The 1,147,106-nt window shown below is 39.0% G+C and overlaps 10 protein-coding genes, 1 non-coding gene and 2 pseudogenes across 49 annotated transcripts; 9 read left to right on the forward strand and 4 right to left on the reverse strand.

Moving 5' to 3' along the window:
- The first annotated feature begins 7,883 nt into the window (after window positions 1-7,883).
- On the forward strand, window positions 7,884-125,804 carry DNAJC13 (DnaJ heat shock protein family (Hsp40) member C13). 8 transcript variants are annotated; one of them, XR_003237477.2, is made up of 58 exons: window positions 7,884-8,136; window positions 27,158-27,238; window positions 42,371-42,446; window positions 43,200-43,349; window positions 43,783-43,824; window positions 46,440-46,640; window positions 50,115-50,321; window positions 50,413-50,508; window positions 50,896-50,987; window positions 54,834-55,000; window positions 55,104-55,183; window positions 55,263-55,432; window positions 56,063-56,162; window positions 58,518-58,625; window positions 59,276-59,431; window positions 60,078-60,134; window positions 62,142-62,263; window positions 64,387-64,462; window positions 64,722-64,817; window positions 65,632-65,775; window positions 69,097-69,111; window positions 69,689-69,771; window positions 71,067-71,220; window positions 73,981-74,084; window positions 74,171-74,330; window positions 75,578-75,640; window positions 77,411-77,512; window positions 78,946-79,050; window positions 80,085-80,287; window positions 81,314-81,398; window positions 83,823-83,977; window positions 84,486-84,531; window positions 86,403-86,557; window positions 87,575-87,776; window positions 89,552-89,667; window positions 90,467-90,545; window positions 91,956-92,091; window positions 93,789-93,973; window positions 94,402-94,476; window positions 95,894-96,013; window positions 97,172-97,351; window positions 98,087-98,254; window positions 100,340-100,453; window positions 101,787-101,903; window positions 103,027-103,204; window positions 104,536-104,627; window positions 106,836-106,935; window positions 108,859-108,933; window positions 109,152-109,264; window positions 111,401-111,570; window positions 111,712-111,754; window positions 112,119-112,292; window positions 113,807-113,986; window positions 114,277-114,417; window positions 116,592-116,735; window positions 119,096-119,195; window positions 123,957-124,065; window positions 124,942-125,804. XR_003237477.2 is itself a non-coding variant. In XM_026015437.2 (57 exons), exons 2-57 carry the CDS (start codon window positions 27,171-27,173, stop codon window positions 125,037-125,039), a joined length of 6,738 nt encoding a protein of 2,245 aa, XP_025871222.1. In that variant the 5' UTR covers window positions 7,884-8,136; window positions 27,158-27,170; the 3' UTR covers window positions 125,040-125,804. The 8 variants fall into 8 exon arrangements, 6 of the variants coding, with proteins under 6 accessions (XP_025871222.1, XP_025871224.1, XP_025871223.1 ...); XR_011995264.1 differs by lacking the exon at window positions 69,097-69,111; XM_026015437.2 differs by lacking the exon at window positions 123,957-124,065.
- Window positions 125,805-159,127: 33,323 nt separating this feature from the next.
- On the reverse strand, window positions 159,128-265,375 carry ACAD11 (acyl-CoA dehydrogenase family member 11). 5 transcript variants are annotated; one of them, XM_072726864.1, is made up of 21 exons: window positions 265,236-265,375; window positions 263,854-264,238; window positions 258,581-258,680; window positions 255,748-255,873; window positions 254,998-255,159; window positions 252,606-252,770; window positions 238,846-238,987; window positions 238,367-238,488; window positions 235,235-235,341; window positions 234,080-234,206; window positions 221,752-221,829; window positions 220,927-221,065; window positions 214,737-214,844; window positions 213,108-213,206; window positions 182,430-182,496; window positions 181,547-181,632; window positions 179,210-179,281; window positions 178,159-178,313; window positions 162,720-162,836; window positions 161,603-161,712; window positions 159,128-160,562 (listed from the first exon to the last, which is right to left on the reverse strand). In XM_072726864.1, exons 2-21 carry the CDS (start codon window positions 264,000-264,002, stop codon window positions 160,448-160,450), a joined length of 2,346 nt encoding a protein of 781 aa, XP_072582965.1. In that variant the 5' UTR covers window positions 264,003-264,238; window positions 265,236-265,375; the 3' UTR covers window positions 159,128-160,447. The 5 variants fall into 5 exon arrangements, with proteins under 5 accessions (XP_072582965.1, XP_025871227.2, XP_025871228.2 ...); XM_026015442.2 differs by lacking the exon at window positions 265,236-265,375 and adding an exon at window positions 264,319-264,502; XM_026015443.2 differs by lacking the exon at window positions 265,236-265,375 and having other exon boundaries at window positions 263,538-264,350.
- ACKR4 (atypical chemokine receptor 4) lies at window positions 207,546-213,951 on the forward strand. Of its 2 annotated transcripts, none has more exons than XM_026015445.2 (2): window positions 207,546-207,621; window positions 210,651-213,951. In XM_026015445.2, exon 2 carries the CDS (start codon window positions 210,658-210,660, stop codon window positions 211,708-211,710), a length of 1,053 nt encoding a protein of 350 aa, XP_025871230.2. In that variant the 5' UTR covers window positions 207,546-207,621; window positions 210,651-210,657; the 3' UTR covers window positions 211,711-213,951. The 2 variants fall into 2 exon arrangements, with proteins under 2 accessions (XP_025871230.2, XP_025871229.2); XM_026015444.2 differs by having other exon boundaries at window positions 207,575-208,346.
- Window positions 264,642-280,415, forward strand: UBA5 (ubiquitin like modifier activating enzyme 5). 4 transcript variants are annotated; one of them, XM_026015446.2, is made up of 12 exons: window positions 264,642-264,955; window positions 266,625-266,670; window positions 266,783-266,872; window positions 271,666-271,775; window positions 272,530-272,616; window positions 273,216-273,300; window positions 273,983-274,087; window positions 274,262-274,389; window positions 275,716-275,851; window positions 276,143-276,218; window positions 276,353-276,459; window positions 276,854-280,415. In XM_026015446.2, exons 1-12 carry the CDS (start codon window positions 264,795-264,797, stop codon window positions 276,935-276,937), a joined length of 1,215 nt encoding a protein of 404 aa, XP_025871231.1. In that variant the 5' UTR covers window positions 264,642-264,794; the 3' UTR covers window positions 276,938-280,415. The 4 variants fall into 4 exon arrangements, with proteins under 4 accessions (XP_025871231.1, XP_025871232.1, XP_072582968.1 ...); XM_026015447.2 differs by lacking the exons at window positions 266,625-266,670; window positions 266,783-266,872 and having other exon boundaries at window positions 264,693-264,955; XM_072726867.1 differs by lacking the exons at window positions 264,642-264,955; window positions 266,625-266,670 and having other exon boundaries at window positions 266,783-266,867.
- Window positions 280,416-280,798: 383 nt separating this feature from the next.
- NPHP3 (nephrocystin 3) lies at window positions 280,799-321,687 on the reverse strand. 4 transcript variants are annotated; one of them, XM_072726860.1, is made up of 27 exons: window positions 321,230-321,685; window positions 319,344-319,469; window positions 318,629-318,779; window positions 315,845-315,997; window positions 314,694-314,827; window positions 313,019-313,179; window positions 309,470-309,626; window positions 306,471-306,545; window positions 304,346-304,519; window positions 301,925-302,028; window positions 300,785-300,899; window positions 300,478-300,621; window positions 299,909-300,006; window positions 298,876-298,978; window positions 298,117-298,199; window positions 296,136-296,274; window positions 294,477-294,641; window positions 293,018-293,112; window positions 292,328-292,450; window positions 288,227-288,416; window positions 287,826-288,067; window positions 286,907-286,982; window positions 285,615-285,742; window positions 284,472-284,712; window positions 283,138-283,263; window positions 282,211-282,326; window positions 280,799-281,430 (listed from the first exon to the last, which is right to left on the reverse strand). In XM_072726860.1, exons 1-27 carry the CDS (start codon window positions 321,623-321,625, stop codon window positions 281,253-281,255), a joined length of 3,993 nt encoding a protein of 1,330 aa, XP_072582961.1. In that variant the 5' UTR covers window positions 321,626-321,685; the 3' UTR covers window positions 280,799-281,252. The 4 variants fall into 4 exon arrangements, with proteins under 4 accessions (XP_072582961.1, XP_072582963.1, XP_072582964.1 ...); XM_072726862.1 differs by lacking the exons at window positions 318,629-318,779; window positions 319,344-319,469 and having other exon boundaries at window positions 321,230-321,585; XM_072726863.1 differs by lacking the exons at window positions 318,629-318,779; window positions 321,230-321,685 and having other exon boundaries at window positions 319,344-319,452.
- Window positions 321,688-322,388: 701 nt separating this feature from the next.
- TMEM108 (transmembrane protein 108) lies at window positions 322,389-963,114 on the forward strand. 11 transcript variants are annotated; one of them, XM_072726873.1, is made up of 8 exons: window positions 322,389-322,801; window positions 413,376-413,470; window positions 600,914-600,977; window positions 613,025-613,143; window positions 796,738-796,823; window positions 948,095-949,522; window positions 957,223-957,377; window positions 962,766-963,114. In XM_072726873.1, the coding sequence occupies exons 5-8, from the start codon at window positions 796,784-796,786 to the stop codon at window positions 962,886-962,888; spliced, it is 1,746 nt and encodes a 581-aa protein (XP_072582974.1). In that variant the 5' UTR covers window positions 322,389-322,801; window positions 413,376-413,470; window positions 600,914-600,977; window positions 613,025-613,143; window positions 796,738-796,783; the 3' UTR covers window positions 962,889-963,114. The 11 variants fall into 11 exon arrangements, with proteins under 11 accessions (XP_072582974.1, XP_072582978.1, XP_072582975.1 ...); XM_072726877.1 differs by having other exon boundaries at window positions 322,456-322,801; window positions 796,742-796,823; XM_026015544.2 differs by lacking the exons at window positions 322,389-322,801; window positions 413,376-413,470; window positions 600,914-600,977 and adding exons at window positions 606,228-606,329; window positions 606,896-607,000; window positions 612,614-612,711.
- LOC112932547 (tubulin beta chain-like) lies at window positions 361,810-362,276 on the forward strand. Its single transcript, XM_026015529.2, has one exon. The coding sequence runs from the start codon at window positions 361,810-361,812 to the stop codon at window positions 362,251-362,253; it is 444 nt and encodes a 147-aa protein (XP_025871314.2). The 3' UTR covers window positions 362,254-362,276.
- Window positions 482,256-482,513, reverse strand: LOC112932567 (melanoma-derived growth regulatory protein). Its single transcript, XM_026015538.2, has one exon. It carries the CDS (start codon window positions 482,511-482,513, stop codon window positions 482,256-482,258), a length of 258 nt encoding a protein of 85 aa, XP_025871323.2.
- On the forward strand, window positions 764,015-764,120 carry LOC112932583 (U6 spliceosomal RNA). The gene has a single exon (XR_003237500.2). It is a non-coding gene; the product is annotated as a U6 spliceosomal RNA (small nuclear RNA).
- Window positions 835,961-838,688, reverse strand: LOC112932572 (elongation factor 2 pseudogene; annotated as a pseudogene).
- Window positions 963,115-966,949: 3,835 nt separating the features above from the next.
- On the forward strand, window positions 966,950-1,031,980 carry BFSP2 (beaded filament structural protein 2). Its single transcript, XM_072726878.1, has 7 exons — window positions 966,950-967,438; window positions 1,000,530-1,000,612; window positions 1,006,303-1,006,459; window positions 1,007,504-1,007,665; window positions 1,020,369-1,020,500; window positions 1,026,430-1,026,650; window positions 1,029,051-1,031,980. Exons 1-7 carry the CDS (start codon window positions 966,950-966,952, stop codon window positions 1,029,052-1,029,054), a joined length of 1,248 nt encoding a protein of 415 aa, XP_072582979.1. The 3' UTR covers window positions 1,029,055-1,031,980.
- A 65,673-nt stretch (window positions 1,031,981-1,097,653) lies between these two features.
- Window positions 1,097,654-1,114,355, forward strand: CDV3 (CDV3 homolog). 11 transcript variants are annotated; one of them, XM_072726881.1, is made up of 6 exons: window positions 1,097,655-1,098,042; window positions 1,098,757-1,098,833; window positions 1,106,862-1,107,007; window positions 1,110,420-1,110,579; window positions 1,112,002-1,112,051; window positions 1,112,180-1,114,355. In XM_072726881.1, the coding sequence occupies exons 1-6, from the start codon at window positions 1,097,803-1,097,805 to the stop codon at window positions 1,112,185-1,112,187; spliced, it is 681 nt and encodes a 226-aa protein (XP_072582982.1). In that variant the 5' UTR covers window positions 1,097,655-1,097,802; the 3' UTR covers window positions 1,112,188-1,114,355. The 11 variants fall into 11 exon arrangements, with proteins under 11 accessions (XP_072582986.1, XP_072582980.1, XP_072582981.1 ...); XM_072726885.1 differs by lacking the exon at window positions 1,112,002-1,112,051 and having other exon boundaries at window positions 1,097,654-1,098,042; window positions 1,110,426-1,110,579; window positions 1,112,453-1,114,355; XM_072726879.1 differs by having other exon boundaries at window positions 1,097,654-1,098,042; window positions 1,112,002-1,112,572.
- A 12,420-nt stretch (window positions 1,114,356-1,126,775) lies between these two features.
- On the forward strand, window positions 1,126,776-1,128,128 carry LOC112932550 (cyclin-A2 pseudogene; annotated as a pseudogene).
- The last annotated feature ends 18,978 nt before the right edge of the window (window positions 1,128,129-1,147,106 follow it).

Consider the following 1,147,106-nt stretch of genomic DNA (forward strand, 5'->3'; position numbering starts at 1 on the left):
GAGACCCAGGATCCGGGTCTCTGATCCTGGGTCCCAGGATCCTGGAGTCCCACGTCAGGCTCCATGCAGGGCTCCATGCTTCTCCCTCTATCTGTGTCTCTGCCTATCTCTCTGTGTGTCTCATGAATAAATAAATAAAATCTTAAAAAGAAGAAGAAGAAGAAGAAGAAGAAGAAGAAGAAGAAGAAGAAGAAGAAGAAGAAGAAGAAGAAGAAGAAGAAGAAAGAAGAAGAAGAAGAAGAAGAAGAAGAAGAAGAAGAAGAAGAAGAAAAGAAGAAGAAGAAGAAGAAGAAGAAGAAGAAGAAGAAGAAGAAGAAGAAGAAGAAGAAGAAGAAAAAGAAAAAGAAGAAGGAGGAGGAGGAGGAGGAGGAGAAGGAGGAAGAAGAAGAACAGTCATCAAATTACTCTTGGAAAATTCTGAACTTTGGCACCAGGCAGATGTGAATTTAAATTCTGATTCTGGCACTTACTTAAGTGGGGGCTGGGGGCAAGTCCCATAGCCCTCTGAACCTTGAAGAGTTTCTTATCTATTCAAAACAAGTAACAACATGTTTTAACAGATGAGGGTGCAGGGTAAACTCTCAGTACACAGTAATGCCCTTCCCTTAAAACTCTTTGATCTCTCATGCCTGTCTTCAACTTCCATTGTCAACATAGTAATATAAAGCATCCTATTCTGTGAATATATATTCACAGACATAAAAAAAAAAAACCTCCTCAACTCAGAGCTTGATTTAGATCATTAAAAGTCCTCAATTCTATACCCATGAAATAAGTGAAGGCAACTCAATAAAATTTTTATTTTTCCCATGATTATTATTTTGATGCATTTTATAAAACATTAACTAGCAAATGCTTTTTAAATTTCTTTTATCTTGGAGGTCCTTGCTTTGTTGGTGTCCTAGGCATTTTCTTCAACTGCTTACTATGTAATCCAGCACTGCCCCAAATGTTTCATTATGTGCTTCTAGAATTACAGAGAAAGAGAACAAAAGGCATATAAGAGAGGAAGTTAACACTTAGGAAACATGAATGGTGCTTAATAAATGGTCCATAAAAGTTAGTTTTCTTCTGCCCTTCTTTCTTGGTTTTTAAAATTTAGACAGTATGAATTTACTCCTTATAATGAAAGATAACAACTTGCCAGGTTCATACTATCTCCCTCTCCCTTACCCCATTTCCATTTTTAAGTTTATGATTTTTATTCTTCTATTATGCACATTTATAATATTAAATAATATTGGTTCATCATTATTAGTGTGTCTTGACCCTTAATCCTCAAAACAACTGTAGTTGATATGTATATTGCCTTCCTTTAATTGATAAGGAAATTGAGGTTCACAGTTAAGTAGCTAATAAGTAGTAGAATTGGAATTTGAACATATACAAGATGAAGGAAAGATAAGAGAAAAAAATATGCCTCCTCAAGTAAGTAAACGCAGCATCCAAAGACAATTATAAATGGGGGAAAAGTGGGGCTTCACTTATAACTAAACCATTGTTTCTTTCTAGTACAGTACACTGTTTTCTACTCCTAAAGTTTTGTCTGACAGGCAAATCTATAATAGACCCAATTTAACTGTACTATTCTTTGAAATTGGGTGGCTGCAATGACTAATATATGTGAGTTAATTTTATATTAGTAAGATTTTTTTCAAATTGCATTTATTAGTAGATACCTTTTATTTTTGCTTGACATTGATTTACTATTTATTATTTGCCAAATCCATAGTATAGACTTGAGAGCCAGTAGCTGAGCTTGAAATACTACTTCCTATATTAGTTTTATTTTCCTTTATGCTAAGTAAGTGGCTGCCACCTCATTTACTGCTGCTCAGAAGGAAAAAAATGTCATATTTTTCTTGGAAAAATTAGGTTTCATACAGAAATGGCAGTCATCTTCATGTGTACAAAGTCAGCAAGAATTTAATTGTGTAATTAAGTTTTATGTTCTTGGATGAACATAATATGAACAAGTCATTATCCAATATCAACAGATAGACATCTTTTCCTGTAGTTGAGATGAAATATTTTTAAGATTTATTTATTTATTTATTTATTCCTGAGACACACACACACACACACACACACACACAAGTGAGACAGAGACAGAGAGAGGGGCAGAGACACAGGCCAAGGGAGAAGCAGGCTTCATGCAGGGAGCCTGATGTGGAACTCGACCCTGGTCTCCAGGATCACGCCCTGGACTGAAGGCGGCGCTAAACCGCTGAGCCACCAGGGCTGCCCTTAATTAACTTTAGAGGACGTTTTCTTACCTTGATTTCTATGTGAATGGGCCTTTGGTATTCTAAGAATTTCATGATCAAATTTTGGTTCATTACTCAAATATTCTATTGTGCAAACAGTGCATGCATCTAGGTCTTTTTGTGTCATTAACATTCATGTATGACCTTAGCAAGGCAATTCTCTGTGTTCTCTTGTAAGAAATAAAAAAATTAATGACACCTTTTTGGCATGAACTGTTTTATGATTTTGCATGATAAGAGGATTCAGATACAGTTGTCAAGAACTTGAACTTCCTGTTTTGTGACTAATAGATAGTTTAAATGTCTGTTTACCTTGTCTTGGTCAGATGGAGGAAACTCAAGCACGAGGGTTATATAAACCAGCTGGAGAGGCTGGGATTAACTTTAGTGTAGGAATCAGCAGGTAGGTACTATGTGTTTTTAGTAAGCAAGTGCTCCACGTAACATATTTTAACTCTCACTACCATCTCTCATAGTATCAATATCCCTACTTTAGGATGAGGGAAGTGAGGCCCAAAGGGGGTCAGGAACTTGCCTGTGATCTTTTACCACTTTATATTTCCTTGAAGGGCTGATGGGTAAAAATGTCTGACTGTAATAATTTCAGAGCAGATTGGGCATCTTGTTCACTTTAAAACTCTCTATGGGAAAACATATATAAGCGTAGATTTTTCTCAAATGTGGTAATACTGAAAGTGTTTGCATTAACTAGTAAGAATATTTGAATTGGAAAATCCTCAGCAATGTGTATATTACAAAAAAGACAGGGAGAGAGAAGGAAAGCCTTTGAGGTTAAGTTTAACCAAAGAACACAGAAAGGCCTTTTCCTTAATTAATATTTCAATAATGGTTTCAAAATGTTAAACGACATACCAAGTATTTCATTTTCCTCTTGATTCAACCCTGAAAATATGATCAGAACTAATTTTCTGTAATTAAATGAAAGCATATTTTTGGTAATATAAATTCAAAATCCTTTATATAACAATGATACTTTTAATTTTTTTAAAGATTTTATTTTTTAATTCATGATGGACACAGAGAGAGAGAGGCAGAGACATAGGCAGAGGGAGAAGCAGGCTCCTGCAGGTAGCCTGATGTGGGACTAAATCCCAGGACCCCAGAATTAAAACCTGAGCCAAAGGCAGATGCTCAACCATTGAGCCACCCAGGTGTCCCAATGATACTTTTTAAAAAGACATTTTCATTTGTAATAATTGGCGCAGTTTTTTTTTTTAAAGATTTAATTTATTCATTCATGAGAAACAAAGAGAGAGAGGCAGAGACACAGGCAGAGGGAGAAGCTGGCTCCATGCAGGGAGCCTGACATGGACTCCATCCCGAGTCTGCAGGATCAGACCCAGGGCTGAAGGTGGCACTAAACTGCTCAGCCACCCAGGCTGAGTAGTTTTTAAATGTAGTTTTTGAATGTTGGTGAGGTCTGGAGTTGACGGCCAAGAAGCAATTCCTGAGACGTCTTTGATGCAAAAGCTGGTTTTATTAAAGCACAGGGACAGGACCAGTGGGTAGAAAGAGTTGCTGCCCTGGGATTATGAGGAGCAACTGATTATATACTTTGGGGTTTAGGGGGGAAGTAAAGATAAGGGAAGTTTCAAAAGGATTTTCGTTTGCTAAAGAAGATTCATGGGACACCAGAGGATTTGCAAAACCAAGGTTGTTTTTTCCTCTAGCAAGGCATTAACACAGTAAGACAGTTGGGAGCTTCCTGGAGGAACATTAGACCCTGCCTGCCTCAAGTATTTATCAACAGGCTGCAGGTTATAAGGACATTTCGTTTTATCTACATTTTCTTCTGCCTTTGTTTCCCACATCATTAACAGAGTTCCTGGGGTAGGATTAAGTGAGCAGGGGAGACCAGACTATGATTTTTTTAAATTGTGGAAACTGTGTATGTGCACAAACATATGTACATGCATCAAGGAATCCTTGTGTCATCATCATTCGTCACATGTTAGCAATAATTTCAAGTCTATGCAACTATTAGAATAGTATAGAGTAACACAAAAAAAAAACTGTATGCAGTGAGATAAATCCTTGAGAAAAACTGACAAAAAACAACCACATAAAATTTTTAAATGAATTCTGGTAGGTGATTCTGAGGGAACTACAAGCTTGCCAACTCAACCGAAAAGTATTTTCTGTGTGTCTGCACAGACTTTCTAAACCAGCATCTTCCAAGAGAAATATAATAGCAGCTACCTATAGCATTTTACATTTTCTAGTAGCTACATTTTTAAAAAAGAAACAAGTGAAATTAAATTTAATAATGTATTTTTTTAGATTTATTTGAGAGAGAGAACCAGAGGGAGCATAGGGAGAGGCAAAGGGAGAGGGAAGAGAAAAACTCCAGCAGACACCTTACTAAGTCCAGAGCCCAAAGCCAGGCTCCATCTGATGACCCTTTGATCATGACCTGAGCCAAAACCAAGAGTGGGATGCTTAATCAACTTGGTCACCCAGGCACCCCTTTATTTTTTTTTTATTTTATTTTTTAAAGATTTTATTTATTTATTCTTGAGAGAAGGAGAGAGAGAGAGAGAGAGAAAGAGAGAGAGGCAGAAACACAGGCAGAGGGAGGAGCAGGCTCCATGCAGGGAGCCCGACGTTTGACTTGATCCCAGGTCTCCAGGATCACACCCTGGGCCAAAGACAGGTGCTAAACCGCTGAGCCACCCAGGCTACCCAGGCGCCCCTTTAATAAAGTATTTTACTTAACTAAATATATATCCAAAATATTATTTCAACATATTTTCAATATACAAATTATTAATGCAGTATTTTACTATTTTTCATATTAAATCTGGTGTGCATTTTATCTTTATATCAAGTATTCAGGATCTACATGGGTTAGTGGCTACTGTACTAGAAACACTTCCAATCTTGCTGAATTACACAGTTTGTAGGGATTTATCCTGGATCTGGACATTGATATAATTAGGAAGAACAATTTAACAGCAATATGGAGTTTGATAAACTCACATCTTGTGAGTTCCCTAAAATCTAATACCTCTCCTACCTTAATAAATTAACTTACACCACTGTTGAAGGCTACTGATACCTAAAAAGCTGTGAAATACTGTCAGTATAGGTTACACAATTTAGAAGGGCATCTTCTATGTTCTCTTTTCCTAACTAAATTTGATTTGTGTGCACTATGAAAGTGTTAGGAAAGCTAATGCAAATTTAAATTTTGAATAAAAAGGCAAATCCAGAAAGAGAAGTCTGAGAAGCTTGCTTTGTATCTGTCACTCTTTTAAAAAAGAATGCCTACGTGTGTTGGAGGTGGGGGTGGGTACTGATTTAACGGAAGAAGAGGGAATGAAGAGACAAGTCCTCCTACCCTTCCTGGCTCTTGCGTTTAGTTCTAGTGTCCTAAGAATGACACTGACAAATTTGTACAAATCAAATTAAGAGCCACCAAGGCAATTGTGAAAAGGTTTGAAACCACATCCTGTAAGCAACAGCTGAAAGCATGAGGGATATGGCTCCTGAAGATGGGAAGCTGTGGCTGGGGTAGTCACAGTGATAACTAGAGGAGAGTGACACAGGTCTGTATGGGCAAATACATAAAGGATGTCACACAGAGGAAAAAAACAAAAACAAAATACTTATGAAAGAGAGGTCATAAGTAAGTTGGTTGAGTTAGATAGCTTCTAAACATGAATATAAATGTTTTGGGAGGCAGGCAATTTTCCACTACTGGGGCTGGGGGCATTTTGGAATGCCTAAGTCTCCTCCCAACTCCTAGAACTGATATTGTCTTATCTCAAATTTATTGAAACAGAGAGGCAGTGTGGAGGTTTACTACTTCACAGGCCTTGATGTTACCAGTCCTGCAACTAAATCTCTGCTTAACCTTTAGGAGTTAGGTCACTTGGGCAAATCTCTTGCACTCCCTGGGGTTGCTTCCTCTACAAAATAAAAATAATAGGCTCCATACAGACTTCTGGAATTACTGGGAGGCTTTGCAACCTATAACATGCTGCATACACATAAGTGTCTGTTTCCATGGGATAAGACAAGAAAGCCCCTTAACTCAGCCCTCCTTTTTTCTTCTCCTCCCCTTCTGCTCAGTATAAGGTTCTGTCCACACCCAGCTATTCCTGGCACCACCCCTTAGATGCATCCTTATCTTAACTGCTGCAGTGCAGGAAAGACTACTATAAGGTTAAATACGGTCTTTTTCTGCCCCAAGGTAGGGCAAAGAAAGGGTCAATAAAAGCCAGAAGCAAAGTCTGTAAAAACTACTGTCTACATTTTTTCATTCTGCAACCACCATCTCTAAAACCAAGTCAACCGCCGAAAGGGACTCTGAGAAATCAGTTTCAACACTGCGCTGCAGAATATTAAACTGCTTATCAGACACCTTTAACCTTCATGAAATAATGTATCCATGCAAGTCACCCCCATCCGTTTTTTGTTTTTGTTTTTTAACTTTGCAGCAGAATCATTCATTTTTGAACTGTTATCTTTAGAACTCAGGTCTGGGAGACTGAAGTGCCTTAAACTTGCTCACAGTCCCCTTTTCTGAAACCTGATGCCCCCACCCTCCAGCTAGCTCCTAAGTGTGTTCGGGGAGATGGTATTGGGGGTACAAGGCTACGGAGTCAGACCGCGAGGGTTCAAACACTAAGCCCGTTACTGTGGGGAAGGTGCTTTCATTTATCTGCAAAACGAGGATAATTCCTACTTTCAGAGTTGAGGATTAAGTGATGCAAATAATAAACCCCTGACATGTGGCCAGCAGACAATAAACGAAGCTAGCCGGCGCTCCGGCAGACGACAGGCAAGCCGAGGCATCTCCCGAGCTTTAATCTTGGCGACATCCCAGGCCAATCAGAACGTAAACCCTCGACTGTCGTTCCGGGAGGTCTCAGGAGGGGTGAACCTGCTGGCTCGCAATCCAGCCAAGCCGAGTAGCAGGCTGAGCCTTCGGACTGCCTCGCGGACACTCCACAAGCATTTGAAAGCCCAGGGCGAGATGGGGTAAGGCTCTGGCACAGGACTTCGGGGAATTAACTGTATAAACAGCCTGGACGGGCAGCCCCGGTGGCGCAGCGGTCTAGCGCCGCCTTCAGCCCAGGGCGTGACCCTGGAGACCCGGGATCGAGTCCCACGTCGGGCTCCCGGCAAGGAGCCTGCTTCTCCCTCTGCCTCTCTCTCTTTCTGTGCCTCTAATAAATAAATAAAATCTTAAAAAAAAAAAAAAAAACTAACTAAAATAAACTGCCGGGACGCAGCAGGCAGCACTACCGCCCGCGGGACCCTGAGCCACACGCCGAGGGGCGTGACCTTCGCAGAACACGCCGGAGGGGCGTGGCTCCACCCGCGCGCACGCGCACCCGGGGCGCGCCCTCGCCGGCGCTGCGTGGACTCCGGCTCCTACAGCTGGCCTCGTCGCTCTGCGCATGTGTGAGTTCTGGCGGGCGGGCGGGCTCGCGGGTAGGAACCAGGAGGTTCTGGGAAAGGGGGCCAATGAGACGGGGAGAGCCGAGCAGTGCGCGCGGGAGGGCGGGACAGAAGGCGGAAGAGCCGGAATCAGCTGACGGGGTCTCGTGACCGCCGGGGCGGTGGCGACGCAGGCGTAGTGGAGCGCGGTTGCTGAAACCCTGAGCGAAGATGGCGGCCTCCAGAGTGAGCCTCTGAGAGGCAGAGGGAGGAGGCGGAGGGGGCGGGGAGGCCGCGCCGCCGCGGCACCAGGAACCCGCGGCAGCGGAGCTACAGGGCCCCGACGGGGGAAAGGGGAAGTGGTGAGCGGGAGGAGGCCGGAGGGCACCTCAACTCACTCCGGACGCAGAGCCGGCGACGGGAGGAGCTCGGGCTGGAGCGTCTCCAGCCTCCCGCGAAGGTAAACCGCTCCAGGCACGGCCTGTGGGGCTCTGCCTTAACCCTCTCCCCGCGCCACGGGGACTTGAGGGGCTGAGGGCTGGAAGAAGGAGGGGTGGTGTCTTGGCCGCCGCAGCCTCCAGCTGCTAAGGGGAGCAGGTGACCCTCCCCCAGGGCTGCCGGTCGGGTTCCTCCCGTCGGATCCCCCCGGCTGCAAGTGACATTCTCCCAGGGCGCTGCCGCGTCCAGCCCCACCCCTCCCCTCCTTTTTTTTTTTTTTTTTTTGATTGTTTGTTTCATTTCCTACTCCCCTTGGTCCCCAGATTCCCTCTGCACATCCTTACCCCCACACACCCCTCGCTCCCCTCCGGGCTCCGCCCTCGGGATTCTCTCGCTGCTTCCTAGTCTGAATGCACTTTTCTGCTGGTTGCCGGCAACTCTTGTTTGTTGGGGTCCGCGACCCTCCTTCCCCTCACGTGCGGTGTCGACTTTGAGTTTCTTGGATTGGCTTTGTTTGATTTCCTTGGGAGATTTGGGGGGGGCGGTGTATGGGGACCCGCGACGTTTCTTCTCCAGGCTTCTTCCTTTTCCAAAATCAAGCTTACCCCCCAAGGTTTTTTACTTTCCTGCAGGGGAGCCTGTTTGCAGTGGCCTTTGGTTCACTGCTGTGGTTTTGCCTCTGAATGTGGCCTTTGGAGTGAGTGAAGAAGGACTCAGACGCTCAGTGAGTGGCGGTGAGACGCAGATTTGACTTCTTATCCTTAAGAAGAGTGCCTTTCCCTACATTGTTTTCCTGTAGGGTGTTCAGTTACCCACTGTGGTCTTGAGGTGTTGGTTGTTGTTGTTTTTTTTTATCAGTTGATGTCTTTAGATTGTTTCATTTTCCAGTTGTTCGGGGGAGGGAGGCGTTAAAAAAAAGCCCCCCCCCCCCAACGTGGCTGTGGTCTCTCTCGAAAGTGATGATTTCTCTCTTCTCTACTTTTCCCCTTTTTATCCTACTGTGATTTCCTTCAAACAGGAGGGCCTCCGCTTGATGCTTTTACCTCCCCTATGGAGGGCTTTGCGCTGTAGGGTTATTTAGAGTCTCTTGGGAGTATAATGTTTTCGCAAAAAAAAAAAAAAAAAAAAAAAAAAAAAAATTTTGAGAGTCTGCCCCAGTGATTGTCTTTCTTACTGTATTTTCTTTCTTACTCTATGGATCTGATCGATTTCTAGGTTTGAAAGTGCCATCTGCAGAGTTTGAGGAAATTACAGTGGTCAGGTTTTGTAGTATATCATCAGGACTCTGAGAGTCTATGGGAATCTGAAATAGGACTTGCCCTAAAAATTAAAAAAAAAAAAGAAAAAGAAAATTTGAAAACTACCCGTAAGAAACTGGCTATTCAAAAAAGACTTGATTCACATTTCTTTGGTTTTGGAAAGTGCTGTATTGTTTGACTGAATTTAGCATGTCAGCTAAAACTTTGTTAACATTTTAAATGTATTATGAAACAATGTTTAAGCAGCTATATCTCAAACTTGGCTTCTGCCATTAATGTCACCATGGGGCATAAGTCCTGTTTAGAAAATGTTACACTGTATTCCTAGTTTGAAAACAGGAAGTAGAACATATTAAGGGAGGAAAAGAATAGTCAGAGGGTTATTAAGAGATAGGAATGTCAAGAACCTTAAGTCTCTAGTCTAGTTCATGGAAAATACCACCATTTGTATTCCACTGGGAGGCAATGGATGTTCCTCTTTTTCTAAAGTGACAGTAGTAAATGGGCTAAACTATATAAGCATTATCAATGCAAAAGTTAAGGAATCACGGAAAGCAGGAGTTATTTATAAGAATTTAACTTTATCCACAAATAAATAGAAGCTAGTTGCCAAGGTAGACTGTAACAATGCTGACTTCATTAAATTTGTAAAAAGCTTGATAGCGGAATCTGGTTCTCAATACATACTAAATTACAGTTGAAATTAAAAGATCTGTTTTAACTAATTTGGCTCAATTCCTTAACCATTTCTGTTTACACAGGTGATTTTGAGATTTTTTTCATAGCACTTACCTTTCCCCTGCTTCTCTGATTGAGGTACTTAAAATTAGTAAAATAGAAGCAAGGCTGTGCAGATAAACTATAGCAAGGATTTGGTTGCTAATAGTTTTAGGCCTAAATGTTGACTGTAATTTAGCAGTGGTTAAAGGGGAGTTGTTTAGAAAGAAATCATTTGAATCACTGTTTCTCAACTTCATGGAACCCAATAAAGACCCCATTTTCATTTCAAACAGTTTGTAACACCTGTTCTATTATCAGGAGATAGTTTTTATATAACCACCTTCTGACTCCGGTCTTGGGATAAAAGAAGCTTTGCTCTCACTGTTGCACCAAAAAAGAATGGGACTCACTTTAAATTCTTGACCTTTTTTTTTTTTTTTAAGATTTTATTTATTATTCATGAGAGAGAGAGAGAGAGGCAGAAACATAGGCAGAGGGAGAAGCAGGCTCCTTGCAGGGAGCATGGTGTGGGACTTGATCCTAGGACCCCAGGATCATGACCTGAGCCACCTAGACACCCAAATTCTTGACTTTTTTTGACACCTGCTAAAGAACTGAGGTCACAGAGCAAACCACTGGCCTAGAATTTAAGGGGAGAGAGTAGACATGAATTCAGTTTCACATTCATTGGACATAACACTGGTGAGAAGAGTTCAGCTTGAATAATTGACAGGCTGATGAAGGCCGAGTGTACCTTTTTCCAAGGTCTTTCTCCACAAACTCACTGGGCATTCTTAGAAAAGATTGGAAAGAAAGAAAGAAAAAGAAAGAGAGAGAGAGAGAGAAAGAAAGAAAGAAAGAAAGAAAGAAAGAAAGAAAGAAAGAAAGAAAGAAAGAAAAAGAAAAAAGATTGGAAAGAACCATGAGCAGTCCTTGGGGTCTGTTGTGGTGCTGATATAGGAGGCGAAAAGCAGCACAGCTTTCAAGGGGGGCACAAAACTCTATCTCTTTGTCTCTTTTATGGAACAAAAATCTTAATCTGTGAAGGGAAGGGCATCCCTGCTGGCTCTGTTGGTGAGCATTCATTGAGCTGGGGCAAAACAAGAAAAGGGGAAAGAATCTTCTCCAGGAGGGGTACTGAGGTTAAAATGCAGCCAGGATGAATAAGAGGATCACACCCCTGAGATCCAGGGATACAGTATATACCTACGACTGAACCTTAATCGGAACTACAAAGACTGTATCTCCACTCCCTGCCACTCTAAGAAGTTTTGAATAACAAGTGAATGCAGAATATTACTAGGAACAATATCATGCCAAGAGGCACAGCACAGAGAATCAAATAGACTTTGCTTTAGTAAACCATCCCCCACCATAGGCACTATTTTGCAGATTTTTGAAGCCTGTGGTGCACTGAGAATAACCATAGCAACAGCAAATCATAAATCTAGCCCAATTCCTAAACAGATGAACACAAACCCTGCACTAAAGACCTAGTTAAGAAAAGATGTGCCCATTTCCAGCCACAAAAATCATTTACCTCAGTCTTTACTGTTCTATACATGTCAAGTTTTCAACCAAAAATTATAAGGCGTACAAAAAGGCAAAAATTTCTCGAGAAAAAGCAGTAATCAGAAGTATACTTAGATTAATATAGATGCTGTTATCTGCTAGGGGATTTGAAATTACTATATGTTAAAGGTTGAACAGAAGAGGGGGCAACATGCAAGATCAGGTGGGTAATTACAGCTGATAGAAACTATCAGAATAAAAAGAAATGCTAGAGTTATTATTACACAGTAAAGAAATGAAGAATGCTTTTGGACTTATCAGAATTGACATAGCCAAGGAAAGAATCAGTGAAGGTAGAAGAAATTACCTAACTGACACACAAAAGTTAAAATGAAACACCCTAGAGCTTGGGGATAGATATATTTATATATCATTTTAATATATAAATGATTGGAATCTCACAAGAGAAAAGAGAATAAATATTGAAATGTTTGAGGAAATAATAGAAAAATCTCCAAAATTAATGACAGACATCAAACCACAGATCCAGTAGCTTAGATAATACCAAGGAAGGTAAATCCCGCCCCCCTCATCCAAACAAAACTTACCTTGACATCATATTTATAGTGATGTGAACAAAGGACAGAAAATCTTGAAGATAGCTAAAAGAGAAATCTATACAGAGGAAGAGAGTTAATAAAACAGAAACAGGGCAGTCTGGGTGGCTCAGCGGTTTAGTGCCACCTTTGACCCAGGGCCTGATTTCTGGAGACCTGGGATCGAGTCCTGCATCGGGCTCCCTCCATGGAGTCTGCTTCTCCCTCTGCCTGTGTCTCTGCATCTCTCTGTCTCTCATGAATAAATAAATAAATAGGAATCTTTAAAAAAACAAAACAAAAACCCCCAGAGAAACAGTGCAAACAAGTAGATAATTGGGTGACAACTTTAAAGTACTGAAAGAAAAAAGAGCAAAAATATTTTTTCAAAAATGAAGACAAAATAATAGACACTGTCAAACAAAACCCAAGAAGATGGTCTCCCCATTTACATGATAGGTGGATTCCTAGAAAATTCTATGCATGTTAAACTCTGCGAAGCATATTTTGTGATTTGTATTTAATACAGAATTAAAATTGGGATTAGTTATAAATGAATTTTTATCTATGTGAATGCCCAGTTGGATATTTGAAAGTCAGTTGAGGGTAGTTCTTCAGCCCATGGATCTGTATTGTACATTGAGGTGTATCTAGCCCCATCTATTAAATCATAGTAGAGTGGTCACTCCTTATTCACTTTTCACAGTTCAGGTTTTGAGGTCAATAGAGATGCAGAGTTAGGTAATCCTTCTAATGAATTGTCAGGTCAGTGGTCTCCTAATGCTATGGCAGTGTCTATGTTACCTCATATAATCTCATCACATAGATATTTTATCTTAAGGCTTAGTAACTGTTGTACAATAAGGTAATTTGAGAGAGACCGCATTCACATAACTTATTGCAGTATATTGTTATAATTGTTTTATCTTGTTAATATGTTACTGTACCTAACTTATAAATTAAACTTTATTCTAGGTATGTATGTTTAGGGAAAGAGAGTGATAGGGGATTTGATAGTATGTGGTTTCAGGCATCCACTCAGGTCTCGAAGCACATTTCCTGTGGATAAGTGGGGAGTACTGTAGTTTTATTTTTTTAAGATTTTATTTATTTGTGAGAGAGCACACATGTGAGCATGAACCCAGGGAGAAGCAGAGGGAGAGGGAGAAACAGACTCCTTGGTGCGTGGGGAGCCCAATGTAGAACTTGATTCCAGGATCCTGGGAGCATGACCTGAGCTGAAGGTCAACGCTTAATCGACTGAGCCAACCAGGTGCCCCTACTGTAATGTTTCTAGTCATAGTGTCTCTTAGGGCAGCATCCTGCCCCAACCATTACTTTAAAATTGTAGTGTGGTGCTCAACACATTTTTCTGCTTCAGCAGTTTTCACATGCTCAGCACATGCCAATCAGTAACATCTCTTGTAGTATGGAGTGATTTCTAATTGTGGAAACTCCTTTGAGAATCACTGATTTGGGGAATATTTTTGTAATAAGTAATGTAAACCAACATGGTTGTGATCATCTTTACTAAGATATTAAGTGTGGTTCAGCAAAATCTTTATCAGTAAAGATAAACATAATTTGCTAGTAGTTTTCACAGGCCCTTAACTTTATTCAGCAGCCTGCATATTTGAATTTTACTTGCACTTTTATAAACTGCTTATTAAGAATAGTGATCTCTAAAACAACAAAGTCTACATTCAATGGGATTTTATAGTTGCAGCATTCTAAGTTGCCCTTAAAAGTAGACCACACACCTAAGCAGTGTTCACGTATTTAGTGCATGGCCACTGGTAGTATCTCTGTGCAGTTGATGAGTAAAAATTTGGTCTTTGATGAACAGATCAAAAACAAAACCCCAAAGCAATCTAAAATAATTACCTAAATGTTTTGATTTTTGTCAAGTATAGTTGCCAGAACATAATGGAAGGATTGATAAGGTTATGAATATAGGAGATTTTTCCTGATATTTCATAAATTCTGTGCTAATTATAGTAAAATTTAAATTCTTATACATGATTTTTAGACATGTATTCATTAGTCATCTAGTGCTATGAGGTTTCTCTCCCCCTCAAACTTCTAGTTAAGATACAGAGTGTATTTTGGATGTTTACCAAATCCTAGAGTAGATAAAACCATTCCTTCCCCCCAAACTTAGATCTGCTGGGTTTAATTTTAAAAGTGGAATTTTCCTTTTTTTTTTTTTTTTTTAACTGGTAGATTTGGGGGTGTTCTGTAAAATCTGAAGAACTATGGCAGCGTTAGGAATAACAGGGACATTTCAGAAAGAGCCAAAGGAGAAACCTACATGTTTTTTGCTATTTTGTATTGGGTTAAAGGGAAATCGTAGTAGCCTAAGCTCCTTGTCTTTTAATACTGTGTTTGCCTATTAGAGCCCTTACTATAAAACTTCCTCTAAGATGTATTTGTAATATACTTAGGAAATTTAGTCCTCCATTATACATTCACTACAGTGATAGAAAAAACAGCAACAAGTTAAAACATGGCGATTAAAAATCTCTTTTACCCATTAGGATCTATTTAGTGTAATAGAGCAAGATTATTAAGTACCTGTTTGTGAGCTGAAGAACTTATTGAACTAGTATATTTTGTTCTTGCATGAACCAAGTTAGCTTTAAAGATGAAATAGAAATTAGGTCTCAAAATCTTCTATGTGTACAAACTAAAACTATGTCAATGATCATAGCATTGATTTCACAGAATTGCTTAAACACATTTGCTTGGTAAATATTTAGATGAGTATTTCAAAGCATTTTTTCATTTTGGAAAGGAGAGTCAAATTCATGCATCTTTCTTGGAAAACAAACTTTTTGTGATTACAACAGATAGAGGTCTATTTTGTGAGAAGTAAGAATTATTCCCTCAGATAAAATCAGCATACATGTGATTAAAATGTAAAGACATTTCTTTCAATATTTATATTGAATAGGAAGGGACAAAATTAACTGCTGTGATATTTATGCTTGCCCCTCCCCCAATTAAGATACTGTTTTTTTCTTAAGATTTTATTTATTTGTTTGATAGCACAAGCAGAGAGGGAGCATCAGGCAGAGGGAAAGGGAGAAGCAGGCTCCCCGCTGAACAAGGAGCCTGATTGTGGGACTCTAGCATCCCAGGACCCTGGGATCAATGACCCAGTCAAAGGCAGATGCTCAACCAACTGAGCCACCCAGGCGCCCTTAAGATACTATTAAAAATGTTTCTTCAGATTTAGGAATTCCTTTTGAGTTTCCCTTGCCCTTTTATTTCATAAATGTATATCTGATTTCTAATGGGAAAGGAACAGATTTTTTAAAAAGAATGGAGAGATGGATCATAAATTATTTTGCCCTACCCTGTGGTGGTGGAAGTATTTAAAAGTTCATTTTAGGGATCCCTGGGTGGCGCAGCGGTTTGGCGCCTGCCTTTGGCCCAGGGCGCGATCCTGGAGACCCGGGATCGAATCCCACGTCGGGCTCCCGGTGCATGGAGCCTGCTTCTCCCTCTGCCTGTGTCTCTGCCTCTCTCTCTCTCTCACTGTGTGCCTATCATAAATAAATAAAAATTTAAAAAAAATATATAAAAAAAAATAAAAGTTCATTTTAATGTGGCAGACAGTGCAAAGGTTTCTGTATTCTAACTTCTGAGCAATTATTTAGAGATAAGATTGTCAGCTGACATTTGATAGTACCACTGGCTTTCCTCTCCAACCACATTTATCTCTGGAGTTAGTGGGTTCTTCAATGCTTTTAGAAATCTAAGATAGGATGTATTAAAACCTTACTTTGTGGTCTATTTTATAGTTGTTTAAAGACCCCTGTACAGTAGGTATTATACACATTACGCATACTGATTTGTTATTTTTTGAAGGAAATGCTTTTGTCTATACTTGTGTTATATATTAAAACATGAAGTTAAAGATTAAAAAGAGGGTTAAAGTTTATATCAGGTTTCCCCTGTACAGGGCATATTCTATCTAAGTCTGGTTGTAGCTTTTTAATCAGGGTAAAAATTAATGTTCTGTTAACTATATTTTGTCCTCTCTTCAGCAGCACATCTAAAATTGGATCATTAACTATTTATATTTTTACATTTTATTTGAAACAGAACTAGCCTAGTGATGTAATTCACTCAGATTTTGAATCCAGTTACAAATCAAAGAAGGCTTTTTTTTTTTTTTAAGATTTTATTTATTTATTCATGAGAGAGACACACAGAGAGAGGCAGAGACATAGGCAGAGGGAGAAGCAGGCTCCCTGCAGTGAGCCGGATGTGGGACTCAGTCCCGGGACCCCAGGATTAAGTCCTGGGCCAAAGGCAGGTGCTAAACTGCTGAGCCACCCCGGTGTCTCGAAAGAAGGCTTGTAAGAAGCTAGTATTAAGTGATTGTCTCTTTGGTTAGCCTTTGCTAATCTTTCAAGATTAGCCTTTGTTTTAGCTTTGTGGTTCTCCTTCTCCCTGCATTTTTAATAGGGTATAAGTTGTATGAGGAAATATTAAGTTAATAAATTCCTGCCATGTGACTATCATGTGTCTGTATACCATATTTTCAGGTATAGTGTCACATTGTAGCAGAAAAATAGCATTTCTATGATAGGAGAGCTTGGTCAGAAAATAAAGGTAAATGCAATTCTCCCCAAATAAGTTTTTCATCTACAGCTAAATTGAAAGAACTTTACATTACATACTCCTATACTCCTCTCCCAAGATTTTTACATTAACATTTACTGTACTTGGGAATGAGTGGGTGGCTCAGTGGTTGAGAGTCTACTATTGGCTCAGGTCATGATCCCGGGGTCCTGGGATCAAGTCCCACATCAGGCTTTCTGCATGGAGCCTGCTTCTCCCTCTGTCTATGTCTCTGCCTCTCTCTCTGTGTGTGTCTCTCATGAATAAATTAAAAAAAATTTAAAAATTACTTTATTTGCTTTATTATATATATCCATCTTTCTGTCCATCTTATTTTTTAATACATTTCAAGACAAATTAATGTTTTAATACATTATTTGAGAGCAGAATTATCTCTTCATGTTAACAGACGCAAAGTGGAAAAATTAGTATCTTATTTGCTCACTCCAAGTTGTTGTAATTGTGTAAAAATTAGTGGGTCATGCAAAATGCATGCTTTAAAGGCAGGTAGCCTTTATTAAAGCCATTTCCTTCATTTAATTCACTAATGTATCACAGATGGTCCCCATCTTAATAATAGTTTGACTTAAAATCTTTCAACTTTATGATAGTGTGAAAGTGGTATGCATTCAGTAGAAATTGTACTTTGAATTTTGATATTTTCTCAGGCTAGTGCTGTGTGGTACCATACTCTTGTGATGCTGGGCAATGGCAGTGAGCTGCAGCTCTCTGCCCTGTGGTCACAAGGGTGAACAACTGATAGACTTATGACAGTTTTGTTTTTTCACTTTCAGTACAGTATTCAGTGAATCACATGGGATGTTCAGTACTTTGTTATAAAATAGGCATTATATTAGATGATTTCGTCCAACTGTAGGCTAATACAAGTTGAGCACATTTAAGGTAGGCTAGGTTAAGCTATCATGTTCAGTAAGCTAAGTGTATTAAATACATTTTCAGCTTACAATGGGCTTATCAGGACATAACTCCATAGTACATCAAGGAAGATCTGTATTTTTCTGAGCATACGCACTCATCTCTGGCTAAATGAGGGCTCTGTTTTTACTTAACATAAGACTTGCACATACACTTAGTTTTGCTATGTGTGCAAATTCTTTTGCTTATAGCTTGGCTGTAATCTGCTTGGGTGCCTGTAGTGTTGATGCCTTTCAACCTGGTTTTTGTTCTTATTATCAGTCTGGTGTAGACTCCTGCTTAGTGGACTCTCAAATCCTGTGGTTTTGTGTCAAAATCATATCTTCTGAAAGATGATTCTCATTCATAGATTATCTTAAATGGATTGCCAGTTTTACTGCCAGTAATAAATTAGAGAATGTGAGAACATTAAATGTTCGAAAGCATGAAGCAAGGGAATTCAATGAATAGGGTGAATCTTGCCAAAATGACTGTGTTGCCCTGAATTTGACTTTTTAACCCCTAGAATACTTCTTTCAAAAGAACAAACTGTGAAGTTGCAAAAATGCTCTGTTGGTAGTATAATAGGATAGATAGAGAATGAAAACAGGTGAGAAACCAACTAAAATTAGAGATGCTTTCAATGTGAGTTATAAAGGATATGTAAACTTGTGTTTTTCTCATCAAAAAAATAAGGAGGGGTAAGTCTGAGAATTTGAAGTGGAGCACTATTGTAGGAATGAAGGAGATGATTTTTTTTTTTTTTTTTTAATTTACTGAGAGAGTATGCAAGTGAGCACAAGCTGGCAGGAGGGACAGAGAGAGAGAGGAAGAAGTAGACTCCCTGCTAAGCAGGGAACCTGATGTAGGGCTCATCCCAGGACCTGAATGTTCGAAAGCATCTTGAGAGGAACAGATCATGACCTGAGCCAAAGGCAGACATTTAACTGACTGAGCCACCCAGGTGCCCCAAAGGGGATGGTATTTAATCAATAATTAGTTTGAACAGGTAAATTCTTGCTAACTTGTTGAATACATCTTAACAACTGGCAGGGTGGCAAGTGCTGATGATGGAGCTGCTACTAAGATATCATCCAACAAGTTTCACATTTTTTTAGTTGGACAGTTCATTGCTGTTTAGAGAATGTGCCTATAAATGACTGTTATTGCAATTGCCTGCTTGATGCTTGAGCTGCTTGATACTGGAAGTTTTGTATATTTTTCTTCACGATTAGTGGGAATTATGGTCGCTTAAGAGTTTTTGCCTATGAACAACAATTTTATTTTATTTTTTTAAAGATTTTTATGTATTTATTCATGAGAGAGAGACGCAGAGAGGCAGAGGGAGAAGCAGGCTCCATGCAGGGAGCCTGACGTGGAATTCAATCCCGGGTCTCCAGGATCACACCCTGGGCTGAAGGTGGCACTAAACCGCTGAGCCACCCACGCTGCCCGAACAATTTTAGAAACACTTTCAGAGCTTATTAAAGAAACATGCAGAGAATCCTAAGCAGGCTCCATACCCAGTGCAGAGCCTGAAGTGGGGCTCAGTCTCATAACCCTGAGGTCATGACCTGAGCCAAAATGAAGAGTCAGACTTAACCGACTGAGCCACCCAGGTGTCCTTATTTATTTCTTTTATAAACATTCTTAGATAAGATAAATTGTAAAGAATAAAATAACAATGGATATTAAATAATGACACCCTTATATATTCAACACAGCTTAAATATGTATCGCTATTATTTTTGAATTAGCAGGTGAAAAATATGAGTACTGATTAAAGCAATAAAACACTTTCTTTAAAAAAAGATTTTTATTTGTTTATTCATGAGAGACACAGAGGGAGGCAGAGACACACACAGGCAGAGGGAGAAGCAGGCCCCCTGCAGAGAGCCCGATGGGGGACTCCAGATCCGGGATCATGACCTGAGCCGAAGCCAGACGCCCAACTGCTGAGCCACCCAGGCATCCCAAAACACCTTTTTTTTTTTTTTTTAAAGATTTTATTTATTTATTCATGAGAGACACACACAGAGAGGCAGAGACACAGGCAGAGGGAAAAGCAGGTTCCATGCAGGGAGCCTGACGTGGGACTTGATCCCCGGTCTCCAGGATCAGGCCCTGGGCTGAAGGTGGTGCTAAACCGCTGAGCCATCTGGGCTGCCAAACACTCTACTTTTGAAAGTAGAAATCCTAGCTGATATTTGTTGGTGATATACATTGAATAAATAGTATAAGGATTGAAATTAAAAGATTTATGATTAAGTAATAGTTTTAACTTTCCCGCCCAAGAAGCTTTAAGAGAGATACAGGGCCCTGTAAGCCTGAAAGTGAGAGAGGTAATCATAGATAGGAAACAATTATTTCATATCTAGGGTGGTATATTTAAAGTACAGTAATAACTATTAGGATTGTAGTCCATGTTTTTGAGTGCTTGGGTGGCTCAGTCAGTTAAGCGTCTGTCTTCTCAGGTCATGATCCAGGGGTCCTGGGACTGAGCCCCACATGGGGCTTCCTACTCATTTGGGAGTCTGCTTCTCCCTCTCCCACTGCCCCCACCCCCTCATGCTTTCTCTCTCTATCAAATAAAATCTTTAAAAAATATATTTTTGAGTGCTTATTCTGAGCCAAGCATCACACTCTCCCCTTTACTTAATCTCATTTAGTCCTCACCGAAGCCCTTTGTCACAAATGCTGTTGTCTCTCTTTCATAGATGGTCTGTGATTCTGAGTTTAGGAAGCTTTTCTTGAGAGTTACACAGCTAGCAAATGGCAGTTATTACTAATCAGTGTTCAGCCATAAGTAACATTTAAAAAATTCACTACCTCACTTACCTTGATGATAGATTGAATACTAAAACTAGTTTAGTGCGCATATTAATGTAGCTTTTTGTGCCAGTCATTGATTAGTTTAGTGTAGTCTGGTACCTATGCTACAGGGAGGTATTCTAAGTTTGAGTTGCCAGATTAAATCATCACTTGAACACTGTACTTGGAGGACCCCCCACCTCAGTTTTGCTTTCACTCATTTCCCAGTGGTTTCCTTAAAGTTGTTCCAAGTCTCATTTTGAATGATACATAGTACAGAATATTCTTATCCTATTTCTTCTGCATTTTTCTGATATTTGTGTATTGCCATTGTCCACTACTGAGTTTTGTGTTTGGGAGTATCTTCATGGTCTGAAAGAGTTAGTGCAATTTTCAGACCAGTTGCCTTCATCAGATGAAATGACTGCATCAAAGTGGTTAAGGTTTTATTGGGAATATAAAATAGATTTTACCTGAAAATTTGGAGAAGTTAGTATTATGCTGTTGGGAAGTAGGTCCCAGCCTCAGATCTCATTAATCTGGTTGTTTTAAAAGTTCAGTGTTAAAGTAATATTTTTTCTGTTATTGAGGGCTCCTTGAAGACTATCCTGGAATCATATTGGTGGCAAACTTCTGTCATGTTTGTTTTGAACACTTTATTTAAAAATCTTTTTAAAGCTTATCTATAGAAATTAATTTTTAAAAGTTTATTTTTAGATGGTAGAGTATTTCAGCCTTGGAGCCTTGCATTTTCTTTTATTTCTTTTGCCTTGTGTTGAATATGGCAGTTTGTTTCATTGTTTGAAATTGTGTGAAAGTAATAATTGGAACTGGTTCTAAATTAATCCAGGAATGTGTGGTCAGATAATACATCTGTAATTACATGGTCAGGATGAATTTATTTTGAGTTCCTAAATTTGACGGAAGGTTTTATTGCTTAGGTTAAATACATAGAGTGTAGAGTTAAGCAGATTGAGTCCAAAGTCTGGCCCTGCTACTTACCAGCAATGTGCCCTGGGAGAAGTGATATAAATTCTCTACAATTTTCTTGTCAATAAAATGGGTTCATCAGATCTGTACTATAGTGATGTTATGGAGATGAAATGAGGTAGGTAGATAAATGCATAGTCAGAGCCTGGCCAAATCATTAATACACGATGAATACTCAAAGAAACCTAGTTTTTGCATAATTTCAGGATGTCTCTTAAGTCATTTTTTTTAGAGTCACCGTGCCTCCCCAATTTCAAGCTAATCTTTACTGAGGGCTCAAAAAAAAGGATTATCCTGATTTCTATTATGAAGCTATGCAGACACTAGCAATAAATAGCACTGAATTATCCCATTATTTCTGGAGTTGACTTGGTTACTTAGGTGTCTCCTCCCTTTCTTGCCTCTCAAATATACCTCTGCCTATATATAACATGGCTGAAGGCAAGCTTTTCAGATAGTGAAATAATTTTCTTCTAAAGAGAGCACCTCCATTTTACTAGCCTTTTTTGGAGGTGGTTATTCAGAATTGGATGCACAATAGCAATATCACTTGTTGCTTCCTAAAATATTAGAGATAATTGTCAGGTGTGCTGATTTTGGCCATAGGAGCTTCTAGTGATGTCCAGAGAATTGAAGTACTTCTTTAATCTTATATTGTATTTTTCTGTCAATATGGTTATCTGCATGATATCTTTTCTACCAGACCAAGTAATCAGTAGTTTATTTTAAAATTTTCTTAAATTTTATTTTATTGTGGTAAGAACACTTAACATGAGATCTGTCCTCTTAACAGGTTTCTAAATGTGCAGTACAGTATTGTTAATTATAGGCACCATGTTGTAGAGCAGATCTCTGGAACTTAATCATCCTGTACAACTGAAACTTTATACCCATTGGTTAGCAACTTCCCATTTCCAGTACATCCCAGTTCCTGGCAACCACCATTCTACTCTCTGTTTGTGTGAGTTTGACTATATGACTATAACTCATATAATTGCATGTAGTCACACAGTATTTGCCCTTCTGGACTAACTTCAAGCATCATGTCCCCCCCCAAAGTTCACCTGTGTTGCATATTGCAAGATTTCCTTCTTTTTCAAGACTGAGGAATATTCCATTTTATGTGTATGCCACATTTTTTTATTCATTCATCCTTTGATGGACTTATAGTTGTTTCCACATCTTGGCTTTTAAGAGAAAAATGCTTCAATGAGTATTCCTCTTCAAGATTTCTAATTTCAGTTCTTTTGAGTAAATATGTGGAAATTTGATTGCTGGATCATCTGGTAGTTCTAATTTTAATTTTTAGGAACTTCCATACTGTTTTCTGTACTGCCTACACCATTTTATATTCCCACTAAACAGTATTCAGTTTCTCTACATCCTTGCCAAAACTTGTTGTCTTTTGGGGTTTTTTGTTTGTTTTGACAATAGCTATTGTAACACGTATGAAATAATATGCCTTTAAAAAAAGATTTTTACTTATATAAATAAGTAAAATATATTTATATAAATATAAATATTTATATTTTGGTAATCTCCACACCAAATGAGGGATTTGAACTCACAACCCCGGGATCGAGAGTCCCAGGCACCCCCTCTCATGCTTTTGAGTTGCATTTCTCTGATAGTGACATCAAACATCTTTTTATATACCTGTTGGCCATTTGTATATCTTCTGTTAGTTTAATAATTAATGTGTATGTTAGGTCTTTTCTTCCTTCCTTCTTTGATCTATCCTAAGAAATCTCTAGAGTTTGGTGCTGCTTTCAATCACCACCAAGTTCCTAGGTCTTCAGAAAGTTGTAGATAAGCATTCTTGATGTAAACTTGTTATATTTCCCCTACTAAAAGATCCATTTGAGGGGATCCCTGGGTGGCTCAGCGGTTTAGTACCTGTCTTCGTCCCAGGGCGTGATCCTAGAGTCCCAGGATCGAGTCCCACGTCGGGCTCCCTGCATGGAACCTGCTTCTCCCTCTGCCTGTGCCTCTGTCTCTGTCTCTCTCTCTGTGTGTCTCTCATTAATAAATAAATCTTTAAACAAAAAAAATAAATAAAAGATCCATTTGAGTTACATATTCCCCCAAATCAGTGATACCTATGAAGTCAACTTCAGGGTTTTTATCACCCTCCTGGGTCATGCTTTAAGTTCTTTGGAGCTATCATTTTATGTCTTTACTATTTTTCTCTCACTTCCATTTTAAATTTAAAGTTTTTTAATGGTATCTTCACTCAAGTACATTTTCTTAACCGTTTTTCTAAGATAGGTCTTGGTACAGAGCCTATCATTCAGATATCATAAGTTATGGACTAGCAATCCAAACTCCACTCTTAATATCGGCCGTTGCCTTTTTTATCCTCCTTTTTTATTCTCTTATTCCAGTCTTCAGTTGTAGTATATCTAATGGAAAGATAACATCTGTAGACCTATATTTTTTATTATTTTGGCATATTCTAGAGATCCTACCTAAGTTTCTTTTCAGCAGTATCATTTACTGCAAATGATTTAGAAGGCAGGGAAAATGTTGCTGGTTTTAATAAGTCTTAGTTGGCTGTCTATTTCGTCTTAGATACACAATCCAGGAAAAAAACAAACAAAACGTACCAACTGTCAGGACTATATTTAGCTGTCTCCATACACACTAGTAGGAAGATGTCAGTTGACTGTAATTTCCTCTCTAGTAACAGTAAAGGTTTCCCTAACCTTGCTCTTACTTGTGGTTCTCTTATTCCTCGGAGCATGAGTTGATGCTTTTTCAGAAGATTTGACAAAATCTTAAGAGTACTTGTAAAAAAAAAAAAAAAAAAAAAAGAGTACTTGTTAGAACATGAAGTTTAAAGTGGACATCAGAATTTCCCATGGGATTGCTGCATTTCTTTCATTCATTCACTCAAATACTCATTGAGCACCTGTTTTGTGTCAGGCACTCTTGCAGGCTCTGGGTGTGTGTGTGTGTGTGTGTGTGTGTGTGTGTGTGTACTTATAAATGAGCTTCATAGACAAAAATGCTTCTCTCTGAATACGGTAGCAGGATTAGAGAGATAATAGATTACACATTAGACAATGAAAGGTGCCATAGAGGAAAAATAAGCAGGAGTCAGAGGGAATTGAAAGTGTAGAATGAGGAAAGTGATGACAATTTATAACAGGATAGTTAGGGTAGGCCTCATAAAAGTGCCATTTGAATGCAGATTTGAAGGACATGTGAGCCATGTAGGTAGGGGAAGAGTATTCTACATAAGAGTATAGAGGCCCTTGCCACTTTGCTAATACAAAAACAAGTAGTAGAAATAAAGCAATTTCAAAATAGAGGTGTCTTTTAAAATGTTTTTGCCAGGCAGGTATATATATACTCCAGAGAAAAACGTATTTGTACAAATATTTGTAGCAGCATGATTCATAATAACCAAAAAGTAGAAGCAACACGAATGAGTCTCAACTGATCAACAAATGTGGTATATCTATACAATAGAAGGAAATGAATCCATGCCACTGTATGGATGAACTCTGAAAATGTCATGCTAAATGAAAGAAGGCAGTCACAGAGACCACATTTTGTAGGATTCATTGATATGACATGTCTAAAATAGGCAAATCCATAGTAAGAGAAAGTAGATTAGTGGTTGCCAGGGGCTGGGAGTGAGTGGGAAGGAGGAGTGACTCCTCTAACAGGATTTCTTTTTGGGGTGACAAAAATGTAAAACAGTATCGGTTGTAAAACTCTGAACATACTAAAAACCTCTGAATTGTACACTTAAGAAGGGTGAATTCTATGGTGTGTGAATTACATCTCAAAAAGCTGTTATAAAAATGTTTTTAAATGAAAATAGTTTTATTCAAATTTTTTAAAAAATACTTGCTGATTAAAAAAAATTAGACCAAAAAAAAATTAGACCAGTGTGAACCATAATATGGTTGGAACCATAATTCCAACTATTTAGTGTGCATTGACACTTTGGTATGTATCCAATATTTTTTTTTTAAGATTTTATTTATTCATGAAAGACACACAGAGAGAGGCAGAGACATAGGCAGAGGGAGAAGCAGGCTCCCCTTGAGGAGCTTGATGTTGGACTCAATCCTAGGACCCTAGGATCACACTCTGAGCCGTAGGCAGACGCTCAACTGCTAAGCCACCCAGGTGTCCCAAGTATCTGATATTTTTTAAAGTAGGTTTCTAATTAAGGGTAGGGAGAGATAGTCAAGTCACAAAAGAAGAAATAAATGACCTATTCATTTTTAGCTTTTATGCAGTATGAAACAAATTATGTAGTATTTTCAACATTTATCAGTCTTTTCATTAGTAAACAGTTCTAATATTTATCCTGTACAATTAGCTAAATTTAATTTTTTTCATGAAGTAAGTGGGTTCTGGATTTCATATACTTTTGGGCTACAGTCAGTAAACTAATTTTATTTATTTATTTTTTGTTTTGTTTTTTGTTTTTATTTTATTTTTATTTTATTTTTTTATTTATTTATGATAGTCACAGAGAGAGAGAGAGGCAGAGACACAGGCGGAGGGAGAAGCAGGCTCCATGCACCGGAAGCCTGATGTGGGATTCGATCCCGGGTCTCCAGGATCGCGCCCTGGGCCAAAGGCAGGCGCCAAACTGCTGCGCCACCCAGGGATCCCAAGTAAACTAATTTTAAAAGATGACATGTGACATTGTCCCTCTGGTAGGAAGCTATTACCATGTGATTCATCACACAAGTTCAGAGTCCTGAACTGTTTGGTCTATATACTCTTCAACCAGAGGAATTCACTCACCAAACTGCTATAAAGGTTTCTAAACACTTACTGTCAGTTTCTGTACTTAGCTTGATGTTTGCGGTTACACCTTAAGTAGCATTGTCCTAGTGTATATTCATACAATGGAATACCATATAGCCTTAAAAAATCACTTTTTCAAAGAATATTTAATTCCACAGAAGAAGATTAATATTGTGTGAAAACAGGCTTAAGCAGTACAATTGACAATCTTAATTTTTTTTTAATTAAATTTTTTTTTTTTTTTTTTTTTAAAAAGCTAATTCTAAATAGAAGAAGGGAGGCTAGAATGATTACTTTGCATGCTGGAATTTACTTTATGAGCATTTTAGATTTTTTACTATGGACATGCATTACTTTTGTAATTAAAATGTTGCTCTTTTTAAGTTAAATTGTATTTATAGTGGGTGTCCTTTACAGTGACAGTGACTACTGACAGTAGCTCAACAAAAGCCTTTTGGAATTGGTTTGATACTTGGCCGATTTTTAGGTGCTGATATTGTGTCAAGCCTTTTTTTTGGTAATGTGAGAGTTAAAGATTCATTTACTTAAACATTTCTTATTAGATTCTTTGTTTTTGGAATGTTGAGGACAATTCTTGTCCTTAAGAAACTCAGTGTAGTGGAGGGGAGCAGATAATCACAATATGGTGTGCTAAAGTCTATGGCAGCAAGGTGAACAGACCAGTGCCTGTCCACTAAAATCTTATGGTTTCATGGAAGAATTTGTTCCTTAAAATCAGTACTATATGGCAGGCTCTGGAAGTATGGATGGGAAATTAAGGAAAAACTCGAAGGATAACTGTACTAAATCCAGCCATATTTTTATCTTCCAGGTTTCGGCACAAAATGAACATAATTAGGGAAAACAAAGATTTGGCATGTTTCTATACAACAAAACATTCATGGAGGGGAAAGTAAGTATTTCTGTTGGTTTTATTTTTCTGTGCTTCTGTGAAGTATCATTTGAAACATAACTTTCAATATCTTGAGTAGTACCACACAGCTCAATTATGCCATTCAGCCCTTCTCTTCTGAAAAAGCATATGTGCATATTTTAAATGCAAATGCTACACTTGGAATAAATTATTGTTCTTTTTTTCTTTTGACATTTCCGGTGTCTGTGTCTGTCTTAAGAAGGAGTGGGTAAGAATTAAAAGTAACAAAAGGAAAACAGACCATTTATCTACCTCCTTGGATGTCAATTAATGATTGGATTATGTAGTAATGGCAGAGTATTAATTCCACAGCTTTATTGCCCAGAGACTAACCTGTGTGTGATGGGTGCATTTGCATGTCGATTTGACTGTCAGAGAAAATATGCTAATAGTGCCTTTTATAATCTTTCTTTAGTCCTATAATGATTTTTAAAAATTGGGTTTGATCTGAGGCACCTGGGTGGCTCAGTTGCTTAAGTTTCTGCCTTTGGCTCAGGTCATGGTCCCAGATTCTTGGGATCAAGCCCTGGGATGGAGCCCTGAGCTTCCTGCTCAGTGGGGAGCTTGCTTCTCTCTCTCTGCCCCTTCCCCTGCTTGTGCTTTCTCTCTCTCTCTCTCTCAAATAAATAAGTAAATAAAATCTTTAAAAAAACAATGAGTTTGATCTTATCTTTTCCTTGGGAGAGGCAGTGATAGTTTTTAGTAGCCTGCCTGGTCAGACCAAGATGTTGATGCCTATGTTTCCTTTTTGTAAAACCAGTAATAATTCCTATCCCTCAGATTGCTGTGAGGACATGGAACATGTGAAGGTTTTAAAATCATGCCTTAAATACATTGAGTATTCAGTGAATGGCACATATTGATCATTACCAAAAAAAGTTTCCTCTCTAATCCTTTTAAGTAGTGATAAGTAAAATGAGTGTCCCACACTTTGACAAATAGGTGGCCACATTATTCCAAATCAGGCCTTGGATAAACCATGCCATGTACACAAAGCCAGTAACTTTAGATCTTTTTCTGAACTTTTCATCTTTTAGGTAATAGTGTAGTAACTTCTTAGAATGGTGCAACATCTGAATTCTGTAGTGTTTCTGGTTTGCATTAGCAAACTGACTATAATTTTGAAAGATAGTGTTTGTTTCCTTTTAATAACTCAATTGTACGAGCTCCTAAATTAGGGAGCATAACTGTTACACTTGTAGAATATTTGTCTTGAAATTTTTTCTTCATTTAATTTCAATGAGAAAAGTTAGAAAATTAATATACCCAGGGTAGTGTGAGTCTCTTTAGTTCTTTGAGTAAACCTTAAAAAAATTATATATTGAAATGATTTTTATTTTTTCCCCAAGTGGTAAATTACTCTGGTCATCATACTATAACTTCTATTTTTTTAATACAAGTATTACATATTGATGCATTGTTCTAATTCTAAAGAACAAGCTTACTGAATACTTTTTGGGTTTTTTTTGTTTGTTTTTTAAATTTTATTTATTTGCTCATGAGAGACACACAGAGAGGGGCAGAGACATAGGCAGAGGGAGGCGTAGGCCCCATGCAGGGAGCCCTAATGTGGAACTCGGATCCCAGGACCATGGGATTACACCCCGAGCCAAAGGCAGACGCTCAACTGCTGAGCCATCCAGGCGTCCCCTGAATACTTTTTGTTTTGTGAGCTTGTCAGTAATTGTGATCTCCGGGAAATTTTCTTATATTCTAAGGAAAGTTGTGACTAAGACTAAAGACAGTCCTCTTTTCTTTCTTTTGTAACAATTTGGAGCAGAACTGTTTATGTGCTCTCAGCACAATTCCTTGCCTCCATAATTGACACCTTGAAACTTATTTTTATAACATCTTTATTGAGATAAAATTTACAAAACATAAAATTTACTTTATAAAGTGTACCATTCAGTGCTTTTTAATGTATTCAGTAGAGTAGTGAACTGTCACCACTAACCATTTTTGGAACACTTTCATCACTTCCCCAAAAATCTAATCTAATAATATTAGCAATTCTTTTTTTTCCCCACCTTCCTAGCACCTGGCAGCCCATAATCTACTGTCACAGGATCTGCGCTTTTTTTTTTTTTTTAAAGATTTATTTATTTTGAAAGAGTACGAGTGCATATGTATACTAGCACAGGGAGGGGAGATGCAAAAGAAGAGGGAGAGAGAATCTGAAGCAGACTTTGCACTGAACATGGAGCCCAACATGGGCTTGATCTCATGATCCTGATTTCATGACCTGAGCCAAAACCAAGAGTCAGATGCTCAACCCACTGCACCATCCAGGTGCCCCAGGATTTGCGTATTTAGGACATTTCATGAATGGCATTGTATAGTATGGGCTCTTTTGTGACTGTCTTCTTTCACGTAGCATGTTTTTAAGGCTCATCAATATTGTAGCTTGTGCATTTCTTTTTATTGCCAAGTAATATCCTATTGTATGGATTTGCCACATTTTGTTTATCCATTCATCAGTTGATGAACATTTGTATTGTTTCCACTTTTTTACTATTATGAATAATGCTGCTGTAAATGTTTTTGTTTAACCTTAGGGTGAATGTGTATTTCCAAGTCTCTTGGGTACATACCTGGGAGTGGAATTCTTATATGGAGTTATATATAGTTATATGATAACTCTACATTTAACTTTTTGAGGAACAGCCAAGCTTTTCCAAGTGACTGAAGCATTTCACAATCCTTCTATCACTGTATGAGGAGTCCAGTTTCTCCATGTCCATACCAATATGTGTCATTGTCTTTTTTTATTTTAGCTATCCTAGTAGATATGAAGTGGTTGTTATTTTATTTATTTATTTATTTATTTATTTATTTATTTATTTTTTAAGATTTATTTATTTTTTGAGAGAGTAAGCATGCGTGTGCATGAGTGGAGGGAGGGGCAGAAGGAGAGAATCCTCAATCCTCAACAGATTCCCTGATGAGTGTGGAGCCTGAGGGTGGGGCTCAATCCCACAACCCATGAACTCATGACCTGAGCTGAAACCAAGAGTTGGACACTTAACCAGCTAAACCACGCAGGCACCATTTGTGGTTTTAATTTGCATTTCCCTGATGACTAGATGTTGAATATCTTTTTATTTCTTTGTTGGCCATTTGTGTATTTTTCATAAAATCTCTATTCAAATCACTTACCCATTTTTTTTATTTGGGTTATTCATCCTTTTGTTGAGTTGTGAGAGTTCATTATATATTCTGAATATAAGTTGCTTATCAGACATATGATTTCAGATATTTTCTGCTATTTTGTGGGTTCTTTTTACTTTTTTAATGGTTATCACCTGAAGCACAAGGTTTTTGATTTTGACGAAATCCAGTTTATCTTTTTCTTTTGCTACTTGTGCTTTTGGTGTCATATCTAAGAAGCCATTACTTAATCCAAGGTCTCAAAGATTTACTCCCATATTCTAAGAATTTTATAGCTTTGATTTTGGGTTAATTTTTGTATATAGTGTGAAATAGAGATCCAATTTTATTCTTTTTGCATGTGGATATCCAGTTGTCCCAGCACCATTTGTTGAAAAGATTATTCTTTCCCTATTAAATTGTTTTGGGACTCTGGTCAAAAATAATAGGCCATAAATGTAAAGGTTTATTTGTGAACTGCCAATTTTGTTCCATTAATTTATATGCCTGGCCTTATACCAGAACTATATCATCTTGATTAGTTTAGCTTTGTACTAAGTTTTAAAACTAGGGGGACAGCCCCAGTGGCTCAGTGGTTTAGCACCGCCTTCAGCCCGGGGTGTGATCCTGGAGACCCAGGATCAAGTCCCACGTCAGGCTCCCTGCATGGAGCCTGCTTCTCCCTCTCTGCCTGTGTCTCTGACTCTCCCTCCTTCCCTCTCTCTCTCTCTCTCTGTGTTTCTCATGAATAAATAAAATTTAAAAATCTTTTTAAAAAATAAAATAAAAATAAAACTAAGAAGTTTGAAATTCACTTTTGTTCATTTTCAAGATTTGGCTGTTCTGGGTCTCTTGCATCTCCATAAGAATTTTAGAGTTAGCTAGTCAATTTTACAAAAAAAGCAGCTGGGATTTTGATAGGGATTATATTAAAGGTGTGGATCAAATAGGGGAGTATTGCTGCCGTAACAGTAATGAGACTTTTGATCCATGTGCGGAATATTTCCATTTATTTACATCTTTTAAAATTTGTTTCAAAAAAAAATTTTTGTTACAGCAGTATTTTGTTTTTAGTGACAACTTGAAGCTTTTAACTTCTTAAAAGATCTTTCCTTTCCAGAGAGGGATAGTTATTTCATTAATCATGTACATTATTATGTGGCACTCAAATTTTTATTACACTTACATATTTTATGTGGCTGATTCTAATCTAATTTTAAAGCATTCCTCATCATCTTAATGTAAAAAACAAATGGCTAACATTAAAAATTGTGTTGTTTTGGGCAGCGCCAGTGGCGCAGCAGTTTAGTGCCGCCTGCAGCCTGGGGTGTGGTCCTGGAGACCCAATATCGAGTCCCACATCAGGCTTCCTGTAATGGAGCCTGCTTCTCCCTCTGCCTGTGTCTCTGCCCCTCTCTCTCTGTCTCTATGAATAAATGAAACCTTAAAAAAAATGTTGTTTTATTTATTTTTTATTTTTTTTAAGATTTTATTTATTTATTAATGAGAGATAGAGAGAGGCAGAGACACAAGCAGAGAGAGAAGCAGGCTCCATACAGGGAGCCTGACGTGGGACTCGATCCCAGGTCTCCAGAATCATGCCCTGGGCCAAAGGCAGGTGCCAAACCACTGAGCCACCCAGGCGTCCCAATTGTGTTGTTTTAGAATTGTTCGTTGAACCTTTTCTCTAGAAACAAGTCTGTCTACAACAGATTTTATGTGTGATTTTGGGGATTTAAGGCCTTGGTTTTAAGTGACTTTGTGCCTGTATACATACTGCTAACCCAGGCCCAACATTCAGAAAAACGTTATTGATAGTGCCAGCAAGGATGAATAAGTATTTTTCTTTTTATGTATGTCTAAATTAAAAATATATGTCTTAAGTTAAATATGTATATTTACATACATCTAAATTAAAAAATAACCACTTTACATATTTCTCTTGAGATATTCATGTGACCTATTTCATGTTACCTTTGTAATAGTTTTCACGGGTCTTATTTTGCAGCCACTACTCCATGCTCTTATTAATTCAAGTCTATTTATGGTTAGTGTAGTCTCCTTGGCTGACAAGTAGCCTTTTCTCCTATGGTTATCATATTCCCCCACGCAAAGTACCTAACTATATGTTTGCTCTGGAAGGACCAAGAAGGGGGAATAGCTTTCAGCAGTAAAAAGCGCTTTTCTTTCATGAAGGAGCGTAGTTTCATTTTTGGTCTAATAAGCAAGCCATTTCTAATAAGGAGGATGCACATATTTCAATTAAAGCGGAAGTGCAGATTCACTTAGAGAAACTTTAGGGTGATTTTTATTTATTTTATTAAGATTTTATTTATTCATGAGACACAGAGAGAGAAAGAGAGATAGGCAGAGACATAGGCAGAGGGAGAAGCAGGCTCCATGAAGGGAGCCTGATGTAGGGCTCGATTCCAGGACTCCAGGATCATGCCCTGAGCCCAAGGCAGACGCTTAACCGCTGAGCCACCCAGGCATCCCTTTAGGGTGATTTTTGAAGTACAGGTTTTTAGTTTTTTCTGGGTGGAAATTACAAGTAAAATCTACTTGTGCATCACTTTGATATTTGCATACATTAATTGTAGCAAATGCTCTGAATTTAAAAGTAGTATTTTAGTATCTGAACTAGATTCTAATACCTTGGGATGGATATATGGTAATCAGTCTATTAAATGGCAGATGTTTATGACATTCATATACAGTCACTGTAATGACTAGATACAGGAAATTGAGAGGAAAGTTGGCTGAAAGTAAAGCTGGCAAATTTCTGATAACCTTTCTTATGTGTAGAAATAGAATCCTGCAACATAAGAGATACTCTTCTCTTTAGCCAACTGGTATTTATAGATCTCACCGACTCTGATAATCCTAGAAATCCTGAGGGTTTTTTACCCTGCTTTATTGATCTAGTTCTTGACCCTGCCAGCCTCTAAACCTCAGTTGAGTCCCATCCTGAACTGTTTTTGTGTTTTCTTTTATAATTCTTTGTGCTTATTATCACGCAATCTGGGATTTGAACATTTTTCATCCAAAAGTGGAAATAGTAATGCATTTGCTTGATAGGAATTTTATATTTTACACGTAGTGTTGTATTAGAAGCTAGCTCCAGGAGCGAAGGTAGTCTTTTCAACAAATGATGCTGATTACCTGGACATGTACATGCAAACAAAACAAAACAAAACAAAGAATCTAGGCACAGACTTTAAACTTTTCACAAAAATTAACTCAAAACTGATCACTGACCTAATGTGAAACACAAAAGTCTTAAAAGATAACATGGGAGAAAATCTAGATGGCTCTTGAGTTTGATGATTACTTTTTCGATACAACACCAAAGATGCAGCCCATGAAAAAATGAATTGGTAAAGCAGACTTCATTAAAATTTTAAAACTTCTGCTCTGTGAAAGACAGTGTCAAGAGAATGTAAAAACAAGGTGGGAGAAAATATTTGTAAAAGACATTTGATAAAGGACTATTCAAAGTATACAAAGAACCCTTAAAACTCAACAATAAGAAAACAGACAACTCAACTAAAAAATGAGCCAAAGACTTTGGCAGGAATCTCACCAAAGAAATACAGATGGCAAATAAACACATGGAAAAATGTTTCACATCATCAGTCATCAGGGAAATGCAAATATAGAGATACTACTGCATATTTAATGGATTGACCAAAATCCAGGACATTGACAGCAACACAAATGCTGGTGATGAGGGTGTAGAACAAAGGGAACTCTAATCATTTGCTGGTGGGAATGCAAAATGGTATAACCACTTTGGAAGACCTTTTGGTGGTTTCTTACAAAACTCAACGTCCTCTTACCATATGATCCAGCAATCACACTCTATAGTATTTACCCAAAAGAGTTGAAAACTTACACAAAAACTTTTGTGTTGAAAACATCCACCCAAAAACCTGCACACAGATGCTTATAACACCTTTAATCATAATTACCAAAACTTGGAAACAACCAAGAAGTCCTCCAGTAAATGAATGCATGGATAAACTGTATTACATGCAGACAATGAATATTATTCAGTGCTAAAATGAAATCAACCATCAAGGTAGGAAAGCTATGAAAGAAACTTAAGTGCATATTATAAGTGACAGAAGCAGTCTGAAAAGATTGTATACTATATAATTCCAACTATATGACATTGTAGAAAAGGCGTAGAACTTTGGAGCAGTGAAAAAATGAGTGGCTGCCAAGGTTTCAGAGGGGAGGGGGAGGGATAAAAGGTGGAGCACAGAGGATTTTTAGGGCAGTGAAACTTACTCTGTGTGATACTGTAATGGTGGATACATGTCATTTTATATTTGTCCAGACCCATAGAATGGGCAACCCCAAGAGTGAACCTTAATGTAAACTTGACTTGGGTTGAAAATGATGTGTCAATGTAGGTTCAGCAGTTATAACAAATAGATGTACCACTGTGGTGAGTGGAGGATGTTGGTAATGAGGGAGACTGCATGGATAGGGTCAAGGAGTATTTGGGAAATCTGTACCTTCCTAATCTTGCTGTGAACTTAAAACTACTCTAAAAATTGAGAGTATTAAAAAAAAATAGCTTTAACTCAGCTGGAAAAAAATACAGACCTTGTATCATGAAATTAAGCCCTTACATTTCATGGGATGTGCTTTATTTCTTCTGAAAGAAACGGAACATTTTCTTACTGAGTTATTGGGATATTTGCAGAGAGAGTATGTACTATATATGCCTTTCTCTTTTCTGAGGAGTACAACTTCTGATGTAAGTAAGCCATCTCAGGTGAAACTAATCTTTCAGTTGGAATTTGACCAGAATCAGAGTATCCTGGTATTATAGGCATAGGAATGATCACTTTGCCCATTAATTTTCTTCTCTGTATTAAGTATAAATTTAGTAGTCATGGTTACTGGAAACATAATGATACTAATTGTAATTAATTCAATGGCTCTGTTGGAGTTTTGAACCCCTCCCCCCTGTTACTTAATCAGCGGAATAATAGCAATAAGAATAGCTAACATTTACCATTATAAACAAGTGACAGATACTTTACATGGATTATTTCTTTTAATCTTCACATTATGAGGTGTGTGTGTGTGTGTGTGTGTGTGTGTAATCATTCCACATCTTTCAGTTGGAGAAGCTGAAGCTTGAAGAGATTAAGCAAATTATCAGAGGATACATAGAAAGTGAATAGTTCAGTGTTTGAACAAAGGCAGTGACTCCAGAGCTGGTGGGTTTAATTATAAGCTGTAGTTCCTCCTTCAGCATTGCTTACCATTGATCTCCTCTGAGAAACCTTGTGTTTCAGTTAGCCTTAATTTCATTATTTCATGGACTAAAATTCTAATTCAAATACCTGGATTGTGAAGCTTTTAGTAGTAAAAGGAAAGATTCTATGAGAATACTAATGGCTTCTTAGAAATTGGTAGCCAAAACTTATTTAAAAACGATCGAAGGAACTAGGGTGTTCAGCTTAGGAAAGAGGTTTCAAAGTGAAAGTCTGGTTGGCAGAAAAATTATTATATCCTATGTGAAGCTGAAAGACAGAACTTGAACCAGAGGGTGAAATTTGTAAGAAAGTAAATATTGGCTTAATTCTAAGAAACAATGGTCAATATCTGCAGTACTGGAAATAAATAGAATTACTCTTAAGGAAGGTGAGTTGGTTCTCTTGCACCAGTAATGAACAATTAAAATCAAGCCAGCTTTGATCAGGGTATTCCAAAGGTTCAAGCTGTATGTTCTGGGCACTAGGCTAGGTAGCATAAAAGCTTTCAACTCTGATTATTTGGGTTATTTGAAGCCCATTGCATAGACTATCTCCTGAAAGAATTGAGGTTCTTAACTTTAATATACAAAGGTTTTATGACCTCAAGAAACTTGAAAAACATTATTCTATAGTAAACACAAGCTTTGTCTGTACTTTACAAAAAGAAAGTAATACTGAACTTTCTCTATTTTGAGAGAGTTGAATGGTAGTGAAATCTTGTGCAGAATATTGTGATGGTGGTCAATATTTTTGGAGTGTCCACTGACACTATTGTGCGTGTCTAATTGATACATTCTAGTTAAGAGTATTCAAGTCTGGAATTAACTTTCAAACAATGACAAGTATATTATCTCTTAACTGCTTTAAAGTTCATTTCAGTTGTTTGAATTAGTTAATTTAATAATAAAATGTTGGGAGGGGCAGCTGGGTGGCCAGACTCTTGGTATAGACTCAGGATATGATGTAAGAGTTGTGAGATCAAGCCTGTGCTGGGCGTGGAGTCTGCTTAAGATTCTCTCTCTCTTTCCTTCTTCTCACCCCCTCCCCTTACCTCTCTCTCTCTTCCTCTCTTAAATAATAATTTTTAAAAATATTGGGAAGAAACTGGGTCTTTGAGGGACTGGACTCCTTCATTCACTGCCATGTCCTTGAACCTAGCTCTGATGTATCCTTGTTTAATACTGGGTTGATCTATGGTTATACTTAATACGATATCTGATTTAATACATTAGGGTTTTCCCTAAAAAAAAAAAAATTGCCGTAGGAAAAAAGTCATGTCATAAAAAGGAAAGTGGTATTTATAAGGACTATAAAATTTAGGGATCCCTGGGTGGTGCAGCGGTTTGGCGCCTGCCTTTGGCCCAGGGCGCGATCCTGGAGACCCGGGATCGAATCCCACGTCGGGCTCCTGGTGCATGGAGCCTGCTTCTCCCTCTGCCTGTGTCTCTGCCTCTCTCTCTCTCTCTCTGTGACTATCATAAATAAATAAAAAAATTTAAAAAAAAAAAGGACTATAAAATTTAAAAATGGCATAACATAGGGACACCTGGGTGGCTCATTTGATCTGAGCTCAGGTCTTCTATCAGCAGTATCATTAGCACGTTTTCACTTGTTCTTATCTGTACTACTAGTTGTTATGGGAGCAAAATGCCCCAGATAAAGTGCTTCAAATATGTTTTTTATTTAAATAGCTTTAGTTTCCTGATTTAAATAACATTAGAGGGATCCCTGGGTGGCGCAGTGGTTTGGCGCCTGCCTTTGGCCCAGGGCGCGATCCTGGAGACCCGGGATCGAATCCCATGTCGGGCTCCCGGTGCATGGAGCCTGCTTCTCCCTCTGCCTATGTCTCTCTCTCTCTCTCTCTCTCTCTCTCTCTGTGTGTGTGTGTGACTATCATAAATAAATAAAAAATTAAAAAAAAAAAAGATTAAATAACATTAGAGTTAATGGGTAATGTAAATTATATCACTTATTAAGCTGTCCTATTAGAATAAATCTATGAGTTATAAAAACTTGAGGGAAGAAAATGCCTATTCCCTATAGACATTTAATGATGTGTATAACTTTAGTTCTGAATAAAACAGAAACAAGTGCAATAAGTAAAGTCAATAATGAATATTAATTTCTCGGCGAAAAGGTGTTAGCTTTTATGTTTCTTCATATTATGTATATGACATCATCTGTTATAAATTTCTCATACGTACATTTTGTTTAGTCTTTATTCCTTTTGTTATTTGGTTTTAATATAGTTATATTTTATAAGAACTTTTAGGGACCTCCTGGGTGGCTTAGTTGGTTAAGTGTCTGCTTTTGGCTTATGTGATGATCCCAGAGTCCTAGGGTTGAGCCCCACCCTCAAGTTCCCTGCTCAGTGGGGAAGCCTGTTTCTCCCTCTCCTACTCCCCCTGCTTACACTCTTTGGTACTCTGTCAAATAAATAAAATCTTTTTTCTTTTTTTTTAAGATTTATTTATTTGTGAGAGACATAGAAGCAGAGACACAGAGGGAGAAGCAGGCTCTCTACAGAGAGCCTAATACAGGACTCCATCCCAGGGCCTGGGATCACAACCTGAGCCAAAGGCAGATGCTCAACCACTGAGCCACCCAGGTGTCCCCACTTTTTTAAAAAAGAACTTTTAGTATGATAATTTTTAGGGATTAGCCAACACATTCATCTCAAACCCATAAGAACAGCAAATGCAATTATAATTTATAGATGGCATTTTCTCTTTGCAGATAAATAAAATGGGAGTACTGTATTTCATAAAAATAACACCTTTTCATTTCCTGATGTTATAGTGGTTATGAGTAAAAATTGGTATGGAATTAGTTGCTGTCTGACATATTCTGTTTTAAAAGCAAGAGTAAATGAACAGGTCATAGATTTGAATGCATGTTGATTTATTATTGGATAGATTGGTCTATTTAGCTATTTGATGGACACTGAGCATGTGCTGTATGTAGTGATGGGTCCTACGTAGAGGAGTTAGAGTTTCAAAGATAATGAAGACATTACTGAACTTAGGGGAATCCCTCCTTGTTCTTTATGATGAAGGACACTAATGACTTAGTAAAAGATACCAAAAAAAAAAAAAATCATTTGCCGGTGTTGTGACTAACATACCACATAACACACCATATCTGTGATTCAGATTTTAATCTCTAAATTTGATATCCAAGGAGACTTTACAGGTAATCTTTGAAGATTTAAGGCTACTTAAAATGTTTTTAATGACCTAGAAGTATTTGTTCTATCCTTAAAGGGAAGTACGGCACACATTCTAGAGGACAGAGGTAGAGGGAACTCTCCTGGAAGGGGGAGAGAGGAGAATAGAAGAGAATTCTCTTAAGAATTTCCTTATAGCTTTCTTCTTAGGGAAGCTGTAGAGCTCAGTATTTTGTCTGAAAGATAGGTCTGAGTTTACTAGTCATGACAGTATTCTGGGCCTAATGGACACTTGACTCCAGCATCCTTTTGCTGAAGGATCTAGAATATGCTTTCTGGTTATGGTAGTCACTAAGTAGCTGTGGCTATTTAAATTTAAAGTAATTAAATATAAAGAAAATTTAAAATTCACTTGCATTAGTCACATTTCAAGTGCTCAATAGCTACATGCGGCTCATGGCTGCCTCATCAGACAGAAAGTTCTTTTGTGTAGCACTGATCTAAACAACTAAGTTACATGAGAAAGATGTTCAGAAGGCCTTTAGTTGGGTGGAGGAAATTAGTTTATTTTTATTTTTTTTTAAGATTTTATTTATTTATTCATGAGAGAGAGAGGCAGAGACAGAAGCAGAGGGAGAAGGAGGCTCCATGCAGGGGACCCAATGTGGGACTCCATCCTGGGACTCCAGGATCATGCCCTGGGCTGAAGACAGGCTCTAAACCGCTGAACCACCCAGGTGTCCCAGGAAATTGATAAGAATTTAAAATTCTTAGAATTCTAAAAGAATTTAAAAGAATATCTTTAGAATTGAAAAGAATATCTTCTTAGCTGATATCCATTAAGACTTTGAGTGTGGAAAAAAAAAAAAGACTTTGAGTGTGAGGGACGCCTGGGTGGCTCAGCGGTTGAGCATCTGCCTTTAGCTCAGCGTATCATCCTGGAGTCCCGGAATTGAGTCCCACATTGGGCTCCCTGCATGGAGTCTGCTTCTCTTTCCCTCTGCCTATGTCTCTGCATCTCTCTCTCTCACCTCTCTCTCCCCCTCTGTGTCTCTCATAAATAAATAAAATCTTAATAAAAAAAAAAGACTTTGAGTATGACAACAGTAGTTGACATTGGAAAGGAACATTTCAGGCATTTAATTCTTATACTTTTGCTCCCAATGCGTAAAATATAAACAAATTCTGTAGTTTCATTTCAGTATTATATCATGACTTTCCAGATGATTCTGAACGTTAGAATTTGTGAATTCACATTTCTGTCAGATATTTGATTTCATTGTGAAGTCTTCTGAGGCAGATAGTGATTCAACAAGATCTTTGTCCCTGTTAATTGATAAAAGCCTCTGAAGTTCTGAGACTTTTTAGATGTTTAGGTTAATTTTCAGGTACTTAAGCAATCTCTCAACCCTCACCTAGCTTAAGAAGGTAGCAAATGAATGTTTTTATGTTAGAAGAAGATGCTTTCATTCTTTAGATCATTTCCCACTCTATTTTAGACATGTGAAATTAGGGAAGAAATATTTGTAACATTTGTAATATGGCAATACTTTTGTAATGACTATATGGCAAAGATTAATATAATTGATCATTTTCTTTTTTTTCCCAAATGGAAATAACTTCCTCATTTTTATCATATAATACATTATTTAGAAAAAAATGGAAATATAAAAATTAAATTGTGAAAGATCTCTCTTGATCTCAATGGAAATCCTTCTAGTGTGTTACCCTCAAGTCTGATCATGGCTTTTGGCTTAAGGCATGTATATCTTTTTACCGTATTAGTAGTTTAAAGCAGAAAAACATGATTTTCATAGATATCAAAAAGGCATTTTGATTGTATTTAACATCCATTTTTGGTCATTTAAAAATCTCTTGACTGAAATACAAATAGATACTTCAGTAAATATGATTGGTTATATTAATAGATTTTTCTAATAATTGAACTCTGTTTTCCTAAAATGAATCTTTTTTGGTCATGGTGTACTACTATTTTAATAACCTGCTTGATTTTTTTTTTTTTTAAAGATTTTGTTTATTTGACAGAGTATAAGCAGTGGGGGGAGCAGCAGGCTGAGAGAGAGGGAGAAGCAGGCTCCCCGCTGAACAAGGAGGGCTGATGTAAGGCTTAGTCCTAGGAATCAGGGATCATGGCCTGAGGCAGAGGCAGATGCTTAACCAACTGGACTACCCAAGGCACCCTGTTAGGGACTTCGCATCTTTTTTTAAAATTAAAAAAAAATTAAATATATTTTTTAAACATTTTATTTATTTGAGAGAGAGAAAGAGCACAAGAGGCGGGGCGGGGGTGCAGAAGAAGAGAAAGAAGCAGGCTCCTTGCTGAACAGGAAGAAGGACTTGGGATAAGATCCCAGGATGTGGGTCTCCATCCCAGGACCTGGAGATCATGATGAACCAAAGGCAGACACTTAACTGACTAAGCCACCCAGGCCTCCTGAGCTATTTGATTCTTATTGTTAATATTTATTTTAAAAATTGGTATATCTTTTTTGTCTTTTTGTGTTGTCTTACCAGATTTTAGTATCACTAAAAGAATTGAGTAACTGTCCTTAGTCTATTTCCTGAAATACCTTAAGGAGCATGGAACTTAACTCTTTCTTTAAGGTTCATCTTGTTTGAGCCATGGTGCTTTTGTAGGTTGTAATTCTTTGCAGCTTTCTTGAATTCTTCTGTTTAGGGGTTGATTTGTTCATAATTTGCAAATTTTTCTGCCTAGTGTTACATCATTATTTCTTCTGTATCTGTGATTATAAATTCTTATATTCTTAATTTTGTTTTTGTGTTTTCCTAAACTAGCCAATGTTTTATGTATTTTATTTTTAAAAAACTATTTTTAAGTAGGTTTTTCTATTTCAGTTTCTATTTTTGCCATTATGGATTCCTTTTATAAGGGATTATTGATATTGAAGTGATTTTTCTCCTTAGATATGTTACTTTAAGTTAAGAAAGTGAAGTGAGAAGTGAAACTTGCTTGTCTATGGTGTAGGTTTCCTACTCCTATAAAATTGCAACACTTAAGTGTAGTAGATACTTGCTTAAATACAAATGATTAAAATTCTAGAATATTGCTGTGACTTACCAGTTACAGGCCATAGGTTTTCCTACCTTTGGATCATGGTTTTGTTGAAAGGATATTTTGAAAAAATTAGTAGTGTGCAGTGTTATTGTTGTTCTTAATAAAATTTTCCCATTGAGAATCTTGGCATCCTTAGGTAATATTTTGCTGACTTCATGTATACTAACAACTCCTCAAGCTTGCATAAGGTCCTAATTCTCTGCTTAAGGATCTTACTAGTTCCTTCACTCACGGTAGAATGAGTGGTGGTAGGTGGGTTTTAATATCAATAACACTTTGGAATATAAAACTAAGCTATATTTAGTTATCATTAATCAACTGATATATTTCTATTGAAATATCCCTTTTGGTTTAATATCATATATTTTATTATAAAATGTTTCATTTATTTAAGACTAAATTTAAGTCCTTGTCTTTCTTTGTAGGTATAAGCGTGTCTTTTCAGTTGGAACCCATGCGATTACTACCTATAATCCCAATACCTTAGAAGTAACAAATCAGGTAATCATTTTAGAAGCAGTCAGACATTTTTTGAATTCCATTTGAATTTTAAAGCCAGATATGACCCATGATTCCCTGGCCTGAAATCAATACTTTAGGTTAGAAAAGTCAACTTCAAAAGAGATTGATAAGCTTATATAATACAAAAAATAAGTAAATAAAAGAGGATGGTGACAAATGTTTTTTTTTTTCTAGACTCTAAGGAGTATAACTTTTTGATATGTTGTTTTCGATTGTTGCCATCTCTTATGTAAATTGGTACATTAATTCTTCATAATTTTAAAGACTGTATTGCTGCAGTAAAGGCATACATAAGTCACAGTGCAGTGGTTGGAAAATACTTGTAATGGAAGTAGGATTACTGTTTATAAAGCAAGACCTTGAATATGGATAAGTAAACATATTTAAATATATTTAGCTTATTTTTAATTCTAAATTAGGCATGTTTTACAGATTTTGTTTTAACAGATCATAAAATTTTATTCCTCACTTTTCACTTTTCTGTATTTTAATTGCTTTGGATTAATGTTATTAATCATTAAAATTGAAATACAGATGAGATTTTTATTGTTGTCTCTGATCTGATAATTGAAAATCTTTAAAAGAATTTGTTACAGAATTACTGTAATATATAACATCATCTAGGCCTCTCTTATTTTGTAAGATTTTTCTCATTTAATTGTGAAATTAAAGTAGTAAAAATAGTGTAATATTTAATATACCATCAGTTGGAAGAATTTTTCTTTTTGTTAGTGGCCTTATGGAGACATTTGCAGCATCAGTCCCGTTGGAAAAGGACAAGGAACAGAATTCAACCTCACATTTCGTAAAGGCAGTGGGAAAAAATCAGAAACTTTAAAATTTTCTACAGAGCACAGGACAGAACTTCTTACAGAAGCATTGGTAAGAACAGTTTCATGTTAATAAGCTAAATTTTTCTGTCCTTTTTTTTTAATGAAACAGTTGCAAATTGCAGATATTAATGTTCTGAGCCTTTGTTCCCACACTGCTCATTTTTTTCTTATTGACTGTAACTTGATTCTGTGAAACTTTCACTTTCTCTAACTGAAAGGCTGGAAAATCTTGTGTTTAATAGTGTTTAGTCTTTTTAAGCACACATACAGAGCAAAGCAGTTGTATGTTTAATCTATTTTAATTTTCAGCGAAGTTTCACACATTTTTTTATTGAACAGTCTTAAACTATAATTCAATAATATTTTTTAATATCAAAGTTATCAGGTTGGAATTTTACATGTTTTGGATAAAAAGGACTGAACTATTGAGTTGTCCTTACCAGTTTGTTGTCATAAACTGTGATTATGTTTTTCTCTTTCAGAGATTTAGAACTGATTTTTCAGAGGGAAAAATCACAGGAAGGGCAAGTATTAAACATTATGAATATCTATTTTTATTCTAATGTTGCCTGTTATTATAGAAATCATTCTGTGTTCTGTGTGTTCCTTTTATGGCAAAGCTAAAGGGAAAAAAGGAATCCTCATTTGTTTTCTGGCACTGTGTGATAGATGTAGTTTAACAGGAAATTCCAATACGAGGAATTAGATTTATGACTGTTAATGCCAGTGGTTGGGGAAAAAGTTTGAGACCGAACTATGGAACATTAAAAACAGTGCTATAACCACTCAGGGTACTCTTTATTCAATACTCTAAACAGCCACAGTAAGCATCACACTGTGGATAATACCTGTTGGAACATACAGTAGTTGTTTGGTATAGGATTTTCCTATTTCAGAAGAATTAAGGTTTTAAGTTTGGAGTGTATCAGAATTGATATATGTTCTTGCACTGCTAATAAAGCTTTGCATGGTGCACTAACAACTTTGGAGAAGTCACCATTGCTTATTAGAATCTTCATAACTTTCTCAGGCATTCTGTAGTAATGTTACAACAGCATTTAAACTAAATCAGAGACTTCAGAGGAGGGGATATGGGAGTTTATGCTTTTTTCCTTCCTTGAAATACTGAATTTTTTCCCATGAGAATGTATTGCTTTTATAACAGGGATGGGGGCAGAATAATGCCTAAACTGGTAGTACTGTTCAGAATTCTGACTTCTGGTCAAAGGCAGGAACTAAAGATTCTAAGAAGCTGGCAGTACCCTTTCCCTGTCTTTTTTAAAGTCCTCATCCTTTCTGTGGATGTTTCTGTTAGAAGTTTTAGCATCTCAGAACCCTCAATGATCTCATCAAGCAACTGACTGGTTGCTGAGGAGACATTTAAAATAGATAAATGGCAGTTGACAAGCTGCTTTTTTCTTGTTCCTCATGAGCCACAGTCAAATTTCTATAAATTATAATCTGGTGTGCTTATTTAAATTGTTTTATGTTAGCAGTTGACTTTTCCATATTCCTTATTTGGAAAACAACTGCTTCCAAAAACATACTTCTAGATTTTGTTTATAAGCTTCTCAATACTTTACAAAACTGAGATGGAAACTGTCTCTAGAAGATTGCCTGAAAGTCAGTCTGCTTAGTTTTATTCAGGAATGAATGGCAAAAAGCTTCCTCTCCCAAAAGCTCTGCTGGAAAATACTCTTGTATAAATTGAATTTGACCCTCAGATCTTCAGTTGTCCCCAGATAGACTCTATATCAGATCTCTAAGTCTCTTTTAGCCACTACAATCCTGAGGTTAATGATGTGTTTCTGTCAGCACATCTCGTTATGACAGTTGATTATCAGCTGTGAGGAACAGAGACGATCCTGCAGAGTGGGTTAGGGCATGCAACAACAAGTGTAGTTTGGAAAAGCACCACCATTTTTGTGGTTTCCCTTCTTCTGGAGAGAAGTGGCACTGCTCCATTCTTTAGTTCAGAATCAAGGTGCTAAATATATTCTTGGGTTAATGCAGGCCCTTGTCTTTCTGCAAATTCCTTTTGTGGAACTATAATGTGCATTATTATGCAGTTGATCTGTAATGCCAAAGGGACTTGATGTCATATGATTCTGAGCCAGACTGAGGCTCATTGCGGAGTTTAGTGTTGGGGTGTTGTGGAGGTGTTTATTATTTAATGCCTTACTCACTTTTCTGAATACCTACAAGAGAATTTCTCTCATTTCAGTATTAAAAATAGTTGTACTTCTGAGTAACGGATTTACTTTTACTTAAGAGTCCCGTGACTGACCATGTGTTCCTCTTCATGTTGTTGGGTAGGAAACTTTGTGGACTTTTTGGGTGGGTGAGGGGATATTCATTTCACATCTGACACTTGGTTACTTTTCTCTTGCCTCATTTTGTCTTTATTTTAAATTATTTTCTCTTGTATCATAACATTTGGTTAGCAGCCTCACCTAAACCTATTTTTTTTCTTTTTAAGAATAAAACCGGGTAGTAAATGAATGTTGACCATTCTAATCATTTCTGATACTAAGTACTTTAATTTATAAAGGAATGTTATTATCTAAGTGGAATTTTACTTGCTAATACAATCAAATATAACTTTGCATTGGTGTGATTAGAAAAGCTTCAGGTCAAACTGAGGCTTCAGCATTTTTATGTATGTAGAAAGAAAATCTATATTAGCATTCTGAACCAGCTCAGGTTATTTAAACTGAATATTGTAACTTCCCCAAAATACGATTTACCTCTTTTCCTTATGTAAGTTGAATTAAAAGAATCCATCAAAAAAGTTGAAACTTTATTCCCAATAAAACTTTCAGAGTATTATTTCTCTTAGAACTTTCTTTTTTTTATAGATTTGCATAAACTCAGAATTGTTTCACAAAATATTATAACCCAAATCTTTGTTAATATAAAAAAGATATAATCTCTTCAGTTTGAGCAAACCTTTTTACTTAAATACAAAGCTTTAAATACCTAAAATTAATGTTTTTAACAATTTGAATAGTAGCTCTAAATATTTATAATATTGTTTTAGATTTCTGGTTGTTTTAGCAGGGACTGATACAGTAAATGTAACTTTATTTTATGGTAAGCTTAAATATGAACCTAAAAGTAATATTACTTCTCTTTCTAGAGATATAACTGCTATAAGCATCACTGGAGTGATACAAGAAAACCTGTCATTTTAGAAGTAACTCCTGGAGGCTTTGACCAGATTAATCCTGCAACCAACAAAGTCCTCTGTTCCTATGACTATAGAAATATTGAAGGCTTTGTAGATCTCTCTGATTATCAGGGAGGGTTTTGTATACTTTATGGAGGATTTAGTAGATTGGTAAGTAGTATTTTTAAAAAGTGGTGCCTTTAAGGGGTGCCTGGGTGGCTCAGCAGTTGAGCATCTGCCTTTGGCGCAGGTCATGATCCCGGGGCCCTGGTATTGAGTCTACATTGGGCTCCCCACAGGAAGCCTGCTTCTCCCCCTGCCTATGTCTCTGCGTCTCTCTCTTGTGTCTGTCATGAATAAATAGATAAAATCTTTAAAAAAAAAAAAGTCATTTAAAAAGAGACATGATGGGGCATCTGGGTGACTCAATTGGTTAAGCCTCTGCCTTTGGCTCAGGTCATGATCCCAGTGTCCTGGGATTGAGCTCCACATTGGGCTCCCTGCTCGGTGGCGAGCCTTCTTCTCCCTTTCCCTCTGCTGCTCTGCTTGCTTGTGCTTTCTCTCTGTCAAATAAATATTTAAAAAATAAATAAAAAGGCATGACTATTTGAAAGAAAGCAGGGTTTTTACACTTGATTTTCAGATTTCATGTGAGTCTTCTGGAAAGAAGTATGGTATTAAGAGTGCAGGCTTGTTATCAAAGAGGCTTGAGCTTGAATCCCAACTTGGAGCTTTTTAAAGTGAGGAGAGTAATACATATATCATAGATTTTTTTTTTTTGAGCCTCCAGTGAGATAACTTATGTAAATGTTTAGCATAATATGTGGGTTAGTATTCAATAAACGGTAGTTACAGTTATTTTAATTAGTATTAATGTCTTAGCTGAAAGAGTCTAAGCTTTCTTTGAAAAATAAGATCTTTTTTATAGTTTTTCCTCCTTTCCCCAGCTGTTTGTAATTTGGAATCTAAGTATTCATTGAAACTTCAAATTTGGAGTTCATTGCCTGTTTTTGTCTTGAAATTCTGAATTATGTGTGAATTGTGTGGTACAGAAGAAGCCACTTAGGATGCTCAGACCCTGTTTGTTAATTGGTAATAGAAGCTGAGCTAGAGGGACACATGGGTGGTTCAGCAGTTGAGCATCTGCCTTCGGCTCAGGGAGTGATCCCAGGGTCTGGGACCAAGTTCTGTATCAGGCTCCTTGCAGGGAGCCTACTTCTCCCTCTGCCTGTGTCTCTGCCTCTCTCTCTGTGTCTCTCATGAATGAACAAATAAAATCATAAATTAAAAAAAAAGCTGAGCTAGAGATGATGACCATCTTTTTTTTTATAAGAAACATTTTGCCTTCCTTAATTAAACCTCACATCTCAGGGATGCCTGGGTGGCCCAGCAGTTGAGCGTCTGCCTTCAGTTCAGAGTGTGATCCTGGAGACCCAGGATCGAGTCCTGCATCAGGCTCCCTGCCTGGAGCCTGCTTCTCCCTCTGCCTCTCTCTCTCTCTCTCTCTCTCTCTCTCTCTCTGTGTCTCTCATGAATAAATAAATAAAATCTTTAAAAAAAAATAATAAACCTCGTATCTCAAAGACGAGCAATAGAGTTTACACAAGGAAAGTCTTGTTTGAACATATTCTCAGGGTTCCTTTCTCTTGAGAATTTTAGTGTCTGTAGCTATCTTGGTGGCCTGGGAACAACTTACTCCCAAGATTTAGTGTTCTATAGATAAATTATCCTTTTCTGAGTAGCAGAGCCAAGACAAGCCTGGATATGGGCTAGGGGGTACCAGAAGGAATATAAAAGGAATGATGATGGGGTAGGAGTGCTGAACTATTTGATTTACAAAATATGTTAGCTCTTCATAGTTACAGGCCTTTTTCCATCTTGGATTTCTCTCTTTGCTTGGGTAATGGGTGCTAACCTAAGTATCTCTCATCTAGGAACACATATCTAGACATTTTGTTACCTCTGAGTCTAGACCCAAAGGATGAAGGCCCAAAGAGAAAATTCGTTCCCTGTCCCACCCTAGAGCAGCTTAAATCCTGTTGTTGAAGTGCTGTCCAAAGGCTCATCTCTTCCATGGACATTGAAATTTATAATGATTAAGTCCTTGGTGGGGGCACCTAGTTGACTCAGTTGGTTATATGTCTTGATTTCAGCTCAGGTCTTGATTTTGACTCAGGTCATGATCTCAGGATTGTGAGATTGAGCCCGGAGTCAGGCTCTATACTAGGGATGGAGCCCACTAAAGATTCTTTCTCTCTCTCTCTCTGTCTCTCCCCCTTTACCCCTCCCCTATCATTTACCTGCTCGCTCACTTTCTCTCTCTCTCAAAAAAAAAAAAAAAAAAAAAAAATCCTTGGTGGAAAATGAACCTAATTGCAGGAGAGAGCCTTAATAGACTTTAATGGGACAATTGTACCACAGTAATTCAGCCAAGCTTTCCAGGGCACAAGGTAAACAGTAAGGATGAGAATTGTGTGAAATTTCTCAATTGGCAACAGTTTTTATTGCTTAATGGCATCAAGCAGTTTTAATTTTAATCATCTACTTTCTAAGTATACTCTGCCTTTTAAAAGGTGGAGTCAGTTCACTACACATGTGATACCGTGACAGATTCATTCAGCAAACCTTTATGTGGTACCTTTTGCATGCATAGTGACTATCCTAAGCGGCTGGGGATAAAATCAGGTTTTAGGATTTTATTTATTTTACCTAATTTCTACACCGAACATGGGGCTTGAACTTATAAGCCTGAGATCAAGGGTTGCCCACTCCATTGACTGAGCCAGCCAGGTACCCCTAAAATGAGGTTTTATTTTATTTTTTAAAAAGATTTATTTGAGAGGGAGCACACATAAACAGAGGCAGCGGCTGAGGGAGAGGGAGAAGCAGATTATCTGCTGAGCAGGGAGCCCAAAATAGGGCTCATTCCCAGGATCCCAGGATCATGACCCAAGCCAAAGCCAGCCGCTTAATGGATTGAGCTACCCAGGCATCCCTAAAATCAGGTTTTAACATGATCTGAACCAGTGTTTCTCAGCCAGGGGGCTATTGGAGTCTGGACAGGACAATTCTTTATTGTGTGACACTTTCCTGCCTTGTCCTTTGCAGCACATTTAGCATTTCTGGCCTCCTGGCATCAAATGCAAGTAGCAATATCTTATCTTTACCTTCGTAAATACACTCCTGGAAGTTGATTTGTAATATCCATTGGCCAAAGGCTTGTAAACATTTAAGCATTCTTCAAGGTAATCTGATAAGAAAGTCCACTGTATAAGAACATTGTATCAGAGCTACTTTAGTTGAAACTGGAAATACTCACTACCCCCACTGGACTTGGCTGGAGTCCCTGAGACCCTTTCTGTAAGCTCCAGCATGCTGTTTTCTATATGGTGACAGGAACTAGACTTTGAGAAGTTATGAGATAATTTCTACTCAGTTATTTGCAAGGCTCTATATCCTAGAGTCTGTGATTTTTAACTTAGTAACAGTGATTCAAATACAGCACACTGCTTACTTACCTTTGATAAGATCTACCATTATTTTCCTTTAGAATTGCTACTTCACTATCTTTCCTGTGAATTAATTCAGAATGGTCACATTTTAGTTGTTTCAACCCTGACTTTTTAAATTTCAAAATTTATGCAGCATTTATTTGCATCAGAGCAAAGAGAAGAAATTATCAAAAGTGCAATAGATCATGCTGGCAACTACATAGGTATTTCACTGCGCATCAGAAAAGAACCTTTAGAATTTGAGCAATATTTGAACCTTCGCTTTGGGAAATACAGCACTGATGAATCCATCACATCTTTAGCAGAGTTTATAGTCCAAAAAATATCACCTAGACATTCGGTAAGACCCTGTGTTAAAAATAAAAATTTGTTCATCTGATTTTGATATTTTTCTTCAGTAATTTTTTAATATGTCTCAATTTTGTTTGAAGGAACCTGTAAAGCGAGTTCTAGCACTTACAGAAACATGTTTAGTAGAACGTGATCCAGCAACCTATAATATTGCAACTTTGAAGCCTTTAGGAGAAGTAAGTTTGACATTATTAGCTTAAATGAGACTTCTTCCTGTTGCTAAATTAGGATAATTTTCTATTTTAATATTTTCCCATGCTTAAAGAATGGGAAATGAGAATCTATTCTTCACATTATTATATTTATTATACTTAGAACAATGAGTATTATAAACTTTATTTTCAAAACAAATTTATTTTCAAAGTATATAAGGTGAAAGGAACTTTTTATTCAACAATTGTATGAAAATTTGAATGAGACATCTAAGCGGCTCTTAAATTCTGATACTGTAAACAGTTTTTAAGTACTGATTTTTGTAAGCTAAAATGAGGATGTGTAGTTCTTCTAAGGAAATGCCATAAAACTAAACATCTTTTGTTGAACTTGGTTTTTGTTTTCATTAGGTATTTGCATTGGTTTGTGACTCAGAAAATCCACAACTGTTTACCATTGAATTTATAAAAGGGCAAATACGGAAGTATTCTTCAACAGAAAGGTATTTTTTTTTAATTCATCAAGCTTTTGAGATCCCAGTATATTCAAGGCGAAGTCCTCCATCAAAGAGGAAAGACAAAATTTATAATCTAGAACTTTGAAATCATATAACTTAGAAAAGACAGCATTATTTTGTTGTATATTGAAAATGAACTTCATTCAGTTTTCCAGTTTCTAAAGAGAATAAAAATGGTGATTTGATTTTAAATATAATGTTGAAAATGTAGTTCTGTAACTTAAGCTTTTAATGTATTTTTAAATAGCATCTTTCACTTTCATTGTTAAATTGTTTGGATACCAACAAGTTACTTTAAATATACTTGAAGTTAGAGTTTTATAAGTTAGCATCAGTAGACTAGTTACTAATTTTCCAGTGGAATGTGCCTGATTTTTTTTTTTATATTACTATGACTTGGCTGTTGATGTGAAAACGAGTGAGATGCTGTAGCTCATAAACTACTCATGTAAGGTAAACCACTTATAGTGATGTTCTACTGTGAATGACTAGATCTCCCTTCGTGTACTAAGCCATTGTAATGGGATTGGCAGTTTTTATATTCTGGACAGTTTTTTTAATGGTGTTGTAAATAGATTATGACTGAATCTGTTTTTAAAAGATAGTTGAAACAGTTCTGGTACATTTTGCCACTGTCTACCATACAGCCTTATTGAAGTGTTGTCACTTCCTGGAGTATGACCAGTAACTGTTTCTTACCTTGGAAAGCTTTTGATCTAAGTTCAAAAAAAACGGCATTTTAAGCAAAAGGTTGTATTTTTTCCTGTCCTGAATTCAAGGAAGAGAACTTCTGAAAAAAAAAAAAAATAGTGCACATGTTCTAATCAGAGAAGAGATCTCAACATTTACAGTTGGTCGTGTGCTTTATGTACATCAGATTGTTTAATCTTGATCCCTAGAAAGATGCTATTATTCCCAATAAAGCCAATATGCAGGAAGCAAAGCAATTTCTTTGTGACTTTGGATTAGGAAGATGTCTTAGATACACACAATTCATAAAAGTCTGATTAATTAGACATTGTAAAAATTTAAAACTTTGACCCCCATTAAGAAAAGGAAATGACAAGCCACAGACAGGAAGAAAATATTTGGAAAATATATAGCTAGTAAAAGACTTGTTTCTAGAATATATTAAGAACTCTTTTGGGATACCTGAGTGGCTCAGTTGGATGAGTGTCTGCCTTTGACTTAGGTCATGATCCCATGGTCCTGGGGTTGAGCCCTGCATCAGGCTCCTTTGCTCAGTAGGGAACCTGTTTCTCTCTCTCCCGCTGCCTGCTGCTCTAACTGCTTGTGTGCTTGCTCTCTCTCATTCTCTTTGTCAAATAAATAAAATCTTTAAAAAAAAATTACTCTTTTAACTCAATACCAAAAAACAAATAATAAATGGGCAAAAATATTCAAATAGACACCTCATGAAAGAGGATATTTGAGGTAAATAAACACATGAAAAGATCATGACTCATTAGGGAAAAGTAAAACTGCTACATGTACACTGAAATGGATAACGTCCATTCAGTTGGACAACAAATTGGCAGTGCCAATTGTTGGCAAGCATGTGGATTCTTATACATTGCTGGTGATGATATAAAATCATAAACTTTTAAAAAATAGTTTGGCAATTTCTTAAACATATAGTTATTATATGACCCTATGTCAATTCTCCTAGGTATCTACCCCAAAGACAAATAAAAACATATGGCCACAAAAACTTTTATGTGAATGTTTATAATAATAATTCATAATCAGAACTAGAAACAATTGATATATGTATCACCTGGTGAATGAATAGGCAAAAATATTGATTATCCATACAGTGAAATACTACTCAGCAATAAAAAGGACTGAACCTTAAAAATTTGATATATAAAATAAGCAAGACACATAAGGCTATATATTATATGATTCCATTTATATGAATTTTTTAATAGACTTTTTTGGAGCAATTTTAGGTTCGTGGCAGTATTGAGCAGAAGGTACAGAGGTTTCTCATATACCTCCTCCTGCTTTGCCTCCTAACTGGAGTAGCCTCTCCCATTACCAACATCCCCTACCAGAGTGATAGATTTGTTATGAATGATGAACCTGCAGGCTTGAACCAATGTATAATGACACTTATCCACCATTTTAGTATCTTACAGACTATTTTCACTGCCCTAAAAATTCCCAGGGATCCTCTCCAGCAGTAATAATACTGCTCCACTGATTTCATCTTGCCCTCCTCCCTAAACCTTGACAGTCACTCATCTTTTTACTGTCTCAGGTTTTGCTTCTTCCACAATATCATAGTTGGAATCATGTAGTATATAGCCTCTTCAGATTGGCTTCTTTCATTTCCTCCCTGTCTCCTATGTCTTCATGTCTGGATATCTCATTTCTTTTTAACTTAGTAATCCATTGTCTAGACATACCATGGTTTATTCATTTGGTCTCTTAGTTGCTTCCAAGTTTGGGCAGTTATGAATAAAGCTGCTCTAAACATCTGTGTGCATCTGGAACATATGGTAAGAGGATGTTGAGTTTTTTAAGAAACTGCCAAACTGTTTTCCAAAAGTGGCTGTGCCATTTTGTATTCCAAGCAGCAGTGAATGAGAGTTCCTGTTGCTCCATATCCTCACCAGCATTTGGTATTATTAATGTTCAGTTTTGGTCATTCTAATAGGTATGTGGTAATTTCTCATTGCTGTTTCAGTTTGCATTTCTGTGATGATGTATGTGTTGAGTATCTTTTCTTATGTTTATTTTCATATGTTTATTTGCTATCTGTGTATCTTCTTTGGTGAGGTATCTATCTGTTAAGGACTTTGGGTTTTTTGTTTTTGTTTTTTAAGATTTTATTTATTAATTTGACAGAGAGAGAACGAACAAGTAGGCAGAGTGACAGGCAGAGGGAGAGGGAGAAGCATGCTCCCTGAGGAGCAGAAAGCCTGATGTGGGGCTGGATCCATGACCCTGGGATCATGACCTGAGCTGAATGAAGGCAGATGCTTAACTGACTGAGCCACTCAGGCACCCTACTAAGGACTTTGAATCATTTTAAAGATTTTATTTGAGAGAGAGAAAGAGAAAACACTAGCAGAGGGGGCAGAGGGAGAGAAAGAAGATGATTCCTTGCTGAGCAGGGAGCCCGATGCAGGGCTGGATCCCAGGACCCTAAGATCATGACCTGAGCTGAAAGCAGACGCTTAACTGACTGAGCCACTCAGGTACCTCTGGATTGTTTTTTAATTGACTTGTTTTTCTTATTGTTGACTTTTAAGAGTTATTTGTATATTTTGGATAGTAATCTATTATCAGATATGGCTTTTATAAATATTCTCTCACAGCCTGTGGCTTGCCTTTTCGTCGTCTTGCTGGAGTTGTTTGAAAAAGGAAAACTATAGAGATGTAAAGAAAATATGTCGTTGCCTGGAACTGGAGAGTTTTTTGTAGATGAACACAAGGGAATTTTTTAGGGTGATGGAAGTATACCAAAACTGATGATTGTACAACTGTATAAATTTACTAAGAATTCTTAAACTGTACATTTTAATTGGGTGAATTTTTGATTTGTAAGTTATACCTCAGTAAAACTGTTTAAAAAGTTCTTAAATTAAAAAGCAAAAATATTACATTTATAGTGCTTAAGTAATTTGTAAAGGTATGTGACAGTAAAGTGCAGAGCTAGTATTGAAACTCTAGGCTCTCTCTTAAAGCGCCCTATTCTTTTGTGCTTGTACTCAGAGTGTCCTGCCTGAGCAGGTGACCTGCTAAAGGGCCTATGCTGTATTCTGATTCAAAATTCCCCTTAATTATCAATCCTAAAACATTTACTTTTTTTACTTTGCTTAGAGATTCCTTATTAGCAAGTTTACTGGATGGAGTAAGAGCCTCTGGTAACAGAGATGTTTGTGTAAAAATGACACCAACTCATAAAGGTCAGCGATGGGGGTTACTCAGCATGCCTGTCGATGAGGAAGTAGAGAGCCTTCATCTCAGATTTTTGGCCACACCTCCAAGTAAGTATTGATTAAGTATAATTCCATTTCCATCCATCTGCTTAATAATTTAAGTATTAGGAATGCAAGCCTCTAAATCTTTTTGAACCTTTTCATCTTACAGATGGCAACTTTGCAGATGCTGTATTCAGGTTCAACGCTAATATTTCATATAGTGGAGTTCTGCATGCAGTAACGCAGGATGTAAGATTGTTTTGTAACTTGTTCATTGTCATTAATTTTGGGAATGGAAACTTTTTTGAGACATTCTTCCTTTACCTAGGGTCTCTTCTCAGAAAACAAAGAAAAACTGATCAATAATGCCATAACAGCATTATTATCCCAAGAGGGAGATGTTGTTGCTTCAAATGCAGAACTTGAGAGTCAGTTCCAGGCTGTGAGGAGGCTTGTGGCTTCCAAAGCTGGTTTTCTGGCCTTCACTCAGCTTCCAAAGTAAGTTGTCTTTGAACTTTTAGAGAATACAAACAACTCAAAATAGCAGAAAATCAACAGTTTATCTTTTTATATCTGTTTAAACCTGATACCTTTCATATGATGATATGGTAGTTTTTATTCATGTGAAATAAAGGAAGGTAAGTGGAAGTGTGAAAGGGGTAGAGATTGGTCCTACACATACCTGCAATATGTTGACCCTTGTTTTAATGAATTTGAACAGGAAAGTAGATCCCTTTTAGTTTAGTTTAGTTTAGTTTTGTTTTTTTAAGGTTTATTGAGAAGCCCAGAGGGAGAGAGAGTCTTTAAGTAGACTCTGCACAGAGCCTGATGTGAGGCTCCATCTCACCATCCTGAGATCACGATTTGAGCCGAAACAGAGTCTTAGCTTAACTGACTGTGCCACCCGGATGCCCCAATATCCCTTTTAGTTTAATTAATTTTTTAAAAAATCTTCCCCCTCAAAGAAAAAAACTGTTAGGAGAACGGATATGTTCTAGAGGTAGAATTTAAAATATGTACTTGTTGAATGCAGTAGAAACTTAAGAAGACTTATGTTACATTTTAATAATAAAATAATCCTCTGATATTGCTATTATAAGCTTGTTTTTTTTGTTGTTGTTCCATAAGGTTTCGGGAGCGTCTAGGAGTGAAGGTAGTAAAAGCACTCAAGAGGAGCAACAATGGAGTAATCCATGCAGCTGTTGATATGCTCTGTGCCCTCATGTGTGTAAGTAGTATTTGTTTTGTTTTGTTTTTAAGATTTTATTTATTCATGAGAGACACAGGGATCCCTGGGTGGCGCAGTGGTTTGGCGCTTGCCTTTGGCCCGGGGCGCGATCCTGGAGATCCGGGATCGAATCCCACATCAGGCTCCTGGTGCATGGAGCCTGCTTCTCCCTCTGCCTGTGTCTCTGCCTCTCTCTCTCTCTCTGTGACTATCATAAATAAATAAAAATTAAAAAAAAAAAATTATTCATGAGAGACACAGAAAGAGGCAGAGATATAGACAAAGGGAGAAGCAGGCTCCCCATGGGGGGCCTGATATAGGACTTGATCCCAGGACTCCAGGATCATGCCCTGAACCAAAGGCAGACACTCAACTGCTGAGCCACCCAGGCGTCCGTGGTGGTTTGTTGTTGTTGTTGTTTTTTAAGAGACTGGTTTTTCTTAAGTTGATTGATGGTTTAAATTTCCACAAACTCAGATTTTCATTGTACCAATTAAATTCAGTGTTTTGTATTTCCCAAATTGCTCTTTTGGCAATTTATTTATTCAAATGAAGGTTCGTTTAGCATATCCTATAAACCAGGCATTGTGCTGTCTGCTAGAAATACAAAGTTCCTTCCTTCCTTGAAATTGTTGACAGTCTAGTAAGGTAGGCATGTGTGTCTCATCTAAAGTAGTAGGGGCCCTGGGATCCCTAAAAAGCAGAACTTAGCTTTTTGGGTTTGTGGTGAGGAGAACATAAAAGATTTGAGGCCAGTCTTTTCAGATGTTACACATGATCTGAATCTTAAAGGACAGGCAGGTATTTTCCCTCTGTGAGAAGGCTTTCTTGGGAAAGGGGGCGTATACAAAGGTATGTTTGGGAAGAAGCAAATAATTGAAATGGCTGGGTCATAAAACATGTATGGAGGTGTGTGGGATTAGGAATTATAGCTAGAAATATATGCAGAGACAGTTATCAAAAGCCTTTGGTATCAGACAAAGAGGCTAATAAATTTGTATCCTTTAGTAAGGAACAACTGAAAGATTTTTCATCAGGGGAGCAGTAATACTAGGTTTGAACTACCAAAAGCTGACAAATGTTATGTGGAGACTGTATTAGAGGTAAAATTAAAGACAGGTAGACTAAATAAGAAACAAGATGCTGAGGTAGGATGGGGTTAAAGAAGGCACATTTGAAAGCTGAGGGTAAAGATTTAACTTAGTGACAGCTTGTATGGAGGAGAAGCAATGAATTATCCAGTATAACTTTGAAATTCCTGATTTACTAGTGTTGTATATAGCATATGGGACTAAAGTGTTTAAGGCAAGTTTAGTGGTATAGGATAAACCTTAAGTAATCACTTGTAGAAAATCTTCCATTTATACTCAGAAGTGAATTTTACTGTCTTTACTGCTTCTAATAATTCCATGGAAAGAAATAGTGGAATAAGGGCTTCTGAGTGGCACAATTGGTTCAGTGTGACTCTTGGTTTTGGCTCAGGTTGTGATCTCAGGGTCATGAGATTAGCCCCACGTTGGGCTCCTTGCTGAGCATGGAGTCTGATTGAGACTCCCTCTCCCTCTGCCCCTACCTCCAATGTTCTCTCTTTCTCTCTCTCTCTCTCTCTCTCTCTCTCTCTCAAATAAATAAATCTTGAAAAAAATTAGGTAACTAGAATGTAAAATAAAATATCGTAGTGTGAAACAAACTCAATCTTCTCTCATTACATATTAGGGTTTGGCTATATATTTTACATGAATTATTTCATTTAAGCTTCATAATAGTCCTTTGAGCTCAGTATTATTAATCTCACCTGGACGGCTAAGGAAAGTGAAACTCAGAGTTAATGCAACTTAACCTTGCCTGAGGTCAGCTGTAGTCAGCAAAGTTAGGATTGGGTCTTTATTCCTAACCCTCATGCTAGAATCTTTTTCCCATTTTAATTTTTCCACCAGTCAGAAGAGACAAATAAATATTTGCTGCTCATTTTAGTACCTGCTTTTAAATATTTTTTTAAAAAAATAAGTAAATAAATGCCAAGTTTTATCATTTCAAATTTAAATATAAAATAGGGGGAGAGAAAAATGGGTCTTATTTGCCTTTTAAGAAGGAGACTTGTGTCTTTTGAGAGAGTTCCTTTTGCAGTACTCTACAGATACTTGCTAGGCACAGTATCTATGAAGCCTCATCAGACCCTGGGGGAAATCATCACTTTTGCCTGATTGTCTTATCACGAGTTTCCTTTCTGCCTTCAACTTTAAAGGCTGTGTTTTTAAATTTTTTCAGTATTTAATGAATACTCTTTACAAATGACTTTCGTGTGATACCAGCATGTGGGACTGCTTATGAACTATCATTGTTTTTAATCAACAGCCCATGCATGATGACTATGACTTAAGACAAGAACAGCTGAACAAAGCTTCTCTTCTCTCTTCAAAGAAATTTCTGGAAAACTTACTGGAAAAATTTAATTCCCATGTGGTAAGTTATAATTAAATTTGGCTTAATGAGAGATACCATACATTATTGAAAAGTATTCTAGAAGTGCAGTTCAGGCATTTTTTTGTTTTCAGTTGTGGCTCCCAACTTTGGTCAGTATCGGTCATACACACTTCAGTCAGCTTGGTCTCTCACTGATAGTAAAATATTCTGTTTTAAGACTATATCCATTCATCTGGGAAGAATAAGTTGCAAAGACTTTAGGTTTTTTTCTTTATGTCATTATGAATTAAGCTGCTCAAAAAAAAAACTTTGCTACTCAGTCACTGGTAACAATTTTGGAGATGGGCAATCTATATAGATCTAGAAGAACAAATTGGTGGAGTGGTTTAACTGTTGTCAAAGATTGCTTTTTATACAAATACTATACATACTAATCTTAGTTGTATTTGTTTGAGGAATCTTGTTTATTTTCTTGAAATTTGACCAAATTTTAATTATTTTCCTTTTAAAATATAGTAAGGAATGAATTTACTGTATTAGTAAAACCAAGTACTCCTTAGAGTAATCAAACTTTAGGCCTCATGTTGAGGAATTATGTTTACTTTTAGCATTTAGAATAACAGAAGCACATTATTGCTGTGTTTTACTTGAATTTCTCTGTCCTAAGGCAATGTGTTACTTTGTTTCAGGATCATGGGACTGGTGCCCTAGTTATTAGTTCACTCTTGGACTTCCTTACTTTTGCCCTCTGTGCTCCATATAGTGAGACAACAGAAGGACAGCAGTTTGATATGCTCTTAGAGATGGTAGCATCCAATGGAAGAACCCTCTTTAAGCTCTTTCAGGTGAGAGCTTGTATCTTTCTAATCAAATAACAAATAGCTAATCTAAGAACCACTTTTTGGGTCAGTTTGGTTTTAAAATAATGGATGTGTTTCTGAAGTAATGTTGATAAATAAATATATCCTAGTACATAATCATATTAAGAATATTTAATTCCACACATCTCTTGGTGTTTCATGTAGAGTTCTGTTGATGGCTTTTGACCACAGTTTTGACCATGTTGCCCATCTTTTCTCAGAACTAGAGTAGAAAAAAATAAATAGTTCATAAATAGTTGAAAACATTATTTCATATACTATTGTACTTGTTATGTACATGTGATACGTTTCTATGTAATACTTATATTTTTGTTTATATTAATTTGTGTTATGTCAATTTGTGTTATTTTATCATTACTGTTTGATGTTTATCATTCCAATATGTATAATTATCCGACTAAGTGCCAGCTATTTCCTGCTAATGTTTTAATTACCCTTAAAGCTATATTTTAAGAATACTTAAAATTTTAACCAAACTGTGATCTGGCTTTGAGATGTATCCTTTACTAATTTTATGGCTTATAAAATTATATATTTTCCTTAAAAGCAATAGCTAGTATGTTGAAATAAAATTCTTTTATTCTGTGATACTTTTTTCCCTATTTTAAAGCATCCTTCCATGGCAATTATAAAGGGAGCTGGATTGGTTATGAAGGCAATAATAGAGGTGAGAACAATTTTCAAATTTTAAACCTACTTGAATTTTGATTGGGTATTTTAATTGAAGCTGACAAAATTACATTTCAGCTTTTTATGGGAAAGATGAAGTTTTTCTGAGTAATAAAAGTAATTTTGAATCTTTATTCACAAATTAGTTTTAAACTACAGAAACAATCCTTGGTATTAAACTAAGAGTTTAAAGTTCTGAGGTAAGTGGGCTTAGGGCAAATAGATCTTTTGGTTCCTACATTATTTGTATTTTGTTTGTTTTAAAAGAATTAAAAGTTAACATTTTTCCTCTTACTCTTTTTTGAGGAGAGATGATGGTATTGATGATTTTGAAATCTTTAGGTACTGAGGTTACATAGGAATCTGTTAATGGAGTTATTAGTTCATAGCAAAATAGAATTAAATAACAAAAATTGGTTCCTCATGCTAAAGTGCTCTAGAGATCAGGACATATCGTTGGACAGACATGGGATATTGTTTCTGTAAGATGGTTGCTTTAGCTCTCTGTCTTTTAGAAAATAAAATCATGGCTATAAACATCAGATTGCATACTGGATGTTTATAATGACATCAGTCCAAATGGCTTTGGATTCTTTTTGTTGTTGTCATAGTTGTAATTTGGGTAAAATGTAAGAGTATTTGCCCCTTTTATCAAAAAACTCAGTGATTGTAGCTCATAAATATAACATTTGGCTAAAACAAAATGCACAGAATTAGTATACTCGTAAATAGGTGTTTAAAAATTAGGCAATACACATCAAAGGTTTTTTTTTGCATTTTTAGTATGTATTTACAGATAAGGCCAATTTTATTCCTCTAGCAAATGGGTTCTAGCTTCCAAAGTAAGTAATGTATCTCTCACACAGCTGGTGGTAGCCAAGAGCAAGTAAGACCATGAGACCAAAAAAAGTGTATTCCTGAACCCTGCTCCTCCAATATATTGCTGTTCATTCAGAAGTATTTCTGAAGGGCCAGGTATAACCGAAGTAGACTTTGGGGTTCAATAACAAGCCACACATGTTAGACGCATAGCCAGTGACTAGAGGTGGCTTTATTTATCCTGAAATCCTGGCAAGTATCTTAAATTGTTTTTTCTGATTGTAAAAGCAGTATATAATCTTTGAATAAACACCGGTGTTTACAGAAAAAAATTCAAGGAACAAATACAATAAGTCATTGATATTTTTATCATCCAGAGATAACTACTATTAGCATTTTGGTAAATTTTCTCTCAGATTGTGCAATGTTCAAAGTTATATATGTATCTGTACTAACGGTGTGTGTGTGTCTATATATATGTACTTGCTATGTATATATTTGTATTGATACTACTGTCAGAATGATATATGTACATATTCACACTATGAATATTTGTATATATACTACATATTCAGTTGTACTATATACTTGTACTTTTTTTTCACTAACATTGTGAGCATTTTTGCTTATCAGTAGGCTGTCTTGAATATCATACTGCTTATATTTCATAGTTCTCTGATGACCTTTGACTAGTAATCCTATCTGTCTTAACTCTATTGCCAAAGTGAGTCCATATAAGCAAAGTAAAATCAGGATAAAAAACTATCCCAACTTACTATATCTTCTTTTAAAAAAAATGAAGAACCATGTTCACCATGAAAATTATATTGTTAATAATAAAAGCAAGCCAGGTTTGCAGATGCCTTTGGTAGGAATTGCTGATTTCCCTGAATCGCCTTTGCCTTTCATTGGCTGATATAAGTCAGAGAATGAACCTAATTTTAATGCTAAATTAAGCAAAGCATAATTCATAAAATGCATCTGTAAACATTTAAAACCTCATTTCATAGGCAAATAATATTTTTAAAATTACTTGTATCACCTGTGTTATTTTTGGGTAATTAAGTTGCATTTCAAATTTTTATGACATTGTATACTACATAATTATTTTACCTAGAGGTGTTAAAAATTAGGATAGCTTGTTCTAGATTGCTGCTTTAGGGATCATCTTACCCTTTTTCCAAAGGAAGGTGACAAAGAAATTGCTACAAAAATGCAGGAGCTTGCCCTAAGTGAAGGTGCCTTACCTCGACACTTGCATACTGCGATGTTTACAATAAGCTCAGATCAAAGGATGCTTACTAATAGGTAGGTTAAATTTAATTTGCTATAAATGAACTTGCTTATAAAATGGATTTAGATATTACATAAAACAAACTGAGTAAGTGTTCAGATTATGCAAATGTTTCATTTTCTTCTGATTCACCTAGTTCTTTTCCTTTTCTTATAGAAGAAAGATTGTGCCCAGATGATGATTGCCCCTCCCCCCTGGAGAGCTTGGGGAGGGAAAACAAAACTGTTTGCTTTTTTCCCCTCACTATCCTGTTATGGCTCTATACCCATAGTCATGAGACTGGAACATGGAAAAGAGTGCTTAGAAGCTTATGGAACTAGAACCACATGCCCAGGATTTTTCTCCTTTTATTTTCTGCGGACCATCATATCAATTTTTAAATATCTTTGGTCAGTTAGGTACTCTTAAGAATCAAGAAAACCTTATCTAACTGTCCTAGGTATCCTAAATCTCTTGTAGTTAAGCAAGTTCTCCTTTGGTAAATTGTCTTTTTTTATAGTAATCCTTCAAATATAAGGAAGCACATAAATCTGTTCATTTATTCCAGGCCATGTGAATTCCATCCCTTTTAATCTTTCTTTGATTTCTGATGTGTGACCCTTCAAATATCCTTAGCATACTATGACTCATGACTCAGTTTAAGAAAAAGGATATCATAAATATTTTTAATCATGTTCTTCTGACTTTTTAAATGATCACACAAATTGCTGACTTAGGTTTACTTCATTATATCATGAATTTCCTTTTTTTGTCACCTACATCCAGTTATTGGATGTCATAGTATGCCGCCTTGCCAGTAGTTTTCTGCTCTTTGTGCTATTATAAGAGGCAGTCTGCATCCCTCAACTTAACAGATGATGGCCACACATTAGTCTTTTGTGTTGCCTGAGAGGACAAAAATATCTAAAAGAAAGATGATTTCCTTGGTGTACTGTCTTATTAGTGATAGTAGATACCATCTTTCATTAAAATAGGCAGTGTTTGACGTCTTACTCTGTTAAACCCCCAAGTTAGACGTTTGCTTATTGTGTTCCTCTTTATTAAATAATCAGTTACATCCCTTACTGTGATCAGTGACAGTATTTATTGAAAAGCTGTCTGCTTATAAGTTGCCACTTTTCATTTGCATTGCTCTATGCAGATTGCTATTATAAAATGTTATCCCATTTGTCCCTACTTAAAGCCTTTTCAGGAATCCCTGATAAATGATACCTATCCAATGCACGTGGAAGAAATTATAATTGTTTCAGTAGTACTGAATTTCCAAATAGACACCAAAATGAACAGTTTTAGTCGTGTTCATTTTTTTTTTTTTTTTTTTTTTTTGTGATAGAACAGAGCATACATAATTTGGGTTTTTAGACTTTTCTTCTGGGAATGTAACCTGTGTAAATACATATGTCTGTAGGTTTGGTTATTTTTCTCACAGATTTCATACTCATTCCTGTAGCAAATGGCAATTTGCATTCCTACCAAAGCACAGAAGGGTCAACAGTGAATAAAATATATTCTCTGCTCTTGAGGAACATATCGTGAGGGTTAAAATTAATAAATGACTAAATCATAGACTCAACATGGATCTTATATTCTTCACTTTGAACCAGAATGTGCTTTTACCTCTAAAGTGGCATGAGTAAAATAATTTGCTTTAAGTGCTTTAAGTCTTTCTCCAGACTCCACAACTTAAAATATTTTCTATCTCTGACTTTGCCAGAAAGACTATATTAGAACATAGTTATTGACTTTTGCTCATGTTCAGAATTCCAAAGAATGCCAGAATGCTATATATGCTCACTATATCAGGACTTGTTATGCAAACTAATCGTATCATCAAGTCTAAGTGTTTCATTTATTTTCCCTCTTTAAATGAAATAAAAACCTACTTCTTCATGTTCAAGTCCATTGAAAATTAGTTTATCAGGGAAGCATTTTGATTCGGAGAAGATTCTAGAATATTAGCAATATTTTTAATTACTATCTCCTATACCTCTCCACATCAAAATACTAACTTTATTTAACATCAGAATGATTTCTTTGCTGTAGCCATATTTCTTATGTGATATTTTGTTCTTAAAAATTCCTTTCTGTTCTAGCTGAGATAAAGCAGCAAACCTTTCTCAACGTCTGCTTTTTTCAGACAGCTAAGTAGACATTTAGTGGGACTCTGGACAGCTGATAATGCAACTGCAACAAACTTGTTGAAACGCATTTTGGTAAGTCAGTTCAATGACCAAGAAGATTTATGTATTCTTGCCCAATAAAATTTCATTGAGTAAGTTTATACTGTTAAAGGATGTTTTTAGTTTTTGCTTGTTTTTTATTTAAAAGATGCTTATCAAAGGAGTTACCACATAATAAATGCTAACCTTACTAGCTTAAATCATAGTATTTATTTAGGTTTTGAAAGCCAGATTTTCTTTTGCGCAGTTGTTTTGAAAATGGATTTTATGTTTTGTGTGTGTTTGCTTTTAGCCGCCAGGCTTGCTGGCATACTTGGACAGCTCAGATCCAGTTCCTGAGAAGGATGCTGATCGGATGCATGTTAGAGATAATGTGAAAATAGCAATGGTAAATAATTATTGTCCTAAGTGTCTTTTCAGGTTGAAAAGAATAATCTTTCTAAGACATACCAAAAATAAGCCAAGAATTCACTGTATATTGTAATAGTAGTACCAAAAGTAGTATTATTAGTAACAGTTTTATTGAGGTAAAATTTACATCCCATATAATTCACCTGTTTTAAGTGTACAGTTCAGTAATTTTTAGTATATTTATAGGGTTATAAAACCATCACCACAATCTAATATTATAAATAATAGTAATCTTGTATGTTTTGTTTCCCTTAACTCAGCTTGTTGGCACTTTCAGGAATGGATTTTTTTTTAAGTATATTCATATGTATAATGTGATATTTTACAAATAATGTGTGATTGATAAATGTTGGTTAGAAGGGGCCAACAGTGAGAAAATTAACTTAGGGTAGGCCTTTTTTTTTTTTTTTTTTAAGAAAAACTATGTTTATTATTAAGATTGGGCTATCTCTGAGAAAATTACTTAAACATCTTTCAAGATACACCATTGTAATAATGTCTTATATGTGTTCTTTTCCTTTCCTCACTCCATTTTTCTATTTACACCCATTTCCCATTCACATCTTACCATCTCTCACGTAGGAATCATCTTGAAACTTAAGCAGAAAAGTTAAGATTTCTTGGACAAAAGTATAATTTATTGTAGAAATTTTCACTTTGTTTCTTCACTGAGCCCCCAACATCCAGTATGTATTTTATCATGTAAAATAAATAGTGTGACTCAGCTTTACTTAGATTTTAAAAATAAATTTGCAAACAGGAGTATAATGGATTTTAACATTATTTTACAGGATCAGTATGGAAAATTTAATAAAGTTCCAGAGTGGCAAAGACTAGCTGGAAAAGCTGCTAAAGAAGTTGAAAAATTTGCCAAAGAAAAAGTAGATCTTGTGTTGATGCACTGGAGGGATAGGATGGGCATTGCACAAAAAGAGGTAAAAATAAAGTCTGCTTCCACGCTTTTAGCACTTCTGTATATTGTAGGTTTGCTTTCATTGTTGCCGTTCACAGAGATGGTAGTCAGATATTTCTGACTGAACATATGAAGAAATGTCACCTAATTCTGATTCATATTTTTATATAAATTTTTCTTAATTCATAGTTTTATGAATCATTGATAGGATTTTAGTTAGGTATTTTATATAAAATTGAATATAAAATTCCACCCTTAAGTTTTCCTTCATAGCTTTTCAGTTTCCATACTAATTTATTCATAGATGTTTCTTTGCTTCTTTTTCTTTTCTGAGTTCTCCAGACTTTATAGCTGTAAAAATAAAGGTGCTCTTCTTGTTTAGCATTTTTATTCAGAGCTAGCCAGATAGGTGTTTTGGTAATAAGATTCACATTTTTAAGTTAAATTTACTGTATGTACTTAAATTTTTCAGTATTAGCTCCTTAAATCAAGGTCAGATCAAAAACCATTTTAGTCTCTCGTTCCTTAGCATGTAGTATGATCAATAGAACCTAATTCAGTAATGTGTATTCTTGTGTCTAGGATAAAATGTGTGCAGTGGTTAAATCAATAAAAGTTGACTTGATCTCACCATTTTTGTTGACCACACTTACATTCTTTCTCTTAAATCGTCTCTTTACTTAATGGTAGCTATTTCTTTATATAAAGAAAATTATATAAATACCTCACCAAGCAGGTTTCTTATCGGTTAAGCCTCCAACTCTTGATTTCAGCTTAAGTCATCATCTCTGGGTAGTGAGATCAAGCCCTGCATTAGGCTCTGTGCTGAGTATGGAGCCTGCTTAAGATTGTCTCTCTCCCTCTTGCTAAACAAGAAGAGCACCTTTATTTTTATAGCTATAAAATAAAATTCAAAAAAAGAAGGAAAGAAACATCTATGAATAAATTAGTATGGAAACTGAAAAGCTATGAAGGAAAACTTAAGGGTGGAATTTTATATTCAATTTTATATAAAATACCTAAATTGAAGAAAGCTCGAACTGGTTGTCCTTTTTGTGTGTAGCATTTACATTTTCACTAGTTTAGACTCCTAGCTTTTTGTCCTGAGGGCCGGGGAAATTGAAGAAAGCTAGAACATTTAAATATAGACATTAGGTGCCACAGAAGAATTATAGTCATGTGGTATCTGAAATTGAGACCAAAATTCAGTTCTGCAGAATTTGAGCATAAGGAGTTTATGCTGAACTGTATGAGTAACATGTGCAATATAAAGAATCACTAGATATGCTTTCTAAATGGCTAGGATAGTGAAGAGAATATTGCACTTTGAACTTTTTTTTATTTTTAAGATTTTATTTATTCATAGAGACAGAGAGAGAGAGGCAGAGGGAGAAGCAGGCATCATACAGAGAGCCCGATGTGGGACTCGATCCTGGGTCCCCAGGATCATGCCCCGGGCTGCAGGCGGCGCTAAACCGCTGCGCCAAACCACTGCGCCACTGGGGCTGCCCTGAACTGTTTGACCTATATCTGAGACTAGTTTTATTGTTTAATAATAAGACATGTTACAAGTTTTCAGAGTGTTATTTCCTCTTTCATAAAATCAAAATAACAGTACTTCCCTTCTCTATTCTGGAGGGCTTCTTTTATGTAAAAGTAAGGTAATAATAGGGATGGCTGGATGGCTCAGTCGGTTAAGCCTCCAATTCTTGATTTCAGCTTAAGTCATCATCTCTGGGTAGTGAGATCAAGCCCTGCATTAGGCTCTGTGCTGAGTATGGAGCCTGCTTAAGATTCTCTCTCTCCCTCTCCCCCACTCCCTGCTCGATCACTCACGCACGCTCTCTCTTTAAAAATAATAATAATATAGCAGCACTATATACATGTCTGTTCATTATAATATTCCTGAAACATTCGAGTAATCGAAAATCTACAGATATGATCTGATTTTCAGTTATTAAAAGTATGAGCCCCTGACTTCAAGTAATTAAGCCCATTTCTAAAATAATAGTTTTCAAGCTGTTGGATATAATTATCTAACTGAAGTAAGTTTTTGGATTCCAATTTTTATGTAACATTTATCCAGCATAAGTTTGAACACAAAGCTATTTTAGCTATAAATGTGGATAATATATGCTGTTTAAAGAAAATAATTCAGAGGAAAATAATGCTTTTTAATAGCAATAATGTCTTATTGGTCTGTTTCATATATGTGGGTGTTATCTAAAACATTGAGCAGGTAATGATGCCAAAAGATATGCTGGTCAAGAAACTCTTTAGGTAATAAAGAGATTATTTTTGCTGTACTACTATTTTTAACATTAATTTCTTTAGGAAACAGTGAATAATCTTTGGGACTATTTTATTTGTAGAAATATTAACACCCAAATATGGAATGATCATGTGCTTTAGCTAGTCTGAAAACTAACCATTATCAAGATTAACTGGCTAGCCTTGAAAGGAACTGCATTTCTTATATAATCAAAATATTTTAATCAGAATGTTTTTAAGTCAATTTCATTTGTAGCTAATGTTCTGTGTTTGATTAATAATAACCTTTGACTAATGTATAAAATTGCTTTTTACTTATTTTGTTATTTTAGTTGAGGAATTTAACTAATTAGGGGTTTTAGCCTAAGTGTGAACTCTGTTTATGGAGAACTGGTTGTCTTTTTTGTGTGTAGCATTTACATTTTCACTAGTCTAGACTTTTTGTCCTGAGGGCTGGGGAAATTGAAGAAAGTGCTTCTTAATTAGAAGTTTTAGAGAAAGTTTTATCATTTAAACTCTCCTTATGTAACCAATAGGTTTCATGTTTCAAACAGTATTTACTTTTTAAAATTTACTACTCAGCCTTTATTCTTTCTATTTATTATGCTTTATTTTATATAATTTGTCACTTCTTTAATTAAGTTATAGACTTCTGTGCTTTACTCTCTATTACTTTCTACTTTTTGGTTCTGTCACATTGAGGGTCAGAATTTTAATGTTTTGCCATATCTACAGGTTTGACCTGGAGCAGAGATTCCTCATTGCCAGCCCATATATATAGACTTCCAGAAATCTTTGAACTCTTCACCTCCAGTTAGTTATAAGCCTTGTGTATATGTCTTTCTCTAGAATAGGGGCCATGGCTTTCTTTGAATTCTCAAATAGGTTTATGACTGCCTAAAATTTGAGTCATAGACTTAGAGAAGCAGGTCTTGACCTTAAAGTGAAGATGATTTATATTGGTGACATCCTTGTGGAATTTGTATGATAGATGCAGCGTAACACATACAGACTCACTCTTTTATTTTTATTTAAAACTTTTTCATTTTTTCCTTTTTACAATTAAATTCAGGACAGAAACAATATGGTGAGTTTAAGTTCCTGCTACATGTGTGAAATGCATTCAAGTGCCTGGCATGTGGAGTTGTCTTTGAGATTCTTTGTCTAATAAATTAAATTCAAATCTCACCTCACATGTGTCTGATTGTAGATTCATATTTCTTATCCATTAGCTGTTTCAGTTTATACTTGCTCCTTATGGCTTTGGTAGCAGTTTAATAGCCTATAATATTTTGCATTTATTGTCCCATGAGTTGTGTATTAACTGCATGTAATGTAAATGTTTAAAACAAGTCACTGTTTTTGATCGTTATAAATTTTATCAGTCGTCATTATAAACTGTAACAAAATTTGGTGTTAAAACAATAACTGTAGGCTACATGGAAAATGCCTCAACAACACTGTAGAAATATCTGCTAGTGCCTATTTATTACATTGTGATATAATTTTATATTCACACTTTATAGATTTTGCTTCATTAATTTGTTTCTGCCAAAATTTGATAGAGAAAACGTTTTGTATCGCTGATAAAGTGATGATTTTCTGTCTGAGCCTATTTGATAGCCCCAGATTGAGCACTATGAAGTCTTATTGTTTTTTTCCAGAATATAAATCAAAAGCCAGTAGTTCTTCGAAAGAGAAGACAAAGAATAAAAATAGAAGCAAATTGGGATCTCTTCTATTATAGGTAAACATAAAGCCTCTTTTCCAACAAGTTAAATTTGGCATTGCCATTAGAGCAATCATAATAGGTTTTTCTTGTCTGAAACTAACGCTTTAGGCAATGGGTATTTTTACACTACCAAGGTCAAGAACTGTAACTGTTAAGATTGGTATGATTAACAATGTTTACATAATATTAATATCTTTTATAGTACAGTATTGGTAGTCTGAGGAGCTAAAGTTACTTTTAATTTTTTATTAAGGCTTTCAGCTGATTACTTTAAAGAGATAAATGATGAAAACATAAGGAGACTTGTGGGAAATGGGTATCAAGCTTAGCTGGCCTAATAGACTTTTCCAGCCTTTCTGATCTGTTTACCTCTTCTCCATCTACTGCCCCTGCCCACCGTTCTCCACCACAAACGCACACAGACATATGCACATAAGAAGACTTTGAAACATTTTGAGGATTTGCTAAATTTTGGGGGATAATTTACAGTGCTTATTCTGGAAGCTGACATATTAATTATACCATAACTTATAAAGGAAAACAAGTGTTTTGGAAACTTCCCACAGTACTTTTAAATTGTATAGTATAAATATAGTATATAGTATGGCCTTAAAAATACTGATTTTTTTTCCTTAGGATTATGTTGTCTCCCCTAGAACTTTCTTGGAACTTTGACATTAGACTTTGAAGGAGTTTTGCAGAATGAAAATGAAAGGATATTGTGCCCATCCACCTCCAGTTCAGACCTGTGTCCAAATTTATTACAGTAGTTAAATTATTCAGGAATAAAAGGAAGATGTTTTACAAATATCAATCAGAACACGGCAGTTTAGCTGTATTTAAACTGTATTCATTCTAATCTAGAATGTTGCTCATCCTACACACTTTACATCCAGGTGCATAGTTCAGAAATTCTTATCCCCAACCTGAAATTTAATGTCTAATAGTAATTATTCTCTGACTGGAATTTATACTAGCAATAAATATTGAAATTGAAGTATCAGTTCCTTGTTTTGAAATCCATACAGATTTGTTCTGTGGTTTGGGTTCATTTTTTTTCCCTTACCATTTTATTTTGAAAACTTTCAAACATACAGAAAAGGTTAAAGAATTTTATAGTGTACAACTCTTATCTATCACTAAGATTCTACCTTATAGAATTGTACATTCTACTAAATTAACAGAGATTTTATTTTATTTACACTTGCTGAAGTTTATTCCAGTGTTTTCTTATTTAAAAATGTATAAGGTATATTTATAGATTTTTTTAATGTTTACTCCTTTCTACTATTTTCTAATTATACCTATAGGTTTGGTCAGGATCATGCCAAGTCAAACCTAATTTGGAATTTCAAAACACGAGAAGAACTGAGAGATAGTCTTGAATCTGAAATGAGAGCATTTAATATTGATAGAGAGCTTGGTAGTGCTAATGTGATCTCCTGGAACCATCATGAATTTGAGGTAAAGTTTGCTTTTTGTAATATTAGTTTTTTCTTTTTGAAAGTACATATTATTTGTGGAGTGTTTTTAAAAGATTTGTGGTTATCCAACATTTTTACCTTTCCTTCTTAATTTTGTGGAGGAAATATTAGAAATATTAGGAAACCTTAGTATTTATCTGAGACAAAAATTAAAAATGCATTATGTTAAGTAACTGGGTTTTGTATCTGAGATCGGATAGGAGTTTTAATGAATTTGATCCCGTGCTTTCTAGATCTGTTCTTCGCTTAGTTTTTCTTCCTTAGGTTTTTTTTTTCCCTCCATTGAAATACAGCTAGTTCTCCCTTTTTCCTTGTACTTATACCTTGTTTAATTTTTTTCTGTGGTAGTTTGATTCTGAATGTGGTCATATTTTGCTTTTCTAGTAAAATATTGATGTGAAGAACAACAAAATAAGATCAGGAAACATGCTGGTTAAAAAAGAAAAAGAAACATTGGTTAAAAAAAAATGTTGGCAGTAGATAACCGTGTGTGTGTGTGTGTGTGTGTGTGTGTGTGTGTGTGTGATATAAGCTCTAATAACAGTTTTTAATTTAAGCATACTCCTGACCCTGTAGGCTTTGATCTTTAATCCAACTGCATTTGCAGAATACAACGATTTGCTTGTGCTCATTCCCTCCTCTTCAACAAACTTCCTTTGCTTTGATTTTGGGAGTCTATATTCTCCTGGATTTTTCTCCTCCTTCACTGTGCGCTCCTCCTTTGCTTCATTTTTCTTTTTTTCTCAACTGCTAAACTGGCCCAAAGGATCTTGGACTTCTCATTTATATTGATTGCCTCATGACTGTTTTTTGTTTGCTGGTGACTTCCAGATTTTTATCTCAGATTTTCTTTCCGAGACCTCATACTGTTGTCTTATAATTGGATACCCAATAAGCAACTAGAGCTCTAAAACTGTGCCCTTGTTCTTCTCCCAAACCTGCTTTTCTGGCAGTCTTTTCTGATCTTAGATAATGGCTTCTCCTTATTTTCTAGTCAAAACCCTTGAAGTCCTCTTTTCTCTTATATCCCAAATCAAGTTTGTCAGCAAATCCTATTCAGTACACTTTCAAAATTTATCCAGAACCCGACCGTCTTCTCTCTGTGGGACTGTAGCAATATCTCTGCTACCCACTCGTCTCCCTTTAATCTGTTACCAGCATAGCATTATGATCTTGTTAAAGTAGATCGTGTTACTTCTGTGCTCAGAGCCCTTTTGTGCTTCTATCACTTCCCATTTCATTTTGAAAAAGCCTGGGTTCTTCAGATGGCTTACAAGGTTGGTGTACCCCCTAGCCCTAAGCATTCTTTCTTTAATCTCATGTTCTACTACTCACCCTTTTACTCTTGCTCCAGCAACACTGACTTCCCTGGAAACACCAAATTCAGGTTCTTGACTTAAGGTCTTTCTCTACTTGCTATAATATTCTTCTCCCCTAGATTAGTCTCATAACTTGTTTCTTCCTTCAGGTTTTTAACTGAATATTATCATCTGAATAGGCCCTCCCTGGCCACTATTTAAAAATGGAGCCCTCAGGGGTATCAGGTTGGCTCAATTAGTTAAGCGTCTGACTCTTGATTTCAGCTGAGGTCATAATCTCAGAGTTGTGAGATTGAGACCTGCATCAGGCTCCGCACTGAGCAGGGAGCCTGCTTGAGATTATCTCTCTTGCTCTCCCTCTCCACCTCCTCCTACCGCTATATTCTCTCTCTCTATAAATGAATAAATAAATCTTTAAAAACACAGCCCTCTTTGTATATACATACAACTCCCTACATTCCCTCTCTCCCTCTGCCTTTTCCCTGCTTTATTCATTCCATGGCACTTACCTACCACATAGCTACCATGTATGTTTTACTTTTTTATCTGCTATTCCTATAAGGACAGTAATTTTTACATTTGTTTATTGCTGTATCCTTGACTAGAACAGTGCATAGCACACACAGTATATGTTTAATAAAAGTTGAATGAATTGAATGCTCAATTTATAAAGAAAGCGAAATGGATACACACACACACACACATATATATATATATATTTGATTTTATATAGTTCATATTTTTAGAAATTAGTTTTTTTAGGCTTTGGAAAATGAATTTTAATAATTTGGCCAGTAGGAAATTCTTTTTACAATTGCTTGCAAATCTTTACTTTAGACAAGTAGCCTGAGTACAAAGGTCATGGTGTTGCCATATCCCCTGATCATCATGGACCACTCCTTCATCTATCACCTCCTTTTTATTCTGGGGTAATTTGACATGCAGAGAATGAATAAATAAAAATACACCATAAAGTGCAGTTCATATGTTGGGAGATGAGGGAAATCCTGAGGTAGCTTGTGTGAATTGCACAAACTGTGTATGTGCAGGATCAACTTACTCCATAGTTGGTTGTGACAAACTGAGAAGGGAGTGAAACAGATTCTCTTAACAGTGTTTGAGCCTTCTTTCCCTTCACCCTTATTAGTACCATATAGTCCTGTGAAAGTTATCAGCAAGATTTACATTCATACAATTGGTATGTAATTTCAACTCTTTAACATTTAACTAAAATAAAATAGTAAGTTATATTAATAATAATGAATTGCTAGATATTTTAAGAAATGATGAATTTTTTCCTACTAAAGATGGTCTTACCAAGAAAGAAAAAAACTCTGAACAGAATTTAAGAAGTGATTATGTGGAAACTGCCAAAACCTTCTTGTAAACTAAAATACTCTAATGTGCATTTATTAACAAAGGTTAAATATGAGTGCCTGGCAGAGGAAATCAAAATAGGAGACTATTATCTGAGATTACTATTGGAGGAAGATGAGAATGAAGAAAGTGGATCAATTAAGAGATCGTAAGCTATTTTTCATATCTTGTTATATTTGTTTTCACTATTAGTTTCATGGCTAATTCTGTTGTGAACTTTTTTTTAAAATCTAGATATGAATTTTTCAATGAGCTCTATCATCGTTTCCTGCTCACCCCAAAAGTAAACATGAAGTGTTTATGTTTACAAGCCCTTGCTATTGTTTATGGCAGATGTCATGAAGAAATAGGACCTTTTACAGATACGAGATATATCATTGGAATGTTAGAGAGGGTAAGAATATCATTTAAGGAAACTATTAGTGCATTTGGCATACTTGTTAAATTTTCAAAACTGAATGTAAATTCTGTTTGATTACATTGTTACCATGACGTTCTGCATGAGTTTTTTTGTAGTTTACCTTATACTTGATTAATTCTAAGTTAGATGAGTAGGAAAATGACTGCTGGGTTAGTATTTGTCCACGTCAGTTTATTTTTTTCAGTTGCTGCTTTTGAATGACTTTAGTGACCTATTTACCAATCTTTAGGTATGGATGAGCTGGACAGGTGTGTAAAAGAAATAGTAACTATTTTGTACTTACATTTGGTTTCCACTTTAGAAAAATCTTAAATCATGCTAGCATATTAAATTTCAAAGTGTGAAGATAATAAAACTTTAGAACTACAGTGATACCCCAAAAAAGAGAACCTTGAGTTAGCACATTTTAGGAAGTTTGTCCTTTAACACTTGAGCTTGCCTGGGGGAAAGAACATATTGACCCATTCATCTATTGTGCAGCTCAAATTTGAGTGTAACCTATTTGTTGCAGTGTATATACTTTGTTCTTTCACTTGTGCTTATATTATTCCTCTTAAATTTAACAATTTGAATGTCAGTGAACTGCCTTAGAACCATTCACCAATTTTTAAATGGCCATCAGTGCTTGTTATAATTATCTTAACTGTTAGTCATGCTTTATAGATTAGAAAACTGATGCTAGATAAGGTCATAAAACATGCCTTAGGAAATAACATAACCAGATGAAAATCCGTATTAATTACTGTTATGCCAGATTGTACTATTGAATTTTAATTTACTGTTATTCCAGTGAACCAGAGTACTTATAGCATAGCCTTTGTATTTTCTAGACAAATACAATTTTCCTTCTTGTTTGTGTTCTGCATGATGTTATTTGTATGAAACATCATTAATAATTCTTTAGAATATTAATTGAGAAGTGTCATTTGGGGCAATTCTTTTATTGGTTTCAATTTTTATGTACTTAAAGCTATATACTAAAGTAATCTGTTGTTGACTTCTAAAATATATGCTTTTCGAGGGAAATTAGACAAGTTATATAAAATTGCAGAGAATGCAGGACATTGAAGAATTATAATAATTGACTCTTTTCTCTCATGTTCTTGCTGTTTAAAAGGTGACATTATTTCTTATTGGTGGTGTTGATTTTGTCCATCGATGATAATATCTTAATTTGTATTTTTGTTCACTTCTGACTAAATTCTCATTTTTTTCAATAGTGCACAGATAAACTTGAACGAGATCGGTTGATCCTCTTCCTTAACAAGTTGATCCTTAATAAGGTACAGTATTTTTGCTTAAGTAGGCAGCTATTTCCAAATAAATCACATGAGTATATAACAAAAAAATTATTACAGCTTGAGTTAATTATCCAGACATGATTCTTTTCTTATCTTCCTCCTTTTAGATCAGAAATCTCTGTGTGCTGTCAACTTCTGGAGTGAAAATTTTTTGCCAGATAGTCTTTGTACATTCTGTCCTACTGTTACAGATACTGAATAAATTAATAATAATAATATTCTAAAGGAAGAATAATGAGAGATGAAACCAATAGCTGATTTTACTTTAAGGACTCTTTAGGATTGGACTTTAAGTAAAATAAATGTTTGACATAAAATGGAAAGTTTTTAATTTATTCAGCATACATTTTGATAAGTAATTTCAAGATGAACTAGAGAGTCACTTTAGCTCTTCATATTCTCCTTTTTAAGACATTTTGATAGGCTCAGAGCTCTTGGGTGGCTCAGTTAAACATCTGACTCTTAGTTTCAAGTCAGGTTATGCATGATCTTAGGGTGGTGAGAACAAGCTCCACATCAGGCTGTGCACTCAGCATGGGATCTGCTTGGCATTCTCTCTCCCTCTCCTTTGCCTCTCTCACTTGTGCACTTTCTCAAATATTAGCTTTTCTTTTTAAGAAAAAAATCCATTTTTTAAAACAGATTTTATTTATTTATTTGAGAGAGAACGTACAAGTGGTAGGGGGTAGGGGCAAATGGAGAGGGACAAGCAGACTCCCTACTCAGTGCAGAGCCCGACATAGGACTGGATCCCAAGACCTTGAGATCATGACGTGAGCCAAAGGCAGACACTTAAAACGACTGACCCAGGCATTCCTAAAATAAATAAATCTTTTTTTTTTTTTTTTAAAGGACATTATAGTAGGTTCATACTGGTTTGTTGTTATTGTTGTTTTTTAAGATTTTATTTATTCACAAGAGACACAGAGAGAGTGGCAGAGACATAGAGGGAGAAGTAGGCTCTCCATAGAGAGCCTGATCTGGGACTCAGTCCCCTGACCCGGGATCATGCCCTGAGCTAAAGGTAGACACTCAACTGCTGAGCTACCCAGGTGTTCCAGTTCATACTGGTTTCTAACAAAAATTCATAGTTGTAAATGTAGCTTAATTCACAATTATATGATGTTGCAGTGAAATCTGAACAAGTCTTTTATATGCTAAATCTTTGATGTTCTAACTTAGTTATATTCTCACTTTCAGAAAATAATGCATGTTTTTAAATGAAGTATAATTAATAAATCTTAGGAAAATGTAAATTGTAATCTCTTCCAAACTTCTAAGAAATTGCCAGTTTTTATCTTAAGTTTATAAGAATTGGAACATTAAAAGGTTTTTAATATAACTGATTTTGTTTCTGATTATAGAATAATCTGGTTATTAACATAAAAACCTAGGAAAAGGCAGCATAATTTGAGAACCAGAGAATTTATTGTGGGTGTTACTCCTTTCAGGCCTTGTTTATTTTTATTTTGTTTTGTTCAGAATATATTTAAGTAAAAATTCTTTAGGCATTGTCTTTGTTTTGCACTTTTCATATTTATCTAAGTTCATGTTCCTTGAACACAAAATCCTAAAACACTAAGTAATAATCAGTTGTATGTCAGTTTTTCCAAAGAGATTCTAAATGTTTTCTTCTAAAAAATTAATTAATTAATTAATTAATTAATGTTTTCTTCTTTGAGAGTCCTTTAGGTAATAGTACGCATTGGAAAGAAAAATTTTCATTTAGGTAAAAGTGTTTTTGTCTTCCAGAGAAATGTTAAGGATCTCATGGACTCAAATGGAATTAGAATCCTCGTGGACTTGCTTACCCTTGCACATCTCCATGTAAGCCGAGCTACAGTGCCACTGCAAGTATGTATGCTTATCTAGATTTCACAAGTTTAACAACCTCTGAGTATAATTTAGGATCCAAAAGAATTTAAAAAAATTGACATGAAAACATGTCAAGATATGTGGCTATGAATATGGCCAATAAAAGTTAAAGTAACCATAAGCACAATCTAAAATGGATAGTGTTGATCCAGTTTTATTTTTCATGTGTCCCCTTTTTGTCTTTTAAAGTAACTATATCTCTAATATTACTTATTTTGGGGCAGTGTGATCTTTAAAATTTAGACTGAATTTGTCAGTTATAGAATTAGAATTTAAAGCATTGACAGCCACTGAGAATACACTTTGCTTTTAGGAATCTGGGCCTCACAGAAACCAGCCAATAAGAGGATAGAGCTGCAAATCTCTACTGAAAGGCCTCTTTTGATACCTAATTTTAGAAGAGATTTATACCTAGCTCACTGGTGATTATTTTTGGTGTTTTGTATTTGTTTAATCTCCTGATTCAAGGAGATGTTCCATGTTAGCTTTTGGCTGAATTATGTACAAAAGTACTATTTGAATATTCAGATTATGGCATTTTCTATTATCAGGTATAAATAAAGTAATTGTAATGCTTGTGTAGCATGACATTGTACTAGGTACTGTTCTGGTACATGATATATTAACTTTTTAAATTGCCCAGTGGCCCTCCCATTTTACAGATGAGAATGGGACAGAGTAGCCAAGTGTATTACCCAAAGCCACCAGTTAAGGAACAGAACCAGAGTTAGAATCCAGATGTCTGTGCTCTTAACCACATAGCTATGCCTCTCTATATAAATCTAACCAAAAACTGGTAGTTATGAGGGTAGTTAAAACCTTGTTTTACTAAAATATATTAACTACATAAAAATTTTATCTTAGGTTTTCATAAACATTGATATATAAATTGTAAGAATTATCTGTAGTGAGGGTAGTAAATTGAAAATGTTTAAAAGCATTTTTTTTTAAAAAAACCTTCCTTTTAGTATTTTAGCTCTGTGATCTCAGGTGCTTATTGAAACTGTTAGTTGGAGTGAGATTTTTCCCTCAAAAACTTTAGTGTTTTTAGCATTATGGTTTAAGTTTAATGTTGTGTTTATTTATAAAGTTATTTGTAATATTCTTTGCTACTTAAGTTTTACTGTCCTCAGAATTTATTAATGACAGTAGGAAATATAGATGTCTTAGAATTTAGCTTAGATTGCCAAGTGAATTTAGGAAGCTATTTATTTCAAATGCATATTAGTAAGAAAATAGATTTTTTTGGACTACTTGGTTAGACACTGGTTCTTAAAATTAAGGTCACCTGAAATTTAGGTGATTTTCCAAAGGAGTGTAAACCCAGGAAGGTTAGTTCTGTATTACTTTTTATGATATCTGCCCCCTTAGATTTCTGCCTTGAAAAATAACTGTATATTTTTAAAACTTAGAGCAATGTAATCGAAGCTGCTCCAGATATGAAAAGAGAGAGTGAAAAGGAATGGTACTTTGGCAACGCAGACAAAGAAAGGAGTGGCCCATATGGATTTCATGAGGTTTGTGTCTTAGAGAAACTTTTTGTGATGGTCTTTCTCCTTCTTATGCCCTTCTGCTTAGCATACATAGAGATGTGGAGTATTTTTAAACTATGATTTCAAGTACTATCATCAGGTCTACGGGCTCTGTCATTCAATTTCCATATGAAGAATTAGATGGCTTGCAGTTCTAAACAACCACACATATATATAGGTGCACACACACACACACACACACACAGTTATGTCTTCAAACCTTTTTGTTTATAAGCTGTTGTTACAGAGGTAGCACTTAGATTTTTAATGAATTTTAAAGTAATAATAGCAATGACTTCTTAATAGTAATAAGATATATTACAGATAATTAAGGCTTTTCAAACTACAATGCTTCTATATGGAATAAGTAGGTAAATTTTATTATGCAGTCTGAAATTCATTGAAAATTGTGCAATTCAAGGGCAATTTCCATCTTAACAGCTACTGTTACTTGATCTTGACATCTTAGGCTCAGTTGGAATTTAGCCAAAGTTTTATAGAAGACCAAGCCCTCTACTTGTATATATCTTGGTCATTTTACACTCTGCCTACTGTTTTCATTCTTTCCAGTGTTCTTGATGCTCTGTAGGTTGGCCAATTAAATGGTTATTTTCTTATATTAGTAACCTATTTCAGGTTCTTGAAGACTTGGCAACAAAAGTTTGTTGTTTTTTGATAGTGAACTTGTATGTTTATTGCCGTAGTTCATGTGTTTTCCACAAAATAGAAAACCTTAGGGGATCCCTGGGTGGCGCAGCGGTTCGGCGCCTGCCTTTGGCCCAGGGCGCGATCCTGGAGACCCGGGATCGAATCCCACATCGGGCTCCCGGTGCATGGAGCCTGCTTCTCCCTCTGCCTATGTCTCTGCCTCTCTCCCTCTCTCTCTGTGACTATCATAAACAATAAAAAAAAAAAAAAAAAAAAAATTAATTGTGTTTAAAAAAAAAAAAAAAGAAAACCTTAGCAAACCTCATTTGCTTCATTCATGTTTGTAGTAACGGTGCCTTCCATTGATTTAGATGCAAGAATTGTGGACCAAAGGAATGTTAAATGCAAAAACCAGATGTTGGGCTCAAGGCATGGATGGATGGCGACCACTTCAGGGAATACCTCAGCTTAAGTGGTGTCTGTTAGCCAGTGGACAGGCTGTACTAAATGAAACTGACCTTGCTACCCTTATATTGAACATGTTGATCACAATGTGTGGATATTTTCCAAGCAGGTAAAATGTAATTGCACATTTCCATGGTTAACAGGGACTCTAAAATACCTTGCTGTTTCCATTTATATGGGTGCAGTAACAACATGGGGATTACCCTGGTGATTTAGAGCAAAGATATCCATTTGTGATCTTGAGGAAATGCTGCTTTGAGTTTTGGAGCTTTTGAAACCTGTAAAGAAATAATTTGCAAATTATATTGATAAAGTAGCTAAAAAATGACTTTCTCTGGGAGACTTCAAATAATGTTACCAAATCCAGGATTACTCGCTGCACTCTAGCAACAGTAACAGTTGAATAAATATACTGCAGACTGTACACTGTAGTGAGTGCCACCAGCTCATTGGTCAGGTTAGCTCCTGGTAAAAAAAGTTGATTCCAAGCCCACATCTTGCCCCATAACTTGTCCCACTTGACCAGTGAAGGTGAAAATATGTTATATAACTATTGCAGGGAACCTTTCAATCTTTATAAAATATTTATATATGTACATTTTGTGTATTACTCTTACTAGAGACCTTTTGTGATGGAAGTTACTGAGAAACCAGCAGTTTTATAACATTTGAGGCTTTTGTGGTTCCAATTCTCCTTAAAATTCAGATTGGACTTAAAAGCACACAGTATTTAGAAGGAATGTAGCATTAAAATTAAAGCTATACAGGGAAAATACTGAGAGTAGTTAAAGTTTAAATTTATGCGACAAAGCTTGATATGCCCTTTGGGGGGAAATATCCTCTGACAATGTGTTGGGCAACACCAAGTTTAATCAATTAAATAATAAATAAGAGTCTTTGGCTCTTCTAGGGTACTGTTTTTCAAGGAAATCTTATGGAAGGAAATGAAGTCATATTAAGCAGCCAAATAGATTTAAACCAAAATACCTAATCATGTTCCCAGCTGTATGAGAGCTTAGTCTTCATTAACAAAAAAGTAAGGTAACATGCTTCATGCCTAGTAGAATGTCATATGCTCTGCACGTACAAATTTTAATAAATATATTAAATGTTGACCTTAGAAAATATTTTCTAGGGATCAAGATAATGCCATCATTCGGCCTTTACCTAGAGTGAAAAGACTGCTGTCAGATAGCGCTTGCCTTCCCCATATTATTCAGGTGAGTTACTTTTGTGTTATCAAACTAGGAATAGTATTTTAAGAATCATTCTCCCTTACTCAATTTTGGTATGAGCGCTACCTAGTCTTTGTTGTATTGTGGTGTATTCCATTTCCTAAAACCTTGAACCCTGATTACGTTTATTTCACTTATTCCTAATTGAGTTGATACTCTGATTATACTGTGGAAGATTGCATATCCAAGAACATAAACATAGGAAGCCTCCAGACTCCAGAATTACTCTCAAAAAGTTTTATTTATTATGCATTCTTCAATCATACCGTTGAAGTTAGGAATCCTGGGAAGTACACCAGTGGGCAGTACATCGCAGCCATATTGCCAGCTTGCCATATGCTAGCTTGCCTCAGAGTTTGACTCTTTTCAGTTAAATATTTTAATGAATAACAACTGATCTAATGCATTGAGTTGGAATTATGTAGGATAATGTATTTTTTTCTTCTTTTTTCTCCCCATTCTGCTCTTTTGGGATTAAGCTTTTTCTAGATTAGCATTAAATCCAAATAAATCAGGTCCCAGAGATTTCAGACCAGTGTTTCCCTCTATTAAATATCCTGTTGTTAAATCTCAGTTTTATATTAACCGCGCATGGTCTGACTTTAAAGTATTTGGCAGTAATTTGTGTTATTTGTATACATCAGTTGTACATTGATGTGAAAAGAATTACTTACTTTGTATATTTTTATATTCACAAATATGCAAGTGCCTATGTAAGTCACTGATAATGAACAAGTCTTCTGAAATATGACAGTGACAGTGCCCTATCAACTCCTGCCCACCCCACAACTTCTATTACTTAAGCATATCAGCATTTCCAAATTTGTATGCTTTTCTGTTGTGGATCTGTTACACTACTTAAACGAAAAAGTGCTACAATTACTGTTTCTTGCAGTCCAGGCTAGAGGACCATGTGGCTGTGTATGTGAGGGGGTACAAGGAGAGAGATTTGTTTTCAATTCTGGATGTGTAGATAAAGGCCTAGAAAATCTACCTCTCTCAAACATTTTTCCAAGTCTTAGGAAACTGAAAAAAAACAAAACAAAAGTAAAAGCAAACACTGTTGAATTTCAGGTCAGAAAAGAATGACTAAAAAACTTGTAAGAGATGTGGTTGGCATAACATGAAGCTTTGGAGGGGAAGAGCCCATTTTAATTAAAGTTTTTAGCAATATCTGAACAATTAAAATGATTTAGGAGAAAAATTTCATTGATAAGCCTACCTGTTCTTAATAGTATATACTGCCTTTTATGCTGAGTTAAAAAAAATATTTTTTTAGAAGCTATTTTTGTTTTTCCTTAATTTTAGAAGTCTAAGATTGAGTGAATGTCCTAGGTTTTCTGATATAGTTGTAATTTTCAAATATTCTGAGTTTTGCCTGCTAATTCCTATATTTTTATTAAAGTGATAGCAAGTCTTGAAATACAACTGCTGTTAAACCAGGGAAAAATCCTGTTACTGTATCTAGGTTTTTCCTCTGTAAAACATGTCATAGTATTTTAAACACTCAGTCTAAATAACTTGAACAGGTAAGACAACAAAACACAGAAAAATCCAAATTATTAAAGATGTATAGCAATTCAGCCTTATAACTGAGTCTACTAACTTTGACTTCTTAATGTGAGCTAGTATTTACTCGTACTCTAATTTTTTTTACTGGTAGTGTTTGACCCAACGTTGGGAATTCTTGGGAAGTGTTTACAGAAAATTGAAATGCCACTTATATTAAGATAAAACTTATTAAATGTCTTTATCAAGTGTTTATTCATAGTAACTCTATGATTTCTTAATCACCCAGATTCATTGTGGTCCCAGGTAACTCCCTTTGGTACTGTAAGCTCAAATTTCTAGAGACATCTGCTTGGTACTTACTGGCAGTAGTAGAAGTACCACTGGTATTTGGTTACCCATTTGCCTTCTACTTACACTTGTAGATCTGTTTTTTTAGTGCCATTAGTGTGCACTGATAGTTGTCCAATGCTCTGCTCCTTGAGTTCTCCAGTAATCTTCAGAGAATGCCTCACATCCTGAAACTCTCCCAATGCATAGCTACTTTTCTTGTTTATTTTGTCGTTAACAAAGAAGTCCACTTAGGAAGATTTCTGCATAAGAAACAATTTTATCTATAGTTATGACAACATAGCTTCAGGTATCTTTGGACCTTTTCTGAATAAGTTTTGACCAATTCTCAATTAATGTTTTTCTCTCTGTGCATTAAGTATTGTAAAATGAATTAATTCTCAAATATCTTGAGTCAGGTAGACAAGCTTACTAAATCCCACAAATTTTTATTTTCTAGCTTATTACATATAAGAAACTATAACTTCACATGAAATACATAAACCTAAATGATGTTATTGTGAGGTTTTTTTTTATAATCCAGTAACAAAAGCATTTTTTTTTTTTTAGCTACTGCTGACCTTTGACCCTATCCTTGTTGAGAAGGTTGCGATTTTATTATACCATATCATGCAAGATAACCCACAGTTACCTCGTCTTTATCTTAGTGGAGTATTTTTCTTTATCATGATGTATACAGGTTCCAATGTGCTTCCTGTTGCTCGGTAAGAACTTTGATGAAAATCTTATTTAAAGTTATTTGAAATGTACATGGACAATTTTTTTTAATTAATTATTTTTGTGAGTACATCATTGCTTTCATTACATTTTTCATTATAAAAGCCATTTGGAAATAAGAATGGGGAAAAAATAACTCAGAATTATGCCACTTTACCATATCTAACCTAAGAATTTATCACCATCTTTTAAGATATAGTTTTAACAGATGTATTTAATATAACTACTTGTATTGCACATACAATTTTATATTTTGTGTTTTTCTTCAGATTGGGTTATTTTTCATATTACTACATAATCTTAATATGACTATAATTTAAAAATCTTCCTAATTCATTTAATTTCTTGCCTAATTAGAAATTAAACAATTTGGAAATATGTATTTACAAGTGGTCTTTAGTGGTTTTTATTTATGAAAAAAACTGATCTTTAGAATATTAAACTTACTAAATTTAAATCAGTTCCCATATTTGACAAGTCATTTTTCTTCCCTAGATTTTTGAAGTATACTCATACCAAACAGGCTTTCAAGTCAGAAGAGGTAAGCCAGTTTAATCCTCTGAATATATAACTTAACACTGAATAAGCTATCTTGACGATGAGCTGTGTATGTTTCCTAGATTGTAAGCATTTGAGGATAGGTACTGTCTTACTCATTTTTCACATTTCTTGTGGTGGTACTTTGCACATAGATTGTCTTAAGCTAGCATTTTATGATGAAAATAAGTGTTGCCCGTTAGACTTAACATCAAATTGTAGATATGAATTATAACTTGACACTGCAGTAAATATAACTTGTTTCCTTTGTGTAAAATTTAGATTAATAATTTTCATAAAACTTGAGTATATACCTGAATCTCATATAATCAGCTAAAATTCAGTTAAGACTCAGCCTTCTTTTTGTTCAGATCACAAGGTGGCAGAAGTGCCAAGTTTCTCTTTTGAAGCTACTTAATTTTTTAGGTGTTCTCAAGTGTCCTTGCCATTTTACTAGGGAAGAAAAATAGGAATCCAAAAAAGATAAGACTCATCCAGATAGCTTTGACAACCTGAAACCTTATACCTACATTTTACAGAGGTATTTATTGTCAAAACGTAATGGATTTTTCAAATTTAGTTAAGATTCTTATGGAGCAGTGATGTTCAGAGCCCATTGAAAGCAGAAGAACAAACCAATACCAGACCACTGTTGAGGAGACTAACCAAGGAATGTTACACCTCTTTGACAGTGGACACTAGACCAAACTTCATGTTTGCTAGAGCAGCCAGTGAAGCCCTGGAAAATAATCTAATAATATTAAAGTGATGCCCATGGCAATATAATTTCCATAGCTTTTATACAAATAGAAAATGAAAATGTAAAAAAAGTATTTAAAAAATTACTTCTAATGCTATCACAGTAGTGTAGCATTAGGCATTTTTTGGCATTCTTTTTTCCCCTTTTTTTTTTCTGTGCAGTTCTGCCTATGTAATCTTTTTTTCAAGTTTTTAACATAGAAATGATACATTATTTCACCTAACAGTATTTTGAATAATTAGAGCAAAACTGTAACAGAACTCTAGATGCAAGAATTACCAAACAATAGTATTCTAAAGAGCAAAGAAAGCATTTCTTCATCCCAAATTTTAACAGATAGTGAATTTATGGCTTTTATTAACAAAAAGCTTTGGCAGTATTTATCATCTAATTTGTCTTGGCTCTAGGTGATAAAACCATGTCTGGGTTTATTTTTTTGTCTCTTTTTCACATCCTAGAGAAATAAAACATTCTCAATTTGCCTAGAAGGAAAGAAGAAAAGTATTAAAGTCTTTAGGATTTTATTTCTATCAGGTAAAGAAGTGAGTTTTAAAATTTAGTATGATAAAGTATAATCATTATCCTGACTTCATTTGGCCAGCCAGAGAATATGAAGTCCTTACAATAGTCAATTATAATTACTTTGAATAGATATTCTCCATCTAAATAGTCACACTTCATGAGGACAGGCTTTTCAAGATGTTGATTTTATGGACTTACTTATTTTTGAAAACAGAAGCAAGTACAGGTGAAAACTGCAACCAACAGTGTAACACAGAATAATTGATGTGGATCATTGCAGGATCTCTCCTTATATTGTCCATTCCTGTTACACATGGTTCAAAGTCAGTTGTCCTCAATAATGTTGGCACCACCTGACACCTCAGGAGCTTAAGACTGCTGGAGACCCAGAGAGTGTTAATTCTGCCTTAGAGCTCATGCCAAAGCAGTTAATACCAGACATCTTCCACTTTACATTTTGCCATGTTTCCATCGTAATTTCCAAAGCATAAAAGCAATTTGTTCCAGTTGTTTTCTTAAAATGTTCTCTAACCCTAATTAATTTATTAAAAAATTGAAAGATGACTTTAGTGTTTCTGTGTTTTGTTTTAAAGACAAAAGGACAAGATATTTTTCAGAGAAGTATACTTGGGCACATCCTTCCAGAAGCAATGGTTTGTTACTTAGAAAATTATGAGCCTGAAAAGTTTTCTGAGATTTTTCTAGGAGAATTTGATACTCCAGAAGCAATCTGGAGCAGTGAAATGAGGTAAATAGCTTATTGATTATTTATATTTTATTCTCAGAATCTTTTCATCTTGCCATCTGGCTTGACTTCTGTTAAGAGAATTGCTTTCATTAGTTACATAATCTAAGCTACAGCAGTCATTGGTGCCAAATTAAGTGATGAGTTTGACAGGGCTGTATAAGCTTTTTTCTGTTCTAACATGATTTGACAAAGTTCCTGTTATCTTAATAGAACTTTATAAAAGGTTAGAGCCTGTTACTACTGGTGATGCTTAAATCAATCTATAGAACTGGTAAGATTTTAGGTAGTGTATATAAGGGATATATAGGGATAAAATCATCACATGCTTCCTTGGTATTTGGAAGTAGAACTGTACTCCACTAATTAAAAATTATGCCCACATAGAATGGATCACACCAGAGATAACACAGATCATTTTAGAATGAGGCCCCCTAGTCAGCACATTTTAATCTTAATGTAAAAGTTAGCATTCCTAAAGAATATCCTTTAAGAAGAAAAGCCTGTGAAAATAAGAAAAAGTAGAGGCACAAAAGCAGATGTCAGCATTTATACAGGCTCTGGAAAAGAGTACACACTTCATAGATCAGATGTCAAGGCCACCTCTTCTATGGAGAACGCCTCAGTCCTCTTAGCTGAATGGCAGTTGATTTTCTGATTCAGTTGTTTACTTCCTTGGCTGACTTCATACTCACAATGCCACTTGCTTGTTATCACTTGTCGTATCTCTTAGGTTAATCCATAGACTTGGCATGTGCTAGCCACCAACTATGACTGTCTTTATAGGCAAGTACTATAAATAAGTTTATATCCATTGAGAACTTTTACATAATAACTTTAGAATGCCCTCAGTAACATATTTATAAACACTCAATTTTAGGCCAGTAATTAATTGAATTACTCTAAAGAAGTTCTATGTAATTATCTTGTGTGGATTACCAGTCTTAACCTTTTTTTTTTTTTTTTTTTTTTAAACTGAAGTCATCCCTTCATAATGCTTGGAGATTTTTGTAATTGTAGGCGCCTCATGATAGAGAAAATTGCTGCCCATCTTGCTGATTTCACACCACGTCTTCAGAGTAACACAAGAGCACTTTATCAATATTGTCCTATCCCGGTAATCAACTATCCACAACTAGAAAATGAGCTATTTTGTAATATTTATTACCTCAAACAACTTTGTGATACACTCCGGTTTCCAGATTGGCCCATTAAAGATCCGGTAAGTCAGTAGATTTTTTTTTTGTGCTTTCTCAAACTGTAAAAATATCCTCTAATCACTTCTAGGTATTTTTTCCTTTAATAAGGATAATAGCTTTCTTAAGTGATTTCTCTTACTTAAGACTACATAACTCTGAGTGTAATTTAATATAGTTGGGTAAATCTCAAACTGAAAGATAACTTTGAGGAAGAATTAAGAACTTTACAGTCTTTTTTTTTTTTAATTTTTATTTATTTATGATAGTCACAGGGAGAGAAAGAGAGAGGCAGAGACATCGGCAGAGGGAGAAGCAGGCTCCATGCACCGGGAGCCCGATGTGGGATTCGATCCCGGGTCTCCAGGATCGCGCCCTGGGCCAAAGGCAGGCGCCAAACCGCTGCGCCACCCAGGGATTCCAAGAACTTTACAGTCTTGATCTTTTTGACAAATATAAACATAATTTCACGTATATAAACAATTATATACTGTAATGGCTTGGTGGAAGCTTGTCTTTATAGCACATTGAGTAAGCTCATAGATTTTGGAGCTAGGCAGTCTGGCATTGAGTCTCAGTTTGACCATTAACAGGTCTGATTAATATTGCTTGATTTTTCTAGGCCTCAGTTATAGTAATACTACTACTACTACCAATAGCAATAATCTCATGTGGTTGGGAAAATTGAGAACTCAGATTAAAAGATAGTGTAATTCTTGACACACATAGGCAGTAGTGGGACCTACTCATTTATTTAGCAGTGCCCTTAGGAACCCTCCTTCTTGAGCCCCTTAATATCTATTGGAAGCCTGGAATAAAGTAGGCCTGGGTGGCCATGTTACTGAAACAGAGGTTATACCATCATCCTTATCATCAAAAAATTTCGGAACAGTTCTGCTCATACCAGTAGACATTGCCACTTTACAGCACTACAGCACTATGACCAAATGAAGACAGGTATTTCTGCTACTTGGTCTGGATTTAACTTGAAGTGTAATGGAAAAGCATGGGCTTTTTTTAGTCAGACCTAGGTTTGAATCCAGTTCTGTCACTTAGTAAGTGGGAAACAAGGAGCTGTCTCTCTGAATCTGAATGGTTTCATGAATTAAGTTTGCTACAGTCTGTAAAGCACATAGCCCGTTGGCATAGAGGCATGCAGTAAATATTAGCTTTCTTCTGACCTGCTACCCAGACTCCCATGTTTTTACTATCCCTTAGATTTGTTTTGGATACCAGCCTACTGGTAATTACATTAGATCACCTTCAGGAGCATGTTGCTGTATACTGCTTTCTTTCATGCTGCAGTGTATCATCTACTAATTTCAAATTTTTCTGACTTCCTGAATGTTTAACAATTAAAAATAGATAAAATGTGGCAGAGAATAAAAAATACCACATAAGAGAAGTGCCTGGGTGGCTCAATCAGTTAAGTGTCCCACTCTTGATTTCAGCTCACGTCATGATCTCAGGGTTGTGGGATTGAGCCCCGCATCAGACTCCGTTCCAGCTATGGAGCCTGCTTAAGATTCTCTCCCTCTCTCCTTCTCATTCTGCACCTCCCCCCCCCAAAAAAAGATCACATATGAAGAGAGAGATGTAGCCCTATAGCAGATACCTTGCTGCCTATTTAGCAGTGTTTAAGAAAGTGGTTTTGGTTATTTGTATTTCAGAAAACTAATAATTGGGTAGCCTAGAAATGTCAGTTTAAATATATATAGCACAAGAATTCTGTAACTTAAAAATTATATTCTGAAATAGTTTCGCTTTAAGAGATAAAAGTTTTAATCCTCTTGTCTTTAAGGTTAAGCTTCTAAAAGATACCCTTGATGCCTGGAAGAAGGAAGTAGAAAAGAAACCACCTACAATGTCAATAGACGATGCTTATGAAGTGCTCAATCTCCCTCAAGGACAGGGGCTGTGAGTTATTTTCAGTATTACAACAGTAAAATATCTGCCTTGTCCTAGAATGTTAATATCAAAGACTCAATTATTAAACCAACAATTCTTAATTTTTTTACCTATTCTTTGATGTATACACCTATAGAAATAACATGGAACTGTATCCATGTGATTATCTTTCATTCCACATTTATTAGCAGATTAACATCTTTCTGTCCTTGCTGGTACAGTCTTTGCTCTCTATTAATTGAAATAATAGATGGAAAACACTTGGCACTATATCTGACATATAATGGTTACATATTCATATTCCCCCTTCCTCTTACTGTTTGTGTTATACATGAGGAAGAGATCTGGTAGCAGTGTGTTTCGGACACTAACTGACAGCTGTATAAGAATGCAGATTTACTTCATTAATTTATTAGAGATTTTTTTATAGTAGGATAGATCATATTAGAGAAATATAGTTTAAAAGAAAACTTTCTTAAGTGTAAACTGAATTTGTATATTTTTGGCAAGGCTGATATTTAAAATTAAAATTAGTTTGAGGTGTTTGAAAAAACTTCTTAGTTCTTCAAATATGATTTTGTAATTTGAAGTGATTGATAACTTTCCATAGGGAACATTGAGATTTTTTCTTTCAGATGTAAAGATACATAAAGAATATTCTTTCTTGACTGTTGCTGAGTTTAATTTGATGTCTGATGTATGAGCATATACAATAACAGTAAGGTTCTTATTGTATTGTTTTAAATAATTCTGTAAAAAAAATTTTTGCACCTTACTCTGTTCATAAAATAATTTTGCTATTTAACAGGCATGATGAGAGCAAGATTAGAAAAGCTTACTTCAGACTTGCACAAAAGTACCACCCTGATAAGAATCCAGAAGGGAGGGTATGTACTGCCTTTGGCATTAGGACTTTGGGGTTGACTTCCTTTGGCTGTATTACTATTTTAGGTAGAGAAAAGATAAAGTCACTCTCTTTGCTAGTGTCTGCCTCATAATATAATGCCCCAGTGTATGTTAACTTTTAGCCCACATGCCCATGATTTCTGCATGAATGGTCCTTCCTCAGTTTACCAAAAGGACTGCCCTTGTGACTAGTAACTTAAGGATATTTTCTCCTGTCTGAGAATTAACTCTAGTGGGCAGTCACATGAATAATTGAACATTAAGAATGTGGATGAACTTAATTCATCGGTGATGTTACTGCCATTCAAATTACTTAGGGTAATTTTTTTTCCTAATGACATCTAACTTCATATTGTTCTAACTGAAAAAGTAGAAAATTTGGATCAGACTTTATCAGGTGCCAGCATTTCCTGATCCTACCTCTTCCAGCTTCCTACTAAAATAACCAAGAAAGATTCATAAAAGATGAAATCACACAATGACTTCTATAACTAACAGTTTATTGCTAGAAACTTGGAGTAATTTCCACTGATTTCAAGGTTAATTTTTTTTTATTAGAGACAGTATTACTAAATGGGAAGACTTAGTATTGAAAAGATACTACTCTTAAATGTTTAAGACATTTTTAATCAAAAGCTTGGGATTTTTTGAGAAATGTATAGCAATTCAGATTCATTTGGAAGAGAAAACAACCAAAATAAGAAGAAATTTTGAAATCACTATTACATTACTAGACTTAACCTCCCGGATGTTAAAGTACTCTATAAAGCTATGGTAGTAAAATGATATGACACTGATGCAAGAATCAACATGTAGATCAAGGAACATAATACAGTGTTATAATAGTTTAAGAAGAAAAAAATATATAATAATATAGTTTAAGAGCAGGGATTTAAGAGTCAGACCTGGGTGTCTTAGTCCACATCAATTGACTTTGTGATCTTAGGCAAAGTTATTTAACATTATCTAAAAAATGAGAATAGAACTGTACACCTCATATGGCTGTTTGGAAGATTAAGTGAAATAGTATTTGTAAAGCATATTTAGTATAATGCCTGCTATAGTACTCAATAAATAGTAGCTCATAACTATTTATATAATAGCTCAGAAACTGTCTTTAGTGTGTATGAGTTCAGTGTGATATAAACCCAGTGAAGAAGAATTTTTTAGTAAATGGTATTAAGATCAATAAATCGCTTTGGGGCGGGGGAGAAAGTTTCATCTTCCAAGTATACCAGTTAGATTACCACTGGAATGAATTCCTTAATGTAAAACAAAACAAAAAAAATAACTAAAGAAGTTACTGGTAAAATACAAACCAGCTCTGTTCTGTTTAAGTTGTGGTTTGAGATGTTCCAAACTAAAAGTTAATTATCTTTGGTTATATACAGGATATGTTTGAAAAAGTAAATAAAGCATATGAATTTTTATGTACCAAATCAGCAAAAATAGTTGATGGACCAGATCCAGAGAACATAATTTTAATTCTGAAAACGCAGAGCATCCTCTTCAACCGTCATAAAGAAGGTAGGCATATGTTATTCTCAAATTTTAATTTACCTTCCAGCTAATTCTACCACATTTTTTTTTAAGATTTTATTTATTTATTCATGAGACAGAAGGGGCAAGGGCAGAGGGAGAAGCAGGCTCCTCACAGTGAGCCCAATGTGGGGCTCGAATCTAGATCCCGCCGGGGTCATGCCCTGAGCCAAAGGCAGACACTCAGCCACTGAGCCACCCAGGCGTCACTACTGTGTTGTTTCTATAGCATATTTTAATAGGTTTAAAGTTTTTATTGCAAAAGAGTCTTAGAATTACATTTTAGATAAAGTAAAAGAGTAATTTTCTTTCAGAAGATCCAAAATGTTGTCTGTATTATACTTTCCACTTCTTACCTAGGTTTTTCAGTACTTGCATTTCTAGCAAGTTTCCGTTATTTCTTCCTGAAAGGACATTTGTATTCTGTGGAAGTACTTAGGTTGTTTTTTTGTGTTAGGCCATTTAGCAGCAAATGTATTAAACGAGATCTATAATGGATCTGGATTTTAAGAATCATTTCGTGTTGTTCTTAAGTCACGTGTAGAAGACTATGCCTTTTACAACTTTAAAAGCTTCTAAAGAATAGTCTGGCCTTTAAAAAGCAACAGGAACTTTTCACATGATCATATGCTTCTCTTATACTTCTCACTTCCTGTGGTATCTCTCAAAACTCTCTGATCCTGTGGGACAGCTTGAAAAACACTGGTGTAGAAGAAATAGGTATGATTTCAGAGTACAGGTCTATTGGGAATTTCCTGCGTGTTCACAGGGCCATTTGCAGTAACAGTACCATCCAGAAGGCCAGGAGTATGTTGTAAACTTTAAAGGATTTGTTGGGGTTGGGAAGTTTAGGTTCAAGACAGCAGGTATCCTTTGGCTTGGGAACTGAATGAACTTGGCTTAAAGCACAAAGTGGGAGGCCCATTTGCTCTGTTGAATGATGTTGGGAAAGAAGGAAGAGAGGACGCTGGCAATTTGAGATCACCAGAACTGTTGAGTTATTGAAGACAAGTAGGCTTTCAGTTTTAGTATTGGAGGGGACAGCTTGGGGTTCTAGCAATTTGAGAGTAGTGATTAATTGATTCACTTTTGCATATGAGTTTAACAGAACACATTTATAAAGCATTTAGCTATATGGCATTTACTACTAATCAGAATGAGTTTAAAGAAGTCTTTTTCAAACTGTTGGTTATGCTTTAATGGCTAATGACTCTAGGAGAGTTGCAGTTGTGGCACACCTTTGTTTTGTTATCAAAGTCATAACGTTTTTTCAGACTGTGTCTCCCATCTACCCCAAAGGGGATTTTTATACCCAGTAAGTTCTGTTGTGAGGTCCTGATCTGTCTGCTGTCTGAGATCAAGTGAAAAGTTACAAAGACCCCATGGACAATATAGAAAGTAGATATTTTGCGAAGGATCAAAACCACTACACGCTTAAGTTCAGTTAATCAATCACAAAATATTCTATTTTTGGTGGAAACATTTTGGAGAAATCAGCCAAACCAAGTGTGCAAAAAAAAAAGAAATATCTGAGGGATTTATACCAGGTTTAATTTCTTTTTATGAATATTTTTTCATTTTCTTTTTAAGGGAATATAATTAAACATGGTGTCAAAATTAACACCATGACAACCAGTTTTTGTTTTGTTTGCCATTTTCCCAGCACTAACCTTTGATTATTTCAGATTTACAGCCTTATAAATATGCAGGATACCCCATGCTAATTAGGACTATAACAATGGAAACTTCAGATGACCTCCTTTTCTCAAAAGAATCACCGTTGTTGCCTGCTGCCACAGAGCTGGCTTTCCATACTGTCAACTGCTCAGCCCTCAATGCTGAAGAGCTCAGAAGGGAGAATGGAATTGAGGTAATATGGAATGACTTCTGTGCTTCTCTGCAAGCAGATTCAGGCACACCGTATGACTTTTGGTAATAGAAAATTCACCAAGTACAAGTACACTTGATAGAACTTCCTAACTTTAATTTATTCCAGCAAATAACATGTCATATTCTCCATTTAAAGGTAGAATGGAGCTTTATTTCATAATGTACTGAGTTAGTATTGGATTCAAAATTGGTAAACTTGTTGCCTAAAAAATAGCTTATAGGGAATGTTTAAAAGGAAACTTCTAGGGAAGCCTTTGTTTACTTGTTTAACAAATGTTAATTAAGCAAAACACATTCATTTACAAATATCTAATAATAAACGATTTTTAACATTTTATTCCTACCACAAAAGGCTTTTCAGACTTCAAGTCTGAATGGAGAATTAATGGCTGACTTCTTTCTGTGCAGGTGTTACAAGAGGCATTTAGTCGCTGTGTGGCTGTCTTGAATCGTTCTAGTAAACCCAGTGACATGTCAGTACAGGTGAGGCTAAAATGGATGGTTCTAAGAACGTTACACTAGACTATTAGTAGTTCAGACTTGAACATCTATGAGGATCACTTGGAGGGCTCATGAAAATGTGGGTGGCTGACCTCCACTCCCCCTGCTGCCCAGTTTCTGACTCAGTGAGTGGTTTTTGGGTGGAAGATTGAAAATAAGCTTTTGTAACAAATTCCCAAGTGATACTGATGCTATTGGTCTCTGTATCATGCTTTAAGAAGTACTACACTAAATCATTTGTGATCTAGTGGCTTAGTTGTTTTGTTTTTTTTTTTCTTAGAGAAGAGTATAATGAATCCTTACATCCTCACCACCCAGTTTCAAACATTTGTCATTTTGCCATTCTTGTTTGATTTCTCATTTGTCCACTTCCCTAATTTCCTTCCTTACCTCTGTCCCCCATCTCTAGTCTTTTTTTTTCCAGTTGTATTGAGAAATAATTGGCATGCATCATTGTATAAATTTAGCACATATAGCATGATGCTTTGATTTACACGTATTGTGAAATGATTACCACAGGTTAAGCTAACATTCATCAGCTTATATAGATACAGTAATCCATCCCTATGGTGTTTTAATTGACTTATTTTCTATTAAGCTTATAATTCTTTGATAGAAAATTCATCAGGAATTCATTGAGATTATTATAGAATGCATCTTTTTATGTGATCCTATTTTTATGCCAGCAGATTTTAGAATTTAAAACAATTGAGTTCAGGCTTTTTAGTTTCATCCTTTGTTTTGCAGTACATACTTAGAATTGTAATTCTGCAATGTTAATAAGTTGGACAAAAATACCTTAATCCAAAAAAAATACCTTAATCCAGAGTGGGCAAACAATTTTTATAAAGGGTTAGAGTAAATATTTGAGGCTTTCAGGCTATATACAGTCTGTGTTGCATATTTTTGTGGTTTTCTTACAACCCTTTAAAGATGTAAAAATCAGTCTTAGCTCCCTGGCTGTACAAAAACAGGCCATAGTCAATTTGGCCCATGCACCACCATGGCCTTTGTTTGCCAGCCCTGCATCTATGGGAAATCTTAAACAGAAATACTAACAATTCAATAGTAATGTTCTTTTTTAATTTTGGAGCATCATATATACCATTAAGCATTATTCATATATCTCTGCTGATTTGATTTCTTTTTTTTTTTAAGATTTTATTTATTTTATTTATTCATGAGAGAGAGAGATAGGCAAAGACATAGGCAAAGGGAGAAGCAGGCTCCATGCAGGGAGCCCAATGTGGGACTCAATCCTGGGACTCCAGGATCATGCCCTGAGCCAAAGGCAGATGCTTAACTGCTGAGCCACCCAGGTGTCCCTGATTTGATTTCTTCTGTCTTAAATAAGGAATGTATGTGTGACTCTTTTTTTGCTCTGTTGTGTTGTATGCAGGTGTGTGGACACATAAGCAAATGTTATAGTGTGGCCGCTCAGTTTGAAGAATGCCGAGAGAAGATCACAGAAATGCCTGGCATCATCAAGGATCTCTGTAGGGTGCTATATTTTGGCAAGGTACAGTTCATCTTTAATGCTTTCTGGATGCAGTAAGCAAAGGGTGTTCTTGTCTCATAGCCAATCTCCAGTTTATAAATAAGCTGTTTTCCCCAAGTTATTTTTATCTGCCATATTTGGATCTCTAATCATTTTTTTCGCAGAACCCTTGCTGTAAATGGAAGCTTTTGTTCCTATGGTGGCCCAGAAGGAATAAGACTAAAGTAATATATATAAAGGGAAGGGAGTCTCCCTTGAAAATTCCAAGAGAGGCAGAGAAGAAATGAGAAACTAGAGTAAATAAATCTAATGCAAATAAAGGACCACGTGAGGTGTGAAAAAATCACTGCCTGAGGGGAAGGGCTTTGGGGAGCTGAGAACTTAACACTTCCTCCCCATCCAGTACTGCTGAGAGAAGCTGGCTGTGGATAGATAGAATAGGTGACAGGGAAGGAGAGGAAGATTTCTTAGATAACTGGATAGATTTCTTAGATAACTTGTGTTGGAATAGAACAGGATTGGAGTGCTGATCCTGGACTGAGGTATTTAGGAATAAGGAATCAGATGAAAATCTCTCAACTGTATTTACATGGTGTTCTTAGAACTATGTAATAAGAATACTCTCAGGTCAATGCTCAGTGTTTGAGTGTCTGTCTTCAGCTCAGGGCATGATCCTGGGGTCCTGGGATCGAGTCCCACATTGGGCTCCCCACAGGTAGCCTGCTTCTCCCTCTGCCTCTCTCTCTGTGTCTCTCATGAATAAATATATAGAATCTTAAGGAAGGAAGGAAGGAAGGAAGGAAGGGAGGGAGGGAGGGAGGGAGGAAACACTAACTCTGATATAAGGAAGCAGACCTGCACTAGATATTCCTGATCCTAGCATGTTGCTATTAATACCTTATCACTATTTTTTTAAATTAAAGATACAAAAAAAAAATGAAGAACTGTATTTCTAAGTCTTTGACAACTAGCCTCAAAGATAATTCTGTGGCTTGTCACAAGGTCACTTTTAATTTTAGGCTTTAAAGGATATTGGATTCAGATTTAAATTGAAATTGAAAATATAAGAGGAGGGAAACATTTTGCATAATAAGATAGCTGTGATATACATTCACAACCAATTTCTTTTGGGAGTTTTTTTTAACCCTGTAATGAATTTCATTATTCTTACTCTCTCAGAGCATTCCGCGAGTTGCTGCTCTTGGAGTAGAATGTGTCAGTTCTTTTGCTGTGGATTTCTGGCTACAGACACACCTATTCCAGGCTGGGATTTTATGGCATCTGCTTGGTTATCTGTTTAATTATGACTACACACTAGAAGAGAGTGGCATTCAGAAAAGTGAGGAAACAAACCAGCAGGTAACTTTCACACTGCTTTAATCTTGAATTTGAATCCAAACCATAGGTTAATGCTGAATTAATGCAAAGCAAAGTTCCCGCTATCCATAACCCCAGACATAAAACATAAACTGTTTTTCTAGATAGCTAAGTTTATTGCTGTATAAGCCCAAAACTTTTTATCTTAACCATTTGTGCTAGAAGGATTCAAGAGGAAGGAATTTATAGTAGCATATACTGGATATAATGTAATCTTTTTTTGATTACTTAGAGTCGTCTTTATGATCGCAAAATTATGGTTGTGTCACACAGGGAAATATAAAAGTACTATTGGACTATTGGGGCTAGCTCCCCCAGATACTTGAGTACTTAACTGATTTTCTTGAATATTTTTTGTGTCTCCTTTTTTAGTCGTTGTCATTCATTATTCCTATTGTTAATGTCCTCTAGCAGGCAAGTCTTCTTGCCTATCTGCTACTCCCTACCCTATCCCTAAATGTGCTTCTTCCAGTTAGCCATTGTATTGACTCTGAATGAGTGTATTGATTCTGATGTTCTTTAGTATAAATGAAAGAGTAAGCTCTAACCATAAGCTCTGACATCAGTGTTGGGGGACTTGCTTTCTGCTCCTTAAGTATGTCCCATCTGGTTTTGTTTTGTTGTTTTTTCCATCTGGTTTTGATTCCATAAAGGTACCATGTTACCTATGTAATATGACAAATGTACTTTAATTATCTTAATTTTTTTTTGTAACAGGAAGTAGCCAATAGCCTTGCTAAACTGAGTGTCCGTGCTCTGAGTCGCCTTGGAGGATATCTGCCTGAAGAACAAGCAACCCCAGAAAATCCAACCATAAGAAAAAGTTTAGCTGGCATGCTGACACCCTATGTTGCTAGAAAGCTTGCTGTGGTTAGTGCTACGGAGGTACGTGCTTCAGAGGTAGCCTGTGTTTTGATGAATATTGCAAGATCATTTAAATAGTAGAGGAACACAAAAATGTTGAGTGGTCTAGAAAACCTAAAAGTTAAAAATATTCACGTTTCTTTCTCACCCAAGAAATTGAGTTTATTGTGGATTGATACTGATGATATCAGCTTTACAAGTCTATTCTTTCTGCAAGGGGAAATTAATTTTATGTTCTTGGCTCTGGAACCCACCATAATTCTTACCAACCTTGAGTCACAAGGGGACAGGACAGGAGAATGAACTTGGAAATGGTGTTTTACAACAGGCAGAGAGCTGGGAGTTAGGAGATCCAGAGTCTTATTTTTGGCTGTTTCTTACAAGCAATTTCTAACCTTTTAAACTCAGAATTGAAATCCTAAAAGCTAACACACACACACACACACACACACACACACACACACACACACATTCATGACCAAAATCAAACATGATCCCAACTTCTTTGGCCTCTTCTGTGAGGATCATTGAGAAACAATCTAAGAATATAGCACTAAAGAATTAAACTGTAGAAATCCATTCAGTAGAATACTATGAATAATTGTAAAGGTATATTTAAAAACATTAAAAGATGTTTAAAATATTTTAAGTGAAAAGGCTAAAAATCACATTTTTGGAATTAAAAAAATGGATGGATGGATCTGTACTAATATATTAACTGTAATTATCTGTGAATGGTAGAATTGTAGGCTATTTTTATGTTTTCTCCAATGATTATCCAATACTTTTGTAAGAGAAAAACTCCTCAGTGTTCCAAATGTTAAGGTATTCTTAGGATTTACTAAATATTTGTTATTAATTCAATATGATTCTTTTTGTGTGTGTGGGGGGGGTATAGTCCATTGCTTTTCAGTGCCCCTTGAGTAAGAATAAAGAGCTTTAGATGCCACTCTTGATTTTTGTACTCTTTCTGAATTTTGTGTTCTACCAGCATGATGCATTTTGCTGACTGAAAACATTCTTTCCAGAAATACTGGCAGGTTGTTGATAAACTACAGTGGGGAAGAAAGGTATTTCAGAATCTTGGTCTGAACTCCATCTGGATTTGTCAAAATGCTTATTTTAAACCTCCATTCTCAAAGTTTTACAATTCTCTTAAGAACACGTTCTTTCAGTCATTTTACTTAAGTAGTAGTTAACATTTTAAAAACAGGTTAGATGTTTTTATCTAAAATAAAGGTAATAACCCAATTTCCTGCTAGCATAGAGCTTTTTTAAGTGTAAAACATACAGAAATTTGTATTAAAACAGTTGAAGGAAGGCAGCCTGCATGGCTCAGTGGTTTAGCGCCGCCTTCGGCCCGCAATGTGGTCCTGAAGACCCATGATCAAGTCCCATGTCGGGCTCCCTGCATGGAGCCTCCTTCTCCCTCTGCCTATGTCTGTGTGTCTCTCATGAATAAATAAATAAAATCTTTAAAAAAACAAAAAATAAAACAGTTGAAGGAGAGTCAAATGCCTACTTACACGCTTCTAATTAAGGAGAGCCACATAAACAGGGAAAGCACAGTGGATGGCTCAGCAGTTATGCCTTTAGAACTGCTTAATGCAGCCTTGATTCGGAGTTTGGGCCAAGAAAATCTGAAGTGACTCTCTACCCATAAATTTTACCTCCCTTGGTAGCAGTATGCTTCAGAAAAACTTAGATTTTGTTTTCAGATATGTTTATATAAAGTAAGGATGGTATGATTCTTTTTAGGCATGTATTTACTGAGTGTTCAATAAATACTGCAGCATAAACTATCAGGTAACTTTTGCTGTAGCAGAGCAAAACAGATGTTAAGGATATGAAGTCATACAGATTTCTATTTGAATCCTAGTTTTCCCCCACTGTAAGGACTGTGTAAACTGGGATAGATCATTAGATTGTTCTTAGCTTTGACTTTTCTCAGCTGCCAAATGGATAATAACAAATTTGTTAGAATTATTGAGCCCCATTATACTTACAGCACTTATTACAGTGCTTGGCATGTAATCAGTTTCACTAAATGATAACTTGCATTATTTTTTCCTAAATGTTACAAAACAGTAATATTCTGTATCCTAGATTCTGAAGATGCTCAACAGCAACACCGAGAGCCCCTATTTAATATGGAACAATTCTACAAGAGCAGAACTACTTGAGTTTCTTGAATCCCAACAAGAAAACATGATTAAAAAAGTATGTTATTGTTTCATGAACTTCTGGGGTGACGTAATCTCAAAAAAAATTCTCTGGAAACATAACTCAGTACTGACAAAACAGAAACGTATTGTTTCTCCATTTTGTGTTAATCAAGCCTACAGGTTTTTGCCACCTAATATGTGGCCCATGTAAGAACGACCCTCTTGTAGTTAATGATACATTCATGTTTTCATCACTATTTACATGTAGCTTGTTCACCATTTAACAGATTATTCTCACCCAAAGCACTCTTGCAGTTGTTCTCTTCATCCTCTTTCCTAGTACATCAGAGTGCTTTCTTGTATCAGAATTGAACTGTTTTTCCCATCTTGCTACCTTCTGGTGGAGAATCTATGAAACTATGGGGGGAGAAAAGCCAAGACAATACTGTGGCCAGTAAGGATAAGGCCTACATAATTCATGCGCTAGATGGTTGAGACTTGATGGTTTAGCAGACATTTATGTTTATAGGCTTAGAATTTATTAAACAGTAAGCACCACTGTTATGTCCTAAGTTTTTCAAGAATTTTTTAACTCATTTCGTGATAGTCACTGAGAATGCTGTATAGATAGAAGTTTTGAGAATTGCAGAGCTGAGGAAAACAGGTCTCACTTTTTTATACACCTGTTATTTTACCAGAAGAGACATAAGAGCATCTTCTCTTTGTTTAACACTTTACAATTTATTGTATACTTTTCACATATCATTTCAGCCTAACTTAAATTCTGTGTAGTTTCAACATAAATCTTCATTGGTATTGTTTCTTCCATTCTTCTTTTCTGTCTTTTTCCTTTTCCTTAAATGGAAACTCTTACTGGTTTGGTAACTTCTGTAATACTACTCCCCCACTCCCCCACCCCTCACCCCCACCCCGCAGAGACTCTGTTTCCCAGCATTTTGATTCAGTGTATTACTTTTTAAATGCCAGTCCAGATATGTTCATTTCTTAGCTCCATCACCCTAAAGCTGACACTAAGCCAAATGGCTGCTGAGTGGAGTGAGAAGAACCAAGTGTCATACTTGCTTTATAAACATTAGCTCTAAGACACTTCATTGGATGACCTCTGTGATCTTTTGGAATTTTAAAATTAGTTATAGTATTAACTCCTGGAATAAAAAATAATCCATGCCTATTCCAGAGTTCATATTATTAGTTATAAACATTAATACTGTATTGAGTGTATGATGTGTGTCCCACCACATTTTCCTCTAGAAAAGAAATGGAATTTTCAGACTAATTTCTGTTATTAAATTGAATATAGTTAAATTTATAAATTGGACACTAATGATTCTTATTACATCTAACAGTCTATTTTCTTTTTAAAAAAGGGTGATTGTGACAAAACTTACGGATCAGAATTTGTCTATAGTGATCATGCCAAAGAACTTATCGTAGGGGAGATTTTTGTTAGGGTGTATAATGAAGTCCCTACTTTCCAGCTAGAGGTAAGCTGTCTACTTTTAATTTTGTCTGATACCTTCAGTCATTTGTTATTGAAAGCTATTAGTTTATTCACACCGAATAAGTTGAAATAATACATGTTCTTTGCCAAATGCCTTATACCCAGCTGTGTGATGGGGTGACTGTTGGTAATTTATAAACTTCTTTATTTTGCATGTTGAAGAATTTAGTTTTGTGGATTCATGAAAATAAGTCATTCCTTGCTGAGCTATTTTTTTATATTTTATGTGTAATGCTACCCAACTGTGTCATGTGCCTTCAACTTACTAGTCTCTCCTGGAAGTGCAAGGTCATTTACACATTCACCCCATCATGTAGGTTATCAGACCACCAAATAGTATTTCTCTGGCCAACTATAAGAGGAAAATAAGATAATACCACTGGAAAGCAAGGAGATCTTTTTAGAAAATGATTGAGGTCAAATCACGTCACCTCTTGTGACAGCCACTTTCAGAAGCAAACAAGTTTTTTCTCAGTGCTTGGTGATCGCGTAGGAATTTTTTGTTGTAGGTTTTTCGGAGGGAGTGGCAGTGGGGTTGTAGTGGTTGGTTGGTTTGTATGGAGGGAAGAAGTGAAGCTATGTTTTAGGTTTGCACTTGGGAAAAAAGGAATCTAACAATAATGTATATTATGTATCACAAAACAATATATATAAATAGCTGTTAAGCAGAATGAGTTCATTGATTTGTGAAGTCTCTTTGAAAACTGTCCTTTGAATTTATATTCTAAATGTTTTTTAAAATATAAAAATATAACCAAATTGTAGAAGTTATATATTGTACTATCAATTACATTGATTTGTAAAAGGAAGAGATTTGCTAATTCGGGATTGATATGCTAAGGTCCTAGTGGGAGTAAATCCCATTGTTTTAATCTCTAATGTTTTAATGCTTTGTTGGGATAAAAACCAGTTGGAAAATGCTTTCTAATGCAACTGTGCTTAGCCACCCTCCTCCCACCCTGGTCCATAGGTGTTCAAGTATATGTATAATTTAATCATTTCATACCTTGAAGTTTTTTGGGGGGAAGAGGATGGGTGTTACTCTGGAGTTTTATTGTTATTTCTGAGGGTACACGTGTTTGTAAATATTTCTCCACTCGACCTAGGTTCCAAAAGCATTTGCTGCAAGTCTTTTGGATTATATAGGCTCCCAGGCCCAGTACCTCCACACATTCATGGCTATCACACATGCTGCAAAAGTGGAGTCAGAGCAACACGGAGACCGCTTACCAAGAGTGGAAATGGCTTTGGAAGCTCTGAGAAATGTCATAAAATATAATCCAGGTGTGTGACTGTACACTTGATCGGTAAGATCCTTACAGTGAAAGAGCCCTAGAAATTCCAGTTCTTGATTTTATCAGAGAAACTCAAAGAAAATAGTATACTTTGCCTCTTCTGGTATCTACCCAAATTTTTGAGAAACTACCTGAAGGTTTTAGCATATAACAATTGAAGTAAAAAAATGTGAGTTTTCATTCTTAAACAGCCTTAAGAGGACACTTCCAAAAATGTTAGTCATGCCTAACTCCAGGGAGATGCATGAGTGAAAACTTCAAAGCTTCTTCTAACGTCGATAACAAATACGTAGTATAAAACCTACAACCATAAAAAATCAGTTTAAATAACTTGAAGATCCTAGATCCTTCTTACTAACATTTGTCATTAACTTTCAGATACTCTTTTGCTCTTTTCACTATATATTTCAGTGCTATAGTGGTTTGAAAATGATTTTAAAAGTAACCTATTTAGGTCACCTGGGTGGCTCAGTGGTTGAGCATCTGCCTTTGGCTCACGTCATGATCCCCGGGGTCCTGAGATTGAGTCTTGCATCAGGCTCCCCAGAGGGAGCCTGCATCCTCCTTCTGCCTATGTCTCTGCTTCTCTCTGTGTGTTTCTCGTGAATAAATAAATAAAATCTTTTTAAATAAATAAAGGCAACCTATTTATAGAATATTTTCAGGCTCCTTTAAGTCAAGGGGTCTTACTGAATTATCTTCTGAAGCCTCAAAAAGATCGGAGATTACACTGTATTTTACTACCATCTAATAAAAGGAAAAGCACACTGAATAGAATCTTAATGTTTTTATTCTATTAACAACAGAATGGTAGTAAATATGTGGAATTGGGGTTTGAGGTGGGTAGGAATAGAAATACTGTTCATTTTTTATGTATTTTCACAAGGAGCCCATACGGTTGTTTGTAATATAGTCGTCATCTGGAAGAGTTCTAATTCAGTCTTAATTAAAAGCAAATGATGTCACACTTTTCCAAAGTGTAACTAGGCTGAGAGGGTAGCTAGAGTCTAGAGGTAGAGTAAAATTACCACCTTATACTCTTATTTTTTAAGTTGTATTTGGATTGTGTATTTGCTATATTTCTTTTTAGCGTGAGGCCTAGGGGTGTGGATGGAAATGAAAACAAAACATAAGAAATTCTATCCTTTTTGCCTCTTAAGATTTGTTCAGGAAGTACTCCGTTTCATGTCAAAAATGTTGAGAAAGGGTTATCAGACTTATAATTGACAGTAAACAACAATGTAGATTAGTTTTTTGAAGGTCTGTAATTTAGAACATCTCTTAGAAATAAAAGATAAACATTTTATTCTTATTCCTTAGGTTCTGAAAGTGAATGCATTGGGCACTTTAAGTTAATATTTTCTCTTCTCCGAGTCCATGGAGCGGGTCAAGTGCAGCAATTGGCTTTAGAGGTAAAAGAATTTTATATTAAAGCATGTTGTCTTTCCTATCACTACTATATGTGGTTTAGGCCTTGATTAACCACCATTTTTGGGAGGTTTTTTTTGTTTTTGTTTTTGTTTTAAATTCAGTTTGCCAACATACAGTGTATAACGCCACCCAGTACTCATCCCATCAAGTGCCTTCCTTAGTGCCCATTACCCATTCACCCCATTCCCCCAACCCACCTCCCCTTCTGCAACCCTTTGTTTGTTTCCCAGAGTTAGGAGTCTCTCATGGTTTGTCTTCCTTTCTAATTAATTTCCCCACTTAGTATCCCTCCTTTCCCTTATAGTCCCTTTCCCTGTTTCTTATATTCCACATATGAGTGAAACCATATGATGATTATCTTTCTCTAATTGTCTTATTTAACCACTATTTGAAGTTGAGTGGAAGTTTCCATGTGTTTTCTTTTTCTTTTTTCTTTTTTTTTTTTTTTTTTCATTTTAGCAAGTCAAGTAAATATGTTCTTAAAATTTAAATTAGTATACTCATTTTGAAGAACAGATGTTGCACAGGATCGTTTAAGGTGTAGTCCCTGTGTGGTCATTGTCACACATCAGAACTTGGGATGCATTGTATAGTGTCATATAGTGTCGGTTAAGGAATGCTCTTTCCTGGGGAAGCTTGGAAACCAGAGATAACAAAAAGAGGGGGCAGGATTTTCCTGATCTCACAGTATCCTCAGAGACCAGGGCATACTGCTGGCCACACACTGTAAATTTGTGTTCAGAGGACAGACCTTCCCCTTTCCCTTCAGTTGCTGTCCTTTTTTGTGGATTAGTACAAAAGCAACCTTTCAGTGAGGGTTACAGACAACTAGGCTGTTATGCTGTTTATGGGAACTAAGAAAGCCAGGTGCCCAGAACCTTTGAGCTTTAGAGATCCAAGAGAAGTTGGAAGTCTCTCTTTTAGGAAAATGAAACCACTGGTCCTGTGGGAAGCTGGATGTAGCCCTTTCCTCTGGGAGAAGCAGGAGGTCCCTGGCGACAGGGGGTCTCATTGTCTAGGCAACCCAGAGTAAGCTCTCAGGATCCTTTTTCAGATGATCCTGCTAATTGTAACATACACAATTGTAAAGAACACCAGATTAAACCTTGCAGTGACTGGTTTATGAGCAATTTATGATTTGTATAATATGTTCTTAGGTTGCATTTTGGTTTAAAAGACTTAATAAAATAATACAAATACAAATAATACAAATTGGTCAAAAAGCTCAACAAGCATGTTCTTTTAATTGAAAAATGTGTTTCTCTACTTAAGTCCTCCACACCTTAGAACTTTTTAAATGAACATTATTAAATCTAATACGTTGGTTTGAGATGCTGACCATGTGGTTCAGGTTAAGTGACCTTGATCTTTAGATGTATACTATAAAAGTAAGACTTGAGAGGTCATCCTCTTTGAAAGAAAAATAGGCCTGTTTCTTGATAATAGAAAGATAAACCAACTCTGTTGTGCTGGGCACTAAAGACATTTTCTTTCTCCATCTAAAAGCAAAAAGAAAGTCCCAGTAGTGAGAATCATTATCTTCCTAAACACTCCCTACCCCAGTTCCTTAATTGGAATACATAGTTATAGAGTAGGAACCAGTATAGGATTGAAGGCTTCTTAATAACCTCAAGATTGTGACTTGTTTCTAAAATATTTTCTAGATTATTACATTTAATTCTCATCTCCAAATTAATAGGAAGCTAATACATATATATGTGAGCATTAGCATTTTTTATTATTTTTATTATTTCACAAAAGATCCAAGTAATAAAGCCAATCTTTTTATTTTATTTTTTTTTTTAAGGCTTCCTTTTTTTTTTTTTTTTTTTAATCTTTTTTTCTTAATTTTTTATTTATTTATGATAGGCACACAGTGAGAGAGAGAGGCAGAGACACAGGCAGAGGGAGAAGCAGGCTTCATGCACCGGGAGCCCGACGTGGGATTCGATCCCGGGTCTCCAGGATCGCGCCCTGGGCCAAAGGCAGGCGCCAAACCACTGCGCCACCCAGGGATCCCAAAGCCAATCTTTTTAAATCAAACTCTTCTCATTAAAAATTATTTTGTCCTCCAAACATCTTTTTCACTTTTGGGAAGCCTCAAATTTATTTAGGTCTGCTTAACGTAATTTTATTTAGGTCCAAAATTATTTACCAGTCTATTAATATCCTCTTGATTTAATTTTCAGGTTGTGAATATAGTGACATCTAACCAAGATTGTGTCAACAATATTGCTGAATCAATGGTTTTGTCCAATTTATTGGCTCTTCTACATTCATTACCATCAAGTATGTATATATCATGAATGGAATTTTGGAAACCATAGCATGGCCAGCCTGTAGAGGGAGCAGTTACATAGGGAATATAAAACCTCTGACAAAACATGATACCCATACTTGGAATCTTTTAAGCTGTATTCTTTAAAGTTGTCTTTCTAATTATATTTTATTTAAGTTAATAAAACTATTTTGTATTTCCCATTTCAAAAGTTGAAAGTTGGAGGTGAGAGATCCAAAGGGAAGGGAAAATAATGGCTTTTTCAGTTTTCTGGATATGGTATGCCCGTGAGTAACTGAGAGTTGACCCATGGTTTGTAAAGAAACATCATTGGTATTGGATGATAGGGAAAAAATGCTTTAAGATAAAAATTAACTTGTTTTCAGCTTAGAGTTCAATCCCGCATTATTTGTCCTTCACTGATTTGATACAGATAGAGATTATTAACCACCAAGATCAGATCAGTTTTTAAATATACACCAATCTTATTTCATGAATACAGCCTGTACTAATATAAGCTCCTTTCAAACCGTGCAATTGTCAAATGTAATATATGTTTGTGCTAGAATCAACCTGGAGATAGCTTTTCAAAGGCAATTGGTGTATAGCTTCAACTTCACCACTGACTATCAGAATACATTACTCAGCTAGCTTTACCAACCCTTGGAAGCCATGTTGCTCTTGGCTCACACCTGTCTACTTCCTTGAGAACAAGAACTTGTCCCTTTCATTTTACACCTTAGTGCCTTGCACACATTAGTGTAAGTTCAGTGACTTAGATGGAATTGAATTTGCATTAAATAATTTTGTTTTCTTTAATGAGTGACATTTGAAATAATTCTCTGAAATGACAACTTTTAAAAGTCATTTGCAGATTATTTTTTATCATATTTATGATCATAATTGGTTTTTCTTCTTCATTGGTTTTCAGTAGCTTTGTGAGTCTTCACATAATACAAAATTACACTGATGAAGTAAAGAATGTTACAAAATTCATAGTTTGAAAATGTAATTTTATATTTTTATCTGATTTGTATAGTCCAATCAGTATTTTAATCTTACAGGTAAAATCGCTAATATCTAGGTATCTCAGCCTACTCTGCTGTCATTTATATTGTAGACTAAATTATCTGTCTTCCACTCTTTGCTAAGGGATATTAAATACATAAAATATTTAACCTTCCTATATCCCCTCCAGAGACTTGTTTTCCTTTGAAACTATGTTTAAACAGTGGTACATTTTCAATGAAGTATTGTTGCTTCTCTTAGGAACCTCCTTTTGTGTGTTTATTCTTCTGTATGTGAACAGAGCCCAGCCCAGTGACCAGCCATTGTGGTTGCTTCAGTGTCAGCCTTATAGTTGGCAGGCTTCACCCTGTTTGCCAACTCTTACCCTTTTGGTCACTTGTCTGAAAAAGAAAAGTCTAATAGCTGAGTATACTTTGATGGCAAGGGATGAGACATGTATAGGCTATGTCTAGAAGGATACTGTCATGTCTTAGATTGGAGCAGTGTCTTGCAACTGCTACTTCCTACTCACTTCTCTAAGACCATAGCACCAGGTAAGAATCTTCAGTGCCTGACCAGTGTGTGTTCAGGGTGGTGACAGGAGGTGAGAAGATTTTGCTTGTGTAGTGAACAATGAGGTAGGAAGATAATATGGCACAGAGGTTATGAGCATGAACTTTGGAGTCAGAAAGACCTCTGTGTAAAACCCAGCTATACCACTCACTAGCTGTTATACCATGGACTGGTTAAACTGGGGCTCATCTTCCTCATTCCTGATGAGGCCATGGTAATACCTGTTGCTGGTTATAGTGAAGATATAAGTATGATACCCTCTATAGAATACCTAGGTTAGGGCCAGGCACAGAGCTGATGCCCGTGCAGCTAATGTGATGAATGCATTCATTGAAGTATCTTTTACCCTGCAGGTCGTCAGCTTGTTCTGGAAACTCTTTATGCTTTGACATCAAGTACAAAAATAATCAAAGAAGCCATGACAAAAGGTAATGTTTAGGGTGCTTTCTCATCCAGTCATGCTCAATGATGATAAAGCGTATTTTGAACTGTTTTCGACAGTCTGATAAACTAGAAGATTTCTGAAGGCTTACAAAAAAAAAAAAATCAAACTGCATTAAGTTGAAATAAAGTTGAAAATGAATTCAGCTAATCAAAAAGTCATATTCTTTATGGTATAAATGCTAATTCTTTTTTTCCTTTGTAGGAGCTTTGATTTATTTACTAGATATGTTCTGCAATTCAACACATCCACAGGTTCGAGCCCAAACAGCAGAACTTTTTGCTAAAATGACAGCAGACAAACTAATAGGTCCAAAGGTGAGCACAAAATAGGTCCTTAGAAAGAAATTAATTATTAAAGCTTTATTACTTTGATACTTTGATAATGATTTCATGAAGTTTACCAAAGTCTGATGGTAAGGGTAAGGTCATGACTTGATGTGAAAGTTGGAAGGTTGACATACTTGAAATTGTTGCTCTATATTACTATTTTGAGAAAAATTATAGTTGGAGAAGCCTGTAGTGGAATTGAGAAGTCTTAAGACAGTGTTTGATTACGGTGATAAACTGTTTACCTTCCTTGAAAAAAGAACAAAAGTATATGTAAGTTTTGGCAGAAGATGATTACATTAGACCTTGACACTGTGAAGATTGCCTGTGGAAGCAACTAGTGAAAGGGAGATTGTGATATGTGTTCTAATATACTCCATATCTTTGTTAGTAAGGATACACCACCTCGGGAAGTAGGTCCATACAGGCATGTGAGTGTAACAGCCTCTCCATGCTGCAGGGGGATCTTTCATCCAGAATCTGGAGATGACCAGATGATCTTTGGAAACATGGTCCAATTTATAGACCAGGAACTTGTTAAAACGGTACTTCTAAGTAGAATTCCACCCAGACACAGGTGTAGTCAAAGTCTCCTTCTGTTATTAACTTGGTTTCAGCAGTAGTAGTACTCACTGAAGCATTCATTGTCTGCTCTAGCCCATGAAGTGGCACCCAAGAGAAATGTGTCAGGAGTCAAAGGCTCCCCAATCCCCCACTTCCCAAGTTGATTTTACATCAATAAAACAATCTAGATTTAGTTGTTTTTTCTCTAGATCTGGATATTGAGAATATGTCACAGCCCTGAAACAATTTTACTTTGGGAATAAAGTTAATCTGTCATCACAGGGGTTGATGAGGGAAATTACATTTAGATATCTATAGAAAGGGTCCATGAACACATTTGAATATTGGTATTTAATATTGAGTTTTCTTAAAGCTAGAGTGGGTTAGCACTCTAAAACTAGAGTTGGGTAGTTGTAATATCCAGTATTACATGTACTGGAGTTGGAGTTGACTTTGAACTCTTCAGTAATTTTTTTGTCCTTCAAAATACATGAGAGACAAATTTTGTCAAGGTAAATATATCTACACTTAAATTTTTTGTATGGGAATAATACAAGAACCAGCTCCTTAACTGAATGGTTTGCAAGAAGATATTTTAGAACTGGGGTCAGTAAACTTTTTTCCCTTTTTAGTTAACAGTTTTATTGAGATATAATTGACATGGCATACTGTCAATACTTTTCACACGTGTAAAGTGAACAATTCAGTGATTTTATTATATTCACAGATTGGGTAACCACTGTCAGTTTTTATCAACCCAGGAAAGAAAACTGTTCCCTTTAGCAGTCACTCCCCATCTTCCCTCTTCCAGCACCTGGCAACCACTAACTTACATTCTACATTTGTCTATTTTGGGCAATTATATGAATGAAATCACACAATAACTGGGTTCTGTCTCTTAGCATGTTTTCAGGGTTATTCCATATTGTTGTGTATGTTGGATGTATTATTTTTACTGCTTTTCTTTTTTAAAGTAATCTCTACTCGCAACATGGGGCTTGAACTCACGCCCCCAAGAGCAAGAGTTGCATGCTCTACTTACTGAGCCAGCCAGGCACCCCAGTATTATTTTTAGAGCTGCATTTTAAGACCTTTATGGGAAAAGGCACAATATATAATAGAAAACATAGTATAGCAAAAGAAATGCACTAAAAAAATACTTGAAAGATGAAGGCAGCATGAGAAAAATTTGTTCGCAAGGGGCATGACAGAGAGTTGGAACAGGCCAACTAAGGATATTCTGGGAGGAAGGAATAGTATGTGTAAGGCATGATCTAGCAGGCTGTGCTCTGGACAGTATGTGCATCAGCAATATTGATTTCTTCAAATGTATTAAATTTAAGACAGGAAATGAAACTGGATGGTACATAAGAGCGGGTCGTATGAATCCTATTAAAATTAACTTTGCATAAACCAAGGTTGATCTCTTCTCCCACTCCAGATGGTTTGGTTAATAGTTATGGCTCAAATCAGCCAGCATTCCATCCTAGAGAAATACGAGGCACCCAAACACTGAGCTGTCCAGTAAGTCTTTTTTCGTTTTCAAACCCCCTCATATAGGTCCGCATTACATTAATGAAATTTCTACCAAGCGTTTTTATGGATGCTATGAGAGACAACCCTGAAGCTGCTGTACATATTTTTGAAGGAACTCATGAAAATCCTGAGTTGATTTGGAATGATAGTTCCAGAGATAAAGTGTCTACAACAGTTAGAGAAATGATGCTAGAGTAAGTACAGCCTTCGTAAATTGCCAAGAAGGATAGATGTTTCCCGCATCGTCCATCACCTAATGTTTATTCTAAAGGTTAATGAAAGTGTATTTTGTGACTGAAGTTTGATATTACCCCCTCCTTTTTTTTTCCCCTAAGGCACTTTAAAAATCAGCGCGACAACCCTGATGTAAATTGGAAGGTAAAATATGCTTTTATTCAGAGGAAGGAATTTTACATTTTACTGTATTTTTTGTTGACTTGTTTTTTAATTCCTACTGAGTTAGTTTAATGACTATTAAATATCTTGTTAAGATACTTAAGTAAAAAAAAAAAAATGACACTTAAGTATTCCCCCAGAAAACAAGGTTTTAAATTTAAAAATAGGAATATTCACTTTTTAAGTAAGTAGCTAATCAAAGCACCTTTTTTGACTTTTATTAAGGGAAATAAACTTATAGTAATTATAATTTGATTATATTAATGGCCATTTAATGGGCTTTGCATTTTTATGTGTCATGTAGGACTAATGATTAAGTGACTTGACTATGATTCTTTCTTTCAAGTTGCCTGAAGATTTTGCTGTGGTGTTTGGAGAAGCAGAGGGTGAACTTGCTGTTGGAGGAGTTTTCTTGAGAATCTTTATTGCACAACCAGCATGGGTTCTAAGAAAGCCCAGAGAATTTCTTATTGCACTATTAGAAAAATTAACTGAACTCCTGGAGAAGAACAATCCACATGTAAGCTTCAGCCACCAGCAAAACATTTCAAATAGTTTGCTAAATAGACTGATGGTGTTTCTGTTAAAATCAAATGCATTGACCATGCATTAAGAATTGGTTACCTCTTCTAAGTAACAGCCACATTTAAATTCACATATGCCCATTCATCTTTGGGGGGGGGGGGGCGGGGGGCATTTTCAAAAGTGAAATTTGTTAGAGATGTCTGTTGACAGAATACTATTTCTAACAAATGTAGAGGCTCTAAAAAAAGGTTTCTGGCACTCCATTTCCAGTGACTATAATTTTAAGGAGAAACCTAAATGTTCAGTGCTCCCTGGAAGTATGTCCTCTAGGGCATGTTCTTCTCCAGCTTTGCATATATGACCAGCTTGGCCCTTATTAAAGAAGTTGACAGGAGAGTCGTAACTATATGAGTGAACCTACTACCTGTGTTCAAAGCCAAAGGCTACTAGGGAAATAGAAGTGAGAAAGTAGCCTTGGTCTTCATTCGGTGAGTTAGAAATCCCAGTAGTGTATAAATTTTTGTTATTTAAACCTTTAGATTAAAAATAATTGAGAGATATGACTATTGTTTTATTAAGCTGGCCATGGAACAAAGTGATAGAGAGCCCAGGCTATGTTATTAAATGGTCGTGGACCCCAGTACCAGCTCCACTGGTTGCAGCTCTGCCTCATTTATAGAAGGATCATAGCACCTGTCCCTAAGACTGAGGTTTTAATATATAGAGAATAGTTAGCATAATGTCTGGCACATGTCAAGTACTTAGAAATTACTAGTTACTATCATTAGTTTAGCACAACTTAAAAAAAAATGGTTTACCAAATATTTGCGTATGTCACTTTCCATAGTCCTGTTTTCTCTTTACTAGGACTTTTACTACACATATAGTTTCCTTAAAAAAAAAAAAAAAAAGAAAAATCCTCAAAAAGCAGAAACTTTGGGAAAGAAACAGTATTTTCCTCTTATCACCTTTCTTTGCGGGCTTATTCCAATTTCCATGTTTGCTTAAGATGCTGTGGTTATATATGTCTGGATATAGTGGTGTAAGTTACAGGTCTTTTGCGATCGACAACAGAAGGCGCATTATGGCAGCCAGATCTGTTAAGTAGAATTTTTAATAGAACTGGGAAACACATTTCATGAATTCTGCATTCTCCCAAACTAGTGATGTTCCCTGATACTAATATTTCTATAACATTGAATAAAACTTTGTAGTAATATCTTTTGGAAAAAAAAAATATATCTTTTGGGAGATGATCTCTTAAACTTGCAACAGCGATATGACCTGGCCCAGTGAGAAGCTGCTTAGATTAGAATACGACATTCTTAAAGTCCTTTGAATTCATTTTTTCAAGATGGGAAGTTTGTTGTTTTCTTAGGATTTGTGACTCGGTTTTCAAAAATCAACTCTTAGAATTTACAGATCTCTAGGTTAGAATGTCAGATAATTTACACAGATATTTAGGACTGATGGTCAGTATCTTATAGTTTGTTTGTTTACACCCTCCAGGGAGAAACTCTGGAAACTTTGACAATGGCCACAGTATGTCTCTTTAATGCACAGCCTCAGCTGGCTGACCAAGTTCCACCATTGGGCCACCTCCCCAAAGTGATCCAGGCAATGAATCATAGAAACAATGCCATTCCTAAGAGTGCCATCCGCGTTATCCATGCCCTGTCTGAAAATGAGGTACTGATAAATCCATTTAGTAGCTTATAATTCTGGAATTTATTAATGCTCTCTCTCTCTCTGATTAATGCACATTACAGTATAAATCCTCTTCCTACCATGTGCCTTTCTGCCTGTGAACCAGCAGGATTGTGACAACTCTTACAGTAGTTCAAATGATATAATTAATAGACTGATTTTGAGTTTACTGTTAAGCTTGAGCCAAATGTAGATTTTTCATGTATTATTATATTTACTGTTCTATATGAACTACTGTTCTACAAATAAACTTCTTTTTTTTGGACACTTAGCTGTGTGTTCGAGCCATGGCATCCTTAGATACCATTGGCCCATTGATGAATGGAATGAAAAAGCGGCCAGATACTGTTGGTCTAGCCTGTGAAGCAATTAATCGAATGTTTCAGAAGGAGCAGAGTGAATTAGTGGCACAAGTAAGTGACTTTCTAGATTCAGTACTATTGGGCAGCCTAGGTGGCCCAGCAGTTTAGCACCACCTTCAGCTGAGAATATGATCCTGGAGACCCGGGATCAAGTCCCACTTCGGGCTCCCTGCATGGAGCCTGCCTCTCCCTCTGCCTGTGTCTCTCCCATTCTCTCTCTCTGTTTCTCATAAATAAAATCTTGTAAAAAAAATTAGATTCAGTACTATTTTAGGAAAACAAACATATCAAGCAAATAGATTTTCATTATTTATCTCATTTAACACTGATTTGGTTTTTCTGACTTAGGTTTGGTATGGAGATAACTTGGGGGTTTGTGCATGCATGATTTTATATTTTATACATACACGCATACAGGCACATACATATATATACACACATATGTAATATATTCATATACACACACTGAAAAAGGTTGGCCAGCTGTCAAAAATCTTACCAATTTCAGGGCGCCTCAGTGGCTCTGTCAGTTAAATGTCCCAACTCATGATTTTGGCTCATGTCATGATCTCAGGATGGTGAACTGAGCCCCATGTCAGGCTCTGTGCTGGGTGTGGAGCCTGCTTGAAGTTTCTCTTTCTCTCTCTCTCTCTCTCCCTCTCCCTCTCCCCACCGTCTATCCCCCATCTGCCTTTTGCCCTTCCACTTGCTCCTGTGCTTTCCCTTAAAAAAAAAAAAAAACACTTCAGGGTACTTTTATGATGTTTAAATTTTGGTTTTCTGCTAAGCATTTATTCTTAGCTTGCTTTGTAAAATTTGCTTCATCCTCTTTGGAAAGACTCACTCTGTTTATTGATGCCTTCATTTCTTAAGTTATGTTTTAGGAAACATACCAAGATTTATATGGTCTTTTTCAAAGAAACTACCCACCCACCTAATGTAATAGGACCTGGTGGATACCAGTGTAGGGTAGACAGACACCAAAGGAACAAAAACCATTGCAAAAGTGATCTTTCTAAAATATAGCTCTTAAATATAACTGGGTCACTGGTCATCCTCACAACCCTTCATTGGTTTCCCATTACTGCCAGATGACAAAGTGACAGCTGACAGCCTCAGTATAAGGCCCTGCATCTTTATATCTGGTCTTCCAGTTCTCCCAGCCCCATCTCCTATCCCTGTCCACCCTTGCCCTTCATTTAGGCAGATTAGAAGTACTGGGTACATCTCAAAGAGGTAACTGGATGCTCTGAAATTCAAACTTGCAATTGACTCAGAGAGGGTTGTTGTATTGGAAAAAACCTGAGCTAGTACTACCACTTGATGGCTCTGTGATGCCAGGTATAACACATAAATTTACAACATTCGGATTCCTTACCTGTGAAATAGTTCTGATTCCTCACAAGGTTGTTAGGAGAATGGTATCTATAAAGGGAGGTACGTACACTCACTAAATGTTAGTTACTTCCACCTCCCCATTGAGCTTTAGAGTGGGTAGTGAAAATTGTGTGATACTTGACTATTATCTAGCTTTTATTAGGCTGATATGAAATGCATGGGAATGCAAAGGTTGATGTTTTAAGAAAATGGAAAAAAATATTAAAATACATCAAATTTTGTGCCCATTAGTACAGTGTCATTAGAGGAAACAACCCAGTAGAGTGGCTGAAAGGTCATGTTCTGCACTTTGTGGGTCTAGATATAGATTCCATCACTGCCTCTGACTGTCAGATTTATACCGTTTGTGCATTGATTCTTCGAAAAGTAATAATAGTGCCTCTGTCATTACATGTTGTGAAGATTAAATAATTAGTCTATAGCATTTAGAACAGTTGAGGGCATGGAATAAAATTTCATTAACTAAGAGTGTCATTATGGGATCCCTGGGTGGCGCAGCAGTTTAGCGCCTGCCTTTGGCCCAGGGCGCGATCCTGGAGATCCGGGATCGAATCCCACGTCGGGCTTCCGGTGCATGGAGCCTGCTTCTCCCTCTACCTGTGTCTCTGCCTCTCTCTCTCTCTCTCTCTATGTGACTATCAGAAATAAATAAAAATTAAAAAAAAAAAAAAAGAGTGTCATTATCATTAGATCTATAAAAGAAATCTTTATCTGCATTAAAATGAAAGAAAAGAGGTTGTCTTTTTCCAGGTATGGTTCTGCGGGTGAAAGTGTTTCTTCAGTGAATTTTTTTCAGCATTTTATATATGCTTAAAACTCTCTTCTAGGCCCTCAAAGTAGATTTGGTCCCATACCTCTTAAAATTACTCGAAGGCATTGGCCTTGAAAATCTTGACAGCCCAGCAGCCACTAAAGCTCAGATTGTTAAAGCTCTCAAGGCCATGACTCGAAGCCTGCAGCATGGAGAACAGGTGAGTCTGCACAGGAATGACTTCAACTTACTGGTTACAGGAGGGTATTATCCGAGCCAAGGGTCTTGGCTATGGATGATCTGTGTACCTCACCTTAGATGCTCAGATAGTCACTCAGGGAGATTCTTTTTTTTGAATACTGATAGCATGTTGTACATTTCAGGATGAAAAATGCTGAAATTCTTCATTATAGAAGAATATTAGCGTTTAATGCTAGTGAAAGGCTAACTAATGGTTAGTTCTAGGATTTATTGCTGTGTAGTGATAACCACATTCATTAACAGTCCATAATGCCATTTCTGAAAAAGCTTTATCCTTTTTGCTGACACTTACAATGTATGTTAGCTGCATGCTTACGCTGACTTCCAGCTGGCCCAGTAATTTAATTCTCCTCTTTGGTTTTATTCTTATTATTGTTTCTGATGGGTTCCTCATTCACTTTTATCATCCAGCATTATCTACTAATGTTCTCTTGCTCTGTTGTTTTTTTTTTTAATTAAGGTGAAATTTATACAACATAAGATTAATGATTATTTTTTAGATTAATGTTTTTAAAGTGAACAATTAATTTGTGTTTAGCATATTAACAGTGTTGTGCCACTACTTCTTACCTAGTCCAAAACATTTTTGTCACCCCAAAAGGAACCTCTATACCCATTAAGCAGTTCCTCGTCATTTTTCCCTCCACCCCCTCATTTCTCCCCCTACCCTCAGCCTCTGGCCACCATGACTTTGTATTCTATGAATTCACCTATTTTGGTTATTTCATGTAAAATGGAACCATACAATATATGACCTTTTCTGTCCGGCTTCTGTCACTTAGCATGTTTTCTTTCTTTCTTTCTTCCTTTCTTCCTTCCTTCCTTTTTCTTCCTTTTTCTTCCTTTTTCTTCCTTCCTTCCCTTTTCTTCCTTTCTTCCTTTTTCTTCCTTTTTCTTCCTTTTTCTTCCTTTTTCTTCCTTCCTTCCTTTTTCTTCTTTCCTTCCTTCCTTTTTCTTCCTTCCTTCCTTCCTTCCTTCCTTCCTTCCTTCCTTTCTCCTTTCTTTCTCCTTTCCCTTCCCTTTCCTTTCCTTTCTTTCTCTTTTTTCTTAGCATGTTTTCAAGGTTCGTGTTACAGCATCTATCAATGCTTCATTCCTTTTTATGCTGAAATATTCCTTATGTGTATGCCACAATTTGTTTATCCATTCATCTAGCGATAGACATTTGAATTGTTACTGCCTACTAATGTTCTTTCATAGGTTTAAATTGTCTTTTAGTGAGAGAGACAACATATCTTGCTGCAGTCATTAGCTGTATGTTTAGAAGTATTTGGGGTTTTTTTCTGTGGGTGTTTCGAACTTGCCACGCAGAGGTACTCCTTAGTACCATGTGTAGGCAGTTGTCTTGACCTGCCTGAGGATTTCTGTTGATGAAATTAGCCAAATAACACTGACACCCATCTTCCAATCTCAAGGGGGAAGAAACAAGTGTAATAGTTTTCAAAATAGCAGCTCCTCCACCACCTCCTTCTTGTGGTGCTTCCAAGGCTGGGACAGGGAGTCTCTTAGACTCACATAGCCCTGTGTGTATCTCTATTCTGTTTCCTGCCACTGAATTATCTGGCACTGTCTGTCTCCCCGACTAGACTAGACATAAGCGTGTCAGAGACAGAGGCTGCCTTTCTCATCTTTGTGTCCATCATTTCTCCACATATGAGGTACCCAGTAAATACTTGATCTGAGTGTTGATATGCAACTTGGAGTTGGGATTTCCTAAACATTTTCTCTGTACCACACAGAAATATGTCCTTCATCTTAGTCCATTATACTCTACACACGTATTTTATACTTATGTATGTACATCACAGATCAGCATTTAGCCATTTTGCATGTGATACTCTGGTACTTTCTGGTATTTTCTCAAACATACTGATCACAACCTTCTAAATCGATTTCATAAACTTTTAACAGGTCACAACTGATAATTTGAAAGACTTGAAGTTTTGTAGCATCTTCTCCCCAGGGCCCTTACTCGGGAATACTTAATGAACTCATGCTACATTCTCAGCCAGTTGTTAATATCACAAGAAAATCTTCTTGCCCAGATTACAAACAAGCCAGTAAATTATAGCTTCTAACTCTAAAGGGAAGATTGACTTATCAGGGACTTCTTTGGGTCTGGTTTAATGATATGTGCCTCTCCCAGTGCCTGATATAGAGTATTTGATGACTACTAGGTCTTGCTCCATCTTTGAGTCTTTTCTCAGCTGACCTTTCTCATTTTATCCTGGAAGTCTGCTTTATCTCTTTACTTCTGTCTTCTACCACCCAATCCTTATTAATTCATTTATGCTCAAAGACTTTGCTTTACTTCCCTAGGTGAATGAAATCTTGTCTCGTTCTTCAGTCTGGAGTGCCTTCAAAGATCAGAAACATGATTTGTTTATTTCTGAGTCACAAACAGCAGGATACCTCACAGGTAAGCCACACTTAATTGGTTACTCTAAGGCATAGGGCAAAAGCCACTTGAACCTTCCTTGTTTTCTGACTAAACTGAATGTAGCATTTAGAGTTTCTTCCTAGGCTACTAGCCACCTGTTGTGGAGGTGCTATGGCATGCAGTGGACCTCTGGGGTTTGCCCTGGACAGATGTCAACTGCTCTTGTGTTGAATGTGTATTGACTAAAATGTGCACTTTGCTCAGTTTTGACCCAATTAATTAATGGTGTCATAGGTTACACTTGGAGCATGACTGTATTAAAATGTTTCTCTTAAATGTGTAAAAAAAAAAATAGGTATCTACTTGGAAGTATCAATATCAGAAACATGATAGCATCATTCCATTTCTATCAGAATAACAGATTGAAACTCCAAATATGTACCTTTATATGTGAAATGGTTTTCTTCTAAGTTTCCAGTGATTAATCTGTTGTTTTACAAAATATTTTCAGTTTGGCCTCTCATGGGAATATGAGAATATTCCATATTCCCACTCCAAATATGTGGATACCATAAAGGAAAGGATATTTTACTACTTAAGGATCAAAGGATGATACATTTTTGAAGCTCAGGACATTTGTCCATTTGACACACTAATTGCATAATAATTTTGGAATTTTTTTCCATATTAGCTTCTGTTTAAAAACAAAGTCATTATCCTTTTATTGCTATATCTGAAGATGAAATATAGTCTCTGGTATAAAAGTTTTCAGTTTGAAAATAACCTTAAGAATAATAGGCAATTTTGCCATCTGTTTGTAGTGTATATATTTTAAAAAATAAGCTCTGCATCCTCCTCTAACTAGAGATGGTGTGAGTAAATTGAGAGGAAAAAAGAAAATAGTAACCAGTGGTTTGCATGCCGCGGTAATTGTTTCAATAATCCTGATTGGTAGCATAGAAGTTTATAAATCATGAAGACTGAATCTTGAGTATTCAGAAATGGCAACTTTAGAAAAGATTTTTCTTGGTTTTCATTTTAGTCTCAGTTGTGATACTACTGCTTCTTTCTTCACTATGACCACTTAAATATGAATCCTAATGTTTATAAACACACAGTGCTTTGACTGCTAGTCCTGGGTGTACTTGAAGAGCAGTGTCCTAGGTCTCCCTTCTAACTTCTCTATGCCCTGTCCTGTGATTTCTGTGGAGAGAAATACCTAGAAAGTGGTCTTTGCTTATCTACTATCTCTCTTGCAAATGTGAAGTAAAGTTATAGCCTCTAAGAGTGTATTCTATAACAGGCACACTAAAAACTCTCTTTAGACTCTTTTTCCAAAAGTTTATGTAATAATACCACCTTTTTTGTGGTATTACTATCATTACTTTGTATCTAAGATGTTGGACTGGAAAATCTGTCTGAATTTTTTCCAGCTGAAAAAAAAAAACCTACTTATTTAGAGTTTGGCCCTGAATAATAATAGGATATAGATTATAAACTTCTCTATGGGGAGACCTCTTCAAATTTACTGTGCTCTCTATTGTGCTTAGCATTCATTGACTTGATTTAGAGTCAAGACTTGAGCTGGTCCTTGACTTACTAACAGGATAATGGACCAAAAGGTTTGTGATTAGAATACAGAAAAAACGGATTTATCTTCAGGAGCCTAGATTTCCTTGCTTTTGATCCTCACTCCGTCCAAATTTGCTAATACCTATAAAAGAAAGCACAGGGATTGAAAAGTTTCCTGTCTGTGCCTTTCCTTCTACTTGGATCCTTGGGATGGCTTTTGAGTAAGGTGTGAGGAGCAGTTATGATGAGTTATAGAGGAAGAAAAAAAACTGGGGTTACAAATTTCTTCACATCCTCCTCTGGTCCCACTTAAGGGGCAGCAGGTTTTGTACAAAGCCAGTCAAGGGGGCAGTGGTATAAATCCCAACTTGGAAATGGATTGGTGTTACTGTGTGCATTCCGAAGGCCCTCCTGAAGCCTGCAGACATGTCTACACGGGACAGTCTGCACTAGCCTTGAGTTGTGTTGGCTCTGGAATTGTCCAGTTCTTAGTACATCATCAGTCTGAGATGTTCTTTTGTTGAGATGTTGGTTCAGAAAACTTTTACCGTTGGTTCTAGTCTTTTTTGAAAGAACTGTTTAAAGAGAGCACTACCAGTTGAATTGTTGTCTACTCAATATTTAGATTGCCAAATGTTTCCTTCCTGTGTTTGAGCTTTTCCGTTGATGCTTTGTATTGTTTGTCATGTGTTTGATAGAAGGGGCAAGTTCTTCTAATGGTAAAATTGTGTGTGTGACTCTGTGGAATGTATACAATGGTATGTTGAGTTGGAACTTTAATTGATTAGAATTTACCCCACCGGACCCTCAATCTTGAGAGGATTCTCATCGTGCCCAACCCCTCTCTAATCAGTATGCAAATGAAGTAAGGTGCTGCAAGAACACATTTCACTAACTCTTTTTTCTAAAATACCTATGGATGGGTTTGGCAAGTAAGTGGATTTTGTGTAGGAGATGGGAAAAGAGGAAAGTTAATTATGATTTCAAAGTAGGATAAGAATTAAAAAAAAAAAAAAGTAGGATAAGAATAATCAAAAATACATTTATGATTTTCTGGCTGCCAAGCAGATACCATTCAATCACATGCTGGGGATTAGGGTTATAAATAAAATGTCCTAGGCAGGATTACTCATTGTTGATAAATTGAGATAAGACTGCCTGGTTCCATAGGCTCTCTAGCCTGGCATACTTGTTTTCTTTTATGATAAACACTTAATCTAAAAGTGCTTCACTGTGGTTTTACCCCATGATGCAGAAAAGCTGTGGTTGCTCATTGAACCAGGCCCTCAGTTACTTAGCTACTTACTAGGTTCTAGAAGAACTGGGTACTGACAAGCTTAAGGCCCTGTAAAAATAATTTTAGCAATGAAAATCCTCAAATTACCTCACTTAGAAAACTAGGGTAGAGAAAGAAGGAACAACAGGGAAAGGAAGAGAAGAAGACCAAAGTAAACATGCTTTTAGGAGTTGGAAACGAAGATGAAGTACTTTGTATACATACACACAAACATACACACACATATATTTATATTATATTTAATTGGAATTGGAGATGAAGAACTTTACACACACACCTGTATATATTTATATTATATTTAATTAGAGGCATGTGGAATAGTTAAGTTGGCTTCCTAAGGTCATTAAAGGAAAAGTGGGTGCAAATCTTGGGTCTCTCCTCAGACCAGTCTGTCTTTATAGACTTGGGTTGATTTTTTTTATTTTTTTATTTTTTTACTTTGTGTTTTTCTTCTTACACCTGTCCCAAGACTACACAATGTGAGCAATGTTAGGATGATTCCCTAAGGTTGACAGTTTATTGTGGGTCACTGACTGCTAAGGCAGAGCTTCCTTCTTTTTGTTTTCCCTGCTGAGAATCCCATGTTCATTTTTACCAAAATCCATGCTCTTTCCACTACTCCCATCATTGCAGCCAGTTCCATTTTGTGGGATTCCTTGTTAATTTTCCATCTTCTCTCATTCTTAAGTCTGGCAGCCTTGTGCAGTGTTGCCACATGCCCTGTTTCTGGCAGCCCCTCCTCTCCTCCTGCCTTTCTCTAGAGAACACAACTGCCCTGGCCCATCCTGATGACTAGACTGTACCTTCTGGCCCCTAGAAAGCAGACAGTGTCTAAAGGAGAAGTCAGAGGTGTGAGGGAAAGAGCATTTCAGACTTTAGTTACAGAAATTGGTTTGTCTTTCCTAAAGCCAATGGTGGGGCTAGACTTTGGTCTCTTGTGGATAATCCTTCTGGGCCCATCATCTCACAATTTAATTTTAGCCAAGAAGTTCCCAAACATTCTCAGTTCACAGTGCCTTTAATACTTGCGTGATTTTTTCATCTACCCTTGGGCCAAAAGAAATAACCTAACAAAAAAAAAAAAAAAAAAGAAAAGAAATAACCTAACAGTTAGTGTACTAAGTCCAACCAACTTGAAAGTGGTTCTGTGGTGTCCAATAGATGTTGCTGTGTTTCTCCCCAATTTAAAATATCTAGCAGCACCCCTGTGAGTTTGTCCCAGGGTCCCCCAGCACACAATTTAAGAACAGTAGCCTTATATTCTGTGTAGCATTCATGATTTGGTTTCATCATCTATTCATTTGATGTGAATCAAGTTGAGTCCACAATTGGAAGTGCTTGGGAACTTTACTGATCCCCAGAATGTTTGAGGATTTATTCTTAAGGCTTATATCTTTGATGAGACCTACTTAATAGTTCTGTGGTAATCTTGCTGCTGCCTAAGGTTCAGAGAGTGGTAGGTTGGTGGGAAGTGATGTTAACAGTGGTGCTGTGGCTCCGAACTGCCTTGTTAGAGGGGGTAGGTGGACCCAGTGGCCTTCTCCTCAGCTGTGTGTAAGGCCTGGCACCCTGACTGGCAGAAGGCAGGAGCTGATAGATGCAGGCCTTATAGTGCCTTAAAAAGGGGAAGATCCCTTTTCCATGTTTTTCAAATTCAGGGTTCTGAGGGCCCAGGCACTCTGGCATGTTACAACTCTTGCAGTTTGAATTGTCTCTGGCTGTATAATTACATACTAGATGCAGTGTTTGCTCAGTGATGCAAGCCATTTCACATCCTCGATAAAAGTGCTTGTAAGGTGAACAAGATGAATCTGAATTGTGCCCCTTTTTCCCTGCATTAGTCCCTGTTACACCTTAGCCTTCATCAAACTGCTCTGCTGTTTGCACTTCTTATAACTTCCCTTGCTGCTTATATTTCTTTTTTCCCTCAGGTGTCTCTCCTTCCCTTCTAACTGGCAGCAGCCCCCTTCACCTCAGGAGCGGGCTTTAGATCCGCTCTGCCAGGCAGCTTGCTAACTTCTGTGTAGCTCTCTGAAGCAGGTAGAGAACCATTTTGCTAAATGCATGCCGCTTCCACTGCCTTTCTAGTTCTAACCCTTTGATGTTCCTTAGCTGTTTGCTTATTTCCTACATTTTCAGCTAAAAATATCACTCAGTTTGTGGTATTATGCTACAGTGTCTCTCGCAAGTACTCTGTACAGTTTGTGCAGTGTTTCTGGGATGTAACTGTCTCTGCAACGTTTAAGATAAACTGGAGGGCTAAAGACATTATATGTAATGCTTATAGGACACATCTTGATAAATGCTGGCATAGGTAGCATTTCCATGCAATAGAGACTGTTAGAATCAAGGAAGACAAAGAAAATATTGATACTGTTTTCCACAGCATTCTTGTTTTGACCTATGATAGATGTCCAGAGCCTTCCTTTTTTAGAGACGTTGGTGTAGCAGCCCTTGTTCATTTGGTGTTACTTGTTATAATAGCATTTCTTTGCACCAAATGATAGTTGATTACCTTGAATGTTGATAAAGTGTTTTTCTTGGGCCTTCATCAAGTATGACTTTGGGTGGGCTGAATATAGTTTCTTTCCTCTACTTGTTCCCCTTCTTTCCTGCCCACCTCCCCCTGCCCCATTTGTCATAGCTGTCCTTTGGTGCCCAGGACTTGTGAAACATTAAATTCCCAGAATTGAGGTGGGACAGTTTCCCATGTTTCCACACCAGTATTACTGTCGGCATCAATTTTGAAATGCTTTTTAACTCTGTCCTATAGTAAAGACATACCTTGAAGATGGCACTGTGTGGCTGTTTGTTAAGATATGATAAGGTACTTGACTAGGTTGTGACATTTTTATGAAGGTCAGTGTTTTCACCTGACTCTGCTCTATAGAAGATGTGTTTTCCTTTCTCCTGCAGGACCTGGAGTTGCCGGCTACCTTACTGCAGGGACGTCCTCATCAGTCATGTCTAGCTTGCCGCCTCCCGTGGACCACGAGGCGGGTGACCTTGGCTAGCAGACTTGACACATTTGTAAGAGACAGTAGATGCTGAAAGGCCAGTGCCCAGTCCACATTCCTCCAACTGATACGTTGAAGCAAACTCTTACTGCCTTTCTCCTGGTTTCATGACAGTGTTATTCCTTTTTCTATAAAAATATTTTTATTTAGGAAACAAGTCAGTGATTCTAATTGTATCACGTTGTGAGAAAGCACTCTGTGGATCAACCTGAGTGGGTACACAAGAGTTTTTTTCTTGATGTATGTAAGCACATTCTGTTCCTTTATATCTGTTTACAAGACTGTGAATCAAAAAGACAAAACTCTCTTCCTAGTTTTTATAATGTTTTTTTGAATTAGTGTGACTGTGGAGTTGAACTGCAATCTACAGAAATTGGACTAGGTCACTTATCCCTGGAAAAGGGTGTTTTCCTCTCCTGCATCAAGTCCACGTGGCTGTCCTCCTCCACCGTCAAACACTATTAGGTTTTGTCCTTGCGCCTATTCACTGGTATCCTCTCCTCAATCATTAACCTTCTGAGAGCTCACAGTACACGTCGGTATGTATAACTGGCTTTACCAAATTGAATGAAAAAGGAGCTTGTGCAAAAAAATTTAAAAACGGATGTCAAGATGTTATGTAAGAGATTAGTGTAATTGTGAAATGTTCTATACATTATCAAATATATAAAGCTTTCTATATTGAATGTACATTATACAGATCATTCATATGTGTACATAAAATTTTAAAAATAAAGGGAATTGACTGCTTTGTTAATGAGATATATTTGTTCTAATTTAATTTTTCCCATGGAAGACATATGTTTCTAAGACAGATTTAGTAGGAGGAATAAACAGACTTTCCTCACATTCACCGCCCCTCATACAGACAGCTACATTGACACATCGGATCATTCCTGATGACCTTTGTTAATATTTCAGCCTCATCTAAATTTCCAGAAACATAGCATTTTATTTATTTGCCATTAATTAATTCAGGAATAGGCCAGCCTATTAATATTCTAATGTATGAGACACATTAATTCCAATATTTTTAAGAGGAGGGAAATTTAGAGTGTGAGCTTACTTCAAATAATACAGATCTCACCATATAGGTATTCTAGTATGATCACGAACTGCAAGAAAATATAAACATATAAAGAATATGAACACTTCTTGGGACGCCTGGGTGGCTCAGCAGTTGGGCGTCTGCCTTTGGCTTAGGGCATGATCCCAGATTCACAGGATTGAGTCCCGCATTGGGCTCATGGAGCCTGCTTCTCCTCCCTCTGCCTGTGTCTCTGCCTCTGTCTGTGTTTCTCATGAATAAATAAATAAAATCTTTAAAAAAAAAAAAAGAATATGAACACTTCTTAAAGAATGAGGAAATACCAGGCAGCCCGGGTGGCTTAGCGGTTTAGCGCCGCCTTCAGCCCAGGGCCTGATCCTGGAGACCCAGGATCGAGTCCCACGTCGGACTTCCTGCATGGAACCTGCTTCTACCTCTGCCTGTGTCTCTGTTTTTCTCTCTCTCTCTGTCTCTCATGAATAAATAAAATCTTAAAAAAAAGAATGAGGAAATACCCAAATCTCCATTCCATATTGCCTTCAAAAGCAAAAACCATGTTTATTCCACAGTTGATGTGTAAGCAGAGATAGAATGGAGACACTCCTACAATAAATGACTAACTCAGACTTTTGCATCATCTTTCAAAGATTATGGAGTAATATACCCATGTAAGTATTTTAATATATAACCATAATTTAGTTTCCAGACAATACTTGTCATAAAAATATGTTCACTAAAAGAGATTATAAGAGCTAATTTAGGAGTAGGTGTTTTAGGAGAGTGCAAATATATTTCCTTTAAATACTGTAAGAACACAAATATTATTTTATGATATTTAAAAGGCTATTTAATCTATGATCATTGATAGTTGAATACAAGTAATAGCTGATCTTTATTGAACATTTCCTGAATGCCAAACATCATATAGACTTATACATACATAGTGTCATTTAATCCTCAGAGCAAACCTATGGGCTTTCTACTAATATAATTTTCATCTTCCAGGTGAAGAAAATGGGCTCAGAGAGGCAAAGCAACTTAGCAAAAGTCACACAGTAAGTAACAGAGTAAGAAATCCAAACTACCTAGACCTAACACCAAAGTCTGTGTTCTGAGCCATGATCCTAACATGGCAGCAATCTCTGGCAGATGTATGTACCTAGGAAAACTGAGGGGTGTTGGGTTTTTTTTTGTTTTGTTTTGTTTTTTAAGATTTTATATTGTAAACCAAAACAGATACAGAAAATCTCACTGAACAAATTAGTTTATTGAGTCACTGTATAAGGCAGATCACCCTTGAAACTACCATCTAGGTCAAGAACTTTGCCTACCTCTCCAGGAGCCCCTTCAGGTGCTCCCATCAAAATCACAGCCTCTCCCTCCAAAAGTGACCACCTTTCTGACACTTCTTGTGTTTCTTTGTAGTTTTTATCACTCACATGTATATCCCTAAACGCTAGAGTTTGGTCTTACACTTTCTCTTCTTTAAATATATGTTTTGAGTCTTTAATCTTGTGGCACCCCTTCCATCCCGTTTTCCCCCCATAACTTTGTTGAAGACCCCGAGGCCATTTTTTGGTTTTCCCAGAGTTTTGAAGTTACTGATCACACACTCCTGGTGCAATTCAACTTAATCTTCTGTCCTTTGCATCCAGAAGCTCAATCAGATTCAGGTTCCATCCCTTTGGCATGAGTAGAGGGGTGTTGGGTTCTTGGTTTGGAAGCACATTATGTCTGTTGGTCATGTGATGTTAACAGTAATGGAAGTTCAGTGTAACTAGGTCATTCGTATGTTGGGAGTTATAGTATTCTGAAGCCATTTCGCTTAGTAACTGTAATACTTTTATAAGATATACTTCCTGGGATCCCTGGGTGGCACAGCGGTTTAGCGCCTGCCTTTGGCCCGGGGCGCGATCCTGGAGACCCGGGATCGAATCCCACGTCGGGCTCCCAGTGCATGGAGCCTGCTTCTCCCTCTGCCTATGTCTCTGCCCCTCTCTCTGTGTGTGACTATCATAAATAAATAAAAATTAAAAAAAAAAAAAGATATACTTCCTGCAAACCACACCCCCCCCCCAGGAAAACAAAAATGTTAAACAAGTAGGACTACATTAAACTAGTTTCTGCACAACAACAAAGGAAGTCATCAATAATAGGAAAAAACAGCCTACTGAATGGCAGAAAATCTGATAAAGGGTTAATATCCAAAATATGTGAAGAATTCAATAGCAAAAAGTCTGATTAAAAGAATGTGCAGAGGGATCCCTGGGTGGCGCAGTGGTTTGGCGCCTGCCTTTGGCCCAGGGCACGATCCTGGAGACCCGGGATCGAATCCCACGTCGGGCTCCCGGTGCATGGAGCCTGCTTCTCCCTCTGCCTGTGTCTCTGCCTCTCTCTCTCTCTCTCTCTCTCTGTGACTATCATAAATAAATAAAAAATTTTTAAAAAAATGTGCAGAGAAAAAAAAAACGGGCAGAGGATCTATATAGACTTTTTTTCTTTTTTTTTTTTTTTAAGATTTTTATTTATTTAATTATGAGAGACAGAGAGAGAGGCACAGACACAGGCACTGGCAGAGGGAGAAGCAGGCTCCACGCAGGGAGCCTGACATGGGACTCAATCCCTGGTCTCCAGGATCACGCCCCAGCCTGAAGGTGGCGCTAAACTGCTGAGCCACCCAGGCTGCCCTATATAGACATTTTCAAAGAAGATATAGGTGGCCAACTGCACATGAAAAAGTGTTCAACATCACTAATTATCAGAGAACTCCAAATCAAAACCACAATGAGATACACCACCTCACGAACCTATTAAAATAGCTTGTATCAATAAGGCAAGAAATAACATTGGAGAGAATGTGGAGAAAAGGGAACCCTTGTGCACCATTGATGGGAATACAAACTGGTGCAGCCACTGCAGAAAACAGTATGGAGGTTCCTCAAAAGGCTGAAAATAGAACTACCATATGATCCATCCTTTCTATTCTGGATATCTATCTAAGAAACAAAAACACTAATTATGATACATGCACCCCTTATGTTCTTTGCAGTGTTTTTTATGATAGCCAAGATATGAAAACAGCCTACATGTCTATCAGTGGATGAATGGATAAAGAAGATGTGGAATATATATAATGGAATATTACTCAGCCATAAAAATGAATGAGATCTTGCCATTTGTGACAACATGGATGGACCTTGAGAGTATTACACTAAGTTAAAATAAGACAAATACCATAAGGTTTCACTTATATGTGGAATCTCAAAAACAAGTGGACTAACCAAAATTCAGAAATACAGGAGTGCCTGGGTGGCTCGGTGGGTTAAGCATCTGCTTTCAGCTCAGGTCATTATCTCAGGATCCTGGGATTGAGCCCCATGCTGGGTTCCCTGCTCAGTAGGGAGCCTGTTTCTCCCTCCTCCCTGGCTTGTGCTTTCTCACTATCTGTCTCTCTCAAATAAATGAATAAAATCTTTTTAAAAAATCATAAATAAGGAGAATGGATTGGTAGTTATCAGGGGCAAGGAGTTTGGGGAGAGGCAAAATGGATGAAGGATGCCAATTGTATAGTGATGAGTGGTAACTGGTAATCTCTTCATAGTTTCTACAACACTGAATTATTATGTTGAATAACTGAAACTAATATAATGTAATATACCAATTTTACCTCAATAAAAGAAAAAAAAAAAAACAACCTTTGTCTGCTATTTGTTACCCAGTGGCACATTTATATGGGAAAGGCAGGATGAAGGCTTAATTCATTTCCTTGTCAACTTTTATCCTCTCCTAAAAGACCAGTTTGCTCTCTTACTAGGCCATTATTACAGTAATTTTTAGTAATACAGATTTGAATGTATTTGCTGTGTTTCAGTCCTTTGTAGTTATAGGCATACATTTTTCTGTTGCACTTTGCTTTTTTGTGCTGCACAGATACTGCAGTTTGGGTTTTTTTCTTTTTACAAATTGAATGTTTTGCAACCCTTTGTCAAGCAACTCTTGACACCATTTTTCCAAAAGCATTTGCTCACTTGGTGTCTCTATGTCACATTACGGTAATTATTGCAATATTTTAGACTTTTTCATTATTATTATATTTCTTTGTATCTATGATCACTGGTCTTTGGTGTTACTGTTGTAATTATTTGGGGGAGCCACAAACCATAACTTTGTGAGACAGAACTTAATGTATGTATCCTGCTCCACTGACTGGCTCTTCCCCAGTCTCTCCTCAGACCTCCCTGTTTCCTAAGACACAACAATACTGAACTTAGGCCAATTAAGAACCCATAACGACCACTAAGTGTTCAAGTGTAAGGAAGAGTTGCATGCCTCTGACTTTCAATTAAAAGCTAGAAATGATTAAGCTTACTGAAGAAAGCATGACAAAATCTGAGCCAGGTGGAAAGTTAGGCCTCTTGCACCACACAGCCAACTTGTGAGTGCAAAGGAAAGCTCTTGAAGAAAATTAGCATTACCCCAGTAATAAGCACATGAACGCTAACTGATAAGCTTTATCACTGATACAGGGAAAGTGTTCGTGGTCTCAACAGAAGATCAAACCAGCTACAATATTCCCTTTAGCCAAAGCCTAGTCTGGAACAAGACCCTAGCTCTTCAATTCTATGAGGACTGAGAGGGGTGAGGAAGCTACAGAGGAAGAGTTTGAAGCTAGCAGGGTGTTCATGAGGTTCAAGGGAAGAAACCGTCTCCATAACATCAAAGTACAAAGCGAAGCAGCAAGTGCTGATGGAGAAGCTGCAGCAAGTTACCTAGAGTACCTGGCTGAGGTAATGAACAAAGGTGGCTACATTAAACAACACATTTTCAATGTAGATTAAACACTCTTCTCTGGGAAAAGAGATGCCATCTAGGAGTTTCATAGCTAGAGAGACGGAGTCCATGCCTAGCTTCCAATCTTCAAAAGACAGAATGTTAGGAGCTAATGCAGCTGGTGACTTTAAGTTGAAGCCAATGCTCATTTGCCATTTGAAAGATCCTTAAGAACTATGTTAGATCTGTGTTTAAGCTCTATAAATGGAAGAAGAAAGCCTGGATAATAGCACATCTGTTTGTAGCTTGTTTACTGAGTATTTTAAGCCCACTGTTGAGACCTGCTCAGAAAAAAAAATATTTCAAAATATTACTGCTCATTGACAATGCACCTGGTCATCAAAGAGCTCTGATAGAGATAGACAACAAGATTACTGTTTTCATGCCTGCTAACACAACATCCATTTTGCAGTCATGGGTCATGAAGTAATTTTGACTTCTAAGTTTCATTTAAGAAATACATTTTGTAAAGTGCTAGCTGTCAGAGTTAGTGGTTTCTCTCATGGATCTGGGCAAAGTAAGCTGAAAACCTTCAGATGCCATTCTAGATGCCATTAAGAACATTCAGGATTCATGGGAAGAGATGAAAACATCAACATTAACAGGAGTTTGAAAGAAGTTGATTCCAGCACTCATGGATGACTTGGAGGGGCTCAAGACTTCAATGGGGGAAATAACTGCTGATGTGATGGATCATGTGGATCCATCATGTGATGCTCATCATGTGATGAGCACATGATGCTCATGTGCTAATAACTGTGATGTAGTGGAAATCACAGAACTAGAAGAGGAGCCTGAAGATGGGACAGACTGGCTGTGATCTCATGATAAAACTAACAGATGAGGATTTGCTTTTTATGGGTGAGCAAAGAAGGGGGTTTCTTGAGATGGAAACTACTCTTGGTGAAGATGCTGTGAACATTGTTCAAATGGCAACAAAGCCTTGAGAGTATTGCATAAACTTGGTAAAGCAGCAGCAGGGTTGGAGAGCACTGACTCCAATTTTGAAAGAAGTTCTATAGGAAAAATGCCATCAAAGAGCACCTCATTTGCTACAGAGAAATTGTAGGAGGAAGAGTCAACCAGTGTGGCTGAGTTCATTATTGTCTTATTTTAGGAGTTAACACAGTCACCCAGGACTTCAACGACACCACCCCAGTCAGTCAGCAGCCTTCAATATTAAGGCAAGACACCCCCCTACCCAGGCCACATCAACAAAAAGGTTACAACTTCCTGAAAGCTCAGATGATGATTAGCACTTTTCAGCAATAAGATTTTTTTGTTGTTGCTGTTGTTTGTTTTAGAGCAGGAGCAGGGTAGAGGGGTAGGGCAGAGGGGGAGAGGGAGAAAGAGAATCTTAAGCAGACTCCACGCCCAGTGTGGAACCTGACATGGGGCTTGATCTCACAACCCTGAGATCATGACCTGAGCCGAAATCAGGAGTTGGATGCTTAACTGAGCCACCCAGGCACCCATAATAAGGTTGTTTCTTAATTAAGATATATGCATTTTTTAGACATAATGTTGCACAGTTAATAGACTACAGTATAATGTAAACATTTTTTATATGCACTGGAAAACCAAAAAAATCATTTGACTTACCTTATTGTGATTTATTGCACTGCTCTGAGACTGAACCCCACAATATCTCCAAGGTATGCCTATATCTCTATTGAAATTGAAAGTGTCCATTCTATGCCAGTGGAAGCTTCTTTAGCCTGGTTCCTAAGTCTTTTTTTTTTTTTTTCCTTTAATGTGGTAAAGTACACGTATCATAAAGTTTATCATCTTAACTATTTTAGGTGTACAGTTAGGTGTTATTAAATACATTCATAATGTGCAGTCATCGGCACCATCCATTCCCAGAACTGTTTCACCTTCTAAAACTGGAACCCTATGTTCATTAACTAATAACTCCTCATTCTTCCTTTCCCAAGTCCCTGGCAAACACCATTGTACTTTCTTTCTCTGTGAGTTTGACTATTTGAAGTATCTCACGTAAGTGGCATTACACAGTGTTTATTTTTCTGTGAATGCTTATTTTACTCAGCATAATATCTTTAAGATTCATTCGTGTAGCATATGTCAGCACTTTTTTTTTAAGATTTTATTTTTTATTTATTCATGAGAGGGAGAGAGAGAGGCAGAGACACAGGCAGAGGGAGAAGCAGGGAGCCCGACGTGGGACCCTATCCCGGGTCTCCAGGGTCACACCCTGGGCCGAAGGCGGCGCTAAACCACTGAGCCACCGGGCTGCCCATATGTCACAAGAGAAAACAGTGTGATGGTTCCTCAAAAAAAAAAAGTAAAGGGAAATGCAAATCAAAACCACAGTGAGATATCACCTCATACCTGTCAGAATGCCTAGAATCAAAAAGAAAAAATAACAAGTGTTGGTGAGGATGTGGAGAAAAGAGAATGCTTGTGCCCTATTAGTGGGAATGCAAGCTGGTGCAGTCACTATGGAAAATAGTGTGTAGATTTTTAAAAAACTAAAACTAGAACTACCACATGATCCAGCAATTCCACTACTGGATATCTACCCAATGGAAACTAAAATACTAACTTGAAAAGATATTTGCACCCCAGTGTTTATTACAGCATTTGCAGTAGCCAAGATATGGAAGCAACCTGAGTGACCATTGATAGATGAGTGGATAAAAAATATGTGGTTTATGTGTACAATGGAATATTATGCGACCATGATAGAAAATGAGAACTTGCCATTTGCAGCAACATGGATGGGTCTAGAGGGTATTAAATAAGTCAAACAAAGACCTACCATATAATTTTGCTAACATGTGGAATCTTAATAAAAAAGCAGAAATGGTCACCTGGATGGCTCAGTAAGTTAGGCATCTGCCTTTGGCTCAGGCCATGATCCCAGGGTCCTGGGATCCAGCCCCACATTGGGCTCTGCACAGCGGAGAGCCTGCTTCTACCTCTCCCTCTGCCTGCTGCTCTACCTACTTGTGTACATGCTCTTTCTCTCTCAAACAAATAAAATCTTAAGGAAAAAAAAAAAAAAGGACTCATAAATACAGAGAACAAACCAGTGATTGCCAGAGGGAAGAGGCATGGGGGTATGTGCAAAATAGGTAAAGGACTGGGAGATACAGGGATCCCTGGGTGGCGCAGCGGTTTGGCGCCTGCCTTTGGCCCAGGGCGCGATCCTGGAGACTCGGGATCGAATCCCACGTCAGGCTCCCGGTGCATGGAGCCTGCTTCTCCCTCTGCCTATGTCTCTGCCTCTCTCTCTCTCTCACTGTGTGCCTATCATAAATAAATTAAATTAAATTTAAAAAAAAAGGACTGGGAGATACAGACTTCCAGTTATGGAATGAATAAGTCATGGGGATGAAAGGTACAGCATAGGGACTATAGTCAGTGATATTGTAATAGTGTTGTATGGTGACAAATCATAGGTACACTTGCGAGCATAGCCTAAAGTACAGACTTGTTGAATCACTGTTGTACACCAGAAGCTAACATTGTGTGTCGACTATACTCCAATTTAAGAAAATTAAAAATAGAATTACCATATGATCCAGCAATCCCACTTCTGCGTAAATACCCACAACAACTGATGAAAAAAAGCAGGGTCTCATATTTGAAAACTGAGTTTTGATCTTTTGGAGTAGAGGCTTTACCTAAGACTTATACATGGGGCATTTTACCTCAGTTCTCAGATATGAAAGCAAGACAGCTTGCCCCCCTTTGCAGGGGGACAAGAAAGTAAATATAGGACACCTAGAAGGGTGGAGTTGTCTGGTATGGTTGGTGTATAGAGGTTGAGAGAGAGAACCCAGCCTAAGACCCAGGGAGTGACCAGTTGGGCAGCATCCGAGTGCCAGGCAGAGGTGTGGGCATCCCGGCTTAATTGTAATTTAGGAATGAGATCCATGTTTGAAAATAGACAGCAATGTGGTGTGATCCATTTGTTATGTTTGTTGCAGGGAAGGTGGTCACAAGTGACGAAACTCAAAGACACAATTAACACATAGCCCATGCAGAGGAGCAGAGAGGAGATGAAAACAGGGAACATGCCTTCATCAGTAAACATGAGGATTATCACCAGATAGTTGGAGAATCCCTTTCAGTCCAGAAATTCTGTGATCCATTTCCTGATTCCATTATAGGATGGAATGTGTCTAAATAGCTAAGCTTTACTAGGCTCTGGGAAGAGCAATTTGAAAAAAAAGTTACAGATAAACTTAGTCTATTTCTGGCAACCTACGGACTAGGAATTTAATGGCTTGCTTGAATTTTCAGGACCACATGGCGTCCTGTATGGCTTAAATACTTCCTTTGGGGCACCTTGCTCAGTTGGTAGAGCACATGACTCTATCTCCATGTCCTGAGTTCAAGCCCCATGTTGGGTGCAGAACCTGCTTAAAAAAAAAAAAAAAAAGAAGAAGAAGAAGCACTTCCCTTTAAGTGACCAGAGAAAATATAAGCAAGGAATGCAGAGACTCCTTTGAGCTTATTTCCTTATCTCTACAGGAAAGTTGATAATTCTTGGCCCGTCCTTTTCCAGGGCTGCTGTAAGGACTAAATGCATCTGCAAAAGGACTCGGACCCATGGGGGATAAAGATGGATTAGCCTGAAGTCAGCAATTATCAATAACAATTTTTCTCATTATGTTTAGGATCAGGAATAGGGTAAAACAAAATTCAAGGACTTTTAGGCCTATGTAAAATGATCTGTAATGTTTTATTAGTTTTTAGAAGTAGTCATGTTACTGCGTAATCCCTAACTAAAAAGTAACTATGTTGGCTCCAAAGTCAAACGCTACAGTCTTTGGTCAGCAAGACCACCTGTTTCCTACAATGAAAATATCTTTTTCCCTGAGCTGCTGCTTTTTTGCCAGCAGATGAGGTCTAAGAGGCAAGAACTAGAGAATGATTTAAATCTGCTTCCAAATTGAGAAAAATGCCTGATAGCTGAGTTGAAAAAAGATGTCCATCCTCAAGCTGAAGCACAGACTGTTTACACAGTCAAACTAGTCTCGTTGTCTTCATATGAAATGTAGAATTCAGATTTTGAAGTTAGTTGATTAGAAAAAGCTAGAGGAGCACCTGGCTGGCTCAGTTGGTAGTGTGTGCAATTCTTGATCTTGGAGTTGTAAGTTTGAGCTCCACTTTGGGTATGGAGATTACCTAAAAATAAAATATATTTTTAAAAAAAGAACTAAAGAAAAAGCAAGAAAATACAGAATGCCATAGGAAGTTGATTTCTAGAAGGGCGGAGGGACAGCAGCAACCAGCCAGCAGCCACTAGCTTCCATTCCCAAATGAAGAGGCCAGATCTAACACCTTGGCCTGCAAAGATGGGCGGGTACATGAGGTGAAGGCTCTGCTGGCCAATAGCGCACACCAAAACTCGGAATGGACGGGTTAGAGCCAAGTGACCGCCTGGCTCCTGGGACCAAGTGTGTGTTTCTGGCTTTGTTGTTGTTGTTTTTAAGTATGTGTTAAGTTTTGAGTATCCAGGTTATGTCAGAATCACTGCTGGATACCAAAGAATCTAGGTATTGATTCTAAATAGTCCACCCTCCTTCACTTCAACCCCAGGAGGTTGTGTGGACTTGGAGTTGAACTCTCTGCGTCACACAGTCTGTTCAAGTGAGAGCAAGAGAGAGGCTGCCAGTTGTCAGGGAGCCAGCATGGGCTGTGGAGTCGGGGGCATCCAGGCTGTGGTCCTGGTGCCCACTGTGTGACCTCTCGTCTTTAGATGACGGTCGTGAACACCTCTCTTATGGTGCTGTTTTGTAGCTACGAGATAATGGATGTAAACACCTGATAGAGCGCCAGCCTTCCAGATGGTGTGGTGGTGTCAGGGGAGGAAACACTGGCTTGGCGTGCAGAGTCTACCCTACTTAGGTTTCTAAACTTGGGCATCAATTTCTTCTATAAAATGCCTGGGTTGGGATCCCTGGGTGGCGCAGCGGTTTGGCGCCTGCCTTTGGCCTAGGGCACGATCCTGGAGACCCGGGATCGAATCCCACATCGGGCTCCCGGTGCATGGAGCCTGCTTCTCCCTCTGCCTGTGTCTCTGCCTCTCTCTCTCTCTCTCTCTCTCTCTGTCTCTGTGACTATCATAAGTAAATAAAAATTTTTAAAAAAATTTTTTTTAAATGCCTGGGTTAGTCAGTCAGAAAATATTTCACTCTTATGAATTTGATGAAAGATAATATAAGCCCCGCAAAAATGTACAAAATACATATTTTTTAAATATTAGAGAACTCAGTCCCACTCTTATCCTAGTTAAAAAGCCCAGAGCTAGATAGCTTCTAAGAATTATGTATGATATTATTTCCCACAAATAACTGGGCTTATCATGAAACAGACTGTCTTCTGTGGAATCTATTCTAGTTATTAATGCTTTCCTATTGCTATTTTTTTTACTACACATATTTAATATATTACTTAGTATTTAGAGCAAAAAACTTCACATCTGGATTATTGACCATCCACTCATTTCCAGACTGAAGGAATAAAAGGCAAGGCCAGTTTACTGGGGGTTCCAGCACTCCATGAATACAGGAAGTAGGATAGCCAGTTTAAAAAGTTTGTTTTTCCACCAAGCTTACCAAAGACGTGTACATCATCATTTTTACAAAGACCTCCCCAGTTTAGGAAAATAACTCTGAGAGAAAAGAAAGGCCTCGGAACTGTTAAAGGCAAGTCTCAGTTATAAATATAAATAAGGATCAATGTTTATGCTTACATCTTTTAACACTGAAAAGTTATCTAACAAGGTTATGTTATTACTATTTATAAAAAGTTTTCAGTTATCCACCAGTGGCAATATATATAAAGCCTAACGTCTGCGAGGAACATTTGCCTCACTCCCTGGCCCTTGCCAACTGGCAATATCTGTGAGCAAGAAAAGAGGAACCCCATGCCTTCAATTTCTTTATTTTAGGGAAAAGTTTATGAAAATGTGACTTGAGTCACTGAAGGAATGAGTCATTTGTCTTCAAAAAGAAAGGTCATATGGAAGTAATTCTGCAAATATTTAGTCGTGCCTAAATTCAGACTAAAGTTGCTTCAACTAGAACTTAAGCTCAAACCCCACTCTCACCCTTGAATATTTTACAGGACTCAGAACAGCCCTCTGTGTACATCTATCCAGTTTCCTAGCATTCCAAGATAGGAAATGGAGCATACTTCCTGTCTTTAAATCTGAGAGTTGGCCAGACACTGTCTTGTCAGCCTTGCGTGATCAAGACAAGTTCAGAATATTTATGCATGTCCCGAGTTTAGAGCAGGAAACGTTATCAGTTGCTACAGAGCTGAATGATACCACACGCTTCATATGACCAGGACATTCCTAAAGCAGCTTAGCATGATGGAAAACCTTTGAAGTCAGACCTTGGATTGAATACCAACAACTGTATACCTCCAGTCAAGATTTTATACATGAACGAGGCCAAAACAGGAAAGAAAAAGGTAACTGTAGAAAACAATAAAGGAAGAAGAGAACACTGGAAAAGAAAGCTATCATATTTCATACTGTTAGAGATAAAGCATTGCATGCACAAAACAACAGGATGCTGCTTTAAAAAAAAATTTTTTTTCCCAGAGAATTAAAATTGGGTCTTACCAAAAAACACCAGACAGCAGAAATGAGAGACAATAGAAGACACTGAGATAACATTGAAGAAATTCCTTTAAGAAGCAGAATAAAGAGAAAGACATGGAAAAGGAGACAGAGTTAAAGCAGGAGAGGGCCCGTCTAGGAGGCCCATTATCCAAAAAAGGTAGATCCAAAAAGAGATAACTTTAAAAGGGAGATGTTATGGATTTGTGCCCCCCCTCCCCATTCCTATGATGAAATTCTAACCCCCAGGTAATGGTATTAGGAGGTGGTGCCTTGGGAGGTGATAAGGTCATGAGGGTGGTGCCCTTATATAGGAAACCCAGAGAGCTCCCTTGAGCTCTTTCTGCCATGTGAGAACGAAGCATTGGGAAACCAGAAATGGTGTTGATCTTGGGCTTTCAGCTTTCAAAACTGTGAAAGTTAAGCCACCCAGTTGATGGTATTCTGTTATAGCAGCTCGAGCTGACTAAGATGGGTGGAGAACAAAATAAAAAATTCAAAAGCATTCCCAGAAAGGAAGAGTTATGCCACTGAGTACCCAGCCCAAGAGATGAAAATAAACCCTTGCAAACTTATGGCATTGTGAAATTCTACAATATAGTAACAAGAAGTTCCTATAAACTTCCAGGGTATGGGAGGAGAAGAAGAGAACATTTCTTAGAATCAGAATAGTCCTGAATTTCTCAACACTGGAAGTTAGAAGACAAGGGGGTGATGCCTTCAAAAGTCTAAGGGAAAAATGATTTCCCAGCTTAGGATTTTAGAGTCAGCCAAACTCCCGATGAAGTGAAGGAACAATATTTAAACATTTTCAAACACACCAGGTCCCCAATCAATCTGGGACCTTCCCATGAATGTGTTGTAAGAAGCTCCTAAAAGATGTTCTCCCCCAGGGTGGGGTAACCAAGAAAGGAAAGAGGTATTCTCCAAAAGGTGGTGAAAAGAGATGCTAAATCAAGACTGGAGCTGGCAGCTGACATAGAGCACGACCAGTCCAGAGCAGTTCAGAGACTCTGGGAACAAGCTCGAGAGAAGATGAAACCAGTAGACAGTCTCAGTGCTCAGCCTGCTGAGAGGAAGATTGATACACCTGAGGGGAGAGTCAAATGGCAGAATAATTGTCATGGTGCGAAGTGATGAGGTAGGTTCTGACTCCTACTTCCATAATGCCAATGCCAATATGATTATATTGGGAGAATAAAAGAACAGGATGTGTGTGAGAGAGTGTATGTTTGGTGAGAAGAGAAGATGAAAGACAATTGAATCTTCTAAATTCAGAAATCAATAGATGAGGGCAAAAGCTAAAAAAGAGAAAACAAGGAGTAGCAATATAACAGACTGTGAATAGTAGTGTTTTGTCAAGGCCGCATTTCCCAAGTGTGTTATGGGTAAGTGCCACGATGTCAGCAACTATTTTTAGCAGAGAGAGAAAGCAAATGTGAATCTAGGTGAGGGCATTCAGGTATTCATTATACTCCTCACATAACTTTTCCAAAGGTTGAAATTTTTTTCCAAAAAACCTGGGAAATAAGCAGTAGTATAATTGTACTACTTAGAAGATGATAGCCATGCTTATCAATTTAAAGCTCTTAAGTGGTCACCCATGGGAATGGAAGATGAGCATATTGGAGGGTGGGGAGGAGGAAGTACTGTGCTTCATAACTAGCTTTGAATGGTGATTTCACTCTTGAACTCTGACATGTACACCTTTTATTAAAAGCTGAATTTAAACAAATCGATACATTATTAGGGGAAATGTAAAATCAGGAAAATCAAAACTTTGAAAAAGCAGCTTTTATACATACAATGTATGGGAAATATGTTAGAAAAAAATATCGTCCACCGCAACAAAAAGAAACACAAAACAGGAACAGCCTCAATATGAAATGTGCTAGATTTATACAAAGTCTGGCCCTCTACTGAGGCACATAAAGGAACCCTTGAATAGAGAGACGCATCTTATTCCTGGTAGGATGATTCAAGATTGTAGAGTCGTCAGTTGTCCCTAAGGTAAACTCAATGCAATCTCTTAAATCAACAAAATGATTTTATGGCTTACTTGGGAGAATACTATTAAAACATGTGAAAGAAATGGACAAGGAATTACTCAACCAGATTTTAAAGTTAAAATTAAAACTAGAACAGGGACTGTGAACAAAAGGTCAATAGAACCAGTCTTAAAAATCAGTCCAAGTATATGACAAATAGCACGTGATGAAGATGGCCCTGCCACTAAACAGGCATGTATATTTGGGTAAGAAGAGAAATGTATTCAGAGGATAACTTGCAGGGAAAAATCACAGTTTTGAATTTTATAAAAATGTCTCCCATTCCCCATGACAAGGAAGGTATTGATTCTCACCATCCTTGGGTGGGGAAGGGGGGACTCCAGCTCACAGATCAACTGTGTAAACTTGAGAGCTGAGTTTATACTCTTCTCTTCCTAAGTATTAGAGCCAGCCTTTTATTTCTATCCAGAAACGGTAACCACCCTGAACAAATACTGATTTTCCCTGAAATGATCTTTAGGAGTGGTTTTACCCATCTCAATAAAATAGATATCTATCTTATCTATCCTTGTTGTGCTGAAGGGTTTTTTCTCCTTAAATACAGGAAATGCACTAGACTCCACTTTTTCCCTTCACCGTCTAACACAAAAGACATAAAATCACTGTCTTCCTTTAGTTGCCATAGTGCACAGTTGTTTTTGGCTGCTCATCATCTGGTCTCCATTACTAATAATGCCCAAGTTCTTTTCCCCACCGAATGTGATTTGGGTGGGAAGGTGACTTCTCATACTGTGGACTAAAGAGGAAAGCTGGGCTGTCCAATACAGCAGCCACTGGCCAAATGTGACTATTGAGCACTTGGTGTATCTGAACAACTGAATTATTTATTTCATTTTAATGAACTGATTTAATTTTTTATTGAGGTATAATTGGCATATAATACTAGTTTAAGGTGTACAACATAGTGATGGCATTTGTATAGATTGCAAAATGGTCACCATCATACGTCTAGTTACCATCTGTCACCACACAAAGTTAATACAATACTATTGACTATATTCCTCATGCTGTACATTATATTCCCATGACCTATTTATTTTATCACTGATTTGTACTTATTACACTCCCCTCTGGCAACCACCAATCCATCCCCTGTATCTATGAATCTGAGGTTTATTTCTTTTGTCATATGGATTCCACATACGAGTGAAATCATATAGTATCTTTCTCTGACTTATTTCACTTAGCATAATGCCTTCTGGGTCCGTGTTGTCACAAATAGCAAGATTTCCTTCTTTTTTTAATTTTCTGCTTTTTTGTGGCTGAGTAATATTCCACTGTGTTTCTATACCACAGCTTTATCCATTTATCCATCACGGGGCACTTAGGTTGCTTCCATATCTTGGCTCTAAAAATAAAGCTGCAATGGACATAGGGGTGCATATATCTTTTCCAATTAGTGTTTTTGGTGTTTTTTTCGGTAAATAGTGAAATTACTGGATCACATGGTATGTCTACTTTTAATTTTTTGAGGAAACTCCATACTGTTTTTCACAGTAGCTGCACCAGTTTATGTTCCCACCAACAAGTGTACAGTGATTCCCTTTTCTCCACATCCTCACTTCTTGTTTCTTGTCTTTTTCATTTTAGCCATTCTGATGGGTGTGAGGTTATATCTCACATGGTTTTGATTTGCATTTTCCTGGTCATGATTGACATTGAGCATCTTTTCATGTGTCTGTTGGCTGTCTGTCTCTTTTGGAAAAATACTCAGGTCCTCTGCCCATTTTTATTTATTTTTTAAAGATTTTATTCATTTATTTGTGAGAGACACAGAGAGGCAGAGACACAGGCGGAGGGAGAAGCAGCCTTCCTGTGGGAAGCTCAATGCAGGACTCACCTGCAGGATCCCAGGATCATGCCCCAAGTTGAAGGCAGATGCTCAACTACTGAGCTACCCAGGTGTCCCCTCTGCCCATTTTTAAAGTGGATTATTTGTTTGTTTTGTTATTGAGTTGTATGAGTTCTTATATATTTCAGATATTGACACCTTATTGGATATATGATTTGCAAATATCTTCTCCCATTAAGTAGGTTGCCTTTTTGTTTTGTTGTTTCCTTTGTTTTGCAGAAGTTTTTTAGTTTGATAAAGTCCCAAAATCTATTTTTGCTTTTATTTCCCTGACCTTTGGAGTCAGATCCAAAAAAATATTGCTCAGACCAATGTCAAGAAGCTTACTGCTAGTGTTTTCTTGTAGGTTTCAAGTCTTAATCCATTTTGAGTTAATTTTTGTGTATGGTATAGGACAGTAGTCTAGTTTCATTCTTTCGATATGGTTGTCCAGTTTTCCCAGCACCATTGATTGAAGAGACTGTTTTTTCCCCATTGTATATTCTTGTCTCCTTTGTTGTCAGCTAATTGACCATATATACAGGGGTTATTTCTGGGCTCTCTGTTTTGTTCCATTGAACTATGTAGCTGTTTTTATACCATACTGTTTTGATTACAGTAGGTTTGTAGTATAGTTTGAAACCAGGGAGCATGATACCTTCAGTTTTGTTTTTCTTTCTCAGGATTGTTTTGGCTCTTTGGGATCTTTTGTGGTTCCATAAAAATTGTGGAATTATTTGCTCTAGTTCCATGAAATATGCCACTGGAATTTTGATAGGGATTGCATTGAATCTGTAGATTGCTTTGGGTAGTGTAGACATTTTAACAATATTAATTTTCCCATTCAATGGAATATCTTTCCATGTGTTGTCTTCAATTGTGTTGTCTTCAATTTGTGTTGTCTTCAGTTTCTTTCATCAGTGTTTTACAGTTTTCAGAGTAACAGGTTTTCACTCCCTTGGTTTAGTTTATTCCTAAGTATTTTATTATTTTTGGCACAGTTGTAAATGGGATTGCTTTCTTAGTTTCTATTCCTGCTACTTCATTATTAGTGTATACAAATACAATGGATTTCTGTATACTGATTTTGTACTCTGCAACTTTACTGAATTCATTTACCATTTCTACTAGTTTTTTTTTTTTTTTGTGGAGGCTTTTAGGGTTTTCTAAAGATAATGTCATCTGCAAAAAGTGAAAATTCTACTTCTTTCTTACCAATTTAGGTATCTTTTATTTCTTTTTATTGTCTGATTGCTTTGACTAGGACTTCCAGGACTATGTTGAATAAAAGTCATGTGAGTAGACATCCTTGTCTTGTTCCTGATGTTAGGGAAATGTTCTCAATTTCTCACTACTGAGTATGTTTGTTGTGGGTTTTTCATATATGGCCTTTATGTATGGAATATATATGTTTCCTCTAAACCTACTTTGTTGACAGATTTTATCATGAATGGATATTGACGTTGTCAAATGCTTTTTTCAGCATTTGAAATGATCATATGGTTTTTATCCTTTCTCTTGTTGATGTATCACATTGATTGCTTTGCAAATATTGAACCATGCTTGCGTCCCAGGAATAAAGCCCACTCGATTGTGAATGATTTTTTAAATGTATTATTAGATTCTATTAGCTAATATTTTGTTGAGGATTTTTGCAACTGTGTTCATCAGAGATATTAGCCTGCAGTTCTCTTTTTTTGTGGGTGTCTCTATCTGGTTTTGATATCAGGATAATGCTGGCCTCGTAGAATGAATTTGGAAAGGTTCCTTCCTCTTCTATTTTTTTGGAATAGTTTGAAAAGAATAGGTATTAACTCTTCTTTAAATAATTAGTAGAATTGACCTGTAAAGTCATCTGATTCTGGACTTTGGTTTGCTAGTTTTTTGATTACTGATTCAATTTCATTGCTAGTAATCTGTTCAAATTTTCTATTTCTTCCTGATTCAGTTTTCAAAGGTGATATGTTTCTAGAAATTTATCCATTTTTTCTAGGTTGTCCAATCTGTTCCCATACAATTTTTCATATTATAATCCTTTCTGTGGTGATGGTTGTTATTTCTCCTCATTTTATTAATTTGAGTCATTTCCTTTTTTTTGATGAATGTGGCTAAAGATTTATGACTTGTTGATCTTTTCAAAGAACTCATTCCTGGTTTTATTCTATTTTTTTTTTTAGTCTCTATTTCTTTTATTTCTGCTTTAATCTTTATTATTTCCTTCCTTTTACTGGGCTTTGGGCTTTGTTTGTTCTTTTTGTAGCTCCTTTAGGTGTAGGTTAACTTGTTTTCTCTTGCTTCTTCAGTTAGGCCTATATTGCTATAATCTTGGTCTGTTGTATTTTCTTTCCTTTTCTTTTTTTTTATTTACATTTTTAAAAATTTAAATTCAATTTGCCAACATATAGTATAACACCCAGTGCTCATCCCATCAAGTGCCCTCCTCAGTGCCCATCACCCAGTTACCGCATCCTCCCCATTTTCCTCCCCTTCTGCAACCCTTTGTTTGCTTTCCAGCGTTAGGAGTCTCTAATGGTTTGTCTCCCTCTCTAATTTTTCCCATTCAGTTCCCCTCCTTTCCCTTATAATCCCTTCCACTATTTCTTATATTCCACGTATGAGTGAAGCCATATGATGATTGTCCTTCTGATTGACTTATTTCACTTAACATAATACCCTCTAGTTCCATCCACATTGAAGCAAATTGTGAGTAGTCGTCTTTTCTGATGGCTGAATAATATTCCATTGTATATATATATATATATATACACACATATACATATACATATACATCTTCTTCTTAATCCATTTATCTGTTGAAGGACATCATGGTGTCTTCCACAGTTTGGCTATGTGGACATTGCTGCTATGAACATTGGGGTATGGGTGTCCCAGCATTTTACTACATGAATATCTTTGAGGTAAATACCCAGTAGTACAATTGCTAGATCATAGGATAGCTCTATTTTTAACTTCTTGAGGAACTTCCACACAGTTTTCCAGAGTGGCTGTACCAGTTCGCATTCCCACAACAGTGCAAGAGGGTTCCCCTTTCTCCACATCCTCTCCAACATTTGTGGTTTCCTATCTTATTAATTTTCACCATTCTCAGTGGTGTGAGGTGGTATCTCATTGTGGTTTTGATTTGTATTTCCCTGATGGCAAGTGATACGGAGCATTTCCTCATGTGCTTGTTGGCCATGTCTATGTCTTCCTCTGTGAGATTTCTGTTCATATCTTTTGCCCATTTCATGATTGGATTGTTTGTTTCTTTGCTGTTGAGTTTAATAAGTTCTTTATAGATCTTCAATACTAGCCCTTTATCTGATATGTCATTTGCAAATATCTTCTCCCATTCTGTAGGTTGTCTTTTAGTTTTGTTGACTGTTCCTTTTGCTGTGCAGACGCTTTTTATCTTGATTAAGTCCCAGTAATTCATTTTTGCTTTTGTTTCTCTTGCCTTCATAGATGTGTCTTGAAAGAAGTTGCTGTGGCCAAGTTCAAAAAGGGTGCAACCTGTGTTCTCCTCTAGGATTTTGATGGACTCTTGACTCACGTTTAGATCTTTCATCCATTTTGAATTTATCTTTGTGTCTGGTGTAAGAGAATGGTTTAGTTTCATTCTTCGGCATGTGGATGTCCAATTTTCCCAGCACCATTCATTGAAGAGACTGTCTTTTTTCCAGTGGATAGTCTTTCCTGCTTTGTTGAATATTAGTTAACCATAGAGTTGAGGGCCCATTTCTGGTTCTCTGTTCTGTTCCATTGATCTATGTGTCTGTTTTTGTGCCAGTACCACACTGTCTTGATGGTCACAGCTTTGTAGTACAGCTTAAAATTCAGCATTGTGATGCCCCTGACATTGGTTTTCTTTTTCAATATTCCCCTGTCTATTCGGGGTCTTTTCTGATTCCACACAAATCTTAAGATTATTTGTTCCAACTCTATGAAGAAAATCTGTGGTATTTCCATAGGAATTGCATTGAACGTATAAATTGCCCTGGGTAGCATTGACATTTTCACAATATTTATTCTTCTAATCCATGAGCATGGGATGTTTTTCCATCTCTTTGTGTCTTCCTCAATTTCTTTCAGAAGTGTTCCGTAGTTTTTACGGTACAAATCCTTTACTACTTTGCTTAGGTTTATTCCTAGGTATCTTATGGTTTTGGGTGCAATTGTAAATGGGATTGACTCCTTAATTTCTCTTTCCTCAGTCTCATTGTCAGTGTATAGAAATGCCACTGATTTCTGTGCATTGATTTTGTATCCTGCCACATTGCTAAATTGCTGTATGAGTTCTAACAATCTTGGGGTCGAGTCTTTTGGGTTTTCTATATATAGTATCATGTCATCTCTGAAATGGGAGAGTTTGACTTCTTTGCCAGTTTGAATGCCTTTTATTTATTTTTGTTGCCTGATTGCTGAGGCTAGGACTTCTAGTACAATGTCAAATAGCAGTGGTGAGAGTGGACATCCCTGTCATGTTCCTGATCTTAGGGGAAAGGCTCTCAGATTTTGCCCATTGAGAATGATATTTGCTATGGGCTTTTCATAAATGGCTCTTAAGATATTGAGGAATGTTTCCTCTATCCCTACACTCTGAAGAGTTTTAATCAAGAAAGGATGCTGTATTTTGTCAAATGCTTTCTCTGCGTCTATTAAGAGGATCATATGATTCTTGTTTTTTCTCTTATTGTTGTGATCTATCACACTGTTTTAGGAGTGTTTAACCACCTTTGTATCCTGGGGATAAATCCCATTTGGTCATGGTGAATAATCCTCTTAGTGTATTGTTGGATCCTATTGGATAGTATCTTGGTGAGAATTTTTATATCCATATTCATCAGGGATAGTGGTATATAATTCTTTTTGGTGGAGCCTTTTCTGGTTTGGGGATCAAGGTAATGCTGGCCTCATAAAATGAGTTCGGAAGTATTCCCTCCCTTTCTATCCTTTGAAACAGCTTTAGTAGAATAGGTATTATTCTTTAAATGTTTGGTAGAATTCCCCTGCGAAGCAATCTGGCCCTGGACTTTTGTGTCTTGGGAGGTTTTTGATGACTGTTTCAATTTCCTTGCTGGTTATTGGCCTGTTCAGGTTTTCTATCTCTTCCTCTTCCAGTGTTTGTAGTTTGTGGGTTTCCAGAAATGCATCCATTTCTCTAGATTGCCTAATTTGTTGGCATATAGTTGCTCATAATACATTTTTAAAATCATTTGTATTTCCTTGGTATTGGTTGTGATCTCTCCTATTTCATTTGTAATTTTGTTGATCTATTCTATAGTTCTGGTCTCTGTCACTGAGTTCTGCTCTAATCCTTATTATCTCTCTTCTTCTGCTTTGTTTAGGCTTTATTTGCTGTTCTTTCTCCAATTCCTTTAGGTGCAAGGTTAGCTTGTGTATTTGAGTTTTTTCCAATTTTTTGAGGGAGGCTTGTATTGATTGCAATGTATTTTCCCCTTAGGACTGCTTTTTGCTGTATCCCAAAGAGTTTGAACAGTTGTATTTTCATTTTCCTTTGTTTCCATGAATTTTTTTAATTCTTCTCTAATTTCCTGGTTCCATTAATCTTTTAGCAGGATGCTCTTTAACTTCTACGTGTTTCAGTTTCTTCCAAATTCCTTCTTGTGATTGAGTTCAAGTTTCAAAGCATTGTGGTCTGAAAATATGCAGGGGACAATCCCAATCTTATGGTATCGGTTGAGACCTGATATGTGACCCAGTATGTGGTCTATTCTGGAGAAAGTTCCATGTGTACTTGAGAAGAATGTGTAGTCAGTTGCATTCAGATGGAATGTTCTGTATATATCTGTGAAATATATTTGGTCCAGTGTATCATTCAAGGTCCTTGTTTCTTTGGTGATGTTGTGCTTAGAATATCTGTCATTTGCTGAGAGTGCTGTGTTGAAGTCTCCTACTATTAGTGTATTATTATCTAAGTATTTCTTTACTTTGGTTATTAATTGATACACTTTGCAGCTCCCACATTAGGAGCATAAATATTCATAACTGTTAGGTCTTCTTATTGGATATAGTGTCCCTCTTCATCTCTTACTACAGTCTTTGGTATAAATTCTAACTTATCTGATCTGAGAATTGCTACCCCAGCTTTCTTTTGAGGATCATTTGAATGGTAAATGGTTCAATTTCTGTCTATCCTGGAAGCCCTTTATCTCTCCTTCTATTCTGAATGACAGCCTTGCTGGATAAAGTAGTCTTGGCTGCATGTTTTTCTCATGTAGGGCCCTGAATATATCCTGCCAGCCCTTTCTGGCCTGCCAGGTCTCTGTGGAGAGGTCTGCTGTTAATCTGATATTTCTCCCCATATAAGTTAAGAATTTTCTCTTTATCTTTGAAATTTGAAGTTTCACTATTAAATGTCAAGGTGTTGAACATTTTTTATTGATTTGGGGGGATCCTCTCTATCTCTTGTATCTGAATGCCTGTTTCCTCCCCCATATTAGGGAAGTTCTCAGCTATGATTTGTTCAAATATGCTTTGTGGTCCTCTCTTTCTCTTAGCCTCTTCTGGAATCCCAATTAGATGTATATTCTTCCTTCTCAAGCTATCATTTATTTCACTAAGCCTTTCCTTATGGGTTCTTAATTGTTTTTCTCTTTTTTCCTCAGCTTCCTTCCTTTCCACTTGTCTTCTATGTTATTCACTCTGTCTTCCATCTCATTAACCCTAGCAGTTAGAGCATCCAGTTTGGATTGCATCTCAGTTAAAAACATTTTTAATTTTGGCAAGATTAGATCTCAATTCTGCAGTAAGAAATCTCCTGGGTCCTTTCTGCCTTTTTCCAGAGCCACCAGTAAGTTTATAATTGTACTTCTGAATTGAATTTCTGACATCGTATTTAAGTCCATGTTCAGTAACTCTGACAGAGTATTGCTTCTGGTTCTTTCATTTGAGGTGAATTCTTCCTTCTAGTCATTCTGTCCAGTGCAGAGTGGCTATATAAGCGAGCTGAATCAAAAATATCAACCATGACCTAAGTAAAATACACCCTAGATGATTCTGAAGAGGTCAGAGACCGGAAAATAAAAGAAAAAGAACAAAATAAAACAAAAGGACCATTAACATGATAAACAAATTTTAAAACAAAATAGTAAAAATTAAAAACCAAGGCCAAAAACAAGAATGAAAAGAAGAAAGGAAGGAAGGAGGGAGGGAGGGAGGAAGGAAGGGGCTGGATGGTGGTGGTAAGGAAGTGGTGGTGGAGAGAGATTATAGTCTCCCTGAGAGGACCTAGAGGGTGATCCTCTTGGTTCTGAGTGTATTTTGTTCTGTATGTTAGAAGATGCTCAATCCCAAGTTTATATAAACCAACAATACTTATATAAGGACCCAATATCAACCACAAAAACATAAACAAGATTAAAGAGGGGGGCAGAATGGGAAGGAAGTGTGAATATAGTCTCACAGAATGAAGCAACACGGTGTTCCACGTGGTTCTGGGTGTATTTTGGTCGTGCGTTAGAAGGTACTAACTTCCACCATCGTAGAACAAAACGACAGAAAAAAATAAAAAAAACAAAAACCCATATCTTATATATCTCCCAAAATTAAATTGAATCTGTTGAAGGGAATCCAAAAGTGAAAAATATATCTAAGACATGTAATTGTAGAAATATGAAAGTTAAAAGGGGAAAAAGCTTAAAAATGAAGAGTTGGTAAAATATTACAGTTAAGGCAGGAAAAGAGAAAAAATATTGGAAATTTTTAACCTGATATAAAAATGAGTCATAATAAGAAAGAAGAAAAAAAGACCCTCTAGTTCTATATACTATTTTCCCTCAGTTCTAGAGCTTTCCAATGCTTCTTGTTCTTCTTATAAACTCTCTTTTCCCTTGTTCTTCCAGCAGTTCTGGGGGAGTGGTCTGCTGCACTGATTCTCAGGTGTCTGGGTGGAAATGTCCTGCCCCTTGCCAGGTGCTGAGCTCAGTATAAGCTGTTTATCCCACGAGGCCTTCGTTCCCTAGAGGCCCCACCTCCCCCAGGTGCAAGGTGAAAAGAAGAGAGAAAAAGTGGTGCTGGCCAGATTTCCTGCTCTGGAGTCAAGCTCCCCATGAGTAACGGCAGTCTCCCGTCCACACTGGCCTAGATGCTCCTGGGGGCAGGAGCAGGTGCACTGATCTGTACAGTTTGTGGGGTGCCCAGCAGCAGGAGAATTCTCACTTTCCTGTGCCCTCCCCACTTCCACCTGCCCCAGGGGGAACGGAGGATAGTCAGCTTTGTCTGCTTTGGCACCCTTGGATCAGGGCCCTATGCCACTGGACCCGCACTCCCAGCAATGTCTCTCTCAAAAGGAACAGAGGACAACTGCCTCCTTCCATTGCTGGGCTCTAGGGTAAAGGGAGTTCCAGAGCTGGCGCACGTAACCAGCTGGCTTCTCCCAAATGCCCCAGAGGGTTGTGGCACTCTAGCCCTTTACTGAGATCAGACTGTGGTTTGCAGTGAGCTTTCTCCTGGGCGCCCCTCCTCTTCTAGTGTCTCCAGGAATCTTGGTGCTTCACTGCTGCTCCTGTGATTCTGCCCTATTTCCCTGCTAAGCACTTTTCCCTCTTTTCTTTCCTTTTTTTTTTTTTTTAAGATTTTTATTTATTTGTGAGACAGAGATGGAGAGCGTGGGTGCGGGGGGAGAGAGAGAAAGAATCTGAAGCAGACTCTGCACCAATCACAGAACCTGACATGGGGCTTGATCCCACAACTGGGAGATCATGACCTGAGCTGAAACCAAGAGTCAGATGCTTAACTGACTGAGCCACCCAGGTATCCTATAGTTTTTTGTTTTTCTGAAAAACTCTTTATCTCCCCTTGAAGTCTATACATTGATGATAAAGCTCATTTGAGCTGAATTTCTTTGCAGCCCTAAAGACACTGGGCAAAACTCATTCTAATTTAAGTAGGCAGAATTGATGTTTTAACAAAAGGGAAAGAAAAAATTAAGGGAAAACTTATGTTTTGTTTATTAAAATGAGAACTTCACATCTTTTTTTTAAATGAATAAATAAAACAGTGATGCTTAAAAAACCTTTCTGAGTATTCTAGGTTGTACAGTTTTTCCTTTTAGTACTCCCTCACATAGAGTCTAGGTGCTTTTCCACCACTGGCTTTTTCCTCTGGGTCTACAGTGAATGAAACTGCCTGTGAGCCTTCAGAGAGGGGAAATCTCAGTTTCCTCTAGCATTTTGGGACACCAAGAAGTCAGTCCCATTTCCAAGCCAGATGTTCTGGGGACTCACCTTTCTGGGGTGCCCAATGTGGGGCACCAACCCTTCACTCTTCTCCAGAAGTGTCTGTCTGGTGAGATCCCACCCTGTTGTGGGTCAGCACATTGGGGGTGGTTGTTTTTTTGTTTTGGGTCTTTTTGCCAATCATGTGTCTGTTCCTCTTACCCATCTTGATCTGGTCCTTCAATCCTTTATTGTAGACAGAAGTTCATCTATTTTTTTCAGATCTTTTTCAGAGGGAAATGATCCATATGTAGCTGTAGATTTGGTGTGTTCATGTTGGGGGCGGAGTTCAGGATCTTCCTATACTGTCATCTTGGACCTCCCTCTAGCTTACTTAAACTTAAAAACTGATAATTCAGTTTTTGAAAAATTTTAAATATGTTTGGGGCAATTTGAATATGTAAATATGCTTTTTCAACGGTAAACTTTATGGAATTTACATACAGTTAACTTTTTATAGTTCATGTATTTCCACTAAAAATTTAGCCTCCAAATTGAGATGTGTTGTGAATTTAAAATATACTCTATAGATTTTGAGGGGGACAGTATAAAATATCTTAGTATTTTTTTATATTGATTACATGTTGAAATGATATGTGGATATATTAGGTTACACAAAATATATTGTTAAAATTAATTTCACATGTTGCTTTTTACTATTTTTAATGTGGCATCAGAAAATTTAAAATCACACATGTGGCTTGAATTATGTTTCTCTTTCTTCTTCCTTTTTGAGGACAGGCTGGGGGTGGAAGTATACCTGAGCTTGGCCAACCAAACGCTCCTTAGAGCCCAAGCACATGCCTTCGGCAAGGACGAAGAAATGGTGGGCAGGTTGGAGGATGGTAAGCCACTGCAGGGGTTACTCCTCCTAACTGAGTGTCTTGGTGAAATCCTCAGAATTCTTAGTCTTCCACGTCCACACCTACTTAACAGATTCCTTTTTGCTCACATTAGCCATGTTTACAGCCAAACACCCTGACAGACCTGATCAGGAAGTGAGTCTCTGCCCTGACCCTTGTTTCACAGAAATCCCTGGTATACCTTGTTACCACTGAAGTCACACAGTCGCTGGGGAAGCTGAGTCTATATTAAGCTCCTTAGGGAATTCTGATGCTCAGCTAGGGTTGAGAAGCTTAGCTTTAGATCTTTTAAGAATCTGGCCAGTGAGCAAACATGAACCTATGTTATCATACTTCTGATATAGAGGTTAAACAAACTTCCTGGGATCCCTGCTCTCCTACAGCTGAAGGCATTCCGTGCATTCAACAAATATTTATTGAGGATCTATTATGCATGCTTCAAGCATTGTCCTATATACTAAGGGTAGAGCAGTGAGTAAAAAAATCTCTCTTTGCTAAAGCATACGTTTTAGTGGGGAATAAAGGGACAATAAACCAGATTAAAAAAAGAAAGATACATAGTATGTTACATGGTGACAGTTCTAAGAAGAAAACCAAACCAGGGAAGGGGGTAAGGAGAGAGAGAGAGGGAGAGAGAGAGAGAGAGAGCGAGCGAGCGCACTAGAAGGGCATAGAAATTTAGATGGGATGATCACAGAAGGAAAAACCTAGAATGTCACATTTTCAGGAAAGGAGCAAGCCTTGAGAATATGGGGGTGGAGAAAGAACTTTCTAGGCAAACAGAAAAGCAAGTGCAAAGAGCTTAAGGTAGAACCTTGGGCTTGAAGTTGACAAAAAGTTCCTTAATTAGGCCACTCCAATTTTCTAGGGTAAAAACTGCTCAAGGTTTCTGCATGCTGGAAGCTGCCACTGAGGAGAGGTGCTGGGCAGGACTAGCTTGTCCTGAAGGGTGAAAGGAGAAGGTTCAGAGTTCTGTGCATGGAGTTGGTGGGACTGTTGCCTTAATGACTTCTTCAACCTTGTGTAACTTGGTGTGTCATTTTGGAATTTGCATTCACTCTTGCTAACTTAAGGAATCTCAAGAGGATTAGGAATGGAGTAAGCAGCTTCTAGGCAAGACACCACCTGTGGCCAGATGGCAGCCCCACTACACCCAGAGTACTCCTTGCTAAGGAGCAAATCTCTGACTCTCACGAGAGGCATTATGCATGTTTTCAGCCAGGTGACTGAGAACTAGGTCTTTGAACTCTAGCCAGGAACACCTTATTTCCAGAGTACCATCTAATCCTGGCCAGCACATGGAGATGGGGACTTACGTACACCTGTCTGTCCAAGTGGACTCTAGGGACAGATAGCCTGTTAATAGTTGGATTTTGATTTTTTTTCATGCATGTGGATAATCAAAAGTAAAATTAGACTAGTCTAATTTCCCAAGAGTAGGTGGAGAGCTTTCCCTCCTACATACGGAGGAACATTTTGAATGGACAGCCTCAGCCTGCTGGAATGAGAAAACCCAGAAAGGCTCTCTTGCACATTCTGTCCTCATGAGAGGACCCTATTTTTAATAAGAGACAAATATTTCTAATTTAAGAAAAAAAAATCTGGGATACTAGAGAAACAGCAGAAGACCAGTGTGGTTGATGTGGGGTAAGGACAAAGAATGGTAGAAACTGAAGTGAGAGGTAAGGACATTGTGGGGAAGAGACATCTATAATCTCCACCTTCACTCATTTTGAAAGAGTGTAACATGAGTCTTCACCAGGGTGGTGAAGGAGGGCTGCCCATCAGCCCAGCAGGTGAAGGAGTGCTGCTGAAGTGCTGTCCTGAGAGGGGTAGCAGTCCAGGATAATCACCCTTTGTTCACATAGTTTTGGTGAAGATAAAGCAGAGAAAAGCCCTTGTTTCACAGAGCTTATCACACTAGACACACACAAGAATGTGTGTGAATTTTCTTCATGATAAACACATAATGAGAACTACTGAAAAAAAGAGAAAGAAAAATATTGAGGCAGGGTCACAAACCCTAAATGGTCTTTGCCCCGAATTAAGTGAGGACACTTCCCAGAATCCTGTTTATTTGGAAACTTGGAAATTCTAGCGATCACCAACAGTGGTTTTATTTTCTTAGGAGTCCTGACTTCCCTTTGCGCCAAGTGCTGGTCACATCACTCTGGCTGATTAGATTGGATTGGAAAGCAGGAAAACTTAAAAAGTGTGTGCATTCCCCTGGATTGTTAAATACTCAGGGAGCCTTATTTCAATCACCTGATTTGCCCAAACTGCTGTGCACCCCTCTATGCTGGGGCACCAGTGTCCTCTCCAGCTACCTGTAACCCATTGTAGGTCTGTGTTCATGGGCCAGAGCTTAAGCTTCTGCTCTGCTCCATCTGCAGGCATATAAATAAATGGTTTGCCCTCTCACCAACTACAAATCAGGAATCATCCATGCTCATTCATTCATACTTTTTTTTTTTGAGTGCTTACTGGTTCCGAGGACTGAAGGGAACCCCAGTACACAAAATAGTTGAAATAAGTGATTATAGGAGGGGAAAAGTGGTGCTTACAAGGTGGTAAGCAGACCATAAATATGTAGATATGAAATATGTCAGGTGTTAAGTGCTGTGAGAAGAGAATGGCAGATACAGAAATGGTGCTCATTTAGAGCAAGTAGTCAAGAAAGGAGCCTTTTGCCAAGGTGACTGGTGAGCAGGCATCTGGAAATCTCTTTTCAAGCAGAGAAATTAGAAAGAACCAAGCCTCAGAGGCCTGGCTGGGGTTGCATGTTGAACAGCAGAAGGAGGCCATGATGGAGGGAGGATGCCAGGGGATGAGCTCAGATGGTGTCAGGGGACAAGCTCAGATAGAACCTTGTTGGTCATGACAAGGACTCTTAGATTTTATTCTAAATGACATGCAAAGCCACTGAAACATTTTGAGAGGGTCATGCTGACTACTCTGAGAACAATCTAGAAGCCCAATCAGACTACCATGGTAATTCAGGCAAAAGAAATGGTGGAAAAGACATGGCAACAGACAGTGGCCATTCTGGAGAACAGTATGGAGGTTCCTCAAAAAATCAAAAACAGAGCTACCCTACAATCCAGCAATTGTACTACTAGGTATTTATTCAAAAGATACAAAAATACAAAAGATTCAAAGGGGCACATGCACCCTGATGTTTATAGCAGCACTATCAACAATAGCCAAACTATGGAGAGACCCCAAATGCCCATCAGCTGATGAATGGATAATAAGAAGTGGTGTACACACACACACACACACACACACACACACACACACACACAATGGAATAGTACTCAGCCATCAAAAAGAACGAAATCTTGCCATTTGCAACAATGTGGATGGAGCTAGAGTGTATTATGCTAAGTGAAATAAGTCAGAGAAAGACAAATACCATATGATCTCACTTGTGGAATTTAGGAAACAAAACAGAGGAACATAGGGGAAGGAGGGAAAAAGAGGGCAGCAAACCATAAGAGACTCTTAAGGATAGAGAAGAAACTGAAGGTTGATGGAAGGGTTGATGGAGGTGGGTGGGGGATGGGTTAGATGGGTGATGGGTAGTAAGGAGGCCACCTGTAATGAGCACTGGGTATTATATATAAGTGATGAATCACTAAATTCTATTCCTGAAACCAGTATTATACTGTATGTTAACTAACTAGAATTTAAATAAAAACCTGAAATAAGGAGCACCTGGGTGGCTCAGTGGTTGAGCTTCTGCCTTTGGTTCAGGTCATAATCCTGGGATCCTGGGACCGAGTCCTGCATCGGGCTCCCTAGAGGGAGCCTGCTTCTCCTTCTGCCTATGTCTTTGCTTCTCTCTCTGTGTCTCTCATGAATAAATGGATAAAATCTTAAAAAAAAAAAAACTGAAATAAAAATAATTGAAAAAATCCCCTAAATGCTGCTGTAGACTTTGCTTTTTACCCACTCTAGTTCTCTTGGACAAAAAGTGGACATGCCTAGGACATGTCAGTAGATCACAGTTGTGGGAAGAGCTGGGGTGAGGCTAACCTTGGGGAAGTCTTTGTAAATAATCACAGGTTGATGAGGAAATTCGCTCCTTTATGATCATACTTTCTGCTCTGTTTCCAAGGTAAAATATCAAAGATCAAAAAGATTCTTAACTGGCTACACTCCTGGACAAGCTCTACTCAACTCCCATGACTGCTTTTGTGTGGAGCCTTGCGGAAACTTCTGTCAGGCTGTCATGAGGCCCTTCCTCCCTGCTGCTGACCACCTGCAAATCTTGGAGACGTCTTGATGGGTACAACACTGCCTAATGAACTCTCCTTCTTCCTGTCTTCCTGCCAGGTGGTTACTAAAGAGGGCAACTTGTCATTTCAAAACCATGTAGCATGTCAAACCCGGCTGACTGTCTCAGGTGTACTGCTGTATAGTGACTCCCAGGGACAGCCAGCCTGAGGACAGCCTAGAAATGGCTCTGAGCTCCCATGCTTACAGTCAGTCCATTCATTCACCATGGGCCAAGGCAAAGCATCCCTCATCTTTTCCTTCTTTGGAGACTGGAATTTTCTTTTCAAAACAACCCTCACTATTCTTTGTAACATTGTATGTAAATCAAATGAAAGGTAGGGGAGAGAAGTGAATATGGGCCACATGGAGTGACTTTGCCAAAGGGATGGTTGAGTATATGGCAGACATAGATAAAAACAGATGAATTGAAATAAGTCAACCAGCAATTGCACCAGATTTCCTCAAAGATATGGGACAAAATTACCACAAAATTTTAAGTACCAGACATAACCTTTAATTTTTTTAAAAAATTTTATTTATTTATTCATGAGAGATACAGAGGGGGAGAGAGGCAGAGACACAGGCAGAGAGAGAAGCAGGCTCCATGCAGGGAGCCCGATGTGGGACTCAATCCCAGGTCCCCAGGATCACACCCTGGGCTGAAGGCAGTGCTAAACCGCTGAGCCACCCGGGCTGCCCCAACCTTTAATTTTAATTGTTCAGAAACCATCCTGATTTCTAAGTCACAACTTTTAAAACTAGAAATAAGGTTCGATAGCTTGGGTTGTAAGATTTTATCTGCTTCAAATGAGGAAACCTTATAAAATATTGTGGTTCAGAAATATCTAAGTGCTTCTACATAGCTTCAATGATTATCACAATACAGTCTCAGTAGGTAAAGCTCCTCTAGATTAAATGGTTAATCCCAGGGTAGGGAAAGAAAAATGAGGTGCAGAGAGATTAAGGCTCAAAGGCAAATGTTTCTGAGGCCCATGTGACACACAGGAATCAGAGTCCAGGTCTGTGTCAAATATCTGCTCTCCATTCCAGGAAGACATTTAAATTACCTTTGGACATCAATAAATGTATGTGATATGTATGCTAATAAAACAAGAGTTTTAAAGTTTTTAGGAATAAAAATATTTCCACTTGAACATTTAAAATTTTACCAGTTAATGGTCCAATGGCATGCACACTAGAAAGGTAACAAGAAACAGATGAAATTAAGTTTAATAATAAATTTTAATTCAGTACAGGCATACCTCAGAGATGCTGCAGGATTGGTTCCAGACTACCACAATAAAGTGAATGTGGCAAAAAAGCAAATCAAACAAATTTCCTGGTTTCCCAGTGCATATAAAAGTTATATTTACACTATACTCTTAAATGCAATAACCATTGTCTGAAAAAACAGTGTAAACACCTTAATTAATGATTTAGGGTTGCCTGGCTGGTTTAGTGTGTGGAGCATGGGACCTCTGATTTCAGGGTTGAGAGTCTGAGCCCCCCGTTGGGTGAAGCGATTACTTAAAAAAAAAAAAACTTTATTGCTAACAAAAATTGCTAACCATCACCTGAACTTACTTTTTTTTTTTTTTTTAAGATTTTATTTATTTATTCATGAGAGATACACAGAGAGGGGCAGAGACACAGGTAGAGGGAGAAGCAGGCTCCTTGCAGGGAGCCTGATGTGGGACTCGATCCGGAGACCAGGATCACACCCTGAGCCAAAGGCAGACGCTCAACTGCTGAGTCACCCAGGCGTCCCCATCACCTGAACTTTCAGTGAGTCTTTTTGCTGGTAGAGGGTCTTGCCTCAATGTTGATGGCTGCTCACTGACCAGGGGAGCAGCTGCTGAAGTTCGAAATGGCTGGGGCAATTTCTTAAAATAGGACAATGAAGTCTGCTGCATGAATTGACTCTTTTCCTCATGAACTAATTCTCTGTAGTGTGTGATGCTATTTGATAGCATTTTACCCACAGGAGAACTTCTTTCAAAATTGGAGTTAAAACTCTGAAATCCTGCTGCTGCTTTATCAACTAAGTTAATGTAATATTCTAAATCTCTGTCATTTCAACAATCTTCACAGCATCTTGATTTTTTTTTCTCACAGCCTCTTGATTTACCTCAAGAAACGACTTTCTTTGCTCATCCATAAGAAACAACACCTCATCCGTTCCAGTTTAATCATGAGATTGCAGCAGGTCAAATGTAATAATAATGGATGACTTTGAAATACTGAAAGAATTATTAAACTGTGACACAGAGACCTGAAGTGAGCAAATGCTGTTGGAAAAATGGCATGGACTTGCTTGATGCAGAGTTGCCACAAACCTTTAATTTATAAGAAGTTCAAAAAGTGAAGCACAATAAAACAAGGTATGCCTTATATTTGCATTTTATCATTTCGATATGTAATCACTACTTAAAAAGTACTGAGATATTTTACCTTTTTTTCATACTAAGTCATCAAAAGGTTCGATACTTACTCTGTTTCTTAATTTGGATGCTAAATTTTCAGCCAAAATACTGTATTTAGACTTCATAAAATTTAGATTTGATAAAGTCAATTCACATACCCAAGTTATTGCAAGCATACTTAAAAGTTTCCCAGTAACTGAGTTAAGAATCAGTATTTAATTAAAATTTTCAACAATCAAAAGTTCCTTGGTTGCACTAGGCACAATTAAAGTGCCCAAGAGTCACATGTGGCCAGTGGCTATTGTGTTGGGCAGCACTGATTTAAAGAGATACGAGGATGTTTGCTTAGGAGGTTGATATTAACAGGGTGGCATTCTGAGAAGACAGTTTGTAAGGTCTTCTCAAAATTAAAGAACTTTTTGTAGCTTAAACTACCCACTGTTCTCATCAACATAGTATACATAATTAAAATTTTTCTTAATATTTTTTCATAATATGCATGTTTTATTTATTTATTTATTTTTAAAATTTATTTATGATAGTCACACACACAGAGAGAGAGAGAGGGAGAAGCAGGCTCCATGCACGGGGAGCCCGAAGCGGGACTCGATCCTGAGTCTCCAGGATCGTGCCCTGGGCCAAAGGCAGGCACCAAACCACTGTGCCACCCAGGGATCCCTATGCATGTTTTATAGCAAACTTGAAACTGTATCAGATTTTATGTATAAATGCTTTCTGTTGAATTAGGAAGAGGCTTCTCTGAATTCTAAAGTGATTCTATCAGCCACGTGTCTTTCTCCAGTGCAAATATGGTAGTACTACAAAGTGTTCAACTACCCCTTAAAGCCCACCATAGTTTATACAAGCAATAACTCCTTGAATATTTACTCAAATGGAACAATTCTTGGGAATCAGTAAGTGAAGATATGTTTATGCCTATGGTTTAGCTCTCCAGATTACTTCATTATTTCTTTACAAGTTGAGTGTTTGAAAAATAAAGCCTAACATGGTAATAGGCTAAATGATGGCAGCTATAGAATTTCTTATTTAACTTAAACCTTTGTGACCCTTGAAATTATAATACCCAATGATCAAAACAGATGCTCAGATCTTTACTGAACATGAGTAATTAAGCCTGTGCTCACACTGGTGCAAAGCTGGAACAAGGCACAAATGCCAGAGCCGGTGAAGTGTCTGGTGAGACGCCGCCGCCCCCTACATCTTGGACTTCGCAACTCTGGCTTGATCCCGCAGCTCCATTGCTGCGATTGTTGAGAGGTGGACTTCATCGGGCCCATCTGCTAAGCGCAGAGCCCGAGTTAGGGCATACCTGTGAACACAAAAGGAGCAGGAATAGCAGGAGTTATCTAGGAGGAACATGGTGCTTTAATGTCAGTCACTCTGACTCTAAGCCAAGACAATTCATTTTTGAAATATTGCCACGGCAGTGACAAGAGAAGGAGCACAAAGAGAATCAAGGAGAAAAAGCCACTGAAAGTTCTCACTTTGGGAAGAGGAATCTTAAATGGCCCAGTGCAATGGGCTTAATCTCAGTCTTGGTTTGCTTTAGGGTTCTAGAAGTTGCTAGAACTATGAGATATCTTAGGTAAGCCACAAGGAGTGAAGTATAATACACTATACACTATAAATATGTGGTAATATATTTCATTCTTATGGTCAAAAATTGATGGGAAAAACTGTGGGGCACCCAACTCATCTCCAGTGTGGGAGAGAAGGTATCAGGGGGACTGTGCAGTAACAGGCACTGGAGAGTTCCTCAACTCCCAGCAACCAGAATCTGGACATGAGATGGTCACTGGCCTGAGGCATCCCTGCGGAGGTGGCAAACAGTCCTAAAGAATACCTAAGCCTGGCTCTGGGTGCCCTTTGCCATATGTGCTCCTGTCTGATCATTCTGGTTTCAGGGTGAACCCCTATGTCATTTCCTCAATAGCCCATGAACCCCAATGTGCCCCCCTTCAGTGTTAAAGTTGACACCATTGAGTGAAGGGTATAATTGTAATCATAAGAGTAACTATTTATTGTACTGGGCACCTGTATTACCTCATTTAGCCTTGAATTATACTTTAAGTTAGTATCTTTTTTTTTTTTTTTTTAAGGTTTTATTTGTTTGGGAAGGAGAGCATAGGCGGTGGGAGAGGGAGAAGCAGACTCCCTGCCTAGCAGGGAGCCCGATGAGGGCCTCGATCTGACCTGAGCCAAAAGCAGATATTTAACCAACTGAGCCACCCAGGGCCCCCGAGTTAATATCTTTCTTTTCTTAAACAATTAGGATCAAAGCAGCTGTAGATTTTTAATTCCATTCTAAGCCTGTCAAGTGTAGATGATTACTAAGTGACATCTACTTACATATTAGCCAGAGGGAAATCCTGGGAAACGCCTGCACCTCCACATACTTGGATTGCCCGGTCAATAATTTTGCAGACAGCCCGAGGGGCAGCCACTTTAATCATTGCAATCTACATAAGCAAGATATAAAAAGAATGTTTCTTTCTTAGACAATACACAATGTGGGAAAATTTGATATAATCTGTATTTTCTCTGTGAAATGAGACAAGGGAACTTTCCCACATGAATTCACCCACTGAAACAGGATCTTTGATGGAAGCCAACAAAGAGATCTGTTGTAATGTGGCTAGTGGCCATATTTCAGTCAATACAGACATTCTGGAAAAAGCTCTTCCAAATCATGTTTTATTATTTATAACTTGTCTTGTTTCCAAAAGGATTTAAGGCAGCTGATAAATCACATCATCACCTTAGGGATCATAAAAAGATTTTAAGAGCCTTCATTAATCACTTTTCTCTTAGCAATTTTTATTGGTTTTTAGAATTGAGTGATCATGTTCTTACTCCATATAAGCCAGAAACATAAAAAGGTAGGAGAGGCATTTTTTTTTTTTTTAAGATTTTATTTGTCAGAGAAAGTATATAAGCAGGAGGAGTGGCAGGCAGAGGGAGAAGCAGACTCCCCACTGAGCAAGTAGCCTGAAGCAGGACTTGATCCCAGGACCCTGCAATCATGACCTAAGCCAAAGGCAAATGCTTCACCAACTGAGTGACCCAGGCGTCCTGAGAGGCATCTTTCATGAAACATTTATACTCTGTGGTACTATGCACTCTTTATCATCTTAGTCACTCTTCACTAGAACCCTAGGCCATAGGCAGAAAGGTCAAATACTTTTTGCTCAAGGCTACATGGCAGAAAGTGCCATCCTGGGTATAATTCCAAATCTGCATAGTCTAGGATTTCCCTACACTCTGTTGCTGCATCCCAAGAATGCTGGAGATATTCTGCATCCTGAAAATCATTCCCTAAAAAAGTGACATATATTTATAATCTTGATACTAAAATCACATGGAAGCTTCCAAAATTCTGAGTGCCATCAAGGTACCACAAAACCTGAAATGCCCAGTGGGTTTAAGGAACTGAAGGTTTGGCAGACTGTGGTCCAAGGGGCCTCACCTCCTTCTTAGCGGCAGCACTGCCCAAAGTGTCAATGCTGTGGGCGGCTTTCAGGGTCAACAGACGTATCTTTTCAATGGCAATGCGGCTTTCGGCAATCCAGTGAGCCACAACCTCCTGCAGGGGAGCAAAGGGAGCAAAAAGGAGTGATAAATTGGCATGAGTCCATATCTAACACAACCATCTGACACTCTGTAGGCCAAGGACTGTTCCCAAGCCTTACTGTTTTTTAATGGAAGAGTTAATTCGTTTGATATATACCAGCCAACCATATATTTGTGGAATGCTACAGTTAACACTGCTAGATGTTGGAAAAAAATTGTATTTGCTCAGAAAAATAATTTATTTTGGATATCTTGATATCTAAAGTCAAGGTGGCTGAACTGAGCAACTGTCTTATTGCCAAAAGATTCCTCACTAGCCCTCCTGAATGCTAATCTCATAGTCTTACTGAAACTTGGATAAATGTCTGATGGTGGAGTTGCTTACAGATAATCGAGATGATCCCCAAGGACAATTTCAGTGTGGGTAAGGTGCAGCAGTCCGCTGTTGTGTTATTATTTAGTAACAGTGACCTTTACCTTTGAGGAATAGTTCTATGAATTGTACCACATGTACAGATTACTGTGACCAAAGTCAAGATACAGAACAGTTCCATCTCCCATTAAAGCTGCTGCCCCTTTTTAATCACACCCTCCCAAACCCTTAAACTCTTGCAACCAAGGATCAGTTATCAGTCACTACAGTTTTGCCATTTTCAGAATGTCATATAAATGGAATCATGTAGCATGTATTCTTTAGAGGCTGGCTTCTTTTCCTCAGCATACTGCTTTTGAGTGTCACCAAATTGTTCTGTGTACCATCTATTTTTTTTTTTTATCACTGAGTAGTATTCCACTGTAAGGATGTATCAGTTTGTTTATCCATTCACCCGCTGAAGGATATTTGGGTTGTTTCTAGTTTTTGGTGATTATTAACATAGCTTCTGTAATCATGTGTATACAGGTTTTTGTATGACTATACTTTTCATTTTTTAAAGCAGATGCAGGGAACAGAATTATTAGATCATCTGGTAAATGCTTATAAGAAACTGTCAAACAATTTTCCAGACCAATTGTACCATTTTGCATTCCCACCAGCAGTGTATAATGGTTTTAACTGCTCTCCAAAACACCAGCACTCAGTACTGTATTTTTAAAAAATATATTGGTCTTTTTAACAGTGTGCAGAGCAATTTCATGTTACTTTAAATTTGCATTTCCCTATGACTGATGATGTTGATCACCTCTTGATGTGCTTATTTGCCATCTATATATTCTCTTTGGTGATACAAAAGATACATAAGATACATCTGTTCATGTCATTTCCCCAGTTTTTAAATTGGGTTGTTTTCTTACTGCTGTTTGGAAATTTCTTTATTAAGGATACAAATTAACAGTCACAGGGGCAATTTGCAAATATCTTCTAGTCTGTAGCATTTTCATTCTCTTAATAGTGACTTTCAAAGAACAAATGTGATTAAATTTAATGATGTCCAATTTGCCAATTTTTTTCTCTTATGGTTGTGCTTTTGGTGCATATCTTAAGAACATTTTGCCGGGCAGCCCTGGTGGCTCAGCGGTTTAGCGCCATCTTCAGCCCAGGGTGTGATCCTGGAGACCCGGGATCGAGTTCCGTGTTAGGCTCCCTGCATGGAGCCTGCTTCTCTCTCAGCCTGTGTCTCTGCCTCTCTGTCTCTCATGAATAAATAAAAACAAACAAATAAAAAGAACATTTTGCCTAATCCCAAGTCACAAAGATTTATCCTTATTTTTTTTTCTTAAAAGTTGTATAGTTTTACCTCTTACATTTAGGTCTATGATTTATTTGGAGTTAAATTTTGTGTGAGGTATGAGGTTAAGGACAAGGTGTATTTTTTTGCCTATGAATGTCCAACTGTTCCAATAGCATTTACTATAAAGATTAACTTTTTCTCCATTGAACTGCCTTTGTACCTATATAAAATATCATTTAACCTATACTTTTATAGGTCTATTTCTGGACTCTGTTCTGTTCCAAAGATCTATGTGTATCTCTCTTTGCTAATACCACACATAGTCTTTAGATGAGGTAGTGATTTGATTCCTTCAACTTTCTTCTTTTTCAAATTGTTTTTATTTTACTTTCTTTGCATTTCATATAATTTTTCGGGCCAGACTGCCTATATATCTACAAAAATGTCCTGCCAGGATTCATATTGGAAATTCTTTAAATCTGTAGGATCAATTTGAGGAGAGCCGACATCTTTACTGTTGGTCTAACAGTCCGTGAACACAGTATTTCTGTTTATTTAGGTTTCCTTTTATTTCTTTTACCAATTTTATAATTTTTAGCATTTGGATACTACACATTTTGTCAGATCTGTGCCTTTTTAAAAGCCTATTGTAAACAGTATTTTAAGAATTTCAGTTTCCATTTGTTCATTGCTAGTGTATAGACAATAAATTAATTTTATGTGTTGATCTTATATCCCAAGACTTTGCTAAGTTCCATTAGTTCTGGGAAAATTGTTTTGTTTGGTAGATTCCTAAGGATTTTATATCAATCATTTTGTCTGTGAATACAGATAGTTTTACCTCCTTTCCCCCCCAAACTATATGTACTTTTTTTCTTGACTCACTGCATTGGCTAGGACTTCCTCTATGATGAAAAATAGGAGTGGTTAGAGTAAACATCCTTGCTTTGTTCCCAGTCTTGGGGGAAAAACACTTAGTCTTTCATCATTAAGCATGATGTTAACTATAAAATTTTTTAGATGCTCTGCATTGGGTTGAATAAATTCCTTTCTATTCCTAGTTTGCTGAGAGTTTTTATTATGAATACTTGTGAATTTTGTCAAGCACTTTTCTGGATCAGTTGACATGATTGTGTGCTTTTTCTTTTTCAGGCTACTATGGCAGATTATAAAAATTACTTTTCTAAGTAATTTTTTAATATAAATCAGCTTTGCATTCCTGGGATAAACCTTACTTGGCTGTGATATAATATTCTTTTTATATATTGCTGGACCTTATCTCCTAGTAGGTTTTTGCATCTATATTGGTCTAGTTCTTATCTGGTTTTGGATTAGGGCAATTCTGTCCTCATAAAATGAGAAGTGTTTCCTCCATTTCTAATTTGTGGAAGAAGTTGCATAGAATTGGTGTTATTTCTTCTTTAACTATTTAGTATCATTTATCAGTGATACTATCTAGGCCTGATCATTTCTTATTTCAGGAGCTTTAAAAGAAGTATGAATTCAACTTCTTTAAGAGTTCTAGAATACTCTGATTATCTATTTCACCTTCAGTGAGTTTTGGTAGTTTATGACTCTTAAGGAATTAGTCCATTTTATCTAAGTTGTTAAATTTATATGCTTTGCACACTTGCCAGAATGTGTAGGTTTCAAGGCCCAGACCTGGACTTAAGGAACCTCCACTTCAGCTCAGCTCCAAGCTCCATTCCCCAATCCAGCTTTTCCCAGAGAGTTCTGCATTGTATTTATAGGTACCTACATAGATTAATAATGTTGTCACTTCCAGTGACTTCTACTTCCAGAAAGATGAAGTAGATGCACTTTTCCCTATTTTCTTATTGAATACAACTAAAAACCTGGGACTTTCTATAAAACAAACACTGGTAAAGAGAAGGAGGAAGACTGGCTAAGCTAAAAGAACAATATGGTAGTGAGTTCCCTGGGTTTTCTTTTTGTCTAATACATCCTAGACTTGGAGCTGAAAAAGTCAGCAAATTGAAAATGCCCATGAGCACTGACAAAATTTTTTTTTAAAATACCCCCAACAAAAATCTACTCTACCTGAAGGTTTGGATAGGGGCAGCCTAGCAAAACAGAAAACTTTTTTTTTTTTTTCAAAAAAGGATTCCATTTATTTATTTGAGATAGAGAGAGGGAGAGAGAACACATAAACAGTGGGGAGGAACAGAAGGAGAGGGAGAAGCAGACTCCCTGCTGAGCAAGGAGTGTGAAGTGGGGCTCTATCCCAGGACCCTGAGATCATGACCTGAGCTGAAGGCAGAGGCTTAACTGACTGAGCCACCCAGGTGCCCCCAAACAGAAAACATTTAAAAGTCACCAATCACAAGGACAGAGACCAAGAGAGGAAGAAAGAAGCAGACAAGAACAACCAGAAAAGAATTAGCAAAATGGCAATGAGAACATATCTAGCAGTTGAGCATCTGCCTTCAGCTCAGGGCCTGATCCCAGGATTGGGTATGGGGTCCTGCATCAGGCTCCCTGCATGGAGCCTGCTTCTCCCTCTGCCTGTGTCTCTGCCTCTCTCTGTGTATCTCATGAATAAATAAATCTTAAAAAAAAAAAAGAGAGAACATATTTATCAGTAACTACTTTAAATGTAAAAGGTCTAAATGCTCTAGTCAATCACATCATAGAGTGATAAAATGGATTAAAAAAACAAAACAAAAAAAGACTCATCTATATGCTGCCTACAAGAGACTCACTTTAGACCTAAAGACATATAGAGACTGAAAGTGAAATGATGGAAAAAGATATCCTTTGCAAATGGAAGTGGAAAAAAAAAAAAAGCTGTGTAGCAATATTTAGACAAAGCAGACTTTAAAACAAAAACAGTTGGGGCACCTGCCAGGCTCAGTCATTAGAGCATGTGACTCTCTCAGGGTTGTGAGTTCAAGCCTTATGTTGGGTATGGAAACGACTTAAAAACAACAAACCACAACAAGAGACAAAGAAGGAGATTATATAATGATAAAGGGATGAACTGAACAAAAGGATATAACAAATGTAAATGTCTATGTACCCAACATTGCAGCACCTAAATACGTAGAGCAAATATTAACAGAAAGAGAGAAATTGACAATAACCTAATAATAGTAGGGGATTTTAGCACTCTACTTATATTAATGGATAGATCATCCAGGCAGAAAGTCAACAAGGAAACAGTGTCTTTGAATGACACATTAGATTAAATGGACTTAGCATAATAGGGAATATTCCATTCAAAAACAACAGAATATACATTCTTTTCAAGTGGACATAGAAAGTTCTCCAGGATAGATCACATTAGGCCACAAAATAAGTCCCAACAAACTTTGGAAAATTTAAATCCTGTGAAGGAGTTTTTCGAACCACAATGATATGAAACTAGAAATCAATTACAAGGAAGAAAAATGGAAAAAGCCCAAACATGTGGAGGCTAAACAACCAATGAATTAACAAAGATATCAAAGAAGAAATTTAAAAATACATGGAGACAAATGAAAATGAAAACACAATAATCCAAAGTGCAGCAAAAGCAGTTCTAAGAGGAAAATTTATAGTAATATAGATCTAGAAACAAGAAAAGTCTCAAACAATCTAATCTTACACCTAAAGTAACTGGGAAAAGAACAAATAAAGCCCTAAGTTAGTGGAAATTAGGAGATAATAAAGATCAGAGCAGAAATAAACAAAATTAATAAACCATTAGCTAGACTCATCAAGAAAAAACCAGAGAAGACCCAAATAAAATTAGAAATGAAAGAAAAGGGCAGCCCAGGTGACTCAATGGTTTGGCACTGCTTTCAGCCCAGAGCGTGATCCCAGAGTCCTGGGATCTAGTCCCACGTCGGGCTCCCTGTATGGAGCCTGCTTCTCCCTCTGCCTGTGCCTCTGCTTCTCTCTCTGCTTCTCATGAATAAATAAATAAATAAATAAAATCCTAAAAAAAAAAAAAAAAAGAAATGAAAGAGAAGGGACAGCTGACACCACAGAAATACAAAGAATGAGAAGAGACTACTATGAACAATTATATGCCAACAAAATGGACATCCTATAAGAAATAAATAAATTCCTAGAAACAAACAATCTTTCAAAAATGAATGAGGAAGAATGACTACTGGTAATGAAATGATTCAATAATAATAATAAAAAATTCTCAACAAACAAGAATCCCGGTCTAGATGGCTTCACAATTCTAACAAACATTTAAAGAATAGTTAATACCTATTCTCTTCAAACTATTCCAAAGAATAAAAGAAGGAAAGCTTCCAAGTTCTTCCTACAAAGCAGCATTATGCTGAAACCAAAACCAGATGGACACTACAAAACTACGGGCCAATATCCCTGATGAATATAGATGCAAAAATCCTCAACACCACATTCAATGATACAATAAAGGATCGTTAACCACAATCAAGTAGGATTTATTTGGGCGATTCCAGGATGGTTCAGTATCTGCAAATCAATCAATGGGTATACCATAGTAACAAAATGAAGGATAAAAATCGTATGATCATCTCAATAGATGCAGAAAGAGCATTTGACACAATTCAACCTCTCTTCATGATAAAAACTCTCAACAATGTGGGTATAGTGGGAACATACATCAATATAATAAAGGCCATATATGACACTCCACAGCTATCATACTCAATGGTGAAAAACAGAGCTTTTCCCCTAAGATCACAAATAAGACAAGGCTATTCACTCTAACCACTTTTATTCAACTAGTGAGTTTACACCCATTCTTCTCAAACTATTCCAAAAAATATAAGAGGAAGGAAAACTTCCAAATTCATTTGATAAGGCAGTATCATCCTGATACCAAAACCATAAAGACACTACAAAAAAAGAGAACTATATCTCTGATGAATATAGATGTAAAAATCCTCAACAAAATAGCAAACAGAATACAACATTACATTAAAAAATCATTCACCATAATTAAGTGGTATTTATTCCCAGGATTTAAAGGTGATTCAATATTCACAAATCAATGTGATATATCATATCAATGACAAAGGATAAAAACCATATGATCATTTCAATAGATGCAGAAAAAGCATTTGACAAAGTACATATGTTCATGATTAAAACCCTTTGCAAGGTAATCTCATCAAAGAAACTGAAGTCTCAGCAAAGAAGATAGGAAGAAAAACCAATTAGATATTTTATAGCTGAAAAATGTAATAATTTAAATAAAAACCTCAGTGGATGGGCTCAACAGCAGAACAGTGGGGACAGAGGAAGAAATCAGTGAACTGGAAGACAGGACAATAGAAATTGTCCAGTCTGAACTACAGAGAAAATAGGATAAAAATTATTTTTAAAAGAACACCATCCTAGGGACCTGTGAACCAAAACAAAACATCTAACATTCATGTCATCAAAGTTCAAGAAGAAAAAGAGGAAAGACTGAAAAAGTAAGTAGTGAAACTTTCCAAATGTAGCAAGAGACAAAACCTACAGATTTAAGAGGCTGAGTGAATGCAAAGCAGGATAAACCAAAGAAATTCATAGCAAGACACATCACAATTAAACTTCAAAAAAAATAACACAATTATAACTGCAGCCAGAAGAATGACACTTTACCTATAGGGGAAATGTGTATATGCCAGAAGAGGAGTGGCAGGATATTTTTCAAGTACTAAAAGAAAAGAAGGGTCAACACAGGATCCTATACCCAATGAGGATATCCCTCAGGAATAAAGGAGAAATCAAGATGTTCTCAGATAAAGAAAAACAAAAAATTGTCACTTGTAGACTCCTAAAGAATGGCTAAAGGAATTTCCCTAAACAGAAAAGGTAAAAGAGGAAATCAGGAGAAAGAATGAACGTGGTAAGAAAATATATAGTTAAATACAATTGGTTTTCCTTTGCTTCTTGAATTTCCTTTATAAATTTTTTTGAAGATTTTATTTATTTGAGAGACAGAGAGTGAGAAAGAGAAGTGGAGTGAGGGGCAGAGAGAGGACTCCCCACTGAGCAGGGAGCCCAATGTGGGGCTTGATCTCAGGATCATGACCTGAGTCAAAGGCAGATGCTTAACTAGATGGACCTGAGCCACCCAGGTGCCCCTGCTTCTTGAATTTTCTAAATTATGCTTAAGAGTTGAAGCAAATATTTTAACACTGTGATGTCATTCTAAATTTATGTGAAATAAATATTTAAGACAATTATAAATGAAGGAAATTAAAGGGATTTCAAGGGCAGCCCCGGTGGCGCAGCGGTTTAGCACTGCCTGCAGCCCAAGGCGTGATCCTGGAGACCCTGGATCGAGTCCCACGTCGGGCTCTCTGCATGGAGCCTACTTCTCCCTCTGCCTGTGTCTCTGTCTCTCCCCCTCTCTCTGTGTCTCTATGAATAAATAAATAATAAAATCTTTAAGAAAAAAAAGGGATTTCAATTAAGGGAGGTAAAGTTTCTATACTTCACTCAAAAAGGTAAAATAAGGACACCAACAGACTGATAAAATACATGCATATATACAAATATGTATATATTCATATAATGTAATACCTAGACCAACTACTAAAAAAGTTATACAGAAGGGTACACTCAAACATTATAAATAAAGCAAAATGGAATTCGAAAAATGTTTAAGGAATGCAGGAATAAAAATAATGAAAAACAGAGAACACAAAACATTAAATGACACACTTAAGCCATAATGTGAATTATTACAAAGACTGTTAGAGTGGATTAAAGAACAAGACCCACCTAAGTGCCAATTAGAAAAAAATTCATTTTCTTTTCTTTTTTTAAAAGATTTTATTTATTTATCCATGACAGACACAGAGAGAGGCAGAGAGAGACACAGGCAGAGGGAGAAGCAGGCTCCATGCAGGGAGCCTTAAGTGGGACTCAATCTTGGGTTCCAGGATCACGCCCTGGGCTGAAAGTGGTGCTAAACCGCTAAGCCACCAGGCTGCCCAAAATTCACTTCAAATATAATGACATAAGCAAGCTAAAAACAAAAAAATTATGTAATATGTAAATATTAATTAAATGAAAGCTGAAACAGCTAGCTATATTACTATCAGATGAAGCAAACTTCTGAACAAAGAAAATTACCAAAGACAGAGAGGGTCGTTATACAATGATAAAAGGGTAAATCCATCAAGAAGTAGCAGCTAAAAAAAAAACTAAAAAAAAAAAAAGAAAGTAGCAACTATCCTAAATGTGTATGCATCAAACGATGGAGCTGCTGAATACGTAAAACAAAAACTGATAGAAATGAAAGGAGCAGTAAACAAATCCACAATCCTGATTGGAGACTTCAACACCTCTCTCCCAACTACAGATACAATTAGACAGAAGATCAACAAGAATATAGAGGAATTCAACACCATCAAGCAACAGGATCTAATAGACATTTATAGAACATTCCACCCAACAACAGAATTCACACTCTTTTCTTTTCTTTTCTTTTTTTTTTTTATTTATTTATGATAGTCACAGAGAGAGAGAGAGAGAGAGGCAGAGACACAGGCAGAGGGAGAAGCAGGCTCCATGCACCGGGAGCCTGATGTGGGATTCGATCCCGGGTCTCCAGGATCGCGCCCTGGACCAAAGGCAGGCGCCAAACCGCTGCGCCACCCAGGGATCCCTCACACTCTTTTCAAGTGTCGTCAAACATATAGAAAGATAGACCATAACCTGAGCCATAAAACAAATCTCAACAAATTAGTAAGAAATGAAATAATACAGTTTGTTCTGTAACCGCAGTAAGATCAAACTAGAAATTAAAAACAGAGTAACAGGAAAAACTCCAAACACTTGGAAACTAAGTAACACACCTCTTAAACAATTCTTGTGTTAAAGAGTCTCAAAGGAAACTGAAAAATACACTGAGCTGAATTAACACAAAAACACAATATACCACAATTTTTGGAACATAGGTAAAGTAGTACTGAGAAGGAAAATTATAGCACTAAAAAACACACATGAGAAAAGACGAAAAGTCTCAAGTCAGTAATCCATGCTACCACCTCAAGAAGCAAAATAAATCCAAATGAGCAAAATAAATACAAAGAAAGCAAAAGCAAAAGGAAGTATATAATAAAGAGGAGGAATCAATAAAATTGAAAAAAAAAAAGAGAAAAATCAATGAAACAAATATCTTGTTAATATTAAGCCCTAATATAACAATCATGTTATAGTTTTGTATATTAATAATTAATATATTTTCTATTCTTTAAAAGATCAGTAAGAACAGCAGAGCTGTAGCAAGACTGACAAGAAAAAGTAGGCACAAGTTACCAAAGTCAGTGAAATAGGGGATATATCACTACAGACCCTGCAAACATCAATAGGATAACAGGAGAATATTGTGAACATCTCTAAACAATAAACTTAACAGCTTAGATAAAATGGATCACTTCCTCAAAAAATACAAAAAAACATGACTCATCCAATATAAAACAGATAAACTGAATAACCCTGAAACTAATAAGGAAATTAATCTTTAAAAAACTACCACTCTAGCCCCAAATCTCCAGGCCCAAAAGGTTTCATTAGAGACTACCAAATGCTTCAAGAATAATTAACACCAATCTAGACAATTTCTCCCAGAAAGTAAAAGAAATGGGAATACCTCCAACATTGTTTTGTAAAGATACTATCCTAATATCAAAACCAGATAAAGACAGTACGAAAAAACAAAAACTATTGACCAATATCCTTCATGAATCCATATGCAAAAATCCTTAACAAAACTTAGTAAGTAGAGTTCAACAATATATAACAAAGAATTACACACTATGAAAAAGTAGGGTTTATTTCTTTTTTTTTTTTTTTAAATTTTTATTTATTTATGATAGTTACACAGACAGAAAGAGAGAGAGAGAGACAGAGACAGAGACACAGGCTCCATGCACCGGGAGTCCGACGTGGGATTCGATCCCGGGTGTCCAGGATCACGCCCTGGGCCAAAGGCAGGCGCCAAACTGCTGCGCCACCCAGGGATCCCAGTAGGGTTTATTTCAAGGATGCAAAGTTGATTGAGTATTTGAAAATCAATGTACTCTACCATATTAACAAGGTTAAAGAAGAAAAATAACATGGTCATATAAATCCATGCAGAAAAGTCATTTTAGGGACCCCTGGGTGGCTCAGGGGTTGAGCATCTGCCTTCGGCCCAGGGCGTGATCCTAGGATCCGGGATAGAGTCCCACCTACATTGGGCTCCTTGCATTGATCCTCCTTCTCCCTCTACCTATGTCTCTGCCTCTCTCTCTGTGTATCTCTCATGAATAAATAAATAAAATCTTTAAAAATACATACATACATACATACATACATACAAGCAAACCACAATGAGATATCACTACTCCTATCGGCTGGCTAAAATAAAAGTGACAATACCACATGCTGGTGGGGATGTGGAGAAACTAGATCATTTATACACAACTGATGAAAATGAAAGTTTAGCCATTTTGGAAAAGAGTTTGGTGGTTTCTTTAAAAACTGAACATACTACTCCCATATGACCCAGCATTCTTGCACATTAATCTCAGAGAAATAAAGGCGTATGTTCACATAAAAACCTGTACATGAATGTTTATAGCAGCTCTATCTGTAACAGTCACAGACAGGAATCACCCAGATATCCCTCATCAGGTAAACAGTTAAACTGTGATAATCCATACCGGAATACTACCCAGCAATAAAAAAATGAACCAACTATTCGTACATATAATCTGGATGAATCTCCAAAGAATTATGCTAAGTGAAAAAATGCCAACACCAAAAGCTTATATGCTGTATGATTCCATTCTTGAGATGACAAAATTACAAAAATGAAGAACAGATTAAAGGTTGCCAGGGGTTAATGAAGAGATGACAAGAATGAGGAGGTGGGTGTGCTCATGAAAGAACAAGATGAGGGATCCTTGGGGTGATGGAAATGTCCTATATCTGGAGTCTATCAATGACAATATCCTGGTTCTGATTTTATACTGTAGTTTGGCAAGATGTTACCATGGAGAAACATAGGAAAGAATGTAAGGGATCTCATTATTTTTTACATCTGCATGTGAATCTATAGTGATTTCAAAATAAAGATTTTATTTTTATTTTTTAAAGATTTTATTTATTTATTCATGAGAGACACACACACACACACACAGAGAGAGAGAGAGAGAGAGAGAGAGAGAGAGAGAGGCAGAGACACAGGCAGAGGGAGAAGCAGGCTCCATGCAGGGAGCTCCATGCGGGACTTGATCCTGGGACTCCAGGATCATGCCCTGAGCCAAAGGCAGATGCTTAACCACTGAGGCACCCAGGCATCCCCAAAATATTTTAATTAAAAAAAACTGGTACTTGCTTCTTAGTTGTCTTCGTGAGTTTTCTCTACTGGTTAGAACTTGGAAGAAAAGTGGGGAGGTGAATGGAGAATATAGAGACCAACCCTTATCATAAATCCCACAGGCAAGCACACATTCAGAACTCAGCAGTGAAACTCAGAGGACAATAACAGATGCTCCTGGTTGGCCACAATGGGTTCTTTCTTGGTGGTGTTGTTGTTGTTCCCATCCCTAGTTAGAGAACTGGTGTTTACAGCAGAGAATAATATTTAAGTTTGACCAACAGCCAATCACAGTGCTATTACTGGAGCCACATGAACCTTCCACAGTTATTTTTATGCTTGGTGATGTGTGCTATAGTACATTTCTTGAGCAGTGGATATTTGATCAGTTTCTCTATAACAGCGATGTTCAATATAACTGCTGAAAACCACATGTGGCTACTGAGCATTTGAAATATGCCTAGTCTGAACTGAGATGTGTCATAAGTGTGCAATGACACTCAATTTAGAAAAATCAGTCGTTTTTTAAAAAGATTATAAAATACCTTTAAAATATTTTTATATTGATTTCATGTTGAGATGATAACATTTTGAATATACTGGGTTAAATAAAATAGATTATAAAAATCAATTTCATCTATTTCTTTTACTTTTTAAAAAATGTAACTACTGGGCAGCCCAGGTGTCTCAGCGGTTTAGCACCGCCTTCAGCCCAGGATGTGATCCTGGAGACCCAGGATCAAGTCCCACATCAGGTTCCCTTTGGAGCCTGCTTCTCCCTCTGCCTGTGTCTCTGCCTCTCTCTGTGTCTCTCATGAATAAATAAATAAAAGCTTTAAAAAAAAATGTAACTACTAGAAAATTTTAAATTACATTTGTGGCTTACAACAAACATTTCTATTGGATGACTTTTGAGGTTGAAACAAGGCTCTAAATTAACAACTTCTTTTTTTTTCTTTTTTTTTTTTAAGATTTTACTTATTTTTTCATGAGAGACACACAGAGAGAGGCAGAGACACAGGCAGAGGGAGAAGCAGGCTCCCTGTGGGGAGCCCAAAGTGGGACTTGATCCCAGGACCCCGGGTTCACGCCCTGAGCCAAAGGCAGATGCTCACTTGCTGAGCCACCCAGGCGTCCCCTGAATTAACAACTTCAAACAAGCCCCAGCAGTATCTTTTTGATGACTGTAAAGCTGAGTGATTATAACTTCATGATCAGATTACAAGTACATTTATTTCTTAGCTTTCGAGTAAAGGAAAGTGTTCTCAGCTGGGTCTCTACAGACCCTGGATTTGCTGAAAAGCATTCAGTTAATAGAAACTGAGTGCTCCAAGGAGTTGCCAGATTATTTTGGGAGAGAATTTTTTGCTATAGTGCCTGGAATAATTGAGAAGGCAGCTGGAAAGAGTCTCCAAATTCAGGGAAATGGAATGTTACTTACACAAACTGAGAAAAAAAAATCTGGCTCGGATTTTTGTTTATGACATGCCTCCACATCTCTTTTGCCTCTGCCAGGTCATTTTCTTTGTGCCAAATGCAAGAAGTTTCCAGTGAAGGGAGGCATATTTTTGAAAAGCTCAGGCTTGTTCTGCTTTATACATTAACTTACAAAAAGCAGGAGGGAAATTTCCCTCTAGTATAGTGTTGGAAACATCTCTCATGAAACTTGAGGAAAGTGCTTTTATGTGTTCAAGATGTCTGTGCATCAACCTCTCATGTCCTCCCTTCATCCTGCTCCAGGGTTGGGGGGCAATCCTGAGAGAAAAGTATAGGAAGTGAAATTGATGTCATGAGCAACTCTTCATCTCCTACTCAGAGCAGCATGGAGTTGTATTCAGAGTCCCCAAAGTTCACACCTTCTTACTTCCTCCCACAGTGTCCATCCAACAGCTGAACTCCTTGCCCTCACCATATACTAAAAGGATTCCTCAACAAGTTATTCCTAGGTGTGTGCCATAAAACAGGCTGTATTTTTCATAGAAAGTGTTACAACTAAAGCACAGATATGCTAAATAATATTTCACAAAAAGCAAACATAGCCTATAGGATATTTAAGGTTAAAAAAATACACTGCGAGGGAGGCCTGGGTGGCTCAGCGGCTGAGCACCTGCCTTTGGCTCAGGGCGTGATCCCATGGTGCCAGGATCGAGTGTCCCACATTGGGTTCCCTGCATGGAGCCTGCTTCTCCCTCTGCCTACATCTCTGCCTCTCTCTGTGTGTGTCTCTCATGAATAAATAAATAAAATCTTTAAATGAAATACACTGCTAAATTTTAAAAGATGCTCACAAATGTACTTTACAAGGGGACCAATATACTAAAAGATTATGTCCAGCAAACACAAATATGATTTTACCAACCCAAGTTTGACCTAATACTAAAATGTTAGCAATCCTAAGTAATGAATACTTAAAACAAATTTTCTTGCCTTCTTACAAGTTAGAAAGGCTTTTGGGAGATGATTTGAAGATCCCACTTATAAAGTTTTCCAAGGAAGTCAGAATGACAGCTTCTTTTCCCTCTTGATAGTCTCTAATTTTGATTATATTGCCCTCATGTAACTATATTGTTGATTGTGCTTTGTAAACATCAGACTCAATAGTATATAATTTATAGATGGGAATTCAAAAAATCATGAACATCTCATCAAATACTGGTCCCATTTGTACTTGCCTTTCTCCAGTGACAGGAAACTTACTTCCTATAGAAGCAGTCCATTCCATTTTTAGATCTCTCTCCTTTCACTGAGTCTTAGGTTATTTTCCTATATTTCCTCACTTAATAATTCCCTTCAGAAAGTCAAAGAACAAGGCAAATCCCTCTTCTTTATACCAGCTCTCTCCTCAGAGTGCTAATGTACCTGGTTCTCTAGATAACAAGAGTCTGAGAAAGTTGAAGGAATTGTCCATACTCTTTGCGCTCTGTTGAAGCACTTTAGGAAGTAGTTAATCTTTCACAAAGTTAAAGGTCTCTCATCAGACTATATTTAAGTACAGACAAATATACTTTGTACTTAAAAAAAAAATCATTTGGGGATCCCTGGGTGGCGCAACGGTTTGGCGCCTTCCTTTGGCCCTGGGTGCAATCCTGGAGACCCGGGATCGAATCCCACATCGGGCTCCGGGTGCATGGAGCCTGCTTCTCCCTCTGCCTATGTCTCTGCCTCTCTCTCTTTCTCTCTCTGTGACTATCATAAATAAAAAAAAAATTTAAAAAATCATTTATTTAGAGGAAATCTCTTTATGACAAGTAATGCTGTTTTGTTTCTGGATCAGTGAGTGACAAGTAATGCTGTTTTGTTTCTGGATCAGTAAGTGCATTGGGCTAGAATAAATTCAAGTAACTAATCATCCTTACATGTGAAAACAGTTTCTTCTTAAAGGCCACCCTTTGTGTTGCTCGATCACACATAATCTGCAAAGCCCGTTCTGCCAGACCTACTGTTCTCATACAGTGGTGGATCCTGCCAGGCCCAAGGCGGCCTTGGGCAATTTCAAATCCCCTACCTTCACCTGTAAGAAAGAAGGGAGAATGTGAAAGTGGCCACAGCCCACCTATTCTGTTATTTACACAAATCTTGAGAAAATGATGAACGGCCCTCTCTCAATGAGAATGGCATTCTGGTAGGGGGAAAAAAAAAAGCTCTATAATAATGTGCATTATTTATGGAAATTTTGATCTCTATGCTTTTAAACCACCATTGTTAAACATTTCAATCCAATTTAAGAACTGTCTCTTGAGTACCAACTATGCATATGCTATTTCATAAGGTTTCAGCGGTAGATAAGACACAAGTCTCTCTACTGGGAGTTCAGAATCCAGAAGAGGGGCAAGGATGCTAGGAATAAGGGATATGGTGGAGAACAAGAAAGGCAAAGGAGAGAGAGAATGTACCCTGAGGGCCTGACAGGCAGCAGGGGTTTATTGAGTAGATTGGGTGAAGAACACAAAATCTTTCTGAAAGAAGTGCCACTTGCAGTGTTCACTGAAGTTTAGGGTAGGATTCCAATAAGCAAGAGGATGAAATGAACCAGGCATTTACTATGCAAACTTATTTATGCTTCTAATATGTTTATATATATAAGACTTGAATTCAGAAAGGTTTGAGGTTTCTTAAAATGAGAACTGAAGATGTTTTAGAAAAAAAAAATGTTGCTCCGAATTATACATTTTTTGTATTTAGCTATATATGATATATAAAACCACATCAAACACTTAAATGAAATATTATTCCATGTAAGAAAATCCACCATGAAAAAAATGTTCCCTTATAAATGGGGTAAGAGGGAAAAGTATCTAAGAGAAAAAAATATGTAAACTAAAGTACATTTCCTATCTTTTCCAGATTTAGACCTGAAAATATTTTAGTACACAATACTGAAGAATCATTTTTCCAAACTTATCTTACCTAGTATTAAATTGGTGGCAGGAACTCGTACTTGATTAAAATGGATCTCAAAATGTCCTCCATGGAAATTATCTGTAAAATAGAAAATAAAAATTTTTTAAAGATTTTATTTATTTATTTGAGAAAGAGATAAAGATAGAGAGAGTATGAGCAGGGGAAAGGGAAGAGAAGCTGGCTCCCTGCAGGGGGCTCGATCCCAGGACCCCAAGATCATGATCTGAAGGCAGATTTAAAAAATATATATTTTATTTATTTATTCCTGAGAGACACAGAGAAAAGCAGAGACATAGACAGAGGGAGAAGCAGACTCCTCACAGGGAGTCCGATGTAGGGCTCAATCCCTGGACTGGGATCATGCCTTGAGCCAAAGGCAGATGCTCAACTGTTGAGCCACCCAGGTGTCCCATTCAGGCAGATGTTTAACCAACTGAACCACTCAGGTACCTCAGAAAACATAATTTTAAAGAGCAAAATGAGTTGACCAAAAAATTGGTCATATGTAATTAATATTAATCAAAGAAATTACTCAGAAGGCACAGGACTTAAAAGCTTCATATATCAGGTATTCCTAGGTAGACCTTAAGCTCTGAACCCCTAGCTCCATAGCCCAGGAAACTCATAAACTGTTCCACTTAGAAGAGATTTTAGAAATTATTTGATCCAGAGGTTTTCAAACTCATTTTCTGAAGTTTGTAGAGTTACTAAAAGGGAAGGCGGCCTCATAGGTCCAATCAGATGATCTTATTATTACTTTATTATTATTTCTTCTTTGAGATTTTTAATATATGAACTTCCATAGAAAATTTTGCTTGGGGGAAAAATGGTTTCAATAGTTCAAAACTTGAAAGCGAATAATGTAGTTTAAGGCTGTTTTGTTTTGTTTTGTTTTGTTTTGAGAGAGTGAGGACAAGAGAGCGAGAGAGCAAGAGAGAGCACAAACAGGGGAAGTGACTGGCAGAGGGAAAAAAGAAGTAGGCTCTCCACTGAGCAGGGAGCCCAACATGGGGCTGGATCCCAGGATTATGATCTGAGCTGAAGGCAGACACTTAATCCACTGAGCCACCCAGGTGCCCTGTAATTTGTTCTTATTTTATCATTGTGTAAATCAATGCCTGAAGCTGCAAAAAACCTGCAAGAAGGGACAAAGCAGGCTCAGCATCCAAGACAAAGCAGAGACTACTCCCAGTCCAGGATTGTTCACTATGTGTTTGCCTCTTGGAAATGCTGGCATTTGATGGAGACTGGGAACACTTTAGTCTTTACATCACACCGCCTACCCCTCCTCAGACTCCCTACCCCACCCTTAAGTTCTAGAGATAATCTCATGCTAACTCCACACCCTTTTCCTGTCAGAATAGACATTAATAATCAAACTTCTCCAGAGTTGTTTCTTTTGGCCTTGCGTGTAGCGAGTTGGAGAGGGGCTGTACATTTGTCTCACTGAAAATTTACACACAGGTTCTAAAATGGAGGTGATTTCCAGGCAACATAAATTATAAATCCATTTTGGGGGTCTTAGGGTTGTGAGATCAAGTCTCATTGGCTAAGGGTCGGCATGGAGCCTGCTTAAGATTTTCTCTCTCTCTGCCTCTTCCCCCCATTCTCTGACTCTTAAAAAAAAAAAAAAAGAATTTTACTGTGGATTACTTAGATTTAATTTTTCTAGGGATGCCTGGGTGGCTCAGTGGTTGAGCGTCTGCCTTCAGCTCAGGGCGTGATCCAGGAATCCAGATTGAGTCCCACATTGGGTTCCCTGCAGGGAGCCTGCTTCTCCCTCTGCCTGTGTCTCTGCCTCTCTCTCTCTCATGAATAAATAAATAAATATTTTTTAAAAAAAGATTTAGTTTTTCTAAGTTTGTTTCATTAACTCATTCTCCTAGATGACAGAAGCAGAGTCTCAACTGCTGTTCCTTGAATACAATCTACCCTTTCCCAAAAGTAAACAAAATGATGTCCAATGATGCATTGCCTCTCTTTGCTTTTTTTTGTTGTTGTTGTTAAGATTTGATTTATTTATTTATTCATGAGAGACACAGAGAGAGAGGCAGAGACACAGGCAGAGGGAGAAGCAGACTCCATGCAGGGAGCCCGACGTGGGACTCGATCTTGGGACTCCAGGATCACGCCCTGAGCCAAAGCCAACCGCTCAACCGCTGAGCTACCCAGGCATCCCTTTATTCTGAATTCTACTGGCATTTATGTTAAAACCGTTGTCAGCACCAAAGGATTTCTAAGAATATATCTACTGCATTATAATGCTATCTGTTTCCTTCAGTATTACTGCATATCGCAGTGATCCTGCTTGCTAATGCACACTTCTGTTGTTTGAGTACTTACCTATGTAGCCAAAAACTGACAAAGGCCTTATTATTTCTACACCAGGTGTGTTGATAGGAACAAGAACCATGCTGTGTTGTTTGTATCTGGTTAAAGAAAAACAGATGTTAGGAAAAGTGTGCTAAGTGGAAAAATAAAACAGCTGTTAGACGGAGTTGCAATTGTCCTTTTTTGGTTGTTATTATGTACATGCAAGCAATGATGTCTGGAATGGGAATTGTGTGGAAGACATACATCAAGCACAATCGGATGTAGGCTGTGATCTGGAACAGTAATAATGATATGAAAATCAATTAAAGTTACTTGATTGAGGCTTCTCATTGTTCAGCAATGGAAACTGGGAACTGATAATATCAAATGTTGCAAGACTATATTGTCTTTGATCTATAGTCTAATCACATAATTATTTACAGATCATTCTGAAAACTTTTATGTCCTATAATCTGATCCAAACAGCTTTGAGGATTCAGCAACACTTTTTAATACAGGAAATTCCACAGTGAAGAACATATAGCAACTCCCTAAAATGTTTCTTAAATAAATCTTATAGTAAAATAACCATGAAAAACAAATGTGACATTAATCTCATACTTTATATTATTATAATCTATAAGTTCAACTGGTGCATTTTTTAAAAGAAATTTCTTTAGAGGGGGTGGAAGAAGCAGAGGGAGAAGAGAGAATCTTAAGCAGGCTCCATGCCCAACACAGGGCTCAGTCTCATGAAATCATGATCTGGGCTGAAATCAAGAGTCAGACACTTAACTGACTGAGGCACCCAGGCACCCAAACCAAATGGTGCATTTTAAGTAAATTACATGGGTAGAAAGAAAGGGTGATTTTTATTCCTAATTAGATTTCTCCATCACAATTATTTTATTACCTGGTTGCAGAGGCATTTTTAGTTCTTCCCAAAACAATTGCAATTGTGCACTTTGGATTTCCAGCTCCTAAAACCAGGGAGAAAATGAGAATACACCATAAAAAGAAATTTTGAGTCTGACATTTCACCCTAAAAGTTCTAATCCTTCTAAGTTTATTTTGAAAAAAAAAAAAAAGGAAGAAAACCCTTGACTCATTAAAAAATGCTTATGTACAAAACTGTACATCACTCAAGAAAAATGACCATGCAGAGCCAAGAGTGGATTCCATTAATGACAGCTGCTGCACAAAAAGAACCAGAAGTCGAAGCCATGAAACACTGCAGCCCTTAAGACAAATTACGGCTCTCCCATTCATACTATTTTGGCATGTTAGAAAAGTGGTAAAATTCCTTTAGTGTATTTCCTCCTGCTTAGATCTCCTATTTTCTGACATATGAACAACAAGGTATTAACACTCACACGGTATTAACTACCCAGTCAGTGGCTGAGAAAGACCTCATTTCCCCCACCATGGAGTTGGGGGAAGGTAAGCTGGTCTGAGGATCTTAGTACCCATCCTGACTATACCATTTGGGCTTGACATACTAGAGCCGCTGAGGATGGTTTACTTGGGCTTGTCCACATATATACCACTCTGATTCTGATGTCAGTAAGCCTAGGTTCTCTCTCTCTTTTTTTTTTTTTATTTATTAAAGGTTAGAAATTTGAAATACAAAGTTCTTTCAATTTTAATGCAAACTTTAATTTGATTATAGTTCAGAGCTCTATAGTAGTTCCCCAAAGAGGCCTTCTTACAAAAACCACATTTCTTTTTCACCAGGTAAGTCTAAGCTTCTGGTCCCTCAGGGAAAATCCCATTTAACTGGCTTTCTAATTACAAAGCCACATACCACAGGGGCAGACTAATTTAAAGACATCTGTAGAGAGCCTTAAACAAATTATCAGATTCTTTTTTCTTTTTTTCTCTTAAAGATTTTATTTATTTATTTATGAGAGACACACACAGAGAGGCAGAGACACAGGCAGAGAGAGAAGCAGGCTCCCCAAGGGGAGCCTGATACGGGACTTGATCTCAGGACCCCAGGATCACGACCTGAGCCAAAGGCAGATGCTCAACCACTGAGCCACCCATGTGCCTGTTTTTTTCTAACTTCGTTTAAAAAATGGTTTCAAGAGATCTGAAATCATATGAACATTCAATGAGAAATGTTGAGAATTATGTCAAGTACAGTATTGCCACCTTATCCACAAGGGACATGTTCTAAGATCCCCAATGGAGGCCTGAAACTTTAATAGGACCAAACCCTATATATACTGCTTTTTCCTATACATAGACACCTATGATAAAGCTTAATTTATAAATTAGACATAGTAAGAGATTAACAACAACCAATAATAAAATAGAACTGTAACATTATACTGTAATAAAAGGTTGTTGACATTTCACATGGCACTAAACCGCTGCGCCACCCAGGGATGTCAATGTTGTTGATTAGGCAAGAAATAGAGACCAAGGCCAACAGATAAAGAAACAGAAGGATAAAAGTCAAGAGTAAAGTCAGAGCGAAGGGAAACTCCAGGACTCCCATTTGAAATTTTAAAATTCCTTACAATTGAATAGAAGAAACAAATGAAACAGAATGTATAGTTATGGCTCTTATGTTTTTGGTCTGAGGAGATCCTGAATAAGCAGAAAACCATACTATAGAAACCAATCTAGAATTTGCTAGAGTTCAGAATGGAAACTGAATTGGTAGCTTATTTATTTATTTAGAAAGTATGCACATGAGGTAGGGGAGGGACAGAGGAAGAAGGAGAGAGAAGGTTCCAAGCAGACATCACAATGAGTGAGGAGCCTGACTTGGGTCTCAATCCCTTGACCCTGAGATCATGACCTGAGCTGAAATCAAAAGTGGGATGCTCAACTGACTGAACAACTCAGGTGCCCCTTGGTAGCTTTTCTCAAAACAACTTGGAGAAATTCAAGATTGTAGAAACTTGTTTGTCCCCCATTACTCCTGAGATTCCATTGAAATAAATGTATAAAAGTACAATAAAGGCATAACCATAACAGAAAAGGAAGTAAAGAAGGTGAGGCACCGGATTAGGGGTGTTGGTGGTCACCAACGGATGAAAGATTTCAATAAATATCTAGGAAACAGATAAGGCAAATTGATCAATGAAATGAACAGAGAAGTCAGAGTCTGGAAAATGATGTAAGAAACTACAAAGGGAGAGGGTTCTGGCCTCAGAGTCAGAAGGTATAATTGAGAAGTAAGGTGACCAAAGGTGAATTAATTCAAGATTTACAGGCGGCAGATATATTAGCTGGCAATCCTATAGGCAGGTATATGATACTTAGCCTGAAGGAGAAGTATGTAGTATTTTACAAAAACAACAACAACAACAACAACAACAACAACAACAACCAAAAAACTGAATAAACTTATTCTGAGACTTGGGAGGATGTAACTTGGAAACTAGCTTCCCATCAGTGACTCTAAACTGAATCCCAGTCCTCCTCCACAAAAGGTTTCTTTATAAAATTCTCATCTAGGAGAGGAACATGGCTGGAAAAGAGCCCTGTAAAAAGCTCTGCCATTTACCCTTCCTTTTCCTCTTAAAGTATGAGCAGAAAACCAAGGATCTGTAGTATGTGAAGAGAGACTGCAGCATTAAAGAGAATGACTGACCAAAATAAATAAACTATAAGACTGACCATAGAGGAACAAAAAACAAGAAACAGAACCTAAGCAAAGCAAAACAAAACAAAATGAGCTAAAGCAAACAACAAAAACTCTGGTTGATGTAATTGGAGAGATTCATATATATTGCAACCAGAAAACCAGAAAAGGATGTTACGAAACAGGAACAACCAGAGGACAAGAAAATAAAAACTCTTAGAGATTAACATATGATTGCTAAAGCATAAAGTTCAATAGAAGCACTAAAAATCAAATCAAGAAAATTTTTGATAAACAGAAGAAAAAGAGGTCAAGGGCAGCCCGGGTGGTTTAGCGCTGCTGTTAGCCCAGGGCCTGATCCTGGAGACCCAGGATCGAGTCCCATGTCAGGCTCCCTGCATGGAGCCTACTTCTCCCTCTGCCTGTGTCTCTGCCTCCCTCTCTCTGTGTGTCTCTCATGAATAAATAAATAAAATCTTAACAACAACAAAAAAAAGAAAGAAAGAAAGAAAGAAAGAAAGAAAGAAAGAAAGAGATTGAAAATAGGGGAGCAAAGATAAGAGACACTTAGAGCAAAAATATGAAGTCTAAGATCACAGTAAAATAGGTTTAATAAAGAAAATAGTCAAAAAAAAGAAAAATAAAGGGAAGGATTTATTTAAAAAAACTTGAAAGTCCTCTAAAACTGAAAAAAAAAAAAAAGTCTTTAGATTAAAAGGACCATTGAGGGGTGCCTGGGTGGCTAAGTTGGTTAAGTGTCTGCCATTGGCTCAGGTCATGATGCTGGGGTCCTGGGATCAAGTCCCGCATTGGGCTCCCTGCTCAGTGAGGAGTCTATTTCTCCCTCTCCTTTGCCCCTTCCCCTGGCTTGTTCTCTCTCTCTCTCTCTTAAATAAATAAATAAATAAATAAATAAATAAATAAATAAATAAATAAAATCTTAAAAAAAAAGTAAAAGGGCCATTGACTGGCAGGAAGAATCTATCTCTAGCTACATGTTTGTGACATTTCAAAACATAAGCAATAAAGAGAAAATCCTAAAGGAAAAAAGAAAAAAACAAGCCACCTCTAAAGGAATGAGGATTAGACTTGCATCATCAGGGATGCTAGATAAAGAATTCAATCTAGCATTCTTTTTTTTTTCTTTTTTAAAATACAGGTGTCAGCAGGGTTGGTTCTTTTTTTTTTTAATTATTTATTTATTTATGATAGTCACACACAGAAAGAGAGAGAGAGAGAGAGGCAGAGACACAGGCTGAGGGAGAAGCAGGCTCCATGCACTGGGAGCCCAATGTGGGATTCGATCCCATGTCTCCAGGATCGCGCCCTGGGCCAAAGGCAGGCGCTAAACCGCTGCGCCACCCAGGGATCCCTCAATCTATCATTATATACCAATCATAGCATCAATCTCTGTAAAGGTAAAATAAATACCTACCTATTCAGACACACAAGATCTCAGATAAATTTATTTACTTATGCATCTTTCCTCCAAAAGTTAAGAATGTGCTCAAGCAAAATAAGTAAATGAAAAAAAAAAAAGTCATAGGATCCAAAAGATAGTCAATTCCAGGAAAGCAATATATGGAAATCCCAGGATAATTGTACTGATATGCCTAAAAGATAATCAGTTGAGATTGCAATAGGAAGAATAAAGACTCTAAAAGAAAGGTCTCCAGAAAAAGGAAAATTCAATAGAATTACAGGTATAACTTAAAGATATATAGGTGTATATGTAAGGGGGAGGAGATATGATACAAATAAATAATGCAGTGAAAGAAAAATGAAAATTAGAAATTATAGGAAAATAATTTTTAAATATACAAGCGAACCATGATCCAAATATAAAGCCAACTAGAATATGGTATGAATTTAAGTAATACATAGAGCATAAGAAAAGCTATTCTAATTGACTTTGATGCTAGAAACAGTCTTCTTAGAATGGCCAAGGTGGTATTATACAGCAGCTATTAGAGGACATGAAATATAATATACTACTTAGGCCACCACTGAACAATATCTACACAGTCCTATAAGACAAGTACTTTGTATTGGTTTTTAATGTTTAGAGTCAACTTGTGGTCAATCATGATTTTGCAAAACAGAATGTAAATGTTAGTAATCTTGACAATGTAAAAGTAGAAGCTATTGCTGATGTAAGGTACAATACGGAAGGAGGAGATAAAAGGTAGAGAAAGTGATATGAGTATTCATATTCTTACATTATAAATAAAATTAATCTTGAAGAGATTCTGTCAAATGAGATTGTAGAGGACAGATTTAGAGATCATTTCAAAGTTTAAAAAGTCATCAATCAAAAATTTAAAACAATAAATATCTAATTAGGAAAATGCAGAGTTATGGTACAAATGAGTGAAATCATTATTCAAATAGGGGGAGGTCAGTGGAGGAATAAATGAATAAATTAGGAGAGAGAAAAAAGCATTTTACCTAAGATTAGAGCAGAAACCAGAGAACTAAAAATAGAAAATGTTAGAAGAGTTTCTTCTAAGGTATGACTTTGGCGTGTGGAGGGATGGGAAACAGTATGCTCTTAAATATTTTCTGATTTTTTGACACTTCTAATTGCCACTTCTACTACTACTACTTTTTTAAAAAAGAATTTGTGAGAGACTGCATGTAAGTGGGGGGAGGGGCAAAGGGGAAGGGAGAGGAAGAGAATCTCAAGAAGGCTCCACACTCAGTGTGGGGCTCAGTGCGAGGTTTGATCTCATGACCCTGAGACTATGATCTGAACCGAAACCAAACTGACTGAGCCACTCATGTCCCACTAGTACTACTTTTAAAAACATTTTTAAGAACTACCCTACCATCCTGTAACAAATCTGTAGGTCTCCGTTAGAAGGAGATTAAGAGGGATACTTGGGTGGCATCTGCCTTTGACTCAGGTCGTGATCTTGGAGTCCTGGGATTGAGTCTCACATTAGGCTCCCTGCAGGGAGCTTGCTTCTCCCTCTGCCTAAGTCTCTGCCTCTCTCTGTGTCTCTCATGAATAATTTTTTTTTTAAAGGAGACTAAGAGACCTGCTGAGTAAACAGTAGTATGTTTTTTCCTGTTTCCTTATCTTCTTTTAATCTGAACATTATTAAATCTGCCAGCCGTGGAGGAGCCACTGCCAAATATAAGGTGGGGCATTTCCCCACTTCTATATACAGAAATCCTATATACATGCTCTGCGTTATAAAATGCTCAAATTGATAAAAACACTAACAATAGATTTCATCTGGGGAAGGGAGGGAAGGAGGTGGAAGGCAGTGTAACTAAAATGAGTGACTGTTCATCTCTAGGCTGGTAGATCTTAAACAGATTTAGAGCTTGACTCATGACAGTGCTTTCTCCATGCAAAAGAAAAGATCAAAACATACAATCATACATACATACTCTGGCATTCCCCTTCTGCTTGGCTTTATTGCACTTTGCAGATACTCTGTTGTTTTGTTTGTTTTTGTTTTGTTTTGCTTTCTAGAGATTGAAGGTTAGTGGCAACCATGCATAAAGCAAGTCTATCAGCACCATTTTTCCAACAACATTTGTTCACCACCTGTCTCTGTGTCACATTTTGGTAATTCTTGCAGTATTTCAAACTTGCTGATTATTATTCTATTTGTTATGTTAGTCTGTGATCTTTGATGTTACTGTTGTAATTATTTTCAGGCACCAAGAACTGCACCCATACAAAACTGCAAACTCAATCCATAAATGTTATGTACATTCTGACTTCTCCATCAGCTGGATGTTCCCCATCACTCTCCCTCTCCTCAGACTCCCCTATTCCTAGAGATACAACTATATTGAATTTAGGCCAATTAATAACTCTACAATGGTCTCTAAGTGTTTAAGAGAAAGAAGAGTCATAGGTCTCTCACTTTACATCAAATGCTTCTGGAAATGATTACATTTAGTGAGGAAGGCATGTCAAAAGCTGATAGGCTGAATGCTAGGCTTCTTGTACCAGTTAGCCAAACTGTTAATGCAAAGGAGAAGTTCTTAAAGGAAATTAAAAGTGCTACTACAGTGAACACACAAATGATAAGGTAGCAAAATAGCTTATGGCCGACATGGAGAAGGTTTGAGTGGTCTGGATAGAAGATCAAACCAGCCACAACATTCCCTCCTCAAGCCAAAGTAAAATACAGAGCTAAGCCCTAATTCTCTTCAATTCTATGCAGGCTGAGAGAGGTTAGGAAGCTGCAGAAGAAAAGTTTGATGCCAGAGCACCTGGGTGGCTCAGTTGGTAAGGCAGCTGCCTTCAGCTCAGGTCATGATCCCAGGGTCTTGGGGTCAAGCTCTATTTCGAGCTCTCTGTTCAGCAGGGAGCCTACCTCTCCCTCTCCCCCTGCCTGCCACTCCCCCTGCTTGCACTCCCCCTTTCCTTCTCTGTCAAATAAAATCTTAAGAAAGAAAGAAAGAAAGAAAGAAAGAAAGAAAGAAAGAAAGAAAGAAAGAAAGAAAGAGGAAAAGGAAAAGGAAAAGGAAAAGGAAAAGGAAAAGGAAAAGGAAAAGGAAAAGGAAAAGAAAAAGAAAGAAGCTTGAAGCAACAGAGATTGGTTCATGAGGTTTTAGGGAAGAGGCTGAAGCTGTCTCCATAACATCAAAGTACAAGGTAAAGGAGCAAGGGCTGATACAGAAATTATAGCAAGTGATCCAGAAGATCTGGATAGCTAAGATAGCTAATGAAGGTGGCTGAACTAAACAACAGATTCTCATTGTAGATGAAAACAACCCTCTTCTATTGGAAGAAGATGCCATCTAGGACTTTCATAACTAGAGAGAAATCAATGTCTGGCTTCCATGCTTCAAAGACAGGGAGACTCTCTTGTTAGGGACTGATGAAGCTGGTGACTATGAAGCCAATGCTCATTTACCATTTGGAAAATCCTAAGGCCCTTAAGAATTATGCTAAAGTTAATGTGCCTGTGCTCTATAAATGGAGCAGTGATGCCTGGATGACAGCACATCTGTTTGCAAATGGTTTACTGAATATTTTAAGCTCACTGTTCACACTTCCTGCTCAGAAAATAGATTTCTTTTAAAATATTACTGCTCATTGATGATGCACCTGGTCATCCAAGAGCTGTGAAAGAGATGTTGCTTTCATGCCTGCTAACACAACATCCATTCTGCAGCCCATGGATCAAGTCTTACCATTTAAGAAATACATTTTGTAAAGTTCTAGCTGCCATAGCTTTTGATTCCTCTGATGGATCTGGGCAAAGTAAACTGAAAACCTTCAGAAGAAGATTAACCATTCTAGATGCCATTAAGAACATTTGGGATTCATGGAAAGAGGTCAAAATATTGACATTAACAGGAATTTGGAAGAAGTTGATTCTAGCACTCATGGATGACTTGGAGGGGCTCAAGACTTCAATAGGGGAAATAACTGCTGATGTGGTAGAAATCACAGAACTAGAAGTGAAGCCTTAAGATGGAACTGACTGGCTGTGATCTTATGATAAAACTAACAGATGAGGACTTGCTTCTTATGGGTGAGCAAAGAAAGTAGTGAAATGAAAATGCTGTGAACATTGTTCAAATGACAACAGAGGATTGAGAATATCACATAAACTTAGTTGGTAAAGCAACAGCAGGGTTTGAGAGCACTGACTCCAATTTTGAAAGAAGTTCTACTATAGGAAAAATGCTATCAAACAGCATCACATGCTATAGAGAAATTGTTCATGAAAGGAAGAGTCAACTAAGATAGCAACCTTCATTGTTGTCTCATTATGAGAAAACGCCCCAGTCACTCCAACCACGAGCAACCACCACCCTGATCAGTCAGCAGCCATCAACATTGAGGTAAGACCCTTCCAGCAAAAAGAGTACAATTTGTTCAAGGCTCAGATAATGGTTCGCATTTCTTTGCAATAAAGTATTTTTGAATTGTATACTTTTTTTTTTAGACATACTGCTATTACACACTCAATCGACTGCTGTATAGTGTAAACATAACTCATATTCACTGGGAAACCAAAAGATTCATTTGACTTGCATTACTGCAGTATTTTATTGCAGTAGTCTGTAATCAAAGCTACATCTCCAAAGCTATGCCTATAGGTAATTTTGTCTACAGCTAGAAAGGAAGGGAGAAGCTTTTTAGCTAATTGGAACAGGAAAAATTTTTAAAGAAACCTTAAATTGGCCACTAGATGCCACACTAATCAGGTAATAAACATATTAGGCAAGACTGTCTCTTATTTTTCCCCAAATATATGATTTATTGTCTGTATTTTGTATGAAATAAAGAGCAAAAGATAAAGAGCAAAACTATTTTCTTCACTCTCAGGGTTTTTGAAATACAATCATATTACTAAATCCAATTATTTCAAATAAAATATAAAGTTGTGATACTGAAAAGGAATGAATCTGTTTTTCACTAAAGGAAAAACATAAGCATTTTCAGAGATACAAGAGAAATGTAATGTTCAAATGAACACTTCGCAATACTTTGAAAAGTCTGCAAACAACAAAGGTCCTTGATTCAAATTAAACATACTTATTTTATATCAACCAATAATAATGGCATTTTAGTTTCTGGAATTTATACACACACACACACGGGCACAGAGAGATGAGAGACTTTATTTTAGAAAACAGTTTTAGGGGCAGCCCGGGTAGCTGAGCGGTTTAGTACCGCCTTCAGCCCAGGGCATGATTCTGGAGACCTGGGATTGAGTCCTACGTCAGGCTCTCTGCAGGGAGCCTGCTTCTCCCTCTGCCTCTCTCTCTCTCTCTCTCTCTCTGTCTCTCATGAATAAATGGATAAAATCTTAAAAAAAAAAAAAAACAGTTTTAGGTTCACAGAAAATTGAGGGGAAGGAACAGAGATTTTCCATATACCACCCCCACATGTAACTCCTTGTTATCAACCTCCCCCATCAGGATGCTATATTTGTTACAACTGACAAACCTGTGCTGACACATCATAATTACCCCAAGTTCATGGTTTCTATTATAATTCACTCTTGATGTTGTATATTCTTTGGGTTTGGACAAATGTATAATGACATGGAGCCATCATCAGGATATCATAAAGTATTTTCAGTCCATCCAAAGTCCTCTATGCTCTACTTATTCATCCCTCACCACTCCCAATCCTTGGCAACCACTGATCTTTTGTCTCCATAGTTCTGCCTTTCAAGAGTGTCAAATAATTGAAACCATAACCTTTTCACTTAATAATGTGCATTTAAGGTTCCTCCATGTCTTTTTATGGCTTGATAGCTCATTTCTTTTTAACACTGAGTAATATTTCATTATCTCTATGTTCTTTTAAACGGCAATCTCTCCTCTCTTCTGGAAATCCAACTACACATATTTTATGGCTTTTGATATTGTCCCACAGCTTCTTAAGACTCTGTTAATTTCTTTCCATATATTCTTCAAACTAGTTGATTCCTATGGTCTATCAAGTTCATTAAATTTTTCCTCTGTCATCACCATTATATCATTTAACCCCATTCAGTGAATTTTTTTCAGATATTTTCCCTTTCATTTCTGATGTTTTCAATTGATTCCTCTTCATAGTTCTCTTTCTGTATTTTCTTTTTATTTTTTCTTAACCTTATTGAGTAAATTTATAATGGCTGCCTTAAGTCCTTGTCTGATAATTTCAACATCTGAGTCATTTGGAGTCATTTGGGAGTGGGCTTTCCCCTAGAAATGGGTCATGTTTTCCTGGCTCTTCATTTGGTAATTTTAAATTGTATTCTGGACACTTTGTTTTGAAGACTCTGGATTCTGTTACATCCCTTCAAAGCATGTTGATGATTTTCTTATTAGGCTCTTAACTTAGGCAGAGTCAAACTGCAGAGTCTGTCTCAGTTTAGGTGAGGTGAGAGATCAAATTTTAGTTTAGTTCTTTTCATTTAGCTGCAAGGTGGTTTGAGTTGACTGCATGGTTTTATTCAGGAGTCAGCTAGAGACTCTGGCAAAGTTTTCAGGTGAAACCTGAGAGCTCTCCTTTTCTGGCTTTCTCCTCTCCTGGAATACCCACCCTATAACCTCATTTTTCAGTAGTGATGGCTGCCCCAAGCACTGTCTTCTGGTTCCTCTGGACACAAAGATCCGAGTTTTCTAGAGAAGTTTCAGCTTACTCAAACCACACAGTGTCCTCAAGCCAAAGCCTAAAAATGAAAAACTTCCTTTCTGCCTGTCTCACCTTCCAAATTTTGACTTGCTACAAAATCAGCCTACTTTGAGTCACTCGCTAGCATCCTCAGGTAGTTGGTTTTCTGATAACTTTTTAGTTTTTATCTATGAGCTCAATCTTAGGCGCTAACTCCACCACACAAGAAATGAAGCTTCCTTAGAGTTCTGGCCTTTACACTTTGCCAAAATCAGGTTTTTGCATAACCAGTATGACAGTTTCTTATATATTCACATACCTATTATTAGTGTAGGCTAACGTTTTAGAAATGCAATGATCACCTCAAAATATAAGGAGAATTAGAAATCTTAGCTCTGAAACTTTAAAACCAATAAAACCGAGAGTTTAAAATTCTAATCCCCTTGTTCTGTAATGTGATTTATACATGTAAACAAAAAATGTATTTATAATTAAAATATAATTGTTTTAAAACAATTTGGGTTCTTTCAAATTTAACAGAATCTACTTTTCAATCAGTTCTGACAGGACTCTCTAGAAGGATGTTTCAGCAGCTACACCTGCTAAATTTTAATGAGAAAAGATCCCACTATTTATATATTTCAAAATTAAGTTAAAAAAAGTCTCAGATATTATACCATCAAGGTGAGTCTACTTGACTATCCTCACTTATTGAATCATGTTTGAATTTCCAAATTGTGTATCACTGTTTTTTAAGAGTGTGTCCTGATTTTTACAGGTGCTAATAGATGAAAAAATGCATTCCACTAATCTGAGGATCAACCTGAAGAACATTAGGATTATTCAGATAACAGATTATCTACATTGAATTATGGATCTTAATTTTAATTTCTTACCTGAAAATGCTGGGCTGAGGAATTAAGAAAAAAAAATTTTTTTTAAACTCTTGATTGGTCCTGGCTGTGTAATAATATGCAATTGTGCTTTCTTAGTTAAAAATTAGAGAAAAACTTTTTTTCCCCAGAAAAGCTCCCTTTCAATTTTTCAAGTGAGTATTTTTCTAGTTAAGAGTTTTTAAAGTTTTAGTTGTAGAAAATTTTGAGGCCCACAGGCTGAAAGGGTCAGGCTACTTGCTTCATAAAACTTACATTGTTTCCATGGTGGGTATACTTCAAAAATCAGATTAGGACACAATGGAACAATGTGGGTTCATTTTCATTAGAGGTCTTTTATTTCTTTATTTTCTATCCTGGTAATCAAGGACATTTTTGATAAATTTTTAAAGGTCTTGTCGATTTTAAAATTAGATGGCCAGAAACTGAATTCTTCAAAAGCAAAATCTTTTCTATAATTTCCTAAACCTAGCTGAAAGCCCTCTTTTTTTAATACCCAGAATATATTTTTCTCTAGTATTTCCCAATAACATGTCTTGCCTTGCTCTATCAGGAAAAACTGTTTCCAGTTTTAAGTAAGTGCTTAATAGATTTCAGATATCAGGTAAATTTTGAAGAAACTCAAGAAACAAGGCAAGAAATTCTTTCATTCTGCCTCACTCAATCTAATATGTAAAACAATTCAGAGTTTAAAGTATAAAACATTTTTTAAAAATATTTTATTTATTTAATTTGAGAGTGAGAAAACGAGCAGGGGAGAGAGGCAGAGGGAGAAGCAGACTCTCCACTGAGCCAGGAGACCGATGCTGGGCCCAATCCCAGGACCCAGAGATCATGAACTGAGCCCAAAGTAGCTGCTTAACCATCTGACACACAAGCATCCCTAAAAAATAAACTTATAAACTGGCTCTCGTTTTGGGGTCATTAAGCAGAGGAAATAAGGGTGAGTACATAGGTTGTAAATTTTAAGATACTCTGACTTAGCCCCGATGTTTCAGTAAATGGGAAAAACCCCTCACAAATATATCATCTCAACCTAGCTACAAGAAGAATTTGGCAGGTGCAGCAGCTGAAACACATGCTTCTTCTAAATAGAGCTTTTGTTCTTTTTTATTGTTTTCTTTTTAAGTAGGCTTCATGCTGGGCATGAACTCAGAACTCTGAGGTCAAGACCTGAGCTGAGATCAAGAGTTGGACACTTAACCAACTGAGCCATCCAGGCACCCCTCTTTTTTTTATATCTTAATGAACAGGATACCAAATGTTGTAAATGAAATATATTAGAGGAAATCTGAATAGGCCAGAAAACATTTAAATATATCTGTTGTGGCACAGATCTTCATGAATGAAAACAGATGACACAGATAAAATAATTTTGTTTTTGATTCAGACTCTGTGGTATTTCAAGCTGTTCAAGTGCCAGGATTAAGTCAGGCTGAAAATGACATCTCCTTGATATTTGCTGGTGAGTTTTAACTTTTTAGGCTCTTACAAGCCGTATGGTTATCAAACAAAACCATTCGCTAACACAAAGAAAAATGGCCAGTGGAGAAAAAAACATGACCATTGGGTACGGGTGTGGTACAACAAAGAAAGTGATGTAAACAGTATATAACATGAAGCACAGTTAGCCATCTACAAAGTCTAAGGCTATTTCTTCTACGAACATTGAATTTGAGATGAAATAAACTTCAGTTGGTCTTAGCTTTACTACTACACTTACCTTCAATTCAAATTGGAATGAAAAACAATTATGAGGTAAGTACCATTTTACAATGAAATTTCTACTTAGTAAAAAAATGTTTATCATACAATCCTACAATTAAGAAAAAGCCCCAATCTAACGTGTTCTCTTGAATATCTGTTATTTTTAATGGAGGAAACACCCTTTGAAATTCACTTACTCCACCTCTAGAAAGGTTTGTACAGGGACGTCTGGGTGGCTCAGTGGTTGGGCATCTGCCTTTGGCTCAGGGCATGATCCTAGGATTCAGGACTGAGTCCTGCATCTGACTACCTGCATGGAGCCCGCTTCTCCCTCTGCCTGTGTCTCTACCTCTCTCTCTGGGTATGTGTCTCTCATGAATAAATAAATGGAATCTTAAAAAATAATAATAAAAAAACAAAGGTTTACTTATGAAATCTGTCTGGATGGGAAAAAAATTTTAAACCTTATGATAAATTAAATTTCTTAAATTAAAAGAAAGAGATCAGTTGATTTGTCTATGTAAAACTACTGCACATTAAAAAAAAGCAAAATTAGAACCCCCCCCCAAAAAAAACTTATTGGGGGAAAATATTTCATATATGGCCCACAAGAGGATGGGAAGAGAACCAAATCTGTTACAAGTCATTTAGAAAGCAAAGTGGTAGACAAATAACACATTCTATTGGCAAAGTTCCATGGAAACAGACACTTCCATTATTGATGGGTATACAGATCCAATTATTCTTTGATCCATCAATCCAACTTCTGGGCTTTATCCTACAGATGTACTGTTCCAGAATGAAAACTGCAGTAGTACTGTTTATACTTACAAAGCACTGGACATAAAGCAATAGCCACCAATAGATTATTTAAATAATATACTCTGCTGTGTCCATATAATGGAACCTTTCCAAACAAACAAACAAACAAGGAACCTTTCTATGCACTTATCTAAAAGAACTCTACAATTATTCTATACTGTGAATAGTAAGAACATTATCTTTTGTGTAATAGACAATTACACATGATTAATCACATCCTTCAACACTTCCCAAATTAATTTCAGTTTCCCACATTATCTACAAAGATGCTTTCTGTAACATTATTTGTAATACCAAAACACTAGAAATACACTGCAGGTCCTATAGTAGCTGAGTGGGAAGACAAATTATGACCCACACAACAAAATATTACTTAGCTACAAAAACATTTGTAGTGAATTTGGAGTAACATAAAAATGCTAAGTAAAAAACCCATATACAATATGAATATATAATATGGACACTAAAGAGAAATAATGAGATTATCCAAATGTTCAATACATATCTCAATATCAATGATATTTTCAGTGATAATAGTATATAGTTTAGTCAGATTGCTTTCCAAACATCTATCACTGAGCAAAATGGCACTACAAGAGAAATGAGTATGGAGAGAGAGATTCTTCAGGAATGAGGGACATTGCTATGGTAAGGCAGGTAAGGATGAGAGACAATTTATGGTGAGCAGCCATTTGGAATCATAAAGACTCTCTTCTTAGGGATATGAGAAATAGGAGACAAGTACCAAAAATGGGGGTGGGGGGAGACACTAAAGGAACAAGTAAGCACTTTGATACGTTGCTTAAGGCAAATGATGCCTCCTGGGTCCTGGAGACCCAGGATCAAGTCCTGCGTTGGGCTCCCTGCATGGAAGCTGCTTCTCCCTCTGTCTGTGTCGCTGCCTCTCTCTCTCTGTGTCTCTCATGAATGAATAAATAAAATATTCCAATAATAAAAAAATTTAAAAAACAAAGATTTTATTTATTCCTGAGAGACACGGAGAGAGAGAGAGAGAGAGGCAGAGACATAGGCAGAGGGAGAAGCAGGCTCCTTATGGGGAGCTTGATGCAGGACTCGATCATGGGACCCCAGGATCACACCCTGAGCTGAAGACAGATCACGCCCTGAGCTGAAGACACTCAACCATTGAGCCACCCAGGCATCCCTTACATACCCTTTAAAAAATATCAAGATTCTATAATAGATGACACCATGGAATAACAAAGATGTGTAAGAAGAGATCGTATGATAAAGTGGAAATAGCATAAGACAGAAGATCTAGATTTAAAATTCCAGCTCCATTGCCTAACTTGTGAGTCTGGAGGATAAGTTAAACTCTGATTGATGGAAAATAAATAAATAAATAAACTCTGATTGACGGGCTGAATTGTTCATTCATTCATTCATTCATTCATTCATTCATGTATTTAATGATTATTCAGTAAACTGGTACCATAAATAAGACACACAGCTAAATGTTGAAGATATAGCAGGATACATGATTGCTATGGAAGACAGAAAGTTTTACTAAGTACTAACAGCATAGTGAGATAGTACTATAGGAGTAAAGCGTACATACATCTGACTTAATCTAAAAGGGTTAAGGAAGGCTTCCTGCATTAAGTAACATTAAGGTCAGACCTGAATCTGAATCCCAAATAAGAGTTAGGGAGTTAAAGTGGAGTGGGAAGAGTATTCTAGATGGGAGTAATAGCACTAAACAAAGGCCACAAGTCAGTATTGTATCTACATGTAATATAGATGAAGACATTATAGAATTGTTAATTATGGAGGCTGCAGTTATAGAGAAGTCATTAAAGAAGTATAGCATCAAGGAAAGTAAAATGGATAATCAGAAGGGGAAGTATGGTTATTTATTCAAAATATTGACTATATGCCAGACACTATTCTAGGCACTTGGGGTGTATCAGTGAAGAAAGCAAATAAAAGTCCCCGGACTAATGAAGCTTATATTCTAATACAGGGAGAGACAACAGCAAACATAAGACAAATGATACAGTACATTAACAGAGGATAAGTACTATGGGTAAGGTGAACTGGAATACAGGCAAGTGAGGGGTATTTTAAATAGCGTCATCAGGGATTGCCTCAGTGAGGCGTGGAGGTGACTGGACAAAACCTTGAGAGATGAGGGAGTGAGACTTGCAAATATTAAGAGGAAGTCCATTCCAGACAGACAGAAGAGCCAGTACAAAAGCCCTAAGAAGGAATGTGCTTGGTACATTCCAAGACAGCAAGGAAGTTGGTGTGGCAGACCAAATAAGCAAAATGTAAACTAGTCAGAAATAAGGTGAGAGAGGCAATGAGGGATGGAAGCAGACCATGCAGGATTTTGTAGGCCTCGGAATTTAGGGGAGGGCTACTTGTTCACTTCATACTGCTCTAGTGTATGTAGGATCAAGAAAAAGAAGTAAGAGAGTAGGCTTGGGAAGATGGCAGAGTAGGGGGATCACTGTCCCAAGTTTACAATAGATACCAATCACATCTGAGTAAATAAACTGGAGAACTATCTGAAGACTAGCAGAACAAACTCCACAACTAACTGTAGAAAAGAAGCCACGTTGAAGAGGTTAGAAAGAATCGAAAAGGTGGTTGGGGGAGTTGCCTGCAGGATGGAAGGAATTGCAGGTGCAGAGAGGGGAAAGCATCACGGGGCCCATACAGGGAAAACAAATCCCCATATTATCTGGCCTTGAAGACTGGAGGGGCTGAATTCCATGCATCTGTATAACTCGTGGGACTTAGAGTTGAACTTTATAAGTCAGCTGACTCAGCATTGGGCAAATGGAGAGGGGAGTGATAGCTGGGCACCCATCCCTAAAGAGAGAATAGGCTGCAGAGAGGCAACATAGAAGTGACAGTTTGTACAATGGGAGGGAGATCTGTTTACACTGACTTTGGAGTATGTCCGGGGACTTCTCTGGGAACAAAGGAGTTCATGGGTACCATTTCCCTTCTCCCTACTCCCCCTCCTAAACACAGAGTCACTTGTGGGAGATGGTGTTGTGTAGTCACTTGCTGCCTAACCTGCTAGCAATGCACTAGCACTGTTCTCCCAGAAGACTTGCCTAGTCCAAGCCTCCTGGGTTCAGCACAAATTTTGTTAATGCCTCTGCATTTCAGAGGGCCCAGCCTAGGACTAGTAGCTCAGAACAAATATTGCTAACACCACCATCCTGTCCCCAAGCTCTTCTGTAGCCATGCCCCCTCAGAACCAGGCTTCGTGGGTCTCACTAACATCACAGAGATCAAGCACAGCCCACAACAGGCAGAGATTCAGTGCAGATGTCTGGACTGAAAGGAGAAGCAACTCAGACACAACAGCAGGATGCAAACAACACACACAGAAGACTCTTGTGAAGTGCCAGGTTCTGGTGAACAGGGGGATCCTGTGCTGTAGGGCACTACAGGACCTTTTTTTTCATAAAACCATGACTTTCATTAGCAGAAGACATAGCTGACTTCCTAACAAACAGAAGCAGACACAAAGAAATAGACAAAAATGAGGAGATAAAAAATATGTCCCAAATGAACGAATAACATAAAATCACAGCAGGAGATCTAAGTGAAGCAGAAATAAGGGCCTGATAAAGAATTTAAAGTAATAATAATAAAGACACTTACTGGACTCCAGAAAAAGATAAAGGACATTAGCAAAACCATTGAGAAAGAGAGAAAAACTAACATATCAGAGATGAAAAAAACTCGAGAAAAACTTATTAGAGACAAAAAAACTCAATGATGAAATTAAAAATACAATATACGAAATAAATAGTAGGCTACAGAAAGCAGAGGAATGTATCAAAGGACAAAGTAATGGAAAGTAATGGAAAGCAACCAAGCTGAAAAGTGACAGACCAACAAATACTGCATAGAGAACAGAATTAAAGAACTCAGTGACTCCATCAAGCATAATAATGTTCATATTATAGGGATCCCAGAAGAGAGAAAGGGAGGCAGAAAATGTATTTGAAGAAATAAGAGGAAAAATTTGAGAAGGGAAACACAGATCCAGATTCAGGAGGCACGGAGATGCCCCCAACAAATTCAACCCAAGGAGGTCCACACCAAGACACACAATAATTAAAATGGCAAAAAAAAAAAAAAAAAAAAAGAGTGATAAAGAATTTTAAAGGTTGCAAGAAAAATAAAGATAGTTTTATACAAAGGAAACCTCTAAGGCTATTAGTTGATTTTTTTTAGTAGAAACTTTGCAGGACAGAAGAAAGTGGCATGATGTGTGAAAGGGGAAAATCTGTAGTCAAAAATATTCTATCCAGGGGTGGCTAGATGGCTCAGGCAGTTAAGTGTCTGTCTTTGGCTCAGGTCATGATCTCAAGGTCCTGGGACTGAGCCCTGCATTGGGCTCCTGTTCAGCAGGGAGTCCGCTTCTCCCTCTGCTCCTCCCCCTGTTTATGCTCTGTCTCTGTCTCTCTCTCAAATAAATAAATAAAATCTTAAAAAAAAAAAAAGAATACTCTATCTAGCAAAGCTATCATTTAGAATACAAGGAAAGTTAAAGAGTTTCCCAAAGTTAGAAGAATTCATGACCATTAAACCAGCTCTACAAGAAATATTAAGGGAGACTGAGTGGAAAACCAAAATCATAAAGAAGAGTTAAAAAAATAGGAAGCACAAAAGCGAATAAAGAAATCCCCCCAAATACATACATGTGTGTATATGTGTGTGTATCTGTAAAAATCAGTCAAGAAGCACAAAATAAAAGCATATAAAATAAGATGACAAATATCTGAAGCATAGAAGGAAGAGAAGTAAAGAATGATTCAAAATTAAGTGACCATCAGCTTAATATAGACTGCTATGTGAATAAAGTGTTACATATAAACCAAATGGTAACCATAAGTCAGAAAACAGTAATAGATATGAAAAAATAAAGAGTGAGGAATCCAAATGTATCACTAAATAAAACCAGCAAACCAAGAAACAGAGAAAGAGAAGAAAGGATCAGAATAAAACTGCAAAAACAACCACAAAACAAGTAACAAAACTTGTTAATTACATATATATAATTACTTTGAGTGTAAATGGAGTAAATAGTCCAGTCAAAAGACATAGGGTGACAGAATGGATAAAAAACAAGACACATCCACATGCTGGCTAGAAGAGACTCATTTCAGATCTAAAGATACTTAGCAGATTGAAAGTGAAGGAATAGGGCAGACTGGGTGGCTCAGTGGTTTAGCGCTGCCTTCAGTCCAGGGCCTGATCCTGGGGACCCGGAATCGAGTCCGTCAGGCTCCCTACATGGAGGCTGCTTCTCCCTCTGCCTGTGTCTCTGCATGCAGCCCCCTCTCTGTCTCTCATGAATAAATAAATAAAATCTTAAAAAAAAAAGTGAAGGGCTAGAGAAACATCTTTCATGAAAATGGATGCCAAAAGAAAGCCAGAGTAGCAATATTTCTATTGGACAAAACAGGCTTTAGAACAAAATGTGTAAAAAGAGACAAAGAAGGACATTATATAATAATAAAGGAGACACCCCAACAAGAGGATATAACATTAATAAATATATATGTACTCAACATGGGAGCACCCAGATACATAAATAACAAACGAACCAATCAACAGTAATATAATAACAGCAGGTGACTTTAACACCTCACTTACATCAATGGATAGATCATCCAAATAGAAAAGCAACAAGGAAACACTGGCTTTGAATGCCACACTGGACCAGAAGGACTTAGCAGATATATTCAGAACATTTGGAACTAAAGCAACTGAATATACATTCTTTCCAAGTGCACATGGAATATTCTCTAGGATAAATCACATATTAGTGCACAAAACAAGCTTCGACAAACTCAAAAAGATGGAAGTCATACCATTCATCTTTTCTTATCACAGTGGTATGAAACTAGAAGCTGGAGCACATCGGTGGGTCAGTGGTTGAGCATCTGCCTTCAGCTGAGGTCGTGATCCCAGGGTTCTGAGATCGAGTCCCACATCAGGCTCCCACAGGAAGCCTGCTTCTCCCTCTGTCTATATCTCTGTCTTTCTCTGTGTGCCTCTCATGAATACATAAATAAAATGTTAAAAAAAAAAAAACAAAAACAACTAGAAGCCAACCACAAAAAAAAAAATCTGCATGGAAGTTAAATAACATGCTACTACACAATGAATGTGGCAACCAAGAAATCAAAGAAGAAATAAAGTACACAGAAACAAGCAAAAATGAAAACACAAGAGTCCAAAACATTTGGGATGGTAGCAAAAACAGTTCTAGGAGATAATAGCAATACAGGTCTACCTCAAGAGCAAGAAAAATCTCAAATAACCTAATCTTAACACCTAAAGGAGTCAGAAAAAGAACAAACAAAATCCAAAACGAGCAAAAGGAAGGAAATAATAATCTAATCTTTAGATTAGAGCAGAAATATATGATATATAAACTAAAAAATAATAGATCAATGAAACCAGGAGCTGGTCCTTCCTTCCTCCTTCTCCTTCTCTTTCTCCTTCTCCTTCCTTCCCTCCCTCCCTCCCTCCTTCCCTCCCTCTCTTTCTATATAAGATTTTATTTACTTATTTGGGATGCCTGGGTGGCTCAGCGGTTGAGCATCTGCCTTCGGCTCAGGGTATGATCCTGGAGTCCGAGGATCGAGTCCCACATCAGGCTCCCTATTAGGAGACTGCTTCTGCCTCTGCCTGGGTCTCTGCCTCTCTCTCTCTATGTCTCTCATGAATAGATAAATAAAATCTTAAAAAAAATAGAAGAAGGAAAACTTTCAAAATCATTTTATAAGGCCAATATCACCCTGATACCAAAACCCAACAAAGTCACCACAAAAAAAAAAAAAAGAGAACTATGGGCCAATATCTCTATGAATATAGATGTAAAAAACTTCAAAAAAATATTAGTAAACCAAATCAAACAACACATTAAAAAAATCACTCACCGTAAGCAAGTGGGATTTCCGGATGCAAGGGTGGCTCAATATTCATAAAACAATTGCTGTGATATAACACATCAATAAGAGGAAGGATAAAAAACATATGATCATTTCAATAGATGCAGAAAAAGCATTTGACAAAGTACATCCATTTGTGATAAAAACCCTCAAAGTAGGTTTAGAGGTAACACACCTCAACATATTAAAGGCCATATATGGAAAAACCCACAGTGAACATCATACACAATGGTGAAAAACTGACAGCTTTTCCCCCACGGCCAAGCTTGTTCTTAGGATATCCACTCTCACCACTTTTATTCAACATAGTACTAGAGGTCCTAGCCATAGCAATCAGACAACAAGAAGAAATAAAAGGCATTCAAATTGGTCAGGAAGAAGTAAAACTCTAACTATTTGCAGATAATATGACATTATATATAGAAAACCCTAAAGCCCCCACCAAAAAACTACTAGAAGTGATAAATGAATTCAGTAAAGTTTCAGGATACAAAACCACTGTGCTAAAATCTGTGGCATTTGTATACACTAATAATGAAGCAGCAGAAAGAAAACAATCTCATTTACAATTGAATAAAAAATAATAAGATACCTGGGAATAAACCTAAACAAAAAGGTGAAAGGCTTATGCTCCAAAAACTCTAAGACATTGATGAAAGAAACTGAGGGTGACACAAAGAAATGGAAAAACATTCTATGCTCATGGACTGGCAGAACAAATGTTGTTAAATGTCTATACTACTAAAAGCAATCTATAGGTTTTATGCAACCTGTATCAAAATACCAAGAGCATTTTTCACAGAACTAGAACAAACAACCCTGAGACGTATATGGAGCCACAAAAGACCCCGAATAGCCAGAGTAACCTCAAAAAAGGAAAGCAGAGCTGGAGGCATCACAATTCCAGACCTCAAGTTACATTACAAAGCTGTAGTCATCAAAACAGCATGGTACTGGCACAAAAGTAGACACACAGACCAATGGAACAGAAAACCCAGCAATAAACCCATAATATATGGTCAATTAGTCTTCAACAAAGCAGGAAAGAATATCCAATGGTAAAAGACCATCTCTTCAACAAATGGTGCTAGGAAAACTTGATAGCTATATGCAAAATAATGAAACTAGATCACTTTCTTATATCATACACAAAAATAAACTCAAAATGAATTATTAAAGACCTAAATGTGAGACCTGAAATCATAAAAATCCTAGAAGAGAACACAGGCTGTAACTTATTTGACATTAACTGTAGCAACTTCTTTCTAAATCTGTCTCTTGAGGCAAGGGGGAAAAAAGCAAAAATAAACTACTGGGACTACATCAAACTAAAAAGCTTCTGCATGATGAAGAAAACAATCAAAGAATACAAAATCACTAATGGGATACATGTACCCATCTGTTTAGAGCAGCATTAGTTATAATAGCCAAGATATGGAAGGAGCCCAAGTGTCCATCAGCTGATGAATGGATAAATATACACACACACACACAGATGCACACACACACACACACACACGGGAATATTATTCAGCCATAAAAAAGAATGAAATCTTGCCATGTGCAATGACATGAAAGGAGCTAGACAATATAATAGTAAGTGAAATAAGTCAGAGAAAGACAAATGAGTGAAATAAGACTTCACTCATATGTGGCATTTAAGAAACGAATGAGCAAAGAGAAAAAAAGAGAGGGAGAGGTAAATCAAGAAAAAAATCTTAATTTTAGAGAACAAATTGATGGTTACTACAGGGGAGGTTAGAAGGCGATGAGTGAAATAGGTGATGGGGATTAAGGAGTGCACTTGCTGCCGTAAGCACCAGGTGATGTATGGAATTGATGAATCACTATTTTGTATGCCTGAAATATAACACTATATGTTAATTATACTGAAATTTAAAAAAAATAAAAATAAATGCACCATACATTTTTGGAGGATATTACATCAAATAGTATGTTCATGAGGACAAAAATTGTAGGAGTATCATAAACAGCAAGTTCACCTGCATGTGAAGTACATTTCTTTGCTTCTCATGGAAAACATATTACAAAATAACAAAACTGAAGAAGTGATTGAAAGTATGCAACTAGGAGCTTATGGGAAGATGTTGTTCAAGGGGCAGAAGGTTTTAGCTATGCAAGATAAATAAGTTCTAGAGAGCTAATGTACAACCACATGACTACAGTTAACAGCTTGAAATTTGCTAGGAGAGTTGATCTTAAGCTTCTCATCACACATACATAACTATGTGAGGTGATGGATGTTAATTGCCTTGATTGGGGTGAATATTTCACAATGTATAAACATATATCAAATTATCAAGTTTTACATCTTAAACATAAACAATTTTTAATTGTCACTATACCTCAGTAGAGTTGGAAGAAAAGGATGTACAGCTAAAAATGCCGGAAAAACAGTACTGTTGAGATATGTCAGGCAGTTTATCGAAATGTTTTGTTGAAGTTTTGGTGTTTGTTGGTCTCTTAAGTTTTATAGCTTGTTGTGATGCATTTCTCATTTTAAAGAAATATTTTTGTACAAAAAACAACAACAACAACCAAGAGGTAAGAGGGTAAGAGAAGGGGAAAGACCAGATAGTGCTTAATAACTTATCTAGGGATAACATTAAGTGCAGCATCTGTCAGAAGGCATCAGAGACCAATGATCAGCCATGGTAAGAGATGCATCCCTTCCCCGGCCAAGTCAGCAGCCCAGGAAGAGCGCCCTGGGTGTGCTGCTAGTCTAAGTGGGTGCAGGATAGACAGCACTATTCCACACTTGGAATAGTGTGGAAGAGCCCGCCAAGAGATTATTTATTGCTCATCTCTTAGCAACTTTGCTTTCAGTGACTTCACATTGATATTTTAAGTTGGCTTTGGTGGGAGTATCTACACCTTGGAAAATGAAAAACACCATAAATCCACGCACCTTTTTTTTTTTTTTTTTTTTTTTTTTTTTTGTGAGTTGGCTTAGCTACATGCAAAGGACCCTTCCTCAAAGAATGGTGAATAACAAGGAGGAGAAGCTGGCAGTATTCTCAGACTTAAATTGTGGGAAGATGAAGGAAAAGGAAGAGAAGGTCCAGTGACTTAGAGACTCCTTTCAGTGAATCTACAAGAAACTTTGATCAACTGCTGGGAGAAAAATTGGCTTGGGTCTGAAATAAGCTCTGCAGGTGGAGACTGAGCCTAGCTTTGCATGAGAAAAGAAATAAAGGGAATTGTTATATAAATACATGGAGAGTTCAGTTCAAATAAGAAGGGCTGAATCTGCATGAATCCCTTCTCTAATTTTCGTTCGTTTGGAAGCAAGGAAAAAACAATGTCCCCAGACTGAAGGATTTTGAAGGTTTATATGCTGGTCTTTGAAAAAAAAAGAAAGAAAGGTTATAAGAAGGCAAGAGAGTTTAAAGTCATGGGGAAAGGCATACTCTGGGGTCAACGACAGGGAAAAAATATAGAAAAACCAAGAGTAGTCTAATAGCTTAAGTAAAATATTAAATGATATGGCACAAAAAATATTGTTCTACAAATGCCTAATTATCATTCAGAATTTAGTCCGTGATAATTTAAGATAATTTCTTTTTAAAGAGAGAACTTTCTGAGTCAAAGTCCTTTTTCTTTTCTTTCTTAGACAAAATAACTTTTGAGAGTATTTCTCTAGATCCTACCTACAAGTGCTCATTAGCTGCCTTGATGCTCTCTCGAGTGTATTTTTTTGGTTTGGCCTTTGGTTCCTCAGCTGCAAGCACTTTCTTGTTCCTTTCTTCTAAGTGGAAACTTTGAAAGGTCCGTAGTTTTTGAAACAAGATAGAATTCCTTCAAATTTGTACCCTAAGACACCTTGGAACTTGGATAGGACTTCACAGCATGGTGATACAAAAAATAAAAGATCAAGTGCTCACAAGGTTAAATTTCAGGAAAGCCCTCTTGGATGCAAGACAAAGGCGGGGTATAAAACGAAAACAAAAGTAGCCTGAGTTAAAGAGGTCATTTGATTTTACTCTGCACTCAAGACTGCTCCTCTCTGCACACTGAAACAGGTTGGTTTTTTCTTTTTCTCATTCTAACTTGGATAAGATTATTTTTTAAAGCCCAAAGACTTTGTATATTTACCTATGTAGAGGGAATCTTGATGTGCAAAAGTCTAAATGTTAACATGCAAAAAAAGAGCTATATAAAAACAGCTATGTACTTTAATCTTAAAAAATCTGAATATAGCAAGAAGAAAATATTTTATTATTTCTGGTATTATTTTAATCCCATTACTTGCCTATGAAACTTTGTTAATGAGAAACTAGGTTTTGCTATACCATTTTTTTTCTGCTTTGTTTTACAAATGCTATTTTTTTATTCTTGTCATAATTATAGACAAGAATGTGTTCTAAAATGTGTTCTTATATATCTGCCAGAAGGATCATTTCTGCAAATAATTTCCATTCTTGTCCTATTTACCCACATTTTTAGTAAGATTCTTATTTAAAAATATACTTCCTTAATATCTTATATTATTTGGGTATATTATTCCTTATCATCAGGTTCTCATTTGAGATGAATGAGAAAGAAAGAACAAAGTTCATACTGGGTTAATAATTAACACATAAGAAAATGATGACCAGAATGGTCTTCCAGATTGGAACTTTTCAAAAAAACTTAAGTATAAACGTAGTCATTTTAAGCTGTTGGCACCTGGTTTTTACATAATGAAAGCAGTTCTTCCAGGACTTCCTCATCAAGGAGCCTTCTTTGCTTTATTCATCCAAAAAGGGTAAGAATATATTTTTGGAAATGTACCATAAGATGACACACTGCTTTGAAAATAATATTTTCATTAATGATGATGTAAGAATGTCAGAGCTTCTTCCAAGGATAAAAATAACCAAACAGAGACAGAAAAGCTAAGGAAAAGGCAAAATAAAACTCAGCAGTATAAAACACTGAAAGTCATTTTTACATACATTTTAAAACTTGTGAATTCTGTGCAAGTTCATCTTAATAATGAACCAAAATGGTAAAATAACTAATGATGAGACCATAAGATTCCTGCCATATCATCTATCCATTCTAGACTAGTAGCTCTACCTGTTTGTAAAACCTTAAGTTTGAAGAGTATTTACTGAGCACCTAGTACATACCAGTCACTCTATAGTAGTTATAAACATAAATCCAACAGGTCACACTCTTAGGAAACTAAGAAACCCATCTTTTCCACAGGATGGGGTCAATTCTCTGAGAATGAACATGGGTATGTATGTAGATATTGGATCGGGAAAGTCTTCTGGGGAGGCGATGGCCAAGTTAATTGAGGAGGAATTGGCCCTTTAAGGGAAGGGCAGGAAATAGTCTATCAGATGAAGGAACAGAATGAGTAATGATGTAGACACGTGCTGCAGCATAGCATGTGCCAACAAACTGCTTGCAAATGAGTACTATAACTGTCTGGGGCGTGTAGTAGAGAGATGTAGCACGGCGTGGGTGCATAGTAGAGGGATGTAGAAGGAACCATGGGTAGGATCACATTATGGAGGGAGCCTTGGGCATCATGCTAAGGAGCCTGGATTGTAGCTTTCAGGTGAAGAAACTGTCTTTCAGGTAAGGAATTAAGCAGAAGAGTGACAGATGGACATTTCAGAGACACAGAACTCTGTTGGCAATAAGAAAAATGATTTTGGCAAAGAGGTGGTAAGGAGGAATAAGAATAGCAAATACCAGTTGGGAAGGTACTGTAATAGGTAAGAAACCCTGGTGGTTGAATTGTGCAGATGTGTCAAAGAGGGCAAATTAAGAGGAAGAGGCAGATTCACAATCTGTTTGGAAGGTAAAAATCAGAATTTAGGAGCTGACTGGAAATTAGAGATGAAGGTGAGGGAAGTCAAGGACAGTGTAGGCTTAAGGCTTAGCTAACTGGGGGAATGATGCTACTGAATGGTAGCATGCATTCAGCATGTGTGACAGGTTTTGAAGGGAAGTTAACTAGAGGAGATTTTGTTTTATAAAGGCCATCTAGTGAAAGTAAGAATAGGGGCAGGCTGGGTGGCTCAGCGGTTTAGCGCTTTTTATTTTATCTTTAAAAAAATAAACAAAAATAAAAATAAATTTATTTTAAAATAACAAATTACCTCAGTGTTTATTCTTACTTTTTTAAAAAAAAGATTTTATTTATTTATTCATGAGAGACATACAGAGAGAGAGAGAGGCAGAGACACAGGCAGAGGAGAAACAGGCTCCATGCAGGGAGCCCAATGTGGGACTCCATCCTGGGACTCCAGGACCACGCCCGGGGCTTAAGGCAGCGCTAAACTGCTGAGTCACCGGGGCTACCCATGAATTTATTTTTAAAAATAAGTTTATAAATAATAAAAATAAATTTCTTTTAGATAAATAAAATAATATTTTATTTAATTTACTGTTGATATACTGCATAAGAACCAAAAAGTTGTATATGTAAAAAACAGAATATTTTTTATTCCTTTTGTTGAAATCTGACTAACTTTTCATATTTTAAAAACTATTTTTACATAAAAATCATTACTTTGATTTAGGATTTAATGTTTAGGAAAATTCCTCAGGGTATTATTTTTATCTTTCTTGTGTAAATCCCAGCTCCTGCACATAGACTTGTAAAAACAAAGGATGAAGAACTAATCTTAGGGATGTATTCCAATGTGGCCTCCACTGAAGAGTTCTAAATTTCAAAAAGCAGCAGATTCAGCCGCACCTAGGTTATGGCAACAATCTCTCTAGTTAAAGAACAAAACATATGCTAGATTAAAAAGTGCTTCCTTTTATGGGGCGTCTGAGTGGTTTAGGTGGTTAAGCATCTGCCTTCGGCTCAGGTCCTAATCCTGTAGTCCAGGGATGGGGCCCCACGTGAAGCCCCACTTTGGGCTCCCTACTTGGCAGGGAGTCTACTTCTCCCTCTGCCCCTCACCCTGCTCATACACTCTCTCTCTCTCTCATAAATAAATAAATAAATGGAAGAATGAGTGAATGAATGAATTCTTTAGAAAAAAAGTGCTTCCTTTTAAACAATATTAAAATGAATATTCTGTATTCTTTTTGACATTTACAGTGGAGCCATGGCTTTGGAACACAACCAGTCAACAGATTACTATTATGAGGAAAATGAAGTGAATGGCACTCATGACTACAGTCAGTATGAAGTGATCTGTATAAAAGAAGAAGTCAGAAAATTTGCAAAAGTTTTCCTGCCTGCCTTCTTCACAATAGCTTTCATCATTGGAATTGCAGGCAATTCCATAGTAGTGGCAATTTATGCCTATTACAAGAAGCAGAGAACCAAAACAGATGTGTACATCTTGAATTTGGCAGTGGCAGATCTACTCCTTCTATTCACTCTGCCTTTTTGGGCAGTGAATGCAGTTCATGGATGGGTTTTAGGGAGAATCATGTGCAAAGTCACTTCAGCCTTGTACACGGTCAACTTTGTGTCTGGAATGCAGTTTCTGGCTTGTATCAGCATAGACCGATACTGGGCAGTAACTAAAGCCCCAAGTCAGTCAGGAGTGGGGAGAACATGCTGGCTTGTCTGTTTCTGTGTCTGGATGACTGCCATCTTGCTGAGTATACCTCAGCTGGTTTTTTATACGGTAAATCACAAGGCCAGGTGCCTTCCCATCTTTCCATATTACCTAGGAACTTCGGTGAAAGCATCAATTCAAATGCTGGAAATCTGCATCGGATTTGTAATACCCTTTCTTATCATGGGACTGTGCTATTTTGTCACAGCAAGGACCCTCATCAGGATGCCCGACATTAAAAAATCCCGACCCCTCAAAGTTCTGCTCACAGTGGTTATAGTTTTCATGGTCACTCAGCTGCCTTATAACATTGTCAGGCTCTGCCAAGTCATAGACATCATCTACTCCCTCATCACTAACTGCGACATGAGCAAACGCATGGATGTTGCCATCCAAATTACAGAGAGCATTGCACTTTTTCATAGCTGCCTCAACCCAATCCTCTATGTTTTCATGGGAGCCTCTTTTAAAAACTACATTATTAAAGTTGCTAAGAAATATGGGTCCTGGAGAAGACAGAGACGGAATGTGGAAGAGATTCCTTTTGATTCAGAAGATCCCACAGAGCCAACTAGTACTTTTAGCATTTAAACGTAAAACTGCTGTCCCCTGCTTCGATACACATGAATGATGCTTCTCCTTCAGATAAAACATCTGCTTTATTGTGAAACTTAAATCTCAAACACTGTGGTGCCAACTTACAGCAATCAAGAGGTGGGGGAGGATGGGGCAAATGTAGCAGCCAGGAAGAAGAGGAAATGAAATAATAAATGTGCAAAACATGAACTTAAAATTAACAATACAAGAAAATAGTATTAACAGGCATAAATAATAAAGACACCATTCTATGAATTAGACCATCTGAAACAGATTAATAAAAAAAGACATATTAAGGAGCATTTCTGATTTTAAATGATTTAAATTTTAATGTAAGAATGATTTTACTGCATGATTTCAGTAATTGAATAACTACACGCAAAGTTTAATCCTTTTTTCCCGTTTCTTAGTTTATAAGTGATTTCCAAAGAGCCCAGAAAGAATAACAACTGAACAATCAAAAAATACATAAAAAGCTTTACTGGTCCTTTTAATACATCCCTAGTAAATTTCATTTTTTTTTCTTTTTATCCCTGATAAATTTCTGAACACATAATCTGCTTCCATGTTGTTAATTTTCTTTAGTAATAAACTGGCTATCCTGTTAGAAGCAATCTTTCGATAATCATATTTACCTAGGTGCCAATTTTGCAATTTCCTAAAGGGCTCATCATTTATGTGAATCTATTACTGAGAGTTGACTAAATACATTTCTTATGTATAGATTCTGATTTTTTGCTTAAGCACTTGTATTTTTAAGCAATAAAAATATGTGACACAATAAACAATTTTTAATAACATGTATATCTTATCTCTTTAAATATAATTATTTATGAATTATCAGAGTTCATTTAATATATCCCTACTGAAATTTAATTTTAATAGGTATTACAATGATCAATAGTGTGCACTAATATGAATTTTGTCACAAACTATAAAAAAACTGTGAACTATAAAACTGAAGAGAAAAAAATGTTTTCTGCTCTTAAAAGAAATATTGCCTAATCAAGATATGCTATCTTAAAATTACTTTTCTTGAGATGCCTGTGTGGCACTGCTGGTTGAGCCTCTGGCTCTTGGTTTTGGCTCAAGTCATGATCTCGGGGTTCTGAGATCAATCCCCACGTTGGGCTCTGCACTCAGCATGAAGTCTGCTTAGAGTTTCTTTCCCTTTCTCCTTTTCCCCTCCCTGCTCCCACCCCTACACTCTTTCCTTCTCTCCTAAATAAATAAGTATTTAAAAAGAAATAAAAATTACTTTTCTTTTTATCAAATATTTCTAAATTTGAATATGCGTTCAAAGGTAGAATTTAAAGAACTATGATCATGAAACTAATAACTATCATATTCTAACATAGTAGCTGGGACAAAGGATGGATCTGAATACTCACCACTGCTCCACCATTTCTTGCCATTAATTACATAGCTGTCTCCATCTCGTTGGATGCTACATTCAATGTTTGTAGCATCACTTGAAGCTACATTGGGCTCTATAAATAAGCAAAGGTTGAATTTATAGGCAGGCAAACATCAATAATTTACAAAAGAGACTTTAGATAAGGAAATCTGAACTCTTTGAGGATAGAGGAATGTTCCTATCCTTTCCCCCTTCCACCCTGGTTCTCCTATAACCTACACTTAGTAGGTATTCAATAAATGTGCATTGGAAGAATGAACGAATGGATTTCGAACACTGGGGATCAGCAACTGTGTCCTTGTTTTCCTCAGATACATGGTTTGAGATAACTCACTCAATCCTTTCTCCAATTATCAAAAGTAGATTAAAAATATTGTTCTTTATTGCCCACAATGGAAATCTACTAAATACTAGGATTTTGCAAGCTGGATTCCCGCACCACCTAGTTTACTATCTTAGATAATTTCTAACTGTGCCTTGCAAATTCCATCAGTACTGCTTTCATTTTGCATTTTGTAAAGCCTGCTCAACACAATGTCTTCAGAAAGTTTTCCATGGGACACCCTCACACAATTGCTTTACTATATGGCATTTCAAAATGTACAGGCTAGCCCTCAATCATAGTAATCTGTACTTGTTACTATGCTGCTCTTTTAAATGAGTCCTTCTGATATTTTTTGTGTTCTATTTCTATATCTAGAGACCCATGGGGCTTCTTTAGAGAGAGAGCTGTGTACTTATTTTATAACCTCCAATTAGTTCTTTGTAGACAACATCATACTGCAGATGTTCAATAAATGTCTCTTACTGATTTTAAACGGAGATCTGTTGTGCTATTATAAATATATGCAATGTTATAGAAGACTTTTAAATCTGGCCAAAATTATGGCCAGATGACATTTAGTTTAATAGTAAGCTCAACTATAAAATGATGACTTTTTCCTTTGAAGAATTTTTTTAATTTAAATTTATTTTGCCAACATATAGTATAACACCCAGTGCTCATCTCATCAGGTGCTCTCCTTAATGCCCGTCACCCAGTTACCCCATTCCCTCACCTACCTCCCCTCCTTTGAAGAATTCTTAATTGCTGCTTCCTATGTACAAATGGTACCAAACCCATTTTTATTAACATGCTCCTAATTTTACTTCTCTTCATGATCATAATTTGAACTATGTGACCAGCATTGGTGAATGTTGTATTTTTCTAGGTTTCTGGCAGAATTAAGTATTTTGTAACTACAATAAAAATTATTACAAAGATGAATATTTCATAGATAAGAGCAAAAAAAGATAATAGATATGCATAGATGGCAATTTTAGAAATGTAAGTCAAAAGATTATGAAGTTAGGTTTACTCTGCTGCTAAATGCCTAAAGTAGACTACCAGGAAACATCACCTGGTATCCTCCCAAAGGGTAGGATAATTTTATTCTGCACATTTAAACATGTCAAAATTTGAAACTGAGCTCAAAACAAACATATACATATCTCTGTCCATGGGCAAATTTGCCTGAAACACAGTCACCTCTTCATTTCTTTACATCATCCATAACTCCAGGATGACTGACTGTACAAGGGGAGAACCATGATTTGCTTTTACCTGTCATACAGAAGCAGGAGGCAATGTTCCCTTGAAGAAGAGGCTCGAGCCACTGCTGCTTTTGCTTTTCACTTCCATATTGGTAGAGCACTTCCATGTTCCCTGTGTCTGTAAGTAATAAGAAAAAACATTTCTTTTGCATTTAAAAACCTACCAATGTAAAAAAATAAAATAAAATAAAAACTTACCAATGTGAAATCCAAACTTTATGTTGATAATATACACATGTATCTATTTATTTATTTATTTATTTATTTGTTTGTTTGTTTATTTATTTATTTATTTATTTATTTATGATAGTCACACAGAGAGAGAGAGAGAGAGAGAGAGGCAGAGACATAGGCAGAGGGAGAAGCAGGCTCCATGCACCGGGAGCCCCATGTGGGATTCGATCCTGGGTCTCCAGGATCGCGCCCTGGGCCAAAGGCAGGCGCCAAACCGCTGTGCCACCCAGGGATCCCACACATGTATCTTTTTAAAGCAAATGTTTGCTTACAAAAATATTTTGAAACGTAAGAGTAAATATGATTTTTTATGAAGGTACACCATAAATAGTTATAAGTATATCGCATTTGGTGCATATTTATTCAACTTGTGTTGAATTACACACACTTGTCTGCTTCACCTCAATAAAGGTTCACCTTTATTGCCTCCTGCTTCTGTATGACAGGTAAAAGCAAATCATGGTTCTCCCCTTGTACAGTCAGTCATCCTGGAGTTATGGATGCTTGCTTCACCTCAAAAAGGCTTTTTTTTTTTTTTAAGATTTTATTTATTTATTCATGAGAGACACAGAGAGAGAGGCAGAGACACAGAGAGAGGGGAGAAGCAGGCTCCTCAGTGGAGCCTGATGTGGGACTCGATCTCAGGTCTCCAGGACCATGCCCTGAGCTGAAGGTAGATCCTCAACCACTGAGCTACCCAGGCGTCCCAATAAAGCATGGCTTTAATGACATCTGACTCAATTAGGACTAAGGGAAACAATTTACTGTTTTAATCTTTCCTTGCTATCTTGCAAATATGCTTTGCTAGGAGTAACTGCAGTGCTCCTGGAGAACAATTATTATTCTATGCTCTACTGAGACTCCAGTGCTGAGACTCCTGTTCCTCAAACATACAGTGCGCTAACTTTATCCATCATTCCTAAGTAAATTTCTGCTTCTGAACCACTTCCATTGTGAGGAATCTCTGATTACCTAGTAAGAAGTATCTCCTTCCTCAAACTCAGAGAGTAATTATTGTCTTTTTACCTATACCATTACTCTTACTTTTGTGCACCCCTACCATCTAGCGGAGTACTAGGTCAGATCTCAAGAATGCTAAATACAGGTCAGCCCTGGTGGCTCAGAGGTTTAGCACCTGCCTTCAGCCCAGGGCCTGATCCTAGAGACCTGGGATCGAGTCCCACATCAGGCTCTCTGCATGGAGCCTGCTTCTCACCCTACATGTATCTCTGCTTCTCTCTGTGTCTCTCATGAATAAATAAATAAAATCTTAAAAAAAGAATGCTAAATACAAAATCCCAGATGGAAAATTACAGCAGATAACTTCAAAGATCCTTTCCAACCCTCCGAAGGCATTGTTCAGTTACTGATACACTAGTATCAGTCTCATATAACAAAGGATGCACCATGTCTGCCATGGAGCAAAACATTCTAGGAGCTTTTCTCTGATATCTGTTCCTATCAAACAACTAAAAAAAAAATACTATTTAAAACCTTTCCCTTGAAAACGGATTACTCATAAAAATTTTTTAAAAAGACCTATTTATTTTGTTTTAGAGAGAGAGAGATTAAAAGACTGTGCAGTGGGGGGCAGAGAGAATCTCAAGCAGTCTCCTCCCTGAGGAGGGAGCCTTGATCCCACAACCCTAACCTAAGATCATGACCTGAGCTGAAATCAAGAGTCTGATGCCCAACTGACTGAGCCACCCAGGTGCCCTGATTATTCATAAGATTTTCAGGAAGAATTTTTCAATATCACCTCTAAACATGACTTGAACATGGGGTGCCTGGGTGGCTCAGTCAGTTAAATGTCTGCCTTTGGCTTAGGTCATGATCCCAGGGTCCTGAGATCAAGCCTCACATCAGGCTCCCTGCCCAGCGGGGTTAGCCCACTTTTCCCTCTCCTCTGCTGCTCCCTCTGTTTGTTCTCTCTCTCTCTCTCAAATAATTTTTTTTAAATTTTAAAAATAAATCTGACTTGAAGGATAGTCCCTGAAATGCCTATGAAAACGGAGTTAAATCCAAGTTAAGTCTCTCAAAATGTGTTTCCACTCTGTTCAGACACTACTAACTGAGCCAAAGTTATATTAAAATGCACAAAATTCCTAGTAGATTAACATTAGCTTAAAATTCTTTTTGACTGAGGGAGAAAATGAGTCTTGAGATCTAATTAATGAAGCTCATTGTTTCCTTTGCTTATTTTAAATTCATGGTTTGTTATAGTTCAAATGAGGTAAATATTGAATAATATCTTTCCAAAAATTGCAAGTTTATTCTGAGAAGCTGGCGAAATGACACTATCATTTATAGGCTGGTAAAAAAGTCCAGATAAGTTACTTCTACAAAAACAATCCCCTAAATCAGCCCAAAGGCACCCCAAATTTTCTAGTAATAGCTATAGAATTAAAATAGCTATTTTCAACATTCTAACATAAAATGTCATATGACTTCATGAAGGGCAAAAAAAGAAAAGACGAATTGGAAGACTACATATGTTTCCTATAAGCTTTTAGAACTATTTGGAAAGCTTGAGTGAAAATTCATCTTTTAAAATTAAGAAACCTTCAAAGTATTTAATCGGCATCAATTACATTCCCTTCTTTATCTGTTCTGGAAATGATCTAAAACACAATGCCCCAAGGCCTTCATGAAGATAATTCCACTACAAATAGAAAACGCCTAATTTTCTACTTATGGTTTTATACATTCTTGTTTGCTGACAAGAGTTGCTGATCATACTTTGGCCAAAGAAAATGTATTTTCCTGGCCAATTTCAAAATTTCAGCAGTTTGGTGATATTATTTAGACAGTATAATTGATATACTCATGAAATTTTAATATTAGAAATTATAATGCTAGAAAAATGACCTTCTAGTGAAAAGTGAGTTCATGGGTCAAATGGAGAAAGAGTGGCAGAGCTGTTTCTGCAAAGGAAGTCTTCTATAGCATTATTTTTCATATTATGACCCATTAGTATGTCATGAAATTAATTTAATGGAATATGGTGAGCATTCTCTAAAAAAATGAAATAGATCAAAATAGAACACATTAGATTAGACTCATTGGAAAATATCTTAGTATTTTATTTAACATATGTTGAGAGACTTAACTTGGATTTAACTGTTTTCATAGGCATTTCAGTGACTATCCTTCAAATCATATTTTTAAAAATTAAAAAAAATATTTTATTTATTCATTTGAGAGAGAGAGAGAGAAAGAAAAAAAGAGAGAGAGAACAAGCAGGGGGAACAGCACCTCCTCCAGGGGAGGGAGAAGCAGGCTAACTTGCTGGGCAGGAAGCCTGATGCAGGGCTTGATCCCAGGACCCTGGGATCATGACATGAACTGAAGGCAGACACTTTTTTTTTTTTTTTTTTAAAGATTTTATTTATTTATTCATGAGAGACAGAGAGAGAGAGAGAAAGAGAGTGAGAGAGAGAGAGGCAGAGACACAGGCAGAGGGAGAAGCAGTCTCCATGCAGGGAGCCTGACGTGGGACTCGATCCCAGGTCTCCAGGACCACGCCTGGGGCTGAAGGTGGCACTAAACCTCTCAGCCACCTGGGCTGTCCTGAAGGCAGACACTTAACTGACTCAACCACCCAGGCCCCCCATCTTCAAGTCATGTTTAGAGGTGAAAATTCTTCCTGAAAATCTTATGAGTATTGCATGTAATAAGAGAAACTATTATTTCATGAAGCCCCTCTTCAGTAATATATATGCCTCTCACTTCTTGTTCCCCAAGCACCTCACCAGATCCACCTATTCATTCATGAACATACATGTACAACTACATATACTACATATTGGGTCAAAATATAAATTATATTTCTTACTATAGGTAGCAATTAAAAAGTAAGTTTTAAACAAAACACTACCAGTTCTCCTTCCACAAAATCAGGCCACCTATATATAGCATAATGTAATAGCTTCACATAAATGAGATGGAATCTTTAGAAATTCTGTGATAGATTTCTTGACCTTTACAATAGCCTCATTATTGGATTAAAATGTAATACAGCAGTAATTTGATAAACTGAGGATCTGAAGAGGGAAAACCACCTCAGGATGGTTCAACCATCATCAGAAGTCTGTAACTGCCTTAATAGTTCCAAATAAATGAAAGTCAAAGTCTACCGTGCAAACACTTTGCTATGCAACCAGACTGTGTTTTCTCTCAGATATATAATATACTTCTTTGTGGCAGTTCCATCCTTCATTAACTCTTTATGGGAGAGCTTTAGCAGCAGGGCCATACAATGAGCACAAAAGGTAATACTGACTTCTAACTTGTTCAGTGACAATATAAGATATCATACCATCATCCTTTTACAACAAATCAAATGTTGTTCCTTGATTGCAACAGAGTAACTAGAGTAACTTGGGGGAAAAAAAGACAAAAGACATTCCCAGGGTTTACCCTAGACCTACCGAATCAAATCTCCAGGGATGGAGCCTGTGAATCTTTGTGTGTGTGTGTGTGTGTGTGTGTGTGTGTGTGTGTGTGTGTGTGTGTTTTGTTTGTCTATTTTAAGTTCCTTAGCCAGTTCTTTGACAAATCCAGGTTTGGAAACCTCTTCTATAGACTACATTCCAGGTTTATCTCTTCCATATTATCTTTTAAAGAAAAGTTGGCTTCCTTCCCTTATTCTTCCAACTTTTCATGCCATTATCTTTGGAGGCATCCTTGACTTTCCCATATCCAATCAGGAAATTCTCTTTGCTCTTCCTTCAAAATATACTTAGGATATTTCTGCTTCTCACCTTTTCCACTGCTACCACCCTGGAACAAATCCCCATCATCTCTAACTAGGATTATTACAACAGACTCCCTACTTCCTTCCTTCCCCCCTTTTGTTAATTCTCAACATAGTAGTCAAAGTGATTCTTTTAAAACTGAGGTAACATCTTGTCATTTCCCTGGTCAAATCTCCAATGGCTTCCCATTTCACAGGAGATATGAGCCCTTACCTGCCCTATAAGTCCTTTTCCTCTCTGATATCTTCTCTTACTATTTTCCCAACTAGGCCGGCTTCCTTGACTCTTGTAATATACCAATCATACTCTTGCCTTAGGGTCTATGCATTTTGTTTCCTCTGCTGTGGAAATTCTTTCCCCAGATATCAGCGTGGCTAACTCTCTTGCCTTTTTACATGTTTATTGAATATCATTTTCTCAGTAAGACTTATCCTGATCATTCCATGTTAAATTGTAATCTGCATTTCTTGTTCCCCAGCATTCCAGCGTTTCCATACCCAGCTGGAGCTTTTTTTTTTTCTTTTTTTTCCCAAAGCACTTTTCATCTTTAAATCTACATAATTTATTCACTTACTATATTTATTATTTATTTCTGTCTCACTCCATCAGGACATCAGCTTAATGAGAGCAGGAATTTCTGAGTATTTTATTCCTTGATACATTCCAAGGATCTAGAACAGTGCCTGGCACATAGTAAGTAATCAATAAATAACTGGTGAATAGGCATGCCTGGTCTGGCTCAGTTATAAGAGTGTGTGATTCTTGATTTCAGGGTCTGGAGCTCAAGCTCCAGGTTGAGTTTAGACATTACTTAAATTTTTAAAAACTTAAAGAAAAAAACTGGTGAAGAAATGGAGAAATAGGGAGGCTAAAAAAGATTTGGAACTCTATCCATTCCAACTAGTCATATAAATATCTAATACTCAATCGTGAAACTATAATCTTTATATTGCCAGTCCGTTTGGTGGTGGCCTCTATTCACTAATATTCTTAATGTAATAATGTTTAACAAAAGAATAAACCCAATGAGAATATCAGATCCATTTTAAAAAATATTTAAATCGTAGTACCTGAAAAGTAAAATTATAGACTAGTTTATAAACGAATGACTTTGTGTAGAAAAACTTCCCGTCATAAAACAGAAAAATTTTAAACACTTAAACACTGCTCAAAATATCTGAGAAAGTTGTTTTTAAATAATATAGTAACCTGGTGCTTGGCAGTTAAAGACATCTGGAGCAAAAAAGCATTTTCCTGTTTCTTCAGCAATCAAGGCATAGTCCACCTGGCTGAGACCACTTACAGCTGGCAAAAACAAGTTCCAGAGGCCTTCTGCTTTAGCCATTTCCTGTCAAAGTGATGAATATGCCAGAGTGAACATAATTTACCAAGAATTAAGTTTATTTAAAAAATGTACTGCTATTTATACTTTTTGAAATTTAAAAACACTTATGAAGGTGTTTCATTTACCCTGCAGTGTGTGAAACCAAATAGTTACTAATTCATTATAAATCAACAGTTTCCTATCTGTTAAAGAAATGCCTTTTTCTCTAACTTTCCTTATATTTGGCTGAAAAACTACATTTGCTTTCTTGAGTATTTCTTATTGAATCACAGTTATTACTGAATCTCCCACATTTGTGTATAATTACGCCAAACATACTATTTTGTACATTTTAATTTCTTACATGTGTTGTGGTTAGGATTTAAAATCATGAAATAGACTGAGCCATGTGGAACAAATGTCCTGTTTGACTTCTATTGCAATTTCACAACAGATGGTTGTGAGTGGTGTTGATCATCTTTTTTCTTTCAACAGCTGTAAGAAGCTATCCTCATCCTATACTTTATACAAAACTCTATGTAACCCAATTTGTATACTGTGGATTCTATTTTTAACTTTCTCTTTAAAAGTTATTATTGATATATTTATTCTCTACATATATAATAACAACAGCAATAACAAACTAAGGTTTAAAAAAAAACACCTACATATACATTTTCTAATGTTAAAGGTTTCCTCATTTTTCTTACCTTAAGTTTATCAATCACTAAAGGTTTTTTCCATTTGTTCACTGAATTTTCATTTTGAACACAGAACTCAATTACCTCCTTAAAGTAATAACAAGAAAAAAAGTTTATTAGCTAAAGTAAATATAAAGTAAATAATGCCATAAGCTGCAAATATCCAAAGTAAATATATGTAGGCAAAGAAGCTTTTTGAGCTGCTATTAAATAAGTAATATTTCTAAGACCAGATATACAAATATAAACAATTCTAGAGGTTTGCTGCTCACGAAATTATGCTGCCTCAATATTAGATAACAGACTTCCAAAATCTTGTACCAAATTTTGAGTGTTCTATTTTTAGCAATATGGCATACTGGGTGGTCATAAGAACCCCTCTCAAAGTAGTACAATTAAAAATGTCAGAGAAAATATTTAAAATAATTTTAAAAATACATGTAGTAATGAATAGCTGTGTTGGAAAAACAATAAGAAAATTCCTCAGCAGCCAGAAGTAAAAATCCTGACTCTTCAGGGGTTACTAAATTACTTGTTTCAAACACCATTAGCAAAAATTGGCAAAACCAAAAGTGTAACAAAACAGAATCACACTCCCCAGAGACTACAGATAAAATAATAACCAGATACAGAATAAAGTATTTGTGTCCAAGAGATTTCAAGAATAAAGGAATGAATCAAAAGTATGACAAGGGTTGTCAAAATTGGCCAAATTTGATAAAGAACAGAACAAAAAAAAAGGATAAAGAACCAAAGGCAACCTGAGGAAAAGAAAAACCAAAGTAATGAAATTTAAAAATTCAAGCAGTGGTTCTCAAATTTTGGTGGTATCAGAATACTTGGGGCACTTGGTGAGGACACAAGGATCCATGACTTATCCTATTTCAATGAGCCTACGGCTTCTGTATTCTTTACAAGCTCTGGCAATTCTGACACTCTCAACTTTTTTTTTTTTTTTTTAAGATTTTATGTATTTATTCATGACAGACACAGAAAGAGAGGGGCAGCGACATAGGCAGAGGGAGAAGCAGGCTCCATGCAGGTAGCCCAACATGGGACTCGATCCTGGGACTCTGGGATCACGCCCTGAGCCAAAGGCAGACGCTCAACCACTAAGCCACCCAGGCCTTTCCTGACACTCCCAACTTTTGAGAACCACTGCGCTATGGATAGTCAAAAAATAGATTAGATATAGCTGAAAAAAATAAATAAATTGGAAGAAAATATGAAGAAATTACTTATTTATTGAATGAAGCACCGAACTTCAATAAAAGAAAATATGAATGGTTAAGGGACATGATGGATATAGAGAAAAGTTTTTGCATTAGTCTAACTGGGGATCCTAGATAAAGAAGAGGGAATATTGGAAAAAATTACATCTGAGTTTTTAGAACTGATGAAAGACACCAATTCTCAAATTCAGAAAATAAAATAAAGCCAAAGCATAAACTGTTGAACACCAAGGAGGAACAAAAGCTCTTAAAAGGTTGGGGATTCTTGGGTGGCTCAGCGGTTCAATGCCTGCCTTTGGCCCAGGCGTGAACCTGGAGTCCTGGGATCGAGTCCCGTGTCGGGCTCCAGGCATGGAGCCTGCTTCTCCCTCTGCCTGTCTCTCTCTCTCTCTCTATCATGAGTAGATAAATAAAATCTTAAAAAAAGAAAAAAAAAGGTGGGGTGGGGGGTGGAAGGACAGATCAATGATAATTTTTAAAAAGATGTTTATTTGAGAGAGAACGAATGGGGGATAGGGGCAGAGGGAAAGAAAGAATCTCCAGCAGACTCCCCAATGAGCACAGAGCTTGACATGGGGCTCAATCTTACAACCTTGAGATCATGACCTGAGATGAAACCAAGAGTTAGATACTTAACCTACTGAAACACCCAGGTAGCCCGACATCATTGATAATTAAACAAGTGAGAACTGACTTGCCAAAGCAACAAATGACACCAGAAATCAGTGGTGAAGTCATCTGGTGTCAAATGACACCAGAATATAACTGTCAACCCAGGATTCTATATCCAATAAAATAATCTTTCAAGAATTAGGACAAAATAAAGGTATTAGAAATAAACAGAAAGACAAAGAGAATCTGAATCTGAGTTATTCATTACTTACCTCTCCTGAGCAAAAAAAGGAAAAGAAAAGGGAAAAATAAAGATCAAAGAAAAGGTTACTAGCAGATTCTCATTAAAGATCCTAAAAGAAAAAAAAAAAAAAAAGATCCTAAAAGAAACCTCTGAGTTACAAGAAGAAACAGTAAATAAAGTGATAAATACATGGGTAAATCTAAGTTAAAAACTAGCCACATAAAACAATAATAATTTCTAATTTGTGCAATTAAAAGAATCAAAATGAACTAAAATATGGATTGTGATGGCATTCTTCAATATTTTGTTATTATAGCATCTCCGTACCTATTTTTTTACACTTAGGCTAGAATTACTAGATTAAAGGCTATAAATATTGTCACAAGTCCATACTACAAAATTATTTTCTAAAATTGTTCCACTTCTTTACAGTCATATAACATACAAAAGATTTTTTTTTGTTAAGCATGGCTAATCTAGGGTACTGACGTATTTGGTGAAAACTGCAAGAAGACAAAGGACAGCTCTTTCTAACCAGAATGAACAGCATTCATCATTTCTGTCAAGAAAGTCAGTTAAATTGGAGATTTCCTGTTTAGGGTTGTTTATTATTTCCATCCCTTGTACAGCCATGGAAATAGTCAATGCTACTGTGTTTGATAAAAAATATATTATGCAATACATTTACAAATGCCTCATTTCTGACTACCTCTTCATGATACCACAGTTCTAAGAAATTAGATTATGCCAATGTTTATAAAATTATTTAAAAACTTGTGAGAAAAAAAAAATAAAAAAAAATAAAAACTTGTGAGATTTAATACTTCTAAAGTCTATCCACTTATAGATCAGCAGACTTTGTTTGTGGTATGGCAGGAGTCAGAATTAAAATATCTCATTACAAAGAAGCTTTCTTTAGCTTTTAGAGTATGAAAAACAGTATATTGGTGAAAGAAGAGAGCAGAAAATATGCTTGGTGCCTGATCAATACTCCCCAAATAGCACCCTTAACATCTAACTTCCTCATTCCCTGATTGAGATATTGTTTTGCAGTATGTTGGCTCAGAAATTTAAATCTGAGCCTACAAATAATTTTGCATTATATTTTTCACTTTATTTTATTTTATATTTTTTCACTTTAAACTTAAGTCTAGGGGCAGCCCAGGTGGCCCAGTGGTTTAGCGTCACCTTCAGCCCACGGCCTGGTCCTGGAGACCCAGGATCGAGTCCCATGTCGGGCTCCCTGCATGGAGCCTGCTTCTCCTTCTGCCTGTGTCTCTGCCTCTGTCTCTCTCATGAATAAATAAATAAAATCTTTAAAAAAAATAAACTTAAGTCTATAAGAAAGAAGCAATAGTTCTTTACTAGTACATTATTATACTGAATAGGAAAATATTACTAATGTTGTCATTACATAAAAGTGTGTTCTCAAGACTATGTGGCTAGTTCTTGTTTTACACGCTATTTTTAAGGACTCCTTATCTACTTTATTTTTATTTTTTTAGAGAGAGAACATGAATGTATGGGGAGGGGCGGGGCAGAGGGAGAGAGAGGAGAGAATCTTAAGCAGGCTCCATGCCTAGTGTGAGCCCGATGCAGGGCTGGATTTCATGACTTGACCTGAAATCAAGAGCCGGACATTCAATGGCCGAGCCACCCAGGTGCCTCTCCTTGTCCATTCTGAATAGGAAGAACTGCCTTTTAACATTTTCATAGATAATGGGTTCTTATGTTCTCACTTTTACGAAATCCAAGGAATTTCAAAGGTCATTTGAACAGTTTAAATAAGGTTTATTTTTCCCATTATAAAAATCTGGAAAAATATGTAAAAGTGTTCAGAAAAAGTCATTAAGAGTCTTACTAAAGATGTGTATTGTTAAAATATTGGTTTATTATATGAAATAATCTTGTTTTCTAGACACTTTTTAGACACAACTTTTAATTTTTATAAACTTAGTTTATAAAATACAGTTATTCATGTAATAATGTAATAAATTCATGTTATTCATGTAATAATATTGGATAGAATTTTTTTTTTTTTTTTTTTTGGATAGAATTTTATAGGCTTTCCCCCCTCCTGTTTTGAAAAAGCTAATTCCTTTTCTCCAAATATCATTAAAAAAGGTATATGTTCACAGACAAGGATTAGTATTGTTCAGAATCATTCTATAGGATAAAACATTTTTACAGATGTTGCTTTAAGATTTTTTCTAAGATTTTATTTTTAAGTAAGCTCTATACCCAATGTGAGACTCAAACCCACAACCCTGAGACCAAGAGTTGCATGCTCTACTGACTGTGCCAGCCATGCAACCCAGTTTAAGATTTTTAAAAATTTTTTTTTAATTCATTTATGATAGTCACACAGAGAGAGAGAGAGAGAGAGAGGCAGAAACATAGGCAGAGGGAGAAGCAGGCTCCATGCACCGGGAGCCTGATGTGGGACTTGATCCCGGGTCTCCAGGATCGCGCCCTGGGCCAAAGGCAGGTGCCAAACCGCTGTGCCACCCAGGGATCCCCAGTTTAAGATTTTTAATGAAAGAAAAGGCTCATGTTATTAGGTGTGGATATATTCTAGGTTTGAATGATCTGCAAAGAGAAAATGAATGTGGCTTTTCTTGCCACACAAAATATTGACAATCTTCCCTTAAAAGCTAGAGACAGACTGCTTTTTTAACTTATAATAAGGCATTTTATTTTATATTGAAAATTCTTTGTAATAGCTGCATAATACTAAGTTCAGCAGATGTACCACAACCTAACTTGTGATACTTCTTTTCTGTGCTTCATGTTTCCCTTGATTTTCCATTCACATTTATAAATGAAAGAGCAAGACTACTTGGTTTCTTCTGCCAATTCTGGCCTCTCCTTTGAATAATCAGCTGGTTCCAAGCACAAGCATGTCAACAAATATGTTTTATTTTAGGGTGAGCAGGCAGGAATCAGGCAGGCTAACAGGCAATCTAGGATTCACATCAAATCCCTATTAAAAAAAAAAAAAGCCAAAAAATGGAGGACTCTAGAGCCCTAACCCTCATGTTGAAGCCTAGCTTCTTTGAAACAGATAATTTGCTTTTTTTCTTTTTTTAAGAGCCCTAGGTTATTACTCATAGCTTAAATATTCTCTGACTAATTTTCAACTCAGAGTAAAAATTGTACTCCCACTGCAAGGATTACATGAGTTACTATACCTCAAGCTCTTGGCACAGTATCTGGAAGAGGAGTAAATTCTTAATGCATATAACTAGTGTTGATTCACTGTCTTCCTCTTCCATTTAACTGTAAACATGGCAACTTGTCTCCTTGCTTAACATTGTAATGCTTAATAAGACTTAATATTGTCATGTCCAGACCATCTAGCACAGTGACTACCCCTGAGGTGCTCAATGTTTGTTGAGTGTTTAAAGGAAATATTTTGCTGAGGGTAGAATTTAGGTTAAGTCTGGATCAGAACACATACTCTAACTCTAAGGTTCAGGTTTTCCACACTGTTCTACATTGGCTTCCTTCTCTTTTTGATTTAGGCAACTTGCTTAATGTCTCTGGACCTCAATTTCCTCACTTTGTTTTTTTGTTTTGTTTTGTTTGAAATTGGAGTAGTTAGCATGCAATATCGTATTAGTTTCCAGTGTATAACACAGTGATTTGACAGTTATTCATGTTATGAAATGATCACTATGATAAGTCTAAATTGTTTGCTTTTTCAGAGTACTCTTATATATAGTCTTCTGTTTGAAGCAAATGCCACTGCTATGCAGGTGTGTTAGACACCTACCCCTGCAGCCCACCTACAGGTTAAGTCTTCAGTCAAATATCTTGATTTCTCTTTCCCTTCTCACTCTTGCTCTCCATATCAGCCAATCACAGGGGACTTCATTGTAAAACAAAACAAAACAAAAAGGTTACCATCTGTGCTATAACCTTCTCTTATTTCAAAATGCTTTTGAGGTGTTTGGCTTCCTCTGTTAAGGATTAGTCTTTGGTATGATCCATTCTGCTTTCCAATGCAACTTCCATTCTCTTTCCAAAACCTTCAATCCTCTGATTGTCCCACTCCTGTTTTTGTGGTTTTAGCAACTTATTCCATTTTTAAAACATTTCTTTATTGCCAATGGGATTTTATTGGAGGGAAAGCAGATAAATGCTGAATTTAGTCTGCCATCTTGAACCAAAAGTATTCATTTTCTTTTTAATACCCCAAAATTCAGAATTTTAAAATTCAAAATTATGTATGTACTAACTAGATCAGAAAGTCTCCAAAGTGATATCTTAATCACTGAACACGTATAAGTGGAGACTATTTTTTTTACTATTTTTAAAATTTAAATTCAATTAACATATAGTATATTATTAGTTTCAGAGGGTAGAGTTCAGTGATTTATCAGTCTTATATAACACCCAGTGCTCATTACATCCTATGCCCTCCATAATGTCCATCACCCAGTACTCAATTGCCCTCACCCCCTTCCCTCTAGCAACCCTCAGTTTGTTTCTTTGATTAAGAGTCTCTTATGATTTGTCTCCCTCTCTGATTTCATCTTCTTTTATTTTTCTTTCCCTTCCCCTATGCTCCTCTATTTTGTTTCTTAAATTCCACAGATGAGTGAGATCATATAATTGTCTTTCTCTGATTGACTTATTTTGCTTAGCATAATACTCTCTAGTTCATCAATGTTGTTGCAAATGGCAAGGTTTCATTTTTTTGATGGCCGAATAATATTCCATTGTGCATATATACCACATCTTCTTTATCCATCCATCTGTTGATGGCCATCTGGGCTCTTTCCATAGTTTGGCTATTGTGGATATTCCTCCTATAAACCTTGAGGTGCAGGTGCCCCCTTGGGTCACTACGTTTGTATCTTTGGGGTAAATACCCAGTAGTGCAATTGCTAGATCACAAGGTAGCTCTATTTTCAACTTTTTGAGGAACCTACATACTGCTTCCAGAGTGACTGCAGAGTTTGCATTCCCATCAACAGTGTAAGAGGGTTCCCCTGCCTTTGCATCCCTGCCATCTGTCATTTCCTGACTTGTTAATTTTAGCCATTCTGACTGGTGTGGTATCTCTATGTGGTTTTGATTTGTATTTCTTTGATACTGGGTAATGTTGAGCATTTTTTCATGTGTCCAATGGCCATTTGTATGTCTTCTTTGGAAAAATGTCTGTTCATGTCTTCTCATTTCTTGACTGGATTATTTGTTCTTTGGGTGTTGAGTTTGTTAAGTTCTTTATAGATTTTAGATACTAGACCTTCATCTGATAAGATATTTGCAAATACCTTCTCCCACTCTGTCAGTTGCAACTGAGGTCACAGAGGTTGCTGTCTGTGTTCTTCTCTAGGATTTTGATGGATTCCTGTGTCACATTTAGGTCTTTCATCCATTTGAGTCTATTTTTGTTTGGTGTAAGAAAATGGTCCAGTTTCATTCTTCTGCATGTGGTTGTCCAACTTTCCCAGTACCACTGGTTGAAGAGACTGTCTTTTTTCTGTTGGATATTCTCTCCTACTTTGTCAAAGATTAGTTGACCACAGAGTTGAGGGTCCATTTCTGGGTTCTCTATTCTGTTCCATTGATCTATGTGTCTGTTTTATGCCAGTACCATACTGTCTTGATGATTACAGCTTTGCAATATAGCTTGAAGTCCAGAAATTATGATGCTATTTGGAGTCTTTTCTGGTTTATACAGAAACCAGGAAAATTTTGGATTATTTGTTCATACAAATTTTAGGATTATTTGTTCCAGTTCTGTGAAAAAAAAAAATTGATGGTATTTTGATAGGGATTGCACTGAATATATAGATTGCTTTAGGTAACAAAGACTTCTTAACAATTTTTGTTCTTCCAATCCATGAGCATGGAATGTTTTTCCATTTCTTAGTGTCTTCCTATATTTCTTTCATGAGTGTTTGATAGTTTTTTGAGTACAGATCCTTTACCTCTTTGGTTAGGTTTATTCCTAGGTATCTTATGATTTTGGGTACAATTGTAAATGGAATAGATCCTTTAATTTCTCTTTCTTCTGTCTTGTTAGCATATAGAAATGCAATTGACTTCTGTGCATTAATTTTATACCTTGTCACTTTGCTGAATTCCTGTATGAGTTCTAGGAATTCTGGGGTGAAGTCTTTTGGGTTTTCCAGAGTATCATGTCATCTGCGAAGAGTGAGAGTTTGACTTCTTTGCCAATTCAGATCCATTTTATTTATTTTTGTTGTCCGATTGCTGAGGCTAGGATTTTTAGTATTGTACTGAACAACACTGGTGAGAGTAGACATCCCTGCTGTGTTCCTGACCTTTGGGAAAAAGCTCTCAAGTTTTTCCCCATTGAGAATGATATTTGCTATGGGCTTTTCATATATGGCTTTTATGGTATTGAGGTATGCTTCCTCTATCTCTACACTATGAAGAGTTTTAAGAAAGGATGCTGTACTTTGTTAAATGCTTTTTCTGTATCTATTAATGGATTAATGGCTCTTGCCCTTTCTTTTATTAATGTAGTATATCACATTGATTGATCTGTAGATGTTGAACCACTCTGGCAGCCCAAGAATAAATCCCACTTGATCTCAAGAATAATCCTTTTATTTATTTTTATTTTTATTTTTATAGAGATTTTATTTATTTATGGGAAGGAGGGAGGGAGAAGCAGCCTCCATCCATGCAGGGGGCCTGATGCGGGACTCAATCCTGAGTCTCCAGGATCAGGCCCTGGACTGAAGGCTCCACTAGACTGCTGAGCCACCTGGGCTGCCCGAGAACAATCCTTTTAATGTACTGTTGGATCCTATTGGCTAGTATCTTGGTGAGAATTTTGGCATCCACGTTCATCAGAGATATTAGTGTGTAATTCTTTTTGGTGGGGTCTTTTTCTGGTTTGGGGATCAAGGTAATGCTGGCCTCATAGAATGAGTCTGGAAGTTTTCCTTCCATTTCTATTTTTTAACAGCTTCAGTATAATACGTATTAGTTCTTTAAATGTTTGATAGAATTCCCTTGGGAAGCTACCTGGCCCTGGACTCTTGTTTGTTGGGAGATTTCTGATTACTTCTTCAATTTCCTTGCTGGTTATGGGTCTGTTCAGGTTTTCTATTTCTTTCTGTTTCAGCTTTAATAGTTTATATGTTTCCAGGAATGCACCCATTTTTTCCAGATTGCCTAATTTATTGGCATATAGTTGCCCATAATATGTTCTTATAACTGTTTACATTTCTTTGGTGGTGTTTTTTTTCCTTTGGTGTGATCTTTCCTCTTTCATTCATGATTTTGTTTCTTTGGGGCCTTTCTCTTTTATTTATTATTCTGGCCATGGGGTTATCAATCTTATTAATTCTTTCAAAGAACCAGTTCCTAGTTTCATAGGCCTGTTCTACTGTTCTTTTGGCTTCTATTTTATTGATTTCTGCTCTAATCATTATTAATTCTCTTCTCCTTCTGGATTTAGGCTTTACTTGCTGTTCTTTTTTCAGCTCCTTTAGGTGTATGGTTAGATCATGTATTTGAGACCTTTCTTGTTTCTTGAAAAAGGCTTGTATTGCTATATATATTCCCTCTTAGGACCACCTTTGCTGCATCCCAAAGGTTTTGAACAGTTGTGTTTTTATTATCATTTGTTTCCATGAATTTTTAAAAATTCGCCTTCAATTTCCTAGTTGACCCATCATTCTTTAGTAGATGTTCTTTAATCTCCACATATTTGAGTTCTTTCAAATTTCCTCTTGTGATTGAGTTCAAATTTCAAAGCATTATGGTCTGGAAATATGGTACCAGTCTGGAAACTGGTACTTTGGTACCAGTTCAGACCTGATTTGTGACTCAGTATGTGATCTATTCTGGAGAATGTTCCATAGGTACTTGAGAAGAATGTGTATTTTGTTGCTTTAGGATGGAATACTCTGAATATCTGTGAAGTCCATCTGGTCCAGTATGTCATTCAAAGCCCTTGTTTCCTTATTGATCTTCTGCTTATATGATCGGTCCATTGCAGTAAGGGGGGTGTTAAAGTCCCCTACTATTGTATTATTATCAGTGTGTTTCCTTAATTTTGTTATTATTTGGTTTATATAAATGGCTGCTCCTATGTTACTGACATAAATACTTAAAATTGTTAGATCTTCTTGTTGAATAGACTCTTTGATTATGATATAGTGTCCTCTTCATCTCTTTTTATTTTTTTAATTTTTTTTTTTTATGATAGAGAGAGAGAGAGAGAGAGAGAGAGGCAGAGACACAGGCAGAGGGAGAAGCAGGCTCCATGCATTGGGAGCCCGACGTGGGATTCGATCCCGGGTCTCCAGGATCAGCCCCAGGCCAAAGGCAGGCGCCAAACTGCTGCGCCACCCAGGGATCCCATCTCTTCATCTCTTTTTAGTCTTTGGCTTAAATCAAGTTTGTCTAAGGATCGCTACATTTTCTTTTGATGTCCATTAGCATGATAAATGTTTTTCAACCCATCAATTTCAATCTGGAGGTGTCTTTGGGTCTAAAATGAGTCTCCTGCAGACAGCATATTGATGGGTGTTAGTTTTTTTATCCATCTGGGACCCTGTGTCTTTTGATTGGGACGTTTATCCCATTTACATTTAGAGTGACTATTGAAAGAAACGAATCTAGTCCTTTGTATTACCTGTAAAGTCACTGTATATTGTCTCTGTTAAGAGACTATTTTAGAAAGAATTTCCTCATATTTAAGTAGTATTTTCTTAAAAAAGAAAGAAAGAAAGAAAGAAAGAAAGAAAGAAAGAAAGAAAGAAAGAAAACTATACCCAGTGTCAGGAAAATTCATCTCATGCTAGATCGTTATTAAAAATATGGTAATTCAGATGCCTGGGTGGCTCAGTGGTTGAGCGTCTGTCTTTGGCTCAGGGCATGATCCTAGGGTCCTGGGATCAAGTCCTATATTGGGCTCCTCTCAAGGAGCCTGCTTCTCCTTCTGCCTGTGTCTCTGCCTCTCTCTATGTGTCTCTCATGAATAAATAAATACAATCTTAAAAAAATAAAAATATGGTAATTATTTATGTAGTTCAAGCAACAACAGTAACTGCCTTATAAACACATATTGACTCTGAACATTTTTGTTGAAAGAGTTTTAGTCTTTTTCAGTTTCCTATTTGGTCAGTATAGCTTTAGACCTCTCAGAATCATAGAAAATCAAAATGAGAATTTGTTGTATACTTATATCCATGCACATCACAGATGAAAGATTCAAGTACTGAGAATTAAAGTTATTTGTTCATGACCACCTAACTTATGGCGGGAATGGACCAAAAAATCAAATCCTTACAATTTCTACACCAGTGTTCAACTCACACACATATCTGGCCCCACCTGTCTATGTATGCTCATAATAGCTTTTATCTTTTCTTCACAGCATTATTATCTCTTATTGAATATCTTTCTTTTGCTAAAGTATAAGCTCTGTGGAAGCATTAGCTCTGTCTGTCTTTTTCTTTTACTTTTGATGACTGTCCAGATGCCTAACCCATTATTAAGTACCTAATAATCACATATTAACTGAACAAGTGAATGTACCATGTTACTTCTCTACCCTTAGTGAACTTACTGAAATTTAAGGCCTTATACGACTAACTTGTAGGGAGAGAGGTAGTAGTATCTGTGAATAGATTTAAAGGTATATGACATTTTCTGGTTATGTCCATTTTGCTTAGGCTACAGACTACAGTTTTCTTAATTCTCATATGGATCCATAAAAAAAGACTGACAGTCACTGCCTTATGAAAAGGCTCTAGGGTGCCTGGGTGTCTCAGTCAGTTGGGCACCCAACTCTTGATTTTGGCTAAGGTCATGATCTTGGGGTTGTGGCGTTGGGCCCCGTGTGGAGTTCCCCACTCCTCACAGTCTGCTTATTCATCTCCTTCTGCTCCTTCCTCAATTGAGTGTGCTCTCCCCTTCTCTCTCTCTCAAAAAAAATTAATTAATTTAAAAAAATCCTTTTTTAAAGGCCCGAAAGTCATGTTTTACTCTAATATATTTAGGATCTCAACTTTACAACAGTTTATCCCCTTTGACTGTATTTTAATTCTAAAGATTTAGCTGTGGCATTCCCTTGGCATATTTTAGAAGTTTATCAGCTTCTGCAGCAGCTCAGTGCTAAGATGAGGAGGGGGAAAAAGTAAGGACTGACTACAAAGATAGTGTACCATGGTACTCCTAGAAGAGATACCAGACTTAATTCATCAACAGTCCTTGAACACAAATACATTCTGTTTGTTTATACAGTACTTACCTTTTCAGCTGGAAGGATGTGTCGTTTCATGAAATGCTTCACCCTAGCAAGAACTTCCTGGCCAGTCTTACTCTGTGCAAACAACTGTGGGGAAGTACCAATTTGTGGTGGTGTAGTACTGAAAGTTCTTTATTAAAAAAAAAAAAAAAAAAAGTTATAAAGGTGTCCCAAATCATTATTATGTATCTCCAAATATAATGTGAAGTTTTTTCCAACTCCCTCAAAATATCCCTCAGGAATTGCCAAATTTTGGAATTTCTTAAGTTTTTCATATTATGGGATGAATGCAGAATCACTTTACTCTGAACATGAAACTAATGGTGAAAGCACTACGTGGGTAAAACATTAGCCTGACATGATTTCAATCAGTGGTAGTTTTGAATCTTTATTAAAGTCACTTATAATCTCTCAAAAAGGAAGTGAAGAAATTGAACACAAATTTAGTAATTATTTTTAGTGTATTCCTCACAAATACAACTGCTGGATGTCATTATAAAGATCTTTATGAAGAGCAACACTATCTGTTACATTACAGAGAACACTTATCCATCTATAAGATGGATTGTAAAACATAACCGTCCTAATGTTTTTTATCCTGGATACTTGTGGCCTGGACAGAATTTCTAAGGACAGCATCATCTATGCATTCAGTAAGTGCTATATATCGCATCACTTAGATGGGAGTATGTGGTTAATAAGTGAATTAGATGCCTCAAAGTGATATGGATTTCGAAGACACTTATGAAATCATTAAAATTTCATGAAATATGATAGAAGAGAGCAATACTTCTAAAATTAATAAACCATCCTTTATAAGATATACTTTTAAATAGGTATATGTAAGTAACTTAAATATTAGAAAGAAACATTTCAGAGTTTTAATCTATATCCTTAAAAGTTTATATACTCAGTCAAGTTGGCAAAAAACAAAACAAAACAAAACAAAAGCTTTTAATCATGAATCTGGGTTATTTTCTTTATATTTGAAGTCATTTTATTTTCAGGCATATAAGAGATTTACAAAAAAATTGCTATAACTAGCAGCAGCCATCCTTGTGTAAGTAATAGAAAGTCCCTATCCTCCTAAAGTTTACAGACTTCATATACCTAATAAAGGCTCTAATTTGAGTTAGAAAAGGAATTGACTTTGCTTACCTTCTTGAGAGTTGTAATCCAGTTTCTGCCAGAGGTTGCACAATCTTGGCAAACAGAAAGCTATTCTCAGATGCATTATTTCCCAGAAGATATCTACTATATACACCCTATAAGTAAATTAAAAAAGAACAATTAAGGGCAGCCCTGGTGGCCCAGTGGTTTAGTGCCGCCTTCAGCCCAGGGTGTGATCTTGGAGACCCAGGACCGAGTCCCACGTCAGGCTTCCTGCATGGAGCCTGTTTCTCCCTCTGCCTGTGTCTCTGCCTCTCTTTCTGTGTGTGTGTGTGTGTGTGTGTGTGATGAATAAATAAATAAAATCTTAAAAAAAAAAGAGCAATTAAGATTCATTGAAAATTATTCTTCAGCTATCCAGTCTCTCCACAGTTTCCCAGCTATGTGAGTCACTAAACTCACAAGGTATCAAGATGTAAATCAGACCATCAATTCTATTTATTTACACATAGGGATAATTATACCCCCCTAAGTTAAAGAGTTATACATCTATCATTTGGTTAACACACTCTCATCCTACCAATTGTAACTAGAAATCAAATCAAACTTGAAAATGAGGTCAGGAGTTAACAAAGATACCAGACTGGCAGCACCTTATATATCACTGTTTAAAGATCACTGTTCTCCCTTCATAACGGGGGAAAATCTAAAGAAACCAAAATAAAACAAAAAACCCCAAAAAACTAAAGAGAAAGCAATGAGATGATCTCTAAGAATATTTATTTCCCTCATATTTTGGACTCCTAGTTTAATTAACCATCTCCTCAAACAGGGTCAGTTGAATACTAATTAGTTTTTCTTTCTTCTCCGTGTTCTGTACTTTAATATAACACACTCTCCTCTCCCTTGCTCGTCTCATCCTAACACAATTAACTGAATTTCATTAGTTTCATTTCTTCATGTAATTCTTTATGCAACTAAACATTCTAATAGAACTTCCATCATTTCCAATTTCATATTTGTAGTTAGAATGCAAGGTTTATGATCATCTCTGTTACCACATATAGTCTATGACATACATACTAATTACGAAATAATCCAAGTCAAACTTTCGTTTGAAATGAAAATCCATTTTAAATTCAAAGCCCATTTGTCAGCCCATCTGATTTGTGGAAACTGACAAATATAAAAAACACACTATAAACCCTCTTTTGAGAAACCCATCCAGCCAACATGATTACTGTGATTCTAAAATACAGGATGAAAGGTAATACAACTATATTCCTTTTTAAAATTTTTTTACAACTATATTCTTAGAAGATATTTTAGTTGGTCATAGATAGCATGGACTCTGAAGACAAGGGGGAAAAAACCCTTAATCCTTCTTTTCCCATTCTTTTTTGTTTCTAAAAATCTCTTATTTACTTATTCCTCCAAGCCTTAGCCCTTTGTCAGTAATGAAGCATCTCAATTTCTTAAACTCCCAAGATTCAAAGCACATGGAAACTAAATCAGTATAAAAAAAGAATACATTTTAGAGGGGTCTGGGTGGCTCAGTTGGTTAAGCATTGGACTCTTGATTTTGGCTCAGGTCGTAATCTCAGGGTGGTGACATCCAGCCCCTTATGCGTGCTTAAGATTCTTTATCTCCCTCTTTCTCTGTCTCCCCACCCCCAAGGAAAAAAGAATACACTTTAGATTAAGCTGTAATTTTAAAAAACTGAGTTTATGCTCAATTTCCTCATAAAATTAATGTCATAAATATGACTGCTATAAAATGGAAAATTTTAAATTTTTAAATTTTCTTTTTTTTTTTTTTAATTTTTATTTATTTATGATAGTCACAGAGAGAGAGAGAGGCAGAGACACAGGCAGAGGGAGAAGCAGGCTCCATGCAGGGAGCCCGACGTGGGATTCGATCCTGGGTCTCCAGGATCGCGCCCTGGGCCAAAGGCAGGCGCCAAACCGCTGCGCCACCCAGGGATCCCTTTTTTTTAAATTTTCTTTTTTTTTTTTAAATTTTTATTTATTTATAAAATGGAAAATTTTATTTATTCTCTCAAAAACATATTAAGAGGCTACTATAATCTACATACTGTGTGAGGCTTTGGGACATGCAAAAGCATTTCTTTCTTCCAACCCTGGTTAATAAATGGTTTTATAGGGCAGCCCGGGTGGCTCAGAGGTTTAGCACTGCCTTCTGCCCAGGGCATGATCCTGGAGACCTGGGATCCAGTCCCGTGTCAGGCCCCCTGCATGGAGCCTGCTTCTCTCTGCCTGTGTCTCTGCCTCTCTCTATCTCTCTCTCTGTATCTCTCATGAATAAATAAATAAGATCTTTTAAAAAAAATAAATGGTTTATAGTTCAGCCCTGGTTAATAAATGATTTTATAGTTCAAAGCAGACATCATTGAATGGATAAAGAAGATGTGGTCTCTGTATACAATGGAATATTACTCAACCATTAGAAACGACAAATACCCACCATTTGCTTCAATGTGGAGGGACCTGGAGGGTATTATGCTGAGTGAAATAAGTCAATTGGAAAAGGACAAACATTATATGGTCTCATTCATTGGAGGAATATAAAAATTAGTGAAAGGGAGTAAAGGGAAAGGAGGGAAAATGAGTGAAAATATCAGTGAGGGTGACAAAACATTAGAGAAACCTAACTCTGGGAAATTAACAAGGGGCAGTAGAAGGGGAGGTGGGCAGGGGGTTGGGGTGACTGGGTGATGGATACTGAAGGAGGCACTTGGGATGAGCACTGGGTGTTATGCTATATGTTGGCAAATTGAACTCCAATAAAAAAAATTTAAAAAAAAAAACAAAGCAGACATCATTAAAATATTTTAGCTCTTTCTTAAATTGGATATTCAGGAAATAACCAGTTTTCACATGCTTTTCTCTTCTTATCATTATGTCTTTCTCTCTTCCCTCTCCTATCTTTTAAGTTCATCATACCAAAAAGTGATAAACATTTTGCTACTCAATTTTTTTCCCTTGCCAAATTGCTATTCTGTAAATTCTGGATTCATATTTACCCATGTCTGCTATTTATCATTATCAAAATCAAAATGATTTAAGGACAAAGAACATAAAACTCCTGAAGCCCAGAAAATACTGTGAACAGTACATTAATAAATAATGGTACAACATATTTTGCTCACCATCAATTACCTGTGCTATTCCAGCCATTTTAAAATATGCAAGGGCAAGAAAGAAATTCCAGTTAGGAAGAACAGAGTTAATTCCCCTGCAGCGGCAATATATTGAAATAAGTTCTTCTATTGATGGTATCCCTATAAAAACAATACACACTATGAAATGTAATAAAGATAGCATGGTGACTATTTCAAATGTAATGATATTGCATATGTATACAAAACTGAATATAATAACCATTAAACCACATAACAAACATGTTGTGAATGTTGATTTCCAAAAGAATGAAGTATATAAATGGCTACATTTTATCATAAATTACTAAAAGTGAAATGCTATTGTTCAGAGAAATCAAGAATAAAATTGTTTAGAAACATTTCAAGAAACAAATAAGAGCTACTTATCTAAAATTGCAATATAATCTTACTTTTAATTATGAAGAATAAATATATTTTTACATTAATAGCAATTTAGGCAACATAATGGTTTTGTACCTTTGTTTTCTTGAAAATTACAATTTTGGTTTATCCATGGAACGCTCCTTGGCCAAAAGTAGAACAGAGAGAGATGAGCTAAGTCTGACAAAGAATGACCAATGGTTGAAAGCTCCCAATCCAATACAGCTATAACTCGAGACTGCAATTAAAAATGAAAAGGTTTTAGCATATTTAATACAAAACTAAAACAGGGAAATAAATGAAATCCTATTTCCTATCAAAAGCAAATCTGAGCCATAGTTTGTAGTCTTTACCTACAATGTAACATCTAATTTACCTAATAATTAATTAGCCTTGAATATGTAGAGCCAAGTCTTCTGGCTCCATTATTGGCCATCAGTTCTCCTGCATTTTACTTTATATAGCCTAATATCTCTATTAATGACGGGAGGCAAAAGCAGTTGAAATTGCTCAACTGAGGGGTTACTATGGTAAAGAAGAAATTCTATAATTATAATTGAAGCATCTATGTCATGTCATGTATAGTTAGAAGAGTTTGCTCTGTTGATAAATCTTACTGCATAACAAATATGACACTGTTATGGCAACTGTATTTTTCTGGGCACTTTTTTTTTAAAGATGTCTAAGTAGTTTCTACACCCAACACGGGATTTGAACTCATGACCCCAGGATCAAGAGTCACATGCTCTACCGACTGAGCTAGCCAGATGCTCCAAAGCAATGGCATTTTTAAAAATGAATTACTTCATGCTATAGCTATAAAAGTATAATTGTTATAAAAGATGTTATTTGTTTTATGACTATAAAATTCACAATTATACAGCAGCATGATAAAAGTCATGTGATGTGGAATTCATAAAACAGAAAACTTTCCTCATTCTATTTTATAACAATACATATCAAGGGAATATATATTTCATGTTAAGAACACAGGACATTCAGGGTGCCTAAGTGGCTCAGTCAATTAAGTGTCTGCCTTAAGGTCAGGTCATGATCCCAGGGTTCTGGGATCAAGCTCCACCTTGGGCTTCCTACTCAGCAGGGGGTCAGCTTCTTGTTCTCCCTGCTTGTGCCTTCTTTCTCTCTCAAATAAATAAAATCTTAAAAAAAAAAAAAAAAAAGAACACAGGATATTCAACTGTAAATACAAAGGGAAAAGCAATTTGCAGAATACATGTAGTTGATTCTATTTATGTTTAAATAAAAAGGTTATAAACCAGTACTCAAAGTTGAAAGGATTTACACCAAACTAATAGCAATGTCTATGGTTACTTCTAGGTATGAAAGAAGGAGGAATTGGGTATAGGGAGGAGAAATCTCCACTGGAGGTTTCTGTATAGAGGAATGACCTGACAGGGTTTGTATTTTAGGAGGATCACTCTGGGTGCTGGGTTTTGAACAGACTGTAGGGGTGCCAGTGAGAAGACTGCAGTAGTCATTTTACACTAGATTATCCAAACCAGATAAAACAGCAGGCTCATTTAGGCAATGTGGATTACTGGTTCCATGCTTTTATATAACTTTGTATATATGCTTGCACTCCCTCACCCCTCTGGCACATTTGTACACGGTATTGTAACTTTGTGGAAGAACAAAGACTTTGGAACAAGATAGACTCATATTCAAATCCTAACTCCACCATTTAATGGCTGTGCAACTCTGGACAGTCTAGTTAACCTCTCTGAGCGTTGAATTTTCTCAGCCATAATGTACCTCTTGCAAAGAGTTATTGTGAAGATTAACTGAGGGCAAGTAGCATGTCTGTTTTGTTTACCAGTTCCTAGGGTTAGTACATAATAGATGGCCTAGCACATAATAGCACATTCCTAGCTCATAATAGATGGCCAACATTCCATGAATAAGTACAGAGCCTAGCGTATAGTGTGCATTCAAAAATTTCCTATTATATTGCTAAACTCTACCTCTGAAACTAAAAAAAAAAAAAATTCCTATTATAACTAGGGGACAAACTGATCATGATCTCCCCCATGATTTGACTTAATAAGACCTTTTATTGTTGTGGTTATATTGTACTCTAAATTACTATATGAGCTAGATTTGTTAAGAAAACAAAAAAAGGATTGGACATATTTTTCTCTTTATTACTCTACTTGTTTTTATGTTCTTTTTTTTTTTTTAAAGTTTTTATTTATTTGACAGAGAGAGAGAGAGAGGACACAAACGGGGAGAGGCAGGACAGAGAAGCAGACTCCCATTGAGCAGGGAGCCCAACATGGGGCCTGATCCCAGGATCTGGGGTCATGACCTAATCCGAATGCAGACGTTTCACCAACTAAGCTATCCAGGAGCCCCTGCCTTTATGTTCTTAACATCCAAAGAAAAGAAGATGAGACATTTGCTTATGCTATAGATTTCACCTTTTTTTTCAATGAAAACTGGGAATCTTCTCTGGAGTCAGGTTTGAAGATATCTAAAAACTTTTTTTAGGTAATTGCACAAAGCTATAAAACAAAGGTTAGTGAGAAAAGTTGATGGTTCATCAAACTCTATCAATTAGTGTAAATTAAGTAGCAATAGTTTATCAGAAAACCATTGATGCCTGTTCGTGTACAGAGCTATATAACAAGCTCAGCCTAACTCCTAGTAGTGAAAATGAACCTTTATGAATTCATCTTGCTGCTAAAGAACTTATTAATAAAATGACTTCTGATGGTTTTTCTGAAATCTCAGCACAACAGCTTTTCATTTTGCTGATTATCTTCTACACTGAGTTTTATTTTTCTATGTGTGTTTTCTATACTATTGAATTTTATTAAAATGAATATATATTACCTTTTCAAAACAAAAGAAATATAATGCGGGATGCCTGGGTGTCTCAGTGGTTGAGGGGACTGCCTTTGGCGCAGGGCATGATCCCAGAGTCCCAGGATTGAGTCCCTTAATGGGCTCCCCATGGTGAGCCTGCTTCTCCCTCTGCCTACATCTCTGCCTCTCTATATCTATCATGAATAAATAAAATCTTAAAAAAAAACAAAACAAAAGAAACACATGCAATCTAACATGACAAAAAATAGATGAAGAAGGCAGGGAAGAAGATATTAATAGAATTTTAAATAAAAAGATGAAACTGGGGCAGCCTGGGTAGCTCAGAGGTTTAACACCACCTTCAGCCCAAGGCCTGATCCTGGAGACCAGGGATTGAGTCCCATGTCAGGCTCCCTGCATGGAGCCTGCTTCTCCCTCTGTCTGTGTCTCTGCCTCTTTCTCTCTCTGTCTCTCGTGAATAAATAAATAAAATCTTTAAAAATAAATAAAAATATGAAACTAGGGGTAAGATTATTACATCAAGTTAAATGTCATAGGTCACATATAGTTGTTAGCATGGACAATAAAAACTGCTCGGAGTTTTTCAGTGGACAAAATAAAGTGTGAAGCATGATTAGTCAAAATGCCCGTAGTGTATACAGGTTCAAAACAAATCAGCTACTTACGAGTGACAACTTTTCTCTGCAATGAAGCTTAAGAAAAATCTTACCCATCAACCTGCATGACAGAGATATTGTGTAAAGTGCTGAAATGTCTTCAATTACATCAAGAGGACTTCAAAGGGCCGGTCATCCCCAGAAAATAGCTTGGGGTAGAAAGTGACTAAGGACAAAAGTGAGTCAAGTAGAAGGCAAGACCATACACTGAGAGTGGGAATCTTTTTTTTTTTTTTTTAAAGATTTTATTTATTTATTCATGAGAGACAGAGAGAGAGAGAGAGAGAGAGAGGGGCAGAGACACAGGCAGAGGGAGAAGCAGGCTCCATGCAGGGGTCCTGATGTGGGACTCGATCCCAGGTCTCCAGGATCAGGCCCTGGGCTGAAGGAGGTGCTAAACCGCTGAACCACCCGGGCTGCCCTGAGAGTGGGAATCTAAGTGAGAAAAGCAACTTGATAGTTTGGGAAGAATGGAAAAGATTTGAAAAAAATATTTTAAAAAGCCATAGATTTTACAAAGAGATGAAGTTACAGCCTAGATGAAATTATGCAACATACATGTGCCCCAGACCCCATTAACCTGATTCATGGCTATATAATGAAGCAAAAATATAACAACCCAAAATTAGGATTAGAGAATCTATGAAGTCAAAAGGTGAGAAGATTCTGGAATAATAAGTAATCTAAGGTCAGAAAACTTTACAACTTTTATATTACTTGTCACAGTCAAAGAATTATTAATTCAACTGACAATAAAGAAAATAGTTTTTAAAACAATTGATCATGCCCACATGAGCCAGGCAGAATAAGAAGCCAAAGTAAGTCATCAGGGGTTCATGGATTCTAAAGTAATCAAGCTTGTAGCATCTCAGGGGAAGTATAAGAAACAAGAGAAATAGAAGGTAAAGAGGCTGTGGTCAAAGACAAAGACACCCCTAAAGTTGATCAATTCCAAGAGAGGAAGAGGAAGTACAATACAGAAAAAATTATATAACGTTGCAAGTCTGTAGGCTGGAGTTCAAAACCTGGCTTTATTACCAATGAGCATTTACTAAAGAGCATTTTATTTTATTGTTGTATTTTTTATTTTATTTATTTGAGAGAGAGAGAGAGAGAGAGCGAGCACGGGGGGGGGGGGGGAAGAAGCAGGCTCCTCACTAAGTAGGGAGCCCCACTCTGGGCTCAATCCCAGAATCCTGGGATCATGATCTGAGCTGAAGGCAGACGTTTAACTGACAGAACTATCCAGGTGTCCCTACTAAAAAGTATTTTAAAAATATCTGTAATGTAGGGGCACCTGGGTGGCTCAGGTGGTTAAGCGTCCAACTCTTGAGTTTAGCTCAGGTCATGATCTCAAGCCCTGTGTGAGGCTCCCCATTGAATGTGGAGCCTGCTTAAGATTTTCTCTCACTTTCTCCCTCTGCCCCTCCCTCCTCCCTCTCTGAGAAAAAAATGTTATAGAAAGGTGCTGAAGAAAAATTCAATTGCCACAGCTTTTCTAGCAACAAAATTAAATTGTATAACTATGATGCTCCCCAACTACACTAACATTTAAAAGATAATGAAGGAAATTAAAAAGAAAAAGCCATTAAAAATACAAGCTTTGTTTGCATACCTTTTTTCTTCATAAGTTAATATATAAGAGGCTGCAAGACAGAGGACTTCAGAGGAACCAGATTACATATATTTGTTATCTTAAATACATCAGACTACTAATTAATGAATGCAGATGAGTTATCTCTAGGTTTATCTGTTTCTAATTAAATATTTTTGTTTTTCAAGTTGAAATACACATTAAATTCCTTAAGCATTTCTCTGCCAGATGGTTAAGATTTATATTTAGAAAATTAACAGTATTTTTCAGAAAAGCTGGATTTCTTTTAATCACTGCCGTAGCATGTTGTACTACAGAAATACTCGCTCAAACATGCTTCAAATACTTTATGTACAAGTAACTGGAAAATATGGATTACAAAACTGAGTAATGTGCTCTGGTTTTGCCATACCCTTTAGTAATCCTTTACTGGCTTACCACACACATTCCTGGGAGGTTGATCATTTAAGTTTGTTTTTGTCTTCTTTCTTGTGTTTCTAATAATAAGAATAAAACACGCTATTCTTTGAAAAAAACACAAAATGATAAAACCTCAAAGCTTACTCATTACAGAAATGTACAACTTAGAAGTCTCCTATAATCTGATCCCCAACAATCACTGTTTAAGTTTTAGTGCATATTATGAAATATTTGCATCTACCTTGATAGTTGTCTGAAAAATAGAGCTTGATAGGCAATCTCAGAAAAAAGCAAAATAGAGGAAAAAAGGAAAAAGAAGAAGAGAATTGAAACAAGTTCAGCAGAGCCATGTCAGGTACCAGTTACTTGCTCCATATTGATTACTTCATTTTAGCTTTTCAATAAATCCTGAAATTTTGGTACCTCTTTATCCAATTTAAAAGGCACACCATGTCAGTTTCCCGGCTTTGATAATATACTATATCAGTGTAAGATCCATTTGGGGAATTGGATGATAGGTATACATGACCCTCTGTGCTATTTTCACAACTGCTTAGGAGTCTATAATTATTTTAAAATATAAAGTTAAAATGAGTGGTTCAAGCGGTAACATAAGAAGATCCTGACCTCAACTCTTTCCACAGATACATCAAATCTTCAGCTTCATATAGAACAACTTTGTCTGAAAAAGACCCAAAAGCTACCTGAACAGCTCTTCCACAATAAAGGATAGAAAGGCTACATCAAGGGTGCCTGGATGGCTCAGTCAGTAGAGAATGCACCCCTTGATCTTGGGGTCCTGAGTTCAAACTCCATGTTGGGTGTGGAGATAACTTAAAAATAAAATCTTAAAAAAAAAGAGATCACATCAAGATGGGTAGGTGAGGCAGAGACATAGTGTCACCAAAAATCCTACCCTCCAATGTGGCAACCCAAAGCAGGAGGGATCTAATAAATATGAACTATATCTCTGAGGGGTAAGGGGGTCAAGCTTCACATCAGGTATTCTCATCCTTAGGATCTGCACCAGAGATGAGCCCCCAAAATGTCTGGCTTTGAAAACCAGTATGGTTCATATTCAGGAGAACCAAGACTCTACGAAACTGAGACTCCACTCTCAATGTATAGATTTGTCCATCTTGGGATTCATCAAAAATGGGATGTTGAAAAGAACTTAGACCTGGGGCACCTGGGTGGCCCAGTGGTTGAGCATCTCCCTTTGAATCAAGGGGTCCTGGGATCCAGTCCTGCAGGACCTATGTCTCTGCCTCTCACAGAGAGTCTCTCATGAATAAATAAATAAAATATTAAAAAAAAAGAAAAAAACTTAGATCTTATATGAAGGAGATTCATTAGCTTAATCTTACACCATCTGCTGGAGTGGCAGGTGCCATTTTTGCACTGTCCCTCTACCTTGCTAGTGCTGTTTGCCCTGCCCCTGTGCTACCACATGGCCCTTCCTCACTGAACTCAGCAAGAGGACTACCCAGCTGGATGCTTCCACGAGGCCTCATTCCATAAGTAAATCCAGTGGATGGTATTGTCCTGGTCCATCCTTCCTTTATGGCCCTGCCAAAGTTGTTCACACAAGGGATATTCCTTGAATGCTCACTCTGGTGGCCAGGGTGCTTCCATTTCTGGGCTCCTTGGGGCTGACGTAATCATAGAGGCAGTCCTTGGCAGGCTGTTACCCCCAGGACACTGCATAAACAGAAGACTGAAACACATCCCATTTTCCTGTGACCACTCCTTTAAGATTGGGAGAGACAGCAGTTGTGCTTAATACATAAAAACAAAGACAGTGGTGCCTGGGTGGCTCAGTCAATTAAGTATCTGACTCTTGATTCTGGCTTAAGTCATGATCTCAGGGTGGTGAGATCAAGCCCTGTGTCAGGCTCCATGCTCAGTGGGAGTCTGCTTGAGATTTTCTCTCTCACTCTCCCCCTGCCCCTCCCCCCACAGTCTCTCTCAAATAAACAAATGTTTATTTTTTTATGCTTGTCTTTTCTCTCTCTCTCTCTTTTTTTAAAGATTTTATTTATTTATTCATGAAAGACACACAGAGAGAGGCAGAAACACAGATAGAGGGAGTCTCTCTCAAATAAACAAATGTTTATTTTTTTATGCTTGTCTTTTCTCTCTCTCTCTCTTTTTTTTAAAGATTTTATTTATTTATTCATGAAAGACACACAGAGAGAGGCAGAAACACAGATAGAGGGAGAAGCGGCTCCCTCTGGGGAGCCTCTGTGGGACTTGATCCCAGGACCCCAGAATCACACCCTGAGCCAAAGGCAGATGCTAAATTACTGAGCCACCCAGGCACCCCAATAAACAAATCTTTAAAAAAAGAAGTAACAAAGAGAGAGAGAATCAAGCAAAATGAGGAAAAAGGAATATGTTCCAAACAAGAGAACAAGATAAAACCCCAGAAAAAAACCTTAAGGAAATGCAGATACATGCCAATATCCCTGATGAAATAGATGCAAAAATCCTCAACAAAATACTAGCAAACCAAATTCAATAATACATTTAAAAGGCCATATACTATGATCAAGTGGGATTTATTCCAGGGATGCAAGGATGGTTCAACACCTGCAAATAAATAAATGTCATACACCACATTAAGAAAATGATCATTTGATCATCTAAGTAGATCTAGAAAAAAACACTTGACAAAGTGTGACATCCATTTATAAAAACTTTCAACAAAGCTATTACGGTGAATGCATCTCAATATAATAAGCCTACTGCAAACATCATATTCAATGGTGAAAAGCTGAAAACTTTTTCTTTAAAAATTAGGAACAAGACAAGGATGCCCACTCTTGCCATTTATATTCAACACAGTATTGGAAATCCTAGCAATTGGAAGTCCAGGGCAATAAGGCAAGAAAAAGAAATTAAAAAGCATCTAAATTGGAAAAGAAGAAGTGAAACTGTCATTATTTTTGAACAGAATTTTATATATAGAAAATGCTATAAGACTTCACCAAAAAACCTAATAGGATAAACAAATTCGGTAAAGTTGCAGGATACAAAATCAACACATAACAATGTTATGTTTTTATATTATAACAACATACTATCAGAAAGAGAAATTAAGGAAATTACAGTTACAACTGCACCAAAAAGAATAAAATACCCAGGAATAAATTTCACCAAATGAGTAAAAGACCTGTGCAATGAAAGTTATAAGACATTGATGAAATAAATTGAAGGATGTACAATCAAATGGAAAGATATTCCGTGCTCATGGATTTTAAGAATATTGTGAAAATATCCATATTATCCAAAGCAATCGATAGATTCAATGCAGAAGTAGAACAAAGAATCCTAAAACTTGTATGGAACAACATAAGATCCCAAAGAGTCAAAGCAATCTTGAAAAAGAATAAAGCTGGAAGCATCACACTTCCTATTTCAAATTATAATGCTATAATAATCAAACCAGTATTGGCACAAAAACAGATACAAAAATAAATGAAACAGAATAAAGAGCCCAGGAAAAAAAAACCTCACGCGTATATGGTCGATTAATTTATGACAAAGGAGTCAAGAATATACAATGGAGAAAAGATGGTCTCTTTAATAAATGGTATTGAGAAAATTGGACAGCCACATGTTAAAGAATGAAACCATAACACCATCTTACACCATACATAAATTAACTCAAACTGGATTAAAGCCTTGAACACAAGACCAAAAACCACAAAGTTCCTAGAAGAAAACATAGGCAGTAGGCTACTTGACATTACTCTTGGCAGTATTTTTTGTAACTGATTGCCAAGGCAATGGCAATGAAAGCAAATATAAACAAATAGGACTACGTCAAACTAAAAACCTTCTGCATAGCAAAGGAAACCATCAATAAAATAGAAAGGCAACCTCCTGAATGGGACAAAGTATTTGCAAATCATATATCCAATAAGGGATTAATAGCCAAAATAGATAAAAGAACTCATATAACTCAATAAAAATAATCTGATTAAAAAATAGGTAGAAATTCTAAATAGAAATTTTTCCAAAGAAGACATACAGATGACCAGCAGTCACATGAAAAAAATTCTTAACATCAGAATGATGATATAAGATAATGAGGCATTATTTCATACCTGTCATAATGGCTACTTTCAAGAAGACAGAAAATAACAAGTGCTGGTGAGGATGTGGGAAAAAAGGGGACTTCTGTGCATCATTGGTGGGACTCTAGATTGGTGTAGCACTACAAAAAAACAGTATGGGGTTTCTTCAAAAATTGAAAAGAACTATCATATGATACAGCAATTCTACTTCTGTATATTTATATTAAGAAAATTTAAAAAAATTAGTCAGAAAAGACATATGCCCCTATGTTTATTGCATACTGTTCACAGTGGCCAAGATGCTAAAATAACCAAAGCATCCTTTGATGGAAGAGTGGATGGATGGATGGATGGATGGATGGATAAAGATGTGGGATATGTACAACAGAATATTATTCAGCCATAAAAAGAGTGAAATCTTGCCATTTGTGACAACATGAGCAGACCTTGAAGGTATAATGCTAAGTGTAATAAGTCAGACAGAGGAAGACTAATACTATATGATTTCACTTATATGTGGCCTCTAAAAAACAAATGAACAAACAAAACAAATATAACCAAACTCATATATGAAGAGAGCAGACTGGTGGCTGCCAGAGGTAAGAGGGGGGATATGATGTGAGTGAAATGGGAGAAGAGGGTCAAGAGGTACAAAATTCAGCCATAAGGGGATCAACATACACCCCGGTGACTAGAGTCTATAACATTGTATAGTACATTATGTAACATCATAGGGTGAAAGGGGAAACGATACTTATTGAGGTTACTATTTCATAGCATATGCAAGTATCAAATCATTATGTTGAACACCTAAACTAATATGATTTGTCAATTACACATCAATAAAAACAAATTAATATAAAAACTGAGGCACAGAGAAAGGTTAAATTATTTGCTCTAAGGTCACACTGTTAGAGAATAAAAATTAAGCACAAATATATGATATAGAAATAGTGATTAATAAAATCAATTCTTTCAACTTAGATTAATTCAGAAACATGTAACCACCTGCTACATAAATGCTACACTTACTGCTTTAAAGGAGGTTACAGTCTAGCAGATCCCCATTTACTGAGCATCTACTATATAGACTCGAGGCAAAGGTAAAAATAAAATAAATAAATGTAATCCTTATTCTCCAAGAAAAAATAATAAGCTTTCAATCATATCCATAGGGATGTAAACAGTTAAGCACATACATACATACATACACATATTCAGCTTGCTATAGTCCAAGGACTCATTTTTCAATTTGAGGAATGCCTTCATACAAAAAGAAACATACTCTTAATTTTCCCTCACACACAAAAAAAGAAACATACTCAGGGTGCCTGGGTGGCTAAGTCAAGTATCTGCCTTTGGCGTAGGTCATGATCCTGGGGTCCTGGGATGGAGCCCTGCATCAGGTTCCCTGCTCAGAGGGGAGTATGCTTCTCCCTCTCCCTCTGCCCTTCTGCCCTACTTGTGTTGGCACTCTCTCTCACACTCTATCAAATAAACAGAAATCTTTGAAAAAAAAGAAAATTATTAAAAAAAAAAGAAGAAACATACCCTAATTTTCCCATTTAATTCTTAAATCTAAAAAAAGGAGGTGGAGGGGGGTACCTGGCTGGCTCAGTAGGTACAGCATGTGATTCTTGATCTTGGGGTCATGAGTTTGACCCCCACACTGAATAAATAAAGGGGACATTTAAAAAATAAAAAAAGATAAAATATGAGGTGGAAAAGATAAACTATTAACTAAAATTAAAATTTAATATTTCACAGCTTTCAGTGCCAGTCTACAGTGTATCTTTCCCTCTGACTTCTCTTAAAGTTCACTTTGTATGGCATACTTCAACACTTGGGTATATATGGTTCACTGCAGTGAGCTAATTTCTTTTTCCTCTCCACTTGTATTTTGAGCTCATTAAGCGCTGTACTTCCTTTCCAACTTTATCTTTTAGAGCAAATAGCTGGCAATGAATAAATAGTAGTTGACTTGTACTCTGCCAACCACATGTTAATTAAAAAAAAAATAGCTACAATATTTATAGGAGGCAGAAATTGATTAAATTTTATTTAACTAAAAAAAATTTTATTTAACTAAAAAAAATTTTATTTAACTATTAATTATGGGTTTTTGGATATATATAAAGAAGACATTTTACAAGATACCATATAATTCTAATACATTAAAAGATAATAATATATGTCAGAAATCTGCCTCTACCAGTTGTTTCTTTTTTAAAATAATGGCTTTTTCAACTATTTAATATTCTGCTTATCTAAAGGAAGATAACATCTGTTCGACAACTTTAATCCTGTAAGAAATGGTTTTCTAATATGAGATTAAAAATGAAAAGGGAGTAAAATATGGTACTTAGTGTTTTGCCATTACTTTCAACATATTATGACTAATCCTAAATTTAAACATCTTGGTTGATGACACAAAATTCAAGGGATCTAGGCCTGAATTTTCCCTTCCTTGCTTAAGCATTGAGTAAAAAAGTACATAGAGGGATGACTGGGTGGCTCAGTGGTTGAGCATCTGCCTTTGGCTCAGGGCGTGATTCTGCGATACGGGACTGAGTCCTGCATTGGGTTTCCTGCATGGAGCCTGCTTCTCCCTCTGCTTGTGCCCCTGCTTCTATCTGTGCCTTTCATGAATAAATAAATAAAATCTTAAAAAAAAAAAAGTACATAGAACACATAGAAGACTGACTTATTCAAAGATAGGCTCCTAAAATATTAAAGACTCAAATGATACAGACCAAATAGAGGCCTGATCCTGCTAAGTTTTAAGGTATAAACTTTTAAAAATTTTTATTAGTTAGCATTCTTTAATCTTCCTAATCCATATTTAACAAAGTTATTTCAGAATTAATCAGTGCCATTAACAAAAGTTTACCCATACACATATATAATTACATACATATAACTTTACTATCCAAACTGACTTTCCTATAAAAAGTTTTCTGCCGGGATCCCTGGGTGGCGCAGCGGTTTGGCGCCTGCCTTTGGCCCAGGGCGCGATCCTGGTAGACCCGGGATCGAGTCCCGCGTCGGGCTCCCGGTGCATGGAGCCTGCTTCTCCCTCTGCCTGTGTCTCTGCCTCTCTCTCTCTCTCTGTGACTATCATAAATAAATAAAAAAATTTAAAAAAAAAAAAAGTTTTCTGTCTGGCTGGTGAATGTGCTCCCGATTTTATGTTATATTTGAACTCTGATTTCATATAATACTACTTTGAATTATGACAGCAATGTAATTTATAATGCTATTTTTTTCCTGTCCTCTTCCTATAGGGAAAGAACATGAAACCTAGAAGCTTAGCACATGAATTCCGAACAGCTCTTCCTGCTCTAAAACATCTTAGCATTCTGAGAAAATTAATGAACTCAGAAAAACCTTTTATTCAGGGAACTATAAACCTTTCACATTAATGTCAAAATACTAATGGCCAAGTGTCTTGTCCCATGGCATACAGGTAATGAGGAAAACTAAGTGGTTTCCTCTTTCCCACCATACTCTTCCAATCCTAGGCCTCACTGTCTATGCTTCATGGAGGAGAGTTATAGTTTTGAATTTTCTGTAGCCTTTATAAAGATTATACTGTGGGAGTGCTTGGGTGGCTCAGTGTCTGCCTTTGGCTCAGGTCGTGATCCTGGGGTCCTGGGATCGAGTCCTGCATTGGGCACTCTGCGGGGAGCCTGCTTCTCCCCCTGCCTCTGTTTCTGCCTCTCTGTGTCTCTCATGAATAAATAAAATCTTATAAAAAATTAATAAATAAAGATTATACTGTGTATATTTACACAGCAAGGTCACATTAATCTCACAGAATTCTTTCAAAACCTCAAAAAAGGTTTTTGGAATTCTGTCCTAAGTTTATAATTACTTAAATTAAAAATTCTTCACGGGATAAGAAAAGGAAGTGAAAATGAACCAAAAGAACAAGAATATGAATAAGCTAAATATTTTTTGTAGATAAAAAACATCTCTGAAGAAAAGTGACATGCAAGTAAATTCCCAAATCCTGTTTAAGTAGTAATCAGGTATCCTGAGGGTAGACTTGGCCTTAAAGGTAGGCAGCTATCTTTGACAGAAAATCTGCAGAACTCATTCCTAAAAGTTTTGAATGGTGAACACAATCCAAAAGGTAGGGGAAGAGTAAGGTTGGGTTGGGCTCCTTCAGAGCCTTGAGAGGAACATCTACCTAGTACTTATGTCCCAAATCAGAAGTGCTAAGACCTACTTAATTATAAACATGGCTTACAGTACCTCTGTAGGGTGGAAAACAATGTTATCTAGTTTGTAATCTCCATGAACCAAGTTTTCTTCATTGTCATTATCTGGCAAGTTTTTCATTAGCCAGTCAGATAGCTGGTTCATGGCAGGGATGTCCTGATGAGCTGCAGCTTGATATTGCTCTGTCCAGGTTAATACCTAAAGATATAGAAATAAGAAAAATTATAGAGCTGAAAGTAGAAGATCAAGCAATTCTAAAACAAAACTTGATTATATCAAATTTGGTCTTATTCCTAAATGCTGAAGACAAATGCCTAAAGTAATATTCACATAAGCCTAAAACATTTAAATCTCTTTCATCTAGTTCCATTTTACTAACCTAGATTTTTATCAGGAAAAAAAATACTGGCATAGGAATCAAGACATATGGGTTCTAGTCTTTATTCTGCAACTGTTTTGTGGAAGAAAAAATAATGTATGCAAACATATACACATATATACACAAATAAATAGGCATAGGGGACTTCTGAGATTTCTGGAAGGGTCATAAGCAACAAGTAATCCCTGAAAAAGGAAATATGGGGACTAGATTTTTATTTTCCATTTTAATACCCTTTCCTATTACCCACAGAATCTTTTTTTTTTTTTAAGATTTTATTTATTTATTTATTTATTTATTTATTTATTTATTTATTTATTTATTTATTTATTCATAAGAGACACAGAGAGAGAGAGGCAGAGACAGGCAGAGGGAGAAGCAGGCTCCATGCAGAGAGCCCAATGTGGGACTCGATCTCAGGTATCCAGGATCATGCCCTGGGTGGAAGGCGGCGCTAAACCACTGAACCACCAGGGCTGCCCCCCCCAGAACCTTCTAAATATATTTTCAGGTATAAGGAATGCAAGAACTTTTTATTTTTCTTAGGATTAAATGCAAACAAATCAAACTATTCTCAGTCAGTCCTTCATCAATTGAGACCATATTACTTGTCAGCTTATAGTTTTCTCTGTACTCCCCATGGTATCTCTGCTCAATTTGGGGGTAAAGACCTACATCTTTGGAATCATACGGACCGGGGTATAAATTATGTCTAAGCCACTTATTCATGTGCTGATACCCATTGGTCTGATTCCTCACCTATAAAATGGGGGTAATAAGACCTATGTCTTATGGTTGTTACAAAGATTTAAAAAGAGTAGGTTAGCAATTCACCTTCCATGGGACCTGACATACAGTGAGTACTTTCTAAATCTTAGTTCCCTTCTCTCTTCCATAAGCCCCCTCAAACAGACACACATACAAAGGGAAATAGTCCCATAGATGGGACTAGCTGTCCCTTTGGTATGAAATGTTCACCAAGTCTTCTCTAACACTCTAGATTTTCTCTTTTCATAAATACAGCGGTTTTCATAAATACACAACGCAAGACATCTCTCCCACAAAGCTTTCCCCACCTGAGCAAAGGTACAGTGATACCTATCCTCTGAATAGAACAGCTCTCCTGATGAGTAACAAACAATTTACTACTAAATTATATACTCTTTTATTATATTTTCAAGTTTCATGTAAATGAGCTTCACGTACAGGTCTCTCAAAAAATGACCATAAATTCCTTTAGGGGAAGAATTTATTTCTATTTTCTTGATATTTAACATAGTACTCAGCAAGTGTTAAACACACAGCTGTGCTTAAGAGATATGTTAACTTAAAAGGGGAAACTGTACAGAAAATATATTGATAAATTAAGTGAAGAGGCTGAAAAGCTTTAAATTGGATTCATGGGGCACCTAGGTGGCTCAGTCAGTTAAACATCTGCCTTTGGTCAGATGCTCTGGTCATGATCCCAGAGTCCTGGAATGGAATCTGGTATTGGGCTCCCTGCTCAGCAAGGAGCCTGCTTCTCCCTCTCCATCTCCTTCTGCCTACTGCCTCCCCTTGTTTGTGCTATCCCTAGCTCTCTCTCTGTGCCAAATAAATAAATGAAATATTAAAAAAAATAAATTTGCATTCATGTACATCTTGTTACAGAAGCTTAGGCTGAAAAAACCTGATCTAAAAATATAAAATTATTTCATGCTAACAACAAGCCAATATAAGGCTGATATTAAAAGTTATGTTCAGGGTAGCCCTGGTGGCTAAGCGGTTTAGGGCTGCCTTCTGCCCAGGGCATGATCCTTGAGTCCCGGGATTGAGTCCCACGTCAGGCTCCCTGCATGGAGCCTGCTTCTCCCTCTGCCTGTGTCTCTGCCTCTCTCTCTCTCTCTCGCTCTGTGTCTCTCATGAATAAATTAAAAAAAAAATCTTAAAAAAAAATAAAGTTATGTTCAAGTTTCAAGAAAGCATAAAATAGGTCTTTATTTTGACTAATAAAGTATATTATTTCTAAGAACTTGAGAAAAGGAGCTCTTTATGTGGATGTATTACCTGTCTTTTGCAGTAGCCAGCACCTCTACCATATCCTTCCAGCTGCAATGACTGTACATTCAAGGAATGTAACCGAGCCAAGGTTTCTATCATGGCCACATATATGGCTGACCGTTCTGCTGGGCTAACACCAGGAATTGTGAAATCACGAAAGATTCGACCCTATGGAAACAATTACAACAAATAATTTAAAACAAAAAAAAAATGTTTTCACACAAATTATTTGCTGTGCCATAATCCCCCTTGCCTACAAGAAAAAAAAAAATCAGGATAACAGTTTGAGACCAAAAACCATTCTTTGTAGAATATGCTAGAAAAACATTCATTTGGGAAACATGTTTAATAGAGTATGTATGCTAAAGGACATTCCAAGTTGAACTTAAAGGAAAAAACTACTCTCAAGTTACACTCGCAAAAAAAATTTTTTAAACACTTTGAAATTACTGTTCTTAATGGATTGATTTGGAAGTAGTTTTCCCCCTTCCATCTGGAGCATTTGGTTATTGCCATTACATATAGCTCTTTATTGCCACCTAGAGGAAAATTTGAGAATAAGTTAAACACCCTCAACTGAATTTGTTCCTAGTCTATTTCACCTCTCTCACATTCCCTGTACTTATTAAAACAAAAGTTTAAGCTCTTGCAACACAAACTAATTACCTAAAATGTTAATTAACAACCTATAATTTATTAGCATCTAAATTCATAATTAAAAATAGAAGTAACAATAAAATAAGATTGTGAATTTACCTGCACATGTTCCATCATGTAAAATTCTGTTCCAATGACAGAAGGATCACTGCAGTACAATAAAGGTTTGGGAACGGGGAATCCAACTGAAAACAAAGCCTTCTGGACTTTAAATTCTCTATCAATCTAAATAGGACAATGAATTATTAAAAATCAGAAACAGAAACTTTAAAGTTTTTTTTTAATTATTATTTTTTAGTAATCTCTACATCCTACATGGCTCAAACTCATGACCCCAAGAAGAGTTATGTGCTCTGCCAACAGAGCCAGCCAGGCACCCCAGAAACACAGACAATTAATAACTATAGTGAGCTTAGATTAAGGCTAGAAATCAGGGAATCCCTGGGTGGCTCAGCGGCTTAGTGTCTGCCTTTGGCCCAGAGCGTGATCCTGGAGTCCCGGGATCGAGTCCCATGTTGGGCTTCTGCATGGAGCCTGCTTCTCCTTCTGTCTGTGTCTCTGCCTCTCTCTCTCTCTCTCTGTGTCTCTCATAAATAAATAAATAAAATCTTTTTTTTAAAAAAAAGGCTAGAAATCAATTTTGAAACAGTATCAACAAATGACCTAGAGGATAATATTTTCCTTAAAAGTAGTCTTAGTGCAATTATTACAGTTATAAAGTAGGCTAGCACTAAAAAAGACCATAATCATTTAATTAGGCTAAAGGATAGGCACATGTATGGGGCTTAATATTGGCTCTGTGACTATGAAGGCAACAGTTCCTGACAACAATATTTCACAGATTATCATAAAAACATATTTGTTCTCAACAGTTCCCTGCTTGCTTACTGGCTTACGCTTGCTCACTCTTTCTTTCTCATGACTCCCAAGGGGGCTCAGGCAAGTCTTCAGCTATAGGGTGCTGAGGGAGGACAGAGAGTGCTAGTACAAGGGAAAAAGTACTAGCTCCTTCTGGAGATCAAAAGAGGTACTTCTTTCTAAAGCAGGGGTAGGGGAATCGTTCTAGGTACTCAAGGCTACCATGGAGCTCAAGATAACCACAGGGAATGGAGGCAATAAGATGCAAGCAAGTACTGAAGCAGGAACCCAAATAAGATAGAAGGGCCTCCTCAACCAGGACAGATACATGGGCCTATCACTCAGGACCTGAGGACACAGCTTATAGCAGAGCTATAATGCTAACTCATCTGCCCCAGACTCAGTGGTGACTGATCACTTTCTTCTTTTTTAAGATTTATTTTAGATGGGGGTGGGGAGAGGCAGATTCTTCTTCTTCATTTATTTATTTATTTGTTTGTTTGTTTGTTTGAGAGGCAGATTCTTAAGCAGACTCCTCGCTGAGCTTAGAGCATAGAACCCGACGTGGGACTCGGCTCCAGGCTCCATCTCACAGCTTAAGCCAAAACCAACAGTGTGATGTTTCACCAACTGTGCACCACCCAGGCGCCCACAGTGACTGATCATTTCTAAGGAGGAGAAATCATGCAGCTCTCTTGGACAACAGCAGTTAACAAAGATTAACTAAGGCAGAGATAGGACTATAACCAGGACCCAGGTGAGAGAAGTCAGTGGAACCAAAGATTGTGAAAGAAGTGTTTGTAATCCCCTGGTGCTGGGGGTGAGGTGGGTGATGGTAAGGACAAATGGGTCAGGGAGTCATAAAGTGGACAGCAGTGTGAGAACACTGTGTTTTTTTGTTTGTTTGTTTTTTTCAGTGTAGACTTAGAAACAAGGAAGGGAGTTGAAACCAACTAAGCCAGATACTTGGGCTGAGATCATTATGTTATTTTCAGTCTTTTGATAAGATGTTATCAGGAAGAGAGAGAAAGAGAGCCGTTTATTGGGCATAAACTTCTGGGCACGGGGGGATTCTTCTTTAGCCTTACCATGTTGAGACTTGAAGTTACCCAACTTTTTGATCTTTAGCATCCTCAAGTTTTTTGGATATGGAAACAAGAAAGCCAGAGTCTGCATTTTTCCATTAGTGTAATCTTAAACCCATCCTTCAATGGCCCTAACCCAGTCAGCTTGGCCTGGGAAATGCCTATTAAACATGTTTATGATAATACCCTAAATATGCAGTGCTTTCAATGTTTCCAGGACTTTGATTTGTTTTCTCTTGTTTTCTTCTCTAAAATTCTACAGATAATAGCTATTTCCTGAAAATAGACTCAATTTTTAACAAATCTTTTTAAATTCTCACTAAGCCTAATGTTCAGAGAATACTTTAAAATGATTATTCAAGTATTTTTTATTAGAAGATCAATGGATTGTAAGAGCAAATATATTAAGATCCTTCAGTGAGTAGATATTATTGTAAGATAATTTTAAAAACATAATTAAAAAATATATAACCAAAGACAAACATCTATAAATGAGCAGCACTGAAAATATTCACTGGATTGCATTTTTAGCCAATTGTAAGGAAGGAATCAAATCCATAAGAGGACTGGGTATTGCACAAGATTAATAACCTAAAGACAGCCTCAGATTTCAACCTCAAGTCCTTTTTAAAAATGGGATACAATTCAAGTGAAATTTTTATCTAAGAAATAAAATGTATTATTGTTTAATAATGAGAGGACTTGGATCCCTGGGTGGCGCAGCGGTTTGGCGCCTGCCTTTGGCCCAGGGCGCGATCCTGGAGACCCGGGATCGAATCCCACATCAGGCTCCCGGTGCATGGAGCCTGCTTCTCCCTCCGCCTGTGTCTCTGCCTCTCTCTCTCTCTCTATGACTATCATAAATAAATAAAAAAAACAAACAAACAAACAAACAAAATAATGAGAGGACTTTTAAAACCAATTTAAATGATTTTTCTGCATATAAAAAGTATTTGTCAACAAAGAATTATTGCATTTGTATACCATACCTTATGTGCTTTAGGAAGTAGTGAACCAGGTGGTTTTTTTCTGAGTACATAGGCTTGAGAGCCTTTCTGGAGATAAAAGGTTGGATTGGACTGTCCTGATCTAGGTAAGAGTAGAGGAAAGGTCAACTACAAAGATATTTCCCTTCTTTCCCAAATCTTACCAAAATGTCAAAAGAAACACAAAATAAAAACAAACCTATTTCATTGCTAGAAAACCAAGAGGGGTGCTACCAGCAGCTCAAAATACTAGTTTTTGGATGACATAAAGCAGATGGTAACAGGGGTAGGTGGAGAACCTATAACACAGGTAGAAGAGAAGACCTCACTCCCTGCAAATCATGAGTTTTATTTATTTTTTTAAAAGATTTTATTTATTTATTCATGAAAGAGAGAGAGAGAGAGACACAGGCAGAGGAAGAAGCAGGCTTCATGCAGGAAGCCTGATGTGCGACTCAATCCCAGAGTCCCAGGATTACGACCTGAGCCAAAAAGGCAGACGCTCAACCGCTGAGCCACCCAGGCATCCCAAATCATGAGTTTTATCAGAAGTATCCCTAGAACAATGCCTAGATCTAAATAAACAAAGGCTGGGAGGAGAGATTGTATATATTAGTCAGAAAATTAAAGAGTTAATTAATAGCTAGGTTAGGGTCCCCTCATCTACCGTTAGAGATACAACCCCCACATGCTTCACCAAGGCTAGTACCCAAGAAGATGGGTATCCCAGCTCTCCACAATGGCAACTGTGGTAAGCAAGGTCCCAGGGTAGATACTTGGGCCAGGAAAGTACAGAAAGGCTCCAGGTAACTCAGATACCAGGGCACTGGATTTCCCTGCTGGGTGAGCAGAAATTCTCACATGAACTAAAAATACACTCCAGATATCAAAACCATTAAATTAACACCTTCATTTACAATATGGGCAGCTTAGAATTACCTAGCTTTTGAAGACTCCAACAGTATGAAAAAGAGGACTTAATAATGAAAAGAATCAATCCCTGATATGTGCTGCAACATGGACTTTGAAAACCTGGTGCTAAGTGAAAAAAGCCAGTCACAAAAGGCACATATTCCATATGATTCCACTTTTATGAAATGTTCAAAATCTGTAAATCCATAGCAACAGAAAGTGGATTAGTGGCTGCTAAGAGATGAGAGGAGGGGAGAATTGGGAGGGGAGGATTTTTTGGGGGTGATAGAAATGTTCTGGAATTAGATAATAGTATTGGTGACACAAAACTGTGAATATACTAAAATTCACCAAACTGTACACTTTAAAATAGCTCAAATTTTAAATTTTATGATAAATTTTATCTCAAAAACAATCCCAGTGGCACTATACTTCAACTGAGTCTGAGCGGCTCAGTTGGTTAAATGTCTGCTTTCGGCTCAGGTCATGATCTCAGGGTCCTAGTATTGAGGCCCGCATTGGGCCCCCTACTCAGGGGGGAGTCTGCTTCTCCCTGTGCCTCCCCCTGCTTGTGCTTATGCTCTGTCTCTTAAATTAAGAAAAATAAATTAAAAAAACATGTATTTCTGTTTAAAAAAAAATCTCACCAAACTAAAAGCTTCTCCCCTGTATAAATATCTACCATAGTTCTAACAAAGACCCTGTGAAAATGCAGAAGTCTACCTTGGGAAGATCATCACCAACACAGTGAACACAGTAATGGCTAACTTTAAGCACTCTCACCATCAGGACACCATATAGTCTAGAAACCACTGATGATATCAATACTGTAAGAATCATCAATAAGCAAAGAGCCATAAGTATTGCTTAGGGCTTGGACAAGACATTTGGTGCTGAAAGAAATGTGAACTATAACCAAAGAGGTAGCACTTTTGATTTATCAAACCTTAATTAACAAAGATGGAATTCTTTGCATTTTAAGTATGTAGTTAGGGAAACTCACTTGGCTGGAGAAGGCTTTGATTAGACAATCAATCTCACAAAACCCTAACAGGCTACCCTCTGCATTGGTTCACTTGGAAGCATATGAAGTCAAGAAATACAGTATTCCAGCAGGGCAGCATCAGATGAGCATCTAGAGTAGAAGCATCTCAGTAGTCCATGCAGTATGCTAGGATCGACTCTGTGACCCCTGTGCCCCTTAGGTGATAGCTCAGGTTCTAAGAAATGAGTCCACACAGGTGAGGATGGGTGCCAACCTGGCTTAGAAGCCTCGTGTTCCACAGGAGCTACTTCCTCCAGGAACAATCCTCTGGACATGGCTCCCAGCAGCCTAACAAGGAACATGAGCAGTTGCAAGAACTTGCTACACTCAGGGAAGCCCAAAGTATCCCACTTTGGGATACTTTGAACTTAAGAGTTCATTTCCAGGCCTTCCAGTTCAGATACAGTTTATCAATTAGATATTATCTCTACCAGAAGTAATGTTGCCTAGACACATAGCTGACATACCACCTTTACCAAGTTACCAGAGTAACAGAGCTAGAAAGTTAACTTAGCTTGTCCATTGAGAAGAAAAGGTTTTTTAACCCTTCCTTCACTTCTTGCTAGAGAAGTCTCAGGCCTGTGAGGTCATCTAGTGGGTGGTTTTAGCTGCATCTCCAAGCTTCAGAAACTTAGAAATTCCCACAGGATTTTTTTTTCCCCCAAAGGCAAGAAATTTGAAAAAAGCATCAATCCTGATAAGGGTGTTACTTATGTTTGCAGCTATGGAAGCAGTCATCTTGTCCCTTATCTGGAGATAAACCTGAAAATACTCAGGATTCATTGCTCTTTGATATCATCCCTTTTCCTAGTAATACTGAAACTACTACTTTGGTATTGAAATCACTGGTGATTTCATAGTCATGACTATCCTGGTTAAGCGCAATACCACAGTTCATTCCAAGTGGACTTAGACCTTCACTATCTACTCTATGAATCTGAGTGAGCATTGATGAAAAATAACAATCAATAATCATATCCCAATAGTCATGATTATTCTGGTTAAGCGCAATACCACAAGTTCGTTCAAAGTGGACTTAGACCTTCACTATCTACTCTGTGAAACTGAGTGAGCAATGATTAAAAATAACAACCAGTTTATTGATAACAACATCTTAAATATATTTGCCCTAGATAAGAGATCAAGAAAAGAGAAGATTAAAAGGCCAATGTCATGGTGTTTGAGCATGGAAAACATTGAGTAGGTGGTCCAAGAGGCTTAAAAGTACAAAGCTGGAGATGAAAAGCAGAAGGGCAAAAGATCCCCTAAGAATATGCTCCGATGCTATGTATTCACCAGTAAGGCCACGCAGATGATGAGACACATCAAAGCAGAATCAAGGATGAAGTCAAACGGAAGATTCTTGACAAGTACAGTGGAACCATCAAATGGCTGATGAAGAATCAGATTACTAAAAAGGAAGAATTTAACATTAGCAGAAAGAGCTGCAGATTATCTTTCCTTTGTACCCCCTGGAATTGTCTTTTCAGTGTAATCACATACAGCCTCACTCTCTTCTCTGAATGGACCTATCATGTCCTTGCTTTCACTAAAAACTGAATGTTCAACAAGGACCTTGTTTCCTTTTTAGACCTCTAAAGTGGTCGATTTTCTCCCTATATCACTCATCTTGTGGGCCTGGAGATGGAGTCTATGTTTCTCCGGATACTCACTGCCACTTGCAAACTCGTTGCCCTCCTTCCTGCCTAAACTTCATCCAGTTTTGAATTTCATATTATGAGATTAACACACTCCACCCTTTCTTGCTGCAATCTACTCTGTTGCAATCACTCTCCCTCATTGCCTATTGACTCACTATTGCTCTTATTTACACTACTCCTCATTGCCTATTGACTTACTATTGCTTTTATTTACACTACTCCTATCATTATTTCAAACTTCACTCAGATGTTCATTTCTAACACTCAGGCCTGTCAGTTCCTTGAATTCTTCTACTTCAGCGATATTTTCATTTATACTACTTTACCCACTCTAGGGGACACATCTTACACATTAAGAACTCAAACACTGCATAATCCTCCTTGGTAAGCATTTCTATCTGACCATAATCTATCTTTCCAGTCACTCCCGCTGGTACGTTCATTCCAAAGATCCTTCAATCCTGGGATCAACGGTCCATTGATCATACTACTGTTTACCGTCCTTCAGCTTCCCCTTCCCCCACCACATCCTTTCTGAACTCGCTTAATTTTGATGGTCAATTATATTGTCAGTCCCTTGAGTCCATCTTTAATACACTTGCCCTCTCTCCATGATATTTGCTTGGCTTCCCCTATCCTGGGTTAAATCCACCTCTTTGCCTGCACTCACAGAGCTGAATGTAGCTGGAGAAAGAAACATCCTGACAGTATTACAGGCCTCTGGCATTTGTGTTCCTTGACTATTGATTAGTGTGAAAATAAAAATAGGCGTAATCGAGATAGGTCAGAGAGTCTTGTAGTACAGAATTAAAACCAGTTTAGGTTTCTAGTCTAGAAACTTGTACACAAAGTTTAAAATATTTCACCGATTATTACAGCAGTTAATTATCAAAAGGAACGGATACTTATTACAGATCAGGAAACTGGTTCTCAAGAGTTTATGTAACGTTTAAATTCCTAGTCATTAAGTGACAGAATTTCCTGAAAGCTAAGATAGTTTCTATAGCTTTGTGTGTTTATCAAAATACTATTTTTTTTTTAATTTCAAAAAATTTGTTTTCTATTATAAAACCGATCAGAGCCAGATTCATGGTGGGGAATAGCACTTTCAGGATCGCCAGCCAGTTCCATTCCATCACTTCAAAAGAACTAAAGCCCAAAGCGGTGGAGTGATTTACTAAACAGAAGGTCTAGGATTAGAATTCATTCCCCCAGCTGGTGCCATTATCTCAATCTCCAAGAATATGGCCAATTTTAACGGAATTACATCTGCTTCTCAGAAAAAAAAAAAAAAAAAAAAAAAAAAAAAGATCTAATGGTTATAGAAAAAAAGTTGCAAGACCTCTTTATATTCCACAGAGCTTCCAACCATAACGGTCTCAGTGAGCCCTCCAGGTATATAATTGCATCCTTTTACAAAGATTCCTTCTCAGAGCTGGAATCGTGAATGCTGTGGTGCTTCCGTTACAGTCCTCGAATTGGAAATGCCCTGAAGGAAACGCAAGGGGACCCCGCGGACGGCAGCCCCCACCTGCACAGTGAGTCACTGCAGGAAAAGCAGCTGGGATAGGGGAAATGACGACTCCACCCCAGGGCCAGAGAGAGAAAAGCACAATGCACAGATCTGTTTCTGCTGGAGGAGAAGCCGGCGTCGATACCTGTACTGGGCAATGGTCAGCTTGGCCTCGGGCTCGGCCCCAAAGCCGGGCAAGTGGTGGTTTAGGTAGGCCTCTAAGGCCCCGCTGTCGAACTTGTGCTGCGGCAACACCTCGGCGGTGTCGGGCTCTGGGGAGGCCTCTGCCGCCATGGCTGCGGCTGCTGCTGCGGGCGGCGCAGACGCAGAATCCACCGAGCTCCGGCGGCCGGGAGCCGGGCCCGACAGCCAGGGGGCGAGGCCGGCACGCGTCGGGGCGGCCACCGCTCTGCTCCAGCCAATCACACTGCGCCTGCGTGCGGCCAGTTAGGTTCTAGTCGCCATCAGCCCGACGACCTCCGCGGGTTCGCAAAGACTCTTATTTCAGTCTCACGGTCGGAGGCCGCAACCTTCAAGAAGGCAAAGCTCTGTTACTCGCTACGGGAAATTAGGAACGAAAAGGCCTCTTCAACCCCCAAATGTAACGCACCGGCAGCCTCAGACCTTACAGGTCCGGTGCAGAAAAGGGTCCGTCGAGACCTTGAACCCAGGAATAAGAGATCCTGGTGTTTCTCCTAGCCGCCGGGCTGGAAAGGCAATATCGCCGGCCGCGGGCTTTGGACACTAATGACCCACAGCTCTGCCGCGGCCTGGTCTCTTAGGACCCGGCAAAGAAGGAAGCTAAGAGGGGCGGGTTTTGTGTGTGGGGGGGGGGGGGGTCGGGGGGGGGTGTTTCCCCCCTGAGGGGGAGCGATGACTGCAGCGTACCGGAAGCGGTACCGTGGGAACCCCGCGGGAGCGGCGGAGACGTGTCGCGTGTGAGGCGCCGGGAGCACTTCCGCAGGGCTCTGGGCTAGGAAAGCGGCGGCGGCTGCCTCCCCTTCCCCTCGCGGGGCCCGCACGCCTAGCAGCGTGGGGCGGCGGCGGCGGCGGCGGCTGGGGGCGCTGGCGGCCGGGGTCCCAGCCATGGCCGAGCCCGTGCAGCGGCTGCAGCAGCGGGTGGAGGAGCTGGAGCGGGCCCTGGCTCAGGAGAGAAGTCGGCGGGCCGTGGGGGGAGGCGACGGAGGCGGCGGCCGGGTCCGCATCGAGAAGATGAGTTCGGAGGTGGTGGACTCCAACCCCTACAGGTGACCGGCGGGGCGGGGCGGGGCGGGGCGGAGGCGGTGCAGTCAGGGTGTCCGAGTGGTCCGCAGTGAGGCGCCCCTTCGGGCCCAGCTCCCGCGGCCTCCCACCTCCCTCCTCGCGTGCTGGGGTCCTGCGCCCTGACGCGCCAGGCCGAGTCTTCGGAGAGGTGAAAAGGCAGTCTTTCTCTTAAAACAGGCGCACACACATACACAAAACCAAACCCGAGTGAATCAGCCATATGGTGCTGCTCCCGGGCCTGCTGGGGATCAGGCGTCCCGTTACCTGATGCCTCTGCCGCAGTCTCCCTCGTTCTGCATAAAACCGATAGTAATAAGTCTCAGAAGATGACATCAGGGGTGAAGCCCACCAAGCTGAGCTTCGAGTTTCATAAAGGCTTCTCGGTATTGCAAAACTGGGGACGTGGCGGGAGACCAGGATTAGCTTTAGCTTTAAAAGCTGTTGGGTTTCGCCAGCCTCGTCCGCTCCCGTCCTTTCAGTTGGTTGAATGTGGTGCGGTGGTTAAGAGGAAGGATTACCAGAGCCGGACCGATTGGAATCAGATCCCACCTCTTGGTAGCTCAGCGACCATGGGAAAGGTTTGTGTAGAGTAGGGACCAATGGTACCAGTGAAATCTTCAGGTGATACCTAAAACTGAAAATCCCGAAGTAACAATGTTAGCAAGTTAGAGATGTGTTAGTAACAGCTGGAAATTGGGAAGGAGGGTTAAAGGGAGGAAGGGGCCAGAAGCCTGCAGAATTTCCTAGCAAGCCTGGTAGAGCTATTTGACTCTTTAAAGTGTAAGTGAGGGGCACCTGAGTGGCTCAGCGGTTGAGCATCTGGTTTAGGCTCTGGTCGTGACCCCGGGGGTCCTGGGATCTAGTCCCACGTCGGGCTCCCTGCATGGAGCCTGCTTCTCCCTCTGCCTGTGTCTCTGCCTCTCTGTGTGTCTCATGAATAAATAAATAAAAATCTATATAATAATAAAGTGTAAATGAATGGGAATTTTATGTGTATAGGCTTAAATATATATTAAATACATAACAGACTAAAGTACTTAACAGTCTTTGGCATGCAGTTGGTACTTACTAAAGGTAGACATCGTCCATTATGAGCAGAGACAACTGATGTTAAACATTAAATATTTACATACGCTAAGGAAGCATGGAAAAATGTTGAAATTTCACTTCAACGTATCTCATCTGGACCCTTAACATTTAAGTCAGTTTCAATCTTGGTTGTCCTTTAGACTATCTGAGGAGTTTTTAAAAAAAATCTTGTTGCACAGGCTACACCTGGAAGGATAGTGTTTTTAAAGCTGCCCAGGTGTTTTAGTTTCACCTGGTAAAAGCCCCTGAAAGATTTTTTCTTTTAAATATTTTATTTATTTGATAGGGAGCATACACCAGAGAGCACAAGCAGGGGGAACAAGAGGGGGAGGGGGAGAAGCAGGCTCCCCTTTGAGCAGGGAGCAAAGTAGGAGGCTCTATCCCAGGACCTGGGACCATGACCTGAGCTGAAGGCAGATGTTAACTGAGCCACCCAAGCACCCCTGAAAGATTTCTTCTAAAGCATTAGCAATGATTGAGTTTGTGTTTTTCTGTGATGATGTGTTTACCTGTATCACAATTAAAAGATTGTAAGCTTTAAAACATTTTTTTCATTGTTTTAAGCCGGCTAATGGCATTGAAACGAATGGGAATCGTAAGCGACTATGAGGTATGGTAAACCTTTCCAAGTTTTTGAAGATGATTTCAGTAAATGAAAATTATTTCTGATGACATTTTTGATGGAAAGCTAACCGACAAATCTATAATTTTGCGTTTCACAGAAAATCCGAACCTTTGCTGTAGCAATAGTAGGTGTCGGTGGAGTTGGTAGTGTGACTGCTGAAATGCTGACAAGATGTGGCATTGGTAAGGTAAAAACATTTCTCTTTGCCTGTCATAGGGAAACTTCTCACTTCTGGAGTAAATCAGGTACAAATTAGGAATTTTTCTCGTTACTAATGGTTTGTTGATTTGTGCTGTCTTTATTCATATTGTTCTTTCTACCCACAGTAGTTAAGATACAACCCCACCCAAGTGGAAGCTGATAATCAGATAAAACAAGGAATATCCCAATTTTGTTCAATAACTTTTTGTTTGGAATAAGATATATTACAATTTGGGCTGTTTTAAATATAGAAACTTAGGAGAGAAGTCTGTTAAATTGATAGTGTGTGAAACCCAGGCACCTATCATATTTTTTAAACATGCTTTATACAAGATGGACTAGAAAGCATGTACCTTTTTTTTTTTTTTTCAAAGAATAGTGGCCCTTTATTAACTTATTTTTAAAAATTTGTTGACCTACAGTATTTCGGTTTTGCAACACATTGAGTAATTCATCAGTTCTGTACATTACTCAGTGCTCATAAGTACGGTCATCACCTGTCACCATATAACTTTAGTACAGTATTACTGAGTATATTCTCTATGCTGTACTTTTCATTTTCATGACTTATTTTTACTCAAAGAAAAGGAAAACCGTTTGAAAAGATATATATACTCCTGTGTTTACTGCAACATTTATTTATAATAACCAAGATATGGAAGCAACCCAAGTGTCCATAGATTAATGAATGGATAAAGAAGATAAGTGTGTTTGTATAATGGAATATTACTCAGCCTTATAAAAGGATGAAATCTTGGCATTCATGACAACATGGATGGTCCTGAGGGTATTATGCTAAGTGAAATAAGAGAAAGACAAATATATGATTTCACTTATATGTGGAATCTAAAAAAACAAAAATGAACAAAAACTATTAAATACAGAAAAGAAACTGGTGGTTGCCAGAGGGGAAGTGGGTGAGATAGGTGAAGAAGAGATACAAACTTCTAATTAGAAAATACCTTTCTTACTCTTAAAATTGAACTGGAGAATGCTCTAGATTTCTTTTAACCTCTATGTGGCTTTTTTTTTCTTTCATTTTTTTCTAAAATCGATTTAGGTTGTGGGTAGGAAGGAGAGAGAATCTTATCCTGGAAATCAGTATACTTAGTCTCAGATTTATAAAGGTAAAGCCTATGATGTTAGATTCTTAGTGGTTGAATACCAAAGCTTTCCACAATTGATTACCCCTCTTTAGCATTTTGACAAAGCAAGCATTTTTCCCACAAAGTTTATCAGTGCTTTTTAATATGTTGGTCTTGTCCCATGCCTCCCCCCCCTTTTTTTTTAAAGATTTAATTTACTTTTTGAGAGAGAGAGTGTAAGTGAGTGAGCATGGGGAGGGAGAGAGGGACAAAGACTCTGCACTGAGCACAGGAGCCAGATTGTGGGGCTCAATCTCAGGACTCTGAGATCATGACCTGAGTTGAAATCAAGAGTTGGACACTCAACTGACTGAGCCATCCAGGCATCCCCATGCCCCAAATTTTTAAAAGAAAATGGTTTCAAAGTTGGCATTCATTTATCAGTATAATAGAAAAGGCAACATTAAAATTCTATAAGTGCTTATTAACCTTTTAAAATCTTTGAAGTTTACAAAAGCCAGTCAACGATTGGTTATAGTTGATCAAAGAATCATAGCTGATTGACCTAGGATAATAGAGATCATGGAGATTATGGGTCTCAGGTTTGATGTGCTTCAGAATAATTTCATAGGCTTCTTAAAACATAGACCCTACCCCAGTGGTTTTGATTCCTTAGGTTTTTAGTGCACCTAATAATTTGAATTTGTATTAAATCCCCAGGTGATTCTGATGTTCTAGGGGTTTTTTTTTTTTTTTAAGATTTTATTTATTCATGAGAGACCCAGAGAGAGAGGCAGAGACATAGGCAGAGGGATAAGCAGGCTCCATGCAGGGAGCCCGATGTGGGACTCAGTCCCGGGACTCCAGGATCATACCCTGGGCTGAAGGTGGCACCAAACCCTTGGGCCATCGGGGCTGTCCTAGGGGGATTTTTAAGAACTGCTGGATCCTTGCTACTCAGTCTGATGCCCTAAGTAGTAGCATCAGCATCACCTGGGAGCTTGTTAGTAATAAATACTCCCAAGCCCCATGCCAGACATGCTGAATTAAGGATCTGTATTTTAACAAATCTCCATATAATTTGTATATATATTAAAGTTAGCCCCCCCCCAAAAAAGTTAGCCTTTATATTTCTTTACTTTTTTTTTTTTTTTTTAAAGATTTTATTTATTTTTGAGAGAGAGAGAGAGGCTGAGGGAGAACCAGGCTCCATGCAGGGAGCCCGATGTGGGACTCGATCCCGGGTCTCCAGGATCAGGCCCTGGGCTGAAGGCAGCGCTAAACTGCTGAGCCACCAGGGCTGCCCAGCCCCTATATTTCTGATAAGCTTCCAGTGATACGGATACTGCTAGTCCAGACCACATTTTGAGTAGCAAGGATCTAGAACAATGGTTATCAAATAGTTCTATGATTAGAATCACCTGGGAAGTTCAAAAAAAATTTGCTATCTATAAATAGAATAGAATCAACCTCTGGGGATGGGACCCAGACATCAGTATTTTTTTTTAAAAACTCTCCAAGGGATTCCAATGTCCATTCAAGTTTTATTATTTTTTTTAATTTTTATTTATGATAGTCACACACAGAGAGAGAGAGAGAGGCAGAGACACAGGCAGAGAGAGAAGCAGGCTCCATGCATTGGGAGCCCGACGTGAGATTCGATCCCAGGTCTCCAGGATCGCGCCCTGGGCCAAAGGCAGGCGCCAAACCGCTGCGCCACCCAGGGATCCCTGCATTCAAGTTTTAAGTTAAGGATCTCATAGGTTAAGTTTCAGAATTCTTTTCAATATATAAAAACAGATAAACAAGGAGTTAATTCATGCTTAAACAGGGATTTTTTTTTTTTTTTTTTGCCTTTTAAGAGAATTTTGAGTGGTTCTTACAAAGGTTGTTGCAATATGAAAGTCATTTTTGTTTGATAGAAATATCAAGCTGTCTTGTCAAACACACTGAAGTAACCCAAAAATATATTTCAGAGCTCACAGAGCTTAAAAAGAGCAAAGATTATATGCAACCAGACAAAGCCTATTTCTGCATTTCCTATTTCTTGCTCAGACTGCTTTGCTTACCAGACTGTCACTATACATCTTGAGGAAATGCAGGGATCATTTTGTTTGGAATCTTAGACACACCAGAACACATAATATTTACAAAGAAACTTTTACAGATATATTAATTGAAAAGATACCATCCAGAAATGTAATCTTGAAATCTTTTTCTTGCCAATTGATCACGAAGCAAGATGGGAGACTTCAAGCCCACCTTTTAACCCCTTTGAGGTGTCCTGGATCACCAGATCTAGATCAGCTCCTTTATTTTACAGAGGAAGATACAGGCCTAAAAAGTGAGTGACTTATCCATGATCAGAGCTAACTTGTGACAGAGCTACAACTGATATTTCCTATCCCCAAATTTGAGATATCCTGTCACTTATAAGTCACTTACAAACCAGCTATGAAGCTGATGACTCAAGTGATTTCCTGTCACTTATAAGTCACTTATAAACCAGCTATGAAGCTGATGACTCAGATTTAATACTTGGCCTGACTTAATAAGTAGTGTCTAATGAGCTGAAATAAACTATATCTTGGAGACTTTTAAGCCGAGTCAGAAAATTATAGAGGGCAGACAGAAGAGATGCATTTTTTCTAGCAAGATATTAAGAGTTACCCAGGGGTTGTTCTGTGGGTTGGGTTAATTTTATTATTAAGACTCCCCCCCACCATATCCCCCCCCCTTTTTTTTTTAATTTTAGCTGTGTACAGGATAATGTACCATAAGCCACAGCCCCCTCAACCACTGCTGTAACCTTTGCTTCTGTGCTCACTTTACCCTGGCATTTTCCCATACTTTTGTTTTTATTGTTAAACTTAGGATGCTGAGAATTGTGTTAGTCACAGAATTTTAGGTGAAGGAAGGGACCTTGGAAATATTTGGGTGCAACCTGGTCTTACTGATAAAAAAATGGAATCTTTAAAAAGGTGTATGTGTGAGTGTGAGAAATGCTGTCATGTCTAAATACATGGAAGGAAACTTACTGGGTAGTAATTCTGTTTGGGGTGATATTTTAGGTGTGGGTTAAAAATGGTGTCCTAGTCACAAAGGGAGTCATGTTATACTATGGTTTTAAGTTATGGCATTTGTTTTTATCTTATTTATTTATTAATCTTATTTTTTGAGAGAGAGTGAGTGAGCATGGGCAGGGAAGGGGCAGAGGGAGAAACAGATTCCTTGCCAAGTAGGGAGCCAGACATGGAACTCCACCGGGATCATGAGCTGAGCCGAAGGCAGATGCTTAACTGAGCTACCCAGGTGCCCTGTTTTTATCTTAAAATTTCACTTCTCTAATGTGTTCTTGGTCTTCAGTAAACAATTGGAATGAAATGGAATAAACAGTTTTTCAGTGAATCCTTTAGAGAGGCAGTAAGTATTAGGGTTTGGGTGCAGATGCTGGGTTGAGAATGCCTGAATTTGAACCTCATTTTCATATGTATTAGCTGAGTGGCTTTGGGGCATGTGTCATAGTTGTCTCATTTATACCTATATGAGCATTAAATGAATTAATATTTTTAGAGCTAGCTAATATTACTGTCAAGCTATTAAACCCGTCAAATGTAAAGTCCACTAATTTATTGTTATTTTTAGCTTATATTTCGGTATGTTTTTCATCAAAATACCACTGTTTTCATTTTAGTTGCTACTCTTTGACTATGACAAGGTGGAACTGGCCAATATGAATAGACTTTTCTTCCAACCTCATCAAGCAGGATTAAGTAAAGTTCAAGCAGCAGAATATACTTTGAGGTAAAGGGAATTAGCAATTAAAGACTATAGTGAAATCTTAGTTCGTGTATTTTTATTTAAGTTAATGCACAAACTTTTCTCTATAAAATACAGGTTTTACTATACAAATTGTCTTACCTCTTGGAACTGGGTTGGCAAACTTTTTCTGTATAGGACGAAGTAGTAAATATTTAAGGCTTGGAGGGCCAACTGTGAAACTGTCTAGCTATGTAGTTGTAGTGCAATAGCTGCTGTAGGCAATAGAAAAATGAGTGAGCATGGCTGCTCCAATAAAACTTTGCTTATGGACTCTGAAGTTTAAATTCCATGTAATTTTAGCCTATTACGAAACATTGTTCTTCTAAGGAAAAACCATTCATAGCTTGCAGACTTTATAAAAATAGATTTGACACTAGTGGCCTGCCTTGCCAACCTTTAATAAGTTTCTTTGTGGCCCCAAACATGCTTGCACTGAATTAAATAAGGAATAGGGAAGCTCTTTTTGTCAGGCTCAGTGGTAACTCAACAGAAGTGATAAGAGCTTAATTCTAAGCACATACATGGTGGGAACAGTTCTGTAATATGCAGTCAAAATGTTGTGAATGTAGTAGTCCTTGAAGTGGGTCAAAATAAGTAGAAGAGGACTTTGGATTTTCTTTGAATAGTTTGAATTCCATTTTTCTAACCTCTTAAATGATCTTTTTCAGTTCTTTTTCCTGCTTTCATTTAGTATTCCTACCAGTAGTTTAATAATCATTCCCTTTTTTCCTCTCAGGAACATTAATCCTGATGTTCTTTTTGAAGTACACAACTACAATATAACCACAGTCGAAAACTTTCAACATTTCATGGATAGAATAAGGTAAATTTTATTTATGAATATTTTGTACAGTGTCTAGCTTAAACAAGTAATAGAAAAATCTCTTGATGTTTATTTAACTCAATGAGTTCATACATTCAATATATATTTGTTTTTAAAATAGTTTTCTGTGCGATCTTTATGTATTAGGAGCCCAGTAAAAAGTTAAGTATTGTCCAAAAACACAGTAGTAACAACAATAAAAAAACAAAAAACTTGTTATGATTAAAAAGGGATCCTCAATTTTAAGTTCTGTGTTCTAGATTATATTTCTACGTGAAAGTGATTTCCTGCGGAATGTTGTAACAACACTGAGATATTGAATTGTATTCAATTTTTATTACATGTGGAGTGAAACATGAATAAAAGTCTGGAAGCTGATAGGGAAATGGTAATTTTTGTGCCTTCCAGGAGTAGAACTGTAGTATCATTCATATTATATTCATATTACTTAATACTCTTTACTAGATCTTTAATATTAAATACCATGTCATGATTGTACTCATTTACTGAAAGAATAAATGTGTGCCTGCAGTCTAATTAGAGGGTATTTTGTGTCCTGATTCCCCCACCCCCCAATAAAATTTATTTGCTTTGCCTAGTAATGGTGGATTAGAAGAAGGAAAACCTGTTGACCTAGTTCTTAGCTGCGTGGACAATTTTGAAGCTCGGATGACAATAAATACAGTAAGTATTCCTATTGTCTAAGATGTTAACACTCATGGATTCATCTATTTTCTTGTATAGTTCTGCATTTAAACCCTTATATGATGTGTTCTGTTAATTTTTAATGATCTCTTAGCCTGCCTTTGAGATTCTAATGGCTGTGGGATTTGTCTAGCCTTACTGATGTGGCTTATATTTTTAGTATCCTATTTCCTCCAATATAGAAATTATAACATAGTAGATACTTCTGAAGTACAATATTTAAGATAAAGGACTATCTTAAGATGTCCTATTCTTTGTCAGCATTGGTTTTGACTTTCATTACTTTAGGTATAAATATAAATTGCCTACAAACCTAGTTTCTCAGAAATAAAATTCTTTTGAATTACTGTGTTTTCAACTTTTCAAAAGAGATTTTGCAGTTAATTGCTGAAATTATTTTAGAAAAATGAATTTTTACATTAATATATCCTATAAACCTAATGGTTCAATTTAATTAGGTACTTATTGACTGCTTGCTTAAATGCCGTCACTTTACTTTTTAGAGAGTGGCATTTGCCAAGGAATTCCACTATTTATAACTTTCTCTTGAAAAATTTAAAAACATCTTGGTAATCCATTTAGTTAAACCCCAATTTTTCAAGAAAAGAACTTATGGTAAATTACTTCTTTTGATGTTATGTTTTCACCTATTTCTACTAAGGCTTGTAATGAACTTGGGCAAACGTGGATGGAGTCTGGGGTCAGTGAAAATGCTGTGTCAGGGCATATACAGCTCATAATTCCTGGAGAATCTGCTTGTTTTGCGGTATGCATGATTTATTTTGGCTTATTTTTTTTTTTTCCACTGTTAAGTACTAGAGTTCCTAGGGATGTTGAAAATGTATTCAGAGAAAAAACAAACTTTGAATGTGATAGAATACTATGTTACACTTTTTCCTTTTGTTTTGAAATATATTTTCTTTCATTCTTTTTCACGTAGTGTGCTCCACCACTTGTAGTTGCTGCAAATATTGATGAAAAGACTCTGAAACGAGAAGGTGTTTGTGCAGCCAGTCTTCCTACCACTATGGGAGTGGTTGCTGGGATCTTAGTTCAAAATGTGTTAAAGTGAGTGAGGGCTAATTTTTCTGAATAGTCTTGATTGTTTTTGATGGAAATATATTTCATAAAGCATCTCAAATATTGGAATTACTATTTAAGTAGTTTTCTAAAATCTAGTTTTAAATATACATACATTTTTATATATGTATAATATAATGTACTTTAAATTTACATACATATCTTAGTATATCTAATTTAAACATATTAATACACATATGTTACTCTGCATTTAGAATAACTCTTGTTAAATGGTACAGTGGTACTAGTGTATTTATGAAGTAGTGACCAAATGACTTAAATCTCTGCAGTTTTGACCAAAGGGCATAAACATACTTATTTAGTTCTTACTAAAAATAATACCAATGTGATTATACATTAATGAGGATAATATCTCTGCTATCCAAAAACATATCCAGCAACCACATCATCTAAACTACAGCAAAAAAGAAGGGCAAAGATTTCTTTGCAGCTAAAATTAATGTCAAAGAATTTTTGAACCAACTCACATTTTATTAAAAGCAGAACCTTTTTAAGGTTTTTTTTTTCTACATCAGGCCATTTTTTTCTCTCACTTTACAACTTTAGTAAGCTTTATGTTTCTTAACCGTCCAATATAATAACAAATTGCAGCATGATATACAGAAGCACTTTTAGAAGTGGAATTTGAGTTTATGCAATATTTATTTTGAGAGTATTAAATTTCTCCTTTAGAAGTATTATACATTTCTGTCACAATGTTGGAGTACCTGTTTCAGCCACACCAATTGATAACATTGGGTATCATCAGACTTTTTAATCTTTGTTAATTTAATGGGTGAAAAATGGGTATCTCATTTTAATTTTCAGTTTATGGAAAGGGGTGAGCACTTACATTTTTCTGTGAATTGTCTGCTTATCATTTGGTCAGTTTCTTTGTCTTGTATATTAACATTTGTTGCAAGTATTTTTCCTTTTGTTTGTATTTTATATGGGATTTTTCCTCTCCATATAATCTTCTAAAATCAGATTTGACTGGCAGGGAGCACAAGGGAGCTTTGTGGCATACCTGACATGTTCTGTATTTTGATCTGGTAGTGATTACATGGGTGAAGACTTTTGGAAAATTTCATTGAACTGTATATTTAAGATTGTAAACTTTATAGTAAGTTCTGTATAAAAACTTCTAAACAGTAGTTAGATTTAGTACCATGTCTTCATATTTTAATCTGACATCTTAAAGTACTGTTTTGTTACAAAGATCATTATGTACTTAAAAACCATCTTTTTAAAAAAAATTCAATTCTAATACTTTATGATTTAGTTCTTTAAGTGTACTTTGATTTGTTTTTCTAGGTTTCTGTTAAATTTTGGTACTGTCAGTTTTTACCTTGGATATAATGCAATGCAAGATTTTTTCCCTACTATGTCCATGAAGCCAAATCCTCAGTGCGATGACAGAAATTGCAGGAAGCACCAAGAAGAATACAAGGTATACACCAATCCATCACAATGTGTGAGAGGTCATATTATTCGGACAATAATTTAAAACAGTTTTCTAGATTTGGAATACAAGATAGATGGATTCCTGGATTTTGAAAGTTTTCTTGATTGTATCCCTAAGGTGGAAATGTCAGCAAAAAATTCACCATGCTCCAAAAGTAAAAAAAATCTGAAGTCTTTCTTGCTTTGAGTAAAATAAAAAGCCTGTCTGAATTCTTGCTCAATGCTGTAGATGCCTGAGAATGAGTAAGAACAAATTGATACTGTTTGATTTCTACAGAAAAAGGTAGCAGCATTGCCCAAACAGGAGGCTATTCAAGAAGAGGAAGAGATAATACATGAAGACAATGAGTGGGGTAGGAATTCTTTCATTAACTGAAATGGCATCATCAAATGTCTTATGGGAGGAAATAGAATTAAGTTATACAGATTTTGAGTAATTATTGTTTATTAAGTTCCTTGAAAACTATTATAAAATTTAATTTTCTAGGTATTGAGTTGGTATCTGAGGTTTCAGAAGAGGAACTGAAAAATTCTTCAGGTCCAATTCCTGACTTACCTGAAGGAATTACAGTGGCATACACAGTTCCCAAAAAGGTACATCCAAAATCTGATTTACCATAAGTAAATGTCATATAAGAGAAAATGTCTGCTTATCTTCTCTCATCTTTTTCCTATTTTATAATGCCAATGCAGTATTTCCTGTTTTTTACACTATAGGCGTTAAGACGTGAGAGGTATTCAGTGTTAATGTGGAAATAGGCACAGTGCCTTTTAAACTGTTTGAAACACAGACCTAAAATAGTGTTCTTGACTCATTAATGGATAAAGTAGGTTTTGATTAATGAAGGTAACATTTTTGTATATTGAGATTTTAGCCATAAATACCACTGCAATAGAGATCATGGTTACAACTTAGTGATTTTGTATTCCTAAGCATTGTAAATCTTATATGGTTATTTTTCACAATGTTTCCCTTATTTGTTGATAGCAAGAAGATTCTGTAGCTGAGGTAACTGTGGAAGATTCTGGTGAAAGCTTGGAAGACCTTATGGCCAAAATGAAGAATATGTAGATAATGGACTGACCTATTATCTCCTGAGTTTAAGCCTACTCTCTTGCAATTAAAAAAAAAAAAAAAGAAAGAAAGAAAGAAAATTTTTTTTAAAAAAACAACAACGCGGGCAGCCCGGGTGGCTCAGCGGTTTAGTGTTGCCTTTGGCCCAGCGCGTGATCCTGGAGTCCTGGGATCAAGTACTATATCGATTGGGCTCCCTGCGTGGAGCCTGCTTCTCCCTCTGCCTGTCTCTGCCTCTCTCTCTCTCTCTGTCTTTCAGGAATAAATAAAATCTTAAAAAAAAAAACAAAAACAAAAAACCAACAATGCTTAGGGCAACATTGATACATAATCTTCACAAAATTGTTAACACTTTTTGAAATTACTGTGTTATTTGTCCCTTTTTAACTAAATCAGTAATTCCTAAAACTCCTGTTTCATTCCAGTTAAGAAAACTTGAAAACTTAGCCACTGAAATGCTTTGACCATTTGGGAGGGGTGGGAAGAAAGGACCAATATGCTATATTTCTTTTTCCTTCTAGTAATCCTTTGTGGTCTGTTGCCTGAGGCCATGGATGATACAGTAGTATGCAGTTCTCAAATATAGGGAAAGTACAGGAGGTACAACCTGTTGATTAGAGCTAGCAGGTATCTACTCATTGATTTAGAATCCCTCTCTATAAGAAAACTATCCACTATTATTAACTTGGCCAACAGTGAATTTAAAATAGTTAAGCTACAAAATAAATATCCTTTCAAATGTTACCTGGTGAAATACAAGCTAAAATGTAGTCATTGGAAAAGTCTGTAAACCTGTGAATTCAAAACCAGACAAAGGCAAATAAAAGTAAGCTTTCTTCATGGATAAACAAAGGTATTTTCAGGAAGTACAAATTAACTGTATTTCTGCACTGACCAAGGAAAAGAAATCCTTGCATCTGTAGAACATACATCTGGAGTCACTGCACTTTACTGAGGATCAAGGAATAAATTTAGGCTAAGATCATCTAGATTATGCCCATCATATGGGCTACTTTCTGAATACTTCATAAAATTTGATTTTCTGGATAACTAGATAATTGTCCTGTACTGGCATAAAAGGGACCTAAATAACCTCTGAAATGATGGACATGTATTTATTCACTGGAATAGTATAATTTACCCTGATCATGACCCACTAAATCACAAATTGATAAACTGGTTTTCTCTAACATTGCATACAAATAATGAAAGCTTAGAGAACCTTAAATTCCCAATGGTTTGGAGACCAATAAGAATACGTATGTGTAACCTTTATCAGTAGGATACTACTATGCTGATCCTCTATATTGATTTCTTTTTTGTTTTGAAGATATGAATGAGTAAATTGTATCTCTAGAGAAGAAATGTTATTACAAAATTTAAAAATGCAATTTTCACTTGTAAAATAAAGTTTTAAAAACTGATTTCAGGAAGTCCCAAATATCAAATATGCTCAATGTATTTGTTTTGAGATTCTAGAATCATATAGTGATTCTTCTGTTTGGAGTAAGGTCAGGAAAATGGGATGGTAGCCTTGAAACTTACTTATGTTGCCTTGGTAGGTCATTTGTCATTAAACAAAAATTAGTGAATTCATCTGTAAAAAATTTTTTTCTAGTTACCTGAAATGTTTTGAATTTCAAAAAAGAAATGTAGTCTAAAAATAACCCCACTTCTTTGGAACTTCTGGTGTATTGATTTGGTAAGGCTTTGCTATATAAAAGCTCCACTCCCAGTGTGGAGCCCAATACGGGGCCTAAAGTCAGACTTGGCTTTGCTTATAATTTAAAAATTGTATAGTTGGATAAAGTATAATAGCCTTTGTTCTTAACATGGCATTGCACATTGCTGGTGTCTTATACTGTACCAACTCTTTTATCTAAGTTATCTAATTTCTTTGTCTAATGTCTTCCATTAAAAAATAGTTGAATTATTTACCCCAAAAAAATCTGGTAACAGGTGTCTTTTGCTACCTGGAGTGCTCTCTTGAAAGTCTGTATGCCATGAAAACTTACAGGAGCTGATTATGAGAATTAATCATCACTGAGTCATTACTAAATAAACCCATAGTGGTTGACCATATTTATAAAGACTTATTTATAATGTGAAAGAAGGAAACACACTCCCCAAATTGCTTTAGCACAAAAGCTCTAAATTATACTAAAACCATATGTTTAGCTTTAACCCCTTCTCTGCTGTTAATGGGAAGTTAATTTATGTACTACTTAAATGTTTTATGTAGTAAAAAATATGTATTCTAGGTTTTCTCATAAAAATACTCCTTGAATACCTATAAACATGCTGATCGACACAAAAAGGTAATGACCATTTAAGAATATTAAGGAAGCTTTAACCCTCCAATTGCATTTTCCCCCATATTTCTCTTTTTGCAAAGTATTAATGAAAATGAACTACAACCACCATTTTTTGGTTCCTACCAATTCACATATATTTGAGTAGTCTGAAAGCTACCTTTTTCATTGCAAAGGTGTGAACATGAGAACCTCAAATACAAAAAGGTGTCTGTCCTGGCTATTTTTATCTTTTTAAGTAGGCATTTTACATGAAAACATTTGAGTTGGTAGTACAATAAGTAAAAAGATCAAAATATTTGAGTTGGTGGTATAAGTAGTAAGATCAAAATATGCTTTCAAAAGTATATTTAAACTTAAATTTTGTGAAATATATGCAGTCATTAACCCCCAACTGTAATTAATGAATTTTTGCTATAAATCACTTTGAATACTATGTTTGTACTTATGTTTTTCAAGTCCAAATTTGTAGGAACAAAGAATGCTTATTCTTTTGCTGGTTTTTCCTTTTTTCAGGCTCCTAGAATGTTAGATTATTTCCTAAAGCAGTTTTTTAAAGGCATTAAACTTAATATACTACTTATAATGCATTAAATCTTACACTTTAGTAGCTTAAATCTGAAATCAGTGTATGGTAATTTGTGAATTTACTTTGTGCCTTTTATAGCTGGCAAACCCTCAAAGATGTGCTTTGGTCATATCTTACTTCCTTTTGAACTTCTCTCAAAAGGGGGATGCTCATTTCCTACCAAATTTCATCTAAGTCACCATTATATTATAGTGCCTGAGAATCAGACCATTGCTTCTCAGACTTAGGTGTGTATGAATCACCTGGAGATCTAGCCAAATTGCAGGTTCTAATTCAGTAGTTCTGAGGAGAGGATCTAGAGTCTTAATTTTTCATAAGCTCCCAGGTGGTACTGATGATCCTGGTTCATGGACTACCCTGTGTTTAGCCATGCCTTACAGAACATTAACCAAAACCCTATAAAGTAACCAAAACTTTTGAGCAAACTACTCAGTATTGATAACATTCAAGTATTTTTTGTAATGTTCAAACTCTTGTATAAACTGAAGTGGGGAAAATACGTTGAAATTGCACTTTTAAAACGAAGTATGGTTATTACATCTTTCACCTTTATAATTAAAATGTTGGAATCTTACAGGTATTAAAATTGATTTTATTATACATAAATATATAAATGGTGCAAAACTGAACTATGAAAACATTTATAAAACCTGTAAAACATTTCCTTTTCAATATAAAATTGACATTAGTTTGAGATAAATGAAGAGAGAGGTTTAGGCCATTTAAGAAAGGAGATTGTCATGTCCCTATCTTGGGGAAGGTCAAAGAATGCTAAGAGCTTGACTTATTACTGCATTAATAACTTCAGATCATGCAGGTACATATAAAAGCAGAACAATGTAGAGAGCATAGAAAGCAGAGGGCTTAGCCTAGTCTGCTCATGGAAAGGCTAGAATTTTAAAAAATGTAACAGACAACCATTATTCATTTTACAGAAGACAATTCAAACCTTTCATAAACATTATCCTTTTATTCCTTGAAACTTTTGAGGTAGAGAATTGGGCCAGGCTACTGCTGAAAAGCGTAACCAGGAATGCTGAGGCCAACACAGCTCTTGAGAGATGAAAGAATTATGGAATTGAACTTGTCTTAGCAGTTCTGCTAGCTCTTGTTGAACAGAGACTTTCATGATCCATTCTTCATGTCATCTTAGGGTTCTAATGTGTCCAACATCCGTGGACCTCGTACAATAGGAAAGTTGATTCTTTTTTTTCTTTTTGGAAAGTTGATTCTTTTAAGCAGCTAACACTGACACAATCACGACTCAAACTTTAATGTAGTCCAATGTAATTTCATGCAAGTATCAGTTAAATCACAAAAATAACATCTTTTTATGTTTTACATTCTTAGGTTCCATATGTTTCCTAATTATTTTATCCTAAAGTACATTTGCAGTGAATTGTAATTGCTATTACCTCTGTCCTTGATGAAGGAAAACATTAGGAGAATGGGTTGTTTTTAAGCTAAATGTGTCTCCACTTGAGTGTCGGGAAGGAGCTTTTCCGCCCAAAAGTGAGGTTTCTGCTTCTTTTATTTCCATCGCCCTTTTGTATAGTTCAGCAGCTTTTTCAAAATCCCCTTCTTCATAGCTTTGAGAGAAAAAAATTGTTAATATACTCTCAACTTGAAATGACTTTATAGGATACAAGTTGTGTATGATTCCTCATTTTCCCCTTTCTATTTTTAGTATGTGCATTCACTCAGACCAGTAAAAGAAAATATTCAAACTCTTCTTTCTTTCTGAACTGCTACGGTATATCTCAGTGCCTTACATATAGACACTATGAGGACCATGTTGTAATGGGTGCAGTGCAGTGAAATTGCTAAGGGAAGTCTCTGCATCCTGAGATTCGCAAACCTAGATGGAAAAAAAAAGGTGCACATTGATTTTGCTTTAAGAGAGAGTGTGCACATAGGGTAGTGAGGAGGGGCAAAGAGAAAATTTTGAGCAGGCTCCAGGCCTAGCATGGAGGCTGATGCAGGGCTCAACCTCACACCCCTGAGATCATGACCTGAGCTGAAACCAAGAGTCAGTGCTTAACCAACTGAGCCACCTAAGCACCTCAAAATCTACATGCACTTAACGGTAAATTAGTTTTGAGGATGGCAAATTGTCCATCTAACTACCAGTTAGCTGCAAATGTAATGAAAAACAGTACATGATTCATTCCTCTATAAAATAGATTATGCAACCTTCATTTCACTTCTGGATACTATTTCAGTATCTTGAAGTAAATCAACCCAAAATAATCCCTTCCCCTCTCCCAAGAAAAAACAATCAGCACTAAATATTCTGTGTTGTTTTATAAGTTAAAGCTGTTCCAAAAATGGGAGTTTGGCTGCTATTAGGAAACTGAAAAAATTCTTACCTAAGCACTGCTAAATTTTTTAATGTTTCTCCAACTCGAGGATGCATCCGACCCAGGCTGTCTTCATAAATCTTTAATGCTCTTTCATACAATGGCAAGGCTTCATTGTGTTTTTTCTTATTAAAAAAAAAGAATAATGCTCACTTGAATACACTGAGTTGCTGAAATCTAAAATTTTTGACTATGCTGATCTGGGGTAAACCCATTTATTAATTTTTTTTGAGATTTTATTTATTCATGAAAGACAGGCAGAGATACAGGCAGAGGGAGAAGCCGGCTCCTTGCTGGGAGCCCAATGTGGGATTCGATTCCCAGCCCTGGGATCACAACCTGAGCTGAAGGCAGACACTCAACCAGTGAGCCACCAGGTGTCCCAGGAAGCAAGCCCCTTTAATAATGTTAATATCTTCCTACAGGATGTAGATAAAACAAAAGTTTATTACTAATCATAATAGTAGAAGCATGTAATAGAAAGAAACCTAAGTTTTAGACCTAGCTTGGTGACCACTGATCGTGTAAGTAGAATCGTGTTTCTTTATTGCCCAGTGGGTATAACACTACTTTTCACCTATCACAAGCAAATGGCACAGCTTAAAGACAGTATTAGACATAGAGATGTACAGTCTCCAGAATTTAAAAAATGAAGCTTATAAAAAAAAACAAAAAAAATAAATAAAAAAAAATAAAAAAAAAAATAAAAAATGAAGCTTATGCCATGAGCTAAATAATGTTCTGCAGGTGTTTTACACTAAGAGGAAGGGATCGCCTTACAAATGTACAAATGTGACCTCAATAACTTCTCAAGTACTAAAGGAAGCATTAGTAATCTTAAATTTTCTTTAATTACTTTTACTATGCCACATCTATTTCATTTTTCTATTTCATACCTTAAAACTCTTAATAAAGAATTAATATGTGGGAACTTACCATTTGGCAATAGAGAACAGCTAAGTTCACCAGGGCAGTAGCTACACTGGGGTGTTTTGGGCCAAAGGATTTCTGCCGAATTTCAACTGCCAGCTCATACAAAGGTACAGCTTTGTCAAGTTTCCCCTAAAAAACAACAGTGAAATCTAACAAAAATATTAAAATAATAAATACTATCTGATCACAGAGTTTATTCCATAAATAGAATTTTCTATTAATGAGTCATTTTGAGGAAAAAGAATTTCAGAAACATTTTCTCCCACTTTAATGGTTCAGCTTATAGATAACTGAAATCTAATAGAATATGTAAGTAAAGCTACATTGAATATAAATACATTTTGATAATTCAGAAAGCCCTTTTATAAAGGTCCCATTATTACTCAGTTCCCAAGGAAGTCAAAATATGCCAGTAAAATGTTCGCTACTATATATAATTTAGACATGGCATCAAAATAAAATTTCATTTCCCACCAACCTCCTTCGAGATTTTTCTAATTATTTTTTAAAGGTTTTATTTATTTATTAGCATGGTGAGTGGCAGAGGGAGAGGGAGAAGTAGGATCCCCACTGAGCAAGGGGTCTGATGGAGGGCTCCATCCCAGGACCCTGGGGTCATGACCTGAGCTGAAGACAGATGCTTAACCAACTGAGCCATCCAGGCACCCCTCTAATTATTTCTTTTTCACTTGAAAGTTGGGCAGAAATAGCAACAATGCATTGTTCTTACTTCAGTTTCAGGGCCAGGTTGACCAGCAAGGGTCTTATGAAGTCTAAAAAAGTCTACGTAGCTCTGTAACCATACTAAATAAAATCAGACTTCTCTGGCTTTTTTTTTTTTTTCATTTTAGAACAGCTACAACAATTCCAACATTGCTCAGGCTAGAATCTTATGGCAAAGAATAGTTATATTTTATTGTAAGCAAAGAAAAGAAACCATGAAATTTAAATACTCATTTAACCTCCTATAAAGATTCCTCCTTCACCTCTGATAACTATGTGATTTGTTGTGTTTATGGCTGCTTAACACAGAAAACTTAATAGTGGCTGAATTTTAGAACTTCTGATATATAAGTTCCAATCAGAATGCTGAGGAATGCATTTGTCTTTGGAATATTTTTAACAAAACCCAACCAGTACTGTAATTTAGTTAACTCTGGTATAGTGTTTTTTTAATGTTCTATTCAGCTATTTGTTTAAAAAAAATTAATCATTATGATTGAAAAGCTCTTAAAAATAATAATCTACCCATCAGAAGACAAATTATTTTGCTGACAGTAATTATGACTTAATTGGTATATTATGAAACACATGTAAGCATGCCACAGATTACTTACCATTTTCTTATATAAGATTGCAAGATGTTTCACTGTATAGGCCAAAGAAGGATGATCAGGAGCTAATGCTCGTCTCCGGATGTCTAAAGCTCTTTCATAAAGTTCTTCTGCTTTATCGTACTGTTTCTTCTCATTGCACAGAGCTGCCAAATTATTTAAAGACTGGGCACAGTCGGGGTGATCTGGTCCTAGAACTCGCTCTCTCATTTCTAAGGACCGCTTCAGAAACTGGTCAGCTGTTCTATGAACAAAACCCCAAAATGGCTTAAATAATTGATCCTCTAGAAGTAAGAATTGTTAGTGCTAGTTAGGGGGAGAACTTAAGTATTTTTATTTTTTAATCCAAGATAGGTAATATCAAGGATTCACCTCAAAATCCTCTCTCTTCCTCTTTCCTACCCTTTATCCCTTCCTGCCCTTTTCCAAAAATTAAAAATGCTTTCCTGATAGTGTGAGGGCCTAAATTATCTGGATGATTGCCTCAGTTCTTCACTTGACTTTTCCTAAAAGACAAACCCATAAATATTTTCCAAAAAACTTCTGATACTTTTACTATTATTATTAGACCTAGTTCAAAAGATTTTGGTATTCATCGATTTCCCCTTTGAAGTTAGTGCTATATAATTTTTAATTGAAGAACCCTTTCTGAGGCTGGCTAAGTATTTGTTACATTTTTCTGATAGCCAAAGTATCAAATTTGTTAGTTTTCTGAAATCCACGGAAGCCCCAAACACTTCTTCAGAGTATAAATATGTCTTTTTGAATCTTTTAAGTCCAAATAAACTGAAAACCAAAACTAGCAGCCATCTACATTCTATTCTTTATTCTCCCTTGATGTCAAGTTTCTTCTGTGAAGTCTAATGTACAATATCTACACAAAACACTTTTATAGACATATAAAACATACTAGGGATGCTACAGAATAACTTTTTAGTTAATAAAAGAAACAACGTGATGGGAAACAGTAAAAAAAAAAAATGCCATGGTCTTTGTTAAGCATGGCTATGTTCATAACATACCATATACAAAATCTGGCATGGTTTCTATCAATTTATTCTAGCTTGACTTGATAGAAACATAAAGCAGCTTTGCATCTAAGAGATAAAACAGACTTGTTTTCATTATTCACATCATGGTACTCACTCTAGGTTATTCTGAAGATAGTAGAGAACACCCAGCTCATTGAGGGTCCGAGCATTGTCAGGCGTGTCCTTACCTAAAGTGAGCTCTTCCAACTGCAGGGCTCGTCTACGTAAAAGGGCAAATCCATACTGAAGCAAAAACAAATTTATAATAATTAGTAAGTGCAGTCATTGATTCTGAAACTACACTGGAGTTCTAAGATATCCTTTATCCTTTTGTTCCCTTTAAAATAGATTACAAATATTTTAAGTATCACACTGAATTAATCCAATAGTTATTGCAAATGCGCATACTTCCACATGGCGTCACCTTCTAAAAGTCATTAAAAGTTGTTTTCTGAAAGTGATGATGAGATACTTTAGCAAAGTGAACTGAGTCCCAAATCCTTCAAAAGGATCAGGACACAGAATTAACCCGCTGATATTTACCAATCCCACTGCTAAACACAGAAAAACATCAGGTACTTAGAATGCACCTAGTGCTTGCAAGTAGTAGACAAATCCTGGAGATCAACTGCACAGTACAGTGAATGTAGGTAACAATACTGTATTATAATCATCAAACTTGCTAAGAGATTAGATCTTAATTATTCCCATCATAAAAAATATATAATTATGTGATATGACAGAGGTGCTATCACTACAATGGCAATCATATTACAATATAAAATGTATCAAATTAGCATGTTATACCCCTTAAATTTATACAATGTTATATGTCAAATATATTTAATTTTTAAAATGTACACAGCAGTTGAAGTTAAAAAAGCTGTATTTAGATTTTATCAGCAGCTTAGAAAATGAAAATAATTTTGTGTGTGTTGCGCTCAAAGGTTAGAATTTCTCTACATTCGAATCTAACATTAAATTTTTTTGCTTTTCCTTTAAAAGACTGAAGCAGCTTTTAAATCTATCTCCCAAAGTCTAGCCTTCAAATAAACTTTACAGTTCCACTTTAAAAAAAGTAAAAAAAAAATTTTCCCACGTTTGAGATATAATTGCCATAAAACATTGTATAAGTTTAAAGTGTACATGTTTTCACATATGTATATACTGCTAAATAACCATGATAAATAGTTCCACTTTTTAAAAGTCTGCTAAGTTGTACTTCTCAGTAATACTAATACTTAAACATGTCTTATGTGTATATAAGAAAATGTTAGCACTTTTACAGAAATCACTTTATTATGTAAAGTTCTTAAATATGTGAAGTATTATGCATCAATATTATGATATTCAGAGATGCTCTTTTCCTCTGGTTCAAAACACAACACAAAAGAAACCTCTCATTACCGAGTTGCCTTTCCTCCTTGTAGCTTTCTGACGAATTTTAAAGGATTTTTTCCTAAAATGTTCAGCTTGTTCGTATCTTAAAAAAATAAATAAATAAAGTCAAACAAAAAAAACATATGTCCAAAGTATCATACTTCAGTGACATGAAAGCATTCCTTACCTTGTGTAAAGCTTTTTTTGGCTCTTAAATATAGCATAATTTCTAAAAATGATAGTCACATGGAATTAAAAATCTTTAACAAAAACCTTTATAAAACAAAATCTAACAAAATGAACCTAGTCTTCCAAGTAGCTGACATTTGACAGATTTTTAACTGATTTAATTCACTTTGAATCCTAAAGGATGACCTAACTAAATGAAAATCTAAAATTTTAGTTTGCTCTACCACCTTCTCCGGTATGTGCTAATTCTGGTCAAATATAAATGTAAATAGTTTGTGTGAAACAATACTTCTAGAAATTAAAAGAAAATATTCCAGTATGTATCATTTATGATACATGGTTTCTGATAGAGGAAAAGATGCCAATCAGTGGGTGTGTCTAATAGATATGAGACTTTTTATTACACCAGGGATTAGTAAATTTTTTCTGCGGGCAATGGTTGGCTGCCCTGTATTAGTAACACTTAACATTACAAAGCTAGTTGGTGAAGGAGCCCAGATTCAAACCCAACTATATGACTCCAAAGTCCATTCTCTATCCTCCACACACCTTCAAATAGGGATGGATCTTGTAGTTCTAATTTGCTGCTTACTCCACAAACACCCAAGACTCAGAATAATATTCAAACATGGTAGATTCAAAAGAATATTGGATGAGAAAAGTACACAGCCACAAAACAAAAGCTTACCACGTAAGTACATTAAGAACTTTATGACTCCCCATCATTAAGCCAGAGTATTATGGATCTAAGTCTTACTTATTTTGTTTCTGGTACAAAGTTGCAAGTGCCTCAAGTTCACGAGCAATATGTGGATGTTCCGCACCATAGGCATTTTCTGAGATTTCTAATGCCTGTTTATACAGCTGTTCTGCATTGCCAAACTTCTTCCAGTGCACGTATACACTTGCTAGTTGGTGGAGGGACTGAGCTACTCTTGGGTGATCTGGATCTAAAGCTGTTTCTCGAATTTCTAGAGACCTCTGCAAAGGCACCACAGCCTAGGGGGGAAAAAAGTTAAAGGGCAGTTAAAGCCAGTGAAATGCTGTAAGATCTGCAATCTTATTAGCACAGCAAATGAAAGCTGCCCTACCTCCTAGTATGGAAAGAAGAGCAAACAAGAAAAACCCACGCTGCTTCTGATTCCTGGCTGAAGTTACCTGACTGAGGAGGCCTAGATCCTTGAGAAATCGCCCCAGGGTTTCATAAAGATCAGCCAAGCAAATCATATTCTCCTCGCCTTCACAGTTTTTCTCATATTGCTTCAATGAATCAAAGTATTCTGCTGCCATTGCGCTTTTGTCTTTGCCAACAAACTGCCAGTAACTCAGCAACTCAGCAAAGTGTCCTCTGTTTCAACAAAAAAACAGTAATTTAATGAAAAATAAACTTTAAAACTCACTATTGAGTGAAAATGCCAGAATTCCTATCAGGCTACTGACACTTTATTAGTAGGCAACTATAGTGTAGAGAGAGGTAAGACTGACGATAGACTCTGCCATCTGAGTCCACCACTTCCTAGTTGTGTGATGGTGAGCAGGTGGTCTGACCTCTTACACCTCATCATCCTTATCTGCAGAAAGGGGGTCACCAACCCTAGGTGTCTCAGAGGCTACTGTAAGCAGATGATGGCACAGATCAAGTACTCCATAATGTTGGCAGCTGTTATTAATGTCATTATGGTTATCCACCAATGGGAATCTACCAGAATCCTTCGTAGACATTTCATGATACACAGTCAACTGCTGACTTCACTCAAATAATTATTTTAAATGATGGAAATTAGAATGGAAGAAATTTTTTTTTGAGAATGGAAGAAATTAATGAAACATAGGCAACTGTCAGAATATAAATATAAAAGCAAGCTTATTCATCTGAGGAGATGACAATAGTAGGATGGGAGAGCTGGCAAACGAAAGAGTATATCTGATTTCAAGGGAACTATGAAAAGTTGGGATGGAGATCAGAAATAATGTATGAGGTATAACAAAGAAATCTGAAAAGTTTACTTAGGAGCGAAACAAATTATGTAGCTATGTTATGAGAAATGTCTACATTTCTAAATAAGACAGCAACCCAAACCCCCATGAGGCTTAGAGGTCAGAAGCTTGATTGTAAAAAGGTGGTTTGGCCACTGGCAAATTCAAACATAACCAGAAGAGACAAACAATACATTTATGGAAAAGGGTAATCCTTTCTTTAAATTTAATGCCAATCAAATTTTGTGTAGAGCTCAGAATCTGGTTTGAGGCTACACTGAGATACCTGAAGGCCCTGAGAGGCAGACATCATGAGCCACCTCCCTCGGTGGTTTTGATCTGAAGCTGCTGAAATGCAAGATTAAGATAGAAAGCTATCTCAAGATCATTCCAGTTCTGATTATTCAGAATATTCTTTTTTTCTTCACCTCTTGGAAAAAAGAAGATCCCATGGCAATTTGCAAATTATCTTAAAATTTCTCCCAGTTTTATATTTCAGGGACTACTGATTCAGACTTTTATAGTTTTTTTATTATTATTTTTAATTGTGCCCTGTTTTATCCCTAGCACTTGGGGATACCATAACTATTTTAGATTAATATAATATGCACAGCTCAGCCCATAGTATGGACTTACTAAACATCACATTGTGAGTGGGAGACCTTATATCACCTCTTTCCACTTACCTAAATTTTACAGCTGAATCCAATTTCATCTTTCTGGACCCACTCAGAAATCCCTCTTTGCCAGTTGCTTTCTCTCTAAATCTCATTTTTTTACAGCATTATAGTATTCTTCTGTCATTTATTTATTTTGTAAGATATAGCTGACATATAACATTTATTAGTTTCAGATGAACTATTCATGATTTGATATTTATATACACAGCAATCTGTCTTATCCCCAGTTTCAGTTAGTGGTGATCAACCATGGTCCAGGAGGAGATGATCCTCCTCTGACATAAGGTCAGAAGGTCAATAGTAGCCTAAGGCTCTATCACAATGCCTTCTCCATTCACCTGACTTCATCTCATCACTGGGGCATTCTTTCATCTCACAGCATCACGAGAAGTCTAAATTAGTCCAGTAAGATATTTTGAGAGACAGACCACATTCACATAACTTTTATTATAGTATGTTGTTATAACTATTCGATTTTATTGTTAGTTATTGCTGTTAATGTCTTACTATGCCTAATTCCTAAATTAAAACCTTATCATAGGAATGTCTGCACAGGAAAAAAAAAAAACATATATAGGGCTTGGTAGGATCTCTAGGTTCAGGCATCCACCGAAGGTCTTGGAATGTATCTGCCATGGAAAGGGGGAACTACTGAATTGCAATATGATCACCACAATAAGTCTAATTAACATCTGTCCCTATATATGGTTACAGAATTTTTTTCTTGTGGTGAGGACTTTTAAGACCTACTTTCTTAGCAGCTTTAAAATATGCAATACAGTATTATTTACTATAATACTGCTGCACACTATATCACCAGGAGTTATTTTATAACTGTAAGTTTGTACCTTTCCACTCCTTTTAACCCATTTGGCCCACTCCCTACCCTCTCCCTCTGGCAATCACCAATCTCTTCTATCAAGAGCATGTGTGTTTTTTGTTTTTTTATTATATATATATATATATATATTTTTTTTTTTTTTTAAGATTTTATTTATTCATGAGAGACACAGAGAGAGAGAGAGAGGCAGAGACACAGGCATAGGGAAAAGCAGGCTCCATGCAGGGAGCCCCATGTGGGACTCGATCCTGGGTCTCCAGGATCACACCCTGGGCCAAAGGCAGGCGCTAAACCACTGAGCCACCCTGGGATCCCCTCATTTTTTTTTTTTTTAGATTCCAGATATAAGTGAGATCATGCTATATTGGTCTTTCTCTGACTTATTTCACTTAGCATAATGCCCTAAAGGACCATCCATGGTATTGCAAATGGCAAGATTTCATTTTTTATGGCTGAATAGTATTCCATTGTATGTATGTAATGTGCACATATATACATACATCTTCTAAATCCATTTATCTATCGATGGACACCTAGGTTGTTTCCACATATTGACTATTGCAAAGAACGCTACAATGAACATGGGGGTGCATATATCTTTTCAAATTATTATTATTATTTTTTTAAATTTTATTTATTCATGAGAGATACAGAGAGAGATGCAGAGACACAGGCAGAGGGAGAAGCAGGCCACATGCAGGGAGCCCAATGCAGGACTCGATCCGGGGACCCTGGGATGACAACCTGAGCTGAAGGCAGACGCTTAACTGCTGAGCCACCCAGGCATCCCAATTTTATTTGTTTTCTTCAGATAAACACCCAGAAGTGAATTGCTGGGTCATACTGCAATTCTATATTTAATTTTTTAAAGAACCTCATATTGTTTTCCACAGTAGCTGCACAAAATTATGGTCCCATCAACAATGCACAAGGGTTCCCTTTTCTCCACATCCTTGCCAGCATTTATTATCCCTTATTTTCTTGATGATAGTCGTTCTAACAGGTGTATAGTGATATCTCATTTTACTTTTATTTTGTGTTTCCCTGGTGACTAGTGATGTTGAGCATCCTTAAATGGATCTGTTGGCCATCTGTATATTTTTTTTGGAAGAATGTCTATTTAGATCCTCTGTCCATTTTTCATTTATTTTTTTTTCAAAGATTTTATTTATTTATGTAACAGAGACTGCACAAGCAGGGGGAGCAGCAGGCAGCAGAAGAGGGGGAAGCAGACTCCCCGCTGAGCAAGGAGGTCTACATGGGGCTCGATCTTGGGACCCTGGATCATGACCTGAGCCAAAGGCAGATGCTTAGCCAACTGAGCTCCCCAGGTGCCCCTCTGCCCATTTAAAAAATCAGACTCTTGTTGTTCTTACTGAGTTGTATGAGTTCTTTATATATTTTGGATGTTAACCCCTTTGCAGACATATGATTTGCAAATATTTTCTCTAATTCAGTAGGTTGCCTTTTCATTTTGTTTATGATTTCCTTTGATGTGCAGAAGCTTTTTTAGTTTGATATAGTTCCACCAGTTTACTTTGCTTTCATTGCCTTTGCTTTCTGTGTCAGATCTAAGAAATCATCACCAAAGACTGATGTTAAGCAGTTTACTGGCTATGTTTTCTAGGGTTTTATGGTTTCGGGTCTAATTAAGACCCAAAAAAACTACATTAAAAATGCCATTTTTCTTTGTTATACCAAACAACTGTTTAAATCTGGTTTTTTTTTGGGGGGGGGGTGTTCTAAAAGTACGTTTCTTACCTTTTATAAAGGTTTTGAGACACAAAGAGATTGAGAAGGCAATCATGCAGCTTCTGTTTACTTCCCTGCTGCTGAAAAAGCCAAGGGAGCTCATCTGCACTCCTCCAGGTCACTGGGTCCTGACTGTTAGAAGGGAAGGGACAAAGGGACAATACTCAGTAACACTTTTCCAACAAGGAGATTGCCTCAAAAGCCTTCAGACAAATGTTAAAGGGAGAAAAATGTATTTGACATCTATCCCTGACTCTAATTATAATCTAATACTGAGAAAATTAGGTCAAAATCAGAAACTCTATCAATCTAAGAAAATGAATACAGTGATATCAAGAACACTAACCAAATTCTCAAGGTATTTTCCTAAAATCAAACTATTTAAAAAAAAACCCAATCAATCCAAATATACACACATGGATATACAGACATACACATATATTTAAACCATTTAACTGGAATAAAATAAAAATAATAAAATGACCTTGCACTGATTTCATGTAAGTTTAAATCTTTAGCATACTATTAAAAGACTTACTTACATTATAATCTTTTGTTCTTTTGACATTAACAGGTGAGATGATTTAATCTTTTTCATAATAATTAAATTTTTATACATTAAGTTATAAGCTAAGAAAGAGAAGTAAAGACCCAGAGGTAAAATGTGTTGTAGAAGAACAATATGGACATTTATAATACCTCAGCTGCATGGTAAAATAGTTGATTAGCTTTTGCCTACATGAAGAAATAATGGTGGGACCTTCCATATATTCTAGTCTCACTGTTTCCCAAGCCTGGGAAGAAAAAGAAAAAATATTATAGTCTTATTTTTTGTAAGTCATTGTATATCTAACAATTAATTTATAAACATAAATTTATAATTATTTCCATTTTATAGTTGCATAATAGGGATGGAATAAGAGTATTTTAAAATTCAGGATATGTTTATTTGAAAAATTGATAGAGAATAAAAATCTCCTGGAAGCACTTAAAACACAATTTAATTCAAATATTTAGTTACTACAGTAAAAATATCAGAAATGTGGATGAAAAAGCACTGAAGAGAATATATTTAAGCAATATATATAATAATAAAAGATAAGCCTGTGAGATTATAAACATTTATAATGCAGCATACTCACAGGAAAGACTTCATTGCATTTGTATACACATAAGTCAACCACTGCATTGCAGGTGGCTAAGAACTGTACCAGTCAATGTGTCCTAAACATTTGCTACTATGTACTAGATATCATGCCTAAGACCTCACTAGGATGGAGGACCATCTCAATTGATTCTCTTCACAACCTCAGTAGTAAGCTGAAAAATGTGACAAGGCTTAAAGAATTTACCCAAGGTTACATAGCTGTTAGCTGTGAAGAGCTGGATTGTGAACTGAGGCATACTGACTTACTGTGTCAAAGCTCTTAAGACATAATACCAGCAATCAAACATACATAAAATTTAAAAAAAAATTTTTTTCTCTTTCAGAAGGAAACTACCTTTTAAAGTACTATAGTCTCTCTTTATCTCCAGTTTCACTTTCTGCAGTCTCAGGAACCTGGGGGTTTAAAAGCAGATGATCCTTCTTCTGATATTACAGTCAGAAGGCCAAATAGTAGCCTAGGTGACGTAGGTCACAGCTGCCTACATCATTCCCCTCACTTCATCTTGTCAGGTTGGCATTTTATCGTATTATATCATCACAAGAAAGATGAATGCAATACAGTAAGATATTTTGAGACCACATTCATACAACTTTTAGTACAGTATACTGTTACAGTTGTTCTTTTCTTTTTGTTACTGTTTTATTGTTATTGTTTACTATTCCTAAATTATAAATTAAACTTTATCATGGGTAAGCACATAAAGAGAAAAACATAGTATATTCAGGGTTTGGTACTATCCTGGTTTCAGGCATTCACTGGGGTCCTTGAAGGTGTCTCTTGCAGATAGAAGGGGACTACTATAACAGTCACTTCATAAAGGTACATTATAAGAATAATACTAGTCAAATTTTACATTTAACCTAAAATCATTGCAAAAAATTTTGTAATGCCAAATTTCAGAATTCAACCATGTCTTATAATTGAAACACTTAACAGAGCATGGTATGTTGACATTTGTAAGTAAAAAACCTTATTAAAATAACATTTACCTGTAGATGTTGAAACTTGAGCAAGCCACAACCATAAGTCAATAAGCACATTTTGTGTAAACTGTGAATAAGGGAGGTCAAGACAGCCCAGGACAGCTCAGGGTAGAGTTCCATCAGTTCTGATTCATTCATGCCATTGTGACTAACATTTATTAGACAGAGAATCTAAGTAAAGAAATGAATTAACAATGATAGTAAGCCACCTCTGTAAGTAACGAACAGCCATTAAATATCCAGAACTCTTTTAAGATTTATTAACTTCTTATTCAAACTTATGTTCAAATGATTTAATAAAGCAAGAAACAGATTTCTTAGAATACAACATATTTTCCAAAAGGCATTAATCACGAGTAAGATAGCAAATCTAGCAAGCCAATGATAACACACAGAAAAAAGTTGGAAGAAAATTAAAACCTCAGGAAATGGATTAAAACTAATGACAAAGTTCCAATTTGGGAAAAATGGTATAAGAAAATGGTCCTTCTACTATAAATGCCCATTAACATAAGACAACATCTAACAAAATATCTCTAAAAAAGCACAGGTGGGCCTGCAAGAATGAAAGGGAAATCCCCCAGGTGCCAAAAATGATTAGGAAAGTGAACATTAGAGGGCTAAGTGCTGGGGTGCTGTTCCTGGGGGAAGGGAGGGTCCCGAATAGGCAGCAGTCCCAGTAATTAAGGTTTTCACACCCATAGCAGGGATGGAAGGTGAGCCGCCCTTAAACCTGGTAAGGTGAGGAGTTAGAATTAGAAAGCTTGCGAATACCAGGAATCCCAAGAGCTGTACTCTCTCAGTAAAGGGGTGCATGAGAAAACATCGGCTCACAGACCAAGCACATATTAAAGCTTTCTGTCAAACTCTAATATTTAAGACATTGTGGTGTTGGCAAGGAAGAAGAAAACTGGAACAGAAGACCTCAGAAGACAAACTCAAGTTAATTTCTAAGTGTGATATCCAAATCAGCAGAAAAGATGAAATGAATTTGGTGAAATGAAAAGTTAGCTAGCCAAATGATAAAAGATTCCTCACACAATAAACAAAATTAAATCCACAAGATAAGAACTTACATAGGAAGAACAAAAACTGTAAAACATTTTAATGGGAAAAAATACATATGAGAACATTTTTGTGATAATAAAATATTTTTTTGATAATAAAAAATTTTTAAAGTAAGATATAACAGGCATAAAACCATAAGAGAAACTGTTGATAAATCTGACTTCATAAAAATAAAACTTTGTATAATGAATGATACCAGAAAGTTAAGACAAGAAACAATTGGAAAAATATATTTATTTGCAAACTCTGTAACAGAGGATTTATATTCAGTATGCAGAATATTTAAGAGCTCCTGGAGATCAATAAGAAAAGACAATTCAATTAAAGTTCAAGTAAAAGGGCTTGAATCAGCAATTCACAGAGGAGGAAACAAGAATGGCCAATAAACATGAACAGAGGAAAAATCTCAATGATAATCAGGAAAATGCAAATTTCTTGAGATATCACTTCTGGCCATAAGCACACTATCTATGGCAGCCAGCATTCCCATATATGCTTGAAACACACTTAAGCACAAATTTAAAAATAGTTACTATTTACTTCAATTCACACACAAATGCAAACTTTCATGAGTTTTATAAGTTTATTATCCATTACCTGTTTCATTAGTTCTTTATCCACATCACTTGCCATGGACTCCTGGATAGATCGCAGAGCAAGTCTATATAATGAAATAGTATCTTGACACTGGAAACACTGATGAAGGATTTTATCTAAATTGCCTGCTCTCCCAGCACTGTTGGAATTGAGAATAGATTTAATTTCTTATAGACAGCCAACATCTGTGAAAAATTTGGGGTAGATAAAAACAATGTGGTCTCTATTTTTCATACTTCAAATGATAACAAATTCAATAAAACACAATACAAGAAAATGATAGTGTTACAGGGCTGCTAGAGTCATCAATTTTATTCTAGTGTACCATTTAACTCCAGTATAAACACATGATAAGGACTTATGTATCAATCAATTATTGCACATTATGGAACACAGAAATGAGTAAGACATGGTTCTAATCATTTAGAAACATGCTACCTACATACAGGAAGCAGGAAAATAATTACAAATAAATGTCATTAGTTAGCCATGCAAGTTAAATTTGTGTAGAGACAGGATTTAGGGAACATCAGGCTACAGAAAAATCAGTAAATAGGGTAGTTTGTTTTTAAATATTACACGATATCTACCAGTAGTTTCTTTTTTAAATATGAAGATATGTAAAGAAGAAAAAACAAAAGGTCTGTAGTCCTTCTCTACAGGCCTAATAAATTTTCTAAAGATTTATTATCTATGGAAGCCATTTCAGATTTCTAAGTCTGCATGACTGTATGTAAATTTTGTTTAAACCAAAAGCCTGATTTATGATCCACCAAGCACACACTGTCCATCTGCCTTGTAAATGAGTAGCCTAAAGGAAAACCATCTTGTCCTTGAGATACGGGTCAATGCTCCTACCCCCTGCATTCTTTGAATGTTAAAAATGCATGATTCCTGCCTATATGTTAATCTACAATCTTTTGAGCTTTTACAAGATGTAAAAAAGGTATATAACTAAAAACTGTTGATTCTTCAGAGCACTTTCTTCCCTGTGAAGAAAGTGTGTTTCCCATGTGTTTTCCTGGCAGCTGTCCTAACTTGGGCTCGAATAAGACTCTTTCTTATTTACAGAGATTCTAGGTTTCTAGGTTTCTTCATTTTGTGTTGACACTCTTAAAATAGTTAAATTCAATAAATATTATGACATGTGTGGACAGTGACTCACACTCTTGAACTGTAAGCTCCTGATGCTCGCCAGAGGCCAGATACACTGCCAAACTGGAGACAGTGGAAGAGGACAGTGTGAATACCATGGGCAATTAAAAATTTCAGATGTTTTCATTTCAGATCTGGTGCTCAAGATGAGAAGGTGGAATTAAGAGCCAAGAGCACTAGATTCAGTGGCTAGGATATGAATTATACTAGGATTACTGTCCATTGCAATGATCACCAAAACCATATTCATCTTTTTTTTTTTTTTTTTTTTTTGCCTCATGGTTGTGAAGAGACAAAGTTAAAGTGAGGCTATAGTGAAGAGTAAGTGTAGTTACACTTTGTAAGGCTTATCTAAAGGCAAATGACTAATGGGCATCTGAAACAAGAATCTATTTTAAGATGAAAGGTTTATCGGAACCACATACCTACCTACTAATATGCAAGGACACCCAAAATGGCATGTGTTTGCCTCAATTGTCCCTCACTTTCCCAAAGCTAGGGGCCTCAAGCAAGTAACAAGGAGCACTCATGGGTCCCCAATGAGGGCACAGATGGCCTTCTCTGGCAACCCCTGACAGGGAAATGGTTAGTGTGATGAAAATTAGACAACTATGTCCAACAAGTTCTCATAATTCATGGGCTATCATCAATCTGCAGTCACGAGTCTTATTCTCACAGGATGTTAGTAACTCGGTTAGAATCAACACAATCTGATGTGAGTGGCTGGAAGCGATTGTCGCAAGGATCATTCTCAGTTTCACAAGGTGGGGAAGCAGTCTGCAGCAAACACAACACATGCAGATCATGTAAAATGGCCACTACTTACTGTGTGATCATTTTGCCGAAAAGGGTGACATAAAGGGCATTGCAGGTTGTAGCAGAACGACAGTGTCGTTCTAGCATCTTCTCCTGCACCAGTTTACCAGAACACAAAACAAACAAAACAAACACAAAAAAAAAACAAGACCACCCTGGAATTAAACGGTCTTTACTAGGGAGCCATCAACAAATAGCCCTGGCAGAAATGACATGGTTCCTGCCACCTTATCAGTGGCATTGCTGCCATGTGGTGGTGGACCACAGATGCAGTAGGTATGTGTATATATGTTCTTTTGCTTTTAAAAATTCCTGTTTGGGACCCCTTGGTAGTTAGCTCAGTGGTTGAGCATCTGCCTTTGGCTCAGGGCATGATCCTGGGGTCCTGGGATGGAGTCCCGCATTGGGCTCCCCACAGGGAGCCTGCTTCTCCCTCTGCCTATGTCTCTGCCTCTCTCTGTGTCTCTCATGAATAAACAAAATCTTAAAAAAATTTTTCCTGCTTAATATAAGAAGCTTAAACTTAAGCCCAAAATGTTTTTTATTACGTCTTCTATCATTTGTTAGTAGTTTATGAGCAAGTACCCTATATTTATTGAGAAGTAGGGACTTCTCAATGTCCAAGAACCAATGGCAGTTTAACCATTAGTAAACTCCAATTTTCCTTAACACAATAGAGAGTTCCTATATTGAATGTTAAGTCTCACATAAGGTGTTTTATGGGAAAGCTGATAGAGAGTAAAAGAGCAGCAAAATTAAAAATACTTACCTGCTCTTTACTCAATGTAATGTCCACAGAGTGGCATTCTGCAATTATAATAGATTTTGCATCTTTTGGATTTAAAGGATCAAGATGAAGTGTAGGCCACAACCTTTTATTCAAAGAAAAAAAAATGAAATTCTCTTCTAATAAGATAATAAAAGCTGTAACCTACCCAAAGACAAGTCAAAATTTTTTCATTGCCTTATAAAATAAACAAGACTAATCTCTGTTAATCTCACTAGGTAATATTATTTGATTCATTCTAACCTGTATGTCGTTACTTTCAGCAATTAATCCCAACAAAGACTTTTAAATAGCATATATGTTAGGTAGCAAAGTGGCAAAACACCTTCAGTTCTATGTTTTATACAAGCAATAAAACTAAACATATATATGTTTATAGCTTATGGATGGTATATATGATATATGATATATAGCATATGGATGGTATTAAAATCCTTGGGGCAAAGTAAGTGCTTAGGAAGAAAATGTCTAAAAAGGCTCTTGTGGGAGACAAAAATAGGTTGAGAAACACTGCCCTACAGAATTCAACCACTGTATCCCTTTTTTGAGGACTGCCGAAATAAGCGCATGTTTTAGGATAACAGGCGTCTGGAGCATTACTCATAGCCTGGCCCTCTTTATTTTTCTCACCTGTAAATGTAATTGCCTGCTAGCCATTGCTAGCTTGTGGTACAACTGGCAACTCAAGCTAACCAGGTCCCAAAACAAAACTTACATTTCCTCCACAAACTTGCCCACCCTTTGGTTCCCTATTTCAGTTCATGGATCCGCAATTTACTTAATTTCTCCAGCCAGAAATCTGGGGGCCATCTAGCCTTCCTCTCCTTGACATCCCAGCTCTAACCTCCCACCAAAATCTGTAGAATATATCTTTCTTGGGAATTCATTCACTTCTCTCACTCCTCACTGCCACTCACATGAAAGACATAAAAACACAAACACATACCCAAAACCTTTCCTTCTTTGTACTTAACACATTTCATGTAACCTGAAAGAACTAAAGTTAGCATCGTACCTCCATGCTGGAGGGCATGTTTCTACATTCACAGAAACAATTACTCTTACATTCACTGGCAGTGGATCTATCAGCCATTTCATGTGTTTTTCAACTTGCTTAAAAATATAAAAACAAAATTCATTCTATTAATTCAAAATATTTCAAAACAACCCGATAAGAGCTCCCCGAATAAAATGAAATTCTCATTGAGTTTCTCATTATTATTGATAAAATCCTGTTTTTAGATAATTTATCTCAGAATATTAAAAGAACAAGTGGGAAAATACCATTATAGCTGATATGAATTCTGGACATTTAAGGAAAAGTCAAGGCCCTAAAAGTCTGTCAAAATGAATAATTTTTGCTAATTGATTGGTTCATTCAATTGGTCTTTTCCAATAAGATACCAATGCCTATTGGCATATGTTACATTTTTTATTGATGTGTTTCCTCCCTAAAGATTCAGCAGAAATAACAGAAACAACATCAGCATTTTCTTCTCATAATTATATTTAAATGCTTGCTATAGCCACTACTGATAATTTTCTTTCTGAGAGTATCAATAGGTTACAAAGTGAAAACCGTACCTGAACTTGATCTATAGAATCAATAATGATGATGATACTGCCTTGGTGACGGGCAGAGAGTTTTTCTAGCCAGCGTGGAAATTCTTCCAGAAGCTTGGCCGGATCCAACGTCAGAGCAGATACTGACCAAGAGTGCTGCATCAACTGCAAGACAAGAACACATACGAATGCAAGGAGTTAATGCTTTATCACAGCTGGTGGAAAACAAACGGGTAATACTGAAAATTAAAAATTACTGGGTACTTAGCCCCAACAATTTCTGATTCAAATAAAAATTCTGATAATTTCAAACCATGGCATCTTATACCTTTAGAGTTAGTCGTTTAATAATCAAGGAGGACTCAGAGCTGGTTGACATGGGCCTTCCCACAAAATGAGAAAGAATTAACGTGTTAGGGGAATTCTTTTGCTGTAACTGAATCCTGAAAGAAAAAGACCTTTTATAAGACTGATAAAGCTCATTTATTACCAACAAAAAAAGAATTCACAATGCATTAAACATCAATGCTACCCAACTGTCAGCAATCACATGGTCAATAAACATGGGAAACTTCCATTTTTATTCCCCTTTTAGATCCTTTTAAATAAACCTTTAAAAATTATAGATTCATTTAGACTACAAATTGATATTAACTTGTAGAAACCAATATAGTGTACATTTAAGGTTAAAAAATTAGCGAAATGAGCATACCCTTTAATTGAAAATATGCTATTAGAGGAAAAAAGATATTTCTTTGCTAAGTACAAAAATATTACCTTCCAAAAAGTATTATTTTCCATTAAATAAAAGGGCAGGAAAAAAGGAAACAACAAATGCTCACTCTTAACGTAGATCATAATTATGAAAGAAAATATTCTTACTGTTTTTAAATAATAGCAACTAAAATGAAAATAAAAAAGAGTTTATCAGCTTCTATAAACTTTAGCCCCTAATCTGAAGAACGACTTTGCATTCATAATACAGGTCATCCTTTATTCTGATGTTCTTTATGACTTATTTCACACTATACACTCGGTCTTTGCCTTATTTCAAATATTTAAAATCTCAGTGAAACTTTTAAGATGAAGTCGATAATTGAAAACAAAGGCACATCCCCTGTATATATAGTTCACTTAATTCATTCCATGCTGACCACTCCCTTACATAGCCCATGCTTAGCTCTGACCTACAAAATTAATGTACATAATCACAAATGTTCTTATTTCCTATTCCTTTCTCATTCTGTATCTTAACATCCATATTGTATACACTTCCGGGCATAAGTCTATTATTTTATACCTTTTTGCTTTTTTAATCTTTATTACAGGCCATGCAGGAAGGCAGATAGGTAATAATACATTTTGTCAAATGAGTTCAGTAATTTAAACGATAACAATGGTAATAACAATGTAATTGTAAAAAAACAACAACAACAAAACAAAACAATGTAATTGTACTGCATCATACCACTTTGATAAGAGAAGGGACTTTCCAGAACCTGGTCCTCCAGATACCAGAAGCGGTGGAATTGGTGCTGGTGCTGCCACTAGATCATTAAGGCGTTGGTAATACTAGAAACAAAAATGAATTAAAATTGTAAGGAAGCACACACCTCTTAGAATACTAGAGTCAACTTCTGATTATCCTCTGAAATCTTTATCCTCTGCATGAGAAAAGGAAATCTACTTGTAGTCAACAGCATCCTCATGATTGCTTATTTTTATGGCGGGTTAAGTGTGCCCAAAGTAGTAAACTAAGAAATGAGTCCCAATTTCTTCTCTACATAGTACTGCTATAAATTAATGGATGAGACAACACTTAAGATCTCCTTTGGGTTTTGCAACATTCAGATTTTTCAGAATGCTGCAGGGAGGCCACTCTATTACCCTGTATCCCCTAAACCACAGAAAGCACCACAGAAGGCTTTGAGGGTGCTGTCAGGCATCCTCAGCCTCTTGGGCAGAACACCTGTCCCATACACTGCCTCACTTTCCAGGAATTTCTGAGAATAGGTCCAAACAAGAACAGGTTTTTGTCTGGGCCCTTTATCTCGGTCTCCCAACTTACTACAGAGAATCAGGTCAAGACAGGCTGCCTGAGATCTTTCTGCAATTGAGTGAGCTCTCGGCAATGTCCAAGAACCAATATATCTCAGGCTTTTCCCAGACACTAAAAACTGGTTTATAGACGAAAAGGACACACTCAGAAAACCAAAATACCTCAGTACTTAGTTATCGTGGGGGTTGAGATATTCATTAAGTGTGCCAGTGGTCTAAATGACAGCTGATAAGGAATTTAAAGAATTTGTACTAAGTAGTTTGTAACTAGCTTTAGGGTAGTAGAAATTTCCAATAACTACAATAAACAATTATTTGGTACAGTTTTTCAATCAAATTTTCTTTTTGCCAATATATATATAGAATATATTCCTCAGGAACTCAAATTATTATGAAAGCAATGATGCTTCTCAGAAAGTAAAGGACTTTATTGATTTAGGACCTTGTAAATCCTAACAATTTACTTCATGGTCACACAGAAAGCCTGTTTATAGACACATGGTTCCCAAGAAGAAAGAACATAGGATTAGGAGCCAGAAGACCTAGGGTCAAATCCCAGATCTATAATCTACTCCGTGTGTACTCTTAGGAAAACTGTAATATGAACCTTAGGTTCTTTATTTATGAAACGATAACAATGCCTCTCTTATAAAATAACAGCATTTATCATGTGCCAGGTACTTTGCCAAGCGGTTGATGTATTTTATCTGGTTTAGTCCTCCTAACAACCCTGTCAGCTAGGTAAGTCAATCTCATTTTACAGACAAGGAAGTCAAAGTTCAGAGCTAAGTAATGATCAAAATCCAGAGTTAGCAAATGGGAGAACCAGGACATGAATAAAGACAGCCTAAATTATAAAATTTCTATGAAAATACCACTGTTACTGACAGCTATGATAATATTCTTTAAAACATTCATTTTGGGGATCCCTGGGTGGCTCAGCAGTTTAGCGCCTGCCTTTGGCCCAGGGTGCAATCTTGGAGTCCCAGGATCAAATCCCACATCGGGCTCCTTCCACAGAGCCTGCTTCTCCCTCTGCTTCTCTCTCTGTGTGTGTCTCTCATGAATAAATAAATAAAATCTAAAAAAAAAAAAAAATTCATTCTTGGAGCACCTGGGTGGCTCAGTCGGTTAAGCATCTGTCTTTGGCTCAAGTCATGATCTCAGGGTCCTGGGATCAAGATCAAGCTCCCCATCAGGCTCCTTGCTTAGCCGGGAGTTTGCTTTTCCCTCTCCCTCTTCCCCCACCTCATGTGCGTGCTCTCTCTCTCTCAAATAAAATAATGTCTTAAAAAAATAAAACATTCATTCTTACATTAATTTTGAAATATTATTAGTTTTTTATGAAGTTGGACATAGATTTCTGTGTACTTCAAATTTTGTTAATTTGTTTAGATATTTAAGGATGCTGATAAATTGATCAGCCTATTGCATTAACTACTGTAGTGTTTTCTGAATATTTGATATTTTGATTCCCTAAGCACTGGAAGAATAGATAGCCTTATGATTTTTTTTTGATAGCCTTATGATTTTTATCAAGTTTCCTAGCTACCCTAATCTTGGTTTGGTGAACTGCTGATGGCAGCATAAAGAACATGTGGTCCATAAATCCTAATCTTAACTAAAAATATTTGATGTTCATAAATATAACTGAATCTCACTTATCTTTCATATAATACAGAGTTAAGCACATGTCTCAAATGGATAATCAAGCCATGAGGACAAACACTAACACAATTATTAACCTTGACTATATTTAGGTAAAAATACAATCATAATAGAGCCTTAAGTGGTGACTTATATTTGTTGGAACAATACTCCAAATGCTTACTTTCTCAAATCCCAACTCATGGGCTGAATTTGAAGCCTGTTGAAAAGTTTCCATTTGCTCTTGCTCATCATGTATGTCCCACAGAACATCGCCAAAATCATCTTCTTCTGGAATAGAATCTTCACTGCCCAAATCTTTAGTCTCCCGGTCTGTGTTTTCAAAGCCCAGGATGTCCTGAACATCAAGAGAAAGCACACAAAAATGAATAAAGAATGTAAACACCTTGTAGCAGTGTTAGCACACAGGCCTAAGGTGGGTTTCACCTACTGTGGAGGGCAAGTCCAAACCTGTGGCCTTTGGTTAGTACCTACAAGAATAAATTTGTAATTATAAAAAAACATTAGTTTAGAAATAAATATTAAAAAGACAAACACACAAAAAAACCAAACTCTTAATAAAAAAACCTCTTTTATTCAAAATAGAGGTGCAATGGGGGCATCTGGCTGGCTTAGTCAGTAGAGCATGTGACTCTTGATCTTGTGGTTATGGGTTCAAGCCCCAACCAGGTGTAGAGCTTACATTAAACAAAACAAAGCAAAACAAACAAAAAAACCCCCAAAAAACTGTCTGATAAAAATAGAGGGGCATTTAACTCTTGGGGATCTGTTTCCTGAAAAATGTTATGTAATATATTTGCTTATATCTGGCAGTTGAATAATCTTAAAGATTGCGCTCATGTGTAAGAAATATGCTGCTTTACATTTTTATAAGAATTTAATTACTAAGATGGGTTTTCTTGATATCAAATATCTATATCATTCTATATTGTCTTTATATCACTGGAAATATGTTGTTCTTCAAGCAGTAAAGATGGCAAATACGTCCATTTTCACTTGTTGTCATTTATTGTACTCAATTTTATTTATCTGGATCCTAAAATTCATAAAAAATTATTCACAAAATTCACAAAATTGTTGAGAAAATCAAAATTGATGTCAATTTTTATACTAAAGAATGCTATACAAAATGCATTGCCAGAAGTCATATCATTATGTTTGGGGACTCATTCTTTTTTTCTTTTTTTTTTTTTTCATTCTTTTTTTTCTGATAACAAGTCTCCATACTTGTAGTACAAGTTGATTAGAAAAAGTAATCTAATCCCTAACTTCTCAAATAGAATCCCTGGTACCTTGGAGGAGGTGTCAGCAGGTATGGACAACCACAGGTTAAATGTGGTACATCTTTCTATTGTGCCCATTTTACTTTAAGGTGGAGGGGTTCTTTTTCTTATCATGATTAGATTTTTGATAATAAATAATTTAAAACAATTTTTTATTAAAAATAAACACAGATATAACATTAAGCAGAATATATAACTTACATAAATTTGAAAGATAACACTTGAGATATCATAGAAATTTTCAGTCTGTGATACTATGATCCATGACTTCAGACCTTAGAGGTATGATTTTATCCTTACCTGTTGTAAGGATAAGTAGTGGATATATCTGAAAAATATTTTTTCCTTTTTTCTTTTAGAGAGAGAGCACACGCATGCACATGTGATTAGAGGTGGGGTGGGTGAGCTGGGGAGGAAGGGGAGAGGGAGAAAGAGAATCTTAAGCAGGTTCCACACCTAGCATGGAGTGCAGGTGGGGCTTAAACCCATGACCCTGAGATCACGACTTGGGCTGAAATGAACATGTAGCCAACTAAGCCACCCAGACACCCCTAAAAAGGTTTTTCTAATTTATAAGAATTCAAGGTGTACATAAAACCTGAGGAGACTATTGAATAAGATAAATATTTTCCCTCAAATACTTATACTTCTTATCTAGCACTTTTGTAATTTATTTTACACCTAATAGGTGTTGAGGCATCAAATAGCTTTGTGAGACAGAGGACAGATAAAGATACACGGTACTAGTAATACTATGATAATACCACAGGATAGACAAACACCAGAAACAATGGCACTCTCCCCAGGTATTGTTTTTAAAAAACAAGGAAGCTGTTTTTACTGGAAAACCCAACTTTATGGAAAACAGTCTTAGAGTCTTTTTTAAGTAGGCTCTATGCCCCAAATGGGGCATATTGACAAGAGTTTCATGCTTTACTGACTGAGCCTGCCAGATGCCCCTTAGAGTATTTCAGACAAAATTTTATAAAGAATGCATTTTTTTACCTGTTTAATAATCTTTTCCACATAAATATAAGTTTTATATACTCCTTCTGCAGGATTACCAGAGTGATCAATGATCTGGAAAAAGAAAGTTCAACAAGAACATGAAGAAAACAATAGTAACAGTAAGAGGTAAATCCTTCTATAGAACTTGTATGTCAGGGATTATTCTAAGTACTTTGTACATAGTAGCTCATCTGTCCTCACAACTCTGTAACATTAGAGACATTATTATTATTATTATTACCTCCAGTTTCACAGAAGAGGAAACTGAAGCAAATTATGTAACATGCTGGAGGTCACAGGAGGTATTTATTGTGAACAGTGGGAACAATGCCACAATAATACAAAAAGTATACTTTTTTCCCTTATGTGTTCAAATTATGTATTATGTATTTCATACCACTAAATATATGTAACATTTGAAATATATTAAAATCAATTCTTATGTGAGTAAAACTATAATTCTACAAAATAAAAGGCAAAATGGTATTTGGCTATGTAAAACAGTAGTCTTCCTTTTTTTTTTCTTTTTCTTTTTTAAACAGTAGTCTTCTAAATTTGCCAAAAGACTACCCTACCTGTAGAGAACATGTATGTTGCTAATAACTGATTAATATTCAATAAAATTAGAGTAAGGCAATGGTTTTACAAAGCATAGCAAGTGAAACAGAATGAAAGTTTATCATGTATTTCCATTTATAATCATGGTAGACTGATCTTATTTTACTATTTTTATAAAATAAATTCGTCCTTCTAGTGTATTAAGTTTTTTAAATATTTTATTTATTTATTCATTCATGAAAGACACACACACACACAGAGACAGAGATACAAGCAGAGGGAGAAGCAGGCTCCATGCAAGGAACCCAACGTGGGACTCTATCCCAGGTCTCCAGGATCACGCCCTGGCCTGAAGGCGGCTAAACCGTTGAGCCACCCAGGGATCCCCGTGTATTAATTTTTAAAAGCCATTTATAAATAGGTTAAAGATCAGAAAGAAGAATCAGTATCTTGCCTCTTGGGGCCTAGTGGACCAGGCTCATACTAAAATAAAGCAAAGAGGGGATCCCTGGGTGGCTCAGCGGTTTGGCACCTGCCTTTGGCCCAGGGCGCGATCCTGGAGTCCCAGGATTGAGTCTAGCATCAGGCTCCTTCCTGGCATGGAGCCTGCTTCCCCCTCTGCCTGTATCTCTGCCTCTCTCTCTATATATATATATATTGTGAATAAATAAATAAAATCTTTATAGAAAAATAAATAAATATAATAAAGCAAATAATGAAATAATTCTGGAGATTATAAAAATATGCACTTTTTTGTGTTAGGCTCTTTTTTTTTAAGATTTTATTTATTTATTCATGATAGTCATAGAGAGAGAGAGAGAGAGAGAGGCAGAGGGAGAAGCAGGACACAGGCAGAGGGAGAAGCAGGCTCCATGCAGGGAGCCCGACATGGACCTCGATCCCGGGTCTCCAGGATCGCACCCTGGGCCAAAGGCAGGCACCAAACCGCTGCGCCACCCAGGGATCTCTTGTGTTAGGCTCTTTAATGTTATGCTGGTCTTAAGCTTTGCAACACTAAATGAATGTAAAATAATGTTTCTGTTCACGTTTGATTTTACTTCTTGAATGAGCACAGAGAAATAAAAACAGTCAAAATCTGAGTTGTGGGACGCCTGGGTAGTTCAGTGGTTGAGCATCTGCCTTCAGCTCAGGTTGTGATCCGGGGATCAAGTCCCGCATCCAGCTCCTTGCAGGGGGCCTGCTTCTCCCTCTGCCTATATCTCTGCCTCTCTCTGTGTCTCTCATGAATAAATAAATAAAACCTTAAAAACAAAAACAAAGCAACATCTGAGTTGTTTTCAACTGTATTCTTTTTTAAAAAAAAAGATTTTATTTTTAAGCAACTCTATACCCAGCATGGGGCTTGAACTCACAACTCCAAGATGCAGAGTTGCATGCTCTTCTAACTAAGCCAGCCAGGTGCCCTTCAACTGTAACCTTAACATTAACAGTAAGCATTTCAAGTTATCTCAGTGTGCAGTAAGGCAAAGCCTGCAATTTCATTCTAAAAATTATTCCACCATGCGTCTAAGAATGATCAAATCTCTCACATTCATCATTACTGTTTTGCTTTTCCCAATGCTCTTAGTAAAGTTTACCATGAAAAGGCTCTTTCTTACACTGATCCTTGGTCAACAGAAGATAAAAGAACTCTATACTTAGGAAGAAAAAAGAACAGAAAAGAATCTGATTTGTCCACTCACAGATCATACCCTTTGTAGTTGTGTATTGTAATTTATTCCTCTCTTTTTCTCACAGTCCACAACTAAGCCTATTGGCTCTGCTGTCAAAATTTATCCAGATTCATGTTTTTCATCACTTCCTCTACCACCACCCTGGTCTAACCCACCAGCATCTCTCACTTGATTCCAAGAGCTCTCCAACTGTGCCCTCCTCCACTACCCTCCAAACCAACCAATTCTCAATATAGCAGTGTAAAAGAACATCCTTGTCAGAATTGCATTTCTTCTGCTGTTGCTTAAAGTCTTCCAATGACTCAAGTTAAAAACAAAACAAAACAAAACAAAACAAAACAAAAACCCAAAAAACAACGGGCAGCCCAGGTGGCTCAGCGGTTTAGTGCTGCCTTCAGCCCAGAGCATGATCCTGGAGACCTGGGATCAAGTCCCATGTCAGGCACCCTGCATGGAGCCTGCTTCTCCCTCTGCTTGTGTCTCTGCCTCTCTCTCTCTCTCTCTGTGTGTCTCTCATGAATAAATTTTTAAAAATTAAAAAAAAAAACCTCCAAGTAAAGAAACCATCTCACTCCAAGTGAAAAAAATACAAGGTTTCTAAAATGGTCTCCAAGGTTCTTCACCCTGGGCTCCCAGTTAACTATCATATTAGTCTCCTCTCACTCACTCCCACCACATGGTCTTTGTTCTACCACTTCCCTTGGCCAAGCAAGTTCTTAACAAAAATAACCTTATGAATTTTACCTTGGCTTTGCTGGTCTTGTTCAGATTAGAAACTTGATCAATCAATTGCTGGACAGACTCAGAATTGACTTTCCCATCCTCCAAGCGATGATAAATTAATCGTGGTTTGCCTTCAGGGTTTTTCAGAAAAGCTTCTTCACAGTCTTCCAATAAAAGGCTAGATTGGAAATCAGTATTTCTTGTGCCACACTGAGCTATGGCAGCAAACAGTCAATCAACCTAAGTGTCAATAATGGGACTTTACAGTAATGACAAGGGGCCAGAAGCAGCCCAGGGACAGAACAAGTGCAGCTTTCCAGAAATGGATGTTTTATAGCTCTGTTCCAGCGTGGTCATAAAAATATAATGCATTTATTAGCAGACAGTGAGAACAGGTACAATAAATTCTACATTAAATTGCATTTTAAAGCATACATTAATTTTCAAATCTAGCAACAAAAAGAAAATTCTCAAAAATACTGTAAACATGGCTCAAAATAACAAAACAGACTCATGAAACTTTGCAAATAAATGGAAACCTAGTTCAACTAACAAATATATAATTTCCAAATTAAAATACAAATATTATCAACCCAATGCTTCAAGATTGAGAAATCTTCTCTAGTCCTTTGGCCTTTCTCATCTAATAAATGACCTAAATGACCTGAATCTTTATACCCAAGATACATCATAAGAAAGGCCAGAGGAAGATGGGGGAGATTAGATGTCTAGTAAAAATTGTCTAGTAAAAATCTTAACTGAGATACAGGGTTAAATAAAATTCTAACTTTGCTACAGGGTACCATACTGTTTTTGCTATGCCAATTTAAATCCTAGAATAATCTTGGAATAATCTACCAGTGTTTTCTACACTGCAAGGAAAATTGCAACCAATTCCCCTTTCTAAAAAGCATTAAACGAAGTTTGTTTAGAGAGGTGAGTTAGAGTGTATACGCAGAGGAGAGCTATTACATGATTCAGAATTTAAATACTATATTAAAATACAGCCCCAATACAAAACAGAATAATATATATATATTTTTTTTTATGATAGGCACACAGTGAGAGAGAGAGAGAGAGGCAGAGACACAGGCAGAGGGAGAAGCAGGCTCCATGCACCGGGAGCCCGACATGGGATTCGATCCCGGGTCTCCAGGATCGCGCCCTGGGCCAAAGGCAGGCGCTAAACCACTGCGCCACCCAGGGATCCCAAAACAGAATAATATTCTATTATATATCACTGTGCTAATCCAATCAATCCAAACCACAGAATTTTTCCTTGTTAAAATCATTCTGACCATGATCTATAGAATTTTTGGATTTTAATGGTTCTTTTGTTATTGCTTGGGAAAAAAGTTTGTGGTCATGTGAATACCAAAGAATGGGCCTCTGTTTGGCACATGTTCCTATTTCAGAATCACTCCCTCCAAAATTGACATGTGGAGCTCAGATAAAATGACATGATATCTGAGATTTGGTTCAAAGTCTTTGGTGGGAGAAAAGTAGATGGGGCTACTGGGTACTGGTCAGGGGACATATTTTTAGATGTCTCATCTTTTGAGAAAAATGGGAGAATCATCACGAGAAGTAAAGGAACAACCTAAGAGAAATAAAGGCTCTACCAGGTCCTGCTTATGGTGTGAAGCCCACAGCTACTACCACACTTCTTGACAGCCAGGAAGTAAACAATAAGGAAATAAAATAATCAGCATATGGAATAAGAAAAAAAAAACAAAATAAAGGCAAAACAGAGGCGAAGAAATAACTAAATTTTAGAAATTACAATTATCTTTTTAAAAAATTACTTATTTCAGATAGAGAGAGGGAGGGTGTGGAGGAGAAGGGAAAGGAAAGAGGGAAAGAGAGTCTTAAGCAGACTCCACATTGAGCATGAACCCAATGCAGGGTTCCATCTCAGGACCCTGAGATCATGACCTGAGCCGAAACCAAGAGTCAGATGGCTTAACTGGCTGTGCCACCCAGGCTCCTCTAGAATTAAAATTCTTATTCTTTAAGAAGAATAAAGTTTTAAAAATATAAAATAAATACAATTTTAGTTAAAAAAGATAAACAAATCTGCCAAAGTAATAAAATATGAAAGAAATGAGAGGTAAAAGATTAAGAGGAATTTAAAATGAGAAAGACAAAAATAATAAGTGTACAAATAATGTACAATATTTTATTAACTAAATATGGATAAAAGACAAAGAAAAAACAGGATGGTTTCAAGGATTAAAGAATTAATGAGGAAAACAACAAATTACACATATTACCACCTGAGATAAAACACTACTCAGACATTAAATAATAAAACAGAATATATCCTTAGTAAATATAACAGAAAAAAAAAACAGGAAAAGAAAAGGGATAAGGAAAAGAACTCCAACTAAAGGCAATCTAGTGGAAAGGAAAGAGTCCTTAAACTTGTTCTGGGTTGAGGCTCATTGACTAGTGGCTCCCCAACCATTGGACAATCTTAAGGATCAATGACAGATTACATTGCAGGGTCACTGATAAAGCCTACAGCTCCATATATGTCTGTACACAGTTGAGGTCTGAGCTGGTCCTCAATGTAGAGAAAAATACTTTGGAAGGGTTAAATCCAATCAGACAGCAAACACAGAAAGAAAACCTAACCTCTTATTAAACATATTTTGTCTTCTATCTATGTACCTAGTTGGTTAAAAAAAATCTTTATTTGCAGACTAGACTCATTGGTATAATTATATTCACATTATAAGAAAATTGCTCACTTTCCTGGAATTAAGTGGTAAGCTCCTCAGAGAATTAAAAATTTGATTTAACATCTATACAAGTGTTCAACTAGATCTCAATTTGTACTGAAGAAAGAAAATTATGAAGGTTAACACTGATAGTTGATATCAGGAGTTGCCAACTTGTTCTGGTAGGGCCAGCGAGCATGTATTTTAGGCTTTGTGGGCCACACAGTCTCTGTTGTTACTACCATACTAAACTCTGCTATTGTAGTGTGAAAGCAGCTGCAGAAATATGTAAATAAATGAATATAGCTATATTATAATAAAATTTTATTTATAAAAACAGGTAGCTCACTGGATTTGGCCCAAGGGCCATAGTTTGCTACCCCTGATTAAAATGATCTTTACATTAATGATGTTACCCTTATGACCAATTAACAACTCAAACTGTAAAAATTCTAATTCTTTATGTATGAAAAATACAAAAAAATTATTGAATTTTATGGATTGTTTTTGATTATAAGAATTCTATTATGAGGGGATCCCTGGGTGGCGCAGTGGTTTGGCGCCTGCCTTTGGCCCAGGGCGCGATCCTGGAGACCCGGGATTGAGTCCCACATTGGGCTCCCAGTGCATGGAGCCTGCTTCTCCCTCTGCCTGTGTCTCTGCCTCTCTCTCTCTCTCTCTGTGACTATCATGAATAAATAAATAAATAATTAAATTTAAAAAAAAATTTTTATTTTGAAAATAAGTTTTAAAAATAGAATGCTATTATGACTTATTTTTGAAGTTCATTTGGCAATCTCAATTCTATTTACAATTCCCATAATGAGTGACAGAATTTTCAGCTTACCTTGGTAAAGTTAAATGAATGAATAAAATAACTAATGAACTCTTCTCAATTTCCCATTTTCTTACAGCAAGGTATTTATTTTCAATATCTATTGGAAAATATATAGCATGGAAAAAATATCCCATTGTCTCACACATTCTTTTAAGTTTAGGTGAATAGTCCTAAAAAGAAATTAAAACAAAACAAATGAAAACTTAATAAAAACACAGCTTATTTAACTAAAAATCAAATCAGCTTCATACTACTTAAAATGAAAAATCATGTTTCAGAACAGGTTATGTTATACTTTTTTTATTTAAAATTAAAAAATATATATTATAATACGTTAAAGAAAATCTTTTTTTTTTAAGAAAATCTTTAAGAAAAAAGGCAAAGTTCCCTTAAAACAAAATTAATAAAGGCTTAGTAACGTGGCTGTTTCCCTAGCTCAGAAAAGGATTTATTTCATAATAAAGCCTAAAACAATGAAGAAAAATATTAGGCTACTTTTCTTTGGTATTTATTATTGTTATTACTGTAACAAATGATTTCTGCTTTATTGTTACAAAGAGTGGAAAACATATATCCCATGAGTCTATATAGTAAAAACTGTCCACCATGATATATTAGAACATTAAAGCAAACAGGTATAAATTTAAAATATGTTGGTCTGTAACAAATTAGGTTACTAAGTAATGATGACTTATTATTATGCAATAAATGAGTAAATCCCTCAACATCGGTTTGGTAATAACCTACATCAGTTAGTGACTATAAACTTTGGTTTTCAAAATACTTTATCTTTTTACCAAAACTGTATAATATCAGGAAAGAACGCTAAATAGATTCATTACTCAATACCCTGGAAGATGTTAATAGAGCAGGTTATCACATGTTACATGCAGATTTATTGGAAATGCAGTTAGAAGAGTAGTCGGCAAACTTTTTAGGTAAAAGGCAAATATTCTTACAAATTAGTAATAGCTTAACAACTTGGATGTTTTGGTAGAGGTCTCTGGGATCCATTTAGTCTCTGCTGTAATTTATTCTGCTGTTGTAGTGTGAAGCAGTCATAGTATATAAATGAATAAGCCTACTTGTGTTCCAATAAAACTTTATTTATAGACACTAAAATTTGAATTTAATACAATTTTCACAGGTCACAAAACATTCTTCTTCTTTGGATTTTTTTTTCAACTATTTAAAAAAGTAAAAAGCAATCTCAGCTCTGGGTCATACAACAGGCTTCAGGCCAGGTCTGGCCCACAGACTGTAGTATGCCTACCTCTGCTTCAGGTTAACTCCAATGGCTGCCTTGAAAAATTAAAAACCATGGTAAGGATTAAATTTTGTTAAGACTTTAAACAGAGTCAAGTGTAAATCTGGCAGATATTAACTAAAGCAGGCACTATCAAAAAAAATAATAAAGCAGGCACTATCAACATAGGTCTTCACACTGTGGAGAACGTATAATAAAGCATTCAAAAGCATAACATTCCAAGGACTAAATTTGAATATACTGATAAAGCTGAGCAAGATTTTCTCTTAAGAAAAGCTCTAAATTCTTCCTACTTTTTAAGACATATAATCTAATAGGTAGTAAGCTACTTGGTTTAGATGTAGTAGTATCAGAAATAGGACACTATACTGACTTGTCCTTTAAATCAGTGAATACAGAAATTATAAATGTCCTCACCTTAAGGAAAAGATCCACTTCAGGTTGGGTTTCATCTGTATAAATAAGGTAACATCTGACAGCGTTACTCCACAGAGAATGTGAAAACAAGGGAGTAACTTGTAATAAACTAGCTACAGCAATATCCCAGTCATCTGAAAATAAAATTTATCGTTAAGTTCATGAAAAAAACATCACCAGAAAAACATCTGACAGGATGAGTTTTTTAAAAGTCTGAAAAAACATAGCAGGAAATGTAGAATGGAATGTCATCTCACTTGTGACTAATGACACAGTTTCTGGAATAGCATATTAGAAGGCAAACAGTTCTCAAACCTCAAATTTTATTGTGGGGCATAAAGCAATCAATGTTGACTGTGGTCCATGCTGGGGTACTGCTGGTTCCAGTCAAATATCATGAACCTATTTTACATGAGCTATTCAATGAGTTTGCAACTTCAGGAGAGCCTACACCCCTAGGCTGGCCTATAGTGTTACACAATTATTCTTGAGGTATATTAAGTCAAAAAGAAAGTTTAAGAGTGGCATAAAATGAAGTGCTGTTTAGTGAGAAAGAACATTTTAAGACATTTGGCTAATCCAAAAGGCATAATTTAAAAATGTTTTTCATTTTGCTTAGACAATTTTGCAGTTTTAAGAAAAAAGAGTGGGGCTACTCTAACACTCAGATCTGCACTGGTATCCAAATTCTAAATAAATCTTTGAGCTATTTTAGACACCAAATTATATAATGAAAATATTCCTTTGAGTAAGGATACTACATCATATAACTGAGGTTTTATATTCTATTCTGCAACCTTCTCCAACCTTGAACAGCATCAAAGATGCAGAGGGAAAGACCAAAACTACTGTTTTTCAGTTAATCTACAACAGACTCTCACTAAGCAATGGCAACACCTAGAATTCAGACCAGAAGCTAAGTTTTTAGAACCTGATTGGCCAGTCTGGCTGGAGAGCGCCATCTGATCCTGATGGGAATCATATAATTTAATCAGTCCTGGTCAGTGACAGCACCAGTGCATGCTGGTTTGGCAGTAGAAGACACCCAGAATAAAAATCTCATGCCCTGCTGATGGTCTTTCTCCTAGCACACACAAGATCATAGTACATGAACAGTCACTACCAAGGTAGCTGGCAAATGGCATGTTTACCTTTGTTGACATTGGCAAAGGGTCCTTCCACATCTATGGAACTATGGGCAAATTCAGGGCCTCTGAAGGACTGCTGGAGCTGGATCATACTCCCTATGGAAGGTTCACTTCCCAAGGCTCCTCCAGTCCAATACTCACATTGGGTTCCAGCAGCTGTAAATGCAAGAGATTTCATCTTGTTTAAACCAAATTACCGAATTTCAGAAAACTGCCTCATATACTAAACATGATTTCTAATTTTAAAAAATGCTATAACATTATAAATACAACAAATATTCAATCTTTAATGATTTTGTAAATACTTTGTCACCAATTTCTGGCAAATTCTAAGGTGCTTGTTAACATAATTCTGATTATCATCTCAAATTCAGAGGGGATTAAAAAGAGAAAAATGAAAAGAAATAAAGAATATAATAACCAAAGGAACTATAACAACAGAGGCAGTTAAAAATATCCCCATACAAAAATTCTAAACAACATTTTTAACTTTATGGTTTAGGTATCATAAAATTGGAAGAAGAGAATTTCAAAGGAAGATCATTACTAGCACACCTATAATTAAGATTGGTAATTCATTTGGATATAAGCTAAGGATGTAAAAAGTACAACCTCTTTAACCGCCCAGAGTAACAAAATTAACATCGGAGTCAACAGGTACTTACAAAAATCTTGATTTTTTTTTAAGATTTACTATTTATTTATTTGAGAGAGAGAGAGAGAGAGAGAGAGAGAGAGAGAGAGAGAGACAGCTTGCACATGCTTGTGCACCTGTGAGTAGGGGGAGGGGCAGAGGGAAAGTGAGAGAAGCAGACTCCCTGCTGAGCATGGAGTCACACATGGCACTTGATTCCAGGACCCTGTGAGCATCACCTGAGCTAAAATCAAAAGTACAATGCTTAACTAAGCCACCGAGTCGCTCCTTGATTTTTTTTTTTTAATAATTTGTATTTGTCAGAATATCTACATGGAATCCTTTTTTTTTTTTAAGATTATTTATTCATTTATTCATTAGAGACACACAGAAAGAGGCAGAGACATAGGCAGAGGGAGAAGCATGCAGGGAGCCTGACATGGCACTTGATCCCCAGACCCTGGATCAGGCCCTGAGCCAAAGAGAGACGTTTAACCTCTGAGCCACTCAGGTGTCCCTCTACATGGCATCCTTGACTAAGTATGAGTATATTGTAACGGGCTCAATCTCTGGCAAAAATAAGATTATCCGTAAGTCTTTAAATGTGAAATGAGTGATGTTCCCTCAAGCATTCTTTCTTCATGTTTAAATCAAAATATGGAAACAAGGAAATATTACCTTGTTCTTATTAATTTGCCAAGGCAATTACAATATAATAGTTTCAAAACACTGTACATTTTAACATATGTCATCACTGATATAACCACTAAGACTAATGTGGGGGCATAAGAGCCTCCTATTCTCCACTCAAAGCCAGTAACAATCACTTCATTTTTTTTTCCCCTTAAAGTCAGTAATAAAAATCTTTAGATGCTGGTCAGATTCCAATGGGTTCTAAAATGCAAATTAAGAGGCAATTATCAGATGCCATATTTCACTTCAAAATCAGTTTGTAAGATAAAATGCACAGGGCACCTGAGTGGTTCAGTCTGTTAAGCATTGGACTCTTGATTTTGGCTCAGGTCATGATCTCAGGGTCATGAGATTGAGCCCTAAGTTGGGCTCCAGGCTGAACATGGGACCTGCTTAAGATTCTCTTTCCTTCTGCCCCTTCCTCCCCACTCACATGCTCACATGCTCTTTCTCAAAAAAAATAAAATGCAGTTTCCTATAAATTAGAGAGTGACAGCAATTTTCCCACTTTATCTACAATAGAATCTTTTTCATTTTTCAGTATCAATCACAGTTTATTAATATTTTCTTGGAACATGGTAGACCCTTTCATTCTAGGACTCCAGGTTTTTCTTTATTTCTAGAAAAAAATGTTTTGTATGTTTAATTATAAAATAAAAGCTTTTTGAATAGTTTACGAAACTACTGGAAGCCACTCAGCAAAATATCATGCAGATATTTATTCTAATGGACAGTTGCAAAGAATATATCATTACATGGAAAAGTAATGTGACAGAGACTATGAACTGTCTTCAATATCCATCCTTCCTTTCTTCCTTTAGTAACAGAATTTCAAACTTAGGTGACTCTCCTAATTATTACACTTTCCACTCTTTCTACCTGTAGTTCTGGCCAATGGGGTTTGAGGAGTAATATGTATACCTTTCAGATTGTGCTTTCAAGGAGAGGAACGTATTCCCATCCTTCCTCCCTCGGCTAAAATGTAGATGTCATGGTGAGACCTGGAGGAGCTGTCTTTTTTTTTTTTAATATTTATTTATTTATCTATTTATTCATGAGAGACACTGAGAGAGGCAGAGATACAAGCAGAGGGAGAAGCAGGCTCCGTGCAGGGAGCCCAATACGGGACTCCATCCCCGATCTCAGGATTAGGACCTAAATCGAAGGCAGGCGTGCAACCCCTGAGCCACCCAGCCGTCCCTGGAGAAGCTGTCTTACACCAGGAAGAGAAATGCTATCGGGAGAGGCTGGTGGGGCAATGAGACAGAAGGAAACCCGCCTCCTAACAATGTCATGGACTTTACAGAAAATTGCTGTTATAACAGCTGAGAAAGGAGGAGAAAGTGCAACTCTATTTATAAAGAGCAACCACTTATAACTAAAAGGATTCAAAGTTGGCTCTACGATATCATCACACTTATATTGAAGGCTCAAATATTATACATAGGAAGCAAATTTACCAGTAACATCTGTACAGTTGTCATCTGAATCAGACTCTCCAGGATCAAATACTTGGATGCCCTGAGCCTGGAGCCTCTGAAGTTTGCTCTCCAACTCTCTCTTAGCCCTCAGTAAGTCCTGAATTTCATTTTCTTTGGTCTCCCTAAAAATCTTTAAAAGACAAATGTTAATTTTGAAACCTTTTCTATCATCAGAGGACTGTGTCATCAACTCTTAACAGAAAAATCTTTCATTCATAAAACCAACATTCATTTAGTCCCTGATCTTTTTTGTAGGATAAATAGCCCAAGTACCTTACTGTTTTGTAACTGAAACCCACTGGAATTTGGGCAGGAGCCCTGTCTGTGGCATGGGGCTGTCTTGTGCACTGGTGATGTTTAGCAAATTTGCCCCTTCCCATTAGATGCCAGTAATGCCTTCCCATACAAAATATCTCCAAATATTTCCAAATGCCTTTCCTTCCATATGGAAATATTTTTCTTCCCCCTCCCCCCAAAGCCCTATTGCAATGCTCACTTTTTTACTTTCTCCTTGAAGTGATCTCAAGTTTACCAGGTCCAACACAAAAATGTAAGAAGTGTTCTACTCTATTCTTAGAACCTTCAAGACTTCTACATCATTCACTTCTATTTATTCATGCAGCATTATATAAACTTTTAAAATATGTTCTTTTTATTCTATTTCACTTTGGGGGTAAAAACGTAAGGAATTTACCTTGAATTGCCTTTTCACTTTATCTCTATCATGTTCAAATGTCGCTGCCCTCTCCATTGCTTGGTATTTTGCTTCTAAAGCACTTTCCTTTTCCCGAAGTATTTTCTGGTAAGTTTTTTGAAGGGCCTGAAATAATTGACCTTGTTATTTCTAACAAAAATAGTATTCCTCTCAAATTTTACATGATCTTACTACATATTACATATATATCTTAGAATTGTAACAATCTACTATTATCAATAACTACATATTGCCATTTTATTCAAACATGTAATAAAAAATGCAAATATGCTTGAACTGTAGTAAGTGAAGACATTTCAACATTAAACTTAATGGAAATTAATATTTTTTCTTTGAAACCTTAATCTTTTCTTAATCTTCCCTATGCCTCGCTTTTCCCATCTATAATAGAACAAAAAGTATAATTTGTAAGGCTTAACTTGAAGGATAATTAATTCTGCATGACTATGCACTCCTTGGCTCCATGTCTTTTTTATTTTGCTATCCCCAGAACCCTCTTGGTGCCAGATACATTGAAGGCCTCCAGTAAATATCTAACTAAATGGATTAAATAAATACAGAAGAGTTTCTTTAGTGCCTAGATATGTGAGAAAAGAATCAAAAGGGCTACATAAAAAAGGGAGTGGGGCAGGTAAGTTAAGAAATCAGTTTAGGCCCCAAGAGAATGTTCCCTCAAATTAAAATGCTGGGCGTTCTCTACTCAACTTTCAAAACTACTACATAGGGTAGGAGGAGGAACCTGAGACTGTGATATTTGTCAGCCCTTAACAGCACTCTGCCCTGGTTGACCAGCCTTCTTTCCTATCTCCATCTCACAGTCATTTCCAATGTGCAGTGTCCACTGGACAATGGCTTGGGTGCATGAAATCAGGTATGGGAGATGTGTTAAGTTCATTTTACACATGCAAGTTGCATCAAGACTGCCCAGTAGAAAAATTGGTAAGACCACAAGTAGACTGCTGACAAGGAGTTCTTCCCTGATAACAGTGCTAATTATACAATAGCTAGTGGGGGTGAAGGTGGCTAGAATGCCTCTTCTAGGATGAAAAAGGCTCTCATCAGAAAAATCGGCCTGAGATATTTATTCAATTTCTACTGTGATGAGCCCAGGAACACGGGGTGTCTAGAAGTTTCTTCCACAGTTAACAAAACAGTAAAACCACAACCCTCATAGAGGCCCAAAACTGATGGCGCAAAGTCTTACAACTGTGCTCACAGAAAAGCAACCTTTTGATTTATATACTATTTTGATGAGTCAAAATACATCTGCTACAGGGAGCTATGCAATCACTGATTTTTGAGTAATCAAATGGATTAAGGGAATTTGACTACATCTAGGGAATGTTTTCAACCACGGCAGTTTAAGATGGTCAAAATCAGGTTTCCATAAAAATTCACTTCAACTACTAAAACTCAAAAGCTTCATGGAAAGAAACTGAGAGGTATGTAAAATTTAAAAGTGGTGGGGGGGGGCGAGGAGTGAAGTTAAAAAATCCTAGGGAAAGTCTGATGAGTTGCTTCGACAGGGGTCACCAAAGTCTTTTGTGTGTCCGTGTGCTCTGGGTTGACCTACTCGCCCTGGAGTCCCCTGCACACTGGCATTTGCTGCTTCAGGGCACTTTCAAGCTAATTGCTTCAAAGTGAATGAATGAACCAGAAACAGAAGAGGGGCGGGGTTAGTTAAGGAATCAGTTCAGACCCCAAGAGGCTATGTCCCCTCCAATTAAAACGCAGAGCGGTTCCTACTCAACTTTCAAGACTGTCTGGCTTGGAGAGGGGATAGGATGGACGCAGGACCGGGTCAGCGTCCAGACGCGCCCAGTGGGCGAGCGCGCGTGCGCGGACCTCCCCCGGCCCGGCCGTACCTGCAGCTCCGCCCGCAGCCGCTTGTTCTCCGTGTCCAGCTTGGCCTCGCGGCGGCCCATGGACAACAACTCCTGGTTCTTGCTGACCCGGAAGATCTCGTACTCCTTCTTGAGCCGCTCGTATTCGGCTGCCGCGTACTCCAGCTCCGGCACCGATGAACCCGTAGACTTAAAGCTCGCCCCCAGCAGCCCGCCTCCTCCCGCCCCGCGGGTCAGCGACCCGGGCCCGGCCCCCGCCGCCGCCGCCGCCCCCCCGCGGCGGAACGAGCTGCGCAGCAGGCGGGCCTTGGGCTTCACCTCTACCGGGATCTCGCAGGCCTCGCCGCCGCCCGCCCCATAAGTGTCCTCGATCACCTCACCGCCTGCGGGGCTCACTAGCGACGAGGCGGTCCCCATCACGCTCGTGGCCGCCCCCACTACCCAGCGGGGGACCGGGAGGGGGCGGATCGCCGCAAAAGAGACGGGGCGGGGCAAGTAGGGGCGGGGCGGGGCGGGATGGATGGGGCGGGGCAGCAGCACGGGGCGGGAAGGAGCGCAAGGAGGGCGGGGCGAGCGGCGGGAGACGGGTGGGGCGGGGCGATAGCGGGGGCGGGAGAGAGCTCAAGGGGGCGGGGCGGGGCGATGGGGCGGGGCACCAGGACGCGGCGGGAAAGAGCGCAAGGGGCGGGGCGGAGCGCAAGGAGGGCGGGGCGAGCGGCGGGAGACAGGTGGGGCGGGGCGATGGGGCGGGGCACCAGGACGCGGCGGGAAAGAGCGCAAGGAGGGCGGGGCGAGCGGCGGGAGACGGATGGGGCAAAGCACGGGGGCGGGGGGAGAGAGCTCAAGGGGGCGGTGCGGTGAGGCGGGGCACCAGGACCCGGCGGGAAAGAGCGCAAGGAGGGCGGGGCGGGATGGATGGGGCGGGGCGGGGCGGAGCGTAAAGAGGCGGGGCGAGCGGCGTGAGACGGGTGGGGCGGGGCAATAGCGGGGGCGGGAGCGAGCTCAAGGGGGCGGGGCGGGGAGGATGGGGCGGGGCGGGGCGGAGCTCAGGGGGCGGGGCGAGCGGCGTGAGACGGGTGGGGCGGGGCAATAGCGGGGGCGGGAGCGAGCTCAAGGGGGCGGGGCGGGGAGGATGGGGCGGGGCGGAGCTCAGGGGGCGGGGCGAGCGGCGTGAGACGGGGGGCGGGGCGGCAGGACTGGGCGGGGCGGGCCGAGCGCCTCGCGGCTCCCGCGGGAGCGGCTCCGGTACCTAGTGAGTCAGGGGCTACGGGCGAGCGCGCTCGTCTCCTGTCAGCGCTTCACCCCGCCGGAGCCTCCTGACGGGCGCGAGCCTCACGGTGAGCCCCAGCTTGGGTCCCCTGTTGCTCCGCCTTTGCGGCTGCTGTTTCTTTCCTGCTGCCGCCCCTGACCCAGGGGTCCTCTCCCGGAGTCAGCTGGCAAACCTGAGAGGAGTGTTGAGCGCGCGCTGTGCGCCTCTCGCTCGAGGCCCCTCAGCGTGCAAGTGGTTGGAATGACCAGCAAGACGTAGTCCCAGCTAAGAAACAGCTTTTAGCCTTTGCAGCCTGAGAACACCAGGGACAATCTTTAGACAAGGTGAGGTTTTGTTTTTGTTTTTTTTTCCCTAACAACGAACTCTGGAGCCTGAACCCCAGAGAACTGTGGGGCATCTCACCAAATAAGGAGAAGGAGTATTACAGGACTGGGGGCAAGGATGGGCTTTAGGTGATAGGAAAAATTTTAAAAGATGGGGAAACCGTTTTAGACTTTAAAGCTAGGGAAGGGGTAGCGTCGACATCTTTCCTTTTACACTGTCTTGTGTTCTTGGACCTGCAACTGCCCGCTTGGGCTTCCAGCCTCTCCAGGTTTGTAGGCCTGGGAGAGAAGACAGGAAAGGCGTTGATGGACATTCCTGTGACCTGGATGTTGGTGCTCATTGGACTTGGTAAACTGCTAAAGTTGGCCTTTTTTTCTCATTGGTATTTTTGTAAGTTCTTCAAAGACCCTTCTCCCGTAAATGAAAACCTCTCATCGTCGTTTCCCTTGACCCAGGCTGGTGCAGCTGTGTTCAGGCTGTTGCTTGCTCCCTCCCTAGCTGTAAGGAATCCAGTGATACGTTAAGCATCCTCTCTGCTGATGTTTGCTCAGATCCAAGATAATCCCCTGGTTCACTCACTCGCCTTTGAGGCCCACAGGTGTTACAGCTCAGGTTTCCTGGGAAGCAGGCTCTGAAATGGAGATAACCATGCAAGATGTTTATTAGGGAGTGCCTTTGGGATCAGCACCTATGAAAAGGAAAAGAAGCACAATCATATAGCAGCAGAAGTTAGGGTTTGCTGCAGTCTCCGTGGAGGCCTCAGCCAATCTTCAGAGAGTTCTGAAGCTGGGATGATGCTACAGAGTTGTCCTAAGTTGGGGTGCAGGCTGGAGCTTTATACCCTTATACCAGCAAGTCATCAGCTATCTCTCTTCAGCCAAACAGTTCCCATGGGGACTGATGGTTGAGGGCTGTCTGCTGGCATCACTCCAGTGGCTGGAGGAACAAGTCTTTTGGTCATCAGGACATCTACCACAGTAAGAAACACAACAGTCTTTGCTCTAAAGAACTCTGGGAATGCAGGCCAATTCTCCATCAAAGTACCTAGTCATCCTTTATCTTACCCTTTAGATTTTCATCAGGAGGAAGTCAGACACCAGGCCATTACATTCTTCAAACTCCAGGACACATATTATCTTCAGGTAGTCTCTTGAGATTAAGGGAAACGTTCCAACTCTCACCGTATCCAGGAACTCTCTTGATTTTGACTCAGGTCATGATCTCAGGGTCCTGGGATAGAGCCTGGAACTGTGCTCCACACTCAGCAGGGAGTCTGCTTCCCTCTGCCCCTCCCCCTACTCACTTGCGCACAAGTATGCACTCCATCTCTTTCTAAAAAGAAATAAATCCAAATCTTTCTAAAAATAAATTTCTAAAAATAAAAAGTTCCCTGATCTCTAACTTCCAATTCTTGTACTCTCAACGTGGACCAGTGCTTTAAAGATCACCCACCAGGTTTCTGACCACCTCCTTTGCAAAATTCCACATCTTAATCTTGCACCTCCTTTAGAATGTGCCCCAGTTGAAGTCTTCCATTATTATGCTTGCATAATAAAATAAAAAGCCATCACCCATCCCCTCTAAAGCAGTAACAAACTACACTAAACTTCCCACAGCTTGTGGAGTAAATTCAGATCCTGCAGCCTGTCATTGAGTGCCCTAAAGCAATGAATCTCTCCTTTCTCCACTTCTCTATCCAGTAACATTCCTCTACTCAAGTGACTACGTCCTAGTCAAGCTGATTTTCTCCTCATACCAATATGGTTTCTATTTCCTTTCAGTACCATCTGCCAAACCCCATCTCTTTCAACATATGCCTTCTTTCTCTAAGAAACTTTCCCTGGATAATTATACCTTTTGAGTTTATCACATCAATAGTTTCAATTCAATAATCCCTGCCTACTATATGCAAAGTACCATACTTAACTGTTTTCCTGACCTTGTTCTCCATTGTTGTGTCTATCAATCTTGTTTTTTTGGCATTTGTTTTTGTTATTGTTGTTATGCCATTTGTTGGTTAGATTCATCCCAGCAACTCTTATTGAACTCCTGCTGAAAACCTGTTTCAGAAAACAAATGACCGATGACCCAAAGAGATGAGATTTGCGGAGATCAAGGAGAGTTTTCCCTATATAGTGATTACTAGCTGCCTTTCTCATCAAGGACACAAGGTGTAAGTTCAGCATGCATACTGACCTTGGATAACTGTTGTTCAATGCCTAAGTGACCTAACTGGGTGAGCTCAGAGGTGATCAGATCTAGAGTGCTAGCAGTTACTCAGGATAATAGTGTGGTTGGTTTTAATGAATTTCCTAATCCTAAAACATCACAGAATTTAATGTTCAGACTAATTTCCAACCTATAATTTGTTTCCCTTCTATATGCTGGATTTAATGCACATACTGCAATCTGCATTTTGAAAGGATAACTTAGAATACAGAAGTATGGTGAGGAATAAAGTCTCTGGCAGACAGCTTATGGCTAATTAAAGATGACTGCAAAATTTTTTAAACACTACTTTCATTGACAGGTGAAGTTTGTGGTCAGGGCAGGCTATATAATTTGTAGGACTCACTGTAAAATGAAAATGTATTGCCTTTTATTAAAAAATTATAAAGAACTTCAAGATGCCAACAGAGCATTAAACGAAGCATGGGGCCCTCATGTGCTGAGCACTTGGGGTTCTTCAAGAGTTGCACATCCATGAGTCTAGCCTGTTTATGACTCCTCCCCTTGAATCTGGTTGAGCTCAGTTATTGCTTTAACTAGTAGACTGTGGTAGAAAGGACATTGTGCCAGTTTCTGAGCCCAGGATTTGAAAGGATGGCAGCTTCCACTTTCCATGTCTTGGAACACTCCCTCCGGGATCCTTGAGTTGCCATATAAGGAGACCTCACCTGAGATTGCCAAACTGAAGAAGTTATATGTGGACTTTTTAGGCAATAATCCCAGTAGGGCTCAGCCTTCCAGCCAAGGCATGTGAAGTGAAGCCATATTGGACTCTCCAGATCGGCTTATTTGCTAGCTGGATACCACAAAGTGACTTCAGTCAATGATAAGGAGAGCAGAAGAATCATTCATGATCTCTACCCAAATGCCCAAGCCACAAAACCATGAGATATAATAAAATTGTTGTTAGTTTAAGCCACTGAATTTGGGGATGATTTCTTCTCACACTTGGAAAAAGAGAAAAACTTCCCCAGATTTGGTCAAAGTAGTTTGTAAAATTAACGCTGCCACCTTTTTTTTTAAAAATGTGATTTGTAGAGTAAATAGCACGTGTGGCAGTTTGTGTATACTTGGTCCCCAGACTATGAATCTCAGAATGACTTGGGACACTTGTTAAAAATTAAGATCCACTGAATTTTAATTTCTGAGACTGGAGCTTGCAAATTTGCATGTTTTGTTAGCTCCCAGGTGATATTTATGTACTTTAAGCTCTTAGAACCAGTGAAATTGTATAAAAATTATGGCAGGGAATGACCTAATTCCTTACTACTGAACTTGTGTCTATGGACAGCAGAATCAGCATCACTGCAAAGCTAGTTAGGAGTCAGATTCTCAGGTGCCATCAGAGATGTACTGACTCACAATGTGCAGATTAAGAAGATCCCCAGGTGATTTGAATATACCTTAAAATGTGAAAAACACTGCTATAGAACAATGATTCTTAACCTTGGTTGCACATTACAATCACTTGGAGAACTTAAAAAATACAGCTTGCTTCCTGGGCCTCTCCCCAGAACAATTAGGTCAAAATCTCCAGGGGTGGGGATTTGGCCATCATTAGTTTTTAAAAGCTCTTCAGAGGATTTTATTTTATTTTATTATTTTTTTAATTTATGATAGTCACACAGAGAGAGATGAGAGAGAGGCAGAGACACAGGAGGAGGGAGAAGCAGGCCCCATGCACCAGGAGCCTGATGTGGGATTCGATCCTGGGTCTCCAGGATCATGCCCTGGGCCAAAGGCAGGCACTAAACTGCTGTGCCACCCGGGGATCCCCTCTTCAGAGGATTTTAATCAGTAGTCAAGGGGGGAAAGCCAATGGTTTCATCCCTGCTGTCTCCTGGTTGCCAACATGTGTGCAATCCCCCTTGGTAACTGTCTTGGCATGTGTTTGCATACTCTAGATTCCTATTGAAGCTGTCCTTTACTTTCCTCTCACTATGATGATAGTGCACATATGAATTTGACCATATTGATAGTATTGTATTTCACTTTTAGAGTTAGACATGGCATCACAAATGGTCAGTATGTCCCTGAAAAAAATCCAATTGGAAATGCTACATGGAGTAATAGTGTTTGGAGAGAAAGCAATTTTACAGAAGGAAGGGATTCTCACTCTCATGAAAACTGCCAACCTTCTTGCAGGCCATTTAACTCTTCTCTGTCCTACCAAGTGAATTCTGATTCTTGAAGTCCCTTGCTACAAAGTCTATATGTACAACTCTGATTTCAGGAATTAATTAACAATGGGGAGCATCTAATCTGATTAAAGATCTGTGATTTAACATTTTTACCATTAGGGGGCAGTATAACTCAGTAAAAATTAATTTGGTTGGTAATTTGTATAAATAAAAAAAGTCCTCTTTTTCATATGAAGGTAGAAATTTTAAAGAATTCAGTCCAACTGTTGTTGTTTTCAGTAGTGATCATCTACATTCCCTTACTTAGTTCCTGTCACAAGTAATAACATGACTCTGGAAATTAGTCTTGAAACAAGACGAGAGCAGAGGTTGGCAAAATTTTTCCATAAAGGACCAGATTCTTTTTTTTTTTAATAAATTTATTTTTTATTGGTGTTCAATTTGCCAACATATAGAATAACACCCAGTGCTCATCTCTTCAAGTGCTCCCCTCAGTGCCCGTCACCCAGTCACCCCCACCCCCCACCCACCTCCCTTTCCACCACCCCTAGTTCGTTTCCCAAATTTAGGAGTCTCTCATGTTCTGTCTCCCTTTCTGATATTTCCTACTCATTTTTTCTCCTTTCCCCTTTATTCCCTTTCACTATTTTTTATATTCCCCAAATGAATGAGACCATGTAATGTTTGTCCTTCTCCGATTGACTTATTTCACTCAGCATAATATCCTCCAGTTCCATCTACATCAAAGCAAATGGTGGGTATTTGTCATTTCTAATGGCTGAGTAATATTCCACTGTATACATATACCATATCTTCTTTATCCATTCATCTTTTGATAGACACTGAGGCTCAAGGACCAGATTCTAAAGACTTTACTCTCTGTGGGACATTCAATCCCTGTCTTAATTACTCAACTCTGCCATTATAGCTTAAGAGCAGCCATACAGAGACATAAATGAATGGGCATGTCTGCATTCCACTTAAACTTGGTTTACAAAAACAGGTAGCAGGGCAGAATTGGCTTGAGGGCTGTATTCGGCTGACCCCTGAACTAGAGGGGTAATTTTCAAACCTGGATAATTTTCAGAAACACCTTCCCAGGTATTTCTGAACACATTGTTTCTGAACAATGTGGAAATATTGTTTCTGGAGGTATTCTGAATACATTGTTAAAAATGTAGAGTCCTGAACCCCACATCAAATTATCTGTGGATTGGGCCCAGGCATCTAAATGTCTCAAGTCCCTACATGATTCTGAAGCAAATACTTATTTAGTAACCATAATGCCAAAATAAAGTTAATTGCCTTTTTTGGGAATTTTAAGGTCCTCCCTGGCATTTTATAACATTTTCAGTATCTGAATAACTACCTATGTTGTAAAAGACATAAATGTAGAGTTTAGGCTTAGATTATCCTACAGGTATAATTAAAGCACATCAGTGAAGTTATCATTTCTATGTAAATGTTTGTATTAAGCCACTGATTTCACCGTGGTTTTGTACCACAACACGTTAGCTCGTCCTGACTGATAGAGGGGCATACTGAATTAATCTGAACAGGGAAGTGGGGAGATTGAAGAAAATGGAACAAGTAGAAAGAAGAGCATAGAGGTGGTAGAATGTGGTGCAGTATCTCCCCAAAATGTCCTAAATCTTCCAGAAATTTACAACCTCAGAGAAAATTTGCTGTGATTGAATTGATTTTTTTTTTAAAGAAATTGTTGAAGGGGAGGAGTTTAATTACTGAGTAAAAAGGTGAAACAAAGAACACACACAGATGCAGTGGGCGGGGAAGTTAGGTAAGAATATTTTAGATACAGAGTATCCGTTCTTCATGAGGTACGTTCTCTGAAGATAGGGTTGCCCTGGGCTTTTTACCTTGGACTGAGCAAATATATGGATGTATAGAAAGACATGCTTAAAAAAGAGTTGCAATAGGTTTTCTCAAGAATATGATAGCAATATATATTTACTATTAGTTCTAAAGCAGACCGCACATTTTGGACATTTGTTTAACAAGTAAAGGGGTTCTATTTTTCTGGAGCAGAAGCAGCCTGGGGGTACAGGAAGCCATTTATTTCTTGCTTGCTGAAAAATGTCCCTTTGTTTCTCAAGTTCAGGGCTGTTCGTCCTCCCCTACTCCCACCCTCACATTCAGCCGTGAAGTCAATCATAACCTTAATTTTTTTTATGGAGCCACCCATTTCAAATCAGGCAGCCAGTGTCTACTTCAGACTGTCATTAGTGACTATGACTTCTTACCCACACTTGTGACCCACATGCCAGGAAGCCGACATGAGCCAGACTTAATCAGCTCCCATGAAGAAGAAATGCAGTCTTTTCTCTACTGTATAAATTTGAAAAGGATGTACCTTTTCTGACTTAAGTCAGACACTAAGGAAAGTCAGCTGAGACCTGTAGTTGTAAGAAGAAAAACTTTGTTTTCTCACAAGTTACTATGGATAAAAATGGCAAGTTTTAACCTTCAGAGTTTAAAATATAGGAGAGTTTATCTTTTATATAAGATTTATTCATGGTTATAAAATTTTACTAACTCTTATAATACTAATGGTAGTTTTTATATTTGAGTTATAGCCTCTATCTATAAGTGAGTTATGTTCCAATGATTCATCTAATAATCTGATATTTAGAATTTGAAGCATATTTTCTCGAGAAACAATGTTAGACAAAGTGGTTATTATTTCAGCTCGGCACACAGATTTCTATTTATGCTAAATGCAGAATAAAAATAATTCAAATGTCATTGTAATATGTATTCTATGGAACCATGCTTTCAGCATTTAACTCAGATTATCTGAGAACACATTCATCCTTGGGCTGTAAAATCTTAGATATCACCCTTGCTCATATTTGTGGCCTGTTAGATGCCATGAAGAAGATAATTACAGACAAAAATTATAATAGAGTAGAAATACATGAAATAGAGATTGGAAAAACAATAGAAAAGATCAACAAAATGAATGGTTAGTTTTTGAAAAGATAAACAGCATTGAAAATCTTTAACCAGAGTAATAAAAAAGGAGTCTCAGGTGCCTGGGTGGCTCAGTTTGTTAAGCATCTGCCTTCAACTCAAGTCATGATCCCAGGATCAAGTCCCACATCTGGCTCTCTGCTCAGTGAGGAGTACTTCTCCCTCTGCCCTACCCCCTCTTCTTGTGCATACTCTTTCTCTCTCTTTTAAAAATAAATAGATAAAATCTTTTTTAAAATTTTTAAAAAAGGGGGATCCCTGGGTGGCGCAGCGGTTTGGCACCTGCCTTTGGCCCGGGGCGCGATCCTGGAGACCCGGGATCGAGTCCCGCATCGGGCTCCCGGTGCATGGAGCCTGCTTCTCCCTCTGCCTGTGTCTCTGCCTCTCTCTCTCTCTCTCTGTGACTATCATAAATTAAAAAAAAAAAAAAAAATTTAAAATTTTTAAAAAAGGAAAAAGGAGACTCAAAGAAAACAGAGAAAAAGCTCCTTGACATTGGTCTTGGCAGTGATTTTTTTTTTTTGGATATGACACCAAAATCACAAGCAACAAAAGCAAAAATAAACAAGTGGGATTACATCAAATTAAAAAGCTTCTCTAGAGCAGCCCCGGTGGCTCAGTGGTTTAGCACCACCTTTGGCCCAGGGCATGATCCTGGAGACCTGGAATCGAGTCCCTGCATGGAGCTTGCTTCTCCCTCTGCCTGTGTCTCTGCCCCTCTCTCTGTGTGTCTCTCATGAATGAATAAATAAAATCTTAAAAAAATAAAATAAAAAGCTTCTCTATAGCAGGGCCTAAATGGCTCAGCCAACTGAGTTTTTCTTGATTTCAGCTCAGCTCATGATCTCAGGGTCATGAGATTGAGCCCCGCATCAGGCTCCATGCTCAACAATGAGACTGCTTGAGATTCCTTCTCTTCCTCTGCCCCTCCCGTGCTCACACTTGCGCGCTCTCTCTCTTTCTCAAATAAATAAATAAATAAATCTTTTTTAAAAGCTTCGGTACAGTGAAAACAAAACCAAAAAACCCAACAAAAGGAAAAGGCAACCTAAGGAATGAGAGAAAATATTTACAAACTGTATATCTGATAAGGAGTTAATATCCAAAATATATAAAGAACTAAAATAGGGCAGCCTGGGTGGCTCAGCAGTTTAGCGCCGCCTTCAGTCCAGGGCCTGATCCTGGAGTCCCCGGATCAAGTCCTACATCGGGCTCCCTGCATGGAGCCTGCTTCTCCCTCTGCCTGTGTCTCTCATGAATAAATAAATAAAACCTTTTTTTAAAAAAGAACTAAAATATAAAAATATATATAACATATAATTCAGTAGCAAAAGCACCAAATAATCCAATTTTAAAATGGGCAAAGGACATGAATAGATAATTTTCAAAAAAAAGACATACAAATAGTCAATAGATGCATAAAAAGGTGTTCAATACCACTAATCATAGAGAAATGCCAATCAAAACCATAATGAGACATCACCTCCCAATTGTTAGAATGGCTGTTATCAAAAAGACAAGGGGTAATAGGTGTTTGCAAGGATATGGAGAAAAGGGAACCCTTTTGCCCCATTGTAGGCGTTATGGAAAACAATATGGAGTTTCCTAAAAAAAATTAATAGAACTACCAGCAATCCCACTTCTGGGTATATATCTGAAGGAAATGAAATCACCATCTCAAAGAGAGAATCTGCACCTTATGTTATTGCAGCATTATTCATAATAGCCACTACATGGAAACAACTTAAATGGATGGATGTTGATGGATGAATGGATAAAGAAACTGTGGTGTATGTACGCAGTGGAATATTATTCAGCCTTTAAAAGGAAGTCCTGCCATTTGTGACAACACAAATGAACTCTGAGGGCATTATATAAAGTGAGAGAACCCAGATGCAGAAAGACAAATCGTGCATGATCTTATATATGGAATCTTAAAAAGTTGAATTCACAAAAGCAGAGAGTGAAATGGTGGTTACCAGAGGTGGAGGTAAAGGAAATGGGGAGATGTTGGTCAAAGGATATAAACTTGCATTGTAAGATGATTAAGTTCTAATATATGTGGTGACTAGTTAAAATATTATATACTTGAAATTTTCTAAGAGAGTAGATTTAAATGTTCTTACCACACACACACAAATGGTAACTATATGAGGTGATGAGTGTGTTAACTAACCTTATTGCGGTAGTCCTTTCACAATATGTATGTATATCAAATCATCACATTCAGCTTTTGAAATGGAATGGGTCTGAGAAATTCAGAAAGTATAGCTATATATTCTTCATATTCTTTTATAATAATTTGAGGTCCAAAAAGACTGCATTTTTAAACAAGTTACTATTAATGCATTGGCCCATGTAGCAAAAAGATATTTGATTATCTTATAAATTGTTAAGTACCAAAAAATAAAAAAAATAAAAAAAATAAATTGTTAAGTACCTTTTTCATGACTTTTCTCAGTATTGTAACAGCAACTTGTCAAATCCAAGCATATTTGAATGTGAGCTCCCATAATTTGAAATTGAAATAGTACTGTGGTTCTGTATATTATGTTAAAATGTTAAATAATGGAAACCTTTCGTCATGTGTGAATGTTTTGATTAAAAGAAAGTAATGGTAGAATTGCTAAACAAAAAAAAATTTTTTTTACTTTAAATTTACACAATTTATTTGTCAGTTATATCTCAGTAAAGCTGGGAAAAATGAGATTCTACTATAAACTCATTCCAAATAGCTAAAAAACAAACAAACAAACAAACAAACAAACAAAAAAACAGTTCTAAGTGTCACCAGGACAAGAATTTGGAATAACTGCAACTCTCCTGCACTGCCTGAGGGAGTATAAATTGACACAAGCACTTTGAAAAATTGTTGGGTAGTATCTTATAAAGCTGCACATCCTACCTATCCTAGTTGTAGGCATAATCTTTATAGAAATGCACCAAAAGACACGTATAACAATGTGAAGAGTAGTATTACTCATAACCACTTAAGTTCCCATCAACAGTAAAATGAGCAAATATATGGTGGTATATGGTCCCAAAGGAATACTACACAATAATGAAATGCATAAATTATGTCAGTAGGCAGTAACATAGTTACATTTCACAAATGTTGGACAAAAGAAGCAGACACAAAAGAGCTCATGTTTCATGTCATTTATAGTAAATTCCATAGTAGGCAAATATAGTTTATGATGGTAGAGGTCAGAGTAGTAATTTCTTTTGGCAAGAGGGAGAGAGTCTGGGGCCTTCTAGGGTGCTGATAGTGTTCTATCTTTGATCTCTTATTTGATCTTGAAGATGGTAACATGAATTGTTCACTTTATAAAAGTTAGCCGAGATTTATAGTTAAGATTTGTGCACTTTTCTGTATATCTGCTATATTTTAATAAAGAAAGCTCTTAAAACAAAGAAAGAGGACACTTATAACCACGGGTCGAAGTGGGCACATTCCATTGTCTGACACACATGCTCCAGCAGGGAGGGGACCTGGAAGAGGGGAGAAGAATTAAGTTGTCATATAGTTTCCATTATTTAGATTCTAGCAAGATCTTGTGCAAATTATTTGACTTCTTGCACTTTAGTTTCCTCATTTGAAAATGAAGATAATAGAAATTCACTTCATAGCAGCTCTAGACAGCCAAATGAATAGTCTAGAAGTGTTAGAACTTATTATATCTTGTCCCTCAGGGATCCAGAAGCACACACACTAGCTAAATTCTCTAAGTAACTTAGTAGGGTAATCCCAAAGAAAATTTGACATGCCTGACAGATATATTTCAGTCTCTGAAGGCTATTTGGACTGACAGACCAAGATGTAGCCTCCCTGTGACAAACACTGGCATATCCGCAGCCTTAAACACATATCACCACTGTCCTAAAATCAGTGTCTCTTGACTATTTTTGTGGCTGTTAAATTGTAAACCAGTCAACATCATTCCAAGAAGAGACTCTGTTAGATTCTGAGGTTAAGAAGCAGGAAATGCCAGATTTCTTTTTAGGAGCATCTGAGTTATCTTCCATATATCAGGTTTTCAGAAGACAACAGATTCGTAAATTAAATTGAACCAAACCAAACCAAAATCCACAAAAACCGCTACTGTGAAAATGGAGGAAAGGTTTATTTTTCATGGTGAGGAAACATAACCATTTTAGTCTTGACAAATCATTACTTGGCAGCACAAAATTATAGGGTATATAACAAATAGGGAATAGTTTGCCTAATCACTTTTTATTACCTGTAATTAATGTTTTGTCCACTCCTGTTGGACTCAGAGGGTTTCCCCAAAACTGTGCCTTTGGCTTTTCTTCCAGTTTATTTGGGTTTTGAGTGGCCCCATCCTCAGCCACTCAAAATGTAGTTGCAGTCTGTGTACGAGTGACATTTAAATCTATCCTCCCACTCTTGAACTTCTCTCTGTCCATCTTTACATTTTTGTCCATTTTGTCAAGTGTACTTCCACTGGATGCTCATTTGCAATTCAAATTATACCTGGGGAAAGCTCATCTTCCAATCTTTTTCAGAAAAGCATAAGCCACGGTCTTTTTTCTTACAGCATTTAATCTTCAAATCAGGCAATTAAGTAACATTTATGACCTACCAATAGGGTCTCCCCACCTTCACAAAGCCAGTTATGCAAATTTACATGATTCTGTCACTAGGAAGTTTCCAGAGATTCAGGTTCACTGTCCTTGCCTTACCCTATGCCTCCTATACGTTAATTTTGGTCCTTGGTGATTATCCATAATTTCCCTTTAGAATAGTTTAAAAATACGACCTAAGAAAAACTTCAGATTCATTAAAATCCATTCTTGTCTTTCTCCAATATATACTATTTGTTATTTAGGATTATTCACTTTTTCACTAGAGGATTTTAGATTTTTATGCTATCTTTTTCATCTTTGTGGTTTTAGAGCCACAATAATATTGCCCAGAATAATGGAGCTATATTTCTACCATAGTATGCTCTCCAGCATTGGACCTTTCCAGTTAATCCCTGAGACTTTCCAAAACTTTGGCATAGTGGAAGGAATAAAAGGAGGCAGTGAGCCATGCCAGGGTTGGAATCCCACATCTCTGAACCTTGCTTCTGTTAGTCTTTTCTTTTTCTTAATAGTAAAATGGAGCCTCATAGACTGGCTGTAAGAATTAAATTTGGTTTCACAGTAGTGACTGAGCTTTATCTAGAATGATCCCTACTGACTCAGCAGTAGCTTCTTTCTCCCTCACCTCCCTCACATCTGGGAACTAAACCCATTTCCTGAAAGTGAAAAGGTTGAAGTTCAGAGAGAAGTAGTCTCATTAATAAAAATGAATAAACATATAATTGTTACTTCCATGCAATTCATTTATAGGGAAAGCTCACCTTTGTGAAATACCTCCCAAACATCAAAAGGAGAAAAGTGGTATCCCCAAAACATCCTTGCATTTTCCATGGCCAACATTGACCTGAGTCATGAGAGTGCATCCAAGGTCTCTATGAAGATCCTATGTAATATTATGTTGGGCATTGGCTTCCAATTTTACAAATTAGGAAAGCCTGGACAAGGCAGAAACACTGACAGTAGTGAAAGTAGCAATTGTGGTCTAAAGTTAATGAAGTAGGAAAACTAAAAAACGAGAATTTTTTTTTAAAAGGAGTTAATTTTTTTTTGAAAAAGGAGTTTATTTTAGCTCTCCTGTAGTCCTTGAGAGCATTGCAGGATAGTATAATAATCAATGACTAATAATCACTGATTCTTTAGTTGTCAGTAAAAGCACAATTCTGTTGTGAGTTTAAATATATTGGAAAGTGTGTAATAGGTTTTTTAAAAAATTTCTATGCTAAGTAATTAATATGTTTTCTTTAAAAAGGTAGTGACCCTTCATCAAGAAATTTCAATTATCTTGAATTTTTGGTCATCTTATAATAATACCAACATTTTCTTTTTTTAAACTAACATTTTATTTTAAATAATTGTATTCATGTAATACAAGGAACACACAATTTGAGAGTTCTACTGATAATGTGTTCCCTGCTCCAAGCTCTGAATCTATTTTTGATGAGATCTTCATTCTTTGGTCAGTGGGAAGATTTAAACATTATTTGTTTGCACAGGCAAAGATCATAGACCCTCATTTTAAGATTTCTTAGGGGGTGTTTGTGAAGAATTTCTTAAGATGTCTTCCTATTTTTATTTATTTTATTTTATTTTATTTTTTTGATGTCTTCCTATTTAAATTGGTCTTGTGTCTGGTGGCTTGGAGAAATACTGAGATCAGCATCTTACAGAAATGACAAATTTCCTGAGACTTTTTTCTTCCATCTCAATGTATTCTCTTTGTGATTCTAGATCAGTGGTTCATTATAAAAAGATATAACTCGGGAATAGCCAGGTGAAAGAGATGCATAAGGCAAGGTATGTGGGAAGCAATGTAGAGTTTCCGTCCCCTGGCCAGGCATGCCACACTCTTTAAATCTCTATGTGTTCAACAACCCTGAAGTTCCCAATTATCTTGAAATTTTATATGTGGAACATCTGTGATATCAGTTACTTCCACTCATGCCTCTGTTGTGTGTGTGTACATACAAACACATAATTCTCTTTAAAAGATTTTGTTAAAATATATTCATTTAAAGGTGTCTCCTCTGAGCTACTTTGGGAGATGTAGTTACTAAGAGTATAAAAATTCTTAATTCTAGTATGGTTTTGAGCATTGCTGCAGTAAGCTTTCAGAGGACAAAATCACATCTATAAAATACTGTTTTCTTGGATTATGAACAAACATCCTTCGAGTAAATTAGATCTTTCGATAAAATTTCAGGTTTCCCATCATCTCCTAAAAAGTGATTTTTGTCACTCTTCCTTCTGCATTAAATTATGCTGAATGTTTCAGCCTCTTAGAGTAAATTGGCTTCCCCAGAACTACCTGTGTTTTTGAAATTACTTTTCTTTCTGTGGAAGTAATTTCTATACATTATTGAACCCTATCACAAAGTTTCTATCCTGGGTAATTTTTCTTTATCTTGGGTAACTTCATAGATTTAAACACAGTAATTTCAGAAGCCAAATACAAAATTAACAGTATTTTTTTTATCAGTACTCATGACTTAATTAAAAGTGTTTCTCTCTCTCTCTCTCTCTCTCTCTCTCTCTCTCTCTCTCTCTCTTTTTCCCCATCAAAATAAGCCAAAGACCTCTATCTATCTCCAGATTGTGGAGTTCTACTTCTATTCAAAAGGTGGAAATATATACCTGTCTTGTCTTCATTTAGATTAATGAGGTATTTTAAGCTTATTCCGTCTCTCCATATGAGCTTTTTAAGTGTACGTGTATATATCAATCGTTCAGTGGTTGCTCTAAACATTTCAGTATAGGGATCCCTGGGTGGCGCAGCGGTTTAGCGCCTGCCTTTGGCCCAGGGTGTGATCCTGGAGACCCGGGATTGAATCCCACATTGGGCTCCCGGTGCATGGAGCCTGCTTCTCCCTCTGCTGTGTCTCTGCCTCTCTCTCTCTCTGTGTAACTATCATAAATAAATAAAAATTAAAAAAAAATAAAAATAAACGTTTCACTATGTACCCTTGGTTTATTAGAGTTTATCATGAATTAGAACTTTTAGCACTTCTCAGATAATGCAATTATTTAAAAACTTAAACTTCGTTTGTTCTCCTTCAACTTTTATGTTTCTGTTGTGCATTTTATTTTTTATTTTTATATATTTTTAAAATCCTATGATGTAATTATTTTTCTATTGTGGATATTTATTCATATTTATGCCACTTTTACCTTTTCTGTTGCTCTTCATTTCTTGGTACATTCTCTGCTTCCATCTGAGGTCACTTGAAAAATTCCCTTTGTATTTTCTTTTACGGAAAGTCTGCTGGTGACAAATTTTCTCCATTTTTGTTTGTCTTAAAACATCTTTATTTCATTTTCTTTTTTGAAGGGTATTTTTATTGAATTATATAGTTTTTTTTTTTTTTTCATATTAAACTTGTAGTTTTATTCAGGTTTGATTTTAACAAATGTGTCGGGGAGAGAGCCCACAGGAAAGGGTAAAGCCCATGGGGGCAGGGCCCTCCCAGATGCCTGAGGAGGGGGCAGGTCCCCTCCCCTTCTCCTCCTCTTCCCTCCCCAGGATAAAGGAGAGACTTAGGCAGGGGAGGGGGCTGGTCCCCAGTCTGTGGGGTGGTGCTGGGGTACAGGGCCATGGGGAACAAGGGACCAGAGCAGGGATGAGGGGGAGGGCACAAGGACCAATCGCCAGAATCCACAGCTTTCTGATTCCAGATTGAATTAAAAAAAAAAAAAAAAAAACCCACTAAACCACAAGCAGCACCCGCCCCTTCTCCCCTACCAGGGCTGTAGTGTGAGGGGAGAAGAGGAGGGCAGCTTCACCAAGGCCATGGACCACTCACTCCTGGCCAAGAGAGCAGGATGAAGGGCAGGGGCTCCCCGACAGATTGAGGGGGTGTGGGGGAAACCAAAATAAAACGTCAAATAAATTGTGTAGGAGGAGTCCAGCCAAGCGCTGGGCCAGAGCTGGGCCAGGCTGGGGGAGGGGGCCTCTGCAGGCTGAGGATCGCTGCTGCCACCACCGCCACCCTGGGAGCCAGTTATTTTGCCATGGCCTTGATTGCAACAGCTGCCTCCTCTGTCATGGCGGACAGCACCGTGATCAGGATCTCTTCTCCACAGTCATTGTCCACCATTGATGTGGACAAGAAATTAGAGGAGGGCCAAAAGAATATCAGGCTGCTGAGGACAGAGCTTCAGAAACTTGGTGAGTCTCTCCAGTCAGCAGAAAGAGCCTGCTGCCACAGCACTGGGGCAGGAAAACTTCGCCAAGCTTTGACCACTTGTGATGACATCTTAATCAAACAGGATCAGACCCTGGCTGAGCTACAGAATAACATGATGCTAGTAAAACTAGACCTTCGGAAGAAGGCAGCATGCATCGCAGAACAGTATCATACTGTACTAAAACTCCAAGGCCAAGCTTCTACCAAAAAGCGCCTTGGCACCAACCAGGAAATCCAGCAACCAAACCAACAGCCCCCAGGGAAGAAACCATTTCTTCGAAATTTACTTCCCAGAACACCCACCTGCCAAAGCTCCACAGACTGCAGCCCTTATGCCCGGATCCTGCGCTCACGACGCTCCCCTTTACTCAAATCTGGGCCTTTTGGCAAAAAATACTAAGGCTGTGGGAAAGGAGAGAGTCATTGCCCTGAGGCAGGTCAGCTGCTTGAGAAATAGGTCTCTTTTAAGCTTTACCAATACCTGGAACTGTATCCAGAATGCAATATACAGATACTAGTTATTTTCCTCCCTTTTGTATTATAATCCCCTGTGTAATCTCATACTTTTTTACTTATATGCATATGCTTTCTCTGCACACACAGAGTTATATTAAATAAACATTATTCACAAAAAAAAAAATATCATTGAGTATATGATATTTATAGGATTGTAGGCTGGCAGCCTCTTCTTTCAGCATCTTAAAATGTGTTATTCCACTGATTTCTACATTCACTGTGTATGTTTGGTAGTCAACTGTAAGTCTCACTGCAGCTGAGCCCTTGAAGATAGCATCCACCTGTGTCTGCCCCACATGGCTGATTTTTAATTTTCTCTTTATTTTTCATTTCCAACAATTTGCTATGAGTCTTTAAAAAAGATTTATTTATTTGAGAGGGAAGGAAAGTGCAAGAAGTAGGGGCAGAGGGAGAGGGAGAGAGAATCTCAAGCCTGATGCAGGGCTTGATCTCACAACCCTGAGATCACGACTTGAGCTAAAACAAGAGTTGAAGTTTTTCTTTGTTTGGGTTTGTTTTCCACACTGCTTGGGATTTTTACAGTTTCTTGAGCCTAAATCTTGATGTTGATCATTTTTACAAGTTCTCAGCCATTCTTTGATTCAAATATTGTTTAAAAAATAAAACAAACCCCCCCACAAATATTGTTTTTACCAAATCTTTCTTATTATTATGGTTCTTTGATTAAATATGTATTTGACCTCTTGATGTCATCTTATATGTATCTTATCTGTTTTCTGCCTTTTCCATTTTTAAATTCTTCCTGTATTTCAGTCTGGATATTTTATACTAAACTATCTTCACTTTCACTAATCTTCACATATACTGAATTTAATCTGCCTTTAGAATCATGCTTAATTTTTGTAATTATTCATTTAGTGATTTTTGCTTATTTATACAAGAATTTTATTTTAATTCCTTCAGGTAGAGTCCAGTCCTTTCATAAAAGTCACCATATTGTCATCTATTTTCTTGAACATATTAGTCTCCTAGAAAACTCACCGGACCAAAAGACTTTAGTAGAAAATAAATCTGCTGAAAGATGACTGCTGCCCTGGCCTATTGAATCTCATTTCTACAAGTGGGAACACTAAACACAAGATATAAAGGTTAGAAGTAATGAGAATTATATATAGCAAAGGGAGGATGACCTGCATTTGTGATATAAAATGGTTATAGAATTTAAATGCTGAATAAAACTTTAGTGATAATGTCAGCTAAACCCACCATAGTGTCTAATGTCTTGTAACCAGTGAATGCTCTCGGTAAGTCTATATAATGAATGCATCTTCTGGATGAGTAAATCAAGCCTAGATGACCTGCCCAAGAAACATTATGCAAGCATAGCTAAAATGGAGCTCAATTCAGGAGAATGTCACAGAATCGTCATCTCTATAAGTATGTTCCTTTGACACATGTCATTTTCCTTTGCTTATTAGATTTTTTATTATAAAAATTTAAAACATATACAAAGTAAACAGAATGATTTATTTTTGCACTGTAATGAATCTCATGAACCAATCACCAAAGTTCAAAAATGTTCAACATTCTAATTATTATTTTTCTATAATTTTTGTTCTATTGATTCCTCTACCCATTCACCAACCCCTGATTTATAATTTTATTTTTTTACAAAATTTTGAGGTAGAATTCACAAAATTTTCTTCTATGGTTATCACTTTCTGTATTCTGCCTAAGAAATCTTTGTCTAGTCTCAGGTTATGAAAATATTCTCCTATGTATCTTTGAAAGGCTTATGGTTTTATTTTTATGTTGCAGTCTATGATCTATCTTAAATATTAACATATTTGAGGTCACACTGTGTATACACTCTTTCAACTTGCCCCCAGTATTTCATTAACCTTTTCCTATGTCACTGAAAATATTTTATTTTATTTTAAAGATTTATTTATTCATTCATTCAGAGAGAGTGAGGAAAGAGGCAGAGACACAGGCAGAGGGAGAAGCAGGCTCCATGCAGGAAGCCCGATATGGGACTCGATCCCGGGTCTCCAGGATCACACCCTGGGCTGCAGGCGGCGCTAAACCGCTGCACCACCGGGGCTGCCCTGAAAATATTTTATGAAAAATGTTAGGGGCCATATAATTTTCTGTCCTATGGGTCATAGTTTATTTAATGATTTATTTTTAGACATCTAAGTTGTTCTCCTTTATTTTTTGTTATAAATAATTGTAATGAAAATGGGCTTTTTTGGCATATCTATGTGCATTTCGATAATCTTTTTTGGGTACGTTACTAAAAGGGGAATTACTGGGCCCAACAGGATGGAACATCTTTAAGATTCTTAATACACATCATATTCCCAAATTGCTTTCCAGGAAAGAATGTGATGATTTAAATTCCCTCCAGCAATATATGAGAATAGCTATCTCACCATATCCCTCTCATTGAGTACTAGCCCTCTGTAAATCTTTTCTTTTGACATGTTAAGGAAGGTAGGTCTTGCAATGTCAATTTGTATACCTTTCATTATTAATGAGTTTGAACTTTTTGAAATTTTTAAAATTTTAATTCCAGTATAGTTAGCATACAGTGTTATATTAGTTTCAGGTGTACAATATAGTGATTCGTCAATTCTATACATTACTCAGTGCTCATTGTAATAATTGTGCTCTTTAAATGAGTTTGGACTTTTAAAATAGATTTATTGGGATCCCTGAGTGGCGCAGTGGTTTAGCGCCTGCCTTTGGCCTGGGGCGTGATCCTGGAGACCCGGGATCGAATCCCACGTCAGGCTCCCGGTGCATGGAGCCTGCTTCTCCCTCTGCCTATGTCTCTGCCTCTCTCTCTCTCTCTCTCTGTGTGTGACTATCATAAATAAATAAAAATTAAAAAAAATAAAATAGATTTATTAATTTTTCCCTTATTTTTAAATATCCAATTCATATTCTGTGCTCACTTATTAATGACTTACCTAGAGAACTCCTACCTTTATTTCCTATCAGTTTGTTCCAGGAATGTATATATTAAAGGTAATATTAGTCTCTTGTTTTATTTTACTGTATGCTCATATTATTGTGAGTATTTGCTTATGATTTCTAATGTTGTTAGTGATTGTAGCCAAAGTTTTTGTCAGTACTATAAAGATATTTGGGAATATACCAATTAAAAAATTTAAGAGGCAGAGGGAAGGTAGTAGTAGTGAGTTAAGCATAATGGGTTTCACTGGGATGGCAAAGTACGGGCTTTTACATTTGACATGCTCAGAGATTACTATGTATTTATGAGTAGGTCTCATGTTTATCCTTTGCTTGTTTCCTTATGTATAAAATATAGCTAATACTATATACCTGTGGATTAATATTAAAAATTTATGTGAGCTCTGGATGATAGTATAGGATAATTAAATACAAAGTGTTACGCCTATAAGCTATTTTAGTTTACATATTGTGTGCTAGGTAGAGACCCATTTTCTTTTCTTTAAATATTTGTAAGAGATAAAAATGTCATAAAATGCATGTATCATTTCACTTTTATGACAAAAGTAAATTTATCGTATTTAAGATAAGCAGTTCCCTAAAAGGAAAGATGTATCATTGGAAGCAGATTCAAATGCCATTGTATGTAATACCCTAGGAAAATTCCTAAAGAAAGAAAAGCTTTAATTAATGAAGAGGAATCATTCTAAACATGCTTTGTTTCTGCATCTTTGCTTTCTGAAATCTTACCATGAGCAGCTATTCCTGTGGTAGGTAATACCAGAATTCATTGATATTCATTATGGACTCAAACTATCTTATGTATATCCAATTGCCTCCTTTAAATTATGAAATAATAGTCTCATGGAGTTGTAGACTTCGAAGATTGGAAGACTCTCTTGTCTGGCTTTATTTATTTTGAGAACTGAGACCCACGGAGTTTTAATATTTTCTGAAGAACTAATATTTCCTAAAAACTAATGCTAGAGCCCAGAAATAAATAAGACTTGAAATCTTTTGCTTCTACTCTGGATTTTTTCCATAGCCCTATGCTGAGTAAAGAAAGTTAGAAGTAAATTTTAAAGAGCATAGCTACCTCAAAATGAAAAAACAGAAGGACATTTCAAAATTTATACTTTTTAGTCTAAGATCCATATGTCCAAGAGCCACTTTCTTTCTTGTTCTAAAGCAATGGCTCTATTATTTCTAATATAATAGGAAAGAAACTACCAAACCCTAGCATGTGTAAAACTGTGTGTTTAAAAAGAGATGCAGGGCAGCCCAGGTGGCTCAGCGGTTTAGTGCCACCTTCAGCCCAGGGCATGATCCTGGAGACCCAGGATCGAGTCCCATGTCAGGCTCCCTGCATGGAGCCTGCTTCTCCCTGTACCTGTGTCTCTGCCTCTCTCTCTCTCTCTCTCTCTGTCTGTCTCTCATGAATAAATAAATACAATCTTTAAAAAATAATAAAAATAAAAAGAGATGCAAAGGGGTGCCTGACAGGTTCAGTTGGTAAGAGCATGTGACTCTTGATCTTGGGGTCATGAGTTCAAGCCCCATGTTGGGTGTAGAGCCAGCTTAAAAAAAGAGGTGCAAATTATAACTTTCAGAGAGTTTGCCATTTGGTTATAGAATGGATTCTGCTTTATAAGGCTTTCTCCCAGATGTCAGAAAGCAAAATTTTTGGAAGTATTTTCCATTTGCTACTAAGAAAAAATGTATACATCTGAAAACCTCTTTTAAATTTACTTCAGAGGAAAAAATATCTGCTGTAAAGACTCTTCAGCTTATTTGTGAAAAATGAATTGTCATTTCATTTTAGAACAAGGTAAACAAAGCCATAAAAAGCATTGCTCAGAACTGTCAGAGAGGCATACAGCTTTTAAATCAGAAGGAAAGCTCAATGCTGCATTTTAAGCCAGTGCTTTGTTATGGCAAACTAAGTAGTTGAAATGATGAATTTAAAAAAACAACATTCTAGTGTTACAGTGATAAACATGCTATCTAGACTCTTGTTAACTACTGCAGAGCGTGACGAATGGAACTGATCTGCTGACCTTTGTGAAATGAAGCCCTTTCTGTAGGCTCTGTGGAAAGCCTGTTATTATCTGGATTTATTTTAAGTTAGATGGACTGTTGTGTGGACAAAATATAGTTCTAGTAGCTATCAGTAAAAAACGCACCCAACTAGATGCTATTAATTTAGTTAGTTCCCCTGCAAACATATTTCATGTGCACGTGAGTGTCTATTTGGACATATTGGAAGATAAGCGAGTCTGAAGCTTTTTGAGAATCTTTCTGAAAATGAATTGGGAAGTAAGATATTGAATATGGAATTTTTAAAGTACAGTCAATATATTTAATTCAGTGAGCCCAGCTTAGCAAAGTTGCCCATTTTTTCCTGTCATACTCTTTTACAGAGCATCAAAGTATTCTAATTAGATTCTCCCAGAATAAACTACAGTGCCAATACTGGTAGTTACTTTTCTGGTTTATTGAATCAAGTGTCTATTGTTTGTGTTTTGAAAACTTGGGCCAGGGATGCCTGGGTGGCTCAGCGGTTGAGCGTCTGCCTTTGGCTCGGGCATGATCCTGGAGTCCTGGGGTAGAGTCCCACATCAGGCTTTCTGCAGGGAGCCTGCTTCTCCCTCTGCCTATGTCTGCCTCTCTCTCTCTCTGTGTCTCTCATGAATAAATAAATAAAATCTTAAAAAAAAAAAAACTTGGGCAAGTGACCTGCAGCTGATATAAATGAATTAGTTTGGGCTTTTTCACTGTGAGCCCATTTTGGAGGTGAATAAGCTTGGCTATGGACGGAGAGGTTGGAGTTTCTTAGCAGGCTACGAGGCTGATGGCAGAGTGCTGGACAACTAGAATTCTGTTTCTGGTGCCAAGTCCAGAGCTCCCTCTCTGCCCTAATGCTAAGAAAGAGTTCCATCTGTAGAGGCCCTGGGCAAAGGTAAAACGTGGTGTTTTCATTTTGTCACATTTTTCTTAATGAAAATGGAAATAGAGATGTTGTTAAATAACTGCTTTGACCAAGCAGTTCTTTTTTGGGGATTTAACTCAGCAGGGAATCTATTATAGCTTCCCCTTTCTAGGTCAAAAAGAAATATTCCAACAGCGCTTAGGAGATTTTGAAGTACACACCACAACTCCCAAAAGAGAATTATAAAATCAGAAACAGGATCGCTTAACTAATGATTAGAGAGAAGAAATGCAGATCCTATTCTAACGAGCTTTGATATTAACTTGACATGTGTCTCACTCAGGCCAGGAAAGTCAATGCTGCAGAATTATTTTTTGGTACTATGCTCTATGGTGCTTAAAGAGAAGATTGATGTTGACTGTGTCAAGAGCAGCATCAAGGGTCTTGCTGGCATAGAGTGGTAGAGTGGACTGAGAACACATATGTTCTATACGGATAAAGATAGTCCCTGGCAAATACTAAAATAATGTGACCACTACCTGGTAATTACTTTGAAATTTTTACCCCTGAATGAGCTTCTTCTTAAGCAAGAAAAGACAAAATATCCAAATGTAAGACTGCTTAAGAATTTATTTATTTATTTATTTATTTATTTATTTATTTACTTACTTATTTATAAAGATTATTTATTTATGCATGAGAGACACACAGAGAGAGAGACAGAGACATAGGTAGAGGTAGAAGCAGGCTCCATGCAGGAAGCCTAATGAGGGACTTGATTCCCGGACTCCGAGATCATACCCTGAGCTGAAGGTAGGCACTAAACCGCTGAGCCACCCAGGGATCCCCTGTTTAAGAATTTCAATAAAACTCCAGTAAGAAATAGAAACACAAACAGGATGACAATGATCATTCAGAGGGGTGACTGTCACTCAATTTCCTGATGATTATGTCCATTCGTTTTGAACTTCAGATTTCTGCTCCTTGAAACTCAGCAACCAGGAAAGACCACTCCATTGGGTACAACTCTATTCATTTCTTGAACATTAATCACAGACCACGTCAATGTTTATTCATGGCAAACTATTAATTGATATTTTCTACAGGATTATTTTTTGAGCTTTTGAATTATAATTATATAAGTGAGAGAAACAGAAATCTTTATTTGGAATGGAAAGGATGATGTGTTAGTGAACATCTTGTTTGTTTTATAGTTATATACTTCTTTGAGTTTGGTGTTTTAGGTCACCATGCATATGTAGGTATGGTAAAACCAAACCCTCAACTCTGTTAAAATCAATCAATTGTCAACAATTTGTTTTGTTCATGTAGTAATTGTTCTATTTCCATTATAATGTTTTATTTAACCAAGGTTATTACTATTACCCATAATGGATATGACATTGAGCAATTTGTTTAAACCTTTTAAAATCTTATTTTTTAAGTATTATAAAAAGGCTAATAAAATGAGAACAGAAATATAGTCCAACCTGCACCCTGATGTTTATAGCAGCAATGTCCACAATAGCCAAACTGTGGAAGGAGCCTCGGTGTCCATCGAAAGATGAATGGATAAAGAAGATGTGGTATATGTATACAATGGAATATTACTCAGCCATTACAAATGACACATACCCACTATTTGCATTTACGTGGAGGGACCTGGAAAATATTATGCTGAGTGAAATAAGTCAATTGGGAAAGGACAAACATTATATGGTCTCATTCATTTGGGGAATATAAAAATTAGTTAAAGGGAATAAAGGGAAAGGAGAAAAAATGAGTGAAAATATCAGTGAGGGTGACAAAACATGAGAGACACGTAACTCTGGGAAATGAACAAGGGGTAGTGGAAGGGGAGGTGGGTGGAGGGTTGGAGTGACTGGGTGACGGGCACTGAGGGGGGCACTTGGGATGAGCACTGGGTGTTATGCTAAATGCTGGCAAATTGAACTCCAATAATAATAATAATAAAGAAATACAGTCCATTTTATGAAATTGTAGTGGGTGGTAGGAGATAATATCCATGAAGTGTTAAGCACAGGTCTGACACATAATAAACACTCAGTAAATGAATTATGTTAATATTATTAATGATATAGTAAAACTGTGAGGATGTGTGTTTATGTTTGTGTTTTGCCTATAAAAGCTTGTTTATTTTTCATTAGGTTTGGTGCTTTAGAACAAAACCTCTTGGAGTTTCTGAAAACATTTAATGAGCAGACTTCACTAAACACACTGGCTTTAGAACTGAAGTAGTATGGAATCATATTATAAATATCTAATTTCGATTATTTGAAAATGAAATATTAAATGTGGGAACTTCCATTAGAAGAAGTGTAGATGGTCTTCGCCTGAAACATGTGAATGGAGGTCAATTAAAGCAACTAAAACTTGATTCTATACTTTTCTATTTTTTATGAATTTTTAAGATGGAAACCTTTGAAGGAAAGTTTCTTCTTCAGCAGAAAATATATGTTAGATATTATATATGGTTTAAAAATTCTTTTTCTGGGGTGCTTGACTGGCTCAGTCCATGGAGCATGCAACTCTTGATCTCAGGGTTGAAAGTTTGAGCCCCACATTGGGTCTAGAGATTACTTAAAAAAAAAATCTTTAACAAAAATTGAAAATTTTTTTTCTAACAATGATTCTTCTAGATTATCTCATGAGGCCTTTAAAATTTTCTTTTTTATACCTAGCCTAAAATGATAAACACTATTTTTAAAATATTATTTTTAGAGGTGGTATAAATACACAATGGAATATTACTGAGACACTAAAAAGATATCTTGCCATTTGCAACGACATAGTTGGAGGTAGAGTATATTATGGTAAGTGAAATAAGTCAGTCAGAGAAAGACAAATATGATTTCACTCATACGTGGAGTTTAAGAAACAGTATAGATGAACATATGGGGCAGGGGGAAGAGAGAGGGGAAAAAAACCATAAGAGACTTTTTAAGATAAAGAACAAACTAAGGGTTGATGAAGGGAGGTGGATGAGGGATGGGCTAGATGGCACTTGTGTGGAGTGTTGGGTGTTGTATGTAAGTGATAAATCACTGAATACTGCTCCTGAAACCAGTATTGTACTGGATGTTATATTAACTAATTAGAATTTAAGTAAAAATTTGAAGAAAAAAAAGAGAAAAGGTTAGAAACCAAAAAAATAAATAAAATATTCTATTTATTGAGGTATAATTGACCTAGATAACATTATATTAGTTTCAGACATACAAAATAATGATTAGATATTTGTGTATTTTGTGAAATGATCATCCATCATCATACATATTACAAATTTTTTTTCTTGTAATGAAAAATTTTAAGATTAACTCTCTTAGCAACTTCCAAATATGTAATACAGTTTTATTAATGGTAGTCACCATGCTATACATTACATCCCCATGATTTATTTACTTTGTAACTGGAAGTTTGTACCTTTTGACCAGTTTTACCCATTTCACCCATTCCTCACACCCTACCTCTGGCAACCACCAATCTGTTGTCTATGTCAATGAGCTTGGTTTTGTTTTTAGATTTGACATATAAGTGAGATCATACAATGTTTGTCTTTGTGTGACTTATTTCACATAGCATAATACTGTTGAGTTTCATCCATGTTATTGCAAATAGCAAGATTTCATTCTTTTTTATGGTTGCATAATATTCCTGTGCGCATGTATATCACATTTTCTTTATTTATCCATTAATGGAGACTTAAGTCATTTTCATATCTTGGCTCCTGTAAATAATGCTACAATGAACATGGTAATCCATATATGTTTTCAAGTTAAGTGTTTTCATTTTCTTGGATACATACACAGAAGTAGAATTGCTGAATCATATGATAGTTCATTTTTAATGTTTTAGGAACTTCCATACTGTTTTTCTATAGGCTACACCAATTTTCATTCCCAGTAACAGTGCAAAACAGTTACCTTTTCTCTACATCCTCTCTGAAACTATCATTTCTTGTCTTTTTGATACTAGCCATTCTAATAGGTGTAGGATTATATCTTATTGTGGTTTTGATTTACATTTCCCTGACCAGTAGTAATGTTAAGCCTCTTCTCATGTATCTGTTGGTCATCTGTATGTCTTCTTTGGAAAATGTCTATTCAAAAAAAAAAGTCTATTCAGATGCTCTGTCTTTTTTGTTTGATCAGACTGTCTTTTGCTATTGAGTTGTATGAGGTTGTTTTTTTTTGTTGTTGTTGTTGTTTTTTTTACATTTTTTGGACATTAACCCCTTATTGGATGTATCATTTGCAAATATTTTCTCTTATTAGGTAGGTTGCCTTTTCATCTTGGTTATGGTTTCCTTTGCTGTGCAAAACCTTTTTAGTTTGATATTATCTCAATAGTTTATTTTGCTTTTGTTTCCCTTGCTTGAGGAGACAGATCCAGAAGAAATACCACTAAGACCAATGACCAAGAGTTCACTGCCTATATTTTCTTTTTGGAGTTTTATGGTTTCAGGTCTCACATTTAGTTTATTTATTTATTTATTTATTTATTTATTTATTTATTTTTTATTGGTGTTCAATTTGCCAACATATAGAATAATACCCAGTGCTCATCCCATCAAGTGCTCCTCTCAGTGCCTGTCACCCAGTCACCCCCACGCCCCGCCCACCTCCCTTTCTACCACACCTTGTTCATTTCCCAGAGTTAGGAGTCTCTCAAGTTCTGTCTCCCTTTCTGACATTTCCCACTCATTTTTTCTCCTTTCCCCTTTATTCCTTTTCACTATTCTTTATATTCCCTAAATGAATGAGAGCATATAATGTTTGTCCTTCTCTGATTGACTCATTTCACTCAGCATAATACCCTCCAGTTCTATCCATGTCGAAGCAAATGGTGGGTATTTGTCGTTTCTAATGGCTGAGTAATATTCCATTGTGTACATATACCACATCTTCTTTATCCATTCATCTTTTGATGGACACCGAGTCTCCTTCCACAGTTTGGCTATTGTGGACATTGCTGCTATAAACGTCAGGGTGCAGGTGTCCCGGCGTTTCACTGCATCTGTACGTTTGGGGTAAATCTCCAGCAGTGCAATTGCTGGGTTGTAGGGAAGATCTATTTTTAACTCTTTGAGGAACATCCACACAGTTTTCCAGAGTGGGTGTACCTGTTCACATTCCCACCAACAGTGCAAGAGGGTTCTCTTTTCTCCACATCTTCTCCAACATTTGTTGTTTCCTGTTTTGTTCATTTTCACCATTCTCACTGGTGTGAGGTGGTATCTCATTGTGGTTTTGATTTGTATTTCCTTGATGGCAACTGATGCGGAGCATTTTCTCATGTGCTTGCTGGCCATGGTTATGTCTTCCTCTGTGAGATTTCTGAATCAAAAGAAGGTGTTTGGAAGGATTTCAAACACGTGGAGGTTAAGGACCATCCTGCTAAAAATGAAAGGGCCAACCAAGAAATTAGAGAAGAATTAAAAAGATTCATGGAAACTAATGAGAACGAAGATACAACCATTCAAAATCTTTGGGATGCAGCAAACACAGTCCTGAGGGAGAAATACATCACAATACAAGCATCCATCCAAAAACTGGAAAGAACTCAAGTACAAAAGCTAACCTTGCACCTAAAGGAGCTGGAGTAAAAACAGCAAATAGATCCTACACCCAGCAGAAGAGAGTTAATAAAGATTCGACCAGAACTCAATGAAATAGAGACCAGAAGAACTGTGGAACACATCAACAAAACCAGGAGTTGGTTCTTTGAAAGAATTAATAAGATAGATAAACCATTAGCCAGCCTTACTAAAAAGAAGAGAGAAAATACTCAAATTAATAAAATCATGAATGAGAAAGGAGAGATCACTACCAACACCAAGGAAATATAAACGATTTTAAAAACATATTATGAGCAGCTATACGCCAATAAATTAGGCAATCTAGAAGAAATGGATGCATTTCTGGAAAACCACAAACTACCAAAACTGGAACAGGAAGAAATAGAAAACCTGAACAGGCCAATAACCAGGGAGGAAATTGAAGCAGTCATCAGAAACCTCCCAAGACACAAAAGTCCAGGGCCAGATGGCTTCCCAGGGGAATTCTATCAAACGTTTAAAGAGGAAACCATACCTATTCTACTAAAGCTGTTTGGAAAGATAGGAAGAGATGGAATACTTCCAAACTTGTTCTACGAGGCCAGTATCACCTTAATTCCAAAACTAGACAAAGACCCCACCAAAAAGGAGAATTATAGACCAATATCCCTGATGAACACAGATGCAAAAATTCTCAACAAGACACTAGCCAATAGGATCCAACAATACATTAAGATGATTGTTCACCATGACCAAGTGGGATTTATCCCTGGGATGCAAGGCTGGTTCAACACTCATAAAGCAATCAATGTGATTGATCATATCAACAAGAGAAAAAACAAGAACGATATGATCCTCTCAGTAGATGCAGAGAAAGCATTTGACAAAATACAGCATCCATTCCTGATCAAAACTCTTCAGAGTGTAAGGATGGGGGAACATTCCTCAGCATCTTAAAAGCCATCTACTAAAAGCCCACAGAAAATATCATTCTCAATGGGGAAAACACTGGGAACCTTTCCCCTAAGATCAGGAACACAACAGGGATGTCCACTCTCACCACTGCTATTCAACATAGCATTAGAAGTCCTAGATTCAGCAATCAGGCAACAACAAGAAATAAAAGGCATTCAAATTGGCAAAGAAGAGGTCGAACTCTCCCTCTTCACAGATGACATGATACTCTACATAGAAAACCCAAAAGACTCCACCCCAAGATTGCTAGAACTCCTACAGCAATTCGGCAGTGTGGCAGGATACAAAATCAATGCCCAGAAATCAGTGGCATTTCTATACACTGAATAGACAATGAGACTGAAGAAAGAGAAATTAAGGTGTCAATCCCATTTACACTTGCACCCAAAAGCATAAGACACCTAGGAATAAACCTAACCAAAGAGGTAAAGGATCTATACCCTAAAAACTACAGAACACTTCTGAAAGAAATTGAGGAAGACACAAAGAGATGGAAAAATATTCCATGCTCATGGATTGGAAGCATTAATATTGTGAAAATGTCAATGGTACCCAGGGCAATGTACACATTTAATGCAGTCCCTATCAAAATACCATGGACTTTCTTCAGAGAGTTGGAACAAATCATCTTAAGATTTGTGTGGAATCAGAAAAAGACTCCGAATAGCCAGGGGAATATTAAAAAAGAAAACCATAGCTGGGGGCATCACAATGCCAGATTTCAGGTTGTACTACAAAGCTGTGGTCGTCAAGACAGTGTGGTACTGGCACAAAAACGGACACATAGATATCAATGGAACAGAATAGAGAATCCAGAAGTGGACCCTCAACTTTATGGTCAACTAATATTTGACAAAGGAGGAAAGACTATCCACTGGGAAAAAGACAGTCTCTTCAATAAATGGTGTTGGGAAAATTGGACATCCACGTGCAGAAGAATGAAACTAGACCATTCTCTTACACCATACACAAAGATAAACTCAAAATGGATGAAAGATCTTAATGTGTGACAAGATTCCATCAAAATCCTAGAGGAGAACACAGGCAACACCCTTTTTTTAACTTGGCCACAGTAACTTCTTGAAAGATACATTCATGAAGGCAAGAGAAAAAAAACCAAAAATGAACTATTGGGACTTCATCAAGATAGGAAGCTTTAGCACATCAGTGGAAACAGTCCACAAAACTAAAAGACAACCCACAGAATGGGAGAAGATATTTGGAAATGACGTATGAGATAAAGGACTAGTATCCAAGATCTATAAAGAATTATTAACTCAACAGCAAAGAAACAAGCAATCCAATCACAAAATAGGCCAAAGACATCACATTTAGGTCTTTAACACCTTTTGAGGTTTTTTTTTTATGATATGATATTCTTATGATATAAGAAAGTGATCCAGTTTCATTCTTTCACATGTAGCTGTCCAGTTTTCCCAACATCATTTGTTGAAGAGACTCTCTTTTCCCCATTGTATATTCTTGGCTCCTTTGTCTTAAATTAATTGACTATAGATGCATGGGTTTATTTCTGGGTTCTTTATTCCATTCAGTTGATCTTTGTGAATGTTTTATGTGAGTACCATACTGTTTTGATTACTACAGCTTTGTAATATACTTTGAAATCAGGAATCATAATACCTTTGTTATTTTTTCAGATTTGTTCTTTCTTTTCCCTCAAGATTGCTTTGGATATTTGGGGTCTTTTGTTCCATACAAATTTTACAATTTGTGAAATGCCTTTGTGAAAAGTGTGAAAAATGCCATTGAAATTTTGACTATAGAATTTATAGATTGCTTTGAGTAATATGGACACTATTCAACAATATTAATTCTTCTGATTTATGGGCACAGAATATATTCCCATTTATGTCTTTTTAAATTTCTTCTGTCCATGTCTTACAGTTTTGAGTGTACAGATCTTTTACCTCCTCTGTTAAATTTATTCTTAAGTACTTTATTCTTTCTGATGCAGTTATAAGTGGGATTGTTTTTTAATTTCTTTCTGATGGATTGTTATTAGCATATAGAAATGCAACAGATTGCTCTACATTAATTTTGTATCCTGCAGTTGTACTGAATTCATTTATTGCTTCCAATAGTTTTTAGGTGGATTCTTTAGGGTTTTCTACATATAGAGTCATGTTATATGCAAATAGTAACACTTTCAGTTCTTCTTTCCCAATTTGGATGCCTTTTAATTTCTTTTTCTTGCCTCATTGCTTTGGCTAGGATTTCTAGTACTATGTTGAATAAGACTGGCAAGAATAGACATCTTTGTCTTGTTCCTGATCATGGAGGTAAAATTTTCAGCTTTTGAGTATGATGTTAGCTGCAGGATTTTCATATATGGTCTTTATTAATTTGAGATATGTTCTCTTTATACCCACTTTATTGGTAGGTTTTATAAAAAATGGAGATTATCATATTATTTTTATCCTTCATGTTGTTAATGTGGTGTATCATGTTAATTGATTTATGGATGTTGAACCATCCTTGCATATCTGGAATAAATTCCACTTAGTCATGGTATATGATCCTTTTGTGGTATTGTTGAATTTGGTTTACTAATATTTTCTTGAATATTTTTGCATCCGTATTTACCAGGGATATTGGCCTGTAATTCTCCTTTTTTGATGTGTCCTAGTCTTGTTTTGGTGTCAAGGTAATGCCTCACAAAATGAGTTTGGAAGTTTTCTCTCCTTTTTTTGGTGGGGGAGAATTTGAGAAGGATTGGTATTAATTCCTCTTTGAATGTTTGTTAGAATTTACTTGTAAAGCTGTCTGGTCCTAGACTTTGGTTTGCAGGGAGTTTTAAATTACTGATTCCATCTTCTTACTAGTTTGATCTGTTCTGGTTTTCTATTTTAATTTCTATCATAATTCAGTCCTGAAAGATTGTATATTTCTAGGAATTTATCCATTTCTTCTAGGTTGTCCAATTTGTTGGCATATAAATGTTTGTAATAGTCTTTTATGATCCTTTGTGTTCCTGTGGTATTAGCCGTAACTTTCCCTTTTATTTTTTATTTTATTTATTTCACCTGTCTCTTTTTTTCTTGATGAGTCTAGCTAAAAGTTTGTCAATTTTGTTTATCTTTTTAAAGAACGAGGTCTTGGTTTTATTGATCTTTTCTATTGCCTTTTTAGTCTCAATTTAATTCTGCTCTGGTCTTTGCTTTTTCCTTAAATTAACTTTGGGCATTGTTTTTTCTTCTTTTTCTACTTACTTTAGGTGTAAACTTAGGTTGTTTATTTGGATTATTCTTTTTCTTAAGATAAGCCTATATCAGTATGAACTTTCTCCTAGAACTGCTTTTGCTGTATCCTAAAGTCTAGGATGTTATATTTCCATTTTTGTTTGTCTCAATATAGTATTTTTTTAATTTTACTTTTGATTTCTTCATTGACCTACTGGTTGTTCAATAATAGCATGTTGTTTAGTCTGCACCTATTTGTGAGTTGTCCAGTTTCCTTCTTGAAATTGATTTCTATTTTTATACCATTGTTGTCAGAAAGGATGCTTGATATGATTTCAGTCTTTTTAAATTTGTTAAGATTTGTTTTGTAGCCTAATAAAAGGATCTTCCCTGGATAATGTTCCATGTACACTTGAGAAGAAGGTGCAGTCTGCTGTTTTTGGATGGAATGTTCTATTTATATTTGTTAAGTCCATCTGGTCTAATGTGTCACTTAAAGCTGATGTTTTCTGGGTGATTTTTTTTGGTCAGTATGATCTATCCATTGATGTGAATGGGGTATTAAAGTCCCTTACTATTGTATTGATGTCTGTCTCTCCCTTTAGTCTGTTAATATTTCCTTTGCCTATTTAGGTGTTCCTATGTCGGGTGCACAAATATTTACAAATGTTGTATTGACCCCTTTATAATTATGTGATATTCTGTCTCCTTATTACAGTCTTTGTTTTAAAACTATTTGTCTGATATAAGAATAGCTACCCCAGCTTTTGTTTTGGTTTTCCTTTGCATGTAATATCTTTTTCCACCCCTTACCTTTCAGTCTGTGTATCCTTATTTTTTTTAAACATTTTTTTTAATCTTTATTTATTTATGATAGTCACAGAGAGAGAGAGGCAGAGACATAGGCAGAGGGAGAAGCAGGCTCCATGCATCGGGAGCCCGATGTGGGATTCGATCCCGGGTCTCCAGGATCGCGCCCTGGGCCAAAGGCAGGCGCCAAACCGCTGCGCCACCCAGGGATCCAGTCTGTGTATCCTTATATCTGAAGTGAGTCTCATAGGCAGCACACAGATTGGTCTTGTAGGTTTTTTTTTTTTTTTAAATCCTTTGGTCCACTTTATATCTTTTTTTCATATAATTAAGTATATTTACATTTAAAGTAATTATTTGAGGAGTTAAGATGGCAGAGGAGTGGGTGGGGGGTCCTAAGTTTGTCTCATCCCTTGAATACAAGTAGGTAGTTATCAAATCATTTTTGAACACCCGAGAAATTAATTGGAGGTCTGAGAAAACAAATACTGCAAGTCTACAAGTAGAAAAGTGATCACCTTTTGGAAGGTAGGGGTGTGGAGACTTGAATCTGGTGTGATATAGATGTGGGTAGGGTGGCGGGAGGGAGCCTATTTAAGGACACTTTTAGAAATCTGCTACATTGTGGGGTGTGCCTGGCTTAAAGGTGCTCAAGTGGCAAACTGGGGCAGAATCCTCCATGATCTGAGGATCCCCTGGGTCGCAAGAAGAATGGGTGTTGCCTAAGTGTGACACCATTCCCAGACATAGGAGTGTGGAAGCTGGCAGAGAACAGTCTAGGTGCCAGCTCTGTGTTGCCGTAAACTGTGAACTGCTGCCTTCTACCTCTTTCCTGGGGTGGGTCTGGCAAAAGGCAGAAGCATGGTGGGATTCTCCCTGGGAGGAACAGGGTGGGCCCATGCCACAGGAGTTCCAAAAATTTGGAATTTTGAAACTCAGTCAGAGATAAAAAAAAAAAAAATCTTGGGCACAAGCAGGGTGAACACAGGATTCTTATGGAAACCAGGAGACAAGAGTGATTTGTTGTTCTTCTATGAGGACTCTCTGAAGAGTGGGGGGCAAGAATTTTCAGCTCCTGGGCAAAAGAGTGGGGTGCTGCCATATTCATCCCACCTATCAGTGCTGAGAGCCTTTAGGGAGCAAAACAGTGCCACCTAGTGGAGTCTGGAGCTGCTTACACCAAGCTCTGCCTCCCTGTGCCCTGGAGGTGGATTTCCACTAGAACAAGCCCACCTGAGAATCAGCACAACAGGCCATCCCCCAGAAGACCAGCACAAGCAACTGGCTTGCACCAAGTTTACTGACCATAGAGGGCTGCAAAGCTTCAGCTGTAGGGGAAAATAGTATCTAGCATCCTTTGTACTTCTCTGGTTTATTATTATTATTGTTTCAGTTATTTTCTTATTTTTTCAATTCTTTTAATTCTTTTTTAATTTAAATTTTTATGTATACTTTATATATGTTTATTTTTGTTTTACTGATATATATATATATATATATATATATATATATATATATATATATATATCATCCTTTCTTCCTTTCTCCCCCCCTTCTTTATTTTGGGATCTAGTTTGTTTTAATAAGCAGACCAGAACACATCCAGGATCTAGTTTCTTTTGTTTTTATTGGTTTTTTTTTCCTCTTTTCTTTTATTAACCAAATGACAAGATGACGAAATTCACCCCAAAAGAAAGAGCAGGAGGTAGTATTCAGCCAGGAATTTGATCAAATATAGATATAAGTAAGATGTCTGAATTAGAATTTAAAACAATGATTACAAGAATACTAATTGAGCTTGAAAAACAAACAGAAGACACTAGTGAATCCCTTACTATAGAGATAAAATCAACTGCAAAAAAAAAAAAAAAAACCTAAAATCTAGTCAGGTTGAAATTAAAAATGCTATAACCAATTATAGTCCCAAATGGAGGCCATTAAAACAAGGATGAGTGAAGCAGAAGAGTGAATCAAAATATAGATGATAAAATTAAGGAAAATAAGGAAGCTGAAAAGAAGAAGGAAAGAAAACTATGCAATCACAAAGATAGACTTAGGTAATTCAGCAATTCCATAAAGCAAAATAATATCTATATTATCAGAGTCTCAGAAGAAGAGTACGGGAGAAAAAGGGGCAGAATGTTAATTTGAACAAATTATAGCTGAGAACTTCCCTATCTGGGGAAGGAAACAGGCATTCAAGTCCAAGAGGCAACAGAGAACTCCCCTTAAAATCAACAAAAATAGGTCAACACCATGACGTATTATAGTGAAACTTGCAAATTGCAAAGATAAAGAGAAAATTCTGAAATCACCTTGGGAGAAGAAGTCTTTAACCTATAAGGATAGATACAGGCTGGCAGCAGACCTGTCCACAGAGACCTGGCAGGGCAGAAAGCACTGGCTTGTTATATTCATTGTACTAAATGCAATAAATATGCAGCCAAAAATCTTTTATCCAGCAAAGCTATTATTCAAAATATCATTTAGAAGGAGAGATAAAAAATTTCCAAGACAAAAACTAAAGGACCTGCAAGAAATATTAAAGGAGACTCTTTGAGTGGAAAGAGAGACCAAAGCTAACAAAGAGTAGAAAGAAAGAGAAACAATCTACAGGAACAGTGACTTTACAGGAACAGGTAATACGATGGCCCTAAATTCATATCTTTCAATAATTACTCTGAATGTAAATGGACTAACTGCTCCAATCAAATGACATAGGGTATCAGAATAGATTAAAAAAAAATAAGATCCATCAATATGCTGCTTATGAGACTTAGTCCCAAAGGTCACTTCCAGATGAAAAGTGAGAGGGCAGAGAAGCATTTATCATGCTAATGGACACCAAAAGAAAACTGGGGAGGTAATCCTTATATCAGACAAGTTAGATTTTAAACTGAAAATTGTAATAAAAGATGAAGAAGTGGGCAGCTTTCAAGTCCCACGCCAGGCTCCCTGCATGGAGCCTGCTTCTCACTCTGCCTGTGTCTCTGCCTCTCTCTCTCTCTGTGTTTCTCATGAATAAATAAATAAAATAAAAAAAAAAAGATGAAGAAGGACACTAAATTATAATAAAGGGGTCTATTCAACAAGGAGACAATTGTAAATATCTATGTCCCTAACTTGGGAGCATCCAAATATATAAGTCAATGACAAACTTAAAGAAGCTCATTGATAATAACATAATAATAGTAAGGGACTTTAAGACCCTACTCACAGCACTGGACAGATCACCTAAGCAGAAGATCAACAAGGAAACAAGGGCTTTAAATGACACTTGGACCAGGTGGACTTCACAGATGTGTTTAGAGCATTTCATCCTAAAGCAGCAGAATACACATTCCTCTCAAGTGTACATGGAACATTCTCCAGAATAGATCACATACTGGATCACAAATCAGGTCTCAACCAGTATGAAAGGATTGAGATTATACCATGCATATTGCAAAACCATAATGCTTTAAAACTTGAACTCAATTAACAAGAGAAAATTTGGAAGGAACACAAATACATGAAGGTTAAAGACCATCCGACTAAAGAATGAATGGATCAACCAGGAAATTGAAGAAGAATTTAAAAAATACAAGCAAATGAAAATGAAAACATGATGGTTCAAAACCTTTGGGATGCAGCAAAGGCAGTCCTAAAAGGGAAGTAGATAGGAATACAGGCCTTCCTCAAGAAGCAAGAAAAGTCTCAAATATACCATCTAATCTTATACCTAAACAAGCTGGAAAAAAGAACAATAAATAAAGCCTAAATTTAGCAGGAGAAGAGAAATATTAAAGATTAAAGCAGAAATCAATGATACAGAAATTAAAAAAACAGTAGAACAGATCAATGCAACTAGGAACTGGTCTTTATTTTGTTTGTTTGTTTTGTTTTTGTTTTTTATTTAAATTCAATTTGCTAACATATAGTATAATACCCAGTGCTCATCCCAGTAAGTGCTCTCCTCAGTGCCCATCACCCAGCTACCCCATGGTTCTTTGAAAGAATTAACAAGATTGATAAATCCCTAGCCAGATTTATCAAAAAGAAAAGAGAAAGGACCCAAATAAAATCATGAATGAAAGAGGAGAAATCACAACCAACACCAAAGAATGATAAATAATTATAACAGAATATTCTGAGCAGTTATATGCCAACAAATTAGGCAATCTGGAAGAAATGAATGTATTCCTACAAACATATAAACTACCAAAACTGAAACAGGAAGAAATAGAAAACGTGGACAGATCCATAATCAGCAAAGAAATTGGGTCAGTGATAAAAAAAAAATCTTCCAACAGGGAGTCTGGGGTGGCTCAGTGGTTGAGTGTCTGCCTTCAGCTCAGGTCATGATCCTAGAGTCCTGGGATCAAGTCCTGCACTGGGTTCCCCGCAGGGAGCCTGCTTCTCCCTTTGCCTGTGTCTCTGCCTCTCTATGTCTCTCATGAATGAATAAAAATCTTTTAAAAAGTCTCCCAACAAACAAGAGTCCAGGGCCAGATGGGTTCTACCAAACATTTAAAGAAGAATTAATACCTATTCTTCTAAAACTGTTCCAAAAAATAGAAATGGAAGGAAAACTTCCAAACTCTTTCTGTGAGGCAAGCATTACCTTGATCCCAAAACCAGACAAAGGTCCCAACAAAAAGGAGAATTAGAGATCTCTGATGAACATGGATACAAAAATTCTCAACAAGATACCATCTAATCAGATTCAACAATACATTAAAAGGATTATCTACCACAAACAAGTGAGATGTATTCCTGGGCTACAGGCCTGGTTCAACATTGGCAAATCAATCAATGTGCTATACCACATTAATAAAAGAAACGATAAGAATCCTATGATCTCAACAGATGCAGAAAAAACATTTGACAAAATATAGCATCCTTTCCTGAGAAAAACTTTGCACAATGTAGAGATAGAGAGAACATACTTCAACATCATAAAAGCCATATACAAATGACCCAGAGCGAATATCATCCCCAATGGAAAAAAACTGAGAGCTTTTCCCCCAAGGTGAGGAACATGACAGGCATGTCCACTCTCACCACTGTTGTTCAATGTAGTACTGGAAGCCTAAGCCTCAGCAATCAGATGACAAAAAGAAATAAAAGGCATCCAAATTGGCAAAGAAGTCAAACTCTCACTTTTTGCAGATGACATGATACTGTCTGTAGAAAACCTGAAAGACTCCACCAAAAAAACTGCTAGAACTGGTACAGGAATTCAGTAAAGTCACAAGATATAAAATCAATGCACAGAAGTCTATTGCATTTCTATACACTAACAATGAAGCAGCAGAAAGATAAATCAAGGAATTAATCCCATTTACAATTGTACAAAAACCATAAGATACCTAGGAATAAACCTACTAGAAGGTAAAAGATCTGTACTCTGAAAACTATAGACTACTTATGAAAGAAATTGAGGAAGACACAAATAAATGGAAAAACATTCCATGCTCATGAACTGGAAGAACAAATATTGTTAAAATGTATATAGTGCCCAAAGAAATCTATACATTCAATGCAATCCCTGTCAAAATACCATGAGCATTTTTCACAGAGCTGGAACAAACAATTCTAAAATTTGTGTGGAACCAGAAAAGACCCTGAATAGCCAAAGGAATATTGAAAGACCAAAGATGGAAGCATCACAATTCTGGACTTCAAGCTGTATTACAAAGCTGTAATCATCAAGACAGTGTGGTACTGGCACAAAAACAGACACACAGATCAATGGAACAGAATAGAGAACCCAGAAATGGACCTTCAACTCTATGGTCAACTAATCTTTGACAAAGCAGGAAAGAATATCCAATGGAAAAAAATTGGTGTTGAGAAAACTGGACAGTCACATGCAGAAGAATGAACTGGACCATTTTCTTTCACATACACAAAAAATAAACTAAAAAATGGATGAAAGACCTAACTGTGAGACAGACATCCATCAAAATCGCTACCTGATGGTGGCCGCTATCTCCCGCGGCTGCATGGCCATGAAGGAGGTGGACGAGCAGATGCTCAACGTGCAGAACAAGAGCAGCTGGATCTTCGTCGAGTGGATCCCCAACAACGTCAGGATGGCCGCGTGCGACATCCCGCCGCGAGGCCTGAAGATGTTGGCCACCTTCATCGGCAACAGCACGGCCATCCAGGAGCTGTTCAAGTGCATCTCGGAGCAGTTCACGGCCATGTTCCGGCGCAAGGCCTTCCTGCACAGGTACCCGGGCGAGGGCATGGACGAGATGGAGTTCACCGAGGCCGAGAGCAACATGAACGACCTGGTGTCCAAGTACCAGCAGTACCAGGACGCCACGGCCGACGAACAGGGGGAGTTCGAGGAGGAGGAGGGCTAGGACGTGGCCTAAGAACTTCTCAAATAAATTTTGCATCTTTAGTGACCTTCTGTTGTCCTCAATCAAGCGTGGTCTTTCTATTTGTATACTATAGTGCTCCGTTTTGCCTCTGTCAGAAATTCACTGTTGATGTTATAATGTGGAACTCCTAAAAATTACAGTATTGTCTAAGATATCTATACTAATAAAAAAGCATGTGTCCAAAAAAAAAAAAAAAGCCTTTGGGAGGTAATTAGACTTAGGTGGAAAAAAAGAAAAAAAGAAGAAAAGCTAGCGTCAGGTAGAGAACAGGTAGCAACCTCTTTGATCTTGGATGCCATTATTTCTTGCTAGCCACATCTCCAGAAGCAAGGGAAATAAAAGCATAAATGAACTATTGGGATGTCATTAGGACAAAAAGCTTTTGCACAGCAAAGGAAACAATCAGCAAAACTAAAAGGCAACCTATAGAATGGGAGAAGATGTTTGCAAATGACTCATCAGATAAAGGGCTAGTATCCAAAATCTATAAAGAACTTATCAATCTTAACAACCCAAAACCAAAAAAACCCAGTCAAGAAATGGGCAGAAGACATGAACAAACATTTCTCCAAAGAAGACATGCAAATGTCCAACAGTCACATAAAAAAATGCTCAGCATTACTCAGCATCAGAGAAATACAAATCAAAACCATAATGAGATCCCACTTCACACCACTCAGAATGGGTAAAATTAACAACTCAGGAAACAACAAATGTTGGAAGTGAAGAAAAGGGAATTTTCTTACACTGCTGGTGTGAAGGCAAACCGGTGCAGCCACTCTGGAAAGTGGTCTGGAGGTTTCTTAAAAAGTCAAAAATAGAACTACCCTATGACCTAGCAATTTCATGACTAGTTATTTATCCAAAGGATACAAAATGGTGATTAAAAAAGGGTACATGCATGCCAATGTTTATAGCATCAATGTCCACAATAGCCAAACTATAGAAAGAGCCCAGATGTCCAACAACAGATGAATGGATAAAGATGTGTTATATATACACAATGGAATAGTACTCAGCCATCAAAAAGAATGAAATATTGCCATTTGCAATGACATGGATGGAACTAGAGGGTATGATGCTAAGTGAAATAAGTAAGAGAAAGATAGATACCATATGGTCTCACTCATTTGTGGAACTTAAGAAACAAAACAGGTGAACATAGGGGAAGGAAAGGAAAAATAAAATAAAAACAGAGAGGGAGGCAAAGCATACGAGGCTCTTAACACTAGGCAACAAAGAAAGGGTTGCTGGAGGGGAGGTAGGTGTGGGGATGTGGTAATTGAATGATGGGCATTAAGGAGGGCACTTGATGTAATGAGCACTGGGTGTTATATGCAACTGATGAATCACTAGATTTTACCCCTGAAACTAGTAATATACTATTAATTAAATTGAATTCAAATAAAATAAACAAAATAATTATTGGTAGGTATTTGCTTACTGCCATTTTGTTTTCTAGCTGTTTTTGTTGTTTCTCTTTGTTCCTTTCTTATTTTCTTACTCTTTTCATATATAGTTTAATGACTTTCTTTAGTGATATGCTTTTATTCCTTTCTCTTTAACTGTTGTGTATTTACTATAGGTTTTTGCTTTGTGTACTGAGTGGCTCACCTATAAAAACTTGTTTATAAGCAGTCTATCTTCCTTTGTTTTTTTTTATTTTTTTATTATTATTTATGATAGTCACACATAGAGAGAGAGAGAGAGAGGCAGAGACACAGGCAGAGGGAGAAGTAGGCTCCATGCACTGGGAGCCCGACGTGGGATTCGATCCCGGGTCTCCAGGATCGCACCCTGGGCCAAAGGCAGGCGCTAAACTGCTGCACCACCCAGGGATCCCTCTCTCTTCCTTTGATAACAAGTTTGATCTATTCTAAAGCTCAACATTTTTACTTCCTCCACCATATTTTATGTTTTTGATGTCACATTTTACATATTTTTATCTTGTGTATTCCTTAACTAATTACTTTAATCATAGTTATTTTTACTTTTTTAAGTTATTACTATTATTACTATACTATTTTTACTTTTTTAACTTTCCTACTAGCTTTATAAGTGACTTGAGACCTCAGAATCTCAGGAAAGGTTTAGAGTCAGCTCTTAGATGTGTGTTTAATTAAAAGCTGCCCCTCATGCTGCAGCTATGATGATGAGCTAATTGGCTTCTTTCACAGAAAGATTGAATTCCTGAGTCTATTGTCTTTTGCTGTGCCCTGGGATAGCTGTTTATAAGCTCCTTCCTTATTGGTTACATCCTCTAGTACTCATGAGTATAAGCCCTGTGGGGCCCAGAAATATAAGCCCCTGTCCTCCAGAGCCAGGCAATCAAGGGATGTCCCTTGTGTAGCTGCTGCAAAAATTGAGTCACCAGATATAAAAGCCAGGAACCCAGTTGTGTATAGAATCTCCCTTCTGGGAGATGCTGGCCCTCTAGGAGGAGAGACCAAAGATAGTACCTGCCTAAATGAAGTGGGGGAAAGGAAAAGAAAAAAAAATGAGAAAAAAAAAGAAAAAGAAAAAATATGACACCTTCTGGCTTTAACAAGGCAGAGGAAGAGTATACAGGAGCCCACCGGATGGAGCATAAAAATGGCCCCTGAGGGAAAGGAGAAAAAAAGATGGTGTCTGTCAGCTTTAGCAAGGCAGAGAGCAGGCAGGAAGATAGTTCTTACCAGTCTCTCTCTCACCCTGGAGAGTATCCTATCAGGCCCCTGCCAAATGCTTTAAATTAGGAAATGAGTCTTTCACATGAAGTCTGGGCACTTTGCAAAATGCTGCTTCTAGCAGGGCCCTGGGGTGGGTGAGTCTGCATGTGGGACCTGTAAGAGATGTTCCGTGGTTCACCACAGTCTTGTGGGTCTCAAGGACACAAGCCCTGCTGGTCATCGAGTCAGATGTTTGCAGACTCATCTTTCAGGTGCCAGTCTAAAAGTTGGGGTGTCTGATGTAGCATATAAACCCTTCACTCCTCAGGTTTTGAGTTTCCTTTGGGTTATGGAGGTAGAGTTTATGGTGAGATTGTATCTCAGCTTCTCCTACCAAATGTGGTTTTCATCTCATTTGCCCAATGTTAAGGGGATGTTCACCAGTTTTTAGAGGGTTTTTTGGGAGGAATTTTTTATGTACATAGCTATAGATTTGATGTATCAACAGGAGGAGATGAGTTCAGGATCTTGCTATATCACCACCTAAACCTTGATAAACATTTATATGAGAATATTTATCTATTGTCCTAGGTTTCACAATTTTTATACTCTACACATCTCTCTCTCTCTCTCTCTCTCTCTTAAAGGTTTTATTTATTTATTCATGAGAGACAGAGAGAGAGAGAGAAGCAGAGATAGGCAGAGGGAGAAGCAGACTCCATGCAGGGAGCCTGATGTGAGACTTGATCCCATATCCTGGGATCATGCCCTGAGCCAAAAGCAGATACTCAACCGCTGAGCCACCCAGGCATCCCACTCTACATATCTCAAATATAACGTGCTATTGAAATTGCACTAACATTACAGGTAAAAAAAAAATCTTTATCAAAAAGATTTAAAGATGCTGGCTGGAAGTGCCCAAAGCCTTATCTCTTGGTGGAATTATAACCAAGGACCTCACTGCTAGAGTCAAATCTTCATTCACCAAGGAGTTTTGGCTAGGCGAGAAATTTGTGACAAAATATGCTTGGTTTTAGAAGTATTCTTGATCAACATAAAGGAGACCAGAAACAGGAAGATGAACACTCAGGTGGTCTCTGGCTCTTTTTGTCTTCCATCTATGTGCCATTCATTCATTTGGTCTTCACCAATGCTGAGCCTGTTTGCTATTTCCTGGGAGCTTAAGATCCATGGTAAGAAAAAACAACCTTACTTTGCACTCTGAAAATTTAGAGTCCAGGGAGAATACTAGGAGTAATAAAACAAATTGTGAGAGTCAATGTAAACTTATAGGTGTGGGAAGAGTTACATAAGAGGAATTCCTAGTAAATGAGAACCTAGGCAATGGAGCCTTAACCTGGCTGGGAAAGTCAGGAAACCTTTCCTGGGAAGAAGCCATTTGAGCTAAAACCTGAAAGAATGAGATGGAATTCCAAGATGAAAAGACCCTTTGGTAATATGGAACTTCACGAGTGCAAAGGGCTTGAAAGAAGGAAGCAATGGCCAGATTGCTGGAGAAGTGGGCAGGAGCCAGAGCATTCAGGGCTTTGTAGACTGCATTAAAGGGTGTCCCAGGGTGCCTGAGTGGCTCAGTTGGTTAAGCATTTCACTTTAGCTCAGGTCATGATCTCAAGGTCCTGGGATTAAGCCCCGTATTGGGCTCAGCAGGGAAGTCGGTTTGTCCCTCTCCCACTCCTCTGCCCCTCCCCTCTGCTTGTGTTCTCCCTCATTCTCTCAAATAAATAAATAAATAAGATATATATGTTTTTAAAAGAATGTCCCTCATTATCCCCAAAGCAATGAGAAGACTTTCAGCATTTTGACTAGTGGTATGACATGGTCAGATTTACATTTTGAAAAGATGCCCATTCTGGCTACAGGTAGAGAATTGGATTATAGGGGACAAAAGTGATTCAGGGGATATTGTTTAGGAGGCTACTTTTAAATCCACACAAAATATGAGAGTGGCTTGAATTACATCATGCAGGATATGGAGAGAAAAGGCTAGATTTGAGAAGACTTGGATATGGAGGATGGGGGCAAGGGAGGCCTAGCTTTCTGTGCTAGGAGACTGTAGGGATGGGCATGCCATTTGCTGAATTAGGGAGCAATAAAAGGTGAAAGACTGGTTTTCAGGAAACGATCATGAGACTTTGTATGTGATAAATTGAGTTTGAAGTTTATTTGAGGCTGCTGAAAGGAGCTCTCAAGTAAGCTTTTGGGTTTTGGTGTCTGTCCAAGGCTTCCCTCCATCAGGCTACCACTGTGCCTGGCTTCTTGAGACACATTTTAATTCCTCTAAGAACCTTTCGTAGGAACCTGCCTTGGATTTAGACCCTGGGGCTGCATTCTCTGGCCCTGGCCTCCTTGAAGTTGCACAACAGGCCTCACCCCCCCCTCCCCACACAGAAGGGCCTTGAGCCTTAGCCTGGTGGTGTAGTTCTCTTTCCTCTACCTTGAGCTACAGGTGGAAGTAACTCCTAGAAGTAGTTTCCTCACCTCTAGTCTATTTCTTTCCATTCTATCCAGCCTGTCTAAACTATATTCACCAGCAGGCTTTTAGGTTTGATTCTATTTACTCTTCATCTGAGGGCATGAGCCTGTTTGAGGGGACTTTAGTGGTGACCCCTATTCCTAGGGGCCTATTAGTTTCTGGTTGCCTCTCAGCTGTCTCCAGCACAGATTTCTTGTCTCATTCTATTTTAGCTGGAGCAACTTATTACCTCATGGTGAATTTCTTGTTTCTTTTCCTGAAATTACTGTAGTTCTCAGCTTATGGGCAGAACTAAGAATATTGACAGGTCTTAGGGTATATCACATCCCCAAGTCCTATTTGGCAACTCGGCACCCAGGTAGCTACCTCAAAATGAATGTCTAGCATCTGTTAACTTCAATTTTAGAACAGAAAAATACTCGACAAATATAGTGATAATTACAGACCATTCCTTCCCAGAAGAGCAGGGTCATCTTCAGTATATAAAAGCCTTTTTTTTTTTTTAAACAATTGATTGATTGGTTTACTGATCATTTATTTGACAAAGATTTCCTGGGCTTGTTCTCAGGGTTTGAATTAGGTTGGAGGAATTACTTGTACATCTTTCATTTACAAATTGACCAAAGAAATCTTTGTTCTCCAGTTAACACAGGAAAAATAAATAGCTCAGACGCTCCTGGCAGCAATAGAGTTAATTAATTTTGACCCAATTTTTCCAAAACTTAATTCTTAAAAAAAAAAAAAAAAAAAAACCAACACTTATTCACTTGCTAGAAGCACTTTACTGATTTATTTCTCAACATCCCACTCCTGGTCATTAAAAATGATGACTGAAATGTTTAAAAACCTGTAAGCTTCATTCACAATTCTGTGTGAATCTACCTTGTCATAAGATTTTTATTTTTATCTACCTTAAGTTTAGACTACAGAGATAAGTTGGCTTACTGTGACAACTTTTAATTATGTAGAAGTAAGTTTCCTTGACATATAGTTTAATTTATCTGCATTTTATCTCAAATATATCTGCAATAAAAAATGAGATATTTCTCAGTGGTTTCCAACTATCACTGTGAATTATGTAAGAAATGAAGAGCGTTGTTTTCTGTTTGCTGTATGAGGAAACTGAGTCATAGAGCAGTTAAATAAGTATTAAAGATCACCCAATGTCTGTAGCTGCAGAAACTAATAAATTCTCTGCTGGAAATAAAATGCTTCAAATGAATATAGCTACCTCTGATCAGTCTCCATGGATTCTTCCATGATAATTCATTTTATAATACTTTTTCCTCATTTTGAGTTCCCTTCACGTACTAAAAATCATGGTCATTCTCATATTGCTTATTTTTGTTCAAATTTTGTTTATAATTACTTAAAATTGCTTTTCATCTATATGTGGTTTTGATCATAGACTGTGGCTGCTAGAGAGCAAGGACCACACTTATTTATTTATTTTTAATCTCCTTAGTGTATAGAGTACAAAGATTAGCATATAATCAGGGGTCAGTAGATTTTAGTTGATTGCAGCTCTGTGTTTTCCATACTGTATTTTTTTTTAAAAGATTTTATATATTTATTCATGAGAGACACAGAGAGAGAGAGACAGAGACAGAGGCAGAGGGAGAAGCAGATTCCACGAAGGGACACTCGATCTCGGTACCACGGGATCACACCTTGAGCCGAAGGCAGATGCTCAACCACTGAGCCACCAAGGCGTCCCTACCATTCTGTATTGTTTTGACTGAAAAGTTTCTGAAATTTCTGACAAAACTCTGCTGGTGGTCAGTGAAGTAACCCAAGACCAAAGAGGATTCCTGCTTGAATCTTACACATTGCCCTGTCTGTGGGCTGATACTGTTAAGAGAAGAAAATTATTTTAGGCTGAGCATTTGAAAAATTTGCAATGTAAAGGTTTTGCCAGTGTGTTAGAACTGAAGGCGGGTCTTCTGATTTCAAATCCCATACTTTGTCTACCTGTTTCTTTACTCCTTAAAAAGCAGAAAATTTGGGCTATGGGGTCAACTTTCCTCCAGCTTTGAGAATGTGTATAGCAACATTCCCTAATGTTTCCTAAACATTTCCTAATGAGGGAAGCAAATACTTTTCACCTAACTAATATGCTTTCATGTTAATCCATAAATTTACTAGGATTATTCAATGTTGAGAAATTCCAATAGTGTAAGTAAAAAAAAATTCAAAGCTTTGATTTAATTCTTGCCAGTGTGGGAATGTCCTACTTTTGTTTTTGCACATACGTATTTTAATTTATGTTCCAGTTTACGAACAGTCAGTTGAAATATTAGTCCCAAGTCAAGGTCAAACACCTCACACAAAGAATAGCATTTCTCTAAAGTGCAGTACTTCTGTGCAGTTGAAGTGTATATTTCATGAGCAGAACTCATTGATCTGATTCTATAATACTCACAAAACTCAGGCTCCTTTCGAAGCAATAGTGATAATGCTCTCTAACAAATATGGAGTCATCTGTGTTCCACTTCTTTATACATTACCTCATTTGGTCCTCATAATGGCTTTGTTAGTTGGGTAGAAGAGTTATAATGATTATTAACATGCACATTTGAAATCAGGGATCTCAAAGCCATAGTTATGTGGCTAAGAACATGAGTTCTGGGTTCAAATCTTAGTTTTATTACTAACTAATTCTATGACATTGGGCAAATAAAAACTTTCTCAGTATCAAAACTTTGGAAGTGGAGAAAACACTATCACCTGGTTCCTAGAAAATTAAATCAGTTAAAGGATCTAAAGTCCTTAGCATATCACCTGGCACATACAGAAAGCTCAATAAATAAAACTCTTAGTATTAATCCAACTAAACCTCTCTCTCTCTCTCTGTCTCACACACAGACACACAGACCCATACACATACACCCCACACGCACGTTACCAACAACCAACAAATGAGTGGAACAACATTTATATATTCTTTCTTTTCAGTCACTCTTTGGATGATCTCATGCAGTTGTATGGCTTTCAATACTATTAATTCATTGATGACTTCCAAATATATATCTCCAATCTGTACCTCTCCCCTGAACTTGTATATCCAACTACCAACTTGAGATCTCCTTCTGGATGTCTAATAGCATCTAAAATGTAATGTACCCTGATGTGAGCTCCTGCAATTTTCCCCATCCTGGGTAATGGTTAACTCCATTCTTCACCAATTGCTCAGGTCACAAATCCTGGTATCCTTCTCAGCTTTTCCTTGTATTCCTTACTTCTTTCATACTACACATTGGGTTCAGAAGTAAATTATGTTGCTACTACCTTCAAAATACACCCAGAATGCTATCACTTTCCACTACTCCCTACTTACCACTATATATCATATCATACATTATACTATTTCATCTTGTTTATTGTCTGCTTCCCTTGTTAGAAGGAAAGCTTCATGACGGTAAATAATTTTTTCATTTTATATACAAATTCTCTATGCTTAATACAGTCCCTGACATATAACAGGTACTCAGTAAATAATTTGATGAATGAATGAATGAATGAATGAGTGAATACTTATTTAATAGGTGAAAAAAGCTTCACAGAAGCTGATTAACTTGTCTAAGAACAGGAGTAAGTAATGGCACCTAGGTTTATGTGGCCCCAAAACCCACATTTATAAGTACTACACATTTTGCCAGGGTTAATTTCTGGATATTGGTCATAACCTAGATGTGTCTTCAGGTACATGTTAATGTAGTGATGTCTTAGCATGTCCTTGGGAAATAGAGATTTCTTATAACAAAATCATCCAGTGTTTTTAAAACAAAATGCTTTTCAAGGGTAAGTGCTTCCTGGCCTGAACAAAGGGAGGGAAGAGAGGCTTGGGAGGACTGGGGGAAGGACTTTTGATCTGCCCACATGGCTACCCCCTTCCTGGCCAGAGTCCTCATATTCCTGAGAGCACATTTTGCTCAGGCTAGTGAGGCGTCCTTTGTCTTCCTCACCCTCTTTCTTTCTTCCTCTCTGTTTCTTTCCATTGTGTCTTTTCACTTATCCCCATCTTCCTTCATAATTTTCCTTTTCTCTTGAGCTCTGTATTCTCTTGTCCCAAACTGCTCTCCTAGCTCCTTATTTTGTGAGTTTCCCCCGCTCCTCTCCCCTGCATGAATGTCAGTGCCATCTCCTAGGGCACAGGATCTAAAACTCATCATACAATATGTGAACCCTGTACCTTGAACCCCTGAAATTTCACATAGGTACATTACCTTACATGAATGTTAAATGACCTTGGGATAGGTAAAGATTTTGTAAAGGGAATATGAATAGCAGTTATCATGAAAGCTGAGGTTGATAAGTTAGATTTCATTAAAATAAGAAATTATATTCATCAAAAACACTGAAAAGTGAAAATGCAAGCCACAGACTAGAAGACGGTATTTCAAAGGATTTATATCCAGCACATGTAAAAAAACTCCTACAAATCAATAATAGAAAGACAATGTAATTAAAAATGGAAAAAAAAAAAAAACCTTGAACAAACACTTCACCAAAAAGTATATTCAAATGACCATTAAGTGTAAGAAAAGTTCCCAACATAATTTTTCATCAGGGAAATATAAATTAAAACCAAAATGAGATCATCACACAAATGAGTGCACCTCCCAGAATGACTAAAATTAAAAAGACCTTCAATACCAAGTACTAATGAGAATATGAAGTAATTCAAATTGTCATACATTGGTGGGAAGTAAGTAAATAAAACCACTCTAAAAAGTAAAACATAAGCCTACCCCATTACTCAACAATCCCATTCCTGGGTCAAGAAAAATGATATTATATGTTCACCAAAGTTATGTACAAGAATACCCATTAGTAGCTATAAGAAAAGAAACCTGGAAATGGCTCCTATATCCATCAACAGGGGAAAAGATAAGTAAATGTGGTGTACTTATACAGTGCAACGTGGCACTGCAATAAAATGAACGGACTCCAACCCTGCACAACAGCATTAATGAATCTCAGACAGCTGTTGAGCAAGAGAAGCTACACACAAAAGAGTACTATACACACTTTATAATTCCCTTTATATGTTGTCCCCAAACAAAACTAATCAATAGAGATAAAAGTTAGAATAGTAATGATCTCTGCAGCAGTCTGCCGACGGGGAAGGGGCACCTGTGTATTGAAAATGTTCTAAATCTTTTTTTTTATTATTTATTTTTTATTTTTTGAAAATGTTCTAAATCTTAATCTGGATGGTATTACACAGGTGCATATGTATATAAGAAATTATCAGTCTGTACATTTATGATTTGTGCACTTTATGTAAGTGACACCTAAATATAAAAATAACATCTTCCCTTCCAGGTATTTACTACACAAAGATTTATACGTAAATATTCATAGTGGCCTTAGTCATAATAACTCCAAAGTAGAAATTACCCAAATGTGAATCAACATTTGAATGGACGAACAAGCTATGGGACACCCATATAATGGGATTTACTTAGCAATAAAAAGAACTCAACAATTGAGAAATGCAACATGGATGAATCTCAAAGTCATTACATTGAGTGAAAAAAGCTAGATGCAAAGGACTATATATCATATAATTCCATTGATACAAACTCAGAAAATTCAGACTAATTTATAGCATCAGAAATAAATTGGTTGATTAGTTATCTGGGTAAAGGATAGGGATGGACTTACAAGGGGATGGGGAAACCTTGGGTATGGGAGGGAAATGTTCTGTATCTTGATGGTGTCAGTGGTTTCCAGGAGCATAATGTCTCAGGATGCATCAGATTGTACCTTTTGAAGGGATGACTTCATTTTCCATAAATTATACTTTAATAAAAATAATAAAAAGTACTATATATATATCAAATTAAGAATACTTAGGGGCTTGGGCCTGACCAAAAAGGTGTAGAGGGCACTAGTTACATAAACTTCAGTTTCCTTCCTAAGACCCCTACATCTCCAATAAAATTAAAGCTAACATAAGCAGGATGTGTGTAAGGAGGAGGGATGCTCCCAACCACTTTGCCATATGGATACAAATGGAGGACATGAGTGGGGAATGGAGAGCAAGAATGGATGGTAGAAGACCAACATCATACCAGTTATTTGAACTAAAGGAATTTAAAGGATTGTTAACTCCATAGTTGATAAAGGAAAAAGAAAACACAGAGGTATCAGGCAGCAATTGTAGGATGCAGCTACCACCCCTAGGTTTGGGGGAACAGATGGAAGAGGTTAGAATTATTAAAGCTTGGAAACTCAGAAGATGGTCTTGGGGTCTGGGACTCACAGCTTTGAGGAAGAGGCCCAGGCTGGCTGGTGCAAGTGTTTCTGAGGCTTGTTTTATAAGTATCAGAGAAACTAAACACTGGCTTCAGCTTCTACTGTAGAGAGACGTGGCTAATATTGAAGTGAAGAGACATTTCTGGGATGACACTTTCAGGAACAGGAAGCAAACAGGTAAAAGTATATATATCCTTTCTCCCTCCATCAGCCTTGTAGTCTTCCTATAACGCCTATGGTGGCAGAGCTGGAAAAACCAAGATGTGGTCTGCAGATTGCAAGCTCCAGCATCATAAGCATGGTAAAGAAGGGGATGAGGAACAGTTTGAGGTTGATATTGGGCCTCAGACTAGTTTGTGTTTAAATCTTGGTTTTGGGGCAGCCCCGGTGGCGCAGCGGTTTAGCGCCGCCTGCAGCCCAGGGTGTGATCCTGGAGACCCTGGATAGAGTCCGGCGTCAGGCTCTCTGCATGATGCCTTCTTCTCCCTCTGCCTGTGTCTCTGCCTGTCTCTCTCTCTCTCTCTCTCTCTCTGTGTCTCTATGAATAAATAAATAAATAAATAAATAAATAAATAAATAAATAATCTTAAAAAAAATAAATCTTGGTTTTGTCCCCCTGCTTGTGTGACCTTGGGCAAGTTACTTAACTTCTCTGAGCTTTAGCTCAGCAAGGTAATACTCCATTCTAAACTTGTAGTAGTGGGCCTTCAGTAAATGGACCTTAATATTTGATTTCTTTGTTTACTTGTTCTTCTCTTACATATCCCTAAATCACCCCAGCATCATGACCCAATTACCCAGTCCTTGGGATGGCTGTTCTTAGAGGTGACTTAGAGATGCAAAAAACTAAAGTGTGGCAGGGTTGGATTGTGGTCCATGGGGTAGCACTTGGATTTCAGTCCTGGGGAGGAAGAAATTAAGCAGCTGGCCTATCATTCATTTCTTTCCTATTAGGAGGAGGACACTCCTGGGAGACAAAGAAAGCAAGTGATCTGCTGTAATCTCCTTATAAACATGCTGATAATCGGCCTCCTAGTAAAAAAACTAACGAGACTGACTAGGAAGAGAGTACCCACCTATAGAATGCTCTTAGCAGGAATGACTCTGATTAAGGATTGTTTATGGAAAACTAATTTAGAGTCTATGGATTGGCATGGCTCCCTGGTGGATTTCATGTGAGTTACATAATGATCTGGGTATAAAATGGAGATAATTCATTACCTATAATCTTGCTGTGTGAGGTAACCCACAAATCTCTTTGGAGACTCTATCATTGCTCTGGGCCAGAGAGTACATTTCTGATGCAGGATAAAAAGATCTGGGGAGCCACTCTCCATGTCCTGGATCTCTCCTGGTTTTCCCTGTGCTCTCAATTACATGTGTCCTTAAATTACTAATGAAGCTTGGTGCTGAGTAACAGAGAAACTCAAACTAACACAGAGTGTTGTTAATGTGATCCAGTCATGCTTTTTCAGTGAACAAGGTATTATTATTTTTTTTAATTTTATTTATTTATTTATTCATTATAGACAGAGAGAGAGAGAGAGAGAGAGAGGGGCAGAGACACAGGATGGAGCCCCGACATGGGACTCGATCCTGGGACTCCAGGATCGTGCCCGGGGCCAAAGGCAGGCACTAAACCACTGGACCACCCAGAGATCCCCTGAACAAGGTATTATTGAGACCCAAATACAGGAGGGCTCTAGAGGCTCTTAAGGATGTGTATCAAACACTTTTAATTTTTAATTCACTAAATAATAGTCATGTTCTGGAATCTAAGCTTACATGTTTCTCTGGCTATTATAATTTCCCCTTCTCTAAAGAATAGAGGTAAAATGAGTGCAAAACTTCCTTTAGAAGATAAAGGTTCTGGTCCTGGCTCTGCCACAAATGGGCTGTGTGGCTTTGGGTAGAACCTTCAATGTCTCTGAACCTCAATTTCCTTATCTGCACAATAGGAGGGTGGCGATCATACTGCCTTCCTCACAGAATGCCATAAGAGTCAAACAAAAGATGTAGGAAAATACTAAGTAAGCTGTATAAAAGTATAAAGTCATATTTCTTCTTGAGGTGTCATTTATTCTGTGTTGTCCACAGCTTCATATTCAAATATAAGTTCTCTACAATTTAAAAAAACAGCCCCATCTCAGCCAGTGCTTATACTAATACTTGCTCAAATGTGTAGATAAAAATCTGAATTCTCTTATTTGTACTGATACTTACAGATCTCCAGTTTATCTCTGTTTTCTGCAAAATGTTTTATTGGGATATATTTTATATAAAGCAAAACACATAGATCTAAAGTATACAGTTCAACCAATTTTGACAAATGCATACACCTGTGTAATTCATACTTATATCAAAATATAGAACATTTCCAGCATCCCAGAAAGATCCCATTTGCCCCCTTCTAGAAGATCATACCCTTCAGAAGCAGCCATTGTTGATTTCTACTGAAGTATGTTCATTTTGCCTGTTCTAAAACTACATACTTTCTTGTGTTTGGCTTCTTTCATTCAGCATAATGTTTTTTAAATTTAGCTATATATTATCATGGGTATGAATAGCACATTATTTTATTGTTTTCTGTATAGGCTTCCATTGTATAAATAGGCTACGATTTATATATATTCCTGTTGATGACCATAAGAGTTGTTTCCAGTTTTTAGCTATTAAGAAGTATAAGGCTAAGGACAGTCTTATACAAGACTTTTGTAGACACATGTTTTCACTTCTATTGGGCAAATACGTTAGAGTAGAATTATTGGGTCACAGTATAGATACATGTTTAACTGTTTAAGAAACTGCCAAATAGTTTCCCAAATTATATGGGAATTATAGTTTTTCCATATCCTTGTTGCCATTTGGTGTTGTCAGACTTTTTTTTCAGTATATCCATAGGTATGTTGTGGTATCTTTAGGGTTTTTTTTTCCAAGTTTTGTTGGATTCTTAAACTGGTATCTTAAAATGGCCTTGGGGATGCTCATGAAGCTATATGCAAAAATTTATGCCCACTTACATTTTCATGAAAATAGGATCTATACATTTCAACTTCTCAAAGCAGGCCCTCGTTCCCTCAAATGCTAACAATTATACAAAGAGCAGTTTCTAAATATGTGATTTTTTTTAATCAGTCTGATAGCCTAAGCCATAATTAACTAGCGACAATCAACTATTTATATTCTTACATCTTAAAGATTTTGTTTTACTGTAACATGCAGTTAAACATAACACAAATTCTTACTAGCTCTGAATGTCTTAAAATACCGTTTGGCCCAGATTTCTAAAATGTCCTTTTGTACACAGTCCTTTCTCTAATGAAAATCATGTTTTCTGGCCCTGTGCTATTAGGAAAGGAAGTTTGTATTCCTGATTTAATTAAGGCAAAATTAGCCATGGAGACTTACACAAGGAAGGTCTTTTGGTCTACCTTCAACTTGAGGAAATAGAACAGAAATAAGAAATAAGAAATAATCGCCTATTCAGCATGCTCTGTAAGGTCCAATTTATAATTGTAACTAACCTCATCATTGCAAGCTTTAGGAATTTGCTTCCTAAACTGTTGTTTATTTTCATGTGCATGATTTAGCAAAAGTTTTCAAAGCACCATTTGTATGTGTCTGTGACATAAAAAGCCAATGAGGTTCAGAAGAAATAAAGTTTCCTTTTTACAAACCCCTCACATTCACTTTTAAAATTCACACTGACTGAATTCAAGGATTAAAGAAAAAATTGAGAAATGTTTGCTCCTTCTTTGGATGTCCTGCTTATGCCCAGTTCAAAACGTCATTAATGTGTGGTGGTCATTTCCAATATAATTTAAAAGAAAGAAAAGAGCAGCTTCTAGCATTTATTTTGATAAATGCCTTTTGTCAAGCATTTGAGTTTGAATAAAAGTAACATAGAATTGTGTATTGGCTGATCTACACTGTATCCAAATTGCTTGAATATTAAAATAATGAATGAGATACGGGAAGATGGCACTTCATTTCAGACTACTGTAGTCATAAAGGCATTAGTTTAATATCTCACTGATGGTCATTTGATATGACCAAAGGAGAAATGGAGCAGAGGAGAAACTTCTGATATACTTTTATTTTTCTGGTAACAGATTTATTGATATAATTCACATACCATTCACTCACTTAAAGTGTTTTCGGTTTATTCAGTTTATTCATGGAACCGTGCAAACCTCACCAGAATCAATTTCAGAACATTTCCATCATCCCCAAAGAAACTCTACACCCTTTAACAGTCCCATGTCCCCAGCTTTCCCTCAGCCTTTCCAGCTCTAGATAAACATCAATCTATTTTCTCTATCCATTGACTTTTTAAAAGGATTTTGTTTACTTGAGAGAGAGTGCCTGCTTGTGTACAAGTGGGGAGAGGGGCAGAGGAAAGGGAAAAGCAGACTCCCCATTGAGTGTGGATCCTAATGTGGGGCTCATTGTGGGGCTTGATCCCAGGAACCTGAGAGCATGACCTGAGCCAAAGTTGGATGCCTAACCAATGAGCCATCTAAGTACTCTTCTATCCATTGATTTTTATGGATATGCCTATTTTGAACATTTCAAATGAATGAAATAATACAATATGTGGTCTTTTGTGACAATTTTCTTTCAATTAGTTTAATATTTTTGAGGTTCATCCATGTTATAACATGCATTCACATGCCATTCCTTTTTATTGTTGAAGAATATTCCTATGTATGGATATCCCACATTTTATTTATCCATTCATCGTTGACAAATGTTTGGGTTGTTTCCACTTTGCTGGCTATGGTGAATAATGCTATGACTATTTGTGAACGTTTATGCATAACTTTGCATAGAAATATGTTTTCAGTTCTCTTGATATATATCTAGGAGTGGAATTGCTGGGTCATACAGGAAGTATATGTTTAATTTTTTGAGAAGCCACCAAACTGTTTTCCAAAGCAGTCACACTATTTAACATTCCCACTAGTACTGTATCTGGGTTCTGATTTCTCTACTTCTTTACACTTGTCATTATCAATAATTTTTATTATAGCAATTCTAAAGCTATGAAGTAGTATCATTGTGGTTTGAGTTGCATTTCTGATGGCTGATGATGTTGAGCATCTTTTCATGTGCTTATTGGCCATTTGTATATCTTCTTTGCTAACTTTTTAATTGGGTTATACTCTCATTATTGAATTGTGATACAGTTTTGATATGCTATTGAGTAATAGAATGAAATAGATTTCCACATGAGTGAAATCATATAACAATTATCTTTCTCTGAGTTATTTCACTTAGCATAAGACCCTCTAGTTCCATCTACATTGTTGCAAATGGTAAGATTTCATTTTTGATGGTTGAATGATATTCCATTGTATATACATACGACATCTTCTTTTTTAAAAAAGATTTTTTATTGGAGTTCAATTTGCCAACATTTAGCATAACACCCAGTGCTGATCCCGCCAAGTGCCCCCCTCGGTGCCCATCAATCGGTTACCCCAAACCACTCGGCCACCTCCCTTTCCACTACCCCTTGTTAATTTCCCAGTTAGGTGTCTCTCATGTTCCGTCAACCTCACTGATATTTTCACTCATTTTCTCTCCTTTCCCTTTATATCCTTTCACTAATTTCTATATTCCCCAAATGAATGAGACCATATAATGTTTGTCCTTCTCTGATTGACTTATTTCACTCAGCATAATACCCTCCAGTTCCATCCACATAGAAGCAAATGATGGTTATTTGTCGTTTCTAATGGCTGAGTAATTATCCATTGTATAAATATACCACATCTTCGTTATCCATTCATCTTTTGATGGACACTGAGGCTCCTTCCACAGTTTGGCTATTGTGGACATTGCTGCTATAAACATCGGGGTGCAGGTGTCCTGGCGTTTCACTGCATCTGTATTTTTGGGTTAAATCCCCAGCAGTGCAATTGCTGGGTTGTAGAGCAGTTCTATTTTTAACTCTTTGAGGAACCTCCACACAGTTTTCCAGTGTGGCTGTACCAGTTCACATTCCCACCAAGAGTGCAAGAGACTTCCCCTTTCTCCACATCCTCTCCAACATTTGTTTTTTCCTGTCTTGTTAATGTTCACCATTCCTACTAGTGTGAGGTGGTATCTCATTGTGGTTTTGATTTGTATTTCCCTGGTGGCAAGTGATGCGGAGCATTTTCTCTTGTGCTTGTTGGCCATGTCTATGTCTTCCTCTGTGAGATTTCTGTTCATGTCTTTTGCCCATTTCATGATTGGATTGTTTGTTTCTTTGCTGTTGAGTTTAATAAGTTCTTTATAGATCTTGGATACTAGCCATTTATCTCATAGGTCATTTGCAAATATCTTTTCCCATTCTGTAGGTTGCCTTTTAGTTTTGTTGACTGTTTCTTTTGCTGTGCAGAAGCTTTTTATCTTGATGAAGTCCCAGTAATTCATTTTTGCTTTTGTTTCTCTTGCCTTCATATATGTATTTTGCAAGAAGTTGCTGTGGCCAAGTTTAAAAAGGGTGTTGTTGCCTGTGTTCTCCTCTAGGATTTGATGGAATCTTGTCTCACATTTAGATCTTTTATCCATTTTGAGTTTATCTTTGTGTCTAGTGTAAGAGAATGGTCTAGTTTCATTCTTCTGCACGTGGATGTCCAATTTTCCCAGCACCATTTATTGAAGAGACTGTCTTTTTTCCAGTGGATTGTCTTTCCTGCTTTGTCAATGATTAGTTGACCATAAAGTTGAGGGTCCACTTCTGGATTCTCTATTCTATTCCATTGATATCTATGTGTCTGTTTTTGTGCCAGTACCACACTGTCTTCATGACCACAGCTTTGTAGTACAACCTGAAATCTGGCATTGTGATGCCCCAGCTATGGTTTTCTTTTTTAGTATTCCCCTGGCTATTCAGGGTCTTTTCTGATTCCACACAAATCTTAAGATGATTTGTTCCAACTCTCTGAAGAAAGTCCATGGTATTTTGATAGGGATTGCATTAAATGTGTACATTGCCCTGGGTACCATTGACATTTTCACAATATTAATGCTTCCAATCCATGAGCATGGAATATTTTTCCATCTCTTTGTGTCTTCCTCAATTTCTTTCAGAAGTGTTCTGTAGTTTTTAGGGTCTAGATCCTTTACGTCTTTGGTTAGGTTTATTCCTAGGTGTCTTATGCTTTTGGGTGCAAGTGTAAATGGGATTGACTCCTTAATTTCTCTTTCTTCAGTCTCATTGTCTATTCAGTGTATAGAAATGCCACTGATTTCAGGGCATTGATTTTATATCCTGCCACACTGCCGAATTGCTGTAAGAGTTCTAGCAATCTTGGGGTGGAGTCTTTTGGGTTTTCTATGTACAGTACCATGTTATCTGTGAAGAGGGAGAGTTTGACCTCCTCTTTGCCAATTTGAATGCTTTTTATTTCTTGTTGTTGTCTGATTGCTGAGGCTAGGACTTCTAATGCTATGTTGAATAGCAGTGGTGAGATTGGACATCCCTGTTGTGTTCCTGATCTTAGGGGAAAGGTTCCCAGTGTTTTCCCCATTGAGAATGATATTTTCTGTGGGCTTTTTAGTAGATAGCTTTTAAGATGCTGAGGAATGTTCCCCCATCCCTACACTCTGAAGAGTTTTGATTAGGAATGGATGCTGTATTTTCTCAAATGCTTTCTCTGCATCTATTGAGAGGATCATATAGTTCTTGTTTTTTCTCTTGTTGATATGATCAATCACATTGATTGCTTTACGAGTGTTGAACCAGCCTTGCATCCCAGGGATAAATCCCACTTGGTCATGGTGAATAATCTTCTTAATGTATTGTTGGATCCTATTGGCTAGTGTCTTGTTGAGAATTTTTGCATCTGTGTTCATCAGGGATATTGGTCTATAATTCTCCTTTTTGGTAGGGTCTTTGTCTGGTTTTGGAATTAAGGTGATGCTGGCATCATAGAACAAGTTTGGAAGTACCCCATCTCTTTCTATCTTTCAGAACAGCTTTAGTAGAATAGGTATGGTTTCTTCTTTAAACGTTTGATAGAATTCCCCTGGGAAGCCATCTGGCCCTGGACTTTTGTGTCTTGGGAGGTTTCTGATGACTGCTTCAATTTCCTCCCTGGTTATTGGCCTGTTCAGGTTTTCTATTTCTTCCTGTTACAGTTTTGGTAGTTTGTGGTTTTCCAGAAATGTGTCCATTTCTTCTAGAATGCCTAATTTATTGGCATAAGCTGCTCATAATAAGTTTTTAAAATCATTTGTATTTCCTTGGTATTGGTGGTGATCTCTCCTTTCTCATTCATGATTTTATTAATTTGAGTCTTTTCTTTCTTCTTTTTAATAAGGCTGGCTAATGGTTTATCTATCTTATTAATTCTTTCAAAGAACCAACTCCTGGTTTTGTTGATCTGTTCCAGTTTTTCTGGTCTCTATTTCATTGAGTTCTACTCGAATCTTTATTGTCTTCTTCTGCTGGGTGAAGCTTTCATTTTCTGTTCCTTCTCCAGCACCTTTAGGTGCAAGTTTAGCTTTTGTATTTGAGTCCTTTCAGTTTTTGGATGGATGCTTGTATTGTGATGTATTTCCCCTCAGGACTGCGTTTGCTGTATCCCAAAGGTTTTGAACGGTTGTATCTTAATTCTCATTAGTTTCCATGAATTTTTTCAATTCTTCTCTAATTCCCTGGTTGACCCTTTCATCTTTTAGCAGGATGATCCTTAACCTTCACGTGTTTGAAATCCTTCCAAACTTCTTCTTGTGGTTTAGTTCTAGCTTCAAAGCATTATGGTCTGAAAATATGCAGGGTATGATCCCAATCTTTTAGTATCAGTTAAGACCTGATTTGTGGCCCAGTATGTGGTCTATTCTGAAGAAAGTTCCATGTGCACCTGAGAAGAATGTGTATTCAGTTGCATTTGGATGTAAAGTTTTGTAAATATCTGTGAAATCCATCTGGTCCAGTGTATCATTTAAACCTCTTGTTTCTTTGGAGATGTTGTGCTTAGAAAATCTATCGACTGTAGGAAGCACCATGCTGAAGTCTCCCAGTATAAGTGTATTATTATCTAAGTATATCTTAACTTTGGTTGTTAATTGATTGATATACTTGGCAGCTCCCACATTCGGGGCATAAATATTAATGATTTTTTAGGTCCTCTTTTTGGATAGATCCTTTAAGTGTGATATAGTGTCCCTCTTCATCTCTTACTATAGTCTTTGGGATAAACTTTAATTTATCTGATATAAGGATGGCTACCCCTGCTTTTTTTTTGAGGACCATTTGAATGGTAAATGGTTATCCAACCTTTTATTTTCAGGCTTAGGTGTCCTTCTGACCAAAATGAGTCTCTTGTAGACAGCAAATAGATGGGTCTTGCTTTTTTATCCAGTCTGAAACCCTGCATCTTTTGATGGGATCATTAAGCCCATTCACATTCAGAGTTACTATTGAAAGATATGAATTTAGTGTCATCATGATACCTATTCAGTCCCCGTTTTTATGGATTGTTTCCTTGGACTTCCTCTTGCTTTTACAGAGTCCCCCTTAATATTTCTTGCAGAGCTGGTTCGGTGGTCACATATTCTTTCAGTTTCTGCCTATCTTGCAAGCTCTTTATCTGTCCTTCTATTCTGAATGAGTGCCTTGCTGGATAAAGTATTCTTGGCCGCATGTTCTTCTCATTTAGGACCCTGAATATATCCTGCCAGCCCTTCCTGGTCTGTCAGGTCTCTGTGGAGAGGTCTGCTGTCAACCTAATACTTCTCCCCATAAAGGTTAGGGATCTCTTGTCTCTTGCTGCTTAAGGATCTTCTCTTTATCTTTGGAATTTGCAAATTTCACTATTAAATGTCTAGGTATTGAACGTTTTTTATGATTTTGGGGTGGGGGATCTCTCTATCTCCTGGATCTGAATTCCTGTTTCCCTCCCCAAGTTAGGGAAGTTCTCAGCTATGATTTGTTAAAATACACTTTCTGGTCCTCTGTCCTTTCGGCGCCCTCTGGAACACCAATTAAACATAGATTTTTCCCTCTGAGGCTGTCATTTATTTCCCTTAACCTATCCTCATGGTCTTTTAATTGTTTTTCTCTTTTTTCCTCAGCTTCCTTCCTTGCAATCAATCTGTGTTCTATGTCACTCACTCGTTCTTCTACCTCGTTAACCCTCATTGTTAGGACCTCCAGTTTGGATTGCATCTCATTTAATTGATTTTTAATTTCGGCCTGATTAGATCTAAATTCTGCAGTCATGAAGTCTTTATGCTTTACTCTAGAACCACCAGTAGCTTTATAATTGTGCTTCTGAATTGGCTTTCTGACATTGAATTATAATCCATATTCTATAAATCTGTGGGAGAGAGTACTGTTTCTGATTCTTTCTTGGTGAGATTTTCCTTCTAGTCATTTTGCTCAGTGCAGAGTGGCTAAAAACAAGTTGTATTGGAAAAAAAGAGAAAAGAGAAAGAAAAAAGGGTGGGGGGAAACAAACAGAAAACAAAAAACTAGGAGGGGTATCCTCTGATTCTATATACTGTAAGTCCCTAGACTTTCCTTGGAACTTTCCAGTGCTGCTCTATCAAGAACTTGCTCTTCCCGTGTCCTTCCAGCTGGTCTTCTGGGGGAGGGGCCTGCTGTGCTGATTCTCAGGTGTGTGCACCTGGGGGAGCTGCCCAGCCCCCTGCCAGTTGTACGGCTCAGTGGGAGCTGTTTATCCTCTGAGGCCCCCGCTTCCTAGCGGCCCTGCTCAGTCCCAGGTACAAGGTGACACCAGGAGGAACAACAGCAGTGGCAGCGGCCAGCTCTCCAGCCCTCGAGTCAGCTCCAGCAGTAACTACTGCAGCTCCCAGTCCGCAGGGGCCTGGATGCTCCGGGGGCGGAGAGCGGGGGCCAGTGATTTGCACAGCTTGGGGGTGCCGGTGGGCAGGTCCTTCCGCCTCCGCCTGTCCTGAGGGACCGCCAGATTTTGGGCTGTGTCCTCCGGCACCCTGGGCTCCTGGGCCTACACCGTCTGGGCTGCTCCCGGGGCCACTCAGCCCCCTCCATGCCGAGCTGCCGCCTGAGCAGCCACCTGAGCTGAGCTAAAGGGAGCTCAGCCCGGGGGTGTGGCGTGCTCTCCTCCGGGGCGCAGGTCCTCTGTTAGTGACCCTGGGAGCCTGAGGTCATCCCTCCCCTCCTGGGATCCTGCCCGAGCTCCCTGTGAGCGCCTTTCCATCCAGGAAGATTGGTAAAGCTCCTGCTTCTCCGGGCCTGGGCTCTCCTGTCCTGGGGGCTCTCACCACTTGGCCTTAGCCCGGCTCCTCGCGGGGGCCCCTCCCCCTTGGATTTTTTTTATTTCTTTATTTTTTTCCGTCTTCCTTCCTTGATAGAAGCACGAACTCTTCTCACTGTAGCATTCCAGCTGGTCTCTCTCTAAATCTCAGGCCGAATTATTTGGTTTTCAGGATGGTTTGCAAGTTATCTAGGTAAGTTGGTGGGGACAGGTGACTTGGGGACCCTACTCTTCCACCATCTTGCCTCGCCTCCTTGAGACTCATACCACATCATCTTTATCCATTCATCTGTTGATGGGAATTAGGAAACATAAGGGAAGGGAGGGAAAAATAAAATAAGACGAAATCAGAGAGAGGGGCAAACCATAAGAGACTTTTAACTATAGGAACTAAACTGAGGGTTGCTGGAGAGGAGGTGGGTAGGGGGATTGGGTGATGGGTGATGGACATTAAGGAGGGCACATGATATAATGAGCACTAGGAATTATATTGCAACTGATGAATCATTAAACTACCTCTGAAACTAATAATATATTATGTGTTAATCAATTGGATTTAAATTTTAAAAATTAAACTAAAAAACATAAGATATTAAGAAAATTTTTTAAATAGAGAGAACAAGAAAAAATATAATGAAATGGAAAAATTGTTAATACAGATATCTCCAAAATGATAACAATATACATATTGATTGAGATGTTTTGAATCACAGAGCTTAAGGAGGTGGAAGTCACTGTAAAGAGCCACAGGCAAAGCTCCTCTTTTATAGATGAGGAAACAAATTATTGTGAAAATTAAATGATTTCCTAAGAAGCTACAGCAAAGACATCAAAGAATGGAAATTAAAACTGAAATGTTTTTATGCAGAATTTGCTACTCTAGCTGATGCACTGTATTGCTTGGAAATGCAAAAAGATGCTCTGTGCTGCCGAGAATTCTTAGATCTTTGCCTATTGTTCTCTAAAGACAAATGCAACATTTATATTTATTGCAATGGATCATAGAAGTCTTCTGTTTAGTACAGGACTAATGGATAGTGAGTTAGAGCCATGTTCTCAGATTTGAGCATGTGTCAGGATCTCCTGGGGAGCTTGTGAAAAAGACAACTGTGTCTAGCATACATAATACATAATATCATGTAAATATGTTTTAAAATCACTGTACAGGGGGATCCCTGGTGGCTCAGCAGTTTAGCACCTGCCTTTGGCCCAGGGCGTGATCCTGGAGTCCCAGGATCAAGTCCCACATCGGGCTCCCTGCATGGAGCCTGCTTCTGCCTCTGCCTGTGTCTCTGCCTCTCTCTCTCTGTGTGTGTGTCTCATGAATAAATAAATAAAATCTTTAAAAATATATTAAAAAATAAAATTGCTATTCTTGATGCACAAGTGCCATTAACAAAGGCTGAGTAATGTATAGCACTTATTACATGACCCCAAATAAACATTTATTAAGTGGATATTAAAAACATAGTTTAATGTTTTTTTTTCCAGATAGCATTAATCATAATCGTTTTTAGCGTACACTTTGGAATACATAACTTGCTCTTTTTCTTGTGGCTTCAAAGGGAGAAAATAACAAAAATGCCTGTCTTTTTAATTTCCTTAAACATACATTGCAGAATTTCACACCATTTAAGTACTGTGTGTGTGTGTGTGTGTGTGTGTGTGTAACTACATATATAATAGGAAACTTCTTTTTAGGTTAAATAAGTTAAATAACTTATAAAAGATTACTGCTGTACATTAGGTTTATATATGTGCTTATATTTAAGTACATATAAATATAAAGGAAAATATTTGGGATGTCTCGGTGGCTCAGCGTTTGAGCATCTGCCTTTGGGTCAGGGTATGGTCCCGGAGTCCTGGGATGGAGTCCCACATCAGGCTCCTTGCAGGGAGCCTGCTTCTCCCTCTGCCTGTGTCTCTGCCTCTCTTTCTCTCTGTGTCTCTCATAAATAAATAAAGTCTTTAAAAAAATAAAGGAAAATATTTGATAAGGATATTTGACTTCGCTTGTTATATAGAGTGGTTGTATATTCTAAAACAAGGTAGCGAGAAGCTATCACTCTCATGCAGCTGGAAAGCCAATCAGATTTCTCTGGAAGAGCTAAGTCATGACCAGAGTCCTTAGAGTATGGAATGCTGATCCTTGCATACCATAGATCCTCTGTAAATATTTGTTGAATGGAGAAATGCTGTATCTGCCATGGGTTTTACTTTGCTTTGATCATGTAACTTTCAAATTGAAACACATGGCTGATAAATTTTAGCTATACTTTTCAGACTTTCATATCAAGGTAAAAGATTTTTACATTCCATTAAGGCTGTCTGAGTTCTTGTATATCTTCCCGTGGGAGTTCTAAATCCAATTGCAGGCTCCATGCAGGGAGCCCGATGTGAGTCTCGATCCTGGGACTCCAAGATCACGCCCTGAGCCAAAGGCAGATGCTCAACCGCTGAACCACCCAGGTGGCCCTTATTCCTGAATTCTAAGAGAATTCTGTGATGAGGCATTTGGAAGTTACCTAGTGAATTCACCTAGATAGAATATGTTTAAAATTTTTATCATACTTGGTATTTTGGTTGACTCTACTTAAGAAATGAGGACATTTTTGTGGAAAACCTTAGAAGAGGTGTTAATCATAAAAAAATGTAATAGAGCCAAGATTGAATTTTCTACATGAATTTTAGAAAATTCTCACGATGTTAAGATACCAAGGCCATATATCCAGAACTAGCTTATAAATTATGTTCCTTTGTATCATTTTGTAAAATGGCAAACATATAGGTACACAACCAGCTGACTGCCTGTGCAGTGGAAGAATGCATGGACTTTGGTGTCAGAGCTGTGTTCGGACATTCTGGCTTTGTTACTTCCAGGTTGGTTGACTCCAGTAGATGCTGTGATGTGTTGCTCAGATCTCTGTTTGGGATTGAAGAATTTATTTTCCTCAGCTGTTGCTAGTGCTGTAGACTGTGTTAACTGGTTTTTGTGAGAGTGTAAAATCCTGGCCCACTCATCCTAACTTGAGGCAACTCTCAAGGGACATTGCAGCTCTAGAACTCCCCATGTGATTAGCGGAGGCCTCACTGAGACTGTATTGAAGCCCAGCTCCTCCTTATGTCCAATACTGTTTTCTTCCCTTCACCAGGTATTGATCCTGAGAATATTCTTTTCAAATTCTCTGAACGTAAACCTCCACGTTAGAGTCTACCTTCTGGAAACCAATGTGCAACAGTGATCATTTATAAGTTATTGAACTTCTTTGACCCTAAAAGAAGTTTCCTACAACAATGCCTACCTCATTTAAGGTTATTATCAGAACTAAATTAGATAATGTGTTGAATGACCTTAGCACAACGTCAGACACAGGTTAGACGCCCAATCTCTTAAATTCCTTTCTGTTCTCCAGCTAGTTTTTTTTCCTGTTAGTTAAGCCATTTTTCCCTAGACTATCACCTTGTGCAACCACAGATAAGTTGGAGAATCTGAGATGTGAGAGAGTGTGAAAACTTTCATTTAGTTTGCCCAACCTCAGGCAAAACAGTCTCATTCTGGGACTATTATAAAGAAAGATGGCTTACAATACATTACCACATTCCTGAATAGGCTGGGCTATGGTTCCCAATGGCTACTGTCTGTACTAGTTTTCTCTGAATGCCAAGAAAATGGATGATAAACATTTTTTAAGTTAATGGTATCATGTTTGATTGATTAATGTACCATGTTTTAAAAAAAATTTATTTTAATTCTAGTATAGTTAGCATATAGTGTAATAGGAGTTTCATATTTTTAACAGCTCCTTATATCACCCAGTGCTAATTACAAGTGTACTTCTTTATGTTTGTTTTTAGTGGTTTCATGTATTTTGGTGCTCCTATGCTGGGTGCATATATATTTACAACTGGGATGTCTTTTTATTAGATTGTCCCCTTCATTATTATATAGTGTCCTTCTTTGTCTTTTTTTTTCAGATTTTTAAAAAAATATTTATTTATTTATTTATTTGTTTGAGAGAGAGAAAGAGAGCACAAGTGGGGCAAGGGGGATAGGGAGAAGCAGAGTCCCCACTGAGCAGAGAGCAAGACACAGGCCTAATCTCAAGATACCAGGATCATGACCTGAGCCAAAGGCAGACACTTAACTGTCACTTAGGTACCTCAGACTTTGTTTTAAAGTCTATTTTGTCCAATGTAAGTGTTGCTACTCTGGCTTTCTTTCTTTCTTTTTTAGATTTATTTATTTACTTTAGAGAGATGGAGTGCACTCATGCACATGAGAGAGTGTTCGGATGGGGGTTGTAGAGGGTGGGAATCCCAAGCAGGGCCTCCACTGACCATGGAGTCTGACTAGGGGCTTGATCTCAGAACATGAGATCATGACCTGAGTTGAAACCAAGAGTTTGATACTTAACTGATTGAGCCATCCAGGTGTCCCTCTGGCTTTCTTTTGGTATCTATTTGTATAATAAATGTCTTCCCATCCCCTCACTTTCAATCTGCAGGTGTCTTTAGGTCGGAAATACCCACTATTTGCTTCAACAGTGGATAGAACTGGAGGGTATTATGCTGAGTGAAATAAGTCAATTGGAGGGGATCCCTGGGTGGCGCAGCGGTTTGGCACCTGCCTTTGGCCCAGGGCGCGATCCTGGAGACCCAGGATCGAATCCCACATCGGGCTCCCGGTGCATGGAGCCTGCTTCTCCCTCTGCCTGTGTCTCTGCCTCTCTCTCTCTCTCTGTGACTATCATAAATAAATAAAAATTTAAAAAAAATTAAAAAAAAATTTAAAAAGAATAAGTCAATTGGAGAAGGACAAACATTATATGGTTTCATTCATTTGGGGAATATAAAAAATAATGAAAAGGATTAAAGGGGAAAGGAGAGAAAATGAGTGGGAAATATCAGAGAGGGGGGCAGAACATGAGAGACTTCTACCTCTGGGAAATGAACAAGGGGTACTGGAAGGGGAGGTGGGTAGGAGGATGGGGTGACTGGGTGACGGGCACTGAGGGAGGCACTTGACAGGGTGAGCAATGGGTGTTATACTATATGTTGGCAAATCGAACTCAAATTAAAAAATAAAAAAAATGAAATGAGTCTTTTATAGGCAGCATAGAGATGGGTCTTGTTTTTATATATATATATATTTTTTTTAATTAATTTATTTATTTATGATAGTCGCAGAGAGAGAGAGAGAGGCAGAGACATAGGCAGCGGGAGAAGCAGGCTCCATGCACCGGGAGCCCGACGTGGGACTCGATCCCGGGTCTCCAGGATCGCACCCTGGGCCAAAGGCAGGCGCCAAACCGCTGCGCCACCCAGGGATCCCCTGGGTCTTGTTTTTTAATCCTTTTTGACACTATGTGTATTTTGATTGGAGCATTTAGTCCATTTACATTCAAAATACTTATCGATATATATGTATTTATTGCTATTAAGTTACTTGTTTTATGGTTGTTTTCGCAGTTTTTCTCTGATCCTTTCTTCTCTTGCTCTTTTTCATGGTTTGCTGGTTTTCTTTAGTGACATACTCGGATTCCTTATGCTTTATTTTTTCATATTTATTACTGTTTTCTGATTTGTGGTTACCATTTGGCTTATATATAACACCTTTTTCATATAGCAGTATATACTGAGCTGATGGTTACTTAATTTTGAACTCATTCTTTACTCCTCTCCCCTCCACATGTCAGATATTTGGTATCATATTTTATATCCTTTTATTTTGTGCCTCTCGACTGATTTTTACTGATTTTTTTTTGTGCTTCCTTTTTCTTTCTTTTTCTTTTCTTTTTTTCTTTTTTTTACTCTTACTTATAGTTACTGTTTTCCACCCACAAATTCCCCCTTTAACACTTCTTCTAGGGCTGGTGTACCGGTCATGAATTCTTTTAACTTTTATTTGTCTGGGAAGTACTTTGTCTCTTCTACTCTGAATGATAGCTTTGCTGGATAGAGTATTCTTGGCTGCAATTTTCCCTTTTAGCACTTTGAATATATAGTGCCACTTTCTTCCAGCCTGCAAAGTTTCTGCTGAAAAATCAGCTGATTGACTTATAGGGTTTCCTTTGTATCTGTCTTCTTTTCTCTTGCAACCTTTCACATTCTTTCTTTATTATTATTTTTTGCCATTTTAATTACTGTTTGTCTTGGTGTGGACCTCCCTGTGTTGAATTTGTTGAGGGGATCTCTGTGCCTCTTGAATCATGATCTGTGTTTCCCTCCCCAGATTCAGGAAGTTTTTAGTTCTTATTTCTCCAAATACATTTGGAGATACAAATGTAATACATTTTTTGCCTCCTTTTCTCAATCCCTATAATGTGAACATTATTATGCTTGATGGAGTCACTGAGTTCTCTTAAGTCTATTCTCATTATGCAGTATTTGTTGGTCTCTCATTGTTCAGCTTGATTGCTATGATACTTTAAATTCTCTATCAGGCCCATTACTTTTTCTGTTTCTCTTAGAGATCGTACTGTGATTTTGTTCAGTTCTTTCATTTGTAACATACTTATCTCCTCATTTTGTCTACCTCTCTGTGTCTGTTTCTCTGTGTCAGGAAAGTCAGCTACATCATCTGCTCTTGAAAGTAGTGGCTTTATGAAGAAGTCCTGTAGTGCCCTGCAGTGCCATGTCTACTGTTCACCAGAACCTGGGACTTCAGGGGAGTCTCCTATGTGTGTTGTTTACATCCTGCTGTTGTGTCTGTGTTGTTTTTTCTTTTAGTCTGGACATCATCACTGCCTGTTTAGGCTGTGCTTTCTCTCTGTGGTGTTGACACCCATGCAGGCTAGCTCTCAAAGGGCATGATTGCAGGAGGTCTCAGAGGTGGGGCAGTGGTGTTAGCAAAATTTCCACTAAGCTACTAGTCCTAGATTGGAATCCCTGCCCCTGAAGCATGGTGGCCCCTGGGGGCAAGGTATGCAGCAACTGTGTCTGTCGTGCTGAGCAGGGCTACACACTGGTTCAAGAAAATTTATTCTGTGCCCAGAGCCAACGTCAGCAGGCTTGGAGTGGAAGAGTCCTCAGAACTCCTGGCTGGGGTACACTGCTAGTAGCAAGTGTCTATGCAGTGCCACCTCCCACAGATAGACCTGTGTTTATGCTGGGGAACAGGGGAGGAGAATAGCACCTGCCAGCTTCTTTGTTCCTAGAGAAGTCCTCCAATATGCTCATAAATCCATGTAAACAAATCTCTCTCCCCTTTGCCTCAGGCATTGTGCAAACTGTCACTTCTATTTTGTCTCTCTTGGGCTGTTGTCATTTTAAGGGCAGGGATCTGGCGATCACTCACCCTCCAGCTTGCTAGTGCTGAGTCAGCTGACTTTAAAACTCCAGGCTCCAAGACCTGCTGCTTATACAAACTCAAAGAATTCAGGAGCACCTAGGTGGCTCAGTTGGTTAAGCATCTCCGTTTGGCTTAGATCATGATCCCAGCATCTTGGGATCAAGCCCCACATCAGGCTCCTTGCTGAGCAAGGAGTCTGCTTTTCCCTCTCCTTCTGCCTGCTGCTCCCCCTTCTTGTGCTCTCTCTGTCAAATAAATAAATTAATTAATTAATTAAAAAAAACTCACAGAATTCAGCCCTTCTGGTTTTTAAGACAGACATTATGGGGATTCGTCTTCCCAGTGTGGGCTCCCTGGTGCTTTCCCCTCTTTATGCCCATAGCTCCCTCTCTCTTATGAGGAGCTCCCAACCACTGTTTCTGCCCTTCCTAACTTCTCAGATGGCTTCTTCTTCCCAGTGGCTTCTTCTCTACATTTAGTTGTGGAGTTTGTTCTGCCAGGCTTTGGATCCCTCTCCAGTTTATTTACACGGATGTGAGTGATATCTAGTTGTAAATGTGGGATAGGGGAAGCTTAGGATCCTCCTACTCTGCCATCTTCCCAAGCTCCCTCTATTTATTTATTTATTTATTTATTTATTTATTTATTTATTTATAAAAGATTTTATTTATTTATTCATGAGAGACACAGAGAGAGAGGGAGAGAGAGAGAGAGAGGCAGAGACATAGGCAGAGGGAGAAGCAGGCTCCATTCAGGGAGCCCCACGTGGGCCTTGATCCCAGGTCTTCAGGATCAGGCCCTGGGCCGAAGGCAGTGCTAAACTGCTGAGCCACCCAAGCTGCCCTCATTTTTTATTTAAATAGTCAACTTGAGAGAACACTATCATGCTTTGAGAGTCAGGTTTCTTTTTAAAGATTTTTACTCCTTTCTCCTCAAAAATATCAAACATCAAGAATATACTAAAGTGCTTCACCATGTAACCAATTGGATCATATGTATGTAAAGCCAACAGTGTCATATATATGATATAGTACTACTCATTAAAAATGGAAAGTCTGCGTTCTACATATTACTAGAGGGGTTTAACCCAGATAAGAGCTGAGGGAGTTATTGATTATTCACTTTGATAAACATTTATTAAGAATACCTCTGTGTTAGGCTTGGAAGATGTGGACATAATCCTCTGCCTTAAAACAAACAAATAAAAACAACCCCCCAAACCTCATCCTTTAGTCCTTGGAGGTGCTGGCTGTATAAGATTCTTTACTAGTGGAAAGGAAGATCTGAAATAAAATGCCACGTGATTTTTTTTTAAAGATTTTATTATTTATTCACGAGAGACACAAAGAGAGGCAGAAAAAGAAGCAGGCTCCCCACTGGGAGCCCAATGCGAGACTTGATCCCAGGACCCTGGGATCATGCCCTGAGCCTCAAGCAGACAGTCAGCTGCTGAGCCACCCAGGTGTCCTGATTTTTTTTTTTTTTACCATGATAGAAATCTATATGATGGTAAGAGTGTAGCTGATATAAATTGTTCATTATCCCACAGAATTCATTCTATCATTCTTCCTTTTAATAGTAAGCAAGATGGACATATGCTAACAATTTTAACTGGGCATATGTCCATCCAGATAGAAATACATTTCCCAGCCTTCATTGCTGTTAGATGTGGCCACATGACTGCATTCTGACAGATGGTACATAAACAATAGTGATGTATGTGGTTTCTGGGTCACAGCTTAAAAGAAAGCATCCTTAAATGAAAGTTCTTTGCCACCAATATCTATCCTTTACACAGCTGGCTGGGAAATGACCTATCCAAATATGGAATCTATACTTTGAGAATGTAAGAGTACCTATGAACCACTACTGCTAGAATATAACATAAGGAAAAGTTTTTTCCTAACTAAGTTTTTTCCTAAATACGAAGTTCTTATTTGAGCCCCTATATTTTAGGTTCTCTTTATTATAGAAACTTAGTCTATACCTTGACTTAATTAAATGTATTATCTCATTTAATCCTTATAATTATTATGTGAGGTATTTGTTTGTATCCTTATTTATAGATTAAGAAACTTATCCAGAGATTAATTCACTGAAGCAAGTGGCACAACTGGAACTCATGTCCAGATAATCTTTAATCAAGTCTAATTCTTTTCTCCAAATGGATTTGGTTATAGGAGAAAACTAAAACTTTTTTCGCATAGAAAATAAAAGGCCATGGAGATATTGTCCTTAAGTTCATAAAATCAAGTAATAATAGTCTGCCCTGGTCTTGCTTATCAAACCTTGCCTTTAAGAACTGGGGGCTTCTTTGAAGATTGAAACCAGAAGAATTAAAGTTAATAAAAAGAAGAGTTGTTCTATTTTACAAAGAAAGTCAACTAAGGTTGACTACTGCAAGAAGGGGTAAAACTGAAAATATAAATTAGCAAAAGGTGGTTTAGGTTATTCATTCATGATAGACTTAGAATAGGGAGATTTTGTGTGTTTGAGTACAACCTTAACTTGTGATTTTTAAGTTTTAAAGAAAAATTCTGCCTTCCAACCAAGTTCTCCTTAGGGCCTCTCTCTGCCAGAAATCTCAGATGGACTGGCTGGCACAGCATGCCATTCCTTAAATTCTCATGCTGGTGATAGCACAGCACACCAAGCTGTGAGCAGCTTTGCTGCCAACAACTTCAATGAAGAAGCAGACCATATGCTAAGATGTGACCTCTGTAAATGTCCTTAAATTCACAGTGATGAACAAGCAGGTGCTTAATAACCACATTTTAAAATTATGTCACAGTTTTGGGTTTGGAAGAGCATCAATCCATCCTGTATTCACAACTAGAAGACTTTGAATTTGTTGCTCTTAGAAGTTTCCTTTTGAGAGGACCCTTAGAATGAAGGTATGACATAAGTTAGTTTTTTGTCTTTGAGAGGGGCCATCTTCCCTTATGTGTGGCCTCAAGTGATCTGTATCATTTCCTTTTCTTCTGACAAGGGTGTTTTGGTGCAATAAAGTATGAGAAACACTGGTTGATTGGGCCCTTTTTCATCTTCTTACCTTTTCTGCATCTTCTACACTCCACTTGAAACTGCTCTCTTTAACATCATTGGTGGCTTCTTGTGTGTCTAATCCAAAGACTTATTTTCTGACTTTAGTCCTCAGGAGTAATTGACATTACTGAAAACCCTTTCCTTCTACTCTCCCCTAAAACATCCTGGCCTTTCAAGTTACTAGGCACCTATGACTATAACCTAATTCTCCTCCTTATTCCCACTCCTTCTTTGTTTTCTTAACTAGCATTTCCTGAAGATTTGTAATATCTCAATTCAACTGGGAAATATGTTGAACAATTACTGTGTGCTCTGCACTGTGCTAGGCTCTGAGAATATAGACATAAGTAAAATTCAATCCTTATGTTTAAGGAGTTCATGGTCTTGTGATGTGAGACCACAGATCATTAATTATAATTGAGGATAATTGGGACGCCTGGGTGGGCTCAGCAGTTGGGTGTCTGCCTTTGGCTCAGGGTGTGATCCTGGGGTCCCAGGATCAAGTCCTGCATCGGGCTCCCTGCATGGAGCCTGCTTCTCTCCCTGCCTCTCTCTGTGTGTGTCTCTCATGAATAAATAAAAAAAATCTTTTTAAAAATTCAGGATAATAAGTACTTCCAAAAGTGAGCAGTGGATGGTAAGAGAGAAGAAAGAGGCCAGGGCAGTATATCTAGAGGAATACTTAAAGAGTACTCACTCCAGGCAGTTATGGAATCCAATGAGGATGTTCCAGCAAAGAGGAGAGCCTGGTTAAAAGGTAAGAGGTATGAGGGATCGAGGTGCAATCTGGGATCTGTAAATAACTTGCTTTATCATATGAAGAAATGGCAAACATAAGCTGAACAAGTAAGCTGAGGGTGCATCATTTTTTTAAAAAAGATTTTATTTATTTATTCATGAGAGACATAGGCAGAGAGAGACATCTGCAAGGAGCCTGATGCAAGACCTGATCCTGATCCCAGGAGCCCGGGATCACAACCTGAGTTGAAGGCAGACATTCAACCACTGAGCCACCCAGGAGCCCCCTAAGGGTGCAACATAAAGAGCCTTAAACACCTTGTTAGGGAGTTACTACCTACTCTTTATTCTAAAATGTCTTTAGGGAGTTATAAACAGCAGAGGAAAATGGGTGACAGATTTGTTTTGGAAATACTCTCATGGTAGTGGTGATAAAGGCGGTGATCTTAAAGCCAGGGAACCAGTTAAGAGGCCTTTGCAAAATCTAGATGAAAAATGTGAGCCCCTAGTTAGAAAGGAAGACAGTTATTTCTGTGGTAGGATTGACAGAGGTGAGTGGCTGATTAGATGTGAATGGTGAGGAGGTTGGGGCACTGAAAGACAAAGCCTAAGGTATTATGTAGATTTCTGGATTATGTGAATAGGTTATGTGCATTTATCTGAAATAGGGTCTTGAGGAGGAAACCCAGGTTGGGATGGGGCAGCAGGGCAAGGGGCAGGAATGAAGAGTTCAGTTCTGGGCCTAATCAAATGGAGATGTCCGGAAGACAGATGAACATCGGGATAAACAGGCTTGCTCAGGGGGGCTTAGGCCTTGCCAACCTCGTTGATGCTCTTCTTTTGGAGCACTCCAAGCCATGGATACCTGATTGGACTTTTATATAGAATAATGACTGACAGATTAAAATAACACCTGAATCCATTTATAAATCTTATCCTCCTAAAAACTCTGTCATTCAACATCTCTTTCCTTTCTCCCCCCTATTTTCTCAAGCAACTCTGAAGGGGAAGTTGTGGGAGGTTGATAATGGCCCCTCAAAGATGTCCATGTCCTAATCCCAAAAACCTGTGAGTATGCTACTTTACATGGCAAAGAGATTTTGAGATGAGGAGATTGTCCTGCATTATCCGACTGACCCAATATAATCACAAGTGTCCTTATAAGAAGGAGGTAGGAGAGACAGAATCAGAAGAGATATGATGAGGGATGCAGTAGTCAAGATGATGCAGGGCCATAAGACAAGGAATACAAGTGGTGTGTTGAAACTGGGAAAGGGAAAGGAATTGATTTTTCACTAGAGCTTCCAGAAGGAACCAGATCTGCCAACACTTTGACTTCGGGCCTCACTGAATTTGGACTTTGGACCTCTAGAACAGAAAGATAATAAATGTATGTTGTTTTAAGCCACCAAATTTGTGGCAATCTGTCATGGCAGCAATAGGAAACGAACACAGAAATGTAGCAAGAATTCAAGCTAGAGAGCAACACAATGGCCTTAGATGTTGGCAAAATGAAACCTCAAACCTGCCTCATAGTGCTAGATTACAACAGCCTGAAAGGCCCCAGAGCCCAAGTTTATTATTTCTTGGTTGGATACCAGTAACCAATGCAACGATTACCCAAGCAATTATACTTTATTGTCATCTCTTTTGCTAAACCAGTAGTTTCCAGACAGTATGCACTGGGAGGTGATTGCTAGGCTCCACCTTCAGAGTTTGAGATTCAGTAGGCTTCATGTAGGGCCTTTCTAATAAGTTCCTATGATGCTGTTGGCCTAGGGACTACAACTCTGAGAACTACTATGAGTGTGTGTGTGTGTGTGTGTGTGTGTGTGTGTATAAATCTCCTTTTTTTCTCAGTTGCTATATTAGTTCTTTCTCCTCTCTTTATTAGGTTGTCAATTATCTTAGATTTCATTATTCTTCTTTATATCTTCAGAGTTTAGCAATGTGCCTAACCAAGTAGACATTTAATAAATGCTTATTGATTCCCTATGTAGTACTGCCCCACTTCTGTTCCCTAAAAGTTAAGGACCCATCTCCTTTCAGCAAAAGATTCTACTGCACAAAGCATTCTTTGAGATGTAGGATTTTTTACAGCCACAACAAATTTCACTGACATATAAGCAGTTGCACACTATTCCCAATGAATTGTGCATGGTCCACTCTGTGTGTGTGTGTGGTTTTTTTGTTTTTGTTTTTGTTTTTTTTTAATATGCCTGGAAGACTAAGTTAATTATCCTTTGGTTGTTGGCAACTTCTCAGTAAGAGATCTGTCCGTTGTAATACTATCACAAGGCATTTGGTAACATAAAGAAGAGCAAAATTATGTAAGAAGAATAAACATTTTTCCCCCACTGGGGGCAGGAAAGAGGTGAGAAGAAAGCCACATTAGTAGTTGAAAATGTTCTTTCTCAAGAGAGCTTTTAGGGGAAACAGTGTTGGTTTATACCAGTTAATACTGGATTCACAGACATAATGCAGTTTTATTTTAGCTTAGCCTTTCCCCCGACAGCTCAAAGCTTGACTCTGCCCTAGAACCATTTTCTAGCCTGATGTGACTCCCCAGTTGAGTTCTGAAGAGAAAAGGCTCTCAAAGCAGGTTTTTAAATCTTTTCATAATGTATTTAGATTTCTTGTGTTAAGTTATCTAGAGACCCTCATGTACAAGATTCTTCAAATATTCTTTCTAGTTAGTTGCCTTGAAAACTATAACTAGCCATTAGAAAATGAACATTATATCCTATAAAATAGTAAAGTGTAATGACAGTTTTCTTTTGTTATGTAATCCATAGTGATTTATCATTTAGAATAAAGCTGCATGGTTATAAGGCACATACTTAAACGTGACTGACCAGATTGCACCCATCTAACTTTGCCTCCACTGAACCCAAATGCATCTTCAGAATCCTTCTCAACACATTACAGAGTCCTAGGACTCTAGAGTTGGAGCTGGGTTTGAATATACCCTACTCTGTTACTAGAGATAAGGACTTGGACAAGGTACTAATCTTTAAGCCTTAGTGTTAGTCAATAGGAGTAAAAATAGTGCCTATCTCACAGAGCCCTAGTGAGCCTAAATGAGAATATGCACACACATTTGTTAGCACAGGCCTGGCACAAAATGCTCCATAATATTAGCTGTTCTTCTCATTATTATCAATAGCTTTTTTAAGAATGGGAAAAGGGTGGAATTATTCTTCCCCATCATGCTTAGATCATATCTGGGCAGAGCCTTTATTTGTAGATTTCAAAGTTACTTAATTAACCAGACTCTATCTTTTTTTGGCATGACAACACATTTGAGTGAGCACCCAATCACATATCCAACTGGGGTACAGCTCTTTGACTCTAAGCTCAGTTTTCCATGCAATGTCTCATCTCCTCCAAACCATCCTGCTCAAATAATATTTCAGACACTGGGGAGCCTGATGTTACTGTTGTCTTATTCTTTTAGCTCTTAGAAGGCCTAGACCAGAACTGAGTCTCATACAACTTACCACCTGCTCCTGTCTCTCACTAGAGTTTAAAGTTTTTGAATTCAACAGTTACTATTCCATTCAACTTCCCAGGCATATCTTAAACCCATCCATTTTTCTCCATACACATGCTGCTACTCTTCTATTTAAACACACCATTATCTCTTGCCTGAATTTCTGAAATAGCCTCCTATGTGGGCTTTCTCCTTTCACTTTTCCCTCCCTTCCAACCAATCTCCATCTTGGCCAGTTAGATATTTTAAAAATGTAATCCTGATCATGATCCCTGCTTAAAATTCTTCAATACCTTCCTAGGTTCTTGTAATAAAACATAAAAGATGCAGAAACATCTGAAGATGCAAGGACCAGCCCTACATGGCCTTCTTTGAATTTGCCTCTGCTTATTTCTCTATCCCCATCATCTCATACCCTCTCCTCCTCTCTTTCTACATCACAGCTAAACTTACATTTTTCAGATCCTCAATGAGACAACCTCCTTCCTTTCTCAGTGCCTTTGCACATTCTATTTCTTTTGCCTGAATGCTATTCCCCCAACTCTTAATCTGCTTGATTCTGGTTTTCCTGATAGGTTTCAATTCAGCTGTTCCTTCCTCAGAGTCTTTACTCATTCGATTCCTTAATATGAGTTCTATCCCCATCTGTTATTTTTGCCAGACTATTTGTATTTTTTTTCCACAGAGCTTAGCGCAGTTTGTAATTCTACACATAACTCTACATTGACTTGTCCAGTATTTTTCTCCCCTTCTATGCTGTGTGATGTTTGTGTGTTTAACCAGTTTCCTAGCCCAGGAAAAATTCTAAGCAGGTTCTGGTTATCCTGACAAATACAAGAGTAAGACCTTTCCCTCCTATACTGTTATACTGCTATGGCAAATTGTAAGGGCCTCACCCTCCCTTTGGGGGTGGGTGCTGTGTCCTGGTATTTTGCAATGGAGTGCCTGTCCTCATGGGGTAAGCTGGCTAAGGAGTGAACCAAGTCCAGGGAGATGAGTGTTGCTTGAGCTGGAGAGTTGCTTGAAATATTTTCAGAGTTGGCAAAACCTTCTGTAACAAACTGCAATATTTTTATGGCTTAATGCAATAAATAAGTAAAAATTAACTTCTTCTCACACAAGAACCCAGTCAGAGTGATTATTTTATGTGCTCTCTTCCAAGCAGGGACCCAGGGACACAGGCCCTTTCCATCTTTTGGCTCTGCCATGCCCTAGGGCCTTGGAGCCCATCATTTATATTTGACAAAACAGGAAAGAGGGAACATAGAGGATTGCATTGGAAGTATGTATGAACAGGATAGGAAGTGGTGAATATCACTTCCTCCCACATTCAATTGGCTAGAACTCATAGGTTTGCGATATGATTTCATATAACTGCAAGGGAGGCTGGGAAGTAGAGCCTAACTATATACCCAGGAAGAAAAGGCAAGCATGAAGTTTGGGTAGCTGGAGAAAGAATGGCTGATATGGGCCCTAGTGGGTGATAGGTGGTGTTGGCAAATGCACCCTTGGATACCATCTGATTCAAGGGTGTCCACAAATTCTCTTCAATGTGGCTTTTGGCCAACACAGTTTGTTTTCATTCATGGCCCCTTCAGGTCTGATTGTCTCTCCGATCCCCACTGACCTGTATGGCAATTCCCTTGCCTACCATCTTTCTTCTCCCTTTCAGCTCCAAGGAATTTTTTGTATCATATTAGAGTATCTGTGTGGGGTGAAGTTCATGCTAACATTTGCTCTAGTGCCACTTATATTCCTATAACTACAGGAAGTCTCTCCTTTTTTCTCTGTCTTCTGCTTATTTTCTCTCCCCTAAGGCAAGGAGCATAGTCTAGCTACTTGAGTGGGAGCAGGGAGAGAAGAAAGTAAGTACTGAGAGAAAATAACGTTGGTTACTATTTCAAAAACATTATCCTACAACAAATACAAGCTCAGTGAGGGTAGAGACTGTGTCTATATATATACCACAATATCTCCAGAATCCAGCAAAGGGACTCAATAAATATTTACTGAATAAATAAATAAATAAATGCATGAATAAGTACATGAATGTTGCAGAATCAGCATTCCTCACAGATAATCTCTTGCATCCTGATTCTTCCACACCTTCCAAGGCTTATCAAAGGAGTATGAGTGGTGGTCTTGTGGCTTCCACAGGGAGACCAGAGAGAGTTATAGCAATAGTGCCCTGGGCTCTGCAAGTTTGACATTGTCTTAAACTTTTATACACATACATACATATTGCCATATACACTTAGATAGAAAAATAATCCAAGAAAACAGCACAGGGTACAATAATAAAGAGAAGAGGGATAAAAACACCCGGTGCCTGGCGCATAGGAACCCTATAAAGGTTTATTGAATGAGAGAAAGGAAGAAATGCCCGGTTTTCCCTATTCAGAGACTGAAATGGGCAATTCATGGACTTGCATTGAATTCCAACATTTTTTCCTTAAAGGTTTACTGAAGAGAGCTATGCTGTAGGCTGGTTATAATGTAACTCTTGTCCCTTAGCAACAGTCTAGGTTTGTTTTTCTAGCTGATCTAAGTCAAGGACTGTGTGAGTGCTATTAAATGCTGGGGGAGAACTAACTCTCATGGCAGGGAGAGGCAGAACCAGGAGGTCCTGAGGTTCCCATCCAACACTGGTAAGGAACGTGATGTGGCTTGAGATGGATTGTTTAAAAAAATTTTTTTTTTAATTTTAGAGAGAGAACATGAATGGAGGGGGAGCGGGCAGCAAAGGGAGAGGAAGAATCCCAAGCAGATTCTGCACCAAACCCAGAGCCTGACACAGGGCTCAACCCCAGAACCCTGAGACCATGACCTGAGCCAAAATCAGAATTGCATGCCTAACCAACTGTGCTACCCCAGGCATCCTGTGACATGGATTGTTTGTCATTGGCTCTTTTAATGATATTTTTGAAGAGAGCAGAATTCAATGAAAATTTTTTCCTTTTTTTTTCCTTTTGAAACCTCTCATCAACATTTGTGGCAAACACTACAGGCTGGTCTTGCCAACTCTCATATCAGTCCCTTTCTTTCTGGCCTATGTCTATTATATGGGCTGAAGAAAAAATATGCCATTCCCCAACTCCCTTGCAGCCAAAGAGGCCATCTGACCCAATTCTGGATCCAGAGACAGAAGTTACCCCCTACTTTCCCTTCTTTTCTATCCCAAATGAAAAAGATGGCAGCAGCTGCAGCTACCATTTGTGGCCATGAGGGAGAGGTCAAGAGACCCATGGAGATGTTGGCTCTGGCATTGTTGAGCCACTGAACCAATGCAAGCAAACACCTGTCTTCAGACTTTCTTTTATGTGGGGAAAAATGAACCCCTCTTTGTCTATGGTACTGAAATGAAGAATTCTGTCACTTGCAGCCTAAAATATCCCTTACTGACATCCCTCTCTTTCTTTTATTTTTCTCTTTATCCAGAAAAAAGTAAATAAACCAGCTATATTCAAAAAATATGAAAAAATTCCACAAAATATTAAAATAAGCTTTTAAAATATGGAGTTGTAGGATAGGCAAAGCAATTTGGAAAAGAACAAAGTTGGAGGACTGACTGCCTGATATTAAGACTTACTCTAAAAGCAAAGCATTTATAGTCTTTACAAATCAAGACAGTGTGTTATTGGCAAACAGACACATAATCAATGAAACACATTACAGCATCCAGAAAAGATGGAATTGCAAAATATTCATCACTGCAGAGCATTTCCCAACATAGGAAATATTCAACAATTCCAATTACCTCTTCTGTTTACAGTTGTGAGTCAGCTCAATTCCCAGTGATTTAGGCTAAGATAAATTATAATAATAATGAATATGTTTAAAACTAAATTCTACATTAGCCTTTCCTTGGCTAGGCTACACATCTTCAATTTCAGTTCTTCTTGCTATGCCCTTCTGATCCCCCTGAAGTTTTAGGAAGACTCCTTTGACCTTCATGTAAGCTAGTCCAGGCACTGTCAATATACCACTTCTAGTCTGAAGCAGCTGAAAAGATTGTTTTTCCTGATGCTTGTGCCTTCCTTTTCCTGCATTTACTGATTTTCTTTCTCAGACACATCATCCTTCTCCCTCCCTCAGTTGTCTTTGGTTCTATAGTTTCCTTCTATCTTATTTATTTCCTTAAACTGTGAGTCAGTTTAAATCTCCAGTAGGTTGCCTTTTTCACAAGGTCCGTTCCTTCAACACAACAGAGGCCTTGTTGGCTACATGTCTAGAGAACTCTTTCCCCACATCTTGGCATGTCCAACCCCCGTTTGGACATTAAGGTCTCCACCCAAATGTCTTTTCAAGCAAGTCTTTCTGGCTATCTACCTCTCCACCCTGTATCATTTCTAAATTCCCAGTTTTTCAGCTTTCTTCAATGCTTAATCAGTCTCCAGCTATCTTGTTCATTACCTTGTTTGCTTTATTATTTTCCACTGGTAGCATTTCTACACATTAATAACAAAGTTATAAAGACAAATTAAGAAAAACAATTCCATCTACAATTGCACTGAATAGAATAAAATACCTAGGAATAAACTTAACCTAGGTAAGAGGTGAAAGATCTGTACTCTGAAAACTATAAAACACTGATGAAAGAAATTGAAAATGACACAGACAGAAGGAAAGATATTCTATGGTCATCGATTGGAAGAGGTAATATAGTTAAAGTATCCATCTTACCCAAAGCAATCTACAAATTCAATGTAATCCCTATCAGAATAGCAATAGGATTTTTCACCGAACTAGAACAAATAATGCTAGAGTATGTATGGAACCACAAAGGTCCCTAAATAGCCAAAGCAGTCTTGAGAAAGAAAAATAAAGCTGGCAGTATCACAATTCCAGATTTCAGGATATACTATGAAGCTGTAGTAATCAAAACAGTATGGTACTGGCACAGAAATATACACATAGCTTAATGGAATAGAATTGAGAGCCCAGAGATAAACTCATGATTATGTGGCCATTAATCTATGAAAAAAGAGGCAAGAATATACAATGGAGAAAAGATAGTCTCTTCAATAAATGATGTTGGGAAAACTGGACAGCTACATGCCAAAGAATGAAACTGACTGGACCACTTTCTTTCACAATACACAAAAATAAATTCAATATGGATTGAAAAACTAAATGTGAGACCCTAAACTATAAAAATCCTAGATACAAGTAGTAATGTCTCTGACATCAGCCACAGCAACATTTGTCTAGCTAGACAAGCAAGGGAAACAAAAGCAAAAATAAACTATTGGGACTACATCAAACTAAAAGCTAAACTCTGGGAACTACATCAAACTTTGCGGCACAGCAAAGAAAGCAATCAACAACACAAAAAGGCAGCCTATGGAATGAGAGAAGGTATTTGTAAATGATAGTAATTTCCATCTCCCTTTGTTTAAGCTCTAAAGGACCTTATCTGCTAAATATGACATTTTTCTTTGGTTTACAATAAAATGAAGTAGCCTGAGAGGAAAGTCTGTAAGGAGAGTGTCCTTGTTTCTTCCAGGTTATTTCCATGTCATTATTTATAGCATCCCCTTTCATTCTCAAAACCATGCCTGGTAGATTGTGAGAATACCTTTCTCTGAGTCTCTTATCTTTGGTGCTAAGTACTAAGAATTATAGCCTTATGTGATCAGTGCTCTTTTTAACATACCTTTCTGATACGGTGAATCTCTCAGCCTCAATATAGATTTGATTTTAAAACAGGGATGAAGATGGGGTAAACAAATAAACAACTACGAATGACAGCCATGTCAGTTAATATAAAATTATTCCTCTGCTATAAAGATGTATTTCAAAATCAAAACTACAATGAGATACCACCTCACACCTGTGAGAATGGCTAAAGTTAACAACAAAAGAAACAATAGGTACTGGCAACGATGTGGAGAAAGGGAACCCTCTTGCACTGTTGGTGGGAATGCAAACTAGTGCAAGCACTCTGGAGAATAGTATGGAGTTTCCTAAAAAATTAAAAATAGAACTACTCTATGATCTAGCAATTTCCCTACAGATATTTATCCAAAGGATACAAAAATACAGATTTAAAGGGATATAATGTTTATAGCAGCATTATCAACAATAGCCAAACTATAGAGAGTGCCCAAATGTCCATTGACAGATGAATGGATAAAGAAAATGTGGTATAGGTATACAATGGAATATTGCACAGCCATCAAGAAGAATGAAATCTTGCCATTTGCAATGACGTGGATAGAGCTAGAGTATATTATGCCAAGAGAAATAAGTCAGTTAGATAAAGACAAATACGATTTGATCTCACTCCTATGTGGAATTTAAGAAAGAAAACAGATGAGGAAATGGGAAGGGGGAAAAGAGAAAGGGAGAGAGCAAAACAAGCCATAAGAGACTCTTAAAAATAGAGAACAAACTGAAGGTTGATGGAGGGATATAGGTGGCAGACGGGCTAGGTATGTGATGGGTATTAAAGGGGGCACTTATGATGAGCACTGGATGTTGTATGTAAGTGATGAACCACTGAATTCTATTCCAGAAGCCAATATTGTACTGTATGTTAGCTAAGTAAAATTTAAATTTTTTAAAAAGATTTTATTTATCCATGAGAGACAGAGAGAGAGAGAGAGAGAGAGGCAGAGACACAGGCAGAGGAAGAAGCAGGCTCCTGGCAGGGAGCCCAATGAGGGACTCAATCCCCGGACCCGGGATCATGCCCTGAGCCAAAGGCAGATGCTCAACCACTGAGCCACTTAGGTGTCCCAGTAAAATTTAAATTTAAAAAAGATGTATTTTACTAGTTTTAGTGAATTCAGAATATTCCAGCATATGGAAGGCTGACAATTTATTTAACTCATCCCTCATTAATGAATATTTCAATTTTTTCCATTTTTTCTTTTTTAAAGATTATTTATTTGAGAGAGTGAGAGAGCAGGAGTGGGGGTGGGGGGAAGAGGGAGAGAATCTCAAGCAGACTCCTTGCTGAGTGTGGAGCCTGATTTGAGCAACCCATGATATCATGACCAGAGCCAAAACCAAGAGTTGGACTCATAACTGACAGCCACCTAGGGACCTCTCCAATTCTTTATTTATTAACAATGTTATGACAATGAACATTCTTATATATTTAGTTTTGTATAATGTGCAAAATTTCATCAGGATAAATTTCTATATGTAAAATTACTGATTAAACAGTATGCACATTTATAATGCTGATGATTATTGCCTACGGCCATTTTAAACAGGAAGTTAATATTAACAATCACCTTTCCTAAAAAAAGCTTGTATTTCAGTTGTAATTGCAGAGTAACACACTTGTATTTTACATATGCATACAAATATGCTCTAAGGAAAAATTTTTAGATATCCAAAATATATAATTCTTCTTGCATTCCCAGCTTTCATTTTAATGATCTGTGATGAATGCATATGGAGTGAATTCATGGATCGTTAGCAGTGATACACCTTTTTTGTTAATTTTAGGCTATTTAGTGGTCACAGATGGACCCCTAGTTTACACATTTCCTTTTTGTAGGCAAGAGTCCCAGTGTCTACAAACTTAATGATATAGTTAGTTGTATGCTAAATTCTGAATTAAAGTCATTTTTTAGGTTTTTCTTTGAATCACACACGAAAATTACAACATATTGGAACCATGAGGGATCTTACAGATCTGTAACCAGCATGGCCCAATTTATAGTTTAGGATACAGATAAGGCACCAACCACTCAGGTGGCTTCCCAAAGTTGAACATGTAAGCCTTCACATGTCCAGTGAACAGGAAATACCACATCCTTCTCTGAGAGCCCCTTCCCCTGATATGCCAGGGTCATCATGGTCACTTCCTTTTTTAAAAAAATATTTTATTCATGAGAGACACAGAGTCATAGGCAGATGGAGAAGAGTCTCCTCGCAGGGAGCCCAATGTGGGACTTGATCCTGGAATTCCAGGATGATGCCCTGAACCAAAGGCAGACGCTCAACTGCTGAACCACCCAGGTATCCCATCATGGTCACTTCCATTTCTGCTTCTGGCGTCTCAGTAGAGATGTCCTCTTAAGGCCAGGGGATTCTGCTACCCCACAAGAGGCTGGTGGCTCCCAAGGAACTGCTGGTGTAGATTTTTGCATGGCCCACTACTCTTCTTTCAGGGGCCAGAGAGAAGATCCCCAGACCTCAGGAGTAAATTCCACCAGGAGTGGGTTCCAGGCAAAGTTGGTCTGGACCGCTTTCCCTGTCCCTCCTTATGTTCCCTCACATAGCCACTTCTCTAGGACTCATATCTGCTACCTGATTCCTGGGCTTGGTCCAGTCCTCCTGTGCACTGATTTACAGCCTTCTTTGGAATTCCTAAGTCTATGCAGAGGCTAGGCTGGTGGTCCTATCTTTTCTCCTTGGTGGTGATTTTACCAGAGATGTCTTGTGGCCATTCCCTGATTCTGAGGTTTGCTCAGGGCAATCCCCAGCCCACTCTAACTAATTTTAATTTCTTAGACAAAGTGTTGGGGTCTTGATGTCTTTCCACCTTCACCCTCTATGAGTGTCTTGGGCTCTAAATACAAATTTGTCTACTTCCTACCAGCAATCTTCAGGCTTCAGATCTCAACACTTTCTGCCTCACACAGATATTAAATTTAATTTTGTCCATCCATCTTACTGGAGATCATTTAAGTTTGGTCCCCTCATTTTAAAAATGGAGAAACTGAGGCACAGAGAAATTACTCACCCAGGGTCGCACACCTGGTTATGATAGACCACAGACAAGAATTCTTGCTTTCTAAATCATAATTCAGGGCTCTGTTATTTCTAATGAGATGTTTCTATACTGTGGGGTTTCTCTGGTGAATTTTGAAATGCTAATCCACCTACTCTCCAGCATTCTTGGCCACATTCCATGCTGCCCAGATGAAATATGCTCAGACATGCTGCATACCTTTTTATTTACCTCGTAGTGATTTCCAGAGTCAAAACCAAACTGCTCATTACAATCAGCTGCTCTTTCGGAAAACCCAGATCATTATTCCCCTCCATTAGGATAGAATAATCAAGGGCTAGTGCTGAGCTCACACACTTGTTGCCCTAGAATGTGCTTTGCTGTGACCCAGTGACTCTAGAAAATACTTATGCTGCAGCCCAGCCTTTGGCACATATTTCCTCAGCTCCTCTGGACTCTCCATTGAGTCAAACCTTTTTGGGGTGTTTTCAGTTCTGTCTCATTCAAAACATTGTCACTTGATGGACAGCTTAGGGAAGCAACTGGAAAGTCATTAGAGAAGTAGAAAATCATTTTGAAAAGCAATCTCAATCCACCAAGCTGTGGTTCTCCCAGGGCTGGAATCCTCATCTGTGGCCTGGAATTCTGGGCACAGGCCCATTCCTCAGGCTGATGACTATCTTTGGGTGGGATGTGTAGTTCGAGGGTAGACAGGTCATGGTGCGGGGAAGGGAAGGTAGTAGGAGTATTCAGGGTTAGAAGTCCTTCTCCTAAGGAATTTTATTTCAAAAACCCAGAGTTTTGCTCTGTACTGTCAGAATATGAGTAGCTGACCTGCCCAGCAGTGGGTCAGACTGCCAGCCAGCATTTTGGCAGAATGCCATTCTACAAAGACAGCTTCCAGAAATTTCTGAAAAGTACCTTTTAAGAAATCATGTTTCTATCTTGATTTATATTTGTTGACATGCAGAGAAAACTTATTTCTCTAGGTTTACACCCATAATTTTACTAATGTGCAGAAATCCCACTCTCTGTTTTCCATATTGGATCACCTCTTTTTTAGAGAGAGGTTCTCAACTGCGGCAGCACATCATATCAACTGGGGAGCTTTTAGAAATCGCCAATGCCCTGGCCACACCTCAGAGCAATGAAATCATCCTCGCTGGGGGTGAGATCAATGCATCAGTACTTTTTAAAATTCTCAGATGATTCTGTTTAGGTTGAGAACCACTGTCTAAAATCTGCAGGCAACAATTTACCTAAATGCTTAACTGTATGCTTTGTGAGGGTAGAAACTTGTTTGTATACTCTTGCTCATCTCTGACACTTCCAATACCTCCTGGCCCATGGGTAATAAGTATTTACTGATGGGATGAATTCATGCTTATTTTGAACTTCATATACATGTAGATAAATAAATGTTCTCCCTTTGGCATAGGGATAATGTTGTACATCTATAGTCATGGCACTACATCAGTAGTAAATGCTTCTATGTACCCTGATTCTTAAATTACAGGGTCATGAAAGGTTTATGGTGCTTGAGGAGAAGCCTGATTTGCCAGGGCCATGGAGAAACCCAGGGGGATCAGTGCTGTGGTTATTTAACAACTGGAATGAAAGTATTTTAATATTTTAATGTAGGTCCTCCTGTACTCATATATAAACAGGCCACGGCGTGGTTTAAGTTTTGGTCCTTCTGATATCAGAGATTTCCTAGTCTCAAAACGTGTACGTGATTGTCCACTTACTTCTCCTTGCACTCCAGCCACACTGGCTTTCTCTGTGGGTTCAAGAAATCCTGTCAAATGCCTTCTTGCCTAAGGGTCTTTGCACTTGCTGTTCAGTCTGCTGGAACAGTCACCTGATGGGATGAGCTGCCAAATCACGTTGCAAAGGGCATGGAAGCAAAAATGGGAATGACAGCAGCCAGTTTGGCAAACAGTCTACCACATGGCCCCTTTAGGGAAATATTCAGTCTCTTCGATAAAATAGCACCTAAGATTTCTCTTCTTTGTCTGTCTCTTTTTCTCTGTGAGCATTGAAAAACATTCTGTTTTGGCTACCAGGATGTGAATATTAGCTCTTTTTCTTTTTGTTTCTGCAATAAATCTAATTCTTTTTCCTGCCTTTACTGCTCCGTACTACCCATCCACCTCCCTCCTGAGATAAATGCTTGATACTGGCAGAGGAGATGCTTCATATAAAAATACAAAGGAGAGATACACATTTATATGGCTTAAGATATTATTAAAGTTATAGAAGTTACTCATAATGGGTTCACTTCCTACAAATTGTCCCATTTGATATTCGCAAGAGCTCATTTTATGTAAGAAAACTGAGACTTCCAAGCGGTGGAAGAAACATTTACCTAGCTGAATGGTAGAGCAGGATTTAACCTCTGGGCTGCCTGACTCCATAGCTCATGCTCTTCATCCTTACACTTGGTGTGCTTCTCTGTGAGATCATCACCTGTAAGGTTCCCTTTGTAAAGTTTTAAAATTCCTATTTGTTTGAAGCTTGTTTACTGCTGTAAAAAGTATGCACTAACGGCATACTGCACAGCTAAAATTTAAAAGAAGACAGCAAAAAGGAGCATGACACAGGGAGTGATTGAAATGACAAACAAATCACAGATGAATAATAGGAAAGCCTCCATACAGAAGGCTTTTATTAATCCAGGGAGGTGACAGTGATATTTCATCACAAGGCACAATCCAGCAAGAATGGACCACCAGGCTGAATTATATTGGAATATCTTTTCTTCATGATGGGCACATAAAGCAAGGGTAGATATTATATGCATGATTATTTTTCTTCGAGTTGAGGCATATTTATGTGGTAAATTTCTCTTGAGGTATTGTATCCCATTTAGGCTTCTCACAAAACCATGGTTTCCTAGTCCTAAATTCAACATGGTTGAAAAAGATGTTTCTTCACAGATTCTGTCATGTTTACTTTATCCTAAATTATTAATAGCTTCAATTTATTCCTAAGAAGTTACTATTTTACCCTCTAATTATTCAAGGGGGAATATCTGAGTGAAAAATGTTAGCATTTGTGGTTTTTTTTTTTCTCATACTATGCTGTTAAAAAATAATGTGGCCCCTGAACTAACAACATACACATCACCTGGGAAACTTGTTTGAAACACAAATTCTTGGGACTCACCCCAGGCCATCTGTGGTCTCCTAGAACTTTATAGTTTCAACTTTTTTCATGAAGGTTTATAATTCATTGCATATTATATTTCTCCATATACTTATCTGGTTGTACCAGCATCATTTATTAAAATAAGACTTTGTCCAAAATCAATTGATTCTAAATGTATGGTCTATTTCTGGTCTCCCTAATCTGTTCCATTTATCTATTTGGTACCACACTGCCTTGTTTACTGTACCTTTACAATGAATCTTGAAATCGGCTGGGGTAAGTCTCCAACACAGTTCTTTTTTTTTTCTCCATTTCCTTAGGTCATCTGCAATTTCTCTCAGCAATGCTTTGTGGGTTTTTGGTGCATAGGATTTGCATGTCTTTTGTTAAATTTATTCCTAAGTATTTTGTGTATGTAAATGAACCATCACTACTATCCATCTCCAGAACTCTTTTCATCTTCCCAAACTGAGATTCTATACCCGTTAAATACTAACTCCTCTATTCTTTCCTTCCCTTAGCCCCCAGCAACCACCAGTCTACTTTCTGCCTCTATGAATGTGACTGCTCCAGGTGCCCCATATAATGGAATCATACAGTATTCACCCTTCTGTGACTGGCTTATTTCACTCTGCAAAATGTCTTCAAGGTTCACCCATGTTGCAGCATGTGTCAGAATTTCTTTCCTTTTTAAAGGCTGGATAATATTCTATATGTATATGCCATATTTTGTGTTTTTGTCTATCTATGGATTCTTGGGTTGATTCTACTTTTTGTTATTGTGAATAATGCTATGAACATAAGTGTACAAATATCTGTTTGAATCCCTGCTTTCAGTGCTTTTTAGTATATACTTAAAGTGTCATTTTTAAGACTCTGTTTTCCAGAGCCATCTGTGTGTCTCATTCGTTGAGCATCTGCCTTTGGCTCAAGGCGTGATCCCCGGGTCCTGGGATTGAGTCCCACCTCAGGCTCCCCGCAGGGAGCCTGCTTCTCCCTCTGCCTATGTCTCTGCCTTTCTCTATATGTCTCTCATGAATAAATAAGACTCTGTTTCCCAAATGTTTGTTGACAAAATATAGAAACACACTAATATAACACTGTATGCTAACTATGCTGGAATTAAAATTCAAAATAAAACAAAAAAACAAAATATAGAAATGCAATTGATTTTTGTATATTGATCTTATATCCTGTGACTTCACTACATTCAATTATTAGTTCTACTAGTTGTTTAATAGATCCTTTACATTCTATGCATATAGTCTTGTTGAATGCAAATAAAGATAATTTTACTTCTTCCTTGCTAACTTTATGCTTTTTCCCTATCTTTTCTTGCTTTAATGCATGGTTAGAACCTTATGGATAATGTTTAGGAAAAGTAGTGAGAGAAGATATCCTTGCCTTGCTCCCAATCTTAGGGTGAAAGTGTTAAGTATTTCACCATTAGGGAAAACATTAGTTGCATGTTTTTTTTTTCTTGGTGCCTTTTATCAGATAGAGGAAACTCCTTTCTATTCCTGCTTTGGTGGGAGTTTTTGTTTTTAAAACAGCTATATAGAGGTAGAGTCGATATACAAAAAACTGCGTATGTTTAATGTACATGCATACCTTGTGTATTACATTTTGCTTCATTGTGCTTCAAAGATATTACATTTTTTATAAATTTAAGGTTTGTGGTAACCATGTGTCAAGCAAATCTATTGGTGCCATTTTTCCTTTTTTTTTTGGTGCCATTTTTCCAATAGTATTTTCTCATTTTGTGTTTTTGCATACCATTTTGGTAATTCTCATAATATCTCAAACTTTTCCCTTATTATTATATTTATACGGTGATCTGTGATTAGTGTTTACAACTCACTGAAGCTTAGATGATGGTTAGCATTTTTTAGCAATAAAGTATCCTTTAATTAAGGTATGTACTTTGTTTTTTAGATATAATGTTTTTGCACACTTAATAGACTATAGTGTAAACATAACTATTATATACACTGGGAAACAAAAAAAATCCATGTGACTTACTGTATTGTGATATTCACTTTATTGCAGTGGTTTGGAACTTAACCTGAAATATCTCTGAGGTATACCTGTATACAATTTGATGAGTCTGAACATATGCATACACCTGTGAAACTACAATCCAGGTAATAAATATATCCATCATTTACAAAATTATCATACATGTACATTGAATTTTGCCAAATGCCTTTTCTGTGTCTACTGAAAAAAAAAATCACCAGCAAAGGACAATGAATTCTATGATTCAACTTGAAGTAAGGTGAAAATCCCAACTGCTTTGTGCATTTGGCTGCTTAAACAAAATTAAGATTTTATAAAGTAACAAAGAAGAGAAAATGGTGGTTGTGATGACAACCACCATTAATTATTAATGTTCATAATACACACTTTTACTCAATTTTGGAATTTTTTGAAGCTTATATTTCAATAGAATTAATAGAATAACTTGCTACATTTGACATCTTGTTTTACCTATCTATCTTGCTCATGCAGTCAAACATGTCTTTCTAAAATACAGCTCTGCCCATTTCACAACTTTGCTCAAAAAGCTTGCTGGCTATCTATCACTACAGAACAAATTCCATAGCGTGGCATCCAATGCCTTCCTGGATTTGGCTCCATGTTGTCTTTTCAGTTATATCTTTCAGTACACTTATATCTGCCTATCACCCAATTCCTGTGTCTATCACTACTGGTAATGCCTTGCCCTCTGTATGTACTTCACAATGCACTTATCTTTGGAGACCCAGCAAATACTGCCTCTTCCATGATGCCATCCACAGTATTTCCAGTTGCTATTGATCTCTGTTACCTCTGTGCTCTTATTGTACCTGTAATGCTCTCTTGCAGGATATTTAGTGGAAAATGTGTTTGGATTATGTTTTCCTACATTGTTTCATATAGGGACTGCAGATATTACAGAAGCCACAAGTCCCTATTTGTAAGCCCATGGAAGGTATTACTAAATGATTACAGCATGATTTTCCACCAAACTTAAATGCAGTTCAAGGCACCTCAGAACATTATTAATTTATTATAATTGCCTGGGGCAGTTATTACCAGTTGGTTAAGTGAAATCTGCATTCCATCTCTAGCTAAATTTATGACCTTGTTCATAACAAAAGCTCAATGCCTTGTTTAGTTAGTTGAATTTCACTGCATAGACTCCGAGTGTGATTTCTACCAAGGACTAAATTTATTTGGGAAAGGTAGAAAGCTAGAGGATTATAGCAGATCATAGTGCTGTAGTATTATAGCATGTGGAGTAGCTGGCCACATGGAAGAAATCTGTTAGTAAGAGTGACAAGCTCTTGCTGAAAGGGGCCATGGGCTGTCAGACTGATTTTCTTTTCCTTTCAAGAAACTCACCAGGAGACCTTGTTATTTTCTTGGTTCAGAATCCAAGAATCAGATAAAGGTCTACATCAACTATATGTAAGGCCATGCCCTGGGAATCTCACGGGCCAAGGGGAGGAGTGAGAGGGTTTCCAAATGCCACAATCCATTTCATTACTGTGGGGCAAACTTTCATCAGACATGGCCATAAATTTCCCTCTGGGAATGGCAGGTGTCTACAACAAATAGAACTCTTTAAATAAAAAAAAAAAACAAAAACAAAAAACTCTTTAAATCATAGAGACATTAGTCTGACTAGTGTTCAAAAGTCAGTTTGGGAAAGGATAAAGTCATTAGGGGTTTCCTTGAAGAGGTCAGTTTTGACTATTTGTCAGGTTCTTTGAAAACATTCTAAGGCTATACTGACCAATACAATGGCCATTAGCCATATTTGGTTTTTTAAATTTCAGTTAATTAAATTTAAGTAAAATTAAAACTTTAGTTGCTCAAACTAGCCACATTTTAAGTGCTCAACTAGCCACATGTGGCTAGTGGCTACCACATCAGACAGAGCAGATACAGAACATTTCTATCGTTGCAGAAATTTCTAGTTACAGCACTGGTGTAGACCATGCAAAAAACTTGAACTCCTTTGCATTGTAGCTTAGAGTTTCTGCAGAAGTTTCAGCTTGTGTGGACCAATTATATTCTTTGATACTTCTATTATGTATATCACGTAACTATTTTATTTATGTTTATTCACCTAAGTAAGTGCTTTTCTCTTCCAATGCCTTTTTGTTTAATGTCTCATTTGAGAAAAATATCAAGGAAATATTTATTCCCCATCGTTAGAGGCCTGTGTGGTAAGCAAGATTCTATTATTTATCTTCTGTTGTTTCTTTATGGTGGTTAATATCTTCCCTGATCCCTATGAGTTCCATTTTGCAACCCTCTGCCTGCTAAGTCGGCTATGTCCTGCATGGTTGTTTGAATTTAAATTACCTGCCGGTTTGCCTTACTAAGGGAGATGTAGCAAATTCAGTCATTAAAGGAAGGGACTATTGGGAAATAATGTGCCATAAGGTCCCATCTAGTCTGACATTTTTATTCTTGCCTCCTCTCCCACATTAAATAAAAGCTATTATATATAGGGAGATGCATTAAAAATAGGTCACACAATACAATTTGGCTAAAGCTTTCACATTGGTTTTAAATGGGGTTCATTTGAAATGACTTTAATCTTGATTATGCGGGCTACTTGATAGAACATTCATTCTTTGTTACAACTCAAAGCTATATGTTTACTTCATTTATTCCTATGAGGATAAGATTAAATGTTTTTAAGATTTTTCAGTAAGATGAAATATAAATAAACAGAACTAAAATGCACTGCAGGATAGGAGACAAAATCTAATCTTTATTTCTATTCCTATGGTTCCACAGATTATCATCTTCCCTTATAATTTCCTATTGAGTCGCCTCTTTGAATAAGGTCTAGATTGGTGACATAGTATTCATATTTTCTCTTTACCCACATGGTGCTGAGGCTAAAAGCTTGGTATTTATTTGGAAAAAATGAACCCAAACTTTCCCTTTCTGGTTCCATTGTTCAGAGACCCCTGTAGAGGGATGGTTAATCACAGGGCTGGGTTTGAATCCCAGCTCCAGGCTTCCTGATGATGTGGACCGCAGAAGTTACTTAATATTGTATACTTCATCTTCTTCAACCTGAAGATGAGTTTGATTTCCAAACCTACATCATTGGATTTTCCATGAGATTTAATAAAAGCCCTTAAGACAGCACCGTTATTTTTCACTTGGGCTTCAACTCTAAAGATCATTTTTCTGTGACTTTATTTTTTTTAAGATTTTATTTATTTATCTGAGAGAGAGAGCAAAAGAGAGAGAGAGAGAGAGATTGTGAGTAGTAGGGGAAAGGCAGAAGGAGAAGCAGACTCTGCTGAGCATGGAGCCAAATGCAGACTTGATCCTAGGACCCTGGGATCATGATCTGAGCCCAAGGTAGACACTTAACTGACTGAGCCACCCAGGCACCCTCTGTGACTTTAAACTTTTAAAATTGAAATGTAATTACAATGATTTAAGTGATTGTGTCCCGTCAAAATTCACATATTGAAATCCTAGTGTGTTAGGAAATCCTAGTGTGTTGAAATCCTCCCACCCTTTGGGAGGTGATTAGGTCATGAAGGGTTTGCCCTGGTGAATGAGATTAATGCCCTTATATAAGAGACTCCAGAGAGAGCTCCCTTGTCCCTTCCACCACATGAGGACACAGCCAGGAGTCAGCAATCTGTTACCCACAAAAACCCGACCATGCTGGCACCCTGATTGCACATTTCTAGCCTCCAGAATTGTGAGAAATAAATTTCTGTTGTTTATAAACTACCCGATCTGTGGTGTTCTGTAGCTAAGACAATAATTTATGTAGTGAAATGCACAAATCTTAAGTATACAGTTTGATGAGTTTGGGTAAATGCATACACCTTGTAACCCACTATCAAGACATAAGAGATTTCTATCTCCCTATTAAGTTCCTTAGTGCTTTCTCAATCAATCCCTGCTTCCCCACCCCCAACACACACACACAGGACATTGATTTTATTGCCAGAGCTTATTTTTGTCTATTCTAGAATTTCATTTGAATGGAATCATAGAGTATGTATTCTTTTCTTTCAGGCTTTTCTCATTTTCTGTAATAAATTATATATCTGATATTTATCTCCAATAGTTTATTAGCATTATATTTTATAATATTTAATTAATAATTATGCATAAGGTAATGGATCACATTAGGAAAAACTGGCATTTCTTTAAAACTAAAATATAAACAGAAATCAAATGGCCTAAAATATAGCTTGCTACTCTGTTCCTTCTTCAGTAATGTTTTTTGACATACTATTGTGTTTGTGTTTTTATGATAATGTCTTTAGTTTGCCTTAATTTATTTCTTATGCATTTTTTCTTAAGATTTAATTCACATAAAAGATATTTATCAAGCTTTGCAAATGTCACCATTATGTAATTCCAGAGTATTTTCATCATTCTTTTTATTTTTAAAGATTTTATTTATTTGAGAGAGGGAACATGAGAGAGAGAGAGAGAGAGAGAGAATGAGCAAGCATGAGCAGTGGGGGGAAGGAAAGGAAAGAGAGAAGCAGACTTCCCACTGAGCAGGGAACCCAATGTGGGGTTTGGTCCCAGGACCCTGGGATCATGACCTGAGGTGAGCAACAGAGCCACCCTAGTGCCCCCTGTTTTCATCACTCTGAAAAGAAATCCCAGGGCACCTGGGTGGCTCAGTCAATTAAGCATCCAACTCTTGATTTCAGCTCAGGTCATGATCTCAGGGTTGTGAAATGGAGTCCGGCCTTGGGTTCCGTGCTCAGCAGGGAGTCTGCTTGAGATTCTCTCTCTCTCTCTCCTTCCTCCCCCCTCTGCATCTTCCCCTCATGTGCATGCCCTCATTCTCCAAAATAAATAAGTCTTTTTTAAAATTTTTCTGCTTAAAAAAAAATTTTTTTTCCTGCTATAGTGGAACTTCCATTATAAACTTCCATTCATTCACTTATTGTCCATCAACAAACATGTTTGTTTGCTTATTTAATATTGGGGGTAATAAGTTATTTAAAGAAAAGGAAAGGAGAGAAAAGAAACCTGGAGTGCTGGGACAGATTTGTCATTCTGAACAGAGTGGGGACAGAAGGCCTTGCTGGTAAAGTGAAGGAGGTGGGGAATGGGCCACAGAGATATATCATTGGAGGTGTTCCTGGCAAAGGGAAGAGCAAGTCCACAAGTACTGAGGCAGGAATGTGCCTGGTATTTCCTAGGAGCAGCAGAGAAGTCAGTGGGCCTGGAGCAGAGTGAGCCAGGGGGAGGAAGGCAGGAGAGGTAATAGGGCCAATCATGACAGACTTACTTGACATTTAGAAAACTTTGGCTTTTACTGTGAGCAAAATGCACAGCCATTAGAGGATTCTGGGCAGAGGAAGCACATGATTTGTTTTATATTCCTAAGGAATGTTGGTTTGAAAACTCTTCAGGAGCTTCCTGGATATAATCAGAAACAACCCCCAACCCCCGCACCCAGAGGACAGGGAGAGACCCAAGAAAAAGGCAGATTACCACTCCAGATTACCAGGTTTAATAATATTAGCAAGGTAACTTACATACAGGGCAGCTGCAAGACATCAGTAGATCTTGTTAGATCTCTGTACCCACCTGCCACATCTTAAAAGTTCATATAGAGGCTTTAACTGGATTTAGTCACATATACTATCAGATGGTCTCGATACCACATCACTTTCTTAAGGCTGTGTCCTTGAGGCAGCTCCTGGCAGCAAAGAAGGTGAGTAGAATGCACATTCCAAGGATAAGGAAGGGGGTGAGGAGCCTCCAAATGCCAAGGTCCAACTCATGGGTCGACTAGGGGTCACGTCCTCTCCATGACCTCTTCCAATAAGGATCATTTTGGTTTCTGGCATGAGAAGACCTATAAGAAGGGGATCCCTGTGTGGCTCAGCGGTTTGGCACCTGCCTTTGGGCCAGGGCGTGGTCCTGGAGTCCCAGGATCAAGTCCCACGTCGGGCTCCTGGCATGGAGACTGCTTCTCCCGATGCCTGTGTCTTTGCGCCTCTCTCTCTCTCTCTCATGAATATATAAATAAAAAATCTTAAAAAAAAAAAAAAAAGAGAGAAGACCACAGGAAGATAACATGGGAACAGGGAGACCAGTTAGGAGACTGTTACAACAATCCAGATAAGAAATGACGTGGTGATAATGGTTATGAGAAGTGGTTAGACTTTGGATATGATTTGAAGCTAGAGCCAATAGGATTTACTATTGGATGGGCTATGGTTTGTAACAGTGAAGTCAAGGTAATGTCAGGGCTTTTGTTCTTAGCAAGTGGAAGAGAGAATTTCTATCACCTAGCATGGAGAAGGCAAGGGGGATAGGTTTGGGAAAGAGCATCAGGAGTCTGTTTTTTGGAGAATTTGAGTTTGAAATCCCTGTTAGCCATCAAGTAGAGATGGTAGGTAGCAGATCTAGACCCAAATATGAATCTAGAGTTTAGGAACAAGGTCTGGGCTGAAGGTATAAATTTGCAGAAAATTGTCAGAAAAGAGAAATTCAAAGCTAGAGGCTAGATGAGGACATCGATGGTGTGAGAATGTAGAAAAGAGAAGTTCAGTGAGTCTCTTTGGGACTGATGAAAATGTGAGTTAAAATAAAAACTATCTCTCAATTACAGGAAGGCTATTGAAGAGGTTTTTGTCCTTTATAACTATTTAATATTTCCATGACACTTCTCACTTATTCCTTACCCATTTCTTTCCTTACTACAGGGATTCTTACTAATTTTATCTTTAGGATGAAAACCAGCCCTGCAGGCCACTTATTCTGGATCCTCTCAGATTAATGGAAACTAAAATTGCTTTTTTTTTTTTTTTTGAGACTGCTTTCAACTCTTTTTAACTCTTTAGAAATTAAGAGGACGCCAAGTAGGCACAAAAACAAATATATTTTCTGTGAATTCGAGGTCCTTATTGATGTGAGGAACAGAGTTTTAGTACAAAATGTCTTATTTTTTCTCTAAGAAGCAAAGGCAAGAAATGTTCCAACTTTCTGTTTTAATCTATGACATTGAGAAATGCCTTCATTTTACAGAGAAACACAATCCTATTTTGTTGAAATGTGTATAGGCAGAAATAATCCTTCCTCTACTTAGACATTGCTATAAAGTCTTTAGGTTGTTTGAAAAAGTCACTCTGAGAGTAACCTAAAGATGAAATGAAGATTAAATACCTGGAGAGATTTTGTCCCAGTTACAATGTCTGCATAGTAAATGACCTTAAAGCTTAGTGTAATAAAATAAATTTATTATACTTTTGAGTTCTGTGGGTAATGAATTTGGATGGAGTACAGCAGGGATTACCTGTCTTGTTCCATGATGTCTGTGGCATCAAATGGAAGATGTGAAGCTGGAAGCAGGGATCATCTGAAAGCTTATGCAATCACCTAAGCAGTTGTTAGTAGGTAATTTTGGGGTCACAGTTCCTTTTCACATGGGCTTCTCCATGCAGTCTCTCTGTATGGACTAATTTGAACTTATTTACAACATGGTGGCTGGGTTCCCAGGGTGAGTATCCTGAAAGAGAGAGCCAGGTGGACACTGTCTCCTTTGTCTGACTTAACCTCAAAAGTCACACAGCATCATTTCTGCTACACCTATTAATAGGGGCAGTCTCAAGCTCACCCAGGTTCAGCAGAAGGGATATAGGTCCTGACTCTGAGTGGGGGAGTGTCAATCACATTGTAAGAAGAGCACATGGGATGAGATATAAATTGGTGCTCTCATCTTTGGAAAGATACAATCTGCCAAAGATTTAGTGACTATTACGAATGTAAGCTATTAGATTCAAAGAGGTTTTGCCTTGAGAAGTAAAGAAGAGCTAAACATTTCTGAGAAGGGATAGGAGATTATGGTAAGAACTTTCACTGCTAATTTTAGAAATGCTTTATTTCTTTTTTCTTCTTCCTTTTCGATCATGAAGCTGTTACTCTGGGATGAAGTCTGCCTGTATCTGTTATCTCAGGTTCACAGTCTCATTAGGACAGTATTTTTGCAATTTGCTGGTTGACAAGATTCTCAGAAGGACACAGGGAAGTGACCTATGGTAAAGTTGTAAGCAATTACTGAAGACCCTTGGGAGTTTGCAGACATCACCCACAGGAGATGCAAGAAGCTTTAATATGAGGCTGTCCTACTTCCTGACAAGAGACCAGTGAATTCCCTAACTCAAACTGTGTTCAACTTCTACCAACTTCCCTCCAGATGTGCAGAGAGAATCAGGATAAATCATACCCTTTACTTCTGTAGGTTTAAATCTAGGAGGAAAACTCTTCTCTCCCCACATACAAAGTCAACACCATGGAACTCATTTTTAGAAGACATTGGTGGCTAGGTCCAGGGTTAGAGAATAGATTAAAAGATTCACAGTCTCTTGATAAAGACTGAGAGGGAAAGGACTGAAATCCCTGGTGTTATGAAAGCTCAGATAAAATAAATGCACATATGTAGACCAAATCTGGGGAGTTATTTGGGATGATTTAAAATTCCGGAGGAGTGCATATACTCTGGGTGCACACATCAGGGCGGTATTTTCTGGCTTTGCCCATATACAGTCCAGTTAGAGGAAGGTCTAGGCTTCTTATCAGCTCTCCTGAGCAAGGTGACACAAAATAAAGAGAAAGTTTTTTAAAAAAATAAAAACACTTATGTCACAAAATTTTGGAATTGATCTCAAATCTTAGTGCAATTTAAATGGACCAGATTTTTGCAAGTTTCAAAGTATCTACAGCCAAGGTTGAACTTTATTGATTGGTTCTATTTTAATTGGCCTTTGTCTATTGGAATCTTAGGAAGTTGGACCTTCAAGTTCCTACAAATGTGATTTGGCTGCCTGGCTTCTATAGAAGCATAGGCGTCCAAGGGAATGGTGGGTGCTGAGAGAGCATTGTGGGGTCCAGGTTGGCTTGATGAAGCCTGGGAAGTGTTTGGCAGTCAAGGGAAAGTGAGGGAACCAAGAATAGAAAAGTTAGTTCACCTAGAAATGGGTAATTTGGAAGCACTGTGGAAATAATTTGGAAGGAAGGTAGTAGAGGGAGGTTGGGTTAGGAATAAAGAAGCCCAGACCAGTTCTTTTTTCTTTCTTTCTTTTTTTTTTTAAAGATTTTATCTACCAGAGAGAGAGAGAGAGAGAGAGAGAGAGAAGCAGACTCCTTGCTGAATAGGAAGCCTGATGCGAGGCTGGATCCCAAGACCCAGAAATCATGACCTGAGACCAAAGCATATGCTTAACCAACTGAGCTACCCAGATGTCCCACCCAGACCAGTTCTGAGATAAGTTTGAGAAAGAAAAGAATGACCTGAGTGGGTGGGGAACTTACATTTTGTGTTCTGGGAGGTAATACAGAATTTGAGTAATTTAAACTTTCAAGAAGAAGAAGAGTAATACTTTATGTAGTAGAATAAGTCTCTGCTTTATGTGGTAGATAATGCTCAACCATCCTGTCTGCCTCTTTTCCTGGCCCATGCAAGGTTACTTTTGTCTACCCATCTTCTGTTTGGATAGGGCCATGTAACTAGTCTGGCCCCTGGGCTATGTGCAAAAGTGATATAGTAACCAAAATATTTACTTGCTACTATAAAACTCTCCATTCCCTCTTTCCTCTGCCTCCAGAACCTGAAATGTTCTTAATAATAGAGGCTTCATGAATCTGGGTCCTGGAAAGAGGGCAATATGGACTAAAGACTAATGACCACCCATCACCCCACTAATGCAAAATGGACATGTTGCATGAACAAGAAACAACTGTGTTAAGATACTGGAATTTTGGAGTTATTACCTCAGCATAACCTAATCTATTCTGAAGGACAACTCAGATGTTATAATATAATACAATACAATATTACAGTATTTGTAATATCATTTTCTATAATTTGTTTCATTTTGCTGTTAAGTCTGCATCTTGTTGGAGACTGACAAGGTGACATAAATGCACCAATTAATGGTAATATATATTAATTAATACATTATACCAAACCCAGTATCATATATAATACCATTAACAAACATACACATATATACACTTGATCCTTGAACAACAAGAGTTAGGGTGCCAAAACACCATGAAGTTGAAAATCCACACATAACTTTTGACTACCCCAAAACTTAACTACTAGTAGTGTACTATTGACCAGATGTTGTTTTACAGATAACAAGGTTGATTAACATACTTTGTGTGTTATATGTATTATATACTATATTCTTACAATAAAATAAGCTAGAGGAAAGAAAATGTTATTAAGAAAATCATAGGAAGGAGAAGAGCACCTGGGTGGCTCAGTTGGTTAAGCATCTGATTCTTGATTTTAGCTCAGGTTATGATCTTGGGGTCATGAGATTGAGCCCCGCATGGGGCTCCACCCTGGTTGTGGAGCCTGGTTGGGATTCTGTCTCTCTCTCTCTCTCTCTGTCCCTCACCCTTGGCTCACACTCTCTCTAAAAAAGAAAAGAAAAGAAAAGAAAATCATAAGGAAGAGAAAATACATTTATAGCACTGTACTGTGTTTATTGAAAAAATCCACGTGTAAGTGCAGTTCAAACCCTTGTTCTATAGATAGAGAATATATATATATACACACACACACATGCCTAGATATACCTCTATACCTAGATACCAATTTGGCTGGAAAAAGTCCTGAAAACTTGAGCTAGGGAAAATAATATATATTTTTAGATATGTTATTTATTTTATATATAATTTTATTCAATTATATATATATATTTATAGACTTACATATATGTATTTTTTAACATATAAAAGTATATAACATAAATAAGTGGGCATACAACACACACACACACACACACACACACACACACACAACACTCCTCCCCAAACTCAAGTTCTCAGGACTTTTTCCAGTCAACATGGTATCTAGGTATAGAGGGTGGCTTATCTGTCCTTCTGGCAGAAGGGAGAAGAGGAGTTTATGTTCTTCATGGTCCCTGAAAACCCTGCTGACTTTGCAGAAGTTTATGGCTAGGACTTCTGCTGAACCAGTTCTACCCAGGTTTTCTAGGTCCTGCACATTCTGAGATCTCAGGTCTTGGATAAGTCCCATCTAGTAGCCTTGTGTAGGATGTCTGTCCCCTGGCCCAGCCCCATGATATAGTCACCTTTCCATGGCAGCACTATGCAGGCTTGATAGTCTATCCCTTTTTTCTTGTCCCCCTATTGGCTTATAGGCATGTCTGAATCACTTTCTTCTTGCCTCCTCTCCGTTTTAGATTTATGTCCTTTCACTGTCCACTCCCACTGCCTAAGCTAAGCATCAGAGAGATAGGAGAGCTAGACCCTATGGGATCAAACAAACTCTTCCTCCTACACTCTGCCCCACCCCCAATTTTTTCTTTCCTTTTCACACAGGATATGACCTGCTCTTTCTGTCTAGTGGGAACTTCTTCTAAGTCACTTCCTCTCTTGTTCATCTGTAGATATCTTTGTTCTAAGTGGTTGTGCCTCCTTCCCCAATAGTTTAAGGGCCTTAATGGTGAACATGATTTATGGGAGAATAAAACAGGGACTCAGGTTCACATTTTCAAGATAATTACATTAGCGTTTATAAAGTACTTTCTCCCTGGAAATTCTGCCTACTTACTTGATATTGTTGGCATTTGTTAACTTACTCGGTGGCGAGTCCAGCAGCCTCCAGTGGGTGGTAAGTACTTTGAGGGATATGGATGGCCTTGGTGTCAACCCTGTCATCTTGATTGGTGGATTGACTCAGGAAGCTCCTTCCACTCTGTGGAACGCCGTATAAAATATTTGCCTGCAACAAAATAAACTCAGAGTTTAACCTCCAATTCCCATGGAAACCCAATGGGAAATACAGTTCTTTCTTTAGGTCTGCCAGCTGCCTGATTATCCTAAATCCCATAGCCTAATTTCCTTTAGGGTCTTATTCACAGAGTCATGGCTTATTTCAAGACTGTCAAGGATCAAATGAATAAATGCAAAGACTTTAATTTTTTAAAAATGTTTTCTGGTCACATAGTTGGTCTTGAGGCCTTGGGTGAATTTTATCTTAAGAGAAATTCTCATTTATATACAGAGTATCTGGTTTAATTTTGTACCTCTCTTATGGGTTGGCCACATAAATATGATGTTCATGGATCATTTTAAGCCGAACCCCAGGGAGGCTTGATGCTTTTAAGCTTTGAGAATTGTTCGACCTGGAGACTCTTAGTTGTTCTTTATGAAAAATAATGATTACTCAAGAGCTTTTAATTCTTTTTTTAGTTTGCTGCTGAATATTTTTAGCCATGCATCTTATATTTGTTGAGCTCTGTCTTTCATCTCCCCACCAGTCAGATCATACTTCAGGAATATACCGTGTGTCTTTCTTACTGTCAGCTACTGAAAGCCTGTGCTGTATAGAGCTGCTATATTTCTCTCTGGTGGCAGAGCATTACAGATGACTCTCCTCCTCTCTTTAGCTAACAATGATGACGGGAGCTTGTTCAGAAGCAGATGTGTGGCATTTTTGACAAAAGATACATTCCTGAAAGTTGCCTTGAAAGCAAATTTCTTTATTTCAAATCCTGTAACCTTATTTATATGACTGGATAGCTTTTGTGTGTTACTTAAAAAAATTGTCAGATCCTCCTCTTACTTGAGTTACTTCTCTGGCAATGAGTTCCTGCAGACTTTATCTGGTTAATGCAAGGACGATTAGACTGAGACTTCCTATGGCTTCCATGGCTCATGCCATGACCATGTACGTCTAGTTTCTTGCCCTATTTCCTCTCTGATACCACATCAGGGGATCCTGGTCTGTACTTACAGGTATGTAACTCCAAAATTCAGGGGGGAATAAACTCTCACTTGAATCACCCTTGACCAGTGGGAGAGAGGAACAGATGGGTAAGTGCTTCTTCTTTTGTTCCCAGGCTAAACACTTCTGAGATACAGTTCTTAAGGGTCCTTGGGAGGTCCTGGTGGATCAAGTACTGGTTGTTCATAGGAATGGCCAACTCAATAACACATCCTTGTGTTGGCTTTGCCTTCTTCCTGTTTTGCTTTTCCTCTCCTGTAGTCCTGCTCCCTATGAATCATATTACAAAATAACCTACCTGCAAGGAAATTTTTGCTTCATGTTTTACTTTGGAAGCCAAGACTAAGATAGCATTCTCATTAAAGCCTATCAAGAGAGTTGAAGCTTGAAGTTTGTGAGTTTGGTGAGTGCATGGATGTGCTTATGTATATATTGGAATATCTAACTGTATTCCATAACCATCTATAGTAATTATTTGGTTATCCACATAAAGAATCAGATTATTAAAAAATCATTTATATTTGATATTAAGATGTATCCATTCTCCCATCTACTGATAGTCAAAACTCATATTTCCTTTTCTATTCCTGGCTTCAAGTTCCTTCCTACTTGATACTTTATAACCTAAGATCCTATATATAATGGTAGGGAAGGGATCTTGGAGAACCTACAAAGCAGATCAACAGACTTAACTGTAAAACTTAAACTGGAATTATCTGCTCCTTTGAATATTTCACATTTTATTCCCATTTATTAATATGAATAATTAAGGATTGAACTGATAATGATGATATAATATGATTACCTTTTACTTTAGATTGGAAACCTAATTAGTGGTTCCTAGAGGATATATTGTCAATGTGGCTATCAGGAGAGTAGCTCATATAATTTAGAAGATTAAAAGAGAAAGGGATTAAAAGAACACCTTCTTAGGTGAAGGTAAGATTCCTCCAAATTCTACAGCTTCATGATTATGGAGGGGGAATCCTAATGACCATTTCCATAATCAGTACTTTGAGAAGGAATTTGTTCTCCTGCTGTACTATTATGAATTATAATAAATATATATATGGCCTTTATTCCTGGCACAGCACTCCTGAAACCCTTGGAATTTCCTAAGTGAAGAGGAAGTTGTCTTATATTATGTTAATGACCTGACATTTGGAATGTCTCTAGGTAACCTAAGGATGGGGGCTAGTTTGCAGGGGAACCAACCATGTGATGAGAAGATTTGAATTTTTAGTTCCACTAGCCTCCCACCCCCAACCGTACCTCTGAGGGGTGGTTAGGGACTGGAAGTTAAGTTCAGTCACCAATGGCCAATGATTTAATCAATCATACCTATGTAATGAAGCCTCCATGAAACCCCCAGAGGATGGGGTTTGGATATCTTCCAAGCTGGTGAACATATGAAGGTTTGCGTAAGTAGTTTACCTAAATAGAACATGAGCATGAAGACACTATGCTCCTTCCCATGTACCTTACCTTATGTATTCATCTGTCTGTTCATCTGTATCCTTGATAATATCCTTTGTAATAAACTAGTAAACATAAGTAAATGTGTCCCTAACTTCTGAGAGCTGGTGTTGGGGGGAAAAACATACAGTAGACTTGCCTAGAAAGATAGAATCCCATCAAAATCTCAAAGAAATAGACATACTATAGGAAGGTTTTAGGGGAAGAGATACCTAAAATTTTTCATCTACCAGAAATGCTGAAATTGGGATACTAGTCACTTGATAGAATATTCCAAATGACTTTAATCTTATTATTGCTCCTTTCTGAGTAACCAGAAGATAACAGGTAGCTCTGTTTTCTTTATCCTTTTGCCAGGACAGGCAAAAATTAGAGAAAATCTGAAATCACCTCTTTTCTTGTGGTTGTATTATGTGGGTAATTAGTCATCATGGAATTTCTCCAATCTTCTGTTCAACTTTGATCATTTTTTTTCTTTTGGTGAATCATAAGCAAACATGATTGCACACATGCTCTTTTTGAGATCTTTCAATAATACATCAGTTGGATAAAGAATTTTAGAAGTTGATTGTATTCATTAGGGCTATTTTGGTAGCAAATGACAGAGTGTCTAGTAACACGGGTTGAAGCAATGATGTTGTGGTGTCCACCAATCTCTAGGGCAGGAGTGGGACTGGGATGCCAATTTTGGGCAGGCACCTCTCTTAACCTTATATCTGTTTGTGTCTTTATTTTTCTCCCTCATTTTTCTCTTCCTTATTTTTTCAACTGGCTTGTTCTACCTTGGATGAGAAGAAACATGGCTGTTGACAGGATCTACCTGAGCTTTCCATTTATAGCTTCAGTCATTTGGAAAGAGATGGACTTTCCTTATTTTCAGCTACCAAATTCCTGGTCAAAAACTCTGAGTGACTCAGCTTGGATCAAATGCTAAGTCTGGAACCAATTTGCTGGCCAGGATTGATTCTGGGAGGTGATTGACCCAGATATCTTCCCCTGGACCAACTAACTGTGGCACAGGTCACATTTTGTACAAACTGATTGGTCCAGAGGTTACTATGTTGATAGAGTAGGAAAAAAGAGAGGGAAGAGACTATTTCCAGGAGAAAGTAGAGGAGGGGTAGAGGTGGCTTTATATAGTTAGAGCAATAATTGTTCATTACACTGACCTGAAGGAATTTGACCCTCTGTAGTCAATATGGTAAATTTAATATGAAGTATCACATCTCTTTTGGTTCTAGGAACATTAAAAGGTTCTTTTGGGAAAGTAAAAGTAAGGGTGTTTTAAAAATATATAGTTCTGGCAAGATGGCGGAAGAGTAGGGTCCCCAAGTCACCTCTTCCCACCAACTTACCTAGATAACTCTCAAATCATCCTGAAAACCTATGAATTCAGCCTGAGATTTAAAGAGAGAACAGCTGGAATGCTACAGAAAGGAGTTTGAGCATCTAACAAGTACAACTTGTTTTTAACCACTCTGCACTGGCAAAATGACTAGAAAGAAGAACTCACCACAAAAGAAAGAATCAGAAACAGTACTCTCTCCCACAGAGTTACAGAATTTGGATTATAATTCGATGTCAGAAAGCCAATTCAGAAGCACAATTATAAAGCTACTGGTAGCTCTGGAAAAAAGCATAAAAGATTCAAGAGAAAAAAAAAAGATTCAAGAGAATTCATGACTGCAGAACTTAGATCTAATCAGGCCAAAATTAAAAATCAATTAAATGAGATGCAATCCAAACTGGAGGTCCTAATGACAAGGGTTAATGAAGTAGAAGAAAGAGTGAGTGACATAGAAGACAGGTTGATGGCAAGGAAGGAAGCTGAGGAAAAAGGAGAAAACAATTAAAAGACCATGAGGAAAGGTTTAAGGAAGGTTTTTCCTCAGAAGGAAAAATCTATGTGTAATTGGGGTTCCAGAGAGCGCCCAGAGAGCCAGAGGGCCAGAAAGCATACTTGAACAAATCATAGCTGAGAACTTCTCTAACTTGGGGAGGGAAACAGGCATTCAAATCCAGGAGATAGAGAGATCCCCCCCTAAAATCAATAAAAACTGTTCAACACCTCAACATTTCATAGTGAAACTTGCAAATTCCAAAGATAAATAGAAAATCCTTAAAGCAGAAAGAGACAAGAAATCCCTAACTTATATATATCCCTAACAGCAGACCTCTCCACAGAGACCTGGCAGACCAGAAAGGGCTGGCAGGATGTATTCAGGGTCCTAAATGAGAAGAACATGCAGCCAAGAATACTCTATCCAGCAGGGGTCTCATTTAGAATAGAAGGAGAGATAAAGAGCTTGCAAGATAGGCAGAAACTGAAAGAATATGTGACCACCATACCAGCTCTGCAAGAAATATTAAGGGGGACTCTGTAAAAGAAAAAGGAAGTCCAAAGGAACAATCCACAAAAACAGGGACTGAATAGGTATTATGATGACACTAAATTCATATCTTTCAATAGTAACTCTGAACGTGAATGGGCTTAATGATCCCGTCAAAAGACGCAGGGTTTCAGCCTGGATAAAAAAGCAAGACCCATCGATTTGCTGTCTACAAGAGACTCATTTTAGACCTAAGGACACCTATGGCCTGAAAATAGAAGGTTAGAGAACAATTTACCATTCAAATGGTCCTCAAAAGAAAGCAAGGGTAGCAATTCTCATATCAGATAAATTAAAGTTTATCCCAAAGACTGTAATAAGAGATGAAGAGGGACACTATATCATACTTAAAGGGTCTAGCCAACAAGAGGACCTAACAATCATGAATATTTATGCCCCTAATGTGGGAGCTGCCAAGTATATCAATTAATTAATAACCAAAGTTAAGACATACTTAGATAATAATACATTTATCCTGGGAGACTTGAACATGGCGCTTTCTGAAAATGATAGATCTTCTAAGCACAACATCTCCAAAGAAACAAGAGTTTTAAATGATACACTGGACCAGATGGATTTCACAGATATTTACAGAACTTTACATCCAAATGCAACTGAATACACATTCTTCTCAAGGGCACATGGAACTGTCTCCAGAATAGACACATACCTGGTCACAAATCAGGTCTTAACCGATAACAAAAGATTGGGATTGTCCCCTGCATATTTTCAGACCATAATGCCTTGACACTAGAACTAAATCACAAGAAGAAATTTCGAAGAAATTCAAACACGTGGTTAAAGACCATTCTGCTAAAAGATGAAAGGGTCAACCAAGAAATTAGAGAAGAATTTAAAAAATTCATGGAAACTAATGAGAATTAAGATACAACAGTTCAAAATCTTTGGGATACAACAAAAGCAGTCCAGAGAGGGAAATACATTGCAATACAAACATCCCTCAAAAAACTAGAAAACTCAAATACACAAGCTAACCATGCACCTAAAGGAACTGGTGAAAGAACAGCAAATAAAAACTATACCCAGCAGAAGAAGACAGTTAATAAAGATTCGAACAGAACTCCATGAAATAGAGACCAGAAGAACTGTGGGACAAATCAACAAAACCAGGCATTGGTTCTTTGAAAGAATTAATAAGATAGATAAACCATTAGCCAGCCTTATTAAAAACAAAGGGAGAAAAGACTCAAATTAATAAAATCATGAATGAAAAAGAAGAGATCACCACCAATACCAAGGAAATACAAACAATTTAAAAAACATATTATGAGCAGCTATAAGCCAATAAATTAGGCAATCTAGAAGAAGTGGACGCATTTCTGAGAAACCACAAACTACCAAAACTGGAACAGGAAGAAATAGAAAATCTGAACAGGCTGATAACCAGGGAGGAAATTGAAGCAGTCATCAGAAACCTCCCAAGACACAAAAGTCCAGGGCCAGATGGCTTCCCTGGGGAATTCTATCAAACATTTAAAGAAGAAACCATACCTATTCTACTAAAGCTGTTCTGAAAGATAGAAAAGGATGGAATACTTCAAATCGTTCTATGAGGCCAGCATCACCTTAATTCCAAAACCAGACAAAGACCCCACCAAAAAGAATTATAGACCAATATCCCTGATGAACATGGATGCAAAAATTCTCAACAAGAGAGTAGCCAATAGGATCCAATCCATTAAGAAGATTATTCACCATGACCAAGTGGGATTTATCCCCGGGATGCAAGGCTGGTTCAACACTCATAAAGCAATCAATGTGATTGATCATATCAACAAGAGTAAAAACAAGAACTATATGTTTCTCTCAATAGATGCAGAGAAAGCATTTGACAAAATACAGCATCCATTCCTGATCAAAACTCTTCAGAGTGTAGGGATAGAGGGAACATTCCTCAGCATCTTAAAAGCCATCTACTAAAAACCCACAGCAAGTATCATTCTCAATGGGGAAACACTGGGAGCCTTTCCCCTAAGATCAGGAACACGACAGGGATGTCCACTCTCACCACTGCTCTTCAACATAGTATTAGAAGTCCTAGCCTCAGCAATCAGGCAACAACAAGAAATAAAAGGCATTCAAATTGGCAAAGAAGAGGTCGAACTCTCCCTCTTCACAGATGACATGATACTCTACATAGAAAACCCAAAAGACTCCACCCCAAGATTGCTAGAACTCCTACAGCAATTCGGCAGTGTGGCAGGATACAAAATCAATGCCCAGAAGTCAGTGGCATTTCTATACACTGACAATGAGACTGAAGAAAGAGAAATTAAGGAGTCAATCCCATTTACACTTGCACCCAAAAGCATAAGATACCTAGGAAGAAACCTAACCAAAGAGGTAAAGGATCTATACCCTAAAAACTACAGGACACTTCTGAAAGAAATTGAGGAGGATGCAAAGAGATGGAAAAATATTCCATGCTCATGGATTGGAAGAATTAATATTGTGAAAATGTCAATGGCACCCAGAGCAATGTACACATTTAATGCAATCCCGATCAAAATACCATGGACTTTCTTCAGAGAGTTGGAATAAAATTCTAGAGGAGAACACAGGCAACAACACCCTTTTTAAACTTGGCCACAGCAACTTTTGCAAGATACATCTATGAAGGCAAGGGAAACAAAATAAAAAATGAATTATTGGGACTTAATCAAGATAAAAAGCTTCTGCACAGCAAAAGAAACAGTCAACAAAACTAAAAGACAACCTACAGAATGGGAGAAAATATTTGCAAATGACCTATCAGATAAAGGGCTAGTATCCAAGATCTATAAAGAACTTATTAAACTCAACAACAAAGAAACAAACAATCCAATCATGAAATGGGCAAAAGACATGAACAGAAATCTCACAGAGGAAGACATAGACATGGCCAACAAGCACAAGAGAAAATGCTCCGCATCACTGGCCATCAGGGAAATACAAATCAAAACCACAATGAGATACCACCTCACACCAGTGAGAATGGGGAAAATTAACAAGGCAGGAAACAACAAATGTTGGGAGAGGATGTGGAGAAAGGGGAACTCTCTTGCACTGTTGGTGGGAATGTGAACTGGTACAGCCACACTGGAAAACTGTGTGGAGGTTCCTCAAAGAGTTAAAAATAGACCTGCCCTACAACCCAGCAATTGCACTGCTGGGGATTTACCCCAAAGATACAGATGCAGTGAAATGGCAGGACACCTGCACCCTAATGTTTATAGCAGCAATGTCCACAATAGCCAAACTGTGGAAGGAGCCTCAGTGTCCATAGAAAGATGAATGGATAAAGAAGATGTGGTCTATATATACAATGTGATATTACTCAGCCATTAGAAATGACAAATACCCACCATTTGCTTCAATGTGGATGGAACCAGAGGGTGTCAGGCTGAGTGAAGTAAGTCCATCAGAGAAGGACAAACATTATATGGTCTCATTCATTTGGGGAATATAAAAAATAGTGAAAGAGAATAAAGGGGAAAGGAGAAAAAATGAGTGGGAAATATCAGTGAGGAGGACAGAACATGAGAGAGTCCTAACTCTGGGAAACAAACAAGCGGTAGTGGAAAGGGAGGTGGGCGGGGGGACGGAGTGACTGGGTGATGGGCACGGAAGGGGGCACTTGACAGGATGAGCACTGGGTGATATGCTATATGTCGGCAAATTGAACTCCAATAAAAAAAATAATTAAAATAAAATAATGTATATAGTTCCTAATTATGACATGGGTAAATTTGATGTAACAATTCAGTATAAATATCCAGTGTTATAAAAACATGTATACATTGGAATGTTGATGGATATTGGAATGCAATGGTATGAAATATTAAATCATTATAATTTGACTTAATTTTCCCAGCTACTGAAATATTACTTCAATTAAATGTGTACTTAGTTTTATTTGTTGTTATTAATTGTGGAAATAAGAAGTGATTAAGGAATCTAGCTCTAGAGATATTTTGCTTGGTTCAGGTTTTTTTTTTTCCACTTACTAGTTTTATGGCCTTAGAAAAATTACTTAATCTCCCTATGCCTGGTTATTAATTTGTAAAGTAGGGATAATAACTGGCCTTTTCATAGGTGTTATGAATATAAAATTAGTTAATATATACCAAGTGCTTAGAAAAATGCCTGCATGTAGTCATCATTCAAGAAATGTTAAGTATCATCACTAGAATACTCTGAGCACTGTTTTTTCTTCAGGATTATAAATTAATAATACAAATGGACTTTCTTGCATACCTTTTTGATTTTCATTGAAATGCTCACTTAAAATGGGCTCCTTGCAAAAAGTTCATGAGTTCCATCTCACAGAAAAATACAAACAGTGTCATGCTTCAAGAACCTAAGGCATATTCTGATATTTATTAAGACTTTTTGAAAATGTTCCCTTTAGTAGGTGTTCTATTCTGTCCTTCCAGGCATGTGGCAGAGTTTTATTTTCCATCTACCGGAAGTTAAGTGTGGCCATGTGATTTGCTTTGGCAATGATTCTCATCTTTCTGGGTAGAAAATTTAAGAATCAGGGTATGTTTTGCTTCATTCATTTTTTCTTCTACCAAGAAAACTGGCAACTACCAAGATAAAGGCTTCTCCATTAGCCTGAATCCCTGATTGACAACTCACACAATGAATATATGGTTTGAACCACAAAGAAATCTTTGTTGTTTTAAATAATCACAATTTCTCTATTTTTGATTCTGGTGAAACAGAAATCCTTTAAATAAGGCCTCTAGAAAGGTATCTTCAGGCATCAGGTCTGGCTGGGCTGGTTCTTCTTTGGCTATATTTCATTCAGGGAAGGAACATCTGCATAATTAGGTTATCAATTTCAAAAAACATCACATTACTAAGAGCAAACATTTTAATGCAGGACAAAAAGCCATATTTTGCACAATGATGCTGTTATTATTTAAAACTCTGGCATCAGTTGAAAATTTATATTAAAGTAATAAATTTCTAACCCAGCCACACAAAAGCAGAGCTCATTTTTAAGGCTGCCATTTTGCTTGCCCGGTAAGACACATATACCCAACATTCCAACAATTCCAAATATCAGTATCAATAAACTAGCTTTCATTGTTCTGCCTAGTTTTAATGATCCATTTCATCTATCTCATTCTTTTTCTGATCATTTGACACCTGATTTCCTTTGCCCAGAAATTCTTTGAAATTAAGTTAAATTATATTTGTTATTTTTACTCATCTTGAAATGCAAGCACAGTTTGTTTAGCCTGTAAAAAAAATGTTTCCTGTCATTCTGGAACTAGGAATATATAAATAGTTGGGTTAAAGGTTAGTTTCAAACTTGTGGGGATATAGTTTTACTGAGGCCAGAGTTTTTCTATATCATTTCTTCCATATCCAACTGGCCAATAAAATCTTTTTCATGTTTTTCCTCAGAAATGTCTCTTGAATCCACTCATCCTCTTGCACCTGTTGAGTAGTATCATAGTTCAGGTTTCCTCATCCCTTGTTCATACTTTCAAGCTTCCCGACTGGTTTTCCTGATAGTGTTCTATCATCAGAATTACCTTATTTATGTATTTATTTACTTATTTATTTTAGAGAGAGAGAGAGGGAGAGTGGTGGGGAGGGGCAGAGGGAGAGGGAGAGAGAATCTCTGGTAGCCTCTGTGCTAAGCCCAGAGCCTGACTTGGGACTCAGTCTTATGACCCTGAGATCATGATCTGAGCCAAAATCAAGAGTCAGATGCTTAACTAATTGCACAACCCAGGTGCCCCCAGAATTACCATTTTAGAAACCCAATTCTAGAAGCTTATTATCTGCGCAGGGGATAAAGTGAATGCCTTAGCATTTAGAATCCTTCTTCTATTGTGTTCCCTACCCTACCTCTAGTTTCCACAGTTCTTCAAAGACATATTTTCACCATTCGCTGAAAATGTCATAGCTTTTCATGCCCTGGGAGCTCTGCCCAGATACCAGTCTATGGAGGCATCAAAAGTCCTCAGCATGACAATTTTTCTTTCAGCTTTACTGAATTTAAAGATGGTGAACTGTAAGAAAACACCTTCTTTTGCTATGTAATCATTTACTTCTCATAATAATTTAGTGTGGCTTACAGAACAATAGCACAAATAGATTTAACCCCTACATGGCATTTGACCTCCTATGCCATGTCTGGGAAATTGGGTTTTAGAACTAACTCCACTAGCTGTGGGATCCAGATCAGGACACTTAATTTCCTGGGAACCAACGTCTTAATTTTTAAAATAAATGGTTGGACAGAAAGATTTTCAACGGAGGAGCAATTGGCATTGAGGCAGGACAATTCTTCCATGTGTAAGATTGTCCTGCATATTGCAGCACACTTAAAATTTCTGGTCTCTGACTAGTAGCAACTCTTACTCTTTATGACAACCCAAAATGTCTCCAAATATTTCCAAACAACCTGGCTTTTGAACACTATGCTTCCAACTCTAGAATTCTTTCTTTAAAAAAGATTTTATTGGGCAGCCCCGTGGCTTAATGGTTTAGCCCCGCCTTCAGCCCAGGGCGTAATCCTGGAGACCGAGGATGGAGTCCCACGTTGGGCTCCCTGCATGGAGCCTGCTTCTTCCTCTGCCTGTCTCTCTGTCTCTAATAATCTTTTTTTTTTTTAATATTTATTATTTTAAGAAAGAGAGAGAGAGAGAATGAGCAGGGGGGAGGGACAGAGGGGAGAGGGAGAAGCACCCTCTCTGCTGAGCAGGAAGCCTGAGGCAGAGCTCAATTCTAGGACCCCTGGATCATGACCTGAGCCCAAGACAGACCTTAACCAACTGAGTCACCCAGGAACCCCTGAATTCTAGAATTCTGTGACTCTTGTAAAGTTTTTGACAGTTAAATATATGGCAAATACCTCTTTATCTGAAATCTAAGCTAATAAAAAAACTCAGATAACTAGGTTTTGTTTTGTATGTGGTGAAGGAGTGGATGTTGTATATTCTGACTATATTTTTGTATTTTTAGAAGACAAATGACAGGTGAATAATCTGTTGTGTCAATTCTGAAATGTCAAATGCAAGGCACATCCTTGCATTATATTTAACCCAATCTTTGATCCTTCTGCAACTTCCAAAATGGTAGACATTAGCCACATATGGCTAATAAAAAAATTCAAATAAAGTAAAATTTACAATTCAGTATCTCAGCTGTAGTAACTATATTTTGCTATACATGTGGCTGTACTTGTAGCTTGTGGCTATCCTATTGGATAGTGCTACTCTTTTGATCAGGAGTAGGAAAGTCTCAGGTAACCTCAGAAAGGGGACAGTTATTCTAAAGTTCCTTCAACACAGAGTTCTGACAGAAAGTTGTAACTGTCCTAGTATATGTAAGCAGTTATAGCTGACTCAATCTATGTCATGCAATATTTTGTCTTATTCATTTTTATTACTGAGAATGTCATTATGTGCTGATTATTTTGCAATCCAGACATGTAAATTTTTCCTCCACCCATTCAGGAAGGCTGAAAGTTAATTATAATTAGTAAAGTATGCATTCAGGGATCCAGATATTTTAAATTTTGTGTGGAGGATCATAATCTGGAAGAATTTGCCATCTAGTTTTTTTCATTTTTATTTTATTTTTAGTTTTTATTTAAATTCCAGTTAACATACAGTGTAATATTAGTTTCATATGTGCAATTTAGAAATTCAGTACTTCCATATGACACTCAGTGCTCATCATAAGTGCACTACTTAATCTCCATCCCCTATTTAACCCATCCCACTACTTACCTCCTCCCTGGTAATCATCAGTTTGCTTTCTATAGTCAGGAGTCTGTTTCTTCTATATATATATATGTTTTTTTCCCCCTATGCTCATTTGTTTTGTTTCTTCAATCCCACATATATGGAGGCTTAGTAAGACCTATGCCTCTGATTCCAAGAGCCTGGCAAACATAGGCATTTCCAGATACCTCTTCTTCCTTATATATGTTTGGAGTCATTAAAGAAAAAAAAAAATCTTTTTTTTTTTTTTTTTTTTTTTTTTTGGTGTAAGTCTTTTTTGACTATGTGAGTTCACTTGCTGAAGAAGGCTTGCTTACTGCCTAATGTCAGGATTAAAGAGTTTGTGTCTGGAGGGGCCTCTCTTTCTTGTTTTTCCCTCCTGGAACCTCACATGCCCGCATCCTGTCCCAGAAGGCAGGACTAGGGCTTGAAATCGCAAAGTGGATGAGGCAAGTGTAAGATCACAGGTAGGCTGAGGTGTCCCCTCATGACCACACGTGCTATGTTTTAATTAGTGGAGCTTTTTTTATCTCCATGATTATATTTCAATTGCCCGTTGGAGAGCTTTTTTTCTTAGAGGAAGACTCACGGTGTCCCTTGAAAGCCTAAGAAAGATTTATGCTGCTTATCCAAAGGTTCCAGATGGTTTCCTATTACCACAGCTTTAACTCAACTCACAATTATAGATAGGTAAGAGACTTGTAGTGAATGAGAGGCCAATCTCTAAATGTGAGAATTCTTTCCTTTTCAGAAAACTCTTTAAATGGGTAAATAATCTTTTGTATTTGTGCAGTAATTATAGCTGACACTGGTGGAATGCTTACCTTGTACCAGGCAGTGGGCTAAGGTATATATATTTTTTTTTTCACTTATTCCTGCCAACTAGACTAGACTATTCCTGTTTTATTATTAGCTCCAGTCTTCAAGATGGTAAGTGACCTATTGAAGGTCACACAGCTGGGAAGATGTAGGGCTGAGATTTGAACTTAATCTGACACTAGAGTATGGGCGCATACACACACACACACACACACACACAATTCTATTAAATGTTTGACATGCTTTTCTACTCCATCTTCTTCTCAATCCTATGAGGTATAAGAGGGCTCAAAATAAAGGAAAAAAATAAACAAAGATTCCAGTGCTAGAGGAGTTATATTTCAGAGCTCCTAAACAAACTGATCTTCTTGCTCTCAGACACGACCATGCCTGTAACATGCCCTGACAGGTCTTCATAGGGAATGAGCACACATGGGAGAAGAGGACAGATCTAGAAGGGAAGCAAGAATCTGCTTACAGGACAGACGCCTATCAGTTAAACTACTCTTTTCATCAAGGGTAGCAGAGACTCAGGTAATGTCAGAAAGGGGACAATTACTCTAACACTACATTTAGGGCAAATGTGGATGAAGGAACTCATGGAAATCTATCTCATGGGTTTGGTCTTCAGGAGCCAGGAGGTGGCGAGGGACTGGGATCTGAGGCAATTCCACATATTTTAGGATCTGCTTTTGGACTTGTCCACTATCAGGAAGCTTTTCTAGTGCATCCACCCCTCTCTGGGGTGCCCACATCTGCCTGGCACCACCACCTGCCTTGTTCTTCCCCTATTTCCAGTTCCAATAATGACAGGAGAAATCTGATTGGCTCAAAAAATATTCATCATATCTGTTTGGGTAGAACCTTTAATCCCCCAGGGAGGTCTTGCCTTCGGCTGATAATTCGGTGTCTTTGTGTCAGCTGCCCACCCAGGCCCAATCAGAGGGGCTGGAGTGGTAGGACAGGGTAAGAATGACTGGCACAAAATAAATGGAAAATCTTGGTTATCTGGACCAAACCTTCTGCAGAGCTGTTTTTCTCAGAGGCAGCTGGGGATTCAGAGGCAATGCATTAATGTATCTTTTACAGAGAGAAAATACTGCACTTTTGCACAACTAGATTAAAGTTCACTCCTGTCTAGAGGGTGTTCACATTTTGGAAGGTGATTTTTCAGTTTTCTCCAGGTTATATAATTCCACATCTAATCGACCCAAGATGCTCATTTCCTCACCCCCTTGAAAATTAGATTTAGGTAAAATTCCTATGCTACAATTTTTTCTTTACCTGAAAATTTCTGAGACTCTAAGTCACCCAAAAACATGACATGCCTATTTCTGAAGGTCCCATGTGGGATTTTGATTCAGGCTTTCAGGCCTTAAATTATTATTCTTTATTATATTTTCTGCCACCTAATAATTCTCACATAAATTGTGGGAGTTATTAGTGTTTTCTGCTTGCAAATATCCTATCTAGTGGTTCTCAGCTACGGCTACATGGTGGACTCATTCAGGGAACTTTAAAAAAATACTTCAGCCTGTGGCATACCTTCAGAAATTATGATTTGTTTTGTGAAGGACTAGGAATTTTTAAAAATCTCCCCAGGTGATGTTAATGTAGAGCCAGGGCCCATAACCATAGTTCTCAAAGTATAATCCCTGACCAATAGCATTAGTAACATCTGGAAACTTATAAAAAATTCAGACTTTGGGCTTTATCACAGACCTGCTGATTTAGAAACTTTGGGGGTAGGGCCTAGAAGTCTGTTTTAACAAACCCTCCAGGTGATCCTGATGTAGGCTCGTTTCAGAACCACTGACCCACATGGAGCTGTTTAATTTAATTTACCTCTTCATAGATCCGTATCTCAAGCCTTTGAACTAACCGTTTTGGAGGTGGCCTCTTGAATCACATTTGTCACACAGTTTAACTGACTTCCTAAGAGCTGCATTGGGCTGACTTATGGCTTGGCAGAAGGTTAATCGTTTTGATATTTTGGCAATTCTCAGCTCATATGTATATGATTATTAATTACCAAAATAAGATAGCTAAATCTAGTCCTCTCAGCAGGCTCCTTTTATTATTTTTTAACGTGATTGTTTTCCTAATTGTTTCAGACAATCATTTTTCTCCCCACGTCTGTTCAATGACATGATAAATTGGCCAGATATTAAGTGGCTGCTTATTCTATCTTCAGCTGCCAAGATATAATTTTTCCGTTTTTTTCTTTTTCAGAAAAAAGACCCAAGAATTGTTTATGAAGATTTTTGATGCTAAATGTCTTTACAAACACATGGAGTATAATATACTTGCCATAAAAGCAAATACATATTGTGTAGGATATCACATAGGATCTAAAATTCAGGATGCAATACAATGTTATTGTAATTGTCTTTATATGTCCCGCACTAAATACTGAACTTTTTGGGGGGTTGCATATTTTATTTTTAACTGTCTGGCAGAGTGGCTGGGGTATAATAAACAGTGAGCTCAAGTTTGGTGAATGAATAAAAGAATGAATGAATGATGGTACCATCTAACACTAGCCAGTCATATCCAGGTATCATGTTTATTTTGTCTGGAGGCCACTCTATAGAAGATTCATTGTTGTTATAATCCAAAAATGAAAGTCAGGCTGGGAACATGAAAATCACTTGGATTATGTAAGGGTGTCTCAGAGAGGAAGGGGGATTACTGCATGGGTTTAGAGTCACTCCCTTGTGGGGATAGAGCTGATTTTCTCCTCCCCAATGAAGCAGGGGAAGGTTCAATGCTGTCCTGTCAGCAAAAGGAGTGGGAAGCGTAGCTTGGCATAAGAGAGTACAATTATTATAATAAATAAGAAGGAATAAAAATACACTAGTGGGAAGGTCCTTCTTCTTCCTGGGGGATGAGATGTCTATGGTGGGTGGGGTAGGACAGAGCTGTGGGAGTGGTCACCCATTAGGAGTGTATTCCCCCAAAGAGGCATCTTGACAGCAGGTTCTTTAAAGTTCAATGTTTGGGGTGCCTGAGTGGCTCAGTGGTTGAGCATCTGCCTTCGGCTCAGGTCATGATCCTGGGATGGAGTCCTGCATCAGGCTCCCCGCAGGGAGCCTCCTTCTCCCTCTGCCTATGTCTCTGCCTGTCTCTGTGTGTCTCTCATGAATAAGTAAATTTAAAAAAATGTTTTTAAATAAAGTTCAAAGTTTAAGATTAGGATGAAAAGGCATGGAGCAAGTGAATTATAAAGAAAATTCTTGGGACGCCTGGGTGGCTCAGCTGTTGAGCATCTGCCTTTGTTCAGGATAGTGATCCCAGGTCCCACATCATGCTCTCCGCAGGGAGCCTGCTTCTCCCTCTGCCTATGTCTCTGCCTCTCTCTGTATATCTCTCATGAATAAATAAATAAGATCTTTAAAAAAAAAGAGTTCTCCAAAAATGGCACCACAGCAACTCCCCAGGTCAGACTGTGGCGTGACTTGTGGAAAGAGAGGGGGTGACTATGGAGCTAGGAAGCTCTCTGAAAAGAGAAGGGTCACCTCTTGAGGCAGGCCATTTTCCTCATCAAGCTAAACCGGCCTGACTTTATGCTAGGAGGGGAGGGGAATTGGAGCACTAGGTTGCGTGATGAATAGGATGGTCCTTCTGGAAACTCTCAGTCCTCACAGAAGGTAGGAGAGTCCACAAAGCAGTGGTAATTAATAAGAAACATTAAGGATATGAGGGTCTTAGGATAGGACAGAGCTTACTTTCTCTGTGATGCATGACTGGGCACATTTGGCAGGTGGTATGGTGAAGGACAAAGGACTTAGAGCTGAAGAAAACACAAGAAGAACCATTTCTGCCCCTATTTAGCTTAGGAATACAATGTCCTTTTTTCTTTTCTTTTTTTTTTGATGAAGGATTTGGATTTGGGATCTCCTGATCACTCAAGTTCATTTTTATATCACCTTCTTTCTCCTCAGCCCCTAAACCATGTTCTGTTCCGTTTCCCTCATGATCAAAGTTCAGCTCTCTCCAGTGTAATGGCTGCCTACCATTTCTGGTTCATGTGCCCCAGGATGCAGCAGGTCGCTACACTCTATCATGATGTGAAAATGTAATTATTCATTACATTGAAAAAAATTATTTTTCACCCACACTAATGTGACACACATATATATTTTTAAGATTTTATTTATTTATTCATGAGAGACACAGACAGAGGGAGAAGCAGGCTCCCCACAGGGAGCCTAATGCAGGACTGGATCCCAGAACCCTGAGATCATAGCTTTTGCAATACAATGACAGGGTTGTAGTTGCAACAGACACTGTACAACCCACAAGCTTAAAATATTTTCTCTTTGATTATTTACAGAAAAAATTTGCCAATTATTGGCTCCCTATCCCTGTCCTTCAAGACCTGAGTACAATTAGTAATAATGTATCTAGTGATTATTTTATTAATGTTATTCTCTCACTGTTCTTTAAGCTCCATGAGGGCAAAAACCATATTTATTATCCTCACTATTATATTCCCAGAACTTAGACTAATGTTGGCACATAGTAGTTGCTCAATAAGTGCTTGTTGATAATTAGATTATATCAGATGACAATTTGGGAGCAAATACTGCCTCTGGGGTTACACCTAACATTTCTGTTGAAACTTATGAAATACAGTGGTAAAAGGTTAGTGGGGTAATACACAAGGCATGCAGCATAATGTCTAGAATATGGAAGGTGCTGAATAAATGACAGCGCTTTTTTTTTTTTGTAAAATCCTCCAAATTGTCTTTTTAAAATTCTGTAGAGACTTTGTCATATAAATGCACAAAAATATTAAGAAGTACATTCATTCCAGGGCACATGCTTATTATGGATTTACTCCATGCCTGATAAAGCCACTTTCCTTACTTCATGGCTTCTGAGTTTTACCACCCAGCCATTTTTTTTTAATAGGCCCTTCCTAATGATATGTGTTCTAGAAAAGAGGATTGGTGGAAAAGTCAGCTGCCTTACCAAAGAGCATGTCAGTTCTTCATTTATGTGCTTGTTGACCAGGGCTATGCATTGCAATCACCTAGGGAATTGTTAAAAATATGATGTGTGGGCTCTGCCCCCAGAGGTTTTGGTTTCATTGGTCTAGGGTAGTGCTTTTAAAGCTTCCCAGGGGGTTCTAATATACAGTGAGGGTTGAGATTGTCTGTTTCATCAGTTAAGAGGTATTCAATAAATATTTATTCAGAGAGATTGAATCCACAAATAGACAATGGCCAGACCATTTATGACAAAAGAATTCTGACCCACAAACTCTGCAGTAACTGAGCTACAAGAATCAGGACTTAGTAATTGCCAGCTTCCCCATTTTTATACCTCCCCCAACTTCCAGCTCAAGACCAACCAAAGGAAGTCAAACGTATTTCCCAAACATTAATAATGCATTCCCATACTAAACAATCTCCAATCAGGTCATACCTGAAGCCTTCCTTTTTTTTTTTTTTCTTACTGTAAAGCTTCCCTACTGCCCTGCTTGTGTTTGAGTCTCTGCCAAATCCAGGTGATGGTGGCTGACTCCCTTGCTATACCAGACTCTGAATAAGTAGTGTCTATTCTTATTTGGGTGGTCTTCATTAATTTCCACAGTGCTATATTCTTGTTATTGTAACTAATGTTACACAGATAAATAGCATACTTTAATTTCTCTTAAACCAAGAGAATCATATAAGAGAATCCCATGGGGATTAGGTTAAAAACTGGAATGAATATGAGGTCTCAAGAGTGTCTCAGACAACTAAAAGCAGAATCCAGTTGGGTCTCAGGAACCCAGGAAGGGAAGGCTATTTGGAACCAGGAAATTTATCCATTCTGTCTCTCATTCCCATTTCTCTCTGTGCATCTGCTTCATTCTTTCTTCTTGGTTTAGACAACCTATTTCTATCTTCCAGCCCACATGTCAGAATAACCAGTACCAGCAACTCTTAGGATTGTATCTCCTCAATTAGAGACAGAAGAGCTAGGCCAACTGGAATTTCTCATTCTGCATCTACATCCCCAAGGAAGGATCTCAGTGGCCCATGTTGCAGAAGTTCCTTTTTCTGCTGCCCTGTCATACCACGTGAATTGCTCAGAGGTGGTCAGTTCCCACAGTAAACACAGAGGGTGACTGAGCGAGACATGTTAACAATATGACTTTAATAATTTTTTAAAAAGGCAATTTAAATTCTAGATTTGTACCAAAGCTGTTTTTGTTTTTTGGTTTTCTTTTTTTAGTTTCCTAGTGATTTTTGTCTCCTCTGGTGAAGCTTCCTTGTATCACTTGCACCTGCAGCTCCACTCTCAGGCATCCTGGGGCCATTTAACATTGCAAGGAAAAGTACCCTTGAGATTATGGTGCCTCAGGGTGTGTGTGCCTCTCTACCTTATATGCTTATGTGCCCATAGAAGTATGCCACCTATGTCCATGCCCCCACCATCTCTCAGGGTCCTTTAGAAGTATACTTCATCTATTATTTCGTGAGAGGAGTTCATGCCCAAACAACTGCTATGATCCATGCTATCCTTTTGAGTTCTGTGCCCTTGGATCTTCTTGCCTGGCAGATCTAGGGTTGGGACAGCTGTTTGGAGCCCCCCAACTTCCCACTGCCTCTATCTTCACTCATCCAAAGTGATACTATTCTCTACAGGGATGCAGAATCAGCAGGAAGGTACTAGGGATAGAATAAGAGAATTTCTGGAAGTGGAATGAGCTCAGAGTAATCCACTCCTCATCAACTCAGGCACTAAAATAAAATTCTAGGCAACACAAGGAGTCAATTAAGCCTAAGTATATGCCATTTGCTTTGTAGGTGAATATAAATTGCAGAGACTAGAGTTTAGAAACACTATGCTCAAGCCAAAACTAGGGCATACTGTACTTCTTCCATCAAATCATACACCATAAATACAGAGGAGCCCATAGGATTAAGCCCAGAATTGATACTTTCAAAGGAAACTTGGAGGAAAGTGCTGTTTCACACATTCTTGCCACTATAACCATGAAGCTCTGCACTGAGTCTTGATATCAAAGATTTACTGAAGACCTGACACATTTACTTACCATTATGCAAATAACGTATTCTTACTTTTCCCCACTGTGAAGTTCAATTAATGTTTTATGTGAAGTCAAATAGGCTGCTATCCCTTAAAGTTCTAGTTTTAAATAAGCAGCAGTATTATCAGTCTGCTTTGATGTCTGCTTATCTCTGAGCAAGGAGAGCAAGAACAAAGATATCTGGGTGTCTTACATTGGTTATATAATTGCAGAGTTCACAGTCTCTTTGCCCTTTTCAAGGTTTTGGGTTCTATCTGATCTGACATTTTCCAAGCCAGACAACCGAAGACAGCCTCTGAAAGATCATCTCTCTCTTTCATCACCACCCCCCAATCCTGGAATATTTTACATGAGTTTGCAGTGCATCTGATTCTCACTGGAAAGGATTTATCAGGCCCTTTGGGCTGGAGGACATTATAACCTAGATGAGAGGGACTGAGTTTCCATTCCTCTGCTTATTCATAGAGGCTGTAGCGAGATACTTAGATGTTTTTGAGTCTTGATTTTTTTCACCAAATGGGAATAATGTGGAAAGCAATGTATTATCAAATGATGATCAAAAGAGATCCTGATGTGGAAGGCCTAAGATCATTTATTGAACACTTACATGTAATCTGCCGGACCTGTGGATGCAGTGATGGAGCAAAGTCAGACATAGTCACTTTTCATATGGATTTACTTGGAAAGCTAGATATTTGATTTTTAAAAGGCACACAAACAATGTAAACTTTAACCTTACAGATGCCCCAAGGTGGAGGTATATGGTGCTGTCAGAGGCTATTAGGGGCATCTGTTCTGGGTTGAAGGTCAAAGAAGACTTCCACTATAGTGGCAACAGAGCTACAATCAGAAGAGAAAATAAGAAGTCACTAGAGGAAGAGTTAGAGGCCGGGGAACAGCAGGTACAAAGTTACAAGACTCAGAGTGTATACAAGGGACTGAAAGGTCATGTGCAGAAGGACCACTGGCATCTTACCCTCCATTATTAAGGGTACATTGCATATAGTCAGATGGGGAGAATAAAAACAACTTTGCATCCTTAGAAAACCACAAAACAAAACAAAAAAAATCAGAAAAACTATGTCTAATCCTACTTTTCAAAATTAATCAATCTCTGAGCCATGTCTTGAAGGTTAACAACTTTATCTCTGACTTTTATGACCTTGAGGTTTTCAAATTTATAATAATATTTGAAGATATGAAAATTAAATAAGTCTGGTTTTTGAACTATGAAAATAATAATCAGACTGATTGGAACTTTTTAAAAAAGATTTTATTTATTTATTCATGAGAGACACAGAGAGAGAGGCAGAGACATAGGCAGAGAGAGAAGCAGGCTCCCTGCGGGGACCTCGAGATGGCACTCCATCTTGAGACTCTAGGATCATGCCCTGAGCCGAAGGCAGATGCTTAAGTGCTGAGCCACCCAGGTGTCCCTGATTGAAACTTTATAGCATTAAGTATCCACATTTTCCTTTTTCAGGGTGTCCCATTCTTTTGAAAGTTGGACTCTTACAGTTAAAGGCTTATTTCTTAGGGTTTGAATCTCCCTCTGGGGTCTCCTTTGATGGTGTTAGTGTGGCTGCAATGCCTCCAAATGAGTTGAGAGGGATTCAGTTGGGCCCAGTTTACAGACTCCTGCAGATTACTTCAGAAGTCTTATCTTTACCTTGAGACCAAGGAGGAAGCCATTAGGGGTCATAGGGACATGGTCTCCTTTTTTTCTAAGTTTTTATTTAAATTCAAGTTAGTTAACATATAATGTAGTATTGGTTTCAGGAGAATTTAGTGATTCATCACTTGCATATAACCTTCAGTACTCATCTCAACAAGTACCCTCCTTAATACCCATCATCCATTTAGTCCATCCCCTGCCTACCTCCCCTCCAGCAACCCTCAGTTTGTTTTCTATAGTTAAGAGTCCCTTATGGTTTGCCTCTCTCTCTGTTTTTAATCTTATTTTGTTTTTTCTTCCCTTTCCCTATGTTTATCTAGTTTCTTAAATTCCACATATGAATAAAATCATATGGTATTTGTCTTTCTCTGACTGATTTTGCTTGAGATAATACCCTCTAGTTCCATCCATATCATTGCAAATGGCAAGATTTCCTTCTTTTTGATGTCTGAGTATATATATTATGTGTGTATATATATATATATAATATATATATATATATAATATAGCACATCTTCTTTATCCATTCATCAGTCAATGGACATTTGGGCTCTTTCCATAATTTGGCTATTGTTGATAGTGCTGCTATAAACATTGGGGTTCATATGTTCCCTATGAATTAGTATTTTTGTACTGTTTGGATAAATACCTGGTAGTGTAGTTGTTGAATCATAGGGTAGTTCCATTTTTAACCTTTTGAGAAACCTCCATACTGTTTTCCATAGTGGCTACACCAATTTGCATTCGCACCAACAGTGTAAGAGGGTTCCCCTTCCTCCACAACCTCACCAACATCTGTTGTTTCTTTTTTTCCAGGTTTTTTTAAAAATAATTTTTTAAATTGGAGTTCAATTTGCTAACATACAGCATAACACTCAGTGCTCATCCCGCCAAGTGCCCCCCCAGTGCCTGTCACCCCGTCACCCCAACCCCCAACCCACCTCCCCTTCCACCACCCCTTGTTCATTTCCCAGAGTTAGGTGTCTCTCATGTTTTGTCACCCTCACTGATATTTTCACTCATTTTCTCTCCTTTCCCCTTTATTCCCTTTCACTATTTTTTATATTCCCCAAATGAATGAGATCATATTCTCCAAATGAATGAGACCATATAATGTTTGTCCTTCTCTGATTGACTTATTTCACTCAGCATAATACCCTCCAGTTCCATCCATGTCGAAGCAAATGGTGGGTATTTGTCGTTTCTAATGGCTGAGTAATATTCCATTGTATACATATACCACATCTTCTTTATCCATTCATCTTTCATTTCTTGAGTTAAGATTAGCCATTCTGACAGGTGTGAGGTGAGACTCATTGTGGTTTTGATTTGTATTTCCCTGATGATGAGTGATATTTTTTTCATGTGAGGGACATCATCTCTTATACTTTGGGTATAAGTGCTTGCAGAGTGAAGAGTGCATTAGAGACAGAGTAAGTGCAAGTTGATATGTTAAGAGGCCACTGGAGTAACCAAGTTGAGAGAAGATAGAGGTTTGTTCTGGGGTGGTGATAGTGGTTGTGGAATGGAGAGGAGAATGGAATTGAAAGATATTTAAGTGGTAAAAGGGGGCAGCCTGGGTAGCTCAGCAGTTTAGCGCCACCTTCAGCCCAGGGCGTGGTCCTGGAGACCCTGGATTTAGTCCCGCATCAGGCTCCCTGCATGGAGCCTGCTTCTCCCTCTTCATCTCTCTCTGTCTCTCATGAGTAAATAAATAAAAATCTTAAAAAAAAAAAAAGTGGTAAAAGGAACAGGACTTGATTCTGGCCTGAGAACCAGTTGGGTGGTGAAGCCATGCCCTGAACAGGGAAGCCCTGGAAGAGGGGCAGGCCTGGGTCTTATAAAGTCTGTCTGCAGGAAAAGTCTGATTTTGTCTTCCCAGGAATTGAAGAATTTCTCAGATGATGGTACAGCTATTTATAAACTATTCCAAACTACATCAGGCTTTAAACCCAGCATTTCCAAATCTCAGTGTATAATCCCTTAAACCCTCCTGTAAAATGCACAGAATTCCTTTGTCTAAGGCACTATTGTTAACTCCTCAGAGAACTCATTGAAATGTATATACCCTCAGGGGCCGGGACAGGGGAAGCATTAAGCCAGAATTTTCCTCTCTTAATAACCTCTGATGTTTACATGGTATTTTAAAAATCACAAGATGGGATCCCTGGGTAGCACAGCGGTTTGGCGCCTGCCTTTGGCCCAGGAGGTCCGGGATTGAATCCTACGTCGGGCTCCTGCTGCATGGAGCCTACTTCTCCCTCTGCCTCTCTCTCTGTGACTATCATAAATAAATTTTTTTAAAAAATTAAAAATCACAAGATACTATATCACAGTGCTACTCAAAGTGTGGTCTTCGGAAGGCAGCATCAGCATCACTTGGGAGATTGTTAGAAATTGTTAGAAATGCAGGTACTCAGGGATGCCTGGGTGGCTCAGCGGTTTAGCCCCTGCCTTCAGCCCAGGGCATTATCCTGGAGTCCTGGGATCAGGCTCTCTGCATGGGGCCTGCTTCTCCCTCTGCCTGTGTCCCGGCCTCTCTGTGTGTCTCTAATGAATAAATAAATAAAATCTTAAACAAAAAAAATGCAGATACTCAGACCTTCTGAATCAAAAACGTGTATTATGGGTGTTAAAAGCAGGGAGGTCTGCAGTCTGTGTTTTGGCAAGTTCTCCAGGTGATTCTGCTGCATGCTCAAGTTTGAGAAGCACCACTTATCATATAACATCTCTTCCATGCTTAACAGTAATTGTGGAAGGTGGATATTATTATCATCCTTGTTTCACTGAAGAAGAACCAAGGCTCTGACAGGTTACATGACTTGCTTAAACATATAGTTGGTGGTGACAAAGGTTGAAACCCAGTCCATGGTTTTTCTAAATCTACATTTAGTGCCTTTATAGTCTTCTTAAATGAAATGAGTACAAGGACCTTAAGGGAACAGATGTGTGAATTTGATAGGGACAGAGGTTGGGAAGGTGGGTTTGAAAGAGATGGAATGCTATCCTACCTTACACCAAATAATATATTCTTCTTACTGGGGAGGGCCTCATAGGTGGGAGCAGGGGTGTGCTGGAGCTTGTTGGTATCAGCTCATGAGAGGCAAGAATGCACATCTCTTCCAAATTCTCCATTTATTGATGATATGCTGGTTGGTTAAAATAGACCAGGTTGGGAATATTTACATCACAGAAAATGGCAACAGCTGCAAATCAGGGCTGGTCACTCCCATTCCTTAGGGGGGATTGTTAAATAGTTACCAGCACATCCCTGGAGGAGAATCAGAAGATCTCAGAGGCAGTGTATCATCAAATAGGGAAGGAGTTGCTGGAGAAGTGGGACAGGGTCAACTGTGATCAAGGTAAGGTGTTACCAATTATAACCATGAGCCAGAAGTTTCTTCTATGGATTAAGATTACCAGGAACAAATAAATGTATCTTAAATTTTATGCTTTCAGCTGAGCTAACCTAGTCAAGATGGGAAAAACTTACTAAATACACTTACTTTTGAGACAGAATAATAAACATTTTAAAACAGTGGTCTCTATCTTTTTTTTAAGTATGAAAAGCAACATGGATAGGATTTTCATAACACTTCTTCAGCCTTTTTCCCAGCATGGGTTTGAAGTCACTTGTGAGAACTATTGAATAAAATGATAACAGGTGCCATCAATAAAACCTACAGAGTATGGAAAGAAATGAGTTTTTGCCAACATCAGGTTTTTATTACATTTCAGTTAGAGTTTAAGTTGAATAAAATTGTATGATTTTTTTTCTAAAAATCCAAGAAAGAGAAACTAATTTTATTGACATATAGATTCACTCTGGGAGAATAGTTTAAAATGGAACCTATCTTAGCTAAAATTTGAATATATTTTGGTGTAGAAATCAAGAATGAAAACTTATGTTGGGTTTTTAACTCAGAATGTCATAGAACTTACCTCCTGACAATAGGAATCATTTAGATTCCTCCCCCCGCTGCCCCCCACCCCAGCCCTGTGGTTCTCAATCTGGGTGTTACATTAGAATAATTTGGGAAGTTTCAAAATAGGTGATTCCCAGGCTATAGGAGGGAGGTCTGCAGTCTGTGTTCTAAATCAGTGTCTGGGAGTGAGACCCAGGCCTTATTTTTAAAGCACCTTAAATGGTTCCAAGGTACACCTAAAGGCAAGAGCCCAGTCCTGGAGCAATGACAGAAACTACCCCTTTGTTCTACAGGTGAGAGACCTAAAGCCCAAATTGCTTCACTAATTGTCCCCAGGCTACTCAGCTAGCCATTCCCTGGTTTATCATCAATCATGTAACAGTTGTGGAACACTTAGTGTTTGCCCAGTCCTGGGTGGATGCCATGGAATTTGGAAAGACCAATGCAATGGGGTTCTATGCTCATAACTCTAACTGGCATTTTCATCCTGGTGAAATCATATTAAATCAGTAGCACCTTCAGGTCTTCATCTCATCCTTTCCCCGCTCCATGTTTTTCCAATCCTCTACTTAATATTACTATAATAGCACTTTGTAATTTGTTTTCCTAGCATTCACCACAGTTTATAGTCATAATTATTTATGAAATTATTATATGAATATAGACTTCCCCACCAGCCTGTAAACTCCATGAGGGCAGGGATTGTATTTGGGTTTTATTCACTATTCATTCATTTATTTTTCAACCAATATTTTCTGAGTGCCTACTCTGGATTGGGCTCTATTTCAAGAACTAGAATATTGCCTGGAACACAGTAGTCATAGATATTTCTGTGGGTTATAAAAAGGAGAGAGAAGCAACATATGGAAGTGTAAAGAGGCCGCTCTTTGCCTTGCTGTATGGCTCTCATAGTGGTTCCCAGACAAGCAATTTCAGCATCACCTGGGAACTTGGTAGAGATGAAAATTCGTAGGCCCCACTCCAGACCTATAGAATCAGAAATTCTGGGGGTGGGCCCAGCAGCCTGGTTTAATGAACACCCCAGGTGATTCTGATGAATACAAAGGTTTGAGACCCTCCTCACAAAGAAGCTGGAGGAATCGGGAGGTGACGATATGCTCCAGGTTGTGTTTTGGCTTTAGTTAACAAATACCACTTTTGACCCTCCTATGCGCTGCCTCTTTGCCTATCCCTCTTTAAGGATCCCCACCTTCCCCCAGAAAATCTAAAAGCTCAAAGGGACCATCAGATTTTGATCCCCAAGGACAGCTCTTCCATCAAGCTATGGCCCATACCTTCAAGGAAGGTGAGACAATGCACGGTAGACACAGCTGAAAGCGATGGTTTATTGAGGCTCTCTTCATAAAACTTGGAGGATATCCTTTTTTAAAATATATTTTATTTATTTATTTATGAGAGAGAGAGAGGGGCAGAGACACAGGCAGAGGGAGAAGCAGGCTCCACGCAGGGAGCCCCACGCGGGACTCGATCCCAGGACTCCAGGATCCCCTGGGCCAAAGGCAGGCGCCAAACCGCTGAGCCACCCAGGGACCCCCGGAGGGTATCCTTTTTAAATGAATTGGTTGTGTTAGGAATTAAACACAGCCTTATAAACCAGAGATGTGAGTGTTGAGTGATTATAAAATTTGATGATACCTTGTTCTCTGGTACCTGTTGCCAACTCCGGCTGTCAGCAACAACTCTCATTTGCCTGTGTGTCTCCCTTGCTGGGTTGGCCAAGAATTTCTGAAGATGGTCACAAAGCCTTGCTATTCGGTCCACTCTCAAGTCACACTTTTCAGCTTTGACAAGGCCCTCCCTGGTGCAGCTCCGCATCCTTTTTGTCCTTTTATCCTCACCCACAACTGCGCACTTTGTCCCACCAACTGCTCTGACCTCTTTCACTCTCGGCTCTGACCCTGCAGCTCCTCTTGGGAAGCGAAGGAGCAGTACACTGTCTCAGTACACTCTCTTGGCTTCCTTCTCTCATCCTCATCTTTCTGCATTTTTACATATTCCTTCTTTCCTCATTTTCCATTCCATTTACAAAGGATTTACTGAGAACCTTTTATGTGCCAGGCAGTGTGCAGCCTATAATCCTGCTCTCAGAGTGCATTCCTGAAAACCTGATTTTAAGAAAAACATTTAAGCAAGCAAATATATACTGTATATGAATATGTGAGACAGGATAATTATAAATGGCAACAGAAGCCACAAGGAAATTAATCAGGTCCAAAGAGAGAAAGAGAAACGGAGGAAGAGGTGATCTGTTTCTTTCCAGAGCTCTCCTCCCTCTGCACATTTTGATTCCAGCCTGGTTTGCTTCCCTGACTTAATTACTATCATTTCTCTCTCTTACTCCCAGTCCTTTCCTCCTGCCTACAAATAGAACTGACTCATTTCCACTATGAAACGTATCTTCATGATTCTAAGATTAGTTTACAACTGATGTTTATTTCTACCTCTCTACTGAAACTGGACCTTCCATTAAACTGGTCATTAGAGTCTAAATCCAGTGGCCATTGCTTAGTATCCTCATTCTTCACTTGCTATGAGAGTGTCATGTCTCTTTTTGATTTAAACCCATTCCTTCCCATGGTGCTTGGGTGGCTCAGCCAGTTAAGTGTCTGACTTTTGATTTTTGGCTCACGTTGTAATCTCAGGGTCTGCACTCATCATAAAGTCTGCTTGGGATTCTCTCTCTCCCTTTGCCCGTCTCCCTGCTTGTATGCTCAATCTCTCTCTCTCTCTCAAATAAATAAATCTTTCTAAAAAAAGAAATAAATAAATAAACCCATTCCTTCCCTAACTTCCGTGAATTGGAGCCAAACTTGTTCTCAAACCTTTCCACATGTGCATCTCTTCTTATCTTTCATTGACATCTCCACACCCACTTCCTTTGTGACATTTTTTTTTTTTAAGTTCTTTATTTATCTGAGAGAGAAAGCACAGAGGGAAAGGGAGAAGCAGACTCCCTGCTAAGCAGGGAGCCCAACATGGGGCCCAATCCTGGAACCCTGAGATCATGACCTGAGCCGAAGGCAGACGCTTAACTGACTGAGCCACCCAGGTGCCCCATGACATCATTTTTTATGTTACTAGGCAGAAGTGGCCAGGCCTTCCTCCACTGTTTGAAAGCTATGCCCTGCTCTAGCTCTCTCATTTTCTTTTCTTTTTTAAAAGATTTTATTTATTTATGAGAGACACAGAGACAGGCACACAGGCAGAAGGAGAAGCAGGCTCCATGCAGGGAGCCCGATGTGGGACTTGATTCTGGGACTCCAGGATCATGTCCTGAGCCAAAGGCAGATGCTCAACAGCTGAGCCACCCAGGCATCCCTCATTTTCCTCTCTGGGCCTGCAAAATGCTTAAGGGGAAGAACTGTGAATCAAACCTTCTGATCCCACCACAGGGCTTTGCCACAAAGGCATTCAATAAATATTTGGAATGAGTTGCTGTTAGCAATGGTATTTGATAGATATTATTAAGTAATATCTTCAGATATTATTAAGTAATACCTTCAAATATTTCTTAATTAATTTTATGTATTTATGCATTTCATGGATTGCAAGTCCTGATAGCTGGGAATTTGATATTTCAACTGGGGAAGAACTGGATTTTTACTCTCATCTGTAGCCCTGGTGCCCATGAACAGGACCTCAGTGAATGCTGCCATAGCAACACACAGCACTGCCTTGTTTTAGTCAGCATAAATTAACCTTTTAAAACATATGACTGTAAAGGGTTATGTTATTTTTGTTAAGTATATAATTACATTTTTGCTTTGAAATACCATCATCCCCACATTCCCAACCATTATGACTCTGAAACACATGCCCATGCCCCTCTGATACTTTCTCCTCCCAATGAGCTGAAGTGCCTTGTTGGATCACATCTGGCATGTTAATAGATGTATCTTTGCACAATAAAATGCTAAATGATGTGCTGTGGATGCATGGCTGCTGTCAGGGTTTGCAAGACGTAAGAACTTGTTCAGAAAGTGTTTATGGCAGTTAAGACTAACGAGCAGCCTCTAAGAGCATGTTTGATTAAGCCAGACTGAGAGTGAGATGAGAGGGCCAAGTGACACAGTATGGATTGGGGCAGTTAGCAGGAACATGCATCTTAAGAATAGATGAACTGAACTGCCAGCCCCAGGTTTGTTCATAATCTTTGAACTCTACTAAGTTTTACTTGAGTATATGAAGACTCAACCACAAATCAGTAAGAACTGGGCAGAGAAAGCATTTCTCCTGATTTTAAAAAAAATAAAAATAAAACAAGTTTCAAAATGCTGTTACTTTTTCTGAGTCCTATTCACAAATACTGTTCTTTTCTTTTTTTTTTTTTTAAGATTTTTATGCATTTATTTGAGAGAGCAAGAGAGAACACAAGTGGGAAGTGGGGAGAGGGGCAGAAGGAGTGGGAGAAGCAGATTCCCTGCTGAGCATGGATCTTGATATGGGGCTCAATCTCAGAACCCTGGGATCAGGACCTGAGCTGAAGGCGGACATTTAACCAGCTGAGCCATCCATGCACCCCTGCTGTTCCTATTTTCAATATGTAACACAATGGGTGGAACAATGGGGTATAAATGGATAACACCTTATAAGTAAAAACAAACCTTCAAATGTTGTCCAAGAAGGTTTGTTTGTTTTTTTAAATCATATCCTTTATATTTCAAAATAGGCTATGATTAGTCTTCAACAATGTCAAACTCTCATTTATGTAGCAGATATAGGAAAACAAATATTCACCACTTTTCCCATGATTCTCCTTGTGTAGAAGGGTGTATTATTTGGAGGCCTATTTGTTTAATACAGTCATCCAAACTCAGTGAGCTGAGAGGGACAGGGTTATAGGACAGCCTTCAAATATTTGGTTATGCACAGTCATTTTCCCTGGGAGCAAATGGACAAAGTGTGGCACATCTGAATTTTTCTGAGGTCATTTCTAATTCTATGCAAGTATTAGATGCCAGTGTGATTAATAATATAACTCATCAGTTGTAGCCACTTGATAATTATTCTCATTTAGGCTCATGTATAACACCATTTTTTCCCCATAAGAAAACCAAATTATTTTATAAATTTTCACTTGCCAAATAAACAACAATTCTCACACTCCAAGAGCAAGACAAGTGCAAATTGCATTTCAATGAGTCTAGAAAAGGGAAATGCTATTTTATTTAATATTTTTAGTGCTATTTGTTCTTCTCAGATATATTTTTATGTTACTCTTTGATAGTTGCTTTGCTGAATGCCCTTTCCCACCTAATTCTTTTGAATCTCTGATTGAAAGTGCTTTCTCTAGCTCTCCAAGCAAGTTTAAAAGGAACACTCTTGTGTTTTACCAGCCAAAGCAATAGAATCTATCACCTCCTGCCTCCACTACCAATCCCATGTTTTCAACAATTAGATTGGGAACACTGGAAGGGCAGGGATAGAGGCTGATCCACATTTGTATCCCTGGGGGTACAAATGGTTGCATCAATGGTTGACAACTGGAGATACTCAATAAGTGCTGTTTGAAAGAAAAAAGAAGAAGAAATGCATGAGTGACCGCTCCATTCTAGTCCACTTCATTAGACATTTTTGAGGTCAATGGAGGAGACGCAGGGGTGATAAGCTATTTAACACAAACCCCTCACCCACTCCCCTATCAGTTTGTAACTATCAGTTTGTCCTCTATAATTAAGAGCCTGTTTATTGATTTAATCTCTTGCTCTTTTTTTCCCTTTGCTCTTTATTTTGTCTCTTAAATTCCACATATGCATGGAATCATATGGTATTTGTCTTTTTCTGACTTATTTTGCTTAGCATAATACTCTAGATCCATCCATGCTGTTGCAAATGGCAAGATTTCATTCTTTTTGTCGGGTTGAATAAAATTCCATTGTATATAGGTGTACCACATATTCTTTATTCATTCGTCTATTGATGAACACTTGGGCTGCTTCCATAGCTTGGCTATTGTAAATAATGCTGTTATAAACACAGGAGTGAATTAGTGTTCTTGTATTCATTGGGTAAATACCCAGGAGTGCAATTGCTGGATATTTCCATTTTTAACCATTTGAAGCACCTCAAACCGTTTTCCACAGGGGCTGAACCAGTTTTCACTCCCACCAACAGTGCACAAAGTTTCCTCTTGTTTCTGCAACCTCGCCGACACCTGTTGTTTCTTGTGTTGTTCATTTTAGCCATTCTGACAGGTGTGAGGTAACATCGCATTATAATGTTTTGATTTGCATATCCCTGATGGTAAGTGATGATGAACATCTCACATGTCTGTTAGCCAGGTTGTTCCAAATTCTGGAAGTTCTCAGTCTTTGGGAGAAAGAACAGAGCTCAGATACACCACCAGGTTGGCAAAACAAAGCAGTTGACACAACTGAGAATCCTTTTCTTTTTTTATAATTTTTTTTTTTTTTTTTTTTAATGATAGTCACAGAGAGAGAGAGAGAGGCAGAGACACAGGCGGAGGGAGAAGCAGGCTCCATGCACTGGGAGCCTGATGTGGGATTCGATCCCGGGTCTCCAGGATCGCGCCCTGGCCAAAGGCACGCGCCAAACCGCTGCGCCACCCAGGGATCCCTGAGAATCCTTTTCTGTGTCAGGATATTTATATACTCATTTTCATTTAATTTTTTAATAATTCAATAAAGTTAATATCATTCTTATTTTGAGGTGAGAAAATAGAAGCTCAAGTGTATGAAATGTTCAAAGAAGCTTTGATGGGAACTACAGAAGCACTAGTGAATTCACCACCAAAGCACTAGAGTTTAGTCTAACATCTTTGGTCAGTTTTTCTTTCCCTTAGTATCATTAAGTACTGTGTGAGCATCTGTGTGTGTGTGTGTGTGTGTGTGTGTGAATGTGTACATGCATGTGTATATGCTAAGTGTGAAGTTGTATATTTTTCTTAAAGATTTATTTATTTGAGGGGGGAGAAGTAGAGAGAGAATCCCCAAGCAGGCTCCCTGCTGAGCCTGGAGCCCCACAACATGGGGCTTGGTGCCAGGACCTCTGGATCATGACCTGAGCTGAAATCTGGAGTCAACTGCTTAACCAACTGAGCCACCCAGGTGCCCCAAAGTTGTATAATTTTTAATTTTTAATTTTAAAGATTGTTATGCAATAAAATTCCTTTTTTCTTTTGGTATACAGTTCTATGAATTTTGTGTGTCTGTGTTTGCTATTAATTTGCATTGTCATTCTTTTTTAAATGAAGTGTACTTGATGTGTGATGTTACTTAGTTTTAAGTATATAACATATAGATTAGACAATTCTATACATTACTCAGTTCTTGCCACAATAAGTGTAGTCACCATGTGTCACCACATAATATTATTATAAGATCATTGACTATATTCCCTAGCTGTACTTTTCATCTTCATGACTAATTTATTTTATGACTGGGAGTTTGTACTTCTTAGTTTCCTTCACCTATTTTGCCCATCCTCCTACTCCCCTTTCCTCTGATAACCACCAGTATTTAGGAGTCTGTTTCCGTTTTTTGTTCATTTGTTTTGTTTTTTAGATTCCACATAAAAATGAAATCATACAGTTTTTGTAATTGCCTATACAGTTTTATGAATTTTAACATATATATAATAGAACCACCATAAACTGTAAAAGAACAGTTTCATGACCCAAAGGAGCTCCCTTGTGCTGTTATCTTGTAGTCCTACCCTCTCCTCATCTCTACCTCCTGGCAACCACTGGTCTTTTCTCTATCAATATAATTTTATCTTTTGATAATGCCCTATAAATAGACTCAATAGTACCTAAACTTTTGAGATTGGCTTTGTTTTTGTTGTTTTTTAAATTTTATTTATTTATTTATGAGACACACACACACAGAGGCAGGGACATAGGCAGAGGGAGAAGCAGCCTCCATGCAGGGAACCTGATGTGAGACTTGATTCTGGGTCTCCAGGATCAAGCCCTGGGCTGAAAGGCAGTCCTAAACCACTGAGCCACCCGGGCTGCCCAAGATTGGCTTTATTTAGTCTGTATAATGCCTTTAAGATTTATCCAAGTTGTGTATATCAAAGTTCATTCCTTTTTATTGATAAATGGGATTCCATTGTATAGAATACCACAGTTTGTTTATTCATTTGTCCATTTGTGGTGGATGGATAGATGATTCTCTGAAAGACCTCCACATCCTAATCTCCAGAACCTGTGTTGTGGCATGTTATGATGTGTTATCTTTCATGGCAAGAGGAATTAAGACTGCTAATCATCTGAACTGGCCACTGATGACTTCAAAAATGGAAGGGACCATGAGCCAAATAGTGTAGACAGCCTCTAGAAACTGAAAAAGGCAAGAAAAATTCCCTACAGCCTTCAGATAGAATGCAGCCTGTCAAAAATTTGATTTTAGTCCAGTGAGACCCATTTCAGATTTCTCATTTCCAGAACTCCAAGATTTCATGTGGGTGTTATTTTAAGCCACTAAGTTTGTGGTAATTTTTTACAGTACTATAAAACTAGTACATCATTGAAGGACAACATTAAATTATTTCCAGTTTGGGGCAATTATGGATAGAGCTGCTATAAACATTTATGTACAGGTTTTTGTGTGAACATAAGATTTATTCAGGGAAAATACTCAGGAGTAGGATTGCTAGGTCATGTAAATGCATGTTTAACTTTATTAAAAAACTGCTAACCTGTTTTCTAGAGTATCTGTACCACTTTACATTCCTACTAGTTACATATGAGAGTTCTAGTTGTTTTGTATCCTCATCAGGTAGCATTATTTTAGCCATTCCATAGTTGGGTAGTTTTATTTATTTGTTATTTATTTATAGATTTTGTTTATTCACGAGAGACAGAGAGAGGCAGAGACATAGGCAGAGGGAGAAACAGGCTCCCCACAAAGAGCATGATTATGAGACTTGATCCTGGACCCGAGGATCACGACCTGAGTCAAAGGCAGATTCTCAACCGTTGAGCCACCCAGGCATCCCTGGGTGGTAGTTTTAATTTGCATTTCCCTAATAGCCAATGATGTTAAACATCTGTTTATGTGCCTGTCTGGTAACTTTATATCCTTTTTTAGTGAAGTGCCTAAATCTTTTGTCCATTTAAAAATTGGGTTATTTTATTATTGAGTTTTGAGAATTCTGTTTTCTATGTAGAAGTCCTTTACTGCATATGGAACTATTTGTGTGAGTCTATTTCTGACTATTCTGTTCTGTTCCATTGACCTATGTGTCTATTCCTTTGTCATTACTACACTGTTGATTTCCAGTAAGTCTTGAAATTGTAGTGTGATTCCTCCAGTTACTCTTCTTATCAATATATTTTCTACCTACTTCCTTTGCCTTTCCATATAAAATTTAAAATATGTATGTATACATCAACAAAAAGTCCTGCTTGGATTTTGTCTGTTATTAGTTAAATCTGTACATCACTTTGGGGAAATTGACATCTTTACCATCTCCATTTATTTTGATCTTAAGTTTTTTTATCAGCATTTTTTTTTTTTTAGTTTCCAGTATACAGACCCTGTCTTGTTTCATTTCTATTCCTTGAATTATTGTAAATGGTGTTGTCGTTTAAATTTCAGTTTTTATTTTACCTTGTTAGTATATAGAAATGCAATTGATTTTTTGCATGTGCTGACTTTATATACTGCAACCTTGCTTAATATACCTATTAGTTTTAGAAGCTTTTTATGGATTTCTTGAGATTTTCTATATAGGCAATCATGTCTGAAAATAGGGAGAGTTTTACTTCTTCCTTTCTAATTTCTATGCCTTTTATTTCTTAATTTTTCCACCCTTATTGCACTAGTTCTTCCTCTTCTATATTTAAGGCTGGAAACTTTTTAGTCCTAGGAGCTGCTGTAGCTATCTTGGGACCACAGAGGAGAGGGTTCCCAGAAGTGTCACCAACACCAAGGGTGCAGAGCAGAGGAGGTGAGGAAAAAAAAAAACACACCTTGGTATTATCATTTTGAGCTTTCAGTTAAATGTTATCTGAAACTAGTTAGATCTCTCCCTGAACCATCCAGTAACTGGGGCCAATATATTCCCTCCTATTGCTTACTGCATAGTGAGCTGAATTTTCTGACATTTTCAGTGGAAATATTTCTCATTTTATCAATACTATCATTTTGAATTTCCTCACATATTAAAAAACACTGATTAGTCATAACATATTTCTTTTTAAAGCATTTGCCTTTACCTTTTCCTTATGGGCCAAGGCAATCTTGTTATCCATATATCCATTTAATGTGATAAGCTGTCAATAAACTCAAATTCCTCTGGGGAGCTCTGACTATGAATAGCTGTTAGGTATTGTCACATGCCAAGAGCTCACAAACAGACATTTCATCTGATGGTTTCTCTACTATTTCTGATGGAATGTGTGTTTTGAGATGGAAGGTGCGGAGAGGTTGAAAGATGAGAAAGATGAGTGTATAAAGTTGTGGTAATATACTACAAGCTTTGGTTAAATTGTATCCATTGGAGGTAGCCCAGGGAACTTTATAACTCTTCTCTCATGAAGAGGTAATACACCTCATAATATCAATAGAATCTCCCAAGATGCCACTAAACCTGACTGATATCTCTCATCTGTATGCTAAAGTTCAAGGGATGTTGGACCCTCTTGGGGAGAGGGTGGCTTGCTAACAAAGTGCTGAAGGTGACTCAACCAATCACTTAAAAAACTGGCATTTGAATCCAGACTTGCCTGACTCCAAAGCACTTTATTTATCCTTGAGGGTACATGGTCACTTAAAACATGACCACGAAAACAAAACAAAACAAAAACAAAAAAACATGACCACGTAGAAGCACACATCTGAGCAAAACTTGTTGTATACCTGCTGGAAAACAACCAAGTTGTCTGTGTTCATCTCCTTCTATGCTACAAATTATTGCATTGAGATCATGGAGACCATAGTCTCTTCCATAGTGGCTGTAGACACCATAATAGATTAAATATGCTGGATATTCCTTGCTATCCCTTTCATTAAAAGGTGGGGTCTAATTCTCACTTCCTATTAATATTGCCTGACTTTAGTGTCTTGCTTGACCAATAAAATGCAACAGAAATGATCTTTAGGGACTCCTGGGACTAGGTCATAAAAAACCTTGCAGCTTCTGCCTGAGTCTTGAAACACACACTCTCTCTCTCAGAGCCCTGAGCTGCCATGTGAGAAGCCCAACTACACTGACAGTGTCAAGATGAAGAAATGTCGATGCTGCTGTTGACAATCCCCATTAGACTCACCCAACAAGGCACTAGAAATACGAGTGAAGCCATCTTGGCCACTTCTGTTATTCTGTGGGATGTCCTAACACAGGAATTTTCTCACAGATTGAAGGATCTGTTATCCAAGTGTTCTGGATGCAAGGATATACTTCAGCCATCCTCTGTCCAGGATATTTGGGTTTGTTTTCCATTTGCAGAAATCTCCTAGCCCGTTTGTTTCTACTCTCAGGGAATCTCCTTCTGATGATTGTATCACCCTTCCGCCCATTTCATTTAATTCACAGCACCAGCTTCCACCCATTCCCCTCTGGGATATACTAGCTTTTTCTCAGTAAGAACCATTTGCTTCCCATCAGTGTCAGAGTGCAGGTGGTGGTCCTGTGGAAAGAAAAATTTGAAAATACAATGGTTTGGTGGAGTGGGACAGGGGAAAATGGTTGTTTTGTTCTCCCCTGATGAGCCTATAAGAAGGCAAAGCAAAACCAAATAGACACAAGCCACCAGTTAGATTTTTCTCTAATCTCTGATGAGTTACCTTCTCATGGTCTCCAGGTTCTGGCAGTGTCCAGAATTGAATGATATGCCAAAGAAAATGCCACAGAAGCTCTCAGAGAACTGCCAGTTTTATTGGAGAAATGGGTCTCATATACAAAGCAGCATCTTTCACCATGAAAGTTTTTCTTCCAGGTGAAGGCACTGTTGGACCCACAGTCTCAATTCTCAAAGTCTCGATTCTCAAAGAATTTTGTTGAGGCAACAAGACATGCATCCAAGACCATCAAAAATCCGTACACTTCAGTGTATGATGAAATGGTAAAAAGTTGTGGGAGAGACAGCTAGGTCTTCCCTGGACTTGTAGAACAGCTATTTGAAAATCACCTCAAAAAGGGAATGGAGTTTCTACAGCTGTTCTCAAATTGCCACTTTGCCCAGATGACCTCTTTATGATCTGAAGACAATCTGCCTCTGAGAATTTGAAGTGTATTTATTTTTTTAATTTTTATTTATTTATGATAGTCACAGAGAGAGAGAGAGAGAGAGAGGCAGAGACAGAAGCAGGCTCCATGCAGCGGGAGCCTGACGTGGGATTTGATCCCGGGTCTCCAGGATCGTGCCCTGGGCCAAAGGCAGGCACCAAACTGCTGCACCACCCAGGGATCTCCCTGAAGTGTATATTTTTCACTGAGCAATAGGACAGGCACTCCCGCATTCTGAGAGGACGACCAACAGCTGACAAAGTGGAAAGGATCTATGCATGATTCTTGGCTTGGCTTGGTTTCATCTATTAAATATGTGGTTTTCTTTCATCCCAGCAAGTCCTCTGAAGTGCCTACAAGCCATAGGGTGAAAATGTGTCAGGAGCCCTGCAAAGAAGAGAATTATCTTTTACCTTTTGAGAGGTTATGGTAAGTGGTTTCATATGTCAGCTCTGGATTTGGACACCTTGAGTTTGAATCTCTGCTCCTCCACTCACTAGCTATGTGATCTGGGGCAAGTTAATTAAGATCTTTTTACTTCTTCTGAAAAAAATACATAAAATTCCTCCCTTATAGGGTTTCTTGAGTATTAAATTAGTTAATGCATATAAATACACTTAGGATGGTGGCTAGCACATAGTAATTGCTCCATAAATGCCAACTATTAGTATTCTTGCTGTTTACTCTTTGAGGATATCTCAAAAGACAAGCAATCTGTGATAGGTTTGCAGGCTAGGCTTTAATAAATGAAACACAAATGAATAGATGTGGTAACCTTTGGAAGCTTAAAGGAGGAAGTATTAAGGGGCAGCCCGGGTGGCTCAGTGGTTTAGCGCTGCCTTCAGCCCAGGGCCTGATCCTAGGGACTGGGGATCGAGTCCTGCATCGGGCTCCCTGCATGGAGCCTGCTTCTCCCTCTGCCTGTTTCTCTGCCTCTCTCTGTGTGTGTCTCTCATGAATAAATAAAAAAATTTTTAAAAGGAGGGAGTATTAAGATGTATTAAAAATAATGTTGCCTTACCTGGCAAGTATGAAGCACACGGAACTCACTATCCCAGGAGGTTATATAAGCCAAAAATGTAAATAGAATCAAGGAGAGATGAAACAGAACTCTGAATGGTAGGACATAAAATCAGTGCATGCTGAATTTCTGAGGCACAGAAAGCACCTGCCATTTCCATAGCACTTTCCTTGGCACCACCATTACAGAGAGCCAGCTCAGTTAAAGAATGGTGGGGCCTCACAGGAAACCTATTTAGATAGTGCTTGAAGAAGTTAGTGCTTTGACAGCTGAAGCCTTCCCGAGCTCATAGCTGGAAACCCCACACTGCCTGCCCAGAGAGGGTGCTTCCAAATATTTTGTTAAGCAAAAGAGTTCTCCAAACTCTGGGACCCATAATTGCCCCAAGATAGTGAAAAGAGCCTTGTTTTAGGAGTTTGGGTGATGGTGGTACTATTTTTGGTTGTCTACCCTGCAGCTATCGCCTCTTTTTCCTTGCTGACATGACCTTGAATGTGTTCAGGTGTCAAGGCACCCTATATCAAGTTCCAGAGGTTGCATCATGATGTGTCTAGACAATTGTCATCAACCCACTCCTCTTTGCAGTGACTCGTTTACTTGTGTTCACATGTTCTGGTTCTGGCCAAGGTAATATTAGAGGGATTAAGCTGAGAAACTTTGGTCAAGATTTTTCTCATATTAAAAAAAAAAAAAAGACTTGCAAATTTTATTCCTTCGTTCTTTCAACACCATTATGTGAAGGCGTGGTTTGTGGGGCTTCTATATCCTTTGCAGTCATGAAGGAAACTGAAAAGATATTTAGCCACAGTTCTGACTTTGGCAAGTGATGGAAACAACCTTAAGACAGCCTACTTCCAGACTTTGGATGTGAAATTACTAATTACTTGTATTGCTTATAAGCCACTTTTAGTTGGATATTGCATCGCTTGCAGATAAAAGTATCCTAACTGATGTAATTACTGTGTATGTTTTGTTCACCACCAACTAGTGCAGTGCTTGGCAAATGGCTAGGAGTTCAATACTAGTTTATTGAATTAGTGAAAGAACTACTCAATCTTACTGCTAAGTCTACTCTGTCCTGGTTCTAATGGTTCTGAGCCCTTGCCTGGCTAACCTGCCTGCAGGGGCAGTCACTTGTCCACTGAGCCTTTTCTTGCTCTTGCCAATTCTTTTGTGCTTGGAGTTATGCCCATGGTCGGTAGTGGCTCCTAGCTCTCCCTGAGACCAACTTCTGTCCAGATTGTGAAAGGATGGCCTGCTTTCATATCTTCTGTTGATGAGTTCCTACTGGAAAGGGTCTATGTATTACCTTCTGCTGAACTGTCTGGCTATGGACCACCTGCCTAGATTGCTAAATTTTGTCTATTTTTTTTTGTTCCATTCTCATATCTTGGGGACTATTTTATCTGCTTCCTTGAAGCACACCTTGCACCCCCACCCCACCCCAGCTATCATCATATCTCTTATATCTTGTCCAGAACTGGCAGTTGTGACCTGTATTCATTACCCAGTTCCACCCCCACCCCCTGATCTGGTATGGTCTAACCTTGGAGAGTGTTCCTCTTGATATACTCAGAAGTCATTTCTGTCCTCATCAGACAGAGTTTGGTGAGATGCTACGGTAGAATGACAAAAATTGCTTCTTCTGCAGGCTAGGAAGCTTTACTTGTGATCGTGTAATGTCAAGTAGAAGCTGAGCTAGTAGAAGAATAAGAAAATTATCCTCTACTCATTGTTCTTTTCTAAGATTAAAGAAAGGATCCCAGGCTTTTTGAAATCCCTATACAAGAACATTTCAGATTCACTGTTTATAAAATCAAAGAAAGTAAGCTTATTTTCAATTTTACTGAAATTACTGAGAATTAGGAATGATGGAAATGTTTTATAAATTATAAACTTGGGCAGCCCTGGTGGCTTAGTGGTTTAGCGCCACCTTCAGCAGGGTGTGATCCTGGAGACCAGGGATTGAGTCCCATGTTGGGCTCCCTGCATGGAGCCTGCATCTCCCTCTGCCTGTGTGTGTCTCTCTGTGTGTGTGTCTCTCATGAATAAATAAATAAAATCTTTAAAAATAATAAAAAATGAAATAAATTATAAACTTACAATGCCTATCACCAATAGAAGAGTAGTTCACCTGTGGCATATGTACAGAACATTAGTTTAATGAAAGTAAATGATATACAGCCATGAGGAATTTCAAAATGTAGTATTGAGTTAAAGAGGTCAGATACAAGCATGCTATATTTGTTTAAGGTTCAAAAAGAAGCAAACCAAATATATGTTTTTAAAAGTCAGGACAGAAGTTACCTGTTGTGAGACTAGAAGGCTGTGACCAGAAGGGAGCATGAGATAGGCATTTGAGATTCTGGTCATATTCTACTTTTTGTCCTGGAACCTGGTTACATGGATGTGTTTAGTGTGCAAAAATTCAACAAGCTATACACTTATAATATGAGCACATCTCTCTCTATATTATAATTCATTGAAAAGTTCAAAAATAGTTATATGGCATGGAAACAGGCCTGAATCAGAAAGCAAGCAAAGATTCACAGAATCCTAGTGGCAAAAATAAAGTCTCTCGTTTTATTTTATTTTTGATTGATTTGAACCAAAGAGAACACAAGCAGGAAGAGCAGCAAGCAGAGGGAGAGGGAGAAGCAGGCTCCCTCCTGAGCGGGGTGGGGCTCCATCCCAGTACCTTGGGATCATGACCTGAGCTGAAGGCAGAGGCTTAACCAACTGAGCCACCCAGGCAACTCAAAACCCCTCATTTCAAAGAGGGGAAGATTGAGTGCTCTGAAACCATTGAATCATTGAAGATCATGTCACATCAGACATTGCACCTACATCTGATTCTAGCCCAGGGCACTCTCATTGAGTGGGTATACAGGAACTTAGATTGTGACCAGAATCTAGTGATATTTCCTTCTGTGCATCTTTATTTCTTTTTGTTGGATTTGCTTGTGAATCAGGATTGGGGGAATTGTTTAGGCATGTTTATTACTAACAGATATCTTTGTTGCTTACCTGAGGTATATAAAGAAAAGCACAGATGAGCAGGGCTGGCAGTCACACAAGATCTCAAGCTCAGAAGAACTCTAGCCTTGATTTAATGCTCTGTTGTTTCCATCTTGAAATCCTTACTAATTTTTAAATAAAGCACCTAGCATTTTCAGGTTGTGTTGGTTCCTACAAATTATGTAGCTAGTCCTGCAAATAAATGTTGCTTTGTGGGCAGCTTGAGTGGCTCAGTGGTTTAGCGCTGCCATTAGCCCAGGGTGTGACCTGGAGGCCTAGGATTGGGTCCCACGTTGGGCTCCTTGCATGGAGCTGCTTCTCCCTCTGCCTGTGTCTTTGCCTCTCTCTCTGTGTGTCTCTCAGGAATAAATAAAATCTTTCCAAAAAAAAGTTGCTTTGTGTAATACAGGTGATATGCAAGTCAAGTATTTGTAATCAAGACTTATTTTAAGTGATTGAGGGAAATTTGTTACTTAAAGGTAAATCCTATACAACAACAAACTGGTTTTATACAAAGAATAATACCGTACTATTTGTATTGTTTTCTAAATTTCTATGCCACCAGTTAACTTAAAATGAGAAATCTTATGGAAAGTGAAATAATAAATAAGAATTTTGGTTGGAATCATCTAATTTAAGAACTGAAAAGAGATCTTCAAAATAATCCATCCCTCTTATTTAGCAGATGGAGAAAATGAAGTTTAAAGAAGAGAGTGATTTGCAAAGAAATTGAGTCAACTGTGTAGGTGGAAGTCAATCAAAATTGATCTGCATAGTGTAATATTTGAAGACTCAGTGATATTTGGAAATTGCTGGCAAAGTTTCTGGAGCACTTTTTTTCCATCCCAGAAAAAGCCTCGTAGCCCGGCCAAAACATTAAACTTTGCTTTATGCAGAATCATTTGCTAGAGAGAAAGCATACAGGGAAATTGATTACATTTTGTATAAAATAATTACCTTAATGTAGCATCTGCCATATACAATGTTCACTTGGAAACAGAAATGACTGTTAGAATGGCTCTGCCTCAAATAGTTTGTTAGCATCAACTTGACCCAGCTCAGAGTCTGCCACATGCAGATACCAGCATTGAACAAAGACCCTGGCATGTATCTGAAACACTGGGCTTGCATCTCAGCCCACCTGTTTGGCTTCACTGAATGGACTTAGTTGTCTGGGTCATGGCTTTGTTCTGTTTTTGATCAATGACATTTCTGAATCCAGAGAAAACATGAATGAATTAAAGCTTTTAATTAATTAATTAAAGCTGGTAGGGTCTAGGAGTTCTGTTAGGTGACAGAATGGAACATGCCTCTGTTCTCAGGGAGTCCACAGTCTGGTTAGAGAAGGAGGCATGGTTATAACTCAAGGCAGTGAGTACAACAGAACAGATACACAAAGGGTAGTGGGATGGTGGGGCTACTTGGTGGAGCCTTGCAGCAAAGCAGGCAGGAAAGAATTGCTTCCTTAGTCTTAAAGGATGAGCAGAAGTTAGTCTGATGAGGGCCTAAGAGAGGGATGACATGGCACGTGGGACAAAGAACTCCAGGAAAGAATGTGAACAGAGCCAGTGAATGGTTTTGAACAGAGAAGTGATTGATGCTTCAGAAAGATTGTGGCAGCAGCAGGGACAATGGATAGTGGGTGGTAAAGGGCAAGAAGGAAGGCAGTGGTCCAGGTATGCCCATCATTACCTTCCAAAATTTCTTTTCAGTGAGAGAAGCAGTATTATCAGAATCCAAGTCAAATAGGTGTTAGCATCCACTAGGAGGACTTTTGAAGTAATAGTAAGGAATTGTTTTGGAATAATTATGCTTGGGCCTTTCAAATCACACTCCATCCTAAATTCTAAGAAGGCAAATTATTAGATGTTATTGTCAAGGCTTCATTTTATATAAAACTTATAGTTATTGGGAGCCCCTTATACTACCAATGTATACAGTAGAGTGGTGTCCAAATTATAGAAATCAACATGGAATGTTTCTTTTCAAAATGATTATAGATTTATGGTAGAATATTTGCATGAATATTTCCCTGTCTTTGGACCTTTGATATTTTATTTCATCATTTCTTTTGGTGGAGAAGGGAACTTTAAACATAAAATAATATTAAAGGTAGGCTGTGAGAAGTCAATATTGGCAAGAGGGAGCCAATGCTGTCTGTCTCTACTCTGAAGAATTTAAAGCTGTGGGAAAGATCTGTCAGCATGGCAACCATGAAGACCAAAGTAGGTGCCCTGGCCAAGGACAGTGGAAAAGGAAGAAGGGAGGAGAGGCAAAACTTCATGTAAGCAGACCTCAGTGCAAAAGAGAAACTATAAAAGCACCTGACAGTCTCTATCCTCTGAGCATGTTACAGATTCACCTTAAATAAGACTGGGCTCATTTTGGGAAGGATTGTATCTACACACCTCACTATACAATGCAGCAGGGTTCTAGTTGTTTTTATGACATCCTAGTAAGAGCCATGCTATAAGGAGATGTTGAGTCCTTGGTCAGGAATGCATAATAATAATGAAAATTATACACTGTCATTCATTTAACATCTACTATATGCTGCAAACCATCCTAGGTGGATAGCCTGACTGAAATCTCATAGTCAGGGCAGTGATATCCAGACCAGAACCCAGGTCACAGGGCTGCCATGTTCATGCTCTTTCTATTGTACTATATTGTCTAGTGTTTGTAATCTAGCCTGGAGGTGTATGTGCACATGGAGATGGAAAAGCTGCCAAGACTCCAAGGAATGAATCTGAGGTAGTAGAATTTTAGGCATGTAAGAAGCCTGGGACTTTATCCAACTTTCTGAAAAACAGTACCAGCTAGGAAAGCTGTTCTGCCCAGATTAAAATACGCTATGGAATGTGGTTGTTGGGAAGATCTCGGATGACAAATGGTAAAGAGCCTGGCATACAGTGTGATTAATAAATGAACCAATATATAATGAATTAATAAAATATGAGCTCTGGAGGGCCTCTCACACTGCATATTTGAAGTCCTCCCTCTCTACTGCCTATCCCGTGAAAGCCACTACACACAGTACCTCACTACCACTTGATAGACTATAGGAGACTATGATTGTCTTCCTTGAGAATCCTGGGAGTGCCTTGGGTTTGGAGACCTAAGGGGCAGATTCATGGCTATTTCTGCCAGGCCCAAGGCATTCACCAGGTAGATTCTGGACAACCTTGTTCAGTCCTAAGTTTCTATTTTTCACTAGTGATACTCTCACCCAGGGCTGGGGCAGGAAGCTTGCTTCCAGATGCAACTTTCTAATCCCAGACCACAGAGTGGGTAGAGAACTGTTCTGGTTTCCTGCCCATGACTTTGCTTCCTGCCCAGGCATTAAAAGATCTCTTCAGGTGTATCTAAGACTCACATACTGAGGGCTTCATAGTTTTAACTCCTACCTACTACACTATCTGAAGTCTTCTTTGCTTCTGGTTTCTGGGAATTCCTCTTTCTTGTTTGCATGCATATTAAAGTGAAATCTTGTTAAGAATGCTCAGTTCAGGCCCTCACTGAATGGCCCCAGGGCTACTAGAAATTTAGGCAACTAATCCTGGACTTGCTTAAATCCAGACTTCCCTAAATCAGAGACAGGAAAAGAAAGAATTTACATTCTGCCTAGGGCCAAGGTCTTTTGATTTCTAATGGAGAGACATGCTGAACTCACACCTGAACGAGGCTACGTGGCTCTCCCAGGTAAACAACAAATCCAGCTTTGTTTCAGACATTTGGTCATCTTTGTTTCTTACTGTTGTCTTTCACATATCCTTTCTGTATATTTGGAAAAGAACTGGGAGTAGGATTTGTTAACGACTGCTAAGTCTGCCACTTTTTTCTAGACAGCTGGGTAATACTACAGCATTTACAATGTTGGCTCACACTGTAATACTCCACAAAGGCCCTGAAGGTTAGGGAAAAACAGCCACAAGTAATTAAACAAGGAGTGCCCAAAGCGCCTTTTATAAGATATAGAAAGGCTCTCAGCTGCCCTGGCCAAGGGCATGACTTGCTCTTCAACCCAAAGTCACAGAGGCAGAAGGGCTACTTTCTGTGTAGTCAGGAATCTGGGTTCCCCCATCAGCAACCATATGTGTTTGGGAACATTCATCAGCTAGGGAACTCGCTGAGCTGGAAAAAGAGACTTTCCACAGGACAGCTCAAAATATTTTAAACTTATGGAAAACTGGTAGTGACTTTCTTAATGTGCCAGCTGCTGACAAGCATTTTTGTTTAAAGATATACCAGGTCGAAAATAAAATGTTTCAAGGAACATTTCAGTGGATAAAAGTTGGCTGTTCCAGGTGTCACTTGAAACAAAAGTCACCCTCAGTAATAAGGCATCTATGTGGGCACCAACAGTGACTACTACAATATTCATTTCAAAGCCTATTTCATGTAGGCTTTTCTTTTTAGGAAATTCATCAGTCCCCTTAAAATGGTGTGTAGCTGATATCTACATTAGTTTCTTAGTCTTGAAAAATGCTCTATGAAATATGCATTGAGGCAGAGCAAGGTCCTCTACCCAGTTTGTGCTATTAACTTGAACCTGATAGATAGCACCCTTCTTTGTGGAATTGTGTTTTTTGACTATAATAATAATGATGCAACCTACCACACATATATATTGTGCTCTTCCTCAGAGTAAAAACTATGTAAACTAAAATCTTGTGTACCTTTAACATTTGTGGGGTCCAATGCAAGAGCACCAATGGAGGCCTACATATCACATATCAAAGTATTTTAAGGGTATAAATCATGCTAACAAACTGTTAAATAAGTTGTATCTCTCTACATTCATGTATATGCATTCATAACATCCTGGAAGAGCAAATTTGAGTTTATAATTTTCAGATTTCTTGAAGTGTCATGCTGGAATGAGGTGGCCAGTGGAGAGTAGACCCCCCCACACACACCCAACCTATGACCCACCTCCCCACCTCTTGCATGCCTAGTCTAGTCTGTTCTGTGAGGGACCTTGTATATTAGTCTACTTGGGTTGCCATAACAAAATACCACAGCCTGGGATTAAATAACAGAAATTTATTTTCTTATAGTTCTGGAGGTTGGAAGTCCCAGATAAGGTGCCAGCTAACTTGGCTCATGCCTTGCAGATGGCTGCCTTCTTGCAACATACACGCATGGCCTTTCCTCTGTGGCATATGGAGAGTGGGAACTCTCCTTCAAGCCCTGGCCATTCAGGGCTAATTGCTACAGAGGTTGTGGTTGACTTCCTGGGCTGGTTGCTACAAGCTGTGGGTCAGAGTTCTATTTTCATATATGATCTAGCCATTGTCCATTTGTATATTTAATCTCTCAGAATCTAGCCACCATCTTGTCAGGGAGCTTCCCATGTGGAGACGACCTTAAGGTCTCACAGCAGCCAAAACCAACTTGCCAACTCTGTGAGTGAACTACTTGGAGGCATATCCCATAGTCCGAGCCAAGCCTTCAGATGACTACAGTCCTAGCTGACATTGGACTACAACCTCATGAGATACCTTGAACCAGAACCACCCTGATAAGCTACTCCCAAACTCAAAATTTACAGAAACCAAGAAAGATAAAAATGATAATTCTGTTAACCCATTGAGTTTTATGGTGATTTTCTATGCAGCATTAGATAACTCTTGAAGGAGAAGAGTGCAGCAGAAAAGAGGCCATCCCAAAACCTTCCGAGGTGTGGGGCCCAGGACGGGAGTTTCTATTGCCTGGATCTAAGGATGCTACTGATGAAAGGATTTTTTTTTTGGTACCTAAGTATTTCATAGGGAAGGATCAGCCTATTTATATAAATTAGGAACTTGGAGGACTCTAAGGGGTTTGAGGTCAGAAAATTGTTTTACAAAGCAATAACAAAAGAGCCTTTTGTCTGGAGTGCACAAACAAACTAAAATGTAATGAGACCATTTATGTGCTTAGTTGTGTAAACATACAAAAATGTACATATTTTGGAATAGTCATAGTGGAAGATCTGCTTAAAACAATAATGCTGTCTGTCACTTTTCAAAAATGCCTGTGAAACCTCTCTTTCAAAATTGCCCACAAAGCTGGATTATGAGCTTCCTGTGAAGCCAGAGTTATCACTCAAACTGAGACTTGGTTTGTGACCCCAGACAGCGTTTCCCAGCTTGATCACCCAACCTACTCTGCAGACTTTGCTTTGAATGGCTTAGAATTGTTTCCAAAACTCACATCCCCCCTCTGAGGATACATGTCAGAGTTATCTTTCTAAAACACATCATGGATCATGTGCTTCAGTGGCTCTTGGTTGCACAGAGAATTAAGCCCCAGCTTCTCAGCCAGATTTGCAAAACTTTATATAATACCCAACCCCCACCTCATTTTCTAGGTCTATCTTCCTGGAACACATGATGCCCTTGCCACTTACAGATGACAGGTACATTTACTGAGCTCTTATGATGTGCTTCACACTGTGCTAAGAGCTTTATATCATATCTCATTTTCTCTTTATATGATTTTGTAAGGTAAATGTTAATCTCTATAGTACAGATAATAAAACAGTGATCACTAGCACTTTGTACAGTGCTTACAATGTGTTAAGCCACTGTCCAATGGAAATATAATGTGAGCCATTTATATGATTTAAAATTTTCTGACTATTAAAAAGTAAAAAGAAACAAGTGAAATTTGTTTCAATAAAATGTTTTATCAGTGGGCTTGTAATAAATAGAGACCGATTGATATATTTTTTCTTCTTCTTCTTGGCAAAGTATTAACTCTTTCAAATCCACTATGTATTTTACACCTACATCATGTCACAATTTGAACTCTAAATTTTTATTGAAAATAATTGACCCCATGGGATCCCTGGGTGGCGCAGCGGTTTGGCGCCTGCCTTTGGCCCAGGGCACGATCCTGGAGACCCGGGATCGAATCCCACGTCAGGCTCCCGGTGCATGGAGCCTGCTTCTCCCTCTGCCTTTATCTCTGCCTTGTCTCTGCCTTGTCTCTGCCTCTCTCTATATATATGACTATCATAAATAAATAATAAAAAAAAAATAAGAAAATAATTGACCTCTATTTAGATTTCATAAAAAGTACAGTGGAAAAATTAATTTCACATACCCAAGTTATTCCAAACATACTTTAAAGATTTCTAGTTATTCCAAACATACTTTAAAGATTTCTAGTACCTGAATATCAAATATCAAATATCAAAAATCATTTCCTTTTCTACTCTTATCCATATTGATAAAACTGCTTCAATTGAAAACTTTTAATTTCAATTTCAATCAATTAAAATTAAATAAAATAAAAAATTTGTTTTCCAGGGCACTAGTCACATACCAAGTACTTGATGGTCATATGTGTTAAGGGACTGCTATGTTGGGAAGTACAACTCTGAGCACTTTACTGTTGTCAGCACAAATGTAGGAAGTAGATGCTATTATTATGAGAATGGTTGATTTGCCCAATGCAACTTAGCTAATATCTTGGAGTCAGGATTTGAACTCAGGATTATTTATGTCCAAAGCCTAAGTTTTTATCCACTGTATTAGGTTCATACACTTAATTTCTCACTATTCTCTTTTAATGCTTACTTTCTTATTTCTGGTCCTTTTTATTAGATGTTCTCTCTGTCTGGAATGCTTTGCAAGGCCCATTTTGAGTCTTGTCCATTCCTTTGGACAGGCATGTGATCACATTTTCAGTAAATATTAACAGCCATTTTTTTTAAGACTTTAATTATTTGAGAGAAACAATGCATGTGAGAGAGCACAAACAAGGAAAGGGGCAGAGGGATAAGCAGACTGCCACTGAACAGGGAGTCCAATGTGGGACTTGATCCCAGGACCCTGGGATCATGACTGAGCTAAAGTCAGATGCTTAACCAATTAAACCACTGAGGCATCCTAACAGTCATTTTTTAAAATATCTCCCATGTAGGGTATAGCAGCGATCAAGAAAGATGTAGCCCCTGCCCCCAAAGGGCTTATGGTTGAGAATAACATGTTACAAACTTTGATCTCAGGACCTTGTAGCACTCTAAAATTTCAGGACCACAAAGGGCTTCTGATTATATGAGTTATTGCTGTCAATGATTATTGTATTAGAGATTAAAACAAGGAAACTTTAAACATATTTATTAATCCATTTAAAAATAACGTAATGGGAGGTCTGCTAAAAAGATGTAGGAGGACACTAAGCTCACCCTGACTCACACATACAACTAGATAATATTCACATCAGTATAAATAACCCAGGAAGCATCCAAAGACTGGCAGATAAACTCCACAACTAGACGTAGAGAGGAGGCCACATCAAAAAAAGTAGGAAGGGTGAAGAGGAAGTCTGGGAGCAAAACAGACTGTAGCTGTCTATGGTGGGGAAGGAGCCAGTGGTGTGGAGAAGGGTGGAAAACAGATTTTTACACTGGGGAGCCCACAACTGGGGAGGATGAATCCCTAAAACATTTGCCTTGAAAGCAAGAGAGGCCAAATTGCATGAGTTCTTACATCCAGTGGGACTTAAAGCCTGGAATTTTAAAAATGGCTGGGCTCCATTCTGGGAGAGCATGGAGGGCATTAGGAAGCAGAGCCCCCACCCTTAAAAAAACAGCACAACAAACAGCCTGTGCAGATACAGCTTAGAACCAGGAGTTTGAAAAATGGAGGGGGTCGGGTGCAGATGCAAGGGAGAGTGATTTGCTCATCTCAGAACATCCCCAAAGAGATAGGGATCATGGGAACTCCAGGAACAAAGGAGCTGGCAGATGCCATTTCCCTCCCATGTCTCCTAGCATAAACAACGGCCACCTGGGTGAACCAGTATGTCATACATTACCTAACTTGCTTACACCATGCCCTCCCTCCCCCTCCCACCCCCATACCTTACTCCAGCACTATAGGCACGTCCCCCAAGAAGACAAGTGCAAACCCTGCCAACGCCACATTTCTTGACCTGTGTGCTTTGGAGAACCTCATTTCTGGCTGTAGATCTCCTTTTGCAAGTAAACCACTGAACACCTTGTTAAAACATGCTCATCTCCTGCTAGGGACCAAACGCTACCCATAATAGGCAAAGAGAGTCTCTGCAGACAAATGGACTGAAGGATTGCCCAAGACTCAACAACAGAGCACATGCAACACACATAGGAGATACTTCCTGAAATGCCAGGCCCTTGGGAACAGGTAACATTGCACTGAAGGGCACTATAGGACCTCTTCTTCATAAGGCTATTATTTTTAAGAGCAAGAGAAGTAGCTGACTTTAATAACACAGAGAAACCGACAAAGAATGTCAGACAACATCAGGAGACAGAGAAATATCTCCTGAATGAAAGAACATGACTATAGCAAGAGAACAAAGCCAAATGGAAATAAGTAATATGCCTGATAGAGAATTTAAAGTAATGATCATAAAGATACATCATGGGATGTATCATCACATCATCACATCATGGGATGTGAGAAAAGAGTAGAGAACATCAGAGATTTAAAAAATAGAAATCAAGAATATAATAAATGAAATTAAAAATACACTTGTTGGAAAAAATAGTAAATTAGATGAAGCAGAGGAATGAATTAATGACCTGGAAGGCAGAGTGATGGAAAGTAACCAAGCTGAGTAAAGGAGAGAAAAGAAAATTATGCAAATTGGGAATAGTCTTAGAGAACTCAGTGACTCTATCAAGTGTAATAACATTTGCATTATGGGGATAGAAGAAGAAGAAGACGGAGAAGGAGAAGAAAGAGAAAAGGTGGCAGAAAATTTATTTGATGAAATAACAGCTGGAAACTTCCCTATGTGCAGAAGGAAACAAATATCTAGATTCAGGAATCCCCTCCAAATTCAACTCAAGGAGGTTCACATCAAGAAACATAGTAACTAAATGGCAAAAAGTAGCTATAAAGAAAAAAATTACAAGAGAAAAGACAGTTACATACAAAGGAACCCCTATAAGGCTATCAGTAGAATAGCCTTGGATCTTCAGCAGAAACTTTGCAGGCCAGAAGAAAGTGGCATAATCTATTCATAATACTAAAAGGGACACATCTGCAGCCGAGAATACTCTATTCTGCAAGGTTATCATTCAAAATAGAAGGAAAGATAATTTCCCAAACAAAAACAAAGAGTTCATTACTATTAACCCAACCCTTCAAGAAATATTAAAGGGAACTTTTTGAGTGGAAAGGAGAGACCATGAATGAAAGAATAAAAAGTAAAAAAAAAAAAAAAATTAAAAAAATAGTAAAAATATAATTTTCCATAAAAAGCAGTCAAAGCAGTCATAACATAAATAAATATAAAACATCACATTATATACCTAAAATGTGGGGAGGAGAGAAGGGTTTAAACTTAAGTGATCATCAATTTAAGATAGAATGCTATATGCAGAAGATGTTATATACAAACCTAAATGGTAACTACAAAATCAAAAACCACTAATAGATATGCAAAGAATAAACAGAAAAGTATCCAACTATATCACTAATAAAAGCCAACAAATTATGAGAGAGAAAAAGGATAAGAGAAAATATACAGAAATAACACAAAATAAGTAATAAAATGGCACTAACTACATATCTATCAATAATTACTCTAAATGTAAATGGACTAAATGCTCTAATAAAAAGACATAGAATGAAGAAGTGGATAAAAAAAGAAGACTCCTCTATATGCTGCCTATAAGAGACTTATTTTAGACCAAAAAACACATGCAGATTGAAAGTGAAGGAATGGAGAAACATTTATCACACAAATGGATGTCAGAAGAAAACTAAGGTAGCAATACTTATATCAGACAAAATAGACTTTTAAAACAAAGACTATAATCAAAGACAAAGGGGAACCTGGGAGGTTCAGTCTCTTAAGCATCTGACTCTTGATTTCCACTCAGGTCATGGTCTCAGGGTCCTGGGATTGAGCCCCACATTGAGCTCTGTGTTCAGTAGGAAGTCTGCTTGGGGATTCTCCCTCTCTTGCTCCCTCTGTCCTTACCCCCACTCACAGACATTTCTCTCTCTCAAATAAATAAATAAATCTTAAAAAAACACAAGACACAAAGAAGGATATTATATACTAATAAAGGGGACAATGCAACAGCACGATATAAGAATCGTAAATATTTGTGCACCCAATATGGGAGCTCCCAAATACATGAAGCAGTTAATAACAAACAGAATGGAAATAACTGATAATATTACAATAATAGTAGGGGACTTTAACACCCAATTTACATCAATGGACAGATCATGCAAACAGAAAACCAACAAGAAACCAGTGTCTTTGAATAATATACTGGACCAGATGGATTTGACAGACATATTCAGAACATTCCATCCTAAAAACAGCAGAATACACATTCTTCTCAAGTGCACACAAAACATTCTCTGGGATAGATCACATATTAGGCCACAAAACAAGTCCATAATTTCAAAAAAATCAAAGTCATACCATGCATCTTTTCTTTTTCTTTTTTTAAAGTTTCTATTTCAATTCCAGTTAGTTAATACATAGCGTAATATTAGTTTCAGGTGTACAATTTAGTGATAAAATATTTACATACAAAACTCAGGGATTATCACAACAAGTGTACTTGTTAATCCCCAACCCCTACTTAACCCATAGATACTACATCTTTATCTATTTATCAATGGACATTTGGGCTTTTTCCATAATTTAACTATTGTTGATGCCGCTATAAACACTGGGGTGCATTTATTCCTTTGAATTAGTATTTTTGTATTGTTTGGGTAAATACCTAGTAGTACAATTGCTGGATCACAAGGTAGTTCTATTTTTAACTTTTTGAGGAAGCTCCATGCTGTTTTCCAGAGTGGCTGCTCCAGTTTGCATTCCCACCAACAGTGCAAGAGGATTCCCATTTCTACACATCCTCACCAATACCTGTTGTTCTTGTGTTAATTCCAGCCATTATGACAGGTTTGAACTGATATTTCATTGTACTTTTGATTCACATTTCCCTGATGATAAGTGATATTGAGCATCTTTTCATGTGTCTGTTGGCCATCTATATATCTTCTTTGGAAAAATATCTATTCCTGTCTTCTGCTTTTTTTTTTTTTTTTTTTTTTTTTTTTTTTTTGAGACAGCAAGAGTTCAGGAGGGTAGAGAGAGGGAGAGAGAGAATCTGAAGCAGACTCCACATCCAGCACGGACCTCCACACAGGGCTTGATCTCATGACCTGAGCTGAAATAAGAGTCAGATGCTTAACCAAATGAGCCACCCAGGCACCTGTCTTCTGCTCATTTTTAATTGGATTATTTATTTTTGGGTTGTTGAGTTTTATAAGTTCTTTATATATTTTGGATACTAACCCTTTATCAGTTATGTCATTTGTAAATATCTTCTCTCATGCTGTTAATTGACTTTTAGTTTTGTTGATTGTTTCCTTCACTGTGCAGAAGCTTTTTATTTTGATGACATCTCACTAGTTTATTTTTGCTTTTGTTTCCCTTGCCTCAGGAAACATCTAGAAAGAAGTTGCTATGGCCCAGGTAAATGAGGCTACTGCCTGTGTTCTCCTCTAGGATTTTGATGGTTTCCTATCTTATATTTAGTTCTTTAATCCATTTTGAATTTATTTTTGTGTATGGTGTAAGAAAGTGATTCAGCTTTATTCTTTTGCATGTAGCTGTCCAGTCATTCACTGAACAGTGGTGACAGTAGACATCCCTGTCTTCTCCCAGACTATAGAGGAAAAGGTCTTAGTTTTTCCCCAATTTGGATATTAGCTGTGGGCCTTTCATATGCGGCCTTTATGATGTTGAGGTAATTTCCTTCTAACCCTACTCTGTTGAGGGTTTTTATCATGAATCTGATGTTTAACTTTGTCAAATGCTTTTCCTGCATCTATTGAGAGGATCATATGGTTCTTATCCTTTTATTAATGTGGCGTATCATGTTGATTGATCTGTAAATACTGCATCACCCTTGCAGCCCAGGTATAAATCCCACTTGATCATAGTGAATGATTCTTTTAGTGTGTTGCTGTATTCAGTCAGCTAGTATTTTTTTTTTTTTATAATTTATGTTTTTTTTAAATATTTTTTTTTAATTTTTATTTATTTATGATAGTCACAGAGAGAGAGAGAGAGAGAGGCAGAGACACAGGCAGAGGGAGAAGCAGGCTCCATGCACCGGGAGCCCGACGTGGGATTCGATCCCGGGTCTCCAGGATCGCGCCCTGGGCCAAAGGCAGGCGCCAAACTGCTGCGCCACCCAGGGATCCCCAGTCAGCTAGTATTTTATTGAGAATTTTTACATCCATATTCATCAAGGATATTGGCCTGTAGTTTACTTTTTTGGTGGAGTCTTTATCTAGTATTGTTATCAGGGTAAATAACATGGTCTTGTAGAATGAATTTGGAAATATTTCTTCATTTTCTGTTTTTTGGAATAGTTTGGAATAGTTATTAACGCTTCTTTAAATGTTTGGTAAAATTTGCCTATGAAGACGTCTGGCCCTGGACTTTTGTTTGTTGGGAGATTTTTAATTACTGGTTGAATTTTTTTGCTACTTATTGGTCTGTTCAAGGTTTCTTCTTCCTGTTTCAATTTTGGTAGTTTATATGTTTCTAGGAATTTATCCATTTCTTCCAGGTTGTCCAATTTGTGGGCATATAGTTTTTCATGATATTCTCTTATAATTCTTTGTATTTATGTGGTGTTCGTTGTTATTTCTCCTCTGTCTTTTTGTCATTTTATTATTTGAGTCCTTTGTCTTTTATTTTTAATAAATCTGGTTAGGAGTTTATCAATTTTATTATTTTTTTATTTTTTTTTTCAAAGAACAAGCTCCTAGTTTCATTGATTTGTTCTATTAGTTTTTATATCATTTATTTCTGCTCTAATCTTTATTTCCTTCCTTCTGTTTGCTTTAGGCTTCATTTCTTCTTCTTTACCGAGCTCCTTTAGGTTATGTTGTTTACTTGAGATTTTTCCTTTTACTTGTGGTAAGCCTGTATTGCTATAAACTTCCCTCTTTGTTCTGCTTTTGCTGTATCCAAAACCCATAGGTTTTGGACTGCTGTGTTTTCATTTTCATTTGTTTCCAAGTATTTTTTTCATTTTTTCTTTAATTTCCTGGTTAACCCATTCATTCTTTAGTAGGATGTTCTTTAACTTGCATGTATTTGTAGCCTTTCCAAATTCTTCCTATGGCTAACTTAAACTTTCATAGCATTGTGGTCTAAAAATATGCCTAGTATGTTCTCAATTTTTTTGTACTTGTTGAGGCCTGATTTGTGACCCAGTATGTGATCTATTCTATAGAATGTCCTATGTGCCCTTGAAACGAATGTGTATTCTGCTGCTTTAGGATGATGTTCTGAATATATCTGTTAAGCCCATCTGGTCCAGTGTGTCATTCAGAGGCACTGTTTCCTTGTTGATTTTCTGTTTAGATTATCTGTCCATTGATATAGCATAGTGTTAAAGTCTCCTACTATTATTGTATTATTATCAATGGGTTCCTTTATATTGGTTATTAATTGTTTTATGTATTTCAGTGCTCCTATGTTGGGTGCACAAATATTTACAATTGTTAGATCATTTTGGATCATCCCCTTTATTATGATATAGTACCTTCTTCATCTTCTGTTACAGTCTTTGGTATAAAGTCTAGTTTGTCTGATACAAGTATTGATTGCAACTCCGGCTTTCTTTTGATGTCCATTTGCATGATAAATGTTTATCCCCTCACTTTTTTTTTTTTTTTTTTTTTTTTTTTGCACTTGGCTGATATATTTGCATAAAGCCAGAAGGAAAAAAAAAACCACCACACACACACACACACAGCAGGGACAGTGGTAGGCTGAGCTCACTGGCAGTAGAAATCCCATTTATCCGTCTTCACATCGATTTTGCCAGGTTTCAGGGTCTGGTCCTCACGTACAACACTACTGGGGAAATAGCCCAGGCGAGCAGCTAGATCTCCATAGTAATCTCCCTGAACACTGCCTCCCCAGAAGAGCCGCCCTCGGCCCTTCAGCTTGGAGAAGACATACACAACTTGGCCCCTGTGTATGGTCAGGAAATGGTAGTCGGGGGCTACGTAGTCCAGAAGGGCCACAGCCATGGAGTATCCCCTCACTTTCAAACTGCAGATGTTTTTAGGTATGAAATGGGTCCCTTATAGGGAACATATAGATGGGTCTTGTTTTTTCATCCATTCTGATTCCCCGTGTCTTTTGATTGGAGTATTTAGTCCATTTTAATTCAGGGTAATTATTGATAGAAATGCATTTAGTGACATTTCATTACTTGTTTTGTTGTTGTTTCTGGAGATTTTCTCTGATCCTTTCTTGTCTTTGTCACTTTTGGTCTTTCCTATCCACTCAGAGTCCTCCTTAATATTTCTTTTAGGACTGGATTAGTTGTCATGAACTCCTTTAGTTTTGTTTGTTTGTTTGTTTTGGGTTTTTTTGTCTGGGGAACTCTTTATCTCTCCTATTCTGAATGACAGCCTTGTGATATTCTTGGCTGCAAATTTATCCCTTTCAGCACTTTGAATGTATCATGCCCACTTCCTTCTGTCTTGCCAAGTTTCTGTTGAGCAATGTGCAGCTAGCCTTATGGGTCTTCCCTTGTAATTTAAGGACTTCTTTTATCTTGCTGCTTTTAAGTTTTTTTTTTCTTTATCACTACATTTTGCAAATTTAATTATAGTATGTCTTCGTGTTGGCCTGCTTTTGTTGATTTTGATGGGAATTCTCTGTGCCTCCTGGATCTGCATGTCTGTTTCCTTCCCCACATTAGGGAAATTTTTAGCTATTATTTCCTAAAATTAACTTTCTGCCCTCTTTTCTCTCTCTTATTCTTCTGGGACTCCTATATCACGAATGTTACTATGTTTGATGGAGTCATTGAGTTCCCTAAGCCTATTCTTATGTTCCATCATACTTGTTTCTCTCTTTTGTTTAACTTCATTGTTTTCCATTATTTTATCTTCTAGGTCACTAATTCATTCCTCTCCTTCTTCCAGTCTTGTGTTCATTGCATCAAGCCTGTTTCCAATCTCAGTTATTGCATTTTTAATTTCTGATTCTTTTTTTTTAATTTTTTTGGAGTTCATTGCCAACATATAGCATAACACCCAGTGCTCATCCCATCAAGTGCCCCCCTCAGTGCCCATCACCCAGTCACTCCAACCACCTGCCCACCTCCCTTTCCACTACCCCTTGTTCGTTTCCCAGAGTTAGGTGTCTCTCATGTTCTGTCACCATCACTGGTATTTTCACTTATTTTCTATCCTTTCCCCTTTATTCCTTTTCACTATTTTGTATATTCCCAAATGAATGAGACCATTAATGTTTGTCCTTCTCTGATTGACTTATTTCACTCAGCATAATACTCTCGAGTTCCATCCACATCGAAGCAACTGATGGGTATTTGTCATTTCTAATGGCTGAGTAATATTCCATTGTGTACATATAGCACATCTTCTTTATCCATTCACCCTTCGATGGACACCGAGGCTCCTGCCACAGTTTGGCTATTGTGGACATTGCTGCTATAAACATTGGGGTGCAGGTGTCCCGGCATTTCACTGCATCTGTATCTTTGGGGTAAATCCCAGCAGTACAATTGCTGGGTCTTAGGATAGCTCTATTTTTAACTCTTTGAGGAACCTCCACACAGTTTCCAGAGTGGCTGCACCAGTTCACATTCCCACCAACAGTGCAAGAGGGTTCCCCTTTCTCCACATCCTCTCCAACATTTGTTGTTTCCTGTCTTGTTAATTTTCACCATTCTCACTGGTGTGAGGTGGTATCTCATTGTGGTTTTGATTTGTATTTCCCTGATGGCCAGTGATGCAGAGCATTTTCTCTTGTGCTTGTTGGCCATGTCTATGTCTTCCTTTGTGAGATTTCTGTTCATGTCTTTTGCCCATTTCATGATTGGATTGTTTGTTTCTTTGTTGTTGAGTTTAATAAGTTCTTTATAGATCTTGGATACTAGCCCTTTATCTGATAGGTCATTTGCAAATATCTTCTCCCATTCTGTAGGTTGTCTTTTAGTTTTGTTGACTGTTACTTTTGCTGTGCAGAAGCTTTTTATCTTGATGAAGTCCCAATAATTCATTTTTGCTTTTGTTTCTCTTGCCTTCATAGATGTATCTTGCAAGAAGTTGCTGTGGCCAAGTTTAAAAAGGGTGTTGTTGCCTGTGTTCTCCTCTAGGATTTTGATGGAATCTTGTCTCACATTTAGATCTTTCATCCATTTTGAGTTTATCTTTGTGTATGGTGTAAGAGAATGGTCTAGTTTCATTCTTCTGCACGTGACTGTCCAATTTTCCCAGCACCATTTATTGAAGAGACTGTCTTTTCCAGTGGATGGTCTTTCCTGCTTTGTTGAATATTAGTTGACCATAGAGTTGAGGGCCCACTTCTGGATTCTCTATTCTGCTCCATTGATCTATGTGTCTGTTTTTTTTTTTTTTTCAGAATGAATTTATTTTTTTAATTTTTTTAATAAATTAATTTTTATTGGTGTTCAATTTACCAACATACAGAATAACACCCAGTGCTCATCCCGTCAAGTGTCCCCCTCAGTGCCCGTCACCCATTCATGCCCACCCCCCCGCCCTCCTCCCTTCCACCACCCCTACTTCATTTATCAGAGTTAGGAGTCTTTATGTTCTGTCTCCCTTCCTGATATTTCCCACACATTTCTTCTCCCGTCTCTTATATTCCCTTTCACTATTATTTATATTCCCCAAATGAATGAGAACATACACTGTTTGTCCTTCTCCGATTGACTTACTTCACCCAGCATAATACCCTCCAGTTCCATCCACGTTGAAGCAAATGGTGGGTATTTGTCATTTCTAATGGCTGAGTAATATTCCATTGTATGCATAAACCACATCTTCTTTATCCATTCATCTTTCGATGGACACCGAGGCTCCTTCCACAGTTTGGCTGTTGTGGACAATGCTGCTAGAAACATCGGGGTGCAGGTGTCCCGGCATTTCATTGCATCTGAATCTTTGGGGCAAGTCCCCAACAGAGCAATTGCTGGGTCGTAGGGCAGGTCTATTTTTAACTCTTTGAGGAACCTCCACACAGTTTCCAGAGTGGCTGCACCAGTTCACATTCCCACCAACAGTGTAAGAGGGTTCCCTTTTCTCTGCATCCTCTCCAACATTTGTTGTTTCCTGCCTTGTTAATTTTCCCCATTCTCACTGGTGTGAGGTGGTATCTCATTGTGGTTTTGATTTGTATTTCCCTGATGGCAAGTGATGCAGAGCTTCTTCTCATGTGCATGTTGGCCATGTCCATGTCTTCCTCTGTGAGATTTCTCTTCATGTCTTTTGCCCATTTCATGATTGGATTGTTTGTTTCTTTGGTGTTGAGTTTAATAAGTTCTTTATAGATTTTGGAAACTAGCCCTTTATCTGATATGTCATTTGCAAATATCTTCTCCCATTCTGTGGGTTGTCTTTGAGTTTTGTTGACTGTATCCTTTGCTGTGCAAAAGCTTCTTATCTTGATGATGTCCCAATAGTTCATTTTTGCTTTTGTTTCTTTTGCCTTTGTGGATGTATCTTGCAAGAAGTTACTGTGGCCAAGTTTAAAAAGGGTGTTGTTGCCTGTGTTCTCCTCTAGGATTTTGATGGAATCTTGTCTCACATTTAGATCTCTCATCCATTTTGAGTTTATCTTTGTGTATGGTGAAAGAGAGTGGTGTAGTTTCATTCTTCTGCACGTGGATGTCCAATTTTCCCAGCACCATTTATTGAAGAGACTGTCTTTCTTCCAATGGATAGTCTTTCCTCCTTTATCGAATATTAGTTGACCATAAAGTTCAGGGTCCACTTCTGGGTTCTCTATTCTGTTCCATTGATCTATGTGTCTGTTTTTGTGCCAGTACCACACTGTCTTGATGACCACAGCTTTGTAGTACAACCTGAAATCTGGCATTGTTATGCCCCCAGCTATGGTTTTCTTTTTTAAAATTCCCCTGGCTATTCGGGGTCTTTTCTGATTCCACACAAATCTTAAAATAATTTGTTCTAACTTTCTGAAGAAAGTCCATGGTATTTTGATAGGGATTTCATTAAACGTGTAAATTGCCCTGCGTAACATTGACATTTTCACAATATTAATTCTGCCAATCCATGAGCATGGAATATTTTTCCATCTCTTTGCGTCCTCCTCAATTTCTTTCAGAAGTGTTCTATAGTTTTTAGGGTATAGATCCTTTACCTCTTTGGTTAGGTTTAATCCTAGGTATCTTATGCTTTTGGGTGCAAGTATAAATGGGATTGACTCCTTAATTTCTCTTTCTTCAGTCTCATTGTTAGTGTATAGAAATGCCACTGATTTCTGGGCATTGATTTTGTATCCTGCCACACTGCCGAATTGCTGTAGGAGTTCTAGCAATCTTGGGGTGGAGTCTTTTGGGTTTTCTATGTAGAGTATCATGTCATCTGTGAAGAGGGAGAGTTTGAGCTCTTCTTTGCCAATTTGAATGCCTTTTATTTCTTTTTGCTGTCTGATTGCTGAGGCTAGGACTTCTAATACTATGTTGAATAGCAGTGGTGAGAGTGGACATCCCTGTTGTGTTCCTTCCTGATCTCAGGGGAAAGGCTTCCCGTGTTTCCCCATTGAGAATGATATTTTCTGTGGGCTTTTCGTAGATGGCTTTTAAGATGCTAAGGAATGTTCCCCCTATCCCTACACTCTGAAGAGTTTTGATCAGGAATGGATGCTGTATTTTGTCAAATGCTTTCTCTGCAACTATTGAGAGGATCATATAGTTCTTGTTTTTTCTCTTGTTGCTGTGATCAATCACATTGATTGCTTTATGAGTGTTGAACCAACCTTGCATCCTGGGGATAAATCCCACTTGGTCATGGTGAATAATCTTAATGTACTGTTGGATCCTATTATTGGCTAGTATCTTGTTGAGAATTTTTCTGATTGATTCTTTTTTAACTCTTTTATATCCTAAAGTCATCCATTCTTTTCTCAAGTCTAGTATCCTTTTGATTGTTGCTTTAAATTCTCCAGTAGGCTTGTTACTTATATCTGTTTTGCTTAGATCTCTGGCCATGACCTTATTTTGTTCTTTCATTTGGGGTGAATTCCTTCATCTTGTCATTTTTGTCTAGGTCTCTATCTTCCCTGTGTTAGAAAAGCCCATTATGTTTCTTGCTCCTGAGAATAATGGCTTTATGAAGAAGAGGTTATATAGTGTCCACAGCCTGGTGCTTCAGGGAGTGTCTAGTGTGTGCTGTTTCATATGTTCTGCTGTTGTGTTTTGGCTGCTCTGTCTTTGAGGCCAGTGGTCCGCATAGGCTCTCTTTGCCTGCAGTGGACAATGTTTGGTCTTTGGCCAGAATGTTGTAAGTTTTAACTAGGTATGTTCTGGTCTGCTTGTTAAATGAGACCTGATACTACTACCACTAGAACTAAAGCCCTGCACAAGTCTCTGGTCAGGAGACATGGTGTGGGCAGGGTTTTTTTCTGGTCTTCTGGGGAAGGGGCCCACTATGCTGAGACTGAGGCAGGCTTGACCAAGAGAGGTAGTCCCAGCAGAGCACAGGGGTATGGGACTTGGTTTAAGCAGGTTGGGCAGCCATTGTCGTGGCTAAGCTGCTTTCCATAGGTGGCTATGTGGTTATGGTGTGGGGAAGGGGAGGGAAATGGTACCCGCCAACTCCTTTGTCCTTGGAAAGGCCTCTCCCTGAATGCTGCCTCCCAGGGACTGCCTCCAAGAAGAGTGAATAATCTCCCTGCTGTGTGCCCCAGGCATTCTTCAGATCACTGATTCCACACCATCTGCCCCCCTCCCCTTGGTTCTTTGCCTGCCTCTCTCCAGGAGTAGAGCAGTGCCCTCCGGACTCTGCTAACTTTTAAAATGCCAGTCTTTAAGCCCTGCTGGCTACAAGAACTCACAAAAATCAACCTCTCTCATTTTTCCAGCCAATGGCTTTCAGTAAATGTGTCCCCTGTGTGTTCCCCGCCCTCTCTCTCACCTTTCTCTGTGACCAGAGCTCCCTCCTTTTACAGCAATTGCCATCTTGTTTCCCCCTCAAACCATTTCTCCATACTTCCCACATTCTTTGATGTGACTTCTTCTCTCCTTTTAGTTGTGGGGTTTGTTCTCTCAATCTTCAGGTTGATTTCTGGGGTATTTAGAATGATTTTATAGTTATCTAGTTGTGTTCAAGAGAAGAGATGAGCCTAGAGTCCTCCTGCTCTCCTGCCATCTTAGCTCCCCCCATGCATCTTTTCTGACCACAATGCTACAAAACTAAAAATGAACCACAAGAAAATATCTGGAACAACCTAACTTTACACCTAAAGGAGAATAAAACCCAAATCCAGAAAAAGAAGAGTATAATGAAGATTAGAGCAGAAATAAATACTACAGAAACTAAAAAAAATCTATAGAACAGACACAAGGACCTGGTTCTTCCAAAAGATCAACAAAATTGATAAACCTCTAGCAAGATTAATCAGGAGAGAGAAGACCCAAATAAACGAAATCACTAATGAAAGAGGAGAAATAACAGCCAACACCACAGAAATACAAACATTTGTAACAGAATATTATGAAGACCTATATGCCACAAATTGAACAACTAAGAAGAAGTAGATAAATTCCTAGAAACATAGCTTACCAAAATTGAAGCAGGAAGAAATAGAAAATTTCTTAGAATAGACCAATCACCAGTAATGCAATTGAATCAGTAATCAAAAAACTCTCAACAAACAAAAGTCTAGAACCAGATAGCTTTATAGGCAAATTCTACTAAATATTTAAGAATAGTTAATACCTATTCTTCACAAGCTATTCCAAAAAATACAAGAGGAAAGAAAACTCCCAAGTTCATTCTATGAGGCCAGTATCACCCTGATACCAAGACCAGATAAAGACACCATAAAAAGGGCACCTGGGTGACTCAATTAGTTGAGTATCTGACTCTTGGTTTTGGCTCAGTCATGATCCCAGGTTCGTGAGATCAAGCCCCATGTTGGGCTCCCCATTTAGCAGGGAGTCTGCTTCTCTCCTTCTCCCTCTCCTTCTTCCCTCCCCCCATTTATTTATTTATTTATTTATTTATTTATTTATTTTAAGATTTTATTCACTTATTAGAGACACAGAGAGAGAGAGAGAGAGAGAGAGAGACGGACAGACAGGCAGAGGGAGAAGCAGACTCCATGCAGGGAGCCCGACGCGGGACTCCATCCTGGGTCTCCAGGATCATGCCCTGGGCTGAAGGCGGCGCTAAATGGCTAAGCCACCAGGGCTACCCCCCTCCCTCCATTTATATGCATGCTTCCTCTGTTTCATATAATTTTTTTTTTTTTTTTTTTTTTTTTTTTTTAAGAAGAGGCACGTGGGTGGCTCAGTCAGTTAAGTGAGCAACTCTTGGTTTTGGCTCAGGTCATGATCTTTGGTCATGAGCCTGCATCAGGCTCCATACTAAGCATGAGGCCTACTTGTCCCTCTCCCTCTCCTTCTACCCCTATCCCCACTCTCTCTCTCTCTCTCTCTCTCTCTAAAAAATAAATAAAATCTTTTTTAAAAAAGACACCACAAAAAAGAGAACTATAGGCCACTATCTCTTATTTATAGAGATGCAAAACCTTCAACAAAATATTAGCAAGCAAAATCCAACAATACATAAAAGGAAATCGTATACCACAGTCAAGCAAGATTTGTTCCTGGGCTCCAAGAGTGGTTCAATATTCGCGAAGCAATCAATGTGATACCTCATATCAATAAATGAAAAGGAAAAGCCATATGATCATTTCAATAGATGCTGAAAAAGATTTGACAAAGTACAATACCCATTCATGATAAAAAGAATGAAATCTTGCCATTTGCAACAACATGAATGGACCTAGAGGGGATCCCTGGGTGGCTCAGTGGTTTAGTGCCTGCCTTTGGCCCCAGGCGTGATCCTGGAGTCCCGGGATCAAGTCCCGCGTCGGGCTTCCGGCATGGAGCCTGCTTCTCCCTCCTCCTGTGTCTCTGCCTCTCTCTCTTTCTCTCTCTGTGTTTCTCATGTATAAATAAATAAAAACTTTTTAAAAAATGAATAGACCTAGAGAGCATGATGCTAATAAAATCAGAGAAAGACAAATATCATATGATCTCACTCATATGTGGAAATGAAGAAACAAAACAAATGAGCAAGGGAAAAAAGAATAGAGACATACAGGAAACAGGCTCTTAATTATAGAGATTAAACTCATGGTTACCAGAGGCAAGATGTATGGGGCAATGGGTGAAATAAGTGATAGGGATTAACAAGTACACTTATCATGATAAAAAATTAAAATAAAAATAATGTAATGAACCTGTTATATGTAAACATAGATAATGTATGAGATGTAGTGTAATGAGATGTAATGCAATGTCTAAACATAGACAATAAAAAGAATACTATCTTTTCCAAAACAAAAATATTAATGAATGGCATCATTTTATAATTTTGCTACTGTCTTTAATGTCTTTATAAAAGGCAGCTGGACTGTCATATCTGCTTCTGTCTGTTGCAATATGCTGATTTGGTTGAAATATATATGGGAAATCGGTCTCACACAGATATGCAATTGGAAAAGAGAGAAGTATCTTAAAAGTTTTTTCAGATAATTGTGAAAATTATTCTTTGCTACTATACCAAAAATCAGCAAGTGTTAACTTGTAAAGGTCAGCTACAGTGTGTAATATGAAACCATATCAATGGTAAATAAATGAAATTAATGTTTCATATACTAATATTAATTAGTCTATCTTGTACTTTCAGTGAATCTTACATATGATCTTGTAATAACATGCATCGTTCACTTGGAAAACATTGATTCACTGAGTTATACCACTCTTTCAAATGTTGACACATTTCACTATACAATCTATAAAAACCACATTCATTAATATCAGCACTGATCACATCAGAAAAGTCTAAGTATTGGAAGGCAGCCAAACTGGTGTGACAAATACAATTTTTCTAAAATTCTGATATTTTTTGGAGTGTTCGAATTTTACCATTGACAGCACACACTGTGAGTTTTCTTGAAGTGACAGTCTCACTTTGTTCATTTATTGAGAAAATGTCTTCCAATACCCAGTTCTAAGTAACCATAGTTTAACTACCTGTTGTTCTCTCAAGTAAAAATGATGCTCCATGAAAACAGTGTTCAGCTCAGCTCACAGTCCAGTCACAAAAATGCTTTTTCATGAGATAACCATCCTACTGCATTGTGTAGCAGAAGTGCTTTATGCATACTTCCCATTTTTTCATGTAGAATATTAAATAAACATGCTCATGGATCATGATTTAATAAAATTAATCATTTTGCTGCTTAAGCACATTCTCAAGTAAAACTCACATTTTTTTCCCTGTGAGTGGATGAGTAAAGAATACAATGACCAATGCCCCTGTTTGCACAAGCAGCTTCCCACCATAGCTTTTGTCCCATTGGTAACAATGTCAGTACAGTAAAAAAGGTAAATAATATCTTAGAGTATTATCATGAAAATAGCTTTGATCTTGTTAACCCCATAAAATGATCTCAGGATCCCAGGAGTCTGAGAACTACACTTTGAAAGCCAATGATCTAGAAGGAAAGATAATTACACAAGTACATGGGTGAGCTGGTCGACTCCAAGGGGTTAAGGAAGGACTCATAGCTATTTAAGTTTAGATCAGAAATATATATGCCAGTAACCCAGGTGAAAGAAGGAACTACAAAAGGTTTGTTGGCTGGGACTTGAAAGATCATGGGGAGAGCAGCAAGTTATGAAGCCAGAGATATGGGCAGTGCCAAAAAGCTTGCAAATGCATTGAGGGCATCGCATTACCTCTGATTACTCCTGGAAATGTTTAACCGAAGTGTAATCATGAGGAGACAACCAGAAAAATCTAATTTAAGATACATTCTGCCAAATAACCTGCCTGGACTCAAAAAATGTCAAGATATTGAAAGACAGAAAAAGGCTAGGGAAATGTCCTGAATTAAAGGATACTGAAGAGACACAGCAACTAAAAGCATTACGTAATCCTTGATTGGATCCTGGATTGAAAATAAATAAATAACCCAACAACAATCATAAAGGACATTACTGGGACAATTGAGATTTGAATACACACTGAATATTAGCTAATAATATTGTATCAAGGTTAAATTTTCTGAATGTGAACACCATATTGTGATTATATAGGAGAATATCTTTGTTCTTAGGGTGTTTAGATGTCTGTTATTAATTCAATTCTCAAATGACTCATCAAAAACTTTGTATGTATATACAGAAAGAGAAAGAGATATGACCAATGTAGCAGGATGTTAATAATTGATGAATTTAGATGCAATGGGCTTTAATTTTGCTATTCTTGCAAGTTTTCAGTAGATTTGTAAATTTTTCAAAATATTAGAATATAAGGAGTTTGGTGTTTATCCTAGAATCAATGGAATCCAAGGAAAGATTTTTTTCTTCCAAGTTTTTATTTAAATTATACTTAGTTAACATATTAGTTTCTGGTTTAGGACTTAGTGATTTATCACTTACATGCAATACCCAGTGCTTATTACAACAAATGCCCTTTTTAATACCTGTCACCCTTTAATTCATCCCCTGAGCCCACCTCCCCTCCTGCAATCTTCAGCGTGTTCTCTATAGTTAAGAGTTTGTTTTATGGTTTGCCCATCTCGTTCTCCCCACATGAGTGAAATAACACAGTATTTGTCTTTCTCCAACTGACTTATTTCACTTAGCATAATACATTCTAGCTCTATCTGCATCATTGCAAATGAGAAGATTTCATTTCTTTTTTTTTTTTTTTTTTAGATTTCATTTCTTTTTATGGCTGAGTAATATTCCATTGTACTCCCTTGGTAGTAAAATAATTAGGACTCCTATAAGGGATCAAAACCCAGTATGAACAGAAAACTTACTGATCCACATTATCAAAAAGGAGGGGGTGATGCTGGTCTCTATATTTCAGAATCCAGATCTCCTTGGGCCCTATCATCCTCTTCTAAACCTTTCTAACACTGGTCTGATTCTTCGAAACTCTAGGCAAGATTTATCTGCCAAGAAACATGGTCTCAGATAAGTGAGAGTTTATTTTTTTACTGCCTCAGAATCCCCTGCCTCCGTCTGTTTGAAGTTGACTTATCCCCAGAGAGGCATTATTGGTCCTATGGACACCATAGGTGTACCCCTTTGACCAATCACTGAGACCATTGATGTGAACAATGATAATTAGTTTCCCCAGTCTTGCACTTGCCCCCATGCATCAGTTTCTCCTCTTAAAAGCAGTCAGCCAAGACAGGATTAGATTTCCAAGAGAGTCTTTGAAGGAAATGCCAGTAAAGGATAAATTGAAGGGGCATAGGAGTAGGCTGGAAGAGCCTTCAGACCGTGATATAAACCTGATGCCCATTAAAGGAAAAAGGGAAGGAAAGACTAAGTAGTAGGAAGAGCGTCAGACCTCAGCACACTTCCAAGGAGGCCCCCACCAAGTTAATAGGCAGTTTCTAAGAAAAGACTGCCTATTGGAAAAATACTACATCAGGCAGAAATGCCCAAGCTCTAGACCAACATCATGTTCAGTAAGGGTTGGGAGTAGTCGGAGAGAAGTACTGTCTGGTTACCAACAGCACAGTGGATCCCAGCCTGCAGTAGCTGGAGGCTGTCAGTCACGTAGGCCCCGCCTCCCCAACAGTTTCTTCAGAAGCAGGTCTGCACTGTGCACCTCCAGGTTACCATACCCTGTTAGAGAGGTAATGGTGGCAATGGAGGGAGAGGTCCTGAACAGAAGTAGGATGACAGCAGTAGTGCTACACTATTGTTCTCTGCGAGGGAAAGAATACTGCCTTTTCTTTGACTTTCAGTCCCCGATTCTTTGTGTCTATGTCCTTACACAGTAATGTATAATAATTAAATTTATATTCTGGAGATGATTACAAAAGAAAAGGTGTAAAATATATTTTATGCAATAACTGTGATCTGACTCTGTCTAGCTGGAGTGATCCCTTTGAGGGTAGAAACATGCATGAGATGTGTAAAGTCTAATGTGTTAAAAAAGTTTTGCTTGTCTTATGCTGATTTACTGTGTTTTCTACTTAAACTTAAGGATGCCTGTGAAAGTCCTTTTTTTTATTTAGTAGTTGTGTGAGTTAGTAGTGGAACTAGAAATAGAAACAAGGTTTCCTCTGTGTTCAACCCTGGTTCCTTGCCTCAGTCACATTACACAGATAACCAGTTTGGAACACATAAAGCCTGGATTGTCATCAAAAGATGGACGGAATGTTAAGATGAGAGAGATCTGAGTTTGGTTTGGGATGGAACTATGAAAATGAAACGGGATGGTACAGCTGCAGGGGAAAAGAATAGGATGGTTCCTCAAAATATTAAACATAGAATTACTTTATGAGCCATTAGTTCCCCTTCTGCATACATACCCACAAGAATTAAAAGAAGATACTCAAATATTTGTACACGTAAGTTCAGAGCAGCATTACTTATAATAGCCAAAAGATGGAAGCAGTTTAAGTGTTCATTGACTGATGAATGAATAAGAAAATGTGGTAAATCCATGCAATGGAATATTACTCAACATTAAAAAGGAAGGAAATTATGGCATATGTTACCATATGCATTAATCTTGAGGACATTTTACTAAGTGAAATGAGCCAGTCACAAAAGGACAAATACTGTTTATGATTACATTTATATGAAGTACGTAGAGTAGTCAAATTCTTAGAGACAGAAAGTAGAATGCTAGTTGCCAAGGACCAGGGGGAGGGACTTTTTTTAAAAAATGAAATGAGAACCACCTTGGAAAGCTACCTGACAGTATCAACTAAAGAATGTAAGTATGTTCCAGAACCCAGCAATCACACTCATTGGTATATGCCCAAGGTAACTGAGTACATTTGTCCACCAATAGACAGGTCTAAGAATATATATATAGCAGCACTTTGCATGTAGCCATAAACATTCACATGTCCACCTGTAGGAAGATGGGTAAATAAATTACGGCATAGTCCTATGGTAAAATACTATACAGCAATGAAAATGAACAAAATACAGCTACACACAACATGAATGAATCTCATGAACATGAAGTTGAGCAAAAGTGATTCCAATAAAAAAAAAAGAGGGGATCCCTGGGTGGCTCAGCAGTTTAGCGCCTGCCTTTGGCCCAGGGCGCAATCCTGGAGTCCCAGGATCAAGTCCCGCGTCGGGCTTCCGGCATGGAGCCTGCTTCTCCCTCCTCCTGTGTCTCTGCCTCTCTCTCTCTCTCTCTCTGTATCATAAATAAATAAATAAATCTTAAAAAAGTAAAATAAAAGAGAAACTAATTTCTGGTGTTAAGGTCAGAATAGTAGTTGCTTTTGCAGAGGTGTGGGAGGAGTGATGGAAGGAGCATGATGGCGGCTCCTGGTGTGCTGATAGTGATCTATTTTTTGCTATGCATGGTGGTCACATCCATGTGCTCAACTTGTGGAATTTTTTCAGTGTTACATGTATTATTTAGGCACTTTTATGTATGTGTACTTCAATTTCTGAAAGTTTATTAAATAATGGATCAGGTGAAATTAGGATTTTTAAGTCTCCATAGAGTTTGAAATTGATCTTTATATAATTGATACTCAGAATTGATATAGTAGATAGTTTGGGACCCAAATGTAGGAAGATAGAGAACTTTTCTGCATAAAGCAGGTATCGGTTGTGTGACAATATCAGAGTTAGCAGACCATTACATTTTTAAAATGTGCTTTTAGGTTAGAATCTCTTTCAGGTATATTTGCTAAGATAAGCTTCTCATAACAACCCTGAGAGTAGCAGTTGCTACCATAGGCAATTTCTAGGTGAGAAAACAAGCACTCAGAAAATCCAGTGAATTACTAAGGTGTCTCAACTCCTAAGCAATGGGTTCACAATTGAAGCCCAGGTAGGCTGGCCCCAAAGCTTGTGTGAGCCCATCCTCCCCACTCTGCCTCCAAGTATCTTTTAGTATCTACCAATGTCCTCTCATTCACATGATTTTGTGCCTGGGTAGTGTGGTTCTGGTTATATTATCTATGCATTTCTATTATAAAGAAAGAATTCTATATTTTTTTCTTAGAGCTTGCTGTTTACCAACTAGATTCAACTTTTTATTGTTTTAATTTTTAATTCAGTGCTTTTTTAGAATGCTAATACATTAACAGTTATTTAAGCCTTTACATCACAAAAGTAGTATAATGACATTAAAGGAAGCTGAGAAATTAAGAAGTCATCCATAATCTCACCATCTTAATTGAATTTCTGTAGTATACCTTCTTCTAGATCTGTTCTTGAGTGTTTATTTTCCCCATTTTTTCCATTTAATACATATCTTAGAATCTTTAAAGCTACATTTTTAGAATAACATTTTGTGTACTAGGAGAGTAAAACATTATTGTTAAAAAATTTCAATTGAAAAAAAATATAAAGAAAAAATTATCTTAATTGCATAACTGAGCAAGAACCAGTACTAATTGATTGTGTTTCTTTCCAGGGCTTTTTTTCCCCTGTGAATATATAATATTCATTTGGAAATTGGAACCACATTATACATGTAAAATTGTAACCTGCTTTTTTTTCTCTTTTATATTCTTTGAAACCATAATTTTAATGGCCACATCATAGCTAATGAATAAAAATATTAAAAGGAAATTTCCCTACATCAGTTTTTCATTCTTAAGGTTCTCTTCTAGTCTATGTACATATATAAATATATTTTTTATATAATTTCAAAGATTATAAGCTTCTTAGGAGCAGGAGGCACTTGGAATAAGTACAGAATGTAACCTTGAATCAAAATGATCTCTCACCAAAGGTGTTACCTAGAGTGGGGAAAAGCCTAGGGAAATTTTGGATTGTGATATCTATTATTTCTGGAATAAAGAATCAATGAAAATCAATGTTATAAATAACATTTATTTATAAAGATAAAAGAATCTTCACATATCAAGGCAAATAGTCTTTGCTAAAGATAGCAAGCAATCATGTATATTTGAATATATCCTAATTAACTTCAGCTTTACATATATACTCACTGCTCTACTTGCTAGAAATTTGTTCACCACCAAGTTTCTTTGTGGCATTCCCATTGTGCCCCTTCTCTGTTCTGTGGTCATGGTATTGGCATAGTTGCTGGGTTGCCACAGGCAATAGCAGAGTTCTCTAGTGCCTGGCCTCACTCCTTCTACTGTAACTGCTTTAAGATTCTTCAAGGCTCTGGGTCAAGATCAGAAAGATGAGGAGTTCCCTCTCCTTTCAATTGTAAGAACTGTCCAATTTCCTCCCTTGAGCTTTCCTTTATTCCAGGAGGAATTAAGGAGAAACAACTATTCTCTTTAGGGAAAATCATTACCTCTCTTACGAGGGACAAATTTTATCTTCTTGGCTCCCCAAAAGCAATAGCAAATTAGTTCAATCTTGGCTGGACTCCCATGGTCTGATTCATTCTTTCTTATCCAGGATTTTCAGAATGACAGATGCCCCATAAATGTAAATAGGTCAACTTAACTCACCTAAAATTTAAAAAAAAAATTTTGGAACATTTTCCAATCAGCTTCAGGCTGCTTATTTGGGAATACTGAGAAAGAGAGGGAGACAACAAAGGTAAAATCAGGTTACTGCATGGTATCCAAATAATATAATCCAAATAATATCCTTGCTAGGCTCCATTCCTTTAAATTCACCATAATGAGAGATACCCTCTGACTTGAAAGCAAAGATTCAGTCAAAATGACTGGATATACAGTTGCTTTCCAAATAAGTATGTTCACCAAATGATTAAGAGGATTAGTGTTGAGCTTCAAGGCTATATTTATTTTAGTCCTGAATGATGCAGACATTTCTCATAAACATGAAGACCCTGATGGGGAGGTATGTGTTGGGCATTCAATTATACACTTAGCAAATTATGGGTATTCTATATGTTGTCAGTATAACCGTTAAATATGTCCCAATCTAAAATTACATCTTGTTGGGGATCTCTGGGTGACTCAGCGGTTTAGCACCTGCCTTTGGCCCAGGGCGTGATCCTGCAGTCCCGGGATCGAGTCCCACATCAGGCTCCCTGCATGAAGCCTGCTTCTCCCTCTGCCTGTATCTCTGCCTCTCTCTCTCTCTCTCTCCTCTCTCTCTCTCTCTGTCTCTGTCTCTCATGAATAAATAAATAAAATCTTTAAAATAAAATAAAATTACATCTTGTTGATGGCACCAATGGAAGTAAATAAATACATATCTACTTGATTAAACTTAAATATTATTTATGACATTGTAGGTATAAATGAGGTTATTGTTAGAATTGTGTACGCCTGTTATATCTTTCTGTAAAAGTCACTCAACATCTCATACCTTCTAAGATTATCCTGCACTTACCATATTTGCCTGATAATAAATTATAATTATTGGAATGAACTCTGTTGGGAATGGAGAAACTCTATGCTTCCTTCAACTACTCATGGTATTCTTTAATTTTCCTCCAGTTTTCCCCTCTTCTAGGGACTCTCCTCACTCCCAGCATTTATAAGACCCAGAGATCCATTACTTCCCTAGTACAGACTAGAATTCTGTGCTCTGTGAATATCTGTACAGCAGGGGAGGAGGGAGAACTGGACAAAAACATGAAGAATGTTAATAAACAGTCTGATGGAAGTAAAATAAAAGCATGTACGTAAATTAACATAGTAATACATGAAGAAGCCTGTTCAATAGTGTTTAAAAGTCCTAGAACCTAATTTAATTTCAAAGAGATTAGGATCATTTCCAAATGGCCACATGTTTGTAATATATATATATCCTCGAATGAAAAAGAATAAATGGTTTAGCTTTTTCTGGGTCAAATATAATTTCTGACTAGACTCCTGCTGAGCTTTCCAACAAGTTATGATCAGAAAAGAAGCCCAGTAAATTTGGAATTTGTTGAGTTTAAAATCCAATTTTAAGGTTAATTTATACTTAGAGATGTTGTGTTGTTATTTATGTTTTCTGATATTTAAATTGAATAGCAGGGCAGCCCCGGTGGTGCAGCGGTTTAGCGCCGCCTGCAGCCCAGGGCATGATCCTGGAGACCCTGGATTGAGTCCCACGTCAGGCTCTCTGCATGGAGCCTGCTTCTCCCTCTGCCTGTGTCTCTGCCTCTCTCTCTCTCTCTGTATCTCTATGAATAAATAAATAAAATCTTTTTTTAAAAAAGTACACTTATAAATAAATAAACTGAATAGCAACTGTGGATGGACGCTATAGTATAAGTAGCAATGAGGTTATAATAATGAAGTTTCCCTGTTGAGCAAGGAGAACCCATACTTTTAAGGAAAATTTCACATTCTTAACATTCTCAAGTAGACTTGGCTGTTCCTTACTTGTGTAGCAAAGTATATTTCTATCACTCTATCATAAATGTTTCATAATGCATAGCAATTACTTATTCCCTACAATTTATTGCAGCTCTACTCTGTGCCAGATATTGGGAGTATGAGGTTGAAGAGGGTACATACCCAGTCATCAAGGGAAGACAAACATAACATGTCAAATAGGACTTTCCCTATTGCCTTAATATTATGCTTGCATATTCTAGAGAGGGCATGGGGCATCTCCACAGGAATTGCTAAAAGATAGCAAATTCAATACTGTGACTGATTCCTAGCTCCTCATTTAAATTCAACCTATGAAAGAGAGGCCCAGATATATTTTTTTTAAAGAATTTATTTGAAAGTAATTTATAGTTGAGAACTTTCAGGTAATTCCCCTCAATTCCCTATAGAGAGAAAAAGGAGATAACCTACTGCCTCCCTTTAAGATAGGTTGGAGCTGTGATGCACCAGGAGTAGAAGAAATATGTCCCTTGGACTTTAATAGGCATAGAGACTGATCTACATCTTAGTTGGAAGCTGGTGGAGGAAACAGCAATGACATTTAAAAAAGAGAGACTGTTGTAATAGGAATGGCCCATACTTCCAGAGTTTGTTGGGACAAGGGTACAGAAGTTTATTGGTGAGCTCAGCAGACTATGTAGAAGGGCTGCCAAATTGGAGTCACCCTGAAAAGATTTGTGAGAGGGATGACCCTCAGGTTTCCTTGACCCTGAGGGTATTCTGCTAGAGGGTAGATCTGAGGAGTGAGGAGGTTTATAACCAAGAATATCTAATTAGTGACATCATATCCATGAAAATCACTCAAGAATCTACCAGTATGTATCATGAAAGGGTCAGCATTTGGATAAGAGCATTTAACAGCCAAATGAGAGCTACAAACAGCATCAGTTAAATAGATTTTTGTCCCTTTTCTTCTCATCCCTCTCTCTGACCATAAGTAGAATCAGAACTGGATGAAAGATGGAAATGCCAATATTGAATTGGACTGCATTTCTTAATATCTCTAAACAAGACTGTCCTTTAACACTTGAAAATATTAGAAGTGATGAGGTGTACCCTAGATGCCACCAGGAAAAAGGAAGGGGAGATCTGCAGTGTTTGAAAGCCTTGGTGGAAGAAAACAAAGACAAATTTAACTTGTTGAACGGATCAGTCAAACAAGTAAACGGATAATTATAAGGGAACTGTATAACCTTTGTTGTAAAGATGCATGTGGCCTGTCAAAACATGGGGGTAACTAGGTTGAATCTCAGGAGAGCAGTGAATAATTCCTGGAATCAGTGAGTTCACACAGCAAGTAAGAGTTTGCCCAGTAAAAAGAGTGAAAGATTGAAGGGGAAGTGCAGCTGGCCAAAAGGAGGGGCATGTGCAAATTTCTAGAGGCAAGAGAAACAATGACCCATTTTTGGAAATTACAATTCAGTATGTTTTGAGTTTAGATTCTGATCAGGAAGCAGTGCAAAGTAAAGAAATATCATAATAAGGAGGTTGAATGGAATCCTGGGATCTATGGGAATCCATGAAATAGCACTTTTAATCATGGAAATAGTACTGTGAAAGGCTACTCTAGTTGCTGTGCTCTGAGATACACACCTGGAGTTGTTAAGGAGCTGTAATAGTAATCAAGATAAAGGATACTGGTAGCTTGAACTAAAACTAAAGTAATGGCAGTGAGAGTGGAGAGAAGGTGACAGATATGAGTACTCTTCAGGAAGTATCATCTAAAAGACTTGGTGACCAACTGAATGACAGGGTAAGTAGAAGGAACATGTTTCCACATTTCCAGCTTTGACAGCCAGATTCATTCAGTCATTCAGTTTTTCAGCTCTTCCAAAAGGCTGAGCACTCTTAGAAATGTTGGGATACAGATTTTGTAGTAATTGGCAGAGTAATTGGATTACAAAGGAAATGGAAAGAATGAACATAGATAACTCTTTTTTAAAAATAATTTGTTGGTTGCAGAGGGGAGGATTCAGAGGGTAATAAGTAAAGATGAAAAGTTGGGAACAGGTTTTCTTTTTTAAGGATGGTAATGACTATATGTATTGAAATGCTGCTAGAAAGAGATGGGGAACAAAGTTGAGGAGTGACATCTTGGGGCAGGTGGGGTGGGATGGGAGGAACACTGGTGAGGAATTGATCTTTGGAAGGACCATTCAATTGGGACCAGATATGAGAAGAAAAGATGGGCACAGATGTAGGCTAGTTGGTAGGAAGAAGCCTAGCAGATGGATGGAGTTTCCATTATCTGCTCTGAGAGTTAGGGCAGAAGAGTGAAAGAATACAGGGACTCGTGAAATTACCCATGAATAAAACCTATCCTTTTTTGAAAATTACTGTTGAGTCTGAATAAATAAATAAATACCATCATAAATTGAATAAAGAAGCAAAAAAAAAAACCACAGTAAGAATCACACAAATATTCAATAAATTATCAACAAGTGTTTCAATTTACTAACAATGAAATAAATAGTAATAGAAATGGAAACAACCAGGAAATAAATTCTCCTTTATCAGACTATAAAAGGTTTAAAAGATGATAATGCTCCATGTTCATGGGGATTTGGGGGACTCTTATTAGTAGGACTATAAAGGATACTACCATTTGGAGAGCAATTAAGAAAAAAATGTGTCAGAATTAAAATATGTGTTTACTTTGACCTTCCGTCACTAATTCTAAAAAATCATATCTAAGGAATTAATTGAATAAGAGCATACAGATATATGTATAGAGATGTTTATTGAAGCATTGTTTTTATTAGTAAAAAGAGAAAGCAAATGAAATATCTTACAATATGTAATATGTATACTGATATTCATTATATATTTTATTTACTATAACACATAACCATACAATGGAATGTTATGCATCACTAAAAATAATGATAGTGATTTATAGCTATTGACATGAAAAATAACTACAATATATTAAATGAAAACCTAGTTAAAATGTAATAATTTATTTCCCCAGAGTTATAAAAATATATATGCATGGAAAAACACCAACAGTAATTATTTCTTGGAGAAAATATTTCCAATGTTTTTTATTTTCTTCTATAAATCTTTTGGTATTGACTGATTTTTTTTTACAGTTTGCATATTTTTTGTCACTTCTCCCACAGTTTATATATGTTATTGTTTTTGAAACAATAAAGCTAATGTCATTTTTTTCTACAAAAAATGAAAGTAAAGAGAAAGTGCCAATTAGATATTTTAGTTCTACCATTGCTTTTGGGTGAATCACAAAATGACAGTTTAATACGCATATTTTGGTTCTCTCTCACCTGTTTTATGCTATAAAGTGTGTTTCCTAATCTGTTGGCTTATAAATTGGGGATCTAGCCTACTGAATTATGCAGATTTTCATCATTGTAGTTTCTGGTTAGCCCCGTTTCTAGGAAGGCAACTTCAAACGATCAGAGAAATTATCAAATTCAACTAAAACCCTCTTTAAATCTGTCTAGTGGTGCAGGGAAAGGTCCATCATGGTTGACCTGCTGATGATATGGCTCATCTTCCCACCAAAGGTGGAAGAACCAGGTATTGTTATAAGTTGTACTTTTGTCAGCCACAGAAGAGGCCTCATTTGGAATTGGGAATGTGCCACTGGTAGTGCACAGATAATGACTTCTGCCCTCTCGTTTTATAAGCCTGGTTTGCTATTGACAAAGTCTGCACCCATAGGGTCACAGTTGCCAGTCACAGGCATTGCTCTCCTCTGGATGTGTGTGATGGAACACCAACATGACTAATGCATACTTGAGATGGAAAGTAGTTCTTCTCATGAGCCTGTTCCAAATAGTTATTTAAAAAAATAGTTTAGTTGTATATGGTCCACTTGTCAGAGCAAACAGCCAAATCATTAGCTGCAATTTGTGTGAACTGAATATTGACAAATATTAGTAGGCTCAGATTTACAGAAAGACAGACACCACTTGAAGATGCTGGTTTTGGGTTGAGTTTTGATAGCTCTTTATTAATGGGTGAACCATGGAATCTAAGAGCTAAAAGATATCTTAGAAATTATCTAAGTCTTCATTTTATCACTAAGGAAGATAGCCTTTATGATTTATCAAATATAATAGGGGTAATAACAATACATCAGTAACAAATTGCAAAAATATGCTTTTGGTGTTTTAATTTTATATAGCAAATAACTAATATATTATTTTATTAATGTGGTATCTTGGTTGGGCATATAATTTTTCTGGCTCACTTTTCTGCTGCAAATTCACTTGTTAGGTCATCAAAATGTATACTTTTAGCAACTTAATTTACAATCAATATAATTCAGAGTGACATCAGTAGCTTTTGGCAAATGCAAAATTGCAAATTACTTTGTAATTTTTCATTTTTAAGGAAGATCTTTTTGTTGGTGAACAATTTTTTCTAAAAAGATTTAACTCTAAAAATCAGCTTCATCTAAGTCTGAATTTAATTTTAAGTATAAATATATACAATGGCATTTTAATGTTTCCTCTGACATTTTCTGTAACTTGCAGAAACTGAAAATGGTTTCATGATTTGTATATGATTCAAAATACTTTTTTATGCATACTATTGCTTTATATTTATTTATAAAGAAAAAATAAAATGTTTCTTCATTAACAATTAGCTCATTTGAAGCTTTGTATAAAAACAGTTTTCCTGGTGCCTAGGTGTCTCAGCTGGTTGAGCTCCAACTCTTGATTTCGGCTAGGGTCATAATCTTGGGGTCCTGGGATCAAGCCCCACATTGGGCTCCCCACTCAGCAGGGAGTCTGCTTGAGGATTTCTCTTCCTCTCTCTCGCTTGCATGCTTCCTGTCTTTCTAAAAGTAAATAAATTTAAAAAAAAAACCTGCTTTCTTTTCCATTGAATGCAACAATTTTTAAAATATAATTTCCACTTCTATGCCTATGGATATTTGTTCCTAATACTGTAGCAGTTCTCAAAACCAGAGAATCTAACTTCTTTGAAGCCAAACCACTCCCTGATATGTCATATGCAATGCCCATTTTATGTGCTTTTATTTTGTAATAATTTACTGACAAATTTTACTGCCCACATGTTGTAGTTTCTGTCCCAATGTGTAAGCTGGAGAATTAACATGTGTACAGATGATGTAAGAATGGGCTCTGGAGATGGACAGGCAAGCTGATCTTCCATTGTAGTCCTGGTGCTATGCCACGTGAGAACCCTCCTCTTTCCTGGAGTCACCCACTGCTACTACTTCTGCTAACATTATGGGCCTGCCCAGATCTCTTTGCTATGGCTTTTCTTTGGGGTCCCACGACAGCCAAGACTACTGTGGGCATGTTCAAGGTGCTAGGCAGCCAGGCCAATGAATGATCCATGCTTTCACTGCTAGCTATGCTTGTGGGCTTGAGCTCATGCCTACATACCAAGATACGTGATATATCTCCTCTGCCCATGTACACGTTCCATTATCTTATCAGATTTTACCTATAAAACACAAGTTCAAAAATCAAATGGCAACAGGAGAGCATTAAGCCAAGCATGGGGCTATTTCAAAGAGCTGCACCCTCTGCGACAGTATAGGCTGCATGCACACGAAGCTGGCCCTGTCCATAACAATGAATGATCCAATTCAAAATGTCCATAGGACCAAGGTTGAGAAACTTGCTATAGATTTGTTTTTTTCTGGGTTAGATTTCTTTTTTTTTTTTTATTTTTTTTTCTGGGTTAGATTTCATGTAAATAGAATCAAACTAAACTTTCAGAGTCAATTATTTTATTTAAGTTACATTTCATGATGTGCAATTTAATATACAAGTAAAATCCATCCATCAAATGCACAGATCTGTGAGTTTTGATAAATGCATAGAATTGGGCAATCAACATAGTCAAAATATGGAAGAGCTTCCCCACCCCACCCTCAAATTTCTCTCACGTGAGATAGAGTTGACAGGACAGAGATCTATTATTTGAGAAAGACCAATTCAGATTAATGCAAGAATCCTCAGCATGGTATGGAAAGGACTTGATCTGAGATCTTAAGGAAAAAGAAGATGACCAAACTATTGAGCTCTGGCATGCAGAAGTGTGTCTATGAATGGTTAGAGGAAATTTATGAAAACTTAATCAAGCAAATTTTTAGAATTTATGGCCGCGGTGCCTGGGTGGCTCAGGTTAAGCATTTGACTCTTGATTTTGGCTTAGGTCATGATCTGAGTTGTGAGATCAAGCCCCATTATGGGCTCCATGCTAGGTGTGGAGCCTGCTTAAGATTCTCTCTCTCTTCCTCTGCCCCCACCCCCACTCTGCCATTCATGCTCTCTCTCTAAAATCTATCTATCTATCTATCTATCTATCTATCTATCTATCTATCTATCTATCTATCTTAGGGCCATTGTGTATTTTTAATATTCTGGCTATCTAATGGTTTAGAGTTTCTGAAATATTTCTCTTTCACTCAGATCAGAATTGGGACTGCTGAATAAATATACTTCTGATTGTTACATCTGAACAAAATAGCATAAAGAGACAGTTATATGGACAGAACACACACACATATACACATACACACACACAATCTATGTGCCATAGCCTGAGGCAGGTGTGGATACCTTATCACAAAGGAGGTTTGTCATGGGTGAGCTGTTTGCTTCAACCCGGCTGTTACAGATTTATCTTCTTGATCAGTTCAAATGGTCACAAGTGCAGAGATTGGGTGTTTGAAAAGAAGATATCACACAGTCCAAATGAAAAAAAAGAAACTAGAGAAAGATCATAACTCTACAATACAAGAAAAATAAACCAATATAGGGAATGCATTTGGAGCAGCAGCTTCAACACTTGATTGTATGAAATGTCAGGTGGCAAAAGTCAGCCACAAATGCTCAGACCAATTTTTTTCTATTATTCTACAGTGGAAGCCAACTGAATAAGCTCCAAATTTTACACAGCTGAACCTGAGAACTCTGGCTGCCCAGGAAGTATAAAAACGTGGGTCAACATGTTTTACATCAGTTCTCTTCAAATTTCCAGAATTGAATATACCCAAGAAAATACAAACTTGGTGTCTATATATACACACAAACCCATACTCCTACTCTTTTATTTAAATAGACATTCTATAGACTTTTATGGAGTTTTTTTATGAGGTGGTATGTGAATAAAAAATAAATATGCATGTGTTTTTATTATATGGGCCTGAAACTTGATTAAATAATCAAGGCTTTGCTTATTGAGGCATGATGTTGTCCTTCTGTTTTTCTGCTCTATATGCTTAGATTTTGGCTTGCCAACTGGTGAGAGGCATTTTCAATCTAGAGAATGTTTGCTTCTAGATATGGAGGGATTATCATGAGACATATAATTGTAGAAAACAAGAAGACAATAGGCCTTGAGGGTTAGGAAGGCAGAAAAAGAATGCATCTAAGAGGCAGAGTGAATGGTGGTGGATAAATGTGTGTGGGTGATGGTAGGCATAGGTAAGTAATAACATAAGAAATATTTCTTGGATATGACCTTGTAAAAGAATGAATTGAGACAGAATATATATTAATTTAATATTCAACTTCAAGTAGTCTATATTTTTCTTCTAGGCCATATATATATGTGTGTGTATTACAGCTTATAATTTGATTTCTGAAAGTCATTGAGATACAACCTCCCAAACCTCCCTTTTCCTTTGTAATCCTTGAATAACATGGGCTGTGAATCATGCCTAGGGGCTCTTAGAGTAACTTCACAAAAGTAATGACTTGTCAATTTTAACTTGAGTTTTATGGCAGATTTTATGGAGAAGAAAAAAAACTATATTTATTAAACTGACTGACTAGAATTATCATAGTCTGTGTTTCTTGAAATGGAAACGCTGCTACCATCTTAACATATGTGCATTTTGTTTATGATTCTTGTGTCTTGATATTAAAAAGATTATTCATCTTTATCATTATTCTGGTTCAGGTAAACCCAGAGGGTGTGATGTATCACACACACACACACACACACACACACACACACACACACATTTTCAGGCATCAGCCTGAATATGATCTCAGTCTAGGGCCACTGGACACCAGGCCAAAGTAGGATTTATCACAGACTCCAGTTCATTCTTGAATGATCTGTCAAATACACACACACACACACACACACACATAGAATTGAAAAAAAAATAGAAAAAGAGGGGAGGAAGAAACTGATATTTAACAAACACCTATTATATTTGGTCAATGCGAAAAAAGTTGTTCTCAGAGTCAATGTAGTGATATTCACCTCTACTGGATGGGTTGCCATGAATGAGAGAAAAACAAGAGATTGTCCCTGTGTGTCTAGAAAGTTAGGAAACACCCCAAATATCAATCATAGTTATCTAGCAGTCATTGCAAGGTGATAAAAATATAAGGAAACTGGATATTTTGGAGCAGAAATTACTTCCACTGTATACTATCTTTTAAAGAGAGATAGAGTGAACAGAAAACTTTTTAAAAAGGAGAGTAAAAGGAAAACATTGTCAGAGTACATGGAAACACCACCCAAGAAGTAGAGCCTGGCAGATAACAAAGGTTTTGTTCAAAAGAGGAGAGGAGTTCTTGGCTAACTTGCTCTGAGTTGTGCTTCTTCCAAAACAAGATTATGCCCCCAGAGAGTTTGGTAAACATGAAGATGTGCCATGCAGCTCCTTCAGGGTCTGCCTCCACTGCAGAGAGCTACCAGCCCATGGGGTAGATGGCTACTCTCACATTTAGGCTGGAGGGGCCAAGGGAGAAGGTGGTATTGTCGCAGAGCCAAGGGACCCAGGGTTACCTGGAAGAAACTGGAACCACAGTAGACCTGTCTAGCATGAACTATAGCAATGAAGGAGACCCAGGTGCAGTAGGAGAAGCTGCTGAAGACAGAAAGGAAGGGAGGAAACACTCTAACTTCTTCCTTCCTCCTACTTTCCAGACCCTCACCAGCACGTCTCATTAACCAAGGCCTGCCCTGGAAGTCTCCAGAATGAAGTCTACCAGGTCAGCCTGAGTGCCACACATCAGGTCAGCCTGAGTGCCACGCAATCTTCTCTCGCAATGCTGGGCAGTGGCAGTGAGCCACAGCTCCCAGGGAGCCATGAGATCACAAGGGTGGACAACAGATACACTTACAACCATTCTGTTTTTTACTTTCAATACAGTATTCAATAAATTATATATGATATTCAGCACTTTATTATAAAAAAAAAAACATTGTGACATTGATTTTGCCCAACTGTAGGCAAGTGCAGGGACATTTAACACAGGCTAGACTAAGCTACAATATTTGGTAGTTTAGATGCATTAAATGCATTTTCAATCTATGATACTTTCAATTTACCATTACCAGGATGTAACCCCATTATAAATTGAGGAAGGTCTATATAGCCATTTGGGGACCTTTAAGAGCAGGGAGCCTATATTCCTTAGATGATAATATCTACCACATATTGTGCACCTTGTTGGAAAGATAATTATATGAACCAAGCACTGGGCCTGGCACTGTTTATTATAAAGCAGATCTAAATACCCAATATAAATTTACTTAACTCCAGGGAATTGGCATTAACAGGGGCTAATTTGAAATCACATCCATTCAAGACATTTCATAAACCATCCCAAAAAAAGTGAATTTAATCCTATTATCTTAATAATTCCAAACTGAACATACATGTGCCATGTGGATAAGATAGAAAACCTAGTTAACAGAGTTCTAGAAAATGGAGATTGAAGAGCCAATTGTCAAAACCTCAAGGAGAGCATTTGTTTACTGTATTTTGTAAGGAAAGAATAATTAAAGCTGGAAAGTTATTGAATAAACATTCAATTTGCTAATACTATGCTTTTAAAAATGCCAATTACTCTACACAAATCCCTCCAGAAAATGAAATTAATTGGTTCCTATTCTCATTGTGGTTTTACTTCTAATGCATGTTTCCTTTGTATTTTCATGAAAAGGGGCTGTCTCACTATAGGCTGTGTGTTTACTTATTTTTATAAATATCCAACTGAATAAGTATACCTTTTATGGGAAAAAAATTTTAGCAGGTTTTGCAAAACAAGTTGCTTATGATATTGTTTCTCTGGTATGTCAGTATAATAACTACATATTTTTTTAAATTGTTAAAGCTATAGATTTTCAATTTCATTCTCTCTTATGGAAAACTACAAAGGAAAACAGATACTTTTGAAAGAAAAGCAATTTTGGATTTATGGAGAAAACAATTAGAATAAATAATCTAACAACACAAAGATTTAAAATGTTTCCTAAAGGGAACTGTGTTCAAATGCCAACTTTCTTTGATTCAAAGATGTCTCTTAAAGTGTAAATAATTTAAGGGTACTATGACACAGTACCCATACTCCACTGAGAACTAAATAAACATGATTTGTTCCTGGTCATTTATGAGAAGTGATAAGATTTAGCTTGGACACAATAATAAAAATTACCTAATGACCAACCCAGCCAAAATGGTGGCAATTTAGTTGAGTGTACCTGAAACATTCCAACAGTCAGTGACCACCACACACACCTAATTTCCAGATTTGGCAGAAGAAAGTCTGAGAAGAATTTAGTTCAAGTTTCAGAGATTTATACTCCTTCTGGTTTCCAGACATAAGATTAGGGAAAAGGGAGCGAATAAAGATGCACTTTAAAATGTTTAGGATTAGGGTCTTTCCTAAAGGTTGTGGAGATACTTACACTGCAAATAAAAGTTAGAAAAGATTGTGTGTCTGAAAAATCTTAGACTCCTCGTTTCTGTTACAGTGTTTCTTATTCCTAGCATATCCTTTTGATTCTTTCTTAGAGTTTCCATCTCTCTGCTTATATTATCCATCTGTTCTTGCATGTTGTCTACTTTTTCCACAAGAACCCTTAACACATTACTTCTTTTCTTTTCTTTTATGTAAATCCCCTGTTTAATTTTAAAAATTTTAATTCTAATATAGTTAACATACAGTTATATTACTTTCAGGTGTACAATCTAGTGATTCAACAATTCTATTCAATACTCAGTGCTTGTAATAAGTGACCTCTTAATCCCAATCACCTATTTCACCCCAACCCACCTCCCCTCTAATAACCATCAGTTTGTTCTTATAGTTAGAAGTCTGTTTTTCAATTTGTGTCTTTTTAACTTGTCCATTTTTTTCATTTCTTTTAAAAAATTTTAGTTGTTTAACATATACTGCAATATTGTCTTCTGGAGTAGAATTCAGTGATTCATCATTTTCATACAACACCCAGTGCTCCTCATAACAAGTGCCCTCCTAAATATTCATAACCTACTAGCCCATCCCCCACCCACCTCTCTCATTCCACCCTCAGTTTGTTATCTATTGTTAAGAGTTTCTTAAGGCTTTTTCCCCTCTCTCCTTCTCTTTTCCCCCCCTTTCCCATATATTCATCTGTTTTATTTCTTAAATTACACATGAGTGAGATTATATAGTATTTGTCTTTCTCTGACTGACTTATTTCACTTAGCATTATATGTTCAGGCTCCATCGAAGTAATTGCAAATAGCAATATTTTATTCTTTTTGATGGCTGAGTAATATTCCTCTGTGTGTGTGTGTGCACGTGCGCGTGTGTGCACACATGCATGTGTGTGTGTGTGTGTGTGTGTGTATCTCACATCTTCCTTATTCAGTCATAAGTCAGTGGGCTTTTAGGATCTATTCATAGTTTGGCTATTGTTGAAAATGATGCTATAAACATCAGGGTGCATGTACCCCTTCAAATCCGTGCTTTCATATCCTTGGGTAAATATCTAAGAATGAAATTTGTGAATCATAAGGTAGTTCTACTTTTAACTATTTGAGGAACCTCCATACTATTTTCCAGAGTGGCTACACCAGTTTGCATGATCACAAACAGTGTAGGGAGAGTTCTCCTTTCTCCACATCCTCCCCCATATCTGTTGTTTCTTGTGTTGTTAGTCTTTGCCATTCTGATAGGTGTGAGGTGGTAACTCATCATGGTTTTGGTTTGTATTTCTCTGATGATGAGTGATGTGGAGCATCTTTTCATGTGTCTGTTAGCCATCTGGATGTTTTCTTTGGAGAAGACATGTCTTCTGCCTATTTCTTAACTGGATTATTTATTTTTGGGGTTCTGAATTTAATAAGTTCTTTATATATTTTGGATACTAACCCTTTATCAGATATGTCATTTGTAAATATCTTCTCCCATTCCATAGGCTGCGTTTTAATTCTGCTGATTATTTCCCTTACTGTGCAGAAGCTTTTAATTTTGATGTAGTCCCAATAGTTTATTTTTGTCTTTATTTCCCTTGCCTCAGGAAACATATCTAGTATGAAGTTGCTATGGCTGATGTCAAAGAGGTTTCTACCTATGTTCTCCTCTAGGATTTTGATGGTTTCCTGTCTCACAGTTAGGTCTTTCATTCTTTTTGCATTTATTTTTGTTAATGGTGTAAGAAAGTGGCCCAGTTTAATTTTTCTGCATGTTGCTGTCCAGTTTTCCCAATACCATTTGTTGATTAGACTGTCTTTTTTTGTTTTTTTTTTTGACTGGATATTCTTTCCTACTTTGTTGAAGATTAGTTGACAGTATAGTTATAGGTTCAACTCTGGGTTCTCTATTCTATTCCATTGATCTATGTGTCTGTTTTTGTGCCAGTACCATCCTGTTTTGATGACTACAGCTTTGTAATATAGCTTGAAGTCTAGAATCATGATGCCTGCAGTTTTGTTTTTCTTTTTCAGGATTGCTTTGGCTTTTGGGGGTCTTTTGTGGTTTCACATACATTTTAGGATTGTTTGTTCTGGCTTTCTGGAAAATACTGCTGGTATTTTTTAAGGATTGCAGTGAGTGTGCAGATTGCTTTGGGTACTATAGACATTTTAATAATATTTGTTCTTCCAATCCATGAGCATGGAATGATTTCCCATTTCTTTGTGTCCTCCTCAATTTTTTTCATAAGTGTTCTATAGTTTTCAGAGTACAGATATTTTACCTCTTTAGTTAGGTTTGTTTCTAGGTATCTTATGTTTTTGATGCAATTGCAAGTGGGGTCGATTCTTTGATTTCTTTTTCTTCATTATTGGTGACTAGGAATGCAACAGATTTCTGCATATTGATTTTATATCCTGCAACTTTGCTGAATTCATGTATTAATTCTATTAATTTTTTGGTGGAGTCTTTTGGGCTTTCTACATAGTGTATCATGTGGTCTGTAAATAGTGAAAGTTTGATTTCTTCCTTGCTGATCTGGATGCCTTTTATTTGTCTGAATTGTTGAGGCTAAGGCTTCCAGTACTGTGTTCAACAGTAATGGTGAGAGTAGACATCCTTGTCTTGTTTCTGACTGTAGAGGGAAGGCTCTCCGTTTTTCCCCACTGAGGATGCTATTAGCTGGGGGTCTTTCATATATGGCCTTTGTGATGTTGCAGTATGTTCCATCTATCCCTACTTTGTTGAGGGTTTTTATCAAGAATGGATGTTGAATTTGTCAAATGCTTTTTCTGCATCTATTGAGAAGATCATATGATTCTTATCATTTCTTTTATTAATGTAGTGTATCATGTTGATTGATTTGTGAATATTGAATCACCCCTGCTGCCCAGAAATAAATCCCACTTGATCATGGTGAATAATACTTTTAATGTACTGTTGAATTTGATTTGATAATATTTTAATGAGAATTTTTGCCCCCATGTTAATCAGGGATATTGGCCATAATTCTCCTTTTTGGAGAATTGTGGGGTCTTTGTCTGCTTATGCTGGTTATGTAGAATGAATGGAAATTTCCCTTCCATTTCTATTTTTTTGGAATAGCTTGAGAAGAATAGGAATTAGCTTTTCCCTAAATGTCTGGTGGAACTCCCCTGGGAAGCCGTCTGGTCCAGGACTTCTGTTGGAAGATTTTTGAGTACTTATTCAATTTCTTTGCTGGTTATGGATCTGTTCAAATTTTCTATTTTTTCCTGTTTTGGTTTTGGTAATTTATAAGTTTCTAAGGATTTGTCCATTTCTTCCAGATTGCCCAGTTTACTGGCATATGATTTTTCATAGTATTTTCTTACAATTATATTTCTATGGTGTTGGTAATGTTCTCTCCTCTTTCATTCATGTTTTATCTATTTGGGTTCTTTCTCTTTTATTTTTGAAAAGTCTGTCTAGGGGGTTATCAATTTTATTAATTCTTTAGAAGAACCAGCTCTTAGTTTCATTGATTTGTTCTAGTGTTTTTTGTTTGTTTCTGTACCATTTATTCCTGCTCTAATCTTTATTTTTTCCCTTCTTCTACAGATGTTAGGCTTTATTTGCTCTTCCTTTACTAGTTTCTTTAGATGTAAGTTTAGGTTGCATATTTGAAACCTTTCTTGCTTCTAGAGGTAGGCCTGTATTGCAATACAATTCCCTCATAGTACTGCCTTTGCTGCATCCCAAAAGTTTTGGACTGTCATATTTTCATTTTCATTTGCTTCCATGTCTGTTTTAATTTCTTTTTTAATTTCCTGGTTAACCTATTCATTCTTTAGTAGTACGTTCTTTAACCTCCATGTATTTGTGGCCTTTCCAAGTTTTCTCTTGTGGTTGACTTCAAGTTTCATAGCATTATGGTCTGAAAATATCAGGTATTATCTCAGTGTTTTTGTTCTTGTTGAGGCCTGATTTGTGACCCAATATGTGATCTATTCTGGAGAATGTTCTGTGTGCACTTGAAAATAATGTATATTCTGCTGCTTTAGGATGGAATGTTCTGAATATATCTGTTAAGGCCATCTGGTCCAGTGTGTCATTCAAGCCATTGTTTCTTGTTGATTTTCTGGTTAGATGATCTGTCCACTGGTGTAAGCAGGGTATTAAAGTCCCCTACTATTATTGTATTATTCTCTATGAGTTTCTTTATGTTTATTATTAATTGATTTATATATTTCAGTGCTTCCAAGCTAGGGGCATAAATATTTATAATTATTAGATCTTCTTGGTAGATAGGCCCCTTAATTATGATATAATGCCCTCCTTCATTTCTTGTTATAGTCTTTGTTTTAAAGTCTAGTTTGTCTGATATTAATATGGCTACTCTATTTTTCTTTTGACATTTGTTTCTTAAATTCCACATATGAGTTAACTCATATGGTATTTGTCTTTCTCTGACTGACTTATTTTGCTTAACTTTATACCCTGTAGCTCCATTCATGTTGTTGCAAATGGCAAGATTTCATGCCATTTATGACTGAATAATATTTCAGTGTGTGTGTGTGTGTGTGTGTGTGTGTGTGTGTGTGTGTCTGTGCATGTCTCACAACTTTATCCACTCATTTATTGATGGACATTTTGGCTGCTTCCATAATTTGACTGTTGTAAATAATGCTACAATGAACATAAGGGTGCATATATCTTATTGAATATTTGAATAGTGTTTTCATATTCTTAGGTAAATATCTAGTAGTGGAGTTACTAGATCATATGGTAGTTCTATTTTTAATTTTTTGAAGAACCTCCATACTATTTTCCAGAGTGGTTGCAGCAGTTTTCATTCCCGCCAACAGTGCACAAAGGTTCCTTTTTCTCTACATCCTCTGTAATGCCTGTTGTTTCTTGTGTTTTTTATTTTAGCCATTCTGACCAGTATGAAGTGATATCTCATTGTGGTTTTGATTTGCATTTCCCTAATGATGAATGATGTTGACCATTGATTCATGTGTCTGTTGGCTATCTGTATGTCTCCTCTTTTTATTTATTTATTTTTTTTATTTATTAATTTTTTTAGGTAGGCTCCATACTGGGTGTGGAGTCCAGTGCAGGGCTTGAACTCACAACCCTTAGATCAAGACCTGAGCTGAGATCAAGAGTAGTATGCTTAAATGGCTGAGCCACCCAAGTGCCCTGGCTATCAATGTCTTCTTTGGAGAAATGTCTGTTCATGTCTTCTGGCCATTTTTAACTGGATTACTTGGTTTTTGGGTCTTGAGTTTTATAAGTTCTTTATAGACTTTGGGTACTAACCCTTTATCAGTTGTGTCATTTACAAATATCTTCTCCCATTCAGCAGGTTGCCTTTTAGTTTTGTTGATTGTTTCCTTTGCTGTGCAGATTTTTTATTTTGATGTAGTCCCAATAGTTTACTTTTGCTTTTATTTTCCTTGCCTCAAGAGACATATCTAGAAAAATGTTGTTATAGCCAATGTCAGAGACATTAGTGCCTGTGCTCTTTTCCAAGATTTCGATGATTTGAGGTCTCACACTTAGATCTTTAATCCATTTTGAATTTATTTTTGTGTATGGTGTAAGAAAGTGGTCAGTTTCATTCTTTTGCATGTAGGTGTCCAATTTTGCCAACACCATTTATTGAAGAGACTGTCTTTATCCCATCATTTAACCTTGTGTCCTTTGTTGAAGATTAATTGACCATATAATCACGGGTTTATTTCTGGGCTCTCTATTCTGTTTTGTTGATCTATGTGTCATTTCTGTGCCAGTATCATACTGTTTTGATTATTATAGCTTTGGAAGTATATCTTGAAATCTGGAATTGTGATATTTCCAGCTTTGGTTTTCTTTCTCAAGATTGCTTTGGGTATTTGGGGTCTTTTATGGTTCTGTACAAATTTTGGTATTATTTGTTCTAGTTCTGTGAAAAATGCTGTTGGTATTTTGATCGGGATTGCATTAAATCTGTAGATTGATTTGGATGGTATGGACATTTTAAGAATATTTGTTCTTCCAATTCATGAGCATCATTTCTTTTTATTTGTATCATCTTCAGTATCTTTCATTAATATTATTTTATAACAATGATTTTACTTTTTATTTATAGAAATTCAGTTTTATTTGCTTTCAAATTAACCTCTTATTTTTATGCCATGTTATTACATTTTAAAATGCTATCTCTCGGGGATCCCTGGGTGGCTCAGCAGTTTAGCGCCGCTTTCAGCCCAGGGTGTGATCCTGGAGTCCTGGGATGGAGTCCCACATCAGGCTCCCTGCATGGAGCCTGCTTTTCCCTCTGCCTGTGTCTCTGCCTCTCTCTCTCTCTCTCTCTCTCTGTCTCTCATGAAAAAATAAATAAAATATTTTTTAAAAAAGAAATAATTAAATGAGAGAATTCTCATTTCAAGCATATTTTCCACTGTTCCCAATGTTCAATATTTCAAGCATAGTTTTTTCAGTCTCTTCTAGGTCTACTGTTTGAATGCTTAGGTTGCTAATTTTGTTTGTGGTTTCTGCTATGATAGAAATAAGGTGAATCTATTAGGATAGAGATCATGGCAGATCATTACCTCTTATAATTAGTAATCATTAATTGGTGTACATTTCATGCTCCCATCCTCTATGGCATTCCCTAATATCCTAGATGTCAAAAAAATTTTTTTGCATTTATTTCAGCTGAAGAAAAACAAATGCTTCACTCATTCTAGAAGATACTTTACATTAACTTCTCCACTCGGGATTCTTATACTTACTCCACGATCAGTATGCGTTTAGGTTTCCTAGGCATTATTTAGCATAGACTTGTGGTTTTGACTGCTCAAGCAAACCAACAATTTTACCTAGAAATTCAGGCAGACAGCAAATTTTCCTGGGCTCAGGAGGAGTATATATAGATCCTCTTGCTTGGCGGTCTATATGCAGTTGTATCTCTCCACCTCATCTTGTCACAGTTGGGTGCTAAAATCCAGCTTTTGGACACTGGGACCTACATTTGGCTCTCATACCTCTGTTTCTTGTGGGACTAGCTTTATTTCAAGGGTTGCTTTGTATTGAAAATGGTTTTATATAATTGGACATTCCGGCTCCATCGAGCCTCAGCTAACAGTGCATGATACAAAAGGATCCATAGAAAAGTTGTGGTGGGGCGGCCCGGTGGTTCAGCGGTTTAGCGCCGCCGTCAGCATGGGGTGTGATCCTGGAGACCCGGGATCGAGTCCCGCGTCGGGCTCCCTGCATGGAGCCTGCTTCTCCCTCTGCCTGTGTCTCTGCCTCTCTCTCTCTCAGTCTGTCATGAGTGGATGAATAAAATCTTTAAAATAAAAAAGAAAGAAAAGTTGTGGTGGGTTTTTTGGGTTTGTTTGTTTGTTTGTTTGTTTTTTAGCTTATGTTGTTATATAGCAATAGATAACTGAATTACCTCTATCATCTCCAAGCCTTCTGTAAGGTCTAGTTAAAAGTTACCATCAAGATGCTATTATCACTGGCAAGAATTGAGAGAAGGGTATTGCCCCCCTCCCTCCATTTACAGGTAGGTAGTAGGGGAGAGCAGCTGGCAGGACAACTCTAAAAGCAGGAATGTGACTCACAAAGGAGTGTACAGAGGTATGTGTAAAGAGCACAGCAGTATTTCACATCCAGATGATGATCGATGTAAATCCCTGAAGATTCCCAAAAGTACCTATGGAGAAGAATCTGGCAAAGGTTAGATTATACCATAACATGGTTTGGGGACTTGAGGCATAGTGATTTGTGCTTAAAAATATGACCTCACAGCCCAGTGAAGACTCAGGAAAAGAAGTACCACCTGGAAGGTAGTGCTGACTCAAAATGAGACATAAGTGGGACCAAAATCTGGAGGAAAACACCTAGGCCAAGAACATTAATTCTAAGAACATGTGTGTCTGAACACATGTGTGCATGCAAGCATGTGTCTATGTGCATACATACGTGTGTGTACATGTGTTAAAGAATAGTCAATATCCTCTCTCAAAACTGCAGACAAAAGAAACAAGGTAAAGTTTACACATATCTATTACATTTGGCAAGGAAATTTATCTACTCCTACATGAATAGTTGGACTAGATAGATAAGATCCCTTTCTCCTCTGAAATTATTTGATTCTAATGCTTCCATGTATCACTGTCTTTTTGATTCATGTCATAGAGCTCTTCTCTGTTTTATACTCTTCTCTGCCTAAGGGGAAATAAGAATTTGTCTATGTTCTGAAGGCAGTATAACACTCTTATCAGTTTGATAGTCTTGATTCTAATCAGATAACATGTTAGTATATGTTTCAATACTTCCTTCCCATCATCCCTTGCAAAGTGACTAATACATAAGTAAACAGATTATTCCTCAATAGAACCTAATTTTTTACATGTTAGTGGTAGTGAATTGTTTTGAATAAATTGGAATTTGAACATGACAGATATTAACTCTTTATTCACAGGTCCACTCTATAGTGATGACTAACACTATCTAACTTTGCATTAGCCAGTCACTGCTCTAAGTACTTTACAAATAGTAGGCAATTTAATCCTCATAGCACACCATGAGAAAGATATTATTATCCCCATTTTACAAATTAGAAACCTGAAGAGCCAGAGATTAACTTGCATGGCCAAAGAACAAGCACTACAAATGTCAACGTTATTGCAGGCTGGGTCCTTCAGAAAGCAGATTCAGAGTGGAGTTTGGTATATAGAAAGTTTATAAGTACTCTCAGGACAAAAACCTGTAGAAGGGGAAAGAAGAAAGTAGCACTGAGCAGAAAGAGAACTTGGAAAAATGCAGTCTTAGCAATAGCCTTTGTCTGGGGTGGCCCTTCAAAGTGGTTTCAAGTAGGATAAAGGGACCATGACTTCCACACTGACCAGTCATCAATTAAGGCTGCCCTTGGAAAAGGGGGCATGACCGTGGTGAAGCGGCTCTCTCCAGCCAAGGGCATTTTCCAGAGAAGAGCAGCATTATTTTACTAGGAAAATAATTTTTCAGACCTAAAGGGGGTACAGGGAAACACATCCAGTAACTACTACATATGTACTTATGAATCATTCAAGGATCTTAAGAGGAAGCTTCTGATTCAGTGGGTCTGGGCTGGGGCTGAGAGTCTGCATTTCTCACAAGCTCCCAGGTGATGCCAGTGCTGCTGGTTTGTGATAGCAGGATCCTGGTCATGTGGCATCAATGCTGCAAAGTTAAGAATAGAACCTAAGCTGTCTGGTTATGAGATTGTGGTCTTAAACTCTGCTGCATTGTTGCTTAAAGAAATTCTCTACTAAATTCTAATTCTGAAGAACTTGATATGCCGTGCTAGATTGACTAGTTTTAAAGCAACTTCAGGTCTCCTGGCCTACATCTTTAGTGGACATGCTGTCCCAAGCATTTTTTTATTGCTGTAGTTTATCATTTCTGGCTTTCTTATTGGTGTTGCCATCCAGAATATTCTTCTTTTGGCTAGCCTGACAAGTTTTTTTCCCTCTAACATGTAAGCAAATGTATCAAACATGAGAATGACCCTAGCTACTTGGTATTCATAATTTGTGGCACACGTGGGCTATTATTATTTTTATCAGAAAATTACCATTTTTCTATCTAAAGAGTTTATTATATTCTTAGGTGTGATATTATTGTGTGTTAAAGCCATTTTCTCCCTCAAAGGAGTCTATCTTTAATTTCATAATGAAAGCCAATAAGAGAACTGGATTTGACATCTAGGTTCATTTGTACTCATTTTTTTAGAAGTATCTCTCTTTTATAAAGTCAAACCTTTACTATGAATTTTCAGGCCACAATATATTGTTAGTTACACGACGATACTTTTCTCACTGTGTACTCCCCACAAGCACAGAGGAAGAAGGTAAAATGTCATGCAATTTTATAATGTCCACACAAATGTGAGAATTAGTAACATGTGTTAGTCCTTACCTTGTTTCAAATTCTTATAGAAAACAGTGATCTAATTATTTTACTTTTCATCATTTTAAAAGAATTATGCCATTGTGTATGTGTATATGTGTATAAAATCCTATATTGAGATTGGGTAAGGGTGACATGGAAAAGAGAAGTGATCTAGAAGATATTTATTGAATTGTAAGAAATAAAGTCTTGAACTGAGCAACACTCTGGTTAAGAAATCTCTTGTAGCTCAGTCTGTTCCCTAGGCAACAAAAGTCTGTGTTTAAAAAGGAAAAAAAGGATAGCACTTAGAGTAGTTAAGGTTTTAGAGTTATTCTTCATTCAGGAGATTCACACTGAAACATCATTTACTCAACTATTACAGTTAATAACACTTACTATAAGAATTTGGGTCAGCATGTAGAGTAGTTGTGTTTTTGGAATGATGGTTCTCAAAGTGTGGTCCCTGGACCAGCAGCAGCAACATCACTAGGGAACTTATTAGAAATGTGAATTCTCTGTCCTCATTCTCGATCTGCTGAATCAGAAACTGGGGCTGAGGTGGGAGCAGGAGGTGGGGAGAGGAAGGAACAATGGTCTGTTTCACAAACTCTCCAAGTGGCTCTGAGGCCCACAGAAGTTTGAGAACCACTGTGTTTATGAAACACTCTATTTAGACCTGAACTATTTCTGTTCCCGAATGTTTTTCTGCATATCTATATGGACACATGTGCATGGATACAAAATCTTTAAAACATTAGTTTGAAGGAACTCTTACTAAAATAGTTGTATCAGAAGCAAATTCCTTACTCAATATAATTGGATTAAAATTTCTCTAAAGTTCCCTTTAGGGGATCCCTGGGTGGCTCAGTGGTTTAGCACCTGCCTTCTTTCCGCCCAGGGTGTGATCCTGGAGTCCCGGGATTAAGTCTCACATTGGCCTTCCTGCATGGAGCCTGCTTCTCCCTCTGCCAGTGTCTCTGCCTCTCTCTCTCTCTCTCTCTCTCTGTCTGTCTCTCATGCATAAATACATAAAATCTTTTTTTAAAAAAAAGTTCCCTTTAATGCCTTTTTCTATGTCTAAACTATAAGAGTTGCAAGTTGCACGGGCAGCCTCAGCAATAAAAACACCACCATTGAATTTAATTTCAAGCAATATCTGGAAGAGCAGTCAGCAGCAGGAGACATCTTTCAGAAGGAAAAGAACGACTTTATTCTTTAAATTGAGTGGAAAATGACTCCCATCAGATTGTTGAAAGCAGCCTTCTTATTGAGGTGGAGCGGTAGTTTGCCGCTCACTCCTTCCTTCCTGCTGCTTGGAGAGAAGGTCAGGCAAGATAAGAGCTGTGAACAGGGGTGGGGAGATACTGTATTTTGTTCCTGGCTTTTCTTTCTTTCACTAGTTGATACTGGGGAGATAGCAGTAAGATCAGTGACCACTGGTTGAGAAGAAAAGACTAGACCCTTATTTTCAAAACTGTAGAAGAGATAACGTAGGGTATTCATAGCCAATACCTAAGAGAGAAGTTGGAAAGTCCCAAGAGCATACTTATCTAAAATCTTGCAGTGCTAGAAATAACTGAGTTTAAGCTAGTCAGTTAAAAAAAGAAAAAAAAATTGAATAGCATCCAGAAACAAGAGCAAAGCTGGATTTAGCTTTGATTTAAATATTAAGACTTAGTGTAGCAAGAGCTATATGGAGCTTTTTAAAACTTGTTTTTTCAACTAACACTTATTGAGTGTCCATTAAACCAGGTGCTATACTAAGCACTGAAATACAAAAGTTGTTTATGATATTCAGCTATTATTAATAATTTTGCAGGGTGCTTGGGTGGTTCAGTCAGTTAAGCATCCAATTCTTGATTTCAGCTCAAGTCATGATCTCAGGGATGGGTTGGAGCCCTGTGTCAGGATCTGTGCTGAGTGTGAAGCCTGCTTGGATTTCTCTCTCTCCCTCTCTCTCTGCCTTTCCCTGCTCATGGTCTTGCTATAATAATAATAATTATTATTATTTTTATTTTTATTTAGCTAAGAATATTCATGTACAAGTAAGTCTTTATGTGGGTATATGTTTTTATTTCTCTTGAGAAGATGCTGAAGAGTGGAATTGCTGGATCATATGATAAACTTATAGTTAATTTTTAAGAAACTGCCAAACTTTGTTAAAGTGGCTGCACCATATTTCCACCAGCTTTATGAAGTTTCAGTTTCCCCACATCTTTACCAACATTTGATATTTTCTTTTCTTATTATAGCCATTCTAGAGGGTATGAAGTGGTCTGTGGTTTAAATTTGCATTTTCCTGGGGCACCAGGGTGGCTCGATAGGCTAAGTATCTGCCTTCAGCTCTGGTCATGATCCTAGGGTCCTGGGATTAAGCCCCATATCTGGGCATGGTTGGGGGCAGGGAGCCTGGGGGGGGGGGTGCTCTGCTTAGCAGGGAGCCTGCTTCTCCCTCTCTCTCTGCCTCCCACTCCCCCTGCTTGTGCTCTCTCTCTGTCAAATAAATAAAATCTAAAAATAAATAAATAAATTTGCATTTTCCTAATGACTTATGATGTTGAGCACCTTTTCTTTTCTTTTTTTTTTTTTTTTTTTTTGTTTAAGATTTTATTTATTCATGAGGGACTCAGAGAGAGAAGCAGACTCCATGCTGGAAGCCTGATATGGGACTTGATCCCAGGACTCTGGGATCACAACCTAGGCCAAAGGCAGAAGCTCAACCACTGAACCACCCAGACGTCCCCCTTGTCCCCCTTTTCATCTATTAAACTGCCATCAGTATATCTTCTTTGATAAAATGTCTGCTCAAATCATTTACCCATTTTTGTTAGGTTGTCTTATTATTGAGGTATAGGAATTCTTTGTATACTCTAAACCAATGTAAATTATGTAGTCCTAAATCTCTGTCTCAATATATTTTATAAAGTCAGTGTACAGTACCCTAATCTCTATACACCTCAAAAATATTGAGGCCACATCATATAATTTCTATGTTGATGAGTAGGTTCAGTAAAATTGAAGTTTAAGATACCTGCAAACACCCTATCTTTTCTGTTGAGGTCTTATTCCTCATAGCTGGAATTAGTAAACATAACCTGCCTTTTAAAAGAAGCCTGTTGTTAGCACAATGTGGTGGTTTTAAACCATGACATCAAATTCTTTGACATTCCTCCCATTAGGAGATGGGGTCTTTCTCTCCTACACTTGAGTCTGTGCTGCCTTGTAAGTGCTTTGATGAACAGAGTATGGTGGAAATAATGCTATGTGATTTCCAAGCTAATCATAAAAGGGCAAGCATATTCTGCTCTTGAAGCCCCGAGCTTCCATGTAAAATGTCCATCTATTCTGAGGCTGCTATGCTGTGAGGAAACCCAAGCCATAGGGAGAGGTAGTGTATAAGCATTCCAATCAACAGTCCCATCAAGGAACCATTTTTGTGAGTAAAGAAGCTGCCAGATGATTCTACCCTCCAGTCATTTGAATATTCCCAACTGAGGCCCAAGACTTCATGGAGCATGGAAAAGAGATAAGTCATTCCTGCTGAAGTCAATCTGAATTCCTCACCCACAGATTCTATTAATATAACAACATGGTTGATGTTTCATGCCACTATATAGAAGCTTATTGCTCATTCAATGCTCTTTTAACTGTAAGGAACAGAAGCACCCACAAGATTACTCAAATAATATGAAGTTTATAATAAGGATCTTCTCATGAACTTGAAGGACAGTAAAAAAACATTAGAAACTGAAGTCTCACTTGTCATTTCTTAGGGACATCTCCTATTCCATTTGCATGCCTGTTCCATTCCCCTCTCATGGCAGACAGAATTGTTTGGTATACTCATCAATCTGTATATGACCCCACAACTTCCCTACTTTGGCCCCTAGATACATCATCACTTTCTAGCTTTATGTCCCACTGCCAATTGATAGTCTTTTAGCTCAAATTCTTGAATGGGAGAATCTGATTAGTCCAGCTTATTTATTTGAACTAAGCCATTCAAGCTATAGATGAAGACAAAATTGGCTACTTTGGGATAAAGTATGCACTCTTAGTGATAGGATGTGGGTCTAGGACATAGAGTATAGAGACATGCTCATTTAGGAACTGGGGTCAAGGAAGGAACCATGAAACTTACATATTTCACCAATAATAACTATACAATATTATGAAGACTATGGGGGAAATGTATAGTATACGACATACTATCAAATGGCAAAAGCAGAGTGATTAATTCTGCTGGAGAAGTCAGCAAACCATCTCAGAATTGGTGGCATTTGAATTTGGTCTTAAAGGGTAAATAGGACTTATTAATTTTTCAGGCAAAGGCAATGACTCAGAGCACAGGCACACCCAACATAATGAGGAAATGGCAAGTACTTTCATGGTATTATGTTGACAAAGAGCTTGGGGACATGAGGCCAGAACATTGGGATGACGTACTTAGAATGCCCTTTTTCACTGTAATCCTATCAGAGAAGGAGTAAACTTCGAGTCAATCAATGTGACAGATTATACAAGATTTAGATTTATTCTCTAGGTTTGTAGTTCTGAAATCTGAATATGCATCAGCATCACCTGGAGCCTGTTTTTTTCCCTTGAATGAAGTAGGCTCCACAGCCAATGTGGGGCCCAAACTCATGACCCTGAGATCAAGAGTCTCATGGTCTACCAACTGAGCCAGACAGGTGCCCAAATCTGGAGCCTTTTTAAGAAAACAGATTTCCAGACCCCATTTGAGTTTCTGATTTAGTAGGTCTGAGACAGGCCCTGACAATTAACATTTCTCACAGTTTGCCAGGTGATGCTGCTGCTGCTCCAGGGACCACACTTTGAGAACCACTGCTCACTGCAGATGTCCTTTAGACCTCATGCTAATCTGGGGCCAGGATTTAGAATCCACAAATTGCTGTCTGATTCTGATGTAGATTCACGTTTCTAAAGGAGACTGGATTTTCCCTCTACTTCTATATCAGCAGTTTGGCTGATCTAGGTTGATGAATGGCCAGGCTGTATGAATGTTTCACAACAGCAAGTAAATGGTTGCCATAGTGATTCTGTCTTATTATAGGGATATATTTGTACAGGACTTGGAATTAGAGTTGAAAATAGAGTCCATCACTTGATAATCAAGATGAATAATCACAATGGTCTCTTCTGATCTGACTGCATTGGTGAGGGCTTATGAGCCAGATACCATGATCAGCACTGAGAATACAGAAGCATCACTGCCTATTTTTCTCTATTACAGAAGCATGCTTGTTCCTTCTTGGTACTCACTGCATTTTGTAATTATTTAATTTTTTTGTTTGTTTATTTATTTCGTGGCTCTACTACTTGATTATAAGTGCCACAAAGATCAATTTTGCCTTGTTTATAATTTTGTTCCTAGACCTACTATGATGAAATAGATAAATGAATGATAAGAAAAATACCCCTTGCTCTCAAAGAGCTAATAGCCTGGTTAACATAGAATCACAAGTGCTCACTTCAGCAGCACATATAATAACATAGAACCACAGTACAACATAATAAGTTGCTTATTAGCTGAATACTGAAAAAGCATAAAATACAGAAGATGGAGAAAGTAATTCTGCTCTAGCGGAATCAGAGAAAGTATTACTGATAAGAGGATCTTTTAGATGGGTGCTTGTAAGATAAGTAGGAGTTTAGAACATAGGGATGTTGTGTGCTGACATTGAAGACAAATAAAACATCATATGTGAAAGCATGGCTATAAAATAGAACATGGTGTGTGGGAGTGGTTGATATGATGGGGAAATGATAGGAGGAGCTGAGTTAGGAGATGGATAAGTATACTGAGATCAGAGTGTAAAGGGTATGGAATGCCATGCCATAGGCTTGAACTTCACCTCACATTCGTGGGGAGCCATTAGAGGCATGAGAGTAACATCATTAGATTGTAGGAAGATGTCCCTGATGGTCAGTAAGGAGGGTGGAAGGGTATCTAATAGGCCTAAAAGACCAGTTAGAAGAGGATTGCTGCCATTCAGGCAAGAAATGATGATGTCCTAGACCAAGGCATTACCCTGGGAGTCAGAAGTGTGGGAGAGATTTGGTAGTATTTAGAAAGCAAAATCAATTAATGAGTCCTGGCAACTGATAGAATATGACAGATTGAGTGAGAATAGAGGGAGGATTTATTTTATGTAATGCTATTGTGTGTCACATAAGTATTCGTTACTGTATAGGCATTAATGCACTTAATCTTAGCAGCCTTGTGAAATAGGTATTATTATTAGCCCAACTTTACAGATGGGGAAATCTAGGTACAAAGATACTAGGTAATTTGCTCAACATCACACAGTTATTAGGTGGTAGGAGCCAGGATGTGAACCCAGAAAGTCTGGTTCAAGATCCATGCTACTAAATACTAAAGGAGCTATCTCATAATTGCCTTGGCTCTAAGGACAAGATATCTGGGAACAATTGCAAAATGCATAAAAAGAGTAAATCCAGCTCCTGGAAACTTTGACTGATTTTGTTCTTCCTTTGTCGTCCAAATGCTAACAAAATATTCTCCCATTTCCAATATTAATGATTTCAATGACTTTCTGAATAGAATCAAATGGAACAGAAAAGAAGGACCATTTGTCCTGAATAGATGCCAAAGGGCAGAGTTAGAGCCTGATTTAGAGAGCTTCCTAATGAATGGTGGTGGGTGGATTCTGCAGAAGGGACTCTGTGTCTAAGGAATGACCTAGCCATGCTTGGGGGTTCTGATAATAACTACATCCTGTAAAGACCATCTTTGCCTTGTAGAAGCCCATTAATCATGTACAGTGGATTGCTGTTTTCCTATAATTCTTAGGAAAAGCTTCTTACATAAAATGCAATATAGCTTATACACTTTGATATATCTAGAAGTTAAACCAGATGAACATGGAGCTTTCAAATCTACATACTATTGGAAGGGAAAAGACAACTTTCTAGGGAATAACCTAAAAATGACTTCCAGTCTCTCATCTACATATTCCCTTTAAAACCTGGCCTAATTTCTCTAAGCCAGGAGCAGAGGATGTGGCCCTGGCTCAGGACATTGGAAGCAAAGTCACCGGGAAGTACAATAGTTAAAGGAAAAGTTCTAAGACTTATTTGGGTGGTTCCAAGCAAGTAGTCATTAGAGAAGTGTTTGTCTCCTTATTGTGTGCTTTCCATGTACTGTTCCACTGATAGATTCTGAACCTTCTTGCATTCTCTTTTCTGTAGTGGTGGCAGTTTTGAAATTACTCTACAAGTAGAAACTATGTTCTAGCACTTCCAAGAGCTACCACTAGGATCACTGCTTGTGTTGGGTGATTCAAAATGGAAATCCCAAATTACCTTTTATAAATATGAATCCATTCTTTCAAAATTATAGTTTGATAATAAGAATAAATCAAAATATGGAAAAGTATGGTTTGATGTGTAGTTGAGCACCAATTACAATGTTCTGTCTATAGCTTGGAGTCATTTTAGCCTCGATTATGCTGGACAAGGCTGACTTGACTTTGTAAAGCCTAAATTTACTGATATCATTTCCGTGGGAGGAAAAAGTATTTTACATATTTTTCTAATGCCTATTCCTTTTCATGCTCAATGTAATTGAGAAATGACTGCATTTTGCCTTGTAAAATTTGTTTTGTATTGTTGTGATAGTGGGCTACTGCTTTGGTATTAATTTTTTTCTATGTGGATGTCAAGGGCAATACATGAAGTTAAAAAAGGAAAAAATGAACATTAGTTTTTAAAGTTGTGATAAAAAACACATAATATAAAATTTGCCATCTTAACCATTTTTAAGTGTACAGTTCAGTAGTATTAAGTACATTTACACTATTGTGCAACCATTACCACCATCCATCTCCAAACCCAAGAAAGCTGGCAGCCCATGCAGCCCACCCCCAGCATGCCAGCCCAGTAATCATGAATGCCAACTTTTTTTTACAGTATTGTTCATATCTATATTTTTTATTATTCAGATTTAACCAGCTTTGAAACCCCTTCTTTCTAACAATGATAGTAATCTCTGATTCTCCACATATGTCTGGCTTTTGAAGTTGACTTAATTATGGAAAAATCACCCTTCATATTCCCCCTTCCTTTTTTAAACCTCCCAATGTTAGTGTAATGTAGTAAAAGGAGATTTGGCCTGGGACTTTGGACACCAATGTTCCTGCTGCAGCTCTGCTTCAGCTTTAATTTCCCAATATATAAACAGCAATAACCATGTCATACATATTATTACCCATTCATTTATATTAAAGGGCCCTCAGAGGAGGATGTAAGTCACCTCCCTGTATTAGAAGGCCTAACCTTCTTTGTTCTGACATTCTGACAGAGTTGTAAATTTGAATGAATGAAGAAATGAAGAAATTCTCATCAACATCTCTATTCCTTCTCTACTGTGAAAGAGTGGATGATACCTATAGTTCAGTTCTATTTAGTCCTAATGTAGGACTTCTTAGTGTTTAGACCTCATAATGCTCTGGTATAACCATCAGTTGTAAATGGCAGAGTTTATAGGATGTAGGTACCTACAAATGACTTTCAACTTTGGATCTCATGTTAGTGATCTTGGGCATTTGTTTACATACTCCCCTTGGTTCAGGGCCCACAGAAATAGAAATGTGAGAAATATGAAGACATTGTATCTCCTCTTTGTCTGGCTAGGGTTTTTGCTATGTTTTAGCCAGACTTGGATTAGCTTCACTTGTCAGTTACTCTGGGTTTTGAAATTGGCCTTTTGCATTTCTCTTGGGCAATAGCTCAGCCTACCTGCTTCCAGTTGAGTGAAGACATAAGAATTCAGTGGGAGTAATAATCATTATAACATATTTTGAGTACTCACTGTGTGCCAGGCTCTGTGATGTGTCTTACATGTGTTATTTCAAATAATCTCCCAAATCATTCTCCAAGATAAGGGCGAGGTTTCCATTTACAACTGCTAAGTGTCTGTGCTATATATGCCCTCTCACTTAATCCTTAGAGCCACTTTGTCGTATGCTTCATTTCACTAATGAAGACACTGAGGTTCAAAGAGCTTAGAAATCCTTGGATGGTTACTTAATTGTAAGTGACAAAGCTGGGATTCAAATTCAGGCCTGTTTGACTCCAAAGTCTATCTTATTTCTCCAATCCTCTTTATATTTCCCCTTTGAGGCATCTGAATTCGAATTTTACTTATACCACTGATCTTTCACAGAATTTTTTTTCAATGTTTTTATATATCCTGGCTCTTTCTTGCCATCCATTAGTCATGAAGATAGTGAATCAGCTGTTCAGAGTTCTGGGTCTTTGGGGAAGGCATTGGATAGATAATTTGCTTCTGGGAGAAATAGTCTTGTTGAGGCTTGTGGCTATTATAAAAAACTGTAATTACAAAAGTCTTCACGTCAAGACCAGGTCCTGGACGAATGTACTTGAACATATAAATTGACCTTCATTAACACCATTTGAGAAGAGATGGGAAGGCTGACAGTAAGGAAGACTAATACCTCAAACTCTCTCTGAAGTGTACATTCACCTTAAATGGACAAAAGGAGAACAGACGTGATATAGCTGGGTTGTTTTATCACATTAAAAATCAATATTAATTTTTTGTAACTGGTTTTTGCAAGTCTTTGTATTTGAGGTTTTAATAGACTACCAAAATAATTCCATAGTCCTGTCCTTTTCTTGCTTTCTCCTCCCTCACTACAAAGGTAGTGCATTTTTATCATAGAAAAATTGTAAAACAGAAGAGCAAAAGAAGAAAATGAAATATGTCCCTTTGTTGACCTCCTTTCTTAATGTCAGGAGAAAGGACCCTTTGACTCATCATTCCATTACAGAAGGTACTGCACATTAGCTTTCTCCCTCTGGTTTGAGTGTAACAAATAGATTTCTAAATATTCAAGCCAAGAATGAACTCATGTTATATAAAAGAATAAATATGCTCGTTAATATACTTATCTTAAGAAAGCTAAGACCTCCTGATAGTTTGTAACTAGTTTCTAGTTTATGATTTTGTTTTTCTATTTTGTTTTTTTTTTCCTTAGAGAGAGGGAAGGAAGCAGGGTGAAGGGGGGCGGAGAGAATCTTAAGTAGGTTCCACACCCAGTGCAGAGCCCAGCAGGAGGCTTGAATGACCTGAGCCAAAATCAAGAGTCAGATGCTTAACAAATTGAGCTGCCCAGGTGGCTTGTTTCTCTATATCTTAAAGATAATTGATCATAGAAAAAAAATTAGTAAACCTCTTGTTGAAATTTTATCTGTATTCATTTTAAAAAGTTGATTTTGAAATTACATTGAATTTCATACTCTGAAATGTGTCTGTTACTGGTTTATTTGTAAAACACACATTTTTTCCCCCTGATAGAATAGAGCTACCTCTATGGCATGTTTTCAATTATTTACAGGGTTGAAACTGCTATTATTTGGGAAGGATGAGATGGCATACATGAAAGCACTAGGCACAGAGTCCTGCACCTAGTAGTAGGTAGTTGGTGCATACTGAGTGCTGTTAGTATGCACAGAGCATTCAAATGCAACTCAGGCAGCAGGGGAATTTTCTTTTGTGCTGTTGTGCCTGTAAAGACCTAAGCACACTCCCTCTGTCCAGTGCATGTTCTTTAAACTTGCAGTACTTTGCAGGGCTCCTCAGGGCAGAGAGCACATGTCTTTTTAACAATGGATTAAGGGAGAGTGCTTTAATAAGGACAGACTATTAAGCTATAAGTATTGTTCAGGAAGCAAATTTATAAGAATAATTTTCAGTGTATTTGCTCATGTACTTCTGTCTGCCTGAAGGCCATTTATGAATTTTCAAGTGGCTCCAGCTAGATATTCCATAGTACTGTTGTCCTATCAGGTGAAAATAAACAAATGAAAATTATCTCTGTTCACTGCTATATTCCCAAAGCTTAAAACAGTGTCTGGCATATGGGCAACATAATTTATCCTATCACTTTTTCCTTCTTTCTTTCTTAATGGAATTACCACCAGAGTCATCTTTGACTTCATCTTCTACTTCATACCTGTCTTAGTCTGTCTGAGTTGCTATAACAAAATATCATAGACTGGGTGGTTTTTAAGTAACAGAAATTTATTTCTCATAGTCTGGAGACTGAGAAATTCAAGATTAAGGTACTGGAAGATATAGTATCTGGTGATAGCCTTCTTCCTGGTTTGATAGACAGCCATATTTTTACTGGTGGTGGAAAGGGCAGGGCAACTCTCTGGGGTCTCTTATAAGAACACTAATCTCATTCATAAGTGTGTAACCTTTGTGACCTAATCACTGCCCAAAGGTCTCACTCCAAATACCATCACATTGGGGATTAGGTTTCAATATATGAGTTTGGTGAGGACACAGACATCCAGTTTACAGCAACCCCCATATCCAATTTGCTACTATATTTACCAATCCTTCCTGTAGTATGTCTGGAGAATCACTCCCTCATCTCTATTCTCACTGCCTGAAAAAAAATATGCTCACCTGGCTGACATAATGTAGAATTTCTTCTCAGAATTAGGAGTGTGGGGATGTGCAGGGAAAACTGGAAGGGCTAAAAGATAAGGAGTTCCTAAGAGCCAGGGTCCTTGCTCACTGCTATCTCCCGCATAATGGAATAGGGATTATGGCTACCAGAGATTTCATAAAACCATGAAGGACACACTATCTTCATCACATCTCTTCAAAATAAGTACCGTGAGTTTCTAACTCTGTGGGGTAGGGTAGGGTTTTTTTTTTTTAAAGGGATGCGGTAAAGATAAATTTGTAAAACTTGTGGGTCAGGTAATATTAAGTCAGGGATTTCTTAAAGTTTTTAATTTGCTCACATTTGATTATGAAATGATAAGGGACAGCGATGGTACACATATTTCCCAAGCTTACTTGGCAATACAGTCCTCTTTCCCCAGACTCAGTTGGAATCTGGAATGGAGAGAGCATGACCTAGGGGAAGTATGTGAGAACATAGATTATACAGATCAACCTGCATACAGAAACGGGACTGAACTAGAGGCCAGGTCAGATCCTGAGAGGTTTCATTGATTATATCATAATTTTCTCATAGTCAATACTATTACATCACAAAAAATATTTTACTCTATTAGGGTTCTCAAGAGAAACAGGACCAATAAGATATATCTATGTATCTATACCTATCTATACAGAAATAGAGATTTATCATGAGAAATTGACTCATGGGACTGTGGAGGTTGAAGTCTTCTATGATCTGCTTTCTGCAGGCTGGAAACCCAGGGGAGCTGGTGCCAGTCTGAGTGTAGCAGCCTGAGAATCAGGGGAGACAATGGTGTATATCCCAGTCCAGGACCAGGAGGAGATGAGATGAGATGTCCCAGCTTTATCAGTGAGGCAGGAAAAAGGGACAAATTCTTCCTTCTTCTGCCTTTTGTTCTATTCAGGCCCTCATTGGATGGGATAACACCCAACCACATTGGGGAGGGCAATCTGCTTTACCTAACCTACCAGTTCAAGTGCAAATTTCATTCAGAAACACCCTGTTGGATACACTAGAAACAATGTCTAATGTGGGCACCCGTGGACTACTCAAGTTGACATATAAAATTAACCATCACACTTTACAAAGAATTTATGTAGAAAAGTGTTACATTCTTGCAATAATTATTTTGTATTGCCTAAATGTATCCTAGAAGTCCTGTAAAATTACTTTATGAGCAACCTCTGTGGAAGATAAATATTTACATTTATTTATTTAAAAAAATATATTTTATCTATTTATGAGAGATACACAGAGATACACATGAGAGATACACAGAGGGCTCCCTATGAGAGCCCGATGTGGGACTCGATCCCTAGACCCAGGATCACACCCTGAGCTAAAGGCAGATGCGCAACTGCTGAGCTACCCCACAGTCCCAAACATTTACATTTAAAGTAAATATGTTACTACTCAACGCTATTCCACTTACAGGTTTTTAAATGTGAGATTTGATGTTTTCATTTAAGAATATTTCTTTTAAAACTTTAAATATATTATTGAACACTACATCTGAAACTAATGATGTACTACATGTTGGCTAATTGAATTTAAATTTTAAAAAGACCATAAATAAATAAATAAATAAATTAAATAAATTAAGAAACTTTAAAAGTACCTCTCAATTTACAGAAAAAATTTCCTGTAATTGAAAAATCCCTCATGCTTTCATGATTGATTAAGTTTAGAGAGGAAGGCAGTAGAGAAACTTTAAGGGTCAACTGAAGATGAGTGAGAAATTAAGATAAAATGTTACTAAGTGATGACAATGAGGGGAAATGGATTTTATTATTTATTTTTTACTATGTGCAACTTCTCAGGAAAAACATCTATAAAATGAGTATGTGGGGTAGCCTGGGTGGCTCAGCAGTTTAGCACCACATTCAGTCCAGGGCATGATTCTGGAGGGCCCGGGATCAAGTCCCGCGTTGGGCTCCCTGCATGGAGCCTGCTTCTCCCTCTGCCTGTGTCTCTACCTCTCTCTCTCTCTCTGCGTCTCTCATGAATAAATAAATAAAATCTTAAAAAAAAAAATAGATATGTGTTCCCAGGTGTTCGAAAACAACAGCTAAAAGTACATAGTCCTTTCACAAGTTCCTTGTGGTAGTTTTATACTGTGTCAATTTAACTAAACTAGAGTTTTATTTTTCCAAATTGCCTTCTCTATTTAGATTTGGGTTAGGGATTTTTAAGATCTAGAAGGTGGAAATGAAACAGCAAGGTTAGTGTAGGTCACCATGTGCCCCTGCAGCCTGCACACACCCTCACCACTCTGCTGCCTTGCTTTTTTGGCTGGGGCCACAGCCAGCTCTGCATCAGCTCTCCTCCTTCAGTTCTTCCCAGCACGGGGCCAGGTGCATGTGCAGCAATGTAGCAAAGGACAGCAGCATTTTCTGCAAATCCCTGTGTCATCAGAGTTGGAGGTGGTGAGAGACAGATGTGGATTTCAGTTCGTCCTTCTCTTCTGCTTCCCAGTCAGTTTTTTTCCTATTAGCCCTGCTGACCTGCAGAGACCTCAGGCCCAACATCAGATGCAAAGGCAACAAGCCTTTATAGACTTACTAGATCCACCAATTGGCATCAAATCCAAATTTCTGTAATGAATCCCTTATTCTACATCATTAATGGTGAGTCTGCGTCCCTGATTGACCCTGACTGACACATTTCTAACATTGTACCTAGGACCTTTTCATGGGACTCACTTTACTGGACGATTTTACTTAAGGGCAAATTACCAGTTTATTGCCTGCATAGGAGGTCAGTTCCAGAGGTGGGGTCATGTTTAAAGCATTATCAAATAGTTTTGTAGCTAAGAGGACGGATGGAAATGTCAAGGGATCCAGGTTTAAACCCAAGATCAGCTACTTCCTGGCCATACTTGGGCCTCTCTTTAACCTCCCTGAGACTTCATTCTCTGATTTGTATAACAGACACAATAATATCTACCTCTCATGGTTGTTGTAAGATTTGAAGGGACTCAAGTTACATTAAGCACTTAGCTCTGTAGGGGAGCAAAGTATAGAAATAAATTCCAACTACTAAAACAAAAACACATTAATGTAAACATTTTTCCAAGTAAGATTAGAGAGATATCTTTTGTTGGGTCATGAATCAGAAACATTAGCCGAATCCTCCACTAATATGTACTTTAAAGGAATCCTTATATCCCTCAGATAGCATCAGGTCACAGAACTTTACCTCAGCCTTCATTATCATTTAAAAACATGTCTCTGAAGAAACTTTGTGGGGAGTGGGGTAGGGAGAGTGCTCAGAGCAGAGGAGGTAAAGAGCTAAAGGAGCTGTTTCCAACTGGTATCAAATACAGTTGATGAAATGAAACCCAAATGGATAGGGATGTGCAGTTGTCATCGCCCACACAAGTGCTTCTGCTGTCACATGACGGATGAGACTGGGAACCACACTTCATGAAAGATGAATGCCTCTGAGCTATTTGATTTGCTAAGCTCAACAGGGAAAATTGTCCACATGCTTATATGTTTTTTTTTCCTCTTTTTTCTTTTTATTTTTCTTCTTCTTATTATTATTATTTTTATTTTTATTTTATTTTATTTTATTTATTTATTTTTTGTAGAATGCTGTCTTTGTTTACCCAAGCAGCTGATTGCTTACCAAAGGCATAAAGAGGAGCAGATCTCTCCATGTGAGATACACCAATCTAACCCTCAGAGGGTTCTTTCCCATCCATGCTAGAAGAAAGATGTTTCGCCACAATGCCTTGCCCTGGCATGTGGTTCAAGGACGTTTGTGGTTCTGTAGAACACCTTTAGGGATACTATTGTGCTACAGAGAGATGAAGCTGAGTAGTTTTTTTCTCAGACAAAGGAAGAGAAGAGAATTTCAGGCCAAGTTTAGGCTTGGGTACAAACTAATTAAAAAGTAAAGGAGACAGGATGGAATCCTAATCAATGCAAATATAAGGGATTCACCCTTTTTAATTGTGTCCCAACGTGGCAGGTTCTCTAGAAGAAAATTATATTTCCTAGTTTAAATATCATGAAATTTTATCAAATGCTCATGTGAATTTTTATGGATGAAGAAAGTCATTTTTAATAGTATATTTTAATGACAGAATTAAATAATGGCTTTGACTCCAAAATTCAATAGCCTTAGGTTATCATAAGAAAGATGATAAAATATTCATTCCTTTGTAATTAGTCTGAGTTAGAGGTAAAATGAGAAAAAGACCTGTAGCATCGAAGTACTGGGTTGAGAAGGATGCTTTCTACAAAAGTAGAACACTCAACAGTACTGTGTTTAGTAAAGACCACAATGTCATGAAAAATGGCCACTTCACTAATCTACTGTCCAAGTTTTAATTTCTCTGTGAGCAGATAACACCAATTAGTGCCCACACTGTTTGATCACGTGTTTTATTACTATCTCATGTCTATTTCAGTTTTCACATAGTCTGCAGTTCAAAGGCAGACATTGTTTTATCTTCCCACCTCCTGCAATAATTATGTGAGATTAGGGCTCAGTTGTTTACATCCCTTTATATCCATAAAGATAAAGGTGTTTATGTTTTCTAAGTCATGAACCCCTTTGAGAATTTAATGAAAGATAAGACTCTCCTCTAGGTGAAAATCTCCATACATTTGCAGACTCACACTAAATTTGCATATAATACCCAGGGGTTCATAGACTCCTCAGAGCACATCTTTGGACTCCAAAGTGAGAGCAACTAATTGAAAAAAAGGAGGATTATTTGTACCTTGAAGTGGATATGGGGAGTTGAGTTGAGATTCAAGAGGAGGGAGGGACTTGTTTTTTTTCTAGATTTAAATAGTCACAGGTTGGTTTTATTTTTCTAATTTATTTTTTAAAAATATTTTATTTATTTATTCATGAGAGACACACAGAGAGAGGCAGAGACACAGGCAGAGGGAGAAGCAACCTCCCTGTAAGGAGCCAGATGCGGGGACTTAATCCCAGGACCCCAAGGTCACGCCCTGAGCCGAAGGCAGACGCTCAATGAGTGAGCCACCCAGGCACTCACAGGTTGGTTTTAAAATGAATTTCCAGAACACTAAACATACTGACATCCAAATATAATTTTAAGTGGATCACTTCTTGGTAACATGTATCTGGAGGGCAAATTGGTGGTATGTATCAGTAGCCACCCAGGGATCCCCAAAAGTTAATATTTCTAATGCAAAAGAGTTCCAAAAAAGTAACAAGGAGGGGACACAAAACTCAGGGGAAAATAGGAGGGTTTCTATATCCAAAGAATATATGAAAATATTGTCAAACTATTACATAGTGTTACCACTTCAAAGTGGCAAAGGTTGAAAAGATTGACAACCTCTATTGCTGATAGGAATATGGGGCAAGGGTGTTACCATACATGGCCAGTGAGAAGGTGGATTGCCTTAGCTATTGTTGAAATGCAACCCATGCTCTGTTAAAATTTAAAATGCATGTACACTTTGACCCACAAATGCTTCTTATGGGCATCAGTTCCATAGAAGGGAAAACACAGGTATATAGCTTGTCTATGCAAGGATGTTTATTACAGCATTATTTTAGAGGCATAACAGAGAAAAAAGTAGAAACAAATGACTGTCCATCAATAGGGGAATGGTTGAATAAATCATGACACACTGCAGTATAAAATGTTATACAGCCATTACAAAGAGGTCTGAAAATATGTGTATGTTGTAATTTTTGCAAAACAGTGACAAAGGCTCTCTGTGTATATGTGTATGTACACAATATGAATATGTATGTACATTATGTGTAGTCATTTATTTATGAGCACATGAGCATAAAGAGTAACATGAAAGCATATGCAGTAGTTTGTTAACATGGATGACTGTGTCTATGAGGAGCTAGTGCAGATTGAGAGAGGAGTATACGGGGAGAGAAAAGCTAAACCCAAATAAAAAATGCATTTAAAAAACAGTAGGCATTATATGATCACACATATTGAATTTATGTAAAACTATATGTAACTTCTTATATGTATAAATATTTAAAAAGAAAAAATAACAAACAGAATAAGGGAAGTGAGATTTACTGAGCTCATGGCCATTTCAGTGCAGCCTTCATGTCTTGGTGCGGCCATAAAGAACACAGTAATACGACATTGGAAATGGAAAATAATATAAGGCAGGACTGCTAAACCCATTATGAGGGGGGATGAAGAGGGATGCACTTCCACCACCAGATAAATCAAAATGAGTTAAGTAAGCCCAAAGAAACAGCTCCTGCAGACCGTTAAAAAAAGTCAACAGGGAATTACTAGCAGAAAAATATGAAAATAGAAAATAGTAAAAACCACCACTGTGAAGCACATTTGTTAGAGGCCTAATTCAAGACTCTAGTTAAACCCCATGGCAGATAGAAGACCTGAAGAGAAGCAGGAGACTTGAACTACATCTTACACTGGCTGATTTCTAAGGTATACTCATGCTCTAGAAGTCCATAACTATAAAATGCAATGAGGATGGGCTAACATACAGGATTCATACAATCATGGAATTTTGGAGCTGGGTAGGCCTTGGAAAATTGTCTAGTTTTTGTTGTTTGTTGTGTTTTAAGATTTTTTTAAGATTTATTTATTTATTCATGAGAGACACACAGAGAGAGAGAGGCAGAAACACAGGCAGAGGGAGAAGCAGGCTCCATGCAGGGAGCCTGACGTGGAACTCTATCCCATCAGGGTCTCCAGAATCAAGCCCCAGGCCGAAGGCGGTGCTAAACCGCTGAGCCACCCGGGCTGCCCTTAAGATGTTATTTTTAAGTAATCTCTACAGCCAATATGGGGCTCAAATTCACAACCCTGAAGTCAATAGTCTCATGTTCTACCAACTGAGCCAGCCAGGTGCCCTCAAAGTTGTTTTTTTTTTTTAATTTACATTTTTTTATTGAAGTAAAATGTATATAATGTAAAATTTACCATTCTAACCATTTTTAAGTATACAGTTCAGTGGCATTAAGTATATATTTATATCTATGGTTTTTTTTAATGGTCCATTGGGGGAAGTAGGTGAAGGTGTATAGTACCTGTCTATTACCTTTGCAACTTCCTGTAAATTTATAATTATTTTAAAATTTAAAGGTTTTGTTTTTTCTATTCAGTACCCCTTTATTTTTTTATTTTATTTTTTAAAGCTTTTATGTACTTATTCATGAGAGACAGAGAAAGAGGCAGAGACATAGACAGAGGGAGAAGCAGGCTCCCTGTGGGGAGCCTGATATGGTACTCAATCCCAGGACCCCAGGATCACAACCTGAGCCAAAGGCACTCTCAACCCCTGAGCTACCCAGGTGCCCTCAGTACCCCTTTAAACAACAGCTCTCCATTTCCCTTCCTTCCAGCTCCTGGTAACCACCACTCTGTTTTCAGTCTCTATGAGTTTGACTACTGTAGGGATCTCATATAAATAGAATCATACCACTATTTGTCCTTTTGTATGAGGCTTATTTCACTGAGCAAAATGTCTTCAGAATTCACCTATGCTGTAGCCTGTATCAGAATTTTCTCCCTCTTTTTTTTTAAATTGAAGTATAATTGACACACATTAGTTTTATGTATATAATTCAGTGATTTGCCAGCTCTCTACACTTTGCTTATGCTCACCACAAGTGTAACTGCTGTCACAATACCACATTATTATAATACCATTAATTATATTCTCTATACATTTTTGCTGTTGTTGTTTGTTTTTTTGTTTTAATGGCATGCCTATGTGAGATTCATGAGGTTCCTTGCAATACTGGAGAGGCAGTAGAAGCAAAATTCCAGATGTAGCCTCTACTGCTCACCTTTACTTAGAGCAGCTCCACTTCATCTCTTCAATGTTGTACTTCTACATGGGATTTCTGAAATTTAATGTTAAAAATAGTCCCACTATAAAAAATAATTTTTAAAACTACTGACTCTACTTTTTTTATTATGCTGATAAGAGAAATGAATTTAATATTCCAAGGTTACTAAGCTAATAAATGGCAGGACTAGGACTCCTGTTCTAGTCCTCCCTACACTAAACCATACTGCCTCCATTCAAATACAAAGATTTTTGTTTCTGTTCCTGGATCTGCCAGCATTTATTATAACCTAAAATGAACATCTTCATATGGCAATGCAGGTACTGTATATATCATAGACATGGAAGAAAGCGTGATTGAGAACAAATCTAGAGACTCATAAGCCTAGGATTTCAAATTCCAATGTCTTCCAAATTTGTAACCTTGATCTGGTAGGTATTATGCATATGCCTCAGTCTCTGGAAAGAATAAGCGATGAAAGGTAACAAATCTGACCTGAGTCTCAGAAAAATTTAAGAGAAAAATAAATGCTTGGTTTTCAATTCATTTAATAAATGTTTAGTGAGTATCTACTATGACAGATACTGGGGTTGGAATGGAGAGTCAAATAGAACATGGCTTTGCTGTCATGAGCTCACTGGCTAGAAGGTTGGAATACACAGCTATTAATCCAATAATTAAACCAATGAATAGATATTTCAACTGAGTTAGAGGAGACGAAGGGATAAAAGCTGATACAACAACACTGTATAACAGAAAATGTCCTAAAAATGGTCAGAGCAAACTTCCCTGAAGAAGTCATGTTTGAATGGAATCCACTGGAGAAGTAACAGTTAACTACATGATTTTGTGGAAAGCTTTGTAAATAATAGTATAGTTTACTTGTTTTTTAGGGAGGCTTTATTGAAAAGATAACTTTTGTAAAGAAAAGAGTGTTGTTTAGGTTCAGCAAATATGCCCCCTTCCTAGTGCCACGCCTCTAACATTCAACCATAGCAGACATCACCAATCAATCACAGCACTCTTTTCTGGTAAATCCCCATTCACCTTCTTAACAGAGTCCAAGCAGTCCTTGCCAATCAATCACATTTGGCGTTTGAAATGAAATGTTTTTACCATCTTAGGTATAATAAAAAATGATAGCTGGCCTCAAATATAGAAATTCTCAGTTGTAACCACATGACTTTAATGATATAAGGGGGCAGGCACCGTTTAAGGCATTTTACCCCAATCCCTTTAAAGATTAATTTTTTGTGTCAACTTGATTGGGATATCCACATAGCTGGTAAAATATTATTTCTAGGTATGTCTATGAGGGTATTAGTATTTGAATATGTAGACTGAATAAAAAGGCTGACTCTGATCAATGCAGGCAGACATCATCCAATCCACCTAAAGTCTGAATAGAAAAAAAGACTGAGGAAGGGTGAATTTGCTCTCTCTGCTTGAGCTGAGACATCCATCTTCTCCTGACATTGAACATCAGTGCTCCTGGTTCTCAGAATAGATTGAGACTTACACCAGCACTCCCTCAATTCTCAGGGGTTTGGACTCAAATTGAATTATACCACCAGCCTTCCTAGTTTTCCAGCTTTCTATAGGCTTCTAGAACCACATGAATTTATCTTAACAGTATAGATTTAGATACAGATTACATATAGATATAAAGATATAGATATAGATCTTATTGGTTCTATTTCTTTGGAGAACCCTAATACAGTCCCCAGGGAAGACAACAGATACTACCACCCCATCCTATAAACTACATGAGACAGTCTATAAAGTGAGGTCTCTTTGAATCCCAACTCTCAAATTATGGATAGAAGAGTTAGCCTGAAAATATGTCCTTGGGCAGTACCATAATTTGTCAATTTGCCTGGGGATTACAAGTATATTTTGCTGAGACCTGCAAAACTAAAACTAAAAAGAATGCAGGTATCAAAGGCATGAAGTTTCAAGCCAGAGGGGTGATATTATAACTTTGCAAGGATGTTGAATACACATAACTTAAAATCTGTGGGCACTCCCTCTTATTCAGGTCACAGAGCCATGGCGGTGTTCTCTGAATAATAAAGAACTGATTATGCTACAAACTCTGTTTGAGTAGGAACATGGCTGCTTGCTAGAACTTCTGTTTATTTTGGGCTTAAAATGCATATTAATACATTTTTATAGTTTTTCTCCTAACCCCTACTTTCTATATGTGTGCTTGCCAACTGAAGTTTTTCCAATCATGATGCTCCAGAAGCTGGCAAAGGATTACTGGATTTCAGTTTTTTTCTTTTTAAAAATTTTTATCTCAACACATGGTAATATCTTTAACACAGACTGTCATACTGTTGAAAAAAAGATGTTTTGCGTATCCCGTGTTCTGTTTAGAGCCATTCTGGTACCCTATCATCTTAATATCTTTGTTACCATCAGCATAGTCCTGAGCTATGGACCATGAGCTCTAGGTGAACTGGTCCCTACTTTGTCTAGTTGAAGAGACAGACACTTGATTCAGGATGAAATCTTCATGTTTTTCACTTCTGTAATCTTGTGATGGATAATTGGCATTATGCTAGTAATAATAATGATTGTAGCATTTGATTATGTATCTTACCCAGCAACACACTATTTGACTGAAGTCTTTCTTTTTCTTTTTTTAAAAAGATTTTATTGTTCTATTTGAGAAAGACAGACCACAAGTAGGGGGGAAGGGTAGAGGGAGAAGCAGGCTCCCTGCAGAGCAGAGAGCCCGATGCAGGACTCAATCCTAGGATCCTGGGATCATGACCTGAGCCGAGGGCAAATGCTTGACGAACTGAGCCACCCAGGCACCCAGAATGAAATCTTTCATATCAATGCCAAATTGTATAAGAGCTACAGAGAAGATTTCAATTTAATGTGGAAAGAATGGTAATCTTAATTCCACTACGTAACTGTGTTGGCAAATGAATCAAAATGACACAAATAACCCTGGATGTTGGCACAATTTTATTTACTCCAAAGAAAGATGAAGGTTGTATCTTGTTTAACTATTGTCATTTTCATCTTCCTCTCCTCCTTCAAACTCTCAGTTGAGAGGTTTTAGAGGGGTGGGTAGATAAAAATTAGAGAGTGGTGCTCATCAGTGTTTAGGATGTGAACATAATATGCCTTTGGGTATGTGTAACGAGAGTGCCAATGCACAGAAGCAAGGCAGAGCTACTCCTGTGGCCTAAACTCTTAGGAAGCTGTGTTTGCATATCTGTGAGGGTGGGGAGTGGGGAGAGGGTTAGTTCTCCACAGTCTGATGGCTTTTGCTCCTTGATCCACCTGTCAGATATTTGCCACTTTATTGTCACTCCTGTAGTTTTCTCTTCTTTTCTGTTCATTGTTATTTCCTTCAGGTGACTGTTGATCAAACCTTAGGAAAGCAAAAACATGCACTCCTTGTATTCTCAGCTCCCTGTGGTAAAGTGTTGAAATGCAAGACTATTGCAGTTGAAACCCCACACAGTTATGCCTGTGAGGTGCAGCCCTCCAGAATCTCCACAGATGTCTTTTTATAAACTCTCACACTTCCCTTATACTTCAGCAGCCATAGCTCCCCAGGCTCTGCAGGAAGCTGTTCTGCCCCCTGTTGGGAGTACTTGGTATCTCCAGGAGAGTTTCTTTGGGTGGTTGGTAGGATTTGAATATTTGAAAATCAATTGTTTTAGAAAGTATAACTTTAACCAAGGCACAAAATGGTTTTAGTTTTTGAGTAATTTAGATATTATGTTACTATAATGTTCTAACAGCCTCTTGCTTCCTGATCTATTTATAAAACCGCAGTGTGACTTGGGGACACATCACTTTCTTCTCTGAGCCTCAAACTCTATTATAAAATGAGAGACTCAAACCACATCAGTGGTTTTCACTCAAGGGCCACCCTGGGAGGTCACAGGAAGGTCATACTACTCTACTGTCCACCTGAGCAGCTCAGCTTTCATTTGTTTTATGTTTTAAGATTCCATTTAAGATTTAAATTAGGAGAAACACATGAATAAATAAATAAAATCTTTAAAAAAAAGGAGAAACAGAAAAAAGAAGGAAGAGGAGGAGGAAGAAGAAAGAGAGAAAGTGTTCTATGACTTGAGGTTACTTGAGGAAACAATTGAAATATACGATTATAAGTATTTTTCCAGCTCATTTTTTGAATCTAAGAATCTAGATTCATCCAAGAGATGTAGGGGACTTGCAATACTTGATTATTCAATCACAAATTCACACATTTTAACAGAGTTATGGCAAAAGGAGAGAATGTAGCTTCTAAAGGGTATCTGTCTTATAATTTTTTTTAAGATTTTTAAAATTTATTCATGAGAGAGAGAGAGAGAGGCAGAGGGAGAAACAGGCTCCATACAGGGAGCCCGATGCAGGACTTGACCCCAGGTCTCCAGGATCAGGCCCTGGGCCAAAGGCGGCACAAACCACTGAGCCACCAGGGCTGCCCTATCTGTCTTATAATTTTTGGGAAATTAGTAAGAAGCATGAGGGATGTTACCACTCAAATTAATAACCTGTCTTCTAGGGCTTTTTCTATATCCTTTGACCTTACTGGTTGCTTTCTCCTCTGTCACTCTAATGAGCCCTAGAGTTATCATTGAGACATTTGTCAAATCCCATCGGTGAGGCTCATGTAAAGTGGGCTGTGACAGTATCATGGGCTTAGGAAATGGGCAGAGGACTCCCGAATGTTAGGTCAAGTTGGGAAAGGGTCCACTGTTGCATTGATATGATAGAGAAAAGCCAAGTAGAAATTAGAGGTGAAAGGAGAGAGACAAAAATATACATAACACTTTAGGGTTATGTATATGGGTTAAACTAATATGATATGTATAGGGTTAGCTACCAATGATAACTAGGTTAGCCCCCTAACCCTAACCTCTTTCCTAAAGTCTCCTCACAATCTGGCATGGCTTTCTAAATTCCCACATCCTGCCTTACAGTGCATGCTGAGGTGTGATACCCTAGTCCATACCCCCAGCCACTGAATCATTACTGGACCCTTTACCTGACCCACAAACTGACTCTTGTGCCTCTTGCCTTGTCTTCCAGCTTACCTGCCACAACATTTCTACTTTTCTTCCCTGTTACACCTTTATCTTGCCCTAAAGTGTTATGTATATTTTTGTCTCTCTCCCTTCACCTCTAATTTCTACTTGGCTTTTCTCTATCATATCAATGCAACAGTGGACCCTTTCCCAACTTGACCTAACATTCGGGAGTCCTCTGCCCATTTCCTAAGCCCATGATACTGTCACAGCCCACTTTACATGAGCCTCACCGATGGGATTTGACAAATGTCTCAATGTCTGAAGCTACCAATGATTTGAGTCCAATTTATATCACAAACAGCATATAACTGAGAAGGTCAATCAACAGGGATCTGTGTCTTCAATTAACCTTGTAATTTTTATTTAATAAGTCAAGTTTGTGTGGCTTCTATGATGATGGTTCACAATGTATACAAATGTGAAAATCACTATTTTGTCCCCATGAAACTAATATGATATGGTATGGTAATTATACTTCAATTTTAAAAAGATGGCAAAATTTAAAGTGGAATAAAGATAATGAAAAATAATATTATCTACCTCAGGGGAATTTTATGAGTGAAGTGAGATAATGTATGTAATACACTAAGCACAGTCCCTGGCATACTGCAGGTGGGCAATACTTAGTAGTAGCCATTATCACTTATATTGTTTTTGCAGATGTTGTTGGTTGCCTACCTGAAATTCATTGTTTCCTTCATTCTTACTCGAAGTTTCCCATTTTATTTCTCTCCCTACCTCACAATACCAGTGATAGAATTGTTTATAAAGGGAAGGCTTCTGTAATAAGGATAGACTTCTATCTTCTTGACACCCACTTCTCCTTTCTCATCTCCGATCTCCTGGGTGCTCCAATTACAGAGCTGCACAGGCAGGTCTGGGCCCAAGCCAGCTACACACTAGGCTGCTGAAAGCTGCTTAGTTACAGACAAGATATATACTTTGGAGATGTCACAGAAAAGGGTTGTTGCTTTATAAAATTTAAGGAAGAGAAAGCCAAGTCTATAAACCAATAAGAAAAAAATCCAAATTGTTAGTGGACCAATTTATAGGAATCTCTCTATTCTATTAACCAAAAACATTGTTTTCTGAAACTTCATGTTACCATGCCATTACTACTTTGTGAAATCAATACTAAGTCCAACCAGCAATTTTATAATATAATAGAATTGAATGGAAAATATTAGGTGCATTACACATAATAAGAAAGTATTATTGCACAAAAAGCTTGATTCAGTTAAATTATATACAAAGGTATGAGTATCTGTACAAGGATGCAAAGTTAAATGTATTTCTTATCGTAGGTAGTGGGAAAATCATTTGAAAATTACTGATTTGTAACAACTGCATCTAGAAGTCAAGTTGGGACAATATGTGGGTCTTTTCTTGGTCCTAGGAAGGTATCTGAAGTATCTGAGTAAACGTCCCCTCCTTATAGAATTTACTGCTGCATGGGGGCTAAGGTGAGTCTTTGGGCTCATGAATGAAGTCCTCTATATCCTCCAGTGAAATACTCACCTATGATTTTGGTGACTTAGGAACAAGATGGAGTCCTCTCCCACATGTGAGTAAATAGAGTAATTGGAGAAATAGTCAACCCTCCTGTAAAGATGAATGGACCCACATGTATCATCTTTTATTTCTGTAAATATGGCTATGGGCTATGAGTGTGGTATCTTCTGGTCTTGGGAGAGTCATCTGCTCTCCATCGGTCTCTAACCTGGACCATGTTATAGCTTCATTGAAAGAAAATGACTTCGGAACACCTGGGTGGCTCAGTGGTTGAATGTCAGCCTCCAGATCAGGACATGATCCTGGGTCCAGGGATCAAGTGCTGCATCGGGCTCCCCTCAAGAAGCCTTTTTCCCTCTCTGCCTATGTTCTGCCTCTCTCTGTGTGTCTCTCATGAATAAATAAATAAATAATCTTAAAAAAAAGAAAGAAAGAAAGAAAGAAAGAAAGAAAGAAAGAAAGAAAGAAAGAAAGAAAAAAAGGTAATGACTTCAAGTAATGTTCTTTCATGTATGCTGATGGCTAGTGTGGTTAAATTTGGTGAAAAAAGCCCCAAACATTCATGAATATCTGACATATCATCATCATGAGAGAATTTCCACTATCTTATAGCTAGTTTGTGCTGTCTCTTCAACTACCAGTCCTACACCTTTTATTTTACTCCTTCATTCTTTCTTGTCTTCATAACCAAGCTAAAAATAAATACTTGCCAAGAATCATAGATACAATTCCTGACCTAGGTCCACTGATTACCCATCCCAGGTCCAATGGAGTCTACTGCAAAGTCCCTAGTGGTATTCAGTCCCTGAAGATGACTTCTATCTGCCAATTTCAGGAAGCATAGGGATTCTTTGTTGGCTCCATACAGTGAATATTTAGAATATTTTATATGCTACAAAATCTAACAGAGGTTTTACTTTGAATATTAGACTTACCAATTTTCAGAACTTTACTGTTCAAGCTCCCCTAGTATTAAATCTTTTGGATCTAAACCATTGAATTCTGAGATATATATTAAGAATAGATTGGTGCCTGCCATAAATGAAAGCCCACTTTTAAGCATACAGCCTTCTGCAACTATATTCAAAAATCCCTGCCAACTTTAATTTTTGTTAATGTGTCTCAATAGAAGAAATGGCCAGGGGTTCCTGGCTAGCTCAGTTGGTGGAACATGCAACTCTTTTTTTTTTTTTTTTTTTTTTTTTTTTTTTTAAATTTATGATAGTCACACAGAGAGAGAGAGAGGGGCAGAGACACAGGCAGAGGGAGAAGCAGGCTCCATGCACTGGGAGCCCGACGTGGGACTCGATCCCGGGTCTCCAGGATCGCGCCCTGGGCCAAAGGCAGGCGCCAAACCGCTGCGCCACCCAGGGATCCCAAACATGCAACTCTTAATCTCAAGGTTGTGAGTTCTAGCCTCACTCTGGGTATAGAGATTACTTAAAAAAATTGCTTTAAATCTTTTTTAAAAAGGAAGAGATGGCCAGTAAAATGAAAGCCAGCAAACTCAGACCTATGTTAGAACAAGTCACAAAGTGATCCAGGCCACCAGGGAAAAATTTAGGTAACAACTAACAGTATGAATATTATGGTTAATTGTTGTAGGTGATAACACCTGACTTGCAGATTTTTGCAAGCAGCACCTGCATTGGCTAGAATAAATTTAAGTGCTTAATAATTGAGAGTTGTCAGTATTTTTATTTATATATACTTTTTGGTACAAGAGGGGAATTATGAGCGTGAATGGTTCCATGCAAAATCTCATCCATTTAAGGACTAAAAAGCTCACTCAGTCTGTGCTTCCCACTATTGGATCATCAATGCCATTATTTTAAAATTTACAGTGTATATTACCTCAAGAAGAAGGAATGGTGTTGTAAACAGGACTCAGACATTTACGCCCTTCCAGGTCCACTTTGTGCCCAAAGACCTGAGTGAGTTGGATTTTCTGGGGGACATCCAGAGAACTTACTGTATCAGAGAACAGGCTAGTGTCTCAGTGAACTGATCACATTGTACCAAGCTTCCCACAGAGCCAAGTCTTCTCGCAATTTTTTCAATAAAACATTCCAGCAATGGCCTTATTCAGTTCTCTCCTTCCCACATACTCAGACTTCTCAACAGAATAGTTTCTACATTTACAACTTCTAGTTACTCACCTCCTATGTTACTTAGAGCACAGGTTAAGCCCCTGTGACAAAGAGATCCAAAAATACAGTGGCTTATATAATTTAGAACTTCTTTCTTGTCATGTAACTTTCTGGAAGAAGGCAGTCTAGCTTTACTGTAAAGCAGCTGTAGTTCATTTCAGAATACAGGCTTCTTTTATCCTGTGGGTCCACCATGCCCTAGAGTATTGTCTTTATCTGAGTGATAAGGACAAGAATGACTTCAGGGATTTGACCTGAACAGCTGAGAGAATGGAGTTGCCATTAACTGAAATGGGAAGATGGCAGAAGGAGCAGACTTAGGGGGCAGAGATGAGCTCACTGTTACTCATATCAAGTTTGTACATTCAAGTAGAAATGTAAGTAGGTAGTTGGATAAACAGATTGGGAGTTTGGAGAACAGGTCCAAGCTATAGATATGACTTGAGCAGTCATCAGTCATGGACCTGGATGAAATCAACAAGGGAATGAGTCTGTATAAAAAAAGGGAAAAGGATTAAGAACTGAGCCCTGGGTCACTCAAAAATTTGGAGGTTGGGAGCATGAGGCAGGATCAGCCAGCAAATGAAAAGGGGCAAATGGTAAGATAGAGGAAAATCAACAGAGTATGGTATCCTCAAAGCCAAGAGAAGAAGGGCATGTGTCAAAGAGGAGAGGACAATCAACTTGTCAAATGCTGCTTATGAGTCAAGTAGGGTGAAGACTGAGATAGGAAGATTGGATTTAGTTTCAAGTGGCAAACAATGAATCTGCAGAGTGGAGGTGAAATTGAGATGGGCTCTTGTTTTATTGATTCATTTGTTTTTTCATTTGTTGACTCAAGAAGTAATGAATATATACAGTGCATCTTACATTCACAACATAGGTCTTTAGGTAGATAATCAAAACAGACTATAAATTGAGCCTTGTATCTGAGATTCAATCCTGTAAACAGTGCTGTTTCTCTCCAAAGACCCCTCTACTCTTTCCTCACAACCAATTCCCTTCATTTACTGGACACACTAGCTGTGGCAAAAACCCGTCAAGAGGATGACCCTAAAGATAAGCTTTAAAACAATCAGAGAAGACACAAACCAATAATGAATTCTGGTTGAGTGTTGAATAGGGAAAATGCACAAAACTCTGAGAGTAACTGGGCCACAATTAAAGTCCTCTCCAGTTTCAAGGGTCAGAGATCTCTGTGGATTCCATTGCAATGAATGTGCACAAGCATTCATTCCCGGTGATTCACTTTGATGAAGTGAAACAATGGCATAAATTAGCCAAATCAGCTTTGAAATCACTACAGTGCTTATGTTTGCTTAAATGTTTGTTAAAAGGAGCTCACTTATCTGAACACATTTCAGCATGGAGGGTGGGCCTACAGTCACGAGGGCCCCAGGGAGATGGTAACAATGCAGGACATTAAAACCCACTAGGGAAACTCTGCAAGGCAAAAGCTAAGAAAGGGGGTATAATCATCTAGCTGGTATTAAATAGGCTGCTCTGAAGCAAACAGGTCACTGACTCAGGGGACAGAAGCCTCTGGTTCTGGTAAAAGCTGTCATTACCTGTGTGACTTTGGGTACATGGGGTTTCCTTTCTGGACCTCCTGCAGTTAAATGAAGGAGTTGGACAAGATGACCTTTGAGATCTCCTGCACTTCTTCCATTTCAAAACTAAAGTCTCCCAAATGTGCAAAAAGGTTCATTTTGTTGATAATTAGAAAGTGCCTTTTTAGTTCCACTGTTAGTTTTGACCTGGATGCATGCATTACTAAAGGTGTCAATGATTTTCTCCTTGTAAGAAGCCACATGTATATATAAGCTTCACAGATGTAGAGACCTAATAATGTGAGGCGCATTTGCTGCCTCTGACCTACATGCTCAGAAGGATTGACCCTGTATGGCCCAGTCAGGGGAAGACAATGGGATGGCTGTTGCTAGGAAATAATGCGTTCTGTTACTCAGCAAAAAAAAAAAAAAAAAAAAAAAAAAAGGAGATGTGCAGGATCAGCTTTGTGGCACAGATCAGACAGTGATGACACTCCTAATGTGTGCAAACACACAGTGTCCTTTTTCCCTCTATGATTTCTCACGCGACCTTCCAAGTTAATTCTTGGCATCCTTTATGGATGAATATTGTTGGACTTCTCTGCTGGGCTCCATGTCCCTTGTCTGAATTACATACCACCTGGTGGAATCATTGTTTTAGAATAAAATTTAGTAGTTGAATTCACACAAAGCCACTCCACATCATTCTATTGTGGAAACTGAGAGCCTATGGAAGATACGATCTTAAGAAATAAATTAGGAGTTATATCTATATATCTATATAATAAATTAGTTATATAGAGAGATATATAAGGAAAAATATATCCATATCTTTATCTATATCCATTGCATCCTTGATGGCAATCACAGCCTGTTAATTTATCTGAATGAGGGTGGAGAAATGATCACAGGATGGCGTGGATCTCAGGCCCCCTGCAGGGGATTTCCCCCACATTCTCAAAGACAGGGACTGATTTCCCCAAATTCACACTTTGATAAGTGGTAAAACTGGGATTTGAATCTTGACTCTTTAACTCTCTCATATATTCAAAACCACAATTATAAGACTCAATTATAATTTTTAGGGAACTAGCACCCATTGACATCATTTGAACTTTGGATATAACCAGGCTCAAGGCGAACTCAACCTCTGGACTCCCCAGTTAAATGAGCTGATAAATTGTCCTCTTTGCACAAGCTATTTTGGCATTGGTTTCTGTCATTTGTGAATAAATTTTCATAAAGATATATGAGCTTTCCCATTCTGGAAACAAGTGTGTATGCCCATAAAGGACTGATAATTGCATGTATTGATGGTGACCTATGTGCCAAGTGCTGTGCTGGAGACTTTGTATATGTATTCATTTACTCTCAAGACAATGAGGTAGATGTTTTTATTGTCCCCATTTTCCAGATGAAGAGACTGGGGGAGTTAAGTATACTCTCCAGGGTCATGTATTTAGGAAGATTCAGAGTCAAGATTCAAACCCCGGTATTCAGACTCCACAGTCCCCATTCAGAGTCACTTTGCAAAAAAAAAAAAAAAAAGTCACTTTGCCATACCAATCCTGGTTTGTGTGTGTACATGTGTATGTGTGTACCTTAACTATGGTGTGAAAAGGTAGGCTAATAGGGAAGAAACTGAAGCTTCTAGTTTGTTAGCATTTCTGCAAAGCAGACTCTGATCTCAGAGTCTCTGGTCACAGAGCATGCTGAGAACTCCTTCTAGGGAAAAGTCAGTGAGTTGGGATCAAGCCCCTGGACCATGGACCACAGCAATGGAGCTCAGGGGCTTTTGGAAAGTGGTGGATCATAGCATCCAGTCATTGAACAGGAAGTTTGAATGACATGAGAGAAGGATTTGGAAGCAGAATCTATCCCAGGGAAGGCAAAACGGGTTAGACTGACAGGAGAGTTAGGCTCCTGCACTCCCCTACCCCTTCCTTCCTGTGCACCTATAGTCTGAGCAGTATTTAATTTGATACCTTTTCAGTATTTATCAACCTTTTTAATCTTTGAAAATAAGATACATAAAAACACACTGTTTGATTTTAATGTTTTGTTTTGTTTTCTCATGAGATTGTTGTTCCTATATTGGCAATTGACCAATTACCAATGGTAATTGACCATTTTAAATTTTTTCATTGGTGGATTTTTTGGTAATAGATATATCAGGCCATATCCTTTCATAGTATATGACAACAACCCAACAAACTTGAAGATATATTGGATTTTATAACTGGGAAGTCTAGGGTTACAACTGCTTTTAAGAAAGCCTAGATCCAGGATCTCAAATAATCATGAAATAATTCCTTCTTTCCTATCTCTGTCTCTCTCCCCCTGCCATCTTAACCCAAAGATCTATCTTCTTAGCCAGGCTCTTCCCCATGTAGCCCCAAAGATGGATCTGGGCTTACATTGTCCTCAAGATAGTGATTTCAGAAAAAAAATTGAGGGGGTTCCTTTTATTTTATAGCGTATATAGCAGCTTATAGCATCTGCAAAAGTTTGACTCATTGGAAACGTGCTAATCCCTGATAAATCAGTGTGTCTGAGGGATGCTGTGGTCTAGTTGGTTTGTCACATGCCAATTATTAGGGTAGGGAAAGTGGTGCTATGTAATAAATACATTTTCCTCAAGTAGTAATGGGTGTTTTCCCAAAGCAAAGTTATACAAAGGAGAAGCAAAACAAAACAAAATGATCACTTTTAAAATGCTCTTTCCATTTAAAAATGAAATGTTCAGCTTAAAAAAAAAAAGAAAAGAAAAAAAATGTTCAGCTTTTTATTGATTTGGAAGAGCTCTTTATATATTAGGAATATTAGCTTTTGGGTGCCTTGGTGGTTCAGTCAGTTAAGCATCTGCCTTCAGTTCTGGACATGATCCCAGGATCCTGGGATAGAGCCCCACATCTATCCAACCAGGGCTCTCTACTCAGTGGGGAGCCTGCTTCTCCTTCTCCCTCTGCTACTCCCCCGCCCACCATGCCCACCCCACCTTTTTCTGTCAAATAAATAAATAAAATATTTTTTAAAAAAAGAATATTACATTTTGATCTGTACTATACAAACCATGTATATTTGTCACAGTTTGTCCCTTGTCTTTTCCTTTTTTTATGGTATATATCTTTCCCTTTACAATAATTTAAAAATTGTATGTATGCCCCACCCAGCTCAGCGAGTTTCCTAAAGCTATTTGAGGAGATCCTTACCTATGTCTTCAGGCCATTCACCACCTCACCCTACATACCTAAACAGCTGAACATGCTAAAATGTTATTTCCCTGCCTTCCTCAAAGGGTTTTTGAGGCATCAGTTAGTTTCCCCATCTGTAAGGTGAGTAACATGAGTACCACAAGGCTACACAGTTACATAGCAGGATGTCCTTATTTTTGGAAATGCATGCTAAAGTATCAGGATGTCTAGGGTTTATATTCTGGTGGCTTATCTTAAAAAATTAAAGAATAAGAAAGAGGTGGGTAGGGTAAATGGTATAAATAGCTAATAATGTTGAATCTAGGTAGTGGGTAAATAGATGTTCATTGTACTAGTTTTCTACTTTTCTCTATTTGAAAATTTTCCCAATTAAAAGATTACAAGAGGGTAAGAAGGAACACTGAACAGTCAGTGGTGGAGCATATAAGGTCTTTGCCATAACTGCCCTCCTCCCTATCAGCTCCACGGATGGTCTATCCCAGTGGCCAGGTGAGGGTTTGGTTCCCTGTGTAATACTATGGAGTACACAATGCAGTCATCATCCTGGTAGAGCCATTGCTTCTGAAGGAGGATTTGGGGATGCAGGGGGGTGGGGAGGGTGTTGGTACCATGGAGGGTCTGTGAACCTTCGGGAAGCCTTACCTCCTGCTAATCCTTGGAAAGCTGTGTTAAGACGGTGGCTGTTCCACCTGATGACCTGGCTCAGACTTTGACATCTACAGCTTCTTGTGGGAGTGAGAGTCACATTTTTCACAGGTCTCCTATTTTGTTCAGAATATTTAGGTCAAATAAAAGCCACTTTTTATTAAAAGGAAAAAAAAAAAAACCTTGCCCCAGAGCATGCCAACATTGATTCAGAAAAAAATGCAAACTCTTTGACAGGCTTAGCTCTGTTCAAAAGGAATATGAAAAACTGGAGTCACCTTTGAAGAATTCTAGCCTAGAGAAAGAGTCATCAGAAATCTGGAGCCTGAGGAAACTGTGAAAAGTTTAAGGAGAAATTAACTTCCTGAGAATAGGACTTGAATGAAGAAAGCTCTAAATGCACAGAACAAGAGGAGTTGGCAGCTGAAATTATAGGAATGATCCATTCACTAGAAGATGAATTAAAAGTCATCACATCACAAGCAGCTTTTCCCACAAAGTATGAGGCCAAGAGCCAATCCCCCACATGGGCCCTCACCAACAGGTGGACCTTTATTTTGATTTTTTTGTTATTTTTTTAATAATAAATTTATTTTTTAATTGGTGTTCAATTTGCCAACATACAGAATAACACCCAGTGCTCATCCCGTCAAGTGCCCCCCTCAATGCCCACCACCCAGTCACCCCCACCCCCGCCCACCTCCCCTTCCACCACCCCTAGTTCGTTTCCCAGTTAGCAGTCTTCCATGTTCTGTTTCCCTTTCTGATATTTCTTACCCATTTCTTCTCCCTTCCCCTCTATTCCCTTTCACTATTATTTATATTCCCCCAAATGAATGAGACCATATAATGTTTGTCCTTCTCCGATTGACTTATTTCACTCAGCATAATACCCTCCAGTTCTATCCACCTCGAAGTAAATGGTGGGTATTTGTCATTTCTAATGGCTGAGTAATATTCCATTGTATACATAAACCACATCTTCTTTATCCATTCATCTTTTGATGGACACCGAGGCTCCTTTATTTTGAAAACAGACCTTCCTCTGCCCTTCACTCAGGTCTCACCTCGGCTACCAGACTATGTTCACTCATCTCTTCCTCTGGTCTGAATTCATTATTGCCAGTGAGTCTGGGGCAGGGGGCAATTTCTGCAAAGAGGACGTCTTTCTCCTATTTCTCTCCTTCCTCCTCCAGATTCTCCACTGCCACCACCTTCATATCCTGAAAATAAAGAGGATTTGTTCTAGATTAACTTAAATCTCAAACAAACCAAATACTCCAGAACTATGCCAAGTGTATATGGACCAATCCTAGAAATAGCATACATCACTTCTGCCCACATTCCACTGGTGTCCTTGGACATAGCAAACTACAAGGGAATCTGGGAATTTCGATGTGGTAATGGGGGAAAGAAAGCAGGCTTTGAGGAACACAGAGAAATCTGTGCCACAGTTTTGTTGTAAGATGAGAAATAGAGATCCTTGTTGTTTGAAAGGTTGGGGTCATATTCAATAAATCATCCCCCACTGCCTTCATTACTTTCATCTTCAATTTGCTCTAGCTGCTCCATGTTACCTTTCCTTTTAGGCCTTCAATTGTTTAGTATTTTTCTATTGTTTTCTTGTTCATAGTGTGGGAAATATGACTCCACTTTCACTTCTATGTGGTGAACTCAGTTTTTCCAGCATCATCTATCTAAATAATATAAATAAATTATAATTCCAAAATTTCAGTTAAAAAATGAGATGCCAACATGTATTGTGTTCCCACATATATAAAATCTCTCTCTGCTCTTCTAGTGGTCAGTTTGTCTGTTTTTTGTTCATTACCACACTGTTCTTGTTACAATAACTCTTGTGACTTTAATGTTATCATGTCCACTGTGGCTAGTTCTGGAGAAAGCTACTTGCAGCCTCTGTCACTTCATCATTGTTTTTGGATTACAAGATCCCCAAACTGGTCTTTGGTTATGGTATCATTCCATTAACAGAGGCAGCAATGGGGCAGGTGAAATCTAACCATGTGGTTTGCAGGCTATACAGTGAATATACAATATCTGAAGTAAAAGGTGGTTGTCCTTGTTGAATCACAGCCATGACAGCCAGGATGGGGGTTTGCATAAGCCACATGAGCAAGATAACGTCACCCTTGTCACTCTAGAGAATCCAGAATTCTCAGCAAAATTTTCTTCGTAATCTGACTCTGGCCTAGTTTTCTAATCTCACTGCCAGAGATAGCATTGTGTTCATTTTCTCCTGTCCCTTATTTGACCTTTGGGAAAGCCAAGCACTTAAGTCGTTTACCCTAGATTATATGGCAAGTTCTGGAAAAAGCTAGGACCACAATTCCAATCTCCCCTATTTTTTAAGTGTACTGTGCTTTCCTCCACCATCAACACAGATCCTGAATAGGAAACTTGTCTCTACCTGTCTCGACTCCTTTTCCGAACACTTGAGAAATACTGCATTTGATCGTAGATACTGAGACTAGGAAGTGGGGCCTATTCTTCTCCTTCCTCTCTCTGAGCGATTCCTGATTCTAGGAAAGAGGTGAGTAAACACATGCAAAATTCCTTTATCCCACTTCTTTGACTGTGTTGTAGAGATGAAGTCGCTGGCCAGCTGAACATGTAAAATTGGCAAGTCTTTAAACTAAAAATGCAAGGAAAGGTCTCATTATCACATTATCCTTCAGTGAATATCAGGTACTTAAATCCTCTTATTCCCCCATCTTGTCACCATTCTTCTATGTATGGCTTGGGGAAGTGGGTACAGAAGTGTATTCTACTCAGGAATTACATGAACAATATTCCAACTGAGAACATAGCATCCCCTATGGAACAGTGTTTGTGCATAACCATGAATAGTCTCGAACTAGTAGGGATGTATAAGACTGGGATATTAGGTTTGTGTGATATATTCACCCTCATGACTCTTAAAAATTATGAGAAGTTCCTGTCTAGTCATTTGAAAAAGGAGCAACACATTGAGAGGTAAGAAATACACTGTCCATGTATATATTCTCTCTGAGGTCTCAAGTAGCACTACAGAAAACTTAAATCTCACCCCATGTGTTAGATGGGTAAAGATAAGGACTCAGGCAGGAAGAATGTAAGCAGAGAGGCAGTGACATGTCCAAAGCCAGGTAAAAGTTGAATTTCTGAGTCCTTTTACATTTTACACTCTGCAGTTATTTTCCATAAGGCCAGAAGCTCCATGCCTTTATGTCTCCTTTTCAGAGAAGTAAAGCCGGCTGGGGGGAAATGTACTCAAAATGAGAGATCCCACTCTGCTCCTCACTCCAGCATATATTTCTTGAGACAGTTTTATCCTTCTTAAGGGAAAAGGGAAATGATTTGGGGCCAGTAACCCTTGCTGACACTCAAGTGCTATTCCTTGCAGAAACTTACATTTAGTGTCTTTCTACCAAGGAGACTTAAAACTCTTTCCACCCAGCAGTCTGCTGGGCTGTGGTCTGTAAAAGCTTTGACCTGCCTGAGGAGGATGCAGAGGAAAAGCGACACAAAGGCACATGTGGGTCAGCAATCTGGGGCTTTACAGAGGCATGCGTCATCAGCATCTGACACTATTTTTAGGAATTTCAGCCTTTTTACTGTACATGTGATAGCCATCTCTAGGTCTATGCATATTCCTCAGATGTGAATTAAAGGGCTAAAATGAAATCCATTTTCTTTAGTACTTACTGCTCATCTGGTGCTACTGCTACAAAAAAAGTTATGCAGATTCATTTTTAATAATTCCCTTGAGAGTGAGGTCAAGGGAATTTGCTGGGCAGTTCCTTGAGAGCTGATTTGGGGACTAATTTATCTATCTTAGATGGTGCCAGGAATGTAGAGGCTGCTCTGTCAAGTTTTGTGGACTGAATGGTTGTGTCCATTCCAGAATATCTGTAACATGAATTGAGGCCCTATCTGTCAAAAGTGGTTTGGATGCCATTCAACAGAAAGACAGTTTAACTCAAGGGTCAGACACCATAGTCTTTTTTTTTTTCTTCTTCTTCTTCTTCTCTACCAACCAGCACCTTCTTCTAATTTTGAGGACTGTCATGGAATAGTGGAGAGATCGTGAACTTGTAAGTCAGAAAATTGGAGTTTGAATCTTAAAATTGCCACCCATTATCTGTGGGGGCTCAGGAGAATTACTTAATTTTTCATAACTTCCCTTTGTCATCATAAAATAAAATTGCTGACAGAATGAAGTGACAGAAAGTGCAATCTGTAGGTGGTAGGGGCTTCATAAATTATATTTTCTCCCTGCTCTCCAGCCCAAATTTAAGAAGTGCTGAATGACAATGTCAGAGGTAGAGGTCAATGTAAGTGGTGGTGCAAACAAAATTCAGCTCTTATAATTTACACATCAATTCATTTAATCACTCATTCAGTCAATACACATTGATGAGTGTTTTCTTAGTGTTGTACTGAGATATGGGAATTCAGCACCAGCTTGGGCAAAGCCTGGACTCGGATAACCCACCCCCAGCCCTACCGTGGGGAGGGTGAGGGACAGATGCCTCTCGGTAATGCAGGAAGCCAAGCTCAAAAGTTTAAGTGTGGAGCAGATTTCAAAGCCAAAATAGGACTGAAGTCCTGAGGCCAACCATGCTGGTCAGAGCAAGCCCGGGGCTCCAGGACCCTCTGTCTGCTGGTGATGACATAGGACCACCATTTTGCTGACTGACACACATAAGTTTCCTAAGATGAAAGCAGCTTAATTCAGTCCTGGCTTATTGACTGGACTGTGGAAATGGCTGGGACTTCCTTCTCTTTTGCACTTCTCTTTTCAAAAGCTTTTGAGGGCAGATAGGATGACCTCAGGCTAAAGATGGAAGACCTGCTGGGTCTACATGAAATATGTTTGTCTTCTTTGGCAAGCTGAGCCTGGGTGGGGGGAGGTATGCGTGTGGCACGTGCTTTTGCCTGTGACATGGCAAATATTTACTTTGAGTGAACTCATAGAAAAAAGCGACCATGCCCTTTTACTCTGGAATCTGAAATTTATAGCATTCTTTAAGCTGTTATTAGAGTCATAATTTTTGCTTCAGACCAATTAAAATAGAAATAGAAGTAAATAGTATCATGAATTGTTTATAAATTGAAAGCTTTCATGATAAGGATAGAAGCATTTTTTGAATGCTTACTTATCTGCTCATCGTTTCATTTTAGTTATTTACCTTGATTCTCAATATAACTATATGAGGTAGATATGACCATCTTTGTTTTGCATGTAAGTAAAACTCGTGTTTGAGAGGTGAATATTTTGTCAAGTTCACATGGCTACTAAACAGCAAACCAAAGTCTGATTCTGAAGCTCACAATCTACACAGTGAACTAGCTTTGTATCATGTGAATTAAACTTGTATGATATATGAAATATGATTTATAATGCAAGTATGTATGAAGTGCACAGAAACCTCACCATAGAAACAAATCATTCTCTTAGGAAGGCCAGAAAATGCTCCACAAGGCAACCATCTCATTTTAGAGGCAAGAAAATGAAGCAGTGAAACTCAGAGAGGTTGCGACTTACCCAAGGTGGCAAAGTGGCAAGGTTAAAAATACTGCCACATGTTTTAACAGTGATTTTCCCTTCAATAAGGACATGCTATCTCATTAAGCCCAAAGTGTCGGGGCTCCATAGCAGCTAAAATAACTTATAAGGTAATTAGCAGGTTTAAAAGTCAAGACATTTACTAACTTATGATGTGATTGGGGGCAGGTCCACTTACAGCCAGAGTTTCCATGTTTTCAGAATAGGGATGATCCCATCTACCCTGTGGGAGTGATCGTGGAGGTCCCATAAGATGGTATCTTAGAATCAGACACTGAAACAAACCTTGACATTAGAGTGTACATGAAAATTCTTTATTAGGGACTGTTTTCAGTCAAAACTAGTAGAGAAGTATGACATTGAAACAGGTAGGAGAAGGAGGCCAAGTCACATCTTACAGAGAGTAGTTTTAAGTCAATCCCACAGAGTTTATATAGAGGAGAGGATAGGTAACAACACAGAGGAGGAGTGAGGGAGCTGATGAATTTATACTCCTACAGGTTTATATTCCCACACCTATGAGTCATTAGGTAAAGGCTACCCCAGGGCTAAATTCCCAAGCACTTCCAGCTCCCCCTGTGGCTGGAAAAGTGAGCCCTGGCAGCCTGAAGGCAGCCCTCCAACAAAAGGATGCAGTTTTACTTAGTAAAAGCCACACCAGAAGCTGATGGGCAAGAAAACAAAAAAGGGACTGGAAGGTGTATGAGAAGCTGCAGGTGGCATAGATAAACCACACAACACGGGTATGCGGTCCTTATTAGGCCCTTAATAAATAGCAACATTTCGTTTTTTTAAAATTATGTTGTTATTGGTGAATAGTGCACAATATTTTGTATTCCCCTAAATTCTGGAAGAGAGGCCACTGGTAGACAAAGTAAAATACAGTTTCCCTCATCCAGGGCTCGTCCTAGCTTTGTTAAAGTCCCACGGGCCCCATTATCCCTGTATCATCTGCTTCACATCACTGTTTTGATGAAAGGGAAAGCCATTTTTCATAATTCCAAGCCAGGGGTGAAAGAATAGCTTTTCCTTTCTTCATCTCCTCCACCAGTCCCCTCTGCTTGTTGGTGGAGTGTAGGTCAGCAAGCTGGCATGACTGGAGCCAAGCTGCTTCTGCAGTCTGATCATTACCCTTTAGATGTGGGAGAGGGGGAACTGGCTTCTGCATCTGATCTCTTACTGGAATCACTGGGATCCTCTCTGATGGCACTTGCTGCCCACCATTCATTTTTTTCATCAGCATTTTAATAACATTTCAGACAGCATATTCAAATAATCCCAGACCCCTTTCTCTTTGAAATACCTTCAGAGTCTTGGCCCAAGCTCATTGGCATAGAAATTCCTTCAGCATGGCTGCTGGTGGTGATTCTCAGCCTTAGGATAAATCTCTAAGTTCTCTCCATCCCATGGGTTTCATAAAGGATGGGGTTATGGGTTGAATTGTGTCCCCACCCCCCACCCCAAAATATATGATGAAGTTCTAACTCCTCAAAATGTGACCTTATTTGGAAATAGAACCTTACAGAGGTAAGAAAGTTAAAATGAGCCCATTAGAATGGGTCCTAATCCAATATAATTGGTGTCCTTTAGAAAAGGGAAAATTTGGACACATAGACATACACAATGGGGAGATGATGTGGAGATGCACAGAGAAGCTGGGAGGTAATGATGAGGCAGAAATTGGGGTAAGGTATTTTCAAGCCAAGGAACTCTGAGGATTGCTGAGAACCACCAGAGGCTAGGAAGAAGAAAGGAAGAATTCTCCCTGAGAGCTGTCAGAGAGTCTGGCTCTGCCGAAGCCTGGATTTCACACTTTCAGCCTCCAGAAGTGTGAGAGAATTGACTTCTGTTGTTTAAAACTACTCAGTTTGTGGAACTTCGTTGTAGCAGCCCAAACTGCTATTGCAAACTGCTTCCCAAGCTCTGTAGTCCTCAGTGACCTCATCTAGAAAACGTGGAGGATGGATTTAATAGTTGTGGCAGATTATATTTTCAAGATGTCCACAAAAATGCTTCTCATCCTATGTGCACTTCTACAATTGATCATACTGACATTCATTGGAACTAAGTCCTCTCCCCTTAAATACAGGTGAGCTTGTGAGTTAGCTGTATCCAATAGAAGGATGCAGAAGCAGCACTGCATGGCTTCTGAGCCACCATGTAAGAAGCCTGACTCTTCTGAGGCTGCCCTGCTGAGAGGAAGCCCAGGCCAAGGCAGTAGGATACAAGCTGGTACCCCGGTCACCAACCCCAGCTGAGATCCCAGCTGGCAGTCAGCATCAATCATCAGACATATAAGTGAGGATGTGCTCAGATTATTCTAGTTCTCACACATAACATCTCCTGCACTCACAGTCTTCCCAGGTGAGACTCTAGACATCCTCAAGCAGGGAAAAGCCATTTCCGCTGTGTTCTTTCTAAATTTCTGACCCACAGAACCCATGAACATAATAAAATCATTGTTGTTTAATGCCACTAAATCTGGGGATAATTCGTTAAGCAGAAATAATAACCACTAACTCTCCAAAGTCTGCCAAGTTTTATAGCTCAGAGTCTGAGAACTAGTCTGGAGTATTCTGAGCAAAGCATGAAGACTCTGGGAGGACCAGGTCTGCCTGTAAAGAATATTCTGCTCTTTCTCCCTCTTCTTGCCAGAGTTGGGGAACCAATACCAAAATAACTGCGTGTTTTCAGGACACTTCCAATTAATTTAATAGCATCTCCACAAAGTTCATGTGACCATGCATTTCACAAGAATTTACAAGTATTTCAGCTTGTATTATATTCAGCTTCTGTTCAATCCACAAATCTTCAGTGACTTTCATTATGTCTGGGCACCCCTTTTGCTCACTTCTGGTTTCCTTCCAGCTACTGACATTTTACTCATCTGAGATCAAATTCATTCATTTGGCAAAATTACTACATATCAGCTATGTATAACTATTGTGTGAAGCTTTGGGGGTCATCAAGATGGTATATAGAGTTGAATCACCTACTGATCTTGCTCTTAAAGGAATTTATATTTGAGTCCGATTGTTGAGGCATATCCAAGAACTCCCATTGCAGGTAGAAGGTAATATGTGCATACAAGAAAGCAGACCAAGTGCTGAATGCTGTGCAGAGAGAAGTCACTCCCTAGTATGATGGGCCAGTTATTAAATTATTGCCTCACAGCTTTAACCTGCCCTTCTGTATTCTGTTTTCTTTTCTTTTTATTTAAATACAATTTCGTTAGCATATAGTATATTATTAGTTTCAGGGGTAGTGATTCATCAATTGCATGTAACACCTAGTGCTCATTACATCATATGCCCTCCTTAATGCCGATCACCCAATTACCCCATTCCCTGCCCACCTTCCCTCCAGCAACCCTCAGTTTGTTCCCTGTAATTAAGAGTCTCTTATGGTTTGCCTCCCTCTCTGTTTTCCGCTTCTTTTATTTTTCCTTCCCTTCCCCTATATTCATCTTTTTTGTTTCTTAAATTCCACACATGAATGAAATCATATGGTATTTGCCTTTCTCTGATTTATTTCACTTAGCATGAGCCCAGACGTCCTTCAATGGATGAATAGATAAAGAAGATGTGGTATATATATATATATATATATATATATATATATATATATATACACAATGGAATATTATTAAGACATCAAAAAGAATGAAATCTTTCCATTTGCAATGATGTGGATGGAACGATGGAACTGGAGCTTATTATGTTAACTGTACTCTGTTTTCTGCTGCTAAACCTGGGACTCGCCAACTACCTTTCTGCTTTTTCAGCTGCTCTGTATTAGGCTCTGCCAATAGGGGGCACTAGGAAAAGGCTGCAAGGCTAAGAAGGGAAAAAGGATTTGCTTCACCTGCTTGCTTTCTGTTCCCGTGAGCATCACTCCAGCAACGCCGCTTCACCCTAGCAGCAGCACTTTGACAATGGCATTCATTCCTGTGGTAGCAGCTAAATCCAATTTGCAGTCTCTCTAACAGTAGAAAGTCAGCCTCACTGTCACCTCTCAGAGGCACCAGTACTAGCCAGCTCGTGTCCACTCCTCAAAGGTTTAAATCCCAGCCCCACAGGACCTCTTCTAAGTCTCTAAATTTTAATAATCCCTGCTTCTTCCCTTCATTCCCTCAACCCCAGGGATGTTAGCTGCCTCCTGCACCAGTCATCTTCTTAAAGGCTTAGTATTTCTTTTTTATCCTTTCAGTTACCTAGTTAATTATTCTTTATATCAAATTCTTAAAATGTGGTATATACACACAATGGAATATTACTCAGCCTTAAAAAGGAAGGAAATTCTCACAGATTCTACAGTATGGATGAAACTTGAGGAACTTATGCTATGAGAAAGTTGTCACAAAAAGACAAATATTGCATGATTCTATTCATCTGAAGTAACTAGAATCATCACACTCATGTGACAAAACAGAAAGTAGTATGGTGGTTTCCAAGGGTATGGGGAGAGAAAAATGGGAGTTGTTGTGTAATGGGTATAAATTTCAGTTTTGCAAGATGAAATATTTCTGGAGATTGTACAGCAATCTGAATACTCTTACTACCAAACTGTACACTTAAAAATGGTTAAGATGGTAGATTTTATGTTATGTGTTTTTTATCACAATTTAAAAAAACTGGTATGATTTCTACCTCCTAAGTAGAGGAGGTACAGGTATCCACTCCTGAATCATGTGACAATTAGAGAAACTTTGTACTAGTCATGGGGTAGGTGCAGGGAGCGAGTGCATAAGTAAAGGAACAAACAACTTAGATCCCAGTGGCTTCATACAATAAAAGTTCATTGTTTGATTCTATCACAGTTCAGTGTGGCTCTACTCCATGGGGCATTCAGGGACTCAGGCTTCCTCTTCCATCATGTGAGCTCACCATCTTCAACACATGATCCTTAAGGTCACCACAGAAGGAAAAAAGGTTTGTGCAGAACTACTATAGCTAAGGTGATCATGCAAATATCACATCTACCAGATTGTCCATGGACCAGAACTCAGTAACTCAGATGTAGCCATAAGGGAAGCAGGGAAGTTAGAGAGCATAGGAGGAAAATGAGTTGAGTAAATTGTTGCTACCACAGCTTTACAGAGGGAATGATATTTGGACTGAGCCTTGAAAAATGAGTCTGTTCTGTGAGACTCTGATGAGTCTGTTCATCTCTGTGTTTATTGCCTTTAGCAAAGGGCCTACCATAGAGAACTTTCTTAAGTATTTGTTAGATGAATAGAAAGATGGATAAATAGAAATGCAGCTTTCCATAATTACTGAGCCGCAAGAAAACTAGAATCAGTGTATTTTATTTATAGCAGTACTATTGCCTTATGTCTTCCTTTGGGCCCTGAGATCACAAGACAGTGCTGATTGCCATCACTCAGTAGATCTTTCTTTCAGTACGAGATATAAAGTTGGTGAGTAGCTTGCTTCCATGGCTCAGTAATGGGGAATGAGCCAAGAATCAAGATCCCAAACTGGAACATAGTCTGGTAGACAATCTTGAGTCCACACATGAAGTGCTCCTCAATAAGTGTGAATCTGAGGTCCCTCCCAAATTCTGACACAGTGCTGGATACGTAGAGAGTAAATTGTGTCTTCCTTTAGATACGCTTCATTTGTTTCATTGAGCTTGTGGAAACCTGTGCATATATGAAGGCATTTGTTCTTTTCTTTTTTTGGCTTGTTTGAAGAGATATTAATAAAAATAAGGCCAGTAAAAGCAAAATGATTGTAATTAAGGCTAATAAAGGGAAGAAACAGATTGCTGAGTGCATCTGTTCAATCTGGCTTCTTGAGTATTTGGCAGGAGTCTCATCGTTGGTAAGTGGGAGATAGTGAATTCAGGGCCATTACCCATTTCTAATATACTTACACATGGATACTGATGGCACAGTTACTGTCCCTAGAACTTGGGCACCTGCCCAGTAGGTTTTGTGTAACAATGTAATCAACTGGAATCTGGGTGAGAAGATTGTTCTTGATGTTCTGCACTGAAAGTGTTCCTACTTGGAGTCTGTGTTTTAGTTATCTCCTGCTATGTAACAAATTTGCTAAACTTAGTGACTTAAACAAGAAACAATTGGTTGTGCTCATAGATTATGTGGGTCCAGAATTCAGAAGGGCACAGAGGAAATGCTTGTCTCTTCTCCATGATATCAGAGGCCTCAGTTGAGAAGACGCAAGTGACTCAAGGGAATCATCCGGAAGCTTCATCACTCTCCCTGGTGCCTGGGCTGGGATCATTTAAAGACTAGGCTCAGCTGGTACCATCAGCTGAGGCACCTGCTACTTAGCCTCTCCATGTTGCTTGGACTTCTTACAGTCTGACAGCTAGGTTCCAAAAAGGAGGAGGCATTCCAAAAGCCCAGGAAGAAAATGAATGGCCTTTATGACTGAGCCTCAGAGGTCACCAAATATCACTTCCACTACTCTAAGGATCAAAATAGTCATGAGCCCAACTGGATTCAAAGAAAGGAACATAGATCCTCAAGATGGTTGAAGTATTAACTTTTAGCTGTTCTTTTTAAACTACCACAGTCAGACTCACTTTTTCTGTGGTAACCAATTTCTAGTGGCCCTAACTTTAAAACATATCCTGAATCTGACCTCTTCTTACCACCTCCATTGTCATCACACTAGTTCCGGATTTTTCCCTCAAGACTATTACATAGCCCATTAAGAATCCTTTCCTCTATCTCATCTCCCTAAAGACTATTTTCAACAGTTACTTGAGTGATCCTTTTAATCATTAGTCATATCATAGCATTCCTTGGCTCAAACCCTGAATGGCTCCTCATTGTTTTCAGAGGAGAATAAGTTCTTCTGGTGGCATATAGGGGTCCTATTACCTCTCTGCCTTCCTCTCTTACTACTATCCCACTTGATCCTTCTGCTCCACACTAGCTGTTTGCTGTTCCTTGAACACACTAAGCACAATCCCATCTCAGGACCTTTGTACTAGCCATTTCCTCTGCCTATGATTCTTTCCCCCAAATATCTAAATGGTTTAGTCCTTCACTTTCTTTAGGAATCAATTTATATATCACCTCAGTGAAGTCTTTGTTAGCTTTTCCAAAGAACACTTCATCTTATCCTCCAATATTCACTTCCCTACTGCTTTTTCCACAATACCAATCATCACCTAACACACAGTGTCTTTTCTTATTTGTCTTATTTCTTGATGCCTCCCCCATTAGAATGTAAGCTGCATAAGAATGGGGATTTTGTCTTTTTTATCCACTGTTGCATCTCTAGAACATAGAACAATACTTAACACATAATGAATAGTTGATACATATTTGTTAAGTCAGCAAGGGAATTAAGCAGAGAATGAATGAATAAGAAAAGAATTTTGTCAACTCGTGCTCAAAAACTGTTCTGACATGATAAAATGTTTCAAAGAGACCCATAAAGGAAAAGGGTTTAACTCCATTGAGAAAGTTTGGGTGGCCTGCTTTCCTTTCATAGGGACAATGTCCTAGCTTATCATGTTAGTTGGGTTTTCTCCTCTTCCTTAGATATATGTAGCTGTGTAGTAGAAAGAGGCATAGATCTGAGCTTTTGTTAACTAGTCGTGTGATCAAAGATAACCCATCTAATCATCCTAGCTTTCTTTTCTATAAACTGAAAGAAATTTTATTTGAACCAGATTATCTATCTCTAAGATCCCTCCAGCCTTGACAGTGAATTCTTTATTTTGCTCACCAGATCATTCTTCACTGAATTCCAGGGGAAATCTAAGGGCAACATCTCTGACCCAGGAATAAAAAGGATGAATCAGGAAGAGAGAGCAAGTAAGCCAAGAGATCAGTATAAACCTGAGCAAAATAAAATATATACTGCCCTGGAATGTTTCATGAAGAGAACAATATTGTACATGAAATTCTGACATTTGATGGAATTAGAATATTGCTCACCCTTTATGGGTGGGGATTGAGTAATACCTGGGAAGGGATATTAGGAAGTTTCTAGGATATGAGAATGCTACTTGTTGATCTAAGTTGTGGTTATACTGATGTGTTTTGTTAAATTCTGTCCATTTCTCATTTATGATTTGTATATTTTTCTCTCTCTATGTCATACTTCAATCTAAAATTTCACTGAGGGATCCCTGGGTGGCGCAGCGGTTTGGCGCCTGCCTTTGGCCCAGGGCGCGATCCTGGAGACCCGGGATCGAATCCCGCGTCGGGCTCCCGGTGCATGGAGCCTGCTTCTCCCTCTGCCTGTGTCTCTGCCTCTCTCTCTCTCTCTCTCTCTCTGTGACTATCATAAATAAATAAAAAAAAACAAAAAAAAACAAAAAAAACAAATAAAATAAAATAAAATAAAATTTCACTGAAAAATTCCAACCCAGAGCAGTTGGTAGGTAGATAGATAGATATGTTTTTTTCTATAGATAATCACTAAGGAGAATTTGGACAATTTCTCTAATGACCTGGATAAAAACAAAAGATTAAAAAAGATTATTTAACTGGGAGGAATTGGCAGGAGGAGTTCTTAACTTCATTCCTGAGAAAAAAATATGATGGTGAACCTCAAAGTGGTTGAAATTTGATACAAGGGAGCTCTTAAATATGAATTCTTCTATTCTCAATGATCCTAGGCCTCTCTGAACTCTCTGGTCTATGCAAAGGGATGAACCTGGGATGCTTCTGGAATTCCCAATAAACTCTTGGACCCATTCTTGTTCTAATCATTCATAGCATCGTTTCCAATGTACTCTTAGAGGTGCTTTCACACAGTCTATTTCTGTGACGTTTTTGATCTAGCAAAAGCTTTTAGGACTCTAAAAGGCCATTTTAAAAGCAAGAGAGGAAGATGTACAAATGGCCCAGGAGATAGGTTGGATGCCCTTCAGAAGTCTCACAAGTCAAAAAGTACAGCTAGTCTTTTGAACATATTGTCCAGGCAGGATTTGGTAACTAAGAGAGAGGTATTTGAAGAAGGTGGTTTGATTTCCCACTGTGAAGCACTCTGGAAAAAAATAGACATTTTAAGCTCATGCCTGACATCCTACACCTCATCTATTATCCCTAGCAGAGAGAAATCCCTTTTACAAAGTTCCCAGTTACAGATGCTTATTGTAGCAGTTCCTCCTCATCTTTTTTTATTATGAAACTTGAAACAGTAGAGTGTGCTGATTATATTGATAATCCAACACTAGTTGGTCTGCTTTAGGGAGAGATCTGTTCTTTCATACTCAAACTCATTCATGTTATCTAGTAAGATGCCTCATCCTACTTCTCATGGTTCATCTTTGGTGCTGCTGTCTTTAAGGTTTATATTGGTTAGATATTATGTCAGTTGTCTGTTGCTGTGTAACAACCCCAAAACAACCATTCATTTTGCTTAGGATTCTGAAATTTGGGCAGAGATTGGCAGAGATGGCCCACCAGCTAGGGCAACTTGACTAGAAGCTGTATGCTCTTTCAAGATGGCCCACTCACAAGACAGGCAAGTCGATGTTGGATGTCTGGTGGGAATTCTTCTTGTCCCAAAAGGACAAGAGAGAAGGATATATGATCTAATGTTGAAAGTTAGAATGTCCCTTCTGCCATACTCTGTTGGTTGAGGTAGTCAAAAGACCCACTCAGATTCAAGAGGAGGAGACATAGACCCCATTCTCAATGAAGAAATTTCAGGATCCTAAAAGAGAACGCAAGATGGGAGATATTGTTGTAGCCATCTTGGAAAATATAATGTGCCACATATGTTGAAACAGTTGCTAACTCAGGGGAGTGGACAATATGCTCAGGAAACAAATATGTGTGTACAGGTATGTATGAAATGTATATGTGGAGAAGAATCTTTAATTCCCTTTCCAGATATATTCAGGAGAAAATTTCAGTGTCAGTCATCAGAAAGAAGAAGTATTAAAGGACTACTTCTGATTCTCACTGCACACACTCCCATCCTCTTCTCCCCAAGGAACAAAGTATTTCCAGGGCCACTGCACTGAAACTCAGACAAAGCTGAGATTTTTCTCCTTTAAAAGAAACCCTGGGGCAAAATACATACAATAGATAGTTGGGCTTATGCTTTTTGTCTTCAGGTGAAAAGAAAACTGAGTGGAGCCTAGATTGGCAGGTTCTATCTTCCAAATTCTCTATATCTTGATGGGTAAATTAGGGTCCTGTGGATCCCTAGATTAGAAGGGAGAAGAGGAGGGAAGGTTTATCATGTTTTTTAATCCAACTTTATAAATAATGAGCAGATGTTGTTCAATCCTTTATTTGGCTCCTTGTTATTATTTATCAATTGATTGAGAATCCAGACCACATAAAGGATATAATTAGTATCCTTAAACTTCTAAAATATATATCCTTAAACTTTGATCTATGGCTCAAAATTACTCACTCATTTAAAGGTAATAGTTTGGAATTGGCTACAAGGCAAAGATGATACTTCTTGAGCTGGAGTCAAAGAGGCAGAGGACATGTTAGGAAGAGGTTTGCAGGTTTTATCTAGAGACCTCGAGCAAATTGGTCAGTTTGAGCCCTTCTCTTAGCCCCACCCTATTGATTGGCAAGAAGACCCCAGATACCTGCAGGCTGCTGCCACTCTTTCTCAGGAGCCCCATAGACTGTCTGAGCTGTATGTGCAGAGTCCTAGCTCTACCTGTCTTCCGGCTATAAATTCCCCTGCTTCACAGTCTAGGATTGAAGTACCCAGGGAATTAAACTTGACTTTCTAGGTCCCTTTCACTTGGAACATTTGGGCATCAAAGATTTTTCCAACTTCATCCCCTGAGGCTGTGGGGGAATCCCACTCTTTACCTGGTTGGCATTGACTTAGTCTGTCATCATTATGCATGGAATGCCCATTGTGCCAAGCATTGTGCCAGATACTGGATATAAGATGGTGAATAAAACAGACCTAGTCTTTGGCTTCATAAACTCTAAGTATCTAAAGGAGGAAGCAGACAGTAATCCAGAAACAGACAAAAAATCCAAATCATACATAATTACAAATTGTGGTAGGTGCTTTAAAAGAACTAAGCAGGGTTTTGAGGGATAAGATTAAGCAGGGAAAGCATCAATTTAAACAGGACCAGCATCTTGTCTAGTCCCAGCTAACTTTGTCTGTGGGACTACATCTTTATTTTGTTTGTGCCCTTTTCTGAATAAAAACAGCAGTGGTACTACTAAATAATAACAATACTTCACATATATAACACTACGTCCCAGTGACTTGTAAGTGATTTTTGTGTGCTAACTCATTTAACATGGTGTTAGTGGAAGGCCTGGATTGCACCAAAATTTAAGGTCTGCTCTTACCCATATGTCTCAAAATCCATACATTCCTGTCTTGTTCCTCTTCCCTCATCGCACGTGCGCGCGCGCACACACACACATACACACACACAGACTACCTCTCCTCCCCATCAGCTTCTCCTTGCAACCTGAGATCTATTTGAATGAAGATTGGAGCAATGTATCTGTTTGGTCTGTAGGTGTGCTGGCTGACCCCTTCTGGGAGCACTGCTTCTGCAAGTGTGTGTGTCCTGCATAATTCCTCTACTCCCCATTGACTTTTCCTTGCTCAGTGTTCCCAGAAGAGTGCACAGATGTAGCACTGATCAACCCTTGCAGAGAGCCAATCCTATCAATATCCAGCTGGAAAGGAAATAACTATTGCAAAGATATAGGAAATTTAGTGAGGTCTGGAATTTTAAAAATCACACAGGAGAGATAAACTTGGGCATACTAGTTTTCTAACATATTTTTAGCAGCTGAATCCTTTTTCAAATGAAATGTTATTTGGAAATTCCAATATACAAGACAGTTAAAGAGTAAATGGGAGGTCCGTGGTCTAGGTCTACCCTTCCTATCCTTAAGAGACCCAAGTCAGCCACATGGAATTCTATGTGAACTCAACTTTAAAACACTGCATTCAGAAATAAGGAGCAATTGTGAGTAATCGAGTAGAGGAATGACATTTGTTAAAGTGTAGTTTTAGGAAATTAATTTGTCAGTAATGTGCAGAAATAATTGAATGAGGAAAAATGGAGTTGAAGGGATTCTAACAGATTGTTGCTGATCTCCTGATTCGAGGTGATAATGATAATGTTTATTTCCATGTAGTACGTTCTGATAATTAAAAACACATCATGTCCCCCAAAATCCTGCCATGTGATTTGCGAGAGGACTGTCATTATCTCCATTTTATATCTGAGAAAGGCTCACAGATAAAGGTCATATAAAAATGTGTAAATTGAGAAATACAGTTTTCAGTTTGTAAGATAAGATCCTTCTTATTTCCAAGGTGATAGCTTTCAGGTGTGAACCTGAAGGAACAGAACACAGGACAGGTACATTTCAATAGGGAAAGGAGAAGAATTGATCTAGAGCAGTATTTCCTAAGATGTGTTCTTGAGATATTTATAGGTATATTTATGGGTGTTATTTGGAGAAAGTGGATCCATCTTCAAAGAGGCTGGGAAATATCAGGTTCTGCTTATATTTTAAGCCATAGTGCTGTTCAGAGATTTAATAAGCTAATGTGCATTAGCTCTAAGTGGAACATGTAGTATAAGGAATCTCCTACCTGGGACTCTGTCATGAAGTACATCTCAGAGTTTGGCAAGGTTCTACGAAGTCAATTTAGGGAAACAGTGTCTAAACCAGGGTTGACAAACTTCTTCTGTTTGGGCCTGATAGTAAATATATAAGGATTGGCAGGTAGTCTCTGGCACAACTGCTGAACTCTACCATTGTAGCAAGAAAGTAGCCATTGACAATAGGCAAACAAATTGGCATGGCTGTGCTCCCTTAGGGATTCTGAAATTTGAATTCATATAATATTCACATGTTATGATATATTATTCTTCTTTGGATTGTTTCCAACTGTTTGAAAGTGTAAAATCCATTCTTAGCTCTTGGACTGTCCAAAACAGTCAGGGAGCTGGATTCTGAACATAGGGCATACTTGAGAGGTACATTATAGTTTTGTTATGAAAGTATGTATTTTGCCCTGCCAAATGGTAGGTGTTTTGTATATATACAATGGAGAAATTTTAAGTGTGCTAAGGCACATGGAAGACCGATTTATTTGCACAAGGTACTCAGATTTTTTTTAAAGAAACAGTTATCTCAAGGTGAAGATCTAAATGTGAACAGTTTACTAATGCACTACTGAAGTTTAAATCTGTGGCACAATCATTGTAAACATGGGGTTTGTCTATGTTTCTCTAAATTGATTTCTGCGTTCTAATCTGTAATTACTGGAAAACTATTCCCATTTTTACCAAACTTAATTTCTGGTTTTTGGTTTATCCATTCAAATTTAAGATACCTCTAATTTTAATGCCAACAAAATTGGTTGTACTCAAATTTTTAAATAATAATATAATTTGGCCCCCCCTTTTAAAAAAAATACAGGGATCCCTGGGTGGCGCAGCGGTTGGGCGCCTGCCTTTGGCCCAGGGCGTGATCCTGGAGTCCCGGGATCGAGTCCCACATCGGGCTCCCGGCATGGAGCCTGCTTCTCCCTCTGCCTGTGTCTCTGCCTCTTTCTCTCTCTCGCTGTGTCTATCATAAATAAAAATAAATAAATAAATCTTTAAAAAAAAAATACATTCTATATATTACTTCATTTATTCCTGCCGACCAGAGGTAAGGGTTATTCTGTCCATTTTACTAATATGAAACTTGAAATTAATAAAGGTACTTGTCCAGAGTCAGAAAGCTCATATGAGGCAAATGGATACCTCAAATGGTAACCACTATGCTTCTCTGGTGCTAGCAAGCGCTGTGCTCAGACTTCTGAGCTGGCTCAGACTGGCTCCAGGACAGGAGGATGCATTTAGAGACAGGCATGAAGCTGGAGACATCTGTGGTTTGGGAAAGAATGAGAGGACAGGGGTGAAGATTGGTGTTAACACCTCAGAATTCTGCCTGGGGCTTGGCGCTGTTGTAAAGTATAACTTTGTGAGAACTTCAGTTCATCTCAGTTTGTTATTTAGCCTGGGCCATTTACCTGTAGTGATAACATTTGGGGTAAATTCACCCTGTAACTCTTTGTCAAAAGCAATGATCCAAACAATTGATGGCTCAATGGCTCTCTTGTCTGAAGAAATTGTGTTAACCCTTTTTGCCCTCTTGCTCCTTGGTAAACCCTAATTTCTCCTGTCAAGTCCCTTTCCTAACAGTAGGCAACTGTATTTTTGGCACTTTCTTAAAGATCCTGGGGTTATTACTCAGTTACCTCAAGACAATGTTTGAAATGAAGTGAGTCCTTTGTTAGCTATGCTTTCCATTCCTTCCAAAGTAATGGTTGCAAAAACTCAAAAACTTGAACCAATGTTTACTCTCTTATAATTTTCCCACTTATACCTCATTTGCCAAAGTACAGGCTGAATGGAGTTGAGGATGGAAAAGGCAGAAAAACATTTTACCCCCCCTCACTTCTCCTGAACTCCCTTCCACTTGTATTCAAACAGGTTAAACTGTATTCTCTCCAAAATTTCAGTAAGCATTTGTCCTTTTTAAAATGCATTTTCTTATCACAAAAGCAACAAATGTTCATAGCAAAGACTTTCAAAGAGACAGAGAAAAAAAAGAGAAAGTAAAGAAAAGCACCTTTAACCCACCACCTAGAGATAACAGCAGCTTGTACGTGTCCTTTATCTTCACAGTTTTTAATGCACATTTAATTTAAAAAAAAGGAATCCATTATGTACATCATCCTTCAAAATAGAAGTTTTTTTTTCACTAACGGTAGCAGTTTTCCAATGATGGGTTACATGCATTTTAGCCTATATCAGTACTTCTAGGTTTCTTACATAGAACACTATTTCCATGAGTAGTTATTATGCAGCTGGAAAAAAAATGGGAAGAAGGTTATGGGCACCACATTTGGGAACTGAGAAATGCTGGGTCAAACACAGTTAAACAGGCTACTTCATCTCAGGGTTTCCACGCATCTTTAATATGTTGGTGGGTGTTTTAAATCCTCAGGATAAGGACTTCCCAACTTGTTGAACTACAAAATCCTTTTCTCCTCTAAGAATCTCATTCTACCACACATTCTGGGAAATGCTGGACAAAATAATTAGGAGTTGAAATCAAACTTTCTTATTTCTCATAGCTATATACTTGGAGTTATTTTTATATAGTATCATGAGATTTTTAGGCAAAATGGTAGCCAGAACAAGCTTCAGAAGGCTGGCTGTCCCAACCCTACCTCTAAGACACTTCTTCCAAGTCTATGGTGATTAAAGCCCATTAGCTCAGGGGAGAGAATATGACCCTAAGAGAGCCCATTTACAAAGGATAGTGATCATCTATCTGCAGTGCAGGTACTGGATTTGGAGTCAGCAAGTTGCTGATACAAGTGGATCCATGGAGCCAAATGGAGGTAGACAGAGTAGCAGAGTCACACAAGTAGGGTCATGCTAATGTAACAGACTCAGGAACCCACTTTTGGAGATTCTTTGAGGCCTAAATGACCTCCATGACCCCAAACCAGGAGTCTCCATTGCCATGTCACCATGAGGCTTAGCTGGGTGGTTTACCCTGAGTTCGCTGGCCAGAGAGTTGAGATTCTTGTTTTGCTAATTTCCTCAGGTATTTCACAATGAACTGCTCTGGAACAATAACCAGTATGACTGTTACTTATCATGAGAATAGCCCAGCTCATGCTGCCTGAAAATGCAGCTGAAAAAATGGTGACTGTTTTCCCTTCTCACTGCTGCCTTAATAACAATGACAATATATAATACAATAAAAGTAATAAACATATCCCAATTGCCGAGAAGGGAAAAGAAATATCTCTGGATATCTATTAGCTGGAAGTACTTTGGGCATTTTTCTAGAGCTTCAGATTTTTAGCCTATGGATTGCAATAGGTGGAGGGCTTCAGCATCTTTGCGAATCCTCTGATAGCATATCAGTAAAAATTTTTGCCTGTGTATATTTTTCTGGGGTGAGGTACCATTCATAAATTTCTTTAGACCCTCAAAGTTATCTGTAACTCCAAAGTGGTTATAATTAGAAAGGAAAATCTAGGCTTGTTTGCTTTTGAACCATGAGTTCTTCATATAGATCAAATATCTTGACTCTCTATGTTAAAGTATTAGGATTTCTTATAATTTCTCTGTATCCATTCAATATAACTTTATTTTCCTTGGATCTCTCCCAGTTTGACATTACTGCTTTCATCTTAAAAGAATGGGAAAATGTCTCTGTTTAATGCATAAATAAATACACCAAAAAAAATGTACAGAGTCAAAATATCATCTTAAGTTGTAAGGTGACATCTTTCTCTGGCCTCATAATGTCTCATGCCAAGGCTTTCAAGTTGAAAGTACATCCATCTATAAAACAATCTACATCTCCGTACCTGTTTTGTCTCCTTCCCTCTTGCTCAGGTATATACTCGCTTGCTTGCGCTCTCTCACCCACAAATATGACTCCAAATTCCAGGGGATATAGAAGAAAAGGGGAGAGCTGGTGAAGTCACTTTGATAATGGATAAAAGGATGAAAATCCTTGAAAATGCCAAAAACCCAGCGCAAGCTAAAAAATAAAACTATCTTGTGATAGTGTTGAAATCTACCCATAAGGAAAAAGGAGAGCCAGTACAGTTTTTTAAAATGAATACTAGAATAAAAATCCTTGAAAATGTCAAAAACACGAAAGCTGAAAAACAAAACCCTCTCTTATGAATGTGTTAAAATCTGCCCATAAAAGTAGACATTTTTAATTAAAATTATTTTTTTGGCTTTTCAATAATGATTTCATATGCTGAGATAGCAAAGCAGACTAAGAAGGTTATGACCTCAATTTAATGAAGAGAAAAGTGAAACATGGAATCAGTATTGCCTGTGGATACTCAATAAGATGGCAGCTTGGCAGGATCTGGGACTCAGTTTCCCTCTCTCAAGCGTGTGGTTAGATCAATGACCCATGCACTTTTCATGCTTAGTGTCAGAGGAAGGTCAGATAGTAAGGAAGTAAGAGATTTGAGATGAATGGTCAATAAAAGGAGAAAGGCACACAAGAGCTCTTGGTCTCACAAGTTGGTCCCTGTTAAATAGTCGAAAATGTAAATCCTTGTAAAAATTTCAAGTGATAGCTTCCAAACATTACTTTTATTTCTCTCCTTTTGGATCAAGGACAATGATAGTTTTACTTTTTAAAAAGATTTCCATTTCCCTGAAACTAATAATACACTACATGTTAACTACTTGAATTTAAATAAAAAATAAGAAAAGATTTCCATGTTCTAATTCTTGCCTTATTAACTCTTACTTGAAAATCTAATCTCTTTGTTTAGAAAGCAGGAGAGAATAGATGTTTCCAAGGATTAAACCTGGGTAGGGGTTCAACTTAAAAAACACACAGATAGAAATACAAGGACTTATTATATTCCTTTGACAATGTGTAGGGCAAAAATAATTTTGTGAAGAAATCTAAAATATGTTATTCCCATTTCCCCTTCTTTTTAAAAACTTTGAAATGTAACAAACATACTGAAATGTGCCTAAAACATCACAATTGTGAGCTATTCCATTGTGAGACTATGCTGCAGTTTGTTTATCCCTTTTGCTGTAAATTGCTGGGTTATTTCCACAAAGGCTATTATAAGGAATGCTGCCATGAGCATTCTTACAAAGTCTTTTGGGGCACATAAGCATGCATTTCTGTAGGGCATATACCTAAGAATGGAAATGCTGGGTCACTAAGGTATGTGCATCTTTACCTTTATTAAACATTGCCAAACCTTTTCCAAAGTAGTTATACCATGCTTAGACTTTTCTATTTTTAATTATTATAATGGTGTACCCAAGTCACATGGTTAAGGACTGCACCTGGTTTTCCTGGCAAGAATAGGTTGGTAAATTGGTTTGGAAACCATTCTTTCTGCCAACTCTTGTTTTTCTTGATTAAATTTCCCTCAGTGATACACTACTTCAGACATTATTTCTCTTGCCTTTGCAAGAGATAATACAGTTATTTTTTAACAACCTTTGACCTGTATCAATATAGCTATATGCAAGTTGGGATTAGGAGACCGAGAAGAAAGCCAATATCAGGGAAATAATTTGCATAGGAATAATTTCCCTTGGGCCTAAAGCATCTATATTAAAGCTTCTGTGATGTGTAGTACAATCTGTTTTTTTTTTAATTCTTTTTTTAAGACTATTTAAGTGATGCCAATGTAACAGAATGACTTAACACTGTTAAATGCCAAACTGGGATTTCAAATACCAATGTTTTCTTCTTTAAAGTTGGATCCCTCCAGGATATTATGAAGATGCAAGCATCTTCACAGCAGTCTGTCACCTTGTGGCTCCAGAAATTGAGAACTCATCATGTTCATGGATCAGCACCATTTTTACTTATTAATATTTTTAGTGTCTGCCTATAAATCAGGCGCAAAGTAAAGGGCTTTTAAAAATAGCCTCCTCAGTCTATTCAGGCTCAATACACTCTGCTAAAAGGAATTGTTGATATCAGCATCTTCCTCTTTTTCCTTTCCCCTTGCTGGCCTCTCCCTGGATATGGGGTGCACCTGTGTTTGATCCAGGCCAGCCAAGTTCTCCAAAGATTTGCCATTGCTGGCCTCTGCTTCTGCAAAAGTTTTATGGGGACCATTATCTTATTCTATTGTCCAAAGAAATGTTCTAATAATTTAAAGTTAGGAGTCAGTGTCTGGATTGTGGCTAAGTTTTAGTCCAGTTTACCTAGCACTGACTCCAAATTCCAGGGGATATAGGAAGAAAGCACAACAAAGAGATCTCACATTAAATGAAGTAAATCATTTGCATACTCAAAAAGAAGGCAAAGATGGTCTAGACAGTGACTATTGTATAGTATTAAGGGTTTGGGAGGATACCCACACCAATATATTTTGCAAGTTTGTCATTTTATGTTAATGAGACATAAGAGGATTGAAATCTCTCAGGAGATTATACATATATATGGGGATAATTAAAGAACAAGTGCTGGATGTATAGCACAGTATAACAGGACTTTGGGATTCAAACAAGGACTAACTCCACAAAGTAGAGACTAAAGTGAGGACCAGAAGATGGTTTGAAGGAGGTTGGATAGGTAGGAAAAAGCACCCATGAAATGTGATAGTGGCATTTGAAAAAGGCAGAGAGGGGCTGGAATGATATGGCTTGATCATGTTTGGGAGAAATGATGCTGACTACCTAGATGTGGGGACCCATCGATAGGGAGTTTACATGCCAGGTAGAGAAGAGGCAAGGAGGTGCCACTTAGTATTCTATACCCGACAGATTAACGATGGGAGTGACTTCTAGAAAGATGAACCCATAACAATTAATATCAGAGGATGGGCAGACAAGGGAAAATATTCTGGCCTCATTGAAAGAAAACTAGTTAAAGACTTATACTGCCACATGTGGTTGAGCAGATGGTGCATCATGATATAAATGACACCCAGTAGAGCTGTGCACGTACAACCGGAAAGATGTTTTGTTTGAGGACAGAGGAGACTTGGAGAGTAAAAAGCCATCTCATCTGCCATGAGAATTATGTATCAGAATTTTATAAAATGTCCCCACAAATCAACAAAACCAAATATGCACATTAGAACTTACATATACACTAACATTAACATCTTTAAAATATATTGTTTGACTTCCATACAAATGCTTATATAAGAATGTTCATAGAAGCATTACTCAACAACAGCGTAAGACTGGAAACAATGCAAAAACCCATCATCAGGTGAATGAATAACTGGACTACATCCGTGCAATGGAACAATACCCTGCAACAAAAAAGGAATGAATGACTCATATACCCAACTACCTGGATATATTTCACAGATGATATGTTGAGCGAAAGAAGCCATGCAAAAGAGAACACACTGTGTATGTAATTTCATTCATATAAAAAAGAAAATGCATACTAATCTATAGAGACAGAAAGCAGGTAAGAAGTGACCTAGAGGCCAGAGTTAGAAGGAAGGTGCAAAAGAAAATTTTTCACAGTGATGGAAAAAATCTTTATCATAATTGTGGTGGTTTCAGGAGTGTATATTAAAAATTCATTGAATTATATACTTTAAAGATGTATAGTTAAATTATAACACAATAAAGTCAATTAAAGAGAGAGGCCAAAATTCCAAATATGTTCTTTAAAAAGTTATATTGTTGGGATGTCTGGGTGGCATAGTTGGTTGAGCATCTGACTCTTGGTTTTGGCTCATGTTGTGAACTTGGGGTGGAGAGTTTGAGCCCTGTGTAAGGCTCCATGCTCAGCCTGGAGTCTGCTTAGATTTCTCTCTGTGTGTCCTTCCCCATGCCCCCACACTTTCTCTTTATCTCTCAAATAAATCTAAAAAAACTATAGGGATGCCTGGATGGCTTGGTTGATTAAATGGCTGGCTCTTAATTTCAGCTGAGGTCATTATTTCAGGGTCCTGGGATCAAGCCCTGAGTTGGGCTCCATGTTTAGTGGGGAGTTTGCTTGAGGATTCTCTCTCACTCTCTCTCTCTGCCCTTCCCTCACTTGCACATGTTCTCTCTGTATCTCTCTAAAATAAATAAGTAAATAATTATATTGTCGGAGTTATTAATTAGTGGTGACTTTTTAGTTTTTAATCCTTCAATATGTTTTTAAAAGATTTCAATGTTCTTGCCTATTAATAAAGATTAAGATTTCAAGTTCTTGCCTATTAATAAATTTTGCTTAAAAATAATCTAATTACTTTGGAGAACAGAAAAAAATAGATATTAGTATGAATCAGAAAGCAAAAGCAATTGAATTATAAGAACTAAAACATTGGGGCAGCCCTGGTGGCTCAGCAGTTTAGTGCCACCTTCAGCCCAGGGCATGATTCTGGAGACCTGGATGGAGTCCCACCCACTTCAGGCTCCCTGCATGGAGCCTGCTTCTCTTCTCCCTCTGCCTGTGTCTCTGCCTCTGTGTGTGTGTGTGTGTGTGTGTGTGTGTGTGTGTGTGTGTGATGAATGAATAAATAAAATCTTTTTAAAAAAACGAAAAAATTATTTTCCCATTCACATTATCTGATTTTGTATTTTCAAGTGCAAACATATTCAGAAGTCTCATTAAGAATTTATTGTTATTACTTCATCTGATAGGTTTCCTGATATCATAGAAAGTCAAACGGAATCAATAAACTGTATCATTTCCCAGTTTTTCTCTTATTAGCTACTTGCTGAGTCTGCAGAAAAATCAGTCATGGTGTAGCTCCAGCGAATGAAATGACAGCTTGTGACACACTTGTCATAGGAACCAGGCAAACTGAACAAGGACAGGCAAACTTTAAAGGGCCTCCTTCATATGGGGTGGAAGTGGCTTTCTTTATTCATGATAATTATTTCTTTTTCTGTGCTGGAGAATGAGCCAATTACAGCCATAGCTCAATAAGAAGGGGGTGTGACATGTTTGATCATAAAGATATTAATAACCACTCTACTAGTGTTTCTCTGTGGTTTGGTCATATCAATTATTAATTTGTAAAGTGTGAGTCTGTTATTTCTTTTTTCTTTTTAAGATTTTATTTATTTATTCATGAGCGACACAGAGAAAGAGGCAGAGACATAGACAGAGGGAGAAACAGGCTTCCCACAAGGAGCCTGAAGTGGGACTCAATCCGAGGACCCTGGGATCACGCCCTGAGCCAAAGGCAGACACTCAATCACTGAGCCACCCAGGCATCCTGAGTCTGTTATTTCTTACTGAAAAGCTGGCTGCACAGATTGGCACATGGTGGAGCAAAGGAGGAGGGTGGCTAACTAAGGGACTGTCACTTCAGTACTATCAAGACATCAGACCCTTGTTTGAAAAACACTACACTTGGAAAATGTTTCACTTTCATACATTCAGCTGGTATCATCCAGGACCTAAGCCTTGTACCTTTTAGTATATGTGCTGCCGAATTGAGCACAGCCTTGTACCTTTTAAACATACTATTGGTACATCCATTATAATGCATTTAGAGCAGTGGTTCTCAGCCTTGGCTGCACTTGTGAATCACCTGAGGAGATTTTTAAAAATATTAAGGCTGAGCCCCACCCCCCAGAGATTCTGACTAAATTGGTCTGGGATGAGGCCCAGGCAAGGATATTTTCAAAAAGCACTTCAGGTGTTTCAAATATGCAGCCAAGCTAGAGCATTACTGATTTAGAATCAGGACAGTGCTTTTTAAGTCCTCTAAATAAATGCAATATATGGAAGTTCTTATAGTCTCCATTAATTCAAAAAGGCTTTGAAATGGATTCCAAAACTATATTCATCCAAAGGCTTTTTTTTTTAAATTCTGACAATTATAATTAAATAAATGGAAATTAAAATTAGAGCAAGGTACCATTTTTTTTCCTATTGGCAAAAATTTAAAAGATTGATAATATCCAATGGTGATGAGAATGCATGGAAATGGTAATGCTGATACAACACACAGAGGAGTGAGAATTGGTGCCAGTTTCCTGGAGGGCAATTTAGCAACATCTATCAAAATTTTAAAGTCAAAATTTCACCAAGATCTGGATTTAGGAATAGTCACCATAAAAATTTTTCATTAGTGAAAAACTAGAGAAAACCAAGGTGTCCATCATTCAGAGAACTGGTTAAGCAAATTCTGATACATTAATAATATGGAATACTATGGATTTATGAAGAAGTACTCCCTCTATATATGCTGATACCAGAAGATGTCCACGATATATTACTAGGTAAAATATTAGATATATTATTATAATATTAGTTATTTGATATGGATATTAGGTGACAAAAAGATACAGAAAATTATGTAGACTATGATCTCTCTTTGTGTAAATTTAAATAAATATAACTTAAAATTTTTAAATTATTTTATTTTTTTAAGTTTTTATTTTAATTCCAATTAGTTAACATACAGTGTTATATTAGTTTCAGGTGTACAATATAGTTATTCAATAGTTCCATACATCACTCAGTGCTCATCATAAATGCACTTCTTAATTCCTATCACATATGATGCTATAAACATAAGGGTGCATGTATTCCTTTGAATTAGTGTTCTTGTATCCTTTGGGTAAATATTCAAAAGTTTGATTATTGGATTGTAAGGTGGTTCTAGTTTAACTTTTTGAGGAATAGGAACCTAAATACTGTTTTCCACAGTGGCTGTACCAGTTTGTATTCCCACCAATAGTGCATAAGGGTTATTTTTTCTCCACATCCTTGCCAACACCTGTTGTTTCTTCCGTTTTTGATTGTAGCCATTCTGACAGGCATTGAGATGAATCTCAAAGTAGTTTTGATTTGCATTTCCCTGATGATGAGTGATGTTGAGCAACTTTTCATGTGTCTATTGGCCATCTGGATGTCTTCTTTGGAGAAATGTCTGTTCATGTCTTCTGCCCATTTTTTAATTGGATTATTTGTTTTTTGGGGTGTTGAGTTTTGTAAGTTCTTTGTATATCTTGGGCACTAACCTTTTATCACAAATGTCATTTGCAAATATCTTCTCCCATTCATTAGGTTGCCTTTTAGTTTTGTTGATTATTTACATCACTGTGCAGAAGCTTTTTGTTTTGATGTAGTCTTAGTAGTTTATTTTTGTTTTTGTTTCCCTTGCCTCAAAAGACATATGTAGAAAGAAGTTGCTATGGCCAATATCAAAGAAGTTACTGTCTGTGTTCTAAGATTTACATGGTTTCAGGTTTCATATAAGCAAATGTAATTTTAAATAAATACTCACAGATGCATAGTTTTTCTTTGAAGATAATATGATTATCTTCAGGAAAATGGACTTTAGGAAAAGTGGGGAAATTTTATACCTCTCTGAACAATTTGAATTTTCTAACCAATTACATATATTAGAGTAATAACCCCATGTTTATAATACATATATATAATATAGTGATTTAGTTATATTACATATCACTGGAGTTACCTAGGTGGTGAGATAATGTTCTATTTTTTTTCTTTATTATACTTTCTCACTTTGTAAAATGAGAAAACCAGGAATAAAGGCTAGAAAAATAAGATAAAAATATGAGTAATTTTAAATATAAAATACATGCATTAAGGTCTCTACAACTGCTGACATGTGACCACACATTTGGCTCTGATCTTTCTAATAGCCTATAAAATAAAGGAAACACCATCAAATCAGTTATATGACTCATAATGGCTATAAGATAATAATGTATCATGGGAAAATTCCAGCAATTCATGAAACTTTAGGGCAAATTTTTGGGTGGATCTTTAAGAAAAGAATACTATGTGGGATTACAGAGATACCCTCAATAGTTATTCATGAAAAGTTTGGAAATTTGGATCTATTTTATGAAAAACAAAGCAATAACAGGAGCTCAGTTGCGGCTCTTTCTGATAAGACAGTAGTGTTCTTAGCTGCAACAAATGACCTCTTCAGCGAAAGTTGCTGCTGATCACAGGCACCATAAATTACATTGGCAATGCTGAGCTGTAGTGCCAGACTACCACCTTACTGTCCGCAGAAGCCAGACACCTTCACTGCCACCTTTCCCAGAAAACAGATCCCCTTTGTTCTCTTTTAAACCAAAGTCTTCTACATGGCATTCGATTGATGAAGCTGAGGTCATCTGACTGTGCTATAGCTGCAGAAACTTAGAAAAATGGGACCCATCTTACAATATGGTAGGTTTTCCCCAATATGAGGATATGATATTCATAAGATGCAAGCTGGTCAGAAAAAGGACACATGCCCACCAAGATTCCAAAGTAGATCCATGATGATGGTCAAACAGCATTCAGTATCTAGGATTACACTTTGCATTATACTTCTTGCTTTGTTATCCAGAAACTCTACTTACACTTTGTCTTAACTGAAATATGTTTATCAGTTGCAACACAGATCATACAAATGTGTAAGCAAATATGAGCTAAAGGTTTGAACATACCTTCTTCCTATAGTCCCAGATGCCGATAGGCTTTTAAACAAATAAAAACAAATTAAAATTCAACATGTAATGAAATTTGTAAATAGACGAAATACCTTTCAAGTGGGGAATGGATAAGCAAAGTATGGTACAATATACAATGTTATATAAAAATGAGCTACTTACATATGCATTAATATAGAAGAACTTCAAAAACATTAAGCTAAATGAAACAAGCCAGACTGAAAAGGCTGCCTAGTGTGTGATTCCATTTGTGACATTCTTAAAAAGCAAACCTAGGAGGATGGAAATCAGGTGGGTGGCTGTGAGTGGACTGAGGAGGATAGAAGGGCCTGACTATAAAGGGATATGGAGAAATTGTGGTGATGACTGAAGGGTTCTGTATCTTGATTGTTGTAGTGGTTACATGACTGTAAACACTTGTTAAATCTCACAGAACTGCCTACCTAAAAGGGTGAATCTTAGCATATACACTATACCTTAATTTTTTTAAATGGGAGAAAATAATGAATATGTCTGCATTCACTTTTTCAACCAATACTTACTGATCACCTACTATGTGCTGGATACTCTTAAATGGCTGTATATTTAAACAAACCAGTCCCAATGTATATAATGTATTACAAGTCATCTAAATTACTCTCCCAATTCCTTAAACTTGATTTGCATCCAAAAACAATGCATGAAAAATCTTAGCAGTGGTGGGAAATGGTGGCAAGTAGTGTCTTTAATCCATAACTGACAAACTACTGAAGTCTGGTGTGAAGACATATTGCAGCCAATGGATTTGACACCCGCCAAGCACCAATTTAGAAAATCATTTTTAGGTGATAATTGGCTGTGTGAAACTCACATTTTGGTGCACAGAGGCCTGGAATTTCTGTAGAAAGAACTGGGGAAGGAAAGTGGTGAGGGAGGTTGGGACAAGTCTGAAGTACGGAGGTGGAGAAAAGAGCATTGGCCGATGAGGTCTATAGATGTTGCTAGTCCTCCTTCTTATGTGGTCAAGGTCACTTTGCCTTTCTGGACTCAATTTCCTTATCTATAAAATGAATAAATAGAAAAAGCACTGACTGCACAATGTAGAGCTCTTCCAACAGTCACGTGGGTGACGTCAGACAAATTGGCATCTTGGGCTTTACTTTCTTATTATATCAAATGAGAGGCTTAATGCTTGCACAACAACGTTAATACTACTGAACTATACATTTAAAATGGTTTAAATGGTCAATTTTATGTTATGCGTATATTTTATTGCAATAAAAATACTTTTCAATTGAAAAACAGATTTAGACAAAATGATATTTTGGGTATTGCAGATTGATCTTTTCCTTTCTCTTGGTCCAGATTCCTTAACAAAGCCATCTATGGGGTGTTCAGGCCTTGGGCAAATGTCTCTTGAAGGGCTCTTATCTATATAAACAGTTTGAATCACTGAAAATCAGCTTATTGGAACCATCTTGGCAACCTAATCTCATGTGATCCCAGACAAGAAATACCACACCTGCCAGCAGGAGAAATCTGCTTACCAGGCTGCCACTCTGAAACCAGGGTCTGGCCTTGGAGCTGCAAGTAATCTTATAGTATGGATCCTGTGGCATATGGTCAACCTTATACATGGGATAGAAGATTAAGAACACTACAAAATACAGAAAGAGAATCTGTGCAGGTCGCAGTCTGGGCTCTGCATGCCCCCCGCCCAAAAAAAGCCCTCTTCTATCCTTCTGGTCTGAAACACCAGAGCAGGACTTAGAAAATTCTGAAGAAAGCCCTCCAAAGCACAGAACCCCTGAGGTATGAGCTCAAGCTGGGGGGAGAGCAGATGAGGATAGAGGTCGGAGTGTTGAACGAATTTGCCCATGCCTAAGGCTGCTATAACAGATACTTCTTAATCTGTTTTATAAACCCTGTCTGATCTGTCCCAAATGATTCTCATCCTTGGACCACAGCACACATATAGTTTCTCTACTCAGAACACAGGTTTCTGCCCTTGGAATCTTGCAGATGTGTCTGGGGGCTTTCCTGATAGCTCATTTGCCATGGTACAGTGAGTATGTCATCTATGGGCACATGAATTCAGAACAATTTCATTAGGACAGCATAATGCTTCAAGGGTTAGACCATGCCATTGCCCTGGGAACTAAAGGGAACATGAAGCATGGGATATTCTGCTTTCTTATACTGAATCCCAAGACTGTTTCTAAGCTTGCTACTTTGTAGCATTTCCTATAAGAGAACAGAAGTCCAAATGAGAAGCAAAAACTATAATAGGAATTCTTCAGTCAAGCACCATGAATGGACAAGACATTTAAGAAAAAGAAGTAATAATAAGATCATGTCTACAGCACTTAACCACATAGACTCACCCTTTAATTTGCCCCTCCAAAGACAAGTGTCAAGGAAGGATGGTGGTGGCCTTTTATGTCTACCCTACTCTTTGAAATAGCTCAACAGTTAAAGGAGAGAAACCTCACCTGTGGAGGTACTGAGAAAACAATGTGGATGATTTCTGAGAGTAAGAGAATTTGCTAAAAACCCTTTCTAACACATGTCTACCTCTATAATTGATTTTGGACTGGTAAGGAATGGGAAATTTATCCTATTTGCTCCAAATTTCCCTAAAAGAAGGGTGCTAAAGCATTTGTTACACGGCTGGTATTTCTACCTCCATCCCCATATAAAATAACCAAGAAAGATTAACAGGCTGCCTGATGCTTTCTCAGTGCCCTCTGCCTGGGAATGAACTATTTCAAGTCTATAACTTCTTTTAGAATGAGACAAAAACTATAGTCCTCCTCCTGAAAAGAATTCACATAAGCCCACACCAACAAAATTTTCCACACAATTTTAGTGGATTCAGAGACCCAACTGCAGCTATCCATGTACCCTAAGGGATATGTGCCCTAGAAAATATTAAAAATGTAATTTGTTGCAAAAATAGCTTTGGTTTACCTGCATTGATTGATGAGTCCCCAGAAATATTGGACAGTGGTTCTTAGGCTAGAGGTTTGCAGAAAGGTTCCAAGGGAGGAGTGAAGTCTGTAGCTATAGAAATGGGCAGAAGGTAGTATCTAACTCTGTGGCATTATTCCTCCTAAGTAAGGTGGCCTGATAAAACACAGGATAACCAGTTAAATTTGAATTTTAGATAAACAACAAATGCTTAGGATCAGTATGTTCCATGCATTATTTAGGATATTGTCTTAGTCCTTTCAGGCTGCTGTAACAGAATATAGTAGATTAGATGGCTTAAACAGCAGACATTTATTTTTCACAGTTCTGGAAGCTGGGAAGTCCAAGATCAAGTCACTCACAGATTAAGTGACTGGTGAAGGCCCACTTTCTGCTTCACAGATAAACATCTACCCACTGTGTCCTCACATAGTGGAAGGGCTGAGGGAGCTCTCTGGGGTCCTTTTTTTTTTTTCACTCAGGAGAGACACAGAGACAGATGTCTGTGGCTTTTCTCACCCAAAAGGTATTAATACCAAGAGACAGAGGTAGAGACACAGGCAGAGGGAGAAGCAGGCTCCAGGCAGGGAGCCTGACATGGGACTCGATTCCGGGTCTCCAGGATCAGGCCCTGAGCTGAAGGTGGCGCTAAACCGCTGAGCCACCCCGGCTACCCTGAGGTCCCTTTTATAAGAGCATTCATCCTTTCATGAGGACTCTACCCTCATTACCTAATCATCTCCAAAGGCCCCACCTTTAAACACCATCACACAGGTCTTTAGGATTTAACATGTACATTTCAGGGAGATTCAAACATTCAGTTCATTGCTGATAGATTTATGCTAAAAACTATTCACTTTTTATATGATGTTCAAATGTAACTGTATGTCCTCGATTTTGATTTGCTAAATCTGGCAGCCCTACTCCTAGTCATTTCTACTTCGGCAGGCTTCTCCATTTTGAACTTGTTTTTCTTCCATTCTCTGTTTTTTCTGACAATGGCCTTTCTTCTCCCTTATTTCTTGTAGATGTATCTTAGTTTGATCAAGCACTGATAAGAACCTAATGATGATTGTTTTTATCATCACTCTCTCTCCACAGAAGAATACTACTATTGTATGTCTGTGTGTGCACATGCAGGAGGAAGAAAAAGATATACAGAGAGGAGTGATTTAAGAATTACTATTTTGAAAAAAAAGAAAAAGAGAAAGAGAGGCAAACCAAAAAAATAGATTCTTGGGGCACTTGGCTGGCTCAGTCAGTAGAACATAAGGCTCTTGATCTCGGGGTTGTGAGTTCAAGCCCCACATTTGGTATAGAGATCACTGAAAAATAAAATATTTTTTAAATTGCTATTTTAAAATAAACATGCTTAGAAAATGAAGTCTAACCACCAGTGACTGCAGAGCAGTAGTAATATAACTAGAATGCATTAAGATAGGGAAGTGACTTCTTATAACAAAATAGGAAAAAATCCTTGAGGTTGATAGTCACTCACTACTGTCAATGGGAGTTAACTCTTCTTGAAAATCAGATGGTTTAGGAGAGCTGCTAGTTGCTAATGCCAATATCCATTCTCTTCTTTTTCTTTAAAAACCTTGATCTCTGGTTTTGGCCAAGGAAGCAATATGTCTGGCTAACACACACATCTTCTAGCATCTTTTGCAGCTAGCATAACCATATGACAAGCTCTGGCCAATGAAACATAATGGAAGATTATTGGGCATATCTGGGAAATAGCTGCTTTTCTGATACAGGTGCTACCTCTTCCTCCTTGTTGCTTCCTTCTTTTTCCTGCCCAGAGAGCAGAAATAAGGCTGGCAGATGAAACAGTCATCTTGAGACCATGAAGCAACCATTAACATGAAAGCCATGTTCTTAGAATGGCAGATCAGATAGGAAAAAGGCATCTGGGACATCGACACCTGTGGTAGGTATTGTGCAATACCTGTCTGCATTCTGTTTAGAACTGAAGTCTTTGATCCCAGCTGCTGAGACTGTTGATAACTGATGCCCCTCAGGTGTCATCTTTGCTGGGAATTGCCTTCAGCTGAAGATAAACACCTCACCCCTGGTCATGCCCCTTTCTTGCAGGTGGGCAGCCTGCATCCAATGACCAGTTGGTAAGAGAGTATAAAAACCTATTCCCTGGCCTGAATTTGGAAAAGCTCTGAAGGGCCCACTTCAGAGTTTCTCATGTGATCAGCTGAGACTTTTTTGTAACTACATCACAATCCAGCTTCCTCTTACTGATTTCTGTGGCTTTTCTCACCCAAAAGGTATTAATACCAAGCACACTCCTCAATAAGCTTTCTCCATTCAGCCTCTATGGCAAAATTCACTTTCTAGAAGAAGCTGATGTGCAACAATGATCTTGCACAGCTGCTATGCCAGCCTATCTCTGTTCTTCTTGATAATGAGATTGTTTAAAATATTGGATAAGCCCCAGCAACTGTAGTTCAAATATATCCTCTCCAAAGCAGTATCTGTCAAAAAAATGGAAGGGTATTTTATATCTTGAACTGGGCTTCAGAGTCTGAATGAAGAACTGATTCAGAGGACTTAGTTTGGGTTACTGAAGGCAAATGTAATATAAGTGAAACTTCAGGATTGAGGAGAAAAAAAATAATTCTCATCTGATTCCTGCTTTGAATGAGGATGAGAAAAAGCCATTCCCTAAAGCTGTAGGAAAAGGCAGGGCCTTGATATTTCTCACTGGAAGAGTAATGAAGAGTGAACTCCAAAGAGACTTGGCTAGATTGAAACACAAACACTAGCTCTATAAAGGCATATAGCCCTCTTCGTCAAAACTAGATGAAGGCACAGAAAGAGTTGGTCAGCATGGCCCAGAATAAACAATTCCACCATTAAAGATTCAATGTTCAAGCATGGATTTGTTTTGCTCTCAACAAACTCCTCAGATATCATTAACTCCAGAAAATCTTGATAACTAGAGAGTTAAATCAGGAAGACTTGGGACATCTGGGTGGCTCAGTGGTTTAGTGCCTGCCTTTGGCCCAGGGTGTGTTCCTGAAGTCCTGGGATCGAGTCCCACATCAGGCTCCCTGCATGGAGCCTGCTTCTGCCTCTCTCTCTCTGTCTCTCATGAATAAATAAAATCTTTGAAAAAAAAAAAACAACCGACTTTATCATAGGCATCAGAAGCAAAACAGAACACAAAACTAAAAAGCAACAAAAAATACCTGGAAATGAATATAAAGTAAAAATGATGCCAAATGATTTCCTTCCCCCCCCCCCCCCCCCAGTAAACAGAATATGAGGTTAAATATACCCTCAATCATCATAACATTTAAAGAAAATGAATTCTAGGTGAAACCAACAGTGAATTGAGATCTCTTGAAACTGTAGAAAACCTAAAATTAGAATTCTTCCTAGTGTCTCACTTAGATGTATTATACTTATGTTGTTTAAAGTGAAGCCAGAATATCTAAAATCAGAAAAATAAGAGGGCAGTGCTAAGGGCTTGCTCAATCCTTGCCCATGGTCACTGCATCGTTTCTTGTAGATTATTGTCTTCTTTTCCTGGTTTTTAAAATTAATAAAATTGACTCTTCAAATAAGACAGTCATTGACATGAAAATGAGAAATGTGTACTTGGTCCACATTTGGACTTTTGACTGTAAAGATATTTCCCAAAGTAATTTAAATCTAATGACTTCTCAGACATTTGCTTGTCATGAGACTGGGGCAATGACAGGAGAAGTACATCTATCATTTCATGAAAGTCCTAGTGAAAGCAGGAATTCAAGTTTTAATTTGTGTACCTGGAACTTCTAGCATATCTTTCCTTTCCCATTTGTCTGCTTTACGCAGACCTGTACTATATTGAAAATGACCACATTTGGCTCAATGATTGCGGTCCTTTAATGTAATGTAGTTCTATAATAAAATAGTACAAGTCACATTAAACTCAGACTTGGTCCAGAGCCTTTCAAGGATCATTCAAGAGCAGGGAGAAAGGATGTTGCTGAAAGAGTGAATGTCTTTGGAATTCTCTTAGACCTAGCATTCCAAGGCATGGGGCATTTTCCTTATTAGGATCTGTGGTCTCTTTTCTTGCTTAATAATAGAATTCTGATTTTAGTCAGGGCAACAATAGGACAATGTATCCTACTAAAAACAATCACAATAACAACAACAACAACAACAACTATATTTCCCAGCTTCCCTTGTACCCAGCAGTGATCACATGACAGTTCTGAGAAGGATTTTGGGAAGGTTTAGAATAAGGAATGGACCTTTTTAGCCAAATGATATATCTAGGCCCTTATCATTGTGCTTTGCTTGGCCCATAGAGATTTCCTTTTAAATTGAATTGAAAAGATTCTCATAAAAATTCAAATTTCTAGATTCTTTTTTTAGAATTATAAAATGTGATCCATCTTGCATTCCAATGTTACAGTAGTAGGCTACAACTTAATAACAACATGTCTACTTCTTCCTATTGTCTTCCTGCCTGCTGTACTCTGTCACCAGCTAGACCCCAAGACCTGACCTTTACTGCCCATCTGCTTGTATTCACCAACCTTTGTCCCACATTTTTCCTTGAGCTTTTCTTTCTAGTTTATCTCTTAACTTGGGCAAATAGAAAGTGAAACCACCCCTGAAAAAATAGCCACTGCCCTGACAAGACCTCCAGTGAGCTGAGACCACTCAAACCGGTTTGAGCTTAATGCCTGACAGATAGACCATGGAGGGACCTCTAGAAAGACCATGACTACCTTTAGTATACCTTTAGTATACCTCATTATAATACTAAAATCTCGACCCAAGAGGGAGCCTCAGCCCATTCACATAACATACAATGTGTGTCTTGGCGTGTTTCCTTAATGTACATTCACCATGTTACACCCACCTCTACATCCGAGGACCAGGCTTCCTTACCTAGATATTCATCCTAACCCTAAATAAAAGGAGCCTATTCACTCGCGTCTGAGGAGTCATGGCTTTGGAAGATATTTCTCATGATCTCCTTATTTGCTGCAGATATAAACTTTACTCTGTGTGACAACTCAACCTTGTGCACTTTCTGACTCACCAAGGACCAAATTCATATTGGTTTGGCTACACTTTATCCACTGACCTCACCCTGCAAGTATTTGTTTTGTAAACCTTATTGTAAGCCATAGCCTTTATCTCTTTCACTCTTTTTCTTTTGTGTCTAATGTCCTGTTTTATGGCTATGCCTTAGCCCTGCATAACAGATGTATCCTCAAACAGTTATCAGAACTGCCTGAATTACCATGCCTAGGTGGCACTATTTATTTATTTATTTATTTATTGAGTATATTTTTTATTCGAGTTTGATTTGCCAACATATAGTGTAACACCCAATGCTCATCCTGTCAAGTGCCCCGCTGAATGCCCATCACCCAGTCACTCCAACACCCCGCCCACCTCCCCTTCCACTACGCCCTGTTCATTTCCCAGAGTTAGGAGTCTCTCATGGTTTGTCAGCCTCTCTGATATTTCCCACTCATTTTCTCTCCTTTCCCCTATAATCCCTTTCACCATTTTGTATATTCCCCGAATGAATGAGACCATATGATGTTTGTCCTTCTCTGATTGACTTACTTCATCAGCATAATACCCTCCAGTTCCATCCACATTGAAGCAAATGATGGGTATTTGTCATTTCTAATGGCTGAGTTATATCACATTGTATATATAGACCACATCTTCTTATCCACCCATCTTTCGATGGGCACTGAGGCTCCTTCCACAGTTTGGCTATTTGGCTTGAAATTCGGCTATAAACATTGGGGTGCAGGTGTCCCGGCATTTCACTGCATCTGTATCTTTGGGGTAAATCTCCAGCAGTGCAATTGCTGGGTTGGAGGGCAGATCTATTTTTAACTCTTTGAGGAACCTCCACACAGTTTTCCAGTGTGGCTGCACCAGTTCACATTCCCACCAAGAGTGCAAGAGGGTTCCCCTTTCTCCACATCTCTCCAACATTTGTTGTTTCCTGTTTTGTTAATTTTCACCATTCTCACTGGTGTCATGTGGTATCTCATTGTGGTTTTGATTTGTATTTCCCTGATGGCCAGTGATGCGGAGCATTTTCTCTTGTGCTTGTTGGCCATGTCTATGTCTTCCTCTGTGAAATTTCTGTTTATGTCTTTTGCCCATTTCATGATTGGATTGTTTGTTTCTTTGTTGTTGAGTTTAATAAGTTCTTTATAGATCTTGGATACTAGCCCATTATCTGATAGGTCATTTGCAAATATCTTCTCCCATTCTGTAGGTTGTCTTTTAGTTTTGTTGACTGTTTCTTTTGCTGTGCAGAAGCTTTTTATCTTGATTGAGTCCCAATAATTCATTTTTGCTTTTGTTTCCCTTGCCTTCATAGATGTATCTTGCAAGAAGTTCCTGTGGCCAAGTTCAAAAAGGGTGTTGCCTGTGTTCTCCTCTAGGGTTTTGATGGAATCTTGTCTCACATTTAGATCTTTTATCCATTTTGAGTTTATCTTTGTGTATGGTGTAAGAGAATGGTCTAGTTTCATTCTTCTGCATGTGGATGTCCAATTTTCCCAGCACCACTTATTGAAGAGACTGTCCTTTTCCCAGTGGATAGTCTTTCCTGCTTTGTTGAATATTAGTTGACCATAGAGTTGAGGGCCCATTTCTGGGTTCTCTGTTCTGTTCCATTGATTTATGTGTCTGTTTTTATGCCAGTACCACACTGTCTTGATGATCACAGCTTTGTAGTACAACTTGAATTTCGGCATTGTCATGCCTTCGACATTGGTCTTCTTTTTCAATATTCCCCTGGCTATTCAGGGTCTATTCTGGTTCCACACAAATTTTAAGATTATTGGTTCCAACTCTGAAAAAAGTCCATGGTATTTTGATAGGGATTGCATTGAACGTGTAAATTGACCTGTAGCATTGACATTTTCACAATATTAATTCTTCCAATCCATGAGCATGGAATATTTTTCCATCTCTTTGTGTCTTCCTCGATTTCTTTCAGAAGTGTTCTGTAGTTTTTAGGGTATAGATCCTTGACCTCTTTGGTTAGGTTTCTTCCTAGGTATCTTATGTTTTTGGGTGCAATTGTAAGTGGGATTGACTCCTTAATTTCTCTTTCTTCAGTCTCATTGTTAGTGTGTAGAAATGCCACTGATTTCTGGGCATTGATTTTGTATTCTGCCACACTGCCAAATTGCTGTATGAGCTCTAGCAATTTTGGGGTGGAGTCTTTTGGGTTTTCTATGTACAGAATCCTATCATCTGCAAAGAGGGAGAGTTTGACTTCTTTGCCAATTTGAATGCCTTTTATTTCTTTCTGTTGTCTGATCACGTGGCACTTTTTAAAAGCCGGATCATGTGTGAATAAATGGAATTGTTATTCACTCACTTTAATATTTTTAGATACTGTAGGTACCTGGCTAGCTCAGTTGATACAGCATGTGACTGTTGATCTTGGGGTTATGAGTTCAAGTACCATGTTGGGTATAGAACTTATTATTTTTTCTTTTCTTATTTTATTTATTTATTTTTTAAATTTATTTTTTATTGGTATTCAATTTGCCAACATATAGAATAACACCCAGTGCTCATTCCATCAAGTGCCCCCCTCAAGGCCATCACCCAGTCACACCCCCCCCCCCCCCGCCCACCTCCCTTTCTACCACTCCTTGTTCGTTTCCCAGAGTTAGGAGTCTCTCATGTTATAGAACTTATTTTTTAAAATTTCTATTTAGGGACATCTGGGTGGCTTAGTGGTTGAGCATCTGCATTTGGCTCAGGGCATGATCTTGGAGTCCCGGGATCGAGTCTGACATCGGGTTTCCTGCATGGAACCTGCTTCTCCCTCTGTCTATGTCTCCGCCTCTCTCTCTCTCTCTGTCTCTCATGAATAAATAAATAAAATATTTAAAAAATAATAAAAATTTCTATTTCGTTACTGATTGTGAACTTAGATCATAAGCCATACTTCAAGGTGAAGTGGACCACACAAAGTCTAAAGTTTAGATTGCTCATCTGATCTTAAGTGTTAGAACTGTGTCACAAGGCAAAACTCAAGGAGTATTCACCGTACTCTTACCAAAGGCAGCAATGACCATGTGATAGGGAGATAAGCAGTCCTCCCTTTTGTGAGCCATGAAAAGCTAACATGGTGGTTTTATTATTTATATACTTGATAAAATAGATTTTGATTATCTTTAGTTTCCTTACATCTGTTGCAGGGGTTATAAGTACCACAAATTACACCCATTGAATGAAGTAGTACTTTCTTCATAAATCTCTTTAAGGTTCAAGTTTCAGAGGACCTTCTGCATTCCAGGATTTCAGAATTAGGTTATCAACCTATCTGTACTGTTCCTAATGTTAGAGGTTTTGATTGTCTAACTTTTAGCTTTTACCATTCTCAAGTGAAAAAATCTCTTACTTTCTTTTATTTGGTTTTATTTATAAGGCAATCTCCTGTCTGGTGGAACTCTTGCTTTCTAGTAGCACAGCTGCTCTTCCTAGTACTTTTTCCAGGGCCATTGTATTTTCTTGAATTTCAGAAGCCAGAGGTACACAAAGTTTATTGGAAAGAAAAATGTTTCTTTTGAATGATATTCAACAACTGGCTGATCATTTGAGCTATAGTGACACATTGGATTGACATTCTGGAATTGGTCATAACAAATCATAGAGAGTGATTCCTTTTGTGCATTGATTTTGGATTAACTTGTTGATTATTTTTTCTTATATTGTTTCTGAGTTTGTCACTTAATGACACATGACAGTGTTTCTAAAGTGTAGTCCTTAGGCAAAGGCATCAGCATCATCTAGAAACTTGTTAAAATGTACATTCTCAGCCCTTACCCAAAACCTGCTAAATTAGACATACTGGGTAAGGTCCAATAATTTTGTTTCCACAAGCCCTCTAGGTGATTCTGATACACATTCAAGTTTCAGACTTACTGACATAGTGTATAAAAGGGAATTTCTACCTAGAAATAGAAAAACTAGGATGTAAAGGAATGCACTATAGAGAGCATCTTGTCATATTGCTTTTTTGCTTGTTAAAATTAATACAATCACTGGCATTAATACAATCACTGTATAAGGTGTCAGTTGCTCATATTTGAAGTAGCACTATCTAGGTTTGATGATCTTACTAAAATTAGCAATGAGAAAGGAGAAAATGTGAGACTGGAGAAAAGAATTTAACCTGAGGGGAATTTAAAAATTTACACATGCACATATTAGCAGAGAAAACACAGAGCCTAGAAAAGAAAAGAAACATAAAGGAATGTTAATGATAGACCCTACTAAGGTAATGGGAATTCTCCAGTTCAGAGTGGAATCAGCAGAGATGCCCACAGAAGTAGAGGGAGGATTTTGAGAACGAGAGCTTCCATTCATTTAACAAATGATGACTGAGTATCTGCTTTACATCAGGCATTGTTCTAGGGGCCATTGTTTTTGTCCAATGAAGAAAAAGATAGAAATGATCCTTGCCCTCACAGAACTTAGTCTACTGGGGATCATGAACCACTGAACAATGAATTGTAATAAAGTGTGACAGAAGCCATGTTAGAGGACATGCAGGGTAGCTATGGGGGCTCAGAAGAGAGGTGCTGAACCGACTTGAGAGATGGATGTCTTGGTAATAGCCATTATAATGTTTTGAGCAGAGACATAATGTAGGAGTGAACTGAAGGAAATTAGTAAGGTATTTATCTGAAGCTCATTTCTAATGATCTCTTTGATGTGGAAAACATTGGTCTCATTTGGGGGTTTTAATAGAAAATGTGTGCATTATGAGGATATTTGACAGAAGGAAGATATCTTGGGTTAAGGAAATCAAAAACCTTAGCAAAACCACTGGGTTGGGTCCAGAGTCCTCTTTGAAACCACTTCTAACCTTTGGAAGCACAGGTGGTGAAGCAGTGAGGGAGGACTGTAGCCAAAAGAACATGATTTTTTTTTTTTTTAATATTTGAAAGCAGAAGACCTGAATAATCTCTTTAATGGAAGAGTATGTTTTAGATACTTCAAGTTCCTCTCAGGGGGAATTATAGCCATAATTGCTCTTGAGCATAAATAGCTATAAGAATATATGAAGGCTATGTTTTGGGCCCTTTGTTAGTAAGAACTTTTGTGAGAGGACTATTGCTGATGTAGCAGGAGATGGCTGATGGAATTCTAGGAGGAGCTCAGTATAAAAAAGGAGGCAGAAAAAAGAAAAAAAATGGAGGCAGGAACATAAGGAGAGAGAGAATCTCAGCAGGCTCCATGCTCAGTGGAGAGTCTGCTGCGGGGCCCAATCTGAAATCAAAAGTCTGATGCTCAACTGACTGAGCCACCCAGGTGCCCCTGTGGAAAAGAAAATAATTTTAAAGCAGGTAACATTTATTAAATGCTCACTCTGTGCCAAGCTTTCAGTTTGTTTTTAACCTGTAACTTTAAATGTAATTGGTCAATAAATTCACAAGTGGGAGTTTGAAGGGGGATAAGAAGCAATAGAAAGAACATGGTCACATGTAATTTTTTATCAGATCTACTCAAATAGCCATTGCATTAAGTTATTTTAAATCAGGCAAAGTCATGGAGCTTATAATTGAGATTAAAAATTGTTGAATATTTAAACAAAATAATCTTTGGAATTATTGGAATTATTTTTTTTCAGGTCTCTTCTAAGTCCCTGTACATGAATGGTCAATAGCTACACATTTGTATACCCGAGTCACCCAATAATTCAGCAGATTCTCCATGTCTCAGTCTTGATTTGTGCACATTGATTTTGTTCAATCTTGAAAAGTATCCTGAGTACATGGTAACTGTACATGGTAATAATCAAGTAATTCTAACTAGTTCATCTTTGTGGATATCCTAGGAAAGGAAGTCTCTATATTATTCTTTCGGTATCTTAGTTTGCAGCAAATAATTCAGCCTGTGAAGTATGCCTCTTTCCATTCTTGAGTAAATCTTTTATCCCAACAAGATCAAAGGACTCCACTTACTCTTTGAGTGACTTCCTTCCTTTGACATGTTAAAATAATCTTTTATTGGTTTCTAAGGCACTTGCAAGGTGCTCTTCGGAGTGTTTTTCTTACAGTTGTTATTCTTTATTTTCCTCACATGAACTCCCTTACCAATTTGGGGGAAATTACCTCAAATGCTTTTCCTTGGTATATGCTTTTCAGGGAAAGCAAGCAATAACAACAAAGTATATACGCTTTTCTTGTGGGTTATTGACTTTTCAAAATCCTTCCTTTCAGTTGATTCCTAAATGGAGCTTGTATTTGTCATATTTCCCTTTTTAAAAATTTAGAGTATAGGGATGGGTTTCTTGGTTTTCCTTTGTCCCATAAGGATATAGAATTTAATTATATGTTATTAATTTTTGCTTTGTGGCTTACCCACAGAAATCTCTTGGGTCCATTCCTTATCCTGTTTAAGATTAAAGTTCCTTCTATTTTCCTTGTGAGATTTAGAGAGCAGTACTAAATTTATTAACATCCAGCCCACATCCCTACCTGCTCCTCACCACCCCCCGCTGCCACACCCCTGTATGTATGGCTCCTCCTGATTGAACAGTTGGTTACTGTGTATTTGGATAATTAGTGCCTTCTATTATTATTATTTGAACAATTTTTTCAGCCTTCCCAATTCCATTTAACATTTTATATCTCATCATTTCACTTGGGTGATCTATAATATACATTTTTCTGTACATAGAAGTTTTAACATGAATTGTTTTTACAGTTGAAAAGTTATAAAATAAATCTATCCTATGAAGCTTGTTCAACAAATACTTTTTCAGTACTGTTATGTACCAGTCCTAGACACTGGGAATAAGCAAGCACTGGAATCAAATTTCAAATTCTAGTGAGGGGTAGGGTAGGGAGACAACAAGATATAATTTGTCAGATGTTGATAAGAGCTTAGAAGAAAAAAAGTAGTATGATAGTTCAGAGCCACCCTTGTCTACTAGTTCTACCAGAGAATTAAACACTAATTCCCTAAGGCACCCTTTATATACAATGAATTATTTTATCTCCTATGCAATTTGAGTGATACCAGCTGTGTACCATCCGTGGGCAATAGGAGAAAACTGTCACCAAAATAATTTTCTGTAGGATTTATATTGTCATGGAGCGCTAGTTGAGAAAGGCTGGATTAGAGACCATCAGTTGTAGGAGGGAGTGCTGCTCGGAGTTACTTGGTCAAGGAAGGCCTTTCTGACAAGAAGTCTTTGAGAAGACACCTGAATTCAATAAGGGAGGGACGTCCCCTGCAGATGCAAGGGGAGGGGAGGAGGGCAGCCAGAGACAAGAGTGTTTGTTATATTTGAGGAACAGTTAAGAAAAAAAAAAAAAGATTTTATTTATTTATTCATGAGAGACACAGAGAAAGGCAGACATAGGCAAAGGGAGAAGCAGGCTCCCTGCGGGGAGCCCAATGAGTTCCTCGATCCCAGGACCATGGAATCCTACCCTGGGCTGAAGGCAGACACTCAACCATGGAGCCACCCAGGTTTCCCAAGGATGGGGTTTCAAGCAACAGCTTCAGCCTAATCTAGGGAGCTCTGTAGTGTAAATTATACTACAGAGTGTGTCATACTTTGAAGCAATGGAGCTGAATTTGTATATGTGTACACCTGCTAATCATTGGCTTTGGGCTGCCCAACAGGGTGATGCCACTCTCAGGCAATTTTGGTTCCATATAGATGAGTTGGCTCCAATGTCAAAGGTAATCCTCTGAAGATTATAGCAAAGAGTGTAGGGGCTAGAGGGTGAGAGCACAGAGCTGGTGAAAGGGATCCAGGGGGATCTTCTTGGGCATCAACAGTCTCCACCCCAGGGCTAACAGAGCTTCTCAGGCTGGAGGATAGGGCTTGAAGAATGGGCGGAGGATAGTAAGCTTTCCCCAAGTGAAAACCATCCCTGTTTGCTTGGCTCTGTGTTTGTTATCTGGTCCAGTTCTTACTCACCATAGAGAAACTCAGAGATGTTTCTGAGTGGGAATGAATGTATGCATGAATCCATGCCAGGCCTAGGAATTAATATTGAGAATTTTTAGAAATAATTTGGCAGAAGCCACATACCCCAATATTGCACCTTCATAGAGGATGCTAAGCTCTTCTGTATAGGAATGGAAGGCTGGTGGAAATACAGTTCAGAAATCTGGGAGGTACATCCATAAAAATGTCATATAAACTTGAGTGTGAGCAAGTAAGAAGTAATACATCTGAAGGACAAAAAGCCCAAACATCTTAAGAGTATGATGTATTCTATTTAAAACTACAAAGGAAAAATAAAACAGTGAAAAATAATCTATTTAAATGTTTAAGAAAATATTTAGTCGTGTCAGCAGTGGGGTTTTGTGATTTGTGTGTGTGTGTGTTACTTGGTGTTGGACTGAGAGGGACATTTTCTCATAGAGAACAAGAATTAGTATAGGTGAGTAGCACTAGGCTGTAGAGCTCTGAATCAGAGTGATGTTAGGCACTATGGAGGGGCGCATCCCTCTGGGTGCCATTCTGAGTAGTTGAAGTTGGAGGCCAGTAATGCTGTTGAGAAGGAATCTGAGGCCACATCCAGGTTCAGGAGAATATTATTACTAATAGTTAACATTTATTTAGCACTTCCTACACACTAAACACTGCTAATGCATTTTGTATTATTTAATGGGCTCATTAACTTGTAAGAGACAAGTACTTTTATTGCCATTATTTCCATTTTACAGATGAGAATACGGTGCACTTATCAGATACCTTCCAAGGGCCAAATTGTTCAGGGTTGCACAAGTGGTAAGTGGAAGAACTGATATTTGTTGTTGTTTTTTAAAAAGTTTTATTTATTTGAGAGATAAAGTATGTGTGCAGTGGGAGGGGCAAAGGGAGAGGGAGAGAATCCTCAAGCAGATTCCCTGTTGAGTGCAGAGCCCAACATGGGGCTCGATCCATGACCCTGGGATCACGACCATGCTGAAATCAAGAGCTGGACGCTTAACCGACTAAGCCATCCAGGTTCCCCAATAACTGGGATTTGGTATTAGATTCTACTCATAATTATTGGAATAGAGTTGAACGCTATGATTAATTACAGGAGGAATGAATGGCATATCATGCATTTTCCTCCTCTCATTCTGATCTCAGTCATCTTTCTCCCCCTTTCACATCTGTTCAGATTTAAACTACTTTCTCATTCTCAGTGTTCTACACTCTTGTATGGGCTATTGCTAGTCCTGGAGCACCTAGCTCCTAGCCCTTTGCCAGCTAACTCTTACAAGTTCTTTGGAATTCAGTTCAGGCATCACTTCTTACAGAAACCTTCTCTGATTTCATTAATCAGAGTTGGTGCTCCTTCTATGTGATTTCTCATAGTGTTATGAGACTCACTTGCAACATAACACTTTTTATTGTGAATTGTGATGGCTTATTTCTGTTAAAATGAGCTAAAAGAAGAGAACATGTAGTGTTTTCATGGAGTGAATGAGACCTGATGCCTCATCTCTTGGCTCCAAACTATTGGTAGTATCTTGTAAAAGTTCCCTGCTTTCCAGGTTCATTCTTGTAATTATAATACACAGGTATTAGACTGGTTGAAATTTCCAGCTCCGTTATCTTTTTTTTTTTAAGATTTTATTTATTTATTCATGAGAGACAGAGAGAGGGGCAGAGACATAGGCTGAGGGACAAGCAGGCTCCATGCAGGGAGCCCGATGTGGGACCTGATCCCAGGACTCCAGAATCATGCCCTGGGCCAAGGGCAGATGCCCAACTGCTGAGCCACCCAGACGTCCCTCTGTTATCTTTTTTTATATCAGTTTTGGAACTTCCAAATATTCAGTAAAAATTTTACCCATTTACATTTGTTTTCTATTATATGCATACAGTACAGTATTTCCTTCCATAAACCATTCTGTCTTCTGTAGCAAAGCTTACTGTGATATTGTGATATCTTCATCTAAAACAATTTGTTGGGAGCAATACATGTACTCTTTGTATTAAAAATGTCTTATTTCTTAAGTTGGGGGAAGTATGGAGAGACATACCATAGCAATATGTATGTTGTTATATACTATATTTTAAATATGATTATTTTATAAAAAATCTAAAAAGACTATTTATATTCTTTGTGTATAATAAACTATAGAATGAATTATAGAATAAATCCTATAGAGAATATAAAGAAAGTTAAAAAAAAAAAAAGAAAGAAAGTGAACTTATCTAAAAGATATCCAGTATGTTAGGTTAAATCTTTACACAGTTATGCTGAGTGAAAAAAAAAAAGTACCAGTTATTTTTAAGATTTTATTTACTTACTCATAAGAGACTCAGAGAGGCAGAGACATAGGCAGAGGGGGAAGTAGGCTCCCTGCAGGGAGTCCGATGGTTGACTTGATCCTTGGACCCGGGATCACACCCTGAGCCTAAGGCAGATGCTCAACCACTGAGCCATCCAGGCATTCCCCTCAAAAAGGTAATAGTTATTAAAACACAGATACATAGATATAAAATGTTATCCTGACCAGATTTACATGAGAGATGAAGACTAGAATCTTAGGTAATATTGGGTCCTCATGACTGAAATCAATTAAGTTTAGAGATACTATTCATCTATAGTGAGATTAAAACATAATTAGCAATTATAAAGAAGTCTACAGGGGTTCTGATCTTTAATGGAGCAATGGGTAGATTCTTGGAGACTTGGAGGTTTTCATCTTATTTCTTCTCTTTTCAAGAAAACTTAAATCTCTTTCTAAGCAATATCTAGGGGTTAAAGGGGACTGGTTGAAGCTAATTCATGATTTAAATCAGATACACACATATCCGTTTCCTGAGATAGGATAGCCAGTTTATGTATGCAAAACAGGCCCACTGAAAAACAGAAAAATTAATGACAGCCTGGATGTTCTTTTTTCAAATTCTTAACCTCAAGCATGAATCTCTTTGTTTCTTGTTGCTTTTTTTTTTTTTTTGTAATGATGACAGTCACAAAGAGAAAAATAAATGCTTTTTTCTTCTTAAAAATTTACATTATTCATGCTAGTTAAATATCAGTGAAAACTGTCCTATTTTACTCAGTAGATAAGGCTACAAGTTACAAGGTGAGAAAAGTTTCTACCCTATTGGAATACTGTGAAACATATTTTTAAAAGTGTCAGAGCAGGAGGGAAGCTAGTTTGTATTCTCCTACGTCAGGCTTCCATTTTTCTGATGTGACAAAGTCACTTCCGAGCAAGGTGGTTCTTGTTGGAACAGTGTTCTGAAGGGACCTCACTAATTCAGTTAAAAACTAGGTCATACTCCACTACTGCAAATATCACTCCATAGGAAAACTCTGTGCAACAACAGCTTTTTAAATTTTATTTATTTATTCATGAGAGACCAAGAGAGGCAGAGACACAGGCAGAGGGAGAAGCAGGCTTCATGCAGGGAGCCTGACATGGGACTCGATCCCAGGTCTCCAGGATCAGGCCCTGGGCTGAAGGCGGCGCTAAACCGCTGAGCCAGCCAGGCTGCCCAACAAAAGCTTTCTAAGATCCAGGCACTAATCTCTTTATTTCACAAAATGACAGAACTTGGCAAAAACCCAGGAAAAAGAATAAAGAATCTCTTGGGATTCTTTAAAATAAGTTTTATTTAGCTACCATGGCAAACTAAACTAATAGCTCTTCTATTTTACTTGAGGGTTTGCCAATAATATGTATGTTCTGTATCAGGAAGTGTAAATTGGGCTCAAATGTAACTTAGTGCAGCTTCAGAATTGTTACATGAGAGGCTAGATAGAGGAAGTTCAGGACAGGGCTGCTGGGAATATGCATTTTAACAAATACTCCAGGTTATTCTGTTGCACTTTGGGAAAAGCCTTAGAGAATAATTTTTAATAATACTCACACAGAAATTTGCTTTTAGGTAAGAAAAGCATAAAACATGTGAAGATATCAACAGAGTTGATTAGTGTGGTTAAAAGGTGATAGGTTCTTTTAAAAAAATATTTAGTTAATTAACTGGAATTAAACCTAGTTGTGGACATGGCTTTTCAATTTGTTCCACTGAATAGGATTAGAGTATCTATTACCTGTGAATTATTTTTGGCCTTAAAAAAAAATCTATTCTCATAAATTATGTGGAAACTTTCCTCTTTCCAGAGTCTTTATGTCATTAGTAATTTGTGTTGCAGAATTGGTTTTCCCTTGTTAAAGAACGAGTCCATCAACCTGGCAGCTTATACCAGTTTTCTCAAGCAAGGCTGGATACAAACCACCTGTAGATCTTTTAGGACCTACAGTTGCTAAGGCTCCAGTCCTTACCCTAATCAGAATCTCTAGGGACTGGGGACACCTGGGTGGCTCAGTGGTTGAATGTCTTGGCTCAGGTCATGATCCTGGGGTCATGGGATTGAGTCCCATATCAGGCTCCCCATAGGGAGCCTGCTTCTCCCTCTGCCTATGTCTCTGTCTTAAATCAATCAATCAATCAATCAATCAATCAATCTTAAAAAAAAAAAAGAATATCTAGGCACAGGACCCAAAAATCTATTTCCTTAAAAGTTTTACTATACAGCCAGGCTGAAATACAGTGGTTTAATGATAGCAAAAGAAACTTTGAGACTTTTAAAGAGATTCTTCTTGATTAGATATTTCTTTACTCTTGATATAGCCAGCACCATTGTTGCTCTAGGTTCAATGTATTCCCTGTAACTCTGGATTTTGTGCTAAGGCATCTCTGATGCAGACTCTGTGAGAAGCAAAGATTGCTAATAGGGCTTCACTCCTGGAGTTGATAAGCCAGAAAGGGCCAAGGCACACTGACAAAGGTGAAGTTTTCTCTACGTGGCAGTTTGATCATCTTGAATAGTACAGAAAACTGGTGGAAGCAGTGCCATACCACCTGGTCTGAAGAGCTGGGGGAAGAAGGCTTTGGAGAATTTAGCACTTAGGCCTTTGAAGCACCTTGGTACACTACTGGATAACAGGAGCTTGACTCTGCTGAACAACAAAGGCTCTAGTCCTCAGGGCTGAACACATTGAGGTTTAGGTCAAGTTTTGAGAGGCGGCAGAGAAGCAATGGGCTCCCTGACTTCCAGACTCTGGTATTACTGGCCAAAGGATGTCTAGGCAATTTTTAAGATCCCTAAGGTAGGTTATTTTACAAACTCTCTGGCTTGTGCCTGAATTGTTCAAGATGCTGAGACCGACAGCTCCCTGCATGGTTTTCCTATATGCTTCTTCCTGAGCTTGCCTGTATAGTCTTATGTCAGAATGTAAATTTCCAGAAAGCAAAAATTACTTATGTACCTACTCTGACCAAGGGTCTAGCACAGTGCTACTGAGACACACATGCTGAATACCTGAGAATGAAAGTAAACCTAGTGTTCTCTACTACTTCTAGTTTCCACGCTCCAGCCATCAAGTTGGCAGAGATTGCTACCCCACAGACTAGGGGTAGGTGACATGGGAATTAAACGCCCTTTCCCTCAGCCAGTGCCAAATTACAAGTGTCATCAGGGCACCCCATGTTTACTGAGTCCCTGGAATGCTTTCCATTACTGAAGGAAGGAACAGAAAAGGTTGTGAAACTTTCAGATACGATGGAACAAGGGCTATAACCATTTTCTGACAGGTGCCCTTAAAATCTTGCCACCCAAAGCGTGGTCCTAGATCAGGAGCATCATCATCACCATCTGGAGCTTGTTAGTGAGGCAGAAACTCGGGTTTCCATTCCAGATTTACTGGATCAGAATCCTCCTTCTAACAAGATATCCAGGTGACTGCTATTAATATTTAGAATTTCAGAGACCAATTGACGTATTCATTCATTCATCGAGCAGAAACAGCTCCGGAAAACAGATTCAGCCCTTTGTGCCGGCCTCGCACCGGCTCGGCTCGGTAGCAACCGAACCCCCAGGGACATCGGAGCGGGTGCTGCCGAGGGCAATTCGGTGATTGGCTGGCCAGGCCACGTGACCGGAGCCGGGCCTGTCCTGTTCCGCGATTGGCTCTCGCGGACTCTGACGGACAGGGCCGGGGCGGGGCAGAGCCCCGGCTGTGAGGCGCGCGCGGGGGCGCGAAGGCACGAGAGCGCGAGTGCGCGTGCGCGAGCGGCGGGGCTTTCTCCGGAGCCGTCGGAGGGAGCCGGAGCGCTTCTCCTGAGGTAAGCGCGGCGGCGGGGCTTCCCCCTGCCCCTACCGCCGCCAGCGCTGACTAGCTGGGTGGGCAGGGCCGGGCGGGATTGAAGGGTGAAGTCTGGGGTCCGCCCCGGGAGCTCTGCCTCGGGTAGAATGCAGACTCGGGCTCAGCCACCCCCGTGGGGTGCCTCGGTTTCCCTTTCCCTGCCCTCTCCCTGCACCTTCCTCTCCTCACCACGGTGACGAGCCCGCCCGAGGGGAGTTGCCCCCCTGGCAGCCTCGTCTCTGCCTTTGTTTCCCGCCTGGAGGGATGCTGGTCGGGCCCCCTCCCCAGGTAAAGGGTGAGCGTGGTGGGGCGGGGGCGTCAGCGGACTCCGGACCTGGGCTTGGGGCCCGGGAGGAGATGGCTTTAATGCGGTGGGACCTGTCGCATGTGAGGAGGAAGGGGGGAAAAAATGTGTCACTTTAGCCGAGCCGCGGGACTCGAACTAATCCGGCGGCGAGCGACGCCGAATTCCTAGCGCAGCTGTGCGGGCGGGCGTGGGGGGGAGGGGGGCACGACCCGTGGACCGAGCCCAAGTGTTGCCCGTAGAAGGCTTCTCCGGACCTGCACGCCGGCTCTCCCCCCAGAGTGGCACCGAACCTGACTGAACGCTTTCAGCCTGCCTGCCAAGGGAATCCAGATTTTCGTTAAGAGGTGAAAAAAAAAAAAAAAAAAATTTTTTTTTTTTTTTTTTTTTTTTTTTTTTTAAAGCAGTTGGGCACTGGTCTGAATGAGGAGCAGGTCTAATTGAGAGGCTACAATAAGGAATTACAGATACAGAGAAACTGATGACTGGTAAATTGTGAGGAGGGAAATGCCTGCAGTGAACTGCAGACCAGACCATCACACTGAGATTCTCCTCAAGAAGATAGGGGCTGGAGGGGCCTCCGGGGAGGGGGAGGGGGGGGAGCGGGGAGCGATCTCTGTAAACCGAGGTCTTTCTGGGCTGCTGAAGAGAGTAATTATTTTGAGCCTGTTAATGGCCTATAGGGAGAAGGGAAGGCTTGGTGTAAATTACACCTATTCAGACCTCCTTAATTCTTTGAAAAGTGCTTGTTGAAAGACCATTTGGATTCCAAAAACGATTTGTGTGTTGGGGATGGAAGGATGTCTTCTTTCAGTCATACTTTAAAAAGGGAGGTTGTGTGCAAGGCATCTGCTCTCCTCCTCTATTTGCCCAGACCTGTAATAGCACGGGCATACCGTATATCTTATAATGAAATGTTAAAAAGTCTTTTCAGCTTTCCACTTATTTGTTGGGTGTATCTGGTAGTCTACTTGGTAAGAAATGATTCTTCGGTGGTTAGGAAGATTTTTACCCGATATCAGAGTTTCAGCGTGATCTATTTGGAACTTATTCTGGTGTGAGATGGAGAAGAATCGCTCTCCCTGATTCCTTAGAGACTCCTTCAAAGCTCTTTTATTACTCTTACCTGCCCACATGCAAAGTTTTGTTTCTTTAGGAAACTCTGATTTTTCAAACACCCAAGACACACCTCATGCCTGTGAGATGCCCACACTCACTAAGAAATCCGTTTGCTTGGCAAGTTGAAACGAAGTGAAGAAGGAACACTTAAATTTATTAGGGGAATCGGGACATTTATCAGCTATAGCAAATCAACTTTTTGATGGTTTTCTGAGATAATGAAAGTAAAGTTGCTGCAAAGCTTTTTGGGAATGTAACAAATGACCCTAGTAAAGTGACTATAGAATTGTTATCCCATAGATGAGAATATAAGGTAAATTAGTGAGAATGATTCAATTTATTGATTTTTTTTTTTAAGATGGCATGGGGGAGAAGGAATTCTGAAGGTGGAGTAGGTGGTATACTGAGAAGATATGCCTTTATATTTAGAAAAATGTCATTTTTATATGAATTCTGTAAAGGTCATAGTATGTTTACGTTTAGTGTTTGGAAGAGAGCGGTTTATACAAGGGAAAAGAGAAAGACTGGCTGGCTTAGTTTATTTTGAGGGAAGCAGTGTATCTCAGTGACCTATAAGATAAGGTTTTATTTTCTGATTCAATGAAAGCCCACTAGTGTTGCTTTCGAAGCAACAACAAAATAATTTCCTTTCTGTCATTTCTGTCCCCTGGGTCAGGAACAGGGAGGATGGGGAGCAAATGAGAGAGATTAGAGCCCGACCTGCATACTTAAGCAATAGTGTCCTTTGAGCAGGATCTGTGTCACATTGTGTAAATATAAGAGCCTTCATGTTGAGATGAGTCTGAGCACCTTTGCTAAGACGCATGCTGTAAGATAAAGCGGGATAACATTGCCACAGGTGGGAGCATGGGTGAGATCATCTGATACAGAAGCACTGGGGGAAGAGGAGAGCCTGGAAATGTTTAATTCAGTGAGGTTCTATTGCTTGCCTTTGGAGTCTTAAGGAGACACTTCCAGGCAGAGCTCATTATTGGCTCGCCTGGCTAGGCTTTATGTGGCTTCCACAGGCGCTGCCCTTCACGATGGAGACTGCTGCCGAGATTGCTTCTCAGGTTGTAAGCATCAGTTATGTTTCTTACATGTTCTAGAAAAGAAAGGCTCACAAAGACACAATCTAGCCTGCCATTCTTTCAGGTCCTTGGCTCATGTCGCCCATAGGCTTCCAGAAATAAATTGTGCCCTCCCTACCTGTAGATGGCACTGCTGTCTCTAGAATTCCTGGAGGAGATGAAACAGCGCTGGCAAACCAGTAATGTGTAGCTTTTAGATTTTGAAAGGCTATCTTAGAAAGAATCTTAAAAAAAAAAAAAGAAAAGAAAAAAGGAAATAAAAAGTTTTGAAGCCAGAACTGTTTATATTAGTTATGAATAATGTGTGTTGTGGGGATTGAGGAATGGGTACAGTTACTTTGCTGGTTGTGTATAGGGGAAAAGGCAGAGGGTAAACTGACAATTAAGCATTTTATCATAGGCTTTAAAAGCTCTTGGCATACACGTTGGTTAATTGAACATGAGGTTGAAATCCTGATTCAGTCAAAATTCACAATTTCATGGTTTTCTTTGCACATAAAACTAGTCTATGTATGGACAGGACTATGGAAATATACATGTGACTTTTAAACCTGATCAATATTCAGTAATTACATGCTCTGAAGGTAGTGGTCAGAGTATTAGTAACAACAGTGCTAGTTGTTACTTTACTGTGGGGCTGTCCAGGTAGGTCAAAGTTATTCTGAATCAATTTCTTCTAAAACTTAGAAATTCCTAACAAGTATTTTAAGCTTTTCTTAGCTAATGCTGTCCTTTCAAGATTGTTATTTTTCAAATCTTGAATTTTGGTTTCATTAAGATTGTTAGCCAGAATTCATTTATCTATTCTCCTCTTATGAAAGAGCTATTCTTTCTTTGTTAGTGTTTTTTGAGATGGGTTTTGTAGCCATGATATTTGAAAGAGGTGAGTACTTTTGTCAGTGAAGTTACAATCTATATGAGAACCTCAGTTTTGACTCTGCCTGAGCTACAGGATGCTGCCTCTGGGTGTCATTACCCCAGTCATCTGCTTCCTCGTGCAGTTCCCTCCCTATGGCTCAGCTTATTTGAGATTTATTTCTGTCTCCAAAAGAACTGATGAGCTGGTTTTTACTACCAATGCCGAATCCTAAAATCCTGCTGGTGCTAGATGGCAGTAGTTACAACAGTCCATTAACATTGCCTCATTATGTTACCTCAAATAAATCTCTGCCTTTCTGAACCTCCGTTTTCTCACCTGATCACTGGGATTGCTGGGGTGGTGCATGTCTTAAAATCTCTTCCAAGTCTTATTCTGTGGCAGGGTGACTCGTAAGGTATTTTTGAAGCCTCTGAAAAATTCTCATATAGAAGGTAATTTCATACTGTGAGCCTAGGGCAAAAAAAAATCTCACTAATATTTCTTCCCAGAAAAATGGCTGTGTATTGTCTTAGAATCCTAATAATTCAGAGTTGGAAGAAACCCTAAAGGTGGTTTAACTCAGCTTTCTCATTTTATAGGCAGAGTATCAACTCAGAACTGAGTGATTGACCAAGCTAACAGAAGTAGTCAGTGGTAGAGAACTGGTCAGAGAACTAGGACCAAAGCTCAAACTCATCTCCATCTTTCCTTTTCCAAAGCTGCCTTTCTCCAGTTGCCATCAGGACTCAGAATATGCTGTGTCTACAGGGCCAGAGCCAAGAAAAGTCTCAGAGTAATTCCTTAATGTGGCATTTTAAAGCCACAGCATGAATAATGTTGAGTTTGGGTAGAAATTCAAGGTCAGGCTTTTCTTTGCAGCTCATTCTTCACTGACTGATCCTGCATGGGATTCTTTATGTGCATCTTTGTGTTTTTAAAACTTTTTGCATACTGTTTCCTAGAAGAGTCATTTACCAATCAGATATTCTTATATTAAGTTCATGGAACCTGAGTGCTATGCGGAAAGAAATATGTCCATATAATAAACTTCTTTTGTAATCCTATAACATTTAACATATTATTCTGAGAAGGAGTTTCTTAGGCTTTAACAACTGCCAAAGCTGGGTAAGGGGCAAGGAGAGTAGAATCTATGGCACAAAAATAGGGTAGAAATTCTAGAATCTAGGGTAGGTCGTGGAAAATTGCCGGGATGGGAAAATTTTTGAGGAGCTAAAGACATGATAGTGGATGAAAGTTGGGGGTAGAGTATAGAAGTAAACCTATGGAAGTTCTTAGAACCTTTTACCTTTATTAAAATGTTTAGAGTGGCTCACAAAATGAAGATGCTAATAGTATTTTATTCATTTTAAATTAATAATGGATGTGCAAGTATTGATTTCCATTTATCATTGCTTGCCCAGTAAGTACTCCCTCGTGATTTCATCAAAACACTTTCATATTCATGTTGCTTCATTGAAGATGACATGAATTGTAAGAACCTCCTTTCTCACCCAGTCTGATTTGATTTCCAGATAGTCAGTGCTTTTCTGACTTATGACTTGGGGGTTGACTCCTCTTTTTCACTTCTGAGGTCCTTCACTGCACTGTTTGTTACTATAAGCTCCTAGGACTTGCTATGATCTCAGAGATGCAAAAATAGCATACATGTCAGGGATAAAAAAAAATCTTAAGGTTCCTTTCTTTGTCCTCAAGATTTGCCATAGAAACTGCTGCATGTTGATAATAATTTTATTTCTCTTTACTATTTGCAACCCCAAATTCTTTTTCTAATTGTCCTCCAAATAGTAGTGACTCAGAGTTTTTATAAATTCAAAATATTATTGTTTTTGCTAGAGCATATACAGAAGTTAATTTGTGTTCAAGTCCTATTTTGGACATGTGAAACGTAACTTTGGTGATGATCACTACATTATAAAGAATATCTGCTTGAAAATTTCCTAACGTCTTTTCTGTGTCACGTTGCCTACACTTAGTACCATGGTGACCCAAGCTGGTGAATACTACCTTCTGGTACCTTTCTGGGTATGGGCCAGAGTAGTATCTGTTCTTGTTTTAGCAGAAGAAAATTACCCTTTTTCCGAAGGCTATCAATTGAGTTTATGTAATAGAAAAAAAGTCAAAATTTCTACATTCTATTCCCAGTACACTGCTAATTAATTGTGAGATTGGGGGGGGGAGGCATTATTGACATCTATGAATTTATTTCCTTGTCTAGAAAATAAGAGGGGATAGTGATCACTTAAATTCTTTCCATGTCTAAAATCCTGTGATTCTATGAAATTTTATATGGTACCACTAAGCATTTCCTAAAAGTGCTGGCTACTTAGGAATTATAATCAAAGTTGGTGCCAAGGTAATTCTTTATATCTGCAAATTACTTTCTGGTTTACAAAAATATTCTCTGTCTCCTTTTCACTTAATGTGTGGTCAGAGAACAACAGCATTGGTATCACCTGGTAGCCTATGAGAAATGCAGATTCTCAGGCTTCACTTAGGACCTACTGAATTGGAATGCATTTCAAGATGCCTAGTTGCTATATGTGCACATTAAAGTCTGAGAAGTGCTGCTTTGTCTCATTTGAAGTCTCACATTGATTCTATGAGCAAAGAGGTATTCTACAGATAAAGAATCAGGGAACTAAGACTCAGTTGTTAAGTAAGTCAAGGTTATTGTGCTCACCTCTTACCCAGAATGCTGTACCAAACAGTGTTATCTGTAGTGTTGTCGTCTTGGTTGGGCTGGAGCCAATTTATCTGATAAATAGTAACCACTAGCTACCCAGCAGCCCATGGCCTTAGGTGTGGCTGTATTACTGATTCTGGCCACCAGAATGTGAATGGAAGTGCAAGAGTGTCACATTCATTTCCAGGAAAAAAACACAGAAACTGCCCATGTGAGCTTCCATGATGTTTTCCACTCCTGGCTGGCTGGAATGGAGAAGATTCCCAAGGCAAGCTTGGAAATCAGGTTGTGTTTTTTTGTTTTTGTTTTTGTTTTTGTTTTTTTGCTTGTTTGTTTTTAAATCAAGTTTTGAAAAAGATGGTAGAACATTTGTTAGCTGGGTGCCTGGATCACTGTGTCAGTGAGAACCACTCCACTGATTGACCTGTTTGTTCAGTATGTATATAGGAACCAGAAATAAACTTTTATTGAGCTTGAGTCGTTCTATGTATTTGAGTCTATGTGTTAAGCACTCACAAATTCACCTGAGCGGTGGCTCTGGATTTGAAGTTGTGGATCTTCTGGCCTAATGCATTCGTTTATTTTTTGTCTTTGGCAGTTGGTGATCAGTCAGTGGTGGTCCAACATGCAGAAGTGAGTGAGTGGTGAAAAGCAGCAGAGCTGATGGGTCATGAGGATGTAAGTGCGTTTGAAGGCTCTCACACCCTTTACTCCAGGGTAAGTCAAAGGCATTCTCTGCCATTGTTTTTCTGGTTTTACTAAGTCTTAGAGGCTTTTGTCTCACTAGCCTCTTTGAGTCAGTGCAATGAAATGCTGTGTATTTAAAAGTTTCCCAGAAGCACTTATCGATTCAACTTGTAGACACCATACAAATCAACAATTATGAAGAGAAGATTCATCAAGGTGATGGGATAGAAGCTGTGCATGGAAGTATCTCAGCAGAGGAATTTTCAGTGAGTTTGTACAGAATACGATTTATATGGGAGGAGCTGGTTGACCTTCCTGACATACATAGTAGGGAAGGGAATCAGGCTGATTGCCTTTTTTGTGTAGCGGTATCCTAGTGTTACCTCTGCTGGCATATATTCCCCTCTCCCAGCATCTTCCTCCTCCATGGCTTACTTTGCTTGACTCTTCCTTCATTAATCATTAATTTTTTTTTTCCAGGAAGGAAACAACTTACTAGAGAATTAATGATTCCCACTTTGGATAATAACACTAGCAGACATGTGGTTCTGTCTGTTTCATTTTATTTTAGCCAGTTTCATGGGAAGCTACGTGTCCATTCACGTCTCTCTATTTGCAGTCCCTAGTATAATGGATGTGGGTATTGGGAGCATTATAATCAAAGTTGGTTTTGGATTTTCATTTGTGCTGATTATTTTTGAGACCAGAGGGAGAAATTTACTATTTGGGATTCCTTCCCACAGTACAAGTGGAGGTCTAGGAAGGATGGGTTGAAAGGACATCATAACCTTTCTGAGATTCCTGGCTTTAAGAGCTTAAACTAAAAGCAGACTCCTTGAAAATTATAATTAATACAGATCTAAGCAGAGCTAAGGGATGGTTAGGAAAGAGACAGGTTTAAAAAAAAGGTACTCACCTGAAAAACTGTATGGAGGATTGTTTTAAGCATCTCCGTTCAATACTGTAGAGCCCTTGGCAGATAATATCCCATTACTCAGGCTCATACAGAGGGTACCCAAGAAAGGCTGATATCCTTCAGTGGCTCACATGGCTCGGTAATGAGTACAATTTACTGAACAGAATAGACAATTAGGGGCTGTAGATCTCTGGAGATTCCCATAAGCATACATCATTACTGCTCTGGAGTGATGCACATGCTTAGAGATAAGCAAAGCAGAGAAAAGGCAACTGCAAAGCTCGTCAACACCCGAAGAGTCCAGGTGAGCAGCCAGATATAGACCACAGCTCAGGGCCTGGAGGTTGCTAATGCAAAAACCCAGTCTTTGCTAGGTTTTCTCATTAAAGGAAAGAAACCAGCTTTTACTAGCTGTCTTCACTTTCCTCTATGGCTCCCATGTATCTTGTATTTTTTTTTTTAAAGATTTATTTATTTATTTACGATAGAGAGAGAGAGAGAGAGAGAGAGAGAGAGAGAGAGAGGCAGAGACACAGGAGGAGGGAGAAGCAGGCTCCATGCCAGGAGCCCGATGCGGGACTCGATCCCGGGACTCCAGGATCGCGCCCTGGGCCAAAGGCAGGTGCTAAACCGCTGAGCCACCCAGGGATCCCCCTGTATCTTGTATTTTTAAAGTAACTAAAAAGTATAGAATGCCAGAAATGGCACTTGACAGCAAGTTTCGGTGTAAATACTGTACAAGGATCAAATTGTAGAGGGAACCATTCTTTATTCATTAGGGGGCCAAAGAAAGTAATGCTAGAATTGCCAGAGGAGCTGAGCACTGTTGACATTCTGAGCCAGGCAGTTCTTCATGGTGGGAGCTGTCCTGTGCATTGTAGCATGTTTGGTAGGGTCCTTGGCTTCTACCCATTAGATTCCAGTAGCACTCCCCACAGTCAAAAAACGATTCCAGACAAAGCCAAATGTGCCCTGGGAGTAAGAAATTGCCTGGTTGAGAACCACTGCTGAAGTAATACTGCTGAAGGGATTGAATCTTGGTCTGAGTTTTTCTGGGACTGCATTTTAACCATTTAGCCTAACTTTGATAGTTTCCCTACCTGCAAAAGAAACACCGGATTAATAACTCAGCCCCTAAGGAAGAGATGTACATATTACTGTATGACTACATGGGGGCTCTATAATGTGAAGAAACACTGTTTCCCCAAATTTCCAGGACCCAAGGATCACTCTTGTAAAAGTATTAACTGAGAAATATTGGAAGTTTGAAGAAGGGAAAAGCATTAGTGGCAGGGGAAATAATGAACAGTACTGATTCTGATTTTATTTGAAAGCTTCATGCCCTTATTCATTGTAGCAATATATTCTGAATGAGGGCTTTCATTTGGAAAGTTAAGAAAGGGGGGAGTGAAGGGGGCAGAAAGAAGGTTGAGAAGAAAAGTCAAGGAAATTGTTTTATAAATTTTTTTTTTTAAATTTAAGTATAGTTGACACAAAATGTGTTAGTTTCAGGTGTACAGCATATTGATTCAGCTTCTTTATATGTTCTGTGCTCACCACAAATGTAGCTACCATCTGTCACCATACAATGCTATTATTATAGCATTGACTATATTCCCTATGCTGTGTATTTTATTCCCACGACTTACTCCTTCTATAACTGGAAGCCTGTATCTCCCTCTCCCCTTCACCCATTTAAGCCCATCCTCCTCTATCCTTCCCCTCTGGCAGTTTTTTCTCTGTATTTACAGGTCTGATTCTACTTTGTCTATTCATTTGTTTTGTTTTTTAGATTCCCACATAAGTGAAATCATAGAGTATTTGTCGTTCTCAGTCTGATGTATTTTGCTTATTAACATAATACCTACTAGGTATTGTCATGAATGGCAAGATTTTTTTCTTATGGCTGTGATATTCCATTTGTGTGTGTGTGTGTGCATATGTGTACGTATACCACATCTAAGGAATTATTCTTGATGGGGTGGTCTCTTAATGTTAAAATTACTCATGTAGGGATCCCTGGGTGGCTCAGCAATTGAGTGTCTGCCTTTGGCTCAGGGTGTGATACTAGAGTTCCCGGATCAAGTCCCACATCGGACTGTCTGCATGGAGCCTGCTTCTCCAACTCTGCCTGTCTCTGCGTCTCTCTCTCTCTCTCTCTCTGTCTCTCTCTCTCTCTGTCTCTCATGAATAAATAAATAAAATCTTTAAAAAAAAAAATGACTCATGTATAAGTAGACCAAAGAACATAAAGGAGTAACCCTAAAAGGAAATACAAATCAAAACCATAATGAGATATTGCCTCACACCTGCCAGAATAACTAAAATGAACAACTCAGGAAACAGCAGATGTTGATGAGGATGCAGAGAAAGGGGACCACTTTTGCACTATTAGTGGGAATGCAAACTGGTGCAGCCACTGTAGAAGACAGTATGGAGGTTCCTCAAAAAGTTAAAAATACAACTACCCTATGACCTAGCAATTGTACTACTAGGTATTTATCCAAAGGGTACAAAAATGCTAATTTGAAGGGACATATGCACCCCAATGTTTATAGCAGCATTATCAACAACAGCCAAATTAGGGAAAGAGCCCAAATGTCCAGTGACTGATGAATAGGATGACGAAGATGTGGTGTGTATACACCCGCATCATGGAGTATTACTCTGCCATCAAAAAGTATTTTTGCCATTTGCAACAACATGGATGGAACTAGAGTATATTATGCTAAGCAAAATAAGAGAAAGACAAATACCCTATGATTTCACTCGTGAATTTTAAACAAAACAGATGAACATAGGGAAGGGAAGGAAAAATAAGATAAAAACAGGGAGGCAAACCGTAAAAGACTCTTAACTATAGAGCATAAACTGAGGGTTGCTGGAGGGGAGGTGAGTGGGAGAATGGGATAAATGGTTGATGGACATTAAGGAGGATGATGAGCCCTGGGTGTTAGATGTAAGTGATGAATCATTATATTTTATTTCTTAAACCAGTACTGCACCATATGTTAACTAACTTGAATTTAAATTTTTTTAAAAAGTAACCCTGAAAAGAAATATACCCTCCCAAATGACTGCTGATCCTAAAACAGATTTTGTGGGGAATACAATAAAGACCACAGAATGTTTGGAGAAATGTTTTTATTCTAGAACCTTTTTATTTCTGTTTCTCTTCGAGAATATGGGAAGGGTTTATCTTTAAACATATGCCTTTTGAGTGATAAAAGGTTTTAATATAACATGTGTTCTTTTGCTACTCTTCTAGAACTCAGTGTTGGAATGGTGAAAGAGGTGGTAACCCTCACCTAGACCTGAAGCAATTACATTATTTTAATAGAAAGCCTCATTTTGACTCTGAGACAAGGCCAATGCAGAAAATAGATGTGAACTGTCCTGGCAGGTTTGATTCAGTCTTGCTGTATTTCTGGTCCCCACAATTGTTAGAGATGCCCACAAAATTTACAGTAAGACTTCCAGGTGATTCTGATGGATGATATAATTTGAAAAGCACTGCTCTTGTGGTTTGTGATGGCAGGGAGGACACTGAGAAAGTATTTTTCCAGGTGGTCAGAAGATTGTAAGATTTTTTTTTTTTTGCATGTGATAACCTCTTAGATCATTCCCACGTCATAGTCTAAGCCTTTTCCTACCTTGTTCAATATAGTATCCACTAGCCTTAGGTATCTATTTTTATTAATATTAAATTAAAAATCAGTCCTTCATTTGTACTAACCACATTTCAGGTGCTCCATAGCCACGTGTAGTTAGTAGATACCATTATTGGACAGTGCAGACACAGAACATGTTCATAGTCCCAGGAATTTCTACTGGGCATAGAGCTTTGGTCAGTAAGGACCCTATTTGTTGGAAACTCTTATTTTTAGTGATAGTATGCTCTTGTTATCTCAAGACCTTGCCTCATTTAAAACTGAATTGCATATTGGACTTTGCCCTTTAATCCAAGGTTTCTGAGCTGTCTCTCTTCATTTGGTCTCTCCACAGCCTGACCCTCAGTGGTGAAGCTTGTTTGTGCAGGATGTCTCTTTTGATACTGCCTACAGCTTAACAAAGAGTCTGAGAGAGGTGGCAAGAAAATTTTCACCTTTCCTTCTGCCAAGCCCTGGCTTGGCTCAAGAAAGTGTTTTGTAAGATGGTAGTAATTCATAAGCTTAACCTCTAAGGAGTTATGCTCTGAAAAATTATTTATTTATTTATTTATTTATTTATTTTATTTTTTTATTTTTTTTTAAATTTTTATTTATTTATGATAGTCACACACAGAGAGAGAGAGAGGCAGAGACATAGGCAGAGGGAGAAGCAGGCTCCATGCACCGGGAGCCTGACGTGGGATTCGATCCTGGGTCTCCAAGATCGCGCCCTGGGCCAAAGGCAGGCGCCAAACTGCTGCGCCACCCAGGGATCCCTTTTTATTTTTATTTTTTTATATTTTTAAATTTTTAAAAAATTAGTTTTTAAAGCACATTTTTCAACAGACATAGCACAAATTTAGTAATAAAGCCCTTTAGCAATGTGGAATAATTTTCAGTGATATTATCTATTACTATTACCAATATTAGTTGCTCAGAAACTATCATAATTAGGACAAATGAAAAGATGTGAAAATAAAGACAGTTTTTAAAAAGATGTAATTTAAATCTAACTGAGCCCAAGATTGTTTTGTGTGGTAGAGAATGTGAGAGTAGGGAGTCTGTGTATCATGGGCATTGTTGGAAGTGAGGCAAAGGGGTCTACAGGGGCTGAGATGATCCTTAGCCTTTACTTGACTGCTTCACTTCTGATAGAATGCATTGCTTGTTCTCTTATTGCCATCCGGTCTTCAGTGTGCCTTCCTTTCCTGCTTTTGTCAGCCCCAAATGTTGTGCTTCTCAAGGGAAGTGCTATTAGCATTTTGATAGAATGATTCTTTGTTGTATAGAACTTTTCTGTCCATTTATGTGCATCCTACAGTGTTTAGTATCCAGGTCACTAAATACTCATATTTAACCAAGTCATTGAATCAACCAACATATCCCTCCACTCTACCCCCATTTCCAAATATCTATGATTGAAAATAACTGGCTGCTAGTGAGATGAGTGGTATCTTTTTGAGGAGGGAGGAGTAATTAGTTGGGGAAGGTACAAGAGTTTAGTGGGGGCTGGCTCACTAATTTTTTTGTAAAACCTGACCTTTTCCCAGTGCTGGAATAGCTTTGGTAGCCAATTTTATTCTATAGGGATTGGAAGAATCAGATTTTGCCAATGTAAAAATTGAACCCTGAGCCTTGGAATCAAGTCAGAAGTCACACAGGGGAATCTGTCAGTGCCACAGAAGATGGAGAGACTACTGAAGCTCTATAGGATGCCAGGTTTTCATTCTCAACTCACTATAAATCTTCTACTTGAAAATAAATTGTAGTCTACATGTGGCAGCAGAAAAAAATACAAGGGCAATTAAAAGGCAATCCAAGGGAGACAGGTTTTGTTAGCCATTTTTTTTCTTTCACTGATTGCAAATATTAGCAAAGTAGCCTCTAAATTTGTGAGGTTATATGTAGACTACCAGGAGATATAAGAATGTATTATAAAGAGAAAAAGGATGCATGGGAAAATAAAACAATGTTAGACATGTACCAAGTTGGGAAGAATTCCAGGGGCCTTTAAGAATGAGAAGAATGTATAGTCTGGTCAGAACTCAGAGAGGACCTAATTCAGGACTAGGAAGATTGTTCCCGATCTGTTGCAGCTCCAGGATGTGTCTGTATTACCAGTGGTTGGTCAATCTATATTCTTTTGACCATTAACAGGTCACATTATTTCCATTTTGGCTTCTCTCCTCATGTACTCCTGTTGCTGCTTTTCCTTTTTGTCCCCACAACCTATCTAGTGGTCTGTGTACAGATCAGGAAGAAAATGAATAGGATAGTTTTGTAGTAACTATCATCCCTACTAGTCAAAGCTATTTTACCAGAAATCTTAGAGGGTAGTCATGCCCTCTCTTGGTCCAAACAGGTGTGGTCTGGGTTGCTTGCCTCAGTAATGATTATGGTTCTGGTAGTTTCTCTAGAAAGGAGTAGTGGTGGGGTATAGATTGAAACAACATGAGCTCTCTAGCATTTGGACCCTGAATTTTTAAATCAGTATAAATAGTATTTGAATCAGTATAAATACTATTTGAGGGTTATGTGTATAATAAAGAATTGGAAGATTATTTGAGAAGCCTACATGTTCAGTAGCAATTGTGAAAAAAGTCTGAATCCATTTTTTGAGGAGGATTGGCTGCATCCCAATAGGGAAATTGCTGGGCTAGATGATTGGAAAATGAAGAGTTATATTTTCCATATGGATATCTTATTTTTTGCATTTGTCAAACGTGATTCTCTCAGCCACCCATGTATCCCACAGGAATAATAGCTAGGTGGCTGTCTAAATGTTGAAAGACGTTTTGACATCTTTGACAAATGTTGTTCAACAGCTGGGTTTGTAAGATTCCAGTTCTACAAAGGAAAATAACTTGGCTTATGACTCTAAAAATAAATTCCATATAGATGTTGTCATTTTGGGGATTACTGTGCCTTACAAAGCAGACTTAATGTTTTGTGTTACAGTTTATTTTATTCATTTACCCCTGATCTTGGAGAGTTAATTTCATTTGAACCAATGATTGTGACTTTACAAGGTAATGGATTCTCATATCGCAGAAGGCTCTGTCCTTACTGATAATTCTGTGACAGGGTAATAATGAAGGGCCAGGCTCCATGGATCCCTACAGCTGTGAGTGGTGCGATCTCTGGCAGCACAAACAGACCATTGGTTCATGGAATTCATTTAAGGCTCTCATGCTTCTCGAGTAGCTAGAAGCACAGTGGTGCCACATATGGACAATCACTATTTCCTTAGAGACAACTTTTGTTGAAAGCGACAGAAGGGGAGTTCAGCAGGGCTTCTGCAACTGCTGATTGAGGAAAGAATATAGTCTATTATTAAAGGGTGATCGGGATCAGGTTTCTCACCCAGCTGCTGACTACTGAGATAAAAAGACTAAAGATGAATCATTTGCTGCAATTTCTCCTCTTCTAACTCTGTGAAGATCCTTTCCATCCTCTCTATTGAATTTTTTTTTAATAGAAAGGAGAAGGGAAAAAGAATTGTATCCAGTGAGGTTTAACATATACCCGTATTTTTTTCTAAACAGGAAGATTTATATTAGATAACCACGTTTTGCCAGATTAAAATTTAATTTTAAAAGGTAGTAATTTTATAGTATAAGCTAAAGTAACTCAAATTTGTGCATATGCGATTTTTTTACAAAAATAAAACTAAATTCTGATAGAATCATGAATGAATTTGTAGCCCCTCCATAAAGATTCTATAGCAACAGTAAAGGCATCTGTTCTCTCTACGGTGTAAAGAGATTCTGAAAGATGGCTGAGAGCCAGGATCCCAAGTCCTGAGATTTTGTCCTACTACAGGGATAAGGACTCTGGGTGCAGATGCTTGAGGGCAGGGCAGAAACTTCTAGCCTGGGTGAACTTCCCTGTCCTTCCTGTGAGCCTCAGGAAGGGGTGCTTGATCATTCTCTACCCTTTGCCTCCTGAGCCCATCAGTACATCTTGGCCTTCACCTGTCCAAGCAGTGTTGCTGTGGCTGAATTAATGTCCTTAAATGTGACCCATTCTTTATCAGCACGCCTCCTTAGGGGAGGCTTTGTGTGCAAGGAAGAAGGCAGGTAGGCACCTGTTTCTCTTAACTAACAAAAGCTGTCTCTTTTCTATTGGAAAGAAGACTTACTGGATCACTTCTGAAATTTTTAATTATTGGCATCAGTAAAGCCAGCTTAGAAGATTAGGTTTTTACTTGGAGAGACCAAAGTACAGTGCTTGATTTTAAGTTTTTCTTTCTGATGTTTCTCCAAATGCCTTTTCCTAATGCCTTGTTTAGATTAAGTTTCTTTTCCCTCTTTCTTAGACTTTTCTTATTTCCAAAGTTCTGTGGTTCCCAGCTGGCTGCAGGACAAGGTGCTTCTTAACTAGGCATAAAGGCCATCCACAGTCTGACTCCAACTTTTTCTTTCTACTCTTTGTATGCATAAACTTCTCCTAAATTGGTCTTATCCCATTCTCTCCCCTCTGCATAGAATGCCCTTTTTTCTCTTCAGTTAGCATTTGGTTTCATAGTATTGATACACTCTTGGCCTAGTAGCTGGATCTGCATTTCCATCCGGTCTATATCCGCTTTTAGAAATGTGACTTGTGCCAAAATATTTGATTTCTGTCAGCCTCAATTATCTTTTAGGATAAGATTCATAACCACTCTATATTATGATTGTGAGCATGGTACTTGGGGTGCTTTTCCAACTGCGCTCTCTTTTCTGCCTTTCTAGCACAGAGTTCTGCATGTAGGCTCATTGTATGAGCTTGCTGATTAAGTTATCAGCAAGCCAAGCTGGTCTGCATCACAATTCTTGATTAGCTATACCTGCCATTTCCATGCCTTCTCTAACTAAATCTTTGTTTGATAAAGGCCACAGTACTCCTAGCCCTGTCAGCAAGCACCTAAAGATGTATCTCCTTCCTCCCCTGGGATTGTAAAAAATGATGTTCATGGACCTTCATGATGTTCTAGCCTATCTGCCCACATCAGAAATTGACAGCAACTTTAAGGTCACTCTACACGACCTTGATAAGAGATTAATTTTCTTCACATTTGTTTCCACTCATATGTAGTGAGATTTATCATAGATCCCAGATGCTATGATTATAGCTGTCATTGTAAAGTAAAATATACCTATTGGAAGCAAAGTTTTCTAAAGCCCAAACAACAGGCTTTTATTCCAAACATCATTTAATAAAATGCAACATGACATTAACAGGATTGTTTGGACAAACTGTTGGAGTTCATTTAAGCAGATTCTGCCTTGTATTGATTCTCAATTATAACATGTTAGCATGAATAAGCCTGGCAGTGTTTTTAAATGATAGCAATTCTCTCCTGGCAGCCCTGCCCTTCTTTGACTGGAGCTGCAGGCATATCAATGTTCCTTTTGTTCATTCTATTTAAATTATGATTTACCACCTTTTGTTCAAATGGTTTAAGCCATATGTTAGGTGTGTAAATTGTGATTTCATAAAATCTAACTCCTCCTGCCTCTTTTTCTCTTCCATTTTCACCATTATTCTTACTGTTTCATGCACAAAATAAGGCTTAATTTTTTTTCTACTCAAGGTAAGAGTAATTTAAATGCTTTTATTGCTTTTCTAGTTTGATCTATTGTTTTTTTAAGTTATTAAAATGGGCTGTAATTTCATATAGATGTGAGTTGAATTAATTTTGTCCCTTTTTTGTACTCTTCAGTTTTTTGGTTAGAGACAGGAATGCAGCTGCTTGGATTCTTCTGCATTCTTTGGTTATTAGTGTATATTGCTAAAAAGGAACCTTACCAGTGGTTTTGTTTCTTTTTTCCTCAGACTTTTGAAGGAAATATATAAAAAGCCACAAAAATATTTGTGGTATAGAAAGATGTATTACATTCTTCCCAGGTCCCTCTTATGAAGAAGGATTAAGACAGTTTTTTTTCCTCATAATCAGAAAGATTAGTGTAACTTCTTTGAAGACATAGGAGCCCCCTGACATTTTCACTCCATAGGCACTGATGGAGGGAGGACCCATATTTACATGTGTTTCAGAGGAGAAGGGAGGGTGAGTGGGAACACTATACTGTGTAACTGCTTTGCACTTAGTTGCTTGTTAATCCTTCTGAAAAGCAGGGAGACACCAGGGCCTCAGCCATGTGCTCTTCCTCACAGAAATATAGTTGGAGGAAGCAAGAAATACAACCCCTGAGCAAGTTGGATTTTTTTAAAACTATGGGCAGCAGGATAAGAAAAGCAAATGGAAGGAGAGATGTTTATCAGCTCAAATACATGGCTGCTTTGTTGATTTGTGTTAGGTCAAATATCCTACACTACCTTCAGTTTTAAATAAACCTCTCCGTTTCTTGCCCTGTGAGCTAATCAGAACTTTCTGCTGTTCCTGGAAGCTCTCCCCTCTTCCCTCAGAATTTAGGAAGAAGAGCTGATGGGATCAGGCTCTGTCTAGGAAGAATTGACTGTCCCTCTGAGAGTTTGCTCCTGTGGAAGGAAAAAGGGCTTATGTCTTGTCTTGTATCTTGGAATCACTGCTGCAGTCAGATATGTGCTTGCTGCCACATCTTGTCTGTTTGAGGTTCCCTTCCTCTTGTTTGGCTGTAAGGCAGGCTGCTAAGTGTTGTGGCTATTCTCTTGTGCCTACCAGCCCTCTTTCCCAGGGTGGAAGAAATGGAGGAAGAATGCTCCTGAGGGGTCCAAAAACAAGAGAAGTGCCAAGACAAAGGTCCATTTCACAAATCTGCAAGTCTTTTTGTTTACCTAGATTTGGTATTTTTGGATATTCTAGTTTTAGGCCATATTTTTGTGACTGGGAGACTTTGTTACTTACTTTAGTTTTCCCCTCAATTATTTGTCTCTGTAATTAGATAATAAGGCTTTATAAGCAGGGGTCATGTCATCTATTTCTCTTTGGCATTATTTATATTGCCTGCATTGTGGGAAGCACATGGCGGGAGGTTTCAGTGCATTAATAGCTTCTTTATGTAGTCTGTGTTACTCATTCCCTTTACCTTTGCTTATGTATCATTCCTATATTTCTATTCAATAACCATTTGCAAAGCAGTCTGTAGTAGGACTAATTCAGCCATACCTGATTTTTATCTGTTGAGCTAAATCTTGCCTTTTGCTTTCTTGCAACCCTGCAATCTTAGGAACATGAGCGAGCCCTACTTTTGACTTATCAGAATTCTTTTACTTTTCACTACCAGGAAATAGAAGAGGCCTAGGTTCTTTTCTTTCAGGTCTTATTACTTGGTCCATGTGGCTACAGAAGAGTCAGCACACCTCTCTGTGGTGCATTCTCATAATTGAAAGTCATCCCAACTCCTCTTGCTCAGATTACTTACTCTGTTACTGGTTCTCCATCTCTCTGGTAAAGTCATTATTTTTATTAAAGTTCTGTTCCTTCGTTCTAGTTGTTTTATGCAATTTTTTTCTAGCCAGACCCATTTCTTTGAAGGGCAGGGACAAGACCTAATTCTCATGTATCCTTGGCCATGCTTTTTTTTCCCTGTAGACAAAGCATAAGACTCTATTCAAATTAGGTGATCCATAAATGTATTAACCTAATTAAACCGAAGCATTTATAAAATTCAAGAGGAAGAAATGCCCTTAATACATTAGCATCCAAGCACACCCTAAGGTCTTCTGGTTTGCCACCTCATTTTTTATGGTCAGTTTATTGATTCAGTTTCTTCATCTCCCCTTCCCTCCCTACTGCACCAGGCACAGTGTAAGGAGCAGCAGATCTTAGTTGAATATAGGCATGGAGCTTACCATCAAATGAAGAGGATAGGCACTAAACAAATAAAAGTGTTAGAGCTTTAGACACTGAGAACTACAGAAGCCCATGATGCAGAGCTGCCTTAGGGCCAAGGAAGCTTTTATTAGGATTCAGTGTTTAATCTGCGAATTTTTAACCCAGAACAAGGGAAATGTGTAGCTCATGTGTACCAGAGCTTGGCCTGTAACCTAGATTTCTACCCTCCTCCTGAATTTTCTGAGAATGCTATGGAGACATTCATTGTTAAAGTATCTTCATCTTGAGTTTCATTGGGTTCCGTAGCTTAGCTATTACATGAATAGCTTACATTTTGATAGTGTATTTACTATTGATACTTGATAATGAGAAATTTGGAACTTATGAAGCAGTGTACTATATTTTATTTAGTCCCTTATCTTCTTCTGAAATAGTTATTGTCCCCCCCCCCCCCCCGTTAGTTTCTCTTGACACTGTATGTAGTTTATGGCCTTCATGAGTTTTACATTTTTTTCAATTTCCCCTAACTCATTGGAGTTTTATTTTAAACTGTGTCCTACAGAGTGATAAAAATGAACGACTTAGGATTTATAGAAATTGTAAGTGGCCAAAACATAAGTGATAAGCAAGTAAGAACTTTAATAAAAAATATAAAAATTCAGAATGAACTCAAGAGGGTTCTCTGAGATGAGCACAGAGGGTAGAGAATGGCAAAGGAATCCCTTTTCATTTTTTCCTAACTCCTCAGACCTCTTCACATATGTAGGCCTGGCCAGAAATGCCAGTGGGCAAAAACCGAAGAGAACTTCTCTCTACATATTTACTCACAAATTATTCATGTAATGTACATGGGAAGAGGAATCAGACAGTGGGGATAGAGTCCCTGAATAGGAGCTATAAATAAGGGAACCTGCTTAACCTGTGGACGTAGTAGGTATTCTGCATCACACTTGTACAGATTGTTCTATGATTGAGAAATATTTTATTCTACATTAGTTTACAGAGAAGCATAATAGATACAGAAAGTGTGATTTGAGCAAGATGGTACATCTACCTCATGAATTCTTGAACTGTGTGAAATTGTCTGCAAAATGTTTACAGTTGAGGGCATTTTTTTGTGGGTGATTCTGGTTTATCAGATGCTCAAAGGGGTTTCTGATGATAGAAAGGTTAAGAATAATATCAGCAGAAAATACTGATAATTTTAAAAAGTTTGGATTGATGGAATCTTATATGTCATGAAAATCAAACTATTAAAAATTGCTAAGTTTTACAATATAATTTAAAACTTACAATGAAAATCACTATAAACAAGATTCAAAGATATGAGTAATTGCAAAATAGGTAGAGCATGTTTATTGATATTCCTAACATGAAAGTAGAAATCAAACTGGCAGTGATTATGAAGTTGGACATAATGGTGTTGGTGAGTATGGGGACTTCTGGAGCACTATGGTTGGTTGGGTCTGTGGTGTTGTAACCTTTCTGGGACACAGTTTGGAAACATAAAAATGTAAAATGTGCTTACACTTTGATCTAGCAATTCAACTTCTAGAGTTTGTCTAGAGAAAACAATTGCACAGCTCTTACAAGATACATAGAGATGCCCATTGCAGTTTGTTTGGTAAAGTAAAACTAAAAATAACCTAAATATCCATTAGTAGGAGACAACATAAAATAATGGTACATGTCTACGGAATACTGTACAACCATTAAAAATGATGTGGTAGTTCTTTGTTTTTATGGAGAGGCATCCATGACACATTAGTAAGTTAAAACAATTCTGATCACAGGAAACATAGATAACCCGTTTATACAAAATTGTAAATGCATATATGTGTATGGATGAACACACAAAGAATGTTCTATAAAATCCTAGCAATGTCTTTTTTCCAAGTTGATTTTTGTTTTTGTTTTGGTATCTTGCTGTATAATTTGAATGTGCAATAAGCGCATCTCATCCTTAAAAATCATATTTAAAACATGCTTTGCCTTACAGATCAAGTGTTGTTTGCCACATCATCTAAATAAGGCAGCATATTAAATGGGTAAAAAGGACTGGATGTTGTTTTTATAGAACATCCATTAAGTTAGACTGTATGCAATACTATACTAGGTAATAGGAATACAGAGGAGTATCTTTGTTTCCTAGGAGCTTAAAGTCTAGAAAAATTTAAAGGCAATTGGGTTTCAAGTAGGTGTGCGTTTTTAAAAAAAAATTTTTTTTATTGGAGTTCAATTTACCAACATATAGCATAAGGTGTGCAGTTTTGTGACGTGGAATATGTAAGTGCCTTCCAAGGGTGGTTTTTTATTTTTTTAATTTTTATTTAAATTTTATTTAGTTAACGTGCAGTGCCATATTGGTTTCAGAAATAGAATACAGTGATTCATCACTTATATACAACACCCAGTGCTTATCACAAGTGCCCTTTTTAATACCTATCACCCATCTAGCCCATCCCCCAACCACCTCCCTCCATCAACCCCCAATTTGTTCTCTATCATTAATAGTCTCTTAAAGTTTGTTTCCCTCTCTCCTTTTTTTACTTCTTTCCATATGTTCATCTGTTTTGTTTCTTAAATTCCACCTATGAATGAAATCATATGGTATTTCTTTTCTTTAACTTATTTTGCTTAACGTAATACATTCTAGCTCCATCCACATTATTGCAAATGGCAAAGATTTCATTCTTTTTGATAACTGAAATCCCGTTTGTGTGTATGTATACATGTGTGTGTGTATCTCACATCTTTATCCATCAGTTGATGGTCATTTGGACTGTTCTATAGTCTGGCTGTTGTTGATAATACTGCTATAAATGTCAGAGTGCCCTCTGACAAGTACCCCTTTGAATCTGTATTTTTGTACTTTTTTGGGTACCTAGTAATGCAATTGCTGGATCGTAGTGTAATTCTATTTTTAGTTTTTTTGAGGGACTTCCGTATTGTTGTTCAGAGCAACTGTACTAGTTTGCATTACCATTAACAGTGCCAGAGGGGTTCCTAGGCAGCTTTTTATGATGGCATGTATATTCAAATATATCATTTACCTTGAGAGTTTACCCAAATATGAAAGGAAAATCCATCAGTGCTTCACATTGAAGGAAGTATTTTGGCACAGTTTTATGGACTTACAGAACCATTCAGCTGAGTGTTGCTAACAGTTTTGGCACTTTCTTTTATTATTATTATTATTTTTTTTAAATTTTTATTTATTTATGATAGTCACAGAGAGAGAGAGAGAGAGGCAGAGACACAGGCAGAGGGAGAAGCAGGCTCCATGCACCAGAAGCCAGACGTGGGATTCGATCCCGGATCTCCAGGATCGCGCCCTGGGCCAAAGGCAGGCGCCAAACCGCTGCGCCACCCAGGGATCCCGGCACTTTCTTTTAAAAGGAGCTAGCAATTTCTTTCATTGGCAGTTCATTAGGTGTTTTAAACACCTGCAATTTAAGTGTGGTAGCAATGAACATAGAGTCTTTTCTATGGCAGTACTGGAAAGTCAGAATGTATTTTCTAGAAGAAAAGGTCCCATCGTAAATGAAATAAGTACTTATTTTTTAATCAATTTTTTTAAATTCCTGATATGGATGTTTTCCTCTAGAATTGTCACATTATTTTTTGATGTTGGAAAATCATAGCCTGTTGACCTGATGATGCACAAAACATAGGCATCAAATTTTTTTGAGAGTTTTTGATAATTATATTCTCCATTAACATCTCATTTAAAATTGTCTTAATTTTTTTTTTTTAGGCTCAGAGAATAAAAACATCTGCCTGTAGCTAATGGACATTCTTTTGGCCAGAAGGATAGGAGCTCTTGATCTAAGGAATCAGGGTGGGTTTAAAGGAAGTTGGTTAGTGAACTTAAATCTTAATGTACTCTGCCATCCATTTTCTGCTTTTAGTTTTATCACAAGAAGTGCTAAGGGAAATATTCAGAAACCTATTCTAACAGGATATGTACCCACTTAGAAATGTAGTAAATCACATATAAAATTTACTTTCACAGAATTAAATTTCCATCTAAAGTCTGGTGATATAATTTAATGCCAGTTCATTGCTACAAAGATTTATCAAGCCTCTATGGATTCAAGAGAGAATGGGAGAAGATAGATTGGAGACAACACTTTAGAGGACTTTTGCCAGTTGCCTGGGGAATAGTAGGTAGAGGTTTACTGGAGGTCACAGATTTAGAGTGAGAGCATTCAACGAGTTGGGCTTATTTCTTCTCTCTAGGCCTATATGTGCATAAGTGGAGGGATGAAGTTAACCAGGTTGTAGTTTTACCAAGTAGGCAGGTCCACATGAGAGTGGGAGGTGGTTCAGGGTATACTCCTTCCTCACTCAGAAAGGGAGCTGTCATAACAAATGACTAGAATTTAAACTGGTTAAGGAGTTGAGGCCAGACGTGGGGAGATAGAGGGACAATAGAAAGTGGTAGGATCAATGGCTTGCAGGTCTCACTGCAATCCCTGAAGTTGGTCTCAGTGAAGTTGGGGTACCAGAGGTGGAGAACTGACACAGGAAATGGTGGTGGTTAGAGAACAATATGGAGGAATTGCAGTTAAAATTGGTATCTGACCTTGGAGTAAGGGTGGAGGACAAAGACTGAGAAGCCAGAGTACTGGATGATTTGTGTGGCTTTTGAGTTCACCTGGAATCATGGCCACAGTAGTGATGGGCATTGATGGGGAGCCAGGAACCCAGGTCTGTCCTGAATGAGGAAGAGTGGATGGTAGTCTGATTTTGTGTGACTCAAAGCTCAGCATTTATGTGAAAAGAAAGGGACAATGGTCTAGATGTAAAGAGAAGCAATAAGGACACCCACCCCACTTCTAATCCCTGTGATTAAGGAATGTTGGGTGAAATAGTTACCACTTGAGAAGGTGGGGGAGGAGAGAGAGTAGTGCCCTCAGGGAACAGCCAGTTTACAGTTAGAGTAGGAAGATGGAGCATTCAGAGGGGAGGCCAAAGATATAGGGGATCTTGCTGATGGCTGCCTGTGAGTTCCAGAGGCACAGGAAAGGAGCTTCAGGCACTGGGAGTGGTAAAGAGATAGGGTCAAGAAAATGAATGAAAGAGGTTATATGGCCATGAAATTTGGAGGAATGAGAAATGACCTGGCTTTCTCACAGTGTCTGATGTTAACAGAGATAAAAGGTGTGATGAAATTAGTCTTAATATTCCCAAGGCTATAAGCACAGGAAGTGGGCTGGGAGGCAGGCAGTGTGGATATGGGAGCCCTCAAGGTTTTGGATCTCCAGACTCTTCTTGATTGAGTAGTCTTAACACTGAGCGAATAGGGCTCTCACTTAACCCCAACTGGGGAGGGGACTGTTTTAATTTTAAGCACTCAGGGCTCATCCTTAGCCCTGCCCAGGGAGTTATAAAGAACAAAAGAGGGTCATGGAAGGCTCTCCTGCTTTATTCAACTTTGTGAATCACTTTACATAATTCACCACAGAGACTGCATCCCTTGGACTGTGGCATATTTCTGCTAATTACTTTGTGCTTGATGAGCAGCCCTCCTTCATTTCTTGCTCCTTTCCTTCCCACTTATCCATCTGTTTTACTTCTTGTCTGGATAGATGAAAGCTGCAGTGTATGCCAGTCTGAGGGCAGAACATCTACAGGGCCCAGCTCACTTACGATACTATCTACAAGAAGGCATTTGGTCATTTTAGACTAGGAATCACTTCTACCAACCTAAATGGCCTTCAGTTCTAGCTTCTGGGCAATCCAGAAGGGATCCCAGAGTATAGGCCGAAGGAAACTAAATGTATGAATTGACCTTTAAATGATCTATTTTGGAGAAGTTAATTTGTGTTTAACTTTTTTCGAGCACTGTATTTGAAATTCAGAATGAACTCTTGGTAAGTCCTTACTGTCCCTGTGGACAGATACTAGCGTCTTTAGTGTCTGTCTGCTCTGTGTCACAGTCTTGAGCCCTAAACACACTGTATAAAGAGATCCAAAAAAGATTTGCCAAAGGGAGCAAATTTAATTACAATTTCTCTTTCTGGAATCCTGCTACCTTGACAAGAATATCACAGAAATGACATTTCATGAAACATTTGAAGAGTTTTAACATTTCACTTCTAAATGTCTATTTTATGTGTAAGGGAACTTCTCATATATGAATCAGAATTTTCAAAACAAAAGGAACAAATGTCAATATAAAGGTTGGTTAGAGAAGAAACTTCCCCCTTTTTCTTCCTAGAAGTTTCAGAGATGGGAGTGAAGCAGGGGAAGATAACACTGATGAAATTGTGGTTTTAAAGGTACCCTTTCTTTTCTTACAAAGAAATCTATCCTACAAATCACACAGTATGTAAACAATAAGCACAACTAGGGCAGCCTCGGTGGCTCAGCGGTTTAGCGCCGTCTTCAGCCAGGGCCTGATCCTGGAGACCTGGGATCGAGTCCCACATCAGGCTCCCTGCATGGAGCCTGCTTCTTCCTCTGCCTGTCTCTGTCTCTCTCTCTCTGTCTCTCTCTCTCTCTGTCTGTCATGAATAAATAAATAAAATCTTAAAAAAAAAAAAAAACACAGCTAAAGGTGATTTACTGGCATTCCCCCCTCCCCCCCACTTTGCATTGACACTTCATCACATCTGCAATATAGTCGTGGTCATAGGGCAGTCCCTGCAAGACCCTGAAAGTCTGAAATAACAAAGTTAAGTCAGATCCCTGCCAAGCTATAAACTTATAGAGGGTAGAACCAGGTCTTTTATGTCTTGCACAATGACTTTGGGGAAATGATCTCACCCTTTGAGATGTCCTAGATGCCAAAGCCATAGTGATATGATCCTTGAATATAAATGAGTGTAGTGTATATTTGTTGAATGAATTAAATTGTGGTCAGTGTAATTTTTGTTAATACTGTGTATTTTCTAATTGAGTGCCAGCAATCCAAGTGCTTGGGTGTGTATAAGGATACGTATAAGTATATAGGAAGACACACAGATGTGCAGTGACATAGGAGATAACTTGGGTATGCAGAGACAGCCTAAGTCTTAGCTAACATTTTTAATTAGCCAGAATGTTGCCTTTCTCAACTATGGTGGATACAGTAAGTTTACTGTAAATGTAGTTATACTTTGCCAGCTTTTTAATCTTTTGCCTCACAGAGGAAACAACCGTGTTTAAGAAAAACATGTCTTAGGAATCATAAAATGAGAGAGCTCATGATGGGAAATGTGACATCTGGTGGATTAAGCCTGATCTCTCTACCACTGACCTAGTTTTGACATTTTAAGGTCTAGTTAGTACAGAAGAAACCAAGTTTTATTTTTTTTTTTCATGCTCCAAAAACAAATTTGTTCTTAAAAAAATGAAAGGACCCCAACTTAGGGTGCATATTCCTTAATGAAGAGCTTCTATGATACAATTAATTGATAGCTCCTCAATCTTGATTCTAACAAGTTGTTTTATTCACAACTGAGCAAATTTTTAAAATGAGGGTTTTGTCCATATGGCATTCATGTGATTATGAGTATTTGTACGTAGCATTCTAGAAATAAAAATATAATTTTAAAATGAAAATTGTAAAACAGCACATACTTATTTCTACATAGTTCAGCTTCTTTCAAGGCTTAACGTGGGTGGGATCACACATCTGAATATTTCAATGTAATTGTAGGGTCATTAATGCATGGCAATTTTGGTTCTGTAAACAAGGGAATAGACTGTTCTGGAGGTTCTTTTGTAGTGCATAAATATATTCTCTAAGTTAAGCGTAAGGATTGAAAACCATAATAGCAATGAAAACCTACTCTTCTTCATTAGTGTGGTTTCTGTGAGTTTTTGTTGTGACCATAATTTTCACATGTACTTAAACTCCAGTTACCCTACTATGGCAGTCCAAGCATGATACTCCTCACTGAATTTTCGTTAATTAAACTTTTCTGTGAAGTAAGGACTTTCCTGTAGCTTGAAATATAATCGATGATATACTGGGATAGCCACCAGTTTCATTCCTGTTTCTGTGTGGTGTGAGCCCATTCAGTATTGTTATGTGCTTGGTTACGGGGTGATCTCTTCATTCTGTTTTGTATTACCATATTTTTGTAATGTGTATCTCATTTTTTTTTTTTACCAGATCTTGTTTTAGAAAGGATTGAGTGGTTTACCAAGATGTACAACATATAACAAGTTAAATTTTAAGAGCGAAAGAAGGAAAAAAAGGGCAACAAAATGTTGAATGAAGCTAAGAAAATTGCAGGTTATGGGAACTGATAGTCTTGCTTTTGAGAGGACAATTAGATGGCTTTGGGTTTATAGCAGCCATTTTGAAGAGATCTCTGCTTCATTACATAATATTTTAAGTATAAGAACAGTTTATCTCCTGCCCCTTACATAGTTTGATCAGTGTTTAATTTTTTTCAAAAGAATTAATATACACAGAATAGATATCCTGTATATGTAAGGTAAGAAGAATAAAATATGTACCTCAGTGTACTCTTTACCTAGCTTAAAAAAAGAACATTACCACTTCTTTTGAAGTCCCCTTGTGCTTGTCTCCAATTGCATTCCCCTTCTTTTCTCTTACTGGATGTAACTAGTATCTCCAACTTTGCAGTTATACCTTACTGTTTAAGTTTTCACATCTGTTTACATATTTTAAGCAAAAAAAATGAAACCATAATATGTGTTTTTGTGTGATCTTTGCTTGTGCTTAGCATTGTTTGATATTTCCCTGTGTTGAAGTTTGTACCATAGTTAATTCATTTTTACTTATGTGACTGTGTAGTATTTATCCATTTCCTCAAAGTGCTAGCAATGTTCCTGTTTACAACTCTTGGTTCATGTCTCCCTTGTGTATGCCTTATACAGATACATGTGTAACACTTTCTCTAGGCTACATAATTATTAAATGTAATATCATAGGGATTGTGAATATTCAGCTTCATTGGGTAATCCCAGATTGTTTTCCAAAATGGTTATACCATTTTATGCTCCCACTGGTGTAAGGGAAGCTCTTATTATCCTCATAATACTTGGTATTATTTGACTTTGTAATATTTGCCCATTAGGTGAAGTGATTGATGCATTCTTTATAAAGGTACTGCCAGACAAGAAGCCTGGCACCAGAGGTGAAATCCTATTTATTTGGTTTACCAGGCCCTTCTAGACAACTTCTCTTTAGTCCCTGAAGATTTCCTTCACACTAGCCAAAGCTTCACTGTGTCCTGCCTGCTTTAGCTCTCTGAATTACTAACATTCATGTGCTATATCACCTGCTTAGATTGAGAATTTAGAACATGCTTTCAAATGTCTTCAGTTGTGCTTTTCTCAATTAATTCAGCATATAATTACTTGGTAGCATACCTAGTCTATGCCAAGATATGTTCTTTGCTCCCAGAGGCCTTATGTCTTTTGAGAGTAAGGGCCAGTAAGGCTGTAAATAAATTAATAAAGTGCTATGAAGGAAACATAAGGTGTTGAGATAGAGAGTAACATGAGAAATGTATGTCAGGCTTCTCAAGCAGGTGGATTTAGTTGAGACATGAATGGGAAAGGGTTGTGACTTTATGTGACTAATATGTGACTAATATGTTTGGGGCAGGACAGGGAGAAGAAAGGGGATAAAATTTCGGGCAAAAAAGAAACACGCAAGGAACTTGAAGGCAGGATAAAACCCAGCATGTTTAGGAATTGTAAGAAGGCAGGTACTGCTGGAAGGCAGATGCTGGTTTGGAATATGGTAAGACTGTAGAGATTCAGAAACAGCCAGATCATGTAGAACCTTCTCAGTATGGATTCATGCTTAAGTGCAGTGTAAAGCTGGTGAAAGGTTTGAAAGGAGGCTGGAGGAGAGAGTGACATGATCTAGTTGAAATTTTAAGATAACTTGCTGATATGTGAAGAATGGATTGAGGGACAGGAAGCATCTTCAAAGAACCACAAAATTATAGACATTTGGTACACTTGTTCTCTAAGAGAATACAAGGTGAGGTTCTTACTTTCCAGTTGACGATTATCTGGGTGGTAAAACATAAGAAAATTGATAAGACTAACTGCAATTTTGTGTACAAAGAAAACGTACATTAGAGGTTCAGAAAATGAAGAGATCACTGTGGATGGGAGCAGTCAGGAAAGGCTTCTTGGGCAGCTGTCACATTCAATATGGACCTGGAAGGATGGGCAGAAGTTAAAAAACAGGGAATGGGGAAAATATTTCAAACAGGACAAAATGGTATAGACCTGTTTGGATGGAACAGAGGAGGGCTGAGAGGTGAATTGAGAGGGAAAGCCTTTGCCAGGTTGTAAGAGACCTTGAATGACTTCTCTTCCCTAAATATGTCACCACTAATGGAGTGGTGAGTTGATACATGTTTCACGTCTTTGTGAGCATGTAGCTGACAGCTCTAGTTTAGAAGACTTCACTAGGAATACAGTTTCCTTACAATGAGCATCATGCCATTCTTCATTGTAAGCTGATTTCATTGGTCCTGGATTACCTTCTTATGGGACTTTACTAAGTCACTAGTTGACTTTTAGTTTGTCATTGGGTCTTCATATAGGAAGAACCAATTGTTTTTTAAATAAATGAAGTGACATGTCTAGCTAATATAAAATAAGGGCAGGAGCACCTGAGTGTCTCAGTTGGTTAAGCATCCAATTCATGATCTCAGCTCAGGTCTTGATCTCAGGGTCATGAGTTCAAGCCCCAAGTTGGCTCTCCTTTAAAAAGGGAGAGGGGCATTTATCTTATTCCCTAAAGACTTTCCTTCATTTTAGCAATGGTGTGAGGAAATGGTTAAGGCAACATGTATCTGCAGAATTTATTTAGATCAACTAGTTTCTCAAGAAACTAAAGGTCCAATTTAGTTAAATCCTTTTTACTTATAATCCAAGCCCTTCCCCCTCCATATTTAATTCTTTATTGCCTAAACTCCCCTCTAGCCTGCTCTTAAGGTGAAAATAGAACACAAGATATCCCACCTTGGATTGTGGCTTCCTCCTTTTATGACTTTGCCTTTACCACATCATGTAGCCAGGAGTGGTACATGGTCTGTCTAGTCTTGGTTAAAGTCTAGCTGTGTAATTGACCTCAGTCTTATGTTCCAGAGAATGTATACATTCTTCATCTACTTTTTCACTGTTCTGTGTACCTGTAGATCTTCTCTTGAATTTGTTGATTTACTACATCCTGTTTTTACACACAAACCTGGTAGTTGTTCCTCATCCAGAATAATAGGTTTCTCTTAGATTGATGCTAGCACCTTCTACATGTAACATGTCTTTCTAAACTTATTTTTCTATAAAAGCCTGCTGATGCGTTTTTGCCCATTCTTCCTTTTGGCTCAGCATCATACCTAATTAAGTGCTGCTCTCTGGGGGCATTGAGTGACACCACCAGTATAATAAATGTCATAAGTACCTGCCAACCTCTTCACACCTCCTTTCAGGTGCTTGAGCATTTTGATAGCCTGTTACAGATTCAGAGAGACCCTTTAAGTTCCCAGAGTGTGTGACATTTTACTTGTCCTCTGGGAGGTCTACTGTCTTGGGAGAAGTGGGCTTAAACAAGTGAGCAGATAGCATAAGACTGGTGTCACCAAGATGTCAGTCACCTCAGCCTGAGCAGTTGTAGAACTGTGGTGCACCTACTGCCACTGCTTCTCTCTCCTTGCATCTGTGCTGAGGAAATTTAAAGTGGATTTGTCTCTGGAAAGGGCTTAGAACTGTGATGCAACTTATGAGAAAGTGATATGAATACAGATATAAAACAACCACAACAAAATAAACCTGAAGAATGTTTATTAGGAAGAGAGAGCCTGATTTAAATATCATTATAACATTTCATTATAAGGACTTATTCTCTATCATAAAGCCATGTCCACATCCTGGCAGGCAACCCACAGAATAATCTTTCTGTTGATCTGACTACAATAAACTGCAATGAATACTTTCTGATTCTTGTTCACCTAACAGCCACTTGTCATCAGAAATGAATTGTGTTCTGAATTGGAGATGAGTGCATGGGAACCAGGCTATGGTAGCAACTCTGTTCTATTGCCCTTTTTAAAAATTGATTCAATATTTACTGCCCTCAGGGAACTCCCATCCAGGAAGTGGAGACATAGGCAGCCAACTAATGCAAGGTCTAATCTCCTTGAAGGCAGGAGCTCACAAATTTGTCTTCTGTGTTACCAGTGCTTTATACAATGCCTTATGTACAAAAGGTGCTCAGTAGGAATTACACTCCCTCCTCCCCTTTTTTGGAAATAATTTCAGACTTCTAGAAAAGCTGAAATATACTGCAGAAAACACTCATACCCATTATCCAGGTTTATTTATTGTTGGCACTTTGTCCCATTTGCATGCTCATGTTCACATGCTTTCTCCCCCACTCTACCCCCAATCCCCTGTATATAGATGTGTATATATAGTTTTTTCTGCAACCATTTGAGATAAGGTATATATCTCATGGTTCTTTAACACTTTAGTATATTTCCTATGACTAAGGATATTCTCATACATGACCACAGTACTTTACCAACCTTGATAAATTTAACATTGATAAGATACTTTAATATACTGTCCACATTCCATTGACATAGTATTTTTTACAGCATGGTTTTTTCTTCCAGTCTAGGGTCACTTATTGTATTCACTTCTGTCTTTTTAGTTTCTTTTCTCTAGAATAGTCATACAGCCTTTCTGTGTCTTTTATAACATCAGTTTTTAAAGAATACAGTTTGTTGATAGAGAATTTACATGTTATAAAAATCACCAGTTTAAGAAACACTTCATTAATATTTAGTAAATTTACAGAGTTGTGCAAACATCTCTACAATCCAGCTTCAGAACATTGCAGTTAACCACAAAAAAGATACCTTATGTCCATTTGTAGTCAATTCCTGCTTCTAGCCCCAGGAAACCACTACACTGAGCCCCTAAGAATTAATTACAGTTTCAGTTTATTACCTTGGTACTGGTTACCCACTGGAGATCTCTGCTTGTAGGTATCTGTTCCAGTAAGTTGTGCTTCGCTTCATCTACTTGTCCATCTCCGATTTTGGGGGGCAGTAGTTTGCCCTGTGACCTCAGCTCTCTGATAGACCTAGGGAAGAGTTGTTGATTTTCAGTTCGTTCAGCTTTTTCCTTGAGAGGATGGGGGCGATGACTTCCAAGCTCATTACATGCTGACCAGAAACCAGAAGCTCTTATTTAAGGGTTTTCAAGAGAGCAAATAAGCCTGTATTTATTTTATTTATTTATTTATTTATTTATTTATTTATTTATTTATTTATTTATTTATTTATTTATTTATTTTGCAATTAGCAAGAGGGTTTATTGAACGTTTGCGCAAGCGGGCTCTCCGCCTCCGAGGAGGAAGAGAGCCCCGATTAGCAATTACAGGTATCTTTTAAAGGTAAAAGAAAAAAAAACCCGCTTAAAGACAAAAGAACCGCGGGAGTCGCATAGCATCCAGGTTGATTTCTCAGGTCAACATGAACCTATTCAGGGACATTCCAATCAGAACCGCGGGAGTCGCATAGCATCCAGGTTGATTTCTCAGAAGGTCAACATGAACCTATTCAGGGACATTCCAATCAGGGTGTGGGGGGAAATGGTTGTCTTATCACAAACAGAATGCTTTTTGTTGCTAAAACTTCAGGAAGGCACCTGGATGGGCTGCCTCTGGATTAGGGCTGATCCTACTTACAGGGGGGGGGGGGGGCTTCCTTCATTCCCTCCTCTTTATTTGGGCTGATTTTAACCTTAAAATCTTAGGGAACATTTATTTTTTCAGTTTGGAGGGCCCGACATTGTTAATACCAGAGCTTGGGTAATAGACAATCTTTCTCGGATGAACTGGAGCAGCCGGTTGAGGATGCAGGGGCCGAAAGTTAGCAGCAGGAGCAGGATAACTAGAGGGCCCATAATGGTAGATATTAGGGTGGTCAACCAGGGAGACTGATTAAACCAGCTTTTAAACCACCCCTGCTGGGCCTCCCGGTCCCTTTATCTTTTATTTAGCCTATCCCTGAGTTTGGCCATGGAGTCTCTGATGACTCCAGAATGGCCTGCATAGAAACAGCATTCCTCTCCCAGGGCCGCACACAGTCCTCCCTCCTTCAGGAATAGTATATCCAAGCCTCTCCTGTTTTGAAGTACTACTTCTGAAAGTGAGGTGAGGGACTGTTCTAACTTAGAAACGGACTGCTCTAGTGCCCGTAGATCCTCATCTAAGCTGCCTGGAGTTCTATATAACATGGTGAGCCCTGGATCAGAGCAGAGCTACCCACCCCAGTAGCGACCCCTAGTCCCAACATAACAGCTAGGGTTAGGGAGACAGGTTCGCGCCGAAAACGGGTGGGATGTTCATCATACTGATTTTCTAGAGTTTCAGCAGGGTGATAGAACACCCTGGGTATGATCTGCACCATGACACAGAAGTCGTTTGAGCTATTTAGAACCTTAGCCGACACACAGGGGGTGAGGCCTTTGTTGCATGCCCACCAAGTTCCCGGCTGGGGCTCCAGGTAAGAATCAGTCCCCAAAATCGGGGTGGTAGTGTTGCAGAGTCCCTGGTAGCCCCGGGGGGGGGGGGGGGGGTGTTCCTATGCAGGTTCCCTGTCCTGAAACTTCTGTAAGGGTGAGTTGTGGTTGGGAGTCGGGTGTGCATCCCTGAGTGCTAGTGATGTTATTATAGGTCCCTGGAGTAGCAATTCCCTTATAATAAGGGGGGGGGGGGGGTGCAAGGCAGAGCCAGCAGGATTTAGTTACATCGGGGCTGGTTCGATTAAGGGCCAGGAATGCCCCTATGATAAGATTAAACAGTCGTTGTCCCGTTTTGGGTGACACCGAGGGGTTGGAGTGACCGCGAAGTTGGTGTGGCACTCCCTGTGGCTAGGGCCGGGGCTGTTAGTTTAATAAGCCTGTATTTAAAAACTCATCAGCAAAATATCAAATTAAGGCTGATAATCACTTTTTTTGTTTTTATTTATTTTTTTTAAAGATTTTATTTACTCAGAGAGAGAGGCAGAGACACAGGCAGAGGGAGAAGCAGGCTCCATGCAGGGAGCCCAATGTGGGATTTGATCCTGGGTCTCCAGATCACACCCCAGGCTGCAGGTGGCGCTAAACCGCTGCGCCACCGGAGCTGCCCACTTTTTTGTTTTTAATACTAGTTAATATACAATGTAATAATAGTTTTAAGGGGAATAATATAGTGATTCAAAACTTCCATGTATCACCTTGTGTTCATTACAACAAGTGTATTCCTTAATCCCCGTCCTCTATTTAATCCATTCCCCTCATCCCCTCTGGTAACCATCTGGTCTCTAGAGTTAGGAGTCTGTTTCTTGATTTATCTCTCATTTTTTCCCCTTTGCTTGTTTGCTTTGTTTTTTAAATTCCACATATAAGTAAAATCATACGGTATTTTTCTTTGACTTATTTCACTTAGCATTATACTCCCTAGCTCCATCCATGTCATTGCAAATGGCAAGACTTCATTCTTTTTTGTGGCTGAAAAATATTCTGTTGTACACATATACCACATTTTACCCACTCAACAATTGACAGACACTTGGGCTGCTTCCATATCTTGACTATTATAAATAATGCTGCTGTAAACATAGGGGTGCAAGTATCCCTTTCAGTTAGTATTCTTGTATTCTTTGGATAAATAGCAGTAATGTGATTGCGAGATCATAAGTAGTTCAACTTTTAATTTTTTGAGGAACCTCCACTCTGTTTTCCACAGATGCTACAGCAGTTTGCATTCCAACCAAGAATGCAAGAGGGCTCCTTTTTCTCTACATGCTTGTCAACGTATATTATTTCCTGTGGTGTTCATTTTAGCCATTCTGACAGAATGTGAGGTGGTAGCTCATTGTGGTTTTGATTTGCATTTCCCTGATGATGAATGATGTTGAACATCTTCTCATGTTTGTTGGCTGTCTGTAGGTCATCTTTGGAGAAATGTCTATTCATGTCTTCTGTCCACTTTTTAATTGGATTTTTTTTGGTGGTGTTATGTAAGTTTTTGCATATTTTGAATGTTAACCCCTATTGCATGTGTCTTGCAAATATCTTCTCCCATCATTAGGTTGTTTTTTGTTCAGTTGATATTTTCTTTGCAGAAGCTTTTTATTTTGTAGTCTCAGTAATTTTATCTTTGCTTTTGTTTCCTTTGCCTCAGGAGATATATCTAGAAAAATGTTACGGTTGATGTCAGAGACATTACTATCTGTGTTCTCTTGTAGGATTTTTATGGTTTTGGGTCCCACATTCAGGTCTTTAATCCATTTTTAGTTTATTTTTGTGTATGGTGTAAGAAAGTAGTCCAGTTTTATTATGTTGTATATAGCTATTCAGTTTTCCCACTTGTTGAAGAGACTGTCTTTTTCCCATTGCATATTCTTGCATCCTTTGTTGAAGACTAATTATCTATATAATTGTGGGTTTATTTCTGGGCGCTCTATTCTTTTAACCTATGTGTCTGTTTTTGTGCCAGTGTCATGCTGTTTTGATTACTACAGGTTTGTAATAAAACTTGAAGTCTGGAATTGTGATATTTCCAGTTTTGTTCTTCTTTTTCAAGATTGCTTTGTCTATTCAGGGTCTTTTATGGTTCCATATTAATTTTAGCATTGTTTGTTCTAATTCTGTAAAATGATATTGATATTTTGATAGAGATTGCATTAAATCTGTAGATTGTTTTGGGTAATATAGACATTTTACCAATATTTGTCCTTCCAACCCATGAGCTTGGAATGTCTTTATATTTTTTTTTGTGTTGCCTTCGGTTTCTTTTATCAATGTTTTATAGTTTTCAGAGTACAGGTCTTTTACCTCTTTGATTAAGTTTATTCCTAGGTATTTTATATTTTTGGTGCAATTGTAAATGGGATTGTTTTCTTATTTTCTCTTTCTGCTGTTGATTATTAGTGTATACATTATTAATATACAGAATTAGTGTATACATTATTAATGTATAGAATTAGTGTATAGAAATATGGATTTCTATAGATTATCCTATGACTTCACATTTATCAGTTATGGCAGTTTTTTATGGGCTCTTTAGGGTTTTCTATGTGTAATATGTCATCTGCAATTAGTGAAAGATTTACTTTTTCCTTACTGATTTGAATCCTTCTATTCTCTTTTTGTGTCTAATTGCTGTGGCTAGGACTTGCAGTATTATGTTGAATAAAAGAGAGGACATTCTTGTCTTTTCTTGCTCTTAGAGGAAGAGCTTTGTTTTTCACCAAAGAGCATAATGTTAGCTTTGGTTTTCTTCATATGTGGCCTGTATTATTTTGAGTTATGTTCCCTCTAAATTTACTTTGTTGAGGGTTTTTAAGAATGGATGTTGTACTTTGCTAAATGTTTTTTCTGCATCTATTGAGATGAACATATGGTTTCTATCCTTTTTCTTGTTGATGTGATGTATTATGTTGGTTTGCAAATATTGAACCACACTTGCATCCTAGGAATAAATCCCACTTGATCATGGTGCATAGGTTTTTTTTAATGTATTGTTAGATTTGATTTGCTAGTATTTTTGTTGAGGATTTCTGCATTTATCTTCATCAGAGATATTAGTCTGTAGTTATCTTTTTTTTGTGGTGTTTTTGTCTTTGGTATGGTAATGCTAGCTTCATAGAATGAATTTGGAAGTTTTCCTACCTCTTCTACATTTTGGAACAGTTTGAGAAGGATAGATATTTTTCAAATTTTTGGTAGAATTCATCTGTGAAGCCATTTGATACTGGACTTTTTTTGTTGGGAGTTTTTTGATTACTGATTTTGATTGCTGATTGGTGATGATTGGTCTGTTCAAATTTCTATTTCCTCCTGCTTCAGTTTTGGTAGGTTATGTTTCTGGGAATTTATCCATTTCTTCTAGGTTGTCTAATTTGTTGGTATGTAATTTTTTATAATCTCTTGCACTGGTTTGTATTTCAGTTGTGTTGGTGGTTATTTCCCTTTTGTGATTTTGATATCCCTCCCTCTCTCCTTCCCTCCCTCTCTCCTTCCCTCCCTCCTTCCTTCCCTCCCTCTCCCCCCCCCACTCCCCTCCTCTCTCTCCTCTCTTTCCCCCCCTTTTTTTTTTTGATGAGTCTGGCTAGGAGTTTATCAGTTTTATTGATATTTTCAAAGAACCAGCTCCTGGTTTCATTTATTTATTTATTTCTATTTGATCTATTTCATTTCTATTTATTTAGTTTCTCTTTCATTTATTTCTGCCCTCATCTTTATTTCTTCTATTGATTTTGGGTTTAATTTGTTCTCCTTTTTCTAATTCCTTTAGGTGTAAGGTTAGATTATTGATTTGAGTTATTTCTTCTTGTGGTAGGTCTGTATTGCTATAAACTTCCTCCTTAGAACTGCTTTTGCTGCATCCCAAAAATTTTGGACATTGTGTTTCCATTTTCATTTATTTCCATGTATTTTTTTATTTCCTCTTTGATTTCTTGGTTGACTCATTCATTCACTGTTTAGTAGTGTATTATTTAACCTCCATGTACTTGTGTTCTTTCCAGATTTTTTTCTTTTGGTTGACTTCTAGTTTCATAGCATTGTGGTTAGAAAAAATGCATGGTATGTCTTATAGTCTTACTCAATTCTGTGGTGTCCTATAGTACAATGTACCCTGTTTACCGGAACCTACTGTTTCAGGGGTATATCATATGTATCATGTGTTAACCCTGCTGTTGTGGCTGAGCTACATTTGCTTTCAGTCATGTACAATGGTGTTCTTTGTCTATTGTGGTCACAGTTTGGCTCCTGTGTTGCTAACGGGCCAGTCTGGGTCACCTTGGCTTGAGTTGGGTCAGACTACGCATGTGCTACCGTTGTGGTTGCATGGAACTGCAGGGTGCTCACCCTGTATTGTCTCCTGGCCAGGTGTAGTTGTGATAAGACAGATGTTTGCCTCCAGGCTACTGCTGGGGCTGCAGTCAAACTGGTGTGTGTGGTTACCTTCCCTGCTCTTCACAGGGCAGGGGTCACTTTGTACTGGTGCTGTCCCCTGTTGGAACTGCTTGCACACTGCCAGGCTTATGGTGCTGCTTTGGATGGGTTATTGCCAAGGCCAAATTGGAGGCGTTGAGTCCATAGAAGAGCACAGAGTGGGAGTGCAATATTAGCCAGATTTGTTCAGGTCTGCTGTTGGAGTGGACCTGGCACCAATTTGGAAAACTGCTGATGAGTATTAGAAATGGGTTGTCATCTTGGGAATGGGCACACCTTTAGCAAGCTAAGTGGGGAGTATTTGGGCTGTGCTGGTTTCCACAGGTTTCCATGTGTCTAGGCTGGGGGATGGGGTGCAGGGGGGGAGGGAAATGGTGCCTGCCAGCTCTCTTGTTTCTGGAGAAGTCTCCCAAAGATCCCTGCCCCTTTAGCACATGCTCTGTCTGAGATTAGGAGAAGAAATCTCCCTCCTGCTTACCCCAGGCATTTTTCAAACTTCTGCATCTGTGCTGTATCTCAGCAGAGCTATTTGTTGTGCTGTCTCTTTAAGGGCAAAGACTCAGTTTTCTCTTGCCCTCTTGGGTAAGAGCTGGGCTGCTGATTTTAAGGTTTCAGGTATTAAGCTCCACTGATTGTAAAAATTCATGATGTTAAGTCCCACTGGTTCTCAAAGCCAAATGTTGTAGGGATTTGTCTTTCCAGTGTGAGTTCCCATGCCTAGGGTGCTTGGTATGGGGTCTGCTCCTCTCCTTCCTTTGTGCTTATAGTGGCCACCTCTCCCATGGACAGTTTGGTGGGTCAGCCTTGTTCCCAACCATGCCTCTGCTCTTACCATTTTCAAATGGGCCTTTCTCTACATTTAGTTATGGAGAGTCTGTTCTGCCAGTCTTTTTTTAATTTTTTTTAAATTTTTTTAAATTTTTTAATTTTTTTTTTTATGATAGACACACACACACACAGAGAGAGAGAGAGAGGCAGAGACACAGGCAGAGGGAGAAGCAGGCTCCATGCACCGGGACCCTGACGTAGGATTCGATCCCGGGTCTCCAGGATCGCGCCCTGGGCCAAAGGCAGGCGCTAAACCACTGCGCCACCCAGGGATCCCAGTTCTGTCAGTCTTTAGGTTGTTTTCTGAGTATTTACACTAATGGGGGTATTACTTAGTTGTATCCAGGGAACTAAGTGGGTTTAGGATCCTCCTATTCGGCCATCTACCCTGACTATCCGACTTTTTGATTCTAGCTAACCTACTGGGTGTCAAGTGGTGTGGCTTTGATTTGCAATTTTTAGTGACTAATGATGTTGCTTTATATTATTCTTGTCATATATATATACATAAGTTTAGAACTTTTGAGAGCACAGAAGTAGCAATCAGTTTTGACTGGACTCTCAGGAAGCCTTTTAAAAGTAAGAGAGATGCTTTTGAATTTTGGTGTCATTGGGTGGTTATTGTGCTTTGCTCATCCTCTATACCACCTCATTCCAGTGAATACTCTTCCTGAGTGCCTATTCTTTATTAAGTTTGATAGGTCATAAACAAATCAAACCTAAGTCTATTCTCTGGGAACTTATATATCAATAGCCTAAATCAAATCATCCTTGTAAAATAGCACATGAGTGAGTCAGGATAGAATGTGTATGCTTCTTCCTGCCTTCTTCTGTCTCATGTCTCTGTTTCTTCTTATTTGCTAATTTATAGTAGAGATGCCAAGCACCAGCTGATTAGCTATTACCTCTATAGATCATGTGGCAGCATCTAGAGCTTTATTCCCAATATGGTAGCTACTAGCCACAAGTACCTATTTAAATAAATTCACTTTCTTAGTTGCATATGTCACATTTCAAATCCTCAGCAGTTACATGTGGCTAATACCTTTGGTATTGGAGATACAGAATATTTTTATCTTTGCTAAAAGTTCTGTTGGACAGTACCAGAGATCCAGGATTGTACTACTTTAGAGGAAAACTAATGTTCCTTAAACATATACTGTGCTTCAGGCTCATACTCTTGCTTACTTAATCCTCTCAAAATCTCTCATAATAAGAATCAAGTCCTCAAGAATATAAGTGAACATGCTGAAGTTGCTATAGACTAATTCATCTCAAGTTACATAATTAAAAAGTGACACATTTGGGGTTTTAAGTTTTGTGTACCTATCTTCCAAAGCTGTGAGAGTTTAAGTCACAAGTACAGAGAGTTGGGTTAATCTTATTTTTTGGTTTATGGCACATTATCAAGAAGGGGCCTTATACAACCAGTGTTGATATATATATATATATATATATATATATATATATATATATATATATATATATGTATGTATATGTATATATATACACACACACATATACACATTTATATAATTATTATTTATTATATATTTATATATTTATTTCCTTTATCCCTATATGTCATTTTCTTTTTTTTTTTTTTTTAATTTTTATTTATTTATGATAGTCACAGAGAGAGAGAGAGAGAGAGAGAGAGAGAGACAGAGACACAGGCTCCATGCACCGGGAGCTCGACGTGGGATTCGATCCCGGGTCTCCAGGATCGCGCCCTGGGCCAAAGGCAGGCGCCAAACCGCTGCGCCACCCAGGGATCCCCCCTATATGTCATTTTCATTCACCTCTCCCCACAGGGAGATACTTTAATGTATATCTTTATTTGGGTACATTGTAAAATTCATACTTTGTAATTATGTATTAGAACTTCATGTCTTTTTTTCCTCCTATTAAGCATTGAATTTTTTTAGGATCTAAGCCCAGTGTATATCTAACCTGTTGCTTCTCTTTGGTGTGCTTCTCCATGGCACATCTACTACATTTGTACAGCTGGTGACACTTGTACAGATTCCCTCCAGCTTCTCCCCACAAATAGTACTGGCATTGACAACCTCTTTTTACTGTGTATGAGCATTCCTTTGGGATTTATATACAAGAATGGATTTGCTGGGTCATACTTAATTTTATTAAGTAGCATTTGATTGCTATCCAGAATGGCTGTATCAGACTATTCCTTTGGTAGCACTTCTTAGACGGTTCCTGTTTCCCTGAGTCCACACGAATGCTTGCCATGACCTGGCTTCTTAATTTTTGCCAGGGTAGTATGTGTAAGGTGAGATCTCATTGTCTTTTGCCTGCTATGTTGCTGTGATTCTAGCAAGTTAAAGCACCCTTACTAAACAATGATATTAATCCTCAAGGAATCACCTTGAGGAATACTCACAATTCTGTTGTCATTCTTTCCTTCATCACTCTTGTATCTAACACATCCCCATAGTTTTGACTTATCCTCTGGCCATAATTCTCCCTTCTTTATACCTTACCCTTTGTGGTGGGAAAGATAGGACATTATCTAGTCCCATTCTGTTTTATTGCTGTGGGAAATGAGTTTTTCTCCTGCTTTATACTAAAACAGAGTAACAGAGGAAGTAATAGATGGTTCAAAGGGTAAGAACAAAGACAGAAACCACATGGTAGTAATGTATTTTTAAAAACCAGCATTCAAGGGGAATCAAGTTAAAGAGGCTGAAAGAGTAAGGAATCATGAGACAGGTTGCTAGGAAAAGGATCAGGTGGTATCTAGAGACCTCAGATCCTAAAAGAAGGAGATGATCTAGCAACGTATATAGCTCTGGGAAATGTAGGGCATAGGGAAAAAGGGAGATTCATTGCAGTTTGGAGAGGGAGGAAGGCAGAGGATATAAGGGTCTAGGATTTTTTTTTTAAGATTTTAATTATTTGGGATGCCTGGGTGGCTCAGTGGTTGAGTGACAGTCTTTGGCTCAGGGCATGATCCACGAATCCCGGGATAGAGTCCCACATCGGGCTTCCTGCATGGAGCCTGCTTCTCCCTCTGCCTATGTCTCTCTCTGCCTCTCTCTATGTCTCTCATGAATAAATAAAATCTTTAAAAAAAAGATTTTAATTATTCATTTATAGAGAATGAGTTGCAAGTGAGTAGGAGGGGAGGGGTAGAGAGAATCTCAAGCCGACTCCGTGTGGAGCCTTACATGGTGCTCAATCTCACAACCCCGAGATCACGACCCGACCCGAAACCAGGAGTCAGATGTCCAACCTGACTGAGCCACCCAGGCGCCCCAAGGGTCTAGGTTTTTTAATACCTTAACTTTTATTTATTTATTTATTTATTTTTAACTATTTCTTCTTCTTCTTTTTTTTTTTAATTAATTTTTATTGGTGTTCAATTTACCAACATACAGAAAAACACCCAGTGCTCATCCCGTCAAGTGTCCACCTCAGTGCCCGTCACCCATTCCCCTCCAACACCCGCCCTCCTCCCCGCTTCCACCACCCCTAGTTCGTTTCCCCGAGTTAGGAGTCTTTATGTTCTGTCTCCCTTCCTGATATTTCCCAACATTTCTTCTCCCTTCCTTTATATTCCCTTTCACTATTATTTATATTCCCCAAATGAATGAGAACATACACTGCTTGTCCTTCTCCGATTGACTTATTTCACTCAGCATAATACCCTCCAGTTCCATCCACGTTGAAGCAAATGGTGGGTATTTGTCGTTTCTAATTGCTGAGTAATATTCCATTATATGCATAAACCACATCTTCTTTATCCATTCATCTTTCGATGGACACCGAGGCTCCTTCCACAGTTTGGCTATTGTGGCCATTACTGATAGAAACATCGGGGTGCAGGTGTCCCGACGTTTCATTGCATCTGAATCTTTGGGGTAAATCCCCAACAGTGCAATTGCTGGGTCGTAGGGCAGGTCTATTTTTAACTCTTTGAGGAACCTCCACACAGTTTTCCAGAGTGGCTGCACCAGTTCACATTCCCACCAACAGTGTAAGAGGGTTCCCTTTTCTCCGCATCCTCTCCAACATTTGTTGTTTCCTGCCTTGTTAATTTTCCCCATTCTCACTGGTGTGAGGTGGTATCTCATTGTGGTTTTGATTTGTATTTCCCTGATGGCAAGTGATGCGGAGCATTTTCTCATGTGCATGTTGGCCATGTCCATGTCTTCCTCTGTGAGATTTCTCTTCATGTCTTTTGCCCATTTCATGATTGGATTGTTTGTTTCTTTGCTGTTGAGTTTAATAAGTTCTTTATAGATTTTGGAAACTAGCCCTTTATCTGATATGTCGTTTGCAAATATCTTCTCCCATTCTGTAGGTTGTCTTTTAGTTTTGTTGACTGTATCCTTTGCTGTGCAAAAGCTTCTTATCTTGATGAAGTCCCAATAATTCATTTTTGCTTTTGTTTCTTTTGCCTTTGTGGATGTATCTTGCAAGAAGTTACTGTGGCCGAGTTCAAAAAGGGTGTTGCCTGTGTTCTCTTCTATGATTTTGATGGACTCTTGTCTCACATTTAGATCTCTCATCCATTTTGAGTTTATCTTTGTGTATGGTGAAAGAGAGTGGTCCAGTTTCATTCTTCTGCATGTGGATGTCCAATTTTCCCAACACCATTTATTGAAGAGACTGTCTTTCTTCCAATGGATAGTCTTTCCTCCTTTATCGAATATTAGATGACCATACATTTCAGGGTCCACTTCTGGGTTCTCTATTCTGTTCCATTGATCTATGTGTCTGTTTTTGCGCCAGTACCACACTGTCTTGATGACCACAGCTTTGTAGTACAACCTGAAATCTGGCATTGTGATGCCCCCAGCTATGGTTTTCTTTTTTAGTATTCCCCTGGCTATTCGGGGTCTTTTCTGATTCCACACAAATCTTAAAATAATTTGTTCTAACTAATACCTTAACTTTTAAATACATGTAATAAAACAAATGTATTTTTTAAATATATATATATATATATATATATATATTTTATTTATGATAGTCACAGAGAGAGAGAGAGAGAGGCAGAGACACAGGCGGAGGGAGAAGCAGGCTCCATGCACCGGGAGCCTGATGTGGGATTCGATCCCGGGTCTCCAGGATCGCGCCCTGGGCCAAAGGCAGGCGCCAAACCGCTGCGCCACCCAGGGATCCCCTATTTTTTAAATATATATACTTGAGTATGAGGTGTCAAAAATGTCCTCTATAAGATTAAGCCAAAAGTTATAGTGTCAGTCCCTGGAGGACTTACAATATGGGAGCCCAGCTTTTAATTTCTTAAGAAAAGGTGAGTCAGGGAAAATACTTTTACAACATGTAATACTAGAGTTGTGTAGAAACTCTAATTCAGTGGTTTGCAACTTCTATCCCTCTCATTCATTTAAGGGGTTCTGATATACTTACTGTTCAAAAACAGTGACTAATGGTTGGATGAGTTCTCTCAGTGTGGTGAGGGGAAGAGATGGAGGAATAAAAGGTCAACTTTTGAGGATCACACCTACAAAAGAATGAATAAAGTGGTCAAAGACAATGAAATAAACCAGTCAAAGAGAAATAGCCCAAAACATCAGCTCTCCATTTCACTATTGCAGAGCCCCCATTGATTTATCAATGCCTTAGCTTCACTTTTTTGCCCTCCCTCGAATACACCGATTTTAAGGATACTTGATCCACTTTATCTTTCAGTCAGGTCCTCTGAAAATAGCTGCTTTCTGAATTGTTCCCTCTTGGTTTTTGAGGTCAGCAATGGCAATTGCCAGAAATTACAGGTCAAAGGAGAAGGAAAAAGCATGGGGATGTGTGAAGGGAAATGCAATGGCAGGACCAAGGATTTTGAGGAGCAGGTTAAATTGGTCCTTATATTGTTGCCCTGTCAGACAAGTATTGAAAGCTGGCACTTACAGTCTTGGTTATCATCCCTGAACTTCCCTTATTTTGTACCTTCTTTTGGGGTTCCCAACTTTTGAGTGTAGGAAACTCAGCTAGTCATTTAAGAACTAAGCTGAGAGTCACCTGGGTGGTTCAGTTGGTTAAGCATCTGCCTTGGGCTCAGGTCATGATCCCAGAGTCCTGGGATTGAGTTTTACATTGTGTTCCCTGATCAGCAGGGAGCCTGCTTCTCCCTCCCATTGCTCTTGTGCACACACTCGCTTGTTCTCTCTCTCTCTCTCCCTCTCCCGCTTTCTCTCTCTCCCCTACCCCCAAATAAACAAATAAACAAAATCTTAAAAAAAAAAAAAAAAAAAAAGCTGAGAGAGGCCAGAGTGGAAAGTTAAGATGGAGAACAGATTTAATCAGTGAAGGATGAAAGTAACTACCAATGATGGGAAGCAGAGGGAAGCATCAGCCAAAGCAGTGGTAGTCACAAAGGCTAAAAGGAAACAAAGCTTTTCCATAAAGGCAGTAAATGGTGCTAATAATAGTAGAAATAATCCTTTATGCGTTTCATTTCAGTTTAGTGTTCTTTTCCCACTTTGAAGAGTCAAGGATATGACTGCCATTCTTTTGCATTCTAAGAGGCTAGCTTATAGATTGGGAGAGAGACTTCCTTGAGGTCTCCTGGAAGCTGAGAATGGACCTAGGGTTTTGAGTAAATCATTGCTTCTTTCTGTGACAAAATGGTGGATACAGGGATGGGAGTACTTGGGACAGGGAGAACATGAAGGAAAAGGAGGTCAAAGGAACAGGAAAACCACATAAGCAGAGTATGTAGTGAAAATTAAGCCACTCTGCCCTTAGTTTGTCTTATAATCTCCACTTTAAATTGTTCCCTTGAATTTTTTTAAAAAATATAGAATCAGAATGTTAGAGCTGCTCTATTCAATCTTCATTTGATTAAAAGCCAAGCGCAGTTTTCCAGCTTGAGATATAGGAGGGCCTTGGCAGAAGGTAGAGCCCAAATTGCCTGATGTCTGTGAAAAGAAGGGACTTAGCCTCTTTATACTGTACCACCTTTTGAAGGCTAACTGGAAATAGATCCAGATCTAGGGAGAAACCGGTGGAAGAAAGAGAAATCAAGACCAGAGCCAAGAAATTAGAATTAGAATCAGCTTGCCACACCAAAGCAGGGAATGACAGCCTTCAGGGCTGAGCAGGCTGAAGGCACTGCCTTGGTTCTATATATCAAGTGGTCATGCTAAAGCCTGAGAGACAGATCCAGGGGACATATACCAGGACTTGGGGGCTGGACCCCTATGGTTCCTCATTCTTTGGTTGGCTGGGCCAAAGACTTGGGTAAGAGGCAAGAGAAGTAAGCTAGTGGGTAGCCAGCTGCTTGGGATGAAGCAGGGGGCACACAGCTTGGCAGCTGTTTTTTATGAATTGAAAATTAAGAAATATGAGGTCTTAGATTTTATTTTGGCAGAGGAAAAAGTGCCTATTTAAGTATGCTTTATGTCTCTCCTTTTGTTTTTTCACTTTATTTTACTGATTGCAGTGGTGTTTAGTGAAGAGCCAGCCAGGTGAGGGCTGTTGTCCAGAGGAAGTGCTGGGCGGCAGAGAGCAAGGCATACTGCGGTGCACTGAAAGCACAGGACTAGGGAGCATTTGCTCCAAAATGAAGATTCCAACGAGCTGTCCAGCTGGGAAGTTTGAAGTTCTCTTCTACTGAGTTCCTCCTTGGGGTGATTGATGGGTCTTGTGAAATTCTGAAGAAAAATGAGAGCTGTGTCTCCAAGAAGGATGTGTCTCTGGAGGCAACCTCCAAAGTTCTCAAAATGCTAAGGCAGAAATAAAATAAAAATGTCACCTTCTTTTTCCCCTCTTTCAGTCTTCCTGTGACTAGGCAAATTCCTGCTTATTCAAGCTAGTTTCCTCTGCCTGCTACTTAGAATCACAGGAGAGCTAACCCACTCTAGGAAAGTCTCTATTTCTTGTTTTCTACATAAGGAATGAACAGGAACTTGGTCAGGATTCCCTGACTCTTGTTCCCAGACTGACTCAACATTGCCTCTGTTCCTAGGATGCAAGTGTGGTGTATGTGATCCCAGGGCAGCCCTAGAGACATGCGGGGGAATCCTCCTGGATGCTGTTAGCTTTCTTTAGTGGGTCTTCTAAGACAAGCTAAAGTCATCCTTGAGGAAAAAGAGTTCCCTAAACTGAGGCATAAATCAGAAGGGGGTCGTGCAAATAGTCTCATCTCTATTCCTTAGCTGAAAGGGATAGCGTGTGGAGAGCTCATATGTGTATGTGTTTCAGGTCTTTATTCTGCCACCCATGTATATTCTCCTGAGTCACTTCTTGGAGATAGGGCAGATATCTTCTTCTCAACCCTTTGGGATACCCAGTTACTTTCTGTCACCCAAAGGACAGCTCCTGCCTTCCTCCCATCTCCTAAGAATAAAAATAAAACAGAACGAAAAAGCTCCACAGGTTATCTCAAACAGGCCAGTATCTGAACCCTTCATGACAGTTGAGTGATGCTCTGCAAAGCTTCTCTGAATTGCTGAACTGAATGTCTGAGGTTAGATTAAGGACTGGAGAAGCCCAAGAAAAACTAAAGCCATAATTATAAGACTGTCACCCTCTGGTAAGCCATGGAATTAGTGATATTTTTAATTTTTAATTATTGATAGTGACTCAGTAATTTAAGTGAGTAATCACCTGAAACATAAATGCAACTTAGAAGGAAGTATTGAGAAATTTGAGATGTTAAACTAGAGTTTTAAAATTGGATTTATTCAGTCAGAATAATTGCATTAAATGAGACTGAATTATTCATTTACCAAATGTGAAATCTGACCCTCTTCACACACCTATACACACACATGCACCCGTCTGTTTATATTTTATTAATCTTGAGTCTTGTAAATTTCCTCCTGGATTTGTTCCCTGTATGCAAAGAATGGGCCTTTAAGCCCAGTCAGGTAAGATGAAACACATGCTGCCTCCTGCATTTATTTAGGACTGTGTCCAAAGAGTGGTCTTTCTAAAAGTAGAGTTGTCCTAATCCCCTCAGTGATTCTTTGGGATTGTTGGAGATGATTACTATTAACTTTATGTTGTAGGTAAGGGACAGCAGTTCAGAGGGGTTCAGAATGTTTCTAAGATGAGATGGTATCCTTCAAAGTAAATGTCATATGGACTAGGTATAAAACTTGAAAGTAGAGAAGAATACTTGTCCAGAACTGGCATCTTACTCATGTGCTGGGGCAGAGGTTTTGGGTTTACCTTCTTTTAAAGGACGACCTCATCCAAAGCATAGAGAAGCCTCTGAGTGCAGGCTGAGGTGCTTCTCCGGAAGACCAGAGAACATACCCTGGTGCATGGCATGTGAGACCTAAGTTTTGCACAGTGCTTGCTTGCTGCTTGCCAGACCATAAATAACCAAGAGAAGTGGACTCTTCCCATATACTCTACCTGTTGTCATCTTGTCCAGTTGGTTGATAACATAGAGCTAAAGCAAGCCGCTTAAGGTTCTCTTAACATCAAGTAAACGGCCTGGAGGAAAGCCCAAAGTGGAGACTAATCATATTTCCAGAGAGCTTTGGCAACCACCTATTATAGAAGATTGTGGCATGATGTCTACTGTCTGCTGCCTACCCCCATTCATATTTATTCATTGTGTAGGTTAAGTGGGAATAAGCATCTGAAGGCAAAAAGGATGGTGAATTTTAGGTTCTTTGTTTTGTAATGAACTTATAGGGCTACTAAGAACTGATTTATGTGAGTTGTGATACCGAAACTAAGTAACTCATTTGCATCTTTGCCTTAGATTCCCCAGGCAAATGCCTCCAAGGGCATTTGTGGATCACCTTTGGTACTTGCCAGTGACTTTAGAGAAGGAAGGTTTTGTCTAATGCTTGCTCCTTCCTTAAAGGGACCCTACTGAAACACTTTTTCTGCACTGTAATTCTTCTGAGCTCTTTAGTTTTGTATATTTTCCCATAGCTCTTTGTTCTAGCCTCCTTTGACCACATATTTGGTTATTCACAAATGTGTGTTTCCTCCATTGAATTTTAGGATCTTTAAGAACAGACTTCATATATATATATATTTTTTTTTTTTGGTACTTAGAATCTAGAAATAGTAGGCATTCAGTGGTTTATGCTGATTGAAAAAGGTTTATATAAAGGAAAGCCTATACAATTCAGTATTACCATTATGAAGTACTGTTATCCCTGCACATAAAGTTGAGGTATTTTTCCAGATTTTGTAAAGGACCTCATGCTTACGAGAAAGTAAGTTTTGTATCCAAGCACACTTTAAACAGGGTTTCATCATATGTGAAACAACTGATCAACTTCATTAGCTTCTCACAGCTTCTACTCTGGGTTCCTTTATCTGGGAAGCAGAAAGTGATCTTACAAAAGGAGCATGGACTTTAGAACTGACTAGATGGATGACTTGGGTAAGCTGTCTGCCTTCCCCTGTATTCCTTTCCTCAGCTATAAAAAAAAAGGATGATTACAATTCCTTTGCACGGTTCTAAGGCACATGTTTGGGCATTGTCTCTTATGCCTTCATACCTTCATCTTCATCATTTCCCACATAGATGTTTCATTGGGAATGATTATGCTTTCTTTCAAGCCATTTTCCACACTGGTGTTTGTGGAATATAGATCTGAACACTTTCCTGTAATTTAGTACTTCTTTATCACCTCCAGGATAAAAGTCAGATTTTTTTTTTTTTTTTTTTTTTTTTTTTTTAACCATGGTATAGAAGGCTCTGGCTCCTGTTTTATTTTTCAACTCTGTTTTTCTGCTTTCATGTTGGTTTATTACTCCGGAAAGCAGACATCAGCATGGAACTAGAAATGCAAAAGATTTCATGCCTGTGAAAAGCAGTGGGGAAAGGGAGTAGGGAATAGGCAGGGAAGTCCCTGTGGTTGGCAAATGGGGAGTCTTGCTTAGGTATTGGCTAGAACTGCCTGATGAGAGCATAACTTCGCTTGAAAGTTGAGGTAGATCCTAAAGACATAACTAGTAGTGTCAGCTAACTGTACTCTTTGAGGCAGATTCTCTTGAATATAAGTCTGAACAGCTATATACCTCATGACTACTGGAGTCCACTTTGTATTCTCTCCTTTGCCATTTTAGGTTCTTTCAGCAATCATTCAACAAATAGGAGTGCCCACTTTGTGCTCATAACCGAGCTTGTTGAGCAAAACCAGGCTTCTCTGGAGCCTATAGCCTAGGCTAGGAAATAAATGCTAGTCATATATTTACATTGACAGATACATACAGAATGCAGTGAGTGCTCTGAAGGAAAGGAAGCTTGTTTTATGGGAGTAGGTGATAAAGGAACCTGAATTCCTCGAATTCATATGTAGTCCCTTGCTTTTTATACTTGTTTTATGGGAGTAGGGGATAAAGGAACCTGAATTCCTCGAATTCAGTATATAGTCCCTTTTTGTATTTTGTGTGCTGTCCTTCTGCCATAATATCTTATCCCTGCTTCTTTACCTAGCCAACATCTCAATAATAACATCCATAAACACAGGCAGAGTGACCACATGTCCACCTTGTTACACCATGTTTCACCAAGTCCCTTTTGTTCCAGTGTAATTGTTAGCATCACACTCATGCTCAAAATGTCCCAGTTTGGATGTTAGGGGGTCATTTATTTGTCAAAAATTTACATTATTCTATGCATTTTATACAAATTATTCCCTTAATTTTCACTATACCTTTGGAATAGTAACTACCTTTTACCAGTTTTATAGTGTGGAAAGTGAAAGGTTAAATAACTCAATCAAGGTCACAGAGCAAGTGGTGCTGGGCTTTAAACCCAGGAAGTCTGGCCCTGAGCCTGGTCCTCTCAACCACCAGGCTGTTTTGCCCTTTACAAGGCTTTACATTAGAAGCCGGCTTCTGATGTCCTGTTCCTCTTAACATGGCCTGGTTGTTAGCTGTGTGATCCCTTCATACTTTGTACAGTGGGAATACTGGACAGTTTCTCACTCCTCATTCCACTCTGCCTCCAGTACCACATACATATTGAGAATTCAGTAAATGAATGACTGGATTGAGGCAGGTGAGAACATTATCAATTGTGTAAACTGGAAGAGTAATAGTACTCCTTTTTAGGTATTTTCCTCTTTATCTAACATTCAGATATTATTTACCTTCTCTTAGTTTAATACTGTCCCCAGATCTACTCAATTATGAGCACTATGGACTAAAAAAGGACGTCTTTGCAAAAAGTATAGTATATTCCATATTTCTTTGTTTTGTTTAATTTCCCTTATGTCACATTCATTGGGCATTATGTTTCTCTTCATGTCCCTGAAGTAATATTTGTAGAGAGTTCTAACCCAGAGGGCATTCCAAAGACAGTGATATTTCTGGATATAAAAGAATATATAGTTTTAGAAAAAGACCACATTTTGCATTTTGCTAAGGGACTTTCAAAGGGAAAAGGATAGTTGAATAATTGGGACATGATTTATTTATTTTTTTACCTTGACTCTATTGCTTTCCCTTCTTAGCTTCCACAGGGGCAGGTCCTGAGGTAATATAAAAAGGAGACAGGAAATAATTCTAAAAACTTCATGCTCTCTTTGTATTCATGGTTAGGATCCTCCTAAAAAAATAAAATTTCTTGATACTGAAGATAAAGCTCTTGAGTAGTCATATGGAGCATAGAAAAGACATTTGATAGATTACTCTTCACCCAGGAAGCCTTGTCATCTATACCATTCATACCCCAGTATCATGGAGAATCATTCGATTTGTAAACATTTCATAGATTTAAAAAATTACTAGGAATTTTAAACTGATAAAAACCAAAGAGACCATGAACTGCGTTTACCCAGCTTCAGCTTTTACCTGCATTGTATCAATTTTATAACCAGACCTGCCTATCTGAGTCATGAATGCGAGAATCCTGGTCAGTTGGTTTTTCTTCTAATGCTTAGTTTCCCTTTGCTTAGTCTCCTTTTACTTTCACTGAAAAGGTCAATCTGTTAGACCTGTTTTAGCCACTCTTCCCTTTTGTCCCCACTCCAGAAAAGAAATGACCTTACATCATGGTTTGGAGCAGGATGCTGTGAAGTTACCTTATCCTGAAATGGTGTAGACACCCAGGAGCTCTTATATCATAGGAAAACAAGGGAGGCAGATAAAGGCAATTCCAGTCAGAATGATGAAGGCATCAGAGCTGCTCTTTGAAGGATTATTAGCTTTTGGAGTTTTTGGATGGATGACAAATCACAATTATTCTTTTTTTAATTTTAAGGATGAGAGTGAACATAGTGAGCAGTTTGGTATGCTTACTACATTCCAGGTCCTGTTCAATATTAAACTTTACCTATATTATTTCATTCTCACAGCAACCAAGGTGAGGTACAGGGAGTGTTAACATCCCCATTTTACAGATGATGACCTGAAGCCCAAGGAAGTTAATTCACCCATGGGTATATAGCACAAGGGAAATAGAAGTTCAGACATTGGGATCCCTGGGTGGCGCAGCGGTTTGGCGCCTGCCTTTGGCCCAGGGCGCGATCCTGGAGACCCGGGATCGAATCCCACATCGGGCTCCCGGTGCATGGAGCCTGCTTCTCCCTCTGCCTATGTCTCTGCCTCTCTCTCTCTCTCTCTCTCTCTCTCTCTGTGACTATCATAAATAAATAAAAATTAAAAAAAAAAAAAGAAGTTCAGACATTCATGGGTTCATAAAGTAGGTGTGAAGGTCATGGAGCCCAACTTACTGGTTGGCCTTTATTAAAGAAACAGTGCAAGAGGTAAAGGGCTTCTCCTGGACACACAGCTAGTACATGGCAGGGTTGAGACTCATATCCAAGAACCCTAACTTGAGTCTGCTGTTTCATTTGTGCCACTCAGCTGTCTCCTCTGCTGGAATCACCTAGAGGTCTCATGATATCAGTACTCTAACCTTTCAGCTTTTGTTAGTATTGATTCTTACTGTCTTCTTCCCTTCAGAAATATTTAATTTTTTAAAATCCTAACTACAAATTATTGAACTTTGCAAACATTTAGAGAGTACAGCCAATTCAAGACATGGTGCAAAAGTCAATGTAAAATTGGGGAAAATCTCCTGCCTCCTTATATGAAACTCTAAATATAAAATGAATTGTTCTTATTCACTTTTTTTCATTTCCTCCACTGTATAGCCTTAAAAAAGTGAAGGATGTCTAAAGGATACTTTCTTTCTCTGCCATCAAAGGCATTGCACACTGTGGTGCTTATTTGCATGTTACTTAACGTTTATAATAGAAAAAGCATATTACATAAAAATTCAGAGGCTACAACAAGAGATGGGAATATAGTTATAAGAATTTCCTTTTTTTTTTTTTAAATGCAAGTTACTATATACTCATGGGTTTTTATTTATTTACTATATTGCAGTCAATAATCATTCTTTTTTGACCAAATTTGGCCATCGGAAGCCTCTTAAATCTGATTCCTATGTGCATTTTTTTTTTTTTTAATAGAAAGTGTGTACATGTGTGCCAAGCATTGGTGGGGGGAGGCAGAGGGAGAGAATCTTCAAAATCTTCAAGCATACTCCCTGCTGTCTGCTGATATGGAGCTGGATGCGGGACTGGATCCTGTGACCCATGAGATCATGACCAGAACCAAAACCAAGATCCGGATACTTAATTGACTGAACCACCCAGGTGCCCCGGATTCCTGTGTCTTTTTGATATAATCTCATTAGTCTTTCTTTTTTTTTTTTTTTTCTTTCTGTGACAATAAGATATCCCCAAAAGATGTTTTATGTCCTTGCCAGATTTTTTTTTTTTTTTTTTTTGGTTTTGTGTGTAAGCTTAGAGCAGTTTAGATTATTTGGATTTTAGAACTCCTTGAGAAACTTGAAATCCATTATTTAGATTACTGCAAGTTGGGATTTTTAAAAACAGAAGTTTGACCTGTAGGAGCAATATTTTTAAAGTGAAACTTTATCTGGGAAATGGAATTTACAAGTTTTCTAAATCAAAGGTTTACTAACTTCATCATTTCTCTTTTTTCAACTTTGATTCATTTCTCTATCGAGAGAAGAGAAAGAACAATTGCTAACTAAGGAAATTTCACATGAAAAGAAATGGAAAGAATTTTCAGATACTGATCCTGTCCAGAGAGTGGTGAGAGGGATGGCATACCAAATGTTCTCTGTCCTTCATGGTCTTCTTTGCTATCTAATCAAGAGGCCCTCCTTCCACTCCACCCTGGCCTCTCCACTGTTGACTAGAGATACAAGGAGCTATTTACTTCAGAGCCAGACATGCCTGGAGTCACATTGTAGCTCTCTCCTTACTAAATCTCTGTAGCATTTGAGGGTTTTTTTCCCCCAGCTATAAAGTGAAGCAAATCACTCTTACAAGCTGGAAATGAGGATGAAATGACAAATTCTACATAGTACAAGTACAGGACCTGTGAAGCACAGCAAATGTTCAGTAGTTGTTGAATTCCCTCTACTTTGTATTATACTTACACATGCAATATGAGTCTGCCTCATTTCTCTAAACTTTATTGTTAAATATAACACAATTTTTTTTTTTAATTTTTATTTATTTATGATAGTCACAGAGAGAGAGAGAGAGGCAGAGACACAGGCAGAGGAAGAAGCAGGCTCCATGCACTGGGAGCCCGATGTGGGATTCGATCCCGGGTCTCCAGGATCGCGCCCTGGGCCAAAGGCAGGCGCCAAACCGCTGCGCCACCCAGGGATCCCTAAATATAACACAATTGTAAAAACTGCATAAAACCAACAGTTTAATGAAGTGAGCATTCTTTTAGCATCATCCATGTGAAACAGGTCTCCTCTGACTTCGTTGGATAACGTATACTCTGTGGCAGATCAGGACTGTCCTGATGTAAAATGGATAATTCTATAACAGTTTCCACCAGCATAAGTCACAGATGGTAATGAAAGGAGACCTTTCATAGCTAAATTAAGTTGGCCCAAATCCAACAAAGATCTTGTTAGCTTAATGGAGATTTTATTGTCCACTACAGTATAGTTTGGGTTCCCTTCTATGGCTGTGGAAAGACTGGCCTGCTTTGCAGCTTTTAAATCACAGAATGACTAGGAAAAACACAGACATTTAAAATTCTTGTACTTGTCCAGAAATCTCAAATTCCCACTGTAAAAGGAAATTTGGAATGTCAAGAATCTGAGGAGGAGGAGCATTGGTGCTATTTGGCTGATACAATGGCAGTCACCAAATATAGGAATATAGGGTACAATCCTGATGCAGATCTTGCTGACTCACCCTGGTCTTCCTCTTCCCTGGGCTCCTCCCTTGGAGGGAGGAGCTTTGGCTGTGTGTCCCTTTGGCTGTGACTCTATCTCCTTGACCTGCTCCCCGTTCTCTAGGTCTTTGAGTTGGATAGAAAGCCTGATGAGTTCTGAACATTGATTCCAGGAGTTCTTTCATCCTTTCCCATTCCACGTCGACTCATCTCTCTGATTCCCAGTTTGGATCTGGTAACCCTGCAGGATAAATCTTCTGATAACTATCTCCAGGCTCAATGCCTTGGGAGCACAGGAGGTTGCAGTTTGCTCTGTTGCCCAGCCCTGACCTAGGAGATTAGTCACTGACTTGAAGTTAACCAAGGAAATGTCCCCCCCCCCCCCCCCCCATTCTGTTCTCATTTGATTTTATTTGAGTAGTATTATGTTTGGTTGCTGGCCCTTAAGAGATGTCCTAAAGCTATAGTGTTATGACAGTTAGCTCTTGACCTTGCATTGTGGAAGCAAGTGAGAGAAGCTTGGCTTCTGTCATTAAGATTGGTTGTTCCAGGTCCACACTTCTTGCAGTTCCTGACATTGCTGGTTAGCTTGCTCTGGACTTTATCTCTTTACAGAGAAGAGCCTTGGGTTTGCTGTTGTTTTGCCTAGCCATCATATAGCAGGTCAGGTCATTGCCTATTTTGTTATTAGAGTTAAGGTCTAACTAGCTGGTGTCTTTGAGAAATAATACCTTTGTTAGAGGTAGAAAGGCCACTCTCAATAGAGAACTTTCAGAGAGCTACAGATAAATATAATTTTGGTATTGTACCAATTTGATGAAGAGAGAAAGATTGATATTAGAGTGTTGAAGTTGACTTTAGGGCTTTCTTTTTTGATTAGGGCCCAAGTATTTTAGCCCATGGTAGGCCTTTGAGGCAGAAGGATGGCCGTAGTCCTTGCTCTTGAGATATTTCTAGTCTTATTGGATTACAACAATTGCAAGGGATCTGAGAAAGGTGCTCTGGGACAGACAGCATATACTGCAAGATTGTCGGAGGGCAGGAAAGGCCTCACAAACATGATAGGGTTTATTAATGAACCCCTTTTGTTAAATGATTGTTATCTTGCTGTTTTTTACCTTCGTAAAATGTTCATCTTTGCACATTAGACTGCATTTTTTAGGATATGTTAAGTTGAATTATTGGTTAAGTACATAAAATTTAATAAACCATCTTTAGAATGCTTCCAAAAAGCTGACTCCAATCATATTTCCTCTAGGAAGGACTGTGGGAGATTGTCTGTTTCAGTATGTCCACCAACACTAAGTGTTACTATTAAAAGAAACTGTTTTGTAGATTCATAGATAAAACATGGTATCTTAATTTTTATTTCTTTGATTACCTGAGAAATTTAGTTTTTCCATATACTTGCATTCTGTTACTATTGTTTTGGCTTATTCTGCACCTTTGGCTTATTCTGCACCTTGGATCCTTTTTGCATACTGAGTTCCCTTATTAACATGAGTGCTGGAGCAATCATTGTTTATAACTAACTGCAAACTCAAATGAAGGACAGCCTTTTTTTTTTTTTTTTTAAAGGAGCTCTTTATTTATTATTTATTTATTTATGATAGTCACACAGAGAGAGGCAGAGACACAGGCAGAGGGAGAAGCAGGCTCCATCCACCGGGAGCCCGATGTGGGATTCGATCCCGGGTCTCCAGGATCGCGCCCTGAGCCAAAGGCAGGCGCCAAACCGCTGCGCCACCCAGGGATCCCGAAGGACAGCCTTATATTATAGATTTGCTGATTAGATAATACCTTTTTAAAAAAAATATTTATTTGGGTGCACACATAAGAGGGTTGGGAGGGGCAGAGGGAAAGGAAAGAGAAAATCCCAAGCAGGCTCCCCGCTAACCATTGAGCCTGATGTGGGGCTCCATCCCAGGACCCTAAGATCATGTCCTGAGCCGAGATCAAGAGTAGGATGCTCAACTGACTGAGCCACCCAGGCACCCCTAGATCAGTAGCTTTTATGTCTATTTAATGAACATCTGTTCTAACCTTCTGTTCCTTATTTTTTCTAACAGTTACTGATGATGGTGCATAATATGCTTTAGTAAGTCATTAGGAAATCTATCTGATGGTTGGGATACTCTCAACTTATTCACTACCAACTTCTTAAAATTTTTTTGGCCTGAAGAAGACTGTAAGAGAGCATCAGGTTCATTTTTCTGCCATTATGCAAGCTTAATCAAACCATCCTGGAGGAGGCAGTAGAGAGAAAGCACTAGATTAAGTCTGAAGACTTGGTTTTGGATCCTTTCCCTTTGAGTAAGGTCCTTTTGGCCAAGCCAAACCTCTCTGAGCTTTAGATACTCCGTCTGTAAAATGGGAATAATCCAATTTTACTCAACATAAAAGCTGTTCTTTTTTTTTAAAGGGGAAGTACATAAAATACTTTGTAAAGTTTTATAAAATATACAAATTTAAGGTATTAATAAGATTTATCTTGTTTATCTCATTAAGGAATTTCATGAAAATAAATACTGATTAATATTGAGAATTTTATATATGGCCTTCTGGTTATAGACCCCAAAATCTCAATACAAAGCTTGGCTAATATCTGAAAGAGCATACTCTTGTCATTTTTTCTATGCCTACCTAATTTTTTTCTAAAAACTCTGATAAAGAGCTGATTCTCAAGGTGCCTGGGTGGCTCAGTCAGTTAAGTGTCTGCCTTTGGCTCAGGTCATGATCCTAAGGTCCTGGGATCAAGCCCTGCATCGGGCTCCCTCCTCAACAGGGAGCCTGCTTCTCCCTCTGCCATTCCCCGTGCTGTGCTGTATCTCAAATAAATAAAATCTTTAAAAAAAAAAAAAAAGTTGATTCTCTGATTTGAGAGACCTCTAAAAAACATCATAGAGCAATGAAACCAGGATCTGGTTCTTTGTTTTGTTTTGTTTTGTTTTGTTTTTTAATTGGCTCTGGTTCTTTGAAAAGATAAAATTGATGATCCTCTAGCCAGACTCACTAAAAAAAAAAAAAAAAAAAAAAGAGAAAGAAAAAAGAAAAAAAACCTCCAAATCACAAACGAAAGAAGAAATAACCAACATGACAAATACAAACATTTTTAAGAGAGTATTATGAAAAGTTACATGCCAACAAATTGGACAACCTGGAAGAAATGGAGAAATTCCTAGAAACATAACCAAAACTGAAGCAGGAAGAGACAGAAGATTTGAACAGACCAATTACCAGCAATGAAATTGAATGAGTAACAAAAAACTCTAACAAACAAAAATCCAAGGCCAGATGGCTTCACAGGTAAATTCTACCAAACTTTTAAAGAGCTAATACCTGCTCTTCTCAAACTATTTCAAAATATAGAAGAGGAAGGAAACTTCCCAGATTTATTCTGAGTTCAGCATTACCCTGGCACCAAAGATAAAAACATCACAAAAAAAGAACTACATGCCAGTATCTCTGATGAACATAGATACAGAAATCCTCAATACTTGTAAAACAAATCAACAATACATTAAAAAGGTATCCATCACAATCAAGTGGGATTTATTCCCAGGATGCAAGAGTGGTTCAGTATTCACAAGTCAAAGTGATACATCACATAAACAAGAGAAACAGTAAGAACCATATGTTTATTTCATATAAATAAACAAATACAGACAAAGCATTTGACAAAGTACAAGATCCATTCATGATAAACCTGCAACAAAGTAGGTTTAGAGGAAGCATATCTCAACATAATAAGGGCCTTAGATGAAAAACCCACGGCGAACATCATCCTTAATGGGGAAGAATTGAGTGTTTTTTCCCCTAAAGTTAGGAACAAGACAAGTAGGTCCATCTCACCACTTTTATTCAACATAGTACTGGAAGTCTTAGCCACAGCCATCAGACAACAACAACAAAAATACAAGGCATCCAGATTGGTAATGAAGAAGTAAAGGTTTCACTATTTTCAGTTGATGTGATACTATATATATGTGTGTGTGTGTGTATGTATGTATATATGTATATATATAAAATCTGAAAGACTCCACCAAAAAACTACTAGAACTAGTTAATCAGTAAACTCGTAGGATATAAAATCAATGTACAGAAATCTTTTTGCATTTCTATACACTAATAATGAAGCACCAGAAAGAGAAATTAAGAAAATAATCTAATTTACAATTGCACCAAAAATAAGACACCTAGAAATAAACCTAACCAAAGGAGGTGAAAGACTTGTACTCTAATATCTTTAAAACATTGATCAAAGAAATGGAAAGAGATTCCATGTTCATGAGTGGGAAGAACAAATATTGTTAAAATGTCTACACTACCCAAAGTAATCTACAGATTTAATGCAATCTCAATCAAAATTATAACAGCATCTTTCACAGAACTAGAGCAAACAATCCTAAAATTACTATGGAACTATAAAAGACCTCGAATAGCCAAAGCAATCTTGAAAAAGAATAAAACTGTACGTATCACAATTCCAGACTTTAGGTTTTATTATAAAGCTATAGTAATCAAAGCAGTATAGTACTGGCACAAAAATAGACACATAGATCAATGGAATAGAATAAAAAACTCATAAATAAAGCCACAGCTATATGGTCAACTAATCTTTGATAAAGAAAGACTAATGGTAAAAGACTGTCTCTTTAACAAATGGTATTGAGAAAACAGGTTAGCTACATGCAACAGAATGAAACTGGATCACTTATACCATACACACAAACAAAACCTCAAAATGGATTAAAGTTCTAAAATTGGGACCTAAAAACATAAAAATTGTAGAATAGAGCACAGGCAGTAATTTCTCTGACCTTGGCTATAGCAACATTTTTCTAGATATGTCTCTTGGGGCATAGGAAGGAAACAAAAGCAAAAATAAACTTTGACTACATCAAAATAAAAAGCTTCTGCACAGCAAAGGAAACAACAAAACTAAAAGGCAATTTAGGAATGGGGGAAAATGACATATGCAAAATTACATATTCAATAAAGGGTTAGTATCCAAAATATAGAGAGAGCTAATAAAACTCAACACCCCCAAACCAAATAATGCAATTAAAAAATGCACTGACTGGGGCATCTGGCTGGCTCAGTCAGAGGAACATGTGACTCTTGATCTTGGGATCATGAGTTCTAGTCCCACACTGGGTGTAGGGATTACTTTTTTAAAAAGGCGGGAGATATGAACAGACATTTCTCCAAAGAAGACATCCACGTGGCAAACAGGCACATGAAAAGAGGCTGTTATCACTCACTAGGGAAAGGCAAATTGAAACCACAATGAGGTATTGCCTCATACCTGTCAGAATGGCTAAAATCAGTAACAAGAAACAGCAGGTGTTGATAAGGCTGTGGAGAAAAAGGAACCCTTGGGCACTGTGGTAGTACAAACTGGGGCAGCCACTGTGAAAAATAGTATGGAGGGTTCTCAAAAAGTTAAAAATAGAACTACCATATGATCCAGCAATGACACTACTGGGTATTTACCCCCAAAATATAAAAGCACTAATTCAAAGGGATACATGCACCTCTATGTTTATTGCAGTAGTATATATAATATCCAAACTATGGAAGCAGCCCAAGTGTCCATTGATTGTGTGTGTGTGTGTATAATGGAGTCATTCAGTCATAAAAAGAAAATCTTGCCATTTTCAATGACCTGGATGGAGCTAGAGAGTATAATACTAAGTGAAATACATCAGAAAAAGACAAATACCATGATTTCACTCATATGGAATTTAAGAAATAAAACAAATGGACAAAGGGGGGAAAAAAGAGAAAGGCAGACCAAAAAACAGACTCTTAACTACAAAGAACAAACTACTGGTTACCAGAGGGGTGGGTGGAGGTGGGGATTAAAAGGAGCATACTTTGATGAGGACTAAATAATGTATAGAATTGTTGAATCTCTATATTGTACACCTGAAACTAATATAACACTAACTATACTGGAATTAATAAACTTAGTAAAAAATAATGTCATGGTTGCATAAGAAAATGAATATATGATGCTTGTTTTGAGTGTCTCTGAAAACTCATTTTTTGATACCTTTCTTGCTAAATTTCAGTTATCCTGCCTCTGTCTAATAAAATACTGGGTCTATAAAGCATGGTGATGTTACAGTATTTGGAGTTTTAAAGTGCAAGACATATCTTGGGAGGAAGCTTGCATCTTTTTCCTCTGATACTAAACTAAGGCACTCTTCTGAAACTGCTAAATGTTAGGGAAAGATAATCAGGAAGATACAGTCCACCGTTTCAGCCTTAAATTTATAAATATATAAAAATATATAAAAACTAAGCCACACAAATCCACTTCAGATCCAAGTTGACAGGGAATCAGCCATGAAAAAGTCAAATATCTAGAACATTCTTCCTTATTGATTAGTTGGCATACCTAGAGTGCTGTGAAAGCTCTCCTTTACTTCTAACTGTGGCTGATGGCATCCTCTAGTCTCTTACCCAAGTGATATATAAAAGTTTTTCTTTTATTGAATTTTAATTTATAATTTAGTCTTATGATGTAAAATGTATCAAAATATTGAATAGTTCACTGTTAGTTTATAAATAGCATTTGCTCACAATTCTAAACTGTAACACAATAGCTGTTATTTTAATTTTTAACTTTTTTAACTTTTTTAAAACATGATTTTACAAGGTGTCATCATAGATTATATTCAGTATTGTAACTTGATTTTTTTCACTTATTAGTAAATATTTAAAAGCTTTCCTAATTCAAAGTGTAGTCTTGATAATAATATCAAGATAATGTTAGTAGCAATATCATTTTTTATCAAGCAGTCATCCTCTTTACCATTCTCTCTTGTAGAACATGTCCATATCATCTAAATCAAAAGTAGTCATGGAAGCTGTACTTATCATACGTTTACTCATAAAGTGATCAGATACTTAAAAGTGAAAGGGGAAATTACATAGAAGAAAATAACACAGTTGTGTAAGTATCTTATGTTCATTTAGGCATAACTAAAAAAAGTTACTCTGTCATATTCATGGCTTTGGAAGAAAAACATAATCTTTTAATGTGTTTGTAGGTAAATATTGGAAATATTAGAATAAAGTCCCACTTGAGGTAGGAAGCTGGGACCATCCCTGATTAAAGCCTAAACCCTTAGCGTAATAAACAAACAAACAAACTCTTAGTGTACTATACTCCCCAGGTAAGCTTGTCCTCAGGCCGTAGATGGACAAGAAAAGTGTGAAGGCACAAGATCTGCTTTTGAGACTGGTTCTCCATCTTTATTGTGTGTGATCTTGGCCAACTCACTTTATTTCTCTGGGCTAGTTGCATCTTATTTAAAAACCGATCAGATGTCTTAGATACTTGCCAACATTCCTTAATTCTGTGATTTGTTAACATCATACCTGCTTAACATTATTCTGAGTGGTCTGGAATTATGGGAAATGAATATGACTTACTGGGTGGAGGAAACTTAATTCTGATGGAGAGAGAAGTTTCCCAGAATAGATATATAAAAAGACCCAGTGCAACTTGCTTTAAAACATTTTTATGTCCCTCCCATCAACTCATATTTGCTGTTAGGACAGAGTATCTTTCTGCATTGGAAATCTGGCTAGGAATAGAGATGCTTTCAATTCTTTGAAAACTCAATTGGTAGATGATTGAGACTTCTTTTCTGCTGGTTCCATTTTATCCTGCTGAGAAGTCAATCTTTGGTCATCTGTAAACCTGTCATTTTCATTTATAACAATAGTAATAACAGGGGAGTTGATGTGTGAAGCAGATATCTTGGTAGCTAAGATTTTAGAAGCTTATTCATAGACCATTCATAGATGGCAAAATTGTAGCTTAAGTTTCTAGTTCAATCCTATTTCCAAAGGAAACTTCTCTCAGGATGTGCAAATGTGCAAGTCTGTGTTTCTTAACCTTCATAACTCATATTTCTCCTGAGACATCAGTCTTTTTGTCCCCCCACTATAGTGTGTACATATATACACATAAAAGATGCTTCTAGCCAGTTGATAAGCTTTGGTACAAATGGAAAGACCATTACATTCATTTCAGGGCAACTTGGTTATAATCTCAGAACAACCATCTACTAGCTCTGTGACTTTGGGAATTTATCAAGCTCTTCTGTTTTGTGTAAAATGAGGGCTTTGGCTAGAGAATCTCCAAGATCTAAAGAATTGTACTTTCAGAAGTATAAGGCCTGAGACACAAATATATATAGGCCTGGCCACAGGCACATTGGTAAGGCACGACATGCTATTTTCCTCTGGAATTCCCCCCTTCCCTTCTGTACACCTCATCATTCACTTTCCCTACTTCCATTCTCCTGAGCGTCTGGCATTTAGAGTTCTGCTGCCTCCTGCTGGCAGGCCCCTTTCAGTGGTAGGTTAGCAGTTTTATGACTTTTCCTCAGCCATCTTGCCCATTTAGCATATTCCTATGCTAGCCATTCTATACATTCAGGTTAAATGCCTTTTTTCATGAATCCATATTTGATTCCCTCATCTAATACTAATCTTTCCAATCTAGCTTCCATAGCACTTGTTTTGTTTTTTTTTAAATGTATTCTTGCTTTGTAGACATAAATATTTCTTTCATTGGATTATGTCCCTCTGAGGGCAGAATTTATATTATATCCCAGTTCCTGGTACATCTGTTGAATGAGTGAAGGAATGACTGAGGGAGGGAGTTTGAGTTGAAGGAGTGAATTAATTCATCACTGTATCCCCACTTGCTACTATGGTCTTCAGTAGTAGACTCTCAATAAATATTGATAACGTAAAAAAAAAATAATAATAAATAAATATTGATAACGTGAACAATTCTGCTTTTCCCATCATTCCCCTAGGTCCTTTCTAGATATACTAGCTTCTAACTGTCTGATTAATGAAGAAGGTAGAGCTGATTGCCTGAAATATTGCTGCTCAGAAAGGAATTTGTCTTTTTATAGCAGATGCAAGGGTGTAACTCTTTAATGGTACACATTTCAGATAATGGACTAGAAGAAGTTTATGGGATGTGTGGGTGTGTGTGATGAAGGACAGATAGATGGTGGTTCCAGCCACTATGCAGGTGCATGTCTTTCAGCCTCTGTAGAAAGCTGGTTTGATTTACTTGTATTAGCTTTTAATTTATTATGTAAAACAAAGATTCTCCATAGAACACTTAATAATTGTTGCAAATCTAACATCCAGCTGCTGTTTTGTTCCCCTGGAAACATTTTTTTTCCCATTCACCTGCAGTGTTTATTTTTGCCATCTTGGCCATGAAACTATAAGCTCCACTGGAGAAGAAGACTGAGATTATCCCAAAGAATGGAGGTGTGGTGTTTTTAATCTCTCCCACAGTATCTTCCTGGAACTCATGAAGCAGTCAGTGCTTTACTCTTACGTTCACTTTTGAGGATACAGTGGGTAGTCTCTTTCAGTGCAACTAGGAGATGAGGGAGACTCTTAGGATGTCTCTCCTAATGAACCAGCACAGTCTTTAACTTTTTGGATTGTACCTGAATAGCCTCACCTCATCTAAACACACAATTCTGATAGCTCTACCTTACCCACCACCATATACTGTGCCTTCTCTATAACATATGTCAAAACAGGTGATAAGACCAATGCAAATTCTGAAGGTTTGTGACTGTTCTCTTATTTAATTCAGTCTCCGTAAGTTTTCTGTGGATTATATTTCTCAGTTTCCAGAAGACCAAGTATATCTTAATAATTTGGTATAATTCCCAGCAAAGTACCATGAGTGAATGACTAGTGATGAGAATGGAGGTTTGCACATATAACATCCAAGAAACCAGGGAAAAATTCAACCTGAGTAGTTGGCCCCAAGAGAAAAGATATATCTGGGTGTCTCAGTGAGGAAGATGCTGGTTGTTTGTGTTTGTACTGCAGGTATTTTTCTCCTTTTCTACTCTTTCAGCCACCCTTCTACACCTCTAGCATGTTAGGAATGTTATGTATACCAAAGGATAGGAGGGAGATTTAAAAAACAACAATAACGGAAACTTGGTTAAATTCGCGATTGCAAACAATGCTGTTGAAGTTATGTAGAAGCCATGACATGGGTCATTGTGGGAGCAAGATAAAACCTTTGATCTGTCTCCAGAATGCAGTGTGTTTAGAAAAGCCATCACTCAAAGTTGGTTTTTTTTTTTTGTTTTTTGTTTTTTGTTTTTTTTTTTTTGCCATCACTCAAAGTTAATAGTGCTGCATCAGTGGTGGTTGGATTTCAAGAGTCAATTTAAACATCTTTTATTCAAAGAAAATCCTTAATGTTTTGTGGTGGTTATTCTATTCCAAGTGTACTTGAGATTTAAGGAGTAGGCCTAAAGCAAAAGTAGTAGTAGGGTTCTCATGGTTAGGGTTCTGATGATGAAAATATCATTTTTTAAAAATCTAATTTATGGGATTCCTGGGTGGCGCAGCGGTTTGGTGCCTGCCTTTGGCCCAGGGCATGATCCTAGAGACCCGGGATCGAATCCCATGTCAGGCTCCCGGTCCATGGAGCCTGCTTCTCCCTCTACCTATGTCTCTGCCTCTGTGTGTGTGTGTGTGTCTATAATAAAAATTTTTAAAAAAAATCTAATTTATTTAACATTTTTAAATTCAGTTTATTTAAACTAGAAACCCAACCAGTTCACCCATTTCTCCCATCCCCCACCCCTTAACTCCTACAACCACCAATCTGTTCTCTGTATTTATAAGCTTGATTTTTTCTTTGCTTGTTTTTTTTAGACCACACATCTAAGAGACCATATGGTATTTATCTTCTTACTTCACCTAGCATAATGCCTGTAATATCCATCCATGTTGTCACAAATGGCAAGATTTCTTTCTTTTTATGGTTGCATAATATTCCATTATTTATTTTATATATACAGCAGTTTCTTTCTTCATTCATCCATTGATAGGTTCCTTCCATATCTTGGCTATAGTGCCTAGATAGTAATGCAAATAATGCTACAGTGAATATGGGGGTACATACGTGTTTTCAAGTTAGTGTTTTCATTTGGATGAATACTCAGATGCAGAATAGCTGGATCACATGGTAGTTTTATTTTTAATTTTTGAGGAAGCCTCTATACTATTTTCTATAGTGGTTATACCAATTTATATTCTTAACAGTTCACAAGGGCTCCCTTTTCTCCACATCTTTTCTAGCATTTGTCATTTCTTGTCTTATTTAAAAGATTTATGTAAGAAATCTGTACATCCAAAAGATCTGTACAGATCTTTTAAAAAAGAACTCACAACTCTGAGATCAAGAGTCACATACTCCACTGACTGAGCTAGCCAGATGCCCCTTCTTGTCTTTAAAATACCTATTTTGAGGGATCCCTGGGTGGTGCAGTGGTTTGGCGCCTGCCTTTGGCCCAGGGCGCGATCCTGGAGACCCGGGATCGAATCCCACGTCGGGCTCCCGGTGCATGGAGCCTGCTTCTCCCTCTGCCTGTGTCTCTGCCTCTCTCTCTCTCTCTTTCTGTGTGACTATCACAAATAAATAAAAATTTAAAAATAAAATAAAATAAAATACCCATTTTGAAAAAAAAGAAAAAAGAAAAATAAAATACCCATTTTGACAGATGGTAGGTGATACCTCATTGTGCTTTTGATTTGCATTTCTCTGGTAATTACTGATGGTAAGCATCTTTTCATATACCTGTGGCTTCTATATGTCTTTGAAAAATGTCCATTCCTATCTTCTGCCCATTTTTAATTGGAGTATTTGGTTTTTGGTTATTGAGTTGTAGTTTTTCATGTATTTTAGATATTAACTCCTAATCAGATATGATTTGCACTTAGTTTCTCCAACTCGGGTTGGCCTTCATTTTATTGATGATCTCGTTTGTTGTACAGAATCTTCTTAGTTTGATGAAGTCTCACTTGATTGTTTTTGTTTTTGTTGCTTTGGCTTTTGGTCCAAAAAATCATCACCAAGACTGGTTTCAGGGACCTTACTGCCTATGTTAGCTTTTAGGAGTTTTAGTTTCAGGCCTATGTTAAAGTCTTTAATCTCTTTTGAGTTAATTTTTGTGTATGGTTTAAGCAAGTGACTCAGTTTTGTTCTTTTTGCATGTGCCATGGAGCCAGGATAGTTGGAGGCAATGGTATGAAGAAAGACATGGAGTCTCACTGAATTTTAATCTGGGGGACAGGGGGACTGGGACTCAGACTTGGACCCTGAGGCTTTGTTTTCTCCAGCTTTTATTAAGAGAGCTAGTAGAGATAAGAGAGGGGGAAGCAACCACATAGTATCATTGAGATTAACAGTAGGTGGCAGATCAGCCCGGGCTGAGGGATATGGGCCCAATATTGAATACCCTCAGCGACCCCTATTGTACTACTGATGATGGCTACCATCATGAGAAATACATTAGCAGGATTTTATGGTTGGCCTAATACACGGAGCTTTCTCTGGGCTTCATCTGTCGTCATCTTCACTTGCCCCAAGTCATCATCAGAGCCTGTTGGGTCTGAAATAACAGCACACAGGCCACGCTTTGCCCCTTTCTGTTGAGGCATAGTCTCTTCATCCCTTGCATTACCTCCTCTGTGTCCATGGTAAGCTTTCACCCAGTGACCTGGAACCCAAATGCAAGTTTTATTATCCTCTTTTACACAGAAATAACCTCTTCCCCATGTTATAAGGGGATCAGGTCCTTTCCATTGGCCCGTTTCTGGGTGTCTCCCTTCTAACCAGGGTCTCTTTGTGGTGTGGTGTCGTTGACACCCTGATGGTGTTCTACCTCAGAGTAGCCATCATCCGCAAAAGATAAAAAATTGAAGGTAATAACGGAAAGGTGTAGTGGGGGATAACTGTCTCCTATTCCTTCTTTTTATTTTTTCAATTATGTTTTAAGAGTGGCATTCATGTGTTCCATGATAGCTTGGCCTTGTGGATTATAGGGTATACCAAAGATGTGGGTGATTCCCCATGTAGAGCGAAATTGAGTGAAAGCTTTACTAGTAGAGGCTGAACTGTTGTTAGTTTTAATGGTTTTTGAAAGTCCCATGACTATTAAAGCCTCAAGGCAATGTTGGTGTACGTGGGTTACAGCTTCCCCTGAGAGCGGAATAGCCCAGACCATATGAGAAAAGGTGTCTATGGACACATGAATGTAAGACAAGTGGCCAGATTGTTTTACATGAGTCACATCCATTTGCCAGAATTTATTGGGAGCAAGGCTGTGAGGGTTAACTCCCAAATTGATCACCTGGAAAGATAATTGTTGACAGGATGGACAGGAGTGTACAATCTGTCAAGCAAGAGATTAGGGAATAATTTGCAAAGGCTATGTGAAGACTGGTTAAAAAAGAGCATGAGAAGCCTGTGTTTGGTGAAATATGGAACATACTAATGAATTGGCAACAGCATTGCCCAGGGCCAGGGGTCCTGGGAGTTTGGAATGTGAGTTATATAAAGGGCATGATAGCAAGAGAGAATAAGTTGTTGTAAAGTTCAGAACAGGAAGCTAAGGTCCTCAGGGGGTATGTGCTTGTTGCAGTTTCAATAAGACGGACTACCCCTACAGTGTAATGGGAGTCAAACAATATTGAGAGGTTGAGGGAAAGCTTGTAAAGCTAGAATAACAGGAAAACTTCAGCTCATTGAGCAGAGGTATAGCAAGTGATTTCTGCCTAGGAGTCATCAGAAGTCCAATATGCAGCTTTGCCATTACTGACTGGATCCATCTATAAGAACAGTTTGAGCATTAGGGATCAGTGAATTTTGAATAACAGTGGGAAGAGCAAAGGAGGTGGAGGCAATGAATTGTAATAGCTTATTGGAATGTGAGTCATTAGTAACTTCTCCAAATAGTTAACAAGGGCAATCTGCCATTCCACAGAAGAATGCCAGAGTGCCTTTTGTTGTTCTTGGGTAAAAGGTAACAGTATTTGATCAGGCTCTTTTCCTAATAATTGTACACATGTAGAACACCCCTTGGTAATTGTTTTGCAAACTAGAGTCAGATACGGGGTTAGGGATCAAGATTCCTCATGATAAATGGATCCATTCTAGGATGACTGGGTCAGGTATAAACTGTATGAGCACCCCAGTGGGGGATATATCTGACCAAATAGTTTGTAATTTTACAGGAAATTGTGGATTAACTTGGTGAGCTTGCAAGCAGTTAATGGCTAGCTCTATAGTTTCCAGTTCCTCTTCGGTTTGGGGACTCAGGTGACAAGAATTAGGGCAGGGTCACCTTGTAGAGAGTTGAACAAATGTGATAGGACATGGTAGGGATGCCTAATAAAGGGTGAATCCAATTGATGTCTCCCAGCAGTTTTTGAAAGTCATTTAAAGTTTGGGAGTTTGTTTTTCTGATAGAAACCTTTTGTGCCCTAATGGTAGATTTATCCATAAGGTAGCCCAAATATTGGAAAGGAGGGGTCTGTTGAATTTTTTCAGGGGCTACTTGTAAATTCCATTCAATTAGACATTGCTTGTACTTATAAGAAAAGAGTGTCAAGTTCTGATTGTGTGGCTGAGGCCAGTGGTATATCATTCATATAGTGGATAATAGAGGCTTTGGGGAAAAATAAAAAGAAAGAGCCACATAATATTGGTGTAAAATATTGTAAAAAGAAAGAGCCACATAATATTGACGTATAATAGAGCTATTAGCCATGCCCTGTGGAAGGACCATCTCTGCATTGGTTCAATATTATTGATGGAAGGGACAGAGAAAGCAAATTTTTCGTTATCTTGAGTAGCCAGTGAAATAGTAAAAAAGCAATCTAGTATGTAAATCGATTGTAATCGATTGTAATCTTGTAATCGATTATTAAAGGCCAATCAAGAGTTATTGTGGAAGGCAACAGGAGTCTGGGCTATAAAGCTCTCATAGATTGCATGACTTTGTTAACTGCTCTTAATTCTTAAATGCCATTTTCCAGATTTTTTAGGAAGTACAAAGACATGGGTATTCCAAGGACTATGAGAAGGCTCAATATGTCCTGCCTCCAATTGTTGCTTAACAAGTTCCTGTAAATTATGTAACTTTTCCCTAGTTATAGGCCACTGCTTCATCCATACGGGAGTATCTGTAAGCCATGTTAGAAAGATGGCATGGCCTGGGAATTCTTCAGCATTGGCCACAGTTAAAAATTTTGCTCATAATCTGACCCATGTCTTCCAATCTGTGAGGAGGGGGTGATGGGTTCTTTGATTTTTTTGCCCATATCTTCCTAATCCTTGTCGTTCTTTATAGCCCATTCGTTCTATTATCTGAATACCCTTAGGTTTAGAGGCAATGGTACCCTTCGCATGCTTCATAATATAATAGAGGCCACATAGGGAATGACTTTTCCTGAGGCCCCCTTAGGGTCTTTCTAAGTGAGAATGCTAGAGCTTTGACTTAACCATCCAGGGGTTCCCAGTCCTGCAAGGGATGTGGAGATCTGTTTTAAAGGTCAAAATGTTGGCCATTCATGACGGACTAGAACAGTTACATCAGTGCCCATATCAAGATATCCATTAACACATTTACCATTTAATGATCAGGGAAAGCATAGGCTGTTCCTCTGTAACCTCTTTTGCCCATTGTTCATGATGAGTACCTGTACTGCCAAATCCTCTTAGTTGTTCCTTATCTTGTTACAATCTTGAGATATAAGGGTGGAGCAATAATTGGGCAATTGATTAACCAGCGGTGAATGTTATGTGTCCATTAGATGTGATCATAAGTCTAAGCTCACCCTATTATCCTCATCTATGACCCCAGGAAAAACTTGAACACCTTTCATTGTCATTCGACTTTTGCCTACAGTGAGACTGGTTCTCTTAGGAATGGGTCCATAAATTCCTGTTTGTATGACTTGAGTTCAGATAGATAGATAGAAGGGGTAAGTATGGAATCATATTTATAAGGTATGTCTAATCTAGCACTCCCCATTGTGGCAGTGCTGAGACATGAGGTAGTCCATTGCTCACCATCATTGGGTAGAGTGCCCTTGCATTGTTTGTCGGGGTGAGGATGGCCCCATTGGGAGTTTCCTGATGGTGTAGAAGGGAGAGGAGAATCATTCTTATGGAATTTAGAGTGACATTGATTAAACTAATGATTGCCCTTTTGGCACCAAGGGTATAAGCTGGGTGTTGAGGTAGGATCATTCATATTATTTTTAAATGTGCCAGAATGGCATTCCTTTGTATGTGGCCTGGCTTTCCACACTTAAAACAATTCCCTGCTTTTTTGTGGTTTAAGGGCCTTTTTTTAAAGCTGCTACAAAAACTGTTGATGTTCATGGGTACCCACATTTTGGCTCACTCTCAAATAATCTGAAATAGATTATCTCTTATAGGGACAATGATTATCTCTTATAGGGGCAATGACTCTTTGGCAGTCAGAATTAGTGTTTTCATAGGCCAGCTGCTTGACTGGAACATCCGCAGCCTGCACGTGGATGACCTGCCTCTAAACCACTGTGGTAAGGCAATTAATGAAGTCAGCATAATTTTCCGAAGGCCCTTGTAAGCATTTTGTAAATGACTTTACGGGTTCCCCGGATTACGGGAGGGTTCACCAAACTCTTTGGGCAGTCAGGGAAATTTGCTCATAGGTTTGGGGAGCGTATGTCAATTGATTTTAGAGAGTTTGAAAATTTCCAGTCCCAACAAGTATGTCAAAAGTAACAGGGATATTAACGTGCTCCTTAATATGAGCCTGTTCCTGAGCCAAGTCTCCAAAAGCAGATTTCCATTGTAAACATATATCTATTTAATGCCAGGCCAAAGGAGGGAGCCACATATGAGCCATGGCCTCCAATATAGGTTTGAGTTAAAGGGAACTGTACACTGTTCTCTCTTACATTATTCCTTAGGGCCTGTACAGTCTTTAAATCAAATGAGTTATGTACCCTATTAATGTCCACCCTGGCCATTTGGAACCTCTTCAATGGAAAAAATTAACAAATCTTCCTGGGTCAGAAAGGATTAAGTGTGAAGTGGCAATGGCTCACTGCAATGGAGTCTGACCCTCAAGGGAGGGGACAGGTTTGGTAAGAAAAATTTTCTCCTTTTTATCCAAAAAAAAAAAAAAAAAAAAAAAAAACGGTTACAGGGAGGTAAAGGGAATGGTGCGGCACTACCTCCACAGGAGCAGAGGGTGGAGGCGCCACATATTCATGCTTTGCTTTCCTTTTCTTTTCTCTCTCAATGGTTTCAGCACTGTTTTAAGCAAAGCCCAGGCAGAAAAGACTGGAATTGGAACATTCAAACCTATCTGTGTTGTTTCTGTAAAGTTTTCTCTATCCGGTTCCATGTTTCTACATCTAGTATACCTTCTTTTGGAAACCAAGGGCAATAGGGTGTTATATAGTGAACAGTTCCTGCAAATAAATGTTTAGTGGATAATGCATGTGTTCCAGCTTGTTTAAGCAAACATTTTAGAAGGGGAACATAATATGTTAGACTAGACAAATTCTGCTCCATTGTTACCCTGCCTGAAACATACAACACAATCCTCTGCCTTGTTGAGACCCAAGTTACAGAGTATTGCTGCTACAGTACTCACGATTACTAACTTCTGGTCCCTGTTCGGGTGTCGGGTGCCACTTACCATGGAGACAGCATAGTCATAGGTGACGATATGAAGAAAGATTTGGAGTCTCACTGATTTTTAATCTGGGGGCAGGGGAACTGAGACTCAAACTTGGACCCCCCCCCCCCCCCCCCAGCTTTCTTTCCTTCACCTTTTATTAAGAGAGCTAGTAGATTGGCTATGGCAGTGATAACTTTGGGAAGTGGAGAAACATATGCTTACTTCAAAGGGTAAGAGAATAGTCTATTAATCTCTAGGAGGGGGAGCAGAGGAGCTGTATCTGGAGAATAACGTGGTCAAGTGTCTGTGCTGACCTTACATATCCCCAGTGTGCTGAGGACTACGGGATTCAGTTCTCAGATAAGCTCTGCAGCTGGTTCCCCACATGCATGTAGCTGTCCAATTTTTCCAACTCCATTTATTGAAGAGACTGTTCTTTCTGCATTGTATATTTTGGGCTCCTTTGTCACAAATTAATTAGCCATACATGCATGAGTTTATTTCTGGGCTTTCTGTTTGGTTCTGTTGATCTATGTGTCTGTTTTATTGTCAAAATCATACTGTTTTAATCATACGATAGCTTTGTAATATAGTTTGAAGTCAGAGAGAGGGATGGCTTCAGCTTTGTTCTTCTTTCTCAAGATTGCTTTGGCTATTCAGGATCTTTTTGTGGTTTCATACAAGTTTTAGCCTTGTTATTCCATTTCTGTGACAAATAGCATTGGAAGTTTGATAGGCATTGATTGCATTGAACCTGTATATTGCTTTGAGTAATGTGGACATTATAAGAATGCAGAGATTTTTGCATCTGTGTTTATCAGGCATATTGATCTGTAATTCTTTTTTTGTGATATCTTTAGTTCTGGTATCAGGGTGATGCTGGCCCTGTAAATTGTACAAGTTATCCCTCTTCTGTTTTTTGGAAGAGCTTGAGAAAGATTGGTATTAATTCTTTGAGTGTTAGGTAGAATTCACCAATGAAGCTGTGCAGTTTTGGACTTTTTTTTTTTAAAAAAAGATTTTATTTATTTATTCGAGAGAGAGAGATAGGCAGAGAGGGAGAGAGAGAGAGGCAGAGACACAGGCAGAGGGAGAAGCAGGCTCCATGCAGGGAGTCTGATGTGGGACTGGATCCCGGGTCTCCAGGATCACGCCCTGGCCGGAAGGCAGGTGCTAAACCGCTGAGCCACCCAGGGATCCCTGGAGGTTTTTTATTACTCATATAGTCTTCTTGCTAGCAGTCAGTCTGTTCAGATTTTCTATTGTATCATGAGTCAGTCTTGGTAGATACTATGTTTCCAGGAATTTATGTAATTCTAGATTCATTTGTTGGCATGTAATTATTCATAGTAGTTTCTTGTGATCCTTTGTATATCAATTGTAATATTTCCTTTTTCATTTCTGATTTTTAGTTGAGCCCTCTCTTTTTTCTTGGTAGATCTAGCTAAGAGTTTGTCAATTTTATCTTTTCAAAGAACCAGCTTAGTTTCAGTGATCTTTTCTATTGTCTTTTTACTCTCTATTTCATTTATTTCTGCTCCAATTATCTTTTCCTGTCTCCTAACTTTGGGCTTCCTTTTTCCCCCTACTTCCTTGAGGTGTGAAATTAGATAGTTTACTTGAGACTTACCTTGTTTTTGAAATAAGCACTTAATCATCGTGAACTTTCCTCTTAGAACTACTTGTGTTGCATCCCATTAATTTTGTTATGTTGCATTTCCATTTTTGTTTCTCAAAGCATTATTTGATTTGTCTTTTGATTTCTTGTTTGACCCATTGGTTCATTATCATATTGTTTAATTCACTTATTCCCAGTTTTTGTCATGTAGTTAATTTCTAGTTTCATGTCATTGTGACTGTAAAAGATGCTTGATATGATTTTTATCCCCTTAAATTCATTAAGACTTGTTTTATGGACTGATATATGGTCAATCTTGGAAAATGTTCCAAGTGCACTTGAGAACAATGTATATTCTCTTGCTTTGGGATGAAATGTTCTTGTAAATATCTCTTAAATCTCTAACGTTGTTTAAGGTCAATGTTTATTGATACTCTGTCTAGATAATCTATCTGTTGATGTGAGGTATTAAAATCCCCTATTATATTATTGGCTATTTCTCACTTTAATTCTGCTAAATATTTCTTTTATATATTAGGTGCTCTTATATTGGGTGCATAAATAATTACAAATGTTCTATCTCCTCGCTGGATTGACCCTTTTATCATTATGTAACACCTTTCTTTGTCTTTTATTAGTCTTTGGTTTTTTGTTTTGTTTTGTTTTTTAAGGATTTTACTTATTTGAGAGAGAACAAGCATGAGCGGAGAGGTGGAGTGGGTGAGGGGAGAGGCAGACAGGGAAGCAGACTCCCCACTAAGTGGGGAGCCCAATGTAGGGCTCAGTCCCAGCCCAGGACCCTGAGATCATGAACTGAGCTGAAGGCAGATGCTTAACTGACTGAGCCACCCAGGCACCCTACAGTCTTTGTTTAAAGTCTATTTTGTCTGATGTAAGTGTAGCTACCCAGCTTTCTTTTCATTTCCATTTGCATGGAATATCTTTTTCCATCCCTTCACTTTCAGTCTGTGTGTCTTCTCATATCTGAAGTGCGTTGTGTCTCTTGTAGGCAGCATGTAGGATCTTGGGGTTTTTTTTAATCCATTCAGCTACTTTATGCCTTTTGATTGGAGAATTTAGTCTTTTTTATTTAAAATAATTATTGATAGGTTTGTGTGCTTATTGCTATTTTGCTAATTGTTTTCTAGCTATTCTGTTGTCCCCCCTTTTACCCATAACATGATGTTGTATGTTTTTGTTTTTTATTTTTAAAATATTTTTATTTGTGGGATCCCTGGGTGGCGCAGCGGTTTGGCGCCTGCCTTTGGCCCAGGGCGCGATCCTGGAGACCCGGGATTGAATCCCACGTCGGGCTCCCGGTCCATGGAGCCTGCTTCTCCCTCTGCCTGTGTCTCTGACTCTCTCTATCTCTCTGTGACTATCATAAATAAATAAAAATTAAAAAAAATATTTTTAAAAAAATAAAATATTTTTATTTGAGAGAGAGGGAGAAGCAGGCTCCCTGCTGAGCAGGGAGACCAACATGGGGCTTGATCCTAGGACCCTGGGATCATGATCTGAGTCAAAGGCAGACCCTTAACCGACTGAACCACCCAGGTACCCCTATTTTATGTTTTTCGTTTTTTGTTTTTGTTTGTTTTAAAGATTTATTTATTTGTTCATGATAGACACAGAGAGAGAGAGGCAGAGACACAGGCAGAGGCAGAAGCAAGCTCCATGCAGGGAGCCCGATGTGGGACTTGATCCTGGGACTCCAGGATTGCACCCTGGGCCAAAGGCAGGCGCCAAACCGCTGAGCCACCCAGGGATCCCCTATTTTATGTTTTTGATGTTACATTTTATATCTTTTTATCTTGTGTATCCTTTAATTATCATTATAATTAATTTAAGCAATTCTGTCTTTCAACCTTCATACTAGCTTATAAGTAATTCACTACCTTTATTATATATTTACTCTTACAGTGAGATTTATTTTTTCATATGTGTTCTTGTTATAATTAGGACACTTTCTTTTCAGCTTAAGTCCCTGTAACATTTCTTGTAAAGCTAGTTTAGTAGTGATGAACTTTAGCTTTTGCTTGGTTGGCAAACTCTATCTCTTCTTTAATTCTGAGTGATGGACTTTGCTGAATATAGTATTCTTCGTTGGAAGTTTTTTTCTTTTCTTACCACTTTGAATATATCATGCTGTTTCCATCAGGCTTGCAAAGTTTGTACTGAAAAATCTGCTGATAGTCATTTGGGGGGGGGTACCCTACTCTATGGATGTTTAGGCTTCTGGTAATGAAAATATAACTTTTTTTTTTTTTTAACATCTTAATGTTCTTCCTCTGGCGATTCCAAAACTTTTTTTTTTTTTTTAAGATTTTATTTATTTACTCATGAGAGACACACAGAGAGAAAGGCAGAGATACAGGCAGAGGGAGAAGCAGGCTCCACACTGGGAGCCCGATGTGGGACTTGATCCCAGGTCTCCAGGATCACACTCTGGGCTGCAGGCGGCGCTAAACTGCTGCGCCCCCGGGACTGCCCCCCAAACGTTTTTATCGTAGTTCTGTGCTGTAAGTACAGTCACAAAGGAGTTGTTGATAATAACCCAGTCTGGGCACTTTTACCAAGCCTTTGATTTTCCATGAGTTGATTTTCAGTTGCAGATTTTGTGCATGTTTGTAACCTCTGACCCCTCAACCTATCATTTTTGAAGGAGTTAGAAAAATAACACTGTGGCATATGAAAGGATAAAATTAAAAATTAATAATAAAATCTGATTTTTCACATGTAAAATGATAATATCTTCACCATAAGAGCAAATTGAACTAATGTATGTGAAACCACTTTTTAAATTATAAACTGCCTTATAAACTTACTATATTTTTTATTATAAAATGGAGTTACCGTTTCATCTCTAGGTTTTGGTCACTTTGCCTTTCTTTCTAGTAATCATATGTGTGCATAGTGGCACTGAGAAATTCTCTTTAAAATATATTATATTGGGATGCCTGGGTGGCTCAGCAGTTAAGCGGCCCAGGGCATGATCCTGGAGTCCTAGGATTGAGTCCCACATCCGGCTCCCTGCATGGAGCCTGCTTCTCCCTCTGTCTTTGTCTCTGTCTCTCTCTGTGTGTCTCTCATGAATAAATAAATAAACTCTTTAAAAAAATAAAATCTATTATATTTTGTTATCTATTATATTTACTATTATCTATTGTTCTATTACTATCTGAATGTTAGACTTCGATATGGAATTCACTTGTAGTTTGGCAAGTAATTATCCAGAGAGACAGAAATGTGGTTTACTGTTCCTTTTTATGACTAGATCCATTAGTTAAAGGGAGATAAACCTTATTATATCCATTACTGTATATGGATGTTGCAGTGAACTCATCCATGACTTTGTAAATAACTAGAGTGGAATGCCAAATGTAGGAGTGTTTGTTTTAGATTTCTTACCTCAGCCTTCTGGTGTCAGTTTGATTTAATCTGAGAAAGGCCAAGTAAATCTAGCACAGAGGAGGGCTGGTTTGTGAGGATAGGTTGGAAAAAATGAGAATTCTTTAGCTTAAATACTTAACAATGGGATATATGATCTAAATCAGTAAAATGGTGAACAGTTAGGATTTTTCAGTACCTCCAAAAGAGTACTCTTTAAAACTTTAAGCATGAAGACTTAGATTCCACTATCCATTCCATCAAATCTGAAACCTGAAAATAATTTTGTCCAAAACTTTTCTGGTTATAGATGTAATATATTAAAGAAAATCTAGAAAATTCAATTGAGCACAGTAAAAAAACCCAAAAAACCTATAACTCCACATCATACAGATCATTGTTACTAATCATAACCATGATCACTGTGAAGACTTTCAAGTTCTGTGTGTTTATATCAAGATATACCTACTTGTATGTATAACTTTTGATTTTCAAAGTTGAGATCACATAGTTTTTATTACGTAAATTAAGAACATTTCCTCATTGCCACATGCACATGAGTGAAGTATCCATTATTTAGATGAACCATATTTTTTTAAGGGGGAATTGAACCTACAATCCTGAGATCAAGACCTGAGCTGAGATTGAGTCAGATGCCTGATCAACTGAGCCACCCAGGTGCCCCATAAATTAAGAACATTTCCTTATTGTCCCATGCACATAAGTATCCATTATTTAGATAATTTATCTGTGCCCTATTTTTGAACATTCTGAATTATTTTCCAGTTTTTTCTTTTATACAAAAGGGGCAATGAAATGAGTCATACGTGTTATTTTTCGTGTGTTGTTATACAATGTTAGTTTTGGGTATACAACATAGTGATGCATTATGCTGTGCTCACCACAAGTATAGCTAACATTTGTCTACATAGAACACTGTTATTAATACCATTGACTATATTCCCTGTGCTGTACCTTTCATTCCTGTGACTCATTCATTCCATAACTGGAAGCCTGTGTCTCACACTCCCTTTCATCCATTTTTCCCATCCTCCTACCCACTCTGCCCTCTGGCAACCATCAGTATATTCTCTGTATTAATAGGTCTGGTTCTGCTTTTTGTTTCTTTCTTTTACTTCTTAGATTCTACATAAAAGTGAAATCATGTGACATTTGTCTTTTTCAGCCTTATTTCAATTATTATCCTTTAGGTCCATCCATGTTGTTAGAAATGCTAAGATCTCATCCTTTTTTTAATAGCTGAGTAATATTCCAGTGTGTGTGTGTGTGTGTGTGTGTGTCTACATCCATGTGTATACCACCTTTTTTTTTTTTTTTTGTCATTCATCTAGCTGTGTGTGTAGAAATTCTTGTGAAATTTTCTAGTTCTTTTATTATGGACAGTGCCTAAAAATGGGATAGTGTGGTCAAAGATAACTACAGTTTTAAGAATTTTTTTAAAAAAAGATTTTATTTATTCATGAGAGGCAGAGACACAAGCAGAGGGAGAAGCAGGCTTCCTGTAGGGAGCCTGATGCGCAGGACTGGATCTCAGGACCCTGGGATCACAGCCTGAGCCAAAAGCAGACGCTCAACCACTGAACCTCTAGGCATCCCAGTTTTGAGGATTTTTGAAACATACTACTACATTTTTCTCCAGAAGAGTGCATTGAGAGTTCTCAGTGTCATACCACTCCACCACTGGCTTACCCGCTTTAGGCACTGACTGCAAATTACATTCCCCTCACTGTCATAGCCTTAGATGACACCTTATGATTTCTTCACTGGTTTTAGTTCAACAACCTCTAGTTTTGACTTTCTCCACAGCATCCTCCATGTTTTCAACATGATCTTTCTCAAACAGGAATCTTATCACATCAATGGCTCCTTTATAGTCTTCACATGAACCTACATACTCTAGTATATATGCAGAACTCATTGGATTTGCAGTTCCAACCTCTCTAGCCTCATCTGTAGATACTTGCCCACTTACAGTCTTGGATTTAGTCCTCTTAAATTATGGTAGAAGACTTCTGATCTGAGACATGATTTTTTAATAAAAAATATTGGTTAAAATTGGAAGTCAAAAAATGATACATCTTAAATTTCTTATTTTAATTTAAACCATATAACTGGACATTTGTTTGGTAATCTTTTTTTTTTTTTTTTTAAAGATTTTATTTATTTATTCATGAGAGACAGAGAGAGAGAGAGAGAGAGACAGAGACACAGGCAGAGGGAGAAGCAGGCTCCATGCAGGGAGCCTGATGTGGGACTCGATCCCAGGACTCCAGGATCGTGCCCTGAGCCGAAGGCAGGCGCCAAACCGCTGAGCCACCCAGGGATCCCTGTTTGCTAATCTTTTGATGCAGGGCCAAGGCCTTTGCCTTGAATGTGTTTCTACTTGTCAGGGTCCTTCATTGTTTTTCTTGTGTAACCATACCTGTAACATGTTACTTATGAATTCCAGTTGGGTTTCTTTCAGGTAGAATGAATACAAGAACAGAATCTTCTGGTTGTTATGATATATTTTCCAGTCGTTTATGGCTATCTCACACTTAATTTGTCAGGGTTGTGTTTTGTGGTTTTTTTTTTTGTTTTTTTTTTGCTAGTCTTTTTTAGTTTTTCCAAAAGATTCAACCTAGTTTTCATGGAAAAAATAACTCTTGGTACATACTCCTATTTCTCTGCCTTATGTAATATTTAATTAAATTATATGATTGTTAAACCAAGCACAACTGCCATACATAGGTTGGAAAGAAACATGAGTGACTCTTGGTGATATATCCCTTAACTGAGGGAAGTATTAGGTGCCCTTGCTTGGAGAGAAGCCACCAGGCCGGGAATGTTCGGCTTGGCACAAGTGTCAGAGCATGTCTTTCAGGGGAATTGAGAGTATATATGAATTCAGGAGGTGGTTCAATGGAGGTTAGTAAAAGGAGTTTTTCACTAACAGGTTTCACTATGCTTACAGTCCCTTAAATAAGTCATGTTCTCTCCTTTCTATATCTTTGGCTTGCTATTTGCTCTCAGATCCTTGCAAACTGACCTCTGGTATCATGGTTTCTTCCATCTATGTGGTCTTGGCTCAGAATGCAGATGGGTAGAGAAAAATTCTCAGAAACCCAGAACAGAATATTACTCTTACTCTTTGTGCATTGTTTTTCGATTGCTGCCATAACAAATCCTTATACATTTAGCAGCTCAAAAACAAGTCCAGGTTGACTTGGCTGATTTGTCAGCTTCAAGTTTCACAAGGTTGAAATCAAGGTCCACTTTGAGCTTACCAGGTAGTTGACATAATAGTTTCTTGATTTTGTGTAGGACTGAGATCCCCACTTCCTTGTTGGCTACTAGCTGGAAGTTGTTTTCAGCTTCTAGAGGACACCACATTCCTTAGCTTGTGGCTCCCTTCCTTAATATTTCGAAGCCAGCAATGACGATTTAAGTCTTCACATTTTGAATCTCTCCAAATTCCCCTTCTGTGTCATTTTTTTTTCTTGCCTTTTTCCATGCATTTCTCTGACTTCTCTGCTTTTCAGGGTTCAGGTAATCCATTGGACCCATGCAGATCACCTCCCTGTCTTAGGTCAGCTGATGAGTAACTTTAATCTATCTGCAAAATCTCTTTGCAACAGTACTTAGATTACTGGTAGATTGAATAGCCAAGGAACAGGAAACTGGTATGGCAATACACCTTCAAAATTTGACTTGTAATACTCCTACCCCAAATCTCCCTTGACTTTCCTATACAAGAGGAGAGATAAGCTGGCTAAGTATGCATTCTTCAAAGGCCATCCCTTATCCTAGGACCTCAGCTTTTAATATACAAAGATGTTCAGAAGTGCCAAATTATTTTCTTTACCATGCCTCAAGATGCTCTGGACATCTGGAACTAAAATCAACCTTTCTCTCTGTTGTAGCTTGTGTGCCCCATGGACAGTATATACAGAAAGCCTTCCCTGTCTCTTTGGACGGTGGTTGATGGGTAAAGGACCTTCTGAGTGTATGGCAGTTCAATTAACCAAACATTTACTAACTATTTTGTAGACAGTGTCATGGGATTTATAACCCAGTATGGGTGAATTTCATTTAAATAAATACAGTAAATTCAGAATGTGAGAAGACTGTGTAGGTTATGTATGCATAGTGCTGTCAGTACCCAGAAGAGGCTGGAACTTCAGTGGAGAGGTGAAGTTTTTAAAAAAACAATGATGTACAGGCAGGCCTTGTAAAAGGGTGGGATTGATTGAGAAATGATTTTACATATTTGCCATCTACAAAGTACTTTTCTATACTGGATTTCATTTAGTATTCACAGTTACTTTTTGCAACAGGGATTATAGTATTTGTGTTACAGATATGGGAACTGAGGCCAGAGAAATGTGTTCAAAGTCAGATTCTGGTCTTTGAAATTGAACCAGTTTGATCAATTCTAGATTGTGTGCTTTTTTACTAACCCACATTAAGATGAACAGAAGGAAGGGGGAAAAACATTTGGAGAGAACTGCATATGCTAGGGTAGTGAGGTGGACTAGTATAGTATGTACAGTAGTCAGCCTCCAGTAGTCTTCCGTGATGCCCAAGTACTCTTATAGATACTTTTGTGTAGGATAGGTGGATAGGGCTAGCCTGTGTAAACAACAGATACTGCAGAAGTGATGATGTTTGATTGTGAAGCTAGGTTAAAACAGACATTGTAGCTTGCAACTGGCTTTCCTGAAATCTCTCATTATGAGGGGAAACAGCTGTCATGTCCTAAAAGACAAGCATCTCTTTGGGGAGGTCCATGTGGCAAGACCGTGTGAAGGCCATCTTGGCAGCAGATCATCTAGTCCCAGCCAAGCTTCAGATGATTGCAGCTCTGGACGACATCGTGACTGTAACCCCATGGGAGGCCCTGAGCTAGAATTATCCAGTTCAGCTGCTCTCAGGTTCCTTATCCTCAGAAACTGTGTGCTATGTTTATTGCTGTTTTAAGCCACTGAATTTCAGGCTAAGTTGTTTCACAGTAATAGGTAACTAATACAGCATGGATTTTAAGAGAGTAATTAATCTTATTTAAATAGTGTTGAACAGATTGTAAAACAAATGAAAACTTGCCCTATAGTCTAAGAACCTTATTTTTCATTCTATAAGTATGAAGGAGACTCTGAAAAGTTTTTTTTTCTTTTTTTCCCTGAAAAGTTTTGAATAGCAAAGCACTTGGAAAAATAGACTATTAGAGAGTCTCTTCCAGATGGAATATTTACAGATAAATGCTTCCAGATACTTCAGTCTCATCTTTTTTTTTTTTTTTTTTTTTGAGTCTGAGAATCTTAAAATCTTTTTGTAATCTTAGGATTCTTATTTTTTCTACTTATTGGGGAGTTTCCTACTTCCAGTTTTTTCTTTTAGGATTTATTTCAAAGAGTAAGAGAGCATGAGCAGGAGGGGCAGCAGGAGAGGGAGAGAGAATCTTAAGCACACCTCACGCTGAGCATGGAGCCCAGCATCGGGCTCCATCTCACAACCCTAAGACCACGACCTGAGCCAAAACCGAGAGTGGGACATTTAACTGACTGTGCCACCCAGGCATCCCTCTACTTACAGCTTTCTTACAAGGCTAGCATAAGTCCCTGAAAGACAAAATGACTTGTCCTAAGAGTGCTAGAGGCAAGTCTGTGGGTGACCACCAGGAGGAGGTATACATAGTATGAATACCTGTACTGATTAGATTTCAGTCACACAGCCTTAGGGAAAAGTGTATAGTGGCAAAACTCTTATATGGAGCTTCTATTCCCCAGCCTTTTGGTGGAGTCAAATGATGAAAGAGATTTAACTGCAAGCAAAACCTGGACATCAACTCTTACCACATGGGAAAGAGTGATTACTTCTGATGTGCCAGGATATGTAGAAGGAAGCAGGTGACACGTCCTTTGTTTTTGAGACCTTTCAGCCCTGAAAGTCCACTGCCTAAACCCTGTCATTGTACAGCCATAGCCTTTAAGCTACAGCAACTCAAGAGAGTGATATGGGTGAAGTGAATGCTTTCTTTTTTAAGTGGAGTGAAATCTAGGTTTAGAGAAAGTGGTCTAAAATAGCCCTATATCTTTGGATTTTTCTTGAACATTGTAAGGGCTAATCTCTTATGGAGACTTTGTCTCTGAAGGTGATCTTTCTATATTATGGGTGCACTTGGTCTTGCAAGTGACCTCAGAGTCATCATCTCTGGTTGGCTGTACTTGAAGCTCAAAGGCAGAATGCTACAGTGAAAAGAACAGAGGGCTGTAGAGTCTGGAGATGACTAGCCATGTGATCTTGGGCAAATACTGAATTCCTTAGGTCTCCATTTCCTTGCCCATAAAATGAAGGGCTGAATCGAATGATTTCCAAGGTTCATTCTAATTACATTCCATGACTTGTGATTTCTTTTATGGAATATCTCCATCAAAATTTAAGTACCATGTATTTCTGGGAAAGTTTAGAGTGATAAGCTGACTCTCTTTCTGAAAGGAATAAGACAAATATCATAACCAAAAATGTTCCTTGGAAACTATATGCACCATTATTAGCCACAATGTATATCCATTTGCTTAGTTTTCTGTATAACATGAGTATTCCTTTGTAATTGTAAGAATTATTTAACTTCTAAAATTCATAAAGTAGGGGATCCCTGGGTGGCTCAGTGGTTTAGCACCTGCCTTTGGCCCAGGGCGTGATTCTGGAGTCCCGGGATCGAGTCCCGCATCAGCCTGCTTCTCCCTCTGCCTGTGTCTCTGCCTCTCTCTCTCCGTGTGTCATGAATAAATAAATAAAGTCTTTAAAACAATAATAAAAAATAAAATTCATAAAGGTTATGGTAGGAAAAATTAGGCTGCCTGTCATTGCATGCATAAATAATGATTAAGCAAGTCTGTGCCATAGATCTTGTTCAGTGTGTTTTTATTCTGTTTAGTAATTTCATTTTAAGTCAACTATTATGATGTGTAGCATCTTCTTAACACCTTGCATAAGGTGCAGCCTCCTGCCTACAAATCTGACTGATTTTAGTTTTGGTGCAACATTAGTATATCATAGAATGCTTAGGAGTTGCAGTTTGTAGCTATCATAGATTTTCCTTTGAGGATAGGTAAGTGGAGACAGAACCCTTATAGTAGTCTACAGGATAAATGAAATCTACTAATTAGTCACAGATCCCCTTTTAGCTTCCATTATAAGTGCAACCCTTTTTTCATCAAACCTATTTGTCGTCTTTTTTTTCTCTCCCCTTCCCCCAGTCCCTCAGAAGTTTGGTGAAAATGCAATTAGATGAGCAATCAGAGAAATAAAAAAGGAACAGAATCAAAGGGTCTAGATGTTTTAAGAGCTCCATAAAATCAAACTCTGGTGATTCTGGAGTTGATTTGAATGTAAAGAGGGGAGAAATGGAAGGTAGTCCCCAGGTATAGCAACTTGCCCTGTTTGAGCATGCAACTTCAGACACTGAGCAGACAGGATGACAAGTAGAAATAAATAGTTTGTGCTGGGCTTGTGAAAGCAAGTATTTCCATGGCAGTCCTTCCACTGTGGACCCTATTTACTTTCTCCAGTAGGTTCTTTTTCTACACTCCTTTCTTTCTAAGAGGATTACATCCTCCATTGCGTTCTGTCCACAAATTCTCCAGTACCATTTGATCAGCATGTTGTGATATTTCTGATTCAATTAGGATTGGGCCATTCCTCTAATGGCCTGAGGAAGTGGTCAGCATTGCTGGGTGACTAGCATCATGCTCTCACATAGCCAGAGGGTAATGTGAGTTCATTGCTAAGTTATAGAACAGGGCCTTGAGGGATACTTGGATTCTTCTACTAAATGAGACCTTTTCAAAATCCTGACTTGAAACAAATACAAACTCCTAAAGCTACTGAAACAAAAACTCTGTCTCATAAGGCTGTGGTTCTTAAACTTTAGTGTGCATCTTCTGGAGATGAGAATATTCTGGAGGGTTTGTTAAAATCCAGTTGTGCCCCTACCCCTAGAGTTTCTGATTCAATAAGTAGGAAGTAGGATCCCAAAATTTGGATATCTGATAAATTCCCAGATGATACAAATGCTGCTGGTCCACGGACATTTTGAGAACCACTGTCCTAAGGGTTCACCAGTCTGGAGTAATTTGAGATGAGGCCACAGTTCTCCTGAGGCTTGTCAATTCTGTCACTCCTTTGAGCCAGCTTGGCTCTGACCCACTGCCCCTTGGCTCTGGGGATCATGGATTTGTGCTCTTATCCTGTCCTTCAGTTCTATAGTGTCCCAGACAACTGAGACTATCTGAAACTCTGGGATACTCAACCAATCTGAATTTCTGAACACAGTATAAATCCAGAGATTGAAGACAGAATTTATTATCCCTTATGAAAATAACACTTTTAGGTGGAGAGTATTCTACTTTACTGATAAGAATTGAAATTTAAAAGGTTTAGAGTACTTGCCCAGGAAAAGTGGTAGAACTGATATTTGAACCCAGGACTCTGGCTTCAGTGTTGATTTATCCTCAACCAAATCTCTCTTTCTCCTCTTTTGAACCCTCTTTTCTCATTTTTATGTAGCCAAGATTATTAAGACTGTTTAATCAGGGTTTGAATTATAACTTATACACACACACACACACATATATATATATATATATATATGAATACATATACACATACCTGCTCCTTTGCTTTCATTTTTATTATCTTGTGTGTATTTTTATCAGATTATATAATATGCATTTTGTAAGTTGCCCTAAAGCAGGGCAAGGGATACGTGTATATATATTCCCAAGTATAGTGAACACGTGCGCATACACATTAGTCATGCACACACAATCTGGTTTTTCCTCCATAGCTCACAATAAGTCTAAGAAAATGTATCTCTTTCATAGCCATAGACTTATACTAGGTTTCAGCTATGCCCCCAGGCTCCCATCAGTAAATACAGTCAAAACTGCCTTTGCTACCCTACCCTCTTCTCATTCTCTCCAGTATAGTTCTCCATAAAGGAGATTAGGGCATCATTTAGTTCTGGCGGAAGATAGTCGACAGGTCTGTATTGACATATTCACTCTGTTGGAAAACAAGGATAAGCCCTGAGGGCTTTGAGACTTTATCTGCTGTGAGAGTTTATGTACTTTGTCCACATTAACAGCAATGCAGTTGTGCGTTTTTTCCTTTGCTAAAGAAAACTACTCTTTTTCCACTGGGGAATGGGAGAGAGGGGAACAAAAAGTAAAAGAATCTGGCATCTGCTATTAAAGGCTATAGCGAAACAAGGATCTGGGTCATAGGAGGAGTGGTGTAAGAGGAAAAAATGATGGTTAAGTACCCCCCCAAAATGAGAAAATATAAAATCACTTACTTTTAGTTTTTAAGTTTCCTTGTGGAAGTGGGCATTGGAAAGGTTGCAGCTTGTGAGTTATTGTGAAATGTTGTATGAAGGGCTGTTCAAAACTCTGAATATTGTATCATCAGATGTGGACAGGTGGTTCATAACACATAAACTAGGTAGCTGGTAAGTATCAGGTGTGCGCATGTGTGCATACACTTTAGTGTGGCTATAAGTGGTTTGCCACAGTCAATTAATGTTTCTTTAGGATGAAATTGCTTGTAAAAACAGAAAACTTTCATTATGCTCAAATTGTTCCTTATTATGTCACATGCATTGAAACAAATTTGTGTTTTCAAAACAAGTATTATAGAAGAACTGGCTTTACAGGTCAATTCTCAGAAGATTCATCCCTTCCCTCATTTTTAGAATACTTGGTGGTCATTTGTAACATGAGGGGGCATATGGTGATGACTCTGTTATTCATATTTATTTTCTATCATAAAATTTTAGATAATATTAAAAACAAAGTAATGAGTAAAGTCTTCCCCCCTCAACCTCACAAAATAGATGTTAAATTTTTTGTCATATAAACATTCAAAATGGTACTCTCTCCATCTAACCCTACCCCCTGCCTTTGAGCAGAGCCAAATGGGGCTAAATCACTGATAAGTGAATGTTTATTTTCTCTTGTTTATTTTCCTTGACTGATATCCCTAGCAGTTATCTGTTGAAGTGGCACTGTATTGTTTGGTGAGATATATATACTCATTTCTCCCTGATCTCGAGGCAGTTCTCAGGGTCTCATTTGTTGACTTCAGAATATGGCTTAGTATACTGGACACTTTTCAGCAAATCTCACAGAATATTTGTGATGGGCAATTCTTGAGTTCTCTGGGTGTTTTACCCTTTTCAGGTCCACTTTGGGAGAAAAAAAGGAGAAGATCCCCATGGAAAAAGAAATAGCTCCACATCTTTGAGCCTATATTTGCAGGGGAGCCCTGTCTGGGAAAAGCATAGTCAACATGATATTCTGAGGCACATGGGTGGCTCAGCTGGTTAAGCGTCTGACCCTTGGTTTCAGCTCAGGTCATGATCTCAGGGTTATGAGATTGAGCCCAGCGTTGAGCTCCACAATCAGTGGGGAGTCTGCTTGAGATTCTCTCCCTCTGCTGCTTCCCCGCCCTTCCCCCTCAAATAAAATAGATAAAATCTTTTAAAAAATAAATGATGTCCTTGGAAGGAGCACTTGGTTACTTTCAACAGGTTGAATCCCCATCATCTAATTAGATGTGGCAGCTGGATTCTCATGTGTTTGAAATACAGAGAGATGAACATTGTATCACTAATATAATTGCTGGGATAGGTAATATCCACAGAAACATGTAGGAAATTTTTTTTAAAATTTTTATTTATTTATGATAGTCACACACACACACACAGAGGAGAGAGAGAGGTAGAGACATAGGCAGAGGGAGAAGCAGGCTCCATGCACCGGGAGGCCGACGTGGGATTCGATCCCGGATCTCCAGGATTGCGCCCTGGGCCAAAGGCAGGCGCCAAACTGCTGTGCCACTCAGGGATCCCCATGTAGGAAATTTTTTAAAAAATCTAGTTGTAGTAATAAACTATAAGGTTCTAAATGTAGGGTTGAAATGAAATGTGGGGAGAGAGGGCATTTTGTCCCATGCTTCATCTTAGAGTAAAGAATGAAGCCTACTGAAGCAGCATGGCTAACCAGGAGATCTTGGCTAGTTGTAATAGAACCAGGACTTAAACACTAGGGTTTCTAGTTCTTTATACCATGCATTGATTTTTTTGTAGTTCAGTGAGTTCTGACCACTTAAGATTCCAGACAGCCCTCATTTTGTTTTTGCTCCTCCAATTAACCCTAGCATTTGTTATACCTGCTTGACTTGATTCCTCTGCCTGCCACTTCCATTTTATTTTTTAAAGCTGAGAAGAATGAGGATACTTATATACAGGCCATGGTTACCACTAGTTATTTTATTTCTTTAGTTGACATCCTTTCTTATTCTGTGGATAAAAATATGAATAAGAATATTGGTATAAGGAAAAAAAAAGTGCTAGCCTACTTTGTATGGAGGCCTGTTTTCCAACAGTTATATCTAATCAGTGAAATTCTCAGCTATATTGCTGGATATATAAAGACCTGGGGGAAAAAACACCCAAGAAAATTTCAGGAAAGGATGTTTAACTCCTCAAGATATGCACGTGCACGTAAATATGTGTGTATATGTATGTATGTGTATATGTGTGTATGTGTATATATATGTATAAACACATATTTAAACTAAACTGGGAAAATGTATTAAGAAAAATGTTGAGAATGAAATACAATATTTAGGATAGTGTTCATATGCTATTTATGTGACCTTTGACTTTTCAAAATGAATGATAAAAACCATGTAATTGGAGGGCATTCATTGAAGACTGTAGTGTCAATTTAGTACAATCTCCATGTCCCCAAGGATAAGCTGAATGATAATAACAGTAGCTGACACTTAACTGAGCACTTACTAGGTGCTAGGTACTATTCTGCTTGGCTTATAGAAAATCATTTAATCCTCAGTACAATCCCATGAGGAAAATGCCATCATTATTAGTCCATCTGATGGTAGGGCAACTGAATTTCAGAGAGGTGGCTTTACTTGCCTGGTATCACACAGTTAACAAGTTGAGGAGTTGGGATATAAATTGAAGTTGTCTGCTTCTAAGCTTACGCTCCTAGTAGAAATGAAGGGAAGAAATGGAAGCACCTGCCTTGGTCATGCCTTTCTCAATCAGATGAGTCAGGGCATCCCTTCAAGCAGATTTGCTATCTATTAAAGGGGCATAAAAGTAATAAACAGACTGTTTTCCTTTCTTACAGATTTGTTGTGATAATCTAAGAAAATAAGGGAGGGAGGTTGTATTTAATGAACACCTATGAGCCAGGGACCATAGCAGTTATATCTCATATATATTATTAGCTGTTGCTGTCCTTGCTGTTGTTACTGTGCAATACTCAAGTTCACTGTTAACTCTAGAGTCACTGCCATTTTCAGAAGATGGATTAACTGCCATCTGTTCTCATGTGTGGGTTTTTCTTCATGCCTCACTTATCTGTCTTGCTCAACTGATTTTACTGGGGATGGGAGATTATTTTTAAAGCAATACATGTTGTTTATAGAAAATTTGAGCAAAGGATTTGAAGGGGCAGTTTAAGAAGAGGTAACTCAAATGCCATCAAGCATTGGAAAAGATAGTCCAAGTCACCAGTAAGGAGAGAAATGCAAATTAAGTCAATAATGATGTGTATAAGATTTTAGAGAGCTCACACCAAATGTTTCTGGGGCTGTGGGGACATTCATGCATTGCTAATAGGAGCATAGACTGATGCTACCATTTTGGAGAGCCGTTTGGCACCACTTGTTTGAACTCAGCCTACCCAAACCTCCATGACCCAACAGTTACACTCATGGAGATGTATGAAAATACCTTTGTTTTGTGTATATACACACACATATTCATACATATGTGTATATATATAAAACACACCATAGTAGGATGGAGGGTATTCCTGAAAGATTATTGTGGTTGTATAAGAGGGAGTTGGAGGTATACTGGGTGTCCTTTGCTAGGAAAGTGGTTACTTCAGATTTAGTGAGTAAACATAAAGGAGTTAGATGTTAGAGGCAGTTGATTAGATGAACAGTTACTAACATGGATGGATTTTAAGGGCTAAGGGCATAGTGCCAAGTGAAAGTTAAGAAAAATGAGACCAGGGATGCCCAGGTGGCTCAGTGGTTTAGCGCCACCTTCAGCCCAGGGAGCGATCCTGGAGACCTGGGATTGAGGCTCACGTTGGGCTCCCTGCGTGGAGCCTGCTTCTCCCTATGCCTGTGTCTCTGCCTCTCTCTCTCTGTCTGTCTCTCATGAATAAATAAATAAAATCTTAAAAAAAAAAAAAAGAAAAATGAGACCACAGTACAGAACCATTTCCCCAATTTAAAATACATGCCCACAAAGTAATAATAATTTTGTAAGAGCACATGCAAAAGAGATGTGTTAAATTTGTCAGAATGGTTTATGGTTATTATATGAAGAATGAGGGGGAGAAGTGGAAGTTAAAAGGAAGACAGTAAATCAACAGATAATCTCATAAGAACAGTGATAATAATGTGCCTAAAACAGAGGGTAATGATTAACTCAATTCCTCAAAAAGAGAAAAAAAAACAAGAAAATATGTCAGAACAAAACAATTATTTATAATCCTACTGTTTGAAGATAGGTGTTAAAACTTCAGTATACATTCTTATAGTATTTTATACATGTATGTGTGTCTGAGTGTATCTGTATATATGTATAGTATATACACATATTTTATTTTGAATTTTGAATTGAAGTATAATTTGCAGTATTATATTTCAGGTGTACAATATATTCAGCAGTTCTAAACATTACTCAGTGGTCACCCTAATAATTATAGTCATCATCTGTCACCATACATTATTACCATTTTATTGATTATATTCCCTATGCTGTACTTTTCTTGTCTATAACTAGCTTATTTTATAACTAGAAGTTTATACCTCTTAATCCCCTTCATCTTTTTTGTCTATCCCCCCACTTTCCTCCCCTCTGGTGACCACCAGTTGTCTGTACTTAAGAGTCTGTTTATTCATTTTTTTTTTTTAATTCCACATGTAAGTGGAATCAGATGATAGTTGTCTTTCTCTAACTTGTTTCACCTAGCATATACCCTCTGGGTCCATCTATGTTGTCATGAATGGCAAGATTTCATTTTTTTGGCCAAGTAATATTCTGTTGTGTGTGTACACCAGATTATTGTTACCATTTATTCATGGACATTTGGGTTGCTTCTATAGCTCGGCTGTTAAAAATAGTGCAATAAACATAGGGTTGTATATATCTTTTTAAATTAGTGTTTTTGTTTTCTTTGGATAAGTACCCAGTGGTGGAATTACTGGATCATATGATATTTATATTTTTAATCTTTTTAGGAACCTCCATATTATTTTCCCTAGTGGCTGCACAATTTACATTTCTACCAATAGTGCATGAGGGTTCCCTTTTTTTCCCACAACCTTGCCAACCCTTGTTATTTCTTGTCTTTTTGATATTAGCCATTTTTAACTAGCGTGAGCTGATATCTCATTACGGTTTTGATTTGCATTTCCCTAATGATTAATGATGCTGAGATTCTTTTCATGTGCCTGTTGGCCAATTGCATGTCTTCTTTGAAAAAAAATATCTATTCAGGTCCTCTGCCTATTTTTTAATTTTTTTTTTTTTTTGTTATTTGGTACTGGTTTGTGGAAGTTCTTTCTATATTTTGGATATTAAATCCTTATTGGCTGTATCATTTGCAAATTTCTTCTTCCATTCGATAGGTTGCCTTTTTGTTTCCTTCACTGTGAAAAAGCTTATTGTTTTAGTATAGTCACAATAACTTATTTCTGATTTTGTTTCCCTTACTTAAGGAGACCTATCCACAAATATGCTGCTAAGGCTGATGTCCAAGACATTACTGCCTGTGTTTTCTTTTAGAAGTTTTAGGGGATCCCTGGGTGGCTTAGCGGTTTGGCGCCTGCCTTTGGCCCGGGGCGCGATCCAGGAGTCCCGGGATCGAGTCCCACGTTGGGCTCCGGGCATGGAGCCTGCTTCTCCCTCCTCCTGTGTCTCTGCCACTCTCTCTCTCTCTCTCTATGTCTATCATAAATAAATCTTAAAAAAAAAAAAAAAGTTTTATAGTTTCAGGTCTCATATTCAGGTCTTTAATCCATTTTGAGTTTATTGTTGTGTGTGTTATAAGAAAGTGGTGCAGTTTCACTATTTTGCTTGTAGCTGTCTATTTTTTCCAATACCATTTTTTAAAAAGCCTTCCCTTTCCCTATCGTATATTCTTGCCCCCTTTACCATGAATTACTTGATCATATTAACTGACCTAGCTCTTCATCAACTTCCATTGGTCTTTGTGTCTGTTTTTGTGCCAGTACCAGAATGTTTTGATTACTATACCTTTATAGTATACTTCAAATCTGAGATTGTGATACCTCCAGCTTTGTTCTTCTCCCTAAGGTTGTTTTGGCTGTTTGTAAGGAACCATATACAATTTTTAGGATTATTCTATTTCTTTGGAAAATGCTATTGGTATTTTAATAAAGATTGCACTGAATCTGTAGATTACTTTGGGTAGTTTGGACATTTTAATGACATTCTTCCAATCCACAAATATAGTATATGTTTCCATTTTTTCCGTCATCTTCAAATTCTTTTGTCAGTGTCTTACAGTTTTCATAGTATAGGTCTTCCACTTGTTTGGTTAATTTTATTGCTAGGTAGTTTATTCTTTTTGGTACTTACATATTTATTTACACAAATGAATGAAATGGGGTCATTCTCCATGTAATTTTTAAATTTTGTTTTGGGTGTTTTGTTTTTAGTAATTTGGCTTTTATGAAGATATACTAAGTTATCTGTAAGATGCTTTCCAATTCTAAGACACTCTCCCTTCAGGTTGAATACCATGTTATCAAATTCAGTTAAATTATAAACTGACTTTTGTTCAGCATGACCCCAGACATATTTTGCTAAACACTCTTAGTTCCAACTATAAGATACTATTGCATTCAAAGGAAATATATTTGTATTTTAATTTATTTGCATTAAATTCAGATAGTACTCATTTTAGCTGGGTTTGCAGGAGATTACATATGTTCAGACCTTTTCACAGGCTGATAGTTTACTGTAAGAGTAGATCACAGCATCAAATGAGTGTTGGTCCTAAATGGAACAAGTAAGGTTGAAACTTGATCTGTTGTACCAGAAACCATCCCATTTGAGTGACCAGCTGGTTTTTAAAAGGCTAAACAGTTTCTGATGATTATTTGTTCAAAACCCAGCAAATTAGCAAGTAAGACTTCTGAACTTGTGGTGTCTGTTTTGTAACAGGATGGGGGAACAACCTTTAATAAAAAATGCATTCCTGGGCAGCCCCGGTGGTGCAGTGGTTTAGCGCCGCCTGCAGCCCAGGGCCTGATCCTGGAGACCTGGGATCGAGTCCCACATCGGGCTCCCTGCATGGAGCCTGCCTCTCCCTCTGCCTGTGTCTCTGCCTCTCTCTCTCTCTCTCTCTCTCTCTCTCTCTGTCTCTCTCATGTCTCTCCATGCAGGGAGCCTGATGTGGGACTTGATTCCGGGTCTCCAGGATCACACCCTGGACTGAAGGTGGTGCTAAACCACTGGGCCACTGGGGCTGCCCCCAACTCAGATCTCAAATTATAGCACTAGGAGCTGGAAATGACAGAATGCCATTGGCTATTGTTGCCATGGTAATCACTGCTGACCTCACAGGTCCTTTCTAATGATTTGCAACAGGTTTGTTTGTACTGCATTTGCTGTGATGTGTGTATGTGTTTATCTAGGCCTATTTGTTTGCTTATGGCTGAGCTGTCATGTTTTACTCTAAATCCAATGAGTAGGCATCAATGCCTTGTACATAATAAATGTTAAGTGAAGATTTGTGAAATTGGATTGAGTGCACTGGGTTTGGAAACAATCACAGGCATGAGGAGTTAGACAAAATTTTGAAGTTCTCAAAATGTAGTCCTTGAAATCCATGTTGCTGGATACTTTTCTTTGAACAGTTACAGCTGTTAGAATAATCAGAACTGTGTGCAGTTTGCAATTCTCCAACCCATGAAAGCCCCCCAGGTGGCCAAGAGAGGGTAGCTATTTTAAAAACTACCCTTCTTTAGCATTTATTTTTAAGCTTTTCTGGGGGAGAGAGAAGCATGGATTTAACAGGCTACTGGATACTTACCAGGTTGTCTCTGGGGGCTGATTGATTAGTGGTTCTAACACCCAACTGAGTATAAGCTGTTCTTTAGGATTTTGATGCCCATCCAGGTGTGAGAGTCACTCAATAATCTCAAGACAATCTTAAGACTTTTCAATCCTGAGATTACCCCAACCCTAAACTGATACTGTATCATATTTTTCCTAAGTCTCATGAAAAAATGATGTCCCCCATGTTAATATATTGCTTATGATTGTAGAGTACCATGAGCCTTTTTTTTTTTAAGATTTTATTTATTTATGCATGAGAGACATAGAGGCAGAGACACTGGCAGAGGGAGAAGCAGGCTCCATGCAGGGAGCCCAACGTGGGACTTGATCCCGGGTCTCCAGGATCACACCCCAGGCTGCAGGCGGCGCTAAACCGCTGAGCCACCCGGGCTGCCCACCATGAGCCTTTACATGGAATCATTCTTTCAAAAAAGGAGTGAAAGAGAACACCCAAAGTTTGGGACATAATTTAATTAAGCATTTATATAAAGTTCTGTGTTTGAAAAATAGATTTCCAGTTGCCTCTCATTTACCCTTATAAGACTCACCACTCTTGCCAATAATGTACATCTCAAATTTACTAAGAAAAACTCAAAACAATGAGAAATTTGCTTTAGATGTTACCTCCAAACCCTGTTTTATACTCTTCTACTAGTATATCTACTAGATGCAGATTAAACTTTACTTAACACCTGAAAAGTAACTGTTACAGAACTAGTAAGTCCTTTGTGAAATCACAGTGAGGCCAACGGTTGTGAATCACCATTTCTTCTCCACTCAAGGCTCTGCTTCCTACAGATACAATAGATCGGATGCCAGGGTTTGTCAGTTTGCCATGGGGGTGTGTAAATAAATTTTGTTATGTTTTGAGGCAGTGTGGCATGGGAATATCACTGCAGACCAAGTAGGAGGATTGGCCTGAATGCTGGACCCTATCATTTTTTAGCAGTGTGGCCTTGACTGTGTCAATATGAAGGCGTTTGCCTTTCTTGTCTCACAGGTGGTTGTATCAAATGAGTAATATTGATCATTCTTTGCAGCTTCTGGGGTGCTTTGGAAATATGTTAGTTCCATTCACTGAGCTCTGATGATTCTACACAGACTAGAAGAAGTTGTTTGCATGTGTGCTTTCCCTGAGTCCAGGGTTGTCAGATGCATCTTCCTCATACTCCTCAGTTTGAAAAAGCTCTGAGTGTATCCCAGAATACTGGACAAGAGGAGAAAGAAAAAATAGAAGAAAGGGGACAAAGGTATGTACTCTCTTCCACTCACTCTCCTGTTCTGGTCAGGATACCAATTTCATTTACCAGTTTTTTTCCTGCTTTGTTTGCAAAGAAAGCCTCAAATGATAATGTGCATGAACAGTGGAGTATACACACTCGTTTAAAAGTAAATTTGCATGGAGCCATCTAACAGAGCCCTAGATCTCTCTTTGGCAGTGCCATCCATTTGTAGCTCCATTAATTCATGGTCCTTAATAATTTCTTCAGAGTAAATATGAAGTTTACTTTGTTTTATTTGAAGAAAGGACCCATAGAGCAAATGAGTAGTGTAAATACTTTTTCTAAAAAACATCAACTTGCTTGAAAGGACTGTTTTCAAATGCCTTTCTTTTATTAGGATCCTATGTATTGATTATATGGGATTCTAGTCATTAAAGTAGTCCTATGAAGATATCCACTTAGTAATATTTTATTAGCACTTAATTTGAATTACTTTAATAAAATTCTACTTCTTTAAATTTGTCTATAATTCATTATTGTTATATATATCTTCCTTCCATCAGGATAAATTTGTTGTAAGATATTGTAATTACTTACATGCCCTTAAATTCCTTGGATACTATCTGGTACAGTTACATTATTTGAGCAAGACTTTCAATTTTCCCTTGGTTTCTTAAGATAAAAATGTCTTGACACTTAAATGGTATCACTAAGATTTGAATGCAGAGAGAGTTGCCTATAAGAAGCAATTAGGGAGGTAGGCAATTAGTTATCTCCACTGTGACTAGAATCCAATGAAGGTAAAAGCCAACTTTTTCTCCTCAAACTTAGATTTCCATGATTGCATGAACAAATCTTTATTCATAAAACTTTTGTACTGCACTGTGCTTAACCTATAGTGAACACTGGATAAATAATGAAGTATAAGAGTACATATGTCTTTGGGGTTTTCCTTTGTCTTTCATATAGACTGTTGTGATTAGAGCATTTCAGAATTGTATTGAAAGCACAACCTTTGATCATCCCATCCATCCATTTATCCGTGTTGCAAATATTTGGGGATGGAGCAACTTACTGTGGAACCAGCCAGGGAAAAGTCCCTGTACATGTCATATTTAATGTACAGGCCATTTAACCTTTTATAGAGAGATTGATCCAGTCTTTTGCCTCTTGCTATACTGAGTTGCTGTGTGCTTGGTCAAAGTTCTATCCCAGACATCCTTTTGTGGTTATTGCTTTGTATTTAATTGGCTACTAGTTACAAAAAGGCATGTTCTGTGGGCATAGCCAATCCCTGTTTTATGTTCTCATCTCATGTTTTTCACTTTATGCTACTCTGTGTAACATCTAGGGACTCTCCAGTACTATGGGGATTCACCGTTCTAATAAAGTAGCTTTGTACTAAAGGTAATAGCTAATATTTTTGAGCTTTGCTGTATCTATACTAAACACTCTCCTGGGAACATTCCATTTTCTCACTTTACCTTCATAATATTCATGAAGTGAGTGTTGTTATTGTTCCCAGTTAAGGAAACTGAGTCACACAGGATTATATTTGTATGATAATTGCACAAAAGCAAACTCTTGGTCTTTTTAATAGTAAGGCCATTTTGGCATCCCCCCCCCTTTTTTTTTCAAATTGTTTCCATGTGATATCTCACTTGATCTGATACCTGTCCCCATTTGTTCACATGGGAGAAATAAGGTAAATGAGGGTGAGTGAGTCTCTGCTTTCCAGGTTAAGGACTCTATAGTACTTAAACTCAGGACCTCTAAATCCTGGACCAAGACCCTTCTTCCAGGAGCACACTTCATTCTTTCTGCTCATCTGACCAGTAGATCTCTCCTGAAGATGTGGGTCTCTCAGTTTTAATGGGAGATTTAGAATCTTGGTGACTTTTAATAGTTTCTGGAAGAGCATTATAATGTAGCATTATTCATATCCACTACATTTAGTCTAGGATCTAGAGTATTTCAAATAAGCACCAAGCACCGTACCGTCTTTTTCTGCTCCTTTGTTGGATTAATATTTGGAATCTTCCCTTAACAGCTCTGGAGTAAAAGGCCAGTTCTCTGACCAAAGAATCAGCACTAAATGGGAAATACATCAGAGTTTGCTATAGCTAAAAGGGAAAAACTCCCACAAATTTATGTGTCATTTTAATTGATTCTTTCATCCTTGATAGATTTTTAGGATCTCAAAGAAGCTCTATGAATGTACCTGTAGAAGCATCTTGTTTTACATATGATGAAAATGGTGAAAGCACTTCTTTTGACAGGAAACTTCACTCCTTGTTACTGAAAACTGTCACAACAGTCATTATGTCTGGCTTTCAGAGATTTCCTAGAGTTAGGAGAACAATAGACAGTTAAAATGGCAATATCAAGAGCATTCTGGGGTTTTATAATGAGTATCAAGGGAAATTTTTTTTTCTCTTGAGTTTGTAAGAAAAGAGTAGGAATATTCAGGAGGCTGAGGATAATGTGGAAATGAACTTTAATGCTTTATTTTTAAAAACAGTGTTCTTTCTAACCATTGGAAGTTGAAAAAATTAATTTTATATTATAGTTCCCATTTTCTTGTTACAGAGTTGACAGTGACTAAGGGATATTTCTCTTCAGCTGTCTCTCTCTGCTTGTTAAGTAATTCTCCCCAAAAAGTGCATTTGCACCTTTTTGTCTCTGTTTATTGGGGTGGGAGCAAGAGAAAGAAAGAGCGAGAGAGAGAGAGAGAGAGAGCGCGCGCGCGAGAGTGAGCATCTTAAGCAGGCTCTACACCAAGTGTGAAGACTGATGCAGGACTCAGTCTTAACTACCCTGAGCTCATGACCTTAGCTGAAATCAAGAGTTGGATGGTGAGCCACCTAGGCACCCCAAGACTCTTTTATTTGATTAAGCATCATTTAGAAATCTTGGATCCCTTTGTTGGTTCTTAACTTTTATATATATAGGGCTTCTGAGGCTCATGATTCCTAATTTAGCAATAGGAGTTATTTCTCTGCTTCCTATAAACCCACCTCTCACCCCCCACAGAAAGACTCCCATGCATTAGGAAGAGCATTGGCTTATTTGGTTGTGCTACAATGTGTTTTCACGATTTTTAAATCTTAATTTACATAGCTCAAATATGATTTCTTACTTTTAATATAGTTTTGCTATATTTACTATGCCCACCATATTAAAAGTGCAAGCTTTGTATGTAATTTATGTGAGTTGTTGCTTCCATGTCTGCAATTTCTTGCTTTCAGGGACTGTGGATGGTTTTAGAGACTCCTGTGTTGGTTACCTAATATACCTGAAAGGTAAAAATAACCTACTGGCTTATTATTTTAAAAACTAATATGAAAGCAATTACAAACATTTTTAAAAAGATTTTATTTAGAGAGAGAGTGTGCACATGTATGAGTGGAGGGAGAGGGAGAGAAAGACTCTCAAGCAGACTCTGTGCTGAGCATGGAGCCTGACATGGGGCTCAGTCTCACAACCCTGAGATCATGACCTCTGCCAAAATCAAGAGTCAGATGCTTAATTGACTGAGTCACCCAGGTGTCCCAATTATGAACATGTTTCTAAAGTATGAATAAGACTTATATTTTCGAACTAATCAACATTTATAAAAGCTATTAAGTGAAAATAGGCTTTTCCCTCTATTCTGTGATTCCTAAATATCGTTCTTTAAAGATAGTCACTGTGAAGTTTCTGCAGGTCCCTCTAGGAATGAACTAATGTTCTATTCATCTAAAAACACATAATATATGTGTATATGCATATGTACACATAACACACATCTATACTTATTTATGGAAACATAGGTTTTGTTGTACAGTATATTTCCCTTAGCAATGTATCTTAGATATATGCTTAGATCAGTACATATAGATCTGCCTCTCTTAAATGTCTGTATAGTACTCCATTGTGTTGGCATGCCATCATTTAACTTCTGTGTATCAACATTGTAGTTGTTACCAGATTTTCTTGTTGCAAACAATGCTGTAATAAACATCTTAACATATATTTTTACATTTTTTTTGGTAAATATATTTGTAGGATATCTTTAAAGCAGGGAAATTACTAGTGAAAGTGTGTGCATTTTTAGTGTCACTAAAAAGTGCCAAATTGTCCTCCAAAATTGCCAATTTATACTTCTATCAACAGTTTATAAGAATGTCATGTGTCTATACATCTTTATCAGCATTGAATATGACAAAAATTTTAGTTTACAGGTATGATAGGTGAAAATAGTTACTTTAAATTTTTAATGACTTCTGTGTTTCTGGTTGACTTCAATAAATGGTTACTGAACACTTACTGTGTGCCATCATTGAAATAGGACCTAGGGATCAAAAATTATCCTAGTAAAGTCATAGAAGTGAGTAAGAAGCCTCTTTTTAGAAGAAACCAAAGATAGCAAGCATAGAAAAGTTAGTCTTTTGTTCCCCTGCTAGCAGAAGGAAGTTGTCCTATAAAGGAAGGACAGTGGCCACCAGGGTCAACTTTTGATTCTATTGCTGGTTTAAGCTGGCGACTCTTCCCTTCTCCTAAGTGGCCTTGCTTTCCTTGTGGAAGGCAATAGCTTTTGTTTTTCTCCAGAACCTGGCTTGATTATCTCATCAGGTGTTTTTAGGAGCTAGCATCTGCTATTGGGCTCTGTTCTGAAAAAGCACCAGGCAAACATGAGATCCTACCAGCAGAATGGCACAAGGGCTGGAGAAACTTGGTTTATTCATTGTTCAAGCTCCTCCACTTCTGTGGATTTTCAGAGAAAGGGAACCCAAATTATATTATAGGCACCTTGAGTGTTTCTTAGAATTCACTGAGGCAGGGAAATGAAGATAGCAGTATCAATCAGGAACCACGTTGGTTCCTAATACCAACATTACCTATATGAATAAAGTATAACATGTAAGTTAAAGTATCTGGTTGCAAGCCTATTAAGTCAATAAATTGATAGAAGGGTCCTAAATATACAACATACTAAATGGATAAACTTGGTTTTAATGAATGAAGGCTAATATACCAATAATTTGACTCTTATAGCTGAGGATGAACAAGATTTGAGGTTCTCTAAAAGTGGAATTTTCGCTGGACTTAGCCTAAAAAGAGCTCCTTAGAGCTGTCCACTCTTGGCCTATTGTCTTGAGCCTATGGACATTTTTTCCCCTTGGGGCAGGAGAGGACTTCCGTTTGCTCAAGGGCTATGTGTGCTCCAGGCCAGTACCCTGGGACAATGTCTTGATAGCTGACCTTTCCGCAGCCAGTCAGCCCTCAAATAGGCTTTAATAAATAAAGAGAAAAAAGCTAAGCCCCTTTATTTTTTTTATTTTTTTATTTTTTTTAGATAAGCCCCTTTAGGAGGGGTAGAACAGGCTAGTAGTTTGCTAGGCAAGTGAAAGTAATTCAGTGTCCTTGCCAAACATCTGCCATGCAAATAAGGAACTTTCAGGGAAGGGGGAGTGAAATGGTAGTGCATGTTCGTTGCCATAGGAATGTTTCCCTGATTGGAATAAGACCACAGAGCAGAGAGCAAGACGGCTGCATGTATGGTTCCTTCTGCTTGGAAATGGAAGCCCAGAGTGGGCAGTGCAGCAAAGGTAAAGCATGGGGGTGAAGGAGCAAAACCCAAGGTTCTCTGGAGGTAAGGGTGTGGGAAAGGTATAAGGTATAGTGCGTCCTCTGAAAAGAGGAAGGGCTCCAGCAAATGAGACCTTAGATGCCTTATGAAATTAATGGTTTCTTAAGCTAAAATCAGAGGGAGAAGAAAGATTAACTCAGGAGAATTACATGTTGAGCTCTTAGGCTATTCTTGAAGACCTGAGATTTATTGGAGAAATAACAATTCAAATTAAATCAGGGAGAATTCCAGTTACAGTCTGGAATAAACCCAGGTTTAAGTTAGACGTAGGTTTAAAATAGAATTTAGTGGAAAAAGATGCTTAATTTAAAGGTAGGCATTTTTAATTTATGTAAATATTACACTAGATTGTCTTTCTTTAATTCTTAAAGATAATGATTAAAGATTTGTTAATAAATTGTGCTGCTATATTTATTGAGTTCTATTTTTATAGGGAAAAGAAGCACAGTTGACCAAATTGTGTACTACCAGTGCCAAACCTTAAGGAGACCCTCTGAGGTGGGCTTACTGCTCTATTAGTAAGCCCCTTATGTATCTGGTAGAAGTTTCCAGCTCAAGGTCCAAGCAGAAATAAGCAGCTGTTTAGCAAATATTGAACTTTTATTTTTATTTTTTTAAGATTTTATTTATTCATGACAGACTTGCAGAGAGAGAGAGAGAGGCAGAGACACAGGCAGAGGGAGAAGCAGGTCCATGCAGGGAGCCTGACGTGAGGTCTCTGGGATCACACCCTGGACTGAAGGCGGCGCTAAACCGCTGGGCCACCAGGGCTGCCCAATATTGAATCTTTAATATGCTGTTTAACTTCTCTGTGATTAATTGATTGATTATCCGGCTCTTAAAATGGAGGTGATAGCTAATCCCTGTCTCTCAGAATGGTGTGAGCATGGATGCTGTTCTCAGTGAATACAATTTCTGGGGTTGGTATAACATCCCAAGGTGCCTATGATGACAATGACAACCTTAGTTTGTCATTAGTGGTTCAGGCCAAAGAGTTTTATATTTTAGGCTACAATCTTAAGAGGAACTGTCTTTAATGATAAAGGTTTACTTGTACATATGAAATAAATATTTATTATCATTTGCCATATTCATGTTTACTTGCTTGCTATTTAAAATAGTTTCTTCTTCAGAATATATATGTATAAATATTAGCATTATATCTATTGACTTTTTATGTGGTTTCTTTTTGGGTCATGTAAAAGAAGTCTAATATAATGTGAGGTTTATTCTCAAATATTTGAATTCTTGTAATAGACGAATAGAAATGATGCCATGGGACCTGGATTTTAGTAGTCACTGTGTTCTGTTTCAGGGCTCACTCCCTAGGTCAGTTTCTTGAGTCTGGAACTTCAGTGTCAGTTTTACCTTATAATTGATCAGATGTTGGTTGATTGACAACCAACATCTTTCTGAGACAAATTTGTAAACCAAATGCCAAATTTTAATTTACAAGGAGAGTGTAATTAGAAAAACTATCTTCGGATTCTTCAGATGGTATAACCTTTCCCTAATATGATTTTGACAAGTCAAAATATATACTGGCCATAATGTTCTTTAAACAAAAAAAAACCCCCTACATTCTTTTTTTTTTTTTTTTTTAAGATTGATTGATTGATTTATGATAAGCATAGAGAGAGAGGCAGAGATACAGGAGGAGGGAGAAGCAGGCTCCATGCCAGGAGCCTGACGACGCAGGACTCAATCCCAGGACTCCAGGATCGCCCCTGAGCCAAAAGCGCCAAACCGCTGAGTCACCCAGGGATCCCCCAACCCCTACATTCTTCATGTAGATTCTCTAATAACAACTAACAGCTATGCAAAGCAGAATGGAGAGCCCCAGTGAGCTGCTTATGTTGAAGCTCCCAGTGCAGGTTGAAAGCCTACTTCCAAGTGTGGGAACAATACTTACAGATAAGTTGAGCCTTTCTCTGGAGGGCTTCTTTTAACTAGGCAAACCTAGGAACCTACAAACTCCTTTAACCTGTCATTGAATAAAGAAACAAGAGGTGTCAAGAAAAGGAAGCTTATTGATTGATTGCATGTTATGTACCAAGCATGCTAAGTATTTTATATATATTGACTCATTTAATTCCGTAACCACCCTGCAAGATAGATAGGTAGTATTTTCATTTTACAGATCAATAAAAATGCTCAGTAAAGTTATGTAGCTTGCCTAGGGTCACATAAAAAGTGAGCAGGGATTTTCTTTGGCTCTGAAATCTGATTACACTAGCATCCAATAGACCTCAGTAATTTCATATTGGTTCCACTGAATTTGAGGAGGACACCTGATATCACACTGTGATGCTAACATAAATAGACTAGAATAAAAGATAGATACAGTAATGGAATAAATTTCGTTTATAGATGGAGATTGTTAACATGCATCTCAGATCCTTTGAAGTAGTTAAAAACAAAAATACTAAAGGATTTTTTTTCAAATAGATTTATTTATTAAAGATTTTATTGATTTATTTATTCATTCATTCATTCATTCATTCATTCATGAGAGAGAGAGGGAGAGAGAGAGAGGGAGAGAGAGAGAGGCAGAGACATAGGCAGAGGGAGAAGCAGGCTCCATGCAGGGAGCCTTATGCGGGACTCCATCCCGGGGCCTCCATCCCAGGACTCCAGGATCACACCCTGGGCCAAAGGCAGGTGCTAAACCGCTGAGCCACCCAGGGATCCCCTCAAATAATAAATTTATAAATGAACCAACTCATCAACATCAATGATCAGCAGGTATAATAAATACTAAATCAAATTTAACTTCCAGGGTGGTGCTTGCTGCTTTTTGTATGATAATGATAGAGTTCTGTCATTATGGTTTTTAGAAACTGTGCTATTTGGGATTGTTGGTTCTCAGTCTTTTATCTTTTGGGTACATGAGAGGATGACATTTACATTCAATATCTTTTCTGTAGATAAGACAACTGTTCAAGTTATCTAATGCTGCAGCACAACAAAGTTAGTGCCTTAAAGCAGCAACTATATTTTGCTCACAAATCTGCAATTTGGGCAGGGCTCAACAGGGACAGTTATCTTGGTTCCATTCAGCATCAGCTGGATTGGCTTAGAGGCTGGAGGCTGTAGTCATCTGAAACTCACTCCCTAAACTGTCTGGAGGGCTGGGAAAGACTAGAATAGCTGGGCTCTTCTCAGCATCTCTCTTTCTTTGTGGTCTCTCCAGCATGACAGCTTCAAGATAGCCAGACAACTCAGTGCTCTCAAACCATATGACCCAAGAAAGAGAAAGGCGAGAACCTTATCTTATATGACCCATCCTAGGAAATCACACAACATTCTTACCCCACTCATTGAAGCAGTTACAAAGGCCACTCAGTTTCAGTGGGAATGGAAATAAATTCCATCTCTTGTAAGGAAGTGAAAAGCTTCTGGAAGAGCATGTGGGACTGGAAATATTGTAGTGGCCATTTTTGGAAAGCAGTCTGCTACACAGATAAGCTAGGCTACAGTTTACATGCTGGTGCCCAAGCTACATGTATTTCTGATCATTTATCTACTACTCCAGGGAGCATATTAGCATGCAAATAAAATATTTATTTCCCTATAACTAAACCCACCAAAAGTCATTCTTCAAAGCACATTATCTGCAAGCTCTTGGCACTCTATCTACCATTAGAAACATACTGTAAAACACTAGTGTATTAGGCTAATGAAATAGTTGAGACTTTACCTAAATTTATCATCATTATTAAGCCAGTATTTGTTAAATGTTCCTGAATGGTCCTATTTCTCCTTTTTTACTTTGTGTGCAGAGGTAAACAACTGAAAATTTATGTAAACAGCTTTGCATAGAAACCTTTTCATTTAAAACCAAAAAAATGAGGACAATTGCACTTAGAACTGAGTGTTTCCTGAAGCCGTTTGTTTTAGCATCTTTTAGTAGCTGCTTCCTCCTCTTTTGAAGTTGAAATGATTATTCAAGACACACATTTTCAAAGTTGACAAAATTAGTATCTTCTCCCAAGCACTTCTTGTAAATTGTGGGAATCCTATGACATGACAGCATACTTTTGCATTAATTGGGCTATTCTAGACCCTTTTTTAAAACTATAAAATAATTCATCCATATAACAGAGAATATAAAATTTTAGGTACGGTTTGAAGAATTAAAAACATAAATACTCCTGTGCTTACCATCCAGGTTAAGAAGTAAGCCATTACCTTCCATACCCTGTACAGGTCAGACCTGACCTGACTTTTGTGTTGCCACTTTTCTTTCTTTTGTCATATTACCATCTATCTAGTCAAATCCTTCAATTGTTTGGATCTTCATACAGTGTTTTTCACTTCAGTTAAAAACATTTTATATAAAGAGCATGCGTATCTTTTGTTAAATTTATTCATGGGTACTTTTTATTTTTGTTGCTGTTATTCTGATTACTGCTGAATATACTCATGTAGTTGATTTCTACTTACTGGTTTTGTGAACATCAAATTTGCTAAATCTTACTAATTAAAATAATTTTTCTTTTGATTCGGGATTTCTACATAAATATATTATCTGTAAATGACAACAGCTATGTAGGTTTATATGTCTTATTTTTATCTTTGCCCTGGTCTGGCCTGCCAGACCAGTGTTGAATAGATATGATAATAGTTGGCACCCTGGTCTTTCTTCATTCTGATTTTAAAGTAAATTTTTTTTAATGATTTTCATTATCAAGTATATAATGTTCATTTTAGGTTTTGTTGTTTTTATTTTGATAAATATCCTTTGTCAAGGGCTTTTCTATTCTTAGTATGCTGAGTTTTTAAAATTGTGAATAAATGTAGAATTCTATAAATATTTTTCTGTGGCTGATGATTTGACGATATGGTTTTTTTCCCTTTACTTCGTTATTAGGATGAGTTACATTAACTGGTTTTCTAATAATAAATCAAGGCCCCATGCCTTTGATAAACCCAATTATCTTTACAAATAATTTGTTTAGAGTTTTTCACCTTTGTGAAACTGACCTATAATGTTCATTTCTCATTCTGTTTCTTTCTTAATTTGGAATCAGAGTTATGTTGAAAAATATATTTCTAATATTTAATTGTATTACAGTAAAGAATCTTTAGAAGTTTATTGAGGCTATCATTAGTTTTGTTTTCAAAATTGTATAATGTATCACAAATTGTTGCATTTAATATTCTACATGTGTTTTATATTGCTAAAAAGCTTATCAGTTAAGCTGTTTAAAACTTCTGTCCTTACTAATATTTTATTTGCTGAAGCTATCCATGACTAGGAGAGTTCTATTGTAGTTTCTTCTTCGAGTGATGGATTTGTCCATATCTTCTCATTACCATGTAAATTTTTGCTTTGCAAGTTTTGAGACAATATTAATAGGTACATACAGGTATATAATTCTTTTGCATGTGTCTTGTTCTATGTTTTAGGTGTATCTTTTACAGGCAATATGCAGCTAGATTTTTGTTCAGCCTAAAAATATTTACCCTTACTTGGAAAGTTGGGTCCACTAGCATTTATTGCAATTAATAAGAAATTTATACTTCTTACACTGTTTTATGTATTTTTATGAATGTTTTTTATTTCTCCCCTTTCCCCTTTTATCATCTGAATTAATTCTTTTTTTCTTTTTTCTTTTTTTTTTGTATTTCATTTTTTTCTCTTCTTTGGAGGTTATATGCTTTATATCTACTCCCTTAATAGCTGTTCTTGCTAGTTTGATGGGCATACTTTAAAAAGTTTCTATTTAATGAGTGTTACACTCATGCTTCAAATCTCAAAGATATTTCTCCTCAGATTCTCTATTTCCCCCCACAGATTATGCATTTTTCTAACAGTTTTAAATAATGTTTACTTAGTTTCGCCTATTTACCAGTGTTTTTCCTCATTGTTACTTTCTTCCCTCTTTTTGAAGTATATCCTTTAGAATTTCTTTAGTGAGTCTTTTTAAATAGCAAATGCTATGATGCAGGAATGAATAAGATATATTTCCATAAAATATGTAATTGCAATGTAAACTAAGTACAAAAGTACAGATCAGGACAAAGTGTTGAGAGCACAAAGAGGGGAAGCTAAGTGTAGGGAGTGAGGAAGGGCATCTCAGGAAAGATTGTAAGAAATGAGATGTGAAGTCGTGGAGGGCTATGGGTGAGTTGATGGAACATTCATCAGCTCAGCAGGCTGGAACTTAGGCGGGGGTTGGTGCCAGATGGAGCTAGAGAGGTTAGTGAGCTAGCTAGTGGGTTGTGAAGAGCCTTAAATGCCAAAGTGAAAGCAACAGAAAATTGGGAGGAGGTTTAAAGCAGTGGAGTAACATGATTAAATGCATTATTTAGGAGTGATTTGTGTAAATATATGGAGGACAGTGAGTTGCAATAGTCACCTGAGAGGAATTTGAAGGACTAAAACAAAGCAAAGATGACGAAGCGAAAAGATGAAATTTTAAAAGATATTGACAGGTAAAATTTTAATAATATATTTGAAGCAGAGAGGGTTGGAAGATGTATTTCAAGGACTCTGATTTAGAGGACTGGCAAGATCAAGGTGGTATGCAAGTTTGGAAGTGGGGGGAGGAGCACCATTGGGGAGAGAGAATGATTTTTAGTTTGTAATAAAACCATTTGATGTGTTTTCAGGATAAAAAATGGTGGATTTGGTTATTGAAGAATTAATAGCAAAGGTATTTGGGATGTCCTGGGTTGAGAACTCAGTAACATTTTTTGATTATATCTTGTTCTGGTCATTTACTGTTTTTCCTTCTTTTGCTTTCTGAGTTGTAATATAGACCTGTGCTTCAGGATGCAAACAGCAAATCCTGCTGTTTGAAAAATTATTGCCACTGGACAGTGATTGCTCTTGGCTGGTAGGACCTCTTGTTTGGAGTCTGTTTTAATCCTAGCTCTGTTCACAGGTTGGCAGATGTGACCCAGAGTATCTAAGAATATCTGGTAAGACATGAGAGAAAGGAGAGAAAGAAGACAGGTAGATTAAGGGAAGAGGAGAGGAAAAAAATTTCCATTTAATTAAAGTGTTGACAAGGCTTATGCTTCCTACCTATTGTGCGGGATTTTTTGTTTTGCATATCATTTTTTCCTCCAGTTTTATTGCATAATAGTTGACATACATTATAGTTTGAGGCATATAGCATCATCATTTGACTTACATATATTGTGAAATAATTATCACAATAGGTTCAGCTAACATCCATTTTCTTATATAGTAAGATATAAAGAGAAAATAAGAAAGAAAGAAAAATTTCTCCTTGTGTTGAGAGCTCCTAGGATTTACTTGAACAACTTTCCTACATATCATAACAGCAATGTTAACTGACATCCCTGGTACCTATTTCTCTTATAACTGGAAGTTTGTACCTTTTGACCACCTTCCTCCAATTCCACCTCTCCCTAGTCTCTGCCTCTACTAACCACAAGTCTTTCTATATAAGTGTCTTTCTATTTGAGTGTTTTTTGGGTTTTTTAGATTCCACATATAAGTGGAATCATATAGTTGTTTATCTCTCTCTGACTTATTTCACTTAGAAAATGCCTTTAAGATTCATCCATGTTGTTGCAAATGGGAGGATTTACTCATTTCTTGTGGCTAAATAATATTCCATTGTATATATACATTTGACTTTTGAACAACCTGAGAATTAGGGGTGCCAGGCCCCTGCATGATTGAAAATCCATGTATAACTTCTGACTCACTAAACTTATCTACTAACAGCCTACTGTTGTCTTGAAGCTTGTGCTTTAGATCCTATCCAAAAAATCATTACCTAGACCCATGTCAAGGAGCTTTATTCCTGTTTTCTTCTAGGAGTTTCATGGTTTTAGGTCTTATATTTAAGTATTTAATTCATTTTGAGTTAACTTTTGTGAGTGGTATAAGATAGGAGTCCAGTTTCATTCTTTTACATGTGAATATCCAGTTATCTTACTACCATTTATTGAGGAGACTGTTTTTTTCCTTTGTCAAATATTAGATGATCACAGATGGTTGGGTATATTTCTGATCTTTCAATTCTGTTCCATGGGTCTGTTTTTATGATTATGACAATATTCTATTGTGTTGATGACTACAATTTAATAGAATAGTTTGAAATCAGGAAGTGTGAATACCTCCACCTTTGTTTTTCTTTCTCTGGAATTTATTTGGCTATTTTTGGGTCTTTTGTGGCTTCAGATAAGTTTTAGGAGTGATTTTTCTACTTCTGTAGAAGTGCCATTGGAATCTTGATAGGAATTGCATTGAATCTACAGATGGCTTTTAGTAGTATTAAAATTTTAACAATATTACTTCTTGCAATCCATGAACACAAATAACTTTCCATTTCACTTGTGTCTTCTTTTATTTCTTTCATTATTGTCTTGTAGTTTTCAGCATAGAGATCTTTCATCTCCTTAGTTTAATTTATTCCTAAGTATTTTGTTGTTTTTGATGCTATTGTAAATAGGATTGGTTTCTTTCTTTTTCAGAAATTTTGGTAGTGTATAGAAACACTACTGATTTTGTATGTTAATTTTTGCATTCTTCAACTTTATGAATTCATTAATTAGATCTAACAGTTTTTTGATTGAGTCTTTAGAATTTTCCATATATAAAATCATATCATCAGCATATGGAGACAATTTTACTTCTTCCCTCCCAATTCTGATATCTTATATTTCTTTTTCTTACCTGATAGCTCTAGCTAGCACTCTCAGTATTGTGTGAAATAGGAGTAGTGAGACTGGGCATCCTTGTCTTATTCCTGATCTTAGAGGAAAAGCTTTCATTTTTTCACCATTGAATGAGATGTTAACTCTCTGCTTGCCATATGTGGCTTTTATTATGTTGGTGTATACTCCTTCTATGCCTAATTTGTTAAAAGTTTTTATCTATCAGGAATGGATATTGAATTTTATCAAAAGGTTTTTCTGCATCTATGGAGATGATACTGTTTTCTTTCATTCTATTAATTCTATTATTCTATTCTTTCATTCTATTAATGTGATGTATCCTGTTAATTGCATATGTTGAACCATGCTGATATCCCAAGGATAAATCCCACTTGATCATGGTGAATGATTCTTTTAACATGCTTTGGAATTTGGGTTTGTTAGTATTTTATTGAGAATTTTTGTATCCATATCCATCAGGGATTATGGCCTGTAGTTTTCTTTTCTAGTAGTGTCCTTTTCAGATTTTGATACCAGTTTAATGCTGGCCTCATAAAACGAGTTTGAGAATGTTCTTTTCTCTTTGATTTTTTTGAAAGAATTTGAGGAGAATTACTGTTAGTTTTTTTAAAAAATATTTTTGCAGAATTTACCAGTTAAGCCATCTAGTCCTGGGCTTTTCTTCATTGGGAGATTTTTGATTACTGATTCAGTCTCCTTACTAGTAATTGGCCTATTCATATTTTCTTTATCTTTCTGATTCTGTCTTTGTAAGTTACATGTTTCTAAGAATTTTTTCCTTCTGGTTGTTTAATTGTTGACATATAATTATTCATAGTAGTCTCAACGATATTTGGAATTTCTTTGGTATCAGTTCTTTGATAATTCCTTTTTCATTTATAATTTTGTGGATTTGGGTGGTTCTTTTATACTTACTCTAGCTAAGCATTTGTCAGTTTTATGTATCTATTCAAACAACGGACTCTTGGTTTGGTTAATCTTTTTTTTCTATCGTTTTTCTGTTCATTATTCACTTATTCCTGCATTAATCTTTATTATTTCCTCTCTCCTGCTCACTTTGGGTTCAGTTTGTTGGTTTTTAGTTCCTTAAGGAGGTATAAAGTTAGGCTGTTTATTCGATATCTTTCTTCTTAATATAGATATTTGTTCTTAAGAACTTAATTCTTAGAACTGTTCTTGCTGTATCCCATAAGTTCTGGTATGTTGTTTTTTTCATTTTCATTTGTCTCAAGAATTTGCAAATAGAAAAATTTTACTTCCAATTTTCCCTTAGTTTTTTTGATCCATTGCTTATTTAGGAGAGTGTTGTTTAATTTTGGTGTATTTGTGAATTTCTAGTTTTCCTCTTGTTGCCAATTTCTAGTTTCATACCATTGTTGTCAGAGAGGATACTTAGTATATTTTCAATCTTCTTGAATTGCTAAGACTTGTTTTATGGCCTAACATAGTGATCTATTCTAGAAAATGTTACATATGCATTAGAGAAGAACATGCATTCTGTGTTGGATAGGTGGATAGAATATTCTGTGTATGTTAGGTTCATTTGATCTATAGTGTTATGAAGATCTTCTCTTTCTTTTTTGATTCTCTGGATGATGTATTTATCGGTGAGAATAGGATATTAAAGTCCTAATTAAACTATTATACTAGTTTAGTTTGTACTAAACTTTATTACTCCTTTTAGCTCTATTGGTTTTGCTTTATGTAGGTGCTCTAATGTTGGGTGCATAAATATTTACAGTTGTTATGCTTTTTGGGTATATGGACTCCTTTATCATTATATGACCTTCTTTGTCTCTTTTTACTATTCTTATTTACTTTAAAGTCTGTCTTCTCTGATATAACTTTAAAAAAAAATTTGGTACCATTTGCTTGTAATGGGTTCCATCCTTTCACTTTCAGTCTATTTATGTCTTAAAAAAGCTAAAGTGAATTTCTTTTAGGCAACATATTGTTGGATTTTTAAAAAAGATTTATTTACTTGAGAGACAGCACATGAGTGGGGAGAGGGAGAAAGAATTTCAAGCAGACTCCACACCAAGCATGGAGCCTGATACAGGGCTTCATCTCATGAACCTGATATCATGACCTGAGTCACAATCAAGAGTCAGATGTTTACATCTGATGCAACATTGCGCCATGTTGTTGGATTTATAAAAATCCATTCAGTCATTCTGTGTCTTTTGATTTGATAATTTAATTCATTTACATTTAAAGTAATTATTGATAAGCAAGGATTTACTATTGACATTTTGTTCATTGTTTTCTGTTTTTTTTTTTAATAGATCCATTGTTGCTATTTCTCATTCTGTTGTCCTTTTTCTGTGTGTTGATGTATTTTTGTATACATAGGCTTTGACAACTATTCCTTTGTGTAATTACTAAAAGATTTTCCCTTGTGGTTATTATGAGGCCTACATAAAATATCTTAAACTTTTAACACCCTTTTTTAAAGTTATAACAATTTAACTTCAATAGAATTTATATATTTTACAGTTTAACTTCACCCCCCCATTGCATTTTAGGTTATTGCTGTTAAAATTTACATATTTTTAATATTAATATAAATTACTGTACTTACAGTCATTATTTGCTCCATTCTCTTTTTTTTTTTTTTTGCTCCATATTTTTTAACTTTCAAACTAGAGTTGTGAGTTATGTACCACTATTACCATTTTGCAGAATCAAACTATGACTATATATTACCTTTTTGTGGTGTTGTCAGGTTAATTGTCTTTTACTTTCACTCCAAGAACTCTCTTTAGCATTTATTGAAGGCAGTCTGGTGGTTATGAACTCCCTCGGCTTTTGTTTATTCAGGAAAGTCTTTCTCCCTCCTTTATTTCTGAAGGACATCTGACAGTTTTTGTTTTTGTTTAATATTGTGAATATGTCATCCTGTTCTCTTCTGACCTGAAAAGTTTGTTGATAAATTGCCAGTAGTCTTATGGTGGGTTCCCTTGTGTGTAACTTCTCTCTTTTGCTGCTTTTAAAATTCTTTGCTTTTGATTTTTGACAATTTAATTATAATGTGTGTCAGTGTAGTCCTATTGAGGTTCAATCTATTTGGGGCCCTTTGTGCCCCATGGATCTAGATTTCCATTTCTCTCTCCAGGTTTGGGAATTTTTCAGACATTATCCCTCTAAATTTATTTTGTGTGCCTTTCTCTTATTCTTCTGGAATTCCCATAATGCAAGTATTGAATATTGTTTCTTTTTATTTTGTCCTAATTTCTTGTAGGCTTTCTCCACTTTTTCATTTTTTTTTCTTTTTGTTTCTGTGACTAGGCAATTTCCAATGTCCCATCTTCCAGCCCACTAATTTTTCCTTCGCACAGTTGAACATACTTTTTAAAAATATTTTATTTATTTATTCATGAGAGACACAGAGTGCACACGCGCGAGAAAGAGAGAGAGAGAGAGGCAGAGACACAGGCAGAGGGAGAAGCAGGCTTCATGCAGGGAGCCTGACGTGGGACTCAATCCCGAGTCTCCAGGATCACAACCTGGGCCGAAGGTGGCACTAAACCACTGAGCCATATGGGCTGCCCAGTTGAGTATACTTTTGAAACCCTCTCAGTTATTGTATTTTTCAACTTTAGGATTTCTGTTTATGGGTTTGTGTTGTGGAGGGTTGTTTTGTTGTTGATGGTTTCTGTTTCCTTATCAAACTTCTCATTTTGTTCATGCAAAATGAGCAATAGTTTTCTACTAATTTTAGTTTTTCTACTTTAGTCTGTGTTTTTTTTCTGGTTTGCTGAACTTCCTTAAGAGGATTATTCTAAAATATCTGACTATTCATAGATCTCCCACTTCTTTAGGGTCAGTTATTGTAGCTTTATTGGTTTCCTTTGGTGATACCATATTTACCTGATCCTTGATTTTTTACATTGGTACATATGCATTCAAGTAATGGGCCTCCTTTTCCAAACTTCACAGGTTTTCTTTGGCAGAGATAGTTCTTTACTAGTCTGCTCAATTTGGGTTTCTGGATGTGTCTGCTGGTAATGTCTTTGGGCAGGTGGGCCCTGCTATTGTGGTCTCTTTTGGGGAGATGCAACTATTTGAATTCTGAGAACAGGGATGGGGTGAGTACCACTGTCTGAGACCAGTTGGATAGAACTGTTTGCTTGGTTCCTTACCCAAGTGAGGCTATAGGATGGATTCTGTGGTTGCCTAAATCTCTGTTCAGGCTTACTAGATGGTAGAACTGAGTACTGTATTTAGTAGTAGCTAGAGCTATGAATTAACTTCCCTGCCCTGACAAAGTAGCAAGTAGGCTTAAGGCCTATATAGTTCATTCACTGTTTGGGGGCCCAAAGCAGGCTTGAATGTATTGAATTCCTTGGTCAAGTGAAGTCATTGGTTTTGCTCTTGCACATGGGGGAAATCATTGGCTATCCTGTTTTCTAATGCATTACATAGACAGTACATAGTGTTGTTGAATTGGGCTAAACAGCTTCCTGTCTGTCCTGGTTAGATTTCCTGGTTGCATAGGCTGAAGGCTGTATTCAACTATGAACAGGACTATAAATTAAACTGCCTGCTCAGGCACAGCAGGAGAAGCATCTCTAAAACTGATAAAGCTCTTTTGTTTGCTGTTTTAAACTGACCTGCACCCCAAGTTCCTTCCTGAACAGGGTCACTGGCTTTGTTCTGCAAACTATTCACTTTATCTCGCCCAGGCAGGAGGGAGAGGGGGCTGTTCCAGGCTATTCTCAATTTCTCAAAGAGGCTTTCCAGTTTAGAGTTGCCAGGAACTACCCCCACCTTTGGCTATGACTTAATCCTCCTGCCTTTACTTAGCATGGAAGCCTAAATGCCCCACACTGATTTTGCTCTGGAAGTTATCAGCTCTGCCCATTCACCTCTTAGCTTGTGTGCCACTGGGCCACACAGCTTCTAACAGTTGTCACTAGTCCTTCTGATCAGATGAGTCTAGAAGGCACCCTCCACAGAGGATAGAGCTTTGACTTAGCACTTTGCCTGGGTATGGGCAAACTCAGCTCTAGAGCCAGCAAAACTCTTCATCTGAGGATCCAAATCAGGCATATCTGCACCCTGCCAAGTTCCCTAATCAGAGTGCACCCCAGATTTGGTTCTGAAGATGAACAAAGCTGATGAATGGGATTACTACTTGGGCACTGCAGGTAATTAACTCTGTCTGCCAAGGTCTGTGTATTAATTTTTGCAAGATACTCACCCATGTGTCACAGTCAGATTCCTAGTGTCTACACCGTGCAGATTGTACTGCAATCCTTACCATGTGAGATCAGGGTATGGGCTCTACTAAGTGACCTACAATGCTTGGTTTCTCTTTTCCTACTGGAGAAACTTGTGACTCAAGGGGGACCTCTCCTGGTGGTGCTGTACTGTCCTGGAAGAGGGGCAATGTGGTAAAAAAGTGACCACTTCTCTTACCTGTCTAATGTAGTACCTCTTGGTCTGTGAGATGCAGCAGTGTGCTTCGGCCTCACGTCTGTGTTCTAGGCTTCTCTCAGTGGTACCTTTTTTAAAAAAATAAATCTTGGTTCTTCTTGGGAGGAAGAGTATAACTAAGAATGACATACATTGCCGTCTTGGTGACATCATTCTCCTACCTACTATTCTTAGTTAGCAAGATTAGCTTCTGTCCCTAGAGATTACTGCCTGGCCTATGAGCCCAGAAGAGGGCTTTCTTTTTGATGCATGAGTCATCACAGTGACTTAGTGACTTATTGGTCACTCACATGTAATAATTGCAATGATCACTGCTAAGAGTTGAGGGGAACTTCTCTCTGCCAGGGTATGAAGTAGCTTTGACAGGAGATGTGTCAGCTTGAAACCCAAGCAGCCCCTCAGCTTCTACCTGGTGCCATCATGTAGTGCCCTGGACTCAGGCATGCATGCAGAGTATCCCATCACATCCAGACACTTTTTGACAGAGGAAGAAGCTGGCAAGGGAATTTGGGAGAAAAAAATATATATATATTATAAAATATTTTCTTTGGGGATCTGTACTCTCTCTGGCAGCATCATGATATGAAATAATTCCTAACCTTTTTATGTTGGTGGTGGGGACTGACCCATGGGATCCTACTGTGCAGATCAGCTGCTGTTAAAATATCTGATCTTTAGAAGTGACTCAGGAGGAAAAGTGTCAAGTTAAAGTTCATCAGTTCATCCTGGTCACAAAAAAAATAGAATGAGTTGTTAAATGGCAGAATGAGTCTATAATTTTTTACTTTGTCAGAAATTACAGTCATGACAAGATACATCCCTGCATTTGCATAGAAGTAGGTTTGTCACTATTAGCACATGCCTCTGGATGGTATTGGTAAGGCAGAAAGGGCATGACATATGTTAACACATATGAATAGTATTGGGCATTTTACCTAAATTATCTCATTTAATTGATTGTGCAGTTAAGGGAGCTCAGAGAGTAAGGAGACTATCACGGTCTCTGAGCAGGTACATGGTAGCCACAGTTTAAATCCATGTATAATGGATTATACACAATGGGTATACAAATTTATACCACATTGCCTCCAGGGATGTTTTGGTATTTTTTTTTACTTGAGAGAACAGATGTGGTTTCTGTGAAAAATTAGTCTCACCCAGAAACACCCAGGTGTTTTCCCTTGATAAAGACACTGGTCCTTTTATGCCTTCCCCAGATTTCCGACCTTCTATCCCCAGATACTGTCTCCAAGTTACGAGACACACAGCAGAAAAAAAAAAATTGAAAATGGGGCCCATTCCACAGCACAACAGCCAGCCAGATCCATTGCATTCTTTGTTTTGTACTCTTTCTTTTTTTTATAATTTTTAAAATTTATTTATTCATGAGAGACATAGAGAGGCAGAGACAAGACAGAGTGAGAAGTAGGATCCACGCAGGGAGCCTGAGGTGGGACTCAATCCCGAGTCTCCAAGATCATGCCCTGGGCCAAAGGCAGGCACTAAACCGCTGAGCCACCCAGGCATCCCTGTTTTGTAGTCTTTCTTGAATGCTTGTTAGGTTATTTGTCATTGATGTTTTTATACTTTTAAAATTTCTGACTGTCCTTATCAGAAGAACAGATGTATAAAGTTCTCAACAGCAAAGGTATCAGCTGTATATATGTACGGATTTGTTCCTTATTTTTCCTAGCAATTTAAAATGGACTAAATACCAAGAATGAGCCAAATGTCAAGCCATCACAAAAGACAGGAACATATAAAAATTGTCTTGGAAACAGGTTTCCTTGGTACCAATCTGAAGTAGCTTCCTGCATTCCACCAAACTTGGGGAAAAGAGCCTTGTATTCACATAGAATGTTCTGTTGTCTCTAAGAGAACTTGCTTGAACAACAACAACAACAAAATGACAATAAGAGGGCTTGAGGACATGCATGGATAGCCTTTTATTATGTAAAGGTGTATTGTAAAGATGTAAATGTGAGTACCTAATATTTTTGGGGGGTAATTGGAATTGGAGTGTATATCTATGTCATGGTCATTTTCCCTGTGACTATAGGTACTCAACCAGAAGACTAGATTGTTTTAGCATAGTTGTCACTCACAAAGCACAAAAAATGAGGAACTAGAACCACGAATTGGGAGTTATGAAAAGGTGGAACAGAAGGTAAGATCAGTTAAGAGAAATGACCATATCATAGGCCATCATTCATGGGATGGGTATAATCTGTTCTCCAGTGTAAAGTTTATGATCTGTTTAAGAACCCACAAAGAATGATTTCCTGAAGAAACCTCTCTTATTCCTTCAAAAGAATTCTGAGAAGTAAAGAATAAAAGGGAAGAGTGACTAAATATAAGATAAAGATAAGAGAAAATTTTTATATTTGGTACAGATAGTCCAAATTGGTTTTCATTCTTAGTTTTGTGCTACCTTATCAGCTTCTGTTTCTCAATTTTGTGCCAGATTTTTATAGATAAATGAATTCTGGCAAAGCCCCAGGAGTCATACTAACCTCTGTTGATTTTCTACTAACTTTTTAGAAACTCCTGCTATTAAACTGCTCAGAGGTTTTGGATTTCCCATCTGTGTAATAAAGCAGACAACATAGATGATCTGTAATGTTGTATGATTTGTGATCATACTGGGTAAATATAAATGAGTTTAGTTATCATTTGGTGTGCTGCACATACAGTGACTAGGGGAATATCAGCCAAGGACAAGTAGCAAGTAGGTCACTGGAGCTCTGTCGGGCCTCTGCTGAGCATGCATCCAGATCACCAGAGATAGGGGAGAATCTTAGCTAGGCTCACTCTCTCTCTGGTTGTTTCCTTCCCTAGATCCCCCTATTCCATTTCTGACTGGTCTGCCATTTTGGTACTTTTCCCACCAGTATCAAGACCTCAGGCTACTCCTGATGTTAACCATTCCTGATTGTTTGCCACTGAGATCAATTGCTTCCAACAGTACACGGCAGGAATTTTTCTATGCTCTGCTCCAAATAGTCAAGCCCCCCCCCCCCCCCCCCCCCCCCCCAGCAGAGCAGCAGAACTGTCAGTTCCCACAGAGTTCTCCATCTGCTGAGTCTGGGGGAGAATTTCCAGGTAATGGATCTGAGATAGGAGGGGCAAGGGATTGAAGGAGTTCCTGGCTAAAATGTAACAGACTGACTATTCTTATTTTAATTCAATTGGTTGTATGCCTCCAATCAATTTCCAGATTGGTTAAATGACTGGGTTTTTTTTTCTTTTTGTAGTTGAAGTATGAATGACATGTAACATTGTATTAGTTTTGGTTGTACAACATAATGATTTAATGTATTGTGAAATGGTTACCACAAGTTTAGTTAACATTCATAAGGATACATAGTTATATTTTTTTCATGTAATGAGAACTTTTAAGATTTACTCTTAGCTACTTTCAAATATACAGTACAGTATTGTTAACTATAATCACCATGCTATGTGTTACATCCCCAGGACTTACTTATCTTATAACTGGAATTGTGTACCTTTTCACCGTCTTGACTCATTTCATTTTACCTATCCCCCACTCCCTCCCACTCCTGTCTCTGGTAACCACAAATCTGTTCTCTGTATCTATGAGGGTTTTTTGTTTTGTTTGTGATTAAGATTTTGCATACGAGAGGTTTTACAGTGTTTGTCTTCCTCTGACTTATTTCACTTAGCAAAATGCCCTTGGGGTTCATCCATGTTGTTGCAAATAGCAAACTTTCCCCTTTTTTTATGGTTCAATATTCCATTTATATATATATATATATATATATATATATATATATATATATCTCCACACACACACACACATATATATACACATACATACACACACTACATCTTTATTCATTCATCTATTGATGGAAACTTAGATTTTTTTAATATCTTGACTTATTTATTTGTTTGTTTATTTATTTATTAAAAAGTAATCTCTACACCCAACATGGGGCTCAAACTCATGAGCCCAAAATCAAGAGTTGCACGCTCTACTGACTGAGTCAGCCGGGTGCCCCCATCAGCTAGTATAAACAATGCCACAATGAACATAGAGATGTATACATCTTTTCAATTTTTTTTTTCATTTTCTTCAGATACATACTCAGAATTTGAATTGCTAGGTTATGTAGTAGTTATATTTTTAGTTTGTTTTTTTTTAAGAATCTACATACTGCTTTCCATAATGGCTACACAAATTTACATTTCCACCAACAGTGCACAAAGGTTCCCTTTTCTCCACATCATCTTCAGCACTTATTTTTTGTCTTTTGATAATAGCCTTTCTGACAGTGTGAGGTAATAGCTCATTGTAGTTTCAATTTGCATTTCCCTGATAATTAGCAATGTTGAGCATCTTTCCACATACCTGCTGGCCATTTGTGTGTCAATTTTCTTTCTTTCTTTCTTTTAGATTTTATTTATTTATTCATGAGAGGCACAGAGAGAGAGGCAGAGACATAGGCAGAGAGAGAAGCAGGATCCCTGTGGAGCCTGATGCGGGACTTGATCCCAGGACACTGGGGTCATTACTGAGCCGAAGGCAGACACTCAGCCACTGAGCCATCCAGGTCCACCTTGTGTGTCACTTTTAGAAAAATGTCTATTCAGATCCTCTACCCATTTTTAAATTGGAGTTTTTTGCCTTCGTGGTATGAGTACTTTATGTATTTTAGATATTTACCCTTTTTCAAATATATGGTTTGCAAATATTTTTTCCCATTTTGTAGGTCATCTTTTCATTTTGTGGATGGCTTCCTTTGCTTTGCGGAAATTTTTTTGTTAGGTACAGTCTCACTTTTTTCCCCCCTAAAAATTTATTTATTTATTTTAGAGGGGGAGAGAGAGAACATGAGTGAGAGAAGGAAAGGGAGAGAGAATCTCAAACAGATTCCATGCTGAGTGTGGAGCCTGACACTGGGCTTGATCTCACAACCCTGAGGTCAGGACCTGAGCTAAAACCAAGAGTTGGATGTTTAACCAATTTTGCTACCCAGGTACCCCTCCCACTTGGTTTTTTGTTTTGTTTTGTTTTTGTTCTTTTTTTTTTTTTTTTTTTAATGCTTCTGTTGCTTTGCTTTTGGTGTCAAATCCAAAAAAAAAGCAAAACAAAAAAACAAAAATTTGCCAAGACCAGTGTCTATGGAGCTTTACCCTCCGTGTTGTCTTCCAGAAGTTTTGTGATTTCAGGTCTTAGATTTAAGTCACTGATCTATTTTGCATTTTGAGTTGATTTTTACATATGGTGCAAGATGGTGGTCCATTTTCATTCTTTTGCATTGCATATGGCTGTCCGGTTTTCCCAGTACCACTGATTAAAGAGACTGTCCTTTCCGCATTGTATATTCTTGGTTCCTTAGTCATGCATTAATTGACCATATAGGCATGAAGTTTAGAGGAGGATTTGGGAGGTGCTATTTTACTCCATTGTTGTGTGTGTGTGTGTGTGTGTGTGTATTTATGCCAATACCATACTGTTCTGATTACTCTAGGTTTGTTTGTTTGTTTGTTTATTTATTTATTTATTACTCTAGGTTTATAATACAGTTTGAGATTAGGAGTGTGATGCCTCCAGCTTTGTTATTCTTTTTCAAGATTGCTTCGGGGTTTTTTGTGCTTCCATACAAACTTTAGTATGTTCTAGTTCTGTGACAAATGCCATTAGAATTTTGATAGGGATTACATTGAATCTATAGATTGCTTTGGATAAGTATGGACATGTTAACATTAATTGTTCCAGTCCATGAGCTTGAACTGTCTTTCCATTTATTTGTGTTTTCAGTGTCTTATAATTTTCAGTGTACACATCTTTCACCTCCTTGGTTAAATTTATTCATAGGTATTTTCTTTTTTTTTTTTTCATGCAATTGTAAATAGGACTATTTTTTAATTTCTCTAATAATTATTAGTGTATAAAAATGTATCTTATATATTGGTTTTGTATCTTGCAGCTTTACTGAATTTGTTTATTAGCTCTAAAAGTCTTTTGGGGGATCCTTGGGTGGCTCAGCAGTTTAGCACCTGCCCTGGACCAGGGAGTGATCCTGGAGTACCGGGATCGAGTCCTGCATTGGGCTCCCTGCGTGGAGCCTGCTTCTCCCTCTGCCTGTGTCTCTGCCTCTCTCTCTCATGAATAAATAATAATAAAATGAAATCTTTAAAAAAAATAAAAGTTTTTTGGTAGGGTTTTTAAGGTTTCCCCTATATAAAATGTTATCTGCAAATGGAAACAGTTTTACTTCTTTCTTTGTAACTTGAATGCCTTAATTTCTTTTTCTTGCCTAATTGCTCTGGCTAGGACTTCCAGCACTGTTTTGGATAAAATGAGTGTGGGCATTCTTGTCTTGTTCGTAATCTTAGAAGAAAAACTCTCTCTATTTCCACTTGGTTGAGAGTTTTTATCATGAATGAACGTTGAATTTGTAAATGTTTATTACTGAGATGATCATGTGATTTTTATCCTTTTTCTTGTTGTTAATGTGGTGCATCAAATTGATTTGATTTGCAGATGTTGAGCCATCATCTTTGCATCCCTGGAAAAAAAAAACCCACTAGTTCACAATGTATGGTCCTTTAAATATATTGTTAAATTTAGTTTGCTAATATTTTATTGAATATTTTTACATCTATGGTCATCAGAGATATTGACCTGTAATTTCTTAAAGTTTTCTTGTTTGGTTTTGGTATCCGGGTAATGGTGGCCTTTTGGATATGTTCCCTCCTCTTCTGTTTTTTGGAAGAATTTGGGAAGAATGGTATTAATTCTTTTTATAAATGTTTGGTACAACTCACCAGTCAAACCATCTGGTCCTGGACTTTTGCTTGTTGGGATATTTCCAATTAATGATTCAGTCTCCTTATTAGAAATTGGTCTGTTCATATATTCTACTTCGTGATTCAGTATTAGTATGTTTTATGTTTCTAGGAATTTATCCATTTCTTCTAGGTTATCTAATTTGTTGGTATATAATTACCCATAATGGTTTTTTATCCTTTGTATTTCTCTGGTATACATTGTAACATGTCCACTTTCATTTCTGAATTTATTTATTTGACTCTTCTTTTTATCTAAGTCTAGCTGAAGATTTGTCTAATTTGTATATATTTTCAAAAAAATCAGCTTTTCATTGATCTTTTCTATTGTCTTTTTAGTTTTTGATTCATTTATTTACATTCTGATCTTTATTTCAATGAATTTCATTGTTTTCAACAAATTTTTGACATTGGTTACTGCTTTTTGGAGAAAAGATTTGCTGAGTTTTTCACTCAGCCATTCCAGAAATCCTGTCTCTTCGTGTATTTATAAAATATTCTTCAAAACCTGTTTTACAGTTTTAGGGGTTTAAGTTCATGCATGTAAAGTGTATTTAACCACGTCTGAGTCTCTCCTGTTATGTCCTGTGATCCCTGCAAGTGTACATGACTTGGCCTTAAACCATACTGATTTAATGCATGCAATCAGCTACGTATATTACCTCTGATTTGTTGGTGACTGGAAAAATCATATCAATAGACATTATCCTGTAAATGGTAGAATATCTGTGAATTTTATAATCAGAGGCTAGATTGAGTAGAAAGAATATTATCAACTGGGCAGTTTTGTACTTTACTAACTGGTAAGTTCACAAGTTTTTTGCTTTTGAGAGGAAAGTCTGAGCAAGATATAGTTCAGACATGGTAAAGAATCTTTTTAAAACATCTTCACAACTAGAATTAAGTATAAAATTGATTGCTTTGATCTTAGTTTATTCCTTTCATTTATCCTCCTGCATTTTCTGCACATAAGAAGTCTTGAGACATAGTCACATTTGAATGATAGAAACACATCACAGTATTAGGAGACAGAAAATTCAAATGAAATCTGGTACTGAGAATGAGATATCAACTTGTCATAGTTTATTATTTTACCTTCTACAACCATTTCATGTTGTGCTATTAAAATTTTAAAAATATTTGTGTATGCTTTCCCCTCCCCCTGCCAAAAAATATTTTGCATGTGCCATTTTGAATTCTACCTCAATAGTAATATTGGCTGTGCCTGCCATGGTAGATTAAGGGAAAGGCACTGATTATAAAGGTTCACTCAAAGGATCCAGCATATCCAGTCACGGTAGTGCTACTCAAATAAAGGTTGAAATCATACCATTTAAGGGAGGAGGAGTTGATATATAAGGCCACGTAAGGCCAGGTAGTCTAAGCTGTTGAGGGAAGCAGGCCATAGACCTCTCTAATGGTCAGGCTACTTCCAAAGCTTTGATACCAGCAGTGCCATTGTGGTTGAAACAGGCCCACAGTCAGTGACTGGGATATTGGGAGCAGAGTCCACCCCCTGAACAGCTGAGAGTCCGAGGGAGAAGATGAGGACCTGAATTATAGGGTTGAACTGGAACCCACTTAGGAATCTAGAGCTGAAGTTAATTCATAGGAACTGGACATATCTGACAGTGTTGGTAAGAGAAAACTGCAACAAGGTAGCTGGGTGCTGTGGGGTTCACTCTAGTCACATTAGATACACATGGGCAAGAGTAACAAAATCAACTTCAGACCCTACCTGCCCATGGGATGGCCTACTGATATACAGATAACTAACCTGGGCTAAGCATGCTGGCTAAAGGTCTTTTGGAGCCTATGGCTGGGCTGAGGTGGGAGGCAGGGACTAACCTATATAGTCATCCTCTCAATGCCAAGAAAATATTATTTTCTTTATTCATAGTGAGAATTGATCAATCACTGCTGCTGCTACTGATGATGATATTAATATCAAGGCCAAAATATTATGGTGAAAATATCCTGTCTTATTTTCATGACTACTATTGATGATTAAAAATAAAGGTTAGGGAAAAAAAAGAAAAGGTTAGTGGATATGACCCTGGAATGGAAGTTGACAGTTGGTGCTTGGCTTACTGAGATCTTAATGTAAAAAAAAAAAAAAAAAAAAAAAAATCATAAAATTGGAATGAATCCTATTTTCTGCTATTTTGGATGTTGGTCAGGGTTTTTCAACCTTAGTACAATAAATGCTTTGGGCTAAATAATTCTTTATTATCGGAGAGGGCAGGCTGTCCTGTGCATTGTAGAATGTTTAGCAGCATTTCTGCTCTCTCTCTGCTAGATTCCAGTACCACCTCACTTCTTCAATTGTATAAACCAGAATTGTTCCATCAAAAAAAAAAAAATGTCTCCTGATATTGCTAAATGTTTCCTGGAGGCAAAATCATCCATCTGAGAACCAAAACTAAAGGTTACAAAAGCACTTTGTGTAAGGGGCCCCTGGGTGGCTCATTCAGTTAAGCATCTGACTTTTGGTTTCAGCTTAAGTTGTGATCTCATGAGTTATGATCTCATAGATTGTGGAAGTGAGCCTTGGGTCTGGCTCTGTGCTCAGGCAGGAGTCTGCTGGAGATTCTGTGACACAAATGTGTGGAATGTGACACAAAATTCCATCAAAATCCTAGAGGAGAACACAGGCAACACCCTTTTTTGGACTTGGCCACAGCAACTTCTTGCAATATATGTCTATGAAGGCAAGGGAAACAAAAGCAAAAATGAATTACTGGGACTCAATCAAGATAAAAAGCTTCTGCACAGCAAAAGAAACAGTCAACAAAACTAAAAGACAACCTACAGAATGGGAGAAGATATTTGCAAATGACCTATCAGATAAAGGGCTAGTATCCAAGATCTATAAAGAACTTATTAAACTCAACAGCAAAGAAATAAACAATCCAATCATGAAATGTGCAAAAGACATGAACAGACATTTCACAGAGGAAGACATAGACATGGCCAACAAGCACATGAGAAAATGCTCCGCATCACTGGCCATCAGGGAAATACAAATCAAAACCACAATGAGATACCACCTCACACCAGTGAGAATGGGGGAAAATTAACAAGGCAGGAAACAACAAATGTTGGAGAGGATGTGGAGAAAGGAGAACCCTCTTGCACTGTTGGTGGGAATGTGAACTGGTGCAGCCACTCTGATTCCACACAAATCTTAAGATGATTTGTTCCAATACTCAAAGAAAATACATGGTATTTTGATAGAGATTGCATTGAATGTGTAAATTGACCTGGGTAGCATTGACATTTTCACAATATTAATTCTTCCAATCCAGGAGCATGGAATATTTTTCCATCTCTTTGTGTCTTCCTCAATTTCTTTCAGAAGTGTTCTGTAGTTTTTAGGGTATAGATCCTTTACCTCTTTGGTTAGGTTTCTTCTTAGGTATCTTATGCTTTTGGGTGCAAGTGTAAATGGGATTGACTCCTTAATTTCTCTTTCTTCAGTCTCATTGTTAGTGTACAGAAATGCCACTGACTTCTGGGCATTGATTTTGTATCCTGCCACACTGCCAAATTGCTGTATGAGTTCTAGCAATTTTGGGGTGGAGTCTTTTGGGTTTTCTATGTAGAGTATCATGTCATCTGCAAATAGGGAAAGTGTGACTTCTTTGCCAATTTGAATGCCTTTTATTTCTTTTTGTTGTCTGATTGCTGAGGGCTAGGACTTCTAATACTATGTTGAATTGTGGTGGTGAGAGTGGACATCCCTGTCGTGTTCCTGATCTTAGGGGAAAGGCTCTCAGTTTTTCCCCATTGAGAATGATATTTGCTGTGGGCTTTCCATAAATGCCTTTAAGATACTGAGGAATGTTCCCCCATCCCTACACTCTGAAGAGTTTTGATCAGGAATGGATGCTGGATTTTGTCAAATGCTTTCTCTGCATCTATTAAGAGGATCATATGGTTTTTGTTTTTTTCTCTTGTTGATGTGACCTATTATACTGATTGTTTTATGAGTGTTGAACCACCCTTGCATCCCGGGGTTAAATCCCACTTGGTCATGGTGAATAATCTTCTTAATGTACTGTTGTATCCTATTGACTAGTATCTTGTTGAGAATTTTTGCATCCATGTTCATCAGGGATATTGGTCTGTAATTCTCCTTTTTGGTGGGGTCTTTGTCTGGTTTTGGAATTAAGGAGATGCTTGCCTCATATAATGAATTTGGAAGTACTCCATCTCCTTCTATCTTTCCAAATAGCTTTGGTAGAATAGGTATTATTTTTTCTTTAAACATTTGATAGAATAAAAAAAAAAAAAAAACATTTGATAGAATCCCCCTGGGAAGCCATCTGGCCCTGGGCTTTTGTGTCTTAGGAGGTTTTTGATGACTGCTTCAGTTTCCTCCCTGGTTATTGGCCTGTTCAGGTTTTCTATTTCTTCCTGTTCCAGTTTTGGTAGTTTGTGGTTTTCCAGAAATGCATCCATTTCTTCTAGATTGCCTAATTTATTAGTGTATAGCTGCTCATATGTTTTTAAAATCATTTGTATTTCCTTGGTATTGGTTGTGCTCTCTCCTTTCATTCATGATTTTATGAATTTGAGTCTTTTTTCTGTTTAATAAGGCTGGCTAATGGTTTATCTATCTTATTAATTTTTTTCAAAGAACTAACTCCTGGTTTTGTTGATCTGTTCTCCAGTTCTTCTGGTCTCTATCTCATTGAGTTATGCTCAAATCTTTATTATCTCTCTTCTGTTTGGTGTCGGTTTTATTTGCTATTCTTTCTCCGTTTCCTTTAGGTGTGAGGTTTTTCAGGGATGCTTGTATTTGACATATTTCCCTCTTAGGACTGCTTTTGCTGTATCCCAAAGATTTTGAATGGTTGTATCTTTATTCTCATTAGTTTCCATGAATCTTTTTAATTCTTCTCCAATTTCCTGGTTGACCCATTCATCTTTTAGTAGGATGCTCTTTAACCTCCATGTGTTTGAGTTTCTTCCAAATTTCTCCTTGTGACTGAGTTCTAGTTTCAAAGCTTTGTGGTCTGAAAATACACAGGGGACAATCCCCATCTTTAGGTACCAGTTGAAACCTGATTTGTGACCCAGTATGTGGTTTATTCTGGAGAAAGATCCATGTGCATTTGAGAAGAATGTATATTCAGTTGCGTTCAGATGTAAAGTTCTGTAAATATCTGTGAAATCCATCTGGTCCAGTGTATCATTTAAAGCCCATGTTTCTTTGGTGATGTACTTAGAAGATCTGTCATTTATAGAAAGTGCCGTGTTGAAGTCTCCTAGTATTAGTGTATTCTTATCGAAGTATGTCTTTACTTTGGCTATTAATTGATTGATATACTTGGCAGCTCCCACATCAGGGGCATAAATATTCATGATTGTTAGGTCTTGTTGGCTAGACCCTTTAAGTATGATATAGTGTCCCTCTTCATCTCTTACTACAGTCTTTGGGATAAAGTGTAATTTATCTAATATGAGGATTGCTGCCCCTGCTTTTTTTTTGACGATCATTTGAATGGTAAGTTGTCTCCAACCTTCCATTTTCAGTCTGGAGGTGTCCTTAGGTCTAAGATGAGTCTCTTGTAGGCAGCAAATAGATGGGTCTTGATTTTTATCCAGTCTGAAAACCTGTATATTTTTTTTTCCCCAAAGCCTGCATCTTTTGATGGGATCATTTAGCCCAGTCACGTTCAGAATAACTATTAAAAGATACGAGTTTAGTGTCATCATAATATCTATTCAGCCCCTGTTTTTGTGGATCATTTCTTTGGGACTCCTCTTTTTCATGGTCCCCCTTAATATTTCTTGCAGAGCTGGTTTGGTGTCATATTCTTTCAGTTTCTGCCTACTTTGGAAGCTCTTTATCTCTCCTTCTGTTCTGATGAGAAGCTTGCTGTATAGAGTATTCCTGGCTGCATTTTCTTCTCATTGAGTATCCTGAATATATCCTGTGAGCCCTTTCTGGCCTGCCACACCTCTGTGGAGAGGTCTGCTGTTAATCTGATATTTCTCCCCATGTAAGTTAAGAGTCTCTTGTCTCTTGCTGGTTTAAAGATTTTATCTTTGGAATTTGGAAGTTTCACTATTAAATGTGGAGGTGTTGAACGTTTTTTATTGATTTGGGAGGGGGACCTCTCTGTCTCCTGGATCTGAATGCCTGTTTCCCTCCCCAAATTAGGGAAGTTCTCAGCTATGGTTTGTTCAAATATGCTTTCTGGCCCTCTCAGCGCTCTCTGGAACCCCAATTATATGTAGGTTCTTCCTTCTGAGGCTATCATGTATTTCCCTTAACCTTTCCTCATGGTCTTTTAATTGTTTTTCTTTTTTTTCCTCAGCTTCCTTCCTTGCCATCGACTTGTCTTCTTTGTTGCTCAATCTTTCTTCCACAACATTAACACTCATCGTTAGGACCTCCAGTTTGGATTGCATCTCATTTAATTGATTTTTAATTTTGGCCTGATTAGATCTAAATTCTGCAGTCATGAAGTCTCTTGAATCCTTTATGCTTTTTTTCCAGAGCCACCAGTAGCCTTATAATTGTGTTTCTGAATTGGCTGACATCAAATTGTAATCCATATTTTGTAACTCTGTGGCAGAGTGTACTGTTTCTAATTCTTTTGTGGTGAGTTCTTCCTTCTAGTCATTTTGCTCAGTGCAGAGTGCCTGTATAAGTGGGCTGAGTGAAGAATATCAACCATGACCTAAGTAAATTTCACCCTAGATGATTCTGACGAGGTCAGAGTCCAGAAAATGAAAACAAAGATCAGAACAAGATAAAACAAAAAGACCACTGAAGGGAAAAACAGATTTTAAAACAAAGTAGTAAAAAACAAAAGGCCAAGAACTCCAAAGAAAGAAAAAAAGAAAAGGAAGAGAAAACAAAAGTAAAGAGGAAAAAAGAAAAAAAGAGAAGAAAAAAATGGGGGGTACTGGGAGATGGTGGTGGTGACGAAGTTGTAGTGGAGGGAGAATATGGTCTACCTGAGGGGTCCTAGAGGGTGACTCTATGGGTTCTGACTGTATTAAGTTCTGTATGTTAGAAGATGCTCAGTCCCAAATTTAGATAAACCAACAATACTTGTAGAAAGCCCTAACATTGACCACCAAATGATAAATGAGTTAAAAGAGGGGTCAGAATGGGAATGAGGAGAGAATATCATCTCACAGAATGAAGCAGCACAGTATACCACTTGGTTCTGGGTGCATGCTGGTCATGTTTTAGAAGGTATTAACTTCTGCCATTTTAGAACAAAATGAGGCAGAGAAAACGAAAAACACAAAACGAAAAAACATATCTCGTGTATCTCCCAAAATTAAATATGTTGAAGGGAATCTAGAAGTGAAAACTCTATCTAAGAAATGTAATTGTAGACATATGAATGTCAAAAAGGAAGAAACTTAAAAATGAAGAGGTGGTAAAATATTGTAGTTAAGGTGGGAAAAGAGAAAATATTGGAAATGTTTAGTCTGATCTAAAAATGAGTTGTACTGGAAAAAGGGCCAAAAAAAAAAAAAACAAAAAAGAAAATAGGAGTACCTTCTGGTTCTATATGCTATAAATCCTGACTTCCCCTGGAGCTTCCCAGAGCGGCTCGGTCAGGAACTTGCTCTTCCCCTGTCCTTCCAGCTCGTCTTCTGGGGGAGGGTCCACTGTACTGTCAGGTGTTTGCACCTGGGGAGCTGCCCTGCCCCGCCTCTCCCAGGCACAAGGTGAGACGAGGAGGAACAACACCCATGGTGGTGGCCAGCTCCCCAGCTCTGGAGTCAGCTCCCCTAGTAACTACGGCAGTCTCCCAGTCCATACTGGCCTGGATGCTCCCAGGGCGGAGGGTGCTGACCTGCACAGCTCAGGGGTGCCCAGTGGCAGGAGTGTCCTCACTGTCCGTGATTCCTCCTGTCTGGGGAAAGCGCAGGATCCTGGGTTGTGTCCACTTGGCACCCTGGGATCTGGGGCCCTGCGCTGCTGGAATTGCGCTCCTGGCCGTGGCTTTTGAAGGCAGCAGGGCACAGCCCCCTCCACCTCGAGCCACCTGAGCTTTTCCCGAGGCTGGACGTGCACTCCAGCCCTTTACCGAGATGGGTATTGTGGTGCCCTTTCCCCCAGGGGCACTTCCTTTCCTAGTGACCCCAGGATCCTGGAGGCTCCACTGCCCCTCCTGTGGTTCTGCCAGATTTCCTTGCTGAGCACCTTTCCCATCGGGAAGAATCTAGTGAGGATTTTTAAAGTTCCCATCTCCGGAGCTGTGCTTTCCTGTCTGGAGGCTCTGGCGGGGCCCCTCCCCCACTGGATATGTTGAGGTATATTCAGTCTAACCCTACCTGTTTATAGTTTTTGTCATGAATGGATGTTGAATTTTCTTAAGTGCTTTTTCTGCATCTGTTGAGATGATCCTATGATTTTTATCCTTCATTTTGTTGATTGGTATATCATATTGATTAGTGAATATTGAAAGATTCTTGCATCTCTGGAATAAATTCCACTTGATTGTTGTGAATAATCTTTTTAATATATTGTCAGATGCATTGTCATAAATGTCATCTTGCTTATATTTTGTTGAGGATTTTTTTTGCATCTATGTTCATCAGGGATATTGGCCTGTAGTTTTCTTTTTTTGTGATGTCTTTGTCTGATTTTGGTATCAGAGTAATGGTGGTCCTGTAGAATGTATTTGGAAGTTTTCCTTTTTTTTCTTGAATAGTCAGAGAATAGGTATTAATTCTTATCTAAATGTTTGGTATATTTCATCTGTGAATCTATCTAGTCCTTGTGGGGCATCCTGATCACCAATTCAATTGGTCTGTTCAGATTTTCTGTTTCTTCCTGATTCAGTTTTGGAAGATTGTATGTTTCTAGGCATTTATCCATTCCTTGTAGGTTGTCCAACTTGTTGTCAGATACTTTTTCATTGTATTCTCTTTGTATTTCTGTGGTGTCAATTGTTATTTTTCCTCTCTCATTTATGATTTTGAGTCCTTTCCCTTTTTTTCTTGATGAATCTGGCTTAAAGGTTTATCAATGTTGTGGATCTTTTCAAAGAACCAGCTCATGGTTTCATTGATTTTTTTTTCTTCATATGTTATTTATTTCTGCTCTGATCTTTATTATTTCCTTCCTTCTACTTGCCTTGGGCTTTGTTCTTTTCCTAGTTCCTTTAGGTGTAAGGTTAGATTATTCATTAAATTTAAGGTTAGATTATTTAATTAGATTCTGCTGCTTCCTCAACTTGTCTGTTTTATCACCATTTCTTCTAGGAAGTCTTTCCTGAGCCCCTTCTGGGTCCAGACAAGAGTAGTTTGCAAAGTGCTCCTTCAGCATTGATCTTCCTGTCATTAACACTTTGCATGCTGCATTGTATGTAGCTGCTCATTTTCTGTTGCCTTCTTGAGACTCTTAAGACTAAAGCAGGAAGGGGATCCCTGGGTGGCTCAGCAGTTTAGTGTCTGCCTTTGGCCCAGGGTGCGATCCTGGAGTCCCGGGATCGAGTCCCACGTTGGGCTCCCGGCATGGAGCCTGCTTCTCCCTCCTCATGTGTCTCTGCCTCTCTCTCTCTCTATGTCTATCATAAATAAATAAATCTTAAAAAAAAATAATTAAAAAAAAAGACTAAAGCAGGAAACATACTTGTCCACATAACTAGCACCTAATGCAGTTCTGGCACCAGGATACTCCATAAATACTTGTTGGATAAATGATCAAATGGGTACTATTATAGCTGAACTAGGTTACTGAGGAGACTTTTCGAAGTCTACTGCAGAAATATTGGGAAAACCAAATGAAAATCAACTTAGAATACACCTGTGAAGCATAGATGTTCTTTGTAGGGTCATTTTATTACATATTCTAAGAACAGCCTAATAGTAATTTAGCAGATGGGGGGAATGATTTGCATTAGGATTTTAAGCAGTAGAAATAAATAAACTAACAACGAGCCTATTGCACTACAACAAAACTAGTCTTACAATTTGAGCTAATTTAATGAAGTTATTTGAGTGACAGATCTTTCTTTTGTGTTTGTTTGAATAGCAATAGAGCAATTTTATAGCAGTTTCTCAAAATTTTAAATTACAGATTGTCATTAAATTTTGCAGTGATCATCTCACTTTAAGTAGAGGCTTATTTAACAATTCTATAGCTTCTCTGTACCTTGGGTGCCTCACAAATCAATTGTCTTACAGCTAGTGGCAAAGTAAAACAGGGGGGTAAGAGAATGGGGAGTTGAATGTCATGGTAGATGCCAACAAGAATAGGCAAGATGCTATTGTATGCATCTGCTGTTGATGTACACAGATAGAGTTGTAATGTGTTTATTTGGTTGTTAGAGATTTACATTAACAAAACAGTGTCTGACTTCTCAGCTCCATGGGCAGGTTTTCCCAATTGAGTGAATACTTTCAAGATGCCAGTGGAGCATTCATTTTAATATGTCTCAAGTCATACTTTAGATATAAGAGACAGAAGAAGGTACTTGTTTTCTCTTCACAGTACCTTTCAAGAACAGCATTGGTTGCTAAGGAACTACAATAGCATATTTTTCTGCAAACAGTTGGTCTGCTGGGAATTCACATAACTGTTTCAGTCAGACTCTTTTCCCAGAAGAAGATAATATCTCTTTTTTGTTTCCCAGGGTAATGGCAATATGCTGATTTTGATTCAGTTTATCTATTTTGGTCAAGAGGTATCTCAAGTGAACCTTCATAGGGGTAGAAGAGAAGCTAGGATGGCATATCTACTCTACATCGAATACTGATTTGATTCAGAAAAGAAAAAAATTATAAAAGACATCCACCTTTACAATTGTTTTTGGAAATTGCCACCATCCATTTGGGTAGTACCTTTGTCACAAGACTCCTCTATATCTCCCCTGGGCTACAAGGGTCATGATTTCTAGTTCACAGAAAAAGAAACTCAGTGACTTACTTTGGAAGAATGAGAATTTAACTTTCAGGGCCTGGAGGGCCTGGAAACTTGCAGGAATTTCTAGACTCTCATTACGTGGAAAAACACTTTTAGGCTGTTTTCTAAAATGCCCTTATCTAAGCCTTTTAAAAGAGAACCAGTTCAAAGTATTTCACTATAAAGAACATTGAAACACAACAAGCATTTCTGTTAGCTCTTAAAATTCCTGCAGTGTAGCAGTTAAGGACGACTTAATTAAAAAACAACTGACAATATCATTAGACTGGTGAGCAAAATAGAACTATTTTCAGACTGGAGTCCTACCTCTAGGCTGCGAAGAGCTTTTATTTAATATTTGGGCTTGTTTCCTTTTGTACTCAGGACAGAATTTAACAGTGATGACAGTTGGTTGTGTTCTATCTACTTAAAAGGATGGATATTCAGAAGAAATGAAAACTAATGAAAGTAAATCAACTTTGATTTGTGTAGAATCAGGTATACAGTGTCTTTATTGTGTCAAACACCCTTCTAAACAAGATGTTCCTACAAAACAAAATTGTAGTCAGGAGACCAGATCTTATCTTGGCTCTGTCATAAAAAATTGATCCCAGGCAAATCTCTCAAATTTCTCTGGAGCAGGTAGATTCCGAAGTCCCTTCCAGCCCTAAATTTCATTATATGTAATGAAATTACATATGATATGTAAATATCTGAGCTCAACTGACTCAAGTGGAAGTATTTGGCAAAGTTTTAGTAATAACTAAAATTTAATGAGTGTCTACCATGTATAAAGCATTTTCTAATTTTTTTTTTTTTGCATTATCTTATTTAATTCCTACAACAACCTTGTGAAGGTAGGTACCATTATTATTTCACTTTTACCGATGAGAAAATTGAGGAAAGTTAAGTAGCATGTCCTGGGCAAGTTCAACTTATGGTTATATTTAGCCAAATTAGACAAACTATTGAGGAACAGCTTATACCATCATCACCGGCTTTTTATTCAGACTTGAGTGTTAATCAAGCACTTTGTTTTTTGAAACTCCCAGTCTTGCCCTATATACAAGAGAACTGATTCATTCCAGTGTTTTCAGAACAAATTATGCCTATGGGGATCCACAGAAATGACATTATGATGGCAAAATGACTTTTAGTAATTAACAAAGAGAAACTTTGAGTGTCAAAACAAAGGCAAATAGGAGTCTGTGTAAATCTGTGGAGGCTGTTGTAAGAATGATGCATTATCAGTAGTGTGTACGGAAAAAGCGAAGCACATGCATGTCAAGTGACACACCTGTGAAATGTACCTATAAAGGCAGGTGGCATCTGCTGGACAGCTTCAAATGGAGTAGCCTTAAGTTCTCCCTAACAGGAGAGTAGTAAGTTTATCTAGTTGGCATCTTTATCTTCAGCTCCTCAAAGCCTGGGTGTTCAGAAAGTAGTGATTCTGTAGGTGTGTTACAAGTCAACCAACACACTTACAAATGTATTGCCTTTTATGATTCTCAGGTGGCTAAGATGTATGGAGAATGCAAAGAACTTTATGATGTGTTCTCAATAAATACATAATTAGAATTATAGTACATGTACAATATACATGAAGATTTGAGCAATGTGAGATAATGTATTTAATGAATAGTTCAGATAAATAGTCAATTGGAATGGGTGCAAGGATTGTACCTCAGTAACTTTTGAACTAAAAGATAAGGATTTGGAGTTCCAAAAACTGTTTGACTTACTATTTATGTGATTTAAGCAAGTCACTTCACCTTTCTGAGCTTTAATTCATTTGTAAAATAGGATGTCAATAGAACCCAAACTATAAGGGTAGATTAGAAATCAAACAAAATAATGAGTGTGAAAGAACTTTCCAAAGTTTTTAGATTATATTGTCACTTGAGATAGCAATAAATGATGTTCACAAGAAATATCTAGCTTGGTACCTTCTAACCATATGTTAGACTGGTACTGCCTTGCCCCCTTTAGTGAGGTATGGCTATGTAATTTACTATTTGGACAAATTTTTATTTGATTATAATATTTGGAAGGGTGGTTGAAAAATAACAGAAGATGAATTACCTTTATTGTATCTATTTTTATCTTTAAAAAAAAAAGTACTTTGTAGTTATTTTAGCAAAGTCATGCCTGAGTCTTATTTTAGATAAACTCTTACTCAGTTTCAAGTTCTTACTCTGCTTAACGTACTTTTCTCACTTAGGAAGAGAAGATTAGATCCATTTTAGAACATGTGATCATGAGCCTGGGCTTGAGAACCTTGCAAGGTAATGGCATTTTAAATAAGAGTACTTCACAAAACAAGGACAACAAATCCTTCTGGATGGTGCCTAAGACACAGCTAGATTGTACTTTTTTTCTGCATTAAAGAATATGGTAAGCACCCATTATTGTCGGATCTGAGGATCAGTTAGAATGAGGCCAATATGCTGCCATTGAATATATCTTTCTGTAAGCATGTGTAAGCCAGATGAATGAGGTCCTTTCTTTGTTCTTGGATAAATGATTAGCCCATTCCTGGGGAATATTAGTTTGTTGGAAGGCTGGTTGGTGCCGGCACTGAAGACAGTGACATCGGCCTTTTGAATGTTCAGTCTTTTCAGATTGCACACTAAACCCATCTTTTGGAAGCAAATCCTAACATACCATATACCAGGTATGTGAGTAGTCATTTTCAAAAAGATTTTGTCCTTTAATCCTCTTAATAATCCTGTGAGTCTTGTCAACTCCCTTTAGAAATTAAAATAAAATCACACAAAACTCAGTTCTGCCCTCCACATTTATCTCTGTTGTACCTCCATGTATCTTAGAGATTGTTTAGGTGTGAAGTAGGTTGGCCTAAGGAAACAGACTTGTAGTTTTTTTAATATCACAAAAGTATGCTCTGCGCCCAGCATAGAGCTCAACATGGGACTTAAACTCGCAGCCCTAATTCAAGACCTGAGCTGAGATCGAGTTGAGTGCTTAACTGACTGAGGCACCCGGGTTCCCCTATTTTTCATAGATAATTTAAAAATGCCAGAGAGTCAGTAGGAGAAAAATTGCCCATAATTCAGCCATGCATGACAAACTGGATACTTTGGCAAGCCTCCCCTTCCTAAGCTCAAGTGCATGCAGCATGTGTGGAAGAAAATGAGAGAACTTTGTCCCTCTTCCAGCAGAAATGAGTGTCTCAAGAATAAGGGTCAAGAGAATTAAATCAGTAAATAAGTAGCCATGAGAGATGCTATCACAGGGCTAGTGTCTGTGATTACTGTCTCCTGCTGACCTTTTCTTTTTTCTTTTTTTTTTTAATTTAAATTCAGTTCGCCAATATAAAGTACCTACATAGTTTCAGATGTAGTGTGCAGTGATTTATCAGTTGTGTATAACACCCGGTACTCATCACATTACACGGTCTCCTTAATGCCCATCACCAAATTGCCCCTTTCCCCTACCCACTTCGCCTCCATCAACCCTCAGTTTGTTTCTTGTAGTTAAGTATTTCTCAGGATTACTCTCCCTCTCTGATGACTTTCCAGTTTTCCCTCACTTACCCTATGATCCTCTGTGCTGCTGCTTATATTCCACATATGAATGAAACCATATGATAATTGTCTTTCTCTGATTGATTTATTTCCCTCAGCATAATACCCTCCAGTTCCATCCGTGTCAGTGTAAATGGTAAGCATCCTTTCTGATGGCTGAGTAATATTCCAGTGTGTGTGTGTGTGTGTGTGTGTGTAATATATGTATATATCTCACATCTTTATCCATCTATCAGTGAACATCTTGACTTTTTCCACATTTTGGTTATTGTGGACATTGCTGCTGCGAACATTGAGGTGAAGGTGCCTCTGTGGATCACTACATTTATATCCAAATACCCATTAGTGCAATTGCTGGGTTGTAGGGTAGCTCTATTTTTAACTTCTTGGGAAACCATACCATTTTCCAGAGTAGCTGTACCAGCTTGCATTCCCACAAACAGTGTAAGAGGCTTCCCCTTTCTCCACATTCTCACCAACATTTGTTGTTTCCTGTCTTGTAAGTTTAGCCATTCTGACTGGTATGAGGTAGTATCTCATTGTGGTTTTGATTTGTATTTTCCTGATGGCAAATGATGTGGAGCATTTTTTCATGTATCTGTTAGCCACTGTTGGTCTTTGGCGAAATGTCTCTTCATGTCTTCTGCCCATTTCTTGACTGGATTATTTGTTTTTTGGGTATTGCATTTGGTAAATTCTTTATAGATTGTGAATACTAGCCCTTTATCTGATAAAATATTTGCAACTATCTTCTCCCATTCTGTAGGTTGCCTTTTAGTTGTGTTGACTGTTTCCTTTGCTGTGCAGAAGCTTTTAATCTTGATGAAGTCCCAATAGCTTATTTTTGCTTTTGTTTCCCTTGCCTTTGGAGAAGTGTCTTGCAAGAAGTTGCTACAACCAAGGTCAAAGAGGTTGTGGTCTCCTCTAGTATTTTGATGGATTCCTGTCTCACATTTACGTCTTTTTTTAAAAATATTTTTTATTGGAGTTCAGTTTGCCAACATATAGCATAACAGCCGGTGCTCATCCTGCCAAGTGTCCCCTCAGTGCCCATCACCCAGTCACCCTAACCCCCCGCCCACATCCCCTTCCACTACCCCTTGTTCATTTCCCAGAGTTAGGTGTCTCTCATGTTTTGTCACCCTCACTGTTATTTTCATTCATTTTCTCTCCTTTCCCTTTATTCCCTTTCACTAATTTTTATATTCCCCAAATGAATGAGACCATATAATGTTTGTCCTTCTCTGATTGACTTATTTCACTCAGCATAATACCCTCCAGTTCCATCCACGTCGAAGCAAATGGTGGGTATTTCTCGTTTCTAATGGCTGAGTAATATTTCATTGTATACATATACCACATCTTCTTTACCCATTCATCTTTCAATGGACACCGAGGCTCCTTCCACAGTTTGGCTATTGTGGACATTGCTGCTATAAACATTAGGGTGCAGGTGTCCTGCCATTTCACTGCATCTGTATCTTTGGGGTAAATCCCCGGCAGTGCAATTGCTGGGTCATAGGGCAGATCTATTTTTAACTCTTTGAGGAACCTCCACACAGTTTTCCAGTGTGGCTGTACCAGTTCACATTCCCACCAGCAGTGTAAGAGGGTTCCCCTTTCTCCACATCCTCTCCAACATTTATTGTTTCCTGTCTTGTTAATTTTCCCCATTCTCACTGGTGTAAGGTGGTGTCTCATTGTGGTTTTGATTTGTATTTCCCTGATGGCCAGTGATGCGGAGCATTTTCTCATGTGCTTGTTGGCCATGTCTATGTCATCTTTGGAGAAATTGTTCATGTCTTCTGCCCATTTCATGATTGGATTGTTTGTTTCTTTGCTGTTCAGTTTTAATAAGTTCTTTATAGAACTTGGATACTAGCCCTTTATCTGATACGTCACTTGCAAATATCTTCTCCCATTCTGTAGGTTGTCTTTTAGTTTTGTTGACTGTTCTATTGCTGTGCAAAAGCTTCTTACCTTGATGAAGTCCCAATAATTCATTTTTGCTTTTGTTTCTCTTGCCTTCATGGATGTATCTTGCAAGAAGTTACTGTGGCCAAGTCAAAAAGGGTGTTGCCTGTGTTCTTCTCTAGGATTTTGATGGGATCTGTCTCACATGTAGATCTTTCATCCATTTTGAGTTTATCTTGGTGTATGGTGTAAGAGAATGGTCCAGTTTCATTCTTCTGCATGTGACTGTCCAATTTTCCCAGCACCATTTATTGAAGAGACTGTCCTTTTTCCAGGGGATAGTCTTTCCTGCTTTGTCTAATATTAGTTGACCATGAAGTTGAGGGTCCACTTCTGGATTCTCTACTCTGTTCCATTGATCTGTGTGTCGGTTTTTGTGCCAGTACCACACTGTCTTGATGACCACAGCTTTGTAGTGCAACCTGAAATCTGGCATTGTGATGCCCCCAGCTATGGTTTTCTTTTTTAATATTGCCCTGGCTATTCGGGGTCTTTTCTGATGCCACACAAATCTTAAGATGATTTGTTCCAACTCTCTGAAGAAAGTCCATGGTATTTTGATAGAGATTGCATTAAATGTGTAAATTGACCTGGGTAGCATTGACATTTTCACAATATTAATTCTTCCAATCCAGGAGCATGGAATATTTTTCCATCTCTTTGTGTCTTCCTCAATTTCTTTCAGAAGTGTTCTGTAGTTTTTAGGGTATAGATCCTTTACCTCTTTGGTTAGGTTTCTTCCTAGGTATCTTACGTTTTTGGGTGCAATTGTAAATGGGATTAACTCCTTAATTTCTCTTTCTTCAGTCTCATTGTTAGTGTATAGAAATGCCACTGACTTCTGGGCATTGATTTTTGTATCCTGCCACACTGCCAAATTGCTGTATGAGTTCTAGCAATTTTGGGGTGGAGTCTTTTGGGTTTTCTATGTACAGTATCATGTCATCTGTGAAGAGGGAGAGTGTGACTTCTTTGCCAATTTGTTTTTTGTTTTTTTGTTTTTTTTTCTTTGCCAATTTGAATGCCTTTTATTTATTTTTTGTTGTTGTTGCCTGAGTGCTGAGGCTAGGACTTCTAGTACTATGTTGAATAGCAGTGGGGAGAGTGGACATCCCTGTTATGTTCCTGATCTTAGGGGAAAGGCTCCCAGTGTTTCCCCATTGAGAATGATAATTTTCTGTGGGCTTTTCGTAGATGGCTTTTAAGATGCTGAGGAATGTTCCCTCTATCCCTACACTCTGAAGAGTTTTGATCAGGAATGGATGCTGGATTTTGTCAAATGCTTTCTCTGTATCTATTGAGAGGATCATATGGTTCTTGTTTTTTCTTTTGCTGATATGATCAATCACATTGATTGCTTTACAAGTATTGAACCAACCTTGCATCCTGGGGATAAATCCCACTTGGTCATGGTGAATAATCTACATTTATGTCTTTTATCCATTTTGAGTTTATCTTTCTGTATGGTATAAGAAAATGATCTAGTTTCATTATTCTATATGTGGCTGTCCATTTTTTCTATCACCATTTATTGAAGAGACTATTTTATTTTCCACTAGATATTATTTCTTGCTTTGGGAATATCGGTTGACCATAGAGTTGAGGGTCCATTTTCTGGGTTCTTTATTCTGTTCCATTGATCTATGTGTCTGTTCTTGTGCCATTACCATGGTGTCTTGATGATAACAGCTTTGTAATATAGCTTGAAGTTGGGCATTGTGGTGCTACCAGCTTTGGTTTTCTTTTCAACATTCCTGTGGCTATTCAGGGTCTTTTCTGGTTCTGTAGAAATTTGAAGATTATTTGTTCCAACTCTGTGAAAAATGTCCATGGTATTTTGATAAGGATTGCATTGAATGTGTAGATTGCTCTGGGTAGCATAGACATTTTCACAATATTTAATCTTCTAATCCATGAGCATGGAATGTTTTTCCATCTTTTTATGTCTGCAATTTCTTTTATAAGTGTTCCATAGTTTTCTGAGTATAGATCCTTTGCCTCTTTGCTTAGGTTTGTTCCTAGGTATCTTATGATTTTTGGTACACTTGTAATGGGAGCAATTCCTTAATTTCTCTTTCTTCAGTCTCATTGTTAGTGTATAGAAATGCCACTGATTTCTGGACATTGATTTCATATCCTGCCATGTTGCTGAATTGCTGTATGAGTTCTAGCAATTTTGGGGTGGAGTCTTTAGGGTTTTTCACATAAAGTGTCATATCACCTGCAAAGTGAGAATTTGACTTCTTCTTTACCAAACTGAATGCCTTTGATTTCTTTTTGTTATCTGATTGGTGAGACTAGGACTTCTAGTACTATGCTGAACTACTGTGGTGAGAGTGGATATCCTTGTCATGTTCCTGATCTTAGAGGAAAAGTTCTCAGTTTTCCCCCATTGAGAATGATTTTTGCTGTGGGCTTTTTGTAAATGGCTTTTATGATATTGAGGTATGTTCCTTCTCTCCCTATACTGTGGAGAGTTTTCATTGAGAAAGGATACTGTAACTTTGTCAAATGCTTTTTCTGTATCAATTGAGAGGATCATATAGCTCTTGTCCTTTCTCTTATTACTGTGATGTATCACATTGGTTGATTTGCAAATTTGAACCACCCTTGCAACTCAGAAATAAATTTCACTGGGCCGTGGTGAATAATCTTTTAAATGTACTGTTGGATACTATTGGCTAGTATCTTGGTGAGTATTTTGGCATCTGTGATCTCCTGGGATGTTGGTCTGTAATTCTCCTTTTTGGTGAGGTCCTTGTCTGGTTTTGGGATCAAGGTAATGCTGGCATCATAGAACAAGTTTGGAAATTTTCCTTCCATTTCTATTTTTTGGAACCACTTCAGTACAATAGGTATTATTTTTTCGTTAAATGTTTGGTAGAATTCCCCTGGGAAGCCATCTGGCCCTGGACTCTTGTTTGTTCGAACATTTTTTATTACTGCTTCAATTTACTTTTGGTTATGGATCTGTTCAGATTTTCTATTTCTTCCTGTTTCAGTTTTGGTAGTTTATAAGTTTCCAGGAATGAATCCCTTTCTTCCAGATTACCTAATTTGTTGGCATATGGTTGCTCATAATGTTTTGATAATTGTTTATATTCCCTTGGTGTTGGTTGTGATCTCTTTCATTCATGATTTTATTAATTTGAGTCTTTTTTTTTCCTTTTTGATATATCTGTCTAGGAGTTTATCGATCTTACTAATTCTTTTAAAGAACCAGCCACTAGTTTTGTTGATCTGTTCTTCTGTTCTACTGTTCTTCCAATTTCTGTTTCATTGAGTTCTGCTCTGTTTATTATTTCTCTTCTCCTGCTTGGTTTAGGCTTTATTTTCTGTTCTTTCTCCAGCTCCTATAAGTGTGTGGTTAGCTTCTGTATTTGAGATTTTTCTAATTTTTTGAGAGAGGCTTGTACTGCAATGTACTTCCCTCTTAGGACCACCTTTGCTGTATCCCAAAGGTTTTGAGGAGTTGTGTTTTTATTTTCATTTATTTCTATGCATTTTTTAAATTCTTCTTTAATTTTCTAGTTGACCCATTCATTCTTTAGTAGGATGTTCTTTAACCTCCAAATGTTTGAATTCCTTCCACATTTTCTCTTGCGATTGAGTTCAACTTTCAAAATATTGTGGCCTGAAAATATGCAGGGAATAATCACAGTCTTTTGGTATTGGTTAAGATCTGATTTGTGACCCAGTATGTGATCTGTTCTGGAGAATGTTCCATGTGCACTCGAGAAGAATGTGTATTCTGTTGCTTTAGGATAGAATGCTCTGTATATATCTGTGAAGTCCATCTGGTCCAGTGTGTCATTCAGAGCTCTTGTTTCCTTGTTGATCTTCTGCCTAGATAATCTGTCTATTGCTTTGAGTGGGGTGTTGAAATTCCATACTATTCTTGTATTGTTATCAATGTTTCTTTACTTCACTTATTAATTGGTTGATAGAATTAGCTGCTCCATAACTAGGAGCATATATGTATAATTGTTAGATCTTCTTGTTGGATAGACCCTTTAAGTATGATATAGTGTCTTTTTTCATCTCTTAGCATATAGTCTTTGGTTTAAAATCTATTTGTCTGATATGAGGATTGATACTCCAGTTTTCTTTCAAGGTCCATTGGCATGATAAATGGTTTTCCACCCCCTCACTTTCAGTCTGGAGATGTCTTTAGTCTAAAATGAGTCTCTTGTAGACAGCATATGGATGGGTCTTGCTTTTTTATCCAGCCTGATACCCTGTGTCTTTTGATTGAAGCATTTAGTCCATTTACATTCAAACTAACTCTTAAAAGATAAGATGCCTTTGTATTACCTGTAAAGTCCCTGTTTCTGTAGTTTGTCTCTGGGTTTTTTTTCCAGTTTATGTTACTCTTGGGCTTTTTCTTTGCTTACAGGATCCTTAATATTTCTTGCAGGGCTGGCTTGGTGGTCACATATTCTTTTAGCTTCTGTCTGTCCTGGAAGCTCTCTATCTCTCCTTCCATTGTGATTGAAAGCCTTGCTAGATAACGTATTCTTGGCTGCATGTTTTTCTCATATAGTACCTGGAATATATCCTGCCAGTCCTTTCTGGCCTGCCAGGTCTCTGTGGATACGTCTGATGCCAGTCTGATGTTCCTACTCTTTCCTTACTCTGTAGGTAAGGAACCTCTTGCCTCAAGCTGCTTTCAGGATTTTCTCTTTATCTCTGAAATTTGCAATCTTCACTATTATATGTCAGGGTGTTGATCTGTTTTTATTGATTTGGGGAGAGGCTCTCTCTACCTCTTGGACATGAATGCCTGTTTCCTTCCCCAGATTAGAGAAGTTCTAAGCTATGATTTGCTCAAATATACTTTTTGGTCCTCTTTCTCTTTCTTTGCCCTCAGGCACCTCAGTAATTCTGATATTGCTTTGTTTTACTGCATTGCTGATTTCTCAAAGCCTCTGCATGGTCCATTTAGTTTCTTTTTTTTCCTCAGCTTCCTTCCTTCATCAACTTATCTTCTGTGTCACTTACTCTCTCTTCTGCCTCATTTACCCTAGCTGTTAGAGCATCCAATTTAGACTGTATATCAGTTAAAGCATTTTTAATTTTGGCCCAATTAGATCTCATTTCTGCACTAAGAGATTCCCCAGTATCTTTTATGCTTTTTTCAAAGCCCAGCTAGTAACTTTATAATTGTTAACCTGAATTCCATCTCTGACATTTTACTTATATCCATGTCGATTAGATCTGTGGCAGAGAATATTATTACCTCTGGTTCTTTCTTTTGTGGTGAATTCCTCCTTTGAGTCATTTTGTCCTGAGAAGAATGGATGAACAAGTGAGCACTATCAAAAATATCAACCATGCTAAGCAAAATATACACTAGACAAATCCAAAGATGTCCAAAACCAAAAAAGACAAGGACAAAGAAAAATGAAAAAAAGAGAGAGGTGGGGTGAGAGAATATAATCTTACAGAGTGGACAAAATAAGGTGATTCACTTGGTTCTGAGTATATTTTGGCTTGTGTGTTAGAAGACACTAAAGTCCAAAATTATAAAAAAGTAAAACATACATACAAAAAATAAAATTGAATATAATGAAAGGAAGCCAAAAATGAATACTGTATCTCTAAAATGTGAGTGTAAAAAAAAAATAAAAATGAAGGTTAAAAAAGACTTAAAAACAAAGAATTGATAAAATAAGAAACTAGTTGACATGGGGAAAATTGGAAAATTTTAAGCTGAGAGAAAAATCATAAGAAAAGTTTGAGTTCTAAATACTATTTTCTCCTAGCATTGGAGTTTTACAATCCTTTTCAGTCAATAAACTTGTGGTTCATCTGTTCTTTCAGCTGGTCTTCCAGAGGGGGCCTGCTGTGCTGATTCTCAGGTGTCTGTGCCTGGGAGGATTTGTACCGTCCTTTGCCAGGGGGGCCAGGCCCAGTGTAAGCTGTTTGCTGTGTGTGACTTTCCTTCCCTGAAGGCTTTCCGTACCGCTTTAGAGGGTGAAAATAAAAATGGGCATGCCAGACTCTGCAGGCTCCAATCCTATAGTGTGCGGCCACTTCGTTCCTCTTGGGGGAAGGCAGAGGAACACTTATTTGTGCACTTTTTTGCAGTGCCCTAGTAGGGAGAGCGTTCACCCTGTCACGTGCACATCTGCTCTGCCTGTCCCTCAGGAAGGCAGTGTTGCTGCAGTCTAGTCCTTTGCAGGGACCCAACACAGAGTGGTCACCCTGTCAGCCAGGGTTCCTGGTTTATGTGAACCAAGCTGGGAGTCCCATGCTAGGCTTTCTGGTCTAAACCAGTTTCCCCTCTCCAGTCCTTGATAATTATGCTGGCTCAGACACACCTATTCTTTCTGTGACTCCGGGGATCTTGAGATCCCACTGTCCCCTCTGGGATTCTGCCCCACTTCACCACTGAGCACCTTTCAGGCAGGGAAGTCTCACTGGAGTAGATTTCTAAAGGTCCCAGTTTTGCACTCCAGGGCTATATTGCTTTCTGGTAGGCGGCTTATGCATCCTCCCTACCCCCACCATTTAGCTTCCAATATATCCCCTCCTTTTTTTCTTTTCTGCACTCCTACCTTACAAAAAATGGCTGTTTTTCTATTTTAGAATTCAGTTCATTCTTTTCTTATATTTCAGATTGAATTCATAGGTGTTCAGGATGATTTGATAGTTATCTAGCTAAATTAAGGGGAGCAGATGAAACTAGGACCTCTACACTTCCACCATCTTGCCTCTTCTCCATCCTGTTGACCTCTTCCACAGCTGGCTAAAGTCAACCAGCTACTAATCAAAGCTTGTGAAAAATTGCTAACATAACAACATAGAGCCCAGCCTGTAGATATGTTTACCAGTCTATAAACATCAGCAGCCTTTCCTATATAGGAAGAGTGTTAACAGTCATGCTGTATCTCTTGGAGCATGTGATGAATCACCTGGCAAAGGACAACAAAAATGCAGTCTTGCCATATACAAGGGAAGAACATTCCTTTCTCCTCAGATTGCACTCATTTTCTCCCCAAATATTCACTTGTGACATCCTGCTATTTCTGATAGATTGTCTTCTATGATTTTCTCCTATTTAATCCAGGTGGTATGGTGGTCAGTATGTCACTTATCTTACCAGTTGACAGTGATGAGTAGGAACTCATCTTTATGACATACTTTGTGATTTTCCACCTGTACATTAGTTTTTATTCTAGTTTTCTTAATTAAGTTAGGTAAATTCCCACAGCCCATTTTCCTGTAATTTAGATATTTTAAAGCATTTGTACACTTGTGCAATTCTCTCAGTTCTCCTTGGCTGCATTTATTCATGCTCTAATTGGCTCTTTTCTCCATCTGCTCAAGGGGATCTACCTCTTCAACTACCTAAGCTTCAGGAGTTCTTGTACCTTACTTGGCATAATTCTGATATAATTCTTTCCAAAGGTAGAAACACAAGTTTGCATTCAATTTTAAGAAATCATGATGATGATGGTGATGGAGATGGTGATCATGAACACATAAGTGGCTCTAACTCAGGGTCAGGCACTCTTCCACATGAGGAGTACTGTTGTTACCTCCATGAGGAAACTGAGTCACAGAGAAGTTACATGAATTATCCAAGCTAATAGTAGCAGATCTGGGATTCAGGCCCAGGCAGTGTATGGCTCTAGGGCCTCTTTTCTTTAACTGCTACTATGTATGCTTTCATGCTGCTTCCACTTTTCTTCTGAATTATACTTTATCTATGCGAAGTCTTTCTGTTTTGTTCCATTTTATTTGGAAAGAACCAACAAAAACAGAGTATAATGAATGGTTTTACTCTGATAACACTACGAGTGTTACTGTAGTAACACTAAGTTTACTCTGTTTTTACTGATAACACTACAAGTATGAATGCATGCTAAGAAAAATGGGGAAGCCAGAAATGAAACAAAATTCCTGATTCACAGTCACCTTCTCTGTTGGTAGTTGTCAAAAATTATAGTGCTTTCCTGTGGTATGCTTTGCATTAATCTAGTATGTTTTTCTGAGGACTGTTTGTGGCCAGTGTGAGGCAGAAGGCATCCTCCAGGGCTAATGGGCTTGTCTTAGGGTCTGCTTCACCTCAGGTGGGTTACAGTTTAAGGTTGAAATCTTCAACCTTATGAGGGCCTACATGCAAGGAAATCACAGTGTTTGCTGATGAAGTCATGAGTTCCCAGAACTCCATGATTCAAGAGGAAAGGTTCCTAGAAAGTGGATGTAGTGGGAGAAGAAGAGCTGCCACGATTCAGTGGAATCATTTGTATGAGGAAACAACTCTGTTTGCTTTGTTAGAGGGTCTGGATTGAGACCAGTGAGATTGTGAGAACATGTATGTGGTTCCAGTTCATAAACCATCCTACATCAAAGAGTTGGATTTGGTCCTAAAACAGTACTCCTTTTTTATTCTTGGTTGTTTCTGCAGTTTTACTGAAGAAGAAAACCTTTTCCTTAGTGGTTTAGTGTCTTTTCACTTCATCTTCCAAATTCCTGGCACTGAATTGAATTTAGGGAGCACTCTGGTCTGGCTCCCTTGTTAAATAAATCAGGAAGCAAAGGTCTAGAGGATTTAGGAGATTTGCTCAAGTTTTCACAAATAATTGAGTACAGCCTTGATCTTTGGCTTGCCAGCCTGTGTTCTCTTCGACTTTATTTCTATCCTTTGCTTATTGCTGGAAGGAACAAATATTACTTGGAGTGCTTGAAGGTTGTTGTCTTTTGTGAGAATTTTTTAAACTCAGAGTTTACATTGTTTAAATGTGAGCAAAAATAGATTTCAAGGTAGACCCCAGAATTTACCCAACCCCTCTCTCTTCATTTCTCCAGATCCATTTAAACAGGTATAATATCTGGAATTTTAAATTGAAAGAAAGTTTTTTCTAACATGATTGACTCACTGTTGGCTTAAGGAAAGAGGGGGAGAGTATGAAAGGAAAGAGAGTAGTGGAGGAAGGGGGGGGAGAGAAAGAAAAGACATTAACAGTTAACTCCAACTTTGTGACTTGGAGGGCATGGTAACTTTACTCAGCACCTAATATAGTAGATATGGACTCCCTCAGTAGTTAACTTTGGTTCACATTTAGTTGGTGTCACTCATTTAACATTTAAATGTTGGCCTCAGCAGGAAGCTGAAGTTTTTGTGAAAATTGAAGCAGTGAAAGGGAAAGGTATCAAAGGTGCACCATGGCCTTATCTGTAGATTTTAGGTCTTTGTCATGGGAAGGGAAGTTTCAGGAAGGTAGGTGGGAAAAGGGCTTCCACTGGTTGTTCTGTTTTGCCATCAAGACCCCCAGAAAAGGCCTAGTTTTCATCCTGAGTTCCCTGAAATCCCTGAGCCCCCTAGGACTCATCCCAAAGAGTTTGAACACTGCTGCCCCAGGCTCAAGTTAAAAATATTTTACCCCTGACCCTGTGGCCAGATCCCTTTAACTAGAATGTGGCTGGGCTAGCTGCTTTGGGCTGCCACCTTTGAATGCTTACCATTTATAGAAAAACTGATGGAGCTTCTCCCAGGGTAGACCAATCAATTGACCACACCTTGCTGTCACTGCTAACCTGGCCATGCCTTCAAATCTCTGTTGACTTTGAGGACTTGGTCTTCTCTTTGCAAGTCACTCAGCCCAGCTGTCCTGCCCACTTCTTAAGTATCTGGGTCAGTCATACCAAGTCCTGGTCTTTGTGTAATTTCATATACCTCTGTGGGGGACTTTTTGTGGATTTAATGAACTATATGCACGCAAAGGATTGATGCCTGACGTTAAGGCTACTTACTATCACTTGAGCCCCTGTAGTGGCCTCCTAACTGACCTTCCTGATTTCACCCTGTCCCCTGTAAGCTATTTTTTTATTTTTTTAAAAATTATTTATTTATTTATTCATGATAGAGAGGCAGAGACACAGGCAGAGGGAGAAGCAGGCTCCACGCTGGGAGCCTGATGTGGGACTAGGTCCTGGGACTCCAGGATTGCGCCCAGGGCCAAAGGCAGGCGCCAAACCGCTGAGCCACCCAGGGATCCCCAAGCAATTTTTTTTTTTGAAGACTTATTTATTCTAGAGAGCATGAGTAGGGAGGGGAGGAGGGGCAGAGGGGGAGGAAGAGAAGCAGTCTCCCTGCTGAGCACGGAGCCCAAGGTAAGGCTACCTATCAGGATGCTGAGATCATGACCTGAGCTGAAATCAAGAGTTGGATGCTCAACCAACTGAGCCACTCAGGTGCCCCTGGAAAGCTATCTTCTATATAAAAGCCAGTACGATCTTTTAAAAATAAAAATTGTATTTTACCACCTCTAGTGAGTTCTGAATTTTGTCACACTGAGTAAAACCTGATCTCCTCACCCACATTTGTATAGCCCTACATGATTTGGCCCCTGCCTCCATCTTAAATGTCATTTTGTACAATTTTGCCTTTTTCATTCAACCTACAGATCTTTTTTTTTAAACTTCCAAGTACCTGCTGATATTGGCACTTGTGTACAAGCTATTTCTGCTTTCTGTAATGCTCATCCACTGATCTTCACATGATAGCTTCTTCACACCATCAAATTCCAGCTGAACATCCTCAAAGAGGCATTCTTTAATTGTTCCAATTAAGTAGCTACCTATCACTCTTCATATCTCATTTATTTGTTCATTATCTCTCTACTCTCTTTTTTTTAAAAGCATCTAGTAAATCTTTTTTTTAATTAATTAATTAATTTATAATAGTCACATAGAGAGAGAGGCAGAGACACAGGCAGAGGGAGAAGCAGGCTCCATACACCGGGAGCCCGATGTGGGATTCGATCCCGGGTCTCCAGGATCGCGCCCTGGGCCAAAGGCAGGCGCCAAACCGCTGCGCCACCCAGGGATCCCTATCTCTCTACTCTCATTTGGAAATAAGCTTCATGGCCTATTTTTGTTGTTATTTCTCTCATGCCTGCAATGGTACCTAGAATACAGTAGGTGTTCAGTTAATATTTATTGAATAAATGAATGACATAGTAAATGCTCAATAAATGTTAGATATTATTATTATATTAGAGAAAAAAAAAGTGAAACCTTAATATAATTGGGGTTCCATTTGGTCCTGATTCTGTGCAGTGACATATTCAGAGAAACAGCTGTTCAGAAAAGTAGTACTGAGAGCAATTAAAATCTTTACTCCCACAAGATAATGTCAAAGGTGGGAGGGTATATTTTTCACCAATTACAACACTTGGTAAAATCCTGTCTTGCCATCTCTATTGCTCACAGTACTCAACATTCATGGCAGCTTCACCAATATTATCTTCCTGTCTCCCTGCCAACACCCAACCAAAGAAGGATCCTCAAACAACTGTAACCTGGCTGAGAGCCTCCAGGTGCTAGACACATTTTCTGAATCAGCATAACAAAAAGCCAGGAGTCAAGCAGGCACACTTGGAACCTGGTGGTATGGCTGGTGGAGGGGGGACTGGACATAGTCATAGTAACAATTTTGTATCTGCTAATTGTACAGCAAAAAAGGGAAAACTGAATAAAGATTTTAATGAATTATAAACTAAATGATACTTAAGAAAGACTGTGAAATAGCTCTACTTGGGAAGCACCAAAGCTCAAACATTTTATTTGGAACTACACAAAAAGTAAGTCTTTTGTTTTTAGTATCTTGCTACAAAACTTTAGACTCTGGATAGGAGGAGATGTCTATTATCACAGAATTACACTTCACTTAGAACTTTATGGACTCTGATTAGATGATGATGTTAACTTCATTTATTTTAACTATTGTGAATTAGAAACCACACCTAAAAGGGAAGGGGAACTGTTACAGGCAGAGAAAGGAACCTGGTATCAGAAGCAGACCAAGATGAAGAATGATGTTACTATATAGTCATAATAGTGACTCTGATTCCTAAGGTAGGGGTCAGTCATATTTTGTTCCTGACTTTTTTCTCCAGTGTGTTCTGGCTTCTAGAGCCATCAGTGCTCTCTCTTAGGCTCCCTTAGGTCCAGCACACATTTGTAAGACAGACCCTTAGCATCACAAGATATGGTCTGAAGGAAGCAAAATTGCCAGGTCTGCCAAAGCAGCTTCTTTGAACTCTTGGCTGCTTTAGCACAGTGCTCAACCAGCTGACCTTAACTGACTCATCAGGTTATAAGAGAAGTTGGGAATAGAAATTAGTTCTCTGGGGGATCCTGCCTGTATAATAGCTATCATTTGTATGCAGTTAAGTGATTTGCAGAGTAGCACAGCTCAAAACTCCCAGCTGCATTTTGTCTGTTTATTTCTGGAAGCATATGAAATAGTTGGCTGGGAATGTGGTTTCCAAAAGGTAATGTGGGCATTATAGTAACATCTGGGGCTGGATTTTTCTCCCACCTCATCTAGGTTTTGGTCAGAAGTCCATCCTGCATCCAAGGAACTTGGATTTAATGGCTATTGCCTACTTTGCAATGCTTGCCTGTCAGTTCTGTTTCTACCTGCCACAGTCTTGAGCCTTTCAGCTGCCATCCACCCCAGAGAGTGCCAAAGGACATAAATATTCATGAGGGAAATAAAGATTCAGAAGGTTGAGGGCAGGGGAACCCTGTTTCTGAAATGGGCTACTGGCTTCTTGCCTTGCTTTCCTTTTCCTCCTGCCCATCCTCTTAAATTGTCATATAAAATGGCCATTATCTATCTCTTCCTCCTGTCATTAGGGAAATGACAATGTGGGAGGCTAGAGCCAGGAAAGGTATAGGACTTACACGTGATCCCCTGGGATGGCACAGTGCTTCTTAACCCAGCTTTACCAATGATGGCTTAATTGCCCCCAAATTCCTCATATACTCCAAGAATCAAGGAGGATAGTATAAGGAGAGCAGAGAATTATAGATAGTAATGGCTGTCATGGTTGAGTGGAGAGATGAGGGAAGAAAAGGCTGTTCCTATTTGCCCTAGCCAGGCCATCAGCAACTCTGCCCTAGGGACAGTCATTTAGGAGCTCACCTGCTGCTTCCTCTGATCCCCAACCCTTTCTGCACCAGAAACCAGATTAAAGGGATTGGCAGCTGGAACCTAGAAGACTGTGAGAAAGGAAGCATATTTCAGCCCTTGGCCTTCCTAAAGGGCTGGATCTAAAAAGTCTAGAGAATATTGACACAGGTAGACCATCCTCCTCTACTCTCACTTTTTACTTCCCTCTGAGTCCCATCAGCACTGGTTGCCAGATTTCCGAAGCTCAGGCTGCTGGCAAAGGCCCCAGTCTGTCCCACACCAGGGACTTGTTCTCTGACAGATAGGTGTTTCAGACTCAAGTTCCTGATTTTCAGTTTTGTCACTATTCTAAACAAGGATTTTGCTTGTTACTAGTTATCCTTACCTAGGTTTCATCTTATGACTTCCAATCAGAGATGCTTAGTTTTATTAACTATCTCTTTATAATGCTCCTTTCTATGCATTAGAGTTCATCTCTTAAATCACATTATAGAACAGCCATCAAAACCATCTTTATGTGCCTGTCTTTGCATGAACTATATTTAGTGCCTTTTTCTACTGTGTGGCAAGAATAATTTTATTAATCTCAGCAGAAAAGACCAAGTGTCAAGTCATAGCAAGGGCAGTGGGAACAAGGATTTCTCCCTGATTTGACCTGACACTATGAAGTGTTGCTTGGTTCCTTTAAAGGCTAGTTCTTCAGGTAATGCCATACACCAATGATTTAACACAATCCTGAACCCAGCAGTCTCATGAGCCATGTATAGAAAGCCTGATATCTTGAACAACTGGCAAATCCCTGAACAAAGAAGACCCAGTAGCCTGTGAGAATGAAGAACTGTGTTGGAGCCTAAGAGGCCAGAAGGAGGCAGTGTGATATAATAGAAGGAACACTGAACTTATAGTGAGAGTCTTGGGTTTTTGAGCGTCCTTATTCTGCCACCTTACTGGCCGCGAGATGTAGTCAAGACTTTTAACTTTTTAATATTTTTAGTGTTAATGACTATGTATCAGGCACTGTGCTTGGCATTGCTGATACAGTTGGGAATGTGACAAGGTTTTGTGGCTAAGTGTGACAACCCTGGATATATTAGGGGGTTCCTGTGGGAGTCTTTTTTTTTTTTCTAATTTAAATTATTTACAGTATAAGTATTATTTCTTTGGAAAATACTATAAATGACAAATATACAGATCTTCACAGCAGGTTTAGATCCTAATAAGCCCATCAGAAGTTGAAAATATTGTAAGTTGAAAATGCAGTTAATAAACCTAACCTGCCAAACATCATAGCTCAGCCTAACCTACCTTAAACATGCTCAAAACACATAGCCAATAGTTGGGCAAAATTATCTAGCATACAGCCTATTTCATAATAAAGTGTTGAATATCTCATGTAATTTGTTGAATACTAAAAGTGAAAACCAGAATGATTGTATGGATATGGAATGGTTGAAAGTGCTTTGGTTGTTTACCCTAGTGATTGCATGGCTGCCTGGAAGCTGCAGGTCATTGTCCAGCATCACAAGAGTGTACTACATATTGTCAGTCTGGGAAAAGATCAAAATTTGAAGTATGATTTATACTAAATGTACATCACTCTCATACCATTATAAAATAGAAAAATATAAATTGAACCATCCTAAGTCAGGGACCATCTGTATTTTAAAGTCGGCTTGGGAGATAGTTAATGTATCCAGTCAGAGTACCATATTGAAAAATACAGAGCAGTATAGATGGGGAATGCACATTATCCTTTGGGAAAAGGCTTTTTTATGCATTTATACTCATAACAAAATGTGAAGACATTACTGCCATTGATATGAAGGCTATAAGGTGTGCTTACTAAAAATAAATTTCATGAGATTCACTTGTTTCTTTTAAAAGTCATTTTTCTGTGATCTTACTGAATACCTGGAAAGACTGCAGACTTATTATAAAGAACAATCTCTGTTTACATAGCGTGTTTTCATATCACTCCTAAAAGGGCCAAAAGCAGGAGCAGAGTGACTTGAAGGGATGAATTGAGGACAATCTCTAGATCATTTTTCCATGGAGATAAAGAGGCTTTGTGAGAGCTGCTTTGCTCATTTGGAGCCCAAGAGACAGCCCTTGGGACTCTCCTGAGAGAATAAATACCAAGGAGAGAATAGGCTTGGGCAGATTTACATGCAGTACACATTGGATGATTCAAAATAACTGAGAAGAGCATTTTAAAAACATTAACTATAAAGAGAGTTTACAAATCGATGAAAAGGCATTGTCCTAAAAACTTAAAAATTCTTCATGATGTATTGGTAAGTGAAAAAGAAGACTATTAACTTTCTTGTATATATAATCTTTTTGGAAAAGAAGTATTTGCAGGTTATATAGAATATTAACTGTGATTATTGCTGGATATGGTTCTGGGCTTATCTTTGGATGACTGTATTTTTCAAGTTTTCTGCAGTAAGCATATACTTCTTTTATCCTCAGAAAAACTGATTATACGCAAAATCCTACAATATTATCTATGCAGGAGAGGGACTATGTGCTGTTGACTATTTTATTCCAGTGACTAAAATATATGTTAGAATCACCTGAGAGAGAGCATGTAGAACTACACCTTTGTGGGTCTCACCCCTGGAGATGCTGGGTCAGTTGGACTAGTAAGGAAAGTGGAAGTCACTTTAAAGAGTATCAGAACCATCATTTCCCATATAAATTCCAGGTTCATTGTCACACGGGGCAAAATCTGTATTCCAGTTGAAAATTATCACTCAGTTTTTCACCTAGCAAGGATATATCTATTTCAGTTTCCCCCTAAGATGCTGTTCAGGCTCCTGGACTTGGAAAAGGCAATTATCTATTAAATACTAGATGCCTTTGTAGATTAGCACCAGTGAATAAAAACACAGTGATTTGAACAAAAGACATGATTAGCTGATTAACCACAGGCCATCTCAGTGAAGGTGTACTAGAAACAACGGTGGGGTCAGATATTAATACTTCTGTTTTCTTGGATTTATCAACAGTGCATTCATTATTTCAATACTCCTCTGATGTTAGCAGTAGGGAGATGTGGAGAGAAAGCTAACTTATATGCCACAGTATTCATGTTTTTTAAAAAGATTTTATTTATTTATTTGAGAGAGCACTAGCAGAAGGGAGGGCTAGAGGTAGAAGCAGACTCCCCATGGAGCAGGGAGCCCAATGCTGGACTCAGTCCCAGGACCTTGGGACCATGACCTGAGCTGAAGGTAGATGCTTAACCAGTTAAACCACCCAGGCACCCCCATATTTTTTTTATTAAAATAACATTTTCCTTAAAATTTCATGAAAAGAGATAACGTTATTTCTCCATCTACTCGTAGGGAGTAGTAGTGTGTACTTCCTCAGAGATTTTTTTTTAAGAATTTCAAACTAAGCATTTGGTTCCGTTTATGAGTATAATAGAAAAACTAATATTCACACTGCCCACCTATACATACACAGAACCATGTTGTATAAAAGGCAGTCAGGGCTACCCAAATGCTTTAGACTACCATTCCATTTCTACTTAGTTAAAAAAAAAAATTGAAAGAGTCTATGATGCTGCCTGTTGAAAACCCTTCTATCGACTCCAGGATCCCCCAGCTCTCAATTAACCAAGGTATAAATGGGGAGATGAAAGACCACAGATAATTTAAAGTATATTTAAGCCAAAACTAGTCAAAATGTAGTTAACCAAAATTTTAATTGTAAACATATTTAAAATGTATCCAATATTCAGATACACATTAACATTCTAAAATGTCATCAAAACATAAATAATTTAGGTATTGTTGGTGTGCTTGCAGCTAAATATCATTTTACTTCAATAAAGAAATGATCAAAATATTAAAATCAGTTTTTAAAAGATCAAAGTCTGTTTTTCTGTGGAGAAAGAGGTCCTCAAAACATGATAAACATCTATTCATTAATGTATTTCCAGTACATTAGACACATTCTTCTTCCAGTAGACACATTCTAAAATACAGATATTTGTGCAAAATTGTGGGGGTTTTGTTTTTGGACAAATTCATTATCTGTTATACGTTTTGGACATGGTTAATCATCTTTATACTGTTTTGTCCACTTGTAAATAATGCTTAAACCTCTTATCACACTAGCCCATGTTTCTTTCATTTAAGTGACTGATGGAAGTTAAAGCAACTAAAAGCAGTGGATGTTCTTAGCAAGAGACAGCCCTGTGAGGTGTGCTAGTTATCAGTTGATTCTTTTCACTCTTTCACAAATGAGTGATCATTTGTGAGCCTGAGGTCCATTGGTTCAAGCTTTCTCCTGACATCTAGATAACTCACTACCAGATGGTCATGGTGGTAGCTGGCTTTCCGTTAATCTATGCCTCCACTATTGTCATTTGTCCACACTTACTAGATATGTGAAAGAAGTTAGCAAAGCTATAGGATAATCAGATACATATAATATGCTTTCAGAGAGTCACAGTTTTACTTGAGGATGTTGAGGACAAAATAATCAAGTTTTATTGATGATAAATCAAAAATTATTTTTATATTAAGGTGACATAGTTTTTATATTCAAGATATATAAATTGTATATTCAAGTGCTATATTACAGAATATAAAGCAAAATGTGCTTTATACGGAACAGGAGACTTCAAGGAAATTTCCTGACTAGAGAGGCCACTTTCCACTATACTCAAGACTCCAGAATGTGGGATTGGAGACAGGGTGAGGCAGTGTATATTAGCGCTCTTTTCTATTAGGTATTCTTCTGGGAAAACATTGAGAAGCACTGCAAGGGGGCATGAAGAAAAATAACATAAAACTTAAATAGATGCCCTTTAGTTACATACAGTTAGGATGTAACTCCAGTGAGTTACACTTTTTCTGAAAAAGCTTCTTAATAAGCCAAGCATAAGCCACTAATTATCTTGTTAATGAAGACTCAAGATTTAGAAAATAGTTTAAAGAAATACAAATGGAGGGCAGCCCCAGTGGCACAGTGGTTTGGCGCCACCTGCAGCCTGGGGTGTGATCCTGGAGAACCAGGATGGAGTCCCAAGTCGGGCTCCCTGCATGGAGCCTGCTTCTCCCTCTGCCTGTGTCTCTGCCTCTCTCTTTCTCTCTGTGACTTTATGAATAAATAAAATCTTAAAAAAAAGAGATACAAATGGATTGATTATAACAATTTCTTGCTAGAGAACTATTACTTTCCTCACTTACTTCAATGTCTCATTTACTACTTTGGTGTCAAAAGTTCCCACAACTTGGGCATACCTGCAGTCTTGCTAATAATAAAGACTCTACAGACTTTTTGATGGTGATGATGATGATAATGATAGTCAAGATCTACATAGTGTTTATTGTGTACCAGGTGCTGCTCTAAGTGTTTTGTACTTAGCCATTACAACAGCCTTATAAGCTACAATTATCCCCATTTTTCCTTTTACAGATGAGGAAACTGAGGCACAGAGAGTTCAGTAATTTTCTCAAGGACATGTTGCATAGGAATGGTAGAACCAAGATTGGACCCTGGGCAATCTAGTTCTAGAATCTTGCTTTAAAACATTAGCTTTCCTGCTGCTTATCACAGAAATTATTAAACATTTAGTGTTTACAAGGCTAGAATTCAAAGTTGTTGAAAGTGTTGTTGGAGAACTACTTGTGTCATGTGAACAACATTAACAAATGAGGATCTCGTAGAATTAGACAATCAGGTCACTGTAGGCACTTCCAGAATCATTTGGCTAACAAAGGAAATAAAACCCTGAAATAGATTTTTTTTAATTACTTTCATTATGGTGCTCACTTCAGCACATATGCTAAAATTGGAGTGATACAAAGAGGGATTAGCATGGCCCCTGCTCAAGGATGACAGGCAAATTCATAGAATTACTTTCATTATGACTGTGCTATGAATATCCTATATGAAGTAAAGGCTGTTATATGGTAGATATATTGGGCAGTTCTGGTGGGAAACACACATACACACACTTTTAAAAAGCACTCCATTTATTCTTTATTCAGAGAATGTGACCTTTTCCCAATTGTTTTCAGATAAAGACAATCTATTAAATATATGCTTGAAAATTAGCTTCAGTTATTGACACAGGAAGCCAAATAATCATAGGAAGTTGGTGGTGCCAAGTGTCAGTAAAGGTAGAGAGGAGTCTCATCTGTGATCAGTTGTCCTATTCCAGAAAAGAACCTGAGTGGCCTTACCTGTGTCCTGTCACTCTAGATTTCTTTATCATAAGAAAAGAGGAAATTACTCAGGGGCTACTACATTGCTCCTTATGATTGCTCTGAACCTGGAAACTGTGTGTGTGTGTTTAACTTCACTCTAGTTGACAACTTCCTTCCTTAGATCTGTGCTTTTTGAGGGCAAAATCTACGTTCTTTCTAAATATCAAATGTTTAGGGTTACTTCATCACTAAATTTGCCCTTCCCACAGCCTAGACTCAGATATTATCTTTCTATGAAAGACCCCATTGCAAAAAAAGAAACCTTTTCAGGCCCATGTAAGTGGAACATATAAAAGGTTTTCAAGGAGTGATTTTGCTATAAGAAAATTACACTTTGAGCAGACCAAATCCAGAAGTACAAATTTCAGTCAGAGATATTATTCATTATCACCATATTAATCTTGGACTCTGATCATTGGAATAGAGATTTAGCAGCTAACCAACATAAAAGCAGTTCAGAGTCCACTCTTGGGAAGTTATCTTATCAAGTAGTTTGACAGTGACCGAAATTAAATTTCAGCTTTTATGCTTTGGGCCCTGAAAACATTGAAACATAATCTAAATATTCAGAAGTCTTTTTGCATTGAGTCAAAGATATTTTAAGTCACAATGAACGTGTGGCAATAGCCTTTGTCTTTAAACCCCAAATCTTTGCCTAGTACTCCACCTAGTAGAGTCCACCTTACCTAGGCAACCCCACCTTGGCTTGATCTGCTACCAGGCTGTCATTTATCTGTCAAATGTGTCAAGGTCCAATAGCTTCTGCCGGCTTTTCATTCCAATTTTAATGGAAGCAGAATCCTTCCTTCCCACTGTAGATGAATTAACCAGACTGCATTGAGAGCAGGGAAGATAAGATTTTCCCTTCAGGACCCATAGTCCTAAACAGAATATAAAAGATTAAAATTTGTTTTTCTCTTGGAAAATTCATAGATTTGAGTCTTCCCGGAGAGTTCTCTGTTCTTACACATCAGTGAGTTCTTTAAAAAGACCTCAGGAGATCGCCCTTTAGAGAGACCAACCTGAGATTCCAGCGTAGAATTCTCACGGGCCACATCTATGCATTAGCTAACGATGAAAAGGGAATCCTAGAATACCAGGGTCATTAGGTAGTGGCAAACTATTGTCATGTTGCAGTTTTGTTTTTTTTAATTTTTTAAGAAGTTTTATTTTAGAGCGTGAGTGAGTAGGGGGAGAGGGGAGAGAAATCTCAAGCAGACTTTTCACTGTGGAGCCCAGTGCAGGGCTCCATCTCATAACCCCAAGATCATGGCCTGAGCCGAAATCAAGTCAAATGCTTAACTGACTGAGCCACCCAGGCACCCCTCATATTGCAGTTTCTATGTCTGCTGATTTGAAGGTTCACAGTAAGGCATTTTCTTCCCATATTATAATAGTCTTGTAGCCTTAAACACTGCCTTAGGCATTTATTTCTGCTTCAGGCAGCAAACCGTTCTTCCCTTATCCCAGGAACATAGGGCCCAGCTAGAGGTATGCAGAATACAGATGTCCTTTCTATGAAGTCTTCTGAAATCCAGGCATGATATTCCTTGTGTAATAGTACCCAGACCAAACATGTCTTGATAAGATGGTGTTTCTGTAAGAGGTGCACATAAGTCAGTTTTGTCCTTTCTTGAACCAGCATCTTCACTGTACTGTCCAGACATCTTCATAAAAATGGCAGATGTTAATCTTTAGCTAGAATTAGAGAAGGCTTTATAATAATAACAAAAATGTTAGGAATGTTTGAACCCTCACTCTGGAATGAAAAGTAAGTAAATAAAAACAAATAAATGTATCTTTTCACAGATATCACCCTAATACATCTTCCCTTCCTTCCCTTTAAGTCTTGTCCCATTGCAGCACATCATTCTTAAGATGGGCTTATGGCTTCAGCATAGGAGACTGGCAAGACTGGGTGTGAAAGCAGGCAGTAAGGAGTGAGAAGGCCCATTAAATTATTTTATCTGCTCCGTAGGTATAGAGAAGACAATCCTAGAGGGCCCAGCTCACGAGGTTCTTTTATAGTGTGGAGACTGGAATTAGGAAGGAGGAAGAAATGATATGAGAAACAAAAGAAGTTCTGCCTCTGTCCTGGCTAGGGTAAAGATGGGAGAAAGGGAAATAAAAGGAGGGAGGGAGACAGAAATGTGTGCAAGTGGGGCATCTCCACAGTTCTACATTTTGGTATTGGGATACTGAAGACTTCAGAGAAGTGCTGCAGACTCAGAAAACTGTCTTTGTGTTCTTATTGAGCCTGGGGAGGGAGAAGGAGCACTGTGCTCTACAAACCAATATGGAGAAGCTCAATTGTCATGCAGCAATGTTGCTGAGATGAGAAGCAGAAACATCACAGCAGATGTTGGTGTGGACCATTTGGGCAGCTGGCTGAGTAGTACAGGAGCACATTCTGGGGTCTGCAGCCAGCCAGAGCTGAGAGGAAAGCTGAACAACAAAGGGGCATTGGCAAGAGCTACCTGGGATCATTGCTGGAGGTAAAAGAAGGGGCCAGCCTGGTGCTTAATTAAGCATTAGAGGCCAGAAAGACATGGTGACAAGGAAACTAAAGGCATTACTGCAGACCAGTAGGTGCCAGGCACTGTCTATGAAAAGACTGACATTTTTGCCTGATGACTGCTCCCAATCCCCATTGGACACAGGGGAGGGCTGGTGCCATTATAGAAAGAGGGGAAGCTATCAGGGAGTTTGAATCTTTTCTAAAGGAGCTGTTTAAATTATTGTATTGAACTAAAGTGTAAACTGGATCAGAAATTTAGTTACAGAGAAGGCATTACATCAGATGTGATCAGAACCAATTTTTTTAAACCATTTTTTTTTAAAAAAATGGTTAAAACAGTCATAAATACATTTGTATATATCTTAAACATTTTATTGTAATGTACATGTACATTCATAACAGCAGTCTTTTAATGTGGGGCCAAGACCTTTCCTTTGTATTTTGGTTGTCCAGTTAGAGTTCCTCTTATTTCTAGCATAAATCACACCTATAATGCTTCATTTACAATTTCTAATTGTATTTTCTTTAATAGGTCAATAACTTTTAGCCACTTGCAAAGAAATTTGAGTATAGAATCTTAGTTTTCTGGGATCCCTGGGTGGCGCAGCGGTTTGGCGCCTGCCTTTGGCCCAGGGCGCGATCCTGGAGACCCGGGATCGAATCCCGCGTCGGGCTCCCGGTGCATGGAGCCTGCTTCTCCCTCTGCCTGTGTCTCTGCCTCTCTCTCTCTCTCTCTGTGACTGTCATAGTTAAATAAAAAAAAAAAAAAAAAAAAAAGAATCTTAGTTTTCTTATAGTTAAAATTTTTTACAGTTGCCTTGATACCTGATTGAAAGCTTTGTTAAAGGAAACTCACCTTAATTAAGTCTATTCAAAGCATTCAGTTTAGTTTTCATACAGACAGCACTTTCTCTTCATGCTTTTTTCCTGTTTTGCAGTACATTTAATCATATTACATAACTAAAATAACACATAAGATGGACATAAACAGATTTGGGGGCACAAACTACTCTTGAAAGCAGAAAGAAACCTGTTACTGGTGAGTTCTCAGTGCACCACAGGAAACAGTATGAAGTGGAGAAGGAATGGAGAGTGCTGATTAATTCAGCTGGTTGGTTCAATGGAAATTGGTTAAGAGCGAATAGTGTAACATTTTCTCTAATAGTAGATGAGGGGAAAAAAATAGTAGATGAGGGAAGGCTCAAAAGGAAAGCCAAATTCTTTGTGGATAAAGTTTTAATTTTTTTAATTTAAAAATATTAAAAATTACATTTTTCCCTGCACTTCCAAATTGCATTCTCTGTAACTTAAACTTTGAAAGCCCACTTATACATTCCGTAATAAAGTCCTCAAACCATGAACATATATCACTAATTTGTACATGGATATTAGGTAAAACACTGATTTTGTTTTTTTAGCTGGTCTTTTCTGAATATCATACAATATTCTTGATTGTATGATAGTAAGTAAACCAGTAAGGTTTTTCTTTCTTGTCTACAGAATTTATCCTGGTTTCTGCTTACATACCTCCAGAGAGGTCTTTTAAAATATGATCTTCATTGCTTTATTTTAAGGAAATTTGCTTCCTGCCACAAATTCTTCAGAATTGTACAGCTGCTTTCTCTATCACTTAACCAAGGTTTGGCTTGGCTTTGTTCCTCTGGCTTTGTCTATTCTTAATCTGTGCCCTCTTTCAATGCAGGAACCTCTTTGCTCTGACTATAGAATAAATAGGGGATATTTTAAGGTCCTTCGGTTGGAAAAGTAACTTTCTGATTGGGGGTCTCAGCTACAAGTGGTTGTTTCCTCCATTGAATGGACATATCAGTACTTTCTGCTGAACTCTTAAACTTCTCTCTGCCCTTTACCCTACCTACACTTCTGCCTATCTCCAGAGGTGTTTGTGTTTACCATTTCATGTCCAGTACCATGCAGGAACTATCTAGCTATGCAGTGGTCTAATCCCAACTCCTTGGCCACCTAAGCCTGAAGTGGAGCAGATAGAAGGGAGAGTTGGGAAGCTCTTCCTTGACAGTCTGCCCATGTGTATGTTCCCCTTTTCATTTGTGGAGCCAAAGATCCTACAGGCTAACTCCTGGCCATGGCACTGGGAAGCAGAACCGAGTATTGGTGGAAAACTTTCACCCAATAATAAGCAGCTGCCTCTACCATGCTTGGCAAATGAATTGAGGATCTTTTAAATCTGAGAGAGGATGCAGATTCCAGAACAGGGTTGACATCCTTTTCAGCTTGAGAAATCAAAAGAAATAACCCATTTTTTTTGTTTCATTTTGGTATTTTCAACAGGCCAACACTGTCCACTTCATGAGGAACTATTAAGGGTTGCTTCACAGTGTTGGTAACTATTTGTGATCCATTTGTGGCATACCTGAATCTTTCAAAACATTGGAGGTAGGAGTTGGTTAGCCATTTGAATTGATCCTACTGTTCTGTTCCTATTGTAAATACAACTCATAATTAATTTATTACTATCCTAAGTCTGAACCACGTCTGCAAAGCCATGTCATGTAAAGTGATTTGAAAAGGCAGAGCATCAACCACTGTCTTGGGGTCTCTGAAGAGGCTTAGGGATCAAAACGCAGTTTAAAACTTAGTCTTTCCTATTTGTGAGTAGAAACAGAAATATCAGTTGAGAGCATATTGTGACAAATCTGTGGAAAAATATGTTCTCCATTGATTTGTACAGTTATCCCTGGAAAGAGCATATAAGGAAATAATCTTCCCAATCCAAGTTTCCTTTTGATAAAACCTTGGCAACAAGGTTGGCAACAGCTTTTTTTCTAATCCTAGGTTTCAAGTCTTTAAGAATAATTTTACTGGATGATGCATACTTTGAGGATATGATATTTTAAATATCACAGTCCTTCCAGACATCTGAGAGTTTAACATGCAAATTAGTATTTAATTTCTCTTGTGTGTGTATGTGTATGCGAGCATGTTCTGTGTCATTAAATCACTAGGTCATATCAGAGAACCAGACCTTGAATGAGTCAGTTAACCTTTCTGTCTTCTCACATTGTAATTGAAGGAATTGCACTATGTTTTATTCTAAGTGATTCACAATAAAAAGGCTTTTTTATTCTAATAGGAAAGAATTTCGAGATTACATGATTCTGTGTGCCTGCATATGCAAATTACATAGACTAAAGTTTTATCTCTGAGATAAGCCTGTGAGCCTGGGCACAGCGCTATTCTCTTAGCTTCTGTTTTGTATTTCTGTATATGTAAAGTGAAAGAGGGTTTAAAAAATTAAAATCTTTTTTGACTAAATATTGGATCCACACCAAACCTGATCTTCATCATCACCCAACACTACCCACCTCCAGTGTTGGAAATTCTGTAATAGAATGACGTCATGTGAGCTACTATAGGGTTGAGAGGTATGGAGAAGAATGTTGGGCCTGTGTCTTATAGGGATGTACAACTCAATAGTAGTTTTGAAGGAGCTCTAAAAGGAAAACATGGCTTTCCCAGCAATTTCCTATCCATTCAGGAAAGTGTTCTAGCTTACTTTAAGCTTTACATGTATCAGGGCACGAATCTCTGGAAAAAGAAAAAAGCAAGAACAAATAATTTTTTAAAATTCTGATGATGCTCACGTGCCACTTAGCTTCCTCAGAGCCATTAAAAGCTGTCTTCAGACTTAATTCTTTGTTTCTAATCTGCTCAAATGATAACCATAGCTAGTCTTCACCTCCTTTCTCAATTCTCGCAGCCCATTAAGATTGAAGCTACTTTGTCACATTGACACTGAGGAATGTTATTATTCAAAGCTGAATTAAAAAGGGAATTTATATAGAACAAAACCAATAAGCCAAGCAGCCTTGACATTTAATTTTCTTGGAAACCTTTCTCATCAAACCAGGAAAGTCTGCATGCTACATATTTGGAAAATGAAAAGTGGTATAGTAGGAAGATAATCTCCTCATATAAATGATGAGTAAATAATCTGAAAGAGATCAGATGTTTTCTCCTTACCTTGTCCTCTCTTTCTACCCTGAAATGACATTTATGAGTTCCCCTTTTAGAGACGGTTTATTTATTTATTTATTTATTTTGTAGACATGGAGGATTTGCGGAAGCAAGGGGATAATTTTTATATTTTTGGCTATCAATTTCAAGTTTGTACTATGCTTCTCCCTCTACCTGTGTCTCTGCACCCCCCCTCTCATGAATAAATAAATAAAATCTTAAAAAAAAAAAAAAGAACATTGCTTCGTGGCCCTTAAACTTAGAGGATCAATAACAAAGAGTCACCTCAAAATCCTAACGTAAAAAAAAAAAATCCTAATGTAAAACTGTTTTAAGATTAGTTCAAGGCACTGTTTGGCTCTTTAAGGTAAGTTGAACATACAGAAGGACTCATATTTCAGGATCCATTTAGCCTTCTGTTTTAGTCAGGGAAGATAATGGTAGTTTTAACAAAAAGTCAGAATCTCAGAGGTTTGACATAAAAATTTATCACTCACATCCTATTCAATGTAGGTTAGCAGGAGGGGAGATGAAGGGTCTTGTTCGATATAGTAATTTAAGGACCTAGAATTTCTCTATAATGTAAGTCTTCCATCTTCTCAGATTTAGCATCCCTCTGCTGGATTCTCATTGTCTACCTGGCAGCAAAGTGAGAAAGAGAATGTAAGGTCATGCAGAACAGAGATAGGTGGATCTGTTTCCAGACCATTAACTAGAGCTTAATCACATGATCTCACTTAACTGCAGGGGAGCTTTGGAAATACAGTTTAGCACTTATCTGCAGGGGAGAAGAAATGAGTTTGGTGACATGTAGTATCGACTCTGCCTTGGTTCCTTTTCCTCTGGCTACCCATACCTGTGCACACAGCCCTTGTCCTAGGATGGTCTACCTATTGATGACATCAAGGCATTTAATTTGATTGATCGAGTGATTAGGGATTCATTTTATCCTTTTTCATTCAATTTGCTTTTCTCTGAAATGATCTTTACACATAGAAGATAACTTTTTTACTGTCGGGGAAACATATATAAATATAGACCCTGCTCGGATCACCATATTTTAATGTGGAATTCTATAGGGAGTGGATGCTGACTGTTCTCCACAGGAGAAGAGACAGTATCATCCATTTATCTATTATTTTGGGAAAAGCTTTAAATGATCTTCTCTATCAAGTTGTTCCTCTGTGAAGACACAGTGTTCTAGAGATATTAATTTATGCCCCTTAACCTTATACCAAAATTCAGAGTCTAAGGAATTCTAAACTCAAGTTGATTCTTACGAAGCAATTCAGACATATGAAGGACCTATTAGATAAGACCAAAGAAAGTAAAGAAACTTATTGACAGGAAACTGATAGGAATCAAAGATTGGCCTGTATGGTCCAGCTTTTAGTGAATTCCTCAGCAGAGCATGGTGAAGGCATAGACTGGCATTTTGTTGGGCATGCTGGTATTTCAGAAGGGAGATTTCTACCCGTGGATATTTAGGGCCTATAAAATGTGGTCCTGTATGCTTTTGCTCAAAATCCCATCTGTAAGAGGTATGTGGAAAATGAAGTACTACTTTCTGATTGATTATAGTACTGGCTTTATCTGCCAGCATAAGGCCAGTACTGCAAAAAAAATCTCATTTCCATGGCAACAGAGATCTCCACATTTAATTTGTTATCACATGAGGAAGAAACTATTTTTTCCTCTAACCTTAAAGATTGCAGTTTTGAGAACATGGGAATGACCTTTGGCAACAGAGTGTTGTTAGAGCATCTGGGCCAAAGGGCTAATGTCTAGGGTGAGGGCCTTTAGGATTTGTAAATAAAATCAGAGTTGACATATTAAATCAGGGCAAGAAGCAAAACTTAAACCATAGAGACATCATTTTCTTACTCAGGAACAGTGACCTTTTATTCGAGAGGTATTTCAAGGGTAGAAGTTCCCTGAATATTACCAGACACAAAAACGGGGAGAGAGGAGCCAATTAAATCTTTATTGGATATTACTATGTTCTTTTCCTGATAATTTCTCCTTCTGTTTTCATTAAGCCTTTTAAGACAGTGGAGCCAGTCCTATAAGAGACATCTAATCACCCTAGTCTAGAAAACTGAGCTTCTCTAAAAGCTTTGCTGTGGAGAAACCATCTGCCACTTTTGTTTTAAAACCTTAAAATGTTAGGAAGTCTTATCAGCCAGATCTCTCCAATAAAGAAGCAAGGAGGAGTCTGGGTATGGGAGAAAAACTGATTAAATCCTCTGTGCCAGGAACTGTGCTGACTGCTTAAAGTATTCTGAGACTATAGTGTGTGTCATCTTCGTTGCTCTTGTGAACAAAGAAGAACATTGCCTCATGCTAGGTATCATTAGAGGCAGTTACTTCTATATGAGGATCTAAACTAAGGGTTCAACACAGCATTTTGTAGCCACTGGTGCTAAATATATAAAGATTGATCATAGTTGACTGAGCTGGTATTTCAATTAAACAGTGGTTTTGGTAGTTCTTTGCAAAGAAAGAAAGCCAATATAGTTTATTAATGATCAAAAACAATAAATCATTTTTCATTTAGAATTAATTGAAGGACATGACCATGTATTTTTGAATAGTAGCATTGTGAATAAAATTTGAGCATGGAGGGTGGGTACCATAAGCAAGACAGTCAAGCAGATTGTTTCAGAAAAATGTGAGGGGTGAGAAAGCAAAATCAGAAGAGTTCAGTTTTTACAAAGCGTAGTCCCCTACAGAACCTTAATAACTAGGTTTTGAATTCACCAAAATCTCTCCCACTGTTGACTATCTTTGTTTAGTGAGTAAATTTTCACCTCTTTTATTATGAAATTGTCCTCTTCTTTGAAGTTTTGAGAAATGTTTTTAAAAGTCCCTATATCTGTCAGAGTGCTTGATTTATGCTGTGGTAGCAAATTACCACAAAATAGCAGAAGATGACAGTCACAAGTTTATTTTTTCCTCATGCTACATGCCAACAAGGATGGGCTGTAGCTTTGCTTGCTCATCATTACTCTGAGACCTAGGCTAATGATATAGCCTCTGTCTGGAACACTGCCAGTTTTGTGGTGGAGGGAAAGAGAATTCCTTCCTGTTAATGGAGTGGTGGCAGCTAAAGCATCACTCCTGCTCACATTTCATTAGAAAAACAAATTACATCACCAAATTTGGGCAGGGAAGGAAATCCTTCTTCTCTTTCTAGGCTTAATTCTAAGTACCCTAGACTTCTTAGGGGAGAGCTACACCCTTAATCCCTTTTTCCTGGGCCATTTTGTCCTGTTAGGGACCATCTTAAGCCATTCAGTGACTTTTTTTTAAAGGTTATAAAGCCACACCTTTAATTTGGTCCTTTCCCTGAGACTAAGATTTAATTACCTTCATTGTTCAAAGGTCTCCTCAGTTTTTTTCTGTTAGAGTTTAGGTTGTAAAGAAGTTGCTTCTTCTAATCATTTTAAGACTTGGATTTTCTGGACTCTTAGTCCCTTTGATTTCTGCTTATAAAGGATCCATTTTTTTTTTTTTTTAAGATTTTATTTATTTATTCATGAGAGACACACAAAGAGAGACAGAGACAGAGACAGGCAGAGGGAGAAGCAGGCTCCATGCAGGAAGCCTGACATGGGACTCGATCCTAGGTCTCCAGGATCAGGCCCTGGGCGGAAGGCAGCGCTAAACCTCTAAACCGTTGAGCCACTTGGGCTGCCCTAAAGGATCCATTTCTTAAATCATCTCTTTTTTTCATGGTACTTTTGTCAGATACAACCAAAAGCAGGCAAAGGATGCTAATACCATCTCATTTTTTCACCTTCACCTAAAGCAACAGGCTTATCAGGTATAATGTATATATCTTAAATTATCACGGGTGACAATTATAAAAAAAATGTTTTCCTACAACAAATTGGACTGCCATTTTTTCCAGGCTCCACTAAGAGTTTCCATATAGGACCACTGCCTGACCCCAAGTCAGTGCCCTATATTTGAGGCCTTTTTGTTGTTACAGGAACACTCCACTTCTGATACCAATTACTGTCTTAGGATATACCAGGTTATGCTATGGTAACAAAAGATTTCCAAATCTGAGTAACGTAAAACAACAGGAGTTTATTGTTCATCAACACTACATGCCCATCACAAATCATCTGTCTTTTATCCAAGAAAGGGCTATGAATATTTTCAATACTACATTCAACTAAAATTACTGATGCAACATGTTATTTAGCTCATAAAACCTGATTTTGCTGCTCTTAATATACTTCTACTAACTCATGTATTCAATAAATATTTACTGTTTGCCATGTGCTAGACTCTGTTCTAGACCCTGGCGGAAATAGAGAACAAAACAGACAAGAGCCTTGCCCTCAAATCAGCTCATCTGTTTAGCTATTTCTACTTTCCTGTCCTTCCAATCCTATGAAGCTGTCTTGATCAAGGTTACAGAAGAGATGATGTTTTAAACCAGTCCCTGAAAAACTATCAGAGTTTGGATAAGCAGAGATAAAACAAAGAGATAAAATGGAGAACAGCATTCTAGGTAGTGGGAACAGGAAGGAATAGAGTCATGAAAGCATTAAGCCCTGCCCTGGGTATTGTTCCTGTGGTTGAGCACAGAGAACACAGGATAATCTCTGCAGTGTCTAAACTAAAAAGAAGAGATTACCCTTAAGGGATCTTGATTTTCGGCTTTTGTCTGAGACCCTTGTCCTGTGATCCATCCCCTCTAGTATGGTTCTTGAAACAGGAGCTTTCTGAGCCAGCTGTCCTTCCCAACTTCCTGCTTCTAGCTGGTTAAGACTCATACCATTTATCATTACCCTGTGCGGAGGGAGCTACTGAAGAATTTGAAGAACAGTAGTATGGGATCAGGTTTGAGTTTTAGAAACTAAGAGAAGACAAAAGATCAGTAGGAGACTATTTTATCTGGCTACTAGGACTTGGGCCCTGCTACGAATGAACCAAGGGGGTAAAACCACTCTATTATTTCAGACATTGCTATTGTTGTGCCCAGAATGCTGGAATAAGTCTGTGTGGTTTTGACATGCCAAAGTGGCACAGTTTCTCAAACTCAGTTTTTCCAATCAGATTAGATTCCCCAGACCCACCCTATCCCACCCTGTCCCAGCATCTTCCTCTTTCTATCTGGCTATTTTGGTGAGATCCATGCATGTCTTATGGCCAAGGATGTCAAGGATCTGACATATTGAAGAATCATTGGACATAGGAAGAAGAGTTAGGAAAGCCGCTGCAATAGCAAAGGAAGGATGCAATGAGATTTGTTACCTAAAATAAGATATACAAGATGGGAGTTTCAGCCTGGTTTAATGAGAGACAAAATTTATTACCAAGACAGAGAATTCCAGAAGTTGGTTGAAATATGTGTTAATCATTTATTTTGGACACATTGAGTTTTTGGTTTGAGCAGGAGTTCTCTGAAGAGTTGTCAGGCAGAGAGGCAAGAAGCTCAGAAAAGTATCCATAGATAGACACCTAATGCAGAGGTAATTAACATGGAAGAGTTTGAAAGGATTGTGCAGAGAGAAAGTTTAGAGCAAGAAAAGAAGAGGAGAAGGCCAGGTTAGACAGGAATGCCCACATTTAAGAGGTGAAAGAGGAGACAGAGTAATGGCCTAAGAGGAATATGGAATAGGGAGAAATGAACCTAAGAAAGTGAGTGTTACAAAAACTATTGTCTATTTTTATATCCATAGATAAAATTGGGCCTTCAGTGCATAATGATGCTATTCATTGTGACAGAGTTCATACAGGCTTTAAAACAACTCCTTAGATTTACTTCTACTCTGTGTCATAAGGGAAAGTATTGAAATAATTTTTGCTATATATCTTTTGTACTGCACATTCCTAACAAGGGCAGTTTTGCCCCAAAGAGATGGAAATTGGTTCTTGGTGGGAGAGGAAGGTAGAGCAGCTCAAATTGTTGTTACGACAATGGTCTATGGCCCTTAAAACTCAACCCTATCCAACAAAATCCTATTCCTTAGTATTTAATTTCTCTTGCTGGGTTTTGTTGGATATCATACAAGCAGCATTGACGTTGAGTTCAAGGAAGATACACAAAATATATGCAAATATATACAAAATTATGGCAAACTGATAGTTAATAAGCTTATCTTTTAACTTTTTTTGTTCTTTTTAACTTTTTTTGTATATTTTTTATTGGAGTTCAATTTGCCAACATATAGTATAATATCCAGTGCTCATCCCATCCAGTGCCCCTCTCAGTGCCCATCACCCAGTCACCCCTACCCCCACCCACCTCCCCTTCCACTACCCCTTGTTCATTTTCCTTTAACTTAAAATTTATTCATCCTTAACCCTGCATCAAATAAAGATAATAAACCTTGTACTGCCTCTTGTTTGCTATAAAATATAGATATAAGTATACATAAACAAATGCACAGTGTACCTGTGGTATTAAAATTTCACAGAGGGAACATTTGGGGAAATGTCCATAAAGTCTCCTAAGGGGAGCAGTAATGAAAAAGGTGAGACATACCTCTGAGCAGTTATGTGTCATTCATAGAATTTTAGTCTTACTTTCAATATTGACAGTTAATCTCTGTGTCCTCTTATGTTTCCTTCAAAATTTTTACCTATAATTTGAGTTGGTTGCCACCAGATGGCAGATTCTGATCTCAAGGTTCAACCAGACAGACTTTGACACTAATGTAGGCAACAAGTAGGTAGTAAACTCATGGCAAGGTTAATACTTCTGCTAATGCTTCTACCAAAACATTACTCTTGATTAAAAATGAACTATAGGGGCAGCCCCAGTGGTGCAGCGGTTTAGCGCCACCTGCAGCCCAGGGCGTGATCCTGGAGACCCGGGATTGAGTCCCACGTTGGGCTCTCTGCTTGGAGCCTGCTTCTCCCTCTGCCTGTGTCTCTGCCTCTCTCTCTCTCTGTATCTCTCATGAGTAAATAAAATAAAATCTTTAAAAATGAACTATAACATTTATTTTTTTTTTGCATTTAAATAGCATCCTAAATTTACAGCAAGATTTAAAGAGATAACACAGGTTTTAGGAATTTTTACATATCCTTGATGTTTGCTTAGTTGACCTAAGTTAAACCAATTAGTAATGGTAACTCAGAATCTCAGGAAAAGTTGGGATTAAAAGAAGAACATATATACCATTTGTAATAATTTATAACCTTTTCTTTTTTAGCGTGAATTTCTTCAATTTCAGATGGAAACAACCCTCCCCCCAATTTTTATTTCTTTTTTGGCTATTTTTCAGTGTTGTAAGGAGGACTCCTGTATTGTGATGCAATGTAAATAGTTGCCCTTTGAGGTTCCTTACAACTCTAGTATTTTTATGTCTCTGAGGAATATATATATGTGTGTGATTGTTAAGGGATGTAGGCTAAGGAGCAATTACAGCTGGAAAGGATTTTGGTGAAAGTAAGTTTTGAAGCAAACGTGTTTGAATTGCCAGAGGACAGACAGGACAGAGGCCATTCCCTGTAGGGGATTAATACTGAGGTGGAAATGGGCAACATGAGGGTCCTGTTTGAATGGCATGGCAAGAAGTAGGTAAAAACACCAGCTGGATGGGGAAGAAGAATATTTTGGAAAGCAGAAAAAGATGCCGTGGGAACATGCTGAGGAAATTTGAAATATTAGACAAAAAGAAGCATGAATGGATTTTTGGAAAGGAAGTTTACATTATACATGTGTGTGATTTCAGAGAAGTCAGTGGCCTTAGCAGGAAAATAGAAAAATCAGTGAGAGTTTGGAATCTACCTGATATGTTATTTGGTGAAGGACATACTACATTCCTGAATCAGGAGACAGGGCTCTAGGAGGGGACTCTCAGCATTGCTTTGTGAATTAATATTTTATTTCTTGTGACAAAGGAAGCAAAGATATATGGATCTAATCTCTAATGTTGGGGGTTAAAGAAGAGGTAGAATTTTGTTCTTAAAGGTAAAAGTTTTTTCAAGTTACTTTTGCTCTTCAGTTTAAAAAAGAAAATCTATAAAAATCAAAGAGAAAAGATGTACCTTTTAACCACTTTATAGAGGGCCAAAAGAAATAAATCTTCGGAAATAACTCAGTTGGGCAGCCCCGGTGGCCCAGCGGTTTGGCGCTGCCCTCGGCCCGGGGTGTGATCCTGGAGACCCGGGATCGAGTCCCATGTTGGGCTCCCTGCGTGGAGCCTGCTTGTCTCTCTGTCTCTCTGTCTCTGTCTCTCTGTCATGAATAAATAAAATCTTACAAAAAAAATTAAAAAAAAAATAACTCAAAGAAACTGGGGGCACTTGGGTGGCACAGTCAGTTAAACTTCTGACCCTTGATTATGGCTCAGGTTGTGGTCTCCTTGTTGTTGGGCTCCATGCTCAGTAGGGTGTCAGCTTCTCTCTCTTCCCCTCTTTGTTGCCCCTCACCCCCAAAATAATAAATCTTTTAAAAAAAGAAAGCAAAGTATTTGTTAGGAACCTTTGTAATAACTGATGATATGGGGATTTGTTAGGTTTAGATTTTTAAAGCTAATTTTTAAGAATTCAGTATATGTTTAGAAGAGAGCAATGTGGTTTGATGCAAAGACAGTGGGCTAAGCAATCCTGAACTAGAATCATGGCTCTGCTACCAGCTGTGTTGATGACTTTGAGTTACCTAAACTTTCTGAGCACTCCAAAGAATCAAAGATACTAATGCCTACTTAGTGATGTGAAGCCACCAATGAAAAGGTCCCATCTAGCACATTGCTGAGCACACAGTCATTCCACAATAAACATTCATTTCCTGTGCTTTCACCTGTAGTTTAAACCTACAGTGCCCACATGAATGATAGGGATACCATTCTAGATACACTATTAGGTTTATTTCTCAATTACTGACCAATTAAATTAAAGAAATGGGCATGTTTTTTCACATAAGTAGGCTTTTTGTATAAAAATTAGATTTGCTATTGATCTGGCTAAAAACAGGCATTAACTGGAATCTATCATATTTATAAAACAATAAGTTTCAATTGAATACAAAGAGGGGAAAGTAGGAACATTATTCCTAAATCATATCAGCTTTCATTTAATTTAACCTCACTTTTTTGCCATAAATTAATAATATAAGTAATTTCACTGGACACTTCATTGAAACCCTGACTTTACTAGAGCATTTTCATGGCAGTTTTGCTGTGGGCAGATTTCTGCATTTATTAATAATAATTTTTCAAGTTCCATTTCTTCTCTAGTGACTACACTCATTCCAAATGAGACAAAGAAATAAGTTGCCTTTTCTGTTATATGTTTTAAACCAACTTCCTGAATATTTAAATTTATGAGCATTTAAAAAGGAAATAAAGCCCTCTGATATTTTTGCCATTAGGAAATACATAATTTTCTTTTCCAGTCAGCAGAAAGCTAATTCTTTTTTCTCCAAGTTTCCTCATTCTTACTAGCTAGAAAGCCTACCTATATGTGGTGAAAAACAAAACATGGGTTGGGTACCAACTTTCTGATAAAGAACAGCTTTTTTACATTAACGGCTTTAGAGTTCCTTGTTATAAATTCAATCTAATGAAACTATGACATTTTTAATCCTACTTAATATAGCAAAAAATCATTGTGTTGTCATTATTTCTGTATATGTCCTTTTCCTCCCAGATAGTAAGCTCCTTGAGTCCAGGGGGTGTACTGTTACCACTTACTGGCAGTAGGCATGCAGGAAAATTAGTGAATGAATGAATATAATAAATAAATGAATGACATTCCAGGAGTCTCTGCCATGAAGCAGTGTTGTGATGACTTATTCGCCAAGGATATTTCCTCTTACAGTTGCCAATAAAGGGAGGAAATGAGCTCAGATGTAAGATGAGGCTGGATTTTGCACACATGGCAAGCCATTATCATGTCTATTAGGCTGTGATCTCTTGTACCATGGTTTATTTCATGTCTCTTGGGCTATAGTAGCTCTGGAGCTGCCAGATAAAAATGCCGCACCTTTGTCTCTTGTTATCTAACAGTTCTCTCTTAATTTGGAGTGATGCAGGGACTTTTCCACCTTTCCCTCCATCTTTTACAGATAGAAATAGAGCCTTTGACTGTTAGTAAGCCATTAGCCACACTGGTCTCCTTCTTATCTTTCCATATCTTCTCATTTCTGTGTCTCCCTTGACAGTAGTCTATTTGGTTAAAGCAGTGGGGGAATTTCTTTCTTTTTCTTTTTCTTTTTCTTTTTCTTTTTTTCTTTGTCTTTCTGTTACTCTTTCTTTTTCTTTTTCTTTTTTTTTTTTTTGAAGGTGGTCATGCTGACTGCCTTAGTAGTCATCCTCTGATATTATCATTGTAAGGATATCATAGTATGTGCTGCTTTTTTGAGTGGACAAAATGCTGACAGTTGTCATGAGTAGGGATTCCACAGAGCTTTTCCATATAGCCTATAAGCTTAGGACTTACTAATAGTATATTAGACTGGTGATCAAAATGGAATTAGTTAGCAAGATAATTATTAAAACAAGTACAAAGTCCCTTTCCAGGATATATAGTCTCAAATTATGATGGTGACCAATTAGATTGATGTATACATCTCTCTTGACCAGCCTGGCAATTTCCTTCCAGGAATCAAGTCAAAAGAAATGATTCAAAGTTAAAAATATGAAGACCATGTATTAGGTAGGGAATTACACTCAGCCCTATAAAGGAAACCATTATAGCAGCTTACCAAAACAGACATAGATCTTACATAATGAGAAGTGGGGAGGGACGCCTGGGTGGCTCAGCAGTTGAACGTCTGCCTTTTGCTCAGGGCATGGTCCCAGAGTTCCGGGATCAAGTCCCACATTGGGCTCCCTTGGAGGAGCCTACTTCTTCTTCTGCCTATGTCTCTGCCTATCTCTCTGTGTCTCTCATGAATAAATAAAATCTTTAAAAAGAGGGAGAGAAGTGGGGAGACCAACATTCAGGGCTCCTGAGACAACTCCATTATACCATTGGCATCCCAAGCAGTAGCTTTTGTCCTCATTGTCCCTTGTGGCTATAGATGGTAAGTTTATTTCATGCCATTGTTCCAGATGGGAAGAGAAAAGGACAAGCAAGACAGCTAAAACTTTCCTAGAAATCTCAGGTGAACTTCTGTTTCTCATTAACTAGAACTGTCTCTCCTAGCTTCAAGAGAGACTAAAATTAAGATGTGGGTCAGTGTTAGAAGGTACAGGAGAGATAGTAAAGTATCTCGCAAACTGAGAAGGCACTTTGAGACTGGAAAATGAAGCAGGCCACTCCATAGAGTTTACTTAGAGTTTTATTCAGGTTAACTTACTCGCAAGGGGAATTGGGTAGAAGACAGTCCACAGCAGCTGCAATAGTTATTCTCCACAGAATCTGGACCTTAGTCCACAGATTTTATAGAGTGAGGGGACACACAAAAGAACATTATAATGAGATGAAAGGGTTTGACTGCACCTCAGAGGGCTTCCGTGAACCTGACAGCTACACTTTATTTATATCTTTTGGCACAACCTGTGCATCAGGAAGGGGAAAGACTATATTATCTCTAACAGGGTCATGGGAGGTCAAAACAAGCCTCCCCTCTTTCCAGCCATGGTGGCATTTCTAAGGTATGTATATGAATCTTCATGGGACTCAGAACATGTAGTCCCAAGAGAGGTCACTGAGCTAACATGAACAAGATGGAGGGCCAAAGATGGAGTCAGCATTTTTAGCACTCCTATAGTCAGCTGTATTTTCAAGTTAACCCAAATTGGGTTTTGTTAATAAGAAAGATTGGGAGAATGTCTATTGATAAAACTACTAATAATGTCTTCCATAGTAATCAAAGTACTAAAGATAACAAAAGTAAAATAATAGTTGTCCTCTAAGTGTACATTCACAGAATAATAAATAAAATTATCTAATATGTGATGGAAAATCATGTAACCATATTAATCATAGTGGGGTCAGGAAAACAGAAGCCACTCTACGTGTGAAAAATAAGAAACATTTTAATACAAGGAATCAGAAGCTTATGCAGTCTGTGGAGGGCTGGAGGAACAAAGCTCAGGAAATCCACTTAGTTTGGATTCCTCCTAAAGTAAAGCTTGAGGCAAGGACTTATGAGTAGATAGGTTATTTGGGAGCTGATCCTAGGGATCAGCAGTGGGAAATAAAGCAAAGAGGAATGGCCAACAGGGATGTATTGTATAGACTGCATCGCGGGAGCTTGATTCTATCAGAACCTACTGAGAAACCTAGAAAATACCTTCCAGAATTTTCTTCCCACAGGACGAAAGGTAGGAGGATGTATCCACTGGCTCCCAAGAATTGCCCCACGGCTATTAATTCCCTGTATTTCTGAACTGCACGTATGTATGTGGCCCTAACTAACTCCCATGACACCAGCAATGTCAGAGGAATGCTAGAATAGAAAATGGAAATGTGTATCCTGCACTCGAGGTGAAATGCTGCCACCTGAAGTTGAAACCTGTATGGAACCGTGCAACTATAGCTGAAATCAAAGGTGAAGTCAAGAAGGTATGAACCAGGGTGCAAAGGCATTTGCTACAGCAGATTTTAGGAAATTGAACATGAAGGAAACATAGGAGAATGGCCAATAAAAGCCTTTGCTGACCACAGTACCTAAGTAAATAGGTGTTTTTCTGATGGACACTCAACAGCTTCTGACAAAACCTTCTATCTCTTGTCTAGTTAGTGCTAACCCACAGCTGCTACTAGGGAATAATGGCTTCTCTTTTACCCTTCAAATGTCATGCTTGTGCTTCTAATCAGTGAGAATCTAATCTTGATGACAAGGCCCTCTGAGAAATTTGTTTTTCCAGGTTTCATGCCCCAATGTATAACAGAGTTCAGAAGAGTTGGGATTGTCCTGAGTATCAATAAATTATATCTTGCAACAACTGATGAATTATTTATGAAGAGTATGTAAAAATACATAGAACTTGTTTTAATCACTTCCTCTTTGTTCCATTGGTGAGGGAGGAATCCCACCCTAGGGTTTGGGAATTGCCAAACACACAATACTGGGTGCATGCAATCAACAGCAGTTGATGAGTCACATATACTCCTAGCTGGGAAATGAGAACACTGCATGTCACACAGGGCCACATAGGATCTGCACTCTGGAACAGTGTGAACAGCCAGTAGGAGGCAGGTTTGTGCTATCAGGAGGGTGAGATCAGGAGGGTGAGATGCTGCCTGGTTGGTTACTGAGAAGATGTGATTGGCTTGTTTGAATAATTCCGTTTGCTTGTTAGGAACTAAAACCCGTTACTCAGGGAGAAAAGGAACTATCCCTGATACCTTTGATAAAGAGAGTTGGTTAGCTAAGGAACCTTATCCAAAGTGGGGAGGTAGGCCATTCAAGGCCTTCCTGATTTTACCAGAAGTCAAGGCAGCACATAGTAGTATGCTATGATTTTAGGCATTATGCCACATAAGCAACAATCAGTTTTCACTAGTTTGGGTACAGAAAAAAAGGCATACCTTTTTTTTTTTTCCCTCTCTTTTTAGTTAACACTAAATGGTTCTAATCATTTCTTTTTGTAATGCAGCCCTTTCTTTTCCAGGATTTCGTGTATTTTGTGACAAGCCCAAGAACCTCAAGGCCCAACTCAATTGCAAGGATCAGTCCTTGGAATACCATCCCTTAAGAAAGAAAAACAAGAAAACAGGGCCTGGCACTTAGGGAGCATGAGAAAATATTTGAGGGAATGAACACAAGAACAATTTGAGCCAAGAGGGAAGTCCCAGGTTCTTCATTACTTTTGTTTCTGCAGACTCTTAGTGTCTCTGGCCATATAGCAGTCACTCTTCTACCAGCTGTTTTGTCTGTGGGTTCAACACCACCTTGTCCCTAGTGGTTGAAGAATGTGATCTCTCCTTAAGTCTGAAATTTGTCCTCCCTACCTCAGCAACTGCTGCAACGGACTTTAGGAAAAGTGGAAAGAATCTGAAGCCCAGGAAGCATTGTCCACCCAATATGCCCTTATCTGAACCACTTCCCTGGTCAGAAATAATAGATAATAAATTTCTTGAATTACACACTGTTTTTCTGTCCACCCCCCCCCCCAACACACACGCACTCATTTTCCTCAGCCTCTATAACTGTGCCTACATATAACTATTTCATTTTAAATTTAAAATTCATTCCCCCTGGTTATACTAGCAACATTCTCAGTGTTCAATAGCCCATCTGTAATTAGTGGCTACTGTTTTGGACAGTAGAATGTACAGAACTTTTTTTTATCATTATGGAAAATTCTGCTTGACAGTGCTATCTGTATCAATTTTGTAGGATCATTTATGCATTTACTGAATACCTACTATGTGCCTGACCCTATTCTAAGCACAGAGGACGTAGCAGTAGACAAGACAAAAAATTTCTACCTTCCCAGAACCTACCTTTTAATTTGCATAGCCTACATCCACATGGCTCTGTGTATCAATAGCTTGAGAAGGGACAACACTGGAAAACAGATGGCTAATTATTCTTAAAAATCCTGATTTGTCCTCAGTCTGATGTATTTGAGGTACAGCTCAGTTTCCTTCAATTTTTAGAGCTTTGAATTTTACCCTTCTGATTTGGGCTGATTTGCAAGGCACAAATGGCTTACACATTTGACTCACCTTTAAGTATTGACTGTCATTGCTGAGTCTTTTAGATTCTGGTTAAGAGGTTTGTTTGAAAGTAGTTCTTGGATTTAATCATTTAAATCCATTCTGGCAGCTTGTGTTTAGAATTTTAATTCAGTGAAAGGTCTAGTTCTTATTGATGCATATAACCACAACAGAGACTAGGAAATACACTGCAATCATCTTGTTGGTTTTTCTACTACAAAGCCCATGTTTTTTTTTTTTTAAGCCCATGTTTTAATACATGCCACCTCCCACCTCCCATATAGGTGTTACTCATACAGCATTAATCTTACTAGCTTAAAAAGTTGAATAATGGAAATGGGTGGTATTTTCAAATCAGTCATTAGAATTCAAATACGCTATGCTAATGTTCTCAACAAGAGCCAAAAATGCCAGCACCAACAATCTGTTTGAACTAATGAACTGTAAACATTTTCCCCAATGGTGAACTTATAAATCATAGTATGTTATTGTTGAAAGAGACTTTGGAAATGGGCCTTTCTGTTCCAACTGCCTCTTTCCTCATTTATTGGTCCTTTGAAAATGTAAATGATTTGTCCAAGGTAACGGTTGAAGAGTAAAACCCTGCCATAAAAATGGGTCCAGAAATTTACTTCTGGAAAACAAAGTTCTCAAACTTTATCATACATCCTGTGGGGCTTATTGAAACATAGATTGCTGGGCTCTATCCCAAGAGTTTCTGATTCAGTGGGTCTAGAATGGAACCTGATAATTTACATTTCTAACAACTTTTTGGGTGCTGCTGATGGTCTAAGGACTACATTTTTAAAACAGCTGGTATAAATAATATGGTGACATTATTATGAAGTTAATGAAATGGTGAGAATGAGCCTACAATGCTAGCCCTAGCAATCTGAGGATCCAGCTGCAGGATCACATCTATCCAGGTGTAAACTTGGGTTTGGCACCACCCAGTGGCAGTTGTCTGATACTGTATAAACATCAATGGGGATGATTCTGGGTCCTGTAGCTGCATGAGACTTATAAGACAGTGACATTCCAACAATGTCATGCTTAGTAGGCATTTTTTTGTTGTTCTGAACAAGGAAGATTGAGCCTTGGGGACCCAGCCTCTGTCTCTTTGCTTCCTAACTACTGCCTGCTGTTTCCCTATCAGTTTTGTCCTCTCCTCCATATATCCTTCTTTCAGAAAATGAGAACATTAGCCCAACCTCATTTGTGAAGCTGGAGAGTCACATATTCAAATTGCATTGTTTAGGAATGTTAAAGCAGTCAGAGGTAGATCTTCTGTTGTTCAATGTACTTATCCTCAAACCCCTGTCTCACTGTCCTCACTCAGCAACTTTGTACTTTTTTACCTTTGCTAGTCAAAATCCCTCTTAACCTTGCAGGTTTAGCTCATATTCCATCTCCTTCAGAAACCTGTCCTGGTACTTTCCAGAAAATGTCATTTTTTGCCTTACTCTAAAGGTATAGGACATGTTTTTTGTACTTCTCTGCTCTAAACTCTATGGGTGTATTATTTCATTCTCAGAACAGTCTTGCAACATAGGTGTGATGCCTGTTTAACTGATAGAAAAAGTACTACCCTTCTTGAGATTCAGTGTCTAAATTAGTAAAAAATGTTCTAGAATATAGTGTAATAATCTGTACAGCTGGTAGGGGCAAAGCTGGCTATGCAGTGACTTTTTTCGCCATGATATTTGTTCCCCTTGCTAAACTGCAAGCTCCTTGATGGCAAAGATGATGTCTCATTTGCTTTTATTCCCAGCCCTAATCTCTCTGCTACTAACACGGTACTTACTCTTTTGCAGCACTCTATTTTACAAAGAAATGGATCTCCAGTCTATTTTCTGCTTATACTATATACTCCTGCCCTGCTTTTCTCTATGTGGTTGGTTATGGTCCCCACAGGAAGGAGGCCCTTTCAGTGTGGCCTTTCCTCCCACTCAGAATTTGTAGCATGGTTCCCCACTCTGTTTCCCCTGTGAATGCAGTCTTCAGGAAAAGGAACATCAGTACCTTGGGAACAAGTGATTGATGATTAGGGTGGTTTCAGCTTTATGTCAGTCTCTTAGTCTGCATATAGCTTCCACACTCCCTTTACTTCACGCACCTCATTCTCTCTCCCTGTTTAGTCATTGTCTCCTTAATCTTCCTGACATCCCTATGAAGCCAAGTAGCAAGGATAAGTGAGAGGTATATCAAAGATAGATTGGCTAAAATACCACAAAGAACTCATGTTGCATAAAACTTGAATTGCATGAGAGGCTGTAGATCTAAATATTTAAGAAACACTGAATCAGTCATATTCTGTTTTAAACATAACTTACCAATCTGGTTTCATCAATTATCCCACTTCCTCCATCTCTTGTAAAATGCCAGTCTCAGGAATGAGAACAAGCAGGACTGGCCTCACTGTGTCTGTAGTGCTCTTTTAGGCTGGGGTAAGCGTCCTTGGTTTTGATTGACTACACATTAGAATCCCAGGGAGGAGGGGAAAAACTAAGGAATCTATTTTAAAAAAAGATTTTGACCATCAGATAGTTTTGAGAATACTAATTTTGTTACTTCTAGATATTTCTTCTAGCCCATCCAATTACCAAAGAAAGGTCTAATTATCAACGTAGTTAAATGAGCTGTTTAAGTCCCTCACAGATGAGATGAAACACATTATTTTTGGTTGTATTATTTTACCCAAACTTCCTGGAGGAAGGCATAAAGTTGAGAAGCATCAGAAATGCTTGGAATACTGTGACTTCACTGTGGAACTGTGATCTTAATCCATACTCTTCAGGTAATGGCTTTACCTGTTCCTCCCTTCCCCAAGTGTTGTGAGCATCATTGGAGTGATGACCTGCTGCTGTACCACATAGAGAGTGACTTTGCACACTACAGTAGCAACTGTGGGTTAGCCCTAGACAAGAGATGGAAGGTCTTGTCAGAGGCTGTTGAGTATCCACCAGAAAACCACCTATTTACTTAGGTACTCCGGGCAACTAAGGTTTCTATTGGCTATTCCCCTACGTGTCCTTCATGTCCAATTTCCTAAAATCTATTGTATCAAATGTCTGGTTCATGCCCTCTATACTATACTACAGACACTGAGCTGCAGGACATCTTTGAGCTGAAGCAGACAGCACAGCCCTCCTCTGATGGCCTTGCCTGCCGATTGAAGTAGAATCCATAGAACCTCACACTTCAGGCTATATCTGTTTTATATTGGACTACCTCACTCTTACCTACATAATTTTTCATTTCATTAGAATTTTTATCCCACTGTACATTTAATAGACTACCTATCCTCTGGAGTCACCTGATGTAAATTACATATTTTAAAAGATTAAACCAAAACCATAAATTAAAACTGTCTTCACACTAGCTCAAAAATTACAGAAGTCTTTGTGTGGATTGAAGTGGGGTGAGAGAAGCTAAGGACAAGGAATAGAAGAAAAAAATATTTTTGAGATCAAAATTAAAATTTAGCAAAGAAAAAAAATTTAGCAAAGACTATGATATTATGACTAATTTCACATACTGAAATATATTACATGTTTCAAAGCATGCATCATGATTTAAATGTTCTTTCCACATGGAAAACATTCTGATAAGAGTTTTGCCTATTTCATATGGCCTTCCCTCCCTTTCCATTGTAAATAAAAACTTGGCACATCTTTAGGACAAATACTTGCTTCCCAAAGGAAATACACATATTTTTAGGTCCTAAAATTCAATCTCTGGAGATGTTTTTCAGGCACTGCAAAAGAAAAAAAGAAAAATGAATGTGCTTGCCGTGGACAAGAAATAATCTTTTTTCATAAACAGTGCAGTCAAAGTGATGAAACATCTTCCTTTAGTATTTGGTATTGTTATAATATCATTTAATTCCCTAACCTCACTGTATAGTCTTTAATACCCAAACCATAAAAGGGAAAATTGGTATGTATTCTTCAACTTACACAAGCACCTTTCTATCTCCTCAAATGAGATAAATGGCCTTAATACATTGTAACGCTGAAATAAAGAAGTCAGTGTCATTCCAGTAAGCCTCAGGTTCCTGATCCTATTTTTACCCCATTGCTGACTTCAGTGACTATGGACAGCAGAACACTCTTCCCCCCAGCACATGTAAATAAACTCTAGCTGGTCTTAAGGAACACTCAGGCAATTACTTCTCAGTCCTCCAAGCAGAATCCACATTAATTGATTCCTTTTTGTAGGCTTTTCCTTAGTAGAAGGTGAACAGTTTTTGCCCTTTTGTTTGGAATTCAGCATCTTGTGGATCTGACAGCCTCCAATATTTTATTTTTCAGAGAAGAAAATAGGAAAGGGGAGAGAAGAAAGGAGCACTATTGAAGGGTTTTTTATTCTTCAGAGTTTACTGAGATCCTGGCCTCCAAGGTTGCTAGAGGACAAACCTAGCCAAGCTCAGGTGGAGGGTAGATCTGTACTCCTTCTTCCATCAGTAGGATTCTCTCCACAGACAGACATTCTCCTCCTCGGTTTGCTAGAAAAGTACTCATGCAGGTTCTTTACCAGGAAAGCCTTTATAAATCAGAAATCACACAGTCCTATTTCTTTTGACTTGTAGCCTTGTCCCATGTGAGTTAATTGCTAGTATTTTAAAATAGGGAAAGATATCTAAATGTATGGCTTCTCTTGAAAATTTTTGGGGGAAATTTTGTGAAAATTTTCAGCTTAATGAATAAAAGACTTCTGCTGACAATTGACTAGAGCCTAAAAATAGCATTCCTTCATGTTTTCAAGTTCACCATAGTCACCACTATCTCCTATAAACTCCCAGGACTGAGAGACAAAGTGACACACTGTAATCAGGCTCACACTGTTGATCATAGGTTCAGAGGAAAGCGAACTCTTTCTTGCTCAAAACTGAGAAAATTTGGAAGAAAGAAGGGCCACTAGTTTCAGAATAATGATAAGAACATCTCTTTCTTTATGGAAGTAAAGAATATTCCTGTTTAATATGCAAATCATCCGTATCAAAAAAATTTGACTAAAAACCTATTATAACTCAAACTTAGCCCTGTGGACACATATATCCATGTATGATTTATTATGTAAATTAGCATTCATATTTGCTTTCTTGAAGTAATCCACTGCTCCTGATAGGATCTGGGGTGACTTGCTAAATATCAGTTCCTTTCATTTTCCTAATTTTCTCTATTCTCACATTCACTTGGGGGAAAAGGGAGAGACGTGTGCCATGTACTAGATACACAGGAAGTGCTTTACTTCATTTAATTCTATCAGCAGTCTTCTGATTTAGGAGTCAGCCTCATTTACAAACAAGAAAGCTGATGCTCAGAGAAGTTAAGTAACTTGGTCAAGGTCACATAGCAAAATTACTCAATGACAGGCCTTCCTGATTCTTTTCCCTACAGCATGGTGTGCCTGCTGCTCATTGATATGCTTTCCCTGAATCACTACTCAACACATAACTTTAGTTTTTATTGTAGGTTGATAAGGAGCAGCCATGCCAAGAATATTCTGTTTGTATTCTATAGAACTGCTATTGAGGATGCTAATGCCTATCAAAAATTGTCTAATGATCTTTTCTTAGAAGTTAGTGACACAGAAGGGTAGCATTTTTTTTAAAGGGTAGTTTTTCTGAACAGAATACAAACTGTGCCTCTATTTATGCAGCTAGGGGAAAAAATGCTATCTTTTTTGCCTTTATTTTTAGGAAGCTCCAAGAGAAATGTATTATTCAATTACATTTTATGTTTAAAAAAAATTAAAGATTTTATTTATTAGAGAGAAAGAGTACTAGCAGAGGGGAAGGGAAAAGCAAACTCCCTGCTGAGCAGGGAACCCTTGGGGACTTGATCCCAGGACTCTGAGATCATGACCTGAACCAAAGGCAGGCACTTAGACTGAGCCACCCAGGCATCTATATGGTAAAATTAATCCGCCCTTTTTCCACATAATTTTGGGTCTCTATTTCTGATAATGTGCCTTGATATGCTAATAATTCTGTTATACAAGTTGCATCTATTAGTAAGCCTCCCCAGACCCTTTTTATGGAAGACAAAGGCATGAATTGTGAATAACAAACTTGAAGTTCCACTTATAAAAGTAAATTCTGAATTCAATTTAAATAAGATCTAACAAAAGGGACTATTTGGATAATATTCCAAAGTTTATTTCTAGCTTAGGAAAAGCACAATTAAGAGGTGGTCGGTGAGCTGTGGCCTAATGTGTTATTATCTTGCCTTCTGCTATTAGGTATTTGCTTTGAGCACTTGTTGTGTGCCAGGCACAGGGACAAGTGCTTTGCATGCATTGTCTAGTCTTTGCAGCAGGCACATTAAGTACTGTTTTTACCCCATTTACAAACAAGAAATCCTCCAATCAGAGAAGTCTGGAAACTAGCTCAAGGTCTCACAGCTGATAGGTATGATCTCAGGCAAACACAGAATTTATGGTGTCTGTGTCCTTGCCTATAAAATGGAGATGTATGCTCTTTTCCAAACTTTTTTGCAGGGCTGTGAGCTTAGTTGATATGTCAACTCTCCTGTTCTTCTCCCCACTTCATTTTCCCAAAGGGCACCATAAGATGTGTTGGCCATCACCTTAATCAGCTCTTCCTAGGTCCTAAAGAGATGGAGAGCCATTGTTCTGTTTTGTGCCAGCTATTTGCCTGAATTGTTAGTCATCTTCATTTTTTGCCTCACAAAATATTTTAGAGTTCATCTCAAATGCAGTTAATTCTCACGATTCATGGTAGTTATGTTCTGTAAAGTTTTCACCAATACTGAACTAGTGAATACCAAGCTATCACTCTCAGGGGAAATTAAGGCCCAGCCTCAGGTCACATTTTTGTTAATTGATACATACATAACTTTAGTTTTATATGTGTTTCTGTTTATAGAAACACAGTATTTCTAGATACATTATGTAATATATACTGTTAATTCATTAGTTTTGAACTCACAGCCAACAGCCCCATAACTCATGCCTTCTTGCACTTCGGAGCACTAGACAGCACTTGGTGATGACAGAGCATTGCCTTGTTTAACCTCAGCTGGGATCATGTGTGTTGAGCAACTCCAATTTTCCCCACTCTAAGCATGTATGCAAATGATTGCTAAGGCACCATGAGAATTGATTTGAGGGTTACAAATAAGTTTTAGGGATGTTAACTCTTTGCTGAACATTTTTTTTTAGGTTTTCATTTGTATTTTTACTTAATTACAGTTTTTATTTTGGAATTTTTTTTATGTAATAAAGTTTATATTTTCCCTTTTGCTTCAAACTTTGACTTAAGATTGTAGAACTCAAGGAAAAACACTGCAAAACTCCACAAAAAGATCTAAATAAAGATTAATTTTGAATAAATATAAGCCACATGGTGCTTGTAGGTGGAATAAACCTGTATAACCCAGATGATACCAAGTGTCCTGGATTTATGAGCTCAGTGTTCCTTTGATATGTGAATAAAATGGCTCTCTTTCATGTGTTGTCAAAAGTCTGTTTCTCGGGGATCCCTGGGTGGCTCAGTGGTTTAGCGCCTGCCTTTGGCCCAGGGCGCAATCCTGGAGTCCCGGGATCGAGTCCTGCGTCGGGCTCCTGGCATGGAGCCTGCTTCTCCCTCCTCCTGGTCTCTGCCTCTCTCTCTCTCTCTGTCTATCATAAATAATAAATAAATTTTTTTTTTTTTTAAAGTCTGTTTCTCAAAAATCACTAAGCATTTCTAGAGATGACTAAGGGGCTTATGTTCTCCTTGATCAATATAAACAATTGTGTCTCTGCTCTCCTGTTATTTATTTATTCATTCATATATTTACTTGCTTTAAAATTGAGCACTTACTTACTCCTCCATAGATGCCCACTAACTATTACTTAATGATTCCCATGGCTTTTCCTGTTCCTGGTCACCCTTGTGTTGAGAGGTAGTCTCTGTTCTATCATTGCCCAGCTGAGCACCACTAATATAAGGCTATTTTGTACAAGACTTCTGACATTTTGAGAGTACTGGTGGTGGATAAGCATTATGGAGAATAGATGTATTGATGTATTTAAGTACAAACAGCATAAAACAAGCAATGAAAAATTAAATGTTATGCATCTTAAAGTTTATGGGTCATCTCCTCTTGGAAATTTCTCATTTTATCTTTTATTCTTAGGTCTCACTTCTGTCTTTTGGAATTGCTCTTTTTTTTTTTTTAAGATTTCATTTATTTATTCATGAGAGACACAGAGAGAGAGGCAGAGACACAGGCAGAGGGAGAAGCAGGCTCCATGCAGGGAACTCGACGTGGGACTTGATCTCAGGTCTCCAGGGTCACATCCTGGGCTGAAGGCGGCACTAAACCGCTGAGCCACCCAGCCTGCCCAAATTGTTCTTTTTCTGATTCTCAGCACCTTTTGTGTATCAACTCTTCAGCCTTCTGATGTCTGGACTCCTTCGCCCCTCCTTCTTAGTCTCTCAGAACTGAAATCTCTTGTTATTCTATAATGGAGAAAAATTTCTTTTTCTCTCCCTCTTCCTCATCCAGATCACACTCAGCGGGAAGGGGGGGAGGGCTTTAAGTAGTCATTAAGCTATTATTGCACACACACCAGAAAAAAATACTTCTCACTTCCTGAAAAGAATTCTGATCTTCAGAGCTATAATTTTTAAAATATTATTTATCATTCTCCTTACCACATTTGGATTTTGAAGAGATCAAATCTTTAAAACAAGTAGAAAATAATTACAACTATAATACTAATATTTTTTCTGGAATTTAATAAAATGATAAAGTTAATTTAGGGGAAAAACAAATTTAGAGAACAAGATAAATCTTAAAAAGAATAATAATGAGGTCCTAACTTTACCAAGAGTTTAATTTAAACAGCACTTATAGTGGAAGAACAAGCAAACAGAGACATAAAATGTAACACAAAGTCCAAAAACAGATCTAAAGGAAATTTAAAAATACAAAAAGAAAATATAGGCAATTGTTTCTGTAATCCTGAACTAAGGAAGGTCTCTTTAACCATCGGTGTGTGTGGATGTGTATGAGTGTGTTTATCATTTTCACAAAAAGGGGGGATAAGCATGCCTTACAACATGGATGGACCTAAGAAACATTATGCTAAGTGAAAGAGCCAGATACAAAAATTAAATGTTATATGATGCTATTTATATGAAATGTACAGAATAGGCAGATCTACAGTTGACTAGTGGTTGCCAGGGACTGGGAGGAGGGGAGAAGGGTAATGACTTCTAATAAACATAGGAGTTTGGGGGATTTTTTTTAGTTTGTTTTATTTTAGAGTGATGAAAAATGTTCTGATTAGGTACTGGTGATGATTACACAACTTGAATATACTAATGACCACAGAAGTGCATACTTGAAAGGCTGAATTTCATAATAAATGAATTATATCTCAGCAAAAATATTTGAAAGATAAATCAGTTTCGCTTGAGGCATTATGAGAAAATAACCCAGCATACCAATAGAGAATGTTAAAGTGTTAAAGATATTCAATGACATTTGTTAAAGATTGTGAGTCAGGCTCTATTCAGGACCATTGGGATAAATATAGAGAACAATGCAATGAGATTTTACAGTTGGGGAGAGATTGGGCTCAACTCCAAATACAGCTTAGGCAGGTGGCCATTTATAGCCAAGAATTAGAGGGGTGGGGAGGTCAGTGGATGGAAAATTACTAAGAGGAAACATCAGGGGTAAAGGGTCCTGGCAAAGCTAACCTAACAAGATTCTTGCTAAAGACAGGCCAGGGTAATTATCACCTGTGGGTTGATAGATGATAAGGAACCTAATCATATGTTGAGAAGAGGGTTCTGGTCAAACTGACTTAGAGTTCTTGCTAAACCTAGATTTTATAAGGAAGTGATGGATGAACTTAGGAGAAGGTTTAGGAGCTTTACCAAAAAATCTTTGTCAAAAAAAAAGTATCTTTGTCAAATGTGAACTAAAAATTTTAAAAAGAACAAATGATTAATAAACTTATAAAATGCAAATTAAAACAATGAGATGAAATACTTGCCTATTTTTTGACAAAGATGTAAAGAAATTATAAATTTCCATTATTGGGTAGGTTGTAGTCTAATGGATAGTCTCATATACTGGTACTGATGAAGGGTAATTTGGCAGTATATTTCAAAAGCCTCAAATTGTGTCCTTGTGATTGCATTTCTAGGAATTTACCTTAAAGAAATACTGTGACCCATTTAAAATAATGTAGTGAAGTAATGGTAACACAAGATTTTTCTGCTAGGGAGAAAAATTAGAATGTACAGTAGAAGATGGCTGGCTCAGTCGGTATGATTTCTGGGTGGTGAGTTCAAGCCCCACATTGAGAGTAGAGCCTACTTAAAAATAAAAGATAAGACAGATAAATAGAAATGCACATGGAAAGGCTGCAGAGATAGGTAATTTGTATTTTCTTATATATTATCTCTACTTAGTTTAGCTATGTTTTCCAAATATTCTATACTCGATTATCCTTTATAACCAGAAAATAATAGAAAATTTATTTAATGTAATACAGTTTCAAGTGTGGTGAAGCTTTTGGGGTTGTTCTGTTTGGTTGAATACCATAACAGAAATAAGATTAGAAATTTTTTATTTTTCCTGTTTCAAAACAAAATCTCTAGATTCAGGAGGAGGTTAATTGGAAGTACTCAAAAGTTCCTAAGTCAGACTCTCATATCTAGTTGTTCATGAGTTTCTTTCAATAGTGTTTTAACCAATTGATGAATTGATATTTATTTATTTATTTATTTATTTATTTATTTATTTATTTTATAACAGTTGTCCCCACTTGCGAGGACTGTCAGGTTATTTTTTTTTATTTTATTTTTTTATTTATGATAGTCATACAGAGAGAGAGAGAGAGGCAGAGACACAGGCAGAGGGAGAAGCAGGCTCCATGCACCAGGAGCCTGATGTGGGATTCGATCCCGGGTCTCCAGGATCGCGCCCTGGGCCAAAGGCAGGCGCCAAACCGCTGCGCCACCCAGGGATCCCTGAATTGATATTTATATTAACATAGATGATTGTAAATTATATCCATTCTAAGGATTTTCCTCTTCAAAGTCAGATATTTTAAGCTTTACAACCAGGATCATGTTGAGTGGAGTTCTTTCTGATTATTGACTTGGATTATGTTCACTGGGTGTAACAATTTTCTTTTCCCATTTCCTAGACAGAATCATGAATAAACTGGAGGACACGCAGGACCAGATGATACCATGAAGAGAAGTTTACAGGCCCTCTATTGCCAACTATTAAGTAAGTTGATATCACATTTCTTTTAGAATATACCAGTATTATTTGTCCAGTGCCAGAAACTTCTACATTATCTGGAGGAAAACCAGAGTTTGCTCAATGGAAAATTTCCCTCTGCTTCGTCTAGGTAGTTAAACTATCAAGTATTAAGTCATTCTATTGTTTTAGGCATCAGTTGTAATGTATACTCTGTTATAATCATTCTAAGTTGGCATGTTAAGCATAGTTAATTTAAAGATGAGCTTCAAAAAACATTATTGCTCTTGGCTTTGTGGCAGAATAAAGGGTTTCAGTATGATCTTCTGTAGGTTCCTCACAGAAAAGGAATCGTAGGCTGTGTTTTTTTGGATTTTGTCATATAGAACCTGTTACCATTCAGTGACTGTACAACCTCTGACTTGGAATGTTTTGCTTAATTATGTGTGTTATTAAGTAATGAGTGATAAAAATATGATTTCTTTAGGTTTGATGGTAGAATGAAATGTTTGATTATGACTTTATGCATGTTGCTCATGTGTTTTGTGGATTGTGGCACAAATCTCCAGTTGCCCCAGAGTGACTATAACCTTTGGGATTGCAGTTGTTACTGAGTGAATGTAAAAACCAATACCAGTTAGTAGGTTTGATATTCAGGTTGACCCACTTGGGACAATAGACATTGCCCACTCCAGGTCAAACCAAAGCCATTGAGTTGGAAGAATCTGGAAATTCAGATTTTGTACTTACCTGGTTTTTGCTGAGGTATATAGAAGGCCTATCTTTCCTAGGCTGGATGGTTCCTTTTTAACTTTTGCTTAAAAAATGACATAAGAGACTGAGATGCAAATCACCAGTGGGCCCTTAGAATTTATTATTCAGGTTATTTTGTACCCCCAGTGCAAAGCACTTTATAGAAAGCATTCAGGTTAACTTATTTCTGCCACTGAATTCTAATCCCTGAACCACAGGTCCCATCACCCTGTTTTCAGCCCGTGAAACGTTAAATGGCCTCTTTCATGTTTTCTTCATGCATCCTATAGGACTGTGGATTTTTGCCTTTTTTAAAAAAATAATAAGCCTGCTTGTTAAAAAGTGGGCTTTATAGATTGAAGAAGCAGTGTCATCAAGGAAAATTAACTGCTTTGATGGGAGAGTGGACATTTTAAGGTTAGATAGGATTACACACACACACAAACACACGAACCCCCATCCAAGAAGAGGAAAGCAGGCTTTGCAGGAGGAAAAAACAGGAAATGAAAGAGAGCTTGTAGATTTGAAAGGCAGCAAAATGTTACTTGAGTTCTCCTATGCTGACTATTCGCCCCGAAGTTTTTGTAATGTTATGTTTGTATGTTACTTAAAAGGCTTCAGTTAAGTATTCCATGGGTCAGAGATCAAGTCTTATGCTAATGAGGCCTATCCTCCTAAGTGGAGCCTTTGTAAAAACTAAGGGGATTTTCCTCAAACGTTAACTGGAATGCTGCTGAAATCAACTTTGTCTTAACAGTTTCACTGTTTGCAGGCTTGCCTAAGACACAAGCAGCCCAGGGTAGGCAGATTTCAGCTAGTTAGGAGGTGGGTAGTGGTGGCCCCTAATAAACCACCCTGTTTACTAGATAGCTGGCTGGAGAAGCCCACATTTGTAGAATGGAGAAGTCAAGCACTGGGGCAGTAGGTCAGTTAGTCTGCCTTCAGAGAAATGGTTTTCACAATTTCATAAAAATGAAGGGTTGTTACAGCATTTGTTTATTTTTCGAGAGAATTGGATATTCAGTAAAACCCAAGTTAACTTAATCTCTGGCACACATACACACTCAGTAGCTGGTATATGTCATTCCTCAGCCAGTTATTAAGCTACACTTGGATTAAAGTTGTCCACAAACAATGTTTTTTTCAGTGTCGGAAACAGACTTGAGAACTACAGGAGCAATGTAAACTTACTGTTACTTTATGTAACATAGCAAATTGATGTTTTTAATTTGGGGGAAAAAGCCTGATAGAGTGTCCCGGTTGTTTTGTTGCATAGCAAACCACCCCCAAATTTTGTAGACTGAAGCAACAACAATCACTTATACTGTTCATGCACCTGCCATTTGGGTAGGGGTTGGCGGAGATTCCACAATGGGCTGGAGGCTGGACCAGCCTGGGGCCCACTCAACATCTTTTTTCCCTGAGACCTTTTCACATGACAAAGTGGGGACTTCTTCACAGTGTAGAGGCTTTGGGGTAGTCAGACTTACTACATGGCACTCACAGCTGTGAGGCCAGGGCAAAACCTACAAGGCCTGTTATGATTTAGGCTGGGAAGCCCAAAAGCAATACTTCAGTCACACTGTATTGGCCAAAGGAGTCATTAAGACCATTCCTTATTCAAGAGGAGAGGTATTGGACTCTAACTCTCAAAGGGAAGAATAGTAAGAATTTGTAGTCCTCTTTAGTCTACTACAAAATTTGTTTTAAAAAAACAAACAAGCAGTTACTTACTAATGAACATGAGTGAGTTTATAAATTGTCTTTATCATCAGAGAGGCTATTCCCTCTTGAGTGCCAACTGTGTCACAGACATCTGCTTATTGGTTTACCTATATCATCTCATTCATTCCAGAGGCAAATGCTTCAAGATGAAGAAGTATTAACTGATGAGTAAGTTAAGGACTGCCCTAGGTTGATGGAGTCAGAATTCACATCAGGTCTCTCTGACTTCTTTGTTCATGCCCATTGTTTTCATCTTGCCTGGTGCCTTCACTATGTGCAGAAAAAAATCATTGTGGCCCTTCTGCTGTTCTGTGGCTAGCTAGGGGTGGTTCTAACCCATGATTGATAAAGTTTGCATCCTAGTAGTGATGTCAAGTGAAGTTAAAAAAAAGGAAAAAAGATCCAGGCTGTCTCTGGATTACTGCATCACAATCAACAGTCACTGGGGTTTCTGTGTGTCTGATAGGGGCTAAGGGATGCAGTCTTTGGCAGGCAGGGAAATTGAGGTTTTAATATTTTACTTTTATTGCAACTGACTGTGTTTAATTTGTTTTATTTCTTGGGCTCCATTCCACAGTACAGTACTGAGTATTTCATTCTGCCAGCTTTAGCCCTTTGGGAAAGTTTAACACATTTTACATATGATACTTTGGAACAACTGAAAGCTTGAGGATGAGGGGGGTGGAGATGAGAACCTTTACAGTTCTGTAAAAAACAAATGCTGCATTCATTTGTCATTTTTACACTAAAAGATATGAAACTAGTGCTAAGAATACCTGGGTTTTTGATCTGTAGACCTGGGTTCAAATCCTGGCACTACCACATAATAAGTGGCTTGTGTCAGGTAAATTACTTTATTACCTCCATGCATCTCATATGTAAAATGCAATATGACCACCCACTACATAAGTTGAGTGAGATAATAGCACATAGAAGACCTACAATAAATGCCAGTTTTCTTACTGGGCCTTAATTCTCAGAATTTCAGAGCAAGTAGGACATTCATTATTATTGATCCCATTCTACAGAGGAAGGAGTTAACATGATAAAGACTGCTTTTCCCAAGCCATATCACAGTTTTTTAATAAAAAGAAGTAATAATGGAAGATAAGCATCATCACAAACCTTGAAGAACATGACATTGTGGGGAGGTACTAAGTTCTGAATTAGCAGATTTGATCTCTCCATAGGTGCTATGTACTGTGCTACTTTATTAAGAAGACTAAACTAATTATGAGCTATGAAAATAAGTTTTTATATGTCAATATCTATTCAAGTCAAAATTGTTTGGATACTTAGAGTTAAGGAGTGGTTATATTTAGTAATTAAGCGTTGCTCTGTACTCAGGCATTTATATTTCTTAAGTCATGCTCTGTATTATTATTGATGCATCTTGCTGTTGCATGCTCTGCATATACTGGACTAATTGCAGTTGGTTCATGTATTCTGTCTTCATGGTTTGTTTCTCCTGATAAGTAAGAGGATTTTTTTCCGCTGACTCCAGAAACTTAGGCTCTTTTAGATGTTACAGGCAATCATAAACATATTGCATTATGAATGCATATGAAATCAAGGATCTTCATCTCCTCCCCACCGTTGAAGGTATCTTCCCTTGTGTTGTTCGTAACATCCACACTGTTGAAGGCGTCTTACACTGCCTGTTCATAACATCCATAGAGAGTAACAGTATGGCAGCCATAATTAAGGGCTTTGTTTTGGATTAAGACTGGTTGGGTTCAAATCCTGGCTTACCAAAAATTCTTTTCCAAATGACATTCACTCTTTCCCATACGAAACATACCAACTGAGTGTGCCTTCACTGCCAGTAGCTGTTGGATTGTCTATCCATCACCTCTTGCAAATCTGTCACTCTTGAGGCTACTAAAGACTGTGCTCTTAAGGAAATAAAAGAGCATGTCCTATTTAGTAGCTAGCTAAGAGCAATTTATCAATCTGCATTTCTCTCATGCTATCACCAGTGGCTATAATAACGGTAATGACACATTTGGTCTTCAGTCAGTGTTATGGAAATAGAGGAATCTGTTTCGTCAAAACTGCATTTCCGTATTTTAGGCTTGATTATTCTTATTGGTTTTTATCAATGTTTCTTAACCCTAATTTACAGTAGAATCACCTGGGAAGCTTTTAACAAATCCCGGTGACCAATCCCTACTTTTTATCAATTAAATCAGAATCTTTAGGGGAGAGTATGGTGATTGGGCATCAGATGATTATAATATGCAACCAGGGTTGAGAATCACTGGCTTAGAGCAATGCTTTAAACTTAGTCATGCAACAGCATCAGCTGAAAACTTGTTTAAACATGGATTGCTGAGCTCTACCCCCAGAATTTCTGATTCAGCAGATATGGGGTGGGGACAGTAATTTGCGTTTCTAAATTTTCAGTGATGCCAAAAGTTTGGTCCTGGGACCACACTTTGAAAATCACTGTCTTAGATTTATGAAAAGCTATCTTGGAGCAGAAGGAAGCTTTTCAGCTTCCCTGTTATCACTTGAGCTGCCTAGCGGTGAAATGGATCTTGGAACAAAACAGGGTGAGCTAGGAAGAAAGAGTAAGAGAGATGTCAGGGAGAGAACTAGCAGAATCACAGTGTTGTAGGATTAGGAAGTGTTAAAATCTGAATTACCCTTCAGGATATACTGGAAGTTAGTGATGTAGAAAAAAATGTTAGGGTTTAAAGCCAATGGCCAAGAAAGAATTCTTGAGATGTCTTTGGTGAAGGAGGTTAGGGATAAGTAAGTCTCTAAGGAATTTTGAAAGCACGGTTTCCAGGACCTTCAGGGGCTAGCTATTGTTGGGAAAAGGTCACTGATTGCCATCTAATAAAACCTTAGTCATGAGACTCTTCAGGTATATATCGATCGGTTATATGCTTAGGTGATGATTGCCAACATGTATCTTGAGGGGTTTAGAGATAAAGAAAATTTCTAAAGGAATTTTTATATGGTAAAGTAGACTTCCAGGATCCTGGGGATCAGGCTAAGATTGCCTTTTGCCCTTGCAAAGTCTTAACATCGAGCCAGTTGAGTTTCTAGGGGAATGTCACTCTTTTGCAAGGACTCATCAATCGGCTGTAAGTAGTAAGAAAACTTAATTTTTTTCTGCCTTTGTTTCCACCTCAGTTTTTACTCTGTTTTAAAAGAACAAGAGCACAAGGAATGGACTAGCTAGGATTAGAAATAAAGCAAAGGGAAAACATAAGAGTAGCCCTTAGCTCTGACTGTTCACTACAGTGGGTCCATTTTAGAACTTGATTTTATAAGACTATTTCTTCCTTACTTCATGATGGATAATTCGTTTGCAAATCAAGAATTTGAAGTTGATTTTTTTTTTCATTATGAAAAAATTTGCAAATGTTCTCTAGGGAAAATTGATTTCTTTGGTTCTGAAGGAAAAGTCATTCACACAGAAAAATTGAGGAAGTAACACTTTCAAATGTGACATTAACCCAGGAAGTTAGACATACTGGGTCCTTAAAAGTGTCATGTTGATTTAATGTCTTTTACATTTTAAGTTGTGATTTTTTAATTTGTATAAGTCAACAAAGTGTCTTATGCAGATTAAACAAACTTTAATAAGACCTTCTCATTGTAAGCAATTACAGTGAAGACTGAGAAAATATTTTAAAGACAATTTTATGACTTTTGAGTACTTTTTTTTTGAGCATTTTCTATTACAAGGTTGGCAAAAATGTAGTTGAGGGAAATCAGGCTCACACTTAAGACAACTGCTGACTTATGCAAATTTAAATGTTAACTCTTCATGAGTAAATTCAACTTTCTATGTGAAAGTACTTTTGCTAAAGCATATGGTGGGAAAGAGCATAGAATTTGGATTTAAAGGATGTACTTTGAGCTCTCACTTCTCATACTAATTATGGGATTTTGCATCAAGTACTTAACCTTCCAGAGCCACTTCATTTTCCTTAACTACAATACACAGATTATAAAAATATATACCTTGATGATTATTGTGAGAGCTAATTGAGAAGGGTATAAAAATTTCATAAATGCAAAATTTCTAAGCGTGGGTTGCCATGTTAATACTGTCCTTAAATAGTTTGTTTCTTTTGTTGTTATAGTGTGCCGTTGCCTAGAAAATCCTGTTAAAAAATTTAAAAAGGAATGTGAAAGACAGTCTAGCATGTCCTCACCTAGGTTACAACTCAGTGGAATTTTCATTAATGTACTTAAGCTTCATTTGTGGGTACTGTTTTAACAGAGAGTTTTCTTCCCTTTTTTAAATGATTTTGTTTATTCATGAGAAACACAGAGAGGCAGAGACATAGGCAGAGGGAGAAGCAAGTTTCCCATGGGGAGCCTGATTGAGAACTTGATCCCAGGACCCCGGGCCACACAGGTGTCCCAATAGGGTGTTTTCTAGCTTAGCAGGATCTGGCAAAATTCTGAAAGATTGTTCTGCATAAGAGAAGTTTGAGCAGGATTTTTAAAATAAAGAAACAGGATTTTTTTTTCAGCAACCTCATGTTTGCTTTATAAAAAATCTAATCTGAAAATTTTCTGAAATGTGTAACCATTGCCTTTATAAATGTGATGGACGCTAGAGACTCTCAGGCTAGAATCTAAAAATCTCCCAAAACCTAAGACACGTTGCCCTTGCAGTGTTGTCTTTCATATCTCCCCCTCCTTTTTACCTCCCCTTCCTTTTCTTTGGGTATTTCCATCACTAGACTCTCTCTTCTCTTTGCTCTTGTCCCTCAGAAGTGTTTGAGCCTTTCTTCTCAAGAGAATATATCTTTTATCTGCTGCAGGCATCCTTAGAGCTCCTCATAAAGTGAATTACCTTGCCTTTGCTCTGACTGTACCACAGTATTGCTCAGGGTACCTTGTGAGCTGTGGCCAGTCTTACTACTCATTTGCTTCGTGAGCATCTTTATCAGTTATCCTATCTATGAAACTATGACTTCCATAACAAGTTACCACAAACTTGGTGGCTTCAAACAACAGATTTTTTTTTCTCTCTCTCTCATAATTCTGGAGGCCAGAAGTTTGAAATCTAGGTGTCAGCAGGGTCGTATTTCCTCCAAAGGCACCAAGGGAAAACACTTTCTTGACTCTTCCATTCTGGTAGCTCCAAGATGTTCTTTGGTTTATGTCTATATCACTCCAAACTCTGCTTCTGTCTTAATGTGGCCTTCCCAGAGGAAGGTCCTTAAAAGGACACTTGTCATTGGATTCAGGGCCCACCTGGATAATCAGCATGATCTCTTCTCAAGATCCTTGACTTAATTATATCTGCAGTGACTCTTTTTTCCAAATAAGGTCATATCCACAGGTTTCACAGTTAAGATGTCAACATAACTTTTGAGAGACCATTCAACTGACTATAGCATAATATTGTTATACTTCATAGAGTTGTTGATTTAAGTATATGGAGCACTTAACACATTGCCCAGTTCAAAACAGGTACTCAGTAGATGGTGGTTGTGGGTCCAGGAGTAAGAAGAGTATAAGTAAATGAACTGAGTTGATACAGCTTTTTGGAGAAGTTTTACTATAATATAAGAGCGAGAGAGTACTGTAACTGTAATAGATAAAGGGCTAAGTGTTTGAAACACACACACAGTGATTTGAGCTGGTATAAAAGCTCCCAGGACAGTTTTGCATGGGCCAAGCACTATAGGGCTCTGAACTTCAGAGGACACGAAGTGCAAATTAATGGTGAGCCCTCAGGGCAGGAATAGCTCTAGATGTGACTCACATGTCCATATGTAGTTGGTGCATAGGGTATGCTTCTGGCCTTGCCAGTAAATGCTAGTGTTGGGTATATAATTGTGCTGTGTTTGATGAGAAGAGGCAGAAATGGAATTCCTGTGTCCTCTCTTCACTGAGTCTATTTAACACTGAGTATAAGTGCTTTAATGATTTCCCTGAGATGTTCTTTCAAAAGTCAAACAACTGTCTCCCCACAGGACAAATCTCAGGCTATGTGCAAGCTGCTGTGAGGCTTGCTAATTATAGGAGAACATTGGGAGAGAGTACCAGAGCCCTCTGAGATAAAAAAAAGATGCTACAGTTTATTTAGAAATTCCTTGGTTAGCTAAAGAAATGAGAATATGCCCACTTTCTCCTAAAGACCGAGAAGCAAGGGTCCAGGAGTGACCTAGATAAAGGACCATACCCTGAGTACCTGCTAGGTCATCCTTGGCATCCCAGGTTACAGCAAGAGATGAATAAAAAGGGAGGGCAGCCCCGGTGGCGCAGCGGTTTAGCGCCGCCTGCAGCCCGGGGTGTGATCCTGGAGACCCGGGATCGAGTCCCACATCGGGCTTCCTGCATGGAGCCTGCTTCTCCCTCTGCCTGTGTCTCTGCCTCTCTCTCGTTCTCTCTGAATGAATAAATAAATAAATCTTTAAAAAAAAAAAAGAGAGATGAATAAAAAGGGAGAGGATCTGAAGCTCCAGTGTGGGGCGTTTGAGGTGGGGTAATAATTATTAAGATTCCAACTCTGACCTGGAGGTCATTATGAAGCATGGCCAGCTCCCCAGGGTTGGCAAGTGCCAGCTTAAATGGAAGTTTGAGTGGCTGGGCAGCTTTCTTATCTGTGACACATGCAGTCACATCTAAGCAGTTCACCATGGCTTAGAAGAAGCCCTGAAGGTGGAAAATGAAGCTCAGATAAAAGAGTCACATTATTTCATTGATATCTTATTGTTATTTTGACCTCTGTTAAATGCAAAATAATTGAGCTAAAAAATAAAACCTATTCTTAAATAGCTTAGATACAAAAATTCCATAGGGGAAAAAATGTCCTATATTTCACTCAAAAAGTTGATCTGATACTGTCAGGACATTCATTTTTTTTCTTTCAGTAGTGTCTCAAGTTGGGCTCTTTAGAAGCAGACCTGGAGCCCTTAGACAAGGAGTTCTTAAACAAGGAGTTTACCCTTTGATACTATGAGAAAAGGTTAGGTAAATATCAAATGATTTTCATTTTCTTTAAAATAAAACAACAGAATGGGGAGAGGGAGAATGGAAGAGGCATCATATAAGCAATTGCTAAATCTTGAAAGGGATTAGAAGTCAGGATATTTCCATTTGCTTCCCTTCTTTCATTATCCAGGACAGGATTTTTATTCTTTAAAGTATATGGAAAAATCCTAAAATCATATGCTTTAAGAACTGAAAGCAAGTTCCTTTAGCAATTGCCACTCCATTTAACAGATGAGGAAACTGGTGCTATCCTAAGATGATAACTTGTCCAAGATCTAAACCTAATTGATGTGAGGGCAGAGGCTTTAACATGACCCCACAGACTCCTGGTGCAGTGCCCATTCAGGATCTCCTTATTGCCTTCTACCCCTGCACTCCAATCACACTAATTTTCTTTTCCTTCCTCAAGTATTCCAACTTACTCCTTGCTTGGGGCCTTTGATGGGCCATTACCCCTCACCTGTCATGACTGGCTCCTTGCTGCTCAGACTTCCTCCAAGTGGCTTCCTCACAAACCTGGCTCTCCCCATTACATTACCCTTGTTTAAGTTCCACATAGCAATGGAATTGGCCGATGGGATTTTTTGCACTTTATTTTTCATTGTTTACATTTCCATTTGAAATATCCACTAAGAGCCAACATGCTGTATTCCCAGCATAGAAGAGTGCCCAGCACATGGAAGACCCTCAGCAAACATGGCATTAGAATAGAATGGACTGAATAGAGGAACAATGGGTAGGTTTTGTGGGTGGTTTATATTGTCAAGTGCAACTCCACATAGATCGAAATTGTGGTCTAGATCAACACTGTTCCATAGACAGAATACAAGCCCAGTTTTAGATTTTTCTAGTATATTTTTCCATATTAGAAAAAGTAAAATGGAGTTGGTGAAATTAATTTCAATAATACACTTTATTTAACTCCATATATCTAAAACATTTTCATTTCAACATGTCAGTATAAAAAATTATTAATGAAATATTTGCTTTCTTCTTTTTTCATACCAAGTCTTTGAAATCCTGTGTATAATTTGCACTTTTAGCACATCTCAATTTGGACACTACATTTTGTTAGAAGTACTGGATTTTCATTTATATTTCATAAAATTTACTCTTGAAAAAAACAGATTCACATACTTAAAATTTTTCTAATTGAATTATTTGTCAATTTTTACATTTAAATTAGTTAAAATTAAATTTTAAAATTCAGTTCCTCAGTTATACTAGCAACATTTCAAGTGGTCAATACCACAAATGCTAGTAACTATAGAGGTCTGTATTCGTTGCACCAAACTACTAGTTTTAAAGCTGCTTAGCCCTTCTCGCCCTGCATTGCCCTGTGGTACAGAGTCTGATATGTGGGGCCCACTGAGGCAGAACATCAGGGCCTTGTGCCAGGATAAAGGACAGCCTCTAGACCACCAGTTTCTTGATTATCGTGTTAAGAAATAAGACTTGCTGAATCCTTTTAAGACTTTGAAAGTAAAGTTGTTTTATATCTGATTTATTCTAGAGGGGCAAAGTCGGGATTCTCCCAGCGCCCACAGAGAATGAATAGTCCAGGGTTGAACACAGCACAGTGCACACATGTGCACCTCTCTCAAAGCACAAGGAGAATCACATAGAGCAGAGGGTGGGACTCCAGAGCAGCCCTACTCAGGTGGTTGCTGTTAAGTGAGCTTCATGTTGTACATATGCCCCATGGAGGCATCATGTTGTACATATGCCCCATGGAGGCATCCTGATCTGTACAGGAAGGCTTTTTTTCTCATTCTCTGCAAGCCCCTGAAATAAGGGGTGTCACTCATTAGAATAGTGTTTTAAAATTGCCTACCTCTTCTGTGTGCCTTCACATTCTGACCTCTGCTTTAATCCTAGCCTGGCAGCACTGCATCTCCCTTAGTTACAAGGAAGTTTAACGATGCAGGGGGTAGAGATGTTATTTCTCACAGTCTTTCTATACTTGTCTGGGAGGCCTGGATATTGTGCTATAAACTGATTCCAGCAGCAACCCCAAAGGAAACTACTTCATGGTGCGTGGATCCTTTGGGAGAAGAACAAGGGTCAGTGTTATATGCTGAAACATCAGATGTTACAGGCTTTGGTCATGGCTGTAAGTTAATTACCAAATGACAGTTTTTCTCTGCTAAGAACATTGGCAGAGTAACTCTAATTGAGATATTCCAGGGTACAGATTGCCAGATAGCCAGGGTGTCTGGTCAGTAGACAAAAACTAAAGTTTGATAGGGAAATGATCTTCAATCCTCAAATGAAAAACTGTTTGCTGATAGAGATCTTCCCAAATGAACAAGTTTTCATGAAAGGAATCCTTAGGATACTTTCCTACTTTAATTCCTTCTGTGCAGTCCTTGGGTGGCATTAGACCATCTGGTACCCTTCTGTCTTCATTTTCTTTCAAGTCATTTCTATAAAGAACCTACTATGTGCCAGGAGTTATGCTAGGCACAAGAAATGAAAGGACATGAACCCTTCCCTCCAAGAGCTCCCAGACTAGTAGAGAAAAAGGCTTCACACAGAAAGTGTAGTACAAATATGATTAATGTGATCCTTTATCAGACAGAGTGTCTGCTTCATGTCTGGCTCTGTGAAAAATTCTGATACAGAGATAGGAGGCATAATCTCTATTCTCCAGAAGCTTATAATACAATCAAAATAATACAGAAGATATAAAGAAGATAATGCATTATAAGATATAGTAAGAAGCCATAGGTCAAGCCATGTTCTTATAACTAGTAATAAAGATGACTTTTGATCCAACTTCTGACTCCTCTATATATGTTTTAATTGGTTCCAGACATGGAGAGAGGTAATGATTAGTCTCCATAACCAGCACTACCATCAAAGGAGATGATAAAAACAAGTCTTTTTTATTTCATAAAGTGTTTTCCTATCTCAAATGCCTTTCATCATCCTGGCAGCCCTGTTGATAGGCATCATGTTGCCATGAAGGAAATGGAAACCCAAGGAAGCCAAGTGTTGTACTCAAGATCCTACAAGGAATTTGGATCCAACTCTACTTACTTCAAGTATGCCTCATCTTGTTTTAGCAGCTTTGATGGTTGGGGTTTTGTTTTGTTTTGTTTTTGCTTTGTTTTTCTTTTTGTCCACCAACACCCATTTCTGGGTCTGCTTAAAGAATTAAATAGGAGCAGGATAGAAGTTTTGCCTCCCAAGTTAGATATTGGCTGGGTAATATTGGGGTAAAGAAATGTTGCAACCCATTGAGGTAATGGGCCATTCCTTTTATAAGCTGAGTCTGTAGTTCATTTAGCCTCATTATTTCTTAGTTAGCAAGCTCTGGTTATGCCATCCTTATGGCTTTATTTTTAGAAGTCTTAGATTATTATAGCAACTGTGAAAAAAGATGGGGAAAGAAATCTGGCTCCCAGTATACATCCCGTTTCTTTCTTGAATTAAATTTGCCATCATCTACCCCTCAGAGGATGTTGCACTCACCCCTGCTACTGATTGAAAGCTGCTACCATCACATGGTTGCTGATGAGGTTGTCAGTTGATAGAGATGTATCAGGGTGCCTCCAGTCCTCCTCCTCATCCAGTTGTTTATTCTGGGTAACAGCTGAATGTGGGAGAGTAGAGGTAGAAAAGACTAGATATGAAGCATGCATAACTGTGACATCTCATTCACAGTGTCAGGTGAAACATTAACAATTTGTGTTGATTCTGATCTAGTCATGGCACTTATGCCTCATTCAAGCTAATGTGACAAGAAGAAGAAACAATAGGGACAGACCCATTGTGCCTCGAAGAATGACAAGGAACTCAGGAAGTAAATAGGGATGGCAAACTATTGGGCTGCATTAGAGCAGCAAAAGGGCAGGGATGGTAGCCCTTAAACTATTCTGCTTTTGCTGTGGTTAACTATAGAAAAGCTTTGACAGAGTTTTAGAGAAAAAACTAGAGTAGGAAATACTCTCAGCATGAAAGATATGAGCTGAAGTTTTACTTCCTGGGTCCTTACCAAGCCATTCAACCCCACATGTCCTGCTGCTGTTCCTGAGGGTCTCACCTATTCCCTCCTCCCCTACCCCCACCTTGGATTCTGCCTTTGTTTCTCTGCCTGACACTCCAGTTTCCTTGGACATTAGAACCTTGCCATAAATTCCATCTTTGGATTGCCTACTAAGATCCTCTCAGCGTTTTCCCCTAAGGAACTGAATTCGATTTTCCATAAATCCTCAGACCTGAGGGCCTTGCCTCAACAGACTGACCACCAAGAGCTGCTATAGGGAAGCTGACTTGGCCTTAAGTTTTGAGTATTGGTTAAACTCCACAACTGAGCTTTTATCACCTGTCCAGAGTAAGGCAGATACTACACATCCCATTGGATTTCCCAAACTCAGCAACATTGTCTGTAGCTGATTTGTCTCCAGCTCCTCCACCAGCCCATTGTTTGCTCTTCTTTCACATGATCACAGGTTCTTTGCCAAGGGGCTATCATGCCTTACTGCCAAACTCATCCAACATAGCTTATTTTCCTTCAGTATTTACAGTATTTCAAGGGAAGAATTGCAAGAAATGGTTATGGGACTGGTGAAGAAATCTTTTGCTCTTTATTTTGCTTCCTCAGAAGGATATAATCCAGTGGAAGAGTCCAGCATGGAAGAAATAAAAGTATTTTGAATAAGCGTAAGGTCCCAGAGTAACAGAGAAATTAAGAATACAGATAAAGGAACACAAGGAATTAGAAAAGGGATCTTAGTTGAATCTAGAAGTATTATGTAAAATGAAATGAGATCAGGATGGTAGAAAGAAAATGGAAAAAAAAAGAAAAAATGGAAAAATAGAGTTGAGAAGATGAAGAATTTTTTAAGTGTCTCCTAATTCTATAATTAGAGATCATAGAAATGTGGACAGGTTTATTATATTTCCTATTCAATAAAGTTTCCATAATAGAATAAAAGTCCCCACAAGCTCAGCATATGGTAGTCTGAAAATTCCAGTGGTTTGGCATTTGATGATTTGATAAATTTTGTAAAATCCTATTTTTTCAACCACTGAGGCCATGTGCTAACTGCACAAGTGGACATTTCAGGTAAATTTTGACAGGTTTGGGGCAGTGAGTATATCAGAAACCAAAGATGTCTTAAATGGAAGAGGAAGAAGATGAAAAGCCTAAAATGAATCAAATGACCACCAGGCTACTGGTTGAATAAAAAAGTTTGTTAAATTTGCTGATTCTGAAAGTCAAAACACTATAGTACAATGGATCTGTCCATTAATACTGAATTATTTATATCAAAAAAAAAGCAAGGTTAACGGTGCAGCCAGACCTTAGTAAAGAGTTTTCGAGTTCATCAAGGAATCCTACAGTAATGACATCAACTGTTGGATCTTTGTTGTTGCCATGGTTACTTCAGTGCCACTAGGATAATCCTGGTCATCTTTGCCCCATAACTGATGAAATTTCAGAGGTCCGTTCATTTGATTAGGAATACAATTATAGGAAACACCATCATTTTGAATTAAGTTTTGTAGTGAATAAATTTTCTTCACATTAAGGAGTAAAGAGCTTTAAAATTCTTTGAATAATATAATTTAAGTGACTATCATGAGTACAGTAGAAAACATTTTAATAAGGAAATTTTAGTTTATAAAAATATAGTAGTTACATGTATTTTTTCCAGCTTTATTGAGATATAATTGACAGTATACCATTGTATAATTTTAAGGTGTACAATATATTTATTTCACATATTTATATATTGCAAAATGATTGCCACATAGTTAGCTAACACTTGTATCACATCACATAATTAACATTTATTTTTTGTTGTGAGACTATTTAATATCTACTTTCTCTGGAGGGAGAGAGGCAAGATGGTAGAATAGTGGGGGTTCTCATTTCATCTGGTCCCCTAAATTTAGCTACATAACTATCAAACCTTCCTGAACAGCTGTGAATTCAACCTGACATGTAAAGAAAGAATGGCTGGAACTTTACAAATAGAAAAGTGACCACATTTTGCAAGGTAGGAGTGTGGAGAAGAGAAACAGAGGGATTATATCGGAAGATAAATAGCGGGGGTGGGGGGAGCCTTTGTAAGAAAGTGATATAGCCCTGGAGCTCCAAATCAGGACCTTTAGAAATCTGCTCTTGTGAGAGACTTCCCTGCCTGAAAGGTGCTCAGTAGTGAAGTGGGGCAGAATCATAAGTGGAACAGTGGGGTCTCAATATTCCCGGAGGCACATAAAGAACAGGGGCACCTGAGCTGACAGAGTTCCCAAACATTGGAATAGAGAACCAGGTTTAGGTCCGAGAGCCTGGGAGAAGGTTCAGCTTGTTGTGCCATACACGATCTGTATGTGTAGAAAAAGGTGTGTGTGTGTGTGTGTGTGTGTGTGTTTGTGTGTGTGTATAATTGAATAGTGAAAGGAAGCCAAAAATGAATTATATGTAATTGTAAAATATGAAAGTGTCCCCCTTGCCTGCCCCCAGGGAGGGTCTGAATGGACAGGCACCATAGAAGTCTGCAGAGTTTGGCACATACTACCATCACTCACCTACAGGGCTGAAGATCAGGGACAGCCATTTTTTTTTCCCTTTCACCATCAAAAGAGGCACAGAAAGCCTGCCGGGAACAAAGGCCTCACACAATAAAAAGCTTGTACTGAGCCCTGGGTGCGACTCCACCCAGGCACCACAAACACCTGAGAATTAATGTAGCAAGCCTTTCCCGCAGAAGACCAGCTAGAAAAACACATGAACAGCAAGTTTATTGACCAAATAAGACTAGAAAACTCCAGGACTGGGGGACAATAGTATATGGAACCCAAGGTTTTTCTCTTAGGATTCATTTATCTTTCAGGTTAAAATTTTCCAATATTTTTTCTTTTTTTTATCATCTCAACTAGTTTATTTTATCAACTCTTCATTTTTAAATCTTTTTTTAGCTTTCATATTTTACAATTACATGTAATTTATTTTTGGCTTTCTTTCACTATTATATTTTTGTATATACATAAGTTTTGCTTTTTTTTAATAATTTTGGAATTTAGTATCTTCTAACACAGAGACCAAAATACGCTCAGAACCAAGTGAGTTTACCCTGTTTTGTCCGCTCTGTGAGATTATATTCTGTACCCTGTCCTTCCCCCTGCCATTTTTTTTCTTTTTTTGTTTTTCTTTGTCTTTTTTCTTTTATTTTATGGTTCCTGACCTCTTCAGAATTGTCTAGTGTATATATTGGTTGGGACATAGTTGATATTTTTGGCTGCTCACTTGTACAGCCATTCTGCACTTGATAAAATGACTAGAAAGATGAATTCACCACCAAAGAAAGAACCAGAGTTAATGGCAGATCTTCCTGCCACAGATCTAATGGATATGGATTTGAATAAAATGTTGGAGATGAAATTTAGGATTACAATTATAAAGTTACTAGTTGGGCTTAAAAAAAAGCACAAAAGACTCTAGAGAATCTCTTAGTGCAGAAATGAGATCTCATCGGGCTGAAATTAAAAAGACTCTGAGCGGATCCCTGGGTGGCTCAGCAGTTTGGCGCCTGCCTTTGGCCCAGGGCGCATTCCTGGAGTCCCGGGATCGAGTCCCACGTCAGGCTCTCTGCATGGAGCCTGCTTCTCCCTCTGCCTGTGTCTCTGCCTCTCTCTCTCTCTCTCTCTCTCTCTCTCTCTCTCTCATAAATAAATAAATCTTAAAAAAAAAAATAAGACTCTGAGATGCAGTCTAAACTAGATGCTCTGACAGCTAGGGTAAATGAGGCAGAAGAGAGAATAAGTGACATAGAAAAAAAGTTGATGGAAAGGAAGGAAGCTGAGGAAAAGAGAGTAAAACTATTAAGCCCATGAAGAGAGGCTCCAAGAAATAAATGATAGTTTGAAAAAAAAAATAACATCTGTATTATTGGAATTCCTGGGGGCATGGAGAGAGAAGAGGGGACCAGAAGGTTATATTTGAGCAAATCATAGCTAAGAACTTCCCTGATGTGGGGAAGGAAACAGGCATTCATATCCAAGAGATAGAGAGGACCCCTCCCAAAATCAACAAAAGCAGATCTACACCCGGACATATAACAGTGAAGCTTGCAAATTTCAGAGATAGAAAATCCTGAAAGCAGCGTGAGACAAGAGATTCCTAACATACAGTGGGAGAAATAGTAGATTAACAGCAGACTCATCCACAGGGACCTGGCAGGCCAGAAAGGGCTGGCAGGATATATTCAGGGTACTAAATGAGAAAAATATGCAGCCAAGAATACTTTATCCAGCAAGGCTGTCAATACATTATGGAAGGAAAGATAAAGAGCTTCCAGGACAGACAGAAACTAAAAGAATATGTGACCACCAAGCCAGTCCTGCAAGAAATATTAAGGGGAATCTTGTACACAAAGAAGGGGCCCAAAGAAAGAGAAACAATCTGGTATCCCTGGGTGGCGCAGCGGTTTAGCACCTGCCTTTGGCCCAGGGCGCGATCCTGGAGACCTGGGATCAAGTCCCATGTCAGGCTCCTGGTGCATGGAGCCTGCTTCTCCCTCTGCCTGTGTCTCTGCCTGTCTCTCTCTCACTGTGTGCCTATCATAAATAAATAAAAATTAAAAAAAAAAGAAAGAAACAATCTGCAGAAACAAGGACTGTACAGGTAATACAATGGCACTAAATTCATGTCTTCCAGTAGTTATTCTGAATGTGAATGGGCTAAATGCTTCAATCAAAAGACACAGAGTTTCAGACTGGATTAAAAAAGCAAGACCCATGCATATGCTGTCAACAAGAGACTCATTTTAGACCTAAAGCCACCTTCAGACTGGAAATGAGCGGGTGGAGAGCCATTTGCCATGCAAATGAACCTCAAAAGAAAGCTGGGGTAGTAATCTTCATATCAGACAAATTAGATTTTAAACCAAAGACCATACCAAGAGATGAAGAGGGAACTATATCATACTTAAAGGGTCTATCCAACAAGAAGATTTAGCAGTTATAAATATTTATTCTCCTGATGTGGGAGCAGCCAATTATATCAACCAATTAATAACCAAAGTAAAGAAATACATAGATAATGATACATTAATAGTAGACTTTAGCACTCCATTCTCAGCAAGGGACAGATCATCTAAGCAGAAGATCAGCAAGGGAAAAAGGGCTTTGAATGACACAGTGGACGAAATAGACCTAACATTCCATCCTAATGCAACAGGATGCACACTCTTCTCAACTGCACGTGGAACTTTCTCCAGAATTGACCACATACTGGGTCACAAATCAGGTCTCAACCAATACGAGAAGATTGGGATTATTCCCTGCGTATTTTCAGACCACAGTGCTTTGAAACTGGAATTCAGTCACAAGAAGAAATTTGAAAGGAACTCAAACACTTGGAGGTTAAAAAGCATCCCACTAAAAAATGAATGGGTCAACCAGGAAATAAGATCATTAAAAAGATTCGTGCAAACTAATGAAGATGAAAGCACAACTGTTCAAAACCTTTGGAATGCAGCAAAGGAGTCCTAAGAGGGAAGTGTTTGGCAATACAAGCCTCTCTCAAAAAATCAGAAAGATCTCAAATACACAAGCTAACCTTACACCTAAGGGAGCTGGGGAAGAAAAGAAAATAAAATGTAAACCAAGAAGGAGAAGAGAAATAATAAAGGTTAGAGCAGAACTCAATGAAAAAGAGACCAGAAGAAGTAGAATGGTTAACTGAAACTAGGAGCTGGCTCTTTGGAAGAATTAATAAGATCAATAAACTCCTAGCCAAACTTATTAAAAAGAAAAAAGACATGAATTAATAAAATCATGAATGAAAGAGAAGAGATCACAACCAACACCAAGGAAATAGAAACATTTTTAAGAATGTATTATAAACAGCTATGTGCCAACAAATTAGGCAATCTAGAAGAAATGAATGCATTCTTGGAAGCCTATAAATTACCAAAACTGAAACAGGAAGAAATAGGGCAGCCCAGGGTGGCTCAGTGGTTTAGTGCCACCTTCGGCCCAGGACATGATCCTGGAGACCTGGGATCGAGTCCCACGTCAGGCTCCCTGTGTGGAGGCTGCTTCTCCCTCTGCCTGTGTCTCTGTGTGTCTCTCATGAATAAATGGATAAAATCTTAAGAAAAAAAAAAAAAAGGAAGAAATAGAAAACCCGAACCGACCCATAACCAGCAAGGAAATTGAAGAAGTAATCAAAAACCACCCAACAAAACAATAGTCCAGGACCAGATCACTTCCCAGGGGAATTATACCAAGCATTTAAAGAAGAAAAAATGCCTATTCTAATGAAGGTGTTTCAGAAGATAGAAATGGAAAGAAAATTTCCCAACTCTTTCTAAGGCTGGCATTACCTTGATCCCAAAAACCGAAGACCCCATCAAAAAAAGAGAATTACAGAACAATATCCCTAATGAACATGGATGTCAAAACACTCACCATGATACTAGCCAACCCGATCAACAGTACATTAAAAGGATTGTTCACCACAACCAAGTGGAATTTATTCCTGGGATGCAAGAGTGATTCAGCATTTGTAAATCAGTCAATGTAATAGATCACATTAATAAAAGAAAAGACAAGAACCATATGATCCTCTTAGTTGATACAGAAAAGGCATTTTCTTGATTAAATACAGCATCCTTTCTTGATTAAAACTCTTCAAAGTATAGGGATACAGGGGAGATAACTTTAATATCGTAATAGCCATTTACGAAAAGCCCACAGCAAATATGATTCTCAATGGGGAAAAACTGAGAGCTTTTCCCCCAAAAGGTCAGGAACAAGACTGGGATGCCCACTCTCACCACAGTTGTTCAACATAGTACTAGAAGTCCTAGTCTCACCAATCAGATAACAAAAAGAAATCAAAGGCATTCAGTTTGGTAAAGAGGAAGTCAAACTCTCACCTTGCAGATGACATTTTATGTGGAAAACCCAAAAGACTCCAACCCAAAACTCCTAGAGCTCATACAGCAATTAAGCAACATGGTAGGATATGAAATCAATGCACAGAAATCAGTTGCATTTCTATACACTAACAGTGAGACTGAAGAAAGAGAAATTAAGGATTGATCCCATTTATAATTGTACCAAAAATCATAAGGTACCTAGGAACAAACCTAAGCAAAGAGGCAAAGGATCTATACTCAGAAAACTACAGAACACTTATAAAACAAATAGAAGACATAAAGAGATGGAAAAACATTCCATGCTTATGTATTAGAAGAATAAATATTGTGAAAATGTCTATGCTGCCCAGAGCAATCTACACATTCAATGCAATCCCTATCAAAATACCATGGACATTTTTCAGAGTTGGAACAAATAATCCTCAGATTTCTATGGAACCAGAAAAGACCCTGAATAGCCACAGGAATGTTGAAAAGAAAACCAAAGCTAGGGGCATCATAATGTCCAACTTCAAGATATATGACAAAGCTATGATCATCAAGGCAGCATGGTACTGGCACAAAAACAGACACACAGATCAATGGAACAGAATAGAGAACCTAGAAAATGGACCTTCAACTCTATGGTCAACTAGTATTCAACAAAACAGGAAAGAATATCCAGTGGAACCAAGTTAGTCTCTTCAACAAATGGTGTTTGGAAAATTGGACAGACACATGCAGAAGAATGAAACTGGACCATTTTCATATACCATACACAAATATAAGCTCAAAATGGATTGAAAGACCTAAATATGACACAAAATCCATCAAATCCATCAAAATCATAGAGGAGAATGCAAGCAGCAACCTTTGTGACTTTGGCTACAGCAACCTCTTGCAAGACACATCTCTAAAGGCAAGGGAAACAAAAGCAAAAATGAACCAGTGGGACTTCATCAAGATAAAAAGCTTCTGCTCAGAAAAGGAAACAGTCAACAAAACTAATGGGAAAAAGTATTTGCAAATGACATATCAGATAAAGGGCCAGTATCCAAGGTCTATAAAGAACTTATCAAACTCAACACCCCAAACCCAAACAATCCAGTCAAGAAATGGACAGAAGATATGAACAGACATTTCTCCAAAGAAGACCTACAAACGGCAAACAGGCACATGAAAAAATGTTCCACAGATAGTTTTCTGTTATGGAGTTCTGTTATTATCATTACCACATCTATTGACGTGAGTGCCCTTGAAATAAATGAGTGACCGTTTAGAGTTTTGATAGACTCATAGGACTAAATATTGCTGTTCACAGATTTTAAAAAGATGAAAGTAAAACATGACTCATTCTAAGTCCCTTCTGTGGTACAGCTGTATAGATTTGGATATGTGAGATAATGAAAACAGGACTATCGTTTAAGGTTATTCAGATTGTGAACTGCAGATAGAAGGGACACCATTCCGATTATAGACTGTGTTGATGGTGTCCTCCTAAGGTTATGTTGCTATTCTGTAGTGAACCTGAATGAAAATTTTAGCGTGGAATCATTAGGACAACACTGTTGTTGTTGTTTTTTTTTAATTTTTATTTATTTATGATAGTCACACAGAGAGAGAGAGAGAGGCAGAGACATAGGCAGAGAGAGAAGCAGGCTCGATGCACCGGGAGCCCAACGTGGGATTCGATCCCAGGTCTCCAGGATCGCGCCCTGGGCCAAAGGCAGGCGCTAAACCGCTGCGCCACCCAGGGTTCCCAGGACAACACTGTTTTAAACATAGTTTATGATGCTGTAATTGTAAATTCACATTGAGATCCAAAAGATAACTTTTCTTTTATATTTTTTGATACAAGTTTTGATCAATTTTTCTTTTTTTTTTTTTAAAGATTTTATTTATTCATGAGGGACAGAGAGAGAGGCAGGGATACAGGCAGAGGGAAAAACAGGCTCCATGCAGGAAGCCTGATGTGGGACTCAATCCCAAGACTCTGGGATCACACCCTGAGCCAAAGGCAGATGCCCAACTGCTGAACCAGCCAGGCATCCCTCAGTTTTTCTTAATACAATATTTAAGGAAGTCTTACTTCATAAGCAAATATTTCATGTTCCTATGGGTAAATGGAAAGTAAAAGAAGAGAGTTGAGCATATAATGAAAGGTAAAGAAACAAAATGGAAGGCTGAATAAGCTATGACATTTTGAGAACTAAATGAGTAGATGAGGAGACCTCTCAAAGTTTGGGATTGCTCGTCTATAAAATGAGGAGCTTGGGTTAGGAGGTCTCTGACATTCATCCTTGTGTACAGTGTTCAAAAATATATAGAATATAGACCAATCTATTGCAGGAGTTGCTGTTTTACCCAATAAATTGCCCATAAAACAAGAAGAGTAGTTTTGTGGCAGAAACATTTTTCTGGGAGTCAGAAAAGCTAGATTTTAATGCTGAATCTACTGCTGTATTTCTTTCAATTGTTTCACCTATCAGAACCGCATTTTATCCATTTCCGAGTCTCAGTTTATTCACCTGTAAAAAGAATATTAAAATAAGACATGGTCTATAAACTTATCCCTATTCTTGATATTCTATAATTAAGAATGGATGGATGTTTTTGCCCTAAAACAAAAACATCCTGAGTATCATTGTCTCTCAACACTGGAGTGAGCTAACCTGGGAAAAACTTAGCAAAGAAGGAACATAAGGGCATGAGATGGTCTTTTCAGTTACTCCATCCTATGTGTCACTACTTTAAAAATGTATTAAATTATTTAGGTATGATCAAATTAATACAGAAAACTGAAATGTATACCACCATTCTGATAGGTTTTTTGAATTCTAAATCTATAGAAAGATTTCTTTTGCCAGTGATTAGTTCCACCTGGTTTCACTGTTTACCAAGTTTTTCTAGGTTGTCTTCAAAAATGTATTCTGTATGCTTGAAATTTGCTAAGAGAAAAGAACTTAAATGTTCCCACCACACACAAAAAAAGTAAATGTGAAGTTATGGATAGGTTAGTTATGGGGTGCTGGGTGGCTCAGTCAATTAAGCATATGTCTGCGGCTCAGGTCATGATCTCTGGGTCCTGGGATCAAGCCCTACATTGGGCTCCATGCTCAGCGGCATCTGCTTTTCCCTCTACCTCTCCCTCTGCTCATTCTCTCTCTCTCTCTCTCTCTCTCTCTCTCTCTCTCTCAAATAAATAAAATCCTTTTTCAAAAAAAGAATAGATTAATTTGCTTGATTGTGGTAATTATATTGCTACCTATCTATATTAAAATATCACCATGTATGTCTTAAATATATGCAGTTTTTGTCCATTATACCTCAATAAAGCTGAGGAAAGGGGACAAAAAAAGCATGTTCTGAATATCTCCTGTCCACTGTTAGAGTCGTCATAAGCATTAACAAAAATAAAAGAAAAAATAGGCCTGATCTCACAGAGCTTCTGGGTAATTCCAAATAGGTATGGGAAGTAGATGATTGGAAAGGTAATTTTAAAAACTAAATTGTAAACCTAGATAAATTGTAAACTTTATGTAAACCATACCTGAGAGTCCTAAACATGTCATGTGAAGGAACATGAGTCATATTCCCATTAAAGAACACATAAAAGATACTCATTAAACATTTGTAGGCTGAATGAATGTGCCTAGAAAAAAATCCACCTCCAACAAAGGCAGCCAATGAACAAAGCTATTAGTCACTGTTATGGGTATTAGTGAGAAAAAAAAATAGTAACACTAGCCCCCTTGAGAATTTCTAACCATATCCCCTGCTCTCTTGCATTTTGGATTTTGAATCCATATTATATATGTTGTATAGGTAACTCTAAGAGGAGATCTAAATAAAAACGTTTCTGGTAGGTAACAAACACCTTCTGGGGGCCAGCCAAAAATGGAAATTCTCCTGTTAGGAAAGCTTCCTCAACCAAGGGGGCTCAGGATACCTTGAGATATTAATTTCAGTCAAATATGAGATTTCAATAAGAGATTACCAAATGCATAAGGAAACAAACTGATAGCAAGAGTCAGCAAAAGTAAGAGGGGAGAAAGAAAAGAAAAGAGGGAGAATAGGGAGAGAGATTTAGATTGCTGGGAACTTTAGATATTGAAATTATCAAATACTAATTATGAACTGTGGTATTCTTGTTATCTTTCAATGTTTAATAAATTATCCCAGAATTAAGTAACTTAAAACAACCAGTTGTTATGCTCATGGAGTTTGTGGATCAGGAGCTCTGGGTTTGGCAAATGGTCTTCTTTGCTCCATATTGCCTGAGTCTACAACTGGATGGCTGAAAGGCTGGAGCAACTCAACAGCTGACTGTTGTAATATTCTGAAGGTTCATTCACTCATATTTCTGGTGGTTTATGCTAGCTGTGATTGAGGCCTTAGCTGGGGTTAACAGTTGGAACATCCAAATGTGGCTTCTCCATGTGGCCTGGACTCCCTCACAGCATTGTGGCTGGTTGCCAGTGCGTCTGTGGAGAAGGCAGAAACTATCACCTTTTCTGACCTAGCCTCAGAGTCATGCAGCATGACTCCCCAAACATTCTATTCAAAAAAGAAATCAATTCCACAAGCCTGGCCAGGTTTCGGAGAAAGGAAAAGAGACTTCACTTCTTGATAAGGGTTATTGTCAAGGTTCTGAGAGGGAGTTTGAAACCAGAAATATTGTTGTAGCCATCTTAGGAAAAGACAGTCTCTGGCAATATGTAAAAATATTTGAACAAATAAAAAATAGAAATGGGGTAAAGGAATCTTGAGATAATAGACTATTAAAATTAATGAGTTAGATTTGAAAAAAAGAACTAGCTAGATTTATAGCACTAAAGGTATGATTATTAGAATTTGAAACTCAGTGGATGAATTCAATAGCAGATCATATATCTTTTTAAAATAATTAAGGTATTAGACCTTAAGAAATTACCTGGAAATATTATGGAGAAATAGAAGGTAAAAAAGGTGAGTGATTGAGATAAGATAATATGAGAAGGCCTAATGTATGTGTAATTGGGGATCTAAGAAAAAAAGGATAGACAAAATAAGGGAGAAGAAATATTTGAAGATGTAATAATGCAGAATATTTGCTAGGACATATGAAAGATATGAATGCTCAGATTCTGGCAATACTGTGAGTCTCAAGAAAAAATAAAAGAACTTCATACCTGAATAAATAATGAAATTACAAAAAAAATAATAATGAAATTACAGATAAAAAAGCAGCCAGTGGAAGAAGTTACTTAGAAAGGAATAGCATCCAGAAAACTATGAAATAATATCTTTAAAATGCTGATAGTTGATTCTGTCACCTTAGAATTACGAATCTAATAAAACTACCTTTAAGGCACGAGTGCAAAATAACACTCAAAAAATTGTTTTAAAAAGAACATTTCACAAATGGACCCACTTTTACAAAACTTCTAAAAGATGTGCTTCAGGAAGAAAATCCTTCTCGGAGGGAAAGTCATCAAAGAAATTAGTAATTTTCTATATTAAACAATATAATATCTAATTATAGGGTTAAAAAACTAAAATATACTGGACAGTAGTAGCATATAAATTGGAGGGGTTGAACAGAATCAAACTTTTAAATTATTATAGTGTTTGAGAAGATGGAAAATAACAGTCAAGTAGTCATGACAAAATTTTAAAGGAACCGCTAAAAAAATAGAAATATATTCCAAACAAGTAGAGCAAGAAAGAAAAAAACTTGAAATAAGGAGAAAATACAGTTCAGAGGAATGCAATAAAGAGGGGGAAATAGGCATAAAATTAGACAAATAGAACAAGACAGAAGTAAATCTAAATATCATTAAGCACAATAAATATCAGTGGGATGAACTAACCAGTCAAGTACTTCACAACTTACTTTAAAAGGTTACTATATACTTAATGTAAAAGTCAGAAAAGGATAATATGAAGAAGGAAAATTATTAGTCATGCTTGCCCAAGAAAATAATTGTGGTCATGGCTTGGTAAGAGGAATAGCAATCATCAAACCTGCAAAGGATACAATGTCTCTACCCATCACTCCTGATTTCTGAATGCCTGCAAGGATACGTTGTACTACCTCCTGCTTTATTTTTTGTGTAGAGGTTGGCAGGAGGTCTTTGTTGATATTAACCCATTTGAGGATGTCTGTTAATATTCATGACCTGAAGCTGCTGCATAGCACCTGTGTTATATAACAGCACCTTTTTTATGACCTAATATGTCACAGTCTCATGAGTAATGAGGTGCTTGTCGGAGTTATTGAAGGTCTGATTGTAGACTTTTAACCAATCCACAATTTGCAGGAGATGAGGTGCCATCGTAAAGAATTAAAGTGATCTGTCTCTGTTGCTATGGACAGATTATATTCTTATTTTGTCTATGAAAGTTTATGACTAGTCTCTGAGTAGTTGCAAATGTTTTATTAATAAGCCTTAGAAAAGCAATTTATTTTCACATGGGTTAAGCATTTTTCATATCCAGAAATTTTCAACAATCAGACCTGACCTCATAAAACTTGACCCTCCCAAAACAAAAGTTAGAAGCTTATGTTTGCTTCTCATCTTTTCCTTGTCTCTGAGAACTGTTACTGAGTAAAGGGAAAATGGGATGAAAATCCTTCATCTCATTAGATTTAGGTTTAGGATTACAATTAGGTTATATATCTGGGCAGAGTAGATGTTCCCTAGTTGTAAACTTTGGCTGGTTCTTGATAGTGAGGAAGACAAGTGCAGAGACTTTTCTTCCAGGCAGTGGTATGCTTGAGTGCAAAGCACTGAGTTCTACCTTTTGGGAAAATCAGAGGCTCAGACATTTTTTTTTTACTAGAGGAAAGGCTCTAGCAGGGGCTGCTTCATGCATTTCCCTCAGGGACCTTGAGGGAGGGGTAGGACAGGGCTCACATGCCCCTGAGTCCCATGGCAAAAATACCATTCATACTCCACCCCTGTTTCCATCAAGCTTCGAGAAGAACATTTTGTGAAGACAGAAGAGTACAGTAGGTAGGCCTCCAGAGCCTAGTTTGGAAGTGTGTTTGGTGGGCCCTGGCCAAAAGTTGCTGGCACCTGGGTCCTGCCTGCTACTTCTCAGTATAAATGGATAAGGCCAGAGTTGATAGAAGTCCAGAGCAGTTCCTCAGGTATTCGTGCATTGCTTCTTTGTCTCTGAGGCAGCTGCTGCCATCTCACCTACCAATCCCTGCAACCCAAGGGCAAAGGTGCAACCCTAACACCCCAAAGAGCACTCTGCCCCCTCTAGCATCCTGCTGCTCCTCTTCCATCCTCTTCCGAACCTCTCCCTCTGCAGTACCTGTTCTCAAGACTTTGGGGAGAGCAAAGTGAGCTCCTCCTCTAGAGTAGGAAGGGAAAAGGGTCAGGGGCCAGGAAGAGAGAGAGAGATGGAGAGAGCAGGGGTTATAAAACATCTTTTCATTCTATGAACACAGGACCAAGCATTGTGCAGTGATTTTTTTTTTTTTATTGAGGAAGGATAGAGGGCTTTTTTTTTTTTTTTAATCTTAAAGTAACATCTATTTAAGAAAAAAAAGATGATATCATTTAAGCCTCTAGGACTAAATTTGGAGTTTACAGAGCAGTTTCAGGATTAGCTGATTGTTAATACAGTTGAGAAAGCACTAAGACACACCCTTTTTGTGCCAACAGACCTGTAGACATGTCTGGAAATAGAGATTTTAACTTTTCTATTGTCTTTCAAATTACAAGTAAACATGAAATAATTATTGTTATGTTTTCAGAGTCCTTCTGCCTTTTTATTTTTTTTTATTTTTTTATTTTTTGTTTTTTATTTTTATTTTTATTTTTATTTTTTTTTATTTTTATTTTTTTTTTAATTAACTTTTATTGGTGTTCAATTTACCAACATACAGAAAAACACCCAGTGCTCATCCCGTCAAGTGTCCACCTCAGTGCCCGTCACCCATTCCCCTCCAACACCCGCCCTCCTCCCCTTCCACCACCCCTAGTTCGTTTCCCCAAGTTAGGAGTCTTTATGTTCTGTCTCCCTTCCTGATATTTCCCAACATTTCTTCTCCCTTCCTTTATATTCCCTTTCACTATTATTCATATTCCCCAAATGAATGAGAACATACACTGTTTGTCCTTCTCCGATTGACTTATTTCACTCAGCATAATACCCTCCAGTTCCATCCACGTTGAAGCAAATGGTGGGTATTTGTCGTTTCTAATCGCTGAGTAATATTCCATTGTATACATAAACCACATCTTCTTTATCCATTCATCTTTCGATGGACACCGAGGCTCCTTCCACAGTTTGGCTATTGTGGCCATTGCTGATAGAAACATCGGGGTGCAGGTGTCCCGACGGTTCATTGCATCTGAATCTTTGGGGTAAATCCCCAACAGTGCAATTGCTGGGTCGTAGGGCAGGTCTATTTTTAACTCTTTGAGGAACCTCCACACAGTTTTCCAGAGTGGCTGCACCAGTTCACATTCCCACCAACAGTGTAAGAGGGTTCCCTTTTCTCCGCATCCTCTCCAACATTTGTGGTTTCCTGCCTTGTTAATTTTCCCCATTCTCACTGGTGTGAGGTGGTATCTCATTGTGGTTTTGATTTGTATTTCCCTGATGGCAAGTGATGCAGAGCATTTTCTCATGTGCATGTTGGCCATGTCCATGTCTTCCTCTGTGAGATTTCTCTTCATGTCTTTTGCCCATTTCATGATTGGATTGTTTGTTTCTTTGCTGTTGAGTTTAATAAGTTCTTTATAGATTTTGGAAACTAGCCCTTTATCTGATATGTCGTTTGCAAATATCTTCTCCCATTCTGTAGGTTGTCTTTTAGTTTTGTTGACTGTATCCTTTGCTGTGCAAAAGCTTCTTATCTTGATGAAGTCCCAATAGTTCATTTTTGCTTTTGTTTCTTTTGCCTTTGTGGATGTATCTTGCAAGAAGTTACTGTGGCCGAGTTCAAAAAGGGTGTTGCCTGTGTTCTCCTCTAGGATTTTGATGGACTCTTGTCTCACATTTAGATCTCTCATCCATTTTGAGTTTATCTTTGTGTATGGTGAAAGAGAGTGGTCCAGTTTCATTCTTCTGCATGTGGATGTCCAATTTTCCCAACACCATTTATTGAAGAGACTGTCTTTCTTCCAATGGATAGTCTTTCCTCCTTTATCGAATATTAGATGACCATACATTTCAGGGTCCACTTCTGGGTTCTCTATTCTGTTCCATTGATCTATGTGTCTGTTTTTGTGCCAGTACCACACTGTCTTGATGACCACAGCTTTGTAGTACAACCTGAAATCTGGCATTGTGATGCCCCCAGCTATAGTTTTCTTTTTTAAAATTCCCCTGGCTATTCGGGGTCTTTTCTGATTCCACACAAATCTTAAAATAATTTGTTCTAACTCTCTGAAGAAAGTCCATGGTATTTTGATAGGGATTGCATTAAATGTGTAAATTGCCCTGGGTAACATTGACATTTTCACAATATTAATTCTGCCAATCCATGAGCATGGAATATTTTTCCATCTCTTTGTGTCTTCCTCAATTTCTTTCAGAAGTGTTCTGTAGTTTTTAGGGTATAGATCCTTCACCTCTTTGGTTAGGTTTATTCCTAGGTATCTTATGCTTTTGGGTGCAATTGTAAATGGGATTGACTCCTTAATTTCTCTTTCTTCAGTCTCATTGTTAGTGTATAGAAATGCCATTGATTTCTGGGCATTGATTTTGTATCCTGCCACGCTACCAAATTGCCGTATGAGTTCTAGCAATCTTGGGGTGGAGGCTTTTGGGTTTTCTATGTAGAGTATCATGTCATCGGCGAAGAGGGAGAGTTTGACTTCTTCTTTGCCAATTTGAATGCCTTTAATGTCTTTTTGTTGTCTGATTGCTGAGGCGAGGACTTCCAGAACTATGTTGAACAGCAGTGGTGAGAGTGGACATCCCTGTCTTGTTCCTGATCTTAGGGGAAAGGCTCCCAGTGCTTCCCCATTGAGAATGATATTTGCTGTGGGCTTTTCGTAGATGGCTTTTAAGATGTCGAGGAAAGTTCCCTCTATCCCAACACTCTGAAGGGTTTTGATCAGGAATGGATGCTGTATTTTGTCAAATGCTTTCTCTGCATCTAATGAGAGTATCATATGGTTCTTGGTTTTTCTCTTGCTGATATGATGAATCACATTGATGGTTTTACGAGTGTTGAACCAGCCTTGTGTCCCAGGGATAAATCCTACTTGGTCATGGTGAATAATTTTCTTAATGTGTTGTTGGATCCTATTGGCTAGTATCTTGTTGAGAATTTTTGCATCCATGTTCATCAGGGATATTGGTCTGTAATTCTCCTTTTTGGTGGGGTCTTTGTCTGGTTTTGGAATTAAGGTGATGCTGGCCTCATAGAACGAATTTGGAAGTACTGCATCTCTTTCTATCTTTCCAAACAGCTTTAGTAGAATAGGTATGATTTCTTCTTTAAACGTTTGATAGAATTCCCCTGGGAAGCCATCTGGCCCTGGACTCTTGTGTCTTGGGAGGTTTTTGATGACTGCTTCAATTTCCTCCCTGGTTATTGGCCTGTTCAGGTTTTCTATTTCTTCCTGCTCCAGTTTTGGTAGTTTGTGGCTTTCCAGGAATGCGTCCATTTCTTCTAGATTTCCTAATTTATTGGCGTACAGCTGTTCATAATATGTTTTTAAAATCGTTTGTATTTCCTTAGTGTTGGTAGTGATGTCCCCTTTCTCATTCATGATTTTATTAATTTGAGTCTTCTCTCTCTTCTTTTTAATAAGGTTGGCTAATGGTTTATCTATCTTATTAATTCTTTCAAAGAACCAACTCCTGGTTCTGTTGATCTGTTCCACAGTTCTTTTGGTCTCGATATCATTGAGTTCTGCTCGAATTTTAATTAACTGTCTTCTTCTGCTGGGGGTGGGGTCTATTTGTTGCTTTTTCTCTAGTTCCTTTATGTGTAAGGTGAGCTTTTGAATTTGAGATCTTTCCAGTTTTTGAATGGATGCTTGTATTGCGATGTATTTCCCCCTCAGGACTGCTTTTGCTGCATCCCAAAGATTTTGAACGGTTGTATCTTCATTCTCATTAGTTTCCATGAATCTTTTTAATTCTTCCTTAATTTCCTGGTTGACCTTTTCATCTTTTAGCAGGATGGTCCTTAACCTCCACGTGTTTGTGGTCCTTCCATACTTCTTGTTGTGATTAAGTTCTAATTTCAAGGCATTATGGTCTGAGAATATACAAGGGACTATCCCGATCTTTTGGTATCGGTTCAGACCCGATTTGTGACCCAGTATGTGGTCTATTCTGGAGAAAGTTCCATGTGCACTTGAGAAGAATGTGTATTCAGTTGAGTTTGGATGCAAAGTTCTGTAGATATCTGTGAAATCCATCTGGTCCAGTGTATCATTTAAAGCTCTCGTTTCTTTGGAGATGTTGTGCTTAGAAGACCTATCCAGGGTAGAAAGAGCTAGATTGAAGTCACCAAGTATAAGTGTATTATTATCAAGGTATTTCTTGAGTTTGGTTATTAATTGGTTTAAATATTTGGCAGTTCCCACATTTGGGGCATATATATTGAGGAGTGTTAAGTCCTCTTGTTGGATAGATCCTTTGAGTATGAGATAGTGTCCCTCTTCATCTCTCACTATAGTCTTCGGGGTAAATTTTAATTTATCTGATATAAGGATGGCAACCCCTGCTTTCTTTTGAGGACCATTTGAATGGTAAATGGTTCTCCAACCTTTTATTTTCAGGTTGTAGGTGTCCTTCTGTCTAAAATGAGTCTCTTGTAGACAGCAAATAGATGGGTCCTGCTTTTTTATCCAGTCTGAAACCCTGCGCCTTTTGATGGGGTCATTAAGCCCGTTCACATTCAGAGTTACTATTGATAGATATGAGTTTAGTGTCATCATATCTATTCAGTCCTTGTTTTTGTGGATTGTTCCACTGAACTTCTTCTTAAAGGGGAATTTTAAGAGTCCCCCTTAAAATTTCTTGCAGAACTGGTTTGGAGGTTACATATTCTTTCAGTTCCTGCCTGTCTTGGAAGCTCTTTATCTCTCCTTCCATTTTGAATGAAAGCCTTGCTGGGTAAAGTATTCTTGGTTGCATGTTCTTTTCATTTAGGACCCTGAATATATCCTGCCAGCCCTTTCTGGCCTGCCAGGTCTCTGTGGAGAGGTCTGCTGTTACCCTAATATTCCTCCCCATAAAAGTCAGGGACTTTTTTTCTCTTGCTGCTTTAAGGATCTTCTCCTTATCTTTGGAATTTGCAAGCTTCACTATTAAATGTCGAGGTGTTGAACGGTTTTTGTTGATTTTAGGGGGGGATCTCTCTATTTCCTGGATCTGAATGCCTGTTTCCCTTCCCAGATTAGGAAAGTTTTCAGCTAGGATTTGTTCAAATACATATTCTGGCTCTCTGTCCCTTTCGGCGCCCTCAGGAACCCCAATTAAACGTAGGTTTTTCTTCCTCAGGCTATCATTTATTTCCCTTAATCTATCCTCATGGTCTTTTAATTGCCTGTCTCTTTTTTCCTCAGTTTCCCTCTTTGCCATCAACTTGTCTTCTATGTCACTCACTCGTTCTTCCACCTCGTCAAGCCTCGTCGTTAGGACTTCTAGCTTGGATTGCATCTCATTTAATTGATTTTTAATTTCTGCCTGATTGGATCTAAATTCTGCAGTCATGAAGTCTCTTGAGTCCTTTATGGTTTTTTCTAGAGCCACCAGTAGCTGTAAAATAGTGCTTCTGAATTGGCTTTCTGACATTGAATTGTAATCCATATTTTGTAACTCTGTGGGAGAGTGGGCTGTTTCTGATTCTTTTTTTTGAGGTGAGGTTTTCCTTCTAGTCATTTTGCTCAGTGCAGAGTGGCCAAAAACAAGTTGTATTGGGAAAAGGAGAAAAAGAGAGAGAAGGAAATAAAAGAGAAAAAGAAAAAAGAGAAAGAAGAAAAAATAGGGGAAAAAGAGAAGAAAAAGAAAGAAAAAGAAAGAAAGGAGAAAAAAAAAAGGGGGGGTGGGGGAAGCAATCAGAAATCAAGAAGAAAGAGAGAAAAAAAAAAGCACAAAACAAAACAAAAACAAAAACAAAAAAAAAAAAAAAAAAACCACGGGGGCGTATCTTCCGATTCTGTGTACTTTAAGTCCCTTGACTTCCCTTGGAACTGGTCCGTGTCGCTGGTCTTCTGGGGGAGGGGCCTGCTGTGCTGATTCTCAGGTGTTAGCACTTGGGGGAGCTGCTCTGCCCCTGCCTGGTGCAGGGCTCAGTGGGGGGGTGTTTACCCCGTGAGGCCCCGGGAGGAAGCCACAGTGGCGGGGGCAGCTCTGGGACCCTGGGTTCAGCCCCCGCAGTAGCTCCGGGGCTCTCCGTCTGCAGGGCCTGGGGGCTCCGGGGCGGGGCCGCTGATCTGCTCAGCTCCAGGCAGGAGCGTCCTTGCTGTCCTGGGCCCTCCCGGCCTCTGCCTATTCCGGGGGAGGCCGGATCCTGGGCTGTGTCCCGGCGCCCTGTGCTCCGGGGCCTGCGCTGTTGGATTCGCGCTCCTGGCGGTGCAGCCCCCTCCGCGGAGCCGCCGCCCGAGCCCCTCTGAGCTGTTCCCGGAGCCGCGCCGCCCCCTCCGCGGAGCTTCTTCCTCCGCCCGAGCCGCCGCCGCTGAGCTGTTCCCGGAGCCGCGCAGCCCCCTCCGCGGAGCCGCCGCCCGCGCCCCTCCGAGCTGTTCCCGGAGCCGTGCAGCCCCCTCCGCGGAGCCGCCGCCCGAGCCCCTCCGAGCTGCTCCGGGTCCCGCCGTGCGCCCTGCAGCCCTTAGGGAGCTCGGCGCATCTCCGGGGCTCGGTTCCTCTGTTACTGTCCCAGGGAGCCCGAGGGCATCCCCGCCTTTCTGGGGATCCTGCTCCAATTCCCCGGGAGCCCCTTTCCGCGGGGAAGGTCGGTGCAGCTCCTGCTCCTCCGGGACGGGGCTCTCCTGTCCTGGGGACACTCGCCCCGGCCTCAGCCCGGCTCCTCGCGGGGCCCCTCCCCCTTGGAGGCCTTTTGTGTCTTTATTTCTTTTTCCCCGTCTTCCTACCTTGATAGAAGCGCGAACTCTTCTCACTGTAGCGTTCCAGCTGGTCTCTCTTTAAATCTCAGGCCGAATTCGTAGATTTTCAGGATGATTGGATGGTTTTCTAGGTAATTTGTTGAGGACAAGTGACTTGGAGACCCTACTCTGCCGCCATCTTGCCCCTCCCCCCTCCTTCTGCCTTTTTAGATTGCAAGTGCCACAGATGCTGGTAGTTAGAAGCAAAGATTGCATTTTTACAAAAGAATTATCTTGAGATTTTTCTAGCAAACATTATATTCTATACATCAACCTGTTACCCATGTTTAGCATGACAAAAGGAGGAACAAAACCAAACTCTAATATTATACTAAATTAATTTGACCTTTAATATTGCTGCTTATGCTTTATTTTCAAGTATTCAAAATGTCATCTTTATTTTGTTTTTCTATAAGGTGATTGTGAGCTGTACAAAATGAAGAGAGCTTGCCATTTGTGCTTTGATTTAAAATCTTGGTCCTGCCATTTATTAGCTGCCTCAGTTTCCTTATCTGTATGGGAGGAATAATATAACCTACCATGAAGGGGTTTGTGAGGATTTTTTTTAAACGTTTGTGAGGATTAAATGAGATTATTACAAGCTCCAAACACATTACTTAACAGATAGTACCTAATAGATGCCAAATAAATAGTAGAAATTATTCATGTAGTTCTCAGTAAGGGATCTGAACTTGAGGACTATGGTTTAAGGTTGGGTGAGAAACCTTGAAAAGAAGGAGAGCTTAATTCTCATTCAGACAGAAGTCCAGGTGGTACCCTGGTGAGGTCCATTCCCAGCCAGCAAGGTTTTCAGCTACCAATAACTACTACCTGAGAATTAAACTCTCTTCCTTTTTTTTCCTTCTAATGTCTCCTAAATCTTATAACCAGGATTGGAATGCCAAGAATGCAAACTTTTTGAGGCCATGGGATATAGGAAAAGATCATGAATTTTCTAATCCTGGGTCTGCAGTTTACTAAATGGGGGACTTTGATTTACCTCTTCACTTATTAAATAGGAAAAAAGAATAATTCCTCCTCCAAGGTCCAGGGAAGTAGTATTTATAAAAATGATAGCATAATGACAGGTTCACAGCACCTGGTACCTGTGTTCCTTGTTCTCAACCTCTCCACTTCCCACACTCATTCCTGGCTCCCCTTTTGTGTTGAAAAATCTGCTTTCTAGCAGGTCATCTCTCAGTTTCCAGTAGCTTCTTAATGGTGTCAGGGCATGTTTATGGAGCATTCCTGGAGCAGAGAGCTCTGACAATCACAGATCTGCCTTCCAGAGGATCTGATGAACCCATCTGAGAGCCTGGAGTAAGTTTTTCAAGAGAAAACGTTTTATTCTTAGAGTTGTTACATAGGAAACAGTGGACTGATCTCTGCTTCAAGTAGCTTACAGTTCACTGACAAAATGTCGGGGGGGGGGGTGCAGATTTTTTTTTAAAGATTTTATTTATTTATTTGAGAGACACAGGAAGCACGAGCAGGGAGAGGGGCAGAGGGACAAGTAGGCTCCCCACTGAGCAGGGAGCCCAACGTGGGGCTTGATCCCAGAACTCTGAGATCATGATCTGAGCTGAAGGCAGACACCTAATGAGCCACCCAGGCACCCCAAAACGTAGAAAATTTAAATGTAAAATGGAGAGAATAAAAATTTGCATACACATATATAATATTGAGCAAGTTCTTATTAATGATTTGAGGATAATTTTTCAGTTAGTCTTTACAGACCCATTTACAGAATCCTCACATTTTCTTTTGGTTTAATCTTCAGTCCTAAGCTATCCTGATAGGTAGCTTTTTAATATAGAATAGTAATGTGCCCTGACATTCCTCTTACCAGTGAAACCTTAATGGCGCTTAACATATTATTGATACTTAGTCAAAGTCTTCTATAATTCGTGTTGTCATCTGACTTGGCACTTTAATAGACATAATCTGATTAGTTCCATTTGCTTCTAAAGCTTCTGTAGTCTATGGTAAGATGCCATCCTTTCCTTTATGATAACTGTATTTTGATGACAAGCGTTTTTCTTCTGAAGCTCTTTTGATGGACTTCTGGAAGAATCTCTCTCTCCCCTATGAATACTTGAGGAACTACCAGAAGAAGCCACTGAAAAGTGGATAAGTCCATAATTCTGGACTTGCCACCCTTTGACTCACATGTGCCTACAGAGTGCAAGCCCCAGAGCTTTCACCTATTTATTTAAGAGGGAGATAGTAGTATTCCTATTATGCAGATGAGAAAACTGAGGCTCAGGGAGATTAAATCTTATACCCAGCATTGAATTAGCTACCACTAAATAACAATTTTAATCCCTGGACTCTGACTTCAAGCCAGGTGTTCATTCAACTATTTCACATTATCAGGGAAAATATATGGGTTACTGAACAATGAGTTTTGCAACTGGAGGAGAGTGAGCAATAATATAGTACCCAGTGGGTGCTAGCATAGACAACTTAGTGCAAGGGGAAAAGAAAGTTCCAATATCTAGAGAATGGATGTGATTATTATATATAGGACAGGCCTTGGAAAAATGGATCTGGCACATGAGTTCTTTGAATGGCCCAAGTGGTCAAGAAGATAGTTCCTAAATTGGCACAGTACTTGTGGATGCCCACAGCAGACCTTTCAGGGTACCAATAGGTAAATGGCTTGTGTAAATAGAGCCCAGAGCCAAGAAGAATAAGAATTGGTTTTGTGGATACAAGGGATAAGTGAGACTCTCACTATATGGGGAAGCCACTAAACCAACTCAGTGTATACCTTGAGCCAGCTAGTAAGTGTCTTTGCTTAACACCTAGCTTGTTTCAGGGACCCACATTCAGTAAAGTATTTTCTTGCTTGCCAAGCCACTAACATGTCAGTGTTTTAAACTTTCTAATTTTTAGTAAAAATATTAGAGATCTATTGCCAGGGATCATTCTTTGTAGTGAATAAGATTATTAAGATCTTTGCCCTTTTGGAGCTTACATGCTAATTGGGGAGCTCATACAATATGGAAATTAAAAGAATCAGAACCTTACTGTGCAAAGGTCTAAGATTATTGTGATAGGTGTGACTGGGTAGCTAGTTTGAGTGATGAGGAAAGGCATCTCAGTTGGTGACACTAGGCTAAAATCTGAATAACAGAGGTGCCTCATCCAGTTGAGTGTCTGGCTCTTGATATTGACTCAGGTCCTGATCTCAGGGTCAGGCTCTGCACTGGGTGTGGAGGTGCTTAAGATTCTCTCTCACCCTCTCCTCCTTTCCCCCAATCGTACACTCCCCCTCACCACCAAAAAAAAATCTGAGTGACAAGAAAAAGCTTCTCTGCCAGAGTGAACAAAAAGAGACATTCTTGGTAGAACTAAAGGGACAAAGGCCCTGAGGTGAGAACATGTTCAAGATTGTTGAGGAGCAGCTAGAGGGCCAATGTGGCTGGAGTGTGTAATAAGTGAATAGACCAGTGGAATAAGATGGGGTATACAGCGGGTGAGCAGGAGCAACAAATCTGTATTTTATTTTTAGTGTAATGAGGAGCCATTGGAGAATTCTAAACAGAAATAATTTGATATGCTTTATGTTTAGAAAAGATAGCTGACTGCTTTGTGGATAATTGATTATAGGTATTGGAAGTGGAAGTAGGATGACCAATTAGAAGGTGGTTTATAGTAGTCCGGCCAGAGATGGTGATAGCTTAAACAAGGCTGGAAGTCACAGAGATGGAGAAACAAAGTCAGGACACATCTTGGAAGTAAGTCAATAAGACTTGCTCATGGATTGGATGATATAGCGTGAAGGGGTCACATTTAATTAACCCTGGCAGACAACAAGGTAGAACATTTCCTAACTGTTAATTATTTAAGCTGCTTATCCGTACTTGAGTTGATAAAGAAGGGGTACGTGAGTCTTTGTTGAATTTGAGTGCTGATGGCAATAACTGCATCATCTCTAGATCCTAGAATAGTTTGAACAAATGGATGGTGAGAAACAAGGGGAAAATTGGGGGGTCTCTTGGAAGTGGTAGCTGTTTCATTCATTCATTCATTCATTCATTCATTCATCAGATAGTTAATATCTGCTAGATATAGCTGAGTGCTGTAAATATAAAAAAGTGAGAGCTACTAGAAAGCTTACACTCTTAGGTCCTCGTAGGAATCTTCTCAAACAGCACACCTGGAAGTTACTACATCTTTGGATTGAGATCTCTCTGGACACCAAGTTGGTTAATATTTGCAACAGGCCAGCAGCCCTTTTATTTCTGAGATGGTTGTGGTCTTTCTACAGTAGGTAGGAACAGTTCAAACCTTCTTTTAATGTATTTCTGAAAAGAATGCTGGCATCTCTACTCTTCCTTTTTTTTTTTTTTTTTTTTGTCACCACCATATCAAATTTATTATTCCAATGGCACTAATACAGCTGGAGGTGCTCACGGTGACACCGCACAAAGTTTCCTGCCTTCTAGCCTCTGTCCAAAAAGAAAGGTCTACCCGCTCGTTCCTTCCCCCTTTCTGGGGGGAAATCCACTACGGGCCATTTACCCAAATATACCTCTTAATGCGCTTTTTTTTTTTTTTTTTTTTTTGACATTTGAGTTTCTGAAATGGAAAAAAAAATGTTGAGTGTCCCATCCTGCCTCCCCCACCCCCACCGGCCAAATAAGTCCCTGCTGCTAGGGCGTTTGTTGCCTCTGAAATTTTGAAGTAAATATTGAAAGAAACGGCATCAAGTGTTCACGTTGAGTGATGGCACTAAGTGGGCCCCAGAACCTGTCAGGTGGAGCGTCACTGGACAGTCTCGAGGTGTCATGGAGAATGCGAGGGCTTGTTGCTGTGGTCGATCATCAGCTGGGTGCAGGGGCTGTGCTGAGTCCCACCTGGGGTGGTGGGCTGCAGGGGAGGGCTGCCTACAATTTGTCCAGGAAGTTGTCCAGGGCAGGGATGCCTTCCTTCAAGCCTTTACGCTTGCGTGTTTCAGCCACCACCTGGCTGGGGCGGCTGGTGTTGTCAAAGAGATCCCCGGGCAGGATCTGCCAGTGGTCAAATATGCAGTGGGGGAAGGCCTGGCCACCGGTGTTGGACCTCAGGTCAGCAGTGAAGCCAAAGGACTCATTCACAGGCAGGTAGGCCTTCACAACAAACATGGGAGTGCCGGCCACCTGGGACTCCTCAAAGACGTGACCTTGCTTCCTATTCAGGACACCATAGATGCCACCAACCACTTGTTCTGGACACTGAATCTCCACAAGGTAGATAGGCTCCATAAGCCGGGGCTGGGCAGTCAGCACACTGGCGTAGAGGCAGCGCCGGGCAGTGGGGATAATCTGGCCACCCCCGCGGTGGATGGCGTCTGCGTGCAGGGTCACATCGTGGACATCGAAGCGAACACCACGCATGTTTTCCTCACACAGAGCACCCTCTTTGGTGGCCCACTGGAAGCCAGCTACCACACTATCCTTGATCTCGTTGAGGTACTGCACACCCTTAGTGATATCAGTGAAGACGTTGGGGCCAGTGCCGTCAGGCCCAAAGCACCAGATCTTGCGGGCCTCAGCCACATCCCACTCATAGTTCTCAGCCAGATAGCGGGCCCGCTGCTTGAGCTCCTGGCGGGCGGACACCTCACCCTTGTCAATGTCCTCAGCGAAGGGCCGTGCCTTCATGTACAGCCGGTTGTGCTTGTTGGGGACTTGGACAAGCAGAGCACATTCGACTCCTCACTGACGGTCTCAAGATAGGAGACAACAGGGTCAGATTTCTTGATGGGAATGCACACATGGTCCTCCTCCAGGTCCTTCAGACAGATCTCCAGGTGCAGCTCCCCAGCCCCCGCGATGATGTGCTCCCCTGACTCCTCAATGATGCACTGCACCATGGGGTCTGACTTGGCCAGCCGTTTCAGACCCTCCACTAGCTTGGGAAGGTCAGCTGGATTCTTGGCCTCCACAGCAACCTGGACAACGGGGCTCACGCTGAACTTCATCACCCTCATGTTGTGGGCATGCTCAAAGGTGGTGATGGTGCCAGTCTTCACCAGGAACTGGTCCACTCCCACTAGACCCACAATGTTCCCACAAGGCACATCTTCAAAGGGCTCAACGTAACGGCCCATCATCAGGATTGTTCTCTGGATGGGCTTCAGGTACAAGTCCTCCTTCTTCCCAGGGGTGTAGTTGGGCCCCATGATCCTGACTTTCAGGCCAGTGGACACCAGCCCCAAGAATACACGACCAAAGGTGTAGAACTGACCTTTGTCGGAGGTTGGCACCATTTTAGAAATGTACATCATGAGAGGGCCTTTGGGGTCACAGCTTTTAATGCCCATGGCTGCCTCGTCGTCTGGGGGGCCCCTCATACAAGAGCTCACAGCGGTATTTCTGGGCTGTCACAGGGGAAGGCAGATGAATGGTGATCATCTGCAGCAAAGCATCCCCGGCAGGTAGCCAGCGGCGCATCACAGCCTTCAGAAGTGGTTTGCCTTCCTTATCTTTGTCTTCACTGTCCAGCTTTTCAGTCAGCTTTGCGGTCTCCTCTTTCTTGAAATTCATGATCGCATCAAACACCTTGAAAATAGGGTCCAAGATGAGCTGGCAAAACGTCCGCGGTAGCTTCTTGCCGTCAGGGCAAGAAGTGGCTGACTTGCTGAATTTGCCGTTGGCTGGATCAAAATACCAGTCACCCCACAGCTTCTTCATCATGTCCTCCGCTTTCTTGGCCCGCTCAGCAGGCCCCAGCTGGCCCTCACCCTTGGCAGCAAATTTGGCCACATACATCTCTGCAAACTGCTTCAAGATAAAGGCCCAACCGTGGAGTCCAGACCCAAAGCCAATGGTCCCAAGTACAGGGTCGATCATGATGTTGCCCATGGGACCGCTCTCGCCCTCCCCGTATGTAGAAATGATGACGTTGACGTTCTCCACAATGCGCTGGAAGGTCTGGTAGAGCTCCTCAGGCTCCAGCTGCAGCTCCAGCAGAGCCCGGTCCATCTTGTTCATCATCAGCACTGGCTTGATGCGCTCCTCAATGGCCTGCCGCAGCACCGTCTCTGTCTGCACACACACACCAGACACACAGTCCACTACCACCAAGGCACTGTCGGTGACACGGAGGGCGGCAGTCACCTCTGAGGAGAAGTCCACGTGCCCCGGGGAGTCGATGAGGTTGATGAGAAAGCCAGAGCCATCCTTACTCTGCTTGATAAAGTTCAAGTCGTTTTCGGAGAGCTCATAGAAGAGTGAGATAGCCGTGGACTTGATGGTGATGCAGCGCTCCTGCTCGTCCTTCCGGGTGTCAGCGAAGCGGGTTTATATGCTCTGGGGTAAGAGCAATGATACCGGCCTTGCACACCAGCGAGTCCGTCAATGTGGACTTGCCGTGGTCCACGTGGGCGATGACGGACATGTTTCGGATGTTGGCCCGGATCTGGTCAACCGTGAAGTTCACCATGGTGGCGGATGGCAGTGGATTCTCCCAGGTAGATCCGAGCGAGGCGAGTCACGCCGAGGATGGCGGCGACGACGGCGGAAGAGTCATCTCTACTCTTCCTGACTGAGAATCCATGATTGTTCTCTTCATGTTCTCACCTCTTCTCACCTATCCATTTCTGAGATATACTTGTATACAGGGGTAGAAAGTATTACTCTTTTCCTGAAAGTGTATAAAGAGTGCCTAGAGTGCCTTGTTTTTCCCTCACACAAGATCCAAGCTGGGTTCATTTATCACTGAATATTTCCATTTTAAGAAGCTGTTAATTCCAATAAACGTTGATGGAGATTTGAAGCCCAAACATTTTAATGAAGTCATAAATCAAGAAGCTAAAGCAGCTTTCTTTACATGTCCTCACACAAGATTAATCTACTGGATAGAAAGTTTCCTACAGTGTTATAGCACCCGCTTTGGGCAGGCAGAAACATTCCCAGCTTGGGTTTTAATAAGCTACCGTGATAGAAGTGAAAAAGTGATATACAGAAACTTGACTCTGTAGTTCAAAATGTCAGGGCACTATGTGCCCTTTTCTCCTCCCCTCAGATTTTAGCTTTGGCCCTAAAGTTGGGCTTATCAGAGGGTAAGTATCACTAACAGATGTCTTTGTTTCATTAGTTTATCCATGCCCTTTGTAACTGCAATAACCAATGTACTTACCATTCAAATCAGGTCCCACATTAGTATCCAGCCTTTGTTCTCCATTGCCTCATAAAGTCATCTTTGGAATTCTTTAGCTATTACCTTTATGTGTTAAAATGAGAAAGTGTCCTATTTATGAACCAAATTCTCCCTATTTTTTCAAATGTCTAAAAATATTCCCTTGTTAATAATCTCATACTTAATCTCTGAGCCTTTTCTTGGGCTCAGTAGATCTCTGCTTCAACATATTGTATCTGTTCTATATAGTGTCATGTATTATTTAATTGCATTTATTATAAAATGGGACATGCACAAGCTTTGCAGATTGCCAAAAGGTTGCCCAGAGGGGCATTTTCTTATGAATTGCATAACTCATGATCTCTTCCTCCTTCCCACTTTCATTTACAGAGCATCCTGTTACCAAGTATTACCATAGTAACATAGAATGATTGTTTAAAAAAAAAAATGGAAGGAAGAAAGACAGCGCTGAGCTTTTATCCCACTGCTTTAGGTTTCTGTGAGCCCACCAACCAAGACAGAGGGTATGGAGAGAGCAGGGGACCCTATCCTCATTTCTATCATTAGAAATGAGAGTGTTGTGATACTTATGTATTTTGAGTATTTGGTTCATCAGATATCTAGTAAGTGCCTACTGGGTGTCAAGCCCCACTGCCTACTGAGAATGCAAGCAGGAGGAGGTGTGGTTCCTGCTTTAAAAAACACATGCGGGGGTAGGGGGAAACTTGTCCAGTAATCCTACCCTTTCACATAAGAGAGTTGTTTCACAAAAATCTTGACAAAAATTCCACCTAGAATCCCTTTTCTGCCAGGCATCTTTTTTCCAAATCTCCTGAGAATGGATTATTGGTTTATTATTATAAAACAAATTTTCGGGATCCCTGGGTGGCGCAGCGGTTTGGCGCCTGCCTTTGGCCCAGGGCGCGATCCTGGAGACCCGGGATCGAATCCCACGTCGGGCTCCCGGTGCATGGAGCCTGCTTCTCCCTCTGCCTGTGTCTCTGCCTCTCTCTCTATCTCTCTGTGACTATCATAAATAAATAAAAAAAATTAAAAAGAAAAATTTTAAAACAAATTTTCATTCCAAATACCGTGCTAATGGGATGACAATAAGAACCACCATTTGAAATACTTAAACAAGCCTTCCAAGGTTTTAGAAGTTCTCTGCTGCTATAGATCATAGTGATGGTTTATAAAACTTTACAAGCCAATTGCTTTGTCCTGACCCCTTGAGGATAACCCCCCAGGTAAGGTGGAGATCACCAAAAGAACTCTAGGCAGTGGTGAACTGGAAATGCTTGTACTTTCTTAAAGAAAAATAATCAAAATACCATGGGGGTAATTTAAAGGGAATGAATTGGAGTGACAAGAAATTAGCTAAATTATATTTTCTCCATAAACAATTAAGTAGCAAGGAGCATTTGTGTCATCTGAAGCTAAGATATTGCTTAAATGTATGCTACCTTTGAAAGCTTTAGCTTTATAGCTTTAGTATGCTATATAGGCTACTATTTACTACATTACTATTCTGTCCTAATTATAGTTAAAGTAAATCTGTTTAGTGCTTGGAGATTCTGGTAAGTGTAACAGTGAGATTTCTTTATTTTTTTTTCTTTTTTTAAGATTTATTTATTTATGAGAGAGAGAGAGAGACAAAGAGAGAGAGAAACAGAGAAAGAGACAAAGAGAGAGAGAGAGGCAGAGACACAGGCAGAGGGAGAAGCAGGCTCCATGCAGGGAGTCTGACATGGGACTCGATCCCGGGACTCCAGGATCACACCCTTGGCTGAAGGCGGCGCTAAACCGCTGAACCACCCAGCGATCCCTACAGTGATATTTCTTTATGGATCTGAAAGTATCCTAGCTCATAGATGAGCTCATGATTTTTCTGAGTTATTAAGATAAATATTAAGGAGTATTCGCTAATAAGAAAAACAGATTTGTTGATTTAATGAGTAGTTGATAATCTTGTGTTTATGTCTCCCAAAGGATTTCTGTGAAATAGTTCCTTTCACTTAAATTCAAAAATTACTCATTTCATATAGTATTTTTGAATATGTGTGAATAAGAAAAATCCACACAAAAATTGAGCATTAAAAATTCTTAAAATTTAACCTCCCTTAAATCCCTGAACATAACATTCTTACTGTTTGACTTATTGGAAGGGTGAAAAATTCTCAGTGATAATACTTAGAGATTCCACTGATACTAAAACATAATATTCACTAGTTTGAGTTTGAATTACATCATCCATGCCAACCTCTGCAAGGATGAACTTTTAAACAATCAAGTGACCCAAAGTTACCAATGGAAGAGTGAGGACACAGATAATCTTCAACCTGCATAATCCAAGCCTGCAGGCAGCATTTCAGCAAAGTGGAGAAGTTAGTCAGTTGTACTGCCCTTCTCAGACCACACAACTGCTGCTAGAGGGCAAAGGATGGGACATCTGCTGTGAAAATCACATCCAGTTTGGAAATGATTGTTTTCTTTCTCTCAAGCCTGAGGTAAGAGCTAAAGTTTTAGCTCTGCTATTTCAGAGCAGTTATTTGATATGTCCATATGGAGTGGTCAGTATCTCATCCTACAAAGAGGAGAATCAGTGATTATTATAGAGTATTGGGGTTCTAGAAGTGAAAATCCTTGGAGTTTATATACTCAAAGAAGTAGATAAAAGTATTGATTCACCCCAAAAAAGGTTATCCTTTATGCTCTTTTCTCTGTTGGTAATAGATTACTTTAGCCATCCCATCCTCTTATCCAGATTGCTCATGAGCAAGAACCTCAATTTATAGCTGCTTGTCTGTGACTAGGGATTGAGTCTATGAAGTTGGTATTATGACTTTCTTGGGGGAAAGCCAGCTGAGACTGAACTTATGTCCACAGGTGACAACACCACTTTCTAACAAAGAAAACCTCATTTCATCTCCCAAGTTGTCATTACATTCTATTCCTTTCTGCTTTGGGTAAAAAATCATCACAAAGAGAAGCAGTAGTCATGTTCTAAGCACATGTTCTGGCTTTTACAACAGTCTGTGTTATGGATCTAAATCTGTTTGGAGAAAAAGATGAGACCATGAACATGCCAAATACTTACCACAAACAGAACTGGACTTGATGGTTAACTCTAAAACAGGCAAGGGAGAAAATACCTAGCTTACAGAATTGCTAAGGGAAATAAATAAGAGAATGCAGGTGTGTCAATCAGGAAAACAGGAAGCAGAACTCCCACTAGATGATAGTTAAAGCAGAAAGGGATTCCATATAAGGAGTTAAGCTTATGAAACCATTGGAAATCTGAGACAATAGAAAGCAGAAACTATTAGATCCAAGGACATACCACTATAGCATCAATCCAGGAGTCAGGGAACTACCCCTTTATGGACCCCAGGAATCACCACAATCATCTCTAGACACCAGCAGGCCATAACCAGGATACTGAAATGCTGAATACAGCTGCCACACTGCTTCTCATTCTGAGCAGGACCTGGCCTGTCAACATCTATAGAAGGAGGACAATGGCCTCTTGCTTGCTTCTGCCTTACAGGTTTCCCACAAGCATATAGTACACATCTAGAACACTGCTACACACAATAGTCTAGAGAACATAATTTTAAGCTTTTCAACCTCTCCAGCTAGAAAAAGGATAGAAGTTGAGAAAATCAAGTCACATTATTTACCAGAGCAGAAAAGTACTTAACCCAGTGCTTGCTGAATTCTAGTTGTATTACTGCTGCTTTTGATATTCAGATGTAATATACTTTTTTTTTTTAGATGTAATATACTTTTAACTGCTGATGTCTCAGCCCTCATTTCCTAGAGTTCTTTTAACAAGTTGATTTTTAATGACACCCAGATGACTGAGGAGTTTATGTTGGCACTATTGGCTTGGGAGGCCCTTTTGATTTGGTTGAGACTGCTGCTGCAAAAGCTCTCAGAGCACAAGTCATGATCAGGTTGCCCACGGAACATACAGCTTTATTTGGGGATATCCCTTATTAGCAGGTAAAATCCAGAGGCTCAGTTAGCAGTTCCAGGGGAGAAACAGTTTGGTCCATAAGCTATAGAATTGTGCCATCCAGTATGATGGCCACTAAACACATGTGGTGATTTAAATTAATTAAAATTAGAGGCAACTTGGGTGACTCAGTTGGTTAAGCATCTGAGTCTTGATTTCAACTCTGGCCATGATCCCCGGGTCCTGGAATCTATCCCTGTGTGGGGCTCCCCACTCAGTGGGGAGTCTGTGTGTCTCCCTCTCCCTCTGCCCCTACCTCAGCTCATGCTCCTTCCCTCTCGCTCTCTCTTTCTCTCAAACAAATCTTTTAAAACTTTAATTAAATAGAATTTGAAATTTTCAATAGCCACATGTATTAGTGGCCACCATAATGGATGGTACAGATACAGAGTATTTCCATCGATTGCAGAAAGTTCTATTAGCACTGTTAGAATGTGTCTTCAAGTGTGAATCAAAACTTACAAGCATATCTCTAAACTGTACAATCTTTTTATTTTTTTATTTTGTTTTTTAAAATATTTTATTTATTTATTCATGAGACACAGAGCGAGCAGAGACACAGGCAGAGGGAGAAGCAGGCTCCATGCAGGGAGCCTGATGCGGGACTCCATCCTGGGACTCCAGAATCATGCCCTGGGCCGAAGGCAGACACTAAATCGCTGAGCCACCCAGAGATCCCCTAAACTGTACAATCTTTGTAAATTTTTTTGAAATATTCATGACATCAAGTATCATTTTAGGACTCCAATCCTTTCCTAGTCTAGCACTTTTACATGACCCCCAAAGCTGTCCTTTGTGTTTGGCAAGGAAAACTGGGAGTATAGTGGTGGCTGTTTGATACCTCAGTGACCAATTGACCATTATAAAAAGTTTGTTATTCTTGGTTGGGCCAGTTTGGCATAGATCCACTAGGAATCATCAAAGCTCGATATAGACAAGACAGGATCCTTTGATTATGTGTTTTGTTTTGTTTTGTTTTTAACTTAACTGTCTCCAGAGAGCAGCTGCTGCTTGCCTCTAACATTCTGTATGCCTCTGAGGTTTGATGTCCTACCTTGAAGCTTTAAAATAATTCAATTAAAAATTTATCCTTGAGAGGTGCCTGGATGGTGCAGTTGGTTAGGTGTCTGACTTTTGGTTTTGGCTTGGGTCTTGATCCCGAGGTCATGAGATCAAGTTCCATTGTCAGGCTCTGCATTAGACACAAAGGCTGCTTGAGACTCTCCCTCTGCCCACCTCAACTCGCTTTCTTTCTCTCAAATCAATATTTTAAAAATAATAAAAATAAAAATTTATCCTTGAGCTCCCAACCTGTTAATAGACAAAACACATGTTTTGGATTGGATGTGATCATTGTAGCCTGCACTATAATGCAGCTCTCATTTGCAGATGAAGGATACCGATCTTTGCATCATTCACTGAGGCTACAGTTCTGTGATTCTGAGTCTTGCCTCTAGGAACCTTTATGGCCAGTGTCCCTATCATTCATTCTGTACCTATAGGCTTCCGTCTCTACCTTCCATCCTTGGCAAGCACAGATATGTTGGGAGAATATCCCAAGATTGGACTGCCAAGTAAGGAAATGCAGTGGAAAGATATCAACTGAACTTCTTCAAAAAGCCTAACTGAGACCATTGAGAACAAATGAACTATTTATGCTGTTTTCTCTTCCAGGTTCTGTAATTCTCATATCAAGTCATCTGACAACAAAGCTACATGTTATTATTCGGTTTTCCATAGAAATATTTTCACCACCCTAGAATTTTATATTATGCTTTTAGCTTTTCTTGAAAGTAGCTGTATGTAAAAATGTCCTGCACTATTTTAAAAAATATTTCAAAGACACCATTTACTGTGTTGTTTGGTAGCCTCTTCCATGAAGACTTGGCAGATAAATTTCTCTTATAATTCATTACTAGGGCAAAAGTTGTCTTTACAGATGAACTTACATGCTACCTCTTTGAAATGTTGAGAGTTATGCAATTCATCCCAGTCTTGGCTTCAAGGAAGCTCTAAAAAATTTTTTTGTTCATTTGGAGTTCTCCTAGCCTAGATTATTTCACATGATATTCCCCTACCCAGCCTTATCATCACTTGATCTTATAATTATACCTTTTTACATTTAAGAGTTTTAGTTTTTGTTATTGTTGTTTTGTTTTAGTAATTTTTTGTTCTTATAAACATCCTATTATCTTTGAACATAGATTAAACATCAATAAACCAGTAAATGGCAACTTAGATATGAGTAGTCACCTGTGGAGGCTTTTAAAATGTATATGTCTGGAGCTTACCTCACAGCTAGTGAATCAGAATTGCTGGGGCTAGGACTGGAGTGTGTGAGTGTAATGTGTTCTTATAAATCTCAACAGGTAATTCTGATGTGTTCTTTTGGTTAAGAGCCATTGAAGTAACTCAGTGGTGTAAAATGGTGTAAAAATTTTTTTAAAAAAAAACCTAGAAATTAAACAGTTAATGAATTGAGTCATAGCTGTCCTGTGTGAGATGCTGGGTCAAGCAAGTAGTGACAAATGCTTAAAGAACTTCGAATGTAAAGGGATAAAGTTGTTGTAAAGTCATGATTCCAGTGGAGTTGACTTCATTCATTTGTTCATTCCAGCTATGTGTTAGGCACTGAGGATACCAAAATGGTACAGTCTCCTGCATCTAAGGAGCTCACAGTCTAGTGGGACTATGAGACATATATGTCTCATATATATGAGACTAGACATTATAATAAATACAGATATGAAGACATATCCAAAGCATCATAGAAGCCCAAAGATTTATCTGGCCAAATCTTTGAGGGAAGAAATCAGAGAGAGCTTCCTGAAGGAAACATCTAGAGATCTGAGTCTCAAAGAATGAATAAGAGTTATTGAGATAAAAGGTTTTTCTGGAAGAGGGACCAGTGATTTGTGGGAAACTGCATACTATGTATAAGTCATCTATTGCTGCACAGCAAATTACCCCAAAACTGAGTGACTTAAAACAAACAAACTTATTTATCTTACTATTTCTTATAAGTCAGGAATTTGGAAGTAGTTTAGCAGAAGGGTTCTTCCTAGAGGAGTCTCATTTGGTTACGGTCATCTGAAGGCTTAACTGGAATGGGAGGGACTGCTTCTCAATGGTTCCCTCATATGGCTACTAGCAAGAGGTTCCATTTCCTTACCATGTGAGTTTCTTTATATACCTACCCACGTGTCCTCATTATAGGATACCTGGCTTCTCCCAGAGTAAGTGATCCAAGAAATGGCAAGGAAAAAGCCAGACCATCTTTTAGGACCTGGTCTTGGAAGTCATACAAAATTCTAGTGATTATACAGGTCAGTTTTATGCAACATGGGAGGAGACTATACAAGAGTATATGACACAGATTGTCAAGATCATCTGGAGAGCTGGCTACTACATAAGGACATCAAGCTTAAGATGAGGGTGTGGCAGAAGAATCTGGCAAGGTGCTGAGTTCAGCCAATCATGAAGGAGCCCAAAGGCCATCATTAAGTAGATAAGACTTTATTTGGTAGGCAATATGAAGTCACTTAAGGAACAGTAAGAAGACAATTAATAGTGTCAGATTTACATTTTAGAAAGGCCTCTTGGAAAATATGGAGAAAGAGTTTGGAACAGAAGGGCCAGTAGGCTGTCATAAAGTCCAGTGAGATGATGTAGACCCAGGCCAGGGCAGTTGTGATATGGAAAAGGAGGCCTTTGCTATTCAAAATGTGGCCCATGGAGTATAATGCCAAGTAGCATTGGCATCACCTGAGAGCTTTTAGAAATGTAGGATTCCAGGCATCATCCTAGATGTACTGAACAGAATCTGGTTTATATGGACATAAAAGTTTGAGAAGTAGTAGAGGATGTAGTAGGAATAATTAGGAATGTGAGTGTTGAGAAAAAAAGAGGACAGAAATCCTATTTGCTCCACTTCAAAGCTAGAAAAAGCATGTTGCAAACAATCTTACCTAAACCTACAGAATGAGTTCAGAGAGCTATGTATATGCACATTGTCACTGTTAATGTGATACAATCTAATAACAAGACATTCTCTTTTATTATAAATTGTAGCCATATAAGTGGTGCCAAGAAAGGAAACCTACCAAATACTTCCCTGTTGTAAAGTTTTATATTATTTTCTAACCAGCTTATCTGTTTTATTGGAGAGTCTGAAGAACAGATACCTAAATTTTCAGAAAGGAGGCCATGAGGAATAGAATAATATGATAACAGATTTGGAAAGCTACAAGATAATGTACATTCTGGAAAATGTCCTGATTTTAAGATGACCTTTCCAAGCATTGTCTTTTCTGGAATCAGATTTGGGAGCCAATTAACTGCTGGGACTCACACAGTAAATGCTTGCCAGGAAATCCATTACTTGCATTATGGTCAATGGAAACCACCACCCAGTGGTTTTTGCACTTGTTAAGTACAAGGGCATCATGTGATGTCTGCAGGCTAGCAAGCACCAATTGTCATATACTATGTGTGTCAGTCTTTGCTTTTTTCTTTCATTCCTCTACCCAGTTCTTTGCAATTAGGAAAATTATATAAATGAATTTGTTCTGGATCTCAGAATTTAAATACATATTTTACCAAGTTCTGTAAAGAAAGAAAGAGGGAGGAAATATGAATGAATGACTAGAAAGACAGAAGGAGAGGGAAGGAGAAGAAAGGAAAGGGAAAGAACCTCCAGAATACTTATAACCAAGCATTGGCACAGTGAGAGTGCTTTGTTCATGGAGGAGGAAGAGTTTCGGTGAGTTACTGATCATTTACTGAATCATCTTTAACTGGCTTCTCACAGTCTCTGAAGTTACCCATTGCCATCTAGAGTGATTAGGCAGATCCCTGACTGGTAAATCTGAGGTTGCCAATAATTATACTGCCTTAGGTTGTAAAGCTCTAACCTGCCTATCACATATAAACTCCTGTGGGATTCCCCAGGATCATCCCTAATTGTAACTAGGAAGTTCTCAATAGTACTGCACCCCTCCTGAGCTTCAGGGGCTTCCATGTCAAAACTTCCAACCCAAATCCTAGGTGAGTATTGGCATTCACTTTCTCCTCATGGAAATGAACTAGCGAAGAGGTGAGAGGTGCTATTTAAGATCATTCCCCACTATTTTGTGAAAGATAAACTTCATTTTCATCTTTTTAATTATGTCAACATACCAGGCATCACATCCCTATTCCTCAAAAGATTTACTTTTGAAGGTATTCTTTGAGATTCCAAAAAAAAATCATTTATCAGAGAATTTGCAACCTACCCTCTCCCCCAGTCCCCAGCTTCAGCTTCCCTGGTTCTCATTACCCTACTCTTTTGTGTTTCTTTCTTTTTTTTTTCTTTTGTATTTCAACCCATAATACTAATCACCTTCTAAACCACAATATAATTTACTTGCCTTTATTATCAAGCTCCCTCCACTAGAATATAAACTAAATGAAATTAGGAGTTTTAGTCTTTTGTGTTTACTGCTGTACCCCTAGCACCTAGAATGTATCTAGAATATCATACAAACTCAGTATTATTTGAATAAAGATCCTAAGGAACCTTGAAACTCAGTACCTTTATTTAGAGATAATGAGAATGCAGAGTTTGTGACTTGCTGAAGGTCACACAACTAGTTGCAGAGGCAGATGTAGAACATGGACCCAGATCTTCCTCTCAAGACTATGTTATTTCCACCACCCCTTGCTGCTTTTGGCTGGTGGAGCTAGGTTTGGAACTGGAGGCTATTGGTCCTAATCCATAAGAAGGGACTTTCTGAGTCCTGCCCAGAAATAGGCAAGTATTACAGACATCTCCTGCTCTCAGAAAGATCTTGGTAGTCAGATGTGGCTGAAGCCTTTTGTTTCTTGGTCATATTAGCCAATTTTTGCTGCTAGAATTTTCTCCCTGCTTCAGGAATGGTCCCACATACATACACACAATTCTCCAGAGCTACCTCAAATCAGCACACAACTCGGTCAGAAAAAGGCCATAGTCTCAGCCCCAGCCTTCCTTGGTACAGCTTGGGTAGAGGAACTGGTGATGGAATTACTGAGGTGCTGAAGCCTCTCTTCTAAGCCATTCCATTGAAAAGAAAACTCCACCATTTTGACCTTTGAACAATCCCAGATACTATTTTTAGTGATTCTTATCACTCCTAGCTCACACACCCTAGCTCTGCCCCTCAAAACCATACCTCAGCATCTGGGCAGTAATGTCATGCCCTTTGCCCTACCTCATTCCACCTTTACCATCCCCAAGGATCCAAAAAGGAGAATTGGAGAAACCAGGCAAGTTTGAGCAAACTAATTGAGGATGAGAGTCAAGAGTTCTATATAAAAGGAAGAACTGGGAAACCTAGGAAGAGCACCAAGAAATAGGCAGGGGTTAACAACCCTGCAGAGGCAAGTTATCTAGGGAATTGAATCAACTACATCAAAGTGTCATTAGAAAATATTAACTTTTTACCCACCAAGTAATATGTTAATACTTCTCTCACAAGGTCCAAAACATTCCTATTACAATTTTCAGTAGAAATACTTAAATTTAGTGGTTCAAAAGTCATTGCTTGGAAATGATTTCTTACATGATGTTGGATTTCTAGAGAAAAATAATGAGTCTTCCTGCACCTTCGATGCTGTTCATAAGAGAGAGAATAGGAATTAACAATATGGTTCAATAGGCTTCACAGGATTATCCAGCTAGCATATGAGTTCAGGAAGTGTCTCATTTTCAGGGAAAGAGTGATTAACACACCAGGCACTCCTCTGACTCTCCTGGGACTTAAAGGAGGCAAAGCTCAAAGATTACATTTACAGACTATCATGAGCCAGCTCCTACACCTAGAAACATGCCAAGTCTGTTTTTATCATTTCATCCCTCTCTAGCCCACAGGCTGCCCTTATTTCTGCCACCTTGCATTTATTCATCTGAATCACTGCTGTGTTAGGCTCTGTGTCAGACATGCACCAAAGAGGCAAAGAGGAGTCCTACACAACCTCTGTCTTCGAAGACCTCAGATGGTTTATAAAGATGTAAGTAGGTAAGCCTGTAATTAATAGCTATTGGCAAAATTAATGCATCATAATAAAAATACATTGACAGTAGCTTGTGAGCTCTTATATCTGCTTTAGGAAGTACAGCAGGCCTCAGAAAGGGGTTACCATCTGAGCTTCATGCCTCATCATTTCCTTTAAGGCCACCAGACTCCCAGATTCTCATCAATAAGCCCAAGTAGGATATTCCCACACCTAGGACTTTTTTTGTCTTTTATTCTTTAGTAGATAATTGATTTGTGGTCTAACACTTAAGGCATTGAAAGAGCATACTGGATCCCCTGACTCTAACTCAGCCTTGTAGGAACACCATACACATCCTGTTTAAGATTTTTTAAATTTATTTATTCATGAGAGACACAGGCAGATAGAGAAGCAGGCTCCATGCAGGGAGCCTGATATGGGACTTGATCCCAGGACTCCAGGATCACGCTCAGGGCCGAAGGCAGATGCTCTACCACTGAGCCACCCAGGCGTCCCACACACCCTGTTTATAGTTGATAGACAACAAAGCTTCAGGAGGCTAAAGGACTGCCCACCGTCACATAACTAACCATAGGCAGAGCCAAGTCTAGGACCAGACCACAGTTTTGTACATTTAATGGTACTTTGTGGGTCCTTCCAAGGAACACAGATCTATCAGTGTAATAGAGTATATATAGGAATGGGCATGACACTCAAAGAAGGGGTGATATGTTTGAGATATTACTAATCCTAGAATTAAAAGGAACCCTAGAGTCATCTAACACACTTCTCTCATTTTCTTGATGCAGAAAGAGAAGCCAGAGAAAGTGAACTTAACCTTTTCAAATAGAGGAGGTACTACCCTCTATGTGGAACTTGTGATTGTTTTTGGTTGTCACAATGTCTAGTGAATGACACTGGCTTTCAGTAGGCAGGTGCCAAGGATGCTAAACATATTAGAATGAAAGGAACAGCCTTACCCAAAGAAAACTCACCCAGCCCCAGATGGCAATAGCACATTGAAAATTACGAGATTCATATGACTTTGCTTCCAGCAAAAAAGGCTGTTAGAAGTGAGGAGAGGCCTGGCTCTGTGGTAGTTTACAGAGCAGTAGTTCATCATTGTGTGTGTGTGTTTGGGAGTGGGTCATAAAACCCTCTGATAAAACCTCTTTGTGCAAACTTTCACATACACATAAACTTTGCACTTAATTTTAGTGGGTTTATGAGCTCATTTAAGCCCATCTATGGACCCCAGGTTAATAACTCTGGCCTAGAAAGGCATTAAAGGTAGAAGAAATTAAATATGTATATATTTTCTTATGGATAAAACAATGTTTGCCTAATGGACTGAATAATAAATGTGTCTTTTTTTTCCCCTATCAAGTGGGCACAGTGCTATCCAGACTATTAGATTGTCTTTTGTTCATAGGAGCCTTGGATTTTTATCCATCTCTTGAAAATTATAGCTAATATTTCCTAGTGAGAGCCAACTGAACACTGATTCTGCTTCCAGCACTTTCCTCCCCTTTCTTGCCCCCACAGAAGCAGGACAGAGGTGGAAGTGTATACATACTTCAAAGGCTCCCTCTCCCTGAGCTCTGAAGAGACCTTCTGTTAGAAAGACTGCAGGTTTTAAATACTAGTCAAGCTGTAAATCATACACTTTTAAAATTCTTCTAAGTGGGCAATATCTTACTCATTAAATCAGCTAGATGGCAAAATGTTCCATTTCAGGATGCTGTATTCTTTCCATTTGCAACAGGTAGTGGATTATGAACCTTCTGTGGTGCTGTCAGAGGAGGGGAGGGCAAGGATGAAGGTGGAGAGAAGGACTGACGAGAGGAGAGGAAGGGCAGACAGCTGGCTACCACTCTGTGAGAAAACACTTAGGATCTCATGTAAAAGGGCCAGACTGACATTTCAGATAGTTACTCTTTAAGAGTTTTACCTGTGTCTCATTTTTACCTGACAGAACTCTCTGGAGCATACTTTCTTGTCCATTTTACTAATGAAGAAACTATAAGAGAGATTAAGTGACTTTTTCAGTTAAATCAAAATTCAGTTCAGCCCTTTGTGACTCCTAGGCCAAGTTTTCCCCCACCCTAGTGCTTCCCAGACACCCAGCTAGTTTGTGTAAATGAGTGAATGCAACCAACAATGCTTTCTTCTTTTTCTTCTAAGTTTTTATTTAAATTCCAGTTAACTTACAGTGTAATATTAGTTTCAGGTATAGGATTTAGTAATTTATCATGTACATACAATACCCAGTGCTCATCACATGTGCCCTCAATGCCCATCACCCATATCCCACCCCAGCTTTCCTCCCCTCAGCAGCCCTTCATGTGTTCTCTATAGTTAAGAGTCTGTTTTATGGTTTGCCTCTCTTTTTTCCCCTTTGTTCATCTATTACATTTCTTAGACTCTACATATGAGTGAAATCATATGGTATTTGCCTTTCTCTGACTTATTTCACCTAGCATAATACTCTCCAGCTCCATCCACGTGGTTACAAGTGGCAAGATTTCATTCTTTTTTATTTAGCCAACAATGCTCAAACAGCTGAAGTTATTTGTGCAGCAGGTGCTTCCATAATGTCAAATTATAGCAGCCTCCCTAGCTACAGGACTTCTCAAGTTGCTCTGGATCACTCCAGGATGTTGAGGACAAGGCTGCAGATATTAATTTAACTTTTCTGATGGTCTGTTCTCCTGTCAAGACAACATCTCCTGGGCTTCCTTCTCTCTTTCTCATGACTTTGAATCTTTCCTTCTCGATTGTTGGGAGAGACCAAGGCCTCTGCTAAATGCATAGTGCCTGGGAATGGAAGTCCCTAAGAGCTCCCCAGACCTGGCCTGGACACATCAAAAGGGAGTTTGCAGGCATGCCTGGCTTGTGGATTGTGGATCTCAGTCAGTAGAGCATGCAACTCTTGATCTCAGGGTTTTAAGTTTGAGCCCCACATTGGGTGTACAAATTACTTAAAATTAAATCTTTTTTAAAAGGGAGGTGGAGTTTGCATCTACTTTCACAGGGTGGCTTCCTCTTAGCTTAGTTTTGTCTCCCAAAGTTCTTTGCCCTGATCCTCTTGGAGATTTGTTTTTCTCTGAGTTCAGCCAAATACAGTGTGTGCTAATAGGCAAGAAGTCCTTTTCCACTGTCTCCTGTGGTAGGGTTGTTATTCTTGCTGAATGAATGACTCCCTTCCCACCGTGATAGTACTTTAACCATTCTCTCGTGTGACTAGGATCTGATTAACTGAATACCCTGTTTCTAAGAAGTGATCTTTCTGAAGGTAGTCGACCTTTGTTTGTACCATTACTCTTTGCTAAGTGTGAGTTTCCACCCCGGCCCATTTCCAACAGAGTTGATGGAGGAGCTTACCTCTACCAAAGTCTCTGAGTGAAATTCTACTGCGTTTCAGGGCATTCATAGCCTCTCCTGTTCTGAACTTATTGAGAAATATCTCATTAAACAGAACTAATGAGATTAAAATCCTTTTTATCTGCTTCTCTGAGTCTCCTCTTCTTATACCTGAAACTATTGGTTCCACGTTGGTGCTTTATTTTCCTATTTCCAACAGGAAGAACCACAAATATTCAATCAGACTTTGGAAATGGTTCTAAGAATTCCAGTGCCAAGCATGGAACCCAAAAACTATTGAAAGTCCTATCATTTGAGGATTTTTAAGGGGAAATGGAAAGAGCACTAACCCCACAAGTCAGGAAACCAAAATAGACCCAATCAACTGCCCCACTGATCCATGTCACTTTCTCATCCAGTTTCCACAACTGTGAAGAGTTTTACACTTAGATATTCTCTAAAGCAATGCTGTCCACTAGAAATATAATAGGAGCCATGTAAGTAATTTTAAATTTTTTAGTAGCTGCATTAAAGCTGGGAAAAATAAACCGGTGAAATTAATTTTCATAATGTTTTAACTTAATGTATCCAAAACAGTATTGTTTCAACATGTAATCATATATTTCATGTTCTTTGTCCATGCCAAGTTTTTGAAACCCAATGTGTAGTTTACACTAAGAGTGCATCTTAGTTCAGACTAGACACACTGCAAATGTTTGTGGCCGCATGTAGCTAATGACTACTATATTGGACAGTATAGTTTTTTTTAAGGTTTTATTTATTCATGAGACACACATAAAAGAGAGGCAGAGACATAGGCAGAGGGAGAAGCAGGCTCCATGCAAGAAGCCCAGTGTGGGACTCGATCCCAGCACTCCGGGATCACACCAGGAGCCAAAGACAGACACTCAACTGCTGAGCCACCCAGGCATCCCAGACAGTATAGTTTTAAAGTCTTTTCTGGCTATTAATTTTTTAATCTTCCTCAGTTCTTTATTTGAAACTCTTGAGGTCAGATGCATAATTCAGAATTTTTCATATTTTAAGGGTAATACAAGATTTATCATATGTAATACCCTTAGGGGTTCTAGAGCAGCACTCTATGATCAAATAAATATTTCTATAGCAAAAAAGTATGACAATTCACACTAAATTAGATGAAGTTAATAAATAGCATCATGTGGGTTGAATGTTGCCACCTAGTGAGTTAAATAAAAAAACTTTCAGTTTTCAGAGGGTTTTACCTTTTGAAATTATAGATAAAGGATTGTGGATCTCTACCATGAAAACTGTGCACTTAGGTACAATATTTAATTTATCAAACATCAGCTCAGCATTAATATGGCAATGCAGTTGTCCATTTGCTAGCCATGGACATAGCATGATGATTGAATCTTCTCCTTTGTATTGAATCTCATTAGTCACAGCTGTCTCAGCAAGCATAAAAGGTAATCCATGGAACCCAGACTTAGGATTTCTAGATAAAATATTTGGAATTGTCAGTTACATTTGAATTTCAGATAATCATCAAACAATTTTTTAGCCTAAGTATGTTCCATACAATATTTGAATTTCAGATAAACTAACTTGGGCATCTTATAGTCTTTGATACTAACTCTGACAGGTTAACAGCTTGCTCTGCAAGTAGAGCCCTATTTCTTGCAGACTATCTAAGGCAGCATGAGGAAAGACTGACTTTCTCATCTTGTACCCCATTTACTCAGAGAAACCATTCAAAGCATCCTTAGATAATTAAGGAGAATGGAAACCTGGGTCTTTTAATTCCAGAATCCAAAAAATTAAGAATGACATTCATGTAGTGTTTGCAGTCCTTGTGGCATAGGTCAGTGCAGGGGCAACTTTGACAAGCCAAAGGCTAACCTGACTGATGTTCTTAATTGACTCTTAAAAACCTTAAGAACCTTGTCAGGTCATAGGCTACAACCAATCATGTAACCCCAGATTTTGGGCTTCTTAATCTCCACCAAGAATTCCAGAAAGAAAACCAGGGAGGGTTTTAAGTTAAGAACCATCTTTTATTTTTTTTCATGGGAGGAGGGATTTGTTGAGTGCATAACTCCCTCTTTGAATGCCTCAGAAATAAAGAGGTGCCAAGAGGAAGTGCTGCTTTAAGAACCATCTGGCTTGCCCAGGTGCAGGAATGGGGAGGCTTGAAGACTGCGTCAAAAATGGGCCTCAGCCCCTGTAAACAGCATCATTCCCAGCGCTCCCTGCCAAATTGGGCACTTTGTCTCTCAAAGAGAGTCAGCAGAAGCAGGTGGCAAATTTGATAGACTAAGGAGAGGATAGCATGGTATCCACTCATTCAGTGAAGTGTACTCAGGATCCCTCAAACTTTAGTGACATCTTTTCTGATGATTTGTAAAAGTGCTGAATCAACAGCAGTGACCTAAGGAATAGTTCCAGATTAAAAGAGACTAAAGGGACATGACAAGGAAATACACTATGTGATCTTGGATTGCACCCCGGATCAAGGAAAAAAAATGCTATAAAGGACATTATTGAGACAACTAATGAAATTTGAAATATAAGTGATTTATTAGACAGTAGTTTTGTCATTGTTAAAATTCCTGATCATAATTGTACTGTGGAAATGTAAGAGAATGCTTTTATTCCTAGTTTTTAAGAGTAAAAGTTATTTTTCTGGTTTCAAATCATAAAAAAAGTACTCATACATGTACACATAGAAATGTGTCAAAAGGTAACTGTTGGTAATCATATGGGAAGGGTACAGAGAAGTTCATTATATTACTCTTGTAACTTCTTCATAAGGATTTTTTAATAAAAGAAGGAGAAAAGAATGACAGTCTGACGTAATCTAAGAATAGATGTTCCAAAGGAATAACCAGAGGAGAAGGTAAGGGTCCCTGCCTCCATGAATCAGGAGCTACCAGAAGTAGATTAACTTTAGACTCTCTGCGCTTTGACTTCTCTGATTTTCAGTTTCAGAGGCAGTGTGATATAGTGGTAAGAGCCCACACATCAGACACAGTCAGCCCTGCTGTGTTTGGTCAAGCTCTGCAGTGTTGTCACTGTTTAACCTTGGGGAGCCTCAGTTTCTTAATCTAAAAAGTGGGGGTACTATAACTTACCTCTCAGCCTTGCTCTTAGGATTGGAGGTGATGTATGCAAAGTACCTGGCTGAGTGTCTGGCATGTAATAGGTACTCCCTCAAAATAAAATACATCTTTGTTTCGGGGATCCCTGGGTGGCGCAGCGGTTTGGCGCCTGCCTTTGGCCCAGGGCGCGATCCTGGAGACCCTGGATCGAATCCCACATCGGGTTCCCGGTGCATGGAGCCTGCTTCTCCCTCTGCCTGTGTCTCTGCCTCTCTCTCTCTCTCTCTCTGTGTGACTATCATAAATAAATAAAAATTTTTAAAAATCCATATTAATAATTCTTTAAAAAAAATACATCTTTGTTTCCATAGAATAGACGATGGTGTCCTGGATCTACAATATTTTATTTTTGTTAGGAACAGAAAACAGAAGTCTGTCACCAAGTCTGTGGACCTGAGACTCAGCCTCTGCCCCATTCGAAACCCTCTAATTGCAAACCCCAATGGAAAGCCTATTCATTTAACTGCTTTGAGCAGTGTTTCCAAGCATGATTGGTTTCCTAGCAGGCATAATCATTTCGGACAAAACCACTGCAAGCCTTTTTGCTTTGCTTTTGAAAATCTTTTCTTTCCCAACTGTCATGCAACATGAAAAGCAGGATCAGGTTATCAGCTCAAAGGTTTAAAAAGATGAAATTAACTCTGGACTTTAACCTCGAGACAAGTGACCTCACGAGACATGTGAGGTAGAAGTAATAAGAAAAAATGTCTGGGCTGTGAGTGAATGGCAATAAGGCTGAACTAGAAATCAAAAGACTTGGATTAGAAATGCTGGCTCTGCCATTTGCTAGCTGGTAGTTTTAGATCAAGCCACTCTGAGCCTATTGCTTTTTTGTGAAATGGAGATGCTAATGCCTCATATAGTTGGTGGATTAATCAAATGAGACAAAGTATGTGAGAGGCTCTTGGTAAACTATAAAGAGCTTGCTATTCAAAGTGTAGTTCAGCATTCAGCATCGATGCCAATGCCAGAGACAGATATGCAGACTCTCAAGCCTTACACCAGGCGTACTGAATCATAATTTACATTTTAACAGTATTCCCAGGGCATCTGTATGCCCAGGAGAGTTTGATAAGCCAGGCAAAATGCCACCCTTGCCTCGATTCCTAAGGTGGTTCCTTTAAAAAGGGCTGAGGGGACTTACTGTAAAACTAGACCCTTCCAAATGGCCTGAAGTTTGCTGAAACACAGGAGCCACTTGATAGTTCAGTGTTTTGCTTATTCAGGCTATAAAGTATGTATGTCTTGCAAGGTTCTGGCAAACCAGCATACTCTCTAATGAATTAAAAACACAGCATTCTGACAGAGCCCAGAAGGGTTAAGCTCATGGAGGAAGTCCTCTATATCACCCCCACCAACACCTCTGAGTAGATGAGTGTCAGCTTTGAGTTTGGAGATACCTGTTATTCCCAAATCCTGCCTTTGGCCCAGAGATCACTATGTCCCTTGTGAGACCATCCTGGCTTTGTCAGGGAAGGAATTTAAGTACTTAACCCAAGGTCAGCTACAAATAGGAATTAGGACTATCTGTTTAGGCTTCCTTTGCTGCCAGAGGTTGAAGGCAGTGATGACCTCAAATAACCTCTGCTCACCCTTATGGTGAATTAAGGGAAAAGGCCCTGGAGGTTTGAAAAGATCCAAACTCCACAATTCTTTTCATCTGCTTTACTCTGGGTCAAGGCTTAGTAAGTCAGAGTCCTCAAAGGCAAGAGCTGCTGGGCCTTTATCCTGGTTTTCAGCACTTAGCTCAGTAGTTGGGCATGGTAAATAGCTGCCTGATGAAGACTTTAGTGTGATGCTTTGGTGTTCAGTAAATTCCTATTGGTTGATGAGGCCAGGATGACTTTCCTATTAGATACTAATAGGCACACAGCCCAGAACCTGTGAGCCCTTCATGGGCTTATGAAAATGTTTCAGACTGGAACATCAACAGCAGAATTAATGACTCCAAAATACAGAAAGAAAACTTCAAAGTAACAAAGTGTGTAATTAGCTATCTCTAACATATAATACCATGTCAGCTAGTCAAGTGCCACTTGACTCTTAAAGTTATATATAAATTATATTAAATTGTGGCACATTTTAACATGTTAAATGTAGTGTAGGAAGAACCCCCAGAAGTTCGTGTCTAGGGTCTAAGAAGGACTTAAAACAGCCCTGGTCATAGCAATCTGGTGGCATAACCCCCAGCCCTCCCCTGCTAGAGAGTCTGGAAGTGGGATGGGTGAACTACTGTTCTAAAGGAACTGAGGCATATTCAAAGGTAGGAAAGAACCTATGACAGTGGCAAAGAAATGGCAGCAAAAATCAGGGAAGCCAAGATGTTTAAAAAATGATAGGATTTTCACTATGTCCCTATAAAATTGTCCTTGTGTATTTTTGTACAGTTTTTTGTAAGAGAATTTTCTGCTTGTATTGATTAATGGCATGCCCTACATACTGTAATTTCCATTTATTTCCTTAATCACAGGCTGAGGAGGTTTAGGCAGACTGAGTATAGAGGAACAATGGGAATTTTCATCAGTCTTTCCCATTTCCCTATTCCCCTCAAGAAAAATTTTTTTAAGTTTCTATTAAGTTACTAATCTAGGTAATGTACAGAACTATGTAGGAAACAATCCCTTTGCTCTGAGAGGCCCAATTTAATAAACATTCCTGCAGACAGGAATAAAGAAAGTTGTCTATATCAGCACTTGCTGTATAACAAGCCCCTTAAACTTAGTGTCTTAAAACAACCATCATTTATTTAGCTCACAATTCTATAGATCAGCTATATAGGCTGGACTGACTCATGCCTTTGTATTCAGCTGCCAAGTGAGTTAGAGGTCTGGCTAATCTGGGACAGCTCATGTTTGCTCCACATGTTCTCTCATGCTTCAGTAGGCTAGATCAAGTTTGTTCACATGGAGGCTGAGCAGGTGTCCAGGAGGACAAACATATATAGAAATGCATAGACCTTTTTTTTTTTTTTTTCTGCATAGACCTTTTGAAGTACAAATTCGGAGCTGGCACACTGTCACTTCCACTACATTCTGTTGGCCAAAATAAGTTACACAGCCACCCCAGATTAAAGAGTTGGGAAAATAAACTTCACCTCTTGATGGGAAGAGCTTCAGAGTCACATCAGGGGGCATAAATACTGCAAAGGGAAAAACTTCAGCCATTTTTTCAATCTAACAGAATCACAACAAAAGTAATATGATCCTGAAGGATACCCGTAAATATAGGGTTTAGAGTGCCAGGGCAAAAGAAGAGAAGATGGGAGTCAGAGGATTCACATATTTAAACGCAGTCAGACCAACGTGGGAAGAGAAAGAGCCAGAGCCTGATCCTTCCATTAGATTTACAAAATTGATTTTAATAGGGAAATGAATGACCACGTTAAGCAAGGTGTGAATAGTGTGGTTGCCAAACATCTGTGCTTCAAGGAAATGCAGAAGCATGGTATCAGATAAAAATTAGCCTTACAATAGACATCACTGAAGCTGGGAACAACCCTGACTGACTAAGCATCTTTTTGTATGCCCTGTAATCAAGGAGAGAGAGGCTTCATTTAAATGAAAAAATGTTAGTCACATGACCAAGAAAGTGGTGAGCAGAGGTAGTACTTCTAGGCAGAGGCACAGGAACAGTTGATACACTGGGTATTGATGGAGAGGGATGCTATCACAAGAGGCAGAGGGCTGGTTTAGGGTAGCTCTGCTCCTGGCTCTGACTCTAATCAGCTCTGTAACATTCCTAAGTCACCATTCCTTTCTGGGCTTTGGTTTTCTTCTCCACCAAATAAGAGAATGGGTTTGAGCATCTCTATAGTTCCTTTCAACAGTAAGATTAGGATTATTGAGCTGACCACCTCAACACATAAAGGCTCACCTAAGAAGTTATACAGGGGGGAAAGAGTGTTTATAAATCATTTTAATCCTGGGCTCTAGCTGATATTTCCTGGCCATGAGCCTTTCTGCCAAACTTAATTTTACAACCTTTCTTTGAGATAGGGGAGTAGTTACACAAATGAGAATCAGAAGTATTTCTATAAAAATTTACAAGTCTCTTTCTTTCACTGGGTTTCCCAGTGGCATTTTAGACCACGTAGGAGTCCAAAGATAAAATATGCAGTCCTGTTTATGTTCTCCCCACCTCTGCAGCAATCCACATATGTTAACACATTCATATTATTGCTTACATCCTTGTATAAACTCTTCGTATCTGACATACTTAAAAACATGCTTTGACTTGGCATTTTAATTCACTAATAAATTGGGTCACCAAGAAATCTTCACACAATACCAATGAAGGATCTCCTGTGCCTGGCACCAGTTAGCCAATATACCTTTGTTCCGCTATTGTGCACTTCCATCATAATTTCACTTTTTTCCCTACTGGTTGTGAAGTTAAAATTTTCTTTACTGTCTCCATCTCCATTTAGCCTTTTTGTAAAGGGTGAAGTTCATTGCAGCAGTATTTGTAATAGTGAAAAGAGGGCCATCTTAAGTGCCTATATGGTTTAATAAATAGGGAACAGCTATTCAAGGGAATTCAACTAGCAGTTAAAAGTAACAAGATTCCTTGGTATTAACATGGAACATTTTCCATAAGATATGCCTAAACAGTGATATAATATGGTGTTATTTTTGGATAGGCCAGTCTAAACTATGTATTTCTAGGTAGGTGTAGATACATGTTAATGAGGCCAGATCCCTTAAGAAAGACACATAAAGGGACGCCTGGGTGACTTAGCAGTTGAGCGTGTTTGCCTTTGGCTCAGGGCGTGATCCTGGGGTTCTGGGATCAAGTCCCGCATCAGGCTCCCTGCATAGAGCCTGCTTCTCCCTCTGCCTATGTCTCTGCCTCTCCTTTTCTGTGTCTCTCATGAATAAATAAAAATCTTTTTTAAAAAATGAAAAAAGGACACATAAATAGGTACCCAGTTTTCTCAGGGGAGCAGAGTAGATGGGGATAAGGAGAATAACAAGAATGTTTGCCTTATCTGCATTACTTAGACTTTTAACACTAAGAATACAATCATATTTAAGTGGAATCTTAGAAAAAAAATGAGTAAAAAGCAGAATCAGACCTATAAATAAGGGAACAAACTGATGGTTGCCAGAAGGTAGAGGGTGAGGGGCTGGGCAAAATGGGTGAAGAGGAGAGAGAGATAAAGGCTTCTGGTTATGGAATGAATAAGTCATGGGAATAAAAGGCACAGCATAAAAAAATACAGTCAATGATACTGTAATAGCAGTGTTAACAGGACAGATGGTAGCTACATTTGTGGTGAACATAGCATAACATATAAACTTATCAAAGTACTAAGTTGTACATCTGAAACTAATGTAACATTGTGTGTCAACTATACTTAATAAAAAAATGTGCAATTAAAAATTATTTTTTTAAAAACAGGATTTTTATAAAGCAGTAGATGGTGATAGTTTATATCTACTTATGTATGTAAGCAAATAAAAGTGTGAAAAAATTGCTTGCCCTTTCTCAGATGAATAACTCAGGACCCTGTAAGCGGAGGTGTTATAATATCTCTGACCCACCAGTGTGAAGGAAAATAACACAACAAAAGTTTTAGGAAATAAAAAGCCACTATATTCCAACCCTGACAACAACAAACAACTACCTGAAAACGTCTACATTTCAGGTTTAAATTACTTTGTCATTTCAATTTTTGTTCTCAGAGTGAATTCTGAAAAATGACAGATTTTCTCAAATACTTGCAATTTAAATACAATTAACTTCTTACAATTTAATTACAGAAGAGTACTATTTCTTCAGAATCTGGGCAATCAAAAAGCTCACATAATCAGCTTTCCTCTCTACTCCACTTTTTGAAAATGAAACAAATAAGAAACTGAAATCAGGGAACTCTTCCAAAATACCTTTCAAGTTCTGTCATAGGGTTAGTCCAGATGACACTTAATTTCTTACACTGTTAGCAATTATAGTATCATATGCTGATAATGGATGGTTATAAAAAAGGAGAGTCCCTAATGTGTCTTTGGAAATCTCAAAAAAGGATACAGTTGTTGGTGGTGTATGGTATTGCTTACTGTGGGTTGGTTTTTTTTTTTTTTTTTTAAGATTTTATTCATTTATTTGAGAGCAAGAGAGAGAGAGAGGTGCATGAGCAGGGGGCAGAGCAGGCAGAAGGAGAGGGTCAAGCAGACTCCCCACTGAGCAGGGAGCCTGACTCGGGCTTGATCCCAGGACCCTAAGATAAGGACCTGAGCAAAAAACAGACACTTAACCAAACAATCAGCCACCCAGGTACCCCTTGCTTACTGTGTTTTTGAAAATTGTAATTCATATGCCATATAGTTGGTGCCTCTCAGGTACCCAGAAAATTCAGCAATACCATCTCCAAATAAAAGATACAGGAGTAAAGACCTGTGCGGAGTGTTTCCAGATATCAAATGTGGACATGTAGCCACATGTGTCTAGTAGCTACTATCCTGAACAGCATGATTCTAGAGCATTCTGACGGGGGGTCTTCTGGCCGGGGGCCGTTGGGTATTGCACGGTACTCAAGGGTGAGAGGAGAGCTCACTTGCCTCCAGCCAGCCGTGTTTGTCATCATCTCATTTGGTTTCCTCAGTTCCTAGACAACCAGAAAGGCAGCATCTACCCCCCTAGAGCACATGTCACATCCCTCCTAGTTCTATTGCACCCTCTGGTGCAACACCTTCTCGCAGCACCCTCAGTCTCTATCAACAGGTTAGAAGCATGCCCAACTCTGCAGGGCTAGCCCTTTGTTCCACCCTCCTACCCACTGTGGCTCTTCTGGTTCACAGTTCTTCCCAGAGTCCTACTAGTGCATGAAACAGACTATTTGTTTAAGGGGCTGACATGGCTTAGGCCTTCTGTCTCAATGTTATTTTCCTGCCTCTCAGGCAAACTGGTTTCTAAGCATGAGTAATACATTCTTCTTTTTCCTTCAGTCTATTCTCAAATGGCTGCCTTTACCAGCTGATAGCTGGCATTCCTACTTCACTCTCTTTTTATGGGGTAGGTATTGCTGGCTTCTGCTCCAGCAGCCTGGAAGGTCAGCCCTCACAGTCCTGGAAATGCTGAATTCCATAGCATATCCCTATAACTACTGACACCAGTGGCTACCTAGCAACTGGCTGGTTGTTTTCAGTTTATCTCTTTCAGAACATGGCTTCTGTCTCTTCTTCACATTTTATTTTTCTGAATTGCTGCCTTTGGCTATTCAGACCTCCCAAATTCATGCCAAAACCCTAACCTATTCAAGCCAAAAATTATCTATGACCCTCCTTTTTTGCTAGTTTTTGCAACATTTAAATCACTTTGTCTTTTGTGCTCCATCTGGGTTAATTCCTGTTTTGTCTTCTAATTTGCTAATTACTGAATCACTGTCTAAGGTTAATTCAATGTATTTTTCTTGTTTCAATGAATACATATTTAATTACCAATATTTTAAGTGGTAAATTTTCTTATTGTCTCATTTTTGCATTCTTTGTCTTATAATTTTCCTGTTTTTCAAGTGAAAGATACTACTTCATTTTTCTTTTAAGCATCATTAAACATAAGATTTTATTTTGAGAAAGAGAGAGCACAAGTGGGCTTGGGACAAAAGGAGAAGAAGACTCCCTACTGGTCAGGGAGCCCAGCATGGGGCTTGATCCCAGGACCCTGAGATCCTGACCTGAGCGGAAGATAGATGCTTTAACTGACTGAGCCACCCAGACACCCCTAAATATATTTATTATTTAATTTAGACCATTTATTATTTTAGTCTAGACTGTCCCCTAAAGTATATTTCATCTAGAACAGCACTAATAGAGCTTAAGATAGTGAAGAAAATGACCTATATCTCACCTGTCCCATACGGTAAGTCATTAGTCATATGAGACAGTTGAGCGCTTGGATTTTATTTTATTTTAGTTACTTTTTATTTAAATTTAAATAATCTGGGATCCCTGGGTGGCGCAGCGGTTTGGCGCCTGCCTTTGGCCCAGGGCGCGATCCTGGAGACCCGGGATCGAATCTCACATCAGGCTCCCGGTGCATGGAGCCTGCTTCTCCCTCCACCTGTGTCTCTGCCTCTCTCTCTCTCTCTCTCTGTGACTATCATAAAAATTTTAAAAATAAATAAATAAATTTAAATAATCTAGTGAATAGTGGCTACCATAGTAGATAACACAGATCTAGAATAAATTTAAAATCTAATTGCTGTTTTCAGTATTAGGTTTCCTCACCTCATGTGTTTTAGAATTTTGATTTGCAGGTTCATTGTAAGTGGAGATAGTTCTTTTTTGTGTGTTTTCCTCCTTTCCTATTTAGTGGTTTCCAGTACTCTCCACCAGGACACTAGTCTAGAACTATACCTTAAAGTGGCACATTGAAACTTTTGCTGAAGAGAGATCCTGAATGTTAAAAATCTGTGGGTGGTTTGGCCAATTGCTGATCAGACCAAGACTTTGTTCTTCTTCCCTGGACTTTCTACCTGCCAAAAGCTGTAGCCCCAAGCAGTAGCTAGCAAAGACATACTTTTTTACTCTACTTTCACAAACAGAAGAGCCTCCCTCCCCACTAAGCCCCCCTTACCTCAAGTTATGAGCCTGGTTCCCATCTCTGGCTTCTGTAAGTGCTGTTAGAACCTTGTTCCTGCCAGAACTAGGCTACCGTCTCTGCCTGCCTGCCTCCAGACTGGATATCCTAATGGCCTATGGCTCTGGCATTCCTCACTGCTTTACCTTTCTGTTCCATTTCTGGCCCATGGATACATATATCTTGTTTTTGAGTCTAGCTGTGTCTTTTCAGTTTTCTATTTTTTTTTAAAGATTTTATTTATTCATGAGAGACAGAGAGAGAGAAAGAGAGAGAGAGAGGCAAGAGACACAGGCAGAGGGAGAAGCAGGTTTCACGCAGGGAGCCTGACATGGGACTCCATCCCTGGTCTCCAGGATCAGGCCCTGGGCTGAAGGTGGCGCTAAACCGCTGAGCCACCCAAGCTGCCCAGTTTTCTATTTTTATATTATAACCAGCATTGCTCTGTGCTTTGAGCCAAGTGAGAAAAAGGAGATACATCAAAACTTGAAGCTGTCTTGGCCAGTGGGATTCCCTCTGATAACATTTCTAATGCAAACACACAAGACTTTTTCACTCCTACATTCCCCAAGTATTTAGTCGCCTATATGAAAGAACACAGTACAGTAGGTTCTCATTAAATATTTGTTGAATGAATATATAAAATATCAAATCTAAAAACAAATGTTACTTAGTAAAATCCCATAGTTTTCAATAAACCCCTTTTGTGGTATCTTAATGGGATGATATAGTGTGTTCAAACTTTTCCATTCAGCCACATAGCCCCTCAGAAATAAGGCAAGCACATAATTTATTATCTTAAACCAGACACTTTAGAAAGAGAATGTTCTTAATAATTACCCCCAGAATAGCAGGCTTGAATGGAGACTATGCCAAGCGAACCAGAATGTGTAGTTACTTTATCCCATGGCTAACTTGATGGTGTTTAGTTTTATGAGATCCACACATACAGTCCAGTGTCGTCTTCGTTTTATTCACTTTTCTGTTGATATTCCAGATGAGGGACCACAGCAGTGATTTTATACCATCTTTCTCTGGCCCCATTCTTCCCTTCTTCTCCAAAAAGAATCAATCTCTTAAAAACTTCAGTGTCCAAAGTAAGGAACTAAAATCATTTTTCTGGGTCTCTCCCTCTCTCGGTACCTCCCCCAAAATCACTGAAGTAATCCATTCCATACAACACTCAACCAAAACCCCACACATTCAGATTGTCCTTGAACATTCTCCTTAACCCTCATGGGTCTTGGTTTCCTTTCAAGAAAGCCGTCATCACTCCCAGTGGTCTCCTCTAGACTGTCTATGACATTGATCAGCCCTTGCCTTACCCAATTTATGTAGTCAGTTAACAACATGTCATCCATTCTTCTTTCAGGCCAGTTGGCTCTAATTCTAAAAGTGACAGTTATGCTATGGTGCTGCAAAGCAATATACCTGATGTTGAGATTATGTGCTGCTATGTAACAAATCAACCTAAAACTTGGCAGCTTCAAACAATAACCATTGTTTTGTATCTCATGGTTTAATAGGTCAGGAAGCAGAGGGCAGGGATCAACTGGGTGATTCTTCTGCTATGTGTGGCACATTGACTTTGAGCACTTGGTGGTTTTCAGCTGGCAGGTGAGTTGGTCTGGAGGATGTAGGACAATTTTGCTTATTACATATTTTAGCAGGAACAGCTGAAGGGCTGAACTCAGCTGTCATTGCCTGTCAATTGGAGTACCCACATCTGGCCTCTCCTGCCGCATTCTCAGAGCATTGGGTTTTCTTACGTACCAGCTCAAGTTTCCCAGTGAGACTCTCTCAAGATAAAGCAAAAGCTGCAAAGCTTCTTATGACCTAGCCTTGGAAGCCCCAGAAATCACTTAAGTTGCATTCTGTTGGTTAAGCAAGTCACTAAGGAAAACTTGGGTTTCAGTGGGAAGGGAATTAAAATTCCTCTCGATGGAAGGAATAGCAGAAAATTTGTGGTCATCTTGAATTTACCACACCTGGCTTCTTAATGATCCTGAAAGGGACTCCCAGACGAGTTCTACACATTCCTACCTGTATCAGCCTAGGGCCACAATAGGACAGCTGCAAGAGGAACAAAGCAGTAGTGAAACTTCTGACACTTAACCACTAAAAACGATTGAACATGCCTGTATATGCAGTGAACTCACAGGTAGGTTGCTAGATCCCCACTGTCTTAATAACCAAAAAAGTTTCTCTTCTCAGGAAAGCAGGAAACAGACTAAATATGAAAAAGGATTGCATTTTATTCATGTAGACTCTGTTATCTGTTTCTCTGACCCTGTATTTTTCTTAGATTTTCATCTAGTTAATACCCACATATGAGTATTCTGTATTTTTTCAGTCTGACATTAAATACTGCGTTCTTCTTTGCTTTGAAAGTAAGCAGGGAGAAAAAAATAAAAAAAATAAAAGTAATCAGGGAGGCTGGACAAGAGACTCAAATCTAATAAAAAAGTCCCACTTCACTGCCACTGGAACTGAGTGTCACTGGCAAGAAGGTTGTTGCTATTTTTAATAATCACCTACTCCTGGGGTGCCTGGGTGGCTCAGTTGATTGAGCATCTGATTCTTGGTTTTGGCTTAAGTTATGATCTCGTGGGTCGTGGGATCAAGCCCTCATGAGGGTTCCATGCTCAGCAGGGAGTCTGCTTGAAGATTCTCTCCCTCTGCCCACTGCTACCCCAACTTGGGCACACACTCTCTCAAGCTCTCTCTCTCAAATAAATCAATAAATCTTTAAAAAAATAATAATTCACTTATCCAGACAGTTTTATGTAGTGAAGTTCAGGAGATAATGAGCAGATCACTGATAAAGAACATGGATTAAAATTCCCTCGAAACCTTATTTATAAAGTCTCTTTAGAAGTAGATCAAGGCTGAGTATATTTATGGGTTTGAGTGACCTTAGTCAGTGATTCCATTAACCCCATAAAAACTGTTAAAGCACTATGGAGTATTTAGGTATATAATACAATATGGCACATGTATTTACTCCCTGAATCAGCCACTGACAAGTGTGATTTTACTGAGTTCCTAACTTCCTGAGTTGCATGGAATAGAGTTACTTCTAGCCAGTTCACTCCGTTTGCCAAATTATTTTCATTTGCTCCTTTTATGAAATGGCTGGTCATCTTTAGGAGAAGCTACATTGAAATTTAATGTAATGTTGATAGCAGATTATGATAAAATGAATGCCGTGACAGAAGATATGCTAGTAAAATTTCAAAACAACTTGAGAGAGCTCAAGATGGCATAGGAATCAGAGACCTTAGTTGAGTCTGGTCCCAGGAATTCAGCTAGATAGCTATTCAATCATTCTGAACACCTGTGAACTCAACCGGAGATCTAAGAAAAGAATAGCTGCAACTCTACAAATAGAAAAGCAACCACTATCTGCAAGGTAGGAGGCGCAGAGAAGTGAATCTGAGGCAGTGTATGGGAAGATAAACCACAGGGAGGAGGGAGCTTCCATAAGCCAGCTACCGGAAAGTGACATAGCAGCACAGCACAAAATCAGCACTTTAAGAAGTCTGCTGTGGTGGGGGACATCTGCACCTGAAAGGTGCTCAGATGGCAAAGCGGGGCAGAATCCTGTGTGGAACAATGTGGTCTCAGGATCCCCAGGATCACAGAAAGAACAGGGGTGCCCGAGTGCCAATGCGGCAGAGTTCCCAGTCATCAGAGCAGGAAAATCAGCTGCAATCAGTGAGCCCAGGAGTGGGCTCTCAGCTCAGGGTTGCCATCAATCTCAAACCCTGGCACAGTCAACATGACTGCTCAAAGCAGGGGCCCAACAAACTGCAATCCAGGGAGACTGCCCCCACCCTTCCGCCCGGAGGAGGAGTGAGACAGGAGCCTGCTGCAGGAGTCTGCAGGGTTTGGAGACTTGAAAGGGGGTCGTGTACCTAAGAAAGAAATGCTCAGTCACAGGCTGGGTGAGCACTAAGTGCAGTCGGAGACCAGAAAGATGAGTGATTGACTGCTTTTCCCTGAGGGAGCACTGAGGAGTGGGGCCCTGAGCTTTTGGCTCCAGCGCTGGAGATCGGGAGGCCGCCATTTTTACTCTCATCCTCTAAAGCTGTGCAGAAAGCCTTCAGGAAACAAAAGCTACATGAAGCAAACCTGAGCGGATTACTTAGCCTGGCCCGGGGAAAAGGGCAGTGCAATTCACACAGGGCAAAGACACTTAACAATCAGTGCAATTGGCCCTTGCCACAGAAGATCAGCAAGAATGTCCAACCAAGACCAAGTTTCCTAATAATTGAAAACCGTACAACTCCAGTGCTAGGGGAATATAGCATACAGAATTCACAGGGTTTTTTTCCCCACAAGTCTTTAGTTTTTCAATTTTAGTTTTCTCTTTTTTCAACCAATTTCTTATTTTATCAACTTTTAAAATCTATTTTAATTCTCACTTTTACACTTATATTCTATCCTTTCATTGTATTTAACTTTATTTTTGTGTATATATGTTTTTCTTTCTTTACGGTTTTGGGGTGCAGTTTCTTCTAACAACAAAATATACCCAGAATCTAGTGTATGGCTTTGTTCTCTTCACTTATCTGATCATATTCACTTTTTTCTTTTCTTGTTTTTTTCTATTTTATTAAAGTCCTTTAATTTTCATCTTTACAATTGCATTCTATCCTTTCGATGTATTCAATTTTATTTTTGTACATATAGGTTTTTCTTTCTTCATAATTTTGAGATGTAGTTTCTCCTAACCAAATAACCAAATTACTCAGCATATTTTGTATTGCTCTGTTCTGTTCACCTGTCAGTTTATATTCCTTCTTTTTTTCTTTTAATTTTCATTTTTACAATTACATTTGATCCTTTCATTATATTTAATTTTTTGTACATACACAAGTTTTTCTTTTGTTATAATTTTGGGATCTAGTTTTCTAACAGACCAAAATACACACAGGATCCAGTGTATTGCTGTGTTCTGTTCACTGTCTAATTCTCTTTTTTGTTTGTTTGTTTCATGCCTCTTCTGATTTGTTTAATGTATATTTCTCTGGGGTCGTTGTTGCCATTTTAGTATTTTGTTCTCTCATTTTTCTGTTTTTCTCTGGACAGAATGATGAGACAGAGAAACTCACCTTAAAAAAGAGAACAAGAGGCGGTACTGACTGCCAGGGACCTAATCAGTCTGGACATAATTAAGATGTCAAAACTAGAGTTCAGAATAACATTATAAAGATACTAACTGGGCTTGAAAAAAAAGCATAGAAGACACCAGAGAACCCCTTTCTGAAGAAATAAAAGAATTAAAATCTAGTAAGTCAAAATCAAAAAGGCTATTAATGAGATGCAATAAAAAGTGCTAGGATAAGTGAGACAGAGAAGAGAATTAGTGATATAGAAGACAAAATGTTAGAGAATAAAGAAGCTGAAAAAAGGTAAACAATTGGATCATGAGGGAAGAATTTGAGAGATATGTGATAACATATAAAGCAAAACAATATTAGAATAATAGGGATCCCAGAAGAAAAAAGGCAGGAGGGAAAAGGTATGTTGGAACAAATTATAGTGGACAACTTCCTTAATCTGGGAAAGGAAACAGGCATCCAAGTCCAGGAGGCGCAGAGAACCTCCCTCAAAATTAGTAAAAATAAGGCAATACTCTGACATATAATCGTGAAACTTGAAAATCTCAGAAACAAAGAGAAAATCCTGAAAGCAGATCAAACAAGAAGTCAGCAACCTACAAGGGTAGAAGCATTAGACTGGCAGCAGACCTATCCAGAGAGACCTGGCAGGCCAGAAAATACTGGCATGATATATTCAGAGTGCTAAAAGAAAAAATATGCAGCCGAGAATACTTTACCCAGCTAGGATGGCATTCAAAATAGGAGAGATAAAAAGCTTCCAAGACAAACAGAAACTAAAAGACTTTGTAATCAATAAATCAACCCTACAAGAAATATTAAAAGGGATCTTTTAAGCAAAGAGAGAATCAAAAGTAACATAGACCAGAAAGGAACAGAAATAATATACAGAAACAGTGACTTTACAGGTAATACAATGGCACTAAATTCATCTTTCAGTAGTTGCTCTGAATGTAAGTGGGTTAAATGCTCCAAACAAAAGACACAGTATATCAGATTGGATTTTAAAAAAGCAAGCCCCATTAATATACTGTCTGCAAGAGACTCATTTTAGACCCAAATACATGTCTAGATTTAAAGTAAGGGGGTGGGAAACCATGTATCATGTTAATGGACATGAAAGAAAGCTAGGGTGGCAATCCTTATATCAGGAAAACTAGATTTTAAATGAAAGACCATAACAGATGAAGAAGGACAGTATATCATAATTAAAGTGATTACAAATCAGGTCTCAACCAGTACCAAAAGATTGGGATCATTCCCCACATATTTTCAGATCACAATGCTTTGAAACTGGAACTCAATCACAAGATGAAATTTGGAAAGAACTCAAATACTTGAAGATTAAAGAGCATCCTATTAAAGAATAAATCGGTCAACCAGAAAATGAAAGGAGAATTTTAAAAAGTCAGAGAAACAAATGAAAATGAAAACACAACTATTCAAAACCTTTGGAATGCAGCAAAGGTGTCCTAGGAGGGAAGTACATTGCAGTACGAGCCTTTCTCAAGAAACAAGAAAGGTCTCAAATACATGACCTAACCTAACACCTAAAGGAGCTAGAGAAAGAACAGCAAATAGAACCTGAACCTAGCAGGAAAAGAGAAATAATAAAGCTTAAAGTAGAAATCAATGAAAAAGAAACCAAAAGAACAGTAGAACAGAACAATTTAAGAGCTGGTTCTTTGAAAGAATTCATAAGATTGACAACCCCTAATCAGACTTACCAAAAAGAAAAGAGAAAGGACCCAAATAAATAAAATCATGAATGAAAGAGGACAGATCACAACCAACACCAAGGAAATACAATTATCAGAACATATTATGAGCAACCATATGCCAACAAATTAGGCCATCTGTAAGAAAGCATGCATTCCTACAGATGTGTAAACTACTAAAACTGAAACATAAAGAAATAGAAAGCCTGAATAAACCCATAACCAGCAAGGAAATTGAAGCAGCAATCAAAAATCTTCCAACAAGTAAGAGTACAGGACCAGATGGCTTCCCATGAGAATTCTACCAAACATTTAAAGAAGAATTAATACTTACTCTTCTGAAGCTGTTTCAAAAATAGAAAAGGAAGGAAAACTTCCAAACTCTATGAGGCCAGCATTACCTTGATCCCAAAACCAGGCAAAGATCCCACCAAAAAGGTGAATTTCAGACCAATGCTCCATGGTCTTATGAACATGGATGTAAAAAATACCCACCAAAGTACTAGCCTGTAGGATCCAACAGTGCATTGAAAAGATTATTCACCCCAACCAAATGGGATTTATTCCTAGAATACAAGGGTGGTTCAACATCTGCAAATCAATCAATGTGAGTGATACACTACATTAATAAAAAGACAAGAACCATGTGATCCTCTCAATAGATGCAGAAAAAGCATTTGACGAAGTTACATTCTTTGATTAAAACTCTTCACAGTGTAGGGATAGAGGGAATACCTCAATATCATAAAAGCCATCTACAAAAAGCCCACAGAAAATATTCTCAATGAGGAAAAACTGAGAGCTTTCCCTCTAAGGTCAGGAACATGGCAGGAATGTCCACTATCACCACAACTGGTCAACATGGTAGTAGAAGTCCTAGCCTCAACAATCAGACAACAAAAAGAAATAAAAGGCATCCAAATCAGCAAAGAAGTAGTCAAACGCTCACTCTTCACAGATGACGTGACACTCTATATGGAAAACCCAAAAAACCCCACCCCAAAATTTTTAGGACCCATATAGGAATTCACAAAGTTACAGTATATAAAATCAATGCACAGAAATCAGTAGCATTTCTATACACTAACAATGAGACAGAAGATAGAGAAATTAAGGAGTCAATCTCATTTATAATTGCACCCCAAACCATAAGATACCTAGGAATAAACTTAATCAAAGAGGTGAAGGATCTGTACTCAAAAAACTGTAGAACACTCATGAAAGAAATTGACTAAGACACAAAGAAATGGAAAAACATTCCATGCTCATGGATTGGAAGAACAAATATTATTAAAATATCTTTGCTACCTAGGGCAATCGATACATTGAATGCTATCTCTATCAAAATACCAACAACTTATTTCACAGAGTTGGAACAAATAATCCTAAAACTTGTATGGAACTAGAAAAGACCCCAAATAGCCAAAGGAATGTTGAAAAAGAAAACCAAAATGGGTGGCATCACAATTCCAGACTTCAGGCCTCTTTATAAAACTGTAATCATTAAGATACTATGGTACTGGCACAAAAACAGACACACAGATCAATGGAACAGAATAGAGAACCCAGGAATGGACCCTCAACTCTATGGTCAACTAATCTTCAACAAAGCAGGAAAGAATATCCAATGGAAAAAAATAAATGGTGTTGGTAAAATTAGACAGCCATATGCAGAAGAATGAAACTAGACCAGTTTCTTACACCATACACAAAAATAGACTCAAAATGAATAAAAGACCTCAGTGTGAGCCAGGAAACCATCAAAATCCTAGAGGAGAACACAGGAAGCAACCTTTGTGAACTCGGCTGCAGCAACTTCTTACTAGACATGTCTCCAAAGGCAAGGGAAACAAAGGCAAAAATGAACTATTGAAACTTCATCAAGATAAAAACTTTTGCACAGAAAAGGAAACAGTTGACAAAACCAAAAGACAACTGACAGAGTGGGAGAAGATATTTGCAACTGACATATCAGATAAAGGGCTAGTATCCAAAATCTATAAAGATTTATCAAATGCAACATCCAAAGAACAAATAATCCAATCAGGAAATGAGCAGAAGACATGAAAAGACATTTCTCCAAAGAAGGCATACAAATGGCCAACAGACACATGAAAAAATGCTCAACATCACTTGGCATCAGGGAAATACAAATCAAAACCACAGTGTGAGACACCACCTCACACCTGTCAGAATGGCTAAAATTAACAAGTCAGGAAACGACCAATTGGCAAGGATGTGGAGGAAGGGAAACCCTTTTACACTGTTGGTAGGAATGGAAGCTGGTGGAGCCACTCTGGAAAACAGTCTAAGGTTCCTGAAAAAGTTGAAAATGAAGCTACCATACAACCCAGCAATTGCACTACTGGGTATTTACCCCAAGGATACAAATGTAGTGATCTGAAGGGGTACCTGCACCCCAATGTTCATAAAAGCAATGTCCACAATAGCCCAACTGTGGAAAGAGCCCAGATGCCCATTGACAGATGAATGGATAAAGAAGATGTGGTATACATATACAATGGAATATTATTCAGCCATCAAAAAATGAAATCTTGCCATTTGCAACAATATGGATAGAACTAGAATATATTATGCTAAGCGAAATAAGTCAGAGAAAGATAATTGTCATATCATCTCACCCATTGTAGAATTTAAGAAACAAAACAGAAGAACATAGGAGAGAAGAGAGGGAAAAAATAAGACAAAATCAGAGAGGGCAGCCCGGGTGGCTCAGCAGTTTAGCCATCTTCAGCCCAGGGTGTAATCCTGGAGTCCAGGGATTGAGTCCCACATCAGGCTCCCTGCCTGGAACCTGTTTCTCTCTCTCTCTCTCTCATAAATAAATAAATAAAATCTTAAAAAAAAAAAAAAAAAAAGACAAAATCAGAGAGACAAGCCACAAGAGTCTTAATCATAGGATACAAACAGGGTTACTGGGGGGGTGGTGATGGGGTGACTGAGTGATGGGCATTAAGAAGGGCACACAATATAATGAGTACTTGGTATCATATAGGACTGATGAATCATTGACCTCTACCTCTGAAACCAATGACACATTATATGTTAGTTAATTGAATTTAAATTAAAAAATTAAACACAAAAATAAGTTTTATTTGTGATAAAAATTTATAGATTCCAAAACAATTTCCTAGTCTAAGATATGCTAATTGCCTACAAGAAAGAGATGCTGGCTAGAGTTGTAAATTTTGCCCTTGAAACCCAAAGATTTTTAGTTAGGACTTCTCTCAGATCAGTAATCCAAATGGTCTGTAGAGCAAAATGTACAAATCAATATCTGTTCAACTTTGTTGAACACACATAATCACTTAGGTTCCACAGCAAGTAAATTCGGGAGAACTAAATGGAGAATTTTGCTGCTGTGGCATGAAAGTCAGAGAAGCTTAATGTTCCAGTTATCCATCACTCACAGGGGAGCCATAGGGTGGGTTCATCATGATGGACCTAGAGTGCGTGAGAAAGGAACAATTTAAGTAACATTTTAATCGAGCCCCAGGAGAGAAGGGAGAATTATTTTAAATTGTTGATTAGAAAATAACAATTGTTTCTTATCCTCGTAGTCATTTGTATACCTCATACCTGAACATCTGGATATATTAGTAGTTGTGCCCCTTACAATCAAATGTGTGTGCAGGAAGTTCATGAGGGTTGGAGCTCTCTCCCTAAACTGTTTATTCATAGTTTTCCAAAACTGTGTTATAATATATTAGCAGCATTCTGATACACTTAATTTAGCAAAAACCCTGCTGCATCTGAAGTGCCAGGAAGTAAAAAAAAAAAAAATTAAGCTTCTTCTCTACCCAGAGAACATTTCTACTCAGAACCAAGAAATCAGACTAAATTTGATGTGGTTTAGCTGTTTATAAAAACTATCTGATGCAGGGGATCCCTGGGTGGCTCAGCGGTTTGGCGCCTGCCTTTGGCCCAGGGCGCGATCCTGGAGTCCCGGGATCGAATCCCACGTCGGGCTCCTGGCATGGAGCCTGCTTCTCCCTCCTCCTGTGTCTCTGCCTCTTTCTCTCTCTCTCTCTTTGTCTATCATAAATAAAAATAAATAAATCTTTAAAAAAAAAAAGTATCTGATGCTATTTGAATGCCTTATGTTCTCCAAGGTGGGTGCATAGAAGTTCTTTGTGTAGAGTACTAAAATCTACTCATAGTGAGTGCATTTGCAGCAACTCTGTTCTCTGTGGTCATCGCTATTCCTTTATATTAGGGAAAACCACATGAAACATGCTAGTCTTTAACTGTATGATGACCTCCCTGGAGAGGAAGCATTGAGTGCTTACATATAGTAGAGCTGCTGCTGAAGTAACAGTAATAATACCTAACACTTCAGGGTGCTCAGCACTCTGCTAAATGCTTCACATGTATTAACTCATTTAATTTCCACAAAAAAACAAAGAGTTACTGGAATATTTACAGACGAAATCTGGGATTTACATCCTGTTTATAGAGAACAGAGTGTACAGGGTATGGTTAGAACAAGGTTGGCCATCACCAAAGTTCTTGGGGCTTGGTGATGTGATATGGAGCTCATTGTTTTTATTCTATGTATTTTTTTAAGGATTTTTATTTATTTGTGAGCGACGCAGAGAAGCAGAGACATAGAGGGAGAAGCAGGCTCCCTGTGGGGAGCCTGATGCAGGACCCAATCCCAGGACCCCAGAATCATGCCCTGAGCCAAAGGCAGATGTTCAACCACTGAGCCACCCAAGCATCCTATCTTTGTATTTTTATATAGGTTTAAATTTTCACAATAATAAAAAGAAAAAAAAACTATGAGATATGGATACTATTATTTTTTCTTCCTTAGGGATGGGAAACCTTGCCCAAGTTCACATAAGTTACGCATCTGGCTGCTCTATGCATGGTTTTGAAAATGCACCAAAACTCCTCAGAACACAGCAGTAAACTACCTGGGATACTGCAGGATATTTTAAATTGTGGATGGAAGCACAGCAATATTCACATTTGTCAGATACCATCTGAACTGCTAGCTTAAATTCAGTTTCCACATTAGAATGCACTGCATTCTTTGGGCTTCCTCTTTCTTTTACAGGGTCCCCTTAATATTTCTTGCAGAGCTGGTTTGGTGGTCACATATTCTTTCAGTTTCTGCCTATCTTGGAAGCTCTTTATCTCCTTCTGTTCTTAATGAGACCCTTGCTGGATAAAGTATTCTTGGCTGCATTTTCTTCTCATTTAGGACCCTTGAATATATCCTGCCAGCCCTTTCTGGCCTACCAGGTCTCTGTGGAGAGGTCTGCTGTTAATCTAATATTCCCCCATATAAGTTAGGGATCTCTTGTCTCTTGCTGCTTTAAGGATTTTTTTTTTTATCTTTGGAATTTGCAAGTTTCACTATGAAATGTCAGGTTGTTGAATGGTTTTTACTGATTTTGGGGAGGGAACCTCTTGATCTCCTGGATCTGAATGCTTGTTTCCCTTCTCAAATTAGGGAAGTTCTCAGCTATAGTTTGTTCAAATGTGCTTTCTGGCCCTCTGTTCCTCTCAGCGCTCTCTGGAACCCCAATTATATGTAAGACTTTTCCTTCTGAGGCTGTCATTTATTTCCCTTAACCTTTCCTTATGGTCTTTTACTTGTTTTTTCCTCTTTTTTCCTCAGCTTCCTTCTTTGCCATCAACTTGTCTTCTCTGTCACTCACTCTTTCTTCTACCTCATTAACCCTCATTGTTAGGACCTCCAGTTTGGAGTGCATCTCATTTAACTGATTTTTAATATTACTGACCCATTAGAAATGACAAATACCCACCAATTGCTTCAACGTGGATAGAACTGGAGGGTATTATGCTGAGTGAAGTAAGTCAATTGAAGAAGCCAAACATTATATGGTTTCATTCATTCAGGGAATATAAAAAATAGTGAATGGAATTAAATGGGAAAGGAGAGAAAATGAGTGGGAAATATCAGAGAGGGTGACAGAACATGAGAGACTCCTAACTCTGAGAAACAAACAAGGGGTAGTGGAAGGGAAGATGGATGGGGGGATGGTGTGACTGGGTGACAGGCATTGAGGGGGACACTTGACAGACTGAGCACTGGGTAGTTATATGTTGGCAAATCAAACTCCAGTAAAAAAAATATACAAAAAAAAAATAAATATTTAAAAAAAAATAGAATGTACTGCCTTCCTATGATACCTTTGTGAACCTGTTTTTTCAGCACTGTGGTAAAAAGCAAGTTCCATGTGAAAAGTCAACATAAAACAAGAACGAAGGGTACTGGTATGCAGTCTGTTTCTGAGATTTGTAAAGTTGCATAGTTCCAAATATATACACACATCCTGTTAGTAGAAAATTCTGGTACTAAAGAATAAAATTAAAATATTTTTCTTACAATGGATGTGTATTCTTTTCAAATGGCCACTGAGTTGTTAGGACACAAATACTTCTTAAGTTTTCTGGTCTTAACTAAGTGTCCTGTGAAACAAAGTTTGGGGAATCCTTACACTATATTACTCTGCCTAAGATGTAGAAGCTGCTACATAGAACATCTAAATGCCTGTCCTGTGTGCTAGTTCAGCCTCCTCACTAAAAGCAAGACCGTTTCATTCACTTACCCATTCAACTAATATCTACGGTTAACTAGGTGCTGTGCTAGACATAGAGGGTACATCAGTGAATAAAACAGACAAAACTCCTTGCCCTGGGGCTTCTCTGCTGAGGAAAAACAAACAATAATCAGAATAAACAAATAATAAACATGTATTCTATTAGATTGTGATAAGTGCTGAGAAGAGCCAGAAGCAGACCAGGAATAGGAAATGTGGTAGGGCAGGGAGGAGGTAAAATTTTAGACAAGGTGGCCAGGGAAGGCTTCACCAAGATAACAGTTTGGCAAAGACCTTAAAGAAGTAAGAGAACTATCAGCCACTTAGTTATCTCTTAACAAAAAAATAAATAAATAAATAATAATAATAATAATAATAATAATAATAACCGAATTCAGAAACAGAGCCCTGACATTTTATAACAAATGAGACAAGAACCTGCCTGCATCCGATAATTAATGGTAAAGCAAAAGAAAAATGGTATATAACTTTTCTTCTCTCTGTATTACCTCACTTCACTGTTTTCAGTGGATCCCAAACTTATATGAGGGAACAAAGGTAATAATCGGACCAACTCAACACTGGACCTCAGTTACAATGAGAAATGAAGAAGGGCCCAGAGATTTTATGCAAGTAAGTTATGCTATCATGATTTGAGATGCTAAGTGAAACTAGTTAAAATGCTTAGATGTTTTAAATGGGGCTTACACTATACTAACACCAGCTGTTCATACAGTAACAACAGTATTTTGCTTTTGTATGGAGATGTTTTACGAAAATGAAAGTGGAGGGGTCCACAAGCGGATTTTTTTTTCTTGAACCATGAGTAACATACAGGAATTAGTACTGAAAATGTTAATTCCAATTAGAACCATCAGTCAAAACAAGCAGTGGGTTGTTTTCCTTCTGGTACCCTTTAAAAACCTTGTAAATGGAAATATCAGGAGAAAAAAAGTTTAAATTACTACCACTGAATTTTTTTATGGGACAGCTGCTACCTTCATGGAGCTGTGGAATTTCCCTGAGCCTTGCCTTAAAGAAAACTGCAGAATTGTCAATGATAAGCCCTCTGGATGCCCTGTGTTCCTGAACTTATTATCTCACTTCTGTGTCCTTAATAAAACTATCAGGCTCAGAGGGTAGGTTTCCTGAAGGGATCTGGAGCTATTCCAGCTTCTTTGCTTTCCATCTTGGCCTTTATCAGTCCTGGACTCTTGGCAAGGTATGGACTTAGATGATCTCTCTGCCACCTCCTCCTTTTCCTAAAAATTTTGGATTTAATCCCACTGTAAATCATATCTTGTTAAAAACTATTTTGTAAAGTAGGATCTGCAATGGTTCCCAACCCTGATCATGCATCCCCCCAGGAGCTTAATAACAACAGAATCCCCCCAGGAGCTTAATAACAACAGAAATTTGGATTTAGTACATTTGAAATAAAGGCCATGAATTTGCATGTTTAACAACTGCCTTGGATGATTTTGTTAGAAAACATTTCATAGGAACCTTAAAGGGTGAATAGAAGTTTACCAGATTGGCAAAGGGAAGAAGAGAATTTTTTACACATGAATATAAAATGCCATAATCTGTAAGTATAGACAAGGGAGTGAGGGGGGAGGTGGAGGTGGAGTTCAAGGAAGTACAGATTTTCAAACTGTGCTCCCAAAAAGTTCTCAGATGGGGAGGAAGCTGTTTTATAAATATTAGGGCTCTAATAAGATTTCTTTTAAAAAGAGTTTCTCTGGGGCACCTGGGTCGCTCAGTGGTTGAGCATCTGCCTTTAGCTCAGGGCACAATACCAGAGTCCTAGGATAGAGTCCTGCATCAGGCTCCCCAAAGGGAGTCTGCTTCTCCCTCTGCCTATGTCTCTGCCTCTCTCTGTGTGTCTCTCATGAATTAATAAATAAAATCTTTTAAAAAATTAAAAATAAGATTTTCCCTGTTAAGCTCCCCTCCACTTCTACTGTTTCAACCTTACCAGGTGCTAGGTTCCTTATGCAGTCTTCATTAGGCCCAGTGAGGTTTTGGATTGGTCTCAGGCTTTCCTTTGATCTTCCCATGGCTACCTACTGTTTGTTCTTTGTTTTGGCACTAATTATCTTCATAAGAGAGAGAAATAACACGGCTGGAACTTGGAATTCAACTGCTCATAAAATACAGCAGGCAGGAGCAACCCACCCCAAAGTGCTCTGCAGTTTACAGTAACTTTGTGTGGCTTTTAGCCTGCCCATTATGGGAACCCTGAAGATAGTTATATTATCAAGTTTTTCTCAAGCATCAAGGTCCTCCTTCTTTTGCTCAGACAGATGCCTTAGTCACAGCTCCCTTACTGTAGAGTTCTGAATTTATTATCAATTTTATCAAATAAAGTTTTGCGAAGAGCTCTGGACTTGAAAGAGGTGACACTTGGGACACCTGGGTGGCTCAGTGATTGATCATCTGCCTTCAGCTCAGGGCGTGATCCTGGAGTCCTGGGATCAAGTCCCACATCGGGCTTCCTACAGGGAGCCTGCTTCTCCCTCTGCCTGTGTCTCTGCCTCTCTTTCTGTGTCTCTAATGAATAAAAAAATAAAATCTTAAAAAAAAAAAAAAAAAAGAGGTGACACTTGGCTTCCAGTTCTAGTTCATATGTCACTTACTTGTTTAACCTCAGCCAAATAACCTGGCCAAATGAAACCTTCTCTACCTCTCTGTTTCCTTTTCTATAAAACTGGTATTCTAGCATGCTTTACTTTCTGCAGCCAGTAATAACAGATGAGATCTTATGTGAATGGAGCTTTAAGAAAAGGGATAAAAATGTACTATTTCTTAAGTACAAAATGGGTAGAACCTTGTATAATTCAATCTTCAAAGACAGTTGCTTTTTCTGAGACACTAAGAAGAGTCTGTTCAACAGTAGGCACCTTTCAGAAATGTTAACTCTCATGGGTAGTGTTTATACCTAGACTGCTGTTTGTCAAAGGAATCTGGCCACCAGCTTTATTCAACACAATCCACAGATGGAGCCAGTCCTGCCTTCTTTTGAATTCCTGTTGAAATTAGTACTTCCCACCATGAAAGCATTTATCATACTCCTCAAGGGCAGAAACCTTCATACCTGCCCCCAAGCCTAACACAGGGCCTGGCATATAGTAAGCCCTTAACAAACGTCAGTTCTTAAATGAATGAGTCTGGACACTGTCCAGCCTTGAATTAGATGCACTTCAAGGCAAAGATTACCACAATACATGTTCCTGAAATGGAATGGATTTTAAGGATTCATCTTGCCAACTTCCTGCCCAGGAAGCTGGCCAGAGCCAACTTTCCAACACCTAATAAATTAGGACCCCTTATATTTAGTTGCTTCTTGAGACAGACATTAAGTGGTTTCACTGGCTAACTCATCAAGCATAAGCATCCTTTGTACAGCTGAAATTCATTTCCATTTCCTCTACTTAAAGGAAATGGGAGTAAAATATACCCACATCTTGTATATAGGAGTTTTTTACATAATTGAAGACTTCTTGTATCACAGTCTGGTCTGGTATAGGTTGGAAGCAGGAGCCATCATCTCAATTAGAGTACAATTGGAGAACTAAGAAATTGTCAATATGAATTTTAGAATTACTTCCAGCAGCAGCTGGTAACATGGAAATCAGCTTCAGTGCACTGAGGGGAGATGCTGCAGATTGGAACACTGCCATCCTTTTGGCAAAGATAGACCACACTAGTATGCTAAAGATCTTGGATTTCTTATGTCTGAGTATTACTATTCTACTCTCTGAAGTGTTTAGTCCCCTGTGCCTTATTTGATGTGACTTGAATGAATTTAATTTACCAGAATTGCTTTTTTGGATAATGAGCATTTGTATTTCTCTTTATAAAAATATAGGGCATCTTTAGGCAGAAGGAAAGCGATAGTATTAAATGTATGGAAGAAAGTTTTACTGTCCAGTAAAATCATCTAATACTAGAGCTATTTTGGGCTGATAGCAACATAGCTCTAAAATTCTTTTAATTTCTCAGAAGAATGTAGTAATAAAAAGTGAAACCACCATTTTTGTGTTGTTTTACTTCTTTAAAAAATCCAATTTAGAGTTTGAGAAGCCAGGGTAAACTATAAAACCACAAAAATGCATACCATTATATCACAGAACCATCACTACATGATGATTCATCTCAGGATGATTTCTCTACTTCCTTCAAATATGATTATTTCCAGGCAATTTCATTTAAATATTGATATAAGGATTATTTCTCAAGATGGGACACTTGCCTCCTGTGATAATTCTCTTATTTGCAGAAAGGTAGAATCTATTTAATTCCCATGTAGCAATATTGAGATATATTTTATTGGTTTGCTGATTTTTTTAAACTTCTATCATATTGATAGAAACTAATTAAAATTAGATGCACATCAGCTTTTATTAAATGGCTGCTACCAGGATGGGGAAGTTCAGGAAATGATAGGCCAGCCCATTCCCTTTAATGATGTTGAAAGATTCACAATTGGAGTAATTTCAGATTTATGAGATTTCAGACATCCATATGTCCTTATTGTTTCCTGAGGAATTCTTTTTAAAGAAATGAATGTATGTGCCATTTCAGTCTAATGAAAGCAGAACCACTAACTGAATAGTATACGCTTCTTGTATAAAATCAGGGTTGACTAACACTCATAGTATTACTATGGGCAAAAGCATTTGGGGTTTATTAAGTTAATCAAAGGCTGTTTTCAGCTACTCCCCACAACACACTTTTGTAAAAACAAATTATGGGTAAATGATGAATTTAGATAAAACTTGGGATACTAAAGTCACATATTAGCATATAGATCATAAATACTTGTGTTTGTTCTAAAAAGGACAAGTTCAGAGATTGGTGTAAGTTATCTAAAAATTTTGATGAAAAACTAGATAGTATACTGCTTACCCTGAGAATCCTAGCAGTTGAGATCTAGAAGCAGCCTTTAAGAGCAACTCCTCTAGAAGGGAAGGATGAAGAAGTGGTCCCCTAGAGCTCTGGTCCCATACCTATTTGCCATTGTCTAGTCATGTGACTTTGGGCCCATCAGTTCCTTTTCTGTAATGGAGTTGGTGATAACACATACACCTGCCTGGAAGGTTGCAAGCATGAAATGAAATCTCCTGAAAGCATTATAAGAACTATAAATCTGGGCAGCCCGGGTGGCTCAGTGGTTTAGCGCCGCCTTCAGCCTAGGGTGTGGTCCTGGAGACTCGCGATCGAGTCCCATGTCAGGCTCCCTGCATGGAGCCTGCTTCTCCCTCTGCCTGTGTCTGTGCCTCTCTCTCTCTCTCTCTCTCTCATGAATAAATAAATAAAATCTTTAAAAAACCTATAAATCCTAGTGTCAGGGTCAGTTGTTATTATTACTGTTACCTAGAAACCCGCTTCCCCTTTTCCCATGAAGAGCACAAGTATGCAGGGACTTGCCCAGGAGCAGTCTTCCTATCCCCAAGGGACAACGAAAGAACCAGGAGGGAGGTAATGAGTTTGATGCTAGGGCCACCAATGCCTGCTGGACAACTTAGTTTATTCTACTTGCTTCATGCCCTGCTTAGGGATAAATAACTATAGGCTAGAAGGGATTCTATTGGATAGGCACACCAGCAGTGCAGCTGGGCTCATTAAAGAAGAGAAAACCACATGGTGTGGGTTGCATTGTCCCTTATTTTCATTCTTGTTGCTCCTAGTATGTCTAATGTCCAAGTGTTTATCCACCCATAACACTCTGGCTCAACCATTCAAAAGTCTCTTTTTTTCTTGGCTTTCTCTTAGTCATGTTTAAATTTTCAAAAGAATTTTACTAAATATTAAAGGCAGGCAAAAACAAAACAAAACCTAAGCCAAAGAAATAAAAGAAACCTTAAAGCCATTAAAACAGTGAAGTTGGAATTTAAATCTCAAAAGTATCTGCCCCCAAAGGAAAAAAAAAAAAAAAACCTTTGGGGCTTTTTGTTTTAGCTCATTAAATGTAAGATAACCATCACACTGTTAAAACAGAAGTTACACACAGGAGGCAAGGTGCTTAGAACTCTCATGGGGATTTATATTTATACACAAAGTGCATGAAAAATCCAATGCACAAAGAAGTCATATTTCTGCCTGTGTTTCCAGAACTTAGCCAGGCTAAGAAGTACCATGTATTAAACTATTAATACCAGTTTGCTAGGCTGAAAAAAAAAACACTACTAAAAAGTAATAATCAGACATTTTCATTGAGCATTTCATTTTCACTTTATGTTTGTCCAGATCTCTGTCCCATTTCTTGTGTGAAGATGGGCAGGTTGGAGGAGGCACCTGCCTGAGCCAAGACCATTGATGTGGCAAGGGTCAGTGAAGCAGGACAGAGGTTGTTTGGGGCCATTGGTGGACAGTGGGGCTGAGGTCTACCACAGAAAGGTCATAAATAAAGATTGAATGAAAGTGTGTCTGATTCAAAGGTATAGAATCTAAGCAAACACCTTTCTCATTTAGGTGGGAAGAAAAATAGATACTATGAACCAGCAAGAATGACGGACCCCTGGTGATGTCTACTATCCCCACTTTCTTAAGTGGCGTGGTATGGGGGCCCTCAGTCCTCAGATGTTGGATCAAGACAAAAGAACAAGACCCAGTCTGAGCTAAAACTCTCAGATCCTCTTGATCTCTAAAGGGGGTCAGGACAATATCAGGCTAGCAATAGCGTTTTCTTAAATTCATGCAGACACACTAATAATGCTCATTAAGCATATAGCTCACTCGAATTTAATTTAGGGTGTTTCATTTGTGTCCCTGTATGGTTGCCAGGACAGACATGTGCATGGCTTAGGCATACTTCTCTCTGCGGGAGACAGATGTCAGGATATTGGGCCATGCTGGAAAAATGCCAGTATGTTTATTAGTGACAGTACATTGTCAACCTCCTTTCCCCCAACTGGGATTTCCCTTAAAAAAAAAAAAAGATTTTATTTATTTACTAATGAGAGACACACACAGAGAGAGAGGCAGAGACAAGCAGAGGGAGAAGCAGGCTCCACACAGGGAGCTTGATGCGAGACTCGATCCTGGGACTCCAGGATCATGTCCTGAGCCAAAGGCAGACAGACGCTCAACTGCTGAGCCACCCAGGCACCTGGGGATTTCCATTTTTATAGTTAAAGTGCCAGTCCCAGCTCAGAAAAAGAAGGATTTTGAGAGAGGTAGAAGAAGACAGAAACAAGGTAAAGGTGGAAAAGAAAAGATAAAGTAATGAAGAGGCAGAAGAAACAGAAAACTTCAGGTCAGTTTTCTGTAATTAAAGTGATCTAGGTGATTTACAATTCATACAAATGACTTGGATTCACTTTAGGAGTGGAGAGAGATTAAAAATAATCTGGGGATGCCTGGGTGGCTCAGTGGTTAAACCCTGCCTTTGGCTCAGGGTGTGATCCTGGAGTTGCAGAATCAAGTCCTACATCGGGCTCCCTGCATGCAGCCTACTTCTTCCTCTGCCTGTGTCTCTGCCTTTCTCTTTTTGTGTCTCTTATGAATAAATAAATAAAATATTTTTAAAAATTTAATAAAATAAAAATAATCTAGGGGTCACCTGGATGGCTCAGTAGTTGTTGAGCATCTGACATTCAGATCATGATCTTGGAGTCCTGGAATCGAGTCCTGCATCAGGTTCCCTGCAGGGAGCCTGCTTCTCCCTCTGCTTATGTCTCTGCCTCTTTCTGTGTGTCTCTCATGAATAAATAAAGCTTTAAAAATAATAATAATAATCTGGGATTCTGGCCCCACCCCAGAGCTGCTACGTCTTTAAGAAGGCCCAGGAGCCTGTATTTTTTTAAGCTCTCCAGCGGTATAGTAAGCCATGGACCAGCCCCAAGAGGCACTGGCTGAAATAATCTCTAAGGTTTCTTTCTAGTCTTGAGAATTTTTGCTTATGAGAAGGGAGAGAAAAAAAAGACTTGTTCAGGTAGACACACAGAGCAGGACTCATATCCATACTGCTTTATCCTGGAGAAGCTGCCCTCCTGGTAAAGGCTGATAACAGATCACAGGAGGTGAGGGAAGGATGTTTAATGTTGGTGTTGATATCTTTTCTGTTGTCAGTTATTTCACCAACTCTGACACATCCCTCACTAATAAAAGTATTTTATCCCCACCTTGTAAGTCTCAAATATTTTGATCTCTTTGATATCTTTGTCTAACTAAGCTGCAAAGATGCTCTAAGCTCAAGCCTTCCCCATTGGACCACACCATTAGTGAATCAGAGTAGATAGAAAGGAAGTGCCAGTCCCCCTGACTTTAGTCCCTCTTCTCTGCCCCTGGCTACTGAAACCTCTTTCCCCATTTATCTCCCTCTTGGAGAGTATTCTTATGAGTAGGTTTCAGCAGACAACTCTACGACTTTGCCAGAAGAACCAGGTAATTCCTTGCATCCAGAGGCCCAGAAAGAACATTCTCCTCTATCCCTCCCACCACTCCTCACTAACCCTTGTCAGGACTTCCTTAAAACTTACAAATCTACACAAAATGTTTGGAAAACAGAAGATTATCTCAATCCCAAAACAACTGTTCCCATTTTATATAATTTCTTGATGAATTTTCATATTCATATTTTACATAGAGCACTTACGATTTTCATGGGACCTTTTCTATTATAACCATTTTCTTCTTTGCTTGATAATGATCTTTGTAAAAGCTGCAAAATTCTCCATCTAGCAATTGTATGACTTTATCAAATATTTACATAGTGCTTCCTATGTACCAGGTACATAAATATTATAACAAATATTAACTCATCCTCATAATATTTATTTCACACTCCTAACAATTCTGTTATGTTCGTGTTATAGATAAGGAAATCAAGGCTCAGATAAGTTAGATAACCCACCCAAGATCCCACAGCGAGTGAGCGATAGAGATATGTGCTCATCTGTGCTTGTATCACTAGGTAATACTGACATTTTATTTAACTACTTTTCTCCTGTTTAACATTTAAGTTGCTTATAGTTTTTTTATCATAAATAAATGCAATACTGTCCATGGCTTCTTCATCCTTTTGGGATAATTTGTTTAGAATAGGTTTCCAGAGGTGGAAACCTCTGGGCGGCTTAGTCAGTTGTGCGTCCAACTCTTGATTTTGGCTCAGGTCATGATATCAGGGTCATGGGATGGAACCCCATGTTGGGCTCCATACTCAGCAAGGAGTCTGCTTGAGACCCTGTCCCTCTCCCTCTCCTTCTGCCCCTCCTCCTGCTCACACCTGCTTTCCCTCTTTCTCTCTGTCTCTCAAGTAAATAAATCTTTTTTGAAAAAGAAAAAAAAATTAGGTTTCCAGAAGAGCTGCCAACTCTACTCCCTGTTTTGAGCTGAGGGACAGAGGTGGCAGTCTTACCCAAATTCCTGTTGGGGAAATCTGAACTGTGGAGAGAAAGGATACTTTCTTGCAAGGCTGTTCATGCTTGACTCATGGCTAGTGTGATCTAGGAACAATAAGAGGAAATTATAAAACTTTCAGTTTAGTGAAGGTGAAGGCTTCAGATATTAGATGATGTTGTACAGCCTGGTATTGCTCAGTGCCTCCTGGGCAACCTGGTATCCATAAAGCCACTCTTCAAACAAGAGAAACAATTTGTCTCTGTTTCAGTGAGGGAAATAAAAATCGATTAACACTTCAGCAGCAAATAGATTAACCAACCAGTTGGTGAGTTTAGTCTTTCTTCTCAAATATGGCTGTTTTGATATCCTGTAGACAGAAGTTAATTTAGAAGTCAAGCCTAATTCTCTGGAATTTCTGCATAGATAATGATGGGGTTGGCAGTCTTTTTGGAAGGGGTTGTTCAGGGGACTTACCTTGAAGCTACATTTGCATAGCAAGCCCGGCCATTTCCTTCTGCAGTATTATTTAGGGGATGGCTTGGAGTGGTTGAGCTCATAGAAATTCTGCCCCCACACATGCACACTCTACCCCTAGATCCACCACCGGGTTACTCAACTTATGCTTAAGGTTTTGGATGACATTAGACTAAAACCATCAAAGATCTTAGTGGATCACAGGGCATTTCTTTTCTTTTTCTTATTTATATCTCAGGCCCACAGTTCTTCTTTGCCTAGAATGATACCATAAATAGCAAAAACTGAAAATGGTTCCCATCCCTCTAGGCCAACATATATCTTCAACCTAACACACACACACACACACACACACACACAATCTTCTCCTAGACCATCCCAATGTTAACAATCATACATCTGTTCCCCATTCTCCCCAATTATAAATTAATTATCATATCCCATTAGCACATTTTATTAATGTTCTTCCTATGACATAGAAGTGACAAATCAGAAAACCAAAAATACAAAAGGTGGAATGTCAGAGTAAGAAGAAAATAGGAATAATTGATTTTCACCTCAAGTTTCTGGGAAATTGCAATGAGCCAATGACACCTCAGTAAAACATGTTGGTGTCATAGTTAAAATCCATAGGCTACCTCGCAGGTCCATGCCTTTCCTTGCTCCACAGCTCACTGTGTCAAGGTATTGAAAAGCTCACAAATATTCAAAAGGTAAAGAATGTGCAAGGAGTTTTGGGAGGGGTAAGAAGTTGGTCCTGATGACATTTTAAAAACATAAGCACCTAAGTAAATAAGACCTCAAAGAGAGTGACTAATGTCCAGGAGTTGTATGCAGCATACCTGATGCTGTTGCCTGGCAGCCTATAGCCGGTCCTGGAGCAAAACAGAATGCCGGGCAAAGGAGGAAGTTGGAGATGTGCCCAGAAAAGCAAATTTACCACCCTTACCCTAGTTTGCTAACTATGTTGGGTAAGGGACTCTGTTTTAAAATGTACCCAAGATACAGAAATGACCATGATAAGGGAAGAAGGTTTATACCCACAGATCTCTAGAAACAAGAGACACAGCATGACATGACGTACAAGGCCACTCAGGAAAGCACTAGGGTCAGTCAGGAGACATAGCAAGGGGAAACACGGTTGAGAGTCTTTCTTGTGATTTTCAAGAGAAAGAATGGACGAGGCAGGGTAAGCAGGATAGACAAGTTTAGAATTGGCTAGTTTAAATTATTTTAGTCAGCTCTGGCCTGTTGGGGTGGTTCCTAGTTGCCTAGTACCTGGCCCTGGGGTGACTGGAGCAGAGGGATAGTGTCCTTTAAGGGCTTGATAATGACTGAGGGTACAGACTCAGTATTGATTGGTCTACATATCAAGGCCTTGAGTTAATTATCTAAGAATTAGATAATTCTAATTATCTAATTAGAAGGGGCAGTCCTTTCTCAAGTCTGCAAGTTTTCAAATGCCACAGCATAAGATACAGAAAATAAGAAAATATTTATGTTTAAGAAAATATTGTATATAAGAAAATGTGTGTGAATACACACATACAAGCAAAGAATCTGTTGTCTGTTTTATAATGTAAGAGGTGTCTGTGTTTTAGGGGTGGTTTTCCCAGGCAAGAAACTATAAAGAGCAGCATTAAGAAGATCTCCTATTCCCTGTCCCTTTAATGCCCAAGTACACAGTAAGCAAGCCTACATTCAGTTCTAATGCCAAGCAAGGTGACTCAAAAAAAGCCATTCTTCTTTTAAGATTTGCATTTGGGACCTAAAAAGCATGGAAATATTTTATGCAATAGCAGCACGTAGTCCACAAGACACAGGCTTTAAAGGATAACTCCAAGTAGTATAAGACTCATATCTAGTTGTTTTGATTGTCCTAACAGAAAAGTGGAAAATGCATTTTTTTCCCCAGCTCACCTGACAGGTTTAACCAAAGTTCAGGCATCAACTATATCATTTCCTATCGTACACAGTGAGCAGTGCTAAAAAGCATTATCTGGGAATTCTGAATTATGCCATTATTGATTAGTTTCTTTAATGAGAATAAACATTTGCAGAGCTTTTTGTGTTTGTAAAATGGTTTACAAGCACTGGCTGGATCACTTGTTAATAATTACTTTGGGGGATTCTTAACAATGCATATTTAGGAGATAAAAGTAATGATTCTGATGGGATTAGGGGAAGACAAGTAATAGAAAGCATTTAGCACAGTCATTTCAGTTCCATAGCCTCTTCCAAGCCTGAAACTGACTGTTATTTTCATTACATTTGGTCTGTATTCCTAATATTCATAACCTAGCACAATTATGCACAAAAAAATATAGTGAAACTGTATTTTAAGCTTTACATTATCCACTCTTTCTCATTGCCTTTTGATTTGCACATAGCATAAGGACAGCTGAAGACGCTTTCTATAAGAACACCTGCCTACCAACCATGGGACAGGAGAGACCTGGCTTCCTGCCTTTGCTGTGATGGATAACCCCAAAAACTTCACTGCATCTCTAGACCTTGGTGTCCTCAGTTATAAAATGGCTGAGGAAGGGAGGTACAATGGAATCATGGGATTACATCCAGTGAATCCATGATCTTGCCACTTTCATCATCTGAAACTTAAATGTGTGGTTTCAGGTGTCTCATTGCTTACTATCTTACTAAAACTCAAACTGACTTCTTAATGGGACCACAGGACCATGCAGAAATGCACATATTACATATTGAGACATTTATACTCTTTGGGACAGGAGACATATTCCAAAGCCACTCATTAAAAATATAGTATTTCATGAACCTTCTGAATTTTCTAAGCTGCGTTTAATACTATAGTGTTTTTAATCTTCAAGTAATATTGACCCTCCAGATCAGCATTATACTGCAACATTTGGGTATCCTGACACACCCCTACACATATGTCTGCCCTCAAAAATGAGAAGAATAGGGACGCCTGGGTGACTCAGCGATTGAGCGTCTGCCTTTGGCTCAGGGCATGATCCTCGAGTTCTGGGATCGAATCCCACATCCAGCTCCCTGCATGGAGCCTGCTTCTCCCTCTGCCTATGTCTCTGCCTCTCTCTGTGTGTCTCTCATGAATAAATAAAGTCTTTAAAAAAGAGAGAGAGAGAATGAGAAGAACAGTATTAAACTTCATGCTCCTCTTACTTTGCTCCTTAGTGGAGGGAGGTTGTAGATGGAACCGTAGACCTCATAATCTCCCACCCTGTTTTTTAATTGTCTGTTGACAAGTTCTGATAGTAGAGGCTGAAGTGGTCAGGAAATATGATCATAACCAAGGCTTATTTGATAATAGAGCTAGTCTGTGGGAAATTTTTCCGTTAAATTTTCTAACATAACTTCCATTGTAGAAATCGTTCTTTAAAGCCAACAGGGATGGCAAGTATCTCAAGAATAATCATTGTATATATTTATACATTATTCAGAGTTGTCATTTTGAAAACACTTTTAGATACAATTTAATAATACCGCCATTTTTGGAGGAGGTACATGTTACACACTCTGCCTGTCCTGCATCAGCCATGTCAGTCAGTGTCCCCTCAGGGAGCAGATGGCGCTCACAGGGGGTTAGTGGGCAAATTATGGACCTTTCGAAAGAGGTATTTTGTAACAGTGACAAATTTCACAGTGAACTTCAAGATTTGCCAAAAACAACTCTTTCTTTGGTGCTTTCCTAAACATTTCACTGTATAGAAAATCAGTATGGGGATCCCTGGGTGGCGCAGCGGTTTGGCGCCTGCCTTTGGCCCAGGGCGCGATCCTGGAGACCCGGGATCGAATCCCACATCAGGCTCCCGGTGCATGGAGCCTGCTTCTCCCTCCGCCTGTGTCTCTGCCTCTCTCTCTCTCTCTCTCTGTGACTATCATAAATAAATAAAAATTTAAAAAAAAAAAAAAAGAAAATCAGTATGATTTAATACTAATTTGCTGAGTCCGTATACTTGTGAAAACAACTTCCTAATATCCCTCTCCTAAAATCAAGAGATTTGGGACGCCTCGGTGCCTCAGTGGTTGAGCATCTGCCTTTGGCTCAGGGTGTGATCCCAGAGTTCCGGGATCAAGTCCCACACTGGGCTCCCCGCAGGGATCCTGCTTCTCCCTCTGCCTGTGTCTCTGCCTCTCTGTGTCTCTCATGAATAAGTAAATAAAATCTTAAAAATAAATAAATAACAAAATAATATAAAATAAAATCAAGAGACTTAAGCACCAATGGAATCTGTTCATTGTTTATTCATTATTTATTCATTCATTATCCAATCTTAATGAAACATGAAAGCCTTAGTCATTAAAAACTACATATACCCCTAAATTGAATACTGTTAATTTACTAACCCAAGATTGATTTATGACGATCAAATCACATGTAATTATGTGACAGTTCACTTTGAGAGACTTGACTGATATCATAATGAAATGTCAAGGAAATCCAATTTTAATTGATTACTTTGTTGTAGATTTTTTTTTAATCTATTGGAAAGACAAATGATTGTATAGAAATGTGGTTGCTGTTTCCTTTCTGCCTAAGCAGGAAATTGGAGTTTCTTTCTGTTAATGTAGCCTCTGACCTTATAACTATTTGTGGCTCAGTACTTTACTTTGTATATAAGCCAACATTTCAATGTGGTAGCTATTACTTTCAATAAGTCTCATGATATGAGTGAGATCCAGGCTTAATGAACCACCCTAGCATATCTCTGCCATCACAACATCTTTTGAGCCCAAACCTGCAAAATAGGAATAGTTATCAACTTTACCGGCTATCATGGTGATTAAATAGAACAATGTAAGAAGAACAACCACCTTGACCCTTCATGTACATTTTAGACAGTATTTTTTATTGATTATATTGGCTAGTTAATGTAATTAAAATGTAAGTTAATATTTTTATCAAATATATGTAAGTACAAAATGGGGTAAAACATAAAAGGTGGTGGTAACATTCCACAGTATCCTGAGGCTTATCTATGCCATCTTTAATTGCATTTATCCTTTGAAAGCCTTTTTATGCCAGATAAAAAGTCCTCCAGTATATCAAATGGCCAAGCAGCTCGTTTATGTACAACTCTACCAGCTTTTCCCTACTCATAATTTTAAAGATTCTAGTTTTTCTCATGATAAAGCATTAGACAACTCCCCCATTAGCAGAATTGCCTATAATCATACACTAAAAATTGTTCCTATTTCCAGGTGACATCATTTGTTTCAAGAAACTTGCATTAATTCAGGGATCTAAGCACAAACTAGGGTTTGATAAGGAGCTATCTTAAACTCTACTGGGGTCATTATTGGAGAATATTGATTTGTGTTGCTGTCAGTAGAATGAGAATCTGAGATGTGAAACATTAATGGACTTGCTGGGATTCTGGCATGAACTTCATCACATATTACTATGGTTGTACAACTTGGGCAAATCTCTTCCCTTCTCTAAGCCTTAGTGGTTTCCGTATCAATAAAGCTGGAATGTTAAAAAAAAAAAAAAGAAGAAGAAGAAGAAGGAAGAGGAAGAGAAAGAAGAAGGAAGAAGAAAAAGGAGAAGAAGAAGAAGAAGAAGAAGAAGAAGAAGAAGAAAAGGAGGAGGAGGAGGAGGAAGGAAGAAGGAAGAAGAAAGAAAGAAAGAAAGAAAGAAAGAAAGAAAGAAAGAAAGAAAGAAAGAAGAAAGAAAGAAAAGAATAGAAAAGAAAAGAAAAGAAAAGAAAAGAAAAGAAAAGAAAAGAAAGAAGAGGAAGAAGAGCAACCACCATAATGCCCAGTACATTTTTCATAGCTCAATTCTTCACCTCTCCTATGTGTGCTATAAGAAGGCTGTGGTCATCTCATTCCAAAACAGTTTGACATCCTGATTCTGCCATGATCATGCAAAAATGCTCTGACAGAGCCTTATATATTACATTTGCCTTCTGAACCTGGCTATCTTGATTTTTTAAACAGCTTTGTTGAAGTATAAATTATATACCATAAAATACACCCATTGCAAGTATGAAGTTCAGTGATTTTCAGAACTGTGTGCAGTTGTATAGGCATCACCTGGCACAATTATAGAACATTTCCAACACCCCAGAAAGTTTTTTCATGCCCATTTGCAACTCCTCACTTTCACCTGCAGGCACCACTCCTCTGCTTTTTTGCTCTATGAATTTATGAATCTAGACATTCTTAAAAGCAGAATTGTACACTATATGTAGTCTTTTTATCTGGCTCCTTCACCGTGCATGTTTTTGAGGTTCATTCATGTTGCAGCATTCTATTGGGGTTCTTCAAAGAAACAGAAGCAATAAGATAAAAATAGTTAGAAAGAGATTAAGAGGGATTGGCTCACGTGATTATGTGCAAGCTGGAGACCCAGGAAAGCTGTGGTGTAATTCCAATACAAATCTGAAGGCCAAAAACCAGGGGAATCAATGTCTGAAGGCAGGAAAAGATGGATGTTTCAGGTCAATCAAACAACAAATTTACTTTTCCTCTGCCTTTTTGTTCTGTTCAGGCCCTCAAAGGATTTGATGATGCTCATGCCAAATTGGTGAGGGCAATCCTCCTTACTCAGCCTACTGATTCAAATGCTTATCTCTTCCAGAAATACCCTCACTGACACATCCAGAAATGATGTTTTACCAGCTCCCTGGGCATCCCTTAGCCCAGTCAAGTCTACACATAAAATTAACTAACACAAGCATATCAATATTCCATTCTTTTTAATTGTTGAATAACATTTCATCATATTGATATACCACATTTTGTTTGTCCATTCACCAGATGATGGAAATATGCATTGTACCAATTTCTGGCTATTAAGAATAATGATGCTGTGAACTTTCATGTGCATCTCTTTGAACATTCATGTGCATGGACATTTCACTTCTCTTGGGTAGATTCTTCAGAGTGAAATTGCAAGGTTATATAGTAAGTTTGTGTTTAACTCTAAAACTGCCAAGTTGTTTTCCAAAGTGGCTCTACCATTTTATACACCGACTTGCAATGTATGAATATTCCAGTTTCTCTGTATCCTCACGAATGTTTGTATTGTCTTTTTTGTTATAGTCATTCTACTGGACATGAACTGATATTCATTATGGCTTTAATTTGCCTTTCTCTAATGACTAATAATATTAAGTATCTTTTCCTGTATTTCTTTGCCATATACGTAAGTAAAATGTCTTCTTTGGTAAAATGTCTATTCAGATCTTTTGCCCATTTTTAAATTGGATTGTTTTCTTCCTACTGAGTTTTAAGAGTTCTTTATATATTCTACATATAAGTCTTTATCAAATCTATATCATCCAGATACTTTCTCCTGCAGCTTATGGTTTTTGTCTATGGCCTTTATTTTCATAATGTTATCTTTTGAAGCACAAAGGTTTTTAATTTTGATGGGTTATACATTTGGTATCATTTTTGAGAACTCTCTGCCCAACCCAAAGTCATGAAATTTTCCTCCTGTATTTTCTTCTAGAAATCTTATGGTTTAATTTTTACATTTGGGTTTGTGTGTCATAGTGAGTTGATTTTTGTGTACAGTATAAAATTAGTGTCTAATGTCATTATTTTTGCATGTGGCTATGCAGTTGTCCCAGCATCATTTGTTGAAAATACTTTCCCCTCTCTCCCATTGAATTGTCTTGATACATTTATGAAAAATCAATTTATTGGGGCACCTGGGTGGCTCAGCCAGTTAAGCATCTGACTCTTGATTTCAGCTGAGGTCATGATCTCAGGTTCGTGAAAGAGATCCCCACACTGAGCTCTGCATTGGGCATGGAGCCTGCTTAAGATTCTCTCCCTCTCCCTCTGCCCCTTCCCACTCCTGCTCACTCTCTCAAAAAAACAAATTAATTTACTGTAAATATAAGGATTTATTTCTGGACTCCATTCTCTTCTGTTGATCTATATCAACAGGATGTGCCAATACCACATCCTTCTTTTTTTTTTAATTTTTTTTTTAAGATTTTATTTATTCATGAGAACACAGAGAGAGAGAGAGAGAGAGAGAGGCAGAGACATAGGCAGAGAGAGAAGCAGGCTTAACGCAGGGAGCCCAATACAGGACTCGATCCTGGGACTCCAGGATCACACCCTGGGGCCATCCAGGCATCCCTTTTTTTTTTTTTTTTTTTTTTTTTTACTTTTTATATTAATTTCAATTAGTTAACATACAGTGTTATATTAGTTTCAAGTGTATAATATAGTCATTCAGCAATTCCATACATCACCCAGTGCTCATTACAAGTGCACTCCTTAATCCCCATCATCTATATCATCTATTCCCTCCATGGCCCCTTCCTCTATGGTAACCATCAGTTTATTTTCTATAGTTAGGAGTCTGTTTCTTGATTTGTCCTCTTTTTTGTCCCTTTGCTCATTTTTTTTTATTTCTAAAATTCCACATGAATTAAATCATATAGTATTTGTCTTTCTCTGACTGATTTCACTTAGCTTTATACTCTCTTGCTCCATCCATGTTGTTTCAAATGGCAAGATTTCTTTTTTATGACTGGATAATATTCCATTGTACTACACACCACATCCTTTTTGTCCATTCATCAGTTGATGGGCACTTGGGCTGCTTCTGTATCTTGACTACTGTAAATAATGTTGCTATAAACATAAGGGTATATATATCCCTTTGAATTAGGATTTTTGTACCATGTTTTAATTACTATAGATTTATAGTAAATTTTGAAATCAGGTAGTAAAAGTTGTCCAACATTGTTGTTCCTTTCCAGAATCATTTTGGCTTTTCTAGGTCCTTAGAATTTCTATATAAATTCTAGGATCAGCTCGTCAGTTTCTATTAAGAAGCCTATTAGGATTTTGATAGGAATTATATCAAATTTATAAGTCAATCTTGAAAGAATTGACATCTCAACGTAATGGAATGACTTTTCAAAACAACTTTTTATTTGTAAATAATTTCAAACTTACAGAAAAGTTGTAAGAATAGTACAAAAAATACACATATATCCATTGATTGAATGTTAACATTTTGCCCATCTGCTTTATCATTTGAAAATATATTACATTTATCATGCCCTTCACCCTACATACTTTAGTGTACATTTCCTAAGGATAACATTCTTTTGCATAACCACAGTAAAGTTACCAACCTCACTAGACTTAATTGTGCAACACTTTTCTCTGATCATCAATTATCCATATTCCAATTTTACCAATTAGAATGTGCTTCATAACATGTTTTTCTCCTGAACAAAATTCAATCTGGAATAATATCTATTCTGTTATGTTTCTCTCTCTAGCCTAGAACACTTCCTCAGCCTTTGTGTTTTATAAAATTGACAGTTTTGAAAATGTATTTCAAAAAAAAACCCCAAAATTTCATAAAATTTATTTATAGTTTTGAAAATAACCTAAAAATTATTTAAAAATACATTTTAAGATAAATATTCCTTGTTTTTTCTTTGCCTAATGTTTCCTCTTGATTCCATTTATTTGTATTTCCAAGTTGGAATGCCACTTAGGTGATGGCATGACCTCAGAACCACATGTTGGGAAGCAAATGATGTCTGATATCCATCTGCCTCTCATTGATACTAATTTTCATCACCCAATCAAGATGATGGTGCTTAGTTTCTGCACTGCATAACTACCATTTTTCCCTTACATTTAGTAAATCTCCTTTCTTTTTGGACCAGCATTTTAGATTTTTCTGAGTGTTCCTGGCATAGAGAGGAACTGCTCCTCCACTTGCAACACTAAAGTAATTGCTACCTCCTGTGAAGAGAGCATTAATATGGCATTAAAACATGAGGGCCTTTTTAATGTGTATTTAAGGCTTTTCTCTAATGCCTGGATGATTCAAATTAGAGAAAGCTACTACCAATTATATGACAGTTTTCTTATCCACTGTAATCTAATACAAGATTAACTCCTTTCCACTGTTCTATTAATATCTCCAGTCGAAGACTTGCCTGATTTGATCCCTGCCATGACTGTTCATGAATAAATGGATGGAGCTGTGTTCCTGTAGGAATTTTTAAGGGTTTTTTTTTTTATATCCCATCAAATTAAGATAAATGAACAGCTCAGAAGAAAAGAAATGGCTCAGACTTTAGAAAAAAGTAATGCTTGGAGGAAAAAAAATATGTTAATAGCTTAGGAAAATAAAAAGGATGATGACAAATCCAAAGCATGTGCCACCTCTTATCCGTATCTCAGCATTCAGTTAATAAGAGAGGATGACAGCTTTGTTATTAAATCATGTAGATGCTAATTGAAGGCAGAATCAAATAGGAGGATCAGTTGCTTTCGAAACACTTTCAGATTATTAGTTGTGATGTCAGTAATGGAACACAATTTTTAGACCTATTTCCAATTCTCAAACTGATACATCTCCTAGGAACATGCATGCATTGGGAAGGAATGATTATACAACTGGTCTCTTGGAGAACCTCATTCTCAGAGTTACTTTTGCATCTAAAGATGTAAGCATCCTCCAATTACGTATTACAGCCAAGGTCAGAGAGCTGTAACCTGCATACTTAAGCCATTTCTCTACCTAGTCCTACAGAAGTCTAGGGCTGGTGAGGATTTTTTGGTGCCTTATAGCATGGAATCTGTCCTGGGGTTAGTGGATGAATTAGATTTTGCCTGAAAGTCTATAGGGCAAGGACAGGTAGCATCCATTTAGGATTTGGAATGGCCCAGTTTTTAGAAATGGCTCAGCCTAACTCCCAAAGCTCATTTTTATCAATATATCTCTCTTTGAGAATAATGATGACAGTGACATCTTGGATTTGCATAGTCCTCTGCCCTTGCAAAGCACTCCTGAAAATATCTCCTTTGAAGCAATACAGCCAAAATGCCTTGGTTTAATTTCTGACATCATCATCTCATGACTGCATAATCTTAAAGTTGTTTAACCTTGTGGTGTCTCAGTTTCTTCATCTGTAATATAGAGATACTAGTGGTTCCCTGCTCATAGATGGTTGCAGGAATATTTTTGCAGGATAATTTTGATCAAGTCCTTAGAACAATGCCTGGCACACAGGAAATACTTAATACAAAGTATCATCATCATCCTAATATCCTATATAAGAAGGTAAAGGCATAGATTAATATCCTCTTTTGATGGATGAAGAGTCAGAAGCCAGCAGTTTAATGACTTGCCTATGATCACTCAGTAATTGATGGGGGATCTAAGACAAAGAGAAGCCACTCTAACCTTTTAAAGTTCTGTTTTAGATCTGTAGGGAAGGTATCTTCTCCCTGTAGTCTTCTGAGTATTTTATCACATTAAATTGTTTTGAAGCATAGAAAGCCTGAGGACCTTACCTGGATGTATAGAATAAGAGCTAGACCAGATTGCATAACCACAGAAATGCTCAATCGCTCACCCAAGCCCTAGGCCCACCAGAGGTTGGATCTGTGGTAGCTGCCAGACACAGATTCAGTGAGGAACCAGTCAAGATAGAGGCAGGAACAACACAACCCTACTGCCCCTGCCCCTTCCAGGCTCCTAGCTACCCCAGCAGGAAATCTCACTGACATGCTAATTCTATCAAGCCCAATAACCATAGTGGCATTAGCAAATGTAGAGAATTAGGTCCCCCTCAGAAATAAAGACCAAAGAAATATCTGAGAGTTAGATTTTATAACTTCAGATCTCTAGGGAGTGAAAATTAAATTTGATCCAACTTTGTCAATGGACACTATAGAAGCACCTTTTCACAAAATCATTTTCATTTCTATGTTACACATTAACATTAAAAGAAAAAAGCAAAATATATAGTTGAATGAACATTGATATTATTCAGTTATAAAGAGAGAAATTCATACACACATACTCTGCAGTTTTAGCTAGCACCTACTCTCAAAGTAGATCTCCTTACTACTAAGATCTAGGGACAGCTTAAAGCCCTGCAGCTTTTCCTGAAACATGTATAAATGACAAAAAGAAAAAAGGCAAACATTGCTTCCAATAATCAACTGCTCTGGAGTTCCTGTTTCATTAGGTATTTTATTAATCATGCAAAACAGGAAGAATAAAAGGAAACACATAGGGAGGGGGAGAAAAAGACTTTAAAAATAAAAAGAGAAATGTGCTCCTCACATTCTTTAAAAAGAAAAAAAGACGACGACAACGACTGGAAGAAATGTACAAAAGGGTTGAGTGATTCCTTTTGAGTGTAGAGATTGTGGATGTTCAGTTTGGTTTTCCTTCCGTCTATAGGTATCCTCTATAAAAATGTATTTGGCAATAGATATTGAGGAAGGCTCATTTTTAAAGAAAATCAGTATCCATTGGGCATCAGTTATAAAGGTATACAATTTATCTCTAGCATCATCATTTAGGAAGCTATGTGGTCACTAGGTTTCTTTCCATCCCAGTGACACAGTGCTCTATGAGAGTATACCCACTATGCCTGGTAGTCAACAAGTAGAATTCTGGACCTTGGAAACTAAGGACCTTGCCATTACAAGGAGGGGTGCAGGTATAAAAACAGGTGTAAACATCTTTTCTTTGTACATAAACCTTATCAATGTCTCCGGAGTCTTTTGTGTTTTGTTTTTTTTTAAGATTTTATTTGTTTATTCATGAGAGACACAGAGAGAGGCAGGGACAGAGGCAGAGGGAGAAGCAGGCTCCCTGCAGGGAGCCTGATGCAGTACTTAATCCCAGGACGCTGGGATCATGCCTGAGCCAAAGGCACACGCTCAACCACTGAGCCACTCAGGTGCCCCTAGAATGTTTTGATAATGAATCCAAGTATCAAATTTCTCCTCTTACTCAGCTGACAAGGTCCCCAAAGACTTGACTAAGACTCAAGGTGGGCATTCTTGGCCCTCAATTTATAGTATGTAAGACCCAGGGACAAGTCAAAAAAACAGGGTCTTGGTGAGATGCAAATCAAAAGCCAGAAGACTTTCCAGGTAAATTGTCATAGACCAGGAAAGCTGGGTAGCAAGCCAAAGACAGAGCCCAAGGAACTAAGGCCCCCAGTAATCAAGTTGTGGATGAAACTTCCCTATGTGAGAAGAGGAACACTGAAAATGCCAGTGTAGCCTGGATGGGATGGTTTGTAAACCCCTTTAGGCTTCCAGAGTGAGAATTTATTCAAATGTGGACTACAGCTATGTCATTGTGAGTGATTGAAAAGCATTCCAAGTTCCTGGACTGGCAGACATTCTCTGTGTTTCTACAATGCTATTATTGCCCATCTAAATTTGACAATAGGGAAATTGAAAGGGATTCCTATCCCCAAGGAAGATGTGCATTGCTGTTACCATATTACTATGATGGCTTTTAAAAAATGTGTACCATTCCCTTGATACAAGATGCTTGACCTGCTCCTGGTAAAAATGCTGAAGTTTACCACCTTTAGTAATGAAGCAATAAATGTTATCTCAGTGGAAGAAAAAGGAAGTTTTTGCCAAAACTTAAAGATCTTGCAGATATCAAAACTATGATTTTTATAAGAAATTAGATTCTCCAAATTGTGGGTAATGGATTTACAGATTGCCCAGATGGCTTAGTGAATAACAGATTGGAAACAAAACAAATTATAGGCAGGAACATAAACACCAAACCAAATTTTGAAAATTAGCAGATAGAAATCTGAAGAGCATTAACAAACAGTAATTATTTGTAACCTTTAATGTCATCTTGGTTAAAGATGTAATTTGGTGTAGATGCCCCAAATAACTACTGAAAAAGACTTTTTTCAACATGGTTCAATCATATCATCTATGAATTAAGTGCCTTCTATTTGCCAGAAACTGTTCTAGGAGTTAGGGACATAGCAAACAAAACAGATCAAGTCCCTGCCCTCATGAAGCTGACATTTTAGTGGGGAAAGACTAATAAAACAGGAATAAATAAGCAAAATGTGTGGTATGTGAGATGGTGGTACACGCAATGAAGCAATCTAAAACCAAAATGGAGAATAGGTGTATTGAAGGATGGTGCTTCAACTTGGAAAGAGGAGAAATGGTGCAAGGGAGGAGTGCAAGGCAGGAGCCTCCAGCAAGTCATTTCACTCTGATCACCATTTCTCCAACTATCACAGAAAGCAGTGAGACTGTGAACTTTGTCACGAACAAGCTCTTACACATCTGTTCAGTTGTGGTGCTTTGATAGATGACACAAGGGAAAGTAAGAAACAGATTGAAATTCAGACTTAGTGATTCACCAGGTAGTGTTCTTTTGTGCCAGTGAAACAAAACCACAGATTGCCCAGAGGGAGACTTCTGCTTTGAGGTGAATGCTCTGGGAAGTCACCACTGGTGCTTTCCACTCCTGTGATAGTATATGGGAGAAGAAAAACAGGGATAACTGGCTACATCTTGAATGTCTTACCGACTTTTATAATTGTATCTTTAACATTTTTTCCTAGATTCACCACCTACTAGGCCCTGTCATTTTTTCAAGCCCATTTTATAGGTTAGGGAGTTAAAAAATAAAGTTTTAGTAACTTGCTCAAGTTCATATAGTTAATTGCAGTTTAAGGTTTTAAACCCAGATTTCTCTGATTCCAGAATCTATAATCTCCACTACACCTGACCACATTCTTAGAAGTGCCTCATTCTTTACCCTAAAAATCTTTCCCACATACAGATGCACTCAACAAAACCCAGAATGCAGGACACTATACTGAACAAGTTACCTGGAAACAAACTGCAAAGAGGGAAAGAGAAAATGAGAATGAGAGAAAGAAAGAAATCACTTGTAGATTAGAAGCGATATAAGTGGCAACCAGTTTCAGTGTTTAGACCTTATTTGGATCCTGATTTAAACAAACTATTTAAAATTAATATATTAAATACATTCAGGAATTTGAATACTAACAGGGAATTTAATGATATGAAAGAATTACTTTTATTTTTTAAGTAAATATTGTGGCTCTGTTTCTTAAAAAGAGTTATTTTAGAGGTTCATACCTAATGTGGAATTGGTTGCACTGACTACCTGTCACTTTCTTAAGTGCTGACTCTTCCATTAGACTGGAGACAAGGACCAAAACTAATGGCCAAAGGACATATGCCACTGCCTGTTGCTGCCTTGGTTTATAGAGCTGGCCTAGACATTGGACTTCCTGCCCATGCTAGACTCTCTTGTTTGGGGTCCCAGCTTTTATGCAAGCAGCCCATAGACCATCTCACCCAAGGAACCCAGGAGGCAGTGTGACACAATGAAAAAAAGAAGGTGACCTTAGAATCAGAATCCCATTCATTGGAAGTTTGGCCTTATCCTTTAGTAGCTACATAACATTGAAAAAAAAAAAAAATTCACCTTGCTAAGCCTGAAGGAATTGTGGTGATCAAATAGAATAGCATAAACCTAATGGAAAAACACAAACCCTAAAAATCCCTCCCAGGAATCTAGGCTCTTAAATGTACCAATCAGCTGAGATACAGCAATGAATCAGGAGGAGAAGTGGTCTCTATAGCAAGACTGACTGACATTTTTGTAGATCATCTCCTTTTTCCACTAGACTGTGTCCCCTGAAAGAAAGAACCATATCTTGTGCTTTTTTGTGTTCCTGGCATAATGAGGTAGGAAGAACATGGACTTGGGATCAGAGAGTCCCAGGTTCAAATTCTGACTGTATTGTTTACTAACTAACTGTGGAGCCTTTGGCAAATGTTTTAACCTCCTTAACTGTGAAATGTCAATAATAATGCCCACTGAGAGGATTTGATGAAAGAAGACATTCAAGTGCCAGCTTATAGCTGGAGTTCAGGAAGTACTAGCTTCCCACTGCCCTCAGGTACTGTCTTGATGTTTGCTGAATGAATGAGTTTAGCTAGATGTTTCTCTGGAATGTGGATGCCTCAGAGACAAGTCACCAGGTTTTCACTGGACAAAGGCACCTGGTTGGACTTTTCAGGCTATGCACCTGACTGTGGGACTATTCATCCAAAGGAAGGAAGGCTTTCTCTATTCTACACAAAGGTGCCAATAGTGCTATCAGTGTCCCTGTTCAGAAGAAAAATGAGTTACCTAGCAAAAGGAATTTTTTTTTTAATGCCATGACTCACAGTAGTGCCAAGAGTCAAGAGGAAAAGTAACTCCCAATTGATACTGTCAGAGCACTAGGACTTCTTGGAAGCAAATCACATTTTTAGACCGTGTTAAAATTTCTTCTTGGTTGATTCAGGGCTTTAGCATAGGCATCATGGTACCAAGCTTATTATGAAGACAAAAGAATGAAAATGCCTGTTATCCAAATGGGCTATCTAAGTGAGGTGGCCACCATAGGCCTGGCTGCATTTAGGATTCATTTCCCCCAGGCAACCCTCAAGTCACAGGTCTGCATGCCCAGCTTCTTACTAATGTCAGGTGATTCTTTAATAGTGATCTGCATCCCTTCTGGCAAATATCCATGAGCAGAAAGGTCCAAGGGCTCTTGCTTCCTTTGAAGTGTCTGAAGAGGTGCTGGCTCTCCAGAGTGGTGTCAAGATCATTATGGTTGGCGTTTATCCTTTCTCTGTCCCTGTCACACTCTTGTTACTTCATCCCAGAAGCTTAAGGCTGCAGAGGCTCAGTGATTCCACTTTTCTAAAAGAAAAGAACAGAAACAAGGATCATTTCTGTACATGTTTTGGGGGGAAGGTCAAAATCATTCTAAAGCCTGTCAGAACAAGCAAAGGCAAGAGAAGAGCCAAGAAAATTTTGAAAAGAAGAGCAGCAAGATTCAGTGAAGGAAGAAAGGCAAGAGAGAAGCATACATAACAAGAGTATAAAGTGAAATACATAAATAGACAAATTTTTTCCAAGTGCTTAACCAGTTATCCTAGTACCGTTTGTTGAAAACTCCTTTTGTTTCTTCTTTTCCATTATCATCTTTTCAGATTAATTTTTTCATCTTTCAGGGGATTTCTGTTTAGTTTCATTAATCTTTCTCTGATCTCATGCCAGTGTCTCACGTTGGTATCTAGGAGGGCTCCTAGCCCAAGAGGGTTTGGATCTGCATTCAGAAGTGAAGTTACATGTGTGCTTTTTCAAACAGGGAACTCTTCCCTTTGTTATTCTGAATTTTGGAACCTAACAACATGAGGTCAGAAGGAACTGTTTTGGGCAGTGGTGTACACCTAATAGAGAATTCATTATTTGTGCCTAAGTATAAAATTATGCTATGACCTCCAGAGCACAAGGAAATAAAGGGATGTTGGAAAGAACTTTAAGCCTGTCACCTATAATTAAAAGTCTGGTAGACATCAGTGGAAGTCCCCTTAATTTGATCAGTCTTTCTTTTTTTTACAATTATCACCACCACATGAGCTCTCACTCACCTGCTTTTACTGTCTAGAGCCCCCAGCCTGATTCAGTAGGGTGTTTTCCCTATCACTCTGTAAGAAGCAGAGGAACTCTTTAGTTGTTTCTAACCAAGCAGGGTGAGAACAATGTTATTGGACATTTGCAGGCAGATAGCAGGGTGTATTTTTCCTTAACCTCATCCTATCCACTTACATCTCCTGTTGTCAAACTATCATATGACTGCAGGGTCAGTAGGCCTCAGAGAGCAGTAGACAGGGAAACCAGTATGTTTTTTACTTTTAGTGTCCAAGTTTATAGTAGGGTGAATATAATGTACAACTGAACTCTGGATAACACTCTCTGAAGTTCTCTGCCACAGATTCCCCAAATAATTGGGGGTGGGGATTACAGGAAGAAAAAAAGAAGAAGATGGTTAGAGATAATTATTCATTCCTCCCTTTCAGTCTCACTGTGTTAAACCCACACTTCTGTTTTAACTCTTATCATACTGTGGGTAGTGTTTATTTATCTATATATTACTTCTCCCAACCCCTATGAACTGCCTAAGAATGTCAGGACTGTTTTAAACATTTTCATAATGTTGTATGGTTTCAGGAATATGGTAGGTGGTAAATAGTGTTTGAGAAGTTACTAAATAAATGAATCTTGGATCATATGTGACAATACTAGCATTTTGTTTAAAAATCCCATTCCTCTGTTCAATTCGGCCACACTGTGTGTATGGCAGGTGCAAGGGGAGAAGAAAGCATCTGTTTTAAAAAAAACAACATTCCCACTATTGCCTAATGCCTTGGAACATTTTCCAGGTCTCTGTCACTAGAATCAGGGAAGGAATCTGGGAAATGAGATTGAGGCTCTTCGCTGAAAAAGATAAATATTGTTCTCTAAGCAGGTGACACATTGCAACATGAGTTTATTGATGCCTTAGAGCCTGTGACAGCCTGGCTGTGACTGGCAGAGTTTTGCTGGGTCTTGTTCCTGCCAGACAAGATCCAAGACTTCACAGAAAAGCTCTGGTGAGGAGGAGGAAAATCCTGGAAGTGGCAGGAGCCCAACTTTCAATTCCTCCTTCACCCTCCAGGTTTAATTCTGAGCAGCTTTGCTAATCACACAGGAACATCTTTTGGGAGAGATTTTACTTACCCATTCCTTTGCTTGTTTAGCCTCATTTTTATTTATTGGTTTCTTTTAAGGCAAAGAAAAGGGTCAAATAATCTTTATCACAGCTCACAAGCACACAGAGTAAGGGCCCAGAGCCCTCTATTCAGCCTTCACCCAAAACTGTACTGGTGAGCAGCATCCATCTCAGAACCATCCTATGAATGACTGCTTAATTGCCAATTAAACATGCTTCTAGGCTGTGATCAGGATTTTCTGGGAGAAGGGTTATAGGATTGTGTGTGGTTACATCCTCTCCACATACAAAAGTTAAACTAAAGTTACCCATATCAAGGAACTGATGCTGGGGAACATGCAATGGAAGTTCTCAAAGGAATGAGTTTCCTGTCTTTTCATCTTTTGCATCTAGCAGCTTTGCTTTTGGAAAAAACTATCATGATAATGTGAAGGAGGAAAGGGGGTATTAAAAGCACCATAAATGCCTCCAGCTATTTACCTACCCCAAAATGGGCTGGGTACAGGTGATTCCCTTCGGGAAGACAACTTTTAAAAAAATAAGTAAATTGCCTTTAGATAGAAGTTTTCTCTTCCTCAGCTCCACTTTTCATGTGAAAACCTGAGGAACAGTGGCTGTGCTCCATAGAAGAGACTTTGTCCCTTTGGAGAGCACCTTTGGCCAGGAGATTCCAGGGAGGAGACAGAGAGATGAGGAGGAAGTGCCCTTCTAAATCTAAAGTCTCTGCGTGTGTATGTCCCTCGTTCATACACGCATATGCTCACACACACACACACACACAAGAGAAACAGACACAAAGGTAGTATGTTTTGCTTGGTATGTAGATTATAGTTAATTTTCTTGAAAAAGTCCTTTTTTAGAATGACATAGAAAATCTTGCACAATAAAGCCATTTGGTTTTACAGGGAAGTGATCAGATAGGGTGTATCTTGTGTTTTTCTTTTTTGTTGCTGCTGCTGCTAGTATATTTGCTTTGTTTTGGTGCTTTTGAAAAAATAAAATACTGTCTTCCAACTATATTCAGCCTTTTCTAGAGAATGGAGCTTGCCTTGTTGGCCTTACTGGATTCTAACTCATTATTTCTGTGCTGACCAAGTTGCACCTGTGTTTTTTAATGTGTTCAATTCTATTAAAATTAATGAACAAATCATTTTTTAAACTGTATTGGGCTGGGAGAAGAAATGAATCCCTTAAAAATATGCTATTTGATATTCACTTCAAAATAAAACATTAGAGATGGGAAGGAGACAACATATTAGATAAGGGGGATAAAAGGGATGCTTAAGTAATCAGTATAATTATATAATGTCTGGAATTTACCTCAAAGTAGTGTGGGAATGGAGGGAAGTGAATAGGGGTTTAGGTGAAACTGGACTGTCCAGGAGTTGATAACTGTTGGCACAGGTAAGGTTCATAATGCTAGTATATCTACTTTTGTGTAGACTTACATTTGTAATTAAAAAAGTAAAAGAGAAAAAAAATAAAATCTTTTAAAAAAAAAAAGTAAAAGAGATAGTTATACACGTGTCTTTCAGCCCCTAGATAAGGAAGAAAACACAGTAGACCTAAAATAAGTCAGGTTTTAGGCCACTAAAGAAATATATTGACATTTAGTGTGAGTGGTTGCTTTATTTGGGGATGCTCACTATTATCAAATGTCTCATTGGTGATGAGTAAAAATGTTGGAATAAAGAAACTCCTGGTTATGGATTTGATCCAGACATAATAAGTCTCTTCCATTGCTGATTATTTTATGGTGCAATTTACCATACTAATGAAACAGTCCTCTGATGAGACATTGTAATAGAGGCAGAGAAACTAGACAAATGACTATTTCCTAAAACCAACAACAGAATGCCCAATGCAAACTGCAGTGTATTGAATAGTCAAAATATTGCCTTTCTTCATCTTTAAGAACCCTCTGGGGAGCATAAAACATATGGAATCTGCCCTTAGCTACTGTATCAGTGCCATTTATAGACACAGGACCCATATGGATTATCATGTCTGTCTCTTCTGGTTTCCCCAGAAGCATGACCCCCTGTGTTCCATGATGCACATACTTCCCTGGGGATAAACCTAATTAAATCTCAGGAATCAGAGGAAGTAATCTTATTAATATTTGTCAGAGGAATTCTAGTGATAGAGGATGGGGGAAGTCTCAAGATCCACGAGACCAAACTAGAAGTCAATTTGTGTCAGAAATACATACAGAAACTTTGAATTCAATTTCTGGAAGCAGAGAGGGGTGGTGCAGGAAGAGCAAGGAGGAGTGGGGAGGGCATGGGTGCTTTGAATCATGATCTCCTGGATGAATCTGGATCCTAAGAGGGAACTAAGGTATCTAGTTTGCCACTGGAATGGCCACTCCTTGTATTAGGAGGGACAGTATGTAAAAGAGGTTTGGAAAATGGTTTCTTCATGGAATCATCTCATCTTGTGGAGATTTGAGGAAGCTGTAGATTCAACATAGGCTTGAGATCCCACCGCGGGTAATTCTATTGAAGGGAGATGCTGAATATCTGGAAAAGTCTCTGTATGACTCCTACTGTAGCTGTGACAAAAATTGACAAGAAAGAACTTCTTGGAATCCAGGCACCAAATCTGAACCCATACATCCATTCCCACAAGCTCTGAAGGATGATGAATATGATCACCAAACAGGGAAAATTGGAAAAGTTGGAATATATAGCCAGGAGACACCAACAGTGAAGCATAGAGATCAGAGATCTCCACCTCAACTTGAACACTCTACAGAGGTAGGTAAACAAAACAATATTAGAATATGATCCTTCTCGTGCTATGGTAATCAGCCTTATTAGGAAATGCTTATAGATAGCCCTGAGCTTAGATTCCAGTTCTGATGTATTGAGAGAGACAGAGAGAAAGCAGAGAATCTATCCACTACAGATCCCTGAGCATTTACTATAGAATCAGACCATGTCCTGAGTCCCTGACACTAATCCATCAAGACCCTATCTGAGGCAAGTTTTGAATGACTGCATATGCTGTATTGGCAAGGTCCTGGGGGAGCTCTCCCTGGGTGCAACACCTCTCCTTGCAGAGTGAGGTTCTCTTTTCTCGGAGCCTATGGAGATTTTTGCCATACCTGTAATTATGTGATGAAAGTTCTAGACCTATACTGTCCACTATGGTATCCAATAGTCACAAGTACCTATTAAATTTTAATTTTAATTAATTAAAAACTCTCCAGTAATACTAGCTACATATCAAGTGCTCAATAGGCCAATGTGGCTGGTGGCTACCATATTAGAAAGCACAGATACAGAACACTTTCATTATTGCAAAGAGTTCTTGTGCATAGCACTACTCTATACAGTGGATCAGTAAACTATGGCTTGTGGGCCAAATTCAGCCTACCTCCTGTGAATAGATTCTTGGAAGACAGCCGTGCCCATTCTTTTATATATTATCAGTGGCTACTTTCACACTACATGGGCAGGGTTGAATAGTTTGCAGCAGAGACCATCTGGCCCACAAAGTCCAAAATGTTTACTATTTGGACCTTTACAGGAAATATTTGTCAACCCAGCCCTATACTCTCCCAGAAAAAAATGTACATGACTACATACAAAATTTTACATACAATTTTAGGAAACAAATGAACTCACTTACTTCCATTCATGTAAACCAAGCTTGGGTTACAAGCTTCTTTGCTAGTTCCATTTTTCTAGAATCTTCACATCCCAATTCCATACTCCTGATATTCACAAATGCTAGATTTAAATTTCAAATGATTAAAAACATCTTAAAAACTAATGGCACTATAGAGTTTCAGGTAGTACTATATGTGCCCCTTTCATACAGCATCAGTAACATTGTTTGAGTTTCACTGACAAGCCCACCATCACTCAAGAATCAGGCCATTGCCTCTGCTTAATATAAACCTTTCCCTACTTTTAATTCTTCTTCTAAGAGTCTGGATTCAATGACTTTTTTGTTAGGCTCACTACCTAAGCTATTATCTATAAGAAGTTGTCAAAATCCTAAATACTTGACATCTTTTCTGATCCTTGAGATCTTTATCATAAAATACCTCCATTTAGCCTTCTCCTTCTAGCTACTCCATTCATTCTCAAATATGTGCACATCCTGATGCCATAGTCACATTTAGGGGACTATCCTCTTCAGATTCTACAGCACATCTTTGCAGTTTTTGTCACACATTGGTTGGAAGAGAATTTGTCCACACATGTGGACACATACACACACCTCGACATTCTCTAAGAGAATGTACTTGATTTAATTAGCCAACTGGACAAAATATTGCCTGAAGCTACAGGATCAGGGGACTCACCAGAGGGAGATGATAGTTGATTCAATGTTTCTCAAAATGGCTCCCTCTAGTCCCCAGAGTTTCTTAGAGTAACACAGCTATAGGTAACACTGCACACTGGTCTTTCCAGGTCCAAAAAGCTCAAGTCTTGCTACATCACAACCTTTTGTACTAACAACTGTCATCATCATCCAGAGAGAACATAATCTAATGGTCTTTGTGCTTCTGTTTAAGAGACTTTTGAAAAATACTAGACCTCCCTTTTTTTTTTTTAACAAACTTAGCATCAGCAAGGCATGAATGCTTTCATTCAATTTATCTTTTTTTATTCTTTTTAAATTTTATTTTATTTATTTATTTATTTTATTTTATTTATTTATTTTATTTATTTATTCTTTTTTTCTTCAAGTGCCTAATATTTTCAAGAGCTAGTCTAGATGTTTGAGATATGCCAGTGAACGAAATAAAGTGTTATCAGGTGGTGCTTACATTCTACTGGATACTAAAAATAAATTAATTTTTAAAAACAGACATATAATATGAACTGAGGTAGTACTGTTAAGTAGTATAGAAAAATTTAAGTGGTAATATTTAAAAATTAGGTAAATAATATGAAAGGTGATAGGAATGCACTTTCATATCTGGGATGGTCACAGAAGGCCTCTCAGATAACATCCCAGCAAATACCAACATCAAGTATAGGAGAAGCCTTTAACACACTGACAATAGGTTCAAAGACCCTGAGGCAAGAGCCTGTTTGATATGTTAGAGGAGCAACATGGAAGTCAATGTGGCTAGAGCAGAGTGGAGAAAAAGAAATGTGATCTGAGGAAAAGTTGATGGTCATTGCTAAGACTTACCTTTTAGTCTAGGTAAGCTGAAAGTTCTAGAGGGCTTTCAGCAGAGATGTAACATGTTACCACATTTAATATTATCTTTCTCTGAATGATATTTTGCTCATTTTTAAGCCTTCTGGGAAACACCATTATCTCTCATGCCACTCCAAACTCTTGATTTAAGGCTCTTTTTGACTGGGTCACCCAGGCACTGAGTTGGATCTGAGGACCTCAGTCCCCAATCCAACTCCCCTGGGCCCAGCACCTTCACCTCTTTTGGTATTGCTATATGAATCAGCCACATGGAGAAGTAACCAGAAAGCATCTGCCTCAGCTAATGCCATGTCCTCCTCATTCTGCCCCTGACTTCTCTGGCACAGTCATGTGGGATGACTGTGAGAGCCATTTGGCCCTTCCATTTCTTACATACTCCTGACGTGTGAGCAGGTTAACATCCCAAGAGGCAGGTACCCTTTGACTAATGAGGGGCATAGGCGATGGATAGCTTCTGTCTCTTGTGTCCTCTGGAAGGATGAAGGTACAGTCTACATAGCTCTTCCAAGGATCTCTAGCAAGGTTATGTCCCAATTGCCCACAGTGGCAATCAGCTCCATAACATTCCCTTTGATGTTCTTTCTCTCCTTAACTTTTTAACTCTTTCCAGTCCCCTATACCTATTTCTCTGAAGTCAGTGTGCACAATAAACTACCTACATTTAAGCCATGTCTCAGACTAATTTTGGGAAATTAGGTTAAAACACTCCTCCTCCTTTCACTTTTCCTTACTTTGCTCTTGCTTTTTCATTAAAAAAAAAAATCACATAATCTTAGAGTCAGAGGGATCTTTAGAGAACATTCAGTTACATGCATTTTAGTTACAGATAAGGAAACAGAGATCCAAAGAAATTAATATGCCTCTGCTATAACTTATCTTTCTGGTGGAAAAGATGAACAAATGAAGAATCAGAAGCATGTAAAGAACAATGGGGGGAAGAAAAGAAAAAAAAAAAGAACAATGGAACTTAGAAGACAGTTCCAAAGTCAAGAATAAGATTTTATTAATAGTTTAAAAAGAGAGTTTAAACTTTGGCATGGTATAAAAGGAATTAGTGCCTTCCAGGAGCTGAAATAAAGAAGTAATTATACAATTTTGTAATAAATAATAAGTGTTTATGAATATTCAAAGTTTGGAGTCAACTGCATTTTTCTGGAGAGTTTGGTTACTTAGTAAGTCAATCCATGTATTTTCACAGGACATCTGTCCTAACAAGTTTCCATGCTTGTGTTTTGTGAGAGTCAAAGAGCATTCTGAGATAGCTACTGGTAGGCTGGGATCAGGAGATTGAACTTCTAGCCATACTTTGGCCATTAATTGACTCTGTGAACTTGAGCAAGTCACTTTCTCTCTCTCTGGGCTGTAAGTCAGTTCCTTCTCTACAAAATGAGTATTAGTCTTATCACTGAGTCATACAATATTAACTTTTGAAGTGGCTTTGGAGCTCATCTCCATCTTGCAGGTCCAAAGAAATGAATTAAGTTTCTGAAAGTCATTGAGTCAGAATAAGATCTGGCACTGTAATTTGGTCATCCTAGTCCTCAATCTACAGATGAGTTTTGAAATTCTTCCAATCATAAAATCTTGTCATTCCATGATCGAAGTATAAGAGAGTATTTCTGCTCTAAAGGGTCCTGTAATCAAATTGAGGAGACACTTAACACACATATAGTTACAAGACAACAAATGAGATTCTATAAGCCGGACAACAAACTCACTTCTTTGGCCACTCAGAGAAGCAATTTGTCAGGAAAATCACTGATACTTGAGCTGAGCTTTTTAAAAAATGGGTTGATGGAAAAGATCATTATGGAAGGAGGAAAATAGCCAGAGCAAAGTCACGAACATGATTAGCCAGGAGGACATTAACCGAATCTGTGCAGTGGGTGCAGATGGTGAGATGGAGTTTATGAGTTATGGTCCTCAAAGAAAGGGAATTCTTGGTCTCTCTTTCCCATTCCTTGGAGCTGATCTGAAGCTATCTATGTATGGTGAGGCAATCTGACTTACTTCAATCTATAACAGAGGGAAGTAGAATGTGGAAACTATGACCAAGATCTCTTTTGACTAATTATATGTGAATTTCTGATCTATACTCAAGCAGTTTTATTTCTAAATGACATTTTAAGCATAACTGATACACAGTGTCCTTGGCACCAGTGCTAGATAATTTAATTGGTAGAATACTGAAGAACAATTGACATATTTGGCTGGTAGTTCTTTGGAACAGATTGTTTAAATAAGTACAATTGTTTTATAAACAGAAATGTGTGAGGACCACTTGGCTTGATAAATTTCCTGCTTTAAGTGGGATTGATGGAAAGATGAGAGAGATTAAAAGTTTCATGTTTACAGGTGCCCGGCTGGCTAGAGCATGTAGCTCTTGACTTCAGGATCATGAGTTCAAGCCCCACATTAGGCATGGAGCCTCCTTTAAATAAATAAAAGTTTTTAAAAATAAAATAAAAGTTTCATGTTTAGTATAGATAGAGAAATATGGGGCACCTGAGTGGCTCTGGCTCAGGTCATGATCCCAGGGTCCTAGGATCTATACCACATCTGTCTCCCTGAGGGAAACTGCTTCTCTCTCTGCCTATGTCTCTGCCTCTCTCTGTGTGTCTTAATTAATAATTAATTAATTTTTTGAAGATATTAAAAAGATATTTAGAGAAACATAATTATGGCAGGCAATAGCAGTGTATATACTTTAAAAACAAGTAAGGAAATCTCAGAACAACAAACAGTAAGCTAGAAATCACCAAGCAGGACGAGAGAAATAAGACCTAACAATTATGTCAATAAATTAGGTGATAAAGATTTTCACCTAAAACAAAATATAGCTCTATTAGCTATGTTCTCTATTCACCTAAGAGGACTATTTTGTAAAAGTTGTGACTCCCCCCACCCCCACCCATGAATGTATAATGTATTATAACACAAAGATGGAGAGACCAAAAACTATTAGAAGCAAAAGCTGGAAAGAAACATAATTGTTATGGAAAAATTAGCACACTATACTTAGTCATCAGTAAATCATGAAGTCAAAAATAAATAGAATGTAAATATGCTTATTAGTAAAGCTAATGAGATAACTAGATATCAAACTTTGTACCTTACAGATGATATAATCAAATATCCATGGATCATTTATTAAAAATTATAGTGAATCAATAAAAAAGCCTCACTAAATTAAAAAAAGTAAATTTTCTTCTTAGTATAATAAGAGTTAGAAATTAGAAAATAAAAATTTAAACCAAGATCTCATGTCTATTAAAACAACCATCCTAAATAAATATTAGATATTAAAGAAAGTGAAAAGTTCAAATGCAGATTACATAGAAATAACAGCAGTACAAAAACTACATGTCAAACCTTATGGCTGAAAGGTAATTAAAATATTTTATAGAAACAGTCATACGTAAAGGTTGACGGTGTGTGGATTGATAATAAATTCTGAATACCCAAGCAAAATGAAACTCCTTAAAGCTCATTTCAGACAAATCCATAGCCTTGGAAGCTTTCGTCATTTAATAAGAATAAAGATAAATTGCTATGAACTCAGCTCAAAAAAATCAAAAGAACAACAAAATATACTTAAAGTATGAAGAGGAAGATTTTTTTAAAGTATAAACAAATTAGGGCAGCCCCGGTGGCTCAGTGGTTTAGTGCCGCCTTCAGTCCGGGGCATGATCCTGGAGACCCGGACTCAAGTCCCACATCAGGCTCCCTGCATGGAGCCTGCTCCTCTCTCTGTCTCTCTCTGTCTCTCTGTCTCTCTGTCTCTCTCTCTCTCTCTCTCTCTGTCTCTCCTGAATAAATAAATAAAATCTTTAAAAAATTTTTTAAAAATAAAGTATAAACAAATTAGAAAGATAGTCAAGTTTATGAGTATATTTAGGAGTTGATTGAAAAAAAGTGTAAGTTTGATAAATCTATTTAAAAAGGTAAAACAAGGGATCCCTGGGTGACTCAGCAGTTTAGTGCCTGCCTTCAGCCCAGGGCGTGATCCTGGAGTCTGGATCGAGGCCCACATCAGGCTTCCTGCATGGAGCCTGCTTCTGCCTCTGCCTCTGCCTGTGTCTGCCGAGAGAGAGAGAGAGAGAGAAAGAGAGAGAGAGAGAGAGAGAGAGAGAGGGATCATGAATAAATAAAATATTTTTAAAAATAAAAAAAGGTAAAACAAAATTCAATATAAGAAGAGTGTGAGTAAATTTTTAAACAAGGCTACATTTTGTACTGTGCTTAGTGTGAAAATTTCAACAAAGTGCACAATTTATAGAAAAACCTAAATAAGATTATATAGAAAGCCAGATATAACTATAAGCATTGAGATATGTTTAAGCTGTCAATTTTTTAAATTCTTAAGTTGTCAAAGAATTATATCCAAAAAGGAGTAGTTTTACAAATAAACTAAAACAAAATGTTTAATAAACAAATATTTCACATGCTATATAAACTGGCCCAAATTACAGAAAACATTTAAAGCTTCTTACTTTGTGTTACATAGCTCATGTAACCCAGTTACCAAAAACCTAACTTGGTGCCTAAAGTACATACACATACCCCAAAGTTACAGAACAGTCTTAATCATAAATACAGATATAACAATCTGAAACAAAGTTTTATCAAATGAATTCAGTTATTCAAAGAATGCCAAGATGGATTGCTTATTAGCATCTATTAATATAGAACAATAGACCATGGGATCTAACAAGAATTGTTGAATGACCATCTCAGTAGTTTATAGAAAAAATTTTTATTAAAAAAATTTGATAATATTTAATAGTCATTCCTTTTTTAAAAAACTCTTAATTAATTGACATAGAAGGATACAACCTTAACATCATAATAACTGTTAGTGCGAATAGTCATTCCCATTAAATCCAGTATCAAAACAAGAATGCCCACCACCATCATTGTTAGATAACCTTATTCTAAACATTCAGATCAATACAATAAGATGTGAAATAAAAGTAAGAGTAACAAACTTAGGGAAGAGTAATACAAAATTATTATTTATCGGAATATCATTATTTTCCTGAAAAATCCTAGACCATTAGAATGAGTAGCAGATGTTAGTATACAATTACAAAGTCAACATAAAAAAATTAATAGCTAATGATTCTATTTATGTGATATTCAAAAATAGACAAAACTAATCTGTGGTGATAGAAGTCAGAATAGTGGTTGCTCTGAGGGAAAGTGTTGCCTGAAAAGGAGTATAAAGTTTCAGGGGGATATGGAGTTGTTCTGTATCTTAATTAGAGTGCTAATTAATGAGTATATACTGCACATTTAATATATGTAAATTTTACTGTCTATAAATTTGAATCATACAATATATACAATATATAGCATTTTCAGGCTGGCCTCTTTCACTTAAAGGCATATTGCCTTTTTGTGGCTTGATAATTCATTTCTTTCTATCACTGAATATAATACTTGATTGTATAGATGTGCCATAGTTTCTGTATTCATTTACTTATTGAAAGACATCTTGGTTGCTTCCAGGCTTTGTCAGTTGTGAATAAAGCTAGTATAAGCATTGATGTGGAGATTATTATGTGGATATAGTTTTCAACTCATTTGGGTAAATAACCTAGAGAACAGTTGTGAGATCACAGGATAAAACTGTTTAGCTTTATAAGAAACTGCCTGTTTTCCAATTGGCTGTACCATTTTGCATTCCTCCAGCAATGAATGAGAGTCCCTGTTCTCTCATCCTCATCAGCATTTGATATCATAAGTTTTTTAAACTTTACCCATTCTAATATGTGTGTGGCAGTATCTCATTGTTTTAATTTGCAGTTCCCTAATGACATTTGATGTTGAACATCTTTATGTATCCTCATTTGTACATCTTCATTGCTGAAGTGTCTGTTCAAATCTTTTGCCCATTTTTAAATTGGATTTCTTACTATTATTATTGAAGTTTTAAGAGTTATTTGTATATTTTAGATATAAGTTCTTTATTAGATGTATATAAATATTTTCTTCTAATCTGTAGCTTTCCATTCTCTTACCAGTGTCTTTCTCAGAGTAGTAGTTTTTAACTTTAATGAAGTGCAACTTATCTTTTTTTTTTTTTTTTTTTGCTTATGGATCCTGCTTTTTGTGTTATAACTAAAAACTCATCACAAAAGCCAAGATCGCCTATTTTCTCCTAAAATGTTTTAGTTTTAGAGTTTTATGTTTTATATTTTGACCTATGACCCAATTGGAATTCGTTTTTCTGAAAGATGTAAGATCAGTTCTAGATTCTTTTTTTTTTTGCCTATAGATATCCAGTTGTTCCTGCACCATTTGTTGAGGAAAAACAGTCCTTTTTCCACTGAATTGTTTTTGTTCTTTTGTCAAAGATCAGGTGACTGCATTTGTGTGGGTTGATTTCTGGATTCTATCTATTCCATTGATCACTTTGCGTATTCTTTTTTTTTTTTTTTTTTTTAATTCATAGAGACACAGAGAGAGAGACAGAGGCAGAGACACAGGCAGAGGGAGAAGCGCACTCCATTTACATGGCCTCCAGGATCACACCCCAGGCTGCAGGTGGTGCTAAACCGCTGCGCCACTGGGGCTGCCCCACTTTGCCTATTCTTTTGCCAATACCACATTGCCTTGATTATTGTAGCTTTATAATAAGTCTTTAAGTTGAGTTAGTCCTTTGACTTTGTTCTTCATTATTCTTCAGTCTTTTGCCTCTTCAGGAAAATTTTAGAGTTAGTTTGTCAATATCCACGAAATAACTTGCTCTGGAATTTTGACCAGAATTGTGTGTTGAACCTATTGATCAAGTTGGAAAGAACTGACATCTTAACAATATTGAGTCTTCCTATCTGTGAATATGTAATCTCTCTCCATTTATTTAGATCTTGGAGTTCTTTCATCAGAGTTCTATAGTTTTCATTACATATAGATCTTGTACATATTTTATTAGATATTTATTAAGCATTTCTTGGGGTGAGGAGCCCTAATATAAATGGTGTGGTGTTTCAAATTTCAATTATTCATTGCTGATATATAGGAAAGCAATTAACTTTTATATATTAACCTTGCTTAATTAGCTCCAGGATTTTATGTTGTTGTCTTTTGGGGTTTTATTTGTTCCATGGCATACTCTGCGTTGACAAATCTGTCATCTGCAAGCAACTTTATTTCTTCTCTCCCAGTCTGTACCTTTTATTTCCTTACTAGTCCCTTTTATTACCTTTAATTGTCTTATTAGTTAGGACTTCCAGTATGATGTTGAAAGGAGTGGTGAGAAGGAACATCCTTGCCTTGTTCTCGATCTGTATGTAAATTATACCTCACTAAAGTTAATTAAAAACTAATAGTTCTCCTATATTCCAGCAGTGAACATCTAGAACATGTAAGAAAACTATTCTCTTGTAATACAAGAAAAGCTAAACTTTACCAATGACCAAGGCATAAAGTAAGCTGTAAAACTTCACTAAGAGGCATAAAAGATTTGAATGTTTGGACACAGAGACATCAGATTCTATCTCAAGAAAAGATTTAGCATTGCAAAGATTTCAAAATTTAGTTTGTAGCCTTAATGAAATTCAAATTAAAATTCTAATAATGGAATTTTTTATTAACCTATAGAAACTAGTCTAGTTTATTTGGGAATATGAATAGGCAAAAGTAGTAAAGACATTTTTTAAAAATAAGAGTAATGAGGAGGGGCTTTCTCTGCCAAAAATCAAAACATGTCATAAAATAATACTAGTTTAAGTATTGTATTACAGGTACAAAAAGTGGACAAATGAGAGAAGTAGACTATATAGCCCAGAAACAGTCCCTAATTTATTTAATAATTTAAAATATATAATAAGGGAAGCTTTCCAAAAACTGGGATGAGGATAATTAAATAAATGTTACTGAGATAAGTATTTGGAAACAATAACTTAGAGATTTACCACACACGTTATATGAAAAGTAAATTTCATATGGATTCAGCTGTTCATCCAAGGTTCCCTAGGAAACAGTCTAGTTAAGGAGATTTGATGTGTAGGAGGTTCAGTGCTGAATCAATTAGTCTACTGGAGCAGAGGGGAAGTCAGGCTGCCATATGGTCAACACAGAGCTCAGCCCACACCCGGGGGAGTTGTGGATCTGGAAGGGCCCTTCATAGTTATCCCAAATTGAGACAGGGGCTTTTGTACTCTGATATCAACCAGATGTTGGATTTAGGGTTCACCTTAGAGGGTTGTAATCTTGGGTAAGACCATTCCCTTTAGCTGAGAGAAATTCCAGAAGAGGAATTCAGCTATGAGCCATCAGCAGCCAATACTCCCAGCAATTGGTGGATGAGAGCCTTAGTCTTAAAGACAGAAACTGAGTGGCACACAGTATCCACTACACAGTTAAATGTAAATGATGAAATTATAAAACAAATAGAAGAAAATAGTGATAAACATTTTTAAAATAGGATTGAGAAGGACTTTTATGATAGTCCTGTTGTAAAATAGCTATTGTGACAATTAGTTTTATTGAGGTCAGGAGTGTAGGTGAGAAGAGAAAGCAGTAGGAAAAGCCACAGCATCTGTGGTCCAAGTGTGACCTCCCCTGCCTGCAAGACTGGCCATCTGTAGGACTGGCTTTTCCTTTCAGTGCTGCTTTTTTCAAAGCCCTGAGAAATAAAACATGTCAGCCTTGGTTTTGACCTGAGCTCTTGCTCCTATGAGCAAGATTAATTTACATGTGCGTCTTGTAGGAAGGGGCTAGTTTTCAGTCACCCAAAAGGCCCTACGTATTTCAAACAAAACATGTTTATAAAAAAGCATAAGCTCCAGGGAATATTCTCCTACCTCTCCGTATAATTACACATCTCTGGGTGGCCTCACCCTACTTTTGTGAGCCTGTTTTAGAAAGTCAGGGAGCTACTGAACATCTATCATGGTGGACTTTTTTCCAGATATACTCTCAGTGTCCCATGTTCTCACTTGCTACTTTGTTAGAGACTTTGGTGAGAGACTATGATGCTCTAGGAAGGAAGAAGACATCCGCAGGGTTAATAATAATTATGATAATAGCAGCCAGAATGACCCAACCAGACACTGCAAGAAGCACTTTCATATATCATCTCACCAAATCATCCTAAGTCTCTACTTTATTGATGAAGGAAGTAAAATTTAAAATGACCAAGTGGCCCCAAATCACACAGCTAGAAGCACTCTCCTGAGCTACCTGGATATGGATTAAGACCTAATTCCAAACACTTCATTCTTTATACTACCTCCAGTTCCTCTCAAGCTTCATTCAATGAGACAGGCTATGAGAGCCACTTAATGTACAGCTATTATTAGATCAGTGATTCTCAGTCTTGGCTTCTCATTAGATTCATCAGAAGGGTTTCCAAAATCCTATTGGTTCCAGTGACAAGACAAGTTTGGGAACTATATATTAGATGCACACTAAAATACCCTAGAATATAAAATTAGTGTCTTCTTAAAAGCTAATGTGACCTCCATTCCTAAACTTTGAGATTGCATCATCGGATGACCCTGTGACTACTCTGAGAGTTCTGTTTACACCTTTATTTTCATATTAACATAGCAGAAATGATAACAGAACATAGAGGCTTCGGTTGGTTTAGAAATTTTAGGTGCTTGCCACGCATCCTCATGTGTGATGGTGAGTTATAGCTCTGAACAAAGTTAGAAAGCTTTAGTTCAGGTTTCAGACCTACCACTTACTACCTATGTGATGTTTATTTGTTTTTTACTACCTATGTGATCTTGATCTTGAAATTTCTCCTTAAATTGAAGGAAGCCAACTAGATATTTGAGCAGCAGAATGACATGCTGCGGTTGAGGGAAACCTCTTTCCAGAATACTAGAAAACTCTAAGGGCTACAGGATATTGATAATGCTACCTTCACCCACACACCCCAGACATCATAAAGTTCAAGATGAGGAGAGCAATCTGATGCTGATTTGAACTTAAGAGTTAGGAGACCCTGTTCTTTGTAAGGGCTCCTTAAACTGAAGCATATACATCATTAGACTTAGTTCTTCAAAAATAAAGATGTAAGATCCAAGCCTGCAAGAGCAGTGACAATACAAGAATCTGGTTTAACTTCAGATACTATAAAGATCCTATCCACTGAGGAATGAGAAGCCCAGAGTCCCATGACAAGGATTGCTGTATCTGTTTCTGCTCTGACTGTTCTTCTCAACTGGGATTCAATAAATTAGGACCTTTATCTAACTTGGAGTAGGCATATGGAGTCTGTCTGGCTCTATTACCTCCATGCTTCTAGACTGACAAGTACTAGGTGTGAGATTTGAATTGGAATGAAAGTGGTACAGTAAGAGGAAATAATTACTTCTTACACTCATGGAGGCAGCTTTGGAACCAGTGAAGGACCTCACTGTCTTCTCCAGTTGCTATACTCAGCCTATCCCTTTCAGAAGAACAGTATCAGGTCTTGCCTACTATCCAATTTAATCATACAGCCCATTTCCTAAACCTTCCTTCACAAGCACAGGCAAGCTCTTGATTGTGGCTAGATTTTGTTCCTTGACATTCTGGAGAAACATTGAGTTGCTTGTGTCCTTTAAGGTTGCTTAGCAATGAGACCACAGGAGGCAGGGTGAGCAGCACAGAATTTCACAGGTGGCTCTTGCTTCCCCCTGTTGCATTTGCTTCCACCCTCTGTTTCAGCTCATTTTAGTCTTTTCATTGCTCTGTAAATTCTTGATCTCAGTTTTTATATTACAAGACTTACGTATGTGCCCGTTCTGTTGTAAACCACCTTGAAGCCTTTTTGAAAGCATGAAAGGCACACACCATTAACAGGTTATATCATTTCGGATTTCCATGTCTGTGGTGGGAGTATAGCATACACCACATCAGGTGTATGCCAGTGACACTCTGAGCCAGGGACACATCTGGAAGTTTACTCTCATGTGGAGCCGCCCAAGAAATCTGATCAAGCATCTGACAGACTTCTGCCATGCTAGCATGGGCACAGAAGGATGAATTGGCATCTAGAATATCGCATGGCAACCATCCCCATCTCCAGGGAAGCTTTGCCAGGAAGTTTGTTTACTACAATGAATTGTATAGAACAGAAATATTGGGGTTTTGACATCGGTTCTAGCAGCACATTTGTGAAATGGCAGAGGATGGCAAGAACAGTTTGGGATTAAACAGACCTAGGTCTGAACCTCAGGCAAGAGAAACACAGATTCATGACCAAGAGAGTTAGCTCACAGTATAGTTTGGTGATTTCCCTGATAAACCAACATTCACCCACACTTCACTAGATCCCTGCACTTCCTACCCCACCAAACAGAACCTGGCAAGCCCAGCTCAGAGAGGGGGTTTAAGGAGCCAGGCAGCCTCCTTAACTATAGCAGTAGCCTGTCAGATCTTACTTTAAATGTCATGAAGCCATTTTTACAAGGATATAAATTTCTAATTTAGCTTTTTCCTTTACACATTCCTTTGGCATATGTGCTAAAGCACATGTTTAAAAAAAAACTAGCTATAGTTCAGTTCTGATTTTCATACTTTAAAATGATCAGCACTTCACACTCTTATACATAATTCATTATGTAAACCATAGATCTTTTTTTGAGCTCACAGTAGGGCGGACAAGTGAGAAAATACAGTTTTGTGGGTCATACCAAGTTAGCACCTGCAGGAATTCCATAGTTAGACGTGTTTTGATCCAGGTGACTTCCAGTGTGCAGGAGGGTATTCAGCTGAAAGTATCTGAATATCACTATGCAGCATTTGGAAATGGTTGTGAGGGAAAAAAAAATGTTATAACCTCCTGCTTCAAGGCACTTGGTTTTTTTCTCTACCTCCTAAAGTTTGAAATTAGGAGTTTAAGCATGCATCTTCATCTCATCATTAGTTTATGTTTATCTTCATCTAGGCTTCTGTTCATTTAACATCTCTGAGACCAGGATGCCTATTACATTGCTGTCAGCAAGGCAGCACTCATGACAGTTATCATTGTCTGTACATGGTGAATGCTGATTGTAGCTGTTCACCTCATCTTTCCATTTGAGGCCAGTGCATATTTAACTGCTTTGTAAAAAGTCTCCACAAAGATTCACTGTGACTCAGCATTGAAACAAAAAAATTATTCTGTATGCAGAGGACATCAAAGTAGGGTAGCAGGGCAGAGATTTGATATTCATGGAACAAATGTCCATCATTTTAAGAATGGTGTCCATTCCATAGTCCAAAGCCAACAATCAAGTTCTAGATGAGATCAAAGGAAAGAAAATATTCACAAAGCAGTTAAAATTAGGTTGTGGTTTGTTGCTGAGATGCTTGCAAAAGAATTGGCAATTAATGATATGAGTGAGGGGACATATGATACAATTGTCTAAAGCAGCTCCCTGAATAAGTATAAAATAAAAATTGTAATTATGGGGCACCTGGCTAGCTCAGTCAGTTAAGCATCTGACTTTGACTCCAGTCTTGATCTTGGGGCCCTGAATCAAGCCCCTCATGGGGCTCTGCACTTTCCCTGCTTGTGCTCTCTCTCAAATAAATAAATACAAGAAAGCATTATGTCATATTTTGTATTTTTTTTTACCCATACATAAAACAGTATTTTACTTCTTCTGGTTGATGAAATCTGATACTTAAAATAGAAGAGCTAAAATTTCCTTAGATAACTATTACATCTATTGCCCAGTTGTTAGCATGGGAAAACTTACAAAATTCACTGCCAGAATTACATGTCTGGCCACAAGCTGATGTACCCTCAGATGGTTTTGACATGAACAACAAAGATTTCATGGTCTTACAGATGGAGATGCTAAAGCCCAAATCCAAAAGTCTCGGTTCAGTCACTGGACATTTCTCTAATCAAAAGGACCATGAGAATGTGAAGCATGGATGCCCTTTTCCAGTGTTCCATGTGGACACTTGGTCTTAGAAGGGAGAACAGAGGTAGGAGAGGCAAAAAAAGGAAAGGAGAAGCAAGTAGGAGGACCTTTCTCTACGGGCAGCTATTCATTTAGCCCTTAGTAGTGTTTCTTTTCTTTAGCCTCTGCTCCAAGACACCTTCTTCACAACTCCTTCTCAGCTTTTCCTTCTCTCTCCATCCCTATCTTTTTCCTTTGCTTTTGTCCCCTCTTTTCTTCCCTTTCTGTCCTTCCAGACCTTGAGATGGTGGATTAATTGGGGTGGGGAAGGGAATGGAGCCTGTAAGAAGAAAGCTGCACAAACAGCAGGACTTGAAAAAACACTTTAAAACTTAAAATTGCCAATCCTTCTTCATTTCAAATCCTACTAATATTCAAGATCAAGAGTTGCAAACTGTAGCCTGCTGCCTCTTTTGTAAGTAAAGGTTTTTTGAATCATAGCCATACCCATTCCTCTACATCTTGCCTATGTCTGCTTTCACAATACAATGACAGAATTGAGTACTTCGAAGAAAGACCATATCCACAAAGCCTAAAATATTTGCTAGCCTGTCTAAACATGTGCTTCCCCAAGAATATCCTGCAGAAGTCTAGTTCTGCAAAATGTTAAACAGGTATTGCTGGAAAGAAAAATATTCTCAGGTCAAATAATTTTACGTTTCAATCACAGGACTTCTTGGATCCTTTAATATGCTAATGTGCATTGTGAATTTCTGAAAAGTAGCTAAAGAATGCAGCATTTTCCCAAGTTTTTTGGGGAGCGTTTTTCTTATAGAGCTTTTTATGGGGATAGTGTTCCTCAGAACACACTTTGGAAAATATCTCTTTAACAGTATCTAAGATAGATTATTTTTGTTTTACTGTTACTTTATTTTTTTATTTAAATTCAATTAATTAACATATACTGCAAAATTAGTTTCAGAAGTAGAGGTCAGTGATTCATTAGTCAAAGTTTTTAAATAAGAAAAGCAAGGTGTGTCCAGTACACATTCATCTGTATAAAGAATGAGAAGGGAAAATATAGTTAAGTGTTCACTTGAATGTTTCAATTATCTCTTGAAAGGTCGGTAATTAACTAGTAACACGCTTACTTTCAGGTGAGTTGAAGCTGGGAGGGAGACTTTTTGCTGTATTTTCTGCAATTTGACTTTTCAATCATACCAATATACTCTTATCTAAAAAATTAATCTGTCGATCAACATAACTAAATCTTGGAACAAAAACATAAAATGAGGGCAGCCCGGATGGTTCAGCAGTTTATCGCCTGCCTTCAGCCCAGGGTGTGATCCTGGAGTCCCAGGATCGAGTCCCATGTCAGGCTCCCTGCATGGAGCCTGCCTCTCCTTCTGCCTGTGTCTCTGCCTCTCTCTCTCTCTCTCTCTCTCTCTCTCTTTCTGTGTTTCTCATGAATAAATAAATAAAATATTTTTTTAAAAAAACATAAAATGATAAACCACTTCAGAAAATAGTTTGACAATTTTTAACAAAGTTAAATATATGATTACCATATGTCCCAGCAGTTCTACTCCTAGGTATTTAGCCAAGAGAAATGTACATATGTCCATTCAAAGACTTGTAAACAAACATTTATAGTGCCTTTATTCATAATAGTCCTAAGCCGGAAACAACCCAGATATTTATCATTAGATGTATGAATGCAAATTGGGGCATAGCCTTGTAAATGGAATACTACTCAGCCTTAAAAAAGGAACATACCACTGATGCAGCAAATGGATAAATTTCACAGATGTTACATTGAGTGAAAGCAAAACATAAAACATTCTGTCTGAATCCACTTATGTGAAAATCTAGAACAGAAGAAACAAACCTATCATGATGGAAGTTGTATCATTGATTGCCTAGAGAAGGTATAGGGGAAGAGATCTGATTGCAGAGGAACACAAGAGAACTATACAGGGAGATGTAAATATTCTATATCTTGATTATGGTGGTGGCTACACAAGTATGTACATTTGTCAAAACTCATCAGTCTCTACACTTATACAGATTATATGGATATATGAATTTAATTGCATATAAATCATACCTCAAAGTTAATTTTATTTTTTTTTCAAAGTTAATTTTAAAGGGAAAGAAATATTACCCTGAATCAATCAAAAGGGAGCCATGAAAAAGGAAGGAGTATGAAAGAATGAGAAGGGCTACCTTGCACACAGGATAATTCTCTGCCCTATAGCATGGTAACCCCAGAGAAATGGAGAAAAATGAGTAGACCCTACCTGCATTGGTTCTTTGCTGCCTGGGGATTCTGGTTTACAAACCAGCTCTACAGAAGCAGAGCTGTTCCACCTGGTTGAAGGTCCCTGTTTACTATGAATGAGCCTAGTTATTACCCTTTCTCCCACTTTTGTGCACTGGATCATACTATGCTTTATGCTATCCCTGATGGTATTCCCTCTATTTCTGGGACCTTGCAGTTCAAAGGATAGCTCCATTATCATTTTGGGTGTAACAGCTGGTGAAAATGTAAGCAACACAGCTGACTGCTCAGCCCTAAAAGATTATCCCAGATGGGTTGTCTCCAGCTTCAAACCAAATGAATTCCAAAATAAAAGATAATAAAGAAACCATTTGACTCTTAGAACACCTTTCCTGGTGGAAATATAATTCTGAATCATTATACAAATACATAACACTGTATGTTTATGTATAATACATAAACAAATGAATACATGCATACATACATACATATATACATACAGGCCAACATCTAAAAGTCCACCAAGTGTGAACTAAGACATTGTGGCCCTAATCTAACTTCAAGGCAGCCAGTATTCTTTTTTCCCATTCCCACGTCAAGGCCAAGTGTCTTTTCATACTGAGTGTAGGAATCAGCCTTATCTGCAGACTTTTAAAGGTAAGTCTTCTTTCTTACGGCATAGTAAAAAACACAGTGGTCATCTTTGCCTACAGATGTTCATGAATGAGATGTGGAGCCAAGGCTGGGTAGGATCTGACTCAGAATCTTCACACACAGCCAAGTAGACCTCGGCTTGCAGCTCAGCACTACCACATACCAACTGTGAGGTCTCAGGCAAATAACTTAAACCCTTTTGCATGTTTCCTCATCTATAAGATAGCTATGGCAATAATAATACCTAGTTTGAAAAGTTATTATATGGGTTCAGTGAGATAACATACACATTCCATTTTCTGTTGCTGTATAACAAACTTCCCTAAACCTTTGCGGCTTTAATCAATGACACCATTTATTTTGTTCACAAACCTGCATTCTGGACAGAACGTAATGAGGACAGCTAGTCTCTACTTCACTTGGCATCAACTGGGCTGAAATCACCTGACAATTAGTTTACTCACCTGTCTGGCAGTTGATACTGGGGAGATTCCTACAGCTAGGGGCTTAAAAATTCCTACAGTAGGGCTCCTTGGACGTGTCCATCTCTGTGTGTTCCATCCAGAATGGCAGCAGCATCTTATTGCATGTCATCCTTTATGAACTCATAGTAAAACTTGGAACTCGTAGTGTCACTTCTACCATAGTCACAGGTTTGCCCAGATACAAGGGGATGGAACATAGACCTCATATCTCAATGAATGCCAACATCACATTGTAAGAACCTGTGGGATGAGATATTTTGGGTGTTCTTGTTTGAAAAATATAATCTAAAAAAAAAAGAAAGAAAAGAAAAATATAATCTGGCATAGTAGTGAAGTACATAACACAGTTCCTGAAACATGTAGGACCAAATAAATGATATCTTTTTGCCCATTAATACTGCCACCACTACTGTTACTGCTATCACTTCACATTATTATTAGCATTATTATTAGCATAATTATCAGTAAACGTGAGGCAGCTATCACTACTGATGGTCTGATACTTGCCCTTCCTTGGGTGGGTGAGAGTCATAGACACAATGCCACTTCCAAGAAATTATTTAATGGAAACTTTGTGCTGGCCCCAAACTTCTACAGTATAATTCTCAGCAAGGGAAGGTGATAACATCATTGTGTGCAGAGAGGGCTGAACACACAAGGTATAAATAAAATGAAACCTGGGGAGCAAAGAGCAAAGACAGATTTCCATATAAAGAGGAGTTTGTTATGCACATTAAGTCTCCTCTACAGTAAAGGTGACAGTGATGATGTCTCTTTATCCCCAGCTCTCCTCTCCCCCAGAAAAAGTAAGCATGAGCTTACTAAGACCTTTAATTCACAATGGGTCATACCCACATCACAATGTATGGACTTCTCTGGACTTGTGTCCCTCCATATAGCCCCACTGAAAGACCAAGGGCAGAATTTAGACTTCATCATTGAAAGGCATTCATTTGCTAAGAGCCCAAGAGAAAATAAAGACCATAAATCCAAAGTGCAGAATCATGGAGTTAGTATAGAACTGTTTCCTAATGGAAAAAGATCTCTATAACTACTCCTAATCCTCCCCTGGCTTATGATGTTCTCAAGAAGCAGTTCTATTTAGAAGCTGACCCACTTGTTATGGGCTGGCTCCTGAGCTATTGCAACTGTTCTCTTGCACTCTAATTCTGAACTTAGGCTGCCAGAGTAGGCTCCACATCCACCTGGTGTGAGCACAACACTAGGAATAACAAACATACTTTTGAGATTGTGCTTTACAAATGCAAAATAATTTCACTGAGGGCAGAAACTTTAGATTCCCTTTGTTCTTGGCTCACTTTGGATTAAAAAGGTATAGAAGACAACAGACCCAGTCAAACCAGAGGGCACTGTTTCCAGAAAAAGCTGCAACTGTAGTTGCCAAGTAGAGTGGGAGCACTGCTGTAGGCTACCTATTTGTATTTGAAACTAAATGCCTGGACCGTTTCCTACATGGCCTCCCCTGTCCTACCACTTCTCTGTAACTCAAATAGATGGCATGGTCTTCTCTTCCAACAGAACTAGTTACCAATCCTTCTGCATTCCTATCAGAAGTACCTATCAAATTTGATAAGATTGGAATCACCTGGAAGTGATTGAAACACACACACACACACCCCAAATATATAGTCTGTTCCCTGAGTTTCTGATTCAGTAGTCTAGAATACCTAACAGTCAATATTTCTAACAGGTTTCTAGTTGATACTGATGCTGTTGGTGGTCCACATTTAAGTAGCACTTCTAACAATACATTTACCTTTATTGCATTTGTTATATTTTGATTTTCATTATTATTTTCATAAAGACTTAGATTAGTACTGTCCAATTTAAATAAATGTAAGCCCTATATATCATTTTAAATTATAGACACATTAATGAAAAGGTAAAATTTATTTTAATGACCTTTATTTAATCAAATATATCCAAATATTATTTCAACATATCATCAATACAAAAAATTATTACTGAGATAGTCTACATTTTTTATAGTAAACCTTCAAAACTAGATATGTATTTCACACTTCCAGAACATTTCAATTTGAATTAACCACATTTGGTACGCTCAGTAGCCACATGTAGCCAATAGCTACCATATTGAGGAGTGCAGACTTAGATCTAATACTTTGTGCTAGACAGTGTTATAAACCCTTTATATATTAACTCATTTAATCCTCACAATAATCTTATGAGATAGTGTTAGTAATCTCATTTTATGGGTGAGGAAATTAAGTCACAGAGGGCTTAAGTAATTTGCCCAAAGTCACTGGGCTAGAACATGGGGGTTGAGGGGTTTGAATATTAGCAGTCTGGCTTCAGTGTAGCCTCATTACCCAAGGCCCTTCTGTTCAACCACAACTCCCTGGAGGATAGGGTGGAAACATTATTTCTTTGTGTATTCCCATAACATAAACAATACTCAAATAAGACACCCGGTAAATATGCGCTGAATGAATTAAATGAGTGAGAGAGGAAGATGAGGTAGTGACAAGGGATTTGTCTAGCCAACAGGATTAGGTGTCTTCAGTATATATGATTGGTAAGAGGAATATTTTATTTTGGTTCATTAAGTTTTTTATTTTAATTCTAGTATAGTTAATGTACACTATGTTAGTTTCAGGTATACAATATAGTGATTCAACAATTCTATATATCATTACTTAGTGCTTATCATGCTAAGTATAATTTTAATCCCCTTCACCTGTTTCACCCATTTCTCCCCCCTGTACCTTCCTTCTGATATGCTTTATTTTAAATGAGTACTCTCAGTTAAGGTTTTGTTTTTCAACAAGAACATTTTTACTTGAAACATACTTCAGAAAACATGGTTCTAAAAGATATATAAAAACATTCCATCCAAGAAAAATAGAATACACATTTTCTTCATGTACACAGAGAAGAATCCCCTAGTTAAATCATATAAAAAGAGACATAACAATTATTACAAATTTAAGAAGACTAGAATCATACCAAGTATATTTTCCAGCCACAATGGTATAAAATTAAAGATCAACAATAAAACAAAGTCAGAAAATTTACAATGTAAATATTAAAAATTTAATATGTAAATCCTAACACAGTACTGCACAAGCAATGGGCCAAATAAGAAATCAAACGTCAAATCAAAGTGTATCTCAAAAAAAGGAAAAAGAAGGCACGATATTCCAAAACCTATGGGATATAAAAACAAGACTCATCTGTTTGCTGCCTCCAAGAGACTCATTTTAGACCTAACAACATCTGAAGATTGAAACTGAGGAAATGGAAAAATATTTATCATGTATATTGATGTCAAAAGAAAGCTGGAGTAGCAATATTTATTTTTTTAAGATTTTATTTATTTATTCATAGACACAGAGAGAGAAAGGCAGAGACACAGGCAGAGGGAGAAGCAGGCGCCACGCAGGGAGCCCGATGTGGGACTCGATCCCAGGTCCCCAGGATCACACCCCAGACTGCAGGCAGCAACAAACCGCTGTGCCAACAGGGCTGCCCTGGAGTAGCAATATTTATGTTGGACAAACTAGACTTTTTTGTTCTTGTATTGTTTTTACATTGTTTGGTATCAACTAATTCAACTTTCATTCTTGTTATTGTTCTAAGATTTCCTATTTCTTGGATTCAAGATTCATGATTCAATCTTGGTAACTTGTGTGTTTTTTAGAACTGTTCTTTTCTGATTTTTTATATTTATTACTATATAATTTTTATAGTAATCTGTTTTCGCACTGTGTATTTCCATGGTTATCTATTGTTTTCTCTTCCATTTCTCATGTTGGCTTTTGGTCTTGTATTTAAAGCATTGCCAATTTTAATTTTTGGGGGGAAAACCTGGTCATTATTTTCAGTGTTAATTTATGTTTCATTCTGGTCTCTATTTTTTATTTCTGATTTTTCTTTGTTATTTCCTTCCTCTACTAAATTTCAGCTAAGTTTCTGCTTTTTCTAGTTACTTGTGGTGTAATGTTTACTTGAACCTTTTTTTTCTTAATACAAACATTTATAGCATGAATTTCACTCCCTTCAAGTTTCTTTTTTTTTTTTTTTTTCCTTCCAAGTTTCTGTTGAGAAATCTTCAGCTAGCCTTACAGGTTTTCCCTTGTAAGTTAAGGACTTATTTTGTCTTTCTGCTTTTAAGATTTTTTCTTTATCATTATGTTTTGTAAATTTAATTACAACGTGTCTTCATGTTGGCTTGCTTTTATTGATTTTGATGGGAGTTCTCTGTGCCTCTTGTATCTGGATGTCCGTTTCTTTCCCCAGATTAGGGAAATTTTCTGCTATTATTTCTTAAAATAAATTTTCTGCTCCCTTTTCTCTTTTTTTCTTCTTCTGAAACTCCTATAATACAAATGTTATTACAAAACTTGATGGAGTCACAGAGTCACTAATAGATTTAGTCCCTAAATATATTCTCATGTTGCATAATTCTTTCTTTTGTTTGGCTTCATTATTTTCCATTGTTTTGTCTTCTAGGTCACTAGTTCATTCCTTTTCTTCTTCTAGCCTTCTGTTCATCGCATCAGCCTCTTCCCAATCTCATTTATTGCATTCTTCATCTCTGATTAATTCTTTTTTACTCTTTTATCTCTGTGGTTAGGATCTCACTGATGTCTTCTATTCTTTCTCAAGCCCAGTGAGTATCTTTATGATTATTGCTTTAAATTCTCCATCAAACATGTTACTTATCTCTGTTCTGCTTAGACCTCTGACTATGGCTTTATGTTGTTCTTTCATTTAAAATAAATTCTTCTGTCTTGGCATTTCGTCTAAGTCTGCCTTCTTTTATGTGATGAAAGTTATGTCTCCTGCTCCTGAAAATAATGGCCAGGGCCTGGTGCTTCAAGGATTGTCTCTGGTGTGTGCTATGTGTGCTCTGCTGTTGTTTTGGCTGCTCTTTCAGGCCAGTCATCTGCAAAGACTCTTCTTGCCTGCTGTGGGCAGTGTTTAGTCCCTGGCCTGAATATGGTGAGTTTACCTAGGTGTGCTATGGTCTGCTTGTGAACTAAAAACTGATACCAACTCTGCTAGAACTTAGATTCTGTAGAACTAACACTAGCTGGGAGATGCAGTGTGGAGAGGGGTTTGTGCTGGTCTTCTGGGAGAGGGGCCTGGCATACTAGGACTGAAGCAAGCTTGACTGAGAAGGGCAGTCCCACCAGAGCACAGGGGAGTGGGGCTTGATGTAAACAAGTTAGGCAGCTAGTGTTGGCATTGTGCTGCCTCCTGCAGATAGCTCTGTGTTTATGCTGAGGGGCAGGGGAGGGAAATGGTGCCGGCCAGCTCCCTTGTTCCTGGAGGGACATTTCTGTGAACACTGCCTCTCAGAGATACTCTCTGGGAAGAGCAAATGAATAATCTTCCAACTGTGTGCCTCAGGTGTTCTTCAGATCACTGCTTCCGCACTATCTGCCCCTGGATTGTTTGCCTGCCTTCTCTCTAGGAGCAGAACAATGCCATCTGGGCTCTTTCCTAGTCAAGCCCACTAACCTTTCAAACTCTAGGCTTTAAGCTCTGCTGGTTGCAAAAACTCACAAAATTCAGCCCTTTTTGTTTTCTAAGCCAATAACTTTGGGGAAACATTCTCCTTGTGCATTCCCCTGTGCATACCTCTCTCTCTCCCTTCTCTCTCATGACCACAGCTCCCTCCCCTCTGCAGCACCTGCAATCCATTTCTCCCCTAAACAATACCTCCACACTTACTACCTTCTTCAGTGTGGCCTCTTCTCTCCCTTTAGTTGTGGAGTTTGTTGTTTCCATCTTTAGGCCAATTTCTGGAGTATTTAGGATGATTTGATACTTATATAGTTGTGTTCTGGGATGAGAGGAACCTAAGGTCCTCCTATTCTGTCGCAATCTTCTCCTCAAACCTGAGTGAGAGGAATATTTTTTAATTAAATCTGAAAATGTCTCTTCTCAAGGAGCTTCCAAGCTGATGAAAAGATGTGAGAAATACACAATGACAAGAATATGTCTTACATATTATCATTTAGCATGGTATTCATGGTTAAGATGACTAGAACCAGGAAAGGGGTACACTGAGAGAGGCTATGGCTACCCCCAAAGTGGTGAACTTTAAGGGGATATTAAATGAGATGGAAGGACTATATAGGTAAGACACCAGAAATAATGGTTACTGTATGAGTAAGACATAGGAAAGGAATGACAAGAGGAGGAATCATCCTCTTCTTCCTCATCAGGAGTGATTGGATACTATATATTGCAGATATGGTTCCCAGAAAGCAGACTATGAGCTACAAATGTGCATACAGGATGTTTTTTGGAAGTGTTCCCAGAATCAACACTTTTAGTAAAGTAAAGGAAGCAGGACTGGGGCTGGGGGAGAAGTTGGGCTGTGATGCAGTCACACCGAAGGCCTCAGCCAACCTTATGGGAAATTCCAGAGCTGAAGTGGTCCTTTACATTCCTCCCAAATTAAGGCAAGGAGATCAGTCTCACAGAAACCAGTTCATTGGATCCAGGTTTTCTAGGAAGGGAGTGTAACCCTGAGCAAGGCAGTGATGCCTGAAGAAACTCAGCTGTGTGCCAGTACTCCTAGCATCTATAGAACAAGAGCCTCTTTGCTGGGGTAGAAGGAGGAACCTAGGTAGCAGGCTCCACTGTCTGCTCAGTGCAAAATCTAAAGAACCAGTGAGAGAATATGATGGTGAATGGAAAGCACCAGACAGAACCCCAACATAGCCAGCTTACTTGGGAGATTAATACAATGTCATACAACTAGTGAGTGAATTTATACCTGGTTCCAGGATCTGTTTTCTCCCCATCTCTCCAGGAAAGACAAGAGACAGGTGAAGAAAAGAATTTAAAGAACTTAAGCACGCCTTATTATAAAGTATCCTATTCCGAGGTCTGTAGGATTTAAACTATGTTCTAGTTTCTAAAAGAAATTTGGATCACATTTGAGTGGGGGGACACCACTTACCTATCCGCTTTAGTACCTGAGTTGTGGAAGCTGTGGGTAGAGTAAGGGGAAAACAGCTAACCAAAATTTGGGGTAAGGAACCACCTCCCCTCCAGCCCATGCCTAGGAAGTAGGGGCAGCTACCTTTTGCTACCGAAGAGAGTGTCTACAAAAGATAACATTCTGAAGTTGGGCTGTGGTGGTCCCCACACCACCCCAGACTTAGCCTGGGATTAGAGTCTTTCAGCAATGTACTTCAGTTTTGATCCTGATCTTATTTTCTTGGGTTCAAGTCAGAGGCAGGATTTGAATTGTGCTATGTGTTCATCTTCATTCCTCATCGAATCTGTGACTTTGAATAAATTTTTTAACCTCTTTGAACCTTGTTTTTAGGGAATAAGACATGTCTTATATAAAATATGAGTATTAAATGGGTTTGTAGGAGTAAAAATACCTGCAAACATAATTAAAAAGTGTGTTCTGATTCTGAACATTAGCACACTATAAAATACAAAGTGCTAAAGTGTTTTCTACTCATGGATAAATTCTGAAAAAATCCTTTTCAGAATTTGCCAGAACTTTCTTTGCCAATATGCATTTTAGTACCCATGATAGAGAATGAGGTAATAGCAGCCATCCCCATGGCTGGGATCAGGATGCCAGTTTATCTGGGAAACACAAAGCCATACTCAGCTTAGCCCTCAATACATGTTTGTTGAACATATGAAGAAATGAATGAATGGTGGAATGGTAGTAAGGGGCTCAAATTTCTCCTTTTCCAGGAAACCTTCCTGGGTTCCTCTGGTTTTCATGGGTTCCCTGCCAAGCTACTGCACATAAAATCTGTTACATCCCTCATAGTAATGAATTACAGACCATCTTCCATTGTTCTCTCCTTGTTCTGTGTGTGTTATTCTTGTCTCCTTGGTTTGTATGGACAGAAAATGATTTTATTAGTTTTTCCTCCAGAAATCTATCCTCAGGTCCACATTGAATTATTCAGGGACCTAAATCCATAGATTTATACTCAAAAGGAGAATAAGGAAGTGGAGGGTGGGTACCCTTGCAATCACATGGATTAAGATTGTTCTTTTCTCCTTCATAGGGTTTTATGATGACTGAATGAAATAATATATAAAAATCACCTAGTGGAATGCTTGCCACATAGTGGGTACTCAGTAAGTGGAAATCCAGAATTAGTGAATAGTTATCAGTATCAGTATTGGGGAGAAAGAGAGATGAACCTGGAGGAAAGCTTTAATCCCCAAGCACGCACAGCTTGGAGGGCTGACTTTCAGAATTCAATTGTGAAATCTAGTTCATGCCCAAAACCTAAATTATACCTTGGAGTATGGGCATCCTGCCTTGAAATGGGAAATTAGGCAATTTCACAAGGATGCACAGCTGTGTTGCCTGAGTCGTTTTGTTCCAGGCAAACTGGAACAGGCAGTGAACCTTTGGCAACTGATGAGAGCAGTACCAGACAGTCTGTAGCCAGCCCCATCAGGGAACCAGGCAAGAATACCAAACAGCCTTGCACAATGCTCATGGAGAAGCTGTGGGGGCTCAGGATCAGGTGAGCCAGTGTGCCAGAGAGAGCAGACACCCTTCTTTGACGTCAGCCTCTCCACTCAGTCCTCCCCCTCCTCCTCATAGACTCTCCACTGTCCCTGCTATCCTCCTATTCTGCTCTCAGTAAGCAGTAAGCTCTTCTGTGAGGAGGAATGGGTGCTGAGAGATAATGCTTCAGACGTCAGCAAGCACAAGAGGATATCAAGTCAAAAGCCCCAATGCTCTTTTTAAGTAAGTGATTCTCTGGCATGATTAGGTCAGGACTTTGTGCCTTTTATTCTCCTTTTTGCTTTTGAGAATTCAAAGCGGAGGGTAGATAGATACTAGGGGGTTTATCCTCTTTGTGCGGGTCCCAGGATTATCCAAAGGGTTTGAGACCCTGAGGGGTCTCAAAGATCCTCTTATACTCACTGAGGAGCCCACTGAACCCAAGCTATGGGACTTCTGACCCTGTGGGGATCATTTTTGGGGGTTATAGAAACCAAGCATTTGGAGACTCCATGGGCTTTGCACGGCTGCCCTATCAGCTGGCTCTCAACAGTAAGTCCTCCTATTTGTACTGCTTCCTTACTGCTCTCATCAAAACCTGCCCATAGCATACACCTTTAACCATGAAGCCAAATCTGAGACATGTCTCTGTAAAGCCCAAATCCTGGCACACACTCTCACACAACCTTTTAGAACTTTGGAAAGAAATGAAGGCTAATTTGCTTTTGTAATTATGAATGGAACATACAGTGATAGGCACAATTATGGAAAAGGATCTTAGGAGAATATGTAGGAGAATCTCAGCCTTCTCCTGCCTCACCCTGTCTTTGGGATGTTGTGTTCATTTGAACTAGTTGATGTTAATCACCAAAACAAGCAAAGTAAAAAACGGGATAAATCCACACATGCACACACTCACACATCTCATACTGCATCAACACAGGACTCACATTGTTTACTACTTTCTTTTGCTGACACTGTCTTTAAAGAAATAAATATCGGGATCCCTGGGTGGCTCAGCAGATCAGCGCCCACCTTTGGCTGATGATGTGATCCTGGAGTCCTGAGATCGAGTCCCACATCGGGCTCCCTGCATGGAGGCTGCTTCTCCCTCTGCCTGTGTCTCTTCCTCTTTCTGTGTGTGTCATTAACAAATAAATAAATAAATAAATTAATTAATTAATTAATTAATTAATTAATAATAAATAAATAAATAAATCTTTTAAAGAAATATTTGTAATTTTATTGTAAGCATTCAGCTGCAAGTAAATATATGGAATTAAGTATTCTTTTATTCCCATATTGTTCAGAAAACATTATTCTGTACCTTGTATGAGTCAGTGAACTAACTTCCTGAGCTCCAGATGCTCAAGAAGTTCACGGTCCCAGGGGAGTGACCTAAATGTAATAGAAACTAAAATAACAGTTGCCACCTGTTGAATGCCAGTACTTTTTGTGACCTCTCTATCTCTTAGTCTTCTATCCTACCTCTGAAAGCACCCTAAAGTTAGGTATTATCATCTTTATTGTGTAGTTGCAGAAAACAAAGCTCAACTAATTTGCCTAAAGTCACAGAACTAGGAAGTTACAGAGCCAGAATTGTTCCTAAATACCACTGTCCACCCTCACCCCCACCCCCAGGCTCTTGCCTACTCCCTCACATTCAAATGAAGGGCTCTGTGGGGAGAAGGGCCACAATATGAATGGGAACAGAGTGTCCTGGTAGTGGGCTGGGAGCCATCATTTCTGACCAGAAATATTTTTTAAAAATTTTATTTGTTTATTCATGAGAGACAGTAGGAGAGGGAGAGAGAGAGGCAGAGACACAGGCAGAGGGAGAAGCAGGCTCCATGCAGGGAGCCTGATGTGAGACTGGATCCCAGGTTTCCAGGATCACACCCTGAGCTGAAGAAGGTGGTGCTAAACTGCTGAGCCACCTGGGCTGCCCCTGACCAGAAATATTAAAGATGTCAAGATGTCTCGATCTTGACAAGACAAAATGACAATAAAGTTGGGTTTTTAGACTGATACATCATCATCTAGCATGTGGGATTTTTTGTTTGTTTTAGAAATTTTGAATGAGTATGGAGGTAGCCATATCTAACACCTTATATGGCTTCCATGGTTAAATGGCAGGGCAATTTAGCCCTGTACCAATGATAAATAAGCTTGGATTTTCATGCATCCTGCTTCCTGGGTAAAGAAAGTTATGATCGTTTATATTACGTGAATGCCATTTACCCTGACCCCTCAGTTGGATTTTGCACTGGTTTAAAACTATGTGTTCAGGCTGTCAGTCTTTGACCATTTCACCTCCAAACTCTACACTTGGCTCTGAATGCAAATATTTAAAAAGCTGAGTATCAAAAGGAATATAGAAAGATGTGGCAATAATGGATTTTTTTCCGTTTTCTCTTTAAGTAGGCTCCAGAACATATCAGTAGCTAGGTTAGATCGGAATCTATCCACTAAGTTAAGAAAAATCTGAAGAGCCAGAAGCCACCATTAGGGCAGGGTAGGACTCAGGCTTTCCCCTTACCCACTGTCCTATCTGCATGCCCCCATCTGTGGACACAAAATCTTATACCAAGTTGCTGGGAACACTGCCTGCAATCCTGCCTTCAGCTCTATCCCCCTCCAAAACCCATGTGGAACTTTTTTTTTCAATATTTCTTTTTTTTTTTTTTTAATTTTAGAATAGTTTTAAACCTAGAGAAAAGTTCCAAGAGTAGAACAGAGAATTCTCTCTATATACCCTACATTCAGTTTTCTGTTAGTAACATCTTGTATTACTATAGTACATTTATCACAATTAATGATACATTATTATTAACTGAAGTCCATACTCTATTCACATTTTCTTCTTTTTATTTTAATGTCCTTTTTCTCTTTTCAGGATCCTGTCCAGGATACTACATCACATTTATTTGTCATATCTCCATAGACACCTTTTGGCTGTGATAGTTTCTCAGACTTTCCTTGTTTTTGATGACCTTGACAGTTTTGAGGAGTATGATCAGGTACTTTGTAGGATGTCCCTCAATTTGGATTTTTCATATGTTTTTCTTATCATTAGCCTGGGTTAATAGGGGAAGGAAAGCTACAGAAGCAAAGTACCATCAAAGACACATACTATCACCATGACTTTATCACTGTTGATGTTGACCTTGATCACCTGGCTGAGGTAATGTTGTTCATCTTCTCTACTCTGAAGCATAGAACATTTTTTATTAGCCTTTTCCTTTTAGTTTTGGGAGAGTACAAGCCAGTCAGGACTGTATTGTGTTCTTTCCCATGATGTCAGAGAGATGTTCCCTGAATATTAATGATCTTGTTATTTTATTAGAAGCTGGGTTGACCTTTTCATTTTTGTTTAGAGAGCCTTTGAAAGAATGTCTTTGGTGTATGGGTTTGTGCCTCTGTCATAGCTGATTTTCTTCCCTTCTAGATTAGCAGCTCCTTGAAGAAATGGTCATATCCTCCAATATACTGTATCCACCATACAATACGGTCCAATACGGTCCTCCACCTGTATTCCATCTGTCCTCCAAACCACAAAGTACATGTGTGCCAGAGAGCTCCATGGCACTTCTAGGATAGCAACTTGGTGCTGGTTGTTATATAGAAGTTCAGCTGGGACTGAAGATCAGGGGCTTTAGGTCCTTTCCACATGGGCTCTGCAGTGGGCTACTCAGGCTACCCCATAGCATGGTGGCTGGCTTCAGAGAATAAGCACTGACGAATAAGAACTAGGAAGTAGCTGTACCCACCTTTTATGATCTGGTCTCAGAAGTCACGTGACTTCACTTCAGCCACAGTCACAGCCCCACCCAGATTCAAGGGAAGAGAACAGAGATCTCACCTCTCCAAATGGAGTGCCAAGCCACATTTAGGAAGAGTAAATGGTTTGGGATATATTGTAGTGATTATTTTTGGAAAATATAAACTGCCACAGCTGCCTAGTGAGTGATTTAGGTTTCTTAGCCTTCAGCAAATATTCGTTATAGTCAGTAACTGCACTAGATATGGAGTTACAACATTGAACCAGACATAGTATCTACCCTCTGGCAGTTTAGAGTTCAGACAGGCAAATCCATTCATCGAGATGAGGGCTGGAACAGGTTAGGCATAAAGGTTACAGGCACAAGGAGGGACGTCTAACAAGGCCTTCAAGACCAAGGAGTAGTTCTAGGTAGAAAATGTTTGTTCTAAGAGGAGCTAAATGTGCAAGGCAAAAAGCTAAAGCTGAAGATAAAAGGCAGCATAGTTCCCCTAAGTGTTGCTATCTTTGGGGAAAGCTTTATTTTTTAATTGTGGTCATCACAGTTGTTTCTATTGGTATGTCATCGCCTATCCTCATATGTTCTTGTGCTCCTGTAGGATATTTTCCTGGATCAAAAATCTCTCAGTCCCTAAGATCTCAAGCATCCAAGATCAGAGAACCTGAATTTAAATCCTGGTACTTCATGGCAGCTGTTTTGAACTGAGAAAGACTTGACCATATGTTAGCATGAGGATGATAGAAGGGCCTGGGCTGCAAATGGATGTTCTTGCCTGTTTCCTAAGAGAGAATCTGTGCTGTGTATGCATGCATGTGTGTGTGTTCACATGTGTTTGTTTGTAGTGTTTTTCTTAGGAAGCTGTGCTCTGTCAGCCTCCCAGAGCAGCACAAGGAAATTCATGCTGGCTGGAGGCCACAGGCCTGGCTGCCAGGAAGGAGGGCAAAAGCAGAGATTTACATCCTAAACTCACTGGTTTCATAAAGAAGCCAAGGTCACAAGCATAAGTTACCTCTTAAAAGCATTTGTCCAGCACATTCTGAAGGCTGTGGTACATATTTATTTCTCAGGGAAACCATGCTATGAGAAATGAGGAGTTCATGTTTGATCTTTAAAATAAAAGAGAACGTTGAAGTTCAGAGGATGGAACACAGTAGAATACAGGGGCCCGGTGATATAAAGAGAACACTTTGGGTTTGGAGTATTAGCAGGATTGGAGGGGCAGTGAGTTGGCCTGGATCTCTCCCAGTCCTAACCCAGTGTAGCTGTGTGACCCATGGTAAGTATTTCACTATGTTGGGCCTCAACCTTCTCATTGGTAAAGTGAAGGAGTTAGATACCAGAGAGTCCTAATATCCCTTCCAACTAAAGGATGATAATCTTGAAATTAGAAAAGCCAATTTCCTAGCAAGATGGTATGTTCTTCCCATGTTGAGAACAGACTCTGATGATCAAACTCAGTATGCTGTAGATACTCTTTCCTTTTGTTAAAACACTGGATGCAGAAGCTAAATTCATTTTTTTCAGGAGCTAAATTCCTAAGTGTTCCAGTCATTCATTGCTGTAAAACAAACTATCCCTAAACAGTGGCTTAATCATTTACTTTGTTCCCAAATGTTAGAGTTTACTGAGCTCAGTGAGGCAGCTCTCACTTGGGAGTCTCTTCTGTGGCTTCAATCCAACAGTGGCTGGGTCTAGGGTTATCTCTAGGCTGTTTCAGTGTCATGTCTGATGCCTGGCTGGGGTTGGAAAGCTGGGGCTCCTTAGGCCTTTCTATTGCTCTTCATGTGGTCCCTCCACTCAGTTTCTCCACATGGTGGCCTAAAGGCCGTTGGACTTCTTGTATGGGACCAGAGACACCCAAGAGAAACCTGCAGAAGCTGTAACCTGTTCTGCCCCATTCTATTCCTCACAGAAGTCACAAAGGCCTGCCTAGGGTCAAGGGGAGGGAAAGCGAGGATTTCCAGCTTTTTTATTGGACTACTACAAGTTTCCCCTAATTACTTAACTTTACAGGATAAAGTTAATTGACCATCTTATTAAAAGAACGCTACATGTGTCATATAGAGCCCTGAAGAAAACAGGTAAGGGAAGAAAAGTCAAAAGACCAGTAATAGAAAATCGGTTCCCAAAGATTATGGATTATTGCTTTTTAATATGCAGAACAGCCTAGCAGGTAGGGGGAGGGGTAGTGCAGAGCAGATCCCTGAGTGAAAGTGTTATTTTGTTTGTTTTATTCCGTTTTAAGTAGGTTCTGTGCCAGTGTGGAACTGAGTGTATGGCTTGAATTCACAACCCTGAGATTAAGACCTGAGCTGAGATCAAGAGTCAGGTGCTTAACCGGCTGAACCACCCAGGTGCAAGACTGTAAACTCTGAAGTCAAAGTGCCAGGTCAAATCACAGCTCTCCATTCCCCACCAGTATGATTAAAGACAGGTTTCTGTACCTCTCTGTGCTGCTTTTCCTCAGGTGCAACAGTGATCTAATAATAATAATACCTGTCTTATCAGTTGTTATGAGAATTAAATATAACAGGACAGGCTTAGCCCTGCAAGCAGTGCATGGCAATAGGAAGCACCTCATACATTAAATTAGCCATTTCTCTCTTCACCAACTCCCTCCTTGCTTTTGCCAGATGCAAATATCATGCCCAATATGCATGTGGGCAGTTAACCAAATAAACAGAAGGAGGAGAACCTTTCCTTTCCTTGGGCCCTGGGATCATGTATGCATTGGAATTCTAGGTAGGAAGAGGCCTTCCTGCAACATCTGGACATCCATCAGTCTGTGAGTTTCTACCCCCCACACTTGTCCGTTTTCCGAGATGCTTTAAAATTTGGTTCCACATTTAAAGCATGTCAGGCTAAATTTTAGTTTAGTCTCTCTTTCATATTTGGAATTACAGCCGTTATAGGGTATTATGCAAATCTATGCAAATGATATGCAAAGAGACGATAGCCCCAGATTGTGGGGGAAAGAGCGAGCAGGCCAACACAAAGGGACTTGAATGAAAATTTGCATCTGATAGGGGAGCCCTGGGTTGAAGGCCTTGCACAGTTAATGTGACAGTATGTGCCCTTCCATTCAGTTATTAACCTTTTATGCCAAAGAGGAGAGGTAAAGTCATGTCTGATTTCCTTAGTGAAGGTGACAGTGGAGGTTGAAGGAAGTGTTTGTACAGTGCAACAGGGTAGCAATTTTTATGATACGTATGTAAAATTGCTTTGAAATAGTGGCTGTGGACCAGGCTGTGTCCTCAACCTGCTGCGAGTTCTTGGAAAAGTCACTTTGCTCCTTCCATTGCCTCCTCTGTGAAATGAGAGGATTTGATTAAGTTACCTATAGGGCCCCTTTCACTGTGACAACTAAATGTCATCCTCCAAATGAAAACCCTTTGCACCCGGATGGCAATACCCATTCATTGTGCCAAACAAAGGTTTACTATAAAGTCTAAGAAAGAAAGGGCTGAGAGGTAACTTAACAGTCTTCCTAGAGAGAAAAATAACTCACAGGATGCTGATAACTTTTTTTAAAAAGGGAGAGGGAGCAACAAAGGCAAGCATTTACTAACATTGTAAGTCATAGAGCAAGAAGAATTGTAGTCATACTTCCCACCTGGGAGGATTTTAACCCCTGGAATGCTCTTGGTGAGAAAATCAGGAGAAATTCTTTCCCTGAGTATTTTAAAGACTAGGATATGTTAACCCCTTTGCCTCTAGAGTGCTGCAGAAGTTTTTCTGGAGGCCAGGGTTGCTCCTCTCCCACCTGTTACTGGAATCATTCAGGATCTCTGAAAGCTTTGCACTGCGCTTGATGCCACTGCCAAAAGATGGCCATGTCCTTGGTCTCTTGTCTCTGATTGTCTCTAGCACATCTGGTGTTCTACCCCGGGAATCCTCTGGGCCCTTGATTTTAACTCCAGCTGTCACAGCAGCCACCACCTGGGTACAGGCATACCCTGATAGGGCCTTTGCCCAGGGCTTCTTTGACTCAGCTCCATGGGCCATGGGCCTCATGCAGGAATGTGAATACAGAGGAATGAGTACCAGTGGAGTAGCCCTGGGCCAGTGGAGATGGGAATGATGTAGAAAAAGTTGGGATTTGAATCCAACAGCCAAGAAAGAATCTTGAAACATCTTTGATGCAAAAAGGTGTTTTTATTAAAGTACAGGCACAGAATCCACGGCCAGAAAGAACTGCTCTGAGGTTGTGACAGGTGACTGATTATACACTTTCAAGTTGGGAGGAAGTTAGGGACACCACAAGCCTCCAGGATATTTTAGAAACAAGGTTTCCAATATCCTGATTGGGCTAGCTATTGCTAGGAAAAGATCATTTATTACTGTTTAGAAAAAACTCAGTCATGAGACCCTTCAGATATATATCGTGGGCCATATGCTTGGAGGATGATTGCTAATGTGTATCTTGGGAGAGAAAGTCAAAGGAACTTTCCAAAGGAATTTTTATGTGTTAAAGAAGACTTACAGCATCCTGGGGGTCAGGATAATATTGCCTCTTGCCTTTAGCAAAGTATTAACATTGAGGTAGCTGAGTTCCTAGAGGAATGTCACTGCCTGTTTCCAGGACTTGTCAATCGGCTAGAAGTAGTAAGGAAACTTAATTTTTCTTTTGCCTTTGTTTCCCACATCAGGAACAGCTCGGCAAGCAAGTGCTGTCTCTCAAAGACAGTTTGAGGTACAATCTACTCAGCCCCTCAGAGGTCCCCAGCAAATATGAGTTGCTCATCCTGGTCAACTCATAACGTGCCGTAGATTGATTTTCACTACTTGACTCATCTCAGACCCCCATGGTTGTTGCCCTTGGATCACTTCCCAAAATAAACTACCTGCACACAAGCCTTGGTCTCTGCCTTTCCTTTTTCTGAGGGATCTCTAATGTAAGATTAGCTGTCTTAGCTTGGGCTGCCATAACAAAGTACCACAGGCTGGGAGTGCTTAAACAACAGAAATTTATTTTCCCCCAGTCTGGAGGCCCTGAAGACCAAGATCAAGGTGCCAACAGGATTGGTTTCTGATGAGACCTCTCCCTTTGACTTGAAGATGGCCACATTCTCATCGTGTCTTCACATGGCCTTTCCTCTGTGTACTAGCATTTCTGGTATCACCTGTGTGTCTTAGTCTCCTCTTCTTATAAAGACACAGTCAGATTAGATTGGGGACCACCCTAATGCCCTCATTTTGACTTAATAACCTCTTTAAAAGCCCTGTCACCAAATACAGTGACATTCTGAGGTGCTAGGGATTAGAGCTTCAACATATGAACTTGGGGGACACAAAGTTCAATCTTTAACACTTAATACTGAACCAAGGGACTCATGAGCAAAACAGTAAGAGTTTTGTAAGAGAATGTAGCTTGTAAGGGAGTGTCCCTCAAAACATCAGGGGTCAGGACTCCTATCCCTAAGAACAGATTGTCCCAGTGGTGTTTGGCTGCAAGAGAAGGGTCGGAATAACCCTGAACCAATGAGAACATCATGGCATAACAACTTCTTTTCCTCTTCCTCCTCCTGAATCATTGGTGGTGGTTGACCAAGAAAAGCATGCATTTTAGATACAGCTCGGTTTCATATTTGGCAGCTGTGGTGGGACTTTAAACATGTTCATTAATCTACCTGAGATCTGTTTCCTACCCCACTGAGTGGTTGTGAGGATTAAATCAAGCATGAAAGACTGGACCAGAGCAAATGCTCAGAAATTAGTTTTTGGGATTGACCTGAATAAGAAGAGCCTACTGTTAATATATGGTTTAAATCGCCAAAGAAAGCTTAGGAAAAAATAGGTTGCTTAGGGCAAATTGTTGGTCCTAAAGTCTGCGTGTGCTACACTCTGTTCAATCTATAGTCCCTTGGCCTCCCTTCACCTACTAATTCAGAAGTGTACGGTGAGGGGAACTGGTCCACATTCAGATTCCACCCCACACCTAAGTCAGAGGTGGCTTCAGTGGTGGTCCTGGGCCCATTTCAAAGGCATGCCAGGAGATGATCTCCCCTTCTTTGTTTCTGAAAGCTCACCAGGGCCCCTGCCTTCCCCTGTCAGCAGCTTCACTGACCATCCCAGACGCGCAGAAGTCACTGCCAGGAACCCTGCTTTGGCCATTCATCTTGCTTGAATCTGAAGGGGGAGGAAAGTTCCCAGAGAACCAGATAGAGACAGATTTCTACCATCATCTGGGTGGCTAGCAGAGCTGAAAGTAGGGCATAAGAGTAACCAGGAAGTGGTTCATAAGAAAAAGGACTTCACAGGTCAGAATCAGGCCTTAAAAGCATGTCAGGCCACTCCTCAGCAGTGGAGACTAGTTCTTCCTAGCCCATGTGTAGTACTGGGGTGGCCAGTCTTCCAGTTTATAATCTGAACAGATCCTATGTCTCACATTTATACAAGATGTGTTATTTGAAAAATTTGACACATGCTGTTGTGATTAATAAAATCCACATATATTTAGAAGTATTTTTAAATGTATAGGTTTTTGTTCTTGTGCATCTCTCCTCGATGAACTAAAAGCATATACACTGATCATCAGAGAGAATCCATGATTTTCTTTTAATGCTCAAAAAAGGTCCTCCTACTCAAAAGGCTGGGTATTACAAGTGATTTTCCACAGACAGTTTAGCCACGTGAGTGCCATAGGAAAAGCAGTTAACATTAACGACAACCATAAAACCAGCTGGCATTCATAGAGTGCATCTTTTCTTCCAGGCTGTGTGCCAAGTGCTAGATGGGCACCAGATCTGGTCACCCTCTGGACCCCTGTCCCCTTCTGCCTGTCACTATCCTATGGCACTAAGATGTCTCTGCCTTGTTTTAGGATTCTTTGTGGATTTGTTTGAGCTCACCCAGAATCCAGAGATTGCCCTGTTCATTTTTGTGTTCTCCAGGGTGAAGGAGAGGATAGAGACCCTCCTTACTTGTCCAGTGAATGGGCCTGAATAAATGGAGGTCTGACCATTTGTGCCTTTGTCCAGTCCATAGTGGAAGATTCAGAAAGGGCATAAGAGTTGGTCAGCTCTGCCCAAGTAAGCCTTCCACATTTGACTCAAGCTGGCTCACGCAGAGGGGCAACAGGCGCTCAGAGGCCACAATCTTTCCCACATCCAACCCAGCCTCTTCTGAGAAGCTGCTTCTGGGAGTCACGGTGGCAGTATGGACCTCCAGAACATTCCTAATGTTCCCTTTGAGTTCCTAGAGCTCCATAGGTTCATGAGTAAAGAAAGTCCAGGCTCTGAGCAACTTCCCAGGTATTTCACCTCTTCTCTCTGTCTTCCTCTCAAGGCTTCCTCCTGATCTTGGCACTGACTGAAGCACTGGTATTTGCCACCCAGGAACCATCTCCCAGAGAATCTCTTCAGGTCTTCCCCTCAGGCACCACCCCAGGCACCATGGTGACAGCATCCCTCAGCTCTACCAGACACTCTTCCATGGCAACTACCCCTACTTCTGTGGTCACACTGACGCCCCATCCCGATGGACCCTCCTCACAGGCTACAGCTCCCATGGCAATGACAACACCCCATCCAGATGGACACCCTCCTACAAACACCATCTCCACTATCACGGTGACAGCAACCGCCCCACATTCTGAAGGCCCCCTACCCACAGAGCCCCTTCCTGCTGCCATGGCAACCACATCCTCCTACTCAGAGGGCCACCCCCAGGGGGAGGCTGTGCCCACCATCCTGCTGACAAAGCCAACGGCAACCACCAGCCGTCCCACCACAGCACCCACCCGGGCTACCACGCGCAGGCCTCCCAGGCCTCCAGGCTCTTCCAGAAAGGGGGCCAACAGTTCATCACGCTCTGTCCTGCCTGCACCCAGTGGCCACTCTGGGAGGAAGGAAGGCCAACGGGGACGAAATCAGAGCTCCACACATCTGGGGCAGAAGCGGCCTCTGGGGAAAATCTTTCAGATCTACAAAGGCAACTTTACAGGGTCTGTAGAACCTGACCCCTCCACCCTCACCTCCAGGAACCCACTCTGGGGTTATTCTTCCTTGCCACAGCCCCAGACAGTGGCCACAACCATGGCGCCCAGTAGGACCTCGTGGGCACCACCCACCAACCCCCTGGTGCCTACAGAGGACAAGCCAGGCCTTAGCAGAGCAGGCCAGGGGGATGGTTCTACCTTCACCAGCCAAGGAGGGGAGCTGGACACCACAGTAGCCTCAGGTGCCCCTGCCAGTCCACAACCTGCCCCAGTGCCTTCTCAGCACCCCCGCGGTGACCCACAGGATGGCCCCAGCCACAGTGACTCCTGGCTTACTGTCACCCCTGGCATCAACAGACCTCCATCTACCAGCTCTGGGGTCTCCACAGCCACCGCGGGGCCCACCCAGGCTGCCTTCAATGCCAGTGTCTCAGCCCCTTCCAAGGGGACTCCTCAGGGAACATCCTCAACCTCGCAGGCCCCATCCCATCCCACCGGGGGCTCAGAAAGCACTATTTCCCAAGCCAAGGAGGAGGCTACAGCCACCCCCACCATGACCAACAGGGTGCCCAGTCCTCTCTCCACAGTGGTGTCCACAGCCACAGGAAACTTCCTCAACCGCCTGGTCCCTGCTGGGACCTGGAAGCCTGGAACAGCAGGGAATATATCTCATGTGGCCGAAGGGGACAAACCCCAGCACAGGGCCACCATCTGCCTGAGCAAGATGGACATCGCCTGGGTGATCCTGGCCATCAGCGTGCCCATCTCTTCCTGCTGTAAGTGCCTCCCCCTCTCCTTACTCCTCCCTATCTCCCTCACCGTTTGTCACATCAACTTGTCTATCCCCAGAGTTCCTTTGCCCCAGAGCTGGGCAGTCCCCACCAGATAGGCCGCAAAATGTCCCAGAATTCTAAGAAACTGGGTAACAGGACAAGATTCATGGGTTATCCCTACCCCTCATCCTTAGCTCTGCCAGGATATGGCTCAGATGTCCACTCATCATAAAGACAGAGCTCCCAGGAGTTGAGGAGAACCTTCCAAGTAGTCCAGGCCAGTTCTGCATTTTGCAGAAAGAAACACAAAGCTGGAGAGGTGCCATGGCTCACCCAAGAGCCCAAAGTTAAGTGAGAGGCAGGCCTGGGATGGAAGGTCACTGTCTTCCTGCCCAGTGCTCTTATCATGACTCCACCCTGCCACACTCACCCTCAAGGGCAGCCTGCTCATGGCTGTAGTGACATGGCACCAAGACACAGTAGGTGAACGTTGGCACTTCTAAACATGCAACCTTCAAGTAGCAGAGCCCTTACCTTCCTCTCCCACTTCACATCCATTTTTCTGTGTCTTTCTCCCCTCCCTCATCTCTTGTCCTCCTGTTCTCTCTCTCTTTCTCCAAAAAAAGGAGAGGAGGCTTTGACCTTGCAGAAATTGCTATTAGCCTTGACAAAAGCAGCAGTTCTTATAGCTAAATTGAGAGCTGGAGAGTTACATGTGAATTTAGCTATTTTCTCCCTCCTCCCCAGATTTATTTGTTCATGGGTGATGTGAGCTGGATGTGATGTGGTCCTCAGCTTGCTTCCACTGGTACTGGTAGAGAAGGGCTCTCCCCAGGCCACCAGCACCTCCTTGCTGCTGCCTGTCACTCCTTTAATGAGAGTCTGGAAGATCCTTCTCCCTGATGTCTCCATAAAGAACCTGATATAATCACTCTGAACCTTAGGACTTCCTTTATATCTTCCCCATATACTTGATCCTAGATTCTTAGAGTTTCTCTGATAACTTTACAGAAATCCTCACTGATCTTAGCTTTACTCCATCCCTATAAAGTTATCATCTGGCCTCCTTCTGAATCCTTCCAGGGGTGAGAAACCCCCTGTGATCTTCAGTCATTGGGCAGCCCATTCTCCTTTGACTCCCTCAGGTTGTTACCCAGCTCTCTTGGAAGCCTGACATTTGCTCTTTATAATTTCCACTCTGTAGTCCTAAGGTATGCCCTCTGAAACCTTTTGAAACACAAAAAAGCAGTCTATCAACACCTGAAACATTTAAAATGGTGCTTAAAGACAGCTTTTCCTTCTCTAAGCTGCTAATCCTTATTCCTTCAAGTCTCTTTATAGGGCCACATTTCTGTGGCCCTACCCCATCATCTGCCACTCTGGATGGCCACAAGTTTATCCCGGCTCTCCCAGAAGGGAGCACAACATTCCACATACCCAGCCATGGCAGAGGAGAGCAGATGGTAGTTCCTTTGTTCTGGACACTTCAGTCACACTCAGGAAGCCAACACTGGCATTAGCTCTGTTAGTTGTACTGGCTGTCACATCACACCATGGGCTCATCCTGATCTCAAGAGGAATGAAACCCCAGAAATTTTCCACAGAAGAGGCTGTTAAGCCAGCTCTCCTAGCCTTTCCTCATGCTATGGGTCACTTGAACATTAGTACAGGAGGTGTATGCCTTTGACATGAGCATAATTTCTACCTGGTGTTTTACCGACAAGATCTTTTTAAATCTAGATTCTGGATTCTTTCCAGAAGCCACCTCTCCAAAAAAAAAAAAAAAAAAAGAAGCCACCTCTCCTGGCTTTTTGTGTCCTTCTAGTTGCTAAGCAAAGCAAACTTTCCAGGTCAAAGGTGGGCAGCCTGCTTCTGCTGAAGGGCCCAATTCAGGAAAATGTTTGCAAGCTGCATATTTTATTTTTTCATTAAGTACCTTTATTATCTCTCATGGAAAGACACATGAATGCTTAAAACTGTGATTGCCCACTTCTAAAACAGAAGAGTGATAATGAGAAAATGTAGCTCAGTTAGCCAATAAATTATTAATAGTGGTCATATTTGAGAAGTAAGTACATTAGAGACAGCTTTCTAATTTTCCATTCTTGATATGTCTCTAGAAGCTTTAGTGAGTTCCCATTATTTTTAACCAATCCATCCTCAAAATAGACTAGCCTGAGGAGTAAAAAATATAAACACAGGGATCCCTGGGTGGCGCAGCGGTTTGGCGCCTGCCTTTGGCCCAGGGCGCGATCCTGGAGACCCGGGATCGAATCCCACGTCGGGCTCCCGGTGCATGGAGCCTGCTTCTCCCTCTGCCTGTGTCTCTGCCTCTCTCTCTCTCTCTGTGACTATCATAAATAAATAAAAATTAAAAAAAAATATAAAAATAAAAAATATATATATAAACACAGTATGCAAGGAACAACCTTACAGGCAAAGACTTAAGTCACCAGGTGAAGTGACTTGCCCAGGGTCCCAATCACATAAATCAGCTCAGATCCGATGAAAGAATCTCTTTGTCTGATTCAACACATTATTTCCCAAATTCCCATTGTGTGCCAGACACTATGCCAAGCACTAGGGAATCAAGGTATATGATGTGGTTCCCTCCCCCAGCTCTAAGAACCCTCTCCCCACCTGGGCTTTTCTCTTTAAGCTGGACAGGACAGGGTAGGTCTAACCTTCACCCCATAGGCCACGCCCACCTGTGTTTTATGGTTCTAAAAAGACTTCTACAGCCATTTTTGCCGTGTGTGAGTTTGAAATTGGATCTTACTGCAAAGCCAGAAAACCTATGGGCTGCCTAAACCATGCATGATAATGTCAGCCAAGAAAGATACAAGGACACAGCCTGGCACTGCACCTAGAGAATGCTCCCGGCACTCTAAAAGGAGCCTTCAGGTGCTGTGATAGAACATACTACTTTCTAAAGAACGTTATGAATCCTTTGTTCAAAGTGGACTCTTACATCCTCTTGGAACCACAGACTCTACCTCCTTCAGCATCTGCCTTACATTTCCACTGTCCACACAGGAGGCTCCCCTAAGCCCTCACTCACCAAGATCCTTGCATTAGCCATAGTTGCCTCCACATAGAGCTCCCTGTCCTTAGTCATGGCCCCAACTGCTGTGGGACCATCCTTCAGGAACCCTGTGAAGGCCCTGATACAAGGGGCATCAAGATAAAATACTTGTCCAGCTTCAGAATGCCATGCTCTTTCAAAGCACAGATGAGTAAATATCCAGGCTGTTTTCATAGCCTAATCCCACTCTAGTCATCAGGTAAGGAGACCTCTTCCAGCAGCTGCATTTATCCTAAAGCTCACTCTACTACATGGATCTTCTTTGCCAGTTTGCCATATGTTTCAGGCAGTCTGGTTTAGTAGCATGCATAGATTACCTCACACCTGGCTTTTCAGAACAACTCTGGCCTTGTCCCTGCTTTCTTCCATCTTCCAGAAACCACACTTCAGGTGGCCAGGGTTTGCGAGGTAGGTGCTTGAATCCCCTGCTTCTGTTGGAAGCAGGCAGTGATCATAGCAGATCTCAAGCCTGCCCAAGAAGAAATGTCATCAGTTCCAACAACCTTTCTAGATCATAAGCGCTACCCAGTGGCTGGAAGGATGGATATATGTGCAAGTACTGAGAAATTCTTTGTCTCCTGAGCCACACAGGGGTTCAGATGTGCTGAAAACCCGAAAGTGATCAGATCCAGGCCACATTTGGCTGGGGCAGTGGAGCCATGTGCCTCTTGAGATGGTCTCTGCTGCCACCATCAGGATACAAAGAGCCCGCTACTTCCTGCTAGCACCCTCTGGGCCCGACACTGGCTTGGTCCTCATGGACCGCTGTCAGTGCTCTGGGTTTTCATCAGGAGGTCAGTCTCGTGGCTCTGCCAAACTCCCTGGCTTCTCCTGCACATGCCGCATCCATTCTCAAGAATGTCTTCACCCTCCCTCCTCGAAAAAGATGAAAGGCTCTATATAGGGTGAGAACAGGAACCAGGCCAGCTGCATATGTTATTCATCACCAATCCAAGTTGAGCGAGGCTCAAGCAGAGTAGCACCTCTCTCTGCCCCTGGATATGTGAAGTTCCATGTGCACTGCACCCCAGAGCATTCTGGCTTCCTTCCAGACATGCAGTTAATGCCACTGGAGTATCAGTACAGTATTCAACAAGATAATATATCATGTGGCCACACAGTTCTTGGCTATATTCATCATTCTGTGGATGTTAGTCAAAATGGAATGTGTATGTGTATATATATATATAATTATGTATATTATTTTATAAAATCTCTTACAGGCCCCAAATGACTTTGTAATTATTACATAAGAAAACATGGATCAGAGTTACTCTATGAAAAGAATAGAATAAATTGGAATAAGAAGGAAATGTGAAAAAAAAAAAAAAAAAAAAAAAAAGAAGGAAATGTGACCAGGAGGTTTGTCTCCTTGGGGCTTATGAACTAACGGAAGCAAGGGGATTGGGGAGTAGCCTCTGGGCCAGGCAGACTTGTCCAGGGGCTATCACGTCAGCTGGACCAGAGTGTCATGCCCATGTTTTCACAACTCTTCTCTGTGCTTCCCAACCAGCACCCCCTGCTGGGAGCCTTGTAGTCCCACCCACCAGGATGGCAAGCCAGACAGTAAGCCCCCAAAACTGGTTTCCCCAGGCTGATAGCCTCATCTCCAGCCTGGCCTCCTTCCATATCCTGAGGACTCCCTGGGCCTCTGTCTCCAACCTCCAAAGTGAGGCCAGCCAGAGGGACCAACCCAGCCTTTGGACAATTACAGGCCCCTCAGACTGGCATCACCAGACCAATCCTCCCCTCCAGGATGTCAAGTTTCTCATCTTCAAAATGGAGCCAAACTGAAATAAGTCACAGCTCCCTAACTGGGTTTTTTTTTTCCCCTAACTGTTTTTAATATTAAACCTGCATAAATCACTGGAGAAGAGGCCTGGTGTGACAGAAAGGCTTGGCTCGTGGAATCAAATATACCTGAAGGTCACTTCACCTCTCCTGCTAGTCACCTGTGGGGCTTGGACCATGTTACTTAACCATGGGTCCAGTGTTTTCTCACCTATAAAAATAGGACTAATATCCACTGTGTTAGTTTAGGGCCTTCAAGAGGCAGATGTCAAGGGGGCCTGGGTAGCTCAGTCGGTTAAGCATCTGACTCTTGGTTTCAGCTTGTGTCATGATCCCAGGGTGGTAAGATCAAGCTCTGCACTGGGCTTTGCCCTGAGTGTGCTGCCTAGTTAGGATTCTCTCTCTCTTTCTCAACATCCCCACTCACTCTCAAAAAAAAAAAAAAAAAAAAAAAAAGATGACAGCATGGACTTGTGTTTACACAGAGTTATGTCATTTACAAAGTGCTCCCCACGCCTCAGATGTGTTCCCTGTAGTGTTCAGGGCAATGTAAGATAGCAGGCATCACCCTGAGGGTCACAGAGACCCAGGTCAAGTTCCATTAATTAGGTGATCAAGGTCAATTGTGTTAATTTCCATGATCTTCATTTGCCTCTTCTGCAAAAAGGAAGAGTTATTTTGTGGGTTAAATCAGACTGTAAAGTGCCTAGGTCAGCACTGGGCATATATTAGAGACTCCATAAGCCTGAATTGTACTTTTTCTTGAGCCACTCAACAGTCATCTAGTGCAGTTTTCTCTTGTGGAGGGTACTAGAAGAACAAAAAGAAAACTCTCATTAATTAAGCACTGACTGTGTATCAGACAGTGTGTTCAGCATTTTGCATTCATGATCTCTAGTCCCCATTACAGCCCTGTGACTCTGTAGTAGCCAAGTGTGATAAAGTGATTTACCTAAAGTAACACACAGCAATCAAACTTGAACCCAAGCTTTTGGACTCTAAGCCCAAACTCTTTCTATAGCGAGGACAGCTTCTATTGTAAATGAAATGACATTTGCGAGTCGCTGGGAGCTCCCTGAGAGAAACAATCAGGCCTCAAGCACTAACATTTAAGGGGAGAAAGCTAGGAACAGAGCCCCCTCTTCCAATCCCCAGACCATCCCACAACAGGGCCAGCCCTGCCTGCAAGGCAGGGTCCTGGTCCTGTGTCCTAAACAGGCCCAGGTTGTGGAGCCAAGGGCAGTGTGGGCTTGAGGGAGTGTTGGACTGGGGGTCAGAGGACCTAGACTCTGCAGCCTGTGCCAGCCCAAGTTAGCAGCTTTATGAGATGCCAGAAAAAGAGAGACAGGACCTGAGGTCTTGCCCTAGCCCTGCCACTCACAAACCTATGACCTATGGCAAGTCAGCTGGATACTTTGGACCAGTCTTCTCATCTATAAAATAAGGAGATGCCCTAAATTGCAGATTTTCAGGCTGAGCTCTGTAGCTCTCCCACTTCACCCTTATTCATCCTTCAGTCAGCTCCTTCTATGGAAGGAAAGGAGAGAAGAAAAAGGAGAATTTGAATTTGGAAATTTTTCAAAATTTGAAAGTCTGTACCAGCCAGTCTAAAATTTATTTTAGCTCAAACACTCAGAAATGTCCTTTATATCTTTAAAACTTTTTAAAGGGGACCTAGAAGAGTAATGAGCAAATTAGAAGTCTTTCTGATCAAAGCAGATTGGATCAGTAGAAACTTGCCTAATGTCTTGGCCTGGTCTAGAGGCCTTTTCAGGTTGAGATGCCAGCAAGGCCAGGAGCTGAGAAGAGAGCTACAGAAACAGAATTACTGCATCATCCTACAGGGACCTAGGGGGTAGCCTCTGAGGTCTCAGCTTGTATGAGTGCCAGCTTTTACAGATACCTGACACTGGCATATACAGGCCCCCCTGATGCTGGCCAAATCCTCAGGCTGAGAGCTGGCCCTCTGCTGCCCCCTGCTGGTCATTGCCATCATGGTGCCAGCCTCTGGTCTGCTGGGTCTGGGGTCTCTTCCCAGTGTAGATGGTCCGTACCTCCAAGATGTTGAGTACAACCCTGCCTATCCCTGGCCTGGAGTTTCAGCCACCCACAGGCTGTGGTGATGGTGAGCCTGGGCAGGGGATCCCAGTCTTCATTTACTGTCTTTTCCCCAAGAGGGCTACTGTCATCCTTGTCAAAGCATCACCCATTGCACACTCTGAGCCTGGATAGGCTACGTTATCTCTCCAACCTCAGAAGCCTTCCTTCTTGGCAAACCGAAGCACCTCTGTTCACACGTGGCTCATTAGCAACATCCAAATGTACTTATTCCTCCCTAGAGCCCCATAAGTCTCAGAGATTGGATGGACAGGGTCACACATTAAGGTCACCTCAGGAAAGCCTTTCATGATGACCCTAAAGTATTCACTCCCCAACTCCTCTCATTCTCTCACTTCACCCTGTTTTATTTTCTTTAAACAGTTATTGCTATCTGAATTTACCTTGTATTCATTTTGTTTATTATAGATCATGTCACCACCTGTATGTCCCTCTATACACAAACCGGGAGGGATATTTGTGATGCAGGGCAACCTTGTCTTTTTTTTTTTTTTTCACTCCCTCTCTCCCAGAACCTGGCCTAAAGTCAACATTAAACATTGCAGATAATTGTCAAACCAACAAATTAACAAATAGGGCAGGCGGCTGAATGAATATATGAGCATCACAGCCCCACCTGGAGACTTGTATCTGTCACTCAGCAATGCTGGCTCCATGCTTGTCTCCCCCTACATCCCCATACCATCTCTAATTTGGACTCTCTCTATAGCTGTCTTGCTGACAGTGTGCTGCCTGAGGAGGAAGAAAAAGACGGCCAACCCAGAGAACAACCTGAGCTACTGGAACAATGCCATCACCATGGACTACTTCAACAAGCATGCTGTGGAGTTACCAAGGGAGATCCAGTCCCTTGAAACCTCTGAGGTAATGAGCCCCAAACCAAGGGGTGCCCCTGGAAGATCCAGCCCCACCATAGAGAATAGCACAGGCTCCAAAGTAAGCTGTGAAGCATCTGCTTGCTTCTTAGGGTCTTGCTCCTCAAGATGGTCCACAGACTAGTAGGAGCAGTGTCAGGAGACTACAGACCTCACCCCAGCCCTACTGAATCAATCTGTATTTTAGCAAGAATTCTCAGGTGCTTTCTATGCATGTTAACATTCAGGAAGCACTGTTCTTGGAACCTTGGGTTTCTGGGAAGAATTCAATAAGTATTCATTGAGGACCCATTTTGTGACAGGCAGTCTCTGGGGACTGTGAAGACGAGAGCTTGCTCTCAGGGGGCCTAGATCCCGAGATGTGTTTGAGATATGAGCCCCAAGCATCATTCAAAAGCAAACAAACTAGGGTAGATACAAGAATAGTTGCAGAGAGCTGTAGAAACCTAGGAGAAGAAAGCCTTTGCATTGAGGGTTAGGAAGGATAAATGGATTTTGACAGATATTATAGCAAAGGAAGTAACCTGAGTAAAGGTGGGAATGTGGGCTGGACACGCATATAATGGGAGAAAAGAACACATTGAGTCAAGAAATGTTGCCCAGAACATCTATCTGGCCAGTGAGAGAGCTAGGCTTTGACCAGGCTCTCCTTCTACTCTCATACATAAGGTGAGGCAGAGGTGAGGGCATAGTAGTAAAGATAGATTGATTAGACGTGGGCTTGAATGGAGTTCATATTTTAGTCTTGGGCAGTTTGTGTGACCTAGTTTTAGAAAGATTGTGCTGATGGTCTGGTAAAAGTACTTTATACGTGATTAATGAATGCATAGGAGGAAAGGAAGGGTGGTTTAATGAATGGATGAACAGATGGGACTACTAGAGATGATGAGAACTTCTGGAGCTAGTTCCTTCTTCCCCTGCAGATCCGTCCCCCACAGCAGCCAGGATGAGCTTCTATTAACATAAATGTGATCACATCATTCCCATACTCAGAACCCTTCAGTAGCTTCCTGATGCTCTTAAGTTACAGTTCAGTCTTTTCACAGTCTTCTGCAGAGCCTGTTAGGTAGACTTGGCCCTGGCCCAACCATCCAGCCTCACATCATTCCATTCTTCCTCTCATTTGCTAAGCTCCAGCCACACTGGATTTCTTGTGATTTATTTATGGTGCTAAGTTATGTCCCATTCTGGGGATATGCATGACGGTTTCCTCTGTTGGAATGTATTCTGTCCCTCCCCAGCACTTCTTTACTTGTTTACCTCACTGATTCCTATATATCAATTCAGGCCCAGCCTAACTTACTTTCTCAGAGAGGCCTTCCCTGACCTGCTAGGCTGGACTCTGCTGTCCTATCATATGGCCTCAGCATCCTGTGCTTTTCTATCATAGTGCTTACCAGAGTTGTAAGTGTGTAGCTGTAGCTACTGGCCTGATAATTAGTTTAATATTTCACTCCCCACCTAGAATACCCAGTTGCTTCTATATTGTGAAACCCAGGGATCAGTTCTGAGCATTCCGCTTACTCGGTCTACCAGCAGCATCAGCACCCCCTCAGAAAGTTTCTGTCTTCATCCCATCCCATCCTGGCTCCCCTCCCTCTCAGCAGCTCCTTCTTCTCAGTCTCTGTCACTGACTCCTTGTCCTTTGGCCAGCCTCCAATCACTGCAGTGCCCAGGGTCAATTTTCCCACTGCTTCTCTTCTCTCTGTACTTAGTTTCATGATTTTTAAGTACTCTCTCTGCACCATTGACTTGCCGTTTCCATCTCTGGCCTTGATATTTCCCCTGCACTCCAGATTCACATACCCAGCTACTACCATGCATGTCTAATGGGCATCTCATATTCAACATGCCCAAAACTGAACTGTTGACTTCCCCTCCCCACCCAAATACCCAGAAGTTCCCTGGTGTTTCTCATTACATGGATGGCACTGCCAACTGCCTTTTCCTCTCACATACTCCACATCCAGTCTGTCAGCAGATCCCCTTGGTTTTTCCGACATAAGAGTACTTTTCTCTACCTGCGCTGCTGCCTCCCTCAAATCATGGATTGTTGTAGTGGCTTCTGCAAACAAGATCCCAGCTACCATCTTGCCTCCTGCAGTTTGTCCTCCACACAGTAGCCACATAATCTTCTCAAGGAAGGACTTCACATCTGCCGTGGCCTCATGGCTCCAAACCTTCAAATGGCTCCTCTTCACACTCTGAACAAAATCCAAATTCCTCTTACCAGATCTTTCATAGGCTGGCCCCTGCCCACCTCCCTGGCCCCCTCCTGCCAGACTGCCCATTGACCACACACTTGAGCCACAATGGCCTTTGGCTCTTCCTCAACACAGTTCTTCCAACAATACAAGATTGCTCTCTCACGGATGTAAAATGCTCTTTTCCTGGTTCCATACCCCACTTCCATCAGGTCTCTGTTCCAGTGCTGCCTCTTCAGGGAAGCCTTCCGTGACTTATCTATACAGAGTAGAAAGCCACCCCCCACCCCCATGGGTTTCTATCCTCTTTTCTGCATTATTTTTCTTCAGAGCACTTCTTGCCACTTGACATTGCATCATTCTCTGTTGACTGGCCTGTTATCTGTCTCTCCTACTAGAATATAAGCTGCCTGAGGGCAGGAGCCTTGTTTGTTCTGCTCATTGCTCTATCCCTAGCACCTAGACAATGCCCAGAACGTGGTAGGTACCTGGTAATGTTTATCACATGAATGAACTGTGATTTTAATTCATGATTGGGGCCGTCACCCAGTCCAAAGCCTAACATACAGTGGATGCTCAATAAAAAATTTTAACTGGGGACACCTAGGTGGCTCAGTGGTTGAGCATCTGCCTTTGGCTCAGGGCATGATCCCTGGGTCCTGGGATCGAGTCACAAATCGGGTTCCCCGCGGGGAGCCTTCTTCTCCCTCTGCCTATGTCTCTGCCTCTCTCTGTGTGTCTCTCATGAATAAATAAATAAAATCTTAAAAAAAATTTTTTTTTAATGGAAGGACAAAGCAACAGGCTCCATGAAAGCATTGACCTTTAGTATGGTCAGTGTACATCTTGCATAGCAAAATTCGTAACCACACTTATTGTGGTGAAGCATTTCATAATGTACATAATTGTCAAATCACTATGTTGTACAACTGAAACTAATATAATATTGTATGTCGATTACACTTCAGTTAAAAAAATAAAAATGTTTTTAAAAGTGTTCCTGAGAACTATTATAGTGAGTAAAAAGATGGGTAAGTTGGCAAAAGGGCTGGCCACACTTTGACTGTGGGCTGTGAATCTCTGAATCTCTGAACTCTAAATTTCTCATATTCTCTTTGCAAATTCGTAAGTGAAAACCAAAACCAAAGGACAGTGTCTGTGAGCTTACTATAGAAAGGGCCCTGCTTATGCAGCATCCCAGTTAGTCAATCCAGCCCAGAGCACTGGAGCTGCCTTCAGACAAAAGCCAGAGGTTCTGGTCGAGGCTGCCCCCAGCAGTCACCATCCTAGGTTAGGAAGTTGCCATAGAACCAGCAGCAGGAAGGTCAGTTTGGCTTCAGAATGGGTTTTATCACAGTTTCCCATCCAACAGGTCTACTGCCCTCATTCTGCTTTATGTGGAGTAATGTTACAATTTGTTCCAACTCTCTGGGCACATACAGGCCCTGCAGACCACCCATAGAGTGGTCATGCGGTCACAGGGCATATACCCTGCACTCCACAACCTGGGGCTGCACTCACCGCCTGCCCTGTAGTTGCCAACTTTCGTGGCTGCCAAGTGCTTTGCCTAAGCAAGTTTCTCTGGTGCCCTGTTCCCGTTCTGGATTGATGAAAGCAGCAAAACACAAATCCAGGCTGTATAGGCAAAACTAATGCCCAAAAGGTGCCTATAAATTTTTCCATGCTTTTTCCCCCCTTTTCCTTCCCTTCCTCCTCCTTTTTTTTTTTCCTTTCTTGTCTGTTACTTCCTAAGTAACTTTCTTTTCTACACTGTAGGAAGTCTCCACATGGTTCACCCTTGGTGAACATTGCTTTGTACAAACTATAAAATGACATGCCAGATCTCAGCCTCCAAAATCTCCCTCCACAGCTCAACGCAAAGCCCAGTAGAGACAGAGGGGATGCCCTGTTTTCCATAGTTAGAGGGCTGCTCCTGTGTCCCTCTCTCAAATGGGCACTCTATCAATTCCAGACATTGAAGAACATTTTTATCTTCGGAAAAGACGTTTCACTGACAAATGGCCTTTGTTCCTTTCCCTCCTTATTGTCCATAAGGCAATATGTACTACTCAAAAATTATCCATGTTTTGCTTACAATAAACTTCAGCAAATTAATTGTATCTTCTTCAAGTGAAGGCATCTCACCAAGTCTGGATTAAGCCGGTTCTACCTTATTACTGAGTCTTTGCTCTGAAGTAGCCTGTAGGTTCTGAGATGTCAGTTTTTTAGAACTGGGATAAGCTATGACTTTTTTTTTTTTTTCCTAAATTAATACCTGGGCCTGAGTCTGAGTACAGACATTTATTTTTTTTTTTAAGATTTTATTTATTTATTCATAGAGACACACACAGAGAGGCAGAGACACAGGCAGAGGGAGAAGCAGGCTCCATGCAGGGAGCCTGATGTGGGACTCGATCCTGGGTCTCCAGGATCATGCCCCGGACGGCCCTAAACCGCTGCGCCCCTGGGACTGCCCTGAGTACAGACACTTAGTGGACCACAAATGCTTACAGTCCTTGTTAGTTGATGCCAAAATCATTTAAACAACCTAATCAGTGAATTACTTATTTCTAGATTCTTCCACTTCTCAGGCTATGTACACAGACTAAATTTTTCACTTGCCACCTACTGTCACATAGAGATTCATATCTATTCACCTCAGTACATCTAGTGCTACAAGAAATGAGGCAATAATTCTGGGAGAACTCAGGAGGGGGAGGAATGCACCCTTGAAGGCTCAGACAGGTGAGTGGTAAGAGAAGAAAAAGGTGGGAGGTGCAGGGTGTGAAAGTGCAGGTAGGGAAAGCTGCCAAGTCTCCCAGAGATCTGTGAGAAAGAGGCAGGAAGGAGAATCAGGGGCCCACATAGACCCAGTTTTACCCACGAAGGCAGTGAGCCATGCACTCACTGTGTGTTGCACATGGCAAGCCCTCTCAGACTTTTCAGTGGAAAGCAGTCCCATCTCTGGCAACCTGAGTCATTCAGGAAGCAGGAAATCTTCCTGCAGAAGAGCAGAGAGGGCTCTACACTTCAGCATTGATGGTGAGGACGATGAAAATGTTTACCAAGCAATCCTATTTGGAAATGGATGTCCTCCTGTGTGTGTGTTTCCTTAGGAATGGCCACCACCGAACCCTCCAAGTTCATACCATCTCCTCCCTCTCTCCTCCCAGGACCAGCTCTCGGAGCCCCGATCCCCAGCCAATGGCGACTACAGAGACACTGGGATGGTCCTTGTTAATCCCTTCTGCCAGGAAACACTGTTTGTGGGAAATGATCAAGTATCAGAGATCTAACTGCAGCAGCCCTTGCTTTGCTGTTCCCTACCTGTCATCTCTAAATTATAAATATACAAATATATATTATAAATATAATCTTTGTGTAACCCTGACTTAATAAGAAACATTTTCAGCTTTTTTTTCCTAAGAATTGTCAACATCTTTTTTATAAGTGTGGTTTAAAAAAAAAAAAACTTTACAGAATGATCCGTGGCTTTATAAAATAAAAGTATTTCTAAGCAAAGCAGTTGCACTGATTGCTTCTCTTAATAACTGTCATTGAGTACTTGGGGGTCCCAGCAGCCCCAGGCAGGTGAGGAAAGAAATAGACCTGTAGAAGTGAAATGTTAAAATAGTCAAGAACACAGCTTCTTAAAGTTCTGGTTCTTCTGGATTCAGTGGGACCCCACTTCCTCCCCTGCACACCAGTGAAGGCAACTGGACCACCCAAGGGGAAGAAGCAGACTCATGCACAGAGCAGGAAAAGGGGACATCTCATCACCCCAGCGGATGATCCTGTACCCACACAGTGGCACCATTGACTGTCAAGGCTAATACCATCTGAGTTCAGGACAGCAGGAGGAAGGAACGTGCAGCCCTCAGGAGTCTGTGGAGGACATTAGGCATCCCAAGGCCACATACTCCTAACATCACACGACAGGGAGCTTCCACTGTGCTTACAGGACTGCCTTGCCCTAGCAGAAAAAAAGCCCCACTCACCCCAAGCACATTCCTGCATCCTCTCCAACACCCACATCTGCTTTAAAACTTGTGCCTTTCTCTGAAGATGGTTTAGATGTGGATCCTAACCCTGGAGCTTTGGAATGCTTGCCCTTCTTCACAAATCAAATGTTTATTGGGGTTCAGCTTTGTTTTCTCAAAAGGCATCACATTTTGCCCCTTGAGGAACATGTTTATATAAAAGGCCTTGAAGTGTGGAGCTGTGATTTTCTAAACCCTCCTGTGATCTTACAAAACAAAGATTGTCAAGGTGGATTGCTTGGGAGAAGACATCACCATATCCCTATCCCTCCTTGGCACAAGCAGGTGGATCTGCTTGTGGGTCTGCAGGCGGGCTTGCCACCCGGCATTCATTTCCCAGTCTCCCCTGCATGGCTGCCTTTGCAGATGGCTGGCCAGCCACCTCCCCTAGCCCACACTCAGGAGGGTCAGACCCGCAGAGAACAGGGGCTTCCACAGATGGCTGCTTCTCACTTTCTTCCTAATAGATGGTGGGGAGAGAAGAGAACTGCTTTGACTCTTTCTCTAAAGAAAATTAGTTTGATAGTATATTTTGAATATAGATGTTCTTATAGTCAGATTGGGAATTGAACTTGAATGTTGATTCACATGTTTGTGTTGTTGCTGTGGTCTTTTTATCATAACTTTTTCCTTTCTTCCTACATTTCCTTATAAAAAAAAAGATGGCCTTCAAAAATGTGTGTTCTCAATGTTGTATGAATCTACTTAACATGAGTTTGGTGGTTGTCTCTCTTTAAAGACTCTTCAACCCACAAGGAAGCAGGTTAAATGTTGCTCTGAGATTCGTTTGCCAGCGTGCTGCTGTCTGAGCTTTTAACCTTATATTTCTGTCTGCTATTGCATTTACTATAGCAATGTGTGTGCGTATATAAAGAAACCTGTTTGTAAAGTAAAATTATATATAATATATGTAATCAAAGATACATATGTTATATATATACATATATATATGTGGATGTATGACTTATTTTTCCTTATCCACAGAATTCAACTACCATGTATATATAAATAAACTTATTTTATTAGCCAGAGGATTAAGTTGCTAATGCATTTTGCATTCTTTTCATTTTAAAATAACTTTTAAGTCTTCCTTAAGAACTGACACTGCTTAATGTTCATCTGTATTTTTTAATCTATTTTAACAATAAGTTGGGTTTTATGAGTGTAATGAACTAATAGGATTAGCAATTTGTCATTTGATAATACAAACCCTTTAGAACATGTTTGTGATGTCTCCAAAACAGAGTCATCTCTCTTTAGGTCTTTGGAAACATTGATGTCAAGTAAAATAAATCCCTTCTCTCTCCTCTTTCTCCCTGGCCCTGAGGGTTCTACTGTATATATTTTTGGGTTGGAGAAAGCTGGAGTTAACCTGGCCACTGAGAGTTAACACTCCATAGAGAATAACAGTGCATAAACATGACACCTGTGCAAACAACTTATTCAGTAGCTTGAACCCTTCATTTAGCCTTGGATGATACACCCCGGAATTCCTGCAGTTCTCGAGACCTAGTCAGCATCACCTGTGTTAGGAGGATATTATTCTGACAGTCTGGTGGGTGCCATGGACCCTACAGCATGTACCAGAGATGGATGTCTAAATAAATAAGGGACACTGCCAGCTTTTACTTGACCAAGTTGGTTCCTTATACTGTTAATCATATAACCAACATTAATATTTATGAAGTTTCTTCTGTGTCATCTCAAATAGACAAAGTAGAAGGGGGGGAAAGTTGTAGTCTTACTCAGCAAGGAAGAGCAATCGAATATTCCAGTAGGTAATCATAGTTTTGACCTCTGCCTGTGTGACTTTGGATAGTATCCTGTTCTCTAGGTGGTAGGAGTCGGAGGGGTTGCTAGATATGTCACTAAGAGTCAGAAGAGGTCTTCTCATCCCAGCTCTGCTACTTTCTGGACAGGAGACCTTGGACAAGTCATTGGAGCTATCAGGGTCCACATCACATAAGGAGTTAATAGCCCATCATTTGACACAGTGATTATATTTTTAAAGTAGTGCAGTGCACAGCCCAAATAGTAGTACATGTCAACCCTATATCTACCTCCTAAAGTTGAATTGAGAATTCAATGAAATAAAGTATGGAAACCATACACAAGACTAGGATGGATTCAATACATACTAGAAATTGACTCCCTTCCCCTTCTCTCACTTGAGGTGGGTTCTCATGTTACAGGATTTGGGATAAATATCCAGCTCTGGATTAATTGTGGCTACTTGGATTCTCTAGTGCAGAACTTAAGTGCAATAGGTCTTAGGGTTTAGTGGGTTTTGTTATCTCAGAGGATCTTTTTTAGACCTGTAAAAGTACTTGAGATGTGACCATAACAACATACCTTAGTAGGTGCTGACAGTAAGAATTAAAACCCAGGAGTGTCATCAAATCCTAACTTGAAGCACCCTTAAAGAGCTTACTGGAAAACCTCTTTGTTCTTATTTATTAGTCTTCTGGAAAATGGAGAAACAGAAGTGTAGGAAACAGCTACAGCATAAGAAGTGCCCAACATGTGTGGGACCTGAATTTGCCCAGGGTGGTTGTCTACTACTTAGAGAGAGCTCAGGCCAGTGCGTGGGAAGTAATGTCCAGAGACGTGGAGCAACATGGCCAACATCAAGCAGCTGATAAACAGCAGTGTTCAAGGTAAGAAAAATGCCACCGAAGGACCTGAAGCTGCTACCAGAACTGAGAGAGGGTGAGGGAAGAAACAGGCTTCATTTGTTTCCCTTGAGTTCATGGGGCTGCCCCCACCATGGGTGGTTCACATCCATTTCCATTGTCTATTACCTGTGTGGACATGCATGCACATTCACACATTCACATACACAGCACACGTAAGGATGTAGAAAGCTCTGAAATTGGCCCTGGAACATCTGGATTCAGTCCTGGGTCAGCCACTCACTACACTTGTGATCTGAGGTCTTGGTTTACTCATCTGTGAAATAGGGCTGTTTGATGCCTGCTTTGCCCTCTCTCAGGTGGTGAAGGACACAGACCCAGATGAGCCTCCACAGCCTGCACTGATCTAGCTTCCCCCACCACCAGCAGAAAAATCTGGGAGGTCAGGCACATGACCTTGCAGAGAATGCATGAGTGCCTTTCTGCACACAGCCCTGGGCAGGGACCGTTTCTCTTTCAGCTCAATGAATGGTGGAAGCTCATAGAAAACAGCAGACAAAGCAGGCCTGGGGGTAGGGGAGCTTCCAGAGAGGCCCACGACCGGGCCACAGGGACACTGGGGCTGGAAACCAAAAGCCACTAGGCTCTGTAAACCCACTAGGCAGAGCAGAGGCAGAAGGGAAGATGAGCACAAGGCGAGTGGTGGTGGACATGCCCACCGGGGCCAGCTCCAGCATGCCCCTCCAGAGGCACAGGGCATCCTTCGGGGGAACATGGTCATCATCCTCCCTGGATAGCCCCCCAGCCTCCAGGACCAATGCCTTGGGTGGTCTCATCCGAGCACCCAGAGTCTATGTAGGGATGGCGCCCAGTGGGTTCACAGGTGGCCTGGGCACCCGTGTGACACGCCGGGCCCTGGGCATCAGCAGTGTTTTCCTGCAGGGCCTGCGGAGCTCAGGTCTTGCCACAGCACCAGCTCCAGGTCTGGAGAGGAACCTCAGTACAGTTGAGGACCTGGGGGGTTGCCTGGTGGAATACATGGCCAAGGTTCATGCCCTCGAGAGCGTCAGCCAAGAGCTGGAGGCACAGCTGCGGATGCACCTGGAGAGCAAAGCCACACGCTCAGAAACCTGGGGTGCCCTCAGGGCCTCCTGGGCCAGCAGTTGCCAGCAGGTGAGTGCCTGGGCCATGCCCAAGGGCTTTGCGTAGGGCCAGGAGAGGGTGCTGACAGCCACCTGAGGGGTCATTATCAGAGAGCAAGAATGCTGAGGTGGGGCAGGGGAGTAAATGGTTTGAAGCCAAAGAAACTGACCACAACCTCTCATTTCATGCTAAAAAGTACTAATGACAATGAAAACAATAATGACAGCTATCATTTTTTGAGGTAGACTAAGGGCCAGGCCTACAATAATCCCTGTACATGAACTATCTCCTATGTTCAAAGCAATACTATGCAGAGGCTCATTTACCAATTGCATTTTTCAGATGAGAAAACTGAGGCACAAAGGAATTATGTAATTTGCCCAAGATTTGCAGCCTGTAGGGAAGCTGAGCTTTGAGCCTGAATTGTTTCGGTTCCAAAGCTTGCATTTGTCCCATAACCCTGTTAAGAAGAGGTTTTGTGTTAAGAAAGGGCTTTCACAGCCATCATCAAATGGAACACCATAGAATGGATGAGGCATCAAAAACAAGGATAAATGGAGGTGTGTTCCTGTATCCATCTGCTACAGAACTGTCCAATAGAAATATGAGCCACCTGGTAATTGATAAGTTTCTATTACAGTAAAAAAATAAAAAGAAACAGGTGAAGCTAATTTTAGCATCAATATATTTTAAATGTTATTTCAACACGTAATCAACATTTAAAATATTAATGTGATAGTTTACATGAAATACAACTTTCTTCAGTGACTGAAATGTCCTATATCCACACCGTCCTGTCTGGTGGCCACAGCCACATATGGCTATTGAGCACATGAATCCTGGCTAATAAGACTGAAGAATTGAGTTTTTATTTTTATTTTATTTTATTTTATTTACTACATGTGGCCAGTGCTATCCTATTGGACAGGGCTGGACACAGAGGTTTCATCTTTCTCCCTTGCTTGGTCAGGATGTGCTCTCCTGGGTGATTTCCGCAGAGCGCTGAGCTCATCTGTCATGTCTGGCCTGCAGCCTACAGTTCTACCACCAGGACTTCAGCCAGCATTGCACATCTCATCAGATCTCTGTGGGTGGCTGGCTTCTCTTCTCCCTTCCCTACCCAACCTCCCCCCCATACATGCTGATCTTGGGATCCCTCTGAGCTACATGGGCCTCTAATTCAGCCAGGAACTGCCAGCTTGGACCCCTTGGGCCCTAGAGGCCAGCATGCACTCCCCAAGAGGAGATCACAAACTTCTATTTGTGTGTGGCTGAGTGATGCAGTGCAGGCACACTGAGAGGCTCCTCATTTCCCTTCCTGCCTCCCATTTCATCTGAGGATGCTTCTCCTTCATTGTCAGTCAGTGCCCGACCATCAGCTTAGGACATGTGATATACAACACTGTCCTCTTGGCTTTCCTCTGGAGCTGTTGTTCTGCTTACATCCATCTGGGCTGTGAGGGAGAGTCATCTTAGAGCAGCCTGGGGCTTAAAGCTGTCAAATCTAAGAAAGCCACCCCTCCCAGATTCTCCCTAGCAGTCCTGATTCCAAGTATTTGTGTCCTATAAACCAGCAGGCTGTTCCTATATATTCCAATATTTCAGCCTGTGTAGGACAAGAAGTTGTTCTGCATTCAGATGCCACCCAGACTTTTCATGAGAAGTCAGGCATCCTAATTTCTAAGTCAAAACGTATAGACACAAAACTTAGTCCATATTCAATAGATCCTGATGTGGTCTGGCTCCAGCTAGCTACAGGGGATTGGGCAACTTTCTCAACTTCTCTAAACCTCAGTGTCCTTATCTGTAAAATGAGTACAATGCCACAGCCATTCTAGCAAATCCATAGATATCTAAGTTGCATGGCTCCTGCCTGTGGGCAGACTATAGATTAGCAAACTGCTCCCTGAGAGCAGCACAACCAAAATGCCACGAGGGCCAAGGACACAGAGACATTCAACCCTGCCACTGAATCCCAAATGAGGGTCATTTCTCTCTTAACTGACCATAAGTGAGATACTTCATATGAATACAGACTTCCCTTCTTCTTTTGTTTAAAAGCATGGACTTGAGATACAGTGAGACTGACCTGTAAAATGCAGTTATTGCTGTATCACACAACCTAGCCTTCCAACCATATTAAGCTCTGTTCCACCAAAAAGAGCGAAAGGAAATTCTACATTTTTGAGAAATGCACATTAATTTTCCTTTGTTGTAGTTACAATACTGACCCACACTATCCAGCCCTCCCAGCTTCAGCATAATGTTTTTAAGATGGCTTTGCTGATGCCCGCTCTCCTTCCTGGTATTCTCCATCCAGTCACCAGTGTGATCTTTTGACATGTGGGATCTGACTACATTATGTCCCTAGCCAACTCCTTTCTGGGCTCCTCATCACTGACAGGACACAATCTGTGACTCAGGGCTCAGTCTACAAGGCCCTTAAGAAGCAACCGCTAAGTCCTAGCCACACCACCCACCTAGGAGCCCCTGAACACACCATGTGTCCTCAGCCTGCTCCTCTACAGTGCTTCCCCAGTTCCTTCTGTGATCTCATGACAGCCTGTACACACATTCATGGTGGTAGTTACCAATTTGTCCTATGGTCACTTGCCTGTCCATGCCCTCACACACTAGGCCCACTTAGGAAGGACCAGGTCTCCCTAACACTGGGAAGAGTAGAAAGGGCATAAACTGGAAGTTCACCTGGGAGTCAGGTGAACTTACATTTGGATGGTGGCACTGCCATTTACTAGCTGGGTGACTTTAGGTCAGTTACTTCTCTCAATTTTTCTCTTCATTTGCCATTTGAAGATGGCTGTATCTACTGAGCAGAAATGCTAAGAGGGTTAACCAAATATAATATACCCAATAAAATCAGTGGTTAACAGCTTAGAAAGACTTTCTTCACTCATGGCATTGCAGATACCTGAAACCATGTACACGATTGATACTCAACAGTGATTAGTTAGTAAGTTCTGCCACTTATTTGGACCAGCCAGTCTTTGCTCTGTGTCTCCCTTTCCCCATCTATAAAGTGAATGAGCACCTCCCAGGGTCGCTCTGAACATGAAATAAAATAAGATGCAAAAGGGAGCATTAGAGAAGGGTACCTGAGTGGCTCTCTCTGTTAAGCATCTGACTCCTGATTTTAGCTCAGGTCATGATCTCAGAGTCATGGAATCAAGCCCCACACTGGGCTACATGCTGGGCATGGAATCTGCTTAAGATTCTCCTTCTCCCATTGCCCTACCCCTGCTCTCACATGCTGGCTCTCTCTCTAAAAAGAAGGTGGGGATGGGCATTAGGAACTGTGAAGTACTGTGCACATGCAGAGGCCATCCTGAGTCAGAGTACCAGTCCTCTCAGGGTCAGGTCTCTGACCAAAGGACTTGCTTCTGGAGACCATGGCCCCCCTTCAGGGCCTTAGTTGAACCCTTTCTTCCTCTCTCCACCCCTAACAGAATCCTCTTCACCCGACAGCCTTGACATGACAGCTCCCTCCCAAGTCCTATCTGCCCCCAAATGGCAGGGCCAACTTCTGGCTACACAGAAACAAAGCCTTACCCACTGGGGAATGGAGCCCCCACTGCCTTCCAGGGTGCTTTGTCATGGAGCCGTAGACCCAACAACCAGCCAGTTCCCCCAGAACTGCAAGAGGGGCCCACCCCCACCAGAGTCCCTAACCTAGACCCAGAGAACAGACTATTAACAATTCATTTATTTCAGAAAGTGCTGCCTTTCCTTCACACAGGTTTCAGAGGCAGCCATGCTATGCTAAGAGTTTCTGGGCTCCAGAAATCCAAAGCTCTCAGCTGCCCAGTTGCACAACTCCAGGAACCCCAAGCCCCTCTTCACCTCCACCCACCCACCCCCCACCTCCAACAAGGGCCTAGTTCACAGATCCAGGAAGGGTCAAATTTGCTTCTTGGAGTGGGTCATAGATTCAGTGCTGGCAGCACCACAGTGCATTTGACAAGCAACAAGAGGGGAAGAGCAAACCTTTTGTCCACTCTTGAACCAGGTACCTACAGAGTGGCACTGAGCTTCAAACTCTTAGGACTACCTAAAGAGGAAGATAGGACTCAGTGGCACTGAGCTTCAATACTCCTAGGACTACCTAAGGATAGGAAGATAGGACTACCTATCTTCCATGAGTTGGAGTGGCCAGTCTGTGGGAAAGGAAGATGCTTGGCTTGACTCCTTGCCTCCTCCCCTTCACCAGGACAAACCACATGAGTGCAGTCACTGGCAGAAAGGGTAACCCAGCAGTTGGTGGGCCACACAGTGCCCCACGTGGTGGAGCAGGGCCCCTAGGGGGCCTAGGAGAGTTTGCATTTGCCCCCTTGAGTATCCTGTGTCTGAGGATGTATAAGATTAATTAGCAAAAATTACTATGACAAGTCAAGAGAAAAACCATAACATCTCATATTTTAACACATTTATTTACTTATTTATTTATATTTTACCACCTTTATTTTTTTATTTTATTTAAATTCAATTAATTAACATATAATGTATTACTGGTTTCAGAGGTAGAGGTCAGTGATTCATAAGTCTTACATAAAACCCAGTCCTCATTACATCATGTGCCCTCTTGAATGTCCATCACTCAGTTTATCCCATCCCCACCCCCGCACTCCCTTCCCCTCCAGAGACCCTCAGTTTGTTTCCTATGATTAAGAGTCTCTCATAGTTTGTCTCCCTCTCTGATTTTATCTTGTTTCTTGTTTTGATCTCTTCCCCTATGATCCTCTGTTTTGTTTCATAAATTCCACATATGAGTGAGTTCCTATGATAATTGTCTTTCTCTAATTGACTTATTTTGCTTAGCATAATACCCTCTAGTTCTATCCACGTTGTTGTGAATGGCAAGATTTCAAATTTTTTGATGGCTAAGTAGCATTCCATTATATATATATACCACATCTTTGTAACCCATTTATCTGTTGATGAACATCTGGGCTCTTTCCATAGTTTAACCATTGTGGACATTGCTGCTATAAACATCGAGGTGTGGGTGCCCCTTCAAGGAGTGTCACATTTTCATTTTGCACCAGGACCCACGAATCACATAACCAATCCTGGCTAGGGTTCATGTATATGCAGTTCTTTTTCACTTCCAAACCTCTCTCTCCCCACTCCTCAGGTGTGTCAGAAACTCTCACACTTCTGCTAAGGAGTAAAAACAGACAGGAAAACTCCCAGGTGATGACCAGGAGGCCACAGAGGGCATAGCCGCTGCCCATTGCTTGGGCAGAAAGTGGTTCTTTCCCTCTCCTGCTTTACCAAATGCTCCTGACCTTCTTTGCCTAGAAAATGATGCTCATAATAAGCTCCAGGGGCAATGTCAGACCCTTTCATCTTCAAAGAGACCAAACACAAGCTTGGAATTAGGCAGCCTCCCTGCGTTGGAGCTGCAGATAAAAGGAGAGTGGGGACAGAGGAGGTGCAGCCAGGTAGGTGGAGTCTCAAAGCACAAGGAGCAAGCCGTGGCCAAGGCCAGAGAGACACTGCCTGGGAAAGAAAGGGGAACGTGGAGGCTTCTGTTCCACTGAAATTATTGGTCTCCATGGGAGAAAACAGCAGCTTATACCTCAGACAGCTGAGGTGGTTAGCTGGAGGAAAAGGAAATCAAAATTATTAAAAGGCAAGAGAATTAGAATTTAAAATGGACCTGATTTGAATATCCTTCCTGCTGTTCACAGTTCCTCTTTCTGGCCCTTGCAGAGAGAGAGAGCTCAGACTCTGAGGATCAGCCTATTTGGGGAAACTGCTGGATACTCAGACAATCCAGGTGAGGGCCAGTTCTCTCCCCACAGAACCTGTAGTCCTAGTGGGTTTAAAAAGAGAGAGAAAAAAAAAAAAAAACAAGAATTAACTGCCCCCCACAGCGCCAGCACCCCCACCAGCCCCGAATAAGAAGGCAAAAGGATCATTGTTCGTGATTCACAACCTGGTGTCCCTGAAAGGGGGAGAAAGAACCAGAAGCTATTTTAGTATCTGCACCAGCCTGAATACATTTACCCAAGATAAACCACCTCATCTATTTCTTAATACTGTACATGCATTTTGTCGAGTCAGAGCAGGTCAGTAAGGTAGTTCCTTTGTTAGCCAAGTTACAAGGGACACTAAAGTATCATTAGAAATGTAGTTATACAGAGAAAAAAAATGTATTCAGGAGAATTCCTCTGAGTGTAAGTGACATATGAGATTGGAAAAATATTTTCATGGAGCAGGGGGAAAGAAGGAGGTATGAGGCTGCTCTCAAGGGTCTTGGCCAAGTAATATAGGTGGTCACCAAACTGCTTTCTAAAAAGGGTAGTTTCTGATTTCCTTGGGGGGGTCTTGCTTTTCTAAGCAGAGTATATATCTCTGCAGAAGCAAAACTGCCACAGAAGACAGGGAAGAGAATGAGTGCTGTCACTGGGGGCCAATCTTAACTCTCCTAAGATCTCTTAAAATGTGAGGATCCTATTGAAGAGTAGAGGACAGGGGAGTCCCCAATAATGAAAACTAGGGGATGTGCTACAAAGATTGAGGATTCTAAAGCCAGAGAGTCCATAGGTCACACTCAGGCCCAGTAAGTTATTTATTGATATTGCTACATCTTGATTTCTTACCTGAATAATAAGAGTATGTGGAGACTTTCTTGATCCGGTAAAATAGCTAAGGAAGAAATACTAGAGGACTTCCTGTAGAAATTAAGAACAAGATAAGTATGCCCACTGGCTCTACTGTTATGTAACTAACATTGGTCAGAGGTAGTAGTTAATGCCAGACAAGAGAAAGCAATTGGAGGTATTAGGTTTGGAGAGAAAAAGGGAAAATGTTGGTCTTTCTGGGAAGTCCAAAAGGATCCATGTGAAAACTGTATAACAAACAATAAGATAATTTAGTAAAGTAGCAGGTTAGAAAATAACATTAAAGACATATGCTAAATACACATATACACACATATATAATATATTCACTTAATATATAAATGGCTACCATCTCATTTATGATAGCAAAAAATAAAATACCTCTGAATAAATTTAACAAGAAATGTCCAAAATGTGTATGCAACAATAATAAAATTCTCTTGAAAGACACAAATGTAAAGAAATACCATGTGCTTGAATATAGACTCAAGAAAATGTCAGTTCTCTGTAACTTATAAATTTAATGCAATCCTAATTTTTAAAATATCATAGGGGTTTCTTTTTAGAACTATAAGGGTTTATTATAAATTTCACTTGTAAAAGCAAAAATGCAAGAATAGCTGAAAAGAATAACTGAAAGAGGAGAGCAAGGAGAGAAGGGGCAGCTCTCCTAGACATTGCAGCGTACTGGAGACTCTCACTCAGAAAGTAATTTCATATCGGCACATAAAAGATGGGAAGACCAAAAGAACAAAATATAAAATTCAAAAGTAAGCTCTGTTACATACATAAATTTAGTTTTGATAAGTGCAGCATTTGAAACCAATGGAGGAAAGGATAGACTTTTTAATAAATGGTACTCAGACAACCAGATAGTCATGAGGAAAATAAAATTGGATCCATCCTTCACCATACCCTAAATCAATTCCAAATGTATCCTAGATTTAAGTGCATAAAAGGAAACCATACAAGTAGAATACATGACTGAATTCCTTTATAAGCTGGGTGTGAAAGAAGTTTTCCCTGATATAATTCAAAATCTAAAAGAAATAAAGGAAATATTGATGAATCTGATTACCAAAAATTTTTAAATTTTGCATCACGAAATTACACCATAAGCAAAACTAAAAGGCAAATGACAAACTAGACAGAAGTATTTTTGACTCTGAACACAAAGGGTTAATATCCCTATTCTATAAACAGGATTTAGAATTTGCAGTTTTAAAATAAAAGCCAAGAGCAAGCTTACTGTCAAGTAGGCTGGAGATGTTAAACGGGGAACTAACATAAAAATAAATGAAAATGGCTCTGAACTACATAAAAAGATATTCAACTTCACTCATAATAAGAGAAATATGGACAAAACAAAACAAAAACCTACCTGAGATACCATTTTCACTTATCAGATTGGCAAAACACCAAAAGTATGTCGATCTTTTGTTGGTGAAGTGCTATGGAAACAGCCAATTCCATAGTGCTGATGGGAATAAAAAATGTTAGTGTCTATAGAGAAGAATTTGGCAATATCCAGACAAACAATATATGCATGTATGTACATGTGATTTAATCCAGTGGTCCCACTTCTAGGAATCTCTCCTGATGACACACTGGCAAAAACACCAATAAGAAGTATGCACAAGGCTGTTCATTCCCATATCTATAATGTCAAAAGACTGGAAACAACCCAAATACTTAGCAATAGGGGACTAGCTGAATAAGCAATGACACATCCACAAAAGGAATGAGGAAGGGCTCTATAAGTATTATAGAGTGATGATCTCCTTGCTAAAAAAGCAAGGTGGAGAGAATCTGTATTTCATTCTACCATTTATCTAAGAAAGAAGAAGGTATATGAATATATCCATACATATTCACTTGTAACTGTAAAAACCAGCCACAGATGTTTTTAAGAGATCACTTATAGGAGAAGGGAGGGAGGGAGGGAGTAAGTTAGAGAAGAAAAGAATAGACCTTAGAATTCCTTCAATTTATCTTATGTGGAGATGACTTTGGAACCATGGAAATATTTTACAGAATTATAAAAGTGATTTTTAACCACAGTAAGTTGGACATCCCTCGTGGGATGCAAATAAGTACTGAAAAAAGAATCTTAAATCACTTTCAGTAATCATATTGTTGGTGGCATTGTTCCTATTATTCTAATACTGGTGTGTGTGTGTGTGTGTGTACTGTGGGATAAAGCCGAAGAGTAATTCTATTTGTGTCATTGAGAATCGAGATTTTTAGTATGGGTAAAAACAGAGACACTTGTAAGGCAGATAAAATTTAGTGACAATTCTCTAGTCCTGAATTTGAATTGGAATTATCAGTGTAAAATCATGGTGTATGTGATCCTAAAATAAATATATGACCATTTCCTAGCTCCAGCCAGTGAAATGAACTAGAAACAATTGCCAATAGCAATGAGCATTTTTAGCCTCAGATTTCAGTCACTGTCATCTTTCATTAGAAGAACTGAGGCTCTTTAGAGAAATGGCTGAATCCAAGTTTGGGAGCAGGAAGTGTAAGATATGAATCTTAAACATTTCATCATACCAAAACCAAGGAAGCTATAAAGAACTACTAGAGTCATGTCAAAAGACTTAGGAGCCAAATTGAACAAGCTCCCACTAAACAAAGATGGCTATGTATCAATAAGAATATTAACTGCAGGGGTGCCTGGGTGGCTCAGTTGGTTAAACATCTGCTTTTGGCTCAGGTCCTGATCACAGAGTCCTGGGATTGAGCCCTGTGTGGGGCTCCCTGCTGGTGGGGAGTTTGCTTCTCCCTCTCCCTCTGCCCCTCCCTGCCACTTGTGTGCTCACTCTCTCAAATAAATAGATAAATTGTTCATAAAAAGGAAAAAAAAAGGATATTAACTGCTAAAAGAAGAGAAAGAATATTAACTGCTATGAATTGAAACATCAAATATTTTTAAATCTATGCATTCAGTATAACACAAAAAAAATCCCACTTATTGGTTGCCTTGGAGTCTGCTGGGGAACCAACTCATTATTTTGAAACTGACAATGAGAAAAAATTAGGAATTTTTCCTGCCTTTCCTATAAGAACTGCAGATCTTTTAAAAGAGCTGAAGAGAAAATTATCCTTTTATAGAAATATTACCTCAAAACAACAAATAATGTAACTATTATTTTATTTATATTTATAACTCCTATTAATCATTAAAATAAAATTCAAATATCACCACTTTGCCACCATAACAAAATAATGGATCTAGGCAATAACAATCATCAAATGGCTACTAATATTACAAAAAAAGAGACCAGCAAACATGTACCTCCTGGTGGAGTACACAACATCACCTATGATGTAGTCTTACCAGAAAAGAAAAAAGAAAAAGAGAACTGAATGTGATTGAGCCTCAAAATAAAACTGCTAATTTACAGAAAATACAGGGACCAGAAGAAGATGTTAAATGACACTACCAGGATGAAATTAGCAAAACACAGACCGTGGGAAACTATAGAATTAAACACCCAATTTTTTCAACAAGCAAACATTGCAAGGCACAAAAAGGGAGATAAGGGGGAAACCTATAAATTAAAAGAGATAAAACTGACATATCAACCCACTGAAATGAACATTATTTGAACCACTATTCAAGCAAACTGAAAAAATAGACAATTGAAGAAAGATTAACTGAGCATTTGAGAAATTGTTATTAATGTTTAGATGTTATTTTTAGATTTTTGAAGTCATTTTTTAATTTTTTAAAAATATTTTTTATTTATTTGAGAGAGAGACAGAAAGAGCATGAGCAAAGGGAAGGGCAGATGGAGAGCGAGAGGCAGACTCCCCACTGAGCAGGGAGCCTGACATGGGGCTCTATCCCAGGACCCTGGGATCATGACCTGAGCCAAAACCAAGAGTCAGACACTTAACTGACTGAGCCACCCAGGGACCCTGAAGGTTATTTTTTAAAGCATCTTTATAATCTAACAATACATATTGAAATATCTAAAGAAGAAATAATGCTATCTGAGATTTGTTCAAAATGATCCAAGGCAGAGTAGAAATATGAAGGGATATATAGGTGAAACAAAACAGGCCATGCATTTGTAATCACTGGAGCTGGGTGATGGGTATTTGGATGAAATAATGTATGTAAATTGCTACACGCATAGTCAATGCCCAATTAAGTTTGTGGAATTGAATAAATGAGAAGCTACAGACATTAAGTGAGTAGTAACATAAACAACTGTGTTTACATACTTGTATTCATGAGTTGTTCAACACACCCATCCCACAGGAGTTTAGAGAAGAGAAAGAGTATTGGATGGTCCTCAGTGCGGGTACACCAGGAGGTTGAGTCTAAATGTGGGACCCAAAGAACATACCAGAAGATGGCCCTTCAGACCAGGATCCAGCATGGACAAAGGTTGAGAGTCAGAATCCAGCCTGACCATCTGCAGAGCAGTCTATGCATGGGGCAGACTTCTCAACTGTCAAAGAGAAATTTTGCACTGAATACTTGTTAAAATCAGTAAGACATATTTTATTCAGACTACTGCAGTAGGGGAGAGACATTTCAGTATAGAATGGAGCTCAACTCACTGAAACAAAAAACAAAGCTTTTTAAATGCTGGGTGTGCTAAAGGAAGAGTACTGAAGGGGATTAAGGGAGGGAGTGGTCTATGTGATTAGGCCATCTGTGTTTGCTAATTGGCACTTATCCAGAAGAGAAACACACTTCTCATAGCTTTATGACAGGAGCAAATTAGAGGAAGACGCCCACCAAAGTCAGCATCCAACCCTCCCACAGGGGCTGGGAGATAAGGAGCTATCTCCCTAGAAGTGTGCATTTCACAGAGATTGTTTTCAGGTCCTTGAAGAAAGATTCTGGGTTGTAGGAGATTTACATCTCCAAGGGGCAGATAAAGGATTTACAATTCCAAGTTTCCTAAAATAACTGCCAAGGAAGAGGGGGGTCAGAGGCCTCTTGACAGGTTTTAGCTGGAATAGAACAGTAAATTCTTTTGGCAGCATTGACCTTTCTCAAGCAAGCATTTTAAGGGAGGTAGGTGCATGCTAGGGACCTGGTCTGGGGCTGACAGAAGCCATGTCAGAGTGTGATCAGATTCCTTAGTGTGGGGGGCTAGATGACGTCATTTAAGCTGAGAGTTTTCATTCTCATCACCAAGCACCAAGCTCTTTCTGGTCTCTGCTCTGTTCCTCTCACCTCTCTATTCCAAGACCAAGTGCAGAATGGGCATGCCATGGTACACAAAAGGCAGCCAACAAATGGTTGGGCAGCCAAGGCTGAATATGGAACCAGCCTCAAGATTTTAAATCAGAACCCCGAAGGGAGCAGAGAGCTCCCTTAAAATCTTACACCACACTGCAATACAAGCAACAACTTCAATGTCCAATACAGCTAAATAACACATCAGAATCCTCTGCAGCTAGAAAAAAAAAAAAAAACAAGGAAACTTATTATATAGCAAGGTGGGACTAGCACCTATATATATATTATAAAATATATATAAATATATATATTATAAAAAGGCAGGCTGCAAAACCCATGTATGCTGTGTTACTATTTGGGTCTCCTTAATGCAAGAGAGCAGACTGTCTGGAAGCATGTACAAGGGGTGGTAGCAAAGTATGCTTCTGAGGACTGGAGACAAGAGTAGAAGCAGGTGTACTTTGGGATATGTATACTTTTTGCAGTGTTGGAATGTTTTACCTACATTTTAAAAAATGAAATAATAAAACTCCTGCCAGCAACCTAGGGTGGGTGGGGGTGTCCCAACCAGGTTCAGGTTAGATGAAGCCCTCATAGTGTCACAGAAGCTACTGACGTGTCCCAGGGGAGAGGAGAAAACTCATCTCCACACTCTCCTCTCAAAGCAAAAACCCAACAAATTAAATAAGCATGTATAGGAGCAATAGGAAAGACTTCATAGTGGGCTACTCTCTCCAGAAGAGCTAAATTAAAATTTAATCCAGGCAGCTGACACAAGTATCGAGGACAAACGTGGTGGCTCTTTACAGAGAATTGTCAAAAGAATGGGTGAACTAAACAGAATGCTACGCAGGGCCCCCAGCATTCCTCCAGAGGGTTTATGCAGATCCACTGAAGTTGAGGACTCAATTTAGAGAAATAAAACCTAGCTTATCATCGTCTGGCTAGGGAAATGCACATAAAGACTCATTTATCTGGTTGTAAACGAGCTAATAGAGCTGACTGTCACAAATGCATTATTCAGCAGAAATGTGAAGTTACTTCAGCTGCTATCAGTAGGTAATGAAAAGCTGTGCACAGGGAGTGGAAAGCTCCATCACAAAACCAACCTGCTATCAGAAAACAACTTGTAACTTCTATTTATTTATTTCAAAGGCCAATGATTAACCGTCTAAAATAAGCCAGAGAAAACACCACAGTATGGAGAGAGAAATCAAGTTAGAAAGGCCCCCTCAGGAGAGTCTGGACAAAGTTGTGCAAGAGGCAAGTTACCATGCCTGAATTCTAAGTGCCCACACCTGTCTGCCCACCAGGACCCAGCTCCTCCCTGCCTGCACCCCTCCCCCTCACGCACGCTTCCCAGCCCCTCCTCCTGGCCCTGCTGCCTGGAGCACTTCCAAGCATCATCCGCAGGTTGCAATTGGGCCACATCTTCTTCATCTTCATATCCACTAGGCAGGGAAGTGTCCTTTCCTCAGGCCCACTCCCAGCCACCTCTGAGGAGGAAGCTGATCTCACACCTGGGTTTATTATGTACTTGCCAAGGAAACCTGGGCATGTCTCTTAATTTAGAGCCTCTGTGTATCTGCATGATGAAGGTGAAAACTCTCTCCTGCAATGTTGTGAGGAGTACATGAGACCAGGAGGTGAAGCCCTGGGGTGTTCTGGGGGGCCACTGTCCCTGTCCCTGAGGAGCACTGCTTGGAAGTGAATTGCTTCTTGTGGTCATTCAGACCACCTGCAGGTGACTGGGAATGAGTCTGGACCCCCAAGGCCAGCCCTACCAGGCACTGATCCTGACATCCTGGGGGTTTTTGCCCACATACCAGCCACCCCCTGGAGCAGGCACAGATACTCTAGGGATGCTACAGGTTCCCCTCCAATGGCTCCTAAACAAAAGCATGTCCTGTGACAAGACTCATGAACACGACACTGTCCACACAATGAACTGCAGGCCTCAGATTTGACACTCATTTTGTGTGACACAAGTATTAACAAGAACTTCCACTCCCATGTCCTTTGATCCTCTCCACAATGTCTGTGTCACCCAGGAAGAGGGGATTATGCCCACTGAATTAGTCTGCTGGGGCTGCCATAACAAAGCACCAAAGATGGATGGCTTCAACACCGGAATTTATTCCCTTAGGGTCTAGAGGCTGGAAGTCTGAGATGGAGGTGTCAGCAGGGTTGTTTTTCCTGAGGCATCTCTGCTTGGTTTGTTGACGGCTGTCCTCTCGCAACGTCTTCAAAGGGTCTTCCCTCTGTACATCTGTGCCCAAATTTCCTCTTTTCATAACCAGTGGAACTGGGTTAGGGCCCACCCTCAGAGCATCATTTTGACTTAATCATCTCTTTTTTTAAAAGATTTTTTTTTTTAATTTGACAGAGAGTATGCACCGTAGAGCACAAGCAGGGGGAGCAGCAGAGAGAGAAGGAGAAGCAGGCTCTCCACAAGCAGGGAGCCCAATGTGGGGCTCAATCCCAGGACCCTGAGATCATGACCTGAGCCAAAGGCAGACGCTCAACCGCTGAGCCACCCAGGCATCCCCTTAATCACCTCTTTAAAGGCTCTATCTGGGGTGCCTGAATTCTAAGTGCCCACACCTGCCTCAGTCAGGGCAGGTGGCTCAGTCAGTTGAGTGTCTGCCTTCTGCTCAAGTCATGGTCCCAGTGTCCTGGGATCAAGTCCCACGTCAGGGTCCCTGTTTTGCAAGGAGCCTGCTTCTCCTCCACCCTCCCTCCACTCATTCTCTCTTTCTCTCTCTCTCTCAAATAAATAAATAAAAATCTTTAAAATAAGTAAAGGCTCTATCTGCAATCACTGAGGTCCTAGGAGTTGGGACTCCAACATATGAATCTGAGGACACAATTCAGCCCATAACCCCCCTTTTATAGACAAAGAAACTGAGGCCTATAGAGATTAAGTTCCCCCCCCTTTTTTTTTCTTTTTTTATTTATGATAGTCACAGAGAGAGAGAGAGAGAGAGAGGCAGAGACACAGGCAGAGGGAGAAGCAGGCTCCATGCACCGAGAGCCCGACGTGGGATTCAATCCCGGGTCTCCAGGATCGCGCCCTGGGCCAAAGGCAGGCGCTAAACCACTGCACCACCCAGGGACCCCTTAAGTTCCCCTTTGAATTAGTGTTCCAGCCAGCACCAACTCAATGTTATTTCCACCCCCAAATTATTATAAAAACCTCCTGTTGTACTCCTTTGTAAGACCAGGGTCAGTCCTGCCTTAGACCCCAGGTCCTAAAAGCATATATACTCTAAATGCCCACTGTTTGATAAGACAGAGTCATAGTCAATAAGGGCCATACTCTGTGAGGAGTTTAAACACTAGAATGGGCCTCCTTTTTCTCCTCTTCTCTCTCTCTCTCTTTTAATTTGGAAAAAACCGTCAGAAACAGTGATTGATCCTCAGCCAAGCACTCTAACTGGAACTAACTGCTGTAGCTAGAATGCATGAGGCTGGGTGGCTTCCAGCTTGTCAGGCAGCTCAGTATGAGGACTTGAAAGTTTAATAGCTTTGCTGCCAGGAAATTGTGCAGCACCCCCCTCCATTGCCCCTGGGATTTCTACTTTTCTTTTTCAGTGATTTCAATGCTCAGAAAAATGTGCTGAGCAGTCGGCCCTTGAGGCAGAACGTCTATATCTGAGCAGAGTTCAGGAGCTCCCTGAGGAGCACCACTCTAGTGTGCGTGGGAGGAGGCCTCCTCCCAAAACTCATGCGAGCATCAGTGCTCTCCACAGACTTCTGGGCTGGGTCCCTGTCCCCTGCAGGGTGATCCCCTCTGCCATTCAGTTCCAAGTACTTCTTGAAAACCTAGGGAATCCTCAAGGGCCACACCTAGTGGGAGGGGCCCCTAGTGCCAACCCCCATGGGACCTGGTGTGGGGGTGAAGCATGCACCTGCTAAAGCCAGAGAGACCACTGAGAACACACCTCTCAGTGGACAAAGTCCAGTTATTGGCTTGCTGTAGCAATGAGAACCTGGGACATCTCAGGAAGAAGAAGTTGGAGGCACTTGATTTGAGGTCCGGGCTTGTGCTGGGTGATTTGGGGGAAAGGTTCAGAGCAAGGACTTGCTCTGCATCTGATGCTGCCATCTGATTAGGGGCAGTATGATGACTAGATATCCCTCAGATTTTATCCAGGAAATGGGAGGGATGAAGCAGGCCTTAGTAAACAGTAGTAAACCTCATCACTTGGGCTGGCTGTAAGGGGGATGCTCAGTTTTGTGGCTGCAGAGCATCATCCTTGCCTCTCTGTCCACATATGATCACAGCAGGTCTTGTCTCTGTCTCTTTCCATCAGGATCACAAAGTGACCCTGTTTGGTTATGGCTGCTACCGTATGCATGTTCAGAGCAGGTGAGAGTAAAATGGCCTATTGGCTGCCAGGGGCTGAGGTGGTTTCCTGGCTGTCACGTGACTTAAGGCCCACTCCATGCCTTGGGGACCCACACTCCTGCCTGTCTCACCCTTCTTTCCCCCAACAGTCTATCTTGACAGTCATGTGCATAAGCAGTAAATGATGGGTAACTGTAGGGGAGTGCTTCAGACTGAGCACAGTCCAGGCCCAGCTTTACCCTTACCAGAAGGGAGGCCTTGATCCAGTTACTAACCCCCTGAGAGTGAGTTTATCTCCAAGTTATGAGAGAATGATCCCTATTTCATGGGACGTTGTGAGGACTCTGAGAGATAATATAGGTAAGTAGAATGTAAGCCTCAGGAAGACAGGAATGAGCTTCTCTCACTCCCTGATCTTTCTCTGGTACCCAGGATAGTGCCTGGCACACAACGGATACACAAGAAATATTAGCTACATCAACACGTGGAAGAACCCAGCAAAGTAATCAGTTAATACAAGGTAGCTGTGTTAGTTCGCTAGGGCTGCCATAACAAAGCACCACAAAGTGGGTAGATTAAACAGCAGAAATATATTCTCTTCTGTTCTGGAAGCCAGAAGTTGGAAATGTAGGTATTGGCACAGTTGGTTCCTTCTGGCTCTGTGAGGGAGGCTCTGTTCCGTACCTCTCTCCTACCTTCTGGTGGTGGCTGGCATCCTTGGCATTCCCTGGCTTGTAGATCCACTGTTCCCATCTCTGCCTTCCCTTTCCCTGGGTGTCTGTGTCCCAATTTCTCTCTCTTTTTTAAAGATTTTATTTATTTATTCATGAGAGACAGAGAGAGAGAGAGAGAGAGGCAGAGACACAGGCAGAGAGAAAAGCAGGCCCCACGCAGGGAGCCAGATGCAGGGACTCGATCCTGGAACCCCAGGATCACGCCCTGGGCCAAAGGCAGGTGCTAAACCGCTGAGCCACCCAGGGATCCCCAATTTCCCTCTTGTGTGGACACCAGTCACACTGGCCTGGGGCCCACCCTAATGACCTCCTCTTGACTTGATGACATCTGCAAAGATCTTATTTTCTTTTTTTTTTTTTAAGATCTTACTTTCAAATAAGGTGACATTCACTGGAGATTAGGACTTCTACCTATCTTTTGAGTGGTACCCAATTCAACCCATAAGAGTAACTATTGGTTTTTTTCACATTATAGTCCTGATTTCCAACATTTTATCCTATTTCCTCAAGCGTCATTTTAAAAGGTTCCAGAATGACCACTAGTTCTGTACCTACTCCATTTCATTCTCACTTCTTTTTGCACTTGGCATCAGATTCCAATTCCTATCAAACCACATGGAACTTGAAGTTTAGAAAAGAAAGCCATGGTACAGAGAGACTGAGACAGCACTATTCATACAGTGGGAATAGAGTAAACATTACTAAGTTGCTGTGTGATCTTGGATAAGTTACCCCACCTCTCGGAACCTCAGCTTCCTCAACTGTTAATTGAAGAGATTGGGTCAAACTGACGTCTCCCTGCAGATACACAAGGAATAGGCCGTATTCCCATCCCTAACCCTGGTGAGCAGGTGGTCATTTAACCCAGCCCCCTTCAAGGACATGAAGATGCCAAATACAGCTGACCCCCCTGTCTGTCTCCACTTCTGACTGCTAACTAGCTCTATGCCCTGTAGCAATCTCTTTTGCTCTGAGGCTCCTCATCTGTAAAATAAGAGGGTGGAATTCTCTGGTCTCCCAAGCCTCCAGCCATACACACCTATCTGTCAGGGCTCATCATTGTCTCTGAGCAGTGCAAAGCCTAAAAAGAAGCAGCACTCCAGGGCCCAGTTCCCTAACCCTCTGTGGCTCAGCTGACTGGCTGGCTGGGACCAGGAACAATCAGTACGTGTTGGCCACTCCTTCACTTCTGAGGGTCAGGTGGCAGCCTATGCCCCACCACTGGGGAAGCAACAGTGTTATTCCGCACCCCCAGGGTTCTCCAACCCTGGCGGGGGAGCCCCTGGAGATAGGGAAGTCCCAGACTGCTGCCTCTGACCTGGTTCTCTTAGTAAATGGGGCCACCTTCTAGCTGCCCCGAGCATTATCTTGCATACCTAGTCACCAGGTTGCAAAATGTCATTTGTGTTAAGTTTTGGATGACTATAATCATCCCTTCACTGCCGACAGCACCCTGATCTGAAAGGCCAGGCCACGCAGTTCACGCTGCCCTGCAGTCCGTTTATGTGAGTATTTCCACAATGGCTCCCAATTTCCTGAGGATTATAAATCAACCATAAAATTTCACTTTGCCTTGAGACTTTGCATATATTAGCCAGCAAGTCTGCTTTTACTCTATCCTGCTTCCGTTTATGATGGAGAAATCACCCCCTCCTTTTCTCTTAGTTGCATTATCTGTGGTTTTGAGTTTTAGGTTAGACCTTGAGTTTGGAGTCAGGGGTCCTGAGTCCCCCTAGTCTCAGCTCATCAAATGCTTCACCCAGGTCCCTAATCTCTCCTCCCTGCAGCTTCCTTATCTGCAAAAGAAGAGAGATAATTACACCTGCCACCATGGCCCCGACCCCTTTGAAATTGAAGGAGAATAACATGAGTGGAAAAAGGCTTTGTCAGTGTCAGAGATTAGGCTGCAGATTCTCAGTCCGTGGGTGTAATTAGTGTCACATGTAAGTACAGAATCTTCAGTGATGTTGGCATGCGTTGGCCCTGCCTCCCTCCTCACCAGCAGTCTTGACAGTGTAATATTTGTCATGGTAGCTGCTGTGGGGCTGGCACAGAATTCAGTTTTATTATGTTCATTCATCAGGCTTTGAAAGTGGGTCTACTGTATACCAGGAACTATGGGAATTCAAATATACTGAGTCAAAATTCTCAGACTCCAGGACCTGAAGGTCTAAGAGGGATGATGAGTTGAGTGCTTGCTACATGCCAAGCACAGTCAGTGCTGGGCATACAATGGATGCAAACTGTACATTGACCAGGAAAGACTCATGAGACATAGTTATAAAAGCAGCTTTGGTTTGGTGGTGCCTGGGTGGCTCAGTTGGTTAAGCATCTGACTCTTGCTTTCAGCTCAGATCATGATCTTAGGGTCATGAGATGGAGCCCCAAGTTGGACTCTCTGTTCAGTGGAGAGTCTGCTTCTCCCTCTACCCCCCTCCCACTCGTGCTCTCTTTCTCCCCCACAAAAAATAGATAATATATTTTTTAAAGCTTTGGTTTGAGAGAAACCTCTTCCAAGGTCCCTTTTGACCTGCTCATTGGGTGGTAAATACTGTCTCTTTCCCATGGTTGAAAACATGCATGGTCTCATGACTTTTCTGATTACTTGTTGGTAAGTAAAAATTCCATGCTCATCTTAAGTAATCAAACACAGTCTCAAGTCAGTAAATAGAAGGTCTAGTCGGCATATCATTCAACACGACGACCCTCATTCCTCCCCCCACCTTCCCAGTTAGGCCCAGTGCCTCGCCCTTTCTTGCAGTTCTCCTACCCTCACTTCCCACTGCTGTTTCAACCTGACCAGGGTACAGGCAAGGAGAGAGGAGAGGAAAAGAGGACTGCAGAGTCTTTCTTGAGACATGCTGTTGGGAGGTGGCTTCACAGTGTCTGGGTCTGGGTGAAGTTTAATCCAGATTCTTTCTCTCAGAGACCCTCTTCTGGGTTCTTCTAAAACCCCCCTGCAGGACCCATGGCAAGGAGAGGCCCTCTTTCAGCTGCTGCCTGCGTGGCAGCCCCTCACCCTTGCAGGCTGCCCTCGTGGGCAGGACCCCTCTCAAATGAGCCCAGGCTGACATGCCTGTCCCAGGCTCGCCCTCTGTGCCCAGGATGGGTCCACCGTAGGGGAATGCAAGAGGGGCACAGGGACTTCCCAGTCTTGGTTCGGGCCAGTTAACATCATGTTGTTACACATACATTTCTTCTAATCATCCTGCAACCCTGGACAGCAAGTTTCCTCATCCCCAGGATACAAAAAGGGAGACTTTTAGAACACCACAATCCCTAAGTCACAAAGACAGGGTTTGAAGCCCTGTCTCTCTAGTCACAGCAAGTGGTGTCCCCACAAGTCCTTGCTACTGGACTCTAAAGGACAAAGGACCTGCCCTGGGGCCTGGAGTGAGCCATCACACCTCTCTGTGCCTTAGGTGTTCATCTTTCATGATCTCCAACAGCTCTTTATATTCTAAGACCATGTCATGAAACTGCTAAATTGAAGTTTCCTGGAAGCAGATGGAGGAGAATTCTGCAGAAGCCTTACCCCCACCTCAATGTGGGGGGCAACCCACCGCTTAGCTTTCCACTTCTTGCTCTAACACCCTATGTCTCCTATGGGCATGGACCTTAGAACAAGTGTGGGGAAGAGAGAAACACCATTTAAATAGTGCTGGCATTCTGCTCCCTCCGTGTTAATCTCCATTGGAGACTAACACAGCTAACATTTATTGAGCACCTACCATGTCCCAGAATTTGTTCTGAGGTTCTTGCATATTTTAATTCACTCGACCTCACAACCCTATGAGGCCAATACTTTCATGACTGCTTTTTTAAAGACGAGGAAACTGAGGTATAGAGCAGCTAAATAACTTTTTTCCAAGGTCACATGCCTAGGCAGTGATAGAGACAAGACTTTCAACTTGGGCAGTTTGTTTCCAAAGCCTGTGTGCCCAGCTCTGCTTGAGAGACAGACCAGGGCTGGAGGCATCCTTACCCCGGGCTTTACCTGCTTCTGGGATGCGAGCAGGGGGCTGAAAAGCACACTCATCCCAGACAGATTCCCAAGAAGCAGAGCCCAAGTCCAGGATTCTATAGTGCGGGACATACTCTGGAGGTGCTCCCAGGCGAGATGGGTGAGGGAGGAACCGACAAGAGAATCTCCTTTGCTCAGGTCACAGCTTCAGCCTGATTCCAGGGAACCCAGGAGGGGAGCTCCACCTCGGAGCTGTCCCAACCCCCAGCAAGGGAGCTGGCTTTCCCACCCCGTACCTGCAGGTCATTCCCAAAGCACTAGTCCAGGGGAACTGGGAAGTGGGCTCTGCAGGCCTCAGGGCACTGCTCCAGACGGAGCCCAAGTGCAGGCTGTGGGAAGGGGAAAGCCGCGGATCCCAGGAGCATACAGAAGTGGTTTTCGAAAGCCCACGGGGCTGAGCAGCCACCCCTGAAAGAGGAAAGTAGAGCTGCTCATTTGGTTTAAGCCTCAACAAGTCCCCAGGGAGAAGACAAATTCCTCTGACTCTGGCCAGCGCCCAGGAAACAAATGTAGTCAGGAGCAACCATCTCTGAAGAGCCCCCTTAGGGCAAATACAAAGTACCCCTGGGAGATCTCCTGCCACTGTGACCATGACCGTGACCATGACCCTGAGCCCAGGCCTGACCCACCCCTCCATGCCTCCACCACACTCACGGCGCTTCCACATCCCAACACTGCCTGTCCTGCTTTTCCTGGCCCCAGACTTGAGTCTACAGCCAACCCCACTCCATCTTCATCCCTATGGCCCAAGAGGCCTTTTCTGGAGCTCTGGAGGTGCTCCCCTGCCTTCCACCTTGTCACTGCCCGCCCATCTCTGTCCTGCCTTCCCTGCCGGCCTCCCCCTCTGCATTTTAGGGGCCCACTGCCTGCCACATGCTATGCTAGATTCCTTCGCCTAGTTGTCTTCTTTATGTTATCCCACTGTTTTCTTCTTAATTATGAAATAGTTCAAACATAAAAAATGGGTGCTCAACATCCAGAATTGTCAATCTTAATGTTATTTGCTACAGACCTGTTATATTGAAACATGAAACCAAAGATTTCAATGGAAACCTCATTTGTGCCCTGTCCTGATTCCATTCCCCTCCCCAGGGGCCACCACTGCTCTAAATTTGGCGTTTATCATTCCCACCAATGTTGTTCCAGTTTTACTCTACATGTACATAAATCCTTTATAGGATTGTTTTGTATGATTTTAAAACTTTATGTTAAGCTGTATCATACTGTGTATTAGGGTTCTCCAGAGCAACAGAACCAATAGGTTTATACAGAGAGAAAGAGATTTATTTTAAGGAATTGGCTCACAGGATAATGGAGGCTAGGAGTTCCAAATTAAGGGGTCAGCTGGTTGGAGACCCAGGAAAGAACCAATATCTCTCTTCAAGTTCAAAGAACATTTGATGGCACAATTGCTTCCCCCTGGTAGGTTTGTGGAGTGGGGTGGAAGGGATACTCAGTCTTTGATCTATTAAGGCTTTCAACTGATTGGATGAAGCCATCCACATTACAGAGGGCAATCTACTCAAAGTCCACTGATTTAAATGTTAATCTCAGGGTGCCTAGGTGGCTCAGTGGTTGAGCATCTGCCTTTGGCTCAGGTCCTGATCCCAGGGGTCCTGGGATCAAGTCGCGCATCAGGCTCCCCAGGGGAAGCCTGCTTCTCCTTCTGCCTATGTCTCTGCCTCTCTCTGTGTGTCTCTCATGAATAAATAAAAATAGAATCTTTAAAAAGATTTAAAAATAAAAATAAATATATGTCAATCTCATCCAAAAACACCCTCACAGAAACATCTAGAATAATATTTGACCAAATCTGACCACCATGGCCAGTTGACACATAAAATTAACCACCACATAGTATTTCCTTCTGCAACTTGCTTTTCTCACTTCTCATTTTGTTTTTGAGAATTATCATGTTGACACATGTAGCATTTTATTGTATATACACCACAGGTTATGAATTTTTTATTGGTGGATGTGGGTTGCTTCCACTCTTCTCTGTCACAAAAAGGAGAGGGCATAAACCTTCTCATGCACACATGGGAGAGTTTCCCTAGGTCAGAGGTGGGCATACCGTAAGCAGGTCACATCCAACCAGGTACCTACTTTTATAGGTAAAGTTTGATTGGAATGCAGTCACATCTGTTCATGTAATTGTCTAGGGCTATTTTCACCCTACATGGGCAGGATCGTGTAGTTGCCTCAAGCATAGTGGCAAGGCAAGATGGGTGCATGAGGATATGCGTGCCCGGGAGAGGGTAGCACTGAGAAAAATAATCAAGCAACTAACATTCTGCAGGCCTGAGGATATGCAGTTGGGAAATAAAATAATTTGGCTATCTACCGAAAGCTTCTGACAGTCAGGGGCACCTATGTCGTAATTCCTAGCCGAAAGCCCCTATATTTCACACAGGCATCAGTAAAGTAGGTCAGTAACTAACCTGGTTTGGCATCTTCCCTTTGACCTTAGAAAATAAAACACCTGTGATTATAAGAGAGTGCAAATGTGTGAAAGAGAAACTCCATAACTGACAGAGCAAGAAATAGAGCTATTATTTAAAGTTACCAAGATGGCCAATAAATATAGGAAACAGGCGGTGGCATATGAGTGAGCTAAATCTTCATTTGTCGGCTGGGATGTCAATAAGTGATGTCTGTGGCAGATAATAAAAAAATTGTAGAAATATGGGGCAAGCTCTGGACAAATGAAAAGCAGAAGCTGCCAGGAACTGGGGCTGTGGCACAAGCAGAATGTGAGGCAGGGAACACTTTTCTGCACCCGCATGTCTTTTCAGCATTGTTGCATTTTGTAATCAAATGTGTGTTACTCTGATACCTTTTCAGTTAAAATGCAAAGGTTCAAACCAGAGCAAAACTCCTAAAATGTTTATAGATCAAGTGAGATCTTTGTAATAATCTCGGACAGGAGTGGAGGTGGGCAGGATAGAGATTTTTAAATTTAGCCATGAGATTTTAGTTGTAGAAGGGGGGAGACAGGGGACCACTGTTCTAGTCTCTCTCTACCTTTATATTATAGTTTTACCGAGTTGAAATGTCCCATAATAAAAAGTGGGGGTTTTTTAAGGGAAAAAAAGAGCGTGGGTTGTGGAGCCCAGGAGACACCAACGAAATTCAGCTGGGCCACTTAGTGCTATGGGCAAGTCACTTGAACTCTCTGGTCTCAGCTCCTCATTTATAGGGTACATCTACCCTCATTCATATGGCCACTGGCATTGGGAGTGGGGGTTAAATGACCACCGCTGACTGTGAAGGGCTGATCATGGCATAAAATCTGGGTTTGATTTGTTTGGTTGCTTCTATTTCGGGTTTTGTGAAGTTTAGCTCTAAATTTTGAGTTCTTCTTGGGCATCTCATACTCAGTTCTACACATCTAATTAAGTTCTGCCTTACATGTCTCTGTTAATTTGCATTCCTCAGCTAGCCTAATTCACCTTCCGAGTTAACAAATATTTAGTGTCCATGTGCCAGGCACTGAGCGGGGTACCAAGGAGGCAGAGATGGGAGGCTGTCCTTGTCCTAGGGACACACAGGTCAGTGGTGGGGTAAGAGGAAAAAAAAGGTCAGAATAAAATACAGCCTGACAACTTGCAGTGATAGAGATATGCCCACGGGGGATCTGGGGTGTACAGAAGTTGCCCAGGGTTGCCTAAGCTGGGTTTTGAAGGATGGCTAAGAGTTTACCTGGCAAAGTAGGAAAGCATGGAGGCCAGGTGGCATGGTTCAGTCATGACATACAGAGGTAGCAGCATGAGTTACTGGTTCTGAAAGCTGGAAAGGCCTGAGTCTGTTCAGAAAAATAGTTCAGTTCACAGCAGGAGAGTGAAGAAGACATAAAGCCCAAATCGTACGGGTTTATTCAAGAGCATGCTCTTGAATAAATATGAATCCAAATTTGCATCTTAGTAAGTCCTTATAGTAAAAAAGAGAAGGGGAAGCTGGAAAGCATTTGCTCTAAATCTAAAAAAGAGAGAAAGAGAGGGATGCCTGGGTGGCTCAGCAGTTGAGTGTCTGCCTTCAGCTCAGGGCGTGATCCTGGAGTTCTGGAATTAAGTCCCACAGTGGGCTCCCTGCAAGGAGCCTGTTTCTCCCTCTGCCTATGTCGCTGCCTTCTCTCTGTGTCTTGCATGAATAAATAAATAAAATCTTAAAAAAAAAAAAAAAAAAGGAGAGAGAGAGAGATCGATCAGCTGGCTGCCCAAACAGAGCCTCCCAGGGTCACTATCTTGATGTGCTCAGCACTCAAAACTCAGATTTTGTTGGGATGTCTGTAGAAAACTAGGCCCTGAATGGCTTGTCCATGACAAAGAAACCTTTGTGCTACATACACCCAGGACTAGGTAGGAATATACAGTGGTGGCTACTCTTTAGTGCCCAGCACTGGTGGCTGCTGTCCAAATCAAGCCCTCCTGTTTCCCAGGTAGCTGGAGCCAGGATGCTAAGAAAGGTCAGAACTAGTCCTGGGAGGGGTAGAGAGGTTTCTGGGGAAGATGAGACCTGAGAAGGGTTTTCTTCATCAAGACAGAGGGCAACCTACAGGGAACTGGGTATTCCTGATTATCCCCAAAATGGTTCATAACACCACCCACCAGCTCTGGCCTTTCATTCCGTGCTCATCTGACCCCTTCTACAAAGACATTCTTTCCTCAGACAGAGCACAGTTTGATGATGAGGTCAATATCTATCTGCAGTACAGACTCAGAAATGTCCACCGTCCTAGCCTCCCGAAGTAAGACCCAACCTCAGCCATCAGGTGTCCAGATCCTCCCTAGATCCTCAATGGCTGTGACTGCATTCAGGGGCGAATGATACTGGAGAATGTTCAACTTCTCCATATTTTATGACATGCTCTCTCACTCCACTTGCAGCTGCAATCTTAAGTCAGTGTGCTTGGGCTTCATACTCTCCATCTCTGGGTACCAACAATCAGGTAAAACCACCAGAGAGATGACCAGGACTCGAACCAAGGCTGGGCAGTGGGGCAGGAATGAATGCAAGGGATTCATTGCATCCATCCTAAATGCAACATCGATGCAGGGGATTGTTGGTTTTCTGACCTGGGAGGTGAGGGAGGGGGAAGTGCTGGAGGTGATCTCAGGTTGGAGCCAGGGAGGAACCTGGATATTCCCTGAGAGTGGGAACCACATCTTTTCTGCCTTGGTTCTCCATGGAGAGGTAGCTCTATTGCTGAACTCAGTAATTCAATGGATACCTACTGTATTAGATCACTTAGGGAATAAAATAACAAGTCCTATGACCCAACCTGAGAAACTCTAGCATGTAGAGGTCAGATGAGGGAGTGAAGGAGACCGAGAGAAAAAATGGCCAGAGAAGTAGGAGGAAGGGCAGGAGAGAGCTATGTCATGGAGGCCAAGAGAGAAAAGTACATCTTCTGTGACCAACATAGCTGGCAGGTCAAGATGAGCACAGAGAAGCAGCTGTTCAGCTTGGCAACATGGTGGTCTTCACCATCATGGTGAAGAAGCAGTTTCAGTGGGGGACTGGGGACAGATAATGATTTCTTGTTCACTTATTACTGGAATAAGTCATACCGAGCATTCACCCTAAACTTGAAAGTCAAATAAATGTGTAAAAGCTTTCCAGGGACTCTTATACCCTGCCTCTATCCCCTGCAAGTCGAATTCCCCAGACCCCCAGTCTTGCCCATCTCCTCCGCACACCCGCAGCTCCAGCTGCTGAGATGCCAATATCTTTAACTCTAAATAACCCATCAATTGTACAGCCTAGGGACTGTACATATTAAAGAAAGAATTCTTTTCTTTGCCTCTTTCCACAACTGCTCCATCACCAAAACCCATCCTTCTAAAAATGCTACTTGTCCTCACTTTTAAAAACACAATAAGAAAAAAAAAAAAAAAACCACAATAAGGGTCAAATTCTTCACCTGCCCCCACCAGCATCATTTATTTTAATAACTACATCCATGGCAAGGAAACAGCAGTAGGAAGGGATAAGATCCTCATCATCATAGTACCAGTAGTCAGGGCTTTTTTCAAATGACTATGGACAGAAAAAACCGAAAGGGGGAAAAAAAAACACCAAGCCACTAGATGGAAGTCTTCATTCAACCGCCTGTGTGGAGAAGCAGGAGCAGTGCCAGACTGCACACACCCACCAGATCCATTCGACCATCCCTGGCCAAGTGCTCTGCTCTAAGGCAACGAGCAGAGATAATAGTGGCCGCCACGCACAGAATGCCTCCTCTGTGCCAGGCAGTCGGCCAAGGGCTTTACCTGCAGTGGCTCATTTAATCCTCACAGTTTCCCTGGCAGGTAGAGAGCAGTATTATCCTCATCTTACAGAGGAGGAGACCGAATCTTAGAATTATCCAAGTAGGGGCACCTGGGTGGCTTCATGGTTGAGCGTCTGCCTTCGGCTCAGGTCGTGATCCTGGGGTCCTGGGATCAAGCCCTGCATTGGGCTCCCTGCTCAGCGAGGAGCCTGCTTCTCCCTCTGCCTCTCCTGTGGCTCATGCTCCCTCATGCTCGCTCATTCTCTCTCTCTCTCTCTCTCTCTCAAATAAGTAAATAAAATATTTTTAAAAAAAGAATTATTCAAGTAACTGGCCCAAGCCAGTGAGGGGAGGAGCTGGGTTCACGAGAGGTCATTGTCTACTAAGTGTGGTCGGGTGTGACTCTGATGTAGGAATGATCCAAAGAGGGAGGAAGGGAGTCAGCAAAGGTAGCACACACCCAGGAGCTCAGGCTAAAAACTTAGAAGTCATCCTTAATTCTTTTCTTTCCCTCTTTCCACAACTGCTCCATCACCAAAACCCATCCGTTCCTTCAGCAAAATAAGTCTTAAACCTGTCTGCTTCTCTTTGTGACCTCTGTAACTGCCCTAGTCAAAGCCCTAGTCATCAGCTCCCTGGGGCTCTTGCCGAGCTTCCTAGCTGGGCCCCCAGCAGGGTCCTCTGCATCCTACAATCTTCCCTTCCCTCAGGACCCAGGGACCCCCCACTGCGCAGAGCATACCTGTGCCCAGCTCAAAACCTTTCACTGGCAATCTCACCTCCCTTCCCTTGCTCCCAAGACCCTCCCTCCTAGATCTGGCCTTTGCCTGTCTCTCTACTTGCATCCCCTACAGTAGCTGCTGATTCCCCTCCAACCAGCTCGGAGCCTGGCACAGGGGAAACAATGTGTGAAATAAATGAAGGCAAGAATGAATGAGTCAATAAATAAAAAAGCTTGTCAGAGGAAGGCATGTTTGAGATGAGCATTAAAGTGGGGTCAGGTTTCTCAGGTGGCAAAGCCTAGGAGTGCGAGGTGGTAAAACAGGATATCTAGGCAATGACACAGGCAAGGGCACAGAGGAATGCCAGGAGCAGCCTGGGAGGCAGCAGGAGCAGAACAGGAGGCAGGTCTGTGCAAAACTGGGGTTCTGCAAGCCGAGCGAGCACTGCGAGCCCCTGGAAAGCCTTTCAAACATAGATTGTGGGGCCACACCGCAGAGACTCTGACTTGGACATCTGAGGTAGGGTCTGAGAGTTTGCATTTCTCACAAGTTTCAGGGGGTGTTGATGTTGCCAGTCCAGGGAACACACTTTGAGAACCACTGGTACAAAGTGCGCTAAGGAATTCTACATGTGGAGGCGAGACAAGACAGTTCCAGGGAGGTCACTCAAGGCCACTGCGCACCAAGCCCGGAGCGGTCTGAGCTAACACAGGCCAGTAGTGAACCCGCCCTTGCCCCTTGCTGCGCCATCCCTGTCAGGACAAAGCCGGTGCCTACCCTGACTTCCCACTGCCCCCCCGCCCCATGATACCCAGCCCTGCTGTTCTCCTCCATTGAACTGTATGCTTTGAAGGCATCTTTTGTTTCTCTAGCAACGCTTCCAAATCCTGAGTCCTATTCCCTCGAGACCGCGTCTCTTTTTAACAAAAAAACACCTGGTGGTGTTAAGTCATGTTGCACAGAGGAAATAATAATCATGTGCTGATGGTAGGAGTCAGCTCTGGGCAGAGGAGAGAGAGGAAGACGAGAGGTGGTCCCCTGCTGGCCTTCCCAGCACGCCAGGAGCAAGCTGCCAGCTGCCCACCCTTAAAGTTCGCCCTGCCGTGCAACTATTACACTGGTTCATACTAGAAAACAGGGCAGGAGTGGTTTCAGGGTTATGAGCAAGTACGCTTGGACTCCCAGCATCAGCCTAGGGACTGTACATATTAATATTTGGAATCTGTACTCCCTTCGCTCCTGGAAAGAGAAGATGATCAGAGAGGCGAAGTTAATTTGCATCTGCCTCAACCCTAAATCTGAGAGGACCGGGTAGCTAATGTGCAGGTCCTGCAGTTTTAAATGCAAATGACATTTCTTCTGCAGGCCTGACAGCAGAGCGCTCAGTCACCAAAGTTCTCCAGGCCCCCAGGCCCCCCCCCCCCCCCCCTATCTGCTCAGCTCTGCTCAGCTTATGGAGCTCAACAATGAAAGCTCAGGAGACTGGCTTGGGAGATAGTTTGGTTTGTTTTGGTTTAATTTGGTGAGCTTCCTCATGCCAGTGGGGAAGATAGGTCTCTATCAGTCCTGGCTGTCCTGTTACAGGAAAAAGAGAAAAACAGTCCTCCCCAGTGAGTCTTTCCTTGATTCTGATGAGCCTTTTATTTTCCAAAGCTGGTGACAAAAATACACACACTTTGGAGTCACGGGGACCTGGCATGGCATTCTGGCTCTGCCACTCTCCCTCCGAGCAATACGGGGCAATTAATGTGTGAGCCTTGACATCCTCATCTGTAAAATAGGTGTGTTGGAGTCAGGGTTAGAGATCATGAGCATTCAGTGAAGTCCTGAGTGTTAAGTATTTAGTAGTGTATGAGGCACAGTCACTGAGTAGTTCTATCTGTTTAATAATCAGCTTTTCATGAATAAAAGGCTCTGGTTTGTGGTGCTTGCCCATTTCCCTGGCATGGGAAATACACTCACCATGGTTGATATCAAGCTATCCCTACTGAGTGCAGACTCGAGAAGAGATGCATGTAGCATATGCCATTATACAGTGTTTCCACCACACAAATACAACAGAAATAACCTCAAGATCGTGGATGACAGTGGTAAGTATGTATGACCTTCCTATTTTGAGTATTTATCAACTGAATTTTTCATATAATTTATTTAATTGTAAGTTCACGTAATTAAAACTTTCATGATGACTGTGTTTAACCACTGGCTCCGAAGACTCCTGAACTCTTTCCCAGTCTGCCTGGCAAGCCAAGACAAGCCAGCTCCAGCACGTGGGCTGGGCCCACCTCTAGGTGGTCAGTACACTCCCTCCCCTCTGCGGTTCCTGCCTGTGGCCCCCAGGGAAGATCAGATCACATGGAGCTTTCCCAGATGGAGACACGGAGCCTGCTCCATGGCAGGCACCATGCTCTACTTTTGGCCTTGGCCACCATCCCAGCCCTTGGCCTGTGCTAACCCTCAGCAAAGTCCCAGCCCTTGTCCTGCTGCCTGATGGGCCCTTTCTTTCTACAGTGTGGGATGCTGAGCCCCTGCTAACATGAGAGGACCCCTCTCTGCTAAGCTGAGATACCTACAGGGGAACAGTGAAGGGATCTCTGGCTGACTCAGGAGCTGGTGGGTTATTTTAAGACCCTTCAGTGAAGGAGATGGGGAAGCAGGGCCAGCGGCTGAGCTTTGGCAAGTCAGGGCCTATAATTAGCCTCTGCTTGAGGCTTGAATAAGCCCCTGGTTGTTACTAAACATCAGCTGGAGCAGGAAGGCTTCCAGCTTCCCTGAGCTCAGTGCTACACCAGCCTCTAGGACAGACCTTTGGACAGAACTACCCCTCTGCTGGGCAGCGCCCAGTTTACCCTAGAAAGTGCTCCTGTGCTCAACCCCAAGTGAGAAGGAGGAGCAAGGATGCTGAGCAACCAGCTCCTCACTGCAACCCATCTTCCAGCAACTGGCATTTCCTACCAGACTCCTTCACAGATCGCTCCCTGCAGCCTCTTCCTGGCAAGGAGCTTGCAATCAACTAGCGAAGTCCTACCAATGAGCACACTGACTGGGTCCTGTGGTAGCTGGGCAAAGCAAAGGCTGGGAGGGAGGACAGTGTCTCCAAATGCTAGTGGTGCCTGTTCTGGACAACAGGATTTGGGGTGATGGCATTTTCCACCATCTCTCTGCTTTACCAGAATTGTATGACTCTAAATATGTATATCCAACATACGCTCCAGAGTGTTACTTGGTTTTCACTTTTTCTGCCCACCCCCTGGGTCCCAAGTTTAAAAAGCAGAGACAAATCAACAGACAAGATTAAGCTGCACCAAGGTGAAGAATTGTAAGAATTTAAGCTTCAGAGTCCCTCACTCGTGCACACTCCTTTGTATTAGTCTTTTTTCCCCTTTTTCTTAGAAGTAGTCTCCCACATTGCATAAACCCCATGCCCCACATCTGCCCACAGCTGCCCCAGCATGGCCACCTCATCTAGAGTGACTGTAAAGCCGTCTCTACAGCAGTAGTGTTCCAGCCCACAGTCTAGACACCCGCTATGATTTGGTGTCCTGCACTGGAGTGAGTCATTTGCCATGGGCAGTGTTGTGAGAAATCAAGCAGGGTGTTTGCCTTTGGCTTCCAGCTTATCATTTGAAAAATGGCATTGGCACAGTGGCATCCAAACATTGGAAGGGGCTTTTGAATGTGGGGACTGCCGCTGTGTGAAGGAGACTGAATAGAGGGCTCAGCCAGAGCGGCCAAAGCCAATCCTCAGGAACACCGTACACAGTCATGGCCCTCTGGATGAACTATATCCAGCAGTATTAACTATATTTTCTTTTTTTCTGTATTCTTGATGCTCTGGCATCTGGGGCCACAGAGCTAGCTAATCTTTGAGATAGTAAACCACTTGCCACATTCTTGATGTGCAAACCAGCCGATCCTGAGCGCATACCCCCATCTGCCTTCTCTTTCTGGCCCTTTCACCCCAGGAGGCAATATTCCTCTGTCCTAAACATCCCAGGTGGCTGGAGACCACCCCAGGGGCTCAGAGACCACTGAAATTCTTCAATCTACCCAATCCTAAACCTGCTTAACTGTCTACCCTGCCTCACTCAGTCCTTCCCATGAAAATCACAATAAAGGCTTTTGCCCATGCTTTCCCCTCATCCTTTTGCCACCACCCCTGGCACTTCCTCCTATGGCCCTGCATGGTGTGGCTGCCTCTCCCCTTGGGAACTGTGAGTGACATCTTTTTAATGTCAGACATCCCCTGATCTTTTGGCTTTGCCATATCAAAAGAAAAACAAAACCCCAGGTACATTCTGTAGGATCCGGGGAGCTGGTTTTGAAAAACCACTCTTCATGGCTTCATGAACCCAAACTGTATGCACAATGTTTATGTTCATATGTATGTTTGGAGGGTGGTTGAAATTCTAGAGCCACGTTGTCCAATATAGTGGCCACTGGCCACAGATGGCTATTCAAATTTAAATTAAATTGGAATAGGGCACCTACCTGGCTCAGTCAGTTAAGCAAGAGACTCTTGATTTTGGCTCAGGTCATGATCTCTGGGTCATGAGATCAGGCCCCATGTGGGGCTCTGTGCTGAGCATGGAATCTGCTTAAGATTCTCTCTCCCTCTCCCTCTGCCTCTCTTCCCCCCAGCTCATGAGCTCTCTCTCTCTCCCTCTCTTAAAAAAACAAATCTGGGGCACCAGGGTGGCTCAGTGATTGAGCATCTGCCTTCGGCTCAGGCTGTGATTCCATAATACTGGGATCAAATCTCACAGGAAGCCTGCTTCTCCTCTGCCTATGTCTCTGCCTCTCTTTCTCTGTGTCTCTCATGAATAAATAAGTAAAATCTTAAAATTAAAAAAAAAGGAGCCAGAAACTTACTGGTGGTTGGAAGCTCAGCACTATGACAAAGATTATGAACAAGTCTGCCTTTGAGTAATATTTTAGCTCCAAAGCTCCAACTCTAAAGGCTCTTAAAAGACATCCAGATTTTATGCCTTATGGTTTATCTCCTCCTCACCTTTGTGGAGAGAGACACTTGAATTCTAAAAATATTTGCTATAAAAAATGTACTCTAACTTCCCCAGAGCCTCTGTGTCTGGCAGGAGTCATGGTGGGAAGTTAGGGAAGATGGTCCAATGACCTTGTCTCCTCTGCTGTGTGTGATCTTTCTAGGTGGGCGAGGCAGTCTTGGAAAATGCCCGGCTCATGCTTCAGACAGAGAATATCCAGGCGGGTGCTGACGACTTTAAAGAGAGGTAACATCTGTAGCAGAGGGGCCAGTCCCTCCTCTCCCCTAGACTCCTGGGCAAGTTGAGTAATGCTGTTCTGGGGTCTGCAGCATTCATGCCCAGCAGGACAGAAGACTGGAGTGGGATAATAGAGGTTCCGGGAGAGTCCAGAGCAAGGATCATCCAGCTCAAACCCCCTTACAGACACAAACTAGGTCCCAAGTGCTCAGAAATTTTGCACAGTGGCACCTGGTTCACAGCAGGGGTTTTCAAATTGTGGTATGCTTCAGAACCACCAGGAGGCCTCACCAAAAACATATATCACTGTGCCCTACCCTCTGAGTTTTTGATTCAACAGTCAGGGGTAGGGCCCCAAATTTCCATTTCTAACAAGTTCCCCATGATGCTGGTCCTGCTGGTCCTGGGACCACACTTGAAGAACTGCTAGTTTTGAGCAATGCTTCTCATTTGTGGCCAGAATTACCTGGCTACTTAAAAATGCAAGCCACACAGACGAATTAAACCATAGTCCCTGGGGGTCCAGGCCTTAGTGTTTTTAACTCACCAGCTTTGAAAAAACACCTCTTTGAAGTCTAATACAGTGTTTCCTAAAATATGGTGTGTGTTGCATTGATGATCATTTTAAGTGGTATAAGGATAAACATCTTATTTTTTAAACTTATGTATTTTTAGAGTTTCCTTCTATTTATGACTTATGCAGTTGTTTTTCCACTATGGCACTACAATTTATAGCAGCAATTTAAAATTTATTTAATATAAAGAGCTTATAAAGTTTACTGATTTAACATTTACTTTTTAAGTAGATACATTTAAGGAACAATGTAAAGTAAATAACAATAGGAGAGAGACACATTTAGGGCAAAATCATGATGGCAAGTGAGGTTTGAGAAACACTGGTCCAATGGAGGAGTGAAAAGAAAAAGACCTTTCATTGATGAACACAGAGATTCTGAGAATATTCTGTGGGGAAGGTGTTCTAGATGTTGGGCAGTTGGATGGGTGATGGGATAGTTATTCAGGGAACATTTACCTAAACTTGGGTAAAGACAAAGAGGAAAGGCAGATAGTTGAGAGTCTTTGGGGAAGACAGTGATCCATCTCACTGCCATTCTTATCTTAGGATAAGAGTATTGTGATGAAAATGAACATCTCTACCCTCTCCTCAGACCCAGAGTCCTTTCTTTTGTCTAAGACCAAGCTTCTCCATGTGCTAAAGGGATCTCCACTAGTGGCCACTCTGGAGTCAAAGAGACTCTTGATCAGCTAGGGGTGCTGTCTTGGACAACAGTCTGCTTGCCAAGGTCACAGGAGCACAAAAAAAGTGAAGCCATCATCCAGCACTGACAGCTTACTGCACAGTTAAAGACAGATGCCAATAGACATGAATCCATTTGTACTACATTTAAGATAGAATTTAATTGTGACGTTAAGTTAGGATCTGACCAATGAACAAATTTCTTTTGTTCATTCATTTATTCATTATATGTTAATACATGCCTTCATCCAGCCATTCAAAGAGAATAGCAGGGGCTTGGTCTGTTTTGTTCTTTGTTGTATTACCAGCACCTGTAACAATGCCATACACAAGATAGATGCCCAATGAATAGTCATTGAATTAGTGAATGAATGAATGAATGAGTTCAATAAATGTTTGAGTATCTGCCAGGCCCACTGCCAAGTACTGGGAATGAAGTGAACATAATCTCCAGGAGATCACAGTTTAATGTCAAAGACAGAGGAGTAAAGAGACAGGAGCATCAGTGGTTGTGCCATCAGTGAGATGAGACAGGTGACATGGGGACATTTAGTCTGTCCAGGGAGGGTTGACAAAAGAGATGATACCTGATTTGGGTCCTAAACTCAGGAGTTTATGGGAGTTAACCAGGTCAGTGAAGGAGGCATGACTTTGCAGGCAGAGGGGGCAGTATGTGCTAAAGCAGAAGGACATGAGAGAGCACAGTACATTAGTGGCCACTAAGCAGTTCATTATAACTGGGGCATATGGAGTAAAGGAAGAAGGGACAACTAACGAGGCTTGAAAACCAGGGAGAGACCAAATCCTGGGGTACTATATCAGCCATACCAAAGAGCTCAGAAATGACCTGAGAGGAGATCCATAGAAGGGATCTGAGTAGCAGCTCATCATGACCAGATTTCAGCTTTACACAGAGCTTTGTGTTGGTAGAGAGGAGAGGTGAGGCAAATGAGCAAGAAGCAATGGGAGCAAAGGGGCTGGACAGATGGATGGGTAGGGTCTGTACTGGGAGCAGAGGTTGGAAAGGAAGGCAAGATCAGATTACTAAGGATCAGAGGATGACACCTATGGCTCTGAGCAGATGGTGACCCGATGTGATTAAGGATGGTCCCTCTGGGTGCAATACTGTAGATCAGTTGTAGGAAGACAATCAGAGACTGTTATTGCTCAGGGTCTGCCTGGGATAGTGGACATGAGCAGACCTGAAGGATGGGTCAAAGAAATCATTGGCAGGGGTTGACATATGCCGCCTGGAAATAGAAGGCAAAGATAAGTGTCAGGTTTGAACTTGGGTAATTTAGAAGATTTGTGGTTCTCTTGACTAAAATAGAAAATTGTGGGAGGAAAGTTGGTCTAAAATTCAGGGATAGATAATGAGCTTGGCCTTTGAGCAAGCTGAGTTAAGCTGATGGTAAAACAACCAAGCAGAAATTGTGGTATGCCACTGAAGATGCCGGGCCAGAGTGGCCTGCAGGTCAAGACAGGCAGTTCTGGGTGTCACAAGCACAGAGATTCTATTTGAAGACTCCAAAATGGAGGGGAATAGAAAAAAAGAATACCAGGATAAAGCTGAAAGCTTAACAGCAGCCTTGAGGGATATCACAGAGATGTGTCAAATGCTTAGAGGACTTCCATAAAACAGTTTTGTGGCTCAGTCAGTTAACGATCTGCCTTTGGCTCAGATTATGATCCCAGAGTCCTGGGATCGAGCCCCGAGTTGCTGAGCAGCGAGCCTGCTTCCCCCTCTGCCCCTCCCCCTGCTTTGCTCTCTCTCTCTCTCCCAAATAAATAAATAATTAAAAAAAAAAAAAAGGTTAACAGCAGTCTTGGGGAATATCACAGAGATGTGTCAAATGCTTAAAGGACTTCCAAAAAAAAAAAAATGTTCTGTAGGTCACCTAAGACCTCCCATAATATCCCCCAAGGGGCCAGGCTCCCTGGAGAGATAAGCAAAACAAGACTTCAGAGGCACAAGGGCGACTCTTTCAACTTGGGTCAACAGGGACCAGTCCCAGTGATATGGGTGAGTTTTCATTCCAGCTGGAAGGGCAGGACTCATTTCCAAAAGGACTAAATGTTAATAAACATACAGTCCTTCATGAATAATACATTTGGGTAGAAGATCTAATCCTACACATAGAATACATAAAAATGCTCCAGAAACCACCTCTTCAAGGCAGGGATTCAAAAGCGCGGGTCCAACTCTGAGGAAAGTCTCTAGGGAATATGCCACAGGGCCTGGTCCTTGGTTCCTTCATTTACTATTTTTACCTGCAAGGTGCATGAAAGCAGGTAGGGCAAAATGGCAGGAACTACAAAGGCAGGACGGGTAGTGAAGAGAAGAATGATAGAATTAGAAATCAAAATGATCCTAACACATTGGAACAATGGACGAACGAAACTGAAAGAGGATATACATGAACTCCTACTGTGGGTTCAAATACCAGGTGTGGCCAGAAAGGACAGGATAATTGGGCTTGTGAAAAATGCTCAGGGGCTCTAGGTGACGGGACACCCAATATTAATCAGTAGCAAACACAGCTGGTCAAAATCAAATGAACAAATACACAAACAAACAAAACCCCACAAAGCAAACCATAGGATCCATGATGAATAGAATTAGAGGGTTTAAACAAAGGAGCAGACATCTCCCGGGAATCTGAGCTAATCGGGCAACATCTGGAGTTTTGCATTCCAGTCTCTGTATCACATTTTGAGAAAGACGTGGATCAATTAGAGCATTTCTAATCATTCCACACATATATCTGAAGCCTGAGATGGGTGCTAAGAATTAAAGATGGAAAGGTCATAGTCCCGGCCATTGATGATGAAGGGTATGGAAACCAATTTGAAGGATGGAGAAAGTGGAAATGTTTCACCTGTGGAACAAAAGGCTTGGAGGAAGGGATGAAGGGAAAAGAGAGTGATAGAAGAGACTAGACTAGACATTTATAGGACTGCCAGAAGGATCAGACTGACTTTGGGTGCTCCAGAGAGTAGAACTCAGACTCTTCCAGGAATGAAGACTTAACTTAAGCTCTTTAAGGAAGAAATTTGCAATTTTAGACCTGTCCCCAAATGGAATGATGGTGGCAATAGGTGATGAGTTCCCTACCACTGGAAGTAGTTGAGTAGAGGCTACATGATCACCTATCAAGAATGCTATCAAGAGAGGAGCCTGGGTGGCTCAGTTGGTTGAGTGACTAACTTGATTTCAGCTCAGGTCATGATCCCAGGGTCCTGGGATGGAGCTGCACCTCAGGCTCCATGCTCTGAGGGGAATCTGCTGAAGATCTCTCTCCCTCTTTTTCTCCCTCTGCCCCTCCCCCAGCCGTGTGCTGGAGCTTGCAGTCTCTCTCTCAAATAAATGAATAAATATTTAGGGGGAAAAAAAGAATGCTATTGAGGGATTGTCATTGGGTAGGAGTTTGAATAGATGAATCCTAAATTCTCTTAAAACTCTGAAACCCTAAGACACTTTCTTCAGTGAGGGATGTGAGAGTTCTCCCTTCTAAGGATGAATGAAGATAAGGTGTGAGGGGTACATCTGGGTGGAAGGCCATAGAAGGAAAGGAGTAACACTGGGAAAAATTGGCAAAGATGTTGGGTGGTTTATAGAAAGAAGGCTCTGTGCAAGCCAGAGATCAAAAGAATCCAGTGGGGCAGTTTCAGATCTGTGTCGGTGTGTGTGTGTGTGTGTGTGTGTGTGTGTGTGTGTGTGTGTATAATTGTATGGGTTACAAGTTTTTAACACTCAGAATATTTCACACATAAATCTAGGTCCCATTTCACTTGAAGAGAATTGGCACATCCCTTCCCACACAGCAGTTACAGGAGAGGCTGAGCAGCAGGTCCCCTTCCCAGAAGGATGAACTGTCCTGTGGGCGTCAATCCCCACCTCTCCCTGCTTCCCAGACCTGGCCCTCCATCCCTCATCTATATTCCCCACTTGGCCTCTGAAGGCATTTGGGTTTGCAGCCACAGTTTTAAAGTTTCACATGGGCTCTTTGGAGACAGAAATCGTGTTTTCCATTTGGGGATCACCAGCGCATAGCCTTGTGTTTAGCAGATTCTCAGTAAGGTTTGTTAAACGATCTTTGAGCAGGGGGGAAGGATGACAAATCAGAATAATGGTGACATGCCAGATCCCCCTACCTGGATCTCAGCTCCTGGAGAAGCTTTCCCTACAGTTCTATGCTTCCAGTGCCCCATGAGCCTGGCAGCCTGTGAGGCTGGGTTGTCAGAAGTTGGCTGTAATCGCTTTCATTTCAATAAATCAACATGTAACACTCGCACTAACAGTGCCCTCCAAGTTGTTGGAATGGTGACTTTCAAGATTCATTTGTCTTATCACATAATTGGCCTGTCGGTAACATTTGTAATCTGATTATTTCCCCTTTTGGGTTGCCCACCTATGCTGATTAAGTTCCTGTATCTGCAGATATGAAAATGAGCAGCCATTTCGAAAGGCAGCGGAAGAGGAAATTAACTCTTTGTATAAAGTCATTGATGAAGCTAATTTGACAAAAATGGATCTGGAGAGTCAAATAGAAAGCCTGAAAGAAGAACTTGGCTTTCTGTCAAGGAACTATGAAGAGGTAGGTGGGAGCAGGGGCAACGCTGGGTTGGCTGCAGACCAGAGGCGCGCACCTGTCTGGCTGAGCTTCCCGTCAGTGATGGTAGCTTCTGTCAACCTCCCCATGGCGCTTGCCCAGGGCTGCAGGGAAACTGTGAGTAAAATGCCTCCCAACCCTTGTAGTGGGTAAGGTTACTCAGGGAGTCTCAAGTTCCGATGGCTTCAGGACCAGGCTGGGACACGAACAAAGGAGACAGCAGGTCCACACAGGTGAGTGAGGGAACCTGTGTCGAACTGAGTAGAACATCCCTACCTCAAGACAGGTCGGTCTGTCTTCCTTCCTTCCTTCCTTCCTTCCTTCCTTCCTTCCTTCTGCATTGAACAAACAAAATAACTCTGAAGATAGATCCAGGCTGTGGTTTACACACACTCATTCATGAAATTAGGTCAGATCATTGAGTAATAGGACTCAACAGGACCTCCAACAGTCATTTGGTCCAGTTCTCTGGAGAATGGCACCAACTCTAAACCACTTGGCACGTGTCCTGTCCCATCAGACTTCTAACGTGCTTTCCACTGAGAAAGTCAAAACCCACTTACCTATGCTTACCTTGGGAAGTTCATTCTTTTGTCTGACCTTCGGCTGACCACAAGCCCTAAGCCCACTTCCTCCTGCCCTTAGTTCAGTCATCTGCCACCACTCTCCACCACCAACCCTTTGGTTACCTCGAAATCTCTCCCAGCCTACTCTGACTTTATGAAAAGTCATAAATTTCATCTTGCTGTTGTTGCTTCCTCTGTGTTATTTTGTGATGTATTTGTTTCAATATTTGCTTTGAGTGGGCCTCAGCTTGTGAGCACCAGCGGAAGAAATGCCTCCTTCTTGCAAAACTATGGCCCATGCACTGGCGGGAGGGCCAGGGACTTTGGCAGTCTCTGTGAAGCCCGATGCTTGGCAGTAGCAGAATGAGAAGCAAAGCCCACAGACCTGGGCTTCTACTGCCTGAAATTCTGTGTGCTTTCCTTTTCCTCTGAACTCACCTGAAGTGTATATTGTCATTTGCAGGATGTGAAAGGGCTGTACAAACAGTTGGCGGGGTCTGAGCTGGAACAAATGGGTGTTCCTATTGGCACTGGTCTGGACGACATCCTTGAGACCATCAGAATCCACTGGGAGAGAGATGTTGAAAAGAACCGGGCGGAGGCAGGAGCCTTGCTCCAAGCCAAGGTGAGGCAGGACCAGTGTCTTCCACTCTGCTCTGTGCAAGAGGAGGCAAAGCAAAGGTGAAAAGCAGTCAATTTAGGAAAGAAGAAATGCAACAGTTTCAATCTCATTAGACATAAAAAAATGCAATTTAAAGTAATAGCACTTTGTTTCCCTGTCTAAAGCAAGACATGTTTAAAATAGTAATACTTGATGGAGACAAGTGTGTGGTGAAGTAGGTTCTCCCCTATATCACTGAGGGGTACAAACCACTATGACACCTCTGAGTAATGAAATTGATGCTACATATCGAGAATCTTGAAATGCCCCTAGCTAACAGTTGAATAATCTGGGCACTATCCTAAAGAAATCATTGAAAATACAGATAAAGTTTATATCCAAATATATTCACTGAAGCATTAATTATAAGAATGAAAAAATTGGGGGGAAAACACATAAATGTTTAATAATAGGAGTAAGGCTAAGCCACAACCTAACCATGCAATGAAATACCAAGTAGTTAGTAGAAATATTTATGAAGCATTTATAACATGGGAAATACTCACATCATAAGGTAAAATGGGGAAAATAAGAGTACAGAAGGGTACATACCAAGAACCAACAAACTTTTTCTGTAAAGCACCAGATAATAAATATTAGGCTTCCTGGGGCCTGACAGTCCCTATTACAACTACTCAACTCTGCCATAGTAGTAGACAAAAAAATAACAAACAAGAATGGCTGTGTTCCAAAAAAAAAAAAAAAAAAAATTAGAAAGGAAACACTAAAATGTATTGGTGTTAGCAATGGTTGTCTTTGAGGGAGGGACCTATTTGACATGTTGAGATGTTTTTTCTTTCTTGTTTTGAGTATAAGGAAACTTGTTTTCAAGTTTTTCCTAAGCAGTATGAGCTACAACCATGGAGGGAAACATCTTTTATTAAACCTCATAAATAATAGAAATAACCAGAAAATAGAATGCATAGGGTTTGTTCTTCCCTTCTCCATCTCCCAGCCATGTATGACGTGGGGATTTTGAGCCCAAGGATGAGAAGAACAGAAGGGGAAGGGAAGTGTAGAGAAAATATGAAAAATAACGTAGCTTTTAAAATTTTTTTGAGAGAAGGCAAGCATAGGGGCTGTTCCTGTGCTTTGGGTTACTGTTCGGTGGGTCTCAATCCCCAGCTGCACAGCAAAATTATTCCAGAGCATTTTCAAGGATGCTCATGCCCAGGCCCCATACAAGACCAATTAAATCAGAAGAAGAGAGGGACTTTGTGATCTTTTAAACTCTGGATGATTCTAATATACAGACAGGCTTGAGAGCCACAAGAGTTTGTAAGAACTACCAAAAGAAAACCAGGAGGATCTTTTCCATTCATTCTTCTCCCCTGCCCCCTCAATATCAACAGGAACCTTCCCAGCAGGGTCTTACCAATTCTGGATCCCCCAGTGTTCTCCAGCCTAAAAAACATCTCTATTCCCCCATTTTTCTACCCTCTATCCCCTTTCAACAGCCCCTTTTCTTTCTAACCTTAATTCTTTGTGCCAGGTGACTGCAAACTTTTTTTCTGGCAAATAGCACCTAATAAACGGCACAAAATGCAGTCTCCCACCCCCAACCAGGTGAAAGGTGGAACAGCACAAAGGGAAAGTGAAACCAAAGCATAGATTAGATTTTGGTCTATTGCTTCTTTTTTAGGACACTCATGAACATTTATAACTCATGACCTTAGACATCATGCCATCCCCTTTCCTCACTTCAGAGGTGAGGAAACAGATCCAGAGAGGGCAGCTGACGTCCCGAGGTCACATAGCTGCTGGCAGCGCTGGGGTTCAGCTCTCTTGGCTCTCAGGCCAGGCACCTTTCCTCCACACTGGGCAGTCATTCCTCCTCGGCTCTGTTCCCAAAGCGAAATCTCTGTGGCTCAGGAGTTTGCAACCTTGCTCCCGTCCCACCCCTCCTGGGGCGTACCCCACACTGGAGGGATTCTTTCTTTGGTGAGGGGGGAAGGGCATTTTAAATAACAGAAATAAATCCTGCATACTGTGAAAAAGAAGAAAATCCTGCACATTATTATTCATCCTTCACCCTCTCGGGAATCATCACCAGCCCAATAGTAATTCAAGCATTAATTCTGAACAGATTCATTAGTGTTTTTTGTTTTTTGTTTTTTTTTTAATAGAATAATCTGAAAGCTACATCTCAGAGAAAACAGACAGTACTTGTTTTCATTTGGCTAATGCTGCCGGGGCCTCTTGCAGAGAGGCAGAGCTCAGAAAATATTTGCAGAATGAGTGAATTGCTCTGATCATCAACAGAGATCAGAACTGACAGCCAGAAGTCCTCCAATAAATAGTTTTGTCAGTTGCTGTCATGCCCTTGGGGGCTGACGTTTGCCCATTCTGAGCACCCCTTGTTGGCTTCTTGGCAGCAAAGCATAAATGTGAAATGGCTTAGCACACACTCCTTTCAAAACCTTTTGCAGAGAGCATACAGACATGTATTTAATTACCTTTCAGCCTGGGGAAGCTGAAAATTAATTGACATTATTAATTTATGTCTTTGTTTAGGATTCCCCAGAAACTGACCCTGAGACAAATATTGAAGAGGAAACAATCTGTCTGGAAGTTGTTGGGAGCGGGGGTACAAAATACTAGTAGAGGAGAAGCAGAGAAGGGAATCAATAAAGAACTCATTATCCCACCAGCACCCACTGTGGGAGACTGGACTCTGCACCCATAGGGTTTCTGGGGAACAGTACAGAATACAAGAGAGGGGAGAGGGGAGGAACCCAGGGTAGTAGTACCATCCCCATCAGACATCTGCCATCTGGTAGCAGCATGATCTTTCAAAGACTTCAGAGAAAGCTCTCCCAGGCAAAGGGGTAGAGTCTGGCAGTGGAATGGAAGGGGGGTGGAGAACAAACATGTTCTGGACTAAAGGTTCCTGGGCGATAATGGTGGATGCCATCAGCATCTGCTAACTCCTCTTATTTTTATTTATTTATTTATTTATTTATTTATTTATTTATTTATTTTTACTCCTCTTATTTTTAAATCATTAAAAGCTTATACAGAGGTTCTAGCTAGGTTCTTTCCAGCCATAGCCAAGATGTTGGGAACTTTGGTGGTCTAGCTTTTGGAGCTTCTCAGGTTGTATAACTGTGTTTGGAGGGGATCAGTTTAGTCCAGAGAATTTCTGGCGGATATTCCAGCCTGGCCCTTCCTTTTCTGTTTATTGCAGTTACCCAGTTCAAGGTATTTGGGGATGCTTGGGGAACTGCCGACAACATGCCATATCAAGTTCCAACCTTCCTGGCTATCCATAGAATACATTCTCCTATCTGCAACCCACAGATCCTAAAAAGGCCACCTTGGGGAATATAGGAGAGCCTCTAACATTCCACCTCTTTCCTGGTATTCTTATGCTGAGGTATTTCCGTTCTGCAACAAGCAAGAGAAGCTCTGTTTTGCATTCTTCACCTCCTCCCTGGGATCTTCCTCCCAGGGTGGGGCTCCACACCCTCAGTCCTGGAAGTCTCATCTCTGTCCCTTGTTCACTGCAGTGGGAGGATGGGTACAATAACCAAAGGCCTATCCAATTACCGGCACCAGCTGGTGTGGTGGGGTGGAAGGTGCCAAAGAGAGAGAATTCCACTTCCTTTCAATAGCCCCCAGGGGCCGGGAATCCCACAGCAAGTGCACCCATGCTCTCTCTTCTGATAGTGGTCTGCACTCGCCTCAGATCAGGTCAAGGCATTTGTGGTCAGGAACTTTGCTGGAGCTGTAACCATCATGCCTTAAACAGCCAGGATGACAGATTGTGGAGACGGTTGAAAATGAAGAGAAGTGAACAGATTGAGATGAATCGTGAGGTTTCTGGTTATTGATAGGCTTAGAGCTGAAAGAGACATTAGCCACTGACTAGAGCAGCGCCCTCTAACAGCAATTTCTGCAAGGATGGGACTGTTGTGAGTCTGTGCAGTTATCCGGTATGAGAACCACTGGCCACATGTGCTTCTTGAGCACCGGGAATGTTCCTGATCCAACTGAGAAACTGGATTTTTAATTTTACTTAGTGTTTATTAATCTCTGTTTAAATAGCTATGTGTGGCTAGTGGCTACCATATTGGACAACATTGGTCTAGTTCTAACCATGAGGGGACTAGGAACCTTGGATAACATGTCTCCATATCACCCACATTCACAAACTATAATTTGCCCTGAGAGGACAAATATTTTACATAGGCTTCCAAGTCAACACCTCTTTGCTTGCTTGTGCAAAGAAGAGTGGATATTTTCTTATAATATATGAAATTGGATTAGAATGGGTTTCTGCTAGTCGATTGGGGTGGGTCACTGGCTCTAGATGGCAAGATAGCCCAATGCAGTTTCACCGTGATGGTCAATTGGGAGAGTTCCTTTCAAGGAGAATAGAAAGAGCAAAACCCCTAAAAGCATCTGTAATCTAGGGGTCCCTGCATGTTGATGAGTTGGCTATAATCCCTACTGTCTGTTCAGTGAAATAAGCCATGGCCTACTCTGGTATGCTTAGGCAAGTACCAAAGGGGAATCATCTAGCCTTTCTATACCACATAGTATGTCACAGGAGAGCCTGCAAAAGAGCCCCGATCACTTTTCTTTCTTTCTTTTTTTTTTTACTTTGAATTTATTCAAGCATTTTTAATGTATAATACCTTTGCTTGTTTCAAAATTCAAAATGTACAAAATAATGCAGTAAGGGCAGCCCGGGTGGCTCAGTGGTTTAGCGCCGCCTCCAGCCCAGATCGTGATCCTGGAGACCCGGGATCGAGTCCCATGTCGGGCTCCTTGCATGGAGCCTGCTTCTCCCTCTGCCTGTGTCTCTCCTCTGTGTTCTCATGAATAAATAAATAAAATCTTTAAAAATAATAATAATATACAGTGAAAAATGACATCCAACTCATGTTCCAGCCACCCGGTTCTTTTCTATAGGGTCAGTCAATGTTATCCTTTTACTATGAATCCTTTCAGAGATACTTTATGCACATACAAGGAAATATGTGTATATTCTCTTTCTCTCTTTACACAAATAATAGAATTCAGAACATACTGCTTTTTATTTATTTTTTTAAAGAAACTACAGTTTCTTTTTTTTTTTAAGATATTGTTTATTTATTCATGAGAGACACAGAGACAGAGAGAGAGGTAGAGACACAGGCAGAGGGAGAAGCAGGCTCCATGCAGGGAGCCCGACACGGGACTTGATCCTGGGTCCCCAGGATCAGGCCCTGGGCTGAAGGCAGTGCTAAACCACTGAGCCACCCGGGCTGCTACTGCTTTTTAGATGCATGATATCATACCACAGTGGGCAGCAAACTATGGCCCACAAGCCAAATCTGACCCACTCACTGTTTTTTGTACTAAGTTTTACTGGAACACAGCTATGTTCATTCACTTACATATTGTCTATGGCTGCATTTGCAGACCCCAGCAGAGTGAAGTAGTTGCAATGGAGGCTGTATGGTCTGCTACACATAAAATATTTACTATCTGGTCCCCAACAGAAAAAATTGCCAACTGCTATTCTAGCTAATGGATATCCCAGGATTTATTTAACACCCTGCCAATGAATATTTAGGTGGCTTCCAATCTTTTGCTTTTATAAATGAGTCACTAACTACGTATGTCCCTCATTTCCCAAGATAGAAATATATCTGCTAGATAAGTTCATAGATGTGACATTGCTGGGTCAAAAGTTATGCACACTGGTCATTTTGATAAATATTGTCAAATTACCCTCAGTAAAGGTTGTAACAATTTACATTCTTATTGGAAGTGTTTGAGAATGCCCATTTCCCCACATCCTCACCAATACTCTGAATTCTCATACCTTGTGATCTTTGACAAAATTATAGGCAAAACATGGTTTTTCAGTGCAGTTTTATTTTGCATTTCTCATAAGGGAGGTGGAACATCTTTTTTACATGCTGAATTTTGTGTATACTATCAGATCATATCTTTTACTCATTTTTATTAGGTCTTAGACTTCTTATTAGTGGTCTGTAGTGAATCTTTGTGCACTAGAGAAACTAGTCCTCTCCCTGAATATGTTCCCAGAGTGTCAATTGTCTTTTTACTTAATTTATGGTAGTTCTGGGTAGCTTTCAAAAGATATTTTGAGCCAATAAGGCAGAGTTACTATACCAACCAGGAGGCCAGGATTTGGTTCCCATCACTGTATATTACAGGAGTGTAGCCCAGCTGGTCATGCTGGGGGGCAGAGTGAGGGGAATCAGAGTAGTTGTTAAAAAGGAAACTAAAGAGACTGTCTCATTGAGTAGGCCTTGCCTATCTTTCACCTGTTCTTTACTCTACCAGTACAGCATGCATATTATAAAGGGCACTCCCAGGCCCTCATCCTCCACATTGTATTTTCCACCTCACAACTGGTTGACAATCCATATTTGAGTGACTACCTATATAGGGGACCACCCAACACTTTAACCATCACATTCTACCAAGAAATCTTCACTCACTCATTCATTCAGTTTCCATCTGTCAAGCACAAGCCAGGTGCCAGGCCTTGTGCGTGGTGCTATGGGTGCATCCCTGGCCAACCCTGGCTACCTCATTCTGAGATCTCAAAGCTATCTTAGATATTGCTCAATGGTAGCTCTTTCCCATGAGAAGTATAGGGGCCTTACTTCTAAAATAAGAGGCTTCTGAGCCACCTGGGTGGCTCAATCGGTGAAGCGTCTGCCTTCGGCTCAGATCATGAACTCAGCGGCCTGGGATTGAGCCCTGCATCAGGCTCCCTGCTCAGCAGGGAGTCTGCTTCTCCCTATCTACTCTGCCTGCCATTCCCCCTGCTTGTGCTCTTTCTCTCTCTAATTAATTAATTAATTAATTAATTAATTAATTAAACTATCTTTAAAATAAGAGACTTCCAAAGATAAAACAACCCAAATCCCTGAGAAATTAAAGTAGTATAGTTTGGGGGCACCTGGGTGACTCAGTGATTGAGCATCTGGCTTTGGCTCAGGTCGTGATCCCCGCCAGGGTCCTGGGATCGAGTCCAATATCAGGCTCCGCGCAGGGAGCCTGCTTCTCCCTCTGCCTATGTCTCTGTGCCTCCCATGAATAAAAAATTTTAAAAAGTACTACAGTTTGAGTGCAACACTTACTAGTCTCTGAGAAGAGACAGAACAGAAGAGTCCCTTCTTAGGAATGGGATGATCTCCATGCACCAGGAGAAATATACTATCATGTAAACTTCTCCAATAATTATTTTAAGAAGAAAAACATATTTTGCTCTTCAGAATAAAATCACTGCTGAGCCTCTTCTGCCACTTTCATCAGCAGGGTATGCTTACTTATGAGGGGCAGCAAATCCACAAAGCCATGTGTTCCTCGGTGTCCTTTGGCAGCTTCAGCTGAGGCTGGGAACTGGTCCTGTAGCCTTTCAGGAGCAGCCTCCATAGTCAGACAGTCCTTGTGTAAATTCAAGGAGAAACTTGGCTTAGCCTAGCCAGGCCAGCCCTTCTGCCAATACTGAAGTTTCACCCAGTGAGACTCCCACCAAGGAGAATTCGTGTCTCAGGTGAAGACTGGATGGCATCCAACCTTCTCCCAAATAAATCCTACATCTGGCTGGAGTAGGTCAGGGGTGTGTATGCTGCTTGTCAAAAGCCATCCTTAGCTAAATAACATTTATATGATACCACATGATTATAAAGTGACTTATAGCCATTATAACAATGATAGTTAATCCTAGTTAATGAAAAGGTGTGATTTAATTCCAATGCTGGTAGACCCTCCTCTTCTGTAGTCTCTAGCATGTGCCTAGGATGCATTGTAAACCTTTAGTAAATGTTGTTGGGCGTGCCCTAGGTATCAAACGCCATGGTAGCTCCCCAGGGCAGACAGAGGGGTCAGTAGGAAGTTGTCCCTGCACGCAAGGTCCCTACAATCTAGTATGAGGTTGCCTGGGTGCCCGTGGGAGGCGATGGATAGAACAACCATTCTTCTACAAGGCAGGATACAATATGCTGTGAACGCAGTGCCAGCAGAGCATTTATTAAGCCTTTACCAAGTGCCCATTGTTCTAAGTACCTGACAGGCCTGTTCTCATTTAACCTTCCCACCATGAGATAGGTATTATGATCTCACCCATTTCACAGAGGAGGGAACTAAGGCATGGAGAGGTTAGTAATCTCCCCAAGAAGACACAGTTCCAAATGGCAAAATTGAGATTCAAATCACATATTCTGACTCCAGAATCAACACTCTTAACTGCTAGGTTTTCCTGGACAGATCACATGCAGGGGGTAGAGGGGGCTTTTTGATTCATTGTCTTGTGGAATGTGAGATTGAGAGGCCTTTGTCTCAACGGTCCAAAAGGTTATGCCAGACTTTTGTCATGATCTTTCCAAACCATGATTCTGTGTCCTCTCCATGGGATAAGATTGCCCTGTGATACAAGGTCGGGAACCTCTGTATCCCCAAGGAATCCACTGCTTTCCCTTTTTCCAGGATAGTGAACATAATGAGGTTACTGTGGTCCTGTGAGATCTAAGAAACTTCAAGAGCGGGACAGTTAGCTGTACTCTGCCGCAGAGCAATGCTCTTGTAAAGCTGTTGTTCGCCAGTTGCAAAAACAGAGAGCTCGAGTGACTGGCTGAAATCCACACAGCAACTGCTGGAGAAAGGCACAGTATACACATCAACCTCTCAGCACTCATCGTGGATACATGTTCTGCTAAGAACACACCCGCATAGCAGAGCTTTGGAGATGGCCTCTTTCCCCTCCAAGACTCTCAAATCCTTCCTTCTGACTTACTCTGAAGCATGCTGCTTTTCTTCTCTCACATCCATCTTTCACGTGCAATAACATGTAATTTTAATTTAAAATTTTTTATTTGAAATTTTTTACTGTATTTCAAAGTGTCAATATGCTCTCCTGTCCCAAAAATATAGGTGGAGTGCAAACATGACAGCCTAGCTCCTGCACAGCAGAGCCAAGATTTCAAGCTGGTTTGAAAGCCTGGGGACCAACATATTTAAATCTCATTACACATCCTAGCAACTGCGCTGAGCAACAAAACACAGTCCTACCTTCCTATCCTCAGATTCTAAAATGACACACCTACTGTTCGGTCTGTGAGGAGAAATGTGGAGGCATTGGGTTGAAATGGAAACAGAAGTAAAGTAATTATTAATCAGAAAACATAACTCCAAAAAGCCTTTGGAAAAGAACAGGTAATACTTCTAAGTGAGTTAAAGCAGGTAACTATCCCCAAGTGAAGGCAAGTATGATTTGTCATAACCTGATTTGAGAAGATATTGGGCATGATTTAAAATACACTGAATCCCACAGTGATCAAATTAATTTTTTTTTTCTCTTTCAGTCTTAATTAAACTGTATAAGAAAGTTTCCATTTGGTGCTTGTAGGTCATTAACACTTCTCTTGTTAGTCTCACTTTCAACAAAGAGAAAGCAGGCTTGGACTCAGCAACTTGGTGGGCAACATTTGCTCAAATATAATAACTTTGGCTTATTTTAATTTTATTAATTCCTTGGCTATATTTTGTCTATGACAAACAATACCATTTTACAGTTTTCTCAGTTTCCCTAGCAATCTAGAACTTTGTCATGGGCCAGGCATCACATGGGAGTTAGTTAGTTAGTTAGTTAGTTAGTTAGTTAGTTAGTTATGAGAGACACAGAGAGAGGCAGAGGGAGAAGCTGGCTCCCACAGGGAGCCCAGTGTGGGACTCAATCCCAGGACCCAGGGATCATACCCTGAGCTGAAGGCAGACACTCAACCACTGAGCCACCCAGGTGTCCCTAAAATACTTTTAGAGATAACATAAATTTTAGAGATAACCTATATAATTTTAGAGATAACAAATTTTAAGATAAAATACTTACTTTGCTTTTCCATTTGCGCCTATACCTTCAGTGTGACTTGCTACTTCTTGCAAAACCTGCCAACTGTTTTTTATAATTCTGTCATCAATAATAATGTCACAAAATCAGATTACAAAATATGCTTATTAATATCTGATTAAGCAAAAAGTCCTATCAATGATAAATGAGGATAGCTTTGCAATGAATTTTAGTTGATACTTCCATTGACTTCAGTGAGTCCTTTCATCAATGAGATGAGTAGCTTCTTTGCAAATCAGATAATAGTTTGTAAATATTGGAAAGATATTTCCTCTAATTGTTTTTGCTATTCATAATGCAATAGCTACAGACATGACCCATTTTAAGTTTAATCTGCATTATCAACATTTTCTGCATCCCTTTCTTAACTCTAGACAGTCAGCAAAACAATAATTCAATCCCTGATTTGTAGTGTTTGCCAATTTCCATGAGGCAAATACTCTCACCACAGCTGATTTCAGACTCGTAACTTGATGTAAATAAGCACAGAGTTTGGAAGAGATGCTCAGAAGCTCATCACTAAATGTTAGTCCTACCACACAGGTCCCATCAATAGAAATAACTTCGATAGTGCAGACAATGATAACATGTAAATAAACCAGCAAGTGATGTGTTTGGAGTATTTGTTACCATTTTAATATAACTTAATTGTAAGTGTAATAATTGTAATTATTAAATTAATAATTTAATTTTTAAGGACGGCTGTGTTTACCAACCAGCTTACAAACATCCGGAAGATTTAACACCCGGCTCTCAGGCTCTGGGGAGCTGCCAAGGGCCTGCTCCAGCTGCTGGCCGCCCTTGGCTGCTCTGAGACAAGGCCCCTGTGGACTCTGACTCCGCCCCTCTGCTGGAGCCCCGCCCACCTGCACAGCCCACCTGCACAACCCACCTGGCCAGGTCCCTACCCCCAAAGACAGGGAGAAAAACCAGGCCACCCATCCAAGCAGGACTTGACAGGCCACGAAGATATTTTAGAGTGGTGCACCTTCAGTGTGGGGAAGACTCCACTTTCAGGGGTCTTGATGGAGGAAGCAGCTGCATTCACACCTGGTTGAGAGCACAGCTCTGGCGTCTGCCACTGCACAAGGTCCAGCTCTGCCCCTCATAGGCCGTACCATATTGAGTAAATAACTTTGTCTCTCTGTGCCTCGGTTTCCTCATGTAAAAAAGGAATAACAATGACACTTGCTTCAGAAGAGGGTGGTGAAGATTAAATGAAATAATGGACTTAACGCTGTTAATGGAGTGCTTGGCACAGAACCAGTGCTTAACACCTATTAGTTATCCTTAGTACTATGCAACTGACAGTGGCTTTTACAAACTCATTTACTGGCTAATATTACTTTTTATATATTAGAAAAATAAATGCAGTCACTGTTTGCATACTTTTAGAGTTCTAAAAGTTTCCACATGTATAACCTGATGGAAGCCTCATAGTGACTCTGCTCACTGTGATCTGTGTTCTGTGGGCAGGGACTGGGGCTCAGAGAGGTTGAATGATGGCCCAGGGACACACAGCCATGGACTGACCAGAGCTGGGCCCACAGCTTTCACTCCTTTAGCTGATCCCAGACCTTTAATGGATGTTTTTTTTTACCCCTTCATAGCAGACACAGGAAGAACTTCACCTGAGATATGAGCCCTTTGACCTGGGTTTTCCTAGTTAGGTTGGACTATTTTTCATAACCCTATAAATAAGTATTCATATGTCATAAAAGTGGTCAATCCAGACATCCAGTAAACTAGAAAACAGGTTTTTTCTCCCGTATCACTGGCTTAGAGACAAGCATCAGACTGCACCAAAGATGAATGAAGGTGAGCTCTAGTTTTTCCCCTTTCCCTTTCTCCAGCAGAGAGAAGAGAGTAGCAATGACCTCCTCCCCTGAAAGTATGGGGAAGAATCAGACTGTGTCCATATGGCTCAGGGAGAAATTTCGAAACACAGACCTTCCCCCTTGTGTTCACAATTGTGGCCAGACTGGTTTTTACAAGGAAACAGGGACTATCAGATCAAGTTGGGTAGTTCTTCATTTGAAGAAGGTCTGGGGCAATTGGCACTGCCTGACATTACTGGAACGGGTTACCAGTTCTCTGAAGGGCAATTTGGCAACATTCATCAAAATGACAAATGCAAAAAAAAAAAAAAAAAAGACAAATGCATACCCTTTGACTCAGTAGTTCTACTACAGGGATTTACCCCTCAGAGATATTCCCTTGTGTGGAAAATGAGGGTCGTAGGGTTATTCTTTACACCATTGTTTGTAACAGGTGGAGACTGGAAACAATCTAAGCACTTATCAGTGCAGAGCTTCTAAATAACTACGGTACTTCCGAACAAGGTGATACTATGGAACCATTAAAAAGAACGTAATTGATCTGTATATACTGGTAGAGAATATCTTCTAAGATGTAGTGAGGACCAAAACAAGGGGAGGATGATCATACATACTCACTTGTAAATATATGAACTATTTGTGGAAAGAGGTGTAAGAAATCGGAAACAAAAGAACTGGGTAATTAGAAGCATGGGCACAAAAGGAGACCTTCTCCTAGAAGTCCTTCAGAAAAAGCTTTTGAATTTTATTCTACTTGCATTCACTGTATGTTCAAACTAAGTAAATGGTTGTATGCAAATAGGTGAGGGCGCCTACGGAAAAAGGGATTTTTCAATCCGCCAGCTGTTGACTCTGAGTCAGAAGCAGTGGAGTGGGCCCTGGGAAGGGCGAGAGGGGAGGCAGGGCTCAGGCTCTCCACACAGGCCCGCTCACGCGAAGACCTGACCCTCCCCAGCAACAGGCAGAGGTGGCCCGCATGGCACAGACCCAGGAAGAGAAGCTGGCCGCCGCCCTCAGGCTGGAGCTGCACAACACTTCGTGTCGGATCCAGAGCCTCCAGGCTGAGACCGAATCCTTGAGGGCCCTGGTGAGTGGGCCAGGAAGAGCCCTGGCATTTCTTATGTCAATTTGAACTCCCAACTCTTGAACTGAGAGTCATGTGGGTCAGAGTTTGCAGGAGATTCCCATCTCACGGCATGCAAGTTTTGAGACCTGAAAGGATCACCTGATACCAAATCACAAGTATAGTGACAGCTGTTAGAACCCCCACTGAAATACCCTACACCAGGCCACTGCTTGAGTGTTGGCCGCTTACGCCACAGATACCCCTTTTCAGAGGGTCCCACTTCTCCAGAGAATTGGCCTCCACCTAACAGCGGGCACCTGGCCTGGGCAGTTAGGCCCGCCTCCTCTAGCCCTCAGTCAATGACTAGCTGATGTGGGTGTTAAAAGCCCAGCCCACTTGCTTCCAAGTGGAATAGGTTTCAAGGTGTAATTCACATTCCCAAGCCCTTTGGGGGATCAGACTCCACCTGAGACTCCCTCCTGGCTTAGCGCCTTCCTCTGCCCTATCCTGCTTTCCTTGCTGCCCTTTTCTTGAGAGCAACCCCTTAATTATTTACATATACCAGGATCCCTGCTTCAGGCTCTACTTCTGGGGACCAACTTAAGACTAGGAAGCTCCTCAGACTCACTGGGGTTTGTGGGGAAAGGTCTCTTGCATTATTTGTTATTATTATTAATTAAAATAATTATGAATAATATAGCAGTTCACCCTCTGATTCTCTGTTAGGGTGCCAGGCACACAGCTCCTGCTTGATGCCCCCTGCAGGGGCCTTGTGTTCTAATTTGAACAGCAAGTGTATTGTCCATGAAGTACATGAAGTACATGAAGGGAATGGTTCATGCAATCCTGCAGCTTGGGGTGGTCTGGACTCCACTGGGGCCCCAGCAGAGGCCTTTGCTCTTGCCACCCAAATCCATTCCATCACCAAACCAGCAGCCCCGCCTCCCAATGCAGTCCTGGACTCCCATGAAGTGAGCTCAAGGATTTATTCTAGTCGGTTCCCTCAGAAACAACTTTTTTACTGCCCATGGACAAGATCATTCCATCAGCCCCAGTCCCCCTCCTTCACATGTCTTCAGCTTACTTGGTCCATTGTCCTCTGACAGATAAGATCACATGATGCCCAGCCAGCTTAGGAAGATGCTCAGTCTTGCCACTACATAGCACAACATGACACACATCTCGTTGCTCCACTGCTCTCCCACACATCCTGTGATGTGATCAGGGTCAGTATGAGGGGATGTGAGAAAAGGCATTGAGGTGAGAAAAATCAGGAAAATACAGTCTAAAGCAATGTACTTTAGCTAAAAAACTGAAAGACATTGCATTATTTACTCAGAGTTATGTGAATTTTATGCTAATCAGTTTTATTTCCCTGCCATAACCCTTGATCCTAATATTAGGGGTGCTGCCTTTTGCCCAAGTCACTTTAAGCACAGTTAAGGGGCTACTATTTATTCCCCAGATGTCCTTGTGGCTGCCAAAAATTGCCACTCTTCCAGTAATAAAAAAGGGCCTCATTTACAGACCAGCCCAGATTGTGCAGGAAGGGAAATGCCCAGAACTCGCCCTTTGCTCTCCTACCCTTGAGCCCTTGGACATGTTCTTCCCATGGCTGGAAGGCGACCCCTCCTCCCTCCCAACTCTGCCCACCCCTACCTGTCCTCACACCCTTAACAGATGTGAAGTGGAAGATACACAAGTGCTACACCCAGCAAAAGCCTAGCTAGCTCCTGACTCCCACAGGTGGGGTGATCTCTCCACCTTCCACCCACTCACATTCAGAGCCCCGTGGTTTATGTGGTTATATCAGCTCATCCACTGACCACATTTAACGCCTTGAAGGCAGAGACCATGTCTAATTTATTTTATGTCCCCAAAGCACTTGATGAGTGTCCAAAACATAATTTCTTCAACATGATACTAAGAGTACTGAGAGCTTGCTCACATGCATTCTCTCATCAGACACTCATAAAAACACCGAGAAGCAAATGATATCCTACTTTGCAGAAGAGTAAACTGTGGTTTGCTCATTAACACAAGTAACAAGTGGAAGAACTGAGCTCTTTTGGTTCTATTACTCAACTAGACAACAGTGGGCCTATGGAACGGGGGACTGGCACTCAGACTCTGGAATCTGGAATCAGGATCCCCTACTCATTAGCTGAGTGACCTCTCAAAGATTCTGTTTTCTCACTTGCGAAGTGAGAATCTATGTGGGTTATCATACCTATCTTCCATGTTAGTGGCTTCAGATCACAGTAAAAAATGTGTTCATTCACTCTGTGATTTAGGTGGAGTCTGGCAGAGATAGCTCTTCTCTGTTCCATGTGGCATCTGCTTGGGCTGGACCATCCAAGAATGGCTTCAACTCACATGCAGGGTGCCTAAGCTGTGCATCTCTTTTTCTCCCTCCATGGGGCCTCTCCATGCAGTTAGCATTTGACTTCCTCAAATCATGGCAGGCATGTGATTGGACTTCTGACATGGCATCTGGCTTCCCTCAGAGCATGGGCACAGAAGCTACCAGGCCTCTTAACACCTGGGCTTGAGAGTCCCTGAATATCACTTATCCAGAACTCTTTTGGTCTCAGCAGTCACAGTCCCTCCCAGATCCTACAAGAAGAGAAATAAATGCCACCTCTTGATGAGGCAGTGGCGAGGCCACATAGAGAAAGAATATGTGGGATGGGATCGTGATTGCAACTGCTTTTGGAAATGTGATCTGCCACTGGACTGGAACTGGACAGATTTTGCCTCAGAAAATCACAGGGATGATTAATGGAACAATGCAGGTCAAGCCCTTAGCACGGTAGTCGGCACAGAGTAATCAGTCAATGAATGGTATTCATTATCCATTATCATTGTAAAATTATTATTATAATCACTCGTGTAATAATCCCAAATTGGCATCATATAATCACCTCACTTAAATCCCATGGTCCTTACTACTGGAACAAATCAGAAGAAAACTCACATGCCCAACCAGAAGACTTAGGAGTGGTGATATGCTGGCTGTGCCTGGGAGCCAGGATGGGCCGCCTCTGTCCCCTGCTAGCTGGTAGATCAGAGCTCTGGTCACTGGGCCTTACAGCTGAGGTTAGGGGCACGGACAGCCAGAAAAAGTGGCACCCCTTCCTGCAGCTTTCAAATACAGCTCAGTGCATCCAGCCATCCCGATTATCTGCAGCCAGAGCAACCTGTACACACATAAGGCCCCCACGGGGCCTCGTATAAGCCTCAGCTGAGTAGGCGGCACTCGCGGCCCCCTTTGCCAGCAGGGCACTGTTTATTTTGGTGGCCAGGCACTAGGAATGGTGCTTAAAGCCTACTGAGCTCTGTGTTCCATCAACTCAAATCAGGGGTGGATTCAAGGCAAGAAATCACTTCCTAGAGGGCTTAGCAATTCAAGGAAGTCCTTTCACATCTCCAAAAACTGGGGAATAAGTGTGCTTCTGTGATCTCGGTTTGCTTGCTGGTGTTGTGTTGCTGTGGGGGCTGGAGTTGGGAGATGGGCAGCAGTGGCCTGATTGCCATCACTCAAGCCCAAGCATTTCTGCGAGAACCAGGCCAGGATGTCAGGGACTTAGGTGGGAAGCTGGACCGGACTCTGAGGGTGAGATAGAAAAGACAGAGGTCATCTGATAGGAGTTCCCACAAACCTACCTTGGGCAGTGGGTCCTACATCATCAGAGAAAACCTCAGGCCACATGGAGAAGTCACCAATGAACATGGAACCAAAACTATAGAGAGCTGATCCAAACATGATCCCATGAAAGGGTTTTTCCAAATAACAGGTTTTACAGGCCCAGGGTCAGCACTAAACACTGCAAACCAAACAATTTCCTGATAAGCAAAGAGAGAAAACCCAGAGTTTGGAACAAGTGATTCTCAAAGTGCTGGTGGCCACTTCTGCATTTTTATTGCTATAAAGGGGTTTTCAGATCTCACCAGAATAATAACCTAGGCCAGATACTGATCTAAATTTATTTTTTACTAGTTACATTTTTGCCACCTGTAAATGTACCTAGGATGGGAATCTGACTCAATATTCTTATACCCTATGGAATTAAGATGGCTTAAGTAAGATGATAGAGTGGCCTCTGCTTAACAGAAGCCATGATTCAAGATGGCATCATGACCAAGAATCTTCCATTTCAATCACAATAATCAAAAAGGTATGAAAAATATCCTCCTAGGGGGCAGGTTACAGAAAGTTGTTTTATCGAGATATTATCCTAATTTGAAAACATATTTATCTGTTCTTATGTGTTATATAAAAAGCCAGATGCTAAGTTATAGGTGTACCATAATTACAACTATGAAAAAATATTAAAGAAAGATACACATAGTTTTTTTAAAGTTGTTTATGTGTCAGTCCTACAGTCTGTAAGGTTTGCTATATGGGAAGATGGGGTTTCCAGTCTAATGGGGAGACAAGTAGGTCAATAAACATAACCATAATACAAGTGCTGTCAACCTGAGCAACACAGCCAGATGAGCACCTACTCTATGCCAGCCCTTGTCTTATCACTGGGGTTATAGAAACTTCATTTCTGCTCTCAAGAATTCACTCACTGTCTGGTAGAGGAAACATGCCCCTAGGAAGCTCATCCCACTCTTACCAAGTCTAAGGGTATGCATGTACTTGGGCAGCCATGGAAACCCAAAGGAGGAGCCTCTAATCCGGCCTGCTGGGAGAAAGAGCAAGAGACTATCAAGAAAGTCTTTCTAGGGGAGGTGACCCCTAAACTTGGACTTGGGGATGAGTAGTGATGATCCAGGTGAGAAAGCAGGGGAGATACAAACCCAGACTTGGACTTCCAACAGAACACAGTGGCTGCTGTGTGGAGAATACGAAGGCAGGAGGAACTAGAGACCAAGAGATGAACTACAAGCTTCTGAGTTTACCCCATGGGAGCAATGATAAGCATCCATCGTGGGCACCGGTGGCTGGAGGAGAGAGGGCACAAATGTGAATACTTTCCAGAATAGACAAGAGGCAGGATTCAGTGATGATTGAATTCAGAGGGAGGGAAGATGAGGGACATGCCTTTCACTGGCTTCCAGGTCATGTGAATTCACCAGCTGAAGCACAGAATAGGAGAGGCAAACAGATTCAGAAGGAAACCAGTGGCTGCATTTTGGACGCACTGATTTGAGGTGCCCGTGGATTGTGTATATTTCCAGTAAGAAATTCAGTAGCAGGTTTATGCTCAGGGAAGAGGTCTGTGCTGGAAACGTCAACGCAAGAGTCATCGGGAGAGACAGCTAATATCACGAGTGTGGCAGACACCAGGCAACACAGACACGGGCAGCCTCGCTCGGAGAGAAACAGGCTCAGGATGGGCAGTGGGGAGCCCAAGGGTTGGGGCAGCAAGGGGAAGAGGCAGTGGCCAGGGTGTGCTACTAACACACTAAAGAAAAAAGTGCTGAGTGTATAAAGGCCAGAGACATTCATTCTAACCCTGGCAACCTGGGCAAGAGTGCTGGAGACCGCATTTTAGCTGAATGATGGATGGGGTTTCAGCAGTGGAGGAGGAAAGGGCCCCCCAGAGAGTGGGAAATCGAGCAAAAAGGCCCGAGGCAGTTCAGAGAGCAAGATTTCTTTGAAAAGACACCTGCCAACTGCCTCCCTCCCCGTATGTGTATGTCGATTTCTCACTCTCATTTTTCCTTTAATTATCTTTCTCACTCTTTCATTCTCTCCCATCACTGTACCTCATCTTTCTCCCTCTCCTTCCCGTCTTCTCTTTCTTCCTGCCCGCACCCCCTCCTCAGAAGGATCAGTGGATCAGACTGAACAATAGTCTGGTCGGGGAGGAGGATTGCTCAGGCCCCCCACCCAGGAGGCCAGCGGGCAGGGCCGCCCCTCCCGCAGCTCAGCCCACCTCCCCGGGCAAGGCCCGGCCTGCAGCCTCCCGGGCCGACCGCCTTCTCTCTTTGGCAGAAACGAGGCCTGGAGAACACCCTGCACGACGCCAAGCACTGGCACGACATCGAGCTCCAGAACCTGGGCGCGGTGGTGAGCAGGCTGGAGGCGGAGCTCAGGGAGATGCGCTCGGAGGCCGAGCAGCAGCAGCAGGCCCGGGAGCACCTGCTGGCGCACAAGGCCCAGCTGCAGAGGGACGTGGCCTCCTACCACGCCCTGCTGGACAGGGAGGAGAGCAGGTAAGCCTCTCCGCCTCGCATTCCTGTGACAGGTGTACATACTCCTGGGTTTGCAATTCACAGTTTTCAGACACTATAGAAGCAATTAAGGTAAAAAGGAGAAATCACCTTGTAACTCCCCAACACACATATTCTCTCTCTCTCTCTCTCTCTCTCTTTCTCTCTCTCTCTCTCTCTCACACACACACACACACACACACACACACAGCCTGTGTCCTTGCAGGATTTTTTCTATTTGTATATTCACATATGCAGAGACACACCTGGACATACCTTTATGTGTTTGGACATGCCGAGGACATACATGATGTCTGTTAGGAATACTTTCAGCTGCATGCAATAGGCCCTCATTAATGGGGCTGCAAACCAATGCTCCTGAAATGTTAATGTGCACTCAAAACACCAAAACCTGAGCATCTTTTATATTTTTTATTGAACTATAATTAAAACACAAGTGTCATATTAGTTTCAGGTACACAATATAATGATTCAACATCTCTATACATGACTGAGTGCTCATCAGGATTAGTGTACTTTTAAAAAAAATTTTATTGATTTATTTATTCATGAAAGACACACAGAGAGAGGGGCAGAGACACAGGCAGAGGGAGAAGCAGGCTCCATGCAGGGAGCCCGATGTGGGACTTGATCCCAGGTCTCCAGGATCACGCCCCAGGCCAAAGGCAGGTGCTAAACCACTGAGCCACCCAGGGATCCTCCAAGATTAGTGTACTCTTAATTCCCTTCACAGGTTTCCCCCATCCAAGTACCTCCCCTCTGGTTATCATCAGTTTGCTCTCTGTATTTAAGTCCATTTTTCACTCATATGTAGGATTTAAGAACAAATGAACAAAGAAAAAAGAGACAAAAAAACCTATTCTTAAATACAGAGAAACAACCTGGAGACTTTTTTTAAATGCCGATTCTGCTTCACTGGGTCTGGGGTGAGACCAAAAATTCTTCATGTCTAGCAACACTCCCAGGCGATGCCTTTAACTGTTGGCCCACAAACCACGCTTTGATCGACAAGGGCATAAACCATGTTTATTTAAGAGTTCTAGAAATAAGGTGGTCTAGGTCACTCAATGATTTCATAAAGGTCCCAAGCTCTTTCACCTTTCTGATATACCATCCCTGATATATGGGGGTTTTGCCTTCATTTCATTACCCATGGTTGCCCAATGCCTACAACAGCTGCAGATATCATATCCTCATTTGTGAGAAGAAGGGAAGGGAAGGGGGGTGCACCAAAAAAGCTTTTCCATGTGTGGCTCTCTCTTTTATCAGCGAAGGAAAACATTTTGAGGTCTCCAGTGGATTTTCCCTCACATCTCATTGACCATAACCTGCTCACATGACCATACCTATCTGCAAGGGATGCTGAGAAAGCAACGACTTAGCTTTTCCAGGCTCCATACTGGAGAGAGGCAAGGGGTAGGAATGGCATATATACATCTGTATATGTATGTGTATGCACATGCTCATAGGTATGTGTATATAGGCAGTCTTTTTTTAATGGGTAAGGATTCCAGGAGCATATGCATAAGTCTTGGGACTCTGCTTCCTTGCCCACTTGTTAAAAAAATCCAAGTCTTTATTCTATATCTTCGTATTTCCCTCCAAAGTCCCTTCCAAGACATACATTGAATAATGAATAAAATATCAGCTCTGAGAGACAACTTAGTGATTACACAATCCAACCCCTCATTTTCAGAGGGGATACAAAAGCCCAGAGCAGAAAAGGTTGTGTTTATGATCACATGGAGAGGTAGAGACTGAGCTGGGACTGGACCCCAGGTCCCCTGGCTTCTCCAGTGTGCTGTGTAACATTTTTCTTCCAAAGGCAAGAGAGCTGTATAGAAGCAATCTAATCCTCTCTCCTTTCCAATAGAAAATATGTCATCCAGCTCCTTTCCAACTGTCTTTTTATTGGATTCATTTTTATTGATTATGAAAGTTAGATGTTCCTAACAAAGCTAATTTTTTCACAAGCCCATGGACATCTGAATAAATACGTGAAATTGTCGTAAACATATACAAACAGTAATGAGTTAGGTAGAATTTACTTTAAGAGTATAAGAACTCCATTTAGCGAATACCCGCTAGGTGCCAGCGCATTCTTAAGATCTTTATCTTCATTTCTCCCCAAAACTCTGCCAGGATGACATCATTCTCCCCATTTTCTAGACAGGAGACAAAGCTTCAGAGAACTTAAGTTGTTTGCCCAAGGTCACACACCTAATAACCATGTAACAGGGGTTTGAAACCCAAACTGTCTTGTTCCAAAGACCAAATTCTTTCATGAGACATCTGCCTTTCCTATACTCCCACTGTGCTATCTTTACTAATTTTCATCATCCATTACTTATCTGACTTATATATGTTTTTTGTTTGTTTCAGCTAATGAAGAAACTTCCTCTTTTCACGAAGAAAATGCTGCCTCCCTCACCAAGTGACCAATAAAGTTCCTGGAGGAGTTTCCCCCTCATCCCCTAGACTCCCACCACCGCCCTACTCTCCCAAGCTGGATTCCTTGCTGGATTCCCTGGTTGATTCAGCTTAGTCTGAAAAGCATCCTGGAAGTGGAGAGGGTCCTTCTGCCTTAAATAGTCTGAAGCTTGATCAACCTCCCTTGTCCCTCTCCAAATAAATGCTTTGTGTGTGGCTTCCAGTCTGCCCACCTTGTTCAACCCACTGTCAGGTAAAGATGGATATCCCTTTCCCTGCCTGGCCTTTGCTCATGGAACCATTCTTGATGGCTTCTGCAGGCGTCCTTGAGCATGACGTCATCTGTCATCCAAGGGTCAGCTGCTCTTGGGTTAATAGACATAAATGTGCAGCTTAGGCAAGATTTGTGCTCATGGCATGCAGAATTGCTACAATTTGGGGCAAAAACAACTCTTGCTAGAGAGCAGACTAGCATGGTGCTTTGTTGAATATATCATGATTTTAGGCACCACAGAGCACTCAGATCTCTTTCATATACTCTGCACAGGCATTTACGTGCAGACACACACATCTCACTGAGATGGCAGGGGATCTTTCAGTCAGTTTAAAGGGTACTTCAATTTAAGTCTAGGGGCATTAAGTAGGTTGTGGTTGCCTACCCCACTGGCAGCCTCAGAATTTTTTTCCAGGGTCCTTTCCCCAGCCTTCTTGAGGCCCAGCCCAGCTAAATATAGTTTGTGAATCTGCCACCTATCCAGGCAAGACTCCCCTGCCTTCTGATTAAAACTGAAACCACCACCTGTGTCCTACCACAGGCTTTCAGTGTCTCCAAAACCACACACACAAAGCCCAGCCTTAATTTTTTAATTCTTCCCCCAAGCTTCTGTCAGTCCACCTGCCACACAGAATTACAGACCAAAATATCTACACTGAGTCTGTCCTCATAAGTGGCTAATCCAGAGAGGGGGATGTGTCCAACATGGGCACATTCAAAGACACCCTCCCCCTACCGCTGGGGTTCCAAATAGCCAAAGCCGACATAAACAGAAGAAACCTTCTTTATCCTTAAGAGCCATTAGAAGAGAAGCAAGGCGAGAAGGGGGGTTTGGTCTCCTGGTTGACATGATGCCAACTGGTTTTCCTTTTTGGCTTCTAGGATCAAAGGAATTGTATTAATAAGTCACGTGGGCAGGACAGCTATTTACAGCTTGCACGACACCTTTACATAATTCTGTTTGTTGTTTGAGGTACAGAAATAGTTAAGGCACCACCTTGATGCTACATTTCTGCAAAGCACCAATCCCCTGGCCCAGCTGCACACTCCAGGGATGCCTGCAATTGAACAAGTGGGTGCAAGGGCCTCCCTAGAAGAGGGTGGCAGGCTCCAACGTAGCTATGCTGGATGCAGGTACACTGAGGTCTGGTTCTTTTCTTTCTTACTCGTTACAATTAATTTTCTGTAACCCCCACCCCCCCGACCAAAATCCCTAACCTAAACACAGCTGGACGGTCCCCAAAGGTCAGCCACCAAAAGGAGGCACTTCTGTGTCTGAAGGGCCATGCATTTTCCAGAACCTGGAAGCTGTCCCGGCGGTTGCATGGAGGGGAGGATGGATTCGCACAGCCTCCTGTGTTTGCACCAGACAGCGTGCTGCGCCGGGCGCACACCCTCCGTCTCCGCAGCTCCCTAACCTCAAGGAGCAGCTGCCATAATCACTCAGTTAATCAGCCTCTGGCAGGCAGAGCCAAGGCAGACGGGCCTTGCAGTTCTCAGCGCCGTCTCTCGCTGTTTCTAATGAGGCTTCATTAACAGGTAAGAAAAGGCGCTGCTGGTCCCCTGGTTCCGCCAGGGCCTTGCTGAGCTCGGGCTTCCTCTCTCAACATCCGGTAAAATTACAGCCTGGCAGCAGTTTGCTGACAGGTGGCAGGGGACGCCTCTGCTCGTGTTGGTGTCAAGGACAGAGCATTTGTTCTGGAGCGGACCAGAGAAGGGCTTCCAAGGGACTCCTCCAAAAGCACAGAGCGCTCTACTTCCCCACCAGGCAAGGCCGCTGGCCCCGGCCTCTCCCCTGGAGCACAGTGCAAACACCCAGGGAGGTTGCTAGAACGTCCGCTGGCTTTCAGACCAAGAACAAACTCACCTTCATTGTCAGCTGTAACCCCCCACCCCAGCACTTACTGGCGCCCAGACATTGGGTTGGACCTTGAGGATACCAGTAAACAGAAAACAGTTTCTGCCTCGGTGGGTTTACTACCTCCCTGGGGAGTCCGGGGTGCACATAAAAGGAAAAACAAAGCCACACAGGCAGAGCAGCACATTACAGTTTGCACAACCCCTTCATATAATTCGGTTTATTATAGAAAGCATGAAAATAGACATCCAGATATAATCTCTGTGGGTTTTCAAGAACCACCAAGTCCCATGCTGGTCTCCGATTATCTCTAAATACCCCACAGATGTTCTTTTTCCCCCAGATTTATTGAGACGTGATTGATACACAGCATTGTGCAAGTGAGCAGTGTACCGCGTAATGACTGACACACGTGTGTATCGTGTAGTGATTACCAAACAAGAGTTAACATCCACCATCTCCTATAGATACAAAAAGAAAGAAAGAAAGAATTTTTTTCCTTGCGCAGAGAACTCTTGGCATTTACTCTCTTAACTCTCACGTGTACCATACGGCAATGTTAGCTGTAGTCCATCATCGTGTTGTACAGACATCGCTGCTGCTTATTTATCTTCTAACTGGACATTTGTACCTTTCGACAAACTTCCTCCAATTCCACCCCCTCCCACCCCTGCTAACCATAGATCTGATCTCTTTTTCCAGGAGTTTGTTTGTCTTTTGAGATTCCACAAACAAGTAAGGTCATACATTATTTGTCTTTCTTTGTGTGCCTTATTTCACTTAGCATAATACCCCCGGGGTCCATCCAAGTTGTTGCAAATGATAGAATTTCCTGCTTTTTATGGCTAAATAATATGGCTCTGTGTGTGTGTGTGTGTGTGTGTGTATTTATATATATACCACAACTTCTCTATCCATTCGGCTGTCCAAGGACGCTTAGAGTGCTTCCATGTCTTGGCTTATAAATAATGTCTTATAAATAATGCTACTGTGGATTTGGGGGTGCAGAGATCTCCTTGACATTGTGTTTTCATTTCCTTTGGATAATGTCCCAAAAGCGAGATGGCTGGATCATAGAGTATTTCTATTTTTAATTTTTTTGAGGAACCCCCATACCATTTTTCACAGTGGCAGTACCAGTTTGCATTCCCACCAGTGGGATATGAGGGCTCCCTTTTCTCCATATCCTCACCAGCATTTATTTCTTCTTTTTGATCCTAGCCATTCTCACAGGTGTGAGGTGATATCTTATTGTGGTTCTGATTTACGTTTCCTTGCTGACTGATGATGTTAAGCATCATTTCATGAGCCTGTCGGCCACTCATCTATTTTCTTTGGAAAAATATCTATTCAGGCCTCTTGCCCACCTTTCTTTAATTGTAATTTGCTTAAGATTCTCTTTCTCCACCCCCTCCCCAAAAAGATTCTCTCTCTCCCTCTCCCTATACCCCTCCCTCCACTCATGCACTCTCTCTCTCTCTCTCTCTCTCAAAAAAAAAAAAAAAAATTTAAAAACGCAGAAATCAGCATAGGACTTTAGCTATTAAAGATAAAGAAATAAGTGATTTTAACATTTCTACAAGGGAAACTAATTTTTAGTACTCTATCTGCACAGAACTACGTGATCCCAATCTGTTAGCATAACATTCAAGTTTACTAATTATTACAAATGAATTTGCAAGACCCTTTGAGAAAACATGTGATGCCAACATAAGGGTGCCAGCAGCAGCCATAATAGAAGGATTTTCCTATAAAAAGGCAAGAATAGGGTGGCTGGCTGGCTCAGTTGGAAGAGCTTGTGACTCTTGACCTCAGGATCATGATTTCAAGCCCCACGTTGGGTGTAGAGATTACTAAAATAAATAAAACTTCTTTTTAAAGGCAAAAGTAAGTCAAGCAATAATGGAGATTTGATATTACTCCTCAGGAAAGCAAAGCCACCTGTTTCATAGTCAGAGTGATGAAGCATTAGCACACACACATCACCATCTGCCTAGCAGCCTTCAAATGATGGGACATGATTACTATGGCTGGCCTGTAACCCTTACAGATCTCACATTCTGCAGTTTGTAAGTAGAGACTTTTCACTGAGTAGTCTTATCTCCAAAGCGAGGTCCTTTTTTGAAAGGGTGCTCTGTCCCCAGGAGAACTGAGGTGGCACTGCCAGGGTTGATATGGCCCCAGTCAGGACAAGAAGTCTTCAAGTAGATTATAAAAGAGATATGATCTCTCCTTGTATATGCCCTCAGCTGGCAGGTTGACATTTTGACTTTGTAAAACCAAATGCCTGCTCTTGAAACATCTTCTTGAAGTGCTAGTGGGATATAGTGCTAGGTCACCAGTAATGAGCCACTGTATGCAGAGTATCTGCAGATCAGGGACCTGGCACCCCAAGGCTGATGCTGCCACAGTCTCCCTTGTTCCCATGCCAGAGTACAGCACCGTATGTCCTGTCTGTGGTCCTCAACAGGGTCACAGGGCATTGGGAAGTGACAGCCTTGAAAGACTGGGAGCCCCACTTTTGCCCAATTTTAGTTGGACTATTTGTTTTTCCTATTGACTTGTGTGAGTTCTTTATATAATTTTAATATTAACCTCTTACCAGATATATGGTTTGCAAATTTTTTTTCCAGTTCAGTAGGTTATCTTTCCCTTTGTTGATGATTTCCTTTGCTGTGCAGAAGGTTTTCAGTTTGATGGAGTCCCACTTGTTAATTTTTTTGTTTTATTTTTTGCTTGTGCTTTAAGTGTCTATCCAAAAAGTCATTGCCAAACCATGTCAAAGGGCTTTTTCCCTATGTTTTCTTCTAGGAGTTTTATAGTTTTCAGTCTTACATTTAAGTCTTTAATCCATTTCAGGTTGATTTTTGTAAGTAGGTTTAAGAAATGGGTCTAGTTTCATTCTTTCACGAATATCCAATTTTCCTGGCACCATTTATTGAAGAGACTTTGTCTTCGCCATTGGGTATTCTTGGCTCCCTTGTCGAATATTAATTGACTATATATGCATGGGTTCAATTCTGGGCTCCAAATTCTGTTCCTTTGGTCTATGTGTCTATTCTATGCCAATACCATACTGTTTTCATTACTATAGTTTTATAATATAGCCTCAACTTAGGAAGTATGATGTCTCCTACTTGTTCTTCTTTCTCAGGATTGCTTTGGCTATGCAGAGTCTTTTGTTTGTTCCATATAAATTTTAGGATAGTTTTTTCTGCATCTATAAAAAATATCATTGGAATCATGATAGGGATTGCACTGAATCTATAGATGGCCTTGTGTAATACAGACATTTTAACAATATGAATTCTTCCAATCCATGAGCATAGGATATCTTTTATTTGTGTCTTCTTTGATTCTCTCATCAATATTTTCAGTGTAGAGATCTTTCACTTCCTTGGTTAAATTTATTCCTAGCTATGTTATTGTTTTGAAGCCATTGTGCCACAGATATTCTTTCATAAACTCTTACATCATCTCTTTTGTTTTGATAAATGGCAAAAGAGGATAGTACCTCTTTGAAGCAATTCTAGCATCTTATCTAGGGTTCCTGGACCTAATAAATAAAATAAAAGATGTCCAGGTAAATTTAAATTTCAGATAAACAATGAATAATCTTTTAGTAGAAATATGTCCCACATATTACATCAAACACACTTCTACTAAAAAATTATCAGCTAGGATGTCTGGGTGGCTGAGTCTGTTAAGCGTCCAGCTCTTGGTTTGGCTCAAGTCATGATGTCAGGGTCATGGGATCAAGCCCTGTGTTGTGGTCCGTGATCAGATGAATCACTGACTCTGCTTGAGAGAGTCTCTATCTCCCTCCCCCACTGCCCCTCCCCTCCCACTCTTATTCTCTCTCTGTCTCTCCCTAAAATAAATAAGTAAGCAACATCTTAAAAAAAAAATTATCAGGGCGACCCGGCTGGCTCAGCGGTTTAGCACCACCTTCAGCCCAGATCCTGATCCTGGAGACCTGGGATCCGTCCCGTGTCAGGCTCCCTGCATGGAGCCTGCTTCTCCCTCTGCCTGTGTCTCTGCCTCTCTCTTTCTCTGTGTCTCTCATGAATAAATAAAATCTTAAAAAAAAAAATATCAGGCAGCCCTAATCATATCAGTCAAAGCACTGCATATTAGCATTCCCCAAGTTTTCTGAACTTAAATGATTCATGAAGATTTATCCAGCATTTCTAGCTTGGATATGCCAACACACAAGAAGGGGAAAGGGTGACCTAGGCCATGCTCTTGCCCAGTCTTGATTGGAAACTCAGTCTCCTGACACAACAGCACAGCAGGTCCAATCACGTTCAAGAAATTAATCTGATGGTTGAGTGAAGAAAGCATACTATTTTCTCAGCTGAAGTGACTGGCTTAATTGGATCATATAGACCAGTTATTTTGAACAATAGGTTGAGCAGGAACTGCAGTAGATCCCTGCGTAGATGTGCTGTGCTGCAGAGTCAACAGAAAACCCAACTTTCCCCATCATGCCCAAGAAAAAATAGTCCTTTTTCTCCTTCTCCTGAGAGTGAAAGACAATTCACACCATAGGGAGTCAAGCTTTCAGTGTAATTTTGGGATCGAACACAAAAGCTATGTTGCATTTTAGGAGAATGGGCTTTTCAAAGTGGGTAAGCAACAAACTCCTGAATTTCTCTAAATGAGTTATAGGTACTTTGGGTTTTTTTTTTTAAGATTTAATTTATTTATGCATGACACACACACACACACACACACACAGAGAGAGAGAGAGAGAGAGAAGAAGAGAGACAGAGGCAGAGACACAGGCAGAGGAGAAGCAGGTGCCCTGCAGGGAGCCTGATGTGGGACTCGATCCCAGTTCTCCAGGATCACACCCCGGGCTGAAGGTGGCGCTAAACCACTGGGCCACCAGGGCTGCCCACTTTGGCCTTTTTATTGTCATTTCATTTTGTTTCTACAGCTAAAGTTCTTATCAATGACCTACCTAAATGAGGTTCACAATTTTAAATTAAAAAGCCTACTTCGCAGGGGTGCCTGCAAAGTTGGTTAAGTATCCAATTCTTGATTTTGGCTCAGGTCCTGATACAGAGTCCTGAGATTGAGCCCCACCTCCAACTCCACACTCAGCACAGAACCAGTTTGGGATTCTCTCTCCCTCTCCCCCTCCCCACTGTGCTCTCTCTCTTTCTCCAATAAATAAATAATTTTTTTAAAAAAGGCCTACTTGGCAATCTGACTAGATAATTAAGACAAGATGTCACCAATTCCCTTTGTCAGTGTTGCTCTGGATACTTTTAGAGGGAAAGAAAAGGGTAGGAATCAATAGACTAGCGGTAGGTTAAGCACCTCATCATTTAGCTACTAGTGATCAAGAAAAAAGAGGAAAAAGAAACATGTAGGGCAATAAATCTCTGGAGAAGTGAAATTGCAGTTTTACGTATTGTTTGGGGAATTCAATCTTAGCAGTTCACCTTTGTGCACAGTAGTGGAAAATTCCCCTCTCCAAGATTAAATCCTCTTCCTCAAAAAACAGTTACACAGGCCCTGTTACACGTCAACACCATGCTAAGTACTAAGGATATGGAGAAGTACAAAATGTAGACCTGCCTTTAAGTAATCTAGATCAGCACTGTCCAATAGAAGTAGAATCCAAGCCATGTACATAATTTTAAATTTTCTAATAGTCACATTTTTAAAGGATCAGAAGGAAACAGGTGAAACTAATTTTAAGAATACATTTTACTTATCTCAATTTATCCCAGATCCTATCATTTCAGCATATAATTGACATTTTAAAAAATTTTAATAAGATTTTATTTATTCATGAGAGATACAGAGAGAGGCAGAGACACAGGCAGAGGGAGAAGCAGGCTCCCTGCAGGGAACCCGATGTGGGACTCAATCCCAGGATCCCAGGATCACAACCTGAACTGAAGGCAGACCCTCAATCACTAAGCCATCTAGGCATCCCATATTAATAAGATATTTTATATTCTTTTTTTGGTACTAAGTCTTTTATTTTATTTTTTTTTATGATAGTCACACAGAGAGAGAGAGAGAGGCAGAGACACAGGCAGAGGGAGAAGCAGGCTCCATGCACCGGGAGCCCGATGTGGGATTCGATCCCGGGTCTCCAGGATCCTGCCCTGGGCCAAAGACAGGCGCTAAACCGCTGCGCCACCCAGGGATCCCGGTACTAAGTCTTCTAATCAGACTTATAATTTACCTTTATAGTCCATCTTAATTTGGACACTAAAGTTTCTTCAAAAGTACTTGATCCATATTTACATTTTAAAATTTATAGTTGAAAAAGTAGATTCACAAACCCAAGTTATCCGAAACATACTTAAAATTATTTCAATAACCAAATTGAGGACCAAAAAATTGTTCTCCTTTGATGTTTATATTTTTTCCTTTGATCTATATCAACAAGACTGGTTCATCTCTTTTGGAAGACTTTATTGGCTTTGAAGCAAAAGCATCAAAACCACATTTGTCCAGGTTAAGTAAATTCACTAATTCTTGTGACCACTCAATATTATTAGCATCACATTTAAGAAAATATTGCTTATATTTAAATTAACTCTAAATTTATAAATATCAAAACCCCACTTTTCAAAGTTTTATTGTAAGTTTTACAGGACAACTATTTTATACTGTTTTTATTTTTAACTTTTTTAATTAATTAAAATTAAATGAATTTAAAATTCATTGCTTCAGGGCAGCCCGGGTGGCTCAGTGGTTTAGCGCCGCCTTCAGCCCAGGGCCTGATCCTGGAGACTCAGGATTGAGTCCCACGTCGGCTCCCTGTGCATGGAGCCCGCTTCTCCCTCTGCCTATGTTTCTGCCTCTCTCTCTCTCTCTCTCTCTGTCTCTCATGAATAAATAAATAAAATCTTTAAAAAATTAATAAAAAATAAAATAAAATTCATTACTTCAGGGCAGCCCAGGTGGCTCAGTGGTTTAGCTCCCCCTTCAGCCTAGGGCATGAACCTGGAGACCCAGGATCCAGTCCCACATTGGGCTCCCTGCAGGGAGCCTGCTCCTCCCTCTGCCTGTGTCTCTGCCTCTCTCTCTCTCTCTCTCTCTCTCTCTCTCTCTCTCTCTCTCTCCTTCTCTCATGAATAAGTAAATAAAACCTTTAAAAATAAACAAATAAATAAGTAAATAAATAAAATTCATTACTTTTGTCACACTAGTCATATTTCAAAAGTTCAATAGCCCCATGTGGCTAGGGGTTTTGTTTGAACAGAGCAGATAGAGTAGAGGTGGACAGGGGGTATAATTTGTGAAAACTATTGAGGTGTTTGCAAGCTTATTTGTGGGAATTCCTCCTTCCACCTCCTCATATATATGTGAAATGCTTAGCTAGTGGACATCCCAGAGTATTCTAGGCATACTAGGATAGAATAGCCACCATTCCAACAGTTTCACAGGCATCCCACATGGCTCAAGTAATCCTTCCACTCCATAGATCTGCTTCTCACAATCACCTCTTTTAGATGGAGTTCCCCTGGCAGAGTTCTTGAGCCTCTTGTGGCTAAATCTTTTGTTTCATGCCACATCCCTCTCCTTTCCTTGATCCTTTCCTTGATCCCCTAAAACACAAGCCCTGGGAGGCTTGATCTGAATCAAAATTGGCCATAGTGATCTCACCACTAACTCCCTCTTGCTCAACTGAATCATTCTCCCAGTCTCTTATCTCCCTTGTAGTGATTTTCTCTCTAAGGTTCCATAGACTGTCCTTCAATCCAGCTTCATCAGGACTCACCCTCAACCATTTCAGTCCCTCAGATATATATGAACCTCATATTTGAACTAAATTCATGTTCTGTCCTCAACCCTGTGCTAACTGGGGCCTGTGACCAGGCATGTTTCAAAGTTCCTAAATATATCCTGAGTCTTAAGAAACTCCTCAATTATCAATAATAACTGTGAGCTTATCTCCCCAGAGTATAAGAGAGACATCCAGGGGACAGTGTGGTCCAACCCCATGGGCTAGCCTACTGGTCTCAACTGGTCCCAGCCTGAGGGCCCCATTATATGCTATGTTCATAAAACTTAAGGCATCACTGAGTATAAGATGTACCATCACTGGATGTAACATTAAGAAATAAAACCACTTCAAATGGAAGTCTACTAGGAGACTCCAGATTCAGCTGAGATACTAAAGGCCTTAGTAGAGGAGTAAATGAGAAATTTATAGAAAAGAGATAGCAGGAAAGGAACATGCAGAGTGGGGTAGCAAGGGAAGTTGCATGTCTCAACTTTGCCACTGGGTGGAGGGAGGGAAAATTTTTCCCTAATCATTTGAACCTGAAGTTGGTTCTCATGCAGGATATGGGACTACTCCTGCAGTTCAAAAACCTCAGAGAATTTCACCTAAAGTGGTCTCATATTATTGAGTTCCCTGGCAGGGGCAGAGCCGAAAGCTTATATAATTTGGGACCATGTTTAAGAAAATTAATACAAAATATCTCATTCTGGGATACTGGGTGGTTTAGCAGTTTAGCGCCTGCCTTCAGCCCAGGGCGTGATCCTGTAGTCCTCGGATCGAGTCCCACATCAGGTTCCTTGCATGGAGCCTGTTTCTCCCTCTACCTATATTTCTGCCTCTGTGTGTGTGTGTGTGTGTGTGTGTGTGTGTGTGTGTGTGTGTCTCATGAATAAATAAATAAAATATCTCCATTCCTGCAAATTTTACAAAAACATATGATCCTATGAAGCTGTAACTACGGCCCCTTGCAGGACTTTGGAAGAGACACACAAGCGAGGAGACCTGAAGCTTTATTTTCATTGGCTTCAGGTAAACTGTCTGTTTCCAAGAAACTGGCAGAAGCCAATGTAAATCCTCTGTGAACAAACTCAATTTTAACCGTACTGAAAACCAATAACACACCATTAACTGTTTTCATACCCTAATTTCTGAGATGTTCAAGTGTGAAACCATGTGCTTAAGGATCAGTGATCAAAGAAATTTGGTACTTTACAAAGGAAGATGGTAATGTAAATTTTGGCCCTGGTCTGGCTGAAACAATAACGACAACAACAACGATGATGATGATGGTGATGGTGATGGCTACCATTTATCTAGCTCCTACAGTGTATCAGCCTCTTATAAATGTTTTTCTCTGCCCTCTTAAGAGCTTAGTGCCATCACTAAAGACCCAAAGATGCAGGGTGGCCATTGCTACCATATCCACAAGTAGCTCACCTATTTGGTGAGTGCACAAATCAGCTGGATCACAGAGAATACTTGCAGATTATCACAAAGTAATCAAATGGTGAGGTGAATCACAGCAAGATTTCAGAGGTGGTATTTTTTTTAAGATTTTATTCATTTAGGGGGATCCCTGGGTGGCTCAGTGGTTTAGCGCCACCTTCGGCCCAGGGCATGATCCTGGAGACCTGGGATGGAGTCTCTCTCTCTGTGTGTGTCTCTCTTGAATAAATAAATAAATAAATAAATAAATAAATAAATAAGTTTAAAAAAAGATTTTATTCATTTATTCATGAGAGACACAAAAAGAGGCAGAGACACAGGCAGAGGGAGAGGCAGACTCCACACAGGGAGCCTGATTGAGGACTCAATCCCTGGACTGGGACCATGCCCTGAGCCAAAGGCAGATGCTCAACTGCTGAGCCACTCAGGTGTCCCTAGAGGTGGTATTTTTACCAGAGCAAATCTACATAACTCTGACCCCTGCTATGCCACTACTGATGTAACCAATGCTTTTCTCACCATCTTCTTCTGCCCCTTCTGGCAGGGATAACAGTATACCTTTACTGGATTGCCTCAGGTTATGTCAGCTCTTCTGCACCCAGTTATAATGTAGTCTAGAAGGATCCCCAGAACATCAAGCTGATCCATTTCATATTTTCATCATGTTAATTGGACTTGGTAGGCCCAAAAAGAGCTAGCTAGTAAGTAGGTCCTTAGCAAAGCACCTGCATGCCAGAGGATGGGAAATGAGCATGGTAAAATTCAGAACACTGTCACTCAGGTAAAGCCTCTAGGGGTCCAATGATCTGGGGTTTGTTAGGATAGACTTTATAAAGTGAGTAGTGTATATTGTAATTTACACCAGCCACCATGAGGAAAGAGGCACAAAACCTGATTTTTCAGAAGCAACAAAAATCCATTTGGGTTGTGAACCATTAACTCATTAATTCAGAAGACCACAAGGTTTTGGGTTTGGATTGGTTTGGTTTTTTGTTTTTTATGTTTTTTTTTTTTAATTTCACTTATTTATTCATGAGAGACACACACAGAGAGAGAGAGAGAGAGAGAGGCAGAGACACAGACAGAGGGAGAAGCAGGCTCCATGCAGGGAGCCCGATGTGGGACTCGATCCCAGGTCTCCAGGATCACACCCTGGGCCAAAGGCAGTGCTAAACTGCTGTGCCACCGAGGCTGCCCATGTTTTTTATGTTTTATTTTGACATAATTTCAGATATAGAAGAGTTAAAAGAACAGTTGCAGATTTCCCATATACCCTTTGCTCAGATTTCACAAATACTAACATTCTAGATAGAGACTCTTATGCAGATTTAAACTTTATTAACTTCAGAAGAATAAATACTAGAAACTTATAAAAATTATTTTAAGGTTAAAACATTTGAATGTCTTGTATACTTGGGGAGAAGTTAAGATAGTAGAGCAGTAGGGGGGCCCTAGGCTTGCTTCATCCCTCAAACACAGCTAGATAAATATCAAATCATTCCAAACACCCAAGAAATCGACCTGAATGCTGAGAGAACAAACTGCAGAACGAGAGGGAAAAGAAGGTAGGAGGTGCAGAAACGTGATCCAAGGAGAAAAGAATCACAGGTGCTGTAGAGGGAAAAGAGCTTTGGTCTTGGAGAGAGTAGAGAGAGAGAGAAAGAGAGAAAGAGAAAAACAGAGAAAATGGCGCATAGCAGATTGCACAAGAGAAACACTTCCCCAAAACTATTGATTGGGAAAACTAGAGGGGCTGATTATCACAAGTTTTTACAAGCAGCAGAGCCCAAAGTCTGAAGTTTTAGAATTCCATACCCTGACCGGGATCATGGCAGATGGGCATATCAGTGTTCCTGGGGGGAAGGAGGGCAGAGACTGAGGAGCAAACAGCATGTTTTGAGGACCCCCCTGTGTTGTATGAGGAGAGATAGTTCCCCTTCCTGTTGTGCATTTGGGAGTGGTGGCATGGCCTCTCAGGGGACAAGAGAACTGGTGACACCAACATCTGCCCTGTTCCCAAGCATAGGAACAGAGATACCAGCTAAGGGTAGCAAACCTCTTAGTGCCGGCTTTATGCTCTGCTTTATCATAAACTCTGAAATGCTGTGCTGTAATGTGACTACTTTTCTAGGACAGAGTGACAAATAGCAAAAGTGAGGTGAGACCCTCCCCCAGAGGATCAGAATAGAAAAAGAGATAGTTTCCTAGACAAACAAAAACTAAAGGAGTTCATTACACTAAACCAGCCCTGCAAGAAATATCAAAGGAGACACTTCACTTGGGAAAAAAGGACCAAAAGCAACAAAGACCGGAAAAGAACAGAGAAAATCACCAGAAAAAAAGAACTTTACAGGTTACAACACAATGGCACTAAATTCATATTTATCAATAACCACTCTGAGTGTAAATGGACTAAATGTTCCAATCAAAACACAGAGTATCAAAATGAATGAAATAAACAAGCAAGGCCCATCTATCTGCTGCTTACAAGAGACTCATTTTAGACCTAAAGACACCCACAGGTTGAAAATGAGGGGTTAAAGAACCATCTATCATATTAATGGGTGACAAAAGAAAGCTGGAGTACCTACACTTATATCAGACAAACTAGATTTTAAACCAAAGACTGTAGCAAGAGATGAAGGACACTACATCATAATTAAGGGGTCTATCCATCAAGAAGATCTAACAATTGTAAATATGCCCCCAACTTTGGAGCACCCAAATATATAAATCAATTAATAATAAACATAAACTCACTGATAATAATACAATAATAGTAGGGGACTTTAACACCCCGCTTACAGCAATGGACAGATCATCTAGGCAGAAGATCAACAAGGAAACAAGGGCTTTGAATGGCAAATGGACTTAACAGATAATACTCAGAACATTTCATCCTAAAGCAGCAAAACACACATTCTTCTTGAGTGCACACAGAACATTCTCCAGAATAGATCACATACTGGGTCACAAATCAAGCCTCAACAAGAACAGAAAGATTGAGATCACACCCACATATTTTCAGACCACAACACTATGAAACTTGAAGGCAACCACACACACACACACACACACACACACACACACAAATTGGAAAGACCACAAAAGCCTGGAGGTTAAAGAACATCCTACAAAATAATGAATGGGTTAACCAGGAAATTAAAGAAGAAATTTTAAAAGTACATGGAAGCGAATGAAAGTGAAAACATAACAGTTCAAAACCTTTGGGAGGGAAAAAAAAACCTTTGGGAAAGGTGGCCATATGAGGAAAGTATATTGCAATACAGGCCTACCTCAAGAAGCAAGAAAAGTGGGAATCCTTGGGCAGCTCAGCAGTTTGGTGCCTGCCATTGGCCCAGGGCACAATCCCGGAGTCCCAGGATCAAGTCCCACATCAGGCTCCCTACATGGAGTCTGCTTCCCCTCTGCCTGTGTCTCTGCCTCTCTCTCTCTCTCTCTCTCTCTCCCTCTCTGTCTCTCATGAATAATTAAGTAAAATCTTAAAAAAACAAAAAAGCAAGAAAAAGTCTAAAATATACAACTTTACCTTATACCTAAAGGAGCTAGAAAAGGAACAGCAAATAAAGTCTAAAGCAGCAGAAGAAGGGAAATAATAAAGATTAGGGCAGACATAAACAATATAGAAACAAAACCAGCAGAATAGAACAAGAAACTAAGAACTGATTATTTGAAAAAAAATAGTGAAATTGATAAATCCCTAGCCAGACTTATCAAAAAGAAGAGAGTAAGGACTCAAATAAATAAAATCAGGAATGAGAGAAGAGAAATCACAACCAACACCACAGAAAAATAAAATATTATAAGAGAATATTATGAAAAATTATATGCCCACAAACTGGGCAATCTGGAAGAAATTGATAAATCCCTAGAAACATACAAATTACCAAAATTGAGACAGGAAGAAATAGAAAACCTGAACAGACCTATAATTGGCAAAGAAATTGAATCAGTAAATCAAAAAACTTCCAACAAAAGTCCAGGGCCAGATGGCTTCCCAGGGGAAGTCTACCAGATATTTAAAGAGTTAATACCTATTCTTCTCGAACTGTTCCAAAAAATAGAAATGAAAGGAAAACTTCCAGATTCGTTCCATGAGGCCAGCATCACCTTTATTTCAAAACTAGGCAAAGACCCCACTATAGAGGAGAATTACAGGCCAATATCCCTGATGAATATGGATGCAAAAATTCTTAATAAGATACTAGCAAATTGAATTCAACAGTATATTAAAAGAATTATTCACCACAATCAAGTGGAATTTATTCCTGGGCCGTAGTGTGGTCCAATATTTGCAAATAAATCATTGTGATGTGCCACATTAATAAAAGAAAGGATGAGAACCATATGATCCTCTCAATAGATGCAGAAAAAACATTTGACAAAATACAGCATCCATTCTTGGTGAAAATCCTCAACGAAGTAGGTATAGATGGAACATACCTCAACATCATAAAGGTTATATATGAAAGACCCACAGCTAATATTCTCAATGGGGAAAAGCTGAGAGGTTTTCCTCAATAGACAGAAACAAGACAGGAATATCCACTCTCACCATTACTATTTAACATAGTACTGGGAGTCTTAGCCTCAAGAATCATATAACTAGTATTCAAATCAGCAAGGAGGAAGAAGTCAAAGTTTCACTATTCACAGATGACCTTACGCTCTATGTAGAAAACCCAAAAGGCTCCACCAGAAAATTACTAGAACTGATTCACAAATATAGCAAAATTGAAGGATATAAAATCAATGTACAGAAATCTGCTGCATTTCTATACACCAGTAATGAAGCAGCAGAAAAAGAAATCAAGGAATCAATCCTGTTTATAATTGCACCAAAAACCATAAGATACCCAGGAATAAACTTAAAGAGGTAAAAGATATGTACTCTGAAAACTATAGAACATTTATGAAAGAAATTGAAGAGGGCACAAAGAAATGGAAAAACATTCCATACTCATGGATTGAAAGAGCAAACATTGTTAAAATGTCCATGCTACCTGAACCAATCTATGCATTTAATGTAATCCCTATTAAAATACCATCAGCAGTTTTCATAGAGCTAGAACAATCCTAAAATTTGCAGAGAACCACAAAAGATGCCAAATAGCCAAAGCAACCTTGAAAAAAAAAAGCTGGAGGCATCACAATTCCAGACTTTAAGCTGTATTACAAAGCTATAGTCATCAAGACAGTATGGTACTGGCACAAAAATAGTGACACGTAGATCAGTGGAGCAGAACAGATAACCCAGAAATGGACCCACAACTATATGATCAACTGATCTTCGACAAAGCAGGAAAGAATATCCAATGAAAAAAAAGACAGTCTCTTCAAAAAATGGTATTGGGAACACTGGACAGTTACATGCAGAAGAATGAAACTGGACCACTTTTTTTTTAAGATTTATTTATTTATGATAGACATAGAGAGAGAGAGAGGCAGAGACACAGGAGGAGGGAGAAGCAGGCTCCATGCCGGGAGCCTGATGTGGGACTCGATTCCGGGACTCCAGGATCGCGCCCTGGGCCAAAGGCAGGCGCCAAACCGCTGAGCCACCCAGGGATCCGCTGGACCACTTTTTTACACCACAACAAAAATACATTCAAAATAGATGAAAGACCTAAATGTGAGACAGGAGACAATCAAAATCCTAGAGGAGAACAGAGGCAGAAACGTCTTTGATCTTGGCCATAGCACCTTCTTACTAGACACACTCCTGGAGGCAAGGGAAACAAAAACAATGAACTATTGGGGCTTCATCAAGATAAAAATCTTCTGCATGGAAGGAAACAATCAACAAAACTAAAAGACAACCTGTGGAATGGGAGGAAACATTTGTAAATGACATATCTGATAAAGGGTTAGTATCCAAAATCTATAAAGAACTTATCAAATTCAACACCCAAAAAATAAATAGTCCAGTTAAGAAACAGGCAGAAGATGTGAAGATACTTTTTCAAAGAAGACATCCAGATAGCTAACAGACATATGGAAAGATGATCAACATTACTTACCATCAGGGAAATACAAATCAAAACCACAATGAGATACTACCTCACACCTGTCAGAATGGCTAAAATTAACAACACAGGAAACAACAGGTGTTGGCGAGGATGTGGAGAGAGGGGAACTCTCTTGCACTGTTGGTGGGAGTGCAAACTGGTGTGGCCACCCTGGAAAACAGTATGGAGTTTCCTCAAAAAGTTAAAAATAGAACTACTCTACGATCCAGCAACTGCATTAGATATTTACCCAAAAGATACAAAAATACTGATTCGAAGGGGTATGTGCACCCTGTTGTATTTTATAGCAGCATTATCAACATCAGCCAAATTATGGAAAGAGCCCAGATGCCCATCGACAGATGAATGGATAAAGAAAACATGGCAGATATATACAGTGGAATATTACTTGGCCATTAAAAAGAATGAAATCTTGCCACTTGCAACAACGTGGATAGAACTCGAGGGTGTTATGCTAAGTGAAATAAGTCAGTCAGAGAAAGAAAAATACCATATGATCTCATTCATACGTGGGGTTTAAGAAAGAGAACAGATGAACATAGGAGAAGGGGGAAAAGAAAGAGAGACGGGAGAAACAAACCGTAAGAGACTCTTAACTATAGAGAACAATCTGAGGGTTGATGGACAGAGGTAGTAAAGGACAAGCTAACGGGCTGAGGGATATTAAGGAGAACACTTGTTGTGATGAGTACTGAGTGTCACATGTAAGTGATAAATTGCTGAATTCTACACCTAAAAGCAATTTTTCCATATACATTAACTAGAGTTTAAATAAAATCTTGAAATACAAAAATTATTTACTTTTATAAATATAAAATAAGTGTCTTGTACATTTCTCTAGCTTTAGAAATTTTGACTGGCAAACACTGAGACAAAAACTTAACATTAAAAATTTATTATTTTTTTAAAATTTATTATTTAAAATTCATTAAAATGAGTGATAATTTCTAACTGGTACACTTTATTTTTTTAATCATTTTAGGGTTTGTTTTTTAAGGTTTACAGAAAAATTGAGCAGATTGTATGGAGAGTTCCCATTATACTCCCTCTCCCACACAATTTTCCCTATATTAACTTACATTAGTGAGGTACATTTGTTACAATTAGAGAGCCAGTATTGACACATTATTAAGTAAAGTCCATAATTCACATTAGGATTCACTCTTTGTGTTGTACATTCTATGGGTCTTGATAAATGCGTGATGTCATGTATCCACCATTAGAGTGTCACTAGAATAATTCCACTGCCCTAAAAATCCTCTATTCTTCCTTTCCCCTTTGTTTGAACCTCTGGCAACCACTGATCTTTTTACTATCTTTAGTTTTGCTTTTTCCAGAATGTCATATAATTGGAAACATGCAAGATATAGCCTTCTCAGATTGCCTTATTTCACTTAGCAATATGAATTTAAAGTTCCTGTATGTCTTTTTGTGGCTTGATAGCTCATCTCTTTCTACTGTTAAAATAATACCCCATTGTGGGGATGAAATATGATGCACCAACTTGTTTATTCATTCACCTGTTGAGTCATCCATTCTCCTGGGCCTCTTGCTTTCAGTTTGGGGCAATTATGAATTAAGCAGCTATAGACATCTGTGTGAAGGTTTTGTGTGAACATATGTTTTCAACTTATTTAAGTAAATATCTATGAGTGTGATTGCTGGATCATACGGTAACACAATATTAAGCTTTGTAGGAAATTACCAAACTGTCTCCTTTTTTTTTTTTTTTAAGATATTAATTTATTCACGAGACACACAGAGAGAGAGGCAGAGACACAGGCAGAGGGAGAAGCAGGCTCCATGCAGGGAGCCCGGTGTGGGCCTCGATCCTCGGATTCCAAGATCACACCCTGAGCTGAAGGCAGATCCTCAACCACTGAGCCACCCGGGACCCTGCCAAACTGTCTTCTGAAGTGCAAGTTAGCAATGCAAAGTGCCAGTTGCATTCCTACCCAACAATGAATGGGAGTTCCTCCTCCTCCATATCCTTGTCAGAATTTTGTACTATCAGTTTTGGGGATTTTGGTCATTCTAATGTAGAAGTACATCATTGTTGCTTTAATTTGTAATACCCTAATATATCATGTTGAGCACATTTCCATGTGCTTATTTGCCACCTGTACATCTTCATCAATGAGGTGTCTGCCAAGATCCTTTTTCCCCTTTTTTAATTGAGTGGTTTTCTCATTGATGAGTTTTAAAGTTCATCTTAGAGGCACTTGGGTGGCTCAGACAGTTAAGCATCTGACTCTTAGTTTTGGGCTCCGGTCATGAGATCAAGCCCTGCGTCAGGCTCTGCACTGAGATTAAGATTCTTTCTCTCTCTCTCTCTCTTTAAGATTTTATTTATTTATTCATAGAAACACACACACACACACAGAGAGAGAGAGAGAGAGAGAGGGAGAGGAGAGAGAGAGAGGCAGAGACACAGGCAGAGGGAGAAGCAGGCTCCATGCAGGGAGCCCGATGTAGGACTCAATCCCGGATCCCCAGGATCACACCCGGGGACCCAAGGTGGTGCTAAACCTCTGAGCCACTCGGGTTGTCCCCAAGATTCTCTCTTTCAACCTCTGCTCCTCCCCCTGCTCTCACACTTTCCAGAAAAAAGAAAAGTTATTTCTATACTGTGGATAAAAGTCCTTTAGTATACATGTGATTTACCTATATTTTCTCCCAGCATAGGACTTATCCTTTCATTCTCTTAACAGTGCATTTTGCAAGGCAGAGGTTTTTTTTTATTTTAATGAAATCCAACTTATCAAATTTTTCTTTCATTGATCATACTCTTAATGTTATATCTAAAAAAAAAACTCATCACCAAACCCAAGATTTTCTCCTATGTTTTCTTCTAGGCATTTTATAGTTTTGCATGTTACCTTTAGGTCTACATTGTATTTTGAATTACTTTTTGTGAAGAGTGTGAGGTCTGTATCTCAATTCATTTCTTTCACATGTGGTTGTCCACTTATTCCAAAACCATTTGTTTCTCCATTGTATCACCTTTGCTCCTTTGCCAAAGATCAGCTGTCTCTATTTGCGTGGGTCTGTTCCTGGGATCTCTGTTATATGTGTTGCACTGACCTGTCTATTGTTTCACAAACAACACTGTCTTGATTTCTGTAGTAATCTTGCAGTAAATCTTGAAGTTGCAGGCATTGATGCTTCTTTACCCCTATTATTATTAATGAATGAATATGTCTTAAAAAGAAGGAACTTTTTTTTTTAAGATTTTTAAAAAATCTTTATTTTTTTATTCATGAGAGACACACAGAAAGAGAGAGAGAGAGAGAGAGACAGGCAGAGAGAGAAGCAGGATCCATGTAGGGAGCCCGACGTGGGACTCGATCCTGGGACTCCAGAACCAGGCCCTGGGCCAAAGGCAGGCGCCAAACCGCTGAGCCACCCAGGGATCCCCAGAAGGAACTTTTCTTAAATAGCTACAGTACCACTATCAAAATCAAGAAATTAACATTGGTAACAATACTACCATCTACTCTAAAGATCTTATTCAGATTTCATCAGTTGTCTCAACAATGTCCTTTAGGACAACAGAGAAATCCCATATCATGGGTTATATTGAGTAGTCCCATCTCTTTAATTTACTTGAATCTGGAAAAGTCCTCAGTCTTCCCATCTGTGTTTCATGACATTGACATTTTGACAAGCACAGGCATGTCTGTTTCCTAAGACTGCTGTAACAAATTATCACAAACTAGGTGGTTTAAACAACAGTATTATCCCACAGTTCTGGAGTCTAGAAGTTCAAAATCAAGGTGCCACCAGGGCTTTGCGCCCTCTGAAATTCATGGAGAAGGATCCTTCCTCATTTACCCCCAGCTTCTGGTGGTGGCCAGGAGTCCTTGGTGCTCCTTGGCTTGTAGATGCAGCACTTCACTCTCTGCCTCTGCTTTCATGGACATTCTTCCTTCACATGTCTGTCCCCAGTTTTCCATCTCTTCTTACATGTGCTTTTTTCTCCTCATCTTAACTATTTACATCTGCAATGACCCTATTTCCAAATAAGGTCACATTCTAAGGGATTAGGATTTTAACATCTCTTTTGGTGTGCCCTGCCCCTGGGCCTTATGACAAGCACACCCAATAATGTTAGAAGTATCTGCTGTAGGACGGTCTTTGGCTCAGGTCATGATCCCAGGGTCCTGGGACTGAGCCTCACATCAGGCTCCCTGCTTAGTGAAGAGTCTGCTTCTCCCTCTGCCCCTCCCCCCTGCTTGTGCACTCGCTTTCACTCTCTTTCTCTCTCCCTCCCTTTTTCCTTTCCTCCCTCATATAAATAAGTAAAAATTTTATTAGAAAAGGGGAGGGAAGTATCTGCTGCAGAGATGTATTCCCCTGCCCCTCTCTGCAGCATTACCACAGGCTGGTCCGCTCCCTAACTAAAGCTTTTAACCCAACAGGCGGCCCTCTTCACCCAAGTCTGTCTTTCTGAGTCTGGAAAAGGCTCCTTTCCCTAATCTTCCCAACCCTACAGGTGTGACAGTGCCCCCTTGTTCCCAGGATGGGGATACTGACCTACCTTATGTGACCCTGACACCCTACACCTTTGTGCATAAACCATTCACTGGGCTCTCCTCAAAGTAGCCAAGTTGAGCGTGCCATCTGCTCTGTGTCAAAACTCTGGTCACACTATAACCGTATCATGGATGTTCACACAGGAGCTACAAACACCATGACAGAGGAGGTTTCCTTCCAAACAGGTAGCTGCTTTAGTTGACACCAACATACACATCAGCTCCTTCCTCTAACACTGTCACTCAGACAACATTAAGGTAGCCCTTAATTTTATTTTTGTTTACAGTTAATGACCTTATTTTTCTGATAAAACCATACATGCTCCAAGAATGAACTGTGCTGTTACCATGTGCCTCCTGGTGATGCACTAGGAGGGACAGACATCTCTCCTATGCTCTTCCCACCCCCAAAGCATAATCCATATCTAGTCATGAGAAAACATCAGACAAACCCAAATGGAGAGGCAGTCTGTAAGATCACTGGCCTATATGCTCCATAAATGTCATGTTTATAAAAGACAAGGAAAGACAGGGATTATCCAAATGAAAGACAATAGTGACACGACAACTGAAGGTAACCCAGTCACCTGGATTGTATCCCAACCAAAATTTCTCTCTAAAGGACATATTTGGGACAATTTATAAAATCTGAATAATGTTTGTGGGCTATATAAGCATATTATATCAATGTTTACTTTCTGATTTTGATAATTGCACTATAGTTATGCAAGAATATGCTTGCTTTCACACCTGATATATTTAAGAGTAAAGAGAGCATCCTGTCTACAACCTACTTCCAAATGGCTCAAGAGAAAAAGAAATACACACACACACACACACATACACATGTACACATACTCAGAATGATAAAACAAATGTAGATACTAGTATTTGTAAAATCTAGAAAAAGATAATATGGAAATTCTTTGTACTATTCTCTTTTCTAAAAGATTTTTATTATTATTTATTTGAGAGAGAACAAGAGATACCACACAGGGAGAGGAAGAGGGAGAGGGAGAGGGAGAGGGAGAGGGAGAGGGAGAGGGAGAGGGAGAGGGAGAGGGAGAGGGAGAGGGAGAGGGAGAAGCAGAGTCCCCGCTGAGCAGGGAGCCAGACTCCGGGGGCTCGATCCCAGGACCCTGAGGTCATGACTTGAGCCTAAGGCAGACGCTTAACCAGCTGAGCCACCCAAGCACCTCACTTTGTACTATTCTTGCAACTTTTCTGTAAGTTCAAAATCATTCAAAAATATAAATCTAAACTCCTGCACATTATAGCAAGCTTAAGCCACACTAGAAAGTTCAAATAAGAAAAAATAAATCACTTAAAATCTCACCCTGCAGAAATACACTGTGCGAGCATTTTGATCATTTTTCCAGCCCTCTGTCTATACCCACAGTGGGTAAGAAGTATGGATCAAAAGAGATCTACTAAAAAAAGGTGGGCTGAGGGGATGCCTGGGTGGCTCAGTCAGTTAAGGGGTTAACTCTCTATTACAAGGTTGTAAATTCAAGTCTCGTGTTGGGCTCCAAAGCCTACTTCGAGAGAGAAAGAGAGAGAGAGAGAGAGAGAGAGAGATCTATTCAAGACAGGTATCCAGAACAAATTGTATGTGATTAGGCTCAAGCTACACCAGCTGCTTTTTGAAAAGGAAAAAAAAAACAAAAACACTGGAGTTTTACTTTAATTCCACCTGGATTTAGGGAAAAAATGATGTTGAAAGAAATACTGAACTTTTGATAAATGCTTTTTATTTCTTATTTATTTATTTATTTATTTATTTATTTATTTATTTATTTATTCATGAGAGACCCAGAGAAAGGCAGAGACATAGGCAGAGGGAGAAGCAGGCTCCCTGTGGGGAGCCTGATGCAGAACTCGATCCCCAGACCCAGGGATCACACCCTGAGCCAAAGGCAGATGCTCAACCACTGAGCCACCCAAGTGCCCCTGATAAATGCTTTTTCACCTTTGGAAATATTAGTTGCTATAAGATTTTCTTGGGCCCAGGGTTAAAAAATAAATATAGTAAAAACCGTTGAGGTTGGAATATTATGCATTACTTTTAAATACATGTTTGTTTTCTATAGTATCCATTGTCCCTGTACCAGAACACATGTAAGTATTAGCATAGCTATACTTTTTCTCTTTCTCCTTTCCCTTTTGATATATATATATATCTCATATATATGTCATATATATGTATCATATATATCTTTGATACATGTATATGTATCATATATATATTTTTTTGCTCAACTCATTTTCACTTTATCAAGGTTTCTGTATTCCCATTCCTTTCTGCAACCATAATAATTCCTTTTACTATTCAGCCTTAGTCTCCCCATATTTAAATGAACCATGAGTGCTTTTACCACAGGGCTATTGTTCCTGGTTTCTTTCTTTCATTTTATCTTTTGGTTAAATGGATTTAAGTTTTCCAAGAAGGGCTGCTAGCTAATGCGTGCTGAGCTTCCTGACTTCTCTCATGTTTGAGTGTGTTTGACGGTCTCTGTTATATTTTAATAAGAACTTGACTAAGAAAAAAAAAAAAAAAAAAGAACTTGACTAAGTACAATGTTCCTGGGTCACACTTGGTTTCCCTTGGCCCTTGGCAGACAAGGCTTCAGAGTCTCTTGGCTTCGACTGTCACTGAGAAAAAGTGGCAGTTTGTCTTTACCCCTCCTGCTTCTTCCTGGACACCTGAATAGTCTTTCTTCATTTTTCAAGTTGTTAAATAAATCAGAATGTGGATATGCTTTGGTTGCCATCATGTTTAAGCAGTTTTTCCAAGTATATGATATGCTCTTTTTACCTGAAAATTCTATTCTTTTATCTCCAGGCAATGTTTTTGGATTCTGAGTGTTCTTCCCGTGTGTTAAGAGTTTCTACTTCAAAGCCATCAAAGGATTGGCTTTGCCTTTCTCCATGTCTGTCATTGCCTCTCTAGTTTTAAAGTCTCTTTTTCTCTTTTCTCTGCATTATCTCTAGCCTCTCCACCAAAGTTTGGCTGCCAGCCATGTCTGTTCACAACCACATTGAGTTTATTTGTTATGTATCTAATAGCATTAACTTTTCTTTAGTTCTGAAGTATCCTCTTCAGCCCATTTTGCTGTCTTAGCTTATCATCTCATAGATCTTATTATATTTGCTTAATAAAGTAGTTCTTAGAGTGCAAAGCACTTATGGAGAATAAGCCCCTGTTTGAGGATATTTTTCTTCTACACTGGTGTTTTTCTACATCGTTTATTTTCAAATTATTTATTTGACATGTATTTGAGTACCTACCAACTGCAAGATGGTGTCCTTTGGTGATACCACAAAACAGAAAAAGAACTTACTCTTCTGGTGCTTACACTGTGTGTGTGCACTGCACTTTTGTGCATACGTGGTATATGTCTATGTATTTGAGTTTGCTATGATATGTTCACATTACATCTCATCATTTTACTTATGCTTAAGCTGAACTGTGCTACCCACGTCCTTCATCTCTCTAATGAAGTGAGATTGAATTTTCCTTGACATTTATTGTTTTCCCATTATCTGAAACCAGTTTGAATTCCCTTCAGAGTTTCAGATTAAATTACCCATGTTGATTTTAATCCACTTTTCTGTAGCCTGAAGATAGAATTGTATGATTAAATATATGGACTTCAGCCTTACAAATGGGAATTCAGTTTGTTGTCATAACAAACTTTTCTTTATAAATGTAATCCTTTTAAAGATTTTATTTCTTTATTTGAGACAGAAAGAGAGAAAGCACGAGGGGGGAGGAGCTAGGGGGTTATGCAGAGGGAGAGGGAGAAGCAGACTCCTCAGTGAGGAGGGAGACCTATGCAGGGCTCCATCCCAGGACCCTGGAATCATGACCTGAGCCAAAGGCCAATGCTTAACTGACTAAGACACCCTATAAATGTAATTTTTAATTACAAATTATTTTCAAAATATTAGAAAACACCACAATCACCACATATGATTCTATTGGAAAGCTATTTTTGTTTTTTGAGTAACTGGATCATTACCTAAAAATGAAAAAACTGAGGAATCAATAGAAAAAGCCATGGTCTCTATAGTAACCTACAAAAACATTCATCATATGATTCTGGAAACCCTTTACTGAGTGTGTAGATGCAAACTACCAAGATTTTTATGATAGTTCCACACAAATGAGCAATACTAAAGGTGTTCCATATCTTAGTTGTATTTCAGGATAAAAATAACCATGTGCATGGTTATAATCCATGCACAAGAACAATTTCACTTGTGTCCAAACTGGAAATATGGCCTCCATCTTCTTCTTTGTCTTCCTCAGTCAAGAATCATGTTAGTTTCTTGGATGAAATGGAAAGGAATGATGTCAAGTATCAGAAATAAAGTATTTACTCTCTAGGTTGTCTCCAAAATCCCAGGAGAGGGTAAGATGGAGGACCTTTAACAAATTCAATGAAGACAAAATTTCCTCAAGCATCCACAAGGACACTTTTCAAAGGACATTACAGATTTCCAAAGGAACCAAGTACAGAATGATAATCCCAACTCAGATTAAAGAACACTTCTGCGTTCAAGCAGAATACGTATCTCTGAGTTTCCTGGTAGCCAGGGGGAAAAAAAGGAAAATAAAATAGGTGTCATATTTTTCTTGCCTTATAAATTTTTCCCAGACTATTGGAAGACTCAAGATTTCTTCCCATTTTTAAAGCCTGAGGACAATTTTCACATGGATGTACAGGACCACAAACAATGGAATAGACAGTACTCTCAGTGATAGTTTTAATAAAAAACAAGGACAGACCTACTTAGAATGATTTCTTCTATGATCCCCCATATGAAGACAATAAACAAGATGTTTTATAAAGTCAGTGCCACAAAAGGAAGCCCTAAAATTTCTGTCTAGATTCGTGAATCCATTGTGCGACTTTCTTCTCAGTGTTCTATTTTCCACTGCTCCTGCCTTTGTATGTTTTCTGATTCTGTTTCTCTCTGGGGATGAAAGCATCATCTGTTACAAGCCATTGTTCAACAAGCCATGTTGACAGCCAGAACAGACTGAGTAAGCTGTTATCAGAGGCAGGTCCTGGGGAAAGCAGGAAGCAGAAACTGTTTTTTCCTTGGATGCTCTCTCCTCTCTGTGGCCTTTAGATCCTCCACCCCCTGTGGGTCCTTACTGCTCTCCAGGCTTACAACTGTCCACTGTGTCCTATGCAGGCTCACCTCCTCAAATATTGCCCCAGGTTTAAGATGACTTCCTCTTTTTATTTCCTATCAAAACCTGCCTTTCCTCGGGTAGTACTCATGAGTGCCGTATCAAAAGGAAATGATGTGTATCAATTCAGGTTCAGTCAGAGAAGCAGAGCCACAGTGAGCTCAGGATAAGGAATTTAGAATTAGATCTTACACAATGATGGGAGGAGCTCGGAAGTCAGATTGGAAAGGAGGAGTGAGATCAGACATGTATCTGCTGCCAAAGTGGGATGCAAAGGGGAAGCTAGTAGAGAAGTCTATGAGGAACCATTGCCTGTGTTAGCTGGGGGAGGCCAACAGCAAGCATCTGCTGATGGGCCTGGGGCTGCTGTTGGTCTCAGGGTCAGCACTTGAATAGATGAGCTGGTCTCAGAGTGTAGAAGAGCCAGGACAAGCTGGAACCTGCTGACACCTTCATTGGTCACTGCATTTAACCATGATGACAGTCTAAAAGTAAAGAAGCTATGGCTTCTCCTCCACCTCCCAAATTTTATACAGGTTCCCCTTTTGGCTAACTAACCTGAAACCATACACACACACACACACACACACACACACACACACACACACACAAAGATTTGGAAACATTTTTCCCATTTAAGTCGCTTGCTGGACACGTTTCTTAACTTTCTCTCCCCGACTGTTCAGCTGCATAGACAAAGATACACCCATTTACTCAGTGGCTACAAAAGCCCCAACCCGGCCACCATGCAGTCCCTGGAAAGTGCATACTCCAGACTGAGAAGCAAGGCTCTCTCTGGATGCTCAGCTGATCAGCCACTCCCCTTCTTTGAATGATCAAAGGCTTCCAATTGCTCTCAAGCTCCCTAACCTAGCATTCAAGGCCTCCCTGGTCTGGCCTCACTCCACTTCTCCTGCCTTGTTTCCTGTCACTCATCACCCACTCTTGTTTCCAGAAGTCTCCTTTCCAGCACACTCCTGTGGGTCCCTGGCACGCCCACCCCATTCTCTCACTGGTTCCTCACACCTCCTCATGATGTTCCCATTCTTTGCCCTATTTTTTTGCCTAAAGAAATCTTCCACAGCCTCAAGACCCAACTCACATGCCCATCACATCCCTGAAGTATCTGTTCCCTCCTCTTCATCTTTGTTTCTATCATTAGTGCCGCCTTTTCCACTTTGTATTGTGTGTTGGTGTTTTGCCTGGATTCCCAGGTAGCCTGTGGGCTCCCCATCGCATACAGTCAGAAGCCTACCCCAGCCTTTCTCCTCTTCCAACTTGCCAACATTAGACCAGTTGTATCTGGAGGAATTACTATTAGACTAAACCAGTCATGGTGATCCCATTGTCTTTTGCCAGTGAGTGATCTAAGGTTGGGCATGTAGCTCAATTCTGGTCATTAGGATGTATAGAAAAGACCAGAGAACTTGCTATTCCTCTCTCAACACCATGTGAGGACACAGATAGAAGGCAGCCATCTGCCAGCCAGGGAGAGCTCTAAGCAGAAACTGAGCCCTGCAAACCTTGATCTTGGACTTCCAGTCTCCAAAACTATGAGAAAATAAATTTCTCCAGTTTAAGCCACCCAATCTGTACTACTTTTTTAAATTAACTCAAATTGATAATTGATATATACTCAAGTGGCTAAGACTTACTGAATGCTTATCATATGTGAGACACTGTTATAAGTATTTTTAATTTTTTTTTAAGATTTTTATTTATTTAAAAAGAGAGAGAGCAAGAGCAGGCATGTGCATGGGGTAGAGGAGGGCAGGGAGATCGGCAGAGAAAGAATCTCAAGCAGACTCCCAGCTGAGCGAGGAGTCCGATATGGGGCTCAATCCCATGACCCTGAGATCATGACTGGAGCCAAAATCAAGAGTTGGACACTTAATGACTGAGCCCTCAGGTGCTCTGTTCTAAGAATCTTTAAAAGGCCAATTCATTTAATATTCACAATTTTTCAGTGAAGTAGGTACAAGTACAAAAATATCCATCACACAGATAAGGAACCTAAGGCACAAAAGACTGAGTAACTCCTCCCAAATCACAAAGGTGACAAACGGCAGAATGGGGATTTAAACTGAGGTTGTCTGGCTGCCAAGTTCACACTTAGCCATTACGTTCTGCTGCTTCTCAACAGCTGCCCTGAGTATCTTATTCACCTGAAAATTCTCAAAGGCCAGCAGGGTGCCCCACACTCGTTAAAGAATTTGTCAGACATCAACGTGCCAGGCGTCTGCCATGCTTTATCAACAGGCCTCTAACTCCACCCTCAGCACAAGCAGGGTGGCTGATTGTCCTGCTCCTCCCTGGGCTGAGGGAGCTCCTAGAATGCAGGACTGTCAGTTTCAAACTGGGACAAGTTGGTCACCCCACCTATCAGGTCAGTTCACAATTGCATTATGACTTTCATTGCCTGAGGCACTTTTTCTTTAAACAGTCCTGCCCCCTTTTGTAGATTTTTGTGGGGCCCCCCAAAATTCATTTTTTAAGGATATGAGAAAAAAAAATTGTCTTTTCTTCAACCCTAAAGGTTCATTTTTTTCTTCTTCTGATTTTAAAAGAAATCAAAGCATCTTAGTGAGGGTCCTAAAAATATTATGTGCCCTAATCATTGTCCCCACATGCCTCCTGGTCCTAATGGATGCACTCACCCTAGGTTATGATCTATCATAATCTGCATTTCACAGAGATATTAAATAATTGCCAAATAATCAAACATCTAGAAAATAATGGAACCAGGATTTGAATTCATGCTGTCTCACCTTAGAGCTTGTACTCTTAACTGCTGTAGCAGTGTTTCCAAAATTTTTTGTTGGGAACCCACAATTAGAAATACATTTCATAACACAATGACACACACACACGTGTACAAATAGAGCTGAATCAAAATTTTCATGTAACAATATTTACCTGTACTACACATAATTCACATTGATGTTTTCTATTCTACTTTTTTTGTTTTATTTAATTTTTTATTTTTTTTCCATTTTTAAAATTAAATTCAATTTACCAACATATAGTATAATACCCAGTGGTCATCTCATCCTGTGCCCTCCTTATTTTATTTTTTTAAATGCCAGTTGCAGTCCAACAGAATTCATGACCCCTGTCAAATGTTGTGACCTACAACTTGAAAAATCTTGCGTCTTGATCTAATACCTTTTAACAAATATTTTTCAAAATGATTGTCTTGGGTGTAGGGACAGAATAGGGACATCACCCAATACAAATATTTTCAACCAAAAAACTATCAGTTTGTGGGCTGCCTGCCTGGTTCACTCAGTAGATCATGCAACACTTGATCTTGGGGTTGTGAGTTTGAGCCCCAGCTTGAGAGTAGAGTTTACTTTTTAAAAAAAAAATTGCAAAGCCTCATTCCAAATCTCTGTACTTTGTACCATCCCACAGTGCCTACACCCAAAAGGGAATAAATTTTTAAGGAAAAAGAAGCTATCAGTTTTATCTATCTCTTTAACAACTGAACTAACATGAAAAGGAAATGTGTGTTAGTTTAGAAAGATGATGCCAGTGGTTGATTAAATATATTAAAATATCTGCTTCCTAGAAAGAATGGTATGTGGCAAGAGCTTTGATTTTATACTGTTTTTGCTCGAACAAGTCTTCACATTCCATCCTTCTTCAATAGCTTGTAAGACTGAAAGGGCAGGAAACCATGCTTCAGAAAATTCATGAACCCAGGGGCTCACATGAGACAGCTCAATCTTTTAGGTCTGTGTATGCCTATTTCCCCCTTGATTAATCAAACATGAGCCTTGCACTGGGTTTCTTTCACTGTGTACTAGAAGGAAATGAGAATTTCAAGCTGGCTAGGTAGATAAATAATTATTACTAAACTAGACCTAAAATGCAGATCAGGCAATGTAAATATGCCACTGGGTTGGTTTAAAATCCCTCTGACACCTGTAGGACTTCTGAACCCCAAAGCAAAGATGCTAGTATATAATTAGATATTCTCAAGCAACACTGAGGAGGTGGCTCCCCCGTCCTTCTACGTTTAGGGACTGGGACCCTCTGATAACCAGCTGTACACTCAAGGTCTAGACTGGCAGTGGCACCAAATAGCAATTGGTCAATAATAGATGAGTAAAGCCTTGCATGAAGGAGGGGAAGAATGTTAGCATGATCTCAAATTAAGGAAGTTCAGACCAAGAAGGTATAAGACCCAAGTTCTCAAAGTGGGGCTTAGCAAAGGAGGGGATGCAAGAAGAGGAAGAGGAAAGAACATTGAAGACACAGAGATGGATCATGGCATAGTGGGAAGGGCTCAGAACTGGCAGGAAGGAGACATAAGTTCTGGCAGTCTTGTCATCTAACTTGCTGTATGCTTTTGGCCACAGCCTTCCCTTTTCTGAGCCTCGGATTCCTCAACTATAAACTGACATGTCTTCTCCATGACATTAAGATTTCTTTCAGTCCCTAAATTTCAAAATTCCCAGATCTGAACAACTGAAGGTCCTGGCCATGTCCAGCTATGCATGCAACAGTTATAGGTAGAAGGCAGAGAGGAGGGAATTTCCTCTTGGAATTTTGACATTAGAAAGGGGTCCTCATGCCCAAAGATGTTGGCACCTACATCTTCACTGGATGATACTGCTTTCCTGGGACTGTGGTTAGTAATCCCAGTTCCTGCACTAATTTGCCAGATACCCTAAGTAGAAGCCCCAGCATGCACTGCACTCCTTATGTTCCTAATTATATCACAACTGTACCAGGCATTGTGATTTTTTTTTTATGTGCATGATCTCACTTTGTCCTCACAGCATCCTGTGAAGTAAGGACTATACTTCATTATGCTGCAGATGGATAGAGAAGGCTCAAGGAGATTAAGTGGCCTACCCTAAATCATTCAGGTGGGATGTAGCAGAGGCTGTATTTGAGCCCAGCTATATCTCCAATGTTTATGTTCTTACTATAGCACCAGGCTGTAGCAAGTTTCCTGATTTGCAAGAAATAAGCCCTCTCCCACACCACCCATTTGGGCATATCAGGAGGATTAAGATATATCCTACTGGACACTCATTATTTCTTTATAATTTATAGCACACTTACTTCTTTAAGATTTATTTATTTGAGAGAGAAAGAGGGTGGTGAGGAGGGAGGTGGGGAAGGAAGCAGGGGGTCAGAGGGAGAAAAGAGAATCTCAAGCAGATTTCCCACTGGGCATGGAGCTCAACACAGGGCTTCTGCGTTTGATCTGTGGGATAAATTATTTTGGTTTAAGTACATGACAAAATACCCAGCCTCACATAGATATGTAATTGGAAAGGGAGAAATATTTTAATAGGTTTTTTTTTTCAGATAATTGTGGATATCCTCTCTTTATACCACATCTAAACTCTACAAGTGATAATTTCTTAAAAGGTTGGTTATACTATGACATCTAAAACCATATCAATGAACTTTTCATATGGTATTAAATTAAAATCCACTGGTTTATTTTGTGCTTTGAATGGATATTTTACCCATGCATGATTTTATAACATCATCCCCTGGTCATTTGGAAAATAGTGATTCACCAAGCTATGCAGATCTTCCAGATGTTGACACATTTTTATTTCACAATACTTTAAAAATCACATGTGTTAGCATCACCACCAATATTATCAAAAAGAAGTCTTTATGCATTGGGAAGGTGTAAGGTTCAAAATGGCAGGTACTAGTTTTCCAAAATTCTAATTTTCACCCACAACCCTGAGTGTTATCACTGGCAACAAATACTATCATTTGTTTTCCTTACGGTAACAGGCTTGCTTCATTCAAGAAAATGTTTCTTCAATACCCAAGGCTAAATTATGAGTTTGTCAGTCATTCTTTCTAATAAAACTGAATTTCCATGGAAGAAACATCCAGTTCATTCACTCACAACTCGATTAAGTACATACTTCTCCCTGAGACAACAGGAGTGCATTTCAGTGTGCAAGAATGGTGCTTTAGGAGCACTTTCATTCTGTTGTACAGAATTTTGAAAGGATAGGTATTCAGGGGTAGCAGTTTCATAACATTAATAACTTTTATTGCTCATCAAGAATATTCTTAAGTGACGAAGAGTAACACATGACGAAAGCAAGAGCATGACAAAAAGAATCCAATGCCCACCAGAACCACAGGACAGTCAGTGACACTGTCATGATTCATCATGACACCATGGCTTTTGCACCAGTAATGCAAATATAAACATAAAGGAAAGGGCAAATCGAGCCTTAATATTATTATCAAAAGAGTTTCTATCTCAAGGATTCTCTTACACAGTTGGGAAAGCACTTCAACCCCCAAAGTTCCTCAGACCATTCTTTGAGAGCCACCCAGGAGAGGATGCACAGCCTTAAACTTACTCATTTTTTTCCTTTCTCAGTAGTTGTTTCAGCTTGGCCTTTGGCAGACCCTTGGCTTTTGGAAGACATGGATTCAGGCTAACACGTTTGCCTTCCTCTGGTATCTTCAGAAGAGAGACTGAAAAAATAAGCTCAATCGTAACCATTATCTCTCATTTTCTCTGATGACCTGGTCTTTAAAATGACCCATTTGGGTATGTTTTAGTCATATTTTATGGAGTTTTCTCTTTTTTTTCTCTTTCTTTCTGTCTGCTTACCTGCCTGTTTGTCATTTTGCGATGTGCTGGTATTCGTAATAACGCTGCTGTCCCCGAATCATCAGGATTTCTGAATTTCATAACAGAAATTCCAATGGTCCCAAAGGCTTCTGGGAAATTCTTGACCTGAAAGAGAAAGGAATGTCTCTTCTCTGGGAAAGTTGCCTGATTATGTCTATCCGATTAAAATGGCCACATGCAGCAAGGTCACAAGATCAATGGTGATAATAGAAGCCCCACAGATGGGAAATCAAGACCCTTCCCATTCCTCTATGCTGTAGTTCCCCACCCCCCAACCTGGAGAGATTTCATTTTCTCTTTTTACTGCTTTTTTCCTATTCCCATCTTTCTAACTCCTTCCTAGGGCCCAGACTGACCCCCGGAATTTGACTATCCCACCTCCACCTTAGTTAAACTGACTATAGAAATCTCATAAGATTCTATTACTTAATCCTCAGGCATTTGTTATCTAAGTTTTAGTATGTACTTCTTTGCATTTAGTTACTCTTGATGGCTTGGGAATTCACCTTGAACTGGTGGTATTCTTCATCTCATATGCTGCCAGTTTTCTTGAATGACTTTTTTTTATTAATAAATTTATTTTTTATTGGTGTTCAATTTGCCAACATATAGAATATCATCCAGTGCTCATCCCATCAAGTGCCCACCTCGGTGCCTGTCACCCAGTCACCCCCACCCCCCGCCCACCTCCCCTTCCACCACCCCTAGTTCGTTTCCCAGAGTTAGGAGTCTCTCATGTTCTGTCTCCCTGACTTTTAAATGAAAAGACATAGTCAACTGCCCACCTTTGCACCTGTGGAAGATGCTTTCTGTGATGTCACTGTGGCTCATCTCACCCCTTCCCGAGACCGCCTCACCCATCTTTTAGGAATGGGATCTGGCAGCCATTTTTGTGATCAGTGGCCCTGCCCTCCCCAGACCATAGCCAATTGGACCAAGGGTGGACACTTCACTCAAGCAGGCCAATCAGAAGTTTGTTGTTGGGCCTCCAATAAATCAGTCAGATTTTGCTGGTTCTTGACTCACAGATGAGTCAGCTCAGAAGCTGTGGGTGGGCAGGAAAATCAAGAAAGCTGGTCTACTGAAGGGGGCAAGAAGCAGATGTGCAGAGAGGAGGAGAGAAAGAGACCTCGCAGCTTTGGCAAATCACATGAAATCTCTTCTTTGGTTTCCAGAGTCTGTCCAGTTCCTGGTCCCAGGTGTTGGGAGACCCTGTTTCCTGTGTGTGCCAGGAAAGTCCCTGTGTGCCACAGAAAACTCCCCCTTTTTGCCTAATCTAGCGCCATTTGACCAAGACTCACATTACCTCTCATGTCCACCAGGTATCCTTCAAATATCCCCTGCCCTGAGAGCCTTCCCTATGTTTTCAGCGCGGTGACCATGTTTTGCCCAGGATTTCTGTATTAACACAGTGCCCACATACTACCACAGTCCCTGTACTACCAGTCCCCTGCATGACTACAGTCCCTTATGCTACCGCAGTTCCTTGCATGACCCATGACCATAGCCCCTTGCACTACAACAGTATACTCCCCTGTTCATTCCCATTACTGCCATTGACCCATGAGTTTATCTGCCACTCATCTATTAGACTTGAGCCCTTAAACAAAGGGTTGCAGAAGGGGGAAGGGTGGGGGGATGGGGTAACTAATTGGGTGACAGGCACTAAGGAGGGCACTTGATTATTTGAGCACTGGGCGTTATACTGTATGTTGGAAAATTGAATTTAAATAAAATATTTTAAGAAAATGTAGACTGGAGGGACACCTGGGTAGCTCAGCGGGTTGAGTATCTGCCTTTGGCTCAGGGTGTGATGCTGGGTCTGGGGATCGAGTGTCATATTGGGCTCCCTGTGAGGAGCCTGCTTCTCCTTCTGTCTATGTCTCTGTCTCTTTCTCTGTATCTCTCAGGAATAAATAAAATTTTAAAAAAGAAAAATGAAAATTGAGCCCTTAGAAAACAGTGACAATATCCTATTTAAGCCCGTTCCCTTAGGATTAGAACAGCATCTGGTAGCAAGTAAGCACCAAATAGATTTTTGAATGAATGAGTCAGTGAGAAAGTGAATTCATGAATGTGGAAATCTATTATTCAATGATCTTCATTCAACATTTCAAGTTGAAGTCTTTTAGCTGCTTGTGAGAATTAGAAGGCATGCACCATGGGAGCAGGTACTTCTTGTCCTGTGACCAGTGTGGCCCCAGCACCCAGCACAGCAGACACCCAATGTTTGTTGTTTGAATGAATCAGTTAGTAGGTATAGGAGAAAGGAAAAATAGGGGGTGTCTGGGCTTCAAAAAATCTGTTAACTTTCTACTATAAGTTCTTGCCCATGGATGGCAAGTTTCTAAATTCTATCCATAATTCTTATCCTATTATTTGTATCCCTTTTTAAAGAAAACCTACATAAGGACATGAAGTTTCCTTCCTTATGAAGGAAGGAAACCTACATAAGGATAGCAAGTTATAGATGACTGGCTATCCTTACCCCCACTCCCATTACTGTATTCCTGAACAAAGCAGATGGCCCCCAAATTTCTGGTGTTTGCTCTTTCTCTGTCATCTCAGGAGAGATTTCACTTCTCCGATGCTTATACCAACGTGGCATATGTATTAGTTTGCAAGGGCTGCCATAACAAAGTTTCACAAACAAGGGGGTTTATTTTTTAAAAAAAGTTTTATTTATTTACTTATTCATGAGAGACACAGAGAGAAAGGTGGAGACATAGGCAGAGGGAGAAGCAAGCTCCATGCAGGGAGCTCAATACGGGACTCGGTCCCGGAACTCTGGGATCACACCCTGAGCCAAAGGCAGACGCTTAACCACTGAGCCACCCAGGCATCCCAAACAGGGAGTTTTAAACAACACAAATTTATGTTCTCACAGTTCTGGAAGCTACATGTCCAAGATCAAATCAGCAGGTGTGGTTTCTTCTGAGGCTTCTCTCCTTGGCTTGCAGGTGGCTGTCTTCCCACTGTGTCCTCACATGGTCCTTTCCCTGTACACACACATCCCTGTTGTCTCTCCATGGGTAAAAGTTTCCTCTTCTTATAAAGACACCAGTCAAGACACCTGGGTGGCTCAGTGATTGGGCTTCTGCCTTTGGTTCAGGGTGCCATCCCGGAGTCCCAGGATGGAGTTTCTCATCAGGCTCCCCATGGGGAGCCTGCGTCTCCCTCTGCCTTTCTCTGTGTGTCCTTCATGAATAAATAAATAAAATCTCTAAAAATTAAAAAAAAAAAAAAAAGGACAGCAGTCAGATAGCATAGGAACCCGCCTAACAGCCTCATTTTAACTTAATCACCTCTCTAAAGGGCCTCTCCAAATAGTCCCATTCTGAGGTGCTGGCAGTTAGAACTTCCACATCTGAATTTTGAGAGACCACAGTTCAGCCCAGACAGTATATATTAGCCAAACACACTGAAGCCAACTGAAATATCTAATGATAAGATAATGACTAAACTCATTCAAGAAATATATCCTGAATGCCCCCATGGCTGGGTACTGCACTGGGTGCTCAGCTCCTGTCCACAGTCTAGTGTGGGCAGGGGGCGAATGGATAAATCCTGAGGGAGGCCACCTAGGATGGTGCTTACTCACAGATTCCTTGCTTCCCCCCCACACCCCCTTCTTGGCTGGACGACTGTGTGAAAACTGTTTAACCTTTCTGCACCTCAGTTTCCTCATCTGTGTAATGAGGTTAATAATAATAACACTTACCTCATGGGTCTGTTTTGAGAATTAAATGTTTATAAAACACTTAGAATAGTTGCTGGCACATAACACTATATGAGTGGTAAATAAATGAATTTGTGAGCATCCATGTGAGTCATTGAAAATGAAGTGTGGGGGAGATTGCATTATTGGCTCCAATTTTATCTCCCTCCTTGTATCCATGCCCTTTTCCATGTAACTGCAATTCCTCCGCAAATAATGGAGTCTATTTATTTATTTATCCCTTTACTTCAGGGCCACCCACATGACTTGTTCCATCCAATGGGATGTTAGCAGACGTGAAGTCAGGAGAGATTTGAAGTGTACCAGTTGGGTGTGTCCCTTTGTGTTTCTCTTATCATCATGAGAACATGCTAGAACTAGCTTGTTGATCTTAGGGGCAAGATGGAGATATATGGACCAGAGTCCTCTGACCCACAAACCCCTAAGTGAGAACTATTTGCTACCTGTGTGTGCTAATACTTTGAGGTTGCTTGTTATACAGCAAGAACTGACTAACAGAAGTTGACTAAGGCTATTTAATGGCATGAGGAGATGTTCCCACTAAATTAAGTGGTGACAAAGGCAGATAACAAAACAATTTGTACCATAAGATCCCATTTCTATTTTCAATAAATATGTGCATGAGTTTATGTGTGAGTGAGTGTGTGTGTATCCCTAAAAAAAAAAAAAAAAAAAGTTAATCAGGTAATTGTTGGTTGGAGGTGATTTTTATTTTGTGTGACTTTCTCTCTATGCTTCAAATAATTGCCTTTAGATTGTGAAATATTATTTGAGAAATTGTATAGATGGATGAAAAGATGAAGGGTCGCTGTATAGACAAGCAATTCCTCCATGGTGTCTGTTCTCTCATCTCAGATTTCAGTCCAGATTCTTCTGCAGTGACCAAACCCACATGACTGCGGGGTTGGAGGCCACACAGAATGTCTATGATTGTAGGAGTCTGGAGAATGATTTGTAAGATAGCCTTCCAAGGTGAGACAGCTTGTTAAGATTCTCTGGGGCCCTCTGAATGGTTCCCTCAGGGCTTGGAACATTGTGTTTAATGCATTTTGGACACATGCCAGGTCAGTGCCAAAATTAGAGGTTAACATTTAGTTTAAGAGCAAAACAAGAGGAAGCCCTGAGGAACTGGTTCAAAATACCTGATTTGCTTACAGCAATTATTTCATTTTGGGCCACGTTGTCCCACACCATTGCATGGGCCTTCCCAGGGGACTGGCTCTGGTAGATGGAACCTGAGTGGATGGGGCATGGCCTTCGAGCCAGAACAGAATATAATGGGCAGGTCCCACAGCCTTTGCCCTATCGCACTCTGGAATCAGAATCTGCACTGGTACCACAAGTGGCTTCCAGGCATTGGTAGCAGACATCATTGCTATTCTCTTTCTTTCTCTGAATCAACTTTGTCAAGGTATAACTTAAAGACGATAAATCCATTCATCTTAAATGTACAGTTCTACAGTTTCAACAAATGTATACACTCTCAGAACCACCACCACCACAATCAAGCTACAGACCTGTTCCATCACCCTGAAAGGTTCCTTCAGGTCCCCTTGTCATCAGTCCCAACCCCCATTCTCAACCCCAGGCAACCACTGATGTGCTTTCTAACTAAAGATTAGATTTGCCTTATCTAAAACGGGATATAAATGAAATCACACAGTATGTATTCTTTTGTGTCTGGCTTCTTTTGCTTATAAGGTTTTTGAGGTTCATCCAAGTTGTTGTATCAACAATGTATTCCCTTTTATTGCTTCATGTTATTCCACCATATGGATGAACTACAATTTCTATATTCATTCACCTTTTTTTTTTCATGTAAGTTTTACTCCCAACTTGGGGCTCGAACTCATAAACCCAAGATCAAGAACTGTTTGCTCCAACCTTGCCAGGCAGACACCCCTACACATTCAACTTTTGATGGGTATTTGGGTAGTCTCTAGTTTGGGGCTATCATGAAAAGGCACTTTTTTTTTTTCAGTTTCAACTGTACTTATTTGATGGCTACTATGGGACTCACGAGCTATTGATTGAATAATTTTCCCTGAAAACTAAGGAAAAAGTTGTTGATTTATTCATTCGTCTGATGTTTGATTCAAGTTGATAGTTTATTCATTCATTTAACCACTCATTCAATTAGTCCCTTATCCAATAAACATTCACCTACCATCTACTATTACTACCAGTAATAATTTAATAATATTATTTAGTGAGTGCTTCATGAATGTTAAGGTCATTGTGCTTAGAATGTACCTGCGATTATATTGTTCATGTCCCATAGTCATGCAGGGTAGTCGTTAACTAATCTCAGCTTTAGATGCTTTCTTCAACCTAAAGTGCTATGCAAATAAAATTTAATTTTTTAAAACAAAATCATTTTCTATACAACAAAAGTTTTTTGTTTATTTATTGGCCTTCCCTCCTCTCTTTTATTCCACTTTCTGCGAATGGATGAGGTTTTATTACATCTTTTCTTTAATCAAGACCAAATGATCTATAACATTGCTCTGGCTTTTATGTTTATTGGGGTTGAAGTGGTACCTGGCTGACACTAAGAAGAAGGCATGATGACATTCCTAACGTCCCTGGTGTCTGAGCTAGATTGGTATTCACTCCCAGTACACACTGAACACTTCATCTTCTAGACACCGTATTGAGCCAAGGCACTAGATAAGTCAAATAAATAAGTAAAGCCAAGGACACTTCTGTCCTTGTTTGGCACATGGAAATATAGTTAACTTTCTCTGGGTTCCTACTGAATGCTAACACTCATCAGGAACTTTGGGAAGAGAAAGAAAAATAGATGACGAGACAGAGAAAAACTAGATTGACTCTTGAAGAGGTAGTTGAAAGCCGAGAATAAACTGGAAAAATAGTTATCGAGATAGCATAAAGAAGGGGAGAGGGGCACCTGGGTGGCTCAGTTGGTTAAGTGCCCAACTCTTGATTTCAGCTCAGGTCATGATCCCAGAGTGGTGAGGTGTAGCCCCATGTCAGGCTCTGCACTCAGCAGGGAATCTGCTGGAGATTCACTCTCCCTCTGTCCATCCCCACCACGCTCACATGCTTGTGCTCTCTCTCCACAATAAATACAGAAATCCTAAAAAGGGGGGGGGGGCAGCTAGCATTTCTTGAGATTCTATGATCTGCCAAAGAATGTGATAGTCCAGTGGTTCTCAAAGTTGGCCAGTTAGCAAAAACCCCTGGAAGAATTGTTGAAACATAGATTGCTTAAAGAAAAAAAAAAATAGATTGCTGCCTGCATCCTAGAGTTTCTGATTCAGTAATTCTGGGGCAGAGCTCAAGAATCTATACTTCTAACAAGTTTCCAGATGATGTTGATACTATCAGCTTAGGGACCATACTTTGATGATATCCACTCATATTTGTCAATATATGCTAGACATATGTATTGTCTTATTTAAACATCCCAAGAGCACTAGGAATTAGGTCTCATTATCTCCATGTTGTACATGAGGAAAATAAGAGTTTAGAGAATTTTCAGAACTTGCCCCGGGGCCACAGATAGAGAATAGCAAAGCCAAACTTTAGACTTTCATCTGTCTCACTCCAAAACCTATGGTTTTTTCACTATTTCGAACTCCCCCCAGAAGTACACCTTGGTGGCTCAGTGGTTGAGTGTCTGCCTTTGGCTCAGGGCGTGATCCTGGTCCAGGGATCGAGTCCTACATCAGGCTCCCTGCGAGGAGCCTGCTTCTCCCTCTGTGTCTCTCATGAATAAATGAAGAGAGTCTTAAAAAAAAAAAAAAAAAAAGAACTCTCCCCAGAAGCTTCCTGGAAAAGTAGACCTAGAATATTATCTGAGTTGGTCAATGTTGTCAGAACCTCCAGGGTTTGGGAGTAAACAAGCCTGGTGACATCATTTAGGATCACATGCTACCAAAGTAATAAAGTAGTTAACCAAATGGTTTGGAAAGGATCCAAAATGTGAGAGTCAATGACCCTGACCAAAACTACCTAATTCTTTGAAGGTAACTCAGAATGCAAAAAAAAAAAAAAAAAAAACTTCAAGGCAACCTATCCTCCCTGTTTCCTGCTTTCATAAAGATTAGAGACTGGTTGGGACGCCTGGGTGGCTCAGTCAGTTAAGTGTCTGCCTTTAGCTCAGGTCATGATCCCAGGGTCCTGGGATTGAGCCCCTTGTTGGGCTCCCTGCTCGGTGCAGAGTCTGCTTCTCTCCCTCTCCTGCTCCCTGTGCTCATGCTCTCTCTCTCTAGCTCGGCCCTCTCTCAGGTAAATAAATAAAATCTTTTTAAAAATAGGAGACTCAGGGATCCCTGGGTGGCACAGTGGTTTAGCGCCTAGGCACCTTTGGCCCAGGGCGCGATCCTGGAGACCCGGGATCGAATCCCACATCGGGCTCCCAGTGCATGGAGCCTGCTTCTCCCTCTGCCTGTGTCTCTGCCTCTCTCTCTCTCTCTCTCTCTCTGTGTGTGTGTGACTATCATAAATAAATAAAAATTTAAAAAAAAATAGGAGACTCAGTAGAAAGAAATAAGACCATTATGAGTAGCTTAGTATGTGTTGAATGTGATTATGGAGTCAGGGTGGCCTTAGAATCAAAGTGGTTATTTTTCTTGTTTGTTGTTAATGATAATACCCAGTGTGGACGGATGAAGGAATGCCACTTCGGGATGCTGTTTGTGAGAATGTAAATTGGAACAACTTTTCCGGGAGACAGTTTGACAATATGTAACAAAAACTTTAAAAATTTGCATATCCTTTGACCTAGAAATTCGACTGCCAGAAATTTATTCCAGGGATGTACAGGGAAACTTAGTAAAGATTGTTACTGGCAAGTCTTAATAAAGAGACACTGGAAACAAGGTAAGGATTTGCCCCAGGGGGTTAGTTAAAGGCAAAATGCTATTCAATCCATAACCTTGCATTCATTTGAATATTACAAAATATGTAATGGTATGGAAAGAGATTGATGACATATTGAGTTGGGAGAAAAACAAGTCTGAAGTAGTATATTCAGTAAATCTCATTTCCTATTTTTTTTTTTCATTTCCTATTTTTAAAAAAGGAATTTACACATATAAATATATGCATGAGAAAAAAGGTCACAGTAGGTGTAACAAAATGTTAAATTAATATTAAATTATTTATATTACCAGGCTGTAAAATTAGGAGCAATATCTATTTTCTTCCTTTTGCTTGTATGATTTTTCAAAATTTTGCGTAATTCACATTATTTTAAAGGAACAAGTTTTCATAACAAGTACCTTTAACTAGGGTTGCCAAAGCAAATACACCATGGGATGTACCTATACTAAAACATTATTGTTTGCCTGAAATTTAAATTTAAGGGGGCATCCTGGTTTTTTACTTGCTAAATCTGGCCTACTTTTCATGAAAAGTAATCAAAGGAAAAGGAGTACCAACTGGCTCAGTCAGTAGAGTGTGTGACTCTTGATTTTAGGATCATGAATTTGAGCCCCATGTTGGGTGTAGAGATTACTTAAAAATAAATAAATAAATAAATTTTTAAAAAGTAATCAAAGGAGAGATTGGGGTGTTTGATCCCAATGTGCTGACCTCTTTGAGGACAGGAGAGGAAATGACTGTTCCAAGTGCTTTAAGCCAGAAAATAGGATTTAATGAAATAAGAAAAGATCAGTTTGGAAGCCACTCAGTCCTTATCCTTATCTGAAATTTGGATTCTACTACTACCAACAGGATCCCCATCCCCCACCCCTCCCCAGCCCCATTCACCCCACAATCTGTGTGTCCTGGGATGAGTTACTTGTCTTCCCTGAACCTCAGTAATAATGCCTGTCTTGCAAGGATCAAATGAAAAGTGGGTGATGGCACTTTGAAAATTGCAAAGTGCCAAGCAGCACGTTATTATCATGTTAGTAAATTATACACACAAGGACATGTTGAACAGGAACAAAACATCTGCCACAGACAACTGCAGAATTGTTCCTTGCAGCAGATTTTTGATGGCTCTCTGAGGTCAAAACAACTCAAGGTTTAGTCAGTTGGAGACTGAACCCATATATTAACATCTATCCAAATTTTTCTTAGAATCCTATTTATAGATGCACTGATCACTAGACATGGTGGGAATACTTTGCCACAAGTCGGTTGCTAAATTGGTTGGCATGCAGCAGGCCAAAAGTGGCTCAGAGGAAGCCTGCGTGCTTTACGAGTTTGGCAGCTAATAACTCCAGGCCCTCACCTTGTCCTCACACACTACTCTCGGTCACCTTGGAAACTGCCCTATTCTAGATGCAGAGCACAGAACATGCTGGCTGGTGTGGAATTAATCAGCAGCTGCTTCTCTCCTGGTCTGTACTGAAAAACCATCAATATCTCTCAAACCACTTTAGGGAGGGTCCATGGTGGGGTTTCAAAGCTCTTCCAGAGGTTTGGGGTTTATGGAAAAACAGAAAAATAAAATATGGAAGAAAGAAATGAAGGGAGAAGGAAAGAGGAAAGGTCTGAAGGAGGAACGTGAGATATTATCCTGTTTTGCAGATGAGAAAGCTGAGGCCAATGTCACATAACCGGGAGATATCCGAGCTGCATTTCAAATCCAAGGGAAACACAATCCCTGAAGGAGAGGGAAAAAAATCCCCTAAGATGATTGAATTTTCCAATCTTCCATACAGTTCTGGGTGGGAATCAGACACTCCAGAAATAGTGCCTCCAAAATGCAACTTGTGGCTATAGGGCAGAGGAGGGACGTGATGAGAGGCAATCACCTGTGAGCCAGGAAGAGGGCCCTCACCCAGAACCTAACCCTGATCCTAGGCTCCCCAGCCTCCAGACCTGTGAGAAGTGCCTGTTGTGTAAGCCCCCCAGGCTATGCTATCTGTTCTAGGGGCCAGAGCACGTGAAGACATGGTAACGCTATGATTATGATTATGCCTTTTTTTAAGATTTTTTTTTTATTATTCTTGAGAGACACAGAGAGAGAGAGAGAGAAAGAGACATAGGCAGAGGGGGAAGCAAGCTCCCCACAGGGAGCCTGATGCAGGACTCAATCCCAGGACCACGGGATCACAACCTAAGCTGAAGGCAGACGCTCAACCACTGAGCCACCCAGGTGCCCTGCTATGGTTACTTCTTAAGGAACCGTGGAAATAATTCCCACAGTGGCTGCATTGTTTTCCATTCCTGCCATCAGTGTTTGAGGAGAGAATGTCATCAGCCTCAGCTCTGTTACGGACCTGACCGAGTCACCTCCTCATGTAACCTCTCTGGCTTTCAATGTCCCCACTGGTAAGATGGGGGTTGTAGAGCTGATGAGGATTGCATGGATGACATAGGAAAAGCTCCTAGCACACACTACTCAGTATGTGTCAGTGCTTTTGTGGTTGTTGCAGAGAGGATCACGAACCCTCAGTATGGGAAGAGGCATGATGAATCACCTTATTTTGTGGGTTATCCTAGAAGGATTAGGTATCATGTGTCCTGCTGGAATATCCCCACCACCGCTTGCTGTGGGACACTAGGGGCGCCAGAAGCTGTCCCACTGGATATCGGGGTAGCATTTCCCAAGTGAGTTCTTGGAAAGTTGGCTTTCACGGAGTGTAAATGAGGATTATGAAGAGGGAAAGAGAATTCAGAAGTCAAAGAACTTTGGGAAACATGGCATCAAAACACCAAAGCTGGTTACTCTCCTGCAGGACTTCTCAGAGCATGGAGCAGGGTTGTGTACTTTGAAATCGCCAATGAGGAATGGGGACTTCAGGATTTCCTCAACTTCCCTATTCTGGGACCTTCCCTAGCTGGGCAAAGTCTGCATGGGGAAATGGGACATCTGTCCACGTGGTGCAGAAGCCACGTACAACCACCGAGAATGCCCTCAGCCTTGAGTTCTAAATACCCCAAACTATAGCACTGCAAAAACTTTCTCCTTTGCCACTTTATCCCAAATGGCAATTTAGAAACTGCAGCCACAGCTGCTCTGCAGTCCCCCTTACTGTTCCCAATTATCCCTGCTGCACGAAGCCAATCTCCAAGTGCAAATTCAGGGCGTTAAATAATCTTCCAAGGCTAAGAGATGAGGGTCACCCTGTCAGGACTGGCGAGGAAGTCCACCCTTCCCATTCTCACCCTGAAGCAGGTCCCAGATGAAGTGGGCAGAGCTAGGTTTCCCTTCTCAGCCAGGTTTTTCAACTGCTGGGGTCAGTACATTTCCAGAGCGCTCACATTCTAGGGTTCTGCAATTGCCCCCTTTGTACGTTAATGCACTTAAAAAAAATCTATAATAAGTTTGGAGGCCATAACTAAGAGATATAAGGTATGGTAGGATCTGGGACAAACCGAAAGACTTAGTAATTTTCTATGACACTAGGCAAGGGGCTGGAGGCATGGCTCCCAGAACACCTGACCTCCAACATTCACATGTAATGAGAATGCAAATAAGTTACCCCCTTCTGTTGCACCTTCCAAAATGGTGAATAATTCCATCTCCGACAGTGATCAGATAAGATGACTCACTTCACATACAAGTTTACCTTGAGTCTTCTATTCTCAGGCGAACTGAGGAAATTGAGGCCTTTCCCTGAACTCTTTTAACTAAAATGTAAAAGAGAGTCCCAGGATGACCCCAAGACAGGAATCAGTGAATCTTCATTAAGCATTTACCCTATGATAGACGCATGTGGTCCAACAGCCAGGGAGGACAGCCAACTACACACAAATGCACACGGCTGGGGTTAATCCTCGCCAGCCCCAGGACCACCACCACCAGCTCCTCCAGGCTGTCCGCTCAGCTGGAGTTTGGGAAACTGAGCAATGTCTGCAATGTAAGGAATCTGATCCACCCAACCCTTATCAAGCCAGTCAGAAGGCAGCAGCTGCCCATGAAGCCTTCGGGAAGATTTGCTCAAGTATGAAGCTGGATGTGGGTCTTTCTTTTGCCAACAAACTTGAAGGGAGGCGACCCTGGATGTAGCAAGAAGAAAGGCTAGCCGAGCTCTGGGGGTCGGCAAGGTGGAACTCTGCATGGGAGGCCGCGGGCTCCACTGCAGAAACTATGGGGTGGTGGGCATCTCAGGCCTTTGCATGCCCCTGAGGCAGTTTGAGGCAACTGTGTTGAGGAAGAGAACCAGCCTGCCATGGCAGGGTAAAGGTCATCAGTGTGGTTGTACCCCAACAGGCGGGGTGATCTGACCAGCTCATTCCCCTTTTCTGACCACAGCTTCCTTCTTGGCCAAAAAATGAAATGGTTGTTCTAAATCTGTTGATTGGGATTTTTCTTTTCTTGTAATAAAATGCACATAATGTAAAGTGTGTTGTTACTGACATTTGGGACATTCCCAGTTTGAGCAATCATCATCACTCTAATCGTAGGGCATTTTCATCACCCCAAAAATAAACCTGTACCCATTAAAGAGTCACTCCCCTGTACTCCCTACCCCCAGCTCCTGGCAACCATGACTCTTCTTTCTGCCCCAGTGGACTTGCCTGTTCTGTATATTTCATAAGCATAATCATAAAATTCTATGGCCTTTTGTGACTGGCTTCTGTCACTTAGCACATTGTTTGCAAGGTTCATCTGTGAGCGTTTAGCAGCACTTCACTTTTTTTTTTTTATAAATTTATTTTTACTGGTGTTCAATTTGCCAACATATAGAATAACACCCAGTGCTCATCCCATCAAGTGCCCCCCTCAGTGCCTGTCTCCCAGTCACCGCCACCACCCACCCACCTCCCTTCCACCACCCCTAGTTTGTTTCCCAGAGTTAGGAGTCTTCATGTTCTGTCTCCCTTTCTGGTATTTCCCACTCATTTTTTCTCCTTTCTCCTTTATTCCCTTTCACTATTTTTTATATTCCCCAAATGAATGAGACCATAAAATGATTGTCCTTCTCCGATTGATTTATTTCACTCAGCATAATACCCTCCAGTTCCATCCACGTCGAAGCAAATGGTGGGTATTTGTCATTTCTAATGGCTGAGTAATATTCCAGTGTATACATAGACCACATCTTCTTTATCCATTCATCTTTCGATGGACACCGAGGCTCCTTCCACAGTTTGGCTATTGTGGACATTGCTGCTAGAAACATCGGGGTGCAGGTGTCCCGGCGTTTCATTGCATCTGTATCTTTGGGGTAAATCCCCAGCAAGCACTTCACTTCTTTTTATGGCTAAATAATATTCCATTGTAGAAATCCACTAATTTTACCTATTCATCCATTGATGGACATTTAGGTTGTTTCTACCTCTGAGCTGTTGTGAACAGACAAACATTCCAACATTTGTGTACAAGAATCTGTCTGAGTATCTGTTTTGTGGGGTTTGTTTAAAGATTTTATTTATTTATTCATGAGAGACACAAACAGAGAGAGGACATCTGAGACGTAGGCAGAGGGAGAAGCAGGCTCCCCACAGGGAGCCTGATGCAGGACTCAATCCCAGGACCCTGGGATCACACCCTGAGCCAAAGGCAGACACTGAACCACTGAGCCACCCATGCCCCTGAGTATCTGTTGGGGTATATGTCCAGGAGGAGAATTGCTGGGTCACATGGTGTTACGGACCAAATGTTTGTCCTTCCAAAAGAAGCCCTAAACCCCAATGTGATGGTATTTGGAGGTGAGGCTGGTGGGAGGTAATTGGGTTTAGATGAGGTCATAAGAGTGGGGCCCCCTTGATGAGATTAGTACCTTATAAAAAGAGGAAGAGATCAGAGCTCCTCCCCAACCCCCATGTAAGGATGCCTAGAGGCAGCCATCTGTGACCCAGGAGTAGGGTCCTCACCAAGAATTGAATCCTGATTTCAGACTCCCATCCTCCAGAACAGTGAGAAATAAATATCTGTTGTTTAAGCCAGCCAGTCTATGGTATTTTGTTGTAGAAGCCCAAGCAGACTAAGACATATGGTATTGTGTGTGAGGTTTTGTAAGATTTTATTTATGTATTTTATTTGAGAGAGAGAGAGCATGCATGTAAGCACAAGCAGGGAGGGGAGCAGAGGGAGAGGGAGAGAATCTTCATTTGTGAGCACAGAGGCTGACATAGGGCTCAATCTCATGACCCTGAGATAATGATGACCTGAGCTGAAACCAAGAGTCAGATGCTTAACCAACTGAGCCACCCACATGCCCCTATGGTATTGTATGTTTAAATGATTGAGAAACCCCGAACTATTTTCCACAGTGGCTGCACCACTTTCCATTCCCACCATCAATGTTAAAAGGTTCTGTTTGCCCCTCAATCTCACCAACATGGGGATTCCTGTAAGCAGGGAGGGCATTTAGCAATAAAATTGCTCCTTATAATGAAACCTTTCTTGGAATGCTACTATGATAAAGAAGATAAAAGAGAATCTGTTAGGGGGAGGTGATACCACCTCTGAGGAACCCCTAGGGCTCTAAGAAGCACAGTGTGAAAAACATTTGCTCCAGATAGGTTTGTTGGATCCCTCCTGGCTTGGAATCCACAGATCCCATCTTGCCTTGCTTCCCAGGTCCGTCCAGGTCTTTGGAGATTTGTCCTAGAAAGGACTCTCTCCATCTCCATTCCATGCTTCTAGGGAAGGCCTGAGGTTACAGGGCTCTTCCAAATGTGGTATGTGACCCATCTGTGCAAGAATCATCTGGTTCTCATTAAAATGAAAACTCTGGGATCCTGCCCCAGACTTACAGAATGGGAATCTTTTTCAGAGGAACCCTGGAATTTTAATTTTTTTATATACTTCCGATGATTTTGATCCCCCCACATCTGAGAACCACTGGATTGGAAGGGGCTGAGAGGCACGGGATCTGAGGGTAGATGCTTAAGTAGATGAGGCCAAAAAGCAACCATCTTGCTAAAATGTGATGAGTTTCCTCTTTTGCACTTTAAGTGAGAAAGAGAGACATTGGATTTTGCTTGGGGATTCAAGTGCCAGCTGGGGCTACCCACAGGTCATATTGGCACCACCTCCTTCCCACAGGACTGTGAAGTTTCAAAGGATAAGGACCCTCTTATGCCGCTCAGAAACTGTGCACAGTGTTTAAGCATTTCCAAGTGCTGTTATTTTTTTTAATGATGGTTATTATGGTTACTTTTTTGAAATTTGAAAATATAGCAGATCAGTCATAAAGCAATGACTATTTATGCAAGTTTTAGCAGTGTTAAGCAATGCCTTCCTTGTGCTGAGAATCAACATTATTTACTTTGGGAATCTTGCCCAGATTTCTGTTAACTCATTCACACATAGCTTCTCCCAGCCTTGTGACTCAATGAGGTTTTCCCTGGCTGGGGCAAGGAAAACTGTTATATACAGACCCAATCTAGAGCAATGAACTCATCAAGGATCATCAAAAGTCCCCTATTTCATTTATACCCCCAGAGTAGAAACCCTCTCTTCAGGCTCTGCTGGGACTCCTCCAAGAATGAGTAGGTCCCCACTGTTTTGGTTATCCATTGCTATGTAACCAAACTTGCCAAAACTTAGTGACTTGGACAACAACCAATTTATTAGTCCTCACTGGTCTTTGGATTAACTAAGCTCAATTGAGCAGTTCTGCTCCTTCTGCTGTCTGTTGAGGCTACAGCCATCTGGGGGCTCAACTGGGCTGAAGATTCCAAGCTGGCTCACTCTCATGGCTAGGAACTAATACTGGCTGTCAGCCAGGAGCTTAGCTGGGCCTTCTGGCTGAAATGTCCTATACATGGCCTCTTCCTGCAACTTGGACTTCCCACAATATGGCAGCTGGGCTATAAGAAGGTATAGCCTAAGATCAAGTATTCCAAGAAGGAGGAAGTGGTTTAAAGCATTGATTTGGGGGCCACCTGGGTGGCTCAGTCAGTTAAGTGTCTTCCTTCAGGTCATGATCTCAGGGTCCTGGGATTGAGCCCCACATTGGACTCCCTGCTCAGTGGGAAGCCTGCTTCTCCTCCCTCTGCCCTCCCTCTGCTTATGTGCAGTCTCTCTCTCTCTCTCTCAAATAAAATATTTTAAATAAATAAATACATAAAGCACTGATTTGGGATTCAACTCTAGCCCTAAGGCCTTGGATAAATCATTTAATCTCCTAGAACCTAAACTTCTACATGAAGATAATGCCTTTCTCATCAGAATGATGTGAAGACTGAGATGGTGTGTATAAAGCTCTTCACACAGTGCTCCAAACACAAGAGTGAGTTATGATCATGGGCATGCCAACACCCAATCCTAGGACACGCTGGATAGTACATGCTAGATATCTCTACTTTTTCCTCCCACGCTTATCCAAATTCCTCAGCTGCCACCTCTCATTTGAAGAAAAGGGGGGAGGTTGATCTCTTTAACGGGATCCTGCAGGTCCAGATGCAGAGATCAGAAACTATGACATGGAATTATTTTGGAATTTATTTGAAAGGGGAAAAAATCTTACAAATATTTGAAAATATTTGTAGGAAAATGTTCCTTGCAACAGTGTGAATATCATGTTAAATAACATGCTATCAAATTAAATGTCTATCATTAGGGAATGAGAGATGATAACATTTATATTCTACTGGATATTATTTGCTCACAGGGCATCTAACAACTGATCATCCTTCATCTTAGGGAGAAACTCTAAGAGGAGGAAATAAAACCCCCTGCTGTCTGCTACAGAGGCAAGAGGAAGGCAGACAAGCCCACTCCTGCTCCCTGGAAGGCATGTAAGAGGAGTGTGGCTAGCAAGATGCTCCTGCTGGATGCTTGGCCCACAAAGGCACAGGCACAGTTAGTGATTCTCGGGATGGCCATGTTGGCAGTGGAGCCTAGATTCCAGTGACATATAGGTGTCTGTCCGGTGGAACAGAGCTGCCTCACTGACCAAGACAACTCAACTTGGAACTGTTATATATGAGAAAAATAAACTTGGATTCACTAAGCCACTCTAAGTTGGGTTTTTTATGTTATAGCAGCTTAGCTTATACTAGTTATGGTGACTTTAGAACATGACCACATTCCTTCCACTGAGAGGTAGAGTCTATCTTGTCTCCTTAGGGCAGGATTGTGACCACTTGGATCAAAGGACTGTAGTGAAAGTGACTCCCAAGGCTAGGTCATGAAAGGCCACATAGCCTTCTCCCTGCTTACTAGAACACTAGCTCCTGGAGCACTGAGCCACCCTGTAAGAAGTCAGAATACCCAGAGGCTGCCACATAGTGAGGATGCCTAAGCCATATACAGAGGCCATGTATAGGCACTCAGCTCAAAAGTTCTAGTTCATGGGGCACCTGGGTGGCTCAGTTGGTTAAGCATCTAATTCTTGATTTTGGCTCGGGTCATGATCTCAGGGTTGCGAGATGAAGCCCCATGTCAGGCTCTGCACTCAATGTGGAGTTTGCTTGAGATGCTCTCTCCTCTCCCTCTGCCCCTCCCCTTATTCTCATGTGCATGCACAAGCGCTCTCTCTCTTTCTCTTTCTCAAAATAAATAAATCTTAAAAAAAAAAAAAAAGAACCCTGAAACTTTTAGCTTAGCCCAGGGTTCAAGTCAACCCAGCCAAATCTCCAACATGTGAATGAAGAAGCTTCAAGATGATTCCATTACCCCCTCCTCACACCAGCTTTTCATCTCTTAGTTTGAATTTCCCCAGCTGCAGTCCCAGACATTGTGACATCATCCCTGCTGTATCCTGTTAGAATTCCTGACCCACATACTATATGAGCATATTAAAACAGCAATTGTTTTATTCCACTAAGTTTTATGAATTGCTATACTATAATAGCTAAAAGAACACTAAACTAACATATAGGCGATTCTGTGGTCTATCTATACTCTTTCATAAAATTCCTCTTCTGCTGATTCAGTTAACCAGACTTGGTTGCTGTTGTTGCAATCAAGAATCTTGATTGGTAGGTATACAATGAAACACTCCACAATGCTTTAACTGATGTGGTTTTATATTAACTGTCACAGAAAGATGTTCACAGTGCAGCTTTAAGTGAAAATGGCAGGTTCCAAACTAGGTACAGAATAGTTCTATTTATGTAAACTAAAATTATATTTGCATAGAATAAATTCTAGGATGCTATGTACTAAAATTATACAGTATTGTTCTTAGGTATTAGAATTACAGGGGTTTTTTGCTGTTGTGCTTTTCTGTATATTCTAATTTTTTAATAATGAAGATCATAATGCAGTTACTTGTGTAATTTTTTAATTAAAAAATATTTTTAAGGGGATCCCTGGGTGGCGCAGTGGTTTGGCGCTTGCCTTTGGCCCAGGGCGCGATCCTGGAGACCCGGGATCGAATCCCACATCAGGCTCCGGGTGCATGGAGCCTGCTTCTCCCTCTGCCTATGTCTCTGCCTCTCTCTCTCTCTCTCTGTGACTATCATAAATAAATAAAAATTTAAAAAAAAATAAAAAAAAATATTTTTAAAAATTAAGCCAGCATTATAGATCAAGGAATTTTTTTTTGTTAAGATTTTATTTATTTATGTATTCATGAGAGACACACAGAGAGAGGCAGAGACATAGGCAGAAGGAGAAGCAGGCTCCCCTGCAGGGAGCCTGATGTGGGACTCGATCGTAGGACCCCAGGATCACAATCTGAGCCAAAGACAGACGTTCAACCATTGAACCACCCAGATGTCCCATAAATTAAGGAATTTGAAAGTGCTTGACATATCTCTCCACCTCTGAGAATTTTGTATATTGCCCAGTGAGAGACCCAAAAGTACAATCTTTAGGGAATAAGATAGCCCCTAATAATTCTTCCTCTCCCTATAAGCATATGCTATTTCTCACACCAAATAATGTTTGGGAGCACTTGGCTGGCTCAGTCAGTAGAGCATGCAAGTCTTGATCTCAGAGTCATGAGTTAAAGCCCCATGTTGGGCATAGAGATTACTTTAAAAAAAAATAGTGTTTAGTTCCCCTTTTCTTAAAGTTTGAGTTATCCCTGTGGCTGCTTTGGTCAATAGACTACAGTACATTTGAGGATTTCTGATCTCAAGATTTAGGAAGACTGGTAGCTTCTGTTTCTTCCTCTTACATGCTTGTTCTTGGGATATTCCCTCTTAGAACCCAGCCCAACCCTTGTGGAGGAGAAACAAGACTCCAGTTGGCAGCCTCAGCTGAGGTCCTAGCCAATAGCCAGCACCAACTGCCAGCCATGTGAATGAGTCATTTGGAATTCCAGCCCAGCTAAGCCCCAGCTGACTTCAGCTCCAACCAACAATATATGGGGCCGAAGAACCACCAAGCTGAGCACTGTTAACCCACAGACTCATGATAGGTACTAAAATGGTGGTTGTTTTAAACCACTGTTTGGGGATAATGTGGTAGCCAGCCTGCCAGATGACTCCAATGATCCCCACCTTCTAATATTCACACACTTGTATAGTTCCTTTGTACATTGTACCAGGGCTGGTCAGTGTGACAAACAGAATACAGCAGATGTGTATGTTATGTTACTTCCAAGATTAGATTATAAAAGACCTTGTTTCTGTCTTGGTCACTCTCTCAGATCACTCTTCGTGTTGTGAGCAGCCCCGTGGAAAGAAACCTACATAAGATGCCCAACTTGTCACCAGGTCACCCAGGACTTTTAACTGAGAGTCTTATTCTAAGAACCCCCTCAGTCCTGAGCAAACCAGGATGGTTGACCACCCGACACTCTTGTTGTAAGAAACTTAGGCCTTTGGACAACAGCAAGCTAGAAATTGAGCCCTCCTGCCCATAGCTTCATATGGTACACCATCTTGAAAACAGATCCTGCAGCCCCAGTCAAGCCTTCAAATGACTAGAGCCTCAGCTGACCACTTGACTACAACCTTGTAAAAGACCCTCATCCAGAACCACCCAGGTAAGTTGATCCCAAATTCCCGAACCCCAGAAACTGTATAAGACAATAAATACTGGGATCCCTGGGTGGCGCAGCGGTTTAGCGCCTGCCTTTGGCCCAGGGCGTGATCCTGGAGACCCCGGATCGAATCCCACATCGGGCTCCCGGTGCATGGAACCTGCTTCTCCCTCTGCCTATGTCTCTGCCTCTCTCTCTCTCTGTGTGTGACTATCATAAGTAAATAAAAATTAAAAAAAAAAAGATAATAAATACTTGTTATTTTAAGATATGCTAAATTTGAAGTGATTTGTTAAACATTGGTAGATAATTTATACAGGTGGTCTGTAACACCCAAATAGGTAACAGAAACGGGGGGCATGTTCATGTACTCCACTCTGTTTTATTTTATTTTATTATTATTTTTTTGTATAAATTTATTTTTTATTGGTGTTCAATTTGCCAACATAGAGAATAACACCCAGTGCTCATCACGTCAAGTGGCCCACCTCAGTGCCCGTCACCCAGTCACCCCCACCCCCCGCCCACCTCCCCTTCCACCACCCCTAGTTCATTTCCCAGAGTTAGGAGTCTTTCATGTTCTGTCTCCCTTTCCACTCTGTTTTAAACAGCTATGATGATCTTTCTGTCTGGGGATTTCCTTTCCTTTCCTGAAAATCAACCTGAGGGAATTTTGCCTCTAGAGTTCCTGAAGAACTGCACTGGGCAGGGCCTCTGCTTGCTGCTGGGAAGCTCATTCCAATTCTAATTGTCTTCCAGGCTTTAACAATGAATCCCTTGGGCTCACAAGGTCCTCCCATCTCTCCATTTCCAAATGCTCTCTGAGGCCATCCTGATTTCCCAGAAGGCCTGAGGTACTTGCAGGGCTGCTTAAACAGCCTCCTCTGCTAGAAAGTATCCCTTGATCTCTGACAACATCAATATCTGTGTGCAGAAAACAGTGCATGGGGCGCATGGTCTGCAGGGCAGACAGGTGGTGTGTGGGGATCTGGGAGACTTGACCTCAAATCTTTTCCAACCAGGCACCAAGGTATTTAAGATTTCACCTTTTGAATGTGATTAATTCACTTGGAAGGGCCAGTTTATTCACCAGCACCTTTTTCCCTGCCCAGGGTAGCCTAGGAGCAGTGGGAAAATAGTCCAGGGGAGCACAAAAGGCAGGTGGGCCCCGGAAAAGCTGATCTTGGCTCCATTTCCAGTCTAGTATGGGGTTACATGGATTCTGTCTCTAAGCAGGCCGTGGGATGCACACGTGCAGGGCACCCAACATCCTTGGGCAGGCTGTTGTGTCTACCCAGAGGCACCTGTAAAGTAGATAAAGATACAAGTAACATGTGCTGAGCTATTAGTTTTCTGAAGCTGCCATAACCAAGTACCACAAACTGCGTGGCTTAAAATAACAGAAAACTGGGATCCCTGGGTGGCGCAGCGGTTTGGTGCCTGCCTTTGGCCCAGGGCGCGATCCTGGAGACCCGGGATCGAATCCCACATCGGGCTCCCGGTGCATGGAGCCTGCTTCTCCCTCTGCCTGTGTCTCTGCCTCTCTCTCTCTCTCTGTGACTATCATAAATAAATAAAGATTTTAAAAAATAAAATAAAATAAAATAAAATAAAATAACAGAAAACTATTCTTTTACAGTTCTGGAATCAAAAGTCCAAAATTTAAAGTGTCGGCAGGTTTGGTTCCTTCTGGGGCTGTGAGGGAGAATCTATCCCATGCCTCTCTTTTAGCTTCTGATGGTTTGCTGGCATTCTTTGGCATTTCTCAGCTTCTTGGTACATCACCTCGATCTCCTGTCCACATGGCATGCTCCCTATGTGTCTGTCTCTGTGTCCAAATTTCCCACCCTAGGGCAGCCTGGGTGGCTCAGCGGTTTAGCGCCGCCTTCAGGCCAGGGTGAGATCCTGGAGACCCAGGATCGAGTCCCACGTCAGGCTCCCTGCATGGAGCCTGCTTCTCCCTCTGACTGTCTCTCTCTCTCTCTCTCTCTCTCTCTCTTTCTGTGTCTCTCATAACTAAATAAATACAATCTTTGAAAAAACAAATTTCCCACCCTAATTGACCCCATCTTAAGCTCATCATCTGCAAGGACCCCATTCCCAAGTAAGGTCATATTTACAGGTACTGGGAGTTAGGACTTCAACATCTTTGAGGGAGCACAACTAAAACCATAACATTGAGCATTTAGTAAAAACAGATAATATCCATGAAATGCCAGGCATTTGCTATGATAGATATTTTATATACATTATTCCTAATCCTCACAAAGATTTCCTTATTTTATAGCTGTAGAAACAGGATCAGAAAGATTACAGGGCTTATCCTAACTCACATAGCTAGAAAAGGTAGGCTCTGGAATCAGATAGCTTGGCTTCCCCACTTGGCTGGGAGGCCTTGGCAAGTTACTTAACGTCTCTGCACCTCTGTTTCTTCATTTGTGAAGTGAGGATAATAATAATTGTGCCTCCATCCATGCTGAGTTGTCACAAAAATTTTAAAAGATACTGCACAGAGCCTGACACATAGTAAGGACTGAACTCATGTAACTGTTATTATAAGTAATGGAGTCAAGATTTAAATCCACATCTCCTTAGCTTGGATACCTTCATTGTCTCCTCTATGATTTAGCATAACTAGGTGCCAGGCACTTCTTCATCCATTATCTCACTGAACCTTCACAATACCTAGGAAGTCAGTGTTTCTGGCTGTATTTTATGGATGAGGGAACCGAGATACAGAGAAGTGAGGTGACCAGACCAAGGTCACCTAGAAAATAAAACCTTCCAATCTAGCTCTGCTGACTCTAATATAATTTTCCTATATGTAACCCCTTATCCCAACACACAGATATAATGTAGTGGAACAGTCTCCTCTATCATGGTTTGCTAATAATCTCCGGATCCAAGGTAGTCAGCCAAGATTATGAGTTCATTCAGTGGCCCACCCGAAGACTATGGCAGGCAAAGAATTCTGTTTCCATTATAGCTGCTGCTGGTTCAGAAAGGTCAGTCCAGAAGATATACTATTTTTTCTTGAGAAAATCCTTCAGAAGAACACACTCTCTCTCTCTCTCTCTCTCTCTCTCTCTTTCACACACACACACACACACACACACACACACGCAGAATGCTTATACTAGACCTCACCCTTGGACCAAAGTAATAACCGTTGAAAGGAGATGGGTTCTGTAAGAGTTCTCAGAAAACCCAAAAAGAACCAGCTGCTAGGTCCAATCCAAAATTCCCTGGAAAACTAGGGTAGAAAAGATTCAAAAAGGCAAAAATAAAACCACCGAAACCATGTAAACACCTCAGTGATAAACTCCCTCAGATTTCTCTGTCAGGACAGAAGGAGAGACAAAGCAGCTAGATTCTCTGGCCGGGTTTTTCCTCATCTTCCTTCTGCTGCCTCTGCCCCAGCTACTCTTCCACACCACAGCTCAGCCCTACAAACAACTAAGCAGAGCGCCCTTGGAATAATGGCCACCCACAGGCCTCCTCTGGCCTGTAGACAAGTTTTGTTTAGCCTGCACACAGTGTTTAAGTTAGTTAACATTTTCAGAGGGAGACATTCCACTGAAGACTTCCTGTGTTTTTGCTTCTTTTGGAAAATCGAAAGTTCTGGCCAAGTGGCTCCATATCCCCCAAGTGGCAACTGTGAGCCAAAGCTGAGTATGGCTGCCTCCAAGCTGATTATTTTTATACCTAGACCACTTGACTCATTTATCTTCCCTGCCTGAGCCTTCTAAGCATGTGAGGTTTTCACTCAGGCAACTGAGACCTACTCTCTGCTACCAAATAAAATAGATCTCGGCTCGCCTCCCCTGGCATTCAAAAGTCCTTCATGGCATGGCTTATCCAAACTCAGCACCAGTGACTATGCTTCATTCCAAATTTATCTATTCCTTCATCTCCAAACAGGTCCCAGATTTTGCCTCACTGGTTCTTTGGCTGGGGCTTCTTTATTTCCTCTAAGATGCCTTCCAGCATGGCCAGAACTCTTCCGTACCCTTTGAGGTCCATACAAAGACCTTTTCAGAATCTCCCAAACAGATGTAAGCTCTCTTTCTTTCTATACTCGAAAGCACCTTCTCATTTTGAAGTACTAGCTCTGGGCTCTCACAGCTTTGCACATCTGCATATTGCAATTTCTCTTCCTGTGATTCATCCCCACTGGCCAGTAGTGGCTCCAGCTGGGCACACACCCTTGTGGTTGGCTTCATCACAGCATTAGACCAATGAATAAGGACGCTGTCTTGACCCTTCAGACCAGCCCCATCGCCACTGATCTAATGCCTCAGTTCATGCCACATGGAGCAGAAGAACCGCCTGGCTGAGATTTGCACAGATTCCTGACTTTTGTGACAAGTGTGAGATACAGTAAAAGGGTTGTTGTTAAAGCTACTAAGTTCAGGGTACACCTGGGTGGCTCAGTGGTTGAGCATCTGCCTTTGGCTCAGGTTGTGATCCCGGAGTCCTGGAATTGAGTTCTGGAATCCTGGGGTCCTGGAATCCCACAGGGAGCCTACTTCTCCCTCTGCCTATGTCTCTGTGTCTCTCATGAATAAATAAATAAAATATATATATTTTTAAAAAGCCACTAAGTTTTAGGCCAGTCTGTTACATAGCAGTAGATAACTGAGACAGTGGGGAAAATAACAAAGTTTTTAATCTTGTTATTATTTTCTTCAAATATTTTTATGAAAGTAAAAATATGCACATGCACACACGCAACTTGGAGAAGAGGAAGAGAACTAGTATTTATTAAGTTTCTTTTTTTTAATTTTTATTTATTTATGATAGGCACACAGTGAGAGAGAGAGAGGCAGAGACACAGGCAGAGGGAGAAGCAGGCTCCATGCACTGGGAGCCCGACGTGGGATTCGATCCTGGATCTCCAGGATCGCGCCCTGGGCCAAAGGCAGGCGCTAAACCACTGCGCCACCCAGGGATCCCTATTTATTAAGTTTCTAATTTGATTTCTGTCTGGCACTTTTATATGCATTATCTAATACTCAAGACAATCCAGCTTATATTATTATTTACAACTAAACAAAGAAGTGAAAGCCCAAAGAGATTCAGTAACTAGCAGATGATCACACAGCTCATGAGTGGGGGAAATGGAAATTGAACGCCCAGTCTGGTCTATCCAGCTACAAGATCCATGTTATTGTTATTACCTCACCTCCCTATACCATGTCTCTGGGCTCAGATGGTGGTCTACACTCCACTTAATGTGACCCCATATGTGGTCTCTACATGTTGCTGTAAAGCCTTCAGACCTTCCTATCAAATGGCCATATACATGTATATTTTTAAAGATTTATTTATTTATTTGAGAGAAAGAAATCAGGGGAGGGGAGAGGGAGAGGGAGAGGAATCTCAAGCCGACTCCCTGCTGAGCACAGAGTCCAACACAGGGCTCCTGCTCATGATCCTGAGAGGGACCTGAGCAGAAACCAAGAATCAGACACTTAACCAAATGAGCCACTCAGTGCCCTATTAAATGGCCATATATTTTTCCAATATTAGTTTACACACCATTCCCCTCCTGTTGAGAATTTGCATTCCTTTCAAATCTTCTTGCCATTAAAAGAATTCTGACAGTTGCATCATGCCACAAAGAGTAGGAATTCTAAAGGGCGGGGTGAGCTTTTCTTAGGTTTCTTGGGTCTTAACGGGAATCTCATCTACGTGACTCCTCCAGCCCTCTCTATCCACCCATCCTCTCCACCATGTCTACACAGTCGTCTAAGGAGAGTGTCCCAGGTGGAGAAGAGAAAGAAGAGAAAAACAATTTCAAACAATTTCCTTGAAACCCACACCCATTCACCTTAGATGAGTTAATCACCTTTTATCAATTTAATGCAGATCTCATTAATCTTAAATAGCTTTGACAGCTGGAAAAATGAAGATTGTATCAGGATTCTTGTTGATTTTGAAAAGATTACAAATCCTGTTATTTCTAAAGGGCCAGGTAAAAGGTTTTTAAATCCTGTTAAGAATTTTAGCTGATATCTGAGAGCAGTGGGTAGCCATTAAATGGTTTTAAACAGAGGAGTGATGACCTAATCTGATTTTTTTTAATCTAGAAAGAACACCCTACCCTGGTTGGAGGGCAATCACAGGATTAGTGATTGAGAGGATGGAGGGTGGGGACAGAGAGAACTCTAGCACAGGTTGCTAGGTAGGATGAGTAGCAGGGATGGACTAGGGGACCAGGTGAGCTAGGGGCACCTGAGGGCAGCGCCTGGGCCAGGTTCACTTCTGCTGGGATCAGGGACACAGACCTGAGAGGGAGGACCCCATAGGCCAGGAGTGAGAGGGATCTGGAAAGCTGGAGCAGGCCCAGCAGAAGACGTGAGGACCCTGGGGAAGGCCTCTGAGGCTGTGGACCCTTTCTTTCCCAGGGAATCTGGAACTACCCTATCTTAAGGGGCTCTTTGAGCTGTGCCCTATTAAATGGCCATATATTATTCCAATATTAGTTTACATACTATTCCCTTCCTGTTGAGCATTTACATTCCTTCCAAATCTTCTTGCCATTAAAAGAATTCCCTGTTCCTGGAGGGTTTCAGTTCAAAGACTCCCACTGATTTTAAACTTAGGGGAAAGCACTACCCCAGATGGAGCCCCAGGAAGAAAATCTCCTGGTCTCTGACCTCCCAAAGATCTGCAGCCAGCCATAGACAAGTGCTAAGGGGACGGGCTCAGATCAGTGCTTTAAGAGAAGCAAATCTAAGCAACCTGGGGGAGACAGAGTTTCATCCCACCTGGGCATGGGAGATGCCTGAAGATGGGATGGGTTTTCCTCTGGGTCAGAAAGAACAGGTTGACTTCCTCAGGTGGGTAAGAGGGAGTAGAATTCTCTAGGAAGAGGGACCGGCCAGGCAAAGATCCAAAGAGCAGAAAATAGAGGACAGGCTGGAGCTGGGGGAGCTTTGCAACTGCCTGGACTCTTCCTAGGTGCAAGGAGATAACAAGTGTTTATGCTCCTCAGACTCACAACCTTGTGAAGTTCTGGGGCAGCAGTCTAACCATGGCCCCAAAGGCTTTTTCATCATCGGTGGCTGAGATAGAAATTTCCTGTGTCATCATCTTCTGGAAGAATTGCTAGCTCAGTCCCTAACTTCCCTGTTGCCCACTGCTAAAAAGTAACTTTCCAGAGCCTGGGGATGAGCATTTTTTTATACTAGCCTCCTCTCCAGCCTGGCTCTTCCTAGCCTACCTGTATTTTTCCTTTTGCCTTCTTTCATTTTTAAGCCTTTAGAGGAGATACGGTATGTTAAAGTAAGCAAATCTATAAAACACTAAACCGATCAGCTTTCAAAAGAAAGCCAGTGTCCACCAAATCTACAGAAGGGTCAGGGGTGCAGTGAGTCTCGTGGCGGGGGGGAGCTAGATAGGGCCACGTAGGCAGGGTCAAGGAAGGAAGTCCAGGAAGGAGCAAGCCTGGGCAGGGGGCTCTGGGGACAGCATCTGGAGTGAATTGGGACAGAAGGTCCTCGGGGAACCCAGAAGGTTATTCGTCTAGCTATACTTAAAGTCCCTTCAACTGAGGCTGGTCAGGCAAGTCCAGGTCATTTTTATTCCAAATGTCCTATCCAAGAGTTAGGAGATTTTTCAGGCTTCGCATTTCCTACACCCAGGCAATGAGGTTCCCTTTCATGTAGGATATTCTGGGAAATGTGAAGGGCCTAGGGATGTGGAAATTGGGTGGGGAGATGGTGAGAAACCCTCTTGGAACAACTGCAGATTTTCTGCAGTTTGGCAGGTGGAGCAGGGGTAGGTTGGGATCTGAGCTGCTTTGCCATGGTGTGGGGGCAGAGGGGAGGAAGAGGCAAGGTACCACTAAGAGGCTTTAATTAACTTTGCCATTTTATTGAGAGTTTACAAGTGGAGTTATTCATTTTTGGGTCGAGCTATATTTGGCAGCAGGTTCAATACATGACATATAATTGTTACATAAATTTGTAATTGTTTACAAATACATGACATGGTATTTGTTCCTCCAGGGCCAAGGCCCACAGAGGCCAGTAACAAGGAGATTTGCCAGCAACAAGGGAGAAAGCCCCAGGCAACCTCACAAAAATGTTCCAGTTTCTAACCTTTCAGCATTCCTCCGGCAGGGCCCCCTATTGTGTGGAAAGGTCCCCTGAGGCCTGTGGGGAGGGACCGCTGAGGGGGCAGATCGCAGAATCGCACCATCTAGGATTAACTCCAGGCAGGAGATTGGGTCATGGTCATCAAAATGCTTGCTTCTGCTGTGTCGTCATCTGACAGGAGGCTTGTCGATCACTACCCGAGGAGACCCTTAGCTCCTTCCCTCAAACACTGGACTGAGGAGTTGTGGGCCAGTAAGTCCAGTTCTGTTTGAGCTGAATGGGAGAGAGGCTCCCCAGCTCAAAAGACTGAGTGGAGGGCGCCTGGGTGGCTCAGGGTGTGATCCCGGAGTCCTGGGATCGAGTCCTGTATCAGGTTCCCTGCAGGGAGCCTGCTTCTCCCTCTCCCTGTGTCTCTGGCTCTCTGTGTCTCTCATGAATACATAAATAAAAATCTTTAAGAAAAAAAAAAAAAAAGACTGAGCAGAACAGCAGGTAGCGAGGAGGTGCTCAGTCTGTCACTAGGCAGACCGGGTTCTTTATAGCGGCTATTTTGATCCAGACATTTTGAGGTCACAGACGGTTTAACATGAGTAAAAACTATAGAATCAGATTTGAGAGAAGATGCCAAAATACTAAGTTATTTCATATTTAGTAATTGCAAATATAAGACATGACGCTTTTTTTTTTTTTTTTTTTTTGTCAACAAATGTTCTGCTAGGGCCGGCAGTCACTCCATAGGCTCTGAGGACCCAGTAATGAAGAAGAAGCAGGGTCAGAGAGGACAGATAAAAGGAACAGTCACCAAACACCCCTATATAACTGTAATTCATGATATGTACCTTAACAATAACATGAACACTCTTTTCTTTTTTAAGAGATTTTATTTACTTGACAGAAAACACAAGCAGGGGGAACGGCAGACAGAGGGAAAAGCAGGCCCCTCACTGAGCATGGAGCCTGACGTGGGGCTCGATCCCAGGACTCAGATTATGACCCGAGCCAAAGGCAGATGTTTAACCAGCTGAGCCACCCAGGTGCCCCTAAATGTTCTTAATAACAACACCACCTAACCTTAATTGGGCTGATTCCAGGCACTGAGCTGAATGGTCCTCAATTCCTTGCCTCATGTAGTCCTCACAACTCCACAGGCAGCAGTGTTCATCATCCCCTTTACAGATGAAAACACCTGAGGTGCAGAGAAGTGAAGAGACTTGCTGGGAAGAGGCAGAGCTTTGATTCAAATCCAGGTCTGACTCCAGAAAGCAGACACTTGACCCTAAAGTAAAAAGCAGGAAGAAGTAAAGGATTTTCCTTTGGCACGGGAGAGGTCTCTCTGCGGATCCTATACCCTCATCCTTTCCCTGCTTTTTTAGCCCTAGTAGGAATGACAATGCCATTGACCTACTGACCTGGTAACCGGGGCCAGAGAATTTCACATCTACTTGTTTGGGTCATGAAACAGGATCAGGAATAGAGTTAGGGTCAAGAACAGGATAATCGTGCCTTTCCAACATAATTAGATCCCTTGCACTCTGTGATCAAAATGATTGAGTCAGAAGGTTTTGCTTAGTGCCAGAGCCATGTGACTTGCTCTCAAAGAGGTCATCCAGGGTAGTTTTACTTTGAGGAATTTACCAGAGAGCTGAACCTGTTTCACAGCCAAGTCAGTGCTTCTGAGATCCAGCTGCCTGGAGAAGCCTGACTCCCAGCTATCCAACTCCTAGAAGGCTGAAGTATATACCCAGATACTCACGTATTCATTATTGGTAGGTGTTAGTCCTTCAGTTAACTAGAACACTCCTCCCCACCCAACAGGGGCACCCTTTCCCCAATATCAGCAATCAGAGAGCCAAATCAGCCATCAGCTGGCTGGTTGGTGAGTTTATCCCAACAAGAGTTAGCTGCAGGCAGATTTCATTTAAGTCAGGGCGGGGCTTAGTGAGTCATCTCCATCTCACAGCAGGGCACATCTGTATGAGTCCCAGTTTCCTGTTGCTCTTTCCTGGACAGTGGTGGGGAATAAGTGTCAACCGCTGGCCTCTTGGCTTTACCCTACTTATTTTTCCTTTCTATTCTCCAGCCTCCTCCCTCATTCCTGTTTCCTGCATACAATACAATTGATAAGGTTGCTGATCATTCAATTGTTATTCCATTCCATCAGGGGAGGTGATCTGACGGGGTAGGTGGGTTGGTCCAAGCTCTTTATGCATAAACTTTCTGTATTCTCGGATATATTAGATTGAATCATGTGAAATTGCTATTTGGGCAGGTCAAAAACAGTCAAAGAGCAGCAATTTTATGTGGTTCAACTAACAGCAGACCAGATTTATTAGGGGTGAGTCCAACCCCTTGTTTGCAAGCTGTGGGGGCAGGCATATGTGTGTGTATGAAGGGTCATATGTGGCAGCCTTTTACGTATCTCTGGAAACAGTCTTCTCTGGCTAGCCACTGGTGTCTGGGACCCTGTTCTTGCCATCCATTCAGCCTCTGATTAGGGCCTTAATGTCAAGAATGAGCTAAGTGGGACTAGAGGTTGAGGAAGAAAGTCAAATTCTTTGTTCTACATGAGAGTGTGTCCTAAAGCCAATAGAGAATTTTAAGGAACCACTTTTACATAGTCCACATCTTGCTTATCCCCCTGTTAATGTGAAAAACTTGGGGACTGGGGCACTGGGATGGCTCAGTCAGTCAGTTAAGCATCAGGTTCCCTGCTCAGCAAGGAGTTTGCTCCCCTCCCCCGTCTCTGTCTCTCAAATAAATAAGTAAAATCTTTTTTTTTTTTTTTTTTTTTTAAGGGAAAACTTGGGCACTAGTAGAGACATTTTACATTCTACAAACATCAAACACCTGTGTGATGCTGGCTGCTGCCCCACACCATTCCTACCTGCCAGTTTTCACTAGTTGTAGTTGTAGGTACATACACTTGTCGGTTTCTGGTAGCAGTAGCAGCTTACAATGCAGTAAGCTCTGGGAGGGGAGGGCCCATCTCTGACTTACTTATTCTTGACTCCTATTGTAAGGCCTGGCACATGGTAGGTGCTCATTTTTTAAAATGTTTTACATAAATGAATAAGTGAGTGAATAAAGGAGGTTAAACAACAGGCAAATCATGGAAATACCAGGAAGGCATCAAATACCATAAGAAACCAAAGGTCTCTGGACCTTTAAAGGTCAAGAACCAGGCTGCCTACAGAAGTCAGCAGAGGGTCCCCAGAGGAATTTACTTGAAGGCATCTGCTCTCCAACTGGAAAAGGTTGGTGGAACAGCTCAGGCAGTAGCACAGTCTGCTTCTCAGATGTGAGAGAGGAAGCCACAAATGCAAAGAAGCCACAAATGAAAAGTTGTTCCCTATTTCCTGGCAAGCTCTTTGGCCGGCATGAGCTGCATTCCTTTGAGCTGAGCATGTCTGGAATTTCCAGCCTAGGTAGCAGAATGGAACTTGGAACAAATGGCTCAGCAAAAAAGAACCCAGGAACAATGGGCAGGGTCCGGCTGCCCTTTGCCAGTTCTTGGGCTTTCAGAAAGTTGGCTCAGTGGGCCCTGTTGAGGGAGATAAATGATGTCTTTTGGACTGTATCACTTCAGAGGACTCAGAGGGACATTTCCATGTTCAGACAGCCTAAGATTCTTAGAAGATGTGCTGAAATACCTGGGAATGGTCCGAGTCCTCACCACTTTTCAACTTTCCATCTAGCAAGGACAAGTTAAGGTCTGTTTTGCTTTAAAGATGGGGAAGGTCTAAATGTTGGAAGGCAGAGGGCAAGAAATATTCATCAAGACAGAGTGGGAGGATGCTTCGAGGTGAGGGCAGGTGATGATGAGGGGGTGACGGCAGGATTCAGGGTCCTGTATAGCCGATCTGGAGGCTGGTGGCAGGGGAGATTGAAGAGCAACTTGTGGGGATATATGCCATCAGTTTCAGGGCAGAGGATTCAAAGAGGAAGGGATCAGCTTCTGGAAGGAAAGAATAACTACAGACAGTAACACAACCACAAAGATATTGGTGTCTCTACTGGCCTGACCAGTACATATGACCAAGTTCTAAGAGCATGTCATGAATCACACTGAAAAATGTATTGGGGAATTTTGCGATGTCAACCCTTAATTGCTGATCCTTCTCTACATTTTCCCAAGTCATTAATTCCTTCAAGACACTGATATATTGATGGGGACCTAAGAAGGCAGGGGTACTGAATTTCAGTGATTCATATCTGGACCTTCTTGATTTTAAGGGCAGGAATGACAAATTACTCAAACTAGAATAAGGCACGTAACCTTAAATGTAGCTAAATAGGTGCTTCATAGACGAGGAAAGAAAGAACAAAAGTTAGGAATGGAGGAAGGAATGGAGGGCAGAAGGGAAATGAAGAAATTTGATCAGAGATGTTAAGGAAAGTGGGGTGGGGGCAGGACTTAACTTGGCCTGCATCACAGGAAGCGAAGTGGTGTCACAGAAGGAAGTTGCCTAGGGTCCATCCTGGGTGGTTAGGGGCAGCTTATGTCTGGGGAATTATACCTAAGCTTATTGTTGCTCAAGGCTAGATCCTTGTTTTACTTTGTTGGCATATTCCGGACTTAGTTCTTTAATAGTAGTGGAGGTGGGGGAGGGAGAGAAGACCATCTTAAATGGGGAAACCATAAAAGAAAAGACAAAGGAGTAGCTCCTTTTACTGGCTGTCCTGTGTCTACCCCATGAAGCTACTAACATCATCTGACTCATTTCCTCAGTGGCTGTTCTCTCCCCTGTCCTTAGAAGGAGGAAGTGGAAAGTCTAGTACTTTACGTTAGGCCACCTACTTCAAAGGAAAGGATTCCTCTTATTCCCAAGGCCCAAAAAAGTATTCTAGTGCTAATTTAACCAGGATTAACATGGGTATTTTATTCCCATCCTTATGGCACACCATTCTCCTTAGCAGATAGAAAAGCTAAGGATAAATGGCAGCCATCATCTAGACTCAAGTCAGGGCAGCCCGGGGGTGTGATCCTGGAGACCCAGGATCGAGTTTCCCACGTTGAGCTCCCTGCATGGAGCCTGCTTCTCCCTCTGCCTGTGTCTCTGCCTCTCTGTCTCTCATGAATAAATAAAATCTTAAAAAAAGAAAAAAAAAGCATGCATCTCCCATCCAATGCATGTTAAGCACTGTGCTGGGCAGCTAACAGGTCTTCTTTCCCCTAATACCCCTATTTTACGGATCAGATGTTTGAGGATCAGACTTCTTGAGCTTGACCTTGGTAGACCTATCTAGCAGAGGGTGGAATTCAGACAAAAATCAATCCCCTCCTACCTACCTACTGGCTTACTAAAGATCTTTTCATAAACAAGACCCAAACTCCAAGCCCACTGCTCCTCTTTTCCTAGTAACCATCCCATAAAATGAAAATTAAAAGTTGCTAGACCAGAGGGGGTGGAAGTACAGAGCGGAGCGGAGGAGGAGGAGGAGGAGGAGGTACCATCTTTAGCAGCGCTGGCTTAACGCACAGCCTTTCCGTTTTTTGCTAAAGTTCAAGCCGCAAGGCCACAGTTGGTTCCGAGCGAGCACACACGCGTGCACCCCACGCATGCGCTCTGACGGGACCCACCCGCCCCTCTCGCCGGACCTCTTTAGCCAAGTCACCAATTAGCCCTCTAAATGCCCGCCCTCAAGGATAAACCCTTAGCCAATCGGGAGGCAGAAGCCACCCGGCGCTTCGCTTAGTTAGCATACGCCCTCCTCTCCCCGGCCCGAGGCCCCGCCCCCCGAGGCCGGGATTGTCGCCTAAGCGCTTCGTTCTGACGCCTGATTGGCTCCCCGGCGAGCCCCGCCCCCGCCCGCCGCCCGCCGCCCGCCCCTCCGCGCTCCCACAGCGGCCGGCGGAGCTAAGCGCGCAGGCGCGGGCGCTGCCTCTCGCTGCTGGTGGCCCGCCCTCCCTCCTCCCCCTCCCTCCCCTCCCCACCCCCTCTCCCTTCCTCCCCGGGCCTGCGCGCGCGTGTCTTCCTCCTGCACGCGCCGCCGCTAGCCGAGCAGTCTCGCCGGAGCGTCCGGCCCGCGCCTCCCTCTTCCCCTCCGGCCGCGGGGCGGGCGGGATCCTGCACGGCGGTCGCGGCGGCGGCGGCGGCCTCGAGCGGCGGCGGCGGCGGCTCGGGAGCGCCCGGGCGGACCGTACCACCGCCCGCCGGCACGCGGGGGGGGCCGCTCGCCCCGCCGTGCTCGCCTCGGCGACCCCGCGGGGCTGAGGCGTCGCCGCGCCCGGGAGCGTGAGCGCAGAGCCGGCCGCGACCCCGAGCTCGGAGCCCCGCGAGCCGCGCCCGCCGCCGGCCCCACCCATCCGGGCCGAGGAGGAGGCGGCGGCTGCGGCCATGGCCGAGACGGAGGAGCGGAGCCTAGACAACTTCTTCGCCAAGAGGGACAAGAAGAAGAAGAAGGAGCGGAGCAGCCGGGCGGCGAGCGCGGCGGGCGCGGCGGGCGGCGCCGGCGGGAGCAGCGGAGCGGCGGGCGCGGCGGGCGGCGGGGCGGGCGCGGGGGCCCGGCCGGGCGACGGCGGCACCGCGGGGGCGGGGGCCACGGGTCCCGGGGCCGCCGCCAAGGCCGCGACTAAGGTGAGGGGCCGAGGAGGCCGGGATTCGGGCCCGGGCCGCGCGCCGGCGCCCATGTGCCCGCCCCCGCCGGCCGCCCGCCCGCCCGCCCGCCCGCCTGCCCGCCCGCCTGCCCGGGGACGCGTCCGGGAGGGGCCGGCGGGCGGGCGGGCGGGCGCGGAGGCGGCCATGTGACGGGGCTTCCCACGCCGGCCGGCGGGCGCGCCCCTCCCCGGGGACCCCGGCACCGTCGGGGAAGCGGGCCTCGATCCCACGTTCCCGGGGTGACGTCCGCCCCCGAGTAATTGGCTCCTGCGGCCTGAGCGCTGCCGTCTGGGCAGAATTTCCTCCCCATGGCGTCGCGGCGGCTCTGCTCGGCGCGGCGCGGCCTCTGCCCGCGGGACGGAACGAGTCCCCGGGCAGCGTCGGGGTAGACGCTCGGTGGTGGGGTTAACCGCATCGACTTTTTGCGTTCGACTTTCCCCGGTTGCTTTTTTTAAAAAAAAAGGACCAGCTTTCCGGAAGGGACCCGCTGGAAGTGAGAGGGTTTGACTGCCGGGCACGTTTGTCCTCCGGGCTCCTCGGCCTGGGGAGCGAGCAAACGAGGGCTTTAGGCCAGAAAACGAGTTTTAATTAATTTTAGGTCCTCGATCCCCTTTGCCTAGCCTTGCGATGCGTGGCCTTGGTGGTATTTTAACAAAGCTTTAATCGACCAACGGGTGCGTGTGTGTTTTACAGGATGAAGATGAGTGGAAAGAATTTGAGCAAAAAGAGGTTGATTACAGCGGCCTCCGAGTTCAGGCGATGCAAATAAGGTACGGTCTGGTTGCAAATGTGTTTAGATAAGGATAGGGATTCTGTGGTTTTTCTGCAGCCCTAAAGCGGCATCACAGTGGCCTCGTGCTTTATTATTATTTTTTTTTATTATTTTTTTTATTTTTTTTAATGATAGTCACACACACACAGAGAGAGAGAGAGGCAGAGACACAGGCAGAGGGAGAAGCAGGCTCCATGCACCGGGAGCCTGACGTGGGATTCGATCCCGGGTCTCCAGGATCGCGCCCTGGGCCAAAGGCAGGCGCCAAACCGCTGCGCCACCCAGGGATCCCGGCCTCATGCTTTAGATCTGCTTATCAGGGCTTGCCCCTCTGATGGCAGCAGCCCTTCTATATATGCTGACCGAATTTTAGTTGCCAGCTCCAAAATCCTGCAAGAGCTTGCCTGCTTATTTGAGACAGCTAAAATGAAATGGATTTAAGTTAATACATATTTTTGTAATTGAAGCGTATTTAAACAGATGCACAGATTTTATGTTCACACAAGGAGACCCGGTCTGTGTAATTTTCACAGTGAGGTCAAGAAACTGAAAATTACGGCTACGGAACAAACCTAAGCCCTTTTAATCGCCGCCTTCATGCCCAAGAATAACCAGTATGTTAACACTGTAGATTAGTTTTCCCTAAAGTTTTTCTAGGGGTGGCATCAGGTAGGCTAAGCGTGTTCTTTTTAAAGTTTGAGAAAACAAATTAAAAATTGGGTTGATTGGCCTAGGGGATTTTAAGTTACTGAGTCCAGCCTGTGGTAGTTGGTTTTAGATCCGTGAAGATAATGTCCTATTTTCCTGGGCTCATAAAGTAGAAGAAATGGGAATGGAATATATGGTCCTACCGTTTCAAGGTTGAACTCTTTTTATACCCAATTTAAAGAGATAAATGATCTAGAGAACTGCCTCCGGTTCAAAGTTTGCAACTTGGATACACCAGTGACCACGTGGCACACTGGAGGAAGTAATTTTCCTTAACAGAATTCTGTCTTTTGACTTCTTCAAGAGGTAATATTTATGGCCTTTAAGTGGGTTATTCAGATTCAAAAACCAGGGCTAATAGTTTTGACGTTTGTCTGCCACAGCTCCAGGCCCTAGGTTCTTTCACATTGAGCTTATCCAAGGTGAAACCTGGATTGATGAGGGGAGACTTTTTAGGAAATGGGCCTTCTCCAGTCCTGAGGTTCTTTTGTAGCCTTGTTAGGTAGAAATGATTAGATTGCGCTTTTATTCCCAACAACTTGAGTTCATACGTAACAGGTTTTTGAAGAGGTATAGTTTAGAAAATATCCCTGTGTTCTCCTAGAGCTTGACCTGTGAAAACCGAGAGGTGGGGACATGAAGTTCTTAACTCTGTTGGGGGTGGTGGCACTGCTTTTTGTGGTTCCTCTTTGGCTGTACAGAATGAGGCTCTTGGCCTGCCTTTTCTGACCACAGGTTCTTAACTGCAGGTTCTGAAGATCTCAGTGACAGGGAGAGTAGTGTTTGGTCGTGTTGAACTTACTGAGCAAGAGTAGCACTTTCTGAGGGGGAAGGTTTCAAGTTCACCAAATGCTAGAAATTGATTTTATTATATTATGGAGGATATTTAAACTGCCTGTTTTCCTGTCATTGATTATATATCCCATATCCATATTCAGGGTTATTTTTGTCTTCCTTTGTGGGTGCTCCAGAGATGATGAAACCTTTAAATCCTACCTTTCATCTTTGCCAGGGGCATAGGTAAAATCTCAGCTAGTGGGAATGTTGAAGTTCTACTTGACCTGAAGCTTGACCAGATTTTATGTTGTGTGTGTTCCTTATTCTTGGCATGTAGTCATTACTCCTAAGTGGTCCACCACAGGTCCTCCTCTAACCTGCTAACATTGAAAAACATACCTTCAGGAAGCTACTTTTGCGGATCCTCAATCACTGTGGAGTCTGGAGTCTGTCTTGCTGCCCTCACAGATCATTCAATAAGGAGGAATCTTAACAGCCTTCAGGAAAGATTTGAGTATGAGACGTCGTCTGAGATTTAATAATAAGGGCTAAAATTTTCACTTTCTATAATGAATATCCTTGTAAATTAAGTTCAAGAAACTTTGTTTCTTGACGGTGAAACTCCGTAGAATTGGAGTCCTCGAGGAAAGAACTCGTTCATAGAAGTGGGAGTAGGCTACTCACATAAATGGGGTTGAGTTGATAATGTTCACAAAAACATGGACTTTGGAGAAAGACAAATTTGGGTTTTAGCCTGCTGCTTATTTGTGACCTTCAGCAAGTCATTACTTCTGAATGTTGATTCTGATCTACAGTATTGAGACAACTGCTAGCATTCTTGTGAGGATTTTTGAACAGTATTTGTGAAATACCCAGTAGGTAATATTAATCTTATCTTCCCTGTTCAGTAGGTAAATTAGAATAACTTAGTCTTTGGAATTTCTCTATTACTTACCATGAGGCACCGGATTTATAATACCAAGATTGAGGACAAGTGGAGTTGCGCTACCTACTACTATCATGACTAATGTTAGACTCTGGTGAGTCAATTCACTGTGGACCCGATACGAGAAAATGACATGTTCCAGTTGGCATTAGTATAACCAAAACAAAAATCCCTCTCAGGGTGTTAAACATCACTGTAGACCTTGAATTATTGTCTTCCACAGTTTATAACCTTTTAGGCAGAATCCCTAAGGAGAGGACAGAGAAGTGAGGTATCTTCTAGAAGCTATGGTGGCTGATTCTTTATGCCTTTCATCTGTTACCTTTTTCTTCATGAGAGGCAGACTTGCTATCAATGTGAGACAAGGAAATATGAAACTTTAGAGGTTGACTTAAAATATCTGGAAATATTCAGCCTTAAACTCTTAAAATTTTTCATCCAGCTTTCTGCTTTGAAAAATTTAGAAACTTCAAAAGTTGCATGAATTATGAAATAAGTACCCATATAATCTCTGCTTAGATCTCTTGGTCATTTTTTGTCACACTTGCTTTAATCTCTAGTCAGCTATAGGTACTGCATATAGCCTTAAAGTTCTTGACTCCTAGCTAGACCTTACGGTAGGTTAGCATGCTGGCCCCTTATTGAAGATCAGTGTGCATTTGAAAGAGGACATTTTTCAGTAGGAAACATAAGTTAATGTTCTATCTCACATTTACCAACTAGCTCAAGATTTAAGGTGCCAAGAGGAGGACTATAAGGTCTTGTGTCAAATTTTGTGTCTAAATTGATAGACGTATTCAAGGTCAACGTTACATATAGACAAATTCTTTAGAGGGGTGCCATTGGGAAGGTGATAAAAGAAGCTGCCTTAACACTGGAGCTTAAATTGTTGAACAATCTAAATAGAACCTATAGGCCTCTCATCTTTAACATGGGTTTTCTGTGGGGGGCGCAGGGAAGAAAGATTGCATTTAATATTTGATGTTACTAGATGTTGAACATTTGTCATGTTTCAGTATTGAACTGAGTTCTTGGAGGGGTGCCTGGCTGGCTCAGTATGTGAAGCATGCGATTCAGTCTCAGTTGAGTTCAAGCCCCATGTTGGGCTTATCTTTAAAAAAAAAAGAATTCTTGGAGCCCAGTGGTTTTTGTTTGTTTGTTTTGGGGAGTTTTGGGGAACACTCTTAAGGAATTTAGACCTTTGAACCCATTAGGTGGAGCTGGTTAAGTTGTTCCTGCATGCAACCTGAATTCATTGTAGGAAATATTAGTGTGGCTGCAGTGTGCCAGACCTCAGGGTTGTGGAAATAACTCCTGCTTTTCTATAACCCAGTAGATTATTTCAGTGACAGGCAGGATGCTTTGGAACACAGGAGACACACGCTTAGTCTCCCGTGTGAAAAGGTTGAGAAAGTCCTTGTCAGAGCACATTGCCATTTTGAGCCCCAGCATGGTTCATCAGGCCACGTCTATCTCCATTTTACTGTTGTAACAGCGATTGGATATTAGGGTCAACCAGTGGAGATGCCTAGCATTCTAGCAGAGGCTCAGTTAAGTCTGGATTTTGTTTCAGCTGTTAAAATCCTAGTGTTGGGGAAGGAGAGTTAGGATGTATAAACCCTCGTGTAATGTCCTGTGAGATAAAGAGGTAAGGATGTTCCATCTTTATTAATAAACTGCTGCAGGATGTGTAATCCTGATCAACCTTGCTGGAAGTGAATTTCTCAAAATAGAGAAAATTTCTGTGTCATATGTTAGAGGGGATAAAAGAGGATAAAATGAAATAAGAGGCAACATGAGAGTATGAGCTCTGGAAACCCAGGGATTGGCTGTGCTACTTTGTAGCCCTGGGGAAGGACTTAAATGTCTGAGTGTCAGTTTCCTCCTGTGTACAATGGGTTCTCCGGCCTCCCTTGGTGAGGTTTAACTTTGTAAAGTGGTAGGACAGGGTCTGGCCTCCTAGATAACTCAGTAAAGATTCCCTTTTCTAGCGTCCTTCTATACCCCCCAGCAGTGCCTTATAGACTTTGGCATATTTAAGACCATATTCTTTAAAATGTGATAATGTATTTACAAGTAGCAGTATACCGTTTAGAAGTGGGAAATTTACTTGACAAGAAGCTATATGTTCTATTTGGGTCAAATACCAAATTTCACCCTAATTGTCTTCTGTGGAAATGATTCTTTGCAACATTTGTCTTAATGGCATTTAGAGATTTGACATTTTCTGGAGTGTGTAAGAAAGAAAAAATGAGCAGATGTTTAAAATCATTTCTACCTTGCCCTTAGTCTAGTCCTATGGCATTTTTTGCAAGGCTTTTTAGCATCTCTGGGCCTTTGTTCCCTCTACTGGATGAAGGATCTTGACAAGACAATTTCCATGGTTAATACTTTCGAATCTTAAGTTGTCTTGAGCCTTTTATTACAGATACACAATCCCTTTAATTCAATGATTCTTAGTTAATAATTGAAAAGGGTTTTTATTTATTTTTTAAAAGATTTATTTATTCATGAGAGAGACACACACACACACACACAGAGGCAGAGGGAGAAGCAGGCTCCATGCAGGGAGCCCGACACGGGACTCGATCCCGGGTCTCCAGGATCATACCCCGAGTTGAAGGCGGCGCTAAACTGCTGAACCACCAGGGCTGCCCTGAAAGGGGTTTTTAGATTTGTGATTTATTCGTTCTTCACTTGTTTCTGAAGGTGAAGGGGCAATAAACACTAGACAATAAATTTAACTTTCCTTTTTACATTGGACTGTCAGTATTCTATCAGACCAAATAGGGATTTTTCTTTAATATTTTATGGTGAGTTTAGAGAAACTATTTAAGGACATTTGAAAGGTATAACACCATTAAATGGCAAGAAAAGTCTATAATTCCTTCTGCTTAGTGATACTCTGCTCTTAAAATTTTGGTTTTCAGTTGATTGCTTACTACAAGCTGATAGGTCTGGAGTTTAGATGTGTATTAATCACCAAATATTAAAGTAATTTGAAGGAAAATTATTAGAGAGTCCAGTGTGTATATCTGAACAATAGTGATTCAGCACATTTTGCTGAGTTAACTGTTTCACAATGTAAATGACCAGCTGAAAGCCAGCATATCTTGGGTAGGGAGGTATATATGAGTGTAAAAGTGCCATGAAGGTTCTTAAAATCTTTGTAAGGGTCTTACCTCCCTGTGTGGCTGGGATTGGGTTACTGGGACATTACTAACAAGTCTTATGTAACTAGATAAATAAGACTCATGTTTTTACTCATGAACCAAGCAAATTGCATGAAAGTATAATTACATTGGCATGGTTCTCAGAAGTGGGTGACTAAAAAAAAGTCTTTGGGGACAGTTCTAATGTTTGGATACCACTGTTAGACTCCGGGATAAATTAGGACCTTTATATCCTTACCTGGTCATTCATGCCACATATAAACTTTAGAAAACAGGGTCATAGTGTTTGTATCTATTTTTAAAAATCCATTTAAAAAGAACGTGTTCATGTTGTGGGGTTTGGGAATTTTGAGTTTTGTCCGGTTTTATTTCTTCCTAGTATAAAGGAGGCATGTGTTTGAAAACTCAGGTGGGTAATAAAAAGTCTAATAGTGGGGCACCCGGTGGTACAGTCAGATAAGCGTCTGACTCTTGATTTCAGCTCAGGCCGTAAGATGGAGCCCCATGTCAGAAGCCACACTCCGCATGGAGTCTGCTTAATTAAGATTCTCTCTCCCGCTGCGCACCCCCTTTACCAAAAAAAGCATGTAAAAACATTTACCAGCACTTACTATGTGCCAGGCACTGTTCTTTGTGCTTGTTTCTATTAACTCATTTAATTCTCATAATGGGGCTGTTATTCCCATTTTTACATAGGAGGGAACCTGAGGCATACAAGATTTGAGGGCGGTACTCAGTCTCTGGCTAGTCAGTGGTGGAGCCCAGATGATATAAACCAGAAGTCTGGCTTTAGAATTTGCTCATAACTGCTTGCTGCATGTAAAAGATAAAATCAGTGCATTCTAGCACCCAGCTACTTTTTCAAACCCTTTTTTTAAAAATAAAAATGTCCTTCTACTTAACATTAGGTGAATAGATTTCTTTTAGTAAGCCACTGACGTAATGGACGTGAGTATTAGTTCCATGTCAGCATAGGCCTTACAGATGGCTCATGGGATTCCGTTCTGTGTTAAAGGAAAACCGAAGGGTGGCTTGGCCACATTCTCATTCTTCCTTTTGAACTCTATAGTCTAAGGTCATGCTACAAATGCAGATTGAAGATGACTAGTTCATTCCCCTTTCCCTCCCTGATTGCTGCCAGGGGCCTCGGATTTCTGGAATCACCTGTTCGTGGGCATTGTCTTTGAAATTGTTTTATAAGTGTCTTTAAAGGAGACCGTTAGTTATTCAAGACATTTATCTTACAGCCAGCATTTTCCTTGTTCTCATAGGAATGGAAGGAAAGCACCCTTAGATGTCCTTTGCAGAAGTCAAGAGAGGCCATGATGTCCCCAGGGTCATACAGGGCAGGGCGGGAGTCATCCATACGTTGTTAAGGCCTTGATCGCTGACCAGGCACCAAAGGGAGAAAAGTCTAAAAGTGAAAGGCCGAGAACCACTTTAAGCAACAGCCCAGTTTTTTCTGTAGGAGAGAAATAGTGGCAGAAAGGGGGTTAGATTTAACAGGTAGCTCCCTGATTCCTGACTCCAGCTAAGTCAAGAATAAAGAAATAAGAAATTGACATAAACACCACAGCCAGCCTAAGGGTAAGGTATCCACTGAAGAGGGTATCTTGCACATTTACACTTACTGCTAAAGCCAAATACTGAGGGTTTTTTTTATCCTCTTTTCCAAATAGGTGGCATATCTGGTGATAAGGACCAGTTCTCCATATTCCTTTGTCAAACAGTAGGGACTGGCACTAATGGTCTGTAGCACTGAGGTGAACACTGAATACATGCTTGCTTGTTCTGTTGGAATGGGAATTCTAATTTCAAGAGTATTTTGTAATATGTGCTAAAGGATTAGCAAATGAAATTATACAACCTCTAAAAACCATTTGATCACTGAAAATATGCTTACCATGAGTGCCTGTTTGCCCACTGTGGTCCTGGAAAAATCCAGCAATTACACTCTTAATCCCTCAAGTCCCCCCCCCCCCCTTTTTTTTTTCAGATAAGCCTGGCCTCTCTTCCTCCCTTAGTTGTGTGATTTAGTCTTACTTAGCCTAGGTCCTGCTTTTACTAGGGGCTGCTGTACATAATCATAAGGATTGTCATTAGTCTGGCATGTCATATCTAATGTTGAGTATGAGTATATGAGGTATGCAAAAAGGAGAGCAGAGACTGTCAGACCAAGTGGTTTTCTAAACCTTTTTTAGTAATGAAATTCCTTTCATATGAAGTCAGGTGGAAGTCCCAGTGTATGACAGATAAAAACCCCTCCTTGTGTCTGCTTCTTTTAAACAAGTGGGGCGTTTGGGGCTCTGAAGAGGTTAGGTGACTTCTCTTAGGGTCACACAGATCAGCATTGGTACAACTAAGATTTTGGACTCTTCCTGGTAGTTCAATAATTAAATTCACTTGTTTCCTTTTCCAATAGTGAAAAGGAAGAAGATGATAATGAGAAAAGAGAAGATCCCGGTGATAACTGGGAAGAAGGTGGAGGTGGCGGTGGTGGTGTAGAAAAGTCTTCAGGTCCCTGGAATAAAACAGCTCCAGTACAAGCACCTCCTGCTGCAGTAATTGGTAATCTTAATATTTTTTCATAAAGATGTCCATGTATAGTTTCATGCACTTAGGCATTCAACTATATGTTTGCTTGGGGTAGAATGAGTGGGGTTCCTTTCTGTTCTTGAGAGGTTTGTATATGTCTGTTTAAAGACTTCTACATCTAGGTAAAGGAATTTGGAAGTTAAGATACATGCTTTTTTGTAGGCTGCTTAAATTTATATGTAAACTAACTTGCCAAACTTAAATACTTAATTTTTGATGATTGGCTAAGGGATATTGAGTACTGGTGTTTCCATTTATGTGTTTTTTTCTCCCATTCCCCATTTTACTCTGTCTTAAAGCATGAATTCTCAGAAGGGTACATTTAATCACTCCTAAGTGTTGATAAAAAGTGGTTTTTGGTGGGGGTGTGTGTGAAGAAATAGATCTTTTAGTGGTTTGTTGCCCACCAGACAAAGTGTATGCACAGCATATCTGTGGTAATAACATTTCCTGGTGTGGGGGCATGGTATTTACAAAATTGATGTCTAGAGGGGCAGTGTTGAGAAAAGTTTAAGGAGCATTGCTTTATAATGTATTTTTTTTTATGCAGAATAATATTAATATCAAATCACTCCAAATCCTGCCCAGAGATGACAGATAACTAGTGTGTGTCAGCCATTCTTGCATCATTTCCAGCCCTTGGCTATGTGTATATTTTTTTTCATTTAACTTTTTTTTTTTTTTTTTTTTTTTTTACTGCATCTGTCACTGATCCTGATGCCCTCAGAATTGCTAAACTCAGTGTCCCAAGTCTCACTCCTCAACACGAGTTGCCCCATCAGCAGCATTTGCCATAGCTAATCACACCAACACACTGTTGGCTTCCAGGACACCACAGTCTCCTGCTCCTTTGGTAGGCAGTCCTCAGTCTCCCTGGCTGGAATTTCTTCTCTCCTACCTCTTAGAACCTACCCCAGTGCTCAGCCCCTGCTGCTCTCTTCATGCCCTCACTCCCTTGGCAGTCTCTAATGCCAGCGACTCCCAAAATTCACATCAGCTCAGATCTCTCATGGTCACCAGACACATAACCTATATCTTAACTGCCTTCCTGGCATCTTGATATCCCACATACCCCAAACTGAACTCTTCGTGTACAGTAGACTCTTGAACAACATGAGGGTGGGGGCCCTGAACCCCCCTGTCCCAAAATTTAACTACTGAGAGCCTACTGTGACTAGAAGCCTTACCATAACATTCAATTTATACATATTTTATATATTTATGATACTCTATTCTTAGAATAAAGTAAGCTAGAGAAAGACTAGTAAAATCATAAAGAAAAAAATATGCTTACAATACTATATCAAAAAATCCGGGGGATCCCTGGGTGGCTCAGCAATTCGGTGCCTGCCTTTGACCCGGGCCATGATCCTGGAGTCCTGGGATCGAGTCCTGCGTCGGGCTCCCTGCAGGGAGCCTGCTTCTCCCTCTGCCTGTGTCTCTGCCTCTCTCTCTCTGTCTCTCATGAATAAATAAAAATCTTAAAAAAAAAAAAAACCGTATGTAGGCGGAGCCCTGTAGTTCAAACCCATGTCAGGGGTCAGTTATATCTCACACACAGCCTTCCTAATCTCATTGCTATTCTTTCAGTCACTTAGGCCACAAATCTTGGGAGTCATCCCCGAGACCTTTTTCTTGCTCCAAATCTAAGTTTTTTACGTGGATTACTGAGGTAACCTCTTAGCTGGTCTGCCTGCTTCTGTACATTTGCTGTTCACAAATATCCAGTGGTGGCCCCTCTACTCGGGCAGGAGCAGAAGTTCTCAGTGACTTGGAAGTCCTTGGATAACTGCCTTGTAATCTCTTTCTCACTTGGTGTCTCTTTTAATCTGCTCCTCGCTTACTCTTCTCCTTGAAGGTGCCAGGCACATGGTTGTTGCAGCCCCTTTGTGCATATATTCTCAGCCCGAGTTCCTTTATATTAAGAGTCTCTAAGCTTTTTCTGCAAAGGGCCAGATAATAGGTAATTCAGGTTTTGAGGGCTGTGCAGAAGATGGCTTTAATTAGCCAGCCCTGCTGTAAGAGCACAAAAGCAACCATAGACGATACATACATCCAGTGAGTCTAGTTCTGTTCCAGTAAAACATTTATAAAATCAGGAGTCAGACCAGATTTGGCTTGTTTACCAACTCTAGGTATGTTTGCTGCCTTACTTCTTTCGGCCTTTTTCGGTTTTCACCCTGTCTGTCCTGTGCTCCCTTTACAGACCCCCTACTTTCATTTTGGTATGGCCCCAACCTTTACATATATAAATATCTCCTCCCTCGAGGATAACACTGTCCAGTAGTACTTACTGCGGTGATGGGATGGCTCTGTTGACTGTAGTAGCTGCTAGCCAGAGGTGGCTTTGGGTGCTTAAAATAAGACAAAGGAATTGAATTCTTAAGTTTACTTCATTTCAAATAGCTATATGCAGCTAGCGGCCTGAATATATCCAGTTCATGAGGCATGTTCTTAGCATTTGTACCCCCACTGTGTAGTTTAGAACAGCACCTGACATGTGGCAGGTGCTCAGTCACTAATGAATGCGTGTTATATTATAGCTTTCCCACACTTAATTAAAAGCTGTATGAGACAATAAGCCATTATAGTAGTATTCAAATGACTGCATTATATTGCAGCTAATAAATGTTGATGTAGGCGTTTATTTGAAACGAAGTTTTTGATAAATGGAAAACACATTAAAAAAATCTGTATTGAGAATGGGGAGAAAAAAATGATACATAGGGAAAAAGCTGGAAGGCTCTGTCCCGAAAAATGTTAGCCATCCTGGAAGACTCCGGGCTGTCTGGGCTGCTCAGCTGCTTAGTTTTTTTTCCCTGCGTTACTTGTGTGTATAAAACACGATGACGAAGCTTAAGATCCATTGATGTGGAAGACAAGGAAATAGTAAAGATTTATGATAGTTTATTTTTTATTGGTCATTTAGAATTAAATGTATACACAAGCATTTTAGTAAATAAGTTCTTCACACGAGGCATGTTATTTAACCCACCACCCAGGTAAAGAAGTGATTACCACATTTACCCCAATATATAAACTGAGGGCTGGGATAGTGCCGTTCTGAAAGATGGTCCCTAATGGGTCTGTCTTCCAGATCCAGCAGATAACTCTCCTAGTTCCAGTAAGTTGATTTCAAAAAAGAACTCGTTTACGTAAGTAATTAAAGTTGCACATGGAAAAGAAGTTAGAGAAGACTGCCCTGGAAAGCTAGAGCATTTTCACTTGAGACATTTCCTCAGATAACTTTCCTTCTGTTGTCCAGAGATTTCTTATGTAGGTATTGGGTTTTTTTCCTCTAATTGTCAAGTTACTGGAATGTGAGACTAGCAGACTAAACTGGCAGGCATTTGAATAGTTTCTCTTAACTGTTACAAAATGTTAGTTACAGAAACCCCAGAACCGGCAATGACTAGTGGTGTGTATAGGCCTCCTGGAGCCAGGTTGACCACAACAAGGAAAACACCACAAGGACCACCAGAAATCTACAGTGATACACAGTTCCCATCCCTGCAGTCCACTGCCAAGCATGTAGAAAGCCGGAAGTAAGTACTCTTAACTCTTTCCTTTTGTCTGGGAGCCCTGTCCCTTGGCCAGTGTGGGCTGTAGGAGACGGGAAAACTCATCTGGGGTCGTAGGGAGTCTCCTTGGTAAAGCCCAGGCTGCATCTGACAGACAGCTGAGACCAGGGTGGGGAAAGGGGTGAGGACCCTTGAGGGAGCAGTGAAGAAAGCACCAAAGAATAGACATTGTCTACAAAAGTTTCTTTATTCCTGGTTTATGTGTTCTGTAGCTATGACAAGTCTCATCTAGTTAGAATTCTTTTAAGTACATTATTGCTGGCTTATGTTCCTCATATCATGGAAACTAGAAATGTAAGCAGTATTTCAGTGTATTCCCAGTTGATGTGAATAGATGAAAGATGTTGGCATTTGTAAATCTAATATTAAAATAATCTTATTTCAGCAGGTACTTAAAATGAATGCTACCTGGAATTAAATGACCACATATGGCACTTCCACATCTTTTTTAGGGACATGACTTTTATAAAGTAAATAAAATGGGAAGAAATGTTGTAAAGGACATCAGATGGAAATACTGGTTTTGGGGAGGTGGCTTTTAAAGTAAATCCCAGCCTTCTTGCCTCTTTGAGAGCCCAGCTGGCGTGAGTTTAAGCCTCCACTTGGACTTGCTCCTCTGCTCTGTCCGACAAAATAAGGGGCAGTGATTTCCCACACTCACCTTTCTGATCCACTCCCATAAAGTAGAAGTGAGGGAGAAATCATTGACTAATGAGTAGAACTTTACTTGAATAAGAAAATTGTTGCCCTTATGCATAAGGAGATGTATTGTTTACTATTTGCTTAAAAATAAAAGTAACTCTTAGAAAGAATCACCGTGTCATTAGATAGCCTTTTGATTTTGTAGTTGTCTTCAAGTTGGGCCCAAAATAGGTTTGCAGTAAATAGTATTCAAATAGATTTGCTACCACAGAAAACAGGACCATAAAGCTTCAATATTTGTTGAAGCCCAGGAAATGAATTGATGACGATTGCAGGTTTCCCCTTCTGTTGAAAGTTGAGCGTTCCTGTGAAACCATTCCTAAGCCAGAGTGCCGTAAAGCAAAGAAGATCCTCCGCTTTCAGAAAGTTTGCATTATGCCACTTCACTTTTATAAGAACTACTTTCTTTCACTAACCAAAAAAATCTGAAGAGGATTTTCACCATTAGGAACAAAAGCTGTCGCCATACTAACAGGTCCTTTGTAAAAGCAAGTAGTGTAAGGCAGACTTTGGGAAAGCGAGACTCCTATACCAGTTTCCCTTCCTCTTCCTCAGGCTACTTCAAAGGGGGTGGCTTTTTCTTTTTTCTTTTCTTTTCTTTTTTTTTTTTTTTTTGAGGAAAAATATTTACGAAACAACCCAGTGAAGAAGAAATATTTACTGATTACATTTCTTTTCCCGTAGGGATAAAGAAATGGAGAAGAGCTTTGAAGTAGTAAGACACAAAACTAGAGGTAGGGATGAGGTTTCAAAAAACCAGGCCCTTAAACTTCAGCTAGACAACCAGTATGCTGTGCTTGAAAATCAGAAAAGCAGCCACACACAGTACAATTAAGGAATGGTCTTTGCTAACCCTTCTAAGGTAACTAGACTGCAGCTAACCACCAGGAACAGCCTTTCATCATCTGATCTCTGCTGGATCCACAGCCGATGCAGAACCACTCCATATAAGTGACCGGTCCTCTGGCACTATGGAAGTAGAAGTGTCACAGCTGCTCTTTGTATATATTGGATTTAGGGGGATTCTCATTCTATAAATGCGTGAACTAGATTCAGCAGTGTTCTTTCATTATTACTCTGCAAATACAAAAACAAACTGCAGCCAGTGGTCATTTCAAAATCTTTTTATGTTCAGATACTGAGCCTTCGTAAGGGCTGACTACCTCAGGTTTGCTGCACTCGTTGCGGACTTCATGTGGATCACAACTTCTGGACACGAAGGTTACAGCTAGTAAGTGTCGGTGTGAAGCTTGAAACCAGCTCTACTGGATTCCTATCAGAAATCCTGCAGAAAGTCAGCCATCTGGGTTCTGATCTGCTGTAAAAGATGAAGATTTAAGTGACCTTAATTAACCTGTCCTGTGCCCCACCCTTAAGGAATACTCTGTAGTGGGCTGTGTTAGACTTCCTGGAACATGCCGCTCTCAAAAGAACTCATGTGTTCAGATGATCTGTGTACGGTTGTGATTTTATAATTTAAACTTTGAGTTGTATTCTGAGGTAACCACAGATTAAATTCAACTGAACTTGGGTCCACCAAGTGGGAAAGGGGGTGGGGGAGGGAGTAATCTTATTTCTTTTAGTGATTTTTTTATTTGGGTAGTGCTTTTTTCTGTGTCCACATTAAGGCCTTTTTTTTTTTTTTTCCTTTGACTTGGAATAAATTCTTTGACAGAGCATATTGCTTGGTTGAATAAGTAACCTGAAATATGCATTAGAATTGTGAAATGTCTCGTGAATTTGCCAATCCCTAGAGTGGAACCAAATAGCCTTTGATGTCAAGGGCAATGGATGTGGGGGGCTCTACTTCAGGTGCTGCTAAGCCTCCTCTAATCAGGTCAAAACTGTACAGGAAACTGCAGTGGAAGGAGTATGGGTTCTGCCAAGGGATTCACTGACCTATCCTTATCAATTCAGAGCAACATGAGCAGAACCTTAACCTAAAAGCCACTTAGGTTTTCACAGATCTTGTATGATCTTTGACAAGATTTCCAGATACACTCGTGCCCAAATTTTCCAGGTATTGGATATTCTACAGATGCAGTGATTGTGCCAGTTTAGCTCTGTTACCAACCTTCTGGTATGTCTTTATGTTCATTTGAAGAGTCAGGGGCGAAAGACAGGTGATGTAGCACTTCTGTTTTAATAATTACAGCTTAAACTATCCAGTAATTTTTAGTCCCTAAAGGGACTTCAGGAAGCTACCCAGGATTACTGAGAAGTCTTTCCATCTAATAAGATAGTCTGGTAATTGACTAGTTTTGTTATCTTTGGTTCAATAGAGAGATTTCAAAGTGGTGTGTGACCACTTTATGCAGAGTCTGGGTTTCTCTATTATAGATCCCTTTGCCAAATGCAGGAGCTGCAGACTTGCTACTGGCAAGAGTCAAGCAAGTGAGGGTGTAGAGCTATCCTGGTTTGGGGGCATCCCTTGGAGTTCGGTCTGGATGAGAGTGTCAGTGCAGGAATGGGCTCCCAGGAGGTGACCGTGTCTCCGGACAGGACCTGCCCACCACATCTGGGCCATGATGGTGTTTGAGGTGGCGGGCAGGGTGTCTGCCTTCTGGTGTACTGGGGTGAGTAGCTGAGCCAGCCAAGAAGAGGTTGGATGATTAAGCAAGAAACAAGGGATTCTTGGTTAAACTGAAGACTTCATTTGGGAACCAAAAATCTTATCTCTTGGACCTTGAGCCACATATTTCCCCTGAAAAGTATACTTTTTTTTTTTTCTCCAGCAAAATTTTGTTGGGGGTTGTGTTACTGAGGAATGAACTGAGATGAGTATGTGGAACATTTATTTAATGGCATACTATACTAGAAACCTGAAGACCTGCAAGAGATTTAAAATTCCAACTCTTGTTACAACTTTTTAAAAGATTGTGAAATTATAAAAATGCACATGAATCAAGTTTTAATATACTGTATGATGGGTGGGTGAGGCTGTCCATTGTACCATTTCTTTCTTTGAATTCTCAGGCATGGTTTGGCAGTGTAAGAACTCTGTAACATTAACAAATTCAATAAAATAAATATATGGATTTTGCGGTCTTAGCAGTTTTTATTCTTTAATACCCCACCACCGTAGTTTTTATTCTTAATCTTCATCCTCTTTGAAAATGGCTAACTGGTGCCATGCCTCCACCACTGTAGGAGGACCGTACTCAGCAGGGAAACCTTCTGTTGGAGGAACGTTTCCAGAGTCCTCTGTTAAGACATACCTGGAGTGAAGGGGGCTGCAGAGCTAGGTTGAGTATCCTTTACCAAAGTTAAAGCATTGAAATGCACTTTTTTTCTTTGTTAGTATATTACATTTTGTCATAAACCATGGCAAGGGGATCAGCCATCCTTTAAAGTTCAGGATTTAGTCTGCATTGTAGACCCTACGTTTCTAAGCTAGAGAAAGTATATTTCAAGTCACTTTTGGTAATGGAGTTTAAATGTTTAATGTTAACTGCTACTTGGTCATTCCAGCTCCTCGATTTGAGATTTTTTTTCTTGACAGCCCTACTTAAAATAGAACACTTACAAAACACAGTCCCTGTCACTCACTATTCCCTCTGAATTCCTCCACAGTTTTTTCCTGAGGTAAAAGTTGCCTTTCTAAAGTATACACTTAGTTTTTAGTATATTCTCAAAAGTTATGCAACTATCACCACTCTGAATTCTGGAACATATAACTCACCACCCCCCAAAAAGTCCCTATCAATTAGCCGTCCTGTACCATTTCCCCAAGTCGCCCGCCTTGAGCAACAATAGCTTTTGTCTTTAGATTTCTCTTTCTGGACATTTCCCCTGAACGGGGCTATTCAACATGTCTTTTGACTGGCTTCTTTAACTTAGTATGTTTCTGAGATTGTAGCGTGCATCAGTGTTGTAGCCTGCATCTGCACTTGGTTCCTTTATGTTGCCAAACCGTTGTATGGATACACCACATTCAGTTCATCACTTGAACATTTGGGTTGTTTCTTTTTACCTTGTTATGAATAACACTTCTGTGAACTCTCGTGTACAAGTTCTCATTATGTTCAATTCTTTTTCAGTATTCAGGGGTGAAATTGCTGGGTCATATAACTGAGTAATTGCTAGACTTTTGCTAAGTGGCTGTACCATGTTAACATTCCCACTAGTGATATCTGAGGATTCAGATTTCTCCACATCCTCCTAATTACATAGTTACCTGACTTTAGTTCTAGTTGTCCTAGTTGGTGTGAACTGGTACCTATGGTTTTGATTTGCATTTCAAAATTTGCATTAGTAATGACTAATGATGCCAAACATCTATGTGCATATTGTATTTGTATATCTTTGGAGAAATGTCTATTCAAATCCTTTGCTAATGTTTTGAGATTTTGTCTTCATTGTTGAATTATAAGAGTTTTTAAATATATTCTGGGTACTTGGTCCCTCATAATTTGCAAATATCTTCTCTCCACTTTCTTACGGTCTTGAAGCATGAAAGTTTTAAATTTTGAAACCCAGTGTACCTTATTTCTTTAGTTAGTTGTGCTTTGGGTGTGTCTAAGAAATGTGACCTAATCAGGGTTACAAAGATTTATGCTTATCCTAAGAGTTTTGTAGTTTTAGCTCTTTCATTTAGATCTTTAATCCCTTTTGAGTTAATTTTTGAGTATGGTGTGAGGTTGGGGTCTAACTTTGTGCTTTCACATGTGGATATCCAGTTAATCCAGCACCATTTGTTGGAATACTCTTCTGCTATTTGGCACACTAAGCATTTTACTTACCTGCTTCTACTAGAATGTGACATTGGTTTGGAGTAGAAACATGCAGGAAGGAATGTTGAGTTTGGAGTATGGGATAGGAATGGGGAAGAAGAGCCAGGCTGCTTGTGGTGACTGATGAAAGCATTGAGGTCAGGGTCTGCTCAGACATTCCCTGGAGATGTTGCAGGTTCCGTTCCAGAGTACCACACACAATAAAGCAAATACTGCAATAAAGTGAGTCATGAATTTTTTGGTTTCCCAGTACATACAAAAGTTATGTTTATACTGCAGTCCATTAAGTATTCAATAGCATTGTGCCTTAAAAAAAACAATTTGCATACCTCAGTTTAAAATTTGGCTATAGGGGATCCCTGGGTAGCTCAGCAGTTTAGCGCCTGCCTTTGGCCCAGAGCCCGGTCCTGGAGTCCCGGGATTGAGTCCCGCGTCGGGCTCCCTGCATGGATCCTGCTTCTCCCTCCTCTTGTGTCTCTACCTCTCTCTCTCTCTCTCTCTCTCTCTCTGCCTATCATAAATAAATCTTAAAAAAAAAAAAAAATAAAATTTGGCTATAAACTGCTAACCATCATTAGAGCTTCCAGCGAGTCATAATCTTTTTGCTGAGATGGTCTTGGCTCCATGTTGATGGCTGCTCACCAGGATGGTGGTTGCTGAAGGTTGGGGTAGCTGGGGCAATTCCTTAAGACCACAAAGTTTGCTGTATCTGTTGACTCTTCCTTTCACAAAAGATTTCTTTGTAGCATTGTGATGTTGTTTGATAGCAGTTTTGTAAAGATTTATTTTTCTAGTGTGCATCAGTGTGTGGCAATGATAGGAGGGACAGAGGGAGAGAATCTCAAGCAGACTCCCCTCTGGTGTGGAGCCCGACTGGAGGCGTGATCTCACGACCGACCCTGAGATCATGACCTGAGTGGAAACGAGTCAGACACTTCACCAGCTGAGCCACCCAGGTGCCCCTCTGATAACATTTTACCTGCAGTAGAACTTTCAAAATGGGAGTAATGGGAGTCAGTCCTCTTAGCCCTGTCTCCGCTTATCAGCTCAGTTATAGGACATTCTCAGTTCTTTTTGCCATTTTTTTTTTAAAAGATTTTATTAGCAAGAGAGCAAGCACAGGAGCAGGGAGAGAACCAGACTCCCCACTGAGCAGGGAGCCTTACGCGGGGCTCAATCCCAGGACCTGGAGGTCTGACCTGAGCTGAAGGCAGACACTTAACCAACTGAACCATCCAGGTTCCCCCTTTATCATTTCAGTAATCTTCACGGCATCTTCATCCGAAGTTTCCATCTCAAGAAACCACTTTCTTTGCTCCTTAAGAAGCAAGTCCATCCATTTAAGTTTTATCATGAGATCGCGGCAAGTCAGTCCCACTGCTCCACTTCTAGTTCTCCTGCTCTACCCCATCAGCAGTTACTTCTCCCACTGAAGTCTTGAACCCTTCCGAGTCATCCATGAGGGTTGAACTTCCAAACTCCTTGTCAATGTTGGTATTTTGACCTCTTCTCATGAATCACGAAATGTTCTTTTTTTTTTTTAATTTTTATTTATTTATGATAGTCACACAGAGAGAGAGAGAGGCAGAGACACAGGCAGAGGGAGAAGCAGGCTCCATGCACCGGGAGCCTGACGTGGGATTTGATCCCAGGTCTCCAGGATCGCGCCCTGGGCCAAAGGCAGGCACCAAACTGCTGCGCCACCCAGGGATCCCACGAAATGTTCTTAATGGCAGGTAGGATGGTGAATCCTGCCCAGAAGGTTTTCAACCTACGTCTCTCCAATCCATCAGGGGAATCGCTATCTATGGCAGCTAGAATCTTACACAATATAGTTCTTAATAAGACTTGGAAGTCAGAATCACTCCGTGATCCATGGGCTGCAGAGTAGGCATTAAAATATTTTGTCCATCTCCATCAGAGCTCTTCGGTGACCAGGTACATTGTTGATGCACAGTAACATTTTGAAAGGAATCTCCTTTCTCTGAGTGGTAGGTCTCAACACTAATACTTAAAATATTTAGTAAGCCATGTGTTAACAGATGTGCTGTCATCTAGGCTTCATTGTTCCATTTTTAAACCATAGGTAGATTGCACAGAATTCTTCAGGGCCCTAGGATTTTGTAATGGTAAATGGGTACTGGCTTCAGCCTACAGTCACCAGCTGCCCTGGCACCTAATGAAAGTCTCCCTGTCCTTTGAAGTTGGAAGCCAGGCATTGACCTCTCTCTAGCTAAGAAAGTCCTAGATGGCATCTTCTTCCAACATAAGCTGTTTTGCCTACATTCAAAATGTGTTTAGTGGAGCCAATTTCATTATCTTAGCTCAATCTTCTGGATAATTTGTAGCTTCTACATCAATACTTCACCTTGCACTTTTTTTTTTTTTTTTAAAGATTTTGTTTATTCATGAGAGAGGCAGAGACATGGGCAGAGGGAGAAGCAGGCTCCATGCAGGGAGCCCGATTCAGGACTCGATCCCTGGACCCAGGATCGTGCCCTGAGCCAAAGACAGATGCTCAACCACTGAGCCACCCAGGCATCCCTCTCTTTGCACTTTTATGTTATGGAGATGGCTTCTTCCCTTAAACCCCATGAGCCCACCTGCTAGCTTCAAACTTTTCCTCTGCAGCTTCTTTACCTCTCCAAGATTTCACTAGATTGAAGAGTCAGGGCCCTGCTCTGGACTGGGCTTTGGCTTAATGTTGTGGCTGGTTTGATCTTATTCCCAGAACACTCAGACTTTCTCCATATTGGCAATAAGACTGTCTTGCTTCCTTATCATCTGTGTTGTTCACTGCAGCAGCACTTTTATTTTCCTTCAAGAACTTTGACTTTGCACTCACGTCGTGGCTAACTGGTGCAAGAGGCCTAACTTTTGGCCTATCTTGGCTTTTGACACACCTTCACTAAGCTTAATCGTTCCTAGCTTTTGATTTACAGTGAGAGATGAGTGACTCTTCTTTCACTTGAACACATAGGGTTCCTAAGTCCCCTAATTTCAGTATTGTGTTTTAGGGAATAGGGAAATCCAAGGAGGAAAGAGATGAGGAAATGGTCATTCAATGGAACAACTATTTCCAGAACACACACATTTATCAATTAAGCTCATGTTGTAGGCGCACAGTTCATGGCCCCTCAAAACAATTATACGTGACACTGACCACAGATCACCATAACAAATATGACAACAATGAAAACATTTGAAATCCTGCTAGAATTACCAAAATGTGACACGGAAGTATGAAGTGAGCAAATGCTGTTGGGAAAAATGACACCAGTAGGTTTGCTTGATTCAAGGTTGCCACAAACCTGTAATTTATAAAAAACGCAGTATCTGCAAAGGGCAATAAAGCAAAATAAGGCATGCCTGTGTGTTTACAAAGTGGAGACACAAGTTAGTGTGGCAATCAGCTAGCCGGGAGAATCAAAGTAGAGAGTCATATAAACCTAATAACTAGTCTTAAAAAAAAAAAACACTAACTAATAACTAGTCTGAAACTACAGGTTTGTGATGGTTTTAATCCATCACCCAGCTCTGTAACTAGGCATTAATGGGGCCTGCAGAACGCAGGCAAGTTATGAACTGCTTCCTGAGCTCAATACAAAGGTAATGAATATTATAAAGGATACATTAATCAAAAAATAACTGCTTTAAAGAAGCATTTTTATTATCTAAAAATAAACGAGAGGAACTATGTACACATCAAGGACTCTGGGGATATATCTATATATAATTAACGTAGCCTTCTGACATTGGAGCCAAATGAGACCAGAGATCTCAATGATCACTGGATGTATGTAGTAACAGTAGCTGGGTCGAACTTAAGCCGTCAACTTATTTTACCTGGGAACAGCCTTCCTGAACTTTCCAGGGATCCCGTCAGAGCACGCAGCAAGAAACTCTTGTAAGGGTGAGTTCCTTTGTCCCATATACAGTGGAAAATAGTGCGTCAGTACCAGGGGCGCATCCTCCCATCCCGGACCTGTTTTAGCGGTCACGGGGCCTGAGCAGATAGCTGCAGCATCGGGTGAGAAGCTGGGTGGGAAATTCACTCTGAAGACCTGTAGGCTAAGCCGTTTCCTCATTTAAAGGGGTAGTAGATTAAAGGGAACAACTTTATAAGTTTCTTGCAAATATTTAGTGTGATGTTCCACATTTTGCAGTGACATTTCAGGAAACGGTTTTCTGTTTTTGTCTTCCTTTAGACCTGAGCACTTTCTGACCTCAAGCTCTGAAGGTTTCAATCTTACCTTGTTAGGAAGAAGTGGCAATAATTTTCTTTATCCTCTCTGGACACTTACTAGATGATTTTACCTTTTTTTCCCCCCAGGAAAATTCAAACTTTGATTTTTTAATCTTTTTAAATCTTTACATACAAAATAAGCTATTAATTATTTTGAATGTTAACATACAGAAACACAAAGGATTACCTCAGGACAGAGACCGTGTTCTCCCTCTTTAACTCCAAAGTTTAGATCACCTATCATCCCTTAAAAAGACTACAGCTGGGGATGCCTGGGTGGCTCAGCGGTTTAGCGCCTGCCGTTGGCCCAGGGCGCAATCCTGGAGTCCCATGATCCAGTCCCACATCGGGCTCCCTGCATGGAGCCTGCCTCTCTGTCTGTCATGAATAAATAAATAAAATTAAAAAAAAAAAAAAGACTACAGCTGAAGTTTTTATCCCGGGTGAGCACCTTTCTTCATAAGAAGCAGGGTGACGCTGTGGGTGATGTTCATGGTTCTCAAACTGCTGCATTTTGGCATAACCTGAAGGGTTTTTTTTTCTTTTTTCAAAAGATTTTATTTATTCATGAGAGACAGAGAGGCAGAGACACAGGCAGAGGGAGAATCAGGCTCCCTGCAGGGAGCCTGATGCAGGACTCGACCCCGGGATCATCCTGAGCCAAAGCCAGGCCCTCAACCGCTGAGCCACCCAGGCGCCCCTGTAAATGCATTCTTGGATACTGTGAAATGAGGGGAAATTCATACTGAAGACCTGTAAGCTAAAATAGTAAATTCTTTCGATTTTTATGTATACCTTTTTATAGTTCCAGAATGACTGATAGGAATACCATTTTTAATATTTCCCATCATCTCTTAAAACATGACCTCACCATTAACAAGATTACTGCAGCTAGTTTGCTGTCCTTGTCGATACAGTGATCTGATTCTGTTGGCCTGTGTCTTGACAGTAAATGTGACCGTCCCAGAACTCACTGCCTCTAAATGTTGACCTGCCCCACACTGCTTGGGGCTACTTTTCATTTGCCCGTCCATTAGGTTGCCCAGTTAGAACACCTCTGTTTTACGGGTTTCTGGAGAATCCTGCAGTTCTCCTGATGACTCCGAAATGAACCATAATTAACTTTGCAAGAGATAAGCATCAGCAACTGCAGAATCCCACAGCTCATCTACGGAGGAATTGGAACCTCAGCCGCTCCTGCCACCCACGCGCCTGGCCTGAGGTTCACTTCACTCACCAGCTCCTTCCTTTTAAGGGTCAGGTGGGTTGCACTTAAGCATCCTTTTTAATGGTGTGTAGGCACAGAGATGAGTCTTCCTTAGGCTTGACTTCAGCTTGAACGGGCTGGCACCATTGCGATTTTTCTTCCTGGGTTTCTCTGATTTTAAAGTTCAAATGTATGTCTTTAATTAGAACTCGAGTTAAAGATGGAAATCAGGAACTCCCACCCCCAACAGCACCATGGTAATGGGGGTGAAAGAAGGTTGCAAGCTTCCATTATATTCCTTTGTTCTTCCCTGACATTCCCTTCTTCCTTCTCTCTCTCCTTTTTAAACCTCAGCTCCTGTCAGGAGCTAAGTGCTAAAAAACAAAATCATTAAAGTGTTAAATAGCAATCCATTCGCTGGAATTTTTAAGAAGTACTCAGAGGAGCCTGGGTGGCTCAGTCAGTTTAGCAAGTGACTCTCCTTTTCCGCTCAGGTCATGATCTCAGCGTCACAAGATCTAGCCTCACACTGGGCTCCGAGCTCAGCTCAGAATCTGCTTGGGATTCTCTGCCTCTCCCCCGCTCATGCTCTAAATAAATAAATAAATACAATCTTAAAACTAGCGTTGTTCATTTAATCCCTGTCAGTCCCTTCAAATTGAGAAAATAAGTTCTTGGAGATTGAGTAGCTTTTTTTTTGAGAGAGAGATTTTATTTGTTTATTCACAAAAGACACACACACACAGAAGCAGTTTCCATGCAGGGAGCCCAATCTGGAATTCGATCCCACGACTCCAAGGTCATGCCCTGGGCCAAAGGCAGGCCCTAAACCACCGAGCCACAGAGGGATCCCCAAGGTTGAGTACCTTTGCCTAAGTCCCATGGCTAGTAATGAAGGAGCCAGGTTTCTACTCCAGGTGTTTTGGCTCTAGCACGTTCTTAACCATGAGGCTCTCTGCTTCCACTCCTCTAGCTGGGTTTAAGGCTGGAGAAGCGAGATGGGAAAGAAATTCCTCGTGGAGTTTGACTTGAGGGTGCTTTTCTCCATATTCCTGTCCCAAGGTCAGCATAGCTGTGCTAGAGCCTGGTTTTTTCACTGCCCGCCTCTCAGAGCAGGAGCATATAAACTTCCCAATGTTGAGATGAGTTGTACTATCTTTTATTTAATTGCTGGGGATGTGATTTTATTTTTCTTAGGATGTTTTATAATGAAAAATCTCAAATATATGAGTACAGAGACTAGTGCAATAGATGTCCTTGAACCCACAAGGAAGCTTCCGAGATTATCCATTTGTAACCACTTTTCTTTCACTTATGAACACCCTCCCCACTCCCTGGGTTACTTTAAAGCTGAACCCAGACCTTTTTACCCATAAATAGGTTTCACCTAGGGATAAACCTTAGGCCACAATACCATGATCACACCTACAAACTGAACATTTTCACATTTTCTTAATATCAAACATCCTGTTGTATTCAAGGTCTCTCCTTTCACATGGTCCTTCCTTTGCAATCGTGTTGTTTGGAACAGAATCCAGGCAGGAACGACGTACTGCGTTTAGTTCTCTAAGCCTCCCAGGATTTCCCCACTTTATTCTTACCATTCAGTTGTTGTTTTTCCACCATTCAGTTATTGAAGAAACCTGGTCGTTTGGCTTATAGGATTTCCCACATTCCCACATTAGCAGGTTGCTTTCCTAGAGTTCCTGCCAGTGAGCAGAGTGTCCATTATTAATTTATTGTCTCTAGTTTCCAAAGCTGCGTCTCTTTACCCCATGTTGTTATGATTCAGAAACTCCGGACCCTGTGCACATCTGTCCTTTGCCAGCTGGTTACCACGTTGTCCCTCACGGGTTTGAGCCTCAGCCTTGAGCAGGAACCCCCCCCCCCCAGCTTACACCCCCCACCCTGCCCCCCACTTAAGTTTCTGAGTACCTTCGGGCACTCACTCTGCCTCTGCTCGGGGCAGAGCCTGCTCTCTGCGCAGCTACTGCTGCACCTCCGTGCACCCTTTTACCCTTCTTAGTAGTTAGCCAAACTTTTACTAGCTAATTATTCTTTATATTACATTTTTCCTCTTAAAATTACTGGTTTACTTTGTTTTCTTACTGAATGCTGGCTGATGAAATGGTACCAGGAATGGTCTCAGGAAAAACCTTCAAAGTTTGGATTTGGGGATTGGTTTGCTGGTGCCTTTGGGTTCAAGTGAAATGATGAGCTCCCTGTGGGTGGGCAATGGGATGCTCATAATCTGTGACATGCGATGGCATCACAATTAAGTTACTACCTCTGTTTGTGATGAATCAAGTGCCTTGGGAGCCCCTGAGACTTGGGCTGCACTTGACCTTTACGGCAGTAATGATGTCTGCGAGGATGCAGGAGGGCCTGATTCTGCACCCACTGGAGTGCTTCTGAGAATGAATGGCAAGCTCAGGTCCTTAAACTCTCAGCTCAAGTCACAGTCCAAGGACCAGAGAGCCTCCAGGCCAGACCTAATAGAATCATTTCATGTAGCTGGGGGTGCTGACTGACATTCCTGTAACCAAACGAAATCGTGCAGATTGTAGAATTACAACATCAGTTGAATTCACAACCTCATTAAGTTTTTCATGTGACATTTAGGATATTGATTGGGGAAGATGATGCCCAAAACTTGGAATGGCAACATCTGGTTGGACTCAGACTAAATAGAATCTTAAAATTTCAAGTCTCAGGGCATCTGACTAGATCAGTCATTAAAGCATGCGACTCTTGATCTCAGGGTTGTGAGTTAGAGCCCCACGTTGGGCATAGAGCTTTCTTTAAAAAAAAAAAAAAAAAAAAAAAAAACTAAACTGGATTGAATCAAAACAAAACAAACAGCAACCTTCAGGTCTCTCTGAGCTTTCCTTGCCAGTGGTCATAGTTTGCCCTCCTGGGCTGGCTGAGAAAGCTAACCTTTTCTTGAAAATCCTGAGATTCCTCACTTGGGACAGATTGCCTTGCAAAGACATGCACATTCTCAAGAACTTGTTACCACTACATCCATAGCTAGAGTGAGGAAAAAGAGTTTTTCCTAACATATATTGGCAGAAATCTGGGGAAAAGGGATACCTGGGTGGCTCATGGTTGAGCATCTGCCTTTGGCTCAGGGCATGATCCCAGGGTCCTGGGATTGAGTTCTGCATTGGGCTTCCTGCGGGGAGCCTGCTTCTCCCTCTGCTTATGTCTCTGCCTCTGTGTGTGTGTGTGTGTGTGTGTGTGTGTGTCTCGTGAATAAATAAATAAAATCTTAAGAAAAAAAAATGAAATCTGGGAAATAATTATGGGAGTGTGTTTTGAAGGGTTAAAGCCAGGAGAACAGAATGTAACATTAGAGGGAGCTGAGTTCATTGATATGCATGCAATTATTAGAGATTCTGGACTTAAATATTAGCTCTTAAGACTCTAACAGCTTATTTGGTTGGTCACCAAAACTTGGACTCAGTGGTAGCCTGTGTTGTTTTTGTTTATATTGATGTATAATTGACATATAACATATTAGTTTCAGGTATACAACATAATGATTCAATATTTTCAAACTATTTCAAAATGATCACTACAGTAAGTCTAGTTAATGTCTGTCAACATAGTTACAAAATTTTTTTTCTTGTGATGAGGACTTTTCTAAGATTTATTCTTTCGGGCTTCCTGCTCAGTGAGAGGCCTGCTTCTCCCTCTTCCATTCTCCCCACTTGTGCTTTCTGGCTCTCTCTCTCCCTGTCAAATAAACAAATAAAAATATTTTTTTAATAAGATCTTTTCTTTTAGGAACTTTCAAATCTGCGATACAGAATGCTTAAATATAGTCCCCATGCTGTACACTGTATCCTCAGGACACATTTACCTTATAACTGGAAGTTTGTACCTTTTGACCCCCTTCACTCATTTCTCCTACCCCATCCCTACTGCTGGTAACCACCTATCTGTTGTCTGTATCTATGAGTTTGGTTTTTTATTTTGTTTTTGTTTTAGATTGCACATATAAGTGAGATTATTTGGTACTTGTCTTTGTCAGATTTCATTTAGCATAATGCCCTCAAGGTACATCCATGTTACAAGTGGTAAGATTTCCTTCTTTTTTTCTTATGGCCAAATAATATTCCTGTGGAATATTGGAGTAGGTGTTTGAGTGAGTGTATACATCAGTTTCTTTTTTTTTTTTTTTTAATATTTATTTATTTATTTATTCATGGAGACACAGAGAGAGAGGCAGAGATACAGGCAGAGGCAGAAGCAGGCTCTATGCAGGGAGCCCGATGCCGGACTTGATCCCGGGTCTCCAGGATCACGCCCTGGGCCGAAGGCAGGTGCTAGCTAAACCGCTGAGCCACCCAGGGATCCCCTATACATCAGTTTCTTTATCCCTTCATCCATGAATGGACTCTTACTCAGGTTGCTTCCATGTCTTGGCTATTATAAATAATGCTGCAGTGAACATGGGGATGCAGATACGTTTTCAATCTACTGTTCTTATTTCCTCTGGATAAATACCCAGGAGTGGAATTGATGGATCATAGGGTAGTTCTATTTTTAATTTTTTTGAGGAACCTCCATACTATTTTTCCATAATGGCTTTGTAACAATTTATATTCCCACCAACAGCGCAGGAAGTTTCCTTTTTTTCCCACTTGCTTGCCAATACTTGTTATTTGTTGTCTTTTTGATAATAGCCTTTTTGACAGTTGTTAAATGATAATCTCATTGTGGTTTTGATTTGTGTTTCCTTGATGGTTAGTGATGTTAAGCATCTTTTCACATACCTGTGGGCCATCTGTATGTCTTCTTGGGAGAAAATGCCTATTCCAATCCTCTAGTTTTTAATTGGATTGGTTCTTTCTGGTATTGAGTTGTATGAGTTTTTATATATTTTGGATATTAATCCCTTCTCAGATATATGATTTACAGGGGGCCACTTTAGCCCTCTACACCTGGCAGTCCCTGCCTATACCTTTTACAATTTCCTCAGAGCTGTGTGATCCCCAGTGGGCAGGTTGATCTGGGCTGTGGCAGTGTCTACGCTCCAGCATCTCTTGCTGGTGTCAGCAGGACAGATTACATGCTACTTGGTGCCACAGGTTAATCACACCATGACCTGGGAGCAGTGATTTTGTGCAGCTCTAAGTCCAGCACTGTGGCCGGGATATGGATCTCCAAGAGGACCAGGAGAACCTCAACCACAGGGCGTCTGGGTGACTCAGTCGGTTAAGACTCCAACACAGAGCCCGGTTAAGATTCTCTCTAAAAAACAAACAAAACCCTCAACCCTCAGAAGGCAGCACCTGCCCAGCAACCCCCACCCATCCCAGGCTGGTGGTACTAAAGGCCAGGAACCCACATGTTCCAGCACCACAGCAGAGGCTCAAGACAGGATGGATTGCACCTCTTAAGGATCTTCCTATAAACAATGAGCAGGTCATTGTTCCTGCCTGGAAAGCAAACCATTAACAGCCTGCATTTACCATTCATGTGAATGAAGCAGAAGAACACACTCCAAGGAGGTCAGCTGAATCTAAGAAAACAGAACATGAAAATGTGCGGACTTTTAATTCAGCTATTACTTTACCTGGACCAAGAAAAACCACTGCTACCTTTGACTATCCAATGGATGGTAGTTTTGAGTCACCACATGCCATGGACATATCAGTTGTTAGAAGATGAAAAGCCAGTGAGTGTCAATGAAGTGTCGGACTACCATGAGGACATTCACACATACCATAGGGAGATGGAGGTGACCTGTAAGCATGAAGTGGGCTTCAGGAAGACACAGCCAGACATCGCTCACAGTATGAGGGTTGTTCTTGTGGACTGGTGAGCTGAAGTAGGAGAAGAATATGAAGTACTGAATAAGACCCTGCATTTGTCTGTGTTAGCCTCAACGTTTGAAGAAACACACCCCCCGGAAACAGCAGAGTTGGTGCGCGTCTGTCACCAGAGATACCTATAGCGAGATGCACATCCTGAGAACGGAGCACCTAGCTTTGAGAGTGCTTGCTTTTGGGACACCTGGGTGGCTCAGTGCTTGAGCGTCTGTCTGCCTTTGGTTCAGGGCATGATCCCAGAGTCCCTGGATCAAGTACCATGTTGGGCTCCGTGCATGGAGCCTGCTTCTCCCTCTGCCTCTCTCTCTGTATCTCTCATGAGTGGATAAATAAGAATCTTTTAAAAAAAATTAAAAAGAATATAAAAGAGTGCTTGCTTTTCTTTTTTTTTTTTTTAGAGTGCTTGCTTTTGACCTTGCTGTACTGACAACAAATCGGTTTCTTGCCCAATACTTTCTGCACCAGCAGCCTGCCAGCTGAAAGTTGAAAGTTTGCACTGTTTTGAGGAGAATTGGGTTTTGATGGATGCTGACCCATACCTAAAGTATTTGCTGTCAGTCGTGGCTGGGGCGGCCTTTCATTTGGCACTCTCCCCAGCCACAGGACAGAGCTGGCCTGAATCTTTAGTTCAGAAGTCTGCATATCCGTTGGAGAGTCTCCAGCCTTGTCTCATGGACCTTCGCCAGACCTACCTCAGAGCACCACAGTCAACAGGAGAAAAGTGTAAAAGTTCAAGGTATCATGGTGTTTCTCTCCTCAACCCACCAGAGACACTAAATGTGTAACAGTGAAACAGCCTTTCTTTCCAAGATATAAACCAAAGTACAAGGTGTACAGTTTTTCTAAGGTTTTAGTTTTGCAGTCATTTCGGAATACAGAAGTTACAGTCCAGGACAAATTATAGTACCTATGACTTTGTAAAAGGTTTTAATTTGTATGTATTTTGTACCTGTGACTATCTGAGATATTTGGCAAATTTTAAGTGGTTTTCTTAAAGTATAAATGATGCCAGTTGTCAGCACACTAAGAATAAGAACTGATAAATGGATTTGGAGGAAAAATAAATGATTTACTAATAATTCCTTTCTCAGGTTGCCTTTTCCAACAATTGTTGATTGTTTCTTCTGCTGCGATATAGTCCCAGTTGTTAATTTTTGCTTCTTGTGTCAAATCTAAAAACACCGAGACCAATGTCAAGATAATTACCACCTATGTTTTCTTCTAGGAGTTTTATGGTTTTAGTTCTTATGTTCAAGGCTTTAATTCATTTTCAATTAATTTTTGTGTGTGGTATAAGATAGTAGCTCTGAAAAAAAAAGATAGTCGCTCTGTCTTTGCATGCGGATGCCCAATTTTCACAACACCAGTTAGTGAAGAGACTATACTTTGCCCATTGTATATTCTTGCTTCCTCTGTCATAAATTGACTATACCTGCATGAGTTTATTTCTGAGCTCTCTGTTCTGTTCAGTTGATCTATGTGTCTGTTTTTATGCTGACACCATAGTGTTCGTTACGTGTTTGCCATTGAGTTGTAACATAGAGTGATGTTTCCAGTTTTGTTCTTTCTTGTTTCTTCTTTGGCTAGGCAATCTTGAGAAAGAAGAACAAAGCTGGAAGTGCACAATTGCAGATCTCAAAATATGCTTACAAAGCTATAGTAATTAAGTAGACCTTTGAGGGCAGCCGCGGTGGCTCCAAGGTTTAGCACCGCCTACAGCCCAGGGTGTGATCGGGCTCCCTGCATGGAGCCTGCTTCTCCCTCTGCCTGTGTCTCTGCCTCTCTCTCTCTCTGTGTGTGTGTCTCCCATGAATGAATGAATGAATAAATAAATAAATAAATAAATAACATCTTAAAAAAAAGTAGACCTTTGATTACACATTTTTTCCAAAGAAAACATACAGATGGCCAATAGACATTTAATTGGTGATGTTGAGCATCTTTTCAGTCAGGGAAATGCAAATCAAAGCCACAATGAGATACACCTCATGCCTGTCAGAATAACTAGTATCAAAAAGACAAAAAGATTGTTGGCAAAGATGTGAGAAAAAGGAAGCCTTATGCACTGTTGGTGGGAATGTAAATTGTTACAGTCATTATGGAAAACAGTATAGACATTTCTTAAAAAATTGAAAATAGAAATACCTTATCCAGGGGTGCCTGGCTGGCTCAGTCAGTAGGCATGCCACTCTTGATCTTGAGGTTGTGAGTTTGAACCCCATGTTGGGTGTAGAAATTACTTAACCTTTCAGAAATATCTTTTTTTTTAATTTTTATTTATTTATGATAGTCATACACACAGAGAGAGAGAGAGAGAGAGAGGCAGAGACACAGGCAGAGGGAGAAACAGGCTCCATGCACCGGGAGCCCGATGTGGGATTTGATCCTGGGTCTCCAGGATCGTGCCCTGGGCCAAAGGCAGGCACTAAACCGCTGCGCCACCCAGGGATCCCCCTTTCAGAAATATCTTATCCTATAATTCGACTATTGAGTACTTAATGAAAGAAATGAAAACATTAATTCAAAAAGATATATGCATCCCGTATGTTTATTGCAGTATTATTTTCAATAGCCAAGGTATGAAAACAACCCAAGTGCCCATCAATAGATGACTGGATAAAGATGTGGTGTGCATGCACACACACACACACACACACACACACACTGGAATATTACACAGCCATAAAAGGATGTGATTTTTGCCATTTGTGACAACATGGATAGATTGAGAGGGTATTATGCTAAGCAACATAAGTAAAAAAAAAAGATAAATGCCATATAATTTCACTCATGGAATCTAAAAAACAAAAAGAAGCTGAAGCAGATCTATAAATACAGAGAACAAACTGATGGTTGCCAGAGGAAAAATTGGACAAAATGGGTGAAGGAGAGTGAGAGATACAGGCTTCTAATTATGTAATAAGGCACAATAGTAAAAGTATAGCATATGGAGGATACTCAGGGATACTGTACTAGCATTGCACAGTGACAGATGGCAGCTATACTTCTGGCAAGCATAGCAGAACATATAGAAAAGTCAAATCACTATGTTGTACACCTGAAACTAATGTAACATTGTGTGTCAACTACACACAAATAAGAGAAAAATTTTTTAAAGATTGCTTTGGCTATTTAGGGTTTTTGTGGTTCCATGCAAATGTTAGGATTATTCTATTTCTGTGAAAAATGCCATTGGGATTTTGATAAGGATTGCATTGAATCTGTAGATTGCTTTAGGTTTTAACATTTGACAATGTTAATTCTGGCTTTAACAATGTTCATTCTCCCAATCCATGAGCATGGAATTTTTTTCCATTTATTTGTATTACCTTCAATTAATTTCATTGTGTCTGCTAGTTTTCAATATACAAATGTTTCATCTCCTTGGTTAAATTTATTCCTAGATATTGCATTCTGTTAAAGCAGCTGTAATGGAATTGTTTCCTTAATTTTCTTTTACTATAGTGTCTTTGTCTAGTTTTGGTATCTGGGTAATGCCTCATAGAATGAATTTGGAAGCAATTCTTCCTCTTCTATTTTTTGGAGTAGTTTGATCAAGGGTCGCATGTTCCTCTGACTGAGCCCCAGCCAGGTGCCCCCGGAATAGTTTGAGAATGATCGGTATTACCTATGTTTAACTATTTGGTAGAATTCACTTCTAAAGCCAGCCAGTCCTAGATTTTTGTTTAAGAGATTTTTAAATTACTGATTCAATTTCATTACTAGTAATCTGTTCAGGTTTTCAGTCTTAGAAGATTGTTTCTAGGCATTTATCCACTTTTTTTAGTTGTCCAATTTGTTGACACATAATTTCTCATAGTAGTCTCTTAAATTTCTTTGAATTACTATGGTGTCAGTTGAATCCTCTCTTCCTTTTATTCTGATTTTTTAGTCCTTTCTCTTTGGTCCTTTCTCTTTGATGGACCTTTATTTGATGGTCCTTTGAGTCCTTTTTCTTGATGAACCTGGCTTAGGTTCAATTGATTCTATTTTCAAAGAATCAGCTTAGTTTCATTGATCTTTTCCACTGCTTTTTTAATCTGTATTTTGCTTATTTCTACTCTGATCTTTATTTCTTTTGGCTTTGTTTTTCTACTAATTTCTTTAGATGTAAAGTTAGATTCTTTATTTAAGATTTAAAAAAAAATTTCTTGAGGTAGGCCTGTATCACTATAAACTTTCTTTAGTGTTATGCTTGGGTTCTTTTTTACTTTTTGTGCATCTATTATAGATTTTTGACATGTGGCTACGTGAGGTTTATATGTAATATCCTATGTATATCAAAGTTGTTTTGTTTTGTTATTTTGAGAGAGAGCACGTGCATAGAACTTCCCTTTTTTTGCTGTATCCCAAAGACTTGGAAGTGTTTTGCTTCCATTTTCATTTGTTTCAAGGTATTTTTTTTTAATTCATTGACTCATTGGTGTTTTAGTAGCATATTTCTTGTTAGCCTTCATGTGTTTGTGTTTTTGTTTTGATTTTTTCAGTTTTTTTCTTGTAATTGATTTCTAGTTTAATAGTCTTGTGGTTGGAAAGGATGCTTGAAGCAATTTCAGTCTTCCTAAATTGATTGAGACTTGTTTTGTTTCTTTCTTTCTTTTTTTTTTTAATTTATTTTTTTTAGTCACAGAGAGAGAGAGAGAGAAAGAGAGGCAGAGACACAGGCAGAGGGAGAAGCAGGCTCCATGCACCGGGAGCCCGACGTGGGATTCGATCCCGGATCTCCAGGATCGCGCCCTGGGCCAAAGGCAGGCGCCAAACCGCTGCGCCACCCAGGGATCCCTGTTTTGTTTCTTAACATGTGATCTATCCTGAGAATGTTTCATGTGCATTTGAAAAGAATGTTTATTCTATTTGTGGATCTATCTATCTATCTATCTATCTATCTATCTATCTATCTATCTATCATATGTTAAGTCCAATCAGCTAATGTGTTGTTCAAAGACACTGTTTCCTTATTGATTTTTTCCCCCCTGTCTGGGTGATCTATCCATTGGTGTAAGTAGGATGTTAAAGAAGTCCCCTGCTATTGTATTACTATGAATTTCTCCCTTTGTCTTTATTTTTTTTTTTCAATAAGTAAAAAAAAAATAAGTAAAAAAAAAGATAAATGCCATATAATTTCACTCATGGAATCTAAAAAACAAAAAGAAGCTGAAGCTGTCTTTTTTTAAAGATTTTATTTATTTATTTGAGAGAGAGAGAGAGCGCGTGAGTGTGAGCACAACTCCCCAATGAGCAGAGACTTGATGTAGGGATCAATCCCAGGACCCCAGGATTAGATGCTTAATCGACTGAACCCACCCAAGTGCCCCTGAAGTGAGTCTTTTGTAGCCATTATATAGGTGGGTCTTATTTTGTTGGTGGTGTTTTTTTTTTTTTTTTTAAATCCATTCATTCACCATGTCTTTAATTGGAGCATTTAATCACTTGACACTTAAAGTAATTATTGAAAAGTATGTACTTCTTGCCATTTTGTTAATTGTTTTCTCATCTTTGTATTTCTACTTTATTTCTTTCTTTTGCTCTCTTCCCTTGTGAGTTGATGACTTTCTTTAGTGCTATGCTTGGATTCTTTTTACTTTTTGTGTATCTATTATAGATTTTTTTTTTCTATTATAGGTTTTTAATTTCTGGTTACCATGAGGTTCCTATATATCATCCTATGTATATCACAGGTTTTTTTTGAGAGAGTGAGTGAGTGAGTGAACATGGGCAGAGGGACAGAGGGAAAGAATCTCAAGCACACTCCCCACTGAGCAGGAAGCCCAACATGGGGCTCAATCTCACAACCCTGAGATCATGACCTAAGCCAAAATCAATAGTAGGATACTTAACTGGCTGTACCACCCAAGTACCCCAGTTTATTTTTACTTTTATTTCCCTTACTTCAGGAGACTTATCTAGGAGAGTGTTACTATGGCTGATTCAGAGACATCACTGCCTGTGTTCTAGGATTTTTATGGTTTCAGGTCTTACATTTAGGTGTTTAATCCATTTTGTGTTTATTTTTGTGTATGGCATAAGAAATGGTCTAGTTTCATTCTTTTGCTTGTAGCTGATCAGTTTGCCCAACACCATTTGTTAAAGAGACTGATTTTTTTTGTGTGTTTTCCCCCCATTGGATATTCTTTCCCTGCTTTGTCAAAGATTAGTTGATCATATAGTTGTGGGTTCATTTCTGAGTCTTCTTTTCCATCGATCTGTGTGTTTATTTTTGTGTGGGTATTATACTGTTTTAATTACTACAGTGTTGTAATATACCTAAAGTCTGGAATTGATACCTCTACCTTTGCTTTTTTTTTTTTTAAAGTTGGATTAGTAATTCAATAATGAGCAAAAAAAATCATGGAAAAAATATTAGCAACATCAAAGACTTGCTGATCATAATCTCTGTATATGGATGTATGTGTGTTTCCAAAGCTAGGAAAATTCAATAGCAATTTCAAACATGTTAACATGAGAGTTAACTGACAATCTATAAATATTGTTATATTAGAATAATTTAAAAACCTAAAGTAATTTTATAGCATGCAAATTTTAGAGTTTCAAATGCAAAATTCTCAAAGCTAAATGATTTACTTTTTCATAGGAAAAAGTTAAAATGTGCTGCCTGAGTCTGTAATGGAAATTTTGCCAAAGCCATTCTCCAAAATCATTGCAAACTCTAAATAAAAGATTAAATATATGCCAATTGCAGACCAAAGTGATGAAAGAATCAAAAGCCCAAACAAAAGGAAAATTGTTTTGTTTTATTTTGTATCACTTTAGGATAATTTAGTTACTTTTTTTTCCCATCACAGTATGTGTACTCTTTAATCCCCCTCTCCTGTTGTACTCATCTCCCCACTCCACCACCCCCGGTAACCACCAGTTTGTTCTCTATAGTTAAGAGTCCGCTTCTTGCTTTGTCCCTCTCCCCCCTTGTTTATTTTGTTTCTTAAATTCCATATATGAGTGAGACCATACAGTATTTGTCTTTCTCTGACTGGCTTATTTCTCTTAGCATTACACTTTCTAGGTCTATTCATGTTGTTGCAAACGACAAGATTTCATTTTTTTGTGGCTGAATAATATCCCAGTGTGTATGTACACACATACATACTACATCTTCTTGGCTATTGTAAATAATGCTACGATAAGCATAGAGGTACATGTATCCCTCTGAATTAATGTTTTTGTATTTTGGGGGGGTAAATACCCAGTAGTATAATTACTGGATCATAGGATAGTTCTATTCCAGCTTTGCTTTTCCTTTTCAAAATTACTTTGGTGGTTTCATATAAATCTTAGGATTGTTCTAGTTCCGTGAAACTATATGATTAGTTATTTTTTTTAAATTCTTGTTTAAAAGTTTTTCTTTTTAATTAATGAGAGACACACATAGAGAGAGAGAGGCAGAGACACAGGCAGAGGGAGAAGCAGGCTCCATGCAGGGAGCCTGACATGGGACTGGATCCCAGATCTCCGGGATCACGCCCCAGGCTGAAGGCGGCGCTAAACCGCTAAACCACCGGGGCTGCCCTATGATTGGTTATTTTGATAGGGATTGCATTAAATCTGTAGATTGCTTCGGTTAGTATAGATATTTAACAATATTTGTTCTTTGAATCCATGAGCATGGAATGTCTATTTCTTTGTGACTTCAATTTATTTCATTAATGTTTTATATTTTTCAGAATATAGGTCTTTCACCTCTTTGGTTAGGCTTATCCTATGTATACTGTTATTTTTGGTTTAATTGTAAGTGGTATTGTTTTCTTAATTTCTCTTTCTAGTGCTTATATTATTAATGTATAGAAATACAACAGATTTCTGCACATTGGTTTGTATCCTGCAATTTTACTGAATTCATTTGTGAGTTTTAGTAATTTTTTGGTAGAGTCTTTAAGGTTTTTTATATATAGTATGTCATCTGCAAATAGTGAAAGTTTTACTTCTTTCTTACCAACTTGGATTCCTTCTATTTTGTTGTTGTTGTTGTCTGATGGCTGTGGCTAGAACTTCCAGTACTGTGTTGAATAAATGTGGTGAGAGTGGACATCCTTGTCTTGTTCCTGACCTTAGGGGAAAAGCTCTCAGTTTTTCCATTGAGTATAATGTCTGCTGTGGTTTTTTCATGTATGGCTTTTATTATGTTGAGGTATGCTGCCTCTAAATCTACTTTGTTGAGGCTTTTATCATGAATGAATATTGTACTTTGTTAAATATCTTTTTCTGTGTTTATTAAAATGATCACATGATTTTTATTCTTTCTCTTATTGAGATGTGATGTATCCCGTTGATTGATTTGGGAATATTGAACTGCCCTTGCATCCCAGGAATAAATACCACTTGATTGTGGTGAATGATTTTTTTTTTAACGTATTATTGGATTCAATTTTCTAGTATTTTGTTGAAGATTTTTTTGCATTTATGTTAATCAGAGATATTGGCCTGTAGTTCTCTTTTTTTTTTGGTGATGTCTTTATCTGACTTCAGTATCAGGGTAATGCTGGACTAATAGAATGAATTTAGAAGTTTTCCCTACTCTTCTTTTTTTTTTTTTTTTTTTTTTTTTTTGAGTGGTTTGAGAAGACTGGGTGTGAACTCTTTTTTTTAAATGTTTGGTTGAATTCACCTGTGAAACCTTCTGGTCCTGGACTTCTTTCTTTGTTGGGAATTTTTTGATGACTAACTCCGTCTCCTTGCTGGCAATTTGTCTGTTCAAACTTTCTATTTCTTCCTTCTTCAGTTTTGGTACTTTATATGTTTATGTTTATAGAAATTTATCCATTTCTCTAGGGTGTCTACGTTTTTGTCATATAGTTTTTTATATAAAGTTGCTTGTGTTTCTGTGATGTTATTTTTCACTTCATTTGTGATTTTGAGTACTTTGTCTCTTTCTGTTTTTATTTGGTTTTATTTTTCTGTCTTTGTTTTTTGATGAGTCTGGCTAGAGGGTTTTTCAATTTTGTTGATCTTTTCAGAGAACCAGTCATGGTTTCATTGATCTGTTCTACTGCTTTTTTAGTTCCTATATCATTTATTTCTGCTCTAATCTTTATTTCCTTCCTTCTGCTGTTTGGGGTTTTGTCTGTTCTTTTTCTAGTCATGTAGGTAAAAAGTTAAGTTGTTTGAGATTTTTCTTACTTCTAGACACAGGCCTATATTGCTATAAACTTTCCTTTTAGAACAGCTTTTGCTGCATCTCAAAGGTTTTGGACTGTTTTCATTTTCATTTGTTTGCATATAGTTTTTTATTTTTTCTTTGATTTCTTAGTTGACTCATTCATTGTTCAATACATTGTTCAACTACATATTATTTAACCTCCATGTATTTATAGTCTTTCCAGATTTTTTCTTGTGGTTGATTTCTAGGTTCAGAGCATGTGGTCAGAAAAGACACATGGTGCAACTTTGATCTTTCTGAATTTGCTGAGGTTTGTTTTGTAGCCTAATATGTGATCTATTCTGGAGAATGTTCCATGAGCACTTGAAAAGAATGTGTATTCTGCTGTTTTAGGATGGAATGTTTTGAATGTGTCTGTTAAACCCATCTGGTCCAGTTTGTCATTCAAAGCCACTGTTTCCTTGTTGATCTGTCTGGATTATCTGTCCGGATTATCTGTCCATCAATGTAAGTGATATATTAAAGTCCCTGCCTATTATTGTATTACTATTGATTAATTCCTTTATGTTTTTTTTTTTTTAAAGATTTTATTTATTTATTCATGACAGACATAGAGAGAGAGAGGCAGAGACACAGGCAGAGGGAGAAGCAGGCTCCATGCACTGGGAGCCCAATGTGGGATTCGATCCTGGGACTCCAGGATCATGCCCTGGGCCAAAGGCAGGCGCTAAACCGCCGAGCCACCCAGGGATCCTATGTTTGTTATTAATTGTATTATGTATTTGGGTGCTTTCATGTTGGGTGCATAAGTATTTATAATTGTTACATATTCTTGTTGGGTTGTCCCCTTTATTATTATATATGTTCTTCTTTGTCTCTTTTTACAGACTTTTTTTTTTTAATATATATATATTTTTATTATTTATTTATGATAGTCACAGAGAGAGAGAGAGAGAGAGAGAGAGGCAGAGACACAGGCAGAGGGAGAAGCAGGCTCCATGCACTGGGAGCCCGATGTGGGATTCGATCCCGGGTCTCCAGGATCGCGCCCTGGGCCAAAGGCAGGCGCCAAACCACTGCGCCACCCAGGGATCCCCAGACTTTGTTTTAAAGTCTATTTTGTCTGATATAAATATTGTTACTTTCTTTTTTAAGATTTTATTTTTTATTTTATTTTATTTTATTTTTTTAAGATTTTATTTTTAACTAATTTCTACACCCAACATGGGGCTCAAACTCCTCACCCTGAGATCAAGAGTTGCATGTTCCACTGACTGAGCCAGCCAGGTGCCCTGCTTCTTGGCTTCCTTTTGACACCCATTTGCATGATAAATGTTTCTCTATCCCCTCACTTTCAATCTTCTGGTGTCTTTAGGTCTGAAATGAGTCTTTTAAAATTATTATTATTTTAAAGGTTTTACTTACTTTTTTGAGAGAGAGCATGAGCGAGAGGGAGCACAAGCAGGGGGTAGGGGTAGAAGGAGGAGCAGACTCCCTGTTGAGCAGGAAACCTAATGCAGGTTTAATCCCAGGACCATGGATCATGACCTGAGCCAAAGGCCAATGCTTAATTGACTGAGCCACTCAGGTGCCCTGAAATGAGTCTTTTGTAGGCAGCATACAAATGGGTCTTGATTTTTTTTTTTAATCCACTGTCACCATATGTCTTTTGCTTGGAGCATTTAGACCATTTATATGCAAAGTAATTATTGATAGATATGTATTTATTGCCATTCTGTTATTTGTTTTGTGGTTTTTGTAATTTTTCTCTGATCCTTCTTTTTCTCTCTTTCATGGTTTACTGATTTTCTTTAGTGATATATTTGGATTCCTACTCTTTATTTTTTTTTGCATATGTATTACTTTTTTTTTTTGATTTGTGGTTACCATTCGGTTTATATATAACATCTGCAGAGAGCAGTCTATATTAAGCTGATGATCACTTAATTTTGAACTCATTCTTTACTCCTCTCCAAATTTTGATACTTGTTACCATATTTTACATCGTTTGTGCTCCTCTTGACTGATTTTTGCAAGTATACTTAATATTTTTGCTTTTATACTTCTATTTTTCTTACTGTTACTTATGATTTAGCTTTCTACTCAGAGTCCCCCTTAACATTTCTTGTAAGGCTCATTTAGTTGTTACGTATTCCCTTTAATTTTTGTTTGTCTGGGAAACTCTTTATCTTTCCTACTATTCTGAATGATAGTCTTGCTGGATAGAATGTTCTGGGCTCCAGATCTGTCCCTTTTAGTACTTTGAAAACATCATGCCATTTTCTTCTGTCTTGCAAATTTCTGCTGAAAAATCAGCTGATAGCCTTAGTATATAACTCTTGTAACCTTTTAAATTCTTTCATTTTCACCTTCCCCGTCCCCCCCCCCATTTTATTTACTGTGTCTTGGTGTGGACCTCCTTGGGCTGAATTTATTGGGGGCATCTCTCTGCCTTCTGAATCTGGATCTGTGATTTCTTTTCCCAGATTCAGGAAGTTTTCAGCTCCTATTTTTTTCAAATACCTTTCCTGGCCCCCTTTCTCTCTTCTCTTGCTAGGACTTATAAAATGGGATGTCAGTATATTCTATGGTGTCACAGAGGTCCCTTAACCTATCCTTATCTTTATTTTTTAAAATTTTTAAAAGATTTTATTTATTTATTCATGAGACACAGAAAGAGAGAGAGAGAGAGGCAGAGACACAGGCAGAGGGAGAAGCAGGCTCCATGCAGGGAACCCGATGTGGGACTCGATCCTGGGTCTCCAGGATCATGCCCTGGGCTGAAGGTGGCGCTAAACCGCTGAGCCACCCGGGCTGCCCCCTATCCTTATCTTTAGAAACTTTATTTTTGCTGTTTAATTTGGCTGCTTTCTACTGCCTTGTCTTCCAGATCATGAATCTGTGTTTCATCCTTTAATCTGCTGTTAATTCCCTCTAATGTAGTTTTTATTTTTACTTAGTGTATTCTTCAGCTCTTATATAAGATTGGTTCTTATATTTTTATGTCTTTGTTGAAGTTCTCACTGAGTTCATCCACTCTTCTCTCAAGTCTAATGAGCATCTTTATGACCATTACTGAAATCTTTATCAGGTCCATTGGTTATCTTAGTTTTGTTTTGTTCTCTTTTGATGTTCTGTCTTGTTTTTTCATTTGGAACATACTCCTCTGTCTTCTCACTTTGACTCTGTATTTCTGTGCATTAGATAGGTCAGCTACATTCCTGGTCTTGAAGGTAGTGGCCTTATGTAGAAAGCACCTGTGGTACCCAGTAGCTCCATCCTCCTTGTCACTAGAACCAGGCACTCCACGGTTTCCCATGTGTGGACTGTGTGTGTCCTTCTGTTGTGACTTGGCTATAACTGCTGCAGACACGCTGGTGGGTAGGGCTGGCTTCCAGCACAGCCTTCTGAGCGGCCCTGCTGCAGCTGCAGTGTGATGTTGGGTGGGGTTAGTCTCCAGTGAAGCTCACTGAGATTCCTTGCCACAACTCTTGCTGATGTGCTCATGGGCAGGGCTGCCTTCCCCTCCTTGCTGGTCCTGGCAAGGGCTGCCTCTTGTGTGTGTCAGGATGTTGGTCTCAACCAAAGCTATCAGCTGGGTGTGGCTGGGCAGGAGTCCCTTTGGAGGGACACCTGCCAGGGTGAGTGGGTTGGGTCTGCAGGGAAATGCTGGGGTAGGGTGAGTAGTGCTAGCTAGGTAGATGCAGAGTGTCAGAATTGGCTCACATCAGCATTGGAGCAGTTAGGTTAAAGGAGGGCAAGAAAAATTATGTGTGCCAGTACTTCTATCCTTGGAGAAAGTTCTTACAGATTTCTACCCCTGTGGCAGATGCCCTATAGTCAGTCAATCTCCTTCATATATAACCCAGGTGCTTTTGAAACTGCGGTCTCTGTGATGGGTCTTGGAGTGAGTGATATAGTGTGTTTGCCCTTTAAGAGTGGAGTTTCGATTTCCTATATTCCTCTGGGTCTCCTAGAATTTAGCCCTGCTGACTTTCAAAGCCAGAGATTATGGGGGCTTATCTTCCCAAGTGCAGATCCCCAGGGTAGGGTATGCTAGACGTGGGGCCTGGTCCCCTCATTTCTCAGGGAGTATCTTTGTACCCATGAGGATCCTCCTGTTTGCAGTTCCTAACCTGTGGGTTGCCACACTGGGAGTTTCATTCCTAGCCACATCTCCGCCCTCCTACCCTCCTGATGTGGCTTTCTCTTGATGTCTTTGGCTGTAGAAAAGCTATTCTACCATCTTTGTGTCACTTTCAGAGTGAGTTGCACTATATTTAGGTGCAGCCTTAATGTGTCTATGGGAGGAAGTGAGCTCAGGATCCTTTTACTCTACCATCTTTTCCAGTTCCCCCTTGTCTCTAACTTCTGACACTTGAACTATAAGTGTCTCAGTGTGGGTCTCTTTGGGTTCCTCTTATTTGGAACTCTGGGCTTCCTCTGTCCAGATGTCTGTTTCCTACCCCATGTTAGAGAAGTTTTCAGTATTATTTCTTCATATATGTTTTCTGTCCCCCTGTCTTTTTCTCCTTCTGTTAGCCCTGTAATGCATATATATGTTGGTTTTCTTGATGATGTCCTCTAAGTCCCTTAAGCTGTATTCACTTTTTTCCCATCTTTTTTCTTTTTGTTCTTCTGATTCAATGAGTTCCACTGCCCTGTCTTTGAGTCCACTGATCCTTTCTTTTGTTTCATCTAGCCTTCTGTTGAGTCCCTCTATTGTACATTTATTTTGTTTGTTTTTAGAGAGGGAGACATTAGGGGAGGAGTAGAGGGAGAGGGAGAATCCTAAGGAGGCTCTATACCCAGTGTGGAGCCAGACACATGGCTCCATCCCACAACTCCGGGATCATGACCCAAGCACAGTCATGAGATCCTTAACTGATGGATGGTTTCTTTTTAGTTCAGTTATTGTATTCTTCAGGTCTGTGGCTTTTATTTGGTACTTTATTTTCTCTTTGAAATTTTCACTTTGTTCAATCATTATTTTGAGCTTGGTGTAAGCATCTTTATGACCATTATTTTGAACTCTTTATAAGGTAAATCACTTATCTCCATTTCATTATGGTCTTATTCTGAAGTTTTTATCTTGTTCTTTCTTTGGGAATGCATTCTTCCTCTTCATTTTTCTTGACTTTCCATGTTGGTTTCTGTGCATTAGATAACACAGCTACCTCTTTCAAATTTGAAGGAGTGATTTTTTTAAGGTTTTATTTATTTATTAATGACACACACACACACACACACACACACACACACACACACACACATACAGCGGGAGAGACACAGGCAGAGGGAGAAGCAGGCTCCATGCAGGGAGCCTGACATGGGACTCGATCCTGGATCTCCAGGATCATGCCCTGGGCTGAAGGCGGTGCTAAACCGCTGAGCCACCTGGGCTGCCCAGGAGTGATTTTTTTTTAAGATTTTATTTATTTGAGAGAGAGAGATACACAGATCATGAGAGAATGCACAAGCAGAGGGAGAAGGAGAAACAGGCTCCCCGTGGAGCAGGGACCCTGATGCAGGGCTTGATCCCAGGATCCTGGGATCATGACACAAGCCAAAGGCAGATGCTTAACTGACTGAGCCACCCAGGTGCTCCGAAGGAGTGATCTTATGTGGGAGATGATCCTTATTGCTCAACCCTGCCCTAGCTCTTGGGTGTCTCTTGAACCTTTGTGATCATCCGATCAGGCTACTTGATTATTGGTGACTCCCAGGAGTTGAAGTGTGCCAAGACCTATCAGTGTCCCCAAGGGTAGGATCTCAGTCAGCACCTAGTAGTAGCAGGCTGATTAGAAGCCAGAACCTCATGCAGTAGCTTTTAAAGTATGCAGACATTCCTTTTTCAGGGGAAGACTGGGAAATGGGCATTTCTGTCTGCTCTGACTGCACTGAGTCCTGGCATGATAGCCAGTTGAAAACTATTTTTTGTTTGTTTGCTTCTGTCCCATTGAACTTATGAATGGAAGCCCCACCAGCCACCAGAGCCAGGCTATAAAGGGGTAGATCTGGGTGGAAGCGATAAATGCTGGAGCACTTGACATATATACACATTCCCTTCTCAAAGACACCAGTGACCTGGGGTGGGATGGAGGGAGAATGAAAATATGGTGCCCACTGGGCCCCCTTCCTGGGCTCCGCAAAAGATGGTGCTTGGCCTCCAGATGTATGTTTATTTTTTATTTTATTTTTTTAGATTTTATTTATTTATTCACAAGAGACACATAGAGGGATGCAGAGACATAGGCAGAGGGAGAAGCAGGCTTGCTGTGGTGAGCCAGATACAGGACTCGATCCCAGGAACCCGGGATCATGACCTGAGCCAAAGGCAGACACTCAACCACTGAGCTACGTAGGCACCCCCAGATGTGTGTTTAATTAGAAGCCAGGCCCTCAGGCCACAGCTAGGCAGAAAGCTAACTGGCTTCACAGTAAGACTGAAGGTATATATCAGCCTGCTGTGCCTGTGCTGTGCCTTGAGGGTAGTTGCCAGTTAAGAACTGTTTCTTGAACAAACAATCCAATCATGAAATGGGCAAAAGACATGGACAGAAATTTCTCCAAAGAAGACAAAGACATGGCCAACAAGCACATGAGAAAATGCTCCCCATCACTTGCCATCAGGGAAATACAAATCAAAACCACAATGAGATACCACCTCACACCAGTGAGAATGGGGAAAATTAACAAGACCGGAAACAACAAATGTTGGAGAGGATGTGGAGAAAGGGGAACCCTCTTGCACTGTTGATGGGAATGTGAACTGGTACAGCCACTCTGGAAGACAGTGTGGAGGTTCCTCAAAGAGTTAACAAAAGAGCTACCCTATGATCCAGCATTTGCACTGCTGGGGATTTACCCCAAAAATACAGATGCAGTGAAACATCCGGATACCTGCACCCCAATGTTTATAGCAGCAATGTCCACAATAGCCAAACTGTGGAAGGAGCCTCGGTGTCCGTTGAAAGATGACTGGATAAGAATATGTGGGCTATGTATACAATGGAATATTACTCAGCCATTAGAAATGCTGAATACCCATCATTTGCTTCAACGTGGATGGAACTGGAGGGTATTATGCTGAGTGAAGTAAGTCAGTTGGAAAAGATCATCATATGGTTTCCCTCATGTAGAATATAAGAAATAGTGAAAGGGGCTATAAGGGAAAGGAGGGGAACTGAGTGGGGAAAAATTAGAGAGGGGGACAAACCATGAGAGACTCCTAACTCTGGGAAACAAAGGGTTGCAGGGGGGGAGGTGGGTGTGGGGGTAACTGGGTGATGGGCACTGAGAAGGGCATTTGATAGGATGAGAACTGGGTGTTACTTGTTGGCAAATCGAACTTCAGTAAAAACAAATGTACAAAAAAACCCCAAAACCTGTTTCTTGGATTGTTAAGGCCCTATGGGACCTGTGAATGTTAGCCCTGCTGGCCACCAGACCCAAGTGGTCAAGAGGTGTCTCCCAGGGAGTAGTTGCAAAAAGAAAGGCATCAGATGTGTGCACAAGCTTCTTTTTAGGAGATGCTAGTGACCTGGAGCAAGGCAAAGGGAGTGTGAAAATAGCACTGCACTCTTGCGGTCTCTGGGGAGGATTGTCCTTGGGTCTTAAGATACATTATAGAAGCCAGTCCCTCAGGCCACAGCTATAAAGCTAAGCTAATGGACCTGTCACACAAAGACAGGTATGTTTCAGCCTGCTGTCCCCGTGCTGTGCCCCAGGAGTAGCCAGTGAAGAACTCTTTCTCTATTTGTTATAATATGGGATCTGTGAATGCATGTAAGTCCAGCTGGCCACCAGAGCCAGGCGCCCAGGGATGTCCTCTGGACCGATGTGTGCACAAGCTCCTTCCTCCGAGCTGCCAGTGACCTGGAGTGGGGAACAGTGGCCGCAGATGTGATAGATCAGAAGCCTGCCCTTCAGGCTGAAGCCGTAAGAGAAGCAACCAGGCCTCCTTCACACTAAGCTTGGGGCTGGGTTTAGTCTTAACTGGCTCTGCACTCTGCCTTGGGGGCAAAAGCCAGTTAAGAACCATTTCTGCGACTCAGTGGTGGAGCCTCTGCCTCTGGCTCAGGGCATGATCCCAGGCTCCTGCGGAAGCCTGCTTCTCCCTCTGCCTGTGTCTCTGCCTGTCTCTTTGTCTCTCATGAATAAATCTTTAAAAAAAAAAAATTCTGCTTTGGTTACAGTCCCATGGGATCCACAAATATAAGCCACTTATGCCAGAGGTGTCCCCTGGGTGGCAGCTGCTGCAAAAGCTGGGCCACCAGACATGAAAGCAGGGCACCAGATGTGTGCATGAGCTGCTTTCTGGGAGAGTGGTGGCTGTGACAGAGGGAGAGCGCAAGATGGTACCTGACTTCAAAGTTTCAGGGGCAGCCCCGGTGGTGCAGCGTTTAGCGCCGCCTGCAGCCCTGGGCCTGATCCTGGAGACCCGGGATCAAGTCCTGCATCAGGTTCCCTGCATGGAGCCTGCTTCTCCCTCTGCCTCTGTCTCTGCCTCTCTCTCTCTCTCTATGAATAAATAAGTAAAGTTAAAAATATATATATATAAAAAAAAGTGTTTCAGTAGGGCCTTCTGGTTTTAAATTGGATGCCTACCCCTCCAGTTGAAGCTGATGAACAACTAGGCCTCTCTCACAAAATGTCTGGGTGCTTTTCAGTCAGCTGCATCTGTTCTGGGCCCTGGAGTGGATGAGTGTCCTTCAGTCCTCTTAGAGCTGTTTTTCAGATTGCTGGAGCCTCTGGGGTCCCATGGATGAAAGCTCCTTTGGCTTTCAAAGCTAGTTGTTTTGGGGGCTCATCTCAGGTGCAGGTCTTAAAAGCTGAGGTGTCAGATATGGAGTTCAAACCCTTCACCCTTTAGGGAGAAGCTTGGTGTCATGAGTGTCCCTCCCAATTGTGGACTGCTGCATCGGAAGTGAGGTTTATGATAAGATATGGAAAAATGAGCCTTGCTTTGTTGACAGATCTAGATAAAGTTTTTTAGGACTATACAGTGGGCATCAACACACTGGCCCATTGCCTAGGTTTGTATGGCTTTGAGCTAGGAATGGTTCCTACAATTTTAAGAGGCTTTTAAAGTTGGGGAAAAATGACCCCCAGAGACTCAGCCTACAAAACTTAAAATGTTTACTATCTGGACTTATACACAAAAGTTTGCCAATCCCTGATATAAAGCAAAGTGTATTAAAACACCTTTGGGTTAAAGATGTACCTGTGAAATAGGTTTAGATTACGACAGTGATTCCTAGTTTTTGGACGTGAAGTCACAGATCTGAGTTCTAGAACTATGAGCTCTGCCCTAAAAATGCACAGACCAGATTGTGCCCATGTCCATTCCAGCCATTATGGCCCCCAGCCATAGGATCCTGTTTAACCTAATTACCTCCTTGAAAGCCCTATCTCCCAAGTGGTCACTTTAGGGGTTAGGCTTCAATCTCTGAATGTGTATGTGTGTGAAACAATTCACACAATCCGGCCTCTTCAATCTCCACAAGGAAGCATGCTTTCTAGGTGGTTTGCTCCTGGATCCCATGTACTAGTCTTTTTTTTTTTTTTTTTTTAAGATTTTATTTATTCATAAGAGACACACACACACACAGAGGCAGAGACATGGGTAGAGGGAGAAGCAGGCTCCACGCAGGGAGCCTGATGCGGGACTGGATCCCGGGACTCCAGAATCATGCCCGGGCCGAAGGCAGGCGCTAAACCGCTGAGCCACCTAGGCGTCCCCATGTACTTGTTATATGCTAAGGAATAGCTGTTGAATAAATGAATGCTGGCCATCAGGCTGATGCACTAGAAAATTCATGCAGGAATGGAAGATTCTAATTTAAGTGTCATATTAAAATACTATAGCAATTCTGAGGAGAAACTAATAATAATCAAGGAAAGCTTTTTTGTTTTCCTTAAATGAAGGAAATCTGTGCTTAGATTATTTGCATGGGGTGCCTGCGTGGCTCAGTTGGTTAAGTGTCTGCATTTATAGGTCAGGTCATGATCTCAGGGTTCTGGGATCAAGCCCCATATTGGGCTCCCTTGTTCAGGGAGGAGCCTGCTTCTCTCTCTGTGCTCCCCCCTCACTCATGCCCTTTCTCTAATAAAATCTTAAAGAAATTATTTGTATGTATGGTCTTGCTGGCATTAGGACATTTATAGTCTAAGAGGGAAAGCCAAAGTTGAAATAGTTGATACAGAGATTTTGGAGAATCAGGAGGAACAGTTGAGATCTGGAGCCTTAAAGTTTTAAAGTATGTGTTTATTTACTGGAAAAACAGTTCATAATTTTGGCAGAAAAGCATACATTATATAATTTTATCTGGGCTAGAGAGAAACAGGATCTAACATTTACTTTAATGAAAAATTTAAGTGATGAAATTCAGGGAAACATACTGCAAGATGCCACTGGAAAGATTCTACTCACACAAAATTGCCCGGGTAGAACCAGGCCATGTGATTTTGTTTGGGGAGGGACATGTTTACATGACAATGCTATCTATCCATTTGGCTGTACAGGAATTTTTGTTTTGAGCTGGGAATTTAGATCCAGGCCAAAAACTTTGAAGGGCCATTTATGAGGGGCTATGATAACCCTACTATTTCCCTACAGAGGAAGACTTTGAAAAAAGTTTTGTGTTCA

The sequence above is a fragment of the Vulpes vulpes genome, chromosome 11, assembly GCF_048418805.1.
Source record: "Vulpes vulpes isolate BD-2025 chromosome 11, VulVul3, whole genome shotgun sequence".
Taxonomy (NCBI): Eukaryota; Metazoa; Chordata; class Mammalia; order Carnivora; family Canidae; genus Vulpes; species Vulpes vulpes.

Bases quoted from the DNA above. Each gene is read 5' to 3' on its own strand.
- DNAJC13 (XM_026015437.2), top strand. From the start codon at position 27,171: ATGAACATAATTAGGGAAAACAAAGATTTGGCATGTTTCTATACAACA. The intron at 96,014-97,171 runs GTACAGTTCATC...TTACTCTCTCAG, and splicing joins GGGTGCTATATTTTGGCAAG to AGCATTCCGCGAGTTGCTGC. The intron at 113,987-114,276 runs GTACTGATAAAT...TTGGACACTTAG, and splicing joins ATGCCCTGTCTGAAAATGAG to CTGTGTGTTCGAGCCATGGC.
- ACKR4 (XM_026015444.2), top strand. From the start codon at position 208,282: ATGAAAGCAGTTCTTCCAGGACTTCCTCATCAAGGAGCCTTCTTTGCT. The intron at 208,347-210,650 runs GTAAGAATATAT...TGACATTTACAG, and splicing joins GCTTTATTCATCCAAAAAGG to TGGAGCCATGGCTTTGGAAC.
- ACAD11 (XM_072726864.1), bottom strand. From the start codon at position 264,002: ATGGCGGCAGAGGCCTCCCCAGAGCCCGACACCGCCGAGGTGTTGCCG. The intron at 258,681-263,853 runs GTATCGACGCCG...ACTCTTACCTAG, and splicing joins CTGACCATTGCCCAGTACAG to ATCAGGACAGTCCAATCCAA. The intron at 181,633-182,429 runs GTAATAAAATAA...TTCTTTAACCAG, and splicing joins AAAAATGCCTCTGCAACCAG to ATACAAACAACACAGCATGG.
- UBA5 (XM_026015446.2), top strand. From the start codon at position 264,795: ATGGCCGAGCCCGTGCAGCGGCTGCAGCAGCGGGTGGAGGAGCTGGAG. The intron at 276,219-276,352 runs GTAGGAATTCTT...TTAATTTTCTAG, and splicing joins ACATGAAGACAATGAGTGGG to GTATTGAGTTGGTATCTGAG. The intron at 276,460-276,853 runs GTACATCCAAAA...ATTTGTTGATAG, and splicing joins CATACACAGTTCCCAAAAAG to CAAGAAGATTCTGTAGCTGA.
- NPHP3 (XM_072726860.1), bottom strand. From the start codon at position 321,625: ATGGGGACCGCCTCGTCGCTAGTGAGCCCCGCAGGCGGTGAGGTGATC. The intron at 298,979-299,908 runs GTACGATGCTAA...TTTGAATAAAAG, and splicing joins ACATGCCCTCCAGCATGGAG to GTTGTGGCCTACACTTCATC. The intron at 286,983-287,825 runs GTAAGACTTAGA...TATTTTTTTAAG, and splicing joins TTGTACCAGAAACAAAATAA to ATACGAACAAGCTGAACATT.
- LOC112932547 (XM_026015529.2), top strand. From the start codon at position 361,810: ATGGATGAAAGACCTAACTGTGAGACAGACATCCATCAAAATCGCTAC.
- LOC112932567 (XM_026015538.2), bottom strand. From the start codon at position 482,513: ATGGCTGTGGCCCTTCTGGACTACGTAGCCCCCGACTACCATTTCCTG.
- TMEM108 (XM_072726873.1), top strand. From the start codon at position 796,784: ATGAAGAGAAGTTTACAGGCCCTCTATTGCCAACTATTAA. The intron at 796,824-948,094 runs GTAAGTTGATAT...CTTCCTCTCAAG, and splicing joins CCTCTATTGCCAACTATTAA to GCTTCCTCCTGATCTTGGCA. The intron at 949,523-957,222 runs GTAAGTGCCTCC...CTCTCTCTATAG, and splicing joins CGTGCCCATCTCTTCCTGCT to CTGTCTTGCTGACAGTGTGC.
- BFSP2 (XM_072726878.1), top strand. From the start codon at position 966,950: ATGAGCACAAGGCGAGTGGTGGTGGACATGCCCACCGGGGCCAGCTCC. The intron at 967,439-1,000,529 runs GTGAGTGCCTGG...TGATCTTTCTAG, and splicing joins GGGCCAGCAGTTGCCAGCAG to GTGGGCGAGGCAGTCTTGGA. The intron at 1,006,460-1,007,503 runs GTAGGTGGGAGC...TGTCATTTGCAG, and splicing joins TGTCAAGGAACTATGAAGAG to GATGTGAAAGGGCTGTACAA.
- CDV3 (XM_072726879.1), top strand. From the start codon at position 1,097,803: ATGGCCGAGACGGAGGAGCGGAGCCTAGACAACTTCTTCGCCAAGAGG. The intron at 1,098,043-1,098,756 runs GTGAGGGGCCGA...TGTGTTTTACAG, and splicing joins CCGCCAAGGCCGCGACTAAG to GATGAAGATGAGTGGAAAGA. The intron at 1,107,008-1,110,419 runs GTAATCTTAATA...ACAAAATGTTAG, and splicing joins ACCTCCTGCTGCAGTAATTG to TTACAGAAACCCCAGAACCG.